Source organism: Heptranchias perlo, chromosome 2 (genome assembly GCF_035084215.1).
Source record: "Heptranchias perlo isolate sHepPer1 chromosome 2, sHepPer1.hap1, whole genome shotgun sequence".
In the NCBI taxonomy this organism is placed as follows: Eukaryota; Metazoa; Chordata; class Chondrichthyes; order Hexanchiformes; family Hexanchidae; genus Heptranchias; species Heptranchias perlo.
The window spans coordinates 26,399,628-27,553,060 of record NC_090326.1 but is presented as its reverse complement, the minus strand read 5'-3'; the positions used below and the strand labels follow the sequence as shown (position 1 = coordinate 27,553,060).

Below are 1,153,433 nucleotides of genomic sequence, written 5' to 3'. Positions count from 1 at the left end.
CAGAAATCCAGAGTATTTTTTAAGTGGTGAGAGATTGGGAAATGTTGATGTTCAAAGGGACCTGGGTATTCTTGTACAAGCTAACATGCAGGTGCAGCAAGCAATTAGGAAGGCAAATGGTATGTTGGCTTTTATTACAAGAGGATTTGAGTACAGGAGTAAAGGTGTCTTACTGCAATTATATAGGGCCTTGGTGAGACCACACCTCAAGTATTATGTTCAATTTTGGTCTCCTTACCTAAGAAAGGGATATACTTGACATAGAGGGAGTGCAACGAAGGTTCACCAGACTGATTCCTGGGAGAGCAGGATTGTTGTATGAGGAGAGATTGAGTAGACCAGGCCTGTATTCTCTGGAGTTTAGAAGAATGGGAGGCGATCTCAATGAAACATACAAAATTCTTACTGGGCTCGACAGGGTAGATGCAGGGAGGATGTTTCCCCTGGCTGAGGAGTCTAGAACCAGGGTTCACAGTCTCAGAATAAGGGGTAGGCCATTTAGGACTGAGATGAGAAGGAATTTCTTCACTTAGAGGGTGGTGAATCTTTGCGATTCTCTACCCCAGAGGGCTGTGGAGTACGTTCAAAACAGAGATTGACAGATTTCTAGATATTAAAGGCATCAAGGGATGTGGGGATAGTGCAGGAAAATGGTGTTGAGGTGGAAGATCAGTCATGATCTTGTTGAATGGCGGAGCAGGCTCGAGGGGCCAGATGGCCTGCTCCTGCTCCTATTTCTTATGTTCTTATGAATCAAGGACTGGAACTCACTAAAGTTAACGTAAGCAAGAAAACAGTATTAGAAAAAATAATGGCCCGAAAGACTCTCAAATCCCCAGGACCTGATGGTATCCACCCCCGGGATTTAAAGGAAATAGGTGAGGAAATTGTAGATGCTTTAGCCATAATCATCCAAAGTGCTCTCTATTCAGGAATTGTCCCTTTAGATTGGAAAATTGCAAATATAACTCCATTATTTATGAAAGGTGAGAGAGAGAAACCATGAAATTATAGACCTGTTAGTCTAACATCTGTTGTGGGGAAGTTATTGGAATCTATAATTAAGGACAGTGTGACTGAGCACTTAGAGAAATTTGAGCTGATTGGAGAGAGTTAACATGGATTTGTAAAGGGTAGGTCATGACTGAGGAGCCTAATTGAATTTTTTGAGGAAGTAACTAAAGTAGTAGACAGGGGAATGTCTATGGATGTAATTTACATGGACTTCCAGAAGACATTCGATAAGGTTCCACATAAGAGACTGTTATCTAAAATTAAAGCTCATGGAATAGAAGGCAAATTATTGACCTGGTTAGGCGGTAGAAGATAGTGAGTAGGGATAATGTGTATGCACTCGAATTGGATGGAAGTGACTTGTGGTGTCCCACAAGAATCTGTGCTGGGGCCTCAACTAGTCACTATATTTATTAATGACTTAAATAACACAATAGAGAACCGTGTATCCAAGTTTGCCGATGACACAAAGATTGGTGGCATAGTAAGTAGTGTATGTAAGCATAAAATTACAAAGGGTCAGTAAGTGAGTGGGCAAAACTGTGGCAGATGGATTTTAATGCAGGTAATTGTGAAGTCATCCATTTTGGACCACAAAAGGATAGATCCAAGTATTCTTTAAATGGTGAAAAGCTAAGAACAGTAGAGGCCCAAAGAGATTTAGGGGTCCATGTACACATCACTAAAATGTAGTAGTCACTGACAAAAAATAATCAAAAAAGCTAATGAAATGTTAGCGTTTATAACTAGAGGGCTAGAATTTAAAGGGGAGGAAGTTTTGCTACAGCTACACAAAGCCCTGATTAGGCCACATCTAGAGTATTGTGTACAGTTCTGGGCACCACACCTAAGAAAGGATACATTGGCCTTGGAAGCAGTGTCGCGCAGATTCACCAGATTGCTACCAGGACTCCAAGGGTTAGATTATGAGGAGAGATTGCATAAACTAGGCTTGTATTCCCTGGAATATGGAGGGTTAAGGGATGATTTGATTCAGGTTTTTAGGATTTTGAAAGGAATTGACTGGGTGCATAGAGAGAAACTTTTTCCGCAGAGCCAGGCCATTCAGGAGAGAAGTTAGGAAACACTTCTTCGCGCAAAGGGTGGTAGAAGTATGGAACTCTCTCCCACAAAAAGCAGTTGATGCTAGCTCAATTAGTAATTTTAAATCTGAGATTGATAGATTTTTGCTAACCTAGGGTACTAAGGGATATGGAGCCAAGGTGGTTAGATGGAGTTAGGATACAGATCATCCATGATCTCATTGAATTGCAGAACAGGCTTATATCTTGTCTAGCTTTAATACATCCCCCACTCCCTCTTGCTTTTGGCAGCTAAGGGGGATTTTAATCCCTTTTGAGCTAAATTTAACTCAATGATATTATTTCATTATGGAACCTATCATGGAGCAGTGATCAGAAATCCTAAAACATGACACTGAACATACATCAAAATGAACTGTGCATGTTTTGCTCATAACAGAGATAAAAGAGAGCATATTTTGTGAACATGGCTGAGGCAGTTATTCACAATCTTGGTGTTTCTCCAGAGTTACTTTGGGCTAGTTCCATTATCCATTCTCTGCATACGTAAGTTTACATCTGACATAATTGAACCCTTGCTCTGTTTTTTTGCCTCAATTTTTATTTTCAGTTTGACTGATGTAACCTATGGTGAGAATTGAGAGCATCAGCCAGGCTCAAAATTAATAACGTAATAGGTCATACTGTCTGTGGTGAGATTCTACAGTACAAATATGACATGGGTTATGAATGTTTGTGGGCTTTTGCTAGCTGTTTTTGTGTCCAGGGATTTCACGCGTTGTCTGTAGAACATCTATTTGCGTGGAGAGGATGAAAATTGAGTTCTCTTTCAGTGAGACGAATATAGCCTCAGGTCACAACCAGTTTCCATGGATTGCGGGGGGTGAGGAGAAGAGCAAGGCAGAAGTGCCAATTTCCACCTTGCCTCCCTATACGTCGATCTCAGACAAGGAGTGGGAAAGGTCCTGAAATGTCCTCGCCTGTTATGCTAGTTATAGGAGAATTGCCCGTAGGGAAGGGGAATAACTATATTTTTGGGTTTGGGATGAGGAAGCTGCAGAATATGATGACCTTTATTTCAATATTGCACTTAAATCTCATCCAACTGTTGCAATTAAAAAATGTATTCTTTTCAAATCACTTTCTACTAACATAAAATCTTTGACTATTTATTGATCTGGTCTAAAATAAGTGACACAACTGTGTTGTAAACCTTGGCCCTCCCAGAATCCTTCCATTTAAATCATTTTTTGGTTTAAAAACAAAGAAATAAATCAGCCTTAGAAGTCAGAAGCTTAAAGATCTACAATTTCATAATGAATTAACAGATTTCAGTGATTTAGTAAGTACTGGAATATCGGAAATGCAATTCTGGACTTCTGTGTAACCAACACATTGGTTGAATGGGACACATTAAGCTACACTTAATTCTCTGCACACTGATTTGAATAAATAACGTGAATTCTGAGTGTCACGGTAAACCAGACCCAGTTCAAGGTTTGGTTTCATACTGGCATAGATTCAGATGTATGTCAGTCTGATTTTGCAGCTGACCTCATCCATAATACTCCGTCTTCCCAACCATTCCGCATCCGTCAAAAAGTCCGCTACACTCCATCTCCAATCTGGTGTGCTTCTGCTTTCTAAATGCAAGACAACATTGAACACACTGCAGATGTGTGGAGCATGCACACCTGTGTGTGTGGTGGGGGTTGCTGGGGAGGTGGGGAGAAGATATGATTACCAGTTTCAGTGTAGGGTTGCCCCATTGAGACCACCCTGTACAATTAAGGCAGCTCTGTCAAATCTTGCTATTCTGGAGTACATCAACAATCCTTGTAGTCGTCACTCTCACCAGGATTTGCCTGTTGGTGTTGGTGAAGTGTTAATTGGCCAACTTTGTTATTTACAACCCCCTCCCCCGCCCCCCAATTAAAAAAAACTTCCATTTTTAAGATATATGAACAAAATTACATGCTCTTTTTTTAATAGACCCACAGGTGATTGTTATAGAAATAATGGTGATAGATATTGGTCTTTCAATTAAGAAAATTTCTAGTTAGCAATTACATGGCTGTCTCCATAAGCCTTGCTATTGCTTCAGTTTCTGCAGACTCCCAAGAGCATAAATACCTTTTGTATTACTGTTAATTACAGAGGGTTGCTGCTTTTTGCAGCCACTTGTCCATGATTGCCTAAGAGCCTGCTGCAACTTTAGAACAAAGTAAAGTGCTCAGACCCATAATATTGCAGCACATTTGATGCCATTGGGTTTGGAGCCATATCATTCACAGTTTTCGTGTTTGGTTTATGGTTCCTAACTTAGTATTTATTTAGAAAAATAAAAAAAGCTATTATGTAGCTCTATAAGACATGTTTTTGAATTTTACTCAAACTGCTTGTATGCAACATCTAGATCACACTCCCCAAACTGACTACCTATTTTGTTTTGGTTAGTTACGGCTCTGCTTAATATAAATGATTGTAAACAATTTTACAACACCAAGTTATAGTCCAACAAATTTATTTTAAATTCCACAAGCTTTCGGAGGCTTCCTCCTTCATCAGGTGAACGGTGTGGAAATGAGATTTTCGAATCCTTCTCATTTTAAAATCACAGAACAATGCCTGGTGATTACTGCCCGTTGCCAAGGTAATCACAGTGAGCAGACAGAAAGGTGTCACCTAAAAAGGCCACCGAATATACAAACCCCCCCAAAAAAAGAGAGAGAGAGAGAGAAGGAAGACAGTCAATGACCCGTTATATTAAAAACAGATAACATTTGTTCGCTGGTGGGGTTACATGTAGTGTGACATGAACCCAAGATCCCGGGATCTTGGGTTCATGTCACACGACATGTAACCCCACCAGCGAACAAATGTTATCTGTTTTTAATATAACGGGTCATTGACTGTCTTCCTTCTCTCTCTCTCTCTCTCTCTTTTTTTTGGGGGTTTGTATATTCGGTGGCCTTTTTAGGTGACACCTTTCTGTCTGCTCACTGTGATTGCCTTGGCAACGGGCAGTAATCACCAGGCATTGTTCTGTGATTTTAAAATGAGAAGGATTCGAAAATCTCATTTCCACACCGTTCACCTGAGGAAGGAGGAAGCCTCCGAAAGCTTGTGGAATTTAAAATAAATTTGTTGGACTATAACTTGGTGTTGTAAAATTGTTTACAATTGTCAACCCCAGTCCATCACCGGCATCTCCACATCATAATATAAATGATTACATAATGCTACACTAAATTTATTTGGGGAGTTTCTTATTGGTCTGAATGCCTGTGAATGTAAATCTGTTCGAAACCAGAGCCCTGAAGAGTGACTTGCCATCCTGTTGCTTTGGCAAATAGTAAATCAGTGCAGTGGGGCAACCAGTAGGAAATTGCAGTGTGAGGAGTGCATGAGATTCTTTGATGCTCCAACACATTCGCTTTGATGTTAGTGACGGAAAACCATGATCATGATTCCCTTGGATTGCTCAGAGGCTTGCATGGTTCACTCTGTGCATTAGATTTGTATTTGGGATTTTGTGGTCTGGGTGTTCTCACTTTGTCAACTTGTGGGTAGAATTGTTTCACCTTTTCTCAAACCAAATTACGGCCTTGAAGTGTGGCTGATTTTTGGGTGCGTAATGGCGAACTAAGCTCCCAATATAGCAGGCAGGAAGCACGCACATTTCCGGCTGGAAGTGCGCCACCCGCCATATTGGGTAAGGTAGATGCACGGGCAGCAGGAGCGCAAGTCAGCAATGTTTAAAGTGCAGAATAATCTATTTAAATTAGGGTCCTGCGAGTCTTGATCAGCAGAAAGACCTCCATAATTACCTGAATGTAGAACCGTAAGGAGCGGGAGTGCTCCTCCCCACCCCCACTGGCCACTGCTATCTCCCCCCTCCCCCCTCCCCCCCCCCCCCCCCCCGGCCACTGATCGCCCCGAGACCTGATCGCGCACCCTTCCTCACTTACCTGAGAGCCGCTGCGATGTCTGCAGCCCGATCATCAGTTATGATTCGCCGGCTCTGTGGAAATGAAACATGAGGTCACTACAGGGGGCACCTTGGGCCTCACCATTTAGCCACAGGGATTGTACACTGCGCCCCCCACGTGCCCAAAAACGGGCACCCCCGAATTTTTAGGCCTATATGTTTATGTCAGAATACTTATCTAGCTACATGGTACATTTACTGCATTCTAGTCCAACTCATAAGAGCATAACATAAAGTCCTGTTTTCTTAAAAAAAAAACGTTTTTTTAATTGTAGTAACAGGAACATATTGGGGAAACAAAGAGACGTGGCCTGGTGTAAAGCATTTCATAAATGAATAGCTATTTATACTGAGAATATTTGGTACAACAGCTAAAATCAGTCAAGGCTATAACCATAGATAGCAGGAATTTGGCAGTTGATTGAATGCAGTGAGGTATAGCTTGTTCCCAAGAACAGTGTATGCTGGAATTCATTATTACTGGATATGGTCGAGGTGAATACCTTTGAACAATTTCAGTAAAAATTTCAGGGATTGTATAAAGGTTGGTCATTTGTGATAAGGAACATACCATCTTCCTCCAGTTTGGGGCTTTAATTGGCTTGGCCAAGGTGTTTACATCGATGGTGAAGAAATGTTAACCTTGTTAAAGGCTTTATTTTTCTTTCTTAGGATGCATTTTTAAAATTTATTTTTATTAATGGAGACAGGCTGAACTCGAGCACATTTTCCTGGACTTACTCCAGTGAGCCATCAAATCCAATTCATGCTTCCACCAGTTAAATAAGTGTTATAGCTTCACACTTCCTTCTCTTCCCCCCCCTCCCCCCCCCAATTTTTTTTTTGCCTTTTTAAAGCTTTGTGTACCATAGTTCATCTATATCTCGGCAATGCCACCTAGAACTAGACGTTAGATATGGCATGAGAGTGTTTCTTTCCTCTGTTTCTCCTCCCCCAATCCCTTCTTTCAATGGGGAAGCATGTGGCCTATGCTTACTCCTCCCACAACGCTCTGATTCAGAGTCACCATGTGGGGAATTGCACACACAGCCCTATGCTGAATTGCGGTACCAGCCAATGCAAACAATATTGCATCTAACGTGCTTCCATCAGTTAACAATGCGAGTGAGAAAGAACAGTTAAACGAATCTTCCCTCAGCTAGGATGAAATTTGCGTGCGTACCAATACATATTAGGATAGCATCGGGAGTTCTAGAATTCCACTGACTATGGTAGAATTTCAGTCTTCAGATAGATTGCGAAAGGGACCTGTCTGTGATCTGACATCAGTTGCAAAACTACATCTTGTCAATAAGCTATTGCTACAGTACAAGGTTATTGCAGAACTGTATTTACATGTTACCTTTTCTAATTCAAGGCTTCTTAAGATTTTTAGTTTTGATTCCTACTTTTGAATCCCTGCCATGCTAAAGTAGAAGCAGGAGAATTGAGGTTATACAGCCCTTCATCAGGGCTCTTGTGGATCTCCCCCAAATGTAAAACTGATTTGTACCTGAATAACTTTTCCAGATTTTCACCAAAATAATGAAGGGAAATACCAGAATTTGCTCTTTGCCGATCCAGTAGTGATAATATTTTAAATATCAGTCACCTGATGTCCTGTATCTTCATGTCCATTGTCACTTGGCTTTAAACTGTAACTTGAACTGCGCAAGTCAGACCACACCTTGGGCAACTGTTGTCTACTCCTGGTCACCAAGATAGAAAGGAAGCGTTCAGGCCATTAGGTTGGTGCTGAGAAAATCCACGAAGCTCATCTCAACTTTTAGAGGATTGAGTTGTAATGAAAGGTTGAAAAAAGGCTATTTATCCATGAAAGGAAGTGAGTGATAGGGGGAATATAAGTGGTGTGTGAGATATTAAATGGCATACATAAGATAAATCCGGAACGTTACTTTGAGGTAAACCCAGACAGTAGAACTAAAACTGGTGAAAAACAATTTAGGACAGATATCAGGAAAAACTTCTTCACTCAATGTTTTCAATATTCAGAATGGCCTTCTGGATAGAGTAGGGGAGCCAAAGCAGATTAATTCACAGTACAGTTGAGTAATGTGACAGAAAACTAGGCTTTATCCCCCTGGATGGGATGAGCTAAGATGGACTAAATGGCCTCCAACTGGTACATTTTCACCTACTTCATATTGCCTTTACTTAGGTCATCATGGTAAGGAAAGCAGAAGATAAATCATTTGGTAGATATCATTCAAAATAACAAGGTTGTAATTTTAAGGTTAGTAGTCTGTTGACATGTTGAGGTTTTCATGCTTTGTTCTCACTTTATTACAGCCTTGTAGTACATTACCAATCATCTATTATTCTATATGGAGTTCACAGAAAAGTAGTGCTGGAATTTGGCAGTGGCCTGTCACCTGGATTGGTGACATTTTGAATTTATGGAGTGATCAGAACTTCAAGCTTGTGTTGCAACTCATAACATACTGCCATTTTTTTAGTTTAATGTATATAATCTTTACTTCATTTTTCCTTATTGAGCTTTGTATTTTGTGTTGCTACTACGTATTGGCATAATTTTGCCATCATTATTGCAGTGCATCTTTTCATCACATAACAGCGAGATGGATCTTAACTCAACAGGAAGAGACTGTTTTATGGGTGGGGGAGTTGGAATATGTCTCTTTCCAGGATATTCGCTATCCTGGATTTATTACAGCACTGGGATCAAAGTATTTTTTTTTAAATGCTAACAGATCTCCTGTGGTGTTGCTCAGTGAGTCAGATTATGCACCAAATTATGATGTCTGTATTGTGACTGATAGAAGTATTACAGGACGTACATGTTGTACAGAAGACTTTTAATATTATATGTGCAAGGGATTTTTAATATAACTTGATATGGAAGTACTGCATAGATATATTGCATATGTAGATAGATGTCTGGAATCCACACATATATACATCTTTAAATGTTAGAGGAGTTGTGTTTTATATTGTGGTATCTAAGTGCATAGCAGTGGTGTATCTGAGCTGGTATGAGTCGAGTTTCTTTCATTAACACCAGATGCTGTGATAGTGCAGCGGTCAAGACCAGTAGGGGGAACTTGCCCATTTGACCTTTTTGGGATAGAATTGAATTCCAAAGGGTCATTGCATTTGTCAGCGTGGCAGGTGAGGTTTGGAGAGGGCACTTGTGTTAGCTGAGTGGAGACTGAGGAAACTGGGTACTGGGTTGCCTGATTGGTTCTTGAATTCTCATTTTAGGTTTAGTCTGTGAGAGTAGATGATTTTTTCCCCTCCTATTTGAAAATGTCTGGCATAGTCTCTGGAACATGGCTAATTATGTTCAAATGGCATTTGGCAATAAAGGATGAAGATTCACCAAAAAACGATGTAGAACAGAAGGATAATTAGTCAGCCCATGCATAGGTCAAAGGGGATCTCCAGCGGAAGACCCAGAAGGCAGTTAAGTATGCTAAACTCTGCTGGTTTGGTAGTTGATTTTTTTTTTCAAAAAATATACTTTATTCATAAAATTTGCAACAATACATACAATACAGTTGTCATATCTCATTCCAAACATACACAATACAGATTATACAATTTGCAGGTTACATCAAGTACAGTTCAATGAACATATTGGACATAATTTCAGTTCATGACACTCCAGGGTGCCTCATTGCATCACAATCAATACAGGTGATTCATTACAGATTCATTACAGGTCCATTACATTTCATTACATCAATTTGAATTTTACATTCTGCCCGAGGTGTTTTTCCCTGATTTCAGCCCCTCGCTATACAGTGGTGGGAAGGCTCTAAATGGTTGCCCTTCCTCACACAGCCTTTGCGGCCGCCGCACCCATCCTCAGTGCGTCCCTGAGCATGTAGTCCTGGACCTTGGAATGTGCCAGCCTGCAACACTCGGTCGAGGACAGCTCCTTGCACTGGAAGACCAGCAAGTTTCGGGCAGACCAAAGGGCGTCTTTCACCGAGTTGATGGTCTTCCAGCAGTAGTTGATGTCCGTCTCAGTGTGCGTCCCCGGGAACAGCCCGTAGAGCACAGAGTCCTGTGTTACAGAACTGCTCGGGACGAACCTGGACAAATACCACTGCATCTCTCTCCAGACCGTCTTTGCAAATGTACATTCCAGAAGGAGGTGGGGGACGGTCTCGTCTCCACCGCAGCCTCCTCGGGGACAGCGCGCAGTGGCGCTGAGAGTCCGGGAGCGCATGAAGGATCTGACGGGAAGGGCCCTTCTCACCACCAGCCTAGTTAGGCCTTGGTGCTTGTTTGAAAGCTCTGGCGATGAGGCGTTCTGCCAAATGACATTGACAGTCTGCTCAGGGAACCAACCGACAGGATCCACCATCTCCTTTTCCCGCAGGGTCTCGAGGACGTTACGTGCGGACCACTTGCTGATCGCCTTGTGGTCAAAGGTGTTTTTCTGCACAAACTTTCCACGAAGGACAGGTGGGGCGGAACGGTCCAACTGGACGGAGCATTCCGTGGCAGCGTGGCCAGGCCCATCCTTCTCAACACCGGGGACAGGTAGAACCTCAGCACGTAGTGACACTTTGTGTTTGCGTACTGAGGGTCTATGCACAGCTTGATGCAGCCGCACACAAAGGCTGAGGGCCACTTTGGGCACGCCTTTCCCCCCTTTCTCTGGAGATTTGTACATCGTGTCCCTGCGGACACGGTCCATTTTTGATCTCCAGATAAAGCGGAAGATGGCTCGGGTGACTGTCGCGGCGCAGGAACGAGATATGGGCCAGACCTGCGCCACGTACAGCAACACTGAGAGCACCTCGCACCTGATGACCAGGTTTTTGCCCACGATCGAGAGGGATCGTCGATCCCACAGTCCCAGTTTCTGCTTGACCTTGGCAATACGCTCCTCCCAGTTTTTGGTGCATGCCCCGGCCCCCTCCGAACCAGATTCCCAGCACCTTCAGGTAATCCGACCTGACGGTGAAGTGGACAAAGGATCGGTCGGTCCAGTTCCCAAAGAACATGGCCTCGCTCTTGCTACAATTTACCCTGGCCTCCGAGGCCAGTTCGAACTGGTCGCAGATGCTCATCAATCTGTGGACCGACAGCTGATCCGAGCAAAAGATGGCGACGTCGTCCATGTACAGGGAGGCCTTGACCTGAGTGCCTCCGCTGCCTGGGATCGTCACCCCTCTTATGCCCGCATCCCTCCTGATGGACTCGGCAAAGGATTCGATGCAACACACGAACAAGACGGAGGAGAGAGGACAGCCCTGCCTGACTCCAGATTTGATCGGAAAGCTTTCTGATTCCCACCCGTTGATTGAAACTGCGCTACTGATGTTTGGGTAGAGCAGTTGGATCCAATTGCGGATTCCCTCCTGCTCTATGTGCTTGTACCTCCAGCAATGTTTAGAAAACATGGTCACACACTCCTTTTTTCATAGTCCATGAAAGCACCTTTATGTTCCATATACAATTTTTTAAAATTTTCTTTACAGTAACATTTATATCCATGTCATCTTTCCTCAATATATTTGGGCAATTTTAAAAAAATGGGTAATATGACCAATTACAACCTTTTCGATCCCTTGAGAGGGATGAGTTTTAAAGAGCATTGCTTGTTTTCCTAGTTATAATGTTGTTAAATTTCTATTGGGCCAGAAATCGCGCAGAGCAGCGAGGCAATGCTCACCGCAGCTCCTGCGAATTTAATTCATGAAAATACTTACTGCGAGCTCTGTGGCGTCCGGTTGCTTGAATTTGAACTTGAAACAAAATGTGCGCTATCCACGCAGCCTCTGCGCAGCGTGAGTTGCCATGTGGCTGGAAACGTCTATCAGGAGAAGACACGCCCACAAGATCTGTCAGGAAGAGAAGTCACGCCCACAGATTCAGGCTGCATTGCTCAAGCAGGCAAGCAGACTTCATTAATTTAAAGTTAGTATTCTGGATGTCATTGTAAATAAAAATTTTAATTTTTTTTAATAAAAAGCCAAAGAAATAATTGAATTAAATTAAAGAGACAGAAGGGAAAAATACATTTTTAATTTTTTTTTAAATGACCAAAAAACTGTTAAAATAAGGAGTAATATGAGACTCCACATTTTTAAAATTTAATTTTTAGTTGTTTGGCAGTCATTAAGACTAACCGCGCTTTTTAAACTTAGTTTAGACCTGGTATTTTTAAATGTACCTGTTTGGTGGTGCAATTAGTTACTTTCCAGCTGGGCAGATAAGCAAGTTTGCAATGATTTCTCTGACTGCAGCGTGCGATGGCCCTTTAATTCGAAGCTGTCATATTGCCGGCGAACCACCAGGAGCAATTTCATGATTTCCGTGTTTTACGTGTGCGAACGCAAGAACTTGCTCCTTCAATTCACCACTAAAAACTGAGAGCGCTGTTGAGCTCCTCCGTTATTTCGGGAGTGATTTCTGGCCCATTATGTTGCAGCAAAGTAAAAGTGCTTGTGTTATTTCCAGTGGCAGGCAGAAAAAGAAGACCCCTTGGTCCCTCGATGGAAGTTACCAGTCCAGTGTAATAAATAGCATAGTACCGTGGAAGCAAACACTGTCTAAATTCAAATGTAGTGTGTCAGTGAAAGGGTTAAACATGAGGTGGCATCTCCCCCCACCCTTAAGGGATGATCGACCCTGCCACTGAGGACCCTCACCCTAATGGATAGAATTGTATATCCATATATGACCCTTCCTGTATTTACCTGTGAGTATTGTGAAGTGTGTGCTATATATGAAACAATGTACTGAGAAAGGTGTAAACTTCTTGTTGAAAATTTAAATATAAAGCAATAGCTTGATTCTATATAGCATCTTTCACATATTCAGGATGTCCCAAAGCACTTTACAGCTATTGAATTGTTTTTGAAATATAGTCACTGTTGTCCTGTAGGCAAATACAGTAGCCAATTTGCACACTGCAAAGTCCCACAAAACAGCAGTGAGACAAATAATCAGTTAATCTGTTTGTTAAGGTGTTGATTGAGGGAAAAATGTTGGTCAGGAGAAGTTCCCTGCTCCTTTTCAAATAGTGTCCATCCACCTGAACAGGCAAACAGGGTCTCGGTTTAACGTCTCATCCAAAAGCACACCTCCAACAATGTATCACTCCCTCAGTGCTGCGCTGAAGTATCAGCCTAGATTATGTGCACACGTCCGTGAAGTGGGGCTTGAACCCACGACCATCTAACTCTGAGGTGAACAGTGCTACCACTCTGCCAAACTGACACTCAAAGGGGACAAAAGGAATGCGTCCACAAGCAGGGACTGTTTCTTTTCAATAATAAGAGCTGATTTAAAAACATGTTCACTTTGGAGAGACTTCCCTCAACTTCCACAATGTCAATAGCTGAAACTCATAGCTTTCCTTCTCTGCTGATATAATGTACATGGCTGTAATGTAATGTATAATGGCTGTAATATAGTTGAAAGCACTTGTAAATATGTCATTCATAGCAGATGGCACATCCCTTTACCACAGATTGCCTCATATTTGGCTGCATATAATAAAGTCCTTGGAGAACCAGACCTCAGCCTTTAACTAAGGGGTGAATTTAATAGGAGATGTTTAGAATCATAGAAAGGTTACAGCACGGAAGGAGGCCATTTGGCCCATCGAGTCCGTGCCGGGTCTATGCAAGAGCAGCCAGCTAGTCCCATTCCCCCACCTTGTGCCCGTAGCCCTGCAGTTTTTTTCCTTTCAAGTACTTATCCAGTTCCCTTTTGAAAGCCATGATTGAATCTGCCTCCACCACTCCCCCTGGCAGTGCATTCCAGATCCTAACCACTCGCTGTGTAAAAAAAGTTTTTCCTCATGTCACCTTTGGTTCTTTTGCCAATCACCTTAAATCTATGTCCTCTGGTTCTTGACCCTTCCGCCAATGGGAACAGTTTCTCTCTATCTACTCTGTCAAGACCCTTCATGATTTTAAATACCTCTATAAAATCTCCTCTCCACCATCTCTGTTCCAAGAACAGCCCCAGCTTCTCCGCTCTATCCACATAACTGAAGTCCCCCATCCCTGGAATCATTCTAGTAAATCTTTTCTGCACCCTCTCTAAGGCCTTCACACGTTTCCTAAAGTGCGGTGCCCAGAACTGGACACATTATTCCAGTTGTGGCCGAACCAGTGTTTTATAAAGGTTCATCATGACTTCCTTGCTTTTGTACTGTATGCCTCTATTTATAAAGCCCAGGATCCCGTATGCTTTCTTAACCGCTTTCTCAATCTGCCCTGCCATCTTCAATGATTTGTGCACATATACCCCCAGGACTCTCTGTTCCTGTACCCCTTTTAGGATTGTGCCCTCTAGTTTATATTGCCTGCCCTCCCGTTTGTATATTATATTTATAGTTTTAAACATCATAATGCTTTCCCTCTGGAATTACAAACTCTGAAAGCAAAATATTCTTGAGCAGTTTGTTACACCATTGTTCTAGCTATAAATAAACCTGATTCTGAATGTTGCTGAAGGACACAGATTCATGACGGTCTTCAAAAATGGGAAATGGTTATTGTCAGTTTTCATTATAGTTAGCATTTTTCATGCATTCAGTGGATGAATAGACTTTAGCAGCAAAAATGGCAATTGATTTTTTTTTCAATCTGATGTTTGCTTTTGGAATTCATCTTCTGACTTTAAGTGTAATGGGAGAAATATTTACAAGTAATCTGAGTAATGAAGTGAGCTGAAAAAAGGTTGACTGTTGTAATTCTAATATTTGGGAGCATTTTTATTTCAAAATAATAGCATATTTTGTAGGACTGGAAAACACACCATTGTTGCTGAGTATCATAGGTGTTGCCATGTGGTCATTTTGAACCTCTTCAGAAATTCCATTTATTTCTCAAAACAATATCTCCCCCTTTCGTCTCTGTAAATACATTCTGGGCCTACCTTTATGGACCAACTTCCTGTTCTAAACTCACCAGTGTGGGCAGTGTTTACAGACATCTTCATGTTGATTGATGGAAATGGTTCTGCACCATCTGGCCCCTTGATAGGCCACATTAATCAGAACTTGAACCAAAGCTTGGCCTAGCTTTTTGCTATGCATCTGTACACAATATTAAAGTCATATTAGGGTGAAGTGGTGAGAATTGGGCAATTGTATATTCACTTCTATGTTAGTGTTTTAACATTGTCCAGCACCATTTTTGTATTGAACAGGATTGATGATTAGGTAATGGAATTCTGTCTGTGCTCATAGTCTGAGACACTGGCCCCGATATTAATGGTGAGGCGGAAAGGGTGCGAGGGAGCGCAGTAGCGCAGGGAAAACCTGACAAGGCCGGGGACTTGGATCCCCTGCCAATCTTAACGGCAGGTCCTCATTTAAATAATCTGCTGCAGACTCCTGCCTAACGGCCTGACTGCCTGGCCGGCGGGTGGGATCGCAAGCAAGCGATTGGAGGCCACAGCTGGGAACCCATGGGCAGTGGCGAGTAGAGCTGTGGGCGGTCCCAATGGCGAATAGAGGCTGAATGCTCCTAGCCGCAATTGGGGCTGGGGGTGGAGGGGAATGAGGACATCGGGGCCGCCATCGGGAGCGGGGGGAGGCGGAGCGAGAACATCGGGGTCTCCTTCGGGAGGGGGGTGCAGAGTGAAGTCATCGGGGCCGCCATCGGGAGGGGGGAGGTGGAGCGAGGACATCAGGGTCGCCTTCGGGGTGGGGGGGGTTGTTGGAGCGAGGACATCAGCGCCGCCCTTGTGGGGAGGGGGGCGGGAAGAGAACGTTGGGGCCGTGATCCCGGCTGAAGAGGGGGATGGGAACATCGAGGCGGGAGAGACCGAAAGCTTCCTGGTGAGGCCTGAGAGGAGCACTCCTGGTCCACAAGGAGTTCTAAAAGAAGCTGATGTTCACCACTTACCTTGGCCAGTTGACACCACCTACGTCGGATGTGCTGCTGGGCATCCTACAGCCTCCCCCTCACTTACTGTTAAATTTATGTCGCGGTGCCGATGATGTCATCGGGTCACAACTTTTGGATGTTAATTAGGCCCTCGCCTGTCTTTTGCGGGAGCCTTGTCAATGGCCTGACTTGTGTTTATTAAATTTTAAACAGGTGTGAATGGTGTCGGGTTCATCAATTCCGATATTTTAACCCACTTCTCTCCCGTCCATTGAGGCCACTATTGCGAATAAATAACATAAATGGGCAACATAAAAATAAACAAGCCAATAGTGTTTTCCTGTATCATTTAGGATAATTGCTGCTGTGCCAGCTGTCTCGTTTGAATGAAGTTAATGATGTTGGTCTTGTAGTCAACTGGATTAAACATTGTTAAATGGGGAAAGTCAATAGTCCAGCTTCTTTATATGCAACTGTTGTGTTGTGGACTAACTTCCTGTTGTTAATAGATTTGCTGACCAATATTGTCTATTTCTGGAACTTCCCAATAGCTGGTGAATATATAAAACCTGTTGAATATATAAAACTGTTGATTTTGATATATATTAATGACTTAGACTTGGGTATACGAGGCACAATTTCAAAATTTGCAGATGACTTAAAACTTGGAAGTGGAGTAAACAGTGAGGATAGTAATGGATTCAAGAGGACATAGACAGTCTGGCGGAATGGACATGGCAGATGAAATTTAACTCAGAGAAGTGCAAACTGATACATTTTGGCAGGAAGAATAAGGAGATGCATGGTACAATTCTAAAGGGGGTGCAGGAACAGAGAGTCCTGTGCACAAATCTTTGAAGGTGGCAGGACAGGTTGAGAAAGCAGTTAAAAAAACATACGGGATCCTGGGCTTTATAAATAGAGGCATAAGAGTACAAAAGCAAGGAAGTTATGATGAACCTTTATAAAACACAGGTTTGGCAACAACTGGAGTATTGTGTCCAATTGTGGGCACCGCACTTTAGGAAGGATGTGAAGGCCTTAGAGAAGGTGCAGAGAAGATTTACTAGAATGGTTCCAAGGATGAGGGACTTCAGTTACGTGGATAGACTGGAGAAGCTAGGGTTGCCCCCCTTAGAGCAGAGAAGGTTGAGAGGAGATTTGATAGAAGTATTCAAAATCATGAAGGATTTAGATAAAGTAAATAAAGAGAAGCTGTTCCCATTGGCGGAAGGATTGAGAACCAGAGGACACAGGTTTAAGGTGATTGGCAAAAGAACCAAAGGCGACATGAGGAAAACCTTTTTACAACGGTGAGCAATTATGATCTGGAATGTGCTGCCTTAAAGGGTGATGGAAGCAGTTTCAATTGTGGCTTTCAAAAAGGAATTGGATAAATACTTGAAGGGAAAAAATTTGCAGGGCTACAGGGAAAGAGCGAGGTAATGGGACTAACTGGATTGCTCTTACAAAGAGCTGGCCTGGGTTGGGTGGACCGAATGGCTTCCTTCTGTGCTGTAACCATTCTATGATGCTTGATTAACCTCTACCACAAACAAAAAGTGTAAATGTCTTTAGTGACCAGTTTCCATGATTGTTTGGCACCATGCAAAGGAACTTTCTTTTGTCCTCACATTTTCAAGACTCTTGGGTGGTTTTCAGAATTAGTCGACTAAGTGTCCGATTTTTTTCAACCGGATAAGAAATAAATTGCCCTCTGAGACTGCATCATGCAATCCATTAAATTGGTTGTTAAAACACCAAAACTAGATGGTTAAAAATGCCTAATTTTTGTCCAGGATGGATTATGTTATTGGCACCTGTTGTGCTGATCACTACACACATGGTTCAAATTAAGGTTCACTTAAAGCAAATAGCACAGTTATTTTTGAAAACAAATCAGACCCAGAGTTAGACAATTGTCTGACATAAGTAAGAGGGAGACATGTATGTAAATTGTCATTCTGCATCAGCTTGCCTAGTTTCTTGAGTTCAAAAAACTGTTAATAGGTGACAATTGGAATGTTTCAGCAGGTAAGATAAATTTGCCATGCCATTCAATTGAAATATGAACATCTTTTGTATCTTTTAAAAGTATATGTTTAAGATGCAGCTCTATTTTGCATTTGAGAGATGTACTTTTTTTCCATTGGCATGGTATATCTTTAAAGAAATTTGAAGGTACACCTACCTGGTGGGTGTTTTCGCCAAGTCGGCAGCCATTCTGAAGTGATCAAAGACGGGGGCAGGCCAGATACTACATGATAGGTCAGCAGTAAGCCACTGTGTAAGACTAATCAGAGCCATATTTCAAAGTTCAGCTTTAGCGCAAGAAAAGCGATTGCTTTCTCTATATCCCAAGGACGTATAACGAAATGTATAATTATTGTAAATCTATTGTTTGTTCTTGCTGCTGTTCACTTATTTATACACTGTTCAATACACCTATCTAGTAGTTTCAGTCTAATCCATTGTCTGATAGAGTCCTGACTCTTTTTCTTACCAAACTTATGTGGCAACAAGTGGTATAAGCTGAAATACAACGAAAGGGATTTTCTGTTCAACCCCTGGTCTCACTACAACTACCTAATGTTGGGCAAGTAAAGTCAAACTGCGGTTCATAGGAAATGAAGGCTATCTTACTAGAATAGTGTGTGACATGGATTCTGAGGAAAATATCTAGTATTAAAAACCCCAACAATGTAACACTAGTTGCCAGCAAGTTTGTGACTAAACAATGACTTCACTTAAATAAGGGCCATCTTATTATCTTCCTAACCTGTAGCACAGTGCCACTTGGTGCATATGAAAGTAAGTAAAGCCGTAAGTGATTTGTTTGTCAGAGTTTTTTGTCGTAAGCACTTAGGATAGGAAGCTAAATGTGCTGGAGACTCTTGGAGAGGGAGTCCGCCTGTTGTCCTGGCCAACATTTATCCCTCAACCAAAATCCCTGACTTTATGGTTATTTATCTCATTGCTGTTTGTGGGACCTTCTTGTGCACAAATTGGCTGCTGCATTTACCTATAGTTCAAAAGTGACCAGAGTTCAAAAGTACTTAATTGGGTGTTAAGCATTATGGGACATACTGAGGATGTGAAAGGCGCTATATAGAATCATAGAATGGTTACAGCATGAAAGGAGGCCATTCGGCCCATCGAGTACGTGCCGGCTCTCTGCTAGAGCAATCCAGCTATTCCCACTCCCCCACCCTATCCCTGTAGCACTGCAATTTTTTTCCCTTCAAGTACTTATCCAGTTCCCTTTTGAAAGCTATGATTGAATCTGCCTCCACCACCCCCTCGGGCAGTGCATTCCAGATCATGACCACTCGCTGTGCAAAAACGTTTTTCTTCATGTCACCTTTGGTTCTTTTGCCAATCACCTTAAATCTATGTCCTCTGGTTCTTGACCCTTGAATGGGAACAGTATCTCTGTATGTACTCTGTCTAGACCCTTCATGATTTTAAATACCTTTATCAAATCTCCTCTCTGCCTTCTCTGCTCTGAGGGGAACAACCCCAGCTTCTCCAGTCTATCCAAATAACTAAAGTGTCTCATCCCCGGAATCATTCTAGTCAATCTCTTCTGCACCCTTTCGAAAGCCTTTCCATCCTTCCAAAAGTGCGGTGCCCAGAACTGGACACACTACTCCAGTTGTGGCCGAACCAGCGTTTTATAAAGGTTCATCATAACCTCCTTGCTTTTGTACTCTATGCCTCTATTTATAAAGCCCGTCATCCCGTATGCTTTTTAACCGCTTTCTCAACCTATCCTGCCACTTTCAGTGATTTGTGCACATATACCCCCAGATCTCTCTCTTCCTGCACCCCTTTTAGAATTGCGCCCTTTAGTTTATATTGCCTCTCCTTGTTCTTCCTGCCAGAATGTATCATATCACACTTCTCTGCGTTAAATTTCATCTGCCATATATCCACCCATTCCACGAGCGTGTCTATGCCCTCTTGAAGTCTATCACTATCCTCCTCACTGTTCACTATCCTTCCCAGTTTTGTGTCATCTGCAAATTTGGAAATTGTGCCTTGCACTCCAGGAATATTTAGTGCCTAATCCTACCCTTTTTTGAGCTAGGTCTCCATTATCGCCACAACATCATATTCCCATGTGGCTAATTGCGCCTGCAGCTCACCAACCTTGTTTACTACGCTTCGTGCGTTTACACACATGCACGGTAAACCTATCTTAAACCTTCTTGTATTCTCTTAATCTGATCCCACCTAATACTGTATTATTTCTTACCCTTGTTCTATCTGTCTCTCCCAATCCCAGTATAAATACAAGTTCTGTCTTTTTTTTTAATGATCCACATGCTGTCCAGCTTGATACATAAGATACTAATTGTCTCTGAAATCATAATCATTTCTGTAGCACTTTCTCACATTTGAGGATTTTAGTACCAGTAGTGATTCTTTAGGTTAGAATGGATCAATTGCTGTGTGTCCTGGGATTTAACTGGGTGGTGTGGCAATGGCTAAGGAATAGTCACTGTAGCAATGAATTATAAACAACCATTCTTTTTTTCGTAGGGGTGAGGGAAAGGAAGAGATCCAGTGTATTTATGTACAAAGCATAATCTGCAACATATGATACTTGGGTCAATCCTTGCTGTACAGAATCTCCATGCAGTTAGTCCAGGAAGTGCACGTTAAGAGTTAAGTGTACATAGAAATTACAGCACAGAAGGAGGTCGTTCAGCCTGTGACGCTGCTGGTGTTAGATTTTCAACTGGAACAACCTGCTCCAATCCCATTTCCCTGCCCTTTTGTATTCATCCTTTTCAAATAATTTTCCAATTTCTTTTTAAAAGATGTATTACAGTCTCTGCTTCAATAGCCACTTGTGGCAATGTATTTCACGTTCCAGAAAGCCTGTGCGGAAACAAAAAATATTCAAACTTCTCCCTTTGTTGCTCTATTAATAATCCTCAGTTTATGCCCCTTTATTACTAATCGCCACTGCTAGAAACAATTTATCACAATTTATTCTCTGAAAACCTTTAGTAATTTTGAAAATCTCTATGCGAGCTCCATTAATCTTCTTTATTCCAGTCAAAACGTCCCCAGTTTTTCAAGCCTTTCTTCATAACTCTAATCTCTCATTCTTGTTATCATTCTAATGAATCTTCACTGTAGCCCTATCTATAGCTCTAATAAAGTTATTATCATAGGTGCCCAGAAGTGGGTCGACCGGGTCGAGAAGGGTGGGAGGTAAATTTAAAAAAAAACTAGTATCAGTAATGGTGGCCATGAAGCTACCAGATTGTCGTAAAAACCCATCCTTTAGGAAAGGAAACCTGCCTTCCTTACCCGGTCTGGCCTATATTTGACCCCAGACCCAGAGCAATGTGGTTGATTCTTAATCGCCCTCTGAAAGGGCCTAGCAAGCCACTCAGTTGTACAATCTCGCTGCAAAAAGTCATAATAAAAATCAAACCGGACGGACCACCCGGCACCGGACACAACAAAGGCAAACCAAGCCCAGTCGACCCTGCAAAGTCCTCCTCACTAACATCTGGGGACTTGCGGCAAAATTGGGAGAGCTGTCCCACAGACTAGTCAAGCAACAGCCTGACATAGCCATACTCACAGAATCATACCTTTCAGCCAACATCCCAGACTCTTCCATCACCATCCCTGGATATGTCCTGTCCCTCCGGCAGGACAGACCCACCAGAGGTGGCGGTACAGTGATATACAGTCAGGAGGGAGTGGCCCTGGGAGTCCTCAACATTGACTCTGGACCCCATGAAATCTCATGGCATCGGGTCAAACATGGGCAAGGAAACTTCCTGCTGATTGCCACCTACCGCCCTCCCTCAGCTGATGAATCAGTCCTCCTCCATGTTGAGCACCACTTGGAGGAAGCACTGAGGGTAGCAAGGGCACAGAATGTACACTGGGTGGGGGGCTTCAATGTCCATCACCAAGAGTGGCTCCGTAGCACCACAACTGTCCGAGCTGGCCAAGTCCTGAAGGACATAGCTGCCAGACTGGGCCTGTGGCAGGTGGTGAGTGAACCAACACGAGGGAAAAACCTACTTAACCTCGTCCTCACCAATCTACCTGTCGCAGATGCATGTGTCCATGACAGTATTGGTAGGAGTGACCACTGCACTGTCCTCGTAGAGATAAAGTCCTGCCTTCGCACTGAGGACACCATCCAATGTGTTGTGTGGCTAAATGGGATAGATTCAGAACAGATCTAGCAGCTCAAAACGGGGCATCCATGAGGTGCTGTGGGCTATCAGCAGCAGCAGATTTGTATTTCAGCACAATTTGTAACCTCATGGCCCGGCATATTCTTCACTCTACCATTACCAACAAGCCAGGAGATCAACCCTGGTTCAATGAGGAGTGTAGAAGAGCATGCCAGGAGCAGCACTAGGCATACCTAAAAATGAGGTGCCAACCTGGTGAAGCCACAACTCAGGACTACATGCATGCTAAACAGCGGAAGCAACATGCTATTGACAGAGCTAAGCGATTCCTCAACCAACGGATCAGATCAAAGCTCTGCAGTCCTGCCACATCCAGTCATGAATGGTGGTGGACAGTTAAACAACTAAAGGGAGGAGGAGGCTCTGTAAACATCCCCATCCTCAATGATGGCAGAATCCAGCACGTGAGTGCAAAAGACAAGGCTGAATGAAGCGTTTGCAACCATCTTCAGCCAGAAGTGCCAAGTAGATGATCCATCTCGGCCTCCTTCCGATATCCCCACCATCAAAGAAGCCAGCCTTCAGCCAATTCGATTCACTCCACGTGATATCAAGAAACGGCTGATTGCACTGGATACAACAAAGGCTATGGGCCCCGACAACATCCCGGCTGTAGTGCTGAAGACTTGTGCTCCAGAACTAGCCGCGCCTCTAGCCAAACTGTTCCAGTACAGCTACAACACTGGCATCTACCCGACAATGTGGAAAATTGCCCAGGTATGTCCTGTCCACAAAAAGCCGGACAAATCCAATCTGGCCAATTACCACCCCCATCAGTCTACTCTCAATCATCAGCAAAGTGATGGAAAGTGTTGTTGACAGTGCTATCAAGCAGCACTTACTCACCAATAACCTGCTCACCAATACTCAATTTGGGTTCCACCAGGACCACTCTGCTCCAGACCTCATTACAGCCTTGGTCCAAACATGGACAAAAGAGCTGAATTCCAGAGGTGAGGTGAGAGTGACTGCCCTTGACATCAAGGCAGCATTTGACCGAGTGTGCCACCAAGGAGCCCGAGTAAAACTGAAGTCAATGGGAATCAGGGGGATAACTCTCCAGTGGCTGGAGTCATACCTAGCACAAAAAAAGATGGTAGTGGTTGTTGGAGGCCAATCATCTCAGCCCCAAGACATTGCTGCAGGATTTCCTCAGGGCAGTGTCCTAGGCCCAACCACCTTCAGCTGCTTCATCAATGACCTTCCCTCCATCATAAGGTCAGAAATGGGGATGTTTGCTGATGATTGCACAGTGTTCAGTTCCATTCGCAACCCCTCAGATAATGAAGCAGCAAGACCTGGACAACATCCAGGCTTGTGCTGATAAGTGGCAAGTAACATTCGCGCCAGACAATGACCATCTCCAACAAGAGAGTGTCTAACCACCTCCCTTTGACATTCAACGGCATTACCATCACCGAATCCATCCTGGGCGTCACCATTGACCAGAAACTTAACTGGACCAGCCACATAAATACTGTAGTTACAAGAGCAGGTCAGAGGCTGGGTATTCTGCAGCAAGTGACTCACCTCCTGACTCCCCAAAGCCTTTCCACCATGTACAAGGCACAAGTCAGGAGTGTGATGGAATACTCTCCACTTGCCTGGATGAGTGCAGCTCCAACAACACTCAAGAAGCTCGACACCATCCAGGACAAAGCAGCCCGCTTGATTGGCACCCCATCCACCATCCTAAACATTCACTCCCTTCACCACCGGCGCACTGTGGCTGCAGTGTGTACCATACACAGGATGCATTGCAGCAACTCGCCAAGGCTTCTTCGACAGCACCTCCCAAACCCACGACCTCTACCACCTAGAAGGACAAGAGCAGCAGGCAAATGGGAACATCACCACCTGCACGTTCCCCTCTAAGTCTCACACACCATCCCGACTTGGAAATATATCGCCGTTCCTTCATCGTCGCTGGGTCAAAATCTTGGAACTCCCTTCCTAACAGCACTGTGGGAGAACCTTCACCACACGGTCTGCAGCGGTTCAAGAAGGCGGCTCACTATCACCTTGTCAAGGGCAATTAGGGGTGGGCAATAAATGCTGGCCTTGCCAGCGACGCCCACATCCCATGAACGAATAAAAAAAATAGGTAGCGGGGGAGATCAGGGGAGGCAATGGCAGCGATCAGGGTGGGGGGGGGTGGTAATGGCAGCTAGCGTGGGGGGAGCATTGGCTGGATCTTTGAATGTGGGGTCGGGAGGAGCACTCCTGCTCCTCTGGCTCCACGTTCAGGTCAATATGTTTTAAAATCTTACTTTGTTGGTGGCGGCCTGCAGCGGTCCCTTTAAGACCTGTTAAGGCCTGTTCAGCCACATGTAGACTTGGCTTTCCTGAGTACAGCCGGCGCCGGCTGCCTCAGGGCAAACTAATCTTGCAGTGAGTGCTTCGAATAGGCATTAGACCTTTTAATTGAACGTTCAAAGGGCCTAACGCCTGTTTCAGGTCTCGGCACTGCTCGACGATTTTTGTTTTTAGCCTTTACCAACATGACAGGTGACAAACTTCTGGCTCGTAATGAGTGTGTGTTTTCTGCCCGCCATATTAGAGGCTGAGGAGACCATTTAGCGCCCAAAAAAGGGCACTGCGCGGTCGAATTTCTAGGCCAATAAGACTAGGCTAAAATCATATATAACTGATGAATCCATCCATTGATGTATTACTACTTATTTCATGAGAGATTAATGCAAGCACACTTTCATTTAAAGTTGTAATTTTAATTATTGAAAATAAACATTTGCTATTTGTAAATTGTATCCTTGGTTACAGTACGGCGTTTTAATAGCATTTTAACCCAGACTCTGTAATGCATGTGAAACCTCTCAGTCGGATCATGTCCCTTGTTATAATGTGGGTTGTATATGCCTTGTGCAAGCCATGTTGTAATACTATTTACAACATGGCTATAAATGTTGTTTACAGCAACATTTGGTGTTGTTGCAGACAAAACTAACAATTGTGTGGCTTTCCCATATTTGTCATACATTCCTGCTTTTCTGGAATATATGCTCTTAATAATACAGGCAGATAGAACAGGCCTTTTATGTGAAAAGTAAAATTTGTTTTTTTTATGTTTTTACAATGGGCATTTGCAGCAACTAATCTGAATCTGTCGAGCGATTCCATTGCACTACCTCCAATTTTGTGCTGACATAAAACTGAATTAGTGATGAGTTTACGTCATGCTGTGATTTGCCTGGACCAGAACATTTTTTTGAATTCGCACTGCCAGTCACATTAAGTCTGCTGTGACTTCCAGCTGACAGTGTAAAGGCATTAATTATAAATAACAGCTCAACATGAAATGCATTAAAAAGACTGCAGCAAAGTTGAGGGGTTCAAACACTCTCTTACCATGAGAGCGAAGCCCAAGTAGTTTTTAAAGTCAGTTGAACCCAATCACTATGTCCCTGGCCCACCATATTCTTTCAATTTGAAACACAGCTATAAGAATAGAGATTTTATAATAGTTCTAAGTGAAGTTGTGCATTGTATTCGTGATCTGTGGTAGGAAGAGAGTTTAAGCACCTATAAGTTACTAGGTACTACTGCCATCAAAGGTTTTAATCGGTGCCACAAAATTCAATCAGTTTCTGAATGTTTCTGAACTTTAAGGTAATTGGTGCTTTTAACGCTGGTATTTTCATATTTTGTATAATATATACTGTATTTTTTTTTGTTCTTGATCAAACGAGTGTTTTTGCTTTATACTGTAAACCATCAGTATTTTATTGATCCCCACTTCTTACCAGAGTTGCTTCCTCCTGCTGTCTGTGAAGGTCACTCTATCCATGTGTAGTCTGAGGAGGAAATTTAATGACCGTGTTTTAATTGTTTGAAATGCAGGATCCTGTTTTTTTGCTGCAGATCTCCTGGAATGAGGTATGAAATGACTTGCAGATGAACCATTGAACTTGAAAGTTGACAGCAGCAGCTTGATAGTTGGTAGTCACTCGCCCTCATGGCAAATTCACATGGAAGATTAAAGTTGTACATGAGTGATGTAGGCATAGTTGTAAGTATTTGGAACATTGCTTCATGTTTGGGCGGTCTATAGTTAGCCTTTTCTTGAAGCATACATTTTGATTATGAAAGAATCTGGAAAAGCTTTTTTCTTTTTTGGAGGCATCTCGACCTATCAATATGAGCATTGTTGGCAAGCCGTGAATAGGTATTAGGGTGCCATAACTATGGATGCTGTTTGACCAAAAGAACAGCACCATGGTTTTATGTGTAGCCTGGTTTTGCTTTCACAGCAGATTATGTTTGTTTTTACAGTGGAACTTTAATTAACTGCCATAATGGAAGGGTGCTCCCTCCTTCACTTCCCCCATGGATAATGCAAATTGGAAGATAATCCAGAATTCCCCAACACTTCGCCTGACATAGTGAGTTGTTAACTTCTACATAATTCCACTGACCCAAAGCCAAATATCAGAGCTCAATGAATAGTAAATTCTATCAGGTACTGGGCATCCAGATAACTGCTACTTTTCTTGCTGGATCGACAACAACAACAACTTGCATTTATATAGTGCCTTTAACATAGTAAAACATCCCAAGACACTTCACAGGAAAATATCACACAGAGCCACATAAGGAGATATTAGGACAGGTGAACAAAAGCTTGGTCGAAGGGGTAGGTTTTAAGGAGTGTCTTAAAGGAGGAGAGAGAGAGGGAGAGGTTTAAGGAGGGAATTTCAGAGCTTAGGGCCTCGGCAACTGAAGGCAATGGATCAAGAACCCAGCATATGTGAAAAATCAAGCCTATGGGTGTAAAACACTAAAATGACAAACACTAAAACCGATTAGCTAAAAATCAATTAAAAGTCCTCAATTGCATTTTGGCTCGTATGTGCAAAACTAAGGCTTGATCCACAGAGAAATTGGTGCAAATCATCCAGAGTGCGGACAATCGCATATGTTCTAATGGTGTTCAGGGTGACCATTCATTGGGTTTTTATATGAAGGGAAAATTGAAAATCATACTGCATTTTGCCAAAGCATGACAATAACTTCATGGAGGTGAAAGGAGAAGAAAGGCTGGTGATCTGTCTGAGAATAGCTGGAACATGCTGGGACCAATAGGAAGTGGATGAACTCAAAAGGATCCCATTGGATGACTTTACCAATTGTTTGATGAGATGGAAGAGTCCCAAAAAGGCAAGTGTTTTTAAAATGATTTGTTCTTTTGAAAAAAATCTGCCTAATCACAATAGTGCAATAACCACTTGCTATTTATGGTACTGTACTTAGAGTTGCCTTTGACTTTAGTATTTATTTGACAGTACAAAACAGGGCACCAAGCAGCAAAATGCAGCAACAAAATTGATATTTTGTGCTAAATTGTGATAATGCCCCTGCCATTGAACACTTAGAATTCGGGCCTTAGTCTTCTTAGCAAACTTCTGATCGGTTTTAGTGTCTGTCATTTATTTACACCAGTAAATAAATTCCAACTCCCTAACATCGCCTGTCTCTGCCCCTGTCTTAGCTCATCTGCTGCTGAAACCCTCATCCATGCCTTTGTTACCTCAAGACTTGACTAGTCCAATGCTCTCCTGGCTGGCCTCCCACCTTGCACCCTCCGTAAACTTGAGCACATCCAAAACTCTGCTGCCCGTATCCTAACTCGCACCAAATGCCGTTCACCCATCACCCCCATGCTCGCTGACCTACATTGGCGCCCAGTCCGGCAACGCCTCGATTTTAAAATTCTCATCCTTGCTTTCAAATCCATCCATGATCTCGCACCCCACCCGCCCCCATATCTCTGTAACCTCCTCCAGCCCTACAACCTGCCAAGATCTCTGCGCTCCTCCAATTCTGGCCTCTTGAGCATCCCCGATTTTCTTCGCTACACTATTGGCGGCCATGCCTTCAGCTGCCTCGGCTCTAAGCTCTGGAATTACCTCCCTAAACCTTTCTACCTCTCTACCTCACACCCCTCCTTTAATACGCTCCTTAAAACCTACCTCCTTGACTAAGCTTTTGGTCATCTGTCCATATATCACCTTATGTGGCTCAGTATCAAATTTTGTTTGATAATCCTCCTGTGAAGCGACTTGGGACATTTGACTGCATTAAAGGTGCTATATAAATGTGAGTTGTTGTTGTTGTTGCTGTTGTTGTTGTTGGCTTTATCAGTGGAGACATTCAAACAGATTGATATTTAGCTGCCAAACCCAGATTTTAATAAACTGCAGAAAGTTTCCCAGAAATTATATATGAATCATGGAAATGTGCAGCCTCGAAAATTGTTTCATTGATTCTGTAACTGAAATCTCACCAGGTATAATTCGGTGAAACTGATAACCATAGCCAATACAGCACTGTTGAAGCTTATATCATAAACGTCTACTGTTTGCAACTGTGAGCCATCTTGTACCTTTGGCAGCTCTTGCTGTGCTGTTAAATAATGTATTATTAGTTTATAAAGCCTATTATATATTCTTTTCTGTGGATTTTTGTATTATGTAATATCACCTTGATATTGTGCAAAACCTACTTTTGCACTGAAGAACATAACACTGGTCTCATTTGACTCTGTTTAAAATGCTGGGGAGGAGGAAGTGAACTGAAAACTCCCATGAGTGGATACTGAGCTATCTGCCTTAACCAAAAGAAAAGATCTCATTTTCAAACAATGACTATCACTAGATGCCAACTGGAATTAAATAGCTGTCACAAGTTTCCAATAAGATAGGGCCTATTCTGTAAAGTATCTGCATCTTTATTGTAGCATATGGATAAGTGAGGATTTCAGCTGGGCTATAAGTAGTAATAGCAGTTTGGTTCATAATGCAGGAAAGCAGTAAAACTTGCAATTTCAAAGTCTATATGGAACAAAGAGTAACCATTGCTTTCCATGGCCAATCAAATTAGCTGCTTGGTTAGCACAGAAAGCATTCAACTCGTGGCAGTTTAAAGCATTACTCTTATTACTAAGGGCAGAGTAATAAACTGAGTTTACAATACATTAGGTTTTAGGATTAGATTTGCGATACTCATACATTTAAAGTAAAAACAAATGGAGCGAGTAATAAGAAATGGTTTGGGATCTGTGATAGAGAAGACAGGATTATAAATCTGTGTGAACCAGACTGTAAGCAAGATATTCAGACCCAGCAAAGCTTGTCTCTCATTTTCTTTTAATTTCTGTATCCTTTGCTGAGATTTTCATAGGTGTGTGCACACAGAAAAGGATGAGTAAGCAGCCAAGGATTTGCTTATGAATTTCTAACTTTTTTCACAGCTACAAAATTTGATTCTTTAAGCATTATTAATAAATATGTTTAAAAATAAGTTGGATTCTGCACCCTCCTTCCCCTTCCAATTACGGAGTGGATAAATGTGCTTTATGGTGCAGTCCTGAGCTTTATAGACCGAGAAAGTCCTAGGTTTGATTCCTGGTCTGTGCTGAGTTAGCTAGCTAATGTCAGATGTTGTAATGATGGGGGTCACTAGAGTTGACCTTGATGTTCCCAGGCTAAGGAGCAGAAAATCACTGCGCTCCTAGTGGCTGTCTATTGATCCATGCTGGAGAATGCCTCTATGGTGACAGAATTATGCTTGACTGTGATGGTCCTCTTCTCCCTCATCCCTGCCACACTCACCCTTTACATTCATACATGAAGAATAGGCAAGGTGCTGGAGAGCTGTCAGAACCTGTGGAACACTACTGCAGCATGGACCACTGCTGTAAGCAGTGGAGGGGAAAACTAGGTGAACTAGTACCGATTCATAATGAGGTCTGTCTCATTGGATTCCATTTGCTTATCAGGTGCTTTCTGTCTCTCATATACATTTACTCTTCTGGGTGAGGGGAAAGAAGGAAGACTTGGTAGGATCAGAGATCTGTTTGCTGATCATATACTCCAGAAAAGGATTTTGGTAACCATAGTGATTAATGGTTCATGATTTGAGTCCAAACATTTTCATTTCTTAGACCACTTAGATGCTTATCATGAAGCAGGTGTTTTTATGTCCCCAAAACCTTTGCCTTGGTGAGCACCTTGAATTTGCATTCCTATTTAAGCACCTCCTCACCTTGACTTGTTTTCATTTCAATCCATTAGTAGCTTTGGATTTTTAAATACAGGGTTGGTGGATTGAGAAACATTGCTTTCTGATTGGTGGAAATGTGCAGTGGATTAGACAAAGCCACTCTCTTGTTGGTGGGCTTCCACCAGTAGTTACCGTTGGTTCTAATTTGTGTGTATACAGGAACAATATAAACAGTCTGGGTTCGCTGTTTGAGTAAGGCCCCTTGATGTGATATTGTCCTACTAAGTATGAGAATTGAGCCTTCTCTCTCTTACAATCTAACCAACAGCCATGGTTGGATTAACTCAGCCATGAGTGCTCTTGTGATATAATGCCAGCAGCTACTACTGTTCATATAACTGCTGTATACTGCTTTACAGAGACTTAAAGACTTGCTCATTTTTTCAGTATGTTAGAAATATTCAGGAGCTGCCAAAATAATAAAATTGATTCTGCACTGAGGTAAATTCTTAAACAGTTAACTTAAGTTATTTGAAACTGTTTCACATCCGGTCATGCACAGAAAGGGGCAGTTTAGCATTGTCTTTACATGCTTTACTAGCAGCATAAGCAAGGAGATGTTTTGATGGCTTTCTCTTTATTAAGCCAAAAAATTAAGTCGACAGAAGCTGTTGTGTGGAAATCCACAAATGTTTCCTTTTTGCATTTTTCAAACTGTGCCTATTATATCTGTTTTAACATGCTGCAACGCTGAAATTTAGTTTCATGTTTTGTCAGCTTTGTGCTGTAGGTGGTCATGTCTCCCTCAAACCTCTGCCTTGTGTTGAGTAAAATTTTACAGCTGTTCCTGTGATGTGTGTACAGCTGGGTGTCATGGTGCTAATTGAATGGTGTGATTCATAGCTATTTTTCCATTACCTCACATTTTCATGTTGGCCTAACTCAATGTTGTCTTTCTTCCCCCCCCCCCCCCCCCCTCCCACCCCATCCTTTACTTATGAAGGGAGAGGGGGAAGTCTCACCTGCTGCACAAATACAGTTTTGCTTTTATTAATCCCCACAAACAGTAATTTGAAGCTTTCAGTACTGGCAGGCTAGAAATATCCCTTCGGCTTAAAGGCGAGTCTTTTAGCATTTAAATGCTGAACGTTGTAACTTCTTATCAACTTAATTTCGCAAAAGAAGTTGAAGTTAAATAAAAATAATCTCAGGGTAAATAAATGATCATGAATTTTATTAATTTCTGTGAGATTATGGGTACATGCTGAATCCTGATAAAGTTTGCCAAGAAATGTTCTGCTTAGATCATAATTTCGATTAAAAACTGCAGATAAAAGCAGCCAATTTGCAAGCCTTTGTACTGCAGCCCATTTAATCAGTTACTCAACAGCTAATTCTAAACAAAAACAGAAAACACTGAACAAAAACAAATAATTTTTTTACCAAAAGTGATTCCACTTCTGAAACTTGTTCCTGTTTTGGGGGGTGATTTGGTAAAGGTTATTGACTCTACAGTGTATTAGGAACATAGGAACAGGAGTAGGCTAATCGAGCCTTGAGCCTGTTCTGCTATTCAATTAGATCATGGCTGACCTGTATTAACTCCATTTATCCGCCTTGGTTCCATATCCGTTAATACCATTACCTAACAAAAATTTATCAATCTCAGTTTTGAAATTTTCAATTGACCCAGACTCAACAGCTATTTGGGGGAATAGAGTTCCAGATTTCCACTACCCTTGAGCATATAAATGGAAAATTGAAGCGCCTTGGGATGTTTTACTATGTTAAAGGTGCTATATAATGCAAGTTGTTCTTGTTAATAGCATTTTTCCTTCATTTCCTTATTTCCTAAACATGATCTTTCAAAGCCACATATCTGTTATTTTTCTCCTGTCTTCACTAGCAGTGTCTCTGAGACATTTTTCCTCATGTCTCTTTTGGTATTTGGTCTCATTATGGCTGCAAAAGGGGTATGGGTAAAGGCACTGTCTAGGGCTCTTTCTAAGGATCTTGTGACCGGATCTTTGGTCAGAAAGCTGTCTGCTGACACACATACTGTTGACATAAGTTTCTGCTGCCAAGATTGACATCCATGGCTACAAATAGGTCTTTGGTTATTGCCACCAGTCTGACCAATACCCTCTATACAGCTATAGAGGGTGTCAATACCGAAGTGATCTCGGAATCTCCTGTAGGATCTAATTATGCCAAGAGCATAAGCTCTGAAAAATAGTCAGTTAATGGTGAGTCCCTAATGTGAGTCCTGTTGCTGAGGGGAAATTAGGAGAGTCTCTCAGAATAATACTCAGGGAGGCCCAAGGGTGGGCCATTCACCCATACTCTGTCAGAGTGGTGCATGGAACAGCTAGCTGAAAGGTGTAAGGAGGCATCCCCTGATAGCAGTGTGGGTAAGTACATCACGTGGTGTGATATTGAGCCATAAGCACAAGCAATGTCCCATATCTAGTCTGTGCTGGTCCAGAGAATTTGGAGTGGGGCTTTCCAAGGAGAACAGGGATTAGGACTTTCCGAAGAGAATGGGGAGTGGGACTTTCCATGGCAAACAGAGAGTGGAACTTCAAAAAGAGCACAAGCAGAGTCCTGCTAAATATTGATGAGGACTATCCCAACCAACCTGGGTGGTGGTTGCATGAGAAAATTTGGAAATTAAAAACCAAAATGTAGGGAAGAAAATACAAGTGCTCCAAACAACAAAAAAAATTTGTGACTGCGAATGTAAATTGCAATTAAAATGCGCAACATTTTCTCATTCACAGTAGTTTCCATGAGTTTAATGTGGTTAACTGTGGCATTACTAGTCTGTAGTCGAATTTTCATCCCTTTGGAAAACGCTGCACCAGCATTTTTAAATTACTTGTTCATAGGATGTGGGTGATGATGGCAAGGCTGTATTATTGCCCATTCCTGGTTGCCTTCCTTACTCTCTCCCCATGCTGAGATCCTGGTTAGACACTTAGCCCCCTGCTTGTTCTCACTCATTAAGTTGCAGAGCCCATGTTGCTTCAGAAGATTGAGTGTTGCATTGGAATGATATAAGCAGGCAGTTATAGTCCCAGCCACTCTGGAACTACAGTGGTAAACTGCTGTGCTACAGGTGATAATCGCGTTAATCTCTGCAGCTCAGATGGACAGTGGGGCTTACTTAATCATTCCACTTTATTAGGTGAGTTCAGGCTATATGGGGGCATTTTTAACTTTTTTTATATTCAAGAGGGCAGAAATGTTAGTTTGAGGGTGCATGTTGGGGTGAGAGTAGAAATGGATGCAATGGCTGTGTCTCAGAATTTGTTTTTGTTATGTGATTGAGAAGATTTCTTTGATGGAAAGTAATGGGAGGGAAATTTGGACAGAGGATTTTATATACTATGGTTGGGGAATAATGAAAGTTGAAATAACCAATTAGAAACCAACGAGGAAGCAGAAAAGACACTTGAGCCACAAGGAAGAAAATTGATGACATTTACAAAAGACACTACAATCACAACAGATATACATATACAAAAACAACATCTTTGTATATTGAGGTGTTTGTTGGGAATGGTTTTGAAGTTAGGTGTTTGCTCTTTCTTCCCAGTAGCAGCAGCACACTTAATTAAAAGAAACACAAAATAATTGTTTAAATTGCTGCAAGGCTAATGATTAATATCTGATTATTGAGAAATATATTGGCATGAATTAAACAGTATTAACTGCAATAACAGTACAGTAATGTGGTCTAAACAAGCGACTTATGGAACTAACTCATAAACCATTCTATATAAAACCGCAGATGCCATGGCAATAGCAGAAACTAGTTATATCTGGAGCCACATTGGTTCTTTGATTCAAGTAATGAAGTAATTCAAGTTGCCAAGAAGGCCAGGAGTGCTATGTGTTCAAGGTACAAGTTAACAGCGTATTTCTGAATCTTTCAAACACCAGGTCAAGTCACTTTGCATATCCTTCCGTTTATTCTGCCCACGCCAGTAGCACATTTGTTGGAAATATTACAAGAGACAGACCTAACAGACACTTTATGAAATGAAAAGATGAGGTATTATTACACCCTCAGGATACATCTGTCATTTTAGAAAAGGGCAGGAATGCCATCTGTTAGGCTTGTTTCAATACTACAGCCTCAAATATGTTAATGTTACTAGATATTAAAATAAGCTTTTCAATTTTTAATAGTGTGATCTGTAAGAGTATTTTCATGCTGTGGACGCATGGCCATCGGGAGCTGGATTGCTCTAACTTACTTCAGCTAGGGGCCTTAATAACCAATAGAGAGAAAAGAATTTCCGGACTAGATTTTGAAAAGGTTTCAGAAGCCTGAGATGATTCCCTTAATCTGAAGGCTTGAAATGAGGCAGCTCTCTAATTACGGCCCATGCATAGTACTTTAAAGTTATGTAATTCAGGATGCTTATATGCTTTTTTTTTAACCAATCATTAATTAATGCAAGTCATAATCATCTTATCTGCTCTTTCTGAAAAGCCTTAAACTGCATTTATTTATGTTTGAATTTTTTTTATCCTACCATGGTGAAACATTATTTTTGACTCTTGTTGTTGAAGATCCTACACATTTGACATTTTTAGACCCAGAGGCAGAATTTAGAAGATGTTTTAGCACGAATGCTGGTTTATATCTGCAATACCCACACATCAGGGGAAAAATTCGATTAGGGCCATTTTTGGGCGGGGTTAGCATGATGCGCTAGTACCCCGCGCCCGATGACCCCTACTCAGGCAGCACGTGAATTTTGAGCTGCCTGCTACTTACCATGATATCTCTGTACAGCCAGCGTTACCCGTGCTGTTGAGAGGCTGCACAGAGAATGAGGAAGTTGGAAATGGGAAGTGCACAGCACACGTCATCAGCAGCCTGCACCTCTTAAAGGTGCAGATGCACATTTCAAATGGCAGGTACACAGCTTATTAGGAGAATGGAAAGATGGCCAAGAGGATAACAGGACCGGCACGAGTGAGGGCTCCATGATTGTCCGATAATGCACAGGAGGCCCTGGTGGAAGGCGTGGACGAAAGGAGGGCCAACATGCACCCGCAGGGCAGCAGGCGACCCTCCAGTCTGCAGCTCCGCAGGCATTGGCAGGCTGTGGCGCAGGAAGTCAACGTCAGGAGCATTGCACCACGCACATGGGTGCAGTGCGGAAAGAAGTTCAGTGATTTGACATGAGCGGTCAAGGTGAGTGAATGCAAGTGTCGAGTGGCACATCCTACGAACTGCACCACTGCTCCACGCATCATACTCCCCGTCACCCACCCACCAACAAACACTGCCCATCCATACGCAATGCTGCACCCGCACATAGTAGCACACTTGCAGGCCACACAACCACCGCTCACAGGTCACACAAACTGGCAGCTATACTACCATGACAGGCACATCACCCAAACATCTTGCAGGAGACTCACTGCCCTCTCTCTTGCAGGAGAAGGTGGCATATAACAGCTGGCAGCAGGAGGGACCTGAGGATGGACGGGCACGCTTACACATCCTCACCCTCCCAGAGGAGACAGCACAACATGCCGCTCTGGAGGTCCCGATGAAGGGGGTCTCTGCATATCTAATGCTCCTTCTCCTTTTCCACATCTCCCTTCTCCCATAATTTTTCTGACTCACGTGCTGCAGATGCTGTCAGCACGCACCTCTTACTTGCTCCTGTCCCCACTCCACAACTCAACCTGTTTCCCTTTGTCATTGCAGATGCCCAAGAACACATGGCGGCACCCGAGGAGGAGGAAGACACTGAAGGCACACTGTCACTCGATCTGACACTTGCTTCCACCAGCTCAGAGACTGACATTGCACGTCCTTTAGAGGTTAGGTTAGAGGAGGGCTCTGCTCGTGGTGAGACACCGAGCACAAAAGTGCGCAGGAGCCGGGGCGGGGGGGAACGGATACCACAGGTGTCAGCTCGCCAGAGGGTGAGGTCACTCACTAGTTCTGCTGCAGAGGAGTCAGATGAGGACTTTGATGGGCCAGGCTACAGAAGACGGCTGATGGGCGTACACCACCAAATGCTTGGGGCACTGGAAAACCTGCCAGAAAGCCTGGGCACAATGAGAAGGGGCGTGTAGGAGTCCAGCTCCAACTTGGCACAGGGCTTTGCACAGAGCTTGGAGCCCATCCTTTTCAACATGGAACGGGTGGTCACCTCCATCAGCACACCTGTGAAACCCACCATGATGCAACATCTGATGACTGATGTCACAGCTTTCATTGCAGCACAAACACCTGCCATCCAAGGTCTGACTGCTGCATTTGGAGCTCAGACTGCTGCCTTGGAAGCTCAGACTGCTGCTGTTGTGGGTCTGGGGACCACTGTGGAACGAGGCTTCCAGGGCATCACAGCAACCCTATCTCCAGCTGATCACCAGGATTGCTGAGGCACTGCCCTGGGAGAGTGACAGTGGCGCATTCGCCATCGAATGCAATCCTCATCTTTCAGGATTACAGCCTTCCTGCTCTCACTCCTGCCGCTCCACCAGTGCCCCTGTTATTGCCTATCGGCCAGACTGCTGCAGTCCAGGCTGAGAAGGTGCAGTCTGAAGCCGGGTCCTCCCGGCCCAGAGCTACTCGAGGTCGTCCTCCAAGGCCATCTGCACGCTCCTCCATCGAAGGCCTGCAGCCTCCTACCACCTATGCTCCAGCTACTGGGGAAGGCACACGAACAAAAGGCACTAAGGGAATGCACAAGGGTGAATAGTTCTGTTATGTTTGCATAATTTCATTTATTCATTGATAAATGAGACTTTGATTTTGCATTTGGTGGTGGTTTTTATTTATGCAATGAGCTGAGAGGGAAACCAATGTGTAATCAGTTAGAGGGCGATTTGATTGTCTTGTGGGAGCGGAAAGGTGGGGAGTGTAGGACAGCTGGTGAGTTGGGAGAAGTAGTTCAAATTATTGATAGCGGGCACAGATCAGGCGAGCACACAGAGCCCCTGCAGACAAGGCGTGTGGTTCCTATTGCACCCTTGCATTGCCTCCCCTTCCTCTTCCGGCTCCACCCCCTCCTCTTTCTCCTCCTCCTCCTCCTCCACCTCTGGCTCAGGGTATTCTCCGATCATTGGTGGCAAAGGCTGGTCCCTCATGATGGCGAGGTTGTGCAGCATGCAGCATATCACAACAAATCTGCCCACCCACTCAGGGGAGTACTGCAGGGCTCCTCCAGACCGGTCCAGGCAGCGGAAGCGTTGTTTGAGGAGGCCTATGGTGTGCTCCACGATGTTGCGTGTGGCAGCTTGGCTCTTATCATAGGCCTGCTGTGCATATATGCCTGGGTTCCTTACTGGTGTCATGAGCCACAGCGTGAGAGGATAGCCCTTGTCGCCCGGTAGCCAGCCTTTGACTTGCCGAGTCGCGTGAAAGATAGCTGGCACATTGGACTGCCGCATGACGAAGCGTTGTGACTGCTCCCAGGGTAGCGGGCATGATTCAATGCGTGTGGTCACACACCATCTGCATGTTGAGGGAGTGGAAGCCCTTTCGTTTGACAAAGACGGCTGAGTTGATGTGCAGGGCACACAGGGCAATATGCGTGCAGTCAATGGCACCCTGCACCATGCGGAAGCCAACAATGTGAATGAGCCCCCGTGCTCGCTCGTTCTGCTTGTCTCTGTCGAGAGGAAAGGTGATGAACCTGTTCCTCATGTGGTACAGTGCGTCTGTGACCTCCCTTATGCAGCAGTGCACTGCATACTGTGAGATGTTGCAGATGTTGCCAGCAGAGGCCTGAAATGATCCTGAGCCATAGAAATTCAGCGCCATGGTGACCTTCACAGCCACAGGCAATGCTGTCCTTGCCCTGCTCTAAGGTTGCAGTTGTGGCCGCACCAGTTGACAGATCTCGTTCACGGCTTCCTCGGTGAACTTCAGGCATCGAATGCAATCCTCCTCGATCATGTTGAGGTAAGAGAATTGGTCCTGGAAGGCCCTCATTGGGTAGGGCCTCCTGCTCAGTGCCCTGCGCCTCCTCGTCCTCCGTCTCCTTGCAGCATGACCTGCTATGCGTGGCCTCTCTGCACGTTCCCAGTCGTGCTCAATGCCCAACGGGAGCCCTAGTAGACCGCTCATTGTTGCCAGGAATGGTGTTCAACCACGGTTGTAACTTTCCAAACCGTACGGCAGTACCTGCCAAAGCATTTCAAATGTAGTCTAGGAAATCTCAGTAAGAATAGGGAGCTTCAAAAAACACTTCCTCCTCCACCAGCAGCCAGAAGCAATAATCCAGCAACTAACTTGCAACACCTGCATGGCCTCTTTAAATAGCGCTAATGGGGGGTCCTTCAGGCACTGCAAGACACATTCAGATGGTCGGGGTTAAGACTGTACGTTGAGTTGAGCGTTAAGGTCCAAAATGGTGTCTATCACTTTAAATCAGTGTTGCACACTGCATGCATTTTCTCCCTACTTTACAAGCTTCCAGTGTTCAGTATTTGCGCATCTGCTGACTCCCATACCAAAATGCTAAGCATGTAATCTGTCACAAGTGAAGTGCCTTCAGTACCTCAATGAGGTACATTTGGCTCTTCAAATATTAAAGCCGGCGGCTTCCGGACTCAGGACACCTGCATGCACACAGGTGCGTCCATGGAGAACTTGGAAGTCGGCAGGTTGGAGCCGGCTTCTGAACTCGAACGGGATTTCCCCGATTTTTGGAGCCCCTCCAACGCACCTGCAATTTCCCCATTTGGGGGGGTGGGGTGAGGGGTGGGGAGTGGGTTGGGAACCATTCCTGCGCCTGAATGGTGAGACCAGATGCGCCCCCGTTATTGGGCCTCATTTACATCGAGGCAGCAAGCTGCCAAGAGCAACAGGCAGCTCGCAGGCGTGGCACGATTTACTGTTGGGTCACTATTTGCGTTGCAGCGGCCCTCAGGCAAGTGAGTATGGGTAGATGACCAGGTTGGGAAATAGCGGGGGCAATCGTTGGGGGAGGGGAGAGTGGCAGTGGCAATCGACAGGGTGTAGCGGTGATCGGCAGAGGGTTAGCGGCGATGGTCGTGTGGGGAGCGGTTGTCGGCAGCGGCTCGCGTTCTTTGAACGTGGGGTCAGCAGGAGCACTCTTGCTCTACCCGGCTTCACATTTAGGTAACTATTTTTTTAAAACTTACCTTGTTAGTTGTGGACTGCAGAGATCCCTTTACGGAACGTCTGTTAGGCCGCACGTAGACCTGGTTTTCCAGAGTGCAGCCGGCGCCGGCTGCCTCAGGAAACCAATCTTGCAGCGGCGCCCTCAAACAGGCGTTAGGCCTTTTATTTGCATATGCAAAGGATCTAACGCCTGTTACAAGCATGGACACTGCATACCAACTTTTTGGCCTTTACCAATATGGCACCTCAGAATCACAATGAGCGTGCGCTTCCTTCCCGCCATATTGGAGGCTTCGGAAGCCATTTAGCGCCCTGAAAAATGGGAGCCATCACAGCCAAGCCAGATTCTGTCCTGGCCCAAAATCCATATACATTAATGATCTCCTACCATCATTAAGAAATTTGGTACTTCATGGCAAATTACAGAGAAAGGGTAGAGGTCCAGGAACAGGTCATCTGTCTGTCTTCTTGACTGGGAAGTTGAAAAGGAAGAAACCCTTTTAAAAATGTTTATGACATTCACAGCAGATCTTGAACTTGATGTCACATTTGCAACTTGTAATAAACAGGTTTTGTATTAACATGCGAGAATCAAGAATGTAAACTGGGTCAGTCTTAATATTGAAATATATTTTACTACATTTCTTCCACATCAACATTGTCTGGTTATTTTGTAAGAAAAGTAAAATTGCAAATTTTTCAGAATCAGACATCCTGAGTTATACTGAGATATGGTTGCACAGTTTTGTTTGGTTAGTGTTCATCAGAGTTGATTGGGTTCCATCAGCAGACAGACACAAATCCATTTTCTCTTGTGTAAAACCATCCAATCTCTACTCGTGAGCTACTTATGTAGCAAAGTTTTTTTTTAAATGTTTCTCTTGCTGACTTTCAAAAGTAAGGAATCTTACAACACCAGGTTATAGTCCAACAGTTTTATTTGAAAATCACAAGCTTTCGGAGGCATTCTCCTTCGTCAGAAGAGTGTGGGATTCCTTGAAGGTTACCGCATATATAGTCAGAGAACAATGCCTGGTGATTACAGATAATCTTTCCAACTGCCCGTTGTCAGGGCAATCAGACAGAGAGACAGTCCATACAGGACTACTGAATATACAAACGGTCCGAACCCAAAGAGAGAGAGAGAGAAACATCTGTCTGATTGCCTTGACAACGGGCAGTTGGAAAGATTATCTGTAATCACCATCATTGTTCTCTGACTATATATGTGGTAACCTTCAAGGAATCCCACACTCACCTGACGAAGGAGAAAGCCTCCGAAAGCTTGTGATTTTCAAATAAAACTGTTGGACTATAACCTGGTGTTGTAAGATTCATTACATTTGTCCACCCCAGTCCATCACCGGCATCTCCACATCATGACTTTCAAAAAGGAATTGGATATATAGTTGAAAAGGAGAAGTTTGCAGGGTTATGGAGAAAGAGCAGGGGAGTGGGACTAATTGGAAAGCTCTTTCAAAGAGCAGGCCAAATGCTCTCCTTCTATGCTCAATGATTCTGTAACTTTGATTCAAAAGTCAAATTTGTCGAAGATACTAAACTAGGTGGAGCAGTGAAATCAGAAGAGTCAGCTCAGAAATGACAGAACGAGTTGGACAAAATGTGTATCTGAGCAGAACGATGGCAGATGAAATTTAATGCAGCCAATTGTAAAGTGCTGCGCATACGAAGAAAAAATAGGTGACATGCACACTGGACGAGTGGTGTTGAAATAGCCACGGTTGAAGCTGAATGATATGTAGGAGTCTTAGTAAACTCAACGCTAAACAAGGTCCAACCAATGCAAAGCAGCAATCAACAAAGCTAACAGGATGCTGCAGAATATAAATCAAGAGGAGGTAATGGTCAAACTGTGTAGTCCTCTGTCTGATCAGACTGCACCTTGAGTACTGCCTCCAGTTCTGGTCACCAAGAAACAAGCGAGACATTCATATACTGGAGGCAGTGCAGAGATAAACTGCAAGGCTAATACCTAGTATGAGGGGGTCTGAGTTATGAGGAAAGATTGCATAGAATTGGGCTTTCAAACCTGGAAAGAAGGCATCTGAGAGGTGATCTTATAAAGGCATGCAAGATTAAGGGTATAACCCTGAAATTTTACTTCAGACTAAACTGCAGAAGTAGAACTGCGAGAATGGGTTCAAAATAGTAAAAGGTAACTTTAGGACTGGTATCAGGAGATTCTGCTTCACATGTTGGAATAAACTTTAATATGTGGCAAAAACCCTGGAACCATTTAAGAAACAGCTGGATGCTCGAATGGGAGGCATCTCTCTGGGTGGATGAACAATGGCCTTCCTCATCTCTGAATAACTTGTGATTTTGTGTATAGAGAAAATTCTCTGCTCCAGCCAGCACAAAACCCTGCCCTTAAATAGTGGTTGGAATCTGAACTATTGGCACACTATCTTGCTGTGCGCAAATTTGTTGCCATGTTTGCCTACAAAACAACAGTGATTACACTTGCAAAATAATTAATTGACTGTGAAACACCTTGGGGTGTTATTTTATAATTAATTCTCAGGATATGGGTATCACTGGCAAGGCCAGCATTTATTGCCTATCCCTGGTTGCCCTTGAGAAGATGGTGATGGCCTTCTTGAACTGCTGTAATCCCAAGGACATAGTATCATAATAGGTACATAAGAACATAAGAAATAGGAGTAGGAGTAGGCCAATCGGCCCCTCGGGCCTGCTCCGCCATTCAATAAGATCATGGCTAATCTGATCCTAACCTCAAATCTAAAGAACACAAGAAGTAGGAACAGGACCCGGCCACTCAGCTCCTGGGCCGCTCCACCACCCACAGGGCCTTGACCGATCCGAACTCAGCTTCATGTCAAATTTCCTGCCCGCTCCCCGTAACCCCTAATTCCCTTTACTTCTAGGAAACTGTCCATTTCTGTTTTAAATTTATTTAATGATGTAGCTAAATCAGCACAGGATGAGGCCATTTGGCCCATCATGCCCGTGCTGGCTCTTTGAAAGAGCTGTCCAATTAGTCCCATCACCCTGCTCTTTCCCCATAGCCCTGTAAATTTTTTTCCTTCAAGTGTTTATCTAATTCCCTTTTGAAAGTTACCATTGAATCTGCTTCCACACCCCTTCAGGCAACGCATTCCAGATCATAACTACTCACTGCGTAAAAAAGTTTTTCCTCATGTTGCCTTTGGTTCTTTTGCCAATTAACTTAAATCTGTGTCCTCTGGTTCTCGACCCTTCCGCCAATGGGGACAGTTTCTCTTAATTTACTTTATCTAAATCCTTAATGATTTTGAACACTTCTATCAAATCTCCTCTTAACCTTCTCTGCTCTAAGGAGAGCAACCCCAGCTTCTCCAGTCTATCCACGTAACTGAAGTCCCTCATCCTTGGAACCATTCTAGTAAATCATTTCTGCACCCTCTCTAAGGCTGTTACATCCTTCCTAAAGTGCGGTGCCCAAAATTAGACACAATACTCCAGTTGTGGCCGAACCAGTGTTTTATAAAGGTTCAGCATAACTTCCTTGCTTTTGTACTCTTTGTCTCTATTTATAAAGCTTTTTTAACTGCTTTCTCAACTTGTGCTGCTACCTTCAAAGATTTGTGCACATATACCCTCAGTCTTTCTGTTCCTGCACCCCCTTTAGAATTGTACCATTTAGTTTACATTGCCTCTCCTTACTCTTCCTGCCAAAATGTATCACTTCGCACTTCTCTCCTTTAAATTTCATCTGCCATGTGTTTGCCCATTCCACCAGCCTGTCTATGTCCTCTTGAAGTCTATTACTAACTTCCTCATTGTTTACTGCACTTCCAAGTTTTATGTCATCTGCATATTTTGAAATTGTGCCCAGTACACCCAAGTCCAAGTCACTAACATATATAAAAAAAAGCAGTGGTCCGAATACTGACCCCTGGGGAACACCACTGCATACCTTCCTCCAGTCCAAAAAACAACCATTCACCACTACTTTCTCTTTCCTGTCACTTAGCCATTTTCGTATCCATGCTGCCTCTGCCACTTTTATTCCATGGGTTTCAATTTTGCTGACAAGCCTATTGTGTGGCACTTTATCAAATGCCTTCTGAAAGTCCATATACACAACATCAACCACATTGCCCTCATCAACCCTCTTTGTTACCTCATCAAAAAACTCAATCAAGTTGGTTAAACACTATTTGCCTTTAACAGATCCACACTTTTTAACAAATTTGCCTTTATTAATCCACACTTGTCCAAGCGACTATTAATTTTGTCCCGGATTATCGTTTCTAAAAGCTTCTCCACCACCGAGGTTAAAGTGACAGGCTTGTAGTTGCCGGGTTTATCCTTACACTCTTTTTATACCTAGCACAAAGGAAGATGGTAGTGGTTGTTGGAGGCCAATCATCTCAGCCCCAGGACATTGCTGCAGGAGTTCCTCAGGGCAGTGTCCAAGGCTCAACCATCTTCAGCTGCTTCATCAATGACCTTCCTTCCATCATAAGGTCAGAAATGGGGATGTTCGCTGATGATTGCACAGTGTTCAATTCCATTCGCAACCCCTCAGATAATGAAGCAGTCCGTGCCCACATGCAGCAAGACCTGGACAACATCCAGGCTTGTGCTGATAAGTGGCAAGTAACATTTGCGCCAGACAAGTGTCAGATAATGACCAACTCCAACAAGAAAGAATCTAACCACCTCCCCTTGACATTCAACGGCATTACCATCGCCGAATCCCCCACCATCAACATCCAGGGGGTCACCATTGACCAGAAACTTAACTGGACCAGCCACATGAATACTGTGGCTACAAGAACAGGTCAGAGGCTGGGTATTCTGCGGCGAGTGACTCACCTCCTGACTCCCCAAAGCCTTTCCACCATCTACAAGGCACAAGTCAGGAGTGTGATGAAATACTCTCCACTTGCCTGGATGAGTGCAGCTCCAACAACACTCAAGAAGCTCGACACCATCCAGGACAAAGCAGCCCACTTGATTGGCACCCCATCCACCACCCTAAACATTCACTCCCTCCACCACCGGCGCACAGTGGCTGCAATGTGTACCATCCACAGGATGCACTGCAGCAACTCGCAGGCTTCTTTGACAGCACCTCCCAAACCCACGACCTCTACCACCTAGAAGGAGAAGGACAAGGGCAGCAGGCACATGGGAACAACACCAACTGCACGTTCCCCTCCAAGTCACACACTTGGAAATATATCGCCGTTCCTTCATCGTTGCTGGGTCAAAATCCTGGAACTCCCTACCTAACAGCACTGTGGGAGAACCTTCACCACACAGACTGCAGCGGTTCAAGAAGGCGGCTCACCACCACCTTCTCAAGGGCAATTAGGGATGGGCAATAAATGCTGGCCTTGTCAGCGACGCCCACATCCCATGAACGAATAAAAACAAGGGTATAACATTTGCAATTCTCCAGTCCTCTGGCTCCATCACCGTATTTAAGGAGGATTAGACGATTCTGGCCAGCACCTCTGCAATTTCCACCCTTACTTCCCTCAGCAACCTCGGATACATCCCATCCGGACCAGGTGATTTATCTGCTTTAAGTAGAGCTAGCCTTTCTAGCACCTCCTCTTTATCAATTTTTAGCCCATCTAGTATGAAAGACGCTATATAAAATGCAGGGCTTTCTTTGGTTTCAGCATTATACAGTTGAGCCCCAGAAAGCCTGGGGAGTTCAGCTGCTCACATGGAATGTAAAAATAGGAAAGTGGCGGACAGAGAAACAGGAACATAAAGCCTGGTGAAATGTAAAAGTGCCTAGAGTTATGCAGGTTTTACTGACTGACAGGCTGCATATAACACCTTTTCTGCTTATTGATTAAAACATATTAGGCATGTCCAAACCAATTCACTGAGAAAACTAGTACCAGAAAGACCTAACTAATTATCCACAGGTAATGCCTGCAATAATGCCATTTGAGGTTTGGCCCTACAGTACTGGCAGGAATGTTAATAAGCATGTGACATCAATAGCTGTTTGAATCTTTTGTTGCACTTAGCTAAACATTCCACAACATACCTTTCATCCTCCAGAGTGGCTGATTGTATCTGCAGCTACTTTTCTAGGACCAGTTCTCTCAAGAAAACAAGCTTGAGGCCTGTCTCTGTTCTGGAGCAGGATGCCTTTTACTGGATAGTTACATCAGAGTTGCAGTTTCTCACTACGACAACTTGCATTTATATGGTACCTTTATCGTAGAAAACATTCCAAGGCACTTAAAAGAGGGCAGAAAGAAAGTAAATAAAATAGATAAAGGAACAGAGACACGTGCTATGTCAAAAGAATTAGGAGAGGTACTCGAAAGTTGGGTTGTGAAAATGGATTTTGAAAAGGCTTTCAAAGGCAGAGAGGTGGAGAAGCAGAGGGGTTTAGGGAGGGAGTTCTACCGAGTAAGGTCAAAGTGGTTGAAGGCTCTGCCACCAATGGTAGGGTAAAAGAAGGGCGGGATACACAGGAGGCTAGCATCAGAGGCGTGAAGTGTGTGCAAGGGGCTCTAAGGCTGGAGGAGATCGCAGAGGTAGAGTGGGGCGAGGCTACGGTGGGAGTTGAGGATGAGGCTTTTAAATTCAATGTGTTGGGCGACAGTGAGCCAATGTGGAGTAGCAAGGACAGAGGTCATTGACAAGTGGGGCCTGGCAGAACAGGAAACGGGAAGCTGAGTTTTGGACAAGTTGGAGATCATGGCGAAGGATGACAAGGAGAAATAGAGTCTAGAGGTTGATAAAAGCATGGATAAGGGCTTCGGCAGCAGTGGAGCTGTGTTGGGGGCAGAGCTTGGCAATATTGTGAAGATGGAAGAAAGTGGTTTTGGGTGTGGGGTTTGAAGCTCAGCTCTGGGTTGAATGGAACACCTAGATTTCGCACTTATTATTTGTTCCAGTTTTCTCCTCTCTGGAATTAGTGATATGTTGCACTATGAGTGTCGGCAGCCCTCCAATAATTGTCACTTTGTGTGTGAGCCTAGACAGTGAAGGCCTTTAGGCATAACAGCTGAATCCAATCTAGCCTTCATTGGATTTCCACACAAGCAATTTCCAGCAGGAGTCACTGAATAGTGATCAAGAGCAGGAAACTTGGCTGTGTCTTTCTTCTTCTCTCCTGGCAGTGATACCAAAACTAGTTGCCTGCGCAAACTGAAACTAGTTGTAGCACCTCCACTGCCACCCGAGCTGAGATCTGCTAAGTCTCAGGCACGGAACTGAACTTGGGATCATCCTTTTCTGTAGATTTTGGAAATTTAATGAAAAAGAAAATCCATAAGTATTTCTATTGCTTCTATCTCATTCCAGTATTTCAATATTCACATTTTGTTGAGAAAATTGTAACCACCTGGTTGTGGAAGAGCAGAACATGGCTATGATATGTGCAAGTAACTTAATGGTGTTTTAATAACAAGACTGGTATTTTCATACTGTGTATTGATACTAGACTAACAACTTTACAGGGACTGTAATGTCCTTTTACATTAACTCAAATTTTGTGGCTAGAAATACTGTAGATAAGAACCAATGACATTATATGCAGAGTGACTTGCACTGACGCCTTTCATACTGTCAGTGCCCATTAATTTAAACTAGCACAGTTTGCCTTTTTTCCCACTCTGGACAAGGTAGTGAAATGGAGAATTCCAAGTATTTTGCAATATAAATAAAGATTTTTAACAAAAAAAACTTTTCTTGATATCTTCCTATCCTATACTTTATAATGTATGTACCGCATAGGCTTTCCACTTAAAAAGAAAATGAGACCACAAGCCATGAATGTGGTGCTGCAGCTTGGAAAAATGTGGCATTTAAGAGAAGCTAGCTCAAACAAAACATGCGTATGGTTTTGTCCTTGATATCTGAGGCGAGGCACAATACATGCCAGCTGAGACATGCTTCTTATAAATCCAGGTGAACAGACCAGTTTCACTTATATATACCATCAGATCTGGTGTACAAAAAGACTATATTAATATTAACTATCCAGTGATTCAATATCATGCACCGTAATAATTCCAAGGATTATTTAATATAGGTTTAAAAAAAATCACAAATGATATAATTTAAGAATGTGTATTCAATTCCCAAGTAAATCCTGCATTCATTAATTACAATTGAAAGCTAATTATTGTCATTAACAATGACCAATTCTAGACTTTTCTAGAGTTGGAAACTATAGTGCTAGAATAATGATTATTTGATCCTGTAACTACTGAAGCCAGACAAAAAGTAGTCATTTTCTAAACTGCTGCCTAGGTGTTCAATTGTTTCATACCGGTTGTTGTGGCTTTATTATGTAGTGTTGGACTGCTTTGTATCCTCTTCACATTTGCAAATGTCAACCAAATCAACAAAGGAAAAATCAACCAATTTGGCTCCTATTTGTAACTTAAAAATCATTTTAAAATGTTGTCCATTTGGGATAAACAACACACCTCCCTCCAAATGGGCTAAATATGTGACCTACCAGCTAAAGAGAGAACAGATTAAAAAATAATGGTTGACACTTACTTCCAATTTAAAGCATATCATCGTATCTATTTGACTTGGGCTTCTTCCAAGCAGCAGATTGTCAGACATGCAAATTTAGAATCATAGAAAGTTACGGCACAGAAGGAAGCCATTCGGTCCATCATGTCTGTGCCAGCCGAAAAAGAGCTATCCAACTTAATCCCACTTTCCAGCACTTGGTCCGTAGCCCTGTAGGTTACGGCACTTCATGTGCATATCCAAGTACTTTTTAAATGAGTTGAGGGTTTCTGCCTCTACCACCCTTTCAGTCAGTGAGTTCCAGACCCCCACCACCCTTAGGGTGAAAAGATTTCTCCTCAGCTCCCGTCTAACCCTTCTACCAATTACTTGAAATCTACGGTGCCTGGTTACTGACCCCTCTGCTAAGGGAAATAGGTCCTCCCTATCCGCTCTATCTAGTCCCGTCATAATTTTATATATCTCAATTAAATCTCCCCTCAGCCTCCTTTGTTCCAAAGAAAATAACTCCAGCCTATCCAGTCTTTTCTCATAGCTAAAATTCTCCAGCCGTGGCAACATCCTTGTAAATCTCCTCTGTATCCTCTCTAGTGCAATCACATCTTTCTTGTAATGTGGTGACCAGAACTGTACGCAGAACTCAAGCTGTGGCCTAACCAATGTTTTATACAGTTCTAGCATAACTTCCCTGCTCTTATTTCTTGAATAAAGATATTTTTCCTTGTTTTTTTAAAATAAGGATTTTAGTACATTTTAGGTGTCAGCTGTGGCTCAGTTGGCAGCACTCTCGCCTCTAAGCCAGAAGGTCATGGGTTCAAGTCCCACTCCAGAGACTTGAGCACATAATCTAGGCTGATGCGTCAGTGCAGTACTGAGGGAGTGCAGCACTGTCAGAGGTGCCGTCTTTTGGATGAGGTGTTAAACCGAGGCCCCGTCTTACCCCTCAAAGTGGATGTCAAAGATCCTATGACACTTTCCAAAGAAGAGGAGGGAAGTTCTCCCAGTATCCTGGCCAACATTGATCCCTCAACCAACATCACTAAAACATTATCTGGTCACTTATTTCATTGCTGTTTGTGGAACCTTGCTGTGTGCAAATTGGCTGCTGTGTTTTCTACACTACAGTGACGACACTTTAAAAAAAAAAGTACTTAATTGGCAGTAAAGCGCTTTAGGACATCCTGAGGTCGTGAAAGGCACGGTATAAATGCACGTTCTTTCTTGTTTTTACATACTGAGCAATTTCACAAAGAGGAGCTGGAACAGGTCGCCTGAAGGATAGTTGCAGCCAGGCCATTGGATAGATGCTATAATAAAACAGTAGGGTTAGTATTCTGGATTGGCTCCAGGTTTGAGCATGAATAAGGTGATTTTCGTACTTCATGTTTTAAGAATAAAGATAATATTTATGCTGCTGGACTACCCCACATATAATTTTGATTGCCAACTTGGAAAGCCACATCAGTTTAATTTCATCAGGCTTGTACTAGATTTACTAAACAACTGGGCAGTGAAACATGAAATCGTCAGTGTTAAAGAAAATCCATTCAAATGTGAAACTAAAATGCCATTTATTGATCGCTTTTCAGTCAGTACAACTGAACAGTGTTTTTAGATGGCAGTGTGTGGAATGGAGACATAGTTAAATACAGCATATAAAGTAAACATTGGGAGTCTTTGGGGTGGTTCAGCAAGTTATCCTACTCACCTTTCCTGTGGGGAAATTTAACTCAAAAAATCATACAGAGCCTCTCCTCTGGTGGCCCAGCTGAATGCAGAAACATGCCATTATTGGACCAACTTTCTGGAATTTCATGCAAGCTAATCCACTGAAGTAATTTATATTGGTTTTATCCGGGCTTTGTAATTCAAAAGCTTTTTTAGTCAACAGGCAATTTGCCTTCATCGAGTAGTCACACTTATGATTGCAGATGAAACAGATGGATCCATTATTTATGATCCCACTCATAAAATTGGTTGCCTCAGCATCTAAGTCATGATGTCACTTTCATCCATATAGTCCCAGTGACCACAAGCACAGACCATAAAATCCTCCACACACTATATCGAAGCAAATGTAAGGAATCTTACAACACCAGGTTATAGTCCAACAAATTTATTTTAAAATCACAAGCTTTCGGAGATTATCCCCTTCGTCAGGTGAATGAGTGAACAGGTTCTCAAATCGCATATCTTATACTAGGCTGGGACAGCATCACACCAATCAAAAGGTGTCGTTGTTATTCAAATAGGCCAGTCACGGAGAACAGCACGTCCCAGTACACTGGATATACATTGTGTCAATTACACAGACAGACAGAAAGAAACCCAAATGGCAGAGAGAGAGAGAGAATATTAAAAACATAATTTTTTTTCCCCTTTTTGCTGGTGGGGTTACGTGTAGCGTGACATGAACCCAAGATCCCGGTTGAGGCCGTCCTCATGGGTGCGGAACTTATATCGAAGCAGCCATCAGCTTGTTCCACTATACAGTACATGCTGCATGATATTACAATAATGTCTGAACATTTGATTCTAGACCATAAGTCCAGTGCAATGTCACAATGAATGTGAACACAAAAGGTTTTGTCCGATTAAGAATATATAGATTTTTTTTTTATTCGTTCATGAGATGTGGGCATCGCTGGCGAGGCCAGCATTTATTGCCCATCCCTAATTGCCCTTGAGAAGGTGGTGGTGAGCCGCCTTCTTGAACTGCTGCAGTCCGTGCGGTGAAGGTTCTCCCACAGTGCTGTTAGGAAGGGAGTTCCAAGATTTTGACCCAGCGACGATGAAGGAACGGTGATATATTTCCAAGTCGGGATGGTGTGTGACTTGGAAGGGAACGTGCAGGTGGTGGTGTTCCCATGTGCCTGCTGCTCTTGTCCTTCTAGGTGGTAGAGGTTGTGGGTTTGGGAGGTGATGTCAAAGAATCCTTGGCAAGTTGCTGCAGTGCATCCTGTGGATGGTACACACTACAGCCACTGTGCGCCGGTGGTGGAGGGAGTGAATGTTTAGGGCGTTGGATGAGGTGCCAATCAAGCGGGCTACTTTGTCCTGGATGGTGTCGAGCTTCTTGAGTGTTGTTGGAGCTGCACTCATCCAAGCATGTGGAGACTATTCCATCACACTCCTGACTTGTGCCTTGTAGATGGTGGAAAGGCTTTGGGGAGTCAGGAGATGAGTCACTCGCTGCAGAATACCCAGCCTCTGACCCCAGGTATAATATCCCGACATAATGCCTCTTTTATAGTCCAGGCTGTGCTACTAATTCATGGCAGTGTATCTCTGTACTAAAGAAAGTCCAGTTACACCATAGGCAGGCAGTGAGTGGAATGGCGACATAGTTAAAAACAGCATATAAAGTAAATATTGGGGATCTTTGGGGTAGTTAAGCAAGTTATCCTACGGTAAAAAAAAGGTGTAAAAATTTATGTTCTTTTATAGTTATAAATGTGGTATGGAGAAAGCAAAGACTTGTGCTATTGGGTAGCCTTCATCTTGGAGGTAGCCCCAGATTCAGAGTGTTTTTGTGAAGATGATTCCCAAAAGTGCAATGTACTTCTTCTCGTTAATTGCTAGTAACTGGGCAAAAACAGTAGAAATTCTGCTGCAGCTTCATGTGACTTCCAAAAAAAAATCAGTTTCTTCCCTGTTAGGCAGCTGGCGTCTGACACGCATGGAAACTGACAACCTTGGTTGAGAGTCTTCAAACCAAGTTTTGAGAAATCCACATGAAGTAGAATTTGCTTGATGTGGAGTGCACACACTCTACGCATAGGGTCACACTACAATGACGAGAGCAAAGGATAATGGACCCCCACAAGTATGAGCAGAATTACTGCTGAAATTTAACCAGCTAAAACTACACGTTACCATCACAGAACAGTGATAAGCTTTCAACTGCTGGTCCAAGAAAGACTACTCTACCAGTTTGGGAATTAGCTTGCAGACTTACCTGGAACCAAGTAAGAAGTCCCTGGTGATAAGAACACAAGAAATAGGAGCAGGAGTAGGCCATACAGCCCCTCAACCCTGCTCTGCCATCCATTAAGATCATGGCTGATCTTCTACCTCAACTCCACTTTCCCATCCTATCCCCATATCCCTTGATTCTCTTAGTGTCCAAAAATCTATCAGTCTCAGTCTTGAATATACTCAACAACTGAGCATCCACGGCCTCTGGGGTAGAGAATTCAAAAGATTCACAACCCTCTGAGAGAAGAAATGTTTCCTCATCTCAGTCCTTAATGGTCGACCCCTTAACCTGAAACTATGACCCCTAGTCCTGCACTCTCCAGCCAGGGGAAACAGCCTCTCAGCATCTACCCTATCAAGCCCTCTAACAGTTTATATGTTTCAATGAGATCACCTCTCATTCTTGTAAACTCCAGAGAATATAGGCCCATTCTATTCAATCTCTCCTGATAGGACAACCCTCTCATCCCAGGAATCAATCGAGTGAACCCCCCCTAAGGGAAGTATATCCTTCCTTAGGTAAGGAGACCAAAACTGTACACAGTACTCCAGGTGTGGTCTCACCAAAGCCCTATATGATTGCAGCAAGACTTTCTTATTATCCAACCCCCTTGCAATAAAGGCTCACATACCATTTGCTTTCCTAATTGCTTACTGTACCTGCATATTAACTTTCTGTGCTTCATGTACAAGGACACCCAAATCCCTTTAAATACCAACATTTACTACTCTTTCACCTTTTAAAAAATATTCTGCACTTCTATTCCTACCAAAGTGGATAATTTCACGTTTCCCCCACATTATACTCCATCTGCCACCTTCTTGGCCTGTCACTTAACCTGTCTATATCCCTTTGTGTCCTCACAACCTACTTTCCCACCTAGCTTTGTATCGTCAGCAAATTTGGATACATTACACTTGGTCCCCTCATCTAAGTCATTGATATAGATTGTAAATAGCTGAGGCCCAAGCACTGATCCTTGCGGCACCCCACTAGTTACAACCTGTCAATCCAAAAATGATTGGATCCAAACTTGTTTATTCCCACTCTCTGCTTTCTGTCCGGCAACCAATCCTCTATACATATTAATATAGTACCCCCAATTCCATGAGCCCTAATCTTGTGTAACAACGTCTTGTGTGGCACCTTATCTAATGCCTTTTGAAAATCCAAATATACAACATCCACTGGTTCCCCCTTATCTACCCTGCTAGTTATACCCTCAAAAAACTCTTAATAGATTTGTCAAACACGATTTGCCTTTCATAAAACCATGTTGACTCTGCCTAATCATATTATGATTTTCTAAGTGCCCTGTTACTACGTCCTTAATAATAGATTCTAGCATTTTCCTTACTACTGATGTCAGGCTAACTGGCCTATAGTTCCCTGTTTTCTGTCTCCCTACTTTCTTGAATAGCGGGGTTACATTTGTTACCTTCCAATCCACGGGGACTGTTCTAGAATCTAGGGAATTCTGGAAAATCAAAACCAATGCATCCACTATCTCTGCAGTCACCTTTTTTAAAACCCTAGGATATAGGCCATCAGGTCCAGGGGATTAATCGGATTTTAGTCCCGTTAATTTCTCCAGTACTTTTTCTTTACTAATCTTAATTACTTTAAGTTCCTCACTCTCATTAGACCCTTGGTTCCCCACTCTTTCTGGTATGTTTTTGTGTCTTCTACTGTGAAGACAGATACAAAGTATTTGTTTAACGTCTTTTCCATTTCCTTATTCCCCATTATAATTTCTCCTGTCTCTGCCTCTAAGGGACCCACGTTTATTTTAGCTAATCTCTTCCTTTTTACATACTTGTGGAAGCTTTTACAATCTGTTTTTATATTTCTTGCTAGTTTACTCTCATATTCAATTTTCTCCTTTTTTATCAATTTCTTGGTCATCCTTTGCTGATTTCTAAAACCCTCCCAATCCTCAGGCTTACTACTCTTTTTGGCAACTTTGTAAGCCTCTTCTTTTAATCTAATACTATCCTTAACTTCTGTTGTTAACCACGGTTGGATCACTTTTCCCGTGGAGTTTTTATTCCTCAAGAGAATGTATCTTCGTTGAGAATTATGAATTATTTCTTTAAATGTTCACCATTGCTTATCTACCATCATATCTTTTTAATCTAATTTTCCAATCCACGTTAGCCATCTCGCCCCCATAACTACGTAATTGGCTTTGTTTAAATTTAAGACCCTAGTTTTGGACTTTCATGAAACCATGTTGACTCTGCCTAATCATATTATGATTTTCTAAATTCCTGTTATTACATCCTTAATAATAGATTCTAGTATTTTCCCTACTACTGATGTCAGGCTATCTGGCCTATCGGTCTCTGTTTTGTCTCTCCCTCCTTTCTTGAATAGCGGGGTTACATTTGCTACCTTCCAATCAAGGGGGACCGTTCTAGAATCTAGGGAATTCTGGAAGATCAAAACCAATGCATCCATTATCTCTCTTTTAAAACCCTATGATGTAGGCCATCAGGTCCAGGTATTTGTCAGCTGTTAGTCCCATGAATATCTCCAGTACCTTTTCTTTACTAATCTTAATTACTTTAAGTTCCGCACTCTTATTAGACCCTTGCTTCCCCACAATTTCCGGTATGTTTTTTGTGTCTTCTACTGTGAAGACAGAGACAAAATATTTGTTTAAAGTCTCTGCCATTTCCTTATTCCCCATTATAATCAGTGCCCTGGAGTACTGTAGACGTACCTGGCTCAGATATTTGATTGTTCTGACCTGTCGCTCAGAATGCAGGAGAGAAGGGTCTCCCTCATACCAGGCACATCTCCTCACCAAAACCCACTACACGAAGACTTGGATTAAAGTGGTTGATAATGAATTTTGGAGGTGGAGTATAAGTCCTGGATAAAATCCAAGATTCAGCCAAGTACTTTGCAGTTTCCAGCTGCTTAATGAAGGCCACAGGTACTAAGTTAAAAGCCATGTGAAAATCGATATATGATGGCTTCCCCTCAGCTTTATGGCCTCCACAAATTTTGCATATAGCCATAATCTGTCCACACAGGTTGCTTATGAGAATGACGGAGTCCACTTTCTCCCAACAAACTGGTTCACATAAGCGTTCTCCCTGGATTTTCCACCCTCTATGCAGGTTCGATACCCATTGCATCCCATTGGATGAGTCCCCACTGCACCCCATGGGATGATTGGCTAGCAGGCTGCATCTTCAATTTGCTTATGACTGGCCACAGATGGAAGACAATTATAGGCCACGCCATCTGCTATCTGCCCTATGGGCAATCACGCAGACCCGGTCACAGGCTTCATTGTCAGCAATATCCTCCTGGTGACTGAGTGCCTTAGCGCAAGCCACTCATACAACAGAGGCCATCAGCCAATCCGATTTGGCATTCCTCCCTTGTCAGGAGGCCAGCATCTATCCCAAGACAGCTGAGCTGTCCTGTTGACAAAAGACAAATCCGCCCCTGGTCCGTAGTTTCCCAGTAAACAACACAACTGGAAGGCAAAGGACATGCCAAGCTATTCACAATGACATGATTGATTGCAGAAGGAAGTAAACTAACTGTAAATTTAGGAGGAGTGTCAGGTAATCTCGGTTTCCTAGAGCAAATACTTTGTGGTACTGCCACAGTGATGGTCACATCAGTGGAAACATTTTTATTTGTTTGAAATAAAAACAAAAATTTAGAATTTGTTTCTAGAGGAATTGTTTTTTTTTAATACCAGAGAGCATCATACCTTTAAATATGAGAAAAAGCAGCCAACAGCATTGGTGGGAAGCAGAATAGGTCTCGGGCTGGCATTAGCCTTTTTTTGGCCACCGCTGTCTTTGACTTTGGCATCACCATAGTTTGCAGTGATAGAAAAGCATAAGCAGAGAATCGTGCTTGTGCCTCCAACTCACCAAAAAGATAGTTTTTCAAAATGTCTGGTGCAAAATTGCACAATATAATGACAAATGGGAGCTGATGGATGCGTTCATTCAGCTGCCATTTTCTGTCATATGCATAGTATTAATAGCAGCAGTGCAGAGTGTAATGTGATGATGTTGTTTCTTGTCCCTCAATTTGTAAATAAAGTGAAGTACAGGTGTATGTTTGTGATTAGTATGATCACGTTGAAGCTACTAGGACACAGCTTACGTATCTTGTTGATGGATAGGTACTATTTGTGTCATGCACCCTCTTTGAACTGGCTCTGGGGACCAAGGTGAATCACAATGGAAGTGAGGTCATGTTCTTTTGTAACTTGTTTGACTGCTTTGTCATTCCTTTACAATCAAGTTGGTTTACTGGAAGATCGAGTATCTAGTTCAAAGGAGCTGGGGCATGCACCAAGAGGAATGAACAAGCATTGTGAAGAAAAAAAACTGGGTATGTGGGAGCAAATAGCATTTGTGGGGGGACAAACTAAGACAAACATCAACTGCTGGTGGGGAAAAAGGGACCCTATGATTTGGCTGAAATTTGCTAATTTTCCAGTGCAACAGCATGTCCAAGACTGCCTGTTGCAGACTTGCATATTTCCTTGTCCAGGACTACTTAGGGATGCATTTAAATTTGATGTAACTGCTGCAAGGTGAAATTAATCTATCTCAGCACATGCAAAGTGAATATCCCTTAGAAATGAATATAGCAAAGACCGAAATGAATATAGCAAAGACCAAAATGAACTACCAAAAGGAGTGTCTTATCACGTTGTACACTGTACTTGATCTGAATGCATTGACATATCTATATAGAACTATTGATATTGTGTATGATCTCTGTCCCCAAGGAGGAGAAACTGAAAATGTTCTGGTCCTGGTCTGAATGGATAATCATATGAATAAATTTGAGTTTTTTTAAATAAAGTCAATTTCTGATTTTAAAATAGTTCTTGTGCATGCAGAGACATTGTGTATAAAGCTGGAAAGGTAGATGATTAAGAACAGATCCTACCAGTGCCAATAACAACGATAAACATCTACGAAACAAATCCTTCCCGCAGGTTGCGGACTACTAAAAACACTCTAAAATTCCTGTACAAAATGTGCTGCCTTAGGGGAGGGGTGGGACAGCACACTTTAGTATTGCTGGTGCTTGAAGGGTTTAATCCCCTTCACTCATCCATTGTGTTTATTGCTAATAGAAGTCAAAGGGTGTAACCTTTCACAACAAAAGTGAAATACTTCATGTGCTTGAACCTTTAATCTTGCTATTCTTAATGGAAAAGCACACATACTGTCTTCAGCATATGTGTGTGCTGACAGAAGGAGAGATAAAAATTCTATGCAAAGTACAAGTAAAAAACAATGAAATTGTTCAAAGATTTCGACTGGGATTATTTCAAAGTGTTATCGAAAAGCCAACAAAACTTTTCCTCATCTTATGATTGCCCAGTTGGAATAAAAATAGCCCTGGGACATTTGAACTATTGAATTTACCATCATTTTGCCTGCTCTGTAGCGGTTGGTCGTATGGGATGTCAACAAGTTTCTTTCCAGCCTGGGATTTAACTGTAATATTAGTGGTTCTTCTTCACAATAATGTGGTGGCCATCTTGTGCTGAACTGAACCAAAAACAGGTAAGAGTCTAAATACCTAAATAACAGACTGTTCATTTCTGCCACTGTTATTTGCCTTTTGATTTGACCAGACACAGTGTCACTTAATGTGCTCTTTTGGATTGTTTGATACGTTTGGAAATTGCTACGTCTTTTTGAAAGACCATGCTTAGTGACTGGTTCCAAAAATTGTAGAGGGCATCATATTGGTGTTCCAATGCATGTTGCCACAGAGGAATAGAATATTGGTCTATCCCCATAATGGCCTTTGTGTAGAACAAAGGCACGAAATGGAGGCCAGGCAGTTCTCTGGATGAAGTGAAAATCTGAATCTGCCTGGGTGGTCTTGCATATTTGAGAACGGCACTGGATGAACAGGCAGGTTGCCTGCCTGTTGTCTGACAGAAAATATTATGTGACGCAGCAATGATGGGCTTAAAAGAGGACGAAAAGAAATACTTTGAAAATAGCATGGGGGATGGAAGGAGCGCAGAATCTGTTTTATACAAATGGAGTATTTGTTTTACTCTTTTGCTAATTACCAAAGCTCTTCTTAATATTTTCAGGGGAAAATGGATGGAATTGTGGAATATGATCCTGAAAATACAACTCCCATATAATAAAAACAGATTTGGATTTATTCAGTCACTGTAAGCCAGCGCCCCTACTAATTGTATAACCTGTAGCAGCTTTAATCCTTTAAGGACTAAAATATGATTTTAATGACAAAAATGCTCTGCGATACTGTGGAATATGGCACGCTGAACGAAAATGATAGATAGTGCCTAACTGTAGCATTGCAACAGTGTTAATAGTACCCCTGACTGCTCAGTGGGTGTATTGAGTCAGGAAGGGACAGTGTGTACAAACATAAGAGTGCACCAGCAAATGGGGCTGGGGTAGGAAAGAATGGTAAAAAGACAAAATTAAAGGTTCTTTATCTGAATGCGCGCAGCATTCGTAATAATACCGGGTACGGTAGCATAGTGGTTATGTTATTGGCCTAGTAATCCAGAGTCTGGACTAATAATCCAGAGTCATGAGTTCAAATCCCGCCACGGCAGCTGGGGAATTTAAATTCAATTAATGAAATAAAATCTGTAATTTAAAAAAAACTAGTATCAGTAATGGTGGTCATGAAACTACCGGATTGTCACAAAAACCCATCTGGTTCACTAATGTCTTTCAGGGAAGGAAACCTGCCATCCTTACCCGGTCTGGCCAACATGTGACTCCAGACCCACAGCAATGTGGTTGATTCTTAATTGCCCTCTGAAATGGCCAAGCAAGTTACTCAGTTGTAAAATCTCGCTAAAAAAAAAGTCACAATAAGAATAAAACCGGACGGACCACCCGGCATCGGATCACGAGGCACTGGACACGACAAAGGCAAACCAAGCCCAGTCGACCCTGCAAAGCCTTCCTCACTAACATCTGAGGACTTGTGGCAAAATTGGGAGAGCTGTCCCACAGACTAGTCAAGCAATAGCCATACTCACTGAATCATACCTTTCAGCCAACGTCCCAGACTCTTCCACCACCATCCCTGGGTATGTCCTGTCCCACCGGCAGGACAGACCAACCAGAGGTGGCGGTACAGTGGTATACAGTCAGGAGGGAGTGGCCCTGGGAGTCCTCAACATTGACTCTCATGGCATCAGGTCAAACATGGGCAAGGAAACCTCCTGCTGACTACCACCTACCGTCCTGCCTCAGCTCATGAATCAGTCCTCCTCCATGTTGAGCATCACTTGGAGGAAGCACTGAGGGTAAGCAAGGGCACTGAATGTACTCTGGGTGGGGGACTTCAATGTCCATCACCAAGAGTGGCTCGGTAGCACCATTACTGACTGAGCTGGCGGAGTCCTGAAGGACATTTTGGATCTGGTAATGGGTAACGAAACAGGATTAATTAATGATCTCAAAGTAAAGGATCCCTTCGGAAGCAGTGATCATAACATGATAGAATTTCACATCCAGTTTGAGAGCGAGGATCTTGGGTCTCAAACTACTGTATTAAACTTAAATAAGGGCAATTATAAAGGAATGAGGTTGGAATTGGCTACAGTGGACTGGGTAAACAGATTAGATGGTATGATGGTGGATAAGCAGTGGCAAACATTTAAAAAGATATTTTATGACTCGCAACAAAAATATATCCCCGTGAGGAGGAAAGACTCCACAAAAAGGGTGAACCAACCATGGCTAACTAAAGAAGTAAAGGATGGTATCAGGTTAAAAGAAAAAGCATACAACATGGCAGAGATTACTGCTAAGTCTGAAGATTGGGAAAACATTAAAAACCAGCAAAGGATGACTAAAAGAATAATAAAGAGGGAGAAAATAAATTATGAGAGTAAACTAGCAAGAAATATAAAAACTGACAGTAAAGGCTTCCACAAGTATATAAAAAGGAAGAGGGTAGCTAAAGTAAACATTGGCCCCTTAGAGGATGAGACTAGGGAAATAATAATGGAAAACAAGGAAATGGCAAAGGAATTGAACAAATATTTTGTATCTGTCTTCACAGTAGAAGACACTAATAATGTACCAAAAATAGAAAATCAAGGGGCAAAGGGGAGAGAGGATCTAAAAATAATCACTATCACCAGAGAAAAAGTACTAGGTGAACTAATGGGCTCGATATTACCATGGCGGCGGGTTTGCGGCAGGGGGGCTATTGGGCGCATGGGTAACGTGCCCGGTGAAATCAGTCTGCCCCGCGCACGATCGCATTGGAGCCACTTACCTGGTCTTCTGGGTTCCCCGCTACTGAGCTGTGCATCGGGCTGACTGCGCATGCGCAGTAAGCTCTGTCAGCTGGAGGAGCTCTATTTAAAGGGGCAGTCCTCCACTGACAGATGCTGCAACAAATAGGAAAAATTACAGCATGGAGCAGCCCAGGGGGAAGGCTGCTTCCAGGTTAATGATGCCTCACTCCAGGTATCATTAGATGGGGTGAGGAGGAGGGGGAGGACAGAGATCTTCCCCCCGGTGGACGGGAGGAAGCGGCCTGCCTGTGCCACCAGGAAGGCCTGGCTCAAGGTGGCAGAGGAGGTCACCTGCACCACCAACATATCGCCCACCTGCATACAGTGCAGGAGGCGCTTCAATAACCTAAGTAGGTCAGCCAAAGTGAGTACACTTACTCATTCCCCTACACTCTGTCTGCCACATCACCGCCCCCACCCCACATCTCCTTCTGCACTGCCAACATTACTCTGTCACATCACCCCTCACACCCACTCAAAGCTCATCCTCATCTTACCTGCACTTACTCACCTCGCCAGTACTCATCCCGCCACTCCTCATACAATCTCATACAATCTCATGGATCTATCTCATACTCACCTTCTCATGCATCTCTTTCACGGTCAGCCTCACTCAACTTGCCACTACCTGTGCTGCAGCCACAGGGCATGCATCACATATGTGCAGTAGGAAGCGTAAGGCAAACGTGTCGTGAGCATGAAGGGGATGCACAAGGGTGTTCGAGGTTTTGTCATGGTTTTTACTTCTATTTAATTTCTGACCAACTCACATCACATATTATATTGGCACCACTACTGCCACGTCTTTGCGAATCTTGTCTGGTTTGTGCAATAATGCCCTTTCCTGAGGATCACAATGAAGACCCACACCTGATGCCACCCATTGAGTCACTGCAGAGTGGGTGTAGGTGTATTTGCAGGGCTCTTTTGTGCAGACGACTGAGAGACGTCGGCAATGTCCCCGGTGGCACCCTGGAAGGATGCGGAGGAGAAGTTGTTGAGGGCGGTGGTGACTTTGACAGCGACAGGTAAGAAGATGGTGCTCGGGCCAGCCGGGAGCAGCTCGGCATGAAGGAGGCTGCAGATGTCCACGACTACATGTCGAGTGACTCTGAGCCTCCGTGTGCACTGCTGCTCAGAGAGGTCAAGGAAGCTGAGCCTTGGTCTGTGGACCCTGCGGCGAGGGTAGTGCCCTCTGCAAAGCATCTCTCTCTGCGGTTGCCCTCCCTCCTGCTGTGCAGGTGGATGTGTCACAGCACTGTGTTGTGGAGCTCCACGTGTCAGAGGTGGACGGCGAGGCTGGTGATGCTGTTCGCCCTCCAATGAGGTCATGACTGCAGCTACGGCGGCCCCCATCCGGAAGATGTACATCTGAGGGGGTCCGCAAGGTAGGTACATGTGCAAGTTGGTGAATTTCATTGTTAGGAGGAGGGTGGTGGAGGCCAAACTTTGTCCAAAGTGACAGAGTGGCTTCCTGCAATGAGTGAGGGTCTCCCTCCGCACCCCCCCCCCCACCTGTCAAATGGACCTTTGCAGCTGCCACAGGCTGACAGCTGCAACACGTCCATTTCAACTGGGAGTGTTTCCCCCAGTACGGGAAACAGTCCCAGTTGTTTGTAAAATCCCACCCCTCCTGAAATATTCCCTTCATCAGGTCTGTTAATGACCTGAAATACCACAATAAATACTGTCAAGTGGCACCCCGCCGGCTTTAATTGCTGGCGGGAGTCCCACATGCAGGGGCTGCGCACGCACATCAGCACTACCCTCGCCGCAGGGTCCTCAGCACGTCTGTGGGGAACCCGGAAGTGGGCGGGTTGGAGCCGGGCTCCCAACCCGCTCCGGGATTCCCCGATTTTCGGAGCCCCCCCGGCCAGGAACGCTCCCGATAGCGGGTGCTAATATCGGGCCCAATGGGTCTAAAGGCTGGCAAGTCCCCTGGACCTAATGGCTTGCATCCGAGGGTCTTAAAGGAAGTGGCTACAGAGATAGTGGATGCATTGGTTGTAATCTTCCAGAATTCACTAGATTCTGGAGAGGTCCCAGCTGATTGGAAAACCGCAAACGTAACACCCCTATTCAAGAAGGGAGTGAGACAGAAAGCAGGTAACTATAGACCAGTTAGCCTAACATTTGTCATTGGGAAAATGCTAGAATCCATTATTAAGGAAGTAGTAGCAGGATATTTGGAGACTCATAATACAATCAAGGAGAGTCAACACGGTTTTATGAAGGAGAAATCATGTCTGACAAATTTATCAGAGTTCTTTGAGGAAGTAACGGGCAGGGTGGTTAAAAGAGAACCAATGGATGCAGTATATTTGGATTTCCAAAAGGCATTCAATAAGGTGCCACATAAGGTGCACAAGATAAGAGCTCGTGATGTTGGGGGTAATATACTGGCATGGATAGAGGATTGGCTAACTAACAGAAAACAAAGAGTCGGGATAAAAGGGTCATTTTCAAAATGGCAATCTGTAACTAGTGGGGTGCCTCAGGGCTCAGTGCTGGGGCCTCAACTATTTACAATATATATCAATGACTTGGATGAAGGAACAGAATGTCTTGTGGCCAAATTTGCTGCTGATACAAAGATCGGTGGAAAAGCAAGTTGTGATGAGGACACAAAGTGTCTGCAAAGGGATATTGACAGGTTAAGCGAATGGGCAAAAACTTGACAGATGGAATATAATGTGGGAAAATGGGAAGTCATCCACTTTGGGAGGAAAAATAAAAAAGCAAAATATTATTTGAATGGATGTTGACTACAAAATGCTGCGGTACAGAGGGATCTGGGTGTCCTCGTACATGAAACACAAAAAGTCAATGTACAGGAGCAGCAGGTAATCCGGAAGGCAAACGGAATATTGGCCTTTATTTCTAGTGGGATGGAGTATAAAAGCAGAGAAGTCATGCTACAACTGTACAGGGTGCTGGTGAGACCACACCTGGAGTACTGCGTACAGTTCTGGTGCCCTTATTTAAGGAAGGACATACTTGCATCGGAAGCAGTTCAGAGAAGGTTCACTTGGTTGATTCCGGGTATGGAAGGGTTGTCTTATGAGGAAAGATTGAACAGGTTGGGTCTGTACTCGTTGGAGTTTAGAAGAATGAGAGGAGATCTTATTGAAACATACAATATTCTGAGGGGACTCGATAGGGTAGATGCTGAGAGGATGTTACCCCTCATGGGGGAATCTAAAACCAGGGGCATGGCCACGGAATAAGGGGTCGCCCATTTAAGATGGCAATGAGGAGGAATTTCTTCTCCCAGAGGGTCGTGAATCTTTGGAATTCTTTACCTTAAAAAGCTGTGGAGGCTGAGTCATTGAATACATTCAAGGCTGAGTTAGACAAATTTTTGATCAGCAAGGGAGTCAAAGGATATGGGGAAAAGGCGGGAAAGTGGAGTTGAGGTAAAAATCAGATCAGCCATGATCTCATTGAATGGCGGAGCAGGCTCGAGGGGCCGAATGGCCTACTCCTGCTCCTATCTCTTATGGTCTTATGGAAACTAGAAAGGTCGCAAGTTTGATCTTCTGCCTGATCTCAGCTGGAGCAATTGTAGGAGCGCAAGGCCTGGGTGTTGTCAGGTAGTAGAGTGGGGAAAGTCAGCTAAGGTTCCTGCGCTGATCTTGATCCAGTGGAAGGTGTGAATTTGTGGATGTCAGGTGAGGGCAGGATTGTAAGTGGTAAATTATCTATTGACACCCTTGTTGCTTAGGCTCAGATACAAGATGGCAATTGGTACTCCTGGAACCCTTTAGGAGAGATTGGGAGAGAAAAGAGTATTAATAGAGGCTGTATTGTTCAGCCCGTAATATTACACTTGTGAGATGTAGTTTTCATAGTTGTATTTTTTTTCCATTGAATGGGTATACTTGATCATGCTTCCTGTTTTGAATTCTTAATCATTATTCCTAAAGCATGTGCTGCAGAAAATTGTGCAGTACTGCACTATTGTGACAAATCAAATCCTTTTGCATCAAGATATCATTGCACACTGCATGACATCAATCTGCTGGTATATCTCGTATTTACGGTTTATTTTTCCTAAAATTTTAGAACTGGTTTATGTTTGTACCCATGGCGGCATAAACGTGGCAGTGTTTCTCTGTTAAATGCTGGGAGAGATGCTATTCCTTCTCTATCGTGATTTTGAAAAACAATAAAATATTTTAATAAATAAATCAGCATTTCAGTTGCTGCCTGAAAAATGACCAAATACACTATAACAAATTTTCAGTGTAAGATGGCTGCTTCAAGTCTTGGTAGTGTGAATCATTTTACTCAATGTGGATCTAACTGAATTTGCCTGTGCATTGGGTGTCAATGACTTTTCAAAAATAGCCTGAAGCAGCTTTTGAGTGCCCAAAGTTTGCAGACGACACCACATTGAGGGGGCTATAGTTAATACTGAGGAGGACTGCGACAAAATACAAGAAGACGTTAATTAACTTGCAGAATGGGTGTGTAATTGGCAAAGGAATTTCAATGTGGTTAAGTGTGAGGTGGTGCATTTTTGTAGCAAGAATAAGGAAGCCACAAACTCCTTGGAAAATAAGATTCTAAATGGGGTAGAAGAGCAAAGGAATTTAAGGGTACAGATACACAAATCACTAAAAGCAGTAACGCAGGTTAATAAGGCTATTAAAGAAGCAAACAAAGCACTGGGGTTCATTTCTGGAGGGATAGAATTGAAAAGCGGAGAAATTATGTTAAACTTGTATGGAACCTTGGTTAGACCACACTTGGAGTACTGTGAACAGTTCTGGTCATATTATAAAAAGGATATGGAGGCACTGGAGAAGGTGCAAAAAAGATTTACAAGGATGATGCCAGAGCAGAGGTTATAACTATCAGGAAAAATTGAACAGGCTGGGGTCTTATCTCGAGAAAAGAGAAGGCTGAGAGGTGACCTAATAGTGGTATTTAGGATTATGAAAGGGCTTGATAGGGTTGACGTGGAGAAGATGTTTCCACTTACGGGGGAGACCAGAACTAGGGGCCATAAATATAAGGTACCAATAAATCCAATAGGGAATTCAAGAGAAACTTTTTTACCCAGAGAGTGATAAGAATGTGGAACTCACTACCACAGGGAGCAGTTGAGGCAAATAGCATAGATTCATTTAAGGGGAAGCTAGATAAAAACAGGAGGGAGAAAGGAATAGAAGGTTATGCTGATAGGGTTAGATGAAGAGGGGTGGGAGGAGGCGAATGTGGAGCATAAACGCTGGCACAGACCAGTTGGGCCGAGTGGTTTGTTTCTGTGCTGTACATTTTAAGTAATTCTAATTACTTGTACTCCATGCTGGTTCCACTTTTATTTTGGATTCAGCAGTCCCCAAATTCCTGTCCTTGTTCTTTATCCTGATCTACCTTATTCGATCTTGGTACCGAACGCGATGTTTGCACGAGGGCATCAGATGTTTTGAGCGTCACTCAGGTATCACATTTGTAATGAGATGTAGCCTTCCCAGTTCACCACTGTGTGGATATGGATGACTTTCTGAAGGTTCCAGAGTTTGGTTAAACAAAACTCGAATTATTCCATTAACTAGAATAAAGGAAAGTTTTTTTTTAAGATTTGGTTTACTCAACTAACAAATCAAACATTCTGCAAATAGCCAACGCATTCTGTATTAAATAATTTCCATTTATCAGAGTCTTAAAGAAAGGGCAAATGGTTTAAACAAAATAGTTCAAGACATAGACTCACTCACTAGTTATTTTTTTCTGCCCATAAAATAGCTGTATTTGTATTTAGGTGAGAGCATTAAGCTTCCAGTTTGCCAGCTGTCTGTATTTAATATAAATATTCCTTGTCGGCTTCAATCCAAGAGATTAGATTGAAATGGGTGCGCTTCAGGAGCTTTGTGGATTATTCTCACATTTGCATCGTAAGGTTTATTTTCCAGCTTCGCTCAGCCATACTCTATTCTCCGAAGTAAACAGTCCTGCCTTATCTTACCACCACAAGCTGAGTCCAGCATCTGGTGAAGCTTAAGCACTCAGTGCATCAAATTACCCTGTTCAAACTGTTGTTTATTGCAGGCCATTTTGTCCTGTCATCTCCTGTGACAGAATGTCAAAGCTTTTCTTTCCGTTGCCTTCAGCTTGCACCGTCTGCAGGGATCTGATACGTTACCACTGTATTACACAGGGGAGAGTCGTCAGTCTTTTGTGATTAAGGCAGCAAGCCAGACAACTGTGGGCACCAGTGACTTTCCTACTCAACGAGAGAGTTTCTTCACAAGCAATATGTCCCCAAGCTTTCTTGATGTTAAAACATTTCTGTTTACCGACTTTGGATATCTTTTCTTTCTTTCTCGTTGCACTTGCTTTCCAGGTTAGCAAATATTTATTAATGTGGAAGAACAAGCCCACAGGCCCTATCAAGCCACTTGCTGAGTACTTGGAGTTACTGAGAATTTGAAATCAATAAATTTTCATGGAGGTTTGCTTTTTCTAAGAGCAAAAGTATAGGAACATTTTGTTCAAAGATTTCTGTTCAATGAATCTACCATATATATTGTCATCCATAAATGTTTCTAATATTATTTGAATAAGTTGCATTCAGTGCAGATCACCTGGACCACTTGCGAATTTCCTCACATCTCACACTAAATATTTATCCTGTAGAAATAACTTTATTAGCAAAATATTTGCTTTCTTCTTAAGAGTTTCCCAGAAATGGAATGGTTAACCGCTTCAATAAGGTTATTGGCATTGTGTCTTTTTGGTGGAGCCTTCTTTTGTTAAATACTTATCTCCACATAATAAAGCAACCTCTACCACCTCCTCCTCCTCCTCCTCCTCCTTCACCTGCTTTTTTTTAGAAAAAAGTTTAACTCAAGTTGACAAGTCTCCCAATCCTATTACTTTCTAAGACTAGGCTTGGAAACATGACGTGCTTTTGCTAGTCTTGACTGACCAGTGTCATCCCAATGCATCTGCTGCCTATTGGAATAGGTGAGCAGTAAGATCTGCTGGGAGCCAGGCCTAGACAAAGACATGTCAAGTTTGTGTGACCAGTAACAGAAATGTGGCAAAGATGTGGCTGTGTTTGGGAGACCTACCACTTCAGTGTATACTTTTTTTTTCTCCAATTTTCTCACCACCTTTCCTCTACTCTTCTAAAGATGGTGATCCATGCTGTGAGATGGCATCAAAGGTTGGCAGTGCTCTGATATCCTACCCAAGTGACCAATCTTCATGTGTGAACCAAGAGAGTGGGCAGGCTATTTGACTGCACAGGGCATCATGACCAAGCCGAGTGCTGTTCTCATGAAACATCAACCTGTGCATTATAAGCAAGGGTTAGTTGGGTCACTTTCCAGATTGTGAATCGTAGCTAGTTTTCCTCCTCTCCAACTCAGGGACACTGGTGCCAATTGCAGTGTTCCTATTGGATCATGTAACTGAGACCGAGGATAAGGACTCCCTGGTCTGCATGGCCCAGTGTTACATCGGATAGTACATTAAGCCGATGAGGTAATGACAGTTGTCAGCAAGTGGGGATATCTGTACAGGTCATTATCAGAACTGCATGACTTTTTTTTGTTCTCTATAGCTCTTGCAGTACATTTACCCTTCACACTGTCTCCTTTCTCTTTTGTATCTCTCCTCTAATTTCTCTGTATGGCTTTCACACGTGTTGCTTTACTGATGTTAATTTCTGCCATAGGGACACAGTAAGATGCCAGCCAACGGGGCTGGGTGCAGGAAGGCTGTCGAGCAGGAGGTGTAACATATAGAGGGAAACTGGGGACAAGAGGTTAGGAATTAGTGTTTGGGGGTGGGCGGGAGGGGAGTGGGGGCTAAGGTTAGTGCTTGGGAAAGTGTGGGCAGAGAGTGGCTAAGAAAGAAGTAGGGCTGGGGTTGGGGATCATAGCAGGTGGTATAAGAACTGATAGTATTTTAAGAGGGGAAAGGGAAGACTCAATAGTTCAAGAGCCTGGAATTATTCAGGATGGAGTCTGGGAAATAGGAAGATTTGAAAGAAGGGCCTGGGGTCTGGGATAGTGAACACTGGAATGGTTGAGGCCTTTGAGCACTCAAAGAAAAGCAGTGAACAGTTGAGGGGTTTGGACTAATGAGCACTCATGTGGGGGGCATGGGAACAGTGAGTACTGAGGGGATGGTGAATACTTAGGGTGTGCAGCAGGCACTCAAGGGGGCAGTGAGCACTCAGAGGTGGGCACTGAGAGAGTGACTATCACTCAGGAGGGGATAGTAGACAGTTAGGGCACAGTGAACTCAGAAGATGGGCAGTGGATAGTGCATAGTCAAGGGCAGTGGGCAGTGAGGAGCCCAGGAGTACCTGAAAACAGAGTGCGGGATCAGATCCAAGTACACAGGAAAGGCCTGGGCCCAGCAATGGGCAGGAGTGGAATACATGCCCCAGGTTGTGAACTAGATCAACAAGACAGTAGTTGGGAAACAGCAGAGGCATCAGTGGGGAGTGATGAAGTCAGGGTTTGAGCATAGACCAGCATCAATGAAGGCTGTGGTGAATGGGGTGGCAGAGGAGGTGGGAAGTCAGTGACAGATAGCTAAAAAGCATATGTATTTTTAAAATCTTTGTACAAATCTCTAGGTACTAATTGGAGCACAGAAACAAAGGAAAAACAAATGTATGGCAAACTACACGCAACAATTGGGAGAGGCCAGCACAGAGAAAATTAACAAAAATAAAAAACTCCAAGAAATCTAGATGGCAGTCGAACAAGAAATAATTACATTTGCACCTAGGTCCCTATAAAATGCCAATTTTATATTTGTAAAAAGCGAGTCTTCCATGGTATTGTTCAGGCTGCAGTGAATGCTCGGGTTGCCAACTCTGGGCGTATTCCTTGAGGTTTCATCACATGACCTCCTGCCATTGGTCACCCAACATGTCCATCTTCACAATGCACCGCCTTCCCACGGCCAATTGGAAAGCAAAAAAATTCTTCATTACCCAATCGGAAAATTCTTGACTGCCAGTCAAACAACCTTTTTTCCCCATCACCAATATTTTTACAACTAATAAATAAGTGTTCAAAAAAAATGAAAATAACCACTTTTTTTTTGCCCCTATGATTTTTCTCCAGGGTTGCTTGCTGCAGTTGCTTGCAATTCCTGGAGACTCCAGGCCAATCCTGGGAGGATTGGCAACCCTAGTAAATGGCCACATGCAGACCAGGGGCACCAATGGCAGCCTCAGAGTCAAACTGTAGTTCCAGGCCTCTGACAGAGGGTGGGCCTTAGGGAGCAAAACTTCATAGATGCTTTTTCAACTGTTGGATAATTTTATGGCCAAGTTGAAATGCTGTTTTACTTTTACATGTTGTATTTGTTGCCTGTGTGCAGTTGTCTGAGTTGGCGAGTGAAAGATTTTTGGAAAGCATTTGGAGCAATTTTGTTGGTTGGTTTCTGCTTCGTGCTATTGGTAGTTGTTGCTTACTGCCCATTTCTGATTGGAAGTTCATTGAAATTGCAAATTGGTAGTTTTTCTTTTCCTTTTGCTGCATACTGATTGGTACATTCAGTTGTGAATATCGGCTATTCTTACCCCAGAGTGCTGGTAAAGCCATTGGCATTGCCTTCGGCATAGAGAGGGCCACAGAGGCACTGCTGCCTTCCCTGGGTTGCTTTCCTTAACTTCAGAGCGTCATGGTCATGCTTTGCCAATTCTTTGGGTGCAGATCTGCGCAGACAGGTACAGTTCAATCCAGCACGCTCAGAGCAAGCCCTAAGCAAACAGCCACTGTGTGCAGCCCATTGCCACGCTCCTGTGTACATACTCGAGCCACTCTCGGAGAGGGAAATAGGGTCGCCAACCCTCCAGGATTGTCTTGGAGCCTCCAGGAATTCAAGATTAATCTGTTGGAATCTGTTGCGAGCAACCCAGGAGGAAAATCATAGAGGCATTATAAAAAATTGTGGGTTTTTTTTCCCCATTTTCCCAGCGGCGGGCGGTTGGGAAATCTGATGTCCACTCCAAAAGCAGATGGTTGGCAAGAATTTTTACATGCAGCTATTGAGTCTGTTTTCATAGCAAAACAAATTAAATTGCTGAAATGTGTTCTCAAAACACAAGTAAAAATCTTGAAATCCAATGTAATAAAAAGGAATTTTACTTATTCAGTTACCCAGAAGCAGTGGCCTTGGTTCAGGGCTATATTTCAGTTGTATGTTGTTTCTTGTGTCGTCAGGTTTTTAGGGCTAATCAACTTTTTTGAATCCGTTAGTCAGCTTTTCCAAGTTGTATAGTTTGACATATCCTTTTTTATTCATTAATGGGATATGGGCATCACTGGCAAGACTCGCATTTATTGCCCATCTCTAAATGCCCTTGAGAAGGTGGTGTTGAGCCGCCTTCCTGAACCGCTGCAGTCCGTGTGGTGAACGTTCTCCCACAGTGCTGTTAAGAAGGGAGTTCCAGGATTTTGACCCAGTGACGATGAAGGAATGGTGATATATTTCCAAGTCAGGATGGTGTGAAACTTGGAGGGAAACATGCAGGCGGTGGTGTTCCCATGCGCCTGCTGCTCTTGATCTTCTAGATAGTAGAGGTCACTGGTTTGGGAGGTGCTGTCGAAGAAGCCTTGGCAAGTTGCTGCAGTGCATCTTGTAGATGGTGCACACTGCAGCCACGGTGCGCCGATGGTGGAGGGAGTGAATGTTTAGGGTGGTGGATGGGGTGCCAATCAAGCAGGCTGCTTTGTCCTGGATAGTGTCGAGCTTCTTGAGTGTTGTTGGAGCTGCACTCATCCAGGCAAGTGGAGAGTATTCCATCACACTCCTGACTTGTGCCTTGTAGATGGTGGAAAGGCTTTGGGGAGTCAGGAGGTGAGTCACTTGCTGCAGAATACCTAGCCTTTGAACAAACATTGCTGTTTGTGGGACCTGGCTGTGCACAAATTGACTGCCATGTTTCCTATATTACAACAGTGACTACATTTCAAAAAGCACTTCATTAGCTGTAAAGTGCTTTGGGACGTCCTAAGATTGTGAAAGGCACTATATAAATTTGAGTCTTTCTTTTCTTCTTTCTTATGTATGCCTAGATTTTTGGTTGTGTTATTATTTTAGTGCAGCTAGCAACCCAGTTAAAATAAATAAATGTGTTACTGTCAACACTAAAATAATGCTCATACAAAAATCTAGCCTATCATTCATGTAATGAATATACATATAGTGATTTCCACGTGTTTGTGGATTTTTTACTAACTGCCCTGTCTTTATTAATGCATTTTTAACCTTTTTTAAACGGTTCATCTTCCTGAATCTTGAAAAAAAACATTCACAATATATTGGCAAATGGCAAAACTGGGGCATAATGGAATAGGCTTTCAGACTGCTTAAGATTATGAATTATAAACACAGGTGTACAATATAATGGGCAAACTTAATTAGAAATATTGGTTTGCACAATTAAATGGTCTGTTGGCACTACTTTTACAGGACAAGATGTCAAAATCAGAAGTTATTCCTGTTATCAAGAATTTAAATTGTGAGGAAAGCTTGAGGAAGCAGTACTTTTTAATCTTTAGAAGAAGACTCTAAGATCTAATTTAAATTTTCAAGATTATGAAGGGAATTGACAAAGTTGATCCTGGCAAATTGCTCACTATAGTGAGGTTCAAATCATCGGAGACAGAAGTTAAAATTAAGTTGTAAGTACGAAGGGAAATCAGGTGGAACTTAATATTTATAGAACCTTACCACATTGAAACATATCAAAGTACTTCACCGAATGAATTACTTCTGAAATGTAGTGACTGTTGCTATGTAGGCACATTGGGCACCAACAATATCCCACAAACAGTGAGATGAATGGTCAGTTGTTTTTTTTTTGGTGACAATGTTTGAGAGAGGAATGTTATTTCTTTCACCCTAAAGGTAATAAGTTACCAGAGAAGCCAATTAAAGTGGACAGCATAAATGAGTTCAGGAAAGAATTGTATACATTTCTGGAGAGACACAGGATTGAGGGGTATGTTGAGAAGACAGTTAGCTGGGGATAGGAGTTATCAAAAAGTGACGGGCTTGTTGAACCTAATGACCTTTTCCTGTTCCTTTCTTTCATTATGTCTTATCGTTGTAATTCGTACTACATGCTTTTTGTGGACAGGTATATCCTGTCCACAAAAAGCAGGACAAATCCAATCCGGTCAATTACCGCCCTATCAGTCCACTCTCAATCATCAGCAAAGTGATGGAAGGTGTCGTCGACAGTGCAATCAAGCGGCACTTACTCACCAATAACCTGCTCACAAGGCAGCATTTGACCGAGTGTGGCACCAAGGAGCCCTAGTAAAATTGAAGTCAGTGGGAATCAGGGGGAAAAATCTCCAGTGGCTGGAGTCATACCTAGCACAAAGGAAGATGGTAGTGGTTTTTGGAGGCCAATCATCTCAGCCCCAGGGCATTGCTGCAGGAGTTCCTCAGGGCAGTGTCCTAGGCCCAACCATCTTCAGCTGCTTCATCAATGACCTTCCCTCCATCATAAGGTCAGAAATGGGGATGTTCGCTGATGAATGCACAGTGTTCAGTTCCATTCGCAACCCCTCAAATAATGAAGCAGTCCGAGCCCGCATGCAGCAAGACCTGGACAACATCCAGGCTTGGGCTCATAAGTGGCAAGTAACATTCGCGCCAGATAAGTGCCAGGCAATGACCATCTCCAACAAGAGAGAGTCTAACCACCTCTCCTTGACATTCAACAGCATTACCATCGCCGAATCCCCCACCATCAACATCCTGGGGGTCACCATTGACCAGAAACTTAACTGGACCAGCCATATAAATACTGTGGCTATGAGAGCAGGTCAGAGGCTGGGTATTCTGTGGTGAGTGACTCACCTCCTGACTCCCCAAAGCCTTTCCACCATCTACAAGGCACAAGTCAGGAGTGTGATGGAATACTCTCCACTTGCTTGGATGAGTGCAGCTCCAAAAACACTCAAGAAGCTTGACACCATCCAAGATAAAGCAGCCCACTTGATTGGCACCCCATCCACCACCCTAAACATTCACTCCCTTCACCATCGGCGCACAGTGGCTGCAGTGTGTACCATCCACAGGATGCACTGCAGCAACTCGCCAAGGCTTCTTCGACAGCACCTCCCAAACCCACGACCTCTACCACCTAGAAGGACAAGAGCAGCAGGCACATGGGAAAAACACCACCTGCACGTTCCCCTCCAAGTCACACCATCCTGACTTGGAAATATATCGCCGTTCCTTCATCGTCGCTGGGTGAAAATCCTGGAACTCCCTTCCTAACAGCACAGTGGGAGAACCGTCACCACACGGACTGCAGCGGTTCAAGAAGGCGGCTCACCACCACCTTCTCAAGGGCAATTAGGGATGGGCAATAAATGCCGGCCTCTCCAGCGACGCCCACATCCCATGAACGAATGAAAAAAACATAAGTTTGTGCATCGTACAAAGAAATTGCTTTGCTGCTACATACAATTTCTCTTCCACTCCCCCGAAGTATACATTCAGGATCTCCGTTATAACTTTTCTGTCTTTTCCGCCACTGTTTTGTTTTGCATTTTCTTTGTTGCAATAATGTGTGTGTAACTCATGAAATGTAATGCATTCCCTGTATTTCTAGAACATGTAAACAGGTACGATGCTGAAACTTTACTGTCAGTGTAACAGTAGCTTTTGTTAAATGTTGGGTTGATGTTTATAGGCTTGTGCTTGGAAAAAGGTTACCGTGAACCTATTTTACAGGAACTTGCTACAAAGTGTCCACATAGAAGAAATTGTATCGCAAACCATCGTGCTACACAACCCAGAGTGGAGGAAAGAGTAAGGTGTCTGTGAATCCAGTTTACAGGGTTTTGCAGTATGGTGCCTCAAAAACAATGATATGACAGAACCCATGGTGTACTACAGGTTTGTGAGCTCTTTACCTTAAACACTGGAGGAGGTCACTGAGCTGAGCCCAGAATGCCCCATAAGCAGACAGACAGGAAGAAAGGAAAATCTTAGACTTGGTTCCCAGAGTTGTCTCACACACTTTTTGGGAATATGTCACCTGTCTGCTCTCTTAGCTGGAGAATGGTGTGTGTTGCAGGATGAACTAAGGGGAGGAGGAAGGTAATGTAAAGGTAACACATGCCTTGTGAAAGCACCAAAATATCCTTTAGAAAAACACTTGAGTTCAATATAATTGTCACCTCGATGCTTTATTCATGATTAAAAAATGATAAATCTAAGTTATATCCCACATACTGTTTAAATATACTCTTGTCAGTTCAAAGTCACCCATACTGGCTACACTATTCCAATCTACAATTTGTACCAGAAGGCTTTCTTGGCATTTAAATTATGAACCTTTCAGGTTACGGCCACAAATTTGGGGAAAGATGGCATTTGGCAAAGGAAGCAAGATTTTATATTAGTGGCCAAGAAAAGTAGAAGTGAGCTGCATTGGGAATTTGAAGTCCAGAAGACTGAATATGCCCTCAAGGCTTTGAGACTTCGTTGCAACCTTTAGTTTAAGTGCACAGATTTCCTTGGAGACAACCATTCTCATTACATGTGCAGATATTCTTGGGCACTTTCACTCATGTAAGGATTTATCTGTTAACACCTGGGATTTGAAATCAGGCTACTTTTTTCTACAACACATTGCCGCAAATAAAAAGCCTCACAGTATCTAGAAAATACATGTATTCCTATATGTAGCACATTTCCTGTGGATTTGTTTCATAAAATTATCATAAAAATGATGCTGCAAAATATAACTTAACAAAATGTGCCAGATTCTCCTCCAATACAAAATCATTATTGATTCCTTTTCAAAATGCACTTAATTATGTCTCTTACCTGGAGCATGGACTGTAGAAGTTGAAGTTTAAAAGTGTTGAGGGCATTTTAAACATTTATCGTCGTATATGTTGAAAAGCCATGGTTCATACAGCATATGATCAAAACAAAGTCTAGTAATAATAAATGAGATGCAGTGCTTTATAGTGAAGGCACGTAAGCCAAGATTCATTTTGGCACCTTCAGATTGATTAATGGCTTTATGCAGTGTCTCTGAAAGCTCATCACTTCATGAACTCAGAATGCAGAGTTCCAGCAGTTCAGTTGAGGGGCACTTGAGATTAATTTAAGGGATTTTTGTGTCTCATTGAGTAACATTTCAGTGCTCCGAGCAGCATAGTCTTGTTGAATATCTGCCAGGTTGTTTTCGATTGTTCTTTGGGGAGTCGACCGTAAGTCTCTCAGTGGGTGCGAAGAGTCCTGTACGTTGTTAAAATTGGGCATAGTTCAACCTACACTCAGTTGCTGACCAAGTTGAGGGACTGAGTGACGGGGGCATTTGAGTAAAGGACACTCTGTGTGAATGGTGGGTTGGTAGATCTGTGAAGTGGACTTTTAGCTCAGATGTGAGTGATTTTTTAAAATTCCCACTGAAGACCCACTACCCATATAGAATCAATTATGTTATGTGGTTTCTGCCAATTTAACCCTTGCTGGATAGATTCACTTCAAGAGTAACAGAGGCTGTAGTTCTGCAGACCCAATGATACAATAACTGGTCTGAAAAGACATAGGAACAAAGAACCATTCCTCAGGTGCAAGCTAGATAGTGAATGTCAGCAATGGCGACATCACAGCCAAGCCCAATTGTGTTCTCACCATCTATACATAGGTACAGAATTTCCAGCAGAAGTGACCGAATGGTAGTTGGGAGCATAATTCCTGAAACTAACATTCTCATTGTGCAGCAACATGAGCACAAGTGGTCATGTGCTTGTGGCTTTTCTATTTAAAATTGTGAGTTATGTACACACATATTGTCAGGAAGGGGGTTTAATTGTGTGCTTTTCAGTTCCTATAATTGTTCTAATTAAAATGAGCAGTTCATGTCTGAGTTCGTCATACTGCTGCTATGTAGCTGTTTAATCAGAACACTTATTTAAGTGTATGAAGGGTTTGTGATGGCCATTAAGTAAGTCCTACATTTATATTTTGTAGAAAATCATGCTTGCAAAGAAATTGTTAAATTACAACTAAATCTATCTATCATCTAGATGTATATATCTGTTTAGAGCCTAGCATGTCTGTCACAATTCAGTTGCCATACTTTGTCACACATGCAAATCTCTGTACCACAATTTAAAAAGGGAAAAAAATAGTAATTTCCCAGTGATTTCTTTTGACCTTGGCGAGAACAAGCAGCTGCCAATTTGTAGAGAAAATTTCTCAGCAACAACAGTTATCCCCTAATTGACCTCAGTGTGCTCACAACAATTAGCCACTAATTGACCTCAGAATATGCCCATTTAGAGTAGTGAAACCTTTTCACCTTAAAACAGCAGGCCATATTACACACACCTCTGCTTTAGCAACTGATTAATACATACGAACATACAAAAATGAGGGACAAGAAAAGACCAACTGGTCCATCTAGCCTCTCCCACATAGTTGTGATGTCCTATGCATCACAATACAGATGCTACCCACCCACCTGGTTGATGATTAAAGTGAAGCTGCAGATGGCCCCTCCATTTCGTCACTGGTCTGATTCCATTTAGCACCTGCAATGTCTATAATGAAATTAGAGCTAACCTTTTTTTACATTTCAAAATATACTTTATTCATAAAATTTGTAAAGGTACATACAATTCAAGTCACACTTCAAACGATACAATACAAACGATACAATTTGCAACGGTAACAAACAGTACAATTCAACGGTCCCGGTACAATCAAAACAGTTACGCACCGTACATTGTACATACAATTCATGGCACCCTAGGGTGCCTCATTTCCTTACAGTTACAGATACAGTGCATTGCGTTACCTTCATTTATCATTTTACATTCTGCCCGAGGGGGTTTTTCCCTGATTCCAGCCCCTCGGTATACAATGGCAGGAGGGCTCTAAAAGGTGGCTTTTCCTCATAGAGCCTTTGCGTGGGTCGCACCTTGCCTCAGCAGCACGTACTCCTGCACCTTGGAGTGTGCCAGATGGCAACACACGGTCGTGGACAGCTCCTTTAGCTGGAAGACCAGCATGTTTCGGGCGGACCAAAGGGCCTCCTTCACCGAGTTGATGGTCTTTCAGCCACAGGTGATATCTGTCTCGGTGTGCATCCCGGGGAACAGTCCGTAGAGCACAGCGTCCTGTGTTACTGAACTGTTTGGGATGAACCAGGACAGATACCAACACATCTCTCTCCACACAATCTGCGCAAAAAGACAGCCCATCAGGAGGTGGGAGACGGTCTCCTCCCTGCCACAGCCTCGAGGGCAGCTCACAGTGGTGCTGAGGTTGCGTGCGTGTAGGAAGGACTGCACTGGGAGGGCCTTTCTCGCCACCGTCCAGATTACGTCCTGGTGCCTGTTGGTCAGTTCCTTCAATGAGACATTCTGCCAAATGGCATCGACCGTCTGGTCGAGGAAGAAACTGATCGAGTCCAGCCTCTCAGTTCCTTGAAGGACTCTGAGAATGTTTTGTGTCGATCACTGTCTGATGGCCTTGTGGTCGAAGGGGTTTCTCCTCAGGAACTTCTCAGGTGGGAGGGGACAGTCCAGCTGGACGGGATTTTCTGTGCCTGCTTGGCCAGCGTGGCCAGACCCAATCTTCTCAGTGTGTTGGACAGTTAGAAACCCAGCACGTAGTGACTTGTCTTTACCTGTCCGAAATTAGAGCTAACCATCATGGTGGTGGTGGTGGTGGTGAGGACCACGTGGAGGGTTGGAAGATGCATTCACAAGGCTGTCTTCTGACTGCTGGTAGCCACTTCAAAGTAGTACTGGTGAAGGACTGGAAGCAACTCACTCACCTGTCCTTGCAGCCACAGATGCTACAGGTCTAGGGAGGCCACAGGACAGCCAAATTCAAGAATCCTGAATATTGTGCAGTATAAATTTAGTATGTTTTGAGTGCGTATGGAAAATAATACTCAGATTTCCAAATTTGGAATGAAATACTTCATCTAGTGACTGATGGTCTTTTACGCCCTTGACCAATGCTTATCTCTATAAACATGATGATGCACTGTCTTAGTAGGGGGATTATGTTTCACGCAGAAATGATGATGTGATTTTACATGAACTAAGGTCATAAGAGTACCATGTACTTTTTAATGGAGTTAATTTTTCTTTTAACACTAAGACTATGTACACACATGTGACATACACTAGTTTAAATGCTTTTCATAGAATCATACAGAATCAAACAGCTCTTCGAAAGAGCTATCCAATTAGTCCCACTGCCCTGCTCTTTCCCCATAGCCCTTCAATTTTTTCCTTTTCAAGTGCATATCTAATTCCCCTTGGAAGGTTACTCTTGAATCTGCTTCCACCACCCTTTCAGGCAGTGCATTCCAGATCATAACAAGTTGCTGCGTAAAAAAAATTCTCCTCATCTCCCCCCAGTTCTTTTGCCAATTATCTTAAATCTGTGTCCTTTGGTTACCGATCCTCCTCAACTTCATATTACTTTGCAAGTAAACAACAACAACAACATGCATTTATATAGCGCCTTTAATGTAATAAAACATCCCAAAGCGCTTCACAAAAGTGTTATCAAACAAAATTTGACTCCGAGCCATATAAGGAGATATTAGGACAGGTGATCAAAAGCTTGGCCGCTTTAAGGAGCGTCTTAAAAGAGGAGAGAAAGGTAGAGAGGCAGAGAAGTATAGGGAGGGAATTCCAGAGCTTAGGGCCGAGGCAGCTGAAAGTGTGGCTACCAATGGTAGAGCGATTAAAATTGGGGATGCGTAGGAGGCCAGAATTGGAGGAGTGTCAAGATCTCGGAGGGTTGTAGGGCTGGAGGAGGTTACAGAGATAGGGAGGGGTGAGGCCATGGAGTGATTTGAAAACAAGCTTAAGTATTCTAAAATTGAGACATTGCCGTATCGGGAGCCAATATAGGGGTGATGGGAGAACGGGACTTGGTGCAAGTTAGGATAAAGGGAGTTTTGGATGAGCTGAAGTTTATGAAGGGTGGAAGATGGGACACCGGCCACGAGAGCATTGGAATAGTCAAGTCAGTCATCAGGAAACTAAGTGTGACTGATGCTTGTTGTGAGTCTTTGCCATGTTTGTTTTGTTCTACCTGTTCTTTGTTATACCTGTTTTGTTTACATTGTCAGTACAGGGCCTGCACAGAATGGTTCCCTATATACTGTTGGCAAATCTTGACAGGCTTATAAAGTCTGAAGAGAAATTACCTGTTGATTCAGTATATATTCACAAAGAGCTTTGTCAACAAAGCAAACTCCTGAAGCATTGTGACTTCACCATGTCTCTCAGTGTGTAGTATGTGGCACTATCACAAACCCTTTCTTAGGTTGCTGCAATTTTAATATATCAAAGCACTGATTTACCTGTTTAGTTTGGGATTGAAAAGTGCCTTCTTCCTCAACTGAAAAATATTCATGGAGATACTTGAATGTTGCTGGGGCATATTGATATTAGCTTGCTGGAATTATGCTGATGGTTGAAATAACTGGATAAAAAATGCGTTTGTTTCTTTGAAAAGCTTTACCTCTCATTCTAGGCAGCCATGCAGTGATGGGTCTGACCATATTCGCTCAGCTTGAGCAGGATCTGCCATCTCTTGGCAGTTTTTACAAATCTCCTAAGGCCCTGTGTATTACTGGGACTACAGAAGGCAATAAATGTAGCCAATTAGCCACCAAAATTGTGAACTCAAATGGTGGTTCAAGGTGGCATCACAGTGGCAATTTTGTATAAAAACAGCTTGATATAATTTGGATATAATTGTGGTCTCTGGTGACTAAAATATTTTTTGGTAGCTAGTTGCTGTTTTCTAAGGCCCATTATTGTATGGCATAGCACTTAGACTGAGAGACCCAGGTTCAAAGCACAGCCTCAGCTGATTTTCACACTTGGGCTTATCCCAGATGGTGAATTGTCGATATTGGCTGGGTTGGTAGGCATGGCACCATATTGAGGTGGCTTGCCAATGCAAAGCAGCCGGCGTTCCATTTCGGGTTGCACGTGAATACCAGCTGGCTACACAATAGAAAATCCCATGGAAATATCCTCAGCCACCCGTCTGCCTTTTACACCAGTGTCTGCAGCTTGGGATATGCGATCAAGGGATTAAGAAGCATATTACGTGTTTTAAAAGATGATACTTTATGTATAGTATTGCCACAATGACACTTACATGTAATACAACTCATACCAGTTTAAACCCCCTCTCACCCAAAAGGAATTAATGGCCTTTTTGCACAAGACAAGAATCCACATTACAACGACACTGTAGGCCCTACCTCTCAGGCCCCTTGTCTGAGAAGCAACAGTAACTTATAGGGTAACTTCACAGAGAGCAGATCGTTTGCTTTTAGTACTCACTGATTGTTCCAAGCACTTCTCAGCTATGTTGGTGCAGTGGCAGGAGTGGGAGACCAGAAATTAAAATCATTTAAATTCATCTTTAGGAATGGAAATCAGATCTTCTCTTCCTGTAAAACAACTTGATTTTAACAACAACTTGCATTTATATAGCACTTTTAATGTCGTAAAACGTTCCAAGGCACTTCACAGGTGCGTTATCAAACAAAGTTTGACACTGAGCCACATAAGGAGATATTAGGACAGGTGACCAAAAGCTTGGTCAAAAAGGTAGGTTTTAAGGAGCATCTTTAAGGAAGAGAGAGAGGTAGAGATGCAGAGATGTTTAGGGAGGGAATTCCAGAGCATAGGGCCTAGGCAGCTGAAGGCCAATGATGGAGCGATGAAAATCGGGGATACGCAAGAGGCCAGAATTGGAGGAGCACAGAGATCTCAGAGGGTTGTAGGGCTGGAGGAGGTTACAGAGATAGGGAGGGGCGAGGCCACTGAGGAATTTACAAACAAGGATATTTTAAAATTAAGGATAATGATACAAAGTTAGGTAGTATTTTAAACATTCTGTATGTTGTTGCATCGCTATCGTACTGCGACAGTGTTCTCAATAGAATATTTTAAAAAGATACCAGCATAATGCTTAGGAAAAGACAGTGGAACAGTTGAGTCCAAGTGTGATATCATGTACAATGATGGCATTTCATGATGCATTGGTGGCTTTTGATGCAACCTGTGTCTGATGGGTTTTACCATTTGTTTGCCAAGCAAGTTTCATCCCTTTAAGGGGTTTTTAGATCATCAATCGCAACACTTGTTAGGTGCTGTTTTTGTCACTATAGAATCCCCCCAGCACAGTGATGGTTTTTCCTTTCCATTTGTTTGATCGATTGGCCACTGGAACTTTTTTTCCTCTGCCAACATAAGCAGTGGAAAGTTACTCAATTTACAGTAAATTTTACTTTGTGTTTTCAAGTGTACTGTGGATATAAGCTTGCATTTTTTTTTTAGTTGATTTGGACTCTGTCAGTCAGCCGTGTGTCAGCCATGGCTCAGTTAGTAGTACTCCCACCTCTGAGTCAAACCCCACTCCAGAGACTTGAGCACAGAATCTCTGCTGATACTCCAGTGCAGCACTGAGGTAGTGCTGCACTGTCGGAGGTGCTGTTTTTTGGATGAGATGTTAAACCGAGGCCACGCCTGCCCGTAAAAGATCTCACGGCACTATTCAAAGAGGAGCAATCGAGTTCTCTGACCAGGGTGTCCTGGTCAATATTTAGCCCTCAAACAACATCATTAAAAAAAAGATTTTCTGGTCATTATCACTTTGCTGTTTGTGGGACCTTGCTGTGTGCAAATTGGCTGTCACATTTCCTACGTTCAACAGTGACTACACTTCAAAAGTACCTAATTGGCTATAAAGCGCTTTGGAACGTCCTGAGCTTGTGAATGGCGCTATATAAATGCAAGTTCTTTCTTCATTTCTGCCTTGTGTACAGTCTCCATTCACTTCAATGCAACTTGTGTTATAAGCCTTCAAGAAGACCCCTTATAGCTGTGCTCAGTAAATGGTTGGGTTTGATTGAAGGCACTCTCCATAAAACATTTACCTATCTTAACTGAAACTGAGAGCCCTGCTGTGTTTTTCCAGCAGTTTCTCATTTTATTTCAGATTTTCAGCATTTGCAATTTTTGATTTTTATCTCTGTTTGCTATTGACGAATATTGTGCTTGCCATTTGTGTCATTGGGACAAATAAACTACAGATACGAAGTTATTGAGTATTATCACATTGAAGATCTCACACATTTTAACCTGTCAGCAAACTTAGTTGTAATCTCAGTTTGACATAAAATTTTGCTGCTTTAATCTTAATCTAGTGAGAGTTAGGCTTCAATCTTTCCGTATAAAGGCTAGTGCTATAACAAGCCACTGAGACCCACCTAAAATGATGGTGTACACCAGCAGGTTCAAAGGCAGCAGCATCTCAGTAGCAAATATAACAGCTACCACCAGAGAGCCAGGCCATTACTTTTCTGGCCAAGTGCCCAGCCTGCCTCTGGAGGCCAGTGATGAGTCTTTTCGCTTGTTGGCCTGTACAGACCTTCCGCAGGTAAGTGACCAAGCAGCTGTTGGATTGTCGTAATAACTCTACTGGTTTAGGGAAGGAAACCTGCCACCTTTACCCGGTTTGGTCCTATATGTGACTCTAGTCCCGCACCAACATGGTTGACTCTTAACTGCTCTCTGAAGTGGACTAACAAGCCAATTAGTTGTAGCAAATCAGGGCAACTAGGGGTGGGCAATAAATGCCGGCCTTGCCAGCGACACGCACATCCCAAGAATGAATTTAAAATACGGCATTAGGGAAGCTTCACCATTCTGAAAACGAACTCTCAAAGCATGAATCATAAACTGCACCTGCACCAACACGTGAATGCACAGTTTTTTGTTGCTTGTCCTGTCCTCAAAGGGGCTGATTCTGCAGCACTGGCAGCCAGGGGCTCTACTGCAGAAATATTAGAGAGCTTATGCATATTTTCCACAAATTAATTGTGTAACTGTAGAATTAAGATTTTCAATGCATTGGCCCTGATACTTTTTGTTTGATGAAACTTTTTAATGAAACATTGGAGCATTTTCAGTGACATATGTCTATCAGTCTGTGGAGGTAAGAGCTGGCAGACGGGCAGCGAACCTAGAACGTCTGATTGAAGTTGTGTTTTCAGTATTGTGGAGCTGGCATTCTCGGTGAACCTCCTGTAATGAAGACTAATTACTAAAACCATCAGGTGTGAATCTGTATCTTGTAGACCAGTTCATGTTCACACGTTAGCACTTAAACAGATGGTCAGAACAGGTCGACATTTTGTAGAGATGGAAGTATTGGCACACAAGTTATCAATCCCAATACACTACAGTAGATTTGTCTTGTGTTATGTAAGTGCAGTCATTTATTCCAAGCATGGGTTTTACTTGCTGCCATGTGCCAAAAAAGATAGTGAGATTGTCACAATCTTCCCCTCCCCTCTACACCCCCCAAAAAAATGTTCAGGTTCTTCTGGGACATTAAAAAAAATTGTTCTTGGGTAGTGGATGACATTAGCAAGACCACATTTGTTGCCCTGGGAAGGTAGTGGTGGCCTGCCTTCTTCAACCTCTAAAGTCACTGTTATGATGGTGCTCCCACTATGATGTTGGGTAAAGTAGCATGTACCAGTTCTTCATACACGCCAACCGAGAAAACTTGCAAAAGCTGACCACCAGCTTCAAATAAAACTGCACAAGAAGAACAGGGGAGTTCTCCCCAGTGTCCTGGCCAATATTTATCCCTCAACCAACACTTAAAAACAGATTATCTGGTCATTATCACATTGCTGTTTGTGGGATCTTGCTGTGTGCAAGTTGGCGGCCACGTTTCCTGCATCACAACAGTGACTACACTTCAAAAGTATTACATTGGCTGTAAAACCCTTGGGATGTCCTGAGGTTGTGAAAAGCGCTATATAAATGCAAGTGTTTCTTTCTTTCACAGTCCCCAAAAAGTTGACAACTCGAGAACAGTCCTGACATGTGAAAACCAGTAGTTACACAGGCTTTGTAACTTAAACTTAGCTATACACAACACATCTTCACTTGTATTGGAGGAAAAAAAGTACATAAAAACCTGAAGGGGAAATCCAAATGCTCAAAGCAAAGAATTTGTGGTGCATTTCTAGGGGGTTCAAGGGCAAGCTGCACTGGGAAATTTAAAAATTTTATACTTAAAATGTGTTCTGGTTAATGTTAAGCACTTTTATATTTCACAATTAATAGAAGTTTTTAATCTTTTTTAAAAAATGACATTTAAATTTTCAACAAACCAACCAGACCATTGCCTACCCAAAAGTTACCTCAGCAATCTTCCACATCCAATTCTGCACCACCCCATTTCACAAAGTCACTCTACCCCCTGTGGAACCAATTCACAGAGATACTGTCCTGCTCCAACTCTCCCAATTCATACTGGCATGTCTTACTCTTTCTCTTTCCCCCCCCCCGCCCCAAAATTCAACCTTTCACTCCACTGCCCCTCACATCCAATTAAGCTTTACTCTTTTTCTCTCTTCCCGCTCCTCGTTAGTTAATTTTCCCCGTTTTTCCCCATCCCATTTTCCTCTCCCCTTACGTTGCTATCAATTCCCCCCTTTCACTGCCATCCCATTCCCCTATTCATCCCCATTCCTTGCCATTGACCCCCCCCACCCCAATCCCGCCACCCACTCAGTCCTGCACCAACTTGAGTCCAGCTGCTAACGCCTCAGACTGGTGCATCTTTCCTCTCAGCACTAATGGCAAGGATTGCAGTCTCTCTATACTGTCGGAGGGCACTCCTATTCTTGCAAGAGTTCCTGCAATCTCTCACCTTAATACTGAGAGGAGAGAAGGGCCCAGTCCAGAGAATAGCAGCTAGACGGGGAGATAAGCATGACTCGGGGAGAGGGGGGACGAGTCAGTGCTGATTTTGTCAGGAAATGCTGACCGCTGATTGGGCTCTTGAAACACTGACTGTCGCTGTGAAACCCTGACAATTGGCATGTAGTTTTCTGGTCAACAAGCTGAACAGTTACTTATTCCAAAAGTTTTTCCATACCACTCTGTAACCAGCAACAATGAGATGACTGTGCTGATTTAGCTGCTGATTTTCCCTCCACTCAAATGCGGGGGAAACTTCCAATGGGAAACTACTAAGAAAATATGAGGACAATGAGTGAAGTATAAGTAGTCAGAAAAATCTACCAATAAAAGAAAGGAGAAGGGGAACAAATCAAACTGCTCCAAAACTTTTGTGAAGTTGTTTTGAACTGCCATCTGGGTGAAGCAGGATGTCAGCTATCTTTTGGCAGACAGTGTTTCCCTTACTGCACTGACTGCCCTTTGGGGGATGGGGAGGAACGTTTCCAGATCTGCCCAGATGGGAGGGAGATTGGTAGCAGGTGGAGGCTGAAGGCAGGATGGCGAGCACTTGGGGCTGAATGAGGAACAGGAGTATTTAGGCCACAGTGAGGAGCCAAATGAGCAGCCAAACCACTTGAGTCATCCTAGGGTATTCCTTCTGGTCTGTTGCATATGCATTCCTCATGCCAGATACATGTTAGGCTGGGTTGTAGAGTGCAAGGGTGTCACTGAGCCTGCTGCTGTACTACGGTTGGGGCTATTGATGGGGACTGACAGTGTTTGTCAACAAGATGTGCATTATGGGGGAGTGTTTTTGGAATGATTGAAAGATAGAATGGTAAGTTAAATTTATTTTAAACAATTTTACAACACCAAGTTATAGTCCAGCAATTTTATTTTAAATTCACAAGCTTTCGGAGATTTTCTCCTTCCTCAGGCAAATGTTTCAAGATCTCCTTGAAGCCTACGCATTTATACATATTGAACAATAATACATGGTGTTTACAGACTGCCCCTGCAACTGCCCGTTGCCAAGGCAATCACCGTGTTCAGACAGAGAGGTGTTACCTGCAGAACCTCCGAATACACATTCAACAAAAAAACAAACAGGGAAAAAAAACAGAGAAAAAAAAACACAGAGAGAGGCAGAAACATCCGGAAGGCAGAGAGAGCCAGCAAATGACCCATTATATTAAAAACAGATAACATTTGTTCGCTGGTGGGGTAACGTGTAGCGTGACATGAACCCAAGATCCCGGTTGAGGCCGTCCTCATGGGTGCGGAACTTGGCTATCAATTTCTGCTCGACGATTTTGCGTTGTCGTGTGTCTCGAAGGCCGCCTTGGAGTACGCTTACCCGAAGGTCGGTGGATGAATGTCCATGACTGCTGAAGTGTTCCCCGACTGGGAGGGAACCCTCCTGTTTGGCGATTGTTGCGCGGTGTCCGTTCATCCGTTGTCGCAGCGTCTGCATGGTCTCGCCAATGTACCATGCTCTGGGGCATCCTTTCCTGCAACGTATGAGGTAGACAACGTTGGCTGAGTCACAGGAGTATGAACCATGCACCTGGTGGGTGGTGTCATCTCGTGTGATGGTGGTATCTGTGTCGATGATCTGGCATGTCTTGCAGAGGTTACCGTGGCAGGGTTGTGTGGCGTCGTGGACGCTGTTCTCTTGAAAGCTAGGTAGTTTGCTGCGAACGATGGTCTGTTTGAGGTTGGGTGGCTGTTTAAAGGCGAGTAGTGGAGGTGTGGGGATGGCCATAGCGAGGTGTTTGTCCTCATTGATGACATGTTGAAGGCTGCGGAGAACATGGCGTAGTTTCTCCGCTCCGGGGAAGTACTGGACGACAAAGGGTACTCTGTTGGTTGCGTCCCGTGTTAGTCTCCTGAGGAGGTCTATGCGATTTTTTGCTGTGGCCCGTCGGAACTGTCGATCGATGAGTCGAGCGTCATATCCCGTTCTTACTAGGGCGTCTTTCAGCGTCTGTAGGTGTCCATCGCGTTCCTCCTCGTCTGAGCAGACCCTGTGTATTCGCAGGGCCTGTCCATAGGGGATGGCCTCTTTGACGTGGTTAGGGTGGAAGCTGGAAAAGTGGAGCATCGTGAGGTTGTCCGTGGGCTTGCGGTAGAGTGAGGTGCTGAGGTGCCCGTCTTTGATGGAGATTCGTGTGTCCAAGAAAGAAACTGATTCTGAGGAGTAGTCCATGGTGAGCTTGATGGTGGGATGGAACTTGTTGATGTTATCGTGTAGTCTCTTTAGTGATTCCTTGCCGTGGGTCCATAGAAAGAAAATGTCGTCGATGTATCTGGTGTATAGTGTTGGTTGGAGGTCTTGTGCAGTGAAGAAGTCCTGCTCGAACTTGTGCATGAAAATGTTGGCGTATTGGGGTGCGAATTTGGTCCCCATGGCTGTTCCGTGTGTTTGGGTAAAGAACTGGTTATCGAAGGTGAAGACATTGTGATCCAGGATGAAGCGGATGAGTTGTAGGATGGCTTCCGGAGATTGGCTGTTGTTGGTGTTGAGTATTGATGCTGTCGCAGCGATGCCGTCATCGTGGGGGATACTGGTGTATAGTGCCGAGACGTCCATCGTGGTGAGAAGTGTTCCTGGTTCAACTGGTCCGTGGGTACTGAGTTTTTGTAGGAAGTCTGTTGTGTCACGACAGAAGCTGGGGGTTCCCTGTAGGTTCCCTGTTCCACGGTAACCTCTGCAAGACATGCCAGATCATCGACACAGATACCACCATCACACGAGATGACACCACCCACCAGGTGCATGGTTCATACTCCTGTGACTCAGCCAACGTTGTCTACCTCATACGTTGCAGGAAAGGATGCCCCAGAGCATGGTACATTGGCGAGACCATGCAGACGCTGCGACAACGGATGAACGGACACCGCGCAACAATCGCCAAACAGGAGGGTTCCCTCCCAGTCGGGGAACACTTCAGCAGTCATGGACATTCATCCACCGACCTTCGGGTAAGCGTACTCCAAGGCGGCCTTCGAGACACACGACAACGCAAAATCGTCGAGCAGAAATTGATAGCCAAGTTCCGCACCCATGAGGACGGCCTCAACCGGGATCTTGGGTTCATGTCACGCTACACGTTACCCCACCAGCGAACAAATGTTATCTGTTTTTAATATAATGGGTCATTTGCTGGCTCTCTCTGCCTTCCGGATGTTTCTGCCTCTCTCTGTGTTTTTTTTTCTCTGTTTTTTTTCCCTGTTTGTTTTTTTGTTGAATGTGTATTCGGAGGTTCTGCAGGTAACACCTCTCTGTCTGAACACGGTGATTGCCTTGGCAACGGGCAGTTGCAGGGGCAGTCTGTAAACACCATGTATTATTGTTCAATATGTATAAATGCGTAGGCTTCAAGGAGATCTTGAAACATTTGCCTGAGGAAGGAGAAAATCTCCGAAAGCTTGTGAATTTAAAATAAAATTGCTGGACTATAACTTGGTGTTGTAAAATTGTTTACAATTGTCAACCCCAGTCCATCACCGGCATCTCCACATCAAATTTATTTTAGGCATTTATTCAGTTTTTTCTAGGAGCGTATAGTGTGAGATCAGAACTTTCATGACAACTATGTCACAGATTTATTTTTGGTAGAATGTGATTGGTTGTTTTTGTGGCTGATTCGCTCAAACGATCCTCAGAAACGACAGGCGATGGAAGCTGATTGATCCCTCGTTGCATGGTGGTGGGATGTGATTGGTTGAAGGGACAGACACCTCTGGTATTCACTGGGCTGATTTTTTTTTGGGATGCAGTTGGTTGATGTCTGTTTTTACGTTTCATGTTCTGCTCGCTGGTTAAAGGAACTCTCCAGTACTACACCGCATGTACACACATTCATTCACTCACACTTTCACAGCATTTTTAATCATATTGATAGATATTGGACTCCATACCAACGCACTCTGGGATTTAATTACCTCTGGTAGCGCATCAGTTATCGTGTTGATGTAAAATTCCTTTGTGCAGTTGTTAGTGCATAAAGAAACTACATAAACACACTAAGCAGTGTAACGCCAAAGAAAATGAAACCCCTATATGTTTCATTGCATCTAGTTTAAGCTGTTTAATTTTTTACATGGCTGCTTCTCACCAACAAATAAATATCAATGTGGGCTTTTGCATTTATTTCCAGTTGGGTTTCGCATCTACATTCTAGACTGACACAAGTGCAGTAAGAGAAATGACCATTTCCGCCCGGGTGTTGAGAAGTCAGCTATTTTCTTCCTTCATCTTTTCTTCTTTTCCTCCCCTTTAAATTGTGCTTTTATTACATTTTCACCGTGATAATTAAAGTCTGTGCTTCTGTAGTGTGCCTTAATAACAGTTTGATTTTTAGCATCCACAGTTTGCAGAGGATTAGATTTGTAGCCGATGTGAGCATTTTAAAAATCACTAGGGAAATTAGATGCTAAAAGGGTTAAACTAGGACAGAGTGAGGAAGCAGGCACAAAATAAATGTTTACTTAATATATTACATTTTTATTTGCAAATGATAAAATGATTAAAGTTGAGAAACTTAAACATCAGGGTTCTCCAATGTACCAGAGCTTAAACTCTTGAGCTGTTGGCAGTTCCATGGAGTTCAGTACTTCCTGGGCTGGCTATTTAAAAAAAATAATATTTCAGCTCATCCACAGTAATACGTTATTAAAGTAATAATTTTACTTCGAGTCAGCAATAGATTTATTTCTGTAAATAGGAATGTAATGCAAATAAAATATGTGCACGCAAAATCTGTGAATTAAAAATGAAGTTTATAAAAACTTCTATCTATAGTTGGCCTAGTGGGTAAAGCTATCACTTGGTGTAGTAGTTAACCGCACAGACCAGAAGATGCATTCTGCTTTGTACAAAGTCTGAGGATGAGAAGAGAATGGCGCCACTATTGGCTGTGATACCCCAGGAATAGGGAGTGGACAATTCAGCCAGCGTTACCACTCCTGACAGCTGCTCAGTGACTCCTGGTGGAAAGTGCACTTGTATGGACACGACGCAAGTCTAGAATTGGGCTCCACTGTGATGCCCTCCGCGGTCAAACAGCCCAGCCACACTCCCTGTCTCAGCTCACACAAGAAAAACAACCGTGTTGACAAGATACCCGAGGGGTGTGAGTCAGCATCTATGGAACCATGGCAAAATGAATGGTAAAATTGTCACTAATGCTCAGACCATCATACCCCTTCCTTCCTAATTCTCCTTTTCTTCTCGGTTGTAAATTCTCTATTTTAAGTTTTATGTTACATTATTATTTCTCATTTGTTTGATCCTTAAATAATAATACACAACCTCTAATCCTATGCCTTCAGCTTCCCACCATCCATTTCTAGTTTATATATTTACTATTTTTCATCTCATGGCTCTGGCTTCGACTGTCAGGCAAAAGCTAAGTTTTGAGTACATGTTAGATTTCCGCTATTTCAGTTTAATAATCCCTTCACTGCGGCACACTGCAGTCCCTGCTTTCCTAATTATAAGCTTTTATTCTATAATTAATGTCAGTTTTTGTTTTTCAAATATGTTGTCTTTTTTTATGTGTGGAAAACCATTCTCCCCCATTTGTTGGCACAAGCTCTCACTACTGGCAATGTCCAATGTTGGCAGGCTTGCTCTGAGAAATATGGGCATAAACCGGGCCAATCAAGTGAATCAATGTAATCTAGGAGGGAGCAGATAATGGCCAGTTGTCATCAAGAGAAGACACAGAATAGAATGATTGATGCACATCAAAACTGGCTTGAGAGAAAATGGAAAATATGTGCATACTAACCGACTTAAAACCATTTGGAGCATGCATTAAAAAGAAAGACAGGCTTGCATTTATATAGCGCCTTTCACAACCTCAGGACGTCCCAAAGCTCTTTACAGCCAATTAAGTACTTTTGAAGACTAGGCACTGTTGTAATGTAGGAAACGCAGCAGCCAATTTGCACACAGCAAGCTCCCACAAACAGCAATGTGATAATGACCAGATAATATGTTTTTTACTGATATTGGTTAAGGGCTAAATATTGGCCAGGACACTGGGGAGAACTCACCTGCTCTTCTTTGAAATAGTGCCTTGGCATCTTTACATCCACCTGAGAGGGCAGGCGGTGCCTCGGTTTAACATCTCATCCAAAAAATGGCACCTCCGACAGTGCAGCACTCCCTCAGTACTGCACTGGGAGTGTCAGCCTGGATTATGTGCTCAAGTCTCTGGAGTGGGACTTGAACCCACAATATTGATCTCAGAGGTGCCAATGCTGCTGCTAAGCCATAGCTGATACCTTAATATTAATATTTTTTTCATATAATGGAAGTGATAGCCACCAGTGAGATACCAATTAGTAATTCAAACTAGCAGTCTGTTGACATCAGAAACCATGAGAGCAAATCTTGAGTAAATGATTAACATCAGTCAAACCCTCTGTTCTGAAGAAGGGCCTGGCCAGAAACTTTGCATAGATGCAGACTGACCTGCTGTGCGTTTTCAGCATTTTCTGATTTTGTTCCTGTGTTTTAAACTGTTAATACAGCACACATGCTGAGCACAGTGGGAGCAACATCTTCTATGGGGGAGGGTAATGAAAATGATGTCGCAGCTGAAGGTGTTTATTTTGGTGTGTTTTTGGCAGAAAATAAATGGGGAATAAAATGGTCTATAAACTGTTTAATACCGTTTTAGTGTGTTTGCACTGTTCTTATGTGTGAAAGTTCCCCAGTGACTCACTAGGTACAGGCACTGTCTGGTATGGTCCTGAGCTGTGAAGTCTATGAAGGTCCCTGGATAGATTCCTGGTCTGTGCTGTTAACTGATTTTAGCCAAGATTGCAGATGGCTACAATTGGCCTCAATTGGCCTTTGGCTAGAGAACAGAAAAATAAGCCGTGGTGCCTGCTCTTGACCGCTATCCAGTGACTCCTGCTGGAACATTTACAAATGTGGACAGAATTGGGGCTGGCTGTGATGGCCCATGTGGTCAAATAGCCTGCTGCCAGACTCTGTATGTTTAACCTTGCACATGAGAGGTGATCTCATTGAAACTTATAAAATTCTTAGAGGGCTTGACAGGGTAGATGCGGAGAGGCTGTTACCTCTGGCTGGAGAGTTTAGAACTAGGGGGCATAGCCTCAGGATAAGGGACGGGCGATTTAGGACTGAGATGAGAAGGAATTTCTTCACTCAAGGTGGTGAATCTTTGGAATTCTCTACCCCAGAGGCCTGTGGATGCTCAGTCGTTGAATATATTTAAGACTGAGATTGATAGATTTTTGGACTATAAGGGAATCAAGGGATATGGGGATCGGGCAGGAAAGTGGAGTTGAGGTTGAAGATCAGCCATAATCTTATTAAATGGCGGAGCAGGCTTGAGGGGCCGTATGGCCTACTCGTGCTCCTATTTCTTATGTTCTTATGAACAATGATTGTTTGGGCACGACGCTGTCATACTGTTCTCTTGCATGATTCCTTTTCTTCAAGAGCGGAGGGTCAAAAATGGAATAAAAATATTAAGATGTCCAGTGATTCAAGTCACAGGTATGTTCCTTAAGGCCTTTATCCCAAATGAGCAGGAGTGACCCCATCATTCAGTGCGATATTCTGTTTCTTGTGTGGGCAGATGGTTCTGGAATGCTGTGCATACCATGGTCCACTGGCTGATGATTTACATGGGGTGTACGATTATTTACAATTTGACTGGTATTAAAATCTAACAATCAGTGGCTGAGATGATACTAAGAGTGCCCAGGGAATAACGTTTCTGTGCACAGGAGCACAACGTTCCTTCCAAGTTTAACAGTTTTCCATTCCTCCGGCAAATGTTGGCATTCATTCCCTGCCTAATTTAAGTCTGGCACACTGTGGCCCCTTTTAACTCCTGTGTCATTCGTAGGAGACTCATTAAAAGAACAGTTGCTTGCTTGTTGGATTCTTTAAAAAAATACATTGAACACAGTTGCACATTCTGTCTAAAGTGGGAATCCAAGCTGGATGTTACATCTGCTACAAGTAACAGCACAGTCTTGCAGAGTTTCCGCCACCCCCCCCCCCCCCCCCACCCCGTATAGCATAAATGTATTGCACCAGTTAGGGTTAAAACCCAAAATGGTGTAAGTAAATGGAGTTCCCTTCCAAGAACTGATACAAACCTCAGTAGCAGCTGCTAATTATAATATCCACAGTCTGTTGAGTACAGACATTGACCCCATCAGATGCCTTTTCTTAAAGTTATTCTTGTGGTAGAAAGGGGAAATCTCTACATTTGAGCTTTCCTAACAATGCACCTTATAGCAATGTACAAATATTGAATGCTGTCCAGGGCATCAGTGCAAAAGCACTGCCAGTGGGTTACAACACATTCCAAAGTCTGAGATGATATTGCATATTACGAGTTGAGTCTGTCTTGAAAGCTCCTGGAAGAGCAGCTCTCCAACTGTTGCCAGAAAATTGCAGCCATTACAAGTTTCATTGATGTCTCCTCCAATTGTTTGGTGGGTTTATCCAGTAAGTAGCTTACTTGTAAGAGACCAGGAAAGGCCCACTATGATCCTTGGTCTGCACTGAGTTAAGCTGCTGTCTGTGGGGGCTGCATGAGGGAGCCTTGCTTCAACAGAGGGAAATAGAACAAGGTCCCACTCCTGATCCCTATCCAGCGACACTCCCCTCCCTCTACAGGAAGTGCAGGTGTTTAGGTATCAGCTGAAGGCAGGGTCGGACTCGGCTGTTGTGCACGTACAGTCTGACAGCCCGCTAACAAGGTATTGGATCACCGTAAGAAGTGACCACTTGGGAGAGTTACATCAAAACTATAGTACAGAAACAGGCCATCCAGCTTAACTGGTCTTTATGCCAGTATTTATGCTCCATACAAGCCTCCTCCCTCCCAACTTCATGTAACTCTATCTGCAATCCCTTCTATTCCTTTTGCTCTCATGTGCTTATCTAGCTTCACCTTAAATGTATCTGTGCCATTTGCCTCAACTACTCCTTGTGGTAGCACATTCCACATTCTTACCACTCTTTGGGTAAAGAAGAGTTATTGGCGATTATTTTGTATTTATGACCTCTAGTTTTGGTCTCCCCCACAAGTGGAAACATTTTCTCTACGTCTAGCCTATCAAACCCTATCATTATCTTAAAGCCCTCTATCAGGTCACTCCTCAGCCTTCTCTTTTCTAGAGAAAAGATCCCCAGCCTGTTCAGCCTTTCCTCATAAAGATATCCTCTCCGTTCTGGTATCATCCTTGTGAATTGTTTTTGCACCTTCTCCGATGCCTCTATTTCCTTTCTATAATATGGAGACCAGAACTGTGCACAGTACTCCAAGTGTGGTCTAACTAAGGTTCTATACAAGTTTAACATAACTTCTCTGCTTTAAGGTGAATCCTCAGTAAAATGTCAAAATATTGCTTTGAAAAATTATATCCAGTTGATACACGGTTGTTCATATCCACAATCGGCATGGCAGTATAAGAACTATATGTTTTTAAAATTAAAAATGTAGCAGATTGAATATTTTTTGGTCTTATGAATTAAGTGAATGGGGTGATTGTTACAAGAAGAGCATAATATATACTGGCGTAGTGTGGTGATTGATTGCAAATGTTGTCGTCTTTAATCCCTTATGTTTCTGCTCATAACTTTTTTTTAACCTGGTCTCACCTCACTCCCGTCCTGATGCTCAGAGGGCAGCTGGACCATTTGCTTTCAAGGCCTTGGCAATGGCAATATTAATCAGTTACTTCTTATGTGAAAAGCCTGTGCCTTTTTGCTCTTATTGAGAGTGTTGGTACCCGACTGAGCTGCACCACAACACTGCCATTTCTTTGGTGTGAATGTTATTACATATTAACAACACCAAACATACTGGCAGTCAGCATCTGCACCATCCTTGATGGTGCAAAGTTTGACTTTAAACTGAATTAAATACATAAAATTAAAGGTGTGTAATATAAATAATACTCTGGAGTGATTACAAGCCAGTAGTGTAGTCTAAAGGTTCAGATGATTGTTATAAGCAGTGAGCCCTTCGCTTGCACAATTTATGATATCATCTGAAGTTACTGCCTTGTAATCACTCACAGCTGTCTGCCATTGTCTGCATAATTTGCTCATAAAGGTGCAGACTGGGTTAGTGGTAAAGCTCAAGTGTTTGGGGTTATTTACATTGTGCTTGAAAGTGCATATGACCTCTGGATTTTAAGTCGGTGTTGTTGTTTTTGGGGCAAGTAAAATTGTAAAAAGTGCTCCTCGTGCATGGCAGATGCGGAGTGGGTAGCCCTGAAATGCGACTCACGACAGGACATTTTAAGCTTTTAAAATGTTTTTGATTATTTATATGTTTACAATCTGAAGTAAAATGATATGTTCCTATGAACCAGAAGCAGTTCCTACCTTCATAGCACTCCTGAGATCAATGAGAAGAAATTAGTGTGGTCAAATATCTTTTGTCTTGGTGCCAGAACTATACTACTGCCCTCAAAAGGTTAAATGAAGATGTTGAAGCAAAATGCAAATAGTCTTTTGCTGCATTCCAAATTGAATATTAAATGTGGCCCCCACTCAACCCCAGTTTTGTTTCTTTAACACATTCTTTTTCTGGGGTCAGAAATACTAAAAGGGAAACACTGCCACGATCTCTATGGAAAGGAAGGACCTACCTGGCTGACGACTTGAGTGTCATCTCATCCTCCACTAGTGAGGCAGGAACAGTGCTTCTGACAAATAGGATTACCTTGTTTCGTATTGCTTGTTGTTTTGTGATTGTGGACATGCTACTGCCCAGCTGTTAAAGTGCTGGAGTCCTAACCGTAAAGATGCATGTTTTCAACCCACGACTGGCTGTCTCTCAAACATCTTTTATGGGGAAGGATGAGGAAAATCATATAAAGATGTTTTAGTCATCCCTTGGTCTGTCTGTACAAACAAGAGTGAGGATCTATCTGAACGTAGGACAACAGTAACTCAATGCTGTCCAACTTGGTCCTCTGTAAATCACACTTCCTCTCGGCTGGTCAGGATGCTTGAATGATGTTGGAGTAGAAGTCCAAAGTCCACATCTTAGACATTTCCTGCAGTTTCCCGACACAGGAGATCTCTGAGTGGTCTGCAATGGATCATCCGTGTGGAAATAATAAGGGAGAAAGTAAACAACTGAAACAAAAAGTTACCCAAATTGTTACCGCTAATAAATTTTCACATTGTCACGTGGCTTTCAGAGCGCAAGCCACTGCCCTGAGGCCCTTGTTGCTAATATACTGGTGAGTGCCACAGTTTGACAATGTTGAGGGCTGTGAGACTTATCCCCCTGGCATTACTCCAGCTCTGAAGACTCTTCATATGGAATGTGCAGCAGGATAGCAAAATGCAAATTTCAAACTCCACCAATTACGAAGAGCATTCTCGGATTAAATTAATGAGTTTAGACACCCGTCTTGTTGTTGCCTCTGTAATCTTCTTACACCAGTCACAGCAGCTGACTCTGGCATTAACAAAAAGATGGTAATTCCATGCTCAGAATGGAATCATCCATTTTCTGGAGATCAGAAGGTCTCTTGCAGACTGCTGGGAATATATGCCAGTTAATAATGAGCCTAGGGATTGGCTGGAGGTCGCAGTGTAGTCTTAACAGGGGTCCACGCATTTTTTATTTTCACAAAGGACCGTGAACCAGTAAATCCTGTTATCATCTCTGTTTGCACAGTGCTCCTTTGCTTTGGCGTCTTCGCTTTGCTTCTTGGCTTGTTTAACAAGTAGGCTGATGACTGCCCAAGCAGCAGATTTACAATGACAGGGTCAGCTAATATCTGGGACGGAGCTGTCACCATTCTTAGCAGTTACTTAAAGACGAGCCCTGGCTGTCTACCAGAGTTTTAGTCAGAAGAATATTGTCTTGGTACAAACAAGTACTAGGATGCAAAAACTTTAGGATGTGCACTGTTCTGTGGCAGAGGACAACATTTTGAAAATAGTTATCTCTAATATTTGTTTTGATTACCATTTATTTTCCCAACAATTTCATTTTAAATAAAGTGATTCGTCAAATACAGTTCAGATGAAGGCAGTTAGTGCAAGATCAAGTTAGTGATTCATTGGCTTTCTTTTGTGCTGTTACAAATGTAAAGCAACGGTTTTTAATCCATACAAATGTGACCCATCCCATTCAGACAGATGACAGCACATTGCACTTTAAAGTTAGTCATGTGGTGCAACCTCACTTTGAGTGTGTTGTATCTCATCACTTCATCTTGAGTCACTTGGCACAGTTGGGATTGTGTCAGTCTGAATCCAGACATCTGGGGCTATATTTTTTTCTTTCTTTCTAAAATAAAAGCCCTTTCTGTAGACCGTCAATCAAAATGGTGGCTGTACGAGATTTTCTTACAGGTGACTTTGTGAAACCCATACCTGTTATTTTTTCAAAAAATATATTTTATTCATAAAATTTGTAATACATGCAATACATTTGCCATATCACATTTCAAACATAGACGATACAGATTATACAATTTGCAAGATACATAAAGTACAGTTCAAATATGATTCCAACAATACAGTTACACATTGTACATGATAATTACAGTTCATGACCCTCTAGAGTGCCTCATTGCATTACAGTCAATACAGCTTATTGATTACACATACATTACATTTCATTACATTCATTTATCATTTGACATTCTGCCCGAGGGGGTTTTTCCCTGATTCCAACCCCTCAGAATACAATGGCGGGAAGGCTCTAAATGGTGGCCTTTCCCCACAGAGCCTTTGCGGCGGCTGCACCCAGCTTCAGCACGTCCCTGAGCACGTAGTCATGGACCTTGGAATATGCCAGTCTGCAACACTCGGTCAAGGACAGTTCCTTGCACTGTAAGACCAGCAGACCAAAGGGCAGCTTTCACTGACCTGTTAGTGGAAATGACCAAAGCTAGTCAATCATGACGTACCTATTATTTTTCAAACTTTCAAAGCAGCTAACAGGTACAACTGATTTCTTTCTCTAATCCTGCAGTGTAGTACTGCACCTCACTTGTAGGTCATGCCTCCATGAAAATAGAGAAAATGCTTATTTACCCACAAGGCTCAGTGAAAAGCAAGTCAAGGGTCTAAAAGAGATCACGTTCTCCCACTTTAAAGAGCTGCTGTTCGTCCGGCAGCGGGATGCATTACATTTGTCACTTTCATGCACTTGTCACTTTCAGGCACTTGTCACTTTCAGGCACCAACAGCCACATGCATAATTTTCTTCTGCAAGACCGTGTATTAAGATCTCAATTTTTGTTCATATCCTCCTCTCATCTTCCTCCAGAGTTTCTCAGAAATGACCTTAAAAATATTTTGTCTATTTTTCATTAAAACATTTTAATATGGGAGTAAGACGTGGAGTTGCAGTAAAAACGGAAGTATTTCTTGCTCTCCTTTTTAGTCCATTTCTACCATTTTGTTAAAAATATCAGAGGAAAATATGGCCCCCCCCCGGGGACCTTTGAAATTCTTTACTTGCTAACTTGAAAAAAAATCGCCACGTATTAGAAATATCAGCAAATATTTAGATCTGTCTCTCATGACAGAAACTTATTGAGAATTGGTTGCAGATGACATTGGTAGATGTCAAGTTACTCCCATGTATAATGATTGAGAGAGCCCTTGAGAAAGTGACATCAGAACTCTAAAAGGACGATGATCTTCTCTGGGTTAAAATAGATTTGGCTCCCCTTTTTAAAACCAAGCAGTGTAATGAAGTCAGTCTTCACTTATGGATAAATGAGGTAATCAGGGGATGATAGTTACTTAAAACCCACTTTCTAAGACTTCATTCTCATTTAGGAAATTGAGCTGAAGTCATTGCAGACCATCGGTCGCTAGTGACATGATTTACCCATGGTTCTTGGCAAAAAGTGATATCATAGTACCCCAGGAGGCCTAAATAAATGAATACAGCTTGTCCTGGTTACAAGAATATGGCGCAAGAGCTGGGAGAAAATTGAGTAATGTAATGAATTATTTCATAATTTAAATTTTGTTCCCCTCCAAAATCTATTGGTTGGGACATATTAAAATGGAATGTGAAGAGATTATTCTCAGAGATGATCTTCAAAGGGCTTCACTGTACTAGAAATCTTTGGCCATAGCCTAGTTCACTGAATTAGACAGAAAGGTAATAGAAATGTGAAGTCAAAAAAACATTATTGCAGTCTGATGGCTTTTGACAAAACCAGTAAAACATTCTTCATTTAATTTGAATCAGATACATCATTTCCATTATATAACACATTCTTCAAAGTCTGCAAGAAAGTGAATGCCAAATGTTTAACAGCAAATTCATAACAGTGCTATATCCACCAGTTCAAAAGAGCCTCTTTGGAGACTGTAGGAGAGTGATTATCAAATATTTGTGTGCGTGTGTGGGATCCCTGCAAATATTGTCACGCCTCTTAGGACCTTCTGTCTTAACTCCTGAATGACGCCACCAGCTACCCAGAAGAAAACTGCTGTCCGTGTAGAAAACATTTTTATGTCTCCAAGGAAACAAATGCAGAAAACTAATGACCTGAACAGAAATCTGATAACCTCAGAATCTTGGGAATCCTCCAGGGTCCAGCGACCTTAATTTAAAAGTCTATGCTCGAGGACTTTCATAAGTTTTGGAGGACATCAAACTTACTCCATTGCATTCTCAGAAAATACTAATCACTAATTATATTCATTTTAATTTTTTAGTGCAGAATATGTCCTTGCTTTTTTTTCTCTTTTTCACATAAAATGCTATTTAAAAAAAAGCTCACTGATGTAAATTAAACTTCAGATCAGCAGGTGACAGATGTTGTAGTTTAGCGATGTCTTTCTGCCAGATGCCATTTCATTACAAGGTTATCATTTTCTTTTAATCCATAATCTCATATGCTTGGACATAGAAAGCATTCCTTTTGTTTATATACTTCTGTCCATATTGAGGCTATAATTTGCAGCTGAGTACACTGGAGGAACAAGCACTGACTGAAGCACCAGGAATCTGCTCCAGGTCCCTCAGTGCACAATAGAGCCTATTTGCTCTGCATTACAGTAAATGGTTCACATTAAATCCGTTTTAATGTCGGCTTTTGGTTAAAAAAAGAAATTATGTTAACCACTGAGAGTTTTGAGCACAATCTTAGAGATAGTTTGCCTTTGTCGTTTTCTTTTATGTTGACTTTCCCATCCTTACTATGAGCTGCTGTATATTAGATAGCAAGTCCTCGTCTACTTAGAATAGAGTACATAGTCAGTCCTCTGGTTATGTTACTTGAAAGGTCAGCCTGAGTATAAATCAGAGAAACCCTTTTTTATGCACCCCGTCTTTTTCACTAAGATGAGCAACTGAGAAAAATATACCCAAGAATGTTTTAGGAATTAGGCTTTTGCAGGTTCATTAAATACATTGTGTCATTGAGCAACCAAGTTGTCCAAGGGTGGATGTACTTGCCCCTAGCTAGACCCAATTATTTTTGTTTTTTTAAAGTAGCAAATATTCAATTGTGAGTGAATAAATGGCCCACAGCGAATCTATATGCTACAAACGCAGCAATTGTATTAACACCAAAGGTACTGAGTGGATGCACTGCCTTGTATTGTCCCAATGTATCAGGTCCCAAAGCATAGGTGAGGTGCCATGAAGGAGTCCTACAACGGCTATATCTACACAATCTTTTTTTATTTATTCTCGGACTGTGGACGACAGTTGGGCAGCATTTATTGCCCATCCCTAATTGCCCTGAGATGGTGGTGGTGGGCCTTCATGAACTGCTGTAGTCCTTATGCCGCTGGTGCTCCCCTCATGGTTACGTCAGGAATTCCAGGACTTGGACACAGTGACGACAAAGGAATGGTGGATGGATATATGTCCAAGTCACGATAGTGAGTGACTTGAAGGGGAACTTAGAGGTGATGGTGTTTCCACAACATTTTTGCTCTTGTCCTTCATGGTGGCAGAGGTTGCGGGGTGAGACTTAATAAGATACTGCAATGCATCCTGTAGATCATATGTACTGCAGCCAAAACGTGCCAGTGATAGGGTGATTATTGGGTCAAAATCCTGGAACTCCCTTCCTAACAGCACTGTGGGAGAATCGTCACCACACGGACTGCAGCGGTTCAAGAAGGCGGCTCACCACCACCTTCTCGAGGGCAATTAGGGATGGGCAATAAATGCCGGCCTTGCCAGCGACGCCCACATCCCGTGAACGAATTTAAAAAAAGAGTCCAGTGGCAGGGGTGCCTATCAAGCAAACTGCTCTGTAGTGGTTGGTGTCAAACTTCTTCAGTACAAAATGCAAATAATTTAATTTAAATATATGGGACGCATATTGGTGTGATTACCTACAATTATTACTGTTGGTTGTTTTGATTACCCCTAGGCAGCCCTATTGCTTTATTGTGTCTGTTTTATACACAGACTGTGTAATATAAATAGATTTTCCAGGCTGAATTGTTTTTCAGTGCTATAGACACTTTAATTCTGGGTTAGTTCAGTTCATCAAGTGTAAGTTTTTAATGTTAACCAAGGATAGCAGTGGCCATGATTTTGTTAAACTTGGGATGCTTTCTGTTCCAAGAAGTCGCATTTGTAAAAGGTTATTGGAGCATGAAAATTAGGTGAAAGACCAAACATTGAAAAGCCTCGAGCCATCAATCTTATAGGTTAATATGCTGTCTGCTGCACCAAAACTGTCCTGTCTGAAAGGGACTTAGTTTGAGTCTACAAAGTAATGTAGTATCTGACTGATCCTGGCAATTGTATGGAAATAATAGTAGATGGCATAGTGATGATGCATCTGTTCATTGGGGTCTTGTGAGGAAGGGTGGCGGTCAACTGTGGTAGTGGTGCATCTTTCCAGGCCTTGATGAATGTCCGATAGACTCATGTTAATGGTGTGCCTGTCCAGTCTGTGGAATACAAATCATATGGTGACAGACAGACATAAAATTTAGACTCTGGATCGCTTGAAGGCAAATAAAACGCATTTTTATGTTGATGCCAGGGTGCTGGGAGGGCAGTGGTTAACTTGGGTACTTCCGATCTTGGGTGCTTCTGATCTTGTTCACCCAAAGCAACTGCCTTATTTGTTTGGTTCAGCTCAGACCTTGGGGCTAAATCCAGAGTCATCTCAAGTAATCACTCTTCACATAGCTTTATGAAAAGTTAGACGGTTGATCTTCCGCACGAATGACCAGCAGGATAGAGAATGACCGGAGTGCAGCAGACTGAACCTCTGTCACTCTCTGACATTGCTGCATCGCTTATAAAGCAAAGCCATCCAGCTGCCTCAAAGATCAAGAAAAATTCAAATGCTTTTAGCACAGTGCTTCATTCACATTGTTGAATTATTGCATTTCTGTTATAATTATTATGGTATATAATAGCATGTCCCTATGGTGCAGTAGCAGTACCACAATAACTCTCTTAAGTTTCTAGTAACAATGCTTTAAATTTCTTCTTCTGGAGCTGCATTTAAAATCTTAATTATATACTATTATGTTCTCATAATTCTCTGGGAGTTCAAACTCCCATTCACAATGGAACTTTTTTTTTGTTTGAAGTAAATAGTCAGGCACAGAATCTGCTGGAATTAAGCATTTCATTAAACATTTCCATGGTGCGTGATGTCACACCTGGAAATAGTTTCTCATGTTTGCACATTTTTGTCCATGTTATTGGGCTCTCGTCAAAGCTGCCATCTGGAACAATCTAGTACAAGTCCAACAGGAGTTATTCGCATCAACTTGGGCGTCACAACTGCCGAGTCAATTTGGCAAGGACTGGTTTCTGGCAGAAACGTGTCAGCACAGGAAACATGTAAAGCCAAAGCTGTTGAAGGAGCCCTATAGTATCATGAACAAAGACGACTAGTATTGGGAGTGAAAGCAAAATATGCTAGGACAGCTGTTTCAAGGCTATCCTTGCACATTGTTTTCGGTCCCATTTCAAAGTTTGTCCTGCATCATTGTGTCCTTTACTGATCGCCACAGTTTCTTTGCTTGGTGCCAGCTGTGGCTCAGTTGGTAGCGCTCTCGCCTCTGAGTCAAAAGGTCATGGGCTCAAGTCCCACTCCAGAGACTTGAGCACAAAATCTTGGCTGACACCAGTACAGCACTGAGGGAGTGTTGCACTGTCGGAGGTGCCGTCTTTCAGATGAGTCATTAAACGGAGACCCCGTCCGCCCTCTCAGGCGGATGTAAAAAAATCTCATAGCATTAGCACAGAGCAGGGGAATTCTCCCCGGTGTCCTAGTCAATATTAATCCCTCAACCAACATCACTAAAAAAAAGATTATCTGGTCGTTATCATTGCTGTTTGTGGGACCTTGTGCACAAATTGACTGCCGCGTTTCCTACATTACAACAGTGACTACACTTCAAAAGCACTTCATTGGCTGTAAAGCGCTTTAGGATATCCTGAGGTCGTGAAAGGTGCTATATAAATGCAAGTCTTTCTTTTAAACTCTTCTCTGTTCTTGGTGTTGTTTTTGCACTGTGTACGTTAGTATGCAGATTCAACTTTCAAGTTAATGAATAATGGACGTGCTTATTTGTAGGAAACATATGTATGTATGTATGTGTATATATCTATACACATTATGAGCAAATTGTTATGACATGGTGGTAGTTATAAACCTACAGCCAATAGCTCATTTTTGTTTAATATGCATTTAAGAAATAACATTAAGAATTTGTATTACATTTATCACTTTTAATTAATCCCTCACTTTATCCTCATGCAGGCCCTTGATGATGCTGCTCTCATGCAACCATATGCCACTGGAAGTAATAGTCTGTGCTGGGACAGTGCTGCCTCTTATTACAAAAGCAAATGTACAACAGCACAAAGCTTCTGTGCTGAACCCTGAATATGTTGATTTGGGGAAAAGTTATATTTGAGCAGCAGGGTGACAGCACACTGTATCATAATTAAGCAGTTAGATGCAGGTGCATGTATTTAAATGTGTGCGCCATTTACCCTGAAGCATGTACAGGAAAGTACATTAAACTGACCCTGTTTCAAACCCCTTTTAAACCATGCATAGTCTATTCATGGGGGACAGGGTAATTGTTATTCAGTTGTCCATAATGAGATGCATTGCCCAACGGTGAAAGACTGAGGCTTCCTCTTTTGTTATGCTAATAAAGCCCTATTAGAAGCCTGGCTGCCTTCAACTTCTAGCTAATCCCTCTTGCTTCTCTCCTCCCCACAGCAGGGCTGGCTGACAGCAGGAGGCAGAAATTTTTGGACAAGCCCATTTCCATTCTGCTTTCCGGAATCTGAATTCGAAGACTGCAGTTAGATGTCTTGCATGTCGAAAGATCAATTTGAAAGAATTTTTTAAAAAGTCTTCTGTCTTTACATTTGGCAGAAATTAGAATCTGATCAGACAAACACAATACTCACTGATTATTATCATTATATGCATGTTTTTTAAAGCTTTATGCTGTGATTTTTTTTCTAAGAGGGACTTTTTTTAACACACAAAGCATTTGATTTCTATTGGTCTGTTAGGCCCAGCCCCTGTAAAATAACCACTTGATTATATTCTTAACTGTTTATCCTAACACCCTGCAAAATTCAACCCAATGATTGGAGAAAATCATCCTGTGCAGCTGAGGAGGTCAGCCCAGTTTTTATTTGACCAGCCTGCTTTCATTTCCAGTGCAAATAACATTTTTGCATAATGCAGTATTAGTAAGCATTTTGTAAGTCATATCCTATCTCTGTAACCTCCTCCAGCCCTACAACCCTCCGAGACCTCTACCCTCCTCAAATTCTTGCCTCTTGCACATCCCCGCTTTTCATCGTACCACCATTGGCAGCCGTGCCTTCAGCTGCCTCGGCCGTAAGCTCTGGAATTCCCTCCCTAAACTTCTCCGCCTCCCGACCTCTCCTCCTTTAAGACACTCCTTAAAACCTACCTCTTAGGACACGTGACCAAAAAACTGGTCAAATATCTCATGTGGCTCGGTGTCAAGTTTTGTTTGATAATGCTCCTGAGAAGCTCCTTAGGATGTTTTACTACGTTAAAGGCGCTATATAAATGCAAATAGTTGTTCCTGTTGTAGCGTAGGGAGGTTGCAAAAATTTGTTCATTGTAAATCAGCAAGCGACTTTAAAGCAGGTTCACACTGGTTCCCCCATGGCCCAGTTGGAAGTGAGCAGTCAAGCTGTACTAGACCAGGAGGTCGGCCAAGTTCTGTGCTGATTTAGTTGATCCTAGCTGGTCTGTAGTAGAAGCTCTTGTTGCATCTGGGTTATGGAAGGGCAAAACAGTCAACATTCCTTCTCCTGATAGTAACCTAATGACTTCTGTTAGAAACTCAGTTTATGCAGATGTCGGGTGAGAACAGGATCGTGCTTGGCTGTCATTTCTCTCACAGTTAGGTAGACTGCCAACACTCGCTGTTGAGACTTGCTCATGAAGAATGGCCACTTGAGCAAGGTACTTGTAGAGCCATACCCCAACCCCAGTATATGTCAATATCTCCAGAAGAGGGTGAAGAGCTAACTCAGTCAAGACTGGGAATCAAACCTGGGATCACAGGTCACCTTATCACATCCAGTAAGCTATCGGGAGCCCACTTGCTTACATTGCAAAGTCTAATCACTGGTGCAATGTAAGGAAGCGCAGCAGCCAATTTGTGCATAGCAAGGTCCCACAAACCGCAAGGAGATAAATGACCAGATAATCTCTCTTCAGTGATGTTAGTTGAGGGATAAATGTTGGCCAGAACACCAGGAGAGCTCCCCTGCACTACTTTGAATAGTGCCATGGAATCTTTTAAGAGGGCAGGTGGGGCTTCCGTTTAATGTCTGAAAGACTGATTGAATCTGCTGTGTACAAGACCATTAATGAGTTTTGTAATGATTGATGATGTTAGAGCTCCGACTCCTCTTATTTCGGAGGAGTCTGAGGTTAGGATTGCCACCTTTAGCCAAATCCAAACAGGCAGGATAGGGGCTTGGGTCGATGGTTTGAGTTCTAATGTAAGGAATCTTACAACACCAGGTTATAGTCCAACAGTTTTATTTGAAAATCACAAGCTTTCGGAGCTCACCTGACGAAGGAGAAAGCCTCCGAAAGCTTGTGATTTTCAAATAAAACTGTTGGACAATAACCTGGTGTTGTAAGATTCCTTACCTTTGTCCACCCCAGTCCATCACCGGCATCTCCACATCTTGAGTTCTAATGGTTACGTTTCTACTGATGAAAACCGTAATAGTGAATGCTTCTACATTAAGAGACACAGAAGTTGGGAAAAAATGAACTTTTGTTTTGAAAGCCACGTTTGTAAAAAATTTTGTTTTCATTTCAGAGGTTTCCAGAAACACTTCAAAAACTGGGCTGTCTTGTCCAAAATCAGACAAGTAACAAACCTAGACGTGCAGAGCTACAGTAACAGATTTACTGATTTCGGCCAGTTGTATTAGTATGTATCCCTAGTGATTTGTACGCAAGTATAATCCTATGCAGAACAAGAATCAAAATAACCTGCAGAATATATCTTTAGCCACCTTTTCATGTAACGGTGCTGGAAAGAATATTCATATTCAATCGATGTCAAGGATTAAGAATGACAGAAGTTAGGGGATCATTTTCTCAACTCATTTCTGCATTAACACAATATTTTCACAAGCTTACAGGCAGCAAAAATATGATTTATAGAATGCTAAATTTGTACAAATTTATTTGTAAGTGAAAATGCTTATATGATTGTGTGTAATTTATTTCAGGACATATCCTTTCCTCTGCCTCAGAGACAGTATGTCTGAACTATTTATAACCTGCACTAAAAATCCTCATTAATATACTGCAGCCCATATCAACCTTAAATAATTTATTAAAAAACAAGACTTGTAACAGTGGAAAGTGAAGCAGGGTGTGTAGGTCAGGATGAAACCGCATATGCAGTCATTTTAGATTCATTAATCATACGTTTCTCTTTATGCAACGGCTCAGTTGACGTGTGTTCAGTATAAGACAATGTCTAGTTTAATCAAAATATCAAAAAAAAAAATTCACTTTCAATAAGTTTCTTTAACATAGGAACAGGAGTAGGCCATTCAGCCCCTCAAGCCTGTTCCGCCATTCAATTAGTTCACGGCTGATCTGTATCTCAACTCTATTTACCCGCTTCAGTTCTGTAACCCTAAATATTCTTTACCTAACAAAAATCTATCGATCTCAGTTTTGAAATTTTCAATTGACCCCCAGCCTCAACAGCTTTTTGGGAGAGAGAGTTCCAGATTTCCACTACCCTTTGTGTAAAGAAGTGCTTCCAGACATCACCCCTGAATGGCCTAGCTCTAATTTTAAAGTCAAGCCCCCTTGTGGATTCTCCCACCAGAGGAAATAGTTTAGTGTTTTTTTAAAAATATGAGTAAGTGGGCTCCCAATAGCTTACTGTATGTGATACTGGGACCTGAGGCCAGTCTTGATTCCCAGTCTTGACTGAGTTCGCTGAGTCTTAGCCAGCTCAGCAATAAAGGCACTGTAATTGGTGTCGGCATCCCTTGTGTTGGCAAGAGAAGAATCAGCCAGAGTCCTTGCTCCTTATTGCTATCCAGTGACTCCTGTTGAAAGTGTGTGTGTGTGTTTGAGTGTGTCAGGAGAGAACAGATGGGGCACAACTCTGATATCCTCTATACTACAGTAGCCTGCCAACATTCACACATATAGAATGGCCATTCAAACAAGGTAAATTCAATGTAATGAAATGGAGGGTGCTGGCCAACAAGAGGAACTTAGAATGGGGAGTTCACTTACATTTTAAATAAAACTTTTTTTTGATCTATGGGGCTTTATTTTAATGCAGTGTAGCCCTGAAGCTAAGACTCAGTGATTTGAAGTTATACCCCCCCACCCCCACCCCCCCCACCAACCTCCTTTTCCCTCCACAGAAAAGATTTGAGATTTGTATGTGATCAACTTGATTCAGTTGGTAGCACTCTTCACTCTGGATCAGAAGGTTGTAGGTTCATGCGCCTCACCAGGGTTTGAGCACATCAGGACTACCATGGCAGTGCTGAATTGTCAGAGGTGTCCCCCTCCTGATGAGATGGTAAACCAAATTCCCATCCATCTGCTCCAGTGTGTCAGCTGTATGTTAAAGATCCCATCGCATTATTTCAAGAGGAGCAGGGAGTTTTGCAGATTCATGGCAGATTGTGAGAATGGCTGGCATGTTTGCCCACATAAGGATCACTACCTTTTTTAAAATAAAAATTATAGTGTGAGAACACTTTGAGATGTTTTGATGTGGAATGCACTACGTAAATGCAAGTACTTTGCTTGTTATACCTAATGAAAAGAGCTTTTTCCCAGAAGGGTTGCTACGATTTCATTTATTTAGCCACTTTTCACAATTTGGCTCCTGGGATATAGTCTTAAAAAAAAAATTTTAAATGCACTTTTTTTCTTGCCAACTTTCTCTCCCAATTTTTCTCCCCTCCTTTCTTGAGGGCATCAGTTCCTCGCGGGGGTACATGTCCACGGGCAGTGGCTGCCCTCTGGAACCTCACATAAGTAGCCATTATTCACATTTGAGCTTTCACGTTGACTGTTGACAGGCATCACAATCATGCCCAATCCCATCTTCACTTGAAGGCCACATGTACACATTTCTAGGTGGATTTGGGTGGTGCCACAGGCATGTGGCAGGACACAGATTTGATCTTTCTAAATCTGTTCCCACTGTTCTTGGGGAGTGTTGAGCAGTGACCAGAGGAAGAGGTTTCCCCAGATCACTACAACATACATCTCTTATGTCAGATGAGATGTTAAACCGAGGCCAGGTCTGCCCTCTCGTTTGGACGTAAAAGATCCCATGGTACTATTTCAAAGAAGAGCAGGGGAGTTCTCCCCGATGTCCTGGCCAATATTTATCCCTCAAACAACACCTAAAAACAGGTTATCTGGTCATTTATCTCATTGCTGTTTGTGGGACCTTGCTGTGCACAAATTGGCTGTCACATTTTCTACATTATAACAGAGACTACACTTCAAGAAAAAAAAACTTTGTTGTCTGTAAAGCGCTTTGGGACGTCCTGAGGTTGTAAATGCAAGTCTTTCTTTCTATTCTTTCATTGCATTAAGCTGCATTTCAGTGTGTTACCAGTTGTTGAACCACATTCGGCAGTTGTGTGACATTCTTGGAATGAAGTGTATGCTTTATAGGTATCGCTTAAAAAACTTCATCACAGTTGTATTAGATCAGTAAAATAAACGGTGAAATTCCAGTGGCATCAAACACAGGGCAGTACGTTTTTATAGTATAGGTTTTATTTTGATGTGAATCTGATATGAATTAAACTCCAGAGTATATCTTACTAAGCAAACTGCTGTAGTACATAGCATAAAAAACTTGCTTCTGAAGTTGAAGATATTGGAGACCATCATTTACTTTTGGGTTCAGAAATCCTGAAATTTGAACTGTTAATCTAAAGTTGGAAGGAGAACATTACACTGTATGAAAGAAGAGCGGGAGAGTCTTCATGGGGTACCTGAGATTTGGACACATATCGCATAGCTCTCCCTCCCTCCACACCACAACCCCAAAGATTGCCATGAAAAGAATGCTTTGGACTCACAGCCATTAAAGCACCGCAAAGAGTGAATGGGGAGTGAAATCGTTTTTGGGCAGTAGCACAAAACAGGTGATGGCAAATCGGCAGCCCGTTTTAAACCCCGCTCAATTTTCTTTTCCATTGAAGTTAACTGAAGTGCGCTTTGCGCTACTGCCCAAGAACAAATTCACCCCCGGTGATTCTGACACAGCGGTCTCTTGAGTATGACCATTTGACATTCTTTTCCAGCTCTGCTGGCACTAAAGGCCAACAAAAAAAATGCTAAGAAGGTGCTGCGCATGAATACAATAGACAAAAGAAAAGAAAATTCTGCCTTGGAGCACCTGAGTGCACCCATCAAAATCCATATATGAAGAGGAATATTTCTGAATTTTACATAATGTGACAGAGCTTCTCCATTTTATACCACTGTGATGTAAATCTTTGCGTTCCCCCTGCCATCCAAAAAAGGTGCACAGTCCTGAACAAGTGATTCCACTTTGAAATGTTTTACAGTTTAGTCTCTGATTGAAAGTCACATGGGTTAGCACTGTGACAAAACGCCACAGTTGAACTTTAACCAAAGGGGATATAAACACTTGCCTGATATTAATCTTGAATACCTCAGGTTTCATAATGGAGAATTAATTGGCAAGGTGCTTCAAAGTTGGATTCCTAAACCATTAAGCTCTTAATTTCTAATTAACTGAAAACTTGAATCAATCCCAAAGTTCCCAAGATGTAACATATTCATGGTTTGGGGTAATTTTTGCAAGTAGCACTTAGAATTATTTCAAATTGAGTCATTCTGTCGGTAAATGGAAATGGAAGTAATGCTGACTGCAGGTTGCATACTTCACAAACTTTTGTTGGGTGTTAAAGGTTGTACTGTAGTACTGATTGGGCAGATTACATTATAGTGCAGGGAGTGCAGCAACAACCTGCCTGGCTGCATGTGACAAATCTGAGATCCATTGTTCTCTATTACAAGTCTATATTAAATTACATCATACTGCAATGGACACTGCTGTCTGCTGTTTCTTAAAAAGTTTTTGATGTACATTCAATCAGACATTCAGATCACAGCAGTGCAAAGCTGTACAATATGAACGCAAATATAATTAGGCAGTTGTTGAAATAAGGTGGGTCAAGAATTAATACTATGACATTAAATGATGTAGCGCAGGTGCACATAAAGAAACTTCTCTATTGAATGAAGAAAGAAGCTAGAATGATGGTAATACTTTGGAACATAATGTAGTAACATCTAGGTTTTTGCATATCTGCTTACTGCCAAAACAGATAGGAATCACCTAAAAAAAATTATGCAGGCTTGACTTAATCAGCGTAAAGCATACGGCTCAGGCACATAGTACTAGAAGGGGAAGCAACAAAAAAATAATTGTAGGAGAACCACAAAATACTTCAAAAGGAAAGACAAGATCTGCAGAAATGTTGTTTATTCAGGAACAAGCATGGTATTCTGTCCAGGCCATCTTCCAAAACCTCTGCATCCAGGAAGATTACGTCGGCAAAGCTGCCTGATGTCACATGATGACCAGTACATCCCTTTGTGTAGTATTGGAAGAGGAGGTCAATGCGTTGTCCACGATGGGGCCAAAAGAACCATAGAAAGTTACAGCACAGAAGGAGGACATTTGGCCCATCGTGTCCGTGCCAGTCGAGGAACAGCTATCCAGCTTAATCCCACTTTCCAGCACTTGGTCCATTACCCTGTAGGTTACGGCACTTCAAGTGCACATCCAAGTACTTTTTAAATGAGTTGAGCGTTTCTGCCTCTATCACCCTTTCAGACTGTGAGTTCCAGACCCCCACCACCCTCTAGGTGAAAAGATTTCTCTTCAGCTTCCATCTAATCCTTCTACCAATTACTTTAGATCTATGCCCCTGGTCACTGACCCCTGTGCCAAGGGAAATAGGTCCTCCCCATCCACTTTATCTAGTCCCATCATTATTTTATATACCACAATTAAATCTCCCCTCAGCTTCCTTTGTTTCAGAGAAAACAACCCCAGCCGATACAATCTTTTCTCATAGCTAAAATTCTCCAGCCGTGGCAACATCCTTGGAAACCTCCTCTGTACCTTCTCTAGTGCAATTACATATTTCCTGTAATGTGGTGACCAGAACTGTACGCAGTACTCAAGCTGTGGCCTAACCAATGTTTTATACGGTTCTAGCATAACCTCCCTGCTCATATATTCTATGGCCTCCATTTTAGCACCCGCTATCGGGTGCGTTCCTGGTGGGGGATCTCCGAAAATCAGGGAATCCCGGAGCGGGTCAGGAGCCCGGCTCCAACCCGCCCACTTCCGGGTTCCCCACAGACGCGCCGACGTGCGCGCGCAGCCCCCGCAGGTGGGAAACCCGCAGGCAATTAAAGCCAGCGGGGTGCCACTTGAGAGTATTTACCTCGGTATTTCAGGTCATTAACAGACCTGATTAAGGGAATATGTCAGGAGGGGTGGGATTTTAGAAACAACTGGGACTGTTTCCCATACTGGGGGAAACACTCCTAGTTGAAATGGACATGTTGCAGCTATCAGCCTGTGGCAGTGCAAAGGTCCATTTGACAGGTGCGCGGGGGAGACCCTCACTCATTACAGGAGGCCACTCTGTCACTTTGGACAAAGTTTGGCCTCCACCACCCTCCTCCTGACAATGAAATTCACCAACTTGCACACTTACCCCGGGGTCCAGACACATGTACCTACCTTGCGGACCCCCTCAGATGTACATCTTCCGGATGGGGGCCGCCGTAGCTGCAGTCATGACCTCCTCGGAGGGCGAACAGCATCACCGGCCAAGCCGTCCACCTCTGACACGTGGAGATCCACAACACAGTGCTGTGTCACATCCACCTGTACAGCAGGAGGGAGGGCAACCGCAGAGAGAGATGCGTCGCAGGGGGCACAGACCGAGGCTCAGCTTCCTGGACCTCTCTGAGCAGCAGTGCACACGGAGGCTCAGAGTCACTCGACAAGTAGTCGTGGACATCTGTAGCCTCCTTCATGCCGAGCTGCTCCCGGCTGGCCCGAGCACCATCTTCTTACCTGTCGCTGTCAAAGTCACCACTGCCCTCAACAACTTCTCCTCCGCATCCTTCCAGGGTGCCACCGGGGACATCGCCGACGTCTCTCAGTCGTCTGCACAAAAGAGCCCTGCAAATACACCTACACCCACTTTGCAGTGACACAATGGGTGGCATCAGGTGTGGGTCTTCATTGTGATCCTCAGGAACGGGCATTATTGCACAAACCAGACAAGATTCGCAAAGACGTGGCAGTAGTGGTGCCAATATAATATGTGATGTGAGTTGGTCAGAAATTAAATAGAAGTAAAAACCATGACAAACCCTCAAACACCCTTGCGCATCCCCTTCGGGCCAGGATGTTTGTGACCAACCCCTTGGTTCACATTTGTGTCTATTCACTATCTCTCATCTCTACCAGGCATGACGATACCTGTTTGGAACTGACTGGAAGGTAGTTAGCAGTAACTGCTGTTGAACTTAAGAGAACTGATCATAATGTACCATGGGAGTTGTATGCCAGTATGGCCACTCATTTTGTTGTTTGCTGGTCTGAAACCTTCTAACATTTTTGGTCATGATGTAAAAGCTTTCACTACAATCTCATTCATAGTATCTGGTATATGTCACACTTCACAAATACCAAAATATAAGCATATTCTTGATTCCAAAAATCAAAAGTGAGCATACCCATACACATACCTTCATTTACACCCTCGCCTGTGCTCCAGCAAAGTGCAGCCTTACCATTGTCCTTACTTAAATGAAAACGTGTAGCAAGAAATATGCTGTCACCTACTTTTTGTTTTTGTTGATGACGTAGTTCATTTGACTTGATGGCAAATAGTGATTTGTTCACTATTTAGTCATTCTAATCAGGAAATATGATGTTTGTTAACAAATTCAAAAACTAATCAGTATCTAGTTTAAAATTAGCTAACAAAATAATTGTTACTGGTGTTGCACAGTGTCAGCTGTGATACATCTTTCAGTTGGCACTGATTGCTCAACTTTTGATTCCCAAATTATGTTCCTGTGAATTGTTAGAATTTGTTCTGACTCATAAATTAATGCCAATGGAACATTTCCAAAACTGACTCTTGCCCATTGCTTTCCTTGGTTTCCATCAGAATGATCATGTATTGATGGCAAAAGAGAGGTGGTCTTCATGTGCATGTGGTGGTCTTGGAGTGCTTCCACTGCATAACATTAAAGTGCAATTAGTGAGTTAACTTTAATAAGAAAATGACAATATGCTGTAACCCAGCCCTACAACCCTCCAAGATCTCTGCGCTTCTCCAATTCTGGCCTATTGCGCATCCCTGATTTCCATCATCCCACCATTGGCGACCATGCCTTCAGCTGCCTTGGCCCTAAGCTCTGGAATTTCTTCCCAAACCTCTCCACCTCTCTCTCCTCTTTTAAGATGCTCCTTGAAACCTACCTCTTTGACCAAGTGTTTGGTTACCTCTCCGAATATCTCCTTATGTGACTCCGTGTCAAATTTTGTCTGATTATGTTCCTGTGAAGCACTTTGAGATGTTTTACTATGTTAAAGGTGCAAATGCAAGTTGTAATAAAAACAGAAAATGCTAAAAATACATGCTTTGCAAAGAAAAAAGATAAGTTAATTTCCTCGGCTGAAGTCCCTTTGTTGTAACCGAAAACTGAAAGCAAAGCAAGCCGCTGAATTGGACTGACCAAAATGGGCGGGGGTCGGGGGGGGATTGGTGGGGAGAGAACAACAGGTAAAAGTCAAGAGTCAGGAATACTCAGTGCAGTGATGAGAAGTCATTTCTTGGTAAACCTGCAGCAATATGCTGTGCTATTTCTTTGCAATTCTGGTTTTACTGTATTCCTAACTTGGACATTTAACTATGTTGTTGTTTCAGTTTCCATCACCCCGTAATTTCTAAAGGGGACAACACAAATGATTTTTGGCTTTATATATTATAATGAGTCAATGGAAGTAACTACAAAGTAGTAACCTGATCGAAGGCGTCAGATGATTTAAATAGAGAATAACAACCTTTGCTGTAATCTAATTGTGGCGTTCAGATTGGTTATGTATAGTCGAATGGTTACCTCGGAGAGAGTACAAGGCAGTAATCTAATCTAGGGGCTCATACTGCGTCAAATGATACTGAAATGATTTATAACAGTCACCTGCGATTAGATTAGAGCTTTGAAATCACTCCAGGGTACCTGTTATTTTTAACAATATCTACTGTTTAATTGGTTGTGTGATCTTGTTCAATTCTCCTTCCATTTTTCCATCTGACAGCCATTGTCACTGCAGACACAGCTTCTCCAAGTGCTTTGTGTCACTGATGCATGATGATATTCACACTGAAGGATTAATAATTGTCACTTCATTGCTGCAGATTTATCAAGAAATAACTTCCAGTTGATAACATTTTATTGGCCATTTCTTCCCCTCTCTACACTTGCAGCGCAAGGAATGTGATTAGAATTGCCCAGCATGCACACCTTATGATGTTGATGGGGAAGTAGTACATAGATGTTACACACTAAATACATTAAGGGCTCACTTGAAGATAAAAAAGGTCACTATTTTGAGCACTTCTGCCAATTGTATGTATATCAGACTAAGCTGTACCTCAAGAATTTTTTTAGCTATATAAAAAGACCATTAGGCCCAACAAGCCCATCCTTTTTCCAGAGATCAACCCCATCTACCCAACCTCTCATTATACCACTCAATCCATTCTCTCCCCAGAAATGTATCAGGAAAGACTGAACAGGCTGGGGCTCTCTTCTCTAGAAAAGAGAAGGCTGAGGGGTGACCTAATAGAGGTCACTAATAAATCCAATAAGGAATTCAGGAGAATCTTCTTTAGGTTATGTTGATTGGTTAGATGAAGTAGGGTGGGAGGAGGCTCGTGTGGAGCATAAACATCGGCATAGACCAGTTGGACCGAATGGCCTGTTTCTGTGCTGTCATTTCTATGTAATTCTATATAATTGTCTCTTGAACTCATTTACATTGTCAATGGCTTTTCCTGGTAACTTAGTCCACAACTTCAATACACTTCGGGTGAAAAACCAGATCCTTCAAAGTCAGGCCATGGTGCCAACAGCACTGCTGGTAACTTCACATGCCCTCAGATAACTAAGGAAGCAGCCTCTGTTCTAGTTTACTCAAACTGACCCTCAGCCCATTGAAGTGAAAGCTGGGCCTGGACCTCGACAACAACTTTGTCAGAGAGTGGTGAAAACCTGGCTTGGCTCCACTGGATGTGGGGGGAGAGGCATTAGCAGTTGAGATGCACTTTCGTGGTTTTTCTCACCCCATATCCTCTCCTTTACAAGAAATTGTCTATTTCTGTCTCCATAACATCGCGCACCTTTGCCCCACCTCATCCTATCTGCGGCTGCAATCTTCATTCATGCCCTTTGTCACCTCCAGACTCGATTACTCCAATGCCTTTCTGGCCAGCCTCCAAACCTCCATCCTCTGTAAACTTCAGCTCGTCCAAACCTCTGCTGCCTGTATCCTATGCTGCATTGAGTCCCATTTGCCCACTATCCGTGTCCTCACTGACCACTGACCTTGCAATGTCCCAAATTTAAAATTCTCATCCTTGTGTTTAAATCCCGACCTGACCTTGCCCCTCTCTACCTCTGAAACCTCCTTCAGTCCTACAACACCCCGCTGCCCCCCCCCCCCCACCCCCAAACTCCGGCCTCTTGTGCATCCTCCCCTCCCTATACTACCATTGGCAATTGTGCTTTCAGCCACCTAGGTTCCACTCTCTAGAATTCTCTCCCAGAACCAATTGAGGCTCATGGGATTAAAGGAACGTTGACAGCGTGGATACAAAATTGGCTAAGGAACAGAAAACAGAGCATAGTGGTGAACAGTTGTTTTTCAGACTGGAGGGAAGTATACAGTGGGGTTCCCCAGGGGTCGGTATTAGGACCACTGCTCTTTATGATATATATTTGTGACCTTGACTTGGGTACAAAGGGTATAAATTCAAATTTTTCAGATGACATGAAGCTCAGAAATGTAGTAATCAATGTGGAGGATAGTAACAGACTTCAGGAGTACATAGACAGACTGGTGAAATGGGCAGACACATGGCAGATGACATTTAACGCGGAGAAGTTAGGGGCATAGATAGGATGGATACTAAGGAGCTTTTTCCCTTCATTGAGGGTTCTATAACAAGGGGGCATAGATTCAAGGTAAAAGGCGGGAGGTTTAGAGGGGATTTGAGAAAGAACTTTTTCACCCAGAGGGTGGTTGGAGTCTGGAACTCACTGCCTGAAAGGGTTGTGGAGGCAGGAACCCTCACAACATTCAAGAAGCATTTGGATGAGCACTTGAAATGCCATAGCATACAAGGCTACGGACCAAATGCTGGAATATGGGATTAGATTAGACAGGGCTTGATGGCCGGCGCGGACACGATGGGCCGAAGGGCCTCTATCCGTGCTGTATAACTCTATGACTCTATGACTAGAAGTGTGAAGTGATACATTTTGGTAGGAAGAATGAGGAGAGGTAACATAAACTAAATGGTACAATTTTAAAGGGGGTGCAGGAACAGAGACCTGGGGGTGCACATACAAAAATCTTTGAAGGTGGCAGGACAAGTTGAGAAGGATGTTTTAAAAAAAGGCATATGGGATCCTGGGCTTTATTAATAGAGGCATAGAGTACAAAAGCAAATGCCCAAAAACATAGCTTTTGGTCTTCTCTTCTAATTAATGTCTCCTTTGGCTCAGCGTCCATTTTTTCTAATGTTTCTGTGGAAACACCTTGGGAGATTTTTCTACATTAACGGTGCTATATGAATGTAAGTTATTGTTGAACTGCCCAAGTCTATTGTAGATTTTGACATTTTCAGCCAGTACCATACTGGCCTTGAATGATAACTCAGACGTGAGAATGGATTGGATTCACTCTGTTAAAGCCCGTTCCTGTAATAAGTGGTTTAAGTTTAAAATATATAGAATTTCTCTTTAAATTTTTGACCTTCCTTTTTCTAACTATCTACAATGTGTTTAAATTGATTTTTCAGGTTGCTGAGAGGCAGCACGTTTTGATAACCGAGGAATCATTTGATGGCCAGTACTATGTCGCTCACAACAAATTTTATGAACAGGTAAGTTGAACAAGGTTCCCTCCCATTGTATTCCAGTAAATTGAAAGTATTTGTATTAAACTGGCATTCCTCCATAGATTAATGACATGAGATCTAATAACTTGCCATCAGATAGAACTGTAAAAACAGTCCAGCAGTGCCCATACAAATAGCTTATACAAATGATTTGCTGTACAATGTAACAGGATTTGTCTCGATGTCTTCTAAATGTAGGTGGTGTAACATATAAATGAATGGAATTTATTGGGTTTTTAACTGAAAAGGTGACTGTGAAGTACTGGTGTGAATTGTGCTATGGGTAAACCTACTGAGAAAATGACATAGTGTCAGGGTCCTTAGGTTAGCAACAGATTTGTAACAACATTGGGGTCTTCAAACCTTAGTTCTCTTGAAGATTTTTTTTACTGTTAAGTGCTTTTTGTTTTCTCAAGGCACAGCCACTGCTTCAATGAACAAACGTCCCTTTTAAAAGTAACAACTGGTTGAGTTCTGGACATCAACATCTTAAACATGTCCGTCATTTTTGTGAGGAAAAACAAACCCCAAACTAAATAAATGTCTGCATCTAAGAAGTTCACAGGCATGCGTGAATCTGCATCTGCTACTCGTGTTGCAGTTTGAACTATTAGACCACAGATGACACTGTGCAGAGGTGGCATAAGGAAAGCTGCACTAACCCTTTTTTTTCTTGCAATCATATTTTATAGTTCACAGCATGGACACAATCACATTAGTGATGGACTTTAATCACATTTCTTAGTGGAGAAACTTGAAAAAGAAAATTGATCCCCGATTTTTGAACTTCAGACCTCTTTAAACTAACCTTTTTAATTTATTTAATTGTATTGCATGGAATTAGACACGAGGCGAATTTTCTTAACAAGATATAAATCCAGACAATCCCTGTAATCTGCAGACAATCCCTGAGGGGACTCACAATTTCAGAGTGAAGAAGTGAGGGCTGAAGTTGTGGTGATCTTTATTTGGCAGTGTGGCGGAAGCAATTTAAAGGGGCCTTGTCCTCATGAAACCGTGCTTGACAAACCATTTTTTGTTTGCTGGGTGGGGGGGGGGCGGTGAGAGAGTAGCCATTCATCATTTTCAACATGATGTCACACCTATGTGGTTCAGTAATTTTTTTTTCAGTACAATTCACATCAACGTCATATAAAAAAAATTACCAAGTACATTTTCATAAAACCGGCACCCCTTTAAAATATTATGTTGCCTGTGGCAGTTTTCCATTTAGGTAGAGGAATGCTTAAATAGTAATATACACGTATATTCTCGACTGATTTTTTTCCCCCCTTTCCTGTATTCTCCCCTTGTCGCCTGACACCAGTGAATCACGGTAAGGTTCCATGGGCACTGGTAGCATCTCCATTGATTTTTATTGACAGCTTACCATGTACAGCCCTGTTTTTCCTCAAGTAACAGTTAAAAACTTTGTTAAATGCCACATGTCATCAAGCATGTTGTGTTTCCTGGAACAAAAAGTCCCATTTACAAGCAAGAAGCTGATTTTGATTATCAGCACTGAACAGCAGAAATATGAGTTTGCCACAATCTTTACAGTATAGACACTTGTCGGGAGGGAAATGAGTGTGCGGTTCTTTCAGAAGTGGGATCTTTACTTCTTTTTTTTAAGAATCCAACTAAAGCTTATTAGTATCAACATAATTTGCACGCAGAGACATCAGCCATAGGTTTCAATGAGCTGCTGTTTGATGATTTAGCTGTTCAAACCCCATTTCTGGCATCAGTCTTGCTGACCTACAGCTATTCTACAAGTGAACTCACCTGCTGAAGGGTTTCTGCAGAAGTGAAACTTCTGTCTCGAGGAGTCTTGATTTTATGATCTCCTGGACTGGTTTCGATCGCCACAGGTGGTCGGAGAGAAATTTTCCAGATTTTTTTCCTTTACTGGTCCTGGGTTTTGTCTCTTTTTTTGCCTCTCCTAGGAGATTACATAGCAGCGAAGGAGGGGAGGTGGGGTGGGGGAAGTGTCTAGCCATGGTGCGCCAGCCATCATGGTGTGTGGGGCAGGCTTAATGGACCAGCTGATCTATTCCTGCCCATCAATTTTGTACGTTTGTATGCCTTACAATTTAGGTAACGCTGTGGCAATGCTCTTGTTTGGTTATTAGCCTCTGCAACCTGTTGCCTGAACAGTTCTGAATGTGTGCCCTTTTCACTGCAGTTTGTAAAACAGAGATGTTCCCTGAATATTGACGGAGTCCAGTGATTCCAAAGTAAGAGAATCCAATGTTAACCGAGAAAGGATGGAGAGCGAAATTGAAGGACAAATCGCAATGTCGGAAAAAAAAGGGGAAGTGAAATGAAAGTAGAAAAAATAAGTAACAAGATACAATAGGGAAATTAAGCCAAAAAAAAGGTACAGGAAGGAAGTTTGTGAAAGAAAAAGGTCACAATTCCATTGTGGTAAACTAACCCCCTCTCTTCTTTCCATTTGGTCCTGAGCCTTCAGCTCTGCCTAAAGGTCTAAATCTTGGTCGCTTATTTTTACTGTGTAAACATTAATGTTTTTTTCTCACTCCCCTGAAGGTTCTGGTGCCCAAGCAACCTGAATTTCTGGGGAAAATGATTGAGGTAGATATTTATGAAGCAGGGAAGCATTTTATGAAGGCAAAGCCAGTACAGAATGGAAAGGTCCACACTCCTTCGATCGTCACACCATTATTGAAGGGTGAAGTCTCAGGGCTGACAGAGGTAAGTGGCGGTGCTTTCTTCACTTAACTACTTCTGTAGTTTCACAGAATCTTCTCCACGTATGTCTTGGTGAGGGTGGGTAGTGTGGTGGGCCTTTTTGTTGCTCAGAGCTAAAGCTGTAAAACTTGATGGAGTGTGAAATTAAAATGTGTATCTGATTTCTGAGCATCATTTGATCTTGTCTGCAAATGCAAATGCTTTGAGTTACTGCCCTGCAAAAATAACATGCAGCAATGGATTAATGCATGGGAAAGCAAGCTATTTTATTTGCTTGTGTAATTCAGTACAACTAAATTACTCCAGCAGACCTGCACCTTTAACTAAAAAAAAAGGATTGTAGATAGCTATTAATATGATTGAGTTTTTTTCAAGAAAATCAAGTCTTATACGTCTCTAATGATTGTGACTTTGCTCATTTATAACCTGATAACTTTTAAAGCTTTTGCAGTAAACAGGATGATAACAAGCTGATATATACAGCTTGCTGTTTCCATTTTGCAAAACAGAACTAGCATCTTCAGAAATGCAGGCATGTTTTGCCTGAGGATAAGTCAGATCTCCAGCGTACAGTACGGCTACTGAATAAAAAGATGTAACATTGAAAAATATCAATGCCATAGGAGCTGAAAGTTGAACACTTACTGAGCAGAGTAGAGGGAAATGCCATTTTATATTTAGAAAACAAATGAAGAAGGAACTAGCCAAAAGGAAGACTTCCGCCCTGAATGTAAAAAGCCAGATAGCCAGACGGTGAAGGAAAGAACACTAGAGCCTGGTCTTCAGTTGCTTCCAAGCCTTTATTCACAGAGATCCGATTACACACCGTGCCCCCCCTAGATAAGCTCTCTCCTATAAATGGATACAAGAGAGTCCCCAATTGATACCCGCCACCTGAATACAATTAACACTAATTGATATAAATCACATGGATACAATTAACACTGAACAGATACTGCAATTATTTTAGCCTAACTGTCAAAATAGAGAATTGTCCTTTCAATAAATCTCTGTCAAAATAGAGAATTGTCCTTTCAATAAAGATGGCCTTGGAGGACGACCTCGAGCAGCTCTGGGCCGGGAGGGCCAGCTTCAGACTGCACCATCTTGGCCTGGGCTGTAGCAGTCTGGCCTGGCTGGCCGATAGGCAACAACAGCGACACTGGCGGAGTGGCAGGGGTGGGAGCAGGAAGGCTGTCGTCCTGAGAGAGGACAGCAGGTCCGACTGCCATGGCGCCATTGCCACTCTCACGGGGCGGCGCCACAGCAATCTTGGTGATCAGCTGGAGAACGGATTTCTGGATTGCTGTGACGCCCTGGAAACCCCGTTCCACAGTGGTCTCCAGAGCCAGGATAGCAGCAGTCTGAGCTCCAAATGCAGCAGTCAGGCCTTGGATGGCAGGTGTTTGTGCTGCAGTGGAAGCTGTGACATCAGTCATCAGACACTGCCTCAGGGTGGGTTCGACAGGTGTGCTGATGGAGATGACCACCCGTTCCATGTTGGAAAGGATGGGCTCCAAGCTCTGCCCTGTGCCAAGTTGGAGCTGGGCTCCTCCATGCCCGTTCTCATTGTGCGCAGGCTTTCTGGCAGGCTTTCCAGTGCCCCAGGCATTTGATGGTGTACGCCCATCAGCCATCTTCTGTAGCCTGGCCCATCGAGGTCCTCACCTGACTCCTCTGCAGCAGAACTAGTGAGTGACCTCACCCTCCGGCGAGCTGACGCCTGTGGTATCCGTTCCCCCCACCCCAGCTCCTGCGCACTTGTTCTCGGTGTCTCACCACATGCAGAGCACTCCTCTAACTTAGCCTGCAAAGGACGCGCAGTGTCAGTCTCTGAGCTGGTGGAAGCAAGTGTCAGATCGAGTGACGGTGTGGCTTCAGTGTCCTCCTCCTCCTCCTCGGATGGTGCCACCACGTGTTCTTGGGTATCTGCAATGACAAAGGGAAACAGGTTGAGTTGTGGAGTGGGGAGAGGAGCAAGTAAGACGTGCATGCTGACAGCATCTGCAGCACATGAGTCAGAAAAGATTATGGGAGGAGGGAGATGTGGAAAAGGAGAAGGAGCATTAGATATGCAGAGAACCCCCTTCATCGGGACCTCCAGCGCGGCATGTTGTGACGGCTGCAGCGACGGCCCGCCCAATGATCTGAAGCACTGTCTCCTCCAGGGGGGTGAGGACGTGTAAACGAGCCCGTCCACCCTCAGGTCTCTCCTGCTGCTGCTGTTATGCACCACCTTTTCCTGCAAGACAGAGGACAGTGTGTCAGTGAGTCTCCTGAAAGGCATATGGGTGATGTGCCTGTCATGGTAGAATAGCTGCCAGTTTGTGTAACTTCTGAGTGGTGGTTGTGTGGCCTGCAAGTGTGGTACTATATGCGGGTGAGATGCAGCATGCCGAGTGCAGCATTGCGTATGGATGGACAGTGTTTGTTGGTGGGTGGGTGATGGGGAGTGTAATTCGTGGAGCAGTGGCACAGTTGGTAGGATGTGCCACTTAACACATGCATTCACTCACCTTGACCGCTCGTGTCAAATCATTGAACTTCTTTTGGCACTGCACCCATGTGTGTGGTGCAATGCTCCTGGCGTACACTTCCTGCGCCACAGCATGCCAGTGCCTGCGAAGCTGCAGCCTGGAGGGTCACCAGCCGCCCTGCGGGTACATGTTGGCCCTCCTTTCATCCACGCCTTCCACCAGGCCTCCAGAGCATCATCAGATAAGCGTGGAGTCCTCTCTCGTGCCGGTCCTGCTATCCTCGTGGCCATCTTTCCATCCTCCAAGTAAGCCATGTACCTGCCATTTGAAATGTGCACCTGCATCTTTAAGAGGTGCAGGCTGCTGATGACGTGCGTTGTGCATGCCCTATTTCCAACTTCCTCATTCTCCGTGCAGCCTCTCAGCAGCGCGGGTAGCATTGGTGCATGGAGATATCATGATAATTACCAGGCGGCATGAAGTTCACATGCTGTCTGCGGAGGGGGCGTCGGGTACATAGTGCAGCATGCTACCCCCACCCGAAAATGACCCTTAACGAATTTTTCCGCCCAAGTCTTTGGGTTTCAAATGAAAAGATGGAATTTGCAGAAAAGTTAGCTATCCATTTCCTGTATGTGTGACATCCCCATCATTGAGAGAATGGTCAGTTTGCAGTATTTCTCATAAGGTTTTCATTCCTTGCCTATTTCCAGGCACTGCGTTCTCAACTATACAGGATCTTTTTATCTTGTTATAGTGAGGCAGCATTGCTTTAGGGGAAAATATATGGATTGCTACATGGATATTAGGGTCGGCAGATCAACACATCAGCTCTTGCAAATGAAGATCTAAAGGGTGGAAAATGGATCAAAAGAAATCCGAGGTTTACTTTGTGTAGATTTTACTTACTTAAGTTTATGAGGAAGGAATTGGTGTTATATTCATCCTTCAAAGACACTTTTCATAGCATGCAGAATCTCGCCTCAATTGCTCAATGTCATCAGATGATATGATACAACAAGCATTGGACTTGGCCAGGTTGATTATCTGTAAAAAGCAAATTCCTTTTGACTTTAGGCTAGTTGGTACAATGATTTGATGTAACATTGAGCCCATAACGCATGTTTTAGAGGTCTGGCTTGCTACATTTTTTTTATAATTTGCTGCTGTTACCATGTGAGGGCATCTCAATACTCGCTTTATTTTTTTTATTCGTTCATGGGATGTGGGCATCACTGCCAAGGCCAGCATTTATTGCCCATCCCTAATTGCCCTTGAGAAGGTGGTGGTGAGCCGCCTTCTTGAACCACTGACGTCCGTGTGGTGAATGTTCTCCCACAATGCTGTTAGGTAGGGAGTTCCAGGATTTTGACCCAGCGATGATGAAGGAACGGCGATATATTTCCAAGTCGGGATGGCGTGTGACTTGGAGGGGAATGTGCAAGTGGTGTTGTTCCCATATGCCTGCTGCCCTTGTCCTTCTAGGTGGTAGAGGTTGCGGGTTTGAGAGGTGCTCTCAAAGAAGCCTTGGCGAGTTGCTGCGGTGAATCCTGTAAATGGTATCTTATTGAGGGGAGTAAAATGGATGGATGAAGTTTGACGTGAAATGTCACCCTATTGTCTGTAAACTTTGAAACATTTAATCATTTGAAAACAATCATGCTATTACCAGAAAACGAGGGATTGGGCAACAAAATATGAACTATGAAAATCATGTTATCAAATCATTGATCTGTGGACTATAGTGATTGAAAATACTGGTGTTAGAATTATCTACCAAACTGTGATCTAACTGGAGTGAATTCATGGAATGGGCACAAATCATCTGCATGTTCATAACGTTGGATACTGTTTGAAGCATTAGGCAAGCATTAGGGGGTGGGGTGGTGTCAGAGGATGCACCATGGTCACAGTCATAATCAGTGTCATTTGTGACTTTGGGTAGGGCCGTTTTGGTGCTGTGGCAGGGGTGGAAACCTGATTGGTGAGAGTCAAACAGGAAGTTGTGGGAAAGGTGGGCATGGATTTGGGAAGTAATAACATGTTGAAGGACTTTAAAGAGGAAAGAGAGGCTGGAGATGGGGTAGTAGTTTGCAAGGGCAATAGGGATTGAGGGGGGATATTTGAGGAGGGGGGAATGATGTTGATTTTGAAAGGGAATGGGACAGTACCTGAGGAGAGGGAACCATTTACAATGTCAGCTAGCATGGGGGCCAGGAAGAAAAGTTGAGTGTTCAGCAATTTAGTGGAAATGGGATCAAGGGAGTTGGAGATAGGTATCATTGGACAAGATGAGCTCGGAGTGGGAATGGGGGAGATGGGAAAGAGAGAGACTCAGGTTCAGGGCTAGGGCATGGAGGAGCCTGAGGGAAGGTTTGGCTTGGTAGGCAAGAAGAAGAAGAGGGGCAAGCAGCAGAGGCAGCTGAACGGATGATCTCAATCTTGATGACAAAGAAGTCCATGCGCTCCTCACATGTTGGAGGTGAGGGTGGAGGGTGCAGTGGAGAGGGGTTTAAGGATTTAGTCTTAAAGAAAAGAAGCCAGGGGTTATCTTTGCTTTCCAGGAAGATCCTGGAGTAGTGAACAGTTTTGGCAGAGGAGAGTGAGGCCCGAAAACACTTGTTGTGGTCCAGCCCGATCTGTTGGTGGATAGCTAAACTAGTTGTGTACCATATATGCTCTGCAGACTTTGACTAATAAATCGCAATGTTACATCCACAAATTCTTACATATACATTCAATTACAGTCACACTATCACATGCGCACACCCTGGCATTATGTCACCAACTAATTCAACATGCAGCACCACAACTTGATGATCCTTGTTATACATAACAGGAAACTAGCAAGCTCGCTTATCCATCCTGTCACAGCACAGGACTTTTTACGTTTGAGTTTTACCGAGTGTGAATGTGCCTATCACAGTTCTCCATGTGAGTACAGCGTAACGTTCCATATATTATTAATAAGCAAACATTGTGGTTCAAGAAAGTTTTTAACGTTAATCTCTTTTCATTGGTGGTAGACTTTGTTTTGGTTTACTAACTGCATTTGAATGTCATATTAGGCAGGGATTGACTCTTTATTTAAAACAGGAAGAAAAGAAATGAAGACTTTCTATTTGCTCAGGTACAGTTTCATAGCTGCCAACCTCTGTGTATCTCATCAAAGTGTCCATTCTTCATGTTTGAGTGAGTGTTGCTGGGATATTCAACTTTGAAAGGTAGTCACAGCCAAGTCCAACCCTATCCTCATCTGATGTTCACACTGTTACACTTCCAATGGGCCCCACGGCCTGATGGAGAATGGGAATTCTGGCCGACTTTCCCCTCCCTAACCCAAAGGCAGTGAAGCCCACTGTAGCACCCCAACTGCTGCTCAGCTCAGTATCAACACACGACACCGTGCATTTACCCACTAGGACAATTGGTTTTAAGAGAAAACATGCAGGTTTGTTCAGTATTGATGGAATATTTGATTTGTGTTACTTGATGCTGTTGGGGAACTGCATAATTCTTGTAATGGCAAAAGCTGAGTATTACAGCATCACAGTGTAATAAAATGTATGTTTTTCACTGGTACACAAGACTTTGAACTCATTTATTTTTCTGGATTCTTGCCCCTAAAAATCAGCACCAAGACTTTGGATACGTGGGATTTTCAATGCAAAAAAAAACTACTGTATTTGAAAAGGAAACATCTGGAGTTAACTGTTTTAAGAATTAATCCAGCAACTTTGCTATGAGTGCATATGTCCCATTTGCACTCCTACAGTACAAATACAGACATGTTGCATGTGAGGCATAGTTTGTTTTTATTACACTTTCCCCAGTGCATTAATCAGAATGACAAGATAAGCAGATGTCCTGCTTTTTGACTTCATTCTCCCAGTGATCTGACCAGCTGGCTCAGGATTACAGCATGGTTCAGTAGATCTTTTCTCCCCCTTTCTCTTCTCTCACTCTTGGTTTTTAATGGACCTAGTTTGCATGCTCCTTTAAAAGTTTGTAGGTATGCGATTACATTATGTAGACACATCATCATATTTGCAACTGGTAATGGGATATGTAAATTTTCAATATAACACGCACATAGAAATTACATCTAATTTTACAGCACAGAAACAGGCCATTCGGCCCTTCAGGTCTATGCTCATCTTTGTGCTCCACACAAGCCTCCTCCCAACCTACTTCATCTTACCCTATCAACATATCCTTCTTTTTCTTTCTCCCTCATGTACTTATCTAGCTTCCCTTTAAATGCATCCATGCTAATTGCCTCAATCACTCCATGTGGTTGCAAGTTCCACATTCTCACCACTCTAAGTCTTGGTTCCGCTGATTAGGTCTGACCAGCTTGCGTAAAGAAAGTGATTGCCACTTTATAATGAGAAAAGTAATTCTGCTTAAATGTTTTTTCTTTGAGCAAAGTTCTTAGTTCAGTGGTACAGCTCATCGACCCTCATGTACACTTGGCCACAGACTATGGTTTCAACCTCACTTTCTGTCCACGGTGCACCACGTGCCAAGTTTGTTCTTTTTCTCACCAATGATCTCCCCTCTCCTGTCCCGAAAGCAGTGATCTTCACTGAAATCGGTTGCCCTATGGTGCCTCATTCAAGTGGCCATGTGTGAGCCTTGATAGAGTTCAGGGCGCTTGTTGTTGGGTGGGGGGGTGGGGGGAGCGGCGAGGAGAGGGGCAGAGCTGAGCCTGATCCTGTCTACACCCGACGTCTACGCATGCATTCTTCTACCAAACATCGCCGGATAGCGATCAGGAGCAAAATCCTGGCTGAGCTTCCCCCTCCCATTCCTAACCCAGGGCGCTGTGGCCAATTATCGAACCCTTCACTGCTGTCCCCGTGAGATTAACTAAGTCGGTACAGATTGGGGATCAAACCTTGAACTTGCCTGGTCTGTTTAGCTGTATTGATAAACTCACTTAACCATTAGTGGAATGTCCGTGATACCATGTTAAAGCCATGTGCCTGATCATCAGAGACAGGAGGTGGGCCCACACACCACCACAACTCCTCTAAATGATCCACCAGGGTTAGCATTAACTCCCAGTATGAATACTGAGGGGGTGTCAAAAAGGAAAACCATGCTTTTTAAAAGAAAAATATGCAGGAGGCAATCTCCACACAAGCAAAATTTATATGTCATCATATACTATGTGAAAATTTAAACAGCAAGCAGAGATAATACAACAGTCATAATTGTCAGTTAGTAACTGTCCCTTAATGAACATCATAATTGCTTCACTACTTAAAGAGATGAACAATATGCACAATTTGAGTGGCTCACTTAAGGATGTACTTCTCGTGATATATTAGTCCATGTAGGAAGACTAGCAAGTGAAGTACTAAATAAAAGCAATGCTTATTTTAAAGCCTGTTAATAATTCCACCTTAATGTGTCTTTACCTTGAGCATGTTCATAACATTGGGGGGAGGCGGGGCAAAGGAGAGCTGAGACTTGAAAATTGCAAGTTTGATCTTCGGTTTTCTTTTTAAATTCATGTGTTTTTTCTAAATGAAAAGCATGGTGTTTCCTCGGTCAGGAACTTTGAGGCAGGTTGAGTTCCTGCAGAGGTGGTTAAAGTCAGCTGTACTGGCCATGTTGTCTGCTGTGACAAGTTTGTGCCACAGCAGGTTCTACATCGCCAAGCCTTTTAATGCTTTTATATGTCCATTTTTTATTGAGGCAGAGATAAAAGTTTTGTAGTGCCCAACATCATCACGGTGGCATTGGGCTGATGTAACATCTTTTTCTTTTGGCTAATAAATTGATCAGAGCGACCCATAAGTTTCACAATACTTCCTCTAAAAGTATTTTCACTTAAATCAGATTTCACAATGTGTTTTGTGTGTCATTTTCTTTCTCTCACCAGTGTTCTTCCCTCTCCTCCTCTCTGTGAAGGTATTGACCTCCTGCTGGGGTATGGATTCACAGGGCTCTACGGTACCTTGCCCAAATGGCCATTATTAATGTGTCGGTCTTAACAGCGAATGCCAACAGGCTCCTCAACCATGAGGGGATCACACCCTGATCCTGTTCTTGGCTGACATCAACAGGCACACACTTCCAGCAGGGGTCCCATGGAACTGTACCCCAGCATAAGTGAGTGCCCTCAGGATAGAAGGGGAGAAAACTGGTGAGGTGAAAAAGCCTTGTGACTAAAAGCAATATAATACATGTTTCGCCTAGGTTTTCCTCTTCAGGAGGGTTGGGAGAGGGCAAGGACACTGTCTAAATACCTCATAATAAAGTTTTCTTGTTCTGCATAATTTAAAAAGGAAACCCCACCATGATGCTGTTCTACAACCCTAAGGTTAAAAAAAACCCTTTCAGACTTGATTTAACTGGAATGATTTGCCTCAGCACCAACCGAAAGCTACTGTAAAGTAGCAAGCATTGATGCAACTGGCACTTTAGCGACTGGAAGGAATTGTTCTGTATTGTTCCTACTTTCTTCCCCGGCAGATTCCAATTCCTCTTTCAAGGGAATTCTTCAAGACCACAGCTGTTAAAGTACTTGCTTGCTTGCTTACTTAACAAGCAGTGATATCTGTTTTTTTGATCACCCCATTATAGTTTCTCTTCAGTTAACTTACTGTTTTAGAAAAAGGTTTTATTTGAAATCATTCAATATTCATGTCACCCTAAACTGTCAGCTCAGTGGGTATATGCACTGTGCTGCATGGTACTGGGCAATACGAACAGGAAGATTCCATTATGTTCCCTGGTCTGTACAGCACTGGCTGATTGCAACATGGGAGGTGGCGAATGCATGACAATTGGTCTTGGTGTTCCCTGGACTAAGGAGGGGAAAAATCAGGCAGGGTTCCCAGTCCTGATCATTATCCACTAATCTCAGCTGTGTTAATGTCAGATGAGCATAGGCCCAACAGCTATCATGGTCCACAGTTATATAATCTACAAGAAGTCACTGTCCAGGTTCAAATGTACCAAATAGCTAGTCTGGTGAAGTATTAGAGGGCTATCAGCATCCTGGCAGCAGAGAGGCGAAAACTGAAATGGACCAATGGATTAGATTTGTATTGATAGATATTACAGTGTGTGGCTTTCTAACTCTTTGGGATACTCCTGACAGTAACCAAAAATATACGTCAAGCTTTTAATTAAAAAATTAAAAGGTTGTTTGTGATGCACAGGTGTTGGATTTGTATGGTATTCTTCTAGATTTTATATGATTTGAATATCCTGCAAGTTACATTGTGAAAGAAACAATGCCTCTCTTTAAAAATGCTATACAACTGAGCTGTAAGGTCACAGTGATAGAACTGAGTGCAGACTGTACGTTGAAACTTAATACATAAAATACGAACAGGAAAACGTCAGTGGCTGATTCTAAGATCCCTGAAATATCAGCACTGAAGTGACTGAAGGTACTTCATTGGTTGTAAAGCTCTTTGGGATGTTCTGAGGTCATGAAAGGTGCTATACAAAGCTAGGTGGCAATGCAAGCTGTGAGGACCACACAAAGAGTCTGCAAAGGGATATAGACAGATTAAGCGAGTGGGCACGAAGGTGGTAGATGGAGTATAATGTGGGGAAATGTGAAGTTATTCTCTATGGTAGGAAGAATAGAAAAAGAGAATATTGTTTAAATGGTGGGAAACTATTAAATGTTGGTGTTCAGAGAGACTTGGGTGTCCTCGTACAAGAAACACAAAAAGTTAGTATGCAGGTACAACAGGCAATTCGGAGAGCAAATGGCATATTGGCCTTTATTGCAAGGGGGTTGGAGTACAAGAGTAAGGAAGTCTTACTACAGTTGTATAGGGCTTTAGTGAGACCTCACCTGGAGTACTGCGTACAGTTTTGGTCTCCTTATCTAAGGAAGGATATACTTGCCTTGGAGGCGGTGCAGCAAAGGTTCACTAGATTAATTCCTGGGTTGTCCTGTGAAGAGAGATTGAGTAGAATGGGCCTATACTCTCTGGAGTTTAGAAGAATGAGAGGTGATCTCATTGAAACATATAAGATTATGAGGGGGCTTGACAGGCTAGATGCTGAGAGATTGTTTCCCCTGGCTACAGAGTCTAGAACTAGGGGGCATAGTCGCAGGTTAAGTGGTCGGCCATTCAAGACTGAGATGAGGAGGAATTTCTTCATGCAGAGGTTTATGAATCTTTGGAAATCTCTACCCCAGAGGGCTGTGGATGCTGAGTCATTGAATATATTCAAGGCTGAGATCGATTTTTGGACTCTAGGGGAATCAAGGGAAATGGGGATCGGGCAGGAAAGTGGAGTTGAGGTCGAAGATCAGCTGTGATCTGATTGAATAGCGGAGCAAGCTCGAGGGGCCATGTGGCCTACTCCTGCTCCTATTTCTTATGTTCTTATAGAAATGCAAGTCTTCCTTTCTTTCTTTTACTGAGTCTCGTTTGCATGGTGTATTTTTCCTTTGTATGGATACAGAAATGTCCCTACCCTGGAGTAGAATGATTTGTGTCAAGCAAGGTCTTCATGTTCACTTAATTCTTGACCCTGCGGTGGTTTCATTCTGAATCTATGGCTTAAATTAGGAGGTATCCATAGCTGTTCAAGGCTACTGCTTACCTCATGCTGCGTGTTTGCAAACAACAGGAGGCAAATGAGGAGCAACTGACACCACCATATTGGATACACACACAGGATCCTATTCTCAACTCCGTAGACCTTCGTAGCCCAAATAAAATACAACAGCAACTTGCATTTAAATAGCACCTTATTTTTTTTACTACGTTATAGGAAAACGTCCCAAGGCGCTTCACAGGAGCATTAGCGAACAAAATTTGACACCGAGCCACATAAGGAGGTATTAGGACAGTTGGGCAAAGAGGTAGGTTTTGAGGAGCATTCTATAGGAGGAGAGAGAGGTAGAGAGACGGAGAGGTTTAGGAAGGGAATTGCAGAGTTTAGGGTCTAGGCAGTTGAAGGCACAGCCGCCAATGGTGGAGCGATGAAAATCAGTGATGCGCAAGAGGCCAGAATTGGAGGTGCGGAGCGATCTCGGAGGGTTGTAGGGCTGGAGGAGGTTACAGAGATAGGGAGGGGTGAGACCATGGAGGGATTTGAAAAAGAGGATGAGAACTTTAAAATCGAGACATTGCCGGATCGGGAGCCAATGTAGGTCAGCGAGCAAAGGACATATGGTATAACTGTGGAAACTGTATGCCCAAAGTAGCCTGATCACCAGTGAAAGGGAAATTGTATTTGTGTATTACCCTAATTTGGACTTTTGTCATACAAAGTCTTAAAAGCTGGTGCTATTGTGCTGTAGTCTGTGAGAGAACAGTCAAGCTGATATTTCTGCACTAAAATGCCAGTGCACAAGTGACGAAGGAAAGAATTTTCACCTGCCGAGCATACTGTCATAATCTCAACAGTTGTTGTTGAACAGTAATTAGGGCTGTTGTTTTGGCATGGTAAACATTTTGGGGAAATCAAGGATTAATCATGGTAAAAATATCAAAAGTTATGGAAATCATACTAATAATCACGTTTTAAGATAACCAGACGATCTTTATAACCCTTAAAGCGGTGTGGTACGACTGAATGGTCCTTGAGATGGAAGAAGTTTCTTCCTAAACCTCAACCAGTGTCGGAACATCACAGCAAGGGAAAACTTCCTTTATTTTTGTCTCTCGACCTCCTCTCTTTTCTTCTGTCACTTGTTAAGTGACCTTTAAAGGGTCTCCTCAATGAGTTTATCCATTAGCTAATGGGGATTCAATCCCCTGATAGTATTGAGCTTGGTGATGCTGGCAAGCAAAGCTAGTGGTGGCTTATTTCCCCTGGGAGGGGACAATCAGTAAGTGTCCTTCTTCACTTCGACTTTGCTCTCTCCGCTCCACTTATCTCTCACACTTTCACTGCTGTTTCTTTCCTTTTGCAACTTTGTGCATTGCCTTTTTCTTTTCCCTGTTCATAGTCTTCTATTTTTACTCCTCTCTCACATTTGTCTCTGCACCCACCGACAGACAGCAAGAATCAGCAGCGGCAGGGATCAGATGGGGAGAGGTAGCAGTATTGGGCTCATTCTGCTGAGTGAAGCAACTAGGGATGGATTGACACCAGAAAATTGAGATGGATTACTGCAGCGCTGATACCTCCTGACTTTTTCAGAGGGGTGGGGGAATTACATTACAAAGGGTAGGAAATACTGTCAGCAGTTTTTATTGATTTTTTTTGATGTGCTTGTATCAAAATTCTCTCTCCACTATTTTAACTTTGCTATCATAGGAACATTAGGAACAAGAGTAGGCCATTCAGCCCCTCGAGTTTGCTTCATCATTCTATTAGATCATGGCTGACCTGTACTTCAACTCCATTTTCCCGCCTTTGCTCCCTATCCCTTGATACCCTTACCTAACAAAAATCTATCGATCTCAGTCTTGAAAGCTCCAATTGCCCTAGTATCTACAGCCTTTTGGGGGAGGGAGTTTCAGATTGCCACTATCCTTTGTGTGAAAAAGTGCTTCCTGAATAAATTTCACGGAACACCATTGAGCATTCACATGTTAACGTTGTGAACAGTCATTTCAACTCTAGGGACTGTGATTTCCATGACAAAGTTATAGTCTTTCCTTTTTTTTACCATCATTAGTCGTTTTGAAAAACTTATTTTTTAATGTTTTTTTATGACGGTACTTGTTTTAATGCATCTTGTTAAATCCTGTTGGAAGCTATTGTCGTTTCATTTATTTATGATTTTTGTTGGTTTCATTACGCCTATTCAAATTGTTCTACAACTGATAGGCCAGAAGAATCTGTTAAGTGACCTTTAAAGGGTCTCCTCAATGAGTTTATCCATTAGCTAATGGGGACTCAATCCCCTGATAGTATTGAACTTGGTAATGCTGGCAAGCAAAGCTAGTGGTGGCTTATTTCCCCTAGGAGGGGACAATCAGTAAGGGTCCCCGCTCCCGTTGGAAATGCATGTGTGCAGAAGTCAGGTGAAGGAGGACAGGATGCGACAACTGTACCCCCCGTGGTTGAAAAGCCTGCTGATATTGTCAGTTTGTCATACATAAATAATTAATGGCCATTTGAGTGGCCAGCACCCATGGAACTGAACCCCAAGGAGTCAAAGCCTTCAGGAATGGAGGGAGAGAAATGGCAAAAGAAGAAAAAAGTAGGTATTACATTGGGTGAGTCACCTTTCTAACATCCCTAATAGTCACAGTTAAACTTAGCTAAGTGTGAAATTAAATAACTGAATATAGAATCATAGAAAGGTTACAGCACGGAAGGCCGCCATTCGGCCCATAGAGTCTGCGTTGGCCCTATGAAAGAGCAATCCAGCTAGTCCCACACCCCCACCCTAGCCCGTAGCCCTGCAAATTTTTTCCTTTCAAGTACTTATCCAGTTCCCTTTTGAAGGCCTTCATTGAACCTGCCTCCACCACTCCCTCAGGCAGTGCATTCCAGATCCTAACCACTCGCTGCGTAAAAAAGTTTTTCCTCATGTCACCTTTGGTTCATTTGCCAATCGCCTTAAATCTATGTCCTTTGGTTCTTGACCCTTCTGCCAGTGGGAACAGTTTCTCTCTATCTACTCTGTCCAGACCCTTCATGATTTTGAATACCTCTATCAAATCTCCTTGCAACGTCTCTGTTCCAAGGAGAACAACCCCAGCTTCTCCAGTCTATCCACGTAACTAAAGTCCCTCATCCCTGGAATCATTCCAGTAAATCTCTTCTGCACCCTCTCCAAGGCCTTCACATCTTTCCTAAAGTGCGGTGCCCAGAACTGGACATAATACTCCAGTTGTGGCCGAACCAGTGTTTCATAAAGGTTCATCATGACTTCCATACTTTTGTACTCTACTCCTCAATTTATAAAGCCCAGGATCCCCGTATGCTTTTTTAACTGCTTTCTCAACCTGCCCTGCCACCTTCAACGATTTGTGCACATGTACCCCCAGATCTCTCTGTTCCTGTACCCCTTTTAGAGTTGTGCCCTCTAGTTTATATTGCCTCTCCACATTCTTCCTATCGAAATGTATCACTTCACATTTTTCTGCAATAAATTTCATCTGCCACGTGTCTGCCCATGCCACCAGCCTGTCTATATCCGCTTGAAGTCTAACATTATCCTCCTCACTGTTTACTACCCTTCCAAGTTTTGTGTCATCTGCAAATTTGGAAATTGTGTCCTGTACACCCAAGTCCAAGTCATAATATATATCAAAAAAAGCAGTGGTCCCAGCACCGACCCCTGGGGAACACCACTGTACACCTCCCTCCATTCCGAAAAACAACCATTCATCACTACTCTCTGTTTCCTATCGCGTAGCCAATTCTGTTATACATGTTGCTACTGCCCCCTTTATTCCATGGGCCGCAATCTTGATGATAAGCCTACCATGAGGCACTTTATCAAATGCCTTTTGAAAGTCCATATACACCACGTCAACTGCATTGCCCTCATCTACCCTCTCTGTTACCTCATCAAAAAACTCTATCAGGTTAGTTAAACACGATTTGCCTTTAACAAATCCGTGCTGGCTTTCCCTAATCAATCCATGCTTGTCGAAATGACTGTTAATTCTGTCCCGGAATATAGTTTCTAAAAGTTTCCCCACCACTGAGGTTAAACTGACTGGCCTATAGTTGCTGGGTTTATCCTTACATCCTTTTTTGAACAAGGGTGTAACATTTGCAATTCTCCAGTCCTCTAGCACGACCCCTGTATCTACAGAGGTTTGGAAGATTATGGCCAGTACCTCCGCAATTTGCACCCTTACTTCCCTCAGCAACCTAGGATGCATCCCATCCGGACCGGGTGACTTATCTACTTTAAGTACATATAGCCTTTCAAGTACCTCTTCTTTATCAATTTTTAGTCCATCCAGTATCTCAACTATATCTTCCTTTACTGAGACTCTAGCAGCATCTTCTTGCTTCGTAAAGACAGATGCAAAGTACTCATTTAGTACCTCGGCCATCCCCTCTGCCTCCATGAGTAGATCTCCTTTATGGTCCCTAAATCGGCTCCACCCCTCCTCTTACTACCAGTTTACTGTTAACATGCCTGTAGAAGACTTTTGGATTCCCTTTTATGTTGGCTGCCTGTCTATTCTCATACTCTCTCTTTGCCCCTCTTATTTCCTTTTTCACTTCCCCTCTGAACTTTCTATATTCAGCCTGGTTTTCACTTGAGTTATCAACCTGACATCTGTCATATGACCCTTTTCTCCGTTTCATCTTACTCACTATCTCTTTCGTCATTCAGGGAGCTCTGGCTTTAGTTGTCCTACCTTTCTGCCTAGACTGTACCTGAGCCATTTCCTCTTTAAAGGCCGCCCACTGTTCAATTACAGTTTTGCCTGCCAATCTTTGATTCCAATTTACCCGGGCCAGATCTGTTCTCATCCCATTGAAATTGGCTCTCCTCCAATCGAGTATTTTTACTTTAGAGTAGTCCGTGTCCTTTCCATAGCTATTCTAAACCTTATGATACTATGATCACTGCTCCCTAAATGCTCCCCCAATGACACTTGCTCCACTTGGCCTACCTCATGCTCTGGAACCAAGTCCATCAATGCTTCCTTCCTCGTTGGGCCGGAACGGTTCAGAAAGTTATCCTGAACACACTTCAAAAATTCCTCCCCCTCTTTGCCCCTTATATTATTATTGTTATCCCAGTCTATATTAGGAAAGTTGAAGTCCCCATTATCACTACTCGATAGCTTTTGCACCTCTCTGTAATTTCCCTGCAAATTTGCTCCTCTATATCCTTCCCACTAGTTGGTGGCCTATAGAATACACCCAGTTGTGTAAAGGCACCTCTTTTATTTCTTAACCCTAACCAAATAGATTCTGCCCTTGACCCCTCCAGGACATCCCCTCTCTTCAGTACTGCAATATTCTCTTTAATCAATACTGCCACCCCGCTCCTTTCTTTCCTTCCCTATTTTTCCTGAACACCTTGCATCCAGGAATATTTAGTACTCAATCCTGCCCTTTTTTTGAGCCAGGTCTCCATTATCACCACGACATCGTATTCCCATGTGGCTATTTGCGCCTTCAGCTCACCAACCTTGTTTACCAGGCTTTGTGTGTTTACACACATGCACTACAAACCAGTCTTAGACTTTCTTGTACTCTCTCTTAGTCTGATCCCACCTAATACTGTACTATTACTTGCTCTAGTGCTATCTTTCTCCCCCCATTCTTTGTGCCCCTTGTTTCTCCTTTCCAATGCGACATCCTGGTGCCCATCCCCCGCTAAATTAGTTTAACCCCCCCCCCCCACCCACAGCACTAGCGAACCTCCCCATGAGGACATTGGTGCCAGCTCCATCGAGGTGCAACTCGTCCGGCTTGTACAGGTCCCACCTTTCCCAGAACTGGTCCCAATGCCCAGGAATCTAAAGCCCTCCCTCCTGCACTATCTTTCCAGCCACGCAGTCATCTGCTCTATCCTCCTTTGCTATACTCACTACGCGTGGCACCGGGAGTAATCCGGAGATTACTATCTTTGAGGTCCTGCTTCTTAATCTCTTTCCTAACTCCTTAAAATCTGCCTGCAGGACCTCATCCCTCTTTCTACCTATGTCGTTGGTACCGATATGGACCACGACCTCTGGCTGTTCACCCTCCCCCTCCAGAATGTTCTGCAGACGCTCAGTGACATCTTTGACCCTGGCACCAGGGAGGCAACATACCATCCTGGAATCTCGTCTGTAGCCGCAGAAACGCCTGTCTGCTCCCCTAACTATAGAATCTCCTATCACTGTTGCTCTCCTGACCTTTCTCCTCCCCTCCCCCGTACAGCTGAGCCATCCTTGGTGCTGTGGACTTGGCTCTGGCTGCACTCCGCAGAGGAATCCTCTCCCTTACCAGTATTCAGAACTGATATAAAGACATCTCCTGTTATAATTGAAACTCATTAAATATCAAACTTGCTCGCAATTTCAAGTTACTTGCGTAAAAGAATAAATAGCTTGTGTTCTATTTTACCTGTTTATATAATGTGAATCACAATTTTGACCTGCAAACTAGTCTGCACTCAGATATGTATAAGACTTCACACAGTGTGTTCACCACTTGCTGCTGCTCAGATTCATGGTTTATTTGAAGCCAAAGCTATAATGTCACTTCTCCATTGCTGGGAAAGATGCTGCAACGTCTCTTTGTAGTGTCAGTCGGAGCTGTCACTTTTCTACAACTAAGCCAGGTGATGTTGCAGGGCATCCTTTACTTTTGCCGAGACAGTGATATCCGTTGCAGTGAACGGTAATGGAGCGTGGAGCATGTAATAAATAGCTGACCAGATAGCTCACAAATCATTAAAGAGGGAGGAAAGTGACATGTGTAACGGAACATAGCTCAAGATAAGTGTGGGCCTCAGTGTGTAAAACCTTTTGCAGTTTGCCACATGGTGAGTTCTTAATCTCAACCATTCCAACAGTTGAAGCTAGCAAATCGATATGAGATGGTTTCCTCAAGGAAAGAAACCCCTTTTGCACATCCCCGAATGAAGCATGTTATTGTGACTTGGGAACAGGACAGCTGCCAGTCATTTCCAATGGGAAATAGTGTTGGACCCTAGCTGGAGGGAAAGAAAAAAGGGGAAATTTAATAGGGTTGCACATGACATTGGAGCATTGGTATAGTGTGCAGCCACGATTTCCCCCCACACGCACGCAATGTTCCTAATCTCAGCTGTGCTACCACAGAAATGCAACAAGGCCATTCTCAACTACTCATAGATCAATATAGATTGAGGCATGGAGCAAATTGCTTTCACACGCAGGGATAGTATATGTGACAGAAAAGCCATAAAGAGGGGGAGAAATACAAATATATAATTAAAATCACAGTACAACTTGAAGTTCAAAAAGCTACAATGACAATAAGTACAGCTTCCCTGATAACCTAGAGAGTTAAGGCATCGTCCAGGTTGCACTGAGCCATATGTACCTAGGTGTTCCATGTTCAGTTCTTGGTCTATAAGTCAGGGGATTGGAGCAACAGGTGGGACATTATAGTTGGTCTCCCTGGGCAGACAGTTGTAAAATCAGTCAGACAAGCAATTAATATGAGTCTTAATTTTTCACCGATTTCTTGACATACCAAAATACTGCTGCCTCTGTTTCTGGTTGATGTGCACCCAATATTTGTTTGAGAGTGGTTCAGGGTGATTTTCGCTCTCTGTGGTGAAGAGCCTGGTTTCTGTTTGTTGCACTTCTGTGGTAATACAGCTGAGTTTAGGAACTTTTTGTGTGTGGAGAACTCCCAGATGCACACTATACCTATGCTCCAAGATGCTGCACCATCCTTATAAATTTCCCCATTTTTCTTCCCCTCAAGTTAGGCCCCCTCTGGAAATTGAGTGTATATAGACATTGTGCAAGAGCAGGATTGAGCTCAGCTGTGGTGCTCTTCATGGTGAAATAGCCTCCCGATAATCACTATCAAGGCTCGCGTATCAAGAATGGCCACTTGGGCGAGACATCTGAATGCTGCCAGTGTCATGAAACCATACCTCAAAGAGTCAAGGAAAGAAAGTTGTGAACAAAAATGCACTGAGTACATTAGCCATCCACTCTCCTGATTTTGGAGGTTTGAGATAGAGAGAGGTTAAAGCAAGATGACGGGGAGGAAATACTTTAAAGAAAAAACATTTCAACCTCAGCAGGAAAGAAAAGTAACACTTGCGTTTTTTGATGTAAAAATGATTAGCTTATATTACATTTCTATTGCATTCTGCTTGGAAAAGCATCACCTCTTCACAATGTGTAGGAATTGAGGTGAATGTTGCAAGCCCTATTCTATGTCAGTGGAGAGTCTTCGTGAGCACTGAAAGGGTCACAGTTGTTAATGACAACTGAAACATTTACATATTTTTACAACATCAAACTAATTTTACTGCTTTGATAATTCTATGAGTGATCTAAATCAGTGGGGCTACTGCAGTGTCTTGAAGGAAGAACAAAAATGCTTTCGTATTGGGATCACAGATGAGAGCTTGCCATTCCTTTTTTGCATTTTTAATTAAAGATCTGGGATAATGTTTGCAAATCTAATCTCCAATGCACATGTTAGGAACATTGATCCTTCATTTAATTTCCACTCGGTTAAAATTCAGCTTTCATTTGATGTGTTTTGTGTGAGTGTGCATACATTAGCATCTGGTCATATCCTTCTTATCATACATGTGTTCAAGTTGGGTGCCTATCTGGTCTTCAATGATTTGTGGGCTTAATTAATTGTGCAGAGGCAGCAGTACTTTTGTATGTTAAGAAATTGGTGAAAAATTAAGACTCATATTAATTGCTTGTCTGGAGATTTAACTGGCTGATGTATGGATGTTAAGCTTCACTTGTTTATGAAATCTTTAAATATAAGTTATTCTGTTATAAGTAATTCAACCAAACTCCATCAGTGTCGGAATTCTTTCCACTTATTCCATGGCGCTATCGCAGCATGTGAGCTAAGGGGGAGACCTTGCATCCTTTCATTTTGTACCATCATTAATCAACCATTAATAACCTAGAGTCAAAAAACAAAAGTCTTCAATTGTGCTAATTGTTAATTCATAAATGAGTTGCAAATGAGCTGAGGTGTAAGGCAGATTGTTATTGCACAGATTTTCTCAGTGAGATTTGTTTATTTTCTAATTGTTTACTCTGTTTCAAATCTGTACAATGACCCAACATTTTCCTGCACAGGATGCAAGAAAAAGCTTGTCATCCTATAGGTAAGGATCTTTCTCTCACTTTAGCCCAATCTTTCTCTTTCTATTATCATCATCCTCACTTTTCTCCATTATATCAATACAACTATGGTCAGCTTGGCTCATTTGATAGCACTCTTACCTCTGGGTTAGAAGGTTGTAGGTTCAAACCCCATACCAGCAGTTTGAGCTCCAAATCTAAGCAGAAACTTCATAGAATCATAGAAAGTTACGGCACAGAAGGAGGCCATTCGGCCCATCGTGTCTGTGCCGGCCGAAAATGAGCTATCCAGCTTAATCCCACTTTCCAGCATTTGGCCCATAGTCCTGTAGGTTACGGCACTTCAAGTGCACATCCAAGTACTTTTTAAGTGAGTTGAGGGTTCTGCCTCTACCACCTTTTCAGGCAGTGAGTTCCAGACCCCAACCACTCTGGGTGAAAAAAAATTCTCCTCAGCTACCCTCTAATCCTTCTACCAATTAATTTAAATCTATGCCCCCTGGCCACTGACCCTCTGCTAAGGGAAATAGATCCACCCCGATCGACTCTATCTAGGCCCCTCATAATTTAATACACCTCAATTAAATCTCCCCTCAGTCTCCTCTGTTCCAAAGAAAACAACCCCGGCCTATCCAATCTTTCCTCATAGCTAAAATTCTCCAGCCCTGGCAACATCCTCGTAAATCTCCTCTGTACCCTCTCTTGTGCAATCGCATCTTTCCTGTACTGTGGTGACCAGAACTGTATGCAATACTCAAGCTGTGGCCTAACTAGTGTTTTATACAGTTCTAGCATAACCTCCCTGCTCTTATATTCTATTCCTCGGCTAATAAAGGAAAATACTCCGTACGCCTTTTTAACCACCTTATCTACCTGTCCTGCTACCTTCAGGGATCTGTGGACATGCACTCCAAGGTCCCTCTGTTCCTTTACACCTCTCAATATCCTCCCATTTATTGTGTATTTCCTTGCCTTGTTTCCCCTCCCCAAATGCATCACCTCACACTTCTCTGGATTGAATTCTATTTGCCACTTTTCTGCCCTCCTGACCAGTCCATTGATATCTTCCTGCAGTCTTCAGCTTTCTTCCTCACTATCAACCACACTGCCATTTTTGCATCATCTGTAAACTTCTTGATCATGCCCCTTACATTCAAGTCCAAATCATTAATACATACCACAAAAAGCAAGGGACCCCACTGGAAACAGCCTTCCAGTCACAAAAACACCTGTCGACCATTAACCTTTGCTTCCTGTCACTGAGCCAATTTTGAATCCAACTTGCCACTTCCCCTTGGATCCCATGGGCTTTTACTCTTTTGATCAGTCTGCCATGTGTGGGACCTTGTCAAAAGCCTTGCTAAAATCCATGTACACTACATCAAATGCGTTACCCTCATCGATCCTCCTTGTTACCTCCTCAAAAAATTCAATCAAGTTAGTCAGACACAACCTTCCCTTAACAAATCCATGCTGACTGTCCTTAATTAACCCGTGCCTTTCTAAATGACGGTTTATACTGTCTCTCAGAATTGAATCCAATAATTTACCCACCACCGAGGATAGCCTGACTGGCCTACAATTACTCGGTCTATCTCTTTCTCCCTTTTTAAACAACAGTGCAATGTTATCAGTCCTCCAATCCTCCGGCACCACGCTTGTAGCCAGGGAGGATTGGAAAATGATGGTCAGAACCTCCGCTATTTCCTCCCTTACTTCTCTTAACAGCCTGGGATACATTTCATCTGGGCCTGATGATTTGTCTACTTTCAAAGATGCTAAACCCTTTAATACTTCCTCTCTCACTGTGCTTATCCCATCCAATATTTCACACTCCACCTCCTTAACTATAATCTCTGCATCAGTGAGAAGTGATGTGGAGATGCCGGTGATGGACTGGGGTTGACAATTGTAAACAATTTTACAACACCAAGTTCTAGTCCAACGATTTTAATCAGTGAGAAGTGACAGTGTAAATTGCAGCATTGGTGAAGCATGCCATCCTTTCGGCAAGATATTAAAGCAAGGCCTCTTCCGCTTGTTCCGGTGGTTCAGGTGAACTTTGCGGTGCTTTTATTTCGTGCAAGACCTGTGCTAGTGCTAAGCACAGGACTTGCTGTGGCTGGCTGCAAGGAAGACCCCTTCTTAGTAAGTACGGGCAGTTTTACATTTGACTTGCAGGTGGCTACACAGCATCCATGCTTGAGGATCCCAGCGGCACTAGCAGAACATATGAGTGCCTGAAGGTCCTATGGCTTTATTCAAAAAAGAGCAGGGAGACCTCCTAATGATCTAGTTAACATTCTCCCCTCAATCAATACCATCAAAAACAGATGAACTATCACCCATCTTATTGCTATTTGTGGGATTTTACTGTGTGCAAAATAGCTGCTGCATTTACCTACGTGACAGTAGTCGCTGGACTTTAAAAGTAATTAATTGCCTAAAAAACACTTAGTGACATTTCAGAGAGACGTAAGACGCAAGATGTATTCTAACTCATTCTTCCCAAAGATCCCAAAACCGTAGAGCTTCTTTTCTTCAGTCTTGCCTTTCCGGTACAATCTTTTGACTTTCGAAACCTGTGGTCGGCTTCACCTGATTATTACTTCCCAATTTATTGCATCTTCTCTCTTGATCTTTCCAACCACAGTACTGCTGTAAACTATGGTCTAGGCCCTTCACTTGGGTTTCTCAATTTTTTTTTAAAAATGTCGATCTGTGCTGTGGAAGAGTAGGACTTTGCATTGCCCTCAAACAGGATGCTCCTGAACTCAGGCATGACATGTGGGAAGAGCTGCACAATCAGTAAGTGAGTTACCCCTGACCACTCTTATGCACCTCCGAGTGGATGGCTCAGGAACATCTTTCAGGGTTATAAAAGTAGATTACTTGGCCATTTGCTTTGCTGAGGAATGGGCCATGGACCAAAGAAACCTGAAGAGGGGAGGAAATTAAATGTCTTACAATGCTGACGGAAAGAGGGGGAGAAGATTTATTTTTAAAGTACAATGTACGATGGTATACAACATTTCAGATATAAAACAAGGGACCCAAGAGGGGTGTCACATTAACTGTCAGGTTTAAGTTTGTTTAAAGAGTGACTTTCTGATTTTTAAAAAATGGCTTCAGTTAAGTGTTTTTGGATGGTGGGAGTACCTCTTTTTTTGAACGGGTACCATCTTCATGAATAAATGTTTGGCAATTTTTTTTTACCTTGATTGCCAAAATATGGCACAACAGTGTAAATCTTGTCCAAATGTGTCATTACAAAAATATTATTGTGACAATGGCCACAATTTCAGTTCTCCTTTAAGCCATTGTTTTCTGCCTTTTTGAGATATCCCTTACTCCACACGCTATCCGTAGCCGAGGTGATGAGTGGGCAACTTTTTCTCCAGGCCTCTGTTCTGAAACTGAACACTAGGCCCAGCGAGGGCCCATGGTGACTCCACCGATTTTGCCTTTTCTGTGGGGAAGTGCCACAGTCTTTTCAGTACCATCCCATGATAGTGTGGCTGAGATATGTGAAGGATTGTGGCACAAACCCATGGTGCAGGCTGATGGACCGAACTGCCTATAGATCAAAGTGTTTATTTAAAGCAAGATAGCAAGTGTTTAGGTAACCAGTTTCTAATAAAAAGCTTGTTACTTCATTTTTCTTATGGAGTTTCAGGCAGTATAATACATTAACAGTCTACCTTTGTAGATTAGTCACTGGGGATTCAGAAGTATCTGAATACAATGTTCATTTAATCCTATCTTAAAATTGGTTCCAGTCAGTTGTCCCGTAGAATCTGATAATTGGTGGCATTTCAATTTGCAAATTGTTGAATTTCTGTTAAATTCTATCTTTGTATCGTATACTTCAGCATATAACTTCATTTGATCTGTAGCACCTGCTAATTAGCAGAAATTGTCTGTCTCCGGGCAGCTCCAATTAGACATTTAAGTCAACGTTCTAAGAATTAGCAAATTTTAAGCATATATAAATTAGTACAAGAGCTTCTTTTTCAACCAAAAAAGGGACAGCTTATAATTTGCTTTTTATGTCCCAGTCTACTGCAGATGCAGAATAGCAGGGTTACTAATTAGCTTTCCGGTAATGGCATATTCTCCCATTAAAACTTGTTATATAAGAGTGATGGTGCTGAAAGAGGGGCTGTGAGATCATGCAGAGATTTGACCATTTTGGGTGTTAATGGAAAGCTGATGAAAGAAAGTAAGTAATTACAGTTTGCATTGAAATCAATCCTGTTTACAAGCTGAATAAATGTATATTGATAAAAATGCCTTTGGGGTTCAATGAATGAAAACCTTGGTTTTCAAACTAGCAGAAAAAGAAGTGTTGGAAATGGATGTTCCTTTGCTAGACCACCAATAAGAAAAGCAAAGGGCAGAATCTGGTTTCAGAAAGAATAAAATCTTTTTTTTGGAAAGCTTCAGGAATTATTAAGATTTGGTTTGTGCTATTCTGACCATTGCAGAGCTTTTAAAATCTAATTTTTTGACAGTTCCATCTTCTGGCTGTCAGGATGATGTTACCAGAAGATCTGTACAGTTCCCCAAGGTCTACTGGTTCAGTTTTCTCTAACAATAATTACAGGACTGCAGATCTGTCTGTTTTAGTTCGTTTTGATTTCTTTACTATATCATTATTGCACTGACCTGTCTTTTCTGTACTAAGAGAAGACTTGTCAGGAAAGCCTTGAGGATTACGGACAAAACTGATGTCAGAAATGAGAAGCAGGGCTCGTGTTGATTGACCTAAAACAGAATCTTGCACTATAGCAGTCAACTACCAACTGATACTGGGCCTTGAGAGGCTGGGGGACTGGAGGCAACCATCTTGGAGAAGTGCAAACAAAGGACAACCCTTTCAAGAAGCCCGAGATCAATAAACATTTGGGAGAACACAGGAAATAAATCACTGCTGGCTTTTGTCAAATTAAAATTCTTGGAAGGAAGGAAGTTTAGAATCTATAGAACATTACCGTTGATGGCCACTGTGTCTTGTTACTTCTCAGTTATGTTGTACTATATGGAGCATATGGTTAAATAAGCAAAGGATTTACTGATCAAGACATGATAAATAGATTTCCTGGCCCACACATGGAAGGACGATTTTCACTTTCAGGAGAGGAGTGGAAAACGGTCAATAGAAAGAAACGTCAGGCGGGGTATATAACAGGCAGCTGATTCGCTACCACCAGCTTTCTGCCCTCACCAAATGTGAAAAGTGCCCATCATCTTCACCTGTGATCTGCTCCAGTTTGGTGCCTCACCAAGAGAAATGCCTCTTTCCTTTGCACTGTTGTGCAGCACACATCAGACTACCAATACATTAAGCAGCACGTTGTAAGATACCCTTGACCTATCCAGGCACTAGAGGCATTGCTTGAAGACCCTGAACTTCTGCTGTTGATCATGGCTCTCATTCTCCATCCCAGTATTGGAATTCCTCAGTGGAGACATGAACACAGCATAACTCTTGTTTTCCAGAAGCCATTCTTCCATCCTACCACTTCCATTGAAAGAAAGGTCACACAAGATTGCAAAATCAGGTGTCAGGTAAACTGCTAGGGAATTATGACCTGCATGTTCCACTGCTGATGGTCACAAACCACCTATACATTGAGGGAGTGGAATCCTTCGCAGTGACATAAGGCTCTGGATTGCAGGGTTCGAATGGCTACATGGACGCAGTAAATAACCAGATGTGCTGCTGTGGCTCCAAGGAGTGGCTATGTCATGGAATATGGAATCATAACTACCTTGGTGCATTAGTGAATAGCAAACTGACTAATGCTGAAAATGTGGGCCATGTGGACCAACAGAAGGTGCCAGTAGTATAAAAGTTAAGGCCATTACTACCACAAGCAGTGATATGTGACCAGGGTAATGTGCAGAGTGTCTATTGACACCACTGTGTCAGCCAATTAGTTTGAGGCAGGGCAGGACTTACGGCAGGACTCACATCAAACTGTCTATTTTACATCAAACAAAGTCTATTTACTCAGCAAATAGAATCTGTTTAAACAGCGCACTATAGCAATCTACAGAGTCTATTTAAAAAGAGTCTTTACGAACTGCAGCAAACAGAACTCATGACCGAAATGCAGCAACTTCTCCTGAGAAAAGCAGGGTTATTTCTCTAGCAAAATGCAGTGAATGGAGGATAGTTACATAATACAAACTACATGTGTAAAATCAATCCCAGTCACTTACAGCAGTGCGGTCTCCAGGAGTGATTGGCGGCAGAATTACCCAATCATCTCCATTCTGGCCGGGAAGAGTGGGGTCACTATATGCAGCTTGTAATGTGCCAGCAGATCTTCCTACAGTGGGTTGCATTGAATGGGTGTCACTGCTGCCTGAATTAGACACAACCTCCTTAAGCACTGCCCCTCTGACATATCGAGATTGCTTTGGTGATGGTGGTACACCTGCTGAATGGCGTGGTACCGAATGCAGAAGGTTCACCCCTGATGGTTTTATCACCCTGAAACTGCTGCCTATGCTGCTCCTGTTCCAGCTCCATATGCACCGTGACTGTTCAGTGAGCAATAGGAAAGGTGGAAGAAAGGGAGATTTAAATCAGATGGGGAAAAAGTAAAGGAGGGCAAATCCCAAAAACTATCAACAAAAATACATAAACAATAGAGGACAGTGATCCAATAAAAAGCAGTCCTCACTTTATTAACTGAAATAAGTAAACTCCCTTTCAGGGTAAGGCAAATGCTCGTTGGGTATGTGCTAAGTGTGAAGTGTAGAAGTCAGAGGTTTTTGTTATAGATCAGCTTATTTTGCCCCCTTTGTTCTCTAATATGTATCTCAGACTATAATCCTTGATTTGTATTTAGTAATGCTCAGAAATGTTACACCTGAGGGAGAGGTTACACGCTATTTGGTTGACAGAAAACTTCAATTTTCAAGCTTAACTGAGCTTCTCTTCATAACATTATAATCTTGTGCCATCATGATGGAGCCAACTACTCCCATTTTAGGTGGTGAATGCTATAGTAGAGTCCAAAATGTGGTAAGCTTTGTTAAGAATGCAAAAATAAGGAATTAACAGATGGCCCATGATGGAACAGCGATAGATTATGTGTATTGTCTTGTCAAGCTTAGTGGAAAGATCGATAAATTTAGCTTTTCAATCTTTGAAAGTTTTACAGTCTATCATCCATTTGTAATCTGATTTCATTCTGAAAAGATTGTATAGCCTCAGGGTTGGACCTTTTGTGCTTACTTAAACTCAGTTGTGATGTTACTGTCCTGACAAATGGTGATACTAAATAAACAGTAAAATAATTTCTCTCTCTAGGAGTTCAAGGCCCTTAATGAGAACGGCACAGCTCTTCGTGCACATCACCGCTGGTGCAGCGAGAAGTCCTTCAGTGCAAGCCTGTTACCTTGGAACCTGAAAGGCCTAAGAGTGAAGATAGTGTCCGTCGGCCTGGCTGTGTTGGCAGTGATAACGGCTGTAACTATGGCGATATTCAGATAGGTCCTTTGAAGTCAACTAAGCTGCCTTGTACCTGAAAAGAGAGCTGGGAATTGTAGCCTCAGTATTTGCACACAATACTGAGAATACTTTAATGTGGATGGTATGGTTGAACTTTAAAGACTATCTTTTCATTTTATTTAATTTTATCTTGTTTAAGGCAAGTTGGTAACATTTTTTATTTTTCTGTCCAAATCACATGATTATTTCAATGACAAGATCATGCTGTGCACCACGTTAGCTAATGAGAAGAGTATTTTTATTCACACTGTAAACTCATCTGTGTTCATGTTTGAGATTTTAAGTGTACAAGACTCAATAAAGCATAAGTTTTGCAGTTCCGTGGCCAGCTGTAAATGTGTTAACTTCTCCTTTCTCACTATATGTGCGATTCTAGTCTCTTCAGACGTTTACAGTCTCAAAACATCACACTGATACTTACCATTGCAGTAGGTGAAACCCTGCTAATGGGAGCAGACGCAAGGAACAAGTCACCTTGCATGACCTTCACAACTGGCAAAGTGAAAACTTAAACCAAGACAACGGCAAGTCTGTCAACAGTGTGGCGTTCACAGTGTGAACTCCGGGAATGAAATGAACTGTTGAAAGTGTGCCACCTCGAGCAGCTTTCTTCTACTGTCAGACCAAAACGTGGCCATCCCATTTTATATACGTTACTACATAATGTCACTTGGCACACTCCCGTGACCCTGCTGGGCAGGGAAGTCAAAGCATGCAGAGTTAATTATCATAATTTAAAAATTACATTTTCTCTTTGTTTTAATTACAGTGCTTCTAATGAGATTTTTATTAACCAGATAAATAGGGTCAGGCTGCATTTCGCAGTTTCAGCGCTGCTAGATTGCAGTTGGTGTGTGTTTACTTGTCCCAGATGTGGTTTTCATCACCCTGCTTTACCATGTAAGTATGTTGTCATTGCCTGCGTTGATGTGCTGTGCATAAAGGGGAATCTTCATCTAATGGAAAGATAGTGATTAGACTGCAGTTAGAAGGTACAGTACAGTGTGGGATCTCAGTGCCGTGGATATGATTTTAAATCAAAATTCATAGATCTATTGTGAAAAGTGTGGGAAAAATAATTGCCACATGAAGTATGTCTTTGTCATTAAAATCTCCTAAACACGGTCAGACGACTGACTTAAAAGTTACTGATTTTATAATTTAATCATAGAAGAAATGTACCAGGAAATAAGCCAGGCAGCTAATTATGCTGATTTATTCAAAACATTCTTCCCTCTGGCTTCACAGTATGAGGGCATCATCACCAGCAGCACACTTTTCTCCAATGCTGCAACAAAGTTATAAGTAAAATCATCTTTGAAGGTTCATTTTTATTTGGATATATTACTTAAACATAAGTCATCAGATAGGGCCATTCACTGGTACACCGTGTTGAATGGTAAAACACAGGTTCTTGTTCAGGAGGCCCAATACAGACAGATTCTGCTCTCAGCCACACCGGAGATGTTGAGAGAGACCAGGAGCTTCTCCATTAGCAGAGAGGAAAGCACAGTCACTTTGAAAAGGCTGCCAGAGATAAGAGTTTACATTTGTGGAAGCCTGGAACAAATTGCTGGCTCATTTCCTGGGGGTAGGTTGCCAAACCTCCAGGATTGTCCTGGAGTCTCCAGGAATTAAAGATTAATCTCTTGGATACTGCTGTGACCAACACCTGGGAGGAAATTCATAGGGCGTTTAAAAAATATATATTTTTTGAATACTTTTGTTCATTAGTTATAAAAATATTGGAAATGGGGCAAAAAGCTGTTTCACTGAGCGGGGCGATTGGAGGCAGGAAGTCATATGATGAAACCTGCAGAAATACATCCATCCAGACTTGGCAACACTACCTAGGGGGTGAGAAAAACAAGAAGATAATAAAGAAATGAATGGGAGGTTTTAAAAAATAAATCACCTTTTACAATATGAAGTATAATAGTGACAATCAGCTTCATGAGGTTATTGTGCACTAAACTGCTCTGGTCCTACAGCAATAAGCGCTTTTGGTCTGTAGTCCCTGTGTTTATGTAGCACCTGGGAGTAGTTTATAGCCTAATGGCCTCTTTTACATGATATCCACGGTGGTATCTGATAAGGAGTCATAGTTGGCACTTATTTCTGACATAGCTAGAGATGTGTGTGCATGCAGAAATACTTTGGAATGGTGGATCCATTTTTAAGCATTTAAACCTTCCACGGGTTGGGGGTTATTTTCGAATATTCGACATGCGCATAGATACTGGGAAAGCAGAATCCTGATGCACTCATTATCAGTTTGCATACATATTTTGTGCTTGATTATATCTGTATCAACCTTTCTGTGTTTGGTTTATATAGAAAATAATTAAGTTCAACCATTTATTCACTGCAGCTGAATGCTGTTTTATTACAAGTTAAAGAAGAAAGAACTTGCGTTTCCGTAGCGCCTTTCATGACCTCAGGATGTCCCAAAGCGCTTCACAGCCAATGAAGCACTTTTAAAGTGTAGCCATTTTTGTAATGTAGGCAACGCAGCAGCCAATTTGCGCACAGCAAGGTCCCACAAACAACAATCAGATAAATGACTAGATTATCTGTTGTAATGATGTTGGTTGATGGATGAATGTTGGCTCTTCTTCAAATAGTGCCTTGGGATCTTTTACATCTACCTGAGAGGACAGACGGGGCCTCAATTTAACACCTCGTCCAAAAGACGACACCTCCAACAGTGCAGCACTGCCTCACTGGAGTGTCAGCCCAGATTATATGCTCAAGTCTCTTGAGTGAGACTTGAACCCATGATCTTCGGACTCAGAGGTAAGAATGCTACCAATGAGGCAAGGCTGACACTTGCGTGAACTAATGCATGCTGGCCTGACACAGTCAGAGTGCTAGCCAAGCAATGGAAAGCTAAATAATGTGAGAATTTTGTATTTAGATTAAGATTGTCCATTTAAATATGGTGGCTGGTTTGCAAACTCCATATGATGGGATGTGGTATGTTGTAATTCTCTGCTTGAATCAGAGTTATTCTTGAATCCTACATGTGTATCTCTGGCCAACTTTTTTCTTTTAAGCTGTTATTTTATGTTCAATGTAATTGGGTTACATTTGCACATTTTGAAATGATAGGATAATAGAAATATAGGGCGAACTGTCCACCTATTGACTCTGGGTATAAAATCTAATAAATTTTAAATTTGTGGAGTTGCAATGTTTCAACAAACAAAAATCTCACCTTCTTTAGATACCTGGTGTTGGAATTATGTTTCTACAATACTGGTTGTAGTCAATGCCCACAATTATATCAATGCATGCAAAAAAGCACCCAGTTTCCACCACCATACCAGACAGACAAAGTGTTCTTTCATAGCCCTCATGATTTATTTAATGCTGAGGCATTGTTAAAAAGAAGAAAGAGACTAGCCAATGTAGCCATTTTGTTTTTGAGAGGTTACAGGAGAGAGAAGTGTTTTCAACTTTGACCTTTTAATGTCCCAGAACTGACTGGATGAATTGGATCTGCTTCTGACAATAGTTTGTTTTTTCCCACCGATCACTTCAACGTCAGATTCTGAAACGCTAAGCCTGTAAAACTAAATTGAACAGGGGCTGCGCCAACCGTACAGGAAAGTTCAATCCTCGTAAGCATATGGACTCATGTTTAAGTTTATAAATTAAGGTCTGGGTGACAGAGTCCTTTGATGCTCTCACCTGCTCTTCTACTGAACAATAGAACAGAAATTCAAACCTCCAAATCCACACAAAGTAAGTTGCAAATATTGGCTGAGCAGTTACAGAAGCAAAGGGAGGTTCCTGAGCTGTTATCCTCAGAAAGGTTGGGAGAATCAAAGGGTCAATCTCAATTGCCATTCCCAGCAGCGAAATGGAAGAGTACTGCAAAATCTATCTGCAATAAGTAGGGGGCTCAAAATAACCAAAAAAGGAGCCAAATTGTTTTTTAAAAAAATGGTTTCTTTCAAACGTTCTGGTTTGCGAAGCTTAAATGCTTCCCACACAACCATTGTGAAATGTTAATTTGAGAAGCCCCGGAGAAGGGCCAAGGCACATAAAGAGATTGAAAAGTGTAAAAAAAAAGCCTGGCTGCAGCAAAAGCAATTTTTGATCGCAAGTTGAAACACTATTTAGGGATGCACTCTTTTCATTGTTTGTTCTTCAAAGCTAGCTATGCACTGCATTTGGAAACACAAACATGTTGCAAGAACCTGCGCACAGAGCATTGTGCTTATTACCTAGTCAATAATGAGGTTAAGAAAAAGTCAGAAGGTTTGTGAGGGAGGTGGTGTGTGTGGTGTCCTTACCGTCATTTTGTTGGTGATTTCACTTACACCCAAAGGTGTGTACTTGGAGCCTCAAACACAATGATTTGCATTTATGTAGTATTTTTAACGTAGTTAAACATCCCAAGGCGCTTCACAGGAGTGTAATCGCACACAATTTGACACCGAGCCACAGAAGGAAATATTAGCACAGACTAAAAGCTTGTTCAAAGAGGTAAGAATAATAAGAATAAAACCGGACGGACCACCCTGCACCGGACATGTCAACAGCAAACCAAGCCCAGTCGACCCTGTAAAGTCCTCCTCACTAACATCTGGGGACTTGTGGCAAAATTGGGAGAGCTGTCCCACAGACTAGTCCAGCAACAGCCTGACATAGCCATACTCACAGAATCATACCTTTCAGCCAACATCCCAGACTCTTCCATCACCATCCCTGGGTATGTCCTGATCCACCGGCAGGACAGACCGACCAGAGGTGGCAGTATAGTGATATACAGTCAGGAGGGAGTGGCCCTGGGAGTCCTCAACATTGACTCTGGACCCCATGAAATCTCATGGCATCAGGTCAAACATGGGCAAGGAAACCTCCTGCTGATTACCACCTACCACCCTCCCTTAGCTGATGAATCAGTCTTCCTCCATGTTGAACACCACTTGGAGGAAGCACTGAGGGTAGCAAGGGCACAGGATGTACTCTGGTTGGTGGTCTTCAATGTCCATCACCAAGAGTGGCTCGGTAGCACCACTACTGACTGAGCTGGCCGAGTCCTGAAGGACATAGCTGCCAGACTGGGCTTGCGGCAGGTGGTGAATGAACCAACACAAGGGAAAAACTTACTTGACCTCGTCCTCACCAATCTACCTGTCGCAAATGCATCTGTCCATGACAGTATTGGTAGGAGTGACCACCGCACAGTCCTCGTGGAGACAAAGTCCCATCTTTGCACTGAGGATACCATCCAACGTGTTGTGTGGCACTACCACCTTGCCAAATGGGATAGATTCAGAACAGATCTAGCAGCTCAAAACTGAGCATCCATGAGGTGCTGTGGGCCATCAGCAGCAGCAGAATTGTATTCCAGCACAATCTGTAACCTCATGGCCCGGCATATTCCTCATTCTACCATTACCAATAAGCCAGGGGATCAACCCTGGTTCAATGAGGAGTGTAGAAGAGCATGCCAGGAGCAGCATAGGCGTACCTAAAAATGAGATGCCAACCTGGTGAAGCTACAACTCAGGACTACATACATGCTAAACAGCGGAAGCAACATGCTATAGACAGAGCTAAGCGATTCCACAACCAACGGATCAGATCAAAGCTCTGCAGTCCTGCCACATCCAGTCGTGAATGGTGGTGGACAATTAAACAACTAACGGGAGGAGGAGGCTCTGTAAACATCCCCATCCTCAATGATGGCGGAGTCCAGCACGTGAGTGCAAAAGACAAGTCTGAAGTGTTTGCAACCATCTTCAGCCAGAAGTGCCGAGTGGATGATCCATCTTGGCCTCCTCCCGATATCCCCACCATCACAGAAGCCAGTCTTCAGCCATTTCGATTCACTCCACATGATAACAAGAAACGGCTGAGTGCACTGGAAACAACATCCCGGTTGTAGTGCTGAAGACTTGAGCTCCTGAACTAGCTGCGCCTCTAGCCAAGCTGTTCCAGTACAGCTACAACACTGGCATATACCCGACAATGTGGAAAATTGCTCAGGTATGTCCTGTCCACAAAAAGCAGGACACAACCAATCCGGCCAATTACCGCCCCATCAGTCTACTGTCAATCATCAGCAAAGTGATGGACGGTGTCGTCGACCGTGCTATCAAGCGGCACTTACTCACCAATAACCTGCTCAGTTTGGGTTCCGCCAGGGCCTCTTGGCTCCAGACCTCATTACAGCCTTGGTCCAAACATGGACAAAAGAGCTGAATTCCAGAGGTGAGGTGAGAGTGACTGCCCTTGACCGAGTGTGGCACCAAGGAGCCCTAGTAAAATTGAAGTCAATGGGAATCAGGGGGAAAACTCTCCAGTGGCTGGAGTCATACCGAGCACAAAGGAAGATGGTAGTGGTTGTTGGAGGCCAGTCATCTAAGCCCCAGGACATTGCTGCAAGAGTACCTCAGGGCAGTGTGCTAGGCCCAACCATCTTCAGCTGCTTCATCAATGACCTTCCCTCCATCATAAGGTCAGAAATTTGCATGTTTGCTGATGATTGCACAGTGTTCAGTTCCATTCGCAACCCCTCAAATAATGAAGCAGTCCGAGCCCGCATGCAGCAAGACCTGGACAATTTCCAGGCTTGGGCTCATAAGTGGCAAGTAACATTCGTGCCAGACAAATGCCAGGCAATGACCATCTCCAACAAGAGAGAGTCTAACCACCTCCTCTTGACATTCAACGGCATTACCTTCGCCGAATCCCCCACTGTTAACATCCTGGGGGTTACCATTGACCAGAAACTTAACTGGACCAGCCATGTAAATACTGTGGCTACAAGAGCAGATCAGAGGCTGGGTATTCTGTGGCGAGTGACTCACCTCCTGACTCCCCAAAGCCTTTCCACCATCTACAAGGCACAAGTCAGGAGTGTGACGGAATACTCTCCACTTGCCTGGATGAGTGCAGCTCCAACAACACTCAAGGAGCTTGACACCATCCAGGACAAAGCAGCCTGCTTGATTAGCACCCCATCCACCACCCTAAACATTCCCTTCACCACCGGCACACAGTGGCTGCAGTGTGTACCATCCACAGGATTCACTGCAGCAACTTGCCAAGGCTTCTTCGACAGCACCTCCCAAACCCGTGACCTCTACCACCTGGAAGGACAAGAGCAGCAGGCACATGGGAACAACACCACCTGCACGTTCCTCTCCAAGTCACACACCATCCCGACTTGGAAATATTTCACCGTTCCTTCATCGTCGGTGGGTCAAAATTCTGGAACTCCCTTCCTAACAGCACTGTGGGAGAACCTTCACCACATGGACTGCAGCGGTTCAAGAAGGCGGCTCACCACCACCTTCTCAAGGGCAATTAGGGATGAGCAATAAATGCTGGCCTCGCCAGCGACGCCCACATCCCATGAACGAATTTAAAAAAGGTAGATTTTAAGGAGCGCCTTAAAGAAGGATAGAGAGGCAGAGAGGTTTACGGAGGGATTTCCAGAGCTGGATGTGCAGCCGCCAATGGCGGGGCAAAGGAAATTGGGGATGCATGAGAGGCCAGAGTTGGAGGGCTGGAGGAGGTTACAGAGATAGGGAGGTGTAAGACCAAGGAGGTATTTGAACACGGATGAGAATTTTAAATTTGAGCCTCGCAGGTAATGTATAAATCATAAATCAATGTTCCCATTAATTTGCATATATCTTAAGCTAGCTGCGGACACTAGCAAATCTACATGTTCTGATTTAGGATTTATCCAGCAGTGAGGTATTAGTGCTAAGAACAGACCATCCCAGACATCCGAGCCCATGAAATTCAAACAGACAAACCTGCCAGTAAAAAAATATAAATAAATAGACCCGAGTTGCCTGGGGGCTTCATGAAAACACGTCAGGAACAAGAGTTTTTGCAATCAGTAGTATTTCGGTCTCTCAATGAGGCATAACTTTTTTGAATTCTGTTGCTTTCATTTTCAACATTAAAGCTGCGTAGTATATTAGTTGGACTTTGTGGCTGTCAATGAGTTAGTAATGGTGTGGTGGTGTCATCGATACAGTAATTTTCACCATTCCTGCAAGAAGCCAATTTCTATCTAAATGTTCTGTGAATTGTGAAAAATTAATGTGACCCAGTGTCACACTGTAGCCTTTACCCACAATCCCCTACCACAGTGCCATAAACCTGCAAGTCAAGAGAAGCAATTATAATTTCACAGTTTAAAATTAAATCTCTTCCCATGTGCTTGATCGCAATAGGAGCTGTCACATTGAGGCAAGATAGCAATTCCAAACCATGAGACGCTCACTGGCCTCAAGACTGAAACCTATTTTGCAAAATCCAAGCCAAAAAATGCCTCGAATGAACATTATTTTCAGCATAGGTAACACTGAACCTAGTCAGCACTGAAGAGTTTGAGCAGAATTTTGCAAGCCCGGCTATTCTTTTCCTTCCAAATCAAATCTCATAAAAATATGTTCTATCTGTGTGTCACGCATTGAGTTTGAAGTAGCCAACTGACCTCTAGTCGCATTGTTGCTTTGTAGCGTGTCTGTTGATGGCCGGGCTTTGCTTCTTGTCTGTATCAAGGCGTTAAGGAGTATCTGAATGACTGCTTACCCCACATTGCTTCAAACTCAGTGATAAAATGCACCAGCACACATCAGTTTTCACCTTTGGGTCATTTCTGAATAGTTTCTGAAATTGTTTTCGAAACAAACACAGCATTGACACCCTGGGTTCTCTTCAGATCATATCAATTTTACATCTTTTACTAAAATAAATTCACTGGGAAATGAAATGCCGCTCTCTGCAACAGAGAGCCAAATAGGTGACAGGCTTATATGTTTCTTTCTGTTTGACATCTGTGATCTGAGCTGTTTGGATATACTTAATCTGCAAAGGCCTGTTTGAATTTGTTAATGAGGAAAAGCTGTGCAGTTGTCGGGGTAGAAATTCATCTGGGCTCATTTTCAGGCCCAGGATCGGTGCTGCACAGGCAGAGCCCACTCCAACTGGGAGGCTCAAGGCCGGCCGAAATTGGGCCTCAGTCCTCATTAACATTATTTGGGTGTGCTGCCTTCCTTTTTTAAAGGAAAACTTATCTTTTGTTGGCAGACGCTGCCAACGCCTGTTTTAGGTAACCACCGGGGTTGCCTGAAAAATGGCTCACCCCAACTTCGGGTCGGACGTTTTGTAGGTGTCCTTCAGACACAGGACGTTGATCCCCGGAATTGGGCCTCGTTGTGCCTGATTTATGCCCGCAAATCGGGCGCAACAAGGGACAATTTCTACCCCATAATCCCTGGCTGTTGAAAACAACCGCGCTCCACTGAGCACTGCAATACATTTCAATAGAACGTGTCCTATTTGGTGCTGGATCACATTGTGCAGGATTCAGGGATTCCTATGATGAGATGGTTAATACTGCACATTGTACTGCAGATGTAATTTGATTAATGCCTTATGCAGCAACAATATAAATTTCTTATTTGTTGTCTGAACCTGGTTAAAGCAACCCAGTACCTTGGATACATTTTTATTCCAGCTGAGCACTGGGCTACCAAATTTATAAATTTACCTATAAGGATCTATGACCACCTCAGCATTTAACCCGCATTCCTGTTCGTGTCTACTGATTAGGATACAAGGCTGCTGTCAGGTGAGAGGCACAATAGGAACATGGGATGCAGGCACAATGGAGAGCAGGAGCAACGGAGGTCACATCAGATGAGAGATTAGATCCGTAGGTTGGGAAGGAATATCAAGTAGTGGGGCGGGAGAGAAGCAACCTAAAATCAAGGAGCAGGGCAGATAGAAAAGCACCAGAACATTGCAGTGATTCAGCACAATGTGGGAATAAGTCCGGTTGATTCAAGGTTTGAGTTGCACACATGCGAGATCCAAGGAGTGCTATATCTACTGCTTCTGTGATATTGTTAGCAAATCTTCCATGATGCTGTTCTTGGTGAGCCAGAGGACATGCTATCAGCAAGATAGGATGGAGTAAGTGTGATGCATGAAGTGTGCACCAAACGCAAGACTTTTAATATATTACTTGTCGATCTCCCATGCAGGAGTCATTAGAGTTGGTACCTTAGCTGATTTTCCTCACCCTAGGCCAGGGCCTTAAGGTCAATTGTGGAATCTTAACACCTACACTTGATGAGATCAACTAACTAAGAACAGGCTGGGTAATGAAGCCAGTACTTCCTGATAGATATCATTCATCTATTCACTGGCTAAAACCTTTGAGCCATTAGAACGAATGTTGCTGTTCTATTTAATCAAAATAACAATTCCAGATTCTGATCTTAACACTGTTATTTTCAGATTATTGTCACATGAGGATCCAAAATGTTAATTTACTGCAGAATTGTTGAATGTCTTGCTGTTCTCCAGCCCTACAACCCTCTGAGATCTCTGTGCTCCTCCAATTCTGGCCTCTTGCGCATCCCCGATTTTAATCACTCCACCATTGGCGGTTGTGTTTTCAGCTGCTTGGGCCCTAAGCTCTGGAATTCCCTCACTAAACCTCTCTGCCTCTCTCTCCTTTAAGACCCTCCTTGACCAGGCTATTGGTCACCTGTCCTAATATCTCTTTATGTGGCTCGGTGTCAAATTTTGTTTGATAATCGCTCCTGTGAAGCACCTTCCTTGGGATTTTTTACTACGTTTAAAGGCACTATATAAATGCAGGTTGTTGTTATGGTGGAATTGATCTATGAGTTACCACTTCCAATGCTCACTCGTGCAGCCCCTCGAAACACGTCCATTGTATTATTCTGTAAACATTTGTGTCAAGCATGTACTGTAGGTTTGATTGTCATTCACAGGACCTCAATGATGCCTCAAGCAGTTCAGGGCTTGACTCCAAACTACACATTGACAGCCTGGAGCTACTGAAGTACCCGTCACTTCAACTTTTTTTATCTGTTCTCCGCAAAGTTTTGTTAGGTTTTTAGCTGGGCTGGAAGACTTGAGTGTCACTCCATGCCCATGATAGGGAGAAACAACAAATCCCACTCTCACTGCTTGAATATCTGCTGCCTACTTTCCTCTGGATTCTAGTGTTCTTAAATTGCTGTCCAGATTGCAACAGGTGGGGAGGGATGGAGATCAGTCCCTGTCTGAACTGGAATATTTCGGATTGGTGGTACAAACTGCGATGAACAAGGCCTTCTCATGTAAACTAATCTACCTGGGGGCAACAAGCCTTGGTTTAACGTTGAAAGCAATGCAGTGTTTAAGAAAAGCTAGCATGAGTTGCTTGTTACTGTACATGGGATGCATAATAATGTTGAGATTCTGCTTGTACAAGAGTGTTGAAAATGACCACCAAAAGGCTTTAATGTTGAAATGCTGTCACTATTGCTTGGAGACTGTAATTAATGAATGTCAGTTTGTAGCACTTGTAATACTGACATTTGATAGTGCTTCATCTTATGTATAATTTACATTTCTTTGGCGAGAGAACTTGATTCTCGTGTTGAAATAACCATAGGGTAAAACGAAGAAGGTTAAAAATGTAATAATTAATTAAAACGTGTATTATTATCACTCACTACAACAAAATTAATGCAGGAAAGTGAACAAAAGCTAAATACAAGAAATGAAAATTTGATCCTGGATAAAACAAAGGAGCAAGGAGCAGTGTGTAATTAAAAGTGGCTGAATGAATATGAATACAGTCTGTATCCGTGCAGATCCTAGTTATCCTGCTGGGTCCCTGTCTGATTAGCTACAATACATCTGCTCTGCTTCTCAATACCCATCTGTAGTGCTGAAGGGAATTACATTCTTATTGCATCAATCAGAATAATAACATCCAGAGATGTCAGCCCTGAATGACTCCAGATCATTGTATGGTGGCAGAGTGATTGTGAAAGCTTTTCTCTCCGACGTTATGATGACTTTTTTTTTTCTCTCTCTCTTTTAGTATTGTGCTGTGAATCACATTCGACATGTAAGGGTAGTAGCTGTCTCATCTCTTCCCCCACAATGACAAACCTAACCGAATTATGTTTCTTTTTCCAGACGGATTACATTAAGGTTGTGAATGCACTTGGAATAAACGTTAATTTGAAGATAAATGAATGTGTGGCAATAATGAAAGTAAAGTAAAGGCTTACATTCTGTACACGCAACACATTCTTCCTACCTATAGAGAGATAAACTCATTGAAATCGGCATCTGCCACCTCACCCCACCCCACCACCGTTTACTTGAGTAAAAGGCCTCCATGTGATTCCATTTTGTTTGGCTTCACTTCACCCTATCAGCGTCCATACATGGTCTGACTCCAGTGGGACTCTCAGTGGGTCCTCGGGCTGCTAAGCTCAGACCAGCTTGCATCATTTATATTACAAGTGGCGCTGTCCTCTGCTGACATCACTGGCCTGTATGGAGTCAAGCACTGGTGCACACAGCTCTGTGCACTTAACTGCTTATGCAAGCACAGAGCAAAGTCCTCCCCGAGACTGAAATGGTGTTTGTGGCCAGTGTAACCCTGGCTGTCCATTCGCACCTCTTTTTAGAAGTGCTCCCAGTGCTGCATAGTTGATGCTGTATGACTGGGGACTCATCCGTACAGTCTACTATTCCTTACCACAGCATCCCAAGATTAGAACATTTGCAATTGATGAACAATTGCCATGAATAGAGATTGATGAGGTAATTTTCAATTCATCCATTTCCAAGTCTGTAAAGAAATTATGCCCCTGTATCCTGTGTACAGATTTGGGACCTGCCATTTATTTCACATTGGCATGCAATGCTCAGAATAACTTGGATTTGATTTGTCAGACTTTGGTCTCTTTCGTGCTCATTTTCTCTGGCACAAAGTGTCACTAGAAGAGAGAGAGCTGTGCTGCAAGGAGGCGATTCCTGCTGAAACATCTGAGGCACCTTGTAACTAAACATGCAGTGGACCTGCTGGTTAAACATGTCAAAGTGTGCAGGTAGGAAATCAGTGCGCACTTTTTAGTGCCGCAGTAAGGATTAATTCTCAGACATTTTGATGTAAAAAGGTAATCTATTTGATAAATATCATTCTTAAAAATAAATGCAGATCCACAGTAATAAATCTTACATTAACAGCTGTGCAATAGTGGCTTCAACTGGTGAGCTTATTTGGTGCGGATATGGCTCAAGGAGACAGACGCCCTTTGGCTTCCTTTGCAGGTGAGTAACGTTGGTCCTTGGTCTGCCAATCTCTCACCCAAAAATGGAGAGAATTGAATTAATTTTCTTGACTTGAGATGTATCCATAAGAGTGTCATCCACATGATGCAATTATTCTAGGGAATAATGACCGCTTCAGTGAAGAGGGACTTTACATCATAAGCAATAAGGGTACATTCTGCCAGTGCTCAAAATCCAGCTAAGCATTACCAACAACTGAAACTATATGATTATTTCATAATCTCTTCCTTTGGAGGGAGATAGGGGACGACTGTCCTCTGCCTATTGCCGAGTGTGCGCCAGTTCCTGAGGTGTGAGTCAAAGGGAAACAGATGCAGACCCGTAACACTGGATTTCGGCCAAGTGTGCATGCTGCGCATTTCTAGTGTGGGGGGTGGGGGGTGCAGAGGAGGTTTATTGCTTGAAACAGGCTGGAACTCTGTTATAATATTTAAAATTGGACGTCTGGAATTGCTAGATGCTGAGCAGCATAGGCGATTCACTTTGAAGAGCTAAAAAGAAGATTGTTGTAGTTTTAAGGCCTATACTGGACTATTTTTATACTTTTGTGCCTTTTTCTCCTCACACATACTCCTATGAGCCTTTGAACCAATTTTATTTTGCCTGCAGCACCATTAAAGAAAGAATGAACTTGCATTTATATAGCATCTCTCACATCCTCAGGGCATCCCAACGTGCTTTACAGCCAATGCATTACTTTTGAAACATAGCCACTGTTACATAGGCAAATGCAGCAATTTGTGCACAGCAAGGTCCCAAAGAGCAATGAAATAGATGACCAGGTAATCTGGTTTAGTGGTGTTGACTAAGAAATAAATGTTGGCCAGGATATTGGAAACATCCCTGCTCCTCTTCGAATAATATAATGGGATCTTTTGCATCTACCTGAGCAGGCAAATGGATCCTCAGTTTAATGCCTCATCTGAAAAATGGCACCTCCTACAGTGCTGCGCTCCCTCAGCACTGCACTTAAGTGTCAGCCTATATTATGTGCTGAAGTCTAGAGTGGGCTTGCACCCACAACCTTCTGACTGAGAGGCAAGAGTTCTACCACTGAGCCAAGGCTGACATAACAGCTATCAATAGATTTCACAATGAGAATCACCTATGTGACATGTTGGAAGGTAGCGGAGGATGATTAGTGCATATGGAGACTCCAATTTTCAAGGTAGGTTGTGACAGCAGGTGGCACAGATATGTGTGAAAGCCTGACTAACTTTGACAGGAATGCCCCAATCACAGCATGTCATACTTTATGTGGTACTGCATGAAAGAAGGCATGTTGGGGTGATTATAATCCAATGAAGCCTGTTTGACTGGACCTGCCAAAATGCCATCAACCATCTTTGCAGGCATTATACCACATAGTTGGCAATGACCGTGGGGAAGCGTCTTCACTGGTTCTGAGTCAGCAGAGAGCCAGATGCAAAGCTGTGCCATCTGCTATAAGGATACCTGCTGCTAACATAAACCATAGGACTGGCACAGCCAGTGACAGAAACAGTCAGCTGTGGCTTCATGCCTGCTCATATGTGGCTTCCTTTCCTTTCATTTTTGTCTGTCACTCCTTAATCCCAATAAGTGAGTGATTGAATAGGATGGGGAACAAATGAAAGATACTAACCCTGAACTGGAGCCAAGCCTCCTACTTATCGATCTCTTGTTTCCTCTGCTGTCTCTCTTCCCTGGATCTGCAACAACATCTCCTCAAATGCAGCAAGGTGATGCAGATTTGGGGATCCTCCTCCTGTGTGCATTCGCTGCACCTTGCTAACAGTATGCATCAAGTATTTGGCGTTGGTGGTGTGAAATACACTGATAGCCATGTGCAATGCTGGGATCCACAGATATCAACATATGAAGTTGCATCATACAGGGAAGGGGTTGTTGGAAAAGGGAGATATTGAGAAGTGTACCCTCAAGTATAATGAGCAACCATGGGAACCTACATAAGCATTGTACGGCTGTGTGGGTGGGAGGGAGCTATTCATTCCATTAGTACTTCATACACTGGATGTCAATGATGTTACAGTGGGGGCCCAACCTTGGCATTCCTGGTGAAGTCATTAAACTTCTTCTGGCATTGCAGCCAAGACCACTTTAATGGGCTGTGAGCATGGGTGTGATGTGCCACCTCCAGTCAAGCACCTTGGCTCGCCTGACGTCCATCAGTAGGAAAGAGGACCTCCTTCCCCTGCCTCAGTTGCTGCAGCAAAATGTCCACTGTCATGACTGCTGCCTGGCCTGGTTTTGTCTTTAAAGCTACAAATGTTTTTCTCCCACCCAAAACTGCAGCATTTGCGTCTTCATGTGTTTTTTTGGCCACTTTTGGGGCCAGTGGACAACAGCAGGCATTAACCAAACCTGGTGCTCACCCATTCTATGCTAATGTACTGAACCCGAAAATACAGGCAGGTTCAGCACAGGTCACATCAGACTTGTACAAACATCGCATAGCTGGCTTATGCTAGGATGCTGGCCAAGAGCAAAATCAACTCTGTTGGAAGTGACAATTCCACTCCCCGCCCCCCCCTCCCCCAACTTTCTTGACCCTGGACACACTTGTTTTTCTAAATCATATTGAATGCATTTAGACAATCTGGTTGTCTTGATAGTTTAAAATGGAGAGGGGGCTGACCAGCAATTTTCACAAAGATAAATACGGTTGACAGACACCATTTAGTTCATTTAGCTCATCCTTTTATAGAAGAAATTATTCTATTTTATGTGTGACGCTTTATTCCCTAAAGTGCGCCAGTCTTGTACAGACCAGTTTTTTATTTAAAGCATGTGTATAATAACTGTCAATAGCCTTGCAGACCCAAGGGTTTCTGCATTCAGAGAATGGCAACTCTACTTGTGCCTTGAGAATAGTAATCATATGTCACCATGAAATGGAGAAAAATGCATTTTCACTAGAAAGCAACTCCTTCCTAGCTGGTAGAAGATTTTGATCAGTGTGCGAATGTGGTTTGCTTTGGATTTGAAACAATAGCTCTCACCTCTGGAATGGGTTATTTTCACATGCCATTGATTGTTCCATTGCAGAATTGTTCGCTTTAATCTCCCACATTATCTTTACCCCAGGCAGTCAGAGGCCGACCAAAAGCGAGTAATTCTTCTCTTTGTCGCTGACCGTGAAGATTGTTTTGCTCCAGGTTGGGAATTCCTCCGATGACTACAGATTCAGGTTTGGATTGTCACACAGAATTACATAGAGTCTACGGCACAGAAAGAGGCCATTTGGCTCAACTGGTCTATGCTGGTGTTTATGGTCCACACGAGCCTCCTCCCACCCTCTTCATCAAACCCAATAAGGATACCCTTCTATTCCTTTCTCCTTCATGTGTTTATCTAGCTTCCCCTTAAATGCATCTATGCTATACGCCTCAACTACTCCTTGTGGTAGCGAGTTCCACATTCTAACCACTCCCTGGGTAAAGAAGTTTCTCCAGAATTCCCTGTTGGATTTATTAGTGACTATCTTATATTTATGGCCCCTAGTTCTGGTCTCCCCCACAAGTGGAGACAACTTCTCTACATCTACCCTATCAAACCACTTCATAATTTTAAAGGCCTCCATTAGGTCACCCCCTCAGCCTTCTCTTTTCTGGAGAAAAGAGCCCCAGCCTATTCAATCTTTCCTGATAAGTATAACCTCTCAGTTCTGGTAACATCCTCAGTGTCTCATTAGTTGTATACAGCTCAGATTAACAAGTTATTTACTTCTTGGTTATGGCTGGAGATCAGGGAACCCCAGTGGGAATTCTACCCCTTCATAATTTTGACTTTAAAGGAAGACTTTTAAAAAATAATTAAAACTGCAACTAAAGCAAATAAAATATAGAAACATAGAAACGTGGAAAATAGAAGCAGGAGTAGGCCATTTGGCCCTTCGAGCCTGCTCTGCCATTCAATATGATCATGGCTGATCCTCAATCTCAAATCATATTCCTGCTCTCTCCCCATATCCCTTGATGCCTTTTGTGTCTAGAAATCTATCTAGCTCCTTCTTAAATATATTCAGTGACTTGGCCTCCTCAGCCTCCTGTGGTAGAGAATTCCACAGGTTCACCACCCTCTGAGTGAAGAAATTTCTCCTCATCTCAATCCTAAATGTCCCACCCCATATCCTGAGACTGTGACCCCTCATTCTGGAACCCCCAGCCAGGGGAAACATCCTCCCTGCATCCAGTCTGTCTAGCCCTGTCAGAATTTTATATGTTTCAATGAGATCCCCTCTCATTCTTATCAACTCGAGTGAATACAGGCTGAGTCGACCCAATCTCTCCTCATAAGACAGTCCTGCCATCGCAGAAATCAGTCTGGTGAACCTTCGCTGCACTCCCTCAATGGTAAGTATATCCTTTCTTCGGTAAGGAGACCAAAACTGCACACAATACTCCAGGTCTGGTCTCACCAAGGCCCTGTATAACTGCAGTAAGACATCCTTGCTCCTGTACTCAAATCCTCTTGCAATGAAGGCCAACATACCATTTGCCTTCCTAACTGCTTGCTGCACCTGCATGTTTGCTTTCAGTGACTGGTGTACAAGGACACCCAGGTCCCTTTGTACATCAACATTTCCCAATCTATCACCATTTAATAGTACTCTGCCTTTCTGTTTTTCCTTCCAAAGTGGATAACTTCACATTTATCCACATTATACTGCATCTGCCATGTATTTGCCCACTCACTCAACTTGTCTAAATCACCTTGAAGCCTCTTTGCATCCTCCTCACAACTCACGATCCCACCTAGTTTTGTGTCATCAGCAAACTTGAAAATATTACATTTGGTTCCCTCATCCAAATCATTGATATATATTGTGAATAGCTGGGGCCCAAGCCCCGATCCCTGCGGTACCCCACTAGTCACCGCCTGCCACCCCAAAAAAGACACATTTATTCCTACTCTCTGTTTCCTGTCTGTTAACCAATTTTCAATCCATGTCAGTATATTACCCCAATCCCATGTGCTTTAGTTTTGCATACTAACCTCTTATGTGGGATTTTATCAAAGGCCTTCTGAAAATCCAAATAAACCACATCCACTGGTTCTCCCTTATCTATTCTACGAGTTACATCCTCAAAAAACTCCAGTAGGTTTGTCAAACATGATTTCCCTTTCATAAATCCATGTTGACTTTGTCTAATGCCGTTGATATTTTCCAAGTGCCCTGTTATCACATCCTTTACAATAGACTCTAGCATTTTCCCTACTACTGATGTTAGGCTAACTGGTCTGTAGTTCCCTGTTTTCTCTCTCCCTTTTTTAAATAGTGGGGTTATATTTGCCACCCTCCAATCTGCAGGAACTGTTCCATAATCTATAGAATTTTGGAAGATGACAATTAATGCATCCACTATTTCCATGGCTACCTCTTTTTGTACTCTGGATGCAGATTATCAGACCCTGGGGATTTATCGGCTTTCAGTCCCATTAATTTCTCCAGCACTATTTTTTTACGAATACTAATTTCCTTTAATTCCTCCTTCTCACTGGTCCCTTGGTTGCCTTGCATTTCTGGGAAGTTATTGTGTCCTCTTCTGTGAGGACAGAACCAAAGTATTTGTTTAATTGCTCTGCCATTTCCTTGTTCCCCATTATAAATTCTCCCGTTTCTGACTGTAAGGGACCTACATTTGTCTTCACTAATCTTTTTCTTTTTACATACTTGTAGAAGTTTTTCAGTCCACTTTTATGTTCCTTGCAAGTTTACTCTCATACTCTATTTTTTCCCCTCTTAATCAATCTCTTGGTCCTTTTTTGCTGAATTCTAAACTGCTCCCAATCCTCAGGCTTGCTACTTTTTCTGTCAACTTTATATGACTCCTCTTTGGATTTAATACTATCCTTAATTTCTTTTGTTAGCCATGGTTGAGCCACTTTTCCTTTTGTGTTTTTCTGCCAGAAAGGAATGTATAATTGTTGCAACTCATGCATTTGTTCCTTGAATGTTAACCATTGCCTATCCACCGTCATGCCTTTTAATGAAGCTTCCCAATCTATCATAGCCAACTCACTCCTCATACCTTCATAGTTCCCTTTGTTTAGATTTAGGACCCTAGTTTCAGATTGGACTACTTCACTTTCCATCTTAATGAAGAATTCTATCATGTTATGGTCACTCTTCCCTAAAGAACCCCGCAAAAAAGATTATTAATTCACCCCTTCTCATTGCACAATACCCAATCTAGGATAACCTGTTCCCTGTTTGGCTCCTCAACGCCGTGGTCTAAAAAACCATCTCATACACACTCCAGGAATTCATCCTCCTCAGTATTGTTGCTAATTTGGTTTGGCCAGTCTATATGTAGATTAAAGTCACCCATGATCACTGTAGTACCCTTGTTACATGCATCTCTAATTTCCTGTTTGATGCCATTCCCTACATTACATTACTGTTTGGAGGCCGAGAGACAACTCCCACCAGTGTTTTATACCCCTTGGTGCTCCTTAACTCCTCCCAGACTGATTCTACATCTTGATTTTCTGAGCCAATATCCTCTCGCTATTGCTCTGATTTCATCCTTTACTAGCAACGCCACCCCATCGCCTTTTCCGTTTTGCCTGTCCTTCCGAATACCTTTGGATATTCAGCTCCCAGCCTTGGTCACCCTGCAGCCATGTCTCTGTAATTGCAATTATATCATATCTATTTACATCTATTTGCGCTGTTAATTCATCTACCTTATTACGAATGCTTCGTGCATTCAGATACAGTGCCTTTAGATTTGTCTTTTTAACATTTTTAGACATCTTAAACTTTATTTTGTACTATGGCCCTATTGGTCTTATTACCATTTTTTCTTACCCGGACCCTATTTGTTAGTGCACGCTTTTGTTTACGCTCTGTCCCTTCCTGACGCAATCTGGTTATCCTTACCCCAATCACTTTCCTGCACTGCTTCTTTGTCTTTTCTCTTTAGCATTCCAGATTTGTCTCTACCGGGACCCTCCCCCCCCCCCCCCCCCCCCCCCCACTTATTTAGTTCAAAGCCCTATCTACTTCCCTACTTATTCAATTCGCTAGAACTCTGGTCCCAGCATGGTTCAGGTCTCGTCCATCCCAACAGAACAGCTCTCTCTTTCCCCAGTACTGGTGCCAGTGCCCCATGAATCAAAACCCACTTCTCCCACACTAATCTTTGAGCCACGCATTCATCTCTCTGATCTTATTTACCCCATGCCAATTTGCTCATGGCTAGGGTAATAATCCAGAGATTATTACCTTTGTGGTTCTGCTTTTTAATTTAGTCCCTAGCGCTCAAACTCTCTCAGTAGAACCTTTTTCTTAGTTCTACCTATGTCGTTGGTACAATGAGCAGGAAAACATGGTCACATGTATGAAAAAAACAGCAAAATGCTGGCAATGTGCAGGAGGTCTATCAGCATCTGAAAGGGAATTTAGGTTAACATTTCTGATGGAGCCCATCATCAGAATGTTTTGATGACTCTGGGAGCACAGTTGCATAAACATCCTACTTTGCAGCAACACAATAGAGTATTGGATCAATGCACTGCTCCATTGGGCTCTTCAACATTTTATTGTAGCTGCATGTTAAAAACTGAAGGACTGCATCTTCCTCCCAGTTTTTCTCAACAATAATGACAACTTACGTTGTACTATGGCTCTATTTGTCTTATTACCATTTTTTCTTACCCGGACCCTATTTGTTCGTGCACTCTATTGTTTGTACACTCTGACACAATCTGGTTATCCTTACCCCAGTCACTTTCCTGCACTGCTTTTTTGTCTTTTCTCTTTAGCATTCTAGATTTCAACATAGAAAAACAACCCAAGGCGTTTCACAGGCATATTCAAGAGAAATATGGACACAAAGCCAAAGGAGGAAATATTAGGAGGGGTGACCAAAAGCTTGATCAAAGAGATGGGTTTTAAGGAAGGACTTGAAGGAGGAGTTGGAGGTGGAGAGGCAGAGGGATTTCGGGAGGGAATTCCAGAGCATAGAATCTGGACAGTTGAAGGCATGTTAGCCAATGGTGGGGGGAAGAGAGGAGGGAATGCACAAGTGGCCAGAGTCAGAGGAAAGCAAAGTTCTGGGATATTGTAGGGATGGAGGAGGTAACAGATAGGGAGGAGTGAGCTCATGAAGGAATGTAAACACAAGGATAAGAATTTTAAATTGGAGGTGTTGGGAAGCCAACGTAGGTCAGCAAGGGAATGGGTGATAAGTGAGCGGGACTTTGCGCAGGATAGGATATGGACAACTGAATTTTGGATGACCTGAAGTTTATGGCGGGTGAAGGGTGGGAAGCCGGTCAGGAGAGCATCGGAATAATCGAGTTTGGAGGTGACAGTGGCATGGATGATGATTTCAGCAGCAGATGGGCTGAGGCAGGGGCAGAGACGAGTGATGTTACAGAATTGGAAGGAGGTGGTCTTTGGGATGGAGAGAATATGGGCCGGAAGCTGGGCTCAGGGTTGAATAGTATGCCGAGGTTGCAAATAATGTGGTTCGTTGATGAGGGTAAGTCGGTTAGGAGGTAAGGCAGTGAGGTGGGGGGGGGAGGTGGGGGGGGAAAGGGGAGTAAAGGGGAGGGAGGTTATAAAGTAGCATTAGTGTCCCAAGCAAGGAAAACGAAAAATAAGCCATCCTTCTCATTTCAGACCACTGCACAGTAACCCCTCTGAAGCTGCACGCATGTAGCCATTAATTGAGGGCAGGATAGGGGTTGGCTGTGATTGCCCGGATACTAGCTCAAGGGACTATCAGTGGGGAAGGGTATGGAATCAGTGGCAAAGGTATGGGTTTGTGGTGAGGGCTGAAAATAATGGCTTTAGTCTTCCCGATGTTTAACTGGAGGGAATTGTGGCTCATCCAAGACTGGATGTCGGACAAGTAGTCTGACAATGGAAGGGTCACGGGCGATTGTGGAGATGTGGAATTGGGTGTCCGAAGTATACTTGTGGAAGTTTTCAGGTGATGTCACCAAGGGGCAGCATGTAGATGAGGAAGAGCAGGGGACAAGGATAGATCTTGGGGACTCTCCACTTTTTTCCACATCCTCCCATGAAGACGATAGCTCATGTTGGGGTACAATTATGGATATTGCAGTAATCTTTAAGTTCTTTACTCAAATGGCTATTCTTCACTGAGTTTTGGTAAGGTATTTGACCAGGAGAATAACACAGCCAACCCCTATCCTGCTCTCACTTAATGGCTACACGTATGCAGCTTCAGAGGGGTTGCTGTACAGTGGTCTGAAATGAGAAGGCTGGCTTATTTTTCAATTCCCTTGCTTGAGATACTAAGACTACTTTAAAACCTCCCCCCACCCTTACCTCCTAACCTACTTACCTTATCATTTACTTTCTATGACTATATCTCCCAGAACCCCTCACAAATGTAGTTACCAATGTGACAAGTGTCCCAAGTCATCATTTAAACATCACTGAAATGTGGATCAAATACAAGACAGCACAATCGGTGAAAACATTGTGAATGACAAAAATTGGGCCAATGGTGTAATCATGTTGTGGTGTTCGTATTCCTCTCTCCTACTTGTACAGGTTTATTCATTTTAAATTATTTTGCTGTGCTTCTTTTGCAAGGGAAGATTGCACGATCTGGAGTTATCTACGAGCCCGTACTATTTTGCGTCAGAAATTGTTGGGGAAGCAAATGGTTAATTGCTGAAGGTCTGGCCTCAGACTCCAAACACAACTCTGTCAAAGGATTTGGTGTAAAGATTTAATCTCTCATGGTTTTGAAATGCAGGCTGTGTTTGTCAACAAGAGGCTTAAAGTAACTTTAATGAATTCAATTCATTTCGGGCTTTTTTGATTCAAACATTTACTATCTACTGAAAACATTGTTATCTTTGAATAAACCACCTCTGCAAATAAAATACCTGTGATAAAAAGCTCTTCACAATCAGAGGCCTTAAGATCATTAAAAGGCACCTCATCACGACCAAGACTGTGCTTGAGACGCTAGAATAATGAATTTTTAAAAAAGTATTCAGTATGAAAGATAATGTACAGTTTCTTCACTGAATGTCTGCAACAATGAAACCTTATCATGTCAAACATTATACGTGGGAGGCAATCAAAGATGAATGGTGCATTTATTGATGTGTCTACATTATAGAAAATGTGCTTGATGTTATTTAACCTTGTAATGAATTCTGACACAATAACTGATGAGCTTAGTAATCCATTAATTTATGAGGCCAGTCTGCGGATTTTCTAATTAGCTAGGTATCATGGCAGATGTATTCCTGCCTTAATCACAGGAGTTTGCGATAAATCTGCTTCAATATTCAGTATCAACTGCACTGGTGCAAGGATAGGTTCCCTTCACATGCATTGTCATTTGAAGTCTACATATTGGCTTGTGGCTTTATTCATGGATTTTTTTCTTCCTTGTGGGGGAGAGTGGTGATGCCCAGATATCCAATTCTTTCCTCCTTGCTCCTTCCTATTGTAACATCTGCTTTCAGTCCTCTGATACTGCGCAAATCCACTAAGAAAAATGTATGAATTAGTTATCCCCCTTTGAAATGTGAATACACAAAGCCTCTTCAAAGGTGTAATCCCCAATCTTCTTTCAGTACGCTTGCCAAGCACTGCATGCCTCTGAGCCACAAACAGAAGGCTGATCTATGCTTCATGTTCCTTGTACTAATGTCAACCTTTAACTGTCAGTGTACAGAAACTAGGCCTTCACTAACAGTTGCAGCATCTGGCTAGCTCTGTCCATTCTAAAGGCTAGTAAAATGGGTCTCCCATCTAGGGGGGTATAGCTAATTGAAAGCAACGGATAAATCTAACTAAAAGTGTTCTTTCTAGACAATATATCAGGAAAGTACCTGGTGCACATGTGGACTGCATGCTCAGGTTTCTCTCCTGAAGGTGCTAACTCATGCTGGGCTACAGTTCCACAAGTACCCTTATGCCTCGGCTACCTCACCCGAGTGACGATTCATGTGTGAAAGAAGGAAAGTCTTGCATTTATATACCGCCTTTCACTCCTCAGGACATTTTACAGCCAATGAAGTACTTTTGGGTTGTAGTCACTGTTGTAATGTAGGAAACGCGGCAGCCAATTTGCGCACAGCAAGGTCCCACAAACAGCAATGTGATAATGACCTGATCATCTGTTTTTAGTGATGTTGGTTGAGGGATAAATATTGGCCAGAACAATGGGGAGAAGTCCCCTGGCTTTTCTTCAGAATAGTGCCATGGGATCTTTTATACCCACCTAAGAGGGCAGACGGGGCCTCGGTTTAACGTCTCACCTGAATGTCGGCACCTCCAACAGTACAGCACTCCCTCAGCACTGTGCTGAAGTGTCAGCCTAGATTGTGTGCTTAAGTCTCTGGTGTGGGGCTTGAACCCATGACCTTCTGATTCCAAGGCAAGAGTGCTACCAACTGAGCCATGGCTGACACCTAAACAATGAGCGCCAGTGGGTTGTCTAATTGTGGAGAACAGCACAGCTGAGCCTGATCCTGTCCTGACCCACTGGCCATACATGAGCACTTTCCAGCTGGGCTTGGTGAGCCGATGTTAACATCTCAGGTAGTAAATGATTTTACAGTTGCAGGGCACAGTTCCCCCAATGGCTCAGTTGGTAACGCCATTGTGTAACTGAGTCATCCAGACCTAGAACGTTCCAGGTTTGATTTCCAGTTCATGCTGAGTCAGTTGATGTCAGCTGGGGTGGTGGTAAGTAACATTCGCGCCAGACAAGTGCCAGGCAATGACCATCTCCAACAAGAGAAAGTCTAACCACCTCCCCTTGACATTCAATGACATTACCATCGCCAAATCCCCCACCATCAACATCCTGGGGGTCACCATTGACCAGAAACTTAACTGGACCAGCCATATAAATACTGTGGCTACAAGAGCAGGTCAGAGGCTGTGTATTCTGTGGCGAGTGACTCACCTCCTGACTCCCCAAAGCCTTTCCACCATCTACAAGGCTCAAGTCAGGAGTGTGATGGAATACTCTCCACTTGCCTGGATGAGTGCAGCTCCAATAACACTCAAGAAGCTCGACACCATCCAGGACAAAGCAGCCCGCTTGATTGGCACCCCATCCACCACCCTAAACATTCACTCCCTTCACCACAGGCGCACAGTGGCTGCAGTGTGTACCATCCATAGGATGCACTGCAGCAACTCGCCAAGGCTTCTTCGACAGCACCTCCCAAACCCGCAACCTCTACCACCTAGAAGGACAAGAGCAGCAGGCACGTGGGAGCACCACCACCTGCACGTTCCCCTCCAAGTCACACACCATCCCGACTTGTAAATATATCGCCGTTCCTTCATCGTCGCTGGGTCAAAATTCTGTGAGAGAACCTTCACCACACGGACTGCAGCGGTTCAAGAAGGTGGCGCACCACCACCTTCTCAAGGGCAATTAGGGATGGGCAATAAATGCTGGCCTTGCCAGCGACACCCACATCCCATGAACGAATTTTTAAAAAGGTGCAACATTTGACCTCAGGGATTCTGAGATGGGAGTGTTGGGAGAAATTAATAAGTGTTTCTGCTCCTGATTGCTATATTGTGATTCCTACTAGAAATTGTATGTGTATGAACAACAGGTGTAATGTATGTGCATGAACAACTGCTGTAATGCCCCACAGTTGTTCCCCTGCTGCCATTCCATATGCCACTTGGGTACAGTACCAAGGACAGTCTGTCCCTGTGGAACGGTACCCCAGCATGAGTAAATGCCTTCAGTAGAGGAAAAAGGGAGAAACTCACAGAGAAAAATCACTAAAAGGAGTGCAAGCCTTCAAACTTTTAAATAAACTTGAAATAAATTGTCCCCTCACCCAACTAGATGCTGAGAGATTGATTCCCCTGGCTAGAGAGTCGAGAACTGGAGTCGCAGGATAAGGGGTCGGCCATTCAAGACTGAGATGAGGAGGAATTTCTTCAGGCAAAGGGTTGTGACTCTTAGGAATTCTCTACCCCAGATGGCTGTGGATGCTGAGTCATTGAATATATTCAAGGCTGAGATTGATAGATTTTTGGACTCTAGGGGAATCAAGGGATATGGGGATCGAGCGGGAAAATGGAGCTGAGGTCGAAGATCAGCCATAATCTGATTGAATGGCAGAGCAGGCTCGAGGGGCCGTATGGCCTACTCCTGCTCCTATTTCTTATGTTCTTAGACCTGTCAAGTAATTACCATAATAGATGTTCCAATGCTTCAATTAGTTTCAAGCTGCCTAATTAGCATAAAACACACTGGGATGTTTGTTACAACTATAATAGCAATAACAGTCTCATTTGAAAAGCAGAGAAGGGCCCATCACTTTTTTTCCTTCCTCTCTGAACTTCTGTTGTCTGATTCTCTCCGCAGGTGGCAACTCATGCTGGGCTACGATTCCACAAGTAGCAGTGCCCTCTGATATGTTACCCAATAGGCCATTCATTATGTATGACACTGGACATTGAGTGATAGCAGACTGTTTGGCTATGGAGAACACCAGAGCTTAGCCCGGCCTTATCTGCTGATGTGTATTTCCAGCAGATGTCAATAGTGATTAGGAGTATGAATCCATTCAGTTTTTTTTTCTCTCTCTCCCTGTCTGTCCCAGGATCAATTGAGGCCAATACTAGCACCCCACAATTTCCATGGCTGTGATCAGCTAGCTCTGCACTGATCAGAGTTCAGTCTTGGCACCTTCTTGCTCTATATGGCTCAGTACCAAACTATCAGTGTCTTTACCCTTGGAGCCATCACCCTTCCACATCTTTGAGAAAATAAAATGGTCAAATAGAAATAAAAACATTTGCCTCATAAAACAACAGTCAGTGGTTCAAGGAGACCCAAATGTCCCAGATCCATCGGCCAATATCACTGCTATCAATGGCTTCAATTTATTAGGGTTGAATATTTGACAATCTCCCAGGTCAAATAACAGCTTATTCAGCCCATTTAGAAAAGTAGCTGCTGGCTATCTCTTCGCTGAAGCTGCATAATTTTTTACTGCACCCAAGGCACATGTTGAAATGTATGATGACATCAGTTATCCAAATGTGGGGTTTGAGAGCAAAAGAATGTTTAATGTACCAATCGTGTCAGATGCAATCTGCCTGCGCATTCTTTGATAATATTAAAGTGGCCGCTCTATAAGCTGCAGCATTATTACACTCGAAAGCTTTGTAAATAGGAACTTATACCTAGCAACCCAAAAAATCCTGACAATATTTGCCTCTAAGGATCGTGAGTTTCTAATTTTCTGGTAGGGCAGTGTAATACTGCCAACCTTGGCACGTTGCTAAGACTTTATGAACACAAAAGAAGCAGATGGATTACAAGTCCATTTGAATATACAGAGATTTGTTCAGTGGAGCATAAAGAAAAACAGGTTATGTCATTCAACCAAGTGACTCAGACTCCAAGTTAGTGAAACTTGGCCAGTCTATTTGCAGGCACCAATGGTGACAAATTTGCCGAGTGACTAGTCGCAAGGGAAGCATGCTTATTGGAACATGGCGGTTCATGCGGTGCTGGAACTGAGGAAATGTCATATCAACAAAGGCAATCAGTTAGGAGCCGACGGTGTGGGACCTTAATTTGGAAAATGTTCTGGAGTTATACTTGGACAGACAGTGAGATACCTTGCAGAACCTTTCAGCAGACCAACAGATAATTACAGATGAGGAATGTGATTCGGCCCTTCTTAATTTACTCATCCAGAAAGATCAAACAATCCCATATTTGTGGTGTCCAATTGTTTCTTAAATAATTCCAGGGGTTTTCCTGCATTCTTCTATCCAGAAGTCCATCCTATGTATTGATCATTCCTTATGTGAAGAAGAACTTGCTGATACCTTTTACCTTTTACCAGTTTGAGCCTGTTTCCTTTTGCCTCGCAAATTAATTTGAAGTAATTTTCCAGATTTACCTTTTCCCTTCTGAATAAGATCACCTCTCAACAGCTTTCAAGGTTGAAAAGCTCAAGTTTCTGTATTCTTTCCTCATAACTCAGACCTCTAGCACCAGGGATACGCCTTGTGGAGCTTTTCTCTGCTGCCTCCAGTGAACGGGTTTGATGTGCTGTCTTACATCACAACCTATTTTATCCGCCAATGATTATGTAATTCTCTCGGCTGCAGTATCTCCCAGTGGTTGCCTCACTGTCTCAAAAACACTAATAAAACCTAATCTACTATAGTCACCAAAGGATAACCAGTTACATAACTATTACATATATTTCTATATCCTTCAAAAATGTTCATAGTATATCTGCAGATGTGTCACACTGGGGTCATACAGCAAAGGTCTACAACCTATACAAGATATGTGTGATGTGTCAGTGAATCATCGGTATTATAACACAGATATTATTAGTTTAAAGGCTAGGATTCAATCTTGGAAGACTTGTTTGCTTTCCAATGTTTTATTCCAATAACAGCTTTTAAACAAACAATGTGCACAACTACTTATTTTTGGGCAAATGTAGGTGACTTTTCTTATTTCAATCACATTGCCCTTGACATCTTCCATAACAGAGACTTAAAATATCTTCTGGTGTTGTGCAATGTCAATTGTTAACACCATCTGGCCTAGAATGGAAACATATACAGAGAAGTACGCATGGACTAACTGCATACCATAAATTAGCAAGAGTGGAAGGTGGTTGTGAGACCTGTTCCTAGAACCTACAGGTCACTCAGTCCCAAGGGTTGACTGGTCAAATGGGAAATTGGGAGATTTCCCGAGTGCCCCCATCAATGGTTCCATAATGCCTGTATTGTCGGCACTCCCCTTTTCCGGGAGAATCCCAAAGAATCCTGCGCCCTTTGCGGAGAGCCACTCTGCCCCAGCTCAGTCCGAAGGACATTTTCATCATTGATGCATGTTAACTGGCACTCTGATGGTCCTTCTCCGAGATCATCAGAACAACCTCAATCTCTATTGTGACCCACAGTGTTTATCTAAAAGCTTCTAGCAGAGCACAGTGTTGTGGTTGTTTGGGAGGGTTTTGTTCAGTGCTTGAATCTGTTGGTAATTGAAAATCATCATTCAGATTACATTGTTTTATTGAATGATGTCTGTTTCATTCCCACTTAAAGATTGAGCGCTAGATTTGGTGGGGTTGGTTGTTGTTGATAAAATAGAATCGCAAAGGATTTCCGTACAATATTAAGTGGAACATATAGGGCGCTAAATTGGGCCGTGTAGCGCCGGTTGTTTCGGCACTACGCGGCCTCTCGAACATCCAAGATGGCGTCTTGGCTGCACACGCATGTTTCCAGCGTGACTTGCGCTGGACGCCATCTTGGTATAGGAGTTAGCGCTTGCGCAAATACCGAACGCCGGAAGCATGTAAACTAAGGCGAAAATAGATGCAATCAGTGTGCAACGCTGATTTAAAGTGACAGACACCATTTTGGCACTTAACACTCAATTCAACGCACAGTCTTAACCAGGACCATCTGAATGTGTCTTAGAGTGCATGGAGGACCCCCACCAGTGCTATTTAAAGGGTCCATGCAGGATTCACAGGTTAGTGGCTGGATTATTGTTTCTGGCTGCCGAGACATTTGTAACTGGTTTGGAGGTCTCTTAGACTTGAATACTAGGACGCGGGGACACAGCCTAACATTTAGAGCCAGGACGTGCAGGAGTGAAGTTAGGAAATGCTTCTACACGCAAAGGGTGGGAGGAGTTTGTTCTGCAAATGGCAGTTGATGCTAGCTCAATTGTGAAATCTAAATCTGAGACTGATAGATTTCTGTGAACCAAGGGCATTAAGGGATATGGGGCTAAGGCGGGTATATGGAGTTAGGTCACAGGTCCACCATGATCTCATTGAATGGTGGAACAGGCTCGTGGGGCTAAATGCCACTGCCACTTGATGCCTCCTGATATGCACCACCTTCTTCTGCAAGAAAGTGGGACGTGTGTCTGTGTAATGTGCCTGTCATGGTTGAATAGCTGCCAGTGTGTGGGTGGGCGGCTTGCAACAGTGGTAATGTGTAAGGGTGAGAGGAACCATCTGATTGGAAGTATTGAATACTGATGGAAAGAGTTTGTTGGTATGTGGGTGATAGGGGTGTAGCGCGTGGAGCAGTTGATGCGGCTAGTGGTGCAGTTGGTAGGAGACACCACTGGATAGTTGACCTCAGTCACCTTGACCACTCATGTCAAAGCATTGAACTTCTTGCTGCACTGCATCCACGATCATGATGCTGTGCGCCTGGCATTGACTTCGTCTCCCACTGCCTTTTGGCCATGTGTCTGGAGGGCCTCTTCCCCCCCCACCACCACGGATATAGAATGTCCTTCCTTCTGTCCACCTCTTGCACCAAGGCCTGCAGTGCATCAGCAGATAACCTTGGTGCACACACTCTCGCAGGCCTGGTACCAACTCAGGTCGGCAGATTGGTGAGGTCTCGCATGCAGAGTGGAGGATGTGGGATTTAGTAGTGCACAACCTTTATTCAATGTTTTAACATAACTCATCAGTGTGTAAACATAGGGACGGGACCTGCATCTGTATTTCACGTATGTGACGTCTGATCTCTGTTCAAACTCCGTGCAGACTGTTATTTTTAGCAAATAGCGGGTACCGGCTATCTTTAAGAGATTTGAAGCAACATCCTCCCTTTAAGAGATTGGGGCTCCCCCTGCTGGTGTAAAGTACAAATTGCATTGAATCAATGTGCGAAGGCCTGGATTTCAACACAGATTGATGGTGAGTACTGAGGCAGAATGAAGTTCTCGCCCTGCCTACGCAGGGGCCATCAGGTGCAGGTTAAAAGCAGATCATGCTACCTACGCCCGAAAATAGGCCTTATCCAATTTTTTTTCCCCCTTTGTATTTTATTTTATGCTGTCTTTGGCACAATTCAAAATTCTTAGTGTCCATTTTAAAAATGCTGTCAGCTTTATTTCAGAGTTAGCATTATTGCATATCATTGTATTCAACATCTCCTCCATAAACATCCACATTTGAAATACAAAAAATGCACCATTATTATCTTCTATAAGCTTTTGTGAAAAAGTATCAACATTTCAGCTTCCTTTCAGTATTTAATTGTGTAACAAGTTTTCAATCCACGCATCTTGGATTGCAGGAAAGACCAAGCTGGACAAAATAATGTCCAGGGTACGTGTTAAAATTCTGTCCACAAGTTATTTAAAATGAAGGTAAACATCTCAATTGTTGTTGAATGCAGTCTGAATGATATTTGGAGCCGCCTTTTCGAAATGAAATTGGGACAGACAATGGGTTTGAATGCCAGTGTGCTTTATCAGAGATTTTCTGACCTGTGCTCCTGAAGAGCAAACACACCTCCCTGGGAGCACTGGATCACAGAATCGCGCCTTGTATGCAATCTTTTCAAAGACAACAATTTGCCTGCATTCTATAATGAAAATAATCCATGCCATGATGATTCTTCCAGTGTCGTACAATAATTTAATGGGTGCTGAACAGCTGCCCAAAGTAAGCCTTAGCCTGAGCATGCCATCTTCGAGCCAGTGGTTTGTCACATGATGAATTCCTTATCTCCTCTGGGCCAGAGGAGGAGTCGCTGAATGGAGAGTGGTCATTTCACTAAAGGTAGGAAAGCAAAATCAGACAGTAAGTCACCCAGGTTGCTCTCTGGCACCATCTAATAAATGATTGCACAGTAGTAGTGGGAATAGACCGACGGCCCATTTTCTCAGCTGGTAACAAATAAAATTAAAACATCACAATTGTTCTTAAACATTTCAGACCTTCAAGTCTGAAGCCCGTGATAGGAGATGTGTTTGCGGATGTACTGCAGACAGGTGAGGTGTCTTGAATATCAAGTTCCAGAGTGTCCCAGCGAGCCACCTCCGTCCCTCCCTCACTCAATCACTAGAGATGAGAGGGAAGATCCCTGGTTCCTCAATTTGTAACCAGGCAGGAACCATCCCCCTCCCCACATACCCTCCTAAGGCAACAGACACTAGATCAGTAGTTTGAGTTGAAATGCCAAATAATACCATCTGGGATATGGAAGATTGAATCTGCCATTGATTTGAGCCACTGACCTCAATCATTAATAGACCTTCCTTGATTTACTGATGGGTAGGAGGACAATCCTGTGTTAGTGGTAGAACACTACACAGAGTAGATTCACTGTTTGGATGATAGAAGTTGCAGAATTATGTGACGTTATGCTTTATATAGAATAGTGGATCGGGATTGTATCAGTATAGACATGGTTTTATGCAGTTAAGATATCTCACAAATATTAGAACCATTACCTTTGGGACTGAATATAAATGAATGCTATGTTGATCCCTGTGTTATCTGAGTGCCAGATGGCGTGCCAAGGCTTATTTTGGGAAGCTATTGAGCACCCATAAAATTAATGTGCAACACTGGAAAAATCAGCATTACATGGATTATTTTCATTATGGCTTAAAGAAAGGAGGCAAATTGCTGTTTTTGGGAAGGCAGATTATAAGGGGTGATTCCTGTGATCCAAAGCTTCGAGGGAGGTGCAGCACTCGTAAGGAGCACAGGTCAAGAAATCGCAGGCTCTGGCCCTTCGATTTACCAGCCTGCACTCTCTGTGGGTGCTGGACCAAGGAAACATTACAGTACCAAAGAACTTGCATTTACACTGCACCTTTCATGACCTCAGGACTTTCCAAAGCACTTTACAGCCAATAATGTACTTTTGAAGTGCAGTCACTGTTGTAATTTGGGCAACGCGGCAGCCAATTAGCACACAGCCAGGTCTCACAAACAGCAACATGATAATGACCAGGTTGAGGGAAAACCAAGGAGAACTCTCCTGCTCTTCCTCAAATAGTGCCAATTGTAAACAATTTTACAACACCAAGTTATAGTCCAGCAATTTTATTTTAAATTCACAAGCTTTCGGAGATTTTCTCCTTCCTCAGGCAAATGTTTCAACATTTGCCTGAGGAAGGAGAAAATCTCCGAAAGCTTGTGAATTTAAAATAAAATTGCTGGACTATAACTTGGTGTTGTAAAATTGTTTACAATTGTCAACCCCAGTCCATCACCGGCATCTCCACATCAAATAGTGCCATGGGATCTTTTATGTCCATCTGTGAAGGCAGATGTCTTATCTGAAAGACGGCACCTCCTTCAGTGTAGCGCTCCCTCAGCACTACACTTGAATTTCAGCCTGGATTTTGTGCTCAAGTCTCTGGAGTGGGACTTGAACCCACGATCTTCTGATTCGGAGGCGAGAGTGCTACCACTGAGCCACAGCTGATGCATTGGAGGAAGCACTGAGGGTAGCAAGGGCACAAAATGTACTCTGGGTGGGGGACTTCAATGTCCATCACCAAGAGTGGCTCGGTAGCACCACTACTGACCGAGCTGGCCGAGTCCTGAAGGACATAGCTGCTAGACTGGGCCTGCAGCAGGTGGTGAGCGAACCAACACGAGGGAAAAACTTACTTGACCTCGTCCTCACCAATCTACCTGTCGCAAATGCATCTGTCCATGACAGTATTGGTAGGAGTGACCACCGCACAGTCCTCGTGGAGATGAAGTCCCATCTTTGCACTGAGGATACCATCCAACGTGTTGTGTGGCACTACCACCGTGCTAAATGGGATAGATTCAGAACGGATCTAGCAGCTCAAAATTGGGCATCCATGAGGCACTGTGGGCCATCAGCAGCAGCAGAATTGTATTCCAGCACAATCTGTAACCTCATGGCCCGGCATATTCCTCACTCTACCATTACCAACGAGCCAGGGGATCAACCCTGGTTCAATGAGGAGTGTAGAAGAGCATGCCAGGAGCAGCACCAGGCGTACCTAAAAATGAGGTGCCAACCTGGTGAAGCTACAACTCAGGACTACATGCATGCTAAACAGCGGAAGCAACATGCTATAGACAGAGCTAAGCGATTCCACAATCAACGGATCAGATCAAAGCTCTGCAGTCCTGCCACATCCAGTCGTGAATGGTGGTGGACAATTAAACAACTAACGGGAGGAGGAGGCTCTGCAAACATCCCCATTCTCAATGATGGCGGAGTCCAGCACGTGAGTGCAAAAGACAAGGCTGAAGCGTTTGCAACCATCTTCAGCCAGAAGTGCCAAGTGGATGATCCATCTCAGCCTCCTCCCGATATCCCCACCATCACGGAAGCCAGTCTTCGGCCAATTCGATTCACTCCACGTGATATCAAGAAATGGCTGAGTGCACTGGATACAGCAAAGGCTATGGGCCCCGACAACATCCCAGCTGTAGTGCTGAAGACTTGTGCTCCAGAACTAGCTGCGCCTCTAGCCAAGCTGTTCCAGTACAGCTACAACACTGGCATCTACCCGACAATGTGGAAAATTGCCCAGGTATGTCCTGTCCACAAAAAGCAGGACAAATCCAATCCGGCCAATTACCGCCCCATCAGTCTACTCTCAATCATCAGCAAAGTGATGGAAGGTGTCGTCGACAGTGCTATCAAGCGGCACTTACTCACCAATAACCTGCTCACCGATGCTCAGTTTGGGTTCCGCCAGGACCACTCGGCTCCAGACCTCATTACAGCCTTGGTCCAAACATGGACAAAAGAGCTGAATTCCAGAGGTGAGGTGAGAGTGACTGCCCTTGACATCAAGGCAGCATTTGACCAAGTGTGGCACCAAGGAGCCCTAGTAAAATTGAAGTCCATGGGAATCAGGGGGAAATCTCTCCAGTGGCTGGAGTCATACCTAGTACAAAGGAAGATGGTAGTGGTTGTTGGAGGCCAATCATCTCAGCCCCAGGGCATTGCTGCAGGAGTTCCTCAGGGCAGTGTCCTAGGCCCAACCATCTTCAGCTGCTTCATCAATGACCTTCCCTCCATCATAAGGTCAGAAATGGGGATGTTCGCTGATCACTGCACAGTGTTCAGTTCCATTCGCAACCCCTCAGATAATGAAGCAGTCCGAGCCCGCATGCAGCAAGACCTGGACAACATCCAGGCTTGGGCTCATAAGTGGCAAGTAACATTTGTGCCAGATAAGTGCCAGGCAATGACCATCTCCAACAAGAGAGAGTCTAACCATCTCCCCTTGACATTCAACGGCATTACCATCGCCGAATCCCCCACCATCAACATCCAGGGGGTCACCATTGACCAGAAACTGAACTGGACCAGCCATATAAATACTGTGGCTACGAGAGCAGGTCAGAGGCTGGGTATTCTGTGGTGAGTGACTCACCTCCTGACTCCCCAAAGCCTTTCCACCATCTACAAGGCACAAGTCAGGAGTGTGATGGAATACTCTCCACTTGCCTGGATGAGTGCAGCTCCAACAACACTCAAGAAGCTCGACACCATCCAAGATAAAGCAGCCCACTTGATTGGCACCCCATCCACCACCCTAAACATTCACTCCCTTCACCACCGGCGCACTGTGGCTGCAGTGTGCACCATCCACAGGATGCACTGCAGCAACTCGCCAAGGCTTCTTCGACAGCACCTCCCAAACCCGCGACCTCTACCACCTAGAAGGACAAGAGCAGCAGGCACATGGGAACAACACCACCTGCACGTTCTCCTCCAAGTCACACACCATCCCGACTTGGAAATATATCGCCATTCCTTCATTGTCGCTGGGTCAAAATCCTGGAACTCCCTTCCTAACAGCACTGTGGGAGAACCGTCACCACACGGACTGCAGCGGTTCAAGAAGGCGGCTCACCACCACCTTCTCGAGGGCAATTAGGGATGGGCAATAAATGCTGGCCTAGCCAGCGACGCCCACATCCCGTGAACGAATAAAAAAAAAAATTAATTCAAAGGCTGGGTTAATGACTGCAGTTTGTATCCAAACTAGTTTAACCTTTATTCGATGTTCACTTCAATCACATTATTTGATTTATAATGTGTCTAAATATCTGTGTCTATATACACACAATCTCACCGGCTGCATTGTTCATGGGTAAGATGTGATTTGCCCGCCATATCACCGTGGCAACACTTCATCAAACGAGTTCACTGGTAAGTCGGCTGCTTTTATTTTCATGGGTCAACATTTTAAGCATCCTTTTATGTTTATTGCTTTAATATAAAAAGAAAACATGTGGGCAGCTCCCCGTTGGCTCAGCTGGTAAACGCACCACATAGTGAACCGTACAGAACAGTAAGGTATGACCACCCGTCTGAAATGAGCCTGCTGATCTCGGTGGCATTGGGGGCAGCATTAGTTTGGTGGGAATACCCTACGATTAGAATAAATTAAGTAACGTTTCCTACATTACAACAGTGACTACATTTCAAAAGTACTTCATTGGCTGTGAAGCGCTTTCGGACGTCCTGAGGTGGTGAAAGGCGATATATAAATGCAAGTTCTTCTATCTTAAATACTCCTGGGCTAAGAAGGGGAAAATCAGCCAGGACTCCTGAACCTGATCAGAGGCACTTGCTGGACAGTATACATCTAGTGGTTTTGAGTGAGCAAAGAGTCAGCTCTGCGTTGAACAAATGTCGTTCACAATGGGAATCCCAAATCTCTCTCACCTTCAGTGGGGCATCAACATTTTACTTGTTATTTTTATTTGGCCTGATTTTTAAAAAAAACTCTCTGCTGCAATTTTCTTTCACCAGAAAGTTAGGAAAGAATGCAAAAGGAGCATTATCTGGTCAAAAAAAGGTGGCTGGATGGTTTCAGTTAAAGGGGCCATGATGTGGAGATGCCGGATTTGGACTGGGGTATACAAATGTAAGGAATCGTACAACACCAGGTTATAGTCCAACAGTTTTATTTGAAAATAAAACTGTTGGACTATAACCTGGTGTTGTACGATTCCTTACATCAGTTAAAGGGAAGTAGACATTCAACTTTATAAGTTCTCCTCAAAGAAATGAAAATAGATAGCAATTGGACCACTCGAACTGGAGCATAAAGTTGTTTCTAACACCTGTGGATGACCTACAGATAAGTCTACAAACTTGGAAATGTTACAATTAGGGATGGGCAATAAATGCCGGCCTTGCCAGCGACGCCCACATCCCGTGAACGAATAAAAAAAAAAAGTCACTTCCTGCCACCCTGAAAAAGACCCGTTTATTCCTCTGTTTCCTGTCTGTCAACCAATTCTCAATCCATGCCAGTATATTCCCCCCCAATCCCATGTGCTTTAATTTGGCACACTAACCTCTTGTGTGGGACCTTATCAAAAGCCTTCTGAAAATCCAAATACACCACATCCACTGGTTCTCCCCTATCTATCCTACTAGTTACATCCACATCTTGGTTTGGTTTGCACCATTGCCCAACCATGAGGGCAGCAAGGGAATGTGCTTCTGAGTTGCTGTTAATGTTACACTTGAGCCAGTTATGAAGAAGTGCACAGGAACATCCCAGAATAAGTTTCCCGGGATATTGTGCCTCTGCCTATGAAGAAGAGTGTGACAGCTTCTTGGCATGGCCGGGATTGGGTGTAAGGGGAAATTCAGACAGAAACCCATGTTCTATTCTTCCACGGCACGCCACCATGATGCTTTTTGTTGTGAAGGTATGAGCAGAAGCCTGCAGGATGAAAGGAAACTTGGGGGAGGGGTTATCACATGACAGCATTGGTGCCAGTTGTAAACTGGATGAGAGGGCAGTTGAGTAAACATCCTGCTCTCAGGGCTCCACCAATGCTGTTCTACATTTGCTTTAGTGACCTGCCAGTGCCCCTAGCTCTCAATGCGTGATTCCCACACAGCCTGCAGCAACACCAAAGTAAAATTGATAGACTTCATAAGGCCATCAACAGTAAAGACTAAAGGAGGAGGGGATGGGAAGTTAGAGGAACAGAAGGGGAGAAGCGGAACTGTTATCATCAGAGCAGCATTACCAGGTCTGGGAGTACCTATTATCAGAGCAGCATGACCGGGTCTGGGAGTACCTATTATCAGAGCAGCATTACCGGGTCTTTTTTTTAATTTTTTTTATTCGTTCACGGGATGTGGGCGTCGCTGGCAAGGCCGGCATTTATTGCCCATCCCTAATTGCCCTCGAGAAGGTGGTGGTGAGCCGCCTTCTTGAACCGCTGCAGTCCGTGTGGTGACGGTTCTCCCACAGTGCTGTTAGGAAGGGAGTTCCAGGATTTTGACCCAGCGACGATGAAGGAACGGCGATATATTTCCAAGTCGGGATGGTGTGTGACTTGGAGGGGAACGTGCAGGTGATGTTGTTCCCATGCGCCTGCTGCCCTTGTCCTTCTAGGTGGTAGAGGTCGCGGGTTTGGGAGGTGCTGTCGAAGAAGCCTTGGCGAGTTGCTGCAGTGCATCCTGTGGATGGTACACACTGCAGCCACAGTGCGCCGGTGGTGAAGGGAGTGAATGTTTAGGGTGGTGGATGGGGTGCCAATCAAGCGGGCTGCTTTATCTTGGATGGTGTCGAGCTTCTTGAGTGTTGTTGGAGCTGCACTCATCCAGGCAAGTGGAGAGTATTCCATCACACTCCTGACTTGTGCCTTGTAGATGGTGGAAAGGCTTTGGGGAGTCAGGAGGTGAGTCACTCGCCGCAGAATACCCAGCCTCTGACCTGCTCTCGTAGCCACAGTATTTATATGGCTGGTCCAGTTAAGTTTCTGGTCAATGGTGACCCCCAGGATGTTGATGGTGGGGGATTCGGCGATGGTAATGCCGTTGAATGTCAAGGGGAGGTGGTTAGACTCTCTCTTGTTGGAGATGGTCATTGCCTGGCACTTATCTGGCGCGAATGTTACTTGCCACTTATGAGCCCAAGCCTGGATGTTGTCCAGGTCTTGCTGCATGCAGGCTCGGACTGCTTCATTATCTGAGGGGTTGCGAATGGAACTGAACACTGGGAGTACCTATTATCAGCGCAGCATTACAAGGTCTAGGAGGAGTACCTATTATCAGAGCAACATTACCAGGTCTGGGAGTACCTATTATCAGAGCAGCATTACCAGGTCTGGGAGTACCTATTATCAGAGCAACATTACCAGGTCTGGGAGTACCTATTATCAGAGCAGCATTACTGGGTCTGGGAGTACCTATTATCAGAGCAGCATTACCAGGTCTGGGAGTACCTATTATCAGAGCAGCATTACCAGGTCTGGGAGTATCTATTATCAGAGCAGCATTACCAGGTCTGGGAGTACCTATTATCAGAGCAGCATTACCAGGTCTGGGAGTACCTATTATCAGAGCAGCATTACCAGGTCTGGGAGTACCTATTATCAGAGCAGCATTACCAGGTCTGGGAGTACCTATTATCAGAGCAGCATTACCAGGTCTGGGAGTACCTATTATCAGTGCAGCATTAAAAGGTCTAGGAGGAGTACCTATTATCAGAGCAGCATTACCAGGTCTGGGAGTACCTATTATCAGAGCAGCATTACCAGGTCTGGGAGTACCTATTATCAGAGCAGCATTACCAGGTTTGGGAGTAACCTACTGTCAGAGCATTGCCAAGTCTGGGAATAGTTCTTCAGCTCATCCTCTTGGGCAGGGAATGTGTGAAGCAGGGCGAAACAGAAGACAAAAAACATGCAGAAGTGAAGTAAGTTGTCAAACAACCTGCTAAATATCAGGTGTACTTCGCATTGTTTATCAATAGTCTTGGTTCATTCCTTCATTAAGTATGGCACACGTCAATCTGTACAACAATTAAACAACCACAGCTCCAAAGAGCACAAACCAGCCCTTGCATAAATCATGCAAGATCAATTGCTCCTTCAGGCACCGAGCCCTCACATTTGGCGCCACAGTCATTTCCCCCTTTAGTCCCCTAATAGTTGCATGGGGCCTCCAATTCCAGCTTTATAGAACTGGCAGTACAGCAGCTGCTACTGAAATAAAAAATACAACAAAGCTAGAATAAGTAACAACGATTCTTGCCCAACTCTGAATACATGCTAATATAAAACAATAGATTTTCCTCCTCTGTTGCACCTAAAATCAGGCTGTGTCGGGGTGGAAAAGGAAAGGAAATTGGGCAAGGAAGCCTTCCGTCAAATTCCCATACCTGCCAGTGCAATTGGGAATTTTCCTCATCCCCTTCTCCAAGTGGGGAAATCGAAAGTTGACCCTTGACCTCCTGGTTGCATTTAAATGACGTCAGGCTTCCTGCCTGAATTACAGTCAACTTCCTCAACCGTCCAAAGAGAGGTGGCAGTGCATCATTTAATGGAGACAGAAAGCCCACTGAAGGCCCTCTGGAAGGGAGAGGACCTGCAGTGGGCACCCCTCCTTCCCTTCAGACCCTTTACTTTTTTCTGGAAAGCGTCTGGCTCATACAGAGCTTTTCTTGCAAATTATGAAAAAAAAAATCTTTGGGGCACTTCCGCCTCCTTTAACATCGGCTCCTCTCCCTTCTGGTGCCACAGCAGATGTCCTGCTGCAGCACTGGGCGTATTTCTGTAGCTGGCAGGGCCAGGCTCACTCCGTATGGGGAGGCACAGCCCCAGAGTCCACCGTGCATGAGTAATGACCCCTGACCCAGAATAATCTCTTCAATTCAGGACCCTGCCCTGTCTCCAGTTATACAACCAGTCTTGCACTGTCTTCAGTTGCAGTCCTTGTACTTACCCTGGTTTGGTTACTGAGTCTTGCACTATCTCTGGTCAGATTCATGTTTAGATCCCAGCATTGCTTCGAGTTGGGTTCAGGTCCCATGCAGCACTTCAGCCAATTAGTGCTGAAGACTTGTGCTCCAGAACTAGCTGTGCCTCTAGCCAAGCTGTTCCAGTACAGCTACAACACTGACATCTACCCGACAATGTGGAAAATTGCCCAGGTATGTCCTGTCCACAAAAAGCAGGACAAATCCAATCCGGCCAATTACCGCCCCATCAGTCTACTCTCAATCATCAGCAAAGTGATGGAAGGTGTCGTCGACAGTGCTATCAAGCAGCACTTACTCACCAATAACCTGCTCACCGATGCTCAGTTTGGGTTCCGCCAGGACCACTCGGCTGCAGACCTCATTACAGCCTTGATCCAAACATGGACAAAAGAGCTGAATTCCAGAGGTGAGGTGAGAATGACTGCCCTTGACATCAAGGCAGCATTTGACCGATTGTGGCACCAAGGAGCCCTAGTAAAATTGAAGTCAATGGGAATCAGGGGGAAAACTCTCCAGTGGCTGGAGTCATACCTAGCACAAAGGACGATGGTAGTGGTTGTTGGAGGCCAATCATCTCAGCCCCAGGACATTGCTGCAGGAGTTCCTCAGGGCAGTGTCCTAGGCCCAACCATCTTCAGCTGCTTCATCAATGATCTTCCCTCCATCATAAGGTCAGACATGGGGATGTTCGCTGATGATTGCACAGTGTTCAGTTCCATTCGCAACCCCTCAGATAATGAAGCAGCCCTTGCCCGCATGCAGCAAGACCTGGACAACGTCCAGGTTTGGGCTGATAAGTGGCAAGTAACATTCGTGCCAGACAAGTGCCAGGCAATGACCATCTCCAACAAGAGAGTGTCGAACCACTTCCCCATGACAATCAACGGCATTACCATTGCCGAATCCCCCACCATCAACATCCTGGGGGTCACCATTGACCAGAAACTTAACTGGACCAGCCATATAAATACTGTGGCTACAAGAGCAGGTCAGAGGCTGTGTATTCTGTGGCGAGTGACTCACCTCCTGACTCCCCAAAGCCTTTCCACCATCTACAAGGCACAAGTCAGGGATGTGATGGAATACTCTCCACTTGCCTGGATGAGTGCAGCTCCAACAACATTCAAGAAGCTTGACACCATCCAGGACAAAGCAGCCCGCTTGATTGGCACCCCATCCACCACCCTAAACATTCATTCTGTTCACCACCGCTGCACTGTGTACCATCCACAGGATGCACTGCAGCAACTCACCAAGGCTTCTTCGACAGCACCTCCCAAACCCTCGACCTCTACCACCTAGAAGGACAAGAGCAGCAGGCAAATGGGAACAACAGCACCTGCACGTTCCCCTCCAAGTCACACACCATCCCGACTTGGAAATATATCGCCGTTCCTTCATCGTCACTGGGTCAAAATCCTGGAACTCCCTACCGAACAGCATTGTGGGAGAACCTTCACCACACTGACGTCAGCGGCTCAAGGCGGCGGCTCACCACCACCTTCTCAAGGGCAATTAGGGATGGGCAACAAATGCTCGCCTCGCTAGTGACGCCCACATCCCATGAACGAATAAAAAAAAAATCCATTTCCCAGCACAGTGAGGAAGCATTTGCCCTCTGATGTCAATGCTGAGACTGGGAACCAGCAATATGAAAACCATGGGTATCAGTGCAACTATTCTGTTACTCACTTAGCAAAAGTCACTTACATGGAATATATCATCTTTACACATGTAACATTTGTACTTTGATATTGCCATCTGTGGGCTACATTTTAGTTGTGATGCTGACCATTAACTGGGGATGTTGAGCTTCTTAGTCCAACCGTTGTGATCTGAATTAGAAAGTGGGCCTTCAGAATAGCATTAAATGGCTTCCTTGTCTGCCCACCTATGAAACATTGCAGGTCTATTGGGAACCCAGGACAAATATCTTCAGAATTTTAAAATGATTCACTGATCACAAATGATGCCACACAGCACAGCCATGCTTTTGGAAAAATGCAAAAACTGGTGCATATGGTTTTTGATTTTCATACTCGACTCTGAGGTACTAATAACTATCAACAGTGAAACAAGTGCTTTCTTGCAAAGCAAACCTTGTCAATGTAAAGTATTTAGTATGAATGTCAAGACAGAGTCTTGGTGACTTTTGACGCTGAATTGCTTATTGACCTTTTAAATATCAGAGACAGTGGGAATATTGCATTGGGAATTGCAAACCGGAATTATTTTTCCTTGACATTTTAAGTTAACCTTCGGTTTAACATTCTAGTCCAGTGAGAAGAGATAAATGTCGCCCGTTTATTTACAAGTGGGACTTTCCAATTAAGACTGACTAAATACTCTGAAAACATTACCTCTCGCACGCTGGACAGGACTGGCAACTCTCTAATGTGAAATTTAATGAACGTATATGAGTACTGCAGTGAGATCATGTGCAAAAAATAACTTTTTTAATGATTTACGAAGACTTAGGATAGCGTAATCCAAAATGAGAATGTCCTGTTAGATTTTTTTGTATATACTTGAGGTAATTCACGTCAAACCGTATCCAAAATATCAGCTGGCTCCTGCCTGGGTAGAATCTCTGGGTGGGACTCTGGTGCTCAGTTTGAATGTTTGTGGAACTGTATCCAGATGTCAGCTGTGTGTTTGTTGAAATACATTATAGTGGTGATAATTCTGCGACTGCAGGTAGGAAGATGTGTTCTGTGTGACTGAGTATCCTGGAATTAGAGTCAATATTCCAGTCTAGATTGTATATTAACAATTGGAAGAGATAATGGCCTAGAAATTTAATCGCGCTGCGCCCGTTTTAGAGACGTAAAGCAGCGCCTAAAGGCTTAATAGGGCAGGCTGCTTTGCGCGCTCTTTCCACTCACCCGCCATTTTGGATTGGGCACCTCCGTAGGCGTCTAGAGTGCATGCCAGAAGTATTAAAATGTTCATTATAATATTTAAATAAAGATCCTATGCTTATTGTAGGACCCTTTTGTGAAATTGGTCTGCCCCAGTGCCTGACTCGCCATGTGATAAACTCGCTCAGTGACTCGTGGTGCTAACAGGCAGCAAGGACCCTGTGGCGGTGTTTTTTAAAGGGCTCATCCACTAAATACAGGTTAGTTGCTGGTTTGTCCTTTTAGGCAGCTGGTTAACCCCTGGGCATTTTTTTGCCTACTTTCTGCCTTCTACACCTGATTTGTGACTTCTGCTAACAACATTTTGCTGCTGCTGAACTGCTCTTGTCTGCCTTGCAAACAGTTTTATTGCAGTCATCGGTAGTCTGGTAGGTCTGCCTTTGGGGCAGCAGGACAAGGGTGAGCAGCCAAGGAGACAGAAGAGAGCAGGAGCAGCTGGGAGAAGAGGGAGGAGGAGAAGAAGGGCACTGCGCGGGAGACCATACCCACAGCGGGTCTCCTGGGACCACGTCTACCTGAACCTCACTGAGGAGCAATGTCTCGGGCACCTTCGCTTAACTAAGAAGGCTGTCACCGAGCTATGTCACCTGTTGAGCCTCGAACCAGGGAACGGACAGCACTGCCTGTGGTTGTCAAGGTCACCGTGGCACTTAACTTTTATGCCACGGGGTCGTTTCAGGCCACAGGAAGTGAAATCAGCGACATCTCCCAGTTTGCTAATCATCGTTGTATTAGGGCGCTCACAGTGGCTCTCTACGCCAAGAGAAACACCTATATCTCTCACCCGATGGATAGAGTGAAGCAGGATGAGAGAGCACTGCGCTTTGCCCGGATTGAAGGCTTCGCCAGGATCCAAGGTGCCATAGACTGCACCCACGTTGCCTTGTGAGCTGCACATCAGAACCCCAGCATCTCTCTGAATAGAAAGGGATTCTACTCCTTCAATGTCCAGCTTGTTTGTGACCACAGGCAGTGCATCATGCAGGCCCGTGCCCATTTTCCTGGCAGAAGTCATGATTCATTCATCCTGTGCCAGTCCCCTGTGCTGCCTTTATTCCAACCAGGCCGTCAGGTCACAGGCTGACCATTGGGTGACAAGGGCTATCCCCTTTAGACTTTGCTCATGACTCCTGTCAGAAACCCAGGCACAGCTACAGAGCTGGCATACAACGAGAGCCATGCTGCCACCAGAAATGTCATCAAGCAGATGAGATGTACCAATGAGGGATGCCAGGCTCTACCAGAAACATCCCATGCCTATCTCATCCATATCTACAAAGATGCACATATCTCACTTTGTCAGAGGATTAGTCCATGCATCAGTCCAATTCCCAGAGGAGTTCGGGACAGCAAACCTAATGGCATGAAAGCTACTTCTGAAGACCTGACTAACAATGTTGGATGGTTCTTTGGAAGCACTCCAATCACAGTCTGTCATGCTTTAAGTGGTACTGGATGGAAGAAGTCATGCCCGGGTGATCGACAAGCGGCAGAGCCTTGATTGGCAGCACCTTCTAAGATGCCACCAACAACATTACAGGCGCTAGCACACCTACCATGAGCAACTGATTTCACAGGCTTCAGGTCAGCATTCAGCCAGATATAGGGCTCTGCCATGCATTGCAAAGACAAGCAACATGCGCCATAGGGCTGGCACAGCCAGTGACAAAAATGGTCAATTACAACCTCAAGTCTGACTGGACCTCCTTCCAGGCATGATACAATGTTGACCTCAGCATCGCGTGCACTTCCACCTCACTAGTCATCAAATGAGATTGGGCTGCTCTCTCACTTGCCTGCAGCTCCATCTCTTGCCTTCACATTGGCTTTCCTTTCACTTCATTTTTGCCTGTCACTTCTAACCCCGCTCCCCCATTAGCCCTGGATCCATGTACGGTCTGCCTCTTTCAATATTTTTGTCTTGGTTGCATTTGTGGTCTGAGGTGACACCCCAGGGATATGACTGAAAATCTCACACGCGGGGCTTGTTGATCAGTCTCTGTGTTTAGCCTGGTTCCTCTTTTAATGAGGGAATCATGTAAAATAGGTATTATTTCCACAACCATGACAAAGTATATCACAGATGTTGTGGTGAGGAAATACTATGCTTGTTTTAGAAAAGAAATTCCCCAGATATTGAAAAAGTTTTTCCTTATTTTTGGTTCCTCAACATTGATATATTTTCCAACCATAAAGATGGGAAGAGGTGTCACCTCAGGCATCAACTTGACCATCTCTTCATGCAACTGCTATGAGGTTCACATGGTTGCCTGGGGTGATTTGCCTGCCTATTTACCCTGTCGATCTGTGGGGAAGCAACCAGCTTCTGCTCTGTATCTCCCCCAGTGGCACAATCAAGATCAGGAGTTTTCCATGTGGATTGATATACAAATTGATATATAAATCAGACATGGAAAAACAGGACGTATGTTAGTTGACTTAAAGAAAGAACTTACATTTAAATAGTGCCTTTAACAACCTCAGGACTCCCTAAAGTGCTTCAAGGGCAATGAATTATATGAGAGTTAGACTTTTGTGAAATGCCATGTTCAAGTTACTCTACATGACCATTTGTTTCTTGTCCCTTTTGTAATGTTTGATTATGAAGAAGAAACAAACACAAAAATCACCCATCCTTAGATAAGATACAAAATACTCAAATAACATTTTAACTTGATACATCAGGAGTCCTGAGTCCTGCACTAATCAACCACTCCCAAAATATATAGGTCACAAAATCGCATGGTTGTTCCAGTGGACTCCATGGCCCCGATATTTACAGGGAGGGTGCGGGTGAGGCCACAAACGGCCAAAGAACCTCCGCCCGCCCCTAAAGGCCATCGATGTAATTGGGCGGGGCCAAGGGCGAGGGCTCCCTCGGCCATCAGTGGGAACCCAGCGTAACATTGGAATGCCACCGCTGGTGGGAGGGTGCAATTACAGTGTGACAAATTTACTCAAGACAGTTTTCGTTATAAATGTGGACATAAGAATTTATAATGGAAAAAGTTAACAGAAAGTGTGTGCAGATGTAAAATTTTTTATATATTGAGATACTATCAACAACAACTTGCATTTAAATATTATTTACTACGTTACAACAGTGACTAAACTTCTAAAGTACTTCTGACTGCCAAGCCCTTTGGGACGACATAAGGTCGTGAAAGGGGATATATCATTGCAAGTCTTTTTTATAGCGCTTTTAATGTAGTAAAATGTCCCAAGGCATTTCACAAAGACAAAAATCGACACTGAGCCAAAGGAGACGTTAGGAAGAGTTAGGATTTAAGGAGGATCTTAAAGGAGGTGAGAGAAGTGGAGAGACAGAGAGGTTTGGGGGAGAATTCCAGAGCATAGGGCCGAGACAGCTGAAAGCATGGCTGCCAATTGTGGGATGAAGTAAGTGGGAATGGACAAGAGGCCAGAGTTGGAAGAATGCAGAGTTGTCGGAGGAGGTTACAGAGATAGGGAGGGCCAAGGCCATGGAGGGCTTCGAACATGAGGATGAGAATTTTAAAATCTAAGCATTCGGGGACTGTGAGCCAATGTAGGTCAGGGTACGGTGGCATAGTGGTTATGTTACTGGATTAATAATCCAGAGGCTTGGACTAATAATCCGGAGTCATGAGTTCAAATCCCGCCACGGCAGCTGGGGAATTTAAATTCAATTAATTAAATAAAATCTGGAATAAAAAAAACTAGTGTCAGTAATGGTGGCCATGAAACTACCAGATTGTTGTAAAAACCCATCTGGTTCACTAATGCCCTTTAGGGAAGGAAACCTGCCGTCTTTACCCGGTCTGGCCTATATTTGACCCCAGACCCACAGCAATGTGGTTGATTCTTAATTGCCCTCTGAAATGGCCGAGCAAGCCACTCAGTTGTACAATCTCGCGACATAAAGTCATAATAACAATAAAACCGGACGGACCACCCGGCATCGGACCACTAGGCACCGGACACAACAAAGGCAAACCAAGTCCAGTCAACCCTGCAAAGTCCTCCTCACTAACATCTGGGGACTTGTGCCATAATTGAGAGAGCTGTCCCACAGACTAGTCGAGCAACAGCCTGACATAGCCATACTCACAGAATCATACCTTTCAGCCAACGTCCATTACCATCCCTGGGTATGTCCTGTCCCACCGTCAGGACAGACCGACCAGAGGTGGCGGGACAGTGATATACAGTCAGGAGGGAGTGGCCCTGGGAGTCCTCAACATTGACTCCAGACCACATGAAATCTCATGGCATCAGGCCAAACATGGGCAAGGAAACCTCCTGCTGATTACCACCTAACACCCTCCCTCAGCTGATGAATCAGTCCTCCTCTATGTTGAGCACCACTTGGAGGAAGCACTGAGGGTAGCAAGAGCACAGAATGTACTCTGGGTGGGGGACTTAAATGTCCATCACCAAGAATGGATCAGCAGCACCACTATTGACTGAGCTGGCCGAGTCCTGAAGGACATAGCTGCCAGACTGGGCCTGCGGCAGGTGGTAAGCAAACCAACACGAGGGAAAAACATACTTGACCTTCTCCTCACCAATCTACCTAACGCAGATGCATCTGTCCATGACAGTATTGGTAGGAGTGACCACCACACAATCCTTGTGAAGACGAAGTCCCTTCTCCTCACTGAGGACACCATCCAACGTGTTGTGTGGCACTACCACCGTGCTAAATGGGATAGATTCAGAACAGATCTAGCAGCTCAAAACTGGGCATCCATGAGGCGCTGTGGGCCATCAGCAGCAGCAGAATTGTATTCCAGCACAATCTGTAACCTCATGGCCCGGCATATTCCTCACTCTACCATTACCAACAAGCCAGGGGATCAACCCTGGTTCAATGAGGAGTGTAGAAGAGCATGCAGGGAGCAGCAGAGGCGTACCTAAAAATGAGGTGCCAACCTGGTGAAGCTGCAACACAAGACTACATGCATGCTTAACAGCAGAAGCAACAAGCAACATGCTATAGACAGAGCTAAGCGATTCCACAACCAACGGATCAGATCAAAGCTCTGCAGTCCTGCCACATCCAGTCGTGAATGGTGGTGGACAATTAAACAACTAACGGGAGGAGGAGGATCTGTGAACATCCCCATCCTCAATGATGGCAGAGTCCAGCTCGTGAGTGCAAAAGACAAGGCTGAAGCATTTGCAACCATCTTCAGCCAGAAGTGCCGAGTGGATGATCCATCTCGTCGTCCTCCTGATATCCCCACCATCACAGAAGCCAGTCTTCAGCCAATTCGATTCACTCCACATGATATCAAGAAACGGCTGAGTGCACTGGATACAACAAAGGCTATGGGCCCCGACAACATCCCGGCTGTAGTGCTGAAGACTTGTGCTCCAGAACTAGCCGCGCCTCTAGCCAAACTGTTCCAGTACAGCTAAAACACTGGCATCTACCCGACAACATGGAAAATTGCCCAGGTATGTCCTGTCCACAAAAAGCAGGACAAATCCAATCTGGCCAATTACCACCCCATCAGTCCACTCTCAACCATCAGCAAAGTGATGGAAGGTGTCGTCGACAGTGTTATCAAGTGGCACTTACTCACCAATAACCTGCTTACCGATGCTCAGTTTGGTTTCCACCAGGACCACTCGGCTCCAGACCTCATTACAGCCTTGGTCCAAACATGGACAAAAGAGCTGAATTCCAGAGGTGAGGTAAAAATGACTGCCCTTGACATCAAGGCAGCATTTGACTGAGTGTGGCACCAAGGAGCCCTCGTAAAATTGAAATCAATGGGAATCAGGGGGAAAACTCTCCAGTGGCTGGAGTCACACCTAGCACAAAGGAAAAGGATAGTAGTTGTTGGAGGCTAATCATCTCAGCCCCAGGACATTGCTGCAGGAGTTCCTCAGGGCAGTGTCCTAGGCCCAATCATCTTCAGCTGCTTCATCAATAACCTTCCCTCCATCATAAGGTCAGAAATGGGGATGTTCGCTGATGATTGCACAGTGTTCAGTTTCATTTGCAACCCCTCAGATAATGAAGCAGTCCGTGCCCACGTGCAGCAAGACAGGGACAACATCCAGGCTTGGGCTCATAAGTGGCAAGTAACATGCGTGCCAGACAAGTGCCAGGCAATGACCATCTCCAACAAGAGAGAGTCTAACCACCTCCCCTTGACATTCAACGGCATTACCATCGCCGAATCCCCCACCATCAACATCCTGGGGGTCACAATTGACCAGAAACTTAACTGGACCAGCCACATAAATACTGTGGCTACAAGAGCAGGTCAGAGGTTGGGTATTCTGCAGCGAGTGACTCACCTCCTGACTCCCCAAAGCCTTTCCACCATCTACAAGGCACAAGTCAGGAGTGTGATGGAATACTCTCCACTTGCCTGGATGAGTGCAGCTCCAACAACACTCAAGAAGCTCGACACCATCCACGACAAAGCAGCCCGCTTGATTGGCACCTCATCCACCACCCTAATCATTCACTCCCTCCACCACCGGCGCACAGTGGCTGCAGTGTGCACCATCCACAGGACGCACTGCAGCAACTCGCCAAGGCTTCTTCGACAGCACCTCCCAAACCCACGACCTCTACCACCTAGAAGGACAAGAGCAGCAGGCAAATGGGAACATCACCACCTGCACGTTCCCCTCTAAGTCTCACACACCATCCCGACTTGGAAATATATCGCCGTTCCTTCATCGTCGCTGGGTCAAAATCCTGGAACTCCCTACCTAACAGCACTGTGGGAGAACCTTCACCACACGGACTGCAGCGGTTCAAAAAGGCGGCTCACCACCACCTTCTCAAGGGCAATTAGGGATGGGCAATAAATGCTGGCCTTGCCAGCAACACCCACATCCCATGAACGAATAAAGAAAGAAGGGAGAAACGGGACTTGGTATGAGTTATGATACGGGCAGCAGAGTTTTGGATGAGCTTAAATTTATGGAGGGTATCAATTCAAATATAATATTAAAAAAAAGGACAGAATGTATGTCTTTAAAGTGGAGACTGAATTACATCTTGTGCACCCTGATCCAATTAACCTCCGCCCTTTGACCCCACATCACATGAAGACTACACATAGAACTGAACTGCCCATGTGCAATGCTGCGTGAAATTGGCTATTTGAATTATAAAAATAAGACCAGGAAAAATGTTTAATGCTGATTATAGTCTCCTTTTAAAAAGTATGGTACTGGAAGAAATCAAATGGCCCGCTTACAACAAAATCTCTTTATGAAGGGACTTTTCTTTAAGATCATGGGGTGGTGGGAGGAAATTACTCTGGTTGCTGCTCTTTTTATAACACATTTACAACATCGCTGCGTAGTGCAGTGAGAGCAGTTTTTCTTCCACGGTGATTGATTTGCTTATGTCAAAAAATGGCGATGGATAACCTTACCTCATAATCTGCTTTACATCTTTCAGTACAAACGTGGATTTTCAAAGTTTTTCCAGGTTGTGCTGGGTTCATCTGCCGTGGACTGTGAGGGTGACTACTGAATGTGCTGATCAATGAAAGCTCACAAGACAGCCTTGTAATTTGTGCCTTGTGTGATCTTTGCTTCTTAATATGAAAAACAAAGTCTCGAAAGAAAACACTACTGCATAAATATCTTAATTATTTATACACACAAGTTCATTTACATTTCCCCTTTTTTTGACTTGCAGGAAGTTGCAGCAATCCACGATGGCCTTAAAGTAACAGAAGGTGAATAATACTGTATATACATAAATGAATAGTGAACAGTGTGCTAATGAGATTAAAATATTGATAAAATGAGAAGAACTGCTTCAGAGCACTGAGCTTTCCTCTTGTAATAATACATATGGGACGTGCTAAAAGAAAAACACCTAACCTCCGAAAGTTCTTCCACAGCAATGTAATCTCATCTTGGAAACATTACCATTACATGATGGAAGCTTGCAGTCAATTATTTTTTTGTCAGTTTGGGTTATAAAGCTGTTTACTAAATGGCATAATATATGGCAAGTTATCGATTCGACTTGGAGTTTGTAAAGGTGCAGTGCATTCATAGAATCATACAGCGCAGAAGGAGGCCATTCGGCCCATCGTGCCTGTGCCGGCCCTTTGAAAGAGCTGTCCAATTAGTCCCACTCTCCCGCTCTTTCCCCACAGCCCTGCAAATTTTTTCCCTTCAAATATGTACCCAATTCTCTTTTGAAAGTTAGTATTGAATCTGATTCCACCACCCTTTCAGGCAGTGCATTCCAGATCATAACAACTCGCTGCGTAAAAAAAAATTCTCCTCATCTCCCCTCTGGTTCTTTTGCCAATTATCTTAAATCTGGTTACTGACCCTCCTGCCAGTGGAAACAGATTTTCCCTATTTACTCTATCAAAATCCGTCATAATTTTGAACACATTAAATCGGCCCATAACCTTCTTTGTTCTAAGGAGGACAATCCCAGCTTCCCTAGTCTCTCCACATTACTGAAGTCATTCACCATGTGTTTGTGACAGTGTGCTTGATTTCTGACATGTCAGCACTGTACCGGTTTAGAAAAGTACCCCAGCTTGCAATACTATTCTTTTCTTCTCTCCTTTAACTTAGAGTTTCTGTTTTCTGTTCAGCGTCACCATTTCTGAGATGGAATGCTTTTCCATTTCGGGAAGCCAGTGTGAGCACCCCCACCTCAGGTACAGCATGACTAGATTCAGAATAAAGCTCCCTGTACGCATTCCCGATGACGTACCTCGGCCCCCAACCTCAGAAACCCCTCATCTCGCACCCAATTGCACCAATATGAATCTTTCCACTTACCATGCTAGCCACCCTTCTGGCCTTTCATATTGTGATAACTAATTAGATTTTTGGGAGGTTTTTTTTTCCCTTTGTGTTCTGGGCCCAGACTCACTGGGGACCTGGTTCAGACTGTTCAATTCACACGAGATCCTTATACCCAGCAGAGAAAACAGACGTATAATATCGGCCCGGGCTGGATTTTAATGCAAGTTCCAAAAGTGCATGGACAATGTGTTAACCTGCCTCAACATCCAAGTCCTAACTTATGTTTAAAGACACAATTTATTTGAAGCATATCTATAATGCCTATGGGATAGTAAATCAAAAACAATCTATTTTTAAATGCAGTGGACCACACAGACACATGTCGAAAAACTCTTAAAATGATCAGTGTCTTGCGTTATGGAGCTGTCATTATAGAATTTGGACGAAGTAGAAGGGAGTTACAAATAAAATCAAGGGAGAATTCACGTGCAAACTTAAGTGACTTTACAGGGCCAATATTCCTGTGATCAGCATCTGGGGAATGTCTACCCCTCGAGTGCAAAGCACAGGAGATGGGAGTGGAGGCACGTGATACTGGGGTCTCCACCCCCTTTTTTTTGCCCTGGGATTTCCAGGTCTTCCCCTGAGGGGTAGCACCTGTGATAGGTTCAGGTGAAGCATTCTCATTCAAATGAGAGGATTGGGGCATTTCCTGGCCTTTCCGCCTCACTTTTGCTCTTTGTTTGGCAGAGGGAAGCTCAGGGGCATCTGAAGAAGTTGGCATTGTTGCCCTGATTTTAACTCCGGGTGAGTGGTGGGGAGGTGATTTAGAAGCTCACCAGCTGCTGCAGAAATCACGCTATTTTAACTCCCGGGTCTCAATAACGTGCCGATGGTCCACTTCCTGCCCGTTTTGAGTGGGAAGTCGGGAAGTAGCAGAAAATCGCATGGCCCAGAGGTCACCTGCTGATGCAAGGGATTGGATTTCGAGGACGTCTCACATTTGGGAAGGGAGGGGGGAGGGGGGACTGAGTCCGGGGCAGGGGAGACCTCAGCTTTCTTATGGGGCCTCGAGCCGCACTCATGCTCCTTCTGGTCCCACAAAGGAAAGAAAAACGCTTTGCATTTTTCAACCTCATCTTGGGCTGTTCCTCTTCTGTCCTGGCTTCCCCGCTCAGGCCCTAGTTAAAATTCCAGTCAGGTCCCGATTACATCACTTGCTACCAAATCAGACCATTTACCGAAATAACAAATTTGGATTCTCAATCACACCTGGGCATCCTCAGTCAGTATTAAGAGCATAGTTAGAAACCAATCAGCATGAGCCGCAAGAAAATGAAATTGAATAAATGCAGTTTGTCTGGGGAGGGGAGAGTGGGGAACAAGTTCTTGAGTGGCAGTAGAAGGTACATTTGCCTTCTTACTTTTAATTTCCTTCCAGGTTCCCTCTGAATTTTCTCATCTCTTCTCATAAAGATGGAGACTGACACTGGGGGCTGGGTTTAATGTTACTTACACACCAGTGAGGGTTTTGCACAGCATCTTGCTTCAGTTACCACTCGTGGAATATGTTGCACTAGTTAAAGGGGTCAAGAGCATCAATTTTGTTGTTAAGCTGTTATTTGAATTACGTTTTCTAGAAAAGAGAAGGCTGAGGGGTGATCTAATAGAGGTCTTTAAAATTATGATGGGGTTCAATAGGGTAGACGTAGAGAAGATGTTTCCACTTGTGGGGGAGTCCAAAACTAGGGGCCATAAATATAAATCCAGTAAGGAATTCAAGAGAAACTTCTTTACCCAGAGTGGTTAGAATGTGGAACTCACTACCACATGGAGTAGTTGAGGTGAACAGCATAGATACATTTAAGGGGAAGCTGGATAAGTACGAGGGAGAAAGGATCGGAAGAGTTTGTTGGATCAGATGAAGTCGGGAGGGAGGAGGCGCGTGTGGAGCATAAACACCGTCATAGACCAGTTGAGCCGAATGGACTGTTCCTGTACTGTAAAATTCTGTGTAATTTCACTGCGTGAATGATCTCAGACAGGATGATTCCCCATTCCCCACATATGTTTTTCTGGTGAACAGCTTCAAGATAAAGGCTCGATTTAAGTGCCAAATACAGCCAAAAGACAAATATACCAAATAGTTAACTCAAAACAAGGCCAGTCACTGGAGGTTATTTACAACCACAATACCATGCTCATTGTATACTATGAGTGTAATGTATGTGAAAGTATCTTAAAACCCAGAACAATTGGAGTTTTTTTTTGAAAAAGAGCAAGAAGTAAGGACAATGGTGTGTCAGTTGGCCCATTTTAGTCGGACTCCTTTTAGGCCAGAGTTAATATCCTTAGTTCTGCCGCTTGATTACAATATTGATTTAATCTCCACAGAGATTAAGGTCCACAGAGTTCCTATGTCAAGAAGCAATGAGATGAAATACAGGACATTTTGCCCCTTGAAAGAATTTAACTGTAGTGTACCACCTGATCAATAAAACACATCCTTGAGTATGGTAAGGATCCTAGTTAACTGTTGCCAATCTTTAATTTTCTCCCACAGGATTTAGAGTGGGAGCCATCAGACTGATTTTAAGAGTGCACTCACTGCTTCCTACTACCTACCCCTATGGATTTGAATCTATCTCAAAACCCTAGTGAAGTGAGGACTGGGTCAAAATTATGGAAAATAAGTCAACAACATAAGTAATATTATTTTGGCATCACAAATGTGTGCGCAGAATGTTTTCATTCCACAAAGGTGTACACTGCTCCACGTATGTAATCAAGACTCCGAGAAAGCCAGCCCTGGGTATAGACTATAGAGTGCGATATAATATCCTGCTCTGAGGCAGCTTCATCTAATGCATACCAACACACGGTGGACTGGCTGATATCCCACAGTTCATCATCTAGTGACTGAAAAGACTCCATGACATAAAAATTAAATACAGCTGTTAAACTCTACACTGCCAGGTAATAATTCGAAACCTTTCTACAGGTCTGCTTATACACCCACCAAGATTGATCAAAGTATGTCTAACTTGTCTTTTGTTAAGGAAACCAACTGCAATTGGCTCAATATACACATAGCAAAAAATATGGCCTCCTACTCTACCTTCATTGGTACATGCATTAATGTGCATGTTAGTTCTTTTGTACATGTTTAACATTATTACTGCCTGATCAAACTTGGTTTTAGTAACACCAATGAATTCTGTTCTTGCTCTGCATTTTGTGATTGCAGGATTGAGACCATACAGTGGTAGATACGGAAGTCCACTTACCATTGTGTACCATACCAATAGGGTGTACATTGGGTGAGGAAAGTGCTCCATCTTTGAGAACAATGGGCAGTCGATTATACTATGGGGAAGTGCCCTCACCTCAACTACACTACAAGTACCCTCACTACTGAAGAGGTATGGGCTTTTGTACCACTTAGAAAAGGACTGGATCAAGTAGAAAAGCAATGTGATGATAGTGAGTAATTATATACTGATAGTGAGTAACTATATGATGATAGCGAACACTTATAAGATGATAGTGAGTAGCTGTGTGATGGTAATGAGCAATTATATGATGATAGTGAGCACTTATGTGATGTTTGAAAGTAAACCTCAGAAAATTAGAAAGAAAGAACTTGCATTTATATGGTGCCTTTCATGACCTCAGGACATCCCAAAGCGCTTTACAGCCAATGAAATACTTTTGAAGTGCAGTTGCTGTGTAATGTAGCAAACACAGCAGCCAATTTGCACACAGCAAGATTCCACAAACAGCAATGAGATAATGAAGAATAAATATTGGCCAGAAAACAAAGGTGAACTCCCCTGCTCTTCTTCAAAATAGTGCCATGGATCTTTGACGTCCACCTGAGAAAGCAGAAGGGGCCGTGGTTTAATATCTCATACGAGAGACGGCACCTTCAACAGTGCAGCACTCCCTCAGTACTGCACTGTCAGCCTAGATTTTGTGCTTAAGTCTCTGGAGTGGGACGTGAACCCACAACCTTCTGACTCGGAGGCGAGAGTGCTACCCACTGAGCCAAGGGTGACACTTAAAATTAGGTGCCCATTTTGCCAGTTTGGAACACCACCCAGTGAAACATCAAAATTCACGCACATTGCAATGAAGATAAGCTTCACCGGCTGATTCTCATGAGAATGCGATACCTATAACACGGTAAATATCCCGGAATCCCATGTAATAAAATAGACAGTTTCCTAGAAGTAAAGGGAATTAGGGGTTACGGGGAGCGAGCAGGAAATTGGACATGAATTTAGATTTGAGGTTAGGATCAGTTCAGCCATGATCTTATTAAATGGCGGAGCAGGCTCGAGGGGCCGATTGGCCTACTCCTGCTCCTATTTCTTATGTTCTTATGTTCTTAAAAACAGAATCTGACTTATTCGATCTCTGTAAACCAGTGCACGGATGTTCAAGAGTAAACAAATAAAAGAAAGAATACGCCATTGTGTCACAAGATTTTTGGTGCTGTAATCTATTGAAGAGACTTACACTTCGGCGCCAAACTGTAAAACAAACACTGGTATGAATCAAGTGAAATTACAGCCATGGTGAGGGTAACCCAGGGAAAGCCAGTAACCTGCCCCTCTGCCACAGTGCTAAGACTGTTGCCAACTCTCAGTTCCTCAATAATCAGTTGAGCTCCAGTCATGGTCTGGCTCCTTTGCAAGTCCTGCGATAAAAAAGTTAGGAAGAGCGCTCTGTGTATCAACTAAAGTTAAAAAGAAACTCCATCGGATCATGTAGCACAACCTTAGGGTTCCAGTGACATTCCTAAACTGCTCTCACTTAATTCTTGTGGTTTAGGAAGAGGCTGGCTATTCTGCGGCGAGTGGCTCACCTCCTGACTCCCCAAAGCATCTCCACAGCCTACAAGGCACAAGTCAGGAGTGTGATGGAATACTCTCCACTCGTCTGGATAAGTGCAGCTCCAACAACATTCAAGAAGCTCGACACTATCCAGGACAAAGCAGTCCACTTGATCGGCAGCCCATCCACCACCTTAAACATTCACTCCCTTCACCACCGGCGCACTGTGGCTGCAGTGTGTACCATCTACAGGATGCACTGCAGCAACTCGCCAAGGCTTCTTCGACAGCACCTCCCAAACGCACGACCTCCACCACCTAGAAGGACAAGGGCAGCAGGCATATGGGAACAACACCACCTGCACGTTCCCCTCCAAGTCACACACCATCCCGACGTGGAAATATATTGCCGTTCCTTCATCGTCGCTGGGTCAAAATCCTGGAACTCCCTACCTAACAGCACTGTGGGAGAACCTTCACCACACGGACTGCAGCGATTCAAGAAGACGGCTCACCACCACCTTCTCAAGGGTAACTAGTGATGGGCAATAAATACTGACATTGCTGGTGATGCTCATATCCTGAGAATTAATTTTTAAAAAAACATGTGAATCCTACTATTGTGTCACAGCCATGTAACACACTGCAAAGTATGGGTTGTTATGTAGTTCTTGAAGCCATGTGTAAATTAAATTGTTTTCCAATCAGAATTGACATACAGCATGTTCAGCCCTGTCACACTCCACTGCATCCATTTCTTCTCATTCTTTCCCCTTTTAATTTGAGGGTAAGCTCCAGGTTCCTTTGAATTTCGAATTTCATAGAACTCGAATTTCTTTGCCCATTTTTTTTTGTTTCCTGGGTTTCCTGAGGACACATATCAGCTGAGGCTGGAAAGTCAGACAGGCTGGTGATCTTGGAGGTCTGCCAACCTTTTCCTCTGAAGCAGTCACTGAGCATTGTGCCAGAGCGCCCCCAGGGACGCCTGAATCATCAGGTTTCCCGTCTCTTGCTGTGAGGAGGAGCCTGGCTGCTGTTTAGAGGCCCCCCCCCCAGCCCCCGCAGCGACACAGCTGAGATTTGGGAACCCGAAGGGGTGGTATGGGCTCAAACCTGCACTCCACATCTCCGCAATGGCGCTCTGTAAAGTCTTAGCTGTTGTGAGGTTAAGTCTGAAGCTCATTTTTCTTGTTGCTTTACGAATGTCGAATTTGTGCTTCATTGTGTTACTGAATAGCAGCCTGTTTTATGATGTATTTTGCTCAGGATACACAAAGACAAAAAGGTTTATTCATTGTATGAAAGTAATAAAAATGTTGGAGGTGCCATCTTTCGGATGAGATATTAAACCTAGCCCCGTCTACCCTCTCAGGTGGATGTAAAAGATCCCATGGCACTATTCGAAGAAGAGCAAGGGAGTTCTCCCTCAACCAACATTGCTGAAACAGATGATCTGGTCGTTATCTCATTGCCGTTTGTGGGATCTTGCTGTGCGCAAATTGGCGGAAGCGTTTCCCTGCATTACAATAGTGACTACACTTCAAAAGAACTTAATTGGCTGTGAAGCGCTTAGGGACATTCTAAGGTCGTGAAAGACGCTATATAAATGCAAGCTTTTTCTTTCTTTCTTAATGGTATAACCTAAACTAACTTTGAAACATGGACAACTACCCAGGGATTGTGAGCAAAAGCCCAAGAAAAATTTTCTGCTCCCTACTCCAGTCATACTGAGTGCATTTCTTCTAGGACTTGTATATGGATGTACATGTTTTAAAAACATTCAGGCCTCCGAGTCCCTACTTTGTGCTGAACACAAAAAAACTTGACGTCCCAGACACCACAAATAAAAAGGCCCCCTAAAATCTGCAACTGTTCTGGCAGATTCCTACTGTAACTTTGGTAGGATTCCACCAAAACAGTTGAAACTAAGCCAAGACACAGATGTGGCAGGTCCTAGCCTTATGTCCAAGTGTCCAGGCTGGCCTTGTAGGGGCAAAGCCTCGCTTACCCCTTACAAGGCCATCGATGTAACGGATGGGGGGAGGGCTGGAGTGGACCCGAGGCAGGTACTCCGTATGTCGGAGTTTCCGCGCCCCAGGCCTTCATTCGGACCCAGCATAAGATCAGCACAGGTAAGACCAACCATACCAATCACTGGCAGGTGTGGAACTCACCTGGTGGGTCTGAGCTCAAGATCAAGCCCTGGACCCCTGAAGATCTGGGCAAGACCTTTGTAAGGAGGCCATGGGGTACCTCGTTTTCTTTCAGAGGATGGGGGAGCCCATCACACCACCTCCCACCTTCCCCCGGCCAGGCTTCTTCAATGGAGTGGGGTGGGGGTGGGGGGGGGGGACATCTCAAACACATCCCTATCCTGCAGAAGACATTTTAATCGGGCGATCTCCGCTTGACCCCATGAACTTTAATAGGGCCAGCAGCGGAGGTCTGGAGTGGGCGCATCTCGGCACTCGTGTCCCCCTGCAAGTTGTCGTAGCCAGACACTTTAGGAACTCTGGAAGGTTGTCTTTCCAAAGGTAACAATGTTTAGGTACCACAGTTACATCCTAATAAACTCATGACCAGTTTGCCAAGTAGTGTTCTGCTTCGACATAGGTTTCTGTGAACTACAGATAAAAATAGTCAGTTTACAGCTCTTGAATCATTCACTCCACAGTTCCACCTAAACAAAGATGACAGGAAACTCTTGAAGGAACTCTCCTGTCATAAATAAGATTACTGAAACTAGCTATTTTGAAGGCCTGACCTTCTTCAAACAGTTAGTGTTAGAATGTTGTACAGTTCTTCTTTTTAAAAGAAACATGCTTGTCTAACATTAGCAGAGCTGCCATTTTGGAGTGGGTCTTTTCAGCAGCCGGCCTGTGTCACCCAGCACCTATATTTTAATTAAAATAATCATGATTTACCAAGTTGCTGAAAAAAAATGGAGCGTGCTGATAAAATTGCTGAGGGTAGGCAGCCTAAGATGTCAGCTGTGGCTCAGTGGTAGCACTCTCCCCTCTGAGTCAGAAGGTTGTGGGTTCAATTCCTGCATCCAGAGACTTGAGCTAGGCTGACACTCCAGTGCAGTACTGAGGGAGTGTTGAACTGTATGAGGTGCCATTTTTCGGATGAGACATTAAACCGAGGCCCCGTCTGCCCTCTCGGGTGGATGTAAAAGATCCCATGGCACTATTTTGAAGAAGAGCAGGGGAGTTCTCCCCGGTGTCCTGGCCAGTATTTATCCCTCAATCAACATCAATAAAAAACAGATTGTCTGGTCATTGTCTCTTTGCTATTTGTGGGACCTTGCTGTGCATAAATTGGCTGCCACATTTCCTACATTACAACAGTGACTACATTTCAAAAACTACTTCACTGGCTGATAAGCACTTTGGGACATCCGGAGGTCGTCAAAGGCGCTATATAAATTAAATTTCCTTCTTTCTTTTTTCTCTCTCCTAAAGTGTGTTATTTAGGACAAAATTAAAGCATGCAACTCCATTAAAAAAATTAGAAGATTGCACGTGGGTTTGGTAATAATCTGGAGTTGACTTTACAGGGGTGAATTCATGATCCAGCACTTCTGGGGGAAGCTGTCATTCACAGGGAGCGCCTTATAGGATATTATGGGCCTGTGAATTAAAATGAATGGATGGAAGATCATAGGTTGTGCACCCGGGATTCCCTGAAGAGCATTCCCTCGCAGGCACCACTCCCCACTGAGAGCAGCAAATCTCAGAATCAGCCCTTAATGTATAAAACAGTACAAATTCAACAGTGGGGAGTTTGAGATGTCTGTTATAAATTACCCCATTACACGTTCCTACTGTAGAAATAAGGACTGCATTTGGCTGCAGCTTACAAAATAGATGGTGGGATCCAGGATCCAGAGGAACAGAGGTAAATAAGAGTGTTTTAAAGTTAGGTTCCTTCAAAGGGAGAATAAGGTATAGAATAGATAGGTTAGGCTAGATTCAACTAAATAGAAGAAAGTTAAAATAATGAAAATAGGAGAGGAAATATTTGGGAATGGGAAAACAGGGGTGCAAAAGCATTGAAATAATTTTTTTAATGTGTGTTTTAGCAGATTTATATTAGTAAGCAAACTACTCATGGCATTTGAGTCACTTTATTACGATAATCTTTTTAAAAAAGGAAAGACTTGCATTTATATAGCACCTATCATGGCCTCAGGACATCCCAAAGTGCTTTACAGCCAATGAAGAACTTTTGCAGTGTAGTCACTGTTTTGAAGTGTTTACATCAGCATCATGGCATAAGAACTGAAAATTCTTTTAGAAACTAGACAGCCCAGGGAGCTTCGAATTTCCCCAGGTCTGCCAGCAGCTCTCTGTTATCCAGTGATTGTTGCAGATATATTATTTTAGACTGACCTTCTTCCCTTACTCTTGTGAAGTTATTTCATTCTTTATTTTCCTATATGATAAAATCTTTGACTTCCCTTTTCCTTTCTGTGCCACTGACCTATCTCTGCCTGACGGGCCTCTGCCAGTACCTGTAGGGAGAAGATGCAACTCCATGGTTGTGGTACACAGGGAAATCTCCCAGCTTCTTGATCTCGTATCCTATATGTGGTGGGATGGGCGGGATAGGATTAATTTCTCCACAGGCATCAACTTTTTATGGAGTTCCACAATCGCAATCAGTGAGGTGTTTGAATGTTCCTCCTACAAACCTACTACAAAGAATACCATTTTTCCTAGTGTTCTTTCTCTCTCTGTCTCTCTTCCCCACACTCTGAATCCTAACTCCAGCTTCATCCTGTAGCTGACCAGCTATGAAGCAAGGCGATGCAAAGATGCAAATTTGCTGAGGGTTATTGGAGAAGGGGGGATGAGTTATAATCATACCAGGCTGTGCCCTAGGTGAGCAGGGATCAAACCATCTTTGGCCATGATAGGGGTAAGGAGATGATGGAGTCAAGTAGCCCTGGGCCTCACTGTGCATGACATATGCCATCACTCAGAGCGTTGTAAATGTTTTAATCCAGCTGAATTGCACAGACTTGCAAACTATACAATCAAGCCGTAGCAGGAATTATCATTTACAAGTGCCAGACATGTTATATAAGCTGTTTTACTTCACACTTTGCTAATGGGAGAATTTCTTTCTTGACAGAGCAGAGTTCCAGAAATAAATATAGTAAATCAAAGTCATCTACTCTGGATTCCAGCTTAATGCGCAAGTTCATGGTAGGAAGGTTTATGGAAGCAGGACAAGAATTTTGTTTTGTAAACACAAAAAGTAGTTCTTGCAAGTGTCAAAATAATAATAGAAGAATTTCTTTAAAAGGGAGGCCCAAATGGGATGGAGTGCAAGAGCAAATCTGGCAGTTAAAATATGCCTATTGTTAATCTACATATCCAGTGGGCCACATTGAACTAAAGATAATGGGCAATATTCTCCTTTCATCTCTAGGGATCTAGGTTTGATTCCGGCCCAGACTGATTGAATGAAGGTTTCCCTCGACTGCTGGCTGGAAGGGCCTGTGTAAAATTAGTTTGGACAGTCTGACATCAACTCATTTCCTAGCCATGCAGGACCACAGCACTAAACTGCCTGTAATTTGCCACTAAATTGGCATATTATCAGAATGCCATCATGTGGTGATTAACCTCACAAATGGCCTAAGTAACTTAACAGTAACTCTGGGTTGACTCACTATTGCACCTGGTACAATTTATACTCTGTTTCTTGGTTCTAACCAGATTTGGCATGGAGCGGTGTCAAGCAATCATTTATACCCCAGTACCTAAATATATAACTGGGTGCATGCAATAATATATAATGTCTGATATATATGATTTTAACACTGTTACAGTAGCCAAGGTACATCAGTACTTGCCTTGTACTATGCATAATTCAGATATCTAAAGAATAGTAAATTACCTGTGGCGTTGGAGGAGAAAGACTTCAAAAGCTCACTCCACAGAGTCACCTAGTGGCCAGAACCTGCAACTGTATTGTGACAATTGAAATAGTAAAATCAAATGGGAAATGTTGACAGAAAAGTGTGACCAAAAATTGTGACAAGAGGAAGTAGGGTTTGTGGATAGGAAGGGTACACATTATGTAGGATTTTTAATAACATATAGATCTTTTGAATAATTGGGTTCCTTATCTGTAGCTGGTGTACTGTGTGTGGTAATGACGAGGGCAAGTTTAATTCATTCACTTATTCAAAGAGGCTCCAGGATGGCTAATGTGGAGAGTGGAAAAATTCACTCTGTGCAGTCAGGGTTTTTTTTACTGAAGTTATGTTACAGAATGTTACTGGAGCGAGGCAAAAGGAGTTTTACTCTGCATGATATCTTACACTGGGTGTCCTAAGTGACAAATAAATTCCATTTGCCTACACGAACAATCCTCATCTTAATGCATCCAAACATTCACCAAGAAAAGATACTGAATAAACATATTTACGCTTTAAGAAAATTCATGTACCACAGATCTGATCACAAATTACCAAATAACATTCATGAATTAATTACAAAATAGATACGAAAAAACCATGAAGGGACGTTATGGTAACTGGCCACCATCTTTACAGTGGATCTGTTGTCCTGAATTAATCTAGGGGCCCCTAACGTTTTCAAGATTGTAACAAGACTGGAGTAGGTTCTTTGTCTTTCACAGATGTAAATTGAACACATGAAAATGACGGACTGGAAAAGATCTACTGGGTCATGTAGCCATCCCACGTAATTGTGATTCCTGTGCATCAGAATACAAACAATCCCACCCCATCTGGAGCCATGTAATCTCCTGGGAGAGGTGAAAAAACAGATTAGGGCGGAGGATTGGGACTAGCTGGATTGCTTGTGCATAGAGCCGGCGCGGACTCGATGGGCCGAACGGCCTTCTTCCGTGCTGTAATCTTTCTATGATTCTATGATTAAAAACCCAGGCCAATTGTGGGGGGGGGGGAGTGGGGGACAGGAAAATTACTCTCCAACCCCCTTCGATGATTGAAACGAGTCTAGTAGATTACTGGCCCTGATTTATGTTACAGGATACCTACCTCTTATACAAGATGAGCTCTGTATTTTATTTTTTATATATCTTGAAGTGTGAATCTCACCAGGGCAGAGTATTAAAATATTGAAAACTGAGTATTGAACGTTTACTGAGTGCTAGGCAGTCAAGACAGCTCAGTGGGTAATCGCACTGATTGGTGTGATAACTGAGCTGCAGAGGCCAGGATGGTCCCAGGTTGAATCCCTAATGTGTGCTAAGTTAGCTGAACCCAAGGGGAGAAGCAGCGGGCTGCTACAGTAAACCTCAGGATCCTGAGGACAGTGAGAGGGAAGACAGTCCAGGCTTCCTGCCTCTGATCGCTATCCAATGGACCCTTCTGGAAATGTGCGTCTCTGTGACTATTGGCTGATTTCACCTTGGCTGTGACGATCACCCCCACTGCCTCCCACAGTTGAATATCCTGCTCGTGCTCACACATGAAGAACGGCTAATTGCGTGAGGGTATTGGAGGGCTGCCAGTGCCTGTGGACTTGTACCCGAGGCGAGTCACCAACTTTGGGGGTAAAATGGAGGGAGGAATACCCCTCTTTAGTTACCACCTGTCCACCACCATGGTCACCGGCTCTAATCCCAGTGATGGCTGACACTCAAATCTTCCAACCATAAGTGTGACGAGTTTTGAGAAGCATACGGCCCCAGCTCCTTCCTGTCAGTTCAGGAGCTGATACTGCAACTCACGTGGGCCACTTAGTTCACGAGGAAAATTCCATACACAGCACCTATCATAACCTCCCTCCGTACCGGGGGAGGGGGGAGTTGCTTGCCAAAGCTGCAGAGGAAATGCTTGCTACAGGAAACCCCTGTCCGCAATTAGAGCCCTTCAGGCAACAGCGTGTTTGATCAAATTTCCCAATAAACGTTCAAGTGACATGTTCTTGCCTGGAGGGTTCCAATTATATCATGACATCTGAAAAAAAGAATCCCAAAGGGCCTTGTTTTAGTCTCTAGCAGACAAATTGGTCAGCAAGCAGTCACCACGGCACAGCAGGAGTCAGACAGAAACCAAAGCTGACGCTCGGTTGCTTTTCATTGCTACCCGTGACTGCAGTTGGGTTTGAGCTTAATTCAACTTTAACAGATTACATAGACTGGGCTTGTATTCCCTCGAGTATAGAAGATTAAGCAGTGATCTAATTGAGGTGTTTAAGATGATTGAAGTAGTTGATAGGGTAGATAGAGAGAAACTATTTCCTCTGGTGGGGGAGTCCAGAAAAAGGGGGCTTAACCTTAAAATTAGAGCTAGGCCGTTCAGGGGTGATGTCAGGAAGCACTTCTTCACACAAAGGGTAGTGGAAATCTGGAACTCCCTCCCCCCGAAAAGCTGTTGAGGCTGGGGGCCAATTGAAAATTTCAAAACTGAGATTGATAGATTTTTGTTAGGTAAGGGTATTAAGGGATATGGAACCAAGGCGGGTAGATGGAGTTAAGATATAGATCAGCCGTGAGCTGATTGAATGGCAGAACAGGCACGAGGGGCCGAATGTCCTACTCCTGTTCCTATGTTCCATCCACTATTCACCTGCCGCACAGCTACAATAACAATAGACACCCCAGGGTTAGAAATTGCAGTGAGGATTACCAATTAAATGATCCCTTCAGAAGCAAATTCATTATGATTTTCATGATGGTGTACTTTGGTCCAATTTGAGAAAACCTAATGGTTTCCCTTTTTAAAAAAAATACTCAAGTAGAGCTTGGGTTGTAAACCAGATGCAGTTTAATCATCTATTTACTGTTAGCACAGACTCTGTAGAAGCAGTATTAAGGGTTTAGATGATTACTTTTCTCATGAGCTAGATTTTTCTCCAAGCTGTGACCAGGGGTATTATTATTGTAGCATTTCTGAATTTTACCCTATAGGGAGTGGTAAATGAGAGCTTCCACCAAGCTTAACGTCCCCAGCCTCGACTTGTATAGGTGCAACCATCGCAGAATTACATAGAAATTACAACATGGAAACAGGCCTTTGGCCCAACCAGTCCATGTTGATATTTATCCTTCACGTGATCAGTGGTCCTAAACCCATGTTCTCACCCTGTTCCCATTTCCTTCAAGCATTTATAGAACCTGTTCTTAAATGTTGACATTGTCTCTGCTTCAATCACTAACTCTGGTAATGCATTCCACAGCTTCACAATCTCTGGGTTAAAAAGTTCCTCCTACTCTCTGCCCTTAATCTCTTGCATTTGATCTTGTATCTATGTCTCCTCATCCTAGACTCCTCAATTACTAGAAACAGCCTGTTTCTATCTACTCTGTTCCATCCCTTAATAATTTTAAACACCTCAATCAAATTGCCCATAATCTAATGAGAACAGCCCCTGTTTTTCAAGTCTTTCTTTGTACTTGATTTCTTCATACCAGGCCACATTCTAGTGAATCTGCTCTGTACCCTCTCTATTGCCTCAACATCCTCCCTATAGTGTGGAGCCCAAAATGAACCAACGCTACTCCAACTGTGGTCTTACTAAAGTTTATATAGATACACCATTACATAGGAACTTAACATCACCCAGCTTTCCCCATTTAAAGTATAATTATTACTCTTTTTAACCAGGATGTACCACCCACTTTTTAGCCCATTCTACCATCTTATCAATGTTCCATTGCAGCTTCCTTTCCCTTTCTGTCTCTCTTTTTGAAAATGGGTATTACCCTGGTAACTCTCCAGTCTTCCACTCTCAATAGAACTCTGGAATATAATTTCTGCGACCTCCGCTATTTCTTCCCCATTTCCCTCAGGATCCTTGGATCTTTACTATCAGGACCCAGAACTTTGTCCTTCTTTCACTTTACTAACTTCTCTAATTCTTTCTTCTTATTTATTATAATATCTCTTGTCTCACTTTTAACCAATTCAGGATTTACCTCCTCCTCAATATCCTTCTCTTTTGTAAACACTGAAGTGATGTACTGTTTTCCTCATTCTCCCTCCTTGCTTTCCTTATCCCTTTCTTAACCTCTTTCCTTATTTTCTTACTGCAGTTATACAGAGCCTTGGTGAGACCAGACCTGGAGTATTGTGTGCAGTTTTGGTCTCCTTACCTAAGAAAGGATATACTTGCCATGGAGGGAGTGCAGTGAAGGTTCACCAGACTGATTCCTGGGATGGCAGGACTGTCGTATGAGGAGAGATTGGGTCGACTTGGCCTGTATTCACTCGAGTTTAGAAGAATGAGAGGGGATCTCATTGAAACATATAAAATTCTGACAGGGCTAGACAGACTGGATGCAGGGAGGATGTTTCCCCTGGCTGGGGGGTCCAGAATGAGGGGTCACAGTCTCAGGATACGGGGTAGGACATTTAGGACTGAGATGAGGAGAAATTTCTTCACTCAGAGGGTGGTAAACCTGTGGAATTCTCTACCACAGGAGGCTAAGTCACTGCATATATTTAAGGAGGAGCTAGATAGATTTCTAGACACAGAAGGCATTAAGGGGAATGGGGAGAGAGCGGGAATATGATATTGAGATAGAGGATCAGCCATGATCATATTGAATGGCGGAGCAGGCTCGAAAGGCTGAATGGCCTACTCCTGCTCCTATTTTCTAAGTATCTATGTTAAATATCCTTGCTGTTTTCCACTTATGATGTGGAGATGCCGGTGATGGACTGGGGTGGACAAATGTAAGGAGTCTTAGAACACCAGGTTATAGTCCAACAGCTTTATTTGAAATCACAAGTTTTCAGAGCTTTCCTCCTTCGTCACTCACCTGACGAAGGAGGAAAGCTCCGAAAGTTTGTGATTTCAAATAAAGCTGTTGGACTATAACCTGGTGTTGTAAGAGTCCTTACAGATTTCCACTTATCCTGTACAGACTCAAGATCCCCTCCTCTCAGGAGTCCCACCTCACATTTAACAATTCGTTTTCTACTGATGTATTTGTAGAATACTTTCCAATTCTCCTCATTCTCCCTCCTTGCTTTCCTTATCCCTTTCTTAACCTCTTTCCTTATTTTCATGTATTCTCTCTTACTTTTTATAAGCCCCATATTGCCCTCGTCTTCCATTCTAGTTTGTTTCTAACCTTGTTATTTATCCATGGCATTCTGGAATGTGAAGTAGTCTCATTTTTTTAACAGTATATATTTATTCTACAACTTTGCAAATCTCGTTTTGAAAAATACCCTACGGTTGATCGACAGTCCTGGCTGTTAATTGCTCACTCCTCATCTTCATAAGGTTTGTCCTATTCCAATCTGGTGGCCTTGTTTTTGTACTAACTTTTTCTCATTCTATTTGGACCCTAAACCTTATCATATGATGGTTATAGGATAACCTCATCCTATAGGTGCTCACCCACATTTAACTGCTTGATCCATTTTGTTACTCATGCCTCTCCCCTCGTACACATACAGACACACTGCTTGAGGAAGGAGTCCTGCACACGTTAGGAATTCAGTTCTTTTTTCTCCATTTGCTACCTCCCTGACCCAATCGATGAGTGAGTGATTACAGTCACCCAGAACAATAATTTAATTATTCCACTGTCTCCATGGTCTGTCTCTGGATTTACTCTTCCATTTCCCTTCCACAATTAGGGAGGTGATTCCAACTTCAACGCACCGCACCCCCACTCATAGACCACTCTCACATCACCCCCACTCTCACATCACCCCCACTCACACCCCTCCCCCACTCTCACATCACCCCCACTCACACCCCTCCCCCACTCACACCCCTCCCCCACTCTCACATCACCCCCACTCTCACATTACCCCCACTCAAACCCCTCCCCCACTCACACCCCTCCCCCACTCTCACATCACCCCCACTCATAGACCACTCACACCCCTCCATCACTCCCACCCCTCCCCCACTCACCCCTCCCTCACACCCCACCCCTCCATCACTCCCACCCCTCCCCCACTCACCCCTCCCTCACACCCAACCCCTCCATCACTCCCACCCCTCCCCCACTCACCCCTCCCTCACTCACCCCTCCCTCACACCCCACCCCTCCATCACTCCCACCCCTCCCCCACTCACCCCTCCCTCACTCACACCCCACCCCCACTCACACCCCACCCCCACTCACACCCCCCCTCACACCCCACCCACGCTCACACCCCTCCCCCACTCACACCCCACCCCCACTCACACTCCACTCCCACTCTCACCCCTCCCCCATGCACACCCCTCCCTCACTCTCACCCCATCCCCACTCACACTCCTCCCCCCTCACACTCCATCCCCACTCAAACCCCTTCCCCACTCACCCCCCACCCCCACTCAACAGCTTTTCTCTAACCTCATTGTTAGCCAGGTAATAAGCACAATGCTCTGTACACAGCTTCTTTCCACATGTTTGGTTTTGTACATGCAACAGCAGGAAATGAAACAACACAAATAGTCCCAAAATATTCTGGTTATGTTTGTACGATCCCATTAACAGTCTGACACGATTGTTTTTTAAAAGAAAGGTTTTATTTTGTTGCTTGGAACAGTTTTTGAGATATGGGAGAGTCAGGGAGGGTGCAGGGTGGATGGATCACCCACAGGGGCGGGAGCCCAATTTGGGGTCGAACCCCCAGATTCGCCAGGCTTGTGCCCCGTATAAAAAGAGACTCAAATTCTGGTGGGGGTGGGGTGGGCGGGGAGAAGTGGGGCAGTTTTCCGCCTCCCCCCAACATCCTAGGACTGTTTTACGGATATGTAGTATATCTGGGGAAGTTCCCAGGCTACCCTGGGAATTCTGCCCATTACACAGCCCCCCGCCCCCCCACCCCAGGCCTAACAGATCACATGCCAGCGGAAAACTGGATTGAGTTCCGTTGCACGCCAAGTAGAGGCCCCCACAAAGGTCCAAGAGAAAGGGAATTGATTCTGGAGGGGTGGGTATATGTCACTGGGCTCCCTGTAATAGCTGGCAGTAGGTTAAGAATGGGGATCAGGTCCTGAAGAATTTCTCCAGGTTCAATCTGAGTGAACTCCTATAACACCATTCCACGTCAATGGGATTTCTCATTGAATTCCAATGCGGAGGCAGTTGTGAAGTTTCCCTCTGTTGGGATTTAATAGGGAGTCCCAGTGGGCAGTATGTTATATCAAGTTCCATAGAGAGTTGGTTTAAAAGCTATTATTCCCTCAAGCATCTCTGTGGCAGTCAGGTTGGATCTTTGGGTATGCCTAGAAGATATTGTGTTTTCTTTGCCAACAGGCCTGTATTTCATGGGGATGCCCAGATTTCTGAACACTTGTCCTGTTATCTGTTACCAGCATGATTCAGAATTGTTCACAAGCGTAGGCTGCCGTCAAACTAAGGATGAGTCAGAAAAGCTTGCAACCCCCTTCAAATTGCTTGATGTTATGCTCCAATTCTCTCTGGAACCTAATATTGTCAGGTGCTTTATAGCAAAAAAATTTATATTTCTCAAACTCCTGCTTCCTCTCTAGGTCATTGCTGTGGTTAGTGTTAACCTGACCTCACGGATAAGCTTAGAAAGGAAGTGATTCTTATCAAGGCAGCTAGGGGGTGAAACGGAACAGTTCACACTCTGGGTTAGAAGTACTTTCGAAACCTACAGCAATAAATCCCACACATGCAGACTGAGCAAGCTACACTTTGGCATAACTGTGGCTGAAACACAGTCTTAGAAAATGTCGTGTCAGTTTTCCTTTCACAGAATTACATTTGTTGACATTAATCCAGAATTCTTCCACATATCACTGTTGTTACCAGCGCCAATTAGAGAAGATCCCCTTCGAAAGTTCAGGCGGACTTTCTGGTAGCATTGTATTCATTTTGTAGCAGAAATGCCTTCAACTCCTCTGAGTTTAACATCCCGGAGATACATGGAGCATACAGATAGCACACTGACACTTGGAGGCTTTCCCACACTGCGCAGGGTTTTGTCTCTGAATTGCAACCGTCTGTTTCACAAAACATGAAGTGTGAATTATTCAGTAGATGACAGGTCACTGTCATAAAAAATGAGGAGTCAGATACAGAAAGACTATTGCAATTTAACAACCAATGTTGGACTTAACTCTATCTTAGTTAAGTGAACTAAAAACAAAATGTATAACTTTTTTAAAATAATCAGATCATGAGCAAATATAGAAAGATGTTGCATTTATAGGGTGTCCTGATTAAGTGGCAGAAACAAAACATTTATTACAGCTTCTGTCCTGATGGTTGAGTTGGTAAAGGCACTGTTCAATGTGAAACATAAAGACCAAAATGGCTCTACGATCGACCACCGGCCTTTGCTGAGTCAACTTATCTCTAGTCAGGGGCAACAGTAGAGGGGCTACAATGTGCAACAGTTCCTCTGGGCACAGAGAGTAAATTTCAGCCATAATTCCTATTTGGTGGACTTGATACGCACTGTAAAGTGCAAGTATGTTGAATTGGGTGAGGATAGTATCGGGCTCAACTTGTGATTGAATAACTTACTGACCGTGGCTAGGCTCACGCGTGAAGGGCTGTCCCTTGGGTGTGAAGTGCTAGAGAGTTGTCAGCATCTGTGGAACTGTACCCCCAAACATCAGTGCCTTCAAGGGAGGAATTCTTTTTATTGCGGGGGGGGGGGGGGGGGGAGTGGGTGGAGTGGGTGATGGGAGAGAATTACAGCCGTGAGAAAAAAAGTGATCGTAAAGCAGGAAAGAGATGATGCAGAATGTCTTCTACATAATCGGAGTGAATTTCCTTGGAGCTGCTCCCAGTCCGGAGTGGGACCAGCTCTGAGGAAATTCTCGGCCAATGTCTTTTTCCTCTGTGCTCTTCCTACCCACAAGTAAAAACAATTGGCTTCTATATTCAAACTGCACCCTTTGGTAGACCAGCCTGACAGTGAATTTGATGAAGTAACCATTTGTTTTGATGCTGTGTTAACATGGCATAACTTTTACAGGGTGACTGTCTAAGAGGACGAAGGAACTGTGCGTCAATCATTTTCATTTGGATAATGTCACACGTGAGCAAAGTGAGGATGTTCTTGGAACGCAGCAATGATTTTCCAATGGGACTCACATCATTAGATAATGTGGGCTGCCGGACGCTATATTGCGAAGCCAAAGCATTTTTAATGATGTCTGATTAATCTACCAGTAGTTTGGGGTGGATCTTTACCTCAGAGGAAGGGGGAGGGAGGGTAGATCACTTCTTAGTGCTGGTAAAACTTCAAAACACAAGAAAGCACAGAATGATAAAAGGTCATTCAGCCAATCAAACCCACTCCTTCCGCAGACTGTGTAAAGTAGTCCATCGTGGACTCTGCCTACCCCAAGAAATGTCTGTATCAACGCTTCTTGATCCTTAAAATTCATTAAGTCAAACTTCCAGAATATATAAAATTCTCCACCATTCACACCTGGCTAGTCACCCTCAGATCACTCTCTTCCCACCCCCCGCAATTTCCTCTCATGTACCAGGCCTCTGCATCTAAAATATACCATGATATACTGGGGCTAAAAAGGTCAAATTATGAGGACAGGTTACATAAACTAGGCGAGTAGTTCCTAGAGTAAAGAATATTAAGGGGTGATCTAATTGAGGTGTTTAAGATGATTAAATGATTTGATAGGGTAGATAGAGAGAAACTATTTCCTCTGGTGGGGGAGTCCAGAACAAGGGGGCATAACCTTAAAATTAGAGCTCGGCCGTTTAGGAGTGATGTCAGGAAGCACTTTTTCGTGCAAAGGGTAGTGGAAATCTGGAACTCTCCCCCAAAAAAGCTGTTGAGGCTGGGGGTCAATTGGAGCTTTCAAAACTGAGATTGATAGATTTTTGTTAGGTAAGGGTATTAAGGGTTACAGAACCAAGGTGGGTAGATGGAGTTAAGATGAAGATCAGCCATGATATAGATGAATGGCGGACCAGGCTCGAGGGGCTGAATGGCCTACTCCTGTTCCTATGTTCTTTTGATCATTTCAATTGATACTTATCCCTAAAACCGTTAAATCCTGTTCCCAATCTTCCCGAGGATCTTCCAATTCTCCTGTGATCGTTGTTGACGTTCTGAGCTCCCACGTCTGCAGCCTCAATCTCCCGATTTCCCTGCTTCCAGTGGAGCCATTAGGAAATATAATGATTCTGGCCACTAAGACTGTTGTCGGAATGACGACTATTGGTATATTGCTCCAAGAATCTGAAATTTACAGAAAACCTCAGAGAATGATCTGATGGGCCATTTGTCCAATTACATTTGTGACGTCCAGGTTGCCCAGGGCAACCCTTTTTGCCCCAGTGAGGTTGCTGCTAGGTGCAAAGCTTAACACACAGAACAAAAAGGAACTACCTCGTTTTAAGAAGCTTCACTTGTGCCCTGTGGCTGTCTTGTAGTTAAATGGTTCAAAGCATAGAAAACTTATAGTCGAGAGAGAGAGAGAGAGAAGAATGAAAATTACAGAAACACACGAGAAAAGAGGGAAAAAAAGAAAGGAACTGCTAAATGAAAAAAGCCTCAAAATGAGAGGCTGATAGGAGCTAAGGAAGAGGAATGCTTGCAAAAAAACAGAAACCTGATTAAAATACTAGTGCTGATATTTATTTTCCTTTTATATTTCTATCAGTTTTTTGAAAACTTTTTCAAATTTGGTTCAACAAACAAGATAGAAGTAACAAACCAAACAATCTGACAAACACAACCTGTATTTTTTTCAGCTCTTGTTTTTTGAATGTGTTTCTCATATATTGCTGATGAGACAGATGGAGCAGTTCCGATGAGCTGTGGTCTGGGTGACCAGAATGGACAAAGAGCCCACATGTCTTTCACACAGCGAGCTGCTGGCTAAGAGAAAAGAGGCTGACCAGTACCAGGAAATCAGCTTGTGGTGAAGTCCAACTCTTAATCCACCCTTGTGCCTGTAACACCTAATGGAAGATCACCAACGTTTATAATTTTAAATTTTTGTAGATGAGCTGTTAAACCGAGGACCAATCTGCCCTCTCAGGTGGATGTAGACGATCTCCTGGCACTATTTCGAAGAGGAGCAGGGGCGTTCTCCAATGTTTATTGGCCAATATTTATCCCACGACCAACATCACTGAAACAGATGAAGGGGGTTATATTGGATAACTCCGGAAATGGCTGCACGCATCAGCAGGGGGCCCTAGTATCGGGAGTGGCTCGTGCTTCATAAAGGCAGCCTGCACCTCTTAAAGGGGAGGTGCACTGTGGCTGCAGGAGGTGGTGGAAGTCCATTGTGAAGTGAATCTGTGTTGCAATACAGTGAAGAATGGCAGCACCTGCGAGAGAGCGGCACCAAGGTTCTCAGATGATGCACTCGAGGCCTTGATGGAGGGGCATCCTTTATCAACAGGGGGCAGGAGGCGCTCAAGAGGCAGTGGGAGGAAGTAGCGGACGAGGTCAATGCTAGGAACGTAGTGCCAATAACATAGATGCAGTGCAGGAAGAGATTCAATGATTTGGCACGAGTGGTCAAGGTGAGTGAATTCAACTTTCAAGTGGCATCTCCTGCCAACTGTACCACTAGCCGCATCCACTGCTCCACACACTACACCCCCCGTCTCCCCCATCACCCACCTACTAACAAACTCTTTCAATCAATACTCAACCATTCCAATCAGATGCTTCATCTCTCCCTCATATATTACCACTGTTACAAGCCGCACACCCACAACTCACAGGTCACACACACGAGCAGCTATTCAACCATGAGTGCCACATCACCCAAACATCTTGCAGGACACTCACCAACACACTTCCCTCTTTCTTGCAGGAAAAGGTGGCATAAAATAGGGGGCAGCAAGTGGCAGTGGCTCCGTGGAACATGAACCTGCTGTCCTTTCTTAGGAGGACTCAGCTCCCACCCCTGCTAGTCCGCCAGTGCCCTTGCTGTTGCCTGTCAGCTAGTCAGCCCACTCTCCCTATAGAGTATTGAAACTTTATCCAAGTATAGAAAATCTCTAAAAACATGTACAATTGCACCAGCAGCCAGGATAAATAATCCAGCAACTAATCTGTTACTCCTACATGATCCCTTTAAATAGTGCTTGTGGGGGGGTCCTTTATGCTGTTTAAGTCCTGTTCAGCTGTGCAAGGTTAAGACAGTGCGTTGGATGGAGTGTGGAGTTTCAAAATAGCAGCAGTTCCTTTAAATCAGCGTTGCACACTGATTCGCATCATAATCTTTGTACTTTACATACTGCCCATTCATTCGGTGCGCTTGCACAAACCCCTTTACCAAGATGGTGATCTGCGCACTTCTCATCACAAGTGCACACTCGGGCGCCATTTTCAGGGCTTAGATGTCCATGTAGCGCCTACAGAATGGATGCTACACGGCCCAATTTCACCCTCACCATCTGGTCATTATCACATTGTTGTTTGTGGGATTTTGCTGAGTGCAAATTGGCTGCCACTTTTCCAACATTACAACAGTGAGTACACTTCGAAAGTACTTCATTGGCTGTGAAGTACTTTGGGATGTCCTGAGGTTGTGAAAGGCACTATATAAATGCAAGTTCTTTCTTTTTAATTACGTATGGAGGAGACACAAAGGGGAACATATACCAAATGCTGCACAACTCATAAATGCCTTAACACAACCCCACTGTGTTCGGAAAGCCTGATAACATTCACTGTGGTTGAGGGACGACAGGGCTACTGTGCCCATGGAATTGTACCCAGTAGTGAGTCAGGCAGCAGGAGAGAGAGAAAAAAACATGTATTTTAGGTGATGTTGGTAATATATGCTGATGTACCTAGGATATAAAGTGAGGCAAAGGAGTTAATTATAACTTGGGGCGTATTAGGGGTGGGCAGAGTGCAGGGAGCTCAGCGTGAGGCCCAGGCCAATTTAACTCCCGTTCCACATTTAATTCTTCCAGCACAGTCTCCCGCCTGAAACCAGCGGGAGTGAGGGCAGGGACGGTGGTCGGGAGCAGAAATCTGGTCGGGAGCCCGAGAACACCAGAAACCACAATGGACTGTCCCCAGCATGAAGTTAGGGCTGAGATGGGTATTTGGGTGATGATCCCAGTGCTGGGAGGGAGAGGCGAGGCTGGGACTGGGGAGACCCAGGGAACCATTGCGGGGCTCAGGGTGGGGGGCACCTGCTCCTCTTGGCCCTCAAGGATTCCACGTTAAAATAACATTTGTTTTAACTTACCTTAGCCTCTTCTGGCTACGCCACAGATTCCCACCATGGTAGAGCTGTCAGGGTTCAGGGTTCCATAGGTGTTCACTCATATATGCACTTAATCATGCTGCATGTTCTTCCATGAAGGCTGACCCATACTGGGGTATGGTTCTCTGGGACTGACCCATACTGGGGTATGGTTCTCTGGGACTGACCCATACCGGGGTATGGTTCTCTGGGACTTTTTTTTTATTTGTTCATGGGATGTGGGCGTCGCTGGCAAGGCCAGCATTTATTGCCCATCCCTTTGTGCTAGGTATGACTCCAGCCACTGGAGAGTTTTCCCCCTGATTCCCATTGACTTCAATTTTACTAGGGCTCCTTGATGCCACACTCGGTCAAATGCTGCCTTGATGTCAAGGGCAGTCACTCTCACCTCACCTCTGGAATTCAGCTCTTTTGTCCATGTTTGGACCAAGGCTGTAATGAGGTCTGGAGCCGAGTGGTCCTGGCGGAACCCAAACCGAGTATCGGTGAGCAGGTTATTGGTGAGTAAGTGCCGCTTGATAGCACTGCCGATGACACCTTCCATCACTTTGCTGATGATTGAGAGTAGACTGATGGGGCAGTAATTGGCCGGATTGGATTTGTCCTGCTTTTTGTGGACAGGACATACCTGGGCAATTTTCCACATTGTCGGGTAGATGCCAATGTTGTAGCTGTACTAGAGGCCCGGCTAGTTCTGGAGCACAAGTCTTCAGCACTACAGCCGGGATGTTGTCGGGGCCCATAGCCTTTGCTGTATCCAGTGCACTCAGCCGTTTCTTGAAATCACGTGGAGTGAATCGAATTGACTGAAGACTGGCTTTTGTGATGGTGGGGATATCAGGAGGAGGCCGAGCTGGATCATCCACTCGGCACTTCTGGCTGAAGATGGTTGCAAACGCTTCAGCTTTGTCTTTTGCACTCACGTGGTGGACTCCGCCTTCATTGAGGATGGGGATGTTTATAGAGCCTCCTCCTCCCGTTAGTTGTTTAACTGTCCACCACCATTCACGACTGGATGTGGCAGGACTGCAGAGCTTTGATCTGATCCGTTGGTTGTGGAATTGCTTAGCTTCGTCTATAGCATGTTGCTTCCACTGTTTAGCATGCATGTAGTCCTGTGTTGTAGCTTCACCAGGTTGGCACCTCATTTTTAGGTACACCTGGTGCTGCTCCTGGCATGCTTTTCTACACTCCTCATTGAACCAGGGTTGATCCCCTGGTTTGTTGGTAATGGTAGAGTGAGGAATATGCCGGGCCATGAGGTTACAGATTGTGCTGGAATACAATTCTGCTGCTGCTGATGGCCCATAACGCCTCATGGATGCCCAGTTTTGAGCTGCTAGATCTGTTCTGAATATATCCCATTTAGCACGGTGATAGTGCCACACATCACGTTGGATGGTGTCCTCAGTGCGAAGACGGGACTTTGTCTCCACGAGGACTGTGCGGTGGACACTCCTACCATGGACAGATGCATCTGCAACAGGTAGATTGGTGAGGACGAGGTCAAGTAGATTTTTCCCTCGTGTTGGTTCGCTCACCATCCGCCACAGGCCCAGTCTGGCAGCTATGTCCTTCAGGACTCAGCCAGCTTGGTCAGTAGTGGTGCTGCCGAGCCACTCTTGGTGATGGACATTGAAGTCCCCCAACCAGAGTACATTCTGTGCCTTTGCTACCCTCAGTGCTTCCTCCAAGTGGTGCTCAACATGGAGGAGGACTGATTCATCAGCTGAGGGAGGGTGGTAGGTGGTAATCAGCAGGAGGTTTCCTTGCCCGTGTTTGACCTGACGCCATGAGATTTCATGGGGTCCAGAGTCAATGTTGAGGACTCCCAGTGCCGCTCCCTCCTGACTGTATATCACTGTACCACCACCTGTGGTTGGTCTGTCCTGCCGGTGGAACAGGACATACCCAGGGATGGTGATGGAAGAGTCTGGGACGTTGGCTGAAAGGTATGACCCATAGTGGGGTTTGGTTCTCTGGGACTGGCCCATACTGGGATATGGTTCTCTGGGACTGACCCATACTGGGATATGGTTCTCTGGGAGTGACCCATACTGGGATATGGTTCTCTGGGACTGACCCATACTGGGCATGGTTCTCTGGGAGTGACCCATACTGGGGTATGGTTCTCTGGGACTGACCCATGCTGAGGTATGGTTCTCTGAGACTGATCCATACTGGGGTATGGTTCTATGGGACTGTCCCATACTGGGGTATGGTTCTCTGGGGCTGACCCATACTGGGGTATGGTTCTCTGGGGCTGACCCATACTGGGGTATGGTTCTCTGGGGCTGACCCATACTGGGGTATGGTTCTCTGGGGCTGACCCATACTGGGGTATGGTTCTCTGGGGCTGACCCATACTGGGGTATGGTTCTCTGGGGCTGATGCCATACTGGGGTATGGTTCTCTGGGGCTGATGCCATACTGGGGTATGGTTCTCTGGGGCTGATGCCATACTGGGGTATGGTTCTCTGGGGCTGACCCATACTGGGGTATGGTTCTCTCGGGCTGATGCCATACTGGGGTATGGTTCTCTGGGGCTGACCCATACTGCGGTATGGTTCTCTGGGGCTGATGCCATACTGGGGTATGGTTCTCTGAGGCTCACCCATACTGGGGTATGGTTCTCTGGGACTGACCCATACTGGGGTATGGTTCTCTGGGGCTGACCCATACTGGGGTATGGTTCTCTGGGGCTGACCCATACTGGGGTATGGTTCTCTGGGGCTGACCCATACTGGGGTATGGTTCTCTGGGGCTGATGCCATACTGGGGTATGGTTCTCTGAGGCTCACCCATACTGGGGTATGGTTCTCTGGGACTGACCCATACTGGGGTATGGTTCTCTGGGAATGACCCATACTGGGGTATGGTTCTCTGGGACTGACCCATACTGGGGTATGGTTCTCTGGGGCTGATGCCATACTGGGGTATGGTTCTCTGAGGCTCACCCATACTGGGGTATGGTTCTCTGGGACTGACCCATACTGGGGTATGGTTCTCTGGGAATGACCCATACTGGGGTATGGTTCTCTGGGACTGACCCATACTGGGGTATGGTTCTCTGGGACTGACCCATACTGGGGTATGGTTCTCTGGGACTGACCCATACTCGGGTATGGTTCCATTAGGGAGGGGGCAGCAGCCCTATGGTACCTCATTCAAGTGGCTATTATCATGCGTGGGCATTAAAGGGTGATGGGTAGTGGACTGTCAGACTGTGGAGTGCATCAAAGCAGAGTGTGGTCCAATTCTCACCCAACATCAACATGTGTACTTTCCAGCAGGTGCACTCAATAGCAGTCAGGAGCGGTAATCATGTTTGAATATATTTTTTCTTTCCCTTGCCCAGGGTCACTGTCAGATAAAGGAAAATTTACTGCCATTAATTTGTTTTGTGCTCCCAGATACCACCAAGGTTAATTTTGAGACATCTACCCTTTGTACAGGACATTCTATTGTTATGCCTCTTGATACAAAAATATAAGTAGCAACTTAAGTACTGATGCCAGTATTGCTGCAAATGATGACCGATGCCCCCTGTTTGTATGCCCTAAATGATTAAATTCACCATAAGTGCCCTTGTTGGTCCCTTCAGCCTGCACATGAACAGCAGAACGATTTTGTTTCAAAGTGCTGGTGTGAGATGTTACATTGATGTGCCATGTCATGCAGTCATCCAGAATCACAACTTCCAGTCCTAAGAAAATACCCCAGATGGAATTCTCTTTCTTGTCTATTGTGTCTGTCCTGGTGTAGGCTGCAATACTATTTTGTATAGAGCACCATTGAGACGGTAGGAAACCACTTCCAATGCATTCGGAGGATGGGGGTAATTGACATGCTGCAATTCAAATGACCAGTGTAGTAAAATTGACTCTTAAGCAACAAAGCTTTCAATGTGAATAGTACACAAAAGTGAGATGCTGTGAAGTTTAGCGTAACAAATTTGTTGACTAACCTGAGTGTTTTAATGATTAGTTGAATGGCGAAGATTAAGCTCAGTATTTTTTGGCAATTTGTTAACAAGTTCTGACAAGCTATAGTGTTAAAAACTTGTTGACAGATAATGTCTGTTGGTGTTTGTATGGTTTACTGCGACAATCCATGATGACTACTTGCCAAATAACTTGGCCAGTTGTGTTTGTAGCAAACATTTGATTGGTTTCCATGCTTTGGGTATACACTGCATGTTGGAAAATTCCACAACTAGTCGGTATCTCAAGATTTGTCAACAAACCTATCAACTATTTGTGAATGGATGAGATGAATGATTTTTTTCCTACTTGTCAGCTAGATTCAAACTACTCAACATCAAAAAAACTACTGTTATCCACCTTATATGTACAAGGACAGGCATTTTTCAGTTTTTAACCCTGCCTAGGAAAATTGCACGTCACTCCACTATTAAAGAAGGGTGAGAGAGAGAAACCAGGGAGTTATAGACCAGTTTGCCTAACATCTGTTGTCAGGAAATTACTACAGTGTATAATTAAGGATAGAGTGACTGAACACCTTAAAAATTTTCAGCTGACCAGAGAGAGCGAGCATGGATCTGTAAAGGGTAGGTCATGCCTGACGAACCTGATTGAATTTTTTGAAGAGGTGACTAAAGTAGTGAATGGGGGAGTGTCTATGGATGTTATTTATATGGACTTCCAGAAGGCATTCAATGAAGTCCTTCATAAGAGACTGTTAGCTAAAGTTGAAGCTCATGGAATTGAGGGCAAATTATTGACCTGATTAGGAAATTGGCTGAGCGGCAGGAGACAGGGAGTAGGGATGATGGGCAGGTACTCAAATTGGCAGGATGTGACTTGTGGTGTCCCACAGGGATCTGTGTTGGGGCCTCAACTATTCACTGTATTTATTAACGACTTAGATGACAGGTTAGAGAGCCACATATCCAAGTTTGCCGATGACACAAAGTTAGGCAGCAGTGTAAGCAGTGTAGATGGAAGCAAAAAATTACAGAGGGATATTAAGAGATTAAGTGAATGGGCAAAACTGTGACAAAAGGATTTCGGTGGTGGCAAGTATGAGGTCATCCACATTGGATCTAAAAAGGATAGATCAGAGTACTTTCTAAATGGTGAAAAGCTTGAAACAGTGGAGGTCCAAAGAGAATTAAGGGTTCATGTACATAGATCATTAAAGTATCATGGACAGGTACAGAAAATAATCAAAAGGTCTAATGGAATGCTGGCCTTTATACCTAGAGGACTAGAATACAAGGGGGTAGAAGTTTTGCTACAGCTATACAAAGCCCTGGTTAGACCACACCTGGAGGTACTGTGTTAATTTCTGGGCACCGCACCTTAGGAAGGATATATTGGCCATGAAGGGAGTGCAGCGTAGATTTACTAGAATGATACCTGGACTCCAAAGGTTAAATTACGAGGAGAGATTACAGAAACTAGGGTTGTATCCCCCGGAATTTAGAAGATTAAGGGGTGATTTGATCGAAGTTTTCAAGATATTAAGGGGAACTGATAGGTTAGATAGGGAGAAACTATTTCTGTTCATTGGGGAGTCTAGGACGAGGGGACATAGCCCAAAAATTAGAGCCAGGACTTTCAGGAGTTAAGTTAGGAAACTTTGCAAAGGGTGGTAGAAGTTTGGAACTCTCTTCCATAAACGGCAGTTGATGCTAGCTCAGTTGTTAATTTTAAATCTGAGATTGATAGATTTTTGTCAGCCAAATGTTTAAGGGATATGGGGCTAAGGCAGGTATATGGAGTTAGGTCACAGATCAGCGATGATCTCATTGAATGGCGGAACAGGCTCGAGGGGCTAAATGGCCTACTCCTGTTCCTATGTTCCTTTACATCCCCATGTGTCACTTTCAAAGTGAACAAGAGACCCATTCCTGTGATTTTACCAAAATGGTAACAAATGATAATATTATTTAGCACCTTAACATATCAATGTGCTTCCCACAATGGATTACTTCTGAAGTGACTTGAGAGAGCAGGGCAATGGGATTAGGTTTGGATTGCTCTGGCAAAAAGCAAGCGCAGATACAAGGGGCCTTGTGGGCTCTTCCTGTGCAGTAAACTTCTATGGTTCTATGTAGTCAAATATTCTGCAAATGCCTGAACTAGTTCAGCCTCTTGATTCTCCCTCCCACCTGCAGCACCTCACCCTGTTTGATCCCCTCCACCCACTTAGAGTCCAAATAACATTGCTACTCGCTTTGCGGAGAATCACAGGCATGAATCCTGGACTTACAGCTCTTTGGCTCAGAATGCTGCTAAACCAAAACTAAAAGGATGATGTACTGCCAATTGTTGTTGGGAGCCACAATGCAATAAAGATATAGAGGCACTGGGGAAGGTGCAAAAAAGATTTAGAAGGCTGGTACCACAGCTGAGACTTTATAATGATCAAGAAAGACTGAACAGGCTGGGGCTCTTTTCTCTAGAAAAGGGAAGTCTGAGGGGTGACCTGATAGAGGTCTTCAAAATTATGAAGTGGTTTGACATGGTACCTAAAAATGAAGTGCCAACCTGGTGAAGCTACAACTCAGGACTACATACATGCTAAACAGCAGAAGCAACATGCTATAGACAGAGCTAAGCGATTCCACAACCAACGGATCAGATCAAAGCTCTGCAGTTCTGCCACATCCAGTCGTGAATGGTGGTGGACAATTAAACAACTAACGGGAGGAGGAGGCTCTGTAAACATCCCCATCCTCAATGATGGTGGAGTCCAGCACGTGAGTGCAAAAGACAAGGCTGAAGCGTTTGCAACCATTTTCAGCCAGAAGTGCCGAGTGGATGATCCATCTCGGCCTCCTCCCAATATCCCCACCATCACAGAAGCCAGTCTTCAGCCAATTCAATTCACTCCACATGATATCAAGAAATGGCTTAGTGCACTGGATACAGCAAAGGCTATGGGCCCCAACAACATCCCGGCTGTAGTGCTGAAGACTTGTGTTCCAGAACTAGCCGCGCCTCTAGCAAAGCTGTTCCAGTACAACTACAACACTGGCATCTACCCGAAAATATGGAAAATTGCCCAGGTATGTCCTGTCCACAAAAAGCAGGACATATCCAATCCGGCCTATCAGTCTACTCTCAATCATCAGCAAAGTGATGGAAGGTGTCGTCGACAATGCTATCAAACGGCACTTACTCACCAATAACCTGCTTACCGATGTTCAGTTTGGGTTCCGCCAGGACCACTCAGCTCCAGACCTCATTACAGCCTTGGTCAAAACATGGACAAAAGAGCTGAATTCCAGAGGTGAGGTGAGAGTGACTTGCCTTGACATCAAGGCAGCATTTGACCGAGTGTGGCACCAAGGGGCCCTAGTAAAATTGAAGTCAATGGGAATCAGGGGGAAAACTCTCCAGTGGCTGGAGTCACACCTAGCACAAAGGAAGACGGTAGTGGTTGTTGGAGGCCAATCATCTCAGCCCCAGGACATTGCTGCAGGAGTTCCTCAGGGCAGTGTCCTAGTCCCAACCATCTTCAGCTGCTTCATCAATGACCTTCCCTCCATCATAAGGTCAGAAATGGGGATGTTCGCTGATGATTGCACAGTGTTCAGTTCCATTCGCAACCCCTCAGATAATGAAGCAGTCTGAGTCCGCATGCAGCAAGACTTGGACAACATCCAGGCTTGGGCTCATAAGTGGGAAGTAACATTTGCGCCAGACAAGTGCCAGGCAATGACCATCTCCAACAAGAGAGAGTCTAACCACCTCCCCTTGACATTCAACGGCATTACCATCACCGAGTCCTCCACCATCAACATCCTGGGGGTTACCATTGACCAGAAACTTAACTGGACCAGCCATATAAATACTGTGGCTACAAGAGCAGGTCAGAGGCTGGATATTCTGCGGCGAGTGACTCACCTCCTGACTCCCCAAAGCCTTTCCACCATCTACAAGGCACAAGTCAGGAGTGTGATGGAATACTCTCCACTTGCCTGGATGAGTGCAGCTCCAATAACACTCAAGAAGCTCGACACCATCCAGGACAAAGCAGCCCGCTTGATTGGCACCCCATCCACCACCCTAAACATTCACTCCCTTCACCACCGGCGCACTGTGGCTGCAGTGTGCACCATCCACAGGATGCACTGCAGCAACTCGCCAAGGCTTCGTCGACAGCACCTCCCAAACCCACGACCTCTACCACCTAGAAGGACGAGCAGCAGGCACATGGGAACAACACCACCTGCACGTTCCCCTCCAAGTCACACACCATCCTGACTTGGAAATATATCACCGTTCCTTCATCGTCACTGGGTCAAAATCCTGGAACTCCCTTCCTAACAGCACTGTGGGAGAACCTTCACCACACGGACTGCAGCGGTTCAAGAAGGCGGCTCACCACCACCTTCTCAAGGGCAATTAGGGATGGACAATAAATGGTGGCCTCCCCAGCAACGCCCACATCCCATGAACGAATTGAAAAAAAACATGGTAGATGGCAAAAGGGTAACTAGGGAGAGAGTAGGGCCTCTTAAGGATCAACAAGGTCATCTATGTGCGGAACCACAAGAGATGGGTGAGATCCTGAATGAATATTTCACATCGGTATTTACGGTTGAGAAAGGCATGGATGTTAGGGAACTTGGGGAAATAAATAGTGATGTCTTGAGGAGTGTACATATTACAGAGAGGGAGGTGCTGGAAGTCTTAACGCGCATCAAGGTAGATAAATCTCCGGGACCTGATGAAACGTATCCCAGGACGTTATGGGAGGTTAGGGAGGAAATTGCGGGTCCCCTAGCAGAGATATTTGAATCATCCACCGCTACAGGTGAGGTGCCTGAAGATTGGAGGGTAGCAAATGTTGTGCCTTTGTTTAAGAAGGGCGGCAGGGAAAAGCCTGGGAACTACAGACCAGTGAGCCTGACATCTGTAGTGGGTAAGTTGTTAGAGGGTATTCTGAGGGACAGGATCTACAGGCATTTGGAGAGGCAGGGACTAATTAGGAACAGTCAGCATGGTTTCGTGAGAGGAAAATCATGTCTCACGAATTTGATTGAGTTTTTTGAAGGGGTAACCAAGAAGATAGATGAGGGCTGTGCAGTAGACATGGTCTACATGGACTTCAGCAAAGCATTTGACAAGGTACCGCATGGTAGGTTGTTACATAAGGTTAAATCTCATGGGATCCAAGGTGAGGTAGCCAATTGGATACAAAATTGGCTTGACGACAGAAGACAGAGGGTGGTTGTCGAGGGTTGTTTTTCAAACTGGATGCCTGTGTCCAGCGGTGTGCCTCAGGGATCGGTGCTGGGTCCGCTGTTATTTGTTATTTATATTAATGATTTGGATGAGAATTTAGGAAGCATGGTTAGTAAGTTTGCAGATGACACCAAGATTGGTGGCATTGTGGACAGTGAAGAAGGTTATCTAGGATTGCAACGGGATCTTGATAAATTGGGCCAGTGGGCCGATGAATGGCAGATGGAGTTTAATTTAGATAAATGTGAGGTGATGCATTTTGGTAGATCGAATCGGGCCAGGACCTACTCCGTTAATGGTAGGGCGTTGGGGAGAGTTATAGAACAAAGAGATCTAGGAGTACAGATTCATAGCTCCTTGAAAGTGGAGTCACAGGTGGATAGGGTGGTGAAGAAGGCATTCAGCATGCTTGGTTTCATTGGTCAGAACATTGAATGCAGGAGTTGGGATGTCTTGTTGAAGTTGTACAGGGCATTGGTGAGGCCACACTTGGAGTACTGTGTACAGTTCTGGTCACCCTATTATAGAAAGGATATTATTAAACTAGAAAGAGTGCAGAAAAGATTTACTAGGATGCTACCGGGACTTGATGGTTTGACTTACAGGGAGAGGTTAGACAGACTGGGACTTTATTCCCTGGAGAGTAGGAGGTTAAGGGGTGATCTTATAGAAGTCTATAAAATAATGAGGGGCATAGATAAGGTCGATAGTCAAAATCTTTTCCCAAAGGTAGGGGAGTCTATAACGAGGGGGCACAGATTTAAGGTGAGAGGGGAGAGATACAAAAGGATCCAGAGGGGCAATTTTTTCACTCAAAGGGTGGTGAGTGTCTGGAACGAGCTGCCAGAGGCAGTAGTAGAGGCGGGTACAATTTTGTCTTTTAAAAAGCATTTGGACAGTTACATGGGTAAGATGGGTATCGAGGGATATGGGCCAAGTGCAGGCAATTGGGACTAGCTTAGTGGTATAAACTGGGCGACATGGACATGTTGGGCCGAAGGGCCTGTTTCCATGTTGTAACTTCTATGATTCTATGATTCTATGCAGAGAAGATGTTTCCATTTGTGGGATAACTAGGGGTCATAAATATACGATAGTCACTAATAAATACAATAAAGAATTCAGGAGAAACTTCTTTACCCAGAGAGTGGTAAGAATGTGGAACTTGCTCAAGGAGTAGTTGAGGCGAATAACATCAATGTATTTAAGGGGAAGCTAGAAGGAGAAAGGAATAGAAGGATATGTTGATGGGGTTGGATGAAGTAGAGTGGGAGGAGGCTCGTGTGGAGCATAAACACCAGCATTGACCAGTTGGGCTGAATGGCCTGTTTCTGTCCTGTAAATTCTACATAATGTTACTTATTTGTCCTCTGCTGCGCTGCGATTTCCTCTTTTTAAGATGTTTTACCTTCGTCCTTCTTGGTTTCCACTCAGCCTATACCATACCTGCTTCGAAACACAGTCAATCGGAGCTGACTGTCCCTCAGAATTCCACTGTCTACCGCTCCCTCCCACCATCCTACACTCCCATGAGAGGCACTAGGATTATAGTCAACAAAATGGAGACTCTTCACATTCTTTGAACGAGTTGTGCCTTTTTATGTTTTTAGAAATTTGGCAACCACTAAAAAACCTGCAGAAATAATTGTTTATGGAAAATCATCCTTGTATTAGTATAATTATGTAAAGTATGGGAATCCCCAGAGAGTTGGGAGTGCAGATATAAACGCAATCTTTTGCACATCTTTATACCCATTACATATATAAACAGTTATTGAAAAGTGCGCTCTTGCAGTGCGTCATACTTAGTTTTCCGTGTGCTTCACTAATAGCCCAATGGTTTCCATGACTCTTGGCTGACCTTTTACCAAAATATGTTCAAGCTGGTCAGTTCATGTGTTCGGATAGGATTTTATTATACCAAAAAAATAACCTGTTACATTGGTGTTTTTTAAAAGTGAGACTCAGGCTTCCTGCCGATTCGGCCTCTGGTTTACCCAGTTCTCTTCCCAAATCCTGGCAATGTCAGAGCTGTCTTTCCAATTCATCCTCATTTCTGAAGAACTTATTTAAATAAACAGACACTTATCTCCACTAGTTAGATTAGAATCATAAAATGATACAGCAGAGAAGGGGGCTATTCAGCCCATCGTGCTTGTGTCGGCTCTTTGAAGGAGCTATCAAATCAGTCACACTCTCTCGCTCTTTCCTCATAGCCCTGCATATTTTACCTTTTCATGCTTAGAAAACAACAAATTGCATTTATGTAGCACTTTTAGTGTATCAAAATGCCCCTGGAGCTTCACAGTTGGAGGTGTGTGTGGGGTCAGATCGAAGAAGGGATAGGAGGGGCATCAGGAGAGGGGACCAAAGACATTGTCAAAGAGGTAGGCTTGAAGGAGGATTTTGAAGGTGGGGAGTGATATAGTACAACAAAAAGGCTTCAGAAAGAACTTCTAGAGGATGAAGGATATATGGCTGAAGGCTCTGACTCCAGTGATAGAGTGGGGAGAAAGGGGAACGAGTAGTAGGCCAGAGTTGAAAGAGCAAAGCATGCAGGCAGGAATGTATGGGCTGATTGGTGGGGGGGGGGGGGGAGCGGGTGGGAGAAACAAGACCATGGAGGAACGTTAAGATGAGGTCAAGGGTTCTGAAGTCATTATGCTGTGGAGCGAGTGGAGGATGGCAACAACAACAACTTGCATTTATAGAGTGCCTTTAATGTGGAAAAATGTCCCAAGACACTTCACAGAAGCAAAATCAGACAAAAGTGAATGCCGATGCAAAGACGATATTAGGAAGCGTGACTAAAAGCTTGGTCAAAAAGGTACATTTTAAGGAGGGTCTTAAAGGAGGAGAGATGGGCAGGCAAAGAGGTTTATGGAGTGAATTCCAGAGCATAAGGCTTGGACTGCTGAAGGCACGGCCGCCAATGATGGGACAAAGGGAGCGAGGAACGAAGAGTTCTTGGAGGGTTTTGGGTTGGAGGAGGCTACAGAGATAGGGAGGGGCTAGGCCCTGAAGGGATTTAAACATGAGGATGAGTATTTTAAATTGGAAAGATTGGCAAGGATTGTGGAGATAGATGAATGTGATTTTGTGCAGGATAGGATGTGAGTGCTGTTGAATTGGAGTTTACGTTGGGAGGCTTATGAGGAGGTTATTGGAAACTTTGAGTCTGGAGGTGATAAAAGATGTATACAAGAGTTTCAGTGAAGACAAGGGGAAGTAGAGATGTTTCAGAGGTGGAAGTAAGACACTCTTAGTAATGGCCATTTGCGGTGTTTGAAGTTCAGCTCAGGGCCAAGCAGGATCAGGGAGGAGGAGGGGAGGGGCATGGAGTGTCTGGTGGGAGTGAACAGGATGGCTCGAATAAACCTCTGGTTGATCTGCAGCTTGATGTCGAAGAGGTAGGACCAAGAGATCCCATGGTGGCTCAGCTGGTTAAGAGAGTAGCTGAACTACCCAGATCAGAAAGGTCCCAGCTTCAATCCCCAGTCTATAGTAAGATAATTGTTCTTAGCTGCTGTTGCAGTCGGGGAGTTACGATTGCCTCAGTGCCTGTAGCTTAGGGAAGAGAAAATTAACAAGAGTTCCTACTCCAGATCACTATCCAGTGACCTCTGCTGGAATTGTGTGTTTATGGTCGTTGGATAAAGTTGGATTTAATTTTGGCTTACCAATATTAACTGTCTAGGTTCATACATAAATAATGACCACTTGGGCAAGGTCCAAGAGGTAACATGATGGCTGTGGAACCATATTCCATTCCAGCACGGATTCCACAGGGGTCATTTTATATGCGTTCACAGTGGGCCTCACCTGTTGGCAGCACTAGTTAATGGTTGGAAAATCATGGGCAATGCACACCTAAGTTTCGAGGCTCCCTGCTGTTAGCACACCCCCATACGATTGCCCCCGACATCTTCAGGAGAAGCGGAGGGACAAAATGGCTGGGGGTGGATGTTGGAAAAAATCTGCCCTTGATCGAAAAATGAACGTGTGTCTTAGCAAAAAAATTTAAAAATAGAGAAGTTTGGAAATACTCAACAGGCCAGTCAGCGTCTGAATGAGAAAAGACAGATTGTGAAGTTCCGAATGTACCAGGGGTCTGAGTTATGAGGAAACACTGGGGAGACTTGGGGTTTTCCATCTGGAAAGGAGGCGTCCGTGAGGTGATCTTATAGAGATATACAAAACAGTGAATGGTTTGGAAAAAGTTAATCTGGAATGCTGCTTTAAGACTGTGGGAGTAGGTTCAAACGAGTAAGAGGCAACTTTAGGAGTGATATCGGGAAGTTCAACACTTGGAATGGGCTTCCCAGTGGAGTGATGTGGGGGAAAACCCTGGAGTCATTTAGCAGTGAGGGGGCGGGGACGGGGTGGGGGGGAGGAAATCAGTGTGGGAGGAGTGTAAGCTTGTTCTGGATGGACGAATTAAAATTGGCCGAATGGCCTTCCTCATTTGTGAGGATGTTGGGATCTTTTGTTCCTTCGCTCCACCATTGGCGGTCGTGCCTCCAGCTGCCTCGGCCCGAAGCTCTGGAATTCCCTCCCTAAACCTCTCCACCTCGCTACCTCTCTCCTCATTTAAGACGCTCCTTAAAACCTACCTCTTTGACCAAGCTTTTGGTCACCTGTCCTAATACCTCCTTACGTGGCTCGGTGTCAAATCTTGTTAGATAATTCTCCATTGAAGCGCCTTGGGACGTTTTACGACGTTAAAGGTGTTATATAAATGCGAGTTGTGGTCGTCGTCGTTGTCGTCCAGCATTTTGAGTGAAATTGGAAAAAATATGGATAAAAAGGGATAGAGGAGAGGGGAGAGAATCAACAGATTCACCAATCACAGCGAGGCAAGTCGTGTTCAAGTACCTGCAATCTGCCTAATTGAAGGCAGTTAAATAATATAAAAGAATGTGTTTTACCAATGCAGTTGTACCTTGAAATTGGCTAACCCTGAACAACGTTGGGTGCAAGGTTACATTGGTGTGGTGAGGTGGTGGCAGAATATTTCTAAAATCTTTGCCCAGGGGGTTAAGTGAGTTGGGTGTAGTTCATGATAACGATCGTGCTCTGTACAAGGAACACGTCTGTTGGACTAAGTCACCCTTTCTCGTTTTTCTTGTTTTTTTTTTACATTCTGTTGTCTCCTGAACCCCTTTTGATGCTGGGTTTCCTCCGCACCATCTCAATGTGCTCGTGGTGAGAATTAGAGAACTCAATGGATCTGTGGGGAGCTCCATCAATTGCAGTCTAATATTTGTGGGAAAAGGAAGTGGTGTTCTGTCACTCCACCCTTCCATTGTGATATCCACTTTAACTGTCTTAGAATGTATTTATTTTTCCACTCTTACTGCTACGTGCCCACTGTTGCCACTTTTGTCAAGTTCAACAGTGGGCGAGGCCAAAAGCATGCCTTAGAAAGAAAGGAAAGACTTGCATTTATATCTCACCTTTCACGTCCTCAGGACGTCCCAAAGCACTTTACAGCCAATGGAGTACTTTTGAAGTGTAGTCACTGTTGTAATGTCGGAAACGCAGCAGCCAATTTGCGCACAGCAAGGTCTTCTCAGCAAAAGTACTTCATTGGTTGTAAAGCGCTTTGTATCATCCTGAGGTCATGAAAGACGTGATATAGATGCAAGTTCTTTTTTCTCTTTATATAAATGCAGTTGCTGTTGTAACTGGGTGCAAAGAGATCCATGTTAGGGAGCACAAAACTTTAAATATGCAAAAGGGCATTACATGATTGTGGTGGATAATTTTTCCAGCGGCAGCCGGCCTAGCTGCCCACATTTGGTCCTGATGTGCAGGATGTGACCTTGTTTTTAAAACGATCAAAGTCAGAAGAGCGTCACCAGGATTCCTGTCCTCAAAGGGTTCACGTGGCCACTGTCTGACTATGGTGTCACGGCGATTAGAGAGGATAGAAGGTAGTTTGTAAATAATCTCTCTCATGTCCTGAAGGAATCCTTGGATGATTTTTGCCATGAAATAATGTAACAGGATGTTTAGTTTCTGTTGTTATTTTAAACTCCAGTCAAACGCGCAGCGATTTAAAGATATGATTGGAGTTATTTATTTATTTATTGTCTGTCCAATCAGTGTTTTGATAATACAGAGGTTCTGATTGGCAGTACGTTTTACAATCGAGGTCGAGTGAGGACAGGCAGACCCGGTTAAGAATGTCCTCATGAAACTCCATCATGTGATGGGGGTGATGACTGATGACTTCCTTCACTGTCTCCGCAACATGCAGTGAAACATTCTCTGCTCAAGACCTTTTTTTGAGCTGAGGCAATATCTTTTAAAAGGCTTGAACAAGATACCACAGAGGCAAAAACTAATTTGGAACAGTAAGAATTTGTTCGGACTGCACTGCATGACGGAATTTAGGACAGCAGGCTGATTGAAACACTTGACTCGTGCTCTTGAGTATTCACTCATCCTAATTATCCTCACTTCCCTTGTGTGGAGCAGACAGCCAGTTAAAGGGAAAGTCCAGGAAAACTATCTTAAAAAAAATCCTGCTAAAGATTGCCTGTATCGTTATCCTGAATGTAATATCATACCCATCAGCACTTTAAATGCAAAATTGATGATCTTCTATCTCCACAAATAGGACTTGCTCCATACTGGTCAGGGATCCTATAATTTTTCACATTATATGAAGATATAATCCCTTATACCTAGGGCAAGTGATTCAGATCCACTCAGAAAACAGCATTTTCACTAAATTTCAATGCCAGAAAGAAATCCCTGGAATATAGATGGGTAAGGGGTGATTTGATTGAGGTTTTTGGGATTTTGAAAGGAATTGATAAGGAAGTAGAGAGAAACGTTTTCTGCTGTTGGGGGAGTCTAGGACAAGGGGACATAATCTGAAAATCAGAGCCAGGCCATTCAGGAGAAAAGTTAGGAAACACATCTTTAAGCAAAGGATGGTAGAAGTGTGCAACTCTCTCCCACAAAAAGCAGGAGATGCTAGCTCAATTAATAATTTTCAGTCTGAGATTGATAGATTTTTGCTAGCCAAGGGTATTAGGGATATGGAGCCAAGGCGGGTAAATGGAGTTAGGATACAGATCAACCGTGATCTCATTGAATGGCGGAACAGGCTCGAGGGGCTGATGGCCTACTCCTGTTCCTATGTACATGCAGTAGATGTAGAAGTTTGCCAGATTTTGCGCTGTGCCAAAGGACTTGCCCTCCCCCGTCCTCCTGATCTCCCCAGGCCATGTATCACCTGTGGCTGAGTGGGCAGATAGCTGACCCACTCTCAGGCCTCCATGTCTCAGCTGGCCGTAATGGGATGTGCGTCAGTCACCTGAGAATGACTCCCTGACCAATTTTTCCCGCACCCAAAATTGGTAAGTTACCACGGTGGGGTAGTTGAACCTTTTTCTTTGCTCATCTGATTTTCCCCCTTTGTCCCTCCTCCTGAAAATGCACAGTCACGCTACATGGGCACGGACAGCCCTTTCTTCTGTGAGTCCAGGCAGCGAATGTCGACAAGGTTTTTTTTCATTCGTTCATGGGATGTGGGCGTTGCTGGCGAGGCCGGCATTTATTGCCCATCCCTAATTGCCCTCGAGAAGGTGGTGGTGAGCCGCCTTCTTGAACCGCTGCAGTCCGTGTGGTGACGGTTCTCCCACAGTGCTGTTAGGAAGGGAGTTCCAGGATTTTGACCCAGCGACGATGAAGGAACGGCAATATATTTCCAAGTCGGGATGGTGTGTGACTTGGAGGGGAACGTGCAGGTGGTGTTGTTCCCATGTACCTGCTGCTCTTATCCTTCTAGGTGGTAGAGGTCGCGGGTTTGGGAGGTGCTGTCAAAGAAGCCTTGGCGAGTTGCTGCAGTGCATCCTGTGGATGGTACACACTGTAGCCACTGTGCGCCAGTGGTGAAGGGAGTGAATGTTTAGGGTGGTGGATGGGGTGCCAATCAAGGTATTCAACCAGGGAGGGGCGGTGGCTCAGAATAATCTAGTCTTCATCCAATGACTACACACAAATGCACCTCCAGTGGAGGTCAACGGTTAGTGATAAGGAATGGGAAGGCTGAGCAATAATTCCTTACCCACCTCCTAACCTGAAGATATTGTGGTCGGTCGCTTCCTTGGCTAAAGTTTTCTAACTCAGCATATACCAAGAACTGAACCTGGGGCTTTCGCGGTCTGGAGGGGGCAACCTGTTCTTACTTTGGTTTCTGATATGACGGTGCTCTTACCACTGCTCCTATGTGGTATCATTAAACCAACATGCAATGAAAAGCCGAATTAAGAATTCTAGGGGCACCAGGAACATTCCAGACCTCTCCCACCCCCGATCGATTAAAACCTACCCCAACGGAGAATGCTGGGCTTCTGCTCTCCGGCACTGGGACTTGCAGGCGTTGATGAGCGGCTTCTTGTTCCAATGGGATCGGGGGGGCGGGGGAGTTTCAGCTCTTCGGGTTGTCACAGGCGGGCTACCTATTGGACATGGTTCACTGCCTCTGGCGGGAGACCTCGTATTTAGTTGGGCCCCCGGGCTCGTGTGTTAATGCGCCCACACCAAAACGTGATTAAAAAAAACAAGTTCTGACCATGAGTTACACCTGAAACATTAACCTTTTTCTTTCCCTCTCTCCGCAGATGCTGCCTGACCTGCTGAGTGTTTCCAGCATTTTCTGTTTTAGTGCCAAAATGTTTAGTCTAGTTCTATGAAATAATTCAGTTATGCAAATACTTGAGTTTTTCGAAGTAGAAAGAGAAAAAAGCATTCATTCTGCTGGAGCATGTGGCTTCTTCCAGAGTGCTTAACAGTTCATGAGTAACATCACGGAGGGAGACAGCTCATGTGCCAAGAGGACTTCAACAAACCCATTTAACATGCAATGGTCACAAGTGGGGTTCACAATTTAGAATTCTTAGCAAAAACAAAAAAACCCTGAGATTACAGCCCAGTCATTCATTTCTTGTTAAAAAGCGGAACATGTACAGCACACTGGACCTGATTTAATATTTCCCTCCAGGCTGACATGCTGTCTGTGCTTTTTGACATAAGACCACATTACTGCAAGAACTTGGAACTTTACTTTGTGCTGTGCTTTGGTGCAGGGCTCCAGATTTGTCGTAAGCTAATTGCATGGCGATATGCCTTTTGGTATAAATAGTACTCAAAGCTGTCATTATTAGCATTCTACTTGGGAGGAATTGACAAGGATAGCATTGGTTTGATCATACGATACACGTCCATTCAAACAAGCCATTCAAACCATTTTAGCTCATTCACCCACAATGAACCTACAGCCCTACACCGCACACGGAGCATCCAACTACTGCTGAAATGGTCTTATTTCAAAGTGAACTTGTTGGTGTAGAGCCAGGCAAGCCCGCTCTCACTGGGACACAACTAAATGCCTCCCCTTAAAGGAGTGATACCGCTCACAGTTCTAGGGAGGGCTTGGCCTGCCCAAAGTGATTTTAAACCAAAATGAACTAAAATAAAAATTCATGAAATCAAAATGGGGTTTTCACCTCCATTGTTCGCTGCAGGCGTCCATTCCATGTGGTGGTCATTCTTTGTATGAAAAACTTCCTGACTTCAGACTTGAATTTGCCTTTTACTAGTTTGAACTTGTGTACCCTTATCTTGCTGTCATGTCTTAGTTTAAAGTGATGTTCATGATCTATCTTTTCTAGACTGTCCTTCCAGGTCTACACTGGCTCCCGTCCTTCAACGCATTGAATTTAAAATCCTCATGTTCATCTTCAAATTCCTTCAAGGCTTAGGCCCCACCCCCGCCCTCCCAGCCTTAATTCCATTTTGGTCCTTCGATTCTGGCATTCTGTGCATCCCCCCTCCCACCATTGGTTTCGGCCCAATAGGGCAGCATTCTCTGGTGATTATTGCTCCGTGATGATTGGACATGTGTGTCAAGTCTACTAAAATTTCTACATTGTTTTCAGCTTTGTCTTCAACTATTTTGTCTTCATCCATGGACTACTTATGCTGTCCATTTTTCTGTATTAAGTAGTTGACTTTCGCAAAGAACTTTATCAAATGCTTTTTGGACATGCGCTTCTGTATTGCACTACACCTGATAATGCCTTTACTAACTAATCCATCATAAATATTAAGGCTAACAAACCCACTTTGTTGTGGTGGTTAGGACAAATAAATGCAAATGCTAAAATAAATTAAATTGTAGCATTTTCTAATTGTTTCTTCAAAAAACAGGAATGTGTGGGTGGGGGAGAAAGGGACAGCACTGTAAACATCCCCATATTTCTATTTTCATTACTAACTGAAAACCATGCACTAATCTATAAAATTCTGAGTTATAAATATATGATTAAAGTGCTTGACCTCAGCTTTCACTGTTCACAAGCCCATCAAAACCTCTCACTTGAATTATTGCCTTCAATTCACTGCTGCTCATTTATTATCCTTTTTTATTTCCAGAAGGATCATTTGGCTTATTTCATCCACTTTGGGTTTTTTTTTATCCCCTTTATCTTCTCCTCCCTTCTTGCTCTCTGGAGGCTGGGATGCTTCAGCCAGGGAATAAGTTCCACAGTTACCGTTAAAGCCGGCCTTTTATTAGCTTGCCTAGTACTTTGTTTGACTGCACAGAAAAGCCAGCGCTTTCTTTCTTCAGTGTTCCCTGAAACATGATGGCCCCAAAAGCCCACAGGAGTCGTTTCCCAAAGACATTACTTTATAATAGTCCGTGGCAAAGTTTATACAATGCCTCATCACTGTAACGTTGAAACACATGGGGCCGGGACTTGCTCCGACCGGCATGGCAAAGCTGTCCGCTCATCGTGCGGACAAAGAGAACAAAAATACTTACCTCGTGATCTCTGATGTCCACTTGCTCCGTTTTAAATGTTTTCTCAGTTCAGCGCTGTGATGTCAGCGCACCTTCCTCTGTACCGATTGACTCTGTGGGAACGGACGCCACGCCCACAGAATCTGTCAAGAAGAGAAGTCGCACCCATAAGCAGGCAAATAAAACTCATCCATTTAAAGTGAACTTGTCCACGTTAGTGTAAATAAAAATTTAACATACCTTAGAAAAAGCCAAGCAAATGATTTAATTTAATGAAACTTACAGAAGTAAAAAGTTTTTAAAAAAATGTTTTTAAATTTTAAATTTTAAATTTTTTTTTTAATGATCAAAAAACATTAAAATAAGAGTAATTTGACATTCCACAATTTTTAAATTTAATTTTTTGTTGTTTTGCAATCATTAACGGTATTTTCCAGCGTACTTTTCGGTGGGGTAACTGGGCAGATGGGTAAATTTACGATGTTTCCTGATTTTATTGATTGTAGCGTAGGTGGCCCTTTAATTCGTAACTGTCAAACCGACAACGAACCAGTGAGAGCAAGTTCGTGATTTTGGGATTTTACTGCACATGTGCGCATTCGCAAACTTGCACAATGGATTCACCAGAGATTGGAGAGGACGCCATTACAGAGCGGCGTCCTCAGGTGAGTAATTTCTGACCCACAATGACCTGGCTAACATTCATCCTTCAACCAACATCAGAAAAACAGATTAACTGCTCATTCATCTCATTAATGTTTGTGGGATTTTGCAGTGTGCATTTGCTGCTGCATTTGCCTACGTAAGGGCTGTGACATCGTTGGATGTGAAGGACTTTGGAAGCACCTGTGGATGTGAAAGGTGCTATATAAATGCAAGTTCGCTTTTTTGATTGAATTACCTTGTATTCTGAACTGCTTTTATAAAGTCAGATGCTGCAACATGCATGTTGTTTGTATAAATACAGTTGTTGGATGTTTGTAATACTGGACACGCTAGTCTGAGTCACAATCCTATAAAATATGTGCTATTTACATTTGATTACAGCCTCCAGGTCACATTAATGAACTGTAATGCAATATTCCTTCTTTTATTTGTCCTTTGAAGACTACATTGTCATTTTTTTGTACTAACATTTTTTAAAAAAGGATCGATAAGATTCATTTTCATTTTATGTACTTGCTTATGTTCCATCTTCTAAACTGAGACTACCTTAACCCTAGAACTTTCTGGTATTTTATTTACTCCCCCTCCCATTTACATGTTTCCCCCAGTTTCCTCCCCTTCTCTCCAGAAGGTGCTGACTCTTGCTGAGTGCAGTTCCACAGGTGCCGGCAGCTTCCAGTATCTTGCCCAAGTGACTGTCGTTAAGTGTGAGCCTAGACAGTGAGTCATTGACCCATGGGGTGCATTGCTGCTGAGCCTGGTCCTGTCCTCATCCGATGGCCACGCACATGTCCTTTCCAGCAGGGTCACAGCGTAACGATGCTGAGTGGAAGTCCTGGTTATGATTGCTCCACCTTAATCCAGGGACACTGAGGCCAATTGTATCTCCTGTGTGGCTGCCCTGGGAACTCAACTTGTAAGCTTATTTGGTACATGGTCCATAGGCTTTTCTTTGTAGCATGCACCATTATCTGACCAGGGATGGCTTTATCGTTAAGCCTCTGCTGCTCTGAACTGATGGTTAGGAATCATTTCTGAATTTCGTTACACTTTGAAGTAAATAATATTGATAAAATAATTTTGTTGAGGATCTCACATTCAAGGATACGTTGACCTGAGTTTAGAAACTATATTTTAAATTGTGTGAGATTATTGTCTTAATATTAGTTATAAACATTGATCACATTTAGCTCTGTCAAGGCCAAATTACTCAAACAATGAGTCTTGAAAATCTTCATGCTATGAAGACATTGATGAAATTGGCTTCAGTAGGATAGAAATGTGAATGATTATTTTTCTTGTAGGAAAGAACATGGTGCACAGTTGTGGTCACAGCAACACCTAGAAAGGACCAGTTAATATTAGTATACAGTCAATCTGATATTGGAGCGAGAACATTATGCTTTTCCTCCAGGTCCAACAAGGACAGTTTTCAGGGTTACTGACCCAATGCATTATGCATCACAGTTGTGCTGTCCAGTAGAGATTTTGAATAAGTTACTTTTCTCCTAATTTAGTTGCTCTCTGGGCAATTAGTGCCACTTACCACTCCAGATAAATGTTATTGTCCATCTTTGCTATTAAAGAATTTCCTTGAACTGGCCTGATGGGGCAATGAAAATCTTGATCCTTTGAAATCTTCAAAGACATAGTTATTTCAAAAATGGAGCAGAGCAATGTTCCTTTTATTTAAAATATAGTCTGTCAAACTCAGGTCATGTATCCAAAAATGAAGGATGTCTATGTATGGTGTATAATGTCTTTTTCTTTTGTTGTGGTACATGTGGGGTTAAAAAGACAGTTTCATTCACAGAAAATGGCCCAGCCTATTTGACATACAACAGCGTAGGATACAGATGGGTTATCTGGTGTAATTATAAGGAGACATACATAATGCCTTATATTGCCAACCCTTTTCATCTGCTGTTTGTGTACATTGCCTTCGTAGTGCAGTTATTAATAAACATTAATCAGATGGTCCCTATTAGTTAGGTGCTGTCCTAAGTGAGAAAACCTCTCCAGGCCACATAAGTGTTTGTATAAGATTGATTTGCTCCCAAGAAGGAGTTAAACTATTCAATTCAAATACAATAATCTTTTTGTACCTTTTAAAGTATATGTTTGGTTGTCAGCTCTATTTGAGATTAAGAGACACGTTTTTTAAAAATGTCCTTTGTTCCAGTCTATCTTCAAAGGATTGTGAAAGTTTATCCTGGGTTGAGTCAACGGTCATTCTGAAGCCAACAGTGATAGACGTAGGCCAGAGACTCTGTGGTAGGTCAGCAGTGAAACATTTTGTAAGGTTATACTAAGGGACGTTATTTCAGATCCTGTTTTACGGAGAGTGCTAGAACAGAAGTGATTGTTGTTTTCTATAACCAGAGTAGGAATAGTTAGAATCATAGAAAGGTTACAGCACGGAAGGAGGCCATTTAGCCCATCGAATCCGCGGCGACTCTATGCACGAGCAATCCAGCTAGTCCTACTCCCCCACCCTATCCCTTTAGCCCTGCACATTTTTTCATTTCAAGTACTTATCCAGTTCCCTTGTGAAGGCCATGATTGAATCTGCCTCCACCACCCCCTCAGGCAGTTAAGTCTGTAATTACTGTAAGTCTTCTGTTTGTTCTTGCTACAGTTCATTTATTTGTATACTGTTCAATAAATCCTTCTGTTAGTTTATAATCTGAGCCACAGCCTGTAGAATGCTTATTCTATCACTTTCCAAAGTTAAAGAAACCATGTTGCAGCACACGATATATCCAGCGACAACTATTTACTGCTTGACCTATGGACTTGCCACATGAACCTAGATATTGGGTAAGTAAAGGGACACTCTGGTTTGGAAGCAAGAAGGGTTTGTTCATGAGGGTGATCTGTGAAGTTGAACCAAGGAAAAATATCTGGTGCAAAACCCTATGTAACAACAGTTTTTTTAATGCCTCTTGCAAGTCTAACAAACGGTTACCATCTTTCACCTTTGATGGCTCCACCCTTAGTTCATCTGTCAGGATTCTTTGTCTCATTATTTCCTCTGATCTGAATAGAACTCTAACATCTCCTTCATTGGCAAAGGGTACTTCCAAAAAGCTCAGTTTTCTCTTTCCTGCCAAACACATCTTTCTCCCTCAAGGTCTATTAATTCTCTACAAAGCCCAAGTGTATTGAAAGCCCAAATGTATTCAACAGTCCCACATCTCACAATGCTTACAGAAGTGTAAGGAAAACAAACACTGAGGTAAAGAAGGGGAGATTAGGAGTGGTGACTGAAAGCTTTGTCAAAGAGGTAGGTTTCAAGAAAAGTCCTAAAGGAGGAGAGGGAAGTGGAGAGTTGCAGGAGTTTAGGGAGACAATCCCAGGGCATGGGGGTAGCTGAAGGCAAGGGAGGAGGGTGCACAAGAGGCTCTAGTCAGACAAACTGCATGCACGGGAGGGGTGGAGGGAAGGGGGAGTTGTAGCTCAGGAGCAGATAACTGATAGGGTGGGGTAAGGCATGGAAGGATTTAAACACAAGAATGAGAATATTAAATCTGAGGCATTGGGTGACCAGGCAGCAATGTAGCTCATCAAGATCAGATGGGACAGGCGAGTAGGAATTGGTGTGGGATAGGATATGGGCAGCAGGATTTTTGATGTGCAGAGGTTTTTGGAGAGTGGAGGATATGAAGCCGGCTAGGAGATCATTGGAGTCTGTTATGAAGGAGAGTTTCAGCAGCAAATGAGTTGGGGTAGGGACAAACTCCCAGTAATGTTCCAGAGGTGGAAATAGGCAGTCTTTGTGATGGAGAGGATATGAGGTCGCAAACTCAGCTCTGGGTCGAACAGGATGCTTAGGTTGTGATCAGTCTGGTTCAGCTTGAAACAATGGTTGAGATGGGAGTCGGTGGTGAGGTTATGGAGTTTGTGGCACGGGCTGAAGACAATGGCTTTAGTCTTCCCTATGTTTAGCTGAGAAAAGTTACGACTCATTTAAGACTGCATGTTCAACAAGCAGTCTAACAGCACAGAGGCAGTAGAGAGGTCAAGAGAGGTGGTGGAGAGGAAGAGTTGGCTGTCAATGACATGCATGTAGAAGCTGACCCCATGGCTTCAGAAGATGTCACCAAGAGCCAGCATATAGATGAGACAGAGGAGGGCGCTTAGGGTGGATCCATGGTGGGGTTAAAAGTGATGGTGCAACGGTGAGGAAAGGCCATTACCAGGAACATAGGAACAAGAGTAGGCCATTCAGCCCCTCGAGCCTGCTCCGCCTTTCAATTAAAAGCACTGACTGATCTGTACCTCAACTCCATTTACCTGCCTTAGCTCCATATCCCTTGATACCCTTACCTAACAAAATATACCCATACCTAACAAAAATGTATCTACTAGTGAGTCTCTGGCTACAATTGGGATAGGTAAAAGTGGAACCGAACGAATGCAGTCCCATGGAGTTGTTGAGAGGCCAAGGAAAATTACACACCACAGTCACAGAGAATGTCATTCATGACTTCAGTTAAGTCGTTTGGTGCTGTGGGAGGGGCAGAAACCTGATTAAACAGATTCAAGCAGGGAGTTGCAGGAGATGTAGGCATGGATTTCAGAGGCAACAGATTCAAGTAACTTAGAGAGGAAAGAGAGGTTGGAAATGGGTTGGTAGCTCATGAGAACAGAGAAAGAGAATGAGAATAGAACATTTGAGGAGGTGATGATAATGGTAGTTTTTAAAAGTAGGGGGAACAGTGAATGAGGAAAAAGAACCATTTACAATATCAGCTAAAAGGGAATTTGAGTGAGATTAGTGGGAATGGGATCAAGGGAGCAGGAAGTGAGGTTTATGGATTATGAGCTTATAGAGGGCAAGGTGGGAGATTGGGGAAAAATTAGTGAGAGATGAGGGTTTGGGCTAGGGTGGGGTTAGGACTGCAGGGGATGTTTGGCTTGGTGGGCAAGGAGAAGGGACAGCTGAATGGATGGTCTCTACCATGGAGATGAGGAAATGAATGAGCTACTTGCACTTGTTGGTACAGATGAAGGTGAAGGGGGCAGGGGAGAGGGGTATCGAAAGGTAGTGAGTAGTAAAGAAAAAGAACTCGTCTTCTCTCTTTCAAGGGGATTAGACGGGAGCTGAGGAGAATTTTTTTCACCCAGAGGGTGGTGGGGGTCTGGAACTCACTGCCTGAAAGGGTGGTAGAGGCAGAAACCCTCAACTCATTTAAAAAAGTACCTGGATGTGCACCTGAAGTGCCGTGACCTACAAGGCTATGGACCAAGTGCTGGAAAGTGGGATTAGGCTGGGTGGCTAATTTTCAGCCGGTGTGGACACAATGGGCCGAATGGCCTCCTTCTGTGCTGTAAATTTTCTATGATTCTAAGGGCAGGTACTGTGATTGGGCACTGTGATTAGGCACTCCTGTGAGGTGTACCACCTGAAAATGTCGCTCCTTGCTGGGATTGCGGAATTAGCCCTTAGTCGTGCCCTGTACTACAACATAACTGAAGTGGTGGTGAGGAACTACCAGTAATGTAACTTTTTTAGTTAAGTTAACCTTTTAGCCTGAAAGTTTCCCACATTACAGTCCAGTAAACAGAAGCATTCAGGCCATCAGGTTCCGCAAGGAAGAATAGAACATTACTTGCATCAGTTGTACTTTCATTAACTTTTGCTTACCTCTTCTTCACCTGTGGTCCTCAGAAGATGCAATGTCCCATATTTCTCTAAAACTCTGTCCATAGTCTGTAGGCTTAGGATGTAGCTTAAGCTGAGATATAGTGCAGATGTAGATAAAAAAAGAGAGAGGTAGATAGATAGATGTTGTGATTGTGACCTTTGGCCAAAAATTACTGAGTAATGCTGACTGCTGCACAAGATATGATTTGTGTTTCTATTCTGTTTCTACAAATTTAATTAAAAATCTCCTGAAAATGGCTTGTCGAGAACCTTAGTTACATTTCTTTCCTCAGTGCAAGCTCTCAGAAGAACATCCATCATTGCAGAGGGAAAGGTCTGCTGCATTTGACCCAGTTGAAGTAATCTTCACCAAATCCAAATTTTGCTCACTGCTATAAACAGAAAGCTCTACTCCACCCAGTCAAACACTTTTTCCACATCGAATTAGACAAGTAAAGCCAGATTTGTTGGGTGGAATTGTAAATGGAATGATAAAAAAAAGTGCCTTTACTATTTTGCCACACATAATGCACAGTGGTAATGGCAGAGGCACAGTGCATGATACAAAACACAAAGTCAAGAGATTAGTTAGCTTGGTCTGAACTGATTGGTTCTGAGACTAGTTCCTCCAGATACTTTGCTGCTGTTTTTTTGCCATTATTTCCACACCTATTTCAGTGGAACGACAGAATTACATAGAATTTCATAGAATGCACAGCACAAAAACAGGCCATTCGGCCCAACTGGTCTGTGCCAGTGTTTATGCTCCACATGAGCCTCCTCCCACCCCTCTTCATCTAGCCCTATCAGCATAATCTTCTATTCCTTTCTCCCTCATGTGTTTATCTAGCTTCCCCTTAAATGCATCTATGACAGACCTGCGATTCGAAGGGCACACTGCATCCTTCCTAATTGTAGGGTTTATGCAAATTTTCCTTTGCTTAAAGAATCCTCGTACATGGATTCATTAAGCTCTTACAGATGCAGCCCAGAGTTTCTTGGCCCCGGAGACTATGGGATAAATAGCAAGGTTTCGAATGCTAAATGTATGTCAACAAACAAGCCCTTGTTACAAATAATTTTAATACCAGCTTTCAACATGATAGGCTTATGGAATTTAACGACATAATGGCAGACACATGTTGAGGACAATCGGTGTTCAAAGGGTTAAAATAAGTCTGCATTACAAAGAGCCAGCTTCAGATTCTGATAATGAATTGATGCTTTAAAATTAATTATGTTTGAATGTTGAAAAATCTAAATATAATCTACTCTTAATTCAAAATTGCTTAATTTCAATTATCTGATAATACCAATTATTTTAGCACTAAGTTCCTAGTTTCCTATGTTATTTATGCTGCTTAATTTAAATTATTGTATAATTTAATTTTAGCTTCGTGCAAAACACTACTTTGAATTATGAGGAGCAGCCAGTACATATTTTCAGTGTTATTGCTAACTTTATCTTGTTTGCCCTGTTCTCAGTGGATTGTTCTGTTGATGGTGTCATGAGCTGAATCTCAGCCTGACTTTTTTCCAAAGCCTTGCAATTTCTGTTTAACTCACAGTTTGGAACTGACACTTGGGTTAATTTGTACTTTAAGTTCATTTTTTTAACACCAAAATTTATCACTGTGGCCCTTGCCAGTTGTTCATGCATTGTGATGACAGGAACATATAACAGAATTGGCAAACAATAGCCTGCATTTTGTTTTTTAAAAGGGGTGGGTCACCCAGACATGCCTGAATTGGGCCAAATTCAACTATTCAGCAAATAAGCTCAAACTAAGCCCAATTTAGGTTTGGAATTCAGTTCAGCACATGTCATTCTCATTACATCATTCAAGTTCACACACATAGAGGGTAGCACCGTAACTTTGGTTCCATTCCTATCTATCCAGTCGTAGCCAGAGAATCACCTGCAATGGCTTCTCTTCCCGCTCCCGCACTATTACATCTGGACTCCCCCAAGCATCTATCCTTGGCCTCCCTCCTATCTCTCATCTACATGCTTTCCCTTGGCATCATTGTCTGAAAAAATAACGTCAGGTTCCACATGTACACTGACGACACCCAGCTCTGCCTCAACGTCACCTCCCTCGACCTCTCCACTGTCTCTGATTTGTCACACTGCTTATCCGACATCCAAAACTAGATGAGAAAACATTTCCTCCAACTGAAGACTGAAGCCATTGTCCTCCCTCTCCCTGGCCACTGTCTGAGGCTGGACCAGACCGTTCGCAACCTTGGCGTCCTATTTGACGCTGAGATGTGCTTCTGACCACATATCCGCTCCATCACCAAGACCGCCTATTTCCACCTCCACAACATTGCCCATTTCTGCCCCTGCCTCAGCTTATCTGCTGCTGAAACCCTCATCCATGCCTTTGTTACCTCTAGATTTGACTTGACCTGTCCAATTCCCATCTTCCACCCTCCATAAACGTGAGCTCATCCAAAATTTTGCTGCCTGTATCCCAACTCGCGCCAAGTCCCATTCACCTAACACCCTGTGCTCGCTGACCTACATTGACTCCCCATCTGGGAATGCCTAGATTTTAACATTTTCTCATCCTTGTTTTCAAATCCCTCCATGGCCTCACCCCTCCCTAACTCTGTAAGGTCCTCCAGCCCTACAACCCTTCAAGATCTCTGCGCTTCTCCAAATCTTGTCTCTTGCGCAGCCCCGATTTTAATTGCTCCAACATTGGCAGCTGTGCCTTCAGTTGCCTAGGCCCAAGCTTTGGAATTCCCTCCCTAAACCTCTCTGCCTCTCTAACTCTCTCTCCTCCTTCAAGACGCTCCTTAAAACCTACCTCTTTGACCAAGCTTTTGGTCACCTGTCCTAATATCTCCTTATGTGGCTCAGTGTCAAATTTTGTTTGAAAATCGCTCCTGTGAAGCGCCTTGGGTTGTTTTACTATGTTAAAGGTGTTGGATAAATGCAAGTTGTTGTTGTTCATACAACTGGATTTGTATGTCCCAGGCCAACTGTTTCTATCTTTGGTCCCCTTCTATTTCTCATCTAAATGCTGCCCCTCGGCTACACCATCTGAAAACACAACATCAGGTTCCACATGTACGCTGACCACACCCAGCTCTACCTCACCACCACCTCTCTAGAACCCTCTACTGTCTCTGATTTGTCACGCTGCTTGTCTGACATCCAGTATTGGATGAACAGAAATTTCCTCTATTGGGAAAACCGAAGCCAATGTCTTCAGAACCCGCCACAAACTCCGTTCCCGAGCTAACGGCTCCATCCCTCTCCCTGGTCACTGTCTGAGGCTGAACCAGACCATTCGCAACCTTGACGTCCTATTTGGCCTTGAGATGAGCTTAAGACCACATATCTGCTCCATCCCCAAGACCGCCTACTTCTACCTCCTGTCTCCACCCCTTCCTCAGCTCAACTGCTGCTGAAACCCTCATCCATTTGTCACCTCTCAACTTGACTATTCCAATGCTCTACTGGCCGACCTCTCATTTTCCATCCTCCATAAACTTGAGCTCATCCAAAGTTCTGCTGCCCGTATCCTAACTCACCCATCACCCCTGTGCTTGCTGACCTACATTGCCTCTCGGTCTGGCAATGCCTCGATTTTAAAATTCTCACCTTTGTTTTCAAATCCCTCCATGGCCTCGCCCCTCCCTATCTCTTCAAGTTCGCCAGCCCTACAACCCTCCGAGATCTCTGTGCTTCTCCAATTCTGGCCTGTTGCGCATCCCCGATTTTAATCGCTCCACCATTGGTGATTGTGTTAAAGGTCATAACAGCGCTGATCTGGGAGTCCAGCGCGAATGAGATTCACCACACTACTTCACCAACAGACTACGTTAAAGGCACTATATAAATGCAAATTGCTGTTGTTGTTGTTGCTTCTGGTCTAATTCCAGTTCATGCCAGAAATATCGGGCCTTGTCTAATTGAACACTTTTCCTAAACACAGGGTTCGTCCTGTTTGATGAACTTCTTTTGTATCTCACTTATATAGTTTTAATAAAAATCTTAAATAACGACCTCTGGTAATACACCTTAATCTTGTCATAGGCCGAATGTTCTCTTATGTCTCACAATTGTGATAATTTGTGGTTTCCACTCCAAATCACTACTAAGCATCGGAGGGCTGGTGCATGAACCTGAATACTGACCACACTCCGTTTGATAAGTTCTTTTCCTACAGAAATTGATCCAGGAAATTCTTCATGACAAACACAAGATAAAAACGATTCCAATTTTTTTTTTTAGCTATTGGTGTCAAAAAGCTTTCCTTTGTTTTCTGTTCAGGCGGTGCGCTTGCTCCCAGATGTTTGCTACCAAGTGGATTGTCTGTTGATGGAGTAGTATGATGAATCTCATTGGCGCTGGACTCCCAGATCAGTGCTTTTATGACCTTTGAAAAAAGGTTCCACTTTATGAGAATGGTTCCAACAGGCAATAGTGATTAGCTCAGTCCTTGGTCAATTGGCCAGTTCTAATCTCATTCAGCGTGTTTGCCAGTGTGTTAACACACTATGAAAGGTCACCTACTGCTGAATTATTTTTCAAAGCCCATCCCATAGCAATTGGTTGGATTATTTAAATTTGTGTCCAGTTGATTACCTGGATGAAATCACTGGGCACACTAGCAAAATCTTTCGTCCATATTTTAATTAGTTTTGGACTAAGTCTACATCTATCTTAATGGATGACCTATGATGGGCTTGTGGGGTTGCATCTTGGCTCTTGGCATCTCTGGAAAGAGCATAAAGTTTTGCCCTGATTTACTTTGTAGTATCATTATCCGACTTGTTTTGATCCTCGCCTCTCACCATGTTTTGATCCACCTTGTCCCATCACTGTTGGAACTAGCACTTCAGCTCAGCTGTTCCATGTCACTGCTCATTACAGAAGAATCATAAGAGAGGATGAGCAAGAGGAGCCTTTAAGCTGATGACTGGAAGAACACCAGTAAACTATTGTAAGTGGTCAAGTGATTTTATAAACATGGTCAATGCACCTCTGGGACAGCTGGAATGGTGATGTATTCTATCTCAGAATTCTGTGGTAGCCACATTGTTATGAGAATTTATTTTTCTGCGATCGGACGAATCTATCGGCATTTTTTAGATATTGTATATTATATCTGTCTGCTTTTCAGCTAATTGGGTAGTGCTAGCACATCTCATGGTGTTTCTCATGGATAGTCTGTAATTTTTAGTTGATAACTTGACCCACCCCTTTAAGGCCACTGCTGTAAATTTGAGGCTTCAGCTTACAAGAACTCATGAGGAAATGCTGGGCTTTCCCTTTTTTTGTATGATTGTTTTGTATCTGTAACAATGTATGACATCTGGGATGTGACAGAGATCTGGTAGATACAAGGCTTTTACATGCAGCTCTTGGGCCTACTTGCCTCTGAGCTTTATGCCTCAAATGGGACTATATATTTTATGTTCAGTTACTTTGAATCCCAATAGCTAATCATTTTATTTCCAATGATTCTGGGCCAGGCTGTAACTCACTTACAGTTTCATTGCTTCTGAGTCATGTTGTTAGGATCACTTGGGGAAATAAAAATCATATTGCGTAGTGCCCTCCATGTACATGACCCCTAGGGGTCACAGATACAAATTAACTCTTAGGAGTACCATGTGCAAGAGAGTTTGAATTCCTTAAAGGGGCATGGTCTTCTTGGAAAAATGTTTGGCAAACCCTTTAAGTGTGGTGAAGAAAAATAAAATGAGAAAACCTATTTACATTACAGCGACATCATACATGAGTGCACTTCAGTGTGGTTTAAGCCATTGCGCCTTGTGTCTGTAAAATAACAGAAAAGAGGTTAAATATTCATTCTTATTGAATACGTCACAGGACAATGCAACAGTTCTAATGTGACACATTTTCTAACAACCTTCTTCCACTTTATATATTGTAAACAATTTTACAACACCAAGTTATAGTCCAGCAATTTTATTTTAAATTCACAAGCTTTCGGAGGCTTCCTCCTTCCTCAGGTAAATGTTCAGGAGCTCCTCGAAGCCTACGCATTTATACATATAGAACAATACATGGTGTTTACAGAATGCCCCTGCAACTGCCCGTTGCCAAGGCAATCACCGTGTTCAGACAGAGAGGTGTCACCTGCAGAACCCCCGAATACACATTCAACAAAAAAACAAACAGGAAAAAAAAACAGAGAGGCAGAAACATCCGGAAGGCAGAGAAAGCCAGCAAATGACCCATTATATTAAAAACAGATAACATTTGTTCGCTGGTGGGGTAACGTGTAGCGTGACATGAACCCAAGATCCCGGTTGAGGCCGTCCTCATGGGTGCGGAACTTGGCTATCAATTTCTGCTCGACGATTTTGCGTTGTCGTGTGTCTCGAAGGCCGCCTTGGAGTACGCTTACCCGAAGGTCGGTGGATGAATGTCCATGACTGCTGAAGTGTTCCCCGACTGGGAGGGAACCCTCCTGTTTGGCGATTGTTGCGCGGTGTCCGTTCATCCGTTGTCGCAGCGTCTGCATGGTCTCGCCAATGTACCATGCTCTGGGGCATCCTTTCCTGCAACGTATGAGGTAGACAACGTTGGCCGAGTCACAGGAGTATGAACCATGCACCTGGTGGGTGGTGTCCTCTCGTGTGATGGTGGTATCTGTGTCGATGATCTGGCATGTCTTGCAGAGGTTACCGTGGCAGGGTTGTGTGGTGTCGTGGACGCTGTTCTCTTGAAAGCTAGGTAATTTGCTGCAAACGATGGTCTGTTTGAGGTTGGGTGGCTGTTTAAAGGCGAGTAGTGGAGGTGTGGGGATGGCCATAGCGAGGTGTTTGTCCTCATTGATGACATGTTGAAGGCTGCGGAGAACATGGCGTAGTTTCTCCGCTCCGGGGAAGTACTGGACGACAAAGGGTACTCTGTTGGTTGCGTCCCGTGTTAGTCTCCTGAGGAGGTCTATGCGATTTTTTGCTGTGGCCCGTCGGAACTGTCGATCGATGAGTCGAGCGTCATATCCCGTTCTTACTAGGGCGTCTTTCAGCGTCTGTAGGTGTCCATCGCGTTCCTCCTTGTCTGAGCAGACCCTGTGTATTCGCAGGGCCTGTCCATAGGGGATGGCCTCTTTGACGTGGTTAGGGTGGAAGCTGGAAAAGTGGAGCATCGTGAGGTTGTCCGTGGGCTTGCGGTAGAGTGAGGTGCTGAGGTTCCCGTCTTTGATGGAGATTCGTGTGTCCAAGAAAGAAACTGATTCTGAGGAGTAGTCCATGGTGAGCTTGATGGTGGGATGGAACTTGTTGATGTTATCGTGTAGTCTCTTTAGTGATTCCTTGCCGTGGGTCCATAGAAAGAAAATGTCGTCGATGTATCTGGTGTATAGTGTTGGTTGGAGGTCTTGTACAGTGAAGAAGTCCTGCTCGAACTTGTGCATGAAAATGTTGGCGTATTGGGGTGCGAATTTGGTCCCCATGGCTGTTCCATGTGTTTGGGTAAAGAACTGGTCATCGAAGGTGAAGACATTGTGATCCAGGATGAAGCGGATGAGTTGTAGGATGGCTTCCGGAGATTGGCTGTTGTTGGTGTTGAGTATTGATGCTGTCGTAGCGATGCCGTCATCGTGGGGGATACTGGTGTAGAGTGCCGAGACGTCCATCGTGGTGAGAAGTGTTCCTGGTTCAACTGATCCGTGGGTACTGAGTTTTTGTAGGAAGTCTGTAGTGTCGCGACAGAAGCTGGGGGTTCCCTGTACGATGGGTTTCAGGATGCCCTCGATGTATCCAGAGAGGTTCTCACACAGGGTTCCGTTGCCTGATACGATGGGACGTCCGGGTGTGTTGGCTTTGTGTATCTTTGGGAGGCAGTAGAAGTCTCCCACGCGGGGATTACGTGGGATGAGAGTGCGTAGGATGCTTTGAAGGTCTGGATCGAAGGTCTTGATCAGTTTGTTGAGCTGGTGGGTGTGTTCTTTGGTCGGATCTGCGGGTAACCGTCTGTAGTGTTCCTGGTTGTCCAGTTGTCGGTATGCTTCTTTGCAATAGTCTGTTCTGTTCTGTATGAGTATGGCTCCTCCTTTGTCCGCTGGTTTGATGACGATGTTGCGGTTGGTCTTGAGAGCGTTGATGGCGTTGCGTTGTGCTCTGGTGACATTCTGGACTGTCTTCTGAGTGCGGCTGATGAATCTGGCATTGACAATGAGACAATCGACGATCCGGAACAGCAGACAGAGGGATCCGCGGTACAGCAACCGAAGAGGAAAGAGTCAAACTGGACTCCTCCGGAGGGTCGCTGCCCTCAGCTGGACATGTATGCTCAAGCTGTCAGGAAATGCGTCAATGCCAGATTCATCAGCCGCACTCAGAAGACAGTCCAGAATGTCACCCGAGCACAACGCAACGCCATCAACGCTCTCAAGACCAACCGCAACATCGTCATCAAACCAGCGGACAAAGGTGGAGCCATACTCATACAGAACAGAACAGACTATTGCAAAGAAGCATACCGACAACTGGACAACCAGGAACACTACAGACGGTTACCCGCAGATCCGACCAAAGAACACACCCACCAGCTCAACAAACTGATCAAGACCTTCGATCCAGACCTTCAAAGCATCCTACGCACTCTCATCCCACGTAATCCCCGCGTGGGAGACTTCTACTGCCTCCCAAAGATACACAAAGCCAACACACCCGGACGTCCCATCGTATCAGGCAACGGAACCCTGTGTGAGAACCTCTCTGGATACATCGAGGGCATCCTGAAACCCATCGTACAGGGAACCCCCAGCTTCTGTCGCGACACTACAGACTTCCTACAAAAACTCAGTACCCACGGACCAGTTGAACCAGGAACACTTCTCACCACGATGGACGTCTCGGCACTATACACCAGTATCCCCCACGATGACGGCATCGCTGCGACAGCATCAATACTCAACACCAACAACAGCCAATCTCCGGAAGCCATCCTACAACTCATCCGCTTCATCCTGGATCACAATGTCTTCACCTTCGATGACCAGTTCTTTTCCCAAACACACGGAACAGCCATGGGGACCAAATTCGCACCCCAATACGCCAACATTTTCATGCACAAGTTCGAGCAGGACTTCTTCACTGCACAAGACCTCCAACCAACACTATACACCAGATACATCGACGACATTTTCTTTCTATGGACCCACGGCAAGGAATCACTAAAGAGACTACACGATAACATCAACAAGTTCCATCCCACCATCAAGCTCACCATGGACTACTCCTCAGAATCAGTTTCTTTCTTGGACACACGAATCTCCATCAAAGACGGGAACCTCAGCACCTCACTCTACCGCAAGCCCACGGACAACCTCACGATGCTCCACTTTTCCAGCTTCCACCCTAACCACGTCAAAGAGGCCATCCCCTATGGACAGGCCCTGCGAATACACAGGGTCTGCTCAGACAAGGAGGAACGCGATGGACACCTACAGACGCTGAAAGACGCCCTAGTAAGAACGGGATATGACGCTCGACTCATCGATCGACAGTTCCGACGGGCCACAGCAAAAAATCGCATAGACCTCCTCAGGAGACTAACACGGGACGCAACCAACAGAGTACCCTTTGTCGTCCAGTACTTCCCCGGAGCGGAGAAACTACGCCATGTTCTCCGCAGCCTTCAACATGTCATCAATGAGGACAAACACCTCGCTATGGCCATCCCCACACCTCCACTACTCGCCTTTAAACAGCCACCCAACCTCAAACAGACCATCGTTTGCAGCAAATTACCTAGCTTTCAAGAGAACAGCGTCCACGACACCACACAACCCTGCCACGGTAACCTCTGCAAGACATGCCAGATCATCGACACAGATACCACCATCACACGAGAGGACACCACCCACCAGGTGCATGGTTCATACTCCTGTGACTCGGCCAACGTTGTCTACCTCATACGTTGCAGGAAAGGATGCCCCAGAGCATGGTACATTGGCGAGACCATGCAGACGCTGCGACAACGGATGAACGGACACCGCGCAACAATCGCCAAACAGGAGGGTTCCCTCCCAGTCGGGGAACACTTCAGCAGTCATGGACATTCATCCACCGACCTTCGGGTAAGCGTACTCCAAGGCGGCCTTCGAGACACACGACAACGCAAAATCGTCGAGCAGAAATTGATAGCCAAGTTCCGCACCCATGAGGACGGCCTCAACCGGGATCTTGGGTTCATGTCACGCTACACGTTACCCCACCAGCGAACAAATGTTATCTGTTTTTAATATAATGGGTCATTTGCTGGCTTTCTCTGCCTTCCGGATGTTTCTGCCTCTCTGTTTTTTTTTCCTGTTTGTTTTTTTGTTGAATGTGTATTCGGGGGTTCTGCAGGTGACACCTCTCTGTCTGAACACGGTGATTGCCTTGGCAACGGGCAGTTGCAGGGGCATTCTGTAAACACCATGTATTGTTCTATATGTATAAATGCGTAGGCTTCGAGGAGCTCCTGAACATTTACCTGAGGAAGGAGGAAGCCTCCGAAAGCTTGTGAATTTAAAATAAAATTGCTGGACTATAACTTGGTGTTGTAAAATTGTTTACAATTGTCAACCCCAGTCCATCACCGGCATCTCCACATCATCACTTTATATAGGCAACAGGCAACATGCAACTGAAGGGACAAGTGCATACTTTCAATCACTGGAAAGCAATCGGGAGTGAGAATCCTGGTTGTGTTTTTTCCTCTGCACCCTCTCCAAAGCGATGTGATCGCTTTGGAGAGGGTGCAGAGGAGATTCACCAGGATGTTACCAGGGCTGGAGCGCTTCAGCTATGAAGAGAGACTGGGAAGATTGGGTTTGTTTTCCTTGGAGCAGAGGAGGCTGAGGGGGGACATGATTGAGGTGTACAAAATTATGAGGGGCACAGATAGGATGGATACTAAGGAGCTTTTTCCCTTCGTTGAGGGTTCTATAACAAGGGGACATAGATTCAAGGTAAAAGGCGGGAGGTTTAGAGGGGATTTGAGAAAGAACTTTTTCACCCAGAGGGTGGTTGGAGTCTGGAACTCACTGCCTGAAAGGGTTGTGGAGGCAGGAACCCTCACAACATTCAAGAAGCATTTGGATGAGCACTTGAAATGCCATAGCATACAAGGCTACGGACCAAATGCTGGAATATGGGATTAGAGTAGATAGGGCTTGATGGCCGGCGTGGACACGATGGGCCGAAGGGCCTCTATCCGTGCTGTATAACTCTATGACTCTATGACTCTTTTGGCCAAGGGGTGCTTGGGTCAGTTGTAGCACTTAAATGTTACATTGGCCAAGGTAACTAACCTCAGCACAGAGCAGGCCTGGAATCGAACCTTGGACCTTTTGGTCTGTATTCATTGGACAGCCCCTTTGCCCACTGAACGATTGTGCTGGAGAAATGCTAAACAGCTACTTGCTGCTTGGCAGGTGGGGTTTTTTTAACTCGTGTCAATGGACTTTTCATTCAGAAAGAACTGTTACTTGAGCTTTATTCCATGGAAATTAATCTTTTGGGGGTGGGGGGGGGGGGGCGGGGAAATAAAATAAATCTTTGGTTGGTGAGGAACTAGTTGACAGGGCAAGTTCCAAATAAGAAAAGCCACAAAATATCAACAACTTGCATTTATATAGCACCTTTAACTAGCAAAATGTCCCAAGACGCTTCACAGGAGCGATATCAGACACAAATTTGACACCGACTCACATAAGGAGATATTAGGACAGATGACCAAAATATTGGTCAAAGAGGTAGGTTTTAAGGAGCATCTTAAAGGAGGAGAGAGAGATAGAGAGATGGAGTGGTTTCGGGAGGGAATTCCAGAGCTTAGGGCCAAGACAATTGAAGGCATGGCCGCCAGTGGATGGGCGAAGGAAATCTGGAATGTGCAGCAAGAAAGCAGCAAAGGAAACAATGAAGGTTTGGATGTGGAGGGCTAAATACAGTCGTGTTAATTGTAAGATGACTGAGTTTCTTTACTTTTCTCCTTCCCAAGGCGGGAGAGTAACTTAACTCTGGCTGTTTGGCAAATGGATTTCCCAGGCCTGTTCTGGATATAAAACAATTTTAAACTAAGTGAGTAACCAGAGGAAAGACAATCAATCAGTCTACATTTTAACAAACAGGAGGCTCTAAAAAGCTGTGTACCAGTCATCCACCCGCTACGTGTTTGAATATAGTGCATTCCTTGTTTTTTTACAGACCACTGTCTTATTATTCATCACTGTACGAGTTATAACTACTGTGTTAGCGAATAATAAAATAGCTTCAGCTTGAACTTCATTGATAAATATTTGGATTTATTTTTTTCAGACTGGGTCTGAATCTGAACACCAGAAAAAAAAACTATACTGGATTAAGGATGTGAATGGGGGAGGCCTCCAATATGCTGGCAAGATAATGGATGTCTTGAAAACAAAGCACTCCTTAGACAGGCAAAAATTGTATAAAATATAAACACGTAAATATTAAAGTACTGCTGTGACAGATACCAACAAAATAAAAATAAAATATGGAATGTGATTAATTGTTCATGGGACTTCAAACTCATGGATAACCTCCTTCTATGGGGCAAGTGACAAAGATACACTAAGCTACAAGCAAAGCAGTGTGAACAAGTACTGTATCTCGAAACTGCCTGAGCTATGGACATTCAGGCCACTAGTCAGAGGGTCAGTAATTTTACTGCCAGGACCAAAAGTGCAGTCTAGTAAATCAGTCGAACATAATTCAATTGAACACTTATTACTGGTGCTGCATATCATGTGCGACAAATCAGTGATTTAGGATCATTTGGCCTATCTTTACACAGTAGCATTTTGCAGAAACTAAAGGCATCCATTCGTCCTGCTGAGGCCAAACTTCAGATATTCCAAATTTCTCAAAAGTTTTCCCTGCGGATAACCAAAAACCCATTCAATCTCCGCCATCCTGCCATCAGTCCAGTTTTGGAGAGCTGACTCACGCTTCATGCAACAACAGTCAGAGCGGTTTGCAACATTGCCTCTATGTTGCTGAATCCACAAGTCACTGAGAATACCGCTACAGACATCATGCTAGATGACATCCCATGAATAGTTCCAGTGCAGTCATTGAGTAGTCCAGTACAGTATGTAACTCAGAGACTGAGGGGGTAATTATATTCTCACTTGCCTGTTGGGGAACCCACATGATCAGGTTGAATGCTGGGTTTACAAACTGTCCAATATTACTCTCATTGACTTCAATGGAGAGTAAAATCAGGCAGGGTGTAAAATCAGTGTTGCACCCGATCCCGTCAGTTTCCCAATGGGCAGGCTAGGCTAAAATTGCCCCCTGAGCCTTTGAGAGACCCCAACCTCCAATATATTGCACGGTGAGACTAAACTTTTTTCATTGTCTGTTGTTGTTCCAACCCTCTTGTCTTGACGATGCCTGCAATGATCGCTGTGTCCAATTGCATTTCCACATGGTTTTGAGAACTACAACATCAGAGACCTAAAATCTGTCTCCTTGGTATTGCTGCATCTTCTGTGTTAAGTACATGCTCCTGTGATGGTGACACAATAGAATGTGTAAGTGCTGGTCTAAATACTGCATGTGTTGTGTGGTATTTGGTGTAGAGTTGTGTTATTTCTTCTTTGACACCGGGGTTGGGGGGGGGGGGGGTCAGCTGTCCACCCCAACTACCTCACTGCACTTAAGATCACATGGTAGCGGAGGGGCTGGTAGGAAACATCTAGTAGTGATGCTCCAGCCATCATGAGTGTGGGGCAGGATTGAGGGACCAGCTGATCTTTTCCTGCCCATCATGTTCATATGTTCGTAAGTGACAGCAAAGGGGTGGGGTTTAGGACATCAACTGATTTCCTTGCCTTTCTGCCTCATTACCTCTGACCCACAGCAGGACAAGTATCAGAGAAGGTGTTAGAGAGACTCTAGCGGCCAGATAATCTAAACCAGGATCAGAGGGGAGAGGATCTTGCTTTGGCCACTTCTTTCTCGTCTATGCTCTCCAACTGCCAGCAGATCGTCAGAAGCGCTCATTCTGAGCCATTTAAATGTAACCTTTTGAGTACCTCCAAGGAGCTTCTGCCTCCTTAAACAGTTGCTCTCTAGCAGTGGCAGGCTCCCTCTGCAGAGCGGAGGGAGTGATGCGAGACTGTCGCACATGTAGTTGATCTTGACCCAGGAAAATGGGTTGGGTTACGGCAGAGTTGGGCCAATGGCAAGAATATCCTGCTCCGACCTACGTCTGGTGGGATGAGGAAAACCCAGGCCTAAATTTTGTCTTAAATGCAGAAAAAGTACCTCTGGAAACCTGAGCTGTATTGTATTTGCATAGAAGTATCTCTTGACGTCTTGCCAGTATTTGCACAGAAACACATGTAGCCATTTTACGCATGCTTCCATTCAAATGTCTCAGTGCACAATCATCAAAGAAAGTTTGATTAGTTGAAACTGTAATTGAAGTTCTGTTTGCTTTGGTTATAGTTGGGCAAACAGTGTGAAAAATGTTATGTTATGGGGCCTTTCCCATCTGAAACTGGTGACAGCGATGCCTTCAGGCTGTGGAATAACAGCACTTTTTGTAGGAACATCAACCAATTCAATTAGCATGTTTACTGCATTGCTGTCTGGGGCAGCTGTGATGTCAGTGGCAGCGCAGTAAAATAAATAAGGCAATTCACGCTAAAGCAGTGGTTTCTACGGACACAGACAATGCCAACCCTGAAGCGAAGAAAGACTTGCATTTATATAGAGCCTATCACAACCTCAGGACATCCCACAGTGCTTTACAGCCAATTAAGGACTTTTGCAGTGTAGTCACTGTTGTAATGCAGGAAATGTGGCAGCCAATTTGCGCATAGCAAGGTCCCACAAACAGCAATGAGATAATGACCAGATAATCTGTTTTAGTGATGTTGGTTGAGGAATAAATGTTGGGGAGAACTCCCCTGCTCTTCAAAATTACATAGAATTACAGAGTCTCCAGCACAGAAACAGGCCATTTGGCCCAACTGGTCTGTGCCGCCATTTATGCTCCACACAAGCTTTGTCCTACCCCCCCTCCCCTGCTTAATCTAACCCTATCAGTATACCCTTCTATTCCTTTCTCCCTCATGTGCTTATCTAACTTCCCCTTAAATGTATCTATGCTAGTCGCCTCAACTACTCCATGTGGTAGTGAGTTCCACATTCTTTCCACTCTTTGGGTAAAGAAGTTTCTCCTGAATTCCCTATTGGATTCATTAGTGATTATCTTATATTTATGACCTCTAGTTTTGGACTTCCCCACAAGTGGAAACATTTTCTCTATGTCTGTCCTTTTATAACCTTAAAGCCCTCTATCAGGGCACCCTCTCAGCTTTCTCTCTTTTCTAGAGAAAAGAGCCCAAGCCTGCTCAGCCTTTCCTGATAAGTATATCCTTTCAGTTCTGGTACCATCCTTAGGAATCTTTTTTGCAACTTTTCCAGTACCTCTATATCCTTTTTATAATATGGAGACCAGAACTGTTCACAGTACTCCAAGTGTGGTCTAATCAAGGTCCTATACAAGTTTAACATAACTTCTCTGCTTTTCAATTCTATTTCTCTAGAAATGAACTTCAGTGCTTGGTTTGCTTTTTTGTATGGCCTCATTAACCTGCGTCGCTACTTTTATCTGTACCCCAAATCCCTTTGCTCCTCTACCCCGTTTAGACCCTTATTATCCAAGTAGTATGTGACCCCCTTATTCTTCCTAGCAAAATGCACCACCTGTATACTGCTTCACTGGCCTGTACAGGGGCCTCGGCCTCTCAACCCAGGTGATTGGAAAACACAATGGTCGCCACCTCCTCTGATGGCAATTCCATTTCTGTTGAAATTGCCATTCAGGGTGGTGGCTCAGTTCAGTAGCACTTTTGCCTCTGATTCAGAAGGTTATGGGTTCAAGGCCTGCTCCAGACACTTGAGCACAAAATCTAGGTTAGCATTCCAGTGCAGCACTGAGGGAGTGCTGTACTGTCGGAGATACTGTCCTTTGGATGAAACGTTACTCTCAGGTGGCATAAAAGATCCCATAACACCATGGATAGTATCTATATTGAAATTCATTTGCCAATTACACAAGTTTATGAATGTCTTCTTGTATTTTGTTGCATTCTTAATCGGTATTAACAATACCCCTGATTTTGGTGTCGTCCACAAATTTTGAAATTTTACTTAAGTCCAAATCGTTTATGTAATTTGTGAACAACAGTGGTCCCAGCACCAATCTCTACAGGACACCACTTCCCACCTTTTGCCAGTCTGAGCAGCTACCCTTAACCCCTACTCTCTATTTTCTGTATTGCAGCCAGCTTACTATCCATGGTGCTATGGGATCTTTTACGCCACTCCCTCAGTGCTGCACTGGAATGCTAACCTAGATTTTGTGCTCAAGTGTCTAGAGCAGGACTTGAACCCATAACCTTCTGAATCAGAGGCAAGAGTGCTACTGAACTGAGCCACCACCCTGGATGGCAATTTCAACAGAAATGGAATTGCCATCAGAGGAGGTGGCGACCGTCGTGTTTTCTGACCACCCGGGTTGAGAGGCTGAGGCCCCTGTACAGGCCAGTGAAGCAGTTTTGTGCTCATATGGACCTACTGCAGGAGATGTAAGGACCAAAATCACGGTTGGGAACCATGGCTTAAACTATGTTTGAAGTTTTGATGTTGCATTATGCCACATGCCCACATTGTCATGCCTTTTTGCCTTACTTGTGCCAATTGTATAGTGAATGTACACTGGCCAGCAGCATGCAGGGGCTGCCTTGTATGAGCCCTCATGAACCAGCTTTCCCACTTCCAGTGCTGTGATATAAATACATCTCGAGAAAAGTCAGTGATTCTAGGAATGAATTTTTTTAAAAAAAATCAAAGGCAAAAGCATTGCTGGTGGGAGGCTGTGTGCTCCACCATAGGAATAAAGGGCTATCAGCCAATTTAAACAAAACCTCAAAATACCCTCCTCTTGGGATCGCTGGGGCTCAAAGTGAATGCTTCACAATTGTTGCAGGTTAACTCCCATAGTAATTAGAATGGCCTCGGCCAAAGAAAATACTCCCAAGTATGCATTCAAAGCATGAAAGAAAATACAAAGGAAGGGCACAAGTAAGGGGCATCCAGTGTGGCAGTAAAGCTTGAAATGACCATCAATACAAGTGTTGAGAAAGACCAGAGCTGGATTTCAGATTGCAAACACGTGCGAGCCAAATAGATAGGGCGGAGGAGGGAATTCAGTATCTCTTATTCCTCAGCGATGGTCCCTTTTAGAATGTCACTCTGGGCTCGCGTTTACAATTTAAATAGCAGTCAGAAACTCTTTGTCCTCTAACGGAATATTAATTATTAAGGGAGTACCTGTAATTTGAATTTTCACATGACATTTTCATACTCATGTAAAAGAGAGGGGCTGGGAAATGTTACTTTTGCTCTTATATCTTACGTGTATCTCTCTGAAAGACCAGGGTATATTTAACACCCAGTACAGTCATAAAACTAATGCTTGTCTTAATTGTTTCTACAACTTGTCATCACAAATCTTATCCACAAGACTTTCCTGAACTATATCTTCCCTTTTATCTTCTTTTTGTTTTGCCTGCGTGCAATTTTCTATTTTTTTCCCTCCCACTCTGCAAATAGCTGGAGTTACTTTGATCATTATCTCTTTATTCCAAACAGTTCAAAAAGCCCACCTCCGAAAATTCCTAAGAGCATGAAGACTGACCTTTTTAAGTGCTATCAAAGTCGGTCTTTAAAAATGAGTTTGACATGGTTTGTAAACCTTAAAACGATTTGTGATTGCTTTTTCATGTTGAACATTCTGGCCTAGGCTTTCTGTCCCTCCTACCCCCCTTGATTGGGGCACATGTCTGGCAGGGCAGGCTGGGACAGGGCTTCTGCCCGCCTCTGAAATGTTCCTCTTAACTTGATCGTATCTTCAGTCCTGGGCATATTTAGATATGTGAGGTTGCCAACCCTCCAGGATTGCCCTGGAGCCTCCAGGAATTAAAGACACTGTTAAGAGCAACACAGGAGAAAAATCATAAGGGGCAATGAAAAATTGTGTTTTTAAACAATTTTCTTTGAACACTTTTGTTTACTCGGTGAAACTGTGCTGGAGAGGGGAGAAAAGGCTGTTTGACTGACAGTCAAGAATCATCCAATCAGATAATGAAGAGTCTGTTCGCTTTCCAATTGGCTGTGGGAAGGTAGGGCACGTGAGGATGGACATGTTGTGCGACCAATGGCAGGAGAGTAGGGGTGGGCGGGAGGTCATGTGGTGACACCTCCAGGAATATGTCCAAATAGAGTTGGCAACCCCAGCCCCCTAACCCCCACCCCCCTACCCCCTCACTGAGGGCAGAGACTTGTTGCACAGGCCTTGTGGCGTCTGCCACAGAAACGTGAGGAGGCGGCCTGTGAGCTCCTGTTCTGAAAAGACATTTCTCACTCAACAAGCTTGTCAGTTTTGTGATGGGGTCTGTGCACAGCCGTGTTCTCTCAGACTGCCTGCACGGGTCCTTTGCTTGTTGCACCAAACTCGGAACGCTGGGGGATCCCTCCGGTACAGCATTTGAAGAATGTGCAAATGCCGTAGATTTAACATTCACTTGCCCGCATATTGGTGGTAGGATTGCTCTGGTTGGACGTATTCTTAGAGGTTTCATCACATGACCTCCTGCCTCCAACTGCCCCACCCAGTCAAATAGCCTTTTCTCCCCACCTCCAATATTTCTATAACTAATAAACGGAACTGTTCAAAGAAAATGAGAAAAACACACCATTTCTTTTCAAAGCCCCATTGATTTTTCATCTGGATGTTGCTCGTAGCAGTGTCCAGGAGATTAATCTTTAATTCCTGGAGACTCCAGGACAATCCTGGAGGGCTGGTAATCCCAATTGGTGGGCGCAGTTTGGCCTGAGTGGCCTGGCCCACCGAAAACGGTGGGGAGAGGGAACGCAATGCAACGCATCCCTGGGCAGCTTTCTACCTTCGCCTGCCCCAGATGTGTTGAAGAATCAAAGGGAAAAGCAGGAAGCCTAGGCCAATGCGTGAGGGCGAAGAATTGCATTGGTCTCTCTGTTGCGACGTTGTAAATGCATTCAAAAGGGATGGATTTATGATTTCACTGCACAAAACAAACAGAGCAGTTTATTCCCTTCCTCCCACCTCCCCCAAGACACTAGCTCATTCCTATTACCTGTACACCCTGTGCTAGCCAGCTTAGCATTTGGACTGAAGGTTACAGGTTCACTAAATTCCATTGTCATCGTCAATCTGGCTACAGCAACAATATTGTCAGGGGAAGAGCACGTGACTGAGGAGTAGATTCATCATCCTATTCAGCAAAAGTTGACCTCTGTACAAATTATCCTTTTCAACCCCAAAAAAGTACTTTGCAGTGTTGATCACTGATAAGTGATTGGCGCATCAATTCTAGAAAAGCTTCGTTGGAAAAGCATGTCTTTTTGGAGTGGCAATGAAAAATGTGGGGAGAGGATTGTCGATAAGAATTAGAGACCAGATGGTGAGAGGGATCCCTGAATGAAAGTGCTAATGGGGAATGGTGGGCCTATAGGCTTTGAATTCCTTAAATGCTTTGGTTGTAAAACAGGTAAAATAACATCTGGTGGATGTATTTGGTTATTGCCCTCCCTCCCCTCCAAGATTCTCTGCTCTTGAGGGTTGTGACTCATGCTGGGAGCCAGCAGCCCTCCAGTACCTTGTCTTCATTTGCTATTCAACCACAGGTGGTGCCAGAATCAAGCCCAATCTTGTTCTTACTCGCTATCTACTCCTGTGCACTCACCAGCAAGAGTTGCTCGATTGTTATCAGGAGCGGGAACCCTGGCTTATATTTTCTTTATCTCTTTCCAACCCAGGGACACTGAAGCCAATTGTTGCTCTCTCAGTACTACCTCAGCTGAGACCAGCTCCCTCAACACAGTCCCAGGATTTAACTTGGGATGTTTCTGGCCTGTTTGGCTCAATACCACACCGCTTGGTGAATTTAGCCACACAGATATAGGAAAGCTCCACATCACAATTCTGTAAAATATAGATTTCAAGTTAACAGATTCACCATTGCCGAGGGAGACTATTTCAGACAGCACGACAATGCTGGAAAGCATTAGTGCTTTTCTTAGGATTGAAGAAACGATCAGATGGAATGAATAGCAACTGAAGGTAACAGCAGAACAGAACCATTAACGGCTAGATGAATTGTTCTTAAAAGGGGTAAAATGATCAAAGAAATGAATGGCAGAAAATTATATGACAGTGGTCAGAACAAAAATAGAAAATTGAAAACACTTTATTAAAATTTTGAACAATTTTATAACTACAACCATGAACCAAATGCAGAAAAACAAAAGGGGAAGATGGTAACCAGTATACAGAGAGTAATTCCAAGTCTGCCTAAAACTCTAATATTCCTCCTCAGTGCCGGACCAGCAACATTAATTTCCTGTGAAGTAATCCCAGGGAGGAGTTGGTGATAATTCCATCCAATATGACTGCCCTTTTGTGAATTAAAAAATAAATCAATTTCTGCCATTGAACGAAAGAGCTTGTATTTATACAGCCCCTTTTCACATTCACAGGATGTGCCAAGGTGCTTTACAATCAATAGATTACTTTTTAAAGTCCAATCACTATTGTCATGTTGGCAAATGCAATAACCAGTTTGCACACAGCAAGATCCCACAAACAGCAAAGGAATGATGAGGTTTTTTTTGATATTGTTGGTTGAGGGAGGAATATTGGCCAGGAAACTAGGAAAACTCCCTGCTCTTCTTCACATAGTGCTATGGAATTTTACATCCACTGGAGCAGGTAGACGGTTTAACATCTCATTCAGAAGATGGCACTTCCAACTCCCCCAGTGCGGTACTGTAGGGCCATCTTGGATTACGTGCTCAAGAGATTGAATCCACAATCTTCTGACTCAAAAGTGAGAGTGCTACCACTGAGCCAAGCTGACATACATGGCAGGAAGATAAAATAGGGAATAAGAAAAGGCAAAAGTGGGGCCCCAAGCTTCCTGTAGCTCACCACTTTAACTCCCCCCCCCGCCCCACCATTCCCCTCTGATCTCACTGTCATTGGCCTGTACACTGTCCCAACAAAGTTCAACACAAGCTTTAAGAACAATATCTCATCTTTCTCATAAGCACCCTGCATCCAACTGGTCTGAATATTGACTTCAGTAACTAAACTTTAGCTATATCCTCATTTTTAAACCTGTTTTAATTCCACACCTGATCCCCAGATTTGTTTTCCAGCACTTCCGTTTCCTGAGGCCTCCCAATTCCTTGTCTATTAACACACCTCTTAATATTTCTGTCCATTACTTGATTGAAGTTACATCATTTCACTCTGATTCCTCTTTGGTTTTGTTATATTTTGTTTTATATATATGTATTTTTGCATTTTGCCTTTTTCTGGTTGTATTAATACACCTGTCTGCCTCTTTTTTTTCAGTTTTCAAGAAGGTTTTGCATCTGAAGCGTTAACTTTTCTGCTTCCTCAACAGTTGCTGACTGGCCTGTTATGCGTTTCCAGCATTTTCTGTTTATGTTTCAGGTTTTCCAGTATCTGCAGTATTTTGCTTTTTAGTTGTAAGAAAAGGCATTTGGCCCATTGAGCTTGCTGCTTCCAACAGACCCTGTACACTTTGTCATGGACTTCCCCAGATGGATTTGACCTACAGAGGCAGGTAAAATCCACATCTGTGCTCTCCGTCCATGTACTAATATCCCAGCAGGGCAGCGCCCCACTGACTGCACTGGACGTTAACCCTGTAGGGCAGATTTTCTGAAATTGCATTGACAGCAAGGAGCCTCGCTCACTGGCTACGAGTATCAGGAATTCTTGGACATGCCACCCACAATTCTTTTCATTCATTACGGAAGGAAAAATGCGGGCAAAGCATCCGTGATTCCCCGATGTACATGGCTGGTGGTCGAGGCTTCCCGCCAATCCGAACATTGGCCCTTGTGCGTAAACCTGCGGAAAGCTTTCAGAAGCCTAGAAATGTTTTTTTTTTAATTAAATGTCAAAATGCAGTGGTTTTCAGGTCAGTGTTTGATAACCGCCCCAGGTATGGATTGTCGTACATTATGTCCTGTTCCGACGTGCCACCATAGGGGTGGTAATGGCTCAGTGCTGCTGTGGGCTTTTAATTGTTTGGAATTTTGGAATTGACAATTTAGTCGTAGAACAATGGGTGGCAAAAACAATGGCCTCGATATTTACAGGGCGGCAGGGGGGGAGCGGGGGGGGGCGTGTCTGCAGCTGGGAAACCCGGAAATAACGGGTAGGCGGAGGTCCTGCCGAGTTTAACGGCAGGACTTCATTAGAATTTCATTACTCCATTTCCCGCCTGACAGCCGTACAACTTGAGAGTCTGGCTGGCTGCCTGCCGGATGATAAAGCCAGCGGTAGAAGGCAGCAGCTGGGGACTGTTGGGGACGGTCCCCGACAATCAGAGGAAATCGGAGGTTGTTTGTGGGCTGGGTGGGGGGAGGCTTGGAGGCGGCAATGAGGAGGAAGAGAGAGATCGCGGGGTGGGGGTGGGGGGGTGGAGGCTGATCGCGGCGGAAGATTTCCTTGAGGGGCCGGGTGGGGGAAGCACTCCTGCTCTTCCTGGTCCACAAGCAGTGCTGGAAAAGCATTTACCTGCTGGATCTGGCAGCTCCCATCTCCCTTTAGCTGCCGTGTTTCTCGAGCCCTGGGAAACCCGGCCCATAGCTGTTAAATTCAAATGGCTGCCAAAATCTGAGGAACGGAGCCTCATTTAAATATTATAATTATGGGTCCGCCTCTCTAGAACAGGTTTCTCGGACGCCCCCAAACCCGCTGCAGTTAAATCATTCACAACGGGTTGGGATCGGGTGTCACATATTTACCAATTTAAGCCTCCCACCCGACCCTCTCCCGCGCATCGTGGGAGGTGTTAAAAATTCCCCCCAACAACTTGCATTTATATAGCGCCTTTAACGTAGTAAAACGTCCCATGGCACTTCACAGGTGCGTTATCAAACAAAATTTGACATCGAGCCACATAAGGAGATATTAGGACAGGTGATCAAAAGCTTGGTCAAAGAGGTAGGTTTTAAGGAGCGACTGAAAGGAGGAGAGAGAGGTAGCGGGATGGAGAGGTTTATGGAGGGAATTCCGAAGCTTAGGGCCTAGACAGCTGAAGGCATGGCCGCCAATGGTGGAGCGAAGGAAATTGAGGATGCGCAACAGGCCAGAATTGGAGGAGCGCAGAGATCTCAGAGGGTACATACAGTTTTGATTTGAGCTGAGTTTTTGAGACTATCCTGAGGAATTACCTAATTTTCCAATTAATTAATCACTATTAATGAAGGTCATCCAACCAGCAGGTGATACTGGTTGTAGAGTTTGTTTTGCAATAAAACAGGAAGCTTGGGGGCCACTGGTATTGGGGGTGGTAGGAGGGTGGTTATCATCTCTCCTATCCCACCCGCCTGCTTAGTTTGGACCTAGGATAGGAGAAGGGGGCAATGAGGACTGTGAGCTATTAGGAAATAGGGCCCAGGTGATTAGATGTCTGTTCAGCTATAGTCACACTCCTTGTATTACATATTTGAATAAGCAGTTGTCTCAGATACTGTGTTCCACATGCATGTTGAGAAAAGGGGTTGAGGCTGATTCATGGTGAGACATAGCTTCTTACCTCAATGAGAATTCTTCTAGCCTACATAGAGTCATAGAGTTATACAGCACGGATAGAGGCCCTTCGGCCCATCGTGTCCGCGCCGGCCATCAGCCCTGTCTACTCTAATCCCATATTCCAGCATTTGGTCCGTAGCCTTGTATGCTATGGCATTTCAAGTGCTCATCCAAATGCTTCTTGAATGTTGTGAGGGTTCCTGCCTCCACAACCCTTTCAGGCAGTGAGTTCCAGGCTCCATCCACCCTCTGGGTGAAAAAGTTCTTTCTCAAATCCCCTCCAAACCTCCCGCCTTTTACCTTGAATCTATGTCCCCTTGTTATAGTACCCTCAACGAAGGGAAAAAGCTCCTTAGTATCCATCCTATCTGTGCCCCTCTGTGTCACTCATGTCTTCGAGTGTCTCATTTCCCTAGATAGAATGCTGAGCAGGTACAGGTTCTGAGGTACCGCCAGGCCATTATAGCCCTTATGGCTTCTCGGACCTATTCTAGGTGAGAATGTGTATAATAGTGTGCCCCTGAGGCCACAGCCCCATTATGAGCATTTTAAGTAAATCAGTATTTGCCACATGCTCCTGCTTTTCCAATCTGCAAAGAGAAGTGGTGTTAAATGCAACTCAAAGCTGCCAATAATACTGCTCCAGCAATGTCATTTTTATTTGTTTGCTTATTTATTTTGCATATCTCATTAAATGTCTGGAATCTTGTCTTTAGCGAGGCAGATCTACAGCTGTGTCAAATAAAGACAACTATGTGGCCTCTTCACACTTACTTGTTTGAAGAATTTTTTTTCAGCCCATGCTTTTATCACTGGACAGCTTGTTAGCTGGTGGTATTCAGGTGCAAAGGTAAATTTAAGTGAAGGACTTACTGACCCATTGAAAAATAGCTGGGTGCGGCTTTTGGCTTACTTTTACGAGCAATAAAGACTTTCTATTGAACCACCTAAATATAGGCCCCTAAATATTTGAAATGTTAAGCACTGAGTGGGATAACTCTAAAACTGCATTTACTAATTTTCAACCATAATTTTTCCTGTTGAGTGTAGATACTGTTATTCCATTGATTGGCCTATTACCAACATATTAAATACACTTGATTCTTTTTTTTACCCACTTACCTTTTGTTTCAGACTTGAAACAAATGACAAAACATGAAGGAATGACCCGGCTCCTTTTCTGTCTCGGATCACTACCATTGCTAAATGCTTATATCACGTTTAGTATTAACAAAAGATGTTGAACTGATTAGCAAATTCAGAACTTTGTTCATGAAACCATTCCAACTCGCAAGCTCTAAAATGGCCCAAACACAAGCCGACCCTTGGTCTAAGATCAGGAATAATTCGCAAACGTGCGGCATGAACAGGCAGCTTGGACTCCACAAACAAATCCTACGTACTTCAAAGCATTACTGCTGCTACCACAACCCTTTCCCACTCTCAGTGTAGCTGGTTTCTGCCAAATTACCTTGTTGTTTTCCTCTTTTTTGATGAAAGAAGTTTCAAGTGAAAGGAGAATCCTCACCCACAAAATAATCTTCACATGAACATAACACAATTTTCTCCCCCTTCCTTGTTTTCCTCAAGGTATTGATTCCTTCTTGGGGTAATGTTCTATTTTAAAAAATGTATTTGTTCTCAGGATGTGGGCATCGCTGGCAAGGCATTTATTGCCCATCCCTAGTTGCTGAGAAGGTGGTGGTGGGTCTTCTTCTTGAACCACTGGTATTGGTTTGATACAACTGAGTGGCTTGCTAGGCCACGACAGAGAGCAGTTAGGAGTCAATCACATTGGTGTGGAACTGGAGTCACATATAGGCCAGACCGGGTAAGGGCCAGACCGGGTAAGGGCCAGACGATTAGTGAACCAGTTGGGTTTTTACAACAATCCAACAGATTTTTTTAAAAAACGAATTCAAATTCTCTAACTGCCGTGGTGGGATTTGAGCTCACGCTTTCTATTACTAGTCCAGTAACATAACCACCACACTACCATGTCCAATATTGTATAGTGTATGTATACAGAAAGTAGTCTATATATGCAATATGCTCTCTCTAGCACCTCGTTCAAGCAGGCATTATTCATGTATGAACTTTGACAGTGAGCATCAGTGGCCTACTTGAACATGAGGTCATCCAGATTCAGTTCTGTCATGGATTCCGCACATACCTACTTCCAGCAGGGATGGCTGGATAGCCATCGGGAGTGGGAATCTTGACTAATTTTCCCCTCCATAATCCAGGGTAACTGAGAACAAGTGTGATGTCCCAACCATTGCCTTGACTATGACCAACTAACTCAACACAGTCCCAGGCATCGAATCTGGGACCTTCCTGAGGTCCATATGGCTCAACTGGACAAACTTGCTGAGGCATCAGGGGAGTTTGTTGTACTATTACTTGAGGCCTATGCAAACTATGGGCAAAGCAAACACTGAGATAACCACTGCACAGAGCAGTTAAACTAATAGTAGAAATTGTCCTAGATTAGTAACTGGGTGGTTTCATAAACTAAAGGGCATAGAGTCAGATCCATATGTAAAGTGGTTGTGAATCCCACCATCGTGGCCTGATTTTATCTTTCTTTAATGATGCATAGAGAGTGCTGAAAGGGATAGATTTACCACGAATAATACTGTATTATCTGAGAGCATTTAAAGATTAACTAGATTTGAGAGTGTGCAATCCCAAATAATTGAGAAAAAAACAAAATGCCAAACAAATACAAAAGGTAGTAAATTAAGCCCTATGGCATTAGGAATTTCCTGTTTCCCATCACAGGAATTGTGCGCTGTGCACAGTCACTGGGTTATAAGCACAGATGTGAACTGACTGAGCCTTGTTTTCTTCTCTCTCCTCCTCAAGGGATTGGACTAGAAATTGGTTATGGCCCGTTTTCAGGCACATAAAAGATGGTGCACAAAGAGCGCCCCCCGCCCACCCCACCCCCCGCCAAACCTGAAATTAGGCCTCGGGACTCATTTCAATCATTTGACAAGGTCGCTCATCCAGAGGCAGCGTGCCCATTACCAACAGGTCAATTTTGGGCCTCTTGCCTCGCCAGCAGTGGCCCACGGCCAAGTCCAGGGTGTGGGGACAGGACAATGGGAGGGGGTGTCAATTGCAGGCCGGCAGCAGCCCCCTGGCTCCACAGCAAACTTAAACCAAAAAACTTACTTACCTTTTTGGTGGTGGCCGCTTGCTAGGCCACATCCATGCCAGGAAAACCTGAGCGGAGCAGGCCTGGTGCCTGCTCTGCTCAAAGCAGCCCAATTTCCCAGAGAAGTCCTAAAACAAGCGTTCGGCCCCTCATTGGCGAATGCAAGGGGCTGAACACCTGTTTTAGGCAGCCGCCCTGAATGCCTGAACAATGGCCCGACCCATTATCAGGTCGGACATCTTTCAGGGGCACAGGATATTGGTCCCTGAAATTGGCACTTGTGCCCATTTTACACCCGTAAAGCGGGCACTACTAGGTCCAATTTCTCCTCCATTATGTCTTTTTTGGGTACAGTTCCGTGGGCGCCAGTTGCCTGCTCCTACATCAAGCAAATAGTCATTATTCATGTCTGAGCAGGCTATACAACTACAGGGGGCATCACAACCGTGCCCGATCTTGTCCTAGCTTAACATCCGCACAAGCACGCTACCAGCGTAGCTTGCTGGATAGTGATCAGAAGCAGGAGCACTGGCTGATTTTTCCCTCTTTCTAGCGCAGGGATGCAGATTGTCCCACTTGTTCCACCCACCACCTTGCAGAGATCAACTGACTCAGCGTGGACCGTAGGTCGAACCTGGGACCTTTTGTTTGTCTGTGTGCCTTTAGTTACTCACTCCCTAAACCTGCTAAGCCACCGGGATTGCTTTAAAAGTGCAATCTCGATTTGAAAAGATTTTCATAAGGGGGTTGTACTATTGAATATCTACTAAAAGCATCTTCGTTGTTGACCTGGAGTTTTGCTGTCATGTTTTGAGGTTACCACTGATTCCCTTATGGCTTTAAAGTAGGAGTCAGAGCTTCTGTTTGCTGCAGCTAGCCTGGTGTAATCTGAGTTTCTTTCTGAAGAGGTCAGAGGTCACACATAATATGCAGGCCCATGGCAATTAAGCAATAAAACTGACGAAGTTGCAGTTTCTACCCCTATCCCGGCCCTTTTACAGCTGGATACCTAAGCTTCGGAAAACAGCTGAGGGACTTGCAAAATTCATGTCACCTCTTGCCTACCGGGAAAAAAAGTTGGAAATCGCTAGATTTCATTCCAGTTTTTGGTTGAAAAAATAATCCAGTCACAAGGGAGAATCTCAACTGTGTAAATTAAATTGTGTTGTTGAAGCATATTTCTAACATGATTCATTCACACAGTAGAGATATCGCTTGGTGATCCATTCTCCTCGCAGTTATTTACTGCTGTGAAATGGGGTGCGCAGTGATGACGGCAAGATGTAATTTCTGAGCCATACATGCAAATTGGAACCATCAAAATACTTCTTTTCGAGTCACTTGCTGCAGTGGTTTCCTCTAGGACTAGAGACCTTTTTGTAGAATCCTCTGTTGCAATCTGGAAAGGGGGGTGGGGGGAATCAGAATTGGTCACTCTTAATCTACAACATGACTTTCATTTTTTTAAAAACTTTTCGTGAAATGGGTGACGATCAATATGAAGCCAGCTTTTCTTCCCTTGAAAGAAAGAACCTGCATTCAGCTGGCTTCATCTTGGTCACACAGGGGCAAGGTTGGGGGAGGAGCAAATAGATTTTCAGCCCATTATGATAGTGCCTATCACAGCCTCAAAGTGCTTTACAGCCAAGTACATAGAAACATGGAACATAGAAAATAGGAGCAAGAGTAGGCTATTCAAAATGATCATGGCTGATTGTCTAACTCAGTACCCTGTTCCTGCTTTTTCCCCATATACCTTGATCCCTTTAGCATTAAGAAATATATCTATCTCCTTCTTGAATACATCTAATGACTTGGCCTCCACAGCCTTCTGTGGCAGAGAATTCCACAGGTTCACCACCCTCTGAGTGAAGAAATTTTTCCTCATCTCGGTTCTAAATGGCATACCCCGTATCCTGAGTCTGTGACCCCTGGTTCTGGACTCTCCAGTCATCAGGAACATCCTCCCTGCATCTAGTCTGTCTAGTCCTGTTAGAATTTTATATGTTTCGATGAGATCACCTCTCATTCTTCTCTAGTGAATATAGGCCTAGTCGACCCAATCTCTCCTCATACGTCAGTCCTGCCATCCCAGGAATCAGTCTGGTAAACCTTTGTTGCACTCCCTCCATGGCAAGGACATCCTTCCTCAGATAAGGAGACCAAAACTGCACACAATACTCCAGATGTGGTCTCACCAAGGCCCTGTATAACTGCAGTAAGACATCCCTGCTCCTGCACTCAAATCCTCTTGCAATGAAGGCCAACATACCATTCGTCTTCCTAACTGCTTGCTGCACCTAAATGCTCGCTTTCAGCGACTGGTGTACAAGGACACCCAGGTCTCGTTGCACCTCCCCTTTTCCCAATCTATGACCAATTACGTATTTTTGAAGTGTAGTTACTGTTGTGATGTAGGAAATGCGGCAGCCAACAAAGCAAGGTCCCACAAACAGCAATATGATGATTTTTTTTTATTGATGTTGGTTGAGGGATAAATATTGGCCAGGACCCTGGGGAGAACTCCCCTGCTCTTCTTCGAATAATACCATGGGATCTTTTACATCCACCTGAGAGAGCAGACGGGGCCTCGGTTTAACGTCTCATCCGAAAAACGGCACCTCCGACAATCCAGCACTCCCTCAGTGCTGCATTGGAGCGTCAGCCTAGACATTGGGGTAGAAATTGCTCAGAGTGGCAAACCAACACGCCTCGCTGCTCCATAGATTTATACTAACCCCACTAACTTCGGCCACATCCTCCAATAGGAAGTGGAGAAGAGCCCAGCATCAGTTCAGGCGAAGCTAGGACCCATGGGAGAAGCAAGAGGATCGATCTCTCCCCTCGACCAATCAGATCGCAGAATTTTTGACATGCTGAGTTCACTGCCTCTGCAGGCTTGGAGCGTCAAACCAGGAAGTGAAAGGTACAACATTAAAATCAATGTACAAACAGTTATAGAACAAAAGACAGGGTAAGAAATAATTGAATTAAATAAAAGAGACAGAAGTGAAAAGGAAAAAAAGGAATTCATTTTTTAAACTTAAAAAAAATTTTAATGACCAAAACTATTAACATAAGGAGTAATGAGACTCCACATTTTTAAAAGTTAATTTTTAGTTGCTTGGCAGTCATTGTTACTGCATTGTTAAAACGTAGTTTAGACCTATATTTTTAAGTGTACCTGTTTGGTGGCGTAATTAGTTACTTTCCAGCTGGGCAAATGAGCAAGTTGGCGCTTTTTCAATGATTTTTCTGATTCCAACCGGCAATATCCCTTTAATTTCACCGGCAAACCAGGAGAAGCAAGTTCTGGATTTCCACGTTTCACTGTGCATGTGTGAACGCTGGAACTTGCTCCTCCATTTCGCCACTAATAACGGAGAGAGCTGTTGAGTTCACCGTTACTTTGCGAAAGATTTCTGCCCCATTGTGTTCAAGTCTCTGGAGTGGGATCTTGAACACAATGTTCAAGTCCCCACTCTTCTTATGTTCTTCTGTTCTTGAACCTACAACCCTCTGACTCAGAGGCGAGAGTGACAGCACTGAGCCACAGCTGACATGAGCTTGAAGATTCCGCCAAACAATGGCATAGTTAGTTGTAACTGTGTCACTGTTTAACATTGTGAGCCTGTTGGCTTCAGTGGGCCTGGTTAAGTTTGGATCAAACCATCGCTCCTTGGCTGTTTGCTTATCCTTACTTTGAGCCCTTGTGCAGTACCCTATTTAATTACATTTCTGGTTCTAAATTAGCCCAGTTGTAGAGAGAGAGCGAGACCAGTGATTGGATGGTTGGTTTTGAATACTGCATGTGAAATTGAACTGATATCGACAGATAGATGGTTGGGAAACGGATACTGCAGTGTAACTTTTTTTTTTGCCTTCAAATAGTTTACAGGAAAGCACTACATTTATTCAGAAGATTTGCCTGTAGAATTTGCATGACAAAATCAAATGAAATTACAAAATGTTGAGGAGAAAAACCTGAACAAAATTTAAAATTCCAACCTTGGCAAAGTTCTGAGGGGAAAATAAAAAAAACTTTGCAAGTAATCCTTCAGTGGATTAGATTACCATACTCCCACCATCTGTTGGTTTCTCATGTTAGTCATTCGCCAGCCGCACGCTTTCAAGCTGTCTCTGTATACAACTCCCCTCCAGGTATTTTGTGAAAAGCCACAAGAGAAACATTCTGCATTGTCATAAGATACACATTTCAAATAAAGAGTGTCTTCCAGCACAGTGCTGGGGCTTGACAGATATACAAGGTCATCAGTTGTAATTACGAAGCAAAAAAAAAAAACGTTTTTGTCGCCTTAGGGAAAACGATGTTAGATTGATGAGCTGAAGGAGTCGTCTTGTAAATTACCACACTAATTCACAGTTGCTGCAGTTTTTTGTGATGGCCCTGTCTGAACTTGCCTGCAACAAAGTTGATGAACCGATCGACAAAGTTGGTAGAAAGGCTGACTCAATGAGATATAAATTAGTACAAGTCCCTCAAAACAGTCTGTGCTCTCGGGTACAGTGCAAAAATAATTAGCTGTTCTCAATAAAATACAGATCTGAGTTTATTAGTAATGTCAGGAAGGGTGATATAATCTTGTTGGCAATGTGTTTCCCAATCTATGTTGAGTCAGTCATAGTCATTCTATACATACATTTACAGGACCAGAAACAAACGATAAGCTGTGGTATCCTTTCAGCAGGACTGGGTGGAGGGGTTAGAAGCAACATGGGTACTTTTTAGCAAAGCTGCCAATCCCATAGAACCTTGTTTTTGATGAGAAAAAGAAATTGGCTGAGGTGAATTTACATTAAATAATTCCATCTCTAAAACAAAAGCAAATTACTGTGGATGCTGGAAATCTGAAATAAAAACAAAAAATGCTGGAAAAACTCAGCATTAAATAATTCCATTTAAGATGCCTGCCTATTGGCATGGTGGTGTGAGAGTGACTTTAATTACATCTTATTCCATGTTTCTCAGCTGCAGCACATCTCTGCATCTTAGTTTATTACTTCTAGGATACACCTCACACTTTTTTTTCTGTGCCAAATTTCTGCTCTTTTTTTCCCTTTTCTGAAGATACCAATTCCTCTTGGGATATGATTACATAGGCAACAACAACACAACTTGCATTTATATAGTGACTTTAACATAGTAAAACATCCCAAGGCGCTTCACAGGAACGTTTACAGGCAGTCCTTTATTGCATTATCCAAGTAACCATTCTTCATGTGAGAGGCCACATCTTTTCTCCATCTGACATCCACACGTGGAACTTTCCAGCCGGTGTGAGACCACTGGCTGCTTTTTTACACCCCAGTGCCCAAAGGTACTGAGGTTAATTGTAGCCATCCATATGCTATGCTGGCTGAGATCGGCTAACAGCACAGGAATCAAACTTAGGACCTTCTGCTATGTATGGTTCAGTACTACTGGCCAATGTCTTTACCCACTAGGCCACTGGGGAAAGCTACACCTTACACTGTTGATATGAAGTATACGTGGAACAGTATATACAGGGTGGGTGGCATCAAGTGTACATGAGTGAGTGGCTGGCAAAAGACTGGTAGCTGGTGTGAGACTTTACTGTTAGGAGAGTGTCTTTGGCAATAAGCCATGAATGAAACCAAATCCTGTATCAGCCTCAGTGGGTACATGATTTTCTTTAGGATTTGGATCATTGCCACAGTCCCTAGATCCACATTAGTTGGGTTGGTGGGTGGAGGGAAAGGGGAGGGGGGAGGTCTGCCTTCCACGATAGCAGGACGTGATACTGGGCTTCAGTGCAAAAAAATCCCAAGTGTTTGCTATATTAGAATTTGTCAGAACATTGAATACAGGAGTTGGGATGTCTTGTTGAAGTTGTACAAGACATTAGTAAGGCCACACTTGGAATACTGTGTACAGTTCTGGTCACCCTATTATAGAAAGGATATTATTAAACTAGAAAGAGTGCAGAAAAGATTTACTAGGATGCTACCGGGACTTGATGGTTTGACTTATAGGGAGAGGTTGGATAGACTGAGACTTTTTTCCCTGGAGATTAGGAGGTTTAGGGGTGATCTTATAGAAGTCTATAAAATAATGAGGGGCATAGATAAGGTAGATAGTCAAAATCTTTTCCCAAAGGGAGGGGAGTCTATAACGAGGGGGCATAGATTTAAGGTGAGAGGGGAGAGATACAAAAGGGTCCAGAGGGGCAATTTTTTCACTCAAAGGGTGGTGAGTGTCTGGAACGAGCTGCCAGAGGCAGAAGTCGAGGCGGGTACAATTTTGTCTTTTAAAAAGCATTTGGACAGTTACATGGGTAAGATGGGTATAGAGGGATATGGGCCAAGTGCAGGCAATTGGGACTAGCTCAGTGGTATAAACTGGGCGACATGGACATGTTGGGCCGAAGGGCCTGTTTCCATGTTGTAAACTTCTATGATTCTAACTTCTATGATGGGAATCCGAGGAATCTTCATGCTCGATGATGATCTGGGTAATTATCTAAATTCCCTTGAACACACTTTGCTAGCAGGGGTGAACTTTTGGCCACAGCTGAAAGATATGTAGGATGCAGTCCACTTTTCCACAGCCTCTCTGGCACTGTCGGAGGACTTAAGGGCTCTGTGCAAGTGGGAGGGGCTATGGTATGTGAGATGGTTTACCTTGATTTGTCCCTCTTTCAGTTTGTGGCAAATCAAGTCTGTGGGCATTCGTCATCAGATAGAATTCTTTTGATCTTTCTTTCTCATGCTGACTATGTATTAGCCCACATAAGTATCTTTTTCGTATCCATGTAGAAGGATAGGAAGGTCTGTTCTGTTGTGAACAGTTCAACAGCTGTGTTCTCATCGTCTTGAACTCACAGGAAGAGGAGCTGAGAGGAGCCGAGCCGAGCGGAGGGAGCGTCCGATAAAAGGCGGGATTTCAGAGCGCTGAGAACAGCTGAGAGGAGCCGAGCCGAGCGGAGGGAGCGTCCGATAAAAGGCGGGATTTCAGAGCGCTGAGAACAGCTGAGAGGAGCCGAGCGGAGCGGAGGGAGCGTCCGATAAAAGGCGGGATTTCAGAGCGCTGAGAACAGCTGAGAGGAGCCGAGCCGAGCGGAGGGAGCGTCCGATAAAAGGCGGGATTTCAGAGCGCTGAGAGGAGCCGAGCCGAGCTGCGACCGAGTTCGAAGTGACGTCAGGAATCAGATCGGGACGTGACACAGGGGAGGCACCTGATTGGTGAGTAGGTTCAGGTGAGTATTTCTACTTATCTACAGTAACTGAAGTAAAAGGAAAGGGAAGGTCTGCAGGTCTTATCGGAAGTAGCGTTTATTTTTTAGTGAATCAAGGTCCCTAGTGTAGTTAACATTCTCTAAATTGAGAACAATTTAAAGGAGTAAACTCCTTAAAGGGAGTGGTAAGTAGTTTTTCTTTCCTTTTTTTTTCTCTTGACATTGTAGTTGTTCTTAAGCTAATTTAAGGGTTAAGTCATGGCAGGAGATCCCAGCGCCGTGTCATGTTCCTCTTGTGGGATGAGGGAATTCAGGGCTCCTTCCTGTATCCCTGATTCCTTCACCTGCGGGAAGTGTGTCCAGCTGCAGCTATTGTTTGACCGCTTGACGGCTCTGGAGCTGCGGATGGATTCACTTTGGAGCATCCGCGATGCTGAGAAAGTCGTGGATAGCACGTTCAGTGAGTTGGTCGCACCGCAGATAAAAATTACTGAGGGAGATAGTGAATGGGTGACCAACAGACAGAGGAAGAGTAGGAAGGCAGTGCAGGGGTCCCCTGCGGTCATCTCCCTCCAAAACAGGTATACCGTTTTGGATACTGTTGGGGGAGATGGCTCACCAGGGGAAGGTGGCAGTGGCCAGGTTCATGGCACCGTGGCTGGCTCTGCTGCACAGGAGGGCAGGAAAAAGAGTGGCAGAGCTATTGTGATAGGGGACTCGATTGTAAGGGGAATAGACAGGCGTTTCTGCGGACGCAACCGAGACTCCAGGATGGTATGTTGCCTCCCTGGTGCAAGGGTCAAGGATGTCTCGGAGCGGCTGCAGGACATTCTGGAGGGGGAGGGTGAACAGCCAGTTGTCGTGGTGCATATAGGCACCAACGATATAGGTAAAAAACAGGATGAGGTCCTACAAGCTGAATTTAGTGAGTTAGGAGTTAAACTAAAGAGTAGGACCTCAAAGGTAGTAATCTCAGGATTGCTACCAGTGCCACGGGCTAGTCAGAGTAGGAATGACAGGATAGCTAAGATGAATACGTGGCTTGAGAGATGGTGCAAGCTGGAGGGATTCAAATTCCTGGGCCATTGGAACCGGTTCTGGGGGAGGTGGGACCAGTACAAATTGGACGGTCTGCATCTGGGCAGGACTGGAACCAATGTCCTAGGGGGAGTGTTTGCCAGTGCTGTTGGGGAGGGTTTAAACTAATGTGGCAGGGGGATGGGAACCGATGCAGGAAGTCAGTGGGAAATAAAGTGGTGACAGAAACAAAACGTAGTAAGGGAGAGTGTACAGAACATGACCGGACAGATGGTCTGAGAAAGCAGGGCAAAGACCAAGGGAAGTCTAGATTAAACTGCATTTATTTCAATGCAAGAAGTCTGATGGGCAAGGCAGATGAACTCAGGGCATGGATGGGTACATGGGACTGGGATGTTATAGCTATTACTGAAACATGGCTAAGGGAGGGGCAGGACTGGCAGCTCAATGTTCCAGGGTACAGATGCTATAGGAAAGATAGAGCAGGAGGTAAGAGAGGAGGGGGAGTTGCGTTCTTGATTAGGGAGAACATCACGGCAGTAGTGAGAGGGGATATATCCGAGGGTTCGCCCACTGAGTCCATATGGGTAGAACTGAAAAATAAGAAGGGAGAGATCACTTTGATAGGATTGTACTACAGACCCCCAAATAGTCAACGGGAAATTGAGGAGCAAATATGTAAGGAGATTACAGACAGCTGCAAGAAAAATAGGGTGGTAATAGTAGGGGACTTTAACTTTCCCAACATTGACTGGGACAGCCATAGCATTAGGGGCTTGGATGGAGAGAAATTTGTTGAGTGTATTCAGGAGGAATTTCTCATTCAGTATGTGGATGGCACGACTAGAGAGGGGGCAAAACTTGACCTCCTCTTGGGAAATAAGGAAGGGCAGGAGACAGAAGTGTTAGTGAGGGATCACTTTGGGACCAGTGATCATAATTCCATTAGTTTTAAGATAGCTATGGAGAAGGATAGGTCTGGCCCAAAAGTTAAAATTCTAAATTGGGGAAAGGCCAATTTTGATGGTATTAGACAGGAACTTTCAGAAGTTGATTGGGAGAGTCTGTTGGCAGGCAAAGGGACGTCTGGTAAGTGGGAGGCTTTCAAAAGTGTGTTAACCAGGGTTCAGGGTAAGCACATTCCTTATAAAGTGAAGGGCAAGGCTGGTAGAAGTAGGGAACCTTGGATGACTCGGGAGATTGAGGCACTCGTCAAAAAGAAGAAGGAGGCATATGACATGCATAGGCAGCTGGGATCAAGTGGATCCCTTGAAGAGTATAGAGATTGCCGGAGTAGAGTTAAGAGAGAAATCAGGAGGGCAAAAAGGGGATATGAGATTGCTTTGGCAGATCAGGCAAAGGTGAATCCAAAGAGCTTCTACAAATACATAAAGGGCAAAAGGGTAACTAGGGAGAGAGTAGGGCCTCTTAAGGATCAACAAGGTCATCTATGTGCGGAACCACAAGAGATGGGTGAGATCCTGAACGAATATTTCACATCGGTATTTACGGTTGAGAAAGGCATGGATGTTAGGGAACTTGGGGAAATAAATAGTGATGTCTTGAGGAGTGTACATATTACAGAGAGGGAGGTGCTGGAAGTCTTAACGCGCATCAAGGTAGATAAATCTCCGGGACCTGATGAAATGTATCCCAGGACGTTAAGGGAGGTTAGGGAGGAAATTGCGGGTCCCCTAGCAGAGATATTTGAATCATCCACCGCTACAGGTGAGGTGCCTGAAGATTGGAGGGTAGCAAATGTTGTGCCTTTGTTTAAGAAGGGCGGCAGGGAAAAGCCTGGGAACTACAGACCAGTGAGCCTGACATCTGTAGTGGGTAAGTTGTTAGAGGGTATTCTGAGGGACAGGATCTACAGGCATTTGGAGAGGCAGGGACTAATTAGGAACAGTCAGCATGGTTTTGTGAGAGGAAAATCATGTCTCACGAATTTTATTGAGTTTTTTGAAGGGGTAACCAAGAAGATAGATGAGGGCTGTGCAGTGGACGTGGTCTACATGGACTTCAGCAAAGCATTTGACAAGGTACCGCATGGTAGGTTGTTACATAAGGTTAAATCTCATGGGATCCAAGGTGAGGTAGCCAATTGGATACAAAATTGGCTTGACGACAGAAGACAGAGGGTGGTTGTCGAGGGTTGTTTTTCAAACTGGATGCCTGTGTCCAGCAGTGTGCCTCAGGGATCGGTGCTGGGTCCGCTGTTATTTGTTATTTATATTAATGATTTGGATGAGAATTTAGGAGGCATGGTTAGTAAGTTTGCAGATGACACCAAGATTGGTGGCATTGTGGACAGTGAAGAAGGTTATCTAGGATTGCAACGGGATCTTGATAAATTGGGCCAGTGGGCCGATGAATGGCAGATGGAGTTTAATTTAGATAAATGTGAGGTGATGCATTTTGGTAGATCGAATCGGGCCAGGACCTACTCCGTTAATGGTAGGGCGTTGGGGAGAGTTATAGAACAAAGAGATCTAGGAGTACAGATTCATAGCTCCTTGAAAGTGGAGTCACAGGTGGATAGGGTGGTGAAGAAGGCATTCAGCATGCTTGGTTTCATTGGTCAGAACATTGAATGCAGGAGTTGGGATGTCTTGTTGAAGTTGTACAGGGCATTGGTGAGGCCACACTTGGAGTACTGTGTACAGTTCTGGTCACCCTATTATAGAAAGGATATTATTAAACTAGAAAGAGTGCAGAAAAGATTTACTAGGATGCTACCGGGACTTGATGGTTTGACTTACAGGGAGAGGTTAGACAGACTGGGACTTTTTTCCCTGGAGAGTAGGAGGTTAAGGGGTGATCTTATAGAAGTCTATAAAATAATGAGGGGCATAGATAAGGTCGATAGTCAAAATCTTTTCCCAAAGGTAGGGGAGTCTATAACGAGGGGGCACAGATTTAAGGTGAGAGGGGAGAGATACAAAAGGATCCAGAGGGGCAATTTTTTCACTCAAAGGGTGGTGAGTGTCTGGAACGAGCTGCCAGAGGCAGTAGTAGAGGCGGGTACAATTTTGTCTTTTAAAAAGCATTTGGACAGTTACATGGGGAAGATGGGTATCGAGGGATATGGGCCAAGTGCAGGCAATTGGGACTAGCTTAGTGGTATAAACTGGGCGACATGGACATGTTGGGCCGAAGGGCCTGTTTCCATGTTGTAACTTCTATGATTCTATAAGTGTTTGATTTGTAGTCAATAAAAGACGTAGCTTGGTTAATACCTGGTTCTGATTGTTTTAATAATGGGGTAATGGAGCCAATAATGATCAGTAGTAAGAACTTTTTTATACCTTTGCTATGCAATGATTTGAAGCCACCCAAGGGTTGGTAGAAAGATGTTAGTGTCATGCTATATGGACAATGCTGTAGATAATACCAAGGCATATGAAAATGACAATAGATGTCTCTTTGAGTTTACAGGATGGCTCGGGCTAGAGAACAAGACCAGACTGAGGGTTAAATTTTGTGAGTGGTATATAGTACAGATATCTGGCAAGATATTAGTAACTCTCTGGTTCTAACTGATGGGCATTTCAAGATATGTGTTGTTTTATTGATGATGGGAATAATATCATATTCTAACTCGACGCATATGTGTTTAGTTTGTTAGAACCAGTTATTTTAATGGTGCTTATCCGAGGGGCCAATTGTTAGGAATTGGCCATTGACCAGAAACTTAACTGGACCAACCACATAAATACTGTGGCTACAAGAGCAGGTCAGAGGCTGGGTATTCTGCAGCGAGTGACTCACCTCCTGACTCCCCAAAGCCTTTCCACCATCTACAAGGCACAAGTCAGGAGTGTGATGGAATACTCTCCACTTGCCTGGATGAGTGCAGCTCCAACAACACGCAAGAAGCTTGACACCATCCAAGACAAAGCAGCCCGCTTGATTGGCACCCCATCCACCACCCTAAACATTCACTCCCTTCACCACCGACTGCAGCCCTGCAGTAAGCTCTCCACCCCCACCCCATACCCAGGTGGGTATGGGGTGGGGGTGGAGAGCTTACTGCAGGGCTGCAGTCAATGCTGCTCTGAAACCAAATGGTACAACGTGTGCAAGAGTATTCCAGGCACATTCATTGTCTACATAGGAACAGGAGTAGGCCATGCAGTGTGAACCATCCCCTCCAAGTCACACACCATCCTGACTTGGAAATATATCGCCGTTCCTTCATCGTCGCTGGGTCAAAATCCTGGAACTCCCTTCCTAATAGCACTGTGGGAGAACCGTCACCACACGGACTGCAGCGGTTCAAGAAGGCGGCTCACCACCACCTTCTCAAGGGCAATTAGGAATGAGCAATAAATGCTGGCCTCGCCAGTGATGCCCACATCCCATGAACTAATTTTTAAAAATTTTGTATCATTGGAGCACCCGATGCCACTTCACTGGTTCAGACAAAATAGATAAGCTGCACAACTTGCCATAAATATGTGGAATCGTTGCTACCATCCTCCTGACCACAGCTATTGATACACACCATATTCCATCAAACAATGGTTCACTGGTTGGAGTCTGAAGTTCTAGTAGCGACTGTTCCTATCGGAATGAAGCTTGTCTATCTAAATAACAAGGATTGAAAGGTCAGTATTAATTTACTAGGAAGAACTCTAGCATAAGCACAAAGGATGGGAATGGTGTTCTTATGTTTTTAGTAATCTCCTAGACTTTACAGGTGGGTATGGGGTGGGGGTGGAGAGCTTACTGCAGGGCTGCAGTCAATGCTGCTCTGAAACCAAATGGTACAACGTGTGCAAGAGTATTCCAGGCACATTCATTGTCTACATAGGAACAGGAGTAGGCCATGCAGCCTCTCGAGCCTGTTCTGCCATTCAATTAGATCATGGCTGATCTGTATCTTAACTCCATCTACCCACCTTTGTTCTCAACCTCAGTTTTGAAATTTTCAATTGACCCCTAGCCTCAACAGCTTTTTGGGGAAGAGAGTTTTCCAGATTTCCACGACCCTTTGTGTGAAGAAGTGCTTCCTCATATCAATCACCCCTGAAGGGCCTAGCTGAAATTTTAAGGTTATGCCCCATTATGTATAAGGCTATGTTTAGCCTTCCCTCTCTTAAAGTGTTTGGTTTCTGCTTTAGGTGGGAAAGAGATACTATGATTTATCATTGTGCTCATAATTTCATCTTGCATGTGTTGAGTTATTTTCCCACCGATGTGGTCAGCAGGTAATAGCTCCGAACGTAAAATTGCCTTAGAAAACCACCACAAACTGTAGCTGTACAATTTATCCATCAATATCAGATTCTGTATTTACCATTGCCTATTTGATTAGGGAAAGTGGATCGGATTTGTCGGCAGCTGAACTCCATCTGGTACTTAATTAGTCAGGCGACTGGCTCCAGGGGGTGTGGCAATAACCCAACATGCTTGTTGGGGTTTTTTTTCTAGCAAAAGACAGCTGAACATTCACACGGAGAAAACTTGGTTTGTCTAAATTTAAATGTAAAATCTGGGATGGGGAAGGTGGAAATATTTTGAAGTTGGAGGGCTCCAAAAAAATTTTGAGAAAACTGAGGAAATGGACATTTGGATTGCTGCTATGGCATCAAGGCACCATCCACTTAGATCTCAACTTAAATGGGTGTATTGGACTAATGTCTTCCAAAGTTACCAAGAAAATGGATATGGTAAGCCATCCCATCCTTGAGATTGCCAAGGAAACAATGCTTCGAGACAATGATTGCCTAGACTCATGCAAAAATTGACTTTTTTGATGTTCTAGTGGATCTCTCATGGTGTTGCTCAAAATAATCTGGATGACACACTGTTTTAAAATGACTGGAGCTTTAGGCTATATGATGTGCAATAATTATTATGCTAAAGTGCAGCTGTATTTAAGCTTCAAGGCCACAATGTCCAATTATGGTAAATAGATCATGAGGTCAATTAGAAGTTAATTGCTGTTCCTGAAGGAATTGACAGGTGCTTATAAATTTCCATCAGCCTGTCAGAAGAAACTAACAGGAAATGACTGCCTTTTTTGAAACACTTTTGGCACTTTGAAGTGTGATAAGATTCAATTATGGCGAGTCAGAGGTTTTATAAGCTAAGAGTGTTATACCAAGTAGTAATTTCAGGTGCAGTGATTTATTAGCTTTGGGGGCAGCCCTGGAATCTTGGAGCAATGAGAATGGAGTCTTGGGATTTAGCAGTAATTCAGGAGGTCTGGAGCACTGGGAGGGAGTCCTTGGGTCTGGGAGCATAGTGGACAGGCATTCTGGGAGCATTGGGAAGGGAGGCTCTATGGTCTGGAAGCTGAGTGGAGGATCACTGAGGGGTCTGCATACACTTGTTTTCTTAGCTGTCCGTCCAGTAAATGTTACACTTTTACCATCGCATTGTTGATTGGCTGAAAGGAAAACACCAGCAAAATAGAACTGTTGAGGTCGCAGATGTACAAATTGCAAGTGAAGGAAGTGGCTATCCAGAAAACCACCCAATGAGACATTCATATGGATTTACTGAAAACAACAAATCCTGAATGTCTAGTTAAGTGATCTAATAATTCAAGAAAGCAGAAGGCCAACAAATCAAATAAAATACTTTTTGAGAAAAACATTTCTGTCTGCCATTATTTTCTCTAACTGAAATACCTAATATCCAAAACAGGTTATTTTAACAAAATAAAAAATATCAAATAGTTACATATTTTAAAATAACATAAATGTTATTTGTAACTTGTAATACCTTCATTAAAGTTTTCATTTCAAGGCGTCAGTCAATCTGAAAAGCCCAGACATTGACTGGATATATTCCCCCATAACATTTGGAGAGGTTCCAACCACATCAGTACATTCTGAACATCTCCAGTTTGCAGAGTTTCTCCACATGCATTAGTAGGTTTCTGAGTTGAAGGTTGTCTCTCCTTATCCTGTAAGGATTTATGAATGTCTTTGCTTTTTTCCTAAAGACTTTGAAACGAACTGTAGATTGGATTCCCAAAGCTTTACTTCAGGCAAGTCTCACATTTAAAATATTCATAACTAATCCTTCTCTATTATGACCTGCTCATTGATAGACAACACCTGTGATTATGGGCAGCTGTGGTTTCTTTGACAGTTAGATTACAAAAGATTGTTTATTTAGAATATATATTTTTCCCAATCAAAAGTTTGAAAATTCAGTTTAAAAGATCTTTCTCTTCTGAACTATTTTTGTGGCTTAAGGGTGTTTTTTTTAATTTAAAAACTAGGAAAGGGGCTTAAGGTTAAGAACTGGGAAACGGCATAAATAATGAACTTTTGAGTGTTTTATTAAATCATTTTTGTTTCTTCATGGAAATCTGTTTATTAAAAATGGTTTAAATTGACAATCACCAAGGGTACTCTAAATACAGTGAAGAAGACGGTGGGTGGACAATGGTGAGAGCTGCCTGATGGATAAAAGGAGGCTATCGATGGTTGGGAGAGAAAGCTGATGGCTGGGAATATGATGGAATGCGCCGCTTGAGGGTCCAAAAGGGGTCCTATTCTTCTGGACCCTGCTAAAGCATGACCCCCAATATTGTTGGACTCTATCTCTCCAGTACTCTTAAGCCACTTCCCAGTCCTGTTGGAATTCTGTACAAATTACTATTACTTCCTAAGTCAGAATTTATGAGTAACGCTCCATATGTCAACAATTATAATGCATCAGTAGTATTTAGTCAGCCAAATTGTTGGGAATTTTTTTTCAGCTTCAGTGCAGTACTGATTGAGCGCTGCACTGTCGGAGGTGCCATCTTTCGGATGAGATATTAAACCTAGGCCCTGTCTGTCCTTCTGGGTGGACATAAAAAAATCCCATGGCACTGTTCCAAAGAAGAGTAGGGGAGATAGAATGTTCCACGGGAGGAGGCCATTCGGGCTATCGAGTCCATGCCGGCTCTCTGCAAGAGCAATCCAGCTAGCCCCATTTCCCCCACCCTATCCCTGTAGCCCTACAAATTTTTTCTCTTCAAGTACTTATCCAGTTCCCTTTTGAAAGCCACGATTGAATCTGCCTCCACCACCCCCTTGGGCAGTGCATTCCAGAACATAACCACTCGCTGGGTAAAAAAGTTTTTCTTCATGTCACCTTAAATCTGTATCCTCTGGTTCTTGACCCTTCCATCAATGTGAACAGTTTCTTTCTACCTACTCTGTCTAGACCCTTCAAGATTTTGAATACTTCTATCAAATCTTCTCTGCTGTAAGGAGAACAACCCCAGCTTCTCCAACCTATCTGCATAACTGAAGTGCCTCATCCCCAAAATCATTCTAGTAAATCTTTTCTGCACCCTCTCTAAGGCCTTCACATCTTTCCTAAAGTGCAGTGCCCAGAATTGGACACAATACTCCAATTTTGGCCGAACCAGTGTTTTATAAAGGTTCATCATAACCTCCTTGCTTTTGTACTCTGTGCTTCTATTTATAAAGCCCAGGATCCTATATGCTTTTTTAACCGCTTTCTCAACCTGCCCAGCCACCTTCAACGATTTGTGTACATATACCCCCAGATCTCTCTGTTCCTGCACCCCTTTTAGCATTGTACCCTTTAGTTTATATTGCCTTTCCTTGTTCTTCCTACCAAAATGTAATACTTCACACTTTTCTGCGCTAAATTTCATCTGCTACATGTCCGCCCTTTCCAACAGCTTGTCCATGTCCTCTTGAAGTCTATCACTTTAGTTGCCCTACCTTTCTCCCTCGTGGAAATGTATCTAGACTGTACCTGAACCATCTCCTCTTTAAAGGCCGCCCATTGTTCAATTACTGTTTTGCCTGCCAATCTTTGATTCCAATTTACCCGGGCCAGATCTATTCTCATCCCACTGAAATTGGCCCTCCTCCAATTGAGTATTTTTAGTTTACAGTGGTCCTTGTTCTTTTCCATTACTAATCTAAACCTTATGATACTATCATCGCTGTTCCCTAAATGTTCCCCCACTGACACTTGCTCCACTTGGCCCACCTCATTTCCCAGAACCAGATTCAGCAATGCCTCCTTCCTTGTTGGGCTGGAAAAGTACTGGTCAAGAAAGTTCTCCTGAACGCACTTCAAAAATTCCTCCCTCTACTATCCCAGTCTATAGTTGAAGTCCCCCATTATCACTACTCTATAGCTCTTGCGCATCTCTGTAATTTCTCTGCAAATTTGCTCCTCTATATCCATCCCACTAGTTGGTGGCCTATAGAATACACCCAGTAGTGTAATGGCACCTCTATTGTTTCTTAACTCTAACCAAATAGATTCTGTCCTTGACCCCTCCAGGACATCCTCTCTCTCCAGCACTGCAATATTCTCCTTAATCAATACTGCCACCCACCCCCCCACCCCCACCCCACCCTCCTTTCTTTCCTTCCCGGTGTCCTGGCCAATATTTATCCTCTACCAACATCTCTTAAATTAAATTATCTGGTCATTATCTCATTGTTGTTTGTTGGACCTTGCTGTGTGCAAATTGGCTGCTGCATTTCCTACATTACAAAAGTGACTGCACTTCAAAAAGTATTTAATTGGTTGTAAAGCGCTTTGGGACGTGCTGAGATCATGAAAGGCGCGATATAAATGCAAATCTATTTTTTCTAGCAATCGATGCTGGGTTGTTTCTCAAAACTATTTAAAGAAAAGCAAGAGCACAAATCTTGAAAGTTTTATTCAGATAAAGTTTACATTGAGTGTTTTTGTTTTAAACAGAGATGTATGATAGGAAGAACAAAATATGATAAACTGCACTAATTACACACCTATTGTACCTTTTTTTGTTTTTTGTTCGAATTATAATTATTCCATAATCTTTAGAAAGTGTATGAAGCAAAGAGATAGAGAGACTAAGGGGGAAGAAATTCGACTTTCCCCAAAACAGGCCACAAGTTGGCAGAGAGAGTGCTCTGCGAGTCGATCTGTGCCAACCTAAGGCCTGAGCCAAATTCGGCATCGGACCTCATTTGAATGGAAGCGGCAAGTTGCAGGCATTAAACGGGTGTCCCGTGCAGCTCGCCAGTGGGGGCCTGAGCCAGGTAGGTCCTGGCTATAGTGTAGCCGAGTGGCCTGTGGTATTTTTGTGGAGACAGGGGAAACACTGTTGTTTCTTCTGGTTCCTTTTTAAAAAAATAAAACTTTGAAAAAGTTTTGTGGCCCTTTTTCTGAAATGGCCTCCAGTGGTCCCATTAAGAGCCGCTCAAGAGCTGATACGACTAAGTGGGGTTGCACAGCACACTTGTACCTAAATTTCGCGACAGAGCTATAGTTGGTGTAAGATCCCCATTTGCATAATAAAGCAGCCTTACACCTGTTTCAGGTGAGCAGGCTGTTCTCCCATTTACAGCGCCGCCTAATTATGGCATGAGACCCCTCCCAGCCCCCACCCCCAATTTTCAGGTGTAAAATGGACGCCTGTGAGTAGAATTTCTCCCCCAAAGTGTCTATCCTCATCCTAACTTAAGCAACAAATGAATTTAATTTTGAAAGCAAACAGAAAGGCTGTAGTTATCACCTGTTTTTTGTTGACATAAACATTTTAATTAATGATAGCTGTGAGACACTGCAAAACAGATACATGTGCAGGAACCTATCGCTAAACACCACATTCAATGTTTTCAGAGATTTTAGAAAGTTATAAATCAGTGCTGGCAGATCCGAGACATCCCCCAGTGCTGTCAGACATATATCCTTCCATTCTCCTCGCTGTTGACAGACACCTGGAATCTACCAGTGAGCCAAACACCACATTCCACCACTCACTTCTACAAAACTTCATGTTCCTCCTTCCAAGGTGCCAGATCAAATCATTTTCTATCCCCACCCCACCTACATGCGACCAAAACCCAGTAGCCCAAGTACCATGCTGCTTAATTCCAGGACCCCCACCCCAAATTTTGCAAAACCTCAGGACCATTCCATGACGCTACTAAAGCCGAGGCCCAACCCCCACCTCACCCCTCCTAACTGCTAAATACCAGATATCTATTCCAGCCGTTTCACCTCGCGTACTGTTTCATCTTGCATGCCTTCTTGCTGTGTATTCTCAGCTTTAAAAATGGTAAACGATTATAAATTAAATACATAGGTAGAGGAATACATAAGGCCACTCATTTACAGCTTTCACAGAATAAGAGTCATAGAAATCCATCCCCAAAGCATTGGTTAAGAATCACAGAGTACCATTTAATAAAGATGGAATTTGAGTTACTCGGTCGCTGTAAATCGTGAAAAACCCCCATTGTTCGTAAACAATGTATCTGCCTAACTCACCATGAACTATGCTACAGTCTATCCCCATCATGGAAATTGGATGATATGTGAACACAAAGGTAATGCATTTTAAAAATAATTAAGAAGGACCAGCCCTCAGTCTCTGCTACAGATGTCAGTAGTTCATGAAACATGCAGCTCGTGCGGGTGCTGAATGTTATTAACTGTCCCAGTGTGCGAACACAGTTTCGTTTAAATGATCTGAAGCGAGCCAAAATTCTGATTTTTTTTTTCTGAATGAATGAGAATTGGCACAATTTAGATGGACTGGGAATATTATTTGCGGCTCATTTCCAGTTAGAGCACAGGTACTTCAAAAATTCTGTTTCACATCAAGGCAGAGAACTGCAAGTTGAAAATGAACCTCTTTGCTCTTTTTGTCTTGGGATTTATCAATGTGACTGACGTGGCTTTTATAAACATGAAAGGTTGCATGTACTGTCGTGACGAGTCAATTTTTGGATCATTCCAGGGCAGCCTTACACGTTCAAATTATCCATACATGTGACGTTAGTGAGTGGAAGTCATGTAGCTAGCCACTTAAATGTCAGGTTTACGCTAACATGTCCCAAAAACTATGGGGTAGATTTTAACTAACGGGTGGAGCGCGCCAGCCAGTTGTTTGGTAGTGTGGACAGTAGGCCCGGCCCTCAAGCATCAGGCCGACTGGCTGCAGGGCAGAAATTGGGCTTCCCTGGGGCAGGCCGGCCGGCTCTGGGCCACTGCAATATCGGGCATGCCGGACGAAGGTGGGTCAGGGGTGGGGAGGTGGGAATACCTGGCATGGCAACGGTTCAGGCTGGTTTTGTGAAGCGGGAGGCCTCAAAATCTACGACTTTGTATTTATAGAGTGAAATTGTTTTACAAGTGTGTAGAGCATGGCACTATGGGTATTGCTATTTAGGCAGTAGCTTATGCAGATGTGCAGTTTTCTTGAAATTTAAGATTCTTTTTCCCCCCTGCCAAGCTATTTTGCATTAAGTGTGAGTGAAATCACCAAACTACAAGCAATAGGAAGGCAGCTGAGCTTCTGCCAGTTGTGCTGGTGGTAACCGGGGCCCTGAAATTACACTGTAAGATACTAGTGGTCGAAGGCTAAACGCACTTACACTAAACGCGTTGAATAAAATATTGGAGTGAGGAATTTCAGCCAAGCATGTTAAGAGTTCAGTTGCTGGGATCGGACAGGGCCTCTGTCCTTTTACATTACAGTTTTGGGAGCAGCAGTACAAAATCCTGAATTTATTGAGCTGCTTCACCTTAATCAGATATGAGTTTTTAAGACAGTACGATTAGGGCAGACGCTTGGCCCAGTGGGCAACTGGGCTGGTAAAGCTAATGCCCTGTTATACATAAGTGATGCACTCTGACTAACAGAGTTGTTCAGTATAGATTAATTTGCCACTCTGTGTTGAGTTAACATACTGTGGTGCTCTGCTTTCCCTCTGAACTGGGGATTGTAATTTGATCTGGTAATCTGTGTTGATCATAAATAACCTTACATTGGGTTCCTGAGGCATTGGTAGCTCGTCTTTAACTGCCAGCATCTGAATGCAAACCACTTACCAAGGTCCAGCAGCTTAAGTGGTACAGGCAGTTGTTATGATTCAGGAAGGAATTATGGCCTTCTCGGATTCAAGCCAGCATTGTAAATTGGATGCCTCTCAGCATACGATTTACAGTGTTCGTTTTTCACCTTCAGCAAAGCGTAGCACAATATTTTCAATCATATATTTAATTAAAAGGCAGTAATTCACATTCTTCTCATAACTGCACATATTATGGAGAGGGAGCACAAAGAGTTTGCAGGAGTTTCTTTCCGATAGCCCTAACTATAAACCCGTAAAGGAGGCCTTGATACTGGATTGTAACATGGCACAGAAATGCTGATGGGTTAATAATACAGCACTAATATCTCAGGGCATTTGACTAAATTACACAATAAACACTTTTAGATTGAATTTCACAAAAATAATTTCACATTGCCGATATAATTTCACATGTCCATGAATCTCTACTCACTGTGAGCATTAGTGAGAATGCTAATTTTTAAGGCATAATAGATCCCAAGCTAGATTTATTAATTTGTAATGCTTCTCCTTCAGGCACGGGGTAACGGTTCAAGCTATTATATCATTTCAGTTATGGTTTAGATCTCCAAGCCTGTTTGACAATACAGTTTATGACTTTTGCTGCCACTATTCATCCTACTGGTAGACAAATGACTACGAGATTAAATGAAATAACCTGACAGATACTAACAGATCCTGCAAGTCACTTCCATTCTTCAACACACACACATCCTGCAGCACAAATATGACCTCCCCAAAATATTTTTTAAAATCGACTTTAAAAATAACAGTGTACGGTGGTTGAACATGTCAGTTGCCTTGTTGGATGTGATATGAACAGATGTGGATTCATAAGTGCACTCACTCACAAACTCATTTATACACTATCTTGTTGGATTTGTTTCCAGGACAAATGTTGTACCCTGACTTGTATCCACTGGTTACTCTTAAGGTTCTGCTCCCCTCCCACAATGTCCTGGCACAGTGGTTAAGGCGGATCATGGTGCAGGTAAGTCTGGAGCCTTTCTTTATAATCTTAGACCAAATTGCAGAGGCAAAAAAAAAATTCAAAATATCTTCTACTTTTTGAGGCTACCTTGTCACTTCTAATATAAGAGGACTTTCCTATCTGTTTTCAAAGGGTAAGATTCACCGTTTTTTATTTGCTGTATTTTTTTCTTTCTTTGTCCACTTGGTCTGATGCTTGCGGCCAGGATAACAGTTCATGGGCTGCTGCTAGGGGGCACCAGGATACCCAGGTGTGATTCATACCCCTGCTCCCACTCCCATTTTTCTTCCTAATTGCCAGGAAATACAATAGCCCTTGCTTGGTGCTTCCTCAATTAATACTGAGCAGGCCAAGACTTGAACCTGAATATTGTTACCTGTGCTTTGGCAAAAGCACCTGACAGCAGTAACGTGCTGTCTTTCCTCGGTGACCTGGCCAACATTTATCCCTCAATCAACATCTAACATATTTCATTAACAAATTGCTTTTTGTAGGACCTTGCTGTGCGCAAATTGGCTGCCCTGTTTCCTGCATTACAACAGTGACTACACTTCGAAAGTACTTCATTGGTTGTAAAGCGCTTTGGGACATTCTGAGGTCATGAAAGGCGCTATATAAATGCAAGTCTTTCTTTCTTTGATTACTCACTCAAAGCCCAACCGCTTGGGGGTGGGGGGAAGGGGGAGGAAATGAAAAAAGGATGAAAAATTCTCTTTCGTCGTTATACATCCTATGAAAGGATTATATTTGATGGGTTGAATAATTTCTTTTCTTCTTTAATACCTTCTTACAGTGTAATTGTGCGGAAAAATATCAGTTTCAAAAACAATTGAGTAGTTATTTGAAATGACATTGATTGACATGCTTGTCCATTGTACTTGAAGATGGTGTGTCGGTTTGAGGAAAAATTACTTGAGGACAATTTTTAAAATTAAATTTGTATATGTTGGGGATGTGCTCGTTAAAGAGGCACTATCTTGAGAAAGTGTTTAGTAAAATGTTTTCTTTTGTTTAAAAGCACATGCTATGTTGTAAATCACACTGAAATACCTCACTTGTATGTGATATAGCAAAATGTATGGTCTTTCTAGCCCTCTATCATCACAAAACAAAAATTGCCAAACGCTTTTTCTTGCACTTTAAGGCTGGAAGTTTCAGTTCACTTTTTATACTCAATGTCAACACTAAGCATCTCCAGAACAGGTACGGTATACATTTCCTCTATCGATCCCAACAATATGCTTGAACACCAACCTCAGAAGTCCACACCTTACTATAGGAATGTTAATTTTTCCAGTTCCAAGACTGGCCTTCTGGCTTTTCTGAATTATATTGCTAATCAAGTGCCAATTTGTAGCAAATTATTGACAGTTTTGTCCCGTTGACCAGTACCCAGTAGAAGCTTGACTAACGGTGCCCCAAAATCATTTCACTTAGAATCCTTACAGCTGTTGGCGATCATGGAGACGTTCTTACCTTCAGTCTCGGGTAGGTGCCGCCGATGGTAAATTATCAAGGTAAAACCGCCTTCCTGAGCTAGCCCAGTTGATATTAGGAACTCCATGATTAGAAAGTCAGCATGTATTGAGTCACAGGTGGAGAGGTACATTCTTGTTGGTACACCAAGCCTCAGCAAAGTGAATTATTTTTAACTATTTAATCGTTGTAAGAGGTGGCTGCAGAGATAGTGGATGCATTTGTTGTGATCTTCCAAAATTCCCTAGGTCCTAGAACAGTCCTAGTGGATAGGAAGGTAGCAAATGTAACCCCGCTATTCAAGAAAGGAGGGAGAGAGAAAACAGGAAACGACAGGCCAGTTAGCCTGACATCGGTCTTCGGGAAAATGCTGGAATCCATTATTAAGGAAGTAGTAACAGGGCACTTACAAAATCGTAATATGATTAGGCAGAGTGAACATGGTTTTATGAAAGGGAAATCATGTTTGACAAATTTATTAGAGTTTTTTGAGGATGTAACTAGCAGGGTAGATAAAGGGGAACCAGTGGATGTGGTATATTTGAATTTTCAAAAGGCATTCGATAAGGTGCCACACTAAAGGTTGTTATACAAGATAAGGGCTCATGGGTTGGGGGTAAAATATTAGCATGGATTGAGGGATGGTAACGGACAGAAAACAGAGTAGGAATAAATGGGTCATTCTCAGGTTGGCAGGCTGTAACGAGTGGGGTGCCGCAAGGATCAGCGCTCGGGCCTCAGCTATTTACAATATACGTCAATGACTTAGATGAAGGGACCGAGTGTAATGTATTCATGATTGCTGACGATACAAAGCTAGGTGGGAAAGTAAGCTGTGAGGAGGACACAAAGTCTGCAAAGGGATATAGACAGGTTAAGTGAGTGGGCAAGACTGTGGCAGATGAAGTATAATGTGGGGAAATGTGAGGTTATTCACTTTGGTAGGAAGAATAGAAAAACAGAATATTTTTAAATAGTGATAATCTATTAAATGTTGATGTTCAGAGGGATTTGGATGTCCTTGTACAAGAAATGCAGAAAGTTAACATGCAGGTACAGCAAGCAATTAGGAAGGCAAATAGTATGTTAGCCTTTATTGCAAGGGGGTTGGAGTACAAGAATAAGGAAGTCTTACTGCAATTGTACAGGGCTTTGGTGAGACCACACCTGGAGTACTGTGCACAGTTTTGGTCTCCTTATCTAAGGTTCACTAGATTGATTCCTGGGATGAGAGGGTTGTCCATAAGGAGAGATTGAGTAGAATGAGCCTATACTCTCTGGAGTTTAGAAGACTGAGAGGTGATCTCATTGAAACATTTAAGATTCTGAGAGGGCTTGACAGGATAGATGCTGAGAGGCTGTTTCCCCTGGCTGAAGAGTCTAGAACTAGGGGGCATATTCTCAGGATAAGGGGTCAGCCATTTAGGACTGAGATGAGGAGAAATTTCTTCACTCAGAGGGTTATGAATCTTTGGCATTCTCTACTCCAGAGGGCTGTGGATGCTCAGTCATTGAGTATATTCAAGATTGAGATTGATAGATTTTTGGACACTCAGGGAATCAAGGGATGTGAGGATAGGGCGGGAAAGTGGAGTTGAGGTTGAAGATGAGCCATGATCTTATTGAATAGCAAAGCAGGCTCGAGGGGCCGTATGGCCTAATCCTGCTCCTATTTCTTATGTTCTTGTGTATACCAATGAATGACCCCAGCACACTCGATGAATAAAACCACACTCGTAGTGTCTTGGACCCTCAATGTATGTATTTGTGAGTACCATATCATCTATAATGTATCAGGTCATCTGTCTTGTTCACAAAGGCATAACCACCAACAGAATGATGGTATGAACACCAGAGGCCTGCCCTCACACATGCCCTGCCCAAGTGCCTTCGCTTAAGACTTGTTCAACCCAATTTGACAATGAATTTGAACCAAACTATTTGATTCGGTGGTTCTCAAACTTGTTCCTGATAGGCCCTACCTAGAAACTGTCAGCCTCCTGCATTCCTCCAGCTCAGGATATGGGTGTTGATAAGTCTGCAACAAAAAAAACTCTCTCTTGCTCTCCTACATTTCTGTTTTTCTCTCTTTCCATCTCTTCACCTCTATGCTTTTTTTCTCTCTTTCTGCTTTCTTACCTCTTTCGCTTCTTCAATGGCTTTTTTTCCTATTTATTCTACTTCATACCGCATTGAAATTCTCATGTGGGAAGCAGCATGGGGAAGATGATGGAGCTGGGTCGGGGTCTCAATCAGACAGGGAGTGTGGGACTGCAAAAAAAAAAGCAGAGAGAACTGGACTTCAAAAGAAAACAACTGTGGAAGTGAACAATTGGCAAATTGACTCCTGCGAAATATTGGTCAGGACTGACCCAACTGTCCAGGGCACCAGTGTTGTGGCATGACCCAAGCAAGCATCTAAGGCCTATACAAGTTCTATAAGAACCAATGAATACTTGACTTGCTCAGCTGAAATTTCTTTGTCTGCAATTGTAGTGAAGTTGGTGACCCTCTTGTATTAATATCAGATGCTGTTATTGCGTAGTGTCATTTCCAGGCTATAGAGGTAATGGAAAGGATTCAAAGATAGATCTCAAATTAATTAGCGAGAAAAAGGGTACAAGATTAGCACCAAAAATGGGAGAATTGGCAGACCTGGATTATAATAAGCAATATAATAGTTTTCAGTAAGAGCTAACTACAATATACATCCTCACTCTGTGGAAACAAAGACTCATTGCACCATTTGCTACTTTAGTTCTTTGCTAGAATTTGAAAACAATGACATTCTTTGCCGCCTCCATTCTATTTACAATCTACAAACCTGGTGTCAACCTAATCACCATTTCTTGAGTTACCTCATCTTGTCTTCTGGTCTTTTTGGCCTTCTTCTCCTTGCCTCCGCTCTTTTCTCATGCCGTGTGCAGCTAAAACCCTCAACCATGGCCTTGTCACCTCCAGACTCGGCTATTCCAGTGCTCTCTTGGCCAGCCTCCCATCCTCCACCATCTGTGAACTGCAGCTGATCAAAAGCTTTGCTGCCTGGTATCCTATCCTGCACAAAGTCTCGCTCACAAATCACAGCAAAACTTGCATTTATATAGCACCTTTAACGTAGTAAAATGTCCCAAGGTTACCTCACAGGAGTGTAATTAGACAAAATTTGACACCGAGCCACATAAGGAGACATTATGAACGGTGACCAAAAGCTTGGTCAAAGAGGTATGTTTTAAGGAGCGTCTTAAAGGAGGAGAGAGAGGCATAGAGGTTAAGGGAGGGAATTCCAGAGCTTAAGGCCTAGGCAGCTGAAGGAACGGCTGCTAATAGTGAGGCGAAGGAAATTAGGAATGTACAAGAGGCCAGAATTGGAGGAGCGCAGAGATCTCTGAGGGTTGTAGGGCTGGAGGAGGTTACAGAGATAGGGAGGGGTGAGTCTTCTCACTGATCTACATTGGCTTCTGTCCCCCAATGCCTCAAATTTAGAGATCTCATCCCTCCCTGGTCTTGCCTCTCTCTATCTCTGAAACTACTTCCAGTGCTACAACACCCCCTCCATGAATTCTCCATTCCTCTGACTCTAGCCTCTAGTGCACCCCGCCCCCCACCTTCGAACCACCAGTAACGGCTGTACATTTAGCTGCTTAGTCCTTACACACTGGAATTCCCTCCCTAAAGCTTTCCACCACTGTTTCCTCCTTTAAGATCCTCCTTAAAGCTCACCTCTTTGCCCAAGCTTTTGGTCATCACCCCTCCTAATATCTCCTTCTTTGGTTCAGCATCCATTTTATCCTTATGCTTCTGTGAAGTTCCTTGGGACGTTTTTTCTACATTAAAGACGGTGTGTAAGTACAAGATGTTGGTGGTGTTGGTAGTTTCCTGCACTGTGGACCTGAGACTTTCCCTTTGGGTTTTTTTTTAAAGTATTGTACTTGTCAGCATTTTTTAGGTAAAATAGTACATTTTCTGGAACTGGCAGGAGATTTAGAGCTATGTTCACTGGCATTGAGGTAGATAATACAATATGCACTTTCATATATTCTGGGTGACTGTTTTCAGAGCAAACTCTTCCCTAACAGAACAGAATGAATTGAATTGAATTGAAACAATCTACATCACCCCATTAAGGGTACTGGAGGTGAAAGGGCAAATGTCAAATTCTATAATACAGCTTTTAAATACATTTTTCCAACACTTCTCACTCTAGAAGGTAATTTCAATGTTGCAATTGAAGAAATGCAAGATGCATCAGAGTTTATGAAGAAACTTATGTTTTGCAACAAAGTAGTGATTAAGAATGGGTGTACCTGAAGATTAATGGAGCGACTACCCCAGATGGAATGCATCCAAGAGCAATAAACTAACTGAGAGCAGAGGTGGTGGGTGTGGTGGTTAAAATGATGTCAACCTTATTGAACTAGAGTCTTATCAGAAGAGGACTGTGGTTTCAATTGTTCAGGGAAAAAATGACACATGGAGCTCTATTTTAAAAGTAAAAAACGGGTGGGTTGAGGGCGGAGAGTGGGGCATTGAAAGTTGCCACCATTTCAGACCTGCCCCCAACCCACCCATTTCCGATTTTCACGGGGGTGGGCGGCCAACCTGCTCCCAGGAGGCGGGTCAGGTTTTAAAACCTTTCAAGGAGGCTTCAGGCCTCCATTTTTAACTAACTCCCCATTTCAACCCCAGGAGGCCAGGATTCCTGGGCCTTCTGTTTTATGCCTCGTGAAAGGAGGTGAGAAGGCCTGAGACTGCAGGTAAATGCCTAGAAAGGCACAGCTTGAGGGCCCAGAGGAGCAGGAGTACTTCCCCCAGGCCCAGCAAGCCTAACTGCACTACACCCCCCAGAACCCGACCCTCCGACCCCGATCCCCCTACTCTCCCCCTCAACAATCGCAGACCCCCGATCCTGCCCCCCCCATGACTGACCCCTGATCCCATCCCCCATGACTCACGACCTCCGTGCCACCTGTGCCCACCCATGCGCCCCCCCACCCCCGTCCCACCCCCCCATCCATGCAAACAAAGACTTACCTGCGGACGCCCTCTCCCTGGATGGTCTCCCGTCCGACTGAGACCAGCCTGTCAGTCAGACGGGAAACCGACAAAAATAATAAAAGACGTCCTTACGTCAAAATCGTAAGGACGTCCGGAAAACCAGTACTAATGGGTTTCCCGACCTCAAATTAACCACCCTGCCCCCTTCCCGGCTCCGTTTGAAAATTGAGCCCATGGTCCTTGGAAATTGTAGATCTATTGCCGAAATTGGAGCAAAAAAAAATCCAAAAGTCTACAAACTAGAAATTAGTGCAAAGAGCATCTTCTTCAGTTTTCTGGTTTCACATCATCGGCAGCCCTCAGGTACCTTGACCAAAGAGCCATTCTTCATGTGTGAGCCTTGCCAGTGACTGTCTGCAGCCTATTTGATCATGGAGGCCCAAGCCTAATCCTATTGACTTCTAGCATCTATACATGTTCACTTTCGAGCAGTGGTCACTGAAAATCAATCAGGAATATGAGTGCTAGCTGCCCCCCCCCCCACCCCTGGCCTCCCCCCACTTTCCTAACCCAAAGGGCACTAAGGCTTAATTGTAAAGCCTCACTGTATCTCTGGCTGAGATTAGCTAACTCAACACAAACTGTGGATTGAACTCTGAACATTCCTCATATGTTTGGCTCATGGCTCAGCAGAGGGTGCATTTGGCGACTGAGTTATCAAGGGAGCTGGTCAGTAGCATACAAGATGAAAACATGAATTTATGAACGATAAGTAGTGAATCATAGAAAATTTACGGCATGGAAGGAGGCCGTCGTGTCCACACCGGCCAAAAATGAGCCACCCAGACTAATCCCACTTTCCAGCACTTGGTCTGTAGCCTTATAGGTTATGGCACTTCAGGTGCTTATCTAAGTACTTTTTAAATGTGATAAGGCTTTCTGCCTCTACCACCCTTTCAGACAGTGAGTTCCAGACTCCCGCCACCCTCTGGGCGAAAAATAAATTCTCAGTTCCCCTCTAATCCTTCTACCAATCACTTTAAATCTATGCCCCCTGGTTATTGACCTCTCTGCTAAGGGAAATAGGTCCTTCCTATCCACTCTATCTAGGCCCCTCATAATTTTATATACCTCAATTAAATCACCCCTCAGTCTCCTCTGTTCCAAAGAAAACAACCCCAGCCTATCCAATCTTTCCTCATTGCTAAAATTGTCCAGTCCTGGCAACATCCTCGTAAATCTCCACTGCACCCTCTCTAGTGCAATTACATCCTTCCTGTAATGTGGTGACCAGAACTGTATGCAGTACTCAAGCTGTGGCCTAACTAGTGTTTTATATAGTTCTAGCATAACCTCCCTGTTTTTATATTCTGTGCCTCGGCGAATAAAGGAAAGCATTCCATATGCCGCCTTAACCACCTTATCTATCTGTCCTGCTACCTTCAGCGATCTATGGACATGCACTCCAAGGTCCCTCACTTCCTCCACCCTCTCAGTATCCTCCCATTTATTGTGTACTCCCTTGCCTAATTTGTTCTCCCCAAATGCATTACCTCACACTTCTCTGGATTGAATTCTATTTGCCACTTTTCTGCCGACTTGACCAGTCCATTACTATCTTCCCACAGTCTACAGCTTTCCTCCTCACTATCAACCACACGGCCAATTTTTGTATCATCTGCAAATTTCTTTATCATGCCCCCTACATGTAAGACCATAAAAGATAGGAGCAGGAGTGGGCCATTCGGCCCCTCGAGCCTGCTCCGCCATTCAACAAGATCATGGCTGATCTGATTTTTACCTCAACTCCACTTTCCCACCTTTTCCCCATATCCTTTGACCCACTTGCTGATCAAAAATTTGTCTAACTCAGCTTTGAATGTATTCAATGACTCAGCCTCCACAGCTTTTTGGGGTAAAGAATTCCAAAGATTCACGACCCTCTGGGAGAAGAAATTCCTCCTCATTTCTGTCTTAAACGGGCGACACCTTATTCTGAGACTATGCCCCTTAGTTTTAGATTCCCCCATGAGGGGTAACATCCTCTCAGCATCTACCCTATCGAGTCCCCTCAGAATCTTGTATGTTTCAATAAGATCTTCTCTCATTCTTCGAAACTCCAATGAGTATAGACCCAACCTGTTCAATCTTTCCTCATAAGGCAACCCTTCCATACCCGGAATCAACCTAGTGAACCTTCTCTGAACTACCTCCAATGCAAGTATATCCTTCCTTAAATAAGGGCACCAGAACTGTACGCAGTACTCCAGGTGTGGTCTCACCAGCACCCTGCACAGTTGTAGCATGACTTCCCTGCTTTTATACTCCATCCCACTAGAAATAAAGGCCAATATTCCGCTTGCCTTCCGGATTACCTACTGCACCTGTATGTTGACTTTTTGTGTTTCATGTACAAGGACACCCAGATCCCTCTGTAATGCAGCATTTTGTAGTATTTCTCCATTCAAATAATATTTTGCTTTTTTATTTTTCCTCCCAAAGTGGATGACTTCACATTTTCCCACATTATATTCCATCTGCCAAATTTTTGCCCATTCACTAAACCTGTCAATATCCCTTTGCAGACACTTTGGGCCCGATTTTAGCGCCCAATTTTAGCACTCGCTACCGGGTGCGTTCTCGGCGGGGGGGCCTCCTTCTGTGCTGTATGATTCAATGATTCTATAATCTTGATTTTGAGAAAGCATTTGATAAGATCCTTCACAGGAGCTAATGGGATCCAGTTGATGCCGGGTAGTGTAGTATTAATGGATTAGATAATGAGGAAAAATTGGTACTGCAGTCTACTCCTGACAATTCAAAGTCACTTTTTGCACTCAAAAAAATTCAAATTATCCAGTAATTCAAATTAAACATCAGGGCCTAGGGTTTCCACCAGATTGCTCTGGTTTTATCAGCGCGATCCGCCCGAACTAGTGCAAAAGATCATGGAAAATCAAGTGTAGGTTTCGTCCAGCGTAAATCAAGTTTAGTGATCTTTAACACTGGTTCAAAAATCATTGTGCTGAAGCCGGCCCTGCCCACTAAACTGGCCATGCCCCCAGATCGAAATAACGAGGACGACGAATTTCTGCCGATTGCGCCCGTTTGCGGCAGTTCGAGGTGGGCTTTTAAATTAAGCTCATTTTCTTAGGCGCACAGGCACTAGTAGGCATGTTTTAAATGTTTTTACATGTTAAAAATATTTAATTTACTAAGAAACTGACCAGTGTACACCAATGAAACTAGTAAATATAATTTTTTAAGTCATTTTCAGTGATTTTTAAATCAGGTCACTCACAGGCGACGGACTGGACACTCTTATTAAAAATTCTTATTTTTGGTGATAAACCCATTTTCAACTGCATTAATGAAAGTGCATCGGGTTACCACTCTTAAATGCATCAACGGATACTTTTTAAAGCAAAGGGAAAAAAAAAATCTACTACGCAGTCCAATTGCACTGGTTCATGGAAGGTTTTACGTTTGTGATTGCGCAAATGCATTTTAGAGGAAACTTAAACTAACCAGTGCCATTTCAAGCGCAATTTTCCAATTGCACCCAAAGCAGAAACTCTACTCCCTGAAATATAACAGCCTTTTAAGTCCAATTCAAATTATCTAGTAAATAGAATTAAGTGACTTTGAATTATCAGGAGTCGTTCGAATGTAGCAGTCGTTGGATATCCACCCGTGTATTACTCCTGGGAATTCTGTTTATAATTATTAATGGCCTTGCCAAAAGTAACTTTGCGGATGACACTAATTTATTCTCTGGACAGAACAATAGTTTAGAGATCCACAGATGTTTGTTTAACTACTAGGCAGATGCATGACAAACAGCATCACATTGGTGCCAAAAAATGTAAGAAATCTGATTATATAATGAAGAACATGTCCTAAATGTAATGGATTAGAATATAGACATGATAGTGGCAGATGATCAAATGCTAAAAGCATTGTTTCATTGTATGGTAGTAGTTAACAAGACAAATAGAACATAAGGCACATAAGTAGATCCATATAGTCATAGTGTTGCTCTATAATACATCAATGAAACCACAGAGTATTTTCTCCAATTTTAGACCGCCCAAAAATATAAGCTTGGAAATGGCAATATTAGTCTACAAATGCTTAACAGCATTCGACAGCAATTGTAGTGAAGTTGGTAACTCACTTATCTTAAGCTATTATTGTACAGGGCAATTTCTAAGCCATAGAGGTGCTGGAAAGGGTTCAAGTGTCAGCCGTGGCTCAATGGTAGCACACTCACTTCTGAGTCAGAAGGATGTGGGTTCAAGACCCACTTCAGAGACTTGAGCACAGAATCTAGGCTGACACTCCCAGTGCAGTACCGAGGAAGTGCTGCACTGTCGGAGGTGCCATCTTTCGGATGAGATGTTAAACTGAGGCCCCGTCTGCCCTCTCAGATGGACATAAAGGATCTCACTGAACTATTTGAAGAAGAGCAGTAAAGTTTTCCCGGTATCCTGGCCAGCATTTATCCCTCAACCAACACCTAAAACAGATTATCTGGTTATTTATCTCATTGCTGTTTGTGGGACCTTGCTGTGCACAAATTGGCTGCCGCATTTCCTACAACACAATAGTAATTACGCTTCAAAAATACTTCATTGACTGTAAAGTGCTTTGGGATGTTCTGAGGTCACGAAAGGCACCATATAAATGCAAATCTTTCTTTTACCTTTCAAAGATTGGTCTCAAATTAATGAGCAATGAAAAGGGTGCTTTTCTAAAATCTAAATTCTAAAATCATGAAGTGCATTGAAGGAAGTGTAAATGGAGAAGTTCTTTCTGTAGAACTAGGAGAAGTGAATTAAGGAATTTGACTCTAAACAAAGTACAACTGTAACCTAAGGAGTAATTAGTTCATACTTAAGAGCTCTTAACTTCAAAATGTAACAAGCTCAGTGAATGTTAATTCAATTGAAGCATTCAAAAAAAATAGATACGGACAAATGTGTGATTTCATGTGGAGCAAAGAGATGTAGCTTTGTGTCAATGCAGGAAGGAGAGTGAAATGGTCGGGGTGGAACTTAAACATCTACTGAAATGAAAGGGAAAGCTGGCTAAAACGAGTAGCCTTTTGTCATTCCTGCATTCTTGTGTCAGAACAAAGGATACCGAAGTAACAGTAAGCCTAAATACAGTATATCAATTATGGATGAAAGATGGGGAATGTGAAGACCAGAGCTTCTCTCCCTGCCTTGGATGTGTCTATAATAGTTCATAGAAGGCAGAGCTTTAAAATTTTGAGTACTGTGGGGAAAAATTCTGTCCCAAAGACTAGAAACAGCTTGCATTTTCCAGTGTGTTCACAGTTTAGTATATTTTTCAAATTGCTGTTTAAAATTTATTCCCCCTTCAAATGTCTGAAAATTAGTTCTGTAAGTATTTTCAAAGCTTCCAAAAAATAAATTTAATCCTGAAAGGCTGAATTATAAAATCCTACTGTTGTGCCCTTGTGAAACCATATTATATTGCTGTACAAATATTCTGACACAGTACTGTAGGTTTAGAAAAAAAACTTAAATGATCAGTATTTGGTAACAAAATACTGCTGGCACAGAAGAACATTCAGTTTTAGTACTACATTATGATAACATGTACTGTTTATATTATCATTCCTTGAGATTATGTATAGTCCATATTTTTCTTGGTTAATAAATTAGGCCAGTCTTTTACTCTTGCTTATATATACAAGAATATTTTGAATTTATATAGTGCTGTTAACACAGAAAAATGTTCAAGGAGTCGTGGTGGGAGAGTTAGGAGAGGTAATTGAAAGCTTGGTCAGAAGTTGGGTTATAGGAAGGATTTTTCAAGGTTAAAAAGAAAGAATCACATTTATATAGTGCCTTCCACGACCTCAGGACATCCCAACGCGCTTTACTGCCAATGAAGCACTTCTGATGTAGTCAAGGTTGTAATGTAGGAAATAATGCAGCAGCCAATTTGTGCACAGCAAGGTGCCACAAACAGCAATGAGATAATGACCAGATAATCTGTTCCAGTGATTTTGGTTGAGGGATAAATATTGGCCAGGACACCAGAACTCCCCTGCTCTTCTTCGAATAGTGCCATGGGATCTTTTATATCCATCTGAGAGGGCAGACGGGGGCCTCAGTTTAATATCTCATCCGAAAGACGGCACCTCCGACAGTGCAGTGCTCCCCCAGTACTGCACCGGAGTGTCAGCCTGGATTGTGTACTCAAGTCTTTGGAGTGGGACTTGAACCCACAATCTTCGGACTCAGAGGGAAGAGGAAATGGAGGGTTTGGAGAGGGATTTTCGGAGAGTGATACTGAGGTGGCTGAAAACTCTGGGGTAATACGCAAATGGAACTTAGTGCAAGACAGGATATAGCCAGCTCGACTTTGAATGAGTTGAGTTTATGGAGGGAGGAGGATGGGATGCCGGCACATGCAGCATGTTGGAGAAATAAGCCTCGATCTTCTGGTCTTCAACCCACCCAGAAATGCGCTCTGATCCTCGTTGATTTTCTGGATTCACAGAGTCTAGAAAGGTAAGTCGAGCATGGATAAGGGTCTCGATGGCAATGTGGATGAGGTAGGGGTGGAGGCAGGCTTAGTTGTGGAGGTGGTAGTAAACAATCTTGGTGATGGGTAGGCTGTGTAGTTTGAATGTCAAGATTTTGCATGGCCTGATTCAGCCTGAGCAGATGGGGGGAGGGGGTATGGGGGTGAAATCAATGGGAAGGGAGCAGATTATTTATACTCAAACTTGTGGCTGTGTGTCTTATATAGGCCTAGCTGTCAGCTTCTATGGACTTTTACTGTAAAGCAGATTAGCTACATGCCTAGCACAGCAGATAATTGTGGGAAGGGCTTGATAGGTTGATGATAGTGGAGCCAGAATTCATTAGCCTAACATTTCGGTTAAGTACAGTAACAAGTGTAAAATGGCTGAAAGCTCCCACACAAACAGTGTATGCCTGTAGTATGAAGTACCACTCCTCAATAATGCTCAAACCAGTGTCAATATTACACCGTGTATCCTATGAATGTATATCAGAGATTCCCAAATGAGCAATATCTATTTGGATTTTAGCCTTGTTGATGCTGGTGCTCCATTTCATCTCTATAGTTATAGTTTTGTGAAAACTAGAGCATTTCCATTGACTTAAGTTTCTATATCATCAGCCTGTGAGGTAGTGAACACACAGCAAGAGCTTGCCCTGACTAAAGGGAAACACAGGTCAGTTAAATGTTCCAATTTTCATAAAACTAGAACCGAAAGCTAAATTATGTTCAAAGCTTCAAGATGTTTAAAGCCTTCAATGTAATGATACATTGTTTATTTACTGAAAGTGTACATAAATGTTTCTGCTAATATTTGGCAAGCGGAGGTCAGAGAGATATCTTAAAATCTCACCTCTATGTGCTGCTATAATCTACTTGAACTGAGTTCCAAATTGACATCAGTGTAAATCAGGCCCATTTCAAATGTACATCTCCAGCTGGAGCTCGACAAACATCAACAATTAGAAACTAGCAGTGATCCCCCTTCCTCAAACTCTTTGTGGCTAATTCATTTGTGCTCCTACTTGTTCCTCCCCTACTGGCGGTCATTTGTCCTGATCCATAACAGTCACTGACTCTAACTGCCACCAAGGGGCTTCTCAAAGTCCAATTTGTCTGTAAATAGCCGTTGCTTTTGGCCCCTGCCACAAACTTGGTACCCTTGCTACCAACTCTATCTCCCTCCCTGGCCACTGTCTCAGGTTTGACCAGACTGTTCTCAACCTTGCACCCTATTTGACCTTGAGCTAAACTTCCCATACCATAGCCTCTCCATCACAAAGATCGCCTACTTCCACCTCCAATAATATCGCCCGCCTGCACCCCTACCTCAGGCCACCTGTGGCCGAAACCCTCTTCCGTGACTTTGTCACCTCCAGACATGACTATTCCAATGCTCTCATTCTAGCTTCACATTCTCCATTCTCTGTAAATTTCAGCTCATCCAAAATTCGGCTGCCCATATCCTATCCTGCAGCAAGTCCTGCTCGTCAATCATCCTTGTCCTGATTGGCCTATATTGGCTCCCGGTCGTGTTTAAATCCCTTCATGATCTTGTCCCTCTCTATCTCTGTAACCTCCTCCAGCTCTACAATCCACCTGAATGCTTCATTCCTTTGACTCTGACCTCTTGTGCATCTCACTTTGCCCCACCGTTGTTGGCTGCATTTTCACCCAGTATTCTGGAATTCCCTCTCAAAATCCCTCCACCTCTCCAATTCCCTTTCCTCCTTTTAAGACCCATCTTAAAACTCACCTCTTTGCCCAAGCTTCCGGTCACCTCACCTAATACCTCCTTTTTTGGCTCAGTGTCCATTTTTTTGATTGCACCTCTGTGAAGTAATTTGAAACCTTTTTCCATGTTAAAGGCGCTATATGAACGCCAGTTATTGCAAATAGGCACAAAGAGAAGAAACATCTGGGGGGGAAAAAATGAAAAAGGAATGGGGCTAAGTGAATAGTTCTTTCGAGAGCTACCGCAGATGTGATGAGCCAAATGACCACCTCCTGTGTTGTAAGATTCTATGTTGTCTACTCATACAATGTCTGATATAAGTACAAAGGCAAATATAAACAAGATAGAGCTACAAAGCCCAGTCTTGTGAGTTTGAGTGTTGAGCACCAAGTCGAAGCATAAGAGGTGCATAATTCAACCTTTTTCACTCTTATGGACACATGTGCACACACATGGCTGCTACACATATCTGATCTGCTAAGATTTATGGATACTATTTGATATTTAGACTCTAGATTTGAAAATATTAAATATACATAAGATTTATATCATACACAATTCCATTGAAGCACTGAATCAGTTATGTGTACAGTTTAGTTTCTCTTTACAAAATTAATATCAGTGAAAATCTAATGTGCAAGTTAAAAATCTCCCACCGAATGTCTAAAAACATATTTGGACACCATCATTTAGTTTCCTTTTTTGTCCGATATGGCACCCATATCTCGGGTGTCTCCGGCTACACAATTTAAGTACAAATTGTCTTTGTTTAAATCATCAGAATATATTGATATTTCAACACCTATAGTAACCCTGTTTAATACGGAAGAACATTTCAACACTTTTTACTGATGCGCTTTTTAAGATCAGCTTTTAAAGCTTTGCACTGTGCAGATAATGCAGAATCGAACTGATATTTCTGATGCCGCAGTGAAATACTTGCCCTTCTGCTATGGGAAGACTTATGGCGTTCAAACACAAAACATAATTCAGTATCAGCGTGGTTTGGAACCATACTGGATTTGCTCTGTTTAATTAAGGATAGCAAAATATACAACATTCTAGAAACAGAACAACATTTCTTTGATAATTATGACTGCCTTAAAAGATATCTGTTCAGTTTTGCATTAGCTACAGTGCAGTACTTTAGAAGCTGATTTTAGTGAATTAATAAAAACCACTAAAATTATCTTTAACAATCTGCGACCGAAGTCGAGACCTTTTTGAACTCAATAACTCAGTCACCTTGTATTAAGTGCCGACATGGGGAACAGCAGAATTAAACACAGCAACCTTACATTAGGGATATTTACTTACTGTTTTATGGATAAAAGAAACCCTCCTACTGTTTTTTTAAAAATTAATTTTCTGTCCACGGCTTTTAAGGCTTTTGTGCTGATAAACCTCACTCCAGTAGCTTTCTAGGCAAATGTTAATATATTTTGCGTGTGATTCTACAATTGCGGTTTTTAAGTAACAAGTAACTCGATGAAAATGACTGGTTCCGTGGTTCTGGAAGGTTGGAAAACGGGCAAATGTTGCGCAGATGTCGATTCGCTGTTGCCATCATGATATTCTCCCACCCTCTACGCATATAGGTGGGATTCCATGGGAACAATGGAAATCAGCAGTGCCAGTCTGCGCTGAGTGTTTAAATGACTGCTGTGCTGCAACTATGGTGCCTCGGACTTTAAAGGACCCTTTTTTTGGCTCTGTATTAGTTATCAGGTTAATACGGTCCCATTTAAACCGTGCAACTCGCATCTGAAGATACACACACGCACAGAAAAGGGTTCTTGTGACATTGAAAATAGAGATAATCCTTCAGCAACAACACATTTGAGAGATGGAAAAGATTTCTAAATTCTGCAGCACCCCGACTCAACACAACAAAGCAAACAAAAAAAAAACACAGAATAAAAGAAGATACCACCAGGATTATCCATTCGCTTTTATCACCGTTAATGTAATTTCACTCAATGCTGCCTTGTGATAGAAGTGCATTCCTCGCAGCCTTATTGTCACGGGATCAGAAGATTTTTTTTTCATACGAAGCACCCAGCTTTTGACAGCCCTTCAGATCCAAATTGACGTTTTACTTTGTGTGAATTTTTTTTAATCTATATATATATGATATATCAGAAATTCCGATCATACCAGCCTATCCAAAAGGTGAATCCAGGATGATTTAATTCCATGAATTATTCAGTCTCTAGTGGCTGGTGGAATTGCTATCTGCGCAGGGTTTCTGTGGCATTCTGCACTGCAGGCTCTCCATTACGCCTGTCATTTTTTATTCCTTCAACTGCGATTCTCTTTCCCCCGTTGTAGAGCCTGTCCCTCGGGGCTCTGGCTCACATGCCACATGCATCAAATTGGCAATAAACTAAATGTCCTACTGTCTCCTATCGCAGTCTCCCCCGGCTGTCATTTTTTTTTGACTCATTAGATACCACATTCTGGCGATGTCTGCAGCTCCTGAACTTGATGTAGAAAAATGTAAAGATTACAGAAAGGCTAAGAGAGTCACGCAAATATTGCAATCCAGGTGATGATATGCTGCTTCCTTTGTTTTCACAACACTGTTATGTGGATGCTATTTCTTTTTTTTTTACCCCAGCTGCATTGCATTTATTCAGTGAAATCCGTTAGGTAGAACAAGCAGGTTGACGCATTAATTCCAGAGGTTGAAGCTCAGATAAAGACTGGTACTAAAAGACAATTTAATCCACATGCAGCGACAGAAGCACGATGAAGCAGCTAGACGGTCCGGATTTTATAGCTGCTTAAAACTGCAGTTGGAAATACGACTGTGTACAACTCCATTTTCCTCAGTCTCCAGCGTGACATGCACTGCAATCCCTGGGATTCTCCACACGATGGCTAGTGATGTTGGTACTAGACAGCTGCTGCCCTGCATCCAGGAGTGATTTGAAGTGAAGTAGGTCAGCAAGTCTGGCCTCTAATTTGAGCTCTGCGCTAAGACAGAGACAGATACTGTTGTCAAACCATATTATTGCAGCAATCCCTGATCTGTGCTAAGACTGGAGCGTCAGACTGCGTGCTCGCAAAATAAGGCCTTGATCAAATGGTTGATGAAAAGTACTGGTTCCTTTGTCTCGACCTTGCAGGTATGTCAGCGTGGCACAGGAAACTATTAATAAAGAGGCAGGGAACGCAAGGCATCCTTCATCAAAGGCTCCCATGCTAGCACTGTGGGCACAGACCTCTTTATGGTCCCTTTACTTAATTGAAAGCACTGCATGCCAGGAAAATTAACCTGTAAATCCAGCAGGCGGTTTCTATTGCTACTTCACTCTTGATAATATTTTTCTCTCCCACAAGACCAACGGCGCAGGTGAAAAGAATCCTATTGCTGCTTTGTGCCTGCTGCAGCGTCTGCTTTGCCGCACTGCGACTGGAAAAACTGCAACACTAAGAGCTAGCTCTCTGGCAGTTGCGATCGTGAAGAAACCAGCAGCACTGTGACACTGCAGTCAGCTGACTTTGCAGTGTTATCATCTCAGTGGTGCTCCGCAGACGTAAACCGGTTTCGCGGGGTGGTGCAAGAGAAGCGACGTCCCGGTGAAGAAGTGGACTTTGCCGATTACTCACGCAGAATGACTGGCTTGCTTCTGCTGCTACTTCCCTCAAGACCGTCAGTTTAAATAACTTTTGGCAGGAGAGCGAAGGAAGCGAATTCTACTTCCTGTTGATGCAGTACGTGGGCGAAAACCGCAGCAGTTTCCCCTTTCCGTCAGTGAGATGTCTACATTAATTGCAGTATTAATTGCATCTGTGAAGAAAATATTTATCCTCCTATTTGCCACAGTGCAGTTCCTGTCTGTATCATTGATGAGCTACTGTAACCCTTTAGCAGGCAATGTAGTGCAAGTTTCCACTCCAGCTGGCTGCTTGTAATTGGTTTCGTTTAAAATAGCAAATCCCCAATGAGGGTTAATTCTCAAAGGTTTACAGTAGAATGTTTAAACTATGCGTAAAACAAACAATGATTCAATCGCTCAGGACTGTGTATTTTTTTAAGGAAATGCTCTGTTTATTGTGCACCTCATTTTATACTTGCAGAGAATAGACGTTTTAAAGATTTTTTTTTCTGACTGCAAATTTCCATTTTCGTTCACACAGATGCAAAGGTAACAAAGACGGCCCAGTTAAATATTTTTGTCACAATTATATACTGGCTCTATTAAAAAGAATGAGGCAAGATCAGAGCTAAGGGACCAATTTAAAAACGAATTTAAAAATAAACACGGAGCAAGCGTAACTTTTACATCGGTGCCATTTTCAACAAAGTGCTTTAGGTATTTCTGCATCTTTTCAGAATGTTTATGCTTAAATTAATGCAGTCTGGGCAGACATTGTAAGCGTATGGTGTTCACATAATACCACCAAGGAAAGCAGAATTATGCAGCAACTTATTAAAATCACAACTTGCCGACTTTGAAAATTCAAAGTGCTGAATGTTTTTGATATTTTTGAGGGTATGAAGCCCCCCTGCCCCCCTACAGCCTTCCTTCACATAGTATCTGTAATTGACGGTAAGACAGTTACCGACTCTCCGGCCTCCCCTCCATGCAGTTCTGAGCTGGCTACCAGGAGTTGTTCAAGAATGACTCGGGAATGAAGACCACTCCAATTTTTTAGTCCCCATGGCAGAGAGCCTGGACTCTATTGATGCAGCCGAGATCAGGAACTCCATGATGTTTCAAAAATGATCCAATGATCCTGTTCAGGTTCTGCCCGAACTACTCAGTTTCAGAATTCATCACAGCCTTGATCCAGACATGGGCACAAGAGCTGAATGCCAGAGGAGAGGTGAGAGTAGTTGCCTTTAATATAGTTGTTATGATCTGGAATGCATCGCCTGAAAGGGTGGTGAAAGCAAATTCAATAGTAACTTTCAAATGGAATTGGATATATACTCGAAAAGGAAAACATTGCAGGGCTATGGGGAAAGAGCAGGGGAGTGGGATTAAGTGGAGAGCTCTTTCAAAGAGCCAGCACAAGCACGCTGGGCCAAATGGCCTACTTCTGTGCTGTAATATTCTATGATTCAAGAGAGCATTTGACCAAGCATGGCACCAACGAGCCTAGTGATACTGATGTCAGTGGGTGTCAAAGGGAAAACCTTTAGTCGCCGACACGAAGGAAGATGGTTGCGATTGTCAAGAGACCAATCTTAGCAGCCCCACAACGTTGCTGCAGGAGTTCCTCAGGGAAGTGTCCTAGGCCTAACTATCTTCAGTTGTTTCATCAAAAAGCATCCTTCTGTCATAAGGTCAGGTTTGCTGATCCAGTATTCGGCTCCATTCACAACTCCTCCAATAATGAAAGGGGCCCTTGCCGACCTACAGCAGGGCTTGGATAACATCCAGGCATGAGTTGACAAACGGCAAGTAACATTTGTGCCACTTCAGAGCCAGGTAATGACCAATTCGAACAAGAGAGAGCCCAGCCATCTCCCCTTGACCTTCAAAGGCACCATCATCACCGAGTATCTCACCATCAATATCCTGGGGGGTTATCACTGGCCAGAAGGTTAACTGAACAAGCCATATCATTACTGTGGGTGCAAAAGCAGGGCAGAAGCTGGGTAACCTGAAATGAGTGGCTCACCTTCTGACCCCTCAAAGTCTCTCCACCATCTGCCAGCCTCAAGTCAAGACAATAGCAGAATACTCAGAATTTGCCTGGATGGGTGCAGCTGCAATGACATTCAAGAAGCTCAAAGTTATCTAGGAAAGAGCATTTGACTTGATCAACTCCCCTGCTACTGGATTCAATATGCACCCTTACATCATCGACACACTGGCTGCAGAATGTACTAACTACATGATGCAGTGCCGTAAGGAAAATGCCACAAGAGCTGTGGATCTGCTATGGTCAAGGAGGCAATTGCCAAAAATGCACCAAAAAGAAATACAGCAGTTGTATGAAGGGACTTGGTCTGAACAGACACAGGAGAGTATAAATAGCACCAGCCACAGAATGTTTGTCTAGGCTTCAGCTCTGCAGAATCTCCTCCTGATGGAATTGGTAATTTGCCCACATAAACAAAGCTGGAGAGGAGACTGATGACAGGAAATGCTTGCAGTCCGGAACCTGACAAACTGTACTTTATGCTTGGGAAGGCATTTACCAACTCGTTTTGTTGGTGGGAGATGCAGGCATGACGGCTCGGAGAGAAACGGGCCTGATTTTATTCTCTTCTGGCATAAATGCAAGACTCGATCATTTTAATTAAACTTGAGTCTTGAAATAAATATATAATCTTTTCACTGTGACAGATCAATGTAAATTATATAAATGTGGCATTTGCTGCTCTTCTCTGATGGTGGTGAAATCTCTTAACTAGTTTTTTTTAGTTATTTCTGTCTGTGGTGAGGTAACCCAATATCAGGTCCAGAGGCGGGGGCATCATGTTGTAAATTAGCTTTTTTTTTGAACATATAAAAAAATGTAAATTTGTGACTTTAAAATCTTGTAATTCGTAAGCAATTTCTTAGATTTGAAAATGGTGCCGGGCTGCTGAAGTCCTGTGGGAGTAGGAGACTGCAGTACGAGGCCTCCGGTTTGATGCTCGACTTTAAAGAGCTGACTCTTTTGAGTCCAGCCCCTTTTCTTTCACTACTCTCTCTCTTCCCAGCCCCTGTTCTGCCACCACTTCCTCCCTTCCCAGCCACTCTTCTGCTGCTGGGCTCTCCCTCCTAGGTCCCATTCTTTGCAGGTCTATCTCTGTTGCAGTCTGCTCCTCAGTTATTTTTTATCAGGCTGCTCCCATTCTTGTTTTGGTTTTCCAGGCTGCTCCTGTTCTCTGTTCTGGTTTTCCAGGCTGCTCCTGCTCACTGTTTTGGTTTTCCAGGCTGCTCCTGCTCACTGTTTTGGTTTTCCAGGCTGCTCCTGCTCACTGTTTTGGTTTTCCAAGCTGCTCCTGCTCACTGTTTTGGTTTTCCAGGCTGCTCCTGCTCACTGTTCTGGTTTTCCAGGCGACTCCTTATTTTTTTTTCAGGCTGCCATTTGATTTCTCTCTATTCCACTTTCTCTCCACTTTCATCTACCCCAGCTCACTCTTGCTTGCCTTCTATCTCTTGCTCGCCTTCTCTCTCTTGCTCTAAGTCCCTGGTCTGCCATTCTCTTTAAACAGGAATCAGCAAAAGATCCTCTTCAATGTAACACTGATACATATATAGATAATATAATGTGTGCGTATATGCCACAGTGCCCGGTAACGCCACTGAAAATAAAAATAAAATATTTTTTCCTTTTAATTATTACTCGGTTTTGATCATTAAGAGTATTAAATGATCTTAAAGAAGTGATCCACCGCATACTTTGAGGCAAGGGAGTTATATGATAGTCAAACAGATGCTAAAAGAAGTATATAGATGGGGTTGGAACTGAAGCTGATGGATAGAATAGAGTAAGATGGGGGCAGGCAGCACCTCAATGTGTGTAGGGGTATGCCCCTTGCCAGTCTCGAATGTTGAGGTATCCTTCAATCTTATGCATTGAATAGAAACCCGATGTGCTTTACAAGAAGGTAATATGATGGTGGCAGCCCTGAGGGGGGTTGTATTGATCTTTTGCCCGATTGCCGGTGTGACGGTCCTTTACCGGCTCCGGTGTGACGGTCCTTTACCGGCTCCGGTGTGACGGTCCTTTACCGGCTCCGGTGTGACGGTCCTTTACCGGCTCCGGTGTGACGGTCCTTTACCGGCTCCGGTGTGACGGTCCTTTACCGGCTCCGGTGTGACGGTCCTTTACCGGCTCCGGTGTGACGGTCCTTTACCGGCTCCGGTATAATATATTTTTTAAACTGACAGGTTTGATTTAAAGAAATTGTTGATCTTGTCAACAACTTGAAATGTCCTGGGTAATTCTAATCAAGTTTTTAAACTGGATTGCACTATAGCAGTTACACTTTGATTTATCACTTTTTCAAATATACTTTATTTTTGAAACTTAATTCAATCAACCTGTAATTATTCAAACCAGCTTAAAAATAAGAAAAGATGACAGTTTATTGAACTGAAAGATGTTAGTTTGTAAAATGATGCAACTTTATCTGATTCTTCTCAGTGGCTTGATGAGAACTGAACTTGTTTTGAGGTAAAATATTCATGTAATTTGTGACTGACTCCTTTTAAAACAAGTTCTCTGTTAGCAGTTAGCATTTGGAAGAGCTGAAGTGCTGTTGTACTGTCCATACAGAAGGACCAGCAGTGAGCTGCTTGATTCTGGTCGGTAAGCATTGGGTTGTTGAGAGATTACCAAATCTTCATCAATAACTTTCAAGCAGAATGGGACCTGCTGTTACACCAATCCTGGAATCAAATATTTAAGTATTAATAAAATGTCCAAAAGTGGCAAACCTGTAAAATAGAGGGGATAAACAAGAATCATCACACAGTGTGATAGAAAGAAGAGAGTACACCAAATTATCATAGAATGATACAGCACAGAAGGAGGCCATTTGGCCCATTGTGCCTGTGCTGGCTCTTTGAAAAAGCTATCCAATTAGTCCCACTCTCCTGCTCTTTCCCCATACCCTGTAAATTTTTTCCCTTCAAGTATTTATCCAATTCCCTTTTGAAAGTTATTAATGAATCTGCTTCCACCACCCTTTCAGGCAGTGCATTCCAGATCATAACAACTCACTGAGTAAAAACATTTCTCCTCATCTCGCCTCTGCTTCTTTTGCCGATAACCTTAAATCTGTGTCCTCCGGTTACCCACCCTTCTGCCATTGGAAACAGTTTTTCCTTATTTAGTCTAACAAAACCCTTCATAATTTTGAACACCTTTATTAAATCTCCCCTTAAATGTCTCTGCTCTAAGGAGAGCAACCCCAGCTCCTCTAGTCACTCCACATAATTGAAGTCCCTCATCCCTGGTACCATATTAGAAAATCTCCTCTGCACCCTGTCTAAGGCCTTGACATCCTTCCTAAAGTGTGGTGCCCAGAATTGGACACAATTCTCCAGTTGGGGCCTAACCAGTGATTTATAAAGGTTTAGCATAATTTTCTTGCTTTTGCACTCTCTGCCTCTATTTATAAAGCCGAGGATACCGTATGCTTTTTTAAACAGCCTTCTCAACTTGTCCTGCCACCTTCAAAAGATTTTTGTACGTACACCGCCAGGTCTTTCTGTTCCTGCACCCTCTTTAAAATTGTACCTTTTTAGTTTATATTGCCTCTCCTCATTCTTCCTACCAAATTGCATCACTTCACAATTCTCTGCGTTAAATTTCATTTGCAATGCGTCTGCCCATTTCACCAGTCTGTCTATGTCCTCCTAACCTCTGTTACTATCGACCTTGCAGTTTACTACATTCCCGAGTTTCGTGTCATCTGCAAACATTGATATTATGCAATGTATACCCAAGTCCAGATCATTAATATATATCAAAAAGAGCAGTGGTCCCAACACCGACCCCTGGGGAATACCACAGTATACTTCCCTCCAGTCTGAAAAACAACCGTTCACCACTACTGTCTGCTTTCTGTCTTTTAGCCAATTTTATATCCACGCTGCTACTGCCCCTTTGATCCCTTGGGCTTCAATTTTGCTAGTAAGTTTATTATGTGTTACTTTATCAAACGCCTTTTATAAGTCCAAGTACACATCAACCACACTACCTTCATCAGCCGTCTCCGTTACTTCATCAAAGAACTCAATCAACTTAGTCAAACACGATTCGCCTTTAACAAATCCGTGCTGTCATTTATCAACCGATATTTTTCCAAGTGACAATTAATTTTGTTTCTGATTATTGTCTCTAAAAGTTTCCTCACCACCAATGTTAGGCTGACTGGCCTAGAGATTTATCTCTCTCCCCTTTTTTGTACAGAGGTGTAACATTTGCAATCCTCCAATCCTCGAGCACCGCTCCCATATCTAAGGAGGATTGAAACATTGTGGCCAGAGCTTCCGCTATCTCCACCCTTACACCCCTCAGTAACCTAGGATGTGGACCAGGTGACAATTCAACTTTGAGCACTGCCAACCTTTTAAGTACCTCCACTTTATTTTTATCCTATCCAATTTCTCTACTACGACCTCCTTTACCGTGACATTGGCAGTGAAGACAGATGCAAAGTACTCCTTTAGTACCTCAGCCATGCCCTCTGCCTCTACAAGATGATCTCCTTTTTGGTTCCTAATCGGCCCCACCCTTCCTTTGACTACTCTTTTACTCTTTATATGTTTATAAAAGACTTTCGGTTCCCTTTTATGTTATCCGGTAATCTATTCTCATACACTCTTCTTGCCCCTCATATTTCCTTTTTCAGTTCTCCAAATTGTGTTGGTACAGTCAATTAAATAGATTTTGGTCATATTCATTGTCAAGAATGAACTTTTGCGATGCTTTAAAGCTTTAAGATAAGCGAGTTCCTAGCTCTTCAGGCCTCTAAATCATTGATGTAGATTGTAAATAGCTGAGGCCCAAGCACTGATCCTTGCGGCACCCGACTAGTTACAACCTGCCAACCCGAAAATGACCCATTTATTCCTACTGTTTTCTATCCGTTAACCAATCCTCAATCCATGCTAATATATTACCCCCAATCCTATGAGCCCTAATCTTGTGTAACAACCTTGTGTGGCACCTTATCGAATGCCTTTTGAAAATCCAATATATACTGCATCCACTGGTTCCCCCTTATCTACCCTGCTAGGTACACCCTCAAAAAACTGTAATAGATTTGTCAAACATGATTTCCCTTTCATAAAACCGTGTTGACTCTGCCTAATCATATTATTATTTTCTAAGTGCCCTGTTACTACGTCCTTAATAATAGGTTCTAGCATTTTCCCTACTACTGAGGTCAGGCTAACTGGCCTGTAGTTCCCTGTTTTCTCTCTCCCTCCTTTCTTGAATAGCGGGGTTACATTTGCTACCTTCCAATCCACTGGGACCATTCTAGAATCTAGGCAATTCTGGAAGATCAAAACCTTTGCATCCACTATCTCTGCAGCCATCTCTTTTAAAACCCTAGGATGTAGTCCATCAGGTCCAGGGGATTTGTTGGCTTTTAGTCCCATTAATTTCTCTAGTACTTTTTCTTTACCTATCTTAATTATTTAAAGTTCCTCACTCTCATTACACCTTTGGTTTCCCACTATTTCCAGTATGTTTTTTGAGCCTTCCACTGTGACGACAGATACAAAATATTTGTTTAACATCTCTGCCATTTCTTTATTCCCCATTATAATTTCTCCTGTCAAAAATCAAAAGTAAATCTCTGGTTGGGAAGCACTTTGAGATTGTTGTGAGTACGTGAAAGGTGTTCTATAAATGCAAGCTCGCCCTTTCTTTACTGGTGATTGCACAATTGCAACTGTTACATCCCTACAAAAATGATTTACTGCAACCTTTATTTCACAGCTCTGGCCCTAGCAATAGCCCCATTGTTAATGGCAGCTATACTATGAATAGGAATGTAGAATCACCTTGCGAGCCTTCCTTTCTGGAGGAAGCATTGAGGAAGCTGAGTGATCAGTTTGCCAATTGAAGTCAGAAATACATTTGTGCATTGCAGGGAAGGTCTGGTGTCCAGAAATGAAAGACCATGACTTTCAATCAACTGCATGTTTATTGCCATCATTGCTTCTGGTCTCCCTATATCAGGAGTCCCAGCCGACTGCAAAAATCCATCTACTTGAAACGTAAAAAATATGCAAAGCAATTTGACCTATTGTAAGTTGTCAGAAGACTAACCTGATATTTTGAACCTTTCAACTGGTTGCAATAGGAGAGTCTAGACCTCAAGACTTTCAAAATCCCTTCATAGATTCTCCAGAATAGAAATGCAGTATTAACTCCATTGTAGCTTGTGATATTTTCTTGGAAACTGAAACAAGAAAAATGTCATAGGTTTGAGAGCTAGAGTGTTTGAACTGAACAAATTTCTCCTTATTTTGCCCTGGCTGTATCAAGACGCTCTGCAGTCCCTCAGTCCTAACAGTAGGAAATAGATTGCAAATTAAAAAAGAACTACTTAAGAGATAATTGAGGGGAAACAAGAAATTGCAACTGTTGGCATGGAGTCATAACACTTTTTAAAAATTGCCTTTGGTTCCAAGCCAGAAGTGTTTTCACCAAAAAAAAAGCTCTAAATAAACCAGTCGAGCAATGTACTAATTTTATTGACTTCGGGAGAATCTGGCCCCACGAGAGACTTACCAACTCTCCTGTCTGCACTGTGCCAGCCAATCCTGATTTCTTGGAATTTTTTGCTTTCTCTTGCTCTCCAGCCAAAGAACACTAGGGAGGTGGAACTTCCCCAGAATCCAGAGCAGTAGAGAACGTGCCCTATTAAAACTGCAGTGACTAGATGATTTAACAGCAGACAAGTGAGTGAGAGCCATATTTTCACTATGTCCTACCACCAGTCTCCTAGTTGGTCAAGTGGCCTTTTCCCATCCTTGACATTTCTAATGCTCTGACCCAAAGTGGGTCAATCAAACGTTAGTTTTAAATGTTCATGGAAATCATTCAGTTGGCAAAAGCGAGACGAAGAATATCCCCGATTAGATCTCTGATTTGGGCTGTTAGTTGACCTCATCCAGGACAACACTAGGGATGCAACAATGGCCTCAGCACTCCAGGGCTAGGGAATGCAAAAAACAGCCAGAATTTTTGATCCCGGTTGTTATCCATTGACTCCTGTTGGAAAATGCACATACGTAGATGTCAGATGAGCACTGGAATTGGCTCTATTTTTAAATCCCCAGTAGTTGAATACACTACTGCTAGTCATCATCCAGGCTAATGCATGGAGAACGGCCACTACATTACAACAGTGATCACAGTAATTCATTGGCTGTGAAGCGCTTTGGGTCGTCCTGAGGTTGTGAAAGGCGCCATATAAATGCAAGTTTCTCTTTTTTTTTAAAAAAGGCTTGTTTTACCACTAATCACACGTAAGATTGAAATAGTCATATGATTTGTGTTTTAAGACCATTTTTGGTCATGCTTGCATGAGAACAAGACAAGAAGATACTGTGCTGATAAGTAAGCTTGAGGATGGTCCTTGGAGGTATTAGCGGGAGGCCTTTGACCCATGGACCAATACTGCAACATGAATCAGTTTCTTCAAGTAGGAAGGGAGGTTGGAGGAGGGAGGAAAATATGCTCTGGTGGACTTAGCCACAGAAGAACTGGAAATTTGAAAAGAACAACTGGCATTAATCACTGCAGGCTGCAACATCTTTTTTTCTCTTTCTCACGCTCTCGACTCAACCTGTTCATCGCTTCATTCTTTTTCTTTCCTCTTCCCCACAAGCGCAAACACTGATTCTTTCCTTATCTCCCACATATCCAGTTGCTTACTCTCATCATAATACAGGCAGCAGAGTTATAGACGAGCTCAAGTTTACGGAGGATGAGAGGCCGGCCAGAAGAGCATTGGAATAGTTGAGTCTGGAGGTACCAAAAGCATGGATGAGGGTTTCAGCAGCAGATGGGATGAGGCAGGCGCGAAGAGGTACATTGGGGAGTGCAAAGATGTTTTTACCTTCTAAAACTACAGCTGATGGCAAATGTAAGGTTATTTTGCTGTTGGCTGTATTTTGAAATATAACCTGCCTTAGTTACTTTGTTGTGGCCACAGCGACGGTCCACTTTTTTGTGAGCTGCCCAGGTGGTAAGGTAAATAGTGCCGGGAGGCCAGTATAGCACCTGCTCTCCTAAACTGGTGCTGCAATATAAAAAAACTACTTAAAAGTAGTTACAGGTGATCACATGGTCTCTGCAGAACAGGCACCCCACTTCATAAGTCCAGTGTGGGCAGGAGCTACAGACCTAAGTGCAGCAAGATGAGGCACAGAGGGAGCTAGTGAGATGGGCCCAGTGGAAGAAGCATCTATGTCTACTTGATTTATATCGTGGGGAGCTTCTTGCAGTAATTCATTTGGTTTGTATGTAATTTATGTGTAGCTGCACAAGAATATGAACTCGAGGTGTCTATAATATGATATAACCAGGACTTGCTCGTTGACCATGCTGCCTGGAAGCATAGCGGTGTTGTTTTCTGTCTGTTTCTGTCTCTCTCTCTTTCTCTGTCCCCACCCAATCTTTGCAAAACTGTCAAAAGGAGGTGCCAAGTAGAGGCTACTCACTTCCCAAGCAGAATGGAGAGGTAACTGGGGGATTAGGACCTCTTGGGCCATCCTCAAAATATCTTAATGGTCGACTGTGAGTGAAGTTGGTAGATATCTAGGAGCCAGTTGCTTTCTTGTCTTCCTCAGATGTGATATGGGTCATGGGGAGGGGCAGGGGGAAGTGGAAGGGAATCTAGTCAGTTGTTAGCTGCTAGCAGGATCAATTCTCTGAAACATCTGTCCTCATTACTGTTGCTTCCAGCTGCACCCTGTTTCTATGCCACCAGGATAAATAAGTAGGAAGAGAAAATAACATTTAAAATGCTATATAATTAAATACAAACAGAATGGTTGTGTAATATAGCCCTTTTTAGACATGTAAAAACCAATAAGTGGAAGTGGTGCAACCTACCCTTTTTTAAACATGTATAGGCCAATAACTTTTTGTGCGCACATTAGCGAAAAGAATAAAACTCGGCTCTAATTATACAAGAAAGAGCATCTGCTGTTGTAATTTATCTGCGTCATATCATGACACACGTTGGTAATGAACTGGAAACCAAGGTGGCTGATTCACGACTAAAGATTGGACTACAATATATTAAAGAGGGAATCTCACTATCTGAAACATCTGTTTAAAAAATATAGTTATAAAGAACCATGGTCGTCTTTAACATCCTTTAGTTCTATTCATTTTCAATGGCGTTTTCTTGAAAAAGTTGCTGGGAGGAGACTGTAATTGGCATACACACACAATTCATCTCCCTCGTACAGTTGAGGTCCTAAATGCCACTCATCAACATTTACTGTTTTAAGAGGGGAACTGAAATGGATGGGGGAATCGCCCAAAATAAAGGGTCTTTTAGTTCATCTCTCATGATATTGTGGCCTGGAGCTCAATTGGGATGTTGAGGATGGTTTCATTCCGAGCATGGAATGGCACATAATGGGGGGGCGGGGGACAAGAGCACAGTGTTGGAAAGCTGTTGGAGAGAAGACAGCAGGCCTAGGTGGGATGGGAGGTGCGAACAGTGGTAGAAGGAGGCTTTGGGCTGATATTGGTGAGGGGTTCAGAGAGCTTGAGAGGAAGAAGGGTATGGGCGATGAGTCAAGAGCGGAGTGTGGTGAGGAGGATGGGGAGGGATAGAGAAAACAGAAAGGACAGGGTGATGGGAGTGAGAAGGGGAGTCAGGAGGACATGGTGATGTTTTATAGGGCATGAAGCAAAAAAATGGATGCTGAGCCAAGAAAGGAGATATTAGGAGAGATGACCAAAAGCTAATTCAAAGAGGTGGGTTTTAAGGAGCATCTTAAAAGGGAAAGAGGGCTTTGGAGAGGAAATGCTGAAGTATGGGGTCTAGCTGGCTGAAAGCATGGCTGCCAATGGCAAAGCAAAGGTAGGAGGGAAGGCTGAAGAAGCTGGGAGTCAGAGGAATGGAGACTTCGGTGAGGGGGGGTTAGGGTGGGTAGAATGGGGGAGCTTAGAGAGAGGGATGGATGAGGCCATGGAGGGCTTTAAACATAAGCATGAGAATTAAGTATAAATGTAGGTAAGTTTAAACCTTAGACAGTGATTTACACTTTCTACCTCCTGCATTCAGTCCTCTTTCTTGCACGTGCTGTGTGTTTCAGCTCCGTCTCTTCAAGAACATACTGATTCCACAATGTCGCCCAATTTCCTAATTCACTTGTCAATCAAACAAAATCAGGGTTCTGATCTGTAACTGACCCAGTATTTATTTCAAGAATCCATAGTGTAAAAAAAATTTGAGCCTTAAAGGGACACACACCTACATTCTATTTGACATGGTAAAATGTTCTGTCTTTATGAAACAGTGGATTCTTGGGCTTACTTTAAGTAGAGATTTTTATATATACTTTAATCATCATCCAAATATATAGGAAGGCTCAGATTTGCAATGAGAACTGTGGGACTTCTGATAATGTATATAATGAAATGGGTTCATGCTGTGAGGCAGTAGGTTAAGGTAGATTGTGCTGCATGGAAATTATTTCAAAACGCTAATTTTTAAAATATCATTGGCTGATAATTTTGTCTAAAAGGAAATAAAATTGACATTTCCCATGGACTGTTTCCAGTGTAACTGGTTAAACTAAATGCAATATGTAATTTGGTAGCAGCTTTTTTATTTAAAAAAAGCTGTTTGATTTATTTTCAATTTTGAAAAAAAAAGCAATGTTTGATTTATTTTCAATTTTGAAAAAAGCATGAGTTAAACTCTAGTTATGTGACTAGACAGCAGCCACTCAACATCTGAAGTTATTACACATGCTATACCCAAAGGACGTCTAGATTGCAATCTGTTTCGCTGAAATGAAAAATGACAAATCTGGTCTGTACTGGACTGACAAGTTCTCTCCTCTGAGATTTTTTTAACATTTCTGATGCTTGTCTTACTTGGAAAGCAAAGCAAAATTGGGTTCTTGTATGGATTTTGCTTGAAATAGACTTTTCCAGAGGTGACCAATCTGAAGGAGATGAAAGTTGGATATTTTTCTTCAGTTTCCTCTCCAAGAATCATTACAGCACAGAAGGAGGCCATTCAGCCCAACGTGCCTGTGCCGGCTCTTTGAAAGAGCTATTTAATTAGTCCCACTCCCCTGCCCTTTCCAATAACCCTGCATTTCTTTTCTTCAAGTATTTATCCAATTCCCTTTTGAAAGTTACTATTGAATCTGCTTCCATCACCTTTTCAGGCAGTGTGTTTCAGATCATTGTAATGATCTCCTCTAGGTGCTGACTCATGCTGGGTACAGTTCCAAAAATGCTGGGAGCCTCTGGTACCTTGTGCAAGGGGGCCATTCTTTGTGAGCCTGGACCGCTAGTTTTGACAAACTGTTCCATTTGGGGAAGAGAGATGCATCAAAACTAAGCATGATTCAGTTCTCATTTTCCAGCAAGAGCCACGGGATGACGATAGGGAATATGGATCCTGGCCGACTTCCCTCCCACCCGCCCCCCTCCCCCCCCAACTTCCCGGCCTGAGGCTAATCATAACACCCTGCTGACTATTCAGCTTAGGTCAGCCAAGACCTTCCTGGTCTGGATGGCTCGGTCTGTACACTGAAAGCACTTTTTTCCTTTGTAGGAGAACAGCTCACTAGAAATGCAGTCCCCCCCCCCCTCTTTTGCATACACTCCTGAGTATAAAATAATGCGAACTGCAAGGAGCATTGAAAATGGGGGTCTATAATTCTACAAGAGGTGCAAGCCACCTGTCACACACAAATAAACTTGGACATCCAATCCTGTTCACTTGACTTCGAGTCTCTGTACTATATGTAAGGAATCTTACAACACCAGGTTATAGTCCAACAGCTTTATTTGGAATCACAAGCTTTCGGAGCTTTCCTCCTTCGTCAGGTACTATACAGCAAGGGAGCCCTGCATTGTCGGAGGTGCCGTCTTTCGGCTGGACGTAAAAGATCCCATGGCACTACTTTGAAGAAGAGCAAGGGATTTCTCCCTGGTGTCCTGGCCAATATTTATCCCTCAACCAACATCACTAAAACATCATTATCAATTTGCCATTTGTGGGTTCTTGTGCGCAAATTGACTGCCGTGTTTCCTATATTACAACAGTGGCTACACTTCAAAAGTACTTTATTGGCTATAAAGCGCTTTGGGATGAACCAAGGTCGTGAGCTCTTTATAAATGAAAGTCTATTCTTTCTTTCCTTAAGATTTAAAAAAAATACACTTCTTTCTAAATTAAATAGCCACAGCCTCCCTTACCATACACCTTGCACAGGTAATCTTCCCTAGTCGACAAGGCCGGAGAGTCTGACCTGATTCTGCTCAGCATTATGCTGGACAAAGCTGAATGAGACTGACATCTTGCCATCTATGGGTAACCCACTGTGAACGCTAGCAAAGGGTAGGAATTTGTCCCAGGTATCCCAGAGTTGAGCCGCTCTTTGTATTTTTGTGTAACAGAAAGAAAATAAATAGCTTGTCATGTGTATTTACATTTGTTCATTTGAATTTCTGTACTTCAGCTATTTAGTACCTGAATGGTATTTTCCCTTTAACATTGTCCCTGAATACATTATTATCCAGTTAAGACCGTCTTGCTCAGGCCACAATGCTGATAAGGTTGTTTGAAAAGAAACTACTCCATTATTCAGTGAACGCTGAACAAAATATTTGAATAAGTACCTTGTAATACTGGTAAATTATTAATTGAAGCAGATGTCCATTGCTGCTCTGTATTATATTACAGATAAGATAAGCTACAGTACACCTGCTATGTGTAAACAAATCAGGCTATCTACTCCACGACACTTGAAGTCATACTTGTCAGTAAAGGTGCTAGATTTTTAACAGACTACGATTAATCTGGAAAAACTTTAATGGGGGCATTCTGTATGAAGTATTTGTTATACTCACATCTGGTTCAAAGTCACGCAGCAGCTGAACACACAAAGTGGTATGATTACATTTAATTAGCTATATGTAGCCTTGCTTTTTACTCCATAATAAAGAGCCAATTTTAAACATATTATTCCTGAAATTATTTTTTTAAAACTAGATACTGACTTTTGTTCTTGTTCATTTTGATGGGAATATTAGGATTAAGATTAGATTCTTTTATGAATAGGGTTGTTTTGTAGGTTGGGACTATGAGTGGGTGGACTGGTTTTACAATCAGGGTTTTCTTCTTATTTCTTCACAGGACTAAACAAAAATATAGAAGACAAAAGTGTGTGTGTACGCACACATATATGAAAGTATTTTGCAGGATAATTGATTCAGTTTGGTTCCTAATTTGCCTAGACGTTATGGAAAGCAATGTGGAAATCAACAGACCTTGAATACACTGCTGATGACGCCACACCACACAATCCCTGATTGGTTACCTTTCAAAACTATCGTAATTGGTTGTTCGTATGGCTAGGCAACCAGAAACACGCCTACACCCTCATTTATATCCTGCTGCCATTTCACACCCACACTGTCTCCCTTCAGCTTAGAGGACTGGACCTTCCAAGGGACTGTCAACTCTGCTCTGTATCAGCGGATATAAAATGGGCTGGAATAGGTCCTTAACATGGATAAAGCCTTGATCAAAAAAATCACCTCCAGGTTGAATGATAAATCAGTATAGATTCTATATTTGAGTAAATCAGAAAATATTGAAGTTACTGCAGCTGCAATATGAGAACCAGATGTAGAACAGCCTGACAGTGATTTGTAATACTGGAGCCGAATGGCTGATAGTTTATGCCATTTTATCATAGCAGCTCAAAAGCATTATCTAAACCTTAAGATTAGGTTACAATCTTTAAATCACTGCCTGATATCTGATATTTGATGGAAAATATAAACGGTAAAATGATGTTTAGTCCAACCCCACACAAATGAAACTCTTAATTAACTGACTGGTAGCTATGTCTCTCAGCCTTTCTATAAACAACTCACTTAGCAAATCTTGTTTAATTATTACAAAGCCTGAAAATGAGGTTTTCTTGCTCACAAACCTGAAGATAAATTAGTAGTTAGCCCTAAATAGGCCACCAAATGATCAATGACCTCCCTGTAGGTGGACTTGAATAAATAATTAAAGAAGTGGGACAGATTCAGTTCTCGTCATTTTCACAGAATCCCTTCATGCTAACTTCACGCAGTAGATCCTTCTAAAAACAATTGTCCTGTCTTTTTTTTAATGTTCAGATTGTTCTACTGTAGGCGTCCACCACTCTCTGACTGGTAAAATTGGTTTGTGCAGCAACAACTGGTCCATCAGCTCATGCATGGACCCACCTCCAAAATCCAGTGCTACACTTTGCCTGCTGCTGTAGTTCTGCCTTTTGTCTGGGGAACTGTTGATTAAGGCCACAGTGGCAGTGACTTACTGGGCATGAGTAATCTTCACAGGGATGACGTGTTGCTGGTTAAAGAACTGCTCCATGGCTGTGGGAGCTGGTCACAATTAAGGCAAAGCTTATTCATTCGGGCTCCTGTTTGTGTCAGCTTGGCTCAAGTCTGTAGCACTTTCCTGATTTGGGTCAGAAGGTGCGTGGGTTCAACTCCCACTCCAGGACCTGAGCACACAAAACTAGGCTGACATTCTGGTGCAGCGCTTGGAAAGTAGTGCAATGTCAAGAGATTTTGAGACATTAAAATGAAACTATGTCTGTCTGTTCCTGTGGTCCAAGTAGATGTTAAAAATATCATGGCCCTATTTGAAGAGAAGGGAGTTATCCTGATGTCCTGGCCAGCATTCTTTCCTCAACTAACACCACCAAAATCAGACTGACTGGTTATTCATTCAGTTGCTGTTTATGGGATCTTACAATGCACAAATTGGCTGCAGTGTTTGCCTACATTACAGTCATTCCACTTAAGTAATTCATTGTATAACAAGTGCTTTGGGAGGTTTCTGAGAGAGGTGATAAGGCAGTATGTAATTGCGAGACTTTCCTCTTTTTTTTCTTCTGTTAAATGACTTATTTTCCTGTCCCTGAAACATTTTAGTTGAATGAGGTATTAGTGTATTGCATATGAAATTGTGGTTATAATGGCTTTACTATTTTTGTGAGGGTTCCAGTTCCTTTGACTTTAAAGATTACCTACCACTTCATTACAATGCGGCTCCACATAACATATAGCAATGCTTTATCAGAAAATAACTTGCAATGGTTTATAGTGAAATCTTATATACAGTTTTACATTACAGTTATATTTATATAGTGCCTTTGAACTCCTCAGGACTTCTTGAAGCGCCTCACAGCCAATTAATTATTTTTGAAGTGTAGTAACTTGCTTTGTTAGCAAATGCATACAACAATGTCTCTCAAACAGTACAAATCTCTTTTGATGATGATGGCTGAGAGATGAATGTTGGACAGGACATTGGGAGAACTTCTCGCTCTTCTTTGATAAGTGCCATGGGATCTTTTACATCCACCTGAACAGGAAGAAGGTATCTCACCTGAAATACAGCAAGTCCAACAATGCAGCACTCCCTCAGTTACTGCACTGAAGTGTCAATCTAGATTATGTCCTGGGGTGTGACCTGATAGAAGTTTGTACAAACTTAGAGGCAAGAGAGCTACCACTGAGGCAATTATAACAAAGAATAATATTTCATCACTGTCATCTTCACCTTACCTCACGCAAAGACGTTGTTGAAATGTGAGATACATCTAGCTGGTCTCCCAGCTTGCACCCTCCATAAACTCAAGCTCATCCAAAACAACCCGGATCTAACTCGAACCAAGTCCCGTTCACCCATCACCCCTACGCTCGTTGACCTACATTGGGGCCCGGTCTGGCAACAACTCGATTTTAAGATTCTCATCCTTGTTTTCAAATCCCTCCGTGGCCCACCCACTCCTCCAATTCTGGCCTCTTGCGCATCCCTGATTTTTTTTTCGCTCCACCATTGGCAGCTGTACCTTCAGGTGTCTAGGCCCTAAGCTCTGGAATTCCTTCTCTAAACCTCTACATCTCTCCACCTCTCTCTCCTCCTTTAAGGCCCACCTTAAAACCTATCTCTTTGACCAAGCTTTTGGTCACCTGTCCTAATATCTCCTTTTATGGCTTGGTGTTACATTTTGTTTGATAAGGCTGCTGTGAAGCACCTAGGGACATTTTACTATGATAAAGGCACTATATAAATGTGAGTTCTTGTTGTTATAATGCCTACTCCAATGCAAGCTATTTTGTTGGTTAACCTATGGAGTGTTTTTAGAGCAGATGATTCTTTGCTGATCTTCAAAGTGACAACCATGACTCTTTAACAAATTAGTCTAGATAAACGTGTGCACTTATTCAAGCATATGATCAGAACATACTATTTATTGTCCCTGCCATTATTTCTGATAAATATATGGGCTGTTTTGGAAGGCTGCTATCTATAATGCAGCCATGGAAGTGAAGCTCAGATAGTTTTTAAAGTGTCATCTGAACTCTAAGATTAGATCACACCCCTTAAATCAGTTCATTTTTTATAATGCGATTGATTTGTTTGCTGGCTATTATTCTACTTTTGAGCTGTATACTTGTCAGTGACAATTGATGCATGCAGTATACCCCGATGTGTGACCATGCTCATTAGAATATTAATGTCATTTGACCTCAAAGAAAGGGTACTAACAATTGTTTAATCCATCGTTGATTATCTGGATTTACCATTAGTCTGTGCTTATTATTGTGGATATTATTTTTCCAAGCAAATTTTTTCTCTGCAAACAACTTTGACATTATTCAGTATTCTGCTTTATCAGACGAAAAGGTCAAACTAGGTAAAGATTGCACTTGATTTCCTTTAATTGTGGCAGTGATTTTTTTTTGTTGCCTTTAAAATGAACACTGCTTAAAACTAATAGCTGTTAATATTAATTCCCTTTGGGTGCCTTATCAGATCTATAATGTGACTCATTGCTGAACTGAACATGCTGGAAATATAATATAGTAGGATTTTTTTATTCGTTCATGGGATGTGGGCATCGCTGGCGAGGCCAGCATTTATTGCCCATCCCTAATTGCCCTTGTGAAGGTGGTGGTGAGCCGCATTCTTTAACCGCTGCAGTCCATGTGGTGAAGGTTCTCCCACAGTGCTGTTAGGAAGGGAGTTCCAGGATTTTGACCCAGCGCTAATGAAGGAACGGCGATATATTTCCAAGTCAGGATGTTGTGTGGGTTTGGGAGGTACTGTCGAATAAGCCTTGGCGAGTTGCTGCAGTGCATCCTGTGGACGATACGCACTGCAGCCACAGTGCGCCGGTGGTGAAGGGAGCGAATGTTTAGGGTCGTGGATGGGGTGCCAATCAAGCAGGCTGCATTTTCTTGGATGGTGTCGAGCTTCTTGAGTGTTGTTGGAGCTGCACTCATCCAGGCAAGTGGAGAGTATTCCATCACACTCCTGACTTGTGCCTTGTAGATGATGGAAAGGCTTTGGGGAGTCAGGAGGTGAGTCACTGACCTGCTCTTGTAGCCACAGTATTTGTATGGCTGGTCCAGTTAAGTTTCTGGTCAATGGTGACCCCCAGGATGTTGATGGTGGGGGATTCGGCGATGGTAATGCCGTTGAATGTCAAGGGGAGGTGGTTAGACTCTCTCTTGTTGGAGATGGTCATCGCCTGGCACTTGTCTGGCGCGAATGTTACTTTCAAGTTAGATTTCAAGGATCTAGTCAGTGAAAAGTAAAATTTAATAATCATTCCCAATCGAAGAAACATTACTTCCTGATTAAAGTACTTCCCCAAATATCTCTGAATAAAATTGGCAAGTAATGAATACATTGTATTAATAGTATGATGGCTGTGTTTGCTTGTATAAAGTTTAGTGAAAAAGTAAATATGACTAAAATGCATATAAAAAAATTAGCAGGAAACATTTACTTGTTAAGGGGCTGTTATGGTCTTGTTAATGGCCAATCACAAGAAATTCTAGCAGAATTATATTAGCTCACATGCAGTTTTGTAAGGGGCAACATTTCTTAATATTAGACCAGAATGTGTTGGAATAAAAAATATTGAAAGCTAGTTAAATATCTGACTTTAAAAAAATGTATTTTTTCCAAAAGAGAGAAATTAAGTAGCCTAATAAAATGCCATCATCGTGTTTGGTCTATTTTAATAACTGCATAGTTAGCATTTCAACAGAATATTAATAATTATGATGTGTAACCTGCAATGAATGACAAGACAGATGATCAATAAATATTTATCTCAAATCCACTGTTTGGAACACAGCATTCAGATGGTTTCAGAAGCAATTGGGTAACTGGTTAGTTGGTCACTTTTTGTCAAGGTAAGGTGGGGACCTCATGCAAAAAGGACAAAATGTAATTCCAAAAAAGAGTATGTGTCATATAGTCTGTCCCCATGTACTACCTCTGCAATAGGTCCCTTGCACTAGAGGTTAATTGTCTTTTGCCACGTGCTGACCACTGCTGCAGGTATGTGACTCTCCCTTGGCATAGTCAGTTCGCATTCTGTGTGGTTCAGTGTCTCTTTATCTACTTAGGCTCAAAATTATTTGTAATAGGATGACTGTACCATCGTGCACAATTGTAACTTTGCACAAAAGTAAATTCTAAGGAAGTACTTATCACAATTAAACCATTTAATGTTTGTAACATTGTTTTTTTTCCCCTTTTCGAAATGTAAAAAGGCACAAGCGATCAAATGTGCATGAAATATATGTTGCATCTAATATATTTTCTACCAGCATTACATCTTCTACTAAAATTATCAAAGAATGATACAGCACAGAAGGAGGCCATTCGGCCCATCGTGCCTATGCCAGCAATTACTTCTGTAAATATTTATTCCCTCCAATTAGAATTGTGTTCCACACAACTGGTGATAACGTTTAAAACATGTTTTTCTTTTTGATTATCGTATCTTAAATAATAGGTAAGGTGAAGTGATGTCAGCATGCTTATGAATGTAGTGGCATGAATAAATTTACCATCATTTATTGATTGGGATCATGACAACATTCTGTGTTGAAACATGTTTAAGACTTCAATTTTACATATTTTAACATCATAAGGATTTTTTTCTCATTCAAATACATCAGATCCTATAGTTTTCCTATCGTACACATTATTGGGGAAGCATCATTTAGAAAAAAAAGTGCCAAATAGACAGTTGCCGCCCAGCTGCAGAGTGTTGTGAGCCGCAACTTCAATTTCTCAAACTTGTGCTTTCAGTGTTTCTCAGTTATAAATGAGTGTGAAGTCATGGGCCAGGCCAATAGTGCTGGAGTACAACAAATATAAAGTATGCGACTCATACAACTTCATAAAAAGAACCACCCAATTATCATTCTATTGAAATCAATGGAATAAAAATCAGGTGGGTTATATTATGGTGGGCGATCTGCTCCATCAGATCACTGCCCCGGCGGTGAAGATGAAAATGTACCCCGTTTAGTCTATTGTCACACTTTCTAAATCAGCACAAGGATCCCAATGCTATTAGTTATGTGAAAGTAAACACATAGGCCCACTAGTCTCCAGTTGTTACTTTAGCAGGAGTCCTGAGGTAATCCCAGTGAAATGACAGTAAACGGCCATTTTCAGGGGTTTATGTCATTTCTCCGGGGTTTCTGCTGAAGTTATAGCAGGATACCGATGGTAGCCCCACAGAATTTCAGGGCCATGATAATTACTGCTGTAGATTTGCAGCTATTAAACAACTATAAATGTGCGCATCAGCGGATCTGTGGAGTCTTCTGTGACTAACAAGTGCAGGGTTTCCGGCTGAGGGAATAGCAATTTTCTAAAATGGGAGAACACAATCTCTTTTAGACCTGGAATTTCCTTTCTGTCAACAATCAGCCTTCCAGGTAGATTGGCATTTACTACATTTTTGTGGAGCTATTTTGTGCACTCCACAACTGGATTGGAGAAATTGTTGTCAGTTATATCAATCAATGCCAATTTAACAAGTAATGAAGTGTGCATTCTGGATATCTAATTTTGTTTTCATAGCTGATTTGTATGGCATTGAGTTATCCACAGCAAAATCACATGCACCACTCATTTCATTTCATCCGTTAAAACCAGTCTAATAAGGGCAATTAACACTAATGGAAAATATGCTCCAAAATATGCTCCAAAATAATTCAAATTTAGAAGACGTGTCTTCAATTTTATTTTCCTTTTGCTCTGCACCTCTCACTAAAAATGTTACCGAATTGAATTTCTTGGTTATGCCCCTTGTATTATCCATTCAACTCTCTGAATCGTTCGTTAGAATAGTTCATTCATAAGAGGGGAACACTATTATTTTGAACATTGGATTTAAAAAAAATATTCTTGATGGAGTTCCAAAAGCGTTGGCAAGCTATTTAACTTTGGGCGCATCAAAGCCGAGTCCTCTCCTGTCTTCACCCAATGTCTGCACACCTGTAATGTCTAGCACGAGTCATGGACAGGAATGAGGAGCAAAAACCGGGTTGAGCTTCATCCTCTTTCCAGCCCAGGGCCCTGAAACCAATTGTAGCATCCTCGCTATTGCCTCAGCTCACTCAGCACAGATCAGGCATTGAACCTGGTGTCCCTGGGTTTATATTGCTCAGTTGCGCACAAATCAGCATGCTTAGGAATATACTAGCTACCAATAATTTGATATATATATCTTCACATTGACATTGCGAAAGGGAGGAACCAAATAATAGCCTTGATTATATTTATAGGTGAAATGAGTATTTGCATTCATTTTTGAACCACCAGCAAAATGTCCTATCTTAGTCGATTTTCGGTGCACACAAGAGTGATGGAGAGGATAGTCTGTGAGACGCATGTAAAAGAGAAAGCTCCAATTTACCACTGGTTGCTTTGCTACAGCCACTACTAGCTACAGACTAACAAGAAAACCGAGGTTATATATCAATCAGCCCTGTCCAAGCTGTATGTTACTCAGAATGATACCAGGGCTAAAAGGGTTAAATTATGAGGACAGGTTGCATAGACTAGGCTTGTATTCCCTTGAGGGTAGTGGAAATATGGAACTCCCTCCCTCAAAAAGCTGTTGATACTAGGTCAATTGAAAATTTCAGAACTGAGATTGATAGATTTTTGTTAGGCAATGTTATTAAGGGTTATACAAACAAAGTTAGTTAGATGGATTAAAAAAAATGGAACAGCCATGATCTAATTGAATGGCAGAAAAGGCTTGAGGGGCTGAATGTCCTACTCTTATTCCTATGTTCCTTCCTACGTACTTTAAGAATCACTATAAACAGTTGAAAGTGGTCAAGCAGTTTATGTATCTGGATGGTGTCATTTCCAACAATGGTACGACTGATCAAGAGTTTGCTGCTGCGCAACTGCCAGTTGTTGTTTTTATAACTGTGCCACTTCTTTGCAAATTGTTGGAAGTTCTTCTGTTCAAAAGCCAACTGCTGGCAGCTATGCAGCAGAAAAGAGAGGAAGAGAAGGCTCATCTGAAAGCTCAACCTGGCAGTAATGCAAATCTTACAAATCCAGGTGAATTTTCAATCTAATTCAATGTGAGAGCGGTCATCATAGAATATTTGATACAGTTCAGTTACAATAAGTGTTGTTAAATCTGTGACCCGCATTTTATTATATTTATCCGGGCAATGAATAATTATGTAGAACAACTGATGTATAATGATCACTATCATATTCATCAACAATAACTTGCATTTATATAACACCTTTAGCGTAGTAAAAAGTCTCAAGGCGATTATCAGACAAAATTTGACACCGAGCTACATAAGGAGATAGTAGGAATGGTGACCAAAAGCTTGGTCAAAGTGCGTCTTAAAGGAGGAGAGCGAGGTAGAGAGGCGGAGAGGTTTAGAGAGGAAATTCCAGAGCTTGGGGCCTAGGCAGCTGAAGGCACGGCCGCCAATGGTGGAGCCACTCATCCAGAGGTTATTACATACAGGGGCATAGCCTGTGTATTTTTTTGTTTGTCTAACTGCTTATTTGGGTTGATATTACACATAACATCCAACTGCTGTCAAAGTGACAAACTTACAGTAAAATGGCTGTACTGTAATTACATGCCTGGCAGCAGGGAACATCTTTATCCTATTTTTGTACTAAAATCTGGTTCTATAATCCGGGTATATAATGAAGTCAATGGCTGCAGATGAAGTGTATGTGCATAATTCTTACTGGATTGTTTGTAGCCATAATGGTGTTTTCTTGCATGCGTGCACTCCATGGTGCTGTATAAGTATGTGTATTTGTGCAGCTTACATTGGGGCGTGGTAATGTTCACATATGGCGGGTGGAACATAGGACAGATAGAACAGTAGGATGTGGTGGGTGGAATGGAGCAGATGCAGCCAAGAATCCGGTGAGCGTTTTTGTACTAGTCTTGAATTGGTTCTGATATGCAACCAACCCCAGAAGCTAATATACATATTGCTGGGATGAATTTGGAATGTAGTTTATAAGGGACATTAAACATTGGATTTTGACGCCAGATCTGATCTCTAATTATTAGAACAAACTAGTTATCAATTTCAGAAGATATAATTAAAAATGGGAGTTGTGAATTGACTTTGATTAAATATGGAAATTTAAAGCACTAGTAAAATCACAGGTATTTACAAAGCTGCTGCCAGCATACGTCCTTATTGGGCATATATGTAAGGTTAGATTCAAATTGCTGCTAGGTTCTTTGTTGTGGGCTCCTGCTGCTGTGTACTCTGTAACTTGGTTTCTACTCTAACAATAAACAAATCAGTAGGATTGATGGTCATTAAAATGAGCAGATGACCATGGAATAGAACCAACTATGATGACTGGAGTTCATATATGTGCATATCCGAAGTTATGAATTTAGTATTTAAAATACAATACGTTTACTGATTTGTACAATTAGTCACCATTGTCTTGACAAACTCTCTGCAAAGGAAAGAACACTAGATAATTATTGTATTTAAGAGTTTATACTCATGGTACATTTTGATTATGCGGTGCTCACAGGACTACATTAAGCTTTCTTGATGTGGTTGTGCTTGCACTAGGGTTTAACCAACTTGTTTTGCTCTTGGTTTCTGAGAGTCAGCTGGGCCAGGGACAGGGGTCCTGTCTACAAGTATCCTATTGTTCATAAGAGGCCATGATCCCTTGGATTTATGTTTGGTAGTAATGCCTGATTATTGGAAGGCTGTGTCCTCCTTTTTTGGAAGATGAGTGTACTGGAGGCATAATTGTGGGCTCTAGGCTGTCCAGAAGAATTTGGAGATGTGACTGTCCTTGTCTTGGAATTATGGGTTGAGAATTTGACTGGTACAATCTAGAATAGATGTTGGGGGGTGGGGGAAAAGACATTTATCTTTATGGTGTTAGTCCCATCAAAATTTTGTATGTGCAAACAATTCCATCTGATTAAAGGAAGAACGTACTTACATTTATATATGTCTCATCACATCACTGAAATGCCTCAAAGCGCTTCACTCACTGAGTCACTTTGAAAGCAGGCATTGTTGTTAGGTAGGAGTTAGGTTTATGCTGGTTAGAAGAGGTGGGCTGAGGAAAGTGAGTTTTGGTGTAAGTTGTGTGCCCAGGTATCTAAAGCCAGTTGATGACCGTGCAAAGAGCTAGACTCTTGCATGTGCATGGAAATGTCCTGTGTTGATAAAATCCTACTATGTATCTATTTTTATTTAATGCTGAAAACAATATCAGTTTCTGCCAGTGGCAGAGCCAGTGAAGGGGCATGACCCCCCTTCCCCCCCCCCCAATTGAGGTTAGCCAGCACAGCTTTGGAGGACTGTTTCCATTTTGCTCCCAGAAATCTGTCACCTGTCTTCGGCCTTCAGATTCGGTCTGCACTTCTGTGCGGCTCCTGGCTTGGCCTTTGGTCTAGGCAAGTCAGCATTCCTCCATTCCTGGCTCAGTCCCCTTCCTGCCACTGGTCTCTGCTAATGTGTATAAATGTGCAAGGTTCTCAGTTCTTACTTTGTAGTTTTCAGTGTTTACAATTTTTATGAAATTCTCACGAGTGCAGTACTGAGGGAATGCTGTATTGTCAGAGGTTCCATCTTTTGGATGAAATATTAAAACTTAAGGCCCCATTTGCTTGTTCAGATGTATGTTAAGGATCCCATGACACGTTGCAAAGAAGAGCAGGGGAATTTCTCCTGTGTCCTGACCAACATCACCCAAACAGATTAACTGGTCGTTTACCTCATCATTGTTTGTGGGACCTTGCTGTGTGCAGATTGGCTGCACGTTTGCCTACATTACAACAGTGGCTACAATTTAAAAGTAATTAATTATTTTTGTGAAGCACATTGGAAGATCCTTGTGATGTGAAAGGAGCTATATAAATGCAAGTTCTTTATGATCAGAGTTAATGTACCTAAATTTATTAGTAGGAAATGAATCATGCATGAACATAAGAAACATACAAAAATGACGGGCAGGAAAAGACCAGATGGTCCATGAATACATTGCAATCAACCGCTTTCAAAAAAGACCCTAAATAAAAACAGAAAATAATACAAATGCACAAGTTCAGTCAGCATCTGAAAGAAAAGATAACTCTTAAGCTTCAGCATAGGTTTTGTAAAGTATTATCTTTCTCTTTTGTATGATGATCGAGCAGCCACTCCATTTTCTATTTTAATTTCAATTTTTATTTCAGACTTCTAGCATTTGAGGTTTTCTTTTTACCTCTACAATTGTAAAAATGAATTCTACATTTTAAAGCATTTTGTTTCTCCTGCACTCGGGGATATGATTGTTATTGGAATCATTCGAACCAAAAACAATTAGTGAGAATCAAGTGCAGGGGGCTAGCTTTCACTGGAGTTAGGTAGCCAGCCAATTCTTCAGACACCTGCATGCTCAAATTACTCATTTTATACTGTTGATTTCAAAATATGTTTTCATGTAGTTAACGGGCAAGATATAATCACAGGAAGACATTTTACACATATTCATAACACTGTAGCACTGCTGCTATGCTGTAGATGTAGCAAGTGATGGTTAACAATTGTATTTTGAAACAGTGGTTTGTTTTTTTTTAAAAAAGGAAAGGCACAATTGTACTAAGATACGAAGGCAAGCTGCAATATACTAACAAAGAGTTTAAGATCAAACCCCTTCTGTAATTACGATCAGCTCAGACCTCCTTTGGAAGGGAGTAATGAACTTGAACATTAACGGACACCCTCTTACATCTGCCAGTCCTGGCAACAGAAGAAAACACAAATTACAAGTTAAAATCAGATTGCCAGTCTATTAGACCTGAGGCTGAGACACACACGCATGCAGCCTATTCATCTGATTGCAGATGGAGTACTTTTCGTGACAAGGGGTTCTTTTCAGTGCGATTCCAGCCTGACTTCCCTAACATAATAAGACGTTTTGTTCCCATTCAGTAACATTGGCCCCGCCTTCACCCTCTGCAAAACAGAAAATTAAACATAAACACCCTTTCTGTCTCCCAGATGAAAAATAATTAACATATTAGCTCATTGTAATTACACTCACTGTTAAATGTTGTTCCAGCGTTAAGGGACTGCTACAGTGAAACTGACAGAACTTCTACGCACTTTTAAAACTGATTTGTCAACTTATTTTGAATGCCTGATTTAGTGACCCATGAAAAAACTGGATAACTGCAGAAGTTCTTAACATTTAATCGTCCCAACTGGGATTGATAGCCCAATTCTAAGAAAATACAATTCTGATAAATTGGTAAGAAACTGCATTTGGCCTTTGTCGATCCTGAACTAAACAGCCCAGTGAATGCCTTCGTGTAAGAAGAAAATTGTGAAGGCAGGAAATCTGAAATGAAGAGGTTCAGACAGCAAGTCAATTAGCACCTGAAAATTTTGGGTGTAATCTTTCACTAGAAATCTGATGAAACCTTCTTGGTTTGTTCACGGACAAACATATACAATAACACTGTCATTCCTGAAGCATGATTAATAATTGTACATCTTATTACTACATGACAACATTTTGACCAACAACCTTCTTTAAATTTACATTATGATTTATTTTACTTAACAGGTAAGTGCAGGTGGCAGGGCTGTGTTACTGTTGAATAATTTGTGTATAATTAAGGTGTAAATGTAACAATTTGCATACTGGTTTCATCCTATGAATTTTTATATATATTTACACACATGCACACATTTATTCACCTTTTAAAAATTACACTGTCTCAATCACAGAGCCCCTGTATTTGGGAGAAAAAAAAGTCAGTATTCCTATTCCAAAATGCTATTCAGTGACCTACTTGCTGTAAGGTATACATATGAATACAAGGTGAGTGGTAGGATCAGCCTGTGACATTCCCATGGTAAAATAACCTGGTAACACTGTCAAAATACATGAGTCAGTGCTTTCAAAACTGGGTGGTGGGGGGGGTGGGGGGGGAGAAATGAAACAACATGGGAAAGGCGGGGGGAAGGCATCACCTGAAGTAAAGACAGGATTTGACTCAAAAAAAACCTAAAATTAATTTGGCAATTATATCTGTACTAATATGACCATCACTGACACTGAACACAAACTCTCAAACTATTTTTCAGTGTAACACACCCCCACCACCTACATTATTAAGTAAAAAATGTCCAGATGAAATAATGGAAAGTAGGTTATTGGTTAAAGTGTTATCACGTAGTCAGTGTTGATCATATTTCGAGAATGATCGTGTCATTGACAGTGTGGTGGTAAAATAAAATAAACCTGGAGATTTCATTTATTAGACCTCTAATGAAAGAATATATCTAAACTTTCAGATATTCATTGACTTGCTGGGTGTTTCCAGCATGAGCATTTTCTGTTTTCATTTTAGATTTCCTGCATTGATATTTTTATGGGGCGGGGGGGTGGAAAAATAAGAGAGAGGACGCAATCTAGGCGACTGCCATTTTGATGCTGTTGAACATACAAACATCTTCAGGCTTTGCTAGTCTACCTTTTGATGCACAACAGAATTTTCTTGCAAACCTAACATCAACCGTCAATAGTGATGACTAAATCAGGAACAAATTGAGACTTGGTTGAGGTTTGTTTATATTGGATTTGCATATAGGTGGATTTGACTGTACCTGTGATTATGCACTCAGTTCAAAAAAATACTTGTACATCTAAATCAGAGGTACTGAGTCAAAATACTTTTTTTTAATACTGTCTAAGGACAGCAACAGGCTTTATATTTTGGTAGTAAATTTGTATTTTGCTTTAGTAGTACAAATGCACAATGAAAACTTGTTCTAAAAGGTACAAATGGGATTAGATATACTTTAGTATTTTTCCAGGAGACTACAATTCAGAAGGATATTCAAAATAATTTGGAGCTAGTGACGCTGGGCTATGTAACTCAGGAATGTGCGATATAAAAAAGGAATCTCTCGCATGTTATATTACTCATGCTTTATCATTCATCAGACAGAAAATGGGACTGTGTTAGGGTTCGTGTCCAAAAGCAAAAATGTGATCACCCAACACTGGACATGCCTAATTATGATAACCTATAAGCAAAATAAGTAACTTTCTAATGTTGTGAGAGCAACCGTACAAAGTGAGTACTCTTGCCCAGTTAGTCCAACGCAGTAACCTTTGGCCTCCAACTACTGTAATGTTGACCATTCCCTGATCTGACTCAATGTGGTTGAAGTAATGTAAATCTCCCATATTAAGTATCTAATTCACGATTGTCTGTTCGTAGAATCATAGACAGTTACGGCACAGGAGGCCAGTCGGCCCATCGTGTTCATGCCGGCCGAAAAGGTTAGACTGACTGGCCTGTAATTAGTCGGTCTACCTCTTTCTCCCTTTTTATACAACGGTGTAACATTACCAGTCCTCCAATCCTCCAGCACCACGCCTGTAGCCAGGGAGAATAATGGTCATCTAATACTTTCTTAAGAATACTTCCTTAATGATGAATAATATAGGAAGAAAGGTTAGATAAGTATTCTGGAGTTTTGTTTGACTTCATTTTGGAGGCAGGAAGAAACTTCGCTTTGTACAGAAGTTGCACTATAAAATCTCTAAACTATATTTATATAAAATAGCTGTGATTGGTTACCACCATCTTTGCCATTTCAGTCCGTCTCTTCAAGTTGACGCAAAAACTTCAATTGAAGGGAAATTGGAACTGGTCTGCCTTTTGCATATGATAAGACAACAACAATTTGCATTTATATAGCACCTTTAACGTAGCAAAACGGCCCAACGTACTTCACAGGAGCGTTATCAAATTAAATTTGACACCGAGCCACATCGAGATATTAGAACAAAGCCCAAAAGCTTGATAAGAGGTAGCCTTAAGGAGCGCCTTGAGGTCAAAGGTGGAGAGGCAGATGGCTAAGGAAGGAAATTCCAGAACTTAGGGCCTAGGTGGCTGAAGGCACAGCCGCCAATGGTTATGCAATGAAAATTGGGGATGCGCAAGAGGCCAGAAATGGAAAAGTGTAGGGCTGGAGGAGGTTACAGAGATAGGGAGGGCCGAGGCCTTGGAGGGATTTGAACACAAGGATGAGAATTTTAAATTTGAGGTGTTGCCAGACCGGGAGCCAACGTAGGTCAGCGAGCACAGGGTTGATGGGTGAACAGGGCTTGGTGAGAGTTAGGATACAGGCAGCAGAATTTTAGATGAGCTGAAGTTTATGGAGGGTAGTAAGTAGGAGGCTGGCCAGGAGAGCATTGGAATAGTCAAGTCTGGAGGTAACAAAAGTATGGATGAGGATTTCAGCAGCAGATGGGCTGATGCAGGTGCGGAGATGGTCGTTACACCTAGAACATTTTGTTTTGCAAAAAAAAATATACACAATAGGTTACTTTCAGGTATTAGTAAATGACTAGAAGTGAAAAGGTGAGATTTAAAAATAGCCACAATTTTAGGGTTTGAGCCTGGAGGGGGAGGGTGACTGCCTTTCACTAACTTACTTGAATTCTAACTACTAAAAGGACCAGAATACTACATTTTATTTGTGAGGTTGTAACTCGAACCCTCCGAGAGATTCAGGCACTGCTGAATTACTGCCCTATACGGAGTGCCCACTAACACCGTAGCGGATGAAACAATATTTTAGATCTATAGCTGTCCAGGAATATCCAGCCAGTGACTGTATTGCATAACAACTCTATCTGCCGGACACTATTATTTTTAATGCTGCTTTTCGTTTGTCAGTACCTTAAAGTGGGCGATCCTCCCTTAGAGACAGGAACATGGATTCGGTAGTAGGCTTGTTTTTTTTTTGTAAATATAGTAAACAATGCGCCGCGCAGATGGACATTGCTTACCTGAGTTGGCCGCCGACTGGCTCCTCAGCCTGCCGCTGGCACGTGCAGCAGGTTACCTGTTGGCCCCGCCCCGCGCGCTCCGCACCTGTCGCCTCCCGCACCGCACGTGCCCCTTTGATTGACATGCCTCGCGTGTCAGCTGCCGCTCAGCCGCTTCTCCAGCGCCTTTCTCTCTCTCACACACACACACACAGCAACAGCTAAACACAGGAGCGCTCGGCAACAGCGAGAAAGGTTGTCATTGTGTGCCAAGGCGCCCGCTTCCCCACCAGCCTTTTGTAATTTGAAGAAGGCACCATAAATTGGTTTTAGGGGCTGAATTTGAACAACAATCAAAAAAAAAAGCAACATCTGTTCTGCGCGCATCTTAAACCCACGAGTTACTTGTTTCCCGCATTAGGAAATCGGCACGCGTTTATAAAACGACTGGTTCAATTTCCCTTAGAATTCCCCCCCCCCCCTTAAGTAATACACCATAAACAGACGTCGCTATAAAGTACAATTATGCGCGTCTGCATGTGACATTTACCTCAAAACGACGCAACATTAACTTTATCAGAGGCATATTTGATAACCATAAAAACGCGACAAAAAAATCAACAGCAAGTGACTAAATAAGACTATCTAACTAACTAGACTCTGTTCTGATTTGCACTACCTCCTTGCAGGGATTAATCTGATAACTGTCCCGAGCTCGCCATGTCTTTTACTCTAAACTGTTCCAGTGCAGACATCTTCTGATCCACCTACGCTGTAATAGCTTGTTTTTTGACTGCTTGACATTTGTTTAATATCTTGCCATTTCATAATGGGAAAAACAGGTGCTTTTAACGTTTTTTTTAAGTTAGCCCCGAGCTGTACTACAACTTTTTTATTAGACTTTTTTTATTAAATTTAATTTTCCAGAGTTTACATTCATACATGTAACATGAGTTGCAGTTTCATTACCCTAGCTTGCCGGAGCAGCACGTTAATGCATTAAGGTTTCTTGGCATAGCTGTGTCTTTGCTGGAAGCGATGCGAGTTTAAGGGTTGAATCAATTTGTTCGTGGTCTCTGGGGTTCGGTCGGGTCAGGGGGAGGGGTGGTCCTTGCCTGCTAATTGTCATATTGGTTGGAGGTCATTGCCCTGTCTATCTATGGGGAGGTCACTGCTGATCAGCATTCTCCGGAGAGGTGGGGGAGGGGGATTTCGCTGAGTGAGCCTCCAAGAAAAAAAGCTCCAGTCTCAGCTATTTTTAAGGTCTTTCGCTAATTTGAAGTTCGCCGTTACCTCCTTTATCGCATTTATCAGGAGTCCGTTCATCCTTTTTTTGGGTGTCTAATACTGCCTGAGGCAAATTCTGCTGGTGTTTTAGGGGTTTGAACTAACGCGCCCCTTTCTACCTGTACTTTCATGGCCGATTGAACCTTGATCAGTTTTCAGTAACACAATTTCCCGTTGACAAACGTCAGTACGTAAAAAAAAACTATATATTATTGCAATTGGTAGATTTTAGTAATCGAATTGTTTGCCTGCGGGTAGAAATTCCCTAAATAAGGTTCATTTTTTTAAATCCACTGGGTATACAGTTACAGATGTGTGTGGTCCAGAGCAGTGTGGTTGCCCTGGATTTTACAAAGAGATCACCTGCTTGAATTTGGTCAGCTGCAGCTGGGGTAGATTGTTGGAGGTGGGGGAGGGTGGAGACAAGTTGGCTCGCAGCAAAGTGGCGAAAAGGATTCATTTTGGATTCTGAAACGTATTTCATCTAGGGTAAGAATCGTCCCCTGATTAAAGGGGAGGTTTTAAAAATATATTTACGCAGTGATTTGAATGTGGATTTCTTTTGCCACAAACTTGGTTTTTTTTTAAAAAAAGAGGAAAGTTATTAAATGGCATGGAATGCGAGCAGGAAAATGGGATTGGGCTAGATTCTCAGGTGGTGGTGGTGAAAAAAACTGACAGAGTTAGTGGGCGGAATAGTCAATTTCTGTGCTGCAACATTCTATAAATACCTGGACAGGGTCCCTAAATTTGATGGAGACTTCCAATAGTTCTTGATACCACCGGTTGTGACCCTGGTGGGACTTCGTGCCGTGTCCCACTCCAGACACTCCAATGCCGTATTGGGGGAGTGATCCACTGTCGGAGGTGCAGTCTTTCCCATGAGAGGTTAAGCCGAGGCCCTGCCTGCCCCCTGGGGTGGATGTAAAAGATCCCATGGCACGACTTCGAAGAGGAGGAGGTGAGTTATAGCTGACGTCCTGGCCAATATTTTTCCCTCAATCAGTATCACTAAAACCAGGTTATCTGGTCATTGCTGTTTATGGGACCTTGCTGTGCCCAAATTGGCTGCTGCGTTTCCTACATTACAAGTGACTACACTTCAAAAGTTCTTCATTGACTGTAAAGGGCTTTGGGACGTCCTGAGGTCTTGAATGGTCTATATAAATGCAAGTCTTTTTCTTTTATTCCAGCTCTTTATAATCACAGTTGTGATGGCAGAGTAATCATACTCTAGTACTCCTCCGCCGCAATGTTCTCTGCTATAACCTTTAAGGGTAATAATTAAATATAAGAGATGAAGAGAATAAGACTGATCAGAGGTGGAATGCACTCCAATCTTCATAAGTATTCATCCTAATCTCCGACAACCGCGCTAATATTTTCGGAGCCAATATCGGTCTCCCACGTTGGGCACCTTCTGCATCACCCTGTGAACTACGCGCCTGTGATTAATGTGCACACTATAGCAGACTGCGTGTTGCCAATCACTTTTCCCGCCATTCAACAAAAGCCTTAAAAGTTTTGCTTTTCTTTTCGATATGCGGGGTTCTGACGATGGGTCGTAAGACCTGAGACGTTAGCCCCACCTTCCTTTCCGCAGATGCTGTCTGATCTGAGTGCTTCCAGCATTTTCTGCTTCTATTTTAGATACCATTCAACATGTTCTAACAGTTACGAGGCACATTTTAGTGAAACGTATAAATTAGAGACTCTGAATAATAAATATATCGCGAATATATCAGTTTATACACAATATAAAACGTATCAACGTGGGTCAGCTCAGATCAGATCATCTCTTTTTCTCACACACCCCTTCCATTTCAGAATGAACGCTGAACCCAGTACACCTGTTATATTTCAGCAGTGCTGTATTTGACTGTACGGATCATTGGACCCACTTGATCGTAGCACCAACATGTTTTCCACCACAGCCTAAGGTTGGCAGAAAGGACCACCTTGTTTTAAGGTTAAGATTGGGATTAGCAAGAATCAACGTCTTGTTGAAGGGGTGATGTTTGGATTAGTAGCTTTGCTTTTTCGCAAAATACTGGAAAATTGTATTACCTACAACCCTCCTATGTGTCGAGTTTTCTAAATCGTCGTACCTAGCCCACCTAGCTACATACACATGTCCCGTTCTCACCCTTTGCAAGAAGGACGATACAGCAAACAACGCCGGCCTGGTAAAATGTAACTATAACACAGGAACTTCCATCACAACATCAATTGTATTCCATCATGAACGTGAAAGGAGAGGGGACGGGTTGTAAAAATATTTTTATGGAGTTGGAAAAATCCAGTGGAAGTCATTTTTTTTTGTCTTTTGGATTTCACCATATGCCAAAAAAAGGATCTCTCGCTCACTTTATTTCCCCTCCCCCAACTGAAGCGGGGCTCAAAAGTACTCGCAGCCGCGTGCTGAGTATATAGGCGCAGTACCGCCACCCAGCGTCTCAATTAACAGTTGGAGCCAGCGCTACTGAATAATTCAGAGATATGTGTCGAGTCCACATCTATCACTTTCTCGCTTCTAATTTTTTTATGTTTAAACATACAAATAGGTTGAAACCTTGTTTAGCTGATCATATGTATGTCAGTAACTTTTCTAAGAAAAGTTAATATGTGCATAGTGCATTTTGTTTGGATCTGAATCCGAATATATACTGATTAGTTTATCGTTTATGACAGATATTAATTCCAATCTACCAATGGGATTAAATCGTGATGGTGTATTCTACGGAGAAGAAAATCGGCACAACTATTATCTCCAGATGTTGCTATAAAAACATTCTGTTTATGTCCACTATTGTACTATTCCCATGACACCGTTCGTCTTTTGGTTTAACCGAACCTATTTGCACATTGAGCACCTTGCTTTCCACCCTACAACTGTCAATACGGTAAAAGGTGGTCGTCACCCGAATGTATTTGACGCGCCTCTTTTACCATGCCCAGCCCACTTAATGTGCTTCTTATGTTACTGCAAGCGTTTATTCACTTCTCCAGCACGGGTAGAAAAACCTACAAGTATCTGATCCAACGCGTTTAGCATGTTTCATTTGTCTAGGTCATATAACGTTTTATTGAATTGCTAGAATTAATATTGTAAAAGAACGTAGAGACGAGCTCTCGCAGTCTGTTTTTATATCAAAGAGATAGACATACACACAGGCGATAAAGGCAAAACTCCTCAGTAGTGTTTTGCCTGGTATTCGCTCGCGTGAAACTGCAGCATATCAATTTAGCCAGTTTTGTGTCAATTTCGCGAAACTTAACATTAGTCGACTAGCTGCTAGGGTGTGTGTGTGTGTGTGAAAGAGAGAGATAGAGAACAGTGTGTGTAAGAGACAGCACAAGAAAAGATCCAGCTGCCTGGAGATTCGTGTCTGAGTCAGTGGGACGGACAAATGCCAGTTTGGGGAGGGAGGGAGAGGGGGGGGGGGAGAGGAAAAAGGCATAATGCAGCTTTAATTTAATGCCAGAGGGGAGAAAGTGGAGAGAGAGGGGGGAAGGGAGGGGAGGGGAGGGGAGGAGGGGGGGGGGGGAAGTGCATTTGCAGCCATGCCCCCTTTAAGTTGGTAGTGTAAACTCGAATGAGGTCAGCCACGGCGCTTCTCATTGCACGCGCCGCGCGGCCGGCAGCCAATCGGGTGGCGCGGGGGGCGGGGCAGGGCGCTGGAAGCGTTGGAAACAGACGCGGTCTGGGCGAACGGCGCTCTCTGATTGGCTGGGGCAGGGACACCTTTAACTCGACGTCACAATGGCTGGGACTGGATAAGAAGGCGAAGCGAGTTCGCGTCTGGTTTAAGCAGCAGACACAAGTTTTTTATATAACACAGTCTTCCCGCATGGTCAGAGGGGGAAGGTTGTGCCAAAGTATATACACATTTTATATAAGAGAATAGGTTCTTTTCTGCGAACTTGAGGAGCAGCTCTTTTAAAGCATAGCAGCTTCTGTAATAACAGGAAAAAAGTACAAGCTAACCAAACTGTTACAGTATAAAAAGCCTTTTTTTTCCCTCAGAACCCATAGAGCAAAAAAATATATTTTAAAAAAAAGCATGGTGCAGCAAACGAACAACGCAGAGAACACGGAAGCGGTGCTAGCCGGAGAGTCTACCGACTCCGGCGCTTCCGATCTGGGCATAGCTTGTTCACCCGCGGCGGACTCCGTGGCATCGGATGGGGAGAAAACGGACCAGCCGAGCTGGTGCAAGACCGCCAGTGGGCACATCAAGAGACCCATGAACGCATTTATGGTGTGGTCGCAGATCGAGAGGAGGAAGATCATGGAGCAGTCGCCGGACATGCATAACGCCGAGATCTCGAAGCGTTTGGGGAAGCGCTGGAAGTTACTGAAAGACAGTGATAAGATCCCTTTTATCCGTGAAGCCGAAAGATTGCGACTGAAGCACATGGCGGACTATCCAGATTATAAGTACAGACCGAGAAAGAAGGCAAAAAGTGCAAGCAGCAAACCCGGAGAGAAAAGCGAGAAGATCAACACTAAATCCTCGGCTAAAAAGAGCAGTAGCAGCAATAGTAGCATTAGCAAACCCAGCAAAACGCACAAGATCATCTTGGGTACGCTCACCAAGTCTCCGATCATTCACCAGCATCCGCAGTCAGGCACCACTACTTCTAACACAAACACTACAAACCAACACTCGATTTACAAAGCGCGGACGAGCCCCGCTTCCAAGCACCTTGTAGATAAGAAACTGAAAGAGAGGCGGTCGTTCGGGGGCCAGGGCACTACCTCTCCAGCCGCCGTGCCAGCCAGCCCGACCCTCAGTTCTTCAGCCGAGCCCAGCGACCCGGTCAGCTTTTATGAAGATCTGGCAGGCGGGACAGGGGCGAGGGTCCCAGATTCGCCTGTAGATCAACGCAAACACCCTGGCAATTTGCGATCGATCTCACCGACCCCCTCAACGTCCCACTCCTGTTCTTCTTCGTCTCTGGCCTCGTCTTCCGACGAAGAGTTTGAGGACGACCTCATGGACCTTAGTTCCAGCCCCACTTTCGAGAGCATGACGCTGGGCAACTTGAGTTCGTCCCTGGACAGAGATCTAGAGTTTAATTTGGAACAGGAGTCCGCGTCTCACTTTGAGTTCCCAGATTACTGCACGCCAGAGGTGAGCGAAATGATTTCAGGGGACTGGCTGGAGTCAAGTATTTCAAACCTAGTGTTCACGTATTAAAAAGCGACAAGTGAAAAAAGCGGACTGTTGCTGTTTTATCTTGGAGGGGAAAAAAAAGGGATCGTGAATTAAAATAATTGTGATCCAAGTGCTGTAAAATTGCGTGATCCTAATGTCTGATCGCAAGTCTTCAGCACAAAAAAAACAAATATGCCGACGTGTTTTAGGAGCGACTGAGATTCCATTGAAAATAAAATGCCCAGTCTCAAGCCTGGACTGGAAAGGAAAACCTGAAATTGATTTGCACGTACGGAGAGAACGCGGGCTTCGCATTAAGACAGGACGTTTAAAGCCGTGGAATGAAATGAAATCGCCAAATCAAATTATATTGGTACAGACATACACACACGCGTGAAGTCGTGAGATCTACACGCGAAGAGAGTGTTTCATGAGAAGAATGGTGGCGTTGGATTACTGTATTTCGCTGGGTTCATAGCATGTTGTACTGTATCTTTTCAGATTCTGTACAGACTTGAACAGTTAGTAGTTTTAGGGCGAGTCAACCAGATAGATGGCGCTCTGTATGATTCCTACCAAGTCACCAGCTCTTTTCCCCCTTATCACTAACGCAACTCAAATCTGTGCTGGACTGTGTTTTCTGGACCAAAATTCCTCAAAAGTTCCATGTTCCACAAATTTTACAACAAACATGAACTTCTTGTCACCGATGTTTCATCCTCGTATTGTTTTGTTTCCCTTGTAAATGTAATCAGATACCATTTTATATGGATGTATTTATACTGGCCAAACATTTTGACATTTTTTTCGTAGGCCTGTTAATTACCTGCACCGTTTTATCTCCTTCACCGAAGGGCTAGAGTTAAACTTTTAATTTTATATTTAAATGTAGACTTTGACACTTTTAAAAAAAGAGAAGAAAGATGAGACGTTTGATTATTTTCTCAGTGTATTTTTGTAAAAAATATAAAGGGGGTGTTAATCGGTGTTTATCGCTGTTTGGATTTCCTGATAATGAACAAAGAGGCGGATGTCACAGCGTTGCCTCTTTTTTTATTCCACATGTTTACACACTTCAATCTGCAGGCTTTGTAATTTAAGGTTGCAGTTACCTTTACGTTGGTTTCGGGGCTGTATTTAAACAGATGTCAAAACCCACAACGTCCCTTCCTGTTCACTGTAGCCTCTTATGTCTATTTGGTAGTATTTAAAAATGGAAAACCATTTCGACACTTTTACCCAGAAACAGATGACTGTTAAAGCTTCCTTTAAAATTGCTATTGGATGCAGTCATCTTCCACGTATATATAAATATTAGGGAAATATAAGTCAGGGAGTAGGCGAACCGGGATTTTGTAATTATTTCGATCCTTCTGAATTTGAGCACCAACGCAAAGAAAAGGGATGCTGCGCCTTCACACCATTTATGTGGCGCTCCTTAAATGGCGCTCAACCACTGGATTCGAATACTGATTTGAGTTCGCGACACTACTATGCTGCGTTTCTCATTCTGTAATAATAACTATTATTAATTCTTATAACTTGTCGGCTAAATATATTGTTTTAGTGTCTTTGGCATGAAGCTAGCATATATAATTCCGAAATCAGGTTTAGCTGTTGTGGTTTTTTTGATGGGGGGAGGGGGTTGGGCGAGAAGAACCTTTGTACATTTAAATCTGTATTATATAAACCACAAAACTGTGTGTTACTTGTATGTGTCCAGAACTACCGTGACAGGCACTAAGGCAGCAACCACGAAAACAAAAATCTTGGTAGCTGTCCGATTGTTAGTTTTTTTTAAAAAGAATCTTTTATTTTAACCTTATTTTTTATTTTCATCCATCCTGTGCAATATGCTGTGTATAGTCTGTCAGATGATCATGCCTCAACACAACTTTTTAAAAAAAGAAGTCATGCCAGCTAATCGTGTCAAGTCACTGCCTGTCAGATTGTTGATATACTCTTGTAAATAGTTTTTTTTTGAGAGCGAGAAGGAAATAAAATCAGCTGGAACTGAACCCTAACCACTGACTCCCTGTTTTACTGCAAAGGAGAACCGGGGAAGGAGAAAAAGCGCCAATCTGCTAAAAAAAACCGTTTACGTACACTCAACGTGTACACGTACCAAACGTGATTAAAAACCATTCGAAAATCATTCCAAACACTAAGAATTACCGTGCTAGCAAAAAAAATGGTTCCAAGAACCCAAAGCAGAAGCACTGTCTATGTTTATGTGTGTGAGGGGGACTTTTTTTAGTCAGTAAAAATGTTAATTTTCACGTTATTCTTGTCAATTTCGAAATAAACAAGCCACGCATCTCTCTATGTTGTCTGAGTGGTGTCTTTAACTCTTGTGGCATAGAGAAGGGTCGTTTGAAATGGGATAAGCTAAAATCAAAGCTGGGTTCTTAACCAGGAGACGTTCCATCAGAAAGATTCAAAACGTGGGCTTATAAACAATCTTTCAGGAAAGACTTTTGTTTTTTTTAAAAAAGTGCCCGCCACGTCTCACTCACATAATCTGCCTTCCGTTTCCGAGTCCAAATGCAATTCTCCCTTTTCTCTCGAAACAGACGTGAAGCCAAGCAGTTAAAAGATTCAAAACGGGAGTTCAGTTGGCGACATTCGGGGTTAGTTTCCCATCCGGAGATTTTCAAATCCTGTAATTTAAATACTCATTTCAGTATGAATGCTGCCTGATTTTCCCAGGAAGTCCGCGATTAGACGGGAAGAGGAGGTGGGGTGGGGGAGGGGAGATTGTATAGTCTGGACCAGAAAGAGGTAATGCAGTCTGAACAACGTGTGGTCTGTGCACTGCAACTGGATATAGGACTATTCACAAAGCTGCACAATATAGTTAGGAACACGGAGGCCGGAAGGTTTTCTGTGGACTGTAGCATGTTAAAGCGAACACAAATAACTGTTTTAGCATTTTAACAGCAGGCCCTTTTTATACTCATATTCTTTTGCTGGCCAGCCAAGTATTTTGCTTTGCAAATGTTTTTTTATATTAAAAAAATGATCGTTGGCAAACATGAATTAACAGTTGTTGATGATCGCAACATCTTAAACCTATTTGAACCAACTCAATCTGAGTTTTTATAAACCCTCCCCCGTCCCCTCACACAACAGGCAAAACCAACTCCTCTCCTCCTCCCACATAATCCATTACAAAGAGTCTGCACATCCCTTAACAATTGGGTGTTAGGGGGTCTTTTACACGAATGTTAAAACCCTTTGAGCGAAACCATTCTATCCACAGCAAGCAGCGGGGGCGGGGGGAATTAATGGTATGAGAGGGGGAGGGGTACCGTGGAGACAAGCGGAACAGACACATTATTCCTGCTTTGGCCACAGCAAAGGCGGGCAGTATCCATTTTCGACTCCTATGCATTCAAAATATATTTAGGAAACACGCCGCCACTCCAAGATTATTGCAATAAAAGTTTTAGCAACATATAAACTACAGCCGTGAGAGAAAAAAACAGATATTGTTACAGAGATGTTACGTTTTGATAAAGAGATGTTTTGACCTAAAAAGGTATGTGGTGCAATTATAGGTCAAATCACAGAGACAACTGGTCAGTATCGCTGAGACTGGCGCAGTGTATGGATCAGCTCAAAATGGTCGTATTGGCTCCATTTGAATTTGTGAAATAAGCTTTTTGATAGATCAGCCCCTTCCTCCCTTTTACAGGACTTGGGAGGTTTCAAAGGGATCGGGAAAAAAATTGGAAGAACACTTTAACTGAAATAACATTCGTGGAAGCATAAATTATTAGGAAGGGAAATAAAAATACGAATAGCCTTTTAAGTCATTGTACCCGTTAGTAAGTAAAAGATGGCGATGCTGGGGCTGTGTCCTCGGTTGCCCTCAGATGAATTGCGTGGATAAAGAGACTGGAATTATAAGGGGTGTGTTGCTTTACAATGTTAAGTCACAAAAAGCCTGTAAATCAGTGACACCGTCCACGCCAGAGATTTAGCCAAAGAATAAGGACATTTAAAAAAAATATAAACACAGTAACGTATTGTCACGACTGTTGTTTCGCAGTCAACCTTCCTATTAAGGAGGAGGTTAGCAGAAAACTGCAGCCTTCTCAAGGGTAAGAGTAGCAGAAATGCCAACCTTATTTAGATACGTCGGACGTAGCAGAAACCGCAGGCCTGTTTTGTGCAGGGGGTTAAGGAATGAGAATCTCAGAATGTTGGCAAACTCGAAATAAATGGCCTGATTGTTAAACAAGGTGAACTCAACCTCCATACAAAAACATTCCTAAATGTCAGATGCTAAAATCGCCGTTTGCCTGCTTTATCTGGAGTCGTGTGCGGCGCAATGTTTTCATTTTATGCACTTTAAAGACACACGTCGTAGAAAAAATACAAAATTCTAACAATACACCACATTGGAGCCCAAGGATTAGATACACTCTTTTTAAAAAAAAAATGAGACTTAGAATACTTCAGTGAGATTAGGGGTACAATCAAAACAGTCAAACTTCCCGCAACATTGTTTAATGGAAAGAGTTTGGGAAAAGTGTAGTTTCTTTTCGAATTGGCAGAAGCTAGTTTTGTTATTACGCCATGTTTCATGGATAGGTTTATCAGTGCAGACCTTATTTAGTGTTAGTATTAGCAGAAGCTGTCGTCTTGTTTAGGGTTAGTAGAAGCTGCAGTCTTAAGAATATAAGAAATAGGAGCAAGAGCAGGCCATACGGCCCCTCGAGCCTGCTTCACCATTCAATAAGATCATGGCTGATCTTTGACCTCAACTCCACTTTCCTTGATTCCCTTAGAGTCCAAAAATCTATCGATCTCAGCCTTGAATATAATCAACGTCTGAGCATCCACAGCCCTAGAGAATTCCAAAAATTCACAACCCTCTGAGTGAAGAAATTTCTCTTCGTCTCAGTCCTAAATGGCTGACCCCTTATCCTGAGACTATGCCCCTTAGTTCTAGACTCTTCAGCCAGGGGAAACAGACTCTCAGCATCTACCCTGTCTAGCCCTCTCAGAATCTTATATGTTTCAATGAGATCACCTCTCATTCTTCCAAACTCCAGAGAGTATGGGCCAATTCTACTCAATCTCTCCTCATAGGACAACCCTCTCATCCCAGGAATCAGTCTAGTGAACCTTCATTGCACCACCTTCCTTAGGTAAGGAGACTAAAACTGTACACAGTACTCCAGGTGTGCTCTCACCAAAGCCCTGTACAATTGCAACAAGACTTCCTTACTCTTGTTCTCTAACCCCTTTGCAATAAAGGCCAACATTGCATTTGCTTTCCTAATTGCTTGCTGTACCTGCATGTTAACTTTCTGTGTTTCATATACAAGGACACCCAAATCTCTCTGAACACCAACACTTAATAGTTTCTCGCCATTTAAAAAATATTCTCTTTTTCTATTCTTCCTACCAAAGTGAATAACCTCACATTTCCCCACATTATACTCCATCTGCCACCTTCTTACCCATTCACACAACCTGTCTATTTCCATTTGCAGATTCTTTGTGTCCTCCTCACAGCTTACTTTCCCACCTAGCTTTGTATCATCAGCAAACTTGGATACATTATACTCGGTCCCTTCAACTAAGTCATTAATATAGATTGTAAATAGCTGAGGCCCAAACACTGATCCTTGCGGCACCCCAACAGTTACAGCCTGCCAACCTGAAAATGACCCATTTATTTCTACTCTCTGTTTTCTGTCCGTTAACCAATCCTCTTTCCTTGCTGATATATTACCCCCCCCCCCTTATCTTGTGTAACAATCTTTTGTGTGGCACCTTATCAAATGCCTTTTGAAAATCCAAATATGCTACACCCACTGATTCCCCTTTATCTACCCTGCTTGTTAGATCCTCAAAAAATCTCCAGTAAATTTGTCAAAGATAATTTCCCTTTCATAAAACCATGTTGACTCTGCGTAATCATATTATGATTTTCTAAGTGCCCTGTTTCTATATCCTTAATAATGGATTCCAGCATTTTCCCGACTACTGATGTCAGGCTAACTGGCCTGTAGTTCCCGGTTTTCTCTCTCCCTCCTTTCTTGAATAGCGGGGTTACATTTACTACCTTCCAATCCACTGGGACCGTTCTGGAATCTAGGGAATTTTGGAAGATCACAACCAATGCATCCACTATCGCTGCAGCCATCTCTTTTAAAACCTTAGGATGTAGGCCATCAGGTCCAGGGGATTTGTCGGCTTTTAGTCTCATTAATTTCTCCAGTACTTTTTCTTTACTACTATTAATTACTTTAAGTTCCTCACTCTTGTTAGACCCTTGCTTCCCCACAGTGTCTGGTATGTTTTTTTGTGTCCTCTACTGTGAAGACAGATACAAAATATTTGTTTAACATCTCTGCCATTTCCTTATTCCCCATTATGTGCAGAGGAGATTTAAGAGGATGTTTCCAAGACTGGAGAGTTTTAGCTGTGATAACAGATTGGATAGGCTGGGTTTGTTTTCCTTGGAACAGAGGAGGTTGAGGGGTACAAAATTATGAGGGGCCCAGATAGAGTGGATAGGAAGGACCTGTTTCCCTTAGCTGAGGGGTCAATAACCAGGTGGCATAGATTTAAAGTGACTGATAGAAGGATTAGAGCAGAAATGAGGAAAAAGTTTTTCACCCAGAGGGTGGTGGGGGTCTGGAACTCACTGCCTGAGAGGATGGTAGAGGCAGAAACCCTCAACTCATTTAAAAAATACCTGGATGTGCACCCGAAGAGCCGTGACCTGCAGGGCTATGGACCAAATGCAGGAAAGTGGGATTAGGCTTGGTGGCTCATTTCGCAGCTGGCATGGACACGATGGGCCGAATGGCCTCCTTCTGTGCTGTAAATTTTCCATGATTCTATGATTATTCTTTCTCCTGTCTCAGCCTCTAAGGGACCCACATTTACTTTCGCTACTCTCTTCCTTTTTACTTGTAGAAGCTCTTAAAATCTGTTTTTATTTTTGTTGCTAGTTTACTCTCATATTCTATTTTCTCACTTGTCATCAAATTTTTGGTCATCCTTTGCAGGTTTGTGAAAGTCCCCCAATCCTCTGGCTTACTACTCTTGGCAACATTATAAGCCTCTTCTTTTAATCTAATAGTATCCTGAACTTCTTTAGTTAGCCACGAATGGATCGCTTTTCCTGTGGAGTTTTTATTCCTCAATGGAATGTATATTTGTTGAGAATTAGGAAATATTTCTTTAAATGTTTGCCATTAATTATCTACCATCATATCTTTTAATCAAATTTCCCAATCAACCTTAGCCAACTCACCCCTCATACCTATGTAATTGTCTTTGTTTAAGTTTAAGACTCTAGTTTCGGACTTACGTATGTCACTGTCAAACTCATTGTGAAATTCTATCATATTATGATCACTCTTCCCCAGAGAATCCTTCACTATGAGATTACTAATTAGCCCTGTCTCATTACACAAGACAAGATCTAAAATAGCCTGTTCCCTGGTTGGTTCCACAATGTGTTGTTCTAGGAAACTGTCTTGAATGCTTTCCATGAACTCGTGCTCCAAACTACTTTTGCCAAATTGATTTGTTCGCTCTATATGAAGATTAAAGTCCCCCACGATTATTGCATTACCTTTGTTACAAGCTCCTCTTATTTCTTGATTAATACTCTGTCCAACAGTATAAATACTGTTAGGGGGCCTATAAACTACTCCCACCAGTGTTTTCTGCCCCTCGTTATTTCTTATCTCCACCCATACTGTTCTACTTCCTGATCTTCTGAGCCAATATCCTTTCTCACCACTGTCCTTATGTCATCCTTCATTATCAGGGCTATCCCCTCCTTTTCCATTTTGTCTGTCTTTTTGAAAAGTCAAGTATCCCAGAATATTTAGTTCCCAACCTTGGTCACCATGCAACCATGCCTCAGTAATGGCTACTAGGTCAAAACCATTTACCTGTATCTGTGCCATTAATTCATTTATCTTGTTATGAATGCTTCATGCCTTCAGATAAAGCACCTTTAATTTTAACTTTTTACTATTTTTCCCTGATTTGACCTTATTCACTGATCCACTATTACTATTAAACTCTCTGTCCCTACCTGACACAATCTGTTTATCTTTACCCAACTCGCGACACTGCTGTATGCCCTTGACTTTTGTCTTTAGATTTATAAATTTACCCTTACCTGAATGCCCCCCCCACAACTTTTTAGTTTAAAGCCCTATCTACCACTCTAGTTATTCAATTCACAAGGACATTGGTCCCAGCCTGGTTTTAAGTGGAGCCTGTCCCAACGGAACAGCTGCCCCTTTCCCTACTACTGGTGCCAGTGCCCCATGAATCAAATCCCCTGTCTCCCACACCACTCTTTTAACTCTCTGATCTGTTTGACCCTATGCCAATTTGCACGTGGCTCAGGTAGCAATCCAGAAATTATTACCTTTTGAGTTTCTGCTTATTAATTTGGACCCTCGCTCCTCAAACTCCCTCAGCAGAACCTCATTCCTAGTTCTACCTATGTCGTTGGTTCCTACGTGGAACATGATAACTGGATCCTCCCACTCATGCTCCAAGTTCTTCTCCAGCCACAAGGAGATATCCTTAACCCTGGCAGGCAATACAGCCTTCAGGAGTCCCAGTCATAACTGTAGTGAACAGTACCTATCCCCCTGACTATACTATCCCCTACCACTTGTTTAGGGTTAGTAGAATCTGCAGTCTTGTTTAGGGTTCATAGAAGCTGTAGTCTTGTTTAGGGTTAGTAGAATCTGCAGTCTTGTTTAGGGTTAGTAGAATCTGCAGTCTTGTTTAGGGTTAGTAGAATCTGCAGTCTTGTTTAGGGTTAGTAGAATCTGTAGTCTTGTTTAGGGTTAGTAGAATCTGTAGTCTTGTTTAGGGTTAGTAGAATCTGCAGTCTTGTTTAGGGTTAGTAGAAGCTGTAGTCTTGTTTAGGGTTAGAATCTGCAGTCTTGTTTAGGGTTAGTAGAATCTGCAGTCTTGTTTAGGGTTAGTAGAATCTGTAGTCTTGTTTAGGGTTAGTAGAATCTGCAGTCTTGTTTAGGGTTAGTAGAAGCTGTAGTCTTGTTTAGGGTTAGAATCTGCAGTCTTGTTTAGGGTTAGTAGAATCTGCAGTCTTGTTTAGGGTTAGTAGAATCTGTAGTCTTGTTTAGGGTTAGAATCTGCAGTCTTGTTTAGGGTTAGTAGAATCTGCAGTCTTGTTTAGGGTTAGTAGAATCTGCAGTCTTGTTTAGGGTTAGTAGAATCTGCAGTCTTGTTTAGGGTTAGTAGAATCTGTAGTCTTGTTTAGGGTTAGTAGAAGCTGTAGTCGTGTTTAGGGTTAGAATCTGCAGTCTTGTTTAGGGTTAGTAGAATCTGCAGTCTTGTTTAGGGTTAGTAGAATCTGTAGTCTTGTTTAGGGTTAGTAGAAGCTGTAGTCGTGTTTAGGGTTAGAATCTGCAGTCTTGTTTAGGGTTAGTAGAATCTGTAGTCTTGTTTAGGGTTAGTAGAAGCTGTAGTCGTGTTTAGGGTTAGAATCTGCAGTCTTGTTTAGGGTTAGTAGAATCTGCAGTCTTGTTTAGGGTTAGTAGAATCTGCAGTCTTGTTTAGGGTTAGTAGAATCTGTAGTCTTGTTTAGGGTTAGTAGAATCTGCAGTCTTGTTTAGGGTTAGAATCTGCAGTCTTGTTTAGGGTTAGTAGAATCTGCAGTCTTGTTTAGGGTTAGAATCTGCAGTCTTGTTTAGGGTTAGTAGAATCTGTAGTCTTGTTTAGGGTTAGTAGAATCTGCAGTCTTGTTTAGGGTTAGAATCTGCAGTCTTGTTTAGGGTTAGTAGAATCTGCAGTCTTGTTTAGGGTTAGAATCTGCAGTCTTGTTTAGGGTTAGTAGAATCTGCATCTAGTTTAGGGTTAGTAGAATCTGCAGTCTTGTTTCGGGTTAGAATCTGCAGTCTTGTTTAGGGTTAGTAGAATCTGCAGTCTTGTTTAGGGTTAGAATCTGCAGTCTTGTTTAAGGTTAGTAGAATCTGCAGTCTTGTTTCGGGTTAGAATCTGCAGTCTTGTTTAAGGTTAGTAGAATCTGCAGTCTTGTTTAGGGTTAGTAGAATCTGCAGTCTTGTTTCGGGTTAGAATCTGCAGTCTTGTTTAGGGTTAGAATCTGCAGTCTTGTTTAGGGTTAGTAGAATCTGCAGTCTTGTTTCGGGTTAGAATCTGCAGTCTTGTTTAGGGTTAGTAGAATCTGCAGTCTTGTTTCGGGTTAGAATCTGCAGTCTTGTTTAGGGTTAGAAGCTGCAGTCTTGTTTAGGGTTAGAATCTGCAGTCTTGTTTAGGGTTAGAATCTGCAGTCTTGTTTAGGGTTAGTAGAATCTGCAGTCTTGTTTAGGGTTAGAATCTGCAGTCTTGTTTAGGGTTAGTAGAATCTGCAGTCTTGTTTAGGGTTAGAATCTGCAGTCTTGTTTAGGGTTAGAATCTGCAGTCTTGTTTCGGGTTAGTAGAATCTGCAGTCTTGTTTCGGGTTAGTAGAATCTGCAGTCTTGTTTAAGGTTAGTAGAAGCTGCAGTCTTGTTTAAGGTTAGTAGAAGCTGCAGTCTTGTTTAAGGTTAGTAGAAGCTGCAGTCTTGTTTAGGGTTAGTAGAATCTGTAGTCTTGTTTAGGGTTAGTAGAAGCTGCAGTCTTGTTTAAGGTTAGTAGAAGCTGCAGTCTTGTTTAAGGTTAGTAGAAGCTGCAGTCTTGTTTAAGGTTAGTAGAAGCTGCAGTCTTGTTTAGGGTTCGTAGAAGCTGTAGTCTTGTTTAGGGTTAGTAGAAGCTGCAGTCTTGTTTCGGGTTAGAATCTGCAGTCTTGTTTAGGGTTAGAATCTGCAGTCTTGTTTCAGGTTAGTAGAATCTGCAGTCTTGTTTCGGGTTAGAATCTGCAGTCTTGTTTAAGGTTAGTAGAATCTGCAGTCTTGTTTAGGGTTAGTAGAATCTGCAGTCTTGTTTCGGGTTAGTAGAATCTGCAGTCTTGTTTCGGGTTAGTAGAATCTGCAGTCTTGTTTCGGGTTAGTAGAATCTGCAGTCTTGTTTAAGGTTAGTAGAATCTGTAGTCTTGTTTCGGGTTAGAATCTGCAGTCTTGTTTAAGGTTAGTAGAATCTGCAGTCTTGTTTAAGGTTAGTAGAAGCTGCAGTCTTGTTTAAGGTTAGTAGAAGCTGCAGTCTTGTTTAGGGTTCGTAGAAGCTGTAGTCTTGTTTAGGGTTAGTAGAAGCTGCAGTCTTGTTTCGGGTTAGAATCTGCAGTCTTGTTTAGGGTTAGAATCTGCAGTCTTGTTTAAGGTTCGTAGAATCTGCAGTCTTGTTTCGGGTTAGAATCTGCAGTCTTGTTTAAGGTTAGTAGAATCTGCAGTCTTGTTTAAGGTTAGTAGAATCTGTAGTCTTGTTTAGGGTTAGTAGAAGCTGTAGTCGTGTTTAGGGTTAGAATCTGCAGTCTTGTTTAGGGTTAGTAGAAGCTGCAGTCTTGTTTAAGGTTAGTAGAAGCTGCAGTCTTGTTTAAGGTTAGTAGAAGCTGCAGTCTTGTTTAAGGTTAGTAGAATCTGCAGTCTTGTTTAAGGTTAGTAGAAGCTGCTGTGTTGTTTAAGGTTAGTAGAAGCTGTAGTCTTGTTTAGGGTTAGTAGAAGCTGCAGTCTTGTTTAAGGTTAGTAGAAGCTGCAGTCTTGTTTCGGGTTAGTGGAATCTGCAGTCTTGTTTAGGGTTAGTGGAATCTGCAGTCTTGTTTAGGGTTAGTAGAAGCTGCAGTCTTGTTTAGGGTTAGTAGAAGCTGCAGTCTTGTTTAGGGTTAGTAGAAGCTGCAGTCTTGTTTAAGGTTAGTAGAAGCTGCAGTCTTGTTTAAGGTTAGTAGAAGCTGCAGTCTTGTTTAGGGTTAGGTCGTCTGTAGGTTTAGGGTTAGGTCTTGTTTAGGTTTAGGGTTCGGAGTAGTTGTAGTCTTTTCTAGGGGTTACAGTTATCAGAAGTGATCTATAAAGCTAGGCTATCAGAAATGGCAGATTTGAATCATACTGCGCGTTAACTGGAAGTGGGGATTCATGAATCATGTATATCTTCTCCATACATACGCAGTAAAAGACTGAATATTGATTCGAGCTTCATGAATAAAATGGCTCGACTTGAAAGGTCGCTCGGCATTACGCTAAAGTATAGTGAACTAAAAGTTACCTTGTGTAAGATTAACAATATAGTTATTTCGCGAATCACCATTAATCAGTGTTTTTTGAAATTTTACAACTTGGTACACACACACTATTGCGGTCGGAAAGCATTCAACAGAGGATTTAGAGAAGCAGATAAGGCAGGTGAGACTATTCATAAAAGTGTATCCAATACACATACAGCTTTAGTGCAGAATGTCCCTTTTTAAAATCGGACCCTTTCCTTCGCAGCTTCTAACTGTGCATGTCAAAGCACAGCTGGAACTCTTCTGGGTGTCTTGGTGCCTGTCATTAGAAGCATATCGATTTCAGTCTGTCTCGGGGTCTGTCAGGAAATGGCTTTTAAAGGAACGGTTTTCTTTGTACAATTTTCGCATAGGCTCGGCAAATGGGTATATTTGTCTCACTTTTATTGCATTGCTAGCCTTCCTAGATCATGGCTGATAGAAGTGCAATCTCTCTTCCCCCCCAAGCCCCTCCCCACAAAAACAACCCAGCACTTTGTTCATTCCCAGCGATGTATCTGCGGCGTTTGGCGTTGGGAGTGTGGTGTCAAAATCGGGCTCGTGTCCTTTACAAACCCTGGGAGGGTTCTGAGCCCGAGTGGTTTGTTTGTTTGAGATAGAAAGCTACCACATGACTCTCTCTCACACACACGAACACAAATGATGACACATATTTAGGAGCTGCTGATGACCAGTTTTGGATATAAGTATTTATCAACAAGCCGGAGTGCATGATGACTTTACTGCTCACGCTGTAAAGGCGCTCTGTTTTTTTTATTAGTCATGTGCAGTCATATCAACGGTGCAAAGCTTATTGTACCATTCCATTTTATCAACATATTTCATATAAGGCTTTATTACAGAGCGCAATCGTACTTAAAGGAACAGTATCGTCGTAACGTTTAACCAGATTTAATTTTTTTCGAGACGAATGTTCTACCCAAATACGTAATTTTTAAATTAATGTATTTAATATTTTATTAAATGCTGCCAGAGCTGCTTGTTTTTTTTTAAAGTTTTCTGTATTCCATTTCCCTGCAGTACGAGAATATTTTTTTAAAAATCTGTTAAATCTTGACACTTCTGTCATTAGTTGATGTTGATCGTTTTTTCTTGTAGTGTTTTTGTTCACGAACTGTCTATAGCACTGATAGTCTCGGGATCCTGACCTCCCGCACACAGGTCAAAGTGGGAGGCTCCCAGACCATTTAGGCTTGGCAACCAAACGGCACAGACCTTGGATGCCCGAGAGACCCACGACCTCTCACTTTGCCGAATGATGAGATTTTGAGAAGGACGAAACGCTTTTTTAAAAAAATGGCTTTGAATCATTTCCAAACGGCAACCATACGTCCATAATTGTACTATCGCCAGAAACGGCAACATCCCGAAATCTTTACTCATTCTAGATAGTAGCTGCTAAGAAGCTGACGATAAGGAAACTGCCGATATCTCACTTTAAACATTATTGTGGACGGTCTGTTATGAACCAAGGGCGGTGTGTATCGGGTATGGACATTCTCTCAAATGCAATCTGGAGGCTGGAGTTAGCAGTACCTCAATATGAAGCTGAATCGAACCACTGGAGATGTATCCAGCCACCGTGATGCTCTTTACCCTATTAATGCGCATGGTCAGTAGAACGCCCCATGCAATAAATGAAATAAAATCTATTTAAACGGCTGCACAGTGACCAAACGTGTTACAAACAATGAGCATACATATAGTATATGTATATATATGTGTGTGTGTCCCTCTATATGTACATATATATATATATATATACGTGTATGGCTCAGTTGATAGATATATATGTGTGTGTGTGTATGTCTCCGTTGATATATATTATATATATAGTCCTACTAGAAATGAAAATATGTTAGCCAGCACTATGGTGGCACTGCATGGTCAATCTGAAACTAATGGACTCTTGTTAACGGTATACAAGCCCCTCCTCCTCCTCCGTGTTCTACAATGGGGGACAGGAGGGCTGCTAGATTTCCAAAGTGCCCCATGCAGGAGGATTTGTGTCGCTGTCTGCTTCACGCTTCTTTAATGGCAGTGAAATCTGAATAGAGCGGATTATACGGGTCGTCCCGTGCCCGTCCGAGGCACGAAATTCTCATTAACAGCAAGGGGTGTGTCATAAAACGTCTGCGTGGAAATTGCTTCACCCTTTCAAAGGGCACGGATCCACGTCGAGTTTCCTTGTCTTGTGCTACTGCAAGAGATTCGGATTTTCATGGACATTATATATTCTCACGTTCACAATTCAGAATCGATCCAACCGTCTACTGTTGGGAATGCAACAGTATTGAACACAACCCAAAGTGGCCCCATATTTCCTCCAGAATTTTTATCCGTCTTAATGACAGTGTTTTCTATTATTTCCCGCTCTAATGGGCTTTGCTATCGTAGAAGGCTGTTTAATAGCGGTTGAAATAACGGGACAATTACACACATACACAGAAGGGAATGGAGGGTATTTAAGATGATTGAAGGAGTTGATAGGGTAGATAGAGAGAAACTACATCCTCTAGTGGGGGAGTCCAGGACAGAGGGGCTTAACCATAAACTAGAGCTAGGCATTTCAGGGGTGATGTCAGGAAACACTTCTTTACACAAAGGGTAGTGGAAATCTGGAACTCTCTCCCTAAAAAGCTGTTGAGACTGGGGGTCAATTGTAAATCTCAAAACTGAGATTGATAGATTTTTGTTAGGCAAGGGTATTAAGGGATATGGAACCGAGGCGGGTAAATGGAGGTAAGATACAGATCAGCTATGATCTAATTGAATGGCAGAACAGGCTACGGGGCTGAATGGCCTACTCCTGTTCCTCTGTTCTTATGGAATAAATAAGGATAAACTGTTTCCACTGGCAGGAGGGTCCACAAGCAGAGGGCACAGATTTAAGATAATTGGTAAAAGATCCAGAGGGCAGATAAGGGATTTTTTAACGCAGCAAGTTGTTATGATCTGGAATGCACTGCCTGAAAAGGTGGTGGAAGCAGATTAAATATTAACTTTCAAAGTGGAATTGGATATATACTTGAAAAGGGAAAATATTGCAGAGCTATGGGAAAAGAGCAGGGGAGTGGGACTAATTGGTGAGCTCTCTCAAAGAGCTGGCAGAAGCACGATGGGCCGAATGGTCTCCCTCGGTGCTCTAAGATTCTGTGATTCCAGGGGTGAGGAGGTGGTGGGAGGGGGGGGGGGGTGCGTGGTGGTGCTGTGTGTATTTGGGTAGGGTGACAAAATTGGGCAGTTATCTGGTAACTGATGACAATTATTACACTGGGCGCTGTGCTCCAGCCTCTCGTCGCTTTTCACGGCAGAGTAACGGGCGTTAGGTAAGATATACACCAACCGATCATAACAGAAAATAACCAAGGACCATATAATTTGGCAAGGAACTTGAGATTGTACAAAAATATACGCCAACAAAAAAATATTTGAAACTAAAACTGAGGCACGCCCCATTGCTCTGAGTTATAATTTTAATAAAAGGAATTCTCTGTTTCATTTCTAGCAAGATGGTTACAAAAGGTTAACACAGAGAGTTAATACAAGCGTGCAAAGTGCGAATATATAATCGAATACCCATAAAGTTTTTAAACACACCAAGGGCTGTATGGAGTACAGATGCTTTTTCTGCTGACTCTAGCCCTCGCTCCCAGTGATAAAGCCATTTAGTCGGCATTTTTACAAGATTCTGTTCACCCACAATCCAGAATCCAGATGTTTGCTTCTGCAGATGAACTCCTACAGACTGATACACTTAATGTTGAATCGTTCCTAAGGTGCCAAAAAGAGGAATGCGAGCATAGCCGCAAAACTAACATATTTGTTTGAGAAACCAATGCAAGCGCATTTGCCAGCTGATAAAAATGGATTTATATATTCGGCCCATCGTGCTTCTGCAGAATATGATTATTTTTTAATGATAGGTGTTTGCATCGCGTTTATCCCTTGTTTAGCCCTGGCTCTGATCTTCGTGTGGAGGTTTATTGCAGGATTTACTTGATCAAAGCGCATCTCCTTAAATTTTTCTGCAAATTTGCTTTTTAATGATCAGCATTGGAAAGCTGCGCGCCGTCGTTTTATGGAGCTCTTGCGCGCGTTTTAAAAACCGATTGCTTAAATTAATGGATTACAGAAATGGACACTTTCACTCTAAATCGTCAATAAATCCACGACAACGCGAATAGTCACGGTTCTTTTGTGCATTCATGTGTCACTTTGCTGACTGCGCATATCCAGTTCAGGCTATTTTAATCAGCTTATTTAAAACTGATCTTTTCTCATTATACCTGCGAACTCAAAAATCCATCGGCGAAAGAATTTTTACCCCCAGGTTCAAAAGAGATCAGCAGAACTCAGAAACGGTCTCATGTTTGAATGGGTCCAAACCTGTAACATTGACAGGAATGTAGATTTGGGAGAATATATGTCGCAGCCGTAAAACGATCAGTTGAAAGCTTGCATTGCCAAGCCCCCTTAACGCGCCACGGATCATTACACAACCTGGTACAGTACATCTGAGGGATGAAAACGAGCGCTCCAACATGACAGCAATAATTGTTTCCTATCCTTAGATATCGGCTCAAAAAGACTTCAGGACTTTCTTACGCCGGAAGTTACTGCACACAGCTAACTTGCACTGAGATATGGAGACATATACTGCACGTAATAAGACAAGTAGCCACAAATAAAGCGAAATAGTGGGCCCTACCTTCTAGGGTCTCAGAAAAGGGTTGGGCGGTGGGGTAATAGCGAAAGTAACACCCAGATCTGTACTCTAAATTGAATGGTTATTACAGTATTTTTTATTTAACAGTGCAAATCCTTCAATTGGGATTGGACACTGTCATTTAAATCTTTAGAATGATAGTGCATGGTGGTAGAGCTTTGCAAAGTACCTAATGATACACATATTTCACAAATTAAACAGAGCTGTTTTATTTCTTGTGCCCTAAACTCTGGAATTTCCCCCCTAAACCTCTGCGCCTCTCAACTACTCTCTCCTCCTTTAAGATGCTCCTTAAAACCTGCATTTGGTCACCTGTCCTAATATGTGGCTCAGTTTTGTTTGATAATGCTCTGGTGAAGCACCTTGGGACGTTTTACTAGGTTAAAGGCGCTATATAAATGCAAGTGGTTGTGTTTGCAGGGATGGTGGGTGAGGAAAGGACCCACGGTTTGTACTATGGAGTTTGTGGATTGTGATTTGAATAAAGAAAGAACTTACATTTATATAGCGCCTTTCCCGACCTCAGGACCTCCCAAAGTGTTTTACAACCAATGAAGTACTTTTGAAGTGTAGTCACCTGTTGTAGCGCACTTGATTGGACATCCAGTCAGGTGACTAGAGTTGCATATGCTTTCAGATTAATATTTTGCAAGGTGCACTTATTTTAGAACAATTCATAACAATGGAGCGGTGAATTCTGTAGACCATGTGTACAGTAACATATAACAATGCACGGGGGACATAGTCAGGTTACTTCACCAGTGAGGAAGTTTACACTGTTCCACATTGTGTCCTGTCCTGTCTACAAATGCAGAGATAATTTTCTTTAAAAATTTAATTTTATGCATAGAACTTGCCTGTCCCCTTACTGGGGATACGATTGGTCGCCATCTTACCGCCCACCCCTTAAGTAGGGAAGAAATATGAAATCCATCAAGATGTTTCAGCTCCAAATGTTACTATTTTGCTTATGAGTTATGAAGCTATTCGGAATATTTAGCTCAATGCTTTCACAGAAGGGTTAGAGAGCAGAGTATGCTTTTCTTGATCGTGTCAACTTGGCTTACTGGTAGCACGCAGGCCTTTGAGTCAGAAGGTGGTGGTTCCAAACTCCACTGCAGGATTTGAGCACACAATGTGGCCTGTCTCTTCAATGCACTTCTGAATTGTTGAAGAAAAGGTTAAACCAAGGCCCACTCTCTCTGTTCAGAGGGAAGTAAAATATCCCATGGCACTATTTGAACAAGAGCAGTGGAGTCCTCCTGGTATCCTGGTCAACGCAACCAACAGAGTACCCTTCGTCGTCCAGTACTTCCCCGGAGCGGAGAAACTACGCCATGTTCTCCGCAGCCTTCAACATGTCATCAATGACGACGAACACCTCGCTATGGCCTTCCCCACACCTCCACTACTCACCTTTAAACAGCCACCCAACCTCAAACAGACCATCGTTTGCAGCAAATTACCCAGCTTTCAGGAGAACAGCGTCCACAACACCACACAACCCTGCCACGGTAACCGCTGCAAGACATGCCAGATCATCGACACAGATACCACCATCACACGAGAGGACACCACCCACCAGGTGCATGGTTCATACTCCTGTGACTCGGCCAACGTTGTCTACCTCATACATTGCAGGAAAGGATGCCCCGGAGCATGGTACATTGGCGAGACCATGCAGACACTGCGACAATGGATGAACGGACACCGCGCAACAATCGCCAGACAGGAGGGTTCCCTCCCAGTCGGGGAACACTTCAGCAGTCAGGGACATTCAGTCACCAATCTTCGGGTAAGCGTTCTCCAAGGCGGCCTTCGAGACACACAACGCAAAATCGTCGAGCAGAAATTGATAGCCAAGTTCCGCACCCATGAGGACGGCCTCAACCGGGATCTTGGGTTCATGTCACGCTACACGTTACCCCACCAGTGAACAAAAGCTATCTGTTTTTAATATAATGGGTTATTTGCTGGCTTTCTCTGCCTTCCGGATGTTTCTGCCTCTCTGTTTTTTTTTCCTGTTTGTTTTTTTGTTGAATGTGTATTCGGGGGTTCTGTAGGTGACACCTCTCTGTCTGAACACGGTGATTGCCTTGGCAACGGGCAGTTGCAGGGGCAGTCTGTAAACACCATGTATTGTTCTATATGTATAAATGCGTAGGCTTCGAGGAGCTCCTGAACATTTACCTGACGAAGGAGGAAGCCTCCGAAAGCTTGTAGATTTCAAATAAAAATTGTTGGACTATAACTTGGTGTTGTAAAATTGTTTACAACATATATACCTTAATTAACACCTTCAAAAGCAGATGAATGTGTCATTGATCTCATTACTGTCTGCTGGGCCTTACCCGGCACATCTGGCTGCCTTGTTTGCCTATAAACAGTAGTAGCTGTGACGTGGTTTAGGACATCCCTGGGACATGAAAGGTGCTATATAAATGCAAGTTCTTCTTGTGCCAATGGAGATGCCGCTCTTCGCACTTTAATCCTGTATAGAGAAGAAAATATTTGTACCATCAACAACACCTTGCATTTATATAGCGCATTTAAGGAATAGGTCCCAAGGTGTTCCACAGGAGCGACATTAAGAGATATTAGGACTAACCGCCTGGTCAAAGAGCTCGTTTTTAAGGAGCATCTTAAAGGAGAGAGAGAGGTAGATAGTAGAGTTTTAGGGAGGGAATTCCAGAGTTTAGGGCCTAGAAAGCTGAAGCCAGTGGTGGGGCGAATGAAATGGGGGATTCGCAAGAGAGAACATATAAGGGAGAGAAGCAATTACCAATCTCAAGTGTCATCTCAACACAACAATCCTTTCGCTCCTGGAGTACGATAGCATCGTTTTATCTCACTTAATATATCTCAACAATGGGTTGTCTAAAGCCCTTTCTTTAAACGCATAAAGCTAAAAGCACAAACTGAAGCGGAGCCAATCTATTTTCCATTTGATATATTTCCAAAGGCCAATACACTGGACGGGGAATGAAGGATAACACGGTCACCATCTGAAAAACGGGGGTCTGACAACCATACAGAGGTACCATTCTACTCGACAGATTAGGACTATTAAAATAAGAATGACAGTCAACAAATAAACAGAACAGCCAAAACAAGCAAGCCGGGGCGATTGCTGCAAGATTCTAATTGAAAGCAATTAGAGACTTGACATGTTGTTTTACTAATTAAAGCAAACAATCGCAAAACTTTCTAACCCGGACTGCGTCAAGTGTCAGCCTCATCCTGCACTGACTGCTGGGGTGCACAACAGGGGTCTGCCCACCTGGAACGCTCTCTCACCCCCGCCCCCCCAACTCTTTTCTCCAAATACTTCTCCCGGCTTGCTCGCCCATGGTGTTTTCATAATTTTAAAAGATTTGCCGAAGTATAAAGATCTGCACACCCTAGTTCGGAGTTTGCACTTGGTAAGTATTGATTTGAAAGAAAAGGTTTGCAGCCTCCGTGAGTGGGCGATGGCCCATATTCCATATTCCATCAGCACCGCAGTACATCGGCGATCAATTAGTTGCAGGAACGGCTGTTTGTATCCGGAGGCCACCGTTTCTAATGCTAAACTGAGAGGTTTATGTGCACTTCTAAGAGTGTAAGGTTTCTGTAGCCCACTAGATTGTAATCCCATAACTGCAGAATGCCTACATCATATCGAATGGTATCCCACTTAAATTGTCAATTTTGAATTAATACAACATTTAAGGAGAAGCTAGATAAATACAACAGGGACAACGGAATACAAGGATATGCTGATAGGATGAGATGAAGTAGGGTGGGAGGAGACTCGTGTAAACATCAGCATAGACCGTTGGGCTGTAAATTCTATGTGACCATTATGAGAAAAAAGTGAAACAGACATACGTCAACACATACAATTTAGTAGCTCCAATTGCAAAAATGTTGATTTCCTTTCAAATCAATATTTACCAACTCCAAAACTAGGGTGCAAAAGCTTCATTTGATGGATATGAATGCCCATTCGGTTTCTGCAAATTGGGTAACTTTAAGCATTCTGTGTTAAACTCCGCCCCTTGAGCACACGCACACACACACACATACTGGCAGCATTACTGGAGCTTTTCTTCTCGTTAATCCCCTCCATCGCTTTATCACATTCCATATCGAATAAAACTCATTGGGTTGGGATCCCTTATATTCACCATTTGAAATACTGTGATAGCAACCGTGACGGACATGTCGTGATGTCCAGACCGGTGTCAATTAGTCGGTATTTGAATTGAATGTTTCAGTTAAGGGTATTAACTTAACATACAGAAATACAGTTAATCGAAGTGTCACTCACGATTAAGTGCCACGCAGATTTCAGCCGAAAGCTGCACAGGGCGGGGATACTCGGAGGCAGCGTATGAAAGAAGATGCAGTAAATTTCCTTTCTCTGATTTTAGAGCTTGAAAGTGCCAACTAACCCGCGCTGGTGATGTTTCAGTCATTTTATACCATGATAAACGATTGTAACAATGATTTAATGATGCATAATGTGAGAAAGTGACACTGAAAACCACTGGCATTCATTCCACTAATTAGAGTCTGCATTCTTCTCGCTACTTGCAGATTTAGAATTCAATCATCTGAAAATGTGTTACAATTTCATATTTGATCGGTACCCTTAATCAGATCGCTAGAAATAGTAACAGTTTCAGGCAAGAGAAATCTGAGATAAATCCCTAGCATAAAGTTATAGAACAGATGGTACTAAAAAGGCGATAGCTTAGAGTGGCCATATTATTTGTTCGATCTTATGCTCCACATTCCTCACAAATCAAATGGAAGGTGGTTTGAGCCACGCAGCCTGGGCCTTCAATAAACATCCAGTCAACACGTTTAGTGAGTCAGTGGGCGGCTTGTACAATACAGTAAAACCAAGACAAATATATGTTCCCAATACCAATGGCATCCGAAGAAGAAATCGATTTAATTGCTGACAATCTTGAAGCACTTCCACTGCATAATCACTGGGGCAAGAGGATTCACCCAAAGTTTAAGATCAATGTCAATAAGATCGCAGCCTTGTAAAATTAACACCATACACACGTACAATATAATTTTTAAAAATTATATTAAATCCAATAAGTTCCTCCACTTGACTTATTTTTAGGTTCCCTTGTACCGCTGGTATTTTTTCCTCTCCCTCTACTGTGAAAATAGATACAAAGAATTAATTTAATAAGTCTGCCATTTCCTTATTGTCAGTTACAGTCTAACCTGCATCTATTTTAATGGGCCCACATTTCCCTATACACTCTCTTTAACTTCTTATAATTATAAAAACTTTTACTGTTAACTTTCATATACCTTGAACATCTTTCCTATTCCCTTTTTGCACCTCATATTGCTTTCTATGTATCCTTTTGCTGCTTGTTATAGTTCTCCCACACAGCTGGATTTCCATTTTTCCTTGCATTTGTGTGAGCCTTTTCTAGTAGTTTGATACTGTCTCTTACCTCATTTATTGACCATAGTTGTTTAACTGTACAGGTGGAGCCTTTGCCATTTAGGGGCCTGTACTGTTTATGTATTGTAAAAAAAAATGCCTAATTCAATACTTTCAGTTTTTTTTACTAACGTTTTTTACCTGGTGCATATGAATTCAGGACACAACCATGTCACTGAAATAGCATATGAAAACCCTCATCCCCATTAATCTGAAAGTTTATCTCAGTTATACAACCAAATGGTAAGATTGCTCCCTAAAAGGAAACTTCTTAAACGCTAAATACTCCCAGTATGCATGCAATGTGTTATGACAAATAAATAGAAAACAGATCAGAGCCTGGTGTTTTTTAGTTAGCAAACCATTCTTATGGCCACAGTGACATGCTCACAACTGTGCTGCTTTGATCTATCTGGCTAGGGCAACTTGGTGGTTTCATTTTTGTAAACCACTTGTCTCCCAGTGCGCATTCTTGTAAAGAGGGAGCACCTAATGCTGCTGTAGGAATTTTTTTTAATAACCTGACTGTCCCAGTGCCAAACTACTGAGAAATTCATGTGAAAAGTATTCTGGTGTTGAGTGCACATTTTCTACATCTGGCTCATGAAGTCGAGGCAACTCAGAGTATTTGTGCTTACATTTCTTACTCACTGGTTTGTGCTGTTTGAATTTTGTCTGACTAAAGCTTTGGAAAGGGCTGTTCTTAGCACTATTGCCCGGTTAGTAACAGAATACTAAGATTGGAAATATATGCAAATTAACAGGAATATTGATTTACACTTTTTTATGTGCCCCCTGAAGCACCCCTCGCAAGCACCTCAGGATCACTCTAGCCAATGGCTTCCTGGGTTACCAGGAACCAAATGGGAAGAATCTTAATGTGTAGTGATAGGCCTATCCCTCAGGTCCCATCAATGAGCCAGTCTTGCTAGTCAGTCATCAACTGGGCCCTGAATACTACGGACCTGTCTGTCTCAGATACCAGATTGCCAAGTCTGCTACTGAGTATCTACTTTGTTCTAATCTCATGGCATGGCATCTTGAAGCCAATTTGATCTCAAAGAGAACTCACATAACCCCTTGCACCTTATCCTTTAAGGGGGATAGTCGTTAGTTGGTCATGCTGGAGGATTGGAGAACAACCAGAGTAAGCAATGCTGCCTGTGACAAAGGTCTACTTTTTTTTGGATTCATATTACTGGCCTGTAAGGACCTTTGCTGGACATCAGGGAAGGTCTACAGCCAGACCTGAAAATCACAATTCATAACTTTAAGACACATGCAGCATACTGCCACTGGCAACAGTACTCCACAATCTCCACACATTGGACGTATTGGAGGCCCTTGTTTTCATTGGTCTCATGAGTTGTTATTAGGTCTCTACTTAAAACGAAACCCTTGAAACTGGATTTTCTCACTTTCAGCTGTGGGAGTTATGAATCTCCAACTTGCAAAGAATCCTTGATTAGGAGTATCAGCTAAAGTAACAGAGTTGAGGAGAAAAAAGATCAGGGATCTTCATTTTGAGCACTGTTACCCCCCGGAACCCTTATAAGAATATAAAAGTGCCCTTAAACATCAATGAAGTTGTTTCTCTATTGTCACTGATGCTGTGGAATCCACCCTACAGTGTAAATGGGACAGATCCCATATTATTAGTAGCAGCATACTGCTTGAAGTGACTCTAATTTCACAAGCCTGGTGCATAGCTGAAAACTAAAGAAGTTAATACTGTGTCAATTAATACATTAAAAAAGGAACTGGACATCTGGTTAGGAATTGAATTGATCATGGTGGTAGGTATAATACAGAGATGACCAAATGCCACAGTTCAAGAACTGCTGGAAAGCTTTGAAATACCACATCAATCAAGGATGTAGAACATAAGTTTAGATAGGTATTCTGGAATTTTACTTGATTTATTTTACAAGATCCTCCTCAGGAAATGAAATAGCTTAGTTACAGTTCATGGTACTATAGAAAGAACAAAAGAACCACGTTTATAAAGCACCTTTCACGATGCCCCAAAGAGTTTTACAGCCAATTAAGTACTTTTGAAGTGCAGTCACTGTTGCAATGTAGGAAATGCGGCAGCCAAACTACACACATCAAGGTCCCACAAACAGCAATGCGATAATGACCAGATCATCTGTTTTAGTGTTGTTGGTTGAGGGATAAATATTGGCCAGGGCACCAACAGAACTCCCTTGCTCTTCTTCAAAGACAGGGCCTCAGTTTAATGTTTCATGGTTTCTAATGTTCTTTCCCTTCAATCCCCACCCCCATTTTGTTCCATCCATTCCATTGGAGCCAGCAGTGTGTGAGCACAGATAATGAGTGTTGGCAGGCTATTGGGGGAAATCACAGCTGAGCCCATAACTGTCTCTCACTTGACATCCACGTTTGTCATTTTTCCAGCAGGGCTCAGTGCATAGCAACCAGGAGTGAAAATCCTGGATGATTTTTTTTCTTTCCACTTGCGAGGATATTGGACACAGTTGCACTGTCCGGACTGCTGCCCTTGCTGAGGTAATTTAGAGTAGATTGGAAATCGAGCTTGAGACCTTCATGGTCTGTATGGTTCAGTATCACGTTTATGGTGTACTCACCACTGAACAATCAGAAAGCCTTTTTAATTCCTTATGGATGGATAGGGAGATACACACAAGCATATTACGTTAGGCTGCACCTAGATGGCTTGGCTCAGTTGGTCACGCCTCTGAATCCACAAGATTGTTAATTCAATCCCCACCTGGGGCCTAAACACATCGCTTTGCATTCCAATGCGGCGCTAAGGGAGTACGACATTTTTGGAGGTTAGTCCTTCAGATGAAATAATAAACTGAGATCCCATCTGCCAGTTGCTGTGGTGTGTGGTTCAGTTGGATGTTAAAGATCCCATGATAAAGCTCTTTATTCAAAGAAGACTCAAAGAGAGTCACAAAAATGCTTATTTTTATCGGGTAACACAGCAACATTCCAGTCCGATAGTAAAATAGAAATAAACAAATGAAACTTTAAAAGAATTACAGAACTTATAATAGACCTGATAACTGTATACTGTGCTCTATAATAGGGTTTTCAAACCACAAGCTCCAATAACACTGGGGTCATTTCAGTTTATATTCTTGAACACATTCTTTCTTGATGGATTAATCTATTAAAGGTTATCAGTTTAGTACAGCTTCATGAAGTAACTTACAACCATCTTGTTATTAGACTCAACTATAATTTTGTCTGCAGTTTCAATAAGCAGCAAATATGTAAGGGATAAATGAATAACGTACCCAATTCAAGTTTAAAATTCGGGCTCCTCTTATGACACATATGTAAATGCATTTCCCCGGTGTGGTGCTGGGCTGTGCAGACCAGGGAGATTCCAGAATTAGCTGATTGTAGGAGTGTACAATTCTGCTATAATTGGTCTCAGCATTCTTGCCGTATTGGAGGATTTCCAGTGCTGATTGCTGTCCAGAGTCCCCTGTTGGGAATGGGGAGGTCTGACAGGATTAGGTTTGACTGTGATAGCCACTGACATTCAACGTTTAAGCTCACACATCAAGAAAGGACATTTGGGTGAGGTACCTGAGGGTTGCTGGTGCCCATGGAATCATACCTTAGTGTGAGCCATCATCCGAAGTTGGGGGGGGGGGGGGGGGCGGAAGAACGAAAAGTCAGCAGAGACTCATATCAATGAGATAATCGCCCAGTTATTCTGTTTTTGGTAGCGTCTATTGGATGGGAATAGGAGTACGCTATTCGGCCCAACGAGCGTGCTCCACCACTGCGTTAGTAACGGCAGCTCTTCGTCATTTTAATCCCAATTCCCTCTTCCTTATTCCTTAATATACTTATTTTCCAAGTAAGTAAGGGAGCGATGTTGGCAGCGAAACTGAGAGAGCTCCCTGCTCTTCGAATAGTGCTAAGGGATCTTTAGTATCTACCGGAACCACAGGAGCATGCAGACAGGGGCAACTTTAATGTCTAATCAAAGGATAGTGTTTCCAACAGCATGAGAAACCAAGATGATGTGTTCAATTCAGAGCGACGTTTGAACACAACCTTCTGTCCCAAAGACGGCAGTGCTATCTGTTGAGGGAGTGTGGAAAACTTGCTTTACCTCTATAGGTACACTCCTGCACCGAATTACACTTTTTGAGCTAACTCTCATTGCTTTGGTTTCTGACCCGGTCTAATACCAGACGGCATTTTTCTATTCAAGTCTCCATTGTTACAGGAATTGGCTCATAGAGGCTGTCTACTTTCTGTATCCAGCAGCCATTCCACCTACCTGTGCCGTCTGCAACCGACATTTGAAATATTTAGGTTGCAAACGTAAATTTGGACATCCATGCATTGTTATATGGACACCTAGAAGGAAAACTAACGCCAATTCGATGTTTATATAACTGCTTACGTTGATGTTTATGTACAATGCCGTGTTTGTATAGTTATACTCAGTATGATTACTTACTCATGTTTGTATAGTTATACTCTGTTTATATGCTTAATTACCCTCGTGTTTTAGCTTGTGTTATTACATTGTGTTCATATGGTTACTTACACTCGTGTTGTATAGTTATACTCTGTTTATATGCTTAATTACACTCGTGTTTCAGCCTGTGTTATTGCACTGTGTTTATATGGTCCCGTCACTCTTCTTATTGAGATTATTGATGCTCGGGTTATGCTGATTATTTGTATTTGTGTATGCCGTTTATACCCCTGTGTGGAGAATTATTTATTCTTCTGTTCACTTGATTTATACCTGTGTTTCTACCATCATTTATGCTTGTCTTTCTGGCTTGTCAGACGTCGCCAGTAGCACCAGAGATTGATAGGGCTGTTCGCTCCGCAGTCACGGTTGTTTTGGAAGGTTGATCGGGGTATTATTCTGAGTACAAGCGGGCGGTGGCGGTGGGGGTCTCACAGTCGATTGCTTTGTACAAGAAGCACGTGTCGTCATTAGTGAAGTACTAAAAAATAAATTAACTTTATCAATCACAGCTCATGGGTGACACCAGCAAAGTGGTGTAAATAACTGGTTATTTATGAATTCTGCTATCTTGGCAGCAGTTAGTCTGCGTTTTAGTTGACCTTTGACAATTGTTATATGAAGTACAGTTCCAGTCCAAACGACGGGGTGAGAATCTCCTGAGATCTGAATATACGTGGTCAAGAAACCGCCTGAGAACTGAATTTAGGAGGTCAGCAATTGTAACATTACTGTTAATACCGAATAAATTATTTCAGCTTTTTTGTAATCTGATTAGGTCAAAGCTGATTAATCAGATTTAATTAATTTCTGATTAAGAAATTAATGTTTCTTAATTCATTTTTTAATTTCTCCAATTAAGTATTGGGAAGATCACAACCACTGTCTTAGGTCCCTGCCACAAACTGCATTCCCTAGCCACCAACTGCATCCTGTTCCCTGGCCATTGCCTGAGGCTGAACCAGGCCGTTGGCAACCTTGACCTCCTATTTGACCCTGAGCTGTGCTTCCGACCCCATATCCTCTCCATCACCAAGACAGACCGCCTATGTCCACCTGCGTAATATCTCCCCTCTCCACTCCTGCCTCAGCTCATCTGCTGCTGAAACCCTCATTCATGCCTATGTTACCTCGAGGCTGGGCTATTCCAATGCTCTCCTGGCTGGCATCCCACCTCGCATCCTCCATAAACTTGAGCTCATCCAAAACTCTGCTGCCCATATCCTAACTCGCACCAAGTCCTGTTCAGCCATCACTCTGTGTTCGCTGACCAACATTGGCTCCCAGTCAAGCGCTGCCTCGATTTTAAAATTCTCTTCCTTGTTTTCAAATCCCTCCATGGCCTCATTGTTCCTCATCTCTGTAACCTCCTCCAGCTCTACAATCCTCTGCGATCTCTGCAATCCTCCAAATCTTGCCTCTTGCGAATCCCTGATTTTCATCACTCCCTTGTAGGCGGCCATGCCTTCAGCTGCCCAGGCTCTAAACTCTGGAATTCCCTCACCTGTCCTAATATCTCTTTATATGGCTCGGTGTCAAATTTTATATAGAGTCTACAGCACAGAAACTGGCCATTGGGTCCATTTTGTCTATGCCGGCGTTTATGCTGCACACGAGCCTCCTTCCACCTCTCTTCATCTAACCCTATCAACATATCCTTCTATTTATTTCTCCTTCGTGCGTATCTAGCTTCCTCCTAAATGCATCTATGCTATTCGCCTCAATTACCTGTGCTAGTGCGTTCCACATTCTTACCACTCTTTGGGTAAAGAAGTTTGTCCTGAATTCCCAATGGATTCATTAGTGACTATTTTATATTCAAGACCTCTAGTTTTGGACTCCCGGACAAGTGGAAACATTTTCTCTATGTCTACCCAATCAAACCCTGTCATTATCTTAAAGACCTCTTTCAGGTCACCCCTCAGCCTTCTCTTTTTTCAAAGAGAAGAGCACCATCCTGTTCAGCCTTTCCTGATAAGTATATCCTCTCAGTTCTGATATCATCCTTGTGAATTTTTTTTTGCATCTTCTACAGTTCATCTTCTATATCCTTTTTATAATATGGAGACCAGAACTGTTCACAGTACTCCAGGTGCAGTCTAACCAAAGTTCTATACAAGTTTAACATAACTTCTCTGCTTTTCAATTCCATTCCTCTAGAAATGAACCCCAGTGCTTTGTTTTTATGGCCTTATTAACCTGCGTCGCTACTTTTCGTGATTTGTGCATCCGTACCCCTAAATCCATTTGCTCCTCCATCCCATTTAGACTCGTATTATCCAAGCAAAAATTTTTGTCTGCTAACATTCCCGTGAAGCGCCTTGGGACGTTTTACTATATTAATGGCGCAATATAAATGCAAGTTATTGTTGTTAATGCCAGGATTAATTTGCTAACATAAAACGTTGAGATCGCTGCTAAATAATTCTTCCCTCCACCCAATGCAACATTCCAACAAGCAGTTCACAATTCTGAATGGAAAAGTGTTAACAAGTGTTTGGGGCTTGTTAGACTGTGGTCTTGCTGTGATTGCCAAGGATAGATAAATTGGCAGATCAGTTCCAATCAGTCCGTGCTGAAATGTTTACCAAACCTTCAATGTCCTTATCTCCAGTTACGTTTATATTAACAAAAAAACAGACAGTTAATGTAACGATCCCATAAATTGTGAAAGGAAACTTAGAGTCTTCCAGTCGAGCTCCCAGTTTCAGTTTGTTTTATTGCCGGGGAGCTCTCCCTATTTCAAGAGCCTTTTAGACTGATATTGAATCCTGTAATCAAACGAAAGTACACGCTGACGTGCTTGGATTTCTGTGAATGGCCCAGACTGTTCCTCTTTAACGAGATACCGTAATCTGCATTGGGGCTAATCTCTTTAGATCTGCTTCCTTGTCAGTGTCGAAGTGTGCTGTCTGAAGATTCCGAGGTCTTGTCACACTGACTGGAAGTGATGCCGAGATGTCCCTTGTTGTCGCTCGGATATTGTATTTTTTTTGCCCTCGGTAGATCTCTGTTTTTTTTCCTTGTTCCCCTTTTTCTACCTCGGAAGAGCTCGCTGCACTCCCTACGATCATGTCCCCCAGCCAATAGTTTTCTGATCGGAACTTCCCTCCCTCTCCCCCACTCACCCTCCCACCCTTGGGTGATCTCCCAGCTCCTGTATTTCCCCCTGCTAGGGCGGGGTTCAAGGGGATGCAAACCAGCAAAAGGCGCGGTCAGAGTCTCTTCCCAAGTGAGGACAAAGGCAAACTGTTGTCAAGCCTTCCAAACTTTATTTAAAAAAATCCCAGCTCCACCTAAAACAACACTCAAAACCAAAACACAACAAACTCTAGCGAGATGTGAGTTGTTCTGGGGTGTGTGTGTGTGAGGGAGGGAGGGGCGGGGGGCGATGTGGATTGTACTGCTGGAGGATGGTGAGAAGTTGGGCTGTGAGCGGCTGTGAGAGGAGAGAGTGCGTGAGCGCGTCAGCACCAAAGTTAAATACAAAAGCCTTTTACGCAGTGGCGAGAGGAGTTTCCTTTGTTCTAGTGAGAGAGGCTTGAAAGAGATCAGGGAGAATTAACCCTCAGACACACACCACTCTTGGAGGGGTTGCAGTCTGGGGCTGCAGGTGATGACCATTTCCATGTCTCTGGGGGTAAGTTTTTTTCAAGGAGAGGGTTTGTTATGTTATGTTTTGACAGCTTTACTCTACGTGACGGTATAAGAGGAAGATTTAAAAACCGCGCTGGAGAGAGCGAAAGTTGATGGAATGGCCCCTTATTTTGTTGCAGGGCGGTGATCAGTTTAATGTCAAGCAGCCCGTGATAAACTTTTTTTTTTGCTTGCTTCGTTTTGATTCCACGCAAGGCGTTGCAAAAATAGAATGGAAATACAAGAGGTATTGTTTTTAAAAAATATACATACAGTATGTGTGCAACAGGTAGGAAGTGAGTGGTGAATTGCCGCCTGCTTTGTAGCGGCTGATATTGAACTCGGAAGGCCTGAGCAAGTCTTTGTTCTCAGTTTGGATTCATCACACTGAAAGAAGCTCTTAATTCGTCTTAAAAAAAAGAGCCACGGGCCTCAATAACTACTCACGGTGACTACATCGAACATGAACTGGCATCGAATTGCACTTAAATCAAAATGCAAGGTGATTAGTTGGTGATTTTTTTGTGTATGTGGGAGGGGGGGTGATGTTGCGAAACAAAGATGAGATCGGCGGAAATATCACGTCTAGATTTTCATTGCTGACCTTTGCTTGGCGCTTTAACAAGAAGTTATTGACAGTTTTGCATCTATTTCAGATTGAAAATATCGCACAGTCGGAACATTTTAAAGGCACTGGGAATACAAATGACAGTCAAATAGAACTTGTGAAAACAAGTATTTGATCACGAGCACTTGGGATCTGTAGCCTGTTTTACAGTAGTTAGCAGCTGCCGTTTATCAAGGAGTGAAATAAATATCACAATACCTCGGGCTCCTCTCTCTCTCCTCAATTAACAGCAATTCTCCTGTTTGTTTAGGATAATATACGTTTGCGCAGTTTTCAAACTTCGTGCTGCAAAAGTTGCCTGGTTTTTCTTCGAGCAACAGTTAATGCGCCAGATTGTCAATAAATGTTAAGTTTTTAAATATAGCTTTTCGACTCCAAAAGAAAATGGGGTTTAACAATGCTGAGTTAATATCTGGGATGGCTATAATTCGATTTTATTCATATCGCCGATGGACCTTAAGTCGAGGTAAGAAAATCTACGTGCAGCAGTTATCATTAACAGAAAAAAATAGGACCTGGACATCTCTTTTGCATGTGTTTTGAGACCTATGTTGGAGATTTTAAGGATAGAAATCGTCCAGGACCAACCCAAAACATGCAAGTTCTTTGTTTAAGGTTGTGGGACGAACTGTTCCTTCTTTAACACATATCACTGTCAGCCTTTGTCTGTTACTCGCTTCCTCTTTCTCTTTGTCCCCCATGTGTGGCTTTTTTTTTGGACAAAGAGCTGAATAGTTTTGCTACTTGTATTGGAAGAATATTTGGCTTTTCATATGGACTACCATCGGAAGTTTGAACTTGCTTGAAATATGTATGGCGCAACTTTAAACAAAAAAAGGTACGGAAACACATTGATCAACAATCTTGAATTAAGAAAATAGTTTGCGATGCTTTGCAATGTCGTTAAATCTGTGGAGACAGGATAAATGCATGGCTGCTACTTTTTGCAACCAGATTCTCGTTCAGAGATATTTAATCTTGCTGTTTATTATAAAAACAGTTGTATATGGAACATTAGAAATGTAACTAAACGGATGACTGTACATTAGGTCTCGGCTGTATGCCGGAGTTAAACAATGGACCATGGGGTCACTATACTGATACATTGTATTGTGCGACCAGAAATTCAGACATAATGTTTACTAGATACAAATGAGAGTTAATTGGAATTGGGGCAAGTTAACTATCATTAGTTTTCTGGTTACGATTTGGAGCTTCTTTACTTTCATCGATTTTAAACAGTGAGTTCAGCCACTCCCTGTTCTTTTGTTACCCAGGGACTCCTCGTGATAGAGGACCATTGTATGGTACCGCGTTTATCCTGTTAATAATTCGTTGCTTTCTTTTTCTTGTAGTCTATCTAATTCAAACATTTCATTTTCTACTGATTTCCTTTTGTTTCTTGTTTTGCTCTGTAATACCTTTTGCTTCCGAATGGCTGATTTTTTTTTTAAAAAAGGTTGTTTAAAACTAACCCCACAACAAAAGTTTAACGAAAAGAGTTTCCTTTACAATATGTCAAATGCATTTAATATTTGAATAAACAGCAAATATATGAGGGTAACAGAATCTTTAAGGTTGAAAAAGTGCTTTCTTGGAATATAACAAAAGAGAGGTATAACTAAGAGATTTAATTGTGGAATATATTTAGACCATTCCAAGCAGAATTAGACAGGTTTCCATCACGGTGTCAGCACCTCCCATCAAACTACACTTCCATAGATTTTCTTTAGTCTCTGCTTTACAGTCAAAGATTGTATGGTTGTTTGCGCAGTTGCTTTTGCACTCATCAGTTTAAAATAAAAATAGTGTGACATTTCAGTCTTCTGCACAAAGAAATTGATTGGAATAAAACACAGTTCAGATTTGGTTCCTTCAAGCCTATTAGCACTGGATGAAATTGTGACCTAAACGTGTATGTGATCGCATTATCTTTGTACCCATATCGCTCCTGCTGAGTGGAAGTAGCAGGAGCAGGGTATTCCATCAATACTCTTCGTTTAAAATCACTTACTGCCACAAAGTTTAAAAATTACATTTATCTTCACCCACCTTGGTGCAGTAAGTGCAAAATGGAGATCATATATAAATTCCAGTTTCTTTCTTTTCTCTTTTTCTCTTTCTTTTTCTCTCTCTTTCTCATCCCATGTTGCTTTCAAGCACAATTCAATTTAATGCTATCAATCTACAGTTGGAATCTTCAGTTGCTGACTATAATGGAGTAACATAGTACAATGCTGAGACTTGGTGAGGGTGAGGGATGTAAATGGAATAAATGCCTTGGAGGACTCAGGAGTACAGGGAACCATCATATATGATGTGTAAACTCCCACACATTGGAAAGAGAGGTTTTATTAATTATTGCTTGCGTTGGTGATGGACTTCTTGCCAGTTCTGTATGGTGCATTTTGACATTTAAGATAAAATGATATTGCTAATTTAATGCTAACTTTTAAAAAATAGAATCATGATAGAAATGACTATTTAAAAAATGACATTCTTTCACAAAATTTATTTAAAGTTATAGTGTCAACAGAGATATAAACTATTCCTGAAGAAGCTCCACCTCATTAACCAAGTAGAAGTCATTTTGCAAATCAAAAATTAACTTATTGGAGTAATTCTTTGAAAGGGTCATTTGAAAAGATTGCTTAGCCTGATTAAAATTTCTCGGTTCTTTGGACAAACTATCACTGGGATGAGCTCTAATCGGACATCAGTCATGTATTGCTCTCCCCTCAGTAGCAGGCTCATGACCAGCGTATCAATACTGAATCGTGCATACAGCATTGACATAACAGATACAGACGAGAATAGTCTTTTGACCCATCCTAATTCATCCACCAAGAACGAAACCCATCAGTCCTCCCATTCCAGTATCTAACTGTTTCTTATCCATTTCCAGATTTTACCCTGAATGTCCATTACTAAGCTTAAGTAACAAACTTTTAAGTGGAACTTTGTCTTAACAGCTTTCTGGAAGTCCAGATACAGAACGTCCTATAGCGTTTTAAAATCCATTGAGATTTCATGTCCCTGTCTGGATGCATGTTGGTTGATTACTAGGCATTATCATGCAGGTGATCCTTGTTCAACAACAAGTTATGCATGAATAATTTTACCGGGTAGATGGGATGTTTAATTCATTGAGGATGCTCCACTTTAGGTGGAAAAAAGTTAAATAATTTAGAATGTTGTAGAAAATATATAATTTTTAACTGACTAACAACATTGTTTTCTTCTGCCAGGGAGGTACTGGCAAGTGGTTCTATACCTATCTCCAGAACATGCCGGGGTGAATAGCCAATAAGGATCTTTACAACTTCTGAGAGCCTAATGATGGTGGATTTATGTGCTTTACCTGTGCTATTTTGGACCCGCAAGCTGATGGAGGAATTTGCAAGACATACTATGAGGCGTACATAATTTTTCAGTCTTAAATATTGGGAGCAATGGATGAACGTTGAGCTGGCAAAAATGGGATATAATCGGACTTGACTTCTCTGGCAATTGGTTCTTTACAAATTGGATCTGGGTTTTTCCTGAATTTGAAAAATGGGAACTATTGGTTGTGAAGATGGTGGCAGTTGGATAATTTTAATGAGCGGGATTCGGGATGAATTTCAGGTATGCCGTTTTTTGCTTTGTATTTCTCACTGTCTGAACAATGAAGTCAACAAAAATGATCCATTTTAATTTATTTATTTTTATTAATATGTAAACATTTCCATCATATGGTGGTGAACGATGGTAAAATATAGAATTTAGTAAGAATTTAAATGTGCATGGAGACAACACAGGTAAACAATTACAATTTATTGTCTCTCCTTCAGGAATTTATGTTGTTCTGTACTGAAAACCATCAAATGCTTTTAATTATATTATTTTCCATTTTTGTCCATGCTCTTCTTCAGTGATACTTAAAGGGGTTCAATGCTATTATAGCACTGGCTATCTGAGTGCATGTCTATAATTCAATGATAATGACTACAATCTCTGTTATATACGTGAAACTTGGGTAAAACGTTAGATCCAAAGATAGGAAGCATGAGAAGGTAACATCAATATTATCAGATTTCACTACAGCAGAGAGTTAGTCCAGCCTTTTTATATACAATACTAATAACCTGCCTACCAACACTCAAACATTTTCTGAAATTGACATGTACTGGCAGGGGGTGGGTGGGTGGGTGGGATAGGTCTGAAGTTGGAAATCAAGAACTGTTAGCCCAGTATCTTAAACCAGACGACAACATGAGAAACTCTATTTAAATAAACTTGGCCTTTCTTTGCTTCATGAGATTCTGCATTTGTCACCAAGAAGATTTCATATTGGGATCATTGCTAGATGTAAAGGAGCTACTTTTTGTTAGATGCTGTCTATTATTTACCCATCCTATGGTTATCATTGGTGTAGCATTGCTAGGAGGTATATATCCTTTGCAAGAAGACATCACATGGTGGTGTTCATGATGAATCAGACAATGCAATATTCTTTCTCATTGTGCTCATGCCCACTCATTGAGAAAGATTCACATATCTCACTCTTAAGGTGTGTAAGTTTATCTGTGCTGTATCATTAAAAGGATTTATCCACCAGTACCAAATTCCTTGACTGTTCAAAGTGATCTGTGTCTGATGAGTAAGTTGGATGAATTAGCAACGTGCTGTGCTCCATTGCCAGTGGGTCCTTGGCAAATAGGAAGTGGCTGTACTTGCCGCAAGACAATACAATTTGTATGGTGATTGGTAACTTTGACGTGCAGTTGTAGCATCGTGCAATTCCAACATTTCCAAAGTCCTGAAACTACATACTGTTCATCGACAACATATTTGTTTTATATAATCCCATCTTTGTTACAATGCAAGAAAGAAATTGCCTTTTTTGTTAAACGGCAGAGGAACCTTTTATCAAGTTTAAGAGCCCTGACAGAATGGATTAGCTTATCAAAACAAAGGATTATTCGTCCCAACCGTCCGCTTAGGCAAATCCCAAAAGATCCAGGCTTCAAACCTACATTTTTATCTGTCTTTAAAGATGTGCCAGTTACATGTGTCATTCCTGCTCCATTGCTGGGCACTGCAATCACGCCTGTGCAGAGGCCTGGAAGATTGCGCAAGAATAAAGTCCCCAAAAATTAGAGCGAGGACTCAAGGCAAGGAAAGCAAGAAAGGAGCACAATCCAAGGTCTCCAAGGGAGGGTAGGCTTCTGTGGGCAAAACTTAGTTGGTTAACTTGGTTAGATTCCCAGCATCAGATGGAGGATTTTATCAGTAAATTAAGTTTTTATTTGTTACATTACAAACTTTATTTTTGGTTATTATGTCCTTGGGTTACTGAATCTATCTAATTAAAAGTCTTGTGTCTCATGTACATCCGTTACACATGCAAAATGTATGTGTCATTTGATGGGCTAAAATATCATAAAGGAACAAATTGCAATGTTAAATTAACAATATGAGTTTTTGAGAAAACAAGATGGCAACTAAAAGCATTTTCAAAAAGTATTTTGTATTTTCCTTGCTAGTTGTTGATTGGTAACTGTTTGCTTGTTCATTAATAAGTCTTTTACCTGCTCACTAATATTTTGGGCAATTGTATTGTTTAGTGACAGCAGTTGTGACTTGTTGCTTACTTAAGTTTCACACTTGAGCCAATCAAGCAAGAATGACGTGGACTTTGTATACATTGAAGTGTAATAGATGCACACTAGATGCAAGACTTCTAGTTCGACAGATTTAGTTGAAGAATTTGTGTGGGGCACATTCTATACTCATCATGTTTTCACAGAAAACCTGTTAAAATTTTTTATTAAATTTTCGATTAAATCTTTAAAATCTGCTCCTCAGATGTATAAATAATATAACACCTCTTTTAAAAGACTTGATTTTCAACCAAAGTGCATGATTCATATCTATGCTATCTATACTCGTTCAGTATTCTTTCCAGCTATCGAAAATACTCATCGGTAATTTCTTAGGAATATAATTTACTCATTTAAAAGCATTTATACCACTATCTCCCTATTTCTTTCCAGTTCATACATCTTAGTACCAAAGGGGTGCAGTTGTCATGAAGAAACTGTTCACTAAGTCTATTTCTGTTTGGGGAGGAAGGAAAACAGGCAGAAGAGCTGTGAGCTTATGACATCACGCACAAATTACATAGTGATATGTTTCTATGTGATTTGCATCAGTAAAACATGATCATAAACAATGGGAGGAGGTTTTCATGACAACAGCGTTTCTTTTTTAAAAAAAACAAAATGATGGGATATTTCTTGTAGTATTGGTCACCCATGGCTCTTTCGGAGACAAAAAAAATTTCTTACGCAGAATCTTTTCTCCATTATTGATTACTAATAATGGACCTCTGGAAAAAGATAATGATTTGCAAAGATACTGTACATTGCAACAGAAAAAACTGATTGTACAGAAATTAAATGACCAGGTCACATTTTTCACTGGGCACTTTCGGATTCTCCCCATATATTTAAAAAAATTGAAGAGGAAGAGGAAACTAGGCTTCTTTTGATAGCTCAAATGAGTTTTTCCAGCGTGTAGATGAGGAGTACCGATCAGATTCGATCGCTGGTCTGTGCTGAGTGAGTTGATCTCAGCTGGGATAATGGTAGGGATGTTGCAAGTACCCTCAGCTCCCTGGACTAGGAAAGGGAAAATCAACTTGTGTTCCCGCTCCTGATTGCTATCCAGTGACCCTCCCCCCCCCCCCACCCCCGACCCAAATCGAAATGAGTATGAGTCTGGATGTCAAATGAGGACGCAATTGAAGCTGGGCGGTGATGCTTTTGTGGTTGAATAGCCTGTCGACAAGACCTGAACTCAGAAAGTGACTACGATGATATGTGTGATATGACCATGATGAAAATGATATACGACTCTTCTGGCTCCTCTTCCCCAAACAAAAAGATTCGCCAATTGATTTTTTGGGGAAGGCGGTGCTGGTTTAATATAGTATTTTTATTTAAGATAACGTGATTACTGTAACTAATACGGATTCAATCCAGTTATTCTACTTGCAATGCACACACACCAGACACACACACACACAGCAAGCTTCTCAACATAAAATATGAACAGTGGGAGACAGCAGGCCTTTTTTGTAAAAAGATTCCCTATGCTGGTTTATGAAGGAATAGCAAAATGTGTTCTGCTTGAATGCTCATTGATGTCATGTTGCAAAAGGCACATTAGCACAATGTTTATGCCAAGCCCTTTACCATCAATTGCTTATCAACTGGTGGCTGAATAACATTTTCTTTTTAAAAAAACTTTCTGACCTGGATTAGGATTCCGGAATATTTGAGGCATTAAAGTATTTAAAGTAATGAAAATGGCTCAAACAGGTTGCTTGTGGGTCCATGAAACTGTTAAAATTAATGGAGTATTTTGTTCTTGCTTCAGTCTGTTACCTTGAAGCAGAGATTGGTGCAAGAGCTAGATGAACACATAACACAATATTTTACATTAAAAAATGAGATGAATTTTCCAGCAAAAGATGAGTGACTGTCTGTTCCCTCCATGCCCACCACAGTGGTTTTACAAATTGAACCCAGTGTTTTCGACTCCCTTACTGTTGCCTCTAATCACTGCAGTGAAAATATCGACTTACTTAGCAACTGGCTGAATTACTGCTGTTTAAAAGTGGTGATTGAGTCCAACTTGACAGTGCACTAACTGGAATGGTTAAGGACACTGTTGAGGTATTCACAGGGTTGCTCCCATGAGTGTCATTGCTTCATGATGCCTCCTGCAGTAGAACATCTGTGCACAGATGTACGGTCTAGCAGTAGCCTACCTGTTTGTGCTGTTAACACCTCTCCAAAATGCATGACTGTGACTCCCACGTCAATCCATTAAAAACAAACTTGACTAATACAACTTAAAAAATTTATGTTTATTAAGATGAAATTGATGCTGATGGGAAAAAGGAACACTCTGGGCAACCAGTATCGTCCTCAAACATTCCCAGCTCGTATAGCAGAGTTAGATGCCAAGTAACTCAACCTCATCAACATTCCTTGGCTTAAACTTTTAAAACGGGCGAAAATCGGATCAGTTGCCTGTTATACATCTCTCCCAATTTTAATTTCTATTGAAGTGAAGGAGATTTGTATAATGGGCAGCTGATCCATTATCAGCTAAAGTCAAAATGACCCTCAATGAGTTTTAGCTGGATTCAAACCTAGATACCCAGAGTGAAAGGCTAACAAGCTACACTACCCAGTCCCCGACAACTTTTTGAACAAAATTTTCCCATGCCAGATATCTCCTTTCCTCTTCTGGTGGCAATCCTTGCTGGGATACAGATTCACAGATGGCCCAGTTCTCTGGTACTTTGCCCAAGTGGCCTTTAATCATCTGTGTGGGTCTTGATGGTGAGTGCCAGTAAGCTATTCAACCAAGGCAGCTGTGCCTGACTGCATCCTCACCTAATGTCCACACATGCACACTTCAAGCAGGGATTGCCAGATAGTGATCAGAACATGAACCCTGGCCAATTTTCCCCTCATGACGCCAAGGGCACTGAAGCTAATTTACCACCATGTTAGCGGAGACCAGCTAACTTGGCACAGACCAGAGATCAGATTAGAACCCTTGTGGTCTATTTGGCTTAGCTATACAACTGGATAAACTCGCTGAACCATTGGGTGAGTCCAACTTTAGTTACTAATGAAATATTTTGCAAACTGTTAAAATTATACGACCTGTTCAAATGTTTGCTGGGAACAAAGTTAATTGCTCCATATTAAATTCACCAAAGTTACATCCCTATATAGTGCAGCAGTTGAAAGACTATTGACATTTTCCTGTTCTACCACTAAGCATTAAGCAATCTGCTTGTTGTGTTCAAAATATATGAAACATGTGGGAATATTACTTCAAGTGCAGCATTTAAATATAGCTGAATAAAATTAGTCAGAATTGAATATATGTGAAAAGTGCATTAGGTAGATTGTGTATTAAAGGCAGATGTTGAAGTGGAGGTCATCAGATATTGAACCGAGATTCATTCTGCTTTAGTTTGCTAAATGTTTTAAAGCAATTAGGTTTGACACCATTTCTCCAGACTCGCATTCTGTTCAAATGGCTCAAAGCTATTGCCTTTCCAAGACTAGATCCATAATAGGCAGGCCTTTAAATTTGGCTCATTTACCCATTACTTATTTATTATGACTGCTTAACTAGGGTGAAATCCTTGGGCTTTTGAAGCATGTGTTGAATGAGCCCCTGGGGCTACCATATAGAAACTCAACAGAGCAGACACCACAGCTGTACTACCTATGAAGAGAAGATAGGTTATAATTGAGCCATCAAACACGGTGTCTGCCATAGGTGTAACATTTTGAACGGTTTAGTGCAGATTCATTGGCTGAATCAGTGCAGAATGGTTTTACATAAAATTGTTTCAGTGGTGTAAAATACAGATTGAAATAGCAGCTTTTTTATTATTTAACCTGAAGGATTTGAGTCTGGTGAATAGTTAATGGTGAGCAGAGAATCTAACTTGGCATGATTAGTTTTGCCTTGTAGAAAACATTTTTTTTACGATAACCCAATCTTTAATCTCGTGAGGTAGGGAGATAAGGTCACCCCTCTTAAACTCACTGGCCTCTTTTCCGCAACAACTAGCGTCAAGTAATTTGATTACTGTGTTGGACACAGGTTCAAGCTGGCTTCAGATAAACAGATTCATTGAATCCTGCATCAATTTTCTGAAGCAAAACTAGAAAACTGATCCTAGGGTTGAGCAACCCTAAAACATGAACGGTACTGTACAGTATACCGGTGAATGAGAGTAGTGTGTAAAAGTGGTGAATAGTGATGGCGTTAATGAATGCGTGCAATTGTGGTAGAAAGCTCTGTGAAGCCTGGTAATTCATCACATGGTTATCACAATAGACCTTGTGACCCAATATTAATGGTTTATCTATTATTGACTTTATAGTATGCACAAGGTATACTATTTTGCCTACGACAGAAACGGACTTCAAAAAAGTAATTAATTGTGTTAAGTGCTTTTGAGACATTTTGTCATGAAAGAGACTGTACAGATGCAAGTATTCATTAGTCCTCTAACGTGGAGTGCTCTAAAACCCAACATTACTGCAGCAAAAATCAGATGATGTAATCCTGGGAGTCTTAAGGACTGTCGTTGTCTGGCATAACATTCCACAGAGGGATTAAAACTAGTTTGGGAATTTTGCCTGTAAATATTGTACAGCGTGTCACAGGCTGATGCATAGTTCAAGGATGTAATGCATTTTGTAGGGGACATGATGCTGATAAATTGCTTGAGCTTTTCTTTTAGGGCTTATAGTGACAGCTGAACTTCTTGGTGTACAGTAACTGCCTTGTACTGTACTCCAGTCTATGTCTTCTCTTTGTTATAACACACCCAAAATGTGTGATTTTTCACTCTTTCTGACCAGATTGTTCATTTTTTTTCATGCAGGATTCATTCACGCCTTAACAGTAGTGTCAGTGTGAAATGGTTTTGCTTTACACTGACACTGGAAGTTATAATGTAAATGTAGCCTGAATCTGGAGTGAGGGTTTGACCTGATACTGGAGCAAAGAGGATGAGACTTGTTGAGGGAGTTACTCTCTCACTCCACTTCACTTTAGAGTTGATTTGGATCTTGACACACTATTTACACTCCAGAATTATAGTATTATGTATGAAACCAAAACCACTTTGCAATGACACTGAACTTTCACTGTGAATGCACTGTGAATTACCCTCCATCTCATATAAAATGAGAAGGTGTACTTGCTATAATGGTAGCATAGGAACAAGAGTAGGCCATTCAGCTCCTCCACCATTCAATTAGATCATGTCTGATCTATATCTTAACTCCCTCTACCCACCTTGGTTCCGTAACATTTAATACCTTGCCTAACAAAAATCTATCAATCTCAGTTTTGAAATTTTCAATTGACCCTCAGCCTCAACAGCCTTTTTGGGAGAGAGAGTTCCAGATTTCCACTATCCTTTGTGTGAAGAAGTGCTCCCTGACATCACCCCTGAACGGCCTAGCTCTAATTTTAAGGTTAAGCCCCCTTGTTCTGGACTCCTCCACCACAGGAAATAGTTTCTCTCTATCTACCCTATCAAATCATTTAATCATCTTAAACACCTCAATTAGATCACCCCTTAATCTATATATGTGAAAGAATTTGGTGGTTTCTGATGTGTATCGACACAAAAAGACCAGTGTAACATGGGAACCAGAAGGGAATCATAGAATCATAGAATGATACAGCACAGAAGGAGGTCATTTGACCCATAATGCCTGATTCTTAATTGCATGGAAGAAAAGAAGTGTGTGAACATCTCTAGTAAGCAGGCTCACACTGGTTTGTGCTTTGTGGTATAACTCCAGCTCTTGCAAAGCCACAATTGAGAAGTGCCTAGATGGTTGGGGTTTTGGTCAAAAGTGCATAGCCAGTATATGTGTGTGTGTGTGTGTGTGTGTGTGTATATACAGATTTTCTACAGGCCCTCAAGAGGTAGATGGATGAGTTCCTGCATCTGCAGGCATCCTGAATTGTAGAAGGTAGATGGAGCCAGAACTTGCTAGTATTATCAGTTCCTGTAAGATCTTGCATCTTGCTTGGTTGCCTTTTAGAGTTGGAGAGGAATTTTCCAAGAATATTTTCCTAAATTGACCTAAGGATATTGCATGACTGGGGCATGAGTTGATGGTCAATGTAGGTTCCACCATTTCTGTATGGTACAGGCTGGTTGGACTAGTTGGTCTTTTCACGACCTTTTTAGCATGTTCATAGTCAAGCACCAAAGGTGTGGTCTACTGTTCAAGGGTGGTCTTGGACAGTATCCCATTGGAATGCTCAGAAATTGACATGTAAGAAAATAAGATGTAAGTTTGCTAATCTTAGCTTAAAAATGGTCAAATTACTAAGGAAAGACAGAGTTTGATTTCAGCATATTGCTCTATAACATCATTCCATCCTACCTGAGCATCTTTTCCATCTGATCCACCCTCTGCTTCTCTGATTCCAGACTGCTGCTTATTTCACCCCCCCCCCACCCCACCTTCCTGTCCACCATATTCAGATGCTGATCTTTCACTGAATTCCTACTTCTCTGGAATGTTCTCCCCAAATTACTTTTGCTCCTACCTGCCTCTAAATCCATGTCTTTATCTGTGCCTTCAATTTCTTCTCTTTCCCTTGTCTCCCTTGTCCCCATTTTCCTTCTGGAGAGATGTCCATCTCTCCATCTTGTAAAGCAATCTTTTGACCTTATTTCAAATGTCAAATACTACATAAAATGGTTATAGTCCAACAAATTTATTTTAAAATCACAAGCTTTCGGAGATTATCCCCTTCGTCAGGCTGGTTGGACTAGTTGGTCTTTTCACGACCTTTTTTGTATGTTCATAGTCAAGCACCAAAGGTGTGGTCTACTGTTCAAGGGACGAAGGGGATAATCTCCGAAAGCTTGTGATTTTAAAATAAATTTGTTGGACTATAACCTGGTGTTGTAAGATTCCTTACATTTGTCCACCCCAGTCCATCACCGGCATCTCCACAACATAAAATGGTGGCTGTCTTCAATCATGGTGTTGTCCCAGACCAAAACAATAGACGTTTCATGAAATGCTGCAGTTAAGTTAACCGTAAATGGAGTAGGTAAGTTGCAGAAGGTCTGGAAAATGTAAGGTTTGTACAATGGATAGCCAAATGGAAAAAAATGTTGAAAGTGTTCACCAGGTTTGCTCAGTTTCACAAATAATTGTTGACATTTCCTCTCTTTTGGTTCTCTGTACTCAAAAATCTGAGGCTATCCAATGTAATAACTGCAATATATTTTTAAAAAATGAAGGGTTTGAATTTATAATGCCATAAAACTTGCACTGTTCATTTCAAATGTTAATATATTTGTACAGGTGTACAAACAAACTGAGAACAGAGGAAAGCTGATTGTCATCGATTGGTGTTATATTTTAATTATATAAATTCCCAGTTTTGGTCTCTTTAATTGCTGTAAAAAGTGAGGGGAGGGGAGCGGGCTCTGCACAGAGCAGCAGAGACACACCTGATATTGAGATATACCAAAGAAGTTTGATCTCACTTGTTTAAATAAATAAAAGCTTTCGGGATATAACAGAGATATACAAATCAGTGAAAATAACTGATGAAATGCAATGCAAGAGGCTATGGATCAAAATAGATATGGAAAAAAATATATTGGCAATAATTAGTCACCTCCGAGATCAGCTGATGCAGAATGAATTGCCTTAAAATCTTGTTATTGGGATAAATGTAAACTAGTTCAGGTTGATGAATACTTGTTGCACAACTAGAGATGGTAGGAGAAGTGAAGACCATGAAACAAAGATTTAGTAATGAAGAGAATCGTTATTCTAAATGATAAAAGTTGGCATAAAATAACAAACAGATAAAGAGTAATATCTTGTTTCAAAATTGAATTCATAGCGGTTGCTCTTGCTGCTAAAATAGATCATATTCTACGCTTGGATTCAAAAAGAAAACAAATATATAGAAATAGTAAATGAGTGAATGCTATATACCCATCATTTACTCAGCTCAGTGACCACAGGATCTGCAGGAGACTAAAGCTGTCCCTGCTGGCACCAGTAATAACTTTTTCTATTCTTGCACTATTTAGGATGTCAAAAATCAGTAAGCTAGAAATTTAGAATGGCTCCATAGTGAGTTATTAGAATAGAGCACTGTTGACGCTGCCTGTAATTTTTAACTTTAATCCTCACCATCAATGTTCCTTCCATGCTTATAATAATCAGGATAATATATAATGGATACATTTTCTTACATTTTAAGGAGAACATTTGATGGTAAATCGAATGTGGAATTTATTGCCCCTGTGAGAAGCCTGCACAGCTCACTCTCATCCATGGCTCTGAGGGCCCCACTCTTGGACAACTGCTGTATGTGGGTTACATACGAACATGCAAATTAAGAGTAGGAGTAGGCCATTCGGCCCCTCGAGCCTGCTCTGCCATTTGATAAGATCATGGCTGATCTGATTGTGATCTCAACCCTACTTTCTCGTCTACCTACTATAACCTTTGACTCCCTTGTTAATCAGGAATCTATCTAACTCAGACATTACCCTGTCTGTGCACTATAAAAGAGAAAATGGTTTGTAGCTTGTGTTCAAGGGTGCAATGCACTGCTGGTCTTCAGGTGATTTGTAAAATTAGATTTCTTCTAGCTGTGCCTTCTATGTTCCCTTGACTACACCACAGGCTGTGCTGTTGCACGCTCCTAGCAGCCGCTTATTCTCCGTTAAATATAATTGGATGCTATTATTTGGACAATTCCGCAGGTGACCTCTAGTCTATCACCACTTGGAACAGCGTTGTTGTTATCAGCAACAATTAAAATGTTCTGAACTAAATTTTCGTGATCATGGCAGCACTCCTATTACAGAAAGTATAGAAACGATTGTGTTTTATATACAGAGCTTGTTACAGAATGTACTAAACTGACCCTGTTTGGAAGGATTATTTAGTATTGCACCTTGTACTTGTGTGGCTTTATGTGCTTGTTGATGCAGACTGATAAGTAGCGACATCAGCATTAAATAGATAGATGTCTGGCTGCTTCTAATCAGTTACAATAATACACTGAAACAAAACACTCCATCTTGGATTGATATACTGGAACACAACATCTCATCTTGGAATGATGTTCTGGAACACAACACACTGTGTTGGTATATGTGCTCGAACCAGGACAGCTCATCTGGATTGATATACTGGAACACAACACCTCATCTGGATTGATATACTGGAACACAACAGCTCTTCTGGATTGATATACTGGAACACAACAGCTCATCTGGATTGATATACTGGAACACAACACCTCATCTGGATTGATATACTGGAACACAACAGCTCTTCTGGATTGATATACTGGAACACAACACCTCATCTGGATTGATATACTGGAACACAACACCTCATCTGGATTGATATACTGGAACACTAATGTCCTTTAGGGAAGGAAGCCTGCCGCCCTTATGTGGTCTGGCCTATATGTGACTCCAGAGCCACAGCAATGTGGTTGATTCTTAATCGCCCTCTGAAATGGCCTAGCAAGCCACTCAGTTGTTCAAGAAGGTGGCTCACCACCACCTTCTCAAGGGCAATTAGGGATGGGCAATAAATGCTGGCCTTGCCATCGACGCCCACATCCCATGAACAAATAAAAAAAAAACACAACACATTGGTGTTGGTGTGTATATACTGGAACATGACACCTCATCTTGGAATGATGTACTGGAACACAACACACCCTGTTGCAGTTTTCTTTATAAAACCATCTGGCAGTGGAACTTTTTAAGATTCACCAAAACTAATGTTTCACTTGGCAATAAAATGCTCTGTTACTGGTCAAAAAATTCCTGTGGAGAAACAATTTGACACTAGAAGCTGGTTTGCTGTATACTGGAAGATGAACTCCATTTTGGACAATTTTGCCTTTATTCTAAACTTGCTGGCCCAGTATTACAAGTTTATTGTATTTCAGTTTAGTGATCAGTATTTGTTTTGGCTCATTTGCCTTATGGAAAACACTTTCCTCTCTTTTCCCCTTCCGTGGGTCTCCTACGGCAAAGCTCATCCCTTGACTGAGAATGGAGACATGATGTGCACCTAAAATGACGACCATTGTAACCAGCTGCCAGGATGTGGGTGAGAATGGTCCAAGTCACTTACTCTCCCCACTCCTCCCCACCCCCCCCCCCCCCACTTCCATTTGGAAATGCCTCGGCTTTCTCCCAACATCCTCTTCCGTTGGCATGACTGAGATGGAGAACTAACCGTACTGGGAATCATGGATGGAACACCTCTATTTAATACCCAGAACTCTCTGTCAACATTAGCTCATGTTTACTGCTCTATGCAGCAGAAAAAAATCTGTTGAAGTGGGCGTTTGCCACGTACTGAGAGAAGCCATTGGCTGGCTGTGCAGAGATCATTAGCTCTTTATCACCAGGATGAGACGCCGCCTGCTGACTAAAATAATCACATAGTACTGTACTCTGTGCAGCCCAATTCAGTCAACACCTGAGACATGAATATTTATCTTGCATGAATAAAATTATGTTCAAAACCCTTTCCATTCTACACCCAATTATATTCACTTCTGCGAGCTACAATAATTTTAAATTGTTACTTTTAAAATCCGTATTATCGCATACTCTGCCCACACTTTAATTACAGTCCCCGTCTGTGTTCCACAGCACACCAAACTACATCAGTTTAAAAGTAATAATACAACACTTCCGACAGTGCTCCCTCAGTACTGCACTGAAGTGTTAGCTCCAGCACTTGAGATTATGTGCTCAAATCTCTGGAATGGGACAGGCACCCACAACATCCTGACTCAGAGGAGTGCTACCAACTGAGCCATGGCTGACACCTGTGGATTCAAGCCTCAATCCAGACACTTGAGTACATAATCCAGGCTGACACTTTGTTCCAGCACTGAGGGGGACGCTGCACTGTCAGAGGTTCTGCCTTTCAGATGCGAAGTTAAACTGAGGCTTAGTCTGCCCTTTATGTGGATATCAAAGATCTCGTGACACAGAAGAGCAGAGACGTTCTCTTGGTGTCCTGGCCAACGTTTATCTCTTAACCGACATCACTAAAATGGATTAGAGGTGAAATAGGTCTTCGGCGGTAGCACATAATGGGTGATAGTGAATCGGCTGCCCAATTTACAGCCCTCCCCATTTACAGCCCTCCCCATTTACACTCCTCCCGATTTACACCCCTCCCGATTTACACCCCTCCCGATTTACACCCCTCCCCATTTACACCCCTCCCGATTTACACCCCTCCCCATTTACAGCCCTCCCCATTTACACCCCTCCCGATTTACACCCCTCCCCATTTACACCCCTCCCGATTTACACCCCTCCCCATTTACACCCCTCCCGATTTACACCCCTCCCGATTTACACCCCTACCCATTTACACCCCTCCCCATTTACACCCCTCCCCATTTACACCCCTCCCGATTTACACCCTTCCCCATTTACACCCCTCCCGATTAACACGCCTCCCGATTTACACCCCTCCCCATTTACACCCCTCCCCATTTACACCCCTCCCCATTTACACCCTCCCGATTTACACCCCTCCCGATTTACACCCCTCCCCATTTACACCCCTCCCCATTTACACCCCTCCCCATTTACACCCCTCCCCATTTACACCCCTCCCCATTTACACCCCTCCCCATTTACACCCTCCCGATTTACACCCCTCCCCATTTACACCCCTCCCCATTTACACCCCTCCCCATTTACACCCCTCCCCATTTACACCCCTCCCCATTTACACCCCTCCCCATTTACACCCCTTCCGATTTACATCCTCCCGATTTACACCCCTCCTTATTTACACACTCCCGATTTACACCCCTCCCGATTTACACCCCTCCCCATTTACACCCCTCCCGATTCACGCCCCTCCCCTTTTACACCCCTCCCGATTTACACCCCCCGATTTACACCCCTCCCGATTTACACCCCTCTCCATTTACACCCCTCCCGATTTACACCCCTCCCGATTTACACCCCTCCCGATTTACACCCCTCCCATTTACACCCGCCCCATTTACACCCTGCCCCATTTACACCCCTCCCGATTTACACCCTGCCCCATTTACACCCCTCCCGATTTACACCCCTGCTCCATTTACACCCCTCCCGATTTACACCTCTCCTGATTTACACCCCTGCCCCATTTACACCCCTGCCCCATTTACACCCCTCCCGATTTACACCCCTCCCGATTTACACCCCTGCCCCATTTAAACCCCTGCCCCATTTAAACCCCTGCCCCATTTAAACCCCTGCCCCATTTACACCCCTCCCGATTTACACCCTCCCGATTTACACCCCGCTCGATTTACACCACTCCCGATTTACACCCCGTCCGATTTACAGCCCGTCCGATTTACACCCCGTTCGATTTACACCCCGCCCGATTTACACCCCTCCTGATTTACACCCCGCCCGATTTACACCCCACCCCATTTGCACCCCTCCCCATTTGCATCCCGCCCGATTTGCACCCCTCCCCATTTACACCCCTCCCGATTTACACCCCTCCCGATTTTTGTTTTCCACGTAATCAATGGAATAGAGCGTCGAGTGTGATGTTAAATGGGGGGCCGATTCACCATCGCCTTTTTAGTGCTACTGCTGAAGACCTTTTTCACCCCATTATGTAAGTCATTTATCTCATTGCTGTTTGTGGGATCTTACTGTGCGCAAATTAGCTGCCGTATTTTCCTACATTACAACAGTGACTACACTTCAAAAGTACTTCGTTGGCTGTAAATTGCTTTGGGACATCCTGAGCTCGTACTATATAAATGCAAGTTCTTTCTGTCCTTTTTCAGATCTCAGAACAACACCATGGGAGATCAGCTTAGATTCTGATATATATTTCAGCTGATCCTCCGTGTGGTGTTGGCTGGTGCACAGTTGTGATATTTTTGCATGCTAAGGATTTAACACCACAATGAATAGAGGGCAGGAAAGCTGAAGTAAACTTCTTTTATTAAACTATCTTTGGTTTATTTTGACAGTTCAGTAAAATTTTTCTTTAGCTTTACACACAGAGGGAAATATGCCTTCTGTTATCTTGGAACCTACACTGATTAGTGCAGTCAGATCCTTGCTTTGTAAGAAACTGCAATATGTGCATTGCTTCAGCTTAAAGCAATGCATACTCCCATTATACCATCGGTTTGGTGCCAGATTTACATTGATAATGGCACTTTTCATCTCGGTACAATGTAACTGCATTGAATGTAAAGCAAGTGAGTTTGTTAGACTCTGGGAACATTTCAAAATGTTGTAAAGGCTGTAACTTTTCTTGAATTACATAGAATTTCTTTACAGCACAGAAACAGGCGATTCGGCTCAACAGGTCTATGCTGGTGTTAATGCTCAACGCGAGCCTCCTCCCACATATCAACATATCCTTCTATTCCTTTCCCCCTCATCTACTTATTAGCTTTCCCTTAAATGCATCTATACTATTCGTCTCAACCACTCCATGTGGTTGCGGGTTCCATATTCTCACCACTCTCTGAGTAAAGAAGTTTCTCCTGAATGTTTTCTCATGCCGCCTCTGGCTCTTTTGCTGATCATTTTAAATCTGTGTCCTTGAGTTACCAACCTTTCTGCCACTGGAAACAGTTTCTCCTTATTTACTCTGTTAAAACCATTCATGATTTTGAGCACCTCTATCAAATTTCCCCTTAACTGTCTCTGTTCTAAGGAGAACAACCCCAGCTTCTCCAGTCTCTCCACATAACTGAAGTCCCTTATCCCTGGTGCGATTCTAGTAAATCTTCTCTGCACCCTCTCTAAGGCCTTGACATCCTTCCTAAAGTGCGATAACCAGAATTGAACACAATACTCCAGCTGAGGCCTAACCAGTATTTTATAAAGGTTTAGCATAACTTCCTTGCTTTTGTACTCTATGTCTCTATTAATGAAGCCCAGGATCCCATATGCTTTATTAACAGCCTTCTCAACTTGTTCTGCCACCTTCCAAGATTGTGACTATCCTATTGAACCCCTCAGGTGAGGTGAGAGTGACTGCCCTTGACATCAAGGCAGCATTTGACCGAGTGTGGCACCAAGGAGCCCTAGTAAAATTGAAGTCACTGGGAATCAGGGGGAAAACTTTCCAGTGGCTGGAGTCATACCTAACACAAAGGAAGATGGTAGTGGTTGTTGGAGGCCAATCATCTCAGCCCCAGGACATTGCTGCAGGAGTTCCTCAGGGCAGTTTCCTAGGCCCAACCATCTTCAGCTGCTTCATCAATGACCTTCCCTCCATCATAAGGTCAGAAATGTGCATGTTTGCTGATGATTGCATAGTGTTCAGTTCCATTTGCAACCCCTCAGATAATGAAGCAGTCCGAGCCCGCATGCAGCAAGACCTGGACAACATCCAGGCTTGGGCTTATAAGTGGCAAGTAATATTCGCGCCAGACAAGTGCCAGGCAATGACCATCTCCAACAAGAGAGAGTCTAACCACCTCCCCTTGACATTCAACGGCATTACCATCACCGAATCCCCCACCATCAACATCCTGGGGGTCACCATTGACCAGAAACTTAACTGGACCAGCCACATAAATACTGTGGCTGCAACAGCAGGTCAGAGGCTGGGTATTCTGTGGTGAGTGACTCACCTCCTGACTCCCCAAAGTCTTTCCACCATCTACAAGGCACAAGTCAGGAGTGTGATGGAATACTCTCCACTTGCCTGGATGAGTGCAGCTCCAACAACACTCAAGAAGCTCGACACCATCCAGGACAAAGCAGTCTGCTTGATTGGCACCCCATCCACCACCCTAAACATTCACTCCCTTCACCACCGGCGCACAGTGGCTGCAGTGTGTACCATCTACAGGATGCACTACAGCAACTCGTCAAGGCTTCTTCGACAGCACCTCCCAAACCCGCGACCTCTACCACCTAGAAGGACAAGGGCTGCAGGCACATGGGAACAACAGCACCTACACTGTCCCTTCCAAGTCACACACCATCCCGACTTGGAAATATATCGCCGTTCCTTCATCGTCACTGGGTCAAAATCCTGGAACTCCCTACCTAACAGCACTGTGGGAGAACCTTCACCACATGGACTGCAGCGGTTCAAGAAGGCGGCTCACCACCACCTTTTCATGTGCAATTGGGGATGGGGAACAAATGCAGGCCTTGCCAGCGTCGCCCAAACCCCATGAACGAATAAAAAAATATAATTTTAAAGACCTCTATCAAGTCACCTCTCAGTCTTTTCTTTTCGAGAGAAAAGAACCCCAACCTGTTCAGTTCTTCCTGATAGTTGTACCCTCTCAATTCTGGTATCATCCTAGTAAATCTTTTGTACACTTTTTCCAGTGCTTCTATATGCTTTTTGTAATATGGAGACCAGAACTGTGCGCAGTGCTCCAAGTGTGGTCTAACCAAAGTTCTGTATAAGTTGAACATAACTTCACGCAGCCTTCAATAATAACTTGCAGTTATATAGCGGTATTAACATCAGAAAATGTTCCCAAGTGCTTCACAGAAGGGAGGAAATATATAAAGTGGATAAACGAATGGACTGCGAGCTAAGCTGGAGAGATATGGAGGGGGGGGCTGACAGTTCAGTCAAAATGATAAGTTTCGAGGAGGTTTTCAAAGGCAGGGGGAGAAGAGGAAGAGGGGTTTAGGGAGGGATTACAGGGCACAGGCAACTGAAGGCTCTGCCAAGAGCTGTAGGGTAAAGTACTAGAGGATGCGGGATGGGATACAAGGCTGAAGTAGGATTCAGAGGTAGAGTGTGGCAAGGCCATGGAGGGATAGGAAGACATGGATGAAGATTTTGGATTTTATGTCGGAGGATGGTGCCAGTGCAGGTCAACGAGTGATGGGCAAGCAGGACTTGGTGTAGGTGGTGGAGTTTTGGATTAGTTGGCATTTACAGAGGGTGGATGATGGGACGCCAACTAGGTGGACACTTGAAAAATTAAGTCCAGAGGTGAGAAAGTGTGGATAAGGGTATCGGCGATGGAGGGACTTAGGGTAGACTTTAGCAATGTTGTGGAGGTGGTTTTAGTAATGGATACGATGCAGGGTTTGAATCACAGTTCTGAGTTAAACGTGGCACCAACCACAACTTGCATTTATATAACATCTTTACTACGTTAAATGCAAATTGTTTTTTTTTAGTGGGATGCGGGCGTCACTGGCAAGGCCAGCATTTATTGCCCATCCCTAATTGCCCTTGAGAAGGTGGTGGTGAGCCGCCTGCTTGAACCGCTGTAGTCCGTGTGGTGAAGGTTCTCCCACAGTGCTGTTAGGGAGGGAGTTCCAGGATTTTGACCCAGCGACAATGAAGGAACAGTGATATATTTCCAAGTCAGGATGGTGTGTGACTTGGAGGGGAACGTGCAGATGCTGTTGTTCCCATGCGCCTGCTGCCCTTGTCCTTCCAGGTGGTAGAGGTCGTGGGTTTGGGAGGTGCTGTCGAAGAAGCCTTGACGAGGGGAGGGAGTGAATGTTTAAGGTGCTGGATGGGGTGCCAATCAAGTGGGCTGCTTTATCCTGGATGGTGTCGAGCTTCTTGAGTGTTGTTGGAGCTTCACTCATCCAGGCAAGTGGAGAGTATTCCATCACACTCCTGACTTGTGCCTTGTAGATGGTGGAAAGGCTTTGGGGAGTCAGGAGGTGAGTCACTCACCACAGAATACCCAGCCTCTGACCTGCTCTTGTAGCCACAGTATTTATGTGGCTGGTCCAGTTAAGTTTCTGGTCAATTGTGACCCCCAGGATGTTGATGGTGGGGGATTCGGCGATGGTAATGCCATTGAATGTCAAGGGGAGGTGGTTAGACTCTCTCTTGTTGGAGATGGTCATTGCCTGGCACTTGTCTGGCGCGAATGTTACTTGCCACTTATCAGTCTAAACCTGCATGCAGGCACGGACTGCTTCATTATCTGAGGGGTTGCGAATGGAACTGAACACACTGCAATCATCAGCGAACATCCCCATTTCTGACCTTATGATGGAGGGAAGGTCATTGATGAAGCAGCTGAAGATGGTTGGGCCTAGGACACTGCCCTCTTGTTGTAGTAAAACGTCCAAAGGCACTTCATAGGAGCATTATCGTACAGAATTTGACACCGAATCACATAAAGAGATATTAGGACAGGTGACCAAAAGCTTGGTCAAAGAGGTAGGTTTAAAGGAGCGTCTTAAAGGAGGAGAGAGAGGCAGAGAGGTTTAGGGAGGTTCGGGCCTGGACAGCTGAAGACATGGCCACCAATGGTGGGATGAATGAAATCGGGAATGCACAAGAGGTCAGAATTGGAGGAACGCAGAGTTCTTGAAGGATCGTAGGGCTGGAGGAGGTTACAGAGATAGGGAGGGGCGAGGCCATGGAGAGATTTGAACACAACCAGGCTTTGCATGGTTTGGGTTAACCTGAGTTGATGTCGGACAAACAGTCTGACAGCACAAGAAATGGTTGTGGAGTTGAGAAAAGTGGTTTCAGTCAGGCCACTGCACCTAGTATACAATTTCCAACTGACCGGCTTATGTCTCCAGTTGTTATCTTGTGTGAAGTGCACACAGTGTCAGCCTTCAAATAACTCAGCTCAAGTTTATCTGGTGTGTGGACAGTTTGGTTTAAAAATATGCTGGCAATGCACAATGTCAATACTTCCCCAGTTCTGCGGACAGTACACTCCTGTATTCCTTGAGGCCGGCAGGGTTTTCCATTAACTTCAGTCTGTATTAAACATGTGAATTTCTACCTCACTTTAGAAATACCAGAGTGATGGAGGTAGAGAGACGGAGCTGATTGCGTTACTTTGCCATGTTTAGAATGTTGCTGTGTTGCTAAATGTGGGATTTCCTAGAAGCAGCATGTTTGTTGCCCAACACTGCAGGGTACTTGTAAAATTCAAATCGTTTATACAGTACTTGCTCCGACACAATGGCCTGCATGTTTCTCTGGCAACAACTAGCAAAATTATCCATAGATTTTTTTGACCTTTTTAATTTAAACAAACTAGCAGATCCTCCATGGTGTTGCATGCAGTGATTCAGAAGATGCACTGAAATGGGCATCTGAAGTGTAACTGCTGAAGTGTGACGTTTACAGGTATGCAAAAATCTTTTAGGTACAAATATGGCACTGTACAGTGTGGCACATTCATACCGGGCAGTATTGGGTTCAATCCCTAGTCTGTGCTCAGTTAGCTGATCTTGGCTGAAGCAGCAGCTAGCCTCAATATTTTCATAGCGGGGAGTGGGGAAAAAAATCCATCAGGATTCCAACTCCTGATTGCGATACAGTGACCCCTACTGGAAAGGGCATGTGTTTGGATATTGGGCAGAGATGGGATTGGGCTCAGCTACGATTCCCTGTGTGGTTGAATACGCTGCCGACCCTCACTGTCTCGGCTCATGCTTTGAAGAATGCCACTTGGCCGAATTACTGGTCGGGTGTTGGTACTTGTGTGGTCCAGCAAGAGTTGGCACTTCCAGGAGAGCAAATGTCAAAAAAAAAATGTCGGTAGTTGTCATGGGCAGCTTTATGACTTTCTTCTTGCCTGTAACACAAACTGTAGGTAGTCTACATTTAAAAACTTCATATAAGATTTATAATGATATTTATGTCCTGCCTTCTTATAAAAGAGTGTCTCAAAGTGCTTCACGAGATTGAGGTGCAGACACCAAACAGGAAAAGGACTAATTCTGGACGGGACGTGGAGACTGAAGATACAGCAAAAACGCAGGGCTGTTTGGAGTCTGTTTTGGCAGGGTGGGAAGTACCATTGCAAAGTGATTTTGGGGGAGAATGTTAACCCAATGAAAATGTCAACTTATTCAGCCTAAAAGGAAAGGAGCTGTCAGAACTACTGACCTATCACTGAATTGAAGTCTTTACTAACATCAGCAAAGATGAGGTCGGCTGGAGGTTGGCTTTATTTCCAGCACTGTCTACAGAATTTCACTCTTCTCCACCACTCCTTGGCTCTCCCACAGACATTGCTGGAGTCCACAGGGCAGTGCAGGGCTCCAGCCAGTGCTTCAAACAGCATTGGAGTGGGGATGTGACAAAAGGGTCCAAACTGGTCCCCATTTACTAATGCATAGGCTTTTTCCTGTACTTTCTAACAGTGACAGCAGTAGGTATGATGTATGGCTGCTGCGGAATTCCAGTCAAACACTCGAGTATTCACGCCTGGCTGTTACCACCGCTACTGCAACATGATACAGATGGAAGGTAACTTGCTACTGTCTGCCTGAAGCAATATGCAGGCTTTGTGATTCAATGTACCGAGGCCGATCTTTATTTTATGTCCACTACACGTCAGACAGAACTGAGTGAATCATTTGATGTGGAGATGCCGGTGATGGACTGGGGTGGACAAATGTAAGGAATCTTACAACACCAGGTTATAGTCCAACAGTTATATTTCAAAATCACAAGCTTTCGGAGATTATCTCCTTCATCAGGTGAGTGAGTGAATGAGAGGTTCTCAAATCGCATGAGATAAAGTTAATGTTTCACTTGGTAACTGGAATCAACACATCAAAAGAAAAAGAAAGATTTGCATGTATATAGTGTCTTTCACGATCTCAGGATGTCCCAAAGTGCTTTACAGCCAATGAAGTACTTTTGATGTGTAATCACTGTTGTAATGCAGGAAACGCAACAGCTAATTTGCGTACAGCAAGGTCCCACAAACAACAATGTGATAATGACCCGATAATCTGTTTTTAGGTGTTGGTTGAGGGATAAATATTGGCCAGGACACCAGGAGCACTCCCCTGCTCTTCTTCAAAATAGTGCTATGGGTTCTTTTACGTCCACCTGAGAGGGCAGACACAGCCACAGTTTAACATCTCATCCAAAAGACAGCACCTCCAACAGTGCAGCATTCCCTCAGTACTGCACAAGAGTTTTTTTTAATTCATTCATGGGATGTGGGCATTGCTGGCGAGGCCGGCATTTATTGCCCATCCCTAATTGCCCTTGAGAAGATGGTGGTGAGCCGCCTTCTTGAACCGCTGCAGTCCGTGTGGTGAAGGTTCTCCCACAGTGCTGTTTGGAAGTTCCAGGATTTTGACCCAGTGACGATGAAGGAATGACGATATATTTCCAAGTCGGGATGGTGTGTGACTTGGAGGGGAACGTGCAGGTGGTGTTGTTCCCAAGTACCTGCTGCTTTTGTCCTTCTAGGTGGTAGAGGTCGTGGGTTTGGGAGGTGCTGTCGAAGAAGCCTTGACGAGTTGCTGCAGTGCATCCTGTGGATGGTACACACTGCAGCCACTGTGCGCCGGTGGTGAAGGGAGTGAATGTTTAGGGTGGTGGATGGGGTGCCAATCAAGCAGGCTGCATTGTCCCGGATGGTGTCGAGCTTCTTGAGTGTTGTTGGAGCTGCACTCATCCAGGCAAGTGGAGAGTATTCCATCACACTCCTGACTTGTGCCTTGTAGATGGTGGAAAGACTTTGGGGAGTCAGGAGGTGAGTCACTCACCACAGAATACCCAGCCTCTGACCTGCTGTTGTAGCCACAGTATTTATATGGCTGGTCCAGTTAAGTTTCTGGTCAATGGTGACCCCCAGGATGTTGATGGTGGGGGATTCGGTGATGGTAATGCCATTGAATGTCAAGGGGAGGTGGTTAGACTCTCTCTTGTTGGAGATGGTCATTGCCTGGCACTTGTCTGGCACGAATGTTACCTGCCACTTATGAGCCCAAGCCTGGATGTTGTCCAGGTCTTGCTGCATGCGGGCAAGGACTGCTTCATTATTTGAGGGGTTGCGAATGGAACTGAACACTGTGCAATCATCAGCGAGCATACTCATTTCTGACCTCATGATGGAGGGAAGGTCATTGATGAAGCAGCTGAAGATGGTTGGGCCTAGGTCACTGCTCCGCGGAACTCCTGCAGCAATGTCCTGGGGCTGAGATGATTGGCCTCCAACAACCACTACCATTTTCCTTTGTGCTCGGTATGACTCCAGCCACTGGAAAGTTTTCCCCCTGATTCCCATTGACTTCAATTTTACTAGGGCTCCTTGGTGCCACACTCGGTCAAATGCTGCCTTGATGTCAAGGGCAGTCACTCTCACCTCACCTCTGGAATTCAGCTCTTTTGTCCATGTTTGGACCAAGGCTGTAATGAGGTCTGGAGCCGAGTGGTCCTGGCGGAACCCAAACTGAGCATCAGTGAGCAGGTTATTGGTGAGTAAATGCCGCTTGATAACACTGTCGACGACACCTTCCATCACTTTGCTGATGATTGAGAGTAGACTGATGGGGCAGTAATTAGCCGGATTGGATTTGTCCTGCTCTTTGTGGACAGGACATACCTGGGCAATTTTCCACATTGTCGGGTAGATGCCAGTGTTGTAGCTGTACTGGAACAGCTTGGCTAGAGATGCAGCTAGTTCTGGAGCACAAGTCTTCAGTACTACAGCCGGGATGCTTTTGGGGCCCATAGCCTTTGCTGTATCCAGTGCACTCAGCCTTTTCTTGATATCATGTGGAGTGAATCGAATTGGCTGAAGTCTGGCTTCTGTGATGGTGGGGATATTGGGAGGAGGCCGTGATGGATCATCCACTTAGCGCTTCTGGCTGAAGATGGTTGCAAACGCTTCAGCCTTGTCTTTTGCACTCACGTGCTGGACTCTGCCATCATTGAGGATGGGGATGTTTACAGAGCCTCCTCCTCTTGTTAGATGTTTAATTGTCCACCACCATTCACGACTGGATGTGGCAGGACTGCAGAGCTTTGATCTGATCCGTTGGTTGTGGAATCGCTTAGCTCTGTCTATAGCATGTTGCTTCCGCTGATAAGCATGCATGTAGTCCTGAGTTGTGGCTTCACCAGGTTGGCACCTCATTTTTAGGTACACCTGGTGCAGCTCCTGGCATGCTCCTCATTGAACCAGGGTTGATCCCCTGATTTGTTGGTAATGGTAGAGTGAGGAATATGCCGGGCCATGAGGTTACAGATTGTGCTGGAATACAATTCTGCTGCTGCTGATGGCCCACAGCACCTCATGGATGCCCAGTTTGAGCTGCTAGATCTGTTCTGAATCTATCCCGTTTAGCACGGTGGTAGTGCCACTCAACACGTTGGATGGTGTCCTCAGTTCAAAGAGGGGACTTCATCTCCATGAGGACTGTGTCGTGGTCACTCCTACCAATACTGTCATGGACAGATGCATTTGCAACAGGTAGATTGGTGAGGACGAGGTCAAGTAAGTTTTTCCCTCGTATCGGTTCGCTCACCACCTGCCGCTGGCCCAGTCTGACAGCTATATCCTTCAGAACTCGGCCAGCTCGGTCAGTAGTGGTGCTACCGAGCCAATCTTGGTGCTGGACATTGAAGTCCGCCACCCAGAGTCCATTCTGTGCACTTGCTACCCTCAATGCTTCCTTCAAGTGGTGTTCAACATGGAGGAGGACTGATTCACCAGCTGAGGTGGTAATCAGCAGGAGGTTTCCTTGTCCATGTTTGACCTGATGCCATGAGATTTCATGGGGTCCAGAGTCAATGTTGAGGGCTCCCAGGGCCACTCCCTCCTGACTATATATCACTGTACCGCCACCTCTGGTGGGTCTGTCCTGCCGGTGGGACAGGACATACCCAGGGATGGTGATGGAAGAATCTGGGATGTTGGCTGAAAGGTACGATTCTGTGTGTATGGCTATGTCAGGCTGTTGCTTGACTAGTCTGTGGGACAGCTCTCCCAATTTTGGCACAAGTCCCCAGATGTTAGTGAGGAGGACTTTACAGGGTCGACTGGGCTTGGTCTGCCTTTGTCGTGTCCGGTACCTAGTAGTCCGCTGCACAAGAGTGTCAGCCTAGATTTTGTGCTCAAGTCTTTGGAGTGGGACTATGAACCCACAACATTCTGACTCAGAGGCAGGAGTGCTACCAACAGAGCCACAACTATACAGCACAAGAATCTTCAGTATGAGGTGATGGTAATCAGTAGCCTATTGCAGAAACCAACAGCAAAACAGCTGTAATATTAGGCTTATGTTTACTTGGGATGCTGATTCTGATGCTGCCCTCTGGATCTCTTCGCCTATCAACCTACGCCTGGCCAGCTCCCTCCCTGCTTTCAAAAACCTTCTCCAAACCCTTCTCTTTGAGTTTCCTTTGGCTTCTCCACTATAACCGTCTCAATTTTCCCTTTTCCCTCCTACTCAGCACCACTTTTTTGCCTCAGTGTAAAGTACTATGAAATGGTTTCTTGGGCAAGAAGAGCATTATAAAAATGCAAGTAGTTGTTGCTGTGGAAGATCGTGCACATACTGGCCCCACATACTGGCTTTCTTGTTTCTTTGGGGGGAGGTGGGGGGGAAGTTGTTGAAGGTATCTTTTTCAATGTGCATTTTCTTCGCATTAAAGACTGATTTATTTTGCCCATTACTGTACCTGGCCTTTTGATTGATGTTTCTCGGCATGCCATTGCTGTCAATCCTTGATTGTGAAGTCGTTAATATGTGAGCTGCTGCCTGTTGAGTGACCTGTAATTATCATGCAGAGTTGCAGTGCTACCAGAATCAATTCATCACATGCTCAGCCACCCTTCAGGAAGCTCACGCTGATTCAAAGAGCCATAGATATGAGAATGATTAACATAATCTGGGGTTATTTGCTTTAAGTGTTGATCGTACTCTCTTGTTAGAATCCTGCTGCCCGCTCAGGAGACTAACACAGTATGAGGTCGTGCATTTTGGTAGGAGGAATATGGAGACCACTTACTCCTTGGGGGGGAAAAAAGAGTCTATATGGGGTAGAAGAACAAAGGGATCTCGGGGTGTGGATTCATTAAAAGCAGCAACGCAGTTTAACAAGGCCGTATAAAATGCAAACAAAGCACTGGGGTTCATTTCCAGAGGGATAGAATTCAAAAGCAGACAGGTTATGTTAAATTTGTATAGAACCTTAGTTAGACCACACTTGGAATACTGTGCACAGTTGTGGTCTCCATATTATAAAAAGGATATAGAGGCACTGGAGAAGGTGCAAAAAAGATTTATAAGAGGTTATAACTATCAGGAAAGACTGAACAGGCTGGGGCTGTTTTCATCGAATCATAGAATGATTACAGCACGGAAGGAGGCCATTCAGTCCATCGAGTCCGTGCCGGCTCTATGCAAGAGCAATTCAGCTAGTACCACTTCCCCATCCTATCCCTGTAGCCCTGCAGTTTTGTTCCTTTCAAGTATTATCCAGTTCTCTTTTGAAGGCCATGATTGAAGCTGCCTCCACCACCTCCTCAGGCAATGCATTCCAGATCCTAACCACTCGCTGTGTAAAAAGGTTTTCCTCATGTCACCTTTGGTTCTTTTGCCAGTCATCTTAAATCTATGTCCTCTAGTTCTTGACCCTTCTGCCAATGGGAACAGTTTCTCTCTATCTACTCTGTCAAGACCCTTCATGATTTTGAACACCTCTATCAAATCTCCTCTCAACCTTCTCTGTTCCAAGGAGAACAACCGCAACTTCTCCAGTCTATCCACGTAACTAAAGCCCCTCATCCCTGGAATCATTCTAGTAAATCTCTTCTGTACCCTCTCTAAGGCCTTCACATCTTTCCGAAATTGCGGTGCCCAGAACTGGACACAATAGTCCAGTTGTGGCCGAACCAGTGTTTTATAAAGGTTCATCATGACTTCCTTGCTTTTGTATTCTTTGCCTCTATTTATAAAGCCCAGGGTCCTGTATACTTTTTAACCGCTTTCTCAACCTGCCCTGCCATCTTCAATGATTTGTGTACATATATCCCCAGATCTCTCTGTTCCTGTAACCCTTTTAGAATTGTGCCCTCTAGTTTATATTGCCTCTCCTCATTCTTCCTATTGAAATGTATCACCTCGCCTTTTTCAGCGTTAAATTTCATCTGCCACGTGTCCGCCCATGCCACCAGCCTGTCTATATCCTCTTGAAGTCTATCACTATCCTCCTCACTGTTCACTACACTTCCAAGTTTTGTGTCATCTGCAAATTTGGAAATTATGCCCTGTATACCAAGTCCAAGTCATTCATATATATCAAGAACAGCAGTGGTCCTAGTACCGACCCCTGGGGAACACCAGTATGCACCTCCCCCAGTCCAAAAAACAACCGTTCACCACTATTCACTGTTTCCTGCTGCTTAGCCAATTCTGATTCCATGCTGCTACTGCCCCTTTTATTCCATGAGCTTCAATCTTGATGACAAGCCTTTTATTTTAGAGTGGTCCATGTCCTTTTCCACAGCTTTTGTCTAGAGATGAGAAGGCTGAGGGGTGACCTAATAGACGTCTTTAAGATTATGAAGGGGTTTGATAGGGTAGACGTAGAGAAGAAGTTTCCACTTGTGGGGGATTCCAAAACTTGGGGTCGTAAATATGAGATAGTCACTCATAAATTCAATAAGGAATTCAGGAGAAACTTCTTTACTCAGAGTGGTGAGAAAGTGGAACTCACTACCACAGGAGTAGTTGAGGTGAATAGCATAGATACATTTAAGGGAAAGCTAGATAAGCACATGAGGGAGAAAGGAGTAGAATGATATGCTGATCGGGTTAGATGAAGTAGGGAGGGAGGAGGCTCGTGTGGAGCGTAAACACTGGCATAGACCAGTTGGGCCGAATGGCCTGTTTCTGTGTTATAAAATCACACGTGAGCAGATCCACACGTCAAACTTGTGTTGCACCGAATGCTGCAGGTATTTGAATGGTGATGTGAGTGGCTGGTGGAGGTTATGCTGGTAGCTCGGATCACTGGAGAGTGGGGGGTGAGGGGTGGAAGCAGAGTTCCATATGTGCGTGCTCCATTGCTTGCTGTCTCTGACTGCCACTGACATTTCAAATGATAGAAACAAGCCGATGGGCTAGTTATCATTCTCAGTTTGATTGATGCTTGTTTTTTAAAAACACTCAAACTTAAAATGAGACCGGCTGTAATGGTACAAGTTGTACCACATGTTTGCTGTTGGTACAACAGTTGACTTGAAATCAATGTTGTGTGATATTAGAAAGAAAGAAAAAGGAAGACTTGCATTTGTATAGCACCTTTCATAACCTCAGGACGTCCCAATGCTCTTTACAGCCAATTAAGTACTTTTGAAGTGTAGTCACTGTTGTAATGCAGGAAACACGGCAGCCAATTTGCGCACAGCAAGGTCCCACAAACAGCAACGAGGTAATGACCAGATAATCTGTTTTAGTGATGTTGGTTGAGGGATAAATGTTGGCCAGGACACCGGGAAGAACTCCTCTGCTCTTCTTTGAAATAGTGCCATGGGATCTTTTGGTAACAAACACGTTAATTTGTTCTGTGAGAAATCCCTTTGCTGCTGTTTTAAAGAAGGGGTGAACCCAATGTTGACACCTTCATTAAAATAGCAGATGAAGGAGTTTCATATAAACTTGTTGACGTGTTTGTTATGACAATCGCACCACTTCTTTTGATGATGAAGTAACGATTTGTGTAATATCATTAGTTTGCACACTTGGTAGCAGTGCAGTGCAAGAGATAGTTGGCTTGAAATCATGCTGTGCAATAGCAGTAACAAACACATTAACAAATGTGTGAGAAATGTGTCTGCTATTTTAATCTAGGCGCCTATGCTGGGTTCACCCCTTTGAAAATAGCCGATAAAGGAATTTCATACAAATACATTAATGTGTTCATTACTAATATCACATAATTTCAAGGCAAGTATTGCACCAACAGTGACCATGCAGTGTAACTGTATTAACAAACTTACAGATTACATGCGCACATACAACCCTTCCCCTGCAAACAAACCAGGAAAGGAAGTGATAGCAGTCAATGTTTGCATTTCTCACTCACACAGATTACATCATTCGGATACCATGTCCAGTGCTGGTGGGCAAAATCATCGGCAGTTTTCATATCCAAAGTTGGAATCCTGAAGCTGAGAACTTGGGAAAAACATTCTGCTTTAAATTGTTGGGATGGGATCGGCATGAGCTTTATTTAGCACTTTTCCCCGAAGTGCCATTAACTTCCCTGGGACCACAATGATGTGACTGTACAGCACCTACTACATTATTCTCCTCCTCATATTTCACCTTTTAAAGTGGTTACTGGAAGGACCAATTTCATTCAATTGCCGACTAATTATTGGGAATTTAATAGTGTTATTGTATGCATTCTAAGTATAGCATTTAACAGGGAGGGAGGTTCTGACAGATCTGTATCCCAGCTGATTTGACTAGCGTTGTGTAAACAAGTCTGGAACTTACGTTTGTGGTCACTTTTTGGTCTGTATGTTGCTATTATCTGTGGCTATTCGTCTTTAGACTTGTAGGCTGGGATCTTGCTTGGGTTGTACATGGTTAAGCACATTCCAAACCTCCCCAAATCCTGAAGGAGAGAGAGGTTTTTTTCCTAGTGCCTAGAATATTTGAGCAGCAAATTCCAGAAATATATTCCGGATGAGCTGTAGCTTGCAGTGATGAACAGCTGACTTTATTGCCATTCTATGTGTGATCAAGCCAGCAATTCTGTTTCGTTTGCTATTTCAATGTAAGCAAGAGTAAGAGAGCTCCTACAGTTCCTTTTAAAGATAGACTTCCTTTCCCCACCCCGCCCCACAAAAAAAGATTCTAGTGGGTTATGCAGATACTGCCCAGGAAACCAAAATAAAGGAGACAAAAAAAAACTACGTGTGCCAACGTGCTATGGAGGTGTGGAGATTTTGGATCGTCCGCAATTAGTCATTTTATTTGAAATCTATTTTTATAAGATGGATAAGGTTGCCAACTCTGGTTTGATGTATTCCTGGACATTTTATCACATGACATCCTGCCTCCAATCATCCCGCCCCCAGACTTCTGTTATTGGTCACCCGACACGTCCATCCTCGCCGCGCTCCGCCTTCCCACACCGGTTGGAAAGCGGGCAGACTCTTCCTTACCCGATTGGATGAATCTTGACTGTCAGTCACCTAACAGCCTTTTTTTCTCCCATATTAGTTATTTTTATAACTAATAAATAAAAATGTTCAAAGAAAATTTTAAAAACGCACAATTTTTTTAATGTCCCTATTATTTTTCTCCTGGGTTGCTTACACCAGGAGATGAATCGTTAATTCCTGGAGACTCCAGGACAGCCCTGGAGGGTTGGTAACCCTAATGATTGAAGTGAAAGCACTAAGTGGAGTGGGCCCAGTTGTGGAAGGTGGGTGGGGCCATGTTTTTGTGCTGCTGAAGCCACAGTTGTTCCCGTTAGTGTTCATAAAAGCTCAAGTGTGTGCATTTAAGTGATGTGTTTGCAGATCTGTCATCCCACCATCCCATAGCAGAGTGAACAGCCTGTTTAACTTGGTGACCTCTACTTACACAATGACATGAACGGAATTCGTATTGTATCTCCAAAAACAATTTGATGGCCATTTTCCCACAGTCTGCTCCAAAGTATAAACCTGGCACTTCCACAAACAGGATGTCTTTGATTACCCCAATCACTTTATATGGTTGCTTCTGACAGCAAGCGTTCTACCGGAGATGATGGAGCCAGGACCATTGGAGGCACCAAAAGGCCAGTTGGGATGGAGTTTTCTGAGGTGCTTCTGACAGCTGTTGCTGATACCACTTGACTCGGAGTCTGCTGTCTTGCCTTTCACCATTGCTGACCTATATGGACCTTTCCCCAAAATCCTAGCTAGACGGATAAATGCAACTTTGCTTGTGTTTGGCACTTTTCGGGGCAACAGCACACGCGCAATTCCAGCACATCTGTGGTTATCCCATTGATGCAGAATTCACGTCACGGTACAAAGAAGCAGAATCGGCAGCAAGGGGACTGGTTTCAATAGAAGCACTTCAGTGATATAAATGAAATCTGAATGTTTAGAATTGGAATCCAGCTTTAGGCATCAGTCTAAACAAGTACAGAGAACTCCCTTGGAAGTTTTCACCTATAAACACTTCATACAGGAGTGTTAAAAATGTTAAAAGGATTAGATTGGGTAGATACAGAGAAACTATTTCCTCTGATGAGGGAATCAAGAATGAGGGGACATAACCTTAAAATTAGAGCTAGGTCATTCAGGAGGGAAATCAAGAAGCACTTTTTCACACAGAGGGTAGTAGAAATCTGGAAATCTCTGCTTCAAAAGGCTGTGGATGCTGGGGGACAGTTGGCGCTTTCAAGACTGAGATCGATCGATTTTTGTTAGGTAAGGGTATCAAGGGACTTGGAGCTCAGGCGTGTAAATGGAGTTGTGGTACAGATCAGCCATGATCTGATTGAGCAGGCTCAAAGAGCTGAATGGTCTACTCCTGTTTCTATGTTCCTAGGAATGTCATTGATGGCAGTACTGCTTTACCCTGGCTCTCTCATTTAAAGATGTGACCCACTAAGACCCAAAGCATCAGAGCCCCACATGCTCATGGAGTTTGTAAGCTGCCATCAGGTTCTATTTAAATCTAGTTGCACAAAACCAAATTGTTATTCCCTTCTTCCCATGACTTGTTGATTTCCAGCTTGCAACAGGCCTGCGGGTAGAAATGAAAATTTTAATAGGAGATAGCAGTAGACTAAGGTTGTGGGTTTCTATTTGAGTGCTGTTACCTGGGACCACTAACATGAAATGTGAATGTGCCTTATAACTGTCTATAAAAGATGACTGCAGGCTCTGAACCAGCTTGTACCTAATAGAGAAAACGCTCCCTCAACGTCTGGTTTCCAAACACTAATTAATTTTATCACTTTGCAAACACAATAAAAAGAATCCGTTTCAAAGTGGATGTTTTCCATTTACCTAATAGCAGCATTAACTGCTTCAGACAGATTGCTGTTAGTCGTTTGTCGCCAAATGGAGGTGTGAGGAGGCTGCCTGCTGTGACTCAAACATTAAAAACTAGGGAGTGCTCAATTTGTTGTTTCTTTTGAAGATAGTGAAGGATGGCCCCTAATGGACAGATCACTCCCATCTTTCTTTTGAACGTGAGCTGAAGTCCATTCTGCTGAAATTCAACAAAGAAGCCCTTCCTTTGGCATGTCCATTTGACGGCCAGTAGCGGAGAATGCCTAACGTCAGCAAGTGGCACAATGGGGGTAATTTTGACTCTGTGCGATAGTGTAAAATGGGTGATAGCGAATCGGCAGCCCGTTTTACATCTCTCCCAATTTTTTATCTCCAATGGAAATAAAAATCGAGAGATATAAAATGGGCTGCCGATGCGCTATTGCCCATTCTACATTATCGTGCAGAGTCAAAATGATCCCCAAACATCCCTGCAAAGCAGTTGCTGCCTCCTGTTACAACAACAGAAGATGCTGGAAATAAGCACCTGTGAAGGGGAAAAGGTGGATTAACATTTTGGGCGCAGTTTCTGACAATGGGTTACATCTGAAAAGCTAACCCATCTTTTCTCTTTACAGATGCTGAGGAGCCTACTGTGCATTTCCAGCACTTTCTGTTTTTGTTCCCTGTATTTGCTGTTTTTTTAAATCTCTTTTTAAAAAATTTGTACTGTCTCCTGCCAGGTGAGTGGGATGAAGCCACAGGGAAATGCAGCTTTCTGTGAAAATAGAATGATGTAGAAAATTATGCGTGTAGTTCCAGGAAATATTTTGAGTATTGTTGGAGCCAAGAATTTTCAAGGTGATTTTCTCACTGGATAACAGAACGTACAGACCAGGAAGCACAATGACTGGTCCAAATCAGGACCTCTAATGCATTTTAATTGCACCACCAACATAGCTGGAAGCCTTTGATGCCTCATTGTCACATTTACTTTACACTCAAAACCAGGAAACAATAGTTTCTTAAAAAAATACATTGAGCTGTGTTGAAGGAAGTTGTTGTGACAGATACCAGAACTTTGTGAAACAACTAGACTCTCTCATAGACTGTCTCTTAAGCAGCTTTTATTTTAAGTCTGATTCTGAGAGCTTGGCCTCCGTGAGCTGCTGTTTACACGATTATACTCTAGTTTCATATACTGGTGGCAGACTTTCAAAACCTGGATATCCAAGTCTGCCTCTTGTCTATGGAAACTGGATTTAACAAGCATGAAGGCTGGGAGATGGCTCAGGACTTTTGGAATCCAAATTAAAAGATCAATCTAAAAGATCTTTTCAACGGTTGGGTTTTTAAACTCTTCGTGTGGGGGGGAGGGGTTCCCCTCGGCACATATGGATATACTGCTGAACCCCCCCCCCACCATCCTAACTCTGTGTGTGGGGTCCCCTCGGCACATATGGATATACTGCTGAACCCCCCCCCCCGTCCTAACTCTCTGTGTGTGGGGTCCCCTCGGCACATGTGGATATACTGCTGAACCCCCCCCCCATCACCATTCTAACTCTCTGTGGGGGGGTTCCCCTCGGCACATATGGATATACTGCTGAACCCCCCCCCCACCATCCTAACTCTCTGTGTGTGGGGTCCCCTCGGCACATGTGGATATACTGCTGAACCCCCCCCCCATCACCATTCTAACTCTCTGTGGGGGGGTTCCCCTCGGCACATATGGATATACTGCTGAACCCCCCCCCCACCATCCTAACTCTCTGTGTGTGGGGTCCCCTCGGCACATAGGGATATACTGCTGAACCCCCCCCCCCGTCCTAACTCTCTGTGTGGGGGGGGCCCCCTCGGCACATATGGATATACTGCTGAACCCCCCCCCCCCATCCTAACTCTCTGTGGGGGGTCCCCTCGGCACATATGGATATACTGCTGAACCCCCCCCCGTCCTAACTCTCTGTGTGGGGGGGGGCCCCCTCGGCACATATGGATATACTGCTGAACCCCCCCCCCCCATCCTAACTCTCTGTGGGGGGTCCCCTCGGCACATATGGATATACTGCTGAACCCCCCCCCGTCCTAACTCTCTGTGTGGGGGGGGGCCCCCTCGGCACTTGCGGATATACTGCTGAACCCCCCATCCTAACTCTCTGTGGGGGGGGGGGCCCTCGGCACATATGGATATACTGCTGAACCCCCCGTCCTAACTCTCTGTATGGGGGGGGGCCCTTGGCACATATGGATATACTGCTGAACCCCCCGTCCTATCTCTCTGTATGGGGGCCCTCGGCACATATGGATATACTGCTGAACCCCCCACCCCCGTCCTAACTTCCAAACTTTGTGTCTGCGGTCCAAAGAAAACAGCACCAATGTTGCAGACAAACATTTTTATCAGCATACAGCAACAGAAGAAAGGTTCTAGTAGGTTCCCAGACAGACAGAAATTGCAAAACCCCGTGCGTAAATGGGGTTACGGCGCAATTCTGGTGCAGAAAAGATTTACTAGGATGCTACCGGGACTTGATGGTTTGACTTACAGGGAGAGGTTAGACAGACTGGGACTTTTTTCCCTGGAGAGTAGGAGGTTAAGGGGTGATCTTATAGAAGTCTATAAAATAATGAGGGGCATAGATAAGGTCGATAGTCAAAATCTTTTCCCAAGGACCTACTCCGTTAATGGTAGGGTGTTGGGGAGAGTTATAGAACAAAGAGATCTGGGAGTACAGGTTCATAGCTCCTTGAAAGTGGAGTCACAGGTGGATAGGGTGGTGAAGAAGGCATTCGGCATGCTTGGTTTCATTGGTCAGAACATTGAATACAGGAGTTGGGATGTCTTGTTGAAGTTGTACAAGACATCAGTAAGGCCACACTTGGAATACTGTGTACAGTTCTGGTCACCCTATTATTGAAAGGATATTATTAAACTAGAAAGAGTGCAGAAAAGATTTACTAGGATGCTACCGGGACTTGATGGTTTGACTTATAGGGAGAGGTTGGATAGACTGAGACTTTTTTCCCTGGAGAGTAGGAAGTTTAGGGGTGATCTTATAGAAGTCTATAAAATAATGAGGGGCATAGATAAGGTAGATAGTCAAAATCTTTTCCCAAAGGTAGGGGAGTCTATAACGAGAGGGCATAGATTTAAGGTGAGAGGGGAGAGATACAAAGGGTCCAGAGGGGCAATTTTTTCACTCAAAGGGTGGTGAGTGTCTGGAACGAGCTGCCAGAGGCAGTAGTGGAGGCGGGTACAATTTTGTCTTTTAAAAAGCATTTGGACAGTTACATGGGTAAGATGGGTATAGAGGGATATGGGCCAAGTGCAGGCAATTGGGACTAGCTTAGTGGTATAAACTGGGCGACATGGACATGTTGGGCCGAAGGGCCTGTTTCCATGTTGTAACTTCTATGATTCTATGATTCTATAAGTTATGGCAGAGTGGGAGCAGTTGCTCGGAGATTCCTGGCCTATCTCTCACACTGACAGTATCTGGTGCACGTCTATGTGATGAATAAGATGCAGAGAAACTCAAACTCAAAACATCAGTAAAAATCTCATGGCATGAGAATAGAATTTGACTTGGTCAGTCTCCATAAAACAATGGCCCTGTTGATAATTGCTATTCGATCCGTGGGAGCTAATATTATTTCAATCCTTACTTCAATATCAATCTTCTTTAAAGCAATTACATTGCACATTTACATTCTCAAATGTTCTCACATTATTGATTTCCCTTCTTTTTTTTCCTGAGGAGTTTTTATTGAGTTTTTCCCATTCAGAGTAGTTTAAACACAGCTCACCAAGCTTTTTTGTCCCACTTCTTCCCCTCTTTGCTCCTGAAGATAGTGACTCGTGCTGTGGTATTGCTTCCACAAGCACTGGCAACTAACCAGTCCTTCACCCAAATGAGGACTCCTTATGTGTAAGACTAGACAGTGAGCACCAGAAGGTTTTTCAACAGATGGCTCCATCCTGTCTTCACTCACACATGTGACCACACACACTTTCAATAACACCAGACCCATTTTAAAGAAAGAACAAGTGAAAGAGAGAGAGAGAGAGAGAGAGAGAGTGGGCACCAGCCACAGATATAGACTGGGACATAAGGTACACATAGTATGTATGGGGGTAATTTTAACTTTTGGTGATAGTGTAAAACAGACAATATCGGATTGTCCGCCCATTGTACACCTCTCCCGATTTTGATTTCCATTGACTTTATATATATATATGTATAAAATGAGTGTATGCATATATTAGTTCCTTCCCTAATTTGAATAAGCTACTGGCATACAAAAAGCTGACCACTTGGCTGGAAAGTGGAAAAGCAACAACTCTTGAGAAATTGCATCTCACCATTAAAGGGCAAGTTGTGATGGTGACTAATTGCTCATGATGGTAGTCTCAATATATATGAGCAGCGCTTCTACTTTTGATGCTGAAGGGTTGGAGGTTCTGCTGCAGGAGAAGCACCGTAGGAGAGTAGCCACTTACCAGTAAAAGTACATGTGGAGGCTACCTGCAAGGAGGTCCCTGACTAAGTCAAAGGGGTCAACTGGGTCCCATGTACCTGGAAGAAGTTTGCTGATATCAGGAGGAAGGTGAAAACCATATACTCCTTAATTATGCACATTTCTTGTGGGGCCCATCAACCATGGCACAAATGTGTTAGGAACTGCTGCACCCTTTGTGAAGTCCCATTTGAAGCATCATACACAACCATTACCCTTTTGTGCAAACTCATTACGCTAAAGCACAGCTTCCACTAGTGGCTCAAGTGCAGGGCATTGTAGATGGAACATAGGAACAGGAATAGGCCATTCAGCCCCTCGAGCTTGTTCTGCCATTCAATTAGATCATGGTCTCAACCCCATTTACTGCCTTTGCTCCATATCCCTCGATACCCTTACCTAACAAAAAATCTATCAATCTCAGTCTTGAAAGCTTCAGTTGTCCCATCAAGCTTTTGGGGCAGAGAATTCCACATTTCTACAGCCCTTTGTGTGAAAAAGTACTTCCTGATTTCCCTCCTAACTCTAATTTTAAGATTGTGCCTCAGTTTGTTCTGTATTCCCGCAACAGAGGAAGTAGTTTCTTCCTATCTACTCTATAGAATCCCTTCATCATTTTAAACACCTCAATTAGATCACCCCATAACATTCTAAATACAAGCCAAGTTTATAAAAACTTATCCTCATAACTTAACCCTTTAAGCCCTGCTAAGATTGTGGTGAATCTGTTCTGTATCTCGTCCAAGACCAACATATCTTTCCTGAGGTTTGGTGCCCAAAACTGAATGCAGTATCCAGATGGGGTCTGACTAAGGCTCTGTACAACTGAAGCATAACTTCCTCAATTTTGTATTCCAACCCCCTTGAGATAAAGGCCAACATTCCATTAGCCTTTTTGATTACTTTTTGTACCTGTGCACTAGCTTTTAGAGATTTGTGTACATGGACCCTTTGCTCCTCCACAGCCCCTAGTCTCACACCATTAAGAAAATATTCCGATTTGTCTTTGTAAGTAATTTGTTTACAGTTCGGTCTTTAATCAAAAAGGCTAGGAGTATGTCTTGTTCCAAAAGTATAAGGTTTTTATTAAGAAGTTACAAATAAGTAGTAAAGATGTTAAAATATAATAGTGCAAGTTATAAGTACAATTATAAGATGTTGAAATACAACTTGGCAAAGTTTTACACCGACAAGGTTCCCACGTTGATCAGTCCCGAAAGCCCTGTGATAAGATTTTCAGCAGCCCAGTCTTTGCTCCGAGAATATTCTAACATCTATGCTTTATGTCCAGCCTTTTATACCTTAAACACCCATTGGTTCTTACAGGACCTTGAGCCTGCTTTGCGCCTGTATGTCAACCAATCTCACTGCCTCCCAAGCATCCATCTGCTGACTCCTGCATATTCCACAACAATACAGAAACTGCTGTTTCTTATAGTCTTTCTCAGATCCAAGGCTGGTTTCACATCTGACAGAAGGGTAGATTATTCTAGGTCCCAATACTATTCTGTGATATTTACTGTGAAAGGAGGGAGGAGTCAGCAGTTTTAAAATGGAGAACATGACCAAGTTGGCAGAGGACCTGAGAGGGAGGGGGGGACACATGATCGTGATTCAAGATTATGAAGAAATATGTTAGGTGCAAGGAGAGAGAGGTTGCTTCCACTCATTGGCAAGATGGTAAGGAGAGGTGTTTTAAAAGGGCCTAAATGCATCGTTCTTTCAGACACCAGTACAGGAGTGATGGGCCAAATGGCCTTTTTCTTTGTTGTGAAATTCTATGAGGACAAAAAAGGCATGGGAGCAGCGGTGTGACTAGCATTAAAAACATGAAGGCTGCAATATGAACAGTTTGTGGGGGCATCAGAGGCACAAAGGGTCCAGTTCGTTCCTGCTACAGACTGTGTATAACTTGCTCATTTGTGGACTCTAGCTAACTTTCTTACCTCCTGGGAAAAGATCTGCAAAGTTTCTCCAAATGCCAAAGGTGGTTGATCAAAACCTCCAGGATAATTCTCTAACCTTACAATACTGCATTACCCATCTTTGACCAGTTGCTTTCTGTGACATGGTTACAACGAATCACATCACATTTTGAATCACAAGAAAACAATATATCTATTTGTGACAGAGTTTCAATTTTATTTAGTCCAGCTGAAAACACAAAATCACCAGGACACTCAGAGCCCAGCTGTGATCAGACAAAATGCTTTGTGTGTTGATGTATTAATTGCAACCTTGTTTACTTATTTGCCTTGTGAATGGTCAATTAATACTTTTTAATTGCTAAGTCATCAGTATTGATGCAAGTGCTCAGAAGCAAAATACTGCGGATGCTGGAAATCTGAAATAAAAACAGAAAATGCTGGAGAAGCTCAGCAAGTCAGGCAGCGTCTGCGGAGAAAGAAAGAGAGTTAATGTTTCAGGTCAGAACTTGATGCAAGTGCTTCCTGATAGCCTTCTGCTTAGCCATCAGTCTATGGATAGGTACTTGAGGAAACCTTCCCTCCTGGATAGCTGCATTCAAATGGATATATGTATTAAATCTGTCAATCACCCTCTTGTTTCCTGGGATCAAAAGGGCATGCAGTTTTTCTTGTATCGCTGTGCCACAAGTCATGTGACATGGTTTTGTGGCGCTTTTTGAGCCATTATGAATGTACGAGAGTGACAGTTCAGACCCTGGTCCTGGATTAGCATTGTCAATAGTGTTAGTGAAGTGTTGTTTTTTTTTTGTTATTTTTGTACTCAAGGAGATGGTGTTAGTTAAAGGTTCTGTTTTAAACTTTGAAAAAGTGCAAGCTGGTATATTGCCACTGCTTATCTGTTACTTATAATAAACCTGATCTGTAGGTTGTAGCCTAAATCACGATCAGGTAGAACTCATTTGTCCACTATCTGAAGTCCAGGAGATAAGGAGAATGGTCCTGTCACATCCAGTAAGCTAAATACAAGTAACAAGGGTTTCTATTTGATCCCTGGCCAAAGCTGCAGTACCAGGTTTTGGTAAGAGTTTTCCACTTCTGCACAGGCCAACCTGAGAATTTCCTCCTCTTCACTTTAATGGGCGGAAAATCACGGGCTGTTGACTGCCGCGGTGGAAAACCCGACCATTGTGTGTGTAATCCTCTTGAGCTTCCCTGACTTTAAACGCTCCTCCATTGGCAGCCGTGCCTTCAGCTACCTAGGCTCTAAACTCTGGAATTCCCTCCCTAAACTGTCCTATCTTGCACTTACATCCTTCATTGTTGCTGGATCAGTATCCTCGAATTCCACACGGGCTGTAGGAGATCAAGGAGAAGACCCATCACCACCACATTCTCAGTAAATGCAGCGATAGGCAAAAAACACTACACACCTCCCAAGATTAAAAACACACATATCCACACTATAATTGTGTGTGTGAGGAACAGCCCATCCAAGTTCATTCCTTAGAGGCCTCGATATTATAGATATATGCATATATACATGTGTTGTTGCTGCTGAAACCCTCATCCATGCCTTTGTTACCTCCAGACTGGACTATTCCAATGCTCTCCTGGCTGGCCTCCCATCTTCCACCCTCCATAAACTTGACCTCTGCTGCCCATATCCTAACTCGCATCAAGTCCCGTTCTCCCATCATCCCTGTGCTCGCTGACCTACATTAGTTCCTGGCCCGGGAACGCCTTGATTTTAAAATTCTCATCCTTGTTTTCAAATCCTTCCATGGCCTTGCCCCTACCTATCATAACCTTCTCCAGACCTACAACCCTCCGAGATCTCTGCGCTCCTACAATTCTTGCCTCTTACGCATCCCCAATTTTAGTTGCTTCATCATTGGCGGCCGTGCTTCAGCTGTCCTATGGCCTAAGCTCTGGACTTCTCTCCCTAAACCTCTCTACCTCTCTCTTCTCCTGTGAGACTCTCCTTTAAACCTACCTCTTTGACCAAGCTTTTGATCGCCTGTCCTAATATCTCCTCATATGGCTTGGTGTCAAATTTTGTTTGCTAATGCTCCTGTGAAGTGCCTTGGGATGTTTTACTACTTTAAAGGCACTATATAAATGCAAGTCATTGTTGTAAACCTCTCTACCTCTCTCTTCTCCTGTGAGACGCTCCTTAAAACCTGCCTCTTTGACAAAGCTTTTGGTCACCTGTCCTTATGTGGCTTGGTGCCAAATTTTGTTTCATAATGACCCTGTGAAGCATTGTGGAATGTTTTACTATGTTAAAGGCACTATGTTGTTGTTGCTGTTGTAAGGTCACACTTCAGTTCATAGGGAGTATCTGCCCAATTACTCAAGTCCTTGAATATATCTGAGTAAAGCTTAAAAGTATACCGATGACATTTTCATGATCCCCACACCCGGGAATAATTGAATTTGATAAAGATTTTGATGATATAAATTCAGGTTTATTGTAGGGCTAGGGGTTTTTCTCTGTTCCAATATTGAAGCCTTCATTGTCTGTGGTCCTATGGGAGGGACCCAGGAGAAGCAATGAGCCAGATCTGAACTGAAGGAAGTGAGGTCATTGCCAGTGAAGCCAAATTTGGTGTCTTAAGGAGTCTGGTGTGGAGCAAAGGAAATTTCTAGAGGGAGAAAGTACGTACACCACAGATTTCAACCCCTGTAAGAGGGACCGTGTGAGGTCACTAACACGGGGGGAGGGGGAGGTCACGAACACGGGGGGGAGGGGGAGGGGGAGGTCACGAACATGGGGGGGGGAGGTCACGAACACGGGGGGAGTGGGAGTGGGAGGTCACGACCACGGGGGGAGGGGGAGTGGGAGGTCACGAACACGGGGGGAGGGGGAGTGGGAGGTCACGAATACGGTGGGGGGGGAGTGGGAGGTCACGAACACGGAGGGGGGGAGTGGGAGGTCACGAACACGGAGGGGGGGGGAGTGGGAGGTCACGAACACGGGTGGGGAGTGGGAGGTCACGAACACGGGGGGGTGGCGAGGAGGGGAGGTCATGAACATGGGGGGGGGAGTGGGAGGTCACAAACACGGGGTGGGGGGGGTGGCGAGGAGGGGAGGTCATGAACATGGGGTGAAGAGCCTGGGATGGCAACAGCCCAGATTTTTTTTGTGGGGTGCAGTGGAGCCTGTTAAATATACTTGAATTATTCACAGAGCAAGAAGGAGGCCATTCGACAGATTGTGCTTACACTGACTTTTTGAACGATAGCGGGGCTTAGAGGGATTAATTATGAGGACAGGTTGCATAAACTTGATTTGTATTCCCTTGAATATAGAAGATTGAGGGGTGATCTGATCGAGGTGTTTAAAATGATGAAAAGATTCAATAGGGTCGATACGGAGAAATTATTTCCTGTGATTGGGGGAATCAAGAACGAGGGGACATAATCTTAATATTAGAGCTCGATCATTCAGGAAGGAAATAAGGAAGCACTTTTTCACACAAAGGGTGGTAGAAATCTGGAATTCTCACCCACATAAGGCTGTGGATGCTGGGGGACAATTGGAGTTTTCAAGACGGAGATCGCTAAATTTTTGTTGGGTAAGGGTGTCAAGGGATAGGCATCTAAGGCAGGAAAATGGAGTTGTGGTACAGATTAGCCATGATCTGACTGAATGGCGGAACAGGCTCGAGGGGCTGAATGGCCTACTCCTGTTCCTATTAAGCCTATCACAACTTGACCACACTTGAAGGACAGGTCCTCAGAATAGTTAACATCGAGCTCTGGAGAGGGGGTGGAAACGTGCTGTTGAACAATCAAGAGGTTCCAGGTGAAACTTTGTGTTACTTTTGCTCATCCTGTGTATCTGCAAGATCGGGAGACCATGCAGCTTACTGACTCCATGCTGAAATGCAGGATTCCTGTGGCTTGCTGTTTACATTAGTATGGATGTAAAAAAAAAATTCCCTATTCAATGGTTTGTCCATTGGCTCAGACTACTTTTTCCATAACTGTAATATGTGATTGGCCTAAATACAGAACTAATCCCTGCTGACAGTGCTGTGAGCTGTGGGTTTATCAATTTAAATCTGTAATTCTATATATGCATAGGGATTAAGTTAAGAGTGACTTTTGAGTTTATCCGGATTAACTATCAGTGCTTCACCCTGGAACACAAATTTCTCTATACAATGGAGTGGCTAAACATGGTTTTTGTAGAAACTTTGCACCTGAATTTCCCCGATTTACGGTGGGCATGCTGAACGATTTTGGTGTATGGGGAACTGGAACATTCTTGTCACCTGGGCCCGGAATTCCCTCAGAATTGCTCCCGCTCCGCCATCAGAAGTGCAGCGACGTTACGGTGGCAGAGCGGGTGAAGCTCTAAGGAAATTCCCAGCCCTAGTGTCAGCAACAAGCACTCCCCAGGACAGGTATGGCTAGGCCAGATGTAGAATAAAACTTCCTCCAATTTGGCCCAACTACATTTCGTAATCTCCACCTCGGAACCTGCCCCCTCCCCCCCCCCATTGTACCAAGGTGAAGTTTCTATTTCGCATATATTTCACCTTTGGGTGAATTTACCAATTTGTACTGATTTTGTTTTTTCTTTAGTGACTTGATTATTCAACCTCATTTCACGTGGGACTCCTCTAGTCAACAGAGAGAGGAGACCTCCATCTCATCAGTCTGACTCGGATTCAAATCCAATTCCAATGGGTTGAAGATCATGTGGAAACATACTGGCCTCAATATTAACCCTTCTCCCACGATGGGTGGGAGAGGGATCGGTGGTGGGAGGTTAAAAATGAGAAAACGGGGAACGCGACCTGAACACACTGCTTACGTGCCCGTTGCTCTTTTTATGGCGGGGGATATCGTGGTGTCAGAGTGTCCTGCTGTGGAGAGGCGAGACGCTTCATTAACATATTTAAATCAGGCTCTCAGAGTGCATTTGGGAGCCCAATTTAAATTTAACAGTTGTCACATGGGTTTCCCAAGGGCCTTTTCCAGCACTCCTTGTGGGCCAGGAGGAGCAGGAGGGCTCCCCCCGGACCCCCAAGGAAGCCTTCGGCCTCCCCTCTGACGATCGTGGCCGATTCCATACACCCCCTCCCCACAAGCCCCGAACGTCGACCTTTCCTCCCTTCCGATTGCCAAGAACCGTCCCCAAGGGTGCAGGCTCCTGTCGCTGGATTTCCCGCCCAGTGGGCCGGGCAGCCTGTCCATTTGGCCAGCTGCTGGGTGACAAACAGAAGAAAAAAAATTATAATGAGGTCCTGTCGTTAAGTTTGGCAGGACCTCTGCGTCCCCAGCCTCCTCGGCTGCTTTCAGCCTCCCCCGCACCCCTGTAAATATCGGGGCCAAAGTGTCACCAAGTTCCACCTCTACCCTTTCTGGTGAATATTAATTTTACATGAAAAGCTAATGTTGAAAAAGTGGTAGTTAATTTCTGTTTTACAGTCAGCATGGTTTCCTTTAAACATTTTCAGGTGGTGACATGCCTGTTGTCCAGATATCTCTGCAAATGTTGCAGTGAAAATAATGAAAAAGTACAAGTTTACCCACAGTGAGCAGTTCCCAGAGACTGTAATCCAATTAAGAAGAGTTCAGATGGCATCATAATCTTTTAAGAGAGCAGCTTGAGCTGTTTGTTTGTCTGAACCCTGATACTGGATGATTATTAAGTTTGCTGATGTATCATAATTTAAGATGTATAGATAATGGTGAAAATTTATTGTCCCCTCATTGTGTCCGCTTCTGGAATCCTTCGCAGCCTCAAATCTCCGTCTCCACTGAAATTTTCTTGTCTCCCTCTATTTTATTGACTGTACTACGGTCATTACTTCTCTCAACATCTCCCTCTTCTCCTACATTCCAGATATGCCATCCTATCTCTCTGCACCCTTACTGTGTTCAAATCAAGACTCCTCTCACTGCTGCCTGCTTTAACTTATTCTTTCTCGAGACCTTGGATCTATGGGATTCCTTCTTTGTCGGGGCCTTTCCTTCATCCCACAGATTTGGGCTTTTAAACCCAAGCTTGGTGTCATCAAACTACCACTTCTTGGCTTATCTCATTTCCTCTGTTACTTTTCTTTCAACCTTGTTGGTGTCCTGCTCTAATGGGCCTTAATCTGTCACCTTGGGTTTCTAAAAAAAAAGCAGGAGTAAGCTGTACTGTCCGCAGTTAAAACACTTGGGGGGATGGAATTGGGCCATTTAGCACCCGTTTCTTAGGCACTATGCGGACATCAAAGTCCCGAAAATGGGGTCCGAGATGCGCGCGCACACTTCCGATGGGAATTGCGCAGGACGCCATCTTGTTAAGGTGTTTGCATGTACGCCCCTAACGACCATCGGTAGCATGCAGAGTAGGGAGGTTATGACGCGAATCTGTGTGCATCGCTGATTTAAAGGCACCGGTGACATTTTGGAACTCCTCACTCCACCCAATGCCCTGTCTTAACCTCGCATAGCTGAACACGCGTTAAATGGCATGAAGGATCCCCACTAGCACTATTTAAAGGGATGATGAAGTACTTACAGGTTAGTTGCTGGATTACTTCTTCTGGCTGCTGCAATTGTACGTGTTTTTAGTGTTTTCCTATTCTTGTCTAAAGTTTCAATACTCTACAGGGAGTGGTCTGGCTGGTCTTGCAGTACTTTTAGTGGCGTTTAAAATATAGTGCTGAAAAGAGTTGCTTCCAGACATGGGGAGGGCTTCCTCTGGGAACTGAACATGAGAGGGCGAATGAAGAAATGCCTCACAGAGCAGGACAAGCTGCTAGAAGAGGGAAGAGGAGGAGGAGGAGCAGGAGGCCATATCCGCGGAGGGTCTTCAGGGAGCAATTCTCCTACTCAACTTTAGCGACAACCAGTGCATCAGACGTCTTCGGTTCACTAAAGAGGTCGTGACTGAAATTTGTCAACTGCTGCAGCCACAACTGCAGCCTCAAAGCAGAGCAAGGACACCATTGCTTGTAGCTGTCAAGGTGACTGTGGCTCTTAGTTTTTACGCCTCTGGCTCCTTTTAGGCTTCTGCTGGAGACATAAGCAACATCTTGCAGTTTGCAGTGTACTACAGTATAAGGGAGGTCACTGAGGCTCTCTATACAATGAGAAACACATTCATCTCATTCCCTGTGCCATGATAGAGCTGGATTCCTCTATGTTCCTTGACATTACGTGTGGACTTTCTGGCAGGCTTTCCAGTGCACGAAGCATTTGGTTGTGTACGCCCATCAGCCTTCTTCTGTAGCTTGGGCCACTGAAGTCCTCATCTGAATCCTCTGCATCGGAACTAGTGTGGGACCTCACCATCCGGCGAGCTGGCATCTGCGGTATCCGTTCCCCTCGGCCTGGCTCCTGCACACTTGGGCAGATCCCTCCTCTATCCTAGCCTCTAAAGTACATGCAGTGTCAGTCTCTGAGCTGGTGGCTGCCAGTGTAAGATCGAGTGACCGGGTCTCTTGATCATCACTGCCTTCTTCCTCTGCCTCTTCTGACTGGGAAGGTTCCAGTTCTTGGGGATCTGAAATGACAAAGGGGCAAGGGTGGTGAGGGGAGAGGAGAATGTAAGAAGTGCGTGCTTACACCATCTGCAGCTTGTGGATCATAAAAGATTGTGGGATGAGGGAGAAGTGGGAAGAGAGAAAGAGGATTAGGTATGCAGAGACCCTCATCATCGATTCCTCCAGCGCCGCCAGTGGCCATGGCCTCAGCGATGGCCCTTCCCATGATGGCCAGCACTGTCTCCTCCATGGGAGTTAAGATGTGTTGGCGTGCTTGTCCTCCTCCAGTTGTTTCTTGCTGTCTCCTGTTATGCGCCACCTTCTCCTGCAAGAAAGAAGGAAGTGTGTCAGCGATTGTCCTGAAAGATGTTTTGGTGATGTGACTATCCTGGTTCAATAACTACCAGTATGTATGAACTGTGAGTTGGGGTTGTGAAGCTTGCAACAGTGCTATGTCTGTGAGGGTAAGATAAAGCATAGGATTTAAACGGTTGAGTACTGACTGATAGAGCTTTTTGGTAGGTGGGTGAGGGGGTGTGTAATGTGTGGAGCAGTGGATGACGCTAATGGTGCAGTTTGTGGGATATGCTACTTGAAACTTGATCTCACTCACCTTGATAACTCGTGTTAAATCATTGAGCTTCTTCCTGCACTGCATCCATGTTCTTGGAGCTATGCTCCTGGCATTTACCTCCTCTGCTACTTCCTCCCACTGCCTCTTGAGCATATATCTTGAGGGCCTCCTGCCCCCTGTGGATATATGATGCCCCTCCTTCTCTCCACCTCTTGCACCAACGCCTCCAGTGAATCGTGAGAGAACCTTGGTGCACGCTCTCTCACAGGCACAGCCATTCATCAAAGTATTAGAGCACTGAATCACTTCACAAACGACTCCCACCACTTCTTGCAGCCACAATGCACCTCCCTTTTAAAAGGCGCAGGCTGCCTTTAAGAAGCCACTTGCGATATCGGGGCCCCCTGCTGATGCGTGCAGCCAATCAACAGTGCAGGTAGAACTGGTTGCATATAGCAATCATTTAAAACAGCAGGCAGCATGAATGTAACATGCTGCCTGCATCGCAATGACCGGGCGCAGTTTAATCGCGTGCCGCGATCACCCACATGGCCCTTACTTAAAATACCTGGGCGGTATTTTGGAACTGTTGACCACTCTTTACAGAGGTAAAGATCAACTCAAGGATTCCGAAAGCAGATCAAAAATGTTCTGTGCTTGGTATCAAAAAATACAATGCAAAAAAGCAAAATAAATCACTGTTGATTTTTTTCTAGAAAATTCTAAAATGAAATCTAGCCAGTATTCTATTGTAAAGCAAATGTGTTTGGGAAAACATATACAACAGATTGGAAAAAATAACCAGTATTGATTTTCTATTTTACTTTTACAGGAAGATTTCCATTAACAATTTTATTCCTCTCTCAGCTATTTATTCCATTCTTCTTCATATCCCCAGCATGGTAAGCTTGTTTAATTGACACATTTGAATGAACAAAGGGCACATTAGCAAAATGAACCATTAATCTGCTTCTTTCATGGTGCACCCATTACATAGAGAGCGAGAGAGGAAAAAATTCACTGATTTACAAATGTAACCTGAAGGGAAATATTAGCATTAGAAACCTGTATGTTAATATCGAATAAGGGGTATGCACAGACAGCAGTTGACTATGCCTCCTGTTACACATTTTAATGATAGACAAATAATACATTTGCAACTCGCATCGGTAAATTTGCAATTTTTATTTTCTTGTTTTGTCTGGGGCTTCCATATTGCATTCACATTGTCCAAAATAAACATGAGGATTGTTAGTAATTGGTGTATGAAAGTGGTCTAGAGTAATTCTGGGACCAAGCCTGAAGATTGTCTTTCACTCAGCATGTCCTAACAGCTCTATTACACAAGCCCATTGCAGCTTCAGTGAACTGCCTCAGTTTGTTTATGTCTTTGATATCTGGAGTGGGATGCTGCAGAGAGATGGTGTTAGGCCTCCTCCTTAACATATTGAATGGCGTCATGACCGGGTACAGCTGGAGGCAACTGAAAGGTGTTGACGTTTGGTTGCACAGCTTTCTTCAGCTGAAAGTGGTCAGGCCCCTGTAGGGATGGAGGGCCTATTTGGTTCCATTCATGGTGAAATAATGCAGGCAGACCTTAGAGATGATTTGTTGGTAAATTAGCTCCTTGATAGGCTCTGGGTTGTCATTGAGTGATCTTGTGCTCTTGTTTGGTCCCAGTATGCATCAAGTGATGGCATGGATAGAGGATTGGCTAACTAATAGAAAACAGAGAGTATAGGCCCAACCAGCTCAATCTTTCCTCATAAGAAAACCCTTCCATACCCGGAATCAACCTAGTGAACCTTCTCTGAACCGCTTCCAATGCAAGTATATCCTTCCTTAAATAAGGGGACCAAAATGGGTCATTTTCAGGTTGGCAATCTGTAACTAGTGGGGTGCCGCAGGGATCGGTGCTGGGGCCTCAACTATTTACAATCTATATCAATGACTTGGATGAAGGAAGTGAGTGTACTGAACCAGATTTAGTTAACAGCTTAACTGTGCGTGAACATCTATCTAATAGCAATCATAATATGATCGAGTTCAATGTAGTGTTTGAAAGGGAAAAAGGTGAATCAGCTGCGAAGATTCTAGACTTGGAAAAGGCCGACTTCAATCGGATGAGACAGAGACTGTCCACAGTAAACTGGGCAAATCTGTTAATGGGTAAAACAACTGATGATCAGTGGGAAATGTTTAAAGAAACATTTAACGTGATACAGAATCGGTTTATACCCCTGAGGGGCAAGAACTCTACTTGCCAAAAAAAACAGCCATGGACAACGAAAGAGGTAAGGGACAGTATAAGACATAAGGAAAGGGCATACAAAAAGGCAAAAAATGGCACAGATCCTGGCGAATGGGAAAGATACAAAGATCAACAAAGGGTCACAAAACAGATAGTCAGAGCTACAAAAAGAGAGTATGAAAAGAAACTTGCAAGGGATATCAAAACCAATACGAAGAACTTTTATAGTTATATTAGGAAAAAGAGGGTGGTCAGGAGCAGTGTTGGCCCCTTAAAAACTGAAAATGGGGATATTGTCATTGACAATGGGGAAATGGCGGACATATTGAACAATTACTTTGCGTCAGTAATTACAGTAGAAAAAAAGGATAGCATGCCGGAAATCCCAAGAAAACTAATATTGAATCGGGGACAGGGACTGAATAAAATTAATAGAAGGAAAACAACAGTAATGAAGAAAATAATAGCACTAAAGAGTGACAAATCTCCAGGACCAGATGGTTTCCATCCAGGGTTTCAAAGGAAGTAGGTGAGCACATTGCAGATGCCCTAACTATAATCTTTCAAAGTTCTCCAGATTCAGGAACTGTCCCTCTAGATTGGAAAATTGCACATGTCACTCCGCTTTTTAAGAAAGGAGAGAGAGGGAAACCAGGGAATTATAGACCAGTTAGCCTAACATCTGTTGTGGGGAAAATGCTGGAGTCCATAATTAAGGATAGGGTGACTGAACACCTCGAGAATTTTCAGTCAATCAGAGAGAGCCAGCATGGATTTGTGAAAGGTAGGTCGTGCCTGACAAACCTGATTGAATTTTTTGAAGAGGTGACTAAAGTAGTAGACAGGGGAATGTCAATGGGTGTTATTTATATGGACTTCCGGAAGGCATTTGATAAGGTCCCACATAAGAGACTGTTAGCTAAGATAGAAGCCCATGGAATCGAGGGAAAAGTATGGACTTGGTTAGCAAGTTGGCTGAGCGAAAGGCGACAGAGAGTAGGGATAATGGGTGGGTACTCACGTTGGCAGGATGTGACTAGTGGAGTCCCGCAGGGATCTGTCTTGGGGCCTCAATTATTCACAATATTTATTAACGACTTAGATGAAGGCATAGAAAGCCTCATATCTAAGTTTGCCGATGACACAAAGATTGGTGGCATTGTAAGCAGTGGAGATGAAAACATAAAATTACAAAGGGATGTTGATAGATTAGGTGAATGGGCAAAACTGTGGCAAATGTAAGGTCATCCACTTTGGATCAAAAAAGGATAGAACAGGGTACTTTCTAAATGGTAAAAAGTTAAAAACAGTGGATGTCCAAAGGGACCTAGGGGTACAGGTACTTAGATCATTGAAGTGTCATGAACAGGTGCAGAAAATAATCAAGAAGGCAAATGGAATGTTGGCCTTTATATCTGGAGGACTAGAGTACAAGGGGGCAGAAGTTATGCTGCAGCTATACAAAACCCTGGTTAGACCGCACCTGGAGTACTGTGAGCAGTTCTGGGCACCACACCTTCGGAAGGACATATTGGCCTTGGAGGGAGTGCAGCGTAGGTTTACTAGAATGATACCCGGACTTCAAGGGTTAACTTACGAGGAGAGATTACACAAATTGGGGTTGTATTCTCTGGAGTTTCGAAGGTTAAGGGGTGATCTGATCAAAGTTTATAAGATATTAAGGGGAACGGGTAGGGTGGATAGAAAGAAACTATTTCCGCTGGTTGGGGATTTTAGGAGTAGGGGGTACAGTCTAAAAATTAGAGCCAGACCTTTCAGGAGTGAGATTAGAAAACGTTTCTACACACAAAGGCTGGTAGAAGTTTGGAACACTCTTCCGCAAATGGCAATTGATACTAGCTCAATTGCTAAATTTAAATCTGAGATAGATAGCTTTTTGGCAACCAAAGGTATTCAGGGATATGGGCCAAAGGCAGGTATACGGAGTTAGATCACAGATCAGCCATGATCTTATCAAACGGCGGAGCAGGCATGAGGGGCTGAATGGCCTACTCCTGTTCCTATATTCCCATGTTCCTAAATACTGTGGCCAAATTTGCTGCTGATACAACGATAGGTGGAAAAGTAAGTTGTGATGAGGACACAAAGTGTCTGCAAAGGGATATTGATACGTTAAGCGAGTGGGTAATAATTTGGCAGATGGAGTATAATGTGGGAAAATGTGAAGTCATCCACTTTGGTAGGAAGAATAAAAAAGCAAAATATTACATAAATGGAGAAAGACAACAGAATGCTGCAGTACAGAGGGATTTGGGCGTCCTCGTACATGAAACACAAAACATTAGCATACAGGTGCAGCAGGTAATTGGGAAGGCAAATGGAATATTGGCCTTTATTTCAAGGGGGATGGAGTATAAAAGCAGGGAAGTCTTGCTACAACTGTACAGGGTGCCGATGAGACCACACCTGGAGTACTGCGTACAGTTTTGGTCCCCTTATTTAAGGAAGGATATACTTGCATTGGAGACAGTTCAGAGAGGGTTCACTAGGTTGATTCCGGGTATGGAAGTGTTTTCTTATGAGAAAAGATTGAACAGGTTGGGCCGATACTCACTGGAGTTTAGAAGAATGAGAGGAGATCTTGTTGAAACATATAAGATTCTGAGGGGGCTTGACATGGTAAATGCTGAGAGGAAGTTTCCCCTCATAGGGGAATCTGGAACTCGGGGGCATAGTCTCAGAATAAGGGGTCACCCTTTTAAGATGGAGATAAGGAGAAATTTCTTCTCTCAGAGGGTTGTGAACCTTTGGAATTCTTTGCCCCAAAGAGCAGTGGAAGCTGAGTCATTGAATATATTCAAGGCTGAGTTAGACAAATTTTTGATCAGCAAGGGAGTCAAAGGATATGGGGAACAGGCGGGAAAGTGGAGTTGAGGTCAGAATCAGAGCAGCCATGATCTCATTGAATGGTGGAGCAGGCTCAAAGGGCCAAATGGCCTACTCCTGCTCCTATCTCTTATGTTCTTACGTTCTTATGTGATCATATACACCACAAAGTTTGGTGACTGCCATTGCGAGATGAACGGATCTTACCTCAACCTCTCAGTTACTACTGTGGGTGGCTCTTGGTAGAACCGATGTAATCACAGTTTGCTTTCAATTCAGCAGCTGGGATTTGGTTTTGCATTTACACAACTCCAATAAATGAGTCATGAAAATCCTGAAATAACAAATCCCGATATAACAAGGGAATTACTAATAGTTGTGCATATGTGCATTTATGCGAGTGTGTGTGTGTGCTGACGGAGAGGGAGAGAGAGAGAGAGAATGAATGTGCCCATGTTTGGTGGTATAGGAACAGGGATTCGACCTTGACTTTAGACTTGGCTTCATGAATGTCCAACAAGTGCCAAACTAAGTCATGTCCTCACCAGCAGTAGTCGAATCTCCGTACTAACTAACACTCAAATCTGCTGGACACCCAATCGATGCATTTTGTTCATTCTCATCCGGATCACTGTTTGGATGTCTCATGACAGTGGGAATAACTTACTATTGGATGAGGAAAAGCTCAGAAAGGGCTGCTTCACCTGATTTGAGCACGAGGCAGCATTAAAACTCCGTTCACAGTTATATCTTCACGGTGTGATTTCGGAACTGTCAAAGCAAACAGGTTATATAGAGCGATGAACGGATCCTGGGAAATAAATTGATTGAACAATAAAACACCGCAACAGCAACAACTTGCATTTATATAGCTCCTTTTAATGTAGTAAAACGTCCCAAGGCTCTTCACAGGAGCGATTATCAGACAAACTTTTGCACTGAGCCACATGAGGAGATATTAGGACAGGTGACCAAAAGCTTGGTCAAAGAGGTTGGTTTTAAGGACGACTTGAAGGAGGAGAGAGAGGAAGAGAGGCACAGAGGTTTAGGGAGGTAATTCCAGAGCTTAGGGCCTAGACAGCTGAAGGCACAGCTACTGCTATGACCATGGTTAGTTAATTGCATCTAGGATCTCTGTACCTGCAAACAAATGAGAAGAATATTAAAAATATCAGGGATGGGCCTGGGGTTGAGCGGTGAGGAAAGAATCAGAGAATTCAATTCCTTCTGATGCTGAACAAATGAAGATTGACTGAAGATACGAGTCAACTTGTTAAAATGATAAAGGCAATTGCTAATGGGCAGGGTGGGAATTTCTCTGTGGTGAAACCAGAAACATTAAATTTGAATCGCTGCGCGAGTATCTTGTCCATCCATCACAGGTTCAATGGCCCATCCTACAGCATATCCAGAGAGGAAGCCCTTAATGTAAAAATTAGATGATCAACACTCGTTGAGCTCGTTAATTCTAACAATGGTAATCATGACAAATTTTCTTAGCTTTGCAGTGACGGGTAAGCAACTGTTTTGACTAGCTGGAGTAATATTTTTAGCACAGGGGTTTTTTGTTCCCTTATTTATTATTACCAGCTCCACAGAGGCATGAAAGCTCAAAGTGACCAGAGTGGAAATCCGTTCCAGGCTAATTTGATCGCAACACCAGCCTGTTAATAAGTTTAATCCAAATAATCATTTTTCCATTGTCTTTATGGTGAATGGGAAAAAAAATCTCATTCCAGTAAATTGGTCACATCCAAACAATCCTATAAAATTGCCCTTTTGGCACATTACGTAGAGTTAGCAGTTCTCTGTGATTCTGTCATGCTCACTGCACCGGTCACAAGGGATTGCGCAGTGTATGATGTATGTTTAGAGAAGAGGCGTGGGTATTGATGAGTTTGACATTACTCTCCACTATTAAGCAACAAGTTTAATTGTTCCATGTGAAAATGTGATAGTGCTACATTTTAACTCTCACCTCGCTGACCTACATTGACTCCCGGTTCGGCAACGCCTCGATTTTAAAATTTTCATCCTTATTTTCAAATCCCTCCATCGCCACCCCGTCCCTATGTCTGTAACCTCCTCGAGCCCTACAGCCCTACAAGATCTCTGCGCTTCCCCAATTCTGGCCTATTGCGTATCCCTGATTTTCATTGCTCTACCATTGGCAGCCGTGCCTTAAGCCGCCTAGGTCCTAAGCTCTGGAATTCCCCCTGTAACCTTCTCCGCCTCTCTACCTCTGTCTCCTCCTTTAAGATGCTCCTTCAAACCTACTGTTTGACCAAGCTTTTTGTCACCTGTCCTAATACCTCCTCATGTGTCTTGGTCTCAAATTTTGTTTGAATGCGCTCCAGTGAAGCGCCTTGGATCGTTTTACTACATTAAAGGTGCTATATAAATGTAAGTTGGTGTTTTATACCCATAGGATTAGGGACAATTGTAAAAGAAAAAGAAAGACTTACATTTATGTAGTACCTTTCACATCTCAGGATGTCCCAAACGACTTTACAGCCAATGAAGTACTTTTGAAGTGTAGTCACTGTAGTAATGTAGGAAACGCGGCAGCCAATTTGCGCACAGCAAGGTCCCACAAACAGCAATGTGATAATGACCAGATAATCTGATTTTTAGTGATGTTGGTTGAGCGATAAATATTGGCCAGGAGACTGGGGAGAACTCCTCTGCTCTTCTTTGAAATAATGCCATGGGATCTTTTATGTCCACCTAACACAGCAGGCATGGCCTTAGTTCAACGTCCCATCTAAAAGACAGTACCTCCCTCAGTACTGCACTGGAGTGTCAGCCTTGATTTTGTGCTCAAGTCCCTGGAGTGAGACTCAAACCCATAATCTTCTGACTCAGCAGAGAGTGCTACCGCTGAACCAAGGCTGACACCTAATGATTTAATTGTTGGGGATGTCTAAGTCCAGTTTGTTTTTACTTGATGTCCACACACACATACTTTTCAGCAGGGACACTGGGTAGTGATTAGGAGTGGGGGCCCTGGACTGATGTTATTTTTTCCTCCCTTACCTAGGTAGTGCAGAGGCTAATTGTACTGCCTCTATCACTAGCCTAGTTGAGATCAGTTAACTCAGCACAGACTGGGGATTGAACTTGTGACCTTCTCGTCTGTTTTACTCAGTTATTGCACCAAATGGAGTGGATTTACCCACTGTGCCACAAAGGGAGGTCAGCATGTTTTTGGCATTAAAGATGCAATCCGTTGTCTTTTTTTGTACAATTAGTTGCAAGAATGTGGTTATGAATTGAGTTACATTATGATAATTTATGAAGACATTAATAGGGGGCAGGGGGAGCTGAAGTCTTGGAGATTGTCATGTGAGGGGGTGTAGGGGACCATTCCTATAGTGTGAGAGCAACGCAATAGGCTGGTTGCTAAGCCATAGTGTTGGTTGGCATTTCTCCCTCATCTCAAGTTGGGCTGGTCAATGCAAGGCGGGGAGAACTTCTCCCATATGTTGGAGGTGGTGGGTTATTAGGCTTGGTGTTTCCCAACTCCAGATGTAGTCCCTGTGAAGATCACCCTGAAAAATGTCCCACAGTCACACTGTTCATATATTAATAAAGTGATGGTGGGAATGGGTACTCTTATTGCTGGTAACTCCAAAGGAAAGAACAATGTTCCCTTGGGCACTGAATGTTTGTTTCCAGTTTCTGCCATGTATGGGCATTTTAATGACACATTGGCCTAGGCTTTCTGGCCCTGTCCCTTGGCAGATATGGGATGGCTGTAAAAATTACGTGCAAATGGGCGAAGCACAGTCTCTGCCATGTTTCCTGCCATTTGCCCTGATTGAATGTTGGAAACAGGAGCCAACTGCCAGGCCCTGATGTCCGGCATTCTGAGGTCGGCAGAGGGGACCTTGGAGTTTCAATGGAAGAGGGGCCTGTGAAAATGGTCTGAGAGGGGCTTGTACTGGCTTCTTCATCAGAAGTAAAAGAAAAAATTTAAGCCGTAAAAATCTTTTTCTTCAGGCAGCTCAGAAGCTGCCTCTTCCTCTCACCTGTGAAATCTGCTGTTGCATGTCTCCACCACCAGTCTGGTGTGACTCCCCAACAGAGGCCTCTCGTATGCAAATTACCCCGGCCCAGAAATACAGCCAGCGTCACTGGAAAATCCCGGGGGGTGGGTGGGGGGGGATGCCAGAGATATCCCACCAATTGTAAAACCTCTTCCTTTCTCTTCAAAGATGTGGAGATGCCGGTGATGGACTGGGGTGGACAAATGTAAGGAATCTTACAACACCAGGTTATCGTCCAACAGTTTTATTTGAAAATCACAAGCTTTCGGAGGCTTTCTCCTTCGTCAGGTGAGTGTCGAGATTCATTGAAAATTACCGCATATATAGTCATAGAACAATGCCTGGTGATTACAGATAATCTTTCCAACTGCCCATTATCAAGGCCATCAAATTAATTGAATAGTGTTCAGACAGAGAAACCTTAGATACCCCAGACAACTGAATATACAAACGGCCAGAACCAAAGAAAGAGAGGGAGAGAGAGAGAGAAACATCCGAAAGGAAGAGAAAGAGAGAGAATGACCAGTTGTATTAAAAACAGATAACTTTTTTTTTCCCCTGCTGGGGTTACGTGTAGTGCGACATGAACCCAAGATCCCGGTTGAGGCCGTCCTCATGGGTGCGGAACTTGGCTATCAATTTCTGCTCGACGATTTTGCGTTGTCTTGTGTCTCGAAGGCCGCCTTGGAGAACGCTTACCCGAAGATCGGTGGCTGAATGTCCTTGACTGCTGAAGTGTTCCCCGACTGGGAGGGAACCCTCCTGACTGGCGATTGTTGCGCGGTGTCCGTTCATCCGTTGTCGCAGTGTCTGCATGGTCTCGCCAATGTACCATGCTCCGGGGCATCCTTTCCTGCAACGTATGAGGTAGACAACGTTGGCCGAGTCACAGGAGTATGAACCATGCACCTGGTGGGTGGTGTCCTCTCGTGTGATGGTGGTATCTGTGTCGATGATCTGGCATGTCTTGCAGAGGTTGCCGTGGCAGGGTTGTGTGGTGTCGTGGACGCTGTTCTCCTGAAAGCTGGGTAATTTGCTGCGAACGGTGGTCTGTTTGAGGTTGGGTGGCTGTTTGAAGGCGAGTAGTGGAGGTGTGGGGATGGCCTTAGCGAGGTGTTCGTCGTCATCGATGACATGTTGAAGGCTGCGGAGAACATGGCGCAGTTTCTCCGCACCGGGGAAGTACTGGACGACGAAGGGTACTCTGTTGGTTGCGTCCCGTGTTTGTCTTCTGAGGAGGTCTATGCGATTTTTCGCTATGGCCCGTCGGAACTGTCGATCGACGAGTCGAGCGTCATATCCCGTTCTTACGAGGGCGTCTTTCAGCGTCTGTAGGTGTCCATCGCGTTCCTCTCGTCTGAGCAGATCCTGTGTATTCGCAGGGCCTGTCCATAGGGGATGGCCTCTTTGACGTGGTTAGGGTAGAAGCTGGAAAAGTGGAGCATCGTGAGGTTGTCCGTCGGCTTGCGGTAGAGTGAGGTGCTGAGGTGCCTGTCTTTGATGGAGATTTGTGTGTCCACGGTTTCTTTCTTGGACACACGAATCTCCATCAAAGACGGGCACCTCAGCACCTCACTCTACCGCAAGCCCACGGACAACCTCACGATGCTCCACTTTTCCAGCTTCCACCCTAACCACGTCAAAGAGGCTATCCCCTATGGACAGGCCCTACGAATACAAAGGATCTGCTCAGACGAGAGGAACGCGATGGACACCTACAGACGCTGAAAGACGCCCTCGTAAGAACGGGATATGACGCTCGACTTGTCGATCAACAGTTCCGACGGGCCACAGCGAAAAATCGCATAGACCTCCTCAGAAGACAAACACGGGATGCAACCAACAGAGTACCCTTCGTCGTCCAGTACTTCCCCGGAGCGGAGAAACTGCGCCATGTTCTCCGCAGCCTTCAACATGTCATCGATGACGACGAACACCTCGCTAAGGCCATCCCCACGCCTCCACTACTCGCCTTCAAACAGCCACCCAACCTCAAACAGACTATCGTTCGCAGCAAATTACCCAGCTTTCAGGAGAACAGCGTCCACGACACCACACAACCCTGCTACGGCAACCTCTGCAAGACATGCCAGATCATCGACACAGATGCCACCATCACACGAGAGGACATCACCCACCAGGTACATGGTTCATACTCCTGTGACTCGGCCAACGTTGTCTACCTCATACGTTGCAGGAAAGGATGCCCCGGAGCATGGTACATTGGCGAGACCATGCAGACACTGCGACAACGGATGAACGGACACCGCGCAACAATCGTCAGACAGGAGGGTTCCCTCCCAGTCGGGGAACACTTCAGCAGTCAAGGACATTCAGCCACCGATCTTCGGGTAAGCATTCTCCAAGGCGGCCTTCGAGACACAAGACAACGCAAAATCGTCGAGCAGAAATTGATAGCCAAGTTCCGCACCCATGAGGACGGCCTCAACCGGGATCTTGGGTTCATGTCGCGCTACACGTAACCCCACCAGGGGGAAAAAAAAGTTATCTGTTTTTAAAACAACTGGTCATTCTCTCTCTCTCTTCCTTTCGGATGTTTCTCTCTCTCCCTCTCTTTCTTTGGTTCTGGCCGTTTGTATATTCAGTTGTTTGGGGTATCTAAGGTTTCTCTGTCTGAACACTATTCAATTAATTTGATGGCCTTGATAACGGGCAGTTGCATAGATTATCTGTAATCACCAGGCATTGTTCTATGACTATATATGCGGTAATTTTCAATGAATCTCGACACTCACCTGACGAAGGAGAAAGCCTCCGAAAGCTTGTGATTTTCAAATAAAACTGTTGGACTAGAACCTGGTGTTCTAAGATTCCTTACATTTCTCTTCAAATTAATTATAACTCCACACATTGGATGGTGGAATAATATAATATAAGTAATATCCACAGTAACAGCACTCTCCATTTCATACATTTCAAACTAGGGTGAACTTGTGAACGTGGTATATGAAAATTGTGCCAGTTTAGGAATCACTAGTTTTTATGTTATATTGTTATGAACCTCAGGCACACTGAAGGAAAGTAATTACAGTGATTAATGTGGATGACCTAATTCAGCTCACTATACCTTTCATTTTCCAAATCGTGAGAAATGTGGTTTTTGAAGTCGATTTGAGTTATTTTCCCCCAGTGTCTGTTTTGCTGAATTTGCATGAAACAAATGACTGATTCATCTCGTGAGATAATATCACAATGTTTATCAGTGTAATTGTTAAAAGTTACCAAAGCTCAAAGATTTGGTATATCTATCCATAAAGTTAAAAATCTTGCGTCTAAAAAACCTTACTTGCTGCTTTCAAGTTTTTGTCGCACTTTTGTGTCAACTCCCATTATAAATTCTTATGTTCACATTTAGACTGGAAACCGCTGATGTAAACTTGTCACACTGTAATTACACCCTCCCGCTAATGGTGACGCTATGGCAAGTAATTTTGCCTCTCTCCGCTGTTCAGCATGCACTGCAGAGAAACTGGACCAGATTTTCATGAAGTTGCTGCATTTGCACATTAATTACCCATTAAACTCATCACAGAAAGTTAAGTCTAGTAATTAACAGCTTAGGTACCCTTTTAATGACTTGATAATTGTTCATGACTGCCAATCAACCTCTCTTGCTCAGAAAGTGAACAATTAGAAGTGTGGAGTCTCATTCATTCAGGTTGTGAATTGTTTTAGGAGGTTTTAAAAATGTCAAATTTTTAATTTTTTTTCTTACTTTTCCTTTCTGACTCTTTTTTTCTCTCTCTCTCTTAATCCAATAGTCCTTTCCCTCATTTTATTTCTTTTCCTGTACTTGATTTGACGTTGAATTCATCCACTCTAATTCAGTCCTTCCTCTGTTTATTTCTCAATCCTCTAATCTCACTGGTTGAAGGAGATACACTGTTTGTTGTGTTGTTCACCAAGGTCCCAGGTGCCCTGTTTCTCTCGCTGTGCCGTTATCAGCTCGCGTTTCCAGAAACTTTGTGGGCAAAAATTTTTAAAACCTAAACATGCAAACAGGTCTAACTAACAGGTCACGTCACGAGATGTCCCGTTCCAGCAAAATCTGGCCAATGTTTCAACCAACTTTACTTCTCTGCTTCACAAGCTGCTGTAAAGTCAAAGTACTGTACAAAAATAAGAACAGAATGTATGACTTTAACATGAGGACTGAATTACATCTGCACGGCTTGGTCCAATTATCCCCCGCCTTTCGAACTCCACTTCACCTGAATATTACACATGATCTTGACTCCCCATGTGCAATGCCCCGGGCGATCGACTATATATTAAAAGTGTATAGTGGATATTATATATTATACATTCCCTAGTCATGCCTGGCTTGTCATATTTAACCTATTTAAACGTCTATACTTATCTCAGAGCCCTCCCAGCTCCATCTACATGGTAGGTGATGATGCTGTATGATCCACATCTTCCACCTGCCTGACAGTAGATTTTTTGGGCCCTGGCCTGATCCTCTCTTGCTTCTCAATACCAGCCTGCGCTTTTGGCTGCATCTCTCTCCCTTGCCCACGACCTGAAAGCTGGCCTATGGTCCTGGCCTGATCCCTCTGACATGTGCAGCATTTCCACTAATATCCAAAAAGCCCAGAAATAAAAGTGAGAAACAGACAAGAGAATCAGAACACGGCAGGGGTACAGAGAAGCGAGGTGGAGTGTAGACAGAGATAGAAGAGCAGCATAAATAGAGCAAAAGCCGAGAGAAATAAGAGACAAGGAGAGACAAAACTTTTTAAGCAGAGATAAGGGGAGAGAAGCAAAACAGCACACGGGAAAGAAACCAAAAGAAGGTGGAGGGATTAAAGAGAGAGAAGGAAAGGAGTGCCCACACAGATGTGGCCCACTCCTATTGATGTGAAGATAATAGACAGAGGTAGGAGAGAGAGCGCCTCCTTCAACTCCCACGAGCTGCACCACTGAAAATATATATATATATCTGTATGTGTCTGCGATATAAAACGTCACCAAGCATAATATATAATTCTTCCTCGTGACAGGAACATTTGAGTTTAGATCTTGTCAGGATTACACTCCAACTTTTCTTTTAAGTACTCTACATATATTTAAAAATTATTACCAGAACATTCATAGAAAGGAATTAATATGAACAATGAGGTATGCTTTGAGCTGAATGTTTCCTTTGTACCATTACCAATGAAAGGTTGCACTTTGAAATAATGCTCAGTTTTACTTAAATTTGTTTGATGAAGTAAAACCTCACTGACAAGTTTCTTTTTACAGTCAAAAGTATTCTTCAGAAATCTGCACATAAGTGTTAATTTGCCCTGACAGCCTTTTCATTTACTTCAATTCAAAAACATAATCTTGTATTTGCAGCTGGAATGTAATGGATTGTATTAAGACTGGAGTCTTGACAGTCATTCAGTTCATGTTTGTCAAACTGGACAGCAATAGTTTTTGAACAAATCATGCAATAGTCTTGCTGGGTAAGGGATTGTGGTCAAGGTTCTGGCCTTGGGAAAGGGTGGCGTTTGGGAATGTGATCTGGGGAATGGGTGGTGTTTGGGAAGGTGGACAGGGATAAGACTGGCATTTGGGAAAGTGGACTGGGGGGAAGGGTGGCATTTAGGAATGTGAACTGGGGAATGGGTGGTGTGTGGGAATGTGGACTGGGGAATGGGTGGTGTGTGGGAATGTGGACTGGGGAATGGGTGGTGTGTGGGAATGTGGACTGGGGAATGGGTGGTGTTTGGGAATGTGGACTGGGGAATGGGTGGTGTGTGGGAATGTGGACTGGGGAAGATGGCGTTTGGGACTGTGAACTGGGGGAATGGATGGCGTTTGGGAATGTGGACTGGGGAAGATGGCGTTTGGGAATGTGGAGTGAGAAATGGATGGCGTTTGGGAATGTGGACTGGGGAAGGTGGTGTGTGGGAATGTGGACTGGGGAAGATGGCGTTTGGGAATGTGGACTGGGGAATGGATGGCGTTTGGGAATGTGGACTGGGGAAGGTGGCGTTTGGGAATGTGGACTGGGGAAGATGGCGTTTGGGAATGTGGACTGGGGAATGGATGGCGTTTGGGAATGTGGACTGGGGAAGATGGCGTTTGGGAATGTGGAGTGAGAAATGGATGGCGTTTGGGAATGTGGACTGGGGAAGGTGGTGTTTGGGAATGTGGACTGGGGAAGGTGGTGTGTGGGAATGTGGACTGGGGAAGATGGCGTTTGGGAATGTGGACTGGGGAATGGGTGGTGTGTGGGAATGTGGACTGGGGAATGGGTGGTGTGTGGGAATGTGGACTGGGGAATGGGTGGTGTGTGGGAATGTGGACTGGGGAAGGTGGTGTTTGGGAATGTGGACTGGGGAATGGGTGGTGTGTGGGAATGTGGACTGGGGGAAGGTGGTGTGTGGGAATGTGGACTGGGGAATGGGTGGTGTGTGGGAATGTGGACTGGGGAATGGGTGGTGTTTGGGAATGTGGACAGGGGAAGATGGCGTTTGGGAATGTGGACTGGGGAAGGTGGCGTTTGGGAATGTGGACTGGGGAAGGTGGCGTTTGGGAATGTGGACTGGGGAAGGTGGTGTTTGGGAATGTGGACTGGGGGAAGGTGGCGTTTGGGAATGTGGACTGGGGAAGATGGCGTTTGGGAATGTGGACTGGGGAATGGGTGGCGTTTGGGAATGTGGACTGGGGAAGGTGGCGTTTGGGAATGTGGACTGGAGAAGATGGCGTTTGGGAATGTGGACTGGGGAAGATGGCGTTTGGGACTGTGAACTGGGGAAGGTGGTGTTTGGGAATGTGGACTGGGGGAAGATGGCATTTGGGAATGTGGACTGGGGAAGATGGCGTTTGGGAATGTGGACTGGGGAAGATGGCGTTTGGGAATGTGGACTGGGGAAGGTGGCGTTTGGGAATGTGGACTGGGGAAGATGGCATTTGGGAATGTGGACTGGGGAAGGTGGCGTTTGGGAATGTGGACTGGGGAATGGGTGGTGTGTGGGAATGTGGACTGGGGAATGGTTGGTGTGTGGGAATGTGGACTGGGGAATGGGTGGTGTGTGGGAATGTGGACTGGGGAATGGGTGGTGTGTGGGAATGTGGACTGGGGAATGGGTAATGTGTGGGAATGTGGACTGGGGGAAGATGGCGTTTGGGAATGTGGACTGGGGAAGGTGGCGTTTGGGAATGTGGACTGGGGAAGGTGGCGTTTGGGAATGTGGACTGGGGAAGATGGCGTTTGGGAATGTGGACTGGGGAAGGTGGCGTTTGGGAATGTGGACTGGGGAAGGTGGCGTTTGGGAATGTGGACAGGGGGAAGGTGGCATTTGGGAATGTGGACTGGGGGAAGGTGGCGTTTGGGAATGTGGACTGGGGAAGATGGCGTTTGGGAATGTGGACTGGGGGAAGGTGGCGTTTGGGAATGTGGACTGGGGAAGGTGGCGTTTGGGAATGTGGACTGGGGAAGGTGGTGTTTGGGAATGTGGACTGGGGAAGGTGGTGTTTGGGACTGTGAACTGGGGGAATGGATGGCGTTTGGGAATGTGGACTGGGGAAGGTGGCGTTTGGGAATGTGGACTGGGGAAGGTGGTGTGTGGGAATGTGGACTGGGGAAGATGGCGTTTGGGAATGTGGACTGGGGAATGGGTGGTGTGTGGGAATGTGGACTGGGGAATGGGTGGTGTGTGGGAATGTGGACTGGGGAATGGGTGGTGTGTGGGAATGTGGACAGGGGGAATGGGTGGTGTGTGGGAATGTGGACTGGGGAATGGGTGGTGTGTGGGAATGTGGACTGGGGAATGGGTGGTGTGTGGGAATGTGGACTGGGGAATGGGTGGTGTGTGGGAATGTGGACTGGGGAATGGGTGGTGTGTGGGAATGTGGACTGGGGAATGGGTGGTGTGTGGGAATGTGGACTGGGGAATGGGTGGTGTGTGGGAATGTGGACTGGGGAATGGGTGGTGTGTGGGAATGTGGACTGGGGAATGGGTGGTGTGTGGGAATGTGGACTGGGGAATGGGTGGTGTGTGGGAATGTGGACTGGGGAATGGGTAATGTGTGGGAATGTGGACTGGGGAATGGGTGGTGTGTGGGAATGTGGACTGGGGAAGATGGCGTTTGGGAATGTGGAGTGAGAAATGGATGGCGTTTGGGAATGTGGACTGGGGAAGGTGGCGTTTGGGAATGTGGACTGGGGAAGGTGGTGTGTGGGAATGTGGACTGGGGAAGATGGCGTTTGGGAATGTGGACTGGGGAATGGGTGGTGTGTGGGAATGTGGACTGGGGAATGGGTGGTGTGTGGGAATGTGGACTGGGGAATGGGTGGTGTGTGGGAATGTGGACTGGGGGAAGGTGGCGTTTGGGAATGTGGACTGGGGAAGGTGGTTTTTGGGAATGTGGACTGGGGGAAGGTGGCGTTTGGGAATGTGGACTGGGGAAGATGGCGTTTGGGAATGTGGACTGGGGAATGGGTGGCGTTTGGGAATGTGGACTGGGGAAGTTGGCGTTTGGGAATGTGGACTGGGGAATGGGTGGTGTGTGGGAATGTGGACTGGGGAATGGGTGGTGTGTGGGAATGTGGACTGGGGAATGGGTAATGTGTGGGAATGTGGACTGGGGAATGGGTGGTGTTTGGGAATGTGGACTGGGGAATGGGTGGTGTTTGGGAATGTGGACTGGGGAAGATGGCGTTTGGGAATGTGGACTGGGGAAGGTGGCGTTTGGGAATGTGGACTGGGGAAGGTGGCGTTTGGGAATGTGGACAGGGGGAAGGTGGCGTTTGGGAATGTGGACTGGGGGAAGGTGGCGTTTGGGAATGTGGACTGGGGAAGATGGCGTTTGGGAATGTGGACTGGGGGAAGGTGGCGTTTGGGAATGTGGACTGGGGAAGGTGGCTTTTGGGAATGTGGACTGGGGAAGGTGGCGTTTGGGAATGTGGACTGGGGAAGGTGGTGTTTGGGACTGTGAACTGGGGGAATGGATGCCGTTTGGGAATGTGGACTGGGGAAGGTGGCGTTTGGGAATGTGGACTGGGGAATGGGTGGTGTGTGGGAATGTGGACTGGGGAATGGGTGGTGTGTGGGAATGTGGACTGGGGAAGGTGGTGTTTGGGAATGTGGACTGGGGAATGGGTGGTGTGTGGGAATGTGGACTGGGGGAAGGTGGCGTTTGGGAATGTGGACTGGGGAAGTTGGTGTTTGGGAATGTGGACTGGGGGAAGGTGGTGTTTGGGAATGTGGACTGGGGGAAGGTGGCGTTTGGGAATGTGGACTGGGGAAGATGGCGTTTGGGAATGTGGACTGGGGAATGGGTGGCGTTTGGGAATGTGGACTGGGGAAGGTGGCGTTTGGGAATGTGGACTGGGGAAGATGGCGTTTGGGAATGTGGACTGGGGAAGATGGCGTTTGGGAATGTGGACTGGGGAAGGTGACGTTTGGGAATGTGGACTGGGGAATGGGTGGTGTGTGGGAATGTGGACTGGGGAATGGGTGGTGTGTGGGAATGTGGACTGGGGAATGGGTAATGTGTGGGAATGTGGACTGGGGAATGGGTGGTGTTTGGGAATGTGGACTGGGGAATGGGTGGTGTTTGGGAATGTGGACTGGGGGAAGATGGCGTTTGGGAATGTGGACTGGGGAAGATGGCGTTTGGGAATGTGGACTGGGGAAGATGGCGTTTGGGAATGTGGACTGGGGAAGGTGGCGTTTGGGAATGTGGACAGGGGGAAGGTGGCGTTTGGGAATGTGGACTGGGGAAGGTGGCGTTTGGGAATGTGGACTGGGGAAGATGGCGTTTGGGAATGTGGACTGGGGGAAGGTGGCGTTTGGGAATGTGGACTGGGGAAGGTGGCGTTTGGGAATGTGGACTGGGGAAGGTGGCGTTTGGGAATGTGGACTGGGGAAGGTGGTGTTTGGGAATGTGGACAGGGGGAAGGTGGCATTTGGGAATGTGGACTGGGGAAGGTGGCGTTTGGGAATGTGGACTGGGAAAGGTGGTGTTTGGGAATGTGGACTGGGGGAAGGTGGCGTTTAGGAATGTAGACTGGGGGAAGGTGGCGTTTGGGAATGTGGACTGGGGGATGGTGACGTTTGGGAATGTGGGCTGGGGAAGGATGGCATTGGGGCTCTGTGCTTGGGGGTGTGGCATTTGGGAATCTGGTAGGGATAAGGCTGACTGTCTGCGCTGGGGAATGGATGATGTTTGGTTTCTGGAATGGGGTCAAGTGGTGATTGGCTCTGGTGGCCTGAAGACTAATTATAGAGGTTATGTCAGATTAAAATGTGATGGGCGGCTAGTGACAGCAAGTGTAGGCATAAGCTCCAACCAAAATCCTGTGTCCAAATATCCTTGGGAGAATGAAAGCCACTGGCAGTGCAGTGAGTTGTTGAAATCTCGTGTCACTGGGGTGGTAAATGAAAACTGGTGAGAGGCTTGAGGAAGGGGAGGTGGACTTCATCATTGCTTTCTCTGCTTTGAAGCTGGTTTGTTTTGTTTCAAACTGAGACACTGTATTTCATTGCTCCAATTTGAATCCACTTTATTCAACTGACTCTCATTAGCCATATTAAAAAAAAATCACAAGAAAAATGCAATTACTGCAGATGCACTCACGCCATCTACAAACAATGCACAACACATCTCCATGGTTGTCCCTATACATTTTGATAATTTATTATTAATATTGGCTTTCCTGACTTGTCCTTCTTTTCCTGCATGTGTGCCAAAATGGTGCAGTGTTAAATGGTGGAAGATGGCCTGAGCAAGGCACTACTGTGTTAGAGATTTATTTTACACATGAAAGGGTTGGTTGAGTTAATGCAGGTATAAAGCAGTCCTGATAGCCTGAGGAGTGGCTCACTCTGGACTATAGCCAAAACAGATACACCTTTTAACTCTCCTTCACTGTTTTCAGTAAGCAGTGGGATAACGAGAACTGTTTAGCTCCCTGATGGCTTAGCCATTGAGCCAATCAGACCAGGAAAGCCTCAGACTCAAGCCATGATCTGCACTTAGATTGGGATTGGGGGCAGTGGTGGTGGGGTGGGGTGGGGGGGTAGCGGTGATAGGGAGGGAGCCAAGTGGGTGGCCGGCCATGGCCTTCGGGACTGCTGCGGATCCCGACTCCACATTCAGGTAAATATTTAAAAACAAATGTACCTTTTTAGTGGCGGCCTCCAGCGGTCCCTTTAGGGACCATTGGTTAGGCTGCAAGTAAACTTGGTTGTCCTGAAAACAGTGGGCCTGACACTGGCTGCATTCAGGGCAGCCCAATTTCTGGAAGGCGTTAGGCCCCCATTTGCATATGGAAAGGGCTTATCACCAGTTTCAGACGTGGGCCTTATACTGGAGCCTTTACCAATATGGCAGGTGGTGCACATCTGGCCCGGAATGTGCTTGTAAAACGGGCATGATGTCCATGAATTTCTAGTGTAAGGAATCTTACAACACCAGGTTATAGTCCAACAGTTTTATTTGGAAATCACAAGCTTTCGGAGGCTTTCTCCTTCGTCAGGTGAGTGTGGGATTCCTTGAAAGTTACTGCATATATAGTCAGAGAACAACGCCTGGTGATTACAGATAATCTTTCCAACTGCCCGTTATCAAGGCAATCAAAGGAATTGAATAGTGTTCAGACAGAGAGACATTTGATACAAGACTACTGAATATACAAACGGCCAGAACCAAAGACAGAGAGAGAGAGAGAGAGAGAGAGAAACATCCGAAAGGAAGAGAAAGAGAGAGAATGACCAGTTGTATTAAAAACAGATAACTTTTTTTTCCGCTGGTGGGGTTACGTGTAGCGTGACATGAACCCAAGATCCCGGTTGAGGCCGTCCTCATGGGTGTGGAACTTGGCTATCAATTTCTGCTCGACGATTTTGCATTGTCGTGTGTCTCGAAGGCCGCCTTGGAGAACGCTTACCCGAAGATTGGTGGCTGAATGTCCTTGACTGCTGAAGTGTTCTCCGACTGGGAGGGAACCCTCCTGTCTGGCGATTGTTCCGCGGTGTCCATTCATCCGTTGTTGCAGTGTCTGCATGGTCTCACCAATGTACCATGCTCCGAGGCATCCTTTCCTGCAACGTATCCACATCATGAATTTCTAAGCCATACTCTAGGTGAGAGGAATTGTTTCTGATGATGTCAAGACCACCTTATTCCTTAAAAATTTCCAGCATTCAGCCTCTTTGTATTGAGGCTTTTAATAAACTCTTTTTAAACTCCCCACCTCCACCACAATTTTTCCCCCCTTTCTCCTGAAGATATCAGCATGGGGAGTAGGTGGGTCACCAGATAATAAGTAGAAACCCTGGTTAATTTACCTCCCCACTCCGGAGACTTGAGCACACAAATCGAGGCTGACCTTTCGGTACAATGCTGAGGGGGTGCTAGACTGTCGGAGGTGCCGTCTTTTGGATGAGACGTTAAACCTCACGGGTGAATGCGATAAAACCCATCGCACTATTTCGAAGAAGAGCAGTGGACTCCTGGCCAACATTTATTCTTCAACCAATATCACTAAAGACGGATTATCTGGTCAATACTTCCTAGCTATTTGTGATACCTTGCTGTGTGCAAATTGGCTGCTGTATTTCCCTATTTAAAACAGTGACTACACTTCAAAAGTACTTCATTGGCTGTCGAGCTCATTGGGACATCCTGAGGTCATGAAAGATGCTATATAAAGGCGAGTCTTCCTTCCTCCCAACCCCCCGTGACCTAATCGTGCCGTGGGGATTGTAGCGCCCTGGCTGAGATTTGCGAACTTGGCACAGATCAGAGTCGAACTTGAGAACCTGGCTTGCAAGGCCTGGGTCCACACTTTATCACGAGGCATACAGGAGTAAACTGTTTTACAACAGCCTTTGGTGTAAACAGGGAGGGGGGCCAAATCAGGAAAACATTTAGAAGCTGGTAGATTAAGCATTCCAGTCATCCATTCTCCAGTACTTTCCTTTGACAGAATTATTATACATTGGTGATTAAAGAGAAATGAAACCCAGTGGACTTTCAATGAAATCCTATTGATCCAGATGCATTTGAGGGAAAATAAATGTCAGACAATTATTTGTGTGTAATTTTTCTTGAACAGATCATAGTAAACGTGACAGCCTGATGCTTTTAATGGGCAATCAATTCTAAGGCCACAGGGCAGTTGAGGGCATGAAGTAGAAATATATATTAGTGTGAAACAAAGATGCTGGCACAGCGTAACTGAAGTGCCTTCAGAAGCTATTGTTGTTGGCGAAACAGCTTAAAAAATATGACTTTTCTTCAAGGGAATGTTAATGGAATTTTTATCGTCGGGATCACAGCAGGGAACCAATAAGGCAGGCTGGAATGAATAGCTTTGGTGGAGCCGAGAAAGTGGAAAGTGGTGAAAAAAACTGCTCTTGTGCCAGTCTGTAGGACTTCATGACCCTGTGACTTTACTAGAAATGGGAAAATAGTCCAAGGAAATAGATCATAATCCATGTTGCCCACATCCCACCGCTGCCAGAGCATGTCAATAAAATGGCACAGAAGTTGTCATCTGATCGTATTCTACCTTGCTTGGGACTGGTGTGGGGTCATCAGCAGATGCTTTGAGTTTCTTTTTAAAAGCCTGCTAGTGGCAACTACCGCCACATTTAAGATCATAAATATAACTACAGGTGAGGGAGGCCACTCAGCCCATCCAGGACATCCTTACATAGAAACCTACACTCTCCCCCATTATGCCATCTTACTACCTCATGAATGGCTCCAAAGATTTTTCCTCCATTGCCCCACCCGTAAGACTTCTCTGGGTCTTCATTGCTCTTTGTGGATAAGTGCTTCCTGATATCAGTCCTGAACTTGTCATTTACTGGTTTGTATTGTGCCAGTATTGTGTCTCACCTACTACCTCTTCCACCCCTCTTTCCCCTTCTCCATCCTTCCTGGTCTTCTTCCACCTCCTTCCTCCTCTTTTTCTTCCCCCTCCTAATAAGAACATAAGAAACAGGAGCAGGAGTAGGCCATCTGGCCCCTTGGGCCTGTACCGCCATTTTCCTGCACCATCCCCATATCCCTTGATGCCTTTAATATGTAGAAATCTATCGATCTCTGTTTTGAATGTACTCGATGACTGAGCCTCCACAGCCCTCTGAGGTAGAGAATTCCAAAGATTCACCACCCTCTGAGTGAAGAAATTTCTCTTCATCTCAGTCCTAAATGACCTACCCCTTATTCTGAGACTGTGACCCCTGGTTGTAGACTCCTCAGCCAGGGGAAACATCCTCCCTGCATCTACCCTGTCGAGACCTGTAAGAATTTTGTATGTTTCAATGAGATCACCTCTCATTCTTCTAAACTCTAGAGAATACAGGCCGAGTCTTCTCAATCTCTCCTCATATGACAATCCCGCCATCCCAGGAATCAGTCTGGTGAACCTTCGTTGCACTCCCTCTATGGCAAGTATATCTTTTCTTAGGTAAGGAGACCAAAATTGTATATAATACTCCAGGTGCGGTCTCACCAAGGCCCGATATAATTGCAATAATTCATCTTTACTCCTGTACTCAAATCCTCTTGTAATAAAGGCCAACATACCATTTGCCTTCCTAATTGCCTGCTGCACCTGCATGTTAGCTTTCAGTGACTCATGTACAAGGACACCCAGGTCCCTTTGAACATCAATATTTCCCAATCTCTCACCATTTAAAAAATGCTCTGCATTTCTGTTTTTCTGACCAAAGTGGATAACTTCACATTTTTCCACATTATATTCCATCTGCTATGTTCTTGTCCACTCACTTAGCCTGTCTATATCCTCTTGAAGCCTCTGCATCCTCCTCACAACTCACATTCCCACCTAGTTTTGTGTCATCAGCAAACTTGGAAATATTTGGTCCCCTCATCCAAATCATTGTTATAGATTGTGAATAGCTGGGGCCCAAGCACTGATCCCTGCGGTACCCCACTAGACACAGTCTGCCAATCTGAAAAAGACCCGTTTATTCCTACTCTCTGTTTTCTGTCTGTTAACCAATTCTCAATCCATGCCGGTATATTATCCCCATGTGCTCTAACTTTGTTCACCAACTTCCTGTGTGGGATCTTATCGAAAGCCTTCTGAAAATCCAAATACACCACATCCACTGGTTCCCCCTTATCTATTCTACTAGTTACATCCTCAAAGAACTCTAATAGGTTTGTCAAACATGATTTCCCTTTCATAAATCAATGATGGCTCTGCCAAATCCTATTATTTTCGAAGTGTCTTGTTATCACATCCTTTATAATAGATTCTAGCATTTTCCCTACTACTGATGTCAGGCTAACAGGTCTGCAGTTCCCTGTTTTCTCTCTCCCTCCTTTCTTAAATAGTGGGGTTACATTTGCTACCCTCCAATCTGCAGGAACCTTTCCAGAATCTGTAGAATTTTGGAAGATGACAACCAATGCATCCACTATCTCTACAGCCACCTCTTTCAAAACCCTGGGATGTCGATCATCAGGTCCTTGGGATTTATCGACTTTCAGTCCCATTAATTTCTCTCGTACTATTTTTTTTACTAATACTAATTTCCTTCAGTTCCTCATTTTCGTCAGACCCTTGGTTCTCTAGTATTTCTGGGAGATTTTTTGTGTTTTCTTCCGTGAAGACAGACATAGAGTATTTCTTTAATTTCTCTGCCATTTCCTTATTCCCCATTATAAATTTTCCCATCTCTGTCTGTAAGGGAACCACATTTGTCTTTGCCAGTCTTTTCCTTTTTACATACCTATAGGAGCTTTTACAGTCTGTTTTTATGTTTCTCACTAGTTTACTCTCATTCTATTTTACCTCCTTCCTCCCCATCCCCCTCCTTCATCCTCTCTTCCCCCTCCTTCCTCCTCTCCTCCCTTCCTTCCTCCTCCTCTTCTCCCTCCTTCCCCTCCTTCCTTGTATTCTTCCCCTCCTTCCTTTTCTTCCCCTCGTTCCTCTTCCTCCACTTCATCCTCTTCTCCCCCCTTCCTCCTCTTCTTTCCAGTCTTTCCTTTCCCCCCTCCTTCCTCCATTTCCCCCACTTCTCCCTCCTTCCTCTTTTTCCAACTCCTTCCTCTCCTCCCCTCCTTCCTCCTCTCTTTCCCCACCTTCCTCCTCCTCTTCCCTTTTCTGCCTCCTCTTCCCCACCATCCTCCTCTCTTCCCCACCTTTCTCCTCTCTTCCTCTCCTCTTCCCTTCCTTTCCTCTCTTCCACCTCCTTCCCCCTCCCTCCTTCTTCCCCCTCCTTCCTTCGTTTCCTCTCCTTCCTCCTCCTTCCTCCTCCTTCCCCCTCCGACCCCATCCTTCCTCTTCTTCCCCCTCCTTCCTCTTCTTCCCCCCCCCCTTCCTCCTCTTCCCCCTCCTTCCTCCTCTGCCCCCTCCTTCCTCCTCTTCCCCCTCCTTTCTCTTCTACAGGTTGCCATTCCATTTTGCAACCCAGCAGCGACCTGATGAAACCCAAATGTAACCTGTGAAGCAGAATGAATGGCTGCTGTTGAGATGAGAAGCCCATGAAGGGGAGGATTGTGCTAACTGCCCTTTGCTATTGAGCTGCTGACTTTATCTCATTTTAGAACAAGTTTGTGAAAAGTGCAGTTTGCACAAACGTCTAGTCGATCCAGTAGCAATATAAGTCTCCCTTCTCCTTCCAGAATCGGCCCCTCTGTGTTTTCCGTCGCATGAGATGTGGTTTGCAGATAGTGCTGGTGATTGTTGGGCAGAAGCATTGGATTCACAGACATGCAATGTGGTTATTCTGTGTGGGCTGTAATTGTAAAAGGATATGTCATGAGGAAGGGAGGAAGAAATCATCTCCTCCATCCTTGAGTCATTCATTGATAATTTTCCAAGAACTGTTCATTAACCTTGTAAAACCCAATAATTAAAAACGTTTCGTGTTTTTTTTAAACAAAGCTTGGCACCGTTTGAGAAAGTACATCTTGTAATTCTTATTTAAATTCTTAGGTACAGCATGTACAGATCCTTGGTCCATGCCAGGAATGTTTGATGTGTGTGAAATGTGCCAGTCAGGCCCCAAATTCACATGTATCTTTTTAGAAAATAATTTCAGTGGCCTGTTATCACATGAATGGGATTTTAACCCCGCCTTCGCAGTAGCTTAATTTAAAGTAGTGTTCTGCATTAGCTTTTTTAGTCAAAGGCCACAATGCAGAATGCCACAACCGTCGAGTGATGGGACATGAGTCTGTACCTGTGATAACCCGCACAGTGGATCCCTGATTTCAATTGGAGGCCAGCCACTTCCACAGAGCAAGAAGAAACTTTTAAGGTGGAGTGTTCTATTAAATAGTCCTGCTTTAATAGGACCACTTCACTTGCTCAAAGGAAGCCAGGATAATCCTACCTTCTAATATAATTCCATGGTCTTCTTTTGCTGGAGACCAAGGCTGTTGCTGTATTACTTAACCACCTGATTAAGTCGCAGCTTCATCCAGCTCAATATCGATTTAAAAACGAAAGCTGCCATCTTCAGCTCCCATAAACACCTACATGCCTTTCATTCTGTCTGCATCATCATCTCCAGTTGTCTGCTCAAGCTGAATCGGTAGTGTGTAACCTCTGTGTTCCATTAAATCCTGAGCTGACCTTTTTACCCCACATCTAGTCTGTTGCCAAGACTGCCACATTTTTCTACCTCCAGAACATTCTCTGCTTAGGACTAAAGGGATACAGTTTCAAACCAATAAAAGGCAAATTTTGGACTGATGTCAGTTACATCGAGTTGCATCGAAACTACAGCATAAAAACAGGCCATTCGGCCCAACTGGTCTATGGCGGCGTTTATACTCCACACAAGCCTCCTCCCACTTTACTTCATCTCACCCTATCAGCATAACCTCCTATTCCTTTCTCCCTTTTGTACTGATCTAGCTTCCCCTTAAAGGCATCTATATTATTTGTCTCAATTACTCCTTGTGGTAGTGCGTTCTACATTCTCACCACTCTCTGAGTAAAGACATTTCCCCTGAATTCCTTATTGGATTTATTGGTGACTATCTTATATTTATGACCCTAGTTTTGGACTTCTCCATAAGTGGTAACATCTTCTCTGCATCTACTCTATCGAACCCCTTCATAATTTCAAAGCCTTCTATCAGGTCACCCCTCAGCCTTCTCTTTTCTAGAAAAAGGAGCCCCAGCCTGTTCAGCCTTTCCTGATAGGTATAACCTCTCAGTTCTGCTATTGTTCGAGTAAATCTTTTTTGCACCTTCTCCAGTGCCTCTATATCCTTTTTATAATATGGAGACTAGAACTGTGCACAGTACTCCAAGTGTGGTCTTACCAAGGTTTTGTACAAGTTTAACATAACTTCCCTGCTTTTAAGTTCTATTTCTCTAGAAATGAACACCAGTGCTTGGTTTGCTGCACGGTGGCCAAAAGATGTCGGTTGTATGGGCTCATTACTGGAACAATCTAATCCAAAGACTGTACAATGCAGTTTTACCCTCCAGTAAAAATGATATCTACTACATCCCAAAACTTTTCTTTTCTAATTTCTTTGCCCCTGCTCTCCTGAATGCACTGACTCATGCTGGAGCATCGTTCCATGGGCACCCGAAGCCCTCTGGTTTCTTTTATCCAAGTTGCTAGATAGGGATCAGGAACAGGAACCCTGTCTGACCCCCCCCTTACCCCCGCCTCCCCTGCTCTTTGTTAGCAGAGGAACACTGAGGCCAATTGTGGCAGAGCTACTGCTGCTCTAATTGAGATCAGTTGACCCAGGAAAGATCAGGGAGTTTCCTGCTTGGTGTGTCTGGTGCAATACCATGTGCTCTTGTGCAACAAAAACAACAACTTGCATTTATATAGCACCATTTTAACGTAGTAAAACGTCCCAAAGCGCTTCACAGGAGTGTAATCAGACAAAAATTGACACCGAGCCACATCAGATATTAGGACAGGTGACCAAAAGCTTGGCCAAAGAGGTAGGTTTTAAGGAGCGTCTTAAAGGAGGAGAGAGAGGTAGAGTGGAATAGGGAGGAAATTCCAGAGCTTAGAGCCTAGGCAGCTGAAGGCACGGCCGCCAATGGTGAAGTGATAAAAATCGGGGATGCGCAAGAGGCCAGAATTGGAGGAGCACAGAGATTTTGGAGGGTTGGAGGAGGTGACAGTGATAGGGAGGGACGAGGCCACAGAGGGATTTGAAAACAAGGATGAGAATTTTAAGATCGAGGCATTGCCAGACTGGGAGCCAATGTAGGTCAACGAGCACAGGGGTGATGGGTGAACGGGACTTGGTGCGAGTTAGGATATGGGCAGCAGAGTTTTGGATGAGCCCAAGTTTACAGAGGGTATAAGGTGGGAGGCCGGTCAGGAGAGCAGTTGAGTCTAGAAGTAACAATTAATACGACCATTAATTGCATAAAAGTTTGATTTTAAGAAAAAACTCATGAAGCTGGAGGAACCGAACTACTTTAAATCTTTTCCCATTTCCCCTTTGTGGTAGAGTTCCCCAGGGAAGGGAGGGGGAAGTGCAGCCTCCACCGACTTGAAAATAAAAAGCAGCCTGGTACTTAGCTGAATCCGAAAATCCGTAGTGAACATTACCAATCCGTTAGTTAAAGTCCGTGATTATCCGTGTTACGCAGGTTTGTGAGGCTGTAAAAGGTTTGTGTCTGCTACACAGCTGTAAACCAATTTGTTTGAAGGCCATGCTGTATGTTGATTCATTCTTGTGTGTTAAGCACTTTATGTTCTATCTTTTTAAGAGCTACCATCTTCATGAAAAAGTGGATATCAACAAGCTGCGAAACAAAAAGCATATAATAATAATAATAATTATCATAATAATAATAATGTTAACAGGCATCATGTTGTGTTATGTCATGACAAAAATGATCGATCACTTTTCCTCCAATCTAGGATATTATATTTGCTGGTCAATCTAGGATATTATATGTGCAGTCTTCTCTACATTGAGAGACCAGATGTAGATTAGGTGACCGCTTTGCCGAACACCTCCATTCTGTTCACACTTGCGACCCTGATTTCTCTATGGGTTTCCATTTTATTTCCACCTCCCATTCCCAATCTAACCTCACTGTCTTGTCTCATCTTTCTCCTGGACATTCAGCAGTCCTCTGGTCTGAATATTGCCTTTAGTAACTTCAGACCTTGACTATATCATTTATTTTCTTTACAATTGGGACTGCTGGTGAGGTGGGATGGACCTGTTGGTGAGGTGGGATGGACCTGTTGGTGAGGTGGGATGGACCTATTGGTGAGGTGGGATGGACCTGTTGGTGAGGTGGGATGGACCTGTTGGTGAGGTGGGATGGACCTATTGGTGAGGTGGGATGGACCTGTTGGTGAGGTGGGATGGACCTGTTGGTGAGGTGGGATGGACCTGTTGGTGAGGTGGGATGGACCTGTTGGTGAGGTGGGATGGACCTGTTGGTGAGGTGGGATGGACCTGTTGGTGAGGTGGGATGGACCTGTTGGTGAGGTGGGCTGGACCTGTTGGTGAGGTGGGCTGGACCTGTTGGTGAGGTGGGATGGACCTGTTGGTGAGGTGGGATGGACCTGTTGGTGAGGTGGGCTGGACCTGTTGGTGAGGTGGGCTGGACCTGTTGGTGAGGTGGGATGGACCTGTTGGTGAGGTGGGATGGACCTGTTGGTGTCCAAGAGGTGTGATGGATCTGTTGGTAAGGTGGGCTGGACCTGTTGGTGAGATGGGATGGACCTGTTGGTGAGGTGGGATGGACCTATTGGTGAGGTGGGCTGGACCTGTTGGTGTCCAAGAGGTGTGATGGATCTGTTGGTAAGGTGGGATGGACCTGTTGGTGAGGTGGGATGGACCTGTTGGTGTCCAGGAGGTGGGATGGACCTGTTGCTGAGGTGGGGATGGACTTGTTGGTAAGGTGGGATGGACCTGTTGGTGAGGTGGGATGGACCTGTTGGTGTCCAGGAGGTGGGATGGACCTGTTGCTGAGGTGGGGATGGACCTGTTGGTGAGGTGGGATGGACCTGTTGGTGTCCAGGAGGTGGGATGGACCTGTTGGTGAGGTGGGATGGACCTGTTGGTGAGGTGGGATGGACTTGTTGGTGTCCAGGAGGTGGGATGGACCTGTTGCTGAGGTGGGGATGGACTTGTTGGTAAGGTGGGATGGACCTGTTGGTGAGGTGGGATGGACCTGTTGGTGTCCAGGAGGTGGGATGGACCTGTTGCTGAGGTGGGGATGGACTTGTTGGTAAGGTGGGATGGACCTGTTGGTAAGGTGGGATGGACCTGTTGGTGAGGTGGGATGGACTTGTTGGTGTCCAGGAGGTGGGATGGACCTGTTGCTGAGGTGGGGATGGACTTGTTGGTGAGGTAGGATGGACCTGTTAGTTTCCAGGAGGTGGGCCGTTAGGTTGAAGTTTTGGATGTGGACCATTTGTCAAAAGACAATGCTGGCATGGGGTTTGTGCCCATCATGGTGTTGCCCTGTGATCTTTTCAGTTCTGCCCCATCATTTTCTCTCGCAATGATCCCAATTTCCAGACCTACCTAACTTCCTTCTTGCTGTCTGCTCTCACGCATGCATGCTCTCTCACTCCCTTGTGCTCTTGCTCCATCTCTCTTGAAAGTGTCTCTCACACAGTCTCTAGCAAGCTCTCTTGAACTGTTTCTTACTGTCTTTCACTCTTGTGCACACTGTCTCTCCTCTTACACACTCTCTCGCACTCTTACTCTTTCTCTTGACTCTGTCTCGCTCTTGCTCGCACTCTTTGTCTATCTTTGTGCCTGTGTGCCTCTCTTTCTCTGTGTCTCTGTCTATGTGTTTCTCTGTGTCTCTCTCGTGTGCATGCTCTCTGTCACTCACTTTCTGTCACTCACTTTCTGTCACTTTCTCTTTCCCTTTCAGTCACTCTCATTGTGAGTCGCTTTCTTTCTCTGGAATTTTCAGCCTTTTGTTTTCCAGGTATCTTCTGAATTACTGAAACCACTGGCCCACTGTTGTCCTTCATTCTGTCAGCATGGGGACAATACAGGAGCAAGGAAATAGTGAAGATCGTCTCTACGGGTTGGGGTCCCGGAGATGGTCCCTATGGGGCGGGGTCCTGTAGATTGTCTCTCGGGGGAAGGGTCCCGGAGATAGTCCCAGAAATGGTCCCTACGGGAATGGGTCCCAGAGATGGTCCCTACGGGGCGGGGTCCTGTAGATTGTTTCTCGGGGGAGGGGTCCCAGAGATGGTTCCTATGGGGTGGGGACCCAGAGATCGTCTCACCGTGGGGTCCCAGAGTTCATCTCTACGGGGTAGGGTCCCGGAGATTGTCCCTAAAGGGAGGGGTCCCGGAGATGGTACCTACGGGAAGGGGTCCCGGAGATGGTCCCTAGGGGGAGAGGTCCCGGAGATGGTCCCTAGGGGGAGAGGTCCCTGAGATGGTACCTACAGGAAGGGGTCCTGGAGATGGTCCCGAGGGGGAGAGGTCCCGGAGATGGTCCCTACGGGGAGGGGTCGCGGAGATGATTCCTACGGGGTGGGGACCCAGAGATCGTCTCACCGTGGGGTCCTTGAGTTCATCTGTACGGGGTAGGGTCCCGGAGATTGTCCCTATGTGGAGGGGTCCCGGAGATTGTCCCTACGTCCCTTGTGGTACAATTCTGTACACATGTTGGGGGAATCATGGATGTGGGAACGACCCTGTACACATGTTGGGGGAATCATGGATGTGGGAACGACCCTGAACACATGTTGGAGGAATCAGGGATGTGGGAACGACCCTGAACACATGTTGGAGGAATCAGGGATGTGGGAACGACCCTGAACACATGTTGGGGGAATCATGGATGTGGGAACGACCCTGAACACATGTTGGAGGAATCAGGGATGTGGGAACGACCCTGAACACATGTTGGAGGAATCGGGGATGTGGGAACGACCCTGAACACATGTTGGAGGAATCGGGGATGTGGGAACGACCCTGAACACATGTTGGGGGAATCAGGGATGTGGGAACGACCCTGAACACATGTTGGAGGAATCAGGGATGTGGGAACGACCCTGTACACATGTTGGAGGAATCAGGGATGTGGGAACGACCCTGAACACATGTTGGAGGAATCAGGGATGTGGGAACGACCCTGTACACATTTTGTGGGTTTCCGCGATGTCGGTATGTCCCTGTAGGACAAGCATTGCCACATTTCGCTGTAAAAACTCCTCCTATAGACTGGATGTGGAACCAAACACAGAATGTGACCTGTAAAGCCTGTAGGGAACCTTTTAAGGTTCTCCGAACTGACTGCAATTACAAAGTCATGGGAGAGTGCTGCAAAATGCCATGTGGTCAATTCCATGTATCCTGCCACTACCTCACGTAAACCTGACTGAAATGATTTTGGAACTTGTTTTTCTAGACTCACTCCAAAACAACCCGCACTTAACCTCGATGTAGAATAAGATAATAAATTGAGTGCACCACACTGCCACTTACAGCTGAACGGGCTAATTGTTGAGCAGAGATAATTATCCTGACCTTGCAGTGTTGTCACTGAGTAGTATACATGATGTCATGTGGGCTGTGAATTTAACTCCATCTTCCAGAGTGTGTGTCTTTTTTAACTATAAGAAATAAAGGAAAAAACGAAAAGAAAGACTTGCATTTATATAGCATCTCTCACAACCTCAGGACGCTTTAGAGTGCTTTACAGACAATGAAGTACTTTGAAGTGTCGTCACTGTTGTAATTTGGAAACACGGCAGCCAATTTGTGCGCAGCAAGGTCCCACAAAGAGCAATGACCAGAGAATCTATTTTATTTGGGGATGTTGTTGAGGGGTCGATATTGGCCAGGACACTGGGGAGAACTCCCCTGCTCTCCAGTTCTGACGAAAGGTCTTCGACCGGAAACATTGGGCTCGATGTTACCAGGGCTGCGGGTTCGCGGCGGGGGGGCTATTGGGCGCGTGGGTAACGCGCCCGGTGAAATCAGTCTGCCCCACGCGCGATTGCAGCCTAATTGGAGCCACTTACCTGGTCTTCCGTGTTCCCCACTGCTGATCTGCGCGTCGGGCGGACTGCACATGCACAGTAAGCTCTGTCAGCTGGAGGAGCTCTATTTAAAGGGGCAGTCCTCCACTGACAGATGCTGCAACAAATAGGAAAAATTACAGCATGGAGCAGCCCATGGGGAAGGCTGTTCCCAGTTTAATGATGCCTCACTCCAGGTATCATTAGATGGGTGAGGAGGAGGGGGAGGACAGAGATCTTTCTCCCGGCGGGCGGGAGGAAGCGGCCTGCCTCTGCCACAAGGAAGGCCTGGCTTGAGGTGGCAGAGGAGGTCACCTGCACCACCAACATATCGCCCACCTGCATACAGTGCAGGAGGCGCTGCAATGACCTCAGTAGGTCAGCCAAAGTGAGTACACTTACTCATTCCCCTACACTCCGTCTGCCACATCACCGCCCCCACCCCACATCTCCTTCTGCACTGCCATCACTACTATGTCACATCACCCCTCACATCCACTCAAACCTCATCCTCATCTTACCTGCACTTACTCACCTCGCCAGTACTCATCCCGCCACTACCACTCAACCCAATCCTCATACAATCTCATGGCTCTATCTCATACTCACCCTCTCATGCATCTCTTTCACAGTCAGCCTCACTCAACCTGCCACTACCTGTGCTGCAGCCACAGGGCATGCATCACATATGTGCAGTAGGAAGCGTAAGGCAAACGTGTCGTGAGCATGAAGGGGATGCACAAGGGTGTTTGAGGGTTTGTCATGGTGTTTACCTATATTTAATTTCTGACCAACTCACATCACATATTATATTGGCACCACTACTGCCACGTCTTTGCGAATCATGTCTGGTTTGTGCAATAATGCCCTTTCCTGAGGATCACAATGAAGACCCACAACTGATGCCACCCATTGTGTCACTGCAGAGTGGGTGTAGGTGTATTTGCAGGGCTCTTTTGTGCAGATGACTGAGAGACGTCGGCGATGTCCCCGGTGGCACCCTGAAAAGATGCGGAGGAGAAGTTGTTGAGGGCAGTGGTGACTTTGACAGCAACAGGTAAGAAGATGGTGCTCGGGCCAGCCGGGAGCAGCTCGGCATGAAGGAGGCTGCAGATGTCCACGACTACATGTCGAGTGACTCTGAGCCTCCGTGTGCACTGCTGCTCAGAGAGGTCCAGGAAGCTGAGCCTCGGTCTGTGGACCCTGTGGCGAGGGTAGTGCCCCCTGCGACGCATCTCTCTCTGCGGTTGCCATCCCTCCTGCTGTGCAGGTGGATGTGTCACAGCACTGTGTTGTGGAGCTCCACGTGTCAGAGGTGGACGGCTTGGCCGGCGAGGCCGGTGATGCTGTTCGCCCTCCGAGGAGGTCATGACTGCAGCTACGGCAGCCTCCATCCGGAAGACGTACATCTGAGGGGGTCCGCAAGGTAGGTACATGTCTCTGGACCCCGGGGTAAGTGTGCAAGTTGGTGACTTTGATTGTCAGGAGGAGGGTGGTGGAGGCCAAACTTTGTCCCAAGTGACAGAGTGGCCTCCTGCGATGAGTGAGGGTCTCCCCCACCCACCTGTCAAATGGACCTTTGCAGCTGCCACAGGCTGATAGCTGCAACACGTCCATTTCAACTGGGAGTGTTTCCCCCAGTATGGGAAACAGTCCCAGTTGTTTCTAAAATCCCACCCCTCCTGAAATATTCCCTTAATCAGGTCTGTTAATGACCTGAAACGACAAGATAAATACTCTCAAGTGGCACCCCGCCGGCTTTAATTGCCTGTGGGAGTCCCACATGCGGGAGCCGGGCTCCCGACCCGCTCCGGGATTCCCCGATTTTCGGAGCCCCCCCGACAGGAACGCACCCGATAGCGGGTGCTAAAATGGAGCCCATTAACTCTGTTTCTTTCTCCACAGATGCTACCCGACTTTGCTGAGTATTTCCAGCATTTTTGGTTTTTAGAACTCCCCTCCTCTTCTTTGAAATAGTGCCATGGGATCTTTTACGTCCGCTTGAGAAGGCAGACAGGGCCTCAGTTTAAAGTTTCATCCGAAAGATGGTACCTCGGACAGTGCAGCACTCCCTCAGTACTGTACTGGAGTGTCAGCCTAGATTTTGTGCTCAAGTCCCTGGAGTCGGGCTTGTGGCTACGACCTTCTGACCCAGAGGCCAGAGAGCTACCAATGAGCCACGGCTAACGCTTATTTGAAGTTAAAAGATGAAATTGAAAGCTGCTGCAAAGTTATAAAGAAAGAGATGGAAAAAAACCTTGTGAATCTTGACATTTTAGCCGTGTGAAACAGGCAAAGTTAATAAAGTGCCCTATTGGACTTTTAAGTGTAAAACCCGATATCTATGGCAATTTTCTGTAATAAGGTTCTTGTATTATCAGTCGCTGAGTGTACACATATGGCCATGGAATCTGATGCCTTAAGGGTTAACAAAAGCAGACTTCTTACTGAAGACTGAAGAATTTTGAAAGACGACTTGCGATATCTTTTGGTGGTCCAGGGAACCTGGCTTCCTCCAGTTTGCTCCATGGGTGGGCATGGAGAAGAAAACTTTTCTCAAAGAAGAGGGCGGAGGTGAGAAAATAGTGTGTGCGGTTGTTCTGGATGAAGGTGAAACCTTGTTGTGCTTTATGCAGGTATGCAAAGGGTTTTTTTGAATGAAGCTGTGGTGATGAGGCAAACCGAATCCTGCGGAAATGATCACTTAGGGCATGTTTACACACATTTTGCCAGAAATGCGGTGCTTCAAAGCCTTTGTATTGTGAGGCATTTCTTTTTGATTTGCAAGCCACAAATTCCTGTTTTCATATATATATACATATAAAAAGCTCTACATGATGGTATTACTGCTGACGTTTATGTTATTAATACCAAACGTTAGTGGTAAATGTTCAGGCTGGGTCTTGCAAGTGAGCAGGATGGAGGAGGAGTCTAATAGTAATCATGGTGAGATGGTGGGTGGCACAGAGCAATCTCCCCGGGGGTGTTAGGGAATGCACTTGTGGGTGGGGAGGAAACGAGACCTTAGTGGGCAGGAAGTGGCTGGTGTTCACAGCCAGTTATATTTTCCCAGCTACCAAATATTATTAAGTGTTGTCATTAATATTCATAGCCAGTCATTATTTTTGTAACATCCTGTGGTTTTTAAGTGAGTGCTTATGAAGAGCTTTAATCTCGCACATGATGCTTGAGGGTTGCAGTCTTCAAAATGGAATCTTTGTGAAAACTCTACATCTAAGATCCCATCTTGAATTAATTGATTAAATTCAATTAATTAAATAAAAAATCTGGAATTAAAATACTAGTATCAGTAATGGTAGCCATGAAACTACCGGATTGTCGTAAAAACCCATCAGGTTCACAAATGTCCTTTAGGGGAGGAAACCTGCCGTCCTTACCCGGTCTGGCCTATATGTGACTCCAGACCCACAGCAATGTGGTTAATTCTTAATTGCCCTCTGAAATGGCCCAGCAAGACACTCAGTTGTAAGATCTCGCTACGAAAAGTCATAATAAGAATAAAACCGGATGGACCACCCGGTATCAGACCACTAGGCACCGGACACGACAAAGGCAAAACACCAAGCCCAGTCGACCCTGCAAGGTCCTCCTCACTAACATCTGGGGACTTGTGCCAAAATTGGGAGAGCTGTCCCACAGACTAGTCAAGCAACAGCCTGACATAGCCATACTCACAGAATCATACCTTTCAGCCAACGTCCCAGACTCTTCCATCACCATCCCTGGGTATGTCCTGTCCCACCGGCAGGACAGACCCATCAAAGGTGGCGGTACAGTGATATACAGTCAGGAGGGAGTGGCCCTGGGAGTCATCAACATTGACTCTGGACCCCATGAAATCTCATGGCATCAGGTCAAACATGGGCAAGGAAACCTCCTGCTGATTACCACCTACCGTCCTCCCTCAGCTGATGAATCAGTCCTCCTCCATGTTGAGCACCACTTGGAGGAAGCACTGAGGGTAGCAAGGGCACAAAATGTACTCTGGGTGGGGGACTTCAATGTCCATCACCAAGAGTGGCTCGGTAGCACCACCACTGACCGAGCTGGCCGAGTCCTGAAGGACATAACTGCCAGACTGGGCCTGCGGCAGGTGGTGAGCGAACCAACACGAGGGAAAAACTTACTTGACCTCGTCCTCACCAATCTACCTGTCGCAAATGCATGTGTCCATGACAGTATTGGTAGGAGTGACCACCGCACAGTCCTCGTGGAGATGAAGTCCCGTCTTCGCACTGAGGACACCATCCAACGTGTTGTGTGGCACTACCACCATGCCAAATGGGATAGATTCAGAACAGATCTAGCAGCTCAAAACTGGGCACCCATGAGGCACTGTGGGCTATCAGCAGCAGCAAAATTGTATTCCAGCACAATCTGTAACCTCATGGCCCGGTATATTCCTCACTCTACCATTACCAACAAGCCAGGGGATCAACCCTGGTTCAATGAGGAGTGTAGAAGAGCATGCCAGGAGCAGCACCAGGCGTACCTAAAAATGAGGTGCCAACCTGGTGAAGCTACAACTCAGGACGACATGCATGCTAAACAGCGGAAGCAGCATGCTATAGACAGAGCTAAGCGATTCCACAACCAACAGATCAGATCAAAGCTCTGCAGTCCTGCCACATCCAGTCGTGAATGGTGGTGGACAATTAAACAACTAACAGGAGGAGGAGGCTCTGCAAACATCCCCATCCTCAATGATGGCGGAGTCCAGCATGTGAGTGCAAAAGACCAGGCTGAAGCGTTTGCAACCATCTTCAGCCAGAAGTGCCGAGTGGATGATCTATCTCGGCCTCCTCCCGATATCCCCACCATCACAGAAGCCAGTCTTCAGCCAATTCGATTCACTCCACTTGATATCAAGAAACGGCTGAGTGCACTGGATACAGCAAAGGCTATGGGCCCCGACAACATCCCAGCTGTAGTGCTGAAGACTTGTGCTCCAGAGCTATCTGCGCCTCTAGCCAAGCTGTTCCAGTACAGCTACAACACTGGCATCTACCCGACAATGTGGAAAATTGCCCAGGTATGTCCTGTCCACAAAAAGCAGGACAAATCCAATCCGGCCAATTACCGCCCCATCAGTCTACTCTCAATCATCAGCAAAGTGATGGAAGGTGTCGTCGACAGTGCTATCAAGCGGCACTGACTCACCAATAACCTGCTCACCGATGCTCAGTTTGGGTTCCGCCAGGACCACTCGGCTCCAGACCTCATTACAGCCTTGGTCCAAACATGGACAAAAGAGCTGAATTCCAGAGGTGAGGTGAGAGTGACTGCCCTTGACATCAAGGCAGCATTTGACCGAGTGTGGCACCAAGGAGCCTGAGTAAAATTGAAGTCAATGGGAATCAGGGGGAAAACTCTCCAGTGGCTGGAGTCATACCTAGCACAAAGGAAGATGGTCGTGGTTGTTCGAGGCCAATCATCTCAGCCCCAGGACGTTGCTGCAGGAGTTCCTCAGGGCAGTGTCCTAGGCCCAACCATCTTCAGCTGCTTCATCAATGACCTTCCCTCCATCATAAGGTCAGAAATGGGGATGTTCGCTGATCACTGCACAGTGTTCAGTTCCATTCTCAACCCCTCAAATAACGAAGCAGTCTGAGCCCGCATGCAGCAAGACCTGGACAAAATCCAGGCTTGGGCTCATAAGTGGCAAGTAACATTCGTGCCAGATAAGTGCAAGGCAATGACCATCTCCAACAAGAGAGAGTCTAACCACCTCCCCTTGACATTCAACGGCATTACCATCGCTGAATCCCCCACCATCAACATCCTGGGGGTCACCATTGTCCAGAAACTTAACTGGACCAGCCATATAAATACTGTGGCTACGAGAGCAGGTCAGAGGCTGGGTATTCTGTGGCGAGTGACTCACCTCCTGACTCCCCAAAGCCTTTCCACCATCTACAAGGCATAATTCAGGAGTGTGATGGAATACTCTCCACTTGCTTGGATGAGTGCAGCTCCAACAACACTCAAGAAGCTCGACACCATCCAGGACAAAGCAGCCCGCTTGATTGGCACCCCATCCACCACCCTAAACATTCACTCTTTCACCACCGGCGCACAGTGGCTGCAGTGTGTACCATCCACAGGATGCACTACAGCAACTCGCCAAGGCTTCTTTGACAGCACCTCCCAAACCCACGACCTCTACCACCTAGAAGGACAAGGGCAGCAGGCACATGGGAATGACACCACCTGCACGTTCCCCTCCAAGTCACACACCATCCCGACTTGGAAATATATCGCCGTTCCTTCATCGTCACTGGGTCAAAATCCTGGAACTCCCTTCCTAACAGCACTGTGGGAGAACCTTCACCACACGGACTGCAGCCGTTCAAGAAGGCGGCTCACCACCACCTTCTCAAGGGCAATTAGGGATGGGCAATAAATGCCGGCCTCGCCAGCGACGCCCACATTCCATGAATGAATAAAAAAAATCTGTCTTAAACATAGAAACATAGAAAATAGGAGCAAGAGTAGGCCATTCGGCCCTTCGGGCCTACTCCACCATTCAAAATGATCATGGCTAACTCAGTACCCTGTTCCCGCTTTTTCCCCATATCCCTTGACTATTTAAAAAAATATAACTGAATTTAATGGGCTCAATTTTAAAACAAATTGCGGGTGCGTTGGGGGCGGGTGTCGGGGGTGGGAGGGGGGCTGTGAGATTGGTGAAAATCCCAAGCTGGTTAGGAAGCCGGCTCCAACCCGCCGACTTCCGAGTTTCCCACATACGCGCCTGTGTGCGTGCGCGCTTCCTTAATCTGGAAGTTGCTGGCGGGATGATAGTTAAAGAATCAAATGTACCTCATTGAGGTACATAAGGTGCTTTTTTCTGACACAGTAGATAGTTAAAACGATTTTTAACTTCCCTGGGCGACTTTCCCACGGCTTCCGATTCACGCCTGGTGAAACCAGGCATGAAGGGCAGGATCAGGCAAAAATAAACAAAATAAATTAAATAACAAACCATTGCACAAAGTAAAAAAACAAATAATCCTACCTTTCCACCCTGCTCCGATATCCGATGTCTCTCTCTCCGAAGTCCCTCTCCCCCCCACGATGTCCCTCTCTGATCTTCGCCTCTCCTCCCCGATGCCCCTCTCCGATCTCCCCCTTTCCCCCCCAATCTTCCCCTCATCCCCCCGATCTTCCCCTCTTCCCCCCCGATCTTTCCCTCTCCCCTCACGATCTACCCCTCTCCCCGCTGATCCGCTCCTCTCTCCCCCAACTCCTCGATCTTCAGCGCTCTCCACTCTCTGTTCCAACGCTGGATGACGCCTCGTGCTCTCTCTCTCCCCACCCCCACCCTCGGCATTGCAGCTCCGGCCAGCAGCCAGCCTGTCAATCAGGGGCTGCCAGGAGCGAAACCCGGAAACAACTTTAATCACCATCAATTACATCGCGATCGTGTCGGAAACGGTGAATTTTTTTTAATTTGGGTTTGCCACGCTCACCTACACACCTCCTTCCCCCTCAGGATGCCCCAAATGCTTTACAGCCAATTAAGAACTCCTGAAGTGTAGTCACTGTTGTAATGTCGGAAATGCAGCAGCCAAATTGCGCACAGTAAGGCCCTACAAACAGCAATGAGATAATGACTAGATAATCTGCTTTTATTAATGTTGGTAGAGGGATAAATATTGGCCAGGACACCGGGGAGAACTCCCCTGCACTCCCCTCTGAGCTAGAAAGTCAAACTCCGATGCAGACTTGAGCATATAATGCAGGCTGACACTTCAGTGCAGCACTGAGGGAGTGCTGCACTATCAGAGGTGCCGTCCTTCAGATGAGACGTTATTCATCCAATAGGATCTTGTTGCCTATGGTGACAGAAAGTTGTCCAACTATGAGCTTGCCTGTTCACTGCATTGCTGAAGTGGTCAAAGCATCGCTGAAATTGTCCACTAATGGCCAAGGCCATTAATCCAGCTGTGCAGAGTGCGAAATTCATTAGAGCAACGAATTTTAAAAAGCCCAGTTCACAAACAGGGCCATGGAAATGCAGGTTGCGTCAGCAACGCTGAAAAGGAATGACCTATTTGGAGATGCAGGGCTATCGATCGCTGGTTAAACAGCTGTTGGCAAAGAGCGCGCCACAATGTTTTCTCTCGGGTAAGCCAGGTGTTGCCAAGGGCGCAAACAGAAGAGCAGCAAGCTGAGCCAATGACATGACAGTAACATTGCCTCAAAGGACAGATATTGAGATGAGGAGCATGTAAGGATGTCAAATTGCAACTTTTTATTTTGGTTAAAAAAAACTTGTTAACTCTTCCTTAACCCATTTGTGTCTTCCAAGCCCACATTCAGAGAGGATACGGTTACAATGTTGCATACTGTTAGGTTTGCTCCTGACTCCGAGTTAGAAGAATGTAGATTCAAACCTTACTCCAGGACTTGAGCATTTAATCTAAACTGATACTCCAATACAGTACTGAGGGAGTGCTGCATTGTTGGAGGTGCCTTGCTTCGGACAAAATCTACCTGTGAGTATTCAGGTGGATTTTCAAGATCTTATGGCACTATTTGAAGAAGAGCAGGGTGGTCTCCTGGTGACTTGGCCAATATTCCACCCTTGACCAACATCACCAAGCACTAATTAACTGGCTATTTATCTCATCAATGTTTTGGAATCTTGCTGTGCACAAAATGATTATCATGCAGCAGAGGTCGTACTTCAATATGATTCATTTATTTAACGTGAAGTGTTTTGTGATTTTTTTTTGTGAGACATAAAGGCGCTATTTAATTGCAAGTCTGTCTTTCTTTCAATTGATTCCTCTGTATGAAAGATGAATCATTTCTACATATCCATTGTATATATGGCGAGGAAGGCCAAATAAGGATAATAAATGTAGATTTCTTCTCTCACTCAGACAGATGGAAGAACATTATGAATGATTGACTGTCCGTTGTAAATGTCCACTTCCTTAAAATGAGATGGAAAGCCATGTATGGATGGCAAGTTCCAACAGTCCATTGTTGCTGATACAGTTGAAAGGTTTAGGACTGAACTCCCAGAAGCACAAGCACTCTTTCATAGTGGTGACTTTTCTAAGCAAGGTTGGGGATGAATGTGATGGCGAAGGCTGTACCAGGAGATGGACTCTTCAGACCCTGTTGCTCACGATAGGCTTTGCAGCCACCTTGCTGTGTTACTTCTTCAAAAAGCATCGAGTATAAGGGAACCCCAAGTGATCCCTCTCCCCAATCTTATACAACTACTCTTTCTATTTATTTATTGATTTCCTTCCTTCACCGTGTTCCCACATCACTTATTTTGTTTGTTTTATTTTGTTTTTCTTGGTATCACAATTTCTTTCTGCTTCCTCACCCTTTTCTTTCTATGTTAGCCTTGTTTCCCGTCCCACAAGATGTTGACTTCCAGTTCAAACCTCCCTTGTCACAGCTGAGTGACATGTTCTGGCCCATTGATTTAAAATTGCACAAGACAATGCAGGTGTCAATTCATTCTTTCTGTGTGCTGCAATCAGTGTACCTCAGTCACACACAGGCCGTTGTGGACAATAGCCTGAAACCATTGCTCTTGAGCATTATGTTTCCTCAGTGTTTCAACAGCATATTGTCATGCGGGGGGGGGGTTAGTCAGCGGGGGCGTCGGGGGTCATCGCGGGGGTCAAAGATCATGGTGGGATCAGAGATCATGACGGGGGGGGCGGTCGGCGATCATGAGGCGGGGGTCGGAGATTGTGAGGGGGGGTTCAGAGATCATGGGGGTGGTCACTGCACATAGGCTTGTTGGGACTGGGGGAAGCACTCCTACTCCTCTGGGCCCACAAGCTGTGCTATAAATACACTTCCCTGCTGTTTCGGGCTTTCTTGCCTCCTCTCACACGGCGTGAAGTCGAAGGCCCGGAAATCCGGGCCCCCAGGAGTTAAAAACAAAAAATCTGTTAAAATGGAGGCCTGCAGCCTCCTTGAAAGCTTTTAGTGACCGACCTGCCTCCTAAGAGCGGGTTGGTCGCCCGTCCCTCGACTTGCCTCCGTTAAAACTGGAAATGGGCAGGTTGGGGGCGAGTTTAAGATTTTTAACATTTTTACTGTCCCACCCTAACCCTAACCCCGCTCCAACCCACCTGTTTTTCCGAGTTAAAATCATGCCCCGGGTCTTTAGGACATTTGTCATGTTGTTTTATTCTGACTGGTGGTTATGGTTTCGGTATAGGGATAGGGGAAAAGTTTTGTCCGGCCAATGTTAATTGCTTATTCATACAGAACTGTTATACCAAAGAACGCAACCAGTTAAGGACGTATAAGGTAAATTGTGGGGCTAGATAAGTAGATTTTGATTCCCTTTTGGGGGTAGGGGGCTGAATTGAGGGGCAGGGGAAACTTTTCTCAGGTAAGTAAATGGTTGAGGTTGAGTCCATATTGGAATACATTGTAGATGGCCATGCTGGGCTAGTGACGATGATATATGTCCCAGTCAGGATGGTGCATGACCTGGAGGGAGTGATGTTCCCACAACATTGTTGCCCTTGTCCTTCTTGGTGGTAGTGGTCGCGAGGAGGGGGCGGGGAGGGTTCTAACAAAGTAACTTTGGTGAGTGCCTGCAGTGCATCCTGTCGATAGCATGTACTGCAGCTACAGTGCAGTGAAGATGATGCTTGTTGGGCAGATAATGCTTGGTATTCATTAACCCTTAGAGGCTCAACCGCAACAGCTGCAAGTTAGAAATTACAAGCTGCTTGTTATGATGCAGGTAGTCTCTGAATATATTTCTTATGGCCAGCATAAAGTACGCTTCGATAGGCAAGCAATTCAAACATGGCTTTATAGGCAAAGTAATCTGACACTGCTTTACCACAGGGAATAGTTGAGGTCGAGACCATCTGTACCTTTTAAGGGGAGGTGAGATAAATATTTGGAACAGAGAAAGGTATTGGGCCGTGGGGAGAAAGCAGGCCAGAAGGATTAATTTTGCATTGTTCCAGCAAAGAGCCAGCAGATACATTGGGCCAAATGGCTTTCTATGCTGTAAATGGCCTGGGATTCCTGGGATGAGAGGGTTGTCCTATGAGGAGAGGTTGAGTAGAATGGACCTATATTCTCTGGAGTTTAGAAGAATGAGAGGTGATCTCATTGAAACATACAAGATTCTGAGATGGCTTGTCAGGGTAGATGCTGAGATACTGTTGCCCCTGGCTGGAGAGTCTAGAACTAGGGGGCATTGTCTCAGGTTAAGAGGTCGGCCTTTTAAGACTGAGATGAGGAGGAATTACTTCACTCAGAGAGTTGCGAATCTTTGGAATTCTCTACCCCAGAGGGCTGTGGATGCTGAGTCGTTGAGTACATTCAAGGCTGAGATCGATAGATTTTTGGAATCTAAGGGAATCAAGGGATATGGGGATTGGGCGGGAAAGTGGAGTTGAGGTTGAAGGTCAGCCATGACCTTATTGAATGGCGGAACAGGCTCGAGAGGCCGTACGGGCTACTCCTGCTCCTATTTCTTATGTTCTTATTTTCTTAAACTTTCATGGTTGTACGGGAGGTGGCGTGTCCCGGGGAACAAGACTTTGTGTCGTGGTGAATACTAGAAATTCGCTGAACCTCTCCAACTGATGAAGAAATAACACTGTATATTTTAGGCTAAAAATACAAATCAGTTTTATTGAGAAGTAAAACTTCTCAGAAGCAAGAGAAAACTATAGCTGAAGTCACTCGGTCACAGTAAGAGGATATTTGATATCTCACCAGTATAAACCGGTTTCAAAATAAAACACATAGCAAAACTTCGGTCATTCTTCTCATTTGGCACACAGAAGAAAAGCTTATCCACAAAATGGAATATTCATGAGTGTTTCCACTCGCCTCGGCTCATTTAACTCTCTGATGAGTGTGAGATTCAGTAAATAATCCTTAAGGCAGGGCAACGCATATACCTGCTCTTGTTTTGAAGTCTGAACTGAGACAAAGGAAGATGAAAAGGGTTTCTCACACAATTAAACAAAACTCGTCAATCACAAATAGCTTTCAAGGGTACAGAATGGAAAACACGGATGGCCAGAGACCAGATAGCCAATTGCAAAGATCATGGACAAACATGACTCGATATTAACAGTTTCTGAGACCCGGGTGAACTTTGTCCACCGAGACAGAGGTCACTTCTCCACTCTTTTGAGTCGTATATTAGTTCCAGCTAGTCCTTCTCCAAGATGCAACATTTATTACAACCATCATTACACTGCAAATGTGCTGGATTCAATATCCGGTGCTACAAACTGAACTAATTCAATTAGACCTACCTTATTTGCATGGATCTCACATTTCATACAGTATTTGTAGCTCAAAATGGTACATTATACAGTTATGTTACACAAGGAGGCCTACTAAACGCTCCCATGATCACAAACTCCTCGCCTTCTGTCTCAGGGTTGCGATCTCATGCCTCCTAACATATCTCTGGCTGGTGTGAGAGACAATGCTATTTAAACATCCAGAGCAAGCGGAAACTCTGCAATAAAACTAAGGAAGAAAGGGCCCTTATCATACTGCCTTGTAATCTAGATCCTGTATTATGGATCCCGGCAGAGTCCTATGTTTCCTTCTGGGCCTCTGCACCAAGTATAATGTGGAAAAGTGGAAAGGGGGCAATAGGGAACGGATTATTGAGTACCATGAGCAGGACTGGAGAAATTGGAAGAGCAATAAATGAACTCCCTATCCTCCACAGTCCCCTCTAGATACCTAGTTAGAGTGTAAGGAATTCATTTGGTAAAATGGCATGTTCGGAGCCTGCTGAATCACAGACGGTTTGAGCGGTAAGCAGTGCAATTCCATTAGAGCAGGGGTTGGTAGCTATTACTTCTGCACAAGTGGTCTGTGCTCCAGATGAAAGCTAAGTTTCAAACTGTTGAGGAAATTGCAGTTCCACTGAAGTGAAAATTGTAGTAAACTTCACAGCTCTTGGCGCATTAAAGAATAATTTCCTGTGACATGTTAGTGAAGTTCATCCATTGCCATTATTCATGAACCTTAGTTAAATAGCCGTGTGTCTGGTAAAAGGAGAGAGGAGTTTCCCTCATTCAAACAGCCTGACAACAGACTGCACCACATCTGTTGGGGAATGAGACTCCATGCACGTTTCTCCACATTTAGAGAAGGTAGTGTGGGGGAGAAACGCAGGGGGGTAAATTTTAACTCCCAAGAACGGGTGGGTTAGGGGCGGGGGTGGGGGGGGGGTGGGGGGAGTAAAAATCCTCCATTTTCAGAGCGGGACCACAGCCCGGCTCCAACACGCCTGCTTCTGGGTTTAACCCAGGCAGGTCTGAGTGCAGACACTAGGAAGTCTCGCCCCCACTTAAAGCCAGTGGGCTGATACTTAAAAGTGCAATGTACCTCATTGAGATACTTGAGGTATTGGAATAATAAAATGAATTTAACCTTACCAGTTCGGGTTTCCCATCGCTTCCCATTCACGTCAGGTGAAAGCAGGCAGGAAGGGCTGGATCCATGACGTGAGTGCCTTTATTGCACTGCTTGTGGGCCTGGAGGAGCAGGAGTGCTTCATTCAGGCCCAACAAGATCACCTGGTGCAACAGGACTCCAGCGACCGACCAACCCCCGGCCCGATCCCCGAGGGTGGACCCCCCCCCACCAATGTTGGACCCCCACTATTTCCGACTCTTCATCCGACCTTCAGCGACCTCCAATCTTCTTCCAGGCCCCCCCGATCTTGTCCCAAAACTCTGATCTTTTCCTCAACCCCCCAATCTCTTTCTCGCCCCCCCCCAAACTCCTTCCAGGTCCCCCGCCCCCATCCCCCCGATCTTCTCCTCAGCCTCAACCCCGATCTTCTCCCGGCCCCCCTCCACTCAGATTTCTTCCCTGACCCCCACCCCATCCCACCAATCTCTCCTCTGGCCCATGATCCCTCCCTCCCTCTCTCTGATCCTGGCTGCGGCCTACTGCAGGCCTTCCTGCCCGACAGCCAACCAGACAGCCTGTCAATCAGAAGTGAAATTGATGGACCTCATTAAGGTTGCGATCACAGATCGCGATCTGCCCACTTACCTTCCTGGTTTCGCACCCAGAAATCTTACCCCCTGCTCCCTACCTTGCTGGAAGTTAAAATTTACCCCAAGGGCATGTATGGGCAAATTGAGTGGATGCATTTGAGGAGGACAGGAGGGGGGGAATGCGTTGATAATGGTTTTATACTATACCCAATGCCCATTGTTAGCTGTGTGAGACCAGCCCTACGACTTGATCTTTGAGAAGTGATTGGCTGATGTCACTTGTAGTTACTATTAGTACCAGCCATGGCTCAGTTGGTAGCACTCTTGCCTCTGACTCAGAAGGTTCTGGGTTCCCACGCCAGAGACTTGAGCGCATAATCCAGGCTTGACACTTCAGTGCAGTACTGAGGGAATGCTGCACTATTGGAGGTGCCAGCTTTTGGTGAGACATTCAACCGAGTCCCCGTTTGCCCTCTCGGGGATATAGAAGAACCCACTATTTTGAAGAAGAGCAGGGTAGTTCTCCCTGGTGTCCTGGCCAATATTTATCCCTCAACCAACCCTAAAAACAGATGATCAGGTCATTTACTTAATTATTGTTTGTGGGACCTTGCTGTGATCAAATTGGCTGCCCGTTTCCTACATTACAACAGTGACTACACTTCAGAAATACTTCATTGGCTGTAAAGTGCTTTGGGTTATCCTGAGGTTGTGTAAGGCGCTATACAAATGCAAATTCTTTCTTTTTTTTATTAGATGTGTCTCAGTCACTCCAATAACTGAAGAAAATAGTGGCCTTGGGCAGCCACATCAGCAGTGACAGGAGAGTGAACTTGACTTGAGGCACAGACGAACCTCCCCTCCAACTTGTGTGACAGGTGCAGCTTGGCGCTTTCAACTGCGTTGATGTTTCTCGGCATGAGGCAATGCCTCGGGGTTTGTAGCTAATGACCGGAAACCGTACACACCTGGGATTTATCCAATGTTGGCAGTCTCGCCTAAGGCGCCAGGTGGAAGCGGGTAGTTACAGATGTGAGTCCGGCCACTGGTTTGTCTCTAAGTGTGAAACCATCTCCAGAGAATAGTCCAATTGTACAGAAAAGGGACCAAACCAGAGCACAGAACTCAGAGTTTACACATGCAATCCGAAGTTGACCTCTGGCAATTAGCTGAGCTCCTGTGACGTAGCTCCATGAAAGCATTAAAAGAGAATCATTTAACACAAGTTCAATACAGTTTAAATGCCTGCAGCGTCCAAACACGACTATCATGCTAACAAGGGTGATAGATATACAAGTGCATCTAACTGGATATAGAACATGTCTTGTAGGCTACCCTTTTAAGGTAGCTATTTTTGCATCAAATATTCAGTCTCCGGTTTGAAATAAAATGTTACCACATTTACAAATGTCTTGGATTGAATGAATTAACCAACCAACTCTCTGAGTGCTCTGTGGGTTTTTTTTTGACATATTTGGTGTTAAGTAGACAGGACTTTAAACATTAATGGTGCCTCAAGTGGGTAGAATTGGTGGAGCCGTTTTGTCCTTGTCACAAATTTAAATGGCAGGCAATCTTGAGTTAAAATACATTTTTATATGCATGAACATAGTTTATAGCTGGCAATAGTCCAGGGATGTGTGAGCATGCCAGTCGTGCAGCGTGGCAACCTCGACAGGCATGGACTTTGAAAGAAGTACAATTGGTTTGGCATGAGATTAAAATCATCTGTACCTCCTCCGAGAGTGCAGTAATTTCTTTATAGTAAGAGTTAAATCGATACTTTGTTGATTATTGGTTTAATCAAAAGAAATTCCTCTGCTTTTGTCTAAATGGGCACAATTCTCTTTTCAAAAAAATTTCTACCTGCTTTAAGGCATGGGCCAGGTTTACTGGCAACTAAACACTATAGATGTTAGCTTCAATTTAATTAAAGCATCCTTTAAGTAAATGTGTAGAATTTCATCCTTTAATGATGTTCTCATATTGCATGTACAACTTAAATAGAGATTCAGCAAGGTAATCAAAGGACCATTTAAAAAAAAAAGTTGCCTCCTTCTTTGACTAGGCCAAGTCCATGATACTCATTTAACGTCTTACAAAGAGCCAATTTCAGGAAACTAAAATTTATCCCAAAACACTCACTGAGCAGTCTGAAAAAAGAGCAGCTCATTAGGGATGAGCATTGAGGTGAATCTAAACTTTGGGTTTTGATGCAGTTCCCAAGGGTCCAGAATCTGAAGAGTTCAAATTCTAAGGCTTCTGTTAAACAAATAAAAATAGCAGCAGCACGTACCCAGACTGTTTAGTTTCAAACTTCTCTATCAGATAAATCCATAATGTGAAAATGCCACAACTCCTTAGAGCTAACTGATGCAAGGACTAAGCGAGCATTGCAGCATAACTTTCACATATTAAGACATTTTGAAAACCTATTGGGGTAGATTTTAACTTTCGGGTTCAAAACTTGGTGTTAGTGGATTGATGGCTCATTTTCCATCCCGCCCGATGGTGCCGGTGGGAAACCCGGGTCATTTTGAAGGCTAGGCCTCGTTACTATGACACCGACGGGCTTCAGGCGTCCTGCTGCAACTTGCTGAGTCTGAGCCAGCACAATATCGGGTGGCGTGGAGGCCGGCCGGCCGAGCAGGCAGCAAGGTAGGTCCAGGGCGGGACGGGGTAATGGCAGCCCAAGTTATTCTTGTGATGGCCACAGGGGCACATCTGCTCCTGCGAGCCCCGCAAAAATACATTTAAGCTCACCACTCCAGGTTTTTATCGGCTGTATCGCCAGCTCTGCCCAGTGTTTCCCAAATGGCAGCCTTGTGTGTCACAGGGCCCTGACGTGCATATTGTAAAGGGGCCAACTGCCTGAAATAGGCAGGCTCTCTGGACACCCAGTGGTAGGCCCCTTTCAGGATGGCATTGGCTGGATCGGAACCAGGCAGTAAGTTTTGCCCCGTGATTTTTTGGGCACTACCACCCCATTCCTGCCTGGAGGAGCCAGTGAGAATCCCTCCCCCACTCTCAAGGTTTTATGTGCCTTTTATTTGGACTAGTGTTCACACATAATAAGATTTTACTATTGCCTGTAAAATTGAGATACTCTTTTATTAATATTTATAGGGAAGGGTCAGTCAGTGGAATCACCCACCACTACTGTACAGCTGCCATGTTGAGCACCATTGGCAGAGCTAAACCTGCTGCAGCACAAACCTTTAAAATAGGGCGTTTGCCTTTTTTCATTAAAAGTAATAGTGACTAATGAACTTAGTAGTATTGATTGGCATGCAGTGGTGTCACTGGTCTTTCTGATGACTGTTTGCATGACGGTTCACATCAGTGCACCATTCTGTGTGTAACCATGGTTACGGCACGTGATTTACTGTTGCTCGATTTGGTGTAGGCCCTGGCTCCAGAGTTTTTTATGCAAAGTAGCATTGCGTGTGGTACGTGTAGAAATCCAGGATGTCGTACTGCTCCACCTTGCCCTATCTATGGTGCACAGCCATGTTCCCATGGTGATGCTGTCCCGTTAGATGACTGCAGCAATTCCTTTTATTGATATTTTACCCATTTCTCAAACAGTCAGATTATAGAAAATCAATCTAAATTCAAACGTGGACTTCTGTGGATGTGGCCAATATGGAACGGTCCTGTAACCAGAGAACACAGATTTAGGGTAATTAGCAAAAAAACTTGGTGGGGGGGGGCGATAAGGTGAAGTATTTTTAGGCAGCGAGTTGTTATGATCTGAAACTCATTGCTTGAAAGGGTGATGGAAGCAGATTCAGTAGTAACTTTCAAAAGGGAATTGGATAAATACTCAAAAAGGGAAAATTTGTAGTGCTAAGGGGAACAAGCAGGGGAGCGGGGCTAATTGGATAGATCTTCCAAAGAGCCGGCACAGGCACGATAGGCCAAATGGCCTCCTTCTGTGCGGTATGATTCGATGATTCTAAAGGACTGGTTATGAAGAAAAGAGAGAAAGACTTTCATTTATACAGTGCGTTTCATGACCTCAGGATGTCCCAAAGCGCTTTGCAACCAGTGAAGTAGTTTTGAAGTATAGTCAGTGTTGTAATGAAGGAAACATGGCGGTCAATTTGCACACAGCAAGATCCCACAAACAGTAATGTGATAATGACTCGATAATCTGTTTTAGTGATGTTGATTGAGGGATAAATATTGGCCGGGACATTGGGGAGACCTCCCCTGCTTTTCTTCAAAATAGTGCCATGGAATCTTTTATGTCCACCTGAGAGGGCAAACGGGTCCTCAGTTTAACGTCTCATCAGAAAGACGGCACCTCCAACAGTGCAGCACTACATCAGTACTGCACTGAAGTGTCAGCCTTTATTTTGTGCTCAAGTGTTGATCATGGGAGAAGATTTTCACTGTTCGCTATTGATATTGAAACCATAAACATGTAAAAATCACCTTTATGATTTTGCACTGAATAGCGAATGGTTGAAATCTTCCCCCACATGCATAGTGAGCCTCCCTGACAACCAACAAGTCATCAGTGCTTCAGACTAACAGATGGAGACAATTTCTATAGAAGAGCTGTATGTACCTGAGGCTTTCTATAGGCCAAAAGTTTGTCATCTGTAGATTTGCATCACAAGGGGCCTGACCAAACTGGGTCAATCCCTGCTGCCTAATGATGGGAGGCTAGCTGAAGCTAACTGCAACTGTCAAACTTGTGAACTGCGTCTGCTTTCATTATGTAAATGGCAGCTCAGAGTTCAAGCAAAGTAGGCCCTTTGACCCATCATGTCATTACCCCTGTAATTTATTAAACTAGGTTATGCTGTTTCATTTGAGTTTTCGATCTGTACATTCCCTACTAAACCTAATTTTCCCCCACACCCCTGCCTAGTCTATAACTTAGATTTTAAGGCTTTATCCCGACCTGGTGTCATTGATAACCGAAAATTGTTGTGAGCAATTGTGAATAAGTACATCAGTGGAAAATTCCAGATTGCACAGCTTCCGTTACCAAGGGGCAAAAATTCCAATGCGCTGACTCCTGGTGCATGCTGAGAGGGCATGTTGAAAAATTGTGCACTCCCAGCCCACGATCTCCTGCCCCTCAAGAGCGGGGCCCCTAATAGGTCATGGCCTGGAATTTCCATGGGATTTTTCCTGATTTCTTGCCCTAAATTTTTCAGGCGATCCCCAGAGACATGACTATTTTCAGCCCTTTACACCGATTCTTCACCGTTGGAGATTCGGGGCCCATTTCTTTTCTAAATTTGCCTCGTTTCTCCAAACAAACTGCAATTAAAATCCTCGCTGAGATCAATGATCCTCAACTCTTCGTCTGGGAATGATTTGGAGGGAGGGTTCCTGCTTGCTCTGAAACAGACGGGTCTCTTCGATCATCAGCAGCTAAGCTGCTGTGTGTAGCAAGAGGCGAGATTGATTAAAATTGGGTCATCTAGGAGATTAAAGACCTCTTGTGCCATCAATATGAAAGATCAAGCTTCCCATTAATCCACGATCCAGACTATCAAAAAAAAGTCAATTAGGTCAATCCCTTTAAGGGATAACCACGTTAGTCTTTTGAAAAGAAACTGTATAATTAAATCAAAGATGGTGGTCTTTCCACTGCAGTCTCCAATATCATTCACGTATTCTATCAACACAAATACAGTCTTCGTGGATGAAGACAATTTGAGTCCATTGATACAGAAAATATAATTGAGGCTGGTATTGTATATAATATGATTGAATATGATAAAACAAAATTATATCTCAGATGATATTTTAACATGCCAGCCTGCATTCAGACATGACCAACCTGACAATTAGCAGTGAAGGAAGGAGGTTGATGGGGATCCAAGAGCTAATCAAGAACATTCAGTCTTCCGCAGGCCAAAGCAGGTCATATGATGTTATGGTCTCATGGCATTGTGTCATCCCAGTCTGGATAACCTATTGGTGCCAAATTTGGGAGAATAATGCCTTTTCGCGTGGACTATTTTGCTCTTATTTTCCTTTTGTAAGTGAATTCCACAGTAGTGTGACTGCAGATGCAATCTTTTCATGTCCTCTTTGGAGAGGACATGAAATTATATCTCAGATGATATTTTAACATGCCAGCATCGTCCGGATTGAGTGAAGCTGCTCTCCTTCACCTGCTGGCTCTGAGCAGGGCAGCTGTTTCTGCTCATGGACGCTGCGTAAGTACAGGCATCGGGTGCTGTGTGCAACGGGGTGACCAGGTGCCAGTTGGCATATCATGGGTGGTACAGGAGGGTTATGCTCCGTTCCCAATCTGCCAGATAGGTTTGCAGAGCTGAAGCTGTGTTGTCTACTACCTGTGAGGGGGGAGGGAAGGAGAATGTGAGGATGGACTCCAGGTCTAGGTGCTTCCTGGAAGCTGATCACAGGGGGATTTTAACTATCATATTAACTGGACAAATCAAATTGGGCAGGGCAGCCTTGAGGAAGAGTTTATTGAGTGTATTAGGGATGGATTTCTTGAGCAGTATGTAACTGATCCTACAAGGGGGCAAGCAACCTTGGACCTGGTCCTGTGTAATGAGCCAGGATTAATTAATAATGTCCTAGTTAAGGATCCCCTTGGAATGAGTGACCATAACATGGTTACATTCCATATCCAATTAGAGGGTGAGAAGGCTGGTTCTCAAACAAGCGTACTGAGCTTGAATAAAGGAGACTATGATGGTATGAGAGCGGAATTGATTAAAGTGGACTGGGAAAATAGATTAAAGGGTAAGACGGTACATGAGCAGTGGTGTTCATTCAAGGAGTTATTTTACAACTTTCAAAAAATATATATTCCACTGAGGAAAAAAGGGTGTAAAAGAAATGACAGCAATCCGTGGCTAAGTAAAGAAATTAAGGATAGTATCCGACTAAAAACAAGGACATATAAGGTAGCCAAACTTAGTGGGAGGATAGAAGATTGGGAAGTCTTCAAAAGACAGGAAAAAGTAACTAAAGGATTGATTAAGAAAGGGAAGATAGATTATGAAAATAAATTAGCAAAAAATATAAAAACAGATAGCAAGAGTTTCTTCAGTTATATAAAAAGAAAAAGGGTGGCTAAGGCAAACGTAGGTCCCTTAGAGGATGAGACCAGGAAATTAATGGTGGGAAACATGGAGATGGCAAAAATGCTGAACAAATATTTTGTTTCAGTCTTTACGGTAGAGGACACTAAGAATATCCCAACACTGGACAAACAGGGGGCTCTGGGGGGGGGGGGCGGGAGGAGCTAAATACGATTAAAATCACTAAGGAATTGGTACTCAGTAAATTAATGGGACTCAAGGCGGATAAATCCCCTGGACCTGATGGCTTACATCCTAGGGTCTTGAGGGAAGTGGCAGTAGGGATTGTGGATGCTTTGGTAATAATTTTCTAAAATTCTCTGAACTCGGCAAAGGTCCCGGCAGATTGGAAAACTGCTAATGTAACACCCTTATTTAAAAAGGGTAGTAGGCAGAAGGCTGGAAATTATAGGCCAGTTAGCCTAACATCTGTGGTGGGTAAAATTTTGGAGTCTATTATTAAGGAGACAGTAGCGGAACATTTGGATAAACATAATTTAATAGGACAAAGTCAGCATGGCTTTACGAAGGGGAAGTCATGTCTGACAAATTTGCTTGAGTTCTTTCAGGACATAACGTACAGCGTGGATAAAGGGGAACCAGTGGACGTAGTGTATTTAGACTTCCAGAAGGCATTCGACAAGGTGCCACATAAAAGATTATTGCTCAAGATAAAGAATCACTGGATTGGGGGTAATATTCTGGCATGGGTGGAGGATTGGTTATCTAACAGGAAGCAGAGAGTTGGGATAAATGGTTCATTCTCGGACTGGCAACCAGTAGCCAGTGGTGTTCCGCAGGGGTCGGTGCTGGGTCCCCAACTCTTTACAATCTATATTAACGATTTGGAGGAGGGGACCGAGTGTAACATATCAAAGTTTGCGGATGATACAAAGATGGGAGGGAAAGTAGAGAGTGAGGAGGACATAAAAAACCTACAGAGGGATATAGACAGGCTGGGTGAGTGGGCGGAGATTTGGCAGATGCAATACAATATTGGAAAATGTGAGGTTATGCACTTTGGCAGGAAAAATCAGAGAGCAAGTTATTATCTTAATGGTGAGAAACTGGAAAGTACTGCAGTACAAAGGGATCTGGGGGTCCTAGCGCAAGAAAATCAAAAAGTTAGTACGCAGGTGCAGCAGGTGATCAAGAAGGCCAACGGAATGTTGGCTTTTATTGGTAGGGGGATAGAATATAAAAACAGGGAGGTATTGCTGCAGTTATATAAGGTATTGGTGAGACCGTACCTGGAATACTGCATACAGTTTTGGTGTCCATACTTAAGAAAAGACATACTTGCTCTCGAGGCAGTACAAAGAAGGTTCACTCGGTTAATCCCGGGGATGAGGGGGTGGACATATGAGGAGAGGTTGAGTAGATTGGGACTCTACTCATTGGAGATCAGAAGAATGAGAGGCGATCTTATTGAAACATATAAGATTGTGAAGGGGCTTGATCGGGTGGATGCGGTAAGGATGTTCCCAAGGATGGGTGAAACTCGAACTAGGGGGCATAATCTTAGAATAAGGGGCTGCTCTTTCAAAACTGAGATGAGGAGAAACTTCTTCACTCAGAAGGTCTGTGGAATTTGCTGCCCCAGGAAGCTGTGGAAGCTACATCATTGAATAAATTTAAAACAGTAATAGACAGTTTCCTAGAAGTAAAGGGAATTAGGGGTTACGGGGAGCGGGCAGGAAATTGGACATGAATTTAGATTTGAGGTTAGGATCAGATCAACCATGATCTTATTGCATGGCGGAGCAGGCTCGAGGGGCCGATTGGCCTACTCCTGCTCCTATTTCTTATGTTCTTATGTAGCACTAGCAGTATTCCTGAAGCAGGCCGTGCGCCACCCCTTTTGGCAACAGAGTTGTCGATGCTGGGTAGACAAAATTTTGAAGGATAAATTACAAGAAAAAGATCGACAGAGAAAACGGTGTAAAATAAAAGCTTATTTAGAAAAAAACACAGTTACTACACTAACCCACCACGCACACAGAGGCCACAATCAGACATTTGACCCCATTCAGATCCCGTTTTGTTTTTTGTGGGAATTTGCCACTTTTCCTGCCATTTCAGGTTAACCAAATGCAGCAGCAGACAGGACAGGTCTATCCTGGTTTTTGCAATGAACTAGGCATCTCTAGTTTGTTTAACTGCCCACAATAGGAAAGTAAGAGAGGGGCAGCGGTGTCTGTTTCGCCAGGACGGATACCTCTGTGCCAAACCTTAAAGGAATACTGCAGGCATCTGTTGTGAGATCTGAAAATTGGATCTAGCAGTCATCACTGGCTCTTATAATACTGCAAGCAAGGTTACTGACTTTGTGCTATTTTTCTAACTCTTCCCAGTGCTTATCACGGAATCAATAGGCGCACTCTTTGCCCGATCTCTTTCTGATTCTCATTACGCATTGTGACTGCCCATTGCCAGAACTCTGAGCTTCTGCTTCCTTTTGCTGTGTCCTTCTCAGCACACTGCTGCAGTAAGTTTGTATTGTGTCATTCCAGGTCTGGGAGGATTGATTGTGCTCATAATGTACTAACAGAGACAATGGGGGTGATTTTAGGAGGCAATTGTAGGTGTGTTGGGGGCGGGGCTCTGAAAATTGCGGAAATCCCGTTCGGGTTCGGAAGCCGGCTCCAACCCACCGACTTCCGAGTTTCCCAGGGACCCACCTGTGTGCGCGCGGGCGACGCAACATCGGAAGTCCCACCGGCAATTAAAGCCGATGGGATGACAGTTAAAGAGCCAAATGTACCTCATTGAGGTACTTAAGGCACTTTACCTGTGACAGACGAAGGGATTAGAAAGATTTTTAACTTACCTGGGCGGCTTTCCCACTGCTTCTGATTCACGCCTGGTGAAACCAAATAAACTAAATAAATTAAATAAAAAACCGTAGATGGAAGTGAAAACTCTAAATGAACCTACCTTTGCACCCTGCTCTGATGTCCGATGTCTCCCGCTCCGGTCTCACCTTCTTCACCCTCCGCGATGTCCTCCCGATCGTTCCCTCTCCCCCTCCCGATCTTCCATTCTCTCCCCCCCGCCCCAAGATCTTCCATTCCAGCACCGGATGACGTCTCACTCTCTCTCTTTCTCCCCCCCCACCCCTCGCGTTGCAGCTCCCGATGGCAGCCAGCCTGTCAGTCAGACTGGCTGCCGGGTATAAAACCCGGAGAGGACGTTAATCATCAGCAATCAACATGCGATCGCATCAGAAACGGTAAGTTTTGTTCTTACGGGTTTGCCACGCGCACCTTCACCCCCCTGCTGCCAACTTGCCACCATTGTAAAATCGAGCCCAATATATAAATCAGTTGTACTGATCAGATATAATTTTCATGCACAAATTTCTTTAATTATATGGTAATCTTCCGGGGCATTGCATACAGGGAGTCGTGACTGAGGAGACCACTTTAACCATACTTGCCCAGCGGAAACCAGGCAGGTGGGCAGTTAAAATTGTCCCGGTTACTTACCTGCCAGAAAGCCGCCAGGACGTTTGTATATTTCCTGTCTATATCTGAGTAATTCCGGTCTATATCAGAGTAATTCCAGTCTATATCTGAGTAATTCCAATTTATATCAGAGTAATTCCTGTCTATATCTGAGTAATTCTGGTCTATATCCGAGTAATTCCTGTGTATATCTGAGTAATTCCTGTGTATATCAGAGTAATTCCAGTCTATATCTGAGTAATTCCAGTCTATATCTGAGTAATTCCGGTCTATATCAGAGTAATTCCAGTTTATATCAGAGTAATTCCTGTCTATTTCTGAGTAATTCCTGTCTATATCTGAGTAATTCCGGTCTATAATATCTTACTTCTTGTTGACCTGTTTTGGCTACACTTCTGTCAACTTTTTCCATTATAATTTCCAGTGGTGGAGCTGTAGTGCCTCAGTTTAGCATCTCCAAGCTTCTCAGCCTGTGCTATTGAGAAACGCCTATACTCCAGCCAACAATACTTTGATTCCCAAATTGCCATGAGTGTTGCTGTTTAATTGTGAATAATAATAGTGTTATGTAAAGATAAGGACACATTGTAGGACTTTGAAATGGTGATTGAATTACATCTGCATGACCTGGTCCCTGCTGTTTACTGCTGTTTAACCCTACTTCACCTGAACACGACACTTGGACATGATTCCCCATGTCCAATGTCCAATAAATAATATATTTATAATCCAGTGACTAGAATTCTGTATGTTCTATTTTATGGAACTTGGAGGGCACATTTGTTCTGCTAAAATAGAAAGTGTTAATAAATAAGGCTATTTACATTCAATTTTGCATATGCTAATTGAGACAGAGGGGAAACTTTTTTTAGAATGTGAAAGTGTAAGTCACATAAGAAAAAAAGGAGTTATATAACAGATTATGGCATTAGAGATTACATTAATGGATTGTGCTAATTACATGGAATTTCCATATGTAAATCAGGTTAATTAGAATACCTTGGCTTTATAACTGAAACCGTTAATCCAACAGAATTTGGAGGGTATAATTATACCATTACATATTAATGTATTGGGTTAATTAGATGTAATTTAGGTATGCAGATTAGGTTAATTACACAATAGTGTTCCCCCTGTAATTTAAATACGATAAACGCTTGTTGTGGAGGGAAGATCTTGTGGCATGGTGTTGCTGTGCTGGATAACCTGTTTGCCATGACTTTTGTATTGGACATTGTTGGCGCCCTTCATACATCGCCAGTTATACTTATTGAACTGCAGGAGTGGCAAGTGCAAGGCTCTTACGGGGCAGTTATTGGCTTGCTAGTCTGGATACAGCAGTGGTTTGATATCTTGTTTACATGCAGGTAATCAGAAGATATTCGCAAGAGAACATGAGCTTTATTTATTTGGTGGGGGGATGGGGTTCGGGGTGGAGAGGATCCTTGAAAAGATTCTGTGATTTAAGCTTGTCATCCAGAGGCGATTGGTTAATGTGCTGCTACGTGACCTCCCTTTTTAATGCTTCTGTTTTGAACATGCTTTAGCTTGTTCCAATCTCCTGGAACAACCCCAGAATATAAATGCAGCAGATCACTGTCACCGATAGACTGTAAAGGGAACACTGAAGGGCATCTCCCCCTTCCTGTAGCTACCGAGCACTGGAAACTTTCAATGGGAAAAGGAGCCTGATGTGCTGCTGCAACCTTGTAAAAAGTACACTGGGTACACTACACTGCTCCCATCTATCCACTCCCAACGTTATCCACTTAGGGAAGGGCAGAATTGAGCAGAACTTCCACCTCCAGCTGCTTCATCCGGCTTTCCTTTTAAACAGAAAAGCTGGTCTTGTTCTCGTTAAGCTCCTCATACGTGATCCCCCGCACTCTTCCTTCTTACTGCCTTGCACTGCGTTTGAAATCAAGGTTGATCACACTGCCTGCTGCTTTAACTCATTCTTTCCCAGCACCTCAAAACTGTGGAACTCCTAGTCTCTCTCAGTCTTTCCCTTCCTCCTATGACCTTTACATAGTATTTATAGCACAGAAACAGGCCATTCGGCCCAACTCGTCTATGCCAGTGTTTATGCTCCACATGAGCCTCCTCCCACCCTGGTTCATCTCACCCTATCAGCATATCCTTCTATTCCTTTCTCCCTCGTATGTTTATCTAGCTTCCCCTTAAATACATTGATGCTATTCACCTCAACTACTCCCTGTGGTAGCGAGTTCTACATTCTCACCACTCTCTCGGTAAAGAACTTTCTTCTGAGTTCCCTATTGGATTTATTAGTGACTCTCTTATATTAACGACCCCTAGTTTTGGACTCCCCCACAAGTGGAAACATCTTCTCCACGTTTACCCTATCAAACCCCTTCATAATTTTAAAGAACTCTATTAGGTCACCCCTCAGATCCTCAGACTTTTAAAACCAAATCCTTGGAGTCACCTAAGTCACCTCTTTGTAACTGGAGATCTCCGGGCAAGAGACTGATGAAGAACCCAGAGTAATGGAGTAAAGGGTCACATTCAGCCACTGACGCTGTTTCCCTGGGAGTCCGTTGGTCTCCTGCAACAACTTATTATTTTGTATTTTAATTTTCCAAAAATCAAATGAACATTATAGAAAGACAAAAACCTCCATGGTTAAAGTCTATACCACTGCAGATATAATGTTCATGACCATGAATTCTCCGTCTCCCTTATTATCCAGTTTGGCTTGCCACAGTTTTTAGTCTTGTCGATGGCCTGAATCATCACCGTTAATATTACGGCGGCCGGGAATGTGGTGGTTTGGAGGCGGGATTTTGATTTTCAAGATTTTAACCCCTCATCGGACCAATTCCTGCCCGTCTGGGGGGTTGGGGGTGGAGGGTGTGTGGAGGGTGGGGGGCAGAGGGTTAAAATCGAGGACCCTGAGTTGGTTGTTCTAGGAACAGAGACTTGCCTCGTTTCCATAAGATGTGCAACTACGAGATGGATACAAGGCTGTTCCCCTGATATCATCATCAGCACACACTGTTTAAACAAAATTCTACAAAGCAACTGTTGAAAGATAGGAAGTTTGTGACAAACCTTTATTTTTTTGTGTTTTAAAAGGGGATGTTATCGTGATACTCCATTTTAAAGGGCAAAATAAATTTAAAAAAACAAGAATTTGGAAAATGATAAATATTGTGTTTGCTCATTAGAGGAGCACACCAAAGATTAAAAGCTTTTCAAACCACACTTGCTCCACAAGTTTAAAAAACCACCTTGTTCTCTCTTTAAGCCTCACCTTGAGGTGACTGGTTTTCTAATCAGGGCCTCTGTTGAGAACATTCCACTTCTTCCTTTTACCTTTTAGTTTTTTTCTCCCAACTCCGCTGCTCTGTGCTTTCAACAGTGTAAAAGGGGTCGGTGTGTCCTGTTTAAAGTCACTCTTCGCGGAAGGCCAACCATCTTGTAGTGAGATTAACTACAGTTTAAAATTTTCTCTTTAAACTCCACCCATGTGGAGATGCCATTTTCAAAATGAATAGACGCCTGTGCGTGGCCTTAAGGTGGAGGTTCCCTTCAAGCCTTCGATTTTGGAGATTGATTTTTCTTGCTTCGCTGGCAAGCACTGCTTGTGAAGGACCCTACGAATGTGAGGTGAGGTCACATGCACTCGGGGCACAGATGCTCTTTATTTCCAGTCAGGAGGCGTCTCTTGTACAACTGGGTGCAGCTGTAGCCACATCTGGAAGATTTAGCATGCTGCAGGAATCAAGCCACTAATGGCGTTAGCATTAGGCTCACTTAAAGCAGCCATGGTTTGCTGCTGTTTAGCTGGTGATTATCATTTTTTGGTATTCAAGGCAGGGACCTGATCCTTGGAAAGCTCAACCCCCTTAAGTAGCAGGCCAATAGCAATATTAATTGGCATAGATATTTTAAAGGAGAATTCCGTGTGATTTCTGTTTATAGGTGTAGAGGGAGGCTGTCACTGTATTGGGAAGGCAGTAAAGCCAAAAGAGCTGTGTGTCATTTTTTCTTTGATGGTGAGGTGTCATCAATTTAAAATCATCACAAGAAGAGTGAGGAGAGAGATTGGGAGAATTTTCTTTGAGAAGACAGTTGTTGGAGCGTGGAATGCTTTGTAGTTGAGGTAGAGACTATTGCACTGTTTAAAGGAAAAATGAATTAATACTGAAAGGCGAGCCAGGTACAGGACAATGGAGAGAGAGAGCAGGGTAGTGGGATTATAATTGGATTGTTCTAAAAAAGAGCCGGATGTCTCCTGTGTTGTATACAATAATGGTTCTATGTTAATGTGATTGCCAAATGCTTTCCTTTGTTAACAACGGTCCTTTAAGACTGAACATGTTATCAAGCTCCTTCATCATTTCCAATTTCTTTTCCTCCTTTCTTTTCTTTAATTCATTCTGGGGATAAGGCCAGCATTTATTGCTTATCCCTAATTGCCCTTGAGAAGGTGGTGGTGAGCCGCCTTCTTGAACCACTGCAGTTTGTGTGGTGAAGGTTCTCCCACAGCGCTGTTAGGTTGGGGGTTCCAGGATTTAGACCCAGCGATGATGATGGAACGGTGATATATTTCCAAGTCGGGATGGTGTGTGACTTGGAGGGGAACTTGGAGGTGATGGTGTTCCCATGCACCTGCTGCCCTTGACCTTCTCAGTGGTGGAGATTACGTGTCTGGAATGTGATGACTCATTCTGGTATCTGGTCAGCACTTATCCTCTGGTACGAAGTGTAATTATTCATGTAGGTTTTGATAGAGCAAGTAGGGAGAAACTGTTTCCTCTTGTAAGTGGGTCGGTAACCAAAGGCCATAGATTTAAAATAATTGGCACAAGAACAAGAGGAGAAATGAGGAGAAATTTTTTCACAAAGAAGGTTGTTAAGATCTGGAACTCATTACCTGAAAGGGTGGTGGAAGCAGATTCTATAGGAACTTTCAAAAGGCAATTGGACATGCACTTGAAGAGGACTAATTTGTAGGATTATGGGGAAAAATGGGGTGTGAATCTAAATTGGATAGCTCTTTCAAAGAGCTAGCATTGGCACGATAGGCCGAATGGCCTCCTTCTGTGCTGTAAGATTTTATGATTCTCGGAGCCTAAACAATGAGTGACATTGGCTATTTGACTGGAGGGGGCATTGCAATCATCACCAAGCTTGATCTTTCCTTCAGCTAACATCCATACACGCGCACTTTCCAGCAGCGGCTGGGAACAGGGACCTGAGTCAAATTGCTTTCCCCCCCTCCCTAGCCCAGGGGCACTGAGGGCAAATTTAGTGTTCACACAGTGATCCAACTAACTCAACATAGATTCAAGGATTGAATCTTAGGCCTTCCAGGTTTGTGAGGTCTAGTATCACACAACGGAGCATTTACGCACTGAGCTTATGGGCTGACTCTTTACCTTCATTGTATCATCTTCACGATAAGAACTAAGAAGCTGACATTCTTCTTTTCCCGGAAAAAGAGCTGAGATAGGCTTGCTTTTTATTTTGATAGTCACAAACTGGTAATGAAGACGAAAGAGCAGATGATGTTATGTGACGTGCAATTCCTAAGAAAAACATTTGTGGCAATAGAAAAGTAACTAAAAAGAGCCAATCACAGCACATGTACAACAGCGGACCCTCTGTGTTTCTCAAAATGACTAATGGGTCACTTAACTGATACAGATGCCAAAGTTTGTTGATCCAGGTGTGGCAGATGCAATTGCAGTAGTTGGAACGTCAGCAGAGAGAAGTGTAAGGAGTCTTACAACACCAGGTTATAGTCCAACAGTTTTATTTGAAAACCAAGGGACTGTTGCTATCGGGCTGTTCATCGCAGTCTTGACTTGTCTCATCAAGAATGCTTTGTCATGCAGCACAGATAAAGATGCTAATGGTTGGTACAGGCAGCCCGATCAAACTATTTTGATGTAGTATATTTTTTGAATGCTAACATTTGAAGTTGCCTAATTCGTTTTTCAGCAGAATAGGAGTGTGATATAAAACCGCCACATATATTTAAGGCTGCATTGCACAGTTGCAGATTTGAAGAAAGGGTAACATTTCTATTGTACCAAATCACGTCTTGTGGAAATGTCTCAAAACACTCCATGAAAGAACAGACTTTGTGATGTGTGATTCCTAAGCAAAGTATTTCAGGTGCTGTTTTTTTTTTAAAAAGCTAACCATAATGTACATGCAATAACGTCTGTAAATCAGATTTTCTCTGCTGCTGTTACTAGTACTATTGTATATGCCACACCTGGATTAACAAATATTGACATTTGTGAAATACTTTGAAGCACTTTGTTACATAGGCAGCCATTTTGTGCAAGAAAAAAAAAGGTTCCAGAAACAGCAATGACCATCACCTCCAAGTTCACCTTCAACTCACACACTATCCCGACTTGGAAATATATCGCCATTCCTTCATTATCGCTGGGTCAAAATCCTGGGACACCCTACCTAACAGCGCTGTGGGAGAACCTTCACCACATGGACTGCAGCGGTTCAAGAAGGCGGCTCACCACCACCTTCTCAGGGTAACTAGAGATGGGTAATAAATGCCGGCCTTGCCAGCGAGGCCTAAATCCCAAGAATGAATATTAAAAAAAAAATCTGTTCTGTACTACTTCTTTGAGTAGTGCCAGGAATGGTTACGATCCACTTGAATGAGCAGACGGACAGCATCTTGGGTTTAACCTGTCATCTGAAGGACATTGCCTCCAACAATGCAGTACTCCCTCAGTACTGCACTGAAATGATAGTGTGAATTTTGTGCTCTATTCTAGGAGTGTGGCTTGAACCTGTGACCACTTGACTCAGAAGCAAGAGTGCTAAAACCACGGCCAAGCTGACACTTACAAAAGCTCCTGAAGCCTGATGCAGTATCCTTAACTAAGATGGCAGCAAGTCATTTTGTTTTAATCGGGTGTTCTTTGCAGTTAACATTACCTTGTATGCAGGAAATATCCGCCATGCTATAATGTGGAGGCCAGACTGCCAAGTGTTGACCACCTGTAAATGGTCAAGTATTTTATGACTAAGCGCACGTATGTGAAAGTGAATATAGCCTCTGCATATTCATGTAGCAACTTTTGAATTGAAGCAGAACTCAGCTGTGGGACGACACCTTATTAACAATCTGTTGAGTGTTCTGTGCAGTGCTCCGACACTATGATCAGTCTTTTCTCATACTCTGTGTAGTAACGTAGTTACATTAGGAACAGGAGTAGGCCATTCAGCCCCTTGGGCCTGCTCCGCCATTCAATTAGATCATGGTCGATATGCACCTCAATTCCATTGATGCACCTTTGCTCCCTATCCCTTGATACCCTTACCCAACAAAAATCTATCAATCTCAGTCTTGAAAGCTCCAATTGCCCCAGCATTCACAGCCATTTGGGGGAAAGAGTTCCAGATTTCTACTATGTTAGGATTGAATGGTAAGGAACTATTTTTCAAATTGGGTGCAATTCGTAACACAGTAGAAATGCAGAAGAGTTGAAATCTCACTTCATGGGTCCTACTGATTTCCTTTATCCTTGCATTCTTATCTGAATTTACCACCTCTAATTGACTTGCTATATATTCAGTATTAAAACACTGTCGCTGCATCTTTTACCGAGCACTGTAGCTTGAACCATTTGCCTTTGTTTTATTCTATATTAGAATATAGAGAAAACACTCTCACTCTATCAGGGAAGGTATTTCAAAAGGTCATGGACTAATTAACCCTTTTGTGAAAGCGATGATCTAAGTGCAGTGAAATTCACTTCTGAAAACATGACTGGACCAGTGAACAGCTAAAGAGATATGGGCGATATGATGTAATGGTTATTTGCAGGCATGACTTGGCCTGTATTGTAAATATTTCAGTAAGATTACCCCCTTTCAAAAATAATCCAACCCCATCAAAAAATATGATCAGAAACAATTAAAACAGCTGACAGAAAAGAAACATGACCGATTCCTCAGGCATAAAGCTGATATTAAAGTGAAAGGCATGTTTGGGGAGGATGTTTTTTGTTCAAAGTATTTCCCCCATTTTATGGAATAAAATAATAGCCTGAATTTTTTTTTGGCCTGGACGCCCTCGAGTGGGATCTCCTTTTCTGCTTGGCCACTTTAGTGGTGTCTGACATAGGTTTGCCAGCTCTGGTTGGATGTATTCCTGGAGATTTCATCACATGACCTCCCACCTCCAACCGCCCCACCACTCAAACAGCCTTTTCTCCCCCATAGAATCATAGAATCATAGAAGTTTACAACATGGAAACAGGCCCTTCGGCCCAACATGTCCATGTCGCCCAGTTTATACCACTAAGCTAGTCCCAATTGCCTGCACTTGGCCCATATCCCTCTATACCCATCTTACCCATGTAACTGTCCAAATGCTTTTTAAAAGACAAAATTGTACCCGCCTCTACTACTGCCTCTGGCAGCTCGTTCCAGACACTCACCACCCTTTGAGTGAAAAAATTGCCCCTCTGGACCCTTTGTATCTCTCCCCTCTCACCTTAAATCTATGCCCTCTCGTTATAGACTCCCCTACCTTTGGGAAAAGATTTTGACTATCTACCTTATCTATGCCCCTCATTATTTTATAGACTTCTATAAGATCACCCCTAAACTTCCTACTCTCCAGGGAAAAAAGTCTCAGTCTATCCAACCTCTCCCTATAAGTCAAACCATCAAGTCCCGGTAGCATCCTAGTAAATCTTTTCTGCACTCTTTCTAGTTTAATAATATCCTTTCAATAATAGGGTGACCAGAACTGTACACAGTATTCCAAGTGTGGCCTTACTGATGTCTTGTACAACTTCAACAAGACATCCCAACTCCTGTATTCAATGTTCTGACCAATGAAACCAAGCATGCCGAATGCCTTCTTCACCACCCTATCCACCTGTGACTCCACTTTCAAGGAGCTATGAACCTGTACTCCCAGATCTCTTTGTTCTATAACTCTCCCCAACACCCTACCATTAACGGAGTAGGTCCTGGCCCGATTCGATCTACCAAAATGTATCACCTCACATTTATCTAAATTAAACTCCATCTGCCATTCATCGGCCCACTGGCCCAATTTATCAAGATCCCGTTGCAATCCGAGATAACCTTCTTCACTGTCCACAATGCCACCAATCTTGATGTCATCTGCAAACTTACTAACCATGCCTCCTAAATTCTCATCCAAATCATTAATATAAATAACAAGTAACAGCGGACCCAGCACCGATCCCTGAGGCACACCGCTGGTCACAGGCCTCCAGTTTGAAAAACAACCCTCTACAACCACCCTCTGTCTTCTGTCGTCAAGCCAATTTTGTATCCAATTGGCTACCTCACCTTGGATCCCGTGAGATTTAACCTTATCTAACAACCTACCATGCGGTACCTTGTCAAAGGCTTTGCTAAAGTCCATGTAGACCACGTCTACTGCACAGCCCTCATCTATCTTCTTGGTTACCCCTTCAAAAAACTCAATCAAATTCGTGAGACATGATTTTCCTCTCACAAAACCATGCTGACTGTTCCTAATCAGTCCCTGCCTCTCCAAATGCCTGTAGATCCTGTCTCTCAGAATACCCTCTAACAACTTACCCACTACAGATGTCAGGCTCACCGGTCTGTAGTTCCCAGGCTTTTCCCTGCCGCCCTTCTTAAACAAAGGCACAACATTTGCTACCCTCCAATCTTCAGGCACCTCACCTGTAGCTGTCGATGATTTAAATATCTCTGCTAGGGGACCCGCAATTTCCTCCCTAACCTCCCATAACGTCCTGGGATACATTTCATCAGGTCCCGGAGATTTATCTACCTTGATGCGCGTTAAGACTTCCAGCACCCCCTCTCTGTAATATGTACATCACTATTTATTTTCCCAAGTTCCCTAACATCCATCTCCAATAGTTTTATAACTAATAAATGTAAGTGTTGAAAGAAAATGAAAAAGCATACAATTTGTTTTACTGCTCCGATGATTTTTCTCCTGGATTGCTCGCAGGAGTGTCCAGGAGATTAATCTTTAATTTCTGGATTGTCCAGGACAATCCTGGAGGGTTGGCAACCCTAGTCTGACACCTAGAAGCCACCTGATGGGCTGAGGATACAGAATTCTTGATGTTTTTACTGAATAAAAAAAAACTGCTCGGGCTATTATTTTTTTTCAATCAAATGGGGAATACTACAACAAAAGGTAATCCTCCTAGACTTTCACTTCTCTTTAATGAAAATTCATTTATTTCTATAATTATTACAAAATGTTTCTTGTGCGTATACCTCGTATATAAAATTAAGGACGTTTTTACATTTAAATGTAATAAGCCCCCTGACCACAATTTTGAGTAATTTTTATTTTGCTTTTAGGTGACAGAGTTTGAAATCTTAAGCTACACCTCTGAAACCTGACTACATCTTCCTTAAAACCTACCTCTTTGACTAAGCTTTTGATCACCTGTCCTAATGTATCCTTATGTGGCTCGGTGTCAAACGCTCCTGTGAAGCGCCTTGGGACATTTTACTACGTTAAAGGTGCTATATAAATGCAAGTTGTTGTTGTTACTGAAGCTGATGTAATCGATACAGTGAATGATGCGGAGAAATAATTCAGAGGGTGCTGGAGTGAATTAATGTGTCACAGGAAAATTGCAGCATTTTGTCTGTCTGCTGCGAGAAAAGCTAAAATAACTAGTTAACATTTTAAAAGTTGATTTCAGATAAGCAGGGCCTTATGGGTTGCTACGGAGATGGGAAGGAACAGCTCAAAAGTGCGCAGTGAGAAAATGTTTTTGCCTCGATCTCTAAAATGCTTCTCAAATGCACCGATAAAGTGTTGAAAACCAATGGGAGGCGAAGGCAGGGTTGCCAACCCTCCTGGATTATCCCGGAGTCTCCCTGAATTGAGGGGAGATCTCCCGGACGCTGCTGTGAACAATCCGGGAGGAAAAAAAGGAAGTAGAGTTGATGAGCAGCACCGATGCACCAATGAGAGGAGGCAAAGATTTGACGGACAGGCATGGAGGCCAATGAGCATGGGGTGGGGGTGGGCAGAGTTCTATCAGCAGGTTAGGCTGCGCTGGAGCCTGTGCGAGCACTGTTGGCAGTGATAGCTGTTTATGTTTCGGTTGCAGCTGTAAACATTTAGGTAAGTACGAGTCGTAACTGGCAATAAAACACCCACGTTTCAAGTTGAACTATGCAGTGGTGGAATGCTGCATGGCTTCCGCATTGACTCTTTTCTCCTGTCTTTTTCACTAAAGGTTCGTTAATCCATCTTTAGAATTGTAGCAATCATCAAAGTGCTAATGACAAGACGAATAATTTGTTAGCAATTTCTTGCAGATTCTTCTACTTTTTAACAGAGGTCTAATTTTGATAAATCTATCAAGTTGAGGAATTTAAAACCGATGTGATTCCTTTAACTTTGGGTGAATTAAACCATTCGGCGAAAGAACGGCAGAACAGTGGGGATAATTTTGACTTTGGGTGATGGTGTGAAACAGACGATCTTGATTCAGCCGTCCAACTTCAATGAAAATGAAAATTGGGAATGATGTATAACAGGCGTCTGAAATAACAGGCCGATACTGCTCGTTTTACACTATCGCCCAAAGTCAAAATTACTCCCCGATGGGTTATAGGTACTGCAGGGCAATTACTTTTTGAGAAGTGGGTTGCTTGTTGATGGAGCATCTCAAGAGCTAAAACATTTCCAAGTAGATATTTTGCACTTCATTAATTGCATCTTCGAGAGCCTTGGCACGATTCTTCACAGCACACTGTCATCAGATGATGATGTCGGTGTGCCAGTGACTACTGGATGAAACGCATGAAAAACATCAGTGTGTGTGTGTGTGTGTGTGCGTGTGTGTGAGTGTGTGTGCGCGCTAGCAATTAAGCAGAAGAAGTCTTATTTCTGCATGTTGGTGGTCACCCTGCACTCTACTGATTGAAAGTCCCTGGATAAGTATTTCGAAGGCACGGACCGCCTAGTTTTCCCTGGGTCTCAGCCAAGAGTAGCTGGCACCTTGACATCGTCATCTGGTGACAAAACTCTGTCAATTATCTCCCTTCGAGAAGTTGGTGGTTGCTTTTTGGGAAGAAAGCAACCTCCCGTTGTGAAATGAAGTTTTAAAAAATTATTATTATTGCATACAAATTTAAATGATTCAAAAACAAATAGCTTCTCCCAATGGCCCAATTTGTAAGTGCATGGCAAGATGTCATACTGAGCTGCATAGATAAGGAAGGTCCAGTATGCTCTCTGTGCTGGGAGTGCCGACTTCAAGTTGCTGGTGGGAAGTGTTAGAACTGGCTTCAGCTCCACCACCCCTTGGGCTAGTAAGGGACAGAACTGGTCAGGGTTCCCACTCTTTGATATTTTGCTGCCACTGCTAAAAAGTGTGACCTGAGGTTGTTGGCTGAGAACTGGAGATGGCTCCTCCATGGTATGACCATCTTCTGGTACTAATGACTACTTGGGGGTTATATCAGAGGGCTGCTGGAGTCTGCTACAGCACGAGTTGGCTCTTGCTGGGGAGGGGGAGGAAAATTGGAAAAGTTGGGAGTGGGGGGGTGGCGGGGAAGAGAGAACCTAAAATGAATTAGTGCTGGTGGGACATGGAAGGAGAGCATTCTGTGTTTTAAATAAAAGCCGCAGTGGGACCTGGACACTGACATTTTCAGACTTTATAATGGCTTTGGATCAATAGCTACAGTTTTGGGCCTGACCCAGAGAAGAACAGTGTCACAACCTTGTGCAGTAATTGTTTACAGAAGTAATTATGATTAACAAGAGATTCCATACTCCTTTTTTTCCATAACTGGAATCCTGATTCGCAGATGGTGCAGAACTTAAGGACAGTGTGTTTGGTTTGGAAGGCATTTTGATAGACATATGTGAAATCTTAAAATTCTTTCATGTATCAGACACTTATTGTTTATGGTACCAAATGCAGTCTCTAGTTACTGCCACTCATAATACAATGCACATTAAAAACTTATAATGTAATTCATATTGCAACGCTTGTGTGGTCCTGAGACTGTGGGAATTGAATGAAATTTCCACTTCATGCTTATGGGGGTCACAGCAAAATGGTGATGTCACCAAATGGTATGCTGCTGGTTCTCGACCTTAAAGGGGCAGTGCCTTTAAGGTACAGTGACTCACAAGACACTTATTTATGAAATGGTTTATGAAAAATAATGGTTTGTGCATTCAGGAACGTTTACCTAATTCTTGGCTTATGGTACATGCAGATGAATACAGTAAGGCTTTGAGTTCTATTAATTTCATTAGCGCTATATATTGAGTCGGGGGGTGGGGGAGGGGAGGCATTGAGATTTGTCTTGGGCAGTAATGGAAAATGGGAGCTAGTGAATGGACAGCCCGTTTTACACCCTGCCCAATCTTCTTTTCCAGTTTTATACCTGGGCAGCAAGTTTAAAATCTACCCCAGTATTCTGAATGTAGTTCTAAAGTTGACGACCAGTGCATTTCATCATTTTAAAAGGTACTTCAACCATAATCTGCACTAATACTTACTTAAAATTGAAGCAAAGTATAGGGGATGTACTGCCTATTCAAAATACTCCCCTGTTTTTTTCTTTGTCTAGAAGAAATATGGAAACAGATATATTTGCGATCTATCAAAAAATACCATTGGGTCCGCTGCCTGGCCGAGACCAATCACGATAGGTTGCTCGCCTCTGCTGGGTTGTTCTGGTAATATTAGTGACAGGGAGGTAATTATTTTGTTTCCTGGCATGGCTCCATTCATTTCAGTGGGGCCGATACTTCGCACCGGCCTGGGAGATGATCTGGAGCCTCCAAATCTGGCAAAGTACATGATTGACTAAGTATGCCGCAGTACACACCTGTTGGGGTGTTTTCCCAATATTGGGTTGCTCCAGGTTGCATTGGCTCCCAGGTCAATCTGAAGTGTTGGTCCCCATTAAAGTAAATGGAGACATTCTGGAACACCCATTATTGCGGGTCCACTAGGAGAGGCAGACACCTTCATGCACAGTGTTCACATTTTTAGGTTCATCATTAATTTAAGCTTTTAAACATGAACTTTAGTCTTCAGACTCATCATCCTAATTCCTCATGTCACGCAATGAAGAAAGTAAATTTTTGGGCCCATTGACCCAATCCACAAAACATGAATTCTTCTCACCCTCACCCACAAAGACAACCAAACCTTCCTGTGTGTTTGGGTTCATTTTACTCCTCAATGTTGTTCACTCACCTGTGACCTTGCTTCAATTGAATCGGAATGAATTCAACTCCAGCAATTTCACTAGAACCTATCTATGGCCGACAATAATTACCTAGTTCCCATTTAAAATCACTATTTATATCAAGATCTTTTCATAATGTGATGTATCGTATGGACAAATGTATGGTATGGTATGGACAGGTGTATAGTATCGACAGGCGCATAATATGGTATCAACAGGTGTATGATAAGGTATGGACAGGTTTATGGTATAGTATGGACAGATGTATGATATCATATGGACAGATGTACAATATGGTACAGACAGATGTATGATTATGGTATGGACAGATGTGAGATATGGTATGGACAGATGTATGATATGGTGTGGACAGATGTGAGATATGGTATGGACAGATGTATGATATGGTGTGGACAGATGTGAGATATGGTGTGGACAGATGTGAGATATGGTATGGAGAGATGTATGATATGGTATTGACATATATGATGTTATGGACAGATGTATGATATTGTATAGACAGATGTATGATATAGTATGGAAAATATGTATGATGTGGTATTGACAGATATATGATGTTATGGACAGATGTATGATATTGTATAGACAGATGTATGATATAGTATGGAAAATATGTATGATGTGGTATTGACAGATATATGATGTTATGGACAGATGTATGATATTTTATAGACAGATGTATGATATATTATGGATAGATGTATGATGTGGTATTGACAGATATGTGATGTTATGGACAGATGTATGATATTGTATAGACAGATGTATGATATAGTATGGACAGATGTATGATGTGGTATTGACAGATATATGATATGTTATGGACAGATGTATGATATGGTATGGTCAGATATGTGATATGTTATGGACAGATGTGAGATATGGTGTGGACAGATGTATGATATGGTGTGGACAGATGTGAGATATGGTGTGGACAGATGTGAGATATGGTGTGGACAGATGTATGATATGGTATGGTCAGATATGTGATATGTTATGGACAGATGTGAGATATGGTGTGGACAGATGTATGATATGGTGTGGACAGATGTGAGATATGGTGTGGACAGATGTGAGATATGGTGTGGACAGATGTATGATATGGTGTGGACAGATGTGAGATATGGTGTGGACAGATGTATGATGAGTCCAGGCGGGAAGGGAAACACCTCCTACTTGTATTTTTGCTACTCATCAGGTTGGCAAAAGCGTGGGATTTAAGTCAGACTTCATGGCTGCTCAGCATGTCTCCCCAGTATTCTTTCTAGGTGTCCCTGTGCATGAATCTGTGATTTAAATGTGAGGGTGATTTGAGTCAGATATTTTAAGCTGATCAAAAACCAGCTTAAATTTCGGTCATAATAGTGATAGATTATTCGGATTGCTGGTACGTCAAATCAGCAAAAGGGGTGGACAGGGGTAGTTATAATTGCAGGCGCTTATTGTAGTGAGAGGGTATTAGTACGGCTTTAGGACAAGATAGTTAAATCTGTTTCTGAATGGACTCCTGCCAAGGCATTGGGCAGCAGAGGGAGTGAGCAGAAAGATTGTGTGGTGGGTCAGATGAGGTCTGAAGGTAGAACTGGTAAAACCTACGTGAACTCTTCTGTTCATTCATACTGCACATATGGCTGGCTGCTCTGAATTTTCTCCTGTCAAAAATGATGAGTGGTTGCATGAAGGAATTCCTGTGTAATTCGTTTGAGCTACCAATGCAGATGCGTGACAAGGAATAAAGCAGACAGTTCATTTTGAAGACTGCCTCAATAGTGTTTCCATTTTGGCAGCTTAGTTATATAAGAAATTGAATTTGCTCTTGGTAGGAATTGACTGTGTATTTGTGCATATATAATTGCGTTGTCTTCATTCTTAATAAAATTGACTGAATAAGTATTGTTTGCTGGTAGTCACTAATGCTACCCACTTACTAAATTTGGTTGCCCAACAACAAAAAAAATAATGGTCTTGCATCTCTGAGCAAACATACTCAGCTATTTTATTGTCGCTGACTGTGTACTGAGGCCCGTGGCAATCTGCACCGGATTAAACAGCAGGTACAGAGATGTTGTTTTTGAACCCAAGATAGACACTGCCTTGCCTCTGTGGGTACTGAAAAAGGACACATGGGGGGGTGATCTTAAACTCCAAGAACGGGTGGGTTGGGGGCGGGTGGGAGTTGAAAATAGTTTTTTTGGGTCGCGACCGCAAAATTTTCGGACTTTGCCTTCCCGCGCCGACGTTAAACCCGGAAATAAAATAGTTGTTTTCTGGGTTGCGACCCAAAAAACAACAATTTTCAACTCCCACCCACCCGCCAACCCACCCATTCTTGGGGTTTAAAATCACCCCCCATGAAATCCATCTCAAGATTTCTATATTGAAACAAAGCTACAGGCGGAGCAGACTAATAAACCAGAAAGGAAAAATTGCAATTGCTGGACATTTGACATAAAAACAAAGTGCTGGTGATACACAGACAGGTTAACTTCCAAGTGTAACAGGCAAGCCAGCCTCAACAAAACTCACTAAGTATGGGTTTAACAGTTTCAGAAAAAGTTTGCAAATGAAAATAAAAACAAACAGCTCTGAATATAGGCCTATCACCAGGACCACTACTTAACAGTGACAGAATAGGAACATAGGAACAGGAGTAGGCCATTTAGCCCCTTGAGCCTGTTCCACCATTCAATGAGATCATGGCTGATCTGTGACCTAACTCCATATACCCGCCTTAGCCCCATAACCCTTAATAACTTTAGTTAACAAAAATCTATCAATCTCAGATTTAAAATTAACAATTGAGCTAGCATCAACTGTCGTTTGCAGAAGAGAGTTCCGAACTTCTACCACCCTTCGCATGTAGAAGTGTTTCCTAACTTCACTCCTGAAAGCCCTGGCTCCAATTTTTAGGCTATGCCCCCTAGTCCTAGATGTAATAAATTGGATAGCCAGGTGGTGAAGGATAGAATACTAGATCCTGGTCTTCAGTTGCTTCCAAGCCTTTATTCACAGAGCTCCACATTACCCACTCCACACCCTTGGTAAGTTCTCATATAAATGGATACGAGAGTCTCCAATTGATACGCACCACCTGAGTACAATTAACACTAATTGATATAAATCATATGGATACAATTAACACTAGATTCCCCAACCAGCAGAAATAGTTTTTCTCTCTCTCTATCCTATCAGTTCTCCTTAATATCTTGAAAACTTTGATCAAATCATCCCTTAATCTTCTAAATTCCGGGGAATTCAACCCGAGTTTGTGTAATCTCTCCTCGTAATTTAAACCTTGGAGTCCAGGTATCATTCTCGTAAATTGATGCTGCACCCCCTCCAAGGCCAATATATCCTTCCCAAGGTGCATTGCCCAGAACTGAACACAGTACCCCAGGTGTGGTCTAACCAGGGCTTTGTATAGTTGTAGCATAACTTCTACCCCCTGGTATTCCAGTCCTCTAGATATAAAGGCCAGCATTCCATTAGCCTTTTTGTTTATTTTCTGTACCTGTCCATGATATTTTAATGATCTATGTACATGAACCCCTAAGTCTCTTTGGACCTCCACTGTTTCGAGCTTTTCTTATGGTTTGCCAGTTCATCCTCTTTGGTAGTTTGCCCTGCAGACTAATTATGGTTCACGTTGTCTCTACTGAACAACAGATATTATAACCAGGCCCCTCCAATCTCCTCATCTAACCAAAGCATCTTTTATGAGGGTCTAACAGTTAAGATATTAAAATATTTCTGCTTGAACAACAACAACCTTCATTCATATATCACCTTTAACATAGAAGAACATCCCAAAGCGCTTGACAGAGGTGTAATCAAAATAAATTGAAAAATGTTAACTGCAAGCTCTCCCCATTTCTGTTGTTCTGCTGTCAAGAAAAAAAAAGAACTTGAATTTCTATAGTGCCTTTCATGACCTCAGGACGTCCTTTACAGCCAATGAAGTACTTTTGAAGTGTATTCACTGTTGTAACGTAGGAAACATGGCAGGCAATTTGTGCACAGCAAGGTCCCACAAACAGCAATGAGGTAATGACCAAATCATCTGTTTTAGTAAATTTGGTTGAGGGATAAATGTTGGCCAGAAAACCGAGAAGAGGTTCCGTGGTCTTCTTTGAAATAGTGATATGGGATCTTTTACGTCCACCTAAGAGGGCAGACGGGGTCTTGGTTTAACGTCTCATCCGAAAGGCGGCACCTCCAACGGTGCAGCACTCCCTCAGTACTGCACGAGAGTGTCAGCCTGGATGTTGTGCTCAAGTCTATGGAGTGGGACTTGAACACATAACATTCTGACTCAGAGATGAGAGTGCTACCAACTGAACCAAGCTGACACAGCAGTAGCTGACATTTACACCCACACACCTTGTTTTTGTTTGTTCCATGCTTTGCAACCATACAAATGCTGACAATTTACCATTGATAGGACCATAAGATTTCCTCAAATGAATGAAAGTGGATAGTGATCGAATGATGTCTCCAAATCTGAGACCATTTTCCCATTCTCTTACTTGCTGAATGTCATTACTAAAGTGCAATTTATAATTATACTGCTAATGTTACCAGATGCCAAATCATGGCTGACCTGTCAGCCAACCACTTGTTTTGATTTTTGGATTGGCTGGGCCTGGGTGTGGGTGTGATCCGTTGTCAGTTCCTGATCGTGCAGGGTTTAGATCTGTTGCTGATGAATGCAGTCAGGAATTGGCACAAATTAATGCCCAATCTTAAGCTTTTGGCTCCGACAACTTTTCAATATCTACATGAAGAAATGTTCAAACATTGTTCGGAAAAGTCTCAGTTGTCCCGAGGGATGCTTGTGCCAATGTTGGCAGTAAATCAGAAATGTAGCTATCTGCTCACTCTCTATGACAGTGGAGGTTATCATGCAATGTGAGTAGCAAATCATGTCCACACATTGAAAAAGTCAGGACATACTGTAACTGTTGTATCATAACTTAAAGATGAGGGAGGTAGGTATTGTGTTACTGAGCGCTTTCTACCATTAGATAGTGGATCTCTTGTCTGTTTAACAAAGACAGGAGTTTAAAACATTGTAATGCGCAGTGTACTATTTGACCCTGAGATGAGCTTCTGACCACATATCCGCTTCATCACCAAGACCCCCTACTTCCACCGCTGTAACATGGCCCGTCTCCGCCCCGCCTCAGCTCATCTGCTGCTGAAACCCTCATCCATGCCTTTGTTACCTCTAGAATTGACTATTCCAGTGCTCTCTTGCTCCCATCTTCCATCCTCCATAAACCTGAGTTCATCCAAAATTCTGCTGCCCGTATCTTAACCCACACCAAATCTCGTTCACCCATCATCCCTGTGCTCACTGATCTACATGGGCTCCCAGTCCGGCAAAACTCGATTTTAAAATTCTTATCCTGGTTTTCAATTCCCTCCATGGCCTCGCCCTCCCTATCTCTGTAACCTCCTCCAGCCCTACAACCCTCCGAGATCTCTGCACTCCTCCAATTCTTGTCTCTTGCGCATCCCTGATTTTAATCTCTCCATCCTTGGCGGCCGCGCCTTCAGCTGCCTAAGCCCTAAGTTCTGGAATTCCCTCTGTAAACTTCTCTGCCTCTCAACCTCACTCTCCTCCTTTAAGTCTCTCCTTAAAACCTACCTCTGTGACCAACCTGCCCTATTATCTCCTTATGTGGCTCGGTGCCCAATTTTGTTTGATAACGCTCCAGTGAAGCGCCTTGGGACATTTTACTACGTTAAAGGTGCTATATAAATGCAAGTTCTTGTTGTTGATGTTGATTCACTGACCTTGCTAGAAAGTGCCAATGTGTGGAGATCAGTTTAGGACTGGTTCAGGCTCAGCTGTCCTACTTCCAATGGTCATATTGTTCGCTGATGCTCACTATTTGGGCTTGGGGATGAAGAATGGCCAATGGGTGATGTGTCATAGGGACTGCTAGACAAAAAAGACCTCGGTCCATCTAGTTCGCTTTCTACCATCCTGGTAGCTGCATGATGCAATGATAATGGAGTTGTTGACTAATCATGGCAATTGATCACTATCAACTAGTCTCCAATTAGTCAGCGAGTGCCGATTATGTAAACCAATAATGTTGGCATCAATTAGCATGTTTGGGAGAGGGAAGGGTATGGGAATGTGATCTTCATGCCATTTCCAAGGGCAGCTGCTGAAACATAAAGGGGGTAATCTTCAACCTTGCCGTTTCAGTGGTAACCTGGCAGAATGGAATGCACAGTCTCCGTAGATCCTGCCCGATTTTCATCCCATTGAAATCAATATGATGGAATTCCGGAAGGTTCTACAATGAATGGGCAATCCGGTCTGCCAGGTTACTGCCCAGACGGCGGTTGAAAATTATCCCCTATGTTTCCACATTTAACGTTGGTCCCTGGCACTCCCAGCACCTGCTGGGTGATGAGGCTGGACTAGGGGGTCACATTTAACGTTGGTCCCTGGCACTCCCAGCACCTGCTGGGTGATGAGGCTGGACTAGGGGGTCACATTTAACGTTGGTCCCTGGCACTCCCAGCACCTGCTGGGTGATGAGGCTGGACTAGGGGGTCACATTTCAGTCGACAAAGAGATAGATCAGGAGACCAGTCATTTAAAAAGAATTTTCAGAAATCGTTTTGATTTACAATTTATAAGAATGTTGTTTTTCCACAAGGACTAGAAGATAAGGCTGTTCTGGAGTCATCTGGAGCCCCTCCCTATCTCTGTAACCTACTCCAGCCGTACAGCCCTCCAAGATCTCTGCACTCCTCCAATTCTGGCCTCTTGCGCATCCCCAATTTTCATCGCTCCACCTTTGGCAACCATGCCTTCAGCCGCCTAGGCCCTAAGCTCTGGAATTCCCTCCCTAAACCTGTCCACCTGGATAGAGGTTATCCAGGAAATACTACCACATGCAGAACTCTGAAAGAAACTGGCACTAAGGAATCGGCTGGGAGGGAGCGGGGGCTTAGGCTGAGAGGGGATGTAAGATTGCAAAGTGGGCTAGGAGTGAATGAGGGGTACTGGGATCTTCCTTGGGAGAGAGGCCTGGGTCTGAAAGGGAGTGATGGATCCAGAGTTAAGGCATCGTGCCCAGGTTGGCTTGTTTTCCCTGTTGGTGTTGAAATGGACTTGAAGCCACAGCAGAGGTGAAAGAAAGAACTTGCATTTATTTAGCACCTTTCATGACCTCAGGGTGTCCCAAAGCGCTTTACAGCCAATGAAGTAGTCTTGAAGTGTAGTCACTGTTGTAATGTAGGAAACACGGCAGCCAAATTGCACACGGAGAGGTCCCACAAACAGCAATGTGATAATGATCAGATAATCTGATTTTTGGGTGTTGGATGTGGGATAAATGCTGGCCAAGATACCAGGAGAACGCCCCTGCTCTTCTTTGAATTAGTGCCATGGGATCTTTTACACCCACCTGAGAGAGTTGACAGGTGGCCTCGGTTTAATGTCTCATCCGAAAGATGGCACCTCCGACTGTGCAGTACTCCCTCAGTACTGCACTGAAGTCTTAGCCTAGATTTTGAGCACAAACTTCTGCCTCAGAGGTGAGAATGCTACCAACTGAGCCACAGGTACTGGAGGATCTGGGAATCATTGGAACGTGTGTAGATGAGAGAAAAAGGGTGGGGGCCGGAGGTAGCGGGTGAGGTCCAAAGCTGGTGCAGGGAAAGAGCACAGCAGTCCCAAGACCCTGGGCTGTAATTCTGTTAGAGTAAAAAAAATGATGCAGCTGTGAACAGCGGTGAGATAAGGAAGCAAACTCCCCAATTTCTGTCCAAGAAGATAGCATAGTTTCAATGGAAACAAGCATGTCAGGAGAACAAAAGCTTCCTGCCAAGGACAAGGTACAGTTTGCGTAAATGCGACAAGCATTGGCAATTTAACATTGTTTAATCCAAGGAATTCCCTGTGATACAAGACACTGATTTTTGAACAAGACCTTCTGTTTAGTTTATGCTACTGTACAAAGTAGCAATACTAGTAAGTGAAACAAGTTAGAAAAAGCAGTTACAACACCTATGTATAATATATTAAAAATCTTATGCCTGTGCGCATCTCCCAATGGCAAAATTTTTGATTCCTATTGTCAACTTTTCCTATTATAAATTCCTCCGTCTACATTTTATAATGGAACCTACCTATGTAAACGTATCATGCTGTAGTTACACACTCCCACCAATAGTGTTGCTATAGCACCTTAATTTTGTTCCTCAGTCTAAACTGCTCAATTCACTCTTCTTCCTAAATTGTACCTGTAAATTATCATATAAAATCAAAGTATTATATAAAAATAAACACAGTATATATGACTTTAAAATGGCATCTTTGCACCCTGATCCAATTATCTCCTGCCCTCAACTCCACTTCAGCTGAAGACAACACTTATTCTTGACTTCCCATGGTGTGTTGTATGTAGTGTGCACTTTCTGTAAGTGTCACACTTACTTCCAGTAACACTTTCCCGTCACACTTTGTTGACAACATCCCTCTTGTTATAAAACAGTGCATCTTCTGACTCACAGTGAGCAATTCCATGGGGGATAGCCCGATAATTAAAAAGAAACACGTTTCAGCGGAAACTGCCCTTAACAGTTCATATTTTTACCTGCAGGTGTAATACTTCCTTTGCGATGCACAGCAATGTATTTACATGTACAGAGCACAATGTACCAGATGGTTTGTTCCTTCTCTAACAAACACAGTGCATCACCCTCTGACATTGAGATTACGCTGTTCGATAATGGCGTACAAACGCTTAGCATTCCCTTGACCGCTATTTCAGCAGAGGTGTTAACCTAAAACACTTCTGCTAAAATATCGGGCAAAGGGGTTTAATCTGAACAAGTTAAACATTCGTGAGCTATGCGCACACAGTATAATTTATTAGCCTCTGAGCTTGTGACTTAACATGGTATATCAGTTCGTTTGCTCCACTCCTAATATACACCATATGTGACACGGGTGTTAATGTGCATGGAGATTCTGTACCAAGTCCTTCCTTCCACCTCGAATGAGCACAGCGTGTGACGCTGGGTGTTTATGTACTGAACGTGTTGCACCTGCAGCTTCATTATCCACCTGTGACGTGTAATATTTCATGGTCAGCATTTATGTGTAATCTTGCAGACATAAAGAAGTGCATTGAACAACAGATGTTGGAAATGTGAGTCATTGTAAAATCTAAACTTTTAAAGGGGTGGTGCCGTCTAGTAAAATATCTCGCAGCACACTTTATATCATCAGGTGGCATTTTGCTTGTGCCGTGACAGATATTTGGAACAGTGCAAAGCTCACAAGGTATTTCATCACCAAATATATTATACAACTTTATTCAAAATTATGAGGGGTTTTGATAGAGTAAATAGGGAGAAACTGTTTCCACTGGCAGGAGGCTCGGAAACCCAGGGGCACAGATTTAAGATAATTGGCAAAAGAACTAAGAACATAAGAAGATAAGAAATAGGAGCAGGAGTAGGCCATCCGGCCCCTCAGGCCTGCTCCACCATTCAACAAGATCATGGCTGATCTTCTACCTCAACGCCATTTCCCTGCACTATCCCCATATCCCTTGATGCCCTTAATATCTAGAAATCTATCGATATCTGTTTTGAATATACTCGATGACTGAGCCTCCACAGCCCTCTGGGGTAGAGAATTCCAAAGAGTCACCATCCTCTGAGTGAAGAAATTTCTCCTCATCTCAGTCCTAAATGGCCTACCCCTAACTAGAGGGGAGATGAGGAAAGGATTTTTATGCAGTGAGTTGTAATGATCTGGAATGCACTGCCTGAAAGGATGGTGGAAGCAGATTCAATAATAACTTTCAAAAGGGAATTGGATAAATAATTGAAGGGGAAATATTTGCAGGGCTATGGGGAAAGAGCGGGGGAGTGGGACTAAATGGATAGCTCTTTCAAAGAGTTGGTAGAGGCACGATGGGTCAATTGGCCTCCTTCTATGCTGTATCATTCTATGATTCAATGATTCTATAACCTGACTGTTGTGCAAACGAGGTATTTTGCTCTTCCTCCCATCATTGGGATATGTTGGCCAGGAATTTCCTCGGAGCAGCTCCCAATCCGTCATTGTAACTTCACCGGGGGTTTCCACCGCACATCAGACGAGGGAGCGGGCGCAGCTCCCAGGAAATTTGCCCCAACTCTGACTACAACAACTTGCATTTATATAGCACCTTTAACATAGTAAAACGTCCAAAGGCTCTTCACAGGAGCGATTATCAAACAAAATTTGACACCGAACCACATAAGGAGATATTAGGACAGGTGACCAAAAGGTTGGTCAAAGAGGTAGGTTTTAAGGAGCATCTTAAAGGAGGAGAGAGAGGTAGAGGGATGGAGAGGTTTAGGGAGGGAATTCCGGAGCTTAGGGCCTAGATGGCTGAAGGCACAGCCGCCAATGGTGGAGCGAAGGAAATCAGGAATGCGCAAGAGGCCAGAATTGGAGGAGCACAGAGATCTCAGAGGGTTGTAGAACTGGAGGAGGTTACAGAGATAGGGAGGGGCAAGACCATGGGGGGATATGAATACACGATGTGCAGCGGGCCACAAAGAGGGGGGGGGCTGTCAATTTATTGCTGATTTGGTACCCATTTCTTTTCTCCCCTTCTCTCCTGACTCCTGCTGGGATACACTTATCAAAGGCCTTTTGAAAAACTCCCACTCTTCCCTTTGGGGCTCTTCCGCACCCTTTAAAGTGCCAGTCTCGCCACAGCACCACCGGAACCTTCCTCCACAGCATTGGCGGGATTCCCACTGGGACCCCTACCTCTCGTGGCTGATGAGGCCCGACTCAGGACAATGGGTCAGGGTTATGGCGGGGTCAAAGTGGCTGGAAGAAATCTCTCTCTTCCGCTACCCCGTCAACAAGAGGGAAATCACTGCTTCAAGTGCGAGCAGACCATTCAAATAAAGGTGCATTATGTCCAATCCCAACCCTGTGCCCGCCCAACACCCACGCACTCTCCATTAGCGGGGGAGGGTCACTGGATGGTCATCAGAAGTGGGAACCCTGGCTGTTTATTCTTTAGCGCGCAGCTCAGAGGTGCTAAGGCTGATTATGGTGCCCTACTGCTGCCTTGACTAACTCAGTACGGATCAGGGATCGAATCCAGTGACTTCTTGTTCTCTAAATAACTGGCTGAGGCCTTTATTGACTGATGCATCCAAGGAGCTTATTCAGCAGAACGTTTGATGTGCTTTAGGGGAATTCAGTGACCAAGGTCTCTGAGAAGTGAGTTATCCCATCTTGGAGTGACATAGAAATACTATCCAGAGCATATTTTAAGCAACTGTTAATTATATTAAACTGACCCTCATAGACCATAAGTTTATAATGTCCATATTGACAGTTTAACTTACGTTTAAACACATCTAATCCATCTGGTTTGAAAATAACCTCATTAGTTTAATTGCGCTGTGTAAATCTCCCTGGTGAAATTCTTCTGTTCTAAAAAGGAGAGCCTGATATGTGTGGAAGTAACACTTATATTGCTGCAGCGATTGTATATCTTATTGGACCCTTGTCTAGGCATTCCGTTAAATTTTGTCTTAAATGAAAAGTTTTAAAGAATGCTGTGCATATTTAATCAGTGATGCAAACACTTTGCACAACTGAATAGAACACATTGAGCGCCCCCAGTGGAAATAAGCAGCAAGGGGTGGGGGAGGGTGGCGGGGGTGGGGGCGGGGGGAGATTGCTGGGAAGCATGACATTGGGGGGTCATTTTGACTTTGGGCAGTAGTGTAAAATATCGGATCAGCCGCCCGTTATTCACCTCTCCCGATTTTCATTTCTATTGAAGCCAGACGTACAACAGGCGGCTGATCTGATATCACCCGTTTTACACTATCGGCTAAAGTCAAAATTGCCCCCATTCTGCCCAGACTGCTGCAGCACAGATTAACCAGACAGCTTAACATGGCAGGGCTGCTGTTGCTCAGTTTTTCAGTGCAAGCTTTATGAGGCCTTCAAAGGAAGCTCACCTGCACAGAATTTCTCTGCAATGACAAACCCTGCTGTTGTAGTGTGCCTGCGACTTGGATTGAGAACTCCTCCAAGAAGCAAGAACAATTGTAAGAACTATCAAGACCTTCTTATACTTTAATATTCCCTCCTCTTCTTGACCAAGCAGTTGAGCCAATTTGAGATACTTCATGCACGAGCCTAGACAATGAGTCGTCCTCACCCAACGAGTGTAATGTATCCAAGTTTGCTGACGATACAAAGCTAGGTGGGAAAGTAAGCAGTGAGGAGGACAAATAGAGGCTGCAAAGGGATATAGACAGGATAAGTGAGTGGGCAAGAAGGTGGCAGATGGAGTATAATGTGGGGAAATGTGAGGTTATTCACTTTGGCAGGAAGAATAGAAAAACAGAATATTTTTTAAATGGTGAGAAACTATTAAATGTTGGTGTTCAGAGAGACTTGGGTGTCCTTGTACAAGAAACACAAAAAGTTAGCATGCATGTACAGCAAGCAATTAGGAAAGCAAATGGAATGGTGGCCTTTAGTGCAAGGGGATTGGAGTACAAGAGTAAGGAAGCCTTACTACATTTGTACAGGGCTTTGGTGAGACTTCACCTGGAGTACTGTGCACAGATTTGGTCTCCTGATCGAAGGAAGGATATACTTGTCTTAGAGGCGGTGCAGTAAAGGTTCACTAGATTAATTCCTGGGATGAGAGGGTTGTCCTATGAGGAGAGATTGAGTAGAATGGGCCTATAGTCTCTGGAGTTTAGAAGAATGAGAGGTGATCTCATTGAAACATATAAGATTATATGGGGATTTGACAGGGTAGATGCTGAGAGGTTGTTTCCCATGACTGGAGAGTCTAGAACTAGGGGGCATAGATGCAGGATAAGGGGTCGGCCATTTAAGACTGAGATGAGGAGGCATTTCTTCACTCACAGAGTTGTGAATCTTTGGAATTCTCTACCCCAGAGGGCTGTGGATGCTGAGTCATTGAATATATTCAAGGCTGAGATAGACAGATTTCTGGACTCTAAGGGAAGCAAGGGATATGGGGATTGGGCAGGAAAGTGGATTTGAGATCGAAGATCAGCCACGATCTGATTGAATGGCGGAGCAGGCTCGAGGGGCCATGTGGCCTCCTCCTGCTCCTGTTTCTTATGTTCTTATGCACACATTCTAGTGGGGCCAACTCTGGCTGACATTTCCCCTTCCATAACCCAGGATGATTGAGGCCAACTGTACTGCTACCAATACCTCATCAGAGATCAGTGGACTTGGTGCAGACCAGGGATAGAACCTGGGACCTTTCTGATCTGCATGGATCAGTTCCACATTGGGCAGTGCAATCATCAACTGAAACATTTGGGGAACTCTACATATGATTCGATTTATTTTTGTGAATGAAGTATTGCAATTATGGGACAATAAGGAGAATGTGTAGGATCCACACACTACACAGAAGAGGTGGTGAGGAAAATGAGAGCGAGAGGACATTTATCATGTTGCCATCAATGCATAGAGTAGTTTTCTAATGTAAGGAATCCAAACAAATGGCTTCATTTGAATCAGTCTAGTTGCATTCACTGATTGTGGTCGGGTTATTAGTGAGTAAGGCAAAAAGAAAGACTTGCCTTTTCATAGCTTCTTTCGCAATTTGCACACAACAAGCTCCCACAAACAGCAATGAAATAACCGACCAGATAATCTGTTTTAGCTGTTAGTTGAGGGATACATGTTGGCCAGAACACCAGGAGAACGTCCTTGCTCTTGTTCGAATAGTGCAGTGGGATCTTTTACATCCACCTGAGAGGGCAGACTGGGTCTCAGTTTAACGTCTCATCCGAAAGATGGCACCTCCGACAGTGCAGCACTCCCTCAGTACTACACTGGAGTGTCAGCCTAGATTTTGTGTTCAAGTCTCTGGAGTGGGACTTGAACTCACCACCTTCTGGCTCAAAAGTGAGACTGCGACCAACTGCATCACAGCTGACACTGAGGAATGGCAGCAATGTGGATTCAATCTGGAACCCAGACCACCCTCCAGGCCTGCGGCCTACAGTGAGCCACTCCATGCTGGTGGCAAATGGAGTCTCAGATATGGAGTCCCTGACTGTTTGTGCGTTTAAGATTTGCCTAAGATTAGTCCTGACTTAAAGGTGTCTGTCCCATAGGATCTCCCGTTAATTTCCAACAGTAGGGGATTGAGTTTCTTAAACTTAGGGCCCCCCCCTGATCTGCCAGTGTATAAACACTCTGCTGGGAATGCTTTGAAAATCATTTCAATGTTTATAGGAAGAACCTATTGTTTGAAGTATGTGAGAAGGTGTTTGAAACTATCTTCACTTTACTCATGGCATCTCAAATCAGTTCCCTTCTGCAAATCTTAGATAAATCTGCCAGTTGAAAGCTGCTCTATCTCATAGTCAACCACTTGATAACTAAAATTGTGTAAAAGTAATGTTTCCAATATTTGCGTTATTTTAAGTCATATTTTGTATCCAAGGAAAAATATATCAAAATATGAGAAGGGAACTGTAATTGCAATGTTTGAGCCTCCATTTTCCTGACTTTGTTGTTGTGATGTTTGTTTACTGCAAGAGTTTGGTCATTCCATACAGGAAATAATTAAAAAGCTGCACATTCAGATTTGCTCAGTAACTAGCCTGCAATCACAGGAAGAAGCATCCCTTGGTCACTGACTGTGATTTATATCCGTGTTAGTGGCTGGGGAACTCACCCTAGCTTCTGACCCTTTGCTTCTAATTGGGACTCAACCTTTTCCACCACCGTCAGCAGGCTGAATATTTAAAAATAACTATTTTAATCCTCGCTGAATTTTGGTCCCTTCATATCCTGTCCTGTCCCCTGTGTCGGACTAGAAGGAGACAACTGGTTTAGCTTCAGGGGAAGAAGCAGACAAGAGCTGATATTTCTTTTTATGTACACATTATGTCACTAACTAACCAAGGGAGAAGCAGCGCCATGGCAGCATTGACTTAGGATGGAGGCAATAATAATGGATGAATTGTACGGGTGTTAAAAGGTGCTCATATTATTTGGAAGACAAGAATGTATATAAATAAGTGATTGTGCAATCTATCGGAGCTGGCTCAATTTTGAATCTGTGTGGAGAAAAGATTTAGAATTTTAAAAAATCCAACATGGCTGACAGTTTAAAGTGTGTGAAACATGTGTAAAGTGATGCCATGATGCAATTCCCTATCCGTCACATTTCCTGAAGGTCAGCACAATCTGGAAATGCTACCGCCAGTAAGATTAGACCAGAAAGGTTCACCTGGGATACTGGAAACCAAACATAAGATTCAAACTACATTTCTCAGATCTCGGTATCTGAAGTTCATACTCCCGAGTCCTTCGGCTTTGGTCGTCTTAGGGTTACATAGCAGAGGTGGGTCCAAATCCAAACCTCCAACTCTTTTTTGCCAGATGCCTACGGGTTTCAATTGGATCCGATGCAGTGAAGCTTTTTAAAGGCCCGAATCCGTACTTTGTGGTCTCAGAAACTTCACGAATTGTGCCTTAAAATGTATTTCCATCACTGGATTGAGCATTGTGTTGTATTTAAGAGATTCCCTAACTTGCACAATGGTTGGAGAATGGTTTTTCTTTTAACCCAGAGCAGGAATGTCCAAGCTTTCTGCTCATCATGGCGCCTTGAGGGTTGTATATAAAGTTTAAATCAATGTTCCCACTAAATTAGATATCTCTCTCTCAAGCTGCAGCTACTAATAGATTTTGGTGTTGTGATTTGGGATTTATCCACCAACAATGCTTCGTAACCCTGGGGGCCCATGATATTCAAACAGGCCAAACTAGTAAGAATCTAAGTGGAAATAGAACAGAGTTACCTGGGTTTTGAATGACAGATTGCCAGGGCTTGAGGGCTGCACTTGGCTTATGATCTGTTGTTTGGACCCCTCTGATCTCACTGAGATATCACACCAACCTAGACTTGTAGTCCAAAAATGCAAGGCTGCCCTTTCCTCAACTGACCTTGTGAGCTGTTTGAATCTGGCTTAATCTCAATGGAAAGAATTTGGAAAAATCTTAAAGGATGTAAACTGATCCAATTTATTTAGTTTGAGTGAACTCATTCCAGGACAAAGCGGTCCGTTTGATCGGAGGCTCACCCATCACCGTAAACATCCACCCCCTCCACCACCAACGCACCGTGGCTGCAGTGTGTACTATCCAAAGGATGCACTGCAGCAACTCACCAAGGCTTCTTCAACTGTGCCTCCCAAACCCACAACCTCCACCACCTAGAAGGATAAGGGCAGCAGGCGCATGGGAACACCAAGTGTCCCTCCAAGTCACACACCATCCCGACTTGGACATATATCGTTGTTCTTTCACGGTTGCTGAGTCAAAATCCTGGAACTCCCTACCTAACAGCACTGTGGGAGCACCAACACCACATGGACTGCAGCAGTTCAAAAGGCGGCTCACCACCACCTTCTCAAGGGCAACTAGGGATGGACAATAAATGCTGGCCTTGCCAGCGACACCCACATCACCAGAATGAATATTAAAAAAAGACTTACCAGCTTTGTAGTGGGAGCACTAGAAATACCAACGCAAGCTTCAAGCAAACTTTCTTGGGAATGTATAGGAACACGAGAATGCACTTGAGTGGAAAAGTTGACTGCGGTCCTCGTGGCTGGTCCCAGTGCTCAGTATGAATACACCATTTGACTGAAGCTGATTGTACACTGATGGAATCACTAAAGATGCAAGACAGACTGGATATAGGCACTCGATGAGGTGTGGTTAATTGGAGGAGGAGGAGAGCTAGAAAGTGAGAGATCGTCCATTTTGAGTAGCGGTTTCTCAGCAGGTGACTTGATTTAGTGCTTACAGGTTGCTAAACCCATCGCATTCTACAATATTACCGTGTAACATGAGCATTAAGCAGTAAAGGGCTCATGAAAAATTGCTTTACCATCTGTTTTTATTTAGTGAGGGAACAGAGCCAGGAAAGGCGTGGATTATTTGTGTGCCAAGTGCAAGTGCTGCGAAGGTGCACATTGACACGATTATTTCATTATCTTGTCTGTTTATCAGCCAGTCAATAAAAAGTTTGCCACATACTTTTTCATGAAGATCATGTGCCTTTACAGTGCCATGTGTTGTGAACTGAGCCACAGTGGGATTTTCTTTACTGGCACAGACAGTTCTACTGTTGGCTCAATGTGCTGTGCCAATGTGGTGAAGTCCTGATCTTGTGTGTGCTCTCAGTGGGAGGCACCAAGCAAAGCCCCAGCAGTTCCCCACAAGTAGACGGGTGGGGGAGGGCAGGGGGGAGGGAAAACAAAAGTCTTTTCCTGGTATTTTTAGGAAGAGGCGGAGTGCGATTAGGAAGGGCTGTGGTGTTTTTAGCAGAGAAAAGAGTTGCTACTGCAGGGGTGGTGCTGACTGCAAGGAGGCAAACAGTAGTTGTACTTAGTAGTTGCTACTGTAGTTAGTTTAGTAGTCGTGGTTAGTTAGTAGTTGCTACTGCAAGCAGGCAAACAGTAGTTCGTAGTTGTTGGGGGCGGTGGTGGGAGGGGAGGGGAGGGGAGGGGATGGGATGTCGTCACCCAGACAGCTGAAAGTGCCTGTGCAGTACAAAAGTCAACACTTCTCCCAGAACATCGATGACTTCAACCAGGCAGTTCAACTGTCCCAGGCACGGCACTGGGACGTTAAATGTATGTGTTTACTTATTTTATTCAGTCCTCCACACACCCCTGCCCCCCTCCCTAGCCCTGTCTTCACCCCTCCTCTCTGGAGCAATCTCCCCATCTCTTTAACCTCTTCCTAGGCCACAACAGATGGAAACAATGGGAAAAAGGCAGCCAACCCCACAGCAAGAAAGTCTAACCAGTAAGTGGAGCGCCACCCACCTCTTCACTGTTTTTCAAGTCTTCCTATGCACCTCTTTACGCAGCTGGTTCAAGAAAGGATGGCACTGATAGAAGCCTGGGAGTAGGGTCATCGTCTGCATTGTCAGTCAGGAATGCTGCGTGACATATGATAGAAAATGGGGAGAGGGGGAGGAAAGAAAGTGAAGTCATTGTTCACATTTATCTTTTGCTTATCTTTAAGAGTAAGCATCTTTTAAACACAAGTGCTCTCGGGAGAAGGAATGCTACAACAGCACGATATCTAGAGAATTAGAGTGATGGATAATGTTATTACTGCAGGGATAGGTGGAGCACTTGTGTGGTCTGTGGAAATTCTATTTCAGCACTTTGAAACTGATGTGAGGCAGTGATACAAAAGCTATTGTCGCCCAACCTAAAAATAAAAAGATTTCTCATTTATCTCTGTTTTTATGCGTGCATTTAATGAAACCCATAGCAGGGAGTAATATTTCCAGCTTTCTTCATGGAGGTCTGTGTGATATAATTATTTCCACTCATGGGGCTGGCCACATCGCTGTAGTGGAAGTAAGAATCAGATCAGACCAGACCTCCATGAAGTATCCTTTCCTTATTAAGATTCTATTATTGTTCAAACTGGTTGAAAAGATTTCTTACCAAATATTAATGCAAACATATCAACAATAACAATAACTTGCAATTTTAAAGTGCCTTTTAACATAGTAAAACGTCCCAAGGTGCATCACAGGTGCGTTATCAAACAAAATTTGGCACCAAGCCACATAAGGAGATATTAGGACAGGTAACCAAAAGCTTGAACAAAGAGGTAGGTTTTTAGGACCATCTGAAAGAAGGAGAGGTGGGGTGGGGGAGAGGTTTAGGGAGGGAATTCCAGAGTTTAGGGCCTAGGTAGCTGAAGGCACGGACGCCAACAGTGGAGCAATGAAAATCGGGGAAGTGCAAGAGGCCAGAATTGGAGAAGCGCAGAGATCTCGGAGGGTTGAAGGGGGTTACAGAGATAGGGAAGGGCGAGGCCATGGAGGAATTTGAAAACAAGGATTAGAATTTTAAAATTGAGGCGTTGCCGGACCGGGAGCCAATGTAGGTCAGCGAGCACAGGGGTGATGGGTGAACAGGACTCGGTGCAAGTACATATCAGCACTTTTGAAGGTTTTAAATGCATGATTTACTTGAAAGTGCAAATAATACTTAAATAATAGAAATAATTATGTTTGTGTGGTGCAGTATGGATAAGGCTCAGCACGTTCCACAATATAATGGAATGCAGGTCCAAATCTTCAGTTAGAAACATAGAAAATTTATGGCACAGAAGGAGGCCATTTGGCCCATTGTGTCTGTGCCGGTCGAAATAGAGCTACCCAGCCTAATCCCACTTTCCAGCACTTGGCCCGTAGCCCTGTAGGTTACGGCACTTCAAGTGCATATCCAAGTACTTTTTAAATGAGTTGAGAGTTTCTGCCTCTACCACCCTTTCAGGCAGTAAGTTCCAGACTCCCACCACCCTCTGGGTGAAAAAATGTTTCCTCAGCTCCCCTCTAATCCTTCTACCAATTACTTTAAATCTATGCCCCCTGGTTATTGACTTCACTGCTAAGGGAAAAAGGTTCTTCCTACCCACTCTATCTAGGCCCCTCATAATTTTATACATCTCAATTAAATCACCCCTCAGCCTCCTCTGTTCCAAGGAAAACAACCCCAGCCTATCCAATCTGTCATCATAGCTAAAATTCTCCAGTCCTGGCAACATCCTCATAAACCTCCTCTGCACCCTCTCTAGTGCAATCACATCTTTCCTGTAATTTGGTGACCAGAACTGTATGCAGTACTCAAACTGGGGCCTAACTAGTGTTTTATACAGTTCAAACATAACCTCCCTGATCTTATATTCTATGCCTCAGTGAATCATAGAATGGTTACAGCACGGAAGGAGGCCGTTTGGCCCATCGAGTCTATGCTGGCTGTCTGTAAGAGCAATCCACTCCCCCACCCTATCCCCGTAGCCCTGCAAATTTTTTCCCTTCATCACTAAAACAGATTATCTGGTCATTATTTCATTGCTGTTTGTGGGACCTTGCTGTATGTAAATTGGCCGCAAGGAAATATCCCATATGCCTTCTTAACCACCTTGTCTACCTGTCCTGCTACCTTCAGGGATCTGTGGACATGCACTCCAAATTCCCTCTGTTCCTCTACACCTCTCAGTATCCTCCCATTTATTATGTATTCCCTTGCCTTGTTTGCCTGCCCCAAATGCATTACCTCACACTTCTCCGGATTGAATTCCATTTGCCACTTTTATGCCCACCTGACCAGTGCATTGATATCTTCCTTCAGTCTACAGCTTTCCTCCTCACTATTAACCACATGGCTAACTTTCGTATCATCTGCAAACTTCTTAATCATGCCCCCTACATTTAAGTCTAAATCATTAATATATATCACAAAAAGCAGGGGACCTAGTACTGAGCCCAATGGAACCCCACTGGAAACAGCCTTCCAATCACAAAAACACCGGTTGACCATTACCCTTTGCTTCCCACCACTGAGCCAATTTTGGATCCAATTTACCACTTTCCCTTGGATCCCATGGGCTTTTACTTTTTTGACCAGTCTACCATGTGGGACCTTGTCAAAAGTCTTGCTAAAATCCATGTAGACTACATCAAACACACTACCCTCATCAACCCTCTTTGTTACCTCCTCAAAAAATTCAATCAAGTTAGTCAGACACGACCTTCCCTTAACAAATCCATGATTAATCCGTGCCTTTCTAAATGACGGCTTATACTGTCCCTCAGAATTGATTCCAAAAATTTGCCCACCACCGAGGTTAGACTGACTGGCCTGTAATTACTCGGTCTATCCTTTTCTCCCTTTTTAAACAATGGTACAATGTTAACAGTCCTCCAATCCTCCGGCACCATGCCTGCAGCCAGGGAGGATTGGAAAATGATGGTCAGAACCTCCGCTATTTCCTCCCTTGTTTCTTTTAATAGCCTGGGAAACATTTCATCCGAGCCTAGCGATTTATCTACTTTTAAAGATGTTAATCCCCTTAATACTTCCTCTCTCACTGTGTTCATTCCATCAAATATTTCACACTCCTTCTCCTTAACTACAATGTCTGCATCGTCCCTCTCTTTTGTGAAGAAGGACGCAAAGTATTCATTAAGAACCATACCTACATTTTCCGCGTCCACACATCGGTTACCTTTTTGGTCTCAAATATGCCTTTATCTTTCCTTAGTTATCCTCTTGCTCTTTATGTATTTATAAAACATTTTTGGGTTTTCCTTAATTTTACTTGCCAGTATTTTTTGATGTCCTCTTTGCTTTCCTAATTTCCTTTTTAATTTCACCCTGCACTTTCTATACTCCCCTAGGCTTTCTGCAGTATTGAGCTTTTGGTGTCTGACATAAGCTTCCCTTTTCTGCCTTATCTTACCCTGTATGCTCCTCGTCATCCAGGGGGCTCTCGATTTGGCAGTCCCACCCTTTTTCTTTGTGGGAACATGTTTACTTTGGACCCTTTGAATCTCCCCCTTGAATGCCTCCCACTGCTTTGACACTGATTTACCTTCAAGCAGCTGTTTCTAGTCCACTTTTGCTAAATCACTTCTCATCTTAGTAAAATTGGCCTTTCCCCAATTTGGAACTTTTACTCCTGTTCTATCTTTGTCTTTTTCTATAACTATGCTAAATCTAACTGAATTATGATCACTCCCACCAAAATGCTCTCCCACTGATACTCCTTCCACCTGCCCAGCTTCATTCCCTAAAATTAAATCCAGAACATGGATGCAGTGCAGTAAGAAGTTCAATGCTTTGACACGAATGGTCAAGGTGAGTGGGGTTAACTGTCAAGTGGCATCTCCTACCAACTGCACCACTAGCCGCATCCACTGTTCCACGCACTACACCCCCATCACCCACATATCAACAAACTCAATCGGTACTCAATTCTTCCAATCAGATGCTTCGTCTCACCCTCACACATTACCACTGTTGCAAGCCACACACCAACAACTCACAGGTCACACACACTGGCAATTATTCAACCATGACAACCACATCACCCAAACACTCACCAACACATGTCCTGCTTTCTTGTAGGAGAAGGTGGCGCATAACAGGAGGCAGCAAGTGGCAGTGGCTCCATGGAACATGAACCTACTGTCCTCTCTCAGGAGGACAGCATTCCTGTCTCACCCCGCCACTCCGCCAGTGCCCTTGCTGTTGCCTGTCAGCTAGCCAGCCCACTCCCTGTAGAGTATTGAAATTTTATTATAGGAACATAGGAAGAGAGGAACAGGAGTAGGCCATTTATCCCCTTGAGCCTGTTCCGCCATCCAATGCGATCATGCTGATCTGTGACCCAACTCCACATACCACCTTAGCCCCATAATACTTTTCATTAACAAAACTCTACCAATTTCAGATTTAAAATTAACAATTGAGCTAGCATCAACTGCCGTTTGCGGAAGAAAGTTCCAAACTTCTACCACCCTTTTCGTGTAGAAGCATTTCCTAACTTCACTCCTGCAAGTCCTGGCTCTAATTTTTAGGCTATGTCCCCTAGTCCTAGTATTCAAGTATAGGAGACCTCCAAAAACAGGTACTAATGCATCAGCAGCCAGAAGCAATAATCCAGCAACTAATGTAACTCCTGCATGATCCCTTTAAATAGTGTTGACAGGGGGGGTCCTCCATGCTGTTAAAGACCTGTTCAGCTGTGCGAGGTTAAGATAATGCGTTGGTTGGAGCGTGGAGTTCCAAAATAGTAGCGGTCCCTTTAAATCAACGTTACACACTGATCCCCCACATAATCTCCCTACTTTACATGCTGTCAGCGTTCATTAGGCAACCACCTTTACCAATATGGTGTCCTGCGCACGTCACGCTGGAAGTATGCGCGCACATCCCGGATGCCATTTTCACGGCTTAGGTGTCCGCGTAGCGCCTACAGAACGGGTGTTACGCGGCCCAATTTAGTCCCCAGTATCTTCAGGAGAGGAGAAGGAGAAAATTCAAGGGGGTAAAGAACTGGAGGGGAAAAAAAATAAAACTTGCAGTTAAAAGAGGAATGTAACTCTCGGGGTAAATACCGCAGATGTACATATTCCTGGATCTGTCCCACATATCTTTTTGCCTAAGGCCGTGCACAACTTTTGCTAAATCAGCAAAAACACTTGGCAGAGATTGAGTAGATGGCTCACATTCGAGCTGTACAGGAGCCAAACACATTGAGAAAAGTCTTGGGATGTGGATACGGTCCAAGGGGATCCCCCTGGCTAATGTCCATTCTACTGTTTGACTGAGGAAGTCGGTCAATTTAATAGGGCTCCGCAGAGAAACCCTTAAAATCTACTTCAGTTTAGGTCGGCTCTCGGAGAGGGAAAATGTAGAGCTGGAAATACATGGGGCACAATGACGGGCGAATCCTCACCTTTCCCTTTAAGCCTGAAACTCTTTGTGGTCTGCAGGAGTCATTCTTGCTCCGTAGTAAATACCTGGATAAGGCACAACTTCAGCGACTTCCATTTCCTGATTTTGGGATGTAGGTTGGAGATGATACTGCTCGCTCCTGCCTGATTATAATGGTGCTTGGAAGTCAAATTGGCTCAGAATTTAACCGCAGTCCAATCTCTGATCTATAAATTTTCCGTGATGAAGCAGGGCCAGGGCAAAGCAGACTCGCCTTGGTGGGACTGGTTTCACAGTGACCCCAATTCAGACACATGGCAGTATAATCTGACCTGTACTGGATGTTGAATGAGCCACAGTTCAATCTGCCACACAATCGAGACTAATGTAAAGCTCCTTGGGATGTTAAAGGCACTATATAAATGCAAGTTGTTGTTGTAGAGACACTGGGGGTGAAATTCGGCAGTAGCGCAAAACCGGCCATAGTAAATTGGCGGCCCATTTTACATCCCCCTCCCCCTCCCCCCCGATTTTCTTTTCCACTGACTTCAATGAAGAAGAGAATTGGGCAAAGACCAATTTCACTCCCATAATGTTTCATTGCTTTATTCCTGCTGCAATTTCCATTTTCTAGTCTTTTTTTTAAAACTCTGCGTAGACATGCACTGTTTGCGTGTGTGGGTAATGTGAATAGTTTGGGATGGTGTGAGGCTGCTGAAAGCATCCGGTGTCACTGAGGCGAGCTCCGCTCAGCCACCCTCTCGTACTGCTCATACAGAGCCAGAACTGCGGTATCGAGCCTACAATATAACATCGTGTTTTACAAATTAGTTGCTGGCAACTGCCAAGGCAAAATCCCTTGAAATGCAGAAACAACAGCAAATCTGTTTTCATGCACTCAAACACACATGGGCTGTGGAATGAATATTTTCTGAATCCATCACATCTAATTAATATTGCCGGCCATGTCCCACGCTTAACATTAAACCCTGGTCATCGTTGGCAGTCGGGATGACCATATTCATTTTTTGTGAGAAATTTGAACCCTTCACCTCAAGTGCAGGGTTTGATGCTCCTCCCCCACCCCCCGGCCCTCACCATTCCCCTCTTCAAAACCACTGAAGGTGAGGGTGAGCAGGGCAGACAGATTAGTTGTTGTAAATCCCTGACAAAAGAAACATTTCATTGTGTAAGCTGGAAAAGATGTGCTGCACCAAGAGGTTAACCAGAGTAGTTGTAAATTAATGACCAGAGTTGCGTACAATGCCTCTATTAAGAACCTCAGTCTGTCTGATTCAGGAAAGCATGGTTGTGTTTCAGGACCAGAAGTGTTCAAAGGCTGTGTGGTACCCATAGATTAATAGCTGTATTCCAGATTACAGACTGTGGTCCATGCTTGCCTTGTGAAAAATTGAGTACTGTATGGATAGTGTGGCAGGACCCACTGGATTATATTACCAAGTTTAGCATTCTTTGTTGGAACAAAATTTTTTTAATGGTTTCTCTATGTAATGAAGCTCAAAGGGAATGCATTAGCTTCTGTGGCTTTGCTTACAGTAAGTTGGATGATGCCCTGCTTTGTAAGGACAAGAATGCTGTACCATGTTATGCACAATGTATTATTCTGCTGCGAAGGTGGAGCACTGCCCTTTAAGTCCTCTAAGTCCAATTGTTGAATACACATGGCCTCCGGTCAATCAGAGTTTCATTCTTGTTTGGTGAGGGAATTTTGCCGTTTCTGAATCCAGGCTCCAGGTCAGAAGAACCCAGCAATGATTGGCTGATAATTATTTTTAAAGATTGTTTTGTATCTGTAACAAAATGTGACACCAGGATTGCGACAGATGTATAAACCTTTTATTTTTGTATTTTTTAGTATATATATTTTGCACAACTAAGTCTAAATTCAAATTTAACATACCCACCTGCAATGCCACCAAGAGCAATGGACCTTGCAGGAGCAGGAGCACTACCTAGCATTTGGGAGGACTGAAAGATAAGCTTAATGGTAAGTATACACAGTGATACCCACATGCGTGACACATAAGAACATAAGAAATAGAAGCAGGAAGAGGCCATCCGGCCCCTCGAGCCTGCTCCGCCATTCAACAAAATCATGGCTGACCTTCGACCTCAACGCCATTTTCCTGCAATATCCCCATATCCCTTGATGCCTTTAATATATAGAAATCTATCAATCTCTGTTTTGAATGTACTCAATGACTGAGCCTCCACAGTACTCTGGGGTAAAGAATTCCAAAGATTTCTGAGTGAAGAAATTTCTCCTCATCTCAGTCCTAAATGACCTACCCCTTATTCTGACCCCAGTTCTAGACTCCCCAGCCAGGGGAAACATCCTCCCTGCATCTACCCAGTTGAGCCCTGTAAGAATTTTGTATGTTTCAATGAGATCACCACTCATTCTTCTAAATTCCAGAGAATACAGGCCTAGTCTACTAATCTCTCCTCATACGACAATCCCGCCATCCCAGGAATCAGTCTGGTGAACCTTCGTTGCACTCCCTCTATGGCAAGTATATCCTTTCTTTAGGTAAGGAGACCAAAATTGTACACAATACTCCAGGTGCGGTCTCACCAAGGCCCTATATAATTGCAGTTAGATATCATTATTCCTGTACCCAAATACTCTTGTAATAAAGGTCAACATATCATTTGCCTTCCTAATTGCTTGCTGCACCTGCAGATTAGCTTTCAGTGACTCATGTGCAAGGACACCCAGGTCCCCTTTGAACATCAACATTTCCTAATCTCTCACCATTTAAAAAATACTCTGCATTTCTGTTCTTCCTACCAAAGTGAATAACTTCACATTTTTCCACTTTATATTCCATCTGCCATGTTCTTGCCCACTCACTTATTCTGTCTATATCCTCTTGAAGCCTCTTTGCATCCTCCTCACAACTCACATTCCCACCTAGTTTTGTGTCATCAGCAAACTTGGAAATATTACATTTGGTCCCCTCATCCAAATCATTGATATAGATTGTGAATAGCTGAGGCCCAAGCACTGATCCCTGCGGTACCCCACCAGTCACAGTCTGCCAACCTGAAAAAGACCTACTTATTCCTACTCTCTGTTTTCTGTCTGTTAACCAATTCTCAATCCATGCCAGTATATTACCCCAATTCCACGTACTCTAACTTTGTTCAGCAACCTCCTTTGTGGGATCTTATCGAAAGCCTTCTGAAAATCCAAATACACCACATCCACTGGTTCCCCCTTATCTATTCTACGAGTTACATCCTCAAAGAACTCCAATAGGTTTGTCAAACATGATTTCCCTTTCATAAATCTATGTTGACTCTGCCAAATCCTATTATTTTCCAAATGTCCTGTTATCACATTCTTTATAATAGATTCTAGCATTTTCCCTACTACTGATGTCAGACTAACAGGTCTGTAATTCCCTGTTTTCTCTCTCCCTCCTTTCTTAAATAGTGGGGTTACATTTGCTACCCTCCAATCTGCAGGAACCGTTCCAGAATCCATAGAATTTTGGAAGATGACAACCAATGCATCCATTATCTCTATAGCCACATCTTTCAAAACCCTGGGATGTAGATCATCAGGTCCTTGGGATTTATCGACTTTCAGTCCCATTAATTTCTCGAGTTCTCACTAGACCCTTGGTTTTCTGGTATTTCTGGGAGGTTTTTTGTGTCTTCTTCTGTGAAGACAGACACAAAGGGCTCAATTTTAAACTTAAATTGGGGTCGGGAGGGCTGCGAAAATTGCAAAAATGCAGAGCGGGTTTGGAAGCCGGCTCCAACCCGCCAACTTCCGAGTTGCCCACTGACGCACCTGTGTGTGTGCGAGCTTCCCGAATCCGGAAGTCCCGCCGGCAATTAAAGCTAGCGGGATGATAGTTAAAGAACCAAAAAGGTACTTTACTTGTGACATATTAGGTAGTTAGAACGATTTTTAACTTATCTGGGCGGCTTTCCCATGGCTTCCGATTCACGTCTGGTGAAACCAGGCATGAAGGGCCGGATCAGGCAAAAATAAACTAAATAAATTAAATAAAAAACCACAAAGTTAAAACACAAAATCAACCTACCTTTCCATCCTGCTCCGATGTCCGATGTCTCCCTCTCTGATGTCCCTCTCAGCCCCCGATGCCTCCCTCTTCGATCTCCCCCTCTTCCCCCAATGTCCCTCTCCGATGTTCCTCTCAGTCCCCGATGTCCCTCTCACTCTCTCTCTTTCTCTCCCCTCCCCCCTCGGCATTGCAGCTCTTGTCAGCAGCCAGCCTGTCAATCAAGCTGGCTGCTGGGCGCGAAACCCGGAAAGAACTTTAATCACCATCAATTACATCGCAATCGTGTCGGAAAAGGTATGTTTTGTTTATTTGGGTTTGTCACGCCCACCTTCACCTCCCCCACTGCCAACCCGCCACCATTTCAAAATTGAGCCAAAGTATTTGTTTAATTTCTCTGCCATTTCCTTATTCCCCATTGTAAATTCTCCTGTCTCTGTCTGTAAGGGGCCCACATTTGCCTTTGTCAGTCTTTTCCTGTTACATACCTATAGATGCTTTTACAGTCCGTTTTTATGTTTCTCGCTGGTTTACTCACATATTCTATTTTCCCTTTCTTTATCAATTTCTTGGCATGACAAATTTGTGACACAGGAAGTAAGTGTGCACGAGATGCAAGACTTTTTTATTGATATATATAGTGACATAACTATAAGTGCAAGACATGCTGGGAGGTTGAGCAGTCCACTCATCAGTCGGCTTGGATCAATGCTGTTTGGATCAACAGCTACCTATTGTATAGTCATCAATGACCTGATGCCAGTCGAACATGGACATTGCACAGGTGTAAACCATCGTCACTTCTACAGCGTGTACATGCATCTCATTTTCCTTACCAACATACGCATTACCTCTGCTGTGAGGTAAGTCATCCTAGAATGCCAGCGTTTCTTGCTCAAACTCCATGCTCTTGTTGATGAAAGGTATAGGGCTCGTTCTGTATTTGGTGGGAGGTAAATGAAAATTGATACGCTTCTTTCTTTTGCTTTATTTGAATGTCATCTTTAATTTGCAGATTTAGTAAAACCTATAATGTGATTATTCATATTAAAGTAATTGTAATTATTTGGTATTTAAAGTTTTACACTTTTAGGATTAAAAAGGAATTTGTGTAGAATTAGTCTAACTGATTGTAGAGAGAGAGCCTGGAGTTGTATCTGGATAATTTAATGTTATTTCTTCAAGGCTAAGTTCAGGGTATTATCTTCCAATACTGTTGCTAATAACGTAAGAAAGATTTGCCTGCGGTCTCTTTTTGTGCAGGCAGTGGCACTGGTGGGTGGTAAACAGATTCACCAGTGCCAGAGCACCAACAGGGGCTGAAAACAATGAATACAAGGAGCAAACTATCACTGTGTAAAGAGGTTACACTAGATTCTGGGTCACAAACTAAAGTGTGGCATAACATCACATAACTCATAAGTGCCACAATTCTGATTTGTAAGTAGTAAGCCTGAATCGTAAGCAGTTCATTAGTAAGTCTGACTTGTGAGTAATTAAATTGTAAGTCTGACTTGTTAGTAATTAAATAATCCCACTCCAGCGACTTGAGCACATAATCTCAGCTGACACTCCTGTGCAGCACTGAGGGAGGTGCTATCTTTCAGATGAGGCAGGTTCAATACTTGCATTTCTACAGTGCCTTTCACAACCTCAGGACATCCCAAAGCGCTTTACAGATAATGAAGTACTTTTGAAATGTGGTCACTGTTGTGATGTAGGAAACGCTGCAGCCAATTTGCGCACAGCAAGTCCCACAAACAGCAATGAGATAAATGACCAGATCATTTGTTTTTAGATGTTGGTTGAGGAATAAATACTGGCCAGGACACCAGGGAGAACTGCCCTTCTCTTCGAATAGTACCGTGGGACCTTTTGCATCCACTTGTTAGTCATAGTGCAACATGCTCTTTATTCCTTCAGTTGTACTGATCAGATGCGTTAGGAAGAAGCAAGAATCATTTGATAAGAGGGAAGAATGCCTACAAGTTACATTCAAATGTAACGGGACTGCCTCTGCCTGCAGTGCTCTATGGCACTTCAAACAACTGAGCAGGCATTCCTGTTACATTCCAATTTAATATTAACCTTCCCTCCTTCAGCGGACTTTACTGAAATGAGGCTTGCCACCTTCGTGTCAGGATACTTTGCCTGGTGCGCTCCTCTAATTATGGCCTCCTGCGCATCCCCGATTTTCATCGCTGTGCCATTGGTGGCTGTGCCTTCAGCTGCCTAGGCCCTAAACTTTGGAATTCGCTTCCTAAACCTCTCCGCCTCTCCACCTCTCTTTTCTCCTATAAGACGCTCCTTAAAACCTACATCTTTGGCCAAGCTTTTGGTCGCCTGTCCTAATATCTCCTTATGTGGCTTAGTGTCAAATTTTGTTTGATATTCACTCCTGTGAAGAGCCTTGGGATGTTTTACTATGTTAAAGGCACTATATAAATGCAAGTAGTTGTTGTGAATGGATTAGGCTGGTGTGTACAGTTTGGCTGGAAATCCCGAACACAGGAAGTCTTCAGAAGAGCCTTGGCAATTTTGCTTCACATAACGGCCAAAGGAATTCCTACCACAGGGTCCCTATGCGGAGTGTATTAAGTACAGAGCTAGCCCTTTGCAGATCAGACAGGACCCACTCCGTTATTTCTATAACTAATAAACAAAAGCGTTCAAAGAAAATGAAAAAAATCGCACAATTTTTTTTTTAATGCTCCTGCTGTTTTTCTCCCTGGGTGTTTGCTCGCAGCAGTGTCCAGGAGATTCATTGTTAATTCCTGGAGACTCCAGGACAATCCTGGACCGCTGGCAACCCGACCAACAGCCCCAGGGTAGTAAGAATTTTATTAATTTTATATGGTTGTTAATTGCCATGGCTCTGAGTTTTGGGCAGGTCAATTTCTGAAGTAGGCTGATCAGAAAACGTAGGCCAGTGTTCCTCAGGAGGGGGAAGTGAGTAATTTACAGAAAATATACATGTGATATTCATATGATTATCAATTTCTTGAAAGTTTTTCATATTTCGCGGGTTGACTGTGGAACGTGAGAAATATCCCTTGATGAATCAACGATGACCTAACTCACAGGCGTCAAGGGTGATTATGGGATGTATGGTTGAGTTGCAGAATATGTTCCATATTTAGCTGGCATTACATTCTGAAACTGGCAATATACCACTGTTACAGCACAGCTGGAAGAACATTTGTCCACACACCAGCATCTTTTGCTGAATCAGTCAAAGGATGTGGTATCATGCATCGTTCGAAATGTAAAGATCTTGCATCATGTGGTTATGTCAGTCACAAAAGCCTCATTCTGTTCAGTAAAAGTGGTCCCCATTCAGTTGCTGGTTACCAGAGCTGTGGATAAATTTGAAACTCAATAAAGAGTATTGATGCGTTCAGTTATTACATGGTTGTGAGCCAAGATGCCCAGCTCCCGGGTCAGACTGAGCTCCTCCCTTATAGGAGCCGATGATGCTCCTCACTCGATAACGTGAGGCCAGTGAGCTCACCATAATTTGGTGACACTATGAGTGTGACATGGTGGGAGCACCAGGGCCACAACATCAGGCACCACAGTTGGCGAAGGGCTGTGTGCCAGGCAATTGCCTGGAATGGGATGGAGGGGCACCAGGCACAGAGCAGGGCATTATGGAAAATTGGGGGCAGTGGAGGGGGGACTGGGCAAGTAAACAATTTCTCCTTATCTCCCCCCTGGTTCTTTTGTCAATTAATCTTGAATCTGTGTCCTCTGATTACTGACCCTCCAGCCAATGGAAACAGTTTCTCCCTATCTACTCTATCAAAATCCCATATAATTATGAACAGTTCTATTAAATCTCCTCTTAAACTTTCTCTGTTCTAAGGAGAACAATTCCAGCTGCTCTAATCTCTCCACATAACAAAAGTCCCTCATCCCTGGTACCATTCTGATAAATCTCCTCTGCACCTTCTCCAAGACCTTGAGATCCCTCCTAGAGTGTGGTGCCCAGAATTGGATACAGTATTCTAGCTGAGGCCTAACCAGTGATTTATAAAGGTTTCGCATAATTACAAGTTTTCAGGGCTTTGAAGGGAATTTGGCATAATTACTAATTGGTGATGGATTCAAATATTAGGGGACACGTTAAGGATTGGGAATAAGATGGAATGTCAGGTGGAACTTCTTTCACCCAAAGGATATTCGAGTAGTGGGATAAGTTAAGAAATAAAGTAAGACTTGCATTTATTTAGCGCCTTTCATGACCTCAGGACGTCCTAAAGTGCTTTACAGCCAATTAAATACTTTTGAAGTGTAGTCACTGTTGTAATGTAGGAAATGCGGCAGCAAATTTGAGCACAGCAAGGTCCCACAAACAGCAATGTGATAATGACCAGATAATCTGTTTTAGTGATGTTGGTTGAGGAATAAATATTGGCCAGGACACCAGGGAGAACTCCCCTGCTTGCCTTCGAAATAGTGCCATGGGACTTTGTACATCCACCTGAGCGGGCAGACAGGGCCTCAGTTTAATGTTTCATCCGAAAGACGGCACCTCCTTCAGTACTGCACTCGAATGTCAGCCTGGATTGTGTGCTCAAATCTCTGGAGTGAGACCTAAACCCACAATCTTCTGACTCAGAGCGAGAGTGCTACCCACTGAGCCACAGCTTACACCAGGGAGTTACCAGGGAAGATCATTGAAGTAAGCAGTATAAATGGATTCTAGAGAGAATTAGATGCGTTTCTGAAGAGAAAAGGATTAGGAATGTGGTGAGTAGGTGGGGTTGATGCATAATAAAGGGACAGGCTTATAATGTTTATTTCCTCTTCATTGAATAGGTTCACCTCTTCCATAAACTGCTGTACTTCAGACCATGGTGCCACCTAGCTCCCATTCTATTGAAAAATGAACTAAATGACCTGGAAGCCCAGCTTCATCAAATGTTTCAATGTCTCCACAGGATATGCAAAGTACAAGATAGGTTGTCGCATATCGAGACATTTTCATGTCCACTGATTGGATTTCCTTTAAGTACAATCTTGCACTAATTGTGGTTTAGTTTGTAACTTCCTGTTTATGTCTAATTTCTCTTGTGCTTGTTTTTCCAAAAGTGAAACGCACATTTTAGCTGTGTAAAATTATAGTGCGGAGATACAGAAGGAAACCAAGTTTCAATCCACTGCCTGATTGTAACATGTAATTGGTAATTAACTATAACGCCTCCTTGGGGAAAGGCCTGTCTCTGCCTATAAACGTTACGTAAAGCAAAGTCCAGCTAACAGGAAACTTTGACTTGTTTCTGCATTACACTGAAATTCCATAGGATAAGTTGGACTAAGGATGAGTGCCTGGAGTTGAAGCTTTCTGAATTAATGGTCCAAAAGCTGAGACTGGTTCATAAGTATGAGGGTGTAGGTTCCCTAAGCTGCCAGGGAATTCTAATGCATTCTCCCCAGGGAATTGGAAAATTGGACACAAAATGACCACTGAAGCCCTCTGAATATCCCCCTCCCACTAAACCAACAGGGTTCACAGATATATCCTCTTTCCATTTGAAATTGGACACATCCCTCTCTTACTAGACTGATAGAAAAGAAAGACTTACATTTATATAGCTCCTTTCATGACCTCAGGATGTCCCAAAGCACTTTACAGCCAATTAAGTACTTTTTTGAAGTGTAGTCACTGTTGCAATGGAGGAAACATGGAGCCAATTTGCACACAGCAAGAACCCACAAACAGCAATGTAATAATGACCAGATAATCTGATTTTAGGTGTTGTTTGAGGGATAAGTATGACCAGGACACCAGGGGAAACTCCCCTGCTCTTCTTCAAAATAATGTCCAGAATAGGCAAGGTTAATGTAGTAGATGTAATTTATTTGGATTTTCAAAAGGCCTTCGACAAGATAGCGCATCGTAGACTCATGACTAAGATTAAACCACGTGGAGTCAGGGGATAGGTAGCAGAATGGATAGCAAGTTAGCTACAAAACAGAAAACAGAGAGAAGGGGTTTAGGGTAGCTAATCAGTCTGGCAAAAGGTGTGAAGTGGTGTTCCGCAGGGATCGGTGCTGGGACCACTGTTGTTCATAAATTACATTAACGATTTAGATTTGGGAATCGGAAGTACAATTTCAAAATTTGTGGATGACACCAAATTGGGGGGTGTAGTTAATACAAAGGAAGAATGTGTCAAAATGGAAGAGGACATTAATAAGCTTGCAGAATGGGCATGTAATTGGCAAATGAATTTTAATATAGACAAGTGTGAGGTAGTGCATTTTGGTAGGAAGAATAAGGAGGCCAAATACTGCTTGGATAATAAGAGACTAATCGGGATAGAGGGGCAAAGGGATCTAGGGGTACAGATACAAAAATCACTAGAAGTAGCGACACAGGTTAATAAGGCCATAAAAAAGGCAAATCAAGCACTGGGTTTCATTTCTAGAGGGACAGAATTGAAAAGCAAAGAAGTTATGTTAAACTTGGATAGAACCTTGGTTAGACCACACTTGGAATATTGTGCACAGTTCTGGTATCTATATTATAGAAAGGATACGGAAGCATTGGAGAGGGTGCAAAAAAGATTGTGAGGATATCCTTATCAGGAAAGGTTGAACAGCCTGGAGCTCTTCTTTAAAAAAGAGAAGGCTGAGGGATGACCTGATAGAGGTCTTTTAGATAATGATGGGGTTTGATAGGGTAGACGTAGAGAAAATGTTTCCCCTTGTGGAGGAGACCAGAACTGGAGCTCATAAATATAAAATAGTTGCTAATAAATCCAATAGAGAATTCAGGAGAAACGTCTTTACCCAAAGAGTGGTAAGAATGTGGAACGCACTACCACAAGGAGTAATTGAGGCAAATAGCATAGATGCATTTAAGGGGAAGCTGGATAAGCACATGAGGGAGGAAAGGAATAGAAGGATATCCTGATAGTGTGAGATGAAGTAGGGAGGGAGGAGGCTTGTCTGGAGCATAAATGCTGGCATGGACCAGTTGGGCCGAATGGCCTGTTTCTGTGCTGTAGTTTCATGGGATCTCTTATGTCCACCCGAGAGGGCAGTCAGGGCCTTGGTTGAACATGTCATCCAAAAGACAGCACCTCCAACAGTGCAACACTCCTCAATATTGCACTGGTAGTGCCAGCCTAGATTCTGTGCTCAAGTCTCTGGAGTGGGACCACGAACCGAGGACCTTGTGTCTCAGTGGCAAGGGTGGTACCACTGAGCCACGGCTGACACCTTGGTACACCGTGATGGGGAGCTTTGTGCGGCCCCTTCCAATAGACACCAGCTCACCGCTGATGAGGAATTTGGATGTGTTGATAGCAACGCGAGATGCATCATACATCCTCGCCCTGCAGCAACTGCAACCAGACGACCGGGGAATTGGATTCAGATTACCATAGACTCTGCATGCTAACCTAAAACTAGACCACCCGGAACAGTGGATGCCACAAGTGAAGCAGAGAGAATGAAAAAATGCACCATCAGTGCCACAAATGAGGTACAAAAATGTTGGCACACAAACAGCTTTGTGGATGCCCTGAAGGGACCAAAGCAAACACATTGCCTGTATGAACATGCATGCTGGTATTTTTGCTAAAGAGCCAGGTTAGTCTTTAACATTTAAATGACCCGCATTGGAGCAAATGTCACATTTTCCTGAATGACCGATTCAGCCCACTTTCAATGTGATTCTCCGCCAGAACATTGACATGTCCTCACCAGATCTGTTTAACCATGGGCATCGTGCATTTACAGTCTTGGATTTAAAGCTGTTGTGGCCCTGTGCAATCAGAGTGTGTGTAGGTCTGTGGCTTTTATGGAGACCTAATTAGCAAGAGTATAACGGAGGCGCAAGTTGTGGAGGTTGGACCTTTTATTCTTTCCTTTCAGTATTGATCTCACAACTGGCTTTATCCTGTTCTCTTGAGTCATGGTTCCTGTCGTTCATCATCGTAACACCTACACAGGATGCAAGAAGTCCAGAACATTCTTAAAGCGACATTACCAATATACTGAACAATGCAACTCATGATCCAGCAGTTCTGATTTTTAATTAGTGGCAGACACAATTTGTTTTAAAGCAATTTTGTAGCCTTCATTTATCCCGCACTTCAAAGGCTACATACTGTACCACTGTGTTCCTGGCTCCTCCACATGATTCCTGCTCTACTATTACCCAAGAGGAGGTTTACCCTTAAATAGGTCTCTTTCTCTTCCTTTGCCTCTCCTGTGCCATCGCACACCCTTTTCCAATTACGAGAGCAAGTAACTGGGTCTTGAACAGGAGATGGGAGATTCACAAGAGCAGCTCTGAGCCAGCTGTGGCTCAGTGGGTAACACCCTCACCTCTGAGTCAGAAGATTGTGGGTTTATAGTCCCACTCCAGAGAGTTGAGCACAAAATCTGTGCTAACACATCAATGCAGAACTTCAATGTTGGAGGTGCCATCTTTTGGATGAGACATTAAAAAGCAAGGTCCCTATCTGTCCTCTCAGGTGGACGTAAACGATCCCATGGTACTATTTCGAAGCAGAGCAGCAGAGATCTCCTCGGTGTCCTGGCCAATATTGATCTCTCAACCAGCACCATTAATCATATAGCTGGTCATTATCATGTTGCTGTCTGTGGGACCTTGCTGTGCGCAAATTAAAGAAGATCTAAGAGCAAAAGTCCTAACTTGATGTGGTTATGTGCAAATTGAAGTGACTGCCTCTAAAGCCATTAGCATTGACAGGGTCTGGTCAGAGCATGTATTACAAGACTAACTATTACAGTCCCACTGTTTGTGGGACCTTGCTGTGCGCAAATTGGCTGCCGCTTTTCCTACATTACAACAGTGAGCACATTTCAAAAGCACTTAATTGATTGTAAAACACTTTGGGTCATCCCGAGGATGTGAAAAGCGCTATATAAATGCAAAATTTTTCTTTCTACCCTATAGGGAAACACACAGCCTTGGTGTGGCACCTCCCCCTGACAGGCTGGCTGAAAGCGGAAACTTTTAACAGTTTAGGGGATGGCAGGCCAAAATCTGCATCCTGCAGCTCTATCTTCAGTCCGAAAGAGCAGAAATAGCAACATCAGACTGCTCCAATTACGATTGTAACATTTGCACTAAACAAATTTCATTAGGAATTCTGAGACATTAAGTACTTGATTACGTGGGTGGGCAGTTTTAATGATGAGTTACAATAAGGCTATTTTGTTACAAAGAACAGAAATCAATGCTGTCCAGACACCCTCTTGAAGCTGATGACGTCAGCGTGACAAAAATGGTGTAGGATGGTTTTCACTTTGTGAAAACGAGAGGCACTATCCGGGCCAAAGTTAAAGGAAATAATTGATGGGCGTTGCAGACTTTGACACCAATGCGAAGTGGACTCGGTGGTATCGTGTGATGTTTCTAGTCTGCTTCATGCACATGTAGCCAATGGAGGGCTGCATCTACAGGATAAAGTTACCATAGTGTTTGTCTGTTAGAAAGGGGTGAACTATAGGAAGTTACTCACCAGCAAAATCATGGGTTCAGTACAGGTGAAAGGTCAAAAGTGGCCTTTAACGTGACTTGGAGTAATGAATATGCTGCCGGGGCCAGTGGTGTGTTGGGTTAAGTGGGGCACTCAATGTGGGACGATGATTGAATCACTTCATTCAGAACTAGAATGGACAAAGCTGGAAGAGGGGATAAGGGCAGCGTCAGGAGCTAATGGACGTTAAATCAAATCTATTGATCACAACGAAGAATGAGCACTACAGTGAAAGAAGGAAGGAAGGAAGAGTGCGATCTGTCTGTATTAATCTCCCACAAAACTAATTTCATTTGGTCTCAGGAGGTAGATCAGTAGACCCAAGTGCTAAGCACCAAGTGGACTGAGGATAACTGTTTGTCTCAGTGATGCAAAACAAGTTTATTTAAGGATGACCTCATCCAGGGCAGGTTATGGGGGAAGGTGGTGGTGGGGGGCACTGTAGCTGACCATTTGCCCCATGGCTCGGACAAGCAAAATCCATCCAGCAATCCCACTCCTCTTGCTATTCAGTGACCATTCCCCCCACCCCCCACTTCCCTCCCAACTGGGAAAATGTGGTCATTGGGGAAAAACAGGATTAGGCTTAGGTGTGAGGCTTCCTATGGAATGATGTCTCGGGCCTGCTGGCGCCCTTGGGAGACCGTAAAGTCGCACAAATCACCATTCCGTGCGAAAGGAGAGAAGAAAAGGGGAGAAAATTGGAAATGGGGGGGAATAGTAAACGAGGAGTAACAATAGCTTTAGACGAAGTCTCGCAAATGAACTGATCACAAAGCCATCATATGGCCCATGGTATCCCTGCACAGTTCAGTGCAGTTTATTCTACCTGTGTTCCTTTACAACATAGACTTAATGAAAATGTGCTCCTTAAGTGCTGTCTGCTGAGTGAATCGTAAGTGCAGGTCCCTGCCAGTGCAGTTTTAAAGAACCGTGTACAGGTATTTTTCACTTAAGAGCCAATGCAATTCGTCTGTGATCTGGAGTTAAATTGCTGTAACACTCCAGCCTGGTTTGACACCGATTAAGTCTCTCTCACAGAATGATTGAACAGCAGTGCGCAAACATGACGAACAAATGGCTGTCCAGGGCATCTTGTAATTTACTGTTCCTGACTGCACTTCAAAAATCTGGTGGAATAATGAGACCTTAGAAATAACTGGATAGGTAATGCCAAGAATTTAAAGATACTTTGTCACTTATGCTTTGTAAACCTCTTGTAGCCCCTCTTTTTTTTTAAATGGCAGTGTAATGTTTTGTGGTAGTGGATTTAGAAATGTTTGAAGTGAGAAATGAGCTCTGGTGGTGCAAAATTTATTTTCTATAAGAGTCTGGTAGCAAGCCCTCCCACCCTCCACCCCCTCCCTCTAACCCTACCCTCCCCATGTCTTTTTTGATTTTTGACACATTTTGGATGTATATTCCAGTGTTTTGAAGAGTACTGATATTCTGCCTTTGGCTTTTGGGACTTAGCAAAGGTGGCAGTACCCCTGCCACTCCTCTTCCCCAATCTGTGCCTCTCTCTCTCTCTCCTGCTTTCCTTTGCCTCTTCTCTGTATTTGTCTGAACTTTTCTTTTCCCTTGGATCTGATATTTTTCCCTTCTCTCTCTCTGCATCTTTCTATCTTCATTATGTGTCTGAACTCTCATATAGTTATGAAGAGAGACTTGAGATACTGGTACTATTTCCACAAGAGCAGAAAAGGTTAAAAGGGAATTTAACAGAGATTTTAAAATCATGAGGGGTTTTGATGGGGTCAGTAGAGATTTTCTTTTTATGATTAGGAAGTCAATGGTGAAGGGACATTAGTTTAAAGAGTCATTCTCTCCCACCCCTACCTCCGAGCAGTTCTAGTTGCGGAAGTTTTGAATAAAAATAAAGTTAAATATTTTCCTATGTGGAGAGTTATCTGGCTCAATTTGACAATGTCAAAATATATAAGTAAATTGAGGGCATACTTATGAATGGACAGTGGCCATTTTGTGATCCTTGCCTGATATTAAAGGCTGCCATTCCTTATCTTCACTAAATTTTCAAAAATTCTGCTTTTTGGACATGAGATACTGTTCCCTTCTGGATTCCTGTGCTGATGGAGATAAGTACCAGCTCTATAAATTTGCCCATAAATACTATAATGTGGCTGCAAGCATATAGGCAAGACCGGGTGAATCCAGATCTTTATCTGAAAAGTGCGGTTAACATTTGGCTAGCAGGAGAGAAGATAATCTAATGTTGCCCCACCCCGTCTGAGGTAAAATCACATCCATTGTTAAAGGGGCCCTGTCTTCAGGTTTACTGAGTAAACTTTTTTTTACAACCAACAAGGGATGTATTTTAACCATTCTAACTAAATGTGCTACGGTTTGCTAAACCCGTTTTTATGTAGCTGGTGCCATTTAAAGATGGAGTCTTGGCCCCCAGTACCTATTTAGACAAGTCCCAATCCAGCAACTTCAGCACAATATCTAGGCTGACACTCCAGTGCAGTACTGAGGGAGGTCCCATCTTTCAGATGAGACATTAAAACCGAGACCCCATTTGCCCTCTCCGATGGACACAAAAGATCCCATGGGACTTTTTCGAAGAAGAACAGGGGCGTTCTCCCCGGTGTCCTGGCCAATATTGATCCCTCAACCAACACCTAAAAACAGATTATCTGGTCATTCCTGTTTGTGGTACCTTGCTGTGCGCAAATTGGCTGCTGCGTTTCTTACATTACAACAGTGACTAAGCTTCAAAAGTACTTCATTGGCTGTACCGCGCTTTTGGGGTGTACTGAGATCATGAAAGGCATAATATAAACGTAAGGCATTTCTTTTCTTTCTAATGTGAAATGGAATATGATATTTCTTCAGCACTGTAGATGTATATTCTGGTCAAATCCATAAACACATTCAGTGACATTCATTCAATGAAACCATTTAAACCTGAAACTTAATTTTCTTAATTATTCTGCGTATATTGTGTATGAGTGTATGCACGTTCCCCTTTCCCTCCCAGTTATGCTTTGTCTTACGGACATTATCAGTCTGATAGTGGACTGGTTCAGCAGTTAGTAGTCATTACTTTTAATCTAGAGGCCAGGATTAGGAAGCTGTTCCTCAAAATACCCAATGTTTCTTTTGATTTCAGTAAGACTGCGGGTTTATACCATCGAGCAGAGACTTTATGACAGTAGAAAGCTCTTACGTTCGAGAAGAAAAAGTTATAGTTTGTCCCTTTGTTTTCTTAGCCACAATGCAGTTATAATTTAAAAAAAAGCTTTTAAAAAATAGATTGGGCTGTGCAAAATGAATTTTGTCAAGTAGGTTTTCATTATAACCCCACACGGTTGTAAGGAGACCCGCTCTCATTAACTGAGGGTGATATTTGACCTTGAGACTCTTTGTGTAAGCACTTGAAAGCACTTGGCTTTCTCTCCATATCCTGAGACTGATGGCAGCACTGGTTTGATCTTGAGGCCTCCCAATGGAAGCTGGAAAACAAACACTGGGAGTTGTTAGTGGCCAGACAGTTTCAAAATAGCAAATCGGGGAGCTGCTGTCTGTTTTATTAAAGTAAACTGTGACCTTTTTTTCTCTGCCCTCAAGAATTGAAGCAAGCTCTTGTTTGTTCTTATATCGAATTAAGATTGTGAAGACATGCTCGAAGCAGAATGTCATCCTGTATGCATGTAGGAAACAGCACTTTTCATTAAATTCAAGCCATTTGCCCTTTCTTCCACTCATTGTTCTGGTAATTGTATAGAAAAAAGAGTGGAAGGAAAAGAAGGCAGTTTCATCATTCTCCTCTATCCTGCATGAAGCAATTGTAAACAATTTTACAACACCAAGTTATAGTCCAGCAATTTTATTTTAAATTCACAAGCTTTCGGAGGCTACCTCCTTCGGAGGTAGCCTCCGAAGGAGGTAGCCTCCGAAAGCTTGTGAATTTAAAATAAAATTGCTGGACTATAACTTGGTGTTGTAAAATTGTTTACAATTGTCAACCCCAGTCCATCACCGGCATCTCCACATCATGACTGCATGAAGCAGACAAGGAGAAGTTAGCTCTTTTCATTTTCCCCAGCGTTGGATGAGAAAAATTATGCCTTGTGGAAGTATTGGGAAAATGATGAAGTTAATCCCATAATTTAATGAAATTCTGAAGGAATGTTTGTCCGTTTCCATTTGTGACTGTTCATCAATCGGGTCATCTGGATGTTTTTGTTTTAATGGAGGAAAACCAATTGCTTTACATATATTCAGTGAAAATGCCACCTCTTTAACATCTGAACCCTCTGCTATGGACCAGCAAAGCAATAGCCGTTATTCCCTTTGTAATTGCAAATACCCTAATTTCAGTTAATGGCTACCAGTCGAGGAACATAGGAACAGGAGTAGGCCATTCAGTCCCTCGAGCCTGTTTCGCCATTCAATTATATCATGGTTGATCTGTATCTTAACTCCATCTACCCGCCTTGGTTCCATAACCCTTAATACCCTTGCCTAACAAAAATCTATCAATCTCAGTTTTGAAATTTTCAATTGACCCCCAGCCTCAACAGCTTTTTTGGGGAGAGAGTTCCAGATTTCCACTACCCTTTGTGTGAAGAAGTGCTTCCTGACATCACCCCTAAACGGCCAAGCTCTAATTTTAAAGTTATGCCCCCTTGTTCTGGACTCTCCCATTTGAGGAAATAGTTTCTCACTATCCACCCTATTAAATCCTCTAATCACCTTAAACACTACAGTTAGCTCATCCCTAAAAGGGCCGCATTCTTAGTCGCAAATTCTTTTTCCCTGCGTTTTGAAAGAAAAAACTATGCGGCAACTTTCTGCTTCGGAAATCCCAAAAATCCTGTCCCTAGTTTATAGGAATCATTTATTGGGTTTGGGTTCTAAGTTCCCAAGTCCAAATCTGACACACTTGGATCCAAATCTGGACTGGCCTTTTCTTGGAATAGCCAGATGTTTCAATACAAATCTTTTGCTAGAATTTCCACGGGCTTATGTATTTTCTTCACTTTATTCGACCTCAAATGGCAGAAAAAAGAATATGAATCATGCCTTAAAATATATATCCTCCCCTGGACTCCATTCTCTGTTGCATTTAAGGAGCTCACTAATAGATTTTCTTTTTATTTGTTCTCAGGATGTGGGCGTCGCTGGCGAGGCTGGCATTTACTGCCCATCCCTAATTGCCCTTGAGAAGGTGGTGGTGTGCTGCTTCTCGAACCGCTGCAGTCCGTGTGGTGAAGGTTCTCCCACAGTGCTGTTAGGTAGGAAATTCCAGGATATTTACCCAGTGACGATGAAAGAACGGTGATATATGTCCAAGTCAGGATGGTGTGTGACATGAAGGGGAACTTGGAGATGATGATGTTCCCGTGACATTTTTTTTCTCTTTCTTCTTGGTGGTAGCGCAAATGCAGCCTGAATCCAGAGTCAGGGCCGAACCTGACACTGGAGTGAAGCAGTGTGAGACTCCCTGGAGGAGGAGGGAGTCTCGCTTTATTTCAGAGTCAGTTCAAGCCTTAACTCCTGTGTTGTGCTGCACATGTTTGGTGTCGGTGGGAAGCCAAAACCTTTTTGCACCCACATCAAGTTTGTAATGTAAATGCTTCCTGAATCTTGGACCGCTTCTGTCCTTTTCTGCAATAGGTGGGGTTGTCACTTTTTGCTAATTCTGAATCAGGGCAAGAAACAGGTTGGGTTGGGGTGGGACCACCGCTGGAGTTCTGATGTGTGCTTTGTTGATGAAGGGAGTTGATCGAAAACCTTAATAAATAATGTCTCCAAATTGGGAAAAATAGGCTTGCCCTTTAAAAATCAGACTGTCCAGCCCAGGACCAGATAAATGCAAACCAACTGTAGACAATCATTGATACAGTTACCATCCTGTGGGCAGAATTTTTAATCAGTGCTGTTGGGGCAGGATTGGGATGAACCTCCAGGTTGAATGGTCCACTGACCTCACTGTCTAGGTTGACAAATGAGAAATGGCCACTTTAGTGAGGTAATTGAGGGCCTGTCAATTATAGAACCATACACTGTCACTTCATGAGAGAAAAATCAAAGGGAGAAAATAATAGGGAAAATTGAAGGATGAAAAGAATACACAGTACGTTCACCATAAATGCTGTGAAGAGAAAAAGATAACTTCTCACAAGTACACTAATTGCTATTAATGAATCACCTGAGCCCTGATCCATTTCAATGTTTTCAATGTATTTTATTTAGACTGACAAGGAAAGGTACATTGTCTCTTGGCAATAGCAGTTAATCATATCACTGGTATCTTATCCTGCGGCAATCATGTCTCATCATATGGTAATCATCTCCACCTAATGAGTGACACGAGAGTTACGGGAACATTTAAGACATTTCATTACGAGGAGGTTACAACAGGAAATGTCACACTTGATGAATTTGTTCAGGTTTGTGGTACTATGCCTGTTTGTACAGTGTGTAAAACTTCCAAGAGGTAATCCTGTAATGATAAGAGTTCCAATCTCCACGCATTAATTACACATTCACATTAATTCGGTTCTTTGCAGTTCCCAGTTGCCTTGTCTGATTAGAGGCTCCAATTGTTCGTGCCCTCCCCGACCTCTTTGAAATCTGTTAAATTTGGAACTTGGTCATTAACTGAACAGTAATCAGTCATTTAAATATCCAGGCAGGATGTGCATGTCAGATAACCAGGCAAAATGAGGCCTTGCCAGACATTCATCATTAAGGGGCAGATAGCCTGCCAGCTTCAACAGTAGAGCATTGGACTGTCAGCCAGGAGACCGCAAGCCGAATTCAGGTCTTGACTGACATTAATATTTATATTCTACAAGCAAGAGCTTTGGCAATCACAGCTAGAAAGAGGAAAAACAACAACAACTTGTATTTGTATTGTGCCTTTAATGTAGACGAAAACCAAGGCCAAGCCAAAAAGGAAATATTAGGGGGGTGACCCTTGATCAAAGATGTAGGTTTTAAGGAGGGTCTTAAAGGCGGAGAGAGAGGTGGGGAGAGACGGAGAGGTATAGGGGAGAATTCCAGAGGATAGGGCCCAGACGGCTGATTGCATGGCCGCCAATGGTGGGGCGGAGGAAGTGGGGGATGGATACAAGGCCAGAATTGGAGGGATGCAGAGTTTTTGGATGGTTGTAGGGCTGGAGAAAGTTACAGAGATAGTGAAGGGTGAGGCCATGAAGGGATTTAAACTTGAGGTTGAGAATTTTAAATTGAAGTCTTTGGGGGACTGGGAGCACGCATAGAGGTGATAGGTGAGTGGGACTTGGTGCGGGATAGGACACGGGCTGCAGAGTTTTAGATGAGCTGAAGTTTATGAAGGTGGTGGATGGGAGGCCAGCCAGGAGAGCATTGGAATAGTCAATTCTTTAAGTCACAAAGGCATAGATGAGGGTTCCAGCAACAGATGGGCTGAGGTAGGGGCGGAGACAGATGATGCTACGGAGGTGGAAGTAGTTGATTTTTATGAAGGAGAGGATATGGAGTTAGAAGCTCAGCTCAGGATCAAGTAGGACACCGAGGTTGCAAACAATCTGGTTCAACCAATTCGACTATTTACTCCCATTAATCTACCTACTAATACTTGATACCGGCCAGACACCAAATGTCGTGGCCACTGAGGGGGATGGAATTGCTAGTAGAGAACGAACATTGATTTCAATAACTTCAGATCATAATCACTGCTCCCATTTTTTCGGACAGCAGGTGCTGGTTATGGTTCTGCTGTTGCCATTTACAGCTCCTCTAGAGCCATCTTTTGTTTCTTTACTTGTCCCATGACCACCCTCCTTGCCTTGCACCATCATCCCTTTTGTCATTTAATCACTCGTGCCCTCCACCCGATCACAGACCTTCCCTTTTGTTCTTTCCTCCCCTCCCCCCCTTCCCCCAGTTTGCTTAAAAACTGTTCAATCTTCAACTTCTTCCAGTTCTGATGAAAGGTCATCGACCTGAAACATTAACTCTGTTTCTTTCTCCACAGATGCTGCCTGACTTGCTGAATATTTCCAGCATTTTCTGTTTGTATTTCAGACATCCAGCATCTGGAGTATTTTACTTTTGATTGAGTTTGCTGGGATGTTCATTATAACCATTAGTAGACAGGACCATTTTTAAACTAGTTCTGAGAAAGTGAGATGAGTGAACTCATTAAGGACCCACATGCAGTCTGACTGTTCATCTTTATACTCATTTTCAGAATGTGGACTTTTTTATGGATCAATTATCAGTTTCTTGGCCAATTCGACTCTTTACTCCCATTAATCTACCTACTAATACTTGATACCGGCCAGACACCAAATGTAGTGGATTCTCAATAAATCTGATCAAAGCATTGTACAACAATGTTCTCTTCCTATTTACCACCATTATGCAGAAAGCTTACACATTTCTTGGCAAATTAGTTATGCACTAATCTAAGTTACTTGACATCTGGTAGTGATCTGTCTCTAATTGCAAATAACTAAGGGTCCAAGACTGAAGTGAAACCTCCCCTCCTGAAGAGATGGATAGATTTTTGGACTGTAGGGGAATCGAGGGATATGGGGATCGGGCAGGAAAGTGGAGTTGAGGTCGAAGATCAGCCATGATCTGATTGAATGGTGGAGCAGGCTCGAGGGGCCGTATGGCCTACTCCTGCTCCTATTTCTTATGTTCTTATGAAGCTGTCAGAGTAATGCTGATCCAACTGTTTTGATCTTCCCATACTTGATGTCTGTATTGTTTAGATTCCACCCACTGTCTGGCTTGAAGGGCCAATGTTAAGTCATTAGAAAGGCCTAAATTAATTGCCCAAATAGATTCCTCCCCCCCCCACCCCACCGAATAGCAGTGGGGGAATGCCATTCTGGAGTCAAATTGATTATTAACAGAAAAATTATGAAACTAGCTGGCAAATAAATTGTTTGAATTGCCTTCAGTATTTCTGTTGAATGCCAGGTCAAGTATGTATTTATTTCTCTCCAATTGACTGCTCAATCCTTACCAGGCACATCCATCTGTAAAACTTGCCATTTGAATATGTTGCCTCATTTTCAGAATATGCCTTTTTAAATCTCTTCAGTTTGATTTGTGTGCCTCTCACAGCACTGAGAACACCCTGGTGAAAGTCACCAACAAGATTCTGCGTGACTGTGACCACGGTGCATTATCCTTCCTCGCCCTCTTCAGCCTTTCTGTGCCATTTGACAATGTTGACCATATCATCCTCCTCCAGCACCTCTCTTCTGATATCGACCTCCCTTTGGTCCAATGTCTGACCTAAGCCGGCACATTTCCTGCAATGGTTTCTCCTCCTATGCCCACATATCCACCTCTCCAGGTTCCATTCTTTGCCTCCTTCTATTTCTGATTTGTATGTTGCTCCTCAGCGATATTCTCCGTAAACGTGAGATCAACGTTTACCTATCAGCTTTACCTTTCCACTACCACCTTTGATTTCATGTCTCCGGCTGTGCTGTCCAATTGCCAGTCCTAAATTAAGCTGTGGATGAACTACAACTTTCTGCAATTCAACATTGGTAAGATTGAAGCCATCGTGTTTGGTCCTCACCAGAAACTCTTTCTGGTGTGGCCCAATTTCCATTCCCCTTCTTGGATACCAACTGAAGCTCAATCTGAAGGTACGCAACCTCAGTGCTAGGCCCTGCTTCTAGCTTCAAATTGCGCATCCAGTCCACTGCCAAGATTGCCTACTTCCACCTCCAAAATGTTGTTCATCTCCATCTCTACCTCACCTCCTCTGTCTCATCCATTCCTTTGTCATCTCCAGACTTGATTTTCCAATTCCCACTTCACTGGCATTCCAAGCTCTGCCCTACAGAAATTCCAATTCATCCAGTACTGCCCACTTCCTATCCTCTACAAAGTCCTCTTCACTTCTGCCATTCTTCTTCACTTCACTTCTATTCCTGCCAAATTTCATTGGCTCTCCATTTATTAGTGCATTTACTTCAAAATCCCTGCCTTGTGTATAATTTCCTAAACTGCCTCGCTGCTTCCTACCCTTGCAACTTCAGCCCCTGTCCCTGTTCTGGCTTACTGTATGCTGCTCCCCCCACCCCAGGTTTACTATCTGTCACAGAGCGTTAGGTCATCTTCCTGCTGCCCCATTTGGAAGCTCTTTCCCCAGACCTCTCTGTCTTGCTTCAACCTTCCTCACCATCAAAAGCCACTTCAGCCTTTGGTTTTGGTTACTTCCTTTAATTCTTTCTCTTCTCCAATCCCCTCCCCCCGTTCCTGCTTGGGTTTAATCACTAACTGTCGAAGTCCATGTTTCACCCTGTTCTTGTGCTAACTGCTAAGTGACTGATCCCCAGCAAAAGCCATCCAACAAGTTAAGGGGATAATCAGCAGGATGGCTACTCAGTGAAACTAATGGAATCTCACCAACTTCAGCAAGTCAACACTAAGGATAGACAAACTTCACAAGCCAAACCATAAGATGGTCTGCAATTAACCATCACAATTACACATAGACTGCTCTTTTAAATGGAATATGACCTGGCTAAGATTTTAACCATCCGACATACAAATCCCCAAATTGAAATTATGGTCAAAATTTCAGGCTTTCCTGCAGACCTAATGGCTCCAACTTTCTTAAGTTTGAACTTTTGCCCCTGTTGTAGACCTCCAATTGTAGGTTTGTGTCAGCGGCAGGCACAGTCGGTTATATATTGCACTGGTGCTGGGAATGAGGCCCACAGCACATTAAAAGGAGTAATTTTAAAAACTGATTTCTGTCTGTGGCAGGGCAGAACTGGGAAAGACCACCTAACAGAGGAAAAATCCATTTGGGGTAGGGCTTCTGGGGTTCCTGCATAGCGAGTTGCACTTTTAAAAAAAGTAAGATAAAGAGAATACCTTTTTAATAGCAGGCACAAGTACTGCCTCAGTAACTGGGCCATTGCACTCCTCCCGACAAACGTGACAGCATCTGATAGGGACCTCCACTATCACAACACAAATGGACAAAAATCATGGGCTGTGGATCCGCAATTTCCCAATCTTCATCCAGGAGCGCTGGAGCAGAAATTTCCCCGAGTGACTCTCGGAATGTGGAAGGATGTGATGGAACATTATTTGAAAGGACAATGGAAGATTTCTCATTGTAGTTTACAAAGACCGTAGGGCTTGTTCTCAATATCTGAATTAGGATGGTTTAATGAGAAATGTATCTTCTGTTTCAATAGACATCTACTTGGTTGACTCTGGGACTTCTAAAAAAAAAACCATAACTGTAGGCGTTTCTTCTTAAAAATAGGCTGTTAGCTGAAATATTCTGGAGTTGTGCTGCTTTGAAATATACCTTTATAGACAACTCTCTTTTCCAAGTCAACAGCCACCCATGGGTAGTCAGTTGGAAAACTAGAAATGAAAACCACCACTGTTGTTTCTGTTTTCTATTATTAGACACAAATCCCCAAAATAGCACTTCAATTTTGGTGGGACTTTGAAAGTTTTCCATTTTTACGTGGTACAGTACATATATTTAAGAGGCACGTCCAAGCTCTCCGCTGGTGACAGAGCTGCAGTTTTTCCCATTTGCTGTTTAATGAAGGACCTTTCAATAGTACTTAAATTCTTTGAAAGGTGTCTGTTGATTAATGCATATTATCAGTGCTTGTATTTTCATGACCAGCTAATTAATTAAGCAAGGGAATTGCTTGTGGCATTTTGGGACTCTCTGAATTGACACAGGGATGGAGGTGGTAATTGGCTGGTTTGTGGGTTAACTCTTTCAAAGCCTACCGTAACAAATCTGCACCAAAAGACAACAATTTTACAATTTCTTCAGGCAGTATACTTTAGGAGCGGCTGTATAATGACCATCGAGTATTTTCTCTTTGAATCTATCCCAGCATTGTCTTGCAAAGATAGCTAACTATTAAAACACTTGTGTCTGAGCGCACTTCCTGCCATCTTTTCCATTATAAATGCGGACGTAGGAATTTATAATGGAAAAGATGGCAGGAAGTGCGCTCAGACATTATAAATTCCTGTGTCCACATTTATAATAGAAACTACCAATGTAAATTTGTAATTACATCCTCCCTCCTGTGGGGGAGCTGCAGAACCACCATTGGCAGGAGGATATAATTACAGTGTGACATGTTTACAGAGGCAATTTCCATTATAAGTGTTGATGCTGGAATTTATAATGAAAATATTAAAATAAGGACATTGAATTACATAGAATCCACGGCACAGACCATTTGGCCCAACTGGTCTATGTTGGTGTTTATACTCCACACAAGCCTCCTCCCACTCGAATTACCTCTTTGTACCCTGCCCCATATCATTCCATTTCCTTCTTCCTCGTATATGCATCAAGCCTCCTCTTAAATGCATCAATGCTATCTACATCAACCACTCCACGTGGCACATTCTCGCCACTCTCTGCCTTCAGAAATTCCTCCTAAATTCTTTATTTTATCTGTTGGTGGCTGTCTTACATTTATATCCCCTTGTTCTGGGCTCATCCAAAAGTGGAAACTGTTTCTCCACATCTACCCTATCGCACCCTATCATAATTTTAAAGACCTCTATCAGGTCTTCTCTTTTCTGGAGAAAAGAGCTGGCATCTTGTGTGTGGCATGTCTCACTGGGAAGACACACAGAATAGGCTAGTTGAAAATCATTTCTGTGCATTTAAAAGTCATGTCAGCTTTGGATCAGTGGTAGCACTCTTGGCTTTGAGTCAGAAGATTGTGGGCTCAAGTCCCATTCCAGAGATTTGAGCACATAATCTAGGCTGACACTCCAATGCAGTACTGAGGGAGTGCTGCACTGTCTCAGGTGCCGTCTTTTGGATGAAACGTTAAACTAAGATCCTGTCTGCCCTCTCAGGTGGACGTAAAAGATCCTATGGCACTATTTGAAGAAGAGCAGGGAAGCTCATCCTGGAAATATTTATCCCTCAACTTTCGTCACTAAAAAAAAATTATCTAATCATTGTCTCACTGCTGTTTGTGGGATCTTGCTATACGCATATTGTCTGCTGCATTTCCCAATATTACAGCAATGATTACACTTCAAAATTGGCTGTAAAGTGCTCTGGGACATTTATAATAGAAACTACCATTTTGTTTGTTTTCAGTAATATGCCAGGGTCTGATGGATCAGAACAAAAATCTTGATCGAATTCATAATCTGCAAAATACATTTTCCATCAGAATTAGTTGATAAAAAAACATTTTGGAGCAACATAAAAATTTTAGTTAGCAAAACCTTAAAAAGAAAAATGAGACCCTGGGCAGTGTACCGTCCTTTCACTAAACAAGCCAGGTTTGAATCCAGCCCAGACTGATGGAATGAAGTTCTCTTAATCTACACGGTAATGGGTTTCAATGTGAAATGAGAAGTCTCAACCCAATTCATTAGTACAGGGCATAAAACTACTCACAAATCATCACCAATTTAATCTCTCTATCTTGCTCTGGCAAGTTACAAGGGGGATGAAATATCTCATTTAATAAAAGTGGAAACACACATGTGTTTTTTCAGTAATTAACCTCATGTTTGGAAACCTCGTTTCAAAGGCACACCTTCAGATGATTTAGTTAGCAGCTCAGTGATTATGGAGAACAATGTTGCTTTTCCTGTTTTGCTCCCAAGGATAGCTGATGTAAGAGATAGAAATGGCACACTGGTGCAGTAAGGGAAATTTTTCTGAGGTTGGGGCAGAGTGCAATATGCTTTACTTTGCATTTAACCCAGGCTACACCTGATTGGGGAATGCTCCGAATTGATGTTGGTGGCCAAAAAGCAATGCCCCCTACTGCTATGAGCAGAGATTTTTCCTTTGCATCTCCAAAAAATATTAATAGAAAACAATTTAAATTAGGAGATCTTTTATAGTTATGTTGGCTCTTAAAAATGGATAAGCCTTGAAGAAACATTTGATTATATTATCTTAAATCTACCATATAATATAATAAAACCTGATGCAATTGCCAAATGATGTAACAAAAAGTCAAAATGTACCTGTATTACTCGACTTCCTTGTCACACAAGCTATCTGCCTGAGGAACTTCAGAGCCTTTTCCTCAGTTTGTCATGTAACATAACTCCCCCCCTTTCCAGAACATCGTTATGGAAATTTTCAAAAAAGTGGTGGACTTTACCAGAATCGTTGCGAAGTACAAAAATAATCTAACTAATATATACATAGAAAACAAGAGTTCTGTAGCTTTGAATTGTCGGCTACCACACAGTGTCAAGGTTCAGGAGCTTGTGAATGTTATCTGAAAGTCTGCTTTGAGTTATACAGCCTTGCGATTCACTCCAACCCAACTATTCAATTACCTTTGATACAATTACTGACAGTTAACCATTTTTGGGTGGTTAATGGAAGCCATGTGTCCATAAAGATTGTAAAGGCCAGTTCGTACTCAAAGGGTTTAACTGCAAGGATGGTTGTCTTTGGTATTGTTGGAACTCATCCTTCTTCTCTTGTGGGGACAAAAATGGTTTGGATCATCTTCCCATAACTCTGTCAGTGACCACTTCAGAAATCAGTACTTTGGATCTCAAGCTTTGGTTTTGCTGTTGTGGTCACTGCTGAGCTAAGATAAACCACCACGCATGACAAGGGTTTCTGGAATCATAAGTGACGCAGCCTTGTTGGGTTACAGCCTTGTATCTGGGTAAAAGAATATAACAAGGACAGGCTTCAAGACCTGCAATACCATTCCCTTTGCGAAAGACTATCTCTCTTTGCTGTCTTTAGAATATGTCAAGTTACATCGAGTCCACAGCACAGAAACAGGCCTTTCGGCCCATCTAGTCTATGCCTGTGTTTACCCTCCACACGAGCCTCCTCCCTCCCTACTTCATCTAACCCTATAAGCATACCCTTCTATTCCTTTCTCCCTCATGTGCTTGTCTAGCTTCCCTTTAAATGCATCTATGTTAATTGCCTCAACTACTCCCTGTGGTAGCGAGTTCTATCCACTCTCTGGGTAAAGAAGTTTCTCCTGAATTCCCTATTGGATTTATTGTGACTATCTTATATTTATGACCTCTAGTTTTGGACTCCCCCTGTGAGCTGACTATGATATGGTTTGAAAGGTTTCATAATGAGTGTCTACACACAAAAGTAAGTGACAATGCAAGCTTATCTTTAGAATCATAGAATTATAGAAAGGTTACAGCATGGAAGGAGGCCATTTGGCCCATCGAGTCCACACTGGCTCTATGCAAGAGCAATCCAGCTAGTCCCACTCCCCCGCCCTTTCCATGTAGCCCTGCCAATTTTTTTCTTTCAAGTACTTATCCAGTTCCCTTTTGAAGGCAATGATTGAATCTGTCTCCACCACCCCCTCGGGCAGTGCATTCCCGATCCTAACCACTCGCTGTGTAAAAAAGTTTTTCCTCATGTCACCTTTGGTTCTTTTGCCAATTATCTTAAATCTATGTCCTCTGGTCTTGACCCTTCCGCCAATGGGAACAGTTTCTCTGTATCTACTCTGTCTGGACCCTTCATGATTTTGAATACCTCTATCAAACCTTGCAACCGTCTTTGTTCCAAGGAGAACAAGCCCAGCTTCTCTAGTCTATCCACGTAACTAAAGTCCCTCATCCCTGGAATCATTCCAGTAAATCTCCACTGCACCCTCTCTAATGCCTTCACATCTTTCCTAAAGTGCGGTGCCCAGAACTGGACACACTACTCCAGTTGTGGCCGAACCAGTGTTTTATAAAACTTCATCATGACTTCCTTACTTTTGCACTCTATGCCTCTATTTATAAAGCCCAGGATCCCATATGCTTTTTTAACCTCTTTCTCAACCTGCCCTCCCACCTTCAACAATTTGTGCACATATACCCCCAGATCTCTCTGTTCCTGTGCTCCTTTTAGAGCTGTGTCCTCTAGCTTATAGTGGCTCTCCTCGTTCTTCCTACCGAAATATATCACTTCGCATTTTTCTGCATTAAATTTCATCTGCCTTGTGTCCGCCCATGCCACCAGCCTGTCCATATCCTCTTGAAGTCTATCACTATCCTCCTCACATTTACTACCCTTCCAAGTTTTGTGTCATCTGCAAATTTTGAAATTGTGCCCTGTACACCCAAGTCCAATTCATTAATATATATCAAATAAAGCAGTGGTCCTAGTACCAATCCCTGGGGAACACCACTGTACACCTCCCTCCAGTCCAAAAAACAACTGTTCACCACTACTCTCTGTTTCCTGTCCCTTAGCCAATTCTGTATCTATGTTGCTACTGCCCCCTTTATTCCATGGGCCTCAATCTCCATGAGAAGTCTACCGTGCGGCACTTTATCAAACGCCTTTTGAATGCCCATATACACCACATCAACTGCATGGCCCTCATCTACCCTATCTGTTACCTCATTGAAAAACTCTATCAGGTTAGTTAAACATGATTTGCCTTTAACAAATCCGTGCTGGCTTTCTCTAATCAATTCACCCTTGTCCAAGTGACTGTTAATTCTGTCCAAGATTATAGTTTCTAAAAGTTTCCCCACCACTGAGGTTAAACTGACTGGCCTATAGTTGCTGGGTTTATCCTTACACCCTTTTGTGGACAAGGGTGTAACATTTGCAATTCTCCAGTCTTCTGGCACCATCCCCATATCTAAGGATGTTTGGAAGATTATGGCCCATACCTCCGCAATTTCCACCCTTACTTCCCTCAGCAACCTCGGATGCATCCCATCCGGACCTGGTGACTTATCTACTTTAAGTACAGCTAGCCTTTCAAGTACCTCTTCTTCATCAATTTTTAGCTCATCCAGTATCTCAACTATATCTTCCTTTACTGGATTCTGGCAGCATCTTCTTCCTTGGTAAAGACAGATGCAAAGTACTCATTTAGTACCTCGGCCATCCCCTCTGCCTCCATGAGTAGGTCTCCTTTCTAGTCCCTAATGGGCCCCACCCCTCCTTTTACTACCCGTTTACCGTTTACATGCCTGTAGAAGACTTTTGGATTCCCTTTTATGTTGGCCGCCTGTCTATTCTCATACTCTCTCTTTGCCCCTCTTATTTCCTTTTTTCACTTCCCCTCTGAACTTTCTATATTCTGCCTGGTTCTCACTTGTGTTATGAACCTGACATCTGTCATATGCCCCTTTTTTCCATTTCATCTTACTCACTATCTCTTTTATCATCCAGGGAGCTCTGGCTTTAGTTGCCCTACTTTTCTGCCTCGTGGGAATGTACCTAGACTGTACCCAAACCATCTCCTCTTTAAAGGCCGCCCACTGTTCAATTACAGTTTTGCCTGCCAATCTTTGATTCCAATTTACCCGGGCCAGATCTGTTCTCATCCCATTGAAATTGGCCCTCCTCCAGTCGAGTATTTTTACTTTAGAGTGGTCCGTATCTTTTTCCATAGCTATTCTAAACCTTATGATACTATGATCGTTGCTCCCTAAATGCTCTCCCACTGACACTTGCTCCACTTGGCCCACCTCATTCCCGAGAACCAAGTCCAGCATTTGCAGCATTAAGGCTGTCATCTCTGAATTCTCACTGTGAATGTCAGGAATTTGCAATAGTATTAAGCCTTTGGGGCCTAGAGAAACTGAGAATTGCTGAGAACATTGTGTCAGAGCAGTTAGGAGATCATGATCCTTCGGCAGGAAAGTGGGAAATGGCAATCTCCTTCATGAACGTGCTAGGCGTGCGAGTGCTTGTAGGCCTTATTATGTTCTCATTATTAAAGAAAAATGATGCGATCAGAAAACTTGCATTTGCCCCCTTCTGCTGCACAGTGCGATAACACAGCATTGATCCCACTGTCAGGGGGCTGTGTAGTTCATTTAATGTAGTCTATCCTTCCCCCTCCTCAACTGAACCACCAGGAAGATGTCTGGTGACTGTGTAACCACATTAGCTGAAGTAAGCAGCACCATTCATCCTGCCCTGCCTTCCTCTGGCCGTGGGAATACTCCCATAACCTCCCATTTTGTGGTTTCTTAGGAACCGCAAAGACTCACTGATGGTGATCAGTGCTGCTGCACAGTGACTTGCATCTCGATCCCTTTATAATACATTGAAGAAGAACATTGCTTACTGAAAGATTCAGATTGGAAGTATAATAGAGGTTTGGCTGGTGCTAAATGTTACATGGAATTACATAGAATATTATAGCACAAAAACAGGCCATTCGGCCCAACAGGTCTATGCCGGTGCTTGTGCTCCACATGAGCCTCCTCCCATCTTACTTTATCTCACCCTATCAACATATCTTTCTATTCCTTAATCGCCTCAACCACTCCTTGTGGTAGCGAGTTCCACATTCTCACCACTCTCTGAGTAAAGAAGTTTCTCCTGAATTCCTTATTGGATTTATTAGTGACTATCTTATATTTATGGCCCTAGTTTTGGACGCCTCCACAAGTGGAAACATTTTCTTTAAATCTACCCTATCGAACACCATCATAATTTTAAAGACCTCTATCGGGTCACTATCTAGAGAAAAGAGCCCCAGCCTGTGCAGTCTTTCCTGATTGTTGTGCCCATCTCAATTCTGGTATCATCTTTGTAAATCTTTTTTGCACTTTCTCCAGTGCCTCGATATCCTTTTTATAATATAGAGACCAGAACTGTGCACCAAGGGTTTATATAAGTTTAACATCACTTCTCTGCTTTTGAATTCTATTCCTCTGGAAAGGAACCCCAGTGCTTTGCACTTTTTATCATTTTGTTTACCTGAATTTTATATATGTGTACCTCCAATGGATGTATAATTGAGGAATGGCTTACTGAATACTGAAAGAATGGAAGAACTTGTATTCATAAAGCATCTTATCATCTCAAAGTGCTTTACAAGCATTGGTTACTTTTTGAAGTACAGTCACTGCTGTTAAGTAAGCAAACGCAGCAGCCAATGGACAAGATCTTCGTTTAAAGTCTGACCTGAAAGCTGGTACCTCTGACAATACAGCACTCCCTCAGTACTGAACTAAAGTCAGCCTATATTATGGGCGCGAGTCCATAATGGGACTTGAACCCATATCCTCTGACTCAGAGACACGAGTGCTACCAAATAAGGCAAGTTGCCATTCAAAGTCTGTAGTCAATCTCTGCAGTGCTGTTGGGTATGGTAGTGTCGTGGTCATGATATTGGACTAGTAATACAGAGGCCTTGACTAATAATCCAGAGAATGTGAATTCAAATCCCACCATGGCAGCTAGAGAATTTGAATTCAGTTTAAAAAATCTGGAAATAAAAAACTGGTATCAGTAAAAGTGACCATGAAGCTATCAGATTGTCATAAAAACCCAACTGGTTCACTGATGTGCTTTTGGGAAGGAAACCTGCCGTCCTTACCCGGTCTGGCCTATATGTGACTCCAGTCCCACACCAATGTGGTTCACTCTTAACTGCCCTCTGAAGTGGCCGAGCAAGCTACTCCAGGGCAACTAGGGATGGGCAATAAATGCTGGCCTTTAAGTGGCACCCACATCCCGGGAATAAATAAAATTATCTATATATATTGAAGGGGCATAGAATATGATGCGGAGTAAGCAAAATTACACAATGGCATATCACTCCTCCGGCTCAGTCCCTTGCCTAAACAAACAATAAATGTTCATTCTGTATCCTCAAAGGGTGATTACTTACTGCACTAAATAGCATTTTAAAATAAAGCCATAGCCATTCTCAGCTTTTGTCTTCAACAAAGGGAGGCCAGAGTAGAATTTAAAAGTAGCTTTGATTTTCTGCGATGATACCACATCATGAATCTCCTTGAAACGTGCCTGAATATCACACTGGTCATGGTCTGGTTGCAACTGAGATCTAAAAACCCCTAAAACTACCAGATTATTAGGGATTGTAGGAAATGGTAACTTGAAGTGAGCCACTTGACGTGGATAGCAATGCTAAAGTGGCAGCTCCACCAATGGCAATGGGCTGCATTCACTTGAAGAGGTTCTTGATCCCTCTTGGTACCTCAGTAGGTAATCGTACCTTGTGTGAATCTAAGTCATACAAACTAGGAAGGACCCAAGCTCAATAACTGAACTATGCTGAGTTATTTGTTCTCGGGTGCAACAATTGTCCTGAGCACCCAAGTTTAGGGATTCCCACTCCTCAGTGGTGGAGATTGACTTGGGGAGGTTGAACTCATGATTTGGTGGACCTGGCAGGAAGGAGACCGAGCTCTGAACTGGGGAATGCTGACTTAGCTGGTGCGAAGGCCGAGCCGGGAACCACACAGACATGCGGTCCGAACCTGGAGTCCAAACTCAGGTGACCGAGGTTCCTGGGAACGTAATGGAGGTGGACCTCCAAGGCCATGTTGGCCGGCCTTCAAGTGAATTGGGGGTGTGGGTCAGTACTCCTCCTGATCCCCTCCCCCCCCCCCCCCCCCCCCCCAACCACTGGATCCACCGCTGCCATTCCTGATCCATATTCATTGATCCCCTGATGGCAAATGAAATATCATTTCCTAGACTCCAGCAGTCTTGGCTTCAGTTGTGTCTCAGGACAGCTCCATTCTGGCAAGAATGTTGAAGTTCATTAATTCATTACACATGTGAATCAAATCTCAACTGAGGATCTGGGGAATGGAATGAAGTGTTGGAAGGCTCCAGTGGGTTTTTTTGGTTCTCTTCTTCCCATTGAGTGGGACTGTAAATAGTCTGTAAGTGCTGTAACGGCTGGCTAATAAAAGAACTTGGGTCTAGCTCAGGCTGCTGTATCATTAGGTGGAATTGCTAGCTATAAATCTCCTGATTTATTGCGCTGAGCTTATTCGTAAATTAAAGCTGCTTTTTATATCTTTGGATAAGAAACAAAAGACATAAGATCACATGGAAAGGTAAAAATAAGGCTTGTGCTCCTCATTTTGGCCTCTGAAGAAAATGTTTTCTCCTCAATAAAAATATCCTGGGCAAAGGTCATCTCTCTTCAGGAGGCTGTCACTGCAGTTCTGTCTCTCCGACACTACCTTCACACACCCACGCTGGCCCCTCCCACACCATCCTTCCATTGCCTTGTAATGTTCATGCATGCCAGGTTTCGCACTCCTCCCTGCCTGCCCTATGTTATTGTGTCTAGGCTCATGCTGACACATTGTGGCTGCTGTTCCTCACCCTCCCTTAACCTTGGTAAAACTGCGTTGTAAGCCTTTTTATGCAGTATATCTTATTCGGAGTTGCATGACTTTGAAAATTTCCTCCTGGCTTTGAAAGTTGTCAGCTCTGTCAATTCCATGTGCAACCGGCTCACTACTTTTTCCCCTCTCTGCCCCCAATTTGCTCCCATCCTGTTCTGGAGACCGACTCATGCTGGGCTGTTATTTCACGGGCGCTGACTACCCTTTGATGCATCACTTCAAGGGCCAGCCTGGATGTGCGAGTCTGGACAGTAAACGCCAGGAGGCTTTTAGTCCATCTGATGGGTGAAGCACATCGCAGCCAAAACTGATCCTGCCCTCACCCCATGTCCACATTTCAGCAGTGGGCAATGGATGGCAATCAAGTACAGGAACCCTGGCTGATTTGGTTCTTTCCCCGCACCCCCCCGCACCCCCCCCACCAGCCCAGGGGTCTGGCACCCCACTGAGAGAAGCAAACCTGGGACTTGGAACTGAACCAGGCAACCTCCCTCCTCAATATCACATTACATGATGCATTTATGATGTGGAGATGCCGGTGATGGACTGGGGTTGACAATTGTAAACAATTTTACAACACCAAGTTATAGTCCACACCACCTGAGGAAGGGGGAAGCCTCCGAAAGCTTGTGGGATTAAAAATAAAATTGTTGGACTATAACTTGGTGTTGTAAAATTGTTTACAATGATGCATTTACCCAGTGAAGCCTTGTTGGAGCGCCATCATTCATTTATATTTATATTCTAAACAAATAAAGCCATCATGATCTTTGACATCTGACTGGACTTTGTGACATCTGACCAGCTACGAATCCTTACTGTAATACATTTTAATTCAACAGCATCATCCACAACACAAGAGGGTAACATTGCAAAGTCAGATAGGAGTACATTCCTGTCGATAGCGAAGAAATAAACAGCAAGCCATTGGATCCAAGGGGATATATTATCAATGTCAACATCCTGATGTGCAGCTAAAGTACACCTTAATCTCGCTATGTGAAGGCTTTCGGGTCAGAAGCTGCGAATTCTGGATTGTGCTGTCGGGCGTGTGCATGCGGAATATTGAGATCATGTAATGTCGCCCCATATAATTGTGTTGTCATGTGTCGGTGCTCCGAAAAGAAACCTCGGACAGTTAACTTGATCGGTGGTCATTTGTGGAAACTCTTAAAATTGAAATGTGGGCAAGAAAAATGCCTAGCATTCAGCTTTATCTCCTCCTTGACCCCAATACCATTCAACCATTATTTATGGACATTTTCCGACTCATGCTTCATGAGATTTATTGGTTTGTTTGAGCTCTGTGACACTGCTTGATAACCCTCCTAGATAAGATTCAAAGCTAGTTGCCAAGCAGCTTGAATACATTCCTAGAGATTGTCCAATCAAAGTCTGGGGATCTGACATTATTCTTTTTCCTTGGAGAGGGTGCAGAAGAGATTTACTAGAATGGTACCATGGATGAGGGACTTCAGTTATAGGGAGAGACTGGAGAAGCTGGGGTTGTTCTCCTTAGAGCAGAGAAGGTTAAGGGGAGATTTAGTAGAGTTGTTATGGTCTGTAATGCACTGCCAGAAAAGGCGGTGGAAGCAGATTCATTAGTAACATTCAAAAGGGAATTGGGTATATACTTGAAAACGAAAACTTTTCAGGGCGATGGGTCCAATTGGAAAGCTCTTTCAAAGAGCTGGCACAGGCACGATGAGCTGAATGGTCTTCCTCTGTGCTGTATGATTCTATTCAATTTCCTCCCATCATCCACTAAAGGCACGACTCAATCGTGGGATGCATCCCAGGATAGTCGGATCCGTTCTTGCCTGATGTCCACACCTGCTGAGTTTCCACCAGGAGCCACTCGACAGCAATTGAGGAAACCCTGACTGGTATTTTCCTCCCCTTCTCCCTAGGATGTAAGGCTAACTGCCAACCCGTCTCAAATCAACTAACTCAGCACAGGCCAGGGATTGAACGTCGAGACATTACTGATCTGTGTGGCTCAATACCACACTGGGCAGTGCTTTTATCAGACAAGCTATCAAGGGAACCCTGTGAGTGACATGACTTTCGGTAAATGTTTACAGAAAATAGTGTTGCTGTTTAAGGACCATGTGAGGCAATAACCAGCGTGGAGAAACAGGCTAGTAGTTTCAATAACTCTAATTTCTATTCAGTCCACAAGGAGACCAGTGATGGTCTTCATAAACTTGCTCTTATCCAAAACTCTGCTATCCGTATCCTAACACACACCAAGTCCCGTTCACCCATCACCCCTCTGCTCGTTAATCTACACTGGTTCCCAGTCTGGCAACGCCTCGATTTTAAAACTCTCATCCTTGTTTTCAAATCCCTCTGTGGCCTTGCCGCTCCCTATCTTTGTAACCTCCTCCAGCCCTACAACAATTCATGATCTTTGCACTCCTCCAATTCTGGCCTCTTACGCATTCCCAATTTTAATCGCTTCACCATTGGCGGCCGTGCCTTCAGCTGCCTAGGCCCTAAGCTCTGGAATTCCCTTTCTATACTTTCTACCTCTCTCTCCTCCTTTAAGACGCTCCTTAAAATCTACCTCTTTGACCTAATATTTCTTTATGTGGCTCGATGTCAAATTTTGTCTGATAACGCTCCTGTGAAGCGCCTTGGGACATTTTACTACGTTAAGGGCGCTATATAAATGCAAGTTGTTATTGTTGTCCGATCAAACTCAATCCAATTTATGAGGTGGTGACTGAGTAACAGCTTCACAGACATTTGGAGATGGGATTGCAAGAGAAATTAGAAGCTTTCTGACTTCTAATTGTAAGTAAAATCCATAAGGTTCAATGCTGGAACACTGAATAACATGAATTCTTGGGGATTTACTGCAGTTGGGCTCTGTTTCCATACTAAATGAAATTGATGACCCTAAACATTTTTGATGGCCTTTTGTTCCCCCTCAGTATCTTTGCCTTGTTTATGGACAGTGATGTCAAATGGGATTGGGAGGGATGAAGAGACCTCTCAAGAAGGAGAATTTGAAGAGTGAGATTGACTTCGATTGCTCTACTTGCTGGACCCCTGTGCTCCGTGAGGTCTCAACTTGTGTGGTGACAAACTCATCAGAAAAGAGGATAGTGATTTCCTTCTGCACACCAGGAGTGTTACTGGACTTGTAATCCAGAGGCCTGGACTAATAATCCAGAGAATGAGAGTTCAAATCCCACCGCAGCTGTTTGAGAATTTAAATTCAGTTTAAAAAAAAATCTGGCAATGAAAAGCTGGTTATCAGTAAAAGTGACCATAAAGCTATTGAATTGTTGAAAAAATCTAACTGGTTCATTAATGCCCTGTAGGGAAGGAAACCTGCCGTCCTTATCCGGTCTAGCCAATATGTGACTCCAGTCCCACACCAATGTGGTTGACTCTTTAACTGCCCTCTGAAGTGGCCTAACCAGCCACTCAGTCAGGGCAACTATGGATGGGCAATAAATACCAGCCTTGCCAGCGATGCCCACATTATGAGAATGAATTTAAAAAAAATGTTAAATGTAAAATTAGACAAGTTAAAAATTAATCAAAGGAAGTAAAATATCTGAATCATTATCTTTAAAGCTGTTAACAACGTACTTTGATGAAACAGTAACACCCCTTCTCCCATGTGCCCGATTTACACTGTAATAAATCTACCCTTCCTTATACATCAGGATGTCATCCCTTTGGGTCTAATTACTAAGTTATTATTTCCCATGATGTGCTTGAATGATACGCAGGAGTTAACTGGTATCAAATTGTGCCAAAATATAGATTTCATTTTTTAAAGTAGCGAGCACTAACAGAGATTCCCTGGTCCTTTGTGATGATGTCTGTTCATTTCTGTGAACTTGTAGTAAAGAATGCTTTGGTTTCTATTCTCTTTCTGGCTTATTTAATGTTATTTCATTGCAACACTGGTTACACTTCAAAAGTACTTCATTGGCTGTAAAGCGCTTTGGGACGTCCTGAGGACGGGAAAGGCACAATATAAATGCAAGTCTTTCTTTCTTTCCTTTTGATGTTGTTTACTTCTTTTTGTGTTTTATTCCCATTTTCAGTATTTTCATCTGTCTTGCCTTAGTTTTTATTTTTCTGCTATTCACCCATTCACTGCTTTATAATTTGAAAATTGTTCTGTAAATCTGCAACAAGCTCCCTGAGTGCACTTCCTCCACTGATAGTCAGGGCACCGTTTCCCATTGAGGTTTCTGCATTGGGGGAATCTCAGTTGCTGGGCTGAAAGTGGATACACATGGACCTATTGCCCTTGTTACTTTTGTATATCTGTACATATCTAGCTCTGTTATTTAACCTGGTTAGTTACTTTCCACAGATGACGTACTCTTGGTCCCAGCAGCACTGGAATCATTGGGTTTTAGTTTGAGGGCACCAAACATGACACAGCTCTTTGAAGGAGCATGCGAAATAGATGACTGGCTCTCTAGAGATATGGACTATGCAGTACAACCGTGGCTGACATCTCTGCACCTTCCCCATACCCCAGCAGAGAAGCAATGAGGCCCATGAGTGAGATAGGACTCTCATGGAGCAGACTTTTGAGGTGCTTTAGCAATACAATAGATGCTTGGACCATCCTGGGAATGGGGGGAAGGGAGAATTAGAATGTATCCCATCGATGGTATTCAAAGTTATGACAGAATGCTGCACAATATTGCTATGGTCAGATTCCTCATCATGCATTATATGAAGAGCAGCTGCAAGCTATGGAAAACCAGGAAGTGCCACCAGCTTCAGACTTGTCATTGCTGACAGTCGGGTGCATGAGGGTCTCATCGCTCTGTTCTTCTAATGACTTCTACAATTTGCCGCCACTACTTTGTATCACCTTTCGGATGAGACGTTAAGTTGAGGCCCCATCAGCCCTCTCAGGTGGACATTAAAGATCCCGAGACACTATTTTGAAGAAGAGCAGGGGAGTTCTCCCTGGTGTCATGACTAACATTTACAAATAAGTAACTCCACAATATTGTCTTGGAGTCTTCAGGATTGTCCTGGAATCTCCATGGACTAAGATTAATCTCTTGGACGCTACTGCGAGTAACCCAGGAGAAAAATCATTGTGGCATGAAAAAAAATTGTGCGTTTTTAAAAAATTTCTTTGGACATTTTTGTTTGTTAGTTATAAAAATATTGGAGATGGGGGTGGGTGGGGAAAGTCTTTTTGACTGGGTGAGGTGGTTGGAGGAGGGAGATCATGTGATGAAACCTCCAGGGATATGTCCAACCATAGTTTGCAACTCTGCCTTTATCACAAGAGGCTATCAGCACTTGTGGAGCCTTTTCTTCTTCGTTCTTGGGCCATCATCCACAAATTGTGCACATGCCACAGCTGCACGAGCAAATCATTCCATACTTCTACTGGGGAAGAGGCCTGTGGCCTGTTTGAGAATCATTAAAGGAACGTTATCACAGGCGATCGTGACTGGCTGCCAGATTTTTGTTTTCTGCTAAGCAAATTGTATTTTCAGGAAATGGCATGTTTCAAATCTGTGCGTCCTTTTATCTCCATTGGCGGCTCATAAAAAAACACTTTGAAAAACGGGCATCTTTCTCTCTTCGATAAATGAGGAAAATCAAGCCTCGGGTGAATGTGACAAGGTGGCACCATGGGGCATACAGGCAAATTACATCACGGAGATATATGTCCTGTGCTTCAGTTCAGAATCAGTTCAGAATCAACTTGTTATGATCACAGCACCAGGTTACAGATGTGTCCAGCCGGAGGGGAGATTTGATTGGCTCATGCTCTTCGTTTGAGCCCTAAAGAATATTAGAGAGGTTTTATTAACATGGATTCGCCAGGGAAACTTTTATTATTGTAGTATATCTTCCAGAAGTTTCTATTTAAAAAAAAATATGTGTTGCTGCCGCTATTTATGAAGAAAAAGAGAGGTAATGTGCTGTCAGGATTTGAACCCTGACCTCTGAAGTGATTGGTCAGCTGTCTAGCATTGGAATCTGTAACATATTTCCACCAGCTGGTTAATTGGCTAATTGTGAAGTTTCCAATTCAAAGATGCTCCAGAGAGATTGAAACAGAGAGACCTTTGCAGATGCAATCAATGCATCTTGGTCTCATTTTTTCCTCACTGAATCCCACTATTGTGGTATTGGTACTCCCAATGACAATGAGGTGAAAGTTGGGGTTAGTGTGACTTTTAACATCTGTTCCATCTGCAACTGATTATACATATATGAAGTTGAATTTTAAATTGACTTCAGTATTCCTGGTTTATGGAGAGGAGAACTCAGCCAGGGTTCCTGCTTCTGACTGTTAGCAAGAGACCTCTGCTGTAAGCTGCGTGTGTGGACAGCAAATGAGACATGTTGCGATGCCTCTTAGGATCAAATAGCCGGTCAGCATTCACTGTCTAGGCTCATATGTGAGTGCTGCTGATACCCATGAGATCGTACTGCAGCTTGAGTCACCATCAGGTGAAGATTAACTGGCAGGGGAGGTGAAGAAATACAATTTGGGAGCTTACTGTCAATTCAAAGATACACCCCTACCGCTGTGTTTACCCCCCCCTTTTCTCTCTTGCTTGGTGACTGCCTTTCTGGAAAACTCTGAGACATTCGCTACCTGTGGAGAGCCCGAGATACACTGTGATGGCGCTCACCCATCATCCCTGTGCTCATTAACCTACATTAACTCATGGCCTCGCCCCTCCCGATCTCTGAACCTCCTCCAGCCCTACAACCCACCGAGATCTCTGCGCTCCTCCAATTCTTGCCTCTTGCGCATCCCCGATTTCCTTCACCCCATCGTTGGCGGCCGTGTCTTCAGCCGTCTAGGCCCGAAGCTCTGGAATTCCCTCCCTAAACCTCTTTGCCTCCCTACCTCTCTCTTCTCCTTTAAGACGCTCCTTAAAACCTACCTCTTTGACCAAGCTTTTGGTCACCTGTCCTAATATCTCGTTATGTGGCTCGGCGTCAAATTTTGTCTGATTACTTTCCTGTGAAGCGCCCTGGGATGTTTTACTGCATTAAAGGTGCTATAGAAATGCAAGTTGTTGTTGTTGCATCGCCTACAAAATAAAACAGTCAATCAACTGATCCATTTTGGACCAGACAGCAACATTTGTGCAATGCGTTCCCTCGCGTCCAGTTCAAATTCCCCTCATTGCTTCCTTCTTGGAACCTGCTGCTCCCTTCACATACTAGTAGGGTCTTGCTTGTGGGGTGTTACGGCTAGTTTGCCTAAATGGAATTAAATCTCCTACCCGAGGCACGCAGATTAATTCACTGCCTGGCACTGTCAGTCTTGTAAGTTCTGTTGCAATTTTCTTGCAGTAAATGACTTCTAAGGCATGATTTGGAGTATTAACATATTCAATAGGTCTTTGACAGAAAGAATGAACTTGCGTTTATACAGCGCCTTTCACAACCTCAAGTCATCCCAGAACGCTTTTGAAGTAATTTCCATGTAGTCACTGTTGTAATGTAGGCAATGTGGCAGCCAATTTTCCACACAGCAAGATCCCACAGACAGCAATAAGATAATGACCGGATTATCTGTTTTAGATGTTGATGGAGGGATAAATACTGGCCAGGATACAAGGGAGAACTCCTCTGCTCTGTTTCAAAATGGTACCATGGGATCTTTTACATCCACCTGAGATGGAAGACAGGGCCTTTGTTTAACATCTCACCCAAAAGATGGCAATTCCAACAGTGCAGCATTCCCTGTGTGTCAGCCTAGATTTTGTGCTAAAGTCTCTGGAGTTGGACTTGAACCCATGACCCACTGACTTAGAGGCGAGAGCACAACAAACCGAGCCATGGCTGACAGTGACAGATAAAGGTGTGGGGATTTCTGCTCTCATTGAACAGTTTTGGAGTCTGCTTCTGAATCCCATGGTTTAGTTTTCATGGTGTATCATTGGAACATTAGGGACAGGAGTAGACCATTCAGCCCCTCAGATCTGCTTCGCCATTCGATTAGATCGTGGTTGATCTGTACCTTAACTCCATTTTCCCGCCTTTGCTCCCTATCCCTTGATACCCTTACCTAACAAAAATCTATCAAGCTCCAATTCTCCCAGCATCCAGGGGGCATAACCCTAAAATTAGAGCTAGGCCGTTCAGTGGTGATGTCAGGAAGCACTTCTTCACACAAAGGGTAGTGGAAATCTGGAACTCTTTCCCCCAAAAAGCTGTTGAGGCTGGGGGTCGATTGAAAATTTCAAAACTGAGATTGATAGATTTTTGTTAGGTAAGGGTATTAAGGAATGTGGCACGAGGGCTGGTAAATAGAGTTAAGATACAGATCAGCCATGATCTAATTGAATGGCGGAACAGGCTCGAGGGGCTGAATGGCCTACTCCTGTTCCTATGTTCCAATCCACAGCCTTTTGGGGGAGAGAATATCAGATCATCAGTAAAAACTATGCTCACGTTCGTTGGTGAAGAAACTTCACACTGTTGCAGATCGTCACGTTGTTCCGTCGGGATTTAACAGGAAGATTTTCCTTCTCTTTTTTTCATTCATATATAAAATCTTCAGTGTGACCATTTGAGTTACTTTTAGAACTTGTATTTCCTCATGCCCTTCGACGGCCTGTAAATCCTGTCAGACTGCTTTGTGTTCCTTTCGAATGAGAAATGGAGTTCAGTCCTCCCAATAATGACAGTGCCACATGTTTTCAGCAGCTGTTTGCTGCTGTGTAGAACCTACACCCTGGTACACTGGAAAATTGACTCCAATCCACCAGCGGCTTGCAATGGCTGCATTTAAAATATGCTTAATCTGCATCCTCTTGAAATGAATGGGAAATAGAACCTTGTAAATTGCTGTGTATTTTGGCTCTCGGACACCGGCAACAGACCAAAGCCACATTCTGGGAGGTTTCCAGGCAGCGCGAGCCGATGCCAAGCAGCACTGTCGGAGGGATCGCACTGAAAGGGCAGCTGAGGGCTTTGAACCTCGTGCTGCCTGTTGCCAGGCTTTACGGCCTGCGGAAAATAAAAACGCCCAGTACTTTATAGAACTCTAAAAGGGGCAGCAGTTTTCTTGTTTTAAAGAGTCACGGTGAGAGATGTAACCCTGTCCGTCCATGGAGGACAGGGATCGGTGTGACCAAAATATATTTGTTCTTTTATCTTAGTTTTTTTTTTAATTGGAGGAAGGAAAGCATTTTGTGGAGCTGCTGTCCAATTTTGTGGCACAGTATTTACAGGAGAATATGTTTGTTTGTCTGGTTAAAATTCTCATCCTCGTGTTCAGTTCCCTCCATGGCTTCGCCCCTCCCTTTCTCTGTAACCTCCTCCACCCCGACAACCCTCCGAGATCTCTGCACTCCTCCAATTCTGGCCTCTTGCCCATCCCTGACTTCCTTCACTCCACCATTGGCGGCCGTGCCTTCAGCAGTTTAGGCCCTAAGCTCAGGAATTCCCTCCGTAAACCTCTCCATCTCCCTACCTCTCGCTCCTCCTTTAAGACTCCCCTTAAAACCTACCTCTTTGACCAAGCTTTTGGTCACATGTCCCAATATCCCATGTGCCTCGGTGTCACATTTTGTCTGATTATGCTCCTGTGAAGCGCCTTGGGACATTTTGTTATTTTAAAGGCGCAAGTTGTTGTTGTACAGGTAAGCACACAGATATTGGTTAACTCCCGAATACGGGCGCTGGGATCCCGGTGCATGATTAACCCGTGCCCGGTCGTTGAGACACGTAACATTTGTGCTGCCTAATGATTTAAATGATTGCTGCGTGCAGTGAACGCTACCTGCGATGTTGAATGGCTGCAGGCTTCAGCAGGGGGTTCCGATATCGGGAGTGGCTGGCACCACTTAAAGGCAACCTGCACCTCTTAAAGGGGAGGTGCACTGTGGCTGCAGGAGGTGGTGGAAGTCCATTGTGAAGGGAATCTGTGTTGCAATATAGTGAAGAATGGCAGCGCCTGCGAGAGAGCGGCACCAAGGTTCTCAGATGATGCACTCGAGGCCTTGATGGAAGAGGTGGACAGACGGAGGGGCATCCTTTATCCACAGGGGGGGGCGGGAGGCGCTCCAGACATACATTCAAGAGGCAGTGGGAGGAAGTAGCGGACAAGATCAATGCCAGGAGCATCGGTTGAAGAACATGGATGTAGTTCAGGAAGAAGTTCATTGATTTGGCACGAGTGATCAAGGTGCGTGAATTCAAGTGTCGAGTGGCATCTCCTACCAACTGCACCACTAGCCGCATCCACTGCTCCGCACACTACACCCCCATCACCCACTTACCAACAAACTCTTTCAATCAATATGCAACTCTTCAAATCAGATGCTCCATCTCACCCTCACACATTACCAATGTTGCAAGCCGCACACCCACACTCACAGGTCGCACACACTGGCAGCTATTCAACCATGACAGCCACATCACCCAAACATCCCGCTTTCTTGCAGGAGAAGGTGGCGTAAAACAGGAGGCAGCAAGTGGCAGTGGTTCCATGGAACATGAACCTGCTGTCCTCTCTCAGGATGACAGCAATCCTGCTCCCACTCCTGCCACTCCACCTGTGCCCTTGCTGTTGCCTGCCAGCTAGGCAGCCCACTCCCTGTACAGTATTGAAATTTGATCCAAGTATAGGAAACTTCCGAAAACACGTGCAATTGCACCAGCGGCCAGAATAAATAATCCAGCAACTAATCTGTTACTCCTGCATGATCCCTTTAAATAGCACCGGTGGGGGGGTTCTTCAATCCGTTTAAGTCCTGTTTAGCTGTGCGAGGTTAAGACAGTGCTTTGGATGGAGCGTGGAGTTCCAAAATAGCAGTGGTTCCTTTAAATCAGCATTGCACACTGATTCGCATCATAATCTCCCTACTCTACATGCTGCCGGCGGTTGTTAGGCACATGCATGCACGCAAACACCTTAACAAGATGGCGTCCTGCGTACTTCACGTCGGAAGTGTGCATCCACGTCTCGGACACCATTTTCGGGGCTTAGGTGTCCGCGTAGCGCCTACAAAACAGGTGCGACCCGGCCCAATTTCATCCCCACACTACGAACCACACAGTCTGAGGGTCAGGATGCAGCCTGCATCCAGTACTTTATAGAACTCTAAAAGGGGCAACAGTTTTCTGCTCTGTTGAATTCAGTTGAATCTGGCAGATATCAGGTGTCCTGCCTGCATAGAAAGGGGTCTTGTAGGGTTGGGTCATTTTCCTTTTTGGCCTTTTCTTTACTTTTTTGGGGAGCGGGGACAATTTGGGTGTGCGGGCAGGGATCTCAGGATGGTGTAAGCTTCCAATCTATCTTATTTTTTTTAAAGGAAAGGAAAGAACTTGCATTTATATAGCGCCTTTCACAACCTCAGGACGTCCCAAAGCGTTTTACAGCCAATTAAGTACTTTGAAGTGTAGTCACTGTTGTAATGTAGGAAACACGTCAGGCAGTTTGTGCACAGCAAGGTCCCACAAACAGCAATGTGATACATGACCAGGTAATCTGTTTTAGTAATGCTGACTGAGGGATAAATATTGGCCAGGACACCAGGGAGAACTCATCTGCTCTTCTTCGAAATAGTGCCGTGAGGGGGCAGACAGTGGGCCTTGATGCAATGTCTCATCCAAATGAAGATGTTGATGCAATTGAGCTAGCTCACGGTTGTTTGTGTAACTCGGGGAGAGGGGAATTGACCAAAAAATAGCTTTGTGTGTGTGTGTGTGTGTGTGCGTACGTGTGTGAAACCACGACCTTCTGACTCAGAGGCGAAAGTGCTACCTTCAACCAACGTCACGAAAACAGATTAACTGGTCATTTATCTCATTGTTGTTAGTGGGATCTTCCTGTCTGCAAATCGGCTGCCATGTTTGTCTACTCAACAAGGCTACAGTTCAAAAGCAAATTCACTGACTTTGCAACATCCTGAAGACATGAAAGGCAATTATCTCTTTCTTTAAACCTCCAGTCCTCATTCCTCCAGAAATGCATTACAAAATCTTTTCTTTCCCCCAATCATTATCTGTATTTCAAAGAGTTCCAATTATAAGAATTCTTCTACTAAAATTAAAATGTCTTCAAGACTACAACAACTGAAGCAAAAATATGTGGTTAGCCTAGTTTCCTTTAAGCTGCACAGAATATGATCCTGTATGTGTTTACAGCTTGTTTGATGTAGCTGTCTTAGTGTATGTCTGATCTAGTGCAATAATAACTGTGTATGATGCCACAGTGAGAGTGCAACAGTAGTCCAAGGTCACCATCTACAGAAGTACAGCATGCCCCATTGTACAAAAACATGTAGGACGTGACTTTGTAAGAATTGTTGATAAAGATTACACTGTTGATGAATTTGTGCATTATCACCAAATAACACGGGTTTAAATAGAGAATACTTGACAAGAACAGGGATGGTAATATGTTTATCGCACAGGTCAGGGTGACCTTGTAACTCAAAGAAAAAACAAACTTGCATTTATATAGCGCCTATCACATCCTGAGGATACAGCCAACAAATTACTTTTGAAGCGTAGCCACTGTTGTAATGTCGGGAAACGCAGCAGCCAATTTTCTCAGAGTAAGCTCCCACAAACAGCAATGAAATCAATGAGCAGTTAATCTAATGGATTTGGAGTTGGTTGAGGGATAAATATTGGCCAGGGCACTGGAGGAATGCCTTTGAATAGTGCCACAGGATTTTTTACATCCACCTGATCATGTGGACAGGGCCTCAGTTTAATGTATCAACAACAACAACAACAACAACTCCTCCATTTATATAGCGCCTTTAACATAGTAAAATGTCCCAAGGCGTTTCACAGGAGTGTTATCAAATGAAATTTGACATCGAGAGATGTTTTAAGATATTAGAACAGGTACCAAAAGCTTGGTCAAAGAGGTAGGTTTTAAGGAGCATCTTAAAGGAGGAGAGAGAAGTGAAAAGGTTTAGAGACAGAATTCCGGAGCTTAGGGTCCAGGCAGCTGAAGGCACAGCCGCCAATGGTGGAGTGATGAAAATTGGGGATGCGCAAGAGGCCAGAATTGGAGGAGTGCAGAGATCTCGGAGGGTTGTCGGGGTGGAGGAGGTTACAGAGATAGGGAGGGGCGAGGCCATGGAAGGATTTGAAAACAAGGATGAGAATTGAAAAATCTCATTCAAAAGATGCCACTTCTAACAATGCAGTACCTGGTTAGTACTGTACTGAAGTGCCAGCCTGGATTTTGTGCTCAAGCCTTGGTACTGAGAGTTAGTTCTGCAAAAGCCCCATCACCCCTGTTGCTTTCAGACATTCTGTTCCTACAACTAAGTTTTCAAAATTCTCGGTGGGGCTGCACTATTTCAAGGGATTCTTCGGCACAGATGTGTAGAGTTCTGAGCAGCCTGTACCCTTCGGTTGCTATGGCCTGTGGTAGTTGGGTTTGAGTCACCAATTTGAAGAATGAAAGTTTTAAGGCCTATTCTTTTTGTTTCTGAGACCTGGCTAATGCATTTCACTTGTGTTTTTCCTAGTGTCCTGCCTTGTCCTTGTGCAAGCTCGGATTTTGGTTGGGATACACTTCCACGGGTGCCAGCACCCGATTGGTACTTTGCCCAATTAGCCAGTCTTCGTACGTGAGTTTGGACAATGCAAATAACCGTCGGAAGGTGGCGGATTTAAATCCGAGCTCAATTCTGTTCTCAATCAGCCTCCATACATTCTAGTGGTGACAGCGATCAGGAGCAGCAACCCTGTCTGAACTCCCCACCCCGACTTTCACCTAGGGTTGCCAACTCTCCAGGATTGTCCTCGAATCTCCAGGAATTGAAGCTTATTCTCCAGGTGTGAGCAACTCGGGAAGAAAAATTACAGGAGCGTTAAGACAAATTGTGTTTTTTTTTCATTTTCTTTGAACACTTTTTGTTTATTAGTTATAAAAATTTTGGGGATGGGAAGAAAGGCTGTTTGACTGACAGCCAAGAATCATCTAATTGGGTAATGAAGACTCTGTTGGCTTTCCAATTGGCGCGGAAAGACGGTGCATCATAATGATGGACATGTCGGGTGACCAATGGCGGGGGCAGGGTGGGAGGTCATGTGATGCAACTTCCAGGAATACGTCCATTCAGAGCTGGTGACCCCACCCTTACCCCTCATCTGAGGTCACTGAAGGCAATTGTGGTGGCTGTTCCTGGTTTTGTCTGGCTGAGCACCACGCATCTTGGTCCATTTACCTTCTGGGCTTTCGAGGAAGCCTCTGTGCTGCTCTTAAGGGAAGTGGTGAAAATGGGGTTTGTTTTTATTGTGGGGTTTGACTGAAAGCTGCAGCGTATGATCGAGGAGAATGTTGTAGTACCGCACTGGTGAGCAGCACCAGCTGCACCGACAATATTACCCCTGTCTTTTCTACTGTCGTCGAGGCACTCAGGACACAAAGCTGACTTACTGCAGTAAGGCTGTTTTCATGAGGCAAAATCAATGTTATCTAACTGGAAACATCTCCAACCCAAGTTGTCTAAATTAGATAATTGTCTTCAGTGATGCAGTCATATAGCAGGCCACAAGTTCTGTGGCTTAAAGTTTGACCTGTGTAGGACATGAGTCTATACAAGACAGGCTTGCTGATTATTTGACAGCCTTGTCCTGTATGGATGTGGAATAATAAACCTAGTGCAGTTCACACATCATTTGCTAGCAGCATAGATTTAGTGCTGTAATCAGACTTTTGCGGCGTTGAAGTGTTAAAGGGAAACTCCAGCAGAACAATCTAAATAGCACAATACTAGAACTGCCCTATAATCCCAAGTATAAAATGAAAATCCACTGGTTTCACAGATTTGAAGTCAATCTTCTCTGACACATGAGCTATATAGAAGCTGCATTTTATAACTAAATATGTTGTTAACCTAACTCATTCATGTCAAATAGTCTCTGTGTAAATTAAGCTTGTATTCCCTTGAGTATAGAAGATTAAGGGGTGATCTAACTGAGGTGCTTAGGATGAATAAGGGATTTGATAGGGTAAATAGAGAGAAACTATTTCCTCTGGTGGGGGAGTCCAGAACAAGGGGGCATAACCTTAAAATTAGAGCTAGGCCTATTCCGAACAAAATCGGGAAGTGCTTTTTCACACAAAGGTTAGGGAAAATCTGGAATTCTCTCCCCCAAAAAGCTATTGAGGTTAGGTCAATTAATAATTACAAAACTGAGATCGATAGATTTTTGTTGGGTAAGGGTATCGAGGGATATGGAGCAAAGGCAGTAAATGGGGTTGAGGTGCAGATCAGCCATGGTCTGATTGAATGGCAAAGCAGGCCCAAGGGGCTGAATGGCCTACTCCTGTTCGGAATGTTCTGATGACATACCATGAAAACTAAACCATGGGATTCAGAAGCAAACTCCAAAACTGTTCAATAGAACAAAAATCCCCACACCTTCATCTGTCACTGTAGCTGTGGCTCAGTTGGTAGCACTCTCGCCTCTAAGTCAGAAGGTTGTGGGTTTAAGTCCCACTTCAGAGACTTGAGTACAAGATCTAGGCTGATACACAGGGTGTGGCACTCTGTTAGAGGTGCCATCTGTTCCCATGTTGTACACACACAAAGCTATTTTTTGGTCAATTCTCCTCTCCCCCTGAGTTACACACAACAGCGAGCTAGCTCATTGGCATCATCATCCCGTGAGGCATAACAAGGGAAAGAACTATTATCCGTTTCAATCATTTCATTGTTAGGTTTTAAAAAAAATATTTCAGCACTCCTGTAATGTTGGTTAGTGGATTGGCAAACAATTGGATGAGAGTTTGATAAAATGACTGGCGTTCTCATTTTGGGAGAAAACAGTCATTCTGCAGACTGCGCTCTTCTAAAGAAAGAAAGAACTTGCATTTATATAGCACTTTTCATGACCACAGGATGCCCCAAAGCGCTATACAACCAATTAAGTACTCACTGTGGTAATGTAGGGAACGCGGCAGCCAGTTTGCGTGCAGCAAAATCCCACAAACAGTGGGACTGTAATAGTTAGTCTTGTTACACATACTCTGAGGAGACCCTTTCAGTGCTGATGGCATTAGAAGCAGCCACTTCAACTTGCACGCAACCACATCAAGTTAGGACTTTTGCTCTTAGATCTTCTTTAACTTGTTGCTTCAGCGAATGGAGTAAAATGAAATCACACACCTGACACACAATCTGCCTTTTACAAACGTCACCGTGTGACGTGTTGCGATTGTGCAGCCTGCTGCATTTGCAAATTTGTTCAGAAGCTTTGGAAACCTGGGCTGTAATCCAAGTTCCAGAAAGGGAATGGAGGTCTCTGCTTTCCTCACTGATTCTTAGGGTCACAGACGGTAGAATAAGTTGTTGTAGACTTAACCCATTTCCCATTGGAGAAGAGGAAAGGCTTCAACAGGAAATTGCCCTGAATTTGACCCTTGTCAGTCTCAGCTATAAGAACTAAGCATCGGGAACAGGATGGAGGCTAGAGCTGCTGTTCTGAGACTGGGGTCAAGAATGCATTCCTATGTATCTGAGCACTGCAGTAGACTCATCCTATTGTAGTTAATGCAGCAATACATACCAGAGCACTGTATGACTGATGGTGTTCTACTGTTGAGCACCATCATCCCTTATGTTGGAGAGCATAACACAAGCCTTTGTTTGGTTTTAGAACCAGATTCATTTGACCAATCCTCCCAGGAACTCTTAACAAGTCTCATTTAATAAAAAACATCTCAAAGAAGGGAAGGGGTGGGGGGTCGGGGAGGGCAGGTTAAACAAATAAAATTTCTATGCAAAGAATAAATTGGGACAGCAAAGAAGGGGTGGGCAAGCGTTAATAGCTTTGCAATGTCATGATGCCGCGATACACAATGTTGTTATAGCATTACATGAGTTGTGCATTATACGTTACAAGGTGTGATGATTTTCTGCGGCTCTGCAGGTTGTAAGTTGGAACTAGGATCGTCCCAGATCACCACTACTGCATGGAGGCAGTGTGGCAACAGCATTCTAGTGCTGCCGTTCACCCATCACCCCTGTGCTCACTGACCTACATTGGCTCACTGTCCAGCAAAGCCATCTTGTTTTCAAATCCCTTCATGGCCTCGCCCCTCCGTATCTCTGTAACCTCCTCCAGTCTTACAACCCTACGAAATCTCTGCGCATCCCCGATTTTCATCGCTCCACCATTGGCGGCTATGCCTTCAGCTGTCTAGGCCCCAAACTCTGGAATTCCCTCCCTTAACCTCTCCATCCCTCTCTCCTCCTTTAAGACTCTCCTTCAAACCGACCTCTTTGACCAAGCTTTTGGCCACCTGTCCTAATGTCTCCTTCTTTGGCTTGGTGTCAAATTTTTATTTGATTACCCTCCTTTGAAGCGCCTTGTGATGTTTTACTATGTTAAAGGTGCTATATATATGCAAGTTGTTATTGTTGCCTTGGTTATAGGTACCATATTTCTTTTCCCTGTTTCTGTCCTGTGAAAGCAAACAGCGCTGCACCCTGTATCTCTAATTAACAAAACAACATACAGTTCAAGTGCTAAAGAGCTGGTTTTTATAGTCATTAACTCTAAATGCCTGGAGGTTATCACCTCATCAAAGAAAGAGTTTTTTCAAGTCCTGGGAAATGAATAGGTACTGATTACGCTATTAACACTGTTCATTCCCTCTAATTCTTGCATTTATACCGCTGATGTGCATTTGTAGGTAGATTGTGAAGACTTTAATGGTAAAAATCAGCATGATCGCAAACAAAATGTTGTGTCAGTCACCAAGGATAAAGCCAGGAATGGGGCATGTTTTTCTAGGAAGTCTTCAAATCTTGAGTGAACATTTCTCTGCTCTAATAAGAAAAAACTGCAACCACTGCAAATACACAATAGGTTTATCGACATCTTAACAAGAAAGACAGCTTAATATTTCAGCTACATCCCTTCATCAGAAAGAAGAGTTATACCCGAAACACCAATCTATCTTTTGTCTTTACATAGATTGATGGAATTGCAGTGTATTTCCAGCATTTTCTGTACTTCATAAATCTATATTAGTGAAAGTGTTTTTTGTCTGTGCCTATACTACTCCTCTGGCACGTTTTCCTCCTTTGAGTATCTCACCTTGTTCCACCCCCTCTCATCTCTCCTTTAAAATCCTCATTCTCTACCGCCCACCGAAGTACCATGCCAAGTTTCTCACCGAGATATCTTCAATACTTTCCTCCCTCAGCCTCTGCTTTGAGCTACTTCTCATCCTCAGTGTTTTCAACCTCCATCTCAAATCATCATGCCCCCTCTCCTCTGAGTTCACTGCCCTCCGAGCCTCCCTTAATCTCTCCTTCCATAGAAACTCCCCTATCCATATTCACAGCCACACCCTCGACCTTGCCATCTCAAGTGGCCTCTACTCCCATCGTGTCAATCATGGATAAGGCCATCTCTGATCACTTCCTTGTATCCCACTCCAACCACATCCCCCTTCCCCCTTCCAACCTCACTTCCTTCTGTGTCCGCCCCTGGAAAAAAACTCTTCCCCCAGGTCACTTACAACGGCACTTTCAAATTCCCAACTGTCTAGCCTTTGGCCCTCCATTCACCACGACATTTCTGCAGCGACCGATCTGTTCAATCACACCCTCACCTCCATCTTTGATGCCCTTGTCCCCATTAAAACTATTACTCTCTCTCACCCTGGTCGTTCCACCTGGTACGGCCCTCATCTCATCGCCGCTCCTTTAAGTCCAAGGGACGCAGACTTGAACGTTTATGGTGGAAAGCTGGTATGGCTATTCATCGACAGATCTGGCTGGACCACATAAAGCAGTATTGGGTCCTGCTCTCCTCTGCCAAATCTGCTCACTATTCCAGGATCGTCCTGGAATGAAAAGATAACCCATGGTTTCTCTTCTTCACTACAAACCATCTTCTTAAACCCCTCTCCCCAGCCTCCTCCACCCTCACCTCCAACAATAAATAGGATGTCACTAAGATTGAGGCCATCCATTCAACTGCCTCTGCCGTTTCCCTCCCTTCCCCTAGCCCACCAAGCTAAACTTCCTCTAAGGTTCCCACTTGCCCTAGCCCTGAACTTGCATTTTTCTCTAGTTTCTCTCCTGTTTCCCCTCATGCCCTCTCTGAGCTCATCTTGACCATGAGACCCACCTCCTGCTCCCTCGACCGTATTCCCACCAAACTGCTGACCACCCAACTTCCCTTCCTGGCCCTTATGTTAGCTGATATTGTTAACAGTTCCCTCTCCTCAGGTACTGTCCCCCTCCCCTTCAAATCTGCCGTCATCATCCCCCCTCCTCAAAAAACCCACCCTTGACCCCTCTGTCCTTGCAAACTACTGTCCCATCTCCAACCTCCCTTTCCTCTCCAAAGTCCTTGAACGTGTTGTCACCTCCCAAATCCGTGCCCAGCTTTCCTGCAACTCCATATCTGAATTCCTCCAATCAGGTTTCCGCCCCTGCCACAGTACTGAAATGGTCTTTACCAAAGTCACAAATGACATCCTATTTGACTGTGACCATGGTAAACTGTTCCTTCTCATCCTTCTTGACCTGTCTGCAACCTTTGACATGGTTGACCACACCATCCTCCTCCAACTTCTCTCCTCCATCGTCCAGCTGGATAGTACTGCCCTTGCCTGGTTCCATTCTTATCTATCCAGTCATAGTCTGAGAATCACCAGTAATCTCTTCCCACTCCCACACTGTTATCCGTGGTGTCTCTCAAGGATCTACCCTTGGCCCCCTCCTATTTCTCACCTACATGCTGCCCCTCGGTGACATCATCCATGTCAGGTTTCACATGTACGCTGACGACACCAGCTCTACCTCACCACCACCTCCCTCGACCCCTCCACTGTCTCTAATTTGTCACACTGCCTGTCTGAGTACTGGATGAGCAAAAATTTCCTCCAACTAAATATTAGGAAAACTGAAGCCATTGTCTTCAGTCCCTGCCACAAACTCTGTTCCCTAGCCACTGACTCCATCCCTCTCCCGAGCCACTGTCTGAGGCTGAACCAGACCGTTCACAATCTTGGTGTCCTATTTGACCCTAAGATGAGCTTCCAATCACATATCCACTCCATCACCAAGGCCGCCTACTTCCACCTCCGTAACATCGCCCGACTCCATCCCTGCCTCAGCTCATCTGCTGCTGAAACCTTCACCGTGCCTTTGTTACCTCTAGACTTGACTATTCCAACACGCTCCTGGCCTGCCTCCCATCTTACACCCTGCGTAAACTTAAGCTCATCCAAAACTCTGCTGCCTGTATCCTAACTCTCACCAAGTCCCGTTGTCCCATCACCCCCATCACCCCTATGCTCGCTGACCTACTTTGGCTCCTAGTCCGGCAACGCCTCGATTTTAAAATCCTTATCCTTGTTTTCAAATCCTTTCAAGGCCTCACCCCTCCCTATTTCTGTAACCTCCTCCAGCCCTACAACCCTCTGAGATCTTTGTGCTCCTCCAATTCTTGCCTCTTGCTCATCTCCGATTTTAATCACTTCATCATTGGTAGCCGTACCTTCAGCTGCCTAGACCCTAAACTCTGGAATTTGCTCCCTAAATCTCACCGTCCCTCTACCTCTCTCTCCTCCTTTATGACGATCCCTAAAACCTACCTCTTTGACCAAGCTTTTGGTCATCTGTCCTAATATTTCCTTATGTGGCTCGGTGTCAAATTTTGTTTGATAATCGCTCCTGTGAAGCGCCTTGGGATGTTTTAGTACGTTAAAGGCACTATATAAATCCAAGTTGTTGTTGTTAATGTCCAGTCCTTTGACCAATTAGATCCCAAAACCAGGAACCAATCAAATACCAGAAACAAGTAATTGGGGATCAATCAAATCTCAACCATCTGTAGCGTCATTTGTGATTAGCTGGTTCAGATCACATTCTAACGGCTGTCGTCACTGTTCCTCACACCTGACTATATAACTCTAAAAGTAACACAAACATATTTATAAATTTACCTATCCCATCCTCTAAATGCTCCAACAAATTCTCCACATACAGCTTTGAAGCACCCATCAGGTAGGGTTGCCAACCCTCCAGGATTGTCTTGGAGTCTCCAGGAATTACAAATTCATCTCCAGGACACTGCTGCGAGCAACCCGGGAGAAACATCATAGGGGCGTTCAAAAAAAAATGCTGTGTTTTTTTCATTTTCTTTGAACACTTTCATTGATTAGTTATAAAAATATTGGAGATGGGGGAAAAGAGGTTGTTTGACTGGACAGGGTGGTTGGAGGTGGGAGGTCATGTGATGAAACCTCCAGGGATTCGTCCAACCAGAGTTGGCAACACTACCGTCAGGTCTCTTGACTTTGGCACATCCTTCCTTGATACGTCACAGCTTGGCCTGCCCAGAAAGTGCATTTGCGCAGAGACCTCATTATTCCCTGCCTTGGTTGGTTCCCTTTTTGTACCAGGTCAAGGACAAGTCTGAGTGCCCCACAGAATGCATGCCTGCACCAGGTGCTCTCAAGTCCTGGGCCCTGCTGCTGGCCCACTTCACCAGTTGAGGTGCCGCGCGCGGGCGCTTCAGGCCGAAGGTCTCACTCTCCCCAGCCTCTGGCTGCTTCCTGCCCATTCCCAAGTGCCTCCAACCTCCCGAAAGAGTCAGCCATGGCTCAGTTGGTAGCACTCTCGCCTGAGTCAGAAGGTCATTGGTTCAAGTTCCTCTCCAGGGACTTGAGCACAGAATCTAAGCTGACAGTTCAGCGAAGGACCAAGGGGGTGCTGCGCTATCGGAGGTGCCGTCTTTCGGATGAGCGGTTAAACCGATGTCTGCTCTCTCAGGTGGGCGTAAAAGATCCCATAGCAATATTTTGAAGAAGAGCAGGGGAGATCTCCCCGGTGTCCTGGCCAATATTTATCCCTCAACCAACACCTAAAACAAATTATCTAGTCAATATCACATTGCTGTTTGTGGGACCTTGCCTTGCACAAATTGGCTGCCGCGTTTCCTACATTACAACAGTGACTACGCTCCAAAAGTACGCTGTAAAGTGTTTTGGGACATCCTGAGGTCGTGAAAGGCATTATATATAAATGTAAGTTCTTTTTTTCATCACTCTAGACCCGTCCTTGAACAGCTTCAGCACCTACAGATTAAATAACGGTGCGCCACGCTTCTGATTCCCTTCAGACGTCTGATGAATTATGCATGCACCTGCTCTACACTGCAGCTAGAATTGCTAAGTACAGGGTTACATGGTCTTAGTGAAGGAACAAACGGTAAGAGTGACATAGCTTTCATTTTTAACCAAGGAGATCACAAAAGGACACATACGTCATTTGGTGTGTGTGACAGTGAAAGACTCAAAAATGTTGTCTTGCTCTTGTGTGCAGTTTTATATCAGAGCCAAGATTTCTGTGCACCTAGATGTCTAAGAGCACAGAACTATATGATAATTGGCCACAGTCAAACTTTGAAACTTTCAGACCGGCTGTTTAAATCCAAAAAATACATCTTGGGTGACCCACTTTACAATGCATCTTATTGAATGTACAATTTGGCTTCAGCATCCCTGGGCTACAGAGGAAAACTAAGCAGCCAATGTTATTCAGTATCTCCAGCTGGAAAGTGAGCTTTTATGGACATTGAGTGAGGCTAGACCAAGGCTCAGCTGAGATATCCTCTGTAGAATGAATAACAATAACAACTTGCATTTATGTAGAGCCTTTAACGTAGTAAAATGTCCCAAGGCACGTCACAGGAGCATAATCAGACAAAAATTGACACCAAGCCAAAGAAGGAGCTATTAGGATAGGTGACCAAAAACTTGGTCAAAGAGGTAGGTTTTAAGAAGTGTCTTTAAAGGAGAAGAGAGAAATAGAAAGGTGGAAAGGTTTAGGGAGGGAACTCCAGAGTTTAGCGCCTAGGCAGCTGAAGGAACGGCTGCCAACGGTGGGTGAAGGAAATCGTGGCTGCGCGAGGGGCAAGAATTGGAGCAGCACAGAAATCTAGGAGGGCTATAGGGTTGGAGGAGGTTACAGAAATAGGGAGGGGTGAGGCCACTGAGGGATTTGAACACTAGGATGAAAATTTTTAATTTGAGGCCAATGTGGGTCAGCAAGGACAGGAGGTGAGGGACAATTGAAGGAGCGCGGAGTTCTCGGAGAGCTGTAGGAGGTTACAGAGACAGAGACGGACGAGGCCATGGAAGGATGAGAATTTTAAAATCGAGGCGTTGTCAGAACAGGAGCCATTGTAGGTCCGTGATCACAGGGCTGGTGGGTGAACGGGACTTGGTGCGAGTTAGGAAATGGGCAGCAGAGTTTTGGATGAGCTCAAGTATATCAAGAATAGTTTGATAACACACTATCTATGCTCTTCCATGAAGATTGGCCCTTTGGGTGTGGTTCTAAAGGGTGTCTTGCACCTCCAGATCCATGGCCTAGCATGAACCATTACCTTCAGGACAGTAGGGGGAGGTAATTGCGGAAAAAGTACCAAGAGCTTGAATGTGAAAGCCACCTTGCTCTCACTCAATCCACCGTCATCCAGGAGGAATGCATAAACTTTGGGCCGTGAACCCTATGCGAGACCCGGCCTCTGGCAGTCTGGCCTCAAAAGCCCAGGTAACTCAGCCCTACTTATGTTACTCACTGGTTTGTCCTATTTGAAATGTTGTGGGCTTGGAGGTTTGGAAAAAGACAGAAAGAAAGACACATTTATATCAGGCCTTTCATGACCTCAGGACATCCCAAAGCGCTTTACAGCCAATGAAGTACTTTTGAAGTGTAGCCACTGCTGTAATGTAGGAAACACAGCAGCCGATTTTGTGCACAACAAGTAAACAGTAATGAGATAATGACCAGATAATCTGTTTTAGTGATGTTGGTTAAGGGATAAATATTGGCCCAGGACACCGGGAGAGAACTCCCCAGCTCTTCTTCAAACAATGCCGTGGGATCTTTTATGTCCACCTCAGAGGGAAAATAGGACCTTGGTTTAATGTCTCATCCAAGGATGGATAAAGCCTGTTTTGAGCCTCTGTTTTTTCAATGGTGGGTAAGTCCTAAATCACCATGATTTTGTTTGTATCAGCAACTTGAGATTCATATAAATTAATGGGAATTAAAGTCTAAATGTGGTCCCCGGGGCTCTAAAGTATTCATCAACATGGCCCACAAAGGAAAAAGGTTTGGACTCCCCCTGTGTTATAGAGTTCATTACAGCCCCACTGTGCTGTGATGTAAAAGGTCTGACTGTTCTCGCAGCAATAAAATTCAAAATGCCCCAGTAAAGATTTCTAAGTGCGTTTAGTTTGAGCATTTCTGATTTGGATTTAGAATCATAGAATTTTACAACATGGAAACAGGCCCTTCGGCCCAACATGTCCATGTCGCCCAGTTTATACCACTAAGCTAGTCCCAATTGCCTGCACTTGGCCCATCTCCCTCTATACCCATCTTACCCATGTAACTGTCCAAATGCTTTTTAAAAGACAAAATTGTACCCGCCTCTACTACTGCCTCTGGCAGCTCGTTCCAGACACTCACCACCCTTTGAGTGAAAAAATTGCCCCTCTGGACCCTTTTGTATCTCTCCCCTCTCACCTTAAATCTATGCCCCCTCGTTATAGACTCCCCTACCTTTGGGAAAAGATTTTGACTATCTACCTTATCTATGCCCCTCATTATTTTATAGACTTCTATAAGATCACCCCTAAACCTCCTACTCTCCAGGGAAAAAAGTCTCAGTCTATCCAACCTCTCCCTATTAGTCAAACCATCTGTTGGCAAGTTGCTTCATAATGAAGGTCTGGGATGAATGTCCAAATGCAGCTGGAGATAACGAGACAGATTCACAATCTAACGAGTTTTCCAAATCAATCATTTGTTGGAATACCCTTCACAGGAAGAGATTCCTACCTCTGGAAACCTTGTGACCTACACAACTATACTTAACTGCTGCTTAAGGCCAGGTGGAATGATTCATTACTTACACCTGAATAAAACAGTAACTGTGAGGGTAATACAGATGATGAAACAGTACCGTAACTCTTCAAAAAAGAGTAATTTCACTAACTTTTCCAGGTATAGATCACCCCTTAATTCAAAGTCATTTAATTCAAATTTCCTAGAATTCTTTTTCCCTGAATTGGCCTAGGTTTTTTTTCCCTCCTCTTTCTTTTCCTTTCTCAGATGGCTGCAGGTGGGTGAGAGTATCGGGAGTCATGGTGCTTAATTGGACCATGACTGTCGGGGACAGACTCGATGGACCAGCTGATCTTTTCCACTTCGTCATTTTCGTATGTTCGTTTGTGTGTTTCTAAATTATCTGATCGTTCAAACATTTTCACTGAATTCCCAATTTGCTGTGTTATTTGCATTGTTTAATTCAATTTTAAAAATTAATCTCGGGATGTGGGCCTCACTGGCAAGGCCAGCATTTATTGCCCATCCCTCGTTGCCCTGCAAAAGTGGTGGTGGGCCTTCTTCGTGAACCGCTAGTAGTTTGATACAACTGAGAGGCTTGCTAGGCCATTTCAGGGGGCAGTTAAGAGTCAACCACATTGGTGTGGGACTGGAGTCAAATTGGTGACCGAGGAGAGATGACATCAGCACGAGGCCCAGGAGAGTGGCAAGGAAAGGAACTTCCTGTTGGAAGTGTTGAAATTGGAGGCTAAGAAAGAGCATTGGAACCAGGAGGAAGAGCAACACAAACAGAAAGAAGAGGAAAGCAGGGGGAAGCAAAAAATGGAATAGCATAAAAACGAGAGGGAGAATAGCATCGCTGTGCTCTTGAATCAGCAGAGAAACATGCATTAGCAGCAACTCCAGCAACTGGGGTCAGGCAACGTTTCCCTACTGGAAGAGCATATTCAACAAAGTCAGCCCCATGTGTTGGTATCAGAAAAGCAGGACATGGATCGAAACTGTCACTGAAGTGAGGTGCCGTTTTTCAGGATGACACATTAAACCAAAGCCCTGTCTGCCTGTTCAGGTCGAGGTAAACAATTGAATGGAACTGTTCAAAGAAACACAGGGAGTTCTTCTGGTGTCCTGGCCAACATTTATCCTTCAACCAACATCACTAAAGAGAAATTATCTGGTTGTTTATCTCATTGCTGGTTATGGGACCTTGCTGCATGCAAAACTGTCTGCCATGTTTACTTCCATATTAACAGTGACTCCATTTTGAATTAATATATTGTCTCGAAAACATTGTGGGATGTTTGTGGGGTGTTCTGAGGACATGAAAGGTGCTGAATAAATGCAAGTTTGTTTGTTCGTACTGAAATGAAGGGATCAAATTTTTGACTAAATAATCTAATCAGGGTATTTATGCAACTGAATTAAGCTGTACCTATTTGAATGTGGGTTTTTGACACTGCAACTAGTTCTGAAGTGCGTAGATCCATGAGAACTGCAAGGATGGAGGGAGATCTACAACTGGTTTTGAACCCATTCGAGACTGACTGGATGAAATCTCCTCTGTCTGGTGGCTCAACCCAGATCCTGGTGGGTGCAGACCCACAACAAAGAACTGCACACAATTTGGCAACGTCTCAGAGAGGCCATAAGGATGGCACATGTGGGAAATGGAAATGTCACCCAGCAGTATATAAATTGTGCTCTCCTGACCGGCCTCCCACCTCGCACCCTCTGTAAACTTCAGCTCATCCAAAACTCTGCTGCCTGTATCCTAACTCACACCAAGTCCCATTCACCCATCACCCCTGTGCTCGCTGACCGACATTGGCTCCCGGTTCGGCAACGCCTGGATTTTAAAATTCTCATCCTTGTTTTCAAATCCCTCCATGACCTCGCCCTTCCCTAACTCTGTTACCTCCTCCAGCCCTAAAACCCTCCGAGACCTCTGCGCTCCTCCAATTCTGGCCTCTAGCACATCATAAATTTTAATCGCTCCACCATTGGCAATCGTGCCTTCAGTTGTCTAGGCCCTAAGCTCTGGAATTCCCTCTCTAAACCTCTCTGCCTCTCTATCTCCCTCTCCTCCTGTAAGATGCCTCTTTGAACAAGCTTTTTGCCACCTGTCCTAATACCTCGTGGCATGGTGTCAAATTTTGTCTGATTATATGCTGTGAAGCACCGTGGGACATTTTAGTACATTAAAGGCTCTATAAAAATGCAATTTGTTCTGAGATTGGGGTTAAGGCGTATTGTTTTAGCTAGACAGTGGGAGCTTTGCTTTGCATCTAACCACTGCTGTACCAGATCCGGGAGTGATTGAGGCTGACACTGGATGCATCAAGTATTCCACTCCCCACTACCTTGACATTCCTTACCTTGCTACGCATGAAAAAGAAAGTTCCCATTGACCCAGTTTAGAAGTGCTTCTGAACTAATCTTTAACATTTTCTCTTTTTAGATTTGAGTTCTTTCATCTTGTGAAGCAAACGCATCGGTTCAGCACATTTGGAGCCAAAGGCCAGTGCCAGGGTAAGAATAAAACTTTGAGGTCTTTATCTCCTTTTAAATACTGAAAATCCCAGTGATGTGTGGCTAAGGGCCTGTCTGATTTGGGTGGGCACTTGCAGCCGGTTGTCTCCAGACTGATGGATTGAAGTTTGTGCTAAAAAGCATTTCAAGAGGAAAACATTTTTTTATTGTTTGACTTGAGCCTGCACTGAGGTCTATCTATAAAGCTCATGGACTGTCATTGAAGATAAGTTTGACCATGTTTTCCTGGATGTTAAACCAATAAGTAACGTTGGCCCAGAATTTGCTGTAGCCAGGCAATAAACAGCGCCCACTGTTCGTTAGACTTGCCTTTGCCTGTTTAATCTCAATGATATTTTGCACTGCAAGTTGCTGGAAGTGGGAGATGGAAATGATGCAGTGCCCTCTACAGGGCATCTGGGATCTGAGTGAACAGGGCAAGTAACTGTGTATCTCCTTAATCAGATCGAAGGATTGTGAAATTAACAGCGCAAGGACCGAGAAGGAAGTGTAAATTAGAGTGGGTGAATTCAATGTCAAATCAGGTCTAGAAAAAAATAAAGAGAGGGAAAGAAAGATTGGATTAAGGGAGAGAGAAAAAAGAGACAGAAAGGAAAAGTAAAAAATAAATAATTTTAAATTTAAAAAAAATCTCCAACAACTATTAATACCTGAAGGAATGAGACTCCACATTTGTAATAGTTAATTTCCAGTGTCAGAGAGGTTGACTGGCAGTAATTAATATTTATCATGTCGTTAAAAGTGTCCTTACACTTGAAATTATTTGACCCAACTTTCTGTGGTGAGTTTAGTTCAGATCCACAGTGCAAATACAGGAACCGTACACCATTAAATGCATTTCAAAGGTGAGACAGACAGTGAGATGCTGTTTCCGCGAAGCTAATGTTGGAGTGGTGCAACTCGGACAGCAGCACTTGGATTTCCGCATTTAACCGCGCACCAACTACTCGTCTGAAGTTGCTGTACCATGTAAGCATAAATAACAGCGAGTGCCATTAGCTTCACCATTACTTTGACAGTAAATTCTGGGCTCATGTGTTGCAATATTCAACTTAACCATTAGGAGCTGCTAGAGCATCAATGTAGCTTGTTAGTGACCCCTAGTGACTGAAACTGAATACTACATCAGCACAGGACTATGTGGGCTGCAATTATTTGTCTGAGGAAGTGAATACCCTCCATTCCAATCTCCGTGATTTAAAACGTTTAATAATCTTGCATTGCATTCTGTGCATCCATAGTATTAAAAGTTATTTCGATAAGATTGTATCACTGTATGATTGGTAGAATGCCTCCAGCATTGCTGATTGGTCCACACTAGCCACATGATGTTAGTGGTCATGTGGTCAGCAAGGACCAATCAGATTCCACAGCCAAAATCTGCCTTGACTTCTCTGCACCAACTTTACCTTGAGTCTCTTCTGCCAGAAACATGTGTGTACGATTAAGAGACTCATTTATCTACACTGTGTGGAGCTCCCCTCGTCTCTCCCATCACCCTAACCCTAACTCAAGTTCCAATAGCCAAGTTCCGCACCCTTGAGGACGGCCTCAACCGGGATCTTGGGTTCATGTCACGCTACACGTTACCCCACCAGCGAACAAATGTTATCTGTTTTTAATATAACGGGTCAGTTGCTGTCTTTTCTATGTTTCTACCTCTCTATCTCTGTTTTTTTTTTTGTTTTTTTGGTGATTTGTATATTCGGAGACCTTGCAGGTAACACCTGTCTGCCTGCACACTGATTGCCTTGGCAACGGGCAGTTGAAAAAACTGTCTGTAATCACCAAGCATTGTTCTGTGATTTATAAATGCGATTTCATTTCGAGGATTTCATTTCCAACAACGTTCACCTGAGGAAGGAGGAAGCCTCCGAAAGCTTGTGAATTTAAAATAAAATTGCTGGACTATAACTTGGTGTTGTAAAATTGTTTACAATTGTCAACCCCAGTCCATCACCGGCATCTCCACATCATAACCCTAACTCAGCTGCCTACTCTACCACCCACTCACCCCTCCCTCTGTACCTCAGGGCCCAACTGCTTTACACCTGCCCCTTCCTAGCCTCAGGCCCAGCTTCTTCCCGCAAGCTGCCTCAGTGCGTTGGACCCCCACCTGCTTTCTGCCTTGGGGCCAGCACAGTATTCCCTGTGACTCAGCTGGAGGCATAGTGGCCTGCTGTTCCAGAGGTTTAAAACATTTGCACAGAGGGAGTGTCAGGACCAGCATATCAGCTGATTTAGCACGCACTGATCCCGCTGCTTCAAAAAATACAAATTTGAATGTTGAGATCAGCACTCTGACAGTCCCTATACTATTCAGGCCTAGGTGCCCACTTAAATCATCTATGAAAGTGTATTTTGGATTGTTTTGGAACATGCTAGGAGCGAATCTAGCTGGATCTTGGTGAGGATACACAATAGCAAAATGTGCGCCAACACTGTTCATCACCTTCGAACATTAGCATGCTGGTTAATGTTTGTATAGTACAATGATTGACAAAGGAATGACAAATCAGATACGCTCATTGAGGGATTCAGGTGGTGTTAACTGCAGCATCTACAAAGTCTGAACGTCTGATCTCTGCAATTGATGTCATATATTAAATAATATGCTACCGTCTGTTACAATAAATTCAATTGGTTTCCAAAGCTGGGTTAAAATGGGCATCCTTTGCTTTAAATGCTTTCTTTTCCTAATCCAATTCACCCCCCACCCCCTTGCTCCTCTTTTCCTCAATCCTTAAATGTGGATTTGTCATTGGGCACAGTTCCAGGGGCACCCAGCTCCCTGCTACTTTGTGGAAGTAACTACAGGGTACATTTTTCACTGTTGCATGTGGGAAGCATGTATTGGAACTGCGTATTCTGATATGCACTTTCGGATGTAATGCTGGGTGTACAAATGTGGAAAATTCATTTGGTGGCCGTGCTGTCAGCCATCTTGGCCCTAAGCTCTGGAATTGTCTCCCTAAACCTCTCCCTTACTACGTTAAGGCACTATATAAATACAAGTTGTTGTTGTTGTTATATAACTTGCATTTATATAGCACCTTTCACAACCTCAGCACGTCCCAGCCAATGAAGTACTTTTTTTGAAGTGTAATCACTCTTGTAATGTAGGAAACAAAGCAGCAATTTGCATACAGCAAGGTCCTACAAATAGCAATGAGATAATGACCAGATAATCTGTTTTAGTGAAGGTATGGTTGAAGGATAAATATTGGCCAGGACACTGGGGGGATCTCCCCTGCTCTTCTTCAAAATAGTGCCAGCAGATCCCGTATGTGCGAGGGCAGGTGGGGCCTCATTTTAACGTCTCATCTGAAAGACGGTACTTCTGGCAGTGCAGTGCTCCCTCAGTATTGTACTGAAGTGTCAGATTAGATTATGTGCCCAAATTGGAGTGGGACCTGAAATCACAACTTTCTGACTCAGAGGCGAGAGTGCTACCGATTGAGCCAAACTGACACTTCATGTTCAGAAATCAGCAGTTTGTGTCATATAAGGGATATTAAGTATGCGCACTGCACTGCAGCTTCCTGTGCCAGATCTAACGGCGCCTGTGAATGACATTCTTTTATTGTTTGTCTTGGGGGAGCAAAAAGGGTCTTTGGAAGGCTGATCTTTGAACTCTGAACCATGGGAAATGCATGCATCCCCCCTGTGCAAACTAGGGCCAGAAAGAAATACATTGATTACTTCCTTAGTCTTCAGTAATTTGACAACTCCAGATGTGATCATAAACACTTACATATGAAACCTTGAGGATATTGAATGCTCGGTCATTTTAAATCTCCAGATGTTAAGACATCATAAATGGTTACATATGCCACTTTGAGGATATTGGATGTCGGTTATGATTTGTATTACGTGACTGAGGAGGATGTTGTAACCATGAGATTTAAGTCTTGTCGGCCATCTTCACCGATTTATATTGGGGATTGTAACTGGCAGTACTCAATGTTCTATTAGAAATGTAGCCCTGCTGTAGCCCTGGACACCACCATGAAGATTGAAAAGAGTGGAAGTGAAAGTGAGGGAAATCCATAAGTTAGAGGTTCGGGGAACACGAGGGTTAGGTTTTAAAAGCCTGTAGGCTGCAGAAGGAAGGGAAACTGAGGAAGGTAAGAATTTTCACAATTTAAAGGTGTTGGGAAATAATTTACTGTAGGAGCCTGTGTGATGAGTCTTGTTTGCAACACAGGGAAAAGGAAGAGTGTGCACATTAGTGTGTTGAGAGCTCAGGACAGTGTATCTCCCAAATCTACAAAAGCAAATTTCAATCATTCATGCTGCTTGTACTTGACACATGCAGTGACTACTGCCTGATGCCAAAGCATGGACAAATATTATCATGCATGTACATTATCGTCGCATCGATATGTGAAAATATCATTACGCTAGACTACAATCCTTTTTTAAAATTCATTCTTGGGATATGCGTGTCGCTGGCAAGGTCGGCATTTATTGCCCATCCCTAATTGCCCTTGAGAAGGTGGTGGTGAGCTGCCTTCTTGAACTGCTGCTGTTCATCTGGTGAAGGTTCTCCCACAGTGCTGTTAGGTACGGAGTTCCAGGATTTTGACCTAGCGACCATGAAGGAACGGTGATATATTTCCAAGTTGGGATGGTGTGTGACTTGGAAGGGAACTTTGAGGTGATGGTTTTCCTATGCATCTGCTGCCCTTGTCCTTCTAGGTGGTAGACTTTGCGGGTTTGGGAGGTGCTGTCGAAGAAGCCTTGGTGAGTTGTTGCAGTGCATCCTGTAGACAGTACACACTACAGCCACGGAGTATATATAGTGAAGCATTTATTTCTGAATAGAATCTGACTTGCAGATTAAGAATGAGCCTGCATTTCTATAGTGCCTTCCAGATCCTCAGGACCTCCCAAAGTGCTTCACAGCCAATAAATTACGTTAGAAGTGCAGTCACTGTTGTTATATAGATATTCAGTGGAAAACCACAGAGACCAGTGAGGAACACTGTGCACTCAAAGAATATTTTAACATTAAAATTCTTTATCGCTCATTGTAAAATGCTGATAACTAGGTTTTTGATACCTTGGACAAAGCCACTGGACCAACACGGAAATCAAATGAATTGATCAAGCGAGCGAACGAGTGAGTAAAAAAGTTAAATAGAAATAATAGTGAGAGCAACTCCACTATGTCAATGGGTAAACGCATTACCTAGGATAGTACTGGATCTTGCAGATTAAGGTTTTACAGAGCATCCCTCGTTGGTACCCAGTTAGTCAATCCCAATCTGATACAATTGGTCTTGATGGCCTTGAATTTCTGCACATGTTGGCCATGGTTGTGAAATATTCCCCCCCCCCCCCAACACATACACAAACAGCCTGCTGATGCTCACTGACCAGGTACACCTGAAGAGAATGGCCACCTGGATTGGATACCAGAACCCTGCTGCTCCCCCTCCTCATGGAACTTCTAGCCTTGTTTCCAGACAGGAAGGGGAAGGAGAAAAGTTGGAGGAAGATCACGCCACTCACTTCTAGTTGCTGACGTCACAGCCCAGTGAGAAACTTGGAAGGAAGGAAACTTTTCATAGGTTGCTGCAATATTATTTACGAAGGGAATGGAGTGGTAAACATCAATCTTTCTATATCCACTGATAGGCCACCATTTTCCTTAAAGAAGCAGGCTCATTCAGATCTAAATTATCCAACAGGGGCTCAAGTTCAGCATTTTTTGAGTAAATGTAACTTTTCCCAATTTGGATTTATTTATCTTTTAAATTTGGTTCAAAGCATCGACCCAGTGATTATTAATTTTGGGGTTTAAGTTTTTGCACACTGTCGATCAGGATATGAAGCTGTCTGGGTTCCTGCTGCTGCAACCCTTGCCGCAACCCTGCTGCCTGCTTTCTGGGCTTCTCACTGGATGTGGTCGCTCATTTTGAAACATGTAACCCCATCCGCGATAAAGTTGTCTCTGGTAGGATGATGTAAACTGCTGTCCTGCAGGTCCAACAAACACCAACTCTTCCTTCAACAGACAGCCATTTTGCAGTTGTAATAGGACCCCTGAAAATCTAATTTTCTCTTTTCTCATAGGCTTTGTTGCACAATTTACCTCTTTTTTTTGTTTTTGACCTTCAAAGGATTTTATCTTTCTCTCTCTGAGACACTGGGGAAAAGGGCTATGGAGGAAGAGTGGGGGGTGGGACTAATTGGATAACTCTTTCAAAGAGCCGGCATGGGCACGATGGGCCGACTGGCCTCCTTCTGTGCTGTAGGATTCTATGATTCTAAGACTTAGCTTTAGTAACAGCAAACACAGAATGAAACAAGAAAGGTGTTTTTTTTTTAGCAGACCATGAACAGCTTTGTCATGTGCCCTACCCGACTTACTTAATTTCCTTACAATCTGTTGAAGATTGACCATTACATTCCAGAGAGGAGACATCATGTACTCAATTGTACAGGAGCCGATATGTTCCACCTTCTATTTGATCCTTCATATCTGTTCCTATGTCTTTGACCTTACATCGCATTCATAAACAGATATTTGTCCAGTTCCTTTTAAACTCTGTTGATCAATCCAGCCATGAATTTGTTTTTCATGGAGTTTTTCCATATTGCCACTACCCCACAGCAAAATAAAGTCTTGCAATCTCTCGTCTTGCAATCTCTCGTCTCACGAGAGACGACTTCATTTTGCACTTACCCCATGGTCAGTAATCACAGTTTATTTAAAATCTAAATGATCCATCTTTGTCTGCTATTTTTAAGACTTGGATCTTGTGGCTTCTCCAACTTTTCTCCAATGATAAAAATACAATTCTTTACGTCTTTCTATACAACGTAGATCACTAAATCCCAGAATGGCCCTCATCACTCATCCTTCTCTGGTGCATCAATGTTGTTTTGAAGTAGGACAAACAGCACAAATAAGGCTTTACTAATGAAGTATACAGAGATAAGATGACTTATTTTGACCCATTAACCAAGGTGTTAGCCATGGCTCAGCGGGAACACTCTCAACCCTGAATCAGAGACTCCAGAGACTTGGGTACAAAACCTAGGCTGACACCTCAGTGCAGTACTGAGAGAGTGCTGCACTGTCGGAGGTGCTCTCTTTTGGATGAGACGTTAAACCAAGGCCCCGTCTGCCCCCTCAGGTGGACGAAAAGATCCCATGGTACTATTCGAAGATGGTCTGTGGGACCTTATGTGCAAGTTGTCCTACATTACACTTCAAAAGTACTTCATTGGTTGTAAAGTGCTTTGGGAAGTGCTGAGGTCGTGAAAGGTGCTATATAAATGCCGAGTCTTTCTTTCTTTTTCTATATTACAATGTCTTTGCGATGCATCCCAGTGCATCGTTATCCTCACCTTGACTGGATGCCTTTAGTGAATGGTCAGTAATCATATCCTTTTCCATTACCACCTTTGCCATTGGGCAACTATTCATCATGCACATATTTTGTGTGTCCTGTTCCAATGTGCATTGCCAAAGATTTGCCCACCGTTGAAATCCATCTGCCAGGTCCCTTTGAATGCTAGGCACCTGCTCACGTAGCTTGAAGCCATCAGCAAATTTTATAATCTGACAAGAGGTGCCCTCCTTCGCATTATTTATGAAGAGTGCAAACAGCAGGGAACCATGAACAGATCCCTGCAGAACTCCAGTAATCACCGAGTCCCATACAGGGGCTCATCCATTTATCATCACCTGCTTTGCATTGCTAAGCCCGTTAGCTAATTTGGCGTTCATTTTATGATTAAAATAATGCATTTATGTACGACATGTCTCAGCTCGTGTTGTACTAATTCTGCCCAAAAGGTCTAATTTATGAAATTATTCCACATGGAATCAAGGTGAGGTAATGCTGTGTTGATTTGTATTCTGGTTTCTGTCAGTCCTCTTATCAGGGTGAAGCTCATCATCGCTGCTGTCTCCTCTCTGTAGGCTGGAGAATACAAAACGTCAATACAGAGCTATCCTCAATGTAAAATCAAAAAGTAATTCAAAAACTGTCTCAATTACAGCTGAGCTGTCTGGGTGGGAGAGCGCACCGAGTCTCACAATCAGCAGAGCATTGACACACCATCAGATTAGATTTACTCCATTGAATGTTCAGCTACCAATTTGGCCCATGAAAGTTTTATGAGCTGTGTGTGGAGTTCTCACTTGGCCCTCTGTACCTGTGTTCTGCTCTGCTGGAAGTAAGTGGGGGGTCAGGTGGGTAGTGCATACTTAACACTTACTTTAATTGGAGTGGAAGATAACATTTTCAGAGAGAGGAAAAGGTGTTGAGAATTTCCATCTTGGCAGGAAAGGAGATGGCTGCTATTCCACTGACATGATGGGAGGCTGAGGTTGGTTTGTGGGAGCTTGCTGTGCGCACTTTAGAAAGTAATTTGTTGGTTGTGAAGTGCTTTGGTACATCCTGCAAGACCTGATACGGTGCTATATCAATGCAAATTCTTCCTTTGATTTGAGGCAATCCTTTCTAAGAAATGCAGGCGTTGATGGGCTGTTGCATTGGGTGGTCTTGTGAGAAATGTAGGCCAAGGGAATTCCCAGGTTCAACCTGCCCTAAGTTGGCTGTTCTCAACCAGGAATTACAATGTTTTACAAGTGGCTACTTGTGTACGGTATTCGAAGACTCCTGCGACCTGTGGAACTCTTCCCCCAGCGCCTTCAGGGAGAAAACTGGAAAAAAGGGAAATTATTTTTTTAATAACCAATGATCAAATGTTATGAAGACATCATAAGGGGCTGTCAAAACTCAATGACTAAAGCACAGGCCATTATAGAGCTTAATCCTCGAGTATTTCCCAAAACACTTAACTGTCGGAAAGATTTTGAAATGATCACTGTTGCCATACTAGCTCATGTGGTGCAAATCTGAGAATAGTACCCCAGTACCATGGGATAGAAATTTCTGCTCCTCCCGTCTCCATATTTGGGTAATTATGGAGGCCTTCTTCCTGGTTAGCGCCACATTGGGCTGTGCGAGTTCAGCGCATGAAGCGTGAAGTGCTGGGGCATTGGAAAATGTACAATGGGTCCTGCAAGAAGTACAGGGCCCTATTTTATAGAAATTATTCCTTACTTTAAAAGTTGCCGATGTGTGCTCCTGCCGCCAGCACAGCCTCCTTTCCCAATATGGTGGGAGAGCGCTCTTCTGGCCGGAAATATGCGCTCCCTTCCTGCCCGCTATATTGGGGACATAGTAGGCCGGTTAGCGCCTGAAAAACATGCACTATGTGGTTGAATCTTGATTGAATTTTTTGACCAGGTAACAAGGATGGTTGATGAGGGTAACGCGTTTGATGTAGTGTACGTGGATTTTAGCAAGGCTTTTGACAAGGTCCCACATGGCAGACTGGTCAAAAAAGTAAAAGCCCTTGGGATCCAAGGGAAAGTGGCTAGTTGGATCCAAAATTGGCTCAGTGGCAGGAAGCAAAGGGTAATGGTTGACGGGTGTTTTTGCAACTGGAAGGCTGTTTCCAGTGGGGTCCCGCAAGGCTCAGTACTAGGTCCCTTGCTTTTTGTGGTATATATTAATGATTTGGACTTGAATGTGGGGGGTTTGATCAAGAAGTTTGCAGATGATACAAAAATTGGCCATGTTGTTGATTGTGAGGAGGAAAGCTGCAGACTACAGGAAGATATCAATGGACTGGTCAGGAGGGCAGAAAAGTGGCAAATGGAATTCAATCCAGAGAAGTGTGAAGTAATGCATTTGGGGAGGGCAAACAAGGCAAGTGAATACACAATAAATGGGAGGATACTCAGAGGTGTAGAGGAACAAAGAGACCTTGGACTGTATGTCCACAGATCCCTGAAGGTAGCAGGACAGGTGGATAAGGTGGTTAAACAGGCATACGGGATACTTTCCTTTATTAGCCGAAGCATAGAATATAAGAGCTGGGAGGTTATGCTAGAACTGTATAATACATTGGTTAGGCCACAGCTTGAGTACTGCATACAGTTCTGGTCACCACATTACAGGAGAGATGTGATTGCATCAGAGAGGGTACAGAGGAGATTTACGAGGATGTTGCCAGGACTGGAGAATTTTAGCTATGAGAAAAGATTGGATAGGCTGGGGTTGTTTTCTTTGGAACAAAGGAGGCTGAGGGGAGACTTAATTGAGGTGTATAAAATTATGATCATAGAATCATAGAAAGGTTACAGCACGGAAGGAGGCCATTCGACCCATCGAGTCTGTGCTGGCTCTATGCAAGAGCAATCCAGCTAGTCCCACTCCCCCGCCCTGCAAAAATTTGATGGGACTGGATAGAATGGATAGGGAGGACCTATTTCCTTTAGCAGAGGGGTCAGTGACCAGGAAGCATAGATTTAAAGTAATTGGTAGAAGGATTAGAGGGGAGCTGAGGAGAAATGTTTTCACCCAGAGGGTGGTGGGGGTTTGGAACTCACTGTCTGAAAGGGTGGTAAAGGCAAAAACCCTCAACTCATTTAAGAAATACTTGGATGTGCACTTGAAGTGCCGTAACCTATAGGGCTACGGACCAAGTGCTGGAAAGTGGAATTAAGTTGGATAGCTCGTTTTTGACCTGCGCAGACACGATGGGCCGAATGGCCTCCTTCTGTGCCGTAAATTTTTCTATGATTCTATGAATCTAGAGGCCCATGTCTCACTGAGTATAAATGCACCAATGATGCCAGTTGGAACCTCCAAATGATGGCATCAGTCACTGAAGCACAATCTATCCACCAGCTCTTTGGACCTTTTGCAAGATTGCCTGGTTTTTCTATTGATAACAAAAAAATGCTGGGATAGCAGGCTGATCAGCTGCTGAAAGGGGAAGAGATGTTATTGTTTTGGGTGTAACCCTTCATTGGAACTGTTCTGATTTTAAGGGTCAATCCTGATAGTTATCTCTTTTCTGTCCAAAGCCACTGGGGTTACCAACTCTGGTTGGACGTATTCCTGGAGGTTTCGTCATATGACTTCTTACCTCCAACTTCCCTGCCCCCGTGCTCCCGCCATTGGTTGCCCAACACGTCCAATCTCACAGCGCACCGACTTCCCACTCCAATTGGATAGTGAAAAGATTCTTCATTACCCAATGGATGATACTTGACTGTCAGTCAAACAGCCTTTATTTCCATCTCTGATATTTTTATAACGAATAAACAAAAATGTTCAAACACACGTTTTTTTTAATGCCCCTTTGATCTTTCTGCAGGGTTGCTTGCAGCAGTGTCCTGCAGATTAATCTTAATTCCCGGAGACTCCAGAACAATCCTGGAGGGTTGGCAACCCTTGGAAACCATTGGGCCTGCTGTGCATTTCCAGCAATAGCTGTTTTTATTTCACATTTGCAGCATTCAGTAATTTTTTTTAACCCTCCTATCGTTCCTGCATTGACTGCCTCCTGTCATGTCTGTATTACTCCCGTTAATGATATCTGCATTCCAGCGTTTTTCGTTATTGTAGGGTAAAAGGGCAAGAGACACCGGGCAAGTAGACAACATCTGTTAGGTACATGGTGCTGTGTTCAGCGGCAGTCCATCAGAGGCAAGCACATCCAGACACTTTGTTTGCTGGCTGACTTCCAGAAACATGTTGACCTAGTAAGCTGTGTATGGAACTCGAATCCAGCAGTCTGATTCGCTTCCTGCGTTCTGCAGGTTTTACTTGATGTGCAGGGGTTGGGGGCGGTGCGGGGGAGGGGGGATGCGGGGGTAGGATCGGGGGGGGGGCTACAGGTCTCAATCTAGAGATTGATTGCCTATGACTGAACGGTTGACGCTGCCTGAAGTTCCTGTTAACAGCCACAGGACGTATGAATTGGAGCACAAGAATACAGTGACGAATGGGAATCTATCAGCACAGAAAGGCACAGTCAATAGCTGTGAAGAAATGGCAACCAAGCCAACAGATGGAAAGGATGTGAGACAGGAAATACTCCCCCATTGTTTTATGCTTTGATATAGTTTCAGGATGCTATAGGGTTGCCAACTCTGGTTGGACATATTCCTGGAGGTTACATCACGTGACCTCCTGCCTTCAACCACCCTGCACTCCCGCCATTGGTTGCCCGACACGTCCACCTTCATGGTGCACCTTCCGACGCCAATCGGAAAGTGAATAGACTCTTTATTACCCGGTTGGGTGATTCTTCACTGTCAGTCAACAGCCTTTATTCCCATATTTTTTATAACTAATAAACAAAAGTGTTCAAAGAAAATGTTAAAAATGTTCTTATTTCCCCAGTGATTTTTCTCCTAGGATGCTCAAATCAGTGACCTAGAGATTAGTCTTTAATTCCTGGAGACTCCAGGGCAATCCCAGAGGGTTGAAAACCATAGATGCTGGTGAGCATGACAGAAAGTGGCAGTCTCTGAGTTCCGGAGGCCTGTGGAGATTTCTGATGTCAGGATCATTTGGATATAAAGGGCATTTGCAGACCTACCCAAATTGATAACTTATCATCAGATTCTACCATAAACTAAAATAACAACAACAACCTGCATTTGTATAGTGTCTTTAACATAGTAAAACAACCCAAGGCACTTCACAGGAGGGTAATCAGATAAAAAAATTTGACACCGAGCCAAAGAAGGACAAAAGGTGACCAAAAGCTTGGTCAAAGAGGTAGGTTTTAAGGATCGACTTAAAGGTGAGAGAGGTGGAGAGGTTTAGGGAGGGAATTCCAGAGCTTAGGGCCTGGACAAATGAGGGCACAGCAGGCAAAGGTGGGGCAAAGGAAGTGGGGAATGCACAAGAGGCCATAATTGGAGGAACGCAGAGTTCTCGGAGGGTTGTAGAGTTGGAGGAAGTTACAGAGATAGGGAGGGGCGAGGCCATGGAGGATTGGAATACGAGGATGAGAATTTTAAAATCAAGGCCTTCGGGGACTGGGCTAACTGGAATTATTGAGCCAAAGCATCCTATAATAAGTGGCTATTTTGTCAATTTAATGTAAGTACAGTAATGGTGAGCAATGGAATTAAATTGGGGTTCAGAGTCTGACTACTTGAGTTTGGATTCTTGGCAGCCACAGAAATACAATCAATTCTTTCCATACTAGATGACCATATTCTCTTTCGTCACTAGAACACACCAATGCTCCCACTTCCCCACAAGTAAACCACCAGGCTGACATGGTCCAAAAGGAAAGGAGGAACATGTCTGTCAGTCACTCCCTTGCAGTTGCAATGGGCCTCCGTGAGATCAACTGTTCTGGGCAGGAAAAATCAAATTTGGAATTTCCTTTTTAATTTCAAAATTTTTCATCGCCTTGTATGGTGCTGGCTTTGTGCTTCCACTGCATTTGCTGGAGCATACATTGATACAATAGGGTCGACTTCAGATCAGTAACAAGTGTAAAGATGGAATAATCAAAGATCCATTATGCCAGAATTATGCCCATTTAAAACCCCATCCTGCTTTTCACTCAGGTTTTGTATTGACACCAGAAGCTACCACCGGTTAATTGTATTAAATTAGGCTCCAATGATCTAATTTAGATGTCAGTGTATTTTCCCAGCATAGTGGTCATTTGTCTAACTTTCCAATTAAAATAGGTGTCAAGGTTGTGGAGTTTGCTGCTTAAGATTTCTGGCAGAATTTAAAACTAGTTCTGAATCGTTTTCCTGCTTTTTTTTCCCTTTCCTGTTTCCACTTTGTTGGTCAGGAGGCTTTACGCCAAGTGTTCTGGCACAGCCATTGTTCGGTATATTCATGATATTGGGACAATGGGTTTCCCAATGGGAATTCCCCCTTTGTGCATTTTTGTAGAAAGAAAGGGAAGAGTAATGAAGGTAGGTCAGGCTATACCAGAGGTCCACCTATGGGTACCTTCTCTCCCACATTTACAGGCATCGGAACATAGGAACAGGAGTAGGCCATTCAGCCCCTCGAGCCTGTTCCGCCATTCAATTAGATCATGGCTGATCTGTATCTTAACTCCATCTACCTGCCTTGGTTCCGTGACCCAATTCGATCACCCCTTCATCTTCTATACTCAAGGGAATACCACCAGCCTGGCAACGACTGTGTGTGGAACTTGTTGCACCAGCTCTGGGTCAGCAGGCAGCCAGATGAAGAGTTGTGCTGTCTGCTGCAAGGGCACCTGCAGCTAACATGAACCATAAGGCCGGAACTGGAAGTGGTTCTAGCAGTTAGTTGCTCCCTCCAATCCTCCTTCTCTGGGGATGCTGCGGTACTGTCCTGTGGGCGAGGGGTGCCCTGGAATGCAATGGTGGGCCACCCTCCTTGCTGCCACCTCAGGCTGCACCACCTCCACTTTGCCAGTCATTAAACAGGAGGGGTGTGGGTTGGAGTATTGCACTATTCCATCACTTGTCCACACACTCTGTTTTCTGCCTCCACGTTTATTGTGCAGCCACCAGATTCTTCCAGGGATTTTGTTACCCTAACATTCCCTGAAAGGGAGATTAAAAGCATCAGCCGGCATTTTTTATCCCTTTACCTTTAAGCTACCCTTTATAAACATCCCTGCCCCACCCCTTCCCTGGCAAGCTCCTAGCACCAGGTCCATTGTGGGGGACTGGAGTTCACCCACCCTATGTAAATTAAGCAGATTTGGCAATATCAGGTGTGGCCAGCAGGTCAGGCAGGTGCTAATAACACACTGCCTGACCAATGGCAGATTGCAAGCCTGATTTGGAAAATCTACCCCAGTGAATCTGTTGGGGTAGTTCTCTGTGATATATTGATGCTGGACCCTTGAAGGTCAGCATGTTTTGGTGGTGCCTAGTGCTCAGCTGGTAGTTGTTCAAAGACACTTAGGGAATGTCCCAAGTGCAATCTCTGCATGAAGTTAAAGTTGCAGCGGGCACCTTCCCTAAAGGCCCAGAAACAAGAGAATCTTACCCCCTCCCATAAACACTACTGCACATCTCTGTCCAGGACCATTAGAGAATGGTATTTTCTTAAAAAGATCTAGAAGCACTAAGTGCCAGACTTCTGGTTAATGCTCCTTTACAGTTGGCATGCTCGTTGGCTGCGAGAGAGTCCTTAATGATAACATGTAAGTAATTTGTGTGTTTCCTTTTCTAATTTTGAATTTCTAGCTTTGTAATTTAACAAATTGTGTATTTAGCTACCCATTTTGCTTTGTATTGTATGGTTATGTCTATCTGTTCATCCAGAGGCCTGGTGATGAGGGATTTGGCCAAGTTCACTGATGAGTGGGGAGGTTGGTTTATTGAGTTTACAGCTAGTCTTTGTGGGGAGATGTGGAAATGTGGTCTGGTCGTGCATCTCAGTGTAGTCCCAGGTTGTCCTATGGTGATGTGTGTATGGTAGTGTAGTAGTTATGTTACTGGACTAATAACCCAGAGATTTGGATTAGTACCAGAGAACGTGAGTTCAAATCCCACCATGGTAGTTTGAGAATTTGAATTCAGTTTAAAAAATCTGGAAATAAAGAGCTGGCACCAGTAAAATCACCATGAAGCTGCCAGATTGTTGCAAACCTGCCATTCTTGCCCAATCTGGCCTATATGTGACTCCAGTCCCACACCAACTTAGTTGACTCTTATCTGCCCTCTGAAGTGGCCTAGCGAGCCACTCAGTTGTGCCAATGGTTCAAGGAGAAGGCCCACCACCACCTCCTGGGAATGAATTTAAAAAATGGTGTATCAAGATGCATTCATTTCCCTTGGCGGTGTAGAGGTGGGGAATGTGGTTGAGATCCCTATTGAAAATTGGGGGAAAAAAACGGAGACCTATCCTAATGAATTCAGGTGTGGGGAAGATGTCTCTATATTCTCTGTTAATTTTATTATCCATCCCAGTGATTTCTCAGTTGATCCAGTTGCAGTAGGTTGGGATTCATGCTTGCACCTGATGGTGAAGTGGTGGGTGATATTAGAATCATAGAATCATAGAATCATAGAAGTTACAACATGGAAACAGGCCCTTCGGCCCAACATGTCCATGTCGCCCAGTTTATACCACTAAGCTAGTCCCAATTGCCTGCACTTGGCCCAATTCAAATTCTCAAACTACCATGTTCTCGGGTAACATCATAATGGGTAAGACACAACCGATGGTCCAGAGGTGATGGGTGCATCTGTGTTCCTTGGTTATGTAATGGTAGTGATGAAGGCTACTAATATCAAACAGTCTGGAGATGCTATCCACTTTTGTGTTACCAACTATTCTTTGGACTTTGGATTCATAACATGATGTGGGTTTCAATCTGAAGGTCCAAGTTCATCACCGTGCTCATTCCTAGGTCTTCCTTTTTTGTGGAGCTTCAGCATATCGTGAAGAGGAATGATCTCACGGGAACATTTCAATCACAAATTGAAAAACTTGCATGAGAAACTAGCTCTGTTTGAAGGTGATAAAATCTCAGTCATTGACTCATAAACGAACCTTTGCCAAGTCTTCGGAACCTTGTGCAGCTGTGTTATGGAGAAATACGTCCTGTAATACTGCACTTTTTTTGCACCTCCAGAGGATTCCTTTCCCTTCCTGCAATATATTCTGGTTAGGATGACCTCACTGGGTTGCGACTGGGACATGCTTTGTTCCTGAGCTGTGGTCAATAAATTTTAGCTCATAAATTAAACAATTTATTGTTTTAAAATTTAAGTACAAAGTCACATTAATTAAGGTCTAAAATGAATATTATTTTATATAGCCAAATTGCACCTGTATCATTAATTTTATTGTTAGTATGTCAATTAATTGTTTTGAAAGTATCTAATTCCAGACATTTTACGCACCTCCATTATTCGGAGTTGTCTGACTCATTTCCCCTTTCTCGACAGGTTAGTGTTGCAAGGGGAAGCTATTCCGTTATCATTATTGTGCCTCTGCTCTGGTATAAAAGTTTCTGGGGGAGCTGTTGGACAAAGTAGGTTTTCTGAAGCGCGGCTGGACAAAAAATGGCTTTGCAAGCGTGTTTTTGTTTAACCAGGATGGGCCTCCTCTCAAGGTGGGAGACTGTCACCCGTCTTGTTTTCGCACTTTCGCCTCTGAGTCAGAAGGTTGTGGGGTTCAATCCCCACTCCAGAGACTTGAGCACAAAATCCAGGCTGACACTTCAGTGCAGTACTGAGGGAGAGATGCATTGTCGGAGGTGCCGTCTTTTGGATGAGATGTTAAACCGAGGCCCTGGCTGCCCTCTCAGTTGGATGTAAAAGATCCCGTGGCCTAATTTCGAAGAAGGGTAGGGGGATCTTCCTGGTGTCCTGGCCACTATTGATCCCTCATCACGAAAAAACAGATTATCTGGTCACTTATCATTGCTGTTTGTGGGATCTGGCTGTGCGCATATTAGCTGCTGTGTTTCCCTGCATTACAACAGTGACTGTAAAGTGCTTTGGGACGTCCTGAGGTCATGAAAGTTACTATATAAATGCAAATTCTTTTTTCTCGTCTTTGTGAAACTTCCAATTGTTAGAAAATTGATTTTGAAAAGCTTTACATGAACAATTTATGTTACTTAATGCACCTTGTCGTTTTTAATAATTTTACTCGAAGAATTTCCTAGCAATTCGTGACATTAATTTGGTTTTATTTTGCATATGTTTAAAATAAGTGAATTATATTGGCAACAATTTTCCTTTTTCTGAGTTTAGTTCTAAAGTAATATTCTAGTTTTGCTATATTCATATATTTAAATTTCATATTTATTCACATTTAAGTATTATTCCCTGAGTGTTAAAGGGCTACCACAAGGAATACTTGAGGCGAACAGCATAGATACATTTAAGGGGAAGCTAGATAAGTACATGAGAGAGAAATAGAAGGATATGCTGATAGGGTGAGATGAAATGGGGTGGGTGGAAGTTGGTGTGGAATGTAAACACGGCATAGACCATTTGGGCCAAATGGCCTGTTCGTGTGCTGTAAATTCTATGTAATTCTATATTCTGACAATAACTGATGCAATATTCATGAATTTATAAAATCACAATGATTTTTATTAGGCAAAAGGTGTCTGTCTGTGTGTCACCATGGAAACAGCAGAAATGAGTTGGACTGCCTCTATGGAGGGGTGAAGGAATTAGAGAGGGAAAATGGCTCTGACCTGGCAGGTTAGGGTTGGAGGAGGGCACTGCCTCGTGAAGTTAAGCAAGGGGCTCACATAAGAATATGAGAAAATCTAAAGCAAAATTAGGCCTTTCAGCCCATCAAACCATCTTCAGCTGGAACTCATTATGACTATTCTATCTATTCCCTCCTATACCGTATGTTGATCCCCTCTTTGAAAATACATTAATCTCCTCCCCTCACCTCCCCCTGTTGACCGGAATTGAACCATGCAAATACCTACTCTATGACTAATAGTCAGAGCTGTGAGCTCTGCCTTCTGGAATGGAATGGAGAAGATGACATGAGGTCTCATTTGCTGCTTTTATACCATCTTCCATCTTCCGTAAACTTGAGCTCATCCAAAACTCTGCTGCCTAACTCGCACCAAGTCCCATTCTCCCATCACTCCAGTGTTCGCTGACCTACATTGGCTCCCGGTCTGGCAATGCCTTGATTTTAAAATTCTCATCCTTGTTTTCAAATTCCTCCCTGACCTCGCCCCTCCCAATCTCTGTAACCTCCTCCGGCCCTACAACCCTCCGTGATCTCTGCGCTCCTCCAATTTTGGCCTCTTGCGCATCCCTGATTTTCTTCACTCCACCATTGGCAGCCATGCTTTCAGCTGACTAGGCCCAAAGATCTGGAATTCCCTCCCTAAACCTTTCTGCCTCTCCACCTCTCTCTCCACCTTTAGGACGCTCCTTAAAACTCTTTGGCCAAGCTTTTGATCACCTATCCTAATATCTCCTTACGTGGCTCAATGCCAAATTTTGTCTCGTAGCGCTCCTGTGAAGTGCCTTGCGACATTTTACTACGTTAAAGGCACTGAATAAATGCAAATTGTTGTTGTGAGATCCATGTGAGCAAAGCAAGGGTCTCGCACAACCAGTTGCAACCCAAAGGTAGGTCTTCCGGGATCCAATAAGACTGATGGCCGGGAAGATCCCTTTTTTTTTTAAAAGGGTCTTCCTCTCAGCGAGCCTCAGTGAATCTGACCAGTTTACCTTCAGGCTTCAGCCGGCTGTACGAGATCTGTGTGCCAGAACTGGAGATACCAGCATAGTCTGGAAGTAGCTGTAGATGATGGGAACAGCCCATGAGAGACTGGAGTAGGCAGCACTGCACCATTGCTGTGTGTCAGTAAGCGATTACATTTTTAGAATAAAAATTTTGTCTGTCAATGTCAATCAGAGTTGCTGGCTAACAATTAACAGTGGAAGCCCTGGCTGAGATCAACTGAAGCTGCTCTTATATTGGTGACACTTTATTCAGATTCAGGGAGTCCAACCTCAGAAATGAGCTGGGAATCCCCTCGGAGCTGGAATCTCTCCGGAGCCGGGAACTCCCTTGGAACCAGAAACCTCCTCGAAGTCAGGAATCTCTTCGGAGCCTGGAATGCTCTCTGAGCCAAGAACCCCCTCGGAGCTGCTCCCATCCGCCGTCGTCACTTCACCGGAAGCGCGGCGGAGAATTCGCTTACGTGTGGAAACGCTCCAGTCACATGCCGAGGAGGTTAGCCCTGAACGGCCCTCTGTACTGGCCCAGCAAGGCCACTCGGTTGCGTCAAAGAAACTGCCAGCGGTTTAAGAAGAAGGCCCAGCACCACCTTCTCAGGGTAACTAGGGATGGGCAATAAATGCCGGCCTCACCAGCGACGCCCACATTCAGAGAATAAATTTTTTAATAAAAAGCTCCGAGGGAATTCTCAGCGGAGGTCTATGAATCTACTGCCTGAAGCCGATTCAGCGGCGCAAATGTCGGAATCTGGCTGTTCCGGAATCCGAATGGAAAGCAGCTTAATTCAGCACAGAGCAAGAGATCAAAACTGAGGCCTGACTGATCCGCGTGGAACAGCTACTCACTGGGTAAACCCCGGGGGTAAATTTTCAGAAATGACCAGTAAAGTAGGAGTGGCCTGAATGTGGGAGCACTGACCTCAGTGCCCGGTTCATCTATCCACTCTCCCATCGAGCTAGACTCAAGCACCGGGAGCAGAGGCTCTGAAAATTTACCCTCCTGGGCCGCTGCAAGGTTCATTTGAATCCAGTGCAAGCCAACAATGTGGATTTACAAGTATAGGGTGAATGGGACTTAAAGGAGAACAAAAGTGGAGTGGGAGAGCTGTCAGTGTAAAGATTCGTCCCCTAAAACTCTACCTTATAAAAGATGATTGTATCTTTTGTGCTGTATTCCCTTCTCTCTCTCTTTTGTGGAGCCACTGAGCTGATATCATGCAGGGAAGTGCCAATGAGGGACTGCAAAGCTAGGAAAGTGCAGAACCACCCGAAATTATCTTGGCTTAGATTTCGATGCTTCCCTCTGAACTGGGGGCAGGGGGAGAATCAAAGAACAGCGTGAGTGTGAACTGGGGGGGAGAATCAGAGAAGAGTGCGAGTGTGAACTGAGGGGGGAGAATCAAAGAACAGCGTGAGTGTGAACTGAGGGGGGAGAATCAGAGAACAGTGTGAGTGTGAACTGGAACTGGGGGGGAGAATCAGAGAACAGTGTGAGTGTGAACTGGAACTGGGGGGGAGAATCAGAGAACAGTGTGAGTGTGAACTGAGAAGGGGGAGAATCAGAGAACAGTGTGAGTGTGAACTGAGAAGGGGGAGAATCAGAGAACAGTGTGAGTGTGAACTGGGGGGGAGAATCAGAGAACAGTGTGAGTGTGAACTGAGGGGGGAGAATCAGAGAACAGTGTGAGTGTGAACTGGGGGGGAGAATCAGAGAACAGTGTGAGTGTGAACTGAGGGGGGGAGAATCAAAGAACAGTGTGAGTGTGAACTGGGGGGGAAATCAGAGAACAGTGTGAGTGTGAACTGGGGGGGAGAATCAGAGAACAGTGTGAGTGTGAACTGGGGGGGAAATCAGAGAACAGTGTGAGTGTGAACTGGGTGGGAAATCAGAGAACAGTGTGAGTGTGAACTGGGGGGGAAATCAGAGAACAGTGTGAGTGTGAACTGGGGGGGAGAATCAGAGAACAGTGTGAGTGTGAACTGGGGGGGAGAATCAGAGAACAGTGTGAGTGTGAACTGGGGGGGGAGAATCAGAGAACAGTGTGAGTGTGAACTGGGGGGGAGAATCAGAGAACAGTGTAAGTGTGAACTGGGGGGGAGAATCAGAGAACAGTGTGAGTGTGAACTGGGGGGGAGAATCAGAGAACAGTGTAAGTGTGAACTGGGGGGGAGAATCAGAGAACAGTGTAAGTGTGAACTGGGGGGGAGAATCAGAGAACAGTGTGAGTGTGAACTGGGGGGGAGAATCAGAGAACAGTGTGAGTGTGAACTGGGGGGGGAGAATCAGAGAACAGTGTGAGTGTGAACTGGGGGGGAGAATCAGAGAACAGTGTGAGTGTGAACTGAGGGGGGGAGAATCAAAGAACAGTGTGAGTGTGAACTGGGGGGGAAATCAGAGAACAGTGTGAGTGTGAACTGGCAGGGGGGGGGTAGAAGAAGAGTGCCTCCAAATTATTATGACAACTGTATAATTTTGGAACAATTTAACAATCAAATTCAGCATTGGACAATACCGGTCCACATTCACAAGGGCCCACAACTTCTCTGCAAGAAATGAAGTAAAATGCTCACAACCTTTGCCACAATCTACAACAGTACAAACGATGGGTTACTGGGTCTACCTGCAGCTTAAGTTATGATGGGCCTGTGTCCCAGTGCACTCGCACATGGCCCTATATTTGGGGCTGATTTATTTTTTTGAGTTCTCAGCTTTTATAAGGGGCCATGTCAGGTTTTTTTTGCTGTCGGTTGTTATCTTGCTTGTTTTCTGGACTGGCGGGTATGCAGCACGAGGCAGGAAGGAAGCTAAACGCAGGCAGAAAATACTCAAACGTAGCGGTCACCTGACAGGATGGGGCACAGTTACAAAGCAACTTGCTTGCAGTGTGTTTGGGGAGAGATTATTTGTTGGATTATTGACTCTGTATGTATGTGTGTGTCTTTTGTTTTAGTCTGCAGTGAAACAAGTCAAAAAATTTTAACAATACTTAAAACCTGGTCTCAAAACCCCACAGTGGTTTAAGTTCATAATGAATAGTGAGACATGCTATAAATTATAGGGCAGTCAGGAAATCTATAATAAAGTGTTATCCAAGCATTTATGGCACATGAAATTTAGATGCTTGAAACCAAGTCTGGAGGGAGAAGATCAAAGGTGGAGGCTGACTGATCTGGTAAACGACTACTTTCCCACACTCAGCACACTGCCTTTTATACGAGAGCCAGGAGAACTGGTAGACACTGTGGGTGTTTTAACTTTCTCTCGTTTCTTTTGGGAACACATTCTAATTAAAGCAAAGGGCTGCCTGCATAGGCTGAGCACGTGAGCGCTTATAGATCCATGCTCACACACACAGCGACGAGCGTGGCTGTCAAATTACTAACTCGCTGCTGCTGAAACCACTCAGGAATTCCAGGAGGGCATTGGGGGTTGGTGGGTATTGGAAAGTCTGGGGCAGCTAAGTGCGGAATGCCAAGAAGCTGCGACGGCAATTGGGTTACAACTCACATTCTCTAAATCTTCACCTTGGTGTTTTCCTTGACTTTTTAAAAAAAAATGGGTTTTACATTTCATTTGCTAAAGCTACTTAAAGTATCTGAAGACATGAATAAATTTACCATGATACAAATTAGCATTAAAAGCTCCAGTGTGTTTTGCAGTGAAAGGGTAAAAGTCTCTGTTGGGTGTCAGCTGTAGCCCTCGTGCCTCTGAGCCAGAAGGAGGTAGGTTCAAGTCCCACTCCACAGACTTGAGCACAAAATCTAGGCTGACATTCCCAGTGCCAGTACTGAGGGAGCGCTGCATTGTTGGAGGTGCCGTCTTTTGGATGAGATGTTAAACCGAGGCCCTGTTTGCCCCTCAGATGGATGTAAGAGATTCCATGGCACTATTCGAAGAAGAACAGGGGAGTTCTTCTTCGTGTCCTGGCCAATATTTATCCCTCAACCAACATCACCAGAACAGATGATCTGGTCATCGACACATTGCTGTTTGTGGGACCTTGCTGTGCACAAATTAGCTGCCATGTTTCCTACATTACAAGTAACTACACTTCAAAAATACTTCATTGGCTGTAAAGCGCTTTGGGGCGTGAAAGGCACGATAGAAATGCAAGTCTTTCTTTTACTTTTCTTTCTGATGATTATGGGCCATCGGAAATCTCCACACACAGAACATGATCAGTTCAGTCAGAATATCATCCTGTCCCACACAAAACATTTACTGGACTTGATTACAGAAATGGCGATTGGAAATGTGAAATTGGATTAATGACTGACATCGATATTTAGAATGAATCCATCTGGATTTCCAACTGGGAAAACCTTGATCGTTCGATCCCGAACTGACCCGATCGCCAGGCGAGGTCAAGGTGCACTGGGTTTAAAAAAGCCAACCGTTTGCTTGTATTGTGTATTCTCAGTGTCAAGCCCTCCACCTGTGTGAGCCAGTTATAAATTCCCTTAGCAGGGGAAGCACTGCTTAAGAGCAGGATAAGATGCGTGGGTAATGGAGGCAGTATTGATTTGTTTAGCTCCTCAGATACTGCGGCTATGTCAGCGGCATACATCTCCCATGGAATTTGCAGGAAGCGTGTGCGATAGATGTATTGGTGTCAGTGTGATTTATATGGCGTACAATTGAGATCATAGACTCAAACATGAAAAGCCCTTTCCTTCAATCTTCTTCACACCATTGGCCTACAACATTTGTTACACCATTTAATGAAACTTTAGGTAATATTTGCACTGAGTTCTACATCAACAACTTGTATTTATAGAGTGCTTTTAATGTAATAAAAGGTCCCAGGGCTCTTCACAGGTGCGTTAGCAGACAACATTTGACCGAGCCACATAAAGAGATATTAGGACAGGTGACTAAAAGCTTGGTCAAAGAGGTAGGTTTTAAGGAGCAACTTAAAGGAGGAGAGAGAGGTAGAGAGATGGAAAGGTTTAGGGAGGGAATTCCAGAACATAGGGCCTTGGCAGCTGAAGGCACAGCCGCTAATGGTGGAGCGATGGCTATCAGGGCTACGCAAGAGGCCAGAATTGGAGGAACGCAGAGACCTCGGAGGGTTGTAGGATTGGAGGGGGTAACAGAGATAGGGAGGGCTGAGGCCATGGAGGGATTTGAACACAAGGATGAGAATTTTAAAATCAACTTGTTGCTGGACTGAAAACCAATGTAAGTCAGCGAGCACACCCTTTTTCTGGAAGAAAATCTTACCTATTTCTACAGGGATCTTCAGTATTGTCCCATAGGTCCTGCTCAGTTTATCTCTTCGATGTTGCTGTGGCAGTTCTGTGTTTCATCTGAGTTGTTGGATAGAGGCAATTGCAACCGAGACCATTTGCTTTTTAGTATCTTCCCTTTTCCTGGCTCTCTTTAAATCTTATTACCGCATCCCCTGACGATAAGGCACCAAATTCTGGATAACTTCTGAAGGAAACTGACCCGTGTGGGTCTGCACGTTGGAAAGGATAAGCAGCAAGTCTAAACACGGAAGCCAGGGTGACTGTGTAGCTGTGGGAGGGTGCGCGCTTCAACAGAGCAAGCTGCCTTGGCCAGGTACAGGCAGAAACGACCCTTCTCCCACCATTTTGTGCCACGGTCAGCTTTAAGTTAGAGAGCTACTTTGTGGCTGAAGCCAAGATTCGGTTTAAAAACTCAGTGAGGCTCCAGGGCCTATGGTTGTTAACCACTCTGTGAATAAATTGGAAATCCAAGTATACTAAATTTATACATTTATAGCAATAAAGAGAGTTAGAAAATGGCCCTTTTGAGATTAAGTTTAGGTTTCGGCCCATCCATATAACTAGTTTGGCAAAGCTTGGTCAGGTCAGGTAAAGAAAGAACTTGCCTTTATATTGCATCTTTCACAACATCCAGGACGTCCCAAAGTGCTTCACAGCCAATTAAGTATTTTTGAAGTGTAGTCACTGTTGTAATATTGGAAACGTGGCAGCCAATTTGCACACAGTAAGGTCCCAGAAACAGTATTGTGATAATGACCAGATCATCTGTTTTAAGGTGTTGGCTGAGGGATAAACATTGGCCACGACACAAAGGAGAACGTCCCTGCTCTTGTTTGAAATAGTACCGTGGGATCTGATACATCTACCTGAGAAGGCAGATGGAGTCTCAGTTTAACATCTCATTACTGCACTGTAAGTGTCAGCCTAGATTATGAGTTCTGGAGTGGGACTTGAACCCACAACCTCCTGACTCAGAGGCAAGAATGCCATCCATTGAGCCAAGGCTGACACTGAACCTTAGATAAGCTAAGGTTCTCACTGAGACCAACTTAAATAGATCCCCTGTCTATTATTATTAGTCATTTGAGGGTATCACTATCCATAATACAATCAAATCCTGACTGACACCTGATTTAATTTGCAGTATTGTATCTGGAGGCAGTCTTGTGATATAAATGAATCGGCTTTCGTGCCTCCGTGTGGCAGGGAGCACCACCTCATGAGGTCGTTCTCGTCCTTCCCTCAGGGAGGTATAGCACCACTTGCCACCATGGTGACCATCTTGTTCTAGCTGTGGGTGGGCTGAGCTCACATTGCTGGCCTGCCCCTGTGATATCGGAATCGGTGTTGCTGCGGAGAAGTCTACAGTCATCTGAGATCATTCTGCAGTGTAAACGGGTATCAGGCACCAGGATGTATTGCAGAGCTGTTTCGACTGGGAGTGGATCAAGTAGGGTATTAGACTGTTTCTCCCTCCTTCCCTCCCTTCGGCTGTAACTGGAAGTGATGGCTGAGCTCCATTGTATGTTCATGATCAACATCAACATTCACTTAAAATTCTCTTGTTCTTTGAAGCCCAAAGGTCAGCCAAAAATATGTATAATTTCCCATCCATTCTTCTGCTATTTTCCCATGGTTGTGAGAGGCACAGTTTATTTACCTATAGTAGACAGGGAAGAGCTTCTTGCAGTGCTTAGTCCCAAGAGACAAACCATTACATTAATGTTTCCATGAGACTTAGGGTTGCCAACTCTGCTTGGACATATTCCTGGAGATTTCATTACATGACCTCCCACAACCACCCCACTCAGTCAAACAGCACTTTTTTTCCCATCTCCAATAATTTTATAACTAATAAACAGAAGTGTTCAAAACAGAATGGGTAAAACACACTGTTTTTTAATGCCCCTGTGATTTTTCTCCCGGGTTGCTTGCGGCAATGTCCAAGAGATTGATCTTGAATTCCTGGAGACTCCAAGACAATCCAGGAGGGTTGGTAACTCTAATGAGACTAATGGCTTTGGATAACTGATTTTAAAAGTCACTTGTGAAATGATCAAATCTATTTTGCATCTAGACGCTGAAATTATATTTCTACAAAGGACGTGCAAATGAAACTGAGCCAGACACGACGTGGGTCTCTTTGGTGAGCCTACATTGTCCATTGTTCAGTGGTCAACTGAAACTGGAACATGTTTGTCCCCTACAGGCCCTTGCACCACACTTAACATTTTGCCCAGTAGACTAGGCTTTGAGTTACATACGTAGTTGCTGTATTAGAATGTGAGACTGTTCAACTACATGATTCCCATTACAGGAAAGCTGGAAGGTTACGTGCTTGCACAATGAGTTTGAGATACTTAAGCTTTAATGAGTCTGGTTCACAACCTTTGACCTTCCAATTTGTTTGACGCAGAGGAGGAGAAAAGCCGGCTGTCACTTCTGAAGCGGCCAAAGACTGTTCTGCCTCTGAACCTCCAAGGGATCTCGATGAGCACTCGCAAAGTGGGAATGCTAAGCAGTGTACCAGTTGATTGATGTCTGTTTTGTATTCCCAATAGTAACACCGATCTTTTTCTGTGAAAAGGACTTCTGTTTGTTTGGGTTTTATCAGAGGTAGTTTATGATGGCATAGTAATGAGGTCTACATTTAGATGTTGTTGGTGCCCTTGGCAGAAACTGAGGTAAAAAAGGTAAAAGTGTTTCCTCATTCCATTACCATGGGCCATCAAAACTGAAAATACTGTACGATATTTTCCAAGGACGTCTGTGGCCCTAAAGATGCAAGAACTGTAGTTATATTCAAATAAGCAAAGATTGTGTTGCTGGTGTTCAAGCCATTATGGATTCTGCCAACAACTCTTGCTGCAGAGTCACAATCTTCTCAAAACAACTTAGATATTTGAACATAACATTTATGCAACTTTAGGGCTACAAACATCCTTGGATAATTATACAGGCACTTTTCCCAATTTTGCCCCCCAGTTCACACTCGCATTCTTCCCCAATTCTACCCCCTGCCAATTCACACTAACACTGTGCCCCAATTCTTCCCCAACCAGTTCACACTCGCACTGCTCTCTGATTCACTTTCTCTCAGTTCACACTCACACTGTTCTCTGATTCTCCCCTCTCATTTCACACTCACACTGTTCTCTGATTCTCCCCCCTCAGTTCACACTCGCACTCTTCTCTGATTCTCCCCCCCAGTTCACACTCACACTGTTCTCTGATTCTCCCCTCTCAGTTCACACTCTCACTGTTCTCTGATTCTCCCCCTCAGTTCACACTCTCACTGTTCTCTGATTCTCCCCTCTCAGTTCACACTCGCACTGTTCTCTGATTCTCCCCTCTCAGTTCACACTCGCACTCTTCTCTGATTCTCCCCTCTCAGTTCACACTCGCACTCTTCTCTGATTCTCCCCTCTCAGTTCACACTCTCACTGTTCTCTGATTCTCCCCTCTCAGTTCACACTCACACTGTTCTCTGATTCTCCCCTCTCAGTTCACACTCACACTGTTCTCTGATTCTCCCCTCTCAGTTCACACTCTCACTGTTCTCTGATTCTCCCCTCTCAGTTCACACTCACACTGTTCTCTGATTCTCCCCTCTCAGTTCACACTCACACTGTTCTCTGATTCTCCCCCCTCAGTTCACACTCGCACTCTTCTCTGATTCTCCCCTCTCATTTCACACTCGCACTCTTCTCTGATTCTCCCCTCTCATTTCACACTCGCACTCTTCTCTGATTCTCCCCCCTCAGTTCACACTCACACTGTTCTCTGATTTCCCCCCCAGTTCACACTCACACTGTTCTCTGATTCTCCCCTCTCAGTTCACACTCACACTGTTCTCTGATTCTCCCCCCTCAGTTCACACTCACACTGTTCTCTGATTCTCCCCCCCAGTTCACACTCACACTGTTCTCTGATTCTCCCCTCTCAGTTCACACTCACACTGTTCTCTGATTCTCCCCCCTCAGTTCACACTCACACTGTTCTCTGATTCTCCCCCCCAGTTCACACTCACACTGTTCTCTGATTCTCCCCCCTCAGTTCACACTCGCACTCTTCTCTGATTCTCCCCCCCAGTTCACACTCACACTGTTCTCTGATTCTCCCCTCTCAGTTCACACTCACACTGTTCTCTGATTCTCCCCCCTCATTTCACACTCACACTGTTCTCTGATTCTCCCCCCTCAGTTCACACTCACACTGTTCTCTGATTCTCCCCCCCAGTTCACACTCACACTGTTCTCTGATTCTCCCCCCTCAGTTCACACTCGCACTCTTCTCTGATTCTCCCCCCCAGTTCACACTCACACTGTTCTCTGATTCTCCCCTCTCAGTTCACACTCACACTGTTCTCTGATTCTCCCCCCTCAGTTCACACTCACACTGTTCTCTGATTCTCCCCCCTCAGTTCACACTCACACTGTTCTCTGATTCCCCCCTCAGTTCACACTCAAACTGTTCTCTGATTCTGCCCCCCTCAGTTCACACTCACACTGTTCTCTGATTCTCCCCCCTCAGTTCACACTCACACTGTTCTCTGATTCTCCCCCTCAGTTCACACTCACACTGTTCTCCGATTCTCCCCCCTCAGTTCACACTCACACTGTTCTCTGATTCTCCCCCCTCAGTACACACTTACACTGTTCTCTGATTCTCCCCCTCAGTTCACACTCACACTGTTCTCTGATTCTCCCCCTCAGTTCACACTCACACTGTTCTCTGATTCTCCCCCTCAGTTCACACTCACACTGTTCTCTGATTCTCCCCCCTCAGTTCACACTCACACTGTTCTCTGATTCTCCCCCCTCAGTTCACACTCACACTGTTCTCTGATTCTCCCCCCTCAGTTCACACTTGCACTCTTCTCTGATTCCCCCCTCAGTTCACACTCATACAGTTCTGTGATTCCCCCTCAGTTCACACTCACACTGTTCTCTGATTCTCCCCCCTCAGTTCACACTCACACAGTTCTGTGATTCACCCCCAGTTCACACTCGCACTGTTCTCTGATTCCCCCTCAGTTCACACTCACACTGTTCTCTGATTCTCCCCCCTCAGTTCACACTCACACAGTTCTGTGATTCGCCCCCAGTTCACACTCGCACTGTTCTCTGATTCCCCACTCAGCTCGCACTGTTCTCTGATACGCTCCCTCCCAGTTCACACTCGCACTGTTCTCTAATTCTCTCCCCCTCTCAGTTCACACTCGCACTGTTCTCTGATTCTCTTCCCTCTCGCAGTTCTTTTTTTTATTCGTTCATGGGATGTGGGCGTCGCTGGCGAGGCCGGCATTTATTGCCCATCCCTAATTGCCCTTGAGAAGGTGGTGGTGAGCTGCCATCTTGAACCGCTGCAGTCCGTGTGGTGAAGGTTCTCCCACAGTGCTGTTAGGAAGGGAGTTCCACGATTTTGACCCAGCGACGATGAAGGAACAGCGATATATTTCCAAGTTGGGAGGGGAACGTGCAGGTGGTGGTGTTCCCATGTACCTGCTGCTCTTGTCCTTCTAGGTGGTACAGGTCGCGGGTTTGGGAGGTGCTGTTGAAGAAGCCTTGGCGAGTTGCTGCAGTGCATCCTGTGGATGGTACACACTGCAGCCACAGTGCGCCGGTGGTGAAGGGAGTGAATGTTTAGGGTGGTGGATGGGGTGCCAATCAAGCGGGCTGCTTTATCTTGGATGGTGTCGAGCTTCTTGAGTGTTGTTGGAGCTGCACTCATCCAAGCAAGTGGCGAGTATTCCATCACACTCCTGACTTGTGCCTTGTAGATGATGGAAAGGCTTTGGGGAGTTAGGAGGTGAGTCACTCGCCGCACAATACCCAGCCTCTGATCTGCTCTTGTAGCCACAGTATTTATATGGCTGGTCCAGTTAAGCTTCTGGTCAATGGTGACCCCCAGGATGTTGATGGTGGGGGATTTGGTGATGGTAATGCCATTGAATGTCAAGGGGAGGTGGTTAGACTCTCTCTTGTTGGAGAGGGTCATTGCCTGGCACTTATCAGCCCAAGCCTGTATACTGTCCAGGTCTTGCTGCATGCGGGCTCGGACTGCTTCATTATCTGAGGGGTTGCGAATGGAACTGAACACTGTGCAATCATCAGCGAACATCCCCATTTCTGACCTTATGATGGAGGGAAGGCCATTGATGAAGCAGCTGAAGATGGTTGGGCCTAAGACACTGCCCTGAGGAACTCCTGCAGCAATGCCCTGGGGCTGAGATGATTGGCTTCCAACAACCATCTTCCTTTGTGCTAGGTATGACTCCAGCCATTGGAGAGTTTTCCCCCTGATTCCCATTGACTTCAATTTTACTAGGGCTCCTTGGTGCCACACTCGGTCAAAAGCTGCCTTGATATCAAGGGCAGTCACTCTCACCTCACCTCTGGAATTCAGCTCTTTTGTCCATGTTTGGACCAAGGCTGTAATGAGGTCTGGATCCAAGTGGTCCTGGCGGAACCCAAACTGAGCATCGGTGAGCAGGTTATTGGTGAGTAAGTGCCGCTTGATAGCACTGTCGACGACATCTTCCATCACTTTGCTGATGATTGAGAGTAGACTGATGGGGCGGTAATTGGCCGGATTGGATTAGTCCTGCTTTTTGTGGACAGGACATACCTGGGCAATTTTCCACATTGTCGGGTAGATGCCAGTGTTGTAGCTGTACTGGAACAGCTTGGCTAGAGGCGCAGCTAATTCTGGAGGACAAGACTTCAGCGCTACAGCCAGGATGTTGTTGGGGCCCATCGCCTTTGCTGTATCCAGTGCACTCAGCCGTTTCTTGATATCACATGGAGTGAGTCGAATTGGCTGAAGACTGGCTTCTATGATGGTGGGGATGTTGGGAAGAGGCCGAGATGGATCATCCACTCAGCACTTCTGGCTGAAGATGGTTGCAAACGCTTCAGCCTTGTATTTTGCACTCACTCTGGACTCCGCCATCATTGAGGATGGGATGTTTGCAGAGCCTCCTCCTCCCGTTCGTCGTTTAATTGTCCACCACCATTCATGACTTGATGTGGCAGGACTGCAGAGCTTTGACCTGATCCGTTGGTTATGGAATCGCTTAGCTCTGTCTATAGCATGTTGCTTCTGCTGTTTAGCATGCATGTCGTCCTGAGTTGTAGCTTCACCAGGTTGGCACCTCATTTTTCGGTACGCCTGGTGCTGCTCCTGGCATACGCTTCTACACTCCTCATTGAACCAGGGTTGATCCCCTGATTTGTTGGTAATGGTAGAGTGAGGAATATGCCGGGCCATGAGGTTACAGATTGTGTTGGAATACAATTCTGCTGCTGCTGATGGCCCACAGCGCCTCATGGATGCCCAATTTTGAGCTGCTAGATCTGTTCTGAATCTGTGCCATTTAGCACGGTGGTAGTGCCAAACAACATGTTGGATGGTATTCTCAGTGCGAAGACTCAGTTCACACTCGCTCTGTTCTCTGACTCACCCCTCTCTTAATCTTTCTCCTTATGAGTGAAAAGTGACCTTTTTTGATTCTCTTTGAGATAGTGGGCTCCATGGCTGGCCTCCCTGGTCTCTGTGGCTACTCCCCCAAAACCTAGCAACTTCTGCTATCTGCCATCCCGACGAGAACCTTAGATTGACTGAAGGCCCTCAGAGCTGGGTGGCCTACGAAGAACAGCTGGCACAAGGCCCTTTGAACTTTGCTATTGATAAATGATTGCTTGCCTACCATCTGGAGGAAGGATGTACTCAACAGCCTTGGAATAAGAACTGAGAAGATTGAGAGGAGAGAGGGGGGGTGGGGAAAAGAGGAACAAGAATTATCAGTAAAGTTAACCTTTTGCAGTTATTTTTAATGAATTTGCAGAATGTTAGGAATTTTAAGGTTAAAAGCGCAAGTGATTCTAACAACACTGCAAGTGTAACATTGGGTAACTTTTATCAAGATATTTGTCTTTAATTACTCCAAAAATACATAGAATTACATTGAATGTACAGCACAGAAACAGGCCATTTGGTCCAACTGGTCTGTTTCGTTGTTTATGCTCCACACGAGCCTCCTCCCACCCTACTTCATCTAACCCTTGCAGCATAACAATATATGTTGCAAAACATGCTATTGGTGCCTTTTCACACTCCTCCCATATTCACTGTTCCGTACAGTTTCTAAAAACTAAGTGTAGTACCTGGCTTGAAGGTGGAAATCTTGATCCAGGTCAGATGTCAGGAAATGCATCAACAAGAACCACGCAGAATGGTTAACAGCCTCTCTATGTAATCTTTTTACAACTGAATTTATTTCATTGTAGGAGCAGGTCGTCCTGAACCCAATATTATCAGAAGTGGGCTTAAACTAAGTAATCTTAAATGAACCTAAGGTAACCCAATTCTTCCCAAGCCAGATTCTTAATTCAGTTCAGATCCCATTGCGACGTGCCTCAGTCTCCTTGCCAGTGGCTGACGTGGGAACATGATTGGCTGCCAGTGGTCTGGACATGACACATTGGCCAAGTCCTTGTTCGGCTGGGGAAGGCGGTTCTTTTCCAGCTGACTGGTCTGGCTTCAGCATGCAGAGTTTTCATCCAAAATATTTAAAACTGCAGAGCAGCCCGATCTGAAGGCTGATTTTATCAGAACTTCTTCGCTTAGTAACATTGTGTTAACGGCTGCCATTATGCCCAAAATTAAGCAGTAACAATAGGCACACAATGGAATCAAGATTGATGGTAAACGTCGCTGCTATTCTCACAGTTAATCACTTGGCGATTATGGATCATTTTACATATATACCACCATGCATTGCAGTTGAGAGAGAAAGCAAAGAATAATGGGGCAGTAAATAAGCTTGACGGCTGCTATGGTGCTCTGAAGCAATGTTTAATTGAAGCGTTTTTGTATTAGATTGTCCGTTGACCTGTGGATAGTTTTTTTTCCTGTTGAATGCTGGTTTTGCTGGGTAATGTGACAATCTGTCAGCACGACAGTAGCAGGGTGATACTATCAATGCAGTCCAGCAGCACCTTCACATGGCGATCCATTAGTTGCTCACAAAAGTGTAATCAGTCGAACCCAGACTTTGGAGTTGGTGTGATAATCTCAAAACGATATTTCATTTCAATGGCACATTTTGTTGACCTATGCGCCCTCCCCCGACCCCTGCCATTTCCATCCCAGGCCATTCAAGGTGCCTCAGTTGCACCGAGGCCCAGTGCCATAAACCAGCACCAATGTAAAGGACACACGAGGGAAGACTGGAGGAACCTCACTTAAACTGAACTGTCTCAAAGGGGGAAGCTCCACATTTCCCTCTTGTTTGATTTCTGCCCTGTGCATGTGCAAAGTCAATAGAAAAATAAGAAATAAAAGAGAAACTTGCATTTATATAGGGCTATTCACAACCGCATTATGTCCCAAAGGTCTTCACAGCTTTTGAAGCCTAGTCACTGTTGTAATGTAGAAAACTCGGCAGTCAATTTGCACACAGCAAGATTCCACAAACAATATGATAATGAGCAGATAATCTGTTTTTTTTTGGTTGAGGGATAAATATTGTCTAGGACACAGGGGAGAACTCCCTTGCTCTTCTTCGAAATGGTACCATGGGATCTTTTACATCCACCTGAGAGGGCAGACAGGGCCTTGTTTTAACATCTCATTCGAAAGGCAGCACCTCCAACAGTATAGTACTCCCTCAATACTGCACTGGAGTGTCAGCCTGGAGTGGGGCTTAGAAACCCATAACCTTCTGACTCAGAGGCGAGAGTGCTACCACTGAGCCACATCTGACACCTAGGCACACCCAGCCGTGTAACTGGCTATGCATTGAACCCACAATACCTATCTGAAGTCACCCTATATCCATCAGGAAAGAACAACAACGCAGATACCAGCCTCTACCCTGGAGGACCCCAAACACAAGAACACTTTGACTCCGTGCATACATGTTGCCATTTTTATAGACAGGAAACAGGGTCAAATTGAGATTTTCACAAAGTTAAATTGTGAACCAGCCAAATAATGAGCAGACAAGATTCAGCCTGACTCGTCTGCGATGTTTTAATCGGTGCGGCTATTTGTTACTTTGTTTACTTTTAGCTCCTGGGCAAGGCCTAAAGATGCCTTCAAAGTGCCAAACAGACATGTGTAAGTTATTAAAAACATACTTAAGGAATCTGTACGCAAAAAGAGGAAGTAATTTTAAATAGGAAGCATAATATCTTAAGCAAAACAGGCGATTTTCTTTTCTCTGCTAATTGCTGGGCTTGTGGATAGCCTTAAGTGACCTGGGCAAATCAGCAGACTATTGTTAATGAGGTCTGTGGAACACGTGTTTAGAGACTTCTCTGTTGGTAAGAGGCTAACAATGAGGTTCGGTGTTATTGAGGGTCAGGTGGACATAGGACCTAGGGGGCTCGGAAGTACTTATATTCTTTGTGCTGCAGGGTTTCCTCCGATGGATTGTTTGGTGAACACGCCTTGTCTTATGGTGAGATAAGGTTCTGCACACATTGGCTTCCCTTGTTCACTGGGAGAGGGTGACACCGTGTAGCTCACCCTACAGACCAAGAAGGTCCCACGTTCAATGCCGAACCAGTGTCGAGATAGCTGAGCCCAGCTGGGATGAGCTGTCACTCTCCCTCGAGGATGGGAAGGTTCCTGCTCCTGATTACTATCCAGTGACCCCTCCTATTGCAAGTACATGTGGAAGGAGGTGGGATCAAATTCATCTGTGTTCCTATACCACCACTCTCTCCATAAGTATCTAGAGTGCTCCTCGTGTCTGTGGAACCAGATCCTAGCATGAGTCACTGCCTTCTGGAGAGAAAATTGGAAAAACGAATAACTTGCACTGACGCTAAATATCATCTGCAGCCCTTGATGTTATATGAGACACGCAAGCAACACATGCCAGGTCATCATTATTACCATGATGTGGAGATGCCGGTGATGGACTGGTGTTGACAAATGTAAACAATCTTACAACACCAGGTTATAGTCCAACAATTTTATTTTAAAATCACAAGCTTTCGGAGATTATCCCCTTCGTCAGGTGAATGAGTGAAAGATTCTCAAATCGCATATCTTATATTAGGCTGGGACAGCATCACACCAATCAAAAGGTGTCGTTGTTGTTCAAACAGGCCAGTCACGGAGAACAGCACGTCCCAGTACACTGGATATACATTGTGTCAATTACACAGACAGAAAGAAAGACTCCCAAATGGCAGAGAGAGAGAGAATATTAAAACACATAACTTTTTTTCCCCCTTTTTGCTGGTGGGGTTAAGTGTAGCGTGACATGAACCCAAGATCCCGGTTGAGGCCGTCCTCATGGGTGCGGAACTTGGCTATCAACTTCTGCTCGACGATTTTGCGTTGTCGTGTGTCTCGAAGGCCGCCTTGGAGAACGCTGACCCGAAGATCAGTGGCTGAATGTCCGAAAAAGTTATGTGTTTTAATATTCTCTCTCTCTCTGCCATTTGGGTTTCTTTCTTTCTGTCTGTGTAATTGACACAATGTATATTCAGTGTACTGGGACGTGCTGTTCTCCGTGACGGGCCTGTTTGAACAACAACGACACCTTTTGATTGGTGTGATGCTGTCCCAGCCTAATATAAGATATGCGATTTGAGAATCTTTCACTCATTCACCTGACGAAGGGGATAATCTCCGAAAGCTTGTGATTTTAAAATAAAATTGTTGGACTATAACCTGGTGTTGTATCATTATTACCAGTGGTGCATGATGTCAAGGAGGGTGTTGATGGTATAGATGTTTGGTGCACTGCCAGTGTAATTTTATAAAGGGGTCATTGGCCTTGTCCTTTCCACTGCCACTGGGAGACTGTGTAAAAATAATGATATGACGTGGATTATTTTTTATTAAGGATTGCGCAGTCTGGTTTTCTGGGAGGGTGATACCAACACAATGGGGTAAATTTTAACTCCCAAGAACGGGTGGGTTGGGGGCGGGTGGGAAGTTAAAACAACAGGTTTTTGGAGCGGGCCCACTTCTGGGTTTAACCCAGGCAGGTTTGTGGACAGCAGACACCAGGAAGTCCCGCCCCCACTTAAAGCCGGCGGGACAATACTTAAAAGGGCAATGTACCTCATTGAAATATTTGAGGTATTTAATATTTTGGGTATTGAAACATTAAAATGAATTTAACCTTACCTGTTCGGGTTTCCCATCGCTTCCGAATCAAGCTCAATTGGCCGACAGGATTCCTGCAATCAGCCACCTTCCCCGATGATGGACCCCCCCAACCACGGTGGACCCCCACCTACCTCTGGCTCTTCACCCGACCTCCAGTGACCTCCAATCTTCTTCCCGGCCCCCCCGATCTTCTTCCCGGCCCCCTAATCTTCTCATGGCCCCCTACCCCCAAACTCCTCTCCGGCCCCCTACCCCCGAACTCCTCTCCAGCCCCCGCCCTCCGATCTTCCTCCCGGCCCGCCCTCCGATCTTCCTCCCGGCCCGCCCTCCGATCTTCCTCCCGGCCCGCCCTCCGATCTTCCTCCCGGCCCGCCCTCCGATCTTCCTCCCGGCCCGCCCTCCGATCTTCCTCCCGGCCCGCCCTCCGATCTTTCTCCCGGCCCGCCCTCCGATCTTCCTCCCGGCCCGCCCTCCGATCTTCCTCCCGGCCCTCCCTCCGATCTTCCTCCCGGCCCTCCCTCCGATCTTCCTCCCGGCCCGCCCTCCGATCTTCCTCCCGGCCCGCCCTCCGATCTTCCTCCCGGCCCGCCCTCCGATCTTCCTCCCGGCCCGCCCTCCGATCTTCTTCCCGGCCCGCCCTCCGATCTTCTTCCCGGCCCGCCCTCCGATCTTCCTCCCGGCCCGCCCTCCGATCTTCCTCCCGGCCCGCCCTCCGATCTTCCTCCCGGCCCGCCCTCCGATCTTCTTCCCTGTCCTCCCCCACCCCGATCTTCTTCTCGGCCACGCGGACTCCTCCACGGCCCCCCCACCCGATCTCGTCCCCGGCCCGTGATCCCTCCCCCCCAGCTCTGCAACCCTAGCTGCGGCCTGCTGCATCAGGCCTTCCTGCCCAACAGCCTGTCAATCAGCCAGGCGCGAAACCTGGAAGTAAAATTTATTGGCCTCACCACGACCCGCCCACTTACCTCCCGGGTTTTGCACCCGAAAATCACCCCCCACACTCCCTTCCCGACTGGAAGTGAGAATTCTGCCCAGTGTCTCTGTTGCTCTGCTGTTGTTACATTTGAAACCTGCCTTTGATTTCCTGTAGTATCAGTACAGAGTTAGCTGAGCCCAACTGGGATGAGCTATCGGTCCCTCGGGGATGGGAAGGTTCCTGCTCCTGATTGCTATCTAGTGACCTCCCCTATGCAAGCACACGTCCCATTGCCTTATTGGGCAATGGAGGAGATTGTTCCAACAGCAGACTGGAGACCCATGTATTCTTCATGTTAGTTTTCCTCATTTACAGTCCTCACCGCTTATAGCGGGCGCATTGGAGTTAACGCTGTTAACCAGATATAAGTGTTGGACTGTGCATCATCTTTCAGAGACACCAAGAAAGAATAGGGTCAGGAAATGAAGAAAGGACAGCATCCCTTAAATCTTTTCAGCAGTTACTGGTAACTGAGCCAGTTGCATGCGCAGCCAGCTTTGATGTCTCGTGATAATGAAGTGATTACTAAGACCATCCTCGCTAACAGAGGGCTGAGAGCAGTAAACGGCACATACAGTCACTCTCTCATCCAGGCATCACTCCACGCCCGTTTGTTTAAGCTGTGCCCACAGTTCCACGGGGAGAACACGCTTCCCAAGTTTGTTTGGCCACAGGAGGCGCTTCCCTTCACAGACGATGAGGTTCTCTCCAGAGTGAGCGTGCACTGCCCTGTGTTTGACTGCTGCTCACCTCCAACATGAAAGGGAAAGGACCCCCTCCTCCTCCAACATCCACTGGCTGATGAGTGAACTCTAGAATCCCGGATGACAGCCAAAGCTAACTTAATAAAACCCACCAAGTCCCTGGAGTGGGACTTGAACCCACAACCTTCTGACTCAGAGGTAAGAGTGCTACTCACTGAGCCAAAGCTGACACACAATCTTTCAAAGGTATACGTTACTACACCAGTCTGACATTTCTATTATCTACACCTATGCAACCCCTTGCGTGAGCAAACCAACTTTATGTCAATTTATTGCTCGACTATATGCTACGGTTCCATACATACTAGGAACTGGCAGGAGACTGTCCCAAGCTTATTTCACTGGGCCTGGCAGAGACAGAATACACAAAAAAATATATATTTTTTAATTGTTTTCCAAAGAACAGACTGCACTTACAACAGAAGACCCCATCAGTCAGGTCTGGATTCAAACCCAGGATCCTGAGGTGAAAGGTACAGTGTGTTCACTGGGTGTGCTAGCCAGCTCTTCACACTGCCAATTGGAACAGACTTAAGTAAATAGAAAGCAACTCAAATTGGAGCATGTTAAGGTTTTGTCGATGTAATGCAAATTTGGATCGAACTTGGACCAATTAGGAGTTGAATTTTGATCTTACCATTCGTCCTAGTGCAATGTACATTTACGAAAGAAGTTTATTTTCTTTAATAGTTCATAAAATTGATATATTCCCAAGTGTTTGGATGTTCACATCAAAAAAAAGGAAAGAATTTAAAAGTCTTTCTGTAAATTTTTAGTGTACATGTTTTGTTCATGGACAAATCTATTCACACAGCTGCAGACGAAATTCGAGAGACTAAAAAAGTGAGGAAATGCTAAAAAAAAATGAAAAAAAAGCTTGTAGACGATGAGACATTTTTGTGCATTTATAGGAACATAGGAACAGGAGTAGGCCATTCAGCCCCTCGCGCCTGCTCCGCCATTTGATAAGATCATGGCTGATCTGTGATCTAACTCCATATACCTGCCTTTATCCCCATTCTCTTCTGGGGACTGGCTCTGTGTTTGTGTTTGCATGCGCACGTGTGCTTCTACGTGTGTATGTTTGGTCTGCACATGTGTGTCTGTGCGCATGTGCATGTTTGTATGTTTGTACATGTGTGTGCATGTGTGTATGTTTGGTCTGCACATTCAGTCTGTTTGTGTGCACACCCGCGTGTCAGTCTTTGTGCATGCACATGTGCGTCTGTAGGTAGTAGTTTCGACTCATTCAGTGGTCAGCGATAGGAGGGTGTGGCTGCGAGTCAGGCAGGTATGGGGACCCAGGATGTAGTGCTGGAGCAGCCTCAGCCCTGGACCTTGTCCACGAGGTACTTGCTACCTGTATGGATGAGAGCAAAGACTGCAGGGAGGATGGGCAAACTGACCATGGCACCGTGGAGTTAGTAATCTCACAGCAAAGGATCCTCTGGGGAAGAGTGATCATAATATGATAGACTTTCAGATTGAGTTTGAGAGTGATATACTTAAGTCCGAAACTTGAGTCTTAAACTTAAATAAAGCCAATTACATAGGTATGAGGGGTGAGTTGGCTAAGTTGGATTGGGAAATTAGATTAAAAGGTATGACAATAGATAAGCAATGGCAAACATTTAAAGAAATATTTCAATATTCTCAATGAGTATACATTCCATTGAGAAATAAAAATTCCTCAGGAAAAGTGATTCATCCGTGGATAACTAAAGAAGTTAAGGATAGTATTAGATTAAAAGAAGAGGCCTATCATGTTGCCAAGAAGACTGGTAAGCCTGAGGATTGGGAGAGTTTTAGAAACCGGCAAAAGATGACCAAAAAATTGATAAAAAGGGAGCAAATAGAATATGAAAGTAAACTAGCAAGAAATATAAAAACAGATTGTAAGAGCTTCTACAAGTATGTAAAAAGGAAGAGATTAGCGAAAGTAAACATAGGTCCCTTAGAGGCTGAGACAGGAGAAATTATAATGGGGAATCAGGAAATGGTTAAACAAATATTTTGTATCTGTTTCACAGAAGACACAAAAAACATACCAGAAATAGTGGGGAACCAAGGGGCTAATGAGAGTGAGAAACTTAAAGTAATTAATATCAGTAGAGAAAAAGTGCTGGAGAAACTAATGGGACCAAAAGCCAATAAATCCCCTGGACCTGATTGCCTAGAGTTCTAAAAGAGGAGGCTGCAGAGAAAGTGGATGCATTGGTTGTGATCTTTCAAAATTCCCCAGATTCTAGAACGGTCCCAGGGGATTGGAAGGTAGCAAATGTAACCCCGCTATTCAAGAAAGGATGTAAGGAATCATACAACACCAGGTTATAGTCCAACAGTTTTATTTGAAAATCACAAGCTTTCGGAGGCTTTCTCCTTCGTCAGGTGAGTCTGGGATTCCATGCAGGTTACCGCATATATAGTCAGAGAACAATGATGGTGATTACAGATAATCTTTCCAACTGCCCGTTGTCAAGGCAATCAAAGTGTTCAGATAGAGAGACATTACTTACAGGACTACTGAATATACAAACAGTCAGAACCCAAAGACACGGAGAGAGAGAGAAACATTCGAAAGGAAGAAAAAGAGAGAGAATGTTTCTTTCGGATGTTTCTCTTTCTCTCTCTCTCGCTCTGTCTTTGAGTTCTGACCGTTTGTATATTCAGTAGTCCTGTATGTAATGTCTCTCTGTCTGAACACTTTGATTGCCTTGACAACGGGCAGTTGGAAAGATTATCTGTAATCACCAGGCATTGTTCTCTGACTATATATGTGGTAACCTTCATGGAATCCCACACTCACCTGACGAAGGAGAATGCCTCCGAAAGCTTGTGATTTTCAAATAAAACTGTTGGACTATAACCTGGGGTTGTAAGATTCCTTACATTTGTCCACCCCAGTCCATCACCGGCATCTCCACATCATTCAAGAAAGGAGGTAGAGAGAAAACAGGGAACTACAGACCAGTTAGCCTGACATCAGTCGGGAAAATGTTGGAATCCATTATTAAGGAAGTGGTAACAGGGCACTTAGAAAATCATAATATGATTAGGCAGAGTCAACATGGTTTTATGAAAGGGAAATCGTGTTTGACAAATTTATTAGAGTTTTTTGAGGATGTAACTAGCAGGGTAGATAAAGGGGAACCAGTGGATGTAGTATATTTGGATTTTCAAAAGGCATTTGATAAGGTGCCATATAAAAGGTTGTTATGCAAAATAAGGGCTCATGGGGTTGGGGTAATATATTAGCATGGATGGAGGATTGGTTAAAGGACAGAAAATGGAGAGTAGGAATAAATGAGTCATTTTCAGGTTGGCAGGCTGTAACTAGTGGGGTGCCGCAAGGATCAGTGCTTGGGCCTCAGCTATTTACAATCTATATTAACGACTTAGATGAAGGGACGGAATATAATGTATCCAAGTTTGCTGATGAGACAAAGCTAGGTGGGAAAGTAAGCTGTGAGAAGGTCACAAAGGGCTTGATTTTAAAAGTAAAAAACGGGTGGGTTGGGGGCGGGGGGACATTGAAAATTGCCACCATTTCAGACCCGCCCCCAACCTGCCCATTTCCGGTTTTCACGGGGGCGGGACGAGGGGCGGACGGCCAACCCCCTCTCAGGAGGCCTTAAAACCTATCAAGGAGGCTTCAGGCCTCCATTTTTCACTAATTTCCGATTTCAACCCCGGGGGCCAGGATTCCCAGACCTTCTGTTTTACGCCTCGTGAAATGAGGCGAGACTACAGGTAAGTGCCTCGAAAGGCACAGCTGTGGGCCCAGAGGAGCAGGAGTGCTTCCCGAAGGCCCAACAAGCCTACCTACACCGACCTCCCCCCACCGATCACGGACCGCCCACCCCCAATCGTGGACCCCCGACCCCAATCCTCCGACCCCAACCCCGACCTTGACCCCGACCCCGATCCTCTGACCCCGACCCCGATCCTCTGACCCCGACCCCGATCCTCTGACCCCGACCCCGATCCTCTGACCCCGACCCCGATCCTCTGACCCCGACCCCGATCCTCTGACCCCAACCTTGACCCCGACCCCGATCCTCTGACCCCGACCCCAATCCACCAACCCCAACCTTGACCCCGACCCCGATCCTCTGACCCCGACCCCGATCCTCCAACCCCAACCTTGACCCCGACCCCGATCCTCTGACCCCGACCCCAATCCACCAACCCCAACCTTGACCCCGATCCCCGATCCTCCAACCCCAACACCGATCCCACAATCCCGATTCTCTGATCCCGTCCCCGATTCTCCGACCCCAATTCTCCCCCTCAATGATCGCGGACCCCCGCGATGACCCCTGATCCCACCCCTCCGTGACTGACTTCTGATCCCATCCCCCATGACTCGTGACCCCTGTGCCCACCTATGCCCCTCCCCCCGTCCATACAAACAAAGACGTACCTGCAGAATTACTTGAAGATGTCCTCTCCCTGGCTGGTCTCCCGTCTGACTGAGACCAGCCTGTCAATCAGCCGGTCAGTCGGATGGGAAACCGACAAAAAAAAATAAAAGACGTCCTTACATCAAAATTTTAAGGCCGTCCGGGAAACCCGTATTAATGGGTCTCCCACCCTCAAATTGAACCCCTGGCCCCTTCCCGGCTCCATTTTAAAATTGAGCCCAAACAGTCTGCAAAGGGATATAGACAGTAAGTGAGTGGGCAAGAAGGTGGCAGATGGAGTATCATATGGGACAATGTGAGGTTATTCACTTTGGTAGGAAGAATAGAAAAACAGAATTTGTTTAAATGGTGAGAAACTATTAAATGTTGGTGTTCAGAGAGATTTGGGTGCCGTCATACAAGAAACACAAAAAGTTAGCATGGAGGCACAGCAAGCAATTAGGAAAGCAAATGGCATGTTGGCCTTTACTGCAAGGGGGTTGGAGTACAAGAGTAAGGAAGTCTTATTACAGTTGTACAGGGCTTTGGTGAGACCTCACCTGGTGTATTGTGTACAGTTTTTGTCCTTATCTAAGAAAGGATATTCTTGCCTTAGAGGGGGTGCAACGAAGCTTCACTAGATTAATTCCTGGGATGAGAGGGTTGTCCCATGAGGAGAGATTGAGTAGGATATGCCTATATTCTCTAGAAATTAGAAGAATGAGAGGTGATCTCATTGAAACATACAAGATTCTGAGAGGGCTAGACAGGGTAGATGCTGAGAGGTTGTTTCCCCTGGCTGGAAAGTCTGGAACTAGGGGGCTTAGTCTCAGGATAAGGGGTCGGCCATTTAAGTCTGAGATGAGGAGGAATTTCTTCACTCAGAGGGTTGTGAATCTTTGGAATTCTCTACCCCAGAGGACTGTGGATGCTGAGTCGTTGAGTATATTCAAGGCTGAGATAGATAGATTTTTAGACTCTTGGGGAATCAAGGGATATGGGGATCGGGTGGGAAAGTGGAGTTGAGGTCGAAGATCAGTCATGATCTTGTTGAATGACAGAGCAGGCTAGAGGGGCTATATGGCCTACTCCTGCTCCTATTTCTTATGTTCTTATGTGTGCACATGTATGTACGTACACGTGCATGTCTGTGTTTGTATTTGTTTGTGTGTGTACTTATGTGTGCGTGTGGTGTGTGTTGGTGTTATGTGCCTTAGTGTTGGTGCGTTTGTGTTAGTGTGTGTTAGTTTGTATTAGTGTGTGTGTGTGTGTTGGTGTGTGTTTGTGTTAATGTGTGTTTGTTGGTGTGTGTTTGTTGGTATGTGTGTGAGTGTGTGTGTGTGTCGGTCTGTGTGTGTGTGTCGGTCTGTGTGTGTGTGTGTCGGTCTGTGTGTGTGTGTGTCGGTCTGTGTGTGTGTGTCGGTCTGTGTGTGTGTGTGTCGGTCTGTGTGTGTGTGTGTCGGTCTGTGTGTGTGTGTGTCGGTCTGTGTGTGTGTGTGTCGGTCTGTGTGTGTGTGTGTGTCGGTCTGTGTGTGTGTGTGTCGGTCTATGTGTGTCGGTCTATGTGTGTCGGTCTGTGTGTGTGTGTGTCGGTCTGTGTGTGTGTGTGTGTCGGTCTGTGTGTGTGTGTGTCGGTCTGTGTGTGTGTGTGTCGGTCTGTGTGTGTGTGTGTCGGTCTGTGTGTGTGTGTGTCGGTCTGTGTGTGTGTGTGTGTCGGTCTGTGTGTGTGTGTGTGTGTCGGTCTGTGTGTGTGTGTGTCGGTCTGTGTGTGTGTGTGTCGGTCTGTGTGTGTGTGTGTCGGTCTGTGTGTGTGTGTGTGTCGGTCTGTGTGTGTGTGTGTGTCGGTCTGTGTGTGTGTGTGTCGGTCTGTGTGTGTGTGTGTCGGTCTGTGTGTCGGTCTGTGTCGGTGTGTGTGTCGGTCTGTGTGTGTGTGTGTCGGTCTGTGTGTGTGTGTCGGTCTGTGTGTGTGTGTCGGTCTGTGTGTGTGTGTCGGTCTGTGTGTGTGTGTCGGTCTGTGTGTGTGTGTCGGTCTGTGTGTGTGTCGGTCGGTCTGTGTGTGTGTGTGTCGGTCGGTCTGTGTGTGTGTGTGTCGGTCGGTCTGTGTGTGTGTGTGTCGGTCGGTCTGTGTGTGTGTGTGTCGGTCGGTCTGTGTGTCGGTCGGTCTGTGTGTGTGTGTGTCGGTCTGTGTGTGTGTGTGTCGGTCGGTCTGTGTGTGTGTGTGTCGGTCTGTGTGTGTGTGTGTCGGTCGGTCTGTGTGTGTGTGTGTCGGTCGGTCTGTGTGTCGGTCGGTCTGTGTGTGTGTGTCGGTCTGTGTGTGTGTGTGTCGGTCTGTGTGTGTGTGTGTCGGTCTGTGTGTGTGTGTGTCGGTCTGTGTGTGTCGGTCTGTGTGTGTGTCGGTCTGTGTGTGTGTGTGTCGGTCTGTGTGTGTGTGTCGGTCTGTGTGTGTGTGTGTCGGTCTGTGTGTGTGTGTGTCGGTCTGTGTGTGTCGGTCTGTGTGTGTGTGTGTCGGTCTGTGTGTGTGTGTCGGTCTGTGTGTGTGTGTGTCGGTCTGTGTCTGTGTGTCGGTCTGTGTGTCGGTCTGTGTGTGTGTGTGTGTCGGTCTGTGTGTGTGTGTGTGTCGGTCTGTGTGTGTGTGTCGGTCTGTGTGTGTGTGTGTCGGTCTGTGTGTGTGTGTGTCGGTCTGTGTGTGTGTGTCGGTCTGTGTGTGCGTTAGTATGTGTGTGTGTGTGTCGGTCTGTGTGTGTGTGTCGGTCTGTGTGTGCGTTAGTATGTGTGTGTTCCTCTTAGATGGGTAAGTCCGGATAGGAAGTGTTACATCTGGAATAACCTCTAATTATTGCCTGCTGATCCGTGTGTGGGTGACTGCATGTGAAAACTATGGAGGTTGGGACAGAAACACAAACAATTCATCAGTGTTTAATTCCCATCAGATCTGCCAGCTGAGATACAACTTATGAACCACCCGCATGCTTAGTGGAATTTATAGAATTTGAAAAAAATTGATAACATTGATAAATTCTGAGCCATAATTGATATTCAAATTGAACAAATGGAACCATCATTTTCCATTTCTGCTGCTTACTTTCCCATTCTTTTTTAATAAATGGGAGTTCCGACTTCCATTCAGACGGTTCCATTGATAATTTTAGTCCTGTACATAGGTGTGTAGGAGATGTGAAGTCCAGAGAGTAGTGCCAAGCATTAAGGCTTGGATCATCCTACAGTGTACTAGACCACCAACAAGAGGAGAAGGTTCTCACACAGAAAAGGTTCACTTGACTGATTCCTGGGATGAGGGGGTTATCTTATGAGGAAAGGTTGGACAAGTTGGGCCTGTATACACTGGAGTTTAGAAGAATGAGAGGTGATCTTATTGAAACATATAAGATCCTGAGGGGACTAGAAGGGGTAGATGGTGAGAGGATGTTTCCTCTTGTGGGAGAGACTAGAACTAGGGGCCGCAGTTTAAAAATAAGGGGTCTCCCATTTAAGATGGAGATGAGGAGAATTTTTTTCTCTGAGGGTCGTGAGTCTGTGGAACTCCCTTCCCCAGAGAGCGGTGGAGGCAGGGTCATTGAGTATTTTTAAGGCTGAGTTAGATAGATTCCTGATTAACAAGGGAGTCAAAGGTTATAGTAGGTAGACAGGAAAGTAGGGATGAGGTCACAATCAGATCAGCCATGATCTTATCAAATGGCAGAGCAGGCTCGAGGGGCCGAATGGCCTACTCCTGCTCTTAATTCGTATGTTGTTTGTATGTAAAACACAGTCGGACAACTTACTAGGTTTGCGAAATTGGACTCAGTGGTTTTGAAACTTATCTCAGTGACCTCCACCAGCCCAATAACCCTCCCGATCTCTGTACCTCCACCAGCCCAATAACCCTCCCGATCTCTGTACCTCCACCAGCCCAATAAAACTCCCGATCTCTGCACCTCCACCAGCCCAATAACCCTCCCGATCTCTGTACCTCCACCAGCCCAATAACCCTCCCGATCTCTGTACCTCCACCAGCCCAATAACCCTCCCGATCTCTGTACCTCCACCAGCCCAATAACCCTCCCGATCTCTGTACCTCCACCAGCCCAATAACCCTCCCGATCTCTGTACCTCCACCAGCCCAATAAAACTCCCGATCTCTGTACCTCCACCAGCCCAATAACCCTCCCGATCTCTGTACCTCCACCAGCCCAATAACCCTCCCGATCTCTGTACCTCCACCAGCCCAATAAAACTCCCGATCTCTGTACCTCCACCAGCCCAATAAAACTCCCGATCTCTGTACCTCCACCAGCCCAATAAAACTCCCGATCTCTGTACCTCCACCAGCCCAATAAAACTCCCGATCTCTGTACCTCCACCAGCCCAATAACCCTCCCGATCTCTGTACCTCCTCCAGCCCAATAAAACTCCCGATCTCTGTACCTCCACCAGCCCAATAAAACTCCCGATCTCTGTACCTCCACCAGCCCAATAACCCTCCCGATCTCAGTGACCTCCACCAGCCCAATAAAACTCCCGATCTCTGTACCTCCTCCAGCCCAATAAAACTCCCGATCTCTGTACCTCCACCAGCCCAATAAAACTCCCGATCTCTGTACCTCCACCAGCCCAATAACCCTCCCGATCTCTGTACCTCCACCAGCCCAATAAAACTCCCGATCTCTGTACCTCCACCAGCCCAGTAACCCTCCCGATCTCTGTACCTCCACCAGCCCAATAACCCTCCCGATCTCTGTACCTCCACCAGCCCAGTAACCCTCCCGATCTCTGTACCTCCACCAGCCCAATAAAACTCCCGATCTCTGTACCTCCACCAGCCCAATAAAACTCCCGATCTCTGCACCTCCTCCAGCCCAATAAAACTCCCGATTTCTGCACCTCCACCAGCCCAATAACCCTCCCGATCTCAGTGACCTCCACCAGCCCAATAAAACTCCCGATCTCTGTACCTCCTCCAGCCCAATAACCCTCCCGATCTCTGTACCTCCTCCAGCCCAATAACCCTCCCGATCTCAGTGACCTCCACCAGCCCAATAAAACTCCCGATCTCTGTACCTCCACCAGCCCAATAAAACTCCCGATCTCTGTACCTCCACCAGCCCAATAACCCTCCCGATCTCTGTACCTCCACCAGCCCAATAACCCTCCCGATCTCTGTACCTCCACCAGCCCAATAAAACTCCCGATCTCTGTACCTCCACCAGCCCAGTAACCCTCCCGATCTCTGTACCTCCACCAGCCCAATAACCCTCCCGATCTCTGTACCTCCACCAGCCCAGTAACCCTCCCGATCTCTACCTCCACCAGCCCAATAAAACTCCCGATCTCTGTACCTCCACCAGCCCAATAAAACTCCCGATCTCTGCACCTCCTCCAGCCCAATAAAACTCCCGATTTCTGCACCTCCTCCAGCCCAATAAAACTCCCGATCTCTGTACCTCCACCAGCCCAGTAACCCTCCCGATCTCTGCACCTCCACCAGCCCAATAACCCTCCCGATCTCTGTACCTCCTCCAGCCCAATAAAACTCCCGATCTCTGTACCTCCACCAGCCCAATAAAACTCCCGATCTCTGTACCTCCACCAGCCCAATAAAACTCCCGATTTCTGCACCTCCTCCAGCCCAATAAAACTCCCGATCTCTGTACCTCCACCAGCCCAGTAACCCTCCCGATCTCTGCACCTCCTCCAGCCCAATAAAACTCCCGATCTCTGTACCTCCACCAGCCCAATAAAACTCCCGATCTCTGTACCTCCACCAGCCCAATAAAACTCCCGATCTCTGTACCTCCACCAGCCCAATAAAACTCCCGATTTCTGCACCTCCTCCAGCCCAATAAAACTCCCGATCTCTGTACCTCCACCAGCCCAATAACCCTCCCGATCTCTGTACCTCCTCCAGCCCAATAAAACTCCCGATCTCTGTACCTCCACCAGCCCAATAACCCTCCCGATCTCTGCACCTCCTCCAGCCCAATAAAACTCCCGATCTCTGTACCTCCACCAGCCCAATAACCCTCCCGATCTCTGCACCTCCTCCAGCCCAATAAAACTCCCGATCTCTGTACCTCCACCAGCCCAGTAACCCTCCCGATCTCTGCACCTCCTCCAGCCCAATAACCCTCCCGATCTCTGCACCTCCTCCAGCCCAATAACCCTCCCGATCTCTGCACCTACAAACCTCCAAGAACTCTACATTCCTCCAACTCTGGCCTCTTGTTCCTTCCCGACTTCCTTCGCCCCACCACTGGCAGCCGTGGCTTCAGCTGTCTTGGCCCTAAGCTCTGGAATTCCCTCCCTAAACCTCTCTGCCTCTCCACCGCTCTCTCCTCCTTTAAGACGCCCCTTAAAACCTACCTCTTTGACCAAGCTTTTGGTCACATGTTCTAATGTCTCCTCCTTTGGCTCGGTGTCAATTTATTTTCTGACTACCCTCCTGTGAAGTGTCTTGGGATGTTTTACTACGTTCAAGGCACTATATAAATGCAAGTTGTTGTTGATTAGCTCCTTTATAATAAAGAACAGGATAACTATCCTGGGATTTGGATTGAAAGTTATAGGGACAGGTGCAGATGATCAAATACTTCATAGGACATGATGGTTCCTGTACTCTGGGTGGAGATTCTTATCTGTGGAGGGCTGAAGACCTGGGTTGAATAACGGAAATGTGAAGATGGAGGAATATTCTGGAGTTTCACTTGATTACCTTTGGGGATCATAAATATTTATAGAGAACTATCTCTCAGGAAATTTAAATAGGTTGAGTCGAGTGCATGAGGGAATAGATTGTACATGATCTGTGGAATGAGTGAGCTTGATGGGCCGAACAATCTAACCTTGTTCTATGTTTATTTACTTAAGCATACATAGGAAGATCACAGGTAATGTGTTGTCCAGTTTTCGGGACTCAAGGCTCTGAATCTCACACGAACTAACAACTCCACTAGAACTTTCGGCTTGCCCTGCACGGGTTCCTACTTTCTCGCGCACGTTGGCATAATTTTCTGCTCTGCTCCACCCCAGTGGTGGTCAGTGTGTTTCTCACATCAGCTGGAATCATACCCACAGTGCACCAAAATGTCAGCCATGTTTTCATGTGGCAATTTATCCTAATGTTCACCACAATTCATACTGTGTGGCAAGGTGAGGTGTCACCTTAGTACATGTGCCTCCAATTGAGGAAGAGATGGTAGGAAAATTGATGGGACACAATATAGATGGCTTTATGGACTTACTGTAATAGTCCAAAAGTATCTGTCCTGTTTGGAGTCTAGGACATGGCTTACTCCCACTGACACAACTTTTTATCTCGAGTGATAAGCCCATTATTTTACTTGATCATATGTGGTAATAATTAAAATGATCAATGCCAAATAATTAGAATGATAAATACTAATGGCCAAAAGGTGAGGAAGGGACATTTGGGCACTGGACGATTGACAACGGTCAATCTGGCCGGCTGTCGGGCGGGAGTCTGCACATATTTATTTAAATGAGGGCCTGCCGTTAAGATTGGCTGGGCCTCCACGTCCTGGTCTTTCCGTGTTCTTTGTCCATTACCGGGCGCCCCCGCACGCCCCCCTCCCCTGCTTATATCGGGGCCACTGTTTCTGGGGGGACTCTGCTGAGAACATCAAAAAGCCACCCATGGCTAACCCCCTTCAGAAGGTTCCCGTCGGATTCAGATCTCTCGCTGGTTCCACTGCTCACATCAGATGTTGCATTACTCTGAGGTAACCTTGACAGACTGGTAAAGTTAAACCTCGACTTGTTCACAAAAAACCCCAAAATGCTCTAAAGGGGAAAAAGGACCAGCCGTACATAAGTTTTCGCTAAAATGTTTGAGCCTTGTTCCTCCTCCCCTTTTATTTCAATCATCCACGAGCAAACAAAACCAGCTATTTTGGGATTTAATGTAAGATTTTGGCCTGTGGCCAGCTCGTCCCTTAAAAAGCAGATGTGTTTCATACCCGGGAATGAATTAACTTTCACACAGGAAAACACGGGATAGATTTGAGGTCTGATTTTAACCCTGCCCACCTGGCAGGAACGAGGTGGGGGGGGCGGGTGGTTAAAATGGCGATCAGGTGCTTCCTGCTGTGTTGGCGTCTGCCGCCATTTTAACCTGTCCCAATTTTCGGGGGTGGGGGGTAGCAGCCAACCGCTGCAGGGGTGTAGGTGTGGGCTCCGTTAATATTTAAATGTCGGGGTCCCGGTGACATCGTTCGGACCCTGATACGATATTAGTTATTGATTGCGCCCAGTGCCAGGCCTGCTGGTGAAACCTGGCCGCAGTTAGGAACGTGGCCGGAAGAGGCCGAGGACTATTTTAAGGTTTCCTTGTGGGCCAGAAGGATCTTCCCCTCCCCCTGTCAGCAATCGCCTCCACAACCCCCCGCCAACTCTCAACACTTAGCGTAGTGTCGGGGATCGTTCCCTCGAGTCCCTCAGGATTTCCCATGTTTTGTTCTGAACAGCATTTCAGGATGGCCTGGTGGTGCTGTACCGGAGAATGGTTGGATTCAGGATCACCCAACCGCTGAGTTGCTAACTCAGAAGGCTCATTTGTCGGGGAGCAGGCCCAAAGCACTTCCTCCCCGAGAGCAAGAGGAAGCTCAGAAGGAGAGCTGACACCGAGCTTCAATAGGGCAGTTGCACAGAACCCTGCCAACAAGTCAGCTGGTTCCCCCTATTTTGAAGGCGGAAAGGCATTTGGCAAGGTGGGCATTTAAGAAGGGATATACCCACTAAAAATAAAGGGGGTGGGGGCGAAGGTTGGAAAGGCTTCCTGCAATACAACAGTGAGTGCACTTCAAAAAAGTACTTCATTGGCTGTAAAGCAATTTGTGACGTCCTGAGCTCGTGAACGGCGCTATATAAATGCAAGACTTTTTTTTTCATTTGTGTGGCATCTTGTCACATCCTCAGGACATCTTTAAATGCTTCACAACCAATGAATTACTTTAGAAGCCACTGTTGTGGGAAAACATGGCAGCCAATTTGCACACAGCAAGTGACAGTCCCGCAAACTGCAAATAAAAGAATGACAGTTAATCTGTTTTTGGTGGTGTTGGATTGAAAAGAAAGGACTTGCATTTATATAGCGCCTTTCACGACCCCAGGACGTCCCAAAGCGCTTTACAGCCAATGAAGTACTTTTTTGAACTGTAGTCACTGTTGTAATGTAGGAAAAGCAGCAGCCAATTTGCACACAGCAAGGTCCCACAAACAGCAATGTGATAATGACCAGATCATCTGTTTTAGTGATCATAGTTGAGAGATAAATATTGGCCAGGACACCGGGGAGGAACTCACTTGTTCTTCTTCGAATAGTGCCGTGGGATCTTCCACCCACCTGAAAGGGCAGTCGGAGCCTCGGTTTAATGGCTCATTCAAAAGACGGCACCTCTGAAGGTGACTCAAGCCCACAACTTTCTAACTCAGAGGCGAGAGTGCTATCAACTGAGCCACAGCTGCCAAATTTGATTGAGCGAAGAATTTTGGCCAGGACACCCAGAGAACTCCCTGCTCTTTAAATAGCACCGTGCGATCTTTTCATGTTCACTTGATCAGGTCGGCAAGGCCTCGGTTTAACAGTTCATTCTGAAGGATGGCACCTGCGACAATGCAGCGCTCCTTCGGTGCCGCACTCAAGTGTCAGCCTAGATTACGTGCTCACGGCCATAATGGAGTTTGAATTCCTAACCTTCTGAGTGAGCTGCTACATTGAGCCAAGCTGGCACTTGACGAGTTTTATATCCCGTCAATAGGGTTGCCAATTCTGGTTGGACGTATTTCTGGAGGTTTCATCGTATGACCTCCCGGCTCCAACTCAGTCAAACAGCCTTTTTACCATTTCCAATATTTTTATAACCAATAAACCCACTTTCAAAGAAAATGAAAAAATACACACCATTTTTCCTTTACTGTCCCTATGATTTCTCTCCTGGGTTGCTCGCAGCAGTGTCCAGGACATTAACCTTTAATTCCTGGAGACTCCAGGACAATCCTGGAGGGATGGCAACCCTACCTGTGAAACGCCTCAACGATATTTACTTTAAGGAAAATAAGATGGTGGGTTAAATCTTTTGCCTTACTCACGATATCAGTTATAAAAAACCTGGCTCATTGTCATTAGTTATGAGTCTAAACAGCTGGCATGTGGGAACATATCTAATATATCGTACATCACTCGTGATACCTGACAGCGTGTCTAATCCTGAAGTGCTCGCTCTTCTCCTGCTGTCCCCATCTTAGCCCCTCTGTCTGCATTTTTACTGTCTGACATCAAAAATAGGGTTGCCAACCCTCCAGGAATTAAAGACTAATCTCCTGGACACTGCTGCGAGCAACACCCGGGAGAAAAATCATAGGGGCAAGAAAAAAAGTGTTTTTTTTTTCCTTTTGTTTGAACACTTTTTAATTTATTAGTTATAAAAATATTGGCGATGGGAATAAAAGGCTGTTTGACTGGGCGGTTAGAGGCCAGAGGTCATGTGATGAAACCTCTAGGATTACGTCCAACCAGAGTTGGCAACCCTAATCAAAAGGAATGGTAGAGTGTCATTTGTTTCCCTCCTGAAGTAATTCATTTCACTGATGTTATTCTGACAGGCCTCCAGACCACTCATTTAAGCAATTAAGATAAAACCTGGCCTATTTTTCTTGCATTTTGAATTACTTCAAATTGGCTGAAGAAAGACAGCTCAGGGATGGGATGAAAGTTGAGAATCTTTCTTCAACACTGGCCTGCGGGAGTAGGAGTCACTGTCTGAAGCATTAAAGCATTACTTAGTCATCGTTTCAAATGCTGGTACTATTTGAGATACATAGACATCAAAGAGGAAAGTTCTGGCAGGCCTGCTAATCCAAGAACAAAGGGCTCAGCCTCCTGAAAAAGAGTGCTAGGTAAATATGTCATATATGTATGCACAAAGCACGAGTAATTAAGTTTATGTACTGGAGTATATTATATGGATTGGCAACTTTATTTCCTTAGTACTGCAATAAAGTGGCCTAATTCTCTCTGTGTACACTCTCCATACTGCTGTGTTGCCAGGGGAACTGTTCGGCAAGCCGGAGTCTCGGTATGACAGCATAGGTAGATGTCTCATGCTGGTGGTGATGGCCTTCGATTGCCCTCTCTGTCTGACTGCACCCAGTCAGCAGACTTGGAGGGAGGTCACTTGACTGGGTTTCAGTTAATGGAAAGAAAGTGTGGCTTGCACATTGAGACAGAATGAGGTTTCTGAGAGGGGAGAATGAAATGCAGCCGTTAGTTTGTGAGCCTGAGGTCTGTGAAGAGGTTGGGAAATTAATAATGGCCACGAAGATTGAACTGCTAAATTAAGCAGACATCTTATCTGGCTAATTTGTCAGATGCTTTCTGAAGAGTAATGCCAAAATGTCATCTGTTGTTAAGTTTACACATTATCAGGTCTTTGCCCCCCCCCCCCCCCCTTACCTTACATTAGAAAAACTTGGCTTCTGAAAACTCTCAGGGAGCCTCCTTGCTACAACACAGCTGTAAAACTTCTGAAACGAATCTTGTTTACAAAAAAGAGCAAATGTTACATATGTACCTTCCAATAGACTTTTGCGGGTTTTAAAAAAAAAATAAAACATGCCCTTGGTCCTAATGTTTATTTGTAATGTTTATCCTTACTGTTCTGATTAGTGTGTCACTCAGAATGAAACAGAAGTTAGTCGTCTCCTTGTGCTTGTTATGCCGGGCTATAATTGGATTGGAAAACACAGTAAGTACAGACATTATAAACATATATCATGTGAGGGACTTCAGTTACAAGGAGAGACTGGAGAAGCTGGGATTGTTCCCCTTAGAGCAGAGAAGGTTATGGGGAGTTTTAATAGAGGTGTTCAAAATGATGACGGATTTCGATTGAGTAAATAAGGAGAAACTGTTTCCACTGGTAGGAGGGTCAGTAACCGGAGGACATAGTTTTAAGATAATTGGCAAAAAAACAGAGGGGAGATGAGGAGAATTTTTTTACACAGTGAGTTGTTTTGAACTGGAATGCACTGCCTGAAAGGGTGGTGGAAGCAGATTCAATAATAACTTTCAAAAGGGAATTGGATAAATACTTGAAAAGGAAAAAATTTGCAGGGCTACGGGGAAAGAGCAGGAGAGTGGGACTAATCAGATAGGTCTTTCAAAGGCACAGGCACGACTGGTCGAATGGCCTCCTTCTGTACTATATGATTCCATATGAACCCAAGTAACGCATCATGCTTACACACCCAAATTTTTAATTTAAAAACAAATCCCTCCGATTTCCTCCCTTCCTCTTCTGAAGACCTTTGCTGGAGTCCATGTTCCACAGGCACTCGCAACCCATCAGTACCACCGACACGTACACGTTCGACCAGCATATGCTGAGTCCGATCCTGTTCTTGTCCGACATACACGTAAACTTTCCAGCAGATGCCCCTTGAGAGTGATCAGGGGCTTCAAAATTTGACTGTTATTTTTTCACCTATAAAGGAAAGGGGTTACATAAGAATATGAAAAAATCCAGAACAAAAAAAAATGCCTTTCAGTTCGTCAAGCCCTCTTGTGCTGGAACCCATGTATAATTATTCTACCGTGCTCTTCACTCCCATACCACATGTTGATCCCTTCCTCCCTTTAAAAATCATTAACTTCCTTCCCTCACTTCCTCTGCTTCCCCGCCCCCTCCAAAAAAAAAATTGAGGTTAGGAGAGAGCATCTGTCATGTTTTTGGATCTTTTGACCATTTTTTCCACAGGGGTGAAAAAATAGTTGCTTTTAAATATTGTGTTTTAAAGTTAAAAAAATAGGCTCTTAGGTAGTTAAGATGCTAGCCTTGATGTTGTTTCCCCCCACAGAATGTAAATAATAATTAGTTCATTAGCCTGTCTGAGCAATTGTAAAACACTTCACGCCCATTATGTTGGAAAATTTTTGATCCCTTTCTGACTATGAACAGAGGGAGATAAAACACAGAGACAGAAAGTCAGCCAGCATTTTAAAGAGAAAGCTGTGAGGGCCTTTGCGGAGACTAAGAGGCTGGAGGACAGTTCGAAGTAATTTTGTTTAAGTCATATCAGATAAGTCACTGATGTGGGGAAGCATAGTATGTTCATTATTTTGTACTAATATATGATGAGAAGTAGTACAGATTGAAATGCGTGAATCCAATCGTAACTATTGCTCTGGACGTTTATGTATTGTGAAATAAAGCAGCTTATTGATTCACATCTGAGAGATTGAAGAAGCACATGTACGACAGACATGAACAGCTGGTTCAGATCAAAAGGGGATACTATTTTCATACCCTTGGTTTATGCAACTTTATAGTTAGATATTGGACAGTATGGACACACGCCTTAAATGTAAGATGCTCAGGTCGCTTATGGGAGTGACTGGCACTGCTGTACCTTGGAGAATATCTCAGGGAAGACCCTAAACTTGTTACAGCATCAATGCGAACTGTTGAAGAGGTGGGGAATTGGTAGGAGGAATGAGGGTATGTGTAAACTGGGCGTCGAAAGCGGAGAGTACTTCTATCAGCTGGAGGGAGAATTGGAGGGGGTGGGGGGGGGGTGGGTGCTGTTGTGAACTAATAGGATGGAGCTAGAGGGAGAAAGTGTGTCAGTAAAAGCTATTGGGGGGGGGGGGTGCGAGAGAGGAGTTGGAGGATGAGAGTCATTTATTTTTCTGAGAATTTTCTTGTATTAGAAATCTAACAATTGTAAAGTTATAAAAGTGTTTAAAATGAACCAGAATGCACCTTTTATAATGGGAAAGCTCATCATTTTCCAAGGGAGCATATCCGGTTTGGAGAGGGGGTGGGGGGGTGGGGGTTGTGGGGTTGTGGAGAGGGTCAACATTTGGAAGGAGTATGTACAATTCTAAATTTGCTGCCTGTGTTCCCAGCTCAAATCTGTAGCTGTAGCTTCTTGGGTGATCCCACACAAGCTCAGTCTGAGGTTAGGCAGTTACTGAGAGTTAGCGGAGGTTTCTATCTTAACCGTCTAGGCAGGATTTGAACCCTGGTCCCAAAGGATTCTTGCCCAACATACCCAGGATGCACTTTTAAATCTGGTTCGACATCAAAGCTCAGTTTCTTTGAATAGCTGCTATTTTAGTAACCTTGTGTGCATGCTGCTGGAACAGGAGAACAACTTTAGCTTGAGTTACGCTGCATTAGGAAGAGGATATAGCCTTAAAGCAATCTTTGTCTTCCTGACCTTTTCAAAGACTTATCTAAAAAAAAAATCATCTGATGTTGGCAGTTTAAATTTCTATAATTATCTCAATTGTCTCTTGAACACAGTTACATTTTAGAATATTTATATTGGTTTCTCTCTTATTCCATCTAATAGATTGTTAACTTCCTGACTGTCGATCCTGGGACTAAACCTGCTGTTACTGTAACACTAGTCATGTGATGCAATGAACCTTCTGATCCAACGTCACTGTCACCTTTACCCTTTCACCTTTATCACACTACTTCTATCATAGCAAACTGGCTGTGTTAATCATGGTTAGAAAAGCTGGAATCAAGTGTTGAAAGCTGTATAATATGTGTGTATATACATGCATGTGCATCCACAAATATGTATCTGGGGATATACACTTATAGAACCATAGAATCATAGAATGATACAGCACAGAAGGAGGCCATTCGACCCATCGTTCCCATGTCGGTCTTTGAAAGAGCTATCCAATTAGTCCCACTCACCTGCTCTTTCCCCATAGCCCTGCAAATTTTTCCTATTCAAGTATTTATCCAGTTCCCCTTCGAAAGTTACTATTGAATCTGCTTCCACCACCCTTTGAGGCAGTTCATTCCAGATCATAACAACTTGCTGCATAAAAAAAATTCTCCTCATCTCTTTTGTCAATTACCTTAAATCTGTGCTACCGACCCTTCTGCCACTGGAAACAGTTTCTCCTTATTTACTCTATCAAAACCCTTCATGATTTTGAACATCTCCATTAAATCCCCCTTTAACCTTCTCTGCTCTAAGGAGAACAACCCCAGCTTCTCCAGTCTCTCCACGTAACTGAAGTCCCTCATCCCTGGTACCATTCTATTAAGTCTCTTCTGCACTCTCTCCAAGGCCTTGACATCCTTCCTACAGTGTGGTGCCCAGAATTGGACACAATACTCCAGTTGGGGCCTAACCGGTGATTTATAAAGGTTTAACATAACTTCCTTGCTTTTGTACTCTGTGCCTCTATTTATAAAGCCAAGGTAAGCTTTTTAAGCAGCCTTCTTAATTTGACCTGCCACCTTCAAAGATTTGTGTACGTACAGCCCCAGGTCTCTCTGTTTCTGCATCCCCTTTAGAATTGTACCATTTAGTTTATATTGCCTCTCCTCATTCTTCCTACCAAAATGCATTACTTCACACTTCTCTGCATTAAATTTCATCTGCCATGTGTCTGTTCATTTCACCAGTCTGTCTATGTCCTCCTGAAGTCTGTTACTATCCTCCTCAATGTTTACTACATATATGCACATGTATGTAATAATAAGAAAGAAAGACTTGCATTTTATTTAGCGGCTTTCACAATCTCAGGGCGTCCCAAAGTGCATTGTAGCCAGTGATGTATTTTTTTTGTTGAAGTGTAGTCACTGTTGTGATGTAGGAAACAAGGCAGCCAATTTGCACACAGCAAGATCCCACAAACAGCAATGTGATAATGACCAGATAATCTGTTTTTAGGTGTTGGTTGAACGATAAATATTGGCCAGGACACCAGGGAGAACTCCCCTGCTTTTCCTCAAAATAGTGCCATGGGATCTTTTATGTCCACCTGAGAGGGCAAACGGGGCCTCGGTTTAACGTCTCATCTGACAGACAGCACCTCCGACAATGCAGCCCTCCCTCAGTACTGCACTCGTCAGCCTAGATTATGTGCTCAAATCACAGGAATAACAAATGACTAGCAACTAGTTTAAGGCAATACTTTAATCTTGGGGTTTCTGCTGACATTTATACACGGCTTAGAACTCAGCCTCACTTGACTCTCATGGTTTTAGGGTCTTATCAGAAGCGTTGTGATTTGTATCAAATTTTAAGGCAGTAATTCAGCCATCTATTGCCCTACATGTGCTCATTATTCTGCTTGTTAATTCAGTGAGAGGACCCCAATACCCCAATGACTTTTGGTTTTGAATGAACACAACTGAACTCAACTGGAAAGACACACTGCAGCTGCACTGCTTTGAGAACTGAGAGAACTCCAGTTGAATCAAAGTGCCAGACGTGCTAATGAAGAAGTTGACTGTGCTCATCAGAGCAGTGGGTGGGGGGAGGGGGAGGGGAGAGAGAGGGTATATGATTGTCAGTGGACCAGATGGAGTAGAACTGTTTCCTACATGTGTATGTGTTTTAAATAAAACAAATTCTCAATGCAGATGGTTTAGATGAAAGTACATCTGAGAGTCTCTTGGCTACTGTCTGAGGCTGAAGTCTCATGGCTACTGTCTGAGGCTGGAGTCTCATGGTTACTGTCTGAGGCTGGAGTCTCATGGTTATTGTCTGAGGCTGGAGTCTCATGGTTACTGTCTGAGGCTGGAGTCTCATGGTTATTGTCTGAGGCTGGAGTCTCATGGTTATTGTCTGAGGCTGGAGTCTCATGGTTACTGTCTGAGGCTGGAGTCTCATGGTTATTGTCTGAGGCTGGAGTCTCATGGCTACTGTCTGAGGCTGGAGTCTCATGGTTATTGTCTGAGGCTGGAGTCTCATGGTTACTGTCTGAGGCTGGAGTCTCATGGTTACTGTCTGAGGCTGGAGTCTCATGGTTATTGTCTGAGGCTGGAGTCTCATGGTTACTGTCTGAGGCTGGAGTCTCATGGTTATTGTCTGAGGCTGGAGTCTCATGGCTACTGTCTGAGGCTGGAGTCTCATGGTTATTGTCTGAGGCTGGAGTCTCATGGTTATTGTCTGAGGCTGGAGTCTCATGGTTACTGTCTGAGGCTGGAGTCTCATGGTTATTGTCTGAGGCTGGAGTCTCATGGCTACTGTCTGAGGCTGGAGTCTCATGGTTATTGTCTGAGGCTGGAGTCTCATGGCTACTGTCTGAGGCTGGAGTCTCATGGTTATTGTCTGAGGCTGGGGTCTCGTGGCTACTGTCTGAGGCTGGGGTCTCATGGCCACTGTCTGAGGGTGGAGTCTCATGGTTATTGTCTGAGGCTGGGGTCTCATGGCTACTATCTGAGGCTGGGATCTCATGGCTACTGTCTGAGGCTGGAGTTTCATGGTTATTGTCTGAGGCTGGGGTCTCATGGCTACTGTCTGAGGGTGGAGTCTCATGGTTATTGTCTGAGGCTGGGGTCTCATGGCTACTGTCTGAGGCTGGGGTCTCATGGCTACTGTCTGAGGCTGGAGTTTCATGGTTATTGTCTGAGGCTGGGGTCTCATGGCTACTGTCTGAGGCTGGGGTCTCATGGCTACTGTCTGAGGCTGGAGTCTCATGGTTATTGTCTGAGGCTGGAGTCTCATGGCTACTGTCTGAGGCTGGAGTTTCATGGTTATTGTCTGAGGCTGGGGTCTCATGGTTATTGTCTGAGGCTGGAGTCTCATGGCTACTGTCTGAGGGTGGAGTCTCATGGTTATTGTCTGAGGCTGGAGTTTCATGGCTACTGTCTGAGGCTGGAGTCTCATGGTTATTGTCTGAGGCTGGAGTCTCATGGCTACTGTCTGAGGCTGGAGTTTCATGGTTATTGTCTGAGGCTGGAGTCTCATGGTTATTGTCTGAGGCTGGAGTCTCATGGCTACTGTCTGAGGGTGGAGTCTCATGGTTATTGTCTGAGGCTGGAGTTTCATGGCTACTGTCTGAGGCTGGAGTCTCATGGTTATTGTCTGAGGCTGGAGTTTCATGGCTACTGTCTGAGGCTGGAGTCTCATGGTTATTGTCTGAGGCTGGGGTCTCATGGTTATTGTCTGAGGCTGGAGTCTCATGGTTATTGTCTGAGGCTGGAGTCTCATGGTTATTGTCTGAGGCTGGAGTCTCATGGCTACTGTCTGAGGCTGGAGTCTCATGGTTATTGTCTGAGGCTGGAGTTTCTTGGTTATTGTCTGAGGCTGGAGTCTCATGGCTACTGTCTGAGGCTGGAGTCTCATGGTTATTGTCTGAGGCTGGAGTCTCATGGCTACTGTCTGAGGGTGGAGTCTCATGGTTATTGTCTGAGGCTGGAGTTTCATGGCTACTGTCTGAGGCTGGAGTCTCATGGTTATTGTCTGAGGCTGGAGTCTCATGGTTATTGTCTGAGGCTGGAGTCTCATGGCTACTGTCTGAGGCTGGAGTTTCATGGTTATTGTCTGAGGGTGGAGTCTCATGGCTACTGTCTGAGGGTGGAGTCTCATGGTTATTGTCTGAGGCTGGAGTTTCATGGCTACTGTCTGAGGCTGGAGTCTCATGGTTATTGTCTGAGGCTGGAGTTTCTTGGTTATTGTCTGAGGCTGGAGTCTCATGGCTACTGTCTGAGGCTGGAGTTTCATGGTTATTGTCTGAGGCTGGGGTCTCATGGTTATTGTCTGAGGCTGGAGTTTCATGGCTACTGTCTGAGGCTGGAGTCTCATGGTTATTGTCTGAGGCTGGGGTCTCATGGTTATTGTCTGAGGCTGGGGTCTCATGGTTATTGTCTGAGGCTGGAGTCTCATGGTTACTGTCTGAGGCTGGAGTCTCATGGTTATTGTCTGAGGCTGGAGTCTCATGGCTACTGTCTGAGGCTGGAGTCTCATGGTTATTGTCTGAGGCTGGAGTTTCTTGGTTATTGTCTGAGGCTGGAGTCTCATGGCTACTGTCTGAGGCTGGAGTCTCATGGCTACTGTCTGAGGCTGGAGTCTCATGGCTACTGTCTGAGGGTGGAGTCTCATGGTTATTGTCTGAGGCTGGAGTTTCATGGCTACTGTCTGAGGCTGGAGTCTCATGGTTATTGTCTGAGGCTGGAGTTTCATGGCTACTGTCTGAGGCTGGAGTCTCATGGTTATTGTCTGAGGCTGGAGTCTCATGGTTATTGTCTGAGGCTGGAGTCTCATGGCTACTGTCTGAGGCTGGAGTTTCATGGTTATTGTCTGAGGCTGGAGTCTCATGGCTACTGTCTGAGGGTGGAGTCTCATGGTTATTGTCTGAGGCTGGAGTTTCATGGCTACTGTCTGAGGCTGGAGTCTCATGGTTATTGTCTGAGGCTGGAGTTTCTTGGTTATTGTCTGAGGCTGGAGTCTCATGGCTACTGTCTGAGGCTGGAGTTTCATGGTTATTGTCTGAGGCTGGAGTTCCCGATTTTCTTCGCTCCACTATTGCCGGCCGTGCCTTCAGCTGTCTAGGCCCTAAGCTCTGGAATTCCCTCCCTAAACCTCTCCACCTCTCTCTCCTCCTTTAAGATGCTCCTTGAAACATACCCACTTGACCAAGCTTTTGGTCACCTGTCCTAATATGTCCTTATGTAGCTCAGTATCAAATTTTGTCTGGTAACTCTCCTGTGAAGCCTTGTGATGTTTCATTATGTTAAAGGCGCTATTTAAATACAAGTTGTTGTTTTGTTGTGTACACAGACAGTTGTCCATTGGGTAAGAATATGTTTGATGCAATACTAAACCATGCAGACTGAGAAGAATTCTTGAATTAGCTGATCTTAGCAAGGGTGACAGGCCCACAATTGGCCTCAGTGTCCCCTGGCTAGGAAGGGGAAAAATCATCAAGGGCACCCATTTCTCATCACTGTCCAGTTACCCCGAATGGAAGTCGAGCGTGTCTGGACATGGGTGAGGACAGGATCAGCCATGCCTGAGATGCCCTGAGACCTGCTGTCTATGCTCCCCTGTGGAGAACAAGTCCTTGCTGACGTACTGATGGCAGCTGAAACGGTGATGCTACACCTTAGCTTGAGTCACCACCTTCAGGAGAGGTGGGGAGAAAATTAAGTGGGGCAGAGATTAAAAATCACTTTTAAAGCGATGGGACACTGCAGTTTTCAATTTGAGAATCATGCTCATTTTGACTCTTTATCAGATCTCACAGAGAACAGCGAGTCTGAATGAAAGACAACTCTCCCACTACATTGAGATAAGGCATCTATAAAAGGATTCAGTTTGAAAATGGTAGCGTAGGAGTGATGTGAGGAACGGAGTATATCTTAGAAGAGGTTTTGAATGGAGACATCAAACAGACTGTCTGCTCGAGTGTGTATCTGTGAAAGACGTCTGCATTTGATTCAACTGCATCGTAGCTCTCTCCCCCGCACGTTCTTACATCCTGGTTTCAGTAAACTGCGTTGTTCTCACTTTAACAAAGATACGCGATGTAAACAAATTACTTGAATATCCATATGTGGCAATGGGGCAAAAAAGCAGGGGAGTGGGACTAATTGGATTGCTCTTTCAAAGAGCTGACACAGGCACGATGGGCCGAATGGCCACCTTCGATGCTGCATGATTCTATGATAATGATAATTGAAAGTACTATTGATCATCATTTACTGTTTATCAACTTACTGATGAGCTGTATTGACACTGGTATTTGCAGGGAGTTATGAAGGGAGAATCCAATTTAGAAAAATGCCCCCCAATAAGTACAGTCTCTCTCTGTCACTTGAAATGGGCCTCTTCCTCCATATTAAAATTGACCTTCCTCACCCTCTCTAGGTTCCCACGTCATTGTGCCATCCTTGCCATCGAGCATACCTCTGTCAGTGTCGCTCTGGAGCCAGCCAGTGTGTGGGAGAGCAGCAAACGTGCGTCACTCTTGGTAAGGCGCCTTCTTCTGCTTGGCATCTTCTCTTCACAGCAGTAATTTAGAATGGGAACTTGGTGCATGACAACCTGCGGGGACAGAACCCACATCCTCTCGCCCTGTGGCACAGCACATCAACGCATCAATGTCTACTGCAGCCAGCTTACGCTCAACGCACCGATTCGTAGCTCTTCACTGCAATGCCAGTTATTGCATAGAAGATCAGCTGTGGGCGGTTTTGCAGTGGCTGGAGATGGATTCCATTTCAGCGGCAGATTGCGGATGAGGGCCAGACACAGTAGGTTCATCATCACATCCGTGTTTGTACCTGACCCTGACTGAATGTGGGGATCATAGAATTACATAGAATTTACTGCACAGAAACAGGCCATTCGGCCCAACTGGTCTGTGCCAGTGTTGATGCTCCACACGAGCCTCCTCCCACTCTATTTAAACAATTTTACAACACCAAGTTATAGTCCAACAATTTTATTTGAAATTTACAAGCTTTTGGAGGCTTCCTCCTTCCTCAGGTAAATGTCAGGAACTCCTCGAAGCCTACGCATTTATAAATCACAGAACAATACATGGTGATTACAGATAGTGTTTGCAACTGTCCGTTGCCAAGGCAATCACCGTGTTCAGACAGAGAGGTGTTACCTGCAGAACCCCCGAATATACAGTCAACAAAAAGAAACAAACAAACAGAAAAAAAAAAGAGAGAGGCAGAAACATCCGGAAGGCAGAGAAAGCCAGCAAATGACCCGTTATATTAAAAACAGATAGCTTTTGTTCGCTGGTGGGCTTACGTGTAGCGTGACATGAACCCAAGATCCCGGTTGAGGCCGTCCTCATGGGTGCGGAACTTGGCTATCAATTTCTGCTCGACGATTTTGCGTTGTCGTGTGTCTCAAAGGCCGCCTTGGAGTACGCTTACCCGAAGGTCGGTGGCTGAATGTCCCTGACTGCTGAAGTGTTCCCCGACTGGGAGGGAACCCTCCTGTCTGGCGATTGTTCTGCGGTGTCCGTTCATCCGTTGTCGCAGCGTCTGCATGGTCTCGCCAATGTACCATGCTCTGGGGCATCCTTTCCTGCAACGTATGAGGTAGACAACGTTGGCCGAGTCACAGGAGTATGAACCATGCACCTGGTGGGTGGTGTCCTCTCGTGTGATGGTGGTATCCGTGTCGATGATCTGGCATGTCTTGCAGAGGTTACCGTGGCAGGGTTGTGTGGTGTCGTGGACGCTGTTCTCCTGAAAGCTGGGTAATTTGCTGCGAACGATGGTCTGTTTGAGGTTGGGTGGCTGTTTAAAGGCGAGTAGTGGAGGTGTGGGGATGGCCATAGCGAGGTGTTCATCACCGGCATCTCCACACCACTCTATTTACTTCATCTTATCCTGTCAACATATCCTTTATTCCTTTCTCCCTCATGTACTTATCTAGCTTCCTCTTAAATGCATCTATGCTATTCACATCAATTACTCCATGTGGTAGATGAGTGGATTAACTGAGCTACCCAAAAAAAAATATTAAAGTATATCTTTAGGGGGAGAAAATATAAGCTTTAAGAGAAAACAATAAATATTATGCATGTCCAAATTGCATGAACTAATTATGAATCTCCTTTAAGAGGGCTTTCTCTGGACAGCTTTGCAAGAAGCAGTATAGTCCAACAGGTGTCACTATCTTTGTATACAGATGTGATACAAAGGTTTTACAGATGGAAAACTTTTTAGTTTGTTTATGTGACTTTATCAAAACATCACTGCTCACTTATGAGTGACATTGTTGTGAGGAAAATGACAAATTCTGGCATCTTTCCCAAACAAGAGAAAAGAAATTGTCACACACTTCTCACTTAATATCTCTGGTGGTTTTCAGCAGATCAACTTCTGTTTTTCGTTTGTTTTCACAGTCGGTTCTGACGTGCTGTAACCCACAGTTAATATGTCTGATCTTCTTATCGAATTATTTCAATGCCCCTTCGTGTTCTATGGTACGAGAGGAAAGTTATTTTCTCATTTGCTTATTAACGCACGATGTGTAGAAAATGAAAAAGAAAGTAAGAACTTGCATTTATAGATCACCTTTCATGACCTCAGGACATCCCAAAATGCTTTACAGCCAATGAATTACTTTTGTCAGCATAGTCATTGTTGCAATGTAGGAAACACAACAGCCAATTTGTGCACAGCAAGGTCCCACAAACAACAACTATGTCTTACTGCAATTATATAGGGTTTTGGTGAGATCGAACCTGGAGTATTATGTACAATTTTGGTCTCCTTACCTAAGAAAAGATATACTTGCCATAGAGGGAGTGCAACAAAGGTTCACCAGACTGATTCCTGGGATGGCAGGATTGTCGTATGAGGAGAGATTGTGTAGGGTCGGCCTGTATTCTCTGAGTTTAGAAAAATGAGAGGTGATCTCATCGAAACATACAAAATTCTTACGGGGCTCGACAGGGTAGATGCAGGGAGGATGTTTCCACTGGCTGGGGAGTCTAGAACCAGGGGTCACAGTCTCAGAATCAGGGGTAGGCCATTTAGGACTGAGATGAGGAGAAATTTCTTTACTCAGAGGGTGGTGAATCTTTGGAATTCTCTACCCCAGAGGGCTGTGGAGGCTCAGTCATTGAGTACATTCAAAACAGAGATCGATAGATTTCTAGATATTAAAGGCATCAAGGGATATGGGGATAGTGCAGGAAAATGGCGTTGAGATAGAAGATCAGCCATGATCTTGTCGAATGGTGGAGCAGGCTCGAGGGGCCGGGTGACCTACTCCTGCTCCTGTTTCTTATGTTCTAACAATGTGATAATGACCAGAAAATCTGTTTTCGTGATGCTGTTTGAGGGATAAACATAAGCTAGGACAATGGGGAGAACTCCCCTGCTCTCCTTCAAAATAGCACCATGGGATCTTTTACATCCATCTGACAGGGCAGATAGGTCCTCAGTTTAACATCTCATCCAAAAGTTGGCACCTCCAACAGTGCAGCACTTCACTGGAGTGTCAGCCTAGAATGCGTACTCAAGTCTCTGGACTGGGACTTGAACTATTGACCTTCTGACTCAGAGGCAAGAGTGCTAGCAATTGAGCCACGTGGCTAACAGCATAGACATCATAAGTGGTAGGGACTGTAACACCGGTGAGTTTTTGTGATGTAACATGGCCTGTCCCAAACCACGTGACCACTAACTCCATGCCCTTTGTGGACATCCTACTGTAGACAATGTCCAAGAGTAAAAGTGTCTGGATGTTCACAATGAGTTGTGGGCCTCCTATGGGATTTCTCGGCACCATTTCTGTTTCTAAACCGTTAGATTGAATCCAGGTGCTCAAAACTGAGAAGTAAAACCATCTGGACGCAATGAGTGTTTTCTCTGCTGGCTGAAATCAGCATACTTTTCTCGTTATTCTTAATGTGTGTGATTCTGAGGCCTAATGGCTATAACTTCATTGCGTGGGTTAACTTAAAAGTCTGGATATCAACAGAGCTTAAAGCGTTTGGCCAACTATCTCCCTCCCCCTTGTGAGGAGCAGAACCAGAAGGGCTGTGTGTCACATCATCCCAATTACATTGTGCAGAAGAAGGAGTTGAATCTTCACGCTATTTACCGGGGCTCAATGGGATTTGAATCTACGACCTTCTGCCCTGCTCTAATTTGGCAGGAATGCCATCCACCCCTCTACCATTAACAAAGCAACATAATGGAGGGTCCACTTCCAATGAATTGGTTCATTATTACCTTCCATCTGTGCAACGCACACCACCAGCATTCCAAACCTGCGTGAAGGTAGACCCCAACTGTCGTCACATGCTCCCTCTGTATAACGCTGTCTTCAGACTTGAAGGAGGATATGGGACTTGACAGACATTGGGAGTAGTCTAGGCGAATCATTTCAAACGTGATTTACAACAGATTTTAGACAATGGGTGGTTGATGTAAGCGCATTTTTGTATAATTGAAAGCCGTTGTGGATGAATGCAACTTTTGATCTTGCTCCCTAATGACCCTCAACATCATGACAAGCTGCTATAATAGTCTACCTTTGTAGCAACTCTTGACTGTACTGCTTTAAATGTTCGAAGTATTCATCTGACAGCTCTCCCTCCCTTCATCAGGACTGTGCTCAGTGAATGAACACCCATTCGGCTCTAGCTTCCATTCTTATTATCTCAACATAAGTAAAGCACCTTCAGGGGAAGAGAGGGGGAAAAGTCAGTTGGACTGGGGAAGAAAAACACAAAGAGCCTGTTTGCAAGCAGAGTGCCTGGTTATCTCAAAGAGGCAGTGGGAATGCAAATTCACTGCTGTATTTACAGTACTTTGGAGGGCTTCCAAAATGTCATCATTGTGTTATGATGTAAAACTCCAAGGTTACTGCTGCAGTAGTGAGCAAGGACAATCTCAGTTATTAGCATCATCATCCACACTGTTTTCCTATCCTTTTGAGATGACCTGGGGCCTTTAACTGTGTCCCAAGGCAGCAGTAGAAAAATCCTTTTAACACAATGCAATGCAATTTTACGTTCTAAAAATCACATTTTGTGCGCCCATTTCCATCACAGCATGCACCTGATTCAGTTTTAAAGGTATTGCATAGGGACTGGAATTGTTTTTCTCAAAGACGCACTCAGCCTCAAATTTAGCATGTACCATAGTGTTATTTGATCAAGCAGACCTTTTAGGTTCAGCCTGAGGACGATCATGTTGTCAGGAGCTGGTTTCTCTGGCCTCCACCTGTACCGAATGCCTCCATTATTATCGGGACCTGCGATGCTTTTGGATCTACTTCTGTAATCAAGCTTGGTGTAATCAACCCGTGAGGGTACTTCACTGGAGTATGTACCACTTGTACCCGGGCACTCACGTGTCCTGGATTTAGAAACTCTCCCCTGGTACATAGGAGGTGGGCCGGAAGGAGATGGGGGCAAGGTCTGAGAAGGGGGATCCAGGGCCTGGGAGCGAGTATAGAATCCCAGGGCCTGCAACTGGGGTGCTGCCCTCTTAGCGGTGATGATTTCATTGAGGGCAGCAACTTCCTCATAAAAGCCAACCTGACGTCGACAGGAAATCTTCTTCTTGTTGACCGGAGGTCACCGGTTACGGTTATTGGCTTAGTACAAAGAGGAGAAGAGTCAATTCTCTCTTAACTCTCAAATCGCTAGTTTCTGCAGCCCCTGGCCAACATTCTGAATCTCTGTGATGTCTTTATTTTCATGCAGGATTTTATGAATGGGAAGCGGTTGGATTAGGAATGCCACACAACAGATGAGCAACTGCATTGGTAAGTGGCTGTTCATCTTTCCCGACACTTTCAAGGCCCGCCCTTTGAATTTGTCCATTAACATGAGGACACAGACACTGCTCCCTTACTTCCACTGTGCTCGAGTGCAGCTTGCTAACATTAATGAGATTACTCAGACAAGAAGGATTGATGGCAGGTGTGTACTTCAAGGTTTATCTACCGTAAATGATTGAGAGGACAATGTAAAATACTCTGGGAGATTCACCTTCCCCCGAGCTCTAGGAAACCTGCAACAGTTACTGTTGTGAGCAACAGTCAGCAAGAATCAAATGATGCTCAAGGTGCATTTTTTGCAATTTTCCTTAAAGATGCCATTCTGAAACCTATAATGATTCTGTTTGAGCCACAAAACGTTAGACTGAGATAAGCAGGAGTCAGTATTATGATCGGGAAATAGCACCCACCAGGACAGGATCACCACTGTAATTGACAGTCAGCAGTAGATGAAGATTTTATATCTGATAAGATGGTAATCATCTTTACATGTGCAAGCAGCAGGAAAGCATTCATGCAGTATGTACTCACAAATAGATACTGTCGAGACACCAAAATGGTTAATGCAAATCATTATTTACAATACAAATGTAGGAGAATGTGAGTAATCCATTTGGAAGATTGACCTTCTTAGTGTGTGTGTGTGTGTGTGTGTGTGTGTGTGTGTCAGTGTGGAAGATTAGAGTCTCTACCTCCTTCCCCCCCACCCCCAGGGAAGTCTAATGCAATTTGTACATCTCAATTTGTACATCTCAGGAATAGTTTTACCTCAGCAACGATACAGAGAGGCAGTTCAATCTTGCAATCCTTTGCACTACCGCATGCTTAGGCACTAGGATTGCCAAATCTAGTTGGGCGTATTCCTGGAGGTTTCATCACACGACCTCCCGCCCCCCCGCTCCCGCTATTGGTCGCCCAACGCATCCATCCTCATGGCGCACCGCCTTCCCAGGCCAATTGGGAAGCGAACAGACTCTTCGTTACCCAAGTTGGATGGTTCTGGACTCTCTGTCAAACAGCCTGTTTTTCCCCATCTCCAATATTTTTGTACCTAATAAGCAAAAGTGTTCAAAGAAAATGAAAAAAAAACACACAATTTTTTTTAATACCCTGATGATTTTTCTCCTAGATTGCTCGCTGCAGCATCTTGGAGATTAACCTTCAATTCCTGGAGACTCCAGGACAATTCTGGAGTGTTGATGACCATATTAGGCACACACCATTTTGTAGGTTGTGAAGCCAGTGAGGCCTCTAAGGTCCAATTTATCTTGGTGGGGGGGAGGGGGGTTCTCTCTTTTTCCCGGCATGTGTCATTGTTGCTATGAATAACCAGACTACATTTGTGTACGTGTCTGCCCACATCCTTCACTTGTGCTTGAGAACGGTTTCGATAACGTCAGCCCTCAAAGCCACATTACAAACATACGGTTACAGCAGGTGCAGCCTGATAGATTGCCTTGCTACTGCAAGCCGGTAGATGCTGTTTATTAGGAGCAGAGAGGGAGGGCCTGGTGTGGCAGGCTCTGCTTTAGTAGCAGTTTCCGCTAACAAGCCATGGGGTGTTGCAGAGCTCTCAACTTTTACATTTGCCTGTATCTGACAGGCAAACATTGGCGTTTTTTCTTGTGCAAGTTATAAAGCTCCTACTCACAATTTCCAGGCGTGGGACTATGGACAATAAATAAAGAAAGAAATACTTGCATTTATATAGCACCTTTCACGACCTCAGAATGTCCCAAAGCTCTTTACAGCCAATGAAGTACTTTTGAAGTGTAGTCACTGTTGTAATGTAGGAAACACGGCAGCCAATTTGCGCACAGCAAGATCCCACAAACAGCAATGTGATAATGACCAAATAATCTGTTTTAGTGAGGTTAGTTGAAGGATAAATATTGTCCTGGACACCAGGAAGAACTCCTCAGCTCCTCTTTGAAATAGTGCCATGGGATCTTTTACATCCATCTGAGAGGGCAGACGGGGCCTCGGTTTAATGTCTCATCCGAAAGACGGCCCCTGTAACAATGCAGCACTCCCTCAGTACTGCACTGGCGTGACGGCCATTATTTACATAAATGACCTCTGATTTCTTTTTTTCCCCTTCATACCTTTAATGTTATTGCCTTCACCCCTGTTGGCACCGACTTATGCTGGAATTCGGTCCCGAGGTAACCAGGCGGCCTCTGGCACCAGCTACTCCGAGTGGCTATTCTTCACGGATAAGCCCAGGTAGCAAAGGATGAATTTTGCAAGGCTTCCCTCCCATCGCGGTGCCTCACTCGATGGGAGCGCTGATTGGAGAATCAGAAACGCTTGCGCATTTGTGGAGGCTGCACTGCCAACCTGTACGAACCTCGTTAAACCTCTGAATCAAAAGCAAATCGTCCCACTCTATGTTTCAAGTGTTTGCCCATCATGCTACCCCCCCATGAGTTCACTGATACAAAATGGCCACATTTCTGTTTGGCTGGCCTCGCCCTTTAGAAAATGGCTTCTTAAAGGTGTGTTGGAGTTTTCAGTGTTGCTTTGACACTTTTCTTTTCATTTACCAGATAGTTTCATCTGCACTTTCATTAGTGCATTGCTTCCTGTTGCTGTATACGCCTGATTTTTTTTTTCCATTGCAAGACTTTTACTTCCTGTGCCTGCATTAAGCTCTTATGTAACCAGGCCCTTCCAAGCCATCACAGGGAACACACGCCAAATCAGTCAGCTGGCTGTCCATTAATATATCAAGCATGTGCCGGAGGTCATGTTTGCAAGGGACAACACCTTCTACACTTTCCCTATGAATGGAAAGTATCAGCTGGACAGGAATTTTACCAATGGTGGGGTTTCCCAGAGCAAGTGGCATCATTGATGTACCCATGTGGATCATGAGATAGCCCTGCAGCTGCTGGTGCCACCCCTAATAATTCAATGGCTATTTGCACCTGCCCGCTGCCTGGTACTTCTTCAGTCCTTTGAGGGGGGCTGGCTGGGTTGGACAGTGTGCCATTGCCTGAGAAGCAGTGGTTCATCTGTTCCTCCTTTTGCCGTGCCACAGCTGCTGGGCATTCCTTCAGGATGGTCAGGGAGCTCCTTTGGGACAGACTGCAGCACCCCACTGCTATCAAAGTTCTGTCAGGCCAGTCCCCCAGCACTGGCTAAACTGGTTCTGAGAGATTGCAGTGAATTGAATTCAGATGGTCTGACTTGGGCCAAATTTGAATGTGCCTGAGTTGGATTAGTTTAGGTATGTTTGGATTCTTGCTCAAGATTTGATGATCCTGCCTTTTTGGATAACATTGATATTGATTGAAGGGGCCCTGTCTTCATAAAAAATGTTGGCAAGCCTTTTAAAATTTTTCTTGCAAACAGATAATGCAATGACATAAATCAGGTTGAAAAGCATTGTTGCATCAATTCAGCATGATGCCCAGTACTTATGACTCCCCTCCTTCCTAAATAAAGAGATGTTTTCCCCCCAACATTTATCCATGAAAATATTGCCCCTTTAAAAGCTAGAAATATGACCAAGCTTACACTGAAAAAACAGATCCAGTTTTCTTTTATAAATAATCAGCTCACAAAATAGAAATTCCTTCAAAAATAGCCATACATGAAATCCGACACAACACTTTCCTCCTAACCCTTTCTGATGATCTGACATTTTAATTTGATTGCACGGTCAGATTTATTTTTAACAGGGACATATGTAAAGGGCTGCAAAGAAAATGCTATGATACGAGGAAGAGAGATATTGGTACCATAAGTGGTGAATCGCCAGGCCGAGGTAAATCTGTCAGCCGTGAGTCACAAGGTTGTGGGTTCAAATTCCACTCCAGAGACTAGAGCACAAAATCTAGGCTGACACTCCCAGTGCAGTACTGAGGGAGTGCTGCACTGTTGGAGGTGTGGGCATGAGCAGGAAGGTGGATATGGCTAAGAAGCTCATATGGAAACAAAAAACACTGGCGCATACTAGATAGACCAAATGTGGTCTTGTGCTGTAATATTCTGTGAAGTTGGCTTGGGGTTTGGTCACTGCAGTTGAGCCCAGTTGCTTACTTGGGGGGAGGGAGGGTATATCAAAGGATGAATCATCCTAAACTGCTGTGGTGCAAGTCAATTTTGCACACGTGTTTTCACCTGCACTTAATGAAGGGAAAAAACAGATCCATGGAGTATATTAGAAATGTTTACCATTACAGTGCAGCAAACGGTGAAGATATAAAACTTTTAAGAGCCTCTGGGACACCTTATAAAAAAGGTGGGAATCCCATTAAACATTGTTTTGGCTTCAAGGAAAGAGGTCTCCACCGAGATGCCCAATTATTGCTCAGCCCCTGCTATCAAATAAAAATGTAATGAGAAAAAGAACGGAACCTTTCTGGCATCTGCAAGACATACTGTGCACTTCAAAATGTCTCTAATGCCTGAATCTATTGGACATTTAAAAGCGACATTGTTTACCTTCAATTTTAGGCACTGTACAAGTCGAATTATGAGTCGTGCCTGTTTACAATTTGCTGCCCTCTTTTCCTGGGCTTGGTGTTACAGTAGAAAAAGTGACTGATGGTTAGGGTGTTAGCTGTGGCTCAGTGATAGCACTTTCGCCTCTGAGTCACGAAGGTTATGGGTTCAAGTCGCACTCCAGGGACTTGAGCACAAAATCTAAGCTGACTCTTCGGTGCAGTACTGAGGGAGTGCGACACTGTTGGAGTTGTGGGGTGAGCAGGAAGGTGGATTAGACTAAGTAGCTGATATGAGAAAAAAAGCTCACTGGCGCAGACTAGATAGACCAAATGGTCTATTCTTGTGCTGTAATATTCTGTGATTTGAGGCCCCGTCTACCCTCTCAAGTGGACAGAAAAGGTTCCTTGGCACTATTTCGAAGAGCAGCGGAGTTCTTCCCAATGTCCTAGCCAATATTTATCCCGTTAACCAACACCTAAAACAGATTATCTGGTCATTTATTTCATTGCTGTTTGTGGGACCTTGCTGTGCACAAACTGGCTGCCGTGTTTCCTACATTACAACAGTGACTACACTTCAAAAGTACTTCATTGGCTATAAAGCCCTTTGGGACGTCCTGAGGTCGTGAATGGCAAGTCTCTCTCTCTTGATTGTGGCCCCTGGCTGCCTTATTCACCGTTTTACCAAAACACTTCATGTGCGGATTCGTGCTTCCATAATACAGAAATGTTGCATGCAGCACTTGTTCGAGAATTTACAATTGCAACTTCGATTTCTACCCACTGAACGTTCCCTGATGATTGGGGAATGTTTGTACTGGCATTGCTGAATTATGGCTAGGACAGCACCGGCGGCAGTTCTGCTGACTGAACAGCAGCCACACTACCACCTCTTCCTGTACTGTAGATCAGGGCCAATGTGATCTCGTGGACTTGTTTCCATCGCCTAATGGACTCTCAGTGTAATAAAGTAAACTCAGCTCTACATTTCACTGAACTTGTCAACTTGTGTCACTTTTCTACTCAGGAATACCTCCCTGTTTCCAACGATCTGACTCTGTCAGTGTGTTGGTCTGAAAGTATGGCTTGTATATTAGATTTTACGATAACTGTCATAAATTTATAATTGACCACCCACAACGTGTTATGTGCTCGGGCTGATTTAAGAGCAAAACCAGCAGTAAATCTGTCTCTGCAGTGACACCGAGGTCTCTTCCAAATGAACGAGATAGTGTTATTGAAGTAAATCAGAAAACAATGTCCTTTTATTCTGTCATTGATCATAATGTAAGTCTGCATGCAAAAGAGAAGCTGGCAGCGTAAGATAATTGTCACGCCCGCCAATTAGCAGCTCAGCTACCTTGTGTTGGTGAGTGTGGAGGACCGGGTATTTATGATACTGATTTCTGCAAGCAAGTGAAACCAAACACATGCCTTTGGCATAGATAAGCTCCAAGTGCCGAGCATGACTTTTATTTCAATAGCAAACTTCATGGAATATCAACCCTCAGGATTTCTATGTAAATATTGCTTATGAAGTGTCAAGCTCCACAATTGAGTGTATATTATGGAGTGTTCCAAAAACCAGTCAGAAATACAATGCAACCTACTTATTATTGTGTCTAATATATGCTGGATCATTCTGTTTTGATACTTTTTAAATTTTCTTTCCAACTTTCTTCTCTGCTTTGACCACTGGATCTACCCTGGGCGTTTTACCATGTTAAAGGCGTGAATGTATAAATGCAAGTTGTTGTTGTTGTCTCATGTCAGAGAAGGAAATCAACCCAATAATCTTCACATTGTAATGCTAAAAATACGTAAAGAGAAATTCACCAATCCCATGCTTCCAGTGGCTAGTTGTATTTGAAGAGAACATAGAATCATAGAATGGTTACAGCACAGAAAGAGGCCATTTGGCCCATTGAGCCCATGCCGGCTCTCTGCAAGACCAATCCAGCTAGTCTCACTCCCCCGCCCTGTCCCCGTAGCCCTGCAAATTTTTTCCCTTCAAGTACTTATCCAATTCCCTTTTGAAAGCCATGATTGAATCTGTCTCCACCATCCCCTCGGGCAGTGCATTCCAGATCATAACTACTTACTCCGTAAAAAAGTTTTTCCTCATGTCACCTTTGGTTCTTTTGCTAATCACCTCAAATCTATGTCCTCTGGTTCTTGACCCTTCTGCCAATGGGAACAGTTTCTCTCTAAATACTCTATCTAGACCTCTCATGATTTTGAACACCTCTATCAAATCTCCTCTCAAACTTCTCTGCTCTAAGGAAAACAACCCCAGCTTCTCCAGTCTATCCAAGTAACTGAAGTCCCTCATCCCTGGAACCATTCTAGTAAATCTCTTCTGCACCCTCTCTAAGGCCTTCATATCCTTCCTAAAGTGCGGTGCCCAGAATTGGACACAATACTCCAGTTGTGGCCGAACCAGTGTTTTATAAACGTTCATCATAACGTCCTTGCTTTTGTACTCTATGCCTCTATTTATAAAGCCCAGGATCCCGTATGCTTTTTTAACCACTTTCTCAACCTGCCCTGCCACCTTCAATGATTTGTGCATGTATACCCCCAGATCTCTCTGTTCCTGCACCCCCTTTAGAATTATACCCTTTAGTTTATATTGCCCCTCCTCGTTCTTCCTACCAAAATGTATCAGTTCGCACTTCTCATTCCACCAGCCTCTCTATGGCCTCTTGAAGTCTATCACTATCCTCCTCATCCGCAAATTTTGAAATTGTGCCCTGTCCACCCAGGTCCAAGTCATTAATATATGTCAAGAAAAGCAGTGGTCCTGGTACCGACCCCTGGGGAACACCACTGTACACCTTCCTCCAGTCCGAAAAACAACCGTTCACAGCTACTCCCTTTCCTGTTACTTAACCAATTTTGTATCCATGCTGCGTCTGCCCTTTTTATTCCATGGGCTTCAACTTTATCAAACGCCTTTTTGAAGTCCATATGAACCACATCAACCGCATTGTCCTCATCAACCCTCTCTGTTACCTCATCAAAAAACTCAAACAAATTAGTTAAACACGATTTTCCTTTAACAAGTCCATGCTGGCTTTCCTTAATTAATCCACACTTGTCCAAGTGACTGTTAGTTTTGTCCTGGATTATCGTTTCTATAAGTTTCCCCACCACTGAGGTTAAACTGACTGGTCTGTAGGTGCTGGGTTTATACTTACACCCTTTTTTGAACAAGGGTGTAACATTTGCAGTTCTCCAATTCTCTGGCACTACCCCGTATCTAAGGACGATTGGAAGATTATGGCCAGTATCTCTGCAATTTGCGCCCTTACTTCCCTCAGCAACCTAGGATGCATACCATCTGGACCTGGTGACTTATCTACTTTAAGTACAGCCAACCTTTCTAATACCTCCTCCTTATCAATTTTTAGCCCGCCCAGTATCTCAACTACCTCCTCTTTTACTGTGACTTTGATAAAGACAGATGTAAAGTACTCATTTAGTAGCTCAGCCATGCCCTCTGCCTCCATGCACAGGTCTCCTTTTTGGTCCCTAATCGGCCCCACCCATCCTCTTATTACCCATTTACTGTTTACATGCCTATAGAAGACTTTTGGATTCCCTTTTATGTTAGTTGCCAGTCTATTCTCATACTCTCTTTGCCTCTTATTTCCTTTTTCACTTCCCCTCTGTACTTTCTATATTCAGCCTTGTTCTCACTTGTATTATCAACCTGCCATCTGTCATACGCCCCCTTTCTCTGCTTCATCTTACTCTCTATCTCTTTCGTCATCCAGGGGCAAAGATTGGATTACAGCACAAGCACACTTCAACCCACGCTCGATTGGAACAATGCTGGGATCAGTGAATTTACCATGTAGTTCATGTGGATATCATTTTGAGAATTTTTTTTTTTTCTTTAAATGAATGGATTTGAACTCCATTTTAAAGGGCCTGGTTTCTAAACGAGAATATGAGGTTGAAATGTTAACACTATGTTGTATAAATTATAATGATGGTATTAGTCCCACTTATTCTCAATGGCATAGATAGACTGGTCTATGCATTTAGGACTATCCTTAAGAGTTTGAGTAGGAATTCTTACATTTTTCTGCTCTACATGCAATAAGCATTTCTCCATCTATATGTTAGATTATTCTTAAAGGTAAGTCTTAGCTCCCAATGATCTCAAGAGTATGTTCCCTGGCACTGATGTCCAGGCAGTTTCTGATTGTGAGCCCAGGATATTGAACAGAAATCGTTTCCATAAACTGCTTTAGCTATTGGATCAATCCTGGAATGAAGATCCGGCAGGTTCTATGAAGACTGTGTGATCTGCCCCACCAAATTACCGCCCAGGCAGTGAAGATGAAAATCTAACCCATAGAGAGGTTGGCAGAATGGGCAAACAGGTGGAGAATGCAGTTTAATGTGGATAAGTGTGAGATAACACATTTTGGGAGGATAAACAAGGAATGGGAATACACACTCAATGGAAAGACCCTGAAGGGTGTGGGTGAGCAGAAGGACCATGGGGTTCAAATGCATACGTGTGGAAATTGGACCTTTTAGGTGTAAAATGGGTGCAACGAGGCGCAATTTTAGGGATCAACTTCCCATATCCAAAGGATGCCCAAAAGGTGCCTGGCCCAATATTGGGTCGGGCCATCTTTCAGGAGTCCCTTGACAGGAGCCGGCAGCTCAGCATTAATGAAATTGGGCCTTGGTTCAGGAAAGCATGCTTCTGCATCGCTGTCTTTGTACCCGAAACTGGACGCCGATGAATTTCTAACCCATAATTCCCTAAGTGCAAGTGCAGTAGATAAAGTCATCAAAAAGGCCGATAGTATTTCGGGTTTTATAAATAAGGACCTAGAGTACAAAGGTAACAATAAATTTGCACAAAGCATTGGTTAGGCTGCAGTTAGAATACTGTGTGCAGTTTTGGGCTCTGCATTATAGAAAGGACAGAAAGCCACAGAGAGCATATAGCATAAATTCACCAGGATGAGGTTAGGGATAGGAAATCATGATTTTGAAGAGAGATTTGAGATGCTAGGACTATATCCACTGGAGCAGGGAAGGCTAAGAGGTGATCTAATGGAAAATTATGAAGAGTTTTGATAGAATTGGATCGATATTTGGTGCAGAGGAAGATATGAGGACAGAGCAGGGCGATGAAATTAGATTTGAATTGCTCTAGCACCGCGTTGTGCGACAGAAATCGTTGATAAGCCACAGGCGTGACTATGGTGACACTGTTTGAGACACATTTACTAATTTTAGTAGAAAACGCCTTATACACAACACAGGTAAATGTCCTTCATGTGCATATTTACATAAATATCTACCACCATTCAGTGCAAAACTTTGCAGTTTTTCTCTTTTGTCAAAGATTGGAATTCTGGCACGAATTTATCAGACACCCAACACCTGAGTGCAGCTTTTAGGTATTTATCCAACAGTTGCGAGCGGTACTTCGACTTCATCAGAGTGATTGCTGAGAATGTTGACCCACATGACATGAGTCACCAGGCCCGCCCCTGCTCTCCATCCAGACATGGATGGTGTTTGTCCTTTGCCATGTTGTGCCCTGTTGGAGTTGCTCGTTATTGGTTGGATTTGCTTTCTTCTGCTGGCCTGGAGTGCCTATTCCAATTGATTGAGTTGATCATGGTGACAGTTCCCCCTTCATACAATGTTGCAAGTGTTTCCACGGTGCTGACCCGTGTCACACACCATTTTAGCCGATAACCAATAAGCACATGCCCAATGATTGTGTCTATTTCTCATTTTTTTTTTACGAATCATAAATGTAATTATCCACATTTGGATTTCCAATTAGCCACACGTGGCTAGCGCCTAACATTTTGGACCACACTGTTCGAGCAGAGTACTAGCTCAGGTGTAAGGGGCCGAATGGCCTCTTTCTGTGATGCTAAGTTCAGTGGTTCTATACAAGTGCTCTGGTGGAGGCAGCTGTGTCTTTTGGCTGCGGTGTACTGAACAGCTGAGTAATGGGGGTGATCTTTGTTCTTTCTAGACTGCATGGTATCTGCCTTGCACCCTGAAGCGAAACGGGGATCGATCTTGTTATAATCATCAGCTTACTGGTTCCAGAGGGGTCTTACATCAGTAAAGTAATTGACATTGCATTCGCATTACAATGGCTGACAGAACATGAAAGTGTGCTTAGATCCTTGTTCCAGGAGCATCTGACAGGAAGTGACGCAAAGGATATAGATTCTGGAGGAAGCATTTAATCCTGTTGCCATATAACCAACTTACTGCCTCATTTATGCCAAAACAGGCAACCGTACTAAATATTAGTGGAACAACAATATTGAGCAAGTAAATTTCTCTGCCTTTAACCCCATAAATACAACAGCCTGCAAAGTCTGACCACAGACATAGTCTGCAACAAGTACACAACCCTTATTTCATGCTCTTCAAATTCACATGATCCCACTTCATCCCTGGACCTATACATAGGCATGGAAGATTAGATTTGTAAAAGAGAAGTAATTTTGTAACTAGTAGATTTCCTGTGGTGTTGCTCATTGGTGGTCCAGGACCTGGAGTGTGGTCTTTGATATCTCCAAGGCCCTACTACAACCTAAATGCCATCACGGTTTGCCCAACGCTGGAACACAGTGAATATACTGAAGCGCTATATTACATGGCACTAGGTTAAAATATTACATAGAATTACATGGAATGTACAGCACAGAACAAGCCATTCAGCCCAACAGGTCCATTCTGGTCTTTGTGCTCCACATGAGCCTCTTTCCTTCCTACATCATCTAACCTTATCACCATATCCTTCTATTTCTTTCTCCCTCATGTGTTTATTTAGCTTCCCATTAAATGTACCTATGCTAGTTGCCTCAAATACTCCTTGTGGTAGCGAATTCCACATTTTAACCACTCTCTGGGTAAACAAGTTTCTCCTGAATTCCCGATTGGATTTATTAGTGACTATCTTATATTTATGGCCCCTAGTTCTCGTCTGCCCTGCATGTGGAAACATCTCTATTTCTACCCTATCAAACTCTTTCATAATTTATCAGGTCACCCATCATCTCTTTTCTAGTGAAAAGAGCCCCGGCCTGTTTAATCTTTCCTGATAGGTATAACCTCTCAGTTCTGGTATCATCCTAGTAAATCTTTTTTACACCCTCTCCAGTGCCTCTATATCCTTTTTATAATATCGAGACCACAACTGTTCACAATACTCCAAGTGTGGTCTAACCTAGGTTCTAAATACAAGTCTAACATAACCTCTGCTTTTCAATTCTATCCCTCTAGAAATGAACCCCAGTGCTTGGTTTGCTTTTTTTTAATGCCCTTATTAACCTGCGTCATTACTTTTAGTGATTTGTGTATCTGTACCCCCAGATCCCTCTGCTCCTCTACCCCATTTAGACTCTTATTTTCCAAAGAGTATGCTGCCATCTTATTCTTCCTACCAAAATGTACTACCTTACACTTATCTATATTGAAATTCATTTGCCAATTACACACCCATTCTACAAGTTTATTAATGTCTTCCTATATTTTGCAGTTCTCCTCGGTATTAACTATTCCCCCCAATTTGGTGTCATCCCAAATTTTGAAATTGTACTTCCCATTTTCGAGTTCAAATCATTTATGTAAATGGTGAACAACAGTGGTCCCAGGACTGATCCTTGAGGAACACCACTTCCCACCTTTTTGCCAGTCTGAGTAACTACTTTTAACCCCTACTCTCTGTTTTCTATTTTGTAGCCAGCTTGCCATCCATTCTGTTACTTATCCCCTGACTCCACGTGCTCTAACCTTAGTCATGGGTCTACTATATGGTACCTTATCAAAGGCTTTTGGAAATCCAAATATATTATATCTATTGCATTACCCTTGTTTACCCTTTTTGTCACTTCTTCAAAGAATTCAGTAAGGTTGGTCAAGCATGACCTTCCCTTTTGAAATCTGTGCTGACTATTCTTTATTATATTTTCGGTTTCTAAATGTTTTTCTATTACATCTTTGAGTAAAGATTCCATTATCTTTCCTACCATTGACGTTAAGCTAATTGGTCTATAGTTCCCTGGACTGGTTCGATCTCTCTCTTTAAATATAGGAACAACATTAGCTGTCTGCCAGTCCTCTGGCACTATTCCCTTTTCTAATGAATTTTTATATATATGTAATAGTACCTCTGCTATCTCTTCCCTAACTTCTTTTAATATGCATAGATGCAATCCTACGGTTTTATCCTCTCTAAGTTTGATTAGTTTATCAATTATCTTCCCCCTTTCTACCTTAAATGTCTTTATATCTTTTTTGATCTCTTTTTCTAATGTCATGCCCACCATGTTAGTCTCCCTGGTAAATACTGAGGCAAAGTAATTAATATTTCTGCCATTTCGCTGTCATGACCTTTAAGTTTATCGTGTGTATTCCTCTGTGGCCTTATCCCTTTCCTGATTTTTCTCTTGTTATGGTTTACATATTTGTTATTACATGGCTTACTGATACTAAAAGATTCACCTCACTGACGCAACATTATTTACCTATCATTTTAGAAAACAAGCTTAAGATGTATTTAACGCCCCCCAGGCTTCTTCTATTTTATTTAGTATTTTCTTTTTGCTTCATTTCTCATGGTGCATTTACAGTAATTGCATAAGACGGATGTACTTTCTGTATTTGTTTAATTTTTCCCCCCTCCGAAAACTTCCCTTTCTCTCAGTTATTTACATGATCATCTTTTCTTCCCCAGCTGATTTCTGGCTGCAGCTGAAGCTGTCGCCGCCAAGGGAGGTTTTCTCTTCCATTCGGTTTTCAATGATCAGCAGTGTGAACAGATGGTGAGCTGCCATGTGCTAGGCCTAACTAATTAAATCCGACTGCAATGGCTGAGCTCAGCATCAAACTGCATCATAAACATCCCACTCCAGGCCCAGTGCAAACATTAGTTCCCCCTCCTCTCAAATAATAGTTAGCTCAGAATTTTCATTTGATGGCCTAAACTCTGGAAAAATCATTTTGATGTTTATTTTTCCCCCACCACTCACAGTTGTTGGTCCATTTTCTGCTGAATTGTTGCAGTGCGCTCTGGGTACTTTAATTCCACTGGAAGAGGTTGGAATCCCCAACTCCCATGATGCTTCTCCCTCACACACATGTAGAATGTGGCACCAGGAGCTGGAGCTCCCCGGCAACAAAGGCCGAGGCGAAATATCCAAACTCTGGGACTCAAGCTCTGCTCAGAGATTGCTTGCAAACATTAAATGACCAACTTTAGGGGTAAGTTTAATCTTTTTTTTGCCCCCCCCCCCAATTGTGTAACTTTTATTTTTATTTCACTTTCTGTCCCGAATCATGCAAAATGATCGCTAAATGCACTTTGAAATAATTGTTTGAACAGTTTAATTGATTCCTTTTGTGATAGTTGCTGATTGCAGTTTGCTGAGTTTCTTTTTAATTCACTCATGGGATGTGGGCGTCGCTGGCAAGGCCAGCATTTATTACCCATCCATGAGATTTAATTGATTTAGTGGTATTTCCTTCTTGCCGATTGGGAACTTATCTCACCTGTTTAGTGAATGGAACCAGATTATGATTGTTTTACATTTAGCCAATGAGATAGTTGAGTCAGCCTTGGCTCAGTGATAGCACTCTCGCCTGTGTGTTCAAGCCCCACTCCAGAGACACAGGCTATCATGGCCACCTGAAGAGAGCGGGTTGGGGGGGTTTCCAGGTGCGAATCCCGGGAGGTAAGTGGACGGCGATCTTGACCTTAATGAGGCCAATCAAAGGCACCTCTGGGTTTTGCGCCCTGCAGTGAGCCGGATTGACAGGATGGCTGCCTGTCGGCAGAGAGGGGGGGTGGGAGAAAGAGAGAGAGATCACCGGCTTTGGGAAACATCAGAGATCGGAGTTGGGTGGTGGGTCTTCCAGCCAACGTCGGAGACCGGGGACTCCAGGCAGCATCAGTTTTAAGACTTAATATTAACTTTTTTTTAGCATGGAAATGTCATTTTATTTCATTTATTTACTGTATTGTTCATGGATCTGGCCCTTCCCACCTGCTTTCACCTGGCGTGAATCTGAAGCGATGGGAAACCTGAACAGTTAAAGTTAAAATCATTTTAAGTGTCCAGTACACAAAATATAAAGTACCTTAAGTATCTCAATTAGGTACATTGCCCCTTTAAGTATTGGCCCGCTGGATTTAAGTGGGGGCGGGACTTCCTGATGACTGCTGTGCACATGCACACAGATCTGCCTGGGTCTAATGCAAAAATTGGTGGATTGGAGCCAGGATGTCTGCCCGATCCTAAAAACATTGATTTTTGTCAGCCCACCCGCCCCAACCCACCCGATCTTGGGGTCTGAAATCATGCCCTTGTGCACTAATCTAGGCTGACACTCCCAGTGCAGTACTGAGGGAGCGCTGCACTGTCAGAGGTGCCGTCTTTCGGATGAGATGTTAAACTGAAGTGCCATCTGCCATCTCAGGCAGATATAAAAGACCCCATTGCACTATTGTGAAGAAGAGTAGGAAAGTTCTCCCTGGTTTCCTGCCAGTATTTATCCCTCAACCAACTTCACTAAATGATGTCAGTTTGATAAAACAAGTGAGAACCAGGACGAATATAGAAAGTTCAGAGGGGAAGTGAAAAAGAAAATAAGAGGAGCAAAGAGAGAGTGTGAGAATAGATTGGCGGCCAACATAAAAGGGAATCCAAAAGTCTTTTATAGGCATATAAATGAGGGGTGGGGCCGATTAGGGACCAAAAAGGAGACCTATGCATGGAGGTGGAGGGCATGGCTGAGCTACTAAATGAGTACTTTGCATCTGTCTTTACCAAGGAAGAAGATGCTGCCAAAGTCACAGTAAAAGAGGAGGTAGCAGAGATACTGGATGGGCTAAAAATTGATAGAGGAGGTACTAGAATGACAGGCTGTACTTAAAGTAGATAAGTCACCAGGTCCGGATGGGATGCATCCTAGGTTGCTGAGGGAAGTAAGGGTGGAAATTGTGGAGTACTGGCCATAATCTTCCAAACATCCTGAGATACGGGGGGCAGTGCCAGAGGACTGGAGAATTGCAAATGTTACACTCTTGTTCAAAAAAGGATGTAAGGATAAACCCGGCAACTACAGGCCAGTCAGTTTAGATTCAGTGGTGGGGAAATTTTTAGAAACGATAATCCGGGACAAAATTAATAGTCACTTGGACAAGTATGGATTAATTAAGAAAAGCCAGCATGGATTTGAAAGGCAAATCGTGTTTAACTAACTTGATTGAGTTTTTTGATGAGGTAACAGAGAAGGTTGATGAGGGCAATGCGGTTGATGTGATGTATTTGGACTTTCAAAAGACATTTGACAAAGTGCCACATAATAGGCTTGTCAGCAAAGTTGAAGCCCATGGAATAAAAGGGGCAAAGGCAGCATGGATACGAAATTGTCTAAGTGACAGGAAACAGAGAATAGTGGTGAACGGTTGTTTTTCGGACTGGAGGAAGGTATACAGTGGAGTTCCCCAGAGGTCAGTACTAGGACCACTGCTTTTCTTGATATATATTAATGACTTGGACTTGGGTGTACAGGGCAGAATTGCAAAATTTGCAGATGTCACAAAACTTGAAAGTGTAGTGAACAGTGAGGAGGATAGTGATAGACTTCAAGAGGACATAGGTTAGTGGCATGGACAGACATGTGGCAGATGAAATTTTATGCAGGGAATTGCAAAGTGATACATTTTGGTGGGAAGAACGAGGAGAGGCAATATAAACGAAAGGGTACAATTCTAAGAGGGGTGCAGGAACAGAGGGGGTGCACAAATCGTTGAAGGTGGCTGGTTAAGTTGAGAAAGCGGTTAAGAAAGCATACGGGGTACTGGGTTTTATAAATAGAGGCATAGAGTACATAGAGGCAAGGAAGTTATGATGAACCTTTACAAAACACTGGCTCGGCCACAACTGGAGTATTGTGTCCAATTCTGGGCACCACACTTAAGGAAGGATGTGAAGGCCTTAGAGACGGTGCAGAAAAGATTTACTAGAATGATTCCAGGCTTGGGAAGCTGGGATTGTTCTCCTTAGAGCAGAGAAGGTTGAGAGGAGATTTGATAGAGGTGTACAAAATCATGAGGTATCCAGAAAGAGTAGATAGAGAGGAACTGTTCCCATTGGTGGAAGGATCAAGAACTAGAGGACACGGATTTAAGGTGATTGGCAAAAGAACCAAAGGCGACATGAGGAATAACCTTTTTACGCAGCAAGTGGTTATGATCTAGGATGCACTGCCTGAGGGGGTGGTGGAGGCAGATTCAATCATGGCTTTCAAAGGAATTGGATAAGTACTTGAAGGGAAAAAATTTGCAGGGCGATGGGGAAAGGATGGAGGAGTGGGACTAGCTGGATTGCTCTTGCATAGAGCTGGCACGGGCTTGACGCGCCGAATGGCCTCCTTCTGTGTTGTAACCATTCTATGATTCTATGAAACCGGATTATCTGGTCATTATCACATTGCTGTTTGTGGAACCTTGCTGTGCGCAAATTGGCTGCTGCGTTTCCTACATTACAACAGTGACTACACTTCAAAATACTTAATTGGCTGTAAAACACTTTAGAACGTCCTGAGGTCATGAAAGCCGCCAGAGAAATGCAAGTTCTTTCTTTTTATAAATTTAACAATTGCGGTTATTTTTGACAATCATCGTTTTTTGCTTTACATTCGCTTTGAGATGTGATGTACACTCTGAGTTGTGTTACACTCTACTTAATGCAAGACTATTATACGCGGATATTATTATTCAGTAAAAAATTAGGTGGAAAAGTCACCTGATGAGAGTGTAACATTACTGCAGCTGTAATATTCTTAGCAACTCTGCCAATCAACAGTTAAAAGCACTGTATATGTCGTAGGGTAACTGTAACTAGGATGTTCGCTGTCACTTTGAACTCCTTCCAGTACAGTGGTCCCTCAGTTTATCCTCTGATTTGCTGCTCATTTCATTTTTAAAAAAATACTTGGATCTCTTATGGAATTACTTACGGTGAGTGAGAGGACACGCTGTTTAATAACAATAGATGTGTTATACATAGAGTGCTACAGGGCAAGTACGACAGAAGTAAGTGTGACATTTGCATGAAGTGCATGCCAGAAGCAAGACTTTTAATATATTGTATAGATAAATATTCGCATCCTACTTAATGTCACCACTGAATAGAATAAATGGGGCTGTAAATTTGGTAGGATTGAGCATTGAACCTGAAACTTTGAATCTGAAGTGTTTTGAACTGGGATGGTTCAGGTTAATTCGGAAATGAATGTGTCTCAACCGGTTTGGAAAAGAGAATGGCAGTACTCATACAAAGTGAGTCATATTTCTACCTTTGGGCCTTTCTGTACATGCTTGTTGTCATTTTCTGTTCTAATCGTAAGTTGTGTTCCTCCAACATGATGAGTATGAGTAAGTGACTAAAGAGGTGGTTGCCGTTTTCACTTGGGGGCAATTATGACTCTGGGCGATAGTGTAAAGTGGGCGATATTGGATCAGCCGTCCGTTATTCATCTTTCCAGATTAGTGTAAATGAAAATCGGAAGAGATGTATAATGGGTGGCTGATCCGATATTGCTCCTTTTACACTCGCCCAAAGTCAAAATTACCCTCACTATATTGGTCCATTTGTGACACCCCTGTTTGTATGATTCCTTTGGCTCACTTGTTTATGATGGTGTATTTGCATCTTATAGCATCATAGAAAGTTACGGCACGGAAGGAGACCATTCGGCCCATCATGTCCATGCCAGCCATAAAAGAGCTATTCAGCTTAATCCCACTTTCCAGCATGTGGTCCGTTACCCTGTAGGTTACGGCACTTCAAGTGCACATCCAAGTACTTTTTAAATGAGTTGAGGGTTTCTGCCTCTACCACCCTTTCAGTCAGTGAGTTCCAGACCCCCACCACCCTCTGGGTGAAAACATTTCTCCTCAGCTCCCCTCTAATCCTTCTACCAATTACTTTAATTCTATCCCCCCTGGTTACTGATCCCTCTGCTAAGGGAAATAGGTCCTCCCTATCCACTCTATCTAGTCCCATCATAATTTTATATACCTCAATTAAATCTCCCCTCAGCCTCCTTTGTTCCAAAGAAAACAACCCCAGCCTATCCAATCTTTTCTCATAGCTAAAATTCTCCAACCCTGGCAACATCCTCGTAAATCTCCTCTGTACCCTCTCTAGTGCAATCACATCTTTCCTGTAATGTGGTGACCAGAACTGTACGCAATACTCAAGCTGTAGCCTAACCAATGTTTTATACAGTTCTAGCAAAACCTTCCTGCTCTTATATTCTATGCCTCGGCTAATAAAGGAAAGTATCCCGCATGGCTGTTTAACCACCTTATCTACCTGTCCTGCTACCTTCAGGGATCTGTGGACATGCACTCCCAGGTCCTTTTGTTCCTCTACACCTCTCAGTATCCTCCCATTTATTGTGTACTCCCTTGACTTGTTGCCCTCCCTAAATTCATTACCTCACACTTCTCTGGATTGAATTCCATTTGCCACTTTTCTGCCCACCTGACCAGTCCATTGATATCTTCCTGCAGTCTGCAGCTTTCCTCCTCACTATCAACCACACATGTTTACTCTGAACCCCTTGAATCTCCCCCCTGAATGCCTCCCACTGCTCTGACACTGATTACCTTCAAGTAGCTGTTTCCAGTCCATTATTGCTAAATCTCTTCTCATCTTTGTAAAATTGGCCTTTCCCCAATTTGGAACTGTTACTCCTGTTCTATCTCTGTCCTTTTCCATAACTATGCTAAATCTAACTGAATTATGATCACTACCACCAAAATGCTCTCCCACTGATACTCCTTCCACCTGCCCAGTTTCATTCCCTAATGCTAATTCCAGAACTGCTCCCCTACTTGTTGGGCTTGCTACTGGCTTAAAAAAAAGTTCTCCTGACTGCAATTTAAGAATTCTGCGCCCTCTGTACCTTTTGCACTGATTGTATCCCAGTTAATATTATGGTAGTTGAAATCCCCAACTATTACTGCCCTATTGTTTTTGCATTTCTCAGAAATTTGCCTACGTATTTGCTCTTCTATCTCTCTCTGACTGTTTGGGGGTCTATAGCACACTCCCAGTAGTGTGATTGCCCCTTTTTTGTTCCTTAGCTCAACCCATATGGCCTCATTTGATGATCCTTCTAACATATCATTCCTCCTCACAGCCGTAATTGTTTCTTTAACCAATATTGCCTCCCCCCTCTTTTATCCCTCCTCTACCTCGTCTGAAAATCCTGTAACCAGGAATGTTGAGCTGCCATTCCTGCCCCTGTTTGAGCCATGTTTCAGTAATAGCTAAGATATCGCACTTCCACATGTCTATTTGTGCCCTCAGCTCATCTGCCTTATTTACTAGACTCCTGGCATTGAGGTATATACCATTAAGCACTGCCAAACTCCTTTGTTGTCTATTTTCTAACCTTTGTTTCCTCTGCCTTCCAAACTCCCTTACTAATTTTCTGCCTTCCATTTCCAGCTCTGCTTCTCTCCCTTCTGAATCTATGCTCAGGTTCCCATCCCCCTGCCAAGCTAGTTTAAACCCTCCCCAACAGCACTAGCAAACGCCCCCGCGAGGATAGAATCATAGAATCATAGAAGTTACAACATGGAAACAGGCCCTTCGGCCCAACATGTCCATGTCGCCCAGTTTATACCACTAAGCTAGTCCCAATTGCCTGCACTTGGCCCATATCCCTCGATACCCATCTTCCCCATGTAACTGTCCAAATGCTTTTTAAAAGACAAAATTGTACCCGCCTCTACTACTGCCTCTGGCAGCTCGTTCCAGACACTCACCACCCTTTGAGTGAAAAAATTGCCCCTCTGGATCCTTTTGTATCTCTCCCCTCTCACCTTAAATCTGTGCCCCCTCGTTATAGACTCCCCTACCTTTGGGAAAAGATTTTGACTATCGACCTTATCTATGCCCCTCATTATTTTATAGACTTCTATAAGATCACCCCTTAACCTCCTACTCTCCAGGGAATAAAGTCCCAGTCTGTCTAACCTCTCCCTGTAAGTCAAACCATCAAGTCCCGGTAGCATCCTAGTAAATCTTTTCTGCACTCTTTCTAGTTTAATAATATCCTTTCTATAATAGGGTGACCAGAACTGTACACAGTACTCCAAGTGTGGCCTCACCAATGCCCTGTACAACTTCAACAAGACATCCCAACTCCTGCATTCAATGTTCTGACCAATGAAACCAAGCATGCTGAATGCCTTCTTCACCACCCTATCCACCTGTGACTCCACTTTCAAGGAGCTATGAACCTGTACTCCTAGATCTCTTTGTTCTATAACTCTCCCCAACGCCCTACCATTAACGGAGTAGGTCCTGGCCCGATTCGAGGATATTGGTCCCGGCCCTGTTGAGGTGCAACCTGTCTGGCTTATACAGGTCCCACTGACCCCAGAACCTATTCCAATGCCCCAGGAACCTAAAGCCCTCCCTCCTGCACCATCTCTCCAGCCACACATTCATCTTCTCTATCCTCCTATCTCTATACCTGTTGGCACGTGGCACCGGGAGTAATCTGGAGATTACTACCTATGAGGTCCTGCTTATTAATCTCTTTCCTAACTCCTTAAAATCTGCCTGCAGGACCTCATCCCTCTTTCTACCTATGTCATTGGTACCGATATGGACCACGACCTCTGGCTGTTCACCCTCCCCCTCCAGAATGTTCTGCAGCCGATCGGTAACATCCTTGACTCTGGCACCAGGGAGGCAACATACCATCCTGGAATCTTGTCTGCGGCTGCAGAAATGCCTGTCTGTTCCCCTATCTATAGAATCTCCTATCACTATTGCTCTCCTGACCTTCCTCCTCCTCCCCCCTCCCCTCCCCGTACAGCTGAGCCACCCATGGTGCACTTGGCTCTGGCTGCATTCCGCAGAGGAACCCTCTCCCTCACCAGTATTCAGAACTGCATACTAGTTAGAGAGCGAGATGCACTCAGGGGACTCCTGCACTGCCTGCCTGCTCCTCCTTGTCTGCCTGGCGGTCACCCAGTCCCTTTCTGCCTGCACTCTCAAGCTGCGGAGTGACCACCTCCAGGAACGTGCTATCCACGTAGCTCTCAGCCTCATGGATGCACTGCAGTGACACCAGCTGCTGCTCAAGCTCCAAAATCTGGAGCTTGAGCTCCTCCAGCTGACAACACTTCCTGCACCTGTGGTTGTCCAGGACACAGAAACGTCCTGGAGTTCCCACATGGCATAGGATGCACATTCGACGGGACTGAAGTGCCCTGCCATGCCTTGATTTATTATATTAACTGAACTTAACAAAAATGAACTTTAAGGGCGCTACATTGGGCGGTGTAGCACCCGTTGTTTCGGCGCTACATGGCCTCTCCAAATCCAAGATGGCATCTTGGATGCGCACGCACGTTTTCTGCGTGACGTGCGCCAGACGCCATCTTGGTATAGGATTTAGCGCATGCACTAATCCCGGACGCAATAAAGTAGGGAGAAAATGGCCGCAATCAGTGAGCAACGCTGATTTAAAGTGATACACACAATTTTGGACCTTAACGCTCAACTCAACGCACAGTCTTATCCCCGACCATCTAAACGTTTCTTACAGTGCCTGAAGGACCCCCAGCCAGCGCTATTTAAAGGGGCCATGCAGGTGTTGCAGGTTAGTTGCTGGATTATTGCTTCTGGCTGCTGGTGGAGTAGGAAGTGTTTTTTGAAGCTCTCTATTCTTACTGAGAGTTCCTAGACTACATTTGAGATGCTTTTGCAGGTACTGCCTTATGGGTCGGAAAGGTACAACCCTGGTGGAACACCATTCCTGGCAACCATGGGTGGTCTGCTAGAGCTCCCGCTGGACATGGAGCACGACTGGGAGGCTACGCATAGCAGGTCAAGCTGCAAGGAGATGGAGGATGAGGAGGCGCAGGGCACTGAGCAGGAGGCCCTACCCAATGAGGGCCTTCAGGGACCAATTCTCTTACCTCAACATGACCGGGGAGGATTGCATTCGATGCCTGAGGTTCACCGAGGAAGCCGTGACCGAGATCTGTCAACTGGTGCGGTCACAACTGCAGCCTCAGAGCAGGGCAAGGACAGCATTGCCTGTGGCTGTGAAGGTCACCGTGCTGCTGAATTTCTACAGCTCAGGATCATTTCAGGCCTCTACTGGCGACATGTGCAACATCTCGCAGTATGCAGTGCACTGCTGCATAAGGGCGGTTACAGATGCACTGTACCACATGAGGAACAGGTTCATCACCTTCCCTCTCCACAGAGACAATCAGAACGAGCGAGCACAGGGGTTCGCTCGCATTGCTGGCTTCCGCATGGTGCAGGATGCCATTGACTGCACACATATTGCCCTGCATGCCCCGCACATCAACTCAGCCATCTTCACCAACCGAAAGGGCTTCCACTCCCTCAACGTGCAGCTGGTGTGTGGCCACACGCATCGAATCATGGAGGTCAATGCCCGCTACCCTGGGAGCAATCACGACACCTTCGTCATGCAGTCCAACGTGCCAGCTATCTTTCACCCGACTCGGCAAGTCAAAGGCTGGCTACTGGGCGACAAGGGCTATCCTCTCACGCTGTGGCTCATGACACCGGTCAGGAACCCACGCATACGTGCACAGCAGGCCTATAATGTGAGCCATGCTGCGACAAGCAACATCGTGGAGCACACCATAGGCGGCCTCAAACAACGCTTTCGCTGCCTGGACCGGTCTGGAGGAGCCCTGCTGTACTGCCCTGAGCAGGTGGGCAGATTTGTGGTTGTCTGTTGCACGCTGCACAACCTCGCCATCATGAGGGACCAGCCTTTGCCACCAATCACTGCAGAAGATCCTGAGCCAGAGGTGGAGGAGGAGCAGAAGGAGGAAGAGGTGGAGGAGCAGAAGGAGGAAGAGGCTGAGGAGGAGGAGGAGGAGGAGGAGGAGGTGGAGCCGGAAGAGGAGGTGGAGGAAGACGCAAGTGTGCAGCAGGAACCACACGCCTTGTCTGCAAGGGCTCTGCATGCTCGCCTGATCCGTGCCTGCTATCAATAATTGGAACTACATCCCCCAACTCACCAACTGTCCTACATTCCCCACCTTTCCCCTCCCACGAGACAATCAAATCGCCCTCTATCTGATTACACATTGGTTTCCCTCTCAGCTCATTGCATGAATAAAAACCACCACCAAATGCAAAATCAAACTCTCATTTATGGATTAATAAATGAAAATATGCAAACAGAACAGAACTATTCACCCTTGTGCATTCCCTTAGTGCCTGTTGCTCGTGTGCCTTTACCTATCCTAGTGCTCCTATGAGGTGCTTTCCCTGTGGCTGGAGCATGGGGGTAGAAGGCTGCTGGTCTTCAATTGAGGAATGTCCAGATGGCCTTGGAGTATGACCTCGATCAGCTCTGGGCCTGGAGGGCCTGGCTTCAGACTGCACCATCCCAGCAGAGGCTGCAGCAGTCTGGCCTGGCTGGCCGAGAGGTAACAACAGGGGCACTGGCGGAGTTGCAGGGGTGGGAGCAGGAAGGCTGTCCTCCTGAGAGAGGACAGCAGGTCCGACTGCCATGGCGCCACTGCCACTCTCCCGGGGCGGTGCCTCAGCACTCCTGGTGATCAGCTGGAGAACGGATTTCTGGATTGCTGTGACGCCCTGGAAACCCTGTTCCACAGTGGTCCCCAGACCCCAGGATAGCAGCAGTCTGAGCTTCCAAGGCAGCAGTCAGACCTTGGATGGCAGGTGTTTGTGCTGCAGTGGAAGCTGTGACATCAGTCATCAGACACTGCCTCAGGGTGGGTTCGACAGGTGTGCTGATGGAGATGACCACCCATTCCATGTGTGTAAGGTTGGGCTCCAAGCTCTGCACAAAGCCCTGTGCCAAATTGGAGCTGGGCTCCTCCATGCCCCTTCTCATCGTGCGCAGGCTTTCTGGTAGGCTTTCCAGTGCCCCAGGCATTTGATGGTGTACGCCCATCAGCCATCTTCTGTAGCCTGGCCCATCGAAGTCCTCATCTGACTCCTCTGCAGCAGAAGTAGTGAGTGACCTCGCCCTCTGGTGAGCTGACACCTGTGGTATCCGTTCCCCCCGCCCCGGCTCCTGCGCACTTGTTCTCGGTGTCTCACCACGAGCAGATCCCTCCTCTAACCTAACCTCTAAAGGACACGCAGTGTCAGTCTCTGAGCTGGTGGAAGCAAGTGTCAGATCGAGTGACGGTGTGGCTTCAGTGTCCTCTTCCTCCTCCTCAGTTGGTGCCATCATGTGTTCTTGGGTATCTGCAATGACAAAGGGAAACAGGTTGAGTTGTGGAGTGGGGAGAGGAGCAAGTAAGACGTGCATGCTGACAGTAGCTGCAGCACATGAGTCAGAAAAATTATGGGAGAAGGGAGATGTGGAAAAGGAGAAGGAGCATTAGATAAGCAGAGACCCCCTTCATCGGGACCTCCAGCGCGGCGCGTTGTGATGGCTGCAGTGACGGCCCGTCCTATGATCCGCAGCATCGTCTCCTGTGGGGGGTGTGGACGTGCCGGTCCAGCCTCAGGTCCCTCCTGCTGGTGGGTGTTATACACCATCTTCTCCTGCAAGACAGAGGACAGTGTGTCAGCGAGTGTCCTGTAAGGTGTGTGGATGCTGTGCCTGTCATGGTCGATTAGCTGCCAGTTTGTGTGACTTGAGTGGTGGTTGTGTGGCCTGCAAGTGTGTACAGTGTGCGGGTGAGATGCAGCATTGCGCATGGATGGGCAGTATTTGTTGGTGGGTGGGTGGGTGACAGGAGGTGTCGTGCATGGAGTATTGGTGCAGTTGGTAGGACGTGCCACTTGACACTCGCCTTGACCACTTGGGCTCGATTTTACCGTCTGGTTTCCTGTGGGTTTCCAGCGGGGGGGGGCCCCGAAAATCCCGATATCCAGTCACGTGACCGGATCGCGCCACGATCCCGCCCACTTCCGGGTTCCCCGATGACGTGCGGGGGTGCGTGCGTGGCCCCCGCTGGTGGGAATCCCGCAGGCAATTAAAGCCAGCGGGATGCCACTTGAGGTTATTTATTTTGCTTGTTCAGGTCATTAACTGACCTGATTAAGGGACTGTGTGTGATTTTGGGGAAACATGGGACTGTTTCACACACTGGGGGAAACAGTCCTAGTTAAACTGGACGTGTTGCAGCCGTCAGCCTGTGGCAGCTGCAAAGGTCCATTTGACATGTCGGGGGGGGAGACCCCCACCCATTGCAGGAGGCCGCTCTGTCACTTGGGACAAAGTGTGGCCTCCACCACCCTCCTCCTGACTGTCAAAGTCACCAACCTGCACACTCACCCCGGGGTTCGGAGACATGTGCCTACCTTGCGGACCCCCTCAGATGTACATATTGCGGATGGGGGCCGCCGTAGCTGCAGTCATGACCTCCTCGGAGGGCGAACGGCATCACCAGCCACGCCATCCACCTCTGACACGTGGAGCTCCACAACAGAGTGCTGTGACACATCCACCTGTACAGCAGGAGGGAGGGCTACCGCAGAGAGAGATGCATCGCAGAGGGCACTACCCTCGCCATAGGGTCCACAGACGGAGGCTCAGCCTCCTGGACCTCTCTGAGCAGCAGTGCACACGGAGGCTCAGAGTCACTCAACATGTAGCCGTGGACATCTGCAGCCTCTTTCATGCCGAGCTGCTCCTGGCTGGCCCCAGCACCATCTGCTTACCTGTCGCTGCCAAAGTCACCACTGCCCTCCACAACTTCTCCTCCGCATCCTTCCAGAGTGCAGCCGGGTACACCGCCGATGTCTCTCAGTCGTCTGCGCGGAAGAGCCCTGCAAATACACCTGCACCTACTCTGTAGTAACACAATGGGTGGCATCAGTGGTGGGTCCTCATAGTGATACCCAGGAGCGGACATTATTGCACACAACAGACAGGATTCGCGGAGACATGGCAGTGGTGGTGCCAATATAATGTGTGATGTTTGTTGCTCTGAAATTCAATATAAGTAACACCCATGGCAAACCCTCAGACACCCTTGTGCATCCCCTTCATGCTCACGACACGTTTGCCTTACGCTGCCTACTGCACATATGTGATGCATGCCCTGTGGCTGCAGCACAGGTGGTGGCAGGTTGAGTGAGGCTGACCGTGAGAGAGATGCATGAGAGGGTGAGTATGGGATAGAGCCATGAGATTGTATGAGGATTGGGTTGAGTGGTAGTGGCGGGATGAGTACTGGCGAGGTGAGTAGGTGCAGGTAAGATGAGGATGAGGTTTGAGTGGGTATGAGGGGTGATGTGACAGAGTAGTGTTGGCGGTGCCGAAGGAGATGTGGGGTGGGGGCAGTGTTGTGGCAGACGGAGTGTAGGGGAAAGACTACGTGTTCTCACTGTGGCTGACCTACTGCGGTCATTGGAGCGCCTCCTGCACTGTATGCAGGTGGGCGATATGTTGGTGGTGCAGGTGACCCCCTCTGCCACCTCGAGCCAGGCCTTCTTGGTGGCAGAGGCAGGCTGCTTCCTCCCACCTGCCGGGTGGAAGAACTCTGTCCCCCCCCTCCTCCTCACCCCATCTGATGATACCTGGGGTGAGGCATCATTAAACTGAGAGCAGCCTTCCTCCTGGGCTGCTCCATGCTGTAATTTGTTCCATTGGTTGCAGCATCTGTCAGTGGAGGACTGCCCCTTTAACTAGAGAGCCTCCAGCTGACAGATCTTACTGCGCATGCGCAGCCCGCCCGACGCGCAGACCAGCATCGCGGACCCCGGAGGAGCAGGTAAGTGATTCCAATTAGTGGATTGCCTGCTACGATCGAGCGGGCAACCCACTAATTTCACCGGGCGCGGAGGCCACGCACCCGAAACCCAACCCGCCGGAAACCCGCAGGCCTGGTAAAATCAGGCCCCTTGTGTCAAATCATTAAATTTCTTGTGGCATTGCACCCACGTTCATGGTGCAATGCTCCTAGCATTCACCTCCTGCACCACAGCCTGCCAATGCCTAAGCAGCTGTCGTCTAGAGGGTCTCCGGCCACTCTGCGGGTACAATGCTGCCCTCCTTTGGTCCACGCCTTCCACCAGGGCCTCCAGAGCATCGTCCGAGAATCTTGGAGCCCACTGTCTCGCTGGTGCAGCTACTCGCGATGCCATTCTCCCTTCTCCTACTTGGCTGTATATCTGCCATTGGAAATGTGCCTGCACCTTTAAGGTCTGTCAGGCACCGGATGTTAGCGCATCGCCCAGAATGGACCCTCCTCTCTCCTCTCTCACTCCTCCTTTTATCGCTGATCCCACACTCCGCTCTCTCCTCCTTTTATCGCTGATCCCACGCTCTGCTCTCTCTCTCTCTCACTCTCCTCTCTCACTCTTCCTTTTATCGCTGATCCCACACTCCGCTCTCTCCTCCTTTTATCGCTGATCCCACGCTCTGCTCTCTCTCTCTCACTCTCCTCTCTCACTCCTTTTATCGCTGATCCCGCGCTCTGCTCTCTCTCTCTCCTCTCTCTCTCCTCCTTTTATCGCTGATCCCACGCTCTGCTCTCTCTCTCTCTCTCACTCTCCTCTCTCACTCCTTTTATCGCTGATCCCGCGCTCTGCTCTCTCTCTCTCCTCTCTCTCTCCTCCTTTTATCGCTGATCCCGCGCTCGGCTCGCTCTCTCTCTCTCTCTCCTCTTTCTGTCTTGCATCTTTACATGGTCTAGCAGTGAATATCTGTCCGGTCCCTCCTGGTCCAGCACCGGATTCCTCAAATTCTATTAGTGGGCAATGCAATGTCCATCATGGTCCACCAGGATCCCATTTTTACCCACTGTCAGCCATGGCTCAATGGTAGCACTTTCGTTTCTGAGTTCGAAGGTTGTGGGTTCAAGTCCCACTATGGAAACTGGAGTACAATATCGAGGCTGACACTTCAATGCAGAACTGATGGAGTGTTGCACTGTCGGAGTTGCCGTCTTATGGATGAGATGTTGTCTCAGGTGGACATAAAAGATCCCATGGTACTATTTTGAAGAAGAGCAGGGGAGTTCTCCCCAATGTCCTGGCCAATATTTATCCCTCAACCAACTTCACTAAAAACTGATTGTCTGATCATTATCACATTGCTGTTTGTGGGACCTTGCTGTGTGTAAATTGCTTGCCTCATTTCCTATATTACAACAGTGACTAAACTTCAAAAGTATTTCATTGGCTTTGGGATGAGTTGAGGTCATGAAAGGCACTGTATAAATGCAAGTCTTTCTTTCATTAGTGCTTTGCTCAATCTCAAAGTAATAGTCTCACTATGCTAGTTAGCACCATGCCTGACCTCAGCTTACTGTCCATCACAAGGAAGCAGCCAGAACTAAGGGGTGTTTAGTTATTATATTTATTTAAAAGAGATTCTGCACTAACATTTTGGGGAAGTGACCTCAGCTGAACTGTAGGTCAGTAGACATTTTAATACAAAATCTAAATAAACAATTTCAAACCTTTGGGAGTTGTAAGGACATTTGAGGTGTTTCTAGTCATAGCAACAATTTTCACTTGAAATTTTGGTGGTAGATTTCGGACTTGCCATGTTTAGCGGTCAGCTGGCCCATTTAGCAGGAGCAAGATGCTGTAATACTTGTTATCTGCTGTGTGGATTGGCACTGGAGAGAGAGAGAGAGAAAGAGAGAGAGAGATGAAAGTGTTGATTAGCCATGACATAGTAAAGAAGCAAGTACAAACAATTGCCATGGCCGGAACTCTTGAAAGCGCTGGCACTTGGTCCGTGCAGTGTTGTATTTGTTATCTGTAAATGGGATTTACACTAACTGATGCGTACAAACTGGCAGGAATCAATGAAATCTGGCAGATACTCCATCTTTGACTGAATGTGGATCTCACTTTGCTAAGATAGATAACCCTGACACTTTAAATCTTTGGCAGGCATCGTGCGACTTTCACTGTGGCTGAAGCTAACTTGGCCCGAGAAATAGTAAATTGACTTACGTCCACCAAATAAACCATAATTTATTCGTGTTTGTATTCAGTCAGTAAAACAGCCTTTAATCAATGTAGCATTTCCAGTTCTTTTTTTAAAAGCATGGTTTGTGATGTGTTTGAACTCTTCAACCCACTCGGCTTGTTTTTGTTGGGTACTTTTTAATAATTTTTTTTCCCTGAGTAACGTACAGTTCCCACTGCTTATAGCGGGCAAGTTAGTGGGAATGCGGATTGCTCGCTGTATGCAATGGTCGGTATAATGTTTGACCGATATTGGCCCGGAACTTGCTCCAAAGATAACGGAGAGCTGAACAGCGCTCATCGTTATTTCAGGGCAAATGGAAGAGCAACTTCCGGCAAGCACATAATGCGCAGTCAAATGCGCAAATCCGGAAGTTGCTCTCCGAGATTCCCTGCTCGTTTGAAAGCTGCGCGGGAAGGAGATCTTGCCAGTGAAATGAATGGACCAGCACAAAGTTGCTGCACTGCCCAGCTGGAAATGAACTAATCTACACATAAAAAGGTACGCTGGGGTTTTTTTAGGTCCAAACTAACTTTTGATGGTGTGGGAATTATTAATAACTGCCAAACAACCTCTCTGGCACTGAAAATTAACTTTTAAAAATGTGGACTCTCATTCCTTCCGATTTTAATTGTTGTTGGGGATTTAAAAAAAAATTTAAAACATTTAATTTTAATTTTTTTACTTTTTATTTCTGTCTCTTTTATCTCTGTCTTTTAATTCAATATTTCTTACCCTCTCTTTATTTTGCTTTCTCTAACTGATTTTACATTGAATTGCTTGCCGAGGATGCTCCAATCTGATTGTTTGAAGGGACACAGAGATCCTTTCCCCACTCACACAGCTCACAGATGCCCGGGAGAAGACGTTGCACTTTTTGCAGCTCAGCATTAGAGGACGTTCCCGCACTAAAGTCTGTGGATCGTTTGTGGGTAAGTTTAAATCTAAGGAGCGGCGGGCGCCGTTCGATTGGCGCTCAGAGCAAATTCCGAGCCATTATGGTGACCGTTACCATCACTTTCTGAATCACAGTGAGATTAAAACACTGATATATTTATAACAAAATGAGAAAGTGCAAAACAATATAAAATATTTCTGTATGAGTAGTTGTCTGACCAAAAGGTAAAAACAATTACATTAAACAAACACTTCAACTTCATTAGCTCGTGCAGTCATTTGGCTATTAGTCTTCGTCTTGTACTATGTTAATCTTTGATCTCACAGAACAGTTGGGATCTTGGAGGCTCTCTGTATTTCATATACGTTATGAAAAGTCACGTAGTTTATTTTTCCTGTGTATGTAGCTCCACCACTTTAATGCTGATGGTTTGATTCACTCCTTCAGTCACTGAGCAGCTAACACTCCTGTTCTAGTTTGATCTAAAGTGGTAACAGCGGTTCGTGCCAGTCTAGTGGGCTGATTATTGCCTGGTTGAGTGAATTAGTGTGCAAGCTGATTCTGCCCGAAATAAACGGAGCACTTAAGATGTTGTAACCGGAAACTTTGAAATTGACATTAATGCAAACAGCGAATGGTTAGTGCTCTTTGGCCAATATAAGTGACTGCCTGTTTTAAACGTGGACGTTTTAAGTGGTGGGGACTGTAATGGGATTTTTGCTGTAATAAAAACAGAAAATATTAGAAATGCACATCTGAAAAACGAGGCTGTGGGATCCTTCATCAGAGCCTGCTCTTCTTTGTCAGAGGCAGTGTGTTTCCAGCATTTTTTTTCTTTTAGATTTTCCTCAAGCTTTGGGAAGTTACTCCAGACAAACCTCTATATATTGCTCTTCATGCTTATTGACTGTCCAATGCTATGCTCTCCATAGGACCATGGAGGCTGAATTAGGAAGTGGAGGCCCAATCTTCTGTGCGTGTATGATTGGGACCATTTTATCAGTCCCTTTCACATAAACACTGTCCTTTGAACGCTGAAAAAAGGGTTGGGTCAACCTCAGAATGTAGGATGAAAATTACCCCCTCTCGTGGCTGAATGAGTTTGCAGTCATTTCTAAAAGTCTTGAGCCTACAAAATTGTACATGAGTTAGTCTCACCCAGAGGTGCTAAGGATAATTCACTTACGACACTTATAGCCAGCATTGCCCACATTGCCCACATCCCAATATGAGGACTAATATGAGCTGATTAGAGAGAGCCAGCATGGATTTGTAAAGGGTAAGTTATGTCTAAGGAACCTAGTGGAATTTTTTGAGGGGGTTACTAATGTGGTAGATAAAGGAATGTCTATGGATGTTATTCATATGGACTTCCAGAAGGCCTTCAACAAGGTTCCACATAAGAGACAGCTCACAAAAATGAGAGCACATGGAATTGGAGACAACCTATTGGCTTGGACGGGGAATTGGTTACTAGGTAGGAGACAGAGAGTAGGGATAAAAGGTCTGTACTCAAATTGACAGGATGTTACTAGTGGTGTCCCCCAGGGATCTGTACAGGGGCCGCAGCTTTTCACTATATTTATAAATGACTGGGATGAAGGAAGAGAGAGCCGTATATCTAAGTTTGCTGACAACACTAAGTTAGGTGGCACAGTAAATAGTGTAGATGGGAGCAGAAAGTTGCAAAGGGAATCATTGATAGATTAAGTGAGTGGGCAAAACTGCAGCAGATGGAGTTCAATGTGGGAAAGTGTGAGGTCATCCACTTTGGACCTAAGAAAGATAGATCAGAGTATTTTCTAAATGGTGAGAAGTTAGGAACTGTGGATGAGCAGAGAAATCACTAAAAGCTAGTGGACAGGTATGAAAAATCATTGAAAAGGCTAATTGAATGTTGGCCTTTATCTCAAGAGGGCTGGAATACAAAGGGGAGGAAGTTATGCTACAGCTGTAACAGCTCTGGTTAGACCCCACCGGGAGTACTCTATTCCATTCTGGGCACTGCACCTCAGGAAGGATATATTGGCCTTGGAGAGGGTGCAGTGCAGATTCACCAGAATGATTCCGGGGCTAAAAGGATTAAATTATGAGGACTGGTTACATAGACGAGGCTTCTATATTCCCTTGAATATAGAAGATTATGGGGTGATCTAATTGAGGTGTTTAAGATGATTAAAGGATTTGATAGGGTAGAGAGAGAGAAACTATTTGCTCTGGTGTGAGAGTCCAGAACAAGGGGGGTATAACCTTAAAATTAGAGCTGGATTGTCTAGAAAGCACTTCTTCACACAAAGGGTAGTGGAAATCTGGAACCCTCTCCCCCAAAACACTGTTAAAGCTAGGTCAATTAAAAATGTAAAAACTGAGATTTACAGATTTTTGTTAGGCAAGGGTTACGGAACCAAGGCGGGTAGATGGAGTTAAGATACAGATCAGCCATGATCTAATTGAATGGCGGAACAGGCTCGAGGGGCTGAATGGCCTACTCCTGTTCCTATGTTCTTAAACCCAACTGACACGTGAATGTTCTACCCTGGTCCGGCCTACACGTGACTCCAGTCCCACTATCTGGGTTGACTATTAGGCCTAGAAATTCGATGGCACTGCGCATGTTGGTCAATAAATGTGGCCTCGCCAGCATTGCCCACATCCTGAGAGCAAATAAAAATATATACATATTAAAATAAATCAAGTCTCTGTTTACTCTCTGAGTCAGCATCAGATGCTCTTGGGTCATATACAGCATGGATATAACCAGGATAATGCTCATTGTGCCTCATTGGTAATTCCACAAGCGCAATCTCAACTTCAGTAGGGCGATTTCTGTTTCCCACACCAGCCATCCTTTTAGTTTTTCTGAGTGAGATTGCTAATTTAGCGCCAACATGTGCTAAATTATGCCCAGATTTGTGCTGTAGAGTCAAGCCCACTAGAACAGGTTGAAACGTACACCCCATACAGCGAACAGAAAGATGAGATTTGTTGCTCTTAGTCAGGGGCTGTCTTCAAACTGTCCAGAAGTGAAAGGACCCCACTGCACCATGGGTTGCGGACAAGTTCCTTCGGGTACTCCAGCTTGTGACTGTTAGCCTGCAAATCATAACCAGGTCCAGAATGACGTAAGTAGGTCAAAACATAATACATAGCTCCCTAATATTGGCTTCGAAAAACATTTATAGACAATCAAGGGCCAAATTTTACTAATTGAGAACCCAGGTTGAAGGATAGGGGGGCACACAGAAATCAGAGGAGCAGAAATAATGTTTTAATACTGTATTTTTATTTAACATTGGTTTAAAACCAATGAGGGACTTTAGTTACGTGGATAGACTGGGAAGCTGGGGTTGTTCTCTTTGGAACAGAGAAGGTTGAGAGGAGATTTGATAGAGGTATTCAAAATCATGAAGGGTCTAGACAGAGGAGATAGAGAGAAACTGATCCTATTGGCGGAAGGGTCAAGGACCAGAGGACAGAGATTTAAGGTGATTGGCAAAAGCACCAAAGGTGACATGAGGAAAAGCTTTTTTACACAGTGAGTGGTTATGATCTGGAATGCACTGCCAGGGGATGGTGGAGGCAGATTCAATCATGGCCTTCAAAAGGGATCTGGATAAGCACTTGAAAGAAAAAAATTTGCAGGGCTACAGGGAAAGGGCGGGGGAGTGGGATTAGCTGGATTGCTTTGCATAGAGCCGGCGTGGACTCCTTCCGTGCTGTCACCTTTCTATGATTCTATGAAAAGCGTGTCGGCCGTGACCTAGTGGTAGCACTCTCGCTTCTGAGTCAGAAGGTTGTGGGTTTGAGTCCCATTCCAAAGACTTGAGCACAAGATCTAGGCTGACACTTCAGCGCAGTATTGAGGGAGCGCTACATTGTCACTGCCTTTTGGATGAGACATTAAAATGAGGCCCCTTTCAGGTGGATGTAAAAAAATCCCATGACACTCTTTCGAAGAAGAGCAGGGGAGTCCTCCCCGATGTCCTGGCCAATATTTTTCCCTCAACCAACATCACTAAACAGATTATCTGGTCATTTCAACATTGCTGTTTGTGGGACCTTGCTGTGCACAAATTGGCTGCTGTGTTTCCTGCATTACAACAGTAACTACACTTCAAAAGAACTTCATTGGCTGTATAGAGCTTTGGGATGTCCTGAGGTCATGTAAGGCACTATTTAAATACAAGTCTTTCTTTCTTTTCTCTTTATTAGTAATATAGCATTGCTACTACAGTATTAAAAATACTCCTGGCACCTCAATAGCATCATTACTTAGGGGATCTTTCAACATCATGTGAGGTAAAATCTTGTTAAAATAAGCAGCTCAATGCATATAATTGGCTGGAGCTGCTGGTGCCCAAAGGGTTAAAGAAAGACGGACTTGCATTTAAATAGCACCTTTCACATCCTCAGGACATCCAAAGCACTGGCACAGCCATTGAATTACCCTTCCTCTTTTTGACGTGCAGTCACTGCTGTTTTGTAGGCAAATGTAATAGCCAGTCTGTGCAGAGCAAGGTCCCACAAACGGCAAATGAGATAAATCACCAGTTAATCTGTTTCGGTGAGGTTGGCCAGGACATTGAGGAGAACTCCTTGCTCCTTTTCGAATGGTGCTGAGAGATCTTTTATATCCACCTGACCTGAACAGGCAGACGTCTCATCTGAAAGACAGTACCTCAGACACTGCAGCACACCCTCAGTACTGCACCAAAGTGCCAGCCTGGATATGTGCCTACATCTGTGGGACTTGAACCAACAACTTTCTGACTCAAAGGAGAGAGTGCTACCACTGATCCACAGCTGAGAATTAACCTGAAGTTAAAATTGAAAAAGAGAGATCACTAGAGCTTAGCAGAAGGCTTAGTCTTACCCATTGCGCACAAGGGACTGTAAAAGTTTAAATAAAATGTCTGTGCTCTGATTTATATATGATTCATTCAATAATTATTGGCAGGAACATGTACATAACCATGGCTAGTTGAGCCTTCTACATCTCATCTAATCCAAGACATGCTGTCGTGCAGTATGTAGTAAAAATCTTGGCAACGGTCTTGAGGCCCTGAATTTAAATCAGTTTATGTCAATGGAGCTGTCCTACGACTTGCTAGAGGCACAATTATTAATGCAGCGACTCTGCTGCAAATTAAACTGATCTACATAAAAAAAATCTTAATAAAATGAAGGAGCTACTCTCTGATTCTTTGACATATTGGTGCTACGCCAAATCGAAGCACTTTTCTGTGGGCTGACAGTCCAGCCCGGCCTCCATGGGAACCTGCGGTAGAGGGACAGATGCAGTAAGCTCACTAGCAGTTCTCAACTCCAGATGAAAATGGGGTCTGATGGGAGTCGTGAGTAAATGGTGTGCTTTGACAAAATTTTATTTACAACGTAAAGAGGTTAGAGGAAAGAGGTTTATGTGGTATTTCATATTTTTAAAAAAATATATTCAATGACGACTCAATGGGTAATGCGCCACAGGGCCATATAAACCCATGAGGTCTCAGGTTCCACACTAAGTCAGCTCATCTCAACCAGGGCAGCAGTGGGGATGTTAGTTTGCCTCATTAACCCGGGATAGGAAATGAAAAAATTGGTTTCACACTCCTAATTGCTATCGAGTTACTGCTGCGGGAATATGTATGTATGTGTATATATATGTATGCGTGTATGTGTATATGTATGTATGCGTGCCTGTGTGTAGCGTGCGTGTGAAATGAGGACACTCATTGCCTGGGCACACACGTGAAGAAAGGCCAACAGGACTAGGTATCAAAAGCGGACTGGTTTTATATGGAAAATAAACTTCACTATGAATCCTTTACCATCAGGAAAGGAGGAGTTAGGGAAAAATAGTACAAACAACAAACACTACTGGATATACTAGGCCCCTTAATATATGAGGAAAATTATGCTGTGCCCTGGCAATAAGTGATAGGACTGAGGAAGTGAAAAATATTCCAATCATTAACTTCAGCAAAAGTGTATAACGTAGTTCTTATTCACCTTTGTTGACTTTATTGCAAAAAATTAATCCTCGGAGGATTTTCCACCCTTCACATGTTTTATTTCCTCATGCCCCTAAAATGTAGTAGTAAGATATTTAGCAACAAACGACCTCCCCTCCCCCCTCCCCACCAGTGACTCATAGAACTCATTACAGCACAGAATGACGCCAATCGGCCCATCGCAACTGTGCCGTCCCTCTAAAATTTTCCTTATTCAAATGTTTATCCGTTTCCCTTTAAGAAGCTGTGTGTGGTGCTAGTTACTACTGTGACACAACTATAATCTGGCTATGGAGCTTCTCTCTGTTGTAGTCAAACTACAAACTAGGGCCAGGAAACACCAAGGGTTGGATTTTCCTCTGCTATCCTCCCTGAAACCATCGAGACAATGAGGGAGGGTGAGGCCTACCGCTGCCTCCTTGATTTCCCACCCATTACGGGATCACTCCTTCCCTGCCCACCACATGTAGATGCTGGTAGAGGACGGGGCCAGGCCTCACATCCAATTTCCCTCCCATCCCCCCCCTATTACCACTACTCCCGGACCACCTGTTGGAAGATGGCAGTAGGCCCAGGGTAACGGTGGTAATGGCCCCGATGTGCAGAAGTATAGGGCCTCCTCTCCCTCTAATCTTGCCCCCATTGTAAGCCTCAGGTCTCTGCTGACACATGTAAAGGGTGCAGCTCTTATCTTTTACGTGACTCTTCAACTCCCACTTGAAGAAGAGCAGGGGAATTCTCGCCGGTGTCCTGGCCAATATTTATCCCTCAACCAACATCACTAATACAGATCATAGAATTGTTACAGCTCAAAGGGAGGCCAGTCAGCCCATCGAGCCTGTGCTGGCTCTTTGTAAGAACAATCCAGTTAGTCCCACTCCCCCGCTCTTTCCCTGTAGCCCTGCAAATTTTTTCTCTTCAAATACTTATCTCATTCCCTTTTTGAAAGCCATGATTGAATCTGCCTCCACCACCCCCTCGGGCAGCGCATTCCAGATCATAACAACTTGCTGCATAAAAAAATTTTTCCTCATGTCGCCTTTGGTTCTTTTGCCAATCACCTTCAATCTGTGTCCTCTGGTTCTCGACCCTTCCGCCAATGTGAACAGTTTCTCTTTATTTACTTTATCTAAACCCTTCATGATTTTGAACACTTCTATCAAATCTCCTCTTAACCTTCTCTGCTCCAAGGAGAACAACCTCAGCTTCTCCAGTCTATCCACGTAACTGAAGTCCCTCATCCCTGGAATCATTCTAGTAGATCATTTCTGCACCCTCTCTAAGACCGTTACATCCTTCCTAAAGTGCGATGCCCAGAACTGGACACAATACTCCAGTTGTGGCTGATCCAGTATTTTATAAAGCTTCAACATAACTTCCTTGCTTTTGTACTCTATGCCTCTATTTATAAAGCCCAGGATCCCGTATGCTTTTTTAACCGCTCTCTCAACCTGTCCTGCCATCTTCAAAGATTTGTACACATAAACCCCCAGGTCTCTCTGTTCCTGCACCCCCTTTAAAATTGTACCATTGATTGTTTGGGCTCTTGCTACAACTCCGACAGGACCCACTGGAAAATTGCAGGGTCCAGGTTTTGTGCCAGCTCTCCGCCAATTCCAGGATTTTCCGGACAGCTTGTAAGGGGTGGAGCCTCCGTCCACATCTTGCAAGGGAAATGACACCAGGGGGTGGCCCTGGGGTTGGATGGGGACTCCCTACACCAGGAGTTCCCACTTCCCCGGCCCAATTGGGACCCAGCGTATGACAGCGGCCTGGTAAACTGAGCCAGGTGAGGCACACCAGCTCGGCAGAACTGGGCTCGATTGGGGTGCCGGGGATGAATCCCAAGATAGGGACATGTCTGGAGAATTAAAAAAAATAAATCGGGATCAGCCCCCTTGCACAGGAGCCTTGGAGGGCTCCAAGGAGTCTGGGGGTTGGGTGGGGGGTGTATGGGAAAGCAGGCAAGCAGACGACGAGGCATCCTTAGTGGCCTCGTGAGAATTAGATGCCCTTCCACTGACCCCGCAAAGCTCTGTGGGGTCAGCACTGGAGGAGCCAGCCTGGTGTAACCTCTGGGATCGTGGCCTGGGTATTTTCGGTGCCGTTGTTCCCAACGTTTACCGAATGTTAATTCATGCGATGTTTGTTTTCGTTCTTAACGTTTCCTATTGTTTTGTTTCCCCAATTTTCCCACCTGTTTCTGTTGAGGGCATTGACCTACGAAAGTGCGTGGCTCCACCAATATCAGCAGCCTGTGATTGTAATAAAACTGCAAATGGTGGAAATCTGAAATAAGAGCAGAAAATGCTTGAGGTAGGCCATCTGCACCTTACAAGAGTACAGGAAGGTTAATGTTTCGTGTGTCAGAATGGGTGGTGGAAGGCAGGTGAAGCGCCTCTATTGGCCTAACCAAAACAAGGCCCCACTCAAGTGGTCCTTCATTGGAAGTCACTGGACAGCAATCAGGAATGGAAAGGCTGTTGATTTTTTTCCCCCTTTCCCTAGCCTAGGGGACGTGAATCCATTTACAGAGCCTCCACTGACAGCTCCAATGTTAGTTCCTTATTCTGCTGGTTTTAGAATAATTATTTGTAGTATTAGAGAAAAAAGTTAAGAAACCTTAGCAAAAAACAAAGGTGTCAGGCACCACCAATTGTTGAGAAAAAAAAGATACGGGCTAAATCGGTGGAGCTTGTGGGATAAGGTCAAAGATTAGAGCTCAAGGGAACGATTATAAACCATGGGCGAGAAGGTAAAAGGTGGCAGCAGTCACTCCAGGGCATTGGAATGTCCTTCTGCGACATGGCCACACCTATCAGAGATGGGAATGGTGCTACTCTGGTGATCCAAAAAGTACACCTTTTTTTATGTGGAAGATTCTGTCCATCTTTTTAGGACAGGTACAAGGCTGGATCAATGCCTAGCAGTCAAGTGACTGACTTCCAGTGTGATTAAAAATGCTGGCTATAAAGAGACTCTCAACAGGGGTAGAGTTATGGGAGGCCGTCAGCTCACAACAGCAGTGACCGCTTGAGTGGAGTCGGGCTCACTGTGACTGATAACCCTTGTCTTAACTAAGTCACGGATACTGCTGCTGGTATTACGTAAAGGAAGTCCTTTCCAGATCAACTTGCTGCTCCTAGTGGTTAACACCAGAAAATTACAGTACACATTTCAAAAACAGTTTGGGGAAAGATCCTGTTTAGTCTAGCACCACAATGTTTCAACAAAACAATTGTATTTGTGTGCAGGGATGGGATAGAGGGGCTGGAATTTGAGCACAAAGCATGAGACCACTTTAAAATGTGGTCTGGTTGGGTTTGGGTTGCCTGATCCTGATATTTTAAACCCCTCCCACCACCCTCTCCCGTCCACTGTGCAGGAAGTGGGGGCGGGTTAAATCGAAGCCATTCTTTCTAATATCAGAGAAGTTAACAGTAAAGAAGAGATTTACAAGAGTTCAGCAGAACAGGAAGGTCCTTAAAGAAGTGGTTATGATCTGGAATGCACTGCCCGAGGAGTTGGTGGAGGCAGATTCAATCGTGGCTTTCAAAAGGGAATTGGATAAGTACTTGAAGGGAAAAAAATTGCAGGGCTACTGGGAAAGGGCGGGGGAGTGGGACTAGCTGGATTGCTCTTGTAGAGAGCCGGCACGGGCTCGACGGGCCGAATGGCCTCCTGTGCTGTAACCATTCTATGATTTTAAGAGGGGATCTGTAAAATGGCCCCTACAATATCAGTCTACCACAGTGTCTAACTGTACAGAGTCCAATGTTGTTTACCAATCAATGTGAGATTGATGCTGGGGACTGCTTTGATAGCAATTCTACTGCAATATTTCATTTTGAAGTGGCATAAGAGGAAAGAATACCTATCCTGGCACCCACGCGACCATCCAAACCCCTCGAAGCAGTGCCAATGTTACACTGTTTGTGAACCACACTCCATCAATGTCCATTTGGTCAGTGATCAGCAACACAGGTCAATGGTCACTTTCTTAGCAGCAGTGGCGATTCTTTTCTTTGAAGGCAATCCTCTGTGCTTGGGTTCTTTGAGGGAGAAGGCTGACCTGAAGGCTGCCTCCCAGGAGACCTGGTTAATGTAAGGTCTCAAAGTGAACGGAGATACAATGAGGCCCATCTATCTGCCAGGAGGAAATAAACAATTAAACTACTAACATCTTACAGATATGCTTCAGATGCTTGGACAGATCAAGGGGTGTCTTGCACCATCACATTCTCAAGGAGTATTGTTGTCTGTAGCACAGTGTTGGCATCCAAAGAGGCCCAATCGTGGAAGAGGAGAAGGAGTAGGCCCATTTGCAGCCAACAACAGAGAATATTCCCTACAGCTACAAAGAATAGCATGCCATGGTCTGACAGTGGAGATATTTCACGAACCTGTAACAGCAGTTCACCTGTAACAGGGCGAGACTAAGTGCTTTGTGTCATGCATATTTTGCCCAGCTACTTTGGAATGAGGTACCTACTCCAGGGCGCCCTTTCCACACGAGTACCCTTGCAAGTCAATCCTGCCTCCAGGATCCAGAAGACCTGACTCCAAATGGAAAGAGGGTCTGCCGCCAAGGTAAAGTTACCTACCGAAAATGCTGGAAACACTCAGCCGGTTAGCCAGCATGTGTGGAGAGAGGAAGGTAGGATTAATGTTTCAGGTTGATGATGAAAGGTCCTTCCTCTCTCCACAGATCTTGCCTGACCTGCTCTGTGTTTCCAGCATTTTCTGTTTTTACATTTGATAATAAAAACTGAAGGGACACGATTCTATTGACGACTTTAAGCTATTATGCCATTAAGGCATTAATTACTTCAAATAGGTCCAATTGCCTGGTAAGGTGACCTGCAATAACTAACCAGGAATGAAACAAAATTATGCACAGTAATATTGAATGTGTGTGGCCTGCTGACCCTTCTAAAAAAAAACATTGAACTAAAAACAAACAGTTACCTGGCAGAGTTTCCCTTTTGCATACCCTTAAATTCTGCAGTGTGATGGCACTGACCTTTTTGAGACCTGGATTTCTGCCTTTTAATCTGAAGTGAACCATTGGCTGTGCCAGTGTCTCAGTTTGTAGAAAACACAAATCTGAAGGAACTCTTCTTTGTTTTCATCCCAATCTCTCAACCAAAGCATCAAGGGTAGTGACAAACTATTAGAATACTGTTTATTTTTTGTTGCCTGGTCTTACCTGTAGACTGGCATAAATTGCTGGAGGACTTTGTTTAATGCTTAACCCCCATAAGTGGTAGCTTTAGCCCAGAGCTTCCCATCCCAGTTCAATGGCACACAGTGTATTTAAACTTATTGTGCTTGTGACCAATATTATAATGTTAGAAATACATGAATCATGTTTTACTGAAAATATCTGCTATTAAAGCACTAAAAAGGAGAACATTGTGCAATTTTGTTTTTCCAGCTCCTTATTGTAACAAGTATTGCCCAGTCACGAACATAAAGTAACCTCAAAGAGTCCTTGTTAAACCCTGTGAGCTAATGCCAGCATACGGACGTTTGTGGAGTTCAAGGCTAAGCATGAGAATTTCCACTCATCTGGTTTGCATTGGTAAAATTTCCTGTGCGTAGGAAAAGAAGTGTACCGAATGTTTCCAGAATAGACAACAGCCAATGTTCAATGTAATGCTCATCTGATTAGGACAGAATGGGAAACAACATGGAGCATGGTTACATAGTCAGTTATACTTCAAATTCACCTGCAGTCTTACTTGGTGTTGCTTTCAATAGGGTCGATAGTGTGAAAATGTGTTTGTTCTTTTTCAAACCTTTATGAAGAAATAACTCTTCCACAATAAATAGAGAGCATCTCTCTCTCTCTCTCTCTGTCTCTCTCTCTGTCTTGCTTTCTCTCTGTCTTATTCTCTCTGACTGTCTGTCTGTCTCTCTCTGTCTGTCTCTCTGTGACTCTGTCTCTGCTGCCGTCTCGCTGTCCCCATCTCGCTTTCTCTCCGTCTCTCTCTCTCGCTGTCTCTCATTCTGTCTCTCTCGCAGTCTGTCTCCGTTTCTCTCTCAAATCAATTTTTCCTCTCCTCCAGCACTAAGACATGGTGCCCAACTGGCCATTCTTCATGTCTAGGCCTAAACATTCAAAGCTGGACAGGCAGCCTTCTTATCCGTTTACGGAGCAGCCTGAACAAGCATCAGGTGGGCCTCGAGTGGCAATGGGGTGGCTGAAGTGCCCCTCCCCCACGCCCCACTTTTCAAATCCTAGTCGCCCATTGTTCAGGCACAAAACAGACGGCTGTGAGTTGAATTTCTCCCTTCAATGTGACTTAAACAAAACCTTCAATACACCCTTAATATACCAGCTCACCATTTCCATTTCCAACAAGCTTCTCTCATTCCCTCTTTTCTTATTTTAAATATAGGAGTTGACAGACCTTGATGTACAGATAGGCAGATTATTACAGGTGCTAGGGCAAGCAGACAAAGCCGTTCAAAAGGGAAACAGATTGCTTGGGGGTAATTTTAAACGAGCTCGCTCGGTGGGAAGCTGACACAATCGGTTGCTCATTTTACGCACTGCCCGATTTTACTTTCTATTGAAGTCGATGGGAAGTCAAATCAGGCGGTCAATCTGATTGCATTATTTACCCACTGGCCGTGTCAGGTTAAAATGACCCCTCTTGGTTTTGTAAAGAAAGGAATAGAATACAAAAGCAAAGAGGTAACATAGACCTTGTAGCTAGACTTGTTGCTTTGAATATTGTATACAGTTTAGGCCACCACATTATAAAAAGGATATAAAAAGCAATGGAAAAGGTGCAGTATAAAGAAAAAAAGGAAAGAACTTGCATTTATATAGCACCTTTCATGACCTCAAATACCAAAACGCATTACAGCCAATGAAGTACTTTTGAAGCGTAGTCACTGTCGTGATGTAGGAAATGCAGCAGCCAAATTGCACAAAGCATGGGCCTACAAACAGCAATGTGATAATGACCAGTTTTTTTAGTGATGTTGATTGAAGGATATATATTGGCCAGGACACCGTGAAAAACGCCCCTGCTCTTCTTTGAAATAGTGCCGTGGGATCTTTTATGTCCGCCTGAGACGGTTTAATGTCTTATCTGAAAAACACTTCCTCCGACAATGCAGCACTCCCTCAGAACTGCATTGGTGTGTTCACCTACATTTTGTGTTCAAGGGGTAAGTTTTAACTCCCAAGAACAGCTGGGTTGGGGGCGGGTGGGAGGTTAAAATAACAGCTTTTTGGAGTGGGACCACATCCCGGTTCCAACTCGCCCACTTCTGGGTTTAACCCAGGCGGGTTTGTCTGCATGTGGACAGCAGACACCAGGAAGTTTTGCCCCTACTTAAAGCCGGCGGGCCAATACTTAAAAGGGCAATGTACCTCATTGAAATACTTGAGGTACTTAATATTTTGGGTATTGAAACATTAAAATGAATTTAACCTTACCTGTTCAGGTTTCCCATCGCTTCCCATTCACGTCAGGTGAAAGCAGGTGGGAAGGGCCGGATCCATGACGTGAGTGCCTTTATTGCACTGCTAGTGGGCCTGGAGGAGCAGGAGTGCTTCATCCAGGCCCAACAAGCTCACCTGGCCGACAGGGCTCCTGCCATCGGCCGAACCCCCACCATGGTGGACCCCCACCTACCTCCGGCTCTTCACCCGACATCCAGCAATCTTTTTTTCCCAGCCCTGATCTTCTTCGTGGCCCCGATCCCTGTCTCTCACCCACCCACGGCCTGCTGCAGCAGGACATCCTGCCTGATGGCCAGCCAGCCTGTCAATCGACCAGCCAACTTACCTTCCGGGTTTCGCACCTGAAAATCTTACCCTGCTACCGCTGCTTCCTTCCGGGCTGGAAGTGAAAATTCTGCCCCAAGTCTCTGGAACGGGATTATGAATCCACAACCATCTGACTCAGAGGCGAGAGTGCTGCCAACTGATCCACAACTAACACCAATTAAATATAGATTTAATCAGAGGTTACCAGGAATGAGGGGCTATAATTATGAAGCAAGACTTTAGAAACTGCGGCTTTTTCACTATAGATGAGAAGGTTAAGGGGTCACTTAATTGAAGTCTTCAAGATTCTGACGAGTTATGATAAGGTCAGTAGTGATAAGTTGTTTCCACTGGGCAGCAAGATGGTTCCAAGAGAGCACAAATTTAAAATAACTCCAAAAAGAATTAAAGGGGAGATTTTAAAAAATTCTTTACCCAGACGATAGTTAGAATGTGGAATTCTCTGCCACAGACCATTGCTGACAGAGAAACCATAAATTATTTTAAAAGGGAAATTAGATAGTTACTTGAGAAAGATGGATGTTAAAGTTATAAGGGGCGGGCAGGAGTGTCGGGTCGGATCAGTGTTCGTGGCTCATGTGGAGAAAAGACACTGGCACAGTTGATGGGCTGAATGACTTGTCTCTGGGCTGCAATATTCTGTATTCCTAGCACTGCCAGCTGAGTGCCAGTTTTTGCCAACTTGTAGTCATTTTTTTGTCGTTGAAGTTGTGCTCGCAAAGAACTGGGTCGATGCTGCTTGAACTGATTTTATACACCGATGACGAACAATTAATCTGGAATGGATTTAAATCCAGGTCGCAGAGCGAGAGAGCGAGCGACAAAACCTATTGTTCTGCCAAGCCCCCACACACTTAAGTTTCAAAAAATGTATTTTCTTTGCGTTTGTTCATTCGGCTCACTGGTGCCTGGGGATCGGTAAGCAGTAGCAATATAACCAACAATGAGTCATACAGATCAACCATGATCTAATTGAATGGCGGAACAGGCTCGAGGGGCTGAATGGCCTTCTCCTGTTCCTCTGTTTCTACTTGTTTTGTTTGTTGCAACAATCTTACGACTTTGATTCAGTTCATGGATAGTTCAAATTCAAATATTTGAAGCTGGGGCCTGAATTTACTTTGTAATGCGTGTGAAAAATTAATGGTGATTTACAGTAATGGCCAGTCACCAGCAGCAACCTAAGAATGCATCACTGCTGCTTCAGATTTAATCCCGAGAGGGAGGTCATAAATAATAGATGAAAGTTGCTCTGAGGCACTCTCAAACCACCGACATGGGTCACCTTCTACCACTCAATAATTCAATCGAAATGTTATTGACGCACAGGGGACTTTGTTTTAGAAGCAGGGTATTGGTTCTGTAGCAGGACCACAAACTAAATTAAGTTAGGCTTGAAAAGAAATGAGATGAACTAGGCCCTAAAATTCTGAAGGCTTTACTTTGGGGGAGAAAAAAAGAAAGACTTGCATTTCTATAGCACCTTTAACGACCTCAGGATGTCCCAAAGCACTTTACAGCCAATGAAATACTTTTGAAGTGTAGTCACTGTTGTAACGTAGGAAATGCAGCAGACAATTTGCGCACAAATAGCAATGACCAGATAATCTTTTTTTAGTGATGCTGGCTGAGGGATAAATATTGGTTAGAACACCAGGGAGAACTCCCCTGTTCGTCTTCGAAATAATGCCGCGGGATCTTTTACATCCACCTGAGAGGGCAGACGGGGCCTCGGTTTAACGTCTCATTTGAAAGATGGCACCTCCAATAGTGCAGCACTCCCTCGGTACTGCACTGGGAGTGTTTGCCTGGATTTTGTGCTCAAGTCTCTGGAGTGGGATTTGAACCCTGAACTTTCTGACTCACAATCAAGTATGCTACCCACTGAGTTGCGGCTGACACCCAAGACTGATAAAACCCCCGGACTCCAATTATACAGCACCACTCGTTTACTTTCTCGAGATACACAAGTGCAAATTTTGCATGCAGCCAGCACACAGCAGAAAGTCGTGAGCATGCTGCTGAGATGCTGCTGAATCTTCCAATGAGCAATGACTGGAACCTCAAAAAATACACACAGTCAAAATTTTACCAAAGCAGGGAATTTTGGGATGAGGAACAAACTCTTTCAAATAATGGACTGAGCCTAGGGTTGCCAACTCTGGTTGGACATTTTCCTGGAGGTTTCACCACATACCCTCCTGCCTACAACCGCCCTGCCTGCACGCTCCCGCAATTGGTCACCCGACATGTCCATCCTCATTTGGGACAAACAACAACAATAACTTGCATTTATATAGCGCCTTTAACGTAGTAAAACATCCCAAGGCGCTTCACAGAAGCGTAATCAAATAAAAATTGGCATCGAGTCCATAAGGAGATATTAGGACAGGTGACCAAAAGCTTGGTCAAAGAGATAGGTTTTAAGGAGCATCTTAAAGGAGGAGAGAATGGTAGAGAGGTTTAGGGAGGGAATTCCAGAGCTTAGGGCTGAGGCAACTGAAAGCATAGCTGCCAATGATGAGGCAAAGGAAATCGGTGATGTGCAAGAGGCCAGAATTGGAGGAGCACAGTGTAACACAATGAGAGTGGCGACTGTACAGGTCTCGGCAACAGCTGCATCTTTGAACAGTTTCAAATCATTTATCGGGAAATCACAATAGCTGTTCAGGGGGGGATGAATGCTCGGGTTTACTTGGCTTCACAAATCCCAAAATGCATATCTTCAAGAGATATTAAATCAAGGGTACATGGGTGCCACCATTGAGCCCCTAAAGGTCAAAGATGTCCCGTCCCTCCCAAAGCCTCATTTCAACCCCTTGTGTGTGTAACGTGGTAAACTGCTCTGATCTGGGCAAAGTCTGGGTGCTTCTGAAACGGAGTTGAATTTCTGAGTCTTGGATTCAATTTGGTGTATCTCCCTAATTGCTATACAGTCCCTGCAGTTTATAGCGGACATGTTGGGGTGCATGCAATTTGCCTGCTATAGGTGTTGGCCGGTAAAACTAAATAGGTAAGTAACCAACGTATTTTTTAAAGCACAGGGAATCTCCACTTAGCAACTGCCTCTCCTAATTATTAGCAGTTACATCCAGAGTCTCATCACTAAATGCCAGCTGTGGCTCAGTGGTAGCGCTCTCGCCTCTGAGTCAGAAGGTTGTAGGATTCAAGTCCCACTGCAGAGACTTGAGTGCATAATGCTAGGTTGACTCTTCAATGCTATACCGAGGGAGCGCTGCACTGTTGGAGATGCCGGCTATCGGATGAGATGTTAAACTGAGGTCCCATCTGCCCTCTCTGGTGGACGTAAAGGATCCCATAGCACTATTTGAAGAACAGCTGGGGAGTTCTCCCTGGTGTCTTAGCCAATATTTATCCCTCAACCAACATCACTAAAACAGATGATCACATTGCTGTTTGTGGGACCTTGCTGTGCACAAGTTGGTTGTCCTGTTTCCTACATTACAACAGTGACTACACTTCAAAAAAATAATTCATAGGCTGTAAAGTGCTTTGGGACAACCTGAGGTTGTGGAACACCCTATATAAATGCAAGTCTTTTTCTTTCTTAAAGTAATTGCACTTTAACAAGGTGCGAACAGCTGATTTTAACTGCTTGAGGACCCGACTTTGTCTGAAATCAGCAGAGACTTTTAAATCGCTAAGTACTTGTTGAATTGCCCGAAATAGTCAGTGTGCTTAATACATTTTAAGGGGTGCCTTTGTAATTAAAGCCTATGGTAATAGTGCTAACTATATACCCGATATAGGCGGCTGCCCTTGCTAAGTATGGACAGTCCAAGTGGAGGAGATTGTACTGGAAGGCTATGCAGTGTCTTAGTATCTACGGCTGACATTGTACGTGTTGTAATTTTTTTTTCCAATGATACTTTAAAGACATTCGTAGTAGTGAGTGGTAAAACTGCTGGGCCTGAGCATCAGGGAGGATAATGCAGGGACTGTGCTGGCACCAGATCTACTTCAACCATCCTCAATCGTTCAGGTAGGAACTCCTTTCAGAACATAGGAGCTGGGATGAAAGGACAGTGTGGCACGGAACTCATTCCTTTCACGTCTGTGTTTGAATGCAGCCCAAAATAGATGAGATGAAGGTCTCCTTTCTCTGATAGTTAAAGGCTCTAGGTGAAATTAGTTTCAGCGGTTTCCCAGTGGACTTAAGCCCACAGCACACTACTGCCCTAAAACTGACACTAATTAGGGAATCTCCCTGAGAGAGGCCATAAGGATCCAACGTGAGAAATGGGATAAGTAACCTTGGTACATTAGGAAGTGTTCTCCTCAAGTTCAAGTTCAGTGTAGACACATCGTCAGAGCTGCTTGGAAAGTGGGAGATATGTTGCGTTGAGTCAGAACCATCCTGCATGAAGCTGATATCTCCTGTGCTGTCGAACTTGCCGAATTCATACAAACAAGCCCAGTGACACAGAGAGCAGCAGCACTGACCGCTCTGACTCCAAGTCTCACTCAGTTGCCTGTTCCGTGTGCTGACTGGGAGTCAGGGAGAGGAGAGCAGCAGTCCAGCACTGGATATAATGCGGGGGAGGTCAACATACTTTACACCGGGAGAGCTGGGCCAGTTCTAAACACCCTACAGGCACATCAGTAGCAGCCTGGGAAGGTGGGAGACCAACATGATTCCTGTTGTATTGAAATCTTGATCTAGTGAAGACTTTTGGCCAATCCCTTACCCTTTGATGTATGGAATCTCCACTGTATCGTGTGGCTATAAACTCTCATCATGAGAGTATTGCAACACCAGAAAGTGGGCACAGGTTAAATCTCTCAGCTCACTGATCCAGAGGCCAATGGACATTCCACAGGTTGGAAAGAAACACCAATAAGAAGAGCGATCTGTTTGTCTCCCCTCAGGAGTAGCTTTTGGGAGGTCCTGGAGATAGGTTCACTACCTATCATTTGGCCTTTGGAGTTGCACTACCCTGTTGAATAATTCTGGTCAGTTGATTGGAAATTTTATTTTTATATATATATCAAAATGGTGTTTCATCGAATCGTAGAATTTTGCAGCACAGAAGGAGGCCATTTGGCCTATCGTGCCTGTGCCGGCTCTTTGAAAGAGTTATCCAAGTAGTCCCACTTCCCCCGCTCTTTCCCCGTAGCCCTGCAAATGTTTTCCTTTTCAAGTATACATCTGATTCCCTTTTGCAAGTTACTATCGAATCTGTTTCCGCAACCCTTTTCAGGCAGAGCATTCCACATCCAATCAAGCCACACCAATCTGAGACCTGTCTAGGAAATTCAACCCAGTTCCCAACTAGTAAACCAGCAGAGGGACATGGGAACAGGAGAAGGCCATTCAGCCCCTCGAGCCTGTTCCGCCATTCATCGAGATCATGGCAGAGAGGTTTGATGCCTTCCTCCACAATGCAATCAGACATTCCCTGTCCATCCCACACTACCACCGGGAAGCTCTGATTGAGCCCCCTGCCTATTCCTTCTTAAGATGTGGGAACTCTGTGGCTGATCACATCACCACCTCCACCCCATTAGATGCTCTATGGATTCAGAGGCAGACATCAATGCCCACTTCCCCCCTCCATTGGAAGCTGGTCTTAATAGCTCTGTGTGCACCACTCATTTTATTCCAGCAACTGACATCAGCCATGAAACATCTCAAATGTGCAGAAGAGACAAATTGACAATTTATTTCCCTGGTGCTGTTTTATTGCACGTAATAGACAAGGCATTTTGAACCTGAGTAACATTCATATTTTTCCTTAATACCTACATTTTGGGTCAATTTGGGCCAATTTGGATTTGGAAATTGCTTCAATACCCAATCGCCAGTCCTTTCCGTAAACGTTCTGGCTGTTCTTTTTTCAGCTGTCAAAACGTTCTCCCAAATACTTGGAACTACTGGGAATATTTGTGTATGCGTTCCTTCCACTTTGCAGTGTTGCTTCAGCTTGTCTGGGTGGCAGAAGTTCAAAGCAAAGAGGCATGGCTGGAAGTTGCAGGAATTGATTTGTTTTCACAGCAATTCAGGTTCATTCCACTGTGTAGTCCCTACACCCTTGTGTCATTGAAATAGTTTCACATCCAGGTCCTGTTCACACATTGTAAAAAAGAAATGTCAAACAGGAAAACTAGTAATGATAGGAAAGCTAGCCATGACTGGACATTGACTGTCTTCGCTGGCAGCAATAGAAGTGAAGGTGAGCAGTAGACCAGAAGTCTGGAACTCCTGCACTCTGTGCCATGGATACTCCTGCACAAACCATGATTTCCCATGTGGTGTGCTTGTGGTCTCAATTGTACCAATGGGTGGTCCTCCCCAAGAAAAATCTTCCAGCCGATTATAAAACATTGGTTCGGCCACAACTGGAGTGTTGTGACCAATTCTGGGCATTGCACTTTAGGAAGGATGTGAAGGCCTTAGAGGGTGCAGAAGAGATTTACTAGAATTGTTCCAGGGACGAAGGACTTCAGTTACGTGGATAGACTGGAGAAGCTGGGGTTGTTCTCCTTAGAGCAGAGAAGGTTGCGAGGAAATTTGATGGAGGTATTTAAAATCATGAACAGGTTTGACAGAGTATTTAGAGAGAAACTGTTCCCATTGGCGGAAGGGTCGAGAACCAGAGGACATAGATTTAAGGTGATTGGCAAAAGAATCAAAGGTAACATGAGGAAAAACGTTCTTACACAGCGAGTGGTTAGGATCTGGAATGCACTGCCTGAGGGGTTGATGGAGGCAGATTCATTTGTGGCTTTCAAAAGGAAACTGAATAAGTACTTGAAGGCAAAAAACTTGCAGGCCTGCGGGGAAAGGGTGGGGGAGTGGGACTAGCTGGATTGCTCTTGCATAGAGCTGGCATGGACTTGATGGGCTGAATGGTCTCCTTCTGTGCTGTAACCATTCTATGATTCTATGATTACAAAGCAGCATTGCCAACATTCTCACTGTATGGATTCGCACATAAAGAATGGTCTCTCGAGTCAGAGGAGTGTCTATCCCGCAGAATTAGGCAGTGACTTTAGCGGAGGAGGGGATGAAAAGGCGGAAAAATAGATGCAATACTTTCAACTAATAGCCTTTCCTTTCATCCCCCTTTTCTTCAGGTGAAATTCCCTCTTGATTTTGTTTATCTCCCCTTGCTCGACCAGATCTCCCTGCAGTCTCCTCTGCTGAGAGCACCGGTGAATAACCTGCTCTCAGACCTCTACCAATGTTTCTCTGAGGCTTGGAGGTACGTGGAATAACTCCTGCATCTGATTTCCTTCTCAACTCATGCCTGTCCTGTAATGACATAACTGAGAATGGGAAGTCAGTAACAGGGAGGACATTAGGCACAAACACCCATCCCACCATTTTATATTTGTAAACAATTTTACAACACCAAGTTATAGTCCAGCAATTTTATTTTAAATTCACAAGCTTTCGGAGATTTCCTCCTTCCTCAGGCAAATACATCCCATTGGCTCTGAAGCACTTTGGAACATGCTGAGGTCATGAATGGCAACGATATAAATGCAAATTCTTCATTTCTTTACAGTCCGCCTTTAAATGTATGGTGGAAAATATATTTTCTCTGTTATCGCTTCCTGTGGTTTGAAGACTAGACTCATTTAAACTTGTGGAAACATGTACATCTTTATTTGCTTCAGTTACCAAATCTTTGCAATGTCAATTCTCTGAATTAAGGAGCCAGAAACAAGTGTCACAACACTAGTGTCAGCTCCCTTTGTATATGACAGCACAGGGCTAACCTACTGTCTGAAGTGGAAAATTAGTCCACCTTCAAATCAAAGTGCATGGGAGATACAAATTTTGAGCATAAGTGAGCTACCTCAGTTTGGATCTTTCAGAGGGACTTACTGTATTTAAGGGGCAATGTGACTATGAAGTTTATCGATTCTTTTTCTCTTAAAGATACGCAGTTGCCTCATAAAGGGGCCATTCAGCAGTTTCTGCACCTGCACAAGAGCATACCAATCTTAGGGAGGCAGAGCTGCCGATTTTCACGAGACACATTCTTAATAGGACGAAATGTTAAACGTGCAATATCAGGATGTTGAGTGTGTAAGTCACAGGGTTGTTTACAAAACACTGCAATGTTGTGTTGATGGCCTTATTAAACCAGCAACACATCGGCTGAGGGAGTAGCCAGTAACTTCTAACATGATGGCAATGGGTTCCCGCTCCTTGTCTTGTCAGCTCACGATTTTCCATTATTATAGTAAAAGGGAAGAAAATGGCAGGCTGGTGAGTGCCAGAAAAGGAACAGGCCAGCTGGTCACTCAGTGAGGTCAATCCTCTCCCACTGGTGATCGTAGATATGGTCAATCCACTCCCACCAGTGATCATAAACATGGTCACTCAGTGAGGTCAGTCCTCTCCCACTGGTGATCGTAGATATGGTCACTCAGTGAGGTCAATCCTCTCCGACCGGTGATCGTAGACATGGTCACTCAGTGAGGTCAGTCCTCTCCGACCGGTGATCATAAACATGGTCACTCAGTGAAGTCAATCCACTCCGACCGGTGATCATAAACATGGTCACTCAGTGAGGTCAGTCCTCTCCCACTGGTGATCAGAAACATGGTCACTCAGTGAGGCCAACCCTCTCCCACTGGTGATCATAGACATGGTCACTCAGTGAGGTCAATCCACTCCGACCGGTGATCGTAGACATGGTCACTCAGTGAGGTCAATCCATTCCGACCGGTGATCGTAGACATGGTCACTCAGTGAGGTGAATCCTCTCCCACTGGTGATCGTAGACATGGTCATTCAGTGCGGTCAATCCACTCCGACCAGTGATCTTAAACATGGTCACTCAGTGAGGTCAATCCTCTCCGACCAGTGATCGTAGACATGGTCACTCAGTGAGGCCAATCCTCTCCGACCGGTGATCTTAAACATGGTCACTCGGTGAGGCCAATCCTCTCCGACCGGTGATCATAGACATGGTCACTCAGTGAGGCCAATCCTCTCCGACCGGTGATCTTAAACATGGTCACTCGGTGAGGCCAATCCTCTCCCACCAGTGATCGTAGATATGGTCACTCAGTGAGGTTAATCCTCTCCCACCAGTGATCGTAGACATGGTCACTCAGTGAGGTCAATCCTCTCCCACCGGTGATCTTAAACATGGTCACTCAGTGAGGTCAATCCTCTCCCACCAGTGATCGTAGACATGGTCACTCGGTGAGGTCAGTCCTCTCCGACCGGTGATCTTAAAGATGGTCACTCGGTGAGGTCAATCCTCTCCCACTGGTGACCATAGACATGGTCACTCAGTGAGGTCAATCCTCTCCCACCAGTGATCTTAGACATGGTCACTCAGTGAGGTGAATCCACTCCGACCGGTGATCTTTAACATGGTCACTCAGTGAGGTCAATCCTCTCCCACCGGTGATCTTAAACATGGTCACTCAGTGAGGTCAATCCTCTCCCACCAGTGATCGTAGACATGGTCACTCAGTGAGGTCAGTCCTCTCCGACCGGTGATCTTAAAGATGGTCACTCGGTGAGGTCAATCCTCTCCCACCAGTGATCGTAGACATGGTCACTCGGTGAGGTCAGTCCTCTCCGACCGGTGATCTTAAAGATGGTCACTCGGTGAGGTCAATCCTCTCCCACCAGTGATCTTAGACGTGGTCACTCAGTGAGGTCAGTCCTCTCCCACCAGTGATCATAAACATGGTCACTCAGTGAGGTCAATCCTCTCCCACTGGTGACCATAGACATGGTCACTCAGTGAGGTCAATCCTCTCCCACCAGTGATCTTAGACATGGTCACTCAGTGAGGTGAATCCACTCCGACCGGTGATCTTTAACATGGTCACTCAGTGAGGTCAATCCTCTCCCACCGGTGATCTTAAACATGGTCACTCAGTGAGGTCAATCCTCTCCCACCAGTGATCGTAGACATGGTCACTCAGTGAGGTCAGTCCTCTCCGACCGGTGATCTTAAAGATGGTCACTCGGTGAGGTCAATCCTCTCCCACTGGTGATCATAGACATGGTCACTCAGTGAGGTCAGTCCTCTCCGACCGGTGATCTTAGACATGGTCACTCAGTGAGGTGAATCCACTCCGACCGGTGATCTTTAACATGGTCACTCAGTGAGGTCAATCCTCTCCGACCGGTGATCTTAGACATGGTCGCTCAGTGAGGTCAATCCTCTCCGACCGGTGATCTTAGACATGGTCACTCAGTGAGGTCAATCCTCTCCAACCGGTGATCTTAAACATGGTTGCTCAGTGAGGTCAATCCTCTCCAACCGGTGATCTTAAACATGGTCACTCAGTGAGAAGGCAACTCTCGAATCTTAAGCCTAATGGCCCTAAAAATCCTCAGCCATGTGATCCCGGCAATTAAGTTGGAATCACATCCAGCAGTGACCTTTGCTGCTAACCCTGACCAGAGTATGCATGGTCAGTGGGAGATCACCTGATCTGCATGGGACGGGCTGGTGCATCCATGGTTATGGTTGCTTCTTGGCACATGCCCGCCCTAAATGGCTGGTAATCCCAGCAGTTTCTGGTCTGTTTTGGGAGGGTGCACTCCCCCTCTCCTAAAATATCAGCTGACTACCAGTCCCCTTTTTAAAGAGGCTGAAATAAATTCTTACTTTAAACAGAAACTGCAGGGTTCTATATCATGATCCAGGCCTGGACCCTCATGGTGGGCCCGAATACATTTTTCTTTCTCACCATACTGGCCTCTAAGGGATGCCCAGATCTTCTGCGAGGCTGAGGTCATGGGGTCCCCCAATGTAGAGGGTCCTACCCCCAGATCCGGCCTGCATCCACCCTCTCCACATCACTAGCCTTGTGAAAGGTCGTTGAACAGATAGGGGAAGTATCAGTGCAGTGGTAGGGTATGGTAGTGTAGTTTTACTGGACTAGTCATCCATTAATAATCTGAACGAACGTAGGTTCAAATCCTACAGTGGCAGTTTGAGAATTTGAATTCAGTTTTTAAAGAAATCTAGAAATAAAAACCCATTTTCAGTAAAAGTGACCATGAAGCTATCGGATTGTTGTAAAAACCGAACTGGTACACTAATGTCCTATAGGGGAAGGAAATCTGCTGTCCTTACCCGGTTTGGCCTATATGTGACTCCAGTCCCACAACAATATGGTTGACTCTTAACTGAAGTGGCCTAGCAAGCCACTCGGTTAGAAGGCCCACCACCACCTTCTCAAGGATGTCTAGGGATGGGCAATAAATGTTGGCCTTGCTAGTGATGTCCACATCAAAGCAGTTTCAAACCGATACCTTTAAACATTGAGGGGCAGATATTCCTCTTCAGTGACTGGGTGTGAAGAGTTTGATTGGGTGGAAATGCTTATTGCAAATCAAGGCACAAGCTCCTCATGATTTTCGGACCAGTAAAATGAATGGACAAGTCAATAAGAAGCCAACCATCTGAGGCTGGTAATTGGAAAGATGGTAGCAGGAAATCCATTTACTATGGCAACCAGACTAACCTGAGGCTATTACAAACAATGAACAAACCCCTCCACTTTCGAACCATTTTCAGCAGGTGGTGCACATACCTGCAATAGAAATTCTTAAATACCTACCGGTCAATGACCGTGTGGTGATAACATTAAATACCTGCCGGTCAATGACCGTGTGGTGATAACATTAAATACCTGCCGGTCAATGACCGTGTGGTGATAACATTAAATACCTACCAGTCAAGGACCGTGTGGTGATAACATTAAATACCTGCCGGTCAAGGACCGTGTGGTGATAACATTAAATACCTACCGGTCAATGACCGTGTGGTGATAACATTAAATACCTGCTGGTCAAGGACCATGTGGTGATAACATTAAATACCTACCGGTCAATGACCGTGTGGTGATAACATTAAATACCTGCTGGTCAAGGACCATGTGGTGATAACATTAAATACCTGCTGGTCAAGGACCATGTGGTGATAACATTAAATACCTACCGGTCAAGGACCATGTGGTGATAACATTAAACACCTACCGGTCAAGGACCATGTGGTGATAACATTAAATACCTACCGGTCAAGGACCGTGTGGTAGTAACATTAAATACCTACCGGTCAAGGACCGTGTGGTGATAACATTAAATACCTACCGGTCAAGGACCGTGTGGTGATAACATTAAATACCTACCGGTCAAGGACCGTGTGGTGATAACATTAAACACCTGCCGGTCAAGGACCGTGTGGTGATAACATTAAACACCTACCGGTCAAGGACCGTGTGGTGATAACATTAAACACCTGCCGGTCAAGGACCGTGTGGTAGTAACATTAAATACCTGCCGGTCAAGGACCGTGTGGTGATAACATTAAACACCTGCCGGTCAAGGACCGTGTGGTGATAACATTAAACACCTACCGGTCAAGGACCGTGTGGTGATAACATTAAACACCTGCCGGTCAAGGACCGTGTGGTAGTAACATTAAATACCTGCCGGTCAAGGACCGTGTGGTAGTAACATTAAATACCTACCGGTCAAGGACCGTGTGGTGATAACATTAAATACCTGCCGGTCAAGGACCGTGTGGTGATAACATTAAATACCTACCGGTCAAGGACCGTGTGGTGATAACATTAAACACCTGCCGGTCAAGGACCGTGTGGTAGTAACATTAAATACCTGCCGGTCAAGGACCGTGTGGTGATAACATTAAATACCTACCGGTCAAGGACCGTGTGGTGATAACATTAAATACCTGCCGGTCAAGGACCGTGTGGTAGTAACATTAAATACCTGCCGGTCAAGGACCGTGTAGTGGTAACATTAAATACCTACCGGTCAAGGACCGTGTAGTGGTAACATTAAATATCTGCCGGTCAAGGACCGTGTAGTGGTAACATTAAACACCTGCCGGTCAAGGACCGTGTGGTAGTAACATTAAATACCTGCCGGTCAAGGACCGTGTAGTGGTAACATTAAATACCTACCGGTCAAGGACCGTGTGGTAGTAACATTAAATACCTGCCGGTCAAGGACCGTGTAGTGGTAACATTAAATACCTGCCGGTCAAGGACCGTGTGGTAGTAACATTAAATACCTGCCGGTCAAGGACCGTGTGGTAGTAACATTAAATACCTACCGGTCAAGGACCGTGTGGTGATAACATTAAATACCTACCGGTCAAGGACCGTGTAGTGGTAACATTAAATACCTGCCGGTCAAAGACCATTTGGTGATAATATTAAAGAACATTGGGGGTGAAATAAATCTTGGGCAGTTGTGCAAAAATGGACGATAGCGAATCGGCCGCCCACTTTACATCCTGCCCGATTTTCTTTTCCATTGAAGTCGCCACTTCACAGATATGAGCGCAAAATCTAGACTGACACTCCAGTGCAGTACTGAGGGCGTGCTGCACTGTCAGAGGTGCCATCTTTTTGATGAGACATTAAACCGAGGCCCCGTCTGTCTGCTCAGGTGGACGTAAAAGATCCCACAGCGCTATTTCGGAGAAGAGCAGGAGATTTCTCCTGGTGTCCTGTCCAACGTTTACCCTCAACTAACATCACTAAAAACAGATTAGTTGGTCATGTACATGGTTACAGTTTGTGGGGCCTTCATTGGCTGTAAAGCATGTCCTGAGGCCGTGAAGGGCACTATAGAAATGCAAATTCTTTCTCTCTAAATTACTAATCATAAGCCTATAAATGTTGCTCTGTAAAATTCAAAGAAACCACGTTCAACAGTGTTGAGCAGTTGGAATACTTTAGAGGACTGCACTGCATATATCTTGAAAGTGTGTGCTGCGTTTGACTGGCAGGCAAGTTAGGGCAAAACAAAAGGAGCTTTTGTCTGGCTGCATGTTGGCAGGCTGTTGGATTAGAGAGCGCTACATTCTATCTTTGCTTGAGGGAGGATGTGTGCTGTAGATTATCCTTCTCATTGACATCCAGATTCAGGAGAATTCTTGGCGAATGCTGACCACTGATATGGCCAGTGTTGTGCTGATGTTTCTATTTTGCCACATCATTGGCATACTTGCCATACCCTTGGAAAGAAACACATTGAAAACAGGTGTAGGCTTTATTGCAACTGTAACTCTGTTAACAAAGATCAATCAACTTAAATGGAGCTCCAAAGGTCATTTCACAAAGCCCAGTATGGATGAAAGGAGTAATTTGGAATGAAATGTTATTGGTGCATTTCGAGCAGGAGACAGAATACCGATCAAAAAAACTTGCAATGATCCATGTGCAGAATTGACTCTGCAAGTCACACCTTTTTTTTCCCATTCATTCTCGGGATGTGGGCGTCACTGGCAAGGCCAGCATTTATTGCCCATCCCTAATTGCCCCTGAGAAGGTGGTGGTGAGTCTCCTTCTTGAACTGCTGCAGTCCGTGTGGTGAAGGTTCTCCCACAGTGCTGTTAGGTAGGGAGTTCCAGGATTTTGATCTAGTGACGATGAAGGAACGGCAATATATTTCCAAGTCAGGGTGGTGTGTGACTTGGAGGGGAACGTGTAGGTGGTGTTGTTCCCATGTGCCTGCTGCCCTTGTCCTTTAAGGTGGTAGAGGTGGTGGGTTTGGAAGGTGCTGCCAAACAAGCCTTGGCGACTTGCTGCAGTGCATCTTGTGGCTAGTACACACTGCAGCCACGGTACAACGGTGGTGAAGGGAGTGAATGTTTTGGGTGGTGGATGGGGTGCCAATCAAGCGGGCTGCTTAGGCCTGGATGGTGTCGAGCTTCTTGAGTGTTGTTGGAGCTGTACTCATCCAGGCAAGTGGAGAGTTTGTCATAGACTGCCCCTTGTTAACTGGTGGTGCTGAGATTGTTTTCTGAAACCCAACATCCTCCCCATATGAATATCATCCATTTAAAAAAAAGAATACATTCAACATTAAATAATTTGCCTTCCCGATCTATCAGTAAATGACAGTTCCTACTGGTAACTGTATTAAATAAAAACAAACTATCATTGTCCCGCTGTCGTGAACCCACAAGAATCCCAGGAGCTGAGAATGTTATGAAAAGGGCACTGTTTGGCACAAGTTTTTTTTTGTTGATAAACACACAACACAATCACACAGACATCACACCCAAACCCACCATTGTGTCAGTCGCACATGACATCATCATGATAAATAAACGTCTCAACTTTTCTGGCTCTGCTCCTCTCCCACACCAAAAAGAAAATGAACGTGTTCCTGAAAATAAGGATGGCATCTCAGCAACAGAGAAAAAGCAAACCAAAAATTCCACAATCATAATCTCAGTGAACAGCAAACTCAAAAGGTGCGTGCTTATCTCTGTTTCAACACATCATTCATCCTTGCTTGGACCTGTGCCCAAATGAGATGTGACCCAGTCCCCCACTTCCACACCCCCACTTCCCACAGTTCGAGTTCACCATGAGATCGGTTAGTTTCTACACAATTCTGAGAGTGTCTGTCCAGCTCAACACATCACACGAGACTTCACACTTTGTATAAAACACTGACAAACCCCGACTGAACAATTGTTGAAAATATATACAAAAAAGGAACCCAGATATTTCCTGCTGTTTTTTTTTTCCCTCTGACCTTGAGACAACCTGGAGTGGTTGAGATAATGTGGAAAGGAGCCATGCAGCTGCCAATCTACAGGAATATCCAACATCAGCAGCAGCGAGCCTCTGACTGTCTTCTGAACCGATTTGAGAATACTTCCCAGAAGGGGTTATTGGAGTGCTGTCCTTAAAGCGGCAGGCCAGGTTAGCAGCTAAACGTTCTGAGCATGCTCTGGACTGGCCATGAGCATGCTCTGGACTGGCCATGAGCAACTCTTACAGAAGATCATAGTGTGTGTGAAATGCTTACTCTGCGCACATCTCTCAACAAAAACATCTTTCTAGAGCCTTTCAGCAATCAAGTACGCTCCATTCCCACACCCTGGGAGCGAAGGATATCTGAATTTATCACCAGAATTTTAATTAGCACCGGTCAAGATAATATCAGGTGACAGGATTACTTGACAAAAGTATCCAATTTTTCTATATGTGAGTAGGTATTCATGGAATTGACAATAGATCAATTCCAGGCTTCAAGTGGTAACATACCACCACATCACTTTGTTTTCTAATGAGTTCATTGCTACTAACTCCAGACTTCATATACAACCTTATATGGAGCCCCGCTCCAGAGACTTGAGCACATAATCTAAGTTGACACTCCAGTGCAGTAGTGAGGAAGTGCTGCACTGTCAGCCATATTTCAGATTGATGTTAAACCGAGGCCCCGTCTGCCCTCTCAGGTGGACGTAAAAGATCTTGGGGCCACTATTTTGAAGGACAGGTGAGTTCTCCCCAAAGTTCTGGCCAATTTTTATCCCTCAACCAACATCACTAGAAACAGATTATCTGGCCAATATCACATTACCGTTTGTGGAACCTTGCTGTGCACAAATTGGCTGCCCCGTTTCCCTACATTACAACAGTGATTACATTTCAAAAGTACTTAATTGGCTGTAAAGCACTTTGAGACGTCCTGAAGTCATGAAAGGTGCAAGTTCTTTTCTTTAATATAGGAAAATTTCAACCGATTGTGCTAAACCAAGTAGTCGGCATTTATTATTCACTAAAACTTTACTCGGTAAACTGGTAAGGGTCAATAAATACAAATTCCACGTTTATTGGTCCCAAATACTCCTGCATAGTCCAGTCGGCCATCTTGTGTTTTACTGTGGTGGGGACGAGGGAAGTAATTCACCTTCCTCCAGTGTTTTGTTTGTGGACTGGTACCAACTCCCTTCTCTTCACTTTTCCTGGAGGCACTGAGCCTTACTGGTGTATGTTTCGAAGGTCACAGCAGTCCTCTTGTGTCACATCCAGCTGGCCATTCTTCACGTATGAGCTGGACAGCTTTGCGAGCTGGCTATTTGCCACACTTGGGATGTGGGTGGAGCAATGCTGAACCTAGTCCTGTTCTTGCCTGACACCCGCACATGCTCACTCACCATCAGGGCTCAATGGATAATAATCAGGAGTGGGATCCCGAGCTCAGGCACACACCAACCATTTTTATTGTCCCCACTACTGCCCTCCTTGAGATCTGATAAATCATCAACGACCGAGGATAGTAACTGGGAGCTTCCTAATCACAGTAGCACACTAGAGGGAATGTTTACAACAACAACTACTTGCATTTATATAGCGCCATTAACGAGCATTATCTGTCAAAATTTGACACCGAGCCACCTAAGGAGATATTCGGACAGGTGACCAAAACATTGGTCAAAGAGGTCTTAAGGAGGAGAGCGTCTTGAAGGAGGAGAGAGTGGTGGAGAGGTTTAGGGAGGAAATTCCAGAGCTTGGGGCCTAGACGGCTGAAGGCACAGCAGCCAATGGTGGGGTGAAGGAAATCGGTGATGCACAACAGGCCAGAATTGGAGGAGTGCAGAGATCTCGGAGGGTTGCAGGACTGGAGGAGGTTACAGTGATAGGGAGGGGCAAGGCTACCCACTGGATTATGAGGAAAGCCTGGTGCATTGTTATCTGAAGATGAGCATTTGGAATAATTCAGGATTCCGATCCCCCTGTATGAAACTAGGATAGTCTGACTCAAATGTCCAAATAAAATTGATGTGGTGTGAGTCCAGTGGAGAGAATCTTAAGGCCACCAAGAAAATTGATGCCCTGGACTAATAATCTCCTCACAACCAGCAGGGATATATGCCTCATACAAGTGGACCTACAAGTGATCACAGAAACGGGTTAAAGCAGACAGACCCCCAGATATTGCCAAAGACCCTCTAGACCACAGTGCATGCAGACCAAACCGGATAATTGGATGGACACAAAAGTATTTTTGAAAGAGGTTAAATAAAATCCACAAAGGCCACTTAACCACTGACAACAAAATTGCAAAATATGCAGGTGCACAAATGGTTGCACAGTGCTAGCAAAATGGTTGTCAGGCAGTCAGTGGCAGGTCAGGCATGACACAGCCAGATACAGAGTACAATTATTTCTACTCTGCCTCAACGAGGTGGCAGTACTGTATCGTACTAGTGCGATGTTTCAATTTACACTGTCTTGCCTCATGTTCAGTCGGAACTGTGTTGAGATTTGTCAAGCTCATTTCATGAGATGTCATCTGTGGCTCAGTTGGTAGCACTCTTACCTCTGTGTCAGAAGGTTGTGGGTTCAAGTCTCACTCCAGAAATCTGGACTGATGCTTTAGAACTGAGGAGGAGCTATCCTTTAGATGAAATGTTAAACCAGGTCCCTGTCTGCCCTCTTAGGTGGACGTAAAAGATCCCATGGTGTTATTTTGAAGAAGTGATGTGGAGATGCCGGTGATGGACTGGGGTTGACAAATGTAAGGAATCTTACAACACCAGGTTATAGACCAACTGTTTTATTTGAAAATCACAAGCTTTCGGAGGCTTTCTCCTTCGTCAGGTGAGTCACCTGACGAAGGAGAAAGCCTCTGAAAGCTTGTGATTTTCAAATAAAACAGTTGGACTATAACCTAATTTTGAAGAAGAGCAGGGGAGATCTCTTTGGTGTCCTGACCAATATTTAACCCTCAATCAACGTCACTAAAACAGATTATCTGGTCATCATCACATTGCTGTTTGTGGGATCTTGCTGTGCACAAATTGGCTGCCGCATTTCCTACAGTGACTACATTTCAAAAGTACTTCATTGGCTGTAAAGTGCTTTGGGACATCCTGAGGTCGTGAAAGGTGTTGTATAAACACAAGTCTTTCCTTTTCACACAGGACCTTCTTAGCCCGGTGACAGAAAAGATTTCCATCTACCCAGTTTGGGCAGAATCAATGCCCAGGCCACCACCTGAGGTAAAAATGGAATGTCCCAGCCAGTCCTCTAAGAATGGTTAATGGGTCAATCCAAATCTGAAATGGGGGACAGATTTCACATATTTACAAACCTGAATCATCTCAATTTACACCGATTTAAATTTCAGAATTAATTCTCAGCTCTTCCTAATGTTTTTAATCGTGTTGCAAATCTTGAAAAAGAGGTGTTCATATTATTGAGGCAGAAATGTTATACTGTTGCCATATTAAGTAATGCTAATAGTGTTAAAATCACACTGCATTATATACCTATGACTTGTTCATATCCTCCTCGTTTGCACTGCTAATCACTTTTATATGTTACTACTAGACTTGCAGCTGTCAGAAGTTTTTTATTCCTGTAGATTTTAGGGGTACTTTCTCGCTTCTCGAGCGCATGCGTGTATGTGTTTAAAAGGCCTCTCTATTCACGGTGTGGTTTTGCTTGCATGTGGCACTTTGCTTGTGTGGAAAAAAAGAACATTCCTTCCCATTACACACTGTGCCAGCAGAGTGTGGTCCGTGGAGATACTGTAATGCACAGCACCAGCTGAACATGGATTACTGGATAAATCCCAATGAGAGAATAAAACTGTAAGGACAGTGGGGTCTATGTTCAACAGTTGTTGCACCCATATTACGTGTGTAAAATGGGCACAACAATGACGAATTTAGCAGTGGGAAGGCCCTCGTTCGATTGGCGCATGCACCCATGTTACTGCTGAATTTGGCAGGGCCTTTTTTTAGGTGGTTGCCTGAAATGAGCGCAGGCCTCGTTTCAATATTGAAATAAGGCTCCTGCTCCCATTTCCGGACCCGTTCCTGAAATTGGTGAAAGGTAGTCGGAGTTTGTGTGGCCGCAAGTTCCTACTACTTTATCAGGCTGTACAGTGGCCTAAACCAGAGGGTCCTTAAAGGTCCTGCGGTAGGCCTCAGGAGAAGCCTGCAGCTAAGTTCTTTTTAACTTAACCTTAATGTGGAGCCAGAAGGAGCAGGAGCGGGAGAGTAATATAAAAACTGCAACAGGAAAAGTTACACCAGGAGAAGGGGGCAAAATGAGCTTCAAGGAAGTTTGAAACTCAACCATTTAATTTATGCATAAAGTCTACAAAAGTTTCAAGCTTGATTTAATCCCTATATTCACATGTTTGTTAAAGTCTGTAATCTTTGCGTGGTTAACTCTGTCAAACTTGAGAAAAACAGGGCTCGCTCATTGGATAAGTGGAGTCCATCAGTCTGGGCTCAATGGTAGCACTCTCACCTCTAAGTCAGAACACCACGGGTTCGAGCACCACTCCAGCGACTTGAGCACATAATCTAGGCTGACACTCCCGGTGCAGTGCTGAGGGAGTGCTGCACTGTCGGAGGTGCCGAATTTCAGACAAGGCGTTAAACCGAGGTCCCCAAAAGATCCCATGGCACGATTCGAAGAAGAGCAGGGGAGTTCTGCTGGTATCCAGAACAATATTAATCCCTCAACCAACACCACTAAAAATTATCCGGTCATTTATCTCATTGCTATTAGTGGGACCTTGCTGTGCACAGTTTGGCTACATTACAAATGTTTCCCTACATTACAACAGTGACTACATTGCGAACGTGATTCATTGGCTCTGATGAGCTGTGGTATATATGGACTAGGAAGGTCCCAGATTTGACCCCTTTTCTGTGCTGTTAGCTGATCTCAGCGTGTGAGTGCTACAGGTCCTTGTCCTCGATGCTCGGGAGAGGTAAAATCAGTCAGGGTCCCTGCTCCTGACCTCTGCTGGAAAATTCCAATGCATGAAAACAAGGATCTTCCAGCCTTGAAGAAGAACCCTTAAGACTCTCTTCGAAACCTATCTCTTCAAAAGTGTTGTCAGTTTCCCCCCCCCACCCCCAACCTTTCCATGTCATGCTTGACATTCTCTCCCCACCCCATCTGTAAAGCACTCTAAGTCGTTCTGCATGAGAGGCACTAATTAAGTACAAATTGTTGCTAAAAATGTACCAGACGCATGTACAACTTTGTTTTGGCTCCCGGTCCTCCCACTGTCAAAAATTGAAAATTCTTCTCCTTTTGTTTAAATCCCTTCATGGCCGTTCCCCTACCTACCTCTGTAAATGCTTTCACTTGTGGGGGAGTCCAAAACTAGGGGCTACAAATATAAGATAGCCAATAATAAATCTAGTAGAGAGTTCAGGAGAAATGTCTTTATCCAGAGAGTGATAATAATGTGGAACGCACTACTACATGGAGTGGTTGAGACGAATAGCATAGATGCATTTAAGGGGAAGCTAGAAAAAGTACATGAGGGAGAAAGGAATAGAAGGGTATGTTGATGGGGTTAGATGAAGTAAGGTGGTAGGAGGCCCATGTGCGGCATAAACAGTGAATGGCCTGTTTCTCTGCTGTAAAATTCTATGTGATTCTATGTAAACTTCTTTAGCATTACAACTGCCCCGCCCTCCAGAACTCTCCATTCCTCTGACTGCAGGCTCTTGTGCATCTCGACCCTTTGCCCCATCGTTGGCTGCCGTGCCTTCAGCCATGTAGGCCCCATGCTCTGGAATCACCTCTTCAAACCCCTTCGCTATCTCCTAAGTCCCTCTCCTCCTTTAAGACCCTTCTTAAAACCCACCCCTTTGACCAAGTCTCTGTGAAGCACCCTTGAATGTTTTTCTACAATAAAGGTGCAAGATAAATGCAAGTTGTTGTTGTTGTAGAAGTAACAATAGTAATAGTAGTAAAAAGAAAGAAAAAACTTGCATTTATATAGCGCCTTTCATGACCTCATGTCCCAAAGTGCTTTACAACCAATGAAGTGTAGTCACTATTGTAATGTAGGAATGGTAGTAGTAGTAGTAATAGTGGGAGTATAGTAGTAGCAGTAGTAATAGTACTTAGAATGAACGTTGCAGAGAGCGGCTGGAAGAGCAGACAGAGCAGCTGAGGATGTCTCAGAAAAGGTGATCTGAAAGCTGAGGTGTTTGTTGAATAACTGGGATTGGTTGTGTTCCCTTATCTACAGGAATTTCAATCATCAGAAAGAAAACTGGCCGATATTAAACATAAGGAAGGCTGGAGCGTGGGATGGGAGTTTAAAACGATGATATGTGGCTACAGGCACCATTATCTATAATGGAAGCCAAGGTTAATAGAGCCTTCTCGTTGATGAGTGGTGATCTCACCTCCTCTTAGCGTTCCCTTTGCTTCTTTCACTTAAGGATAAGAGGGAGCAATGTTCAACCTATGGTTGTGGATGATTACAATCTCTCTCACTTATTGAAAGGCAAGCTCGGAGCTTTTTTATTTGCACAAAGCTCAATAAATCATTCGGTCGTTCAATCTTTCATGAGCTCCTGATAGCCTCCTCAATTTTTGGAAGGTGTTTTCAGTAAGAAAAGCCTTGTTGCGCTTGCTTAAACGAATGTGATTTTTCTTTTTAACAGCAACATGCAGATGAGGAACGTTTAAGTGGCACTATTGGACAAATGGCCCATAAACCTAAGCTAATAAAGGGCCCGAAGTGGATTACTGAGCAAATGAAAGCTGGTCATTCTTGGGTTTGCAATGAATGCTGTCACTTAATATTTCAGTCAAGAAAGGGGAGGAGGGGGAATACTTAAGATCATTATAGCGGTGCAATTGAAAAAAGAATGCAGCAGAGCAATTTAGCTTCTTGACAGCATTGCACTATTTCAGAAATGGGCTTAGGTTGGCAATGATGCACATCAGCGGAGTGATGAAAATCTCATGTCAAGGTAATAATGACATCGATATTTCAGCCACGCAATGAAATTATTGCAGCAGTAAAGACCCTTTGAATGCATGTGCTTATTAACATGCACTTAAATGAACATTGGACCTGTGATTTTTTTAAGCCGGTTAAGCAACAATGGTTGTCAGGCTTGCATTTTTTCTATCCTCTCCGAGTCTCGGCTTTTGATTCATGCCTTTGGTTGCGACACGTGCAGTAGGCTTTGGTGGACCACATAAATTTCCACAGGGCTCTGTAATAAGTGCATGCATCATAGTGTAGCATAGCATGGGGTGGGGGAAATGGGCCTGTGAAGTCATAGCATTGTTGTGGAGTCAAGATAAATGACATCATTCTCTGCATTTATCACCCATGTTAATTTGACAGTGCATTAGCAAACTGAGGCTTGTGGGCATGTACTGATAGCAAGTTAATGTGCTGCCTCTCTACATTCCTTAATAAGAGGCAATAACACACAGTCACACTTTCTTCAGTAAATTGAATCATTTTTCAAACCTCGGCCTTGAAAACTGGAATCTCCTTCGGTGCATCCTGGCTGCAGATTTTGGGGGAAGTGAGAAAGCCTCAATTGCTCTCAATCGTTTGACCCAGGATTCTGGATTGCACTAATTTGGAGTCTGGGCAGTTTCACGTGAATTGCATGGTTTGTATTTGTGTCACTATCGAACCATTTTCTGTCAGAGATAAGAAATTAGCAACATCAAACAGTGTAAGTAGTATTAGAGCTTAGTATGAGGCTGTCAATTGGTTTGATTCCATATTGGACAGACGTATTAGATAAGAGGGGAGAATTTTCTGTGTGCTGCGTGTAACAAAGTCACCATCAGATTTACAATCTCATTACATACTGCGCACTGAGGAAATTCTCCCAATTGAGTGGTGGGAGGGAGTTTAACAAAACATAGACTCTTGCATATTGAGAATTGAACAATATCCCTTCTCCCATCTCTGTGAGCCTCATTGAGCTGAATTCTTCAACATCAGTCGCAGCTCCCCTAGTTACTATCACGTGCGTGGACTTTGGGTGAGGGCAAGATCCAACTCAGTTGTGATGGACCTCATGATGGAACAGTCAGCTGACTGTCCAGCTCACATATGAAGGTGCGGATTTGGTCGAGCTACCACAAGATTGCCGGTGCCTATGGTTGCATAAGTTATTGTCCCAAGGAGAGAAGTGGTTAGCAAAGAACATGAGACCTTCAGAATAGCTAATGAATGAATACAAAAGAACGTTAGAATCATTGAATTTTAGAGCATAAGAGGAGGTAATTTGGCCCATCGTGCCTATGCTGGCTCTCTGAAAGAGCAACCCATTTAGTGCCATTCCCCTGCCCCATACCTGTTGAAATTTTTCTTTATCAAATATTTATCGACTTCCCTTCTAAAAGCTATGATGGATTCTGCTTCCATCGCTATTTGTGGTAGGGACACTCCAGGGGAGACATTTAACCTTGTTTCACTTGCTTTTTGAGCATAAAACGAGTGGGAAAATCACGACCAAAATCGGGCCTGGATCTCCCACAGCTGATCTGCACCCAAAGTTTGGTGGCTACTATATTGGATTGGGTGACTTTTGGTCACCCAGACTGTCCACCTGAAACAGGTGTTGGGCTGACTGATTATGCAAATTGGGGTCCTCCGTCAATTGTAGGATCCCGACTGTAAAATTGTAGCGTAAAGGGGCCGCTGGAAAAACGACCCCAAAACTGTGAGAATTTTTACTTTTCTGTGGAGTCAGAAGGGGCAGGAGATCTCCTCCTGGCTCCACAGAAGAGCTGTGGGTCTCCTTTGGCCTGGGTTTGCCCCCTCCCCAGGACCGCCCCCTGGGGCCACTGCTGACGGAACCCGCGAGTTGCTTCCTGATGCCCGATTGGCGCCCATGGCTATGGAAATGGCTGAATTTGGCATGGGCCTCCTGCCAGCACTGACCGGCATGCCGATCGAGCACTTTCCCCCAATTTGGCACCCATTTCAGGTGCAGGCTCGATTTCTCACCCGCCATGGCCTAACTGAATAATTAAAACAAATTCTACTAAAGTCTCCCTTCATTCTTTTAGAGTTCACAATGCAAGTTGGATGCAATCAATGAATAAAGCCAGAAAATGCACAGTGTGAGCCCAGAGGTCTGGTTCGACACCATTTGGGGTGCTGCGTTCAGTCCTGGGCACCACAGCTCAGGAAGGATATATTAGCCTTGGAGGGGGTGCAGCGCAGATTCACCAGAATTATATTGGTGCTAAAAGGGTTAAATTATGAGGACAGGTTGCATTGACTAGGCTTGTATTCCCTTGAATATAGAAGATTAAGGGGTGATCTAATTGAGTTGATAGGGTAGATAGAGAGAGACTTTTTCCTCTGGTGGGGGAAATCAGAACAAGGGGGCAAAATCTTATAATTAGAGGCCGGCTGTTCAGGGGTGTTGTCAGGAAGCATTTCTTCACACAAAGGGTAGTGGAAATCTGGAACTCTCTCCCCCTTAAAGGCTGTTGAGGTTAGGTCAATTGAAAATTTCAAAACTGCGGGTGATAGATTTATGTCAGACAAGGGTATTAAGGGTTATGGAACCAAGGCGGGTAAATGGGTAATTGAATGGTGGAACAGGCTCGAGCGGCTGAATGGCCAACTTCCGTTCCTATGCTCCAGATTAGCCGGAGAGGGCTATGAAGGAGCTGTATGTGCAAGCAAAATACAGCAACCTCGAGCTTCTTCCTTGGAAGTGATAACCATCGATGAAAATGGTGCCCAAATCCTACAATGCTGATTGTAACAATCTAGTGAGATGCAGTGAATGAGAGCTTAGCTCTTCCATTTCATTTACTGTAATTGTAACGAACCCTTGAATTTATGAGCCCATTAAATTTCCTGTAAATGAATAGGCCTACTCATGATATTTCAACTTGATGTACTGTGCCCCTTTCATATTTATGCTGCAGTCAAGTCAACCAACAATGATTACTGGTCAGGGATAACTGATTATAGACTTCCATAACTCCATTCCTAATAAAGACCTATTTTTACATTATAGTGCTTTAATAATTCAGTGCAAAAAAAAACTACCGTAGCTGTAGAATTCTGTGGGAGACATTCTTTTAATTAAAGCTACACTGCTTGATCATAATGGAAATTGTAATTCTGCTGCTTAGTGTCAGCAATAATAGGACAACATTTGCTGCATTTCTTTTCTTAAGGAAAGAAAATGAGCTTAGTATTTGCACCTTATCAAGGGGAATGTTATCTGCAGAGAAGAGGTTTGCAGCCAGCAGTTCTCTCATGGCATCAATAGACAGACAGCTGCACTCCCCCTTCTGCAGCTGACCTTGTTCTCCTGGCAACTGGTATCTCAATGTCAAGCAAGGTAGGCCGACTACTGTGTCTGACACTGAACAGGGCCATCGTTGACCTCGGAATGATGAGTTTGGTAACGCTATTAAATAGTTCAAGGTGGGGCCCACGGGGAAAGGTGAGAGATGATTGACAGATTGAAAGTATGCTAGCCTCAAAGTATTTGGGGAAAAAAATGTTAATGGGAAGGAAATTTTTATCTTTAAACTGAAAACTTTTATCTTCAAACTGAAGGATTATTGTTTGTCTTAGATGCAACCAGTCAACAGGGCCCTATTTGAGGTATTGGGGGTGAAATTGGTCTTTGCTAGTAGCATGAAACGAGGTCACAGCGAATCAACAGTCCGTTTCACACCACACCTGATTTTCTTTTCGATTGGCTTGAATGGAACGACCTTCTGACAGAGGTCAGAGTGCTACCACTGAGCCACACGACCGTGGTACCAATTACTGGCCCTTACCAATTACTGGAAAAATAAATGAGAATCAAAATGCACTATATGTTGTGAAAAATGACAATGTTGTTAATGTGCAGTCTTCAATTAAGTCATCTTTCCAAACAGTACGACTGTCGCTAGTCTCATATTTCCCAAATGTTCCCTGTAGCAGCCTCTTACTTAACTGTCAGCAGAGTCAGCTAGTTGTCAATGCAAAATATCCTTTGTAATTACCCTATTAAAACCCCATATTGTGCCAAAAAATGTAAAGCTATTTTAGGATCTAATAATTGTGAGCCCTATACAGACGAACATGACACTCAGTTCCATTTGTGATTTTGATGGTTTGAATTTGAATTCAAAGTCGGACAAAAAGGTGAACCATTTCTGTGGAGTGACATTCGTACTGAGATTCTCTCTAGACAATGGGGAACCAACATGCCTTGGATACATAGACCCACTAGATTGCCATGGAAACGTTTATCTTTGACACATGGGCTACCATGGAAACTGGATGGCTCAAAAAGATTGGAGGAATAGATCACATGAAACACTCAGGAAGAATGAGTCACCTGACAGCCAGTCTCTTCCAGCCGTCAAAACCACAAATCCAGGAAATTGTTGGCGGCCCAAAGATTGTTTGCTTGATATTTCCAAAACGATATTGTGCACAGTTGGAATGGACAAAAGAAACCGCAAATTGTCCTGCATGCTAATGGTTCCTTAAAGGCAGAGGCACAAAGTTGATGGAAACAGGCCATTTCCAGTGATTGAGGAGGAGTTGAAATAGGAGGGTATCGTTATAAGACTAAATTGAAATATCTAGAACAGAAAGCAGGAGAATTATATTTTTACACAGAGGATTGTGAGGCTGTGGAATGAATTACCAGAGTTAGTGATTGAAGCAGAGACCATGTCAAGATTTGAGAATAGATTAGATAGGTGGTTGAAGGGAAAAGGAATTAAGGGATATAGGAACAAGGTAGGCACATGGGATTAGGATACTGCTTGAGTAGAAGGTAAACACCAACATGAATGGTTGAGGCAAATGACCTTTCCCATGTTGTTTATAATTTTACATGAAAAATCAAAGGGGAAAAGGGTCAATTTTTTTTCAGTTATGATTCATGGAGCAGTCAACAATAGAGAAATAGTAGGAGTGCCATTTAGAATCATAGAAAGGTTACAGCACGGAAGGAGGCCATTCGGCCCATCGAGTCCACGCCGGCTCTATGCAAGAGCAGTCCCGCAAGTCCTACTCCCCCGCCCTTTCCCCGTAGCCCTGCAAATTTTTGCCTTACAAGTACTTTTCCAGTTCCCTTTTGAAGGCCATGATTGAATCTGCCTCCACCATCCCCTCAGGCAGTGCATTCCAGATCTTAACCACTCGCTGTATAAAAAAGCTTTTCCTCATGTCACCTTTGGTTCTTTTGCCAATCGCCTTAAATCTATGTCCTCTGGTTCTTGACCCTTCGCCAATGGGAACAGTTTCTCTCTATCCATACTGTCTAGACCCTTCATGATTTTGAATACCTCGATCAAATTTCCTCACAACCACCTCTGTTCCAAGGAGGACAACCCCAGCTTCTCCAGTCTATCCATGTAACTAAAGTCCGTCATCCCTGGAATCATTCTAGTAAATCTCTTCTGCACCTCTCTAAGGCCTTCACATCTTTCCTGAAGTGCAGTGCCCAGAACTGGACACAATAGTCCAGTTGTGGCCGAACCAGTGTTTTATGAAGGTTCGTCATGACTTCCATACTTTTGTACTCCATGCCTCTAAATATAAATCCCAAGATCATGTATGCTTTTTTAACCGGTTTCTCAACCTGCCCTGCCACCTTCAACGATTTGTGCATATATACCCCCAGATCTCTCTGTTTCTGTACCCCTTTTACAGTTGTGCCCTCTAGTTGATATTGCCTCTCCTCATTCTTCCTACCGAAATGTATCACTTTGTATTTTTCTGCGTTAAATTTCATTTGCCACGTGTCCGCCCATGCCACCAGCCTGTCTATATCCTCTTGAAGTCTATCACTATTCTCCTCACTGTTTACTACCCTTCCAAGTTTTGTGTCATCTGCAAATTTTGAAATTGTGCCCTGTATACCAAGTCCAAGTCATAAATATGTATCAAGAAAAGCAGTGGTCCCTGCACCGACTCCTGGGGAACACCACTGTACACCTCCCTCCAGTCTGAAAAACAACCATTCACCACTACTCTCTGTTTCCTGTCACTTAGCCAATTCTGCATCCATGTTTCTACTGCCCCCTTTATTCCATGGGCCACAATCTTGATGATAAGCCTACCATGGGGCACTTTATCAAACGCCTTTTGAAAATCCATATACACCACATCAACTGCAATGCCCTCATCTACCCTCTCTGTTACCTCATCAAAAAACTCGATCAGGTTAGTTAAACATGATTTGCCTTTAACAAATCCGTGCTGGCTTTCCCTAATCAATGCACCCTCATCCAGGTGACTGTTAACTCTGTCCTGGATTATCGTTTCTAAAAGTTTGCCCACCACTGAGGTTAAACTGATTGGCCTATAGTTGCTGGGTTTATCCTTACACCATTTTTTGAATAAGAGTGTAACATTTACAATTCTCCAGTCCTCTGGCACCACCTCCGTATCTACGGAGGTTTGGAAGATTATGGCCAGTACCTCCGCAATTTCTACCTTTACTTCCCTCAGCAACCTAGGATGCATCCCGTCCGGACCGGGTGACTTATCTACTTTAAGTACATCTAGCCTTTCAAGTACCTCTTCTTTATCAATTTTTAGCCCATCCAGTATCTCAACTATATCTTCCTTTACTGAGACTCTGCAGCATCTTCTTCCTTGGTAAAGACAGATGCAAAGTACTCATTTAGTACCTCGGCCATCCCCTCTGCCTCCATGAGTAGATCTCCTTTATGGTCCCTAATCAGCCCCGCTCCTCCTCTTTTTACCGGTTTACTGTTTACATGCCTGTAGAAGACTTTTGGATTCCCTTTTATGTTGGCCGCCAGTCTATTCTCATACTCTCTCTTTGTCCTTCCTATTTCCTTTTTCTCTTCCCCTCTGAACTTTCCATATTCTGCCTGGTTCTCAATTGTGTTATCAACCTGACATCTGTCATAAGCCCCTTTTTTCTGTTTCATATTACTCACTTTTTCATCCAGGGAGCTCTGGCTTTAGTTGCACTACCTTTCTGCCTCGTGGGAATTTGCCTAGACAGTACCCGAACCATCTCCTCTTTAAAGGCCTCCCACTGTTGAATTACAGTTTTGGCTGCCAATCATTGATTCCAATTTACCCGGGGCAGATCTGTTCTCATCCCATTGAAATTGGCCATCCTCCAATTGAGAATTTTACTTTACAGTGGTCTGTGTCCTTTTCCATAGCTGTTCTAAATCTTATGATACTATGATCACTGCTCCCTAAATGCTCCCCCACTGACACTTGCTCCACTTGGCCCACCTCTTTCCCTAGAACCAAGTCCAGCAATGCCTCCTTCCTCACTGGGCCAGAAACGTACTGGTTAAGAAAGTTATCGTGAACACATTTCAAAAATTCCTCCCCCTCTGTGCCCCGTAATATTATTGTTATCCCAGTCTATATTAGGATAGTTGAAGTCCCCATTATCACTACTCTACAATTTCCTCTGTAATTTCCCTGCAAATTTGCTCCTCTATATCCTTCCCACTAGTTGGTGGCCTATAGAATACACCCAGTTGTGTAATGGCACCTCTTTTATTTCTTAACTCTAACCAAATAGATTCTGTCCTTGACCCCTCCAGGACATCCTCTCTCTCCAGTACTGCAATATTCTCCTTAATACTGCCACCCCGCTCCTTTCTTTCCTTCCCTATCTTTTCTGAACACCTTGTATCCAGGAATATTTAGTACTCAATCCTTTTTGGAGCCACGTCACCGTTATCACTACAACATCATGTTCCCATGTGGCTATTTGCGTCTGCAGCTCACCAACCTTGTTTACCACGCTTTGTGCATTTACACACATGCACTGCAAACCAGTCCTAGACTTTCTTGTACTCTCTCCCCCGATCCTTTGTGCCCCTTATTTCTCCTTTCCATTGCTGCATCCTGGCGCCCACCCCACTCCGTTGAGCTGCAACCTGTCCGGCCTGTACAGGTCGCACCTCCCCCAGAACTGGTTCCAAATGCCCAGGAATCTAAAGCCCTCCCTCCTGCACCATCTCTCCAGCCATGGATTCATCTGCTGTATCCTCCTATTTCTATGCTCACTAGTGCATGGCACTGGGAGTAAGCTGGAGATTACTACCTTTTGAGGTCCTGCTTCTTAATCTCTTTCCTAACTCCTTAAAATCTGCCTGCAGGACCGCATCCCTCTTTCTGCCAATGTCTTTGGTACCGATATGGACCATGATCTGTGGCTGTTCACCCTCCCCCTCCCAGAATGTTCTGTAGCCATTCAGTGACATCCTTGACCCTGGCACCAGGGAGGCAACATACCATCCTGGAATCACGTCTGCAGCCACAGAAACGCATGTCTGCTCCTCTAACTATCGAATCCCCTTTCACTATTGCTCTCCTCTCCTTTCTTCTCCCCTCCTGTACAGCTAGATTTACCATCGACAAGAGCATCTTCGATTGCAAAACCATGTAAACATATGGAGCTGTGTTTAATTCCAGGAGATACATTAAGATGGATTAGATTTCAAATTCAGATGACTCACTCCTAATGGGTATCACTTGACAGGACTGCATTTCATTCAGAGCTCACTCTTGGTTTGTACTATGTGTTAAGGGCTCTAATAAAATAATAGCAAGAATGAAAAGGACTTGCATTTATATGGCGCCTTTCACATCCTCAGGACATCCCAAAATGCTCCACAGCCAATGAAGTGCTTTTGAAGTGGGATCGCTGTTGTAATGTAGGGAAATGTGGCAGCCAATTTGTGTACAGCAAGATCCCACAAACTGCAATGAGATAAATGACCAGTTATTCGATGGTATTGACTGAGGGATAAATGCTAGGCTAGGGGAGAACTCCCTTGCTCTTCTTCGAACAGTGCCATGGGATCTTTCACTTGTACCTAGAGGGTAGATGGGACATCAGTTTATCTTAAAGAGAACACCTTCGACAGTGCAGCACTACCTCAGTACTGCAATGAAGTGTCAGCCAAGATTATGTGCTCATCTCCGAGAGTGACCTTCAGAGGCGAGAGTACTACCACTGAGTTAAGAAGTCTTTGCCTTTTAAAATAACTCACTCTTGTAACCCAGACCCCTGTAATCAGAAAATGCTACTAATACACAGCATGTCTGATTGGCCTACTGTGTATTTTCAGCTTGTCCTGTTTTTATTTCAGTTCTCCAGTGTTTGTAGATTTTTTCCTTTTACCTCTTTCTTTTTGATTGGCTTTCAATTTGAATAGAACTGCAAAATTTTTTCCCCTTAAAAAATACTGAAGGATTGAGTCTTTTTTTTAACCAGCATATTAATTTTTATAAATGCCCTTGGATAATTAGCTATTCATGGCCAGTACCTCCACAATTTCCACCCTTACTTCCCTCAGCAACCTAGGATGCATCCCATCCGGACCGGGTGACTTATCTACTTTGAGTACAGCTAGAGCAAGATAAGAGGGGGAAGATCAGGGAGTTGTGGAGAGGAGGCACATATCAGGCACTCGGGGCAGGGATTGTGCCCAGCTGGTGGATGAAATGTGGCCCTCCATCGGTGTGACATTACAAGCCTCAGGCAAGAAGGCAGTGAGTGAGATCATATCCTCCTTGAGACGCCTCCTGAATCTGGGACAGTAGGTAGCCCTGGTATCAAAGCTAAACCTCAACTTGTCTTCACCCAACATCGACACACTTTCTCAGGGGACAGTCAAGATTTGAGATCCAGAACCCTGGCTAACCCCCTCTCCCCCGCCCCTGGGAAACCTTCCCATTCTGTTCGGCTCACTACCACACCTTGTATTTACTACTTACGTAGGGACATCCCATGAATTGAGGCTTGGTAATTCTGATCTATTTCATTCATCGTTTTTATTTAAATTGGCCAACTAAACACATTTCCATTTGAGAGCTGAAAGTATTTCCAATGTAGCACAGTACGATGTAGCTTGAAATCTACTCGGTCCTTTCCCCAACAACCTTGAAGGAAAGTGGATGTATGAAATTAGTAGTCACCGATTTCGTCAGCTGTATTCTAATAGCTGGTAAATGAATGGATCCTTCCCAGAAAAAAGAAATGAATTGAGAAATGAGTACTTCCTCTCGAGGTTGCCATATTGGATCCATTCCAGGGTGGGGCGCTGGAGTTGCTTAATCCTGTTTCCTTTCAGCCAGACTCCCATTTCCCTGACAGTAGTGACACAGGGACACATATTGGTCAGTGTACATGATCCTGAAAAGCGGCACAGGCTGGTGGGCATGTGCTTAAAAACTATATAAATGCAAGTTGTTGTTGTAAAACAACAGAGCCTGGGTAAAATCATGCACTTATATACGAAGCTGCAATTGGCATTTAAAGCGACAGTGAATGTGTACCCTTGCATACAAAGCACAGCTTGCTTCAAGTCAAAACTTTACATTTCAGACTACAAACTTTATCCAATACATGGTGGGGGGCGGGGGGTTTGCTGGGAAGATTGTAGAGGCCAATGATGTAGAAAGGACTGTATGGCAAGCTCAGCGCCTCCAAGAGCGTGTGGAGAAACCAGCTCTCGAGGTCAGCTCCAGCCCTTTGGGGGCACTTGGTTCACATTGGTATCCCAGCCAATATTTACCCCTCAACCAACAGCACTAAAAAACAGATTATTTGGTCATTATCACGTTGCTGTCTGTGGGACCTTGCTGTGCTCAAATTGGCTGCCGCGTTTCCTACATTACAACTGTGACTACACTTCAAAAGTACTTCATTGGCTGTAAAGTGCTTTGGGACGTCCTGAGGTTGTGAAAGGCGCTATAGAAATGATCTTTCTTGCTTTCACCACTGCAATCAGTGTCCTGTGATTTGAATCCAGCAAGGAGTTTGACGGGATTGACTAACATCTCAAAGAGACCTTGGGAACAGGACACTGCAACTTAAATCACTGGCAATAACATGCTGGATTAATATAGAGTAGTCAAAAGAGAAAAAAACAATTGACAACATGATTACCCCATTTCCACCTCATGGTTGAAATCTTTCCACAGTTCCCAGGTCAGGAATTATTTCTCTAGCCCAATTGGTCTTGTATTGTATGAGTAATTGTTTATTAAAGGGCTGCTCACTCCACTCTATTGTGCTGCGACTGTCCCCGCACACTCACATCCTGAGTCATTGCAGGGTTGTACTTGTGTTTATTTTCTTTACATCATCCGAATCGTCCATGTGCTAGGTATCAAATTCATTTTAAAGCCAGTCTATTATGTTGTTAGTGGTGGCATCATTTACAAGTAGAAGCTGCACTGTAATGGGAAATAATGCTAAGCTACTGCCGAGACCAATTATTCGGTATCATGTTGTCAGTCAGATGAGCAGATGATCCTTCCGAGAACCGAAGCACATTTACATTGAGAGTGCTGTTGGCGCCAGATGTGCTTCTTTCCAGTCCTCCATGGTGCTAACAACTATGAAGCTGATGACCTCTGAAGTCCCCATGGCAGCAGGGACCCACGTTTCCATGCATGTTTCAGTGCCAGCTTGGTGGTAGCACTCTCGCCTCTAAGTCAGAAGGTCATGGGTTCAAGTCCCACTCCAAAGACTTGAGCACACTCTCTAGGCTGACACTCCAGTGCAGTACTGAGGAAGTGCAGCGGTGTCTGAGGTGCTGTCTTTCAGATGAGATGCTCAGGTGGACATAAAAGATCCCACGGCATTAGTTCTCCTGGTGACGTGGCCAATATTTATCCCTCACCCAATATCACTAAAACATATTATCTGGTCGTTATCACATTGCTGTTTGTGGGACCTTGCTGTGCGCAAATTGGCAGCTGCATTTCCTGCATTACAATGGTGGCTACACTTCAAAAGTACTTAATTGGCTCCAAAGTGCTTTGGGACATCCTGAGATCATTAAAGGCGCTATATAAATGCAAGTCTTTCTATTCCACTTGCTGTTGTTGCTCCCTGCTTACCTTGTAATGGTAAGGTCTTGTTTAGGAATGGCATCATCAACAAGCATTAACATGGAGCAGGCGGGTCTCCATCTGACTGCCGCTCTCCCAGAAGTAATGGCCTTTAGCATGCATTGTAGAACCTAGCCATCAAACTTAATGGATTATGTTTTTCACAGGTGCCTAAACTGGTATTTGTGCATCCACATTATAGCCCATGAACTGGGCTGGAATATACCACATGCCAATGTGTAGAGGAAAACTGGGACTTGGTTTATTTTAGTGACCCCTGATATGTGCGTGGGCAATTTGAATTTAACAAGGGCAAGGAATCTCCTTCTAAATGATGTGACTGGAAAAGGAACTAAATGTTTAGAGGGGAAAATATTTGGGACAAATTGGGAGCTGGCTTCTGGCCCTGATTCTGAATTATTAATTGAAACATCAAAATAATTCAAATTGTTTGAGTTGTCGAATGAAGTTGTAGTTGAAGGTGGGCATTTTTCACATTAATGTCCATGACTTTGATCAAATAATTTGAATATTACCTCATTAATAGTACATAATTTGCATAAAACCACCATTTTATTTCTGTCCATCAGTAAATATCTAAGCGCTATCAAATATACAGTTACTAATGTGGAGACAAATTAAGGCCCATTCATTGACCTTTTAATTTGTTATCAATAGGATGCTATAACGGGGAGGAAAGGACATGAAAAATGAACAACACATTGGTGAGTAAAATAATCTGCTAATTTATAACCAGGCCCATTGTTTTGTTATATGGAACCTCAGGATTTTCACTGGTGCTTTGGGGATTGTATGCTGCTGTTCTGCCTTTTTGTAATTAGGATCATTGCTTTGTGTTGAATGTCAAATGCCATTTTTATTAATGTGTATTGAGGATTGTATTCCATAATTCCATCCAATTTTCCATTTAAAAAAGAATGGAAATTGGTGGCTTTGGTTATAAGCAAAGCGGATTTTCAGTTTGTGGAAGAATGCAACTGAGACAATCCAACTGAAAGGAATGTACATACAGTGGAGTCTATACTGGTTTGGGGGAACCATATATAAATTACACAACTGTGAAGTGTTTCAATAATGTGGGTTCCCTTGTCATGGGACCATGTTATAACAGAAATTGGTTAGCGAGGACTACAACAAGGAGTTACTATAATCAACTGCAATGGAAACGAAGCATTTAAAATGAAGAATAAATATTCCTTCATAATTTGCTTTTGCAAAACTGTATTCTACCTGTCATTTTCAAGCAGGTAACATTTCATTATCCATTACAAACTGCTTACATATTTCATCTCCACTGACTTTCATTATTCATAATAACAGATGAAGTATAAATAAACCTAGCGGTGAGATCCAATTTGGCAAAATGTTACGTCTAGGAGTTTGACGACTTTGTGATCCAAGCTGGTGACTGATATGAATTCTATGGGCTCCATGGACTTTCCTTGAGTTATACACATACTCTATGCAGTATTTCTGGGTATGGTGCCACATGACGTGATCTGGCAGTGCCTCATTAATATGGCAGAGAACATCCCCCGGGAGTACTGCTGCTAAATCTCCCAGAATATCATTGGCATCGCCGTTGGCTGAAGCAAAGATTAACATTGCTCAGTTCCAAATTCAGCATTTACTATTAATAAGATGATGCATATAAAGACAAATGAAGTGAATAAAGGGACATGGGAAGAAAGTAGGTACAATTAATTAGGACTACTGCTCATGTGGAGGATGAACACCAACATGGATTGGTTGGGCCAAATGGCCTACTTCTGTGTTGTAATTTCTGTGTAATTCTATTGATGCTGAAACTCACAAATGCACTGACGCAGTATTGCTCAAACTTTATTTAAGGGGAAATGACCTATGGGGGGTACTTTTGGTTCAAAGTGCTGGCTCGTTTTATAGAGGAAGGAATAATATACTTACAAGGAATTTCTTTAAAGTTTCTGTGAAGAACGTCACTTTTCTTACCCATGGAGATCCTTGAGTCACCTGTCCACCGTCTCCCCCACTCCTCAATGGGCTGACTCAGCGATGTCATCGACAGGGAGAATTCTCCTGTAGTCCGGAGGCGGCTCCATCTAACACAATAGACGCTACCACCTTGGGCTAACCCAGGGGGGAGGGAGGGGCAGTCATGTTCCGCAGGCCCTGGGGAGCCAAACGATTAGCTGGGTCTTTTCTGCTTGGACCAATAAGGGTGACACTCCAGCGTCACCGAACAAGAATCACCATTACAAGTGTCCCTTTTAGGTAACCACTAATATAATAAATGAATGAGTGGTCCAAATAAAATGAATATGCTTAAAATAAAGCAACAAAAAACAATCTCACCAATTATTATGTCATTGCTGGTGTTTATAAGCCTCTCTATGCCCTGCGGTGCCACCAGTCATGGAAGGCAGGATCAGCTGGGCGTCCTGGATCTGTAGCCAATATCATTAATCTTGGGGTCCTGCAGCCTGAGTTGGCTATGAGCTTGGTCGGAAGATGCGGCCCCTGTTCTTTTAAGCAAAGCCACTCTGGAACGCACGAGGCGGCTCCCTATCACTCGGGCCACCTAGCCGGAAAGTAAACCAGATGCATAAAATCTGCAAATTCTTGTTAGTTTTATTCCCCATAAAATGGGCGAAGCAGTTCATAGAATCATACAGCACAGAAGGAGGCCATTCGACCCATCGAGTCTGTGCCAGCTCTTTGAAAGAGTTATCCAATTAGTCCCACTCCCCTGCTCCTTCCCCATAGCCCTGCAATTTTTTTCCTTTTCAGGTATTTATCCAGTTCTCTTTTGAAAGTTACTATTGAATCTGCTTCCACCACCCTTTCAGGCAGAGCATTCCAGATCATAACAACTTGCTGAGTAAAGAAAAGTCTCCTCATCTCCCCTCTGGTTCTTTTGCCAGTTATCTTAAATCTGTGTCCTCTGTTTACTGACCCTCATGCCAGTGGAAATAGTTTTACCCTGTCTACTCTATCAAAACCCTTCAAAGCCAATTTTCTGGAGTCACCTCCCCCTTTAATTCCCGAAGTCGCAGGCCTGACACATCATCTTATTGCATTTAAGTCATTTCCTGTGTTCAAGTTGTTTACGTCTGGCCCCACGGTGTTTATATCCAATTCCAAACACTACGGGCATTACTGAGTGTCACATCTGTAGCCCTGTGTTTGGGAAGTTGAGTTTGGGAGTACAATGATTAATTGATTAGTAAGTCGCTAGTTGAACAAAATGTTCAGGGTCAATTAGTTAGCACAACAATGTCCCTTTTCCTTATCAACGGGTGCCCTGCTGATCCCATGTACGTGGGTGTGTGTTCATTCCCAGGATTAGAATATGTGTTGCATCATTGATGTTCACAAACATCAACAACAACATCATTTTAAAGGCAAAGGACCCAGCTAGCCACTAAAATAGCTATTAATAACTGTTTACAATTAAAATAACTGTTTCTGTCTGTAGTTAATGAACCTGGAGTACATTAGCTGGGCACCTTCTCACTGCGTGATATGACTGATGGGCAACTGTTTTCTTTTGTTTATCAACTCCCCCCCCCCCCCATCCCCCCCCCCCACTTTGAGAAATTTGTTGTTGAGCAATTGTTGTTGAGTTCTGTGTCTTTAAGACTTAAAGGGCCACTTTCTTCACAAAAAAAGCATTACACTATTAGAGTGCTTTGTAAGTTTATTTTTGTGAGAGATGGGCTGTGTGACCTTCTGGTTCTCCATTGGAATCAGCAAAAGGCTCACAATTAGCTTGTATGATTTCGACGTCAACGTATAAAAATCTGGCGATGGTTTTAAAGAGGTCTCGTAGTTGCATGGTTTCGATTAGTGGAGTGACAGACCAGATTTACTTCGGGACAACCCAGACTGATTTGAGTTTTCACTGAGCATGGAGAGTGACTTCCTTTCATCAGCGCGGGCGTTCCTCTGCATCTGTCGACATTGTGGGAACTGCTTGTATTTCCGTTTATGCAACTAATAACATAATTGTTACTTTAAAAGTTTTGGAAGGTTCGCCATGTATTAAAGGGTCAGCATTCTTCTTTACTCAACCAATCATCTTTGGGATTTTGGAACCGTCTTCAGTATTCCTAGCCCGACTTTACATGAGAGAGTCACATTCTCCCACTTTCTGTGGAACCAATCCAAACCACTAATCAGCCCCCACACTAGCTCAGTCAGTCAGATAATGCCTTCTGTTTGGACAGAATGACTCCCAGCCCCTAATTTAGGCTGACTATGCTTACGTTGCAAAGGAGTCAACCACTCTCTTATTTACTTTGATGGGAATGATCAAGGCCCACTACTTAAAATGCAATAACAATGAGTCGCAATCTGTCTAGATTCTGGTGGTATTTATAACAAGCAAAGAGAAAAAGGGTCTGGCTGAACAAATACATGAAGAAATACTGAACTATTGCTAAACGGGGTTAGGATTTTGTACCTAGGGCAGGAAGACATTATCTGGGGAAAAACGTATTACCCTAAGGCCAAAGAAAGTAGAAACGCTGTTCCGTCTCCAGATGGTACAGATCGGCAGAAGGTTAATCAACTACACTCGTTTAAAGGAGACCGTGAGAGCGGTACAATGGCCATTTATAGAACGGGAACTGGGGGAGCAGCTGAAAGGACGCAGGAAACAATTAGGAGCTAATTTGGCTATTTAAATTTCAATTTATTAACAATTAATTGCCTAATTAATTGAATACGTAATTGAAAGGTTAGCATTTGGAATAAGCTCTTATGAAGGTCCAACTGATGTGATGGTTGCTGCATTGTTGGAACTCTGATTACTAACCAGAACTATTTAGTCAAAGAATTAATTTCTGCATTTTTTTCAATATGGCTGAAAATTCCCTAATTTCCTTGCTGCTTGCCATGCCCCCACAATTCCCTCTCCTCTGCTAAACTGCTGTTTAACAGGCAGCAGAAGCCCCTCTAGTACTTTGCCATCTGTGATCCTAAGCGGGTGAGCATCGGCAAATTATTTTTCCGAGAGGGGCATTACATCCAAACCTGATCCTGCCCTTGCCCGATATCTGCTTTCCAGCAGGAATCCTTGGAAATCGATCAGGAGTGGGAGCCCTTGGCTGATTTATTTCCCTTTTTCCTCAGGTCAGGGAAGCTGAAGTGAATTGTAGCACAGACCTGGGATTTTCCTGGCCTGTTTGGCTCAGTAGCGCACCACACGTGGCTCATGCTTGGTCCTATTTAGTTCATTAAATTGGAAAAGAATCAGGCCTTAACATATTTCCCGCTCTCCCCACCATGATTGATGATAACTACCACAACAACAAAAGCAACAAGTTGCAATATAGCACCTTTAACATAGAAAACATCTCAAGATGCTTCAGAGAGGTGTAATCAAAAAAATGAAAGCTGGGCCAAAGAAGGAAATTTGTTACAGGAGAGAGCAAAAGCTTGGTCAAAGAGGTGGGTTTTAAGGAGGGTCTTAAAGGATGGGAGTTCCAGAGCATGGGCCTAGGCAGCTGAAGGCACATCCGCGAAGGGAGGAGCGATGCACAAGAGGCTGGAGTCAGAGGAATGGAGAGTTCGGGTGGGCTGTAGCACAGGAGAAGGATACAGAGATAAGGAGGGGAGAGGCCATGAAGGGTTTTAAACATGAGGATGAGAATTTTAAATCTGAGGCATTGAGGGGCCAGGAGCCAATGTAGGCCAGCAATGACAGGTGTGCTGGGTGTGTGGGACTTGGTACAGGATAGGATATGGGCAGCAAGAGTTTTGGATGAGTTGAAGTTTATGGAGGGTGGAGGTTGGGAGGCTAAGTAGGAGAGCATTGGAATAATCGAGTCTGGAGGAAACAAAGGCAGGGATGATGGTTCCAGCAGCAGATGGACTGAGGCAGGGTGGAAGTGAGCAATCTTTATGATGGAGATGATATAAAGCTCAGATGGGGTTGAATGAAACACAAAGGTTGCAAACAGCCTGAATGGCTAGGGAGGGGGAATGGAATTGGTGGCAATGGAATGGGGTTTATGGTGGGGACCTAAGAACATAAGCAATTTGAGCAGGAGTAGGCCGTAAGACCCCTCGAGCCTGCTCTGCCATTCAATCAGATCATGGCTGATCTTAAATCTCTACTCCACTTTCCTGCCTGATTCCCATATCCCTTGATTCCCCTAGAGTCCAAAAATTTATGAATCTCAGCCTTGAATATACTCAACGACTCACCATTCACAGCCCTCTGGGGTAGAGAATTCCAAAGATTCACAGCCCGCTGAGTGAAGAAATTCCTCCTCATCCCAGTCTTAAATGGCCAACCCCTTATCCTGCGACTGTGCCCCTTAGTTCTAGACTCTCCAGCCAGGGGAAACAGCCTCTCAGCATCTACCTTGTCAACGGCTAGACAATGGCTTCAGTCTTCCCAATATTTAATTGGAGAAAAGTGCAGCTCATCCAATGCTTGATGTTGGACAAGCAGTCTGACAATGGAGGGGTCGAGTGAAGTGGTGGAGAGGTAGTTACAAGTCTAATGTCCCTACACTTACTCCTTCTACACTAAATCTAACCTCAGCTGTAACCCTGTAGCTGCATCTCCTATCTTCACCATTGCTCTGCTGGGGGTAGACTGCCTTTGCAGGCTCTTCCATTGTTGGCTGGTTACTCCAAGCTCTCCAAAGAGACACTACACCCAATATTGGTTTCCATGCAAGCCTTGGTTCCAGTACAACCAAAAAGCCCAAACCAAAGCATTTAGATTCGTGGCCAGATCCAACTGAAACATTTAATGAACAAGTGTGCCGTGTCTCCTGTATGAATTACTGGCACAATTACAACCCAGGCCTCTCTTTTTCTTGACATCTTAAAGGCACTTATTTTAGCAGTTGACTTACTAACATTTCTGCTTGTAAATCCATGCAAGGGTTGGTGGAGTGGTGCAATTGACAGGTCAATTGTCTGATTGCAGACCAATAGATCAAGACAATTAAGAATACCTTGCACAGCAGTGTAATTCTCAGAGAGTCCTGCCACTATCCAATGCACACAGTGTGCCCTCCGTCTCTCTCTCTTGTTCTCTCTCTCTCTCTCTCTTTTACACACACACACAGGCACGTGTCACTTCACAATAACGCAGTCTCATCTTGTGAAGTTACATCAATTAGGAAAGGACTCAAAACAGATTTTCAATTACACAGGACACGAGATGAAGGAATAAGCTGTGAAGAAAACCAAAAGTTTTTGGCACCTTTACCATTAACTCAACCATGGATCAGTTGATTGGAAATTAATCCAGTATCCCCAAAACTAGCCTCATATTTACACGCACCAATAAAGCATCAACCTCTGCATTCCACGTATTTTGTGGGTCCAAGCCGGAAACCTTTTCCTTCCTTTTCTCTAAATCTTCAAATATAAAGAAAGAACTTTATACAGTGCCTTTCATGACCTCAGGACATCCTAAAGCTTCGACCCTTTCATTTTCACTGGGGACTGACTACCTGTTCTGTCCCAATTTTTAGATAAATGTTTAACATCAGGAATTTTCTTGATGAAACCATATCCAAAAAATTGTGTAAAGGGGAATTATTGCTTCTACTGAGCAAATTAGATCCAGCTATTTGACAGCTTTCAGAATAAGTCACAGCAAGATTTTTCATATAACTGGCATTTTAAAAAGGCCAGATCATGGGATAAAGTACAAAGCTTTTTATCTTGTTTATAAAACAGTAGGGGATGAAATAAGGCATTCAGTGATGTAATTAAGCCAGCATGCGTGCTGCTTTAGCAACTGATATTTTTATCTTTGTTTCAACTAAGATTTCTTTTTCAAAAGTGCATTAAAATGTTATGCTGTAGCAGCTACAAGTCAATTGCAACGCATTTATGTTGCTAACACAATGACAAATTGGTAGACAGCGGGCAGCAACTATAATTGATCCAAACGCAGAACTCACTGAGGATGTGTTCCTGCCCCTTTTAAGTCAGCTTTTTAAGGGGAGGATTGTTGGTGAGACAATCAGGAATACAGAGGCTTTCCCAAATAAAAGCTCAAACTACACTTGCAAACTAGTTCACTTGGAAAGCCTAATTTTAAAAAAAATTTAAAGGTGAAGGAACCACTCCAATTTCTTTGCCTTCTCTGCCTTTTTGGCACTTTGACAGCCAGACCCCACCTCCCCAGCAACCTGTGATATAGGGACAGACATGGGAGGCTCCCTGCTGTGTCCTTCACTCTTACCTGATCGTGGCAATACAGTGAGTTCAGCGGGACCTAACCAAAGTGAGGCTCCATTACTTACAAGAAATATGTAATAACAAAAGAAATTGTATATATGGTTTTTAAAAGTGGCCTAAGGATAAATTACATACAAGGATAGATTTTCCAAGTCCATGCCAATTTGCTGGCATGCATCAGAAAATCACAGGCATGCTGTCCACAATTTGTAACGTGAGTTGGCAGTAGGGTTGCGAATTCTGGTTGGATGTATTCCTGGAGGTTTCATGACATGGCACCCTGCCTCCCACTGCCCCACCCACACACGTCCGCCATTGGTCGTCCAACTCATCCATCTTCACAGCGCACCACCTTCCCACGGCCAATTGGAAAGCGAACAGACTCTTTGTTACTCGATTGGATGATTGTTGACTGCCAGTCAAACAACCTTTTTTCCCAACTCCATTATTTTTATAACTAATAAAGGAAAGTGTTCAAAGAAAATTTTTTAAAACGCACAATTTTTTTAATGCCCACATGATTTTTCTCCCAGGTTGCTCACAGCATTGTCCAGGAGATGAAGCTTTAATTCCTGGAGGGTTGGTAACCTTAGTTGGCAGTGGACAAGCCACCTTGTCACGAGCAAGGACTTGGAAAATCTATTCTACGTGAAAGAGCGTCCTCAACTTCTCCCACCTAGATAGCCTCCAACGTGGGCTGTTCTGCCTTTCGAGGGTTATATAGACAACTTGGCTCAGCCTCTCCTGCTCAGATGCCTAGCTGCAATAACAAGTAACAAAACTACACTTGGAAATAACTGAAGATTAAAAAACACCACGTAACTGGCTACAAAAAGTGCAACCTGAACCGTGTGTGGGCACTGGAAGCCATGACTGGCCATGTGGGTTGATTTGAGCCATTGTCAGTGAGAGGGGGAGTTCACTTAATGTTTTATGTATTGACTTGCAGATTGTCTACTTTAACTTCTAAAGATGGCTGCAGTGCTGACACATTGATTGATGCTATTCATCAATCTTTGAATGCTTTCTTTAGCATTGGTCATCACTGTCGTTGCTCTATAATTTTGTGCTTGAAATATTGCTCAGCTGCCTGAACCCTTTGCCATAAATTGAGGCCCATCTTTTTTTAATGCTCATGCCTGCAGTGCCTCATCTGCATAACACACCTTTTTAGCATGGAAAATCAACCTTTATATGCCTTGATTAATGGATGAGGAACAATTGACTCAGCTTTGGGTTACAATAATGTGACGATAATGAGGAGAGTTTGCTTTGGTTCCAAGTATTAATACGGTCTGGGCAATTAGAAGGAAAGGAGGGCTGATGTGTGCCTTATTTTTAGATACAAGGCTTTATTTATGAATCATTTCTAGACAAATTCAGATCCCTAAGTTCGTTGAATGACTACACTTCAAAAAAAAACTTCATTAGCTGTGAAACACTTTGGGACATCCTGAGGTGCTATAAAAGGCCCTGTGTAAAGTTTCTTCATTATACTTGAAGATTGAGAGAAAAGGATGGAAAAGGCTGACCCACAAAATTCTTGGAATGTAGAGGCTGATGTTTTATTGGTGTGTGTAAATGTAAGGCTGGTTTTGGGGGTGCTGGACACACTGGTGGAGTGCACTGTGAAGGGGGAGTTTTAACTGGGAGTGGGATTCGGGGGGACGGGGCGAGCGCCAAACGTGCTAGATGTCGGCAGCATGAGGCCTGAGCGAATTTGACAGCCGGGCCTCACTAGGGTTGCCAACTCTGGTTGGGTATATTTCTGGAGGTATCATCACATGATCTCTTGCCTCCAACCCTGTGCCGCCCCCACACTCCTGCCATTGGTCGCCCAATATGTCCTTCCCATGATGCACTGCTTTCCCACACCAATTGGAAAGCGGAACAGACTCTTCATTGGATGATTCATGACTGTCAGTCAAACACCCTTTTTCTCCCCATATATTTCTAGAACTAATAAACAAAAGTGTTCAAAGAAAATGAAAAAAAAATACACTTTTTTAATGCCTCTATGATTTCTCTCCTGGGTGTTGCTCGCAGCAGTGTCCAGGAGATTAATTTTTAAATCCTGGAGACTTCAGGACAATCCTGGAGGGTTGGCAACCCTGGGCCGCATGTGCATGCCGCCGGTCAGCTGCTTGCTGGATGGAAGCAGAAGTTCGGGCGGCAGGAGGCTGCCAGCTGCCACCAAAGGAAGGCTCGCAAGTAAGAAGGTAAGTGGCGGGAGGGTGGTTTCAGAAGGGTCTCACGGGAGGGAAGGGGGTGGCGGCACATCCAGGACAGGGGAGGCCTAAATTTACCTTGTGGGGCCCATGGGACACTCCCGTAATTTCCCCTCCATGCCACTTACCTGCAAGCCGGTGGGCAGCCAAATGCCGCCTGATCTTCTCCTGCTGGCATTTAATTGAGGCCCCGGAGTTCGAACACCCCAGGCCTGAAATTTAGGCCAGCAATTGAGTTTCGCCCTTGCCCCGCTCTCCTGCCTGCCCGAAACCCACTTGGGGTTAAAATTGACCCTCTAGAAGAGCACTATCTGGTGTTCGCTTTGCAATTACCTTTACTTTTGTATGTATATAGCATTAGTTATTGTGAGAGAGGGCAACAGTGTCTAAGCCAGCAAAGGACATGTAAATAAAGTAACCTTTCCTGGAAAAGGCAGCCTCTGATTTCATAGAATCATAGAATTCAGCCCATCGTACCTGTGCCAGCTCTGTGAATGAGCGATCCAATTAGTCCCATTCCCCTACACATTCCCCATAGCCCTGTAAATTTTACGCTTGTTGATATACAAAAGCCAGAAAGGGACATAACATTCCATTTGGTAACTCTACACTCACAACAGGCCCTTGTTCAAAGATATTAATTTTTTGCTCAAAGACACAGTGATATTTGTTGGTCTGAAACTTGCACTTCTGACTGGAGAGACCTTAGCGCTGGCACTGATGGACCTTTGAACTGCATTCACTTTGCAGATTTTGTGGTACAAAGAGCGAGTGAAATGGAGAGAGAGAGAGAGAGAGAGACTATTTAAAGGGATATTGGGGGTAAAAACAGTTAACACCAGTTGTGCAAGACGGGCTGATAGCGAATTGGCTGCCCGTTTAACACCACGCCCGATTTTCTTTTCCGTGGAAAATATATACAGGGCGTGGTGTAAAAGTGGCTGCCGATTTGCTACCGGCGTTGACCAATTTTATCACCGTTGTCTTCATGAACCAGTGTTTGGCCACTTTCTGCTTGGAGGAGAAGAGACAGACACACTGGGGTAGAAATTAGCCACACCCAAACTCCAGAGGCCCGAGAAGCATTAGAAAGCGGTCCGTTGGTCTCATCTGCACACTCAGGGCCCGTTGCCGGCCCTGACCCTGCCTCCACAGGTAGCTCACCCGATGTGAAAAAACAATTTAGGGCTTCCTGTCGCACCGGCAGCGGTGGGAGGGGGATTGGAATGAACTAAAGAGGGAGGGGGGAAGGTGGGCAATAGTGACGTCTGTGGAGTTGGAGGAACACTCCTGCATAAGCCTGAGGCCTGCTCCACTTATCGATAATTAATTTTGTAAATGGGTCCTTCAACAGATGTTAACATATTCATGGGGCCTAGGGTTGCCAACCCTCCAGGATTATCCTGGAGCGCCCAGGAATTGAACATTAATCTCCGAGACACTGTTGTGAGCAACCTGGGAGAAAAATGACCGGGGCATTAAAAACAAAATGGTGTTTTTCTCATTTTCTTTGAACATTTTCATTTATTAGTTGTAAAAAATATTGAAGATGGGAAAAAAAGGGCTTTTTGACTGAAAGTCAAGATCGATCCAATTGGACAACAAAGAGTCGGTTCCTTTTCCAATTGGCGTGAGAAGGCAGTGTGCTTGGAGGATGGACCAATGGCGGGAGTGTGGGGACGGAATGTTTGGAGGCAGAGGTCATGTAATGAAACCTCCAGAAATACACGCAACCAGAGTTGGCATAGCTAATGCAACTTAACACCTATTTTAGGCGTCCACCCCAGGCGCAGGCCATCCCACTGCTAAATTGGTACGCTTTGTGCCTGTTTAATGCTTGAAAAACGGTTGCAACGCATACCAATTTGTACCCCATTACTTTTGTCACAGTTACATCACTTGCAAGTCCATTATTGTATCGTGCGACTACCAGGATGGTGAACTAACTGGACCGTGGTCTTTTTTTCCTCTAGCAATTCCTAAGATGATACATTTCACTGCAATTTACATCACCACATTATGCTTTTGCTTCAAAAAATGTTTTATCAGAAGCCGATGCCCCTTTAAATTCAATCAATTGTAGCCGTCCATTAAGAAACAGAAGGGCCACTTAAATTCCAATTAGTTCTTTCAAACAAATTAGATAAATCAACGAGAAGAAAATGAAGCAATTTCCATTTTGCTTTTCCAGATTAACTTTGAGGTAGTGCATGACTACGATAAGAGAGGTCATATTTAAATCAAAGTGCTTCACAGTTGACTTATCCAGTGCTCATATACAAGAGGCACAAATCTTGTGTCTGAAAGTACTTTTTTTGAAAGATCATCTGTCTCCATAAATGTTATCAAGAGCCAGGACAAATGATAAATGCTGCAATATACTGTTACAGTAACATTTCATAATGTTTCCATTAGGGATAAGTGTACTTTGTATTCAAAAACCTGAATTGACCAAGCAAGGGACTAGCAGTTAATGACAATTAGCATGAGAATTTTTTGTTTCTTGTAGTGTACTATTTGTATTAATCTGTAAAGCAGTCATGTTTTTTTTAATCCCCGAATTATCCCCATCTCTCCTGTTGGGTTAGAGCTATACAGGTCCCACTAGCTCTCCAATATCCCTCTCACTGCTTGACCAGTTCCTAGGCCTCTGCCAATGTGAGCCAGCTGCTGGCAGATGTACAGATGTCGACCTCCCACATTCCATCTCTCCCTTGGGCGGGGCGGGGGGGGGGGAACCAACCTCATGGCTTCTGCTTGGCATGAGCCAACTATACCATGGAGATATCAATTGTGTGTGGTGAATGGGGCCGCAGTTTGGACCTACATCCTAATGTTTTGTGACATGGCACATTTTTAAAATTTCGTTCTTGGGATGTCGGCGGCACTGGTAAGGCTGGCATTTATTGCCCATCCCTAATTGCCCTTGAGAAGGTGATGGTGGGCCTTGTTCTTGAACCTCTGCAGTCCGTGTGGTGAAGGTTCTCCCACAGTGCTGTTAGGAAGGGAGTTCCAGGATTTTGACCCAGCGACGATGAAGGAACAGCGATATATTTCCAAGTCAGATGGTGTGTGACTTGGATATTGATGCTTTAGTCTATTGCGCACATTGCCTCCTCATTTAGAATGCTGTTTAATTGTTGTCTTGCCTCTTCCCCCACCTGAAATATTTAGTGGAAAGACTTAAAATATATCTGCCGTGTGATGTAATTTGACTTGACTTGCAATTTGTGCCTTTATTTTCTGGTTGATTATTTGGAGCCTACGATAGAGAGTTGAAGTATTTCTCTGCCTGAAAGCAGCATGTAGTGACTGAGTCTCAGGAAGGCACAGCACTATCTCTGTTTCGAGCAGTAAGATGTTCTTTCAATTTAATTACCACTGTAAAGATTATAGTATAAATGACTGAAAAATCATATCCTCTTTCTTTTACGCATCAGGACCTGTAAACTTTAAGGGCTCTTGTTCTCCAGGAGTAGCTTCAATCTAACGCAGAGTAGGGTTGGTGGGATGTAGGGAGCCACTGAAGGGGACACTGGGTGAAGACAAGAAGGGGCTTGGCTGTATTCCCAGCCACTGTCAGATGGCCAGTTGGGACTTTGCATCTAGTCTCCAGCACAATAAAGAACTGGCATTTACATGAGACATCGGACAATAGTTGGCATCTATAGAGATGGACCTCAGCATGAGATCACTGCTTCAGGGGAGAAAGGGAGAGATTTGGAGGAATTTCTTTTTTGAAACAAAAGAGAAAATCTCACTTCCATGGCCTTGACCCTCCCTGTTTCTGTAACCTCCTCCAGCCCTACAACCCTCCGAGATCTCTGTGCTCCTTCAATTCTGGCTTCTCGTGCATCCCCAACTTCCTTTGCCCCCTCATTGGCAGCCGTGCCTTCAGCTGTCTGGGCCCTAGGCTCTGGAATTCCCTCCCTAAACCTCTCCACCTCTCTACCTCTCTCTCCTCCTTTAAGTCGCTCCTTAAAACCCAACTCTTTGACTAAGCTTTTGGTCTCCTTCTTTGGCTCGATGTCAGTTTTTTTTGTCTGATTGCGCTCCAGTGAAGCGCCTTGGGACGTTTTACTATGTTTAAGGCATTGTATAACTGCGAGTTGTTGTTGTTGTAGAGCTCTTTACTTGGAAAAAAGGATTGAAGAATTCTGACCAACTTTACGTCGGAATGACTTTAAAATTTCTTCTAGTTTTATTTTTCACATTAGTTTTGTTCGAAGACTGCCCTCTTTAATGGAATTGAGATGTTTTCTGAGAGGAATGAGGCTTTGATATCATTATTGGCAGTAAGTAGCCAGTCAGAGTCTGCCTGCGTGTTTAAGCTAGGGTTTATTCATTTTACATTAGTTTACTGCTGAATGTGTCAAATGACTTTCCGATTGAAGGGAATCTAACGGCAGTTTGTCAGCAACAAAATTAAGTCAGTGACAATTTCCATTTTTTTTGCTTATAAATTTACATTAGGCTCTTGTGTTAAACGAGAAATTAAAAAAAGACCCAAGACTATAACCGTCATATGCACAGGTTAATTCTCAGAGGCCCTCAGCAATGTTCCTTCAGGCCATTTCCAATTATGATGAGGTTATAATTTTTGCTTCGGTTATTCAGAGGTTGGAATGGAAGTCACCGTGATCCTTGATTAGTTTGGTCACATTGGTTCTATTTCTGAAGCCACAGGAATGGATCTGCTCGGTGTCCCATTTTACATACTTTACCCCGACTTCAAAAAGCCACTGCATTCACTCAAGAGTTGCAGCTTGCAAAAAGGATGATTTAAGACGCTTGTTCAGCAGCTGCAAAAATTAATATTGAAACAATTAAATTACTTTTTTGGGTGGAGGTGCGAGGGAATTAAAGGTTTGCATGTAAGCTGGCACTCCAGCGCAGTACTGAGGGAGTGCTGCACTGTCGGAGGTGCCGTGTTTTGGATGAGACTTTAAACTGAGGCCCCGTTTACCTTATCAGGTGGACGTACAAGATCCCATTATTTTGAAGAAGAGCAAGGGCCAATTTTTATGCCTCAACCGACATCACTGATGATTTATCATTTATCTCATTGCTGTTTGTGGGACCTTGCTGTGTGCAAATTGCCTGCCACGCATCCTACATTACAACAGTGACCACACCTCAAAAATACTTCAATGGTTGCAAAGAACTTTAGGATGTCCTGAGGTCGTGAAAAGTGCAATATAAATGCAAGTTCTGCTTTTTTTTAAATGGCTCTGAAAGCTAAAGGCTTCTGAATTTTCAGTTTCCTTCAGAATGTAATAAAAGAATCATTCCTGCGATCTTCACTTGCGATTTTTTTCATGTTAAAGCTTCAATGGCCCACATAACACGCACACAAAAAACCTACTGATCGGGGCCACAAGTTGCTCTGTATCGTGTCATCATTAATGCATTGATGAAGATTCCTGCACAAACTCGTTAAAACATGATGGGGCTGATTTTCACTGCCTGCAGCACCCCCCCCCCCCACCCCCGCCGCCTTGCTGGATGGGAAAATCATGGTGGCTGAACTTATTCAGCACCCACCCCCACCCTCCCATGTTCCTGCTCCCCATCCACCACCCACCACCATTTTGTTTAGGGCCTTCACAAGGATGGTTCAGGCGGCCCATCTGTCACAGGCGGGAGCCTCATTACAACAGATAATGGTCCTATGATGTCAATGGGATCATGATGCAATTTTCAGGTACCAATGCGCTAACCATTGGTATTAGGCGAAGAGTGGCCTAACCAGCCGTCCTTAAAGGGACCACTGCAGGCTGCTGAGGAGAATTTTTTTTTAAAGAATTCTGTTGGGCCAGGAGGAGCATGAATGCTCTTCCCAAGCACTGTGAGCACGTACACCCTTTTCTCCCGCAATTGCTTCTCTCCTCCTCCCCCACCCCCTTTAAATCATTACTTCCAGGGTGTCTCACTTTGCTTCTCGGTGGGGCAGGTCGGGCCTAGAATCTGGATTCAGGCTTTATTTACATATAACCACAGTGCCATTATCAAGTACGAGTGTAAATGTCTCCTTATTGCCACAATTATCTTCCTGTGTCCTGGTGAGGTTGCCAGGCCCTGTTTTTTTCAGTCTTTTTTTCTCTGGCTCATTCTTATACTTCCTTACATAGAATGTACAGCACAGAAACAGGCCATTCGCCCCAACAGGTTTATGCCGGTACTTATGCTCCACATGAGCCTCCTCCCACCCTTCTTTATCTACCCCTATCAGCACACCCTTCTATTCCTTTCTCCCTCATGTACTTACCTCGCCTCACCTTAAATGCATCTATGATTCCCGATTTGCCTCATCATCTTCTCTGTTCTTTTCAACTTTGATGGCATTCTGCACAAAAAGCTTTCGGCCCTCATTTATGTTTCTCACTTTAAAAAATAATCAAGCGCCATACCTGTTTGTTTTTCACACCACCATACAAGCTGCCACAGGAATGTCAACTGCCTGCTTCAATAGCTGCTGTTATCGCCAGTACCAATCTCCATCAGCTCTGTGGGATTGACAACAACAGGGAGCAAACTGGCACCATTTTGGACTGATGTCTCCAGAATTTTTAAGAGTATCAATCAAAATGGGTTCTGATAGCACCAAGGTCTCGCTGGATCGGAGAAACTTTTTGGTACCTCCCTGATGCTGTTTCCAGACTGCCATCTATTCTGTGCAACAACAACAACTTGTATTTATATAGCACCTTTAACATAGTAAAACGTCCCAAGGCGCTTCAACGGAGCGTTACCAGGCAAAATTTGACACCGAGCCTCATAAGGAGGTATCAAAACAGGTGACCAAAAGCTTGGTCACAGAGGTAGGTTATAAGGAGCGTCTCAAAGGAGGAGTGAGGGGTCAAGAGGCGGAGAGATTTAGGGAGGAAATTCCAGAGCTTAAGGCCGAGACAGCGAAAGGCACTGCAGCCAGTGAAGGGGCGAAGAAAATCAGGGATGCACAAGAGGCCAGAATTGGAAGGACACAGAGTTCTCAGAGGGTTGTCGGACGAGAGGATGACACAGAGGTAGGGAGGAGCGAAGGCTTGGTGGTATTTGAGCACAAGGATGAGAATTTTAAAATCAAGGCGTTGTCGGACTGGGAGCCAATGTAGGTCAGCAAGCACAGGGGTGATGGGAGAAAGGGACTTGGTGCGAGTCAGGATATGGGCAAACTGGAGTTGTATCAGAGGACAGCGCACTGCTGCTGGTCACACCGAGGGGTTGATGTTTGGATGCAATCACAGAGCTCCACTAACCAGGCAGCTAATTCTCAATGTATGAGGGAGCGTCTGCTTTCTCTGAACATTACAAAGGCGAATGACTTACTTCTCAAGGTTCCCTTATGGTCCATTGGACCACCTAAGCACTTTTGGAAAAAGTTCTTTGCACGGGCTGAAGTTATACTGCACTCGGTGTAAGCTTCAAGCTTTGTGAGTTGGCCTTAGGGTAGAACCTGAGTGTGCTTGGGTGTCTGTTCAAGATCTGACTCCAGAGCTCTGCTATCACTTTTACATGAATGCACTCCCAAAACTGCTTCGTGTCAGTGTGTAAATATCACATATACAATAATATATAAGAAACGAATGTTTACATTTCTTATTTCATTCTTTTCATTGTTTAAAAAAATTGTTGTTTCATTAATGAGCTCGGAAGACACCATTTATAATATTAGGAGTAATTTTCCGAGGACGTGCTGTCGATGGGGACCCTAGTCCACCGATAGCGCAAAATGGAAAATCGCGCGCCCACAGTTTTATGAAACTTTAGCAGCGGGTGAGGAGAAATTCCCCATTGTGTGGCATTTTGGGGCATCAAACCTTCAAAGGGACATCAATGTATTGGGGAAGGTTCTGAGCACAGTGGCAAAGATAATCACAGGGCTCTAAGTTAGGGAAATAAACTGAACTTCTATTCATTGGAGAAAAAACAATTGAGCTGGAGACAAGATCTATTTTTTAAAAAAGTGCTGAGGGGAATGAATAATGGAGATGTAAGCAGGCTATTTTAACTTGGAGTGTAAGCACAGAATGAGAGATCAAGGCGGACCAGATATTACAATATTTTCCCCTGCACAGTAGTAAATATGTGGAATTGGCTCCCAGCAAAAAAAGTTAATGTTAGGTTGAATAACTCATTTCAGAAAGAGCTGAATAGATAATAAGGCTTGAAGGTTAGAAAGATAGATACAGGTGATCAAATATCAAATGGAACATGATGGGACCACGGAGGAGTCATCTGTAGAACACATCTGATTAGACAAGTAAGCGTTGGTTGTCAAGTTGGATTAATATTCTTGAGATTTGCTTATGGGGCATATGGGTAAATTTCACAGAGCCTTAGCTTTATCCTCACCCTGGCACAATGATGCTGAAGTGAATTGTAGTGCCCCTAACTGCAGCTTGGTTGAGGTCAGCTCATGTAGTATCGATCGGGGAGGCCTTTTGTTCCTGTATGGCTTTTTACCACACTGATAGGTGTATTTGCTCCCTGGAGCCCAACCTATGTAGTATTTAAAGGGATAAAAAAAACAGTTCAGAGGGGAAGTGAAGAAGGAAATAAGAGGGACAAAAAGAGAGTATGAGAGTAGACTGGCAACTAACGTAAAAGGGAATCCAAAAGTTTCCTATAGGCATATAAATAGTAAACGGGTAGTAAGAGGAGGGGTGGGGCTGACTAGGGACCAAAAAAGAGACCGACGCATGCAGGCAGAGGGCATGCTGAGGTACTAAATGAATATTTTGCATCTGTCTTTACCAAGGAAGAAGATGCTGCCAAAGTCACAGTAAAATGGGAGGTAGTTGAGGTACTGGATGGGCTAAAAATTAATAAAGAGGAGGTACTAGAAAGGCTGGCTGTACTTAATGTAGATAAGTCACCAGGTCCGGATGGGATGCATCCCAGGTTGCTGAGGGAAGTTAAGGTGGAAATTGTGGAGGTACTGGCCATAATCTTCCAATTGTCCTTAGATACGGGGGTGGTGTCAGAGGACTGGAGAATTGCACCCTTGTTGTAAAAAGGATAAACCCGGCAACCACAGGCCAGTCAGTAGTGGGGAAACTTTTACAAACAATAATTCAGGACAAAATTAACAATCACTTGGGCAAGTGTGGATTAATTAAGGAAAGCCAGCACAGATTTGTTAAAGGCAAATCGTGTTTAACTAACTTGATGAGTTTTTTGATGAGTTAACAGAGTGGGTTGATGAGGGCAATGTGGTTGGTGTGGTGTATATGGACTTTCAAAAGGGTTTGATAAAGTGCCTTGTAATAGGCTTGTCAGCAGAGTTGAAGCCCATGGAATAAAAGGGGCAGTGGCAGCATGGATACGAAATTGGCTAAGTAACAGGAAACAGAGAATAGTGGTGAATGGTTGTTTTTTGGACTGGAGGGAGGCATACAGTGGTGTTTCCCAGGGGTCAGTACTAGGACCACTGCTTTTCTTGATATATATTAATGACTTGGACTTGGGTGTACAGGGCACAATTTCAAAATTTGCAGATGACATAAAAATTGGAAGTGTAGTGAACAGTGAGGAGGATAGTGATAGACTTCAAGAGGACATAGAGAGGCTGGTGGTATGGACAGACACGTGGCAGATAAAATTTAATGCAGAAAAGTGCGAAGTGATACATTTTGGTAGGAAGAACGAGCAGAGGCAATATAAACTAAATGGTACAATTCTAAAGGGGATGCAGGAACAGAGAGACTTGGGTATATGTGCACAAATGGCTGAAGGTGGCAGGGCAGGTTGAGAAAGCAGTTATAAAAGCATACGGGATCCTGGGCTTTATAAATAGAGGCATAGAGTACAAAAGTAAGGAAGTTATGATGAACCTTTATAAAACACTGGCTCGACCACAACTGGAATATTGTGTCCAAATCTGGGCACCACACTTTAGGAAGGATGTAACGGCCTTAGAGAGGGTGCAGAAAAGATTTACTAGAATGGTTCCAAGGATGAGGGACTTCAGTTACGTGGATATACTGGAGAAGCTGGAGTTGTTCTCCTTACAGCAGAGAAGGTTGAGAGGAGATTTGATAGAGGTGTTTGAAATCATGAAGGGTCTGGACAGAGTAGATAGAGAGAAACTGTTCCCATTGGCAGAAGGGTCGAGAACCAGAGGATACAGATTTAAGGTAATTGGCAAAAGAACCAAAGGCGACATGAGGAAAAACCTTTTTACACAGCGAGTGGTTAGGATCTGGAATGCACTGCCCGAGAGGGTGGTGGAGGCAGATTCAATTGTGGCTTTCAAAAGGGAATTGGATAAGTACTTGAAGGAAAAAAATTTGCAGGGCTACGAGGAACGGGCGGGGGAGTGGGACTAGCTGGATTGATCTTGCAGAGAGCCGGCACGGGCTTGATGGACCGAATGGCCTCCTTCTGTGCTGTAACCGTTCATTTTATATTGTCACCACTTAAAAGTGTTTGGCAAACTTTTTCACGGTGTATGCATATACAAAATGCAATTGTCTTCACTCTGCCCACAACAATGTAATCTCACACCCAAAGCCCAATTTCAAGGGTTTTTCATAGAGTAGACAAGGAGAAACAGTTTCCACTGGCAGGAGGGTTGGTAACCAGAGGACACAGATTTAAGGTAGTTGGCAAAAGAACCAGAGGGGAGATGAGGAAAATTTCTTTTTCGCAGCGAGTTGTAATGATCTGGAATGAACTGCCTGAAAGGGTGGTGGGAGCAGATTCAATAGTAACTTTCAAAAGGGAATTGGATATATTCTTGAAAAGGAACAAATTGTAGGGCTATGGGGAAAGAGCAGGGGAATGGGATGAATTGGATAGCTCTATCAAAGAGCCGGCACAGGCACAGGCACAGGCACAGGCACAATGGGCCGAGTGGCCTCCTTCTGTGCTGTATGGTTCTCGGATTCTATGCAGTGAATTCTAAACAGTTTCTTAAGCACACCATCTATTTGACTCTTAGCTAATACTAGGCAGAGTTAGAAAAGAAAACCCAACAGCTGACCTGCACCTCCTTTTCTAAGAGGACGGTAAACACTGACCCCCATTGCTTTAAAGAGGACACTCTGGAAGGAGTGGTCTTACCTGTCACTGATCTACGTGTCCATTGCACATGCTATTGTAATAAGTGGATCCATGCATTGGTCACAGTAGTACAGATATCATTGGACCAGTAACCCAGAGGTTATGAGTTTAAATCCCACCATGACAAGTTGTGAAACTCAAGTCAACAAATCGGAAAAAGAAAATAACCACCAAAGCTGCCAGTTTGTTGTAAAATGCCAACTGGTTCACCAATATCCTTCATGGAAGGGAACGTGCCACCCTTACTTGATCTGACCTACATGTGATTCTAGTCCCACAGTACATGGTTGAATCTCAATGTCCTCAGAGAAACCAGTGATGGGCACTGCCTTGCCAGTGTTGCCCACATCTCAAGAATAATCAAAAAAAACAAACACTGTAAGCTAAATCTGTGCTTTGTGTGGGGCTGTGCCCATCACACCTCAAGTGACATTGTTCCAGCGTTGGGGCTTTTGTTTTTAACATGCAAATTGTTGTATCAAGAGTTGCAACTGGCTCAAAAGTTGTATCCCTAAAGCAGGTTGTACAAAAGAGCATATCAATTCACAAGTAGCAAGTAGAACCTTCTCCAAGGCTCCTTCAAATCAATTTCCATCTGTTTCCCCTTGAGCACAAGACTGTCTAAGGCCAGGTATAGTGACAGTGGGTACTGTCAGAGTCCCAGTTTTCGGGGCTGTTCACCTAATCATATTACAGGAGAGAGGAGGAGACAGCAGGAAATTCCTGTACAGTCATGATTTGTTGAAGTATTTTTCAAATTTCCTGTATTTAAAGTAGAATTTCAAAGTTGGGGGTTGGGGGGTGGTGGGGACATGAAAAGTTGGAACTTTAAGCTACAAATTACCATCAGTGAAGTTATCATATGAACACTTAGTGCATGCATATCAAACACCTCTCCCTGCTATTCTAACAAAGGCATCGACCCATTAAAAATACTCAGGTTAATGCCTCCATTAAAAGAGCAGAAAGAATCTGATGCAAGCATGTCAGTCAGTCGTATGACACCATCGCTGACCTTGATTTCCAGGCTCACGTATACTTATCCCAACATCAATCCGAGATCATTTTATTTTCTGTGTTGACTTCTGATGATTGTGCTATAAAGGGTTAAAAGGGTTAAATTATGAGGACTGGGCTTGTATTCCCTTGAGTATAGAAGATTAAGGGGTGATCTAATTGAGGTGCTTAAGATGATAGGGTAGATAGAGAGAAACTATTTCCTCTGGTGGGAGAGCTCAGAACAAGGGGGCTTAACCTTAAAATTAGAGCTAGGCCGTTCAGGGGTGATGTCAGGAAGCACTTCTTCACACAAAGGGTAGTGGAAATCTGGAACGCTCACCTCCAGAAAACTGTTGAGGCTGGGGGTCAATTGAAAATTTCAAAACTGAGATTGATAGATTTTTGTTAGGTAAGGGTAGTAAGGCATAGTGGGCGCTACACGGCCTCTCTGACATCCAACACAGCACCTTGGATGCACACGTCATGCTGGAAACGTGTGTGTGCATCCAAGACGCCATCTTGGTATAGGAGTTAGCGCAGGCGCAGATAACGAACGCTGGAATCAAGTAAAGTAAGGAGAAAATGGCTTCAATCAGTGTGCAACGCTGATTTAAAGTGACAGACACCATTTTGGGACGGAACGCTCAACTCAACATACAGTTTTAACCCGGACCATCTGAATGTGCCTTAGAGTGCCTGGAGGACCCCCCACCAGCGCTATTTGAAGGGACCGTGCACGATTTACAGGTTAGTGGCTGGATTATTGCTTCTGGCTGCCGAGACATATGTAACTGTTTTTGGAGGTCTCCTAGACTTGAATACTCGGATGTGGGGACGCAGCCTAACATTTAGTGCCAGGACATGCAGGAGTGAAGTTAGGAAACCCTTCTACACGCAAAGGGTGGGAGATGTTTGGAACGCTGTTCTGCAGACAGCAGTTAGCTTAGTTGTGAATGTTAAATCTCAGATTGATAGATTTCTGTGAACCAAGGGTATTAAGAGATATGGGGCTAAGGCGGGTAATTGGAGTTAGATCACAGGTCCACCATAATCTCATTGAATGGTGGAACAGGCTCAAGGGGCTAAATGCCACTGCCACTTTCTACCTCCTGATATGCGCCACCTTCTCCTGCAAGAAAGCAAGACGTGTGTCTGGATGATGTGCCTGTCATGGTTGAATAGCTGCCAGTGTGTGTGGCCTGTAAGTTGTGGGTGGGCGGCTTGCAACAGTGGTAATGTGTAAGGGTGAGAGGAAGCATCTGGTTGGAAGAGTTGAGTACTGATAGAAAGAGTTTGTTGGTAATGGGGGTGTAGTGCATGGTGCAGTTTGTAGGAGACGCCACTTGACAGTTGACCTCACTCACCTTGACCACTCATGTCAAAGCATTGAACTTCTTCCTGCACTGCGTCCATGTTCATGATGCTGTGCACCTGGCATTGACTTCATCCCCCGCTGCCTCACTGCCTTTTGGATATACGTCTGGAGGGCCTCTTGTCCACCCCCCTGCGAAAATAGAATGCCCCTCTTTCTGTCCACCCCTTGCACCAAGGTCTCTAGTGCATCAGCAGGGAACCTTGGTGCATGCGCTCTCACAGGCCTGGTACAAACTCAGATCGGCAGATTGGTGAGGTCTGGCATGCAGATTGGAGGATTTGGGATTTGGTAGTGCGCAACCTTTTTTCAATGTTTTAACATAACTCATCAGTGTGTAAACATAGGGATGGGACCTGCATCTGTGCTTTACGATGCGATGTCTGATCTCCGTTCAAACTCTGTGCAGACAGTAGACTATTATTTTCAGCAAATAACAGGTACCAGCTACCTTTAAGGGATTTCTAAGAAACATCCTCCCTTTAAGAGATTGGGCTCCCCCTGCTGGTGGAAAGTGTGAATTCCATTGATTCCACTTGCAAGGCCTGGGATGGAATGCTGATTGCAGGTGAGTCCTCGGGTCGGCCGAAACTTGCGTCCTGCCTGCGCAGGGGTCATTGGACGTGGGGTAATAGCACATCATGATACCCGCGCCCAAAAACGGCCCTTATCCAATTTTTTTTTCCCCCATGGAACCCAGGCGGGTAGATGGAGTTAAGATACAGATCAGCCAGGATCTGATTGAATGGCAGAACAGGTTCCTACATTGACAGGGCTTCCTTGTAAAGCCCGGCATACATCAGTGCTGGAGCAACACAGGGTGAGGTGCTTGTCCATTCCACAAGGTAGAAAACATTGTTGGTCGTATTAGTGAGCGAACACTTGACACATTTGCATGACCTTCCGTTTAATGCATGCTTCATCCCATTTAAACTGAACCTGTTAACACCTGTCAAAAAATAACAGACCGAAGCATGTCATATGAGTGCATTAAGCATCCGTCCACTAATATCAGCAACAGTAATTTCTCGGCTAGTAACATCATTTCATGGGTGGGAATGGGATTGGTGTGTTTACAGACGGATTGCTGCCAGAGGGAATATTGGTTACATTTTGGGAAATGCTGAGTAAGGCTGAAAAACACACATATGCACGCACCTTTGATAAGGCTAAAGGAGAGGGGCTATATAATAGGGGAAGTAAACAAATACTATATGGAGTAATTGTCTGCCGGAGATCAGAGTCGTCTTATTGACACGCATGTCAGGTACAATATTACTGAATCCCAGCACAAGACTCATGTCGTGTGTCTGGAGGAGTGATTTTGTACCTTGGGAATTTTCTCTCTTGAAAAGGAAATTGAGGGGAGATTGGATAGAAGATTGTGAAGGTGTTCAGTGAGTTAAGATCTGGATCAGTTTTCCTGCTGGGGGCCAGGGGGGCGGCAATAGATTCAAGAGAAAGCAAACTGAAAGTATGATCAATGCATGGAGAAAACTGGTGGTCAAATATGAAACTTTGAGGGGTTTCAAACAGGAGATTGATAAATTCCTGGCTTTTGTAGTGATTAAAATGAGGATGACGTAAGGATTCCAGTGGGGATGATGTAGGGATTTGAGCAGGTATGATGTAGGGATTCCAGTGGGGATGATGTAGAGATTCCAGTGGGGATGACGTAAGGATTCCAGTGGGGATGATGTAGGGATTCCAGTGGGGATGATGTAAGGATTCCAGTGGGGATGAAGTAGGGATTCCAGTGGGGATGATGTAGGGATTTGAGCAGGTATGATGTAGGGATTCCAGTGGGGATGATGTAGGGATTCCAGTGAGGATGATGTAGTGATTTGAGCAGGTATGATGTAGGGATTCCAGTGGGGATGATGTAGGGATTCCAGTGAGGATGACGTAAAGATTCCAGTGGTGATGATGTAGGGATTCCAGTGGGGATGACGTAAGGATTCCAGTGGGGATGATGTAGGGATTCCAGTGGGGATGATGTAAGGATTCCAGTGGGGATGATGTAAGGATTCCAGTGGGGATGAAGTAGGGATTCCAGTGGGGATGATGTAGGGATTTGAGCAGGTATGATGTAGGGATTCCAGTGGGGATGATGTAGGGATTCCAGTGAGGATGATGTAGGGATTTGAGCAGGTATGATGTAGGGATTCCAGTGGGGATGATGTAGGGATTCCAGTGAGGATGACGTAAAGATTCCAGTGGGGATGATGTAGGGATTCCAGTGGGGTTGATGTAGGGATTCCAGTGAGGATGATGTAGGGATTTGAGCACGTATGATGTAGGGATTCCAGTGGGGATGATGTAAGGATTCCAGTGGGGATGATGTAAGGATTCCAGTGGGGATGATGTAACGATTCCAGTGGGGATGATGTAAGGATTCCAGTGGGGATGATGTAGGGATTCCAGTGGGGATGATGTAAGGATTCCAGTGGGGATGGTGTAAGGATTCCAGTGAGGATGATGTAGGGATTTGAGCAGGTATGATGTAGGGATTCCAGTGGGGATGATGTAGGGATTCCAGTGAGGATGATGTAGGGATTTGAGCAGGTATGATGTAGGGATTCCAGTGGGGATGATGTAGGGATTCCAGTGAGGATGACGTAAGGATTCCAGTGAAGATGATGTAGGGATTCCAGTGGGGATGATGTAGGGATTTGAGCAGGTATGATGTAGGGATTCCAGTGGGGATGATGTAGGGATTCCAGTGGGGATGATGTAGGGATTTGTGCAGGTATGATGTAGGGATTCCAGTGGGGATGATGTAGGGATTTGAGCAGGTATGATGTAGGGATTCCAGTGGGGATGATGTAGGGATTTGTGCAGGTATGATGTAGGGATTCCAGTGGGGATGATGTAGGGATTCCAGTGAGGATGACGTAAGGATTCCAGTGGGGATGATGTAGGGATTCCAGTGGGGATGATGTAGGGATTCCAGTGGGGATTGATGGAGGGATTTGAGCAGGTATGATGTAGGGATTCCAGTGGGGATGATGTAGGGATTTGAGCAGGTATGATGTAGGGATTCCAGTGAGGATGATGTAGGGATTCCAGTGAGGATGATGTAGGGATTCCAGTGGGGATGATGTAGGGATTTAAGGGGGGGATGATGTAGGGATTTAAGGGGGGGATGATATCGGGATTTAAGGGGGGGATGATGTAGGGATTTAAGGGAGGATGATATAAGGATTCCAGTGGGGATGATATAGGGATTTAAGGGGCGATGATATAGGGATTTAAGGGGGGGATAATGTAGGGATTTAAGCGGGGATGATATAAGGATTCCAGTGGGGATGATATAGGGATTTAAGGGGCGATGATATAGGGATTTAAGGGGGGGATAATGTAGGGATTTAAGCGGGGATGATATAAGGATTCCAGTGGGGATGATATAGGGATTTAAGGGGGGGATGATATAGGGATTTAAGGGGGAATGATGTAGGGATTCGAGGGAGAATGATATAGGGATTTAAGGGGGATGATATAGGGATTTAAGCGGGGATGATATAAGGATTCCAGTGGGGATGATAGAGGGATTTAAGGGGGGGATGATGAAGGATTTAAGCGGGGATGATATAAGGATTCCAGTGGGGATGATATAGGGATTTAAGGGGGCGATGATATAGGGATTTAAGGGGGAATGATGTAGGGATTCGAGGGAGAATGATATAGGGATTTAAGGGGGATGATATAGGGATTTAAGGGGGGATGATTATAGGGATTTAAGGGGGAATGATATAGGGATTTAAGGGGGGATGATTATAGGGATTTAAGGGGGAATGATCTCGGGATTTAAGGGGGATGATGTATGGATTTAAGGGGGGATGATATAGGGATTTAAGGGGGAAAGATATAGGGATTCGAGGGCAAATGATTTAAGGGGGAATGATCTCGGGATTTAAGGGGGATGATGTAGGGATTTAAGGGGGGATGATATAGGGATTTAAGGGGGAAAGGTATAGGGATTCGAGGGCAAATGATATAGGGATTTAAGGGGGGATGACATAGGGATTTAAGGGGGGATGATATAGGGATTTAAGGGGATGATATAGGGATTTAAGGGGGGGTGATATAGGGATTTAAGGGGGGATGACATAAGGATTTAAGGGGGGATGATTTAGGGATTTAAGGGGATGATATAGGGATTTAAGGGGGGGTGATATAGGGATTTAAGGGGGGATGACATAAGGATTTAAGGGGGGATGATTTAGGGATTTAAGGGGATGATATAGGGATTTAAGGGGGGGTGATATAGGGATTTAAGGGGGAATGATTTAGGGATTTAAGGGGATGATATAGGGATTTAAGGGGGGTGATATAGGGATTTAAGGGGGTGATATAGGGATTTGAGGGAGATGATATAGGGATTTAAGGGGGGGATGATATAGGGATTTAAGGGGGATAATGTAGGGATTTAAGGGGGGATGCTATAGGGATTTGAGGGAGATGATATAGGGATTTAAGGGGGAATGAGAGAGGGATTTAAGGGGGGTAATGTAGGGATTTAAGGGGGGCTGCTATAGGGATTTGAGGGAGATGATTATAGGGATTTAAGGGGGAATGATATACGGATTTAAGGGGATGATATAGGGATTTCAGGGGGAATGATTTAGGGATTTAAGGGGGATGATATAGGAATTTAAGGGGGATGATATAGGGATTTAAGGGGGTGATATAGGGATTTAAGGGGGGGGATGATATAGGGATTTAAGGGGGGGGATGATATATTATTTAAGGGGGGTTGAAATCGGGATTTAAGGGGGATGATATGGGGATTTAAGGGGGGATCATATGGGGATTTAAGGGGGGATGTTGTAAGGATTTAAGGGGGGGATGATATAGGGATTTAAGGAGGAATGACGTAGGGATTTAAGGGGAATGATGTAGGGAATTAAGGGGTGATGATAAAGAGATTTAAGGGGGGATGATATCGGGATTTAAGGGGGGATGATTTAGGGATTTAAGGGGGGGATGATTTAGGGATTTAAGGGGTGATGATAAAGAGATTTAAGGGGGATGATATCAGGATTTAAGGGGGGATGATTTAGGGATTTAAGGGGGGGATGATATAGAGATTTGAGCATAATGATTTCCTCTCATTACAATGTGTAGTGACATCATAAAGAAATGCAGTGACAATTTCCTCCAGTCAGTAAGGGCCTTTTATGTCACCAAGCAGGCTTGGCAAATCGGTGCCAACCCGAATTTACTCTTGAATTTTGCCGCTGGTGACCTGGCAGCAAAGGAGAGCTGGCATGTGCCAAATTGGCCACTGTATATACACAGCACGATTGCATTGCTGTGCAAAAATGTGTATGGGGTGAGGGCATATACATGCGATGCTGGCATGACATGGCCACCAGGCCAACCAATTCCAACAGTCTTGGCTTCGTTTGACCACAGGCAGTGGGCACGGCCAATATAAAAGCAGCTGGTATTTCTAGTGAAATGGTGAATGCGTTCAAAAAGAACATCTTTACGATTTTGCTAGAGGTACTGAATGTAGGAAATTTCTGGCAATAGCCACGAGATGGAATCACCCCTATTGATTATTACATTTTCTAAATAATAAACTGCAATCTCGCAGGAAAGAAAGGGGGGAATTGAATGAATGGGCTGGTTGCTCACTAAACTTCTCCTACCCAAAATAAATTTGTGCTTTACTACACACTACCATTGCTATAGAATCATCAACAACGAGTGACAGTGCCAAGATCACTCCGTCAGGCCATTTGCAAGACGATGAATAATATGTTTGATGTGACTGGACTCCCTTTCACAATATTCAAGGGTACACTAGCCTCGTGTTTTGGTTCTGAACCAGTAACCCAGAGGTCATGAGTTCAAATCCCACCATGGCAGGTTGTGAAATTGGAATTCAATAAATGTGATAATTTGAGGTCAGGAAAAAAAATGACACTGGTATTGGAGCTCCTTATACCAAACTCATGGCCTACTTGACCCGGAAGCATTTGCAGTCAATTAATGTTCAGGTAAGTATCTGACCACAGAAATATCATTAAGCATGTGGATGGCCATTGCCTAGGAAGCAGTCACGGTGCCTTCACTATACGGAAGTCCATGGTGCCCACATTATTTGAAGGAGAAGAAACACTGGGGGATAGTTCTTAGGAGGCTAGGACTAACCTCTGCATCTGTGCCTGCTGACCTCACAGAGAAATTCCCTCACAACAGAGGAGTGCCTCAGGTGGGAAGCCTGAGCTTCTGTTTACTGTTCCTCCACCGCCACCTCCCCCCACAGGAAAGATGTGGTATCCAGCAGTGACACAATAAAAGTCTGTGTGCAAAAGAGCAATAGTTGTGTGTCAGTGGCCCTCCCAATCTCTGTAACCTCCTTCAGCCCAGCAAACCTTCAAGAGTTCGGCGTTCCTCCAATTCTGGCCTCTAGCAAATCCCTGACTTCCTTCGCCCCACCATTGGCGGCCGTGCCTTCAGCGGCCTAGGTCCTAATCTCTGGAATTCCTTCCCTAAAACTCTCCATCTTTCCACCTCTCTCTCCTCCTTTAAGGTACACCTTAAAACCTACCTCTTTGACCAAGCATTTGGTCACCTGTCCTAATGTCTCCTTCTTTGGCTTGGTGTCAATTTTTGTCTGATTATGATAGCTGTGAAGTGCTTTGAGGGACATCAATACTACGTTAAAGGTGCTATATAAATGCAAGTTGTTGTTGTTATATGGTGCCTCCCAGAGGGTGTAGCAGTTCCCAACTTAGATTTGTGCCATGCTTGACTGGACCCATAAAAAATGAAGGCAAAAAATGAGAAGCACACTTACCTTCACCTTCTTTATTTGCAGGCTGGGATGTGGGACCTGGGTGACGAGGATAATTCAGTTGGCAACTTCCCTCTGTGCAGTTTCATATTTTTTTTATTCAGTCATGGGATGTGGGCATCCCTGGTAAGGCCAGCATTTATTGCCCATCCCTAATTGCCCTTGAGAACGCCTTCTTGATCCGCCTTAAACCGCTGTAGTCCGTGTGGTGAAGGTTCTCCCACAGTGTTGTTAGGTAGGGAGTTCCAGGATTTTGACCCCGCAACGATGAAGGAACGGCGATATACTTCCAAGTCGGGATGGTGTGTGACTTGGAGGGGAACGTGCAGGTGGTGTTGTTCCCGTGCGCCTGCTGCCCTTGCCCTTCTAGGTGGTAGAGGTCACAGGTTTGGGAGGTGCTGTCGAAGAAGCCTTGGAGAGTTGTGGCAGTGCATCTTGTAGATAGTACACACTGCAGCCACAGTGCGCTGGTGGTGGAGGGAGTGAATTTTTAAGGTGGTGGATGGGATGCCATTCAAGTGGGCTGCTTTGTCCTGGATGGTGTCAAGCCTCTTGAATGTTGTTGGAGCTGCACTCATCCAGGCAATTGGAGAGTATTCCATCACACTCATGACTTGAGCCTTGTCGATGGTGGAAAGACTTTGGGGAGTCAGGAGGTGAGTCACTCGCCACAGAATACCCAACCTCTGACATTCTCTTGTAGCCACAGTATTTATGAGGCTGGTCTAGTTTAGATTCTGATCAATGGTAACCTTCAGAATGTTGATGATGGGGGATTTGGCGATGGTAATGCCATTGAATGTCAAGGGGAGGTGGTTAGACTCTCTCTTGTTGGAGATGGTCATTGCCTGGCACTTGTCTGGCGCGAATGTTACTTGCCACTTATCAGCCCAAGCCTGGATGTTGTCCAGGTCTTGCTGCATGCGGACACAGACTGCTTCATTATCTGAGGGGTTGCGAATGGAACGGAACACTGTGCAATCATCAGCGAACATCCCCATTTCTGACCTTATGATGGAGGGAAGGTCATTGATGAAGCAGCTGAAGATGTTTGGGTTTAGGACACTGCCCTGAGGAACTCCTGCAGCGTTGTCCTGGGGCTGAGATGATTGGCCTCCATCAACCACTACCATCTTCCTTTATGCTAGGTACGACTCCAGCCACCGGAGAGTTTTCCCCCGATTCCCATTCACTTCAATTTTACTAGGGCTCCTTGGTGCCACACTCGGTCAAATGCTGCCGTGGTGTCAAGGGCAGTCACACTCACCTCACCTCTGGAATTCAACTCTTTTGTCCATTTTTGGACCAAGGGTGTAATGAAGTCTGGAGCCAAGTGGTCCTGGCGGAACCCAAACTGAGCATCGGTGAGCAGGTTATTAGTGAGTAAGTGCTGCTTGATAGCACTGTCGATGACACCTTCCATCACTTTGATGATTGAGAGTAGACTGATGGGGTGGTAATTGGCCGGATTGGATTTGTCCTGCTTTTTGTGGACAGGACATACCTGGGCAATTTTCCACATTGTCGGGTGGATGCCAGTGTTGTAGCTGTACTGGAACAGCTTGGCTAGAGGCACGGCTAGTTCTGGAGCACAAGTCTTCAGCACTACAGCCGGGATGTTGTCGGGGCCCGTACCTTTGTTGTATCCAGTGCACTCAGCCATTTCTTGATATCACATGGAGTGAATTGAACTGGCTGAAGACTGGCTTCTTTGATGGTGGGAATATCGGGAGGAGGCCGAGATGGATCATCCACTCGGCACTTCTGGCTGAATATGGTTGCAAACACTTCAGCCTTGTCTTTTGCACTCACGTGCTGGGCTCTACCGTCATTGAGGATGGGGATGTTTATGGAGCCTTCTCCTCCCGTTAGTTGTATAATTGTCCACCACCATTCACGACTGGATGTGGCAGGACTGCAGAGCTTTGATCTGATCCATTGGTTGTGGAATCGCTTAGCTCTGTCTATAGCATGTTGCTTCCGCTGTTTAGCATGCATGTCGTCCTGTGTTGTAGCTTCACCAGGTTGGCACCTCATTTTTAGGTATGCCTGGTGCTGCTTCTGGCATGCTCTTTTACACTCCTCATTGAACCAGGGTTGATCCCTGTAATGGTAGAGTGAGGAATACGCCGGGCCATGAGGTTACAGATTGTGCTGGAATACAATTCTGCTGCTGCTGATGGCCCACAGCGCCTCATGGATGCCCCGTCTCGAGCTGCTAGATCTGTTCTGAATCTATCCCATTTAGCACGGTGGTAGTGACACACAACACGTTGGACGGTGTCCTCAGTGTGAAGGTGGGACTTCATCTCAACAAGGACTGTGTTTTATCTGTGTTATAACTGAAGTGTTGCCTTGGGCCCCAATTAGGGTCTTCCTCCATCGGGGCATCTCCTTCAGCTAGACCTCCAACTCTTCAGTATGAAAGCAGCAAAGTTGCCAACCTCTCCGCTGTGCCAAGGTGAACAATTAGTCTACTTTTTATACCACCATCACAACTTCTCCTTTAATAGCATGCCGCATCTCCTTCAACAACAACAACAACAACTCGCATTTATATAGCACCTTTAATGTAGTAAAATGTCCCAAGGCACTATCAAACAAAATTTGACACCGAGCCACATAAGAACATAAGAGATGGGAGCAGGGGTAGGCCATTTGGCTCCTCGGGCCTGCTCCTCCATTCAATGAAATGATGGCTGATCTGGTTCTGGCCTCAACTCCACTTTCCCGCCTATTCTCCATATCCATTGACTCCCTTGCTAATCAAAAATTTGTCTAACTCAGCCTTGAAAATATTCAATGACTCAGCCTCCACCACTCTTTGGGGCAATGAATTCAAAAGGTTCAGAACCCTCTGAGAGAAGAAATTTCTCCTCATCTCCGTCTTAAATGGGCGACCCCTTCTTCTGAGACTATGCTCCCTGGTTCTAGATTCCCCTATGAGGGGAAATATCCTCTCAGCATTTACCCTGTCAAGCCCCCTCAGAATCTCCTCTCATTCATCTAAACTCCAGTGAATATCGGCCTAACCAGCTCAATCTTTCCTGATAAGAAAAACTTTCCATACCCGGAATCAACCTAGTGAACCTGCTCTGAACCGCCTCCATTGCAAGTATATCCTTCCTTAAATAAGGGGACCAAAACTGTACGCAGCACTCTGGGTGTGGTCTCACCAGCATCCTGTACGGTTGTAGCAAGACTTCCCTGCTTTTATACTCCATCCCCCTTGAAATAAAGGCCAATATTCCATTTGCTTCCCAATTACCTGCTGCACCTGTATGCTAACTTTTTGTGTTTCATTACCCAAATCCCTCTGTAATGCAGCATTCTGTAGTCTTTCTCCATTTTTTAATATTTTGCTTTTTTATTCTTCCTATCAAAGTGGATGACTTCACATTTTCCCACATTATACTCCATCTGCCAATTTTTTGCCCACTCGCTTAACCTATCTATAATCCCTTTGCAGACACTCCTCACAACTTGCTTTTCCACCTATCTTTGTATCATCAGCAAATTTGGCCACCGTACACTCGCTTCCTTCATCCAAGTCATTGATAAATATTGTAAATAGTTGAGGCCCCAGCACTGATCCCTGCGGCACCCCACTAGTTATAGATTGCCATCCTGAAAATGACCCCTTTATCCAGACTCTCTGTTTTCTGTTAGTTAGCCAATCCTCTATCCATGCTAATTATTACCCCCAATACCATGAGCTCTTACCTTGTGCAGTAACCTTTTATGTGGCACCTTATCGAATGCCTTTTGGAAATCCAAATACAATACATCTATTGGTTCCCCTTTATCCACCCTGCTCGTTACTTCCTCAAAGAACTCTAATAAATTTGTGAAACATGATTCCCTTTCATAAAACCATATCTCAAATAAAGAGATATTAGGGCAGGTGACCAAAAGCTTGGTCAAAGAGGTAGGTTTTAAGGAACATCTTAAAGGATGAGAGAGAGGTGGAGAGGCAGAGAGATTTAGGGAGGGAATTCCAGAGCATAGGTCCTAGGCGGCTGAAGGCATGGCCGCCAACTGTGGAATGATTAGAATCAGGGATGTGCAAGAGGCCAGAATTGGAGGAGTGTTGAGATCTCGGAAAGATGTAGGCTGGAGGAGGTTACAAAGGTAGGGAGGGGCGAATCCATGGAGGGATTTGAAAACAAGGATGAGAAATTTGGGCAGATTTTATACCCGTGCCAAGCGTGCTACAGGGCAAACTCTTTGAGCAAGTTTTTCGGGTGCTAGTAGCCTATTCAAATTAGGGCTAGGGGCTTCCATTCCAAAACCCGATGTAGCCGCCCACTCCACTACTGGTGCACGTTTGCCAGCTGAACCTCATTTTTGCCAAGGTTTATAAGTCAACACATTATTCTAGCCTTGCCTAGATATTGGCGAGACCACATTTGCAACATTCAGTGCAGTTTCAAGCACTTTTCTCTGAACTCCTTCAAATGGACATTGATGCATTGGAAGGAGCTCAGAGAAGAGTGATAAGGGTAATTCTGCAATCTGGGCCCCTACGTTAATAAGAGAGACTCACGTAATTGATCTTATTTTGACTGGAGGAAAGATTAAAAGGGGAGACGTCGCAGTTTTTTTTTGAAAAAGAACTGTTGAAGGGCATGGATTTCAGCAAGTTATTAAGCTTAGGAGGTAAGTGAGTTAATCCACAAATGACACTAGAAATTAGATTTGTCTTTTGTCATGGAGGAGTGGATATGAATAACAGACTCCCAGCAAAAGTAGTTAACGATGTGTTGATCGGATCCTTTAAAAGGTCTGTTTAAGAACAGAATTGAATGTTCTCCTGGCTGGCCCTCCCACCTTGCGCTCTCCAAAACTTGAGTTCATCCAAAACTCTGCTGCCTGTATCCTAACTCGCACCAAGTCCCATTCACCCATCACCCCTGTGCTCACTGACCTACATTGTCTCCCGGTCCAGCAACGCCTCGATTTTAAAATTCTCATCCTTGTTTTCAAATCCCTCCATGAATTCGCCCCTCCCCTATCTCTGTAACCTCCTCCAGCCCTATATCCCTCTGAGATCTCTGAGCACCTCCAATTCTGGCCTCTTGTGCATCCCCGATTTTAATCGCTCCATCATTAATGGCCGTGCCTTCAGCTGCCTAGGCCCTAAGTTCTGGAATTCCCTCCCTAAACCTCTCCACCTCTCTACCTCTCTCTCCTCCTTTAAGACGGTCTTTAAAATCTACCTCTTTAACCAAGCTTTTGGTCACCTGTCCTAATATCTCCTTATGTGGCTGGGTGTCAAATTTTGTTTGATAACGCCCCTGTGAAGCGCCTTGGGATGTTTTATTACATTAAAGACACTTTATAAATGCAATTTGTTGTTATAATGAAAGGGTTGAATATGGTCAGCCAAATACTTTTTGAAACATGATCATTTATCGGCTGTCAGCTGTGGCTCAGTTGGTAGCACTCATGCATCTGAGTCAGAAGGTTGTGGGTTCAAGTCCCACTTCAGAGACTTGAGCACTAAGTCTAGGCTGACACTTTAGTGCGGTACTGAGGGAGTGCTGCACTGTCAGAAGTGCTGTCTTTCATGGTCTGAGCTAAGCTTAATAACCTGCTGAAATAGACATTATCCATGCCCTTGATGTTAACTCCGCTGCTCTTCTTCGAATAGTGTCCTTAGATTGCCTATGCCCATCTGAGCAGTGGGACCATGATTTGGTTTAACACCCCATCCAAAAGGCTGAATTTCGGACAATGCACCACTCCCTCAGTACTGCACTGGAGCGTCAGCTTGCATTGTGTGCTCATGTCCGTTGTGGGCCTTGAACCAGAACCTCCTGACCCAGATGTGGGAGTGCTACCAACTGAGCCGAGTTGACAGTTGCAACAAGATCTCTTTCTTGATCAGCACTCAGTCCCTTTTTTGGTGCTTTGCTCCTGCACTGATTTATTTTAGGACTTATCCACATTGAAATTCAAAGCAGAGCTTTGAATCATACCTCTTCCCAAATATGGGATACACCCTCATCATCCAGACGAGCGTGGATTGGACACACCCAACTTGAATTCCATCCAGCTGCTGCCTGTCAGCTGCCCTGATGCTGGGAAATTTTTTGAACATTAAGTACCCCCGCTAGACATTCCTTGTCAATTGTACACGGCTTATCCTTGTTGCATAACCATACAGGCAACAGTAAACTGGCTTCTTTATGGCATATTTTTCCGATAACACTGTACGTTTACTAAATAAATCATCCTGTGGCAGAGTATTGACTGGAACTGGTAAATATGTGCAGTCCACAAAAAAAAAACAGCAAATCACATGCCTCTGAATCATTCAATCAGTTGATGCCTTCTTGTAAACAAACAGTAACTTTTCCAGAGGAATGTTCAAAATTATGTAGGGTTTTGATAGAGTAGATAGGGAGAAACTGTTTTCACTGGCAGGATGGTTGGTAAACAGAGGACACAGATTTAAGATAATTGGCAAAATAACCAGAGGAGAGATGAGGTGAAATTTTTTTACTCAGCAAGTTGTTATTTTTTGGAATGGGCTGCCTGAAAGGGCGGTGGAAGCAGATTCAATAGTAACTTTCAAAGGGGAATTGGATAAATACTTGAAAAGGAAAAAATTGCAGGGCTACGGGGAAAGAGCAGGGGGAGTGGGACTAATCGGATAACTCTTTCAAAGAGCCGGCACAGGCATGATGGGTCGAATGGCCTCCTTCAGTGCTGTATGATTCTATGATTTTATGATATCTGTGACTATAGTAAAAAGGAAAAATACAAGCTGGTTTAACGATTTTACCTACCCTGTTAAACAAAGAACCTGCGATGGATGGATTAATGTAGCATTTAAAAGGGAAATGCTGTAAGGAATGTACATCAGACCAAGCAACTGTAAAATCTGGCCTGTACTCCCTTATGGGACGTGAATCAGGGAATCCTAATGTATTGACTTTCAGTCTTCCAGTATGAGCCTACACCATGTTTTACACTGGACTAATTTGGGATATTAAAATTGGGTCATATTTTAAGTGTGCTATTCAGCGCAGGCTTAAAATCAAAAGGCCCTGCTGTTCGTGTTACTTTTCCCGTAATTTGTACAATCAAATGAAAATTCTCTTCCCTGTTCCTTGCAATGGCAGGAAAAGCCTCAGGAAATGTGCTCATGCTTAAAATGTAACATGTTGCGATCATCCTCCCTGAGGACAGAGAAAAAAAAAATGTTGATCTCCTCAGGAAAGATTTAAAAAAAATCTCCTTCAGTTTTTCCCTATGGATTTCCCGATGATCCGAGACAGGATTGCTGAGCTGTGTAAAATACATGGAAGCTGCAGCAGGAATTTGGCTTACAAGCAGTTAATTCTTAAAACACTGTGAGACAGAACACTCTTCTCATTTTCTTTATTTTATCGATGAATAAGGCAGCAGAAGAGGTCTGTGAGAGCTATTTACCTTGAATGGCACTCATTAGTCGTTACAACTGCCGGCGCAGACATACTGGCAAGGTGCCAGACTCAATGTGCCACTATCACGCCCTCCCCACCCCAATCTTCTCATCAAACTGTGGTTTGAGGTCAACGATCTCGAGGCACGTGCGTGACTTGCGAGGTTCAGCACTGGAGGTGCTCCTTGCGAGAAGCTCTCATTGTCATTCACACAATCTCGTTCCCTGACCTTGTTTAAACATCTGGACTTGAGTCAAGCGGCGAGTTTGTTTACAGTGCAGAGCGTGTGTGGAAAGAGGAAAAAAAAAATGACTTCCTGATCGTGTCGTGCAACCGTGAGGTCAAACTGTTCGCAGGTGAATAAACAAAGAGTCTTCCAGCCTCGTCTGTGTGCGCAGTTGCTAGTGTGTCACCTACGAAGTAATATTGCTGCCATCAAGCTCACATCTGAGGAACAGCATCCACTATCTCTCTATCATCGGGGCTCTTGCTTTGTTTTTGAAAGAGAAGAGGACAAGGAAATAAATTTTCTCTAACCACTAGAGAGAGAGAGCAAGCATTGCTCTGTGAAGCTCTCACTCCTTTCAATACAACAGTTGACCACATCATCATCATCATCATCATCTGACTGCTCGGTCATGTGGCTTCTCATGTGACTTTTGGCTCTCGCCGTTCCGCAGAAGCTTTGCTGCTCTGAAGACCCGTGCAGTTCCATGGGAAGAAAATCAAAAGCCGTGTGTGCCTTTTTGCCATTATGGATACAGGAGGATACTCTCGGGTGCTTTTTTTATTTTTTCAGGTGGTTTATTTTTCTTTGACTGGGTAAAGTTTTATGATCTCGTCCTGCACATGTTCTTCCAACGCCATTAAATAACAATTATTCGGCGATGAGTTTTTGTTCTTCAAATTTTTTTTAATCTTTCCTGCGCCGTTGATGTCGGATCTGATTTGATAATCGTTGGTGCGCAGTGAGGCGGGGAATGACGCTGAAACTCGCCTCAGTGGACTGGGATCGGGGAATGGTGGAAACACAGAAAGAAATAAAGCACATGACAAAGGTGTCATGGAAAAAGGTGGCGGGAATTAATATTGGGGGGGCGGGGGGGTGGTGTGTGGGGGAGAGAAGAGATCAGCGGGATGTGACTGTGCTTTTTCTGTTGGAGATGGACGGGCGAGATGTCTGCAGAGTGTCCTCCCTTCGTGCCAGAGGTTTGGGAAAGGCCTTCCCGCCTGATGGCCTGCTTCTGCTTCGTCTGCTCGCTGCTCTCCAAACAGTCACAGGATCTACAGGCAGCACCAGGATCTACAGGCGGCACCAAAACCTATCGGCAGCACCGGGATCTACAGGCGGCACCGGGATCTACAGGTGGCACCGGGATCTGCAGGCGGCACCGGGACCTACAAGCGGCACCAAAACCTACCGGCGGCACCGGGATCTGCAGGCGGCACCGGGATCTGCAGGCGGCACCGGGACCTACAGGCGGCACCAAAACCTACCGGCAGCACCGGAACCTACAGGCGGCACCGGGATCTACAGGCAGCACCGGAACCTACAGGCGGCACCGGAATCTGCAGGCGGCACCGGGACCTACAGGCGGCACCAAAACCTACCGGCAGCACCGGAACCTACAGGCGGCACCGGGATCTACAGGCGGCCCCGGGATCTACAGGCAGCTCCTTCAGATGCTGCTGAGAGCAATTTGCACGTCTGGGGGAGCCTTCACGGAGGGACTTGGTGATTGTACTAGTGCCCCGGGAGAATCCAACTGTCATGCAGTTTGGATCATTTCGGACCAGTTATACAGCAGGTCTTGTCATGTTGCAGAATCTTTGAGTTTCTAACCTACATCCACATCTTGCGTACAAGGGGGAGCTTGACGAAAAACAGGCAAGCACCATTAACTTTTTAATGCAGTTTTCTTTCACCAAAATAAAACCCCATTATGATCATTTTAAAAAAAACCATAAGACATTTTTAACCCTTCGGTGAAGAAACTGATTTCTGAGGCTCTGAACCGCACATGAGATTTGCCTGAGACGGCGATGGCTCCCTCGCAAAGAATTCTGTACAAATAAATCAGCTTTCAAAATGTCAACGGGTATACAGCCCCTTTTTATGATCCAAGCAGGGTCGGGTTGCCAACCCTCCAGGATTGTCTTGGAGTCTCTAGGTGTTAAAGATTGATCTTCAGGACATTGCTGCCAGCAACCCAGGGAGAAAACTCATAACAGCGTTAAAAAAAATGGTATGTTTTTTTCAATTTCATTGAACACTTTCATTTATTAATTATACAAATATTGGAAATGGGAAAAATGATGTCTGACTGACTATCAAGAATCATCCAATCGGTGACGAAAAGTCTCTTCATTTTCCAGTTGCCGTGGGAAGGCGATGTGCCCGAGTGGACGGGGCAGGCAGCCAATGGTGGGAATGTGGGGGCGGGTCGGTCAGGTGATGAAACCTCCTGCAATACTTCCAACCAGAGTTGGCAACCCTAAATCAGGGAGTGTCGCAGACGTGCCATGCACAAAAAGAAAGAAAGACTTGCATTTCTATAGCACCTTTCACAACCTCAGGATGTCCCAAAGCGCTTTACAACCAATGAAGTATTTTTGAATTGTAATCACTGTTGTAATGCAGGAAACGCAGCGGCCAATTTACACACAGCAAGGTCCCACATACAGCATTGTGATAATTATCAGATAATTATTTAAGTGATGTTAGTCGAGGGATAAATATTGGCCTGGTCACCGGGGAGAACTCCTCTGCTCTTCTTAAAAATAGTGCCATGGGATCTTTTACGTCCCACTGAGAGGGCAGACGGGGCCTTGATTTAACATCTCCTCCGAAAAATGGCACCATCCTACAGTGCAGCACTCCCTCGGTACTGCACTGGGAGCGTCAGCTAGATTTTGTGCTCAAATCTCCAGAGTGGGACTTGAACCCACAACCTTCTGACTCCGAGGTGAAAGTGCTACCCCACTGAGCCACAGCTGACACCACTCCTGGGTACACTCCTGAAGAAACAGCACTTATGGGAAGAATCCACATCGTCTTCACAAGGAACCAGTTACAGTCGAAAACCAATGCAACGTTGTGCAAAGCTAATGCAGGAAGATAATTGGCCACTCCAACTATCACGAGCAAAGTTTGGAGATGATCGGCTATCATCAATATTTCCGGTGACAGGGCCTCAGTTTTCGCCTTTTGGTCCTATTTGCTGCTGCTTTCTGATTTATCAAGAGCCCCCCAGGGCTGTCCTGATGTTTTCCTGATGGGATTTCCTAAAAGCAAGGGTGTGTTGACTGGAGAGGTGCCTGTCTGGGCCTTCCTCAAAAGGACCTCTAATCCAGCACCACAAAGACAAGCCCTGTGTGTGTGCTTGGATTATGTTTGTCCAGCTGCTGGAAAGGCATTCCTGCGGAGAGATTCTAATAACCTCGCACCACAAACTGAAACAGGGAAAATAATCTGTTTGGAGTTTAGAAGAGCGTTGAGCTCAGCAAAGAGCTATGTGCATTAGAGCACAGCTACTCTTCTAATGACCATATGCACAACTGCTGGCATTTATTTTTAAAAGCATAAAGCTGGCAAATCAAAGCTGCAGAAAGAGTGCAATGGAAACAGCCTGTAACCCTTTGAAAACCTGCAAGGCATTTTTGGCATCTAAAATGTGGATGTTTCAAAAAAAAAAGTGCAATGTTAGGGTTGCCAACCCTCCAGGATTGTCCTGGAGTCTCCTGGAATTAAAGCTTAATCTCCTGGACTCTTTTGTGATCAACCCTGGAGAAAAAAATCAACGGGGCATTAAAACATAAGGCACTGTATTTATTTCCATTCTCTTTGAACGCTTTTGTCTATTAGTTGTAAAAAATATCAGAGACGGCTGTTTGACTGGGCGAGGAGAGTGGGGGTGGGGAGGGAAATGTCCAACCACAGTTGGCAACCCTGAGCGATGATGAACGTTGTAAAACTCAATCAGGGCAAATTGGACCACACACAAATAAAATGTGTCTATGCAGTACACAAGCAAGACAAATCACACCTATACACATACACACGCACACATATAGGTGTGATACAGGCAGGGGTGAAAATGCTGCCGCTAATTTGTAAACAAAACTAATTGCCTTCCTCGCAGAGAATGATGTCAGTGGGCCCAATTCTCCTCTTGTTGGTTCTACAGTCTCAAAAGTAGGTGGTGTTTGCAACTGATGCCTACACAGAGTGGTTGGCAGCAACACCTCCATTCCTCCCTCCCAGCTAATTCCCACCCCCCCCTCAAAGCACTGATTTCTTGCTGTCTATTTTGTTTGAACCTATAAAGTGGCAGCAGGTTCCTCTGGAGCCGCAAAATGGGGTCCAGTTACTGACACATGCCCCCTCCTGCAAGGTGGGTACCACTGAAACAATTGACTCATGACAAACTAAAAGTGTGTGCGGAATTAAAAAATGATTGGAGAGCACATCCATTGGCAATAGTCCCCTCGCGGCCTACATTGATGTGTGAGCCTTGATGGTGTGTGTGTGTGTGCTGACAGGCCACTCAATGGCGGGGGCATTGCCCACTGAGCCCAACACTGACCTCACCTGACGTCCACACATACATGTATTTCCACTTGGGGCTGCTGGATAGCAATCAGAAGGAGGAAACCTGGCTGGTTTCACCCAACCCCCTAACCCAGAGATGCTGCTGTCAACTGCAGCACCCCTAGCGCTGCTCCAGCTAGATGATAGAGATCAGACATGGAACCTTCTTGGTCTGTGTAGCAAAACTAATTGCTAGGAGGAGCCAGTGACCTCCTGCATTTGTGTTTTAACACAAGAAACTAGCATTGCAGTGATACTGATGATAGTTGGACTGGGGTTGATAGGATATAACAACAACGAAACAACTACAATAAACAACAACTTACATTTATATGGCGCCTTTAACATAGTAAAATGTCCCAAGTTGCTTCACAGGAACGTTATCAGATAAATGTTTGACACCGAACCATTTAAGGAGATTTTAGGACAGGTGACCAAAAGCTTGGCCGAAGAGATAGGTTTTAAGGAGCATCTTAAAGGAGGAGAGAGAGGTGGAGAGGTTTAGGGAGGGAATTCCAGAGTTTGGGGCCTAGGCAGCTGAATATATTTAGAGGAGAGAGATGTTGGGACATGCTTACAGAGAAGAGGCATGCTTTGATATGCTAGTAGATGGAATACACTCTGGCACATGCTTCTAGAGGAGGGGGTGAAGGCACAATGGAGCATTCTCATTGATAAAAGAGTAGATCATTTCAAGTAATGTTTGAATTGGATTGGGAAGCTGGCCAGATCTGAATCCTGATCCAGTTCAGAGCAGGAGCTCTGCTATATGGTCAGGGCTTTGGGCCATGATGGTATTAACTATTTTGCCTGAAAAAATAAATTAATTTGCAAAACGGAATCCTGTCCATAAAAGGAAAAGAGTTCCCCTTGAAAATATGTTCATATTATCGTACAAAAATAGCAGCACATTGTGAAGCAGGTTAGGGTACGCAAACGGGCAGTTCAGTTTTTGAGTGAGGACATTTCTAAAATGTATACTGGACGTCAAAAGTCTGGATTTTAAAGTAAATTTCACGTTTTTTCCCCCCCACTTCGGTTTCTCATGATGTTAATGTCTTAATTAATAACGAAAGATGGAAAGAACTTATCATATCTTCAGAATGTCCCAATGCCCTTCACAGCCAATGAAGTACAGCCAGTGTTGCCTTGCAGGCCAATGTGAGAGCCAGTTTTGAGTGCAGCAAGATCCCACAAATAGCAAAATGATCTGTTTTGAATGGTGTTGATTAAGGGATAAATGTTGTCTCGGACACTGAGGAGAATTCCCCAGCTCTTCTTCAAATGGTGCCATGGGATCTTTTCCATTCACCTGAACTCCCTCATTTCTGTCTGCACTGAAGTGTCAGCCTGGATTATGTGCTCAAGTCCTGGAGTGGGGCTATGAACCCATGACCTTCTGACTTTGAGGCAAGAGAGGGACCACTGAGCCAAGCGGACAATGAGCAAGACGAGTCACGCTGCAGCAAGGCAGACCTGAACAGTGATGTCATCATCCTACCCTGTGCCATGTCCTGCTCTGGGCTTGGCTAAAGCTGGCAGCCTTGATTAGTCTGACCAATCACAAGGCATAACATTAAAATTAGAGCTCGGCCATTCAGCCATGATCTAATTGAATGGCGGAACAAGCTCAAGCTGCCGAGTGGCCTACTCCTGTTCCTATGTCCCTATGACACGGGATTTCCTGCAGTTGTTCGGACTCTACATTGACTCCAACATGGCCAGAATGCGTAAAGGTATGGCATCCATCAGAGCATCAGAAACTGATTCGCACTTGGCCGTGGCATTAATGACATTTTGGTGATTGACTGCAACTGAGGCATCTTCAGACTCAAATATGAGCTAGCCTTGGGAAAGATGACCGAACATCATCCGTTCCTGAGAAGCTGAGTGTGCCATTATTGTGTGAGCTTCAAACCATTTGTTCTATTACACATTTGAATTACAGACATATCTATAAAGAGCCCTCATATCATCATGTCAGCCGTGGCTCAGTGGTAGGACTCTTGCCTCTGAGTCATAAGGTTGTGAGCTTAAAGTCCCACTGCAGAGACCTAAGCAAAAAATCTAGGCTGATAACTCTCAGTGCAGTACTGAGGGAGTGCTACACTGTCGGAGGTGCCGTTTTTCAGATGAGACGTTAATTCGAGGCCCCACCTGCCTTTTCAGGTGGATGTAAAAGATCCCATGGCACTATTTCAAAGAAGAGTTCTCCCTGGTGTCCTGGCTAATATTTATGCCTCAACTAACATCACTAAAACAGATTATCTGGTCATTTGTTTCATTGCTATTTTTGGGATCTTGCTGTGCACAAATTTGCTGCTGCGTTTCCTAAATTACAACAGTGATTACACTTCAAAAGTACTTTATTGGCTGTAAAGCGCTTTGGAACATCCTGCGGTCGTGAAAGGTGCTATATAAATGCAAGTTCTTTCTTTCATATATAAGATAAATGCCAGACTGTGGGGACATTTAAGCAGTTGCCGTGCTGAATTGCTTTTAATTTGCAGCTCGCTATTAAGTCAATGAGCATAACCTGACAGATGTGAATGGCATGTAATGTCAGATAGGGTAGAGGACATTATTTTGTTTGGATATTAGCTCAAACAGCTGGTCATTAATGAAGGGAGCCTCTTGTGCTGAAGCCACTTATGCATGTGAATAGCTGGCTGATTGATGCTGCCCCTCCAGAGACACTCGGGTCTGGCGAGTGATGCCCGAGGCAGAATAATGTAGCTGCAGTTTGACTGCGCTCTAACAGAGCAGTATGTCATTGTGTCACCAGGCAATTGAGGTTACTTCGGGCCAAAGGCAGACAGACGCGACGGATAGGGTCAGTCAGCCGTGGCGTCATTAGAATGCAGGCTGACCTACTTGAAGTTCAGCTGATGAGGTGAGAGCCGCAGAATGCAACGGCTCCCCTGATAGGCTGAATGCTGTTGCTAGGGGATTGGGGTGAAGCTTTCCCTCCCATTGGCTGTGACTGAGTGATAAAATCTGACAGGAATTCAGAGCTTCATCTGAGTACTATTGCTGTGTTTTCTTTCTTCTTTGCAGTTACAATAGGCACACATGTTATCCATCTAGTTTTGAAGCATATTAGTCTTGTTAATGATGACATCTTTGGTCATACTTACATGCTTTTCATATCATTGGGCTGCGCATAAAATACATGTATTTTGAGTATTAGCCAAGGGGAGAAGTATGTCCCCTTTTGGTGTACATTAACTGCAATGTGAGTGCTGTATCGGGTCTTGCCAAAGGTAGTTGTGAAGAACGTCCCCCACATAGGGTTGCCAACTCTGGTTTGACATATCCCTGGAGCACCTCCGACCTCCGGTCCAACAGCCATCTTTTCCCCATCTCCAATATTTTTATAGCTAATAAATGAACGTGAAAAAAAACGCACATTTTTAGTGCCCCTATGAATTCAGGAGAAACTTCTTTATCCAGAGAGTGGGAAGAATGTGCAACTCACTACCTCAAGGAATAGTTGAGGCAAATAGCATAGATGCATTTAAAGGGAAACTAGATAAACACATGAGGGAGAAAGGAATAGAAGGATATGCTGACACGGTGATATGAAGAGGGGTAGGAGGTAGCTTGTGTGGAGCATGAACGCCGGCATAGACCAGTTGGGCTGAATGGCCTGTTTCTCTGCTGCAGACCTGATGTAACTTTCTCCCTGGGTTGCTCGCAGCAGTGTTGAGGAGATTGACCTTAATTCCTGGTGACTCCAGGACAATCCTGGAGGGTTGGCAACCCTACCCCCACATCACCTCCAATCGTGGATGCTCGCTGAGCCACTGCTAGACGGGCACCCTTCACAAATTCATTTGCTTCCTATTATACATGGCCTGTCTCGCTTAGTTTCGCGCAGACAAGAAAGAAATCGTTTAGGGAATTGTCAGTAAGTGTGTATAGCTTTGGAAAAAATCAATCAGAAATAGGGCAAAAGGTGATCCCTTTAATTATAGGCTAACAGATCCAGATTGATTAGATATGAGCCGGAGACCATAGGTCCTATTTACAGCTGTAAATTATTTAAAGTTGCAGTAGCTGTGGTTTTTTTTTTGATGCCTAGAGCTTTTTCCACACACAAGACAATATCGAGACTGGATCAGGGCTGTTAAATTTTAAAAAAAATTAAAAATAAGCTCCTTGGTTACTCAGAATTACATAGAATGTACAGCACAGAAACAGACCGTTCGGACAATTGGTCAATGCAAGTGTTCATGCTCCACATGAGCCTCCTCACACCCCTTTTCATCTAACCCTATCAGCATATCCTTCTATTCATTTCTCCCTCATGTACTTATCGAGCTTCCCTTAAATGCATCCATGCTGTTCACCTCAACTACTCCTTATGGTAGCGAGTTCCACATTCTAATCACTCTCTGGGTAAAGATGTTTCTCCTGAATTCCTCATTAGATTTATTAGTGGCTATTTTATATTAATGGCCCTTAGTTTTGGTTTCCCCCACAAGTGGAAACATCTTCTCTACGTCTATCCTATCAAACTCTTTCATAATGAAGAATTGTTTATGCTGTTATCTGTTATCCACAGTCAGTGCATTCTGTGGCAAATATGTAGCACTTTGTGAGGCTTGGACTCTTCAATTGATCTAGTGAGGCTGCCGTGATACGGACATCTTTGCAGTTGGTGATGTGGAGTGGGGCTGCCGAGGTCTGGAACCACGTAGGGTCCATTGCATCTGAGAGGAATTTTTTTTTAACGATTATAAACATGCACCAATAGTTTTTACTATTAACCATCAATCACTGGTAAAAATCAGTATGCTTTTTTTTAGAAAAAACAAACAAGTAATAAATTACAATGCTAATGCGTAGAAAGCAGTGTCTGGGAGACGGATAAAGCTTTTAACTGAACAAGGTATTGATTTTAATGATTAATCAAATATTTGAACACATCAGAATCATCATAAAAATGTGGGCAAATAGCTGATTTAAATGCATGCCTAGTCTCCCAACAGTGGGATGTTGTCATGATCCTGAATGAGGGCTGCAGCCCCTCCCCCCTTTCCTCCCCTCTTTCCTCCCCTCCCTCCCCTCCCCCCCCCCCCCTCTCTCTACCTTCTGTCTTGTCTCCTCCAGTTCATTCAGGTCACCTTTTTCATAGCCATGTTCAGCTAACAAAATGAAGCCTTAGGACAAAGTTTGCGGCTTACACTTTAGTACGATGCATCAGGACAGGGTCTGAGTGGTCGTGCTGAATGTGTGGTGTGTGTGCGAGCACCAAGCTCCAGCAAAATGCCCGGCTTGATGACAAGTTAATTAGTTCATTGTTTAAAATTTGGAAATGCAATCGATCGATCAGCTCAGCTCCCAAAACAGCAGGGATTCAGAAAGCAAAGTGGATGGTTGCTTTTCTTCAACCTCTGCTCTTAACCCTTTGTTTGCTGAAGGAGGTTTACAACACTACAATGGAGAATCTGGCCAGGCTACATTCTGTGTTCCTTTTTTGTTTGACAAAATTGTGAACTTAAAGGGCTTGGATAGCATAAGAACTGCCTTTACCATTGCTCTCAAAATGGCAAGTCATACTGGGCGCAGATCCATGTTCTCTGGTACATCATCCAAGTGAGAGAGACACATTTATATAGCACCTTTCACAACCTCAGGACATCCCAAAGTGCTTTATAGCCAATGAAGTACATTTGAAGTGTAGTCACTGTTGAAATTTAGGAAACATGATAGCCAATTTGCACACAAACAGCAATGTGATAATGACCAGATAATCTGTTTTTTAGTGATGTTGGCTGAGGGATAAATATTGGCCAGGACACCAGGAAGAATTCCCCTGTTCATCTTTGAAATAGTGCCATGGGATCTTTTACATCCACCCGAAGGTCTCGGTTTAACATCTCATCTGAAAGATGGCACCTCCGAAAGTGCAGCACTCTCTCAGTACTGCACTGGATTTTGTGCTCAAGTCTCTGGAGTGGGACTTGAACCCACGACATTCTGACTCGGAGACCACGACTGATAATTTGTCATTCTTTGGCAATGAGCGCATACATGCCAACTGTTAGCATTTTGGGGGGCCCAGCCATTACATTGGTGTCTGTCAACAGAAATCAGCGCTGTCCAGACCCAGTACTGCTGCTCAATCTTTTACACTCACCACTTCCTGTTCCCGGCTCCCCCACTCCTACCCAGCTCTTCTACTTAAGATCAGACTAGGAACCCACTTTCCTTCATGCCATTCTGAATGGCAGTGATCCTGTCACTATATAGTGTACGCAGGAATTCTTGGCAGAGCAGCAGTTCATGCCAACACTATACAAAGGTTAGGATCGCTGCCATTAGCGGCAGAAGAGGGGGATCCCGGACTAGTGCAGCCAGGCTTGAGAAGAAGCAGGGGAGAATGCAATAGGAGGGCAATGGATGACAATGACAGAGGGAATTAGGGGCAATGAAGGGAGAAAGGAAGGCATTGATGGAGAGAAATGCACATGCTACCTCTCATAGAAACATAGGAACAGGAGAAGGTCATTCGGCCCCTTGACGCTGCTGCACCATTCAATTAGATTGTGGCAGATCTGCACTTCAACTCTATTTATCCGCCTTTGCTCCATGTCCATTGATTCAGTTACCTAACAAAAATCTATCGATCTCAGTCTTGAAAGCTCCAATTGTCCCCCAACATCTACAGCCTATTGGGGAGAATTTCAAATTTCTACTACCCCTTGCATAAAAAAGTGCTTCCTGATTTTGCTCCTGAATGGCCTAGCTCTAATTTTAAGATTATGTGCTCTCATTCTTGATTCCCCCATCAGAGGAAATAGTTTCTCTCTATCTACTCTATCAAATCCTTTTAACATTTTAAACACCTCGATCAGATCACCTCTCACTCTCCTAGACTCAAGGGAATACAAACCAAGTTTATTCAACCTGTCCTCATAATTTAACCCTCTAAGCCCTGATATCATTCTGGTGAATCCACATTGCACCCCCTCCAAGGCCAACATATCCTTCCTGAGGTGCAGTGCCCAGAACTGAACGCAGTTAAGTTTTTTTTGCAATGCCTGCAAACTTCTTAGATACAGATTTCTGAAATGGAACTTTTCCCTCTCCTTTGAATGGCAAAGAAAGGATTCCAAAAATGTGCAATTGGTAGTTCCCCTAGCCTCTGAAGCCATGGATAACACTTCTACCAGGAACTACTGGACTTATGTGTACATTCGGGCACTGCTGCCTTGCCTGGCTGAAGAGATGGGTTCATTTTAAACAGATTTATTGTTTCCTGTGGTGCAAAAAAACAATACACAATGGATCACCATAGGTTACAGATTCACAGCTTCCCTGTGACCTTGACTTGATAAACCGTGGTGATGAATCACTTTGGGAGTTAAATCCATACCACACAACTCCCCATCGGGTATCATTCCAAAAGACGTGGGTAACACTAGTACTATTTGCAACATGCAGTGCAGGTCTGCCGTGAAAACCCAAGTATGGCAAAAATTTCAGACCGAAGGCAGGCACAGCAGTAGCGGGAGCATCAGATTGTTGTGGCAAATGGGCAAATGCTCCAGATACAGAGAAGAGGCTGACGACCAAAATGGAAGCAGATTATCTGGTCAGCGTCTTGGAATAGAAATAGAAATTAAAAGGAGGTATTTTTTCTTCCCCTCCCCCCTCAATTTCAGAGCTCATTTCACAGATGGATTTACAGAAGTGGGGATAGAACTGGAGATGTGAAGATTAAGTACGGGGCTGGAGACATTCTTCGTACCAGAGCCATTTTCTGACAGCGTGTCTCATTTTCCACAGCTCTGGAGGAGTGGTGGCTGAGTGGCAGCCGAGAAAGTCCAGCGAGACAGATGATGTGTGAGTGCACTGAATTGGTATTCTCACATAATGAAAGCACTGTAGTGAAACAAGCCAGTCTCATGTGAATCATTTCCCAATGGGACTCATTCTCCCTTCTAACACACACACATGCACACACACACGCACACTTACACACAAAGACAAGTTGAGGAACGGTCAAGGAAAAGGCCTGACGAATTTTCCAAATGTGTGGCTATTCTACTCCCAATAAAGCACAAATGCGAATTGATGTCTTTATTATTAAAATTGTATTCTCACTCCAGAGACTAGAGCACAAAATCCAGGTTGACACTCGCAGTGCAGTACTGAGGGAATTCTGTACTGTGGGAGGTAATGTCTATAGGACGAGATGTTAAACCGAGGCTCCATCTGACCTCTCAGGTGGACGTAAAAGATCCCATGGCACTATTTCGAAGAAGAGTAGGGGAGTTCTCCACGGTGTCCTGGTCAATATTTATCCCTCAACCAACATCACTAAAAGCAGATGATCTGGTTATTATCACATTGCTGTTTGTGGGACCTTGCTGTGCACAAATTTGCTTCCACGTTTCCCTACATTACAACAGTAACTACACTTCAAAAGTATTTCATTGGCTGTAAAGTGGGGAGCCACTCCTGCTCCTCCTGGCCCCACAAGTGTAATTATTTACTTGACTTTTTTTGGAGCCTTTTCCACTTCACCGCCTGGGTTCAACTGGGTCAAAGTGCACTGAGCATGCTTCGTCTAGTTGTCCCGTGGATAGCATGTTCAGTGAGGTGATCACACCGCAGGTAAAGATTACGCAGGCAGAAAGGAAATGGGTGACTGCCAGGCAGAGTAAAAGGACTAGGCAGGTAGAGCAGGTGTCCCCTGGGGCCATCTCCCTCTCAAACAGATAAACTGCTTCGGATACTGTTGGGGGAGATGGCTTATCAGGGGAAAGCAGCAAGAGCCAAGTTCATGGCACCACGGGTGGCTCTGCTGCACAGGAGGAGAGGAATAAGATTGGCAGGACTATATTGATAGGGGATTCAATTGCAAGGGGAACAGATAGGCATTTCTGCATCCGCAAACATGACTCCAGGATGGTATGTTGCCTCCCTGGTGCTAGGGTCAAGGATGTCATGGAGTGGCTGCAGGGCATTCTGGAGGGGGAGGGTGAACAGTCAATAGTCGTGGTCCATATCGGTACCAATGACATAGGTAAAAAAAAGGGATGAGGTCTTGCAAGGTGAATTTAAGGAGTTAGGAGATAAATTAAAAAGCAGGACTGCAAAGGTAGTGATCTCAGGATTACTACCAGTGCCACGTGCTAGTGAGTATAGGAACAGTAGAATAGACCAGATGAATGCGTGACTGCAGGGATGGTGTAGGAGGGAGGGATTTAGATTCCTGGGACATTGGGTCCAGTTCTGGGGAAGGTGGGACCTGTACAAGTGGGACGGGTTACACCCAAGCAGGACTGGGACCGATGTCCTCACGGAGGTGTTAGCTAGTGCTGTTGGGGAAGGTTTAAACTAGAATGGCAGGGAGATGGGAACCTGAGCAGGGAGACAGAGGAGGGGGAAACAAGGATAGAAACAAAAGACAGAAAGGGAAAAAGCAATAGTGGAAGGCAGAGAAAACAAGGGTGTAAAACAAATAGGGCCATAGTGCAAAATATAACTAAGATGACTAGCAATCTTAAAGAGACAAGTCTAAAGGCATTGTGTCTTAATGCGTGGAGCATTCACAATAAGCTAGATGAATTAACAGCGCAGATAGATATTAACGGTTATGTTATAGTTGCGATTACGGAGACATGGCTGCAGGGTGACCAAGGATGGGAACTGAACATCCAGGGGTATTCAATATTTAGGAAGGACAGGCAAAAAGGGAAAGGAGGTGGGGTAGCATTGTTAGTAAAGGAGGAAATCAATGCAGTAGTGAGGAAAGATATTGGCTCAGAAAAATCACGATGTGGAATCTGTATGGTTGGAGCTAAGAAACACCAAGGGACAGAAAACGTTGGTGGGGGTTATATATAGGCCCCCAAACAGTAGTGGAGATGTAGGGGAGGGCATTAAACAGGAAATTAGAGACGCATGCAAGAAAGGTACAACTCTAATCATGGGTGACTTTAATCTACATATAGATTGGTCAAACCAAATTAGCAATAATACTGTGGGGGAGGAATTCGTGGAGTGTGTACGTGATGGTTTTCTAGACCAATATGTTGAGGAATCAACTGGAGAACAGGCGATCCTAGACTGGGTATTGTGCAATGAGAAAGGATTAATTAACAATCTTATTGTACGGGATCCCTTAGGGAAGAGCGACCATAACATGATAGAATTCCTCATTAAGGTGGAGAGTGAAGTAGTTGAATCCGAAACTAGGGTCCTGAATCTAAATAAAGGAAATTACGAAAGTATGAGGTGCAAGTTGGCTGTGATAGATTGGTGGATAGGCAATGGCTAATAATTAAAGAACGTGTGCAGGAATTACAACAATTATTCATTCCTATCTGGTGCAAAAATAAAACAGGAAAGGTGGCTCAACCGTGGCTTACAAAAGAAATTAGGGATAGTATTAGATCCAAAGAGGAGACATATCAAATTGCCAGAAAAAGCAGCAAGCCTGAGGATTGGGAACAGTTCAGAATTCAGCAAAGGAGGACAAAGAGATTGATAAAGAGGGGAAAATAGAGTATGAGAGTAAACTAGCAGGGAATGTAAAAACTGACTGTAAAAGCTTCTATAAATATGTCAAGAGAAAAAGATTAGTCAGAAATGGGGGAAATTATAACGGGGAACAAAGAAATGGCAGGACAATTAAACACATACTTTGCTTCTGTCTTTACAAAGGAGGACACAAATAACCTCCCAGAAATGTTAGGGAACCAAGGGTCTAGTGAGAGGGAGGAACTGAAGGAAACCAGTATTAGTAAAAAATAGTGCTAGGGAAATTAATGGGGCTAAAGGCTGACAAATCCCCAGGGCCTGATAATCTACATCCCAGAGTACTAAAGGAAGTGGCCCTGGAAATAGTGGATGCATTGGTGATCATCTTCCAAAATTCTATAGACTCTGGAACAGTTCCTACAGATTGGAGGGTGGCAAATATAATCCCACTATTGAAAAAAGGAGGGAGAGAAAAAACAGGGAATTACCGACCAGTTAGCCTAACATCAGTAGTGGGGAAAATGCTAGAGTCTGTTATAAAAGATGTGATAACAGAACACTTGGAGGGCATTAATGGGATTGGACAAAGTCAGCATGGGTTTATGAAAGGGAAATCATGCTTAACAAATCTACTGGAGTTTTTTGAGGATGTAACTAGTAGAATAGATAGGGGAGAACCAGTGGATGTGGTGTATTTGGATTTTCAGAAGGCTTTTGATAAGATTCCACACAAGAGGTTAGTGTGCAAAATTAAAGCACATGTGATTGGGGGGAATACACTGGCATGGATTGAGAATTGGTTGACAGACAGGAAACAGAGTGTAGGAAAAAATGGGTCTTTTTCCGGGTGGCAGGCAGTGACTAGTGGGGTACCGCAGGGGTCAGTGCTTGGGCCCCAGCTATTCACAATATATATCAATGATTTGGATGAGGGAACTAAATGTAACATTTCCAAGTTTGCAGACAACACAAAGCTGGGGTGGAATGTGAGCTGTGAGGAGGATGCAAAGAGGCTCCAATGTGATTTGGACAAGTTGGTGAGTGGGCAAGAAAATGGCAGATGCAGTATAACATGGATAAATGTGAGGTTATCCACTTTGGTTGTAAAAACAGAAAGGCAGATTATTATCCGAATGATGGTAGATTGGGAAAAGGGGAGGTGCAACGAGACCTGGGTGTCCTTGTACACCAGTCGCTGAAAGCGAGCATTCAGGTGCAGCAAGCAGTTAGGAAGGCGAATGGTATGTTGGCCTTCGTTGCATGAAGATTTGAGTACAGGAGCAGGGATGTCTTACTGCAGTCATACAGGGCCTTGGTGAGACCACATCTGGAGTGTTGTGTGCAGTTTTGGTCTCGTTATCTGAGGAAGGATGTCCTTGCCATGGAGGGAGTGCAACGAAGGTTTACCAGACTGATTCCTGGGATGGCAGGACTGACATATGAGGAGAGATTGGGTCGACTAGGCCTATATTCACTAGAGTTTAGAAGAATGAGAGGTGATCTCATCGAAACATATAAAATTATAACAGGACTAGACAGACTAGATGCAGGGAGGATGTTCCCGATGGCTGGGGAGTCCAGAACGAGGGGTCACAGACTCAGGATACGGGGTATGCCATTTAGAACAGAGATGAGGAGAAATTTCTTCACTCAGAGGGTGGTGAACCTGTGGAATTCTCTACCACAGAAGGCAGTGGAGGCCATGTCATTAGATTTATTCAAGAAGGAGATAGATATATTTCTTAATGCTAAAGGGATCAAGGGATATGGAAAAAAGCGGGAACAGGGTACTGAGTTAGCCGATCAGCCATGATAATTTTGAATGGCGGAGCAGGCCTGAAGGGCCGAATGGCCTACTCCTGCTCCTATTTTCTATGTTTCTCGTTCCCTCTAAATTGCATTGGGATCCCATATACGTCGTAGAACCCGACTTGCAAGCAGTGATGATTCAGGCAGGCAGGTCAGCCACCTAAAGGAAGGCCCCAGTAAATATGGCAGTGGAGCAGTAGCAGGTGGTAAGTGGTGCACAACGATTTTAATCCCCCTTCCGCCCCCATTTCCACCGGGCGAGTCAAGTTAAAATCAGCCCTATTGTTTCCGTTTGTGTGTAATACCACTCAGATGCTGAAGGGGCGTCATCATCTCAATGGGACATTCTTACATAGAATTTCACAGCACAGAAACAGGCCATTCAGCCCACAATGTCTATGCTGGTATTTATGCTCCACATGAGCCTCCTCTCATCCTACTTCATCTCACCATATCAGCATTTCCTTCTATTCCTTTCTCCCTCATGTACTTATCTAGATTCCCCTTAAATGCATCTATGCTATTCGCCTCAACTACTCCATGTGGTAGCAAGTTCCACATTTTAACCACTCTCTGGATAAAGAAGTTTCTCCTGAATTCCTTACTGGATTTATTAGTGACTATCTTATATTTAAGACCCCTAGTTTTGGACTCCTCCGCAAGTGAAAACATCTTCTCTATGTCTACCCTATCAAACCCCTTCATAATTTTAAAGACTTCGATCAGGTCACCTTTCAACCTTCTCTTTTCTAGAGAAAAGAGCACCAAGCCTGGGCAGTCTTAGGACCAAGCTGCTCTGACCACTGCTCTATAACGTCATCACATTTTATGCCTTAGAAAGGTCATGCCACAACATTGTTCATGAAAAATGCACCCTTCAGTTCAAAAAGGCTTCTACTGGGCATGAGTCGCTCAGGGTGATCTTTGCACTAGATTCCTCTTACAAGAAAATGGCCTGGTGGAAAACGTTTCCTTTATCCATACATTCCCTTCAAACAAACACTGTTGAAGGTGTGAAGAATGAAGGCAGACCCGAGGAAATGTTTCTTTTAAATGAATGTTCCCATGATGAGGGAGGTAATTAACTTTCATGTGCTGCACCATGATGGATGGTGAGCTGCAGAATATGACAGGGCAATGTGACTTGACATTGATCATGTGGCTCTGATGATTCTGACATACAGGACAGTACCTGACGGTACAGTGAAGCACACCTGAGATCAGACTGTTTGACATCATATCATATCTCACTTGTTATCTCAGCATTCAACAAACCAAATCAGTTCACATTCACTTCAGTATGATCCTGTTTTATGCTCTGTTAGAACAGGGGTGGATCTGAGGAGGCAGAAAGCAATGCAGTTCAGTCATCACAAATATCTTCCTTCACCTTGAATCATAGGATTCATCGATTTATTTATCCATCTATCTACCTATCTGTCTATCCATCAATCAATGTCTCTATCCTTCTATAAAGAATAGAAGGATATGCTGATAGGATTAAATGAAGTAGAGTGGGAGGCTTGTGTCGAGCATAAACACCAGCATAGATCAGTTGGGCTGAGTGGCCTATTTCTCTGCTGTAGATTCGATGTAAATCCATCTACTTATCTATCTCTCAACTCCATACCTATCATCCATCCATCTACATATCTATTATCTACATATCATTAAAAACATTGAGGTAAATCTTGACTCTTTGCAACGGGTGATAGTGGGACGGCAGCCTGTTTTGCATCTCTCCTGATTTTTATTTCCACTGAAGTCATTGGGAGCAGTGGTTAAGGTCTCAAGTTGTTAAACTGGATTCATAATGATATATTTTTATAAATGTATTATTGATATCATGTGGGTGATTCAAATAGAGTCATTATTACATGATTTTTTTAAAATGCAGATTTTATTGCTTTCATAGTGGCTGGATTTATGAAATGTGTACTTATATATGATATTTAATAATTTTACTTGATACAGTTCCAAATACTTCAAGAGGCTTAAAAGCAAACGTCAATCTGTCTGAAATACAGCAGAACACAACACATGTCTGAATCAAGGGAGTGGATAAATGTGAAGTCCAAGTATAAACAGGAAGGATTAAGTTTTATAGGGAGCCTCAGGATTGGTATAGTTTAAGACAGGCCGAATTCCAGTCACCAAGATAATCCTCGGGTGTAAATAATCTATAATAATGAACTATGTGCTAAACACTGTCAATTTCAAACAAAAAAAATCATGTGTATTTTTTGTGATAACTGTTCATAAACATAATTTTTGCAAAATCTTCAGATAGATGTTAACCACCTTTCAGATTTCACAAGATCATAGATAATGATCCACGAGGAGGACCATTCGACCCATCTTAATTGACCCATTCAGAAAGGCCCCCCATTTCAGTATCTAATTGTTCCTTAAATGATTCCAGGGTCTTTAGCTCCACTACTCTGGAAGTCTATTCCAAGTCTCGATCAATCTCTGATGTGGAGAAGTTGTTTCTGCCATTAATCTTAAAGAAAGGACCTGCATTTATAGAGCGTCTTTCATGACCTCAGGATGTCCTAAAGTGCTTAACAGCCAATGAAGGACTTTTGAAGTGTAGTCACTGTTGTAATGTGGGGAAACATGGCAGCCAATTGTGCACTGCAAGATCCCCAAACATCAATGAGATTAATGACCAGATCATTTGTTTTAGTGATGTTGTTTGAGGGATAAATAATGACCAGGACACCAGGACACCTGTTTTTCTTTGAAAAGTGCCATGTGATCTTTTACATCCACCTGAGAGGACAGACAAGGCTTTGGTTTGACATCTCATTCCAAAAGCCGGCCCCTCTGACAGTGCAGCACTCCCTCAGTAACTGTACTGAAGTGTCAACCTAGATTTTGTGCTCAAAGTCTCTGGAACCCATGACCTTCTGACTTAGAAGCAAGAATACTACCACTGAACCACGGCTGACACCTAAGATTTACCTTTTACTAGTCTGAACCTGTGTCCCCTTGTCGTGCTCTCTCTGAAAAGCCCCCAAGTATCTCCAGTCTTTCCTCGTAACTCAGACCTCTAACACTAGGGTTCTCGGCACTGACGCTTAAATGTCGTCTATGTGTCTCGCCGACCAGAACTGGACACAGTACTCAAGGTGCAGTCTGACCAGAGCACACTGCAGTTTGTTCATAGCTTCCTCTGACTTATATTCTACTGTTTTGGCTATATAATTCAATATTCTATTGGCTCTGTTGATTGCTGCTCTGCATTGGTTGCACCTGTTGAACATCGAGTCCACTAAGACACCTAGGTCTCTTTCAACTTCATTCTTAGCTATTTCAACACCATTCATGGAGTATGCCCGCACTTTTCCTTCCTGTGTGCAATACTTCACAATTGTGAGCATTACATTTCATTTGCCATTGTACTGCCCACATACATATTTTGTCCAATTCATTCTGTACTTCCTCAGCTACCTCCTTTAACTCCTAGTTTGCTATCATCTGAAAATGTGACTAATTTGTATTGAGTTTCTCAATCCTTCACATTGCTATAATGAAATAATGATCTTGAAATGTTTAGAATTTTTATCTTATTTGGCATAATCAGTTCATTGCTAAATCATATCATTGTATTCTGTTAATAGTGTGAATGATCAATGCATTGGAATCATTATATAATTCCTTTCAACAGTATGTACTTGTATTTGCTTGAGTATAGAAGATTAAGGGATGATCTAATTGAGGCGTTTAAGATGATTAAATGATTTGAAAGGGTAGATAGAGAGAAACCATTTCCTCTGGTGGGGGAGTCCAGAACAAGGGGGCATAATCTTAAAATTAGAGCTAGGCCATTCGGGGTGATGTCAGGAAGCACTTCTTCACACAAAGGGTGGTGGAAATCTGGAATTCTCTTCCCCCAAAAGGTTGTTGAGGCTGGGGGTCAATTGAAAATTTCAAAACTGAGATTGATAGATTTTTGTTAGGTAAGGGTATTAAGGGATACGGAACCAAGGCGGGTAAATAGATTTAAGATATAAATCAGCCATGATCTAATTGAATGGCAGAACAAGCTCGAGGTGCTGAATGGCCTATTCCTGTTCCTATGTAATAAAGTATAATTAAACTTTTACAATGTATCGACACACAAAAATTTAGTAATGTACTGTCATTATCCTAGTCATGTTACGACGTTTTTATGAAACATTTCTAAATTATCTGTAGTGTTGTTATACTGTTTTTGGACAATGACTATGGTTACCAACTCGTATTCCTCGAGGCTTCATCACATAAGCTCCTACTTCTAACCAGCCCACCCAGTCAAACGGCTTTTCTCACCTGCCCCCCCCACCAAATCTCCAATATTTTTATAACTAATTCAAAGAAAATTAGAAAAAAACACAATTTTTGTTTACTGCCCCTATGATTTTTCTGCCGGGTTTGCTTGTAGCAATGTCCAGGATATTAATTCCTAGAGATTCCAGGACAACCCAGGAGTGTTGGTAACCCTAGCAATGACATATTTAGATTATTTTTTAAACGTTAAGTGCTGACCCTTCAAAATCTTTCCCAACTTTTTGGGCTGACCTCCAGCATTCCTTTTTTTTGCATTTACATCCCCCCACCTCCATTCAATTCTGCGCGATTTACTCAGAATGGGCCTTTAACAAACCTTTAAACATCCTCAACAACCAATTCCCTTTCACCAATTTTATGACGGGTGCAAGCCTCGGAGCAACGGGCAAAAATGTGGTAACCCCTTTTCTACTGGCTGCCGCTCACCTCTTTAGTCTCTTTGTTTGAACTGAGGATCAGAGGAGTACGTGCCCCATCATTTGTGAGGTGGAAGAGAATTCCTGCTCCTTTCCTATCTGAGGTTGGTGTCAGGCCAGCTCCAGGTTGTGAGTATATGTGAATTCTGAGCCTTTTGATAATCTGCTGGTAAAGAGCAAAGCAGCTTTCACTTTCTTAAGCTTTGTTGAAAATCTAATCACAGTGTTTAAAATTACAATTCATTCTTATTAAAGTAAAAAGCCAATTTTTTCACTGAATTATGTTGTCATAAATCCCTGTTATTTTACCAAGATTGACACCACAAAGTATTTCGAGTGTTGTAGACCTTTGAGAGAACTACATGCTTTGTCTGTAAAGTGCTGTGATTCTCTTAATCTGCTAAAGGTGTGCAGTGCTCTCACATGTTTCGATGTGCAGACGGAGGGCTATACTTTTTTTTTCTTTCTCTTTTTTTTCCCCCTTTACCCAGGGGTTGCAGATAAAGCTTAGGGAGGTGGTATATCCCTTAATACCCAGATAAAGCTTAGGGAGGTGGTATATCCCTTAATACCCTTGCCTAACAAAAATCCATTGATCTCAGTTTTGAAATTTTCAATTGACCCCCAGCCTCAACAGCTTTTTGGGGGAGAGAGTTCCAGATTTCCACTACCCTTTGTGTGCAGATTCCTGACATCACCCCTGAATGGCCTAGCTCTAATTTTAAGATTATGCCCCCTTGTTCCAGACTCCCCCACCAGAGGAAATAGTTTCTCTCTATCTATCCTATCAAATCCTTTAATCATCTTAAACACCTCAATTCGATCATCCCATAATCTTCTGCACTCTTAATTAAGCAATCTTTTAAAACGTGACTCCTAATTTTCCTCATTTAAATGAGTGAAGAGAACCTGCTTTAGGTTCGATCTCCTCCGTCCTCCCACAAACAATCTCCTTAACCAAACAAGCAGGCGGACAAACAGCTCCGCCATGGTTCACCTCTACTTGGCAATCTCCCCTTTGGTGAGTCGGCTGAGATCAGGAGCTCACTCCATAGCCAAATTAGCATAGATGAGAATGCATGCCTTAACATTCTGTGGTTCAACGTACTTGGCACTCTGCTTCTGAGCTTCTTAGGATTTGTTCAGACCCTAAGTTCAAAGCTTCAGGAAGCCTGAAGTAGAGACCCTGGCCAGGAACTCCCTCGAAGCTGCTACCGCTCCACCAACGTAACTTCGCCGGGAACGCCATTTACACGGGTAACATGGCTTGCACCGCACTTATGACAAAGTTACAGCGGCAGAGCAAGATCAGCTCGGAGGTAGTTACCAGCCTATGTTGTCACTCACCTCAGAACTTAGATAATGCTCACATCACCTAGACAAGTCAGGATTGGGTGCGTACGTCCTAGTCTAAGAAATAAAGTTCAATTCAAACCTTGCTATAGGAGGAAATCTGGTATGCTGCATTTGCAGTCCACTTTTACTACTTCTAGAGCTATCCAATTAGTTCCACTCTCCTGCCCTTTCCCCATAGCCCTGCAAATCTTTCCATTTCAAGTATTTATCCAATTCCCCTTTGAAAGTTACTATTGAATCTGCTGCCACCACCCTTTCAGGAAGTGTATCCCAGATCATAACAATTCGCTGCGTAAATTTTTTTTCCTAATTTCCCCTCTGGCTTTTCTGCTAGTTATCTTAAATCTGTGTCCTCTGTTTACTGACCCTCCTGGCAGTGGAAACAGAGTAGATAGGGAGAAACTATCAAAAGACCGAATCATTTTGAACCCCTATTAAATCTCCTCTTAATATCCTTTGCTCTAAGGAGAACATTCCCATCTTCTCTCGTCTCTCCACATAACTAATGGTCCACGGAGGCCATTAATGCCCAGGGCAGATTGTCATATGAGGAGCTGATAGGTCAGCTTGCTCACAGCCATACTTCAAAATAGCGGATCCCAACCTACAGACCACTGTTGTTTATATTTGCTGCCATCACTGCTTTTGGTTGGAGGCCATGAGTGAAAACCCTGTACCAGGAGGGTTTTTGCTGCCTCCAACAACAAACGCATCAGATCATTTATATTACAGGGCTGCTGCCAATGGCACATTTGCCCTTTGAACCAACGCAGTGACATAAAGAGGGCACAAAATTTATTTTCAAATGAACTTTTGTGGACATAAACCGTTTACATTACTGAGCAGCTGTTAGCAGCATTGCTATAATGTAATTATGTCTGGCTACATTGAATACCATATCAGTCGATTCAGGAGTCAGCTTACATTGCTTGTCACAGTAATTAAGAAGGGATGCATTGCCCTAAATGGCTGATAGACCAGTGCTGGACTTCTGCTATGTTAACTCATTATTGTAGACAGCAAACATAAACAATAATTTTTTAAAAAAACTTTGTCAAACCCATAGCATTTCCCAGTATCCCAAATGAAAAATACCTGGCTAAATGGAGTGATTAACAAAATGCCAATATAAGTGAAAACAGCACTGTTAATAGGGGATACAAGTGTAATCTCACCCCCGGCATGGGGGAAAAAGTTATCTCAGCTGGCATTTTGCCATTCTTTGGCATAATGCCAGTGATAGGTTTTGCACTTGGATCACACCCATAGATACAGATCTATAATATATAAAAAACCTTATGTCTATGTGCACTCCCTGTCCACAAAATCTTAGTACTTATTGTCAAATTATAAATTCCTGTGTCCAGATTTATAATGGAAACTGCTAATGTAAACTGTGTCACGATGTAATTACACCCTCCCACCAGTGGTTTCACTGAAGTGCCTCAATTTTGTGTCTCCCAGCTCCTCAGTCTGTACTGCAGAAAAACTTCTATGTTCCAACCAACTCTACTTCTATGCTTCCAAAATTGCTCCAAGTTTTTCTATTTAACTATGTTAAAATAAGGACACAAGTATGGCTTTAACATGAGGACTGAATTACATCTGCATCCTCTGGTCCAGCTAATGCCTGTCCTCTGACCCCAGATCACGTAAAGACTACATTTGGTCTTGACCAAATGGTTACTACATAAATAAAAATGCTTCTCAACTCCTGTCAAACATTTGAAGTAGAGGCTTGAAGCAAAACAAAAAGCACAACAGTCGTGCAAATCTTTGCACAAATACTGCTACTCGTGAGGCTTTTTTTTTGCCTTCCCTTCACTTCCCCAATCTTCACACTGATTGGCTCCCACATAGTGTATCATACAGTGAGGGCTGACAGCCTGCCAATATATACCGACCAGTCTCTAGGAGGTAACCTATTGGAAGACCTGGTGCAATTCGTCCCATCTTAGTGTATGTTTTACGAGCAACTATCCCAAGATGTAACCTGTTATACACTGGTACAAGCAAGTGTTTGCATGATGGACAGTGGGTGTGTTAAGGTGTGTGAATGACTTTTAACAACAATATCACCAAAATCATTTATCATCAATGCCACTGTCTGACTGACATTAAATTAATACCAGAATTTTTATCTGGCAAAACAGATGAAAAAGAAAATTATATATATATTAAACAGCAGGATTGCTTGAGTGTTACTAACTGAAATTTACCAGAAATTGTCAAGCGCAACATTCAAAGAGATAAACTACAGCTGCATAGATAGCACACTGAAATATTTTTCCCTGAGCTTGCTGATCCTAAAATCCCAGCTGTAACTCCTGCTGTGAATAATCACTTGTTTATGGACACTGATTATTAGTGTTTCTAAGGGATTATTTGTGGGTTCATCTCAAGGTCAAACAAATGAACTTCTTTAACTTGACTGGTCTATGCCCTGTTGATGAAACAGAGGTGGAGGAAGAGGCCTCCTACTGATCAGCTGGAGAATTTAGTCCATTTCTGAGCACCACACTTTAGGAAGGATGTCAAGGCCTTGGAGAGGGTGTGGAGGAGATTTACTAGAATTTACTACAGGGATGAGGGACTTCAGTTATGTGGAATGTCTAGAGAAGCTGGGATTGTTCTCATTAGAGCAGAGGAGGTTCAGGGGAGATTTAATAGAAGTGTTCAAAATTATGAAGGGTTTTGATAGAGTAAGTAGGGAGAAACTGTTTCCACTGGCAGGAGGGTTGGTAACCAAAGGACACAGATTTAAGATAATTGGCAAAAGAACCAGAGAGGAAATTAGGAGAATTTGTTTAACACAGCGAGTTGTTATGATCTGGAATGCACTGCCTGAAAGGGTGGTGGAAGCAGATTCAATAGTAACTTTCAAAAGGGAATAGGACATATACTTGAAGGAGAAAAATTTGCAGGGCTATGGTGAAAGAGCAGGGGAGTGGGACTAATTGGATAGCTCTTTCAAAGAGCCAGCACAGACACAATGGGCCTAATGGCCTCCTTCTGTGCTGTAAGATTGTGTGATTCTATGATCTGGCCATGACATCACTTGCACCAGTTTCAACTTGTAGAATGAGCAGCGATTGTATTCCTTGGTGCAGCCCTGTACTGCAAAAATGAATCATACGTGTTAAAGACATGCCAGTTACTGCTTCATACAATAATAGTGCATTGTCTGTTTTCCTTCTACTCAGCCACAAAGTACATAAACACAGAAGTGCCAGTACCACATAGTTCACAGTGTACATGAATGTCCCCAGTATAATGATATTTAAATTAGCACATCATAACTGAACTGACAGGTGTCAGCACTCTCGCCTCTGAGTCAGAAGGTTGTGGGTTCAAGTCCCACTCCGGAGACTTAAGCATAAATCTAGGCTAACACTCACAGGCAAGAGTGCTACCACTGAGCCACAGCTGATGATGGGGGTGCAGAGGGCCCTCATGCTTTGTCTGGAGATTTTCTGGGTTAAATCACTGAAGCAGATGATGGAGTATTCCCATGGGTCAGTCTGTCCCTTTCCCTGCAGAGTGCGACTCCTATTTTCTAGGGCATCAGGAAGTGGGCCTTCCTGCTTCCCTTTCCCTGCTCTAAACACAGGCCATGTATCCAACACTGCAAATGGTGCTTCAATCACATGCTTGTGGTGGGAGGGGGCAGAATGGGGCTTTGCCACAGCAGAGGGATGCACTGACTTGCCCACCGGCAGTGAGAGTTGTGTCCTTAGCAGTGAGCGTTGTACTTCTCTCTGTGTCTCAAAGGACCTGAAGAACCGAGCAAGAATTCTCATTTTGCACTAGCCTGCCTGAAAGTTGTGGAGAAAATAGTGTGACTGCTGAACTCTCCCCTCCGACCCTGTCATTGATTGACATGTTCCCTCTGCAGCCAGCTTCCACTTGTTTCTCCAAAATGGGCATGAGTGTTTTTGCAGTGTCCTCAGTCCGAATGTATTAGGCTCAATGTGAATTCCTAATCTTAGCGGGGGTGTCTACCAGAAACAATGGGGAGAGAGGAAAATGGGGGATGGAGACAAACACTTGCTGCCCTTGTGCATCCCCTAGTGGCATATGACAGAAGAGCAAGAGGTTGGGGAAAGAGTTATTGGCTCATATTCTTACTCAGGAATGGTGTGTGAGGGAGGGGCCTAAAGAGAGGAGGGAGAGAGGTCGATTAAAAATAAGGAAAAAAATTAAACATAACCTTCAGAATGCATTTGAGAGACATACGTGTCTGTTGACCTTGCTATGCATTTCCACTGAATTTCCACATTCATGTGAAATGGTAGATTCTTTACATAGATAGCAGGATGAAAAAGCAGAGGTGTAATTGGAGAAGGCAAAACAAATTTCACCCTAACCCACAGGAATCACATCCGTCAGTCATTAAAGCCGTAGTATTACCAGTAACTGTACAAAAGTTCTTGATCCAGAATGCCTCGTCCTTAATTAAAATATGGATAGGGTGACAGAGTGAAAGAAAGAGAAAGACGAAAGGAAGATTTTCACTCATATAGCGCCTTTCACAACCTCAGGACGTCCCAATGCGCTTTACAACCAACAAGGCACTTTTGTAGTCACTGTTGTAATGTAGGAAACGCGGCAACTAATTTGTGCACAGTAAGCTCCCACAAAAAGCAAAAATCTGTTTTAGTGATGTTGGTTGAGGGATAAATATTGCACAGGACACCTGGGAGAACTCCCCTAATCTTCGAATAGTGTCATAGGATCTGAGAGGGCAGACGGAGCTTCGGTTTAACATCCCATCCAAAAGGCAGCGCCTCGAATAGTGTAGTACTCCCTCAGTCAGCTTAAATTTTGTGTTTAAGTCTCGGGAGTGGGCCTGTGAACCCACAACATTCCCAACTCAGAGGTGAGAATACTACCACTGAGCCACAGCTGATACCTGAGTTCAGCCCTTGTTACATTCTTACAACCTTGAATGAGACCAGTGGAATAAAAGTCACCTCACTTTGCTGGCCATGAGGGGTCCTCTGTGAGAAAACGTTTGAGCAGCACACAGCCCAAAACTGCAAATAATCTGGCATAGATTTGACAGTCTCATTCAAAGATGTCGCATGGACGAAAAACAGGGGCAAAAGTCACGCTAGGGTACGGTCACATGTTGTATCCTACGATCCAGATTAAAGCCAACTATTGGGGCACACTGGGAGGGTGTTTTGCTCTGCTATTCCTGGGAGAGTTTGAAGAGTGAAAAAAGTGAAGACATTTCCCCAGCACTGACATCCTTCACCTTGATGAGTACAGTTTTTTTTAAATGAGGTTAAAAAGTAAAACAAAAAATGAAATGTAGGAAGGTGGGGGAATATAAATACAGTAAATTCCCAGATAAACCTATAGATTAACATTAACAAAGTGGTGCTCTGTGCATTCTCATGACTGCACTTACTATGGATAGCAGCAGATGCTTTGCATTACTTCTTTTATTGAATATAATAACTTACAAGTTCAAATTTTTCCATGCTGTACATGTTAAATCTGAAGCTCCATCAAGCTGTGTACATTTAAGACCGATGCAGTATGAACGTTCAACATAAGATCCTGCCATCTTCCAGAAAGAAAAATTATAATTTAAAAGCGCAAACTAAAGCCATCCTTGTCACGTTATGCAACTGAAATGGAAATATTTATATTATTCGCCAGAACTGTTAATGCTTTTTGCAAGAACCCTCCACATTTACTTATTTGGTGAAAGGCCTTAATGCTAAATTGTCCCAACTATCTGTATATCATTGGGGCCCCAGATTAAAAAGGTGGCTAATTGACAAGACCATTCCAGTCAATCAATGAAAATAAGTATTGTGCTTCCTTAATTCATTTAAGTGTGTTGACTACTTCAACAACTTCATAGAATCATAGTATGTTACAGTGCAGAAGGAGGCCATTCAGCCCAAAATACTTGTGCCAGCTCTTTGAAAGAGCTATCCAATTAGTCCCACTCCCCTGCCCTTTCCCCATTGCCCTGCAAAATTTTCCCCATACGTGTATATTTTTCACCTCCAAGCAACCTGGGTGGATATTGCAACTAATTCTAATAAATAGGAAGTTTTGAATATCAGGTTACACTGGAAGGTTGCAACAGTCTCTCCATGTCTGTGTGGTCACATGCTTTGGATGTCTAATGAACAAGTGGTACCAACACAACAGCTGGCAGCATTTGGCGGTTAAAATTGCGCTTATTTTTATAAAGTTATCAACCAGTACATCTTACATGGGTTTGACGACACAGGAATTTCATATGAACCATGTGCTAAAAGAAAGGGAAACAAAAGAAAGAACCTGCATTTATATAGCACCTTTCACAACCTCGGGACATCCCAAAGTGCTTCGCAAGTTAAGTTCTTTTTGAAGTGTAGTAACTATTGTAAAGTAGGGAAATGCAGCACCAATTTGCACACAGCAAGATCCCACAAACAGCAATGGTTTAAATGACCAGATAATCTGTATTTTAGTAGTGTTGGTTGAGGGATAAATGTTGACCAGGGCAACTCCCTCGCTCTTCTTCAAATAGTATGGGATCTTTTACATCTACTTGAAAGGGGAGAAAAGGCCTCAGTTTAACATCTCATCCAAAAGACTGCACCTTCAGTAATGCAGCACCCTCTCAGTATTGCATTGAAGTGTCAGCCTAGATCCTTCTCTTTTGAGTAAATACACATACAACTGGCAGCAGTGACAGATCCAATGGTGAAGAAGTCTGTGACCTTTTTGTCTGATCTATAAAAGATGGCAAGTGACTTGAAGAATAGGACAGTGGAAAGAACACATTAGTGGAATTTTTCCCATTGAATGTCATTACGTACAATTTTTATTCATTCTCTGGATGTGGGCATCGCTGGCAAGGTTGGTATATATTGCCAACCTCTAGTTGCCCTGAGAAGGTGGTGGTGGGCTGCCTTCTTAAACTGGCAGTTTGATACCTCTGAGTGGCTTGCTGGGCCACAGAGGGCATTAAGAGTCAGCCATGTTTGTGAAGGAGTGGAGTCACATATAGGCCAGACCAGGTGAGAACCGCCGGACATTAGTGAACCAGTTGGGTTTTTGTGACAATCCGACATCTTCATGGTCACCTTTACTGATACTAGCTTTTTAAAAAAAATGACCATGGTCAGATTTGAACTCACGTTCTCTGGTTCAGGATGTTATTAGTCCGGGCATCTGGATTACTAGTCAAGTAATATGACCACTGCACTACCGTACCCATAGATAACATGGTACAGCTAAATTCTGATAAATGAATTAAAGCCTAGAAATATTTGGGGTGCAGTGGATCAGCACGTTGCCCTTTACCATCTGGGACCTGTGTTTACAGCCCAATCTAATGTCATGAAAGTCTCTCTCTTTATTGCTTCCACGGGTTCTATGTGAAACGAGATTGTACCGTCTCTGTCCAGATTCTAATGGGGTCAACAAAACTGACCATAATTGTGATATAAATTGTCATTAAATTGGCAATCTAAGTGGGAGAGCCATAAGGATGGCTGGTGTGGGAAGTGGAAAAATTCACACTGGTGCAGTCGTTTATACAACAGAATTCGACTGAATCAAAGCTGCTTTGGTCGGGCCTATATTTATATGGGGTTAACTGTAATCAAATTGAAAAGTAATTAAAGTATGATTCAACTTGTGGCTTACATACAAACAATGACGGACAGGAAAAGACCCTTTGGTCCATCCAATCTGTCCCACACAATTGTAATGCCTTGTGTATCACAATATATACACTCCCCACCCGACCCAAAACCATGTGATCTCCTGGGAAAGGCATAAAAACCCAGGTCAATTTGGGAGGAAAAAAAGCTGGGAAATTCCTCTCCCACCCCTCAAGGCGATCAAAACTAGCCCAGGAAATCACTCTGGCCCCGATAATGCTTCTCTTAGAAATATAAACCTTTCTTTTTCGCTGTAAGACAATAATCTGATTATCTGTTTATCTGGCATTATTATGGTTTAGAATTATCTTTTCCACATTTTTTCCACAACATTCACCTGAGGAAGGAGGAAGCCTCCGAAAGCTTGTGAATTTAAAATAAAATTGCTGGACTATAACTTGGTGTTGTAAAATTGTTTACAATTGTCAACCCCAGTCCATCACCGGCATCTCCACATCATAGAATTATCTTGATAGAGGGAAAAGACTCGTTCTCATGGACTTTACCTTTCGCTCCATAGTTACATCCAGTGCTCTAGCACTCATTTATACTGCAGAGGGGATAGTATAAACAGCTAGTTTTATACTTGAATACGAAAGAAACACTTGCATTTCTATAACGCCTTTCATGACCTCAGGATGTCCCAAAGTGCTGTACAGCCCAATGAAATACTTTTGAAGTGCAGTCACAGTTGTAATGTAGGAAATAAGTAATGCAGTAGTTCAGGCTGATTAAAGTAATTAGCTGTCGTGCTATAATCAGCCTACGGTAACTTATTCCAGTACAAAATGTGCTAGTTCATTAATCACTTAAAGGGAAAGGGCAAAAGCGAGAATGATCCAACGGTGTTTGTTCAAGAACTTGCACGGTACGGGTTTTGACCTTTAGGGCTGTCCAAGAATGTGAACGTTCAGCTCATTCTAATGGATTTTCTCTTGGCCAGTCAAGTCACTTGATTGGAATAACCTATTTGCTAATGTGGGAAAATCATGATACTATTAATTCCAGATAAACACCTAGCCATTAAAAGTACAGAATTCCAAAGGGCCAAGTCACTTCCCAATCATGGCTATTGTCCAAAATCTCTGCCCCAGGTTTCATATTTATATACTCATACACACACAATGGGCTCAATTTTGAAATGGTGGCGGGTTGGCAGTGGATGGGGGTGAAGGTGTGCGTGGCAAACCTGAATAATAAAAAACGTACCTTTTCCGTCGCGATCGTGATGTAATTGATGTTGATTAAAGTTGTTTCCGGGCTTTGCGCCTGGCAACTAGCCTGATTGACAGGCTGGTTGCCAACAGAAGCTGCAACGCCGAGGTGGGGGGGAGAGAAAGAGAGAGAGAGAGAGAGAGACAGAGACGTCATCCGGTGCTGAAACAGAGAGTGGAGAGCGCTGAAGATTGGGGTGGGGTGGGGGGGGAGGAGGGAAACATCAGGGGGAGAGGGGAATATCGAAGGGGGGAGAGGGGGACATCGAGGGGGGTGAGAAGGGGACATCGGAGAGGGAGATATCAGGGAGGGAGACATTGGGGGGAGAGGGGAAATCGGAAAGGGAGACATCGGACATCAGAGCAGGGTGGAAAGGTAGGTTTATTTTGTTTTTTAACTTTGTGCAATGGTTTTTTATTTAATTTATTTTGTTTATTTTTGCCTGATATGGTCCTTCATGCCTGGTTCACCAGGCGTGAATCAGAAGCCGTGGGAAAGTCGCCCAGGTAAGTTTAAAATCGGTTTAACTATCTACTGTGTCAGAAATAAAGCACCTTAAGCACCTCAATGAGGTACATCTGGTTCTTTAACTATCATCCCGTTGGCTTTAATTGCCGGCGGGACTTCCGCATTCGGGAAGCGCACGCACACACAGACTCGTCTGTGGGAAACCCAGAAGTCAGCGGGTTGGGGCCGGCTTACTCACCCGCTCGGGATTGTCCCAATTTTCACAGCTCCCGCCCCCAACACACCCACAGTTTCCTTTGAAATTCGGGGCCCATGTATCAAATGATCAATACATGTTTGTAGCTCATGGACTAGGACATGTCAATCAAATTTTAAAATCTGTTACAATGCAGGTATTTTTATTGGCATTCTTTTACCTTGTCCATTTCTAACAAGGTTATAATATGTCTGTAGACTAGAATTATTTATTCTTTATTTCCTTAATTAAATCTGGATAGTTCAGAAAACATGGTCGTAAAGGCTAAACTACATTATTTTGATTGTGTGTGTTAAAGAGTGGCCCAGAATTTCCTGTAACTGGTGGATGAACAATGCCACTGTTCGTTAGACTTGCCTTTGCCTGTTTAATTTCCATGATATTTTGCACTGCAAGTTGCTGGAAGTGGGAGATGGAAATGATGCAGTGCCCTCTACAGGGCATCTGGGATCTGAGTGAACAGGGCAAGTAACTGTGTATCTCCTTAATCAGATCGAAGGATTGTGAAATTAACAGCGCAAGGACCGAGAAGGAAGTGTAAATTAGAGTGAGTGAATTCAATGTCAAATCAGGTACAGAAAGAAATAAAGAGAGGGAAAGAAAGATTGGATTAAGGGAGAGAGAAAAAAAAGACAAAGAAAAAGTTTTAAAAAAAAATTCTAATTTTTTATAAAATATCCAACAATTAAAAGCTGAAGAAATGAGACTCCACATTTGTAATAGTTAATTTTCAGTGGCAGAGAGATTGACTGGCAGAAATTAACACTTATCACGCCATTAAAAGGGTAGTTAGACTGAAATAGACACACCCTAACTTTCTGTGGTGAGTTTAGTTCAAATAAAGCAATGTATTTTAATGGTGAGGCTGACAGTGAAGCTAACAGTGGAGCAGTGAATCTCAGACAGCAACTTTTGGATTTTCACGTTAAACTGCGCATCTAACCTTGCCTGAAGTTGCTGTGTGATTTGCGCATAAATAATGCCGAGTGCCATTAGTCTCACTGTTATTTTGGCAGCAATTTCTGGGCCATTATATATTCAGATACATAAACACAGTCCAGTTCAGTAACCCTCAATGTATTGTGTCTAATTGGAATGACGATCATTCATTAGACTCTTGGATGTGTTTGATATGTACTTCAATTAAAAATCATGGAAGTCATCCCTAGGCTCAATGACAGCCTTGCATCTGGCCAGAAACCATAATGTTTGCCCACCTGGAGCAGCGTGTTTGGCTGCAGCCTGGGCCTCCTTTGTTCTGGGCCCGACGACAGGACAAGTCCTGGCTCTCTTCTGCTTCAGACCTGCCTTACATAAAATCTTTACCTGATCCCGCCTCCACCTCCACTCACAGCCGCTTCTAGTGAAGAAACATTTAACTTTAACAAGGGAGAGAGAGATTGTGCCTGTCCGGGTGTCTTGGGCCTCTTCCAGCCTTTCCAGTCTATTATTTTTTGATTTTCTGCAGCCTGCTCTAACCTTTGACCTTGCTTCTGACCTTTCCTTGAAGAGCTGCCCGAGTTCGCTGTGTTCAGCTATAGTAGAAAGAGGGTTACGTCTCAAGAGATGTAGTGCACACTTGGTGTTGCTGCACTGTGAACTTTTGCACTGCACAAATGCCGAAAGTGCAATATAAAGCTGCTGGTGTTGCAGAAACTGGCAGTTTGGTGCTGGTCGTCAGAATATGTGAGAAGTGAACTTCAGAGATGACATCCCTTGGACAAAGATTTGGCGTGAGATATTCAGCTCTGAGTTGTCCACTAGAGGTTCCATTTGTGCCAAAGACTTAAGTCTGGGTAAAAGCAGCAAGCTGTATTCTTCACACATTACAACTTTCCTACATTACAACAGTGACTACACTTCAAAAGTACTTCATTGGCCATAAAGCACTTTGGGATGTCCTGAGGCCGTGAAAGGCGCTATATAAATGCAAGTTCTTCTTTCTTTGCTTTCACATAGGTCATATGGCATCAATATATTTTTCCTCCTGTCTTTCTGTGTCTCATCTTTCTTTTTGTATTTCTCTTTATCTCTTCCCACTGGTTATGTAATGTCTGAGTTTTCTCTTGCTTTCTCTCACTGCACGGTTGTTTCTGATTTACAGTCAATAGTTAAATAAAAAACAGCAATTAAATTATTTTATTTAATTGTGTTAGCAGGATTTTTTTTGATCAATCTTCCTCTCGCTTCTGAAGACCGCTATTCATGCTGGGGTAGAGTTCTACGCTACAGACAGTTCTCTGGTATTCTGCCAATGTTAGCAAGGTATTCACCCATTATAGCTGCACCAGATGCTATCCTCACACAATGCCCACATGCCAGCACTTTCTAACAGGACTTGCTTATTGGGGACCCAGAGTCCCCTTTCTTCGACAGCACCTCCCAAACCCGTGACCTCCACCACCTAGAAGGACAAGAGCAGCAGATGCTTGGGAACACCATCACCTCCAAGTCTCCCTCCAAGTCACACGCCATCCTGACTTGGGCGTATATCGCCGTTCCTTCATCATCGCTGCTGGGTCAAAATCCTGGAACTCCCTACCTAACAGCACTGTGGGAGAACCTTCACCACACGGACTGCAGCGGTTCAAGAAGAAGGCCCACCACCACCTTCTCAAGGGCACCTAGGGATGGGCAATAAAAGTTGGCTTTGCTAGTGACGCCCATATCCCAAGAATGAATTTAAATAAAAAGTTGGAAGCCTGGCTAATATATCTCATCCCTTGGCCAGTGATGCAAAGGCTAATTGTAGTGCCCAACTGTTGGCCAGGCTGGGATCAACTAACTCTATACAAACCAGCGATTGAACTTGACATTTACTCTGTATCACAATGCACTCTGTGCATTCGCCCACCGAGCCATATTCCAATATAGCTTAAATTGTCTTTTTAAAATACAAGAAGCTTGCTGTGGCTGGTTTATTTTTTGGAAATTCCAGTCACATGATCATTCAGTAAGCATCACACATTGACAGAAACAATGAATGAGCAAATGATATTTGCAAACATTAGCAGCAGAAGGCTATAATGCGAAGAATTCAATGAGTTGTGATGATAAGTAAAGGGGAACAACAATGACTACACTTCAGAAGTACTTAATTGGCTGTGAAACACGTTGGGATGACCTGAGGTGGTGAATGCTGCTATATAAATGCAAGTCTTTCTTTTAAATGTATGCAGAGGGGTTCCAGCATTGTTCAAATTTGGTTCCGGGACTGAGGAATGCTGGTTCCATTTAAATGCTTGTGTATCGTGCCAACAGGGTGGTTGGAATTAATGTCCACCGGCTAGAACTCTCACTGACTGGGAGCGTAGCAAACATTTCCAAATTGAAGATGGAAGTGTTGACATTGTTAAAGCTGAAGTCAATGCTGCATTAAGCCCATTTCCAAGAGTCTAATGAACGGTTGGCATTCCAATTAGATGCAATAGATCGATGGTGACTAAATTGGACAGCCTGTCAATATAATAGAAATAAAAGTTTGTTCAGTATTGATGACCTGGCACTAGAGGTCACTACCACATTTAGTAAACGCTGTACATTGTTGTTTTGTCAAACCACAGCCAGAACGTCATTCCAACACCAACGTCCAGTTACTTTGGGGCTGAAATGCCTTTCTTCACTACTTCTACTCTTTCCTCACAGCTGGTAGTTATCTCTTTTAAAATAAAAGACCAAAAAGCAATTTGGAAATGTATAGCATCTTTAAAGTAACAAAATATCCCAAGCTACTTCACACATGCCCGTGGGGAAGTGGACGCCAAGCCAGAAGAGGGACCTATATTTAAGTCTGCAGTCAATCTGTAGCACAATGTCTCTGTTTGAATCTTGGTAATGTTCCAGTTTGGATTTCTTATTCTTTTCCCAGTTATTTGAACTGCAGCATTCCATTTACTTGCACTTCCCTCTCTAACACATGGCAAGTGTGAGGTTTGTTGATGATTCTGGATTGATGGACTTCATCCAAAAGTAACACATTGATTGCTCGAAAAGGGATACAGCACTGGAGAAGCTAGGAGAGGCCCTGTCTTCAGCGTCATGAGGAGGAAGAACGGCCCCAAGTAGCTGAGTGTTATTTTCAGTGCAATTATATTACAAGCAAGCAACAGGATGATGTTTTTTGGTGACACAATGGCATGTTCTGAATTGTTGTTGTTTTCATATCCTCACACTCTTCACAGAAAGAATAGTATGAGGTAGTGGTAGGATTTATTAGAATGATACCAGGGATGAGGGACTTCAGTTATGTGGTGAAACTAGAGAAGCTGGAATTGTTCTCCTTTGAACAGAGAAGGTTAAGGGGAGATTTAATAGAGGGGTTTAAAATTATGAGGGGTTTTGATAGAGTAAATAAGGAGAAAATATTTCCACTGGCAGAAGGGTCAGTAACCAGAGAACACAGATTTAAGATCATTGGCAAAAGAGCCAGAGGGGAGATGAGAATAATGTTTTTTATTTAGCGAGTTGTTATGATCAGGAATGCACTGCCTGAAAGGGTGGTGGAAGCAGATTCAGTAGTAACTTTCAAAAGGAAATTGGATAAATACTCGAAGGGAAAAAACTGCACAGCTATGGGGAAAGAGCAGGGTAGTGGGACTAATTGGACAGCTCTTTGAAAGAGCTGGCACAGGCATCATGGGCCGAATGGCCTCCCTCCACGCTGTATGATACACAGGCTGTTTAACAGTCTGACAGGCCGCAGCAGGAACACTCCTTCCATGGCCCGTAACCATTCTTATACCAACCGCTAGGTTAGTCCTATATGGCGGGAGGGTTTTATGGGACGATGAGGGGGGGAGGGGCTACCCACAACCACCAGACACGAGTATCCGGCTGGATGTCAATCCAAAATTCAGAGCTGTTCCAGTCTGCCGGAGAAGGGATTGAACCCTGCGCTTTCTGACGCAGAGGCGGGAATGCTACCATTAAGCCAAAGCCTCGTTCCATGTTCTGAAGTGAGTTGTATAGTTATGGTGTAGTGGCAGGTAGGCAAAAACTAGTATTGCTCTTTAAGCCTGTAATTAATGCATTGCACCAGTGTTAACAGAAAGCTCCAATATAGTAAGCTGGTGTGCAATAGATGTTTTCATGGTTGATTTTTTTCAAAGCACCCACAGCCCTGCCCTGTTCAGGCTCCCACATACATGTAGAGGTACCAATTCACATATTCATGTTTACAAGAGGTGTCTGTAAAAAGGCTTCAATATACAGATGATAAAATAAGGCAAGAGCAAGACTTGACTTTGTTTGGGGTCAAAGATTTTTTCTGCTGTGGAGAAAGGTGACTGGTTGATTAATGTAGTCATTAGTTGGGGCCTAAAACTATTCCCATATGATGAGGGGCAGTCAGCCTCGCGGACTGACAGTTTTAAATGCCTAAAAAATAAAAGGTAGGTCCGGAAAGAATAACATTCTCTAAGAATAAAGATGAACACTCCTTCTTGGCCCCACTTGCTTTTATTATTTTTTTAGGATTGTTTAACCCATATTATTTAAAGCTGTGGATTTTTTAGCACAAGAAAACCCAGCTTACCAGTTTCTTTGAGATGATTTTTGTTTGATTAGGCCTGGAGCATTTGCACATTGGGCGAGGGGAAAATATTTTAGGGATGGCAACAGTTTTCACCTTCTATCTGCTGATTAAATAGAACTCATTAATGGTTACGGCCGAAGTCATGGCTGTCACTTTAAGGGGAACTGTGTACAATTCAGGACACCACACCTTAGAAAAGATATATTGATCTTGGAAGGAGTGCAACGTAGATTAACCAGAATGTTACCAGGGCTCCAAGGGTTCGATTATGAGGAGTGATTACATAAACTAGGCTTGTGTTCCCTGGAACATAGAAGGTTAAGGGGTGATTTGATTGAGGTTTTTCGGATTTTGAAAGGAATTGATTGGGTAGATAGAGAAAAACATTTTCCGCTGGTGGGGGAGTCCAGGACAAGGGGACTTAAAATTAGAGCCAGGCCATTTATGAGGGAAATCAGGAAGCACTTTTTTACATAAAGGGTAGTAGAAATTTGGAACTCTCTCACCCAAAAGGCTGTGGATGCTGGGACAATTGGAGCTTTCAAGACTGAGATAGATTTTTGTTGGGTAAGGGTATCAAGGGATATGGAGCAAAGGTGGGTTAATGGAGTTGAGATGAAGATTAGCCATTATCTAATTGAATGGCAGAACAGGCCCAAGGGGCTGAATGGCCTACTCCCATTCCTCATGTTCCTAAGTGAAAAGGAAACTTGTTCTCACCCTGGCACCCCTGTGTGTTACTCGATAAACCTTCTGGAGGTTTTTATCCTTTCTATATGGGGGCATTTTTCATTTTGAGTGCACGTTGGACGATCGCACTGCCTGCCTGATGTCACCAGCGGGAGGTTCAGCCCATCTTGGTGCTCGAGCCTCATCTAAATAAAATCGATGAACTATCAGCGTTAAACGAGCACTGATGGGCAGCTCGCCAATCGGCAATGGGAAAACCGATGACTCCTCCTTGGAGCCGAGCTGGCAGGGAAATCTTGAAGACGCGGGAGAGATATGAAGGCAGCGGCAGTGGCCAGGAGGAGCATTCATGGTCCAATAAAAATCGGTCAACAAAAAGACTTACCGTCATGTTTGCCGAGAGGCCTCCAGTGTACGTATTGTCGGTTTGGCCGCTCTACGCCCAGTTTCACGGGCACAGCTTCGGCGGCAAACAATCCACCCAGTGCCAGCCAAAATTGCATTGGCGTCCTACAAACATCATCGGATGCCTACCCACTCCCCATCCCCCTCCCCCGCTTGATTCTGGCAGGAGCGCTGGTTGCCAACATGAGGGGTCCACTCGAATGTCACAACCAGTGGGCCTCGGGTGACGGTAATTTTTCATCTCGCTAACGCCCCATTCATGATCAAAAACATGGTGGGCGCGAGGACAAATCACCCCCACAATGAGCACTCTTCCCCCTTTCCTGTGGCGTATTGTACCAGCAGTGTGTCGCTCCTGGTATCCAAACAGGCGCCGAATCTAAACCTGTTGCTCATTCCAAGAGGCCTCCAAGTCTTTATTAATTCTCATGGTGAATGAAAATCTCGGCCAGGAATCCAATATCGTATAAATTTGTCAGCTTGCTGGGGCTTGGCTTGGATTATAGTTGGCTCTTTTAAAAAAAAAATGGTGGAACTCCCGACATTTTTTTTGGGCCAGAAATGTAAGGCTGATTCAAAGTTTCACTTTACAACTGAGGAAATAGCGATTTCAGTGCTTTGGCCCTGGCTCCCAATCTGATGGGTTTAGCTTGAATTTGGACTCGCTAACCTAACATACGCACTCCTCCCTAATTAACTTTATCCCCCGGTGATCGGCAGCGCACACCATCGATAGATCTAGAAAGGGCCTTGAGGAAAAAAGGTCAGCCAGCTGTCGCAGAATGAATGTAATTTTTACTAAGTACATTTTTCGTTGAAATAACAGGGACTGGTTTTCTTTTTTTTCACTGTAACTCTTCAGTCCAAAACTAATATTTTTATAAATTGTGAGATTGTAAAGCGGTGAAGATTAAAGAGGATTAGTGGTGAGTGATGGGCTCTGCTGCTCTGATTTAGTAAATTTATGTAGGCGCACAGGCCATTAATACGTTAGGTTCAGCTCTTCCGCGCAAGACAAATACCTGCACATCGCGGCCTGACACTGTGATTTGTCAAACCGTACAGCTGCTGCTCACCAGACCCTGAATGAAGAAGGAAAAGAAAATGAAGCAAAAATAAAAAGATGAGAAAGTTTAAGCTCACCTGTACCTTAAAGCATTTTGACCTTTGTGTTATCTTGCTCGTTAAACCAAAGATTAACCCATGATCAAGTACTTGCAACGACAACTTGTATTTCCTGTAGCCCCTTTAACGTAATAAAACATCCCAAGGAGCTTCACACGAGCTTTATCAGGCAAAATATAAAATTGACACCGAGTCAAAGAAGGAGACATTAGGCCAGGTGACCAAAAGCTTGGTCAAAGAGGTAGGTTTTAAGGAGTGCCTTAACGGACTACTAAAGACACCATTTAGCATCATTCCTATTGCAACTTCACCTCCCCTATTAAATGGTGTGGAGCATTTTCATTGCCTGCAGGATAGCGTGCATACATGTAAATACGGCAGTGTGTCATTGAGTTGTCTTATATTTCATTTCATTCCCAATTTTCTCCCGAATACAGTGTGAGTTGCGGTGTGGAATGGTTTCAACACAGTCAGGACCAACTCCAGCAAGGAACTAGCTCTTCTCTTTCCCCATACCATCATCCCTGGCATCCCTTGAGGATCTATCCATGGTCCCCCTCCCTTTTTCTCATTTACATGCTGCCCCTCGGTGACATCGCCTGCAGGTACGGGGTCAGATTCCACATGAATGCTGACGACATCCGGCTCTACCTCCACTTTCACCTCAGGCACATGATCTCCTCCGTGCTGTCAGACTGTTAAATCATGGATAGGTCACAACTTCCTTCAACTGAACACTGGGCAGATTGAAGCCATTGTCCTCAGCCCCCGAAACAAACTCCGTTCCACTGACACTGATTCTAGCCCCCTCCCCAGCCTCTCACTCAGGCTAAATAAGACCTTGCAAAACCTTGATGTCTTTTTAGAGTCAGGCCATTCAAGAGGAAGTATTTTTTTCACACAAAAGGCAATGGAAATCTGAAACTCTCTTCCCCAAAAGGCTGTGGATGCTGGGTCAGTTGACACTTTCGATACTGAGATCAATAGATTTTTGTTAGCTAAGGGTATCAAGGGATATGGAGCTACGGTGGGTAAATAAGTCGAGGTAGAGATCAGCCGTGATCTAATCGAATGGCGGAGCAGGCCTGGGGGCTGAATGGGCCTAATCCTGTTCCTGATATTCCTAACTTTGGTGAGATTGTGTTGAGCGGGAGGGTTAGGTAATTGAAAGTGTTAACAATAATTGAGCCTGTTACCTCACTTCACTAAATTTATATAGAATTACATGGAATTTACAGCACAGAAACAGACCATTCAGCCCAGCAGATCTGTGCTAGTATTTATGCTCCACATGAACCTCCTCCCACCCCTCTTCATCTAACCCTATCAGTATAACCTTCTATTCCTTTCTCCTAAAATTTGATGGACACATAGACATGAATCCCCAATGCCTTATGCTTTTTCATTGAATAGTATCCAAAATCACGCTGATCATTGTCACAGCATCATCTACTACTATTAATTCGAAGTTACTTTATTTGAATTTTATGTTAATTCAAAATGATGTTTTTTACACAAACCCCTCCCCCCAGTACTGGTTTATCGAAATTGCTTAATTCAAATTACTGGGTAATTCAAATTTTGGGCAGGGTGCATACAAAAAGGACTTTGGAACACCAGGATTAGAGTATGGGGGTGAATGTGTAAACTGGATTTTCGACGTAGCTATTGCGGCAGAAAGTGAGAAGTCCCAAGGAAATTCCCGGCGTATATATCCGAAGATTCAATCACGTCTTATCTTTGAAGGCGGCAGGGCAAGTCGAGAAGGCTGTTTAAAAAGCATATGGGATCCTTGGCTTTATAAATAGAGGCATAGAGTACAAAAGCAAGGAAGTTATGCTACACCTTTATAAAATACTGATTAGGCCTCAGCTGGAGTATTGTGTGCAATTCTGGGCACTACGCTTTAGGAAGGATGTCAAGGCCTTAGAGAGAGTGCAGAGGAAATTCATTAAAATGGTACCAGGGATGAGGGACTTCAGTTACAGTGGAGAAACTGGAGAAGCTGGGATTGTTCTTCTTAGAATAGAGAAAGTTAAGGGGAGATTTAATAGAGGAGTTTAAAATTATATGGGGTTTTGATAGAGTAGATCGGGAGGAATTGTTTCCACTGGCAGGAGGGTCGGTAATCAGAGGACACAGATTTAAGGTCATTGTCAAAAGAACCAGAGGGGTGAAATTTTTTTACGCTGCGAGTTGTTATGGTCTGGAATGCATTGCCGGAAAGGGTGGTGGAAGCAGATTCAAGAGTAACTTTCAAAAGGGAATTGGATCAATACTTGGAAAGGAAAAATTTGCACGGCAATGGAGAAAGAGCAGGGGATTGGGACTAATTGGATAGCTCTTTCAAAGAGCTAGCACAGGCACGATGGGCCAAATGGTTCTATGATTCTACAAGTAACCTATTTTCACCACATAGTCCCTGAATGAGCCCTTTTCCTCATGCTTTTTCACACAGAATCATACAGAATGGTTTCCTTTTCCTTGTCTTTTCCCTATTGTTATGGAGAATGACAGCAACAATGCTTTGGCAATCTGCACTTGTGCGTAATAATCAAGTCTGGCAGCTTAAGTGGTTCTTTTTTTTACAAATGCAACACTTTATTTTCACAGTTTCAGCAGTTTGGTAGGGGGGAGGAATAATAACTTCAACTTTGACCTCCATGGTAGTTTATCAGTTTTCTTTATATCTTTTTAAACCTCATCTGGCAAGCTTCAAACAGCAGCAGGAAAAGTCCTGGTACCTTCCATATGCAAGAGATTACAGTGTGTGCTGAATGTCTGTCGAACACCTCAGGGATCTGAAATAAAACATTCAACATAAGACAGTACACTGTGCTGGGGGTGGAAGTGATTGATAATGGAAACTCTCTGAACGGCAGGCCAATCTCTTAGGTATATTTTTGCATGGAGGCTGGGAGTCCCTTTTGTTTTAAAAGGGGTAAAATTCTGGATATTCCCTAATGTGCTTGGGTCTGTCGGTGGGTGTGGGGGTTCTACAACAGGTTGGCAATCTACCCCATCAGATTACCACCTAGGCAGTGAAGATGATAGTATTAGATTAAAAGAAGAGGCTTATAATGTTGCCAAGAAGACTGGTAAGCCTGAGGATTGGGAGAGTTTTAGAAACCAGCAAAAGATGAGCAAAAAATTGATAAAAAGGGAGCAAATAGAATATGAAAGTAAACGAGCAAGAAATATAAAAACAGATTGTAAGAGCTTCTACAAGTATGTAAAAAGGAAGAGAGTAGCAAAAGTAAATGTTGGTCCCTTAGAGGCTGAGACAGGAGAAATTATAATGGGGAATAAGGAAACGGTAAACAAATATTTTGTATCTGTCTTCATAGTAGAAGACACAAAAAAGTATCAGAAAAATGGGAAACCAAGGGGCTAATGAGAGTGAGGAACTTAAAGTAATTATTATCAGTGGAGAAAAAGTACTAGAGAAATTAATGAGACTAAAAGCTGACAAATTCCCTGGACCTTATGGCCTACATCCTAGGGTTCTAAAAGAGGTGGCTGCAAAGATAGTGGACGCATTGGTTGTGATCTTCCAAAATTCCCTAGATTCTAGAATGGTACCAGTGGATTGGAAGGTAGTAAATGTAACCCCGCTATTCAAGAAAAGAGGGAGAGAGAAAACAGGGAACTACAGGTCAGTTAGCTTGACATCAATAGTCGGGAAAATGCTGGAATCTATTATTAAGGATGTGGTAATGGGGCATTTAGAAAATCATAATATGATTAGGCAGTGTCAATGTGATTTTATGAAAGGGAAATCGTGTTTGACAAATCTACTGGAGTTTTTTGAGGATGTAATTAGCAGGGTAGATAAAGGGGAACCAGTGGATGTAGTATATTTGGATTTTCAAAAGGCATTCGATAAGATGCCACACAAAAGGTTGTTACACAAGATAAGGGCTCATGGGGTTGGGGGCAATATATTAGCATCGATAGAGGATCAGTGCTTGGGCCTCAGCTATTTACAATCTATATTAATGACTTAGATGAAGGGACCGAGTGTAATGTGTCCAAGTTTGCTGACGATACAAAGCTAAGTGGGAAAGTAAGCCATGAGGAGGATACAAAAAGTCTGCAAAGCGATATAGGCAAGTGAGTGGGCAAGAAGGTGGCAGATGGAGTATAAATGGTATGTTGGCCTTTATTGCAAGAGGGTTGGTGTACAAAAGTAAGGAAGTTTTGCTGCAATTGTTCAGGGCTTTGGTGAGACCTCACCTGGAGTACTGTGTACAGTTTTGGTTTCCTTACCTAAGGAAGAATATACTTGCAACGAAGGTTTACTGGATTGATTTCTGGGATGAGGGGGTTGTCCTATGAGGAGAGATTGAGTAGAATGGGCCTATACTGTCTGGAGTTTAGAAGAATGAGAGGTGATCTCATTGAAACATATAAGATTCTGAGATGGCTTGACAGGGTAGATGGTGAGAGTCTGTTTCCCCTGGCTGGAGAGTCTAGAACTAGGGGACATAGTCTCAGGATAAGGGGTCGGACATTTAGGACTGAGATGAGGAGGAATTTCTTCACTCAGAGGGTCGGGAATATTTGGATTTCTCTACCCCAGAGGGCTGTGGATGCTCAGTCGTTGATTATATTCAAGACTGAGATCGATAGATTTTTGGACTCGAAGGGAATCAAGGGATATGGGGATCGGGCGGGAAAGTGGAGTTGAGGTCGAAGATCAGCCATGATCTTATTGAACGGCAGAGCAGGCTCGAGGGACCGTATGGCCTACTCCTGCTCCTATTACTTATTTCTTTTGAGAATTTATCCCCAACATTCAGGCAAGAATCAACCCTTGGGTGTCTTTACTCTCGCATCTGTAGTCAGTAGGCCTTCACTTTAATCTGAAATTCGAGTCCGGTGTGACATTCCTGTGTTTGTTTGCTGTTCTTGTGATATGCATAGCATATATGTATAGCAGAAGGAAAACTGTGCAATCAGAACTGGGTTTTAGTTTTCTCGTCTCTGCATTTTGTGAGTTTGTGACCTTTCCATTGACATAACAATCCAGATTCCATTCGCTTTTCATGCTTAGCTGGCCACCTCCCTCAGGAGATTGAGTGGGTCAGGCAAAGTCAATGGCAGGGCATGTTGTACACTTGTCTGCGAATTAACATCATCATCATCATCATCATCATCAACAACAACAACTTGCATTTATATAGTGCCTTTACCGAGCCACTTAAGGGGATATTAGGACAGGTGACCAAAAGCTTGGTCAAAGAGGTAGGTTTTAAGCAGCGTCTTAAAGGAGGAGAGAGAAGTGGAGAGGTTTAAGGAGGGAATTCCAGAGCTTAGGGCCTAGACGGTCGAAGGCACGGCTGCCAACGGTGGGACGAAGGAAATCGGGGATGCGCAAGAGGCCAGAGTTAGAGCAATGCTGAGTTCTCTTAATGTGCTGAATGGTCTTTTCTCATTCCATACTTTGTTCTTCTATATCTACAGACAGCACTGGACATTACTGAGTATAATCACTTCAGTACAAATGAGTGCTGAAGCTTGCAGAATGAGGCTGTGTAAATAAGATGTGCTCCTCCCAATTTATTGACGAATGTCACATTTGCTATACAGAATCCCATTAAAGGACTTCTAATGCGTTAAAAAAGCATGTCACATAGAATGACATAGAATTTTACAGCACAGAAACAGACTATTCGGCCTAACAGGTCTATTTCTTTTTTAATTCATTCATGGGATGTGGGTGTTGCTGGCAAGGCCGGCATTTATTGCCCATCTCTGACTGCCCTTGAGAAGGTGGTGGTGAGCCGCCTTCTTGAACCGCTGCAGTCCGTGTGGTGAAGGTTCTCCCACAGTGCTGTTAGGTAGGGAGTTCCAGGATTTTGACCCAGCGACGATGAAGGTACGGCGATATATTTCCAAGTCGGGATGGTGTGTGACTTGGAGGGGAACGTGCAGGTGGTGTTGTTCCCATGTACCTGCTGCCCTTGTCCTTCTAGGTGGTAGAGGTCGTGGGTTTGGGAGGTGCTGTCGAAGAAGCCTTGGCGAGTTGCTGCAGTGCATCCTGTAGATGGTACACACCGCCAGTGGTGAAGGGAGTGAATGTATAGGGTGGTGGATGGGGTGCCAATCAAGTGGGCTGCTTTGTCCTGGATGGTGTTGAGCTTCATGAGTGTTGTTGGAGCTGCACTTATCCAGGAAAGTGGAGAGTATTCCATCACATTCCTGACTTGTGCCTTGTAGATGGTGGAAAGGCTTTGGGGAGTCAGGAAGTGACCCAACAGGTCTATGCCGGTGTTTATGCTCCACATAAGCCACCTCCCACCTTACTTCATCTCACCCTAAAACATATCCTATTCCTTTCTCCCTAATGTACTTATCTAGCTTTTCCTTAAATGCATCTATGCTATTCACCTCAACCCCGTGGTAGTTAATTTCACATTCTCACCACTCTCTGAGTAAAGAAGTTGCTCCTGAATTCCTTATTGGATTTATTAGTGACTATCTTATACTTATGACCCCTAGTTTTGGACTCCCCCACTTTATTGCTGCCCTACATTTCAATGGACTGTTGCACTGGTGTTCAACCATGATACTTTCTATTGGAGCATTTCATCTGAGAGGAGGTGAGTACCATGAAGATCCTGGTACAAAATCTGAATTTTGAAGTTTGGGACAGATCCTTGAGACTGGCCTCAATCAAATGAACATGCAAAGGACCTAGACCATGGCTTATGTAGGGACCACCTTCTAGCCAGCCACCACCCAAACAATTGCCAAAATGGTAATGAACTAAATAGAGCATGAAAACAAACCAACGAATTGTTCTGCAGTGCAAGTGTACTGCTACTTTCTTAAATGTGACAATCACGTCTGAATCCAAATTGGACAAATTATTATGAAGCCAGATCAATTGTATTTTTTTTTACCTTTAAAGCCCCCCACCACATATGGATGTACTTAGTTCATTTGTTGGTGAAATTCAAATCTGACCATTTTTTAAAGATTTATTTATTATTATTTACTTCGAGAAGGATCTGTTTTACCTACCAATGTTCTAAGTTAGAAGTGGTTGCAAACAACACGTTCCCTTTTTCCCAAAATGCAAACAAACATGCAGACAGCTAGCAGGATTACACTGGGCCTTTAAAGCCCATAACCAAACCTTAATTGTGAACTACAAAATCTCTAGGGAAGAAGGAGGCTTTGTTGCCAGGCAACGCCCAGCAGGTAGCAAGGTTTTAGCTGCAGCTGTCCTGATTCTTCTCCAGGAAGGTCCTTATCGTTGTTTGCTGAAATCGTTACCCAGGCTTTTAAACTGGTTCTTTAGTTTTACTGCCCAGTCATAGAGGTTCTTGGGTCCGACTCAAATGTTGTCCCAGCGGTAATGGTATTAAGGCTATTGTGTGACCTGTCTGGAGACTGATAAGCATGGAATGCATTAAAGCTACATCTAATGACTGGAGCACTCTCTCCATGGTTTTAAGCATTCTGCTTGAAAGGCCTCATTGCTACAATGCCCTGTCTGTCCGTCTGTGTCAGTGTGCCTTTATAATTGTGAGCCTCCAACCTGGGAAGATGATGTTTGCATTCGACAAGAGTGTCTGGGGTTGGAGAAGGGGGTAGGACTCCATAAAGGAGAGCAGAGCTATCAAAACAAAAATATACGTGTCACGCACAAGGTGGGGAGAGTAGGTAAACTTGATTGCTGAAATTGTTTACAGCTGTACAATCTTGCACCAAAATTGAAATTAATTGTTAGAATATTGACTTTGTATTAAACTAAATTGATATTGAGCTGACAGGAAAGGTACCGTGTCTCCATAGACAGAGGGGGGGGAAATTGAAGAACAAGTCAACTGTGTTCCTCTTGTACAACCTTGTGCTCAGTGATAGCATGCTCACCTCTGAGTCAGAAGGCTGTGGGTTGAAGCCCCCCTCTAGAGATTTGAGCACATAAGCGAGGCTGATATTTCAGTGGAGTACGTCCTGAGGTCGTGAAAGGTGCTACATAAATGCAAGTTCTTTCTTTCCTGCACATTGCGGAACAGCCTCCAATTAAAGAGAATGACCAATCCTCAGTCCTCCCGAAGACCTCTCACTACCAAATCCCTTAGGACATATTGTTTGGGTGAACTAGGGTTAGGGGTGTGCCACAGCATCTGCCATCCTGCAGCCGAGAACCATTTCGGAGGAAACGGGGCCTCGTCGCAGAAGTTTGAAAGAGATTTGTTGATGACAACTGCCTATCGTTAAAGAAACGGCGACTCTGTGTACAAAATGAAATGGGAGGAAACAAAAACAAGCAACTCCCCCTATCCTGCAACTCTCACCAGAACTTATTCCCGTGAGCTAAAAATAGCAAGAACAATTCAGCTAGTCTCACTTGTAAAGTCAAAACATTCCATTGTTAGTGGAGGAAGGAGAGGCTTCAAGCTGACAGGCCTAAGTGTATTTGCTTGTTCAAGGAAAATGGCCAAGGGAACTAACTGCCACCTATGTTTGTTTAATTCTATACAATTGCTGAAGTCTTATATGGTATTTCCCTTCCACAGATATTTTCTTGAGTTTGAACATTGAAGAAGCAACTGTATCAGAGCAAGACTGGCTGTGAGGCACCATGTGTAATGATATAGAAAGAAAGGATGTGCATTTATACAGCACCTTTGACAACCTCAGGATGTTCCAAGGTGCTTCTCAGCCAATGAAGTATATGTGTTTAAGTCTCTGGAGTGGGATTATGAACCCACAGGCTTCTGCCTCAGAGGCAGGAGCACTACCGACTGAGCCACGGCCGGCATAGTGAACAGACTTTAGAGGAGCATATTTACCATCTGGCTACAACAGAACAATTCTTCCTCCAAAGTCACCCTCTGATTTCTCCGACAGTGGGAAAATGCAATTGAAGTCCTCTGATCACTGGGACCCATATGTAAAGCATCTCGCAGCTAGGGACAAGCTAAGATTGAGAAAGTCATTGAGCAGCATTTAATTGAGATCATGGTACAGCACTGTGTTCCAGTGAGTTACTAGTGACACAATCGAGATTCTGTAATTACACTGGTGCTTGATTACATTTAGTGAGTTATTTCAAATTTAAATTTAATTTAAAATTCTCATCCTTGTGTTCAAATCCCTCCATGGCCTCGCCCCTCCCTATCTCTATGACCTCCTCCAGCCCTACAACCTTCCGAGATCTCTGTGCCCCTCCTTCTCTGGCCTCTTGCGCATCCCTGATTTGCTTCGCTCCACCATTGGCAGTCGTGCCTTCAGCCGACTCGGCTCTAAACTCTGGAATTCCCTCCCTAAACATCTCGGCCTCTCTCTCCCCCTTTAAGACGTTCCTTAAAACCTACTCTTGGCTTTCTGGTCACCTGTCCTAATATCTCCTTATGTAGCTCATGTAATTTCTCTGATTATGCTCCTGTGAAATTCCTTGGGACATTTTATTATGTTAAAGGCGCTATATAAATGCAAATTGTTGCTGTTGTTGTTCCACCTTTTCCATATCCTCCGTGCATCCTGTACCAAAATGAGACGCTGATCAGATTTTCTTGAGGCCAATCAGCTGTTGACCGTGCCACTATCCGAGCGGGAGGGGGGAAGGGTCGGTTTTCTCGCGGGGTGGGACACTTCACCACAGTGTCCATGGTAACGGGCCTGTTATCTCTCTGTCTTTCTTTTAAGTGCCTGTGTAAGTGAGACTGATAATGGCCATAATACTCCACTAACACAGGTGAACTGCTACCTTTTGATACGGGAATACAATTAAGACACTTAATTAACATATTTAAATCGGGCTCCTACAGTACAAGTGGGAGCCCAATTTAAAATTCACTGTTGCTGCGCGGGGGTCAGGAAACTCGGCAGTGAAAGGGAGGCGGCAGCTGCTGGCTCCAGGTAAGTGGCTATTTCAGAACCTTGTGGGCCAGGAGGAGCAGCAGTGCTCTCCCCAGGCCCATCAATGAACACTCCAGCCTCCCCCAGCCCCATTTGCCGACTGTCCCCTACCAACCCTCCAGATCACAGGCCTCTCCTACCTGGGGACCGTCCCCAAGGGTCCCGGCTGCAACCTCCTGCCACTGGTGTTTCCTCCCGCCCGCTGGCCAGGCTGTCCACTTGATCGACTGCTGGGAGACAAACGGAGCTTAAAAATCTTAAAGAAGCTAAGATCGGCAGGACCTCCTGTCCCCGGCCTTGCCGGGTTCCTCAGCCGTTTTCGGCCTCACCCGCACCGTCCTTGTAAATATCGGAGCCAACGTGTCTGGAAAATTGTTCATTTCTAAATGACAGGAATGGAGACGGAGATTAGAAATTGTGGTGGTTTGTTTGAATACAGGGCTGACTGACCCTTTGCTCTTTGCTGCTAAGTCACAGAGTTAGAAACCCAAAAAGTAGTAGTCAGCACAATGTGAAGTGAAACTGCACGTTTTCCAATACTGGAATACAATTAAATTCCAATTCCAATACAATTAAGACCTGAGTTTAGGAATTCAGAAAGAGTTAAAAGAAACAGATTTGAAATAATTAATTACACTGGTATTCTGCTATTCATTACAGGCGTTAGAACCACAGTAAATTCTAAGAGGACATTAGAAGTTTAACAGTAAGGTTGGTTTTAATCCAGCTTCTTTTGACAGTTTTAAATTTTTATCCCCATTTCCTCTCTTTTGTTTTCTTAAGGAGAACATGTGATACCAGAACTGAGAGGTTCTACCTATCAGGAAAGACTGAACAGGCTGGAGCTCTTTTCTCTAGAAAAGAGAAGGCTGAGGGGTGACCTGATAGTGGTCTTTAAAACTATGATAGGGTAGACGTAGAGAAGGTGTGGGGGAGTCCAAAACTAGGGGCCATAAATATAAGATAGTCACTAATAAATCCAATAGGGAATTCAGGAGAAACTTCTTTACCCAGAGAGTGGTTAGAATGTGGAACTTGCTACCACAAGGAGTAGTTGAGGCGTATAACATAGATGCATTTAAGGGGAAGTTAGATAAAGTTGGGCCGAATGGCCTGTTTCTGTGCTGTAAATTCTATGTAACATGCTAACATGCAACTTCTCTATTGGGTTGATTTATCTACAACTGTTAGGCATGCAGTTTTACTGAGGGGAGGGGGTGGGGGGCTCATTGTTGTGGCCATTAGGCCTTTCTTCATTGATGAGGGGGAAGTCAAAGAAGAGCCTGGGCTTTGCCTCTGCCTGTGTAGCCTTCCTGCACTGAGGAGATGAAGAGCCTGGGCCTGGTTATTGTCTATGCTGACCTTCCTTCAGTTGAATGAGAACGATGTCTGTCTTTTCTCAGATGGATGAAGAGGTGGATGTGTACTTTGATTCAGACCTCACCATGACCTCAGCCCCACTCTCTGAATATCCAATAGGAGGCAGTCATGTGACATTGACCAGTCAACCAAACATCACGTTCTATTTTGTGGGCATTTCATTTGTAGTCTGTAGGGTTCAGTATTGGGAAACGTGCAGTTTCACTACACATTCTGCTGACTACTACTTTTTGGGTTTCTAACTCTGTGACTTAGCAGCAAAGAGCAAAGGGTCAGTCAGCCCTGTATTCAAACAAACCACCACAATTTCTAATCTCCGACTCCATGCCTGTTATTTAGAAATGAACAATTTTCCAGACATGTTGGCTCCGATATTTACAAGGAGGGTGCGGGTGAGGCCGAAAACGGCCGAGGAACCCGGCAAGGCCGGGGACAGGAGGTCCTGCCGATCTTAGCTTCTTTAAGATTTTTATGCTCCGTTTGTCTCCCAGCAGTCGATCAAGTGGACAACCTGGCCAGCGGGCGGGAGGAAACACCAGTGGCAGGAGGTTGCAGCCGGGACCCTTGGGGACGGTCCCCAGGGAGGAGAGGAGGGCTGAGGGGGGCAGTTGGCAAATGGGGCTGGGGGAGGCCGAAGTGTTCTTTAATGGGCCTGGGGAGAGCACTGCTTCTCCTCCTGGCCCACAAGGTGCTGAAACAGTGAAACAGCCACTTACCTCCTGGAGCCCTTTCACTGCCGAGTTTCCTGACACCCCGTACAGTGAATTTTAAATCGGGCTCCCGCTTGTACTGTAGGAGCCTGATTTAAATATGTTAATTAAGTGTCTCCATGGTGGAACTCTCGGACGGCCCATTATCCGACTCCGTAAAAAAGGCAGTAGGCGTGTGTGCTGCGGGCTAGGCATGCGTTCCCCGTTTTTAACTCTTTAACCCCCGACCCTCTCCTGCCTGTCATGGGGTGGGGGCGGGGTTAATATCGAGGCCATTGTGCGTGGAATTAGACTTTTCAAGTGCAAACTTTCTTACTTTCTTAGTCAGGACCTTTACACAGAAAACTTTATATTACGAGGAGCTGCAGCTTTAAACATACTACAGTGACAGGAAATTGGACAAATTATATAAAGATAAAGAGAAAATGATGTGGGGTTTGGGAATTCTGTTTTGAGCACATAATCTAAGCTGACACTCTAGTGCAGCACTGAGAGAGTGCTGCACTGTCGGAGGTGCCGCCTTTCGGATGAGACGTTAAACTGGTCTGCCCACTCAGGTGGATGTAAAAGATCCCATGGCATTATTTTGAAGAAGAGCAGGGGAGTTCTACCTGGTGTCCTGGCCAACCAATCCCTCAACCAACATCACTAAAACAGATTATCTATTCATTATCTCATTGCTGTTTGAGGGAGCTTGCTGTGCGCAAATTGGCTGCCGTGTTTCCTACATTACAACAGTGACTACATTTCAAAAATACTTAATTGGCTGTGAAACGCATTTGTAAAGTCCTGAGGTCGTGAAAGGCGCTATATAAATGCAAGTCTTCATAACACAATGATGACGTAAAACCATTCCCTTTTACAGGACAATATGAAGAGTCCATTGTACCAATTTATAACCAGACAAAGACTAAGATGTGAGATATTTTGGCAGTTTTCTGACATATTTTGGTGTAAAAGGGGTACGTACTTCAGGCTAACAGTTGCGGGTAGAATGCTTTTGCCTCCCACAGACCCAGCCTTAAGGTTTCACCCCCGCAGTGACCTCTTTTCACAAAGCTTTCATTGATTCATTTACAAAAAGAGAAGCTCAATGCAAATGTTCAGCCATTTTCCTCCACTTGCCATTTGCTGACTGTTCATACTGTTTATTCATAAACTTGCAGAATAGTGGAAGTGGTCACCAGCTGTGAGGCTTTTGCTGTTATGAAATATTCTCTCTCATTTTTGTTCCTTCGAGGCAAAGGGACCCCTCCTCCATGTTCCTGTGCTGCACACTAAGCTTTGCTGGTCTGCGCATTAGTACTTTATGTAGATTGAGAACTCTGAGCTGCTGTTACTTACTCACAAATACTACAGATACCACAGTGCAATGCTATTGAATTAACTTCTTACAGTGTGACTTCGTTCGTTAATGTGGGTTTAACAGTAAAGTAGGGGGGTGGTAGGTGCCAGTCGTGGCTCAGTGGTAGCACACTCACCTCTGAGTTAGAAGGTTATGGGTTCAAGCCCCACTCCAGTGATTTGAGTGCATAATTTAGGCTGACACTTCAGTGCAGTTCTCAGGGAGTGCTGCAGTGTCAGAGGTGCTATCTTTCTGATGAGACATTGAACTGAGGCCCTGTCTCCAGATCTCATGGCACTGTTCCAAGAAGAGCAGGAGAGTTCTCCCTGGTTTCCTGCTCAATATTTATTCCATAAACATCACCAAAAACAGATTATCTGGTCATTTATCTCATTGGTGTTTGTGGGTCCTTGCTGTGTGCAAATTGACTGCTACATTACAGCAGTGACTATACTTCAAAAGTATTTCATTGGCTGTGAATCACTTTGGGACACCCAGAGGTCATGTAAGGTGATATATAAATGCAAATTCTTTCTTTCTGTGTTTTTTGTCAACTTCCCAACTTTCTCCCAAGAGACCGTTCTATCAATTGGTACCTTGTTAGGACTCTTTGTAAGAAAGCTTCCTTCACATATAATGTGCACGTGGAACTAGGTTCAAATAAAATTGGAGAGAATCCATTCCCTTTTACAGGATCGCTGCATCTATTCTTATTGCCGTTCAGATCACTGTTTTAGCAGCCATGCTCTAACTTGTAAATCCTCCATCTTTCTCATTTCTCTGCCAGGAGCTTACATGCAAGCCATTGAAAGATATTGGCTCAGTAAACTTTATAATTGTACCTCTGATTTTGGGTACAAGGGCGTCCTGAGTCAGCATGTCATGGAGTCATTATTTTCCTGTCAGTAAAGGTTCCACTAGCTTTGCACTGAGCTCAGCTGAGGGATATTATCCAGACATCCATGTCACACTGCTTGTCCCAGGAGACAAAGGTTGTTATTGGGAGACCATTGACCAAGAACGACTTGTATTTATATAGCACTTTTCATGACCTCAGGATGTTCCAAAGCTCTTTACAGCCAATGAAGTACTTTTAAAGTGTAGTCACTGTTGGAATGTAGGAAACATGGCAGCCAATTTGTGCGCAGTAAGGTCCCATAAACAGCAATGAGGTAATGACCAGATAATTTGTTTTATTGATGATGGTTGAGGGATAAATATTGGCCAGGACAGCGGGGAGAACTCCCCTGCTCTTCTTCAAAATAATTTGGTTCAAGAAGGTGGCCCACCATCACCTTCTCAAGGGCAATTAGGGATGGGCAATAAATGCTGGCCTTGCCAGCGACACCCACACCCCATGAATGAATAACAAAAAATAATGCCATGGGATCTTATACATCCACCTGAGAAGGCAGATGGGGCCTCGGTTTAACATCTCATCCAAAAGACGGCAGCTCTAATGGTGCAGCGCTCCCTCAGTACTGCACTGAAGTGTCAGCCTAGATTTTGTGCTCAAGTGTCTGGAGTGGGGCTTCAACCCACAACCTTCTGATGCAGAGGCGAAAGAGCTACCAACTGAGGGCCACGGCTGGTATCTGGTTTTCTGGGTGGCAACAGCAAATCAAACACGGTTTGTAGCAAATTACAATCGTTGCAAAGGTTCTGGGTCCAGTAAGTTGCAGCATGAAGCTCTCAAAACTCCTCTACCTAATGGGGAGAATTTTGGCAATGATATGATTGTTTCGTTCCTTCTGGACAAATGGGCCTCTTCCATTGGGCAATGCTAAGCAGAGCAAGGTTTCTCACCACTTCCTGCATGTCACTCCACTTTGATTGATGTGTATAACAGACCTCTTTGCTTAGGAAGCCTCATTTACCTATTGGTAGCACTATCAAATTCTGCCATGTGCTCCGTAGGACATGTCAAAAATGTTGGCCCTGTTGGTACTGGCAGTCAGGACAACCAGCTCCCAATTTTGTTTTTAAATTTAAAGAGAAATATAGGTGAAGGGCCAATGCTCATCTCGCAGGACTTCACCAGGGTTGAAAAGAGAAGACAAACTAAAGCAAGAAGCAGCGGCGTGGGTTTGAAAAGCCAGTGGCCTGTAGAAGCAAGGGAGGACTAAGGGAGGGAATGAGATCCAGACCTTTGACATCCTGGGAAAAAATGAGTCGGAGTAGGAAACTTGCAATTTCTCTTTCTTGACTTGGTGATTTTGCAGATTTCAGCAAAGCAAATGCATCAGTTGACTTTGGAATACTTTCAGTCCCGTAATTTACACATTGTTACGTGCCGTGTAATTGCTATCACATGCTTGTGAATCTCTGAATTCTTAAACGAACACAGCACGATCAGTAAGTTAGTGATATTCAGCAAACCATCTGCAGCATGTCTGTGAGAAATGTGCTGGAGAAACTGCTGAATGTTTGGGCTGAAGTAAAATGATCAGGATCTACCACTGATACCTGAGGAATATAAAAAGTTGTGAAAACTTCTGTATTATGTTTCTCAGACTTCTCTAAACTCTTCCTTTATTAATGTTCGGTATCTTGACAATGAAGTAAGACTATATAATATCCTGTATTATGCATCGGAGTGGCAACTCAAAGCACATCTATTCTTATCAACAGAACCGTACCAATTTAGATGTCACTGGTACTAGGAATTTCAGGTTTTAGAACCAGCAATCTAGCTAAACAGGGAACAGATCTGCGGTGCTGATTAAACAGCTAGAAATCAGAAGAAATAAAAATATATTTTTTAAAAACCCTAAAATGAAAGCAGAAAATTGCCACAATTAAGCAGCAGACCGATCAGAATCTTAAAGGGAAGAGGCAACTTAACTTTTCAGAAGTGGGCCCTTCTTCAGAACTGGAAAGAAGAAACAAAATTGCAAGTATATAGTGTCTTTCACATCCTCAGGATGTCCCAAATTACTTTTGATGTGGAGTTACTATTGTTACATGAACAAATGTGGCAGCCAATTCGCACACATCAAGGTGCCACCAATAGCAAATGAGATAAATGACCAGATCATCTGTTTTTGGCAGTTTTGGTTGAGGGATAAATGTTGGCCAGGACTTTGGGGAGAACTTCCCTTCGAATGGTGCTGTGGGATCTTTTACCTCCATCCGAACAGGTTGATGGGGCCTTATCATAGAGATGATATCTGCATCAATGCAGCATTGCTCTGAAGTATCAGCCTAGATAAAGTGCGAAAGTCTTGGAGGGCGGCTTGAAGCCACAACCTTCAGACACAGAGGTACGAAAGTTAAGTGAGTCCATTGATAGGACTGAACAAAACAAATGGGGAGGAGGTAAGAATAGGAAACAACAGGTGAAAGAATCAGGAATGATAACACCTAACATAAAGGGGATTTAATGAACTAAGTGACCAGAAAACAGGCTTTTTGAAAGATTGGAACAAGATGAAACTGCTGGACCATAGACAAAAAATATCCCAGTGAGGCAATGAAATGCAAGTTAGATAGATTTCTTTCAGAAAATAGCATTTTGGAATATGTGAGACATGACATGTGGTAAGTGTAACATGCTTGGGGGGAACAGATGACTTTGGGCCTATGGTTCCCAAAGCTCTCCACCACTGGGGTTTTCCTCGTCTCATGTCTGGGTCTGTTGTAGACTAATTGATAGAGATTGATTGCTATGATCAGTCAACAATCCCACTAGCAGTGCCTATGTTCACAAATGGAATGAAAAGAACAAAAAGGCAGGGTAAAGGTATGAGAACACACAACTAAAAGCAAGAAGGTGGGGGAAAGAAAAAGAAAACTGCTGAAAATCTGAAATAAAACCAGAAAATCCTGGAAACACCCAACAGGCTACCAGCACCTGACACCACAACAGACCAACGCTCCACTAGGCCTGTGAAACGTCAACCTGCCTTCACTCCGCTCTCCCAATGTGCCAAAAGATCCTCCCTGCACCCCAAGCAACCCCTTCCTCTAAGAAAATGGGAGAGATAGCCTAGTTCTGAAGTTGCTAGTGTTCATATCAAAGGCTGCAGGGTGCCCAAGAGAAAGATAAGATCCTGTTCCTGAAACCTGTGCTGAGTCTGGTTGGAACAATGTTGGCGGTCAAAGGCGGCAAGGTGGGAATGAGAAATGAGTTGAAGTGGTGAGCCAGAAAATGTCTGGATCACACTTAGACACCATAGAGGTGTTTGTTAATGCATTCAATCAATACCTCTACCCATGAAGGAAACGTAGAAGGAACTACAAGGCCGAATATTAATGTTTAAAGCTGTGTCTGGAATTAAAAGAAAAAATGGTTAAAACAGGTCCCTGTATATCCCAACTCACATGTTTTGTTCTATGAATATATGCCAGGTAAATTTCAATATTTATATTATAATATGTGACTTTTGATTTCTTGATAAAATGTTTATTTAGTAAGCAGTCTGCTTATTTGATATTGTAGCTGCCAGTGTTGACCTGGCCTTAATGAAACCACTTGTGTGGCTGAACAAAAATAGTTGCTTTAACCACACTCAAGTTGATTTCTGTGGCTAATTGTTTGTGTAGGTATGTAAGCATAAGAGAGAGGGAGATGCCTGTGTACTAAACAAGGGATAATAAACACAATGCAAAATATCATTGCGGAAACTCCTGGTATCTTTAATCTAATAAAGCAAGTATCTTTAATATACCTGAGCCCATACAGTACTAACCTCTTCCCTGAACACAGCCCAGAAATAAAGAGCAGAGTTCAGTAGCGCAAGTATATGAAAACTATGTTTCCAGTTGTCAGTCTCCACTAAATCGTGATTAGCTTGCATTTAAACTACTCACCTAACCACAGGGGAAGAAGTAATTATGCTCTAGTGGAGTTTTAAATTAATTATCTGTCATTAGTGCTTGTGCCAAGTCCATTATATGGCCATGTAGACAATAATTAAAAAATAGAACCAATTTAGTAAGATAATTTCCTGAATCCACATTGATTAAGTTGGACCAATTTTTCTTTTTTGTTTCCTGAATAAATCAAAAACTTGGCCAAATTCAAGTATTTGCTTGTACATGCACTTGTCCCTTCAAGCGATTAGCAGTGTAGACAGGTTGCCATTTTTCTTCATTCCTTGAACGTGCTACATTATTTTGGCATGGCTCCACATTCTTGGGCTTCTGGTATCAGTGATGGCAAGAGAGTGACCATTCGTGAGGCTTTTAAAAAAAAATGTCTGTCTTAGCATCTGTTGAGTTATCAATGTCTGTGTTGGTTTTGTGGGTATTGAAAGGACCAGTCTCCCTGGGGCTCTGGAGGGGTAGAGAACTGTGGAATCTGTAATCTCTGGCAATTGGATAGGGGCTCGTCCACGTCCTGGAAATCTGACAGGAAGTATCTATCCGCAGTTCTGTTTCTCTGGTGGTGTCTACCCATATGCTTCTTTGTCTAGTTATTGAAGTGTGTCTATTCATGGTATCATTTACCAAGTGGTCTGAGGCAGGGGTATCTCTCCATGGCACATTTACCTCTGGGCGGCATTTTTATATGACGGACTATGGCTATCCTTGTGGCATTTTTTTCTTGGTGGTCTGCTATGAGAGGGCACAATCCACCCATGACACATTTCTGTGGTGGTGGAAGAATCTCTCGCTCTATGATTCTCTCCTCTGGTGATGGGAGGGTCTCTCTCTCTCTCTCTCTATGATTAACTCCTCTGGTGATGGGAGGGTCTCTCTCTCTCTCTCTATGATTCACTCCTCTGGTGATGGGAGGGTCTCTCTCTCTCTCTGTGATTCACTCCTCTGGTGATGTGAGGGTCTCTCTCTCTATGATTCACTCCTCTGGTGATGGGAGGGTCTCTCTCTCTCTGTGATTCACTCCTCTGGTGATGTGAGGGTCTCTCTCTCTATGATTCACTCCTCTGGTGATGCGAGGGTCTCTCTCTCTGTGATTCACTCCTCTGGTGATAGGAGGGTCTCTCTCTCATTCTCTATGATTCACTCCTCTGGTGATGGGAGGGTCTCTCTCTCTCTCTCTATGATTCACTCCTCTGGTGATAGGAGGGTCTCTCTCTATGATTCTCTCCTCTGGTGATGGGAGGGGCTCTCTCTCTCTCTCTATGACTCACTCCTCTGGTGATGGGAGGGTCTCTCTCTCTCTCTCTCTATGATTCACTCCTCTGGTGATGGGAGGGTCTCTCTATGATTCACTCCTCTGGTGATGCGAGGGTCTCTCTCTCTGTGATTCACTCCTCTGGTGATGGGAGGGTCTCTCTCTCTGTGATTCACTCCTCTGGTGATGCGAGGGTCTCTCTCTCTCTCTCTCTATGATTCACTCCTCTGGTGATGGGAGGGTCTCTCTCTCTATGATTCACTCCTCTGGTGATAGGAGGGTCTCTCTCTCTGTGATTCACTCCTCTGGTGATGGGAGGGTCTCTCTCTCTGTGATTCACTCCTCTGGTGATGGGAGGGTCTCTCTCTCTATGATTCACTCCTCTGGTGATAGGAGGGTCTCTCTCTCTGTGATTCACTCCTCTGGTGATGGGAGGGTCTCTCTCTCTGTGATTCACTCCTCTGGTGATGGGAGGGTCTCTCTCTCTGTGATTCACTCCTCTGGTGATGCGAGGGTCTCTCTCTCTCTCTCTCTATGATTCACTCCTCTGGTGATGGGAGGGTCTCTCTATGATTCACTCCTCTGGTGATGCGAGGGTCTCTCTCTCTATGATTCACTCCTCTGGTGATAGGAGGGTCTCTCTCTCTATGATTCACTCCTCTGGTGATGGGAGGGTCTCTCTCTCTGTGATTCACTCCTCTGGTGATAGGAGGATCTTTCTCTCTCTCTATGATTCACTCCTCTGGTGATGGGAGGGTCTCTCTCTCTATGATTCACTCCTCTGGTGATAGGAGGGTCTCTCTCTCTGTGATTCTCTCCTCTGGTGATGGAAGGGTCTCTCTCTCTGTGATTCACTCCTCTGGTGATGCGAGGGTCTCTCTCTCTGTGATTCACTCCTCTGGTGATGGGAGGGTCTCTCTCTCATTCTCTGTGATTCACTCCTCTGGTGATGCGAGGGTCTCTCTCTCTATGATTCACTCCTCTGGTGATGGGAGGGTCTCTCTCTCTCTGTGTTTCACTCCTCTGGTGATGCGAGGGTCTCTCTCTCTATGATTCACTCCTCTGGTGATGGGAGGGTCTCTCTCTCTCTGTGATTCACTCCTCTGGTGATGCGAGGGTCTCTCTCTCTATGATTCACTCCTCTGGTGATAGGAGGGTCTCTCTCTCATTCTCTATGATTCACTCCTCTGGTGATGGGAGGCTCTCTCTCTCTATGATTCACTCCTCTGGTGATGCGAGGGTCTCTCTCTCTCTATGATTCACTCCTCTGGTGATGCGAGGGTCTCTCTCTCTGTGATTCACTCCTCTGGTGATGCGAGGGTCTCTCTCTCTATGATTCACTCCTCTGGTGATGCGAGGGTCTCTCTCTCTATGATTCACTCCTCTGGTGATGCGAGGGTCTCTCTCTCTATGATTCACTCCTCTGGTGATGCGAGGGTCTCTCTCTCTATGATTCACTCCTCTGGTGATGGGAGGGTCTCTCTCTCTGTGATTCACTCCTCTGGTGATGCGAGGGTCTCTCTCTCTATGATTCACTCCTCTGGTGATAGGAGGGTCTCTCTCTCTGTGATTCACTCCTCTGGTGATGGGAGGGTCTCTCTCTCTGTGATTCACTCCTCTGGTGATGCGAGGGTCTCTCTCTCTATGATTCACTCCTCTGGTGATGCGAGGGTCTCTCTCTCTATGATTCATTCCTCTGGTGATGGGAGGGTCTCTCTGTGATTCACTCCTCTGGTGATGCGAGGGTCTCTCTCTCTATGATTCACTCCTCTGGTGATAGGAGGGTCTCTCTCTCTGTGATTCACTCCTCTGGTGATGGGAGGGTCTCTCTCTCTATGATTCACTCCTCTGGTGATGGGAGGGTCTCTCTCTCTGTGATTCACTCCTCTGGTGATGCGAGGGTCTCTCTCTCTATGATTCACTCCTCTGTTGATAGGAGGGTCTCTCTCTCTGTGATTCACTCCTCTGGTGATGGGAGGGTCTCTCTCTCTGTGATTCACTCCTCTGGTGATGCGAGTGTCTCTCTCTCTGTGATTCACTCCTCTGGTGATGGGAGGGTCTCTCTCTCTGTGATTCACTCCTCTGGTGATGGGAGGGTCTCTCTCTCATTCTCTGTGATTCACTCCTCTGGTGATGCGAGGGTCTCTCTCTCTATGATTCACTCCTCTGGTGATGGGAGGGTCTCTCTCTCTGTGATTCACTCCTCTGGTGATGGGGGTGCATTATTCATGTCATCTGGATCTTAACTCTGTGGTGATATTGGACTCATCAACCAGAACTACAGTACCCCTGAGCATGTGAGATTAATATTACTGGGCACCAAGTAAACCTGTAACGCTGGTTTGAGGATGCGACACAGAAACAGATATGCTGGTTCCTTTGTACAACTTTTAATTTTTCTCCTTTTTTTTCTCATCTAAAATTCCAGTTGCCATACATCTTGGCAGAGAGGACATACGAGCATACAAAATTTGCAGGCAGGAAAAGATCAGCTGGTCCATCAAACCTGCCCCACACTCATGATGGCTGGAGCATTATGACTAAAGACGTCTTTCCTCCCTCCCTCCCGACCCCAACACAGCCATGTGATCTCTCCTGGGAGAGGCAAAAAAAGAGAAAAAAACCCAGGACCAAAAAAGGAAAAAATACTCCAGTAAATCCCTCTCCGACCCCCTCAGGTGATCAATACCAGTCCAGCCTGGTGCCTATTTTTCCTCTTCTCAGCACTGCGGCTGAAATCGTGACATCAGTGGACTAATGGGTGGGAGGGAGATATCAAATTTGTGTGCCACCGCATTGGGGCAGCACACAGTGTTTCACTGCACTTCGATCTCAGTCAATACTCTTGGGCTCAATCAACTTTCCAATCCAAAATCCGCCAGTGTAACAGATCAAAATGGAATTGGACTCAGTCTGAGTTTAGATTGCACCTTGAAATGGAAAACTTGTATCACTAAGCAGAAAGAGGATCTTTAAGAAGTCACCATTCTATCGCTGCACAGTGTACCTTGCACCCAATTGAGAGGGTTTACATTTCACAATCTATTCTCAGACCTTCCTTTTGAGGAGTTGGCCCTGAGTACGCACACCTAACCATGCCCTTGGCACTAAGTGTTTTGAAGTTGATGATTTTACAGACTGCGAGAGTACCATAATGATCCAGCATCTGGGGGATGCTTTGAAATAGGCCAAGATGATGAGCAGAAGAAGAAATAATACACATTTTAAAATGCAGCCCGTGCAGACAAACGCAGCCAGGCCAATTCACTCATGAACAGCGTGCTTGGAAACTGATTGAAGAGACCAAGTAAACCTCAGGCCGCAGGCTTGCTGAAACTGGCTGACGATTGCTCAGTCTATGAGCTCAGCATGCTTGAGCCTTTTTCCAAAACTAAGTGTTCAGTTCAGACCCTGGTTTCACTATATTATGTGCCACAGAAGAGATTCTTATCCTTCCGAACTTCAAATAAACAGGCTCCCAACCCTTAGGAATAGAAAGTTGTTCCTAGTTTTTTCACCCATTTCCCTTTTCATCAATTAAGCCCCGAACCAACAGCCTGTAGTTTGTATACGTGAAATGGTTCTAAACATCATTATTGTGAATAATCCCCATTGCTGCTGCCCAAATGCATTTTTGGATCTCTCCCTCCAAATTAGTCCCATATCTGTGTCCTCTCTGGCAGAAATTGCTAAATAACATTGACTGCTAATTGGAATAGTATCAAACGACACCAAAGCACAATATAATCATGAGTGTATATTTGGTGAGATCAGTTAAATCACTCCCATGCTTTAGTTCCTTTTTGCTAAAGCACATTAAATTCATGCTTTGGAACAATTGATAAATATTCTGCTTCAGAAGAAAGAAAGAACTTGCATTTATATAGCACTTTTCACAACCTCAGGACGTCCCCAAGCCAAAAAAGTACTTTTGAACTGTTGTACAAACAGCAATGTGAGAATGACCAGAGAATCTGTTTTAGTGATGTTGGTTGAGGGATAACTCCTCTGCTCTTCTTCAAAATAGTGTTGTGGGATCTTTTATGTTCACCTGAGAAGGCAGATGGGGCCTCAGTTTAGTGTCTCATCCTCTACTGCACTGGAGTGTCAGCCTAAACATCGTGCTCAAGTTTCTGGAGTGGGATTTGAATCCACAACCTTCTGACTCAGAGGTAAGACTGATACCTCTGAGCCACGGCTACCACTGAAACTGTGAGGAAATATATTTGCACTTAAGAGATTGCATCAAAAGCTTTCCCTCACTACATCCAAACATAGGCCCTGAAATTCCATGGGACTACCAATGTCCTCCCGGCATAACTAAGGTCATTTTCACCATTTATCTGGGGTTTCCAGAGTTGTGGCCGGAGACCAGTGGTGGCCCTGGAGAATTTCAGGGCCATAGGGTTTAGACTTTTGCATGCTCCCTTCACCAATGGCTCAGTTGGCTAAGTCAGTGAGTAGCTGAACTATACCAGATTGGGTAAAACCCCAGGATCTAATCCCTGGTCAGACAAGGGTGCTAGAATTAGCCTCAGCCCCCATGGGTTAGCAAGAGTGACAAATTGGCTGGAGTGCCCACTCCTGAGCTCTATCCATCAGCCCAGCTTAAGAGGTGCACATGTGTGCCAAGTGAGGGCAAGATTGAACTCAGCTGTAATGCCTCCTGTAATCAAATAGTTTGCTGGCACTTGCAGTCTGGCTTTGCACGTGAATGACAAGTCACTTAGGCAACTTGCTGGAGGGTGCTGTAGAACAGGAAGGGAGTCAATGCCTTCAAGAAAGGGGGAAAATCAGTGGGGAAAGAGGGAAGAAAAATTCTGGGTAAAAGTTGATTTGGGATTTGTGTCTGAAAAATGGGGCTTTTTTTTCCTATTTTTAAAATGATAGGTGAGAGGGTTTTTTTTTTATCCAAACCATAATCTCATAATTAAACGTAATAATATCCTGGAACAAATAATGTAAAATGTCTCTCCGCCTCTCAGTGTGAATGTGTGTAATATATATATATGTGTGTGTATATATATATATATATATATATGTATATAGATATAAGCATGTTTATATATGTGTATATGTATGTTTGTATATATGTGGGTGTGTATATATTATATTACATATGAATAAAGAAACATTTTTTGAGGGGCATTTTCCTTACTGCTAACTGCATTCAATACCTGCTGCTGCCAGGTATATTCAGTAAGGAAAACAAATTATACAGAAAAATGTGCTCACTTTGCTCAGATTCCTCGCACTCAACTTGGCTACAAATCTCCATTCATTGTGATGGGGGCAGAGGGAGTGCTGAAGCCCTGTGTCAGGTCATGTTTATACTGAGTGTCGGTATCTTAATCCAGGCTCAGTAAGTGAACCTGCGTGGGTAGATCGAGTGCAGCTGCCCCTCTTTGTGCCACGGGCACTAATCAGGGCTGCTCCATGGACGTCCTTTTGATTTTTTGACGGCTGAACATTCCCATTCACAAGGGCCGCACTGCACCCCATATCAGGTGATGCTTGTATCCGTACATGTGAGGCGCTGTGTTGTATGTGTGTGTGTTGTGTGTGCATGCATGTGGTGTGTGAATGTGTGCATATGTGCGTGTGTGCACGTGCCTGAGTGTGCACAGTATTTTAATTTGTGATTTCTCTTTAGTTCAATGCAGGAGGTGGAATGAATGGTGGCTAAGAATCTCTTGAGGAACCAGATGAGTGTTCAGATCTGCCTCTAAGTTAAATTAGGATAAAACTTACCCCCCCCAGAATTGGGTTTACTTGCAGCTGAGACATATTCAGAGAGTAGAAATTAAGAAATTAACAGTCAAAGACAAAAGAAGGCCACTCAGCCCATCTAAACTCTTCTTTCCAATACTCGTTCTCCCAGCCAAGCATCCAACTGGATTCTGAATGTCCTGAATATTTTTGATTCCTTTAGCTTACCTGGCAGATTATTATAAAGATTTGAGAAAGGAGAGCTCTTCTAATATCTGTTTTAAATTTACTTTTAATTAATTTAAATTGATTTCCCCTAGTGCTACTGGCTTGATGTTATCTTATCTATAACATTTCATACTTTATTTAACTCAGAGACACCCCTCCCCCCACCCCATACTTTCTCTGCAGACTGTGGAACATAAATTTCTCCAACCTTCCCTCAAAGCTCATCCCCTTTACACTTAAGATCATTTTGTTGCTCTTTCATGAACCATTTCCCATGCATGCACATTCTTTTTAAAGTGTGATCAAAACTGAACACGGTACTCTTAGGGTTGCCAACTCTCCAGGATTACCCTGGAGTCTCCAGGAATTAAAAATTAACCTCCAGGACACTGCTGCGAGCAAACTGGGAGAAAAATCATAGTGGCATTAAAAAAAATTGTTTTTTTTTAATTTTCTTTGATCACTTCTGTTTATTAGTTATAAAAATATCAGATATGGAGAAAAAAGTCTGTTATATATGTTTCTTTCCTCCAACGTTCAAGAGTGGGAACACTGGGTGACCTTTTCCCCTTTCTTGTCCAATTGCAATGGCCCAGGGCAGGAAATACCAGGGCTGCTCCTGTCCAGTGGCAGTGCAGAGAGGACGGTCAGGAAAATCGGCCTCATCGCGTTTGAAGTTCTCAAAAGCGAGTTCTTTTAGCTGCCCCTAATGGCTCAGAGTGTAAATGCACTGGCCAGTGTTGCACCAGCCTATACACACTAGGAAAGTCCCAGGTTCAATCCCTAGTCCATGCTCAGTTAAGTCGTCTCAGCCAGAGTGGTGGGAGGGGGCATTAGGTTTGGCCTCAGTGTCCTTGTGTTAGGCAGGGGAAATGTCAATCATGAGGGTTTCCATTCCAGATCACTGTCCAGTAACCCCTACTGGAAAGTGTGTGTGTGTGTGTGTGTGTGTGTATGTTGGTGAGGATAAGATCACCAACAACTTGTATTTATCTAACGCCTTTAACGTAGAAAAACATCGCAAGGTGCTTCACTGAGGTGTAATCAGGCAAAAAATGGATGTTAAGCCAAAGAGGGAGATATTAGGAGGCGTGAGCAAAAACTTGGTCATAGAGGTGGGTTTTAAGGAGGGTCTTAAGGGAGATGGAGGGATTTAGTGGGAATGCCAGAGTTTAGGGCCGAGACAGCTGATGGCAGAAGGGAGTGGGGACGCATAAGAGCCCAGAGTCGGAGGAACGCAAGTGACTCAGAGGGTTGTAGGACTGGCGACGGTTACAGAGATAGGAAGGGGGCAAGGCCATTAGGGGATTTAAATAAAAGGATGAGAATTTTTAATTTGAGGCGTTGGGGAACTGGGAGCCAAGGTAGGTCATGGAGTACCGGGGTGATGGATGAGCGGGAGCTGGTGTGTCATATGATACGGGCAGCAGGGTTTTGGATGAGCTGAGGTTTATTGAAGGTGGAGGATGGGAAGCTGGCTAGGGAGAGCATTGGAATAGTTGAGTCTGCCTTCAGGAGCACAGGGGAGAAAATCTGAGGATAAAAGCCAAATGGACCTTTTCCAAGGATGATAATTTATGTTGGTTACATCCTCCGGACCCAACCCACATGTGCTGATTTTGGATGTTATCTTGTATGTGTACATATATATATAAAACAGATTTAATTGAGCTACCTCTGCTATTGAACTTTCTCCTCTCAATGTAAAAATGCGCTGATGCAATGAAACAATACCCCGCCAGGCTGCCCCGTCCTGTATCCTGCAACACTAAAAATTTTCAGGATGGTGAAGAACTGGTGTGAACTTGTGGCACACGAGGGAAAAAAGATTCAGCTGTGTCGTGATTAGCCAGGTAACCAATTTCTTGGCCAAGATCTAGGGGGTAGATTTAAACATTATTCCCCAAGGCCCCACTGAACTGAAATAGATGTCATGCAAATGGCTGCTTTATGGGATAAATCTTGTGGATCCAGGTAACACCAGGCCTACACATTTTCATTCGCTTTCTGGCTCTGTTTTCAGTTTCTAAATGTAAACAATCTTACAACACCAAGTTATAGTTCAACAATTTTATTTGAAAATCACAAGCTTTCGGAGGCTTCCTCCTTCGTCAGGTGAATGTCAGGATTTCCTGACATTCACCTGACGAAGGAGGAAGCCTCTGAAAGCTTGTGATTTCCACATTCACCTGAGGAAGGAGGAAGCCTCCGAAAGCTTGTGAATTTCAAATAAAATTGCTGGACTATAACTTGGTGTTGTAAAATTGTTTACAATTGTTTAGAAAAGGAAGTGTTGATTACAGCGGAAAGTGTGTATGAAAACCCTACTCTAGCTGGCGACATGCAGCAGATCCCGTGGGATCCTTTGCATTAGATTAAAGTCATTTTATTAAAAAGAAACCCTCCATTTTAAATGCACCTCATTGGAAGAAGGCTCAAGAAAGTTGTAATGGACAAGAGCGTTTTGTTTTATTCATTCTCTGGATGTGGGCATCACTGGTACGGCCAGCATTTATTGCCCTGAGATGGTGGTGGTGGGCAATCCTTTGAACCACTGCACTCCTGCTCCTCCTGGCTTCATATTCAGGTCGGTATATTTTAAAATTTTATCTTGTTGCTGAAGGCCTGCAGCGGTCCCTTTAAGGACTGCCTGTTAGGCCGCATGTGGACCTGGTTTTGCTGAGTGCAGCCGGTGCTGGCTGCCTCAGGGCAAACCAATCTTGCACTGAGGTCTTCAAACAGGCGATTGGCCTCTTATTTGAATGTGCAAAGGGCCTAACACCTGTTTCGGGTGTGGGCAGTCCAAACCAATTTATTGGCCGTTATGGGCGCTGCTTGGCCAAATTTCTAGACCATCATCTCCAAGTACAGCCAGAAAAAGTTTAACTCAATAAAATGTCCATAAATCCCCTGTTCACCATAATGATTTTTGCAGCAAATAGAATAATCCATTTCATTGACTTTCTTTCTTGTCAACATATCTTCATGATGAGCGCTGACAAAAAGAGTGACACATGGTGTTGGCCACCCATTGACAACAGTGTAAAGCAGGCGATGCACACATTGTGGAATATTACGTTGCAATATCCAGTACCTCCCGGAAGGAGGGTCCTGATAACATTGACCTTCAATTCATGGATAACAAAGGCAGTACATTGCTGGTCTCCCAAAAAGAAGGCCCCAGGTTTGAGCTGAACTCGTGTTGTCAAGGATGGAATGTGTTGTATCAATGGACATTTGGGCGAGCAGACGGCAGTTAATGTAATTCATTACAGTGGGTTGTTGCAACTCAGATGGGCAGGCAGAGAAGAAGCTGCCATAGTTCACCACCTGGTCCCCTTTAAGCCCACATAGAGCGCCATCTATGATAGGTGAGGTCCGCATCTTCTCCCCCTAGCCACATGGCAACGCGTGGTACCTCTCAGATAAAACTCCCCACAATTCACACTGCTGTGGTTGTGAGTTCAGTCCCACCTTCACCTTGCACTCCATCACATTTAATTAATTCTCAGATGCAGAGCCATATAAACATAAGAAATCACGCAATGTGACGTCAAAATCCTTCCCCATTGCAGACGCACTTGCTGTCAACTCAATGCGTTATAAGTCATGGAGGAGCCGCTGTCTATGTGCACTCTCTTTGCCAGCCGTGGCTCAGTGGGTAGCACTCTCACCTCTGAGTTAGAACGTCGTGGGTTCAAGCCGCACTCCAGAGACTTGAGCACAAAATCTGTGCTGACACTCCCAGTCCAGTACTGAGGGAGTGCTGCACTGTCGGAGTTACCGTCTTTCAGATGAGAAGTTAAACCAAGGCCTGCCCTCTCAGGTGGACGTAAGTGATCCGACGGCAATATTCCGAAGTTCTCCCCGGTGTCCTGGCCATAATATTTATCCCTCAACCAGCATCACTAAAAAAAATAGATTATCAGGTCATTTATCTCATTGCTGTTTGTGGGACCTTGCTGTGTGCAAATTGGCTGCCTTTGCTTCCTCCATAAACAACAGTGACTACACTTCAAAAAAAGTACTTCATTGGCTGTAAAGTGCTTTGGGATGTCCTGAGTCCTTTCTTTGGAACTGACAAGAGAATTGGTATCAGGCAACACCACTGACTCCCAGCACAATAAACAAAAAAGAGAACTGGGAAATAAACTGAGAAACACAGCAACTGGCTTCTTGAGTGAGCAAGGCTCAATGGCACCATCTAAGGGATTCTGCAGCGTTTGATAATTTTGCAGACGAATGACCAACCTTTCGATTTCTGCTCCGTTTTCTGTGTGGAATATTACTCCTACCCTGCGAGCAGGATGTGCTTTGATACAATCAGCAGACGTCCCCATTCCCTCACCCCAGCCGTCTAGTCTGAGGGTGACTGGTTGCAAGTGATGTTTGTGATTGTGATGGTGACATATGGAAAAGCACGGTGAGTATACGCAATGGGACAACGCATTCCTGTCCAAACGGTAATGGAGACAGACCGTGCAAAAATATCTACATGTTTCAGTTGAAACACGGAGAGCGACATGGACGTGTGCTGCTGTGTTGTTTCCAAGGTACAATCACGACAAAAACCAAAAGAAAGAAGAAAAGACTTACATTTATGTAGTGGCTTTCACTATCTCAGGACATCCTAAAGTGGTTCACAACTAAGGAAGTACTTTTGAAATGTAGTCACTGTTGTAATGTAGGAAATATGGCAGCCAATTTGCACACAACAAAATCCCACAATCAGCAATGTGATAATGACCAGATAATCTGTTTTTTTCAGTGATGTTGGTTGAAGGATAAATATTGGCCAGGACACCAAGGAGATCCCCCCTGCTCTTCTTCAAAATAGTGCCATGGGCTCTTTAACATCCATCTGAGAGGGCAGACGTTTAACATCTCATCTGAAAAATGGCACCCCTGACAATGCAGCACTACAAGTATCAGCCTAGATTATGTGTTCAAGTCTCTAGAGTGGGACTATGAATCCCCAACCATCTGATTCAGAGGCAACAGTGTTACCAACTGAGCCATGACTGCCACCTAACCACATGCCAGACTCAGTGTGACAATAAGTCCTTGCCCCAATGTTTGCTTGATCTGGATGTAATGCAGTGCATTGAGCTTTTCACTGTTGATCTCAGAAGAATTAAACTAAATAGTTGACTATTTGAAGACTATTCTTTGATCAATTTTAAATATTTCTCCTAAGGCACCGTTGCGATACCTAGTTTCTATTGTGCCGCGCCCCATTAAGCTGCAGAACATAATCACTGACAGCTCAGAAGCACGCAGATGTTTACTGTACCTGTGCAGCACAGGTGGGATCTCGTTATAGACCGAGGGGCTCAGGTTACCGAGGAGAGAATTTCAACTGTTAAAAACCAGACTGACTACTTCTTCCTAGAGAAGAAAAGAACTTCAATCAGAATTTACATGTCCTCAGGACATCCCAAAGTGCTTCACAGCCAGTGAAGAGAAAAAGAATGACTTGTATTCATATAACGTCTTTCACGACCTTCCGACTCAGCGATGAGAGTGCTACCACTGAGCCACAGTTGCCACCTAACCACATGTGAGACACAGCGTTACAACAGCTCCTTGTCCCAATGTTAGCCTGGTCCAGATGTTGTGCAGCGCATTGACCGTTTCACTCGTGGGATTGTTGTTGGCCCTTGAATTGAAGCAGCCATGTAGGATCATGTGATCTGGGCCCAAGGCCTATTGTTTTGGCAGGCAAACAAACTTAATGAGCAACAAAACATGAAAGTAATACAAGATGTAGTGTAATGGTAGGAAAATATGCTATCTAAACATTCATATTTGTCAAGTTCTGTCAAAAGTCTTCCAGCAGCACACACATAAACTGGGGAAATTTGGGTTAACGCACTATTCGAAGACAAGCAGGGGAGTTCTCCCCGGTGTCCTGGCCAACATTTATCCTTCAACCAACATCTAAAACAGATTATCTGGTCATCATCTCAATGCTGTTTGTGGGACCTTGCAGTGTGCAAATTGCCGCCGTGCTTCCTACATTACAACAGTGACTACATTGAGGGAGCGCTGCACTGTCGACAGTGCTGTGTTTCGAATGAGACGTTAAACCGAGGCCCCGTCTGCCCTCTCAGGTGGACATAAAAGATCCCATGGCACTGTTTGAAGAAGAGCAGGGGAGTTCTCCCTGGTGTCCTGGCCAACATTTATCCCTCAACAAACATCACTAAAATCGATTACCCGGTCATTTATTTCATTGCTGTTTGTGGGATCTTGCAGTGCACAAATTTGCTTCCGTGTTTCCTTCATTCCACAGTGAGTGCACTTCAAAACAAAAGTACTTCATTGGCTGTAAAGTGCTTTGGGATATTGTGATGTCGTGAAAGGCGTTAAATAAATGTTTGTTCTTTCTTTAACTCGACCAGAAACCCTATGCAATAGTGAACTGACCCCCACTCTCTAAATAAAATATAAAACATACAATTTCTTGCAGTCTTTGATATTTAGGTAAAATACATCGCCAATGTCCGTGTGGTCAAACAGAACAGCTATATTTAGGAATACAACTATTCTGATTCACTTGTTAAAAGTCCATAAGGTATCCAAATGAATAAAAAGCTAAGATTGTTACAGTTGACAGAAGAATCATATAAAATAATACAAGGAAACTGTAAACACTATGACAATTTGACTACATTTTTTGAATGAACAAGATATGACCTAAACCAAACTGCAGACGACCCTCTTTAAAACAGTCCATGATGTAAAGAGCTTTCAGATTCAAATTGCAGACATTTGAATTGTTTATAAGAGTAGTTCCAGTTTACAGGACTTGTGTCTCTGGCAGTTGTAAAACTTCTTTTTAAACTTGAATTATTGCCCCGGTCTTCTGTTTAACAAATGCAGTGTGTTTAACTCTGTGTGTTAATATTGTTATAATGGATACAGGACTGAGTTTGGTGAAGTATAATACAATGGGGGTAGTTTTCACTTGGCTTCATAGAAGCATACAGCACAGGAGGAGGCCATTCGGCCTATCGTGTCTGCACAACTCACAACTCACTGTGTAAAAACATTTTTCCTAATCTCCTCTCTGGTCCTTTTGCCAGTTACCTTAAATCTGTGTCCTCCGGTTACCGACCCTCCTGCCAGTGGAAACAGTTTCTCCTTATTTACTCTATCAAAACCCTTTCACTTCAATAGAAATGAAAATCGGGAGAGATGTATAGCAGGCAGCTGATCCGATATTGTTTTAAGTCAAAATTACCCCCAACAGATGTCTTATCCCGGATCTCTCCGGATTGTCCGGATCTCTCCCGGATTGTCGATTGATCTCCCGATTGCTGCTGGAGACCCAGGAGTAAAGTACTTTGAATGCGCGGTTCCCGCCCCCACATGCCTCCGCAGGCCGCACTCTCAATTCCTGGCACCTGCCCCATCAAAAGAAAGAAGAAGAAAACTCCTTTCACAGCCCTGATGTTGTCTCTGCTGCTGATGAAAATTCTGATGAAAACCCCTCTAATCTCATAAGGTGCACACGGAACCAGGGCTAAACTGATAAAAGATAAGTTCAGCACAAATGTCAGGGAGCATCTCTTCATGCAATGAGTAACATCTGGAATGGTGTTCCAGGTAGGATAAGTTGAATTCAAGAGGCAGTTAGATACTGTAATTTTGTTTCATTCATTCTGGCGATATGGGTGTTGCTGGGAAGGCCAGCCAGCATTTATTGCCCATCCCTAGTTGCCCTTGAGAAGGTGGTGATGAGTCGCCTTCTTGAACCACTGCAGTCCGTGTGGTGAAGGTTCTCCCACAATGCTGCTAGTTAGGCTAAGCTAAGTGTTCTACCCACCTATACCTGAGAATTGCAAATGGGGTACTTCAATCCCCCAGTGTAGGACCCTGAGATGCTTTTCTAAGCAGCCTTGGAACATAGGAACAGGAGTAGGCCATTCAGCCCCTTGAGCCTGTTCCGCCATTCAATTAGATTATGGCTGATCTGTATCTTAACTCCATTTACCCGCCTTGGTTCCGTAACCCTTAATACCCTTGCTTAACAAAATTCTATCAATCTCAGTTTTGAAATTTTCAATTGACCCCCAGCCTCAACAGGTTTTTGGGGGAAAGAATTCCAGATTTCCACTACCCTTTGTGTGAAGAAGTGTTTTCTGACATCACTCCTGAAAAGCTCAGCTCTAATTTTAAAATTATGCCCCCTTGTTCTGGACTCCCCCATCAGAAAAAATAGTTTCTGTCTATCCCGTCACACCTTTGGTCACCAAGGCTAAGGTGCTGCACCCCCGCCCCCCACCCCCAGTTTCCCCGGCTTACCGCCCGTTTTTCAGGTGAGAAATGGATGGGCATAGGTTGAAAGTCATACCCTTCCTCTCTCCCTAGCCCTGTAGACACTGATATCAATTGTAGAGCCACAGCACTTCCCCAGCTGAGATGAGTTCGCCCAATATGGACCAGAATAAAATGGCGCAGAGCGTGCTTTTTTGAAATGGGCGTGCAGGGAGCACAAGGATCTCGTGTATCTATGTTCTTCGAAGAGTTAAAGGGGCATCGATAACGTTGAAAAACCATTGACGACATTTTTATGGTGTTTGTTTATACACAACGTGAATCGCATCCTCCATGTTCTGAAGTCACCCTCTTCATAGGAAAAAAAACCGACAACTGCTGCAACGGGGACATCCCCAAATCCCAGCGCTGTGACTTTTCAGAAGAGTTAATTGCAAGCTGCTCCCAAGAACTGGGCCTGCCCTGAGAAAAAGACGCATTGCCCTTTTAAATTACTAATTGGTTTCAGCTTTTGGAAATATTACAGTCAGTTTAACCTCAGTGGTGGGGAAACTTTTAGAAATGATAATCCAGGACAAAATTAAGTCACTTGGACAAGTTTGGATTAATTAAGGAAAGCAAGCATGGATTTGGTAAAGGCAAATCGCGTTTAACTAACTTGATTGAGTTTTTTAATGAGGTAACAGAGAGGGTTGATAAGGGCAATGCGGTTGATGTGGTGCATATGGACTTCCAAAAGGCGTTTGATAAAGTGCCACATAATAGGCTTATCATCAAAGTTGAAGCCCATGAAATAAAGGGGCAGTGGCAGCATGGATACGAAATTGGCTAAGTGATGGGAAACAGAAAGTAGTGGTGAACAGTTATTTTTCGGACTGGAGGGAGGTATACAGTGGTGCTTTATCGATATATATTAATGACTTGGACTTGGGTGTACATGGCACAATTTCAAAATTTGCAGATGTCACAAAACTTGGAAGTGTAGTGAATAGTGAGGAGGATAGTGATAGTTTTCAAGAGGACATAGACAGGCTGGTGGAATGGGCGGACACGTGGCAGATAAAATTTAATGCAGAAAAGTGCAAAGTGATACATTTTGGTAGAAAGAAGAAAGGCAATAGAAACTAAAGTGTACAATTCTAAAAGGGGTCAGGAACAGAAAGACCTGGGGGTATATGTGCACAAATCGTTGAAGGTGGCAGGGCAGATTGAGAAAGCGGTTTAAAAAGCATAAGGGATCCTGGGCTTTATAAATAGAGGCATAGAGTATAAAAGCAAGGGAGTCATGATGAACTTTTATAAAACACTGGTTCGGCCACAACTGGAATATTGTGTACAGTTCTGGGCACTGCACTTTAGGAAGGATGTGAAGGCCTTACAGAGGGTGCAGAGGAGGCTTACTGGAATGGTTCCAGGGATGAAGGACTTCAGTTACTGGAGAAACTGCGGTTGTTCTCCTTAGAGCAAAGAAGGTTGAGAGGAGATTTGATAGAGGTGTTCAAAATCATGAAGGGTCTAGACAGAGTAGATAGAGAGAAACTATCCATTGGCGGAGGGGTCAAAAGAACCAAAGGCAACATGAGGGAAAACTTTTTTGTAGAGTGAGTGGTTATGATCTGGAATGCACTGCCTGAGGGGGTGGTGGAGGCAGATTCAATCATGGCTTTCAAAAAGGAATTGGATAAGTACTTGAAGGGAAAAAATTTGCAGGGCTACGGGGATAGGGCAGGGGGGTGGGACAAGCTGGATTGCTGTTGCAGAGAACCAGCACAGACTCGATGGGCCAAATGGTCTCCTTCCATGTTGTAAACATTTTATGATTCTACATCAAATTAAATCGAATTTACAGCACAGAAACAGGCCATTCGGCCAATTGGTCTATGCTGGTGTTTATGCTCCACACGAGCCTCATCCCTCCCTACTTCATCTCACCATTTCCTTCTATTCCTTTATCCCTCATGTACTTCTCTAGCTTCCCATAAATGCACCTATGTTGTCTCCCACAACCACTCCTTGTGGTAGCAAGTTCCACATTCTAACCACTCTCTGGGTAAAGAAGTTTCTCCTGAATTCCATATTGGATTTAGTAGCTATCTTATATTTTTGATCCCTGGTGTATGTGTACCTCACATGTATGTGCATGCAAATGCAACTTTGACTAATTTCCAGGTCCTGCTAGGTTATCGACCTTGCCACTTCGTGCCAGTTTCCGTGACCACCCTTTCCCCACCCTGCCTCTCCTCTCTGCAATAGGACCATGAATTTCTCTTCTTTTTTGCTGTACCCTCTCACTTTCCCATTACATTGACCCTTTCTTTCTTTTCAGATGGCAGAGTTTAGAGATCCTTGTGGAGAAATTTCAAACTGCCCCCCCCCCCCGCAAGACAAGATCTTCAAAAAGTGTTTCGAAGCCGAGAAGAGATCAGTCAGGCGGGAGATACAATTAGCTTTCATCTGACAGAAGCATGACAGCTCTACACTGGGGGTCTTTTTGGTTTGCATCGAAAGCCTTGGTCCCGTCCACTCTGGGTCAGCAAGGCCAGAGTTCCTATGTTCTATCTTGAGTCAAGGCACAGGATGGGGTGGGCGAGCAAAAGGAGAAAGAGAGAAAAAAATCCCCTCCCTCAGAATGTTTAGCAGAATTTATTAAGAGGAGAACATATGAAGTAGGAATGTGCACACTTTTTTTGGTGGTGGGGGGTGCATTTTTTTTAAAACTCTTTTTTTGAACACATGTAATAGAGAGACTTGTGTCTAAAATAGAAGTTATCACGGCTGCCCCCACCTTCCGCTGTGATTAGAGCTACTGGATTAGCTCACCGCTCAGGCAATTGGCTGCACTGTCTCCAACAGCCTGGGAAGCCTGTTCCACTAGCTGCAGTAATACATCTCCGAAGCTCCGAAAGCTTGTGATTTCAAATAAAACTGTTGGACTATAACCTGTGTTGTAAGACTCCTTACATTTGTCCACCCCAGTCCATCACTGGCATCTCCACATCATGCAGTAATACAGACTGTGAATCCACCAACTGATAGAGGGAGGGATGAACCCAATAAAGAACTCTTTGAAAGCTGCAGTTTCAAAGCGAGAATTAGAAATATTTGGATTTCTGAAGCCATCGAGTGCCTCGCAGCGGCTAACCCGGCCCCCAACTTCAAAGGGTGCAGTAGCCCACCGAATGTTTCTCTTACTACTGCGAGAGGGATTCTCTAAATTCCGGAGATTACCTTATTAAACGAATGCCTGGGATTTTATTTAAGGTCCTTTTTAACTCCCACCAATATATTATATCCTTGAGCTCACTACTCCAAACCTGGCTCTCTCTCTCTTTCTCTTTCTCTGCTAAGTTTCCAAACAGGAATTCAATCTCCAGACTGTTTTTTTTTTGTTTTGACAGTTGGCGACCTTCGACCAAACCCCCTCCCTCCCTCCACCTCCTCAGCCCTCAAAATGTTTTGGCTGGAAAAAGGGCAAGAGTTGTCGGCCGATCCCCATCGGCTTGTTTCTGCCTCAGGATGAGACTGAGTGTTGTGTTTTTTTTTTATTAACAGTGGAGGGACTGCTCATCTTGTCAACTTGTTGTATAATGTATGAAAAGTACCACGACATCTCAGATCAAAGACTTCTTTAATGTGCTGAATACATTTATATTGTCGCCGCAGAGAAGGAACGCTTAGGAGAATCAATAATATCATATTCAGCCAACGCTCACAACAGTTCACTTCAAAGTCTTACCGTACGTGTGTTCTCGATTTCAAAGGAAACTGGAAAGCAGGATGCCCACTTCTTTTTTTGAGACTATTTCTTTAAAGTTGCTTGACGGGGTTTGAGATTTTTTTTTTCCTTCCACCGAAAACCTATAATCGGGAACAAAGGATGCGACTCTTAAAGTGACCGACTGCACAATGAGTAGGGGGTTTGGTTGTTTTTTTTTGGTAGGGGGTGTGTAAGGGGGTACTGAACTCACAAGATTCTCTTGAAAACCAAATGTTGTGGTGAATAGTTATTGTATCAGGAAGAGGAGGAGGCCATTCAGCCCCTCGAGCCCATTCCGCCATCCAATCCGATTGGGGCTGATCTGCACCTCAACTCCATTTACCCGCCTTTGATGACCATCCCTTGATACCGAACACAAATCTGTCAGGGGAATAAAGGTTATTTCGTGCAAACCGGCCTGTCAAAAAGCTTGCTGGCCTTTCCCCCCTCTGCTGCAAGATTGTAAGCAAGTAGTGGCCTTCTCCGGAGTTGGCAGAGGTGTCTTATACAATGTGTGTTGTCAGCCTTTACCTGGAACCACTTCATTCAGTAAATAAATATGATTGGTAAATATTTTCATATTTATTCAGTTTGAAGTGATTTTTTCAGTGCTCAAGACAACTGAAAATCCACCTGAGTGAAAGACAGAAATATATCATGAGTAGCTCATAATGGTTTCCAGCCACCAGTGGAACGGATTAATAAAGGTTTATTTTGGTTAGCTTTATTCTGCTCTTGTCATTTTTCAAGTCTTGTGCATCGTACTCCTGCCACATTGGCCCTGACACACATGTTGCAGCATGGGCCAGGGTGATTTCTTGCCCCGTGAGGCCAGGTCTCTCCCCGGTGGCTCCCTACCTCTCCCCCAGCTGAGATCTAGAACAGGCTGGAGCTGCGAATTCCTTCGGCCCAATGTTCCAGTGTAAAGAGCTGGGAAGTGTCACCGTGGACAACACCAAAATCTGCAGAGTTAGGGAAGAGATCCTTTCATTTAGCAGCGTAGTAACTGTTCTAATGTAGGAAACATGGCAGCCAATTTGCACACAGCACGATCCCACAAACATCAATGCAGTAGTGACCAGATAATCTTTTTATTGATGTTTGGTTGAGGGATAAACATTGGCCAGGATGCCGGGGAGAACTCCCCTGCTCTTCTTTGGAAAAGTGCCACATCCACCTCAGAGGGCGTACTGGGCCTTGGTTTAACGTCTCATCTGAAAGATGGCACTTCCGACAGTGCAGCACTCCCTCAGTACTGCAATGGGAGTGTCAGCCTAGATTTTGTGCTCTGGTCTCTGGAGTGGGACTTGAACGGACAACATTCTGACTCAGAGGCAGTGTGCTACCAGTGAGCCACGGCTGACACCAGTATATCAAACAGATAAATTAGCGCTCCTGCCTCAGAGCTTTGTGGGACGGGAGCACATATCAGAGTGATATTACCACCTTTAGCACTCCTGGTGCACAACTCATGTTAGGAGTGCATATGGGGAACTTGAGCCAGTGAATCAAGCACCTCTCTAAATTCCCGATATATGTTCCTGCTGCGAAAAAGGCTCTGTCCCCATGGAACTTATTTGTAAAATCCACCCCGCTAAACATGTCACTACAACAACAACAACTTGCATTTGTATAGCGCCTTTAACTTAGTAAAACGTCCCAAGGCGCTTCACAGGAGCGTTATCAGACAGAATTTGACACCGAGCCAGATAAGGAGATATTAGGACAAGGGACCAAAAACTTGGTCAAAGAGGTAGGTTTAATGTTCCCCTTTCCTTCTATCACAATTGATGGGAAGAGAATTAAATCAAATATCTCGCCAGAGATGTTAAATTCTTGCAGCTGTGAGAAAGAGGCTCCCATTTTATCCATGGCCAGGATCATAGGTCATTGTTTAAGGTCTCCTACCCTCGTTGCTAATCTACCCATGCATAAAATTTGCGTGTTGGCGCGGATCTTTAATTGCACTTAAATCCTCTCTCACTTAGCAGTTTCCCTGGAAGTACAATCTTTTTCAATTCCGTTTGATCCACAACCTCGGCCCATTGGACCCTCAACCACTGCAAAGTTGTTGAATCAAAGACCATCTCCCAGCAGCTCCATCCTTGCCAGAATATGGTTCCACAGGCAGCATTAGCCCCACAGGACCTTGTTCAAATTGGCGTTCTTCATGCATCAGTCTGAACAGTAGGTATTGACAGGCTATTCAAACTTCAGGACCGTCACAGTTGAGGGGAGAGGTGGGGAGGGGGTCGCGATCACTGCATAATGATCAGGAACTCTGATTGTTTATCTCTCTTCCCTAACCTCAGGACAGTGAAGCCAGTTGTAGTGCCTTGATCAAGGTCCGCTAATTCAGGGGTTTCCAACCTTCTGGAGCAGGGGGCAAGATCCACGTGGCACGATCATTGAGTAGGCCACATATGACTAAAATCCCAAGCCTCTCCAGATAAAAACCGAAGTCCGCCAACACTAAATATCCATGCCTATCATGCACTAAAAATGCAACCCCACCCTCCAAGCTACAACTTTAACCCCTACCTAAAACTCCATGCCCACCGTACACTAACAATCTAAACTCTCCTCCTCTCACATACAGAATGTATCTCACTTAGCTTTTTGCTCTTCCTGTCTGATATTGTCTTCTCCTCTGCAGCTCAGCCTGGTCCATCACCACCTGCCCTCCTGTTCCCGCTCCCGCCTACTATCTCCACTGGTGCATCTCTCGCACTTTAGCTATTTTAAACTTCCATGGCCAAATGGACAAATGAGGATGGTTTCATAAGGGAATTCCAGAGTTTAGGGCTTAGACGACTGAAGGCACAGCCACCAATAGAAGGGCAAAGGAAGTGGGGTGTTCACAAGAGGCCAGAGTTGGCGGAATGAAGAGTTCTCGGGTTGTCGGGTTGGAGGAGGTTACAGAGATAGGGAGGGGCGAGACCATGGAGAGATTTGAACACAAGGATGAGAATTTTTAAATCGAGGCGCTGGTGGACTGGGAGCCAATGTAGGTCAGCAAGCACAGGGGTGATGGATGAACAGTACATGCAAAAGCTCCCCATGTCAATATTAAGTGCGTAAAGGAAAGAAAGGGTTGGATTCGGCCCCTAGGCCATATGTTGCACGCTGCCGAACTAACTCAGCACAGCTCAGGAACGGAACCTTACTGATGTAGATTTTTGCTGTGGTACCACACCAGGTAGTGGTCTTAGTCAATGAGCCATCAAGGAAGCCCCCAGCTCCATCGTTTTTGAATCAATGCATGTCTCTTTTCTCCAGCAGCTTCAAACATCATCTATTTTGCAGGGAATTGAAGTTGACCCCTAACCCAGACATCTGAAGCCCAAATGTAGCCCCCTGATCCCAAGTGGGAGAATTCAGAAAGTTGGAATTCACCCTGGCGAGTGGCCTGCTTTCATAGTCTCTATGTCAACATCTAATGAAAAAAAATACCAATAGCTTCTATTTGTTTTGTTTAAAGAAAAGTTGAATTTGTTTTTGTAACTGGTTATAAATTAAAGTTAGATTAAAAATATAGCTTTGACTCTTGTATGTCATTCTGTGAAACAATGATTTTAGATACCTGGGCTTCTTCCCAACTCATTGCAGGACTTTCATGGAGTCTCTTTCTCTCCCACACATCATCCTTATGCCCACTACACCACATTGGCTGTCTGATCTGCTATCATCTCCTCCCTCCTCCCAATCTTCCTGGCTGTACCCATTCTGCTCTCTGTCACAATCTCAACTCCATTACAACAGTGACTCCATTTCAAATGTACTTCATTGGCTGTGAGCCAATTTGGGGGAATCCTGAGGTCGCAAAAGGGTCTATATAAATGCAAGTTCTTTCTAATCCTGCCCTGGTCCTCTCTCGCTGACAAATCACAGATGTGACCTCACAGGGTGGAAGAGACAGATAATCAGAGTGCATATCACCCTGGGCCATTCATGTGCACTTCTTGACAGCTGATAACTGCATAGCACACAATTGTAGAGACTTAAAGGTGCCAAAGGGAGAAAATATATAACGTAGAAAAATCAAAACTTAAAATGCTAGTATTTTCCATTAGAGTGAAAAATAGGAATCTTGCTGCAATTGTACTTAGGAAAAATTGTTTTTAATAAGTAAAATAAAAAATAATCATCATTCCTCCATTCCCCTATATAAAAATTAACTTTGGAAAGGTTGATTAAATATGATCTATATTAGTAAATTATTTCATGCACTAAAAATTTTAAATGAAGTCCACATCAACAAACAAAAAAAATGTAACTATGCTGTCATAACCCAAACAACTTAACACAGAACCCTGTCAAAATCTCATAGATCAGTGAATAAAATATAATTAATAGTACATTATAACTTTGAACAACAGATGCCTTATTCAGCTTTTAAACCACATAGAGATTTCTGTCAACTGAAAATATTTCTGTGCTTTCATATGGGTTAATTAGATGTACAGAATCAAAATTAAGTAAAATTAAAAGGATAACTGTAATTTCTTTTAGTTATTGTGTTGGTGTCTATCTTTCAGCACCTAATAAGGATTTTAATTAAGAGGATCTCTTTATTACAATCTCTAAATGTGAGCCTCCAGCCAGATGCTCAACTGCACGATAAAAACAGCTGGAGATAGCAGAACTTGTTTTCTACATTCCCTGAGATTAAGTCTGTGCAACATGGGTTCACCGTGTGATTTCTTACATTTTGTCAAATTGTTTATCTTTTTGGACCATTTTCCCTGATTAAAATAAAGGCAACTGAGCTTACCAGAAACAGCTTTTTGTATATGTTTTTTGGGTTTGTTTATGTGTGCGTGTGTATGTGTGTGTGTGTGCGTGTGTGTGTATGTGTGTATGTGTGATTTTGTGTGTGTATGTGTGTGTTTATGTGTGCGTGTGTTTGTGTTTGTGTGTATGTGTGTGTTTGTGTATGTTTGTGTTTGTTTGTGTGTATGTGTGTGTGTATGTGTGTGTTTGTTTGTGTGTGTGTGTTTGTGTGTGTTTGTGTGTATGTGTGTGTTTGTGTATGTTTGTGTGTGTGTTTGTGTGTATGTGTTTGTGTGTGTATGTGTGTGTTTGTGTTTGTTTGTGTGTGTATTTGTGTTTGTGTGTATGTGTGTGTTTGTGTATGTTTGTGTGTGTGTGTTTGTGTGTGTATGTGTGTGTTTGTGTTTGTTTGTGTGTATGTGTGTGTGTATGTGTGTGTTTGTGTTTGTGTGTGTTTGTGTGTATGTGTGTGTGTGTTTGTGTTTGTGTGTTTGTGTGTGTTTGTGTTTCTGTGTGTGTGTGTTTGTCTGTGTGTGTGTGTGTCTGGGCAGTGGGAGGAGGGGGGAAGAGGAGTGAAATTTCCCTTAAGTAACAATTTCTATTTTTAAAAGTCCTGGCTCGAAAGTATAACTAGCCTCAAGAAATGGCCTCCGTACTCTCTTTCTGCATCTCCAAGCTCTGCTGAATCAAATTGTGCAGCTGCCTAATCTATCAACTGACGGAAACTATAATCACCAGGCCAGGGTTTGCTAAAACTCCTTCAAACCCAGCTAGTGTGACCAAGAAGGATGTCTGCCCCGCAGGTCATTTGTAAAAGTGAAGCTCAAAACCTTCAGACAAGTGAATTTATTCTGGTTCTTGGGCCGGAGTTTTAAACGATGGAAGATGTGTTCTGGTTTACTTTGTTTTTGCACAGCTGCTCGAGCTGAAGAAAGATTGTGACTCTCTCCAGAACTGCTTACAGTAGCTGGAAAGTTTCCAATGGAGAAAGGCAATTTATTACACTAACAATATAGAACTTTATCAATATTTAACTATATATAGCACCAACAATATATAACATTATCAATATATAATAATGTATAGCACTAACTATATAATGACAATATATAACAATGTATAGCACTAACAATATATAATGTTGTCAATATATAACAATATATACACATTGTATACACAGTATACAATATATACACAATATATACACAGTTGTACACATGTTACTCCGCTTTTTAAGAAAGGAGAGAGAGGGAAACCAGGGAATTATAGACCAGTTAGCCTAACATCTGTTGTGGGGAAAATGCTGGCGTCTATAATTAAGGATAGGGTGACTGAACACCTCGAAAATTTTCAGTTAATCAGAGAGAGCCAGCATGGGTTTGTGAAAGGTAGGTCGTGCCTGACAACCTGATTGAATTTTTTGAAGAGGTGACTAAAGTAGTGGACAGGGGAATGTCAATGGATGTTATATAATGAATGTTAATGGATGACTTCCAGAAGGCATTTGATAAGGTCTCACATAAGAGACTGTTAGCTAAGATAGAAGCCCATGGAATCAAGGGAAAAGTACGGACTTGGTTAGGAAGTTGGCCGAGCGAAAGGTGACAGGGAGTAGGGATAATGGAAAGGTACTCACATTGGCAGGATGTGACTAGTGGAGTCCTGCAGGGATCTGTCTTGGGGCCTCAATTATTCACAATATTTATTAACAACTTAGATGAAGGCATAGAAAGTCTCATATCTAAGTTTGCTGATGACACAAAGATTGGTGGCATTGTAAGCAGTGTAGATGAAAACATAAAATTACAAAGTGATATTGATAGATTAGGTGAATGGGCAAAACTGTGGCAAATGGAATTCAATGTAGGCAAATGTGAGGTCATCCACTTTGGATCAAAAAAGGACAGAACAGGGTACTTTCTAAATGGTATAAAGTTAAAAACAGTGGATGTCCAAAGGGACTTAGGGGTTCAGGTACATAGATCATTGAAGTGTCATGAACAGGTGCAGAAAATAATAAATAAGGCAAATGGAATGCTGGTCTTTATATCTGGAGGACTAGAGTACAAGGGGGCAGAAGTTATGCTGCAGCTATACAAAACCCTGGTTAGACCCCACCTGGAGTACTGTGAGCAGTTCTGGGCACCGCACCTTCGGAAGGACCAGGGAATGGCCTTGGAGGGAGTGCAGCGTAGGTTTACTAGAATGATACCCGGTCTTCAAGGGTTAAGTTACGAGGAGAGATTACACAAATTGGGGTTGTATTCTCTGGAGTTTCGAAGGTTAAGGGGTGATCTGATCAAAGTTTATAAGATATTAAGGGGAACAGATAGGGTGGATAGAGAGAAACTATTTCTGCTGGTTGGGGATTTTAGGAGTAGGGGGCACAGTCTAAAAATTAGAGCCAGACCTTTCAGGAGTGCGATTAGCAAACATTTCTACACACAAAGGGTGATAGAAGTTTGGAACTCTCTTCCGCAAACGGCAATTGATGCTAGCTCAATTGCTAATTTTAAATCTGAGATAGATAGCTTTTTGCCAACCAAAGGTATTCAGGGATATGGGCCAAAGGCAGGTATATGGAGTTAGATCACAGATCAGCCATGATCTTATCAAATGGCGGAGCAGGCTCGAGGGGCTGAATGGCCATACTCCTGTTCCTATGTTCCTATAGCACTAACAACATATAACATCAATATATAACAATATATAGCACTAATCACATAAAGTGCCAACAATATGTAGGTGTAACCATATATAGCATTAACAATATATAGCACAATGTATAGCACTGAGAATATATAATACTAACAACATGTAGTATTAACAATATATAACACGAACAACATGTAACATTAACAATGTATAACCAGTTGTATTCATCCATCTCACAAATTGCCAGGGATGGCATGATCATGTTGGGTGTTGGTTGTGAGCCAGATGTCGCAGCAAACCACGACCCAGTAAAAGCAATCAGCCAAAAAATATTGCACTCTTGGTATCACTTAGGTGTATAAATGAGACTTGTGTTCATGAATGGAGTCAGGATATAATTAGAAAGGAGGGAACAGCAGCAGAGAGCCACTTCAGATAGGCAAGCAAACCAGTGACACTTTGTGAATCCGATATCTGGGCTTCTGAGTGCAAAAGCATTAATCTTGACAAGGGATGTGACCTCTAATCACCACCGCAAGCTTTGGTTCCGCTCACATTGGGATAGCTGAGCTGGTGACTTCCCTCTACTGACCGTTCAACTGTTAAAAACATAGCCTGAGCAGGGATGTAACTGAATTAGCAATCTGTGTTTCTATTAATCGAATGAGCACTAACACACTACAGGGACATTGCATTCAGAGATGGTTCAGGCGGACTCATTCCTGGAACAGCACCTTCTGCAAACTGCTATGGAGCTACTATCTTGGAAAATCAGTGCTCCAAATAACAGCAACAATGCACATTTATACAGCACCTCTAATGTAGAAAAATATTCCAGGGCATTCACAAGGAAGAAAAAAGGATATTAGGAGGGGTGACCAAAAGCTTGGTCAAAGAGGTGGGTTTTAAGAACGGTCTTAAAGGAAATGAGAGAGGTGACAAGATGGCATGGTTAAGGGAGGGAATTTCAGAGCTTGTAATGGTGGAGAAAGGTGTGGATGTACAAAAGGAAAGAAAGACTTGCATTTATATAATGCTTTTCACAACCTCAGGATGTCCCAAAGCACTTTACAGCCATTTATTGTTGCATAATAGGCTTGTCATCAAGATTGAAGCCCATGGAATAAAGAGGGCAGTAGCAGCATGGATACAAAATTGGCTAAGTAACAGGAAGCAGAGAGTAGTGGTGAACGGTTGTTTTTTGGACTGGAGGGAAGTGTACGTGGTGTTCCCCAGGGGTCGGTACTAGGACCACTGCTTTTTTTTAATATATATATTAGTGACTTGGACTTGAAGTACAGGGCAGAATTTCCAAATTTGCAAATGACAGAAAACTTGGAAGCGTAGTGAATAGTGAGGAGGATAGTGATGGACTGCAAGAGGATATAGTCAGGTTGGTGAAATGGGCAGACACGTGGCAGATGAATTTTAACACAGAAAAATGCAAGTGATACATTTTGGTAGGAAGAATGCGGAGAGGCAATATAAACTAGAGGGCACAATTCTAAAAGGGGTACAGGAATAGAGAGATCTGGGGGTATATGTGCACAAATTGTTGAAGGTGACAGGGCAGGTTGAGAAAGCAGTTCAGAAAGCAAACGGGATCCGGGGCTTTATAAATAGAGGCATAGAGTACAAAAGTAAGGAAGTCATGATGAACCTTTATAAAACACTGGTTCGGCCACAACTGGAGTATTGTGTCCAATTCTGGGCACCAGACTTTAGGAAAGATGTGAAGGCCTTAGAGGGGGTGCAGGAAAGATTTACTAGAATGATTCCATGGATGAGAGACTTTAGTTACGTGGATAGACTGGAGAAGCTGGGGTTGTTCTCCTTGCAACAGAGAAGATTGAGAGGAGATTTGATAGAGGTATTTAAAATCATGAAGAGTCTAGACAGAATAGATAGAGAGAAACTGTTCCTATTGGCAGAGGGGTCAAGAACCAGGGGACATGGATTTAAGGTGATTGGCAAAAGAACCAAAGGTAACATGAGGAAAATCTTTTTTACAGCGAGTGGTTAGGATCCGGAATGCACTGCCTGAGGGGATGGTGGAGGCAGATTCAATCATGGCTTTCGAAAGGGAACTGGATAAGTACTTGAAAGGAAAAAATGTGCAGGGCTACAGGAATAGGGCGGGGGAGTGGGACTAGCTGGATTGCTCTTGCATAGAGAAGGCATGGACTCGACAGGCCGAATGGCCTCCTTCCGTGCTGAACCTTTCTATGATTCTATGAAGTACTTTTGAAGTGTAGTCATTGTTGTAATATAGGAAACACGGCCACCGATTTACGCACTGCAAGGTCCCACAAACAGCAATATGATAATGTCCGATAATCTGATAGTGATGTTGGTTGAGGGATAAATTGTTGGCCTGGACACCAAGGAGAACCCCCCTGCGCTTCTTTGAAATAGTGGCAGAGGACCCTGTACGTCCACCTGAGAGAGCAGGCGGGACCTCAGTTTAACATCTCATCTGAAAGACAGCACCTCCGATCGTGCAGTGTTGCCTCAGTACTTCACTGGAGTGTCAGCCTAGATTATGTGCTCAAGTCTCTAGAGTAGGACTTGAACCCACAGCCTTCTGAATCATAGCGGAGAGTGCTACCCACTAAGCCACAGTTTAACGCAAGAGGGCAGAGTCGCAGGAATGAAAAATTTGTGTGTGAGGGCTTGTAGCACTGGAAGAGGTTACAGAGATAAGGAGGAGTGAGGCCATGGAGGGATATGAAACATTCCCCAAGTTTCAAGATCCAACCCTCCTGCCTCTGTTGTATGATCTTAGAAAAATGGAGAGCCTGCTGTGCTATAATGCAGAGTAGCAGAGAAAATACCTTATCTACAAGACATGCCAAACACACTATGAGAACACTTTTTTCTGTATTTACACATACGAATTCAACAAGCTTTTCACTAGCAACCTGAAAGTGTGAGTGGTAAAGCACAGTGCAGTAAAGAGTGTACTAGAAACCTTTTTGTAAAACAGGACTAAAACTAATATAATAAAGGGAATCGGGGCACTATAAAGTTTAAGAATGCTTGGATTTGAGCAGCAAATCTGAGAGCATTATACCCTTTCCCTGGTTTAGAGGCAGACCCCCAGAACATTGAGTATGCATCTGCCATGAGGTCTTCAGAGAGCAAGAGGGCTGAGGGCAGTCACTCTGTTGGTGAGTGATTCAACATTATTCAACGTTAACTGTAGAGTAGAAAATGTCCCAAGTCGCTTCACAGAGGAGAAGCAGATGTCGAGCAGTGGTGGGAATGTTCGGCACCACAACTGAAAACAAGTTCAAAAAGATAGGTTTTGCAAAGGCGATTAAAGGTGGGGGCAAGGGGAGGAAGATGGAGGGAGTTTAGAAAGTGCAGAGAGCAGGGCTGAGAGGGTGAAGGCGCTGTTGCCGATGGTAGAATGGAGAGAGTGGGCTGCACAGGAGGCCAGAGCCTTGAAAATTTTTTCTACTTTTTAAGATACATCGAATTCCCTTTTAAAAGTTACTATTGAATCTGCTTCCACCACCCTTTCAGGCAGTGCATTCCAGATCATAACAACTCGCTGCGTAAAAAATTCTCCTCATCTCCCCCCTAATTCTTTTGCCAATTATCTTAAATATGTGTTCTCCGGTTACTGACCCTCCTGCCAGTGGAAACAGTTTCTCTTTATTTACTCTATCAAGTGTTAGCCTTGGCTTGGTGATAGCACTCTCACCTCTAAGTCAGAAGGCCGTGGATTCAAGCCCCACTCCAGAGACTTGAACACATAATCTAGACTGATACTTCAGTGCTATGCTGCACTGTCTAAAATAGATTATTTGGTCTCATTGCTATTTGTGGAAGCTTGTTGTAAATTGTCTGCTGTGTTTCCCTACATTATAAGGACTAGACAGACTAGGGAGGATGTTCCCGATGGCTGGGGAGTCCAGAACCAGAGGTCACATTCTCAGGATACGGGGTATGCCATTTAGAACCGAGATGAGGAGAAATTTCTTCACTCAGAGGGTGGTGAACCTGTGGAATTCTCAACTACAGAAGGCAGTGGAGGCCAAGTCATTAGATGTATTCAAGAAGGAGATAGATATATTTCTCAGTGCTAAAGGGATCAAGGGATATGGGGAAAAAGTGGGAACAGGGCACTGAGTTAGACGATCAGCCATGATCATTTTGAATGACGGAGCAGGTCCGAAGGGCCGAATGGCCTACTCTTGCTCCTATTTTCTATGTTTCTATGTTTCTATAACAGTAACTTTAAATTGGCTGTTAAGAACTTTGGGGCATCCTGAGGAGATGAAAGGTGCTATGTAAATGCTAGTCCTTTCTTTAAATGTCATAGCAAATTTAGTGCTAAAAATTTGAAATTTGAATTAAGCAACTTTGAGTTAAAAGTAGACTATACAGAAACCTGATGCCCTTTCAGATCACCAGGACACCCAGTTCAAAAACCTATGCTCTAATTGCAGATAAACGTTGTGCCTATTTGAGTGTAAACCATAATACAACCAAAACGTTTAACTTGTATTGGGCAGCAAGATCTTGCTGCTCAGTTTAGCAGTGATGCTGTAATAATTTCTATTTTTTCCTTAATTTTTTAGGTCCCTTTTTGAAGACGCCCCACCTCAAGATTCCATTGCCTCCTTTATTGGTTTCAAAACTGCTCCAGCTTGAAAGCAGTGGAGCCAAAATGAATTCCACAGACATTTAAAGGGGTAGCATTGTTATAGCAAAGATTATGGCAAGAAGTACACGGCACAATGATGTAAAGTGCATTGAAACTTGCCATTCGCATGTAAAGTTTCTGGCACAGCTATGGTGCCAGTTACCCAATGAATGAAACATAAAAAGGAATCAACTATGTGGCTTGAATTGTCTCTAATAGTGTTTGCCTTTGGCACCAGCTTTTAGCCTTTACACAACCTCTTTTACCTGAAATACCACAAGTTTCTACAGGACAGTGCCAAGTGTGTTGTGCCATCATCTGACAGTGATGTACTCCTAACAGGCAAGATGGACAATGTTAGCGTTTCCCCCTTACTTGAGATGGAACATTGCATTATCACAAACGTAGTGCCCTAATGGCCTGGCAGAGAGCTGACATAATCCATCCCAACTGTGACATCACTGGGACTGGAACCCAGAATCATCCACCCAGGAAGCCAGCAATAAGATAACAAGTGGACTACTGAACAAATTCAATGAAGCACTTCAACGTTCACTATGAATTGACTTGGACATTAATTCAGACAGAGTGCAAACACTTGATTGAAGTACACTCCAATGTTAGCAACCTATAACATGAATGAGACCCTAACAGTTCCAATATCTTGATGTGAATGAATGAGTTAGAAGGAACGGAGCTTAGAGACTTAAAGAAAAATTATGAGTATTCTGAATGGAAAATTGATTTTTCAGGCTACTGTGTTGAGTCTTCCAAAATTTTAATGTTACAAGAAACAGAAAATACATAGTGGACTGATTAGCATCTGAAAGAGAAAGATGGGTTAAAGTTTCTGGTGGAAGCTTTTCTCAGAACCAGGGTCCCTCTGACACGCAATGGCTGTGGAAACAGTTGCAGAATTTAGTGCCAACTGCCATTTGCACTTTGTTCTTCTTCCCTAGTTTTCCCATTATAACTGCATTGGAACCAATGCCTGATGTACAATATGATATCAGGTGACTCAAATTCCAAATCATATGTGGTTCCTTAATCCCCACGAATTTCATATCTGCAGTTCAAGTGTGTAATGCATGAAGCCTTTCTAATCTTTCCTTAATCAGATGACTTCTCAAAGCTCTTTAGTCCAGTTTAGCAAGTAAGACTGCAGGGTGTGTAATGCATAGGGAGTAAGTGACCCCCTCCCCCCATTGATGATGCCCAAAATGGGAAAGTGGTGGCAGAGAGGAAGGGTACTGGACCAGGGTAGCAGACTGCTGTCCCCCGAAAGGATGAAAGATTCTCATCCAAAAAGGGGAGCACCAATAACACAGCGCCAGTAATACAACACTATGGATCCATTCACAGGGACACCTCAGAGACTTGAGCACATAATCTTGGCTGGATTTCTATGGCCCATCCGCCTCTGTGCTGGCCTACACCATCCCACCATTTAGTACCCTGGAGGTGGAGTGAGCCTCATGGCACACACACACCATTTTACCAAAGCCCTTCACAAGGACCTTGATTGAGCAGTTGACGATGAGCCAATGCATTGGACTTTGACACCTAGAATATCAATATAGCTGGCATAACGTAAGCTGTGCTGTGTAGGTCCATCCACCATGCTGAAGGCCAGTGTATGGACGAAACTTGAACTTGGGATAATTGTTGTTGAAATGCATTATGAGACCAAGTGCTCATATGTTCAGGGTTCAGTATGGGGTTGAAGAGAGGCCAGCAGTTGAAGACCTGCACTTCCAACTCCACAGAAGAGAAGATCAAATGCTCCCTCTAGAAAAAGTTCCTTTAATGTCTTGTGTACTTTACACTGATCCATCATGCCTGAGCTCACTGGCCTACATTGGCTCCAGTCCAGCAACACCTTGAATTTAAAATTCTCATCCTTGTGTTCAAATTCCTCCATGGCCTCGCCCCTCTCTATCTCTCCATCTCTCTAATCTCCTCCTGCTCTAAAATCCTCTGGGAGCTCTGCGTTCCTCCAATTCCGGCCTCTTGTGCATCCCCGATTTCCTTTGCTGCACCATTGGCAGCTGTGCCTTCAGCCGCCTAGCCCCAAGCTCTGGAATTCCCTCTCTAAACCCCTCCGCCTAGCTATCTCTCTCCTCCTTTAAGATGCTCCTTAAAACCTACCTTTTTGACTAAACTTTTGGTCACCTGTCCTAATATTTCTTTATGTGGCTCGGTGTCAATTTCAGGACGTTTTATTACGTTAAAGACGCTACATAAATGCAAGTTATTGTTGAAAGAAATAGAAAGTACAGCACGTTTAATAAAATACTGTCGGCCGTTTGCCGTAAGTGGGTTCTTGGCTCTACAGGTTCAACAAGTATGTAAATCAATAGGAGAAGTGCAGTCATCTCAAAGTGAGTGTGTCTACATTTGAAATGTACATGCTCTCTTTCACCGAAATAAATAGGAAGCAGTCATGAAAACTTGCGATATGGCAGTGGCTAAACTGCAAGCCCAATTCACCTTTCACCAGGCCAAATGTGGTTTTTCCTTTATCAAAACACCTTCTTAAAATTCAGTTCCATTTTTCAATCAGTGGAAACACTAGGGTTGCCTAAATCCACTCCCAGCAACGATTCACTTTTTGAATTCAAAACGAATTTCATATATACTAAACCATCCCACCGTTCACCTCTTGTTGACTTGAAGCTGCCTGCTCAGAGCATGGCACTTGTAAATAGATGGTGCAGCAAGTCATTATTAAAAAAAACAGATACTTGGGGGTTAAAAAAACACATTGAATTAAAAACTGGTATGTCCAGGGAAGGGAACATTAGTTTGTAATGGCAAGATCAGGACATTGGAATCTGCTTCCCAATACGAACAACCATGATGGGTTATAATAACAATAACATGTCAGCTGTGGCTCAGTTGGTAGCACTCTTGTCTTTGAGGCAGAAGGTTGTGGGGTTAAGTCCCACTCCAGGGGCTTGAGCATAAAAATCTAGGTTGACACCCTAATGCCCTATTGAGGGAGTGCTGCCTTTTAGGTAAGACATTAAACTGAGCCCTCTCAGGTGGACATAAAAGATCCCATGGCACTATTTTGAAGAAGAGTAGAGGAGTTCTTCTCTGGTGTCCTGGGAAATATTTATCACTCAACCAACATGACTAAAACAGATTATCTGGCTCTGTATCTCAATGCTGTTTGTGGGAACTTGCTGTGTGCATGTTGGCTGCCTCTTTTCCTATATTACAACACTTAGCACTTAGGGACATCCTGAGTTTGTGAAAGGTGCTATGTCTTTCTTTTCTACCAAGTTCTTGAGTAGGAACAACCACGATGTGTTATAATGGCCATTCCAGCATGTTTAAACTGGAACAGAACACTGAAGAGGCTGATTAAATCACGACGTGCAGCCGGTTACTTTTAATCAGTTCATGGTCCCAATATTCCAGCACGAAAACGCCCTGGAATGTACATTATGAACCATAAGTAGACAGGGCCAAAGCAGGCAATGGGGAGTCAGAGCGGTGGGACTTTGGAGAACTTGTGTGAGGAGGTCGTCTGTTAAATTCATTTCTAAAAAAAAGAAATGTAGGGTTTTGATCACGTATTCCTCGACCTCGGCCAATCAGATAGCTTGATTGCAGCAATCATAACAGGGCGAGATAAAACTGCTACAGCGACAGTGAAAACAGCCGATGGAAGAATTAGATGGTGCACAAGGCGCTTCGAGACTTTCCACCTTGAAATATACAAATAATGTCTGCAAGTGAACGGAGCCGGTGATTAACCGCAGTACCCGCCCCTGGACATTTGCCCTTAGTCTGTGGAATATACAGAGAAAGAAAGGGGTCATTTGTCACGTATGAAATAACATGTGGATAGACAAACATGTCTCTTGGTAGAAATCTCCAGTCTGTTTAAAGACTTTTTTTTTGGTGGGTGGGGTTAATTCTACCAAGAACAACCTAGAAAGAGTAGAAATGTAAAAAAAAATGTTTTGGCCTCGGCTCCTCGCCGCTGTTGATAACCCCCTCTCGTTTTGTCCTGGGCTTTTTGTACCGTGTTATACGGCTTCTAAAGTACTTGTTCTCAGACATTGGGAGCCCGAGCCGGAGAAGTGCGACCTGAAAAGTGTCCCTTTTGCTTGTGGACTTGTTTTAATTGTTTTATTTTAAATATTTTAAAAAAGTTGTATTGATTGGCACATGGCCTCGGCTATCTGGCACCAAGCATAAATGTCTCAGATCAGTGCCAATTAAGCTCCATGGAGAACCCCAGCGAGAAGCAGCTATAAACAGTTTTCTAAGCGATTTGAGCGCTTACAGTAGCATAGCAGGCTCCAGCCAGCCAGCCTTGGCTGCCAGATAAACCTTCTGATTTTGGCCTGTGATTTGCTTTCCTCTCTGCTTGCTTTCCCGTCAGTTATTTAATTTTTAATGTATGAAAATAGAGTGGAAGATTAAAGAATAAATACGAGCTTCACTCCCCGGAGAGCACTGGCAGGTACACTGGAGGTCTTTTTTTTTCTCTCCGGAAGGGCAGGGAGAATGAAATCTTCAAAAGCCTCCGTAACTATTGATGTTCCAAATATTAAAAAAATCTACATTCATGGGCAGACCGCCAGAGGGTAGGAGAATCTGAAATAATAATTGCAATAACTTACCTGTTCAGTCATCACCAATAACTGGATTTATATTCTTTGGAGGGTCAATAGCATATTCCCTCACCTCTACTCCTCTCTCCGCTCTCCTCCTCCTCCTCTGCTTTCCTCTCTCCTTTCTCCTCTCTATTCTCCACTCCAATTTTTCTCTCCTATTCTGAAGATATGGGCTCGGAATTTGCTCTGAGCAGCAATCAAACGGCGCCCGCCGCTCGTTAGATTTAAACTTACCCACAAACGATCCACGGACTTTAGTGCGGGAACTTCCTCTAATGCTGAGCTGCAAAAAGTGCAGCATCTTCTCCCGGGCATCTGTGAGCTGTGTGAGTGGGGAAAGGATCTCTGTGTCCCTTCAAACAATCAGATTGGAGCATCCTCGGCAAGCCGCGCAGACACAGAACCAGGAAGTGAAAGCTACAACAGTTAATTCAATGTAAAATCAGTTAGAGAAAGCGAAATAAAGAGAGGGTAAGAAATATTGAATTAAAAGACAGAGATAAAAGAGACAGAAATAAAAAGTAAAAAAAAAATTAAAAAATCTCCAACAATTAAAATCGGAAGGAATGAGACTCCATATTTTAAAAGTTAATTTTCAGTGCCAGAGAGGTTGTTTGGAAGTCATTAAGACTTACCACATGTTAAAAGTTAGTTTAGACCTAAAAAACCCAGCGTACCTTTTTATGTGTAGATTAGTTCATTTCCAGCTGGGCAGTGCAGCAACTTTGTGCTGGTCCATTCATTTCACTGGCGAGATCTCCTTCCCACGCAGCTTTCAAACAAGCAGGGAATCTCGGAGAGCAACTTCCGGATTTGCGCATTTGACTGTGCATTTGCGCTCGCCGGAAGTTGCTCTTCCATTTGCCCTGAAATAACGGTGAGCGCTGTTCAGCTCTCTGTTATTTTTGGAGCAAATTCCGAGCCATGGCCTATAGCTGGAGTGTGTGTTCACACGGCCCAGGACCTTCTGGTACCTAGCTTGAGTCTTCATATATGTATCTAGACAGGGTGTGTTTGTAGTCAGTTTGAGTTGGAGGGAGAGGCTGATTGTGCACACATGCTTTCCCATAGGCGCCACTAGATAACGGACATGAGTTGGAATCCTGACTTGATTTTCTTCCCTCTTCTCCTCTCCTGACTTTAGGGACAGTGAGGTCATTTGTAACACTCCTAATGCTGACCAGGCCATGATCAACTGACTAACGTGATGTTATGTTTCCAAAAAAATATAATCATTAGATTGATGCTCCTAGCTATTTGTCTATATGAATATCATATAATGAACATACAGTTTTCATATTTTAAACAGCAGGCAATTTTCCTGCAAACACCTTTGAACATCCTAATGCATTACTGGTAGCTCTTAAGTTTACCTCTACAAAAACTATATAAAATATAGCATAAACTTCCTCAGCTATGATTAATCTTTTTTATATCCATTTTTATTAATAAAGAACAAGAGTTTTAAAAAAATCATCTTTATATCCACAAAATAATTGGGGCAAAATTATTTAGGTTGTTGATGTGATGTTGGCAGCTGTAAAGAAATAAAGAAAGAAAGATTTGCATTTATACAGTGCCTTTCACAATCTCAGGACGTCCCAAAGTGCTTTTAAGCCAATGAAGTACTTTGAAGCGTAGTCACTGTTGTAGGAAACATGACAGCCAATTTGCGCACATCAAGGTCCCACAAACAGCAATGAAATAAATGAGCAGATCATCTGCTTTTTAAGATGTTGGTTGAGGGATAAATATTGGCCAGGACATTGGGGAGAACTCCCCTTCCCTTCTTTAAAATAGTGCCATGGGATCTTTTACGTCCACCTGAGAGTGGTTTAACATCTCATCTGAAAGTCGGCACTTCCGACAGTGCAGCGCTCCCTCAGTGCTGCACTGGAGTGTCAGCCTAGATTTTGTGCTCAAGTCTCTGGAGTGGGAGTTGAATCCACAACCTGCTAACTCAGAGGCGAGAGTGCTACCACTGAGCCTGGCTGACACATAGGACCCTGGTGCAATTGCAAAGTCTTGCAAACAGAATAAAAATGTCCAACACGCGCCTCATTATACATAATGATGGATGGCACAGCGAGATATTGGGGTACTTTTAGATATTTTAGTATTGGGATTCCTAAGCTACTCGAGTTTCACTATCAAGGTATATGACTTCATCAGAATCCCTTGATTGAATCACAGTCTTGAGATGGCTTTGCTGTATGATGGGTTGTTCTGTCACCATGGTGTGCCAACAGGAATGGTCGAATACTACTCTTAGGTAAGTGGATCAAGGGATATGAAGCTAAAATGTAAATGGTGTTGAGGTACAGATCATCCATGATCTAATTGAATGGCGGAGCAGGCTCGAGTGGTTGAATAGCCTACTACTGTTCCTAATGTTCCTAGGATACGGATTCAACAGTAATCACACTTCAACAAAGCAATTAAGTGGATATGAAGCACTTACTTTCTTTCCCTCCTTCTCTTCCTCCACCTCCTCTTCTCTTCCTCCTTTCCAAGACCATCAAAGGCAGGAAGATCTATAAATGCAACTTAGTTTCAATCACACCATCCTTTATTAATGTCAACAGACCATCTTTCAGTAACGTAACAACATTTTTTGGGGTGTAAGTTAATGGAATGTAAAATTGGTTTTGGATGTGGACTATAAATGTTTTTTCTGGGGCGAGCTCTTCCACTTCTGGACTTGTTGACAAAGCTGCTAATTAGGCAAATAATTAGTGGTCACTGTTGTAACTGCATGCAGTTGTAACAACATTGTGCTGCTCAGGTTAGCATCACTAAAACGCCAATCACTGCAGGGTACATATTAAATGCTTTAACAGCCCTACAAGTTATGAAAGGTGGAGGGACAGAAATGAGTGTGGCTGCTTCTTCTACAAGGAAAGCGTGTTTTACTGACCAAACAATGAACATTCAGGTTGGCAGGTTATACAACAACTACAAGCCACTGACTTGGTGGGAAGAGGTGACACACCATGTCAATGTGGTGTTTGAAACCAGGAGAAGCATTGATGAGGTCCCTCAATGAACATTGGCACCATGAAAGGCACCAAAGTAAGTAATTGCAATGGAAACTGTACTCTGTTCTCCTCAGCACCATATTTTCTTTAGCTCTGAAATCCTGAGGTAGGATATTGGGTGTCTGATGTCAGAGGCTATGAGGGCTCTAAACAGTTTGTATTATCTTTCAGTCCTCTGCTGCCTTTCAGCTCGTTGTCTTCTGCAGCACTCCACTAAATATAAGAAATGGCAATGCTTTATCTGAATCTCTTGATTGTATCACAGTCTTGAGCTGGCTTGGCTGTATGATTGGTTGTTCTGTCACCACATTGTGCAAACTGTGCAACATTTGCTGCCATTATTTTTACTCCAGTTTTAAGTAGAAGTCACCACTTGGCAGTGCCTTAATTGTCCTTAATGGGCTCATCAGCCAAAAAAAAATCCTGCTGAGGATTTTAACTCCAGCTTTCAGCCAATGGAAAATCCAACTTCCACCTGCAACACTGAATTTAGAACCAATGGCAGTAGGTGCTAGGCCTAGAGCCCTGTGGAGAAATTAGCCACTGATGTTTATAGTTGTAGTCACACAGTTTAGTCCTCAGGAGTTGGTTCTGTCATTCAGATGTTTTGGGTTCTCTTGAAGGTCGGTGAAAAATTCACTCTACAGAATTTGAGGTTTTCTAGGCTGGGAAATTTAGCTCTTATCCATTCTGTTGGCTATTCCATTTAGAATATTCCCTTCTACACTTTAAAGGATGATGACAATGACAAGATTCCAAGCTAGTGTACACCTGGATTGGTTGCAGTGTTGAACTGCTCAAACATTAACCATTCTCCAAAGAATGTTCCCTCACCAACTATACCACTGTGATCTTCTGTTCCCTGCTAACAGAATACAGATGGCCTGCTTTAGCAAAGTTAGCAACATTCGTTCCAAAGTACAAAACTCATTTGAGTTGAGACTGTCAAGACCTTGGAAATCTTCCCCTTCTTCACTTGAGGTTGACCTGGAACCCGAGTTGCAGCACAATATCCCATGTGGTGGGTGGACATTCGAAAAACACTGCCGCAGTCCAAACTAATCGGAGTCTAGCCAGGTAGACACCCTCACAAGAGTGGGGTGGGGTGGGGGCGCGATCTCACAACATTATTGTGAGAATTCCTGCCCGTAGATATGTTTCATCCCTCAGAGGAGCAGGAATGGGCTCTTGGGAATGGAGGACAATGAGACTGCCTGCACGAACTGAAGATCGGGCAATAGGGGGGCGGGAGGTGGAAGACAAACTGAGAGGTGGAGAAGAGTGCTGATGGGAATTGAGGGAGGAAAGGGGGAAGAGTGCCAATGTGAATGGGGAAGGGGGAGAAGAGGTTTTAAATTGGGAGTTATTGTTGGAGAGAAGGGAGAGTTTCTTTGAAGAGAGGAGGGGAGTGATTCTTAAGGTAATCTTTGGGGAAATGTTCGCCTGGTTGTTCAGCTGAATGAGTCTAAGCCCAAATGCCATGTAATTTTCCCTTTTTTAAAATTAAAAATCTATCAATTGTAAAGTGAAATATTTAAAAGGAACCAGAATGCATGTTTCTTTAATGTAATAGTTCAGTATTTTCAGGGCAAGCATGCCCTCAGATCTCTCATCCCTTCCCCCCGCCCCCCCTCTTTAGATATGTGGGCATGGGGCACCATTTGACCAAAGTGTGTACAATTTTAAATCTGCCTGCAGCCCTGATCCACTCTGCCTCTTCAGCCATTTAAAATCAAATGGGACTGATCTCTTCCTCTTGGGCTGTCCGAGAAGGGGTACTGATAAATAAGTGCACTGTGGCAATAAAAGTTACATTGTTTTTGAAATGAAAGCAAACAGAAGGAAATAATTTTACGAGTCTAAGTAGAAAGGCAAACTTTTTAAATTTGTTTTACATTTTGGTTTCAGACTGATTAAAAGATTCAGCAAAGCAGATGAAGTCTCCTGTCCCCAAACTAAATTACTAACAGCAAAGGTTTTAAATTCAAATAACAGATTGCTTAGTATGAGGATAATGTTCAAAGGGTTCAAAATGCTGAGTGCAGCCCATTCCACTTAGAGAAATTGTTAGAACTGCAAGTTCAGCCTGTAAGCTAACTCTCCGGAAAGGGGATTCCACTTTGGATAACAATTAGGAGCAGGACCTTTCTCTCTCTCTCTCTCTCTCGCTTCCATTTGCTCTCTTCCCCCTTGTAGGCTGGAGCACTGTTGAGCTGCTAACCTGGCCTGTCACTTTAAGGCCACTGCTCAATTACTCCCTGTAGGGAAGTAGTGTAAATATGTGAACGTGGGTAACTTTTTTTAAAACCGTAGCGTTCAATTAGAGGTTGTAAGTTTTAGGCTCCAGGTTAATGATTGGCTTTCTCTCTTAAAGATTCTTTTGCCACCAAAGAAGTGTGACAAACACATGGTAGACGGAAGACTTTTTTTTTTCTATATGATATAAAAGATTAACTAGGATGATACCAGAACTGAAAGGTTATACCTATCAGGAAAGATTGAACAGGCTGGGGCTATTTTCTCTAGAAAGGAGAGGACTGAGGGGTGACCTGATAGAGGTCTTTAAGATTATGAAAGGGGTTTGATAGGGTCGACATAGAGAAGATGTTTCCGCTTGTGGGGGAGACCAGAACCAAGGGCCATAAATATAAGATAGTCATTAACAAAGCCAATAGGGAATTCAGGAGAAACTTTTTTACCCAGAGAGTGGTTAGAATGTGGAACTCGCTACCATAAGGAGTAGTTGAGGTGACTAGCAGAGATGCATTAAAGGGGAAGCTAGATACACACATGAGGGAGAAAGGAATAGGATATGTTGATAGGGTTAGATGAAGAAGGGTGGGTGGAGGCTCGTGTGGAGCATAAACACTAGCATAGACCTGTTGGGCCGAATGGCCTTTCTCTGTGCTGTACATTCCTTGTAATTCTATGTGGTAAATGTTAGCAAATCTCATATTGCAACGCTCACAGTAGATCAACGGGTATACTGTTACAAGGTGGGGGAGTGATGCATATTGTCAATGAAAAGTATTAGAAAGCAGTTTCTAAGAGATCTTCCCCTGAGGAAGTAAAATAAGTTTAATTTGGTTTCTGGAAAATAACGAAGTTATGCCTTCTTTACTCACTGCAGGTAGATAGATGATTGAATAATACTGTTACATGAAAGAACCACTGTCGATGGCTTGTTATAGAGCTGGTCAAAAAATGTATAAAACATTCGATTAATCTTTTCTTATTTGCATCTATCCTTGTATGCCAAATATATCTCAGCAACAGCCCTTGGTGTATTTAAACAAAACCTTTTGGTAAAATATCTAAAACTCAACTTTTATTAGTTTCCCATCCAAACTTGAATCCTTCCAGAAGTTTCTACTGTTTATATGAGCAATTGTTTGAGTTCTTCATACAAATGAAAGATGGGCAGCAGCTGTAACCATTTAGAACACATTATAAAATGTGGATTCCACCTTGAAATGTGGCATGGTTGTCACACAGGTAACATGTTACAATGAATTCCTTGAATATTGTAATCCAAGTTGTTTTGTTTTCATGAAAATTAACCTCAAAGTTGAAAGTTTGTGTTTTACTTGTCTTTGACATTTTATACACATTAAACTTGAGACTGTAGTAAACAGTGAGGTCGATAGTAACGGACTTCAGGAGGACATAGACTGGTGAAATGGGGAAACACATTGCAGATGAAATTTAATGCAGAGATGTGTGAAGTGATACGTTTTGGTAGGAAGAATGAGGAAAGGCAATATAAACAAATAGTGCAGGAACAGAGAGACCTGGGGGAGTGCATACACAAATCTTTGAAGGTGGCAGGACAGGTTGAGAAGGCTGTTTTTTTTTTAAAAAAAAGCATATGGGATCCTGGGCTTTATTAATAGAGGCATGGAGTACACGAGCAAGGAAGTTATGCTAAACCTTTATAAAACACTGGTTAGGCCTTGGCTGGAGTATTGTGTTCAATTCTGGGCACCACACTTTAGGAAGGATGTCAAGGCCTTAAAGAGAGTGCAGAAGAAATTTACTAGAATGTTCCAGGGATGAGGGACTTCAGTTATGTGGAGAGATTGGAGAAGCTGGGATTGTTCTCCTTAGAACGTTAAGGGGAGATTTGAGAGGAGTTCAAAATCATGAATGGTTTTGATAGAGTAGATAAGGACAAACTATTTCCAGTGACAGAAGGATCAGTAACCAGAGGACACAGATCACCTATCTCTTAGGACCGACTGACCCATGTTCAACTGCTGTTCACATGGAACCCTTCTCCATTTCGGCCTTCGAAGTTCTCATTTGAATATTTGCTACTCCACCAAGATCGGCAAAAGAGTCAGAGGCAACATGAGGAAACATTTTTTTTACGCAGCGAAGTGTAATGATCTGGAATGCACTGCCTGAAAGGGTGGTGGAAACAGATTCAATAGTAACTTTCAAAATGGAATTGGATCAATACTTGAAGGGAAAAAATTTACAGGGCCATGGGGAAAGAGCAGTGGAATGGGACTAATTGGATAGCTCTTTCAAAGCCAGCTCAGGCACGATGGGCTGAATGGCCTCCCTCTGTGCTGTACCTACTATGATGCAATGATAAAAATCCTGCCCTAAAATGAGTTCCCATAGTGTTTTCATGCTCTGTAATTTTCCATTGATGCATTAGAGTGGAGGCAGGGGTGGGTTTATAAAACAGCAAATTCTGACCTGCTCTGCGAATGGGCAATCTTGTAGTCAGTCATAAAAACATTTTCTAGACCCAGGTGCATTTTGGTTGCTGTAGCCTCCTAGTTTGAGTCTCTTCCATTAAGTGATGAATCTAGGAACCTGGATGAACTCGAGGCTTTGGTTTCTCATGTAGGCTCCAGCTTCTGATGGAAAACATTCCGACAGGTATTTCTGTATTAGTAAGAGTAATCAATTTCCTGTAGATTCTGTCATTTTTATGACTATTATTATATTCTTATTTCCAGTTGTAAGTCCTCAGCTTAGTGGGGAGACCAAGCTGCAAAGATTTTCAAAAACTGATTTTGATTGGTTTGCCTTTTTTATTGCCCATTTTTGAATTGCAGTTTTTTTTCTCTTGAAGTCATGGTTGGTGATTTTCGTTCCTGCTTGCCATATACTGATTGGCACGTGCCCTACCTTCTCAGTTGTAATTTATTTTTGTTGTTGCATGAATATGGATTGTGAGCCAATCAAATGCAAATATAACACAAAAACCTGCAAGCAAATAGATGTGACACCTAAGGTGTAACACCTTTCGATGTGCCTGTGTGTCTCATACCTGAGGCATCGCTGGGTGAGGCCAAATACAGGCATAGGCAACATTTAAAGTATACACTAGTGGATCTATCATGGTGTTGTTCACACTAAATCATATGATAAGTTGTTTTTATAAGGACAGGAGTGTAAAACACAATGTAATATTCCCCTGCAGGATGGAGCTGTGTCCCTTTAAGGCCACAAAATATAATTGTTTAAATAATCAGAGCTTCAGATCAAAAAGTTTATTTAGTGGTAAGAATTGGTTGTCAGTGGTGTGGTAACAATTGTTTGGTTATGTTTGTGGAGAAAGGGTTGGGTGTGGTAATCTTTTCAGTCGTGAATGGTGGTGGACAATTAAACAACTAACTGGAGGAGGAGGCTCTGCAAACATCCCCTTAATGATGGCAGAGTCCAGCACGTGAGTGCAAAAGACAAAGCTGAAGTGTTTGCAACCATCTTCAGCCAGAAGTGCCGAGTGGATGATCCATCTCGGCCTCCTCCCGATATCCCCACCATCACAGAAGCCAGTCTTCAGCCAATTCGATTCACTCCGTGATATCAAGAAACGGCTGAGTGCACTGGATACAGCAAAGGCTATGGGCCCCGACAATATCCCGGCTGTAGTGCTGAAGTTTTGTGGTCCAGAACTAGCTGCGTCTCTAGCCAAGCTGTTCCAGTACAGCTACAACAATGGCATCTACCCGACAATGTGGAAAATTGCCCAGGTATGTCCTGTCCACAAAAAGCAGGACAAATCCAATCCGGCCAATTACTGCCCCATCAGTTTACTCTCAATCATCAGCAAAGTGATGGAAGGTGTCGTCAACAGTGCTATCAAGCGGCACTTACTCACCAATAACCTGCTTACCGATGCTCAGTTTGGGTTCCGCCAGGACCACTCGGCTCCAGACCTCATTACAGCCTTGGTCCAAACAAGGACAAAAGAGCTGAATTCCAGAAGTAAGGTGAGAGTGACTGCCCTTGACATCAAGGCAGCATTTGACCGTGTGTGGCACCAAGGAGCCCTAGTAAAATTGAAGTCAATGGGAATCAGGGGGAAAACTCTCCAGTGGCTGGAGTCATACGTAGCACAAAGAAAGATGGTAGTGGTTGTTGGAGGCCAATCATCTCAGCCCCAGGACATTGCTGCAGGAGTTCCTCAGGGCAGTGTCCTAGGCCCAACCATCTTCAGCTGCTTCATCAATGACCTTCCCTCCATCATAAGGTCAGAAATGGGGATGTTCGCTGATGACTGCACAGTGTTCAGTTCCATTCGCAACCCCTCAAATAATGAAGCAGTCCGAGCCCGCATGCAGAAAGACCTGGACAACATCCAGGCTTGGGCTGATGTCTGGTGCAAATATTACTTGCCACTTAAGTGCCAGGCAATGACCATCTCCAACAAGAGAGAGTCTGACCAATTCCCCTTGACATTCAACGACATTACCATCGCCGAATCCCCCACCATCAACATCCTGTGGGTCACCATTGACCAGAAACTTAACTGGACCAGCCACATAAATACTGTGGCTACAAGAGCAGGTCAGAGGCTGGGTATTCTGCGGCGAGTGACTCACTCCTGACTCCCCAAAGCCTTTCCACCATCTACAAGGCACAAGTCAGGAGTGTGATGGAATACTCTCCACTTGCCTGGATGAGTGCAGCTCCAACTACACTCAAGAAGCTCGACACCATCCAGGACAAAGCAGCCCGCTTGATTGGCACCTCATCCACCACCCTAAACATTCACTCCCTTCACCACCGGCGCACTGTGGCTGCAGTGTGTACCATCTACAGGATGCACTGCAGCAACTCACCAAGGCTTCTTCGACAGCACCTCCCAAACCCGCGACCTCTACCACCTAGAAGGACATGGACAAGGGCAGCAGGCACATGGGAACAACACCACCTGCACGTTCCCCTCCAAGTCACACACCATCCTGACTTGGCAATATATCGCCGTTCCTTCATCGTCGCTGGGTCAAAATCCTGGAACTCCCTTCCTAACAGCTCTGTGGGAGAACCTTCACCACACGGACTGCAGTGGTTCGAGATGGCGGCTCACCACCACCTTCTCAAGGGCAATTGGGGATGGACATTAAATGCTGGCCTTACCAGCGACGCCCACATCCCATGAATGAATAAAAAAACTTTTGAATATGAGGAAGGGATGAACCAAATTCTCTCCTATTACAGCATATGGACCTGATGTTCTCCTCAACAGAAAGCTACCTCCATGTTTGGATTTCCTCATTCATTCTGATAGGACCATATTTTTACATAGGATTACATAGAAATTATCACCTGGAAACAGGCCATTCAGGCCAACCAGTCCATGTTCGTGTTTATCCATCACATGTTCTAATCCTATGTGCCCATCCTGCTCCCATATCTCTTTTCCGTCAATGAACTATCTATCCTGGTCTTAAATGTTGACAAGGTTTCAGATTCAATCACTAACTCTGGTAGTGCATTCCATAGCCTCACAACTCTAAGAAAAATTTCTCCTGCTCTCTATCCTAAATCTCTTAATTTAATCTTGTATCTCTATATTCCCTCATGCAAGACCCTCAATTACTGGAAACAGTGTGTTTCTATCTATTCTGTACCATTGCTTCATAATTTTAAATGCCTATCAAATCATCCCATAATCTTTGTTCTAATGAAAACAGTTCCAATTTTGCAAGTCTTTTCTCATATTTGTATTTTCTGATACCAAGCAGCATCCTGGTGAATCTGCACTGCACCCTTCTTATTGCCTCAACATCCTTCCTATAGTGTGGAGCCCAAAACTGCCGCACAGTCCTCTAATTGTGGACTTACTAAGGTTTAATATAGAAAGGCACCATTACAAATTTCTGATAAAAGTAAATGATAATTCTCATAAGCTATTTTTTTTTCTTAGTATTACCATCAAAATTGATGTGCTGTGCTTTGCAGTGATGCATTGCCATGTACAGGTCTGGGATCAGTTAATAACTGGAAAGGCCAATTCCAAAAATAGATCTCAGCATATTGAATTTGCTCTTAGTACAAGTCAACTGTGTGGAATTTCTTTTATTGTAAATTTGCATTGCTACCTCTACTCTCAACAACAGCAACTTGCATTTATGTAGCACCTTTTAATGTAGTAAAATGTGCCAAGGCGCTTCATAGGGTTATCACACAAAATTTGACACCGAGCCAAGGAGGGAGAGATTAGCACAGGTGACCAAAAGCTTGGCCAAAGAGGTATGTTTTAAGGAGGAGAGAAAAGTAGAGAGGCAGAGAGGTTCAGGAATGGAATTCTAGAGCTTGGAACCTAGGCAGCTGAAGACATGGCTGCCAATGGTGGAACGATTAAAATTGGGGCTTCGGTAGCAGATGAGTTGAGGCAGGGGCGGAGACAGGTGATGCTGCTGAGGTGGAAGTGGACAGCCTTGGTGATGGAGTGGATATGGGGTCGGCAGCTCATTTCGAGGTCAAATAGGACGCCAAGGTTGCGAACGGTCTGGTTCAGCCTCAGACAGTGGACTGTCCCTTAAAAAGACTCTCAGGCCTCAATTTCAGTTCCTTAAATTATCCATTCAATTCACGACAAAGTGCTCTATTAGACCATATGTGTAAAAGGGGGAGTAACTCCCTTTTGATGTTGAAAATGTTGATTCTGAATGATCATATTTTGAACATTAGGTTTAATGATGAACCTATTTGATGTCAGAAATTCAAAAAGTTTATAGAATGTCGCCATCTTGGGCTTTTGCCTCTTCAAATAAACAGAGAATTAAATGTATTTTGTACAAATATCAGCTGTCGGCTTAAAGGTTGAACAATAGGGACAGCAATGTTGGGAATGCAGTATAAAGTTCACTTCCTGATACTAAGAAAAATGCTGGAGGGTCAAAATGGAGTAAAATTACTAGTGTGGTAAGGCAATTAAGGGATCAGATTGGGTACTTAAGGGTGGTTTACTATTTCAGTAAACGTATAAATTTCTGGCATTGAATAGATTCATCATTACACCCAGTGTTCAGTACCGCATCGCTGGTGAGATGCATTAATCTCACTCAGCTGGAACAGGCATTAAGAGAGGGGCTACACTGAGAAAGTTGTGGGGGGTCGCATAAGGAGATATTAGCACAGGTGACCAAAAGCTTGGTCAAAGAGGTAAGTTTTAAGGGGCGACTTAAAGGAGAGAGAGAGATAGCGAGGCGGAGCGGTTTAGGGAGGGAATTCCAGAGCTTGGTGCCTAGGCGGCTGAAGGCCTAGCCGCCAATGGTGGGGCGAAGGAAGTGGGGGATGCGCAAGAGGCCAGAATTGGAGGAACGCAGAGTTCTCTGAGGTATGTAGGGTTGGAGAAAGAAAGCAAAAAAGCAGAGCAAAAGTTCATGCAGCAACTGACTGAGAATGTGGCGCACTTTTGCTGCTTGCTGAGACGGTGATGTAGTGGCTGGCTTTTCAAATCAGGATCTCTGTGGCTGTGCTGGGATCTGAGCCTGAATAAATGCTCCCCGGTTGGAGGCAGCAATGCTCTTTTACAGAGCAAAATAACTTACCGCACAAAAATAAATCAGGAAAATGACCGAGAGGCAGAGCTCAAAAAATGTTAAATCAAAAACCGTGTTCCAAAGTGGGATTTTTTTTTAAAACTCTCTGGGGCACTAACTACTGAAATGGATAGTTTTCATTATTGCTCTACTGTATTGCTCCATCCTGTACATTACTTTGATTGTACTCTACTACAGCTGACTTTATGTATGCACTTGGCTTTATCATATTGCTTAGATAAACGTGAACCAAATCGCCCCATACACTTAACAGGGTTGCGTGAAAAACTGGGAGCTGAGCCAGATTTCTTTAGGGAAGACTAAGCCGCAGACACAAATCCATTTCCATCTCAACTAAGTCTTGTGCAGATGGTACACTTGGCATTTGTCTTCATGCCATTTGTTTGTAAAAACAATTGAAAAAGGTTTGACAAACACTTTTTTTTTCCCATCAAAACTGTGCCCCTTGAGCTTTGACCTGTTGTGCAATGTTAAACTTCTTGATTTGACACTGTACCAGTGCCAATCCTTACTGTGCTGGTCACCAGTGACCATATGACTGTATTTCTCCAGCTGGGTGGATACCATAATTAAAAGTGTACAACGCGCAGTAAACACTATCCAGGGACACAAATATTGTTTAAAATAATAATTTCTGTTAAACGTACTTTGAAACTCAGGCACAGCATATTACAATGCCAATCTTAAGAAGAAAGACTTGCATTTCTATAGCACCTTTCATGACCTCAGGATGTCCCAAAGCACTTAGCAGTCAATGAAATACTTTTGAAGTGTAGTCACTGTTGTAATGTAGGAAACGTTGCCAATTTGCATACAGCAAGGTCCCACAAACAGCAATGTGATAATGATCAGACAATTTTTTTTTAAGTGATGTTGGTTGAGGGATAAAATATTGGCCATGACGCTGGGGAGAACTCCCCTGCTCTTCTTTGAAATAGTGCCATGGGATCTTTTTTGTCCACCTGAGAGGGTAGATGGGGCCTTGGTTTAACAGCTCATCTGAAAGATGGCACCTTTGACAGTGCAGCACTCCCTCAGTACTGCACTAGAATGTTTGACTTGATTTTGTGTTCAAGTCTCTGGAGTGGGACTTGAACCTATGACCTTCTGACTCTGAGGTGAAAGTGCTACCAACTGAGACACAGCTGACACAATCCTGTGTTTAATACTCCAGATCCCAACTCCTTGTTTGGAGCCTGTTTTCCCCTGTGAAGCACCTTGGGATGCTTTGCTACACTAAAGGCATCATAGGGGTCATTTTGTGAGGCACCATTTCTGGGGCGGAGCCTCGCTTGATGTGGGACAGGGCTGCAACACTGTAGCCCTGATTCTCCAACTCACCCTCCCCACTCTCGCGCTCCATGCTGGGGGTGCAGTATCTCAAAATAACTCCACCTGTGCTTGCCGACCTACATTGGCTCCTGATCCAGCAATGCCTCAAATTTAAAATTCTCATCCTTGTTTTCAAATCCTTCCATGGTCTCACTCCTCCCTATCTCTGTAACCTCCTCCAACCCTCCAAGATTTCTGCAATCCTCCAATTCTGGCCTCTTGCGCATCCCCAAATTCCTTTGCCCCACCATTGGCAGCCGTGCCTACAGCCACCTAAGCCCTAAGCTCTGGAATTCCCTCCCATACCTCTCTGCGCCTTTCTCCCCTTCCTCTAAGTTGCTCCTTAGAACCTACCTCTTTGGCCAAGCTTTTGGTCACCTGTCCTAATATCTCATGTGGTTTGATGTAAAATTTTGTTAATGCTCCTGTCAAGCTCCTTGGGACGTTTTACTTCGATAAATGCAAGTTGTTCCTGTTGTGGGTCATGGATTGCATTGAAGTAAATATTTTTTAGCAAATAACTTCACAACAGGGCCTGGGAGAGGAAATGCAGAATTTAAAGTGGAACTGCATAGTGATGCAGCAATCGAAGAACATGAAGTATTTTGCGCTCATGGTTAAGTTACAGGAAGTGATCATTTAAGGAGACCGTATCTGTTTTTGATAACTCATTTAAATTATAATGGGAGTCCCCCTAATGATACCATTCAACTGTAACCACCCTTTGTGAATAACCTCTTTGTAGTGCCTTAGAATATCATTCATAACTGTAAAAAGACGACAGCTGATGTTTCTGATATTTATTATGATAAATTTTCTTTTAGATCCCTCGAGTCTGAATTGTTTCCTCCCGATGCCAATTGAAGATTTCATTCCTCCAGGTCTCACGGTGTGCACAGGGCGGCCTACAGAGCTGAGCTTTACCACAAAGATCCTCATTGTTTTCCCGCAGCCGTGGTTTTGATAATCCATCTATATCAGTCAGGGCAAATACCTGAGTCTCGGAGCTTGGTATTTACTCAGACAAAACCTACAAGTATCAATCAGTGTGGGGAGAGAGCAAGTTTCAGTATCCCTTTTGCAGAGGCCTTTCACAGGCCAGAGTTGAAATGTCTTAACAAAATAAAAATGCAGTGGTTTTCTGTTTGAAGTTCTGAAATCAGTTCATCCCTATCTTTTATTTCTTCCTCTGTCCTTTTACAACTGCTGTCCCCTGTAGAGAGTTGTCACTTTACAAGTTTGAAATTAAACCTTACCTCAGTTCCCTCACCACAAAGCCAAGTGTATATGACCCAAGTGTATGACCCATCAATCTCAGCTCAAACCAACTTTTTTGAAAAAATAGCAAAACTCAATACGTATGTAACTTTTGATTAACAAACTTTTACGAAGATTAAAATGGCACCTACTTGTTTGCTGGAGGTGGAGAGGAAAAAGAATGCAAGAACCTCAAAGGAAGAAAGAATTTGTGTTTATATAGCACCTTTTGCATCCTCAGGACATCCTAAAGCACTTTATAGCCATTGAAATACTTTTTGAAGTGTAGCCCCTGATGTACTGAAGGTAAACACTCCAACCAGCAAAGTCCCATAAATAGCAGTGGGATAAATGACCAGATAATCTATTTTGGTGGTGGTGATTGAGGGATAAATGTTGGTCTAGTACATCAGGAGAACTCCCCTGCTTTTTGACTCGTGCCATGGGATCTTCTACATCCCACCTTGAGCAGGAAAACAGGGCCTTGAGGTTAGCATCTCATCTGAAAGTTGATACCTCCAAAATTTCAGTATTCCTTCAGTATCAGCCTAGATTATGGGCTCAAGGCCCTAATTGGGATTGAACCCACAACCCTCTGACTCGAGAGGAGAGAGGTCTACCCACTGAGCTACAGCTGACAGTCCAATCGACTTGTAGGTCCGTCATTAAAGACAGTCCTTCTGTCTAAGAGAGAAGTCTGGAGCCTAAAGTTCCAACCAGAAATGTTTCAATATTTGCTGAAGTCCAACCAAATGAGGAACATTAAATTATTCTTTCCACATGGAATAAGGGGCATTAATTTCTGTTTATAAAATGAAACCTGGGTTCTGACTCAAACATGTTAAAATGAAATGTTAAATTTTGTGGAAGCTCCAGAGGGAATTTGCAGGCTAGCTCAGTAGCATTTAAACAACACCTTTCATGACCTCAAGATGTCTCAAAGCACCTTAATGACGGGTATTTGAAATGTAGTCACTCTTGTAATGTAGGAAATGCAGCAGCCAATTTGCGCACAGCAATGAGATAAATGACCAGGTAATCTGTTTTGGTAATGTTGATTGAGGGATAAATATTGGCCAGGACACCAGGGAGAACTCCCCTGCTCGTCTACGAAACAGTACCATGGAATTTTTTACGTCCGCCAGAGAGGGAAGATGGAGCCTCGATTTAACGGCTCATCTGAAAGATGGCAGCTCCGACAGTGCAGCACTCCCTCAGTACAGTACTGGAGTGTCAGCCTAGATTATGTTTTTGGGTCTCTGGAATGGGACTTTGGTCCCTGCCATAAATTCCATTCCCTAGCCATTGGCTCCATCTCTCTCCCTGGCCACAGTCTGAGGCTGAACCAGACAGGACACCATGTTTGCGAACAATTTGACCCTGAGATGAGCTTCTGACCCCATATCCCCTTCATCACCAAGACTGCCCACTTCCACCTCCGTAACATCGCCTGTCACTGTCCCTGCCTCAGCTCATCTGCTGAAACCCTCATCCATGCCTTTGTTACCTCTAGACTTAACTATTCCAATGCTCGCCTTGCTGGCCTCTCACCTTGCACCCTCCTTAACCTTGAGCTCATCCAAAATTCTGCTGCCCATATCCTAACTCGCACCAAACCCCATTCACTCATCACCCCAGTGCCCGCAGACCTACTTTGGCTCCCAGTTTGACAAGGCCTCGATTTTAAAATTCTCATCAGTGTTTTCAAATTCCTACGTGGCCTCACCCCTCCCTATCTCTGTTACCTCCTCCAGCCTTACAACCTCCGAGATCTCTGCACACCTCCAATTCTGGCCCCTTGGGCATCCCCGATTTTCATCGCTCCACCATTGGTGGCCATGCCTTCAGCAGCCTAGGCCCTAAGCTCTAGAATTCCCTCCCTAAACCTCTCCGCCTCTCTCTCCTCCTTTAAGATGCTCCTTAAAACCTACCTCTTTGACCAAGCTTTTGTTGACCTTTCCTAATATCTCCTTACGTGGCTCAGTGTCAAATTTTGTTTGATAACCCTCCTGTGAAGCACCTTGGGATGTTATACCATGATAAAGGCGCTATATAAATGCAAATTGTTGTTGAAACCATAACCTCTTGACTCCGAGGCGAGAGTGTTACCAACTGAGCCACAGCTAGCACACAATGACTGGGGAACATAGTTTCCTGAAGGTTTCGCTGCAGAGCAGCGATGATGGGTGTGACAGCATGTTTGCACCGTAGCAGAAGCGATACCTAGAGCAGCTTGAACGTTTTTCAGTGCAGGTTTCATATTCTTACCTGCGTTTCTATTAAAACTAAGCTAATAGTGATAAATCTGCAGTGACACAGGCAATCAGTCACATTACCATTGTGAAACCACCCCTTCAATTCTTCTTAAAGAGAAAAACACGTAGAATAAAATCAGGGGATCACTGAAGCTTGAAAATGCAATGATTTCTTGTTAGATGGAAAATCTATAGAAGGTATTTGAATTTGGAACGCTGTAATGTAATTGCCGACAGCTCCCGCTGATAACTCAGGCCGAGAATTTGGCAATTGTTGGCCGAAGTTGCTTCTGTGATGTTGAGCTGAAATTGACAGGAAGATCATTGAAATCGAGACCCGACAGTCTTAAGCTGATGGACATTCCATGAAATAGATGCTGTCCAAATAGTCAACCTTCTGACTGCAACTTCTGATTTTGTTCTGTCAGTGGCACCATGCTCTCATTTAATTTTTGATTGTGAGTTGTCAGATATACCACTGGGCAATTAATAGTTCCAAATTAAACTAGATAGATGCTTAAGCCATTGCTAAGAATAGAAAGAAAGAACTTGCATTTATATAGCGCCTTTCATGACGTCAGGATGTCCCAAAGCACTTTACAGCCAATGAAGTATCTTTGAAATGTAGTCACTGTTGTAATGTAGGAAACATGGCAGTCAATTTGTGCACAGCAAGGTCCCACAAACAGCAATGTGATAATGACCAGATAATCTGTTTTAGTGACGTTGGTTGAGGGATAAATATTGACCAGGGCACCAGAGAGAACTCCTCTGCTCTTCTTGAATAATGCCATGGGATCTTTTACATCCACTTGCGAGGGAAGACGGGGGCCTCTGTTTAACGCCTCATCTGAAAGACAGCACTTCCGACAGTGCAGCACTCCCTCAGTAGTACACTGGAGTGTAAGTCTAGATATGTCCGGTGGTTTCAAAGAAAACAGACATAAGAACAGTAAAAATGTTTAGTACAGGCTCAATTTGAACTCCCCATACCTGGAGGGGAGGGGAGGGGAGGGGAGGAAATTTCCCATTTCTATCCCATCCCTGAACTGGCCAATGTAATTTTAAATCTCAGACGGCAAGGACAGCCGCCCCAAGCCAGCGGGGTCCTCTTTAAATATGCAGATTGGGCTCCAATGACATCAGCGGGTTCTGATCTACCATTTTAACCTAAGGCCTCAGCAGGAGGGCAATGTTTGCTTCACCACCAGGCCCAAACCTGTTGGGAAAGGGAGCCTGGGCCAGAAAAAGGCCAGTGTGGTAAGATTATTTTTAAGATTCCTTATGGGCCAGGAGGAGGAGTGCTGCTCCGGGCTGGGCCCCACAAGGGCCTCACCTGCCCCGTGCTTCCTCCAACCTTCCCTGATCAGGATCAACTGCCTTGTGTCATAAACCGTATTCCTGGGACCCCGGTCACGGCCTCCTGCTGCCTGATTTTTCATGGCCGGGAGACTTCCCGGCTCTCTTTGGTCAGGGAATTGGCAAGCGCCATGTTAATGAGCCCCGGCTGTTAAAATGGGCCAAGCCTCCCTGCTATCGCTCCAGGACTGGCAGCTGCTCGCTGGGCCACGTTCCCGCCCAAGGGTTAGAATCGAGCCCTGTGAGTAAACCTGATCCAGGGGTTTGAATGCTCACATTATGCAGCAAGGATCTATGGCCTTGGTGTTGGAAACAAACCTATGACAATGGACCTCTGAAGTGACCCACATACTGTAATAGCGCATCTTCTGCACACCATGATCCCTCCCCCACCCCCCTTTCCCTCACAACCAATCACACCATCTGATAGCAGAGCCAAAAAAAGGGGGAGAAAAACCTTAGCCAATTTTGTTCCAATCAAATTCTGGGAAATTCCTCTTGCATCCCCAAAGGCGATAAGAATTTTGAGGAGACCATGATGATGGGGGGTCAATTCCCCCCACTCCACCCCAATAACCACCTACCTTCTATATGTAGTCAAGCGAGAATATGTCAACATTAAACTGTTCCTAGTCCTTGACTCTTCAGCGCTATGACGAGCAAGGAGTGAAAATAACATTTTATCATAAAAACGTGGGGTGGGGGGAGAGCGGACTGAGGTTCCAACTCCAAACCAAGGCCACAGCAATCCCCAATGTGAAGCTGGGACCCCGAGCGTCTGGATCCCAGAGTGTCTGGATCCCAGCCTAGTTTACAGCCCTTCTGCCCCACTCCCACCGGAATGAAGGCAGCAATTTGCCAGAAGGGTAGGGTTGCCAACCCTGCAGGATTGACCTGGACTCCAGGGATTGAAGACTAATCTCCAGAACACTTCTGCGAGCAACCCAGGGAGAAAAATCACGGGGGCATTAAATAAATGTTTTTTTTCCATTTCCTTTGAACACTTCTGTTTATTAGTTAAGAAAATATTGCGGTGGGGGTGGGGTTGTGGGGGAGGGCTGTTTGGATGATTCTCGACTGCCAATCAGGTAATGAAGTCTGTTCGCTTTCCACCTGGCGTGAGAAGGCGGGGCGTCTCGAGGATGGACTTGTCGGACGACCAATGGCAGGAGTATGGGGACAGGGATGTTAGAGGTCATCTGGTGACCTCCTGGAATATGTCCAGCGTGGGCCTCCCTTAGGGTTGCCAAATCATTGGACTGTACCGTGAGGGAAAATAAATGAGTCTCCAACCGTGTTCGTGCAGCACCCATGCACGGTTGCCTTTCTTTCCATGTGAAATGATTTCTTTACAGATTTTCATCCCTAAAATATGAATGAGATCAGACAACAGCTGCCAAACTGTCTTAGCCCAATTCTGATCTACCCGACTGCAAAGGTTTGACTGTCATAGCACCTTTCGCTTTCAAGGTGTCCCAACCAACAGCCAATCATCTGGCTCGAGGGTCTGCAATTACAGTTTATAGAGGAGACAAGCAGCCACGATGTTACTTAGAATTCTATAGAATTTACAGCACACAGGCCATTCGGCCCAACTGGTCAGTGTCAGTGATTATGATCCACAGGATGCCTCCTCCCACTCTACTTCAAGAAAACCCTATCTACCATTCTATTCCTTACTCCCTCATGTACTTATCTAGTTTCTCCTTAAAGGCATCTATGCTATTTTCCTCAACTACTCCTTGTAGTAACGAGTTCCACATTCTCACCACTCTCTGGATAAAGAAGTTTCTTCTGAATTCCCTACTGGATTTATTAGTGACTATCTTATATTCATGGTCCCTAGTTTTCCAACAAGTGGAAACCTCTTCTCTACGTTTACCCTATTGAACCCCTTCATAATTTTAAAGACCTTTATTACGTCACCCCTCAGCCTTCTCTTTTCTCGTCTTTCCTGATAGTTATGTTTAAGTTTTGAACAGCTCCAAGGCAGCATTTGCTTTTTGAAGGATCGCTGGATGGACACTCAAATGACTCGCAGTGGTTTTGAGGGGGGTAAAAAAGGCATTTTTCTAAATGATTTTATTCTGTTTTTACAGAATGTTTTACATTTACTTCTGGTAATTATGAAACTTGAACTAAATTTTGTTTTTTGGAAATGAGATTAGGAGACATTATAATCTAGTTCAGCCCCACATTGTCAGAGGTGTATAGTCTTTCGGGTCAGATGTTAAACCATCTGGCTGTTTAAGTGAACAAAAAAAACCCATGACATTATTCGGAGAAGAGTTGGAGAATGTTCCTAGTCTTCTGGCTAACATTCGTACGTCATTCGACACTGTCAGAAACAGATTATCTGGTTAATCCTTGATGTTGCTGCTTGTTGAACCTTGCTGTGTGCAAAATTAGCTGCTGAGTTTGCCTAAAGGAAAGAAAGAACTTGCATTTATATAGAGCCTTTTACAACCTCAGAACACCCCAAAGCATTTTATAGCCAATGCACTGTTCTGAAGTGTAGTCACTATTGTAATGTAGGAAACACGGCAACCAATTTGCCCACAGCAAGGTCCCACAAACAGCAATGAGATTAAATTACCAGATAACCTTTTCGTGATGTTGGTTGAGGGATAAATATTGGCCAGGACATCGGGGAGAACTTTGCTGCTTTTCTTCAAAATAGGGCCATGCGATCTTTTATGTCCACCTGAGAGGGCAGATAGAGTCTTGGATTAATGTCTCATTCGAAAGACGGCATGTCCGACAGTGCAGCTTTCCCTCAGTACTGCAGTGGAGTGTCGGCCTGGATTATCAGCCACTGAGAGCTCAATACTGCAGAAAGCCTGGAGGAGGATAGAAAGTGCAGGGGTGAAATTAAAAAGGAAACCAGGAAAGCAAAGACAGAACATGAAAAATTACTGGCAAGTAAAATTAAGGAAAACCCCAAAATGTTTAATAAATACATAAAGAGCAAGAGGATAACTAAGGAAAGAGTAGGGCCTATTAGAGACCAAAAAGGTAATCTATGTGTGGAGGTGGAAGATGTGGGTATGGTTCTTAATGAATACTTTGCGTCTGTCTTCACAAAAGAGGGGGATAATGCAGAGACTGTAGTTAAGGAGGAGCAGTGTGAAATATTGGATGGGATAAAGATAGTGAGAGGGAGTATTAAGGGGTTTAGCATCTTTGAAAGTAGATAAATTACCAGGCCCGGATGAAATGTATCCCAGGCTGTTAAGAGAAGCAAGGGAGGAAATAGCGGAGGCTCTGACCATCATTTTTCGATCCTCCCTGGCTACAGGCATGGTGCCGGAGGATTGGAGGACTACTAACATTGTACCATTGTTAAAAAAAGGGAGAAAGAGATAGACTGTGTAATTACAGGCCAGTCAGTCTAACCTTGGTGGTGGGCAAATTATTGGAATCAATTCTGAGGGACAGCATAAATCGTGATTTAGAAAGGCACGGGTTAATGAAGGACAGTCAGCATGGATTTGTTAAGGGAAGGTCGTTTGACTACCTTGATTGAGGGTAATATGTTTGATGTGTACGTGGATTTTAGCAAGGCTTTGACAAGGTCCCACATGGCAGACTGGTCAAAAAAGTAAAAGCTCAAGGGATCCAAGGGAAAGAGGCTAGTTGGTTTCAAAATTGGCTCAGTGGCAGGAAGCAAAGGGTAATGGTTGATGGGTATTTTTGGGACTAGAAGGCTGTTTCCAGTGGGGTTCCGCAAGGCTCAGTACTAGGTCCCTTGCTTTTTGTGGTATATATTAATGATTTGGACTTGATCAATCCCCTCACATTCAAGAAGTTTGCAGATGATTCAAAAATTGGCCGTGTGGTTGATAGTGAGAAGGAAAGCTGTAGACTGCAGGAAGATATCAATGGACTGGTCAGGTGGGCAGAAAAGTGGCAAATGGAATTCAATCCAGAGAAGTGTGAAGTAATGAATTTGGGGAGGGCAAGGGAGTACACAATAAATGGGAGGATACTGATGTGTAGAGGAACAAAGAGACCTTGGCATGCGAGTCCACAGATCCCTGAAGGTAGCTGATCAGGTAGATGAGGAGGTTAAAAAGGCACACAAGATACTTTCCTTTATTAGCTGAGACATAGAATATAAGAGCTGGGAGGTTATGCTAGAACTGTATAAAGCATTGGTCAGCCCACAGCTCGAGTACTGCGTACAGTTCTGGTCACCACATTACAGGAAAGATGTGATTGCACTAGAGAGGGTACAGAGGAGATTTATGAGGATGTTGCCAGAGCTGGAGAATTTTAGTTATGAGAAAAGATTGGATAGGCCAGGGTTGTTTTCTTTGGAATGAAGTAGGCTGAGGGGAGATTTAATTGAGGTATATAAAATTATGACTGGACTAGACAGAGTGGATAGGGAGGACCTATTTCCCGTAGCAGAAGGGTCAGTGACCACGGGGCATAGATTTAAAGTAATTGGTAGAAGGATTAGACGGGAGCTGAGGAGAATTTTTTCACCCAGAGGGTGGTGGGGGTCTGGAACTCACTGACTGAAAGGGTGGTAGAGGCAGAAACCCTCAACTCATTTAAAAAGTACTTGGATATGCACTTGAAGTGCCGTAACCTGCAGGGCTACAGACCAAGTGCTGGAAAGTGGGATTAAACTGGATAGCTCTTTTTCGGCCAGAGTGGACATGATAGGCCGAATGGCCTCCTTCTGTGCCGTAACTTTCTATGATTCTATGTGCTCAAGTCTCTGGAACGAGGACTTGAACCCACAATCTTCTGACTGAGGCAAGAGTGCTACCACTGAACCGAGGCTGACTCTACGAAATGAGTGACTGCACTTAAAAGGAGAGTTAATTTTTTGGCTGTGAAGACCTTTGGGCTGTCCAGAAGACATGAAAGGCATAAATGCAAGTTCTTTCTTTTATAGTGATGTTTTTCTATGTTTACGCATGTTTGCACGTTGTGTGTTGCTATGAGAAGTGTTGCTAAGAAGCTGGTGTAAAGCTTGCATTGTAAACCATGGTGATCTTCTGATTAAGTCTGAGTCATTGATAAATCATGTTCGGCTAACCATCTCTTGTCCTCAAGCAAATGCCCCATGGTATTAATAAACAGATACAGTCAGCTGATATCAGGGAATTTCTGCCTCCCGTTTTACGTATTGCACAGTCTTAATTCACTCTTTGAGGAATTTTAAGACTATGACATTCCTTACCTTCATCAGTTGCTCCTTACTCCTACAGGCTTTTAAAACACACCAAACTTAAGCCTTATCGCTTCTTCCTGATTTAGCTGGTCTTCTCCGATAGTGTTTTGTACCTTGCTAGTGTAGCTATCTAGTCTGGATTTGCAAATCTTTCTGGTTAACTGGCAATATGAATGAACCATCAAAAGCCACACTGCTTTCAAGTTGGGCAATCTGGCCAGTGTAAGTGGGGCTAATGCTACCGATGAATAAGGTCACTTATTTGTGTGCTGCTCAAGCTGTTGTACATAACAGTGCCTCATGATTCTGAAGCTACAGACATGGTTTTTGTATCACCCATTTCAGTCTTGAGCAGATAAGGGAACGACTTCCTGTGCGACTGGCTTTGTAAAAGGGCACTGCCATCCCAGTGGGAAAGAGGTGCCTGATTATGGTAACCACTTAGAATGGTCTTAGCTGTTACCATGAAGTGGAGATGCCGGTGATGGACTGGGGTTGACAAATGTAAGGAATCTTACAACACCAGGTTATAGTCCAACAGTTTTATTTGAAAATCACAAGCTTTCGGAGGCTTTCTCCTTCGTCAGGTGAAGTTGACGAAGGAGAAAGCCTCCGAAAGCTTGTGATTTTCAAATAAAACTGTTGGACTATAACCTGGTGTTGTAAGATTCCTTACATTTAGCTGTTACCAGCAGCAACACTGCTATCCAAAGCAACACTGGTATCCAGAGCGCTATCAGACTGAGAGATTCCTATGATTGTTGTACTAAGCACTGTTTTTTGAAGAGTCTTTGCATAGAAGTTTCTGAATGAAACCTACTCTGTTTTAAACTCTTTGAAAATACATAATTGAAAACATCATAGCAGCCTCACAGTATGACACCGTTTTGGATCATTAGCTCATGCTTCACACATGTTCTTTTGGCATTTTTACTGTGTTTTACAGCGACTTTTCTTTAAGGATATGCTTGCAATGAAAGACAAATCCTAATAAAACTTGAAACTGGCTTGCACTATGAGAGAGAACATTTGAAACCTGGACAGGGGAGTAATGTGAATCGGGCCTTTCACCAAGGACTCAACTTGGCTGCCCTTCTGCTTGTTTTGGAAACCTCCCAGCGCAGAAGATTACGGGTCGATTTTCAAAGTCAAATAAATCCTGAGAGTTCACAGGTGCAGCAACAGTGCTCTTCTCTCCTCTTCCAAACATGAACTTATTTTACGACTCGTAGGTAAAAAGATCCTGGCATTCAGGAAATCGGGAACATAAGAGTGTGAAGTTGTTACAGCTGTCTTGGCTTCCATTTGCTGTTTATTTTGGACCCTTCCTGAGAATCATTGCCTTTCTTATGACAAGAGAAAGTGCATTCACTCAAAGTAAGGGGCTGGAGATCAAAGCTCAACTACGAATTAGTAGCCTGTAACCAAATCGGTATTAGTGGGAGACTTTTTTTTCCCAGATAAATTATAGACACTTTAACATTCGGTGAACAGATGTTCTAATCATAGAATCATAGAAATTATAGCACAGAAGGAGGTCATTTGGTCCATCGTACTTGTGCTGGTGCTAGCTCTTCAAATGGAGCTTTAGACTCTAATCCCATTTCCCTCTATTGTTTTATATTCTTCCTTTTCAAATACTTATCCAATTCCCTTATGCCACCATATCGACTGTGTAGGGAAAAAAGAAATCTTCTAACTTTTTTCTCCGTTCTTCTAATGATTCTGAATCTTTGGCCAATTATTAATGATTCACTAATCGGTGGAGACAGTCTTTCACTATTGACCCCCTCAAGGCCTTTCATAATTTTGAAAACCTCTTCATTCCCACCACCCCTGAACCTTCTCTGTTGCAGCGTGTGTGTGTGTGTGTGTGTGTGGGCAATTTTCAAACCTGTCTTCACAACTATAACCTTTCATTCCTGTGTTATTCCAGTAAATCTTTGCCCTCTCTTTTCCATTGATGTAATATCCTAATGGGGGTAGTCAGAATTGCATGCAAAATTCCAATTAGAGCCTAACTAATGTCTTGTCTAAATTCTATTCAATATCATTTCCATGCTTCTGCATTCAATGCCCCTGTATATGAAACCAGGACCTTATTTTCCTTTTTATGGCCTTAACCTCCAGTTTTGAAAATCTACCTTTTTTTATAAGCATTCCAATTCCCCGATATCAAAACCTTTCAAGGAAACTTTCTGTCAGTTATTTTGGAAGAGAGATGGCACAATATATGACTGCACTAAGAAAGAATTTGTATTTATATAATGCCTCATCATATCCTTGATGCCCAAAATGGAGGTAGATTCAATCATGGCCTTCAAAAGGGACCTGGTTAAGTACTTGAAAGGAAAAAAAATTGCAGGGCTATGGGGATAGGGTGGGGGAGTGGGACTAGCTGGATTGCTCTTGCATAGAGCTGGCACAGACTCAATGGGCCGAATGGTCTCCTTCCGTGCTGTAACCTTTCTATGATTCTAAATGTTTCAAAGCCAATGAATTACCTTTTGACATGCAATCATTCTTGCTATATAGGAGAACATCACAGCCTACTTGCAAATAAGCTTTGTTTGAGGGAGGAATGTTGGTTGGGACACCAGGAGAACTCCTTGCTCTTCTTCGTACAATACCATAGGACTTTTTATATCCATCTGAACTAGCAGTCATGTTTAGTTTAACATGTCATCAAAAGGACAGCACCTCTGGCAATGCAGCACTCCCTTGATGCTACACTGTCAGTCTAGGTTATATGCTCAGGTCCTGGAACGGGGTTTGATCTGTATCAAGAGGTGTGAAGGTAATCAACTGAGCCAAATAGTGTTTTTACACTTGTTCAAAAGATTAGGACGCTGAATGTGCTAGGCAGGCCTCTTGCATGCTTTATTTCTGGTTAGTCTGTGTTGTATAGTAGTAATGATGTGGAGATGCCGGTGATGGACTGGGGTGGACAAATGTAAGGAATCTTACAACACCAGGTTATAGTCCAACAGTTTTATTTGAAAATCACAAGCTTTCGGAGGCTACCTCCTTCGTCAGGTCACCTGACGAAGGAGGTAGCCTCCGAAAGCTTGTGATTTTCAAATAAAACTGTTGGACTATAACCTGGTGTTGTAAGATTCCTTACATTTGTATAGTAGTATTCAGCAGAGCACGCCATATAATTCACCTACCATGTAATGATGCATTGTGGGACTATATCTTTGCATGCTTCTTTCTGCACTTCAGAGCAGTGCTGCACTGTAGGAGGAGCAGTCTTTCAGATGAGATGTTAAACCCAGGCCCCGCCTCTCCCCTCAGGTGGACGTAAAAGACCCCATGACACTATTCGATGAAGAGCAGGGGAGTTCTCCCTGATGTCCTGGCCAATAATGATCCATCAACCAACATCACTAAAACAGATGATCTGGTCATTATCACATTGCTGTTTGTGGGACTTTGATGTGTGCAATTTGACTGCTGCGTTTCCTACATTACAACAGTGACTACACTTCAAAAGAAATTAATTAGTTGTAAAGCCCTTTGAGAAGTCTTGAGGTTGTGAAAGGCGCTATATAAATGCAAATTCTTTCTTTCTTTCTTGATTTCCATTATTTATACCTGTAAACTTCTCTACTAGCAATGCATATCGTCACAAAATGCTTGGAGCTACTTCAAGCAATTTAAAATTTCATGTAGATATTGTTGTGTTAGTTATTTTTGATCTCTGATTTGTTTTTTAAATTGAATTGTGTTTTATTTGATCTGACGCTTTAGGCTTTTTATTTTTTTTAAAAAGTCAAACATTTCTGCTTTGTGAGGGGAGAATCGGGGAGGGGACAGTGATTGTTGAAGCTGTCCAGAGCGATTTGCTTAGTCATAACAATAATAGTGATTAGCACTTCTAAAAATGCTTATCATTGTCCCAATGGGGGTAGATGGATGTTTGCCAGGCTTCTTCTTGAGGCAAGGCCAAGAGTGTACACTGGGGAAGATGATCTGTTTTCTCACGCTCTTTTTTTTGTGCCAGCTACAGCCCACCACCACACTCAACATTGCCCCCCGCCCCCCACTCCCCGCACCCCCCCCCTCCTCCAGCCCCAAAGATGATTTGCTGATCATAACTGGTTAGGTGTCTCATGCCATCTGTGATTCTTAAGCAATCACTCTTTGACGGGTTCCGAAGACTCTTCCTCCCCCTCCCCCTCTCCGTCCCCAAATCCTCAGGTCGTTCTGTACCAAGGAGTACTTAACCTTCCTCCCTCCCCTCTTGTTCTCTTCTCTCTTTTGCTGGAGTGCAGTTCCATGGGGTGCCACTTGCCCTGCTGTACCTGGCCCAAGTGACCATTCTCATGGATGGGGCTAAACAGAGTGTCAGCTGGCAACTCGGCAGTGACCTTGCATGGACCTTCCACACCTGAAGGGGTTGCTGGACACTGATCAGGAACGGAAAGCCTGTTTGACTTTTCCTTTTCCTAGGCCAATGACACCAAGGCCAATTGAATATGTCGGGCCGGCTGAGCTCAGCTAACTCCGCACAGACTGGGGTTGGAAGCTGGGACCTCCCTATAAGTCTCAGCTATTCACTGCCATTGAGGGAGTGATCCAGTTTGAAGAGCACCTCCTGAGGTCTACCCCTGCTTGCTAATAGAGGTTTAAAATGGATTTGCATTCAGGGTCACGTTTTACATTATACATAACCCATACCTTTGCAAACATTATGTCTGCACTTTACCCCTTTTTTAAAAAAAAGACTCGAGTTCAGAAACCTGTAGATTTTTGTAATTGGTGACTTCATTCTTTTTCTGAGCTTGATAATGCAATGAAATTGAATAATTATTTTCATTCTCTGGACCATTACATAACAACACGAGCTTGCATTTATATAGCGCCTTTAACTTAATAAAACATTCCAAGGCGCTTCACAGGAGCATAATCAAACAAAAAAATTGACACCGAAGCAAAGAAGGAGACAGTAGGACGTGTGACCAAAAGCTTGGTCAAAGAGATCGGTTGTAAAGAGCGTCTTAAAGGAGGAGAGGCAGAAAGATTTAGGGAGGGAACTCGAGGGCTTGGGGCCTAGATGGCTGAGGGTGTGGCTACCAATGGTGGGGCGAAAGAACTGGGGGGGGCACCAGAGGCCAGAATTGGAGGAACGCAGAGTTCCCAGAGGGTTGTAGGGCTGGAGGAGGTTAGGGAGGGGCATGTCCATGAGGGATATGAATAAAAGGAGGAGAATTTTAAAATTGAGGTGTTGCTGGACCTCAGGAGCCAACGTAGGTCAGCGGGCACAGGGGTGATGGGTGAAGGGGATCTGGTGCGGGTTAGAATATGGGCAGCAGAGTTTTGGATGAGCTTGTTTATGGAGGTTGGAAGATGGGAGGCCGGCCAGGAGAACATTGGACTAGTCGAGTCTGGGGGTAACAAACATGGATGAAGGTTTCAGCAGCAGATGGGCTGAGGCAGGAATGCTAATACTAATAATACAAAAGGTACCACAAGCGACTGAGTACTTGCCGAACAAACAGATGGTCATTGGTTCGAGTTGCTCCAGATCTCCTTTTTGAAAATTCTATCAAATACAGATTTGCATTCTAAAGGCAGTACGGTCCATCTTGTGAAAGGGAGGGCAGTGAAGTACAATATACAGTTATCTCCTCCCATTGTAAGTCAAAATTCTCCCCCTGTAAATCTTAGACTGCCATGGTTTCTGCCTACAGGAGATATCCTTGTGTTAATGAAAAATATCGATAGCTCGAAGCGGTACAAAAATAAATTCAACAAAATCTCTCTATACACAATTTGTGTTAAAATGCAAAAGTTTTGTGAATTTTTCCACTCCTCCCATTTATTCTTTATTGCTTCTCACTGTACTGACTGATTAGCATTCTTAAGGGAGCAATGTTTGAATGGAATAAAAGGTTTGGCAATCCTCTTGTCTTGTTACAAACTGACAATGCAATGATATAAATTACATTGAAGCAATCATCTTGTATGCAATGACATCATCTCCTGCCCAAACAGTATTCATTAACAGTGCCTCTTTGAAAACCGTTCCAACAACACCTTTTTAAAGCGTTTTTTTTTATATATATATATATATATGCGCGTTGGTTGCAAGATGAAAAAAGAAAGACTTGCATTTATAAAACGCCTTTCATGACCTCAGCGCATCCCAAAGCACTTTACAGCCAATGAAATACTTTTGAAGTGTAGTCACTGTTGTAATGTAGGAAACACGGCAACCAATTTGCACACAGCAAGGTCCCACAAACAGCAATGAGATAATGACCAGATAATCTGTTTTAAAGTGTTGGTTGTGGGATAAATATCGGCCAGGACACCGGGGGAGAACTCTCCAGCTCTTCTTCGAATAGTGCCATGGAATCATTTATGTCCACCTGAGGGCAGATGGGGCCTTGGTTTAACGGCAGCTCCAACAACCTCTAGACACATGGAACTACATGCTGCTACAGTGGAACACTTTTAGAAGAGAAAGCAGTACCCATAGGAAGCATAGGTAATAAATGTCACTTCTACTTATTGCAGAACACGTTCCTCCGAGCTAACACCAAAAATGACTGTTTTATTAGAAGTTATCAGTAGATTGCCTAAGACACAGACTTGGATGCACTTGTATTTCATTCCAGTTGACCTAATTTGTTTTATTTGTTAAATATATTTAAGCTTTAAGGAGCTTCCTTTAAAACTACTAATCTCATTGTTCAAAGATTCATGTTTGTCTTTTGTTTTTAAAAGGGGATTCCTTCCTGGCTCCACTAACAATATACATAAGGTAAAGGGCCTTCGCTGCCCTTCAGCTGTTTTCAGGCTGTGTTTAGATTCGACAGTAGTCAGATTTGCCACTGCTGACAATATCATTAGGTTTAGAGTAGTTATGGAAAAGGACAAGGAAAAATCAAATGTAACAATACTCAACTGAAATTGAGTTCAGTGAAATGAAAAGGGATCTGGCCCAGGTGGATTGGAATCAAAGATTGGCAGGTAAAACATTAAATGAGCAATGGGAGGCCTTCAAAGACGAGACAGTTCGGGTACAGACGAGACACATTCCCATGAGGGGGAAAGGGAGGGCATGCAAAGCTAGAGCTCCCTGTATGACTAAAGATATAGAGATTAAAATGAAACAGAAAAAGGAGGCTGATGATAAATGTCAGGTTCATAATTCAGTAGAGAATCAAGCTTAATACAAAAAATACAGGGGAGAACTGAAAAAGGAAATAAGAGGTGCAAAGAGAATGTGAGACTAGAGGGTAACATAAAAGGGAACTCCGAAGTCTTTTATAAACATGTAAATAGTAAAACAGTAGTCACAGGAAGGGTGGGGCTGATAAGTGACCAAAAAGGAAATCTTCTTGTGGAGGCAGAGGGCATAGCTGAGGTACTGAATGAGTACTTTGCATCTATCTTCATTAAAGAAGAGGATGCTGCCAATGTCACAGTTAAGGAGGCGGTGATAGAAAAATTAGTAGGATAGGATAAAAATAGATAGAGGAGGTACTTAAAAGATTGGCAATACTCAAAGTAGAAAAGTCACCCGGTTCGATGGGATGCATCGTAGATTGCTGAGGGAAGTAAGGGTGGAAATTACGGAGGATCTGGCCACAATCTTCCAATCCTCTTTAGATATGGGAACAGTGCCGAAGAGCTGGAGGATTGCAAATATTACACCCCTACTCAAAAAAGGGAGAGGGATAAACATGGCAACAACAGGCCAGACAGCCTAACATCAGTGATGGGGAAACTTTTAGAGACAATAATCAGGGACAAAATTAATTGGCACTTGGAAAAGAATGTTTTTTTTTATTCGTTCATGGGATGTGGGCATCATTGGCAAGGCTGGCATTTATTGCCCATCCCTAATTGCCCTTGAGAAGGTGGTGGTGAGCCGCCTTCTTGAACTGCTGCAGTCCGTGTGGTGAAGGTTCTCCCACAGCGCTGATAGGAAGGGAGTTCCAGGATTTTGACCCAGCGATGATGAAGGAACGGTGATATATTTCCAAGTCGGGATGGTGTGTGACTTGGAGGGGAACGTGCAGGTGGTGGTGTTCCCATGTACCTGCTGCCCTTGTCCTTCTAGGTGGTAGAGGTCGCGGGTTTGGGAGGTGCTGTCGAAGAAGCCTTGGCGAGTTGCTGCAGTGCATCCTGTGGATGGTACACACTGCAGCCACTTTGCGCCAGTGGTGAAAGGAGTGAATGGAGTGAATGTTTAGGGTGGTGGATGGGGTGCAAATCAAGCGGGCTGCTTTATCTTGGATGGTGTCGAGCTTCTTGAGTGTTGTTGGAGCTGCACTCATCCAAGCAAGTGGAGAGTATTCCATCACACTCCTGACTTGTGCCTTGTAGATGGTGGAAAGGCTTTGGGGAGTCAGGAGTAGTCACTTGCCGCAGAATACCCAGCCTCTGACCTGCTCTTGTAGCCACAGTATTTATATGGCTGGTCCAGTTAAGCTTCTGGTTAATAGTGACCCCCAGGATGTTGATGGTGGGGGATTCGGTGATGGTAATGCCGTTGAATGTCAAGGGGAGGTGGTTAGACTCTCTCTTGTTGGAGATGGTCATTGCCTGGCACTTGTCTGGCGCGAATGTTACTTGCCACTTATCAGCCCAAGTCTGGATGTTGTCCAAGTCTTGCTGCATGCGGTCACGGACTGCTTCATTATCTGAGGGGTTGTGAATGGAACTGAACACTGTGCAATCTTCTGCGAACATCCCCATTTCTGACCTTATGATGGAGGGAAGGTCATTGATGAAGCAGCTGAAGATGGTTGGGCCTAGGACACTGCCCTGAGGAACTCCTGCAGCAATGTCCTGGGGCTGAGATGTTTTGCCTCCAACAACCACTACCATCTTCCTTTGTGCTAGGTATGACTCCAGTCATGAAAACCAGCATGGATTTGTTAAAGGCAAATCATGTTTGACTAACTTGATTGAGTTCTTTGATGAAGTAACAGAGAAGGTTGATGAGGGTAGTGCGGTTGATGTTGTGTATATGGACTTTCAAAAGGCATTTGATAAAGTACCTCATAATAGACTAGTTAGCAAAATTGAACTCAATGGGATTAAAGGGACGTTGGCTGCGTGGCTATGAAATTGGCTGAGAGGCAGAAAGCAGTGGTGAAGGGAGGGAAGTGTGCAGTGGTATCCCCCAGGGGTCGGTGTTGGGACCACTGCTCTTTTTGATATATGTTAATGACCTGGACTTGGATTTACAGGGCATAATTTTAAAATTTGCAAATAACATGAAACTCTGAAATGTTGTGAACAGTAAGGAGGATAGTAACAGACGTTAGGAGGACATAGACTGGTGAAATGGGCAGACACAGGCAGATGAAATTTTAATGCAGAGAAGTGTGAAGTCATTCATTTTGGTTGGAAGAATGAGGCGAGACAATATAAACTAAATGGTACAATTTTAAAGGGGGTGTATGTACACAAGTCTTTGACGGTGGCAGGACAGGGAGAAGGCTGTTAAAAAGGTATGCGGGATCCTTGGCTTTATTAACAGAGGCATAGAGTACAAAAGCAAGGAAGTTTTGCTCAACTTTTATAATACACTGGTTAGGCCCCGGCTGGAGTATTGAGTTCAATTCTGGGCAACAGACATTAGGAAGGATGTCAAGGCCTTAGAGAAGGTGCAGAGGAGATTTACTAGAATGGTACCAGGGATAAAGGACTTCAGTTACATGGAGAGACTAGAGAAACTGGGGTTGTTCTCATTGGAGCAGAGAAGGTTAAGAGGAGATTTGATAGAGGTGTTCAAAATCATGCTGGGTTTTGATAGAGTAAATAAGGAGAAACTGTTTCCAGTGGCAGAAGGGTCGGTAACTTAAATCTGTATCCTTTGGTTAATTGGCAAAAGAACCAGAGGCAACATGAGGAAAAAAAAATTTACGCAGCAATTTGTTATGATTTGGAATTTACTGCCTGAAAAGATGGAAGCAGATTCAATAATAACTTTCAAAGGGAATTGGATAAATAATTGAGGGGGAAAACATTGCAGGGCTATGGGGAAAAGAGCAGGGGAATGGGACTAATTGGATAGCTCTTTCAAAGAGCCAGCACAGGCACAATGGGCTGTTCCTGTCTCTACCAATTTCACCACACACATGTAATTCCCAGCAGGGATCACAGGAATTCTAGCTGATACCTCCCCCCACTCCTCCACCACCTCCGCCTTCCTTAGCCCATGGGCACAGAGGCCAATTGTAATTCCCCTGTAACTGTCCTGGCTGAGTCAGCCAATTCAAGGGGTAAAACTGGGGAATGCCGTGCTTCGTATGGCTTAGTGTCGCACTACATGATGCATTTACCCATTGAATCATCACTAGGCTGTTTTAATATTTTAATGGACTATTTTAAAAACTTTTGTTTAGCACAGATACGTTTGTATGAAAACCCATGTTAACCCGCTTGGTGAAACATTCTCTGCACATTTCACTAGGATGTTGATGCCATTTTATTTGGAATGTGATGATCCCACTTTGAAAGCTCCAATGAAGGAGACTTAATGGGGATGATTTTAAAACTGAGCCGGGAAGTGGGCGGGGAGGGGGTCAAATTGAGGTCTACAAACCCATTAGTACGGGTTTCCCGGACATCCTTACAATTTTTTTGTCAGTTTCCTGACCGGCTGATTGACAGGCTGGTCTCAGTCAGACAGGAGACCAGCCAGGGAGAGGACGTCTTCAGGTAAGTCTGCAGGTAAGTCTTTGTTTGTATGGATGGAGGGGGGGCATGGGTAGGCACAGGGCACGGGTGGACATTGGTGGGCAGGGTTGCGAGTCATGAGGGATCGGATCGGGGTTCAGTCACGGGACGGGGGTTATCGTGGGGGTCCGCGATCATTGAGGTGGAGGGTGGGAGTGGGAGATTCAGAGTGGGGGGGGAAGAGGGAGGATCAGGGTCAGGGGCTGGGGGGGTCCGCGATTGAGTGGTCCGCGATCGGGGGTCGGGGGCTTCGTGATCGAGGGGGTGGTGGGGTCACTGCAGGTAGGCTTGTTGGACCTGGGGGAAGCACTCTCCTCCGGGCCCACAAGCTCTGCCATTCTAGGCACCTACCTGTTAGTCTCGGGCCTTCTCGCCTCCTTTTACGTGGCATAAAGCAGAAAGCCTGGGAATCCCGCCCCCCCCCCCACGGGGTAGAAATCGGGAATTGGTGAAAAATGGAGGCCTGAAGCCTCCTTGAAAGGTTTTAAGGCCCGACCCGCCTCCTGGGAGTGGGTTGGTCGCTCGGCCCTCGTCCCACCCCGGTGAAAACCGGAAATGGGTGAGTTGGAGGAAGGTTGGGGGCGGGTCTGAAATGGTAGCAATTTTCAATGCCCCCCCAACCCACCCATTTTTTAATTTGAAAATTGAGCCCAATGCTTCTAATATTGTAAGTGTGCTTCTGGTTTATGATTCTGCGAGTTTTTCCCCACCTAAAGGAAGGATGCTCAGTGACCACCTCGTCCGCTCCTGTTGTCACTATCCTCTTTGAGGGGTCGCTACGCAGGACCTCTTTGGGGTCAAGTTGCTTGGTGGTGAAATTGAGCCAACCCTCCGTAATCCCAATGTCCGAACTAGGCATGTCCGCAGTATTTGACCAACCTGGAGAGATGGAGTAGATGTGTCCCTGGGAGCTGGGGTCCTCCAAACCTGGCTCCAGATGACACAGCATGCTCATGCCACAACGGTTAATCTGGTCCTCATTGGATGAGTAAGTGGAAAGCTTACCAATGATCTGTGTTGGTAAGCTGTGCACATTTGGAGGGGTGGGGGTCCTCAAGCCTTGGGTCTTCAAACCTGCACCCAAGCTCTCTGGACTTGGGTAAGTGGTGGGGGGGGGGGAGTGGGGGGACAGAGTGAGCGTACTACCTGTCTGGATTTCTGAGTAGTTTGGTTTGGAGACTCTTGAGCCTGGTGATGAATTCTCCCATGTCAAGCCGCCAGGGTTGACCAAAGGAAACGTTGCTGCTTCGGTGAGCTGTTCTCGAAATGACACATCTGCCAATGTAAAGTGACAAACACCATGATTTTTGTTTAAATTTAGTTAACAGATGTACCACTTGCCACGGTAGGAGTGACACGGCTGAATTATGTCTGAGATTTCCTTCCAAATTGGGCTATTAGTGCCTGGGAGCTGCTTTCAGGGCGAATTGAAAGTAGTCAAACATCAGGTTTTTCTAAGGTATTGCTGGCGCTGGCATTGACAGTTTCAGGCTATGCGAATGAAGACTGAAGTGTGTTTTTAATCCGATGTTAAGGCTTTGGAGTCAGGCGACACAAGCAATGAGTCGAGTCGCCTTTCATAAATGTAGAGAATGGAAATCTAAAGTAGCGTTATAGGAAATCATATCGCAAAATTCTGTGTGATCATATAGTGTAATCTGCAAGGAAAAAATGTGATCGTATTTAATATCCGACGGCAGGATTTAAAAGAGCATCATCAAGCATGTAAAATTGCTGGAGAAGCTTTTATCAGTACAGGACAAAAGGATGTAACAAGATCGTAATAGTGTTGCAGAATCACTACCTCACTCGCATCTGGCACTTTCATGATTAAGGTGACGCGGACTTCTTTTAAACTCATTCCCTCCCCAGAATAATGACGTGGCCCTTTTAAGATAACAAACTGGCAGTGTGGCAAAACTTTTAGTCGGTTTGGAGTTGAAGCTGAATTGGTCTGGAAAATGTTATTGAGTCCGAGCAGCGCTGTTGGTTTGAACTATACTTGAAGAGGCACTATCAGCAAAAACAAAGGCGATTGATTGACCGCTACTCTCCAAGTGCCAATGTTTGGAGAACGAGGGATAGAAAGCAGCTGGTCAATGTTGCATTGCTGCCATAGTCACAAAGTATATTTACTTCAGCATTACACCAAGGTTTGGAGAGAATGGTGGGGTGGGGGTGGAGGGACGGGAGGAGGAAAAAGTCCGTTGAAGATTTTAAACTTCATCCAACACAGACTAACAAATTGGGTTAGCACTTACATAAATCAATGGGCTAAATGTTTGCCTTGTCATATGATTGCAAATGCCATTCCCTTTTATAGCAAATGCTGGCTCTACGCAATGAAATGGATTTTGGAGGCTAATACAGGCTAAAAGGTAGCGACGTGATTTGCATTTGTATCTTCTACCCTTCCCTCCCCCTCCCACCGCACCCACTCGTTGTTACAGCATGGGTTGGTTTCCAGTTATGAACAATAAAGAACAGGAAAAGACCCTTTGGTCCATCCAGCCTGTCCCACACAACAGCAATGCTTTGTGCTACACAATATGTAGATACTGCATCCCACCTGAAACCATGTGATCTCCTGGGAGAGGCCAAAAACCAGATTTTAAAAAAAATGCAGGCCAATTTGGGGGGAAAAAAAATCTGAGAAATTCCTCTCTCACCCCCTTAAGCATTCAAAACTAGTCCAGGAGATCACCCTGGCCCTGATAATGTTATGCAGCAACCACCTTTTGTTAGAGGTGAACTCCGCCCTGGCCAGAAACCGGTCTAGCTCTTGCTTAAAGGAATTCAGCGAGCGTCCATTGCTCAAGCCGGCAAGCCTTATTCTCTGGGGAAAGAACCATCTCCTGACAACTAACCTAGATCTGGTCATATACAACTTAAAATTGTGACCCCTGGTCCTCCCTAACTTAATTAGTTGGAACAAACTGTCTACACGAACACAATCTATTCCCTTCATCATCTTATAAACCTCGATCAAATCATCCCTAAGTCTACACTTCTCTAAAGAAGAGCTCGACATTCATCTTTAGAGAGTTCTTCAGAGGCAGGCTGGTAGGCAGTAGAGGAAATTCTGTCACCCGACAGCTCCCTAACGCACTGAAGGAAAAGCCATAAAAATGACTGCCTATATAAATCGAGATTTGTTCTGTCATGGCACTGTGGGAGGGGAGAGCATGACTGCTTTTTATTTGTTAAAAAAAAATCTAATAGGGTAGAGTCCTGAACCTAGTGAGACAGGAGTCAGAACATATTTACAGTACCCAGGGGACAAATTATCTTGAAGAAAACATAGGCCTTTGGGCCCCTCTTGCCTTTTTTAAAGTAGATTTTGTGTCCAGCTCTCTTGTTCAAGCAAAGTTCAAACTAACTCCTGTTTAATTTGAATCAACCACAACTATTTGTACTGATACAGCACTGTTTTATGTAGTCCCAAAGTAATTGATGGGGAGTGGGAGGGGGAGATCAGACATTGAGTAGGAATCTGGAGGAGGGTTGTGGGAGGGGACCAAAGGCATCTTCGGAGAAATAGATTTTGAGGCCTTTGAAAATGGGGGTGTGTTGCATTTCCACTTTCTCCCAAATCTCCTGTCTTGTGTCTGTGGCAAAATGGTAGTTTCCATAGGCAGACCCGAGTGCCCGATGAACCAATACACTCAGCCTTGGCTCAGTTGGTAGCACTCTCGCCTCAGAGTCAGAAGTTCGTGCGTTTAAGTCCCACTCCAGAGATTTGATCATATAATCTAGGCTGACACCTCAGTGCAGTACTGAGGGAGTGCTGCACTGTCAGAGGTGCTGTCTTTTGAAATCAAGGCCCCGTCTGCCCTCTCAAGTGGACGTAAAACTTCCCATCACACTATTTTGAAGAGGAGCAGAGAAGTTTCTTCCCAGTATCCTGGCCAATATTTTATCCCTCAACCAGCACCTAAAACAGATTATCTTGTCATTATTACAGTCCTGTTTGTGGGACCTTGCTGTGCACAAATTGGTTGCTGAGTTTCCTACATTACAACAGTGAGCACACTTGAAAAGTACTTAATTGGCTGTGAAGCACTTTGGGACATCCTGAGGTTGTGAAAGGTGCTTCTCCTGGGTTTTCAAACATGCCTCTCTTTGTCTTCGTCTAGTGCCATTGATCATACAAAATGTACAGCTGATATACATGTACTGGGATTTAATTAACAATTTGTTCTGTCTGATTCATGTTACTCACAGTTAATAACTGATCTCCACCCTATGAGCTCAGCTGTGGCCACAAGTGTCAAAGGTCACCTCTGGAAGCTGAAGTCAACCTGGGCTATTTAGCACCACCAAGAAGAAACAGGCCTGTTATCTGTAGAAAGTGGGGATGACTCAGCTGCAGGCACCATATCCTGAGGTGCCTTTCAATGCTCTTCGTGCTGAAAGGAAACTTTATGCTCAGCCTAATCAGCAACAGGACCCTGAACCTTCTGTAATTATTTCCCTTAGGATGAGTCTTCGGCATTGCAGAGGAGGGTGACATCATGCTAATTATACAGCGAAAGGGGATTCTGGTGTCTGTTGATGTAAAATTATCCTCCTTGAAGATAATATGCCACAGTTACCAGATGCAATCTTGGCTGGGGTTCATGGTTTCTAAGGTTCTTGTTTGAAAACCCACAGTATCCCCTTTCAAAAGGTCGTGCATGAACATTTCATGTGCCCTGTGCTAACCAACTGGCATCTGTCGTTTTGAATCATTTTTCTTTTACTGAAGCAACTAACCGAAGACAAATTAAGAGATCATTAAGCTGAAAGGAGGAAACGGGAGCATGAACATTTAACGAGAAAGAAATGTCAACTTTTAACGTCAATTTTATGACGAGGCTCTTGAGAGAAGAGGTTTGGGAACTTCAAAGGCACAAAAGGTGGTCGAGGATCATAGGGAAGGGAAGGAGGAGGTGGGTGATCTCAAAGGAGGAGCACAGTGAGGGAGGGTAACAGGGCAGGGGGTTCATGGAACATGATGTGGGTGGCAAATCCCTTAATACACAGAGCTGATGGGAATTTTAGTGATGTGGTGGGGGAGGAGGGATTAACTCCACCCCTCCACCTGGTGTAAACTGGGCAAAGAGAGGGTGCAGTTAAAATGGAGTGGGTGACCCATTCCATTCAGGTTCGGTTGTGCTTTTAAAATGCCAGGTTTTTCAGGCGCCCTGGAGCACCCGCCTGAGTCAGACAAGAGCCTCATCCATTTATGCAAATTGGGGTCCTATTGCACCTTTAGGACCCTGACGCAATCTTCACCCAGAGGTAAGTGGGTCGCCCGCAGCTTCAGCCCTAACTGCTGAAACCTGGTCAGCTGTTCGAGCACAAGTTTTTTAAACTTTCCCTTTGCGGGGCCGGGAGTGCTCCTCCGAGCCCCACAAGGAAAGTGTAATCCTCCCCTGCCCTCACTCTATCTATCTCTCTCTTTGCGAAGTGCTGACCGCCCCCTCTTCCCCTTTCCCCACCCCCGGGCTTACCTTTGGCCTGCCACGGGTGGCCTCCGGACTCAACTTTCTGCCGCTTCCCGTCCACCCTCCATCTGTTTTGGTCGGGAAGTCGGCCAATGTAAGTCAATCAGGCCCAGCTGTTCAAATCGCCTGGCCCTATCTACTACCGCTCCCGGACGGGCAAATCACTCGCTAGGCCGCTTTCCCACCTGGGAGTTAAAATTCCCTCCTCTCGTCCGTGAAAGGCGAATTTGAAGACCTAGCATGAATGGAGGAATGTCAGATCTCGGAGGGTCAGAACCAGCAGAAGAGAAGACTGAGGAGAAGTGGACTGAACAGCAGGGGGGTAATGTCTTGTCCTGTGGAGTCCATGTCATTTTCAAAATTGAGTAAAATAATCAGCTTCTGCTAAGGAGCAACTGACAATTTTTCATGTGTTTATTAAATAAAACACTTTGCAAAGGTTATATACTGTGGCAAAGATCATATAGCATTACGGTCGTGAACCATCCAGGATTGTCCTGGAGTTTCCAGGAATTAATCTGGACACTGCTGCGAGCAAAACCCTGGAGAAAAATCATTGGGGCAATAAAGAGTTGTGTGATTTTCTTCATTATCTTTGAACACTTTTGTTTATTAGTTACAAAAAATAGTAAGAAATGAAGAAAAAAGGTTGTTCAACTGGGCAGGGCGGTTGCAGGCTGGAAGTCATGTGATGAACTCTCCTGGAACATATCCAACCAGAGTTGGCAAACTTGTCTTGGAGTGTCCATGGGGAAAGGCGGAGGGGAAGGTAAAGAGAAAGTGTCAGAATGCCATAGAGAAAGATTATACTTTATATCTTTTGTGCATGCATGTGAGAGAGAGAGAGAGAGAGAAAACAAAGCATGAATAAGATAATACAGTTTGCACTGATTAAAAGCAATTGTTATCTTCTGGTTACAATAGCTATTGCACCAGCCTGCTCCTCCTATTCTCACCAGATCATGGATTGCCACCTGCAGAACTATACACAAGGCAACACGTTTGTAGAGCTATAAAACCTTACGCAACGTGGCATATTGTGTAAGGAGTCGCAGGCATGCAGCTGGGAGGGGGCAGGGGGAAACTTGAGGCCAATAATAAAAGTGTAAATCTGTCATGCAGCTCTTTGGTGTGAAAGACAAGCAGGTTCATGGTGGAGACTTGCTGCTGACTGCACACTAAGTTACTGACAGCACTGCTTCCTTTTTTAGAAAAAGATCTATGATCAATGATGCGGTTACCAAAGAAGTTGAAGAGAAGGTCATTCTATTGTGTCTGTCGGAGATCCTGTACTATTTGCCTTCCTGAGCCTGTTTGGTCTTTGAATCACTTGACATGCTGAGCATTCCATCGTCAACAGAATTTGTTTTTTTACACACTTGGTCAGTCTGACATATTCCAGCCCACAGGAGGTAAATGAAGGGGAAAACAGAACTTGATAGCTTTTCAAAAAGCTGTGAGAAAATAAATATCACTAGTAGGCCTGAGAATCCTTACGGATATTAGTTTGTCTCTTAAAAGCCACTTCAGTCCACAGAACACATCCTCTAAATCATAAAAGTCTGTATTGGCCAATTTTCAGCATTCCATGTATTGTTTTTATCCTGTGGTATAGTTGGGAGAATGAATACACTCCCGATGACACAGGAGATCACAAGAGGTGTTGAGGTTCAGATCAGCCATGATCTAATTGAATGGCGGAACAGGCACAAGGGGCTGAATGGCCTACTCCTGTTCCTAAGATAATTACGGGTGAGGATGGCATTCAGCCTATCTTGATCCATGCATTCAAAAGAGCTAAAGTCCCCCAATTATAGCATTCAAATAGTTAGTAAATGATTCCAGGGTTTTTACCTCCACTACTCTTAAACTTCCTGAATGTCTGTCCTTAAATTTACCATTTCCTAGTTTGAACCTGTGTCCACAGCCTACTTTCACAATTTAGTCTAAAATAATTTTCCAGATTTGCCTTTTCCAGATCTTTTTATACCTCGTCTTTCAGGTGCCTCCTTTGGAAGCTGAAAAGCCCATGTCTCTCCGATCTTTCCTCAGACCTCTGACACTAGGGGGTAAATTTCAACCCAGAGCCGCGAAGAGGGCAGGGAGGGGAGGAAATTCCTGGCGGGAATCATTGCTTATAGCCTTACACATGCCTTCATCACCTCCAGACTCGACTACTCCAGCTCCTTGCTGGCCTCCCATTCTTCAGAAATTCCAAATTGTCAAACTCTGCATGCCCTATCCTGCCTGCACTAAGTCACCCTCGCCCATCACCTCTGTCCTTGCTGACCTATACCAGTTCTTTAATGCCTCGAATTTAAATTCCTTATCCTCATCATTAAATCTCGCCGTGGTCTCATCCACTCTATCTCTGCAGCCTCCCATTCCCCTGTTTCTGGTCTCTTGTGCAACCCCCTTTGTTGACAGAGCCATCAGCTGAGTGTGTCCTACTCTCTGTAATTTTCTTCCCTTAAACCCCCACCCCCCTGCCACACAATCTCTCTTTCCTCCTTTCAAAGTACTCCTCAAAAAACATCTCCCTGACCAAGCTTTAGGTCACCCCTCCATCTCTGGCTCGGCATCCATGTTTCATCCATCTACTTGTAAAGGGCCTTGAAACATTCTTTACATTGAAGCTGCTATATTATTGCAAGTTGTTTAAAAAGCAAGACCTAGAAAAGTAACGAGATGGCACATTGAGTTGATGCTCCAAATGTCAAGTGGTATTTTGCGCCTGCAGTCTCCGTCTGGTTATCAAGTGAACTGAAATGAGGCACCTGGACGTGAAGAGGGAGGGAAAGTGAAGAGCAGCTTTAACAAAGGATTGGGATCAATCGACTGCCTGCCTTCTGAGCTGGGGACTGGGGTGAGACTCGGAGACCTAAAAGAGAAGGAATAAAAATAAAATACACTGTCAAGTCAATTTATCGATAGGGTAGATGTAGAGAAGGTGTTTCCACTTGTGGCGGAGTCATAAATCCAATAAGGAATTCAGGACAAACTTCTTTACCCAGAGTAGTGAGACTTTGGAAGTCGCTACCACATGGAGTGGTTGAGGTGAATAGCATTGATGCATTTAAGGGGAAGCTAGATAAACACATGGGGAAGAAAGAGTGAGATGAAGTATTATTGATGTGGTGAGATGTCTATTTCCATTATGGGGCATTAGTCCCCCGTGAGCCAAAAGCTGTACCCTTTATTATACTCTGCCTTTGCAGAGATGTGTTCCCCAGGCAAACAACTATCAAATTTGCAGCAATCTCTTACTGGATTTAATGTAGACTCACGCTACACTATCCAATTCTCTTCAAAATAGTGGCTTCGGCCCAAGAGACTTAAGGCTCACAGATTGGAGCAACTTTCTTCACAAACAAGTAACAGTGTGAAACATGAAGACGATAAAGAAGGAAAAAACTTACATTTATATGGTGCCGTTAATGACCTCAGGACGTCCCAAAGTGCTTTACAGCCAATTAAATATTTTTGAAGTGTTGTCACTTGTAATGTAGGAAGTGTGGCAGCCAATTTGCACACAGCAAGGTCCCACAAACACCAATCTGATAATGATCAGATAATCTGTTTTTTTAGTGATGTTGGTTGAGGGATAAATATTGACTGGGACACCGGGGAGGACTCCCCTGCTCTTTGAAATAGTGACGTGAGATCTTTTACATCCACCATGGAGGGCAGACAGAGCCTTGGTTTAACATCTCATCTGACAGACGGCACCTCCGACAGTGCGGCACTCCCTCAGTACTGAACTGGTGAGTCACTCCAGATTTTTTGCTCAATTCTCTGGAGTGTGACTTGAACCTACAACCTTCTGACTGAGATGAAAGTGCTACCACTGATCCAAGGCTGACACCTGACGAAGACGACGATGAAGATGAAGAAGAAGAACTTGTATTTATATAGCACTTCTCATGACCTCAGGACGTCCCAGAGCAACTCACTGCCAAATGAAGTGCTTTTGAAGTGTGTCACTGTTGTAATGTAGGAAAACAATCTGCAAGCTCTAAATCTATAACTTGGATGTAACAGGTGCAATGAGAATGTCCATAATGGATTAATTACCCTTAGTTAAAAACAGCTTTTCAATTATTTCGAGTGTCTGCCAATTTGATGACCAAACTGTGCTGCGATTTCTGGTTCCACTCCAGTGCAAAAGAGAAAGTTGTCATCTCTCCAGACAGCAGCTTTGGGAAGAGCTTACTTGCTAGCTGAAGTCTTCTGTGTCCAACTCCACAAGTGTCAATATTCACACTTCGGAGTAGCTCTCGTATGTTGTCTTTCCCATATCAAATCAAACACAGTCTCCTACGACGTTCTGATCAATGTAAGAGCTTGCTGCAGCAATGAAACGAATTTGAGGTGTTAGCCGTGGCTCAGTGGTAGCACTGTTGCCTCTGAATCAGAAGGTTCTTAGTTCATGGTCCCACTCCGGAGACTTGAGCACTTAAATCAGGCTGACACATCAGTGCAGTACTGAGGGAGTGCTGCACTGTCAGAGGTGCCATCTTTTGGATGAGACATTAAACTGAGGCCCTGTCTGCCCTCGCTGGGCGTAAAAGATCCCATGGCATTATTTTGAAGAAGAGCAGGGGAATTCTCCCCGGTGTCCTGGGCAATATTTATCCCTCACCCTAACACCTAAAACAGATTACCTGGTCATTATCACATTGTTGTTTGTGGGATCTTGCTGTGCACAAATTGGCAGCCACGTTTCCTACATTACAACAGTGACTGTACTTCAAAAGTATTTCATTGGCTGTAAAGCGCTTTGGGACATCCTGAGGTTATGAAAAGCAATACATAAATGCAAGACTTTCTTTCATAGTACGCAGACTTCACATAAGATACAAGGAACAATTCACATGTACCAGTCAAATGCATTTGTTAATTGCATCAAAGTTTTCAGAATGGAATGTTCAAGCTCTTTGTCAAAGGAAAACCCTATTTAAATCAATTAATCAGTCTGATCAAAGAGCACTGTGAATACTGACATCAAGGGGACAAACAATACTGACTTTGTCTTGTTAATTTATAAAATACAGGCAGCTTCTGATCAGAGCATAATTCTGATTTCAGCATACTGTTCCAAAGTACCAAACCACATCACATTCATTCCTATTGGATCAAGTTCCCAGTCCAAGGTTTAACACTTGAGTGCAAACCACTAACTCAAGTAAAAACAGTCCGGGTTGAACTTGTTAATGCTCAGTCCGTCGGGATAGTGAATCCATTACTAAATTTCACCAGCATGTTTCAGGTCTCACTCACTTTTGTGCAAGATCTGGGTTTATTCAGTGCATGTTGATTTTTGGATCGGATTGCCGGATGAATGTATAAAATTCTCAGTGTTCAAATCCTTCCATGGCCTCGCCCCTCCCTATCTCTGTTACCTCCTCCAGCCCTACAACCCTCCGAGAACTCTGTGTTCCTCCAGCTCTAGCCCCTTGTGCATCCCTGACTCTTTGCTCAACTATTGGTGGCCATGCCTTTAGCCATCTGGGCCTTAAGCTCTGGAATTCCCTCCCTAAATCTCTCCACCTCTCTCTCCTCCTTTGAGATGCTCCTTAAAACCTATCTTTTTTGACCAAGCTTTTGGTCACCTGTCCTAATATCTCCTTATATGGCTTGGTGTCAAATTTTTTCTGATAATGCTCCTGTGAAGCGCCTTGGGTCGTTTTACTGCATTGATATAAATGCAAGTTGTTGGACTGGTCAATAATGTGCAAATTGGATGGGTTTTTTTTGTCTGTGATTCATGTGCTGAGATGGTTGCTCTGTCAGGCCATTGGCAGTTGGCATTACAATTGGTCTGTGTGTGCCCAGACTAGGGAAGGGAAGAATCAGCCAGGATACCTGCTCCTGATTGCTATCTGGTGAGCTCTGCTGGAAAATGCCTGTGAGTGGCCAATGTTGACAACAGCTTCTGGCCTGGCTGTGATGCCTCGTTGGTAGAATAGCTAGCTGTTACTAAGTTCACACATGTAGGATGTCTACTTGGATGAGGTGCTGCAGTGGGGTGGGGGTGGGGGTGGGGGTGGGGGTGGGGTGAAAGCCCCGAGATAAGCTTCCCAGCTTGAATCAGTGTCTTGAGGAGATGAGGGAAGAAAATTGGCGAAAGAAAGAAATCTGAACAGCTCTTGCAAACTAGCTTCATTTTTACTTTATTTTTGTGATTGCTTTTTTCCTTCTTTCCGGAGGTTCCTCTTTCCCCCATTACATGAACTATTTCCCAACCAAGAAAATATCTGCTAAGTTCTGTCTGTTGGGATGTTTTCATCACCTCGAGATGACAAGTACTTTGGGATGTCCTGAGATCACGAAAAGTGTCAAGTTTGTTTTCTTTCTTTCTTTCTTTCTTTCTTTCTTGTTCTCTCCCCCTCTCTGTCCCTCTCTGTCTCTCTCTCTCTCTTTCTCTCTGTGTCTCTCTCTCTCTCTCTCTGTCTCTCTTTCTCTCCCTGTCTCTCTCTTTCTCTCCCTGTCTCTCTCTCTCTCCCTGTCTCTCTCTCTCTCTCTCTCCCTGTCTCTCTCTCTCCCTCTCCCTGTCTCTCTCTCTCTCTCCCTGTCTCTCTCTCTCTCCCTGTGTGTGTCTCTCTCTCTCTCTCTCTCCCTGTGTGTGTCTCTCTCTCTCTCTCTCCATGTGTCTGTCTGTCTCTCTCTCTCTCTCTCCCTGTCTGTCTCTCTGTCTCTCTCTCTCCCTGTCTCTCTCTCTCTCTCTCCCTGTCTCTCTCTCTCTCTCTCCCTGTCTCTCTCTCTCTCTCTCTCTCCCTGTCTCTCTCTCTCTCTCTCTCTCTCCCTGTCTCTCTCTCTCTCTCTCTCTCTCCCTGTCTCTCTCTCTCTCTCTCTCTCTCTCCCTGTCTCTCTCTCTCTCTCTCTCTCCCTGTCTCTCTCTCTCTCTCTCTCCCTGTCTCTCTCTCTCTCTCTCTCTCCCTGTCTCTCTCTCTCTCTCTCTCTCCCTGTCTCTCTCTCTCTCCCTCTCTCTCTCTCTCTCCCTCTCTCTCTCTCCCTGTCTCTCTCTCTCTCTCTCCCTGTCTCTCTCTCTCTCTCTCTCTCCCTGTCTCTCTCTCTCTCTCTCTCTCTCCCTGTCTCTCTCTCTCTCTCTCTCTCCCTGTCTCTCTCTCTCTCTCTCTCTCCCTGTCTCTCTCTCTCTCCCTCTCTCTCTCTCTCTCCCTCTCTCTCTCTCCCTGTCTCTCTCTCTCTCTCTCCCTGTCTCTCTCCCTCTCTCTCTCTCCCTGTCTCTCTCTCTCTCTCCCTGTCTCTCTCTCTCTCTCTCTCTCCCTGTCTCTCTCTCTCTCTCCCTGTCTCTCTCTCTCTCTCTCTCTCTCCCTGTCTCTGTCTGACTCTTGAGCGCATTGAAGGCAATTGGTTGGAGACCCCCTCCAGCAGGTAAGCTTCACGCTAGCAGGTGTAGTCACTTTTTAGGCCAGTGCGATCCCAAGTTGAAGAAGTTTCTATGCAGTCTGTTGGCGGAGAGTTGAGGCGTTCTTGCAGCACACCCCTTTGTCACGAGTGAGAATGTACGAGGCCGGCAGCATAAGCTGCGTTGTCTAACAGCGCTCAGCGTGACACCTGCAACTCTCAGCATGCGGTGGTGGTGTCCAGCTCACATTTTCCTCTATGTCATTGATCATCTAAAGATGGGGACTCACTTGTGTGGATTTCCTGATCAGTGTTTACCCATTACAGTGACACCTATAAATTAGGGACACCTAAGGGCCTTGCATCAGGTGTCCTTATTTTCAAAATGATCATTGTATGTACAGTAAACCAGATGAGCCAAATATCCCGGGATTGGTTGTATCTCCTGCAGCATTCCATCCTTTTTCATCCTCACTTCGGATCATGCCTAATTCTGCAGCCCTGCCAGTAGGATGTGATTTCAGTTCGTTTTCTGTTTGTTGGGTTTCCCATTTCATTGCCATCCCTGGGTCCTTTTCCATTGAGGGAGGGATGTCGTGATCCTGGGATCTGCTACGTTGGCAGCCTGCACAGGGCGAGGTGGCTGTTGTAGGGCCGGAGTGCTTGGGAGATCCCAGCCAAATTGGGGAGAATTAATGTCCTGCAGACCCCTGTCTGGGACCCCCTCCCTCTGTGTGCTGCAGCTAATAATGTTTGAAGTGCTGGGGGTGGGTAGGGGGCTGTTAGCAGTTTATCAGTGCCTGAATACTGGTGGAGTGAGATGAGATGTTGCCTGGTGCAGTTCCCGGCTTTTATCGAATGGGGAGATTTTTCCCCAGCATCCATAGTGGCAGAGAAACCAGTCTATCCCTGGGATCCCAGAAATAGAATGGTTTCTCTGGGATAGAGCCGTGCAAACATTCAATCCCCGGGATGGAACGGTTTCTCCGGGATAGAGCCGCGCAAACATTCAATCCCAGAGATGGAGCGGTTTCTCCGGGATAGAGCCGCGCAAACATTCAATCCCAGGGATGGAGCGGTTTCTCCGGGATAGAGCCGCGCAAACATTCAATCCCAGGGATGGAGCGGTTTCTCCGGGATAGAGCCGCGCAAACATTCAATCCCAGGGATGGAGCGGTTTCTCCGGGATAGAGCCGCGCAAACATTCAATCCCAGGGATGGAGCGGTTTCTCCGGGATAGAGCCGCGCAAACATTCAATCCCAGGGATGGAGCGGTTTCTCCGGGATAGAGCCGCGCAAACATTCAATCCCAGGGATGGAGCGGTTTCTCCAGGATAGAGCCGTGCAAACATTCAATCCCAGGGATGGAGCGGTTTCTCCAGGATAGAGCCGTGCAAACATTCAATCCCAGGGATGGAGCGGTTTCTCCGGGATAGAGCCGTGCAAACATTCAATCCCAGAGATGGAGCGGTTTCTCTGCCGCTATGGATTCTGGGTAAAGAGCTCCCCATTCCACAAAAGCCGCTTCTTTCACCCACCGCACTGACCCTCATGTCCCGTGTTTTAAGTTGTAAACAGACTTGGTGCATTGAAGGCTATCCGTAGTTCATAATTTGCGAGTGTCCGTGGTTTCAAGGTGCGGCTTGTTTCTGTTACACCGCAAGTTATTTGGGACTGTCAATAAATGTCTGTTTATTGCAGGCATCTGTTTTTTGGAGGTGTCCATTTGTACAAGCTTTACCGTAATTCTAAACTGGTTAACACCGGTGTTAAAATAATGTAGATCTGAGAATCTAGGCTGTTTGTTTCTGCGTCTGTACACTTCAAACCAGAAGTGTCTAAACTGAGTTATAATTTGTTTATTCTTTAAATAAATCATGAAAACTGATCCATTTTGGGTCACTTAAGAAAAGCAATTTCATTTGGCATTTGTCTCTACTGCTGGTGTCTGGCATTTTATTGTTCAACAACAATATATCATTGGTGTATTTTAAAATTTATACTTCGTAATTTTCCTAGAAGTTAGTGACATCGATTTTAATGGTGGTTCATTGGTTGTTTTGGCCTTAGAAGGCAAGGAAGGGAGGTTGTGACACTGCAAACTTGCAGCCGAGGACGCCATCCAAGACACGTACTGCCAGAAGTGAAGGGTCCAAGCTGAAGGCCAGTGAAATATGACCTGAAAGGCACAGGGGAGGCAATGGTAGAATAAATCATGTAGTAAAAAGGTTGGGTGTTTTAGAATGACTCGAATAATTTAGCTTCAACAGGGGAGGTGAATAGCGAAGAGACATTCTGGCAAGATGTCTTCAGTCCTATTCGTACCTCCACTCATAACATGACAAAAAGGGCACTGGTTCACGCATTTGAATCAGGGTATTTGTCTCGTAGTTCTGGCTATATCAGCAAATTATTAGATCTCTCCATTCTCCTATGATATCTGCTGTCAGCAGATGCTCAATCATAGTGGGGGGCCACTGTCGTGTTTCTGGAGTTGACCACTCAGTCCATGTTGGACTGAATGGTCTCCATACTCTGTGCGAAGCCTTGAGACCAGTTGGAGCTGGACTCCTCCATTCTCTGAGACAATGTCCACAGCTTAAGAACATAAGAAATAGGAGCAGGAGTAGGCCATACGGTCCCTCGAGCCTGCTCTGCCATTCAATCAGATCATGGCTGATCTTCAACCTCAACTCCACTTTCCTGCCCTTGATTCCCCTGGAGTCCAAAAATCTATCTATCTCAGCCTTGAATATACTCAACGACTCAGCATCCACAGTCCTCTGGGGTAGAGAATTCCAAAGATTCACAACCCTCTGAGTGAAGAAATTTTTCCTTATCTCGGTCCGAAATGGCAGCCCCCTTATCTTGAGACTATGACCCCTAGTTCTAGACTCTCCAGTCAGGGGAAACAGCCTCTCAGCATCTACCCTGTCAAACCCTCGAAGAATTGTATACATTTCAATGAGATCACCTCTCATTCTTCAAAACTCCAGAGAATATAGACCCATTCTACTCAATCTCTCCTCATAGGACAACCCTCTCATCATTGCACCGCCTCTAAGGCAAGTGTATCCTTCCTTAGGTAAGGAGACCAAAACTGTACACAGTACTCCAGGTGTGGTCTCAACAGAGCCCCATATAATTGCAGCAAGACCTCCTTACTCTTATACTCCAACCCCCTTGCAATAAAGGTTAACATACCATTAGCTTTCCTTTATTGTTTGCTGTACCTGCATATTAATTTTCTGTGATTCGTATACAAGGACAACCAAATCTCTCTGAACTCCAATATTTCTTAGTTTCTCACCTTTTAAAAAATATTCTGTGTTTTTTCTATTCTTTCTACCAAAGTGAATAACTTCACATTTCCCCACATTATATTCCATCTGCCTTCTTCTCACCCACTCACTTAACCTGACCATCTCCCTTTGCAGCCTCTTTGTGTCCTCCTCACAGCTGACTTTCCCACCTTTGTATTGTCAGCAAACTTGGATAAATTACACTCTGTCCCTTCATCTAAGTCATTGATATAGATTGTAAATAGCTGAGGCGCAAGCACTGATCCTTCAGGCACCCCACGAGTTAAACCTGCCAATCCAAAAATGACCCACTTTTTTTATTCGTTCAGAGGATGTGGGCGTCGCTGGCAAGGCAAGCAATTATTGCTCATTCCTAATTGCCCTTGAGAAGGTGGTGGTGAGCCGCCTTCTTAAACCGCTGCAGTCCGTGTGGTGAAGGTTCTCCCACAGTGCTGTTAGGAAGGGAGTTCCAGGATTTTGACCCAGCGACGATGAAGGAACGGCGATATATTTCCAAGTCGGGATGGTGTGTGACTTGGAGGGGAACGTGCAGGTGGTGTTGTTCCCATGTACCTGCAGTTGTCCTTCTAGGTGGTAGAGGTCACGGGTTTGGGAGGTGCTGTCGAAGAAGCCTTGGCGAGTTGCTGCAGTGCATCCTGTAGATGGTACACACTGCAGCCACTGTGCGCCGGTGGTGAAGGGAGTGAATGTTTAGGGTGGTGGATGGGGTGCCAATCAACGGGCTGCTTTGTCCTGGATGGTGTCAAGCTTCTTGAGTGTTGTTGCAGCTGCACTCATCCAGGCTAGTGGAGAATATTCCATCACACTCCTGACTTGTGCCTTGCAGATGGTGGAAAGGCTTTGGAGAGTCAGGAGTTGAGTCATTCGCCGCACAATACCCAGCCTCTTACCTGCTCTTGTAGCCACAGTATTTATGTGGCTGGTCCAGTTAAGTTTCTGGTCAATGGTGACCCCCAGGATATTGATGGTGGGGGATTCGGCGATGGTAATGCCGTTGAATGTCAAGGGGAGGTGGTTAGACTCTCTCTTGTTGGAGATGGTCATTGCCTGGCACTTGTCTGGCACGAATGTTACTTGCCACTTATGAGCCCAAGCCTGGATGTTGTCCAGGTCTTGCTGCATGCGGGCTCGGACTGCTTCATTATTTGAGGGGTTGCGAATGGAACTGAACACTGTGCAATCATCAGCGAACATCCCCATTTCTGACCTTATGATGGAGGGATGGTCATTGATGAAGCAGCTGAAGATGGCTGGGCCTAGGACACTGCCTTGAGGAACTCCTGCAGCAATGTCCTGGGGCTGAGATGATTGGCCACCAACAACCACTATCATCTTCCTCTGTGCTAGGGATGACTCCAGCCACTGGAGAGTTTTCCCCCTGATTCCCATTGACTTCAATTTTACTAGGGCTCCTTGGTGCCACACTCGGTCAAATGCTGACTTGATGTCAAGGGCAGTCACTCTCGCCTCACCTCTGGAATTCAGCTCTTTTGTCCATGTTTGGACCAAGGCTGTAATGAGGTCTGGAGCCGAGTGGTCCTGGCAGAACCCAAACTGAGCATCGGTGAGCAGGTTATCGGTGAGTAAGTGCCGCTTGATAGCACTGTCGATGACGCCTTCCATCACTTTGCTGATGATTGAGAGTAGACTGGGGCAGTAATTGGCCGGATTGGATTTGTCCTGCTTTTTGTGGACAGGATATACCTGGGCAATTTTCCACATTATCGGGTAGATGCCAGTGTTGTAGCTGTACTGGAACAGCTTGGCGAGAGGTGCAGCTAGTTCTGGAGCACAATTCTTCAGCACTACAGCCGGGATGTTGTCGGGGCCCATATCCTTTGCTGTTACCGGTGCACTCAGCCGTTTCTTGATATCACATGGAGTGAATCGAATTGGCTGAAGACTGGCTTCTGTGATGGTGGGGATATTGGGAGGAGGCCGAGATGAATCATCCACTCTGCACTTATGGCTGAAGATGGTTGCAAACACTTCAGCCTTGTCTTTTGCACTCACGTGCTGGACTCCACCATCATTGAGGATGGGGATGTTTACAGAGCCTCCTCCTCCCGTTAGTTGTTTAATTGTCCACCACCATTCACGACTGGATGTGGCAGGACTGCAGAGCTTTGATCTGATCCGTTGGTTGTGGAATCGCTTAGCTCTGTATATAGCATGTTGCTTCCGCTGTTTAGCATGCATGTAGTCCTGAGTTGTAGCTTCACCAGGTTGGCTCCTCATTTTTAGGTACGCCTGGTGCTGCTCTTGGCATGCTCTTCTACACTCCTCATTGAACCAGGGTTGATCCCCTGGCTTGTTGGTAATGGTAGAGTGAGGAATATGCCGGGCCATGAGGTTACAGATTGTGCTGGAATACAATTCTGCTGCTGTTGATGGCCCACAGCGCCTCATGGATGCCCAGTTTTGAGCTGCTAGATCTGTTCTGAATCTATCCCATTTAGCACGGTGGTAGTGCCACACAACACGTTGGATGGTGTCCTCAGTGAGGAGAAGGGACTTCGTCTTCACAAGGATTGTGTGGTGGTCACTCCTACCAATACTGTCATGGACAGATGCATCTGCGACAGGTAGATTGGTGAGGACGAGGTCAAGTAAGTTTTTCCCTCGTGTTGGTTCGCTCACCACCTGCCGCAGGCCCAGTCTAGCAGCTATGTCCTTCAGGACTCAGCCAGCTCAGTCAGTAGTGATGTTACCAAGCCACTCTTGGTGATGGACATTGAAGTCCCCCACCCAGAGTACATTCTGTGTCCTTGCTACCCTCAGTGCTTCCTCCAAGTGGTGTTCAACATGGAGGAGGAGTGATTCATCAGCTGAGGGAGGACAGTAGGTGGTAATCAGCAGGAGGTTTCCTTGCCCATGTTTGACCTGATGCCATGAGATTTCATGGGGTCCAGAGTCAATGTTGAGGACGCCCAGGGCCACTCCCTCCTGACTGTATATCACTGTACCGTCACCTCTGGTGGGTCTGTCCTGCCGGTGGGACAGGACATACCCAGGGATGGTGATGGAGGTGTCTGGGACATTGGCTGAAAGGTATGATTCTGTGAGTATGGCTATGTCAGGCTGTTGCTTGACTAGTCTGTGGGACAGCTCTCCCAATTTTGGCACAAGTCCCCAGACGTTAGTGAGGAGGACTTTGCAGGGTCCACTGGGCTTGGTTTGCCTTTGTCTGTCCGTTAACGATCCTCAATCCATGCGAATACATTACCCCTAACCCATGAGCCCTAATGTTATGTAACAACCTTTTATATGGCACCTTATCGAATGCCTTTTGAAAATCCAAATATACTACATCCACTGCTTCCCCTTTATCTACCCTGTTAGGTACATCCTCGAAAAACTCTAATAGATTTATCAAACATGATTTCCCTTTCATAAAATCATGGTGATTCTGCCTAATCATATTATGATTTTCTAAGTGCCCCGTTTCTGTGTCCTTAATAATAGATTCCAGCTTTTTCCTGACTACTGATGTCAGGCTAACAGGCTAACAGGCCTATAGTTCCCTGCTTTCTCTCTCCCTCCTTTCTTGAATAGTGGGGTTACATTTGCTATCTTCCAATCCACAGGGACCGTTCTAGAATCTAGGGAATTCTGGAAGATCAAAACCAATGCATCCACTATCTCTGCAGCCACCTCTTTTAAAACCCTCGGATGTAGGCCATCAGGTCCAGGGGATTTGTCGCCTTTTAGTCCCATTAATTTCTCCAGTACTTTTTCTTCACTAATATTAATTACTTTAAGTTCCTCACTCTCATTAGACCCTTGGTGTTCCCCACTATTTCTGGTATTTTTTTGTCTTCTACTGTGAAGACAGATACAAAATATTTGTTTAATATCTCTGCCATTTCCCTATTCCCATTATAATTTCTCCTGTCTCTGCCTCTAAGGGACCCACATTTACTTTTGCTAATCTCTTCCTTTTTTACATACTTGTAGAAGCTCTTACAATCTGTTTTTTCATTTCTTGCTAGTTTACTCTTATATTCAATTTTCTCCCTCTTTATCAATTTCTTGGTCATCCTTTGCTAATTTCTAAAACTCTCCCAATCCCCAGGCTTATTACTCTTTTTGGCAACATTGTAAGCCTCTTTTAATCTAATACTATCGTTAATTCCCTGGTGTATGCCCATCATCATGGGTAGCTTGGGCACTTGAAGTTAGCATCTGACTCCTCTGCAGCAGAGCTCGTGTGCGATCTCTCCCTCCGGCGAGCTGGCACTTGTGGTGCCCTCTCCCCTGCGCCAGCTCCTGCACACATGAAACCGGTGATTCATCACATGAAGATGCCTTCTCTAGACTTGCCTCAAAAATACACGTGGTGCCAGTCTCTGAGTTGGTGCTTGCTGGGCTCAGAGAGGGTGATGGTGCATCTTCAGGAATGCTGGCTTTCTCTTCCTGAAGTGGCACAATTTCAGCACCTCAAATGAGCAAGGGTTGGATTTTGGTGTGAAGGTAGAGCAGAGGAAGAAGTGGCTGGTGAAAACAACTGTAGTTTGTCACGCGGAGTGCGTCGGATGAGATCGAAGTAAGAAGGGAAAAGGAGGATAAGATGTGCAGAATTCCTGCCTGACGGCTTCTCCAGCATTGCCGCTGTCCGCGGCCATGACGCCCCCCACGCCCCCGCCCATGATGGCATGCGCATTTTCTTCCATGGGGAGACGATGTGCAGGCGAACTCGGCCTCATCCGGTGACAGCATCCTGGTCCAGGCTGTGTGCGACCTTCTACTGCAAGAAAGAAGGGAGTGTGTGAGTGACATCCTTGTGAGGTGTTTAGAGAATATGCCTGTCATAGTTGAATAATTAAGTTGCAGTGTGTTAGATGTTAGATGTGAGGCGTGGGGAAGTGAGGGTTGCACTTTTGTCAAGTGTGTGTGAGAAGGAGGTGAAGTGAAGTGTGGTGCAGTGATTGTCAGAGAATGAGGCGAAGTGTGGGAAGGGAGAATGGTGAGTAATCAGGCTGGAGGTGTGAGCAGAGAGTAAGACAACAGTATTCTTCCCTGCATAACTCTGGTGAGGTCATTGAACTTCTTTCAGTATCGCCGCCATGTCCTGTGAGTAAGTCCCTGGCATTGACCTCCTCAGTGACCTCTTTCTACTGGCGGAGGAGGTGTTGTCTGGAGGGCTTTCTGTCCTTGGTGAGGTGGGGAGGCGAGTGGAAGAAAACAAGATCTCTCTCTTTCTGTTCACTGCCTGCACTAGGGCCCCCAACACAGCATCAGAGAACCTGGGTGCCCTGTCTGAACCTCTTTCAGCCAGTTTTTCCAATCTAGGAAGTTTCCCTGTTGTCTGCAGGCAGAGTGCAACTCCCCTTTAAGGTATGTCGCCCAATTCCCCCCTCCCCCTCAAAAGAACAGACGTGCAGCCAATGAATAGTGTGCTGGCTGCATGCCTGAATCATTTTAATGAGGTCCCATAAGGACATTCAGCTCAATAATGCTGAAGTTCTTTGTGTATCTCTATCTCTCCTCAGTCACAATAGCCATTTTGCTAACTTCAACAACAATAACTTGCATTTATATAGCGCCTTTAACATAGTAAAACATCCCAAGGCGCTTCACAGGAGTGATTATCAGACGAAATTTGACACCGAGCCACATAAGGAGATATTAGGACAGGTGACCAAAAGCTTGGTCAAAGAGGTAGGTTTTAAGGAGCGTCTTAAAGGAGGAGAGAGAGGTAGAGAGGTTTAGGGAGGGAATTCCAGAGTTTAGGGCCTAGACAGCTGAAGGCACGGCCGGCAATGGTGGAGAGGAAGGAAGCCGAGAACGCACAAAAGAAATACAACTTCTGCAAAACCAACTTGGAGAACCGTCATCTGCCCATTTGTTTTAACTGATGTCCAATTGCTGATTAGAATTTCCAGTAAGGGATTTTTAACTACTGACTTGGAAATATTCTGCAAATTTTACACTAAGGGAAGGATATCTGAGGGGAGGGAAAAAAATTGCCAACCAGCACCAAACATTCAGTGCACTTTTTGGCATAAGAGGTTTTAATTGGCCTCGGGATCAGAGATTGTCAAGGGTTTGTCTTGCTGTTAGCAGTTGGTATGGATGTTACAATAACATGGTAATGGTTTTTAAATGAAAGCTTTCAGCACAGGCTGGAGACATCTGATAAGTGAGTTTTTAGAGTGAAGATTTTGCTGATTGCTTCGCTGCTCTGGGTATCCCAAGCCTCCAAGCACAGGAATGAAATGAAACTGCCTGATATCTAGTCGGGTGTCTCGATGACTGCTCGAGATACATATTTATATATACACACATATTTAAAAAAACAGAGTTTGAATTAATGTAGTGCCTTATCAGAAACGTTGCAGAGCACTTCACATCCAATGACTGACTTATACAGTGACCGCTTATATGTAGGCAAATGCAGCTGCCATTTTTGGGCACTGCAAGATCCCATAAACAGTGAGGTGAATGACTAGTTAATCTATATTTTTTTTTTGGTTGAGTTGTTTGAGGGAAGAATCTTGGCCAGGAATCCAGGAGAATCCCCTTCTTTAATTCATTGAGCCATGGGATCTTTTAACATTCACCTGAACCGGCTGGCAAGACCTTGGTTTAACCGTTTATCTGAAGGTTGGAATCTTCAACAATGCATCATGTTACCCCGGATTATTACAAAGAATGTACAGCACAGAAACAAGCCATTCGGCCCAACAGGTCCATGCCAGTGTTTAAACTCCCCACGAGCCTCCTCCCACCCTTCTTGATCCAACCCCATCCACATATCCTATTCCTTTCTCCCTCATGTGTTTATCTAGCTTCCCCTTAAATGCATCTATGCTATTCGCCTCAACTACTCTTTGTGGTAGGGAGTTCCACATTCTAACCACTCTCTGGGTAAAGAAGTTTCTCCTGAATTCCCTATTGGATTTATTAGTGACTATCTTATTTATGGCCTCTAGTTCTGGTCTCCCCCGCAAGTGGAAATATTTCTACGTCTACCCTATCAAACCCTTTCATAATCTTAAAGATCTCTAACAGGTCACCCCTCAGTCTTCTCCTTTATAGAGAATCAGTCTTTGAAGATAGATATAACTTCTCAATTCTGGTATCAAACTAGTAAATCTTTTTTGTAACATCTCCAGTGCCTCTATATCCCTTTTATAATATAGAGACCAGAACTGTTCACAGTGTGTTCTAACCAAGGTTCTATACAAGTTGAACGTAACTTCCCTGCTTTTCAATTCTATCCCTCTAGAAATGAACCCCAGTGCTTTGTTTGCTTTTTTTATGGCCTTATTAACCTGCATCGCTACTTTTAGTGATTTGTGTATCTGTACCCCCAGATCTCTCTGCTCCTGTACCCCATTTAGACTCTTATTATCAAAGGAGTATGTGGCCTCCTTATTCTTCCTACCAAAATGTACCACCTCACACTTAAGTATATTGAAATTCATTTGCCAATTACACGCCCATTCTGCAAGCTTATTAATGTCTTCCTGTATTTTGTCACAGTCCTCCTCAGTATTAACTATACCTCTCCCCCTCAATTTGGTGTTGTCCACAAATTTTGAAATTGTACTTCCGATTCCTGAATCCAAATCGTTTATGTAAATGGTGAACAACAGTGGTCCCAGCACCGATCCTTGTGGAACATCAATTCTCACCTTTTGTGCTCAACTCCTGAAGTGAGGCTGGAACCCAGAGTCTTCAGGCCCGGAGACGAATGTGTTGTCAACAGAGCCAAGCGGGTGCTGAAGTTACATGATCTCCATGGGTTTCCCCTCTCCCAAAGGAAATATACTAACCTCTCAGCTATATGTGGACAACTTAATGTTTAGACAGTTTACACCTAGAAGGATAAGGGCAGCAGGTGCATGGGAACACCATCACCTCCAAGTTCCCCTCTAAGTCAAACATTATCCCTACTTGGACATAATATCATCGTTCCTTCATCGTCACTGGGTCAAAATCCTGGAACTCCCTACCTAACAGCACTGTGGGAGAACCTTCACCACACAGACTGCAGCGGTTCAAGAAGAAGGCGGCTCACCACCACTTTCTCAAGGGCACCTAGGGATGGGCAATAACTGATGGCCTTGCTAGACACGTGCACTCCCAAGAATGAATCAAAAAAAAATTCACAATTTCTTTTTGTTTTCACTGTTGTGTACACAGGAAAAAAACCTGATCCAAGATTATAATATAATTTCCAAAATTGTGGTCAGACATTTTGTGCAGACATTCCTCTAAACTTCTCTACTCAGCAGACTACCAGCTTTCCTTAATTGTTTACCTGCATTTGTACATAAGTAACTTGTCCTGTGAGATACAGCGATTCCTGTTGATATGGAAGCATTGGTACTGGAAAGGATTTATTGATAGGATGGAAAGGCTAAGAATTAGCAAGATCTATTTTCAAAATTCAAGTGGTAACTAGTTTAGATAGATAGGTTTAATGATAGGCCTAGCTGGTGCTGGTAAGTTAGCTGTTGCCTTTAGTCTATCAGTAATACACTTAGTTGACAATCTGTTAACATGGCAGCACAGTTGATATACAAACACAGAGAGGTAAAAGCAAGTCCAGGACCTTGACGCTCTACTCAAACTTCCACAATTTGTCTTTGCTTGCAGGAGGACGTGTCAAGTAGAGACCAGGCCACTGCTTTGTGGGCAAATTGGAGGGCAATTCTTGTTTGGTTCCTTACAATTGATTATGGTGCGGTAGTAATGTGGCTCTTGGACAGGTTATCTGCTCGGCCTCTTGGTGTGGGATCTGAAGAGGGAATTAAATGTTTTTAATGAAATTTTGAAAGGAAAAAAATCTGAACATGTAACATTTAAATAGGAAAGTGGAAGTGTAGGATGTTTCTGTAAATATTCAAAAATGATTTAAATATTCCTGGTTAAACAAGTAAAGTAAACAAACGCAAAAATGCTAAAGATTAAGTGAGGAGGTTAAAAATGTGGAGATCAGAATTAAAGATGAAAAATATACTTTGTACTTGTTGAGATACAGATTGCTCCAGTCAAAGCAGTGTGCTTAAACTGATGATTACTAAGTTATCATGATGGTTACCAAGTGCTAACTGCGGTGAAGGAATTCCATACAATTGCTTTCCTACATTACAATAGTGACTACACTTCAAAAGTACTTCACTGGCTGTGAAGCACTTTGGCGCATCCCGAGGTCATGGAAGGCGCTATATAAATGCAAGGCTTTTTAAAAAAAAAACAACAGAAAATAGGCAACATTCCACAGTACAATATGTTACTTTTTGTTCTCACTGTTGTGTACACAAGTACGAACCTCTCTCGCGATTGCACAAAGGCACTTTGTACTTCTGTGATATGGAGTGACACCAGGCCAACTGCTCGTAAAGGAATGCACCAAACTTTTACTCCCAAGTAGTTCTCTCATCTACCCATTAAGGGTGGTGAAAATGCTGGCTGTATCATAGCTTAGTATATGGCACCTAAACTCACAATGCCAGCTCCAGGATTAATTTATCACTACAAGATGTGATTTTATTTTTTTGCTAGATTTGGTTGGGGTTGCATCCTCTTTAATACTTGCATACAATTCTTGATCCCATATCATCCGTTTGTTGTTGGAGAGCATTATAATTCCCAGCCCCAGTGTTACTGAAAGTAAGTCTGTCATTTACAGATTGAGAAACTTGCAATTGCATTTTACAAAACCTTCCATTCAGTATTAAAATTAGATTTTTGTGCAGAATAAATATATTTCACATGTATTTTCAGATTACATTTGATATCGCAGGATATTGCAGCTTTAATCTCTAATCTTTTAACACAGCTCAGGTTACAGACACTTATCAACATTTAACATCACCACTTCAGGCAACATAGAAAGTAAAAATTAATATGCTCTCCTACGTTAGTAGCTTCAATCTTACAGCAGTTGTAAAAATGTAGAACTGATACTAATAGGAAGTTGAAACGCTTGTCATATGACCTCTAGCCCGTTCCATGGTTTTTTACTTTCAGAATCTTGAAAAAATCCTCACAAGGACGACTAAGGAATTCTGGGTTTGGGAAAGAAAGAACTTGTGCATTTATAGTGCAACCTCAGGACAAGTGGCAGAACGGATAGCAAGCTGGCTACAAAACTGAAAGCAGAGAGTAGGGGTTAAAGGTGGGAAGTGATGTTTCACAAGCATCGGTGCAGGGACCACTGTTGTTCACCGTTTACACAAACAATTTGGACTCGGGCAAATGAATTTCAATATAGAAACGTGCGTGGTATTACATTTTGGTAGGAAGAATAAGGGGGTCGCATATTGCTTGGATAATAATAGTCTAAATGAGGTAGAGGAGCAGAGTGATCAGGGGGTATAGACACAGAAATCACTGAAAGTAGCAACGCAGGTTAATAAGGCCATAAACAAAGCAAATCAAGCTCTGGAGTTCATTTCTAGAGGGATAGAATTGAAAAGCAGAGAAGTTATGTTAAACTTGTATAGAACCTTGGTTAGACCACACTTGGAGTATTGTGAACAGTTCTGGTCTCCATATTATAGAAAGGATATAGAGGGACTGGAGAAAGGTGCAAAAAAGATTTACTAGAATGATACCGGATCTGAGAGGTTCTACCTATCAGGAAAGATTGAGCAGGCTGGGGCTCTTTTCTCTAGAAAAGAGACTGAGGGGTGACCTGATAGAGGTCTTTAAGATTATGAAATAGTTTGATAGGGTAGACGTAGAGATGTTTCCACTTGTGGGGGAGACTAGAATTTGGCGCCATAGATATAAGAAACTCATTAATAAATCCAATAGGGAATTCAGGATAAACTTTTCTACCCAGAGAGTGCTTAGAATGTGGAACTCGCTACCACAAGGAGTAGTTGAGGTGACAAGCATAGATGCATTTTATGGGAAACTAGGTGCACACATGAGGGAGAAAAGATAGAAGCATATGCTGATAGGGTTAGATGAACTCGGGAGGGAGGAGGCTCGTGTGGAGCATAAATACTGGCATGGACCTGTTGAGCTGAATGGTCTGTTTCTGTGTTGTACATTCTATGTAATTCCTAATTGCAGACAATTAAGTACTTTTTGAAGTGTAGTCACTGTTCTAATGTAAGAAACATGGCAGCCAATTTGAGCACAGCAAAGTCCCACAAACAGCAATGTAATAATGATCAGATAATCTGTTTTAGTGATGTTGGTTGAGGGACAAATATTGGCCAGGACACCAGGGAGAACTCCTCTGCTCTTCTTCCAGTAGTGCCGTGGGATCTTTTACACCCACGTGAGAAGGCAGACAGGGCCTCAGTTTAATGTCTCATCTGAAAGACGGTACATCTGACAGTGCAGCACTCCCTCTGCATTGCACTGGAGTATCAGCTTAGATTTTGTGCTTAAGCCTCTGGAGTGGGACTTGAACCCGCTGACTTGGAGGCGAGAGTGCTACCAACTGAGGGGAGGGCTGTTAATGGTTCAGGTTGAGAGGAATACAAATTTGAGAGAAGGAAATAGTGGCAAATATCACATCCTTCATCCTGAAACCTCTAGCCACAGGACATCCACAAGAACAGATATTCATTTTGATATGCAGCTGAAAATCACTGATCTGAGGTAATTTTTTTTTTAAAAAGGTGACAGTCAAACAGCCGGGCCAATTCTGATTATTTCTTTCTAAGGTGAACCGTTTCTCGTCCAACTCAAATCATCTGCTTTCCACCAAAGATCTCCATTAGGAAGGAGATTTTCAAAATCAAATCTTCAAGATAAACATTGAAGCTTCTTTGGGTGTACAGCCTTTTCTCCATTCCTGCATATATTAGGAAAATGTCTGTTGAGTTAAGAAAAGGGTCAACCATAAATAAGGTTCATGAGATCTGAATCTGTTGCGAGGTGACCTCCTTCATTTTAAGGTAAAGGTGACCCATGACCTAAAAATGCCAACAGTCATTATTCTTCTCTGACTATTATGTCAGAAAATGTTGGCACTGTTATTGTTACAAAAGCCCATTGTCTTGAGGGCCATGGCCCCATTAATGATCATTTGAGTGTGGCCACAGAGAATTGGCTACTGCTTCTAATCCTAGGCTACTGGACTCCCAAGGAATTGGCTAGTAGATCCAATGATAGGTTATTGGGGTGAGAGGATGTGGTGAGTGCTTCCTTGATACACTACAGCGGCCACGAAGAATTGGGTAGGATTTTCATTTCTATGGTCAAGTGTGATTGACAAGCATTTCCAATGACCTATTGTTGTAGTTCCTTCACCAATGGGATGCAGACTTGCTTTAAAGAGGTTGATTGTCAACAGTCTAATTGCACAGTTCACAAGTATCCAAACTCCAAGTGAATTTTATACATGGAACCATCATCATTTCAGATATAAAACTGCAAAATATCCACATAACCTTTCCCATCACTGCTTGCTTGAAAACAGTCCACTCTCCGCAGAGTCCGGGGCTACAAAGGTTAAACCAGGGCTAAAAGGATTAAATTATAAGGACAGGTTGCATAGACCAGGCATGTGTTGCCTTGAGCATAAGGTGATCTGATTGAGATGTTTAAGATGATTAAAGGATTCGATAGAGTGGACATGGAGAAACTGGTGAGGGAGTCCAGAACAAGGGGGCATAACCTTAAAATTAGAGCTAGGCCATTCAGGGGTGATGTCAGGAAGCACTTCTTCACACAAAGGATAGTGGAAATCTGGAACTTTATCCCCCCCCCCCACCAAAAGGTTGTTGAGGCTGGGGGTCAATTGGATCTGAGATCGATAGATTTTTGTTGAGTAAGGGTATCAAGGGATATGGACTCCAGGCAGGTAAATGGAGTTGTGGTGTTGATGCATTTAAGGGGAAGCTAGATAAGCGCATGAAGTAGAAAGGAATAGAAGGGCATGCTGATAGGACTAGATGAAGAGGGGTGGGAGGAGGCTCGAGTGGAGCATAGACCAGTTGGGCCGAATGGCCTGTTTCCGTGCTGTAGACTCGATGTAAATTCTATGCAATATGTTAGCTGTTCAAAAATGGACAAATGACTAATACAAACTAAACCCAAGGGACATCGTGCATTGGCTGGGAAATTGGCATTGATCTGGGGCAGAGATTTGAATTAATTCAATTTCATTCCTAGTCCTTTCAATGAAATCCTTCTGAACTTCGTAATGTGCATGAAAGCAAGAGAATAGAACTGACTGTGGATGGAAGGTATGGTTTGGAAAGACTGTTGGTAGGACATGAGGGCCAGAGCACCGAGATATCGCAGACTTTATCATAGTTTATGGCTAATTTGGGTTGGGCCCAAGGCCAATCCATCCAATCTGGGCTAATTTACACATCCTGATTGCTCAATATATATGTTTAGGGATACTGCCACTACTACATTGAGTCTAAACTCATTGGATATGTATAGCTTTTGTTGCTAGTAAATGGATTCTGCAATATTCACATAATCAATATTTATGCTTTTCCTAAAAAATATGGAGATTTGTAAATGCTGCTTCCTGTATCTTGACATTTATTGAAGAAATTCTCAGTGCTGGGACTTTACAGCCATCAGTAGATTAAAATACCTAAATCATTACAGTTGATGGTCTCAAACCAATCTGTTTCATTATATTGTTTGACAACGTCTCAGTGAAATTTAATACGATACTGCGATCTTAACACTGTCAAACATGGAGTGAAGGCACTGTTGTGGTGTTTGCTTTCCCTAGCAAGTGAGAACTACTAAATTAAAAAGAAGTGATTGTTTTTTGAGTTCAGGGAAAAATACACAAAAGACATTGTTTTTTAATGAGATCTAAAATGAATCACTGCCGCAATGATCTGTTTGCATTTATGAGTCTGTAGCATTGACTGATACCAGCGGTCATATGTCAGCTACATAGATGCAATCTGGAACAGCGTTGGCTTCCTTACCAGAAATAACTTGGTATTATATTCTAGGCCACCCTGACACTGAGACTTAAAAGAACCATTATCGACAACATACAGTCCTACATATAACTGGCTGGTGCGGAGTATGGTGGACTTGCAGTTATATCGCACTTTTTACGACCTTGGGACATCCTAAAGCGCTTTACAGCCAATGGAGTACTTTTTTGAAGTGTAGTCACTGTTGTAATGTAGGAAAAGCAGCAGCCAATTTGCGCACAGCAAGGTCCCACCAACAGCAATGAGATGAATGACAGGTAATCTGTTTTTTAGTGATGTTGGTTGAGGGATAAATGTTGGCCAGGACACCGGGGAGAACTCCCCTGCTCTTCTTTGAAATAGTGCCATGGGATCTTTTACGTCCACCTGAGAGGGCAGACGGGGCCTCAGAAACGAGCTCTGATTTCAGATTAAAATGGTGCCAATTCAGATCTATTTGACTGCTGCCAGAAAGTCCTGCTTGATGATTCTATTCCCTTCCCCAGCTGCTTACTCAGGCTAGGCCCAGCATTGCACAATCTGTATATCTTTGTCTGACCTGAACTCACCTAAATCTCATCAATCCCCTATATCACCTATTCGTACCTCATTGCTTCTGAAGCTCTCATCTGTTCCTTCAGCTCTCTCCAGGTCGATTTTTCCTCATTGATTTCCTGGTCTCCATCATACACAAACTGCAACTTGGCCAAAATTCGTTGGCTGCATTCTACTCACAGTAGATCCTGCTTGTCTATTACCTTATCAATGTTGTCCTCTAGGGAATGATAATGTCCTATAGGGAAGGAAACCTGCCATCCTTACCCAGTTTGTCCTATATGTGATTCTAGTCTCACACCAATGAGATTGACCCTTAACTGCCCTCTGAAGTGGCCTAGCCAGCCACTCAGTTGGCCCACCATCATCTTCCCAGGGTGGTTTCAGAGGAGCTGCACTAGCTACGATTGAATAGGTAAGAGTAGAACCAAGCGAGGACAGTCCCACTGAGCTGAACAACGGAGGAAAGGTGTTGGAGAAGGATGGTGCAGTCCACCATGTCAAAGGCTGCAGAGAGGTCAAGGATGGATAATTCACCACAGTCACCATCAGAGGATGTCATTTGTGACTTTGGTTAGAGCCGTTTCGGGGCTGTGGCAAGAATGGAAATCTGATTGGAAAGATTCAACTATGGGGTTGTGGGATAAATAGACATCAATTTGGGGTTCGTCATTCGTTCACCAAACTTGTTTTGCAAAACCACTGCCGTCTGATACTACAAAGCAGTTGCTACTTCTTTTCAACTATTTTTGGCTTGCAAACTTAAATTTCTGAATGACAATGCCCCTTTAAATAAGTTTTATTATCCAAGTCTATCGTCCGCTGTGCTGTTGGTGGAAATTGAGGCAGTGTTTGTGCAGTCGACATCCTGGTGCAGTGCGAGAGAGAGAGAGAGAGAGAGAGAGAAAGACTGGCATTTATATAACGCCTTTCACAACCTCAGAACATCCCAAAGCACTTTACACTTTTGACCTTTGAAGTGTAGTCACTGTTGTAAAGTAGGAAACATGGTAGCCAATTTGCGCACAGCAAGGTCCCACAAACAGCCATGAGATAATAACCAGATAATCTGTTTTTTTAGTCATATTTGTTGAGGGATAAATATTGGCCAGGACACCGGGGAGAACTCCCCTGCTCTTCTTTGAAATAGTGCCATGTGATCTTTTACACCCACCTGAGAGGGCAGACGGAGCCTCAGTTTAACATCTCATCCAAAAGATGGGACCTCCAACCAAACCATGGAGCATTCCCTCAGTACTCAGTACACTCTGACTTAGAGTCAAGAGTGTATATATATATATGTGTGTGTGTATATTTTTATGTATAGATAATATATAGTAATATATAAAATTAGAGCACACAGAGATACAGTGGGAAAAGATAAACACTGTTATTTCAGTTGTTTAGGAAGGCATTCAATGGTGATTATTTGATGGCTGGTGTTACACAGTACCTCATCTTTCTTCATTGTGCTGAGTTTTGGTTCCAGCGCACTCTTTTAGCGCTCAGCGGGAAAAGAAACACAAACCACAAAAGGTTAATTTTGTCCTCTGTAGCTAAATCCACCCAGATGATTACAGCCTTCACTCTTTCTTGGGGTCTGTGGAGGAGTACGAAATTACCGCTGACCTTAGATCAGGGAGACATTACTCATTCTGTTGGCCAGGGTGCTGGATGTAAAAGCCATCACTGGTGCAACCACGAAACATGCTCTTTTTCTGTAACCTTAGCCTTGTTGTAAAGTATATGCTATTCAAAATAAATGTAGCCAGGGAATTTGACAGACCGCAGAAATGAGCCTTTTTCAAACCCTGAAAAATACGGACAAGCTGCATTAGTGTGAATTTGTTAGTCTCTGAGACAGTAAAAGGAATATTCCATATTTTTTTTGCCCAGTTTTTTCTCTCTTAAAGGCACTGTTCTATGAGTGCTGGTGGGCCCTACTGGTACCTTAGCCAAGTGGTCATTCTTCATGTGTGAGTGAGTGTCGCCAGGGGACTTAACCATACAGGGCATCACTGCCAACCTCAATCCTGCCATCGTCTAATGTTCACTCATGCTGTTCCCAGCTGAAGGCACTGGCTGGGAGTGGAACACTGGCTGATTTCTTTTTCTTTCCCTTTGCTCAGGGATGATGGGGCTTCTTTATCGCACCTCACCATCTTCTCAGGTTCAGCGGCTGTTGCCATGACTGTCCACATGATATCATTGGCTGGTGGGTGGATGTGGAAGAGGCTGCAGTGATGGAAAGTTCGTGTGCGTATGTGTACCGATACGGAGGTGATGGTAATGCAGTGAGGAGCTTTATCTAATGCTACTTTGAGTGATTTAATGAATTGAAAAGAGGTATTTGGAGAGCTATAGCTTAATAAAGGACTTGCATTTATATTGCGCCTTTCATGATCTCGGGATGACCCAAAGCACTTTACAGCCAATGAGGTACTTTGAAGTGCAGTCGCTGTTGTAATGTAGGAAACGTGGCAGCCAAATTGTACACAGCAAGGTCCCACAAACAGCAATGTGAGAATGACCAGATAATCTATATTTTAGTGATGTTGGTTGAGGGATAAATATTGTCCAGGACACCAGGGAGAATCCCCTGCTCTTTGAAACAGTGCCATGGGATCTCTTATGCACCCCCCCCCCCCCCCCGAAGAGGGCAGACGGGGCCATGATTTAATGTCTCATCCAAAAGACAGCACTGCCTCAGTACTGCACTGGATTGTCAGCCTGGATTATGTGGTCCAGTCTCTGGAGTGGGACTTGAACCCACAACCTTCTGACATAAAGATGGTAGCGCTACTAATGAGCCACGGCTGACACCGCTAAGTTAAATGCTACAATCGAAAGTGTTTTCCAGTCCAACTACATGAATGTGTTTCTTATGAAGCAATAATACAAATTGGTCATATGAGCTTTCACTTGGCAACTGGTGGGCTGCATGCAGATGCTGGTAATGTAAATGAATAGATTATCCTATCTTTAATTGATTGTCAGTCGTGCAGCAACAGCTTACTTTGGTTGTGGCATGAATACTTGGAACAAAATAAGATGGTGGATCACCCCACAGTGCCTCTCAATCCATTATATGGTTTTCAGTTCTGCCATTTGGCTGGAATCTATTTATTTTGCAACACAAACAACTGTTGGCAGCAGCTAGTTATTGTGGCAGCAGTTGCTATGGTTTCAGCTGATGCTGGGGGCAAATTCAGTGCCAATTTCAACTGGCTGTGGCTGGTAGGGAAAGTAATTCTGGTTGATTTGTCATCTCATGTATATGTGAAACAAGTTCCATCTTCCATGTATGCAAGGTGACAATTATTTGTTATATTAGTTCATCTTCAGTGGTGCTGCTCACAGATAAAGCACTTTTGAAAGGTCTGAAAGAATTAAAATAGCAAAATTTCTCTTACTGTAATTGTCTACTTGTCTCCCACTCACTAATTCTTAGTCTGCTTCTTTCTGTTCTGCTCTTTATCTTCCACTCTTTCTGACCCTTTATGCTTCACTGACATTTTCTCTCATGCGATCTCTGTATTTCTGCCTCCAACTTTTTTCCTCACTCTCGCTGTTTCTTTCCCTCTTTTCCCCCTCTGTCTCCTTTTTCTGCTGCACACTTTATCTCTTTTGTCCCTATCTTTAAATGTGTCTCCTCTTAAATATGATTGCATCTCCCTTCTTCCTCAACCTATGTCCCCAATTATCGAAGACTGGATCAAGGGCCCACTGTTCTGTCACATTGCATTTCTAGGGTGCCATTTGTGTTTGTGAGCTCACGTTGCTTGAGAACATCTCTCTAAGTGATAATTCTTCGGAGTCCATCTCCAGTGTTGAACAGCTTGTTGACTCCTTCCTTAGTTTTCCCTTTATTTTATCAGTTGAGTTCCCCCTCTCCATGACTTGCTTCATAGTGTGCAAAGCTTGGCATCGGGAGTATGAATTTATAACATTTATCATGCTACCTCTGCAGCTGTTGACTTGCTCGACCATCCCCTCACCTCTACTTCTGATGTCTTCAACCCCAGCAAAACCTTCACTCTCTACCATCCCCATTGTCCCCCGTGGTAGGACCCTCACTATCACTCCCTTTAGTCCAAGGGGTACAAATTGAGCATACCAGGCGCACAACTGACTCAATAGTCCATTGGCAGATCCAGCTTGACCACATCAAGTGTACCAGGCCTCGGTCTCCTCTGCCAATGCTGCCCACTACTCCAGGACCATCCAATAGGGAAAAGATAACCCCACGCTCTTTGGTCATGAAATTGGTCTTTGGCGTTAGCGAATCGGCAGCCCATTTTACACCCACTTGATTTTCTTTCTCATTGCAGTCGAAAGGGCTGCTGATTCACTATCAGCCTCTTTTTCTTCACTACCGACTGCCCCCTTAAGCCCCTTTTCCCTTTCAGTCTCATCTCCTAACAAGTGCGAGAAGCTCGTGGATTTCTTTGCCATTAAGATGGAGACCATTCATACAGTTGCCTTTGCTGTTTTCCCCCTTCTCATTGCCCACTCAGTTCAGCCATGATCTCATTGAATGGTGGAACGGGCTCGAGAGGCTAAATGGCCTACTCCTGTTCCGATGTTCCTAAACCTCCCTCCAGTCCTTATCCATATCTGAGAGCGCGCATTGCTGCTGACTCCAAGAGCTGTGTGTGGTACATATCCAACATCTCACCAACATTTCATTGTCCCTGTGTTGTCATGCAAAAGCCCATTCAGTTGCCCAGTTTCTGACAATGTTTCAAAGATTTCATAAGCTCGTTCTCCTTTAGAAAATAATATTTTGAGATACAGTACATGAGTTATTTGATACAGGACGTGTGGTAAGTGTAACATGCTTGGGAGGAACAGGTGACTTTGGACCTATGGTTCCCAACACTCTCCACCACTGGGGCTTTCCTGGCTTCACGTCTGGGTCTGTTCTAGACTAATTGATAGCGATTGATTGCTTTGATTAGTCAACAACTCCATTATCGTTGTATCGGGCAACTACCAGGATTGTAGAAGGCGAACTAGATGAACCTTGGTCATTTTTGCATAGCAATTCCTATGTAAAATTGGAGCTCTTTTCCTCACGTTGTCTATTACATCAAAAGCAGTTAAGTTTTCAAACTGCTGTACGTACTTTTGCCATCCAGTGCTAACTGAAGTTGGGGATATCTCAATTCCGGATTGAAGGAATAAAATAGGCATTTATTTATTCTTGGCAAAATTCAAAAGAAATGCAATGAGAAATTTACAGGTATCAATTTTCACCATTCTGGCCAACATTTATCCCTCAACCAACACCTAAAACTGATGATCTGGTCATTTATTTCATTGCTGTTTGTGGGAGTTTGCTGTGTGCAAAATAGCTGCCGCATTTCCCACATTACAACAGTGACTACACTTCATTTGGCTGTAAAGCGCTTTGGGATGTCCTGAGGTCGTGAAAGGTGCTTTAGAAATGCAAGTCTTTTTTGCTACTTTCTCTTTCTATTATATTGGAATGGATATTGAATTATTTATTTACTTCAAATTAGAATGAACTTAATTACATCTGATTCCAATGGTTCAGATGTCCAAAATGGTCATAATTAAATGTCGCCTCGCGATCTTTAACCCTGAGCATAAATGTGGACCATTTCCTCCCTAATTCTCTGGCAAAGTAGCAGCCTGTCAAAATGGACATGGAATTAGCTATAAATGGACTATAAATAGTTCTACAATATTTATATTTGATTTAGTTGAGTGGCATAAAAAACACCGATTATAATATGCAAACCGTGCTGGAGACAGTGCAGAGTATCGGCACGGGTGCAGAGTATCGGCACGAATGCCACCAAGTACTTGATGGGCACAGGCCTGATTTTCGGAGAACACACTAGTAAATTGTGGACACAATTTTCAGCCCGTTCATTTTGCTGTATAACAAAATCAAGAGCAAGAGATTGGCAGAGGGTTAGGAACTGGGAAAATTAGCCCCAGTATTTTTAATTTTTAATTTTGCTGGCCCTTGTTCTTTTAATGCTACATTTTACTTAATATCATAGTATATCCCCTGTAGCACATACCTCATTATATCTTCCGCAATGCCTCTTTTCCAAGGAGTGTTCTGTATTGAGGGTGAAAGGTGTGTGGAACCTTTTAACCAAAAGACTCCACACAGACAAACGAAGCTCATTATTTTGGTCCTTTCTGTTTATTTGGCGGAGTCTCTGGCCATTTCATCAGCCCTTTGAGATAGCACTCATTTAATTAACTGTGAGATTTCTACTGGGGAACATTCTCCTGTTTAATGAAAACAGCAATCAATGGTCACAATCACTCATTGTACTGAGCAGAATCCTTTTAAAGAGCATTGTTTCTAGGCTACCTCTCTTCCACACCCTCAACCCCAAAGCTTTTTGATTGGCCCACAGAATTATTGTGCCACTGGTGGGTGCTGACTCTCTGTATTGCCTTCAAGAGGGAGCTGGACAGATTCCTGACTGGGGCAGAGATTGCATCATATGGAAGGTAGTGTCTTTACAGATAACACTTGGTCCGTGTCATCTCCTGGACTAGCTTCGATTTCAATCACCTGACGGGGACGGAGAGGAATTTTCCAGAGTATTTTTTCCCTCATTGGCCCTGGGTTTTCCTCTGGTTGTTTACCTCTTCCAGGAGATTACATGGCTGTGGGGGAGGACGGGGGCACGGTTGGGGGGAGGGGGGCAGGGGGGAAAAGGGAGTGGTGGAGGTAGTAAATGTTTAGTCACGATGCCCTGGCCATCATGAGTGTCGGGCAGGCTTGATGGACCAACAGGTCTTTTCCTGCCTATCATATTTTTGTATGCTCGTACATTAGATTGAGGTCACTTAACCGTACTAAAACCTATCAATCGTCTGGGCATATCTGTGTTTAGACAAAAGGAGCAGCCTGAATTAATGTGTGTTGTCATTGCGCAGTGTCGGAAAATTGACGCCAGGCTGCGGTTAGCAAGATGTCGGATACAAATCATGCTCAGTGATGGAGCCGAAGGTAAAGAGGGCAACACACAATATGATGCTTTAACAGTTCAAATATACCGATATGTTCGTCTCTCACAGCATCAGTCCTGCTGGTTTCTTTCTCTTAGGCATTCTTCACCTCACCTATGTTGTGTGTCAATATATGCAGCACTTCTAGCTGTCGATTTAAGAATCCCTCGGCCTTATTTTTAATGAGTTGTTTAACATGGTTCAGATAACGTTCCAATGTTCACTATTTCAACCAAGTTGTTATCATAGTTATAGAATCATAATCATACAGCACAGAAGGAGGTCCTACTCTACTGCCCTTTCTCCCTAGCCCTGCAATTTTTTCTTTTCAAGTCGCTATCCAATTCCCTTTTAAAAGTTACTATTGTATCTGCCTCCATCACCTTTTCAGGCAGTGCATTCCAGATCATAACAACTCGCTGGGTAAAAAAATTTCTCATCCTCTGGTTCTTTTGCCAATTACCTTAAATCTGTGTCCTCTGACCCTCCTGCCAGCGGAAATAGTTTCTCCTTATTTACTCTATCAATACTGCTTCTAATTTTGAACACCTCTATCAAATCTCCTCTTAACCTCCTCTGCTGTAAGGAGTACAGGATAAACTAGTTAATGATTTTTGTTAAAGAGCATGTGTAGTTTTTAAAACATTCATTCTTGGCACATGTGCATCGCTACCAAGGCCAGCATTTATTGCCGTTCCCTAGTTACCCTAGAGATGGTGGAGGTGGGCCACCACCTTGAATGGCTGCAGTCTGTGCTTCAACAATGCTGTTAGGTAGGGAGTTCCAGGATTTTGACCCAGCGACGATGAAGGAATGGTGATCTAGGTCCAAGTCAGGATGGTGTGTGACTTGGGAAACTTGGAGGGGATGATGTTTCCCATGCACCTGCTGTCTTTCTCATTCTAGGTGGTAGAGGTCGTGGGTGTGGGAGGTGCTGTCATAGAACTTACTGCACAGTAATTTCATCCAGCCATTTTGACCAATACGTTAGAAACGGTGCAAACTGGACTCTCTATATCTTGATTGGCAGCCATAGTTTGCTATGTTTGTTACACGCGATGATACAATGAAATGTTCTCTGCGGTCTATGAGGATGAACGTTGAACAGCATTGTCCCAAGAGGAGCCTATCATACTCTGTGGAGAGTTCAGAATTGATTTCCTTGAAGCAACGTTGGAATAACATGTGACGTCTCTCTGTAGAGACTGTTGGACAGGTTAGTCCTTTGTGGACCTTTTCTGATATATATTGGCCTGGAATTTCCTCCAAGGGCAGAACCCACGGTTAGACCCAAAAATGTGCCCATTCCCACTCCCATTCTGTCGATGCCATGTTAAACTCAAATGACCTGCGAATCTCATTAGAATACATCCGAGCATAAAATGGGCGGAAGTCAGCATAAACAATCAGGGCCGAAGGAAAGCACCAAACTCATACCAAATATTTCTTCTTTACGTATTAAAATTAAAGTTTCAACTCATTGAACCATTATTCATGCGCATTAGGCACAGTATGTTTAAGAACCTGCAAGCAGGAAAACTTTTCAATTTTTAAAGTGACTTGTACTGATAATCCATTTGAAGAAATAAAAGATGCAGTGCAGGTCTCAGTGAGAATAATTTTTTAAAAAACGCTCAAACAATTGCAGTAAAACATTAGAAGAATGACTTTGTTTCCTACTGCGTCTGAAAATCTGGTCATAACTCAAACTCGTGTATAACGTTCCGTATCTTGGTTGGGGCCAATTGTATGGTTGGAGATATGTGCGGGCGGAGGGATCGATAGACGATCATAAAGGATCGAGGAGATTGGGGCATATTGTACTTGTGCATGTAACTCACTTATGCCCAAAATTTCCCCATCTTTTAGGCCAGTATTTGATCTACACCCCGATTGCGCGTGTTTCTAAGCGCAAATACACAGGAAATTCCAGGACAAAATGTTCAAATAGAATGATAGAAGTTTACAGCACAGGGGGAGGCCATTTGGCCCATCATATCTGTGTCAGCTCTTTGCTAGAGAAATCCAAAGCGAATCCTACTGCCCTGCTTTCTCACCAAAGCCCTATATCTTTCCCGGCTTCAAATCTTTATCTATTCTGCTTTTACAAGAGGCAATGGTCTTTGCCTCAACTAGTTCCTGTGCCTTAAACAATGCATAAAGTATTTCTCCTCTCATCTCTCCTCACTCTCTTAGTCACTGTTATTTTTGAATGAAATATTTACACAATGGCTCGACACAGTTTACGAACATAGGAACATTAGGAACAGTCCCTTGGGCCTGCTCCGCCGTTCAATTAGATCATGTCTGATCTGCACCTCAACTCCATTTTCCCACCTCTGCTCCGTATCCCAGCATGGAAATGAAGGCTGTGTAGAGCAGATAATGATAAATGGACATAGAAAATGAAAGTGAATATGGAGAGGAACAAAATGCTTGTTAAAGAGATTGGTTGGTACAATGAAGTTGAAACACTGTCTTCTCACCTCTGGGGCGAACAAAATGTAAATTCACTTTCTCTGTTAGCTGTTGAGGGTTCTAAGTGAAATGACATTGGGTGTTATCATTCTACTCAATCTCTCCTCATAGGACAATCCTCTCATCCCAGCAGTTGTCCTATGAGGAGAGATTGAGTAGAATGGGCGTATACTCTCTGGAGTTTGGACGATTGAGAGGTGATCCCATTGAAACATATAAGATTGTGAGGGGGCTTGACAGGGTAGATGCTGAGAGGCTGTTTCCCTTGGCTGGAGAGTCGAGAACTAGGGGGTATAATCTCAAGATAAGGGGTCGGCCATTTACGACTGAGATGAGGAGAAATTTCTTCACTCAGAGGGCTGTGAATCTTTGGAATTCTCTACCCAGAGGGCTGTGGATGCTGAGTCATTGATTATATTCAAGACTGAGATGGATAGATTTTTGGACTCTAAGGGAATCAAGGTATATGGGGATTGGGCGGGAAAGTGGAGTTGAGATCAAAGATCAGTCATGATCTTATTGAATGGCAGAACAGGCTTGATGGACTGTATGGCCTACTCCTGTTCCTATTTCTTATGTTATGTTTATCAACCCTGGTTCCCAGGGGACACAAGCCAACCCACAGAGTGCCTTTACATCTCGGATGAATTCAACAATTGGAGATACTTCAGGATAGGCAATGAGGAAAATGGAAAAATTCCCATCGGAACATAGGAATTGCTAGATGAAAAAAGGCCAAGGTCCATCTAGCTCGCCTCCTACTATCCTGGTAGTCGCATGATACAGTGATAATGGTACAAAATGAGTTGTTCTCATGCTTGTAATCAAAGTACATTATCAAGAAATTGGAGGGATAATGTTATGGCACTTCTATGTGTCTTGTTCTGTGCCTTACCTGGGATTGCTTATTGCAGTAACTGTGTGCAAAGTGGAGGCATTCCATTCTTTAGCATGATCACCTCGTCCCTTGATGAAGATGCATTAAGCAATAAGAATTTGAAAGCTAAGTGGAAATCAGTCCTGCCCAATCATTGGAAGATTTATCTCAATTAGCTAACATTGCACTATGGTGAAAAATAAGGACAGTGCTGTGTTTTTCAATATTCCTGAACAGTTCTTGAAAATGAGGAGAAATGCGAGTTTATAACATTTGATTCCTGTAAGAGATTTTGCTACTAGTAATAAACAGCATGAAATCAAATGCAATCATAATTATGATCCTTTTATATTTTGGAAGCAGTTGACCAGCCATTCAATGAGTATACTTGCCAAAAAGATTGATAAACCAGCTGTGGAATGCACAGTTGCCAGAAAAACAATGGAAGAATGGCAATATCATAAAGTAACATTGACAAACATCCTGACACGTTCCATAACGGAAGGCAGAACACAGAGTTTAGACAAGATATGGAGGGCAGCCCCCACATGCCCAAAAAGGGCAATAGCCATGGGAGCACATCATGAACATGGAGAGCTCTATGCTCATTGTGAATTCTGATAGAAGACAGAAATAAATTGCTGATTTAAAGAAAAGCATCAGGTGAGGATTAATATTACTGTGAAGTAGCAGCACAGGGCATGTATGGAAAATAGGAAGTTGCATTTATATAGCACCGTTCACATGCTCAGGACAGGAGTAGGCCATTCAGCCCCTCAAGCCTGCTCCGCCAATCGATTAGATTATGGTTGATCTTTACTTCAACTCTATTTGCCCATTAGTTTTGAAGTGTTGTACCTGTTGTTTTGTCAGCAAATGTAGCAGCTAGTTTGTACCAGTAAGGTCCCAGAAGCAGCAATGAGCTGAATGGTTTGGTGGTGTTGGTTGAGGGACAAAAGTTGACTGGGTGAACTCATTGATCCTCTTCAAATAAGTCTCAAGGGATCTTTATTCTAAGCAAGCAGGGCCTTAGTTTATCGTCTCATCTGAAAGATGGCATCTTCAACAATGTAGCACTCCCTCAGTACTGGGCTGAAGCGACAGCCTAGATTGTGTGCTCAAGTCCTGGAGTGGGGCTTGAACTCATGACCTTCTGTCTCAGAAGGTAGAGTACGCAACTGACCCATTGCACACAATAGACTGGCATTCGGGGGAGGATAATGTAATATGTGTGAATTCTGGGACAATTAACTAACATCACAGAAACATGACACAAAGTAGGTTAGGAAATCGGCTGGAATGATTTTGAACTTTGTCCAGAGAGTTTCTTTCTCATTATGGAGAATAAGAGAGTAGGACAGAAAGGATAGACAATGATGTTTGTTGAGGAAGTGCAGAGGGCAGAAAAAAGAAATATAGCGCCTTTCACAACCTCCGAATGTCCCAAAATGCTCCACAGCTGATTTAAGTACTTTTGAAGTGTAATCATTGTTGTAATGTAGGGAAACGCGGCAGCTAATTTGTGCACAGCAAGGTCCCACAAACAATGAGATAAATGATCAGGCGATCTGTTTATTAGTGATGTTGGTTTAGGGATAAATAAGAACTCCCCTGCTCTTCTTCAGCATAGCGTCATGGGATCTTTTACATCTACTGAACTGCTGTGGTAGCACTCTTGCCTCTGTGTCAGAAGGTTGTGGGTTCAAGTCCCACTCCAGAGACTTGAGTACATAATCTAGTCCAACACTCTGATGTAGTACTGAGGGATTGCTGCACTGTCAGATGAGACATTAAACTGAGGCTCCATCTGACCTCTCAGGTGGACGTAAAAGATCCCATGGCACTATTTGAAGAAGAGCAGGGGAGTTTGCCCTGGTGTTCTGGCCAATATTTATTCCTCAACCAGCATCACTGAAATGTATCTCATTGCTGTTTGTGGGACCTTGCTGTGTGCAAATTGGCTGCCACGTTTCCCTACATTACACAGTGACTATTTAAAATATACTTCATTGGCTGGAAAGTACTTTGGACTCAGATCATGAAAGGCGCTGTATAAATTCAAGTCTTTTCCTTTCCTTTACCAAATATTTAACACCCTTATCTATTCAGTGAAATGGGAGAATCAAGCAGTAAAATGCAATTTTTTTTTGTTACTAACTGTAATATTCTTACAAGCACTTCATTTCAGGCTCAGTTTCACAATTTCACTTCACAAATCTATTAACTGCCTTTAACAGTCAAACCAATTTAACTAGAAAAGCAGAACATCTTGACACTAGGCTCTAACACTGAGAGTCAATAGTAGCAAATTTCCCCAGTGATTGAATAAAGAGAAATTGATTGCACGTTAAACTCTGAATCAGGTCCATGGCTATTGACTGAATGGATGGTCACCAGATATTATTACACTATAATTGGTTTGCTTTATCCTGCTGACTTTTACAGCACCTCTTCTGCTGCACCACCTCCAATGGAATTGAAGGTACTTATTTCAGACTTTTCCATTATAATGATACAACATCCGACCCATACTTAGACCTGGCTTTTAAAAAGCAATTCGATCTGATAACCGTAAGCTTTCTGCCATAGCCCTGTTGCACCTAAGGGAAGCCTCTTAGAAGAATATGATTATCCCAGTGAGGCTCGGCTTCAAAATGCACAGGAACTACCTGTTTCTCAAGTAGCCCCTTCGTTTTTCTTGGTCTTGAAGATGTTTCTCGTCTGTCAGGACTCTATTCCATAGAGTATCAGGAAGCTAGGTTTGGAATGCACCATCTGATGGGAAAGTGATGAAAAGGAGAACTAATGGAACTGTCTGATGAGGGGTAAAAATATTTGGATTTTGGGCTCTAAATAGTTTTTGGAGTGAAACATAGTTCTGAAGGAGGCTCTTTTGAACTATGCAAGATTTTTAAAAATTCATTCTCGCGATCTGGTCGTTACTGGCAAGGCCGGCATTTATTGCCCACCCCTAGTTGTCCTGAGAGGGATTTGATACAACTGAGTGGCTCGCTAGGCCACTTCAGAGGGCAGCTAAGAGCCAACCACATTTGCGTAGGACCAGTAACATATAGGCCAGACTGGCTAAGGACATCAGTGAACTAGATGGGTTTTTATGACAATCCGACACCTTCATGGTCACTTTTACTGATATCAGATTTTTTAAAACTGAATTCAAATTCTTAAAGTGCTATGGTGGGATTTGATCTCGGGATTATTAATCCAAGCCTCTGGATTACTAGTCCAGTAACAGTTAGGAAATGACATACTAGTGAGTCCTTGCATAATGTAATACATTTTGTAATTGCAACTAATTAAAAGACTTTTATGTCCCATTGATAACTTCAAAAAATTTATATTGAGCCATACCCATATGGCTCCATATTCATCAGAACAGCTATTATTATCTGCTTTGCTTGTTTATCAGGATAGTGTTTGTTGTCATTTATCTCGAGGTCATTTATAACAGAGGTGGTGCTGAGATTGTGTATTCCTCATAAACTCTTGCCCTGGGATTAATTTTGCAAGGCTCCTGGTGTGGATCCTCACTAACAGCAAGCGTGGGTGAGAAAATCAGAGCTGCACATTCTAATCCTTTCTCCACTGCCGCACTTATTGCTAACCAGGCTCTGCTCTAAGAATCTCACCTCAAAAAATTACCTCCTAGGGGTCATCAGCGTTGGAATATGAAACATTTCTCCACCTATTGTACCCAGTGTCAGCGTTAGTCAAGATTAGTGTGATCTCGAGTTAAAGTTTCATCTGTCCTGTGTATCTCAGCATCTTTAAGTGTAAGTGTCGCAGGCTTGGGAGCAACAGGTGACTTTGAACCTATGGTTCCCAAAGCTCTCCACCAGTAGGGGTTTCCTCGTGCCATGTCTAGGTCTGTAGACTAATTGATGGAAATTAGTTCCTATGATTCGTCAACAACACCATTATCGTCATATCCCACGACTACCAGGATGGTTGGCATCCTTCCAAGGCTCTGTGGACCAGGTGGCACATCTCAATCACAGGCTCTTTGCTGCTCCTTGGCCTCATCATGTGCTACTCCTCCATCACATTCAGGTTGATGACTATTTTGCAGTATGTCTGCTGCCTGGGACAGTTTGTTCTGTGAGTCATGTGCCCTCACGCCCTCTCAACTCCCGAGCCATCTTCTCCTGCTGATTTCCTTCGCCCCACATTGGCGGCCGTGCCTTCAGCTGTCCAGACCCCAAGCTCTGGAATTCGCTTCCTAAACCTCTCTGCCTCTACCTCTCTCTCCTCCGTTAAGACACTCCTCTTTCACCAAACCTGTCTGAATACCTCCTTAAGGTGTCAAATTTTGTCCGATAACGCTCCAGTGAAGCGCCTTGGGACGTTTTACTACCTTAAAGGCGCTATATAAATGAAATGATATAAATATAAGACACTCTTCCGAAAGCTCTACATCTCCGGGGGTTTTCCTCGCACTATGTCTGGGTCAGTTGTAGACTAATTGATAGAGATTGATTGCTATGATTAGTGAACAACTCCATTATCATTGTATCATGCGACTATCAGAATGGTAGAAGGTGAACAAGATGGACCGTGGTCTTTTATCATCTAGCAATTCCTCTGTTTCTCCAACACTGGGAAGGGTCTATAATTTAAAAATGAAAGTCATGCTTGGGATGAATTCTAGAGCATCAGGGAAAGACCATCTGAAGTGGTTCTGTACAAGGTAAACTGGCCAGTACTGGTTTCCTAAACCCAAACAGCAGCTGATCCGTACAGGCTGGGAAGGTCCATGTTTGATCTCGGCTGAGGTGGCAGTATGGGCATTACATCCAGCCTCTGTGCCCCTGAGGTAGGGAAGGGAAGATTAGCCAGGGTTCTTTTATCTGAGCCCTGGAAGCATGCAGAATTGGATCTCGGGTGAAAAGAAGGATCGGGCTCCACTGTGATGGCCCTACAGTTGAATAGCCTGGTGGCACTCCCTCTTCAGGCATGCGCACAAAGAGAACGGCCACTTGGGTGAGGCGGCAGAGGGAGACCGCCACTTGTGGAACTGTACCTCGATAAGTAATCAATGCCTGTGGGAGAGGAGAAAATGAGTAGAAAAATGGGGCGGGGGGAAGGAGGAAAATGCTGCACAACCAGGTGAATGAAGGCAGCCTAATCCCAAAGGGTTGTGTCAAAAATTATACTAAAAACAAGAGGCTGAAAAATAAAGTGGTAATTAATATTTAATTGTGCATCAATTTTCAGCCCAGGAACGCTCAGGTAGAAATGTATGCCCATTTTATATTAATGAAGGCATTTATTCATCCTTTTGGACTCACGATAATTTGTTTCCTTAAAATAATTTGCACTGTGGGAGGTACAGAAAATAGCACAGAATGCACTGCAGGATGCAACAAAAGAGTCACCTGAGATCCACCACAGAATATACAACAAAACTGCCAGCGTCAGGCAAAAATGAAGGATATTTATGATCAGCAACAATTAAAATTATTCAAATATATGGAGCTGAATCTAGCTTACAGAGCGATACACATAAAAATGCATTTGTAAACCAAATGAAGTGACTGGCACTTCTAATGAGTGGCAGGCCTGACACTACATGACCGCGAGAGATTTTAAATGCTGTTTCATGTATTCCAAGAACTATAGTATTTAACATGCCTCTCCGCCTCTCTACCTCTCTCTCCTCCTTTAAGACGCTCCTTAAAACCTACATCTTTGTCCAAGCTTTTGGTCACCTGTCCTAATATCTCCTTATGTGGCTCGGTGTCAGATTTTGTTTGATCGCTCCTGTGAAGCGCCTTGGGATGTTTTACTATGTTAAAGGCGCTATATAAATGCAAATTGTTGTTGTTGTTTGCAAAGGGTTGTTAAAGCCCCAAGAAGGTGAATCTCTTCCTCACTTTCACGATGTGGAGATGCCGGTGATGGACTGGGGTGGACAAATGTAAGGAATCTTACAACACCAGGTTATAGTCCAACAAATTTATTTTAAAATCACAAGCTTTCGGAGATTATCCCCTTCGTCAGATGAATGAGTGAAAAGGTTCTCAAATCGCATATCTTATATTATGTTGGGACAGCATCACACCAATCAAAAGGTGTCGTTGTTATTCAAACAGGCCAGTCACGGAGAACAGCACGTCCCAGTACACTGGATATACATTGTGTGGATTACACAGGCAGGCAGAAAGAAACTCAAAATGGCAGAGAGAGAGAGAGAGTATTAAAAAACATATAATTTTTTCCCCCCTTTTTTGCTGGTGGGGTTACGTGTAGCGTGACATGAACCCAAGATCCCGGTTGAGGCCGTCCTCATGGGTGCGGAACTTGGCTATCAACTTCTGGTCGACGATTTTGCGTTGTCGTGTGTCTCGAAGGCCGCCTTGGAGAACGCTTACCCGAAGATCGGTAGCTGAATGTCCTTGACTGCTAAAGTGTTCCCCGACTGGGAGGGAACCCTCCTGTCTGGCGATTGTTGCGCGGTGTCCGTTCATCCGTTGTCGCAGTGTCTGCATGGTCTCGCCAATGTACCATGCTCTGGGGCATCCTTTCCTGCAACGTATGAGGTAGACAACGTTGGCCGAGTCACAGGAGTATGAACCATGCACCTGGTGGGTGGTGTCCCCTCACTTTCACAGCACTGTTGCCGTACTTTGGCAGCCATAATGTGAGGTAAATGAGCTGCCAAGACCCATCTTCGGAGATGGTTTTCACTGGCGCCCAAGTTGTAAATATAACTTTGCGGGGACACGCAACCAACCTATTGCTCCTTGTTCTTTGACCTTTATCAACTTTTCCCAGTCACTGGGCCAGGACACAGTCACAGTCCCCAACTTTGAAACAACTGGTTCAGTGATGGCACTCTCGCCTCTGAGTCAGAGGTTGTGAGTTCATCGTCCCACTCCACAGGATTGAGCACAAAATCCACTTCAGGTCAGTAGTGTGGGAATGCTGCACTGTTGGAGGTGCCGTCTTTTGGATGAAACTTTAAACTGCGGCCCCGTCTGCCCTCTCGGGCGGATGTAAAGGATCCCATGTTACTATTTCGAAGAAGAGCAAGAGAATTGGCCCTGGTGTCCTGGTCAATATTTATCCCTCAGCCAACACCTAAAACAGATTATCTGGTCATTATTACGTTGCTGCTTGTGGGACCTTGCTGTGCATAAATTGGCTGCCACATTTCCTACATTACAACAGTGACTACACTTCAAAAGTACTTTATTGGCTGTAAATCACTTTGGGACATCCTGACCTTGTGAAAGGCGCTATATAAATGCAAATCTTTCTTTCACATTCTGGTACTCGTAACCCCAACCCCACCTTGCTAACTGTGTTATTCAAAAGTCTCCTCCCAAACCTCCTTCTTTGACCATTCCTTTGGTCAGCATCTGTTTCCTCCTCTGTGAGATGCATTGGGACATTTTACTACATTTCAAAGCACCAGGTAAATGTGATCTGCTTATTACCATGCTCCGTTTCTGTGCATGTATTTTCGTCTAGCTTCTCAAGCCCAGGAGGAAGTGAAATCATAGACAGCAAAGAATGTCTTTTAAAAATGTCATTGGAGAACAATGAACATTACATATGAATGCCTGAGTAGATGATTTTATTATATGCAAATAAGTTTTAAGAAGTCCTATGCTGTGTACACACACACCAAAAAAATGCTTGAGTCCCAGTGCATAATGTCTAGATACGAACTGACGAATGTTAATAGTTTAAAGGATTTACAGTGGAGATTTAATATAATTAAACTGTAGATAGAAGCCCTAATATCCTTGCAACCTTGTGAAACTGGAAGCAAACTTACTTCAATCAAAATGTTATCTCTGAAGTAGGTGGGGTGTCTGCCATTCTTTGTTCCAGATCTATATTAAGCAGCCTTTAATTCAGCTCCAATAATCAGAGCCCTATCTCTTTGAGTCAGTATGTCCCCTGCTGCAGTAGATGCCAAACAACATTCAGATTTTAAATATATATGCTGCCTTTCTTCCTTGCACACCAAACACCGTGGGTAGAGTTTCCACTTTGGGCGCAATCTGGAAATAGCGCCCGAAATGCGCTTGAAATCGCACTGGTCAGGTTACAGGTCAAGTTTCCAATAAAAATTCATTTGCATAATCACAAACGTAGAATCTTCCATGAACCAGCGCATCGGGCAGCATAATAGAAGGTAATTGGTTTATTTCTTTCCATTAAGAAGTATTCCGTGATGTGTTTAAGAGTGGTAACCTGATACACTTTTCTTATTACAGCTGAAAATGGGTTTATCAACAAAAATAAGCATTTTTATTAAGAGTGTCCAGTCCTTCACCTGTGAGTAACCTGATTTAAAATCACGGAAAATGACTTAAAAAAAAACTAGACTGAACCATTTAATAGTTTCATTGGCGTACGCTGGTCAGTTTCTTAGTAAATTAAATATTTTTTGATAGGAAAATGGGCACCATTTGAAGAGCCTTCCCTAACCAGCACAATCGGCGGAACCTGGGGGTGTGGCCAGTTTTGTGGGCGAATCCTGATTGGGGCGAACTGAATCTTGAACCGGCATAAAAGATTGCAGAAAGCACGAACGTAAGTGATTTTGGGCGTAACTCACTTACGTTTAAAATTCTTTTGCGCTGGTTCGGCCGATTTCGCTTGGATTGTGCAGGGTATTACTGGCGGAAATGAGCAGAAACTCGACCCCCAAGTGATCAGTACTTCCATGTAGCAATTGCATTTAAATCTGAGCAACAGTCACCTGCATGGCCTTTGTCCTTCTGTACTTCTCCCTCTGGTTAAGTGACAAAAAAATCTGAACCCTCTTCACAGAACACGACTGAGGTCAAATATCATTTGATACAGGGAATGTACATATTTACAGGACATTCTCTATTTCCCTCGTCGCGTCACCAAAAAATACTCCTGTTTGGATTTTGATGTGGAATCAGATAACGTAGATAGCAAATGAAAAGAAAGGCTTATTGATCTCGGAGTATCAAGGTGGGAAAAAAGATGTGAACTGCACGTACAAAGCAAGTAACTTCCAAGGGAAATGCTGTTTATTTTGCTATTGACCTCATTGACACCTCTGAACAATAGACTAACTACAACATGATTGTAGAGAGACTCTTTCCTTCAGACTGAAGGCCTAGGGTAAATTTTGACTGGAAACTTGCTTGTGATGCACCATTTAGAGGCGATTATTTTTTTTTGGCCAAGTCTCCTGTCTGTTTTTTCTCGATGGATCAGATTGACAATGATTCGAGATCAAATCTCCATCTCACCCAGAGGACAATTGTCTTAATTCATTTTTCACACTCATAATCTGATGTGCAAACAGCTTTTGTTCAAAGCCACTGAAAGTGACCTTGACTGTCCCATGACAACAAATGGGGCATTTTTGGACCATGGCAACGGCAGCAGATCCGACAGTCTACATTTTCCGCTTGAGTCCGTGGAGTGGGCTTGTAGTCACTGTTGTAATGGTGGAAGACGTGGCAGAGAATTTGCACACAGCAAGGTCCCACAAACAACAATGAGATAAATGACCAGATAATCTGTTTCTCGTGCCATCGGATCTTTTGCGTCCATCTGAGAGGGCACACAGGGCCTTGGTTTAACGTCTTATTTGAAAGACGGCACCTCCGACAGTACAGCACTCCCTCATTACTGCACTGGCGTGTCATCTTAAATTTTATGCTCAAGTCTCTGGAGTGGGACTTGAACCCACAATCTTCTGACTCGGAGATGAGTGTGCTACCAACTGAGTCAAGGAAAACCCATATATGAATGGTACTAACGGAGTACTAGGCGATATTTAGTATAAGATGACTTCTTATTTCTGTTTGTGAGTGAGACCATAAATCTCTCTTGTGAACGAGCCCTATATTAGATAGCTTGTCTTTCAATGACATTAATTTGTTTCTTCTTTAGCTCCTATTTGTTTTCTCTTTGCTTTGCACCTACTATTCTCAAATCAACAGCAGTCTATTCACTAAACATATTATTGTCCAATTTTTTTTTATTCGTTCATGGGATGTGGGCGTCGCTGGCGAGGCCGGCATTTATTGCCCATCCCTAATTGCCCTTGAGAAGGTGGTGGTGAGCCGCCTTCTTGAACCGCTGCAGTCTGTGTGGTGAAGGTTCTCCCACAGTGCTGTTAGGAAGGGAGTTCCAGGATTTTGACCCAGCGACGATGAAGGAACGGCGATATATTTCCAAGTCAGGATGGTGTGTGACTTGGAGGGGAACGTGCAGGTGATGTTGTTCCCATGTGCTTGCTGCCCTTGTCCTTCCAGAGGTATTCGGGAAATACGGCAAAGATAGAAATTATAGGTGTTGAGTCAAACTTACAGCATTTGTGGCAGTTGTGTCCAAAATAAAGTCCTCAAGATTTGTTCGACAAGCACTTTTTTTGAGAATGGTTATCGATGTAGATTAAATATATTTTGGACTTCAAATTTATTGTCTGTCAAGAAAACCTGTGCCTAAAAATTTACATTTATTTAGAAGTCCTGGTGAGGTTGAGAAACGAAGGCACTAACTGATACAAAATTTTCTATAAAAGAATCTATGCTATTCTGTTGCATGGGGTAATTCATTGGGTGTGGGGAAGTTCTTGGGGCCTGGGATTGGGTCAGGGAAAATTTGTAGGATGTGGAAAAATATTTTGACGTGTGTAGGATGCAGAGCATATTGATTGGCCTGATTGATAAAACGGTTTTCTCACTGGCTCGCCACAAAAGCGGAGCCAATGGACAATTGGCTCCTGCCATGAAAACAACCCTTGAAAACAAGACTCCGGGGAGAATTCCCCTGCTCTTCTTCGAAATAGGGATCTTTTACATCGACCAGAGAGAGCAACCAGGCCCCGGTTTAACATCTCATCCAAAAGACACACCTCCGAGAGTGCAGCACCCCCTCAGTCCTGCACTGGAGTGTCACCCTAGATTACGTGCTTGAGTCTCGGGAGTGGGACTTGAACTCACATCTAGGACAAAAAAAAACAACTGAAACACAGGATGCTAAAAAAACAACAGTGATAAATTCCCAAATATACTTGATGATAAAATGCTCGATTTGAACTAATAAATGTTTAGGCTGCATATTCAGAGCACAGCAGTTGTTCAATTTTTCCAAATACTGTTCCTAATACATAACACATTCCCTTTGAATTGGATAGTAATTCAATCATAAACAGCAACTTCACAAATTTTACGCCAGCAGGATTGAAACTGTGTCTGATTCCTGCTGTTGCGAGCTTAATCCTTTGGATATTTATATGCTTTGTTTAACAGTAGAAAAAAATCTCCGGGATGTTTTGTGGGAGATATTGGGGTTGATTGTCCTGAGTTTTGCTCTCTCTGAGTACCCATTCCAGGGGTGCACTGCATTGGGGAGAAAAACATTTTGCTAGATGCGTTTGTTTTTTTTTGCATGGTTTTAAACATCTGCACTTTCAAAGAAATGCAAGCGGAGCCCTATTTAAACAGACAAAAATAAAACGAGCAGGCCAACTCTTTCATATTATGGCCCTGAGAACTGTTCTGGGTAATTAGTAAAATAAATATGGCTGCCACTACGGTTTTTATTTTTCCCCCATCAGTTTTCATATCAGATCCATTAACATAGGAGACAACAAGTAGATTGGGAAGTGAGACTTAAACCAAATAAAGAACAGAATATGATCTAAAATGACTGTAGTTCGCCTTTAATATAATTTAATGAAACCTGTATTGTCCTACTGTTGTCCTCACTTCTTAAATGTCATTCTGGTATTCCATACCTAACACACAAAAAAGTATTATCCTGCAGCAGTACAGGTTAAATCATTTTGACAAAAATTTGTCTGTTTTAATTGTTAAAGTGCAGCCCGTCAGTTTAAGACAATAGTGTATGTGGGTCAGTGAGGAAGAATGGAGGGTTTGAAAATAACCAGGAATACTCCACTAACAAAAGGAAATTTGTCACGTTGTCATTTAAGGTCGCGGTTAGCTTTCCGAGAGCAGAGAGGTTGAGCAATGAGTGATCCTAGCGGGGTGGAAACCGATAGAGCATACATCACTGTGGGGCAAAGGGCAATTTCCTTTTTAATAACTGCGAACATTGTAATATATATTTATGAAGGGAAGAGGGGCCAGATACCCAGGGTGCCTTCTTTAGAAGACGGCAGGTGCTCGGAGAAGACGGAAGATAAGGATGGTAACCTAAAAGGGACAAACACGATGAAAAAACCCTGCATAAAAAGGACTTGTTCTATTTTAAATTAGAGCAGATTCAGGTTCAGTCTCAACTGCTTTTTAAAACCAACTGTACAGGTCAGTTTCTTGTCAAATGGATTTGTCGCAGTTTTTTGCATTTTATTTCTCCGCGGACATGACTCTTCTTTCATACTCTTCTCACCTTCTCCCCGTCAATTGTCCAGCCACTTTTACTGGTTTCAGTGCGGTCGAATTTATTTGGCCATGAGCTAGATCAGTAGTAGATTACAGCAATAAGATACGAAGGACATTTTACATTTTTAAAAAAACGAGTCCGATCAGAAGGCAATATATTTTTATTTTGTTATAGGGTTTCAGTATCGATTGATGAAATAGAAAAAGATTGCAACCACAAACGCTGAATATTACTGCTGCCAATGTGTCTTGTCCCAGTGATCAAATGTTTTTTTAGGGCAGTTTTCATTGATTGACTAGTTCCTGATTGAGTTAATGTTTCTTAGGGCTACAATATCCATTTTCTATGCGTTGTTTGTCAATTTCAAGTCCTTTGATAAGTATTCATTACATTGCATTATCTAAATATACATATATAATAATTAAGGTACCAACTTATTACGGTGTTCAAAATTATGAAGAGTTTTGAAACAGTAAATAGGGAGAAACTGTTTTCGCAGGCAGGAGGGTCGATAGCCAGAGGACACAGATTTAAGGTAATTGCCAAAAGAACCAGAGGGGAGATGAGAATTTTTTTACGCAGCGAGTTGTTATGATCTGGAATGCACTGCCTGAAAGGGCGGTGGAAGCAGATTCAATAGTAACTTTCAATAAGGAATTGGATAAATACTTGAAGGGGAAACATTTGCAGGGCTACGGGGAAAGAGCAGGGGAGTAGAATTAGTTGGATAGCTCTTTCAAAAAGCCGGCAGAGGCACGATGGGGCGAATGGCCTCCCTTTGTGCTGTAGGATTCTCTGATCTCTCCAGAGGGTCGTTAATATTCCTGCGCACTCCTGATTTTTTTTTCATGTGTCTTAACACAAATCTAAACTTCTCCAGGTGAAACCACACTTCCCGACAACCGAAACGGGACTTTATGGGGAGGGTATTTCTGGAGTAGCAGATTGCAGAGAGAGTTTACTGATTGGTATTCACTAGAAGTAATAGTCATTACCACTGGAAGCTTCTGGGCTCTGAAAATCCATGGACGGCAATCCTGGCAGTTAGACTAGGACTGTGCCTCCGCCAGTGTTGACCTTGCTGGAGTTTTGCATGGGGGACGGTGGGTGCCCACAGCACCATGGGCACACCTCTGGCTCCCACCAGGGGGGCCCCAAGTGTCCCCATGAGATCCCATGGTTTCCCCTCAGTCCCCTGTGTAATGGGGCTAATCAAATTTTTCTCCAGGTTGCTTTCTTCTCCTGGAACACCCCCGCCCCCACTCCCCTCCACCCCCAACCATCCCCAGCGGAGCCCACTTGCACCCTCTAGAGGCCAGCGCACTTCGCCTTTCTCAGCATACCAGTGTTATGCTGGGTCCTCTCTGAGCCGGGAAAGTGGGAACTCTCAACATGGGGAGTCTCCACTCCCTTGGAATCATTGGCCTTGTAAAGGGGGCGGGTGGAGATTCTGCCCCGCACAAGGCTGACCGGGAGCTCCTGAAAATTGGCAGATAACCCAGGGTAACTGGGTTTGCTGCCCTTTTCTGGTCAGTTGTGTGGGACTTCGGCCGGAATCCGTTGGAATCCTTGAGGAATGGCAGGATCCTAATCCCCTCTACCGTCAGACAAATGAAGTTCTGACACACCGTATATCTCAGGCTACCAATTAGGTTTGTTCAGGCAAATTTAGGATGAAGCAAAGGGCAAAGGGCAAGAGGTTGATCAATCACTGTGGTTCACTTAGCTTTCAAAATCCGTCACAAAACGATGAGGAGGAGATTGTCCTGTGTGTGTGACCAGGTGGACTGATTCACTTGGGTGTAGCGAGCCTCGGACAATCAGGCAGCTTCCTTTACAGGTGTGCACTCCGACTTGCCCAATTGTCCAATATTCGCTCTGCCCAGTGTCCCTGGTTGCAGACCCCAGGGAAATCTCCTCTTCATTTCTTCCGCAGTTCTTGGCAGTGCTAGAAATTTGTGTCCTTGATGAAACACTTTATGCGAGAAAGACAAACTCACAAAGTCCTTGACTTGTCTCTGCCCCACCCCCCTCCCCCTCCCCCTCCCCCCAGTGTCAGTACAGCGAGAAAGGGAACAGAGTAGCAAGGACGTTAGCCTGCTCAGATCTTTCTCTTTCCCCAGTGATCTTAAGCTGACGCAAAGGGAGATCAAAAAGGTATCAGACATAATGAAACAAAACCGTCAATCACAAGTAGGTTTCAAAGGCCGGAATCTGTCTTGACAAACTTTGCTGCGAAACAGAGCAACTCTAATACAGATTGTCATGGTCTCCTCCCTATTGAGATGGTCAACACCATCAGAGGCCAGGTGGTCCACCTAAACGGTGGTGAGTCATCTGCAGTGACAAATAGCAGTCTGCATACCAGCCTGTGATGTGGGTTGCCTTCGATGCAGAGGAAATAAGCCAGCGGAGATTTTGTCAGCTGTTTGCAGATGCTATTTTAAAGTAGCTGACATGCTACGGATCTTAATAAAGCAATATTAAAATACAAGGGTAGATGCAATAAGCCTGCTCTACTAGCGCTCAAATGTAAGGAATCTTACAACACCAGGTTATAGTCCAACTGTTTTATTTGAAAATCACAAGCTTTCGGAGGCTTTCTCCTTCGTCAGGTGAGCCTCGCTCACCTGACGAAGGAGAAAGCCTCCGAAAGCTTGTGATTTTCAAATAAAACAGTTGGACTATAACCTGGTGTTGTAAGATTCCTTACATTTGTCAACCCCAGTCCATCACCGGCATCTCCACATCATGGCTACTAGCGCACAGCCTTGCTGGACGGGAGCAGAGGTCAGAAACAGAGCGACAACACCGCAGCACTGATCATCTGATCAAGGTTCCAATCTGAGAGTGCTGAATAAACCCTAGAGAGTCTGTTATTCCAGCGAGATCAGGTACACAGGTACCTTGATTGTTATCCTTTTTGGGCAGATCATGTTGCCGTAATTATCCAGTCCTACCTCCCACCACATCCGCTTGAGTGATGGGTGCGATTCTGGGCCTGCTGGGCCCCAGCCCTCCCCAGGATTGAGTCCTTGTTGGGGTACAGTTCCATGAGCACCGGGTGTCCTCTAGTGCCTCAACAACTGGCTGTTGTTCATGGGTGAATCCTGACCATGAGTTGTTCAAACAGGAAGGCATCACAACCTCTGCCCACTTGCGCCTCAATCTTTCTCCCTCCATTGTACCACTTTCGTCTCTCCCAGAATTTATCACTCTGGCCTCCCTTCTTGCGCTCTTCACAAAAATTCCAATTGATCTGGACATTATGGCCAGTGTCCTCTATCGCACACCCTTGGAAAGCTCCACTGGCCCCAGTGCCCCAGTGCATGGGCTTCAATGTCTTATCCAATCCCTCCATGGTCTTGCTCTTATATACCTAATGTTCTACAGCCAAGTCCCAGCCCGTGCTTTCATTGCCCTGAGTCTGGATTACTGCACTTCTCCGCTCCTTCCACTTCCTCAATGCTCGCTGCGTCCTTGAGTCATTATGACCTGGCTCTTTGGAACGCTCTTCCAAAACCACCAGTCCCACTCCCTTCAAAAGCCTTATTAAAAATGGATCTCTTCCACCGCACTGCTGACCCTCCAGCCATTTTTCCCCCTCTCTTCCTCGGCACCCTTTTCTTTGAAAGCCCTCTGAGATGTCCTTCGACATGAGGGGTACTATTGAAATGCAGGTTGTTGTATTTTCAGAGGCAGGTTAAAATTGACCAGTTTTCTGGTACGGTCACTAGTGTTAAAATGCTGATTCCACGAATTCCATAGCATCCCCCAAACTCTGAACTCTCATCCATATTGATCAGGAACCATACAGCAGACTGATCTACTTGTACTTCAGCTGTGAAAGACCAAGGACAGCTTAATGCGTTATAGAATAGAGAGTGATGAGGCACATAGTGGAAAATCCTTGCCCAAAATATCCATCGATCCTTCTGCTTTCTGCTCATCAATTTATTTACGACACAAAGCTGGAATGTATCTGTAGGTTTGTAGAGGCAGCATTTGCAGAGGGGGGATGATCTGGAAACATTTCTGCGGATTGCTGGAATACCTATCAGTCAAATAGTGTATTATTGGAACCCCTCAGTATGTGTCTTAATTGGGCTGCCGATGTCACCTGACTCCCACACTGAGGAAAACTCAAACCATTAGAATGACAGCTATTCCAACATTGTGAATCGTCCATCATGAGCAGGAGGTCACTGGCACCAGATACTTGGAATGGTTTCTGTGTCCATATTTCACATTGCTGAATGCATTCCTATGTATCTGAGCCTAAGCCAGCCATTACAACACCGCAGATTTCATGTAACTCGGCCACGGCTTTGGGACAGTAGATTTACTGTACTAGAGCTGGGCCACGCCTTGTGCAGCTGCCTTTTGAGCAATGCTGTAGCTAAACCCCAGGGAGCATGTTAAAATGCTGGTGCTGGTGCCAATCCACAGGCGATATGAAAACTCAAGTGCATTTAAAGGGAGCAGGTTTCCACGGTAACAAGTGGAAGGATACCATCAGTGTTTGAGTGACAAGTAATCAAGTATACCTGAGTGAATAGTTGGAAGTCAATGGGTCGTATGCAATCAGCCTGATTTAACATACCTTGATCATGCCCTAATCATGGCAGAACTGAATACAGCCACAGTATGTGTGTGTGTATGTCTGTGCAAGTGGTTACAAATTTGAAAAATGCCTCTTTGCTATTTTTAGGCAAAGAAAGGGAATTAAAATATAAAACTCTTTAAGCTGTGATTGAATATGAATAATGGACTTGATCTGTACTGCCTTGAGGATAGGCTTAAAGATGGATTGACTTGCCCTTCACTCTAAAGCTTCTGCAGTTTAATGAGAAAACACATCTGCACAACCATTGTTGCTTAAATAGGTTATTTAGTTGGGCCTTACCTATTTTTACAAGTTCAGTCATGTTTATTTTGCTATCTTGCTGTAGTTTCTTCAATTTTCCGCTTCTTCGAACACATTCTGCCCCTCCCTACACTACTCAAATGCCATGTCTTTATTGGTAGATTGAACAAGGAGTGATCTTTGTTGAAGGTTACAGCATCCCACCTTCTGACTGACTACAATAAACTGTATTTGGGAGGGAGAAAAAAAACGATTTTATGCTATGTTTTCTCTGCATTTTCTTCAGCCCATCCAAGGAGTGATTATCAGCTCAGGAGTAATCGAACAAAGCAAGGGACAACCAGCTTCCCCTGCCCTTCAACAGCATCACGATTGTTGAGTGCCTCACCATCAACATGCTGGGGGACACCATTAATCAGAAGCTTAACTGGACCACTCATTATCAACAATACAGCTACAAGAACAGGGCAGGGGCTGGATATTCTGTAATAAGTGGCTCACATCCTGACCGCTCGAAGCTTCTCCACCACCTACAAGGCTCAAGTCAGGAGAGCAGTAGAATGCCAACCACTTGTCCAGATGGCTGCAGCTGCAACAAGACGCTCAACACCATCCAAGACAAAGTAGTCGACCGGATCAGTGCATCAGCCACTGAACGCAATATCCAACCCACCTCCACCATAATAAATTTTGGCTGCAGTATTTACAGGATGCACTGCAACAGCTCGCCAAGCTTACTTTAACCATCCAGCCCTGTGATCTCTATCACCAAGAAGGACAAGAGTAGCAAGATCATGGGAACACCATCACCTCCAAGTTTCCCTCTTAAGGCAAACACTATCCTGACTTGAACATATGCCGCCAGTTCTTCATTGCTGGGTCAAAATCCTGGAATTCCGTACTTAACACCATTGTGAGAATGTTTCCATTTTCCACGTTGCCTATCCTGAATAGGGTTGCCAACTCTGGTTGAATGTGTTCCTGGAGGTTTCATCACATGACCTCCTGCCTCCAGCTGCCTCTCCCCCCACACTCCCACCACTGGTCACCCAACACGTCCATCCTCGCGGCACACCAACTTCCCACGGCCAATTGGAAAGCAAAAAGACTCTTCATTACCCAATTGGATGATTCTTGACTGTCAAACTGCCTTTATTCCCATTCCCAATATTTTTATAACTAATAAACAGAAGTGTTCAAAGAAAATTTTTTTTAAAACACACAATTCTTTTGAATGTCCCTTTGATTTTTCTCCCAAGTTGCTCGCAGCAGTGTACTGGAGAGTAACCTTCAATTCCTGGAGACTCCAGGACAATCCTGAAGGATTGGCAACCCTACTCCTGAAGTATCTCCAATTGCTGAGATCATCCCAGATGTAAAGGCAATTTGTGCTGTGGGCTCGTGTTCCCTGGGAACCAGGGATGAGAAAACCCAAAGTCATTTTACTTAGCACCCTTAACAGCAAGCAGAGAAAGATAATTTACAATTTATTTGTCCCAGAGGTGAAAAGGCATGAAGAATCATCACTGATTTAGAACCCTTGAATTCCCTACATAACAGCTTTGTGGGAGCACCATCACCACAAGGACTGCAGTGGTTCAAGAAGAAGGCCCACCACCACCTTCTCAGGGCAACTAGGGATGGGCAATAAATGCAGCCTTGCCAGTATCATCCACATCCCAAGAACCAATTTTAAAAATCTCTTTTGACGAGTTTAGAATGTTCCAACAACAATTTGCATTTATGTAGCGTAGAAAAACCATACCAGAGACTGAATTGAAAAGCTCAGAGATGTAAAGTGTCAAGACTCATTTAGGCTTGGAACGTTATTCATTATTCAGAGTTGATTTTGAAGTGGCTAAATTGGGACTGATTCCAAGGCCATCTGAGTGCTTCTATTAGCATCACTGCATTTGCAAGCCTATACTGGAATTGATCTTTCTAATTGGGTTTATCAATAGTTGAATTCAAATAAGGAGCTTGGGCTGAGGCCTGTATGATATTATTAGCAACCCGATGCAATGATTGTGGAACGTGAGGTATAATAGGAACAGTTTTTAAGGCTCTGTCAGTATTTAAATACTGTATTCACTGTGCCAGTAACAAACGTTAAATTATGTCGTGTTTTTAAACTATCATTTTAGCTAACAGAAAGTCTTCAACAGTTTGCATTTGTAGAATGACCTCAATTAAGCTTTAGCGTAGCAACGACTGAAACGCAAAACCAGCATGAACTTCAAGTTTCTCAAACAGCTGTCCTGTTCTTGACTTTTAAAATGTGACACCTACCCTTAAACAGTCTTACGTTTCCTTGGGGAAACAGTTTCATGTATCCTTGAACAATGAATGATGCATTCTCTTCCCCTTTTTTTCTATCATCTATCTTTTTCTGCCACAGTCAGCCGTGGCGTAGTTGGTCGCACTCTCATCTCTGAGTCAGGAGGTTGTGGGTTTAAGTCCCACTCTATTGACTGAAGCACAAAATCCAGGCTGACACTCCAGTGCAGTACTGAGGGAGTGCTGCACTGTCAGAGGTGCTGTCTTTCGGATGAGACGTCAAACCGAGGCCCCGTCTGCCCTCAAAGGTGGCCGTAAAAGATCCCATGGCACTATTTTGAAGAAGAGCAGGGGAGTTCCCCCCGGTGTCCTGGTCAATATTTATCCCTCAACCAACATCACTAAAACAAATTATCTGGTCATTATCACATTGCTATTTGTGCGACCTTGCTGTGCACAAATTGGCTGCCTTGTTTCCTACATTACAACAGTTCAAAAGTACGTCTTTGGCTGCAAAGCACTTTGGGATGTCCTGAGATCATGAAAGGCGCTAAATAAATGCAAGTTCTTTCTTTGTAGCTAAGCCTGATGGCCTGATGCATACTTCATTTGCACCCGTGCATTCTTTCCAGCCGGGTCACTGGACTGGGAACTGTGGCTGATTTTTTTTTCTTCTCCCCAGCCTGACAACATTGAGGCCGACTGTGGTGCCCCAACACCACGGTGGCTGAGATCAACTAACTCAGACTAGGGTGATCAAAGCAAAGGGCCTTCCTGGTCTGTACGCCTCAGTACCACACCCCATGGTGCATTTCCTCACTGAACTACTGGCAGAGTGGGTCTCTCAGTACTGATGACGAACATTTCTGCATGTGTACAAACGCTGCATTTGCACGTCAGACTTTTTCAACATATGAAACATGTGTGTGCACGATCATACAGACAGTTTTAATCTATTCAATTAGTATGGAGGGGTAGCAGGCAGTAATGACAGTGACAGGAGGAGGATTTATATTATAATCCCTTTATTAAAAGTGTTGGATACATCCAGATTAGGCTTGGGTATGATGCACTTGAGGGTAAAATGGCCTGTGCACATCCACCATCCATGTCCCCAGATGAAAAATGGGCAGTCCACAGTGCTGCCCAAAGAATCACAGCTCACTGACTTCTAAAAAGCCAGATTAGGCATGGGTGTGATGCACTCTATGGTCAAATAGCCTGTGCACACCACTATCTAGATGAAGAACGGGCAGCCCACAGTGCTGCCTCATTGACCACAGCTCACTGACTTCAAGAGAGGAGGACAAAATGGAGAAGAGAGATGTATATAAATCAAAAAACGTAAGAGCACAGCCATTTCAGAATGAGGTGATGGTATTCCAAGTACCATGATAAACATGAGTGACACTGCCTCAGACTGCGACAGCAGACTGAAGGGGTGCACAGCGGGTGGAACGTCTGAAATTCAGGAACCATTTGGGATCCTATCGCACTCGGTATGTTTGAAGTGCAGGAGCATATACCGACTGGCTCAGTCAGATAGCTCACAAGATCACATGGGATTGCACGAGCTAACTTGAAGACAAGCAACCAAACTTGTCACAAGCCAGACCACCCTCCTTCACCCAGCTCGTGGCAGGATGGCGATCAGGCCTCCCCTTCTCCCTTGCACCCCCACCCTCAAGATAGCACATGGCCAAACTGCAGGGAATGTTCAGTTGGGTGTCAAGTGCCATTCCGTCATGTGACGAAGTTTTCAGTAACACCCGGGCAGGTTGCCTGCTGTGATCTCACTCACTCCTCCACAGCGAGCAAGAGCGAATTGTCAGTGGCAGTGAGAGATAATGAGCAGAGAAAGCAAAGTCCTCAGGATACATGTAGCAAAAGTTGAAAATTCAAATGTTGAAGGTGAACTAAATATGACATTAGCACATTTGTTGCCTTATCCACTATTTTAACAAAGGCATCACCTGTTTAGGTTAATGAAATCAGAGAATCTTACAGCAGAGAAGAGGGACATTCGGCCCATCATGCCTGCGCTGGCTCTTTGAAAGAGCTACCAATTAGTCCCACTCCCCTGCTCTTTCCCCATAGCCCTGCAAATTTTTCCCCTTCAAGTATTTATCCAATTCCCTTTTGTTAAATCTGCTTCCACGACCCTTCCAGGCAGTGCATTCCAGATCATAACAACTCGCTGTGTAAAACAAGGCATCTCATTTCCTCGCTGGTTCTTTTGGCAATTACCTTAAATCTGTGTCCTCCGGTTACCGACCCTCCTGCCAGTGCAAACAGCTTCTCTCTATCTACTCTACCAAAACCCTCCATAATTTTGAACACTTCTATTAAATCATATGCATGATTTCATCCCTATTGTCTTTCTCTTTTGATTTGATCTCTAAGCTGCTCGGGTTCATTTAAATGATTTACATTATTAATACGGCGAGCAATCAGTTTGAAGATATATGATACATGTGATATGGTTTTTAATTCAGTGTCCTCACTGGACCTTCTTACTGTATGGATTAAGGAATGGTCATTTGGATGATACATGTTTAGTCGGGAGAATGTGTTGCAATGGGGCCAGAAGATTAAATGCAGTTGTCTGCATAAAGGCACTTGGTGACATCATATCAAGGGCAGAAATGTTGTGATACACATTGTAAATCACCAATGCAGTGTTTCCAGCGTGCAGTTCTTGTATCAGCTGTGGCTCAGTGGTAGATCTTGTGCCTGAGTTAGGAGGTTGTGGGTTCGAGCCCCACTCCAGCAATTTAAGCACGTAATCTAGGCTGACAGTCCAGTGTAGTACTGAGAGAGTGCTGCACTGTCACAGGTGCTGTCTTTTGGATGAGAGGTTAAAACGAGGTCCCGTCTGCCCTTTCAGGTGGACATAAAAGATCCCGTGGCACTATTTGAAGAAGAGCAGGGGAGTTCTCCCTTGTGTTCTGGCCAATATTTATCCCTCAATCAACACTTAAAACTGATTTTCTGGTCATTTATCTCATTGTTGTTTGTGGGACCTTGCTGTGTGCAAATTGGCTGCAGAATTTCCTACATTACGACAGTGATTGCACTTCATTAGCTATAAAGCACTTTAGGATGTCCTGAAGTCGTGAAAGGCGCTATATAAATGCAAATCTTTCTTTTTTTCTTTCAATTTTATTGGGCATGATTTTGACACTTGTTATTAGCTATGGTAATATTAAGTATTGCTTCAAGTGGGATTCACGTTGTTACTACTTAATACTAAAATTTAAATTTGTGACTGAGATTCGTAGGTGAACAAAACTCGCAGTTTACGTACACTCATTGTAAGTTCAATTGAATCTTAGGGCCATAGTTTCCCCTGTGCATTAATTTTGATGAAAAAATAGACATGCGTAAATAGGGTTGCAACACCAATGTCGTTCTTGGGATGTGGGAATCGCTGGCAAGGTCAGCATTTTTATTGCCCATCTCGAGATGCCCTTCAGAAGGTGGAGGTGGGTCTCCTTCTTGAACCGCCGCAGTCCATGTGGTGAAGGGTCTCCTACAGTGCTGTTAGGTAGGGAGTTCCAGGATTTTGACCCAGTGATGATGAAGAAACGGCGATATATGTCCAAGTCAGGAGGTGTGTGACTGGTGATGGTGTTCCCATGCACATGGTAACTATTTATTCATCCATTTATACAACTACTCAGAGCTCCCACTTACATTAGTGATTTTTTTTTTGCTAGTTATTGCCTTTAATCATGAATAACCTGTACAGGATTGTACAATGGGATATAAATGAAATGTGAATTCTCTAGTCAAACTCAGCAGTTGCATCATTCAAGGGCTTGATTTGGATGAATTACCATGGTACATCTGCAATGGGTGCAGTAGCCATTGTAGGAACATAGGAATTGCTAGATGAAAAAAGACCACAGTCCATCTAGTTCACCTTCTACCATCTTGGTAGTCTCATGATAAATGAGAATGGAGTTGTTGACTAAGTATAGCAATTGATCTCTATCAATTATTGTACAACAGACCCCGATATGGCACGAGGAAAACCCCAGTGATGGAGAGCGTTGGGAAGTGCATCTTAATGCAGCAGAATGAAAGAATGGGCCAAGAGATCATAGGGGGTAGGGGGCCGCATGACTCACAAACTACCCCAGGCAATAGACATACTACAACATAGTCATCAACCTGAACATGAAGGAGGAGTAGCACATGATGAGACTGAGCATTGGCAAAGATCCTGTGATTGAAGTGTGCCACCTAGTCCACAGAGACCTGGAAGGATGCCAACCATCTACTCTGTACTGTCAGGGTTATTATTCCATCAGTGTGCATCATCAGAAGCAATGCAGGCCTATGCGTGCTCCCCAGGTAAATGCAAGCTGCTTACATTCAAAGGCAATCAAACGTGTCACTGTTCTTTGGAAGAGAAGGGAAGATCAATATCTGGCTCTTCAGAGATATGGGCTACATGGTACAACCGCAGTTGATGACATCTCTGTGTAACCCCCGACCCCAAAAAGAGAACAAATACGGTCAGGCACGTGGATGAAATGGGGCCCTCACTGAGCAGGCATTTTACAGTGTTAAAACAACGCTTTGAATTACATATAGACTCCACAGCACAAAAACAGGCCATTTAGCCCACCTGCTCTTTGTCGATGTTTATAGATGTCAGCGGTAGTAATCTCACCTCGGAGTCAGAGGATTTTGGGTTCGAGTCCAACTCCAGAGACCTGATATTCCAGTATAGTACTGAGAGGGCACTGCACTGTCAGAGGTGCCACCTTTCAGATGAGACGTTAAACCAAGGCCCTATTTGCCCTCTCGGGCGGACATAAAAGTTCCAATGGCATTATTTCGAAGAAGAGCCGAGGTGTTCTCCCCAGTGTCCTGGTCAATATTTATCCCTCAACCATTATCACCAAAAATAGATTTATGTGGTCCTTTTATCTCATTGCTGTTTTTGGGACCTTGATGTATGTAGATTGGCTGCCAAATTTCCTACATTGCAACACTGCAAAAGTACTTCATTTGCTGTAAAACGCTTTGAGACATGCTGAGGTTATGAAGGGGGCTAAATTAATGCAACTTGTGTTGCAGTATCTGCTAATTTTCTGTTCTTAGTTCGAGACCTTCAATGAAACACTCCACACACCTTAGTCCCCCTGAGATTAGGCTTTATTATTTTCTTTTAAATGTAGATTCCACAGTAATACAACTCATATACTACACAAGTATAAAATATCTATTATGTGAGAGATTCAACAAAGTAACTGGTAGTATAATATTCACACAAAATTTTAGTTGTATAGTAAAGTTCTTCATCTAACAAGCCATATCTGTAAACTAAACAAATTGATGATGAATAAATCTGGGCAGCACCAGACAATGTCCCACCTTAACTGTCAGCATTGTTATCCCAAGAGTGCAGAACTCATCCTGCTCACCGTCTCTCATAAGTCCTGAAGCTACAGAACATGTGACTTTCAGCACACCTGCCAATTAAGCCATTGTGCTGAAGGAAAATTACAGAAACAAACAACCTCAAGTGGTAACATTAGTGAACCAATAGATGCCTTTGATCTAATTAAAGGACTATTACCTCCTTGCCATCTGACTGCATTCCTTTCACAGGGGCGGCCTTGTAGGATTGTTTTTGGAAAAAGGGTAATTAGACTGCTAGTGTTATAAAGTTAGCTACAATTCAAAAGTATCAATGGTTTGCATCGTACTTTAATTCAAAATTTAATAGCCTTTATCTTAAGCATACATGTACATAAAATAAAACAGATCTATCTGGTGATTACATTTTGATTGTAAATCTAGTTTACTAATCATTTCTTTCTTTTTATACTCCACATAAGCCTCCTCCCATTCTAATGACCCCTTCCCCAAATCCCTCTATTCCCATCCCTTATGTATGCATCAAGCCTCCCCTTAAATGTGTCTTTGAATGCACAGATCAGTTGCTGAAGAGGGATCCTTGCAATATGCCCCAGAGAAAATGTGCAAAATAATGACAGTGCAATATTGCCATGCACAGAGAAAGACTTCACCATGGACATGAATGAGGAGCAACAGCAAACCATGGGAGACCATGAGGACAATGGTAAGTAGCCACCATAAGCAGCAGACCAGACAGTGCAGCCAGGGAGACAGGTAGGAAGGTCTCGCTGTTTGGTTCCTCTAGTGAGTTGTGCAATTGTCCATTACATTCTGTTAGACATGTTTACAATCACAGACCTGCTCGTTGATCTGCCTTTACTTTTGGACGACTGGCACAAGGAAACCATGATATAATGCAAGAAGTATTAAATTTGAAATCATTTTCTTCACCGTTTTGAATGTCTGTGATTTGCATCTTCAATGCGTTTGTCCATTTTCTTTACCCCTTGTCAGCTGTGGACGTGTTGATAACTCTTGTTCCCATCTAAAATGCTTCCTGCAAAGGATATATCTGCATGAATCTGTATTCTTTCGATTCATTTGCTTTGTCTTCAGATCAATTAGTTTTCCTTGTAAATGAAGTTAGGCACCCTGTTGTGATGCCGTGTGCAATCTGTGCCGGTGTGGAACGCTCAAAACCTTACATGGTGTCCAAAGTTAGATCTTATCCACTAAAAACAACAGGGCACTATTAATGAAGTGTTCTCAGTACACGGGAAGAAATGAAACCAATAATAGAGGCCGGTACACGGATCAAGCAGGAAACTCGATGGCACTTGAGCTGTTGGTGAAACACTGTTCGAGTGTCCTAAAATAAGAGCTAAATGTCAAACGATACAAAGTTTGGGTCAACATTAGATACTCTCTCGGATTCGGCATCGTCAGTCACTCCTGTAAGCGGACCCCGTGTAATCTATGATTTGGAGCGCAATTTACTGCCAAATATCCAGTTAAATGATAGTGTGACCCGGGGACAGTAACAATGAGACTCTTTATTGTGTGTAGCGGATACCGTGATCTCACATATACATTTCTCCTCTTTTTCGGAAGGCGGACTGATATGCACTCTAGTGAGGTGAAGCACAATTTTAAGCCACCAATCTGGTTTATTTTGCATGACTGAAAAGAATGCTATCTTCTAGTGAAATACGTCAATTTTGTATTGCTCTGGGAACAAAGACACCTGCATGGCTGGGGCAGGACGACAGTACCTAAATGGGCACAGCTGTACCTACCTTGATCCACCAGCATAATGTCGGAGTGACACCATGCTGCTCCAATGGTAGAGAGAAGGGCTGGCAAAGCTCCAAAAGAAGGAGGGCCTTCTAATCTTCTGCTCCAGATGGAGCAAGCAAGCCTCCTGGGGAAGGTAATCGATCCCTTCTAAGATCGATTACCTAACCCTGGTAAAGGGTTGGGGCCTTGTTTTAACCCTCATCTGGCTGAGGCCTAAGAAGGCCCTAAAGATAGAATTTCCCGGGGCAGCCTAGGAACTAACCCCAAACACACCCCCTTGTATTGGAGACAGGCAGAAGATCTCCCCATGGCCCCTCCTGCCAGATAATGGCTGTAAACAATAAAAAAGGACAGAATCCTGGCAGAGCTGGCTTCCGCCCCAAATTACTACCCCAAGCTGCTAGTCTGCCTGCAATCCACCCTTGAACCAAGCTGGAATTTTGGGGCCATTGTTTCAACAGTTTGCTTGAAGGAAGTGTCAAGCCACACAATTCAAATATAAACGTGCTGTATGATTTACTTTGATCTTGTATTGCTCTGATAAGCTAGATAAGCACATGAGGGAGAAAAGAATAGAAAGATATGTTGATGGGGTTAGATGAAGTAGGAAGGAGGCTCGTGTGGAGCATAAACACTGGCATAGATCTGTTGGGCCGAATGGCCTGTTTCTGTGCTGTACATTCTATGTGATTTGTCCAGATGTGTGTCTGATTGGCAGCTTTTTGAATTGAACAGTTACATAAGCCCCGTGCAGGTATAACATTGAGATAAACATTTGGCAGGGAGAGGCTTTGCTTTGGATACAGCTTCAGATCCCGTAGAATTGACGAATCACAAAACAAAAGCCAAGGTTTGGCCTGGACTATCCCAGGGTAGAGGCTGAGCTTCTGTCGACCAATATGAAACAGCAGTAACATCTGTATGGAAGTGGGTTTCAGAGCTGGAGAACCAACCGCCTCGCACCCCGCCCCCATCCCGATACTACCAGGGAAACAGAATCAGAAGCTCACTGGACTGCCAAGAAAATAGAAACATCAAAAACACACTGACAGGAACATCAATAAAAACATTGAATGTGAACCCTGCCTATTTTGCTAAGACTGCAGTCACACCTGAACAACCACTAGGGTGACTGGGAAACATAAGAACAGGAGTTGGCGATTCAGCCCCTCGAGCCTGCTCTGCCATTCGATTAGATCGTGGCTAATCTGCATCTTAACTCCGCATACCTGCCTTGGTTCCATTCTGAAACTAACGGTGGTTTATGCTAAATTCTGGGGCACATATATAAAGGGTCATATTGTCCTGGGGGCACTTTTTAAAGGGGCAGGCACATCTGAACCCGAAGTATTCAAACTGGGTTAAATCATGGTATTCAGCATACTGATCCCAACTGGTCTAGACAATTCCTTTCAGATTTAGCAATTCAATTTAGCACTCATCCTTAGCACAATGCAGTGATTGATTTTAACAATTAGTGCCTCGGCGTAGAGATGATCATGCCTCATGCAAATTTTCTATTAATTTAATGAAAGGAAGATCGTGTGTAGCCTACTGACCTGCTAGTGTCAAGTCCCATTGCGTGAAGCTCTGCGCCAGCAGTGCTAATTCATAAAATCCACCCCAAAAGCGGCTGGTTGTTTATAAAATTGGGATATTTTGCATCGGAGGTTGCTTCCCATTTGCTGCAGCTTACAGACAGAGAAGCTGTATTCAATTCTCAAACAGGATAAGAGCCCTGATTATAGTCGTCTGGTGTCTATTGTATTGTGTTGGAAATATCCTGTGTGGGCCACTGGTCAAATAAATGGAACTCGCTCCTCCTGTGCACAGAGCAAATGGTCAATAACATAATCAGGTCTCACATCTTAAGAGCAAAAAGAACTTTCCATTGAAAAAAAATTGCTCTTAAAATTGATTCCATCGGGCATGAGCCATCATCCCATATTTATTCCCTCCTGCACCACAGCCTGCTCCCTGGTCAAATCACTTCCTAAGATGTTCACAGTTCCCTGCCAAAGCTATTCATAGGAACAGGAGTAGGCCATTCAGCCCCTCAAGCCTGTTCTCCCATTCAATTAGATCATGGCTGATCTGTACAGCACAGAAGGAGGCCATTCGGCCCACTTTGCCTATGCCGGCTCTTTGAAAGAGCTTTCTAATTAGTCCCACTGCCCCGCTCTCTGTGGTGTGGGTGCTGAAGTTATAAGGGAACATTCTACCAGAATCCAGGGAGGAGTCTCACTAGAATGTAGCACGAGTTAGGGATAAAGCCATACCATGACATCACCAATTCTCTAACCTACATTCAGTGTTAACCTGGAGTGGAGCCTTGCAAAATGACCCTTCTATTGTGTCACACAATAGGGCCACTCACCATTTTTTTAAACTGTAAACCATTAGAAAATTCGCTATATTGGGCAACCATCAATAGCTCAATAATACCCTTCTGCCAATATCGTATTGTGAATATTGCCATACATTAAGGACATGGTGAGTGCCAACAGCAACAATGTACACTGACAAAATAAATGCAAAGGTGACACATGTATTATTCTCTGGTGTTGTCTGTGGAGTGCGGTGTAGATATCGGGACCCCCTCTGATTCTCTGGTGTTGTCTGTGGAGTGCGGTGTAGATATCGGGACCCCCTCTGATTCTCGGGTGTTGTCTGCGGAGTGCGGTGTAGGTATTGGGACCCCCTCTGATTCTCGGGTGTTGTCTGCGGAGTGCGGTGTAGATATCGGGACCCCCTCTGATTCTCGGGTGTTGTCTGCGGAGTGCGGTGTAGGTATTGGGACCCCCTCTGATTCTCGGGTGTTGTCTGCGGAGCGCAGTGTAGGTATTGGGACCCCCTCTGATTCTCGGGTGTTGTCTGCGGAGCGCAGTGTAGATATCGGGACCCCCTCTGATTCTCGGGTGTTGTCTGCGGAGCGCGGTGTAGATATCGGGACCCCCTCTGATTCTCGGGTGTTGTCTGCGGAGCGCGGTGTAGATATCGGGACCCCCTCTGATTCTCTGGTGTTGTCTGCGGAGCGCGGTGTAGGTATTGGGACCCCCTCTGATTCTCGGGTGTTGTCTGCGGAGTGCGGTGTAGGTATTGGGACCCCCTCTGATTCTCTGGTGTTGTCTGCGGAGCGCGGTGTAGATATCGGGACCCCCTCTGATTCTCGGGTGTTGTCTGCGGAGCGCGGTGTAGATATCGGGACCCCCTCTGATTCTCTGGTGTTGTCTGCGGAGCGCGGTGTAGGTATTGGGACCCCCTCTGATTCTCGGGTGTTGTCTGCGGAGTGCGGTGTAGGTATTGGGACCCCCTCTGATTCTCTGGTGTTGTCTGCGGAGCGCGGTGTAGATATCGGGACCCCCTCTGATTCTCGGGTGTTGTCTGCGGAGTGCGGTGTAGATATCGGGACCCCCTCTGATTCTCTGGTGTTGTCTGCGGAGTGCGGTGTAGGTATTGGGACCCCCTCTGATTCTCTGGTGTTGTCTGCGGAGTGCGGTGTAGATATCGGGACCCCCTCTGATTCTCGGGTGTTGTCTGCGGAGCGCGGTGTAGATATCGGGACCCCCTCTGATTCTCTGGTGTTGTCTGCGGAGTGCGGTGTAGGTATTGGGACCCCCTCTGATTCTCTGGTGTTGTCTGCGGAGTGCGGTGTAGGTATCGGGACCCCCTCTGATTCTCTGGTGTTGTCTGCGGAGTGCGGTGTAGGTATTGGGACCCCCTCTGATTCTCTGGTGTTGTCTGCGGAGTGCGGTGTAGGTATCGGGACCCCCTCTGATTCTCGGGTGTTGTCTCCGGAGTGCGGTGTAGGTATTGGGACCCCCTCTGATTCTCGGGTGTTGTCTGCGGAGCGCAGTGTAGGTATTGGGACCCCCTCTGATTCTCGGGTGTTGTCTGCGGAGCGCGGTGTAGATATCGGGACCCCCTCTGATTCTCGGGTGTTGTCTGCGGAGCGCGGTGTAGGTATTGGGACCCCCTCTGATCAGCCATTGAAAGGTGAATAGTAGAGATAAGGAGATGGGTAAGTATGAACTTTGCTCGAGTACCTATTCTTGTTCCATGTATGAAGATAGTGCCTTTCACATCCTCGGGAAGTCACAAAGTGCTTCACAGCCAAAGAAGCTCTTTCAAAATATTTTACTGCAGGGAAACAAAGCAGCCTATTGTGCATATCAAAGTCCCACAAATTGCAATGAGATAAATTACCAAGTTAATCTTTCAGGGTGATGTTGGTTGTGGGTTAAATATTGGCCAGGACACTGGGAGAACTCCACTGCTCCTCTTCAAATAGTGCAGCACTCTCTCAGCACTACACTGTAGTGTTAGCTTAGATTATGTGCTCAAATCTCTGGAGTGGGGCTATGAACCCACGAATTTCTGACTCTTAGGCGAGAGTGCTACCACTGAGCCAAGGCTGACACCTAATGATTGTGAGCATTTCACTGACTTTCCAAAGCCGGGTAATTTTGTTAACAATGAGTTATGGAAAGAATTTCAATATATATGTTGATAAACTGAGACCTCAGCTGCTCTTACTTTTAATAAATAGACTATTAACACAATTAGAGACCTTTCAGTATTTAATGGTGGGTCATTAAGGGGAGATTAATGATATAGACTTGCGAGAGAAAACGATGAACAATTCTCCATTACCATCAATTACTTCGGCCTCTATGTCAGAATCTAATATGAATTGAGGTTCAATGATTAAAACACAAAAAACTTTTCTTGCACCATTGTTGGATTCCCTAATATTTGAAACCATCTATTCTATATTTACATAACATTTTTATGTCTGGGGCTTTTCTGTCATACTCCCGGCATAAAAAGAAAGAACTTGCATTTATATAGCGCCTTTCAGTAGTCCCTGTTGTAATGTAAGAAACGCGGCAGCCACTTTGCGCACAGACAAGGTCCCACAATGTGATAATGACCAGATAATCTGTTTTTTAGTGATGTTGGTTGAGGGATAAATATTGGCCAGGACACCGGGGAGAATTTTATTGCTGTTCTTCGGAATAGTGCCATGGGATCTTTTATGTCCACCTGAGAGGGTAGGCAGGGCCTCGGTTTAACATCTCATTCGAAAGATGGCACCTCCGACAGTGCAGTACTCCCTTGGTACTGCACTGGGAGTGTCAGCCTAGATTTTTGAGCTCAAGTCTCTGGAGTGGGACTTGAAACCACAACCTTCTGACTCAGAGGCGAGAGTGCTACCAACCAAACCACGGCTGACACCAAAAGAGACTATGTTCTTCACAGCCTGCTGCTGTTGTTAGAGACACAAAAGAGGTTCATGGCAGTAGGCCAAATATTTTACCAACCCTTCACTACAACACGTCAAGCAAAACAGAACAAGAGTAAGAAAGAGCCATGCAGGTCAAGGTCCCAGAATGCTCTGTGGTTTTCACAGTTCTCAAAAACCCAAGAACATGTTTGTCACAGCTGATAAATGGGCACAGCGAGTATGTGTTAGCAACAGCTGCTTTTAATCCTGTCAGGCAAAACTCTGTCAAAATAATCTTTTGTCAAAGCTGGTTTTGTGAAAGCTACTTTGGTTCTGGTGGATGCAGTTAGCTCGTGTATTTCTTAACCAGAAGATAAGAAATGGCTATGAACGTGTCCCGTTTACATGAATAAACTCAAGAGCTGGAGGAAATATGGGAACTGAATTAAATTAACTGTAATGGGGGGGATGCAGTGCCAGCCTGGTTTATGTGCACACGTTTATGGTCCAGTACTGCTTGTTTATGTGAAGGTACGAGTTAGATTTCCTATCCATTAACAATGAATAGGCAAAAGAAAAATTAGCCATAATGTATAACAAGTTTTTCAAAGGGGGACACCGGGGATAATTTCTGAATGTTTCAGAGTGGTGGGGGGAACCCGACACCCCCTACACCTGGCAGGCTAATCTTCGGCCAGACTTTTGACCCCCTTCAACAGGGAATGACCCCTAGATGCACCCCTATGGACCCCTCTCCCTGACCCACAAACTTAGGTGGCGTCAGCAATGGAGGTCCCAGGTGGGCGCATCTCGACACTTATGCTTGGACGGACCCCGCGTTCCTGTGGATTTTTGGGACCCGCATCTCTATATTTTGACAATCAGAGACTCAAGGGCCAAACAGATGATAATTCTCCTCATGTTGGCAACTAGGTTATGGAAGGAAGTTACGCTAAACCTTAATAAATCACTGGTTAGGCTTCCGATAGGGTACTGTGTCTAATTCTGGGTGCCACACTTTAGGAAGGATGTCAAGGCCTTGGAGAGGGTGCAGAGGAGATTTACTAGAATGGTAGCAGGGATGAGAGATTTCAGTTATGTGGAGAGATTGAAGAATCTGGGATTGTTCTCCTTAGAGCGGAGAAGGTTAAGGGGAGGTTTAATAGACGTGCTCAAAATTATGAGGGGTTGTGATAGAGTAAATAGAGAGAAACTGTTTCCACTGGCAGGAGGGTCGGTAACCAAAGGACACAGATTTATGATAATTGGCAAAAGAACCAGAAGGGAAATGCAGAGAAATATTTTTGTGCAGCGAGTTGTTATGATCTGGAATGCACTGCCTGAAAGGGTGGTGGAAGCAGATTCAATAGTAACTTTCAAAAGGGAATTGGATAAATACTTGAAAAGGAAAAATTTGCAGGACTATGGGGAAAGAGCAGGGGGGGGAGTGGGACTAATTGGATAGCTCTTTCAAAGAGCCAGCACAGGCACGATGGGCCGAATGGTCTCGTTCTATTCTGTAAGATTCTCCGTAAGGTTGTTTGATTGTAATGGCCCACACCCAGAAAGAAAAATCCCTGATTTAAAAAAAAAGTATGGCACACCTGCCTTCAATATAGCAGAAGATCATTAATACTGGAGCCATGAATCACGTACTGGACTGAGGCCTGAGTGATGGAGGTTTAAGCGATTGGATGAAAGAGAGGCAAAAGAAATTCAGCCACTTTTCTAGACTGTCGCTCTTGCCCCAGCTCTTTGTCTCTTTAGCTTTACCCATGCAGCATCATGACATCATTAGTTTGCCCCTACGTTACACATGGAGCTGAATGGAAGAGTGACCGACTTAATCTCTCACCTTCGACCGTGCAGTGAGAGGGATAATACATTTCTTGTCCTTAAATTGCGACACGGCAGTCATGTTTACAAATTACTAGGAGTTAATCAAAATCAAGCTGGCCAGCAGGTAATAATAATAGGCTCCTGTGTTCCTACATCGTTTAAAGAGCAAAGTGGTTTCACCCACTTCATTATCTCTTACTGGTTACAGTGCAGGCGAATGCAAATTCCATGCTGGAATTGGAGACCTGGGGATAATTAAAGTGCGCTACTTAGTGTTCACCTTTTATGCTGTAATTAGTTCTCTGGCCTCAACCGCAGCACAGAAACTGTGTGTTGCCGTTCAAACCCAGATGTATAACCGTTTCTCATGGAACATATTACATAGAGTTGACGACTGAAGGGCTAATTACTTGCCCAACTGCCTTTCTCGCTTGAAGTGTAGCATTGTCCCAAATACTGGGCACCTGTGTAGTGTCATTCATATTTCCATACAGCTGGGGGGCTCACGTTAAATGCAGTGGCCAAGAGGGAGGGGGTGGGGAGAAGGGGAGGTAAATCATGTTTGCTTGAACATGCCTGTTGCAGTCCAAGACACAGAAAAGGGCCCAATTTCGCCTCTTTTTGGTTAAAAAGCAAGAAAGAACTTGCATTTACATATCACCGTTCCCAAGTGCTTTACAACCAATGAAGGACTTTTTTTGAAGCGTAGTCACTGTTGTAATGTGGGAAACGCGGCAGCCACTTTGCGCACAGCAAGGTCCCACAAACAGCAATGTGATAATGACCAGATAATCTGTCGAAATACACTTTGCCTTCTATCACTGGTGACAAATGCAGTCATTCTCTGTATCCTCCCCTCCGATAGAACAAATTAAAGTCAACATACCCTCCTAGTCGGCCATTTTCTGTCAGGGTTGAAATGGATGCATAGAATGCTGTGCAGCTTAGTCCTTTCATTTAGTTTTATTCTTTTTTTACATTTCTTCCTTTATTTTGTTGCACCAAAAAGATTAAAGACTTGCCTTTAGTTTACATCTCAGAAATGTCACCAAGTACTTCGCGCACAATGAATGACTTTGATGTGCTGTGGCTGTTATGTAGACGAGTGTGGCATCCATTTTGCGCACAGCAAGGCCCCGCATGGAGCAAACAGCTACACTTCTGTTCACAAATGAATGGAAATCCATTGTAACCAACTTCTTCTTCCGGCTTCCTATTCCCGTCCCGTTTCCCCTCCTCATCACCTGAAAGCGTTGATGTACTGGGGCACCATGAGTGTGCAGTGTTGCCACCTCTGGATGGATGTATTCCTGGAGGTTTCATCACATGACCTCTTACCTCCAATTGCCCCACCCAGTCAAAAGGCATTTCTCCCCCACCCCCTATCTTCAATATTTTTATAACTAATAAATGGACGTGTTCAAAGAAAATAAGTAGATACACAATTTTTTAATGATCTTTTGATTTTTTTTCCCGGGTGTTGTTCGCAGCAGTGCCCAGGAGATTAATCTTTAATTCCAGGACAATGTGTGCTGGTGACTCCTCACCAGTTCACCCCAGTGACCTTCTTCACTTGTTGGCCCCGTCATTGGGTCAGCAGGCTATTCAGTCGCAGGGCTCATCACCGCTAAACCCGTTCCCATCCTCACCTGGAGTGAACCTGCATAACTTCCGGCATTGAACAAGGAATAGGAGCAGGAACTCTCCCCACCCCACCCCATCCCTAATCCAGAGGCAGGAATTGGAGAACCCCTAACGTACCTTGGTAGGAGATCAGCCAACTCTGGACAGGTCTAGGATCGGGACTGATCTTTGGCTCAATTCCACGCTGACCACTGATGTTGCCAGAAAGAGGAAAACTGTCATTTTCTTTAGTAACCCTATGCTACCACCAGGTCAAAGGGCAGTGTGTGCTCCTGACCGTGGCATTTTCACCTCCATTGGTTGGTCACTGGCTGCCTGTCATTCCCAAGAGATCAACAATCCGATGAAGCATCAAGAAGGTCGCGGGGTCGCGGGGTACTCGCGGGCGAGGGCGGTCGCGGGGTACTCGCGGGCGAGGGCGGTCGCGGGGTACTCGCGGGCGAGGGCGGTCGCGGGGTACTCGCGGGCGAGGGCGGTCGCGGGGTACTCGCGGGCGGTCGCGGGGTACTCGCGGGCGCGGGCGGTCGCGGGGTACTCGCGGGCGAGGGCGGTCGCGGGGTACTCGCGGGCGAGGGCGGTCGCGGGGTACTCGCGGGCGAGGGCGGTCGCGGGGTACTCGCGGGCGAGGGCGGTCGCGGGGTACTCGCGGACGAGGAAGACCATTCGGCCCATCTTAATTCATCTGTCCAGAATAATCCTACTCTCCCTCCCCCATTGCTTCATCTGATTGGGGTCGATCTTGACCTTTGAGCGATAGTGTAAAGCAGGTGATAACGAATCGGCAGCCCGCTTTGACTTCAGTAGAAATAAAAGTGAGGGGAGACGTAAAACGGGCTGCTGACCAGTTTTATACTATCGCACAGAGTCGAGATCTACCCCAGTGTTTCTAAAAATGATTCCAGGGGTTTTTGCCTTCACCAGTTCTTCCTGGAAGTTCATTCCAAATGCTGATCACTCACTGGGGGTAATTGTAACTATGGGCGATATCGAGTTGGCCGCCCATTATACACCCCGCCCTATTTTCCCGTTGATTTAATTGGGAATGAAAGCCGGAAGGTGGTGTAGAACGGACGGCCGAGTTGATATCAGCCATTTTACACCATTGCCCAAAGTTATCATTACCCCCAATGTGCGAAGCAGAACCTCCTGATATCAGTCCTGAAGTTACCGTCTACAAGTTTGAACCTGCGTCCCCTTGTTCTATTCCCACTGTTTAATTTAAAGTGACATTCCAGGTTTAACTCTTCCATACCATTCCCCATCTCATGTCCCTCTCTATAAGATCACCAGTCAGAGGCCTCTTTTCCAGACTGAATCGTGGGTTCTTCATCAGGATAACCTGTGTCAAAAGTATATTTTACAGCAGCATTAACAGCCGCTCACCAGCGATTGGAAACAGATGGGAATTGCTGCTGGTGACCCTTAGGTGACACCAACACCAGTAACCTCCCCTTCCCCAGCCCCATCCCACCATACAGACGTTTACTCAGCACTTTTCTCTGAAGCAGCATTGCTCCGTAACAAAGTTCAGAGAAAATGTCAGAAGTACAGGGCTCGACCCTAATGAAAATTCCAAATCGGATTAGGAGGGACCTGTTCAGACCAGTTGATCAACTGGCTGGTTTAAACTGGTATTAATTTTCATTTACGGTGCAGAATTATCTTGGACAAAGAACAGTTGATCCTGACAGTAGTTAGGGTTGTTGCCTTTTGCTAAATCCAAAACAGGACATGGGGTCAGGACAGAGACAGGGCACAGGGAAGGACTGCAGCCTACTTTCTGACATTTGCTTTTCTGCTGTCGAAAATTTATCAAGTACTATAATGCCTTGTGCACCGACGACTAAAGCATGGAAGCAAACGGAAAAAGACTTTTGTGTTTCAAATAAGACATCTGGGCCTAGAAACTAGTAGATGCCTCGTCTGTTTTACAGGCGCAAAATGACCACCTAAGTGTCCAGTATGGCACCTGCGCTGCCACCCGCAATATTGATAAAGACTAGAGGCATCCAGGGCCCATACGCAAATAAGAGGTCTAACATCTGTTTCAGGACCCCTTCCTGAAATGAGTCTACCAGGCCGGTTGCATCCTGGAAGATCAGGTCTACATGCAGCCTAACCTGCGATCCTTAAAGGGACCGCTGCAGGCCGCAAACAAAAAGGTAAGTTTTGTACAAAACAAATACTTACATGGAGCGGGAGGAGCAGGAGATTCACAGACCATTGCAGGTCCCCGTTCAACATATTCCCAATCCCCTCGTCTCCCCTCCCAGGACCTACCTGAGCGCCTCTGTTGGCGATACAGCGGCCTGACATTCAAATCCTCTTTGACGGCGAGCTGCCCGGGGCTACCCAGCATGCATGAATAAATGAGGCCTGAGGTCCAATATTGGATCGTTCCCTTTGCCCAGTTCATGCCGGCAGGCCGATCCAAACCAATTTCTAGGCATTGGTGTCTGGCTTACATTTCAGAAATTTCCAGACACCCTACCCAAAAACTGAACTGTCCATAACCATCCCTAACAGCAATCCATTAGCAACAGTTGCCGTGGTGTCACATTGGAATTCTCCCCTCCTACCAGTCCCAATACCAGGAGTGGGGAGGTTGACGGTTAGGCCTCTTGACATTGCTTTGGGGAATGAACTCTTGCTTGTCACCAACCGATTTGAGTTGAGACCAGTAATAAAGAGAATTGGTCTTGTCTCTGCACAAAAGGAGTTTCTTTTCAACATCATTAAGCAGGCCCCCGGCCACAGCAAGTCACAACTCAAGTTCAGTACTGAAGGAGTGCTGCACTGTCGGAGGTGCCGTCTTTTGGATGAGACGTTAAACCGAGGTCCCGTCTACCCTCTCAGGTGGATGTAAAAGATCCCATGACACTATTTCGAAGAAGAGCAGGGGAGTTTTCCCTGGTGTCCTTGCCAATATTTATCCCTGATCCAACATCACTGAAAAAAAGAATACCTGATTATCTGGTCATTATCACATTGCTGTTTGTGGGAGCTTGCTGGGCGCAAATTGGCTGCTGTGTTTCCTACATTACAACAGCGATCACCCTTCAAAAACTCCTTCATTGGCTATAAAGCTCTTTGGGATGTCCTGAGGTCGTGAAAGACGCTGTAGAAATGCAAGTCTTTCTTTTCTTTTATCACTCCGGAAAATAGAGGGACAAAACGACACAAGCTATGTTGGAAAATCTTTGTTTTAAAAACACGAACCCTTGCACACTCCTGGTGCAGAACGCCTGCTTACAAAACCCTAAATGGATGCAGAAGCCTGGATGGTCCGAATGGTGTCATTTTAACACTGGTGTCAACCGATTCATTTGAAATTGGTTAACGCCAACATTAAAGTAATGCTGATCAAAGAGACTAGAGGCAGGAAAATACCACAAGGGTCATAGTTGTGTTACTAATTTTGGACAGTGCGACTCCAGCAGGGCACAGTTGTGGTGTAACCATTGGGCACGTTAGCTCCACTAGTACCCGTGTTTGCATCTGTGCCAGAGGAGAGGAAAGGCAAAGCCAGTCTTGCTGAGCAATGCAGCTCTTGGCGGAATGCCAGGAGCGCCTGGCGCTCCCACTAACTAGGGTTAATCCAGGGTCAGAGTCACATCCTTTAGCAACTCTGGGACACGCAGCTACAACAGATGCAAGATCCTTAAAGTATATACTGTCACTTTAAGATGCTGGTGGTGCTGATGAATTACTTCACCCAGAACATCAGCGCGCAAAAAGGCCAAGTAACGTGATTAGAGTCAAATGGACCAGGCCTCTCCAAACTAATCGTCATGTGGAACAGGCCGCGGAGGATCGCAGCTTTACTCATTCTGAAAACGCAGAAAGGTTAATTTAGAGCTTTGTTTATAGATCAAATTCTCGGTGAGCTGCAGTGCTATATTTAAAGAATCTTTCTGTTCAATATCAATCAGAATAAATACTGCCACACAACTTTAAAATGTTCTTTTTCTTCCTCTTAAGCATATATATTCCTTTTGCATATTTTTTTGAAAGCCAATAATATTCCCTTATTTGTTGCTCTGAAATCAATCCTATATTAAAGTAATTGGGGTCATTTTGATCCTTGGCGATAGTGTAAAGAGGCTGATATTGGATCACCCGCCCGTTATGCATCTCCCCCAATAAATCGGGAGCCTTGGCATAACTTCTACAGACTGGATCCCTTGACCCTCATGTGTTCCTAGGGCAACTCAAATTTCTGGAAATGGTCTGACCTTGCTTTTATAGCGTAAGGTTATCTCATTGCGCTGCCAGTTCCCACAGTGCCCAAAGACCAGTTGTCCATGCATCAGGACTGCATTATTGGCCCTATCACTCCCAAGTCCCTTTCTATGTCTTCCTGTGCCAATTCAGTTTCATTCCTTGTGTATTTAAGGCTCATGTTTTCTCAACCCATGTGGAATACTTTAGACTTGGCAAAAGGTGGCAACACTAACTGGGATGCTGACATTCTCATTTTCCTGTGCAAAGTTGGCAGTAGCAAACTTTAGTGAAGCACTTTCTTCTAATTTAAGACTCGTTATGTTAAACCTGGAATAACTCTTTTTGGTAAGGCCACATGGAAAATATTTTATATATATTCCACATGCCATAAAGGATGGTGAGAAAGCAGAAGTGAGTAAACTAACGAGGACACCTGAAATGTGTTTATTGAGGTGATTTGGATAGAAATAGTCGCAAATTTTCATTGCAGGAATCAATTCCAAATGGGTCATATACTCCTCTCTTAAATTTTTATTAGATGGCCTTTATCTTCTCAAAAACAGAACTCACTATAGTAAATTCAAAGTAATGAAGTGTGAAGTTTTTTTGTATTTTGGACCTTTGAGGTTGAAAGTACGAAACGGGCGATAGCGAATCAGCAGCCCGTTTTACACCACGCCCCATTTTGAAATTGGTCTTCACCATTGGCGGCCGTGCCTTCAGCTGACTAAGCCCTGAGCTCTGGAATTCCCTCCCTAAACCTCTCTACCTCTCTCTCTCTCTCCTCTTTTAAGATTCTCCTCAAAACCTACCTTTTTGACCAAGCTTTTGGTCACCTGTCCTAATATCTCCTTATATGGCTCAGTGTCAAATTTTGTTTGATCATCGCTCCTGTGAAGCACCTTGGGGATGTTTTACTATGTTAAAGGTGTTGGATAAATGCAGGTTGTTGTTGTTGTTGTGAAACAGGTGGCCGATTAGCTATCACCCGTTTTGCGCTTTCGCCGAAAACCAAATTCACCCCCATTGCCTGTCGCAATTGAAAGTGTGCAAGAAATGATGCAATGGACAGCGCTCAGTATTATTTCACTTGATGAGGAAATAAAATATATTGTGGCAAATGAGTTGCTTATTTAACAGGAACTGACTGTACTTTGTAATGTGAGAATCGCCAGTAAAGTAGATTCCATTACATTAATTGCTACTCCGATGTTCATTGTCAATGAACGCCTTTTCAGAATAATACACTAAAACATCCCAACTCCGCATGAAGCCAAAAGGCTTCAAATTACAGATGAGGATCAAAGAGCCTTGTCGTAGCAACAGCTAGAAAATTTAATTCGTCCTCGCCAACAATTTGTCAACCAATCAGGGACTGTCATACAATACACTGGCAACAGGTCCTTGTAAAAATGGTGCAAGAAATTAGTCAATGACATGAGCTCACATTCCGTATCGGTGACTAATATACATGTTGGGAATTCTGGGAGGCGTACAAACACATTGTAATGTTTTACTGGGATTGGCAAGCTAAAAACTAGTGATGAAAGTTTCCCAAGTTGTAAAGTTTATTACAAGATGAAGATGAGTATCAGCCGTGGCTCAGTGGTAGCACACGCCCCTCTGAGTCAGAAGGTTTTGGGTTCAAGTTCCACTCCAGAGCCTTTAACACAAAATCTAGGCTGACACTCCAGTGCATTATTGAGGGAGTGCTGCACTATCGGAGCTGCTGTCTTTCGGATGACAGGTGGATGTAAAAGATCCCATGGCACTATTTCAAAGAAGAGTAGGGGAGTTCTCCCTGGTGTCCTGGACAATATTTATCTCTCAGCCAACATCACTTCAAAAAAAATATTGTCTGGTGATTATCACATTGTTGTTTGTGGGATCTTGCTGTGCGCAAATTGGCTGCCATGTTTCCTGCATTACAACAGTGACTTCAAAAAGTACTTCATTGTACAGCACAGCACTTTGAGACATCCTGAGGTCGTGAAAGGTCCTACATAAATGCAAGTCTGTCTTTCTTTAATCCAGTCTGCGGGAATCAAGTCGACCACTTAGTGATCTAGGACACGTTACTGCATTGGGACAGTTCAAGGTAGAATTCGCAAGGCTCCACTGTGGTGTTGAGCTTTGCTTAATGGGAGGGTGGATTGGAGAATTCATCAAATTCGCCAGAAAATCGGGATTAATCTCTGCACCTGATTCTCCAATCCACAGTCCTGTCGAGTGGCACTCCACGCTGAGAGAGGAGTCTTCACAATATTGACGCTGTTGTGTTGCTTCAGCAAAGGCAATAGTCTGCATGAGAGAAGTCGGTTTGAACTTCCCCCACCCCCCCCCCCTCTGCCTAACCAGGGGTGGGGGTTGGAGAACGAGGGGGAGCAGCTAGAAAGATAGCAAAGAGCAGGAGTAGCATGCAGAAGAGGGAGGAGGAGGCGGGCACTGCACAGGAGGCCATGCCCACAGTCGGTCTTCAGGGAACACTTCTCCTACCCGAACTTCACTGACGAGCAATGTCTCAGGCACCTCCACAAAGGAGGCTGTCACCAAGCTATGTCACCTGCTGTAACCACAGCTTGAGCCTCGAACCAGGGCATGGACAGCATTGCCTGTGGCTGTCAAGGTCACCGTGGCCCTTAACTTTTACGCCACAGGCTCCTTTCAGGCTGCCACAGGTGACATCAGCAACACCTCCCAGTTTGCAGTCCACCGTTGTATCTAGGGTTGCCAACTCTGGTTGGACGTAATCCTGGAGGTTTCATTGCGTGAGCTCCTGCCTCCAACCACCCCGCCCCCAATCAAACGGTCCTTCTTCTGCATCTCCAATATTTTTATAACTAATAAACAAAAGTGTTCAAAGAAAATGGGAAAAAAACACACCATTTTTTTTAATACCCTATGATTTTTTTTTCCCCCTGGAGATTAATCTTTAATTCCTAGAGACTCCAGGTCAATCCTGGAGGGTTGGCAACCCCAGTTTTATCAGGGAGGTCAGTGGGGTTGCCAACCCTCCAGGATTGACCTGGAATCTCCAGGAATTGCAGATTAATCTCCAGGGCACTGCTGCGAGTAAATACCCAGGAGATAAATCATAAGGGCGTAAAAACAAAATCGTGCTTTTTTTCATTTCCTTTGAACATTTTCATTCATTAGTTATAAAAATATTGGAGACGGGGGGTGGGGGGAAGCTGTTTCACTAACAGTCGAGATTAATCCAATGGCGGGAGTGTGGGGGGGTGAGGTGGTTCATGGCAGGAGGTCATCTGATGAAACATCCAGGAATATACCCAACCTGAGTTGGCAACCCCAGAGGTCACCAAGGCCCTCTGCACCAGGAGGAATACCTACATCTCTTTCCCCGTGGACAGAGCATTGGAGGCAGAGTCTTTGAGAAGAGTAGACTGAGCAAATAGAAGCCGAGAGCTTGTGAGCACTCTGCAGTCTTTGCATCGACAGCTGCACTTTAGACAGTCAGGACTGTTGCTTTTGCTGCTACTACAAGTAATGATTTTTTTAAAAGAAGGCTTTAATGTATGTTAAAAGTAGTCCCATGGACCGAAACTGTAATGTAAACAGCGTAAAACAATCAGAAGGTGTTGACATTGCCTTGGGAAGAATCCAAGGGGAAGAATCAGACAGCTGTTTTATTCACACTTGTCTGCCTGCCGCTACCTTGAGGGATTGTCCATTTTTTTTTTAGGATCATCATTAGTCATAAAGCTCGAGTGGTAAAACATTCCACAGGGGCACAGTGCGTGGCATAAGACAGCTAGAATGATGGACAGTTCACAAGCATGGCTCCTCCAAGTGAAATCTAGAAGGCCTTGTTGCATACCAGTTTGATCTGTCAAATGCCAAGAGAGGAGGGGAGGGGGATAAGTTCATCTAGAGGGCACAGACACTGGTGCTGTCCCACTAATCATCCACTGATACGCATACAAGGCCGGATTTAGTCATGGATGCTGCACTTTGTTCCGCAGCATATGGTTGTATTACACTGTCCTTACTTTCTCGCCTCTGAGTCAGAAGGTTGTGGGTTCAAGTCCCACTCCAGAGACCTAAGCACATATTCTAAGCTGACAGTTCCATTGCAGTACTGAGGGAGTGCCGTACTGTTGGAGGTGCTGTCTTTCGGATGAGATGTTAAACCGAGGCCCCGTCTTCCCTCTCAGGTGGACGCAAAAGATCCCACGGCACTATTTCGAAGAAGAGTGGGGGAGTTCTGCCCAGTGTCCTGGCCAATATTTACCCCTCAACCAAAATCACTAAAACTGATTATTTGGTCATTTTTCACATTGCTGCATTAAAGATTGTGGGATCTTGCTGTGCTGCAAATTGGCTGCCGCGTTTCCTACGTTACAACAGTGACTACACTTCAAAATTTGTTCTTCAGCTGTAAAGCGCTTTGGGAAGTCCAAAGGATGTGAAAGGTGCGATATAAATGCACGGTCTTTCTTTCCGATTTAGCCCAATGTAACTCTCTTTCTTTTCTGTGGACACCATTAAGAACGGGGAGATTGGTTTTATCGCCAACATCATATGCAGTTGACCCATACTCCTTAGAGTGCCACCATTGCTGCTTGTGCTGCAATAATCCTGAACGTTACAAAGCTCTCAACTCTGCGTGCATTACACTTGAGTAAAATAGAGGCCTAGTTCCCCTCTACCGGCTTCCAGTTTGCTGCAGCTGTGCTGGGTTCTGCCTCTGCTCATTGCCCATCTTGTGAAGAAATCAAGCAGCAGGGCATTTATTGGATTAGCCCATTGTCGAAGGGTGGATTTCGGTGAAGTTAAATGTAGTTGATCGGGGCCTCACGCGTTCATTGATGGCTTCCAGTTCAGATTTGAGCTGTGTAGCAACAGCTTGAGACAATCTGCTCGACGGCAGTGTCCTTTGCAAACGTGCGTAATATTTGACACCCTCCTAAGAGTTGAACATTTGACCAGGAGGAGACTATGATCAGGTGTATTTGTGGCTTAGTACTTCATTGGCTGTAAAGCACTTTGGGACATCCTAAGGTCATGAAAGGCGCTATATAAATGCAAGTTCTTTTTTTTAGATGGGACCATGAATGAAAACAGTTCCTTTTTTAAAAAAAATATAATTTTATAACTAGGGTCCTTGTTAAGGCCTCATTTCTTGACATATTTGAAAACAACAGGCCTTGCACCGCTGTTAATATTACACAGCTGGTTGCTGTCCTGTCATCTACAACATGGTCTAATGCATTTTTGTTAGTAGTCATTTCTGGCCCCAGGCCAGAAATTCCTGATGCCACACGGGGCCTCAGATTCTCCTATTTTAAAGTTTATAAACTTTGAGCTCATCCAAAAATCTACTGTCGGTATCCTGACTCGCCCTAAGTCCCGTTCACACATCATCCCTGTGCTCACTGAACTATATTGTCTCCCAGTCCACCATCCCTCCATGGTCTCACCCCTCTCTATCACTGTAACCTCCTCCAGTCCTACAACCCTCCAAGATCTCTGCATTCCTTCAATTCTGGCCCCTTGCCCATCCCTGATTTCCGTCGCCCACCATTGGTGGCCGTGCCTTCAGCTGCCTTGGCCCTATGCTCTGGAATTCCCTCCCTAAACCTGCTCCGCCTCTACCTTTCTCTCCTCCTTTAAGATGCTCCTTAAAACCTACCTCTTTGACCACCTGTCCTAATCTCTCCTTCTTTGGCTCGGTGTCAGTTCTTGTCCGATAAAGCTCCCGTGAAGCATCGTGACATGATTTACGACGTTAAAGGCGCTATATAAATGCAAGTTGTTGTTTATTACCACGCACGAGTTCATGTGCGGTCTCTCCGTCCTCCTTCCCTCTTCTCTCCAGTGGATGGTAAATCACCAATTGCATTTTCCATATCTGATTGACGCTAAGCTGCATCACAGACAACATTTCGACATGTTCATAGGGGAGGAACAGATGGATGATATACTCGCAGGTCAGGTGCACATTTCTCCTCCTTTCGCACTTCGCTGTGAAATAACACCCCCCTCGCCACCCCACCCCCCCCAATCCAGCCTCTGGAGTCTCTTGCAAAAAAAAAATCAATTATCTTTTAACTACGAATTCTCTTAAAGTTATTAACAAATTAAATGCAAGCGATTCACATCTGCCTACAAAATAGGCATACTACTGCTGGTTTGAAGAAAACTCAACAATGGGGTGCACGACATGACCTTCGACCTCAGTTTGAACTAGTACTGCTCCTGACTGTGAGGAGGGGGTTTGCAAAGTGAATTTAAAATGGGAGGGGGTTGTAGAGGAATGGAAAGAAAAGGACTTGCATTTATATAGCGCCTTTCATGACCTCTGGACATCCCAAAGCGCTTTACAGTCAATGAAGTGCTTTTGAAGTGTGGTCACTGTTGTAATGTAGGAAATGTGGCAGCCAATTTGCGCACAGCAAGGTCCCACAAACAGCAATGTAATAATGATCAGATCATCTGTTTTTCAGTGATGTTGGTTGAGGGATAAATATTGGCCAGGGCACAGCAGAGAACTCCCCTGCCCTTCTTCGAAATATCGTCGTTGAATCTTTGACGTCCACCTGAGAGGGCAGATGGAGCCTCGGTTTATCGCCTCATCCGAAAGATGGTACCTCCGACTGTGCAGCACTCCCTCGGTACTGCACTGGGAGTGTCAGCCTAGATCATGCGCTTATGTCTCTGGAGTGGGACGCAAAGCCACAATCTTCTGACTCAGAGGCGAGAGTTCCACCACTGAGCCACGGCAATGGTGGGGTGCACAAGGTGACCTTCGACCTCACTTTGAACTAGCACTGCTCCTGACTCTGAGGCTTCCCAGTGCTTGTTCTTGAAGGGGGAGGAGGGGGTGTGGGGTTAGTGAGGTGAATTAAAAATGGTGAGGGGGGGGGCGGTGGTGGGGAGGCCTAGAAACACTGGTGATGGGCACAAATGCAATTTGCTGATGTGCAAACGGCCTTTATTTTTCCCCATAGACGGAGGGGAAAATTGGGCCTGGAGAATCTGTCAGATCAAATCGATCTTGTCAGAGACCTTTTTAAAGTCTGTTGTTTCGTTCTCTTCTTTCACAGCCATTTTAATGAGGTCACCGACAAGCAGTTGCACTAAACCATGATGACGGGAGCAACAACATCATTCGGGTGCATTTTTTCTCATTGTGACCTTTGCTATTGATTTGCGCTCCACAACAAAGCTCAGGCACAAAAGGGAGAAGGTGGTAATTAAGTTAGTATCTGTTCTTTCAAAAATAGCGCTGACTTGCAAAAAAAAATAAGAGAAGCCTTTACTTTTCTGCCCTCAGTGCAGATGCAGATGCTGCCATTGACTTTTGACCTCCTAAGCTTTGCCCAGCTGCAGCTGTGTTATTTTCTCTGTCTGCTTTTAAGTGTTGATAGACTTGAGAGAAGATTCATGAAGTCTTGCTGGCCAAGCTCTCAGTTTCTTTCAAGTCTCGTTGTCAATCATTATTGGATTTTTGTTTCGCTCCCTGAATGTTTTCAGAAGTTGTAATTTGGGAACGCAGGGCTGTCGTAGCTGTGGGGGAGCTTCTGGGAAAAGGAGCTGGAACACTGTAGATAGTTTGAGGTTTCTTTTCATATAAAGTATCTTTACTGCCCAGTGTCAGTGGATAAATATTGACCAGGACACCGGGGAGATCTCCCCTGCTCCTCTTCGAAATAGTGCCATGGGATCTTTAATGTCCACTTGAGAGGGCAGACGGGGCCTCGGTTTAACATCTCATCCGATAGACGGCACCTCTGTCGGTGAAGCATTCCCTCAGTACTGCACTGGGACTGTCAGCCGAGATTATGTGCTCAATCCTCTGACTCCGAGGCGAGAATGCTACCATTGAGCTACGGCTGACACCTAAACCTGGACAGCGTCCGCAAGCTATTCAACTTCAGAGGGCATTGCCGCTGAGCTCACTCCCATCCTCGTCCATTGTCTGCTCATGTGTGCTTCCAGGAAGGGTCACTGGATAGTCAGTGGGAGCTCTGGCAGATTTTCTGCTCTCAAATCCAGCTACTCTTGGTGGGGAGTGGGGGGGGAGTTACTGTTTACAACATGCAGAAGTGGCTTGGAGGTGGCGACGGAACTGTTAGAACCAGGAGGGGCCGCAAACATAAGGAATGGGCTGTTCCAATACAGAAGGCCCTGGATAGACTGTGGGGAGCTAGGCTGGCATGCAGCAGTTGTCATTCATTGTGGACACATGCAAGGGTCATAGGATTGGGAGAGGGATAACAACAACAACTTGCATTTATATAGCGCCTTTAACGAAGTAAAACATCCCAAGGCGCTTCACAGGAGCGTTATCAAACAAAATTTGACACCGAGCCACATAAGGAGATATTAGGACAGGTGACCAAAGCTTGGTCAAAGAGGTAGGTTTTAAGAAGCGTCGTGAAGGAGGAGAGAGAGGTAGAGAGGTGGAGAGGTTTAGGGAGGGAATTTCAGAGCTTAGGGCCTAAGGAGCTGACGGCACGGCCGCCAATGGTGGAGTGATTAAAATCGGGGAAGCGCAAGAGGCAAGAATTGGAGGAGTGCAGAGATCTCGGCGGGTTGTAGGGCTGGAGGAGGTTACAGAGATCGGGAGAGATTTGGAAACACAGATGAGAATTTTAAAATCAAAGCGTTCCCAGACTGGGAGCTAATGTAGGTCAGCGAGCATAAAGGTGAAGGGGACTTGGTGCGAGTTAGGATATGGGCAGCAGAATTTTGGATGAGCTCAAGTTTATGGAGGGTGGAAAATGGGAGACCGGCCAGCAGAGCATTGGAATAGCCAGATCTCGAGGTAACAAAGGCATGGATGAGGGTTTCGGCAGCGAATGAGCTGAGGCAGGGGTGGAGACGGGCGATGTTACGGAGGTGGAAGTAGGCGGCCTTGATGATGGAGTGAATATGTGATTGGAAGCTCATCTCAGGGTCAAATAGGACGCCAGGGTTGTGAACGGTCTGGTTCAGCCTCAGACAGTGGCCAGGGAGAGGGATGGAGTCAGTGGTTAGGGAATGGAGTTTGTGGCGGGGACCAAAGATAATGGCTTCAGTCTTCCCAATATTGAGTTGGAGGAAATTTTTGCTCATCCGGTGCTGGATGTCAGACAAGAAATGTAACAATTGAGAGACAGTGGAGAGGTCAAGGGAGGTGGTGGTGAGTTAGAACTGGGTGTCGTCAGCATAAATGTGGAACCTGACGTGTTTTCAGCTGATGTCACTGAGGGTCAGTATGTAGATGAGAAATAGGAGACCAAGGATAGATCCTTGGGGGACTCCAGAGGTAACAGTGCGGGAGTGGGAAACAAAGCCATTGCTGGTGATTCACTGGCTATGACTGGATAGATAAGGATGGAGCCAGGCGAATGCAGTTCCTCCCAACTGGACAGTGGCTAAGAGGTATTGGGGGAGGATGGTGTGGTTAACCATGTTAATGGCTGCAGACAGGTCGAGAAGGATGAGGAGGGAGAGTTTACCATGGTCACAGTCACATAGGATATCATTTGCAACTTTGATAAGGGCCGTTTCAATACTGTGGTAGGGGCGGAAACCTGATTGGAGGAATTCAAACGTGGAATTGTGGGATGGATGGGCACGGATTTGGGAGGCGACAAAATGTCCAAGGGCTTTGGAGAGGGAAGGGAGGTTGGAGATGGGGCCGTAGTTTACAAGGACAGAGGGGTCAAGGGTAGGTTTTTGAGGAGGGGGGTGATGACGGCAGATTTGAAGGGGAGGGGGTCAGTACCTGAGGAGAGGGAAACGTTAACAATGTCAGCTAACAAGGGTAAGGAATCTTACAACACCAGGTTATAGTCCAACAAATTTATTTTAAAATCACAAGCTTTCGGAGATTATCTCCTTCGTCAGATGATTGAATGAAAAGGTTCTCAAATCGCATATCTTATACGATGTTGGGACAGCATCACACCAATCAAAAGGTGTCGTTGTTATTCAAACAGGCCAGTCACGGAGAACAGCACGTCCCACACGAGAGGACACCACCCACCAGGTACATGGTTCATACTCCTGTGACTCGGCCAACGTTGTTTACCTCATACGTTGCAGGAAAGGATGCCCCGGAGCATGGTACATTGGCGAGACCATGCAGACGCTGCGACAACGGATGAACGGACACCGCGCAACAATCGCCAAACAGGAGGGTTCCCTCCCAGTCGGGGAACACTTTAGCAGTCAAGGACATTCAGCCACCGATCTTCGGGTAAGCGTTCTCCAAGGCGGCCTTTGAGACACACGACAACGCAAAATCGTCGAGCAGAAGTTGATAGCTAAGTTCCGCACCCATGAGGATGGCCTCAACCGGGATCTTGGGTTCATGTCACGCTACACGTAACCCCACCAGCAAAAAGGGGGAAAAAATTTATATGTTTTTTAAAATTCTCTCTCTCTCTCTCTCTGCCATTTTGAGTTTCTTTCTGCCTGCCTGTGTAAAAGACACAATGTATATCGAGTGTACTGGGACGTGCTGTTCTCCGTGACTGGCCTGTTTGAATAACAACGACACCTTTTGATTGGTGTGATGCTGTCCCAACATCGTATAAGATATGCGATTTGAGAACCTTTTCATTCAATCATCTGACGAAGGAGATAATCTCCGAAAGCTTGTGATTTTAAAATAAATTTGTTGGACTATAACCTGGTGTTGTAAGATTCCTTACATTTGTCCACCCCAGTCCATCACCGGCATCTCCACATCATAGCTAACAAGGGGACCAGGCAGGGTAGTTGTGTGGTCAGCAGTTTGGTGGGAATAAGGTGGAGGGTGCAGGAGGACGGTCTAATGGGCAGGATGAGCTTGGAGAGGGCATGAAGGGAGATAGGAGAGAAACTAGAGAAAGTTGCAAATCCAGACAGTGACAAGATGAGCTGAACTGTAGTATTGTATGGGATGTGACCCAGGTGATACCGGTGGGTAGATCACCAAGGTCGTCAGCATGAGGCGGGGTAAAGACGGTAAATAGGAGCTTAGGCTGTATAGGAGGAGAAGTAGAGGGCAAATCTGGGGAAGTGCTTCCAAGTCTGCAGAACGCCAGTAAATCCCTGGTAACATCAAAGGGGGCTTTGAGGCCTAGCATCACGGGTCCTACTTCCTACCATCAGCGCCCGGGAAATAAGCGTTTCCTAGGAATTAATGACAGGAAAATCGGTCCCACCATCTGCATGAGGTACATAGAAGATCTAACACGGAAACAGGCCATTCGGCCCAGTTGTTGCGTGTCACGTTTATACTGCCAATATTCCAATCACATTTACCCATCCTGTTCTCATATCCCTTCAAACCCTTTGTCTTCATCCACCTACCCAGTCTAATCTTGACATATATTTGGTCAACTATTTTTATCAATTGCTTAAAGCACGCAACGTAACGTAATTTGTGTCATTGAGCGTGATGTGATTGTGACAAGATGACTGATGGCTCTTCTCCATCTACAAATATACAAAGGTTTGCCAAACACTTTTTTTTAAAATGAAGGCAGTTGCCCTTTAAGTACTTTAGAAGCTTTTGGGAGTAACGACAACAGATCTTTATGTACATCGTACTCCCAGAGGGAAATTGCTTGTTGGTCTGAGGACAGCAGAGAAATGGAAGAAATAAAATGAGGAAGCAGTGATTATTGATTTGTTACGGGCAGACTATCCGTTTCTAGTTGTACAGGACGGTATTTAATGACAGTATCCGTTTTATTAGTCTTTCCGAGACTATGCATTGCAAAATGATCTGAATTGAAGTCTAACTCTACAATAACATTGGCGTAGGTGCAATGGGTCAAACAGCCTCCGACTGTGCTGTAGTTTCTATGATTGTAAGATAATACCTTTTTAATGCACCAGCTTTTAATGTCTGTCCCAGGTAGTCTGCTTCCTGGAGCACCAAACTGCTGTGAGGAAATGATGGCTAAGTTAATGAATTGTGATATACAAATACCTGTGTGTGTGTGACCAAAAGCAGGAATTTGTTCTGGTGGATTTGCTACTGGATAGTTGTGTGCGTGAGAGTGCGAGTGTGTGACTGAATATGTGCGAGAGAAGTCTGTGTGTGTGGGTCTCTGCACAGGGTGTTTTTTTTGTAAGTTTCCTTAAAATGAATTAATCAGAAATTTTTTTTTTAAAGCACCCTGAAACCTCCAGAGTAAAAACGAAATATGAACCTACACAAACATATTGGGAAGTGACAGCTGAATCTGTTCACTTTAATAGCCTCTTGCTGTCAGCCCAGGTGAAGTGTCTTTTTAGGAAGGCGTGATTTGATTCAAGAATGTTTATTCCAAGACGTCGCTGTTTAACTTGTGCTCCACATGTAAAATTCTTCAATGTCTGCAACACAGTGTGAAGGGAGCCACCTGGGTTCTGATAATACGATGGTTGGCGTCCTGGAAAATTAGGCCTCAGGCCTGCGACAGGCCTGAGGGTCTCAGCACACTTCAGTGCAGGTGGCGAGTGCAAAGAGAGCTGGAAGTGCTCGGCTCAGTAGCTGCCTGAGTTTTATGCTAATCAGGCGGCTACCCCATAATGTGGCTGGAGTGTCTGAGCAATGTTACAGCTACACAGCGCCCATTCCAACTGAACACCGAGGAGAAGTTTGCCATTTAAACGGCGGTGTAAAAAGTTCGGGCACCCGTGCCGTATTCTCCCAACCCGACCCTCGGGCATCAATGCTCACTTGCCCACTGCCTCGCCCACCATACTGGCAAGTGCACAATGGGCAGCCAGCACTCACTGCAGCTCTGGAAGCCTCAGCTAACTGGTAGCATTCTCGCTTCTGAGTGAGAAGGTTGTGGGTTCAAGTCCCACTCCGGAGACTTCAGCACGCAATCCCGGCTGACACTGCAGTGCAGAACTTGAGGGAGTGCTGCATTGTCAGAGGTGTCGTCTTTCAGATAAGCCAATGCTCCATCTACACTCTAGGTGGACGTAAAAGATCCCATGCTACCATTTTGAAGAAGAGCAGGGGAGTTCTCCCCGGTGTCTTGGCCAATATTTATCCCTCAACCAACACCAACAAAAACAGATTAACTGGTCTTTGATCCTGTTGTTGTTTGTGGGAGCTTGCTGTGAGCAAATTGGTAGCCACATTTGCTTACAAAACAAGTGACTACACTTCAACAGTAATCCATTGGTTATAAAATGCTTTGGGATATCTTGAGGAAGTGAATGGCACTATAAAAATGCAAGATCTTTTTAACCATGAAAGACATGCCCAGAGCACCAGTAAGTTACGCAAATGGGCTGACCTCAGATGGGTTTGGCCCTTTTGTACACAGGCTCATCCAAACTTCTTCTGCCCGTATCCTAACTCGCACAAAGTCCTGTTTATTCATCACCCCTGTGGTCACTGACCTGCATTGGCTCCCAGTCCAGCATAGGCTTGATTTTAAAATTATCATCTCGTGTTCAAATCCCTCCATGATCTCATCCCTCCCTATCTCTGTAACCTCCTCTAGCCCTACAATTCTCCAAGATCTCCGCTCTCTTCCAATTCTGACCTCTCATCCATCCCCGATTTTCTTTGCCCACCATTGGCAGTCGTGCCTTCAGTTGCTTCGGTCCTAAGCTCTGGAATTCCCTCCTTAAACCTCTCTGCCTCTTTAACTCTCTCTCCCCCTTTGAAGACGTTCCTTAAAACCTACCTCTTTGATCAAGCTTTTGGTCACTTGTAATATCTCCTTATGTGGCACGGTGTCAAATTTTGTTTGATAACGCTCCTATGAAGTGCCTTGGGACGTTTTACTATATTAAAGGCGTTACATAAATGCAAGTTGCTATTGTAGTGTCAGTGCAGCCTTGGAGCTGGGGGCATGGCACTCATGTGCCCCAAATGTACCTTGATGGTGTTATCAGCCATGGCTCAGTGAGTAGCCCTGTCTGCCCTCTCAGGTGGACATAAAAGATCCCTTGGCACTATTTCGAAGAAGAGTGGGGGAGCTCTCCTTGGTGTCCTGGGCAATGTTTATCCCTCAAACAAAATCAGAAAGTCTGATTATCTTGTCATTGTCACATTGCTATTTGTGGGACCTTGCTGTGTGTAAATTGGCTGCCGTGTTTCCTACATTACAGCAGTGACTTTACTTCAAATTTGGCTGTAAAGCACTTTGGGATATCCTGAGGTCGTGAAAGGCACTATATAAATGCAAATTTTTCTTTCTTTTTTGATGGCGGTGTTGGTAATGATAGATTGCAATGGAACCATGTGCACCAAATTGGTTCATGCCCAGTCTGTAATGCCCTGATTAATCATGGTCACTGTGGCAGTAAGGACACAATGATTGGCCTCAGTTTCCCCTCCCTAAACCAAGGACAAATCAGACAGGGTTCTCACTTCTGATCACGCTGGTGTGTGTGGACATCAGGTGAGGTCAAGATCAGGCTTGGCCAACCGCTGTCAAAACAGCCCGCCAGCTGACACCGCCTCGAGTTGCGCATGGGGGACTGTCCCCCAGCGCTGAGGTAACCTGATCATTAATTATCTGGGGGGGGGCGGGGAGAGGAAGAATCATGGCTGACTTCTAGTTGTCTAGTTGAGGGTGGGCAATGGTTACGCATACAATCCTTTGATATCTAGTGGGAGTGTACATCTGATCTTATGTTCCAGTTTGAAATCGTCTACAATTCCTAGTGCTTTACCTAGTATGGGAGAGTTATGCATCCCATCCATAGTGGTTTAGCCGTAATCTGAATCCAATCCCTCTGTGTCCAAGTCCCTGCTCATCTAATGGAATCTCTCCCTGCTCACCTAGCAACCGAAGAATATTTCAACTTTACTTTGGGTTTGGTGGTTCAGCGGACTTAAATGTGGAGATCTTAGCTCAAAATGATATACTGATAAATATGACAGCTTTGATATTGATCGCCAGTTAAAGTGCTTATGTCTTTCTCTGTTGCAGTGTAAAGTTACCATCAACTGATTCTCTTCACTTACAACATTCGCTGGATGTTAAATGTGACAAAGCAGAGAAACTTTTTTAAAACGGCATCTTCACATAATAATATGACATCAATCCATTCTAAAATTTGGCAGGTTGTCCCTTGAACACTTGAAACTCCAGCATGTTAATATCCAACGGGGGATGCACGGAGAACAGAAATAATGGTAACTGGACACTTTCGCACAAAGCCCCGTTCTCCGTCCATAATAACAACAACTTGCATTTATCTAGTGCCTTTAACATAGTAAAACGTCCCAAGGCGCTTCACAGGAGCGATTATCAAACAAAATTTGACATCGAGTCACACAAGGAGATATCAGGACAGGTGACCAAAAGCTTGATCAAAGAGGTAGGTTTTAAGGAGCATCTTAAAAGAGGGGAGAGAGAAATAGAGAGGTTTCTGGAGGGAATTCCAGAGCTTGGGGTCTAGGCAGCTGAAGGCACAACCACCAATGGTGGGACGAGAAGAGGCCAGAATTGGAGGAGTGCGGAGAAAGTAATTTTGGGTTCAATATCTCTGCGCTCATACCAAATCCAACCAAAGAAAGTTGAATTTGACTCAAAAAATGACCAGCTACTCTGCAACTTCTTGTTGACTGGTATTTGTGATTCTTTATAAGTCGTTATTGTAAGTCACATCATGATGACCCTAGCTGGCTATCAATTCAAACTTTGTAAGGCCTGTACTCTGTACCCTTGCACCAGTGCCCTACCAGAGCTTTTGGGGTCAATTTTCGGATGGCCGAGCGGGTGCATTGGTGGCAGGGGGGCTCCTAAAATTGGGGATTCCTGGAGCGGGTCCGGAGCCCGGCTCCAACCCGCCCTCTTCCGGGTTCCCCAATGACGGGAACTGGTGCGCGCGCAGCCCCCGCATGCGGGACTCCCACCGGCAATCAAAGCCGGCGGGATCCCACTTAAGATCACTATCTGGGTACTTGAGGTCATTTACAGACCTCATTAGTTGGAGATTTTAGGAGGATTCGGATTTTGGACTACCCAGAGCGTGTTTCCCATGCTGGGGGAAACACTCCCTGTTTTAACAGATGTGTTGCAGCCAGCAGCCACTGGCAGCTGTAAAGGTCCATTTAACAGGTGCGGGGTAAACCCTCATTCATTGCAGCAGGGCACTCTATCACCTCAGACAAAGTTTTGCCTGCCACACCGTTGTCTCCACACTCCAAATTATTAAGTCATACCCTAAACCCTGCTGTCCAAACACATTTACCTACTTGGTGGACTCCCTCACACTCACACCGTCAGGATGGGTGGGGGGGGGGATTCCATTGCTGTATTCATCACTCCATTGGAGGACGACCAACATCACCAGCCTCGCCAGGCATGCTGTCCATCACCTGCACAAAGTAGTCGTGCAACTACACATACACCCACTGTAGGGTGACCCAATGGGTGGCATCAAGGGTGTTCATGGAGAACCTCATGAAAGGGCATTATTGCACAAGCCAGTCAAGATTCGCAAAGACGTGGCAGTAGTGGTGACAATATAATATGTTATATGAGTTGATCAGAAATCAAATCTAAGTAAAAACCATGACAAACCCTCAAACACCCTTGTGCATCCCCTTCATGCTCATGACACGTTTGCCTTATGCTTCCTACTACACATATGTGATGCATGCCCTGTGGCTGCAGCACAGGTAGTGGCAGGTTGGGTGAGGCTGACCGTGAAAGAGATGCACGAGAGGGTGAGTATGAGATAGAGCCATGAGATTGTATGAGGATTGGGTTGAGTGGTAGTGGCGGGTGAGTACTGGCGAGGTGAGTAAGTGCAGGTAAGGTGAGGATGAGCTTTGAGTGGGTGTGAGGGGTGATGTGATAGAGTAGTGTTGGCAGTGCAGAAGGAGATGTGGGGTGGGGGCGGTGATGTGGCAGACAGAGTGTAGGGGAATGAGTAAGTGTACTCACTTCGGCTGACCTACGTGGGTCATTGGAGCGCTTCCTGCACTGTATGCAGGTGTGCGATATGTTGTTGGTGCTGGTGACCTCCTCTGCCACCTCGAGCTAAGCCTTCGTGGTGGCAGAGGCAGGCCGCTTCCTCCCGCCCCCCGGGGGGAAGATCTCTGTCCTCCCCCTCCTCCTCACCCCATCTAATGATACCTGGAGTGAGGCATCATTAAACCTGGGAGCAGCCTTCCCCCTGGGCTGCTCCATGCTGTAATTTTGTCTATTTTCTGCAGCATCAGTCATTGGAGGACTTCCCCTTTAAACAGAGCTCCTCCAGCTGACAGCCTATGATGCGGGTGCGCAGTCCGCCTGCTGCACAGCTTTCCAGCGCGAAACCCAGAAGCCAAGGTAAGTGGCTTCAATTTACTTACGATCGTGTGGGGAACCCACCGATTTTACTGGGCAGGTTACCCACGCGCCCAGTCGACCCACCACTGGCAACCCGCCTCCTCCTAATATCGGGCCCTTTGACTTCATTCATTGATTGGCCTGAAAGGAAGGGTTTGTCCCTTTTGTTCAGCTGTACACACCACTGTTTGTTAAAGAGTCCCGATTGTAAATCCTGAGCATTATGGAAATGTCAGTGTTTTCTAAGTATGAAAACACGAGGAATGGACACAAAAACTGAGCCGCATTGTCAAGTACAGCAGCCCCACGCAGAAAGGAGCTAATGAATTCCGAGTAATGAATGAAGCCAGCAAGTTTGGAGAAGAATGTGTTCTCAGTATATTTGTATATGGTGTAAGTAATGTATGATGTGGAGATGCCGGTGATGGACTGGGGTTGACAATTGTAAACAATTTTACAACACCAAGTTATAGTCCAGCAATTTTATTTTAAATTCACAAGCTTTCGGAGATTTTCTCCTTCCTCAGGCAAATGTTTCAAGAGCTCCTTGAAGCCTACGCATTTATACATATAGAACAATACATGGTGTTTACAGACTGCCCCTGCAACTGCCCGTTGCCAAGGCAATCACCGTGTTCAGACAGAGAGGTGTCACCTGCAGAACCCCCGAATACACATTCAACAAAAAAACAAACAGGGAAAAAAAAACAGAGAAAAAAAACAGAGAGAGGCAGAAACATCCGGAAGGCAGAGAGAGCCAGCAAATGACCCATTATATTAAAAACAGATAACATTTGTTCGCTGGTGGGGTAACGTGTAGCGTGACATGAACCCAAGATCCCGGTTGAGGCCGTCCTCATGGGTGCGGAACTTGGCTATCAATTTCTGCTCGACGATTTTGCGTTGTCGTGTGTCTCGAAGGCCGCCTTGGAGTACGCTTACCCGAAGGTCGGTGGATGAATGTCCATGACTGCTGAAGTGTTCCCCGACTGGGAGGGAACACTCCTGTTTGGCGATTGTTGCGCGGTGTCCGTTCATCCGTTGTCGCAGCGTCTGCATGGTCTCGCCAATGTACCATGCTCTGGGGCATCCTTTCCTGCAACGTATGAGGTAGACAACGTTGGCCGAGTCACAGGAGTATGAACCATGCACCTGGTGGGTGGTGTCCTCTCGTGTGATGGTGGTATCTGTGTCGATGATCTGGCATGTCTTGCAGAGGTTACCGTGGCAGGGTTGTGTGGCGTCGTGGACGCTGTTCTCTTGAAAGCTAGGTAGTTTGCTGCGAACGATGGTCTGTTTGAGGTTGGGTGGCTGTTTAAAGGCGAGTAGTGGAGGTGTGGGGATGGCCATAGCGAGGTGTTTGTCCTCATTGATGACATGTTGAAGGCTGCGGAGAACATGGCGTAGTTTCTCCGCTCCGGGGAAGTACTGGACGACAAAGGGTACTCTGTTGGTTGCGTCCCGTGTTAGTCTCCTGAGGAGGTCTATGCGATTTTTTGCTGTGGCCCGTCGGAACTGTCGATCGATGAGTCGAGCGTCATATCCCGTTCTTACTAGGGCGTCTTTCAGCGTCTGTAGGTGTCCATCGCGTTCCTCCTCGTCTGAGCAGACCCTGTGTATTCGCAGGGCCTGTCCATAGGGGATGGCCTCTTTGACGTGGTTAGGGTGGAAGCTGGAAAAGTGGAGCATCGTGAGGTTGTCCGTGGGCTTGCGGTAGAGTGAGGTGCTGAGGTGCCCGTCTTTGATGGAGATTCGTGTGTCCAAGAAAGAAACTGATTCTGAGGAGTAGTCCATGGTGAGCTTGATGGTGGGATGGAACTTGTTGATGTTATCGTGTAGTCTCTTTAGTGATTCCTTGCCGTGGGTCCATAGAAAGAAAATGTCGTCGATGTATCTGGTGTATAGTGTTGGTTGGAGGTCTTGTGCAGTGAAGAAGTCCTGCTCGAACTTGTGCATGAAAATGTTGGCGTATTGGGGTGCGAATTTGGTCCCCATGGCTGTTCCGTGTGTTTGGGTAAAGAACTGGTTATCGAAGGTGAAGACATTGTGATCCAGGATGAAGCGGATGAGTTGTAGGATGGCTTCCGGAGATTGGCTGTTGTTGGTGTTGAGTATTGATGCTGTCGCAGCGATGCCGTCATCGTGGGGGATACTGGTGTATAGTGCCGAGACGTCCATCGTGGTGAGAAGTGTTCCTGGTTCAACTGGTCCGTGGGTACTGAGTTTTTGTAGGAAGTCTGTAGTGTCACGACAGAAGCTGGGGGTTCCCTGTACGATGGGTTTCAGGATGCCCTCGATGTATCCAGAGAGGTTCTCACACAGGGTTCCGTTGCCTGATACGATGGGACGTCCGGGTGTGTTGGCTTTGTGTATCTTTGGGAGGCAGGAGAAGTCTCCCACGCGGGGATTACGTGGGATGAGAATGCGTAGGATGCTTTGAAGGTCTGGATCGAAGGTCTTGATCAGTTTGTTGAGCTGGTGGGTGTGTTCTTTGGTCGGATCTGCGGGTAACCGTCTGTAGTGTTCCTGGTTGTCCAGTTGTCGGTATGCTTCTTTGCAATAGTCTGTTCTGTTCTGTATGACTATGGCTCCTCCTTTGTCCGCTGGTTTGATGACGATGTTGCGGTTGGTCTTGAGAGCGTTGATGGCGTTGCGTTGTGCTCGGGTGACATTCTGGACTGTCTTCTGAGTGCGGCTGATGAATCTGGTATGTCCAAGTCGCTTGGAAACACTGAAGATTGCAAGGACAATGCAGATTCGTTACCCTCACTCCACCATTGGCGGTCGTGCCTTCAGCTGCCTCGGCCCTAAGCTCTGGAATTCCCTTCCTAAACCTCTCCGTCTCTCTACCTCTCTCTCCTCCTTTAAGACGCTCCTTAAAACCAAACTCTTTGACCAATATCTCCTGATGTGGCTCGGTGTCAATTTTATGTCTGATTACACTCCTGTGAAGCGCCTTGGGATGTTTTTTGTTTATGTTAAAGGCGTGATATAAATGCAAGTTGTTGCTAATTTACAGAAGGCAAAATTGTGACTTTGAGCATATTAAAGTTGACAGTTTGGAAAAACATGCCCACTGTTTGAACCAGTTGTTTGAAGTTTAGGGATCTCTCCTCTTCAGTCCGACACCATCGCTGCCATTATTTTACTTGCTCATTCATTTCGACTTTCTGAAATGGGGCTCCAACCCCTTGGTCCGTGAGTTTACACCACGAGCCTCAAAGGCCAGCCAGTTGCTGCTTTTCGTTATCCGCAGTCTACGCTGTTAGCCGATTTCAGCTAGGCTGGTGATGGGGTGCTGCATTTCCCGATGTCCCTTGGGCTAGGGAGGGGAGAATCAACAAGGATGCCCTGTCCTGATTGGGAAACAGTGATCCTTGTTGGAAGTGCCTGTGAGTGTGGATATTGGGCAGGGTTGCCAACTCGAGTTGGACGTATTCCTGGAGGTTTCATCACATGACCTCCCGCCTCCAACTGCCCTGCCCCGCCACTGGTCGCCCGACACGTCCATCCTTGCGTTGCACCACCTTCCCATGCCAATTGATTAATGAACGGACTCTTGATTATCTGGATGATTCTTGACCATCAGTCAAACAGACTTTTTCCCCTCACCTCCATTATTTTTATAACCAATAAACAAAAGTGTTTAAAAAAAACACTTTTTTTTTAAACACCCCTAATAATTTATCTCCTGGGTGTTGCTCGCAGTAGCGTCCAGGAGATTAATCTTCAATTCCTGGAGACTCCAGGACAATTCCTGGAGGGTTGGCGACCTTAATATTGGCTGAGGGTGGGATTGGTTTCAGGAGATGATGCAGAGCACCTGTTACTTGGTCATCTGCGCAGGGCAGGTGATTAACAGCTGCAGGGACGTACTAAATCTGATCAGTGCCCCTCGTGATAATAGACAGACCATTTTCCATCTTTATCTGTTTATGCTCATCGAAAAAATGTCTGACATTCATTTACACCCCCGCCTTTGTTTCTGCAGTTGTGCAGCTTTCTCTTGCTTGCTTTATTTTGGGTAGCTCAGTGTTCGAGCAAGCACTGTCACGTCAGTTTGTTTGTCAGTTTGGCATGCGCTATGGAGGTGGTATGTGTGTCTGTGATAGGAGCTGGCACCTCTGACCCTAGTGCTGTAAGGATTTGAATAATCATTTGAAAACAGCTGACTTATTCTACGTGCGTTCAGTCTTCCAGAATTGGCATGCATTCTGCAAGGAGCATGGGGGGAAGGGAAGGGGGTATTGAAAAGAAAGTTCTTGCATTCATATAGCGCCTTTTCATGACCTCAGGACGTCCCTAAGCACTTTACAGCCAATGAAGTACTTTTGAAATGTAATCACTGTTGCAGGAGCAAAATCAGGAAGCACATCTTCACACAAAGCATAGTAAAAATCTGGATCTCTCTTCCCCCCAAAAGGCTGTGGATGTTGAGACAATTGGAGCTTTCAAGGCTGAGATCGATAGATTTTTGTTAGCTAAGGGTATCAAGGGGCATGGCGTTCAGGTGGGTAAATGGAGTTAAAGTACAGGTCAGCCATGATCTAATTGAATGGCGGAGCAGGCCCGAGGGGTTGAATGGCCTACTTCTGTTCCTCTACATTCTTATGTTCCCTGCCCCCTCCCTGGTAGCAGAAACTTTTTGTTTTCAACACAGAAAAAGAAGCATCTTAGTTTTCCCAGCATTTAGCTATTGTTGCTCAGCGACAAGCTGCTCCTAAGGTCCATAAAATGGCAGCAAGGCCCAGGAGGACTCTGAGAAGGTGAGCGACTGTGTCACACAGCTGTTTGCTCTGAATGAGTTGCACCTGCAGGGGGCCCTATCCCGCAGAAAGAGATTGAGACTGAATTGAGCACTAATGGGATACTGTCAAAAGCCATACTGATGCCGCATTGCCATCGAGGCTTAAATAAATCAGTTTTACACCTGTTTTGGGATCATTGGATCCATGATTTTTAAAACATGTTCAATTGTATGGTTGCCCATAAGTGGGTCTCCATTCCTAATACAACTATGTTTGAAGGTTGTGAAATGGTGAAAGAAAATCTTGAGCTCGATCTGAACCGTGCGACAGGGAGCACCTGCGATTCAGATCAGCCCAACTTTCGGGCTTGGCTTTATTATTCTCCCGATTCCAACCAACGACCAAAGTAAGTATTGCTTGCGCCACCTCATGCCTCAATATTTGTTGCAACTCCACAGCAAAATCACTGTGAGTGGGCGTTTGGTGAGAAATGGTAAAAAGTTTAAAAACAGTGGATGTCCAAAGGGACTTAGGGGTTCAGGTACATAGATCATTGAAGTGTCATGAACAGGTGCAGAAAATAATCAAGAAGGCTAATGGAATGCTGGCCTTTATTTCTAGTGGACTGGAGTACAAGGGGGCAGAAGTTATGCTGCAGCTATACAAAACCCTGGTTAGACCGCACCTGGAGTACTGTGAGCAGTTCTGGGCACCGCACCTTCGGAAGGACATATTGGCCTTGGAGGGAGTGCAGCGTAGGTTGACTAGAATGATACCCGGACTTCAAGGGTTAAGTTACGAGGAGAGATTACACAAATTGGGGTTGTATTCTCTGGAGTTTCGAAGGTTAAGGGGTGATCTGATCGAAGTTTATAAGATATTAAGGGGAACGGATAGGGTGGATAGAGAGAAACTATTTCCGCTGGTTGGGGATTCTAGGACTACGGGGCACAGTCTAAAAATTAGAGCCAGACCTTTCAGGAGCGAGATTAGAAAACATTTCTACACACAAAGGGTTGTAGAAGTTTGGAACTCTCTTCCGCAAACAGCAATTGATACTAGCTCAATTGCTAAATTTAAATCTGAGATAGATAGCTTTTTGGCAACCAAAGGTATTCAGGGATATGGGCCAAAGGCAGGTATATGGAATTAGATCACAGATCAGCCATGATCTTATCAAATGGCGGAGCAGGCACGAGGGGCTGAATGGCCTACTCCTGTTCCTATGTTCTTGGTGGTTCCAACTCTTGGGACGTTTCTTTAGGGGAAGAGGGATTTGCGTCAAAGGTATCAGCGGAAGGCGGAGTTTATTTGTGATGGTAAATCATGCTTAGGGATAGGTGTTGAGCTGTGTTTAGCTTTTACCTTCAGAAGGTTCGTAATTCAGATCTTTGTGAAGTCCACAGCCAAGGCCCACATTGTCTGGTGTTGGATGTCTGCTACACATTATCATTAGGTTAGATGCACACTTAGTACTAAACTGCTCCTGTGATACCTAGTTAGATGGTCATGGATTTTATACAATCAAACTCACACGTATCTAAATGGGAATAAGTATATCATTATTAATTACATTTATTAATACATTGATTATATCAGAACTACTTCTGGCAATTGACCAAGTCAAAATCACAGATTGTGTGTGCAGACGGGCAAAATTAAGGGCAATGAGCAAATGCCAGAATGATAGGTCTGGCCCAAAAGTTAAAATTCTAAATTGGGGAAAGGCCAATTTTGATGGTATTAGACAGGAACTTTCAGAAGTTGATTGGGAGAGTCTGTTGGCAGGCAACGGGACGTCTGGTAAGTGGGAGGCTTTCAAAAGTGTGTTAACCAGGGTTCAGGGTAAGCACATTCCTTATAAAGTGAAGGGCAAGGATGGTAGAAGTAGGGAACCTTGGATGACTCAGGAGATTGAGGCCCTAGTCAAAAAGAAGAAGGAGGCATATGACATGCATAGGCAGCTGGGATCAAGTGGATCCCTTGAAGAGTATAGAGATTGCCAGAGTAGAGTTAAGAGAGAAATCAGGAGGGCAAAAAGGGGACATGAGATTGCTTTGGCAGATAAGGCAAAGGAGAATCCAAAGAGCTTCTACAAATACATAAAGGGCAAAAGAGTAACTAGGGAGAGAGTAGGGCCTCTTAAGGATCAACAAGGTCATCTATGTGCGGAACCACAAGAGATGGGTGAGATCCTAAATGAATATTTCACATCGGTATTTACGGTTGAGAAAGGCATGGATGTTAGGGAACTTGGGGAAATAAATAGTGATGTCTTGAGGAGTGTACATATTACAGAGAGGGAGGTGCTGGAAGTCTTAACGCGCATCAAGGTAGATAAATCTCTGGGACCTGATGAAATGTATCCCAGGACGTTATGGGAGGTTAGGGAGGAAATTGCGGGTCCCCGAGCAGAGATATTTGAATCATCGACAGCTATAGGTGAGGTGCCTGAAGATTGGAGGGTAGCAAATGTTGTGCCTTTGTTTAAGAAAGGTGGCAGGGAAAAGCCTGGGAACTACAGACCGGTGAGTCTGACATCTGTAGTGGGTAAGTTGTTAGAGGGTATTCTGAGAGACAGGATCTACAGGCATTTGGAGAGGCAGGGACTGATTAGGAACAGTCAGCATGGTTTTGTGAGAGGAAAATCATGTCTCACGAATTTGATTGAGTTTTTTGAAGGGGTAACCAAGAAGATAGATGAGGGCTGTGCAGTAGATGTGGTCTACATGGACTTTAGCAAAGCCTTTGACAAGGTACCGCATGGTAGGTTGTTACATAAGGTTAAATCTCACGGGATCCAAGGTGAGGTAGCCAATTGGATACAAAATTGGATTGACGACAGAAGACAGAGGGTGGTTGTAGAGGGTTGTTTTTCAAACTGGAGGCCTGTGACCAGCGGTGTGCCTCAGGGATCGGTGCTGGGTCCGCTGTTATTTGTTATTTATATTAATGATTTGGATGAGAATTTAGGAGGCATGGTTAATAAGTTTGCAGATGACACCAAGATTGGTGGCATTGTGGACAGTGAAGAAGGTTATCTAGGATTGCAATGGGATCTTGATAAATTGGGCCAGTGGGCCAATGAATGGCAGATGGAGTTTAATTTAGATAAATGTGAGGTGATGCATTTTGGCAGATCGAATCGGGCCAGGACCTACTCCGTTAATGGTAGGGCGTTGGGAGAGTTATAGAACAAAGAGATCTGGGAGTACAGGTTCATAGCTCCTTGAAAGTGGAGTCACAGGTGGATAGGGTGGTGAAGAAGGCATTCAGCATGCTTGGTTTCATTGGTCAGAACATTGAATACAGGAGTTGGGATGTCTTATTGAAGTTGTACAAGACATTAGTAAGGCCACACTTGGAATACCATGTACAGTTCTGGTCACCCTATTATAGAAAGGATATTATTAAACTAGAAAGAGTGCGGAAAATATTTACTAGGATGCTACTGGGTCTTGATGGTTTGACTTATAGGGAGAGGTTAGATAGACTGGGACTTTTTTCCCTGGAGAAGTAGGAGGTTTAGGGGTGATCTTATAGAAGTCTATAAAATAATGAGGGGCATAGATAAGGTAGATAGTCAAAATCTTTTCCCAAAGGTAGGGGAGTCTATAACGAGGGGGCATAGATTTAAGGTGAGAGGGGAGAGATACAAAAGGGTCCAGAGGGGCAATTTTTTCACTCAAAGGGTGGTGAGTGTCTGGAACGAGCTGCCAGAGGCAGTAGTAGAGGCAGGTACAATTTTGTCTTTTAAAAAGCATTTGGACAGTTACATGGGTAAGATGGGTAATTGGGACTAGATTAGTGGTATAAACTGGGCGACATGGACATGTTGGGCCGAAGGGCCTGTTTCCATGTTGTAAATTTCTATGATTCTATTCTATGACTGGAGGGATGTAGGTTTGACCCTGCGCTGTTCTGGGATCCCAATATCAGCCACTGAGAGAGGGGAGGGCAAATCTGACGCAGTGTCAGGTATCAAAAAACTGCACGGAGCAGCCCCAGAGCCTCCTTCACTCAGCACTGGCGTATTTGCAGGTAGAGGTCCTGAAACAGGCAGTCGATCCCTCATTAACATATGCAAGGGGCCTAATGCCTGTCTTAGGTAGCAGCCAGGAACACCTGAGTATCGCCTGACCCTAATGCGTTGGGCGTATTTCAGGCACCCTTGGGGCATGGGAGACAGCAACGGGAAATTGGTGCATTTTGTCCCCCTGTTCTGCCCCTGTAAAACTGTGGGGTTGAATTTCTACCCCATTTACTTTCCTTTTTGCGGTGCAACAAAAATGGTCATATTTTTGCTTGTCTGTGTTTGGGTCGGGGATTCTCCTTGTAAATCCAGTCACAGCGTGTAAGAGCCGAGAAAGTGCGATCCACCCACTCCCTGAGGAGGGCAGGATGCCGGTGTAGCTGTGGCAAAGTGGTCACGAGTTGGGGCGGAGCATTTCCACATCTGTTGTGGGCTGGCACAAAGCTCAAAGATGGCATTTTGCAAAGATAATTGACCCAGGGGGATCCCAGAGGGTTCAATTACCTTCCAAACTCTGGGCAAAGATTCCCTACAGGGAACAGAACACAATTAGTTACCTCAATTTTCGGCCCGATAAGAGCCCAGGGCCCCACCTCTTGGAGTGGCTCGGTGCTGTTCCAAGATTCAGGTGGCACAATGGCTTCTACTGCTTCCCTGCAGGCATATGTCCCCCTCCCCCGATTATTCAAACGAGCCAGTCTCCGCAATTTCTGACACGGTCAAGCCGAGGCCTAAGCAGCAGGCAGGGGTCCCGCTGCACCACACTTCTGCCCTCTTGTGAGGGTCCATGGAATCCTAGGCTAAAAAGTAAGACTTGCATTTATATAGCACCTTTCATGACCTCAGGATGTCCCAAAGTGTTTCACAGCCAATGAAGTATTTTTGACGTGTATTCACTGTTGTACTTTAGGAAACATGGCAGGCAATTTGGGCACAGCAATGTCCCACAAACAGCAATGAGATAAATGACCAGATAATCTGTTTTAGTGATGTTGGTTGAGGGATAAATGTTGGCCAGGAGAACTCCCCTGCACTTCTTTGAATACTGACATGGGATCTTTAACATCTCATCTGAAGGATGGCACCTCTGACATTGCAGCGCTCCACTGGAGTGTCAGCCTAGATTTTATGCTGAAGTCCATGGAATGGGACTTGAACCCACAACCTTCTGACTCAGAGGGGAGAGTGCTACCAACTGAGCGATACCTCAAGAAGTTTAAAGGCAGCCGCAGTTTTAAAAAAAACACACCAGACAAATTCAATGGAAGTGTTTCGAGCAAGGTTCAAACTGGTTTTCACATTGTAGATTTGACCGAAGGAACCAAGATACTTTTGAACAAACACAAGACTGTTGTGACGTGTTCAGTTTGATGTATGATAAGTCAATTATTTTTTAACCCGAGAGTCTTTTATGTAAATGCAAACAATCCATGGTAATTGGTGGAAGGGTAAATAAGTGGTTGGATCTGTTCATTAATCAGAAGTGGTAGAAGATTGTCAAATTGATTGGAATATTCACAAGGAAAGATAAGGTCGATTTCCTTGCTAAACCTCTCTCTCTCCTCCTTTGACCTTAAAACCTACCTCTTTGACCAAGTTTTTGGTCATTTGTCCTAATGTCTCCTTCTTTGGCACAGTGCTAAATTTTGTCTAATTACGCTCCAGTGAAGTGCTTTGGGATGGTGTACTATGTTAAAGGCGCTATATAAATGCAAGTTGTTGTTGTAGCTGGTTACTATAGGCAGAAAAGATTACGAAAGGGGACTGCGTATATCTGAAAGTTTATGACGAAATAAAAGCTTAGTATTGACTGCAACTCTTTTATTACTTTTGTCCACTCAAGGAGCTATGTATATTCTTATGTAAATATACAATTATATTAGATCAGTGTTACATTGCACATTGTTTGTCTAATAAACTCGCTTAACGTTTCAAACCTAATTCAAGGTCTGATGTGATGCTCTACTGCTTTCGAAGACTGGATGGAGGTCTTGTAATGGGATAGGGTAAATTTCATTAGCTTAAAAATGATTACCAGACAGGGTTTGCAGTCTGTTATCCCAGTCACGCTACTCAAAGCTTACCAAGATCCCAAGGCAAGGTTAGACACTCTCGAAATGTGTGAAGAGTTGGGTCCAACCCATGACACTGATCTAAGATATGTGAGTCAAAATAGTCTAGGGTTTAAAGACCCAAAAATGTAACGGAAGCCTTGTTAAATAAAACATCATTCGATCATGCTGCCTCCATGCCAGGTGCTAGTTTATTGGGCTTTTTTAGACTGCAAGGAAGCAAGAATGATGTGCGGCCCTGCGTCATTAACTGTCACTCTCTAGGTTGTTCCGATGCAGATAGAAAGTAGCTTGCCTTGTGCATGTAATTTAATAATACAGTGGATAGGGTGGAATTCCCATGCATGTCGCACTTGTACAGTATAAATGCAGTAATGTAATCATTGTATGTCACAGTTAAATATTGTCCATTGTTTTAGAATCCTAGATCTCAGTGTGATTGCATGTTAATCAATGATAATGAATTAAGTAACGTTTTAATCATTCTGTACTAATCTATTGCAACTGTGCTAATATAATATTACATTCTTAGTATTTCATTATACTTCATAGAATCATGCAGCACAGATGGAGGCCATTCGGCCCATCATGCCTGTGCCGGCTCTTTGAAAGAGCTATCCAATTAGTCCCACTCCCCTGCTCTTTCCCCATAGCCCTGCAAATTTTTCCCCTTCAGGTATTTATCCAATTCCCTTTTGAAAGTTACTATTGAATCTGCTTCCACCACCCTTTCAGGCAGTGCATTCCAGGTCATAACAACTCGCTGCATAAAAAAAATTCTCCTCATCTCCCCTCTGTTTTTTTTGAAAATTATCTTAAATCTGTGTCCTCTGGTTACCGACCCTTCTGCCACTGGAAACAATTCCTCCTTCCTTGCTCTATCAAAACCCTTCATGATTTTGAACACTTCTTTTAAATCTCCCCTTAACCTTCTCTGCTCTAATGAGAACAACCCCAGATTCTCCAGTCTCTCCACACAATGGAAGTCCCTCATCCCTGGTACCATTCTAGTAAATCTCCTCTGCACCCTCTCTAAGGCCTTGACATCTTTCCTAAAGTGTGGTGCCTAGAATTGGACACAATACTCCAGCTGGGGCCTAACCAGTGATTTATAAAGGTTTAGCAAAATTTCCCTGCTTTTGTGCTCTATGCTTCTATTTATAAAGCCAAGGATCCTGTATGCCTTTTTAACAACTTGTCCAACTGTCTTCAAAGACTTCTGTATGTCCACCCCCAGGTCTCTCTATTCCTGCACCCTCTTTAAAATTGTACCATTTAGTTTATATTGCCTCTCCTCATTCTTCTTGCCGAAGTGAATCACTGCATACTTCTTTATGGTAAATTTCATCTGCCATGTGTCTTCCCATTTCACCAGTCTATCTATGTTCTCCTGAAGTCTGTTACTGTCCTCCTCACTGTTAACTACATTTCCGAGTTTCGTGTCATCTGTAAACTTTGAAATTCTGTCCTGTATACCCAAGTCCAGGTCATTAATAGATATCAAAAAGATCTGTGGTTCTAATACCGACCCCTGGGGACACCACTCTATACTTCCCTCCAGACTGGAAAACAACCGTTCACCGCTACTCTCTGCTTTCTGTCCCTTTAGCCACTGCCCCTTTAATCCCATGGGCTTCAATTTTGGTAATCAGTCTATTATGTGTTACTTTATCAAACGCCTTTTGAAAGTCCATATACACAACATCAACCACACTACCTTCACCAATCCTCTCTGTTACTTCATCAAAGAACTTAATCAAGTTAGTCAAACACATCCGTGCTGGCTGTCAAAAGTACTTCATTGGTTGTAAAGCACTTTGGGACGTCCTGAGGTTGTGAAAGGCTTTCTGTAAATGCAAGGGGGCAGAACCTTAAAATTGAAGCTAGGTCATTCAGGGGTGATGTGAGGAAGCACTTCTTCACACAAAAGGTAGTGGAAATCTGGAACTCTCTCCCCAAAAAGCTGTTGAGGCTGGGGGTCAATTGAAAATTTCAAAACTGAGATTGATAGATTTTTGTTAGGTAAGGGTATTAACGGTTACGGAACCAAGGTGGGTAGATGGAGTTAAGATACAGATCAGCCATGATCTAATTGAATGGCGAAACAGGCACGAGGGGCTGAATGGCCTACTCCTGTTCCGATGTTCCTACGTCTTTCTTTTTTTTAACTTTTTGAACAGGGCTTACCGGCGTGGACACAATGGGCTGAATGGCCTCCTTCTGTGCCGTAAATTTTCTATGATTCTATGATCACCGCTGAGCACCCAAAGCGCCCACCTGTTTCAGGCGGTAGGCCCCTTTTAAGATGCAAATTGGGGTCCGATGACCCCAATTGCCATTTTATGTTGGAATTGGTCGGCCTGTGCACCGTGTTCCAGGAGCAAATTAGATGAAGAGGCCCAACCCAGGTAGGTTTGGAGTTATTTTTGTGGGGCCCGGAGGAGCAGGAATGCCCCACAAAAATAATCTGGGCCGCTGCCATCCCGGGACCAATTCTTTCTTCCGTTCCCCCCCCCACCCCCCCCAACATTGCTGGCGGCAAGGGTGGCCCGATATTAGGGAGCTCAGAGCCGCTCCCTTGCCATGGGTACAGGTGTTTGGTCGGTGCGCTCCACCTGTTGGACCCCAGCAGTCAAGATCAAATGTAATCTGCAGGTGAAGCAGGGTTACTGGGTGGAGGTAATTGGACCAGGGCCCATGGATGTAATTCAGTCTCCATTTTAAAGTCATACATTCCGTGCACATTTTCACATTGCTATTATAAATTCCTATATCCACAATTCTAATGCAAATTCCCTATGTAAACATGTCACGCTGTAATTATACCCTCCTGCCTGTAGTAACGCATCAGCACCTCCACAGGGAGGAGGGTGCAAGTGAGAGGGAACATTGCTACACAAAGAATGAATCCAGCCAGGGGAGGCTGGAGAATTGTTATTCTGCAGCATCTCCGATCAGATATCGGAACTCCTAGCATTCAGTCAGAAGATTTGGACAGGTTCAATCATCAGAATGTTTGTTCTTCAGCTGAACGGTATTTTCAGCCACAATATCCGTGTAATTACCGTGTTATTTGTTGTAGAGCTCGGTTCATTTATATCAGCAGGGCAATTGATTTCTGCAGCCAAAAGATCTTGCCAGCAAAGTATGACAGCTTAAAATGTGTACAATGAGAAAACAGCCTGTCGATCAGACCAGTGAGTTGTTATGATCTGGAATGCACTACCTGAAAGGGAAGCAGATTCAATAGTAACTTTTCAAAAGGGAATTGGATTTATACTTGAAAAGGAAAAATTTGCAGGGTTATGGGGGAAAAGCAGGAGAATGGGACTAATTGGAATGCTTTTTAAGGTTGTAAAAGATAGAGAGAAAAAACAACGGGGAGAGGGGGAAGAGTAGAGGGAGAAATTCAATAGATACACCAATCACAGAGAGGGAGTTCAGAAGTTCAATGATCTGCCAATTGCTCAATAGAAGGCTGTTAGATGATCTGGTATCATCAATGTGATGACAGGCAGTTATAAGAAGGACAGAGGAATGTCCAAATAGGGGAGGGAGTGGGTGAAAAGACACAAGAAAGGTCCACGCAAACAAAAATGCAAGAAAGTAAGGAAAAACAGAGAGAGTTCTGATACAGAGTACACACCCTGAAACTTCAAAACCTGCCTCTTCCCATTACAGATGCTGACTGACCTGCATTTTGTTGTTCATATCTGATTTCCACCACTTGCAGTTTTTCCTCAGACATCTTTTCTTGTTAACAGTCATCTCTAGCTTTGTGATTTTACGCTGTTAATGCATTGCTATTATATATATATATATACACATTTAAACAGCGTGATTACATACCAGGCCACCATGATCCAGGAGGAACTTTTCCAATCAGGGCCAGACTGCAGTTCCTATTGGCCAAGTGACCTTGTTCCTGTGCCGATCAGCTAAGTCAGTTTGTGAGCCCGAGGAAGGGACAGGAACCCGTATGATCTACATGAATTTATTATTCTACATTAGGGTTGCCAACTCTGGTTGGGCATATTCCTGGAGGTATCATCACATGACCTTCCCGCCTCCAACCGCCCCGCCCCGCGTTCCTGCCACTGATCGCCCCACACATCCATTACCACACTGCACCGCCTTCCCACGCCAAATGGAAAGTGAACAGACTGATTGGATGACCCTTGACTGTCAGTCAAACAGCCATTTCCCCCTCATCTCCAAAATTTTCTATAACTAATAAACAAAAGTGTTCAAAGTAAACGGAAAGAAACCCCACATTTTTTTAACGGCCCTATGATTTTTCTCCAGAGTTGCTGGAAGCAGTGTCCAGGGGATCAATCTTCAGTTTCTGGAGAATCCAGGACAATCCTGGTGGGTTGGCCGTACTATTCTACACGGGCCTCTCGGTACGTGAATGACTATGAAGCAGTTGTACTGGAGCCTAGTGGTTTATCCTGAGTGGTCAATTAACATCAGTCAATAGATTATGGCACTTTGCCTAACACAGTTGAATGTTTGTTCACAAAGTGACAGATCGGCAGCACAGAGTTGCCAATATGTCCCAGTGTCTGGCAGCACTTCACGCCTTCGTAAACTACAGAGTTTCCATTCCTTCTGCCCTGGGGGACTCTATTAAAACAATATAAAGGGTTTTAATTCCTCCCTGCACTTTGGCTACATTCATTTTAATACAATATATTAACAGAACCGAGAGATGCAACCTGAAAATCAATTAAAAATAAGAAGTTACAGGCGAACGTATGACAACAATGAATGTTTCAGCTGCACGAGTTTGTCGAAGCTGAACTCTGAACAGCTTTGTCGATGGGTATCTTTCAACGAGTGGGCTTCAGGATATAATTACCATCCCTGATTCATATTCACTCAAGTTATTTTAGATCATTTGGCTTTTCTTAACAACGCTTAGCATTTTTCTTATTTAAAGTTATACTCTGAAGATTTGAGGGTTTATATAATATATGTATATGGTTAAAGGGAGATTTAATAGAGGTATTTAAAATTATGTGTGGTTTTGATTAAGGAGAAACAGTTTCCACTGGCAGGCGGTTGGTAACCAGAGGACACAGATTTAAGATAATTGGCAAAAGAACCAGAGAGGAGATGGGGAGACATTTTTTTTTTACACAGCAAGTTGTTATGATCTGGAATGAACTGCCTGAAAGGGTGGTGGAAGCAGATTCAATAATAACTTTCAAAAGGGAATTGGATAAAAACTTGTGAAGGAAAAATATTGCAGGGCTATGGAGAAAGAGTGGGGGGAGTGGGACTAATTGGATAGCTCTTTCAAAGAGGCGACACAGGCACGATGGGCCGAATGGTCTCCTTCTGTGCTCTATGATTCTATGGGAGTAATTTTGACTTTGGCTGATCGTGTAAAATGAATAATATTGATTCAGCCGCACTTTATACATCTCTCCTGATATTCATTTCCATTGGCTTCAATAGAAATGAATATCAGGAGAGATGTAGAACGTGAGGCTGAATCAATATTATTCGTTTTACACGATCAGCCAAAGTCAAAATTACTCCCCTTTGTGTTTGCGTGCGTGCGTACACACACCTCGTTCTTAACTCCATTCCTTTCCCTTTCAGGACATTCCTTAGTCTTTTACTAGTCATTAGCACAGACTATTTTCAGGATAAGTTGTAGTGCCTATTGTCCTGCGGCTTTTAAACCCACTCTCGTTAGGTACGACAGTAACCCAGTACTGGAAATGGAAGGAGAGAAATGAATTCAAAGTAGAAGGCCAGCAACCTGTTTGAAGAGCGGTTGTGATATTCTGCTTCTGCGAAGGCACGGCAAAATTCCAGTGGACATTCATAAAGGCTGATACAGCAATAGCAATTAACAGAGCCCTAGAGCCTAAAAGTTTGTGGGAAAGAAATATAGTGCAATCCATTTTCCTCCATATTAAAAATATATCAAGAAATATTGCAGCAAATTGGTTTTCCTTCTGGGCTGCTCCCTTTCCGAACTTTAGATTTCCCAGGCCTGCATGTTCAGGAAGTAGAGATTTGAACCAGAAAAGCTTTCCAATAATCTCTCCTCCCAAGCAGCAGAAACAGGGATAATCTTTTTTGGTTTTGTTCTGCTTCATGTTTGTCACACTTAGAACCTCGATAGCAGCAGTTACTGCTGAGCAGGACTTATCTATGCTGACCAGCATTTTATGGATGGTATCTTAAAGCCTGATGTTATAAAGGTTAAAAAGTGTTTCGCAAGACTTGGCTCGTTTCGAAACCGTTGCAAGTTGTGATGATATGTCTCCAACCCACTCCTAACCTAAAAGAGTTTCGATCACTTTTAATACAAACTAAAGTTTAAAGAAAATCTATTGAGAAAACTCCCAGTACAGGAAACATTGGTCAGCAAGAGAAGTGAGAGATGGTATAAAACTAAAAGAAAGGGCTTATTCAAATGCAAAGAACAGTAGAGATCCCACGGACTGGTAGAGATATAAAGAACAGCAAAGGGATACAATGCAAGTAGTGGGACGAGCTGCAAAAAGCAAATGAGAAAAAACTTGCGGGAGATATCAAGGACAGCACTAAATGTCTTTACAAAGGAGACTAAAAGAAAGAGGGTGGCTGAAAGTAATGTAGGTCCCTTAAAGCAAACACAGGTGATATTGTAATTGAAAATCAGGAAATAGCAGACTTACTGAGTACTTACTCTGTATCGATCCTCACATTAGAGGATGAGGGAAAAGTACCAGAGATACGAGGAAAACGAAAAATAAATCAAGGGGAGGAACTTACTAGATTTAATATGTGTAAAAAAAATGGCTCGAGGGGCTAAATGGCCCACTCTCCTGTTTCTACATTCTTATGTCCTATCTCCTGCATTGTAAAGTTGCCTAGCAAGCCATCTTGTTGGCAGTACAGCAGACTTTTCAGTTAGTGAACTTCCAAGGATTGAACTCTCCTGAAAATCCTTCACTGAGAAAGAAAGAACTTATGTTTATGGATCATCTTTCACGTCCTGAAGTGTTTCACAGGTAGTGAGTTCATTTTGAAGTGTAGGCATTGATGTAATGTAGGCATATGCGGCAGCCAATTTGTGCACAGCAGGGTCCCACAAATAACGAATGAGACAAATGACCAGTTAATCTGTTTTGGTGGTGGTGGTTGAGCAATAAATGATGGGTGGAGGCAATAATTAAGGCAATAGCTTGAACTTTTTTTAACTGAGAACCTTATGCAAAGGGTCAAGGCCCAAAGTGCAAGACACCACCAAGGTTTTTTTTTATTCATTCATGGGACGTGGGCGTCACTAGCAAGGCCAGGATTTATTGCCCATCCCTAATTGCCCTTGAGAAGGTGGTGGTGAGCCGCCTTCTTGAACCGCTGCAGTCCGTGTGGTGAAGGTTCTCCCACAGTGTTGTTAGGTAGGGAGTTCCAGGATTTTGACCCAGTGACGATGAAGGAACAAAATGAAAGAAGGCAAATTGAAAAGAGGAGGATGGATGAAAGGATACATCAAGGATTAAAGATTGTAGGGGGAAGGAAAGACTGAGGAGAGTTGAGGAGTTACACAGTTCTGTTGGGAAACAATGATTTGGAGCAGAAGATTGCAAGTAGCATTTTTTGGCCTCTGGCTTATGTAATCGACAGAATAAGTTGCTGGTTTATGTAATCAACAGAATAAGTTACTAGCTATGTATTCTCATGTCAGTCATTTCTTGGCACATACTGAATTTTCTCACAGAGCTTTGCAATGTTTTGTAGAGCTATGTGTTTAGTTCCATATTTGCTGTGCAGTTGCATATTTGTAAACTGAGGCACATAAGATCATGAAAGGCACTATATAAATGCAAGTCTTTCTTTCTCAGGACATCCCAAAGTGCTTTACAGCCAATTAAGTACTTTTGAAGTGTAATCACTGTTGTAATGTAGGAAAAGTGGCAGCCAATTTACACACAGCAAGGTCCCACAAACAGCAATGTGATAATGATAGATAATCTGTCTTTTTTTTTAGTAATGTTGGTTGAGGGATAAATATTGGCCAAGACATTGGGGAGAACTCCCCAGCTCTTCTTTCAAATACTGCCATGGGATCTTTTACATCCTCCTGAGAGGGCAGGCGGGGCCTTGGTTTAACGTATCATCCAAAAGACGGCACCTCCGACAGTGCAACACTCCCTCAGTAACTGCACTGAAGTGTCAGCCTAGATTTTGTGCTCAAGTCTCTACTGGGGCTTGAATCTACAACCTCCTGACTCGGAGGCGAGAGTGCTACCAATTATATGTGATTCCCATATAGTGACAATTTCAAACTGAATTATATATCATATACTGTGGTATACATTCTTAGTATTTTTGCTGACTTATATTCTGTTTGTGTCAAAACACTAGGAAACGTAATTCCGCCTCTGTCAGATATAAATCGTCTCTTTGTAGTCTGAAAGATTGTGTTCTAACTTGTTTGGTATGGAAAGAGATAAGCTTTGTTTGTTCATCTTTGTTTATCAGCTATCTCTCTTTATCTGAGCATATCTTTTTTCATTCTAAAGACTCCCAAACAAGAATAACGTAAATGGGAAAGGGTGCGATGTTGTAAAATCAATCATAGCTTAACACCGATTTATGGAAGTGGTGACAGCTCTATTCATCGATACATTAGAACGTGTCATTCTTCACACCGCTTCTCGTGGCCAATTTTCTTTCCTGATTCTGTGTGTGAAGGAATCTGGCCTCAATACTGCCCACAAGGCGATCCAAGGCAACAACCGAGGCTGTCCTGCTGCCACCTTTGACGTCATCGTAATGGCTCCTCACTCAACCTTGCCGTTGTGAGGTCTGTCTGTTTTGATGAGCAGATCCTTAACTTCTGATGACACAGCTTCTTTAATGTAACATGTTGTGAAACACTGGTATTTACGAGTTCTCTCGTCTAATTGAAGTGACTGCGTGCAATTCGATATGATAAGATCAAATGTACGCAGGTAGATATTCTGATCTGGATTGAATGCGTTCGGAGAAATAGATTGGAAGGTTTACTTTAAAGCTTTAGTTTCCCCCCTTTTTCATGCGCTACTATTTGGTATGAGATCTCAGGTCTCGTAGCTCTCTATAAAATTGGCCAGACTGATTTACAGAGCCCCATGTCTATCAAGACAGATTGATATACACAGCTCCTTGTGTTGTGGACAAAATCTTGTATGTACTGAGCCCGGATGAATGGGGGGTAATTTTAACTTTTCGCAAGAGTATAAAACAGATCGGCCACCCATTGGTAGTACTCTCATCTCTGAGACAGAAGGTTGTGGGTTCAAGTCCCACTCCAGGGACTTGAGCGCAAAATCTAGGCTGACACTCCAGTGCCATGCTGAGGGAATGCTGCACTGTTGGAGGTGCCATCTTTTGGATGAGACATTAAACCGAGGCCTCGTCTGCCCCCTCAGGTGGATGTAAAAGATTCCATGGCACTATTCCGAAGAAGAGCTTGGGGTTCTCTCGGGTGTCCTGGCCAATATTTACCCTTCAACTAACATCACTAATGATGTGGAGATGCCGGTGATGGACTGGGGTTGACAATTGTAAACAATTTTACAACACCAAGTTATAGTCCAGCAATTTTATTTTAAATTCACAAGCTTTCGGAGATTTTCTCCTTCCTCAGGCAAATGTTTCAAGATCTTGAAACATTTGCCTGAGGAAGGAGAAAATCTCCGAAAGCTTGTGAATTTAAAATAAAATTGCTGGACTATAACTTGGTGTTGTAAAATTGTTTACAACTAACATCACTAAAACAGATTATCTGGTCATTATCACAATGCTGTTTGTGGGACCTTGCTGTGCGCAAATTGGCTGCTGCATTTCCTACATGACAACAGTGACTACACTTCAAAAGTACTTCATTGGTTGTAAAGTGCTTTGCGACCTCCTGAGGTCATGATAGGCGCTGTATAAATGCAAGTCTTTTCTTTCTTTATACATCTCACCCGATTTTCCTTTCCATATCGGCAGAGATTGTATAACAGGTGGCTGATCCGATATTGCCCTTTTACACTATCGGCAAAAGTTAAAGTGATCTCTCTCTCTGTCTGCCTGTCTGTCTCTCTGTGCAAATATTATCCAGGAGTTAATAGGAGTGTTTTATTGTTTTCAGTAAGGCTTTGACAGTCTGGTCTCTTGCGCATCCCTGATTTTAATCACTCCACCATTGGCGACCGTGCCTTCAGCTGCCTAGGCCATAAGCTCGGGAATTCCCCCCCTAAACCTCTCCACCTCTCTACCTCGCTCTCCTCCTTTAAGACGCTCCTTAAAACCTACCTCTTTGACCAAGCTTTTGGTCACTTGTCCTAATTTCTCTTCATGTGGCTCGGTGTCAAAATTTGTCTGATTACATGCCCGTGCAGCACCTTGAGACATAGGAACAGGAGTAGGCCATTCAGCCCCTCGTGCCTGCTCCACCATTTGATAAGATCATGGCTGATCTGTGATCTAACTTCATGTACCTGCCTTTGGCCCATATCCCTTAATACCTTTGGTTGCCAAAAAGCTATCTATCTCACATTTAAATTTAGCAATTGAGCTAATATCAATTGCCGTTTGCGGAAGAGAGTTCCAAACTTCTACCACCCTTTGTGTGTAACATTTTACTACGTTAAAGAGCTATAATAAATGCAAAATGCAATGGATGATATTGAATTAGTTGCCCTTTATACACCACGCCTGATGTTTTCTTCCATGGAAGGAAAGATCGGGCGGGGCATATAATATGCGGCCAATCCGATATCGCACACTTCACACTATTGCTTAATGTTAAAATTACTCCCAAAGACTCCAGCTCATGCATGCAGAGCCAAACTGATTTTTACACAGCTCTCTATGCAAGGCCCAGCTGATTTACACAACACTGTGTCTATGGGGCTGAGCTGTGTTAAATAACTTCACGTTTACGAGTCAAACTGTTAGATATGGATTGGCAGTGGGAGAGGTCAGTCACCGATTGGTCACAGGAGATGTGTGACCCCCGCATGACCTCAATATGACAACAAACCAAGAAAGTAACATACCCGCAAATAATGTAAGGTCAAATCTTACAATTAAACCCAGTGAAAACATTTTTAAAAAAATACGTTTAATTAATTTGATTCTTGGATGCAAAACATCAAAATCTTGATTTCAGATATTGAGGAGCACTTCACATCTTACTGCAGTCTATCAACTTCAGATCCTTGTGACTATTAATTATTTGAATTTCAGAACTCTGAGTTCTCTGCCAAAAGGATGACATTGGAACATCACATAATTTGTTTTGAGGGTTTTCCAAATTTCCATGTGTTTGAAGAATGCCTTTCCACTGCTCGCACAATGTGGGCCCAGGGTCAATTCAAAAACTGGCTGCAAGGCTCATGGGAATTGAGTCAACTTCACAATAAAAGGCCGAAGTGGCTAGACTTTATTTACCTCTTGAATATATCAAAAAATAATTAAAAACAACAATGCGCATAAATCGCACACCAATTGCAATCCAACACAAATAGAAACCCTCACACTAACACACAAATAGACACACACACACACACACACACACACACACAAATAGAAACATAAACCTTCACACAATAAATACAGATGCGCACAAAAGTGAATACACAAACACGAGCACAAACGAACACACAAGCGCAAACACCTCCATACAAATGAGACAATGATTTTGTCTTCAAGCCCTCAATGTTAATTTTGATTTAAATACTTCGACTTAATGGCCTAGAATTTCAGGCGTTTGGGCGTGCAGGGGTCGCAGGGTGAATGTCCTGCACCTGAATGGTGAGGCCCGAGGCGGGCCCCCCCCTCTCAATATTGGGCCTTGGGCCTCTTTATAATAGAGCCAGCATGGCGAAAAGAGGAGTGCAAGATCAAGATTGTTTGTTTTCTCAGTGGTACGTTTTTTTTTAAGTTTATTGAAGCTGACTCCAAGTTTTTTAGATTGACATGTATGAACCTAGGAGTCCACTCTCCAGGACGTTGATGAGATGTGACCAGGTTGACATTCCTATACAAGATCATGGGGTGGATTTTAACACCCAGGGCAGTTGGAGGGCGGGGCAAATGCAAAATGCACTTGCAGGCCCAAATTTCAGGCCCAGGGTATTTTAACTCCCGGGCTTCATTGTCATGCCGACGGTCAGCTGTCCCTCCCTTCACCCCCCGCCCTCCCCGATAATGGGCGGAGAGCGGCAGCTGGCCAGTGGGCGGGAACAGAAGTTCCAGCACCAAAGGAAGGCTCGCCAGCCAGAAGGTAAGTCACGAAGAGGGCTTTCTGGAGCACTGGTGGGGGAGCCTAGGACAAGGGGACTCAACCTTAAAATCAGAGCCAGGCCACTCGGGAGAGAAGTTAGGAAACACTTCTTCACGCAAAGGGTGGTAGAAGTGTGGAACTTTCACAAAAAGCAGTAGCTGCTGGCTCAATTAATAATTTTAAATCTGAGATCGATAGATTTTTTTGCTAGCCAAGAGTATTAAGGTTTTTTTATTAATTCGCTCATGGGATGTGGGCGTCGCTGGCGAGGCCGGCATTTATTGCCCATCCCTAATTGCCCTTGAGAAGGTGGTGGTGAGCTGCCTCCTTGAACCGCTGCAGTCCGTGTGGTGACGGTTCTCCCACAGTGCTGTTAGGAAGGGAGTTCCAGGATTTAGGCCCAGCGACGATGAAGGAACGGCGATATATTTCCAAGTCAGGATGGTGTGTGACTTGAACGAGCAGGTGGTGTTGTTCCCATGTGCCTGCAGCCCTTGTCCTTCTAGGTGATAGAGGTCGCGGGTTTGGGAGGTGCTGTCGCAGAAGCCTTGGCGAGTTGATGCAGTGCATCCTGTGGATGGTACACACTGCAGCCACAGTGCGCCGGTGGCGAAGGGAGTGAATGTTTAGGGTGTTGGATGGGGTGCCAATCAAGCGTGCTGCTTTGTCCTGGATGGTGTTGAGCTTCTTGAGTGTTGTTGAAGCTGCACTCATCCAGGCAAGTGGATAGTATTCCATTACACTCCTGACTTGTGCCTTGTAGATGGTGGAAAGGCTTTGGGGAGTCAGGAGGTGAGTCACTTGCCGCAGAATACCCAACCTCTGACCTGCTCTTGTAGCCACAGTATTTATGTGGCTGGTCCAGTTAAGTTTCTGGTCAATGGTGACCCCCAGGATGTTGGGGATTCGGCGATGGTAATGCTGTTGAATGTCAAGGGGAGGTGGTTAGTCTCTCTCTTGTTAGAGATGGTCATTGCCTGGCACTTGTCTGGCACGAATGTGACTTGTCACTTATCAGCCCAAGCCTGGATGTTGTCCAGGTCTTGCTGCATGCAGGCATAGACTGCTTCATTATCTGAGGGGTTGCAAATGGAACTGATCACTGTGCGATCATCAACGAACATCCCCATTTCTGACCTTATGATGGAGGGAAGGTCATTGATGAAGCAGCTGAAGATGGTTGGGCTTAGGACACTGCCCTAAGGAACTCCTGTAGCAATGTCCTGGGGCTGAGATGATTGGCCTCCAACAACTACTAACATCTTCCTTTGTATGGAGCCGAGGAGGGTGGATGGAGTTAGGATACAGATCAGCCATGATCTCATTGAATGGTAGAACAGGCTCGAAGGGCTGAATGGCCTACTCTTGTTCTCATGTTCCTATTGCAGTTCATGTCTTTCTTCAACAACAACAGCAACAACGTGCACTTATATAGCGCTTTTAACATAGTAAAACATCCCAAGGCACGTTATAAAACAAAATTTAACACCGAGTCACATAAGGAGATATTAAGACAGGTGACCAATAGCTTGGTCAAAGAGGTAGTTTTTAGGAGCGTCTTAAAGGAGGAGAGAGGGGGAGCGAAGCGGAGAGAGGTTTAGCAAGGGATCTCCAGAGCTTAGGACCTAGGCAGTTGAAGGCACAGCCACCAATGGTAGAATGCTGAAAACCGATGAAGTTTTCATCCAAGTTCCATCTCCATTTCCAATCTACAGATCAATGACAGTAAGGATCAGTACCAAAGCGTGAAAGAGAATCAATCCATACAGGTTTAGTTAACATAGGTTGGTTTGAATGTTTCTGAACCTTTGCCAGTAAGAGGTGTACTCACAATTGAATTTTATGATTAGCCTTTGAGTTCAGTATCCTTGCCCTCATTAGCCCATTAATTTATGTTGCAATTACTGTGAAGGTCAGTATTAATGTAGATTATTATTTCTTTTGAAATATTGGAGCATTCTAGTCAAAAGGATAAGTGGTTCAATATTTCATTGTTATCATTAAACTTACCTTTTCAATCCTGATTCCGCAGAGAAACTAACGTTCCGAGACAGAGCGGATTCCAAACCACTCCCTGTGCAAATAGATAAAGGTACATATAGAATCTACAGCACAGAAACAGGCCATTCAGCCCAACTGGTCCATGCCGGTGTTTATGCTCCACACAAGCTTCTTCCTACCCCTCTTCATCTAACCCTATCAGCATATCCTTCTATTCCTTTCTCCCTCATGTGTTTATCTAGCTTCCCCTTAAATGCATCAATGCTATTCGCCTCAACTACTCCTTCTGGTAGTGAGTTCCACATTCTAACCCCTCTCTGGGTTATTAGTGACTATCTTATATTTATGGCCCCTAGTTCTGGTTTCCCCCACAAGTGGAAACATCTTCTCTACGTCTACCCTTTTATAATCTTAAAGACCTCTATCAGGTCACCCCTCAACCTTCTCTTTTCTAGAGAAAAGAGCCGCAGCCTATTCAATCATTCCTGATAGGTATAACCCCTCAGTTCTCGTATCATCCTTGTAAATGTTTTTTAAAAGCTGCAGGAACCTGCCTTTCTTTGGATGCAATTTTTTTCGAAAACACCAGGGTTATATAGAATCATAGAAAGGTTACAGCACGGAAGGAGGCCATTCGGCCCATCAAGTCCACACCGGCTCTATGCAAGAGCAATCCAGCTAGTTCCACTCCCCTGCCCTTTCCCCATAGCCCTGCAAATATTTTCCTTTCAAGTACTTAGCTAGTTCCCTTTTGAAGGCCATGATTGAATCTGCCTCCACCACTCCCTTGGGCAGTGCCTTCCAGATCCTAACCACTCACTGTGTGTAAAAAAAAAAGTTTTTCCTCATGTCACCTTTGGTTATTTTGCCAATCACCTTAAATCCATGTCCTTGGTTCTTGACCCTTCCGCCAATGGGAACAGTTTCTCTCTATCCACTCTGTCTAGACCCTTCATGATTTTGAATACCTCTACCAAATCTCCACGCAACCGTCTCTGTTCCAAGGAGAACAACTCCAGCTTCTCCAGTCTATCCACGTAATTAAAGTCCCTCATCCCTGGAATCATTCTAGTAAATCTTTTCTGCACCCTCTCTAAGGCCTTCACATCTTTCCTGAAATGCGGTGCCCAGAACTGGACACAATACTCCAGTTGTGGTCGAACCAGTGTTTTTTTTAAAGGTTCATCATGAGTTCCATACTTTTGTACTCTATACATCTATTTATAAAGCCCAAGATCCCATATGCTTTTATAACTGCTTCCTCAACCTGCCTTGCCACCTTCAACGATTTATTTACATATACCCCCAGATCTCTCTGTCCTGCACCCCTTTTAGAATTGTGCCCTCTAGTTTATATTGCCTCTTCTCGTTCTTCCTACCGAAATGTATCACTTTGCATTTTTCTGCGTTAAATTTCATCTGCCACGTGTCCGCCCATGCCACCAGCCTGTCTATATCCTCTTGAAGTCTATCACTATCCCCCTCACTGTTCACTACCCTTCCAAGTTTTGTGTCATCTGCAAATTTTGAAATTGTGCCCTGTACACCCTAGTCCAAGTCATTATAGAATCATAGAATCATAGAAGTTACAACATGGAAACAGGCCCTTCGGCCCAACATGTCCATGTCGCCCAGTTTATACCACTAAGCTAGTCCCAATTGCCTGCACTTGGCCCATATCCCTCTATACCCATCTTACCCATGTAACTGTCCAAATGCTTTTTAAAAGACAAAATTGTACCCGCCTCTACTACTGCCTCTGGCAGCTCGTTCCAGACACTCACCACCCTTTGAGTGAAAAAATTGCCCCTCTGGACCCTTTTGTATCTCTCCCCTCTCACCTTAAATCTATGCCCCCTCGTTATAGACTCCCCTACCTTTGGGAAAAGATTTTGACTATCGACCTTATCTATGCCCCTCATTATTTTATAGACTTCTATAAGATCACCCCTTAACCTCCTGCTCTCCAGGGAAAAAAGTCCCAGTCTGTCTAACCTCTCCCTGTAAGTCAAACCATCAAGTCCCGGTAGCATCCTAGTAAATCTTTTCTGCACTCTTTCTAGTTTAATAATATCCTTTCTATAATAGGGTGACCAGAACTGTACACAGTACTCCAAGTGTGGCCTCACCAATGCCCTGTACAACTTCAACAAGACATCCCAACTCCTGCATTCAATGTTCTGACCAATGAAACCAAGCATGCTGAATGCCTTCTTCACTACCCTATCCACCTGTGACTCCACTTTCAAGGAGCTATGAATCTGTACTCCCAGATCTCTTTGTTCTATAACTCTCCCCAACGCCCTACCATTAACGGAGTAGGTCCTGGCCCGATTCGATCTACCAAAATGCATCACCTCACATTTATCTAAATTAAACTCCATCTGCCATTCATCGGCCCACTGGCCCAATTTATCAAGATCCCGTTGCAATCCTAGATAACCTTCTTCACTGTCCACAATGCCACCAATCTTGGTGTCATCTGCAAACTTACTAACCATGCCTCCTAAATTCTCATCCAAATCATTAATATAAATAACAAATAACAGCGGACCCAGCACCGATCCCTGAGGCACACCGCTGGACACAGGCATCCAGTTTGAAAAACAACCCTCTACAACCACCCTCTGTCTTCTGTCGTCAAGCCAATTTTGTATCCAATTGGCTACCTCACCTTGGATCCCATGAGATTTAACCTTATGTAACAACCTACCATGCGGTACCTTGTCAAATGCTTTGCTGAAGTCCATGTAGACCACGTCTACTGCACAGCCCTCATCTATCTTCTTGGTTACCCCTTCAAAAAACTCAATCAAATTCGTGAGACATGATTTTCCTCTCACAAAACCATGCTGACTGTTCCTAATTAGTCCCTGCCTCTCCAAATGCCTGTAGATCCTGTCCCTCAGAATACCCTCTAACAACTTACCCACTACAGATGTCAGGCTCACTGGTCTGTAGTTCCCAGGCTTTTCCCTGCCGCCCTTCTTAAACAAAGGCACAACATTTGCTACCCTCCAATCTTCAGGCACCTCACCTGTAGCGGTGGATGATTCAAATATCTCTGCTAGGGGACCCGCAATTTCCTCCCTAACCTGGTTGATATTCATTAATGTATATCAAGAAAAGCAGTGGTCCCAGAACACCACTGTACACCTCCCTCCAGTCCGAAAAACAACCGTTCACCACTACACTCTGCTTCCTGTCCCTTAGCCAATTCTGTATCCATGCTGCTACTGCCCCTTTATTCCATGGGCCGCAAACTTGATGATAAGCCTACCGTGCGGCACTTAATCAAATGACTTTTGAAAGTCCATATACACCACACCATATACACCATATACACCACACCAACTGCATTGCCCTCATCTACCCTCTCTGTTGCCTCATCAAAAAACTCTATCATGGCATACAAAGGTAGTTTGACAATCAGACTCTCTATATAAAACAAAAAGTAAAAACTTCAACCCCAATTACTCAGTAGTTTCAATGAAATCTAAATCTGAATCGGGATCTTGTCTTGTCCTTTGGCACGAGAAAGAAAAAAGCACTAAATTGCCTGGACTGAAAAATATTTCAATTTACCACTCAAACAAAACCAAACATTTTAAATAGTTCAGTTTACCCCAGTCCACGGACCATTTATCCACTATTTGTATTCAATCACATCTTGCATGACGGCTCAGTCTATGAACTATGTATTGGGAAGCCTGGGTTACACTCCTAACCTTGGTTGATATTCAGTGTTGGGCATTGCCCAGATGGCAAGTTATCAATCTTGGTTGGATCCTCAAGCACAGCACCAACCGTGGTTCATGGGCCTAGTTGATGGGAGGGAGGGTAAACCAATAAAGAAAGGCCCCATGTTAGATTGTATTTCAGTGCCCTCTACTGGCTGTTCATGCAAAGTGGCAATGGAGAAGCAAATGTTGGTCATCTGTTCTCCAAGCTGGAGTCCAAGGACTACAAAGATGATAAAATTGAGATCATATATTGACCTATCTTTTTAAAAACAAAGTCCACGATTCTATTCCATGTTCTAACCTTTTTTGTTTTTACAAAATACATCACTGCTTATACAACAATCCTCTAATGCCCTTGCCTGAATCCAACACAGCACTGTATAATTGTACCATCAATAGTTCTCATCAATCTAAACACTCCATTACATATAAATTGAAGAACACTTCAAAACCAAGATTCCAGACTTCAAATTAGATCAAACAGAAAAGACTTTGGCTTTAGTTATATACTTGAGATAATGATATACTTGTAGTATGCAAAAGAGAGACTTGCATTTATATAGCACCAGACATCCCAAAGCACTTTACAGCCAATTAAATACTTTTGAAGTGTTGTCACTGTTGCAATGTAAGAAATATGTCAGATAATTTGCGCAGAGAAAGGTCCGTTTAGCAGCATTTGAGCCTGATTTGGCATATTACAACTAGGTTCCTGCCTGAAACAGGAAGGTGCTCTAGCCACACATTTCCACAATGTTACGAGACTCATAATCCAGAGAACACAAGTTCAAATCCCACCATGGCAGTTTGAGAATTTGAAAAAAATTTGGTAATAAGAAAGCCGGCATCTGTAAAAGTGACCATGAAGCTGTCGGATTGTCGCAAATATCCACCTGGTTCACGAATGTCCTTTAGGGAAGGAAACTTGCCGTCCTTATCCGCCTGGCCTATATGTGACTTCAGTCCCAATGTGTTTGACCCTTCACTGCCGTCTGAAGTTAGCCTAGCAAGCCACTCAGTTGTGAGGGATGGGCAATGAATGCCAGCCTGGGCAGCGATGCCCACATCTCGAGTGATTTAAAAAAAAAATGGGGGTGGGCGCACCAGGGCGGCAATTTTTGGAGCACTACCACCCGTTCCCTCCTGGAGGAGGCCATGAGAATCGTCCCTTTGTCTCCTCCCAAGCCGAGCTGATCGTTGATGATAGACCATTCGTAACAATCACGAAACTTTGAATCCAGAATTCACGCTCGGTATTCATTAAAATTCAGACTCTCCTCCGTGCACTGGACGGACTATTCGATGATCTGGAAGAGTTCTATATCACTTTTGAACACAGAGCAGAAGCTATAATTGTTCATTTCTGTGCATTGAGCAAATTGAGTCACCCTTGATTCTCTCAAAACCAACAAAATGAGATGGATGGCAAGGCAGGAATGCCACTTAGAGGAATAATGAGAACGAGCTACATCATTACCAAGTCCTGTGTCGGGGTCAACAGTATTGGGCAATAATAATGTCAAGAAAACAAAGGAGCTTCTGAGGTCCAATGAATCATGCAATGCCTTCCTCTTCACCTACATATTTTGGGCTCGTGCTCCATTGCTACAAATTGGAACCTAAGATGTTGCTGGATCAAGCCACAAGGAAGATCTAAATCAACAGACAGAATGGTAGCATGTGGTCTTTAATATTCATTCTTGGGATGAGGGTGTCGCTAGCAAGTCTGGCATTTATTGCCCATCTCTAGTTGCCCTTGAGAAAGTGGTGGTGGGCCTTCTTCTTGAACCGCTGCAGTCCGTGATATGCAGGTTCTCCCACAGTGCTGTCAGGTAGGGAGTTCCAGGATTTTGGCCCAGTGATGATGAAGGAATGGCCAAGTCGGGATGGTGTGTGACTTGGAGGGGAACGTGGAGTTGATGTTCCCATGTGCCTGTTGCCCTTGTCCTTCTAGATGGTGAAGGTTGCGGATTTGGGAGGTGCTGTTGAAGAAGCCTTGCTGAGTTGCTGCAGTGTATCCTGTAGATGGTACACACTGCAGCCACGGTGCGCTGGTGGTGGAGGGATTGTATGTTTAATGGTGGTCAGTTGATGTTTAATGCGCTCTGCTCAATTGCATACTTCAGATTGGGGTGTGATAATTTCCGCTTAGTAACGACTATGCAGAATCAGTCTAGACCCGTAGTCACTTTGGAAGAGCATTCGGTCACGATGTGCAAGCAGAAGAGAGGGAGAACCCTGTCATCCAAATTGTCACCTCTGAGTTTTTTAAGCAAGGTGGCGGAAAGAAGATCACAATCAGTCTGACGGTAAGAAGTGGAAGGATGTTACCTTCCTATTTGATCCAGGTCAACCTGCGTATAAAGAACCAGATCTTGCCGTGATAAATGTTACATGCAGGCATTCGCTCAATGCAAAGTTGACTGCATGGAAAACCTTGGCGCCGATTTTAACCTAACCTGCCCAGTGGGCTGGGACGGGTTTGGGTCGGACGCCTGTTTTATATCCCGCCCGATTTTTACTCTCCACTGACTTCAGTGGAGTTGAAGCCAGGCAGCTTGGGTTAAAATTGGGGCTCAGCTGATTCTTTTGTACAAGGCTGGGCCACTTTTGTCAGTATTTGCCCATATTCCATTATAGCAACAATTGCATTCCCGTTTATTGAATTAAGCCCACTGCTCTCTATTTCTGAGTGAGTTGTAATGTTGTAAATGGACAATCCATTATTTGTGTGCATAACATATTTACATACAACGGGCTCGATGTTACCAGGGCTGCGGGTTCGCGGCGGGGGGGCTATTGGGCGCGTGGGTAACGCGCCCGGTGAAATCAGTCTGCCCCACGCGCGATCGCAGCCTAATTGGATCCACTTACCTGGTCTTCCGGGTTCCCCACTGCTGATCTGCGCATCGGGCGGGCTGCGCATGCGCAGTAAGGTCTGTCAGCTGGAGGAGCTCTACTTAAAGGGGCAGTCCTCCACTGACAGATGCTGCAACAAATAGAAAAAATTACAGCATGGAGAGCCCAGGGGAAGGCTGCTCCCAGTTTAATGATGCCTCACTCCAGGTATCATTAGATGGGGTGAGGAGGAGGGGGAGGACAGAGATCTTCCCCCCGGCAGGTGGAGGAAGCGGCCTGCCTCTGCCACCAGGAAGGCCTGGCTCGAGGTGGCAGAGGAGGTCACCTGCACCACCAACATATCGCCCACCTGCATACAGTGCAGGAGGCACTGCAATGACCTAAGTAGGTCAGCCAAAGTGAGTACACTTACTCATTCCCCTACACTCTGTCTGCCACATCACCGCCCCCACCCCACATCTCCTTCTGTACTGCCAACACTCACCTGATGAAGGAGAAAGCCTACGAAAGCTTGTGATTTTCAAATAAAACTGTTGGACTATAACCTGGTGTTGTAAGATTCCTTACATTAGTATTGGATGAATGCAGAGATCACGGAGGGTTTTGGGGCTGGGGGAGACCATGGAGGGATTTGAATACAAGGATGAGAATTTTAATTTTGAGACGTTGGTGGACCGGGAGCCAATGTAGGTCAGTGAGCACAGGGGTGATGGGTGAACGGGACTTGGTGCAAGTTATGATACGGGCAGCAGAGTTTTGGATGAGCTCAAGTTTACAGAGGGTGGACGATTGGAGGCCGGCCAGGAGAATAACATTGCACAATATTCTAGACATTTAAGTCTGTAATAAGTAAGGATTCACAAAGAATGGGTACTTTGTAAGTGGAGTCATCTGTACTAGCAGTTCTAACATTTATTGTATGTATGTGGCTTGTATCCTTCACCTGGAAGACATGCTAACATGTGTTTGGAAGGATATCCCCAATGGACTACCTGTACATGACTCTCACATGATACTTCTCAGATGCAAGTCAACAGTTTTTCTACAAGTTTTAATTACACTCAATTCCTCACATCCTTCAGATGAAACAGCTGCCACCCTTCACCACTCAGTCATCACGTGAGACTGTGCTTAAATTCTCTTCAGCTACTCAACAAGGTTGTCCAAGGATGCAATGAAATCCCAACATTTGGCTTTTCTTGACTTTCCCTTCAATCTGTACGAAGGCAGAATCAATATTTACAGTCCTTAAACTAATAGTCTATTGAAATGTTGCTACAGGGAAATGCTGCCTCCCTTAAACTGTCTGGTTGCCATCCCAAAATAGCAAGACTAATTTCCAATAGTTCTTTGACCAAAGCTTGGAATCAATGGTTGATTTTCCCGGTGGAATTGTTAAACAGCACAGTTTCCCACTCAGAAGCAGACTGTTATTTAAACGTTAGAATGCCCTAATGTACCCTGTGGGAATAGTCCTTAATTTTTCCTTCTTCCAGACGTTAACCCAAGGCCCTGTCTGCCTTCTCAGGTGGACGTTAAAGATCCCATGGCACTATTTTGAAGAAGAATAGGGGAGTTTTCCCCAGTGTCCTGATCAATATTTATCCCTCAACCAACATCACTTTAAAGAAAAAGCAGATTATCTCATCATTATCACATTGCTGTTTGTGGGACCTTGCTGTGCGCAAATTAGCTGCTGCGTTTCCTACATTACAACAATGACTACACTTCAAAAGTACTTAATTGGCTGTAAAGCGCTTTGGGCCGTCCTGATGTTGTTAAAGGTGCCAGATAAATACAAGTTCGTTCTTTGATATTATCGGGGTTACAGAGAGTGATAACTTGACCTGAGAGTGTGGCTTCTTCCATTCTTCAGGTCGAGGGGTGGGGGGGCACACTCGTACCCTTAGTCTTGCCAGCGTGTACTGGTCCAAACAATTCAGCAGCTTGTTTTACCTTTTCTTGGTAAACTGCTTCCCGTTCTGATGAAAGGTCATCGACCTGAAACCTTCTCTCTCCACACATGCTGCCTGACTTGCTGAGTATTTCCAGCATTTTCTGTTTTCATTACCTTTTCTTGGCTGGTTTCAAAAGTGAATTCTGCTTCACATGTTGGTTCCTTTTTATAGTGCAGCTATTGTCTGGAATCGAACCTGTGGTAATCTTTCTGTGTAGTTTGGCCACATGGATCTGCAGATTTCTTGCCCATCCTTTTGGCTCAGCACAGTCTCTATTGTGAGGCCTGGGAACAGCACTGGACTAACACCCCCTTTTAAAGTGCTCCACAGTTCTGGGTAGACCTTCCCCATGCTTCCAGAGGCACAACTGATGGAAATAACAATGACCACACGTTCATCCTTTAGGATTAGCAGTAATGAAACTGCTCACTCTTGTGTTTGCTTAAAGAGTCATTCTGGAACTTTTCCATTGAGACGGCGTGCAAATCCCAGACCGTTTGATTCGATTATTTTGAAATTAATGTTAATGCTAGGACTTATTATGGATTAGGTTTATTTTAGAATAATTTATGTCCTGTCCTTTGATACACAGCTCTTCTCAAACACCTACAGAGCCTTTTTTACCTGAACTACTGGGTAAAGAGCTTTGTGGCAATGTTAGTTAGGATTAAACTTCAGACTCATTACGGAATTTGTAAAAAAACTCATTTATCCCTGGGATGTTAAACAGGATGAAGTTTGAAATCAGTCGCATGTAAAAATAGCTTTTTTCAGATAAGAGGATTATCAGTACGGTGAAGTATTGGCGTCTATTGTTCAGTAAGGGGACCAACATTGGGTTTTATTTGTGTTTTCTGAAGTTTAAGGCAGTGCCTGTATGAGGAAAAAAAAGAAAGGCAAGGAAAGACTTGCATTTATATAGCGCCTTTCATGACCTCAGGACAGCCCAAAGCTCTTTACAGCCAATTAAGTACTTTTTGAAGTGTAGTCACAGTTGTAATGTAGGTAAAGTGTCAGCCAATTGTGCACAGCAAGGTCCCACAAATAGCAATGTGATAATGACCCAGATAATTTGTTTTTAAAGTTGGTTGAGGGATAAATATTGACCAGGACACTGGGGAGAACTCCACTGCTCATCTTCTAAATAGTGCCAAGCAATCTTTTACGTCCATCTGAAAGTTGGCACCTCCGACAGTGCAGCACTCCATCAGTACTGCACTGTCAGCCTGGTTTATGTGCTCTGGAGTGGGACTTGAACCCATGACCTTCTGACTCAGAGGCAAGAGAGCTACTAACTGAGCCATGGATGACACTCTATATACTTTTGTATCATAAGTACAACAGCCAGAGAACTGATCCTACTTGCACCACTCTTACCTCACCAGTGATTGGATTACTTCCCTCCACTCCGAAACTAGGCAACCAGAGAATGATTCCTCACTGGATCACCAGGAAAATACAGACCTAACCTTCTCTTCACTAAACCATCGGGAATTATTTACAATAAAATATTATACCCAACACTCATATTAAGAAATAAACTTACCAATGCTGCTGTATCTCCGTCCGTAGATATCCAGGTGAGGCCCCCACCCACCACAAGGATGTCCCTCTGGTTCAGGGACAGGGTAATTTGCATTCTGGAAGTGGACGCTGCTGGGGAGTCCTTCTGAGAGGGGGTGTGGGGACAGAGGTTGGCTGGTGCAAGCCTTGGTCACTGCCGCAGTGTGGTGTGGCTGCTTGCCTTTTTACTGACTAACATGGCACCTAAACACAGGCAATCAACCTCTCTATAATTGATTGCATGAGCATTTTTGCCAGTAACAAATAAAATGGCCCCTCCGTCACTCATAACAACACGACACACCAAGGACGAACAGGCATCCCTGCACCCAGCTATGTTGCAAATGATAGAAAATATTTCATGTGAACAATTTTCCATCATTTGCATACTATTTCAGCCAGCCCAGATGTATTGTACAGTCCCCTTCACTTCCGGCGGGATCTCCCAGAAGTGGCAGGGGGTGGGGCGGAGACTGGGGAGCGAGTTGATTTCCTACCCAAATCCACTCCAGTTAAGATCAGGAGCCAGCATAATGCGATTGGAAAATCTAGGTCAAAACTTTCACCACCAGGGCAAAAACCAGTCTGAAGCAGATCAACTTTGGACTCTTTTGAGGAGACCGAAGAGGGCTTCATTCTCATGACTTTAGGTCCCTAATAGGTCAAAGGTCACCCCTATACAGTGATATTGCTCAGTTCTGCTCTTGTATAAACTGTGAAGAACTCGTAACCCATGTTTTATGAGCCACAATAGTATCATCTGACTGGATGACACTTTCCTTAGCTAAATGGGACTGATAGATCTTGTGCTGGTTAACAGTCTGTAACTTGAATACAGTTATTCCTGTGGCTTGGAACAGCTAAGGCTTTGGTTAAGGACTTTTAATCCTTCACTGTTATAAAATGCTACTGTGCGATCATCAGAGTCATCAGAGATTGAAACTTTCTTTGAACAGTAACAGTAATCGGCGTGAGACAACTAAAGGCCTTAGTTGTAGGCCTTAGCAATGATTGAACTTTGAACCTAGATCAACCTGCATGTATGTGGGTTGTTTTGAGGCCATATTGTTATACCAAACCGTGCCAGTCATCCAGGAGTAGCTGGAGAGCAAATCCTCAAAAGTCTGGCAGCGTCAGTCACAACTGATGTATTCTTATCATTATGATAAATTTTTGAGTGACAAATTAAGTATTGCACAGTTACCATGTTTACAGACGTCATTCGAATGTGAATGTCCTCTTCTCAATTAAGTGTTCATTATGCAATGCAATTTGAGGAGAAGCCATACACATTTGTAGACAGACTGTATCAATGCAATCACCACAACCCTGTAACTATAAAAGCTACACTTTTTGTCACATGTTATGTATCTATTGAACAGCACCTGCATGTTTTCCATTTACTTTAATGGGAAAAATTGACAGGAGCAATTAAGCTGTCACTGCTTAAGCATTTTGAGATCAATATTCATACAGAGAATCACAACGACGTGTCGGTTGGGAAAATGACCTCTCAGTCTGTTTTTTGGTGGCCACCCATGTTGTATTGCCTAAAATGTCATTAATTCTGATGTGTTATTGGGGGTTAAAATAGAAGACATGATACGTAAACATGGGCCCTGTAAAATTAGAAGACAACTTAATGTCCAGTCTGAGACATGGGTTCTGCTAAGAATTATTATGGATTGGGTTTTCTTCCTTCACTGTTGTGCTCACAGCAAAAAGACAGTTTTCATAAGCAGACAGAATCTCCGATGAACTGAAACCTGGGCCCTTATACAAACCCTAAATGAGCTGGTGTGTCCAAGATTAACAATTACGTCTTTATTGTGATCAGTCACTGCAGAATCAGATACAATACCTGTGACTTCTTCCTTACACCTTCAAAAAAAAAGTAATAATTACCCTTAGATTGGGGGAAAACTGGGTGATGTGGATGAGCAGATTGAGAGTTCAGGTTCACAAGACATTAAAAGCAGACACCCCAAGTCGATAAAGCTATTAAAAAAAAAAAGCTAATACTAGGTTTTATGGCCAGAGGCATAGAATGTAAAAGTTGAGATGTATTGGTGAATTTGCATAAAACCTTAGTAAGATCACAATTGGAGGACTGGGTGCAGTTTTGACCTCCATGCTCTTGGAAGGATATAGAGGCAATAGAGACGGTACAGTGCAGATTCACCAGGACACTGCCTGGTGTGAGCAAATACAAATATGAAGAAAGATTTGAAAAATTGGGGCTGTTTTTAGTAGAACAGAGGAGTTTAAGGGGTGATTTGAAAGAGGTGTTTAAAATTATGACTGGATAGGACAGAGCAGATAGAAATGAAAATCAGGTGAGTTCTAAAACAGACAGCTGGTCCGTTCCACCAGTGAAGGTGAAAATTACCCCCGTTGTTTCCAGTAGTTGATGTGTGTAGAACGAGGGAAACAGATACAAGAGGTCTGGGACAGAGCAGGAGAAACCTTTTTTTACACAAAAAATTGTGAGGCTGTGGAATGCACTACCCAAGTTAGTATTTGAAGCAGAGACCATGGGCTCGATATTAGCAGGGCGGCGGGTTCTCAGCGGGGGGTCGACTGGGCGCGTGGGTAACGCGCCCATTGAAATCAGTGTGCTCCGCACGGAATCGCAGGCTAATTGAAGCCACTTACCTGGTCTTCCGGGTTCCCCACTGCTGATCTGTGCGTCGGGCGGACTGCACATGCACAGTAAGGTCTGTCAGCTGGAGGAGCTCTATTTAAAGGGGCAGTCCTCCACTGACTGATGCTGCAGAAAATAGAAAAAATTACAGCATGGAGCAGCCCAGGGGGAAGGCTGCTCCCAGGTTTAATGATGCCTCAGTCCAGGTATCATTGGATAGGGTGAGGAGAAGGGGGAGGACAGAGATCTTCCCCCCCCGGCGGGCGGGAGGAAGCGGCCTGCCTCTGCCAACAAGAAGGCCTGGCTCGAGGTGGCAGAGGACGTCACCAGCACCATCTACATATCACGCACCTGCATACAGTGCAGGAGGCACTGCAATGACCGAAATAGGTCAGCCGAAGTGAGTACACTTACTCATTCCCCTACACTACGTCTGCCACATCACCGCCCCCACCCCACATCTCCTTCTGCACTGCCAACACTACTCCATCACATCACCCCTCACACCGACTCAAAGCTCATCCTCATCTTACCTGCACTTACTCACCTCGCCAGTACTCATCCCGCCACTACCACTCAACCCAATCCTCATACAATCTCATGGCAAGATCTCTTACTCACCCTCTCATGCATCTCTTTCACGGTCAGCCTCACCCAACCTGCCACTACCTGTGCTGCAGCCACAGGGCATGCATCACATATGTGCAGTAGGAAGCGTAAGGCAAACGTGTCGTGAGCATGAAGGGGATGCACAAGGGTGTTTGAGGGTTTGTCATGGTGTTTACTTATATTTAATTTCTGAGCAACTCACATTACATATTATATTGGCACCACTACTGCCACGTCTTTGCGAATCTTCTCTGGTTTGTGCAATAATGCCCTTTCCTGAGGATCACAATGAAGACCCACAACTGATGCCACCCATTGTGTCACTGCAAAGTGGGTGTAGGTGTATTTGCAGGGCGCTTTTGTGCAGACAACTGAGAGACATCAGCGATGTCCCCGGTGGCACCCTGGAAGGATGCAGAGGAGAAGTTGTTGAGGGCAGTGGTGACTTTGACAGCGACAGGTAAGAAGATGGTGCTCAGGCCAGCCGGGAGCAGCTCGGCATGAAGGAGGCTGCAGATGTCCACGGCTACAGGTCGAGCGACTCTGAGCCTCCGTGTGCACTGCTGCTCAGAGAGGTCCAGGAGGCTGAGCCTCGGTCTGTGGACCCTGTGGCGAGGGTAGTGCCCCCTGCGACACATCTCTCTCTGTGGTTGCCCTCCCTCCTGCTGTACAGGTGGATGTGTCACAGCACTGTGTTGTGGAGCTCCATGTGTCAGAGGTGGACGGCGTGGATGGCGAGGCTGGTGATGCTGTTCACCCTCTGAGGAGGTCATGACTGCAGCTACGGCAGCCCCCATCCGGAAGATGTACATCTGAGGGGGTCCGCAAGGTAGGTACATGTCTCTGGACCCCGGGGTAAGTGTGCAAGTTGGTGAATTTGATTGTCAGGAGGAGGGTGGTGGAGGCCAAACTTTGTCCCAAGTGACAGAGTGGCCTCCTGCAACGAGTGAGGGTCTCCCCCACCCCCCCCCACCCCGCACCTGCCAAATGGACCTTTGCAGCTGCCCCAGGCTGATAGCTGCAACACATCCATTTGAACTGGGAGTGTTTCCCCCAGTATGGGAAACAGTCCCAGTTAATTTCAAAATCCCACCCCTCCTAAAATATCAGGTCAGTCAGGTCTGTAAACGACCTGAAGTACCTGTTTAAGTACTTTAAGTGGCACCCCGCCGGTTTTAATTGCTGGCGGGAGTCCCACATGCGGGGGCTGCGTGCGCATGTGAGCGCATCACTGGGGAACCCGGAAGTGGGCGGGTTGGAGCCGGGCTCCAGACCCGCCCCGGGAATCCCGGATTTTCACAACCCCCACCCCCGCCGCGAACGCACCCAATCAGGGGTCCGAAAATTGAGCCCCATGTCAACTTTGAGGAATAGGTTCGATAGATGGTTGAAGGAAAAAGAGATAAAGAAAGAAAGAAAGATTTGCACTTATATATCACCTTTCACAACCTCAGGAAGTCCAAAAGCGCTTTACAGCCAATGAAGTACTTTTGAAGTGTAGTCACTGTTGTAATGTAGGAAACGCAGCAGCCAATTTACACACAGCAAGGTCCCACAAACAACAATGAGACATTAACCAGATTATCTGTTTTACTGATGTTGCTTGAGGGATAAATATTGGCCAGGACACCGGGGAGGACTCACGGGGGAGATATGGGAACAGAGTGGGCACATGGGAATAGGATCTGCTCATGTGGGGATAAAGACCAACTTTGACTGGTTGGGCTAAACGGATTATTTCTGTTTTGTAATTTCTATGTAATTCTTTGTTAAAAATGCTGTCTCATCCAATCAACGTGACTAGAGCCGCACTGATAGATTTACTTACCCTAGCAAATTATACAGAAGCACAAATGACTGAAATTATAATATCTTAAACAATAATGATGGAACCAGTCGACATGGGACTAAGATAACCTTCTTTGAACATATTTCTTACACAGTTTGGTAAGTGGCACAAGCCTTGGATGAAACTCTTTTGTCGGCCTTGTACAAAGTTGACCATGGCAATAAGAGAGTCTTGGATTGATTTTCTTTGTGTCAACACCTCTATCCAGAAATTAATTAAGCCACGAGTTGCTCGATGGCTTAGAGTGGCTGTTTGAAATGTTAACAAATGAAGATAAACAGACTGTGGATTAGACGAGTCAATTACTCTGCTTGCTGAACCGTTAAAGTGCGATGTTTGCAGGAAAGTGATTATACCAGACATTCACACCCCACCTCGCGAGGTGTGATAGCTTACTTCAAAGTTGTAAGATGAAAGGATTCCAATGACATAAATCTGTATTTAGCTTGATTTCTATCTACAGAAAATTTCCGATCCACAGTTCAGACCTCCAGACAGAATTTAAACTCAGAACAGAGTTGCTTCCTTCTTTTGTTCCCACCCCCAATCTCACCGCAGTCTCTCACCCACACTAGGTCCCCAATTTTTTATCAGTTTCTCATACCCTTCCCCTGCCTTCTCCAAACTCACTTCCTCCATGAGATCCATATGCTTCTTCCTTGATCTCCTCCCCACCCATCTCAGGGGAAACTTCTTTACCCAGAGAGTGATTAGAATGTGGAACTCGCTACCACAAGGAGTAGTTGAGGCGACTAGCAGAGATACATTTAAGAGGTAGATGGATAAACACATGAGGGAGAAAGGAATAGAAGGATATGCTGATGGAGTTAGATGAAGTAGGGAGGCTATACATTTTAAGTAATATATGTAATTCTATGTTACTCCCCTTCCTGACTCCATGTTAGCTGACATTGAGTTACAGCGAAACTACAGCACAGAAACAGGCCATTCGGCCCAACTGGTCCATGCCGGTGCTTATGCTTTACACGGCCCTCTTCCCTCCACTATTTCATCTCACTCTATCAGTATACCCTTCTATTCCTTTCTCCCCCATGTGCTTATCTAGGCTTCCCCTTAAATGTATCTATGCTATTTGCCTCAACTACTCCTTGTGCTGGCGCGTTCCACATTCTTACCACTCTTTGGGTAAAGAAGTTTCTCCTGAATTCCCTATTGGATTTATTAGCAACTATTTTATATTTATGACCTCTTTTGGACTTCCCCACAAGTGGAAACATTTTCTCTATGTCTACCCTATCAAACCCTTTCATTATCTTAAAGATCTCTATCAGATCACCTCAGCCTTTGCTTTTATAGAAATGAACCCCAATGCTTGATTTGCATTTTTTTATAGCCTTATTAACCTGCATCGCTACTTTTAGTGATTTGTGTATCTGTACCCCTAGATCCCTTAGCTCCTCTATCCCAATTAGTCTTATTATCCAAGCAGTATGTGGCTTCCTTATTCTTCCTACCAAAATGCACCACCTCACATTTATCTATATTAAAATTCATTTTCCAATTATATGCCCATTCTGCAAGTTTATTAATGTCATCTTGCATTTTGACGCATTCTTCCTTTGTGTTAACTACACCCTCCAATTTGGTGTCGTCTGCAAATTTGAAAATTTTACTTCTAGTTCCTGAATCCAAATCATTAATGTAAATTGTGAACAGTGGTCCCAGCACCGATCCCTGCGGAACACCACTTTCCACTTTTTGCCAGTCTGAGTAGCTACTGTTAACCCTACACTCTATTTTCTGTTTTGTAGCCAGCTTACTATCCGTTCTGCTACCTGTCCCCTGACTCCACCTTAGCCATGAGTCTACAGTGTGGTATCTTATCAAAAGCCTTTTGAAAATCCAAATATATTACATCTACTACATTACCCTTGTCTACTCTTTCTGTTACTTCTTCAACGAATTCAATAAGGTTGGTCAAGCATGACTTTCCCTTCTGAAATCCGAGCTGACTATTCTTTATTATATTTTCGTTCTCTAGATAACTTTCAATTACATCTTTGAGTAAAGATTTCATTATCTTTCCTACCACCAACATTAAGCTAACTGGTCTATATTTCCCTGGACTGGTTCTATCTCCCTTTTTAAATACAGGAATAACATTAGCTGTCTGTCAGTCCTCTGGCACTATTCCCTTTTCTAATGAATTTTTATATATATGTAATAGTGCCTCTGCTATCTCTTTCCTAACTTCTTTTAATAGCCGCGGAAGCAATCCATCTGGACCAGGGGTCTTAACCTCTCTTAGTTTGATTAGTTTATCAATTATCTGCCTCCTTTCTATCTTAAATGTTTCAATATCTTTTTCAATCTCTTCTTCTGAGGTCCTGCCCACATTGTTAGTTTCCCTGGTAAATCCTGAGGCAAAGTAACTATTCAATATTTCTGCCATTTCGCTGTCGTTACCTGTGAGTTTATCGTGTGTATCCCTTAGTGGCCCTATCCCTATTCTGATTTTTCTTTTGTTATACCAAGGAGATACATTGCACCCTAACCCTGACCATGGGACTTTTTAAATTTAGTATGGACTCTTTTTAAGTTTGTTGAGAGTGGCCACAGACTCTCTCTTATCTTTAAGAATTGCCACTCAGAGAGTGGACAACCCTCTCTGAGAAGGGGAGAGTGCAATGCGCAGTGGGTGTGGCCAATAGTGTAAGACAGAGCTAAGCGATCCCACAACCAACGAATCAGATCGAAGCTCTGCAACCCTGCCACATCCAGTCTTGAATGATGGTGGACAATTAAACAACTAACGGGAGGAGGAGGCTCCGTGAACATCCCCATCCTCAATGATGGTGGAGTCCAGCACGTGAGTGCAAAAGAGAAGGCTGAAGCGTTTGCAACCATCTTCAGCCAGAAGTGCCGAGTGGATGATCCATCTCAGCCTCCTCCCGAAATTCCCACCATCACAGAAGCCAGCCTTCAGCCAGTTCGATTCACTCCACGTGATATCAAGGAACGGCTGAGTGCACTGGATACAACAAAGGCTATGGGCCCCGACAACATCCCGGCTGTAGTGCTGAAGACTTGTGCTCCAGAACTAGCTGCGCCTCTAGCCAAGCTGTTCCAGTACAGCTACAACACTGGCATCTACCCGACAAAGTGGAAAATTGCCCAGATATGTCCTGTCTACAAAAAGCAGGACAAATCCAATCCGGCCAATTACCGCCCCATCAGTCTACTCTCAATCATCAGCAAAGTGATGGAAGGTGCCGTTGACAGTGCTATCAAGCGGCACTTACTCACCAATAACCTGCTCACCGATGCTCAGTTTGGGTTCCGCCAGGACCACTCGGCTCCAGACCTCATTACAGCCTTGGTCCAAACATGGACAAAAGAGCTGAATTCCAGAGGTGAGGTGAGAGTGACTGCCCTTGACATCAAGGCAGCATTTGACCGAGTGTGGCATCAAGGAGCCCTAGTAAAATTGAAGTCAATGGGAATCAGGGGGAAAACTCTCCAGTGGCTGGAGTCATACCTAGCACAAAGGAAGATGGTAGTGGTTGTTCGAGGCCAATCATCTCAGCCGCAGGACATTGCTGCAGGAGTTCCTCAGGGCAGTGTCCTAGGCCCAACCATCTTCAGCTGCTTCATCAATGACCTTCCCTCCATCATAAGGTCAGAAATGGGGATGTTCGCTGATGATTGCACAGTGTTCAGTTCCATTTGCAACCCCTCAGATAATGAAGCAGTCCGTGCCTGCATGCAGCAAGACCCTGACAACATCCAGGCTTGGGCTCATAAGTGGCAAGTAACATTCGCGCCAGATAAGTGCCAGGCAATGACCATCTCCAACAAGAGAGAGTCTAACCACCTCCCCTTGACATTCAACGGCATTACCATCGCCGAATCCCCCACCATCAACATCCTGGGGGTCACCATTGACCAGAAACTTAACTGGACCAGCCACATAAATATTGTGGCTACAAGAGCAGGTCAGAGGGTGGGTATTATGCGGCAGGTGACTCACCTCCTGACTCCCCAAAGCCTTTCCACCATCTACAAGGCACAAGTCAGGAGTGTGATGGAATACTATCCACTTGCCTGGATGAATGCAGCTCCAACAACACTCAAGAAGCTCAACACCATGCAGGACAAAGCAGCCTGCTTGATTGGTACTCATCCACCACCCTAAACATTCACTCCCTTCACCACCGGCGCACCGTGGCTGCAGTGTACACCATCCACAGGATGCACTGCAGTAACTCGCCAAGGCTTCATCGACAGCACCTCCCAAACCCAATGACGTCGACTACCTGGAAGGATAAGGGCAGCAGGCACATGGGAACAAAACCACCTGCACATTCCCCTCCAAGTTTCACACCTTCCTGACTTGGAAATATATCGCCGTTCCTTCATCGTCGCTGGGTCAAAATCCTGGCACTCCCTTCCTAACAGCACTGTGGGAGAACCTTCACCACACAGACTGCAGCGGTTCAAGAAGGCGGCTCACCACCACCTTCTCAAGGGCAATTAGTAATGGGCAATAAATGCTGGCCTTGCCAGTGACGCCCACATCCCATGAATGAATAAAAAAGACTCCCCTCCACACTCTGGAACTGCAAGACATCAATTGAACATTTCTGGCACACAGAAGGGAGTCGAGCAAAAGCACTCTCAACATGGAGGTAAGTGCTTAATCACATTTTTATAAATAGACCCTATTTGTTAAGGAAGAGGCGCCATGGGAACAGCATGCTCTCTGGTTGATAGTGCAGGCGCTAGACACTTCTTTACTCATTGAGTGCCTTCTGAGGCATGGAATATATGATCCTGATTGGTTCGAAGTGGCGTGACAATTTATAATCTGTGAATAGGTGACTAATTTGCCTGCTGCAAGTTGTACTTTAGTTCCATGGAAAGATATGGAAATAAATGTCATAAAGATATGGAAAATACAGAGGAACAAAGCTTCTTCTCTCTCTGATACTGATAGTGAAACAGTAGGTGTGAGTAAAAAGTGGTGCAATGTCAGGAGAAAACTTTAACAACAACAACAACTTGCATTTATATAGCGCCTTTAACGTGGTAAAATGTCTCCAGGATTTGACACCGAGCCACATAAGGAGATATTAGGACAGGTGACCAAAAGCTTGATCAAAGAGGTAGGTTTCCAGGAGCATCGTAAAGGAGGAGAGAGAGGTGGAGAGACGGAGAGGTTTAGGGAGGGAATTCCAGAGCTTAGGGTCTAGGCAGCTGAAGGTACGGCCATCAGTGGTGGAGCGATTAAAATCAGGGGTGTGCAAGAGGCCAGAATTGGAGGAGCGCAGAGATCTTGGAGGGTTGTGGGGCTGGAGGAGGTTACAGCGATAGCAGGTTATTCATTCCCTGACAATTTCTCCAGCTCCAAAATGGTTGCACAAACATTAGTAAACAGCGAGGGGACAAAAGGGTTTTTACTTGTTAAAGCCTTGTTCAAGGTCAATCATGCAAAACCCGTGCAGAATTACACAACTGCTCGGACTGCAGGTTTTGGGCTGAAAATGAATGGACAAATAAAATTAGCGTTAAAAGCATTGACATTCTTAGCATCCCCATTTGGGTCATGAATCTAAGGCTCATCAGGGAAGAGAGACTGAGCGGTAAGTCAGTGAGGAGCAGCTGAGCAACATCTTGGAAGGGGTGGCTGAGTGACGCATTAGAAGGAGGAGGGGCTGGGCGGCGTCTCGGAAGGAGGAGGGGCTGAGTGACGCATTAGAAGGAGGAGGGGCTGGGCGGGGTCTCGGAAGGAGGAGGGGCTGAGTGACGCATTAGAAGGAGGAGGGGCTGGGCGGCGTCTCGGAAGGAGGAGGGGCTGAGTGACGCATTAGAAGGAGGAGGGGCTGGGCGGCGTCTCGGAAGGAGGAGGGGCTGAGTGACGCATTAGAAGGAGGAGGGGCTGGGCGGCGTCTCGGAAGGAGGAGGGGCTGAGTGACGCATTAGAAGGAGGAGGGGCTGGGCGGCGTCTCGGAAGGAGGAGGGGCTGAGTGACGCATTAGAAGGAGGAGGGGCTGGGCGGCGTCTCGGAAGGAGGAGGGGCTGAGCGACGCATTAGAAGGAGGAGGGGCTGGGCGGCGTCTCGGAAGGAGGAGGGGCTGAGTGACGCATTAGAAGGAGGAGGGGCTGGGCGGGGTCTCGGAAGGAGGAGGGGCTGGGCGGCGTCTCGGAAGGAGGAGGGGCTGGGCGGTGTATTGGTGGTGAGTAGCAGTGAAATTAGCACAGCATGGAACTGGTCGAACTCCTTTTGAAACTGTTTTGAATCTGCACTCCCAACACAAGCCAGTAACTTGTTCCCATTGTTGACAACCCTCTGATGACAAACTTCTGATGTCTAACTTCTACACATGGCCCCCCATATTCCCTAACCTGTCCAGTTCAAATAGTCTGCCCACACAGTCACAGGCCTCCTAAGACCCCAAAATGGCGAGCAAGAAACACGCGCAAACTTCCGACTGGAGGTGCGGTGTCCACCATATTGGGTAAAGTAAAACAAGGGGTGTCCTTTACCCAGAATGCCTGAAGCAGACGTTGGGCCCTTTATAAATAAGTGGCCTAACACCTGCTTGAGGTTCCCAATGGAAGATTGGTTTGCCCTGAGAGAATCAGCCGGTGCCATTGCTGACTGCACACAGGGAAAGCAACCCAACTGAACGCCTGCAACAAAAAAGCTAAGTTCCTTGCCTCTGAATGTGGAGCTGGGAGGAGCACTCCCGCATTAAACTACCCTCCTGACCTTTATCACGGCGGTGGATATCGGGTGGTCCGAGTGTCCTGCGGCGGAGAGGTGTGATGCTTAATTAACATATTTAAATCGGGCTCCTGCAGTGTCACTGGGAGCCAGATTTGAAATTTACTGCTGCTGTGCGGGTTTCCCAGGGGGTTGGACTCAGCTCTCCTTGTGGGCCAGGAGGAGTAGGTGTGCTCCCCCTGGCCCCTCGAGGAAGCACGGCCTCTCCCGGCCCAGATCTCCAGCCTCAACTCAACCCTCCCGATCACCAGCCTCCCCTCCTCCAACTCCCTCCCTACCACCCACCCCCAGCCCTGATTGCCTACCGACCGCACCCCCCACCGATCACGGGCCTCCCCCCACCCTCCCGATCACGGGCCTCTCTCCCTCCTCCCCACCTCCTGATTGCGGGCATCTTCCCCCCCCACCCCCACCCCAATTGCCGGGGACCATCCCCAAGGTCCCCAGCTGCGGCCTCCTGCCATTGTTGTTCTCTCCCGCCCACTGGCCAGGCAGTCCATTTGGCCGGCTGCCGGGCAGGAGACGGAGCTACAAAATGTTAATGATATCTTCCCGTCACGATCGGCGTCCCGGGACTTACCAGGTTCTTTGGCCCCGTGCGGGTGAGGCCGAAAACGGCCGATGTTTCAGGTCGATGACCTTTCATCAGAACTGGAAGGAGTCAGAGGTTTCACAGTTTTTAAGCAAGTGGAGAACCAGGCAAAAAGGGGTGGGGTGGAAAGAACAAAGGGAAATGTCTGTGATAGAGGGGAGGGCAGGAGTGACAAAAGGGATTCTAGGCTCTGGCCCATCTATGTCAGACTGCCCTCGGGTGATTGATACAGCTGAATGATCAATGTAAACTGTTTTTTTTTAGTTTGACTGGCCGTCCATTAGCCATCCTGCTAAACTCAAAACTAGTTTGCTAAGAACTATTGTGTTTGAACCAGACTAATTCTCAGATTGCGATCTCTATGGATGTTAAAACAATGGCTAATTTACAAGTTTACCCTGCGAGAAGAATTGAACGCACTATTATCGCAAAAAGAAACCGGTATTATTTTGCAGCTAACTGCGCAACAGATTTGATTTTCAATGTGTGTTTCAGTCTCATACTGAAACTGGTAATATTCACAGTGCTGAGCACTAAACATGCGAAGATGTCACGCTTGGATGAAGGTAATAGTCAGAGATGTTTTTCTTGGACTCGAAACTGCACATAATGTGAGTGAAGAGTAAGTGGTTTGCTACATGGGAATTCAATACTTGGATCAGAATTCATGAGCCAGCTTGATTTTATTAGAAGCTGCTGACTATTTATATACAATGCTAGATTAGTGATGAATGCTCAATCAAACTAGAAATCAGCAGTGGGTCAAATTTGTCCATGTTGGATTAAGGCGCCTGTCCCTTTCCAAACTTGTTCATGGCAAGAGAGGTAGCGTGTGTAATATCATTTTCCTTGCCTCCAGCAAGTTTTCTCTTATTGTGATTACCTGGCAACAGTAGCCGCAACAAAGTAATAAAGCGATTTTTTACATTTATCTTATATTTTTGGTCTTATTGAAGTTAAAGGGTAATAAGAACATAAGAAACAGCAGCAGAAGTATGCCACCTGGCCCCTCGAGCCTGCTCCGCCATTCAATCAAATAATGCATCTAATTCCTAATGGTCTAATTCTAGGAGGACTGTCTTGGGTTTCTAGTGATGCAGTGATCATGTATATGTATAAGCATGTGTCTTTGTCAGTTCAGGAATGGGAAGATGTACCTCTGCTCTTCTGGGATTTAGTGCTGAAAATTCATATCCCCCAGTAATGAGGGCCACTCAATACTGATAGTCTTGTAAAGGGATAGAAGTGTTCCCTGGTGAACTAACGGTGAGTATTTGCCCAATTTCTAGAGGTGTAATGGAAATGGATGTGTTCATATTCCTCAGCACTCCAAGAAGACTTAATTACCTCACTTTGGCATTGTGACTACAGACGGCCAAAAACTAAATGCAGTGTTCATGTTAACCACTACCCTTGTGAAAGGTGTCCATTATAAACAGATTTAACGCCTAACAACTGTGGAGAAATAATAGGACTAAAATCATCTGATAGCCAGATGTGCAATCTATGAAATTGGATGGTAAGGCCTGTTGGATACGCTTTCAGCATGCTGTTGCTGCTTCCTTAGCTAGTCAAGTCCTTTTCCTTATCTACCTCTTAAATTAGCTGAGGTATTTAGTTCATCAAATGTCTGATAGCTGTCCTAAATGTTCAGGAGCTCCTGAACATTTACCTGAGGAAGGAGGAAACCTCCGAAAGCTTGTAGATTTCAAATAAAAATCGTTGGACTATAACTTGGTGTTGTAAAATTGTTTACAATTGTCAACCCCAGTCCATCACCGGCATCTCCACATGATAGCTGTCATCCTTTTAGTCACATGTTTGACATTGTTAGAAACCCCACAAAAACCCCTGGGGCAATTTTCCGACTTCACACTTCCACCCGGAGTGTGTGCCCGAATTCCTGATGTGCGCCGCTCAGCAGCAGTGCAAAGTCAAAAAAACTATCCCTGCCATCTTTTCACAGTGTGGCGACCTTCACATAAGTATTATTTCTGACTGGTCTTAGTAGGTCTCCAGATAACTTTCTTGCGATAGCAGGAAGCTTCTTGCTTCATGTCAACCACCTTCTTCCCAGATTCTTCAAGTGTGTTGTTTCTTCCCTTTTATATTCTTTTTGCCTTTTCTCCTCAGACTGGGTTTTTTGCTCCCTGGCTCTTCAGTTATTTGTACACTGTTACAGTAACTGACCTCAGAAAGTTGTCTTCTATTGTTAGGCTGTTGTATTGCTGGAATGATCCAGTCTGCCCATTATTATTATGTTACCCGATTTCCTTCACCCCACCATCGGCAGCCGTGCCTTCAGCTGCCTAGGCCCTAAGCTGTGGAATTCCCTCCCTCAACATCTCTGCCTCTCTATCCTCCTTTTTAGATGCTCCTTAACACCTACCTTTCCGTCCAAGCTTTTGGTCACCTGTCCTAATATCTCCTTATGTGGCTCAGTGTCAAATTTGGTCTGATAACGTTCCTATTAAATGTATGTTAAAAGCAATATATAAATGCACAATGTTGTTGTCACCACAGGGGAAATTCTCATCTTGATCAGTGAAATGAGCCAAATGAATTAAGAGATATATGAAGGGCAACTGTCACGGTCATCTCCTTCACCAATGTTTTCCAGTTTCCTCTCACAAGATTTGCCTCTATTGACGTACTTCTTGAGATCCCACAAACTGTACTGATGAGAGAGCCAATGGTGGATTATGAACATTCCCTAATTGAAGACCTTTCTCTGATACAGTAGCAATAATGATAACTACTTGTTGAAGAACTTAGAACTTCCATTTATATAGCACATTTCATGACTCTAGGATGTCCCAAAGCGCTTACAGCCAATGAAGTACTTTTGAAGTCACTGTTGTAATGTAGGCAAACGCAGCAGCCAATTTGCACACAGCAAGGTTCCACGAACAATGATGAGACAATGAACAGATAATCTGTTTTAGTGATGCTGGTTGAGGGATAAATGTTGGCCAGGGCACAGGGCGGAACAGCCCTGCTCTTATGGTATCATAGTATGGTACAGCACAGGAGGAGGCCATTCGGCCCATCGTGCCTGTGCCGGCTCTTTAAAAGAGCTGTTCAATTCATCCCACTCCCCTGCTCTTTCCCCAAAGCCCAGTAACTTTTTCCCCTTCAAGTATTTATCCAATTCCCTTTTGGAAGTTACTATTGAATCTGCTTCCATCACCCTTTCAGGCAGTGTATAATAGATCATAACAACTCAACGTGTTTTTGGAAAAAAAGTTCCTCATGTCGCCTCTGGCTCTTTTGCCGATCACCTTAAATCTGTGTCCACTGGTTACTGACCTTTCTGCCACTGGAAACAGTTTCTCCTTATTTACTCTATCAAAACCATTCATGATTTTGAACACCTCTATCAAATCTCCCCTTAACCTTCTCTGCTCTAAGAAGAACAACCCCAGCTTCTCCAGTCTCTCCACATAACTGAAATCCCTCATCCCTGGTACCATTCTAGTAAATCTCTTCTGCACCCTCTCTAAGGCCTTGACATACTCCAGCTGAGGACTAACCAGCATTTTATAGAGGTTTAGCATAACTTCCTTCCTTTTGTACTCCATGAAATAGTGCCATGGGATCTTTTAATCCACCTGAGAGGGCAGTTTAACTTCTCACCTGAAACACGGCACCTCCAACAGTGCAGCACTCCCTCTGCACTGCACTGGAGTGTCAGTCTGGATTATGTGCTCGTTTCTGGGGTGTGACCTGAATCCACAACCTTCTGACTTAGAGGCAAGAGTGCTACCACTGAGCCACTAAGGCTGACACCTTAAAGCCCACCTCTTTGATCGATTGCACCTTTACCATAGAAACCGTCCCAAGGTGCTTCACAGATGCATTGGGAAAACGGATGCCAAGCCATAGAAGGAGAGATTTAGGAGCATGACCAAAGGCTTGTTCACAGAGATGGACTTCAAGGAAGGTTTTAATAAAGAGGTGGGAGCTGGAAAGGCAGAGGGGTTTGGGAAGGGAACACCAGAGGCTGGGACCTAGGTAACTGAAGGCACTGCCATCAATGCTGGGTGAGAGGATTGGGGGTGAGGGGGAGGTTGCACAAGAGGCCAGGATCAGAGGAACAGAGATTTTGGTGGTGGTTTGTGGGGCTGACCGCTGATACTGACAATGCAAAATACTGAGAGAGATGTTTAAATTACTTGTCTTTCAAGTGTTTACCCTCGCAGCTCATGGTTCAAATTTCCAATTCTAGGCCATCATGACCAGCTTATTTTTGTTCTCAGCATGTGGGCTACACTGGCAAGGCCACATTTATTGCCCATCCCTTAATGCCCTCAGAAGGTGGTGCTGCACCCTCTGCTTGAACCCCTTGCACTCCTTGTGGTCTTGGTGCTCTCACAATGGTGTTCGGTAGGGAGTGCCAAAATTTTGTCCAAGTGAAGATGAATGAATGACATCAGAGGGCAGAATTTCCACCGGGGCTCTCCCAATCTCTCGCTGTAATTTTGGCAGAAACCCCGGAGAAAAGGTTTAAATCTCCAGTGTTTCCACCAAAGCTGCAGTGGGAGATCGGGAGAGCCTCCGCTGATATGTCCAAGTCAGGATGGTATGTGACTTGGAGTTCCCATGCCGTTGCTGCTTTTGTCCTTCTAAGTGGTGGAGGTCGTAGGACTGGGAAATACTGTTGAAGTAAGCTTGGTGAGTTGCTGCATCGTGGAGGTAGTACAGACTTCTACCACAATGGTGGAAGATGATAGATATTGAGTTCAGAGGCAGGGGAGCCCATCATAGAATCATAGAAAGTTACGGCACAGAAGGAGGCCATTTGGCCCATCGTGTCCGTGCCGGTCGAAAAATCTATCCAGCTTAATCCCACTTTCCAGCACTTGGTCCGTAGCCCTGCAGGTCACAGCACTTCAAGTGCACATCCGTGTATTTTTTAAATGAGTTGAGGTTTTCTGCCTCTACCACCCTTTCAGGCAGTGAGTTCCAGACCCCCACTACCCTCTGGGTGAAAAAAATTCTCCTCCACTCCCCTCCAAAGCTTCTAACAATTACAGTAAATCTATGCCCCCTGGTCATTGACCCCTCTTCTAAGGGAAATAGGTCCTCCCTATCCATTCTATCCGGGCCCCTCATAATTTTATATACCTCAGTTAAATTTCCCCTCATCCTCCTTTGTTGAATTCCATTTGTCACTTTTCTGCCCACCTGACCAGTCCATTGATATCTTCCTGCTGTCCACAGCTTTCCTCCTCACTATCAACCACGTAGCCAATTTTTGTATCATCTGCAAACTTATTGATCAAGCCCCATACATTCAAGTCCAAATCATTAATATATACCACAAAAAGCAAGGGAACTAGTACTGAGCCCTGCGGAACTCCACTGGAAACAGCCTTCCAATCACACAAACACCCGTCAACCATTACCCTTTGCTTCCTGCCACTGAACCAATTTTGGATCCAACTTGCCACTTTCCTTTGGATCCCATGGGCGTTTACTTTTTTGACCAATCTGCCATGAGGGACCTTGTCAAAAGCTTGGTAAAAGCCATGTAGACTACATCAATTGCGCTACCCTCATTGATCCTCCTTGTTACCCCTCCTCAAAAAATTCCATCAAGTTAGTCAGATGCGACATGCCCTTAACAAATCCATGCTGACTGTCCTTGATTACTCTGTGCCTTTCTAAATGACAATTGATGCTGTCCCTCAGAATTGATTCCAATAATTTGCCCACCACTGAGGTTAGACTGACTGGCCTATAATTACTCGGTCTATCTCTTTCTCCCTTTTTAAACAACGGTACAACGTGAGCAGTCCTCCAAGCATCCGGCACTATGCCTATAGCCAGGGAGGATTGGAAAATGATGGTCAGAGCCTCTGCTATTTCCTCCCTTGCTTCTCTTAACAGTCTGGGATACATTTAATCCGGGCCTGGCGATTTATCTACTTTCAAAGATGCTAAACCCTTTAATACTTCCCCTCTCATTATGTTTATCCTATCCAATATTTCACACTCTTCCAAGCCTGGAAGTTGCCCAGATTCTGCTGTGGGCTAACATGAAATGCGCCATTATTAGAGGGGTTGTGAATAGAACTATCGAATCATCAGTGAACAGCCCCATGCCTGACTTTATGACAGAGGGAAGGTCATTGATGAAGCAGCTGAAGATGGTGGGGCCGAAGACTGAGAAGCTCTGGCAGTGATGTCCTGGGGCTTCACACCTTCATAGTCGCCACCTATAATGTAGACTATATTGGTCGCAGTTCTGAAGACATCAGGGGCTGTACCAACTGCTCAATCTGATTTTATCATTAATACATTTTTCAATACGAACCCTACGAAGGACCAATGGTACTGCTCTCAAGGTTGATACTTTCGTCAAAGTCAACCTTTACAGTTTCTCAATGTGCAGGAGCAGCATCAGATGTCCTTGTAATACCCAGTTCTAATAAAAGGTTATGATATTTACGATGAGAATCTTTCCTGTATCACTCCAGTCGATGTTACCTTATACTGTGACTGTGTTTTTGCCTGCTGATATACCTGAATGATATATTGTTCACATCCCGATCCAATTCTATCCTAGGATCCTTTGTCATCATTTATTGATACTAGATTGATTCCTGGGATGAGAGGGTTGTCCTATGAGGAGAGATTGAGTAGAATGGGCCTATGCTCTCTGGAGTTTAGAAGAATGAGAGGTGATCTCATTGAAACATATAAGATTCTCAGAGGGCTAGACAGGGTAGATGCTGAGAGGTTGTTTCCCCTGGCTGGAAAGTCTAGAACTAGGAGACATAGTCTCAAGATAAGGAGTCGGCCATTTAAGACTGAGATGAGGAGGAATTTCTTCAATCAGAGGGTTGTGCATCTTTGGAATTCTCTACCCCAGAGGGCTGTGGATGCTCAGTTATTGAATATGTTCAAGGCTGAGACAGATTGATTTTTGAACACTAGGGGAATCGAGCGATATGGGGATCGGGCAGGAAAGTGGAGTTGAGGTCAAAGATCAGCCATGATCTTATTGAATGGTGGAGCAGGCCTGAGGGGCCCTATGGCCTACTCCTGCTCCTATTTCTCATGTTTCTTATTAAGACTACAGACCAAAATGCCTAAGCCATTCTAAAGCCATAAAGTTTTTAAATTTACTAATGGATGTCTAGCATGATTCCTCCTCTGAAGAAGAACTTTGAATTCCCTTGTTGACTTATATCGGACAGACCAAGAAGTTCTCAGGTTCAATCCAGGTGCTGTGATTTGGGGGCTGGATTACAAAGGGGAGAAAGTTATGCTTCAGTTGTATAGATCCTTGGTCAAACCCCATCTGGAGCACTGCGTTCAGTTTTGGGAACCACACCTCAGGAAAAATATATTAGCCTTGGAGGGGGTGCCATACAGATACACCAGAATAATACTGGGGCTTAAAGAGTTAAATTATGAGGACAGGTTGCATAAACCTGGCTTCTCACTTGTGATCCTTATCCAGTCACCTTCCTGCAAGTTGATGTAGGTGCACATCGGGTAAGGCTGTGATGTCCCATGGTTAAATGACCAACTAACATTCAGTGTGCAAGTCCAGGCATGAAGAATGACCACTTGGCCAAGATACCAGAGGGCATCAGGTACCTCTGGAACTGTACCACAACATCCAGGAGTGGAGTAAAGAGCTATATCAAGCAAGGGGTGGCTAATCCTCCTTGTTCTCCTCAACCTTCCTTACTGGGAGGTGGCAGTAGTTCTGCACTCCTTGATAGCCATGATATTTGCCTTTCCTTCAGCTTCCTCATATTACATATTTTTTAAAACACGATCCTGAATTATAAGATACCAAACAACAGATGGTCATTTGGGATAACTGTACGTCCCAGAGGCTAAATCAAACTTCCTTTGATGGATATCCAATCTGGACTCTAATTCTCCATAATCCTCTCTCCCTCCTCCTCCACTGCTGTTTCTGCAGATGGATACCTCTATGGATGGTTGTGGTTATTTATTTTGCTACCCGATCTTTGAGAATTAGTCTGATCAAGTTTTATATCAACCACGTCAAACTTTTTGAAGATTTTACGGTCCTTTCCTCCTCCCCCACCCCCCTCCGCCTTCCCCTTCCCTAATTATACAGGAGAACACGTCCTTCAGTTACTTCAGTCAACTAACCAGTACCAGCTAATCTTTAATGTAAAAGAGATTCATGGGACGTGTTCAGCAATCTCAATCAGCGATCTATACCTTTTGAGTTGATAAGCATTGATCCCTTCATTCTTTTAGCAGCCAGAGTTCTAGGAAAACAGAATTCAGAGGCCGGTGTCAGAAAAGGAATCCACTGTTTTCTTTCCTCGCAATTTTGGTTTCATGTCTCTTTGGGGAAAAAATGTCAAGACTAAAAAAGTTCACTTCATGTCACCCCCAAAGAAGGCGTTCTCTTATTTCCATATTACCACCTCGTCCTGGTTTGAGTTTATTCCTTTCTACCTGCACTCACACCCATAGAGGGTGGAATACATATAAATAAGCTTGTTTATGGGCATTGCATACTGTTCGTTCCCACTTAACAATATATTGATAGTTCCTCTTGTTTCCTTTGGGATTTAGCTCTTTGTTGGCTTTGTCCTGGATATCTGTGGTTTCAGACTGTGACTGTTTCAAGACCATGCTATTTATTTTGCAGGGTTAGATTCGAGTTCCTTTCACCAGGCTCCCCCTGATTGCTCAGTCTGCCCAGTGCTGTAATGAGCAGTACAGACCTGCAAACATCTAAGGCTGCTCTGCTCTGTGCTGAACTAGCTGACCTCAGTCCGACTAATGATGGAGTGTTACAATTGGCTGTAAAATCCCTCGGCCAACAAACGGAATATTTGGACATAGTTTGTGCTCCCAATTGTTACTCAGTGAGCTCTCCTGGATTAGCACATGTGCAAATCTCATTTGAGAACAAGTTATATTTGTCGATGATGCCCCCATTAGTGTGATGCTCACTATCCACAATCACACACGAAGAATGGCCACTGAGTGTTGCCACCACTCATTGGGGTCGATTTTCACAGCCCTCGCCTGGTGTTAATGTGGCCTCAAAACTGAGTCGATGGCCTTACCGCCCCGTTACCGCCAGCAATGCGGCTGGCATCATTTTGAGAAGGGCTTACCACCGGGTGAACAAGGCGCACGTCTGTTTCAGGCGATAGGCCCCTTTTTTAATATGGAAATCAGGATCCTATTACGTAAATAGGACACTGATGTGCCATTTTAGGTAGGAACTGGTCAGAGTCTGCAGCATGCAGGCTTCAATCAGTTCCACGGGCGATGAAAGAGAAGAAGCCCGGCAAAGGTAAGTGTCAAGTTATTTTTGTGGGCCCCAGAGGAGCAGGAGGGCTCCACAAAAATAATGTGGGGCGCTGCTGGCCCGGGACCTCTGCCCTCGGTGATTGTGACCCTCCCCCACAGCTGACCTTGCTGGCGGCTGCCCCGGTCCGATCTTGAGGCCTCAGTGCAGCGAGATGCACCTGGACGTCTATTTGGCTCCCCACAGCTCACCTGCCAAATTTAAATGAGGCCGAGGCCTCAAAATCGTCGGGCGGGGTGGGGGGGGGTGGTTTCACTGCCAGAATGGGAGGCCGCCCAGGAGTCAAAATCAACCCCATTGAGCCACATCATAGCTTAAGTCACTGGCTTCAGGGGAAAGGGTGGAATTCCTTCAGAAAGACTTGGAGATCCAACGTTTACCTTTTTTATACATCCTTTCAGGATTCCTCTCCATCCAGCCCCATGTCTCATCTAACCTCAGTATTATTTAAATAAATCTGCTCTTCTTACAGCATTTCAGACCAGTCTGTGCAACTAGGCCACGATGGCATATTATATTGAACATTAGTAGATCATAGATAATTTCATGCTTACTGGTCCAAGATACAAAAAGTGTATGTATTCATAATGCTCATGAGAATACTCAAACTATTTACCTTGGAAAGATGTGAAGAGGTTTCTGAGTTTACAAACAAGCTGAGGTTAATCAATGGCAGACAGTTAAAAACATATGTGACTGCCGTTGAGAATGTGTTAACTACTTGATTGCCAAAAATAAAACTGTTGGACTATAACCTGGTGTTGTAAGATTCCTTACATTTGTGCACCCCAGTCCATCACCGGCATCTCCACATCATGGCTACTATCGACACCACTGATTGCCATAGCACTGAACAGCTCCCTTTGCGTACAAGGGAGTTTGGGGACTGTTCGTTGATATTAATGAGCACTTCCTCCAACACACTTGACCATCAACAATAACAACTTAGGGGTATGATAGCATAGTGGTTATGTTACTAGTAATCTAGAGGCCTGGACAAATAATCTAGAGTCATGAGTTCAAATCCCACCATGGCAGCTGGGGAATTTAAATTCAATTAATTAAATAAAATCTGGAATAAAAAAATCCAGTAACAGTGATAGTGGCCATGAAACTACACCTCATAAAAACCCATCTGGTTAACTAATGCCCTTTAGGGAAGGAAACCTGCCGTCCTTACCCAGTCTGGCCTATATGTGACTCCAGACCCACAGCAATGTGGTTGATTCTTAATTGCCCTCTGAACTCACTTGTCAAGAAGGTGGCTCACCACCACCTTCTCAAGGGCAATAAATGTTGGCCTTGCCAGCGACACCCACATCCCATGAACGAATTTTAAAAAAAACTTGCATTTATGTAGAGTCTTTAATGTAGAAAAACAAAATTTGACACTGAGCCACATGAGGACAGGTGATCAAAAGCTTGGTCAGAGAGGTAGATTTTAAGGAGCATCTTAAAGGTGAAGAGAGAGAGAGGTTTAGGGATGGAATTCCACAGCTTAGGGCTTAGGCAGCTGCAGGCACGGCAAGGCAAATTGGGGATGCGCAAGAGACCAGAATTGGAGGAGCGCAGAGATCTCGGAGGGATGTAGGGCTGGCGGAGGTTCCAGAGATACTGCCAATCCACAGTCACACACCCCATTTTTATGAAACACCATCCAATTTGAATCCAGTAATAATGAGGTGCATGTCTTCACCTCACATTGAAAAGGAAAATGGAACTTTGATGTTGTAGAAAGTAGGCTGGAAATTGCACAATCCAGAGAGCACAATTCTGGATTAAGTCCGTAGGGGGCATAATTTGGAATGGCACCCAGATTTGCCGGGTTTCTGCCTCAGTGATAACAAGGAACAAAATTATGCTCGGAAGGGGATGGGCACTTCTCATCCCCACCCCACTTACACAGCTCCAGTATGGCAGCGTGTCTGGGCTATCCCTGGAATTCTGCTCGAAGCACCCGTTAATAGGCCCTTGCAATTTACACCTGCTGAGAGCAGACGTATGTCCCATTCTGGGCCTAATGAAGGCGAACAAGAAACGAGCAGTAATAGATACCAGAGGGGGTTGATGAAATCTGAGGTGTAGGCCCGCAGTTCCTTCGGAAAGTTTAGGGAAAAAAATTAAGCTGACTTTTTTCTTCAACCTGATCTAGGCCTTGAGCTGTCAGTTCCACTGCCTTTGGGGTCGGGAAGCTCTGCTGCACCACTACAGGCTTGGGTGACCTTTCCCATTATTTACATGACCCCTTCCCCGGGTCATGGCAGGCAGAAGTTCCAGCCCACCACTCTTCTATTGGCTTAGTCGCACCACTGAACCCCTTACCCTAGGGATTCTTTATGCTCCTGTTTTGACTTGATTTGATTTTCTTCCTGGTTCCATTATCTCCCCAGGCTATGCACCAACTGGACTTGAAAAGGTAGGTGACCTGCACCCCGACCTCTGCCAATGACTTACTGAGCCAGCTACCAGCAGTGAGAGTGGCCTAGGGATGACTCTCTTTTAAATATTCCCTGCCTTCTTTTGGGGAGGTCCATGGATGGCCTCAGCTCCTTCATAGCAGTCCAACCAAGATCAGCAACTCAGCGGAGTGAAAGATACAACTCGCCATGGAACATGGGCAAATTCTTGCTGTTCTATTGCTCATTTCCGACATTGACTGCACTTTAAAAGCACTTCATTGGCTGTGAAGCCCTTTGGGGTGTCCTTAGGTCGTGAAAGGAGCTATATAAATGCAAGTAACTGCAGCAACTCACCAGGGCTTCTGTGACAGCACCTCCCAAACCTGCGACCTCCACCACCTAGAAGGACAAGGGCAGCAGGTGCATGGGAACACCAAGACTTCCAAGTTCTCCTTGGGCATATATCATTGTTCCTTCATCGCCGCTGGATCAAACTCCCTACTTAACAGCACTGCAGCGGCTTAAGTAGAAGGCCCACCACCACCAAGGACAACTAGGGATGGACAATAAGTGCCCAGCGATATTGTGAAGAAAAAGGGATGAATATGCATCTCTGGATTGCAGTGATCAATGGAGGACCCCCTCCCCAAATTGTTCAGCCCACCAAAACCGCCAGGGAAAGGGAAGCCATTCTCTGTCACTAGGCTAGCATAGAAAATAGACATTTTCCTTTACAATAAGAGATTGGTTTCTCCCCTTCCTAGAACACGTTAGAAAATGGTCACTTAGTTTTCATTCGATTGTCCCCATCCAGTTAAAAATACATTCACAAAATCAATGCATCCATTTTTTAAAAATTCAATCTGAACAACGGACTCTACCATGATTACAGGAGACTAACATGGAGATACACAATGTGATCGTGCACATTCATAAGAGACATTTTGTCAATGTGTGCATAGCATTGCCATATGTAAAACAAATGGAAAATTCTAGTTTCGATCCGGACTTGCTTGCCCCTCCCCAGAATGTTTTCAGAGGTGTCAGCCTTTGCTCAGTCTCGCCTCTGAGTCAGAAAGTTGTGGGTTCAAGTCCCACTTCAGAGTTTTGAGCACAAAATCTAGGCTGACACTTCAGTGCAGTACTGAGGGAGTGCTGCACTGTCAGAGATGCCATCTCTCAGATGACATGTTAAACTGAGGCCCCGTCTGTCCTCTCTGGTAGACATAAAAGATTCCAAGCCACTACTCGAAGAAGAATAGGGGAGTTCTCTCGGTGTCCTGGCCAATATTTATTTCTCAACTAACACCACTAAAACAGATTATCTAGTCATTATCACATTGCTGTTTGTGGGACCTTGCTGTGCACAAATTGGCTGCCGTGTTTCCTACATTACAACAGTGACCACACTTCAAATGTACTTCATTGGCTGTAAAGTGCTTTGGGAAGTCCTGAGATTGTGAAAGGCGCTATATAAATGCAAGTTCTTTCTTTGTCAAGAGAAATCAGCAGGTCCAAGTTTACAGGGAGAAAGCTTTATGGTAACTGATATATAGATCAAGCACCAGACAGGTACTCTAGGTAACATATGAACTGCCATCCATACAATATGGCTGCCATTTTGTTCTGCTAAGATTATGGCAGCAGAATATTGAAATCAATGCCACATGGGTCATAAATATAAAATAGTCACCAATAAATCCAATAAGGAATTCAGGCGAAACTTCTTTACCCAGAGAGTGGTTAGAATGTGGAACTTGTTACCACATGGAGTAGTTGAGGTGACGAGCATAGATGCATTAAAGGGGAAGCTAGATAAACACATGAGGGAGAAAGGGATAGAAGGATATGCTGATAGGGTTAGATGAAGCAGGGAGGGAGGAGGCTCATGTGGAGCATAAACACTGGCATAGAATGGCCTTTTTCTGTGCTGTAAATTCAATGTAATTCTATGTAAAAATGATGAGGATAATGGAAAATCATTTAAAAAAAAAGTGAAACATTATGAGATTTTGTTTTGAAGGGACAAAACAAAAGGTTCAAGTTAAAAATACAATCAAATGTAAAATGCTATAGCTCAGATTTTCATTGGCCCCTGACCTCGACATTGTTGTAGTACAATATATTTTCACGGTATGCACATGTATAAAAACAGCAGATATCATTTTCTGAAGGAGCTATTTTCTTGTCCAAGTGCAGAGCTGCTACTGGTATATTAAGGGTTGAAGTGCATTTCATAAAATAGCAGTGAAACCACATTCACCGGGTACATTAATGGGTTTTTAGATTGATACATTATTTTGGTCCTTCAGACTCTTAGTTTCATGATTTAAAAAAAAGAATATGTTACTGCTTGTCTGTTTTTTCTCTATCAGTGGCACCTCATACCATCCACAGTTTGAACACAGCCTCTGATACTGTGGAGATAACGTTTGCTTGTAATCTCTGAGGGCTGATTGACAGCTCACATTTCCAATGCGCATTTATATGAGTTAAGAATACGAACCTAATCTGGGTTACATGTGAGCAGGAGAGTGAAAGACCTTCCATCTGCCTTAACACGCATTTATTATTTAACGTTGAATATTTTCCTTATTATACGTAAATATAAATAATTCTGCCTATGTTCAGTGATCTAATTTGGACTGCTCGCTGTAGGCCGGCGTACACAGTGAGTGTCGATTGCAAGAGATTCAAGTTTTCTTCTATTTATCTCTACCCGAGACGGCTGCCAGAGAATAACATGAATTGATTGAGCAGGTCTGCTTCAGTAAGTTTTTGCTTTGGGCTCTTGTAGGCTCCTTTCCATTTCATTGTCTCAGCGCATACTCCCTCTTTACAAAACTGACTGGCTTCGGAGGCCCCTGCCAAAGGCCGCACAAAGGCAAAGCTGTGTGCCAGCGAGCGGCGCTGAGAAGCCAAGCTGAATAGTGCAAGGGACACAATATGCAGGCGGTTGCACGCAGACAGAAGACCCATTCTTTCCATTCTGCCGCTCCGGACCCGAGTCCATCAATTCTATTTCCTTTTTTTCTTCTTTTTCTTTCCCTCTCCTAGGCCCCTCTCTCCAGTCGTCATGTCTCCTTTCATCTCTTCCCTTTCTGGTAATCTGTCCCCCCCCACCCAATTCCCTACCCCAACCCTTTGTTACTCCTCGACCATCCAAGTCTCTCTGGAATTCCCTCCCTAAACCTCTCCACCTCACTCTCACCATTTAAGATGCTCCTTAAAACCTACCTCTTTGACTAAGCTTTTGGTCACCCCTCCTAATACCTGCTTATGTGGCTTGGTGTCAAATTTTGTTTGGTAACGCTCCTGTGAAGTGCCTTGTGACGTTTTATTACGTTAAAGGTGCTAGATAAATGCAAGTTGGTGTGGTGTGTGAGCACATGCAGTACGGCCCACCCTACACGCAGAATAAAAGCCCCTCTGGGAAAGAAGGTGACTGGCAACAGCCTTTAGGGAAAGCTGAAGACTAACTAGGCAGCAGCCCAGGAAAGTTGTGAGAGTAAGGACTTTTGCAGACATGTGCTGTTTAAACAACAGTCTAACAATAAATAAAAATAAGCAGACCAGCATCTGCAACTCAGCGGCTTATTCCCCCCACCCCTTTAATGAAAATTATTTCCTTATTATTTCTCACATTAAGTAGCACTTGTTTGCGAGGTATTAGCCATCTGCCATAGGCCTGTGTTTTGCATATCAATTAAAAAAGAAATTAATAAAATAATTCAAGGCATATCCAGAGCGTTGCCTCAGCAGGCCCATTGTGGGGGAGAGGAACATTCTTTCCTTATCGTTGGCTTTAAGCAGCTATTCATCTCTCTAAAAGGGCAATTATTTGGAATCCATTAAATCAGAATTTATAATACCTCGGCATACTGAATTTTAAATGGAAAACTGTGTTTAGTTGAAGGAATACATTAGTGTGAATCATTACCGCACTGTGATTCCATGACTTGTTCATTTTTCAAACATTTCTCTTCTTTGCCAAGGCAATGAGAGGCTTAACAATTACTTGCTGGGAAAAGCATGGAATGGTGGGTGTTGTCAATATGTTCAGTGTATTCCCTAACACCGATACAGGGACAGCAATTAGCACAGCAGTCCTGGGCTAGCAATGATACAAATAATCAAAACTGTGGTGGTAGGAATAGTGTAGAATTATCTTCTTGTGTAACTGTCTTGGGAAAAAAAAAGTAATTCAGCATTAAATGTTTATTCTTTGGAGTACGAGGGGTCTCGGGCGAGAGCGAATCAGCAGCCCGTTTTACACCCAACTCCCTTTCCATTGACTTTAATTTCTACCTTCAAGCCTCAATTGAACACAGCAAATGTAAGATGAACAAAAAAAGAAAGATCTTGCATTTATATAGCGCCTTTCACAATATCAGGGCGACCCAAAGTGCTTCACAGGCAATGAAATACTTTTTGAAGTGTAGTCACTGTTGTAATGTGGGAAATGCAGCAGCCAATTTGCGCACAGCAAGGTCCCACAAACAGCAATGTGATAATGACCAGATAATCTGTTTTTAGGTATGGGTTGAAGGATAAATATTGAACAGGATTCTGGGCAGAACTCCCCTGCTCATCTTCGAAATAGTGCCGTGGGATCTTTTACATCCACCTAAGAGGGCAGACGGGACCTCGGTCTAACATCTCATTTAAAAGACGGCACCTCCGGCAGTGCAGCACTCCCTCCGTACTGCACTGAAGCGTCAGCCTAGATTTTGTGCTCAAGTCCCTGGAGTGGACTTGAGCACAGAGGCGAGAGTGTTACCACTGAGCTACAGCTGGCACCGTGACAGTAATCACAGAATTTTATGATTACACGCCTCCCGGTGTACTATGTCCCCTTCCTCTTCCTCTTTGCCATTTGGTCCTCTGACGCTGGTGCAAGGTTGTACTTGGGATGATAATGATTGAATCTAAGGTGCAGTATTATTCTCTGCTACTCGGTTTCCAGAGATTGGAACCCATACCCAACATCAAGTCACAAACTCCCCATCTCCACTATACAAAACAAAAAATGGACACTGGGAGGCTAAATTATCGACTTTGGGCTTCTCTTTGCATTCATGCCACATTCATCATTGGCTATCCTTTATTCTGATTACTGTATATAAATATTCTAATTGTCCTTCTAAACTGCTGCACAAAAACCCATTGTACGAGTTTAGCACTCCTTAAGTGGCACTGAAATAATGATAGCTGTCAGCCATCTTGACTCTGCTCTCTCGCTAAGCACCTTCTGCCTTGTTACTTCTCTCCCCACACCAAAAACCTCCTCAAAATCCATCTCTTTAACTATTCTTTTAGTCGTCTCCCCCAACTCATCTGTTACTGTTTGGTGTCCATTTCTCCTCTGTGAGGCGCCTTGGGAAATTTACAGGCCCTGAATTTCATACAATCATAGAATCATACAGCACAGAAGGAGGCCATTCGGTCCATCGTGCCTGTGCCAGCTCTTTGAAAGAGCTATCCAATTCGTCTCACTTCCCTGCTCTTTCCCTGCATATTTCTCCTTCTTAAGTATTTATCCAATTCCCTTTTGAAAGTTATTATTGAATCTAATTCCACCACCCTTTCAGGCATTGCATTCCAGATCATAACAACTCGTTGCATAAAAATAATTCTCCTCATCTTCCCCTCCGCTCCCCCCACCGCCCTCACCCCGGTTCTTTTGCCAGTTACCTCAAATCTGTGTCCTCTGGTTACTGACCCTCCTGCCAGTGAAAATAGTTTCTCCCTATCTACTCTATCGAAACCCCTCATAATTTTGAAAAGCTCTATTGAATCTCCCCTGAGCCTTCTCTGCTCTAAGGAGAATAACCTCAGCTTCTCCAATCTCTCCACATAATTGAAGTCCCTCATCCCTGATACCATTCTGGTATATCTCCTCTGCACCCTCTCCAAGGAATTTCTGAGAGGATTCTCTTGATACCCTGTTGTAATTTCGCCGGGAGATTGGCAGAAGCTCGTAGGAAGGACGTAGTCGGCCACCATGTTGAATGTGTAAGTTGGGTGTTGATGGACTAGCCAGCATGTAGTCGCATAGCATATGACAGTTAGAAGATTCTGAAGACTGGGGCATAAGACAGAAGATTGGTACCCTTGGAAAATGATGGAATGGGTCCTAGCTGGGAAGAGACCACATCGCTGGGACTGCATACGGAAGCTGTAAATGGAATATTAAGAACTGGGAGACCGCTACGTGAGCTGGCAGAGGGAAAGGCTTAATGGAGAAGTCTGAGGCTAATTTGGTTATGACTGACTGACATCATTCTGTAATCGTTCACTGGGTACATCACAAAGAGCTGCAATGTCTATGTGTTACATAATGCTTCACATGCATGCAGTCACCCAGCAGCAAAGTACTGACTATAAGTCAATGTGCTTAACGTTTAAGCAAAAGAGAAATCATTAATGACTGAATGACATGTTTTATATAGTGTTCCTAAAAGTGCACTTATGCTGCAGCTACTGGACTGAGACCAGTATCCAGCAGAGATTCCACTTCAAAAATAAGATAGAAAGACTTGCATTTATATAGCGCTTTTTATGACCTCAGGACATCCTAAAGCATTTTACAGCCAATGTAGTACTTTTGAAGTGTAGCCACTGTTGTAATGTAGGAAATGCAGCAGCCAATTTGCGCACAGCAAGGTCCCACAAACAGCAATAATAATCTATTTGTGAAGTTGGCTGAGGGATAAATATTGGCCAGGACACCAGGGCGAACTCCCCTGCTCTTCTTTGAAATAGTGTCATAGGATCTTTTACGTTCACTTGAGGAGGCAGACGGTTTAATGTCTCATCCGAAAGACGGCGCCTCCGACAGTGCAGCACTCCCTCAGTACAGCACTGCAGCGTCAGCCTAGATTTTGTGCTCAAGTCTCTGGAATGGGTCTTGAACCCACAACCACTGAGCCACATGATGAGGGATAATTTAGATTTAATGTGTTGGTTGATCTGATCACTCATGGGCATTATTCAAGGAGAAGTCCGTGCCGAACGATTTCTAATTTAATTCTGTTTTCAGAACCCGTGAAGTAAGCAATTAAAAGGGGACTACACTGATGCATGGATAGTGGTGTCTAAATTTCACCCCTCCGAAAAGCACTGACTCTTGTCCATGAAGCCATTCTTCATGGGTAAGCCTAGATAGTGAGCGTGAGCAGGCTAACCAATTACGGAAGGCATCACTGACGTCCCTAATTCTCCACACATGCAATCAAAATCAAAATACTGCGAATGCTGGAAATCTGAAATAACAGAAAATGCTGGAAATACTCAGGCAGCATCTGAGGAGAAAGAAACAGAGTTAACATTTCAGGTCGATGACCTTTCATCAGAACTGGAAGATTTTGAAAATTAAGCAGTTTTTACAGTTCTTCAGCAAGTACAGAGCCAGAGAAAGGGGTGAGGAAGGGGAGGGGAGGAAAGAACAAAAGGGAAGGTCTGTGATAGGGTAGAGGGCAGGAGTGGTTAAATGACAAAAAGGAGGATGTTGCAAGGCAAGGAGGCTGGTCATGGGACAAGTAAAGAAACAAAAGATTGGTCTAGAGAAGCTATAAATGGCAACATCAGAACCATTACCAGCACCTGCTGTCTGAAAAAATGGGAGCAGTGGTTATAATCTGAAGTTATTGAAATCAATGTTGAGTCCAGAAGGTTGTAAAGTGCCTAAACGAAAGATGAGGTGCTGTTCCTCGAGCTTCCATTGAGCTTCATTGGAACAGTGTAAAAGGCCGAGGACAGAGAGGTTAGAATGCAAGTGGGACAGGGAATTAAAATAGCAAGCAGCCGGCAGGTCAGGGTCACGCTTGCGGTCTGAATGGAGGTGTTCAGCAAAGCAATCGCCCAATCTGTGTTTGCTCTCCCCAATGTAGAGGAGACCGCATTGTGTGCAGCGGATACACTATACTAAATTGAAATAAGTGCACTTCCACTCTGATGTTGCCATTTACAGCTCCCCTAGACCGATCTTTTGTTTCTTAACCTGTCCCATTACCACCCTCCTTGCCTTGCACCATCAGCCCTTTTGTCATTTAATCACTCCTGCCCCTCCACCCTATCACAGACCTTCCTTTTTGTTCTTTCCTCCCGCCTCCCATCCCGTTGCCCCGGCTCTGTACTTAAAAACTGTTCAATCTTCAACTTCTTCCCGTTCTGATGAAAGGTCATCGACCTGAAACGTTAACTCTGTTCCTTCCTCCACAGATGCTGCCTGACCTGCTGAGTATTTCCAGCATTTTCTGTTTTTATCTCCACACATGCACCCTTTCCAGCAAGAGCCTCCATTGGATGGCAATGAGGAATGGTAACCCTCACTCAATGTCCCCCTCTCCCTTGCCCAGGGGTACTGAGGTCAATTGTGCTGAAACAACTGCTGCTCCAGCTCAGGTTAGGAAACTCATTACAGGCGCCGGCTGCCTCAGAGCAAACCAGTCTTGCAGTGGGGCCTCAAACAGACATTAGGCCCCTTAATTGTATAGGCAAAGAGCCGAACACACATTTTTTGGCCTACACCAATATGGCGGGTGGCAGACGTCCGGCTTGTAATGAGCATGTGCTTCCTGCCCACCATATTGGAAGTATAGGCATCTGTTTAGGGCCTGGAAAATGTTTGCAGTGCCTTTGTATTTCTAGGCTGAGTGGACCTTCTGCGCTGTATGATACTGTGTTACATGGGTGCCTCTACCCCTAGACCTTCCATTTGCAAAGCCTTCTTGCTGCACAGCTCAAAGACACTGGCTCTGAAATTCTGCGGGGAGCGGGTTCTCCCATCGTAACTTCAGCGGGACACCATCGGCCCACCACCACCCCCCCCCCCCCCCCAGACAAATGGCCGTTCCTCTGGTAGTCTACCGGTTCTTCTGCTGAAGTCACGGTGGGAGATCGGGAGAACCCACGCTCCCACCATCCTCCATGGGGTTTCAGGGCCATTACATCTCAGCCAGTCTGCAAGGTTTGAACATGGTCATTTGTCGCTGACTGACCAGCTCACAGAGTAGGGCCCTGTCTGGAAAAATGAAATAAAAAAAGCCCACAGCTTACTTGCTGTTTTGTTTGGATTTTCTGTCTTAAATGCAACTCCAGAATTTTTTTCTACTCTCAGAACCCTGGTTTGAATTAAATGCAGATAGTGGGGGGATTGTGGTTGTTCTTTTGAAAGGTCATAAGAGAAATGAATTCTGGCAGTCTCAATTCAGGTTCCAGTAGATACAAATTCTGCTGCTTTCGGGAGCTATTAGTCCTGAAGTCAATGTGTTTTATTTCCCTGTAAAACACAGTTCTCTATTGTTTATCCTACTCATATAATGTCAATCAATCACTCTGTGAGACAGGAAAGACAGCGGTCTATTACTCAAAGGGATTAACTCAACAGGGTTTATCCCAGATTAGGAACACACAGTGTGGGAATAGGGAACGTTAGCAATGGAAGGACAATTCCCACCCCCACACTCCCCACTTCCACACTATCCCAATACATTTTAACAAAGGGTGATTCTGCTGGCTAATTTGAAAATAGGGATGGGCAGTTCAAATGGAACTTGGGATCGGGATTGCTGTGTGGGAGGGGAAGAAATGCTTTGGTCTCTATAAAGAATGCTGCTATGATTATTGATGTAGCAACAAGGGGAAATCTCCATCAATGCATTTACCAAGTTGACCATTGCGCCCCTTGACCCCAGCTCTGTCGTTCTGATTCAAGTGTTAACTGCCACCACACTTTGACCTGACCTGCCACCAAGAGGCAACATCTACACCTCTATCAGTCTTAGTGACCTCTCCCTCTTCTATCCTCATCCACTTATGTATGTGCACACACACTCTCTTCCCAATTTGTCCTTGGCTTGTAACTTTTTGAACTTCAATTTCCCAGGGTTTCACCTATACCCCATGTTGATAATGTCAATCAGACAAAAATTGACACTGAGCCAAAGAAGGAGATTATGAGGATGGTTGACTAAATGCTTGGTCAAAGAGGTAAGTTTTAAGGAGCATGCTAAAGGAGGAGAGTGAAATAGAGAAGTTTAGGGAGAGAATTCCAGAGCTCTGGGCCTAGATGGCTGAAGGCAACAGCCGCCAATGGTGAGGTGAAGGTAATCGGGGATGCACAAGAGTCAGAGGAATGCAACGATCTCGGAGGGTTGTAGGACTGGAGGAGGTTACAGAGATTGGGAGGGGCGAGACCATGGAGAGATTTGAACACAAAGATGAGAATTGTAAAATCAAGGCGTTGGTGGACTGGGAGCCAATGTAGGTCAGCGAGCACAGGGAACGGAAGGCAAAATGGGTGACATGCATGGTGGCATGAATGGTTTGAAAAAGCTAAGGAAGAAATTGAAGAGACTGAGGAGCCTTAGTAGATTTGACACTCAACATATCCAACCAATGAAGAGGAGCAATCAACAAAGCCAATAGACTATTGAGCTACATAGTGAAAAGGGTAGAATAGAATTCAGAGGAAGTGGTGATCAAACCTTATGGTGCTCTGGTCAGACTGTACCTTGAATATCGAGTTAAGTTCTGGTCGTCAAGAAGCAAATACTCTGGTGGCAGTGCAGAGAAGAGTCACAAGGCCGATCTCTAGTGTTTGGGACTGAGTTATGTGGAAAGACTGGAGGCATTTCAGCTTTTCAGCCTTGAAAAGAACCCTTCTGAGTGATGATCTTATAGAGGCATATGAGGTAGTTAAGGAAATGGGAAAGATAAATCCAGAAAATTACTTTGAATGAAATTACAGGAGTAGGACAAGAGGACACACAGGTAAACGATAAATTAAAGACTGATATCAGGAAGTACTTTTTCACACAAGAAGTGATCCAGATAGAACAGTGGAGATAAAAGCCATGGAATCAATTATGAAACAATTGGGTACTGAACTGGAAGGGGGGTTGTAGGGTCTCTGAATGGATGGATTAAGAAGTGCTGATTGGCCTTCCTCAACTGTAATTAACTGGTGATCTTGTGAAGTCAGGGGGCCAGTTTACATCCTGTCACTAGGATGGAATGGGTTGGTTTTAAAAAAAGAACTTACATTTATTTAGTGCCTTTCATGACCTCAGGAAGTCCCAAAGCACTTTAGAGCCAATTAAGTACTTTTTGAAGTGCAGTGACTGTTGTAATGTAGGAAACACAGCAGCCAATTTGCACACAGCAAGGTCCCACAAACAACAATGTGATCATCTGTTTTAGTGATGTTGATTGAGGGATAAATATTGACCAGGTCACCAGGGAGAACTCTCCTACTCTTCTTTGAAATAGTGCATGGGATCTTTGACGTTCACCTGAGAGGGCAAACTTGGTTTAACGTCTCATCTGAAAGACGACACCTCCGACAGCACAGCACTGAAGTGTCAGCCCAGATTATGTGCTCAAGTCTCTGGAGTGGGACTTGAACTCATAACCTTCCAGACTCAGAGGTGCAAGTGCTACCAACTGAGCCTCCATAACATACTGGACATATCTGCGCTGCACCTACCGCCCTACTCCTGCCAATGTGTGGGTCCCCACCCTTTCAGTGGCCAGAAACAGGCGGGAGCCTTATTACCCTCCGCAGATTGGGGTCCCGTCATGTCAGTAGGATCTCCAAGTCAAATGTGAAGTACCAATGAGTGTAGTATGCTCTGCCTATTGGTATTGGCATAGAGCGGCCTAACCAGTGGACCTTAAAGGGACCACTGCAGGTTGATCAAAAGCAATTAGGTTTGTAGATGATTTCCTTGGGGCCAGGAGGAGCTCTTTACAATGCCCGACCCTCCCACAGCCCCCTCACTGCCCTTCCCCCACCCCCCCCGTTTGTCCGTCTGTTAACTTACCTGCACCGGCTAGGCTCCGAGTCAGAGCTGCTGGATTTCTGGCCCCCTCTCCAATCGACGAGCTGCTCCAAATGTGCGAGCATCTGGCTGATGGAATTCTAAGGGGGCCCAACCATGCCAAATGGGTGGGGCCTCGGAGCGCTGGACACATGGTGGCACCATGCGCCCACCTCCCACCCGATGGAAGCAGTGGCACGGAAATCGAACCCCGGGTGTGAGGAGACTGAGCACTCTGAACCAAGGTACCTGATGCTGCAAAGTTTGTTTTAGCCCCTGTAAATGTATCTTTGCCTAGCCAGATTTAGTGTTTACAAAAAGGCACCACGATGCTGTGTTAAGTCCTTGGCTTATTAAAGGGGTCAAATGTCATCCCTTGAAACCGTCGTTTCATGCAGTTCACGGGCCTGTTATCGATGAGGTTTTAAGTTACACAGAGAACCCCATTGTAACACGAAGAATAAAAGCGCAGTTGTATTCTCTTTAGTTTTAAAAGCAACACTTGTAAGTTGATTAAAATACTTCATGCCAAGGGGGGGACGAAACAAATTAAAATGGTTAAAAGTTACTCTGCTCACTGAAGCTGAAAGCTCTCGGGTGAATTCACAGCACACTGTTGCAGCCATGTTTTCATCTTTGAGTTCAAATCCCTCCATGGCCTCGCCCCTCCCCTCCGTCAGGAAACTCTGCATTCCTCCAATTCTGGCCTCTTGTGCCTTCCTGATTTCCTTCGCCCCTCCATTGGCGGCCGCGCCTTCAGCCCTCTAGGTCCTAAGCTCTGGAATTCCCTCCCTAAACCTCTCTGCCTCTCTGCCTCTCCTCCTTTAAGACGCTTCTTAAAACCTACCTCTTTGACCAAGCTTTTGGTCACCTGTCCTAATATCTCCTTATGTTTGTTGTTTTAACACTAGCAGCGTGCACGCCTCCAGCTTCTGTTAATTGGAGCTGGGGAACTTCTGTACCATTTAATGCTCTGCAATAAAAGAGAGAACTTTATTGCTTGTGTTCTACCAAGTCAAACTGCAGACAGACTGTCAAGTGAAATCAGTTGGCGGACGTATTATTGTGGCATCTCGTGTTCTTCAGGAGCTCGGTGGGCCCTGCTAGCTGTTATCTCTTTCACACAAAGGAAGGCTGGTGCTTAATTGTATTCTTGTTTTTATGATTGGCTTGTGGGAGGTAATCTAATCACCTCCCTCACACTTAGCCACATGGCTAACACCAGGCCTTGCCGTTACCGTTCAGACGCCGAGTGACCGCAGACACATTGTGGAATTAATACCGCCACGTAATTAGGGTTGCCAACCTGCCAGGATTGTCCTGAAGTCTCCAGGAATTAAAGATTAATTCTCCTGGACACTGCCTTGAGAATCCCGGGAGAAAAATCATTAGGGGCGTTGAAAACAATTTTGTGTTTTTTTCATTTTCTTTGAACAATTTAGTTTATTAGTTATAAAAATATTGGAGATGGGGATAAAAGGCTGTTTGACTGGCAGTCAATGGTCACACATTCAGATAATGAAGAGTCTGTTGGTTATCCAATTGGCCGTGGAAAGGCGATGCAATGCGAGGATAGATGCGGCGGATGACCAATGGTGGGGGTAGATTGGTTAGAGGTGGGAGGTCATGTGATGAAACCTCCAGGAATATGTCCAACCAGGGTTGGCAACCCAAGTGGAATGCGAGTAGCCTCGTACCTTAACGAGATTAGAAATCAATTTAATCCTTCCAGGATTGAGTTTGCTTGAGAGAAAAGGTGAGGCATTTGATTAGAGAGACATAAAGCTTAGGCTGCCATGGGAAGGAACAATTCCATTATCACCTGAAGGTGGTGATGCATGTTATAACATAGGAAAAACTATAACCATGAGGTATGGGTGTGGAAGATGGCACTTCAATTGTCAGCTATAAGGTTGCTGTGAATTTTTGCTATAAACATCACTGTGCCTTTGCAAAACCTAATGACTGGCAGTTTGTCAGATACCATGTATAATATATGCTCTTAAAGGGCCTTAATGAGAGCCAGGGCCTTTGAAGAAGCAGCGGAATGATAATTTTTTTCTTAATTGCATCTCTGTCTGTACCTCTAAATGTAGCCATTACTACAGCCAAGCTGTCTGAATTACACACACAATTAGAATCACCTCCAGCGAAGGCGGCACTCGCTGAATAATAAACTGCTCCCACTGCTAACGCCGGGACTGAATGATCACTGCTCCTCATGTAGCTAGTACTACTACTACTATTACTAATACTACAACGAATACAAATGACTACTATTACTATTATTACTACTACTTACTATTAGTACTACTACTATTACTACTAGGGACAGTGGCAATGTGGATACAAAATTGACTAAGAGACAGAAAGCAGACAGTAGTGGTGAACGGTTGTTTTTCAGACTGGATGGAAGTATACAGTGGGGTTCCCCAGGGGTCAGTGTTAGGACCACTGCTTTTCTTGATATATATTAATGATCTGGACTTGGGTATACAGGACATAATTTCAAAGTTTGCAGATGACACGAAACTCGGGAATGTAGTAAACAGCGAGGTTTTATAGTAACGGACTTCAGGAGGAGATAGACAGGCTGGTGAAACGGACAGACACATGGTAGATGAAATTTAACGCGGAGAAGTGTGAAGTGATAAATTTTGGTAGGAAGAATAAGGAGAGGCGATATAAACTAAATGATACAATTTTAAAGCGGGTGCAAAGACATAAAGACCTGGGGGTGTATGTACAAAAATCTTTGAAGGTGGCTGGACAAGTTGAGAAGGCTGTTAAAAAAGCATACGGGATCCTGGGCTTTATTAATAGAGGCATAGAGTACAAAAGCAAGGAAGTTATGCTAAATCTTTATAAAACACTGGTTAGGCCTCAGCTGGAATATTGGACTCAATTTTGAAACGGAGCTAGGAAGGGGTCGGGAGGGGGGTCAATCTGAGGCCAGGAAACCCATTAATACGGGTTTCCTAGATGTCCTTACGATTTTGATGTAAGGACGTCTTTTATTTATTTTTTGTTGGTTTCCTGTCCGACTGACTAGCTGATTGACAGGCTAGCCTCAGTCGGAGGGGAGACCAGCCAGGGAGAGGACATCTGTAGGTAAGTCTGCAGGTATGTCTTTGTTTGCATGGGGGGGGGGGGAAGGGGAGCACAGGTGGGCAAGGGGCACGGGTGGGCATAAATGGACATGGGGGTTGCGAGTCACAGAGGATGGGATCGGGGGTCAATCACAGGGGTGGCAGGATCGGGGGTCATCGCGGGGGTCCATGATCATTAAGGGGGAGGGTCAGTGGGTCGGGGGATTGGGGTTGGATGATCGGGGCCGGGGGGTCGTAATCGTGGGGGGTGCCGGGGGTCCGCGATCGGGCGGGCGTCCGCGATCGGGTGGGGGGGGGGGTGAGGGGGTCGGTGCAGGTAGGTTTGTTGGATCTGGGGGAAGTACTCCTGCTCCTCCGGGTCCACAAGCTGTGCCTTTCTGGGCATTTACCTGCAGTCTTGGGCCTTCACCCCTCCTTTCACGAAGCGTAAAACAGAAGGCCCGGAAATCCCGGCCCCCCGGGATTGGAATCGGGAATTAGTTAAAAATGAAGGCCCGAAGCCTCCTTTAAAGGTTTTAAGGCCCGACCCGCCCCCCTAGGAGCAGGTTGTCCGCCTGCCCTTCATCCCGTCCCGGTGAAAACTGGAAATGGGCAGGTTGGAGGCGGATTGTGGGCGGGTCTGAAATGGTGACAATTTTCCATGCCCCCCCTGCCCCAACCCACCTGTTTTTTACTTTTAAAATCGAGCCCATTGTGTTCAATTCTGGGCACCACACTTTAGGAAGGATGTCAAGGCCTTAGAGAGGGTGCAGAGGAGATTTACTAGAATGGTACCAGAGATGAGGGACTTCAGTTATGTAGATAGACTGGAGAAGCTGGGGTTGTTCTCCTTACAACAGAGAAGGTTAAGAGGAGATTTGATAGAGGTGTTCAAAATCAGGAATGGTTTTGACAGAGTTAATAAGGAGAAACTGTTTCTAGTGGCAGAAGGGTCGGTAACCAGAGGACACAGATTTAAGGCGATTGGCAAAAGAACCAGAGGCAACTTGAGGAAAACATTTTTTCACGCAGAGTTGTAATGATCTGGAATACGCTGCCTAATTGGGAGGTGGAAGCAGATTCGATAGTAACTTTTAAAAGGGAATTGGATAAATACTTGAAGGGAAAAAAATTTACAGGGCTATGGGGAAAGAGCGGGGGAGTGGGAATAATTGGAAAGCTCTTTCTAAGAGCCGGCACAGGCACGATGGGCCGACTGGCCTCCTCCTGTGCTGTAACATACTATGATACTACTATTAAATTCCCATCCGTTATCACAGCAACGACAATGGGGTCAAATGAATGCACTCGCTGTTGTCGGTTCTGAACTAGCTTGTCCGCTTCAGTCACCTGTATCCTTTTCTGTGAAAAGTCACTCTTGATATTGTCTTCCCAGCTCTTCTTGGTCTTCCTCGGCTTCTTGTTCCATGTCCTTTGTACCCAGGGCCATGAAAGGTACTCTAGCTGCTAAAAACAGAAACATTGTTAGACTGACCTGTCCCAAACTAGGTGAAAGAAGTGGAGTTCGGCTGTGGAAATGAAGGTTGCAGCCCAAAGACTTTGGGATTTTCAGAGCCATGTACAAGTATTCTTGAGTCCAAAATATTATTTTAAAGGAAAATGTGTGTCATAAAATGTATAAAAATTCAGGTTGTTAAAAAGGAAAGAAAGAACTTACATTTATTTAGCGCCTTTCACGGCCTCAGGACATCCCAAAATGCTTCACAGCCAATGAAGTAATTTTGAAGTGTAGTAACTGTCTCACAAACAGCAATGAGATAATGACAGTGCCGCACTTCGTCAGTGCAATCACCATGGGCTCAATTTTGAAATGGTCTCTGCAGGGTTGTCTCAAATAATTTTCCAAAGAGGAGAAGCTCACCGACAACATGGCAGTGGGGGGGGGGGGGGGCGGGGTGAAGGTGGGCGTGGCAAACCCGAATTTAAAAAAAACTTACCTTTTCCGACGCGATCGCGATGTAATTAATGGTGATTAAAGTTGTTTCCGGGTTTCGCGCCCGGCAGCCCCTGATTGACAGGCTGGCTGCTGACAGGAGCTGCAATGCCGAGATGGGGGGGGAGAGAAAGAGAGAGCACAAGGCGTCATCGGGCACTGGTACAGAGAGTGGAGGGTGCTGAAGATTGGGGAGGGGGAGAGGGGGAGATTGGAAAGGGAGACATTGGAGGCTGAGAGAGACATCGGAGAGGGAGACATCGGGGGGAGAGGGGGACATCGGAGTGGGGGGTGCGGGTGGAAGGGTAGGATTATTTTGTTTTTTTAACTTTGTGTAATGGTTTTTTATTTTATTTTTGCCTGATCTGGCCCTTCATGCCTGGTTCACCAGGCGTGAATCGGAAGCCATGGGAAAGTCGCCCAGGTAAGTTTAAAATTGTTTCAACTATCTACTGAGGTACATTTGGTTCTTTAACTATCATCCCACCGGCTTTAATTACTGACGGGACTTCCGCATTCAGGAAGCATGCGCGCACACAAGTGGGTCTGTGGGAAACCTGGAAGTCGGCGGGTTGGGGTCGGCTTCCTCATCCGCTTGGGATTTTCCCGATTTTCGCAGTCCCCCCGCACCCCCAACACACCCACAGTTTAATTTGAAAATCGGGGCCCATGATTTCCTTTGCTCTTCAGCCATGTCAGGTGATATTCACTCAGCCAGTCTATTTCAGGTGTTCTTATTTTAAGAGGACAGCAAAATAGAGTAAATTACATTGAAGCATAGCAGTTGAAAATCACTAGTCCTCTTGGCCTCTATAATACCCTTTCCAGCATTAGAAAGCAATGTATTTCTTAGTGTGCCTAAGAAACTAACTTAGCCGTGTAAGGCTGGATAACCACCACCCCCCCTCACCTCCCCAACCCCCATAGTGTCAAATCTGCTTTTCAATTCCAGCTGACTGCTGCTAACGTCCTTGTGACGACCTTGGACCAGCACTTGATGGATGGGGGTTAAAAAACAGAAGCAGGTGAATGACAAAAGAGAAAAAGGAAATGAAAAGGCCTCCAGATTATGTGTAAAGAGTTGTGATTCAGAGAGGTGCTTCTTTTCACCGACTTTTTGTGTCAGGTAAAAATAGCCAACAGAGTGAATATTGACACCATTGTGCCGGGCAATGAGTTGGAGGTGGGGGCGGGACTTGTGGTTTTAATTTACAGTGTCTCTGAATTCATGACCGAAACTGCAGCAAACAGAGTCCCCTGAGTACAGCGGGATCGTTTCTCCAGCAAAATGCAGTGAGTGGAGGATAGTTACGTAATACAAATTATGTGCATTAAATCAATCCCAGTTACTTACTGCAGTGCAGTCTCCAGGCATCATTGACGGGGGAACTACCCAATCATCTCCATTCTGGCCGGGAATAGCGGTGTCACTATATGCAGCTCATTAAATGAATGCTGTACAAGCTGCCATTTTTCTGTCATTAACCTTGTCCTCTTCCCCCCTATTGATTTACAAGAATCAGTTGATGGAATACAGCATCTTGTGTTCAGTCCCCATTGTAAAAGCACAAGGGATGGTGTTTAGATGTATTTTTGATGCACAGTAATCATGTTAATTACAAACGCCAATGTATTAAATGATCCAACAGAGTGTAGAGGATACTCCGAACATAGCAGCTGTGTGGCCCAGGACTGCCGGTGGGGATTAGCCCTTCAGCAAAAGAAAATCTTGTAAAAGTTTCCAATTGTTCTTCCGTATCTGTTCGTGTATCTGTTGAGAATGACTTAATCATTTTGGATTTGAAATTCATCCGACAGGAGTCTGCACACCTCTTTTTTTAAAAAAAATTGACAGCAATAAATCTTATCTCTTATCTTTAATGACTCATCTTGTCTTCAAAAGTGGAACAGTTTAGCACTTGCCAAGGAGAGGACTAACAGACAGTGAAATTATGCTTCTTCACAAGTATTAATTAAGCAGCAATGGACACGTGCACGCACCATCTTGCCATGCTGAAGACTTGCAGAAAGAAGGTTGAGGCCCAGAATCAGGCCTGGCGATCTTTGAGTCGATTTTCAATCTTCTAAAACAACAAACACTAAATGGCTGTAGTTTCCTCTTTCAGAAATGAGAGAGCTAAACTCTCTATATTTTATATATACCGCTACCCCCTTCACCCCAACATTAGCAGCCGAGCCATCTAGCTGTCTAGGCTCTAAGCTCCGGAATTCCGTCCCTAAATCCCTCCGCCTCTCCACCTCTCTCTTCACCTTTAAGACGTTCCTTACAACCTACCCCTTTGACCAAGCACTTGGTTATCCCGCCTAATACCTCCTTATGTGGCTCGGTGTCAACTTTTGTCTGATTACACTCCTGTGAAGCACCTTGGGAAGTTTTACTTTGTTAAAGGTGCTACATAAATGCAAGTTGTTGCTGTTGAAGTGATGGTTCACCTCTCTCTTCTGCTAGGCGCGTTTGCGGAACACAATCTTGCTATCACTTACACCAGAATATTGGGCCAATATTGTGGACACCGGCAAAAATCCTGTTTTGGCACATTGAAACTGACTTACCCTGAGTAATGTCCCAATCTACACAGCCAGCAGTGGAATGCACAACTCTGTAGGAATTATAGCCCAGCTTATTCGCAAAGCACATCTCTGAGACGTGGCTGTGGATCGGCTCGTTGACGCATGGTTATGAAGGAGACTCAACTTTGCAGCTCAGCCGAGTTCACAGGAAGTCAAAGTCCAGTTTTGACTAAGGGTTGTCAACTTGTCCGTTCTCTCCGCAGATGCTGCCTGACCTGCTGAGCGTTTCCAGCATCCAGTTTTGTTTCAGGTGTCCAGCATCTGAATTTTTTGTTTTGCTTTTTGTTCACAGGATGTCAATGTGATAGCAAAGTCTGAGTCCAACACTGTACCCACCTACAAAGAGAGGCAGGAAAAGTTTCATGAAATCAAGGAAAGCATGAGTAGCAATACATCGAGTAAGGCTTAAATATGAAAAGGATAGCTGGCCATGGCTGGCTAATGGAAATATCTGCTTTTCTGTTACTATAACAACACAAGATGCACAATTTGTTACTGTTCAAATGTTGCAGCTGACTTTGTGCAAGTGCTGATGGCGACCATATGTGGACTTTGCTTTGTTTTCATTTGCAATGCAGCATGCCTCAAAATAATTGATTGACTGAATGAAAGAATTGCATTTACACAGCGCCTTTCACCACCTCAGTACTTTTGAAGTGTAGTCACTATTGTAATGTAGGAAACGTGGCAGCTAATTTACACACAGCAAGATCCCACAAACAGCAATGTAATAATGACAATCTTTTTTAGTGATGTTGGTTGAGGAAGAACTCCCCTGCTCGTCTTCGAAATAGTGCCATGCGATCTTTTACGTCCACCTGAGAGGGCAGACGGGGCCTCGGTTTAATGTCTCATCCAAAAAACGGCACCTCATACAGTGCAGCACTCCCTCAGTATCGCACTGGAGCATCAGCCTGGATTATGTGCACAAGTCTTTGGAGGTACTAAAACGAGCCTGGTACAGGGACCTGAACTTCAGTTGGTTTTTAAACTGTTTATATACTATGGCTGGATTTATAGAAATGACCACACACACCTAGATAAAACACCTCATTTTTGTCACAGGGGCATTTGCACGGAATGCTAATGAGCAGGTGTTCACACATTGACACATTGTCTTGTTTCCAAGTACCTGTTACTGCTCCAACAACACATCTCGATCAAAGGTGCTGTATCCTGCTTTATTTCCAGATTGACAACTTTGGCCTGGAGCCTAAAGCAAACCCACCCTTCATCTTAGAACCGGGTGAAAGAAGCCAACGCCAGCACAGGCACGATGGGCCAAATAACCTCCCTCTGGGGGCTGCATATAGTGACACCACTATTCCTGGCCAGAATGAAGATGATTGGGTAATTCCCCCGTCAATCACTGCTGTTAGTAACTGGGATTGATTTTACACACATAATTTGTATGTAACTATCCTCCACTCGTTGCATGTTGCTGGTGAGAGAACCTTGCTTTTTTAAAGGGAGACTGCTGTAGTTTCAGCCATGAGTTCCATTTGCTGTAGTTCGTAGAGACTCTTTTTAAATAGACTCTGTTCGCTGTTGGCTGAGTAAATAGACTGTTTGCTGTAGTGCGCTGTAGACTCCGTTGGCCGAGTAAACAGACTCCGTTTGCCATAAAATAGATTGTTTGATGTGAGTCCTGCCATAAGTCCTGCCCCGCCTCCAACTCTTGGCTGACCCAGTGGTGTCGGTAGATGCTCTGAAGGTTCTATGGCCCCGATATTTGCGGGGAGGGAGCGGGCGAGTGTGTTTGCAGTTGGTGGGTGGTGGGGAGAAACCTGGAAACCCCGGGAAGGCAAAGGTCCTGCCAAATTTAATGGGCAGGAAAGCCAACCAGCCTGTCGGGGATGGTCCCCTGGCAATTGGCAAAGATCGTGGGGCATGGGTGGGGGGGGGGGGGGGTCAGACCGGCAATCGGGAGGGAGGGAAAGATCGTGAGCATAAGGCTTGTTCTCGCGGGTTTGATTGTGGGGGGGGGGGTTCGGCCAATCGTGACAGAAGGTTAGCTTGAGGGGCTGGGGGAAGCATTCCTGCTCCTCCTGCCCCACAAGGAGTGCTATAAAAAGCACTTACCTGCTCGATCCTGCTGCTCCCATTTACGTTTAGCTGCCGGCTCTCCCGAGCCCTGGGAAACCCGGCCGACCAGCATTAAATTCAAATCAGGCCCCCAACTGTACTGTGGGAGCCTGATTTAAATATTTGAAGAAGGTGTCTCGCCTCCTGCGAGCCATGTCTGTGCCCACTCCCTGCCGCAAAAATGGAGGCTGGCACGTAAGCGGCAAGTTAGGATCAAGTTACGTGATTTTAAATTTTTAATCCCACCCCCGACCCTCTCCCGCCCATCGTGGGGGGTTAAAACTCCCCTCCAATTATTCCAACTTCCATTATAGCTCTAATTTAAAACATTATAAAATAGAGTAATGTCCCTAGTGTTGCAGCCTCATTAATGTTCATGCTCCAAATGAACACACATTAACATACACTTAACGCATGTTAGCTCGAACTCTCAAAGCAATTTCAACTGCCTGGTCCTTTTTATTTCCTTCAGCAGAAAAATGTACCGTTTTCTCCATTAACGAGCTTTGAAAAGCACATATAATGCTATTTTCCTCTTCCGTTTAATGTGCAAATTGTGTGTGAGGCTAATTAAATCTGTTGCAATTGAGTATTCAATGTTTGCAGCATAAAAACAGTTATGACACAGCGCTGAGCTATTGAGCAAACATGGTAGTCCTTTATTGCACTCAACAGATGGAGAGACGGGACAGGAAAAGAAGGCAACGCAATAACCTAAACTATCTTCAGATACATACTGGCTCCGATTTTAAAGTGAGAGATGGGGCGGGTACAGTACAGGCGAGCTCCAAAGCAGGCGGTGAACTCGGGGAGTTGGGGGACATGAAGGCCCAGCCGATCTTAACGGCCGGCCTCCTTACCATAGATTTTCTTGGTGACCCGCCCGAACTCAGCCAGATCCACTGCCTGGCCAGTGGGAATTCGGTGGCAGGAGGCCGCAGCCGGGGGACCCAGGTAAGTGGTGAGGGGGGCTCGGGACGCGATAATGGGGGAGGGCAAGGGAGGCCCAAGGCTTCCTTGTGAGACCCTGAGCAGCACACCTGCTTCTCCTGGCCCACAGGGGAACCTAAAATTAAATGTAATTAATTACCTTTCCAGGGCCTGTTCTGGCCCACGATCCGCCTCCCGACAGTTTAGGCCAGACAGAGAAACCGTCACTGCTCCCCCTACTCAGGCCTCTGACTAATATTGGAGATCAGGCCCTGATGACATCGGGACCTGATCTGCGTATTCAAAGAAGGAATCTGCTGCCACCTTGCTGGTGTCCTATTTGCCTGCTCAGGTTAACCTCGGGGCACTATGGAAGGCAGTGGGATCAGGGGGGGGAATGACTGCCCTCATTTTAACTCCCCTCCCCACATCCCCCAATCCGGTTTCTACCAGGCGGGGGGAGTTAAAATCAAGGCATCACAGAACACCCAATGAAATCCTTTCTTTGATTATTATTCTTTAGGTTTGTGCTTTTCCTCGCAGTCTACCTTGAATGTTTTGCAGCTTCTCACTTCTGAAGATGCTGAATAACTGAAGTGATCTGACCCTGTCCTCCTCATTTGCTGTAAAGACGATTCCTACGATGGAGATTATGGGGGGAGAAACAAGCCCAGGACGGTTCCAGGCCTGGAGGTTTTTTCAGGAAGCCACACCTGGAAATAGAGTTGCCAACTCTGGTTGGATATATTTCTGGAGGTTTCATCAAATGATCTTCCGACTCCAACCATCCCATACGGTCAAACATCCTTTTATCCCATCGCCAATATTTTTATAACTAATAAACGAAAGTGTTTAAAGAAAATGAATTAAAAACACTTTTTTTTAATGCCCTAATGATTATTCTCTCTGGGTTGCTCGCAGCAATGCCCAGGAGACTCCTGGAGAGTCCAGGACAATCCTGGAGGGATGGCAACCCAAGGTTAAGTTTTCCAACATATTAACCACAGACAGGGAGCTAATGGGTCTAAAAAGACTTCAAAAGTGATGGAAAGAGGTGTAGGGTGCTATAAACGATTTGAAGCATATCTCAGGCAGATTTAAGTGTTGAATTTTTAATGCTAAATGCCCACAGTCGACACATATTTCTTTGACTCCTTTTTAAGAACGTTATTGCATTTGGAAGCTAATTGGTTTTTGACCCTTTTGGCTAAACTGTATATTATCTTTGGTAAACATTCCCAGAAAATACATGTGATTTTTCTTAAACAGATGTGAGCATTCGTGCAATTTAATATTTGTGTGGCAGCAATGAGGAGGATTTAACCTTGGAGAAAAAAATATATATTTTGCGGAGCTCAGCTGAGTGTTGTTATTTTGGATAGTTACTCATATACCATCAGTCAAACCCATATCAGTGCTAGTCATCCGTTCTTCAACATGACACTCAATGGGCCTGTCTACAAATTTGTAAATTAAAAAGAACAAGATGATGTGGTTAGTTAATGTAGAGTGCCAGCTACTCCATGCACTGTGAATGTAAATATAGTTGTAATTTTCTGTCATGTCTTCTCCTGATTACCATCAAAGTTCATTCAAGGCCAGAACATCCAAAATTCAATTGTGAATCGAAGTAAATGGCTAAGGAATAGAACATTTCTGGATAGTGTCTTTCCATCCTATGTGTTTTGGGTAAAGTTTGCAGGAAGGAATTCAATTAGGACACCTGTGCAAGGAGTAGGGAAGCAACATCCTTTGTGGATCTCAAGCTTTCAAGACTCTCAAGGTGTTAGCCTTGGCTCAGTGGGTAGCATTTTCGCCTCTGAATCAGAAGGTTATGTGTTCAACTCCCACTCCAGAGACTTGAGCACAAAATCTGGGATGACACTCCAGAACATTACTGAGGGAGTACTGCACTGTCGAAGGTGCAGTCTTTCGGATGAGTCGTTTAACCGAGGCCCCGTCTGCCCTCTCAGATGGATGTAAAAGATTCCATAGCACTATTTCGAAGAAGAGCAGGGCAGTTCTCCCAGTGTCCTGGCCAATATTTATCCCTCAACCAACATCACTAAAAACATCTAGTCATTATCACATTGCTGTTTGTGGGACCTTGCTGTGCGCAAATTGGCTGCTGTGTTTCCAACATTACAACAGTGATTACACTTCAAAAATACTTCATTGGCTGTAAAGCATTTTGGGATGTCCTAAAGTCGTGAAAGGCGCTCTATAAATGGAAGTCTTTCTGGGTAGTGTCTTGTGACCTTGAATTAAGTGTTTGATATTTGATCCCGGGAAGTGGAGGAGGCTCATGTGGAGTATAAACATGGCATAAACCTGTTGGGCCAAATGGCCAGTTTCTGTACTGTGAAATTCTATGTAACCAATCGAGTTTAAAAAGTATAAAACTGATACACATTCGGAGGAAAAAAATCCCCAGAGTGCCAAAGTATCGTTTGTTTCAACATCTCAATCAAATTAAATAAAAACAGATGTGCTTCATGCTGTTATACTGCCGTATACTCAGCACTCCATCGAATGTGTTCCCAATAATTAGAATTTGCTGTGAAGAGTTACTCAGTTAGTTCAACTCACCTTTCCTAAAGTAAACCAGATTTCCCCTTTGTGCTTACGCTACAATAGGTGGCTTTGAAATGATAACTGTTGCACGCATTTAATAGCACTTCATAGACCAGCTTAATGATAATATGGGGCACAACCAAATTAGGAAGGGAGAGGAAGGCCTATCAATCCTCCCCCTTTACAGCTCCCATGGGAATACTCAGACACACCAGGCTTTGGCCTGCAAAACATTAAAGCTTTCGAATCTTATTAACTTTTCTTGCCATTTTAGAAATGGGATGGATTTTAAGCAAAAATGCATCATTATACATGGCTCACTGTTCCTGCTAACTGCTGCCCGGTGCCACATATTTGTTTAGAATTCATACTGGTGTTCAAAGTATCCGAAAAGCAAAAGGCTGTCGAAATTCTAAATCCGAAGTTAAAATGTGCAAGGCAGTACTTGTGTGTACATTTCAGGATACCACAAAGGTTGACAATCATGGAATTGGAGAGCCAAAGGGAAGTAGAATGAGACTTCCCTTTGTTCCAATGTCAGGTCGTGCCCTGACTCCAGATTTAGACTCTGTTGACACGATAACTGCAGCATCGGTGTGCAGTGAAACACGTCGATGCTACGGTTATAACGTGAATGCACCCTGAATCTGCAGAAGCAATTAACAAAAGCAAATTAGAGCAGAAAGCCGAGGCAGGGGCAATTACGCAGTCTGCTGTAAGCTGGAGCTGAATTTTCTGCAGTTGTCTGCTCTCTGAACTCAAGTGTCGAATCAACATTGTGTACAGTGCAATGATGTCTGTATCTCAAAGAGGGGGACCATTGTTTTCTCTCTTGGATCTGGGTAATCCTGTAAGGGCTTTTGGAAGTCAATTACTGCACTTGTTCAGCTGCAGTGAGGGTTTGCAGAATGTGATGATGGAGAGCAATTTACTCACAAAAAATGCCCATTGACCAGAAAGTGTCATGTGGGGAGCAGGCAAAGCCTGTGAACCATAGCACATTGTACCTCATCTGCGCTTTCCTAACCCAAGGGGAGAGGTTTCTATGGAGGTCGACGGTGAAATATTGAAGAATAAATGCCGCCAGTAATACCTAACATGTACTTTGCTTCAATCATTTCCAGTCTAATCATCGTAAAGTTCCATTATAGATCATCACAAAGCTCTTAACCAACCAGGAGTACCACTTGCTGAAATCAAAAGACGTTTTCAACCAGCAGAGATAAGCCCGGAGTGTGCACTCTCAACCAGAGGTTGCTCTGTTTCCATGAGAACCAAGTGCTCAAGGATTGGAGTTTTAAATTAGGGAAGGCTTAGAAAATATATTTAGGTAAGATCTATAAATAGGTCCTAATAGTACATCAAAACTCTCACTGCCATGATGAGAGTGTCTTTTCTTTTTGATTTCCTTCTGAGTCCCAGAATGGCTTCGCTGATGCCTTGTAACCCTACATTGCAGGAGGAAAGCTACTTTCAACACAAAAGTAAATGTCCCTGTGTACTGCCCGATAGTTATGTACGGAGTGGAGCCAGTGAGGAGTGTATTGTGCGTCATTTTGCTTCAACTGCTGGATGTTCTGAAAAATCCTAATAAATATTAATGGTTTGCCCATTGCTGTTGAAGTTGGCCATCGACATATGACATGCAGATTTCTTTTTGTAGTGTAGCAGGTGCTGCCCGCACAGCACCACACACTGAGATCGCGTATCCCGGTGTCAAAGAAACTAAGACCATGCCACTTGCTATCTTCCGTAAAGACTTGCATTTAAATAGCACCTTTCATGACCTCAGGACTTCCCAAAGTGCTTTACCTTATGAAGCACTTTTTGAAGTGTAGTCACTGTAATGTTGAAATAGCCAATTTGCACACAGCAATGAATGACCAGATCATCTGTTTTAGGTGTTGGTTGAGGGATAAATATTGGCCAGGACACCGGGAGAATTCCCCTGCACTTGTTTGAATCATGCCAGGGGATCTTTCACATCCACCTGAGAGGGCAGACAGAGCCTCAGTTTAACGTATCATCCGACAGACATCACCTCCAACAGTGCAGCACTCCCTCAGTACAGCACTGGGAGCGTCAGCCCAGATTTTGTGCTCAAGGCCCTGGAGTGGGACTTGAACCCACAACATTCTGACCTGAGTGCTACTACTGAGACACGGTTAGTGTCGCAGCAGAACCGTTACTCTAGAAAGCAACCTACCAAAAACCAGGTTCCTACTTTCTGCTATGTGAGCTTACTTGGAGTAAGGAAAGCTACCTATGTTTTCACTTCTCCGGATTCTCTCAATTGCGAGAGGAGTGCACTGTCCAAACGCTGCAGGATCCCCTTCCCAATAAGTACAGGAAAGGCTTGTACAACAGTTAATTTCCAAACAAAAATAGATTGATTCCTGATCCTGAACTCCCTGTGTTGCAGGCGTTTGAAAATCAAACCAAAAACAGGAAATTCAGTGCACCGGGGCTAAAAGGGTTAAATTATGAGGACAGGTTACACAGACTAGGCTTGTATTCCCTCGAGTATAGAAGATTAGGGGGTGATCTAATTGAGGTGTTTAAGATGATTAAATGATTTGATAGGGTAGATAGAGAGAAACCATTTCCTGTGGTGGGGGAGTCCAGAACAAGGGGGCTTAACCTTAAAATTAGAGCTAGGCCCTTCAGTGGTGATGTCAGGAAGCACTTTTTTACACAAAGTGTAGTGGAAATCTGGAACTCTCTCTCCCAAAAAGTTGTCGAGGCTGGAGGTCAATTGAAAATTTCAAAACGGAGATTGATAGGTTTTTGTTAGGTAAGGGTATTAAGGGTTACGGAACCAAGGCGAGTCGATGATGGTAAGATACAGATCAGCCATGATCTAATTGAATGGCGGAACAGGCTCGAGGGGCTGAATGACCTACTCCTGTTCTTATGATCCTACCAGAGCATTGGGACTATCCCAGATTACCGCAGTATTTGCATAATTAAATTGTGACGCCAGGCAACACAGTGCTACTGTTTAAAAACTATCTTGACAGGACTGGCTATGAACAGTGTTGCGAGGGAAGCAACTTAAGGATCCAAGGGTCATATTTCTTCATCCCTTTCAGTGAAGATCATGCTCATCCAGTGAGCTGACAAATTTGAGGAACCCCACTTTCCTCCCTCCCCTTCCTTTTTCCCTCTCATTTTCCTACAGAGCACCCTTCTTCCTCCCGCAATCCTTGTTAGGTGACCCATGCACTATGAAGGCAGTTTGCTGCTGACCCCTAGGCTTTAACCCAGAGGATACTAAATCCACCAGATGTATGCTCCATTCCTGTGTCTAACAGAGCAAATATTCATGAGTCTTATTCTGTCCTTTTCACTCTGTTCATATGAAATTGTTCTACTCCTGCTGCATCTGCGAATGTGTGTTATTCCCCTCGGTACAATACCATGTAATATTGATGCTACTGTCAACTCTTTCTTTTGACTAGCGTCAGCCTTGGCATAGCATTCTTGCGTCTGAGTCAGAAGGTAGTAGGTTCAAGCCCCACTCCAAAATTTCAGCACACAAAATCCAGACTGACACTTCAGTGCAGCATTGAGAAAGTGCTGTATTATTAAAGGTGGCAATTTTCAGATGACATGTTAAACCGAGGCCCCGTCTGCCTGTTCAAATGGATGTAAAAGATCCCATGACACTATTCGAAGAACAGGAGAGAATCTCTTTAAATGACCCTCAACATTTATCCCTCAACCAAAGCCACCAAAACAGATGACCAGGTTATTTATCTCACCTCTGTTTGTGGATCATTGCTGTGTGCAAATTGGCTGCAGCATTTGCCTACAAAACAACGTCGACTACACTTCATGGTGACGACACTATGAAGCACCTTGGGACATCCTGAGATATGAAAGTTTATATGTTCCTTTGACCTTTTTGCATGGTTAATTACATAGAATTACATAGAATTTACAGCACAGAAACAGGACATTCATCTCAACAAGTCTATGCCGATGTTTATGCTCCACACGAGCCTCTTCCCTCTCTACTTCATCTCACCATATCCTTCTATTCCTTTCTCCCTCATGCGTTTATCTAGCTTCCCCTCAACAACCATTCCTTGTGGTAGTGAGTTCCACATTCTTATTACCCTTTGGGTGAAGAAGTTTCTCCTGAATTCCCTATTAGATTTATTAGTGACTATTTTGTATTTATGGCCCCTAGTTTTGGACTCCCCCAAAAGTGGAAACATCTTCTCTATGTCTACCCTATCAAACCCCTTCATAATTTTAAAGACCTCTATTAGGTCACCCCTAAGCTCTAAATGGAAAAAGATTAAAAGGAAAAACATGTTGAATCCACCAAACCCATTCATTCCACGGTACAATTTACCCTATCATATATACATATAAATGCAAGTTGTTGTCATTGTCATCACTATGGCTTCGACCAAATGTGTGTCATCTCCTGAGGTAACATTTTCCCTGCTCCCTTAAACCTAGCCAAGAACATTGTAGCATATCCAAGAGAAAGTGCAGGCTACTTATCGGCACTTGCCTGCTATGGGAAATCAGGCATGCGAAGCCCATGATTCACCAGCCGATGATGTTTCTGACCAATTGCTTGGAATGCACAATTTACCCTCTACCCTTCAAAATGATCTATCCATGACCGAATATGACATTCCCATGTCCCCAGTGGTTTTATAACCATCCTGATTCAGTCGTCTCTACCTCTACTTATCTTTAGGACTTTCAGTCTCGTATTTTGCAAAGGAGTTAATCAACACAATTTGAATGCTTTTGCCTCAGTCTCTCCCAGGTATCTACTACTCTGCGGTGGGGGGAGACACTTCTCACCTCTCATCTATTTTGTGCGGTTAATAAAGAAAGTAGCAGCAGCGAATCCAATAGTTAATTAGCCCGCCACATAAGATGCTGAGCCCTGGATTCCTGCAAGAAGTATTATTTGGGCTTTCCGCACTTGGCCAAACAAGCGCATTCTTAAACATCGACCTGGCTTTCACCGGGTCAAGCTGTTTGTTTTCTGTTACGTGGCCAATCCACAACCTGATCATCTCAGTCACAGAAACATCCAAGCCCTGCTGTGCGAAGGATAGAAGATGTGGAACTCGTTATCACAAGGAGTAGTTGGGGCGAATAGCATAGATGTATTTAAGGGGAAGCTAGATAAACACATGAGGGAGAAACATAGAAACATAGAAAATAGGAGCAAGAGTGGGCCATTCGGCCCTTTGGGCCTGCACCGCCATTCAAAATGATCATGGCTGATTATCTAACTCAGTACCTTATTCCCGCTTTTTCCCCATATCCCTTGATCCCTTTAGCATCAAGCAATATATCTATCTCCTTCTTGAATACATCTAATGACTTGGCCTCCACTGCCTTCTGTGGTAGAGAATTCCACAGTTTCACCACCCTCTGAGTGAAGAAATTTCTCCTCATCTCGGTTCTAAGTGGCATACCCCATATCCTGAGTCTGTGACCCCTGGTTCTGGACTCCCCAGCCATCGGGAACATCCTCCCTGCATCTAGTCTGTCTAGTCCTGTTATAATTTTATATGTTTCAATGAGATCACCTCTCATTCTTCTAAACTCGAGTGAATATAGGCCTAGTCGACCCAATCTTTCCTCATATGTCAATCCTGCCATCCCAGGAATCAGTCTGGTAAACCTTCGTTGCACTCCCTCCATGGCAAGGACAGCCTTCCTCAGATAAGGAGACCAAAACTGCACACAATACTCTAGATGTGGTCTCACCAAGGCCCTGTATGACTGCAGTAAGACATCCCTGCTCCTGTACTCAAATCCTCGTGCAATGAAGGCTAACATACCATTCGCCTTCCTAACTGCTTGCTGCACCTGATGCTTGCTTTCAGTGACTGGTGGACAAGGACACCCAGGTCTCGTTGCACCTCCCCTTTTCCCAATCTATCAGCATTCAGATAATAATCTGCCTTTCTGTTTTTACAACCAAAGTGGATAACCTCACATTTATCCACGTTATACTGCATCTGCCATGTTCTTGTCCACTCACCCAACTTGTCCAAATCACATTGGAGCCTCTTTGCATCCTCCTCGCAGCTCAGATTCCACCCCAGCTTTGTGTCGTCTGCAAACTTGGAAATGTTACATTTAGTTCCCTCATCCAAATCATTGATACATATTGTGAATAGCTGGGGTCCAAGCACTGATCCCTGCGGTACCCCACTAGTCACTGCCTGCCACCCGGAAAAAGACCCATTTATTCCTACTCTCTGTTTCCTGTCTGTCAACCAATTCTTCATCCATGCCAGTATATTCCCCCCAATCCCATGGCTTTAATTTTGCACACTAACCTCTTGTGTGGGACCACATCAAAAGCCTTCAGAAAATCCAAATACACCACATCCACTGGTTCTCCCCTATCTATTCAACTAGTTACATCCTCAAAAAACTCCAGTAGATTTGTTAAGCATGATTTCCCTTTCATAAACCCATGCTGACTTTGTCCAATCCCGTTAATGCCCTCCAAGTGTTCTGTTATCACATCTTTTATAACAGACTCTAGCATTTTCCCCACTACTGATGTTAGGCTAACTGGTCTGTAATTCCCTGTTTTTTCTCTCCCTCCTTTTTTAAATAGTGGGGTTACATTTGCCACCCTCCAATCTGTAGGAACTGTTCCAGAGTCTATAGAATTTTGGAAGATGATCACCAATGCGTCCACTATTTCCAGGGCCACTTCCTTTAGTACTCTGGGATGTAGATTATCAGGCCCTGGAGATTTGTCAGCCTTTAGCCCCATTAATTTCCCTAGCTCTATTTTTTTACTAATACTGGTTTCCTTCAGTTCCTCCCTCTGACTAGACCCTTGGTTCCCTAACATTTCTGGGAGGTTATTTGTGTCCTCCTTTGTGAAGACAGAACCAAAGTATGTGTTTAATTGTCCTGCCATTTCTTTGTTCCCCGTTATAATTTCCCCCATTTCTGACTGTAAGGGACCTACATTTGTCTTCACTAATCTTTTTCTCTTGACATATTCATAGAAGTTTTTACAGTCAGTTTTTACATTCCCTGCTAGTTTACTCTCATACTCTATTTTCCCCTCTTTATCAATCTCTTTGTTCTCCTTTGCTGAATTCTGAACTGCTCCCAATCCTCAGGCTTGCTGCTTTTTCTGGCAATTTGATTTGTCTCCTCTTTGGATCTAATACTATCCCTAATTTCTTTTGTAAGCCACGGTTGAGCCACCTTTCCAGTTTTATTTTTGCGTCAGGCAGGAATGAATAATTGTTGTAATTCCTGTTCTTTAAATATTAACCATTGCCTATCCACTGTCGTCCCTTTTAGTAAAGTTCCCCAATCTATCATAGCCAACTCGCACCTCATACTTTCGTAATTTCCTTTATTTAGATTCAGGGCCCTAGTTTTGGATTCAACTACTTCACTCTCCATCTTAATGAGGAATTCCACCATGTTATGGTCGCTCTTCCCTAAGGGACCCCACACAACAAGATTGTTAATTAATCCTTTCTCATTGCACAATAGCCAGCATTAAGATACAATGCCTTTAGACTTGTCTTTTTAAGATTGCTAGTCATCTTAGTTTTATTTTGCACTATGACCCTATTTGTTTTTCGCCCTTGTTTTCTCTGCCTTCCACTATTGCTTCTTCCCTTTCTGTCTTTTGTTTCGATCCTTGTTTCCCCCTCCTCTGTCTCCCTGCTCAGGTTCCCATCCCCCTGCCATTCTCGTTTAAACCTTCCCCAACAGCACTAGCAAACACCCCCGCGAGGACACTGGTCCCGGTCCTGCTCGGATGTAACCCGTCTCGCTTGTACAGGTCCCACCTTCCCCAGAACCGGTCCCAGTGTCCCAGGAATCTAAATCCCTCCCTCCTACACCATCCCTGCAGTCACGCATTCATCCTGTCTATCCTCCTGTTCCTATACTCACTAGCATGTGGCACTGGTAGTAATCCTGCGATCACTACCTTTGAAGTCCTGCTTTTTAATTTATCTCCTAACTCCTTAAATTCATGTTATACCTATCACTGGAGAGAGATACAGCACAGAAAGCAACTTCCACAGGCACAGTCACTTTGTCTAAATCCTCACTGCTGTTATGTTTCAAGGAATAGAAGGATATGCCGATAGGGTGATTTGAAGTCGGGCTGGGAGGAGGCTCGTGTGAAGCATGGACCAGTTGGGCCGAATAGCCTGTTTTTGTGCTGTGCGTTCTACGTAATGTGATGTCTCTCTGGACGTGAGTGAAAAGCAGGGCAGCTGATGCCCATGTTGTCCTGTGTCGACAGCGTATGTGAGAGGACCAAAACACTACTCAACATCAAAATATTTGTGGCACGAGGTGACTGGTCAGGGCTGAGCTATAAGAGGTGTATGTACTTGTGAGTTAGTTTGAGTCCTGGAGACCCAGGCCTGTGATTAATTCTCTGTCCACGAGTGGTTGCCAATCTGCCAGGATTGCCCTGGAGTCTCCAGGAATTAAAGACTAATCTCCTGGCCACAGCTGCGAGCAACACCCGGGTCAAAAATCATTGGGGCATTAAAAAATTGTGTTTGAACACTTTTGTTTATTAGTTATAATAATATTGGACGCTGGAAAAAGGCTTTTGACTGTCAGTGAAGAATCATCCAATCGGGTAATGAAGAGTCTGTTCACTTTCTGATTGGTTTGGGAAGGCAGTGCACCATGAGGATGAACGTGTTGGGCAATCAATGGTGGGAATGTGGGGTGTGGCAGTGGAAGGAAGCAGGTCATGTGATGAAACCTCCAGGAATACATTCAACCAGAGTTGGCAACCCTATGACCACGTGTGATTTTGTATGTGTACAAGATACTTTTCTCCCCGATTTGCTCCCTTGAAAAATGATGGCGATACATCGGGGCGAGGAGGCCATGAGCAGTTTGTGTGTGCGGCAGTGAATATTATTATTAATGCACAGGAAGGCATGAGTATTACTGCAAAGCGATAAGAATGGAAAGTTGCCTTTGGAAAAGTTATACCCAGCAAAGCCATATTAACACAGGCAAAGAAGTAGGATGCATATCGTACAGTGAGACAGATTACGTTATACCTATCACTGGAGAGAGATACAGCACAGAAAGCAACTTCCACAGGCACAGTCACCTTGTCTCAATCCTCACTGCTGTTATGTTTAAAAGCGTAATGCTTCTATGGAACAGCTGGCAGTTCCCCACAACATCAATCACTGATTCTATGTTAGGAAGCTATTGTGCAGCCATTTGAGAGGGGAATCTTTGAAAGCTGGGGTCTTCACAGGTTGGCGGAGAGTGCAGAACCATGTTCGATATTACTCACCAGTCCTGTGATTTGTACAATATGTTGCATGAGCATGTAATTATGTCCAGGTGCATCTCATGGCAATTCATACTCGTACAGATAATTTTGCTAATTTCTTCTTAATGTACCATCTGCTCTCTTCGCAGAACAGGGAGAAGCTATCCGTCCTTAAGCAACACCCAACTTGAATCAATTGCTGGCACACATACAGGGGAAAGTGCATATCAATGTTGTGAAGGAGTTACAAGAAGAGTCACTGAGCACTGTTAGTGAAGGGGTTAGCGGTGTTGATGAGGGGCCAGCTGATGTCAGGTGGTGGGTCGACATGTTGAGTATCACTCTTGAGTCACAGGAGAAAGGAAACCATAGTGGGCCTGCTTTAAAAGTGAGATTGCTGCATCCTTTTGCCCCTGAGTCAGAAGGATGTGGGTTCAAGTCCCACTTCAGGGACTTGAGCACATAGTCCAGGCTGATACTCCCAGTGCAGTACTGAGGGAGTGCTGCACTGTCGGAGGTGCCACCTCTCAGATGAGACGTTAAACCAAGACCCTGTCTGCCCTCTCATGTGGACATAAAAGATCCCACTGCACTATTCCAAGCAGAAGGGCAGGGGAGTTCTCCTGGTGTCCTGGTCAATATTTATCCATCACTAAAAACAGATGTTCTGGTCATTATCACGTTGCTGTTTGTGGGACCTTGCTGTGCGCAAATTGGCTGCTGCGTTTCCTACATCACAACAGTGACTACACTTCAAAAAGTACTTCATTGGCCGTAAAGCGCTTTGGGACGTCCTCAGGTCGTGAAAGGCACAATATTAATGCACGGGCTCAATATTAACCCCCCCCCCCTTATCAACGGGCGGGAGGTGATCCTAAAAACGCAAAACACGACTCTAACCAGTCGCGTACATGCCTGCTGCCATTTTTACGGTGGCGGGTTGCGTAGCGTGTGAGTGTCCCGCCATGGAGAGACGGGACACTTCAACATATTTAAAGCGGGCTCCAACAGTGCAATTGGAAGACTGATTTAAATTTAACAGCTACTGCACGGATTTCCCAGGGCTTGGGAATCCCGGCAGTGAAAGGAAGGAGGGAGCGGCCGGCTCCAGAAGGTTTCTTTCAGCACTCCTTGTGGGCCAGGAGGAGGAGTGCTCCCCCTGGCCCCTCAAAGAAGGCTTCGGCCCCCCCTCTGCCAATCGGAGCCTCTCTCTAGCCCCTCCCACAGTTGGCGACCTCCCCCCCGATCTGCAGCCTGCCCACCTCCCGATTGCTGGGTACCCCAAGGGTCCCCGGCTGTGGCCTCGTGTCGCTGGTTTTCCCGCCTGTCAATCTGGCTGACTGCCAAGCAGCAAACGAAAGAAAGAAAATTCTAATGAGGTCCTGCCATTAAATTCAGCAGGACCTCCGCATTCCCGTCTTTGCCGGGTTCCTCGCCCACTTTCAGCTTCCTCCACTCCCTCCCTGCCTCCCCATAAATATCGGGGCCCAGGTCTTTCAAGCCTTTTTTTTATCCCCAGCTCCCTATCCTTCAGTCACTATCTTATCTTTTCCCATTAATCTGAGTCCTCAATGCTTAACCAGCAGCTTTTTCTGCTGATTGGAAGTCGAGATGCGCCCACATGACAGGGCTACCCACCGTCCATTTGGGACATCATTTCATGACGAAAGGTACTGGTGGATTTCTGTACCTCAAGGTGTGTGGTACCAGGTAACCAAAATGATATTACTGTACATTTTGTCCCAGCAACAGAATACCAATTAATAAGCTACACACCACTTAGTATAAAGTATTATTTGACATAGTTTATGAATAAAACAAACAAAATTGTAATCTTGTACTGTTGTTTGCTCTGGCAAGCCCTTTGCTTTGCCTGTCATGTAGCTCTGATTGGTAATGCAAACACTTGTTCTGATGGGACAGAACAAAAGGCTATTGTTACTTTACTTTGGGGAGCAGCAGAACTGATTCTGGCAATAAGCGGTGACTTGGTTTTATTTATCTTCACTGAGCCAAACCTTTAACACAAAAGTTCAGCTTGACAAACGGTCTGAAAATGGTTGTGTTTTTTTTATGTCGCTGAAATGAGTCCACACTGTGCAGGCTCCGGTTATCACCAGAAGGTAAAACCCATGGTGTAGTCACGATTGCATCTCTCTACATAACACGGTCACGTTTTTGTGCGACCCTTGTGTTTCACCAGCGAAGCCTCGTTCAGTGCCTGGAACTTGTAACCAAAGTCCTTTATTTAAAGAAAAGGACTGATTTTTGATAATTGCACTACATTGGCCTAAGTACAGGAGCCCACATAGAATGAACCTTCCCCCTCAATCAACAGGCTCTGAACCCCTAACAATGAAAGTACTGATTTAAGTAAGGGTAACACACATGCACATGCATGCACACTCACAAACGCACAAACACTCACATACACACGCACGCATGTACATACATGCGCACACATATATATACATACACACTCACAGATATACATACACATACACACACACACTCACACGCACACACACTTACTCAACCTCATACTAACTCACACTCACACATACAGATGTAAATCCTTATTCCTCTGTGGAATAAGTTTATTTTTATCAAGTAATGCAGAAGGCACGTTCATGTGATATTTCCAAATGCTAAAGTCAACAGAACGTGGTGATTGAAGATCCAAGAACTACTTAAGGTCTAAAGGTCAGGATTCATGAACAGAATTGTGGTTAAATGAATTTTTCCAATCCCTCAGTTTTTATTTGAATGTATAAATTCGGCTGCACATAGCTAGTGTGTGATTGACAGCCTGTCCTGCACACGATAGGAGAGCTGACTGACCCCTTTGGTGCCAATCCCAATCTCATTTCAGCTGTGTTTTTTTCAGCAACAAGCATAACGGAGACTTCAACCCTTGGGAATAATAATGAAAGACTGCGGAAAATCTGCTCCCCTGCCTCTCTTTTTTGAATATCACAAGCAGCTTCGGGAAACAAAACGCATTTGTGCCTTCAATTCTCTCAGAGATTCATATCTACCGACCCAACATCTGGTCGATAACGGGTATTTGCAGTTTCTGATACGTCGTTCGAGTGAGTCGGGCACAAACACAAAGGAACTGGAATGCAATGATGTGTTCAGCTTATCTGCCGCTCAGGGAAGGGTGGAGTTACTCTTTAAATCCATCAAATTGGGTTTTAATACAAATCATTTCCTGAATGAAACTGTGTCTCCTTTTAATGATGCAAACACTTTCTTGGCAACGTTTCTAACTGTTGACAACCGTGAAGTTTAGAAATATGCTCTATTTAGTTGTTAATTTTTTCGAAAACTAGTAGAATAACAGAGAATGGTGACACGAATTAAGATGCAGGGCTTAGCTTTTCCCTGAGAGCATTCTACTTGTGTGTGTTTGTACTCTGGGTTGGTCTATTCCCAGGACTAGTTCGAGCTGGTGAGAATGTGGAATTTGCTACTACATGGAGTGGATGAGGCGAATAGCATAGATGCATTGAAGAGGATGCTAGATAAAACACATCAGGAAGAAAGGATGAGAAGGATATGCTGATAGTGTGAGATGAAGTAAGGTGGGAGAAGGCTCGTGTGAATAAACACCGGCATAGACCTGTCAGGCCGAATAGTCTGTTTCTGTGGTGTAAAATTCTATGTCATTCTGCGTAAAGCTCATAGGCACGGCCTGTATTTAATTTTGCAGATCCGTGGTGCTCCCAGACACGTGAGCCCCGATTTTAAACCAGCCCGCCCGGGGTGAATGGGGTGGGAAATTGTTAAAATGGCAGCCAGGGGAGGGACGTTTGCACTGCGTTCCCGCCAGTGCCATTTTTACCCACCAGAAAACTCGTTTGGGAGGACAGGCCACCCCAGGCAGCCTGGGGCCTACTTCACGCTCATAAATCACAGCCTGATGATGTCATCAACGCCGCAACGCGATGTTAACTGGCAGAAGCAGGTTAGTAAAACCTGAGCAGGTCAGCAAAAACAAAAGGAAGCTATTCGGCCCATCGTGCCTGTGCCGGTTCTTTGAAAGAAATATCCAATTAGTCCCACTTCCGCGCACTTTGTCCATAACCCTGCAATTTTCTCCCCATCAAGCATTAATTGAATTCCCTTTTGAAAGTTTCCACCTCCCTTTCAGGCAGCGCATTCCAGATCAGAACTACACTGCATCTCACCTCCACTTCTTTTGCCAATCACCTTAAATCTCTGCCCTCTGGTTACCGACCCTTCTGCATTGGAAACAGTTTCTCCTTATTTTCTCTATTAAAACCCTTCATGATTTTGAACACCTCTATGAAATGTCCTCTTAACCTTCTCTGCTCTAAGGAGAACAACCCCAGCTTCTCCAGTCTCTCCACATAACTGAATGGGTGCTATTTTTGCCGGTCTTTTCTCTGAATGGAGGAACAGTTGGAGGGAAAGGAGCAGCAGCAGCCTCAGGGGCCAACGCCTCTCAGAAGACACCAGGTGAGGGGGCTGATTGTAGGAGGCCATACTCAGCACGCAGGGAGTACAGGCCCAGACCAACTTTCCTGGACCTGTCTGAGGAGCAGTGCCCGAGGAGGCATCGCTTAACCAGACACGTTGTCTCAGACATCTGCAACTCCTGCTAGGGGACCTGCTGCCCGCTGGACTGGGGAGCCATACTACCGCCATGAGGTGCTCCCCTGGAGATCTTAGCACAGCTTCCTCCAAAGAGGCACCACCCTGGCTGCCATAAACCATTTCCACCAGTTTAAAAGCAGTTCGAACAACGAAACGAAAATAGGGAATGCAACCTCGCTTTAAGAGTTGTATCCCTGCTTTAAGTAGTCGGGAGATGTGCTGGAAATTGCAGACGGCAGAGGGGCGTCCTGTCCCATTCTCCAGACAATCGGGAGGGCAACCCCGCCCATGAGATCTTAACAGGGCCCGGGAGTTAAAATGGCCTGGGCCACACACTCAACTCTCTGTAGGGGGTTTCCCTCCTACCCTGCACCGAACAGGTCGTGAGTTAATGTTAATTGCTATGTTAAAGTATGGGAAGGAGAGGGGGCTGGGGTAGGACATTGCCTATTAACCACTGACTCCCTGATTTGAATCCAAGCCAGACAGTTGGGATGAGAGTCTCCTCTCGCTGACAATTATAAAGGGTCATGGAATGTTGGCCGCTTACAAAGCTCGCAAGTTCAAAGTGCCGATAGTTTGCCGCCAATTAGTAACAGAAAACTAAGGCATCCCTTGCAGCAACTCCATCTCTGATCACATTGTAAGTGCTTGGCATTGAAAGCAGAGACAGCCATGTTTTTTCCCACCAATGTATAGGTCGGATAAACGCTTTAGGATTTGCTGACCTTCCCCATCAGTTGGTAGCATTGTCGCCTCGGAATCAGAAAGCTGTGGGTTCATGTCCCGCTCCAGAGACTTGGGCACAAAATCTAGGCTGACACTCCAGTGCAGTACTGACAGAGTGCTGCACTGTTGGAGGTGCCATCTTCCAGATGCGACATTAAACCGAGGCCCTGTCTGTCCTCTCAGGTGGATGTAAAAGATCCCCTGGCACCATTTCGAAGAAAAGCAGGTGAGTCCTCCCTGTTGCCCTGGCCAATATTTATCCCTCGAGCAATACTTTAAAAAAAACAGATTATCTGGTCATTATCACATTGCTGTTTGTGGGATCTTGCTGTGCGCAAATTGGCTGCCGCGCTTCCTACATTACAATGGTAACTATACTTCAAAAAGCACCTAACTGGCTGTAAAGCTCTTTGGGACGTCTGAGGTCATGAAAGGCACTATAGAAATGCAAATCTTTTAATTTTTTAATATCTTGCACAGCATTAGGCAGCTAAAGAGTTAAAGGTTGGAATTGTGTGACGGTAACGGGGATCCATGAGGAACCAAAGGGGAAAAAAACCACACCCGTGTTTTCCCACCAACCACGTCAGTCTGCTGTTGATTAGTGCACAGTTGTTATTCCAATACAAGACGTCACTGCCACAGCAACAATATTATTCCTGCTGGTCATTCTGCTTTCATCATTTTCCACTCGCCAGGCAAAACGCTGACCGATGTTAAATGAAAGGTCAGGTGAACGGGAAATACACTGTCATCCTTGCCCAGTTGGAGGATTTCCTCTTGACACAGCCCCTGACAGGACTGTTTGGCCTTTTTCACTGGGCGCTGTCTGAACGTCTGTTACTACTGCACCAGTTTCCCTGACTGTTGGCCACAAGTAAGTCCCTGGGTCACTGTGTTTTACCTTTCAGTCCTCCCCCTTTCCCCCGATCCTGATATTAAAAAAAGACTATTTCTACACTAAAAAGCCCATCCAGACCTTTTTTTTTCACTTAGGAGGGGACAGAAGCTAAAAGAATTGTGTTTCCTCCTTACTATGGTCGCGCCACATGCCGATGACATCATGGTGTGTGTTGACACCATCATTTGGTGGGCTTGCAAGCCAAAAAAAAAGATTTTTCACCTTTCACTGAAGATGATGCCTCTTTGAGCTTCTCCAGAAGATCTAATCTATGCTGGGGGTAAGGTTCAAGGGCTGTCAGGTGCCCTTCAATACCTCACCCAAGTAACTCTTCTTCATGTTGTGAGGCTGTGTAAGCAGGCTAATCTACTGTGGGGGGCATCAGAGACAAGAGCAACCATCTTCCCACCTAATATGTGCACCTTAAAGGGGCAACTGCTTACTTCTATAGTTCTTCCTCGCACATTTAAATTCTATCAGAAAATAATCGTATCGCTATTAGTCGCCAGATTGTCAATGGCCGGACCCTGGGACTCTGTGAAAATCAGGAAGGAGCATCAGGGCGGATCATCAGTCCTTAAACCAACTGAATACAGAGTGAGACTGATCAATTGACTGTGCAGTTTAGAACATTTTGAAAGGAAAAGAGTTAGAGCAAGAACCGCAGTGTCAAGAGACATCCCATAATCAGAAGGATGCTGAGACTCCGGAGGAAAGTTCAAGGGCAGCAGAGTGGGAGAGGTGAACAAAAGTGTACAGGAAGAATCCGAGTGAGGAACTGAAACCCCACAGAAGCAAAAAAGAAAGTAAGAACTCTCATTGATATAACGCCTGGCATGCCTCAAAGCCTTTCAGAGCCAATGAATTATTTAAAGTGTAGCCGCTGTTGTCATGCAGACAAACGTGGCAGCCAATTTGCACACAGCAAGGTCCCACAAACAGCAATGAGACAATTGATCAGTTAATCTGTATTAGCTTGAGGGATAAATATTGGCCAGGACACCGGGGAGAACTCCGCTGTTCATCTTCGAATAATGCCATGGGCTCTTTTATGTCCAACTGAACAGACAGGTAGGGCCTCGATTCAATATATGAGGTTGGGGGGAGGATTTTAACCAGGAGCAGCTTTCAGGTGGGGGCAAGCATCAACCCCGCACCCCCCCCCACGACATCATCAATTTGAGTCCTAGGCTTGGGCCTAATTTACATCCCGCTGGCCAGCTGCACGTCCGAAATGGGCATAAAGAGGCAGTCAGTCGGGTGCCAGCGGGTGAAAAATGGGCGGCCTGGAGGTCGTCCGCCGGCATTCAGATAAATTGCCCGGGGTTGGTGGGGGGGTTTAACAGGGTTTGATGGGTGGTGGAAGGGGGGGGGGGTGCCTGGGGCAATTGAGTCCCTGACTCTCCATGTAGGCACTCCGGCTCCTCCTGGCCCCACAAAGTGAAGTTTAAGACTTACCTCATTCCAAGCCGCTGCTCCTTCGCTGATGGGTTTTAGTGAACAGGGTGGGCATGGGGACACTTGTGGATGTCCAAACTCACTTAGGCCAGGATGACTTCTAAACCCTGTGAGACTCTCGACTCACTTGATACATATCCTTAAAAAGGAGATAGAGGCACTGGAGAGGGTGCAAAGAAGAATTACACGGATGATACCAGAACTGAGAGGTTCTACCTATCAGGAAAGGCTGAACAGGCTGGTGCTCTTTTCACTAGAACAGAGAAGGCTGAGGGGTGACCTGATAGAGGTCTTTAAAATTATGAAGGGGTTCGATAGGGTAGACGTAGAGAAGATGTTTCCACTTGCGGGGGAGTCCAAAACTAGGAGTCATAAATATAAGATAGTCACTCATGAATCCAATCAGGAATTCAGGAGAAACTTCATTACTCAAAGAGTGGTGGGAATGTGGAACTCGATACCACATGGAGTAGTTGAGACAAATAACATAGATGCATTTAAGGGAAGCGAGAGAAGTACATGAGGGGGAAAGGAATAGAAGGGTATGCTGATAGGGTTAGATGAAATTGGGGTGGGAGCAGGCTTGTGTGGAGCATGAACATCATCATAGACCAGTCAGCATAGACCTGTTCTTATGCTATAAATCCTATGTAAAAGTGTGGTCTCTAAACCCATACACCCTCAACTCACTTTAAATGCAGTGCGATCTCCAAATCTTATGCACTTTCAACTCACTTTATATGCAGGTTGACCTCTACGAATCATAGAAATTTGGTTTCCTCCCAATTTACTTTAACTTCCCTTTCCGTCAGGGTGACTCTGCTTCTACAAGCTATAGGAACTTCAGCTCACTCTGCACTGGGGTGACTTGCACAAACTATTTAAGTTACGTAGACTCGGTATTCACACTTATCTCAGTTCATCATCTGTTCAAGATGATTCGTGGACTGATGGCAACATCAACTCACCTTACACTTGGTGGCTGCTATAAATTAACTTTCTTCACTCTTCATTTACCAGGTCTTATCTTGCTCTCAGACTCAGAGTTATGTGAACCTCAGCTCACCTTACATATTATTGCAATTAGTTACTCTCACTCTTCTCATTTACCTCAAGTCACTTTTCACTCAGGGTGATTTCTGCAGATTGTGTAAATCCCAGTTGACCATACACACACTGTGGGGGTCATTTTGACTCTGTGCGATAGTGTAAAATGGCAGCCCGTTTTACATCTCTCACCGTTGTTATTTCCATTGACTTCAATGGGAAGAGATGTAAAATGAGCTGCCGACATGCGATCACCTGTTTCACACTATCGCACAAAGTCAAAATTACCCCCACAATGTGACATCCACAAATTATGTAAACTGTAAATGACCTTACACTCAGAGTGAGTCCAACAGGCTGGGCAAATCCCAACTCACCTTATACTTAGACTGATTTACATGAGTTATTAAACTTTAATTCACCTTGCACTACCAATATTACAAATTTATGTTGTACAAGTTTTTGCTTTCCTTTACCCTTACCTCAATTTAACTTTAAGTCAGGGTGATTTCTACAAATGATGCAAACCTCAGGGCACCTTCTAATCATGGTGATCTTGCAAATTATGATGAATTATGCAAACTTCAACTCACCTTACACACAAGGTGGCCTGTTGAACACATGGAGATCAATCACCTCAACTAACCTTTCAGCCAAGGTGACTTCAACAGAGTCCAGAATTTAACTTACTTTCAGTCTCTCTGTATGCAATGAACATTGTAGAAATCTAAGTTGTTGATGTAGCAGTACTGGCTGGTGTCAGCCGTGGCTCAGTTGGTCGCACTCTTATCTCTAAGTCAGAAGGTTGTGGATGCATAACCCACTCCAGGAGACTTAAACACAAAATCTTGACTGAGATTCCCAGTGGAGTGCTGCACTTTCAGAGGTGCTGTCTTTCAGATGAGACGTTAAACTGAGACTCTATCTGTCTCTCAGGTGGATGTAAAGGATCCCATGGCACTATTTTGAAGAAGAGCAGGGGAGTTCTCTCCAGTGTCCTGGCCAATATTTATCCCTCAACCAACATCAATAAAACAGATTATCTGGTCATTATCTCGTTGCAGTTTGTGGGATCTTGCTGTGCGCAAATTGGCTGTCATGTTTCCAACATTACAACAATGACTACACTTTGAAAGTACTTCATCGGCTATAAAGCACTTTGGAATGTCCTGAGGTTGTGAAAGGCGCTATATAAAAGTCCTTTCTTTATTTAGTAGTAGAAATCGTATTAGTAGGAGTAGCAGCTATCGAATAACTAGGGCGGTAGAGAAGGCTTCAAACTAAATAGAGGGGGGGAGGGCTCCGGTGGGGCAAAGTTTAGATTGATAAAGAGAAAAGACAAGGAAGTAGTACAGGAAAGTGATGGGGGTAATGATAAACAGAGTGTGTCAGGAAGGGACAGAGCACACAAACATAAGAGTGCACTAGGAAATGGGGCCGGGGTAGGAAAGAATGGTAAAAAGACAAAATTAAAAGTTCTTTATCTGAATGCGTGCAGCATTCGTAATAAGATAGATGAATTGTCGGCACAAACACAAACAAATGGGTATGATCTCATGGCCATTACAGAGACGTGGTTGCAAGGTGACCAAGGTTGGGAGCTAAATATTCAGGGTTATTTAACATTTCGGAAGGATAGGAAAAAAGGTCAAGGTGGTGGGGTAGCTCTGTTAATAAAGGATGAAATTGGTATAATAGTGAGAAATGATCTTGGCTCAGAAGATCAAGATGTCGAATCAATTTGGGTGGAGGTAAGAAATAGCAAGGGAAAGAAATCACTGGTGGGAGTAGTATATAGGCCCCCTAACAGTAGCTACACTGTCGGGCAAAATATTAATCAGGAAATAAGGGGGGCTTGTAAAAAAGGTAATGCAATAATCATGGGCGATTTTAACTTTCACATAGATTGGACAAATCAAATTGGCAAAAATAGCCCTGAGGAGGAGTTCATAGAGTGTATTAGGGACTGTTTCTTAGACCAATACATCGGGGAACCAACCAGGGAACAGGCCATTTTGGATCTGATAATGGGTAACGAAACAGGATTAATTAATGATCTCAAAGTAAAGGATCTCTTGGGAAGCAGTGATCATAACATGTTAGAATTTCACATCCAGTTTGGGAGCGAGGATCTTGGGTCTGAAACTACTGTATTAAACTTAAATAAGGGCAATTATAAAGGAATGAGGGCGGAATTGGCTAAAGTGGACTGGGTAAACAGATTAGATGGTATGATGGTGGAAAGCAGTGGCAAACATTTAAAAAGGTATTTTATGACTTGCAACAAAAATATATCCCTGTTAGGAGGAAAGACTCCACAAAAAGGGTGAACCAACCATGGCTAACGAAGGAAGTCAAGGATGGTATCAGGTTAAAAGAAAAAGCATACAACATGGCAAAGATTACTGGTAAGCCCGAAGATTGGGAAAACTTTAAAAACCAGCAAAGGATGACGAAAAGAATAATAAAGAGGGAGAAAATAAATTATGAGAGTAAACTAGCAAGAAATATAAAAACTGACAGTAAAAGCTTCTACAAGTATATAAAAAGGAAGAGGGTAGCTAAAGTAAACATTGGCCCCTTAGAGGATGAGACTGGGGAAATAAGAATGGAAAACAAGGAAATGGCAGAGGAATTGAACAGATATTTTGTATCTGTCTTCACAGTAAAAGACACTAATAACATACCAATAATAGTAGAAAATCAAAGGGCAAAGGGGAGGGAGGAACTAAAAACAATCACTATCACTAGAGAAAAAGTACTGGGTAAACTAATGGGTCTAAAGGCCGACAAGTCCCCTGGACCTGATGGCTTGCATCCGAGGGTCTTAAAGGAAGTGGCTACAGAGATAGTGGATGCATTGGTTGTAATCTTCCAGAATTCACTAGATTCTGGAAAGGTCCCAGAGGATTGGAAAACCGCAAACGTAACATCCCTATTCAAGAAGGGAGTGAGACAGAAAGCAGGCAATTATAGACCAGTTAGCCTAACATCTGTGATTGGGAAAATGCTGGAATCCATTATTAAGGAAGTAGTAACAGGACATTTGGAGACTCATAATACAATCAAGGAGAGTCAACATGGTTTTATGAAGGGGAAATCATGTCTGACAAATTTATTAGAGTTCTTTGAGGAAGCAAAGGGCAGGGTGGATAAAGGGGAACCAATGGATGCAGTATATTTAGATTTCCAAAAGGCATTCGATAAGGTGCCACATAAAAGATTACTGCACAAGGCAAGAGCTCATGGTGTTGGGGGTAATATACTGGCATGGATAGAGGATTGGCTAACTAACAGAAAACAAAGAGTCGGGATAAAAGGGTCATTTTCAAAATGGCAATCTGTAACTAGTGGGGTGCTGCAGGGATTGGTGCTGGGGCCTCAACTATTTACAATATATATCAATGACTTGGATGAAGGAACAGAGTGTCTTGTGACCAAATTTGCTGATGATACAAAGATAGGTGGAAAAGCAAGTTGCGATGTGGACACAAAGTGTCTGCAAAGGGATAGTGACAGGTTAAGTGAATGGGCAAAAATTTGGCAGATGGAATGTAATGTGGGAAAATGTGAAGTCATCCACTTTGGGAGGAAAAATAAAAAAGCAAAATATTATTTGAATGGAGAAATACTACAAAATGCAGGGATCTGGGTGTCCTCGTACATGAAACACAAAAAGTCAACATACAGGTGCAGCAGGTAATCCGGAAGGCAAACGGAATATTGGCCTTTATTTCTAGGGGGATGGAGTATAAAAGCAGGGAAGTTATGCTACAACTGTACAGGGTGCTGGTGAGACCACACCTGGAGTACTGCGTACAGTTCTGGTGCCCTTATTTAAGGAAGGACATACTTGCATTGGAGGCAGTTCAGAGAAGGTTCACTTGGTTGATTCCGGGTATGGAAGGGTTGCCTTATGAGGAAAGGTTGAACAGGTTGGGTCTATACTCATTGGAGTTTTGAAGAATTAGAGGAGATCTTATTGAAACATACAAGATTCTGAGGGGACTCGATAGGGTAGATGCTGAGAGGATGTTACCCCTCATGGGGGAATCTAAAACTCTGGGGCATAGTCTCAGAATAAGGGGTCGCCCGTTCAAGACGGAAATGACGAGAAATTTCTTCTCCCAGAGGGTCGTGAATCTTTGGAATTCTTTACCCCAAAAAGCTGTGGAGGCTGAGTCATTGAATACATTCAAGTCTGAGTTAGACAAATTTTTGATCAGCAAGGGAGTCAAAGGATATGGGAAAAGGGCGGGAAAGTGGAGTTGAGGTAAAAATCAGATCAACCATGATCTCATTGAATGGCGGAGCAGGCTCGAGGGGCCGAATGGCCTACTCCTGCTCCTATCTCTTATGGTCTTATAGAAATAGCAACAGCAGTAGCAGGTCCAGCAGTAGTAATAGAAGCAATAGCAGCAGCAGTAGTTGCTTCAACAACAGCAGCAATATTGGCAGTGGTAGCAGTCGTAGTAGGTGCAGCAGTAGTAATAATAGTAGTGATAGTAGTACCAGCAGAAGTAGTGGTAGCAGCAGTAGTACTAATAGTAGTGATAGTAATACTAGCAGAAGTAGTGGTAGCAGCAGTAGTAATAATAGTAGCGATGATAGCAGTACCAGCAGAAGTAGGAGTAGCAGCAGTAGTAATAATAGTAGCGATGATAGCAGTACCAGCAGAAGTAGTAGTAGCAGCAGTAGTAATAATAGTAGCGATGATAGCAGTACCAGCAGAAGTAGTAGTAGCAGCAGTAGTAATAATAGTAGCGATGATAGCAGTACCAGCAGAAGTAGTAGTAGCAGCAGTAGTAATAATAGTAGCGATGATAGCAGTACCAGCAGAAGTAGTAGTAGCAGCTGTAGTAATAATAGTAGTGATAGCAGTACCAGCAGAAGTAGTGGTAGCAGCAGTAGTGATAATAGCGATGATAGCAGTACCAGCAGAAATAGTAGTAGCAGCAGTAGTAATAATAGTAGCGATGATAGCAGCAGTAGTAAAAGAGTAGTAATAGAAACACTAGTAGTAGCACCAGCAATAGCAATAGTGTTCATAGTAGTAACAGTGATAGAAAAATGCTCGAGTCTTGAGGAAGAGAGAAACTTCAGTTTAACTTCCTGTTTGTTGTATGCACAGCTGTAAACCAAATGAAATCCAGCAAACTGAAAGTTTACAGTTGGACTGGCTAATCTGATAGTGTCACTTTGTGCTCCTTATGAAAGAGCATCTAGTGACTTAATCCACAAACAATAGATAAGCTTCCTCCCTCATGTAAAATGAATGTGGGAGGTACTCTAATTGATATGGGAAATGGAATTTTCTCCAGTGTAAACATTTGTTGTGGTGAGTGGGCTTCATTGAGGAGATAACATCTGTGTGAATACAGTGGGGTTTCAGCTAATGGGACTGGCAATAATTACTTAGTAATTATTTTTGATGTATCTGTATTGCTGTTAACTGCTAGCCTTATTTTATTATTCAACTTCATGCAGATACTGCTCACAGCTTGTCTCTTGTGTGGGGAAAATAATGTATCAACTGAGATCTAAGAGTAACAGATTGTTTTTGTGATTAACATGCAAGAACAATATTAATTTTATATCAGAATGTTTGAAATCATTGCTTTAAAATGCACACAGGCTAAAAATAAAACCTTGCTGATAATCGACTGTAAATTGTTTCTTGACAAATACATCAACTACACAATGCATTTTGACAGTCAAGTCCTGTGGTGAGAGTTATTGCCAGCTCTGAAATGGAGCCAAAACTGAATAAAAACCCACCTGATAAAGTTTATGTTATTAAAATAATAAATACCTGAAGTGTATCGTGGGCACTAATCCGATCTTTGGGTTCAGACAATAGTTTGCAATATCATATGAGGGTTTTGATAAGATCAGCTGCTAATAGTTTGTCCCACATATCCATTATTCTACATATAAATCACCTGAACCTCTTGATTGCATTTATAATCCAGTCGCTCTCTGCTATCCAGCATTTAGAATATATATGCACATTAAGAAAGAATCCCAATAAAACATTGCTAGTCTCCCAATGAAATCATCCCTTTCCACCATATGTTATTGATACCAGGATTGCATTCATTATAACAATTGTAACTATCTCTCCTGTCATAGTGACAAGAGAGGAAGCTGCATATTGACAGATAAAGTAAGTACATTTGCGTACTGACCACTAACCTACAATGGCGGGCTAAGCAGTTGGCACCAGGAGAGGGGGAAAAGCAATCAAACCAGCCAAAACCAATAGTCTATTGTCTGTCTCCTAGATTTGCCTCAGGTCAAAAGAGTTACAAAAATTGACTTTCTCATTCACCCTAGATGGTTTGAGAACATCATTGCAGGAAATCACAATCCACCAGGTCTTTTGGATCCCTCGACCCCTCACTGTTTCTGATTTGTCACACTGCTTGTCCGACATGCAGTACTGGATGAGCAAAAATTTCCTCCAACTAAATATTGGGAAGACCAAAGCCATTGTCTTTGATCCCCACTATAAACGCCGGTCCCTAGCCACCAACTCCATCCCTCTCCCTGGCCACTGTCTGATGCTAAACCAGTTCGTTCGCAACTTTGGCGTCCTATTTGACCCTGAGATGAGCTTCTGATCACATATCCACTCCATCACCAAGACCGCCTACTCTCACCTCCGTAACATTGCTCATCTTTACCCCTGTCTCAGCTCATCTGATGCTGAAACCCTCATCCATGTCTTTGTTACCTCTAGACTTGACTATTCTAATGCTCTTCTGGCCGGCCTCCCATCTTCCACCCTCCATAAATTTGAGCTCATCAAAAACTCTGCTGCCCGTTTCCTAACTCGCATCAAGTCCCGTTCACCCATCACCCCCGTGCTCACAGACCTACTTTGGCTCCCGGTTTGGTAATGCCTCGATTTTAAAATTTTTATCCTTGTTTTCAAATCCCTCCATAGCCTCACCCCCTCCCCATCTCTGTAACCTCCTCTCGCCCTCCAACCCTCTGAGATCTCTGCGCTCCTCCAATTCTTGCCTCTTGCACAACCCCGATTTTAATCAATCCACTATTGGCGGCCTATGCCCTAAGCTCTGGAATTCCCTCTCTTTACCTCTCTCTCCTCCTTTAAGATGCTCCTTAAAACCTATCTGTTTGACCAAGCTTTTGGTCACTTGTCCTAATATCTCCCTACATGGCTCGGTGTCAAATTTTGTTTGAAAATCGCTCCTGTGAAGCGCCTTGGGACATTTTACTACATTAAAGGCAAGTATATCAATGCAAGTTGTTGTTGTTGTTGGCTATGACCATTGACAATTGTAGAGGGACTCAGGGCATCTGTCTGTCTGTACAGTGTAGATTAAAAGCCTACAAGCTGCTGCATAGTAAGGCTAAAAATGAGTAGAAACAAACTGTAGTTGCATGTGCTCATTTTGAGCCTTGCTATGTGACAGCTGTCCGATGCAGCATTGGCCTTGTCAAGAAAACTGGGAGCTTTCCAATGTATGAGCTAGTGCACAGCGCAAAGACACTACTAAACATCCCCATCCTCAATGATGGTAGAGTCCAGCACGTGAGTTCAAAAGACAAGGCTGAAGCGTTTGCAACCATCTTCAGCCAGAAGTGCCGAGTGGATGATCCATCTCGGCCTCCTCCCGATATCCCCACCATCACAGAAGCCAGTCTTCAGCCAATTCGATTCACTCCATGTGATATCAAGAAACGGCTGAGTGCACTGGATACAACAAAAGCTATGGGCCCCGACAACATCCCGGCTGTAGTGCTGAAGAATTGTGCTCCAGAACTAGCCACGCCTCTAGCCAGACTGTTCCAGTACAGCTACAACACTGGCATCTACCCGACAATGTGGAAAATTGCCCAGGTATGTCCTGTCCACAAAAAGCAGGACAAATCCAATATGGCCAATTACCACCCCATCAGTCTACTCTCAATCATCAGCAAAGTGATGGAAGGTGTCATCGACAGTGCTATCAAGCGGCACTTACTCACCAATAACTTGCTCACCGATGCTCGGTTTGGGTTCCGCCAGGACCACTCGGCTCCAGACCTCATTACAGCCTTGGTCCAAACATGGACAAAAGAGCTGAATTCCAGAGGTGAGGAGAGAGTGACTGCCCTTGACATCAAGGCAGCATTTGACCGAGTGTGGCACCAAGGAGCCCTAGTAAAATTGAAGTCAATGGGAATCAGGGGGAAAACTCTCCAGTGGCTGAAGTCATACCTAGCACAAAGGAAGATGGTAGTGGTTGTTGGAGGCCAATCATCTCAGCCCCAGGACATTGCTGCAGGAGTTCCTCAGGGCAGTGTCCTAGGCCCAACCATCTTCAGCTGCTTCATCAATGACCTTCCCTCCATCATAAGGTCAGAAATGGGGATGTTCGCTGATGATTGCACAGTGTTCAGTTCCATTCGCAACCCCTCAGATAATGAAGCAGTCCGCGCCCGCATGCATCAAGACCTGGATAACAGCCAGGCTTGGGCTCATAAGTGGCAAGTAACATTCGCGAGTGAGATGGAATACTCTCCAGTTGCCTGGATGAGTGCAGCTCCAATAACACTCAAGAAGCTCAACACCATCCAGGACAAAGCAGCCCGCTTGATTGGCACCCCATCCACCACCCTAAACATTCACTCCCTTCACCACCGGCGCACCGTGGCTACAGTGTGTACCATCCACAGGATGCACTGCAGCAACTCGCCAAGGCTTCTTCAACAGCACCTCCCAAACCCACGACCTCTACCACCTAGAAGGACAAGGGCAGCAGGTACATGGGAACAACACCACCTGCACGTTCCCCTCCAAGTCACACACCATCCTGACTTGGAAATATATCGCCGTTCCTTCATCGTCCCTGGGTCAAAGTCCTGGAGCCAAGTGCCTATTCAATGTGGCCAATTTGTTGGCATATCCTACGTTGAAAAGCAGGCCCACTAAGCTTTGCATCCCAAAACAATTCGCAAGGGGCATTCAAACCTCTGCACTGCACTATGAGCAATCATCAGCTTCAGCACCAGTGATCTGTGCTTCTCCCTGTGCTGCTTTATCCATATGAATGAATGAATGAAAGAAAGAAAGAAGGATGAAAGGAAGGAAGGAAGGACTGATTTGCATTTACATAGCACCTTTCACGACCTCAGGATGTCCCAATGCGCTTTACAGCCAATGAAGTACTTTTGAAGTGTAGTTGCTGTTGTAATGTAGGAAACGCGGCAGCCAATTTGTGCGCAGTAAGATCCCACAAACAGCAATGTGATAATGACCAGATCATCTGTTTTATTGATGTTGCCCTGTTCTTCTCGAAATAGTGCCATGGGATATTTTATGTCCACCTGAGAGGGCAGACGGGGCATCAGTTTAACATCTACTCCAAGAGACTGCACCTCTGACAGTGCCACACTCCCTCAGTACTACATTGGACTGTCAGCATAGATTATCTGCTCAAGTCTCTGCTGTGGGGCTTAAACCCATGACCTTCTGACTCAGAGGCGAGAGTACCACCAACTGAATCCCAGCTGACACCTCAAACAATGGACACAACAGGGTAAATTCACCAAGCTCCCATTCCCAGCGGGCAGCTACACTTGAAGGGAAGTGCAGGTTGAAGAATGAGTATCACAGTGTTGCAGCTCTATCTCCAGCCTGCACCCCATTTGAGTATGGCTCCCCACTGGGAGCATGGGATCGATAGATTTACCCTAAATGTATACATCCGGGCTGCTGCTGTCTGCAATTATAGGTGATGACACTTGATGCCGAGGTGAATGCTTCTTTATGGTCTTGAAGACAATTGGCTTCTCCATGAGCTGTGAAGAGAGCACAGAGACATCATTAGTACTCAGGCACACTTATCCAGTTGGGTATTTTATTTTCATTATGTGAAGTTTGAAGAACTATTGCATGGACTCATTAATGTAACATAAAATGCACTGCATAGAAAGTATGGTCAAATGGCATATACCAGATGGTCCATGCACATCTCCAACCTGCTGAGGATCAGTGCTTTCCAGAGCCTCCTCTCTATGTGCAACATGTGCTGTCAGAGGTCCCTTGTGGTATTGTCCATTATCTCTTCCTCTCCTTGTTCTCTGGTTCAGTGTACGTTTTACATTTAAACATAACAGTGAATTGATCAGACAGCATGATATGCTTCATGGCATTACATTAATTCATTTGCTGTTGTACATTATTTACTTCACTTGTAGCTGTAAAAACTCCCACACACAGTCCCATCACCCATATATATTATGAGAATTGAATTTCCTTCCTTAGCTTGGTCACCTGTTTCAATCTATGAAACTTCTTGCAGACATCCTTCCAGGTCTTCATAATCACAGTACTTGAGTTGACTTGGCCAGTGATCTGCTGCCTCACCCCATTGTGTCCTGTAGATGGCTGTTGGTCGCTACCTGAAAGGACCTCCGTGCCCCACTTTATGAAATGTTCATTGAGCCATTTTGTATATTGAACAACCAGATGTAGAAATTGTCACCAGTTACATTGGCTAAATGCCAGTGTAACTGCTTGAAAAGTCAACTCTGTTGGACTTAGTTTGCACTGAAACTCTGAAGCAAAATACGGTGCACTCCACCCCCTTGATTTGTGTCTGTTTTTTTTTACAATCTAAGAGCAATTAACCCTAGTATTTGCAAAAAGAGAAAAATATGTCCTTTAATGTTAAATGAATCTATGACTTTTTTCCAATACTTCAAGAAGTTAACAAGCGATGAAACAAAGCAAAAGATAGCGATATCAGTCCAGTGGCTTTTATCCATTCCCCACTTCTATCCTTCCCTCATACATCTGCAGTGTGGCAGAAGGGTCGGTAACCAGAGGACACAGATTTAAGGTGATCGACAAAAGAGCCAGAGGCGACATGAGGAAACTTTTTTTACGCAGTGAGTTATAATGATCTGGAGTGCACTGCCTAATAGGGTGGTGGAAGCAGATTCAATAGTAACTTTCAAAAGGGAATTAGAAACATAGAAACATAGAAAATAGGAGCAAGAGTAGGCCATTCGGCCCTTCGGGCCTGCTCCACTATTCAAAATGATCATGGTTGATCATCTAACTCAGTACCCTGTTCCCGCTTTTTCCCCATATCCCTTGATCCCTTTAGCATTAAGAAATATATCTATCTCCTTCTTGAATACATCTAATGACTTGGCCTCCACTGCCTTCTTTGGTAGAGAATTCCACAGGTTCACCACCCTCTGAGCGAAGAAATTTCTCCTCATCTCGGTTCTAAATGGCATACCCCATATCCTGAGACTGTGACCCCTGGTTCTGGACTCCCCAGCCATCGGATACATCCTCCCTGCATCTAGTCTGTCTAGTCCTGTTAGAATTTTATATGTTTCGATAAAATCACCTCTCATTCTTCTAAACTCTAGTGAATATAGGCCTAGTCGACCCAATCTCTCCTCACACGTCAGTCCTGCCATCCCAGGAATCAGTCTGGTAAACCTTCGTTGCACTCCCTCCATGGCAAGGACATTCTTCCTCAGATAAGGAGACCAAAACTGCACACAATACTCCAGATGTGGTCTCACCAAGGCCCTGTATAACTGCAGTAAGACATCCCTGCTCCTGTACTCAAATCCTCTTGCAATGAAGGCCAACATACCATTCGCCTTCCTAACTGCTTGCTGCACCTGAATGCTCGCTTTCAGCGACTGGTGTACAAGGACATTGGATAAATACTTGAAGGGAAAAAATTTACAGGGCTGTGGGGACAGAGCTGTGGGACTAATTGGATAACTCTTTCAAAGAGCCGGCACAGGCATGATGGGCTGAACGGCCTCCTCATATGCTGTACCTACTATGATACTACGATACTATGACTTGTTTAATTAGCTTCATCATAACACATAGCATTTGCAAGTGGCAACTTCAAGCATTGTAATAATACTCCACATGTCCATTTGTTACAGATGGTTTAATTAGCACATGCAGAGAGCAATGAGATGCCGAACAAATTAATTCAATGTTGTTAAATATGATAATGATGAAATGTGAACATTTTGGCTTTAGTATCAATAGGACTCTGATGCAAAATATATTTTTATGTATTGTCTACTGTTAGATGAGACATTAAACCAAGGCCCCGTCTGCCCTCTCAGGTGGACATAAAACATGCCATGGTACTTTTTGAAGTTGAGCAGGGGAATTCTCTCCGGTGTCCAGGCCATTATTTATCCCTCAACCAACATCACTAAAACAGATTATCTGGTCACTATCTTTTTGCTGTTTGTGGGATCTTGCTGTGCACAAATTGGCTGCTGCATTTCCTACATTATAATAGTGACTACACTTCAAAATAATTCATTGGCTGTGAAGTGCTTTGGGATGTCCTGTGGCTGTGAAAGACGCTATATAAATGCAAGCCTTTCTTTCTTTCTCTCTTCCTCTCTTTTCTTCTTTCTCTCTTCCTTCCTTCCCCTCAATTCACAACAACGACACTCCCCATGGGACATTGTTCAAGTTTAGTTGTATCATTTTGGGGTGGTATTTCCCAGCAGGGAGTGAAGGACCAGTTACCGTGAGCTTCTCTTATGCATCTCCGAGTGGCCAGTTGCAGAGTGCCTTGAGCCTGGAAATGGGGGTGGAAATCCAGATGCATCTGCAGGCCTGAGAGGCCTGGAGCAGCAGTAATGACCGGAACAACAGCAAGAAGCTACGAGATGAGGGGGGCGGGGGGAGTTGGCCTGGAAGAAAATAGGACCTGTGGCTTTTCAGGTCCTCCATGGTCTTTCTGTCTGACCCTAGATCAGCTCCTCCAATCTAAGAGGGACTTACTTTGGGGTGTATTCCTGGCCTTGGGAAGTGGGGGATGGTGGGAATCGGGTGAGAGGCTCTATCTGTCCAAAGTTTGATAAGAAATCAGCATTTTAATGTACTTGGACAGTTTGCAGTGAACGTTGGGATTGTTTTTGGAAGCGAGGAGAAGGTAATAGAACCCTATGGAATAGCCCCCAGAAGCCGATTAGAAAAAATGTTCCAAATTGCACAGAGGCAGGTTAAGCTTTGCATTAAATCAAATACACATTCCAGGATTGAGATCTCTACATCGCGTTTCCTACACGACGACAGTGACTACACTTCACAAAAAGTACATCTTTCGGCGGTAAAACGCTTTGGGACGTCCTGAGGTTGTGAAAGTCTTTACATAAATGCAAGTTCTTCCTTTCTTTTTTCTTTTCAATAAGGCAACAAATGCTTTACAAATTACACCAGAAAAATGATCAGAATGAAGCAGAAGCAGAAATCTGAGCAGAGAGGACAGTGGATCTGTGTGTTGTTGTTATCAGCCGGTGTGCCGAGTTAATACATTTCGTAACCAGAATAAAGAGTTGTGCCAAACATGACGCACATAAAGCACTGCAAGGTGATGCTTGTTTTCTATGCACTACACAGCAGCACCCTTATCTTGACAAGAAACATTATAGAGTCAAATCCAAGGCACAACTATTTTAAATATTCAACATTTCTTTTGATTATTCTTTTAAACATGATAAATATTTTGAAGTTGCAATAATCCCTTTCCCAGTACTTTAATAGAATTGCAAGCAAACCACACACTATATGGCACTGTTTGAATTCTCTTTCATCTCTCACATTAATCGTCCCAGTAATTATTTACATTTTATTACGGTAATCTATCTCCGGACAGCTCCTGGCTCCTGAGTCTGCAGATACCGAATGCATTCATTTTTGCCTGAATCTGAAGGTCGATCATTGGGCAGGAAGAGATTGCTGCAGACTCCAAGGGGGTACAGTGGCAGGTTGGTAAATGGTGGGCAATGCTCCAAGCCTGGCAGCGATGAGACAGCCATATATTTCACCAATTTCACCCGCCATTACATTTTCTTTCTTCATATAAAAATGAAATATGTATGTAAACAATGAAACTAGGGAAAGGATTGCAACAGTCTGGGCTGCGGCAGATCTTCTGGCCTTTTAGGAATGTAGGAATAGGAGTAGGCCATTCAGCCCCTCGAGCCAGTTCCGCTATTCAATTAGACCATGGCTGATCTGTATCTTAACTCCATCTACCCACCTAGGTTCCGTAACCCTTAATACCCTTAACTAACAAAAATCTCTCAATCTCAGTTTTGAGATTTTCAATTGACCCCCAGCCTCAACAGCTTTTTGAGGGAGAGAGTTCCAGATTTCCACTACCCTTTGTGTGAAGAAGTGTTTCCTGACATCATCACTGAACAGCCCAGCTCTAATTTTAAGGTTATGCCCCCTTGTTCTGGACTCCCCCACCAGAGGAAATAGTTTCTCTCTATCTACCCTATCAAATCCTTTAATCGTCTTAAACACCTCAATTCAATCGCCCCTTTTCAGTGCAGCCTCTGCGAAGAATTGAGGTGCCCCACAAAAATCGCCCAGTCAGGTAGCAACGTCCTTTAACAGCTGAACGTGTATGTAGCTGAATGTATGACTCTTCCACACATAAAGGGATAAACAGGGATTGAACATTATTTAATAGGGACTGAGTTGCTATAAAAAACATTCCCTAATGGTTATTTGCAAAAAGAAGGTCAATTTTTTGAAAGAATAAAAACATTACAATTAGAAAGCAGTCCTAAATTTGACCTCAGACCATGCGTTAAGGTGATAATGGAAACAAATGAGAAACCAGTCCCAGAGGAATTTCTGTTAGCTTGGTCGGCATACATATCTGTGAAAATGTCTCTTAAAAGCTTTTAAGGCACACAGTTGCGCTGTGTAAATTCACCCCCTTTTCAAGCCCCAGGGCCCCTTTTTGTATTAAATTGGGTGGTGCCACTGCCCCAAGAGATCATTTCCCGAGATATCTGCGCTCCTCCAATTCTGGCCTCTTGCGCATCCTCAATTTCCTTCACCCCACCACTGGCGGCCGTGCCTTCAGCCGTCTCGGCCCTAAGCTCTGGAATTCCCTCCCTAAACTTCTCGACCTCTCTCTCCTCTATTAAGACGCTCCTTAAAACCTACCTCTTTGACTGAGCTTTTGGTCACCTGTCCTGATATCTCTTGATGTCGCTCGTGTCAAATTTAGTCTGATAACGCTTCCGTGAGGCGCCTCGGGACGTTTTACTATTTTAAAGGCGCTATATAAATGCAAGTTGTTGTTGTTGTTGTCACACCCCCCCCCCCCAGAGGCAGCAACGTTGCCAGCACCAGGTGTGATCACCACCTTCGGCCACCTTTTGTCTGAGCGGTCGCCCCGCCCCCATAGTCCGCAAGTGCCCCTCATCACCTGCTCCCCTGTGTGGGACATCTCCACTTTTTTTTCCAGAAGACTGTTTGGTTCTTGGTTCTGACTGTCTGTTTGGGTAGATTTTGGTTTGCCTATGGAATCAAAACATATCCAATTAGACAGCGATCGGGGAAGGTTTCCCCTTCACTCTAGGTGTAGTGAAATCATAAACCATGTTGCTACACCTTGGGGGGCTGAACTTCCTCTGGGAGTTCTCCCAATGGGCCACTGTAACCTAGACGGAAAACCTGCAGCAACCTCGGGGAATAAAGAAAGAAAAGAAAGACTTGTAATTATTTAAAAACAGAAAATGCTGGAAATACTCAGCAGGCCAGGCAGCATCTGTGGAGAGAGAAACAGAGTCAATGTTTCAGGTCGATGACCTTCGTTATTTCAGATTTCCAATATCCGCAGTGTTTCGCTTTTGATATTTACAAAGCACCTTTCACAACCTCAGGAATGTAGAAAACGCGGCAGCTGATTTGCGCAGAGGAAGGTCCCATAAATAGAAATGTGATAATGACCAGATAATCTGTTTTTAGTGATGTCGGTTGAGGGATAAATATTGGCCAGAACAAAGAAAATAAGTGTCACCTGCCACAGCCCAGGCATGCCAGACTTTAGGGGCCCGATTTTAGCACCCACTCTCGGGTGCGTTCTCGGCGGGGGGGGGGGCCTCAAAAATTGCGAAATGGAGGACCCCGACCGGATCCCGCCTCGATCCCGCCCACTTCCGGGTTCCCCACTGACGCGCCGGCGTGCGCGCGCAGCCCCCGCTGGTGGGAATCCCACAGGCAATTAAAGCCAGCGGGGTTCCACTTGAGAGTATTTATGTAGCTATTTCAGGTCATTAACTGACCTGATTGAGATTTTTTTTAGGAAGTGTGGGATTTTTACCTTGAACTGAGACTGTTTCCCAGACTGGGGGAAACACTCTCACTCCAAACGGACGTGTTGCAGCCAGCAGCCCGTGGCAGCTGCCAAGGTGCATTCCACAGGTAGGGGGGGGGAGACCCTTCACCAATGCAGGAGGACACTCCGTAACATAGGGCAACGCTTGACCTCCACCACCCCCCTCCAAGCAAGAAGATTCACCGACGTGGAACCACAACCCCTGTGTGAGGACACACTTTTCTACTGTGCACAACCCCTCAGACCTACACCTGCCAGATGGGGGCTGCGTTGACATCCTCGGAGGATGAACAGCATGACCAGCCTCAGCAGCCTCGCAGTCCACGCCGTCCGCCTCGGAGACGTGGATCCCCACAACACGGTGCTGTGGCACATCCACCTGCACAGCAGGAGGGAGGGCAACCGCAGAGAGAGATGCGTCGCAGGAGGCTCTACCCTCCGCACAGGGTCTACAGACTGAGGCTCAGCTTCATGGACCTCTCTGAGCAGCAGTGCATACGTAGGCTCTGAGTCACTCGCCAGGTAGTCGCCGACATCTGCAGCCTCCTTAATGACGAGCTGCTCCCGGACGGACCAAGCAGCATCTTCTTACCCGTCGCCGTCAAAGTCACCACTGCCCTCAACTTCTTCGCCTCCGGATCCTTCCAGGGTGCCACGGGGGACATCACCGGGGTCTCTCAGTCGTCTGCACACAAGTGCATAAGGCAGGTCACCGATGGGTTGTTCCACAGGGCCTCGAACTACATCAACTTCGCCATGGATGAGCGCAGCCAGACGGAGAGGACGGTTGGATTCCATGCTGTGGCTGGCTTCCCACGGGTGCAGGGTGTAATCGATTGCACCCACATAGCAATACGGGCACCTCCACATGAGCCAGGGCTGTTCATCAACAGGAAGGGGTATCACTCCATGAACGCCCAGCTCATTTGTGACCACCGCCAGAGATTCCTACACGTGTGCGCCAGATACCCTGGCAGCTGCCACGATGCCTTCGTCCTCAGGGAGTCCACCATCCCGCCCCTCTTCCACGCACCCAACACTGGCAACGGCTGGCTCCTTGGCGACAAGGGATATCCCCTGCACACGTGGCTTATGACACCTCTGAGGAACCCCATCACCGAGCCGCAGCGTCGATATAATGACAGCCACATTGCTACCAGGTCTACAATTGAGCAGTGTACTCACTTTCCTGGACCTGGTGAGGTCATTGAATCTCTTGCGACACTGTATCCAAGTTCGGGTGGTGTTGCCCCTGCTGCTGACCTCCGACGCCACCTCCTCCCATGCCTTCTTGGTGGCGGAGCCAGGGCACCTCCTTCCGTCACTTGGGAACAGCGTCTCCCTCCTCATCCTGACCCCGTCCAGCAGCACCTGGAGGGCGTGGTCTGTGAAGCGTGGAGCAGCCTTACCCCTGGGTTGATCCATATTGCGATACCTCTTGGTTGTGGCTGGAGGGGCTTTGGTGGACTGCCCCTTTAAATAGAGCTCCACCATCGCTCAGACGTCACTGCGCATGCGCAGCCCACCGGCGCGCAGCTGAGAAGCGAAGAACCTGTAACTGCCGGCTAATTACCTCAATTATCCTGCGATCGCGCGCAGGACGCACTCAATTCACACGCCGCGTTTTTCACGCGCCCGAAGGACCACCCGCCGAGAACCCGCACCCCCGGTAAAATCGGGCCTTAGGTGTCAGCCTTGGCTCAGTTGGTAGCACTCTCCTCCCAGGGTCAGAAGTTTGTTCAAGTTCCACTCTGGACACTTGAGCACAAAATTTAAGCTGACGCTCCAGTGCAGTACTGAGGGAGTGCTGCACTGTTGAAGGTGCCGTCTTTCGGATGAGATGTTAAACTGAGGTCCTGTCTGCCCTCTCAGGTGGACATAAATGATCCAGTGGCAGTATTTTGAAGAAGAGCAGGGGAGTTCTCCCTGGTGTCCTGGTCAATATTTATCCCTCAACCAACATCACGAAAACAGATTATCTGGTCATTATCACATTGCTGTTTGTGGGACCTTGCTGTGCGCAATACTGGCTGCTGCGTTTCCTACATTACAACAGTGACTACACTTCAAAAGTATTTCATTGGCTGTAAATCACTTTGGCATATCCTGAGATTGTGAAAGGTGCAATATAAATGCAAGTTCTTTCTTTCTTTAGAGGAGGAGGAGGAGGCCCTCCCTCAGTCAAGGGCTGAGCAGGACACTGACACTAACCCACAAGATAACCTTTGCTGCCAGGAGGAGTCATATGCCAGAGTCTAAAGATGAGACCTTCACTTAAGTGTCGGATCTAATGCACTAATAATCCTGTCTACATGTGTACTGTGCATTGGCCGTATATATCTTCACCAACATTGCTCTTCTTCGAAATACTGCCGTGGGATCTGTTACGTCAACCTGAGAGGACAGGTTAATGTCTCATCCGAAAGACGGCACCTCCGACAGTGCAGCACTCCCTCACTGGAGTGTCAGTCTGGAATATGTGCTCAAGTCTCTTAATAATAATGAATAATTCTCTTATTAATGGAACTATGTAATATAAATATTACAAACTCGTAGCGTGTGTACCAGTAAGTGATATAATCTAGTAGCTTCATTTTTAGTGTGATTAAATTAAGCTGTGGCAAAACAAACTTGAAAATACTGCAAAATTATTTATTGATGGAGAAAAAAATTTGCATATGCATATGAATAAAGGGGATAATCTAATCCTACGAGCATGGATCAAATGATAGAAGTTTGCTGTTCTGAGTATCTATTATGAAATGACTAACTTTCCCCAGGCTGCCAGGGATGGGCAATTTTCCAGGATTTAATCACTTCAGAGGTTTATGGATTTCTCTTCTGGGTCATCAGTGTAGCCGCGTTGGATTTGTAGCTGCTCCTTTAGAATTTTCCCGAATGCTACGGCGTACAGAAGGTTGCATTAAATTTTTATCGGCTTTTGCCTGCTGTCAACCAGGCCGTTGACCTGGAATTCTCTCCAGATAAGCTGAAATTTCGACAAAAGCAAAGAAGCAGAATCTCCACTCTAACACAGAACTGACAGCAGTTCAAAGTTGTTTTATTAATCAGTTTGTAACGTCCTGCAGTGGGGGAGTCCACAACAAGGGGGCATGACCTTAAAATTAGAGCTAGGCCTTTCAGGGGTGATGTCAGGAAGCACTTCTTCACACAAAGGGTAGTGGAAATCTGGAACTCTCTCCCCCAAAAATACTGTGGAGGCTGGGGGTCAATTGAAAATTTCGGAACTAAGATTGAGAGATTTTTGTTAGGCAAGGGTATTAAGGGTTACGGAACCAAGGCGGGTAAAAGTAGTCACTGTTTTAATGTAGGAAATGCAACAGCCAGTTTGCGCACAGCAAACTCCCAAGAACAGCATTGTGATAAATGACCAGATAATCTGTTATGGTGATGTTGGTTGAAGGATAAATGTTGGCCAAGACACCGGGGAGAACTCCTCTGCTCTTCCACAAAATAATGCCATGGGGTCTTTTACATCCACCTGAGAGGACAGACGGGGCCTCGGTTTAACATCTTATCCAAAAGATGGCACTGCCGACAGTGCAGCACTCCCTCGGTACTGCACTGGGAGTGTCAGCCTGGATTATGTGTTCAAGTCTCTGGAGCGGGAATTGAACCCACGACCTCCCGACTCAGAGGCACTGAGCCATGGTAGACACTTTAGTGTAATATAGTTGGTTATGATATTGGACTAGCAATCTAGTCTGTAATATGACTGAAGTGTTTCTATGGTGATTAGATTCTTCTGAATTGAAGCCACCTGCCACTTTACTCCAGAGACATATAGATGAGGCCCGGGAGTTAAAACACACCGGGTCTCAAACTTATGTCGATGGGTGCATTTTGCACTCGCCTTGCCCCCACCCAACACCTGCTGGGCGTTAAAACCAACCCCTGAGTTTTGGGTAGCAATGCAATAGGGCTCGATTGTGATGAGCCCCATAGTTAAATAGTCTTCCTACACTTGCTGTCTAGACTCACACATGAAGAATCGCGATTTGGGCAGAGCACCCTACTGCTTATGGAAGCCTGCTCCAGCAACCAGTTATCTCCTCGAAGGAACCAGGAGTAGGCCATTCGGCCCCTCGAGCCATTCAGTTAGATCATGGCTGATCTGTACCTCAACTCCATTTAACAGCCTTTGCTCCATTCCATTACCTAACAAAAATCGATCTCAGTCTTAAAAGCTCCAATTGTCCCCCAGCATCCATAGCCTTTTGGGGCAGAAAATTCCAGATTTCTACCACCCTTTGTGTGAAAAAGTGCTCCCTTATTTCCCTCCTGAATGACCTAGCTCTAATATCAAGATTATGTCCCCTCATTCTTGATTTCCCCATCAGGGGAAATAATTTCACCATATCGACGCTGTCGAATCTTTTTATCATTTTAAACACCTCGATCAGATCACCGCTCAATCTTCTATACTCAAGGGAATACAAGCCAGGTTTATGCAACCTGTCCTCATAATTAATCCCTCTAAGCCCCGGTATCATTCTGGTGAATCTGCACTGCACCTCCTCCAAGGCCAATATATCTTTCCTGAGGTGCAGAGCCCAAAAATGAATGCAGTACTCCAGATGGGATCTGACCAAGGCTCTGTACAGCTGAAGCATAACTTCTTCCCCTTTGTATCCCAGCTCTTTTGAGATAAAGGCCAATATTCCTTTAGCCTTTTTGCTTACTTTTTGTACCTGTCTACTAGCTTTTAATGATTTGTGTACTTGTGTACTCTTTGTTCCGCCACAGTTCCTAATTTCGGTAAAGGTGGGGAAGAGAATTAGAGATGAGAACAGAATCAAGGCCATTAGGAGAGGAGAGTAATGTTGTTCCATTCTTGTTGGTTGTGATGTTATCTGAATCCTTTAATTAACATACTGTTTTGTAATCACTGTGAACTGCCTTTATTATTTGTTTGTATAATACCCCAGCCCTTTAAAGAGTTAAAGAAAGATTACACTCTTTCAAGTGAGAGGAGTATTTACCCAAAGGTAAACCATTTTCAACTGACAGGCACTAATGCTAATTCAGAAGGTATTAGCATCCCAACTCGCTCAAGTTAGCCTGCTACTGGGACGCTGTGGAGAAAAGGTGATCTGTATAAAATCCTATCAAGAGGTGTTGTTTAGTACCAGGAGGCTGAGTGTGTACAAGGTGTACCACATAAAAAAGTGAGTGTGATTCTCCATCCAGTTTGTTTGCCTTTTCTAAATTACCCGTTAGGTTGCCCTGGTGTCATCAACTCACATAAAAGAAAGCTAACAAAAATGCCCCCTTTTTAGAGGGGCACAAACAATAAACACCCAAATCACACCAAAGAAAGGAAACTTATCAAATGAAACAGTAATGTTGTTTCCAGTGTGGACTGTGCACTCCAATCCCCACGGTGCCCACCGGTCACAGAAGGCCTCAAGCACCAAGTCGTTTGCCTCTTTGATAAACCTGTTAGGAGTCACTGAGTTGCCCCAGTGTCATCAACCCAAATAAACTAACTAAAGTGCTCCCTTTTTAAAGGGGCACAACTAATAACCACCCAAATCATATAAAAGAAAAAGGAAACATCAAATTAACCATTAATGGGCCCGATTTTGCTCTGAGACGCCTTTTGCTAGACTTGCACTTGCCAATAGACTTTCTGTGGGGTTTTGCACAGTCAGTTCCTGTCAGTTAGCGATCCATTCAGCACAGCGCCCTCTACAGGGCATCTGGGACCTGTATGAACAGGGCAAGCAACTGTGTATCCCCTTAACCAATCAGATTGAAGAATCATTAATGAGCAGCACAGAGACTGAACCAGGAAGTGTAAGTTTAAATAGTGAATTCAATGTCAAACCAGGTACAGAAGGTGAAATAAAGAGAAGGAAAGGAAGATTGGATTAAGAGACAGAGATAAAAGGTAAAAAAAATTTTAATTTAAAAAAAAATGTCTAATAATAATTAAAAGTTGAAGGAATGAGACTCCACACTGGTTAAAGTTAATTTTCAGTGCCAGAGAGGTTGTTTGGCAGTAATTCAGACTTACCATGCCATTAAAAGGGTACTTACACTGGAATGGACAAGCCCTATCTGCTTATGACGAATTGACTCCGTATCTACGATGTCAGTACAGGAACTTTACGCCATTCAATACAATCGGGAGTCAGACAGCAAAATGCCATTTTCACACAGCTTTTGGAGGAGCATCGTATCTCAGCCAGCAACTTCCCAATTTCCACGTTTAACTGCGCATATGCGGTTACAAGAAGTTACTGTCCGATTTGCACAGAAATAACTGTAAGCGCTGTGACATAAGAACATAAGAAATAGGGGCAGGAGTAGACCATACAGCCCCTCGAGCCTGCTCCACCATTCAATCAGATCATGGCTCATCTTCGACCTCAACTCCATTTTCCTGCCCGATCCCCATATCCCTTGATCCCCCTAGAGTCCAAAAATCTATCTATTTCAGCCTCAATGACTCAGCATCCACAGACCTCTGGGGTAGAGAATTCCAAAGATTCACAACCCTCTGAGTGAAGAAATTCCTCCTCATCCCAGTCTTGAATGGCCGACCCCTTATCCTGTGACTGTGCCCTCTAGTTCTAGACTCTCCAGCCAGGGGAAACAACCTCTCAACATTTATCCTGTCAAGCCCCCTCAGCATCTTATATGTTTCAATGAGATTACCTCTCATTCTTCTAAACTCCAGAGACTATAGGCCCATTCCACACAAACTCTCCTCATAGGACAACCCGCTCATCCCAGGAATTAATCTAGTGAACCTTCGTTGGACCGCAACTAAGGCAAGTATATCCTTCCTTAGATAAGGAGACCAAATCTGTATGCAGTACTCCAGGTGAGGTCTCACCAAAACCTTGTATAATTGTCGTAAATTATTGTAAATAGCTGAGGCCCAAGCACTGATCCTTGCAGCACCCCACTAGTTACAGCCTGCCGACCTGAAAATGACCCGTTTACCCCTACTCTCTGTTTTCTGTCCTTTAACCAATCCTCTAACCATGCTAATATATTACTCCCAACCCCATGAGCCCTTATCTTGCGTAACAACCTTTTATGTGGCACCTCACTGAATACCTTTTGAAAATCCAAATCTACTACATCCACTAGTTCCCCTTTATTTACCCTGCTAGTTACAACTTCAAAAAACTCTTAATAGATTTGTCAAACACAACTTCCCTTTCATAAAATCATGTTGACTCTGCCTAATCATATTATGATTTCTAAGTGCCCTGTTACAACTTCCTTAATAATGGATTCCAGCATTTTCCCAATGGCTGATGTCAGGCTAACTGGCTTGTGGTTCCCTGTTTTCTCTCTCCCTCCTTTCTTGAATAGTGGGGTTACATTTGCTACCTTCAAATCCATGGGGACTGTTCTAGAATCTGGGGAATTTTGAAAGATTATAACCACTATCTCTGCAGCCACCTCTTTTAGAACCCTTGGATTTAGGCCATCGGGTCCAGGGGATTTATCGGCTTTTAGTCCCATTAGTTTCTCTAGTACTTTTTCTCTACTAATAATAATTACTTTAAGTTCCTCACTTGCTAAACAGCAGAAGCAACATGCTGTGGACAGAGCTAAGCGATTCCACAACCAATAGATCAGATCAAAGCTCTGCAGTCCTGCCACATCCAGTCGTGAATGGTGCTGGACAATTAAACAACTAATGTAGGGGGGGAGGAGGATCCATGAACATCCCCATCCTCAATGATGGCGGAGTCCAGCACGTGAGTGCAAAACGCAAGGCTGAAGCGTTTGAACTATCTTCAGCCAGAAGTGCCGAGTGGACGATCCATCTCGACCTCCTCCCGATATCCCCACCATCACCAAGACGCCAGTCTTCAGCCAATTCGATTCACTCCACGTGATATTAAGAAACGGCTGAGTGCACTGGATACAGCAAAGGCTATGGGCCCCGACAACATCCCAGCTGTAGTGCTGAAGACTTGAGCTCCAGAACTAGCTGCGCCTCTAGCCAAGCTGTTCCAGTACAGCTACAACAGTGGTATCTACCTGACAATGTGGAAAATTGCCCAGGTATGTCCTGTCCACAAAAAGCAGGACAAATCCAATCCGGCCAATTACCGCCCCATCGGTTTACTCTCAATCATCAGCAAAGTGATGGAAGGTGTCGTCGACAGTGCTATCAAGCGGCACTTACTCACCAATAACCTGCTCACCGATGCTCAGTTTGGGTTCCATCAGGACCACTCGGCTCCAGACCTCATGACAGCCTTGGTCCAAACATGGACAAAAGAGCTGAATTCCAAAGTTGAGGTGAGTGTGACTGCCCTTGACATCAAGGCAGCATTTGACCGAGTGTGGCACCAAGGAGCCCTAGCAAAATTGAAGTCAATGTGAATCAGAGGGAAAACTCTCCAGTGGCTGGAGTCATACCTAGCACAAAGGAAGATGGTAGTGGTTGTTGGAGGCCAATCATCTCAGCCCCAGGACATTGCTGCAGGAGTTCCTCAGGGCAGTGTCCTAGGCCCAACCATCTTCAGCTGCTTCATCAATGACCTTCCCTCCATCATAAGGTCGGAAATGGGGATGTTCGCTGATGATTGCACAGTGTTCAGTTCCATTCACAACCCCTCAAATAATGAAGCAGTCTGTGCCCGTATGCAGCAAGACCCGGACAACATCCAGGCTTGGGCTGATAACTGGTAAGTAACATTCATGCCAGACAAGTGCCAGACAATGACCATCTCCAACAAGAGAGAGTCTGACCACCTCCCCTTGATACCATCGCTGAATCCCCCCACCATCAACATCCTGGGGGGTCACCATTGACCAGAAACCTAACTGGACCAGCCACATAAATACTGTGGCTACAACAGCAGGTCAGAGGCTGGGTATTCTGTAGCAAGTGACTCACCTCTTGACTCCCCAAAGCCTTTCCACCATCTACAAGGCACAAGTCAGGAGTGTGATGGAATACTCTCCACTTGCCTGGATGAGTGCAGCTCCAACAACACTCAAGAAGCTCAACACCATCCAGGACAAATCAGACCGCTTGATTGGCACCCCATCCACCAGCTTAATCATTCACTCCCTTCACCATTGGTGCACTGTGGCTGCAGTGTGTACCATCTACAAGATGCACTGCAGCAACTCGCCAAGGCTTCTTCGACAGCACCTCCCAAACCCATGACCTCCACCACCTACAAGTACAAGGGCAGCAGGCACATGGGAACAACAACACCTGCACGTTCCTCTCCAAGTCAAACACCATCCCGACTTGGAAATATATTGCTGTTCCAGCATTTTGACCCAGCGATGATGAAGGAACTTCCTACCTAACAGCACTGTGGGAGAAACCTTCACCACACGGACTGCAGCGATTCAAGAAGGCGGTTCACCACCACCTTCTCAAGGGCAATTAGGGATAGGCAATAAATTCTGGCCTCACCAGCGATGCCCACATCCCATGAATGAATACAAAAAATGTTCCTCACTTTCATTAGCCCCTTGGTTCCCCATTATTTTTGGTATGCCTTTTGTGTCTTTTACTGTGAAGACAGATACAAAATATTTGTTTAAGGCATCTGCCATTTCCTGATTCCCCATTATAATTTCTCCTGTCTCAGCCTTTAGGGGACCAACATTTACTTTTACTATTCTCTTCCTTTTTACATACTTGTAGAAGCTCTTACAATTCACTTATATATTTCTTGCTAGTTCACTTTCACATTCTATTTTCTCCCTTTTTGTCAATTTTTTGGTCATCCTATGCTGGTCTCTAAGACTCTCCCAATCCTTAGGCTTACTACTCTCTTGACAACATTATAGGCCTCTTCTTTTAATCTAATACTATCCTTAACTTCTTTAGTTAGCCATGGGTGTATCACTATCCCCATGGAGTTTTTATTTCTCAATGGAATGTATATTTGTTGAGAATATTGAAATTTTTCTTTAAATGTTTGCCATTGCTTTTCAACTGTCATACTCTTTAATTTATTTTACCAATCTACCATAGCCAACTTGTCCCTCATATCTATGTAATTGGCTTTATTTAAGTTTAAGACTCTAGTTTCGGACTTAAGTACGTCACTCTCAAACTCAACGTGAAATTCTATCATATTATGGTCGCTCTTCCCCAGAGGATCCTTTACTGTGAGATTACTAATTAACCCAGTCTCATTATACAATACAAGATTTAAAATAGCCTGTTCCCTGGTTGGTTCCATGACATATTGCTTTAGGAAAATGTTTTCCATGAACTCGTCGTCCAAACTACCTTTGGCAATTTGATTTGCCCAGTCTATGTGAAGATTAAAGTCCCCCACGATTACTGCATTACCTTTGTTACAAGTTCCTATTATTTTATGATTAATACTCTGTCCAACAGTATAACAACTGTTAGAGGGCCCATAAACTACTTCCATCAGTGTTTTCTGCACCTTGTTATTTCTTATTTCCACCCACACTGATTCTACTTCCTGATCTTTCCAGCCAAGATCCTTTCTCACCACTGTCCTCACCACTATTTTTACAGCAAAATCCAGCCCATTATTATTTTCGCTATCCTCTACACACTCCAGTCCCTGCAGTGCCCGCAGGTCGTGGAAGCCAAGTTGTTTGCTGCTGGATGTTATAACCCATATTTGTAAATTCACTGGTGGCAGGTTACTGGGTATTTTGTTTTAGTTGAGCAGAGACCTATGGTTTTAGTTGAGCAGAGACCTGAGATGCAGACAAAACGTGGGCTGGATTTTATATACCTTATTTCCAGTTGCAGGCCAAGTACAGGGCTGGAGTCCCTCCTAATTGGAACAAGACTTCAGCTAGTTTTGGGCTTTTCCTCTTCCTTCCTCTCTCATTGCTCCTTAATAAAAGTGACATGCTTTTGTGATGAAAAGATCTTGGAAGACATAATGTAGAAAGAATCTCGGATTAGACCTATTATTTTTGGCGCAGGTTTGTGTGTTGAATTCTGAATAGAGATTGCTTGATATTAATGGGATATCATGGGGTATTGATGAGACACATTTTAAAGGCTAGAAGGCAAATAGCAATCAACTGTTGTTTATACAGATTAATGTTACTTGGAGCAGTCCTATACTGTGCATAGCTTTTTGTGCCTGAATGTCTTCCTCTGAACAATTCTTGGCGGGGTTTAATTCCCTCTGCAGTACTTTTAATGCGTTTTGTGTTAAATGCATGTTGGCCTTATTTTAATTGCCATGGTTAATCTGTTATAAATTTTACTGACTTGGTTACACTATTAATGCCAGTTTGTAGGTTCCATTGTAGGTTTGAAAGGGCAATAACAGGAGAATTTTCCAACTCCTCGCCCCCCCACTCCCACCCCCAAGAATGCATATCAGAAATTCAGGCCTGCATGGCGTACCATGTTCCAGTGGAAAATCATGCATCTGAACTTCCTATCTGTGTTCCCAGCGATGAGGCTCCCTCATGGGAGCATGAAATCGGAGAATCGCCCCTTAAAGATCAAGTGCAGCAGAAGAACATATGGGCTTCATTTGATTCCAAAACTTCAAAAACTGAAGGAAGTGTATTAAAGAAGACACTATGGTACATTTACACTACTTCTATATGGGACAACTGGTGGGGGTGGGGGAGAAATACCCTGACACACTGTTTAAAATGCCTTTGACTCTCCTGGTTGGTCCGAAGCATATAATGGGAATTTGACCATAGCCTGCACCCCCCCCCCACCAAAATGTTTTCCATCCATTAAAATTAATAAACATCAAATTGTGGCAAGCATGCATCTGAATTCCCAACAGACGCATCAGTGCGCTATTCATGCCTGGGAATCCATCAAATCCGAGCCTGGCCCTGTCCTCACCAGAGAAAATGTTTCCACTTGTGCGGGAGTCCAAAACTAGAGGTCATAAATATAAAATAGTCACTAATAAATCCAATAAGGAATTCAGGAGAAACTTCTTTACCCAGAGAGTGGTTAGAATGTGGAATGTGTTACCACATTGAGTAGTTGAGGCAAATAGAATAGATGTATTTAAGGGGAAGCTAGATAAGTACATGAGGGAGAAAGGAATAGAAGGATATGCTGAAAGGGTGAGATGAAGAGGGGAGGAGGGAGGCTCGTGTGAAGTATAAACGCCGGCACAGACCAGTTGGGCCAAATGGCCTGTTTCTGTGCTGTAGTTTTGATTTAACTCGATGTACCCACGCACATAAATTCTAGCAGGAGTCACTGGCTAGTGACCACTAATGGAAGCACTGAGCAATTTCTTTTCAGACACCCGCGCAAGTCCCCCCTCAGAATCCCACCTTGTCCCAATTCACACAGGGGCCTGAAGTGGGGGGGAGCTTCTGTCTGGCCCAAACATGGCCTCTTGCTGTCCGAGGGAGCAGGACTGAGGGGAGGGAATTTTCTTTGGCCTCCACTACCAAGTGAGCTGGATGTCGGGATAAGCCTGGTGTACAGGTTGACTGAGGCACATGTGGGGCCGATCTAGAAGTTCATGCCTGGGTTCTGGCCTTGATCCCTTCTCTTCCCCATCCCACTGTTTAACAATACGAACTTCATTACCCATATCAGTAATTGAGTTGCATAGAAGAAAAAAAATCCTTAGTCCCTGGCACTGGCTTTAGTGGGTAGCTTGCAAGTGCCACTTTTACTGCCCCCTTCCTCTAATGGGCACCCATGACATGGCCATAGTGGCACACATGCCTGCTGCTGGTATTTAAATTGACACCACCCTGACCTTGGACACCCAAGTGGGGTCAAGTGAAGGTCACCATTGCCCGTTCCATCGCACTCCCACCGGCAGAGCAGGGCTGAGGAATTTCAGCCCCAATTGTAAAGCCCCTCTTAACCCCTCCCCCCCCCCATGTTATTTCCCCACCCCCACCCAGTCTTCCGCAGTGGCCAAGGTTCCAGCCCGAAGCTTTCCTCATGGCTTTGTGCCACACCATGTTTACCCACTGAGCCACTGGGGAAACTAAATGTCTGCGATTTATAATCTAGCCTTGCTGTAATGTCCCCTATCAGTGGTAAATATCCTTCGTAAAGTTCTGGTACTATAAATTTACACTGCTCCAGCTGGTTTGAATGGTTCTGCTGATTTCTGCCACTGTCTCCGGGGACTGGTATCTATTCATATTTGCTGACAGTAGGATTCCTATAATTCCGATCCATGTTAATGATAACGTAGCTCTGGCACATTAATAATAATAATCCAGAGCCCCATTTCACTCTCCGATCTATCCATAGTAGCTAATGGGAACTGAATGACACCAGATCCCATTTGCCACTGTAAATGGCACAGTTTTACAATAGCTGTTCGGAAGACTGGCTAATGAAGATGTCAGATGTGGCTTCTCGCTTTGCTTTCCTGCCGCTATAATTGGTGGCTAGGAATAAAGTGAAATGATAACGGGGCTAAAAGGGTTAAATTATCAGGACAGATTACATAGACTAGGCTTGTATTCCCTTGAATATAGAAGATTAAGTCGTGATCTAATTGAGGTGTTTAAGATGATTAAAGGATTTGATAGGGTAGATGGAGAGAAACTATCCCCTCTGATGGGGGCGTCCTAAACAAGGGCAGCATAACCTTAAAATTAGAGCTAGGCCATTCAGGGGTGATGTCAGGAAGCACTTCTTCACACAAAGGGTAGTGGAAATCTGGAACTCTCTCCCCCAAAAAGGCTGTTGAGGCTGGGGGTCAATTGAAAATTTCAAAACTGAGATTGATGGATTTTTGATAGTCAATGGTATTTAGGGTTACAGAACCAAGGCGGGTAAATAGAGTTAAGATACAGATCAGCCATGGCCTGATTGAATGGTGGAACAAGCTTGAGGGGCTGAATGACCTAATCCTGTTCCTACATAATCGGTGGCAAAAAAACATGAACCACGAGTGTCCCAGGCATCTCCACACTCTTCAAAACCCAAATAGTGTGGCTCATTTTACTTGTACTCACGAGTATAGTAACACCAACACTGGTGTGTGTGTGTGTGTGTGTGTGTGTGTGTATGATCTTTAGCAAGGAGAACTGTCCCCAAGGTGCTTCACAGACGAGAAGACCTTACAATGGGCATAAACGGAGAGGTGTCCAAAGGGACAGTTAAAAGAGATTTTGAGAAGGTGGAAGCCAGGCAAAGGATTCAGGGAGGAAATTCCAGAGAGCAGGACCAAGGCAGCTGAAGGCGCTGTTGGTACAGTACATTCAGCAAACTTAAGGGAAAACACCAATTAAAACAAAACCAGTGTGTGCGCAGTTTTCTTATCGACCCAGATGGAAGGGTGAGCCCAATGTATGGCTGACAGACTCTCCTTATGATAACAGGATATACTATGGGACTAATTTCCTTTATCCTTCAGATTAAGTCCTCCATGTACATGGGCCCCTTCCTCCCAACCCACTTCCGACAACCTTGGTCATTGACCATCTGTGTGTTTATAGAGAATCCGATATGAAGGATAAGAGGAAAGTGCTAATCATAGCAATTCCTGTTATCTGAAGGAGGGTTCTCCATACATACACTGGGCCCACTTTTGTGTGCAAACTAGCTGCCTCTTTTCCTACATTACAACAAGCGTGATATAAATGCAAGTCTTTGGGAGTAATTTGAACCCCCAAGCACAGGTGTGTGGGGGATGGGTGGACAGTTAAAATAGTTGATTTTTGCAGTGGGACCGAATCCCAGCTCCAATGCACCCACTTCCGAGTTTAACCCAGGCACGCTTGGGTGTGCGTGCAACAGAAACCCAGAAGACCCGCCCCACTTAAAGCTGTTACTTAAAGGGGCAATGTACATCATTGCAATAGTAGAGGCACTTAATTTTTTGTGCATTAGAAATTTCAAACAAATTTAACCTTACCTGTTTGGGTTCCCCATCGCTTCTGATTCACATCAGGTGAAAGCAGGTGAGAAGGGTTCGGAGAAGCTGGGAGTGCTTCATCTGAGCCCAACAAGCTCACCTGGTACAACAGGGCCCGATGATCAGCCGACCCCCCTCCCCCCACAATGGGAAACACCCTTCCCCCCCATCCTGAACTTCTCCAAGGCCCACCCGACGTCGTTCAAAACCCCCCACCTCCTCTACCCCTTCCAATTTCTTCCAGGGCCCACAATCTCTCCCCCCACCTCACCCCTCTCTGATTCACAGCTCCTCTCCCTCCTGACAGGCAGCCAGCCTGTCAATCAGGCTGTTGGTTCGTGGGAAACCCGGAAGCACAAATACTTACCTTTAATTGAGTTGCGATCGCAGATTGCAACGCACTCATTTGGCTTCCGGGTTCCCCATGCAAAATATCTGCGGATATGCAGGGCACCCGACTCTGAGCTAAAATCAGGCCCTTTCTGTCTGTCTGTTTGTCTTTCTGTCTATAGAGATATACATATTATTAAAAAAAAACCATACTTTCTTGGGCCATCAAAAATAGAGCACACGGTATATCAGACATGACTTGGTCCTACTGGCAGATACATGCAGTGAGGGTCTAACACGATTCTGTATATTTGGGTAGTGTTACTCACTGGCAGGCCAAGGCCATTCCTTGACAGAGTATGTCGATGGAGCAGGGGGCTGGGACAGGCCAAGCCATCCGTGAATCCTGGGTTGAGTAAGTTGTCTCCCAACGAGAGAGCATAACCACCTCCCCATGACACTCAATAGCATTACCATCGCCGAGTCCCTCACCCATCAACATCCCGGGGGAAGGGTCACCATGGACCAGAAACTGACTGGAACAGCCACATGAATGCTGTGGCTCCTAGCGCAGGCCAGAGGCTAGGTATTCTGCAGTGAGTGACTCACCTCCTGACTCCCCAAAGCCTCAAACCACCCATTAGGCACAAGTCAGGAGTGTGATGGAATACTCTCCACTTGCCTGGATTAGTGCAGCTCCAACAATACTCAAGAAGCTCGACACCATCCAGGACAAAGCAGTCTGCTTGATTGGCACCCCATCTACTTGCTTGAGCATTCACTCCCTCCGCCATCCATGGCTGCAGTGTGTACTATCTACGGGATACAGTGCAGCCGCTTACAAAGGCTACTTCAGCAGCACCTCCCAAACCCTCCACCTCCATCACCTAGAAAGACAAGGCCAGCAGGTGCATGGGAACACCACCACCTTCAACTCACGCACCATCCTGACTTGGACATATATCACCCTTTCTTCATCGTCACTGGGTCAAAATCCTGGAACTCCCTACCTGACAGCACTGTGGGAGAACCTTCACCACACGGACTGCAGCGGTTCAAGAAGAAGGCCCACCACCACCTTCTCAAGGGCAATTAGGGATGGGCAATAAATGCCGGCATTGCCCGAGAATGAATATGTTAAAAAAAAGACTTACATCAAGGCCTCTCTTACTTGACCTCTGACTAGTGCTCAGCACCTCACTCAATGACAAGACTGATGTCATCAAATCAGATAGGTGGGGGCACAGCATTCCTCTTACCGCTAATGCTGCAATTTATATTTTCTTTTCAATCACCCTCATCATTGCCAGCCTTGGTGTGAAAGAAGGAAAAGAGCACCTGTTTGAACCCATAACCGCTGAGATAATGCCCTGCCTCGCTAAGCAAAAAGACCGTGCTGCAACTTGTGTTTTGACGTTTGTTCGAAGTATAATTCTGAAATGGGTTTTAGTGATTGAGGTATCTAATAGTCTACAATGAACATGGAATGTCATCTATGTTTTTGTCTCCATGTATGAAAGACATGTAGTCATCTTAACAAAAGCAAAATACTGCAGATGCTGGAAATCTGAAAAGAAACAGAAAATGCTGGAAATACTCAGCTGGTCAGGCAGCATCTGTGGAGAAAGAAACAGAGTTAATGTTTCAGGTCGATGACCTTTCATCAGAACTGGAAGAAGGCAAAGGTTTAACAGCTTTTAAGCAAATACCAGGGGAAAGGTTGGGAGTGGGTGTTGTGGGGATGGGGGGAGGGGAGGAAAAAACAAAGGGAAGGTCTGTGACAGGGTAGAGGGCAGGAGTGATTGAATGACCAAAGAGATGATGGTGCAAGGCAAGGAGGGTGGTAATGGGACAAGTAAAGAAACAAAAGATCGGTCTAGAGTAGCTGTAACTGGCAACAGCAGAACCATAACCAATATCTGGGGCTCAATTTTAAAAGAAAGGTCCGGGTGCATTGGGGGCAGGGGGGGCAATGAAAATCAGCTTTTTGACGAGTGGGCAGAAATCTCGACTCCAAGACGCGGAAGAACGCGCACGACCCAGAGTCATCTAGCAATTAAAACCAGCAGGACGATATTTAAAGCAATAAATCACCTCTTTGAAGTAGTTTAAAGATGAATAAATGCAATTTACAATGAAGGCAAGTGATTTCAACGCTATCACAACGTGTTTCCTGTGCTGTGTGAAACACGCCATGGTGAAGGAGTCGTGTTTCAGCCGGCAGCCATTTGAACATTTAAATCCCTGTTTGACAGATGGGGATAAAAGGTGAGTTATTGCAGCAGGGCACTCAGTTCTCTCAGACAAACTTTTGGCTGGGAGATCTTTGTGTTTAAACTGAAAATTCTTGGTTTCCACTCAGAATTCCGGACCCTCTCAAACTGACGTCATCAGAATGGGGGATGGGCGCGATGACTGCATTCACCAGTATATCCGAGGACAAGGAACATCACCATCCTTGCCAGACATGGTGTGCACTTCCATCACTTGGAGCTCCACAACACAGTGCTGTGCCACAGGCACCAGCACAAGAGCACAGTGGGGAACAACAGAGGGAGGGACGTCGCAGCAGGCACTACTCTCGTCAGAGGGTCTACAGACCGAGGCTCAGCTTCCTAGACCTCCCCAAGGAGTAGTGCATACGGAGGCTGAGAGTGAGTCGCCACGTGGTCGCAGACATCTGCAGCCTCCTTCATGCCGAGCTGCTCCCGGCTGGGCCTGGCGGCATCTCATTATCCGACGCTGTTAAAGTGACAGCTGCCCTCAACTTCTTCGCCTCTGGATCATTCCGGAGTGCCACCGGTGACATCGCCGGGGTCTCTCAGACTCCTGCACACACGTGCGTAAGGCAGGTCACTGACGGCTTGTTTTGTAGGGCCTCGCAATACGTCAACTTCCCCATGGACGACCTAAACCAGACGGAGAGGGCAGTGGGTTTCCACTCTGTGGCTGGCTTCCCACATGTAGAGGGTACAATCAGTTGCACGCATTTAGCAATCCGTGCACCTCCACACGAGCCAGGACTGTTCATCAACACAAAGGGGTATCACTCCATCAATGCTCAGCTCGTTTGTGACCCCCGCAAAAGAATTCTTCACGTGTACGCCAGATTCCCTGACAGCTGCCATGACTCATTCATTCTGAGGGAATCCAATACCCTGGGCCTCTTCCACGCACCAAACATCCTGAAGGATTGGCTCCTCATGGACAAGGGATACTCCCTGAACACATAGCTCATGACACCTCTGAGGAACCCCATCACCAAGCAACAGCATCAATACAACGACAGCCACATCGCCACCAGGTCTATAATTGACCATGCGATAGGGCTACTGAAGATGAGATTTCGGTGCCTCAATCGTTCTGGGGGAGCGCTTCAATATGGACCAGACAGAATAGGCCGCATTACAGTAGTGTGTTGTGTCCTGCACAACTTGGCACAACAGAGAGGGGTACCGGTTGATGAGGCCCCATGCCCTCATTCACCATCCATATTTGCCATCCAAATTGAGGAGGAGCAGGAGCAGGAGGAGGAGGATGAACCCATACGCAGAGCAGCGGCTCACCTGGCTGCTCGTGAGGCTAGGGAGTCACATATATGTGAACGGTTCTTGTCAGATCAGGATGTGTGAAGAGTCCAGTCCTTGCACCACCTGGAAAGACCAGCACCAACACCAGGCACCACCCCCCCCCCATCACCCCTGCACAGAACAGTCCTGCAACGACACTTACACCCACTGTAAAGTGACCCACTGGTGGCATCAAGTGTCGCCGTTCATGGTGAAGCTCATGAAAGGGCCCTATCACAAAAGCCAGTCAAGAATGGGCAAGAGGTGGCAGTAGTGGTGAGTTTAACAAAAAACAAATATAAATGAAAAACATGACATTCTGTCAGACACCCTTCATGATCACAAATCCTTAGCCTTTCTCTTCCTACTACTTCTACATGGTGCCTCCCCTGTGGCTGCAGCAGAGGTAGTGGCAGGTTGCTCATGTCCATGGCTGGACTGCTTAGATGCTTTTGGCCAATGCGCTCTGGGTTTTGGAGCCCCTCCAAAGACTGCTCCACCTGCACCTGTGCAGGGGCAGACTCGACCACCTGGAGAGGAGGCAGCATTGCAGGTACTGGTTGAGAGGGGGGCAATGGGTGAGACATGGGAGCACTTTGAGTGGCGTCCCCACTTCCGTGTCCCCTTTGGTCATCATCCCTCTCCTGGACCAGGCCCACATCACTCCTACCACCCTGCTGGAGAACAGTTTGGAGGACATGTATGATGCCTTGGAACCCCAGTTGTAAAGTTTCTGTCTGCCTGTTTAAAGCAGCAGAATGTTGTTCACCATGAGTCCAAACGGCCATTGCCAGGGCCTGAATGGACTCATTTTTGAGCCATGCTTGAAGCTCAACAGAGGTTAGCCTTCTTTCCATCGCAGACATTCCCGCATTTACCTGCGACACTATCTCAGACATTCCCGCACTTACCTGCGACACTATCTCAGACATTCCCGCACTTACCTGCGACACTATCTCAGACATTCCCGCACTTACCTGCGACACTACCTCAGACATTTCAGCAGCTACGTGCAACGCTATCTCAGACAGTTGCTCACGTCCCTGTCACACTATCTCAGGGGTTCTGTCACATCCCTGTGACACTATCTCAGAGATTCCCTCACATACCTGTGCCACCAGTCCAGTAATGCAGGAGTTGGACTCCTCCATCCTTTGCGCTGTTGTGGAGAGTGTGCATGGCATCTGTGCCAGTACCTCGCAAATGTGCTGCTCTCCCTTGATCATTCTCCTTTTAAAGGGTGGCCCCTGGGGTTCAGCATCTGCATCCAGCTGAGCAGAGCCTGGAGAGCAGTGCACCCAACGATGAGGACTCTCCATAGCTGCCCCTGCCACCAGTGTCTGCTCGTGCTCACTTGTGTGTGGTGACTCACCAGGTGCCAATCCAACTAACTGACTACTAGGACCCATCAAGGTGTGAGTATCTGCACTGGTGGATCCTACCCTGGTCATGATGTGACTGAGGACACACCATCACATCACGCTAAGATGTGACGGTGCGTCCTCAGAGGCCGGGAGCTCCTTTGAGGAATCGTCCTTTGCCGTCACTGAAGTCATTGAAGGGCCTGTAAGAGAACAGAAGGCAATATTAGGCATCATCACAGATGTGTCGTGTTGCGATGAGCATACAGAGGTGTTCAACATGCCAAGCATTGTTAACATCAATTCATGTTGTGTGTGATGAATGTTAAAGTTGTGTCACTAGACATTTGTGGGGTGACAGTCTTGGCGTCCCCGACGGACAGGCACTCGAGGGTGCAGCTGATCTGCAGGGCCCCCTCCTCCACCTCTGTGAGGACCATGACTTGTTGTGGCCCCCCTCCAATCCTCACCCTCTTGCGTGCATTTTGCGCTCTCTTCTAGAAGGGGAGAAAGTACAGACGTGTGAGTGAGTGAGGGTGAAGTGGTCAGCCGATGAATGCATTGCTTTGGGTGAGGCTGATCGTGAAAGAGGTGCATCAGAGGGTGAGTATCAGACAGAAACATCACATTGATCAGGTGAGTGGTAGCGGTGGGGTCACAAATGGGGAGGTGAGGAAGTGCTCAGGAAGTGCAGGTAAGTTGAGGATGAGCCTTAAGTGGGTGTGAGGAGTGATGTGATGGAGTAGTCTTGGCAGTGCAGAATGAGTTGGGGGGCGGGGGGTGATGTGCAACACGGAATGCAGGCAAATCAGTAATTGTACTCACTTTTGCTGACCTAGTTAGGTCATTGAAACGCTTCCTGCACTGGACCCAGGTGCGGGAGATGTTGCTCCTGCTGGTGACCTCCTCTGCCACCTCGAGCCAGACCTTCTTGGTGGCAGAGGCAGGGCACTTCCTCCTATCGGCCGGGTAAAATAGATCCCTCCTCCCCCTCACCCCGGCCAGCAGCACCTGAAGTGAGGCTTCACTGAATCTGTGCTGCTCCATTGGGTCCTCTTGCTCTTTTTGCTCCAGCAAAATCCATTGGAGAAATGGCCCTTTAATCCAGACGCTCCAGCTGACAGCCTATCATGTGGGTGCGCAGTCTGCCCACTGCACAGCTTTTGGACCGCAAACCCGGAAACAAGGTTAATGGCCACCAATTAAGTCGCGATCACATGGGGAGCGGTAAGGTCTTATCAGTCGGGTTTGCCGCATGCCATTAATTCCCCGCGCTCCCCCCCCCCACCCCCACCGCTGCCATTCCACCGCCCTTTTAAAATCAAGCCCCTGCTGTCTGAGAAAATGGGAGCAGTGGTTATGATCTGAAGTTATTGAAATCAATGAGTCCGGAAGGTTGTAAAGTGCCTAAACGAAAGATGAGTTGCTGTTCCTCGAGCTTCAGTTGAGCTTCATTAGAACAGTGTAAGAGGCCGAGGACAAAGAGGTCAGCGTGGGACGGGGAATTAAAATGGTAAGCGACTGGCCGGTCAGGGTCATGCTTGCGGACAGAGCAGAGGTGTTCAGCAAAGCAATCACCCAATCTGCGTTTGGTCTTCCCAGTGTATAGGAGACCGCATTGTGAGCAATGAATACAGTATATTAAACTGAAAGAAGTACAAGTAAACTGCTGTTTCACCTGGAAGCAGTGTTTGGGGCCCTGGATGGTGGGAACGGAGGAGGTGAAGGGGCAGGTGATGCATCTCCTACACCTGCCTTTTTGTGGGCTATGTGGGACATTCTTTGTTCCAGACCTATTCAGGTCCACTCCCTCACCTCTTTTCGGTACATTGATGACTGCATCACTGTCGTTTTCTGTTCTCGCCCCGAACTGGAAAATTTCATCAACTTTGCTTCCAATTTCCACCGTTCCCACACCTTCACATGGTCCATCTCCAACTCTTCCCTTCCTCGACTCCTCTATCTCCATTTCTGGGGCTAGGCTGTCAATCAATATTTACTATAAGCCCACCTGACTCCCACAGCTACCTTGATTACACTTCCTCCCACCCCGCTTTCTATAAGGACTCTATTCTATTCTCCCAGTTTCTCCACCTCCGTTGCATCTGTTCTGATGATGCCACCTTCCACACCAGTACTTCTGACATGACTTCCTTTTTCCTCAACCAAGGATTCCCCTCCACTATGGATGACAGCGTCCTCGTCCATGTCTATTCCATTTCCCGTACTTCTGCCCTCACCCCTTCCCACCCTCCCAGAACCACGATAGGGTCCTCCTGGTCCTCAACTTCCACCAGCCTCCACGTTCAATGGATCATCCTCCGCCACCTCCAACGCAATCCCACCACCAAACGTATCTTCCCCCTCCCCTCCCCTTTCAGCATTCGAAGGGAACTTTCCCTCCGTGACACCCTAGGCCACTCTTCCATCACCCCAACACCCGCTCTCCTCCCCACGGCACCTTCCCATGTGATGCAACACCTGCCCTTTCACCTCCTCCCTTCCCACTGTCCAGGGTCCCAAACACTCCCTCCAGGTGAAACAGCAGTTTACTTGTAATTCTTTCAATTTAGTATAGTGTATTCGCTGCTCATGATGCCGTCTCCTCTACATTGGGGAGACCAAACGCAGATTGGGTGATTGCTTTGCTGGACAACTGCGCTCAGTCCATAAGCGTGACCCTGAGCTTCCGGTAGCTTGACATTTTAATTCCCTGTCCTACTCTGACCTTTCTAACCTCGGCCTCTTACACTGTTCTAATGAAGCTCAATGGAAGCTCGAGGAACAGCACCTCATCTTTCGTTTAGGCACTTTACAACCTTCTGGACTCAACATTGATTTCAATAACTTCAGATCATAACCACTGCTCCCATTTTTTTTGGACAGCAGGTAATGGTTCTGATGTTGCCATTTACAGCTCCTCTAGACCAATCTTTTGTTTCTTTACTTGTCCCATTAACACCCTCCTTGCCTTCCACCATCATCCCTTTTGTCATTTAATCACTCCTGCCCTCCAGCGTTTCACAGACCTTCCCTTTTATTCTTTACTCCCCTCCCTTCTGCCCCCGCTCCCCGTTCCCCTGCCTACCCCATCCCTGGATCTGTACTTACTTAAAAAATCTTTAACTTCTTCCAGTTGTGACGACAGGTCACTGACCTGAAACATTAACTCTGTATCTTTCTCCACAGATACTGCCTGATTTGCTGAGTATTTCCGGCATTTTCTGTTTTTATATTAGTAATCTTAACATCTACACTGATGGTGACCAACAGCAAAATTCCTTCAAAATCTGTGCAATTTATCTCCCCTCCAACTCTCTCTCTGGAGATGGTCATTCATGCTACAGTATGGTATTCGGCTGTGAGGACATCACAGTTGCCATCGCAGCCGATTCCTGCCCTCACTTGACGCCCATGCATGCACACTTTCCAGCGGCAGTCACTGGATGTGGAACAGAAGCAGCACCCTGAATGATCTTTCCTCGACTAACCTGGGACACCAAGGCCAATTGTAACCGTCGGCGGCTGTTTTTGGTATGTGGTCAGCTAACTCGGCACGGATTGGGAATAAGACTGGAGACCTCCGAAGCTTTTGTGGGCCTAAACGACCGTGGCTCGGTGGACAGCACTCTTGCCTCTGAGTCAGAAGATGGAGGGTTCAAATCCCACTCCAGAGATTTGAGCACATAATCCAGGTTGATATTCCAGTGCAGTACTGAGGGAGTGTCTTTTGGATGAGACGTAAACTGAGGCCCCATCTGCCCTCTCAAGTGGACATAAAAGATCCCATGGCACTATTTCGAAGAAGAGCAGGGCGTTCTCCCCCAGTGTCCTGGCCAATATTTATCCCACAACCAGCATCACTATAAAACTCTGGAATGCACTGCCTGAAAGGGTGGTGAGGTATATTCAATAGTCCCTTTCAAAATGCAGTTGGATAAATACTTGAAGGAAAAAAAATTGCAGGGCCACGGGGAAAGAGCAGGGGAGTGGAACTACTAATTGGATAGCTCTACTAATGAGCCATCACAGGCATGATGGGTCAAATGGCCTCCTTCTACACTGTATCATTGTATAAAAACAGATTATCTGGTCATTATCTCATTGCTGTTTGTGGGACCTTGCTGTGTGCTAACTGGCTGCCACATTTCCTACATTACAACCGTGACTACACTTCAAAAGTAGGCTGTATTGGCTGTAAAACCTTGGGATGTCCTGAGGTTGTGAAGAGTACTATATGAACGCAAGTTCGTTCGTTCTTCCTATGGGCAGTGCATGCACCTAGTGAGTCACCGGGGGAAACCCAAAACTGTGCGCATATTCTAGTTAACAGATTTCAGGGATTGAAAGCTGTACTCTAACTTCAAGTCTGTGTACATCTGCTTTTAAAAACTGCCCCAGCTTAGCTCTTGTACTTTATTCCCACACCATCCAATCCTTTGATTAGATTATTACTTTGTAATCACTTATAGATATCCAATAGTCTCCCCATTATTACAGGGAGAAGTGTTTGAATATTGGTGACCCCTTCACTACCCCCCCTCCAGTCCAGAACATGCAAAGAGCTCCCCCCCCCCCACCAATGCACATTCCCACAGGGCAGCTCCTCATCGCTCCCAATCACTTTAATACCAAGGCAAATCGCTCTCCTTTTTTCTATATGTATTGGTGTTGCTCATTGACCGAGTGAGCAATAGTTTACAAGCAAACCCCATAAAGAGCCTTTTACACTCGGATCATTACAGTTCTTAATCTGTTTAGAATTTACTAAGCTTTTATTTAACAAAAATACATTCATATTTTACAGTCGACACACAAAATGAAATCAATAATGATTCATTTTCCAAATTATACTCCATAGAATCAGCTATTAATTATTTGATGGTAGGAGTGGATCAAGGAGATGAATTGAACATTGTTTAGAATGAGCCTCAGACAGTCCAAGAGATCTTATGGTGAACACCTTTTTATTTTTTTTGATAAGTTGAGGTATAAATTCACAACAATAAAATTGGTGTTTGTCAAGGGACTGAAGCTGTTTAAAGCTTCTACTTGATCTGTTTTAAGTGGCCATATCCTCTCGATGTTAACTCGAACCATGCATCGTGTGACCCAACTTGGAGATCAAAGGTTCGGAGCACATAAAAGCATTTTAAAACCAAAGGGGATTCTGAAACCAATTGGATGATATTTAGCAATGATTACTGAGTCTTTCCCCAGTGAAAGTTTGATCATTTTTAAAAATTCTTTTGATAGGCCAATATTTATCCTTCAACCAACATCACTTTTAAAAAAAAACAGATCTGGTCATTTGTCTCATTACTGTTTGTGGAACCTCACTGTACACAAATTTTACAACAGTGACTACACTTTAAAAGTACATCATTGGCTGTAAAGCACTTTGGGACGTCCTGATGTTGTAAAAGGCTCTGTATAGGTGCAGATTTTTTCTTTTCTGTGTAATGGTCTGTACGAAAGGAGTCCCAGTTGATGCCATGTGCAGCAAGATAGAGTTTGATGTCAGCTGTCTTTTTTTTTTGTTTCAAGTGAAGGGTCGAAGGTTATAGCTCTAGGCGTCGAATCTAATGTCAGCTGAGATGGAGAGACGGTTTTGCAGAGAAATAAACCACTCGGAGGTTTCTCTGCTTCTGGCAATGCACTGGCTCGCATGCAATTCCTTTTTGTGTGCTGTTTCAAAAGCAGTTGTTAATCCTATCAGAGAAATTAAACCTTTTTGCTTTTCTGGTGAATAATGGTCCTGTTTGCATTATCAAACTACTTAGTGCTATTTTTCACCGTTTAAAAGCAGCTGATCTATTTGCTTCTTCCGTGCATCTCTGCTCAACCCTCCCATACACCAGGCTTAAGGAGCTGAGGCTCTTACTGGCTGGGATCCCTCTCCGTCCGCCTAGTTTTTAGGGCGATTTATTCATTGGAATGTATAGACATTGCTTTAATCTGCACACAGGTCTTGCAATAGTTAATTAGCTAGCTGCTCCATTCCATTTATAAGATCTGTTTTGCAGGTGTGTTTTATGGTTTCAAATTTTGTAAGCGTTTTTTTATGTCTAGCTTGTTAAATTTTAAAAAAGCGTTTAAAAAGAAACTGCTGTTCTAGGAGCTGTGCCAGCTTCTCTTGAGACAGGATTAGAGTGCTCCAGAGGGCTTAGGCTGACCATCACTCCCCACAACCCACCACTCCCCCATCCTGTGCTCCAGCCTTGCACCAGAAGGACTGACGAGAGACAAGGTCAGTCGACAGTGAGTAAACATTTCCCTTCAGTGTTTGCGGTGGTGCTGGGTTGTGGTTCCAGGACTGCAGGGAGGAAATGCTGGGGATTGCATAAAAATACACTGCGGCTGACAGGTGTGGATGTCTGCAGTGAGAGGCAATTCTACACTCCTGTGTTAACTCTTATCGGCTTTTGTAATGCACACGAGCAGTATGTTCAATCGTACACCGACCCCCACCCTCAGACATTTCCTGATGTGGAGATGCCGGTGATGGACTGGGGTTGACAAATGTAAAGAATCTTACAACACCTGGTTATAGTCCAACAATTTCCTGTTCACGTCTATATTATTAACCCACAATTTCACCCCTCCTCTTAGGGATACAGTTCCACCAGCAGCACTTCGCCCAAGTCACCACCCCTCATTTATGAGCCTAGATAATGAATGATTGGTAGGCTATTCGACAGTAGTGAGCAGCACAGCCGAGCCGAGCCAGATTTTAGCAACACCTGACATCCACCGTTGTATACACACACCCACACACACACGTCCCAGCAGGAGTGACTATTTGGGAAGAGCAGCAGGAAGTTTGGCTGACTTTCGCTCCCCCTTTTTAGCAATAGCGTTCTGAGCCCAATTGCTGCACCTTGACCACAGTCACAGCTGAGATTAGCTACCTCAACATGGACTGGTCTGAATGGCTCCATTCAACACCGGATTGTGATTTGTTTTGTGTGTATGTATATGGGTATATATGTATTTGTGTGTATGTATATATGTATCTCTATGTGCCAGCTGTGGCTCAGTGGGTAGCACTCTTGCCATTGAGTCAGAAGGCTGTGGGCTCAAGTCCCACTCCAGAGACTTGAGCACAAAATTGAGGCTCTCACTCCAGGGGAGTGCTGCACTGTCTGAGGTGTCATCTTTTGGACGATATTTTAAACCGAGGTCCCGTCTGCCCTCTCAAGTGGGTGTTAAAGATCCCACGGCACTTTTTGAAGAAGAGCAGAGGAATTGTCCCCATGTCCTGGTCAATATTTATCCCTCAACCAACATCACTAAAAACAGATTATCCGGTCATTTGTTCCATTGCTGTTTGGGGGACCTTGCTGTGACCTAATTGGCTGCCACGTTCCCTACATAACAACAGTGACTACACTTCAAAAGTACTTCATTGGCTGTAAAGCGCTTTGGGACATCCTTAAAAACGCTATATAAATGCAAGTCATTTTTTTACTGTTTTTTAAATTTCCTTTCTATGTGTGTAATATACAGCATCATTGAACATTAAATTGCAGCTTTCTGTGGGGGGAGAAAAGTGTCAGAAGTTGTAATGTGAAAAGTTTGTGCAGAAATGTTACTGCAGTCATTGAAAGGCTACTTCCTCTTCAGTAGGATGCAGTGCCGTGCTTACTCTACCCGTGTGTCTTTTGTCCCCGATGTGGATCGCATTTCAAGAGGATACAATGTAAATGGGAGCAGGTTGAATCCAGCCTTCGCAATGTTCACCAGCTGTGTTTTGTTCTGAGCTGACTGACTACAAACGTGTTTTCTGCGCTGAGCTAAAATGATGAAGCGATGTGCAGGACGCAGTGCCTCCGGAGGACTGCTGCAGCAAAACACACGAC

At 44.2% G+C, this 1,153,433-nt stretch overlaps 3 protein-coding genes and 1 long non-coding RNA gene across 34 annotated transcripts in view; 3 read left to right on the top strand and 1 right to left on the bottom strand.

The window, feature by feature from the left end:
* The window catches only part of cdkal1 (CDK5 regulatory subunit associated protein 1-like 1), a 1,005,231-nt gene extending 856,829 nt beyond the window's left edge, over positions 1-148,402 (top strand). For all 3 annotated transcript variants that reach the window (XM_068001614.1, XM_068001608.1, XM_068001620.1), the window contains exons 13-15: positions 117,552-117,635; positions 120,201-120,365; positions 147,866-148,402. In XM_068001614.1, the coding sequence (XP_067857715.1) occupies positions 117,552-117,635; positions 120,201-120,365; positions 147,866-148,048 (432 nt within the window). In that variant the 3' untranslated portion in view covers positions 148,049-148,402. The remainder of the gene's footprint in view (positions 1-117,551; positions 117,636-120,200; positions 120,366-147,865) is intronic.
* Positions 148,403-322,531: 174,129 nt separating this feature from the next.
* On the bottom strand, positions 322,532-358,536 carry LOC137336112 (uncharacterized). Its single transcript, XR_010966573.1, has 3 exons — positions 358,326-358,536; positions 326,260-326,392; positions 322,532-322,859 (listed from the first exon to the last, which is right to left on the bottom strand). It is a non-coding gene; the product is annotated as an uncharacterized lncRNA (long non-coding RNA).
* Positions 354,418-358,134, top strand: LOC137336103 (transcription factor SOX-4-like). The gene has a single exon (XM_068001594.1). The coding sequence runs from the start codon at positions 354,712-354,714 to the stop codon at positions 355,849-355,851; it is 1,140 nt and encodes a 379-aa protein (XP_067857695.1). The 5' UTR covers positions 354,418-354,711; the 3' UTR covers positions 355,852-358,134.
* Positions 358,537-386,083: 27,547 nt separating the features above from the next.
* LOC137335989 (ice nucleation protein-like) lies at positions 386,084-875,376 on the top strand. 29 transcript variants are annotated; one of them, XR_010966538.1, is made up of 9 exons: positions 386,084-386,309; positions 386,962-387,399; positions 390,182-390,560; positions 550,809-550,935; positions 594,083-594,153; positions 657,403-657,505; positions 662,729-662,790; positions 742,100-742,146; positions 869,308-875,376. XR_010966538.1 is itself a non-coding variant. In XM_068001493.1 (3 exons), the coding sequence occupies exon 1, from the start codon at positions 780,523-780,525 to the stop codon at positions 781,279-781,281; it is 759 nt and encodes a 252-aa protein (XP_067857594.1). In that variant the 5' UTR covers positions 779,712-780,522; the 3' UTR covers positions 781,282-781,788; positions 791,807-791,987; positions 869,308-875,376. The 29 variants fall into 29 exon arrangements, 4 of the variants coding, with proteins under 4 accessions (XP_067857594.1, XP_067857603.1, XP_067857610.1 ...); XR_010966536.1 differs by lacking the exons at positions 386,962-387,399; positions 869,308-875,376 and adding exons at positions 791,807-791,987; positions 855,860-862,055; XR_010966540.1 differs by lacking the exon at positions 386,084-386,309 and adding an exon at positions 386,698-386,807.
* The last annotated feature ends 278,057 nt before the right edge of the window (positions 875,377-1,153,433 follow it).

Coding starts and splice junctions, on each gene's coding strand:
- LOC137336103 (XM_068001594.1), top strand. CDS start 354,712: ATGGTGCAGCAAACGAACAACGCAGAGAACACGGAAGCGGTGCTAGCC.
- LOC137335989 (XM_068001509.1), top strand. CDS start 780,523: ATGACGCTGAAACTCGCCTCAGTGGACTGGGATCGGGGAATGGTGGAA.